The sequence below is a fragment of the Schistocerca serialis genome, chromosome 4 (assembly GCF_023864345.2).
Source record: "Schistocerca serialis cubense isolate TAMUIC-IGC-003099 chromosome 4, iqSchSeri2.2, whole genome shotgun sequence".
NCBI classification, from domain to species: Eukaryota; Metazoa; Arthropoda; class Insecta; order Orthoptera; family Acrididae; genus Schistocerca; species Schistocerca serialis.
Window position 1 is genome coordinate 136872382 of NC_064641.1, and position 1153433 is coordinate 138025814.

The 1153433-nt window shown below is 41.1% G+C and overlaps 7 protein-coding genes, 2 long non-coding RNA genes and 3 other non-coding genes across 13 annotated transcripts; 5 read left to right on the forward strand and 7 right to left on the reverse strand.

The window, feature by feature from the left end:
• Positions 1 to 11173: 11173 nt before the first annotated feature.
• LOC126473274 (putative sodium-coupled neutral amino acid transporter 7) lies at positions 11174 to 53742 on the reverse strand. Its single transcript, XM_050100229.1, has 8 exons — positions 53592 to 53742; positions 36081 to 36205; positions 29863 to 30061; positions 29589 to 29724; positions 22194 to 22344; positions 13065 to 13327; positions 12761 to 12960; positions 11174 to 12669 (listed from the first exon to the last, which is right to left on the reverse strand). The coding sequence occupies exons 1-8, from the start codon at positions 53698 to 53700 to the stop codon at positions 12485 to 12487; spliced, it is 1368 nt and encodes a 455-aa protein (XP_049956186.1). The 5' UTR covers positions 53701 to 53742; the 3' UTR covers positions 11174 to 12484.
• A 51155-nt stretch (positions 53743 to 104897) lies between these two features.
• Positions 104898 to 112024, forward strand: LOC126473276 (bolA-like protein 3). Its single transcript, XM_050100232.1, has 4 exons — positions 104898 to 105119; positions 105228 to 105351; positions 111641 to 111729; positions 111811 to 112024. The coding sequence occupies exons 1-4, from the start codon at positions 105072 to 105074 to the stop codon at positions 111871 to 111873; spliced, it is 324 nt and encodes a 107-aa protein (XP_049956189.1). The 5' UTR covers positions 104898 to 105071; the 3' UTR covers positions 111874 to 112024.
• Positions 112025 to 120929: 8905 nt separating this feature from the next.
• Positions 120930 to 196319, forward strand: LOC126473277 (uncharacterized). Its single transcript, XR_007586429.1, has 2 exons — positions 120930 to 121344; positions 196032 to 196319. It is a non-coding gene; the product is annotated as an uncharacterized LOC126473277 (long non-coding RNA).
• A 5965-nt stretch (positions 196320 to 202284) lies between these two features.
• On the reverse strand, positions 202285 to 207508 carry LOC126473278 (uncharacterized). The gene is made up of 3 exons (XR_007586430.1): positions 203229 to 207508; positions 202903 to 203139; positions 202285 to 202805 (listed from the first exon to the last, which is right to left on the reverse strand). It is a non-coding gene; the product is annotated as an uncharacterized LOC126473278 (long non-coding RNA).
• A 2722-nt stretch (positions 207509 to 210230) lies between these two features.
• Positions 210231 to 364157, reverse strand: LOC126473273 (kelch-like protein 28). Of its 2 annotated transcripts, XM_050100227.1 has the most exons (12): positions 364066 to 364148; positions 356862 to 356960; positions 288728 to 288891; positions 277960 to 278074; positions 267883 to 268185; positions 265551 to 265820; positions 248586 to 248769; positions 245965 to 246143; positions 223358 to 223469; positions 221333 to 221519; positions 211993 to 212241; positions 210231 to 210610 (listed from the first exon to the last, which is right to left on the reverse strand). In XM_050100227.1, the coding sequence occupies exons 2-12, from the start codon at positions 356862 to 356864 to the stop codon at positions 210577 to 210579; spliced, it is 1800 nt and encodes a 599-aa protein (XP_049956184.1). In that variant the 5' UTR covers positions 356865 to 356960; positions 364066 to 364148; the 3' UTR covers positions 210231 to 210576. The 2 variants fall into 2 exon arrangements, with proteins under 2 accessions (XP_049956184.1, XP_049956185.1); XM_050100228.1 differs by lacking the exon at positions 356862 to 356960 and having other exon boundaries at positions 288728 to 288894; positions 364066 to 364157.
• LOC126473275 (renalase-like) lies at positions 364155 to 365805 on the forward strand. Its single transcript, XM_050100230.1, has one exon. It carries the CDS (start codon positions 364481 to 364483, stop codon positions 365534 to 365536), a length of 1056 nt encoding a protein of 351 aa, XP_049956187.1. The 5' UTR covers positions 364155 to 364480; the 3' UTR covers positions 365537 to 365805.
• Positions 365806 to 380301: 14496 nt separating this feature from the next.
• On the reverse strand, positions 380302 to 606680 carry LOC126473272 (cell division cycle protein 27 homolog). The gene is made up of 15 exons (XM_050100226.1): positions 606494 to 606680; positions 606190 to 606265; positions 576744 to 576891; positions 566062 to 566469; positions 562023 to 562220; positions 512538 to 512688; positions 507694 to 507876; positions 502176 to 502419; positions 483224 to 483404; positions 467660 to 467885; positions 457686 to 457813; positions 449948 to 450065; positions 415480 to 415683; positions 405908 to 406064; positions 380302 to 381428 (listed from the first exon to the last, which is right to left on the reverse strand). Exons 1-15 carry the CDS (start codon positions 606515 to 606517, stop codon positions 381316 to 381318), a joined length of 2559 nt encoding a protein of 852 aa, XP_049956183.1. The 5' UTR covers positions 606518 to 606680; the 3' UTR covers positions 380302 to 381315.
• LOC126476744 (U6 spliceosomal RNA) lies at positions 449046 to 449149 on the reverse strand. Its single transcript, XR_007587204.1, has one exon. It is a non-coding gene; the product is annotated as a U6 spliceosomal RNA (small nuclear RNA).
• On the forward strand, positions 587213 to 587287 carry Trnal-caa (transfer RNA leucine (anticodon CAA)). The gene has a single exon. It is a non-coding gene; the product is annotated as a tRNA-Leu (tRNA).
• Positions 587514 to 587588, forward strand: Trnal-caa (transfer RNA leucine (anticodon CAA)). The gene has a single exon. It is a non-coding gene; the product is annotated as a tRNA-Leu (tRNA).
• A 168432-nt stretch (positions 606681 to 775112) lies between the features above and the next one.
• LOC126473925 (zinc finger CCCH domain-containing protein 15 homolog) lies at positions 775113 to 818282 on the reverse strand. Its single transcript, XM_050101284.1, has 7 exons — positions 818107 to 818282; positions 809384 to 809582; positions 809068 to 809303; positions 796085 to 796411; positions 786516 to 786638; positions 780282 to 780414; positions 775113 to 777146 (listed from the first exon to the last, which is right to left on the reverse strand). The coding sequence occupies exons 1-7, from the start codon at positions 818176 to 818178 to the stop codon at positions 777037 to 777039; spliced, it is 1200 nt and encodes a 399-aa protein (XP_049957241.1). The 5' UTR covers positions 818179 to 818282; the 3' UTR covers positions 775113 to 777036.
• An 81383-nt stretch (positions 818283 to 899665) lies between these two features.
• On the reverse strand, positions 899666 to 937382 carry LOC126474193 (eukaryotic translation initiation factor 3 subunit E). Its single transcript, XM_050101656.1, has 9 exons — positions 937224 to 937382; positions 937026 to 937142; positions 920730 to 920891; positions 911660 to 911782; positions 911238 to 911470; positions 903348 to 903462; positions 900899 to 901110; positions 899897 to 900131; positions 899666 to 899771 (listed from the first exon to the last, which is right to left on the reverse strand). The coding sequence occupies exons 1-9, from the start codon at positions 937311 to 937313 to the stop codon at positions 899745 to 899747; spliced, it is 1314 nt and encodes a 437-aa protein (XP_049957613.1). The 5' UTR covers positions 937314 to 937382; the 3' UTR covers positions 899666 to 899744.
• Positions 937383 to 1153433: the final 216051 nt, after the last annotated feature.

Genomic DNA, 1153433 nt, shown 5'->3' on the forward strand with positions numbered 1-1153433 from the left:
TTCCTAATGTCCTTGATATTGCATATCTTCCCATGAACTACTCAGTTTGTATATTTTGCTTATTTTTTTCACAGTTCCACACAACTTCTTCCTGTTTTCTCAATTGATCTGTGTTCAGTTTTTCAAGGCCTATCCACTGTGCCAACTTATAACTAAATCTGAGGGGGGTGCGATGGGGAGGTTCCCTTGTCAGTGAAATTCTTACTTTTCACATAAACTAATACTCACTGTTTTGGGACTCATGCTTGCCCTCCACTATGCAGTCTCATTCAATTTTGAAGGAACTTTTCTGTAAAAAGGTTTTTGCTTATAAAGTCTGATGTGACAGCTTGATAATTCACTTGTATTCTTTTCAATCTTGCCCATTGTGATACTTCAAAATTAAGTAAAACACATTGCACGTTTTGAAAAGTTTTCAGAAAAAAAAAAATGTAGTTGCTGGTCAGTTTACTTTTGGTGCATTTTAGGTCACACAATGCTGCATGCCAAATGTAGCTAATATATCGAAATTGTTTTTAACACTGGAAGGACAACCATACCTCTTTCCAGCCTCAAGTAAATATGACATATTTGGAAGTAGTCCGCAAAGAAGCTGGCAGCAATGCACCACACACAAGGTTATCATCACCTGCTGCATTGCTCCTGAGGGAACACAGGAGTCTCACACAGGTAACTGTCACATTGCACGACCTTTATTGCAATGTGTTGTACTGCATATCATATCACTTCAGCGACAACCATGCCTTAACATAATGTAGCAAAGCAGGACAAGATCTGAATACACAGAGAAAATGTGCCAAAACACTCTCTCGGTATAATAAAGATGACGAACTAAAGATCCTATAGAATGGTCCCTACAGAAAATTATTGATTTGAATACACTGAGGTGACAAGTCATGGGATACCTCCTAATATTGTGTCGGACCTTTTTCCCCATAACCATTTCCAGTCAATTATCGGTTCAGTCGCACCAGAGGAACAGTCCATTCCACATAAACATAGCCCACACCATTATGGAGCCACCACCAGGTTGCATGTGTCTTGTTGATAACTTGGGTCCATGGCCTCATACAGTCTGTGCCACACTCGAACCCTACCATGAACACTTACCAACTGAAATCGGGACTAAGCTGACCAAGCTACAGTTTTCCAGTCATTTAGGGTCCAACTGATATGGTCACGAGCCCAGGAGAGGTACTGCAGGCAGTGTCATACAGTTAGCAAAGGCACTTGTGTCTCCCATCTGCAGATACACCCCAAATATTGCCGCAATGTCCTATCAGATAAGTTCGTCATACGTTCCACACTTATTTCTGCAGTTATTTCACACAGTATTCTTTGTCTGTTAGCAATGACAACTCTACGCAAATGCCACTGCTCTTGGTCACTAAGTGAAGGCTGTAGCCTACTGCATTATCAGTGGTGAGAGGTAATGCCCAAAATTTTGTATTCTCAGTACACTATTTACACTGTAGATCTCTGAACATCAAATTCCCCAATGATTTCCAAAATGGAATGTCCCACGTGTCTAGCTCCAACTACCATTCCATGTTCAAAGTCTTAATTCCCACCGTGCATCCATAATCACGTCTGATGTCTTTTCACAGGAATCACCAGAGTACAAATGACAGCTCCAGCAATGCACTGCCCTTTCATACCTTGTGTATGCAACACTACTGGACTCAGGTTACACTCCTGGTACTGCCAGGGATCTTTCCTTGATGAGAGGGGACTGGAACAGAGTGCACTCAGCATCACGATGCCAACTGAGGAGCTACATCACAAAGAAATAGCTGTTTCAAGGTCTGGGATGCTGATAACAACCAGGAGAACCATGTGCTGACCCCATACTGCATCTAAATGTCGCCATATGGCAGAGGGTGACATGGCAGTCAGTCATCATCATGTGGCCTCTAGGCCCGACCATGAAAATTTTTTTTTCTGTTTTTAGCTTAGATGGAGTATGACAAGAAACACAGAAACAATGAAATCTTAAAATTTCAATTACAGTATTGTTTCAAATATCATGAAGTATCAAAACTTCATAACAGTAAGTAATGACCCTTAACAAATAAGGAAAACTGAAATTCCTCCCAAAATGAACTGTGCTGGAATCAATCTCAAATTTTAAGTTTGTGCATTGTAACAAAGGGTAATACTGTCGCCTAATAATGTAGTATCAAACCACATCACAAGATGTTCAAATGGCTCTGAGCACTATGGGACTCAACATCTTAGGTCATAAGTCCCCTAGAACTTAGAACTACTTAAACCTAACTAACCTAAGGACATCACACACACCCATGCCCGAGGCAGGATTTGAACCTGCGACCGTAGCAGTCGCGCGGTTCCGGACTGCAGCGCCAGAACCGCAGCGCCACCGCGGCCGGCATCACCACAATATGTCAAAACTGCCACGGGCTAGAAACTACTACTCTCTGCCAGTTCTTACTCTTGGATAAAAAGTATTTGTAAAATCCAAGTAACACAAAATCAAGAACCTGATATTAAAGTACCTGTTGTAGATGCAGTGAGTGGTCAGCACTGGCATGGTTGTTTAATAAGAATGGAGAATATACTGACAACCAAATTTTTTTACAAAGATATGAAAGAAAAAATACCAAGGTGAAAAACCAACATTAACAAAGAACACTGCAGAAAGTAATACATGACAAGGCAGGGATTTTCAGTAGTTGTGGACAGCTGCTGCAAAACTGGAAAACAGTCGCCCTGACAAAGATGTGGGATGCGAAAGAAATTGTCGACCTAAACATGGCATTCACAATGAATACCATACTAGCTACATAAATCAGCTCCAGAATCCACTTTTTAACAAATCCTGTAACTTCAAAGTGTTGCTATCAAACATGGAAATTTGAAGGCTGCTTCCTAATTTTGTGAGAAAGTGCAACTCAACTTTCTTTTTATTCATTGTCTTCTTCTCAATTGTTGTTGTTGTTGTGGTCTTCAGTCCCGAGACTGGTTTGATGCAGCTCTCCATGCTACTCTATCCTGTGCAAGCTTCTTCATCTCCCAGTACCTACTGCAACCTACATCCTTCTGAATCTGCTTAGTGTATTGATCTCTTGGTCTCCCTCTACGATTTTTACCCTCCACGCTGCCCTCCAATGCTAAATTTGTGATCCCTTGATGCCTCAAAACATGTCCTACCAACCGATCCCTTCTTCTGGTCAAGTTGTGCCACAAACTTCTCTTCTCCCCAATCCTATTCAATAACTCCTCATTAGTTACGTGATCTACCCACCTTATCTTCAGCATTCTTCTGTAGCACCACATTTCGAAAGCTTCTATTCTCTTCTTGTCCAAACTGGTTATCGTCCATGTTTCACTTCTATACATGGCTACACTCCATACAAAAACTTTCAGAAACGACTTCCTGACACTTAAATCTATACTCGATGTTAACAAATTTCTCTTCTTCAGAAACGATTTCCTTGCTATTGCCAGTCTACATTTTATATCCTCTCTACTTCGACCATCATCAGTTATTTTACTCCCTAAATAGCAAAGCTCCTTTACTACTTTAAGTGTCTCATTTCCTAATCTAATCCCCTCAGCATCATCCGATTTAATTTGACTACATTCCATTATCCTCATTTTGCTTTTGTTGATGTTCATCTTATATCCTCCTTTCAAGACACTGTCCATTCCGTTCAACTGCTCTTCCAAGTCCTTTGCTGTCTCTGACAGAATTACAATGTCATCGGCGAACCTCAAAGTTTTTACTTCTTCTCCATGAATTTTAATACCTACTCCGAATTTTTCTTTTGTTTCCTTTACTGCTTGCTCAATATACAGATTGAATAAAATCGGGGAGAGGCTACAACCCTGTATCACTCCTTTCCCAACCACTGCTTCCCTTTCATGCCCCTCGACTCTTATAACTGCCATCTGGTTTCTGTACAAATTGTAAATAGCCTTTCGATCCCTGTATTTTACCCCTGCCACCTTCAGAATTTGAAAGAGAGTATTCCAGTTAACGTTGTCAAAAGCTTTCTCTAAGCTACAAATGCTAGAAACGTAGGTTTGCCTTTTCTTAGTCTTTCTTCTAAGATAAGTCGTAAGGTTAGTATTGCCTCACGTGTTCCAATATTTCTACGGAATCCAAACTGATCTTCCCCGAGGTCCCATTCTACCAGTTTTTCCATTCGTCTGTAAAGAATTCGCGTTAGTATTTTTCAGCTGTGACTTATTAAACTGATAGTTCGGTAATTTTCACATCTGTCAACACTTGCTTTCTTTGGGATTGGAATTATTATATTCTCCTTGAAGTCTGTGGGTATTTTGCCTGTCTCATACATCTTGCTCACCAGATGGTAGAGCTTTGTCAGGACTGGCTCTCCCAAGGCTGTCAGTAGTTCTAATGGAATGTTGTCTACTCCCGGGGTCTTGTTTCGACTCAGGTCTTTCAGTGCTCTGTCAAACTCTTCATGCAGTATCTTATCTCCCATTTCATCTTCGTCTACATCCTCTTCCATTTCCATAATATTGTCCTCAAGTACATCGCCCTTGTATAAACCCTCTATATACTCCCACCTTTCTGCCTTCCCTTCTTTGCTTAGAACTGGGTTGCCAGCTGAGCTCTTGACATTCATACAAGTGGTTCTCTTCTCTCCAAAGGTCTCTTTAATTTTCCTGTACGCAGTATCTGTCTTACCCCTAGTGAGACAAGCCTCTATATCCTTACATTTGTCCTCTAGCCATCCCTGCTTAGCCATTTTGCACTTCCTGTCGATCTCATTTTTGAGACGTTTGTATTCCTTTTTGCCTGCTTCATTTACTGCATTTTTATATTTTCTCCTTTCATCAATTAAATTCAATATTTCTTCTGTTACCCAAGGATTTCTATTAGCCCTCATCTTTTTACCTACTTGATCCTCTGTTGCCTTCACTACTTCATCCCTCAGAGCTACCCATTCTCCTCCTACTGTATTTCTTTCCCCCATTCCTGTCAATTGTTCCCTTATGCTCTCCCTGAAACTCTCTACAACCTCTGGTTCTTTCAGTTTATCCAGGTCCCATCTCCTTAAATTCCCACCTTTTTGCAGTTTCTTCAGTTTCAATCTGCAGTTCATAACCAATAGATTGTGGTCAGAATCCACATCTGCCCCTGGAAATGTCTTACAATTTAAAACCTGGTTCCTAAATCTCTGTCTTACCATTATATAATCTATCTGATACCTTTTAGTATCTCCAGGATTCTTCCAGGTATACAACCTTCTTTTATGATTCTTGAACCAAGTGTTAGCTATGATTAAGTTATGCTCTGTGCAAAATTCTACAAGGCGGCTTCCTCTTTCATTTCTTCCCCCCCAATCCATATTCACCTACTACGTTTCCTTCTCTCCCTTTTCCTACTGACGAATTCCAGTCACCCATGACTATTAAATTTTCGTCTCCCTTCACTATCTGAATAATTTCTTTTATCTCGTCATACATTTCATCAATTTCTTCATCATCTGCAGAGCTAGTTGGCATATAGACTTGTACTACTGTAGTAGGCATGGGCTTCGTGTCTATCTTGGCCACAATAATGCGTTCACTATGCTGTTTGTAGTAGCTAACCCGGACTCCTATTTTTTATTCATTATTAAACCTACTCCTGCATTACCCCTATTTGATTTTGTATTTATAACCCTGTAATCACCTGACCAAAAGTCTTGTTCCTCCTGCCACCGAACTTCACTAATTCCCACTGTATCCAACTTTAACCTATCCATTTCCCTTTTTAAATTTTCTTACCTACCTGCCCGATTAAGGGATCTGACATTCCACGCTCCGATCCGTAGAATGCCAGTTTTCTTTCTCCTGATAACGACGTCCTCTTGAGTAGTCCCCGCCCGGAGATCCGAATGGGGGACTATTTTACCTCCGGAATATTTTACCCAAGAGGACGCCATCATCATTTAATCATACAGTAAAGCTGCATGTCCTCGGGAAAAATTACGGCTGTAGTTTCCCCTTGCTTTCAGCTGTTCGCAGTACCAGCACAGCAAGGCCGTTTTGGTTAATGTTACAAGGCCAGATCAGTCAATCATCCAGACTGTTGCCCCTGCAACTACTGAAAACGCTGCTGCCCCTCTTCAGGAACCACATGTTTGTCTGGCCTCTCAACAGATACCCCTCCGTTGTGGTTGCACCTACGGTACGGCCATCTGTATCACTGAGGCACGCAAGCCTCCCCACCAACGGCAAGGTCCATGGTTCCTGGGGGAATTATATGAAGGAAATAAAAAGGGTCAGGATTAGACAAATATTTTATTATTGTAAGTACATTAACAAATTTTTCAATTTTCAGATTAGTGTACAAAAATAGGAACTTTACAAAAATATCTAGTTTTCTGTCCTCTTGATATCACATGTAATGAGCGTACAGAATAGCACCACAATGAAGTATTTCTCATGTGTATGCATAATGTAGTACAAGTCTTACAGAATGGAATCTCATGGGGAATTTTTTAACACAAACTTAACATCCTACTATCAACTTCATAACTTTTATAACATTTCTCTCATTACAAGTAGTTCATCACAGAATGTGCACATACTGTCTGGAGAGATGTCGTGTGGCTATAAACAATTGAACACGCAATAAAGATTCAGTTTCCATTAATACATAACAAAATATTTTTACACTAATATGATAAAACAATATTATCAGTTTCTTTAGCAGTACAGATAAGTATAACTGGTAAAAAAGGTATCCATAACTGGATACTTTGCACCTTTCTACATTTTACAACTAATGACATAAAATTTGAATTGATAACTTAGCAGTTATGTTTAACTGCACTTCTGAGTCTCTGTCTTGAGGTACGTACTCAACTTTCTGAAACAGTAGTTTTATGTTGGTGACCCCCTATTGTCGTAAACTAAATCATATACAGACATTTCATTTACTAATTTGACAATCTAGTGGGCCATCAAATAAAACACACTGCAGTATAGAATAAAGTACTTAATTAGACTAAAGATAACAAAATATTGGTATTCATTGCTTAAATGACAACTAAGAAAATGCTATGACATTCTTTTGGTAAGAACGGTAAAAAGCTACAAGGAAAAACTACAGAAAAACTACAGCACAAGTCATTTTAAATCTCAGGTGAAAGCCACCCATTTTACAGGATGAACAGGAACAAAGAGCAATGGATGGAGAACAACAAATATTGAAATCCTATGATGATTATAAAATACTGTCAGAAAAAAGGTAACTGATATGTCACAGAGCTGCAATAATAAATGGTGATATGATGGCTTTTAGGAAAATATTATGAAGCTAGCTGGCAACAGGTAGCCACAAAAAGGATGGAAAACATTCTCGAAACAAAAGAAAACTATCAAAACAGGTAAGTTGAACTAACACAATCAAAAAAAATAATATAACACATGGAAAGATTAACAAATGATACATAATAATAAAACAATTGGAGGATGCTGGTAGAAAGAAACAGCCTCAGCCAGCTGAAGGACCCCTTCGGAAGTCTTCTAAAGCAGGGCCACACGCCACACTATGCCCACAGGAGTACTACAGTGTCTTAACAACTATGTCACCTCACATAGAGCCAAAAACTTACGTTGCGAAAGCTGCAGGCAATGTCTTACTTTGCAGTCTGTGCACAATATTTTTCTATGTTAAAGTAGACCTATTATTCAGCAGGGTTCAGTTAGGGTTCACAAACTGGCTTGATATTATGGCTATAAATCCTGGAAACAACACAGCAGAGTACCTCAAGGTGACCACCAACTCCAACCTGCTTTTCTACTGAAGTATTTGTATGGAAATGAAACTGAAATGTGGTGCCACAGAAGAATGCTGAAGATTAAATGTGTTGATCACCTAAGTACTGAGGACTACTGAATACAACTGGAGAGAAAAGAAATTTGTGACACAACCTGACAAGAAGGGATTGGTTGATAGGACACATTCTGAGACATCAATGGATCACCAATTTAGTCTTTGAGGGAAGTGTGAGGGGTAAAAATTGTAGAGGATGACCAAGAGATGAATACAGAACGCAGATTCAGAAGGATGAAGGTTGCAGAACTTACTTGGAGATGATTTTGATGATGATGATGATGATTGAACAGGATAGAGTATAATGGAGAGCTGCATCAAAACCAGCCTTTGGACTGAACAACAATAACTATCAATTCTATAATTAACAGCTGGATCACAGGTGGAGTAAGAGTTTTGTGCCAGGAGATGCACAAAATGTGAGCAACAAAAAATATCCACATCCAAATTCTCCGTTTCCTGTAAAAAATATTCCAAAATATTAAGAAGGTAATGAGATATGCAAAAAGAATGCATAATGATGAATATTTACATATCCTAACAAAAGACATGTTCAACATTATTAAAATGAAACAGAAGAAGAAAAAAAGGCAAAAACACAATGAAAAAATATAACACTAACACAAGAAAACAATGTGACAACCCCCCCTCTCCACTCCCACCCCCTCAGAAATAGTAAACACTTCTAACAACTTTTTGTAGGTGCTTCAGATGAGACTAACATTTCTATCTCAGATCGATGCAAATTTGTTTAAAAGCTTGGTATGTACCAAGACTGATTTTTTCAAACTTTTGCCTACAACATACAGCAAAAGCTGCAAGATCCTCACTTGACCTAAGAAGAAATATGTCATTAGCAAAACTATTGGAAGGCAAAATTAAAATGTTATAATTGTTTTTCAAGACCCCTACAACTGCTTAATAAAATTAAATGTGATTGTAATAACATATATCTGTAAAGCATTAAAATTTTGCATCAACATGGAACACAAAACGAATTCATTTCTGGCAGAAGATGAGCAGTGTGTAGAAAGAAGTGACTGGGCTGCTTCTCAGTAGTGCATTGTTATGGAACTAATGCCACAGAACAATTCACTGTGTGTCACTAGTGAGTTTACAGTGAGGCACAGAGCTGGTCTTAGAGAGTGTCCACACCACATGGCATTAGTGATGCTGCGCTAGCAGATGAAGCTACCATCATTAGCAAGGCTCCAGCTAAAATTACAACTGTTTAACCCTTGTCACCTGAGGGAATTATTATCAGTCAGGTGACAGCCTTGAGGGGAGTGATGGCTGATGTTTTTCCTACCAGCACAGGTGAAGGACCTCACGACCACAATGAAAAATGCCCCAGATTATTAAATAACATTATTTGGAAGGGGGGTGATTTAACAGCTCTAATCCCGGGATTGGAATGACTCCTTACCCTCTCCCTTAAAACCCGCATCCTTTCATCTTTCCCTCTCCTTCCCTCTTTCCTGACGAAGCAACCATTGGTTGCGAAAGCTAGAATTTTGTGTGTATGTATGTGTCTGTTTGTGTTTCTATCGACCTGCCAGCACTTTCGTATGGTAAGTCACACCATCTTTGTTTTTGAGTGATGGGTTTTATAGACTATCTCCTCTGAAGTCTATGTGCATCCACCTAGTACATAAACAGTCTTTTCCAGTATCACATGGCCAAGCTGCCTGGGTAGATAAGGGGACGAATGAAAATAAAATACAAAATCAATGAAAGCAAGAACGGCAGTTTAAATTTGCCAGCTGTCTTGGCCATACTTCCTCTGCTTAGTTGTAGACCAGATATCACTGAAGCCAAAGTCACTAGAGCATAATTTTACACTGGCACTCTACTATGAAAGCAGAAACAAATTATCTTTGTTGAATAAATTTCCATCACCAATATTTGGCTAGCAATGGATGAGAAGTAACGCGAAATGAATTTCCATATCACATTTTGCTCCCATCTCATTTTCTGTATTCTAACATTCCCTGCAGTATCTCAGAGGAATGGCATTGATGGTTATGTGACCCAGTAATAACGACTTAAGCTCTGCAGCCTTACAAGCACTCTTCAAGAATAGTGCATTATGAGCAGATACCTGGTTTCGCACTCTTCCACATCTATCTTCAGCATCAAAAACACAAAAAATAATGCTAATCTCTACGAATAACCTCATGGCTGCCTACAGTAACAGTTATACTTCATACATCTAAAACATAAGGCATCAATATGATGTCAACAAGATGGGCTTGCACCATGCTGTAAGCCACACAAAGTCTGTGGTAAGTAGGGATAAAGATTTTAAATGGTAACTTCCATGTTCACAATCATGTCCTCCACCAAGAAGACCAGAGTGTTATGGAACAATTACCTCATTCTTGTTCACATTGTCCTAATGTAGTGAGACAAGTTTCTAGTCAAAAAGAGGTTACTAAAATCCAGAATCATCCCTTTTAATTTTTAATGGTAAGAAAAGAAAAAAGAAAGCAAGAAAGAAAGAAAAGTTGGCATCACTCTGGGAAACTACTGCCGTGGCACACACACAAAACATACATACAAGAAAGGGCAACAATGCACCCGAGAGTCATCAAAAAACTACTCTCCACACCAACAGTATCAGTCTATTAACAGAAACTAATGAATGTAGTGGATCACTATATATATATATATATATATATATATATATATATATATATATAAAAACAAAGATGAGGTGACTTACCGAACAAAAGCGCTGGCAGGTCGATAGACACACAAACAAACACAAACATACACACAAAATTCAAGCTTTCGCAACAAACTGTTGCCTCATCAGGAAAGAGGGAAGGAGAGGGGAAGACGAAAGGAAGTGGGTTTTAAGGGAGAGGGTAAGGAGTCATTCCAATCCCGGGAGCGGAAAGACTTACCTTAGGGGGAAAAAAGGACAGGTATACACTCGCACACACGCACATATCCATCCACACATACAGACACAAGCAGACATATTGGTCTTTAAATATGTCTGCTTGTGTCTGTATGTGTGGATGGATATGTGCGTGTGTGCGAGTGTATACCTGTCCTTTTTTCCCCCTAAGGTAAGTCTTTCCGCTCCCGGGATTGGAATGACTCCTTACCCTCTCCCTTAAAACCCACTTCCTTTCGTCTTCCCCTCTCCTTCCCTCTTTCCTGATGAGGCAACAGTTTGTTGCGAAAGCTTGAATTTTGTGTGTGTGTTTGTGTTTGTTTGTGTGTCTATCGACCTGCCAGCGCTTTTGTTCGGTAAGTCACCTCATCTTTGTTTTTATATATAATTTTTCCCACGTGGAATGTTTCCTTCCATTTTATATATATATATATATATATATACCTGGCTAGTAAAACACCATGCCATCAAAGATGTATATGTCAGTCTTAAAACCCAGAAAAATCTGCCTATTACTGTACAAATTTTCATAAAGCTTTTTGACTTCCTTTTATGCAACATTTTTGCAGCTAAAATATGCTCCCTCAGATTGTGTACTTGATAAAAATAAAAAATAAAAATTAGAGCTCACATTAACACAGTGTCCACCAGAAGCACAAATTATGAACGTTTATCAAGGACTCTTCTTTCAGTTTACTTTAAATTAGTGTGAACTAATTCACGTAGTTCTCTCATTTATAACAAACTGGTTTAGAAACTAATCTGCAAAGTTACTAATGAAAGAGTAGTTATCATCATCATCATCATCATCATCATCATCATCATCATGCACAGTTATCTGCCACGGACACAGCCTGCCTGGGCCAATCCTTGCCACCATCTCCAATCTTCCTGTCACCTCTCTGTCACTAGTCTGGCTCACTCTTCTCTCTTCAGGATGATTTCTGCCATTCCTTTTAGCCATTTGTTCTTTGGCCTCCCTTCTGGTCTCCTGCCCTTTATCTTTCTCGCACTTATCTTCTCAGGCATCTTTGCTACCTCCATTCTCTTCCAACGCCCATGGTCACACCATTTTAAGCTTTTCTCCTCAATCTTCTCTTATACCTTGTGGTATCTCCCCAACCCTTTCATATATCATCTTTGAAGACTACTGAAACAATTCTGTCAGCCGTACAGCAAAACTACCTCCCTCTGAATATTACTACCAGTCTCATTAATTTAAAAATAGTATTTACATTTTAAGTAATAAACAGAATTGTCCTCATCACGCTTTCTATGTAAAAAAGATAATTTGTAGAATAAGGATAAATTTAAAAAGTGGAAATCTACATCGCAGACTCAAAATATCATTTAAAATAGCATAGAAAGTACTGTCATTCACAAGGCATGACTGAAATCATGATTCGTCATTTATCCTCCATGCACTTTTGATATCATCAAATGTATAAAGTGGAAACTATCTAGGTGGCTACTCCATTCTAAAGTTTCCCTGAGCATCACGACCAGTCTAAATTTACTGAAGCAATATGTGCACATTCCGTAAATTTATCAAATTAATTAACTTAGTATTTTAAAATTACAACAAAATCTGGAAGCAATATATATGAATCACATTTTATGATCAAGCAGTCAAAAGTTTTCAGAGATCATTAATGAAACTTTTAATAAGCACAATGTTGTCTTAACCAGATACATAGGAATGTATAAATAAATAACAGATGTTTCCTACACCAGTGCTTGAGGGCACACACATGCACTGGCTACACACACAGTCTGATAGGTGATTGGTCTTTTTCTGAGAATCTTTCAATTGCCTGCACTAGGACTACTCCAAATACAAATGTCCCAGTCAGTATATACAACACAGACAAAAATACATAAAACCTGTCTTTATTTAAAAGAATAAGTGGATCTTTATGTAATGTTGACTGCATCCAGCATATACCTGCCAAAAAAAGAAAAAGAGAGAGAAATAAGTACGGCATTAGGTCTTATCATAAGTCAAAGACAGTTGTACTATAAGTATTTGTTATTACCTGGGAAAACAAATATGAAAATAGCTGCAAGACTTCCCAGACAATCTATCACAATTCCCATATCAGGGATGAGCACTGCTAAGAGCAATGTTAATATAAACCATGTTGTTGCTATTACAACTCGTCTCATTGGTTCTTTAACTGCAATATCAGCCTGACTGTTGTAGAAAAATGTACACCATATTTTGTTTACTGCCTCCCTACGAAAAAGAAAGAAAAACTTAGCTCCTTTTCATTTATCAGTTTTATGCTCATATTATGCATTAACCATGAGTACATTCCACAGCTAAAACAGTAACAGTACCTTCCACAGAATAGTAGTATTGGATAGGTTGTGTATGTCTTTATAGCAATAGCTGTAATACCAATCAGGACAGATGGATGGTATCCCGAATAAGACTCCAGAATATCACTTGTGACATCGGCACCAAATGTCAGGTATCCAAATGTTCCAGCAAGAGTGTATGACAGCATACAAATAAAGACAGCTGCTCCACAACATATTGAAAAATTAAATATGGTGCGCTCATGGAGGCAGGAATAAATTGGTATCACACTGACATGACACTGAAAAAGATATGTAAAAAAATAAATGACATCACCAGCAGGTGCATATTAACTTAGTTCTGCCACCCAACCTACAATGTAAATTTTGGTATTTAATAGTAATTACAAAGATAAGAAGATACCCTGCAAGAAATACAATAAGCTTTAGAATTAGGTGGGGAAAAAATGACACTTCTACAGTACAATAAGTGAAACAGAATTATTTTGAGCATCACAGAATGAGACAGAAGTACCAAAAAATTAAAAAATTCTTCATGCAATTTCACTAGAAAATATTTTATAAGGAACAGAAGAAAATATTGATTCACAAAAAGTCATCATCTGCAGTTTCCTTTTAACAATATCAATGATAAAGAATGTAAAAAATATGATGAAAATCAGGCTTATGCTTAGCTATTAAAACATGGAGGACCCACAACTAGAATGAGAGCTACAGACTTAAAGCTGTGCCCTCGTCAGGCATGGTAATTCTCACCATCTTTTTCGATGTCCGAGGTCTGATTCTCATCTAATTCCTCAATGGTGACATGAACTGTAGCTACACTCTGTAGCCTATGCATGTCCATCAGGAGCAAATGGCCTGGGCTGCTCATGGAGGGAGTGATTCTGTTCCACGATAACATGCATCCACACACCTCTGAGGTCACAGAAAGTCTAATGGCCAAAGTTCAAGCAGCAGCAGCCTGGATATGTCACCCTGTGACTTCCATATGTTTGGTCCACTGAAGTAATATCTCAAAGGGAATTGCATGACTGCGACGATGAACTGAAGGACATAGTAGAGAACTGGCTCGCATCACAGCCATAGGAATTTTAAGAACAGGGAGTCCTTCCCTCGTGAAATAGTGGAATAGTTGTGCTCAGGCTGCTGGTGATTACTTTTCAATAAAGATTTCAATTGTATCCACAGTGCTGATTTGTACCTCTTCTTTCCAACACCTCCCATAAAACTGCAACTCTTTCCCTCACCTTTATAACAAGAAGTGTCCTATTGCATGTGATAACTGGAGGAATTTGACTTCTTTGTGTCACAAAATCCTACCAGTTTACCTTTTAAAGCTAGAAGGACTTCACTTGTCAATCTGACTGGTGAGCATTTTTTAACACTTAATAAATAGTATATGTTCTAATTTACAGGGTTTATATTTCAGACTTCATGTATTTTGTCATCCACAGAAACTATTAACCACCAAACATCTATTATGAAAACAGAATAAATTATAAACATTTTTACCTTAAAGGAGCAGTCAGTCATTTTGATAGGTGAAGTATTTTTTTACGTTTCGTGTATCTAAAGGATTTTTAAATCCACTTAGCTTATTTCATTGTGACGATCTCGTTCCATCTTTTTCCTGCAACGTGGTTGCCGTTCTCTATAGAAGTTTAGTGCACATTATTATGGCACATCAGTCTTACTATTCGACGTAGAATTACTGAATTACTTGAACAGTTTACCAGAAGAAGATTCTGAAGGAGAAGACTTTTTGAATCTGACGAGTTGGATCAAAGAAACAAAGATGACACGCAATATAAGTCTCACAAAACAGAACAAGGCAAATCATGAGAGTTGGAACATGAATATTCAGAACCTATAGAACAACATACAAAAAAATAATGATGCTAGCTTATGAGTGACAGTGCTACACAGCAAGGTCATCAGTGTCCAACATACAAATAATCCAGTGCTTACAGGTTCAATTCCAGTTGTGCCAGAAATTCTTACTCCCAGCTGACAAAGAAAGGGAAAGAATTGCATCCAACTCAGCATCTGGAAGCTGAAAGTGAAGAGCCTGCAGTCAATAAAAGTGTGGACTAATTGCACTGACCACGCACTTGGAAGATTAGGGCAACATAACATGTTGGTGGAAACTCCAGGACCAATGTCTAATGCTAAGAAGCAAATTTCTGTAAAATAATTATAATCTTCCTAGCCTTATACATAAGAGCTTTGCACAACCGCTCAAAAGTAACGTGCTCCTAAAATAGCGTGAACAGCTCTGATTTATTTTATGAGCATAACACGATGTCATAAGAGCAACAATGTACATGACTAAAAAATCATCCATAAAGTAAGTTATAATATGCCTAGTATATCTACCGATATAACTTATTCATACATCAAAATCGCAAGTGTCACTAATATATCCACTGTATGATACTTCCGCTTTAGATACTTAAAAATGGCCGAAATTGTACAATCGCACATGAAAGAAAGAGAATGGCAGCTGAAGGCATCAAGAAATCTTTCAAAAAATTCATCGCACTGAAACATCTTGTCACAGAGAGTTACATGTATGCTGGTTAGTGTTGAGAGAGTATAATATTCTACAAAACATAAAAACATTTACAGAAATTAGAGCCTGAGAAGTTCTCCAAGATGACACATGCTACTTGATATTGCCCACTTAGAAGCTGCCGCAGCCATTGTATATGCACATGAAGCATTTGGAGGAAAGAAATTCCTCCTCAAACTTCTATAGTCTCAAGTGTGTGGACTGCATTTTTTCCTCACATTATGGGACGAAAGAACTCATGGCAGTCAGGCAGTTTTTAAGATCTGATGACGATCATATTTTGCTGAAGGACTCAAGACCAGTAGCTTTGCAACAGCTATCCCACCCTGGAATACATTAGAGGACAACTGTATCCAGAACTGTAAATGAGATGCATTTATAATATTAGATGAGCAGTTCTATCTTGCCGAGTAAATGAACCAAGAGAACACAACCATAAGGGGTACACTGAATACAACCCTAAAAGAAGTTCCTCCAGCAGCAATGTCCACTGCTAGATCTTTGTATCATACCTATTATATAAATCTGGTGACAACAACTACACCCTATCAGTGGAAGACCACAAAAATTATTGCCCTACTGAGCACAATGCGCCTCCCAGTTGCAGTGGACCAAGAAACACAGAAGACATTCCCTGGAACTGTGAGCTGCTACAATTCCACTGATATTCTGGACCTGATATCTCATCTGTACACTGTCAAGTCTGGCTGTTGCAGATGGCCTATGCACATTTTTTCTCAATATACTAGACCTTGTTGGAATAAATGCCCCTACCCTTTACAGAGAGACAATAGGAGAGGAAGTTACCCTGTGAATGTTTCTTTTCAAATTAGCAAGACTCTCTTCTGCTTATGCACAGTGAAGGAAAAGGTCTGGTCATACATTCATTTTGACCACTGAAATATACAAGGTACCAGTACAAAAGACCTGCCAGATAACAAGATGAAAAAAAAAGAAACTATGTGTGCAGTACAAGCAATTTGTATGAGGTCCATGTGCTGGAAGCGTTCAGTACGTATGTGCAAAGCATTTTGACAAAGGTGGTGGCTGTAATTGAAAATGTGCCACAGAGGAAAAAAGTTATTTTTTAGTAATTGCCATAAATAGAAAGAAAAATGGACATATCATATGTCTGCCTGTGTCTGTATATGTGCGGACCCTAAGGTAAGTCTTTCCGCTACCAGGATTGGAATGACTCCTTACTCTCTCCCTTAAAACCCACATCCTTTCATCTTTCCCTCTCCTTCCCTCTTTCCTGATGAAGCAACCTTGGGTTGCGAAAGCTTGAAATGTGTGTGTGTGTTTTTTATTTGTCTATCTACCAGTGCTTTTTCGTTTGGTAAGTCACAGCAACTTTGTTTTTTATATATATTTTTCCTACGTGGAATGTTTCTCTCTATTACATTTTATAATTACACGTTCATTTCCATTTGTAAGTTAGTTTGAATGTATATTTAGTTAAATATAGTTTCCATAGAAAAATCTAAACATAACACATTGGTAGGGTAAGCAGAATACACTAGTGGCATTTAAAGACATTGTACTGAATTAATGTAATTGAAAAGAAAAAAAAGAAAGAAAGGAAACAGCACCAGTCAAAATGACTGGAATTGCTCCTAAGCCAGTTATCCTACTGTGAAGCTCCACGATTCCCACAGCTGAAGTACTATAAGTGGTAGTCAAAGTTTCAATTACCACCTTAAAAAAAGTCATGTAGTTAATTTTAGGTTTGTTTGTGTATACATGCCTGCAGCTCAGGTATACATTGAAATCTTCATGCCACAGTACTCTAGCTTGCCACTGGAAGGAACAAAATAATATGACACAGTCCACTGGCAAAGTGGAGAACTGTGTCTTAATCCATTGCATGTGGCAGAGGAACTGTCACGTTTGGATGAGATCTTTAGCCATCAGCACTGGCCTGACACAGCAGACATGAGTAGGTCTATCAGATGACTGAAGTGAGAATTGATATGTTACTTTGGTAACAAGATACTGGGAATATTTTTATTTCTATCTTTATCTTGTACTTTTTATATTTAATAGTAACAAATTTTGTCTTTATGTATTTTCAATTCTGGTGATGAGTCATAAGAGTCAAAACTGATAATCCGGTTTAAGTCCAAGCAATGTGATCAAGACATTGTGAATAAAAAAGTACATACCCGAGTCCTAAAGGAAAGCATATTCAACACCAACTTCAAAATTAGCTCACAGCAATGTACTATAATACTGGTATTATTGTAGGGATGTGAAGTTTCAATAATTAGTAAGAATGAGAATGACACATAATACTCTAAAGGAAAACATTGTTAAAAAGAATTGGATTTGTGAGCAAGATACAAGGAAATGGAGGCTAGAAAGTGAATATTTACTGGAGTTGTGCGAGCTTTTTAATGTCTTCACAAGCTAAAACAGGCAATAGTCAGACAATGGTCAAATACACTACTGGCAATTAAAATTGCTACACCAAGAAGAAATGCAGATGATAAACATGTATTCATTGGACAAATATATTATACTAGAACTGACATGTGATTACATTTTCACGCAGTTTGGGTGCATAAATCCTGAGAAATCAGTACCCAGAACAACCACCTCTGGCCGTAATAATGGCCTTGATACGCCTGGGCACTGAATCAAACAGAGCTTGGATGGCATGCACAGGTACAGCTGCCCTTGCAGCTCCAACACAATACCACAGTTCATCAAGAGTAGTGACTGGTGTATTGTGATGAGCCAGTTGCTCGGCCACCATGACCATACGTTTTCGGTTGGTGAGAGATCTGGAGAACATGCTGGCCAGGGCAACAGTCGACCATTTTCTGTATCCAGAAAGGCCTGTACAGGATCTGCAAAATGCGGTCGTGCATTATCCTGCTGAAATGTAGAGTTCCGCAGTGATCAAATGAAGGGTAGAGCCACGGGTTGTAACACATCTGAAATGTAACGTCCACTGTTCAAAGTGCCGTCAATGCGAACAAGAGGTGACCGAGATGTGTAACCAATGGCACCCCATAGCATCCGCCAGGTGACACGCCAGTATGGCAATGATGAATACATGCTTCCAATGTGCATTCACCGCAATGTCGCCAAACATGGATGAGACCATCTTGATGCTGTAAACAGAACCTGGATTCATCTGAAAAAATGACATTTTGCCATTCGTGCACCCTGTCATCTTGACTGCTAATGATACGAGGCAGTAGGGATCCAGCACGGAGTTCGTATTACCCTCCTGAACCCACTGATTCCATATCCTGCTAACAGTCATTGGATCTCGACAACCGCGAGCAGCAATGTCACAATACGATAAACCACAATCGCGATAGGCTACAATCCGGCCTTTATCAAAGTCGGAAACGTGATGATACGCATTTCTCCTCCTTACTCGAGGCGTCACAACAACGTTTCCCCAGGCAATGCCGGTCAACTGCTGTTAATGTATGAGAAATCGGTTGGAAACTTTTCCTCATGTCAGCACGTTGTAGGTGTTGCCACCGGCACCAACCTTGCGTGAATGCTCTGAAAAGCTAATCATTTGCATACCACAGCATCTTCTTCCTGTCGGTTAAATTTCACGTCTGTAGCATGTCATCTGCGTGGTGTAGCAATTTTCATGGCCAGTAGTGTAGTAAAAATGTCCAAAGAGGGACTACCTAATGTAGCATTCTCTAGAAAAACGTAATAGACATGTGGAAGAAGAACTAGGAGTAGATGGTGGGACAACATCTGTGATGATGCAGCAAAGATGAATAGGTGAGGCTTGCAGACCAGGTTTGTTCTCTCTCTCTCTCTCTCTCTCTCTCTCTCTCTCTCTCTCTCTATCTCTCTATCTATCTCTCTCGAACAATACAGTTGACACAGTATGTGTCTAATGCAATGCCCAAAAACCTGTTAAAAATTACACACACACACACACACACACACACACACACACACACAGCTTGAGATTTACAAACACACACTCCAGTTCAAGGAGCTGTTGTAGGATCAAGTGATAAGCCTTGTTATTGGAATGGTTGCGGGGATTTATATTCCCTTTTATTGTCATCTTTTATGTTCATCCAACTACAATTAGTAAAAACAAAAAAAGGAAAAAACAAATACTGCTAGTTGGCATCAAAAATATTAATAAATGGGAATGAATAGTTTTCATTCTCCATGTAAAGAAATATAGCAACTGACATCCCCATCTCTTCCATAACTATGAAACAATAAAAGTAATCTGAGATGATGCATGGAAAGACAAAAGCGGATATTCCACATTTACTGTCCAAGACAGCTTTTCCTTTACACACTAACATGGCTCATAAAAATTTGTTTCCTGCAACATCTTTGACCATCACAAAACCATTTCGTAACACCTCAGATTATGTGCTATTATTCCTCAGAATCCTCAGAATAACACTATTTCAATCATTAATGGCTTAACAGCTCAACAGGCAAGAAGTCAATCATTAGTTCACAGTTGTGGGTAAGAAATTTCCATACACACTGTATCAGCGCCAGTTGCGACCATCCACTCTGTCTAACATTATGCCTGACATTAATTACAATATTTTTTCTTTCTTTGGTCTTGTTTTATGAGTTATGTGTATACAGCTATTCCACTGACTATTATTCAAAACAGAATTTCCAGATTGCTGATGACAACAGGCCAATTAATTTGCTTTAAAATGATTTCAATGAAAAGATATCCATAATTTAAGATGTTCCACAAGCATGTGGCTACAGAATTTGGAATGAGCTAATAAGTATTTACAACTGGGGTGTTATAGCTCTGATTAAAGCCCTCATGTCTCTCTTCTTAGCAAACATCTTGCTTTTTACAAAAATGTCACATTTCAGAAGTTATTCGTAATTGAAGTTTTCTTCTTCCAGAATGTTTCACTTTTAACTAGTCATTATTTCCATTTCCAAAATTCAGTTACCTAGTTTTGAAGCTCTAATTTTTCTGATTGGAAAACTGCCCACTTCCATTAAGGAAACATGTTAGTGTGTTAAGTATTCAATCCAGAAAATTTCATATTTTAACCTATTTTGACAGAAATACTGAATTCTGCAGGAGCACATATAGTTTTCAGAATACAGTCCATATAACTTTCTTAATTTTTAAGTTGTTCAACTCCTAGTTAAACCTAATTAAACTTCAACTCTTAATGCCATATCCATTAATTTTACAAGTTACCAGTATTACTCATATGCAGTTTTACAAAGAATTATGCAGGATAATACTTCAGTTGGTCAGTGCCTAACAGTTAAATTGCAAAAATCAAACAATGGAAAATCCAGGATGGAATGTAAAAATGCCAGAGAAGGAAAGTTGCTACTCACCATATAGCGGAGATGCTGAGTCACGATAGGCACAATAAAAAGATTCACGCACTCATAGCTTTGGGCCATAATGGCCTTTGTCAGCAGTACACACACACACACACACACACACACACACACACACACACACACACACCTGCACAGTCTCAGAGAGCTGAAACTACACTCAAGCGTAGCTCTCTAAGACTGCAGACGTGTGTCCAAGTTGCATTTGTGTGAGTATGTGTGTGCGTGTGTGTATGTGTGTACTGCTGACAAAGGGCTTAATGGCCAAAAGCTATGAGTGTGTGAATCTTTTTATTGTGCCTGTCACAACTCAGCATCTCTGCTATATGGTGGGTAGCAACTTTCCTTCTCTGCTATAGTTAAACTGCAAACATTTATATAAATATCTTTTGTGGAATTCTTTGAATCAGTCTGTGACTTGCTTTCATTGTAACAGCCCAGTGATCAACTTTTCTGTTAGGCATCATTTGTTGCAGCATCTTCATTTGGGCACTAGCATTTTTATTCTTTGTGAACTCCTTTAGGTCTGTCTGAGGGCAGCTATTATTTTGCGAAGATCATTTAAGTCCTGATCAGCTATCTAAATGTGAACAACTCCACATCATTATTGAACAGCTGATTGCCTATGGTCAAACAAATGATAAACACTTCAGTTTCAATCATTTTTGTTAATATTATTCAGTCCATAATTTCCTGTGATGAATGTACTGTATAAATTATCAAATACCGACTGAGCATTATAATAATTATTGTGTTAACAAATGTGGGAAAGTATCAAGCTAACTGCTGTAGCATTGCATTCATCATTTCAAACTTGTCATTAATCCAGATTTTGTCAAGACACCAAAAACTAGAAGACCAGCTAACAAGGTCTAGCGTAGCAAATAGGTTAGTCAGACAGCATGGCATGGAAAATTTCAAGACTTGCAGTGACATTATTGACCTCATACTTCATAGCCAATGGTTATTAACCTCCATTTGTAGGGATATTAAGCAGTAAGAAATGTAGCAATGTGGCCAGGCAGAATTCTCTACTTTCATATTTTACACAAACAGCCTCTCTCATCAAGAGCGATAAATTTGAGCAAACCTAGTAGGTCTGAAGTGAGTGAGTGCTGTATCTATTTGTTTCATGAAAGTAACAGTAAACTGAAACCACCACAGATGATGATGGGTCAAGATGCTATGATTGTGTTTAGTATAAAGCAAGTTATATTGTAAATACAAACCTGGTATCCAAAACAAATAACTGGGACCACCAGAAACATATCAGTCCATTCTGTTGGACTAGTTTTAATTGGACCAGGAGTAAATTCTCCTGCGAATTTTTGGTACGCTATGAGCACCACAACATAAAAGACAGCTCCCACACCCAAATAGCTGCAAAGAATCAAACAAGCATGAAGCATGGTCTCATTTCTAAAATTTCACATTTGAAATAATGCATGAAAAGCATACATTAAAACCTACAATAGGTCTGAAAATAAGTTATACATGATTCACCAGTTTCTCTGTCATAAATAAAAGCTCTGGAACATATGTAACCTCATCCATGACTGATACTTGGAACAACTACAACTGGATAATAATGTCATGTCCCCCCCCCCCACCTCCCACTGAACATTTACATTTATCCCCAAAGAATTAGAATTTTTTAATTTTGGATGACAGCATCCATTTAATTTACAAATTTCATTGAGTTGTTGGCAGAAGGATAATCAAATATGCTTTACATCTTTTATTAACATTTAAATATCTCTATACTACCTTTGTAGTTCTAAACAAAAAGTATCAACCATGTAAGATGCTATCTTATCATACCTTGAACAGGTATAACGACACAATTCAGAAGAAAATTGTGTACTACAAGCACACACTATTTACATGGTAAACGAAACTTGCTCTACAAAATAATTTTAAATGACAAACATTAGTCAGACTAATTTATAAACGCATGATGAGTGTTTGGCTGCAGCTCAATACATGCACATACAGGTAACAGTTTTGAGATATGTTTACTGATTTACTTGATCTACAAAACTACATTCATTATAGAGGATAACATTGTAGCAATTGTTGAAAGGAGTATATACCTTCTTGTTATGACAATTATTAAAAACAGACATGCACTGTGAAGAAAGCGTATATACAGAGTGTTCAGAATGATGACAATCACAAAATTTTGGAAAAGGCACCTGTAGCCAGAAACGTGAAACAGTTTCTACAGCACTGTGAACTTTCTATGCATTTGGTAAGCGAAACGAAACACCACAATACTGTAGTTTGGAAAACTTTTATTCCTAAAACAGTAAAACACAATCAAATATTGTAAATTGGCATAAATGTTCAATGTAATGACCACCAACTTCTTTACATAACGTGCAGTGACAAACCATATTTTGTCTGAGTGTGAAATTTCACACTCCCTTCTGAAGTTATCAAATGCTGTAAAGATGCACACAATACATTGTACTCAGAACTGTTTCTACTGTTGTTGGGTACACAAGGGACTTTACATAACCACAGAGGAAAGAGTCAAGAGGAGTGAGGTCAGGGGAGCACACATGCCAAGGGACAGGTTCTCCCTTTTGATTACTCTGAAGTTGTCCGCGAGATATGACCCTCACCCAACAATCAAGGTGCGCTGGAGCACCATCATCCTGAAACCACAAACTAGTGCACAGCTGCAATGAAATGTCCACCAGAAGTTCAGACAAGGTACCTCAAGATTCAAATACCATGCACCATTCAAACAATCTAGTACGATGTGTGGTCCAATAAGGTAATCTCTAAGAATTTCAGCTCAAATGTTTAATATGAGAATCTTACATGGCAACTTCTTGTTCAGGTGGTGTGTGGATTTTTAACAGTCCATTGGTGGTTATTTCAGGAGTTAAAAACGTCCTCCCTCATGTAAGTTGACTCGTCAGTAAACAGTACATGGTCTGGTCTGGAAAATTGGAGACAGCAGCACACTGATGAAGGAACTACTACATAAACTCTACCATGGTTCAAAATCAGGCTGTCCTAGAGTCTGAACTGGTTGATCACAGAATGGCTGTAGGTAAACACTATGCAAAGCTGCCCAGACAGACAGTGATCTAACAACATTGCCTTCAAATTCAAAGGTTTGTGTCCTCCTCCTTGCATCTGCCTGATGTGTATCAGATGACACGATTTCTCTCCATCATACGATGATCAACTTTGGCGAAAAAATTGATGCTTGAAAGTCATCTGTTTGGATATGCTCCTGTTCACAACCAATGAGCAGCACTGACATTCTCATGAGCTTCCCCATAACACAGATTCATATCAGCAAGCTCTGCAAATGTGTAAAATCACACAATAGAACATAGCTACAATATGTACACTGACTTACATTAACTAGCTGTGTGATTACAGCACATTGCCGGTGGACGGAAGGGGGAGAAGTGGTAGATGACACGCATTAAGTAACTAACTTCCTGTACACACCATAATTTTGTGTTTAGTCTTCTGTCTCCAGGAGTAAGAAAAATGAATGGATGGAAGCGTAGCTACCCAAATGAAAGTGTAATGTAATTAGATAGATAAAACAAAATCTACTCTCAAAGCAATGGCAGGAGAACACACATGTAAAGGTATTGCTATCTGGAAGTTTTCAGAGCCACTAGCTCTTTCAGGCAGAAGGGGTGAAGGGGAAGGAAGAGGTGCGAAGGAAAAGGACTAGTGAGGTTTAGTAGAGTGTTCAGGAAATGCACCCAGAACTCTAGGTCATGGGAGACTTACTAGACATGGTGAGAGGGTAAGAAAGACTGTAGCTGAAAGGTGAAAGATAAAGTAATACGCACAAGAAAGAATACTGACAAAACACCACGCACAATTTAATAAGAGCACAAAGCTATGTGAATTGTATGTGGTAGATGCATGAGGTGGGGAAAAATAGACAGGTCGGGAAATGAAAGATATAGAAAACTGAACGGGAATGTAGATAGGAATAGTTACTGAGAACAAATGCTGAGACCAGAGGTATTAACATGAATTAAGGCCAGCTGGGTGCTGAGAACCGAGAACATGTTGTAACACTAGTTCCCTGCCCCCCATCTATGAAGTTCTGAGAAACTGGTGCCTGGGGGAAGAATCCAGATAGCACAGGTGGTGAAACTGGCACTGAGGTCATGACTGTGACGTTGCAGAACATGCTCTGCGACAAGATATTGTGTGTTGCCAGTAAACACCCACTGCCTATGCTCATTCATCATAACTGATAACTTGGTGGTCATCATGCCAATGTACACAGCAGAACAATGTTTACATAACAGATGGTATATGACATGTCATTTCACAGATAGCTCTCCCTTCAAAAGTATGTATTTTGTCACTTCTCTGCTCTAACTTGTGCACTGTATTTGGTGAGCAATCTCTTCCCCATCTTGCGTATTACCCTATCTCCCATCTTTAAGCTTTTGAGTTTTCAAATTCATATGTTGCAGTTCCCAACATTCAGTCTTTCCGTCTCACCCTGGCTGGAAAGTCTCCCCTGACAAGGGGTTCTACACAACTTTTTGAACTCTCCTAAACCTTGTCAGTCCTTTTTCTTTGCTCCTGTTCCTTCCCCTTCAACCCATCTGCCAGAAGAAACAGCCACTGATTCCAAAAGCTTGCAAACTTCCGTACCTTTATGTGTATGTTCTCCTGCTGCCACTTGGTGAGTAGATTTTTTAGCTATCCACTTACATTACATTTTCAAAAATTGATTATTTGCATTGACATACCCAAAGAATACATCAAACAATTCTTAATGCTGTAGAAATTTTACTACATTTCCAGCTATAGAGTTCCTTACTGCAAAGTGTTCCACATGTTCTCCTTCAAATATCCTGAATTTTTAAAATGCCATTCCATAACATCTTGTGTATCAACTTAAGAATTAATTGTGAGATAACAGCCATAACATTCAAAATTATTGTGTGCTGGCCACAAATAATTACATTTACATTTGACATAAACTGGTGAAATGAAAATAATGCTGGAGCATGTTGCTGGGAAGCAAGAAGTGTAATGATATGACAGACCACATTTACATTTACTAAGATTATTCTTTCTTTTTTTTCTTTCAAGATAACAACAGATGCTACACATTGCTACAGAGGGGGAAAAAACACGGATACACAGATATGGCAAAGGCAATCAGTTATGATCAGTGTTTCATGTTTGCCAGATAAAATGAATAATAGATACTGCAAACAGTTGGAAAATCATCTGGAGTACTGTAACCATTAGAGAAGCAGCTAGTTGAAACAAAGAAACATTAGACTATAACAGAATACAATAGAATCTTTATTGTCACATGACATATTATATCCAATCATTTGATTGAAACACTGGTGACTCGTCATGCATAAAAAAACATACATTAAAAGAAAGCACATGCATGCACCCAGAAGCACATTACAACATGAAAAGATAAATACATGTTACATTTCTCCTTTTTTTTTAAATTTTCCACAATGGTTAAAATTTTTTTTCTTTTTAAGGATTTTTCATGCTAGCTTTTGTTGTTTATAAATATGGTCATACATAAAAATAATACATACCTCCATAAATAAGGAACATATTGATACACCTAGATACTTAGATACATAGTTTATATACACTCCTGGAAATTGAAATAAGAACACCGTGAATTCATTGTCCCAGGAAGGGGAAACTTTATTGACACATTCCTGGGGTCAGATACATCACATGATCACACTGACAGAACCACAGGCACATAGACACAGGCAACAGAGCATGCACAATGTCGGCACTAGTACAGTGTATATCCACATTGCGCAGCAATGCAGGCCGCTATTCTCCCATGGAGACGATCGTAGAGATGCTGGATGTAGTCCTGTGGAACGGCTTGCCATGCCATTTCCACCTGGCGCCTCAGTTGGACCAGCGTTCGTGCTGGACGTGCAGACCGCGTGAGACGACGCTTCATCCAGTCCCAAACATGCTCAATGGGGGACAGATCCGGAGATCTTGCTGGCCAGGGTAGTTGACTTACACCTTCTAGAGCACGTTGGGTGGCACGGGATACATGCGGACGTGCATTGTCCTGTTGGAACAGCAAGTTCCCTTGCCGGTCTAGGAATGGTAGAACGATGGGTTCGATGACGGTTTGGATGTACCGTGCACTATTCAGTGTCCCCTCGACGATCACCAGTGGTGTACGGCCAGTGTAGGAGATCGCTCCCCACACCATGATGCCGGGTGTTGGCCCTGTGTGCCTCGGTCGTATGCAGTCCTGATTGTGGCGCTCACCTGCACGGCGCCAAACACGCATACGACCATCATTGGCACCAAGGCAGAAGCGACTCTCATCGCTGAAGACGACACGTCTCCATTCGTCCCTCCATTCACGCCTGTCGCGACACCACTGGAGGCGGGCTGCACGATGTTGGGGCGTGAGCGGAAGACGGCCTAACGGTGTGCGGGACCGTAGCCCAGCTTCATGGAGACGGTTGCGAATGGTCCTCGCCGATACCCCAGGAACAACAGTGTCCCTAATTTGCTGGGAAGTGGCGGTGCGGTCTCCTACGGCACTGCGTAGGATCCTACGGTCTTGGCGTGCATCTGTGCGTCGCTGCGGTCCGGTCCCTGGTCGACGGGCACGTGCACCTTCCGCCGACCACTGGCGACAACATCGATGTACTGTGGAGACCTCACGCCCCACGTGTTGAGCAATTCGGCGGTACGTCCACCCGGCCTCCCGCATGCCCACTATACGCCCTCGCTCCAAGTCCGTCAACTGCACATACGGTTCACGTCCATGCTGTCGCGGCATGCTACTAGTGTTAAAGACTGCGATGGAGCTCCGTATGCCACGGCAAACTGGCTGACACTGACGGCGGCGGTGCACAAATGCTGCGCAGCTAGCGCCATTCGACGGCCAACACCGCGGTTCCTGGTGTGTCCGCTGTGCCGTGCGTGTGATCATTGCTTGTACAGCCCTCTCGCAGTGTCCGGAGCAAGTATGGTGGGTCTGACACACCGGTGTCAATGTGTTCTTTTTTCCATTTCCAGGAGTGTACATACATATTTCGTAAGTATGGACACATACCTTCATTAAAAGAGAACCTAAGCATACACACAATGTAGAAAAAGCACAGAAACAAACCAAATTTAATATCTCCTACTTGTCCTCCTTGTTTATAAAATCATCCACACTGTAGCAACATTTGGTTTTTGTCATGCAATATGAAATATTTTCAAATAATGCTAATCTGTGGCAAGGCAACGTGATCTTGTTTATGCCTTGTTTCATAAGCACGTAAAAACGGATTTCCTTCAAAAAGGTGTGGGATTTTTAGCTCAAAGAGAAGTGTTTCATATACTAACATATAAGAAATTGTCAATTGAAAGTATAACTCATGAGACAATATAGTGCTGAAAAGCAAAAACAACTTGAAACTTCCTTTAAACAGAAAAAGAAAAACTACATCATACTGAGATGGAAAAGGTAGGTGGGGTGGGGGAGGGGGATGGGTGGGGGATGTGGAGGGGGAGTTTATGTGAAGCAATACGTAGCAATGATGGGAAGATGAAGAACACAGAGATATAATCAGAATACCAAGTATATTGTGAGAATTATGACAGGGCATGTGAACTTTTTCATTCAATAACAAAAGAACACTATCAAGATACAAATTACCATTGTGTTGTCAGCATTTTATGGCACTACTGTTGTCACACACACAAATGTTTCACTGTTGCTAAATGTTTGTTCTAATTAGCTACTATTTCATCACACAAAAGTGGCACCTGATAGACAACAGACTGATGGAATTTGAAAACAATAAATGTTAAAGATGTATACTACTACTACTACTACTACTACTACCACCACTGAGATAGTAGTTTACATGAAGTGTCTTCAAAGATATGATCGTGTAACTCCCAAACATATAACACAACCATGTTGACATATAATATATATTTATCTGTATTCAGTATTAAGGCATAACATCAGTCTCGCACTCTTTCAATTATGATATACAAAGTGGAACTCCTATTCAGTGAGGTAGAGCATTTAGATTGAAATTATGTGTCAACATATCATTCAGAAACCCATGTGATACAAGCATGACCCACATACCAAGTAATATAGTAGAATAAATAATTAAAAAAATTACTTAAGTCAATTCTCTGAGGCTGACTTTGGTATAGGCATGCATTTTAAAATAGTAGGTGCCACACCACAATGGGTAATTCAAATGATATAGCTCACCTCCAGGAAGAGGATAAATTTATTATTTGGAACTGCCAGTGCACAAGTTCTCTGAGAAAAATTCAGCTCATGACTAGCACTAACTAATTAATTTCCTACTTCACCAACAACATCTCTTATAAGACTTGCCTCTATTTTGTTTTGCTTTGACTTGACGAAAGACATGCTAGTAGGTAAGTATTTTCAGTAGTGAAGAACTTCATTCATGCAGCAATAAGACTGATAAAAATGTCAAAAGTCACAGTTACAAAATCTACCTGATTTCAGAGATATCCAACTCCATAAAAAACTACAAAAAATAAATCACAAGCACATGACTGTAACCTTTGTAGTTATATAACAGATCAGAGAAGTGTTATGTTCACCTTACCTGACATATTTGAGAAAATCAATCCTCCTGGAATAACAAAATGGAAGAATACACACTGTGGAGCTTGCCACTATTGTAAAGATGCGATTCATATACCAGTAATGGCAGAAGTCAGATCCGTGAAGTGACGAAAATACTTCAAATAAATGAGAAAAATATTAATTTCAATGAAACAAAACAGAAATATAAAACAAAATACTACTAAACACAACAGATCCTTCCATAAAGAATCATGCAACTAGCTAATGAGCAAGAGAGAAAGTTTGTTGGGTACCTCTGTCAAACTGATCACCTATGATGACGAGGAAGGTGAGGCAGGTGCCAAAGCAGTACAAAGCGACACAGAGGCAACACGCGATAAGACCTGGAGTTCCACACAGACCCTCCAGTATGTCCTGCAGTGTGCGCGCCCCTGTCTCGTCTGAACAGTGTGCCAGCGTCACCAGTGCTCCCAGTATCCATACTAACAGTACCTATACAGACATACAACACACATCATTGCAGTGCTGCATCATCATACAGAAGCAAATACCTGACAGTTTAGCATGGAAAACAGTAGCATATTAAAATGATGGTAAATTACAAATGCAAGTCCGTCCCACCGCCCCCACCACATTTTTCCTTCTATATGCAAAGGTTAGTCTCTCAGGAAATGGCACAGGGATTTGAACATTGCTTTTGGTAATAGACTGAATCATAGGAAAGTTTTGTGTATATAATTTACTACCACTAAGGTAGAAAATAATGTGGTCATAGATACACATTGCTACCTGTGCAAAGCCATGATGAGTCACTAGTCGCTACTTTCATATGAAGTCAAACTGTCAGTCACAAGTGTTAAAATACAGATTGATCAGAAATCAATCAATGATTAATAAGGAATTTCCCTCTGTTAGATTGTTATTTATGTAACTGAAAAATTGAACTCTCAATAGTTGCCTTAACTGGTAGACATGAGCATACAGTCATACATGAATTGTGCTGTTCGGTTCATTTGAACACAGAGAGGCACAGATAATTCTTCCAGTCAAGAGAATATATGGTGTGTATTGTGGCTGGCCTAAAGGAAACCATTATGTTATGTTCAATGTCATTTATGCACCAATCATAATAAAGTGTTCACCATTCTCACAGTGCTTTGCACAGAGGCCAGCAATTTTCACAGAAACAAACAGCTGAATCACAATGACGAAGAATAAATCAGGGAACCAAAAAGGCATTTGCTATGAACACACAATTTTCATTATGTACACCATATCTCTCCCAAGACTTGTCCGGTGCATATTCTCCAGTGCTTTGACACACAAGAGCTATTCAGAAAGTAAGTTCCAATCGGTCAAAAAATGGAAACCACTGTAAAAATCCAATGAAGCTTTGTACAGATGTGTCGGGCAGCATCTCTAGTAAGCCCGTTGATCACATCACTCTTTTCAGCTCTGAATGCACAGTGAGCACATAAAGATGCCTAAGAAATAGCGTCTCCTGCCAAATATGAGGGCCTGGTGAGACATTTCACTTGATGTCACACAGCCCACATAACACAACTGTCATGCAGTTCCTCCTTCATGACAATCCTCGGCCACACTCTGGAGGGACAATGAAAATGCTCCTGCAGCATTTTTGATGGAAAGTGTTTGATCACCCACAATACAGCCCGTAAATGACTTCCCCTGAATTTCATCTCTACTTACATTAACAGCTGGCTATGAAGGCAACATTTGGGAACAGGTAGTGAGCTGCAGACCAGCACAGAGAACTGGTGGATAGCACAGGCTGCTGCCTTCTATGTCAAGAGTGTTGGAAAGTCGATACAGTGCTATGACAAATGTTAAATAGGAGCAACGACGATGCATAGAAGTAGCTGGAAGATATAGCTAATTGTTGCAAATAAAACATTTTTTTTATTTTCACAGTGGTTTCCCTTTTGCAACCAATCGGAACTTAACTTTCCAAATAGCCCCTCATACTTGCAGTTTTGTTTTTGCAATGTGTACCTAAAGTCCACCCAAACAAATACTGCTCACAGCATCTTTCAGGTGCAGAAGCGTTGACTTGTTTCTCACTACAAACAAGACGACTTTTAAAGCGGAAGTTTACATGTCTGCTCGAAGGAGCAGTCCTAAATTAGGCTAGAACAATTTTCATTTTATCAATACGTATTAACATGGACAGTAAAACATGAAGAATAATCAGTACTCCAGCAGTGCCAGCACCATCCTGCTCCACACAGACTGCTGCCACCATGCAACAGTTCTGCTCAGTTGCTGCTAGTATGTTGTTTATTCTTACTGCTCTGCTGTCCCTGTTAATACTTTTTAATAAAACATCACACTAGACTAATATGGCCCTGCTCTATTGAATGGGCACATAAAATTCCACTTTAAAAATAATTTTGTTTGTAATGTGAAAAAACCAATGCTTTCCGTTGATACTGAAAGATGTGATAAGCGGTACTTGTTTGACATGACTACAACCACACGTCACACAAAAAATTTCAGGTATCGGCCAAAACATCAGAGAATTTCTGCCTGACAACCCTTACAAGAGTCACACTGTATGTGAACTTGTGACCTGCAACAACTAGCTGCTGGTCCAAAAGACAGACATGAGTAATATAAGACTATAATTATGTTCATCTGTCTGATGATCCTCCTTGTATGACCTACATCTTTTTTAATGATATGAATATAATAGGGAAACATTCCACGCGGGAAAAATATATTTAAAAACAAAGATGATGTGACTTACCATACGAAAGCCCTGGCAGGTCGATAGAAACACAAACAAACACATACATACACACAAAATTCTAGCTTTCGCAACCAATGGTTGCTTCGTCAGGAAAGAGGGAAGGAGAGGGAAAGACAAAAGGATGTGGGTTTTAAGGGAGAGGGTAAGGAGTCATTCCAATCCCGGGAGCGGAAAGACTTACCCTAGAGGGAAAAAAGGACAGGTATACACTCGCGCGCACACACACATATATCCATCTGCACATACACAGACACAAGCAGACATTGGTAAAGGCAAAGAGATTGGGCAGAGATGTCAGTCGAGGCGGAAGTAAAGAGGAAAAGATGTTGTTGAAAGACAAGTGAGGTATGAGCAGCGGCAACTTGAAATTAGCGGAGGTTGAGGCCTGGCGGATAATGAGAAGAGAGGATATACTGAAGGGCAAGTTCCCATCTCCGGAGTTCTGACAGGTTGGTGTTAGTGGGAAGTATCCAGATAACCCAGACGGTGTAACACTGTGCCAAGATGTGCTGGCCGTGCACCAAGGCATGTTTAGCCACAGGGTGATCCTCATTACCAACAAACACTGTCTGCCTGTGTCCATTCATGCGAATGGACAGTTTGTTGCTGGTCATTCCCACATAGAAAGCTTCACAGTGTAGGCAGGTCAGTTGGTAAATCACGTGGGTGCTTTCACACGTGGCTCTGCCTTTGATCGTGTACTCCTTCCGGATTACAGGACTGGAGTAGGTGGTGGTGGGAGAGTGCATTGAACAGGTTTTACAGCGGGGGCGGTTACAAGGGTAGGAGCCAGAGGGTAGGGAAGGTGGTTTGGGGATTTCATAGGGGTGAACTAAGGGGTTACGAAGGTTAGGTAGACGGCGGAAAGACACTCTTGGTGGAGTGGGGAGGATTTCATGAAGGATGGATCTCATTTCAGGGCAGGATTTGAAGAAGTCGTATCCCTGCTGGAGAGCCACATTCAGAGTCTGATCCAGTCCCGGAAAGTATCCTGTCGCAAGTGGGGCACTTTTGTGGTTCTTCTGTGGGAGGTTCTGGGTTTGAGGGGATGAGGAAGTGGCTCTGGTTATTTGCTTCTGTACCAGGTCAGGAGGGTAGTTGCGGGATGTGAAAGCTGTTTTCAGGTTGTTGGTGTAATGGTTCAGGGATTCCGGACTGGAGCAGATTCGTTTGCCACGAAGACCTAGGCTGTAGGGAAGGGACCGTTTGACGTGGAATGGGCGGCAGCTGTCATAATGGAGGTACTGTTGATTGTTGGTGGGTTTGATGTGGATGGACATGTGAAGCTGGCCATTGGACAAATGGAGATCAACGTCAAGGAAAGTGGCATGGGATTTGGAGTAGGACCAGGTGAATCTGAAGGAACCAAAGGAGTTGAGGTTGGAGAGGAAATTCTGGAGTTCTTCTTCACTGTGAGTCCAGATCATGAAGACATCATCAATAAATCTGTACCAAACTTTGGGTTGGCAGGCCTGGGTAACCAAGAAGGCTTCCTCTAAGCGACCCATGAATAGGTTGGCGTACGAGGGGGCCATCCTGGTACCCGTGGCTGTTCCCTTTAATTGTTGGTATGTCTGGCCTTCAAAAGTGAAGAAGTTGTGGGTCAGGATGAAGCTGGCTAAGGTAATGAGGAAAGAGGTTTTAGGTAGGGTGGCAGGTGATCGGCGTGAAAGGAAGTGCTCCATCACAGCGAGGCCCTGGACGTGCGGAATATTTGTGTATAAGGAAGTGGCATCAATGGTTACAAGGATGGTTTCCGAGGGTAATAAATTGGGTAAGGATTCCAGGCGTTCGAGAAAGTGCCTGCCAACCCAAAGTTTGGTACAAATTTATTGATGACATCTTCATGATCTGGACTCACAGTGAAGAAGAACTCCAGAATTTCCTCTCCAACCTCAGATTCACCTGGTCCTACTCCAAATCCCATGCCACTTTCCTTGACGTTGACCTCCATTTGTCCAATGGCCAGCTTCACACGTCCGTCCACATAAAACCCACCAACAATCAACAGTACCTCCATTATGACAGCTGCCACCCATTCCACATCAAACGGTCCCTTCCCTACAGCCTAGGTCTTCGTGGCAAACGAATCTGCTCCAGTCCGGAATCCCTGAACCATTACACCAACAACCTGAAAACAGCTTTCACATCCCGCAACTACCCTCCCGACCTGGTACAGAAGCAAATAACCAGAGCCACTTCCTCATCCCCTCAAACCCAGAACCTCCCACAGAAGAACCACAAAAGTGCCCCACTTGTGACAGGATACTTTCCGGGACTGGATCAGACTCGGAATGTGGCTCTCCAGCAGGGATACGAGTTCCTCAAATCCTGCCCTGAAATGAGATCCATCCTTCATGAAATCCTCTCCACTCCACCAAGAGTGTCTTTCCGCCGTCCACCTAACCTTCGTAACCTCTTAGTTCATCCCTATGAAATCCCCAAACCACCTTCCCTACCCTCTGGCTCCTACCCTTGCAACCGCCCCCGGTGTAAAACCTGTCAAATGCACCCTCCCACCACCACCTACTCCAGTCCTGTAACCCGGAAGGTGTACACAATCAAAGGCAGATCCACGTGTGAAAGCACCCACGTGATTTACCAACTGACCTGCCTACACTGTGAAGCTTTCTATGTGGGAATGAGCAGCAACAAACTGTCCATTCGCATGAATGGACACAGGCAGACAGTGTTTGTTGGTAATGTGGCTAAACATGCCTTGGTGCACGGCCAGCACATCTTGGCACAGTGTTACACCGTCCGGGTTATCTGGATACTTCCCACTAACACCAACCTGTCAGAACTCCGGAGATGGGAACTTGCCCTTCAGTATATCCTCTCTTCTCGTTATCCGCCAGGCCTCAACCTCCGCTAATTTCAAGTTGCCGCCGCTCATACCTCACCTGTCTTTCAACAACATCTTTGCCTCTTTACTTCCGCCTCGACTGACATCTCTGCCCAAACTCTTTGCCTCTACAAATGTCTGCTTGTGTCTGTGTATGTGCAGATGGATATGTGTGTGTGTGCGCGAGTGTATACCTGTCCTTTTTTCCCCCCTAAGGTAAGTCTTTCCGCTCCCGGGATTAGAATGAATCCTTACCCTCTCCCTTAAAACCCACATCCTTTTGTCTTTCCCTCTCCTTCCCTCTTTCCTGACGAAGCAACCATTGGTTGTGAAAGCTAGAATTTTGTGTGTATGTATGTGTTTGTTTGTGTTTCTATCGACCTGCCAGCGCTTTCGTATGGTAAGTCACATCATCTTTGTTTTTAAATATATTTTTCCTACATCTTTTTTAACTGGTTGAAAACTTCATTGATCCAGCAACATGTGATAATCTGAAGCCAGAATGGTGAGCGAGCTCTTCCACATACTCAGCATAGAATTACACAGGTATTTCACCTGGTTCTGTCCATTTCCCTTTGTTGAATGATATTAGCTGATTTTCATTATGCAGCACTTATCTCAATAACTACCATTTTAGCACTCATGTGATGACAACTCTTTCCTTTTGTATATGGTAAACATGAGTGGTAATGTGGGAGATTATCCCACCACCACCACCACCACCACCACCACCACCACTTCGACCCCCAACCCCACCACTACCCACTCCCCCTCTCCTTCATAGGCACAAGATGGCTGCCTCTTATGAAACAGGACATAACCACCTCTTAATTACTTGGCAATTTTAACATACTACAGTTTTGTTTGTTATTCTATTTATGTTTTAAATGACTTACCACCTGCACAACCACAGCAGTTGCTATTCCGCCAGCCTGGTCAAAAGCTTGAGGGAAATTCAAAAGACCAGCTCCCAGGGCAGCATTCACTATCAGGAATATAGCTGATACTCGATTGGAGCCACCTGAAATTTATCATCATCACAGTGCACTTCTCAAACTGACAAATTTCTTTATACAAGGTAACTCAAAAAGGAAAAAGCAATTTCAATTGTTCATTACAAAAAAAAGCTATAAAAAACAGAAAAACTCTGCACATGTCACTGGATGGAGGAAGGTTCAAAGTTTTGACACTGCCATACTGCTGCCTATTTGTAGCAACATGGCGACTACACTACCAGAGAAATCATTTTGCATGTTGGAATTTGCGCGGAGTCATTCTATTGTTCAAGTGCAATGTGCATTCTGCCCTCAATTAATCAATAATCCACTTATGCACAAGCAGATTTATGATTAGCATTTAAATTCTTGGAAGTTGGTTGCATATGGAAAGGGAGAGTACTGGTCGACCACATGTCTCACTAAAATGTCAAGTTTATACGAGACAAATTCACACTGAGCCCTCTGAAGACTACAAGACAGGCAGGCCAGGAACTTCAACTTCCTCAAAAAATTGTGCGGAATGTCCTGACACAATGTCTGCATTTGAAGCCCTAAAAGCTGCAGTTACTGCATCCCAGCAACCATAACAGAAGGTATGAATTTTGCATCTCAGTTTTCCAGGTTGTAGCAGAGGAAACTTTTCCAAATGACTCATCTTTTTGGGTGAATCAATGTTTCACCTATTGGATAAGTATTGGTATTGGTGTTTCTTTCACAGACATGACTTGGCAGCCCTCAAGATCAATATGCTAGGAACAGTGCAGCATTAGAACATGCCCATAGTGAGATGGTGCTATGACAATTTCAAACATATTCAACAGAACCACACCCAAGAGTATCATTCCTTGGTGTCGTCCACGGAATGAGGTCTCATGTAAAAATTGGTACCTAAAGACAGCACCAAAAGTAAAGACAATCACTGCAAGACACAGCAACAAAGCTGAGATATCTGCATAGACATGCCCCCAGTGTTTCCTTATATCACGTCAGCAAGAAAGTTATTTATGCCCGGAAACAGTGCCATTCAGCCCATTCTCTGTGTAATCAGCAATCAATTTTGATAATCACAACGACAATATCATCGCAGTACTGATCCGGCTGTGTGCAAATAGAACAGTTATCCTGAACTTATTATCAGTTGAAGACTATTGTACTCTGATGCGAACTCTCATTCTGTAATGAAGAACTGAATGATAAGTAGCAGGAGCAGCATCAAATTCGTGTCATCTACGCGAGCACTAGTCATTTCCAAAATTATGTATTTACTATGGCCAAATTTTAATAAATTACTAGGTAATAATTTGTGTGTATTGCAGCATCTGCTAGGTCTCCTCCTGAACTTGCTACAATATGTCACATTGTAAACGAAGATGATCCTTTTGAGTTCTCTGTCTGCTAGCTAATAACGACACTAAAAGATGCAAGTTTTTTCAGTGAATAGTCTTCCCATTCCCAACGTGAACCATGACAGTATTCCTTTGCACCTTTGTCTCTTTCTGCGTAACAGAGTATTTAACCATGTCTTTATCCCCATGAGAAATGTCTCTAAGTGAAGATATTCTTTTCCAGATGCATCAGACTGAACTACTGCAGCTTAGTGTACACCAGATGACCCAAGCGTTGTCCCAACAAGCAGCACCACAACCAGTAAATGCTCTGAGTTTCAATGTAGAGAGGAAAATTAGCCCGAACATCTTGTGCACCTGGAAGCCCTCTTCCTAACTTACAACATAAGGTGTAAATTGAACAATGGAAAATCCAGAATGGAATGTAATGCAATTTTATGAAAAGGGAAGTTGCTACTCTCCCATGTAGTGCAGATGCTGAGTCACAGAAAGGTACAACAAAATGACTGTCACAAATAAAGCTTTCAGCCAGTAACACCTTCATCAAAAATCACACACACACACACACACACACACACACACACACACACACAGTCTCAGGCAACTGAAGATTGAAGGTGTGGCACACTGTCCAGAAGAACACTTGACCCTACAATGTCTTGTTGGCCCTTTAAGTTTGGTTATCCATTGTTTTAAAGACTACTCCAGCTGCTCCTTAAGATGGAAGAATTTAAATCTTGCTGCAGCTACATGAAATTGTGCATCAAAATGCTTGCTGAACTTATGAATGAGTCTTCATAAGCAAACTCTTCAGGACGAGATTCTGGGTACAACTTAAGACAGTCTACACACGTTGCCTCTGACAGTGGACAGCGCACCATATCTTTAATGTTTTAAGCTGTGAAGTGGGCTCCCAGGTGTATAGTTGTCAGGTGTCGCTAGCACGAAGTGAGTAAAGTGTCAGTTGAGCTCAAGTTTGGGAGCCCATTGGGTCCAGACAGAGCTGAACTGCTGTGGATTGACCCTCGGCAAAACATTAGCAATTCAAGACATATGATATTCCCAACAAGTGTTTACAAAGGTTATCGGTGTTCTGCATTTTTGTGTTCAAGTCAACTGTGTCAGCCACATCTCGTATTGCAGTGAGGATTGTGTGTGGTGACCATTGTTACATCATGTGACATAATAATCAGAATTTTGACCTGTCATGAGATTAACCATAATTAAAGTGTGAGATGAAAGTTGTGTCTGCTTCATACTGTGTCTAAACAGAATATATAAGCCAAACAGTGTAAAACATCTTTGCACTGGTACTCCCGTATGGAAGACATAGTAATAAGCATCACTGACAGATAAAAAACTGGAGTAGTTGAGAACAAGTAAGTCACCAGGTCCAGATGGAATCCCAATTCGGTTTTAGTGACCAGCACAAAGTCCCAATAATTGCAAAAAAGTGAAGGTGACTCCTGTGTATAAGAAGGCCTAAAGAACAAACATGCAAAATTACAGACCAACATCACTAACATCAGCTTGCTGCAGAATCCTTGAGTATATTCTCAGTTCGAATAGAACAAGTTTTCTTGAGACTGAGAAGCCTATGTCCATGAACCAGCATGATTTTAGGAAGAATCGCTTGTGCGAAACTCGGCTTGCCCGTTTCTCACGTGAAATATTGCGAACTATGGATAAAGGGCAACAGGCAGATTCCATATTTCTAGATTTCCGGAAAGTATTTGACACGGTGTCCCACTTCAGGCTGTTGAAGAAGAATATAGAATAGGTTTCCAGATATGTGAGTGGCTAGAAGACTACTTGTGCAATAGAACTCAGTATGTGGTCCTCCACGGCGAGCGTTCATCGGAGACAAAGGTATCATCAGGTGTGCCCGAGGGAAGTGTGATGTACATAAATGATTTGGCGGATAGGTGGGCAGCAATCTGTGATTGTTTGCTGATGATGCTGTGGTATATGGCGAGTTGTCGAAGCTGAGTGACTGTAGGAGGATAGAAGGTGACTTAGACAAAATTTCTAGTTGGTGTCTTAGACAAAATTTGTAGTTGGTGTGATGATGACAGTTTGCTCTAAATGTAGAAAAATGCATGTTAATGCAGATGAGCTGGAAAAACAAACCTGTAATGTTCAGATACAGCATTAGCAGTGTCCTGCTTGACACTGTCATGTAGTTTAAATGTCTGGTAGTAATGTTGCAAAGCGATATGAAGTGGAGGATAATGAGGATAGTGGTAGGAAAGGTGAATAGTCGACTTCAGTTTACTGGGAGAATTTTGGGAAAGAGTGGTTCACCTGTAAAGGAGACTGAGTATAGGATGCTGGTGCAACCTATTCTTGAATACTGTTTGAGTGTTTGGGAACAGTACCAGGTAGGATTGAAGGAAGACACTGAAGCAATTTGGAGGCAAGCTGCTAGATTTGTTACCGGTAGGTTCGAACAACACATAAGTGTTACAAAGATGCTTTGGGAACTCAAATGGGAATCCTTGGAGGGAAGGGTGCATTCTTTTTTTAAGAACACTATTGAAAAAATTCAGAGAACCGGCATTTGAAGCTGACTGCAGAACAATTATGTCCAACAAACATTGCAAGTAAGGACCACGAAGGTAAGGGCTTGTATGGAGGCATAGAGATAGTAGTTTTCCCATTGTCCTATTTGTGAGTGGAACAGGAAAGGAAATGTCTGGTACTGGTATGGGGTATCCTCCGGCATGCAGCGTATGGTGGACTGCAGTGTATCGATGCAGATGTAGATAAAGAAAACAGGAAACTTTCTACCAAAGGACACAATTTCACTGTTCAATAGATATATCCTTGACAGTGAGATCCAAACATAAAGATGGAATACAGGCCTTACAGGCTACATGCATAATGTTAAGTTGAAGCACTATAGATATGACTAACATGGCAGAAGGGGGACAAAAGTCACCCTTGACAGAAAGAAGCACATGACATTAAACACAGATATTACAAGCCTCAGAGTGACAATTATTAGCCACCTTACTGCTTCATGAATTGTTTGGTCAACTTATTTTCATCAAGCATTTAGCTAAATGGTTCATTTATCACCAAGGTACTTCTTTATTCCTCTATTGAAAAAATGCTGGCTTCCTACATTTAATCACAGATGTGACATAACACAACACCTTACACTCTCAGCTCCTTTGTGTTTCTCTTTTTAACCAAAGGTGAGGTGTTTTAAGAATGTAAACATGCTGTATGCTCACCTCTAAACAGCACTGTTCCGCTAGGCAGATTCTCTACTGAGCTATTCAAATGAGCCGGGTCAGTTGCTGTGTTGTGCCCAGCAGCACAGACTGCCGTGTGCCGCTACACTTCTCACCACTGCTACATTACTTCACTGCAGACTAGAAATCTACCATGTTCTTCACCAAAGATCTATGTACCATGCATCTCTCCAGCTCCACGTCAATCAAGGAGCATGTTGCCTACACTGTTTTGGAGAACTGCTTCCCTAACATTAACGTAGTTGTGCCTGCTTTGCACAATCGTCTTTTATTATACTCCTTATTGGTTGGTTGGTTGGTTAGTTGGTATAAAAGAGGGAAGGGGGGGAGGGGCGGAAGGACCAAACTGCGAGGTCATTGGTCCCTTGTTCCTGGTAAAATGATTACACAATGGAAAGAAGAAAAGAGAGGAGACATACAGCACAATAACAGGAGAAAGGAAGAACCAGAAGAATGACAGAAGGACAACCAACACTAACAAAACAGGAATAGAAAACCACAGAGAAAAGCAAGAAACTGGTAGAAGGGGTAAAAACAAGAGAGCTGATGGCCGTGGCTGGCTGACCAGGAAAAGCCAGCCACTCTGCAAAACATTAAAACATCCACCCTAAAAGCATTAGAGTGAGAACACAAAGGGACAAAGGACATGCACTAAAACTTTATAGAATGATACAACCCACCATCACGTATAAAACGTAAAAGTAAATTAGCCGATGAGGCATTGTCAGGTAAAATATATGGCAACGAGTCCAGTAACTGAAGAGTCCGTTGCAGGGCAGGCAAAGAAGGACGGCTCACCAAAATACGGGCCATTGTCAGCCGGGCACTGCACCAACACTGAGGTGGGTCATCAGTTGCATAACACATGACTTTGAGGGCGAAAACTGGAAACCGTGGGCTAGAGCCCATGACTGCGCCTTGTGGACAGCTCCCTCTAGGCACCGCTCAGCAATATCAGTACTGGTGGAGCGGTACAAAATGCAGAAGTCATCTGCATACAGAGAAGGCGAGACGGATGACCCTCCATCTGCTGCTAGAACATTGATGGCTACTAAAAATAGAGATATACTCAATACGGAGCCCTGTGGGACCTCATTCTGCTGGATATGGGGGGAACTATGGGAGGCACCAACTTGGACACGGCAAGTACGAAGCGACAGGAAATTCTGGATAACAATCGGGAGCAGCCCTCAGAGACCCCACTCGTATAATGTGGCAAGGATATGATGTCACCAGGTGGTGTCATAGGGCTTTCGTAAATCAAAAAAGACGGCAACCAGGTGTTGGCATCCAGAAAAGGCTGTTCAGATGGCAGACTCGAGTGACACAAGATTATCAGTGGTAGAGCGAACCTGGCGGGAGCCACCCTGACTTAGAGCCAGTAGGCCACGTGACTCCAGAACCCAACCCAATCACCAACACACCATGCCTTCCAGCAGCATATAAAGAACGTTGGTGAGGCTGATGGGCTGATAGCTAGCCACATCAAGTGGGTTTTTACCGGGTTTGAGCACCCGAATTATGGTGCTCTCCTGCCATTGTGATGGAAAGACGCCATTGCACCATATCCAACTGAATATGACGAGAATATGTTGCTTGTAGTCAGATAATAGATTTTTAATTATCTGACTTTGGATCTGAGCTGGCTCAGGAGTTGTGTCGGGGCAATGTACAAGGGCAGTGAGGAGGTCCCACTCTGTAAATGGGGCGTTATAGGATTCACTGTGGCATTTAGTGAACAAGAAGACTTTCCCTTCCAGCCATCGTTTGAGGGTGTGAAAGACTGGGGGGGGGGGGGGGGGGGGGGGGTAATTCTCCGACGCAGAGGCTCAAGCATAGTGCACAACAAAGTGCTCAGCAATTGCATTTGCATCAGCAGATAACACACTATTTATGTTAACACCAGGAAAACCTGTTGGGGGTCTGGTACCCGTAAACACGTTTGATCTTTGCCCAGACTTGGGAAGGTGACGTATGGCACCCAATGGTTGAGACATCTCTCTCCCAGCACTCCTGCTTCCATTGTTTGATAAGCTGGCTGAGAGGTGACTGGGGTTGGCAGAACTGATGGGGCTAGAACTGTTGCAGCGGCGGCGTAAGATGATGTCATGTGTACAGGGTGTAGCTGTTCAAATTTCCTCTTAGCCTCAGTGTAGGTCAGTTGGTCCAGGGTCTTGTACTCCATTATTTTCCTTTCTTTCTGGAGAATCCTGCAGTCTGGCGAGCAAGGCAAATGGTGCTCTCCACAGCTGACACATATGGGAGGCAGGGCACATGGGGTATTGGGATGTGATGAGTGTCCGCAGTCTTGACTTGTGACGCTGGAAGTACAGCAAGAAGACATATGACCGAACTTCCAGCATTTAAAGCACCGCATCACATTGACCATCACATTGACCATCACATTGACCATCTCGGGTAATGTATCACCCTCAAAGACCAAGATGAAGGCACCGGTGGAAACTTTGTTATCTCTCAAGCCCTGGTGGACACGCCGAACAAAATTTACACCTCGCCATTCTAAATTTGCACGCAGCTCATCATCAGACTGCAAAAGAAGGTCCCTGTGGAAGATAATACCCTGGACCATATTTAAGCTATTATGGGGCGTGATGGTTACAGAAACATCCTCCAGATTGTCACATGCGAGTAACACCCATGACTGGACAGAGGATGCTGTTTTGACCATGACTGATCCAGATATCATTGTCCTGTAAATGCTCTATAAAAAACTGAGGCTTCATTGTCACGAAAGATTCACCATCAGCTCTCAAACATACAAGGTACCGGGACGAATAAGATCCGCTGTCATCCTTAGCCTGACGTTCCTCCCATGGTGTGGCCGGGGAGGGGAACCATTTGGGGCTGCACTTCTGTGTGTTGAATTGAGCCTGTGAATGCTTAGTGACTGCTGGTGTTCGACCACCAGCAAGAGATGATGTACTACGCTCCATCACGTGTAATCCACCCTGATGCCACCCACTCCGACTAGGGGCCCTCCCCATGGGCATCACCCAGCCGCAGCAAAGGCTACCTGGCAGGATGGCCATTGCCATGAGTCTCAATGCCCCAGGGAGATGGGCATCTACTCCATGGCATATGTGGGAAGTTAATGGCACAGGCATCAGCAGAGCGATCCCTGTGTTGTCATGGGGCTACAACCAACAGGGTACATGGCGGCCCCACCACAACAGATTGACTACCGTGATGGATATCAGGTGCAACCAAGCAACAAGTCCATTATCATCATCACTATAGAAAACGATACTGCACAGTTGATGGAAAAATACACAGCTAGGAGTGGGACTTCACCCAACAGTTGGACAATCAGCAGAAGTGCAGATCCACATCGACGAAGGATGCGATAGGTCACAGCGCATGATGGACACGATGCACCATCTAAGGCGCCCTTCCCCAGTTGGCCCCCTCTTCAGGAAAATTTTGAAAACATGTAGGTCAAACCCTACAGGGGACCATCTCAAAGACCGAAACATGTGAGACTCCTTTTAATCGCCTCTTACAACAGGCAGGAATACCTTGGGTCTTTTCTAGCCCCCGGACCCACAGGGGCAGACTGAGTCACTTTTGTGTACTGGCAATGTTTCCACTCTATAGAGGCCTGCTTGGTTTTGGATGTGTATACCTATGAATCATCCCCAGTGACGAATTCTTTGAATTCTTTCAGCAACTCATGCCCTTCTGTGGTGTAACACGTTAAGTGATCCAAGCTTGTCATTATTCGCTGGCTGTTGTGTTTGTCTGTCAGGTTCTTAGGCACCCAGCCAGCACTACCATTACAAAAGTTCAATGTATCATACACCACACCATAGGAAATGACGAACTGCTGTGGTAAGGTTCATAGTTACACAGGCCAGTTGTTCAAAAATTCTGCCTCCTCAATGGCTCCAGCATTCTGCATGGTTGCTACTGTTACCTGTTACCTGGAGCATGGTGAAACACTAAGGTTCACATGGACCTCCGGAAAGAATGAACACCACCTGAAGAACATTGATACGGTCTATACAGTCGACCTTATACATGCCATGCATGGCCCTACAAATTTCACTCAGTTCATTCCGTTTGGCAAACAAATATAAAATTACATTTTGCTGCTCTTCACAAGTTTACAACAGAAATATGTGAGCCACGTTCATTTCATAGTTCAGGTCTCTCTAACTACGGCTGCATATGAAAATGAAATACCCACTGCAGTACAAACTTCAAACTATATTGTTGTGAAATTTCAACACTCCAGTTGCAATACCAGGAGAGAAAAAAAGTTATTGTGCGTTACTTACTGATCTCCCTCATAGATTTGGGAACATAATTACTGATTATTTCACCCTAAACCTCTGAACAAAATGGTATAGCCAAATTTCTGAAGCTGCATGTTCAATGGTGAATTCAAGTAAAATACCAAAAGGACTGGACACAAGCTTACAATACAACAGTTTACACTTCCTGATCAAAAAGTGAAGCACCCAGAAGAGGAGAAAAAAGCCAAAAGACTTCATGGATTGAGGCAGAATGTAATTTTATTGCATTGATAACAATGAGTCAAATTTACAAAGCATTTGGTAGTATGAACGCATGTTTCAGTAATCCCCTTTGATGCAGTCAGTAAAGGTGTCATATAAAGCCATTGTATCCTCTCCTGAGGCAAGTTGGCACATAAATGTTTATATCCTGGATACTGGCACCAAGACAGAACTGACATCCAATCTGGTCCCACAAATGCTCTATCAGGGACAGGTTTGGGGATCCTGCTAGCCATGAGAGCACCTCAACATCATGCAGACAATTCATAGAGAATTGTGCCATGTGGACCAGCACTGTCCTGTCGAAAAATGGCACTTTTATACTGTCACATGAGAGGTAACACATAAGGATACAGGATATCCGAGATATATCAGTTTGTTGTCAGATTTTTTGCAATCACTACCATTTGTAACCTGATGGCTCCCCACACCATAACGGGAGTAAAACTGCTGTGTCCTACAGAACATGAGAAGACTGGGACCTCGACCCAAATCACCACAATACTAGCCAATAAAACGTGAGGTATTTGAGAACCACGATTTACCACTGAATGCAATGCAACACCACTGACAAGCAGTCCATGCTTCCTGTTCACGGCACCACAGCAAATGCAGCTGTTTGTGTTGCAACGTTAACGGCACCATGGGATCGTCAATCCCCAGTTGAGCTGCCGCTAGTCTGATCATTGGTGCAGGATGACACAGAATGTTGCAGGGAATCCATTACTTATTTTTGGAGGAAAGCTGCAGATTTTGAGGATGCTACAGTGCACTTCGTGCCTAATACTGCAAACCTCTGTTGTGGCGGTCAGATGTGTTCGACCAGATCCTTGACAACAAATATGACCACTCTCGTATTTTCATGCAGTCCAACAACGGGCCACTGTCACATCCGAATGCCCCACAAATCTGGCTATTGCAAGATTTGACATGCAGGCCAAATGAAGGCACACAATAAGGTCCGTTTCTAACTCTGGCATGCCTCCGTGTCACTCAGTATCTGATACCATTCACACCCCTCATCTGTTATACACCCTAACCACACTAATACACTCTGGTGGCCCTTCTACCTGTCACAGAGAATTGCAGCTTTAAGCATTCACATACCCACCAGTGATTGGCATGTGTAGAAAACTTTGTACACATCCAACCATTTCATCTGGGTACTTCACTTCTTTTGTCAGGCAATGTATATCATAAATTTTACTTTAAGTTCCTCAGTTCCAGACAAATCCCCTTACCAACTACAATACAATCAACCAGTAGAAAAGTGGTGTATTTAGAAAAATACTTTATTAGTCAAGATTGCAAGTCTAATTTTTTTATTGTCAACTGCTTTTTAATACATATCAATTATCCATCTACAGATCACAATTTTTTCTACATACATCACCAATTGGCAAGACACATCATCCTATTTTTGTTTATGCTGCACTGCTTATTATGCAACCCAAGTTTATGACGTCACTCAGTGCCATGTATAACAAAAATAAAAGTCAATCAATCTCCACATGTGCATAATGAGAATATACCACATGGATATTTTACTCTGAAGATGCACCACCAGGATAAATGTATAATGTTGACTCCATTATCTGAGACTTTCACATTTGCTGTGCAAGCCTTTTAAGTTCGCTACACTGGCACTTCCTTGTTTGCAAATAATTGTATCATGTGCAACCAATGCTATTTATTTATTTACACGTCAAGTTCCGTAGGACCAAATTGAGAAGCAAATCTCCAAGGTCATGGAACGTGTCAGTACATGAACTTACAACATAAAAAGTAATAACAGATAAAAATAAATGTTCATGAACCTGAAAAAAGTCAGTCCATAAGTTTAAGTAAACACTATCAGCAATACAATAAGAATCAGCTTAATTTTTCAAGGAACTCCTCTACAGAATAGAAGGAGTGACCCATGAGGAAACTCTTCAGTTTCGATTTGAAAGCGCATGGATTACTGCTAAGATTTTTGAATTTGAGTGGCAGCTTATTGAAAATGGATGCACCAGTATACTGCACACCTTTTTGCACAAGGGTTAAGGAAGTCTGATCCAAATGGAGGTTTGATTTCTGCCAAGTATTAACCGAGTGAAAGCTGCTTATTCTTGGAAATAAACTAATATTGGTAACAAGAAACGACAATAAGGAATATAAATATTGACAGGCCAATGTCAAAATACCCAGACTCGTGAACAGAGGTCGACAAGAGGTTCATGAACTCACACCACCCATTGCCCGAACCACCCATTTCTGAGCCAAAAATAACTTCTAGAATGGGAAGAGTTACCTCAAAATATAATACCATATGGCATAAGTGAATGAAAATAAGCAAAGTAGACTAATTTAAATGTCGAAGTATCACTCAGTTTTGATACCGTTTGAATAGTGAAAATGGCAGTATTAAGTCTTTGAACAAGATCCTGAACATGGGCTTTCCACGACAGCTTACTATCTATCTGTACACCTAGAAATTTGAACTGTTCAGTTTCACTAATCATATGCCCATACTATGAGATTAAAACGTCAGGTTTTGTTGAATTGTGCGTTAGAAACTGTAAAAACGGAGTCTTACTGTGATTTAGCGTTAGTTTATTTTCTACAAGCCATGAACTGAGGTCATGTACTGCACTACTTGTAACCGAAATATTTTAGAGTTACCCATGTTACTAGAGGGCATATCATTTATATAAATAAGGAACAGGAGCGGCCCCAACACTGATCCCTGGGGCACCCCCCACTTGACAGTACCCCACTCAGATCCCACATCACAGCCGTTATCAACATTGTAAATAATGACCTTTTGCTGCCTGTTGCTAAAGTAAGAGGTGAACCAATTGTGAGCTACTCCCCTTATTCCGTAATGGTCCAACTTCTGGAGCAATATTGTGAGATTAACACAGTCAAATGCCTTTGTTAAATCAAAAAATACGCCAAGCGTTCAAAGCTTTCTGTTTATCCCATCCAGTACCTCACAGAGAAAAGAGAATATAGCATTTTCAGTTGTCAAACGACTTCTAAAGCTGAACTGTACATTTGATAGCAAATCGTGTGATATAAAATGATCAATTAACCTTACATACACAGACTTTTCGATAACTTTTACAAACACTGATGGCATAGAAATAGGTCTAAAATTATCTACATTATCCCTTTCTCCCTGCTTACAATCGCTTGAGAAATGTACTTAGTAACAAACTAACACAGTGAATACAAAAGTCTCTGATAATGGATTCCACATTATACATTTATTCTGATGCTGTGTCTTCAGAATAGCATGCCTGTCAGTTATGTTCTCACTATGTATGTGTTGAGGATTTTTTTTTCTTTGTTATGCATGGCACTCAACAATCTCCTAAACTTTGGTTATATAATAAGCAATGCAGCTTAAACAAAATTATGACATGTCTTGCCAATTGGCGGTGTACACTAAACAAAACAAAAGTGTGATCTGAAGACGGCTAATTAATGCAACTGAGACTAGTTATCACTTAAAAAATTATACTTGTGATCTTGAATAATAAAGGGTTTTTATTTAAACCACAACTTTTAACAAACAGATCACTTTATTTCCAATTTGACTATATCAAATAAGAACAGTAGGAAAACTATCACCGCAGAATATTTGGCACATGTTGCTATATTCATATAAACTAACATCCCCATTCGAACTACGATGACAAGATGTTTTGGACAACCTACTGGGTATTTTAATCACAAAGATGGATTTACTGTCTGGATTCCTTCTAAAAAGGATGTACTCATAAGTCACAACATAAATTTTAGGTCAGAATAGTTCACAGTTTCCATAGTGATCACACTGAATTCTATATTTCTCAGCAACAATTCCCAGATCTAAAATGGACAGATGTGGTACCTGAAGTAGAAGGGCAAAAGTCAAAGGCAGTTTGGTTTTGGCGAAAGTGAAGGAAGTCAAGTATTAAGTCACTAAAAAAGAATCAACAAAATTCTTTAAAGCAGAAGACTGTCAATTTTCTAAAGAAGATATAGTGGAGAAAGGAAGAAAACCAGCATGGATGAAAAATGGTGAATTGTTTATCATAACAAAAGTTGATGTTGATAAAGATCCAAACTGTTTTTCTGATGTATTGCAGTTGAATTAGATGGAAAAAGAGAAGTAAGCTATTAATGAAGAGATCTGATCACTTATGAGAAACAAGGGGTGTTAGTTGAACATCCTGACATTTATGTATTGCAGAATTGCTGGGGTTTACATTGAAAAATTGTGGCTGATTGAAGTAATTGCCCCAAATCCTGACTGGTGGTAAAGGGTATACTCAGGATGGTAGAATTGATTGTGAAGATGAATTTATTTCTGTTTCACATTATGACACCGTCTGAATGTTGCTAGCAAAACCTGCTTCACGGAAGATGCTGTAAAATATTTTGATGTTAAGACAGGTTTTTTAAACTGAATACTCGAACATGAAGTACATATGGAACAACCAGAGCTTTCAAAGATAACACAGATTGAGTGTGTCTCTTGAACAAGAGTTTTTGTGGAGTCAAGCAAACATCACACAGCAGGAACAACAGTTTTTTAGATGTCAGAGAGAACATGGGTTTTCATCAGAACAATGCAGCAAATCCTTATTTGTTTAATCAGGAACAAAATGAAAATATACTTCCTGTAGCAATTTATGTCGATGGCCTAATTGTGGGCAGTGACGAGGAAGAAACTAAAGCTTCATTTAATACATTTCACAGTGAATTTGATACAACAGATAACCTTGGTAGTTTCCTTGGAATAAAAATAAAGCAATCTGAAGATGCAGTGAGTATGTAAGCGAAGAAAAAATTCTGAATATCATCATCAATCAAAACACATAGAGGTCTGACACTTCCATGCCCATGAAAGATTTCTGAATGGGGAAATTATGTTTGAACATACAGATGGAAAGAACCAGTTGGCTGATCTGACAAAGCCACTTGTATGAATTCAGTTTAATTTGTTACAGGCAGAGACTTTTCTTTATCCCACGGTATTTTAAAATATCCTTGACTTTTATACAAACTCTTTATAGTATGTTTTTCTAGCCTACTAAATACTCTGTATCCTGCAAATAAGTCATTCTTAAATTAAATTCTGCTGATCAGACTTAAAAAATATGTTTACACAACATTCCACTCAAGACTTTCCAGTAATACAGGCCTCTTCTTCCACCATATATTTATTACGCTTTTCTTCCTAATTTTACCGTACTGATGCACATACTCATTACTTGGCTGTATCACTAGGCTATAGTTTATCACATTAAACACTACTTGTAACACTAATGTTAATTTCCTCTGAATGTGTTTTTTCTACTTTGATGTAGGTCATGTTTCTACAGATTTTCGTGTTGTTTAAATTCTGTTTTTGTAGCTCAATAAATATGACTGATATGAAGCATGTACCAAGCAGTCATTTATACCATCCAACATCAAAGCTTTCATTTTGTACTTAATAAATGTTTAAATATGTATCTTCAGCTACCCTGTAGACAGGAATTTGAAGCAATTAGTAATACATTTCTATAGATTATACATACAACTGTACATGCTTTCTGGTCAGTTCACTCACAATAAGTGAAGGGGAATAACCATCACATATATTCAGCTGTAAATAAAGCAAATGGCAGGTTTTAATTAACTGGCAGGATGGTCAAAAGGTGTAATTTTTCTTGCAATGAGACTCCTCCAGGAATACTGGACAAATAAATGGAATTACCATCTGACATGCCAAGAGTTTAAAAAAAATGGAGATGGGAATTACCACAGGCTTCTTTGACTGGTACAAGGTTGAACACAAATTTTGTAGTGTTCCCTACCCCGCCCTTCCTCCCACTTTTATGTTTCATGTTTTATGTATGAACATATTATGCACAAGAAAATCTCCATGGAAATTCATCTATTATCTACGACAATTTTTATGAATTTACCTCAAAGTTTTAGGTTTTACAGTAAAAACATGAACCTGCTCTGGAAATTAGTTTTACAGAGTTAGTGAAGGCAAAATTATACAAATAACTCTCACAGAAGCACATAAGCAATCATCTGCTCACACTCCATCCCAGAATGCAACCAACAAACCTTATAGGCTGTATTGTACAGTAAGAATTACTGTCACACACTTTGTAGTGATTCGTATACAATCAATGGCAACACCACATGACTACACCAGTTCATTATATATTGGTGACTGATTCAGTCAGCACCAGTTAGTAGGACTCAGAGTGTTGCTTACCCTTATTTATTGAACTATCTGTAATGTAAAATCCCACAGACTTTTGCATTTTCTCAGCAGGTTTTAGTCTGGGAAACTATTTCATGTGATCATAGTCCATTGTATTCTCCATGTTCCATTACCGTTACCTCTGAAAAGCTGTAACACCCATGTGTGGCCACTGTGCTGATTTTAATGTTTCTGAATTAAACTGACAGAGACCGACATACATTACTCCACAGCAAGTACAGTGCTAAAAACATGTAAAGGTCCAAGACCAGAATCTTCCTCACTCATGCCCTCATTTTCCATGCATGTAACATTTATTAACTGTTTGATATCACTTCATGAACTCAAAACCTAACACTTACCTTTCAGCCAAACCTAAACTTTGGGCTATGCTACAGATCAGTATGTCAGCACATCTAAGTTTTTGTATTAGCATTAACTGGCTTTGTAACTAACAACCAAACTGTCACCACACACTACATTCCAAAAACTAATTAAAGATGTGCTACAGTCAGAGTTGTTTATCGAAGTTATTACTTACTGGAACAGTGTTAAAGAGTTGATGAGAACCCTACAATATGTGAAGAAACCGAACACCTACAGGATTTCCAGTCAAGCAATGCATTGAAACTGTCCTTGAGCCTGATCTAAATAACATATCGGCCATGTTAGCAGCAGATGAGACCGGCATTCACTCTCACCACTACATTATTGTAACTGGGTGAACAATGTTTCATCTCACATGAAAAACTATTTTGAACACATCTTTTCAAAGAGGATAAGGGAGATATTACTACACAGCACTGTACCAATTTGAGTCAATTGTTGCGCTTTTCCAATGAGAACTGACTCCAACATTCAAAGCTGTATTTGGAGCAAGAATATACCTAGGACTTGCAATTGAATTAGAGCAGTTCTATTGTTAGTTTCATAGAGAATGAGTCAACAGTTTGGATTTCACAACAAATGGCTCTGGCTACACTTGCTACTAGTCAATATCCAATAGACACTACACGTTCGAGTTTTCTTCACTGTGAAGTAACAGACCTGTCAGCCTGGTGGGGCTGGATGCGATTTTAGTTGCGAAGATTTTTTTCCTAGTGTGAGGTGGTGGCAGTTGCACTCCCCTCCCCTATTTTGGATAGGCCTACATCCTGTATCTGAAGTCTATTCACTGCATACAGTCCTACTGTTCATATACCATGATAGATTTCTTCAAATTCATGCGTTCAGATATGTTTACAAATCGAGCAGAATCCATCACAGTTCAAAAAAGGAGTAATAATCCCCGTAACTGCAGTACTAAATCTAAAAAAAATAATTGTCTCTCTTCGGTGAATTTAACGTGGGCCAACGACGTAAAACGACTGAAATATAACAACGCTACGTACCGATTACTCGATCAAACAATCTATAAGAAACATTACTCATTCACCCACTTGTTTGTGGTTGGTAGCATATGCATGTAGTCGACGTTATACCATATCAGGGATGCGTACTTTACCTAACAACGCATAAAGAGTATACATATCGTCCATCTAAGAGGCATTCTTGCAACCCAGACTTACAATATTTTAATTAAACTCATCATTAAATTCACAGACGAAAGTACGCAATGATTATCTTCTTTACAGTTTATAGGCATACGATTTGTAGCTGAGCAGAAGTAAGAAAACATCACCATATATATGAATGACTTGCAAATGTTCACGAAACTATCAGATTAATCTAAAAGTGATATCACTGGACAACACCTACGGCCATAAAAAAGAAGAGGAAATATAATATGTTAAAAAATTGTGCCTTATGGATATGTTCGCTCGTAACTTAGGCTATCCTGAGTAAGATATTTTTTCCGCGCAATTACCTTCCACATACGACGACAGTGTAAAAGCCAGACACCAATACAGGCTATATGACTTTATCGATCAGACGACAACGCTTACCTGCCACACGGTGGACTCAAACGCGTGAGTGATTTTTCATCCTGTCTGAAATACCACTAATTTTAATCAAGCACAACTTACCGTTACTGACATCTGTTGCAGGAACATTTGCTGAAAACGTAGAAAGAACGAGTTCATTTGCGCTGTTAACATCAGAATCGTCCATATTATCAACATCACCTCTGTACATCACAAACACTTCCCCAACATGAGTTTCACCTGTCAAAATATGTCAACACACTCAACCAAAGAGATAGAACACCATAGAGAGGCAACTCCACGTCCAGGGTGAAGTAAATTTGATCACGGAAGTACGTTTGGTCAAAGATAACATAACAGTGGCTACACTCCTCGTTTTCGTTACCCCCCCCCACACACACTAACACACACCAACAAACCGATAGCAGCACAGCGAGCGCCATGGTTGGTTTGTGGGATTGAAGGGACCAGACTGCTAGGGCCATCGGCCCCTTTTTCCAAAATCTTCAAACACCCACAAAGAATAAAAACGAACAATGGAGACGACACAGGACAAGAAAGACTCAAACAGAGACCACACAAAAAGGAATTGAAATCACACAGAGTGTGACAGTGGTTGGCCGACCATAGAGACAAAAAGGGAAAAGGCAACCACCAAGAAACACACTAAAAAACTCAGTCTAAAATCGTAGGCCATAGGCCAGACTCAACACAAAATAAAGACAAACACTTAGATCAAGTGATAAAAGCCTCCTGCACGAATAAAACGGAAAACTAAGCCTGCCATGGCAGTGTTATCCGTTAAAAGTGCAGGGAGCGTATCAGGCAGCGCAAACGTCTGCCTGAGTGCAGTTAAAAGGGGACAGGCCAACAGAACGTGGACCACCGTCAAGGCCAATCCGCAGCGATATAGAGGCGGGTCCTCATGGCGCAGTAAATGACTGTGTGTCAAGTGGGTGTGGCCAATGCGGAGTCGACAAAGGACAACTGATTCCCTGCGAGTGGCTCGCGTGGATGATGGCCACACATTCGTCATCTCCTTGATAGGACGGAGTTTGTTTGGTGTGGTCAGGTTGCACCATCCAGTGTCCCAAAGTTTGAAAATTTTGCGGCGTAAGACTGCTCGCAGATCAGTCTCTGGGATGCCAATGTCCAGAGACGGTTTACTGGTGGTCTGTTTGGCCAGGCAGTCAACATATTCATTGCCAGGTATCCCTACATGGCCTGGGGTCCACACAAAGACCACAGAGCGGCCTCAATGGGAAAGAGTATGGAAGGACTCCTGGATAGCCGTCACCAGACGAGAGCGAGGGAAACACTGGTCGATAGCTCGTAAACTGCTCAGGGAATCGCTACAGATAATGAAGGACTCAACTGAGCAGGAGCGGACATACTCTAGGGCACGAAAGACGGCGACCAGCTCAGCAGTGAAAATGCTGCAGCCAGCCGGCAATTAGTGATGTTTGTAATGGTCCCCTAGAGTGAGAACGTACCCAACACGACCAGCAACCATCGAACCATCAGTATAAACAACACTAGAGCCCTGAGACGTGGCAATGATGGAAAGAAAGCGGCGGCGGAAGGCCCCAGAGGGACTGAGTCCTTCGGGCCCTGTGCCAATTCAAGCAGAAGGCAAGGGCGGGGCACACACCACGGGGGTGTATGCAGAGGGGCCCAGAAAGGAGGTGGAAGAGGGAAAACGCCAAGCCTGGAGAGAAGCTCTCTGACGCAGACCGCAATCGTACAACCCAACCGGGGCAGACATTCTGGGAGACGGATGACTGACTGAGGGAACAGGAGATGATAATTAGGATGCCCGGGCAAGCTACAAACGTGTGTAGCATAAGCAGCCAGTAAACGTTGGCGCCGTAACTGCTGTGCAGGAACACCTGCCTCCACAAGTATGCTGTTCACAGGGTGGTCCGGAAAGCTCCAGTGGCAAGTTGGATCGGGCTGTGAAGGATGGGGTCCAGCACCCGCAACACAGAAGGGGATACTGAATCATAAGCCAGGCTCCCATAATCCAGACGGGACTGTATTAACGCCTGGTAGAGCCGTAAGAGGGTAAATCGGTCGGCGCCCCAGCTGGTGTGGCTCAAGCATTGCAGAGCATTAAGATACCGCCAGCACATCCGTTTAAGCTGCCGAATATGAGGGAGCCAAGTCAATCGGGCATCAAAAACCACACCCAAAAACCGATGTGTCTCCACCACAGCAAGATGTTCGCCAGCAAGATAAAGCCGTGGCTCAGGGTGAACTGTGCGTCGCCGGCAGAAATGCATAACGCAGGTATTGGCAGCCAAAAACTGGAAGCCATGCGCCACAGCCCAAGACTGCGCCTTTCGGATAGCACCCTGCAGCTGACGTTCAGCAGCTGCAATGCCAATGGAGCTATAGTAGAGACAGACGTTCCCACTGCAGCAGCGAGCCCATTAATTGCAATTAAAAACAGGCAGACACTTAAGACAGATCCCTGTGGTACCCCGTTCTCCTGAACTCGGGGGAACTATGGGAGGCCGCAACTTGCTCGTGGAAGGTACAATGCGACAGAAAATTTCGTATGAAAATCGGCAGTGGACCCCGAAGACCCCAACCATGAAGTGTAGAGAGGATGTGATGTCGCCATGTCGTATCGTATGCCTTCTGCATGTCAAAAAAGACAGCGACAAGGTGCTGACGGCGGGCAAAGGCCGTACGGATGGCTGACTCCAGGCTCACCAAATTGTCGGCGGCAGAGGGGCCTTTATGGAGCCCACCCTGAGACGGAGCCAGAAGGCCCCGAGACTCGAGTACCCAACTCAACTGCCGGCTCACCATGTGTTCGAGCAACTTGCAAAGGACGTTGGTGAGGCTAATGGGGCAGTCGCTGTCCACCTCCAATGGGTTCTTGCCAGGCTTCAAAATGGGGATAACGATGCTTTCCCGCCATTACCACGGAAACTCATCCTCAACACAGATACAGTTGTAAAGGTAGAAGAGGCGTCGCTGGCAGTCCACTGAGAGGTGTTTGAGCATCTGACAGTGGATGTAATCGGGCCCGGGAGCTGTATCAGGGCAAGTGGCTAGGGCACTTTGGAATTCCCACTCACTGAATGGCACATTGTAGGATTCAGGATGGCGCATGTGAAATGAAAGGCTCCAACTATCCAACCGCTCTTTCAGGCAGCAGAATGCCGGTGGGTAATTTGCAGAAGCGGAACTCAGAGCAAAATGTTCTGCTAAGTGGTTTGCAATTATGTCGGAGTCAGTACAAACTGCTCCATTCAGTGAGAGCGCAGGGACACTGACAGGGGTCGGATAGCCATAGAGGCGCCTAATCTTGGCCCAAACCTGCGACGGAGAGATAGGGAGGCCAATGGTGGAGACATACCGTTCCCAGCACTCCTGCTTGTGTTGGCGAATGATGCAGCGGGCCTGCGCACGCAGCCATTTGAAGACGATGAGGTGTTCTATTGAGGGATGTCGCTTGTGACGCTGGAGCGCCCGCCAGCGATCTTTAATCGCCTCAGCGATCTCAGGCGACCAACAAGGCACAGTCCTCTGCCAAGGGGACCCAGAAGAACAGGGAATGGCAGATTCTGTGGCAGTAATGATGCAGGTGGTGACAGAGTGAACCACCGCATCAATAGCGTCATTGGAAAGAGGCTCAATAGTGGCAATGGAGGAGAACAAGTCCCAGTCAGCCTTATTCATAGCCCATCTGCAGGTGCGCCCAGAAGAGGGACGCTGTGGCAGTGACAGAAAGATCGGAAAGTGATCACTACTGCACAAGTCGTCATGCACACACCATTGGACAGACGGTAAGAGGCTAGGGCGGCAGATCGAAAGGTCGATGGCTGAGTACGTGCCATGCACCACACTGAAATGTGTGAAGGCACCATCATTCAAAAGTGAAAGGTCGAGCTGTGCCAATACATGCTCAATGGTTACGCCTCGGCCTGTTGCCACTGATCCACCCCACAGAGGGTTGTGGGCATCGCCCAGTAACAGAAAAGGGGGCGGCAATTGGGCTATCAGCGCAGCCAGGACATGCTGTGGGACATCACCATCTGGTGGAAGATACAGACTGCAGACAGTAACAAGCTGAGGTGTCCACACCCGAACAGCGACAGCCTCTAAAGGTGTTTGTAGAGGGACAGACTCGCTGTAAAGGGAGTGAAGGACGTAGATGCAGATGCCACCAGATACCCTTTCATAAGCTGCCCAGCTCCTATAATAACCCCAATAGCTATGGAGGGCGGGGGTTCGCATTGTCAGAAACCAGGTTTCTTGAAGAGCAATGCAGAGGAAAGGGTGAAGGCTGAGAAGTTGTCGGAGCTCCGCAAGATGGTGGAAGAAACCGCTGCAGTTCCACTGGAGGATGACATTGTTCATGATTGAGAATGGCGTGAAGGGACTGGGGATGCAGATTACGCTGCTGGGTCACCTGCTGAGTACCCGTGCGAGTGACATCCATTGCATCTGAGGGTCCGGCGAGATCGAGGTCCACAGCGGACGCCAAAATCTCTACCTCATCCTCAGACGCTGAGCTTGTAGGGAGTGGTGAGATGAGTGCCACCACAAGGGCTGGATTCTTTGGTGCCTTCTTCTTCGTCTGTTTTTCTCGCTGTGCCATCAGGGGTCCTGGCTGGGGGGCTTCACTGGGTCAATCTCAGGGACAGACGAGGACCATGAAGCCCTACGACTAGCAACCAGTGGTTGTTTCAGCCACTTGTGGGTGTCCGCATTGCCACTGGTCAGAACCTTACGCTTCTCCAGCTGGGAAGTGGGAACTAATGTCCCTGATGGTTGGGGGGGGGGGGGTGTTGCTCCTGAAGTAGATGGAGCAGGAGCAACAGGGAATGAAGTGTCCCCCACAATCAAGGGGGCAGGTGGAGTCTGATGGATCAGAGAGCCAACCGTACGCGACGACAGGGGAGACATTGCAGCAGTGGCGTAGGTGGATGTCATTGGCACATGATGTAGCCTCTCATATTTCCACTTAGCCTCAGTGTAGGTCAGGCGGTCCAGGGTCTTATATTCCATTATCTTCCGTTCTTTCTGGAATATCCTACAGTCCAGCGAGCAAGGGGAATGGTGTTCTCTGCAGTTAACACAGATGGGAGGCGGGGCACATGGAGTATCGGGATGTGAAGGTCGTCCACAATCTCAACACGTGACGCCGGAAGTACATTGGGATGACATACGCCCAAACTTCCAGCATTTAAAACACCGCATCAGGGGAGGGATATATGGCTTCACATCACAATGGTAAACCATTACCTTCACCTTTTTGGGTAAGGCGTCACCCTCGAAGGCCAAGATGAAGGCACCGGTGGCTACCTGATTATCCCTTGGACCCCTATGGACGCGCCGGACGAAATGAACACCCCATTGTTCTAGGTTGGCACGCAGTTCATCGTCTGACTGCAAAAGAAGATCCCTGTGGAATATAATACCCTGGACCATGTTTAAACTCTTATGGGGTGTGATGGTAACTGAGATATCCCCCAACTTGTCACAAGCGAGTAACCTCTGTGACTGGGTAGATGACGTTGACCCAGAGCGCATTTTGGACAAGCCCTCCACCTCCCCAAACTTGTCCTCTAAATGCTCCACAAAAAACTGAGGCTTCATTGACATAAATGATTCGCTGCCATCTCGAGTACAGACGAGGTACTGGGGTGAATAAATGTCACTGCCTTCTTTAGTCATGCATTCCTCCCATGTAGTGGCCAGGGAGGGAAATGATCTGAAATCGTTTTTCTTGGAATTGAGGTTAGACCTCGATCGCTTAGAGACTGCTGGTGGAGGCCCACCAGCGAGAGATGATGTACCACGCTTCATTGCGGGTCATCTGCCCTGGTGTCAGTCACTCCAACCAGGGGCTCTCCCCATGGGCGCCACCCAGCCGCAGCAAAGGCCACCTGGCAGGATGGCCTTTGCCGGGAGTCCCGATGTCCCATGGAGATAAGCCTCTACTCCTTGGCATACGTGGGGAGGTAGCAGCTCAGGCATCAGCAGCACAATCCCTGTGTAGTCAGGGGGCTACCACTAAGAGGGTACATGACGATCCCACCACAACGGACTAGCTACTGTGCTGTGTGTCGGGTGTCGAATATCCATGTATGTCATGAGGGTGAAGATGGAAGTGCACAATGGAGGGAAAGTATGCTACCCGGAACACACTGCAGCTGATGTGGCCGGAAGCTCGGTGTAAGTACAACTCCATGACAATATCGGGTGTGCCAGATCTTAGGGCAAGATAGATTTAAGATGCACCACGTAGGGCATCCTTCACCAAATGGTACGCACTAACGGAAAATTTTGAAATGTAGCGGTCAAACCCCTAAGGGGATCATCACATTAAGGCCGAAACGTTGGGGACTCCTTTTAGTTGTCTCTGGACAACAGGCAGGAGTACCACGGGCAATCGCCATGTTAGTGACAATAATAAATATGATATAGGATGAGTGGGAATACTAACGTTGATATTGATTTGTAACATAGTTTTTACTGTAGAGAGAGTATGTAGCGCCATAAAAATCGAAAATAACTAAAACATTACGCCAGATTTGTGATTATTTAGTTACTTAAGAACCCTGGGAGATATGATACGAGCATTAGAGCATGGCCTATTTATGATTCTCTTGTGACGTATAGATGTTTACTGAATAGTATGGTTTTCCTTTAATAACAAAAAATTGCTAGTACACACCTGAAGACCTAACCTTTAACAAAAATACGTCATATTTCTATCCTACAAAGGTGGTTTTGATCACTACAGTTTCAGCCAAATCAGTGAATTCAAAACATAGAAAGTCTATATGGAATGTAATATTTACATTATTTATCGTATGAAATAAGCTACCACAACTGTAGCTTAAGGGAAAACCACACAGATGTGACAAGTCGTCAAACGCAAAAAACTGTTTCCCAACACAGGAAAGCGATTCCGTAATTGTTGCTAAATCTAATCCACAAACGGCAAGAATCTTTAACACATTCGCTTTTGAAGCAGAAGTAATTACACTTACAAAAATATTCAAAACTAGCGATTATTTTTGAGTGGTGTATATGGGTCCTGAAGATGGCTTAATGAATTGCCGAAACAGGTAGCGAAAACAAAATAGAATAACTTCTTAAAATGTATGGATGTTCAGCGAATTTCTTTGTTCAATATTTAATCAGTCACTATTTCACATCCACAAAGGATCAACAGAGACTAAATTTTATGTATGTTGCTAGGTCAGAGGAGTATCGAGCACAGCTCACATTGCTGCAAATGGAATGAGCAGCAATTATATTTACAGTCTCGCTTGTGACAAATGTTTAGCTGTGATCTAATCCTTAACAACACTTTCGCAAATTTCTTGGTTAAAACACAGATCGTACCACATGAGCGAGGACTTCACATGACCGCTTTCCCATTTCAGCTGAGTGCCAGACTACAGTCTAATAAATACAGTCATGGCTCTCTCTCTCTTGCGAAAGTGGTTACCGTTTGACAGCTGCAGCGACACTAGCGCTCCATGCGGTGAGAAAACAATCATATGTGTCTTAAGGATAATGTTTAGTTTTCATTGTTTTCTACTTCGACGCTCAATTCGCCAAAGAGGCGTCACCTCAAAAGACTTTTACTAGGTGATCGTGTCTATCCGCCGGGAGGCCCCCGCCACACGACATTTCATTTCCATTATTTTCTACTAACTTAACCGAGTAGTTTTATATTTTTGCGTTCCATGAGTTAGTAAGTTACCAAAAGACATTAATTATCGAGAAATACATGAAGAAAGAGCCAAATCACACTGCTTCAATGACATAAGTTACAACTCATTCATGAAGAAATACTTCCGAATATGCCTGTACTTCCTACTTATGCCACTGAGAGCAAGAGCATACTTCCTGCATGAGGAGTACACGTTTCTGTTGTTATTACCATAGGCACTTTCCTTGACACATCACAGAGTCCAGTGATTCCCCATTTTACACTCCACTAAGTTTTCTGATGCACGAATATTTTTGTGAATGCAATTATTTTTGTTTCAAAAGCGAATGTGCTAAAGATTCTTGCCCTTTGTGGGTCAGATTTAGCAACTATTATGGAATTGCTTTCCTGTGTTGAGAAACAGTTTTTTTGCGTTTGACGTCTATCGTCACGCCTGCGAAGTTTTCCCTTAAGCTACAGTTGTGGTGGCTTATTTCATACGTTAAATAATGTAAATATTAAAATCCACTTAGATTTTCTACATTTCACATTCTCTGATTTGGCTGAAACTGTAGCGAACAAAACTTTCCTTTGTTGGATAAAAATATGACGTCTTTTTGTAAAAGGACAGGTCTTCAGGTGTGTACAAGCAATTTTTTGTTATTGAAGGAAAACCATATTATTCAGTAAACATTTGTACATTACAAGAGAATCATAAATAGACTGTCCTCTAATGCTCGTATCGTATCTCCAAGGGTCCTTAAGTAACTAAATAATCACAAATCTGATGTAATTTTTTGGTTATTGTCGATTTTTACGGCGCTATATACTCTCCCTACAGTAAAAAGTATGTTACAAATCAATATAAACGTTAGTGTTCGCACACTTCCTATATCATATTCATTATTGTCACTAACATGGAACTTGCTGTACTACTATCGGTTTGGTGGTGTTGTGTGTGTGTGTGTGTGTGGGGTGGGGGGGTAACGAAAACGAGACGGAGTCTAGCGACTGTTACGTTAGTCTTTGACCAAGCGTACTTCAGTGATTCAATTTACTGCACTCTGGACGTGGAGTTGCCTCTCTATGGTGTTCACTGTTCTATCTCTTTGGCTGAGTGTACTGACATGATCTAACAGGTGAAACTCGTTGGGGAAGTATTTGTGATGTACAGAGGTGATGTTGATAATATGGACGATTCTTATGTTAACAGCGCAAATGAACTCGTTCTTTCCACAGTTTCAGCAAATGTTCCTGCAACAGATGTCAGTAACAGTAAGTTGTGCTCGATTTACGTTAGTGGTAGTTCAGATAGGATGAATAATCACTTACGCATTTGAATACCCATTTGGCAGGTAAGCTTTGTCGTCTGATCAATAAATTCACATAGCTCGTATTAGTGTCTGGCATTTACACTGTCATCATGTGTGGAAGGTGACTGAGGAGGAAAAAAATCTTCCCAGTACAGCCAAAGTTAGGAACCAATATAGCTAGAAAGCACGAGTTTTTTACCATCTTACATTTTATTTCCTTTTCATTTTTATGACCATATGTGTTATCCAGTGATTTCACTTTTAAATTAATCTGATAGTTTTATGATCATTTGCTAGTCATTCATATGTATGGTAGTGTTTTCTTAGTTCTGCCTAGGTACTAATCCGTAGGCTTACAGACTGTAAAGAAGATCACCATTCGTCTGTGAATTTAATGGTGAGTTTAATTTAAATATTGTATGTTTGCATTACAAGAATGCCTCTTAGATGAACAGTATGTATTAGGTAATGTGCATATCACTGACACAGTATAACTTCAATTGCAAGCATATGCTGCCAGCTACTGACAAGTGGATGAATGAATTATGTTTCTCACAGATTGTTTGATCGATTAATCGGTAATTTAGCTTTGTTATAGGTCAATCGTTTTACTTCATTGGCTGAAGTTAAATTTATTTTAAGAATGACGATTATTTTTTAGATTTGGTATTTAACTTACGAGCATTATTACTTTTTTTTAAATGTGATGCATTAGTCACTGCTCCTTTTGTATACATTTCAGAATGCATGAATTTGAAGGAATCTGTCAAATTATATCAACAGTAGGCTTGTCTGCAATGAATAGACTTCACACAAAAGATGTATCCAACAAAGGAGAGGGGAGTGCAACTGCCCCCACCTTACATTAGGAAAAAATCTTCACAAACCGAAATTGCATCCAGCCCCACCAGGCAGACAGGTCTGTTAATTCAGTATCACACTGAAGAAAACTAGAAGACGTAGAGTCTATTGGATATTGACTAGTAGCAAGTGTAGCCAGAGCTGTTGACTCATTCTCCATGAAACTAACATGAGTCGTGCCCTCCTCCAATTGCAGACCCCAGGTACAGTTTTGCTCCAAATACAGCTTTGAATTTGGGAAACAGTTCCTGTTCCAAAATCGCAACAAATGCTCACAGATCGTTACAATGCAGAATATTAAGATCTTCCTTATTCCCAGGTTTGAAAAGATGCGTTGAAAATAGTTTCTCATGGGAGATGAAATAATGCTCACGCAGTTACAAAAACGTAGTGGTGAGAGTGACTGTCTGTACCATCTGCTGCCAACATGGCTGGTATGTTGTTTTGATGCATGAATTTGAAGGAATCTGTCAAGCTATATCAACAGTAGGCTTGTCTGCAATGAATAGGCTTCACACAAAAGATTTATCCAACAAAGGGGAGGGGAGTGCAACTGCCCCCACCTTACCATTTCAGTGCATAGCTTGACTGTAGGTGTTTAATTTGTTTTCTCATATTGTAGGGTTTCCATCAACTCTTTAACACTGTCCCAGTAAGTAATAACTTGGATAAGCAACTCTTATGTGACTGTAGCACAATGCAGTGTTTTTTGTGGTTTACTTACAGGATTCTAAGAGTTATGTGTGGTACTATCATTCATTGTATGAGCCCTTATCTTTTGAGATTGTCTGTCTGATGTATGATACCCTACATTGGTAACAAAGGACCCACTGAGCCTGCCATTAACAGATGTTTTCTTCGTCATGTAACATAATGATGATGTACTTGTACAAACAGAACAATTACAATATTTTTGTTGCACCTGTTTTTGGAATGTGTATTTAGGTAACAGTGATCTGTAGTGTAGCCTAATGTCTAGTTTAAGTTGGATGGTGACCGTTCGGTTGTGAGTTCACAAAGCCAGTGAATGTGAATACAAAAACTTAGATGTGGTGACATGCTGATCTGTAGCATAGCGTGAGGTTTAGGTTTGGTTGAAAGGTGACTATTAGGTTTAGAGTTCATGAAGTGATATCAGACTGTTCAGTTGATCTGTAACAAATGTTACATGCATGGCTCATGAGGGCACGAGTGACAAAGATTTTGGTCCTGAACCCTCACATGTTTTTAGCAAAATACTTGCTGTGGTGTAATGTAAGTCAGTCACTCTCAATTTAATTCAGAAACAGAACCATACATGGATTTTACAGCTCTACAAAGTTCACTGTCATGGAACATGATGAATACATACATTGAACTATGACCACATGAAATAGTTTACCAGATTAAAACATTCAGAGAAAATTCAAAAGAATCTGTAGAAATCTACATTACAGATAAATCAATCAATAACAATAAGCAACGGCTGCCCGGTTCTAGGCGCTTCAGTCTGGAACCGCGTGACCGCTACGGTCACAGGTTCAAATCCTGCCTCAGGCATGGATGTGTGTAATGTCCTTAGGTTAGTTAGGTTTAAGTAGTTCTAAGTTCTAGGGGACTGATGACCACAGATGTTAAGTCTCATAGTGCTCAGAGCCATTTGAACCCTTTTTTTCTTTTTTTGAACGATAAGCAACACACTATAAATCCTACTGACTGGTGCTGTCCAAATCAGTCACCAGCATATAGTGATGTATCACAGCCCATTCTTGCAGCTGATTTTTTATCTTTGTACAGCCTAGTCCCCAATCTATGACATCAATAACTGACTGATTCTACCACTAACCTGGATAGCCAAGAAAAGGTACGTTGTGTCACCCCAATGACGGTGCACACGATTTTGATGATATTCCTTATATCCACCAAATACATAAGTTCTCCGAGGTCACAAAACAATCGCACATCCTGGCACCAGAGAAGCTCACGACATTACATCATATCTGTACCACACCAGGACCACCAATCTTTGTATGTCCTATGCATCTAACTCTGGAAATATAAAAAGTCCTGAATCATGAATTTTGTAGCCTGATGACACAAAGTATCAGATGAGCCTCCAGTACCAATAGGGCAGACCCATTACATGTGATGCTGAAGAAGAAGAACAGATGGCGCCCGTGTGGTAACTGCCACCAACTCAATGTGAGAACCATTTGTGACCTGTATCTAGTGTACACATGGAAGGCTTTGCTTTCAGCATAAATAGTAAGAAAATATTTTATACTTCTGACCTAGTGAGAGGATCCTATCAGTTTGCTGTCGCACCAGAAGACATAACAAGATAGCTGTAACAATGCCCATCGGTCTTGTTGAGCTTGTGAGTGCCTTTCAGACTGTGTACTGTGGCGCAGACCTTTCAGCGCTGTATAGACGAAACCACAAGGAATATGGATTTCTCTTATGTCTACATAGACGACATTTTAGTTGTGTCTGCGTCAGATGCAAAACATTTACAACATTTAGCCATGACATTTGATAGTCTGCATATGCAAGGCCTAGATATTAATCCTGCAAAAGTGTATCGTTGAGGAAACAGAGGTCCAGTTTCTTGGATATGCAATTAATGCCCATGTCGTCCAACTTCCTAAAGATAAGGTGGAAGCCATAGCCAAGTATTCCGATCATGTTACATTTAGAGAGATCATCATTTGCTAGGCATCAGTAATTTCTATCATCGATTTGTATGCAATAATGCACTAATAACAGCCTCATTGAATGAATGTCTGAGGGTGCAAATAATCTAAATAATAGAGTCCAATGACTAAACAAAACAGATACGGCTTCGCAAGCTGTTAAAACAGCAATAGCAAAGGCAATGCAATTATCTCATCTAGTATCACAAGCCGCACTTGTGCTCAAATTAGATGCATCTGTACCGAGCGAGGTGGCGCAGTGGTTAGACACTGGACTCGCATTCGGAAGGACGACGGTTCAATCCCGCGTCCGGCCATCCTGATTTAGGTTTTCCGTGATTTCCCTAAATCGCTCCAGGCAAATGCCGGGATGGTTCCTCTGAAAGGGCACGGCCGACTTCCTTCCCCATCCTTCCCTAATCCGATGAGACCGATGACCAAGCTGTCTGGTCTTCCCCAAACCAACCAACCAACCATTAGATGCATCAGCTTCCGCTATTGGCGCTATACTTCAGCAATAAGTGGAACAAACTTGGCAGCCACTTGCTTTCTTCAGTTGCAAGCCATCACTGTCACAGCAACAAGGTTGAGAACTGTGTGCTGCATATGCCAAGTTCCAACACTTGTTAGAAAGCTGACACTTTACCATATACATGAACTACGAGCCACTGACATATGCTCATAATATGAAACCAGAGAAAGCATCACAGAGACAATTTCGACATTTGGACTATATCAGCCAGCTTACAACTCACATACTCTATGTGCAAGGAAAGTCAAATACACCAGCAGACATCCTCTCACATGTTGAAGCTATAATCACTGCAACTGATCACGAGGTCCTAGCTCAATCACAGCAGTATGATGATGAGCTAGGTGTGTTGTTAGATAATCCATCAGGATTCAAGTTACAACTCATGACTGTACCAGAAACAAATGTAGTATTGCACTGTGACGTGTCTGGCGCAAAAGTACGATCATTTGTGTCTCACCAATTTCGGTCACAATCAGCTGCATCAATGCACACACAACATGGCTCATACCAGGGTCTGGGACACAGTAAAGTAAGTCAGACAGAGTTTTATCTGGCCAAGAATGGTTGCAAACTATAAGACATTTGTCAGAAACTGCATGGAGTGCCAGAAAAATATGCTTTGGCATGTCAAGGCACCATTAGACACATTTCTGCAGCTGAGTCAATGTTTTAAACACATGCACACAAACATTGTGGGTGCCCTTTCAGTAGCAGAAAGCTACAGCTACTGCCTCACAGTCGTGGACAGATTTACAAGATGGGCTCAAGCTTTTGCCCTGAAAGACATTAGAGCAGAAATGGTAACCGAAACGTTTTTCTGTAGATGGATCACCCTGTTCGGAGTACTGATACATACTACAACAGATCAAGGACGCCAATTTGAGGGATATTTATTCAAAGTATTGGCCAGCTTGGGCCTAAGCTCAGTCACACCACTGCCCTCCATCTCGTAGCGAACGGAATAGTAGAACGCCTGCAACGCCAACTCAAGGTAGACTTCAGTGTCACATTACACTAAACCGTATGGAGACACTACCCATCGTGCTTCTTGGTCTCCGTACGTCATTTGAGAGCAACCTGAAGGCTATAGCAGCTGTACTGGAGTACGAGCAAGCACTGTGCCTACTACGAGAGTTCATTTACAATGTGATGAATGATATGGTCAATGCGCCAGCGTTTGTCACCAAATTACAATCGTGCATCTGGCCAGTGACACCTAGAGAACAAATTGGATGACACATAGTCGTATTTGAGGACCTCTCTAGCTGCTATCATGCACTCATATGAAACAACACTGTGTGCAAATCATTGCAGCTGCCATATGAAGGGACATATATGGTACTTGGTAGAAGCAACAACACTTTCAAGAGTCTCGTCAGGGATGTGTCTATCAACGTATGTGTTGATAGACTCAAACCTGCCTTCTATGATGCACAAGATGCAGTGAAGATGGGTGGCCCTGGGACTGCCAAAGATAAAGATACACAACCTGAAGATACACATGTGATGCTGGGTACAGTTTCCCCACAACCTACTGGTACCACTGATTTCATCAATAAGGTACCCAATTTCCAAGAAACACTGACAAAGCCTGAAGATACCATTGACACTGGGAGGGGGGGGGGGGGAGGCAGGGTATCACACTGCAATAAGAAGCACAATAGCAGTGTACATAAACATTCCATGACACTCATGGTTCTATTTGTCTTTGGCTCTTGATTTAGTTTTAGTATTCCATGATCCATGTATTAGAAAACATAAAGTACACTTACGTGTACTTAGTGTAATACATGCGGAAACATGTAAATGATTACTTCTCAACAAATAACCACATGTTCATCTTCTTTGTGTTCAACATTAATTCATTACATACTGCCCATTTGCGAACATTCTTGAGGGTTATACTTGCTTTTTCCAATAAGAGTCCTGAAGTTTTATCAGTGACTACATATGATGTTGCTGTCATAAGCAAAGAGAAGTTTTTCTCCATGTCTTACACTGGCTGAAAAGTCACTGATACATATTAAGAACAGAACTTGACCCAATACACTACCCTCAGAGACACCTGTGTTTAACTATTTCACATTTGACAGTTGTTTTCACTAAAAATTTATCATCAGCAGATGTACAAACAATCTCCATATTTTGCACTTTGTTTTTGCACTAGGACTGAAACCACTCTCTTGCTCTTCCTATTATAACAGTACTTCTAGCTTTCTCAATAGTATTTTATGGCCAACGGCGTCAAGAGCTTTGTACTAGTCTAAAAATGCCTGTAACACAATCATTCCTATCAAGAGCTTCAAGTATCAATTTTGCAAACTCTGTAATGGCCGATATTACTTTTCTTCCACTTCTGAAACCAAACTATGCTTCATTAGATAGGTTGTAATTACTCACGTAACCTATCAGTCTCTCTTTCATGATTGATTTAGTTTTTTGAGAATGAAGGCAGCATCGAAACTGGCTTGTAGTTTTCAATGCTTTCCACATTATCTTTCTTTAGTAGGGGCACCACTGCTGCATGCTTTAAGTACTCTAGAAAAACTCTTGAACTAAAGGATTCGTTTATTATGTTTGCTAATGGGGTTTGTATGCTATTTATGCACAAATTCAGAACAGAGATGTGAACCTCATCTACACCTGCTGACTTCCTACTTTTTAACTGCTGTGCTGTCTTTCTAACTTCAGGCTCTGTTGTGACAAGCAGAATTGATGTGTCATGTTTCAGAAAGTCCTGTAAGTAGGCTGTTCAGGTTTTTATGTTGGTAACGGCACTGTAGCGCTCTATATAAAAATCACTGGCTGTGCTGTGTGCGGTCTGTGGCTGGTTTGCATTGTTGTTGGCTATTGTAGTGTTGGGCAGTTGGCTGTTAACAGTGCGTAGCAATGCGCAGTTGGAGGTGAGCCGCCAGCAGTGGTGGATGTGTGGAGAGAGATGGCGGAATTTTGAGAGCGGATGATCTGGACGTGTGTCCATCAGAGACAGTACATTTGTAAGACTGGATGTCATGAACTGCTATATATATTATGACTTTTGAACACTATTAAGGTAAATACATTGTTTGTTCTCTGTCAAAATCTTTCATTTGCTAACTATGCCTATCAGTAGTTAGTGCCACAGTACATTTGTAAGACTGGATGTCATGAACTGTTATATATATTATGACTTTTGAACACTATTAAGGCAAATACATTGTTTGTTCTCTATCAAAATCTTTCATTTGCTAACTATGCCTATCAGTAGTTAGTGCCTTCAGTAGTTTGAATCTTTTATTTAGCTGGCAGTAGTGGCGCTCGCTGTATTGCAGTACTTCGAGTAACGAAGATTTTTGTGAGGTAAGTGATTTGTGAAAGGTATAGGTTATTGTTAGTCAGGGCCATTATAGGGATTTTTGAAAGTCAGATTGCGTTGCGCTAAAAATATTGTGTGCCTTCAGCAACTAACAAATTACTCTGTGATGTGTCTCTGGAGAAACAACAGCCACTGGCCCCCTCAACATGCTATGTGAGGTACTTGACAGACTTCACAGTCTCAGCTATCCAGTTGCCAGGGAACTGACACAGCTGATTATGGACCATTTTGTGTGACCTAATGTAAAATGTGATTGTCGCCAATGGGCACGATGGTGTTTACCTTGCGAAGAAAGCAAAACTGGGTGCCCCACTCAACCTATATTAGACAGCTTTCTCAACAGCGTGTTTAAGGATAGAGTATATCTATCACACTGATACAAAACATTCACCAAGATGTGCCTGGGATCATGTTGCACAGCCCACAGACATGCCACCAACTCGAAATTTCAGTACACAATAGCAAACTGGTCCTAAATAATTCTTCACACTGATGTGTCGACACGCTCAGTACTCGTAAACTGTCCAATCAGTGCATAGCAGGGCCTACAGAGCCGCTCGCAAAATAATGCAATTAAAGCACACAAGCACAGTGACGCATCCATCAGATGTCAAACCGCGCAAAGCCCCTACTCGGCTTCTGCAAGCATGAGGTGGTGGCACCCTCATTCATATGCAACACATGAGAAATTCCTATCGGCTAGAAACCGATTATGGCGCATTCGCATGTGCCGTCTACGCGGCCGTCAACTGTCAACCACACACAGGCGCGAGCTGTCCCTGAACGCAGGCGAAAGTTGTATGTAGCCACAGTTGATGATATGACCAGACAGGGGCGGGGGCTTATTTACATAGCATGCATTCCAAGTAGGACCATGCACGTGGGGCGTTTTCCCTCCCCTCACTCTAGCTGTGGCCCGGTGAAGACGCTGCAGAATTCCATTCCGCAATAGCAGAGCCAGCTTTCCCCTTAGCGATTCTAACTGACCATAAGTGACGTTTGACTGACGCTTCATTGTGCATAGCTACATACCACTGCAAACACATCTAGCAACATTATCAATCTTATACTCAATTCACATTGCTATCTAAAGTAATAACCAAGTCTAACTCTACTAAATTACATAGCTCCCAGAAATACTTAATGTGCACTTTTGTACTAGTTTTCGTCTTCTCTCAGCTTTTATGCACGGAAATTCATGCCCTAACAGAATCTCGTTACGAAAATGACGCACAATAACGCCAAATGCAGTCTTCCTCACGGGTCTAACCTCATCACGTTATACCAATCCTGCTCTCAACATACTCAAATGTTCACAAAGTTATATAGAAGGCCTCATATCCCAGCACAAAGCATGTTAATGAATCCAACATTATCATTTGCTCTATTTCAATTTACTCGCCGAATTACTGATGCCGCCGGTATCAAAGCACCATCACCTATTCTTTCTCGGACTTCCAGCAGTTATTTTACATAGATCGCTAAATTGCATTGACAGTTAAACCCGCAAAATTCTCTCCACATTATCAAATACATGACAGACTCACAAGAATATTGGAAGCCAGGAACATATTTACCAGTGTAACTACAATTAAATATTACGATTGCTGTTACACTCTGACAACAATCAATGCACAAATAATCTCTCCTCTTGACGACTGTGCTTCATTACCTATAGCGGATATAATTTTCCACTCTCATATCCTCATCGTTAGCAATCTGCTCAATCTGTATGTCCCTCACAATAGGACACACAGTCATCCTCTCTAGTCATGCCATAACATAAACCATACTATATTTACAATGCAATATACACACAGTTTACACACTGTAAGCCACAGTGACTTTACAATACAATATATACACGTACCAGACTCGCAAGAATGTTGGAGCGTGAAACCGATCACCATCCCAGCAATATATCACTGAGTACCGTGATGATCTAGTAAACATACAGTTCATATCCCCCACCATACAAAATCACCCCTTTTACATCAGCAATCCGAAGTCACTCTCTGAACTGTTCTACAAATTCGCGATCGTTTTCCCTCTCGACACAAACGCGTTACTGTCTCTGCTTCCTTGCCTGCTCGCTTTTCTAAGCACATCTCCAGACTCGGGGATTACAAGAACACATGTATTTTCGCCATAATATTCTACCATTTTCGCTATACTTGGTGATATCAAGTACACAGCAGTAGCCCCCCGATCGCTAACGCAACATTCGTAATTTCCGACATATAGACTCGAAATCATTTCTCTACAAACACGAAACTTTAGCTATGTGGAGCGTTCTCTAGACCACTGAGTAACTAGAAACAAACACATATCGTATTTCCACCTGCAAATACAGATCTCGCTGATCTAACATACTCGGAATCATCCATATAATTTACAAGCCAACTAAGGTCCATTCCATGTCTAGAGAACAGGCAAACGTATCTTCCACACACCACATTCGATCTTCTTTCAACTAAATAAAGACCCTAAATGTGCACAAACAGTCAACCGAAGAATTTACATGGGAGGGAACAACACTCCATCACAATCAGACCATCTTCTCAAAGTTACACTCGATCACGAAAGCTGCCCAACACATACTAAGTATTACTTCGCTATCTGGCCGTCTAGACAAGGGCAAAGTCAACTCATATACATTCCTACAATCCAACAGGCCTCTGCTTTCGCACGGATGCTGCTGTTAACAGGAGACATCAATCATTACCACCACGGACTTTGCATACACGGAAAAAACCGATCGCATATATGTTTATCATTATATTTACAATTAAATGTTACGATCGCGCCCTCAATTGAACAGCATTCGAGGATGAGCGAAGTATCGGAAATACACCCTCTTGTCGGCAGTAGCTCTGGAAATAGCTGTACCGTCCTTACAACTGGACATACTCCCCCCATTGCTATCACAGTACTCCAAGTCAAATCCTTATCTTCCCTACAACAGGGCATACTCATCTCCTTTCCACAATCACCCATACTTTATAAACCTGATGCACAAATGCGAACATACATGCATCCACCAATATTACTAAGTATATTACTTCGTCAATAACTGATTGCCTACCATAGGAAATAATACTGATCGAAAATCTCGCGTTGGGCATGCATGTCTCTTAAGTCCTTCTTTCGAGTCCTACCACTGTGTCCTAGAAAGACACACGTAATCAGTGAGATGTTAACGGAAAAAACAACCGATCCCAGCAACTAGAGCATGTTACTGTCACAATCAGTCTTGGTTTTACAAGTGCACACAAGTATCCATGTTAAAACCTATACCCTCATTACGAATCGATGTACGACATTACCTATGAATGAGGTCGTTTTTTCTGGACAAATACTGTGACGGTGATTGTAGGAATACATATTATCAGCGAAGGATGCAGCCTAGGAACAAAATCACTAAACTTTGAAAGTAATTCGCCTAAGGAACGTGGTGTGCATGCACTATTTGCGATTCCATCACGTCGCACCCAACTAGATAATTGATTAGTTTTTGGCTCAAATGGCTCTGAGCACTATGGGACTTAACTGCTGTAGTCATCAGTGCCCTAGAACTTAGAACTACTTAAACCTAACTAACCTATGGACATCACACACATCCATGCCCGAGGCAGGATTCGAACCTGCGACTGTAGCAGCTGCGCAGTTCCGGACTGAGTGCCTTAACCGCTAGACCACCGCGGCCGGCGATTAGTTCTTGCAATGCATTCTGTCTCGTGATCATATCAGAGGTTCTGCAATATATCCATTGAGTTATAGGCAATGACAGACAGTAGTAGCAGATGATGTGCTGATTGAGGTCGTGAGAAGAAAAATATACACTTTAACTTCTCAGGTCTCTATCGTTATGCTGTAAGTTACAAATTATGTCCATTCAAACACGTACTTGCATAGGCTCACACCCACAAATCAATCATATTTCCCGCACTCTCATATCTCTAAACCAGTCATCTTCCTCGGACCTGTCTGCTACAGTAAAATTACAACCTGGTTTTAATCACACCCTACACATCTTGCAGTCGCCACCCATTTCTACAGCTTTCCACATGTGCTCGTTCCAATTTAAGTCCGAACTGAGCAGAAGACGGTGAAAGACATATCCAACACCTCTGCAACCCTTGTAGAAACAGATCGAGTTGAGTTACTGCAACATTAGCGTGTTTTGATCATTTGGTGGAAATGCGCTCAATGTGGTACGTCCCCAAACTAGATACAAGTACTACAGATCCACGTCCATTCAAATCAATCAGCCCAAGAGATAAAAATTGCAATGACACATAGCTGCAGTCGGCCTCCAGCGCGAAGAAAGAGATTTCACAATACTTCCGCAAAATAGCGTAGCATGCTGCCATCGAAGCATTCGTAGCGGTATAGCCCCTTCCTCACTGGCTCTCACCTCAAACTGGTACTGCTACTCCTGCTGTGTCCTGATTCAAACTGTGTTCTAACACGCTTTTGTACACTGCCAAATATTTCGTTTTCTGTCACGACTTCGAGGTCTGTGTAAGATTCTAAACTGACATTAAGACGCTCTGATCCACAACTTCTCACAGAAAACTAAACATTGCAGGGTGTAAATAATATTCTTATGGCGGATAGCATAACAATGGATCATTTTTAAATAAAACACACTTATAACATAAGGAAACTAGAAGAGTTTGACAGCATTGTGGAGAGTTCCCAAACTACCGTCCGAAAGTGATTGACGACCTCTACATTTAAACTCATATGTCACAGTGACGGAATAGATGATGGCTCCACATTCCATTTCCACTCATTCCTCATATTGCACTCATGTACGCGATCACTGTTTCGCTGCTAGCAACCCCTGGAAGTTGCCGTCCATCCACAAAAATTTTTTTTTCCTCAACTCAAACAAGCCATATCAGTCAATCATTATCTGCTAACCAATGCAGAGATGGGATGGAAAAGACACTATCCATGTACTCTAATAATATACTTGATAGCCCAAACAATTTTACACTAACTTCAACACCTGCCAATCACTTGACAGTATGTTTCCTCAATTTCAGTACCATAGCTAAACCATCCATTCTCTACTTGGCAAGTATCATTGCGAACATGGATAGATGACTACTCAGCACACCCATTCACAGTTAATTCTCGAACACTTAAATCATCAAAGTATACAAGACAGTGCTCTACATATTTCTAAGGCCTTGAGCATAGTACTTAATTTATTATCCATCTCTCTGCGTATGGGAGTCACAGAGCGTTCCCAACTCTAAACTATTGTTCTAGAGTCTAGGATCTGTACCTGGAAGGTACTGCTTTCTGTATGTCTGTGTACATGCAAGCCTCATGGACCCAAACTGTGGGGATGTGGCATCAGCAGTCTCGCACTTGGAGGCAGCTGGCGCAGTGCTAGAGAGAGAGAGCTGACGATCTTGAGTCATCACCCGACGTTATGGTGCTGATAGGAACTAGGCCAACACCACGTGGTGGATACACTGGGTGCAGCCATCTTGAATAACGGTACATGCATCATGATCTGACGTCATGGTGGCGTCCTCTGGTGACAGCGATGTGAATTAACCCAGTTGAGGTCTGGAACCCTTGGTGAACACACTGTTTGCGACCGCCATCTCGGATTACGGTATTTGTGTCATCAGCTGACGTGACAGTGGCGTTCTTTAGTGACAGGGATATGAACTAGGCCAGTTGGACTCCAGACCGGTGATGAACACATCTGATGGGAATTGGTTAAATAATAAAGACAAGTCCTTTTTTTCCCAACATTTTCTGAGGTGTGATGCATTATCCTGTTGGAATTTGAACTTACTGCCAATTTTTCTGGAGGTTTAGGTTAGTTGAGATAGCACAATTGACCTATCTTCCCGCCAAAATCCGCCATCTTGGATGATGTCATACAATGTAGCCAAGTCTACACAACGCCATCTTGAATGACGTCATCGCCGCCATCTTGGATACATCTGGCAACAATGGAATGTGGGGCAGCAAACCTGTAGCCACCCTACTTACGATGTGCCGAACACGATAGTCTTTCCTGTCGGTTGCGCCAGTGGCCGTCCAGAACCCAGTCTTCTTGCGGCTGTACATTCTCATGACCACCACTGCCAACAATCATGCACAGTGGCTACATTCATGCCAATTCTTTCTGCAATATCACATAAGGAACTCCCAGTTACTCGTAGCCCTATTACAGGACCTCATCTAAACTAAGTGAGATGTTGATAATGGAATCTTTGTTGCCTTAAAGACATTCTTGACTAACGTCAACTCATCACTTCCAATCTCAAAGGTAACAAACGTTTACGATCCTTACAGAGTGTTTTTAAAACAAATCTGATTTGCATCCTCATAGTGATGGTGCTAGCACCACTCTTATGCGACTAGAGAGAAATTTCAATAGACATCATCCTTCAGATGTAGAAATAAATACGCCTACCAGCTTTCGTTTGCGTCACTCAGCTACTTCGTGGTGTTGCGATTTTTTTGTCTGCGTATTTTAATAAACTTACGATCAATGAAGTACTTCATTGCATATTCGACTGCCTGAGTGGCTTATATCATAATGTACCTGCTACGTGGGGTGCCATTTCCTTGCTCAGTGCAACACAGTTTTTGTTTTGAACCTGACATGAACAGAACATATAGTCGTAATTGACATAACATTTCTGTAGGACGTCCACCTCTGAAATCTTTGTCATTCTCCCAAAGTTTTCTATAGAAATAGGCGCACTAAACCACATGAAGACGGACCCTAAATTAAATTTTACAGACCCTATCCCTTACTTGTAAATGCTCTGCTACTTACCGCCTGGGTTAACAATTTGTAAATAGAAGATACTGACTCTGGCAAGAGATGAAGTATATAGAGTGTTAATGTTATGTACTCAGAGGTAATATTGTTTCTAACTGTAACTGCTGAAACGCTACAGTTGCAGTTTCGTAATTCCTTAAGCACTCTCATGTACCTCGCCCCGTTCTTTCGACTTCCGAAAACGTGGTGGAAAGTGGTTAAATTTGTTTCGTTCTAGTCGCGGTGTTGCCTCTCTATGGTCTTCTACCTCTCCGTTCTAAAACTCCATCCAAACGCAACGCTCTGTCTCTGCAAATCTCTATGCACATCACGTCTGGACAGACAGATAGTTGGTGCAGACAAGAAATTTGCGTAGATACCAGATGTAATCAAATCTAGAAATTTGGATTGGAGGTTTGAGCAAAGAAGCTCAAATCATTGAGCACCAACCACTTTTGGGCAGACAAATCGTATTGTGTGGACAGGGGATCGCCGCAGATCTGGTGTGCGAAACATGCTGGAGTCAGCTTCTTATTCAATCTACTGTTTCTTGTATGTGTGTCCAAAGTGAATTTCAAAATAGTAGATAGACGTCAGCTCTCTAAAGTCTATTCGCCGAGAGCTGGGACGAAACATAAACAGTGTCACGTGAGCGACTACGCTCGTTTCCATAGAAATCATTCGGCGTTCACGTGATACGTAGGGGGGTGGAAAATCCTTGGCGCACGCTTCGCAGCTGGCGGCGTTCTGCTGGCTGCCGAGCTGTCGCAGAGGACCGTGAGAAACCTGGGCAACAATGTACGAAATAAATTTAACAATAATATTAAAATAATGTTAAACTGAGTTCATTCTGTCGAAGCAGATTTATTTTCATTCAGGTTGCTAACAAAACGCTCCATTCAAACACAATTAATTGTTAATTTTAATAACATTACCAGTAATAATAATGACAAAGGACGAAACAAGGTTCACTCTGTTGAACTTGAACTGTTTTCATTGAGGTTTATAACAAACCGCTACTCTCTCTCCTCTATAATGCAGTCTGATTTCCACATTTGAGTTTCCACTTTTTCTTCGACATGGAGGACGCACTTTTACTGCGACATGGAGGACGCACTTGTTCCAATCCTCTGCAGTCACTGTTCTTATTCTGAGAACAGTTTTCCCTGCATTCTTCGCCATTACATCTATTGTGTATTCGTTGTGCGCTGTTCTGTGATTTTTAACTATATCTAAAAGTTCTTTCTTCAACATACCGTCTTCGAAATCGATGCTTTTAGATTTTAGCCACTTTGATATTTCGTGCTAATTGGAATTCGCATTGGGAACTTTTCCTTTTCTCCGAGAATGGTACGGCGCGTTATCAAGAACAATAACTGCATTTCCCTGAAGCCGAGGAAGAACATCTTGAAATCACTTCTCGAAGGTTTCGGCGCACATCTCCTCATGATAATCTCCACTTTTCTTGGATACGAAAGTCCAGAAACATCCTTCAACGAACCCTGCTTTGCTGCCAATGTGTGCGATAATCAGACGTTTCCCTTACCTGATGGGCCCTTGCTTTCGGTGGATAATCCAGACAGAAACGCTTCTGTTGAGGAATTTATAGTGTCATCTACCCAGACGTAACTTCGGGCATGTCCTGCGTTCATCCACGTCTCGTCCAAATAGTAAATGGGTCTGCCTTCATCTCTCAACCGTTTAATGGTTCGAAGATAACACCGCCTCCATAAAATGATGTCATCCCTGTCTATTAGCATGCTATCGCGCCCACGCCGGACATATTTGAAATTCATGTCTCTCAATAACTTATAAAATGCAGTTCTCGGAAAATTGCCCAGATCTGCATCTTCGTTCACGACTGTAAGCACTTTGTCAATTGTTGGCAATTCGTTACGAAATAAAAAATTCGTGTACTTTCCTTTGTATCGCATTTCTATCGAAGTCATCAACACAAGTTTCTGTCATAATTTTCCTTTCTTGGGACGCCGTTGAGCGCCCATAAGCCCCAACACACACCTTTCTTGGGAGACCTCAAAGAGTGTGTGGCCTTGTACTCACTTATCACATGATACACTGAAGAACGTCCAAAACCTGTAGCTGCAGCTGTTTTCGAAACAATATCACTCATCGACTGCTCTGGATGTAACAGTTCCGTTTTATACACATTAAGCACCATGTTATTCTCAGAAGAACTTAATGATTTCTTCTTTGCTCGCTTATTTGGTGGACTCAGAACTGACAAGTCGACCTCGCTCGCTGAATCCGTTGATGACTTAATGAGGACAGCCGTATGTGATGCTAATGAAATAAGTGAATATATGAAATAAGAAACCATGCGATGCTATTGGATGCGCACATAAACAGTGAATGCTCAGCGTGACTACAAACACATGTACTTACTTTAATAATCAACAACTAGTCTTTCAAGCGTCTTTACAGATGAACTTAAGATATCCTGAAATCGCCGCTGTACAACACCCACTAACGAGCTCACACCTGCAACTGAGACGGCCACACTGACTGAGCGCCGCGCCTGCAAACCGCACAATGCATCGCTCATAAAGGACAAACGGTTGCACCCATCGCATTCGAACAAACTACAAAATTAAATTCAAACATTTCTGAAACTTTTCTCGCTTTGACTCCCACAAAAAAATTTAAAGGGGAAATGTTTGTCGCTTAACGTATTTCGGATGATGATTTGGTAAAAGTTCTGCACCAGACGTGAGATTTTAATTTATTACTTCACTATTACTGACTCTGTTGGGCAGAAAATTTGCAGACGCAATCAACATATAGTACTGAAGGCAATTATAAAATTATTTTGCTGTGCGACACACAGTTTAGGAGATATGGCGTGATAAATATACAGTAACGCGAAAAAACAACTTTTCCTGAAAGCTTAAATATTTCTAGAATATTTCACTTTTTCAGTGACAATAAATTTTAATGCAATGTAAAAAAGGTGTCGGAAGGTAGTTCTCGGATCACTTTATCATGTTCAGGTGCCAAATTATAAAAAACACGCCCCTGCCTTGTACACCACGCGACGGCAGAGCTGTGGTCACGCGCCTTGCCGTGTTTACAGTACGTCTCTTGTTTCGGTGAATGAAGTATAGAACGTTCCGTTGCTGAATTTATCGAAACGTATAGGCGTCACACCCATTTGCTGAAAATTAAGAGCAAGGAATACACGGACCGAGATAAGCAGGAACTGCTTGTAATTCCTTAACAGAGAAGTAACGACCCGTTGGCCGTATAGAAAACCGGGAAATGATAGTAAATAAATTAAATCGCTGCGAACTGTATACTGTAAAGAGCTAAGAAACATAGCGAAATCCATACGTTCATTCCATCAAAAGTGACACTAGCATGTGGATGAAGTAACCGAAATTCTGAGTTCTGCTTGCTTTACTCTTGGAAATCTCGCTCATTATGTTGACCTGCAAACCAGACTGCTAGTATGCTGTTCCTGTGCTCTAATCTTATTTGACAATATAGCAAAAACAAGTAGATCCTATTTATTCTAAAGAAGAATACAGTCAGAATATTGTTTTAACTCTAACGATACCAGCGGATTATCCACAACGCTCATTACCAAGTGCGGGGGGAATCGAACAAAATTCGATATTTGTTGTTGACTTAACATTAACAACACATTTTTAAATGTAATGATGAGCGAGTAAGGTCTAAAACCTAAGAATATCTTTTAGCACACTCTTAACAATATCAGTACAGTTTCACTAACGTTAATTTCGTTAACTGTTACTGACTTTTACTCACAACATACTTCCATAGGGATAGTGATGTGTGAGTAACGTCCTGAACACAAAATATTGAATATGACATTCAGTGGAAAGTGACATCTGCTCTCAAGACTTAAAGTTTTGGGTTTCGTTTACATGAAATCTGATAGAAAAATAAATTAAAAACAATAAACATTTTTTTCCAAGTTTTCAAATATAAAATTATTGACTACATTACAATACTTTTAAAATCTCCTCCTGATACTGTGGGGGGTGGGGGGGAATTTGAACGTGGCAGATCTTGCAACAGTGGCTTCAGGAACAGTTTGTTTTACACTTGTTTTACTTCCTAATACACTCTAAGACAAAGAAAGATGCCCACGAAGGAATTATGTGCATTTGATGGAAATCGGTAGATGTAATGTACAGACAAATATATCATTACAATTTCAGAAAAATTGAATGATTTATTAAACTGAAAGAGCTTCACAAACTGAGCAAGTCAGTAACGTGTTTGATCCACCTCTGGCCCTTGTGCAAGCAGTTATTCGGCTTGATATAATTGTTGGATGTCCTCCTGAGGGATATCGTACCAAATTCTGTCGAACTGCAGAGTTAGATTGTCAAAATCCAGAGCTAGATGGGAGCCCTGCCAAACACTCTCAATTGGGGAGAAATCTAATGACCTTGTTGGCCAAGGTAGAGTTTAACAAGCACACGACAAGCAATAGCAACTTTGGCCGTGTGCAGGTGGGCATTATCTTGCTGACATGTAAACCCAGAGTGGCTTAACATTTAGGGCATCAGAATAGGGGGAAGAATATCTTCGACGTACCGCTGTGGCAAGGATGACAACCAAAGGGGTCCCGCTAGAAAATAAAATGACACCCAAGGCCATCACTCCAGGTTGTCCGGCCATGTGGCGGGCGGCAGTTAGGTTCGTATCTCACCACTGCCTCGGGCGTCTCCAGGCACATCTTTGCTGGTCATTGGGGCGCAGTTCGAAGTAGGACTCATCACTGAAGATAGTTGTACTCCAGTCAATTATTTTCCAGGCTGAAGACGCGTCTGGAGACGTTCTGGACAGTGGTGGAATACCAACTTGATTGTCTCCTGCCATATGGCCTGACAATCAAGAATGATGGTCTGGGGTGGTATTAGATTTCTTAGCAGGACTCCTTTGGTCGTCATCCGTGGCATCTTTACAGCACAGCGTATGTCGACGGTATTCTATGCCCCATTTCGTTGCCCTTCATGGTAAGCTATCCTGAGGTTACATTTCAGCAAGATAATGCCCGCCCACAAATGGCGAGAGTTTCTGCTGCTTGCCTTCGGGCTTACCAAGCCCTATCTTGGCCAGCAATGTCACCGTATCTCTCCACTACTGAGAACGTTTGTAGCACTATGGGCAGGGCTCTCCAACCAGTCCGAGATTTTGACAATCTAACTCTCCAATAGGACAGATTTTACACGATTTCCCTAAGAAGGACATCCTACATCTCGCGTTATTGACTTACTAAATTCATGAAGCTCTTTCTCTTGAATAAATCAACCAATTTTGCCAAAATTGTTATCATTTGTTAGTCTGTACATGTACAGAGCATCTACCGATTTCCGTCCCATTCGTATAATGCTTTCGAGATGAGTCCTTTTTTTGTGGTTACAACAAGAATGAATCAGATGTGAATGGTAAAATTCACTACCTCAATACTACATGTAATACTTTCCATATAGAATATGAACCCCTTTTGTTCCAAAAGTCTATAACATATTGGTGGTAGAGCTCAGGAAGGAAATTGAAAATCCGGACTCAGAAGCAAAGAAAAATATAGCTCACAGGCCACGACTTCAATTGCTAAGAATATATTGTGGTGTTTCGGATATGTCTAAAACTGTGAAAATATTATCGTGACATGTCAGGATTAGTATACACTCCTGGAAATGGAAATAAGAACACCGTGAATTCATTGTCCCAGGAAGGGGAAACTTTATTGACACATTCCTGGGGTCAGATACATCACATGATCACACTGACAGAACCACAGGCACATAGACACAGGCAACAGAGCATGCACAATGTCGGCACTAGTACAGTGTATATCCACCTTTCGCAGCAATGCAGGCTGCTATTCTCCCATGGAGACGATCGTAGAGATGCTGGATGTAGTCCTGTGGAACGGCTTGCCATGCCATTTCCACCTGGTGCCTCAGTTGGACCAGCGTTCGTGCTGGACGTGCAGACCGCGTGAGACGACGCTTCATCCAGTCCCAAACATGCTCAATGGGGGACAGATCCGGAGATCTTGCTGGCCAGGGTAGTTGACTTACACCTTCTAGAGCACGTTGGGTGGCACGGGATACATGCAGACGTGCATTGTCCTGTTGGAACAGCAAGTTCCCTTGCCGGTCTAGGAATGGTAGAACGATGGGTTCGATGACGGTTTGGATGTACCGTGCACTATTCAGTGTCCCCTCGACGATCACCAGTGGTGTACGGCCAGTGTAGGAGATCGCTCCCCACACCATGATGCCGGGTGTTGGCCCTGTGTGCCTCGGTGGTATGCAGTCCTGATTGTGGCGCTCACCTACACGGCGCCAAACACGCATACGACCATCATTGGCACCAAGGCAGAAGCGACTCTCATCGCTGAAGACGACACGTCTCCATTCGTCCCTCCATTCACGCCTGTCGCGACACCACTGGAGGCGGGCTGCACGATGTTGGGGCGTGAGCGGAAGACGGCCTAACGGTGTGCGGGACCGTAGCCCAGCTTCATGGAGACGGTTGCGAATGGTCCTCGCCGATACCCCAGGAGCAACAGTGTCCCTAATTTGCTGGGAAGTGGCGGTGCGGTCTCCTACGGCACTGCGTAGGATCCTACGGTCTTGGCGTGCATCCGTGCGTCGCTGCGGTCCGGTCCCTGGTCGACGGGCACGTGCACCTTCCGCCGACCACTGGCGACAACATCGATGTACTGTGGAGACCTCACGCCCCACGTGTTGAGCAATTCGGCGGTACGTCCACCCGGCCTCCCGCATGCCCACTATACGCCCTCGCTCCAAGTCCGTCAACTGCACATACGGTTCACGTCCACGCTGTCGCGGCATGCTACTAGTGTTAAAGACTGCGATGGAGCTCCGTATGCCACGGCAAACTGGCTGACACTGACGGCGGCGGTGCACAAATGCTGCGCAGCTAGCGCCATTCGACGGCCAACACCGCGGTTCCTGGTGTGTCCGCTGTGCCGTGCGTGTGATCATTGCTTGTACAGCCCTCTCGCAGTGTCCGGAGCAAGTATGGTGGGTCTGACACACCGGTGTCAATGTGTTCTTTTTTCCATTTCCAGGAGTGTATTATAGAATTGAAACATTATATTTGTCTTCATTAAATCCTAACACAGAACATCGTAAATAGCTTCGCATATGTTGCGTAAGATTTCACTTAATGTTTGTTTTCAAACTGCAGCAGAAAATTCTAGGTCCTTGTAGTTTCTTCCTGTTGCCAAGAATCATAACGTCACCGTCAGCCGCTCGTATAGAGAAACTGCTCTCATCATGCAAGTATTTTTCAGTACCGGTAATATAAGAGAAGCTGTGAATTCATTTGATAATTATATGTTTCCAGATGAATCCCGCCTGTTGTCAGGTTCTCCCTGCAATTCGCGAAGTAAACTCACGCGCGAAAACTGCCATCGCTTGAGTAGCCACTGTTGATCAGTCTTTCTGGTTTTCTTTATTTTACTTTACTTTTCTTTTAAAAAAGTTGCGAACAAAACCCATAATAGAATTTCTTCCATTTCTGAATAAATAAAACAGTTAAGCTCTTTAGGTAACGAGAACATAGTTGCCTGCCACTGAAATTTATTTTCTAGACCGGCAGATGGAGGGGGAGCAATACACACACCACACTGGCAGCGATGTTTTTGGATGCATAGGCATTTGCGCAGGTATCTGCGCAGATAGTTCGTTTCGTGTGGAGGGCCTTTATTACAACGAAAATTTTCAAACCAGTAAGAACCAGTTAGGAAAATCTCAGGCTTAGTACTGAGTATTTTGCTTCGCTCTATTAATATAAGCCTATTGTTTCTGCATCAACGCTTATCATACATAAATCTCCACTGCTGAGGAACGTACCACGCTACCTCCTCAGTCAACTGCTTCGTTGTTACTGGTTGTCATATGATTCATTATCACAGTGCCTTCTGAAGCAATTTTCTGTTATTTTTGTAATTATAATATATAGTAAAATTCAGAGTATTTAGCTGCTTAAAATGTTCCTTAAGTATAATATGTGGTGCTGACTGACAATCATCCCACAGATACCATACCTCTTTTGTATGAGACATTTCTACCACAGTTTCACACCATAAATAGACAATTTCTCTAACAATGATTTGTTGTAAAACAAAAACTCAGCACTGCACGAAAGTAATAATAATGTCAATGATTATACCGTTGAAAGAACGTACTGGTATTCTACTCTGAAACAGAGTTCGTTTAAAACGCATGAAGCATGTTGCCATTGATAAGAACATACCTTTGCAAAAAATGGTTCAAATGGCTCTGAGCACTGTAGAACTTAAGATCTGAGGTCATCAGTCCCCTAGAACTTAGAACTACTTAAACCTAACTAACCTAAGGACATCACACACATCCATGCCCGAGGCAGGATTCGAACCGGTGGTCACACGGTTTCAGACTGTAGCGCCTAGAACCGCTCGGCCACCTCGGCCGGCATATCTTTGCAATATGTGCAAATGAGATATACTACCTACAATCAGTTTGCAAGTACTCATTTCGTATGGAGACGAAAAAGAGGTTTGATTTCAAATAGCACCTGCCTGTTCCTGTTTGAGATCGTTAGAAAAGAAACTATCTTGCTGTTCACGAATATGAGTAAAAATATATTATGTACTGTTGCACAACACAATATTGCCCTCATTTCACAATTAGTTGGTTCATTCTGAAGAGAAGAATGATGAAGCACAAGCTGTTATTGGGACAAGTTGGGAAAGGAAATCGGCTGTACCCTTTCAAATAGACTACTTCGGGATCCACCTTAAGTTGTTTAGATCGTCCTGATCCAAGAACAGATATATCGATGCCCGTATCAAACTCATCACTTTCTTGTTCGAAAGTCACTGAGACTGCACAAGCTGCATTGTAAGTGATAAAAAGTAAATTGGCAGTGTCTTACGTATCACATGTGCAGTTTTCGAGTGATGTAGGTGAAACATATATTGAAAGTTCGGTTAGATAGTAACGTTGAACGTTCCATCACAAAATCTACATAAATTTCACAGGTTTCTCTAATTTTGGAGTTCATGCTTTCTCAATTGCAAAACAATGCATGCATCACAAATATGTTGTACATGGAAAGTGGTGACTACTAAACAATTATGCTACAAACTGCAAATATAATAAGTTTGAAATTGACTATGGCACAGTTAATGGTTACGACAATAGCTTGAATACAGCCTAAAGTTCCCCATTCCGATATTTAGGTCATCAATGCAGCAACACAAGTACGCCTACAGGAGAGGGTTAGTTTACTAACAAGGACATGAAACTTGCAAAATTACCACTAAAATGACCTGAAAATAATGTTAAAAGTGAAATAAAAGTATGTAAAATGAGTTATAAAATGATTTTAAAGTCATGAAAAACTTAAATTAGAAAAAGGATAATTACTTTAAAATCATTACGTTATTCTCCAAGAAAGCTCATACTTTGAAGACGTACGAAAATTGTTCTGAAACCATCTTAGAGCTGTTACACTGCATGACAGTTAGCATATAGGGGTTCTCAAAAGTGAGGGAACATCTGTTGTTGGGCAACATGTGTTAGTAGTTATTTTCCTTTAGTTTCAAATACGAGTCTAAAAAAATCGGCACATAATTACTGATATCTCATAAACGGTACAAAATATAGATACTTTTGTTTCACTGGCTATGCCTGAGACAAGTTAACAGTGACACAACAGTGAAAAAAAAGAAACATATGAATTTTTCCATGGGGAAAGGATAAAGTGAACGACTAATAATGGTATGGTTGCAGATAAAATACGCTTAATTATTACAGTGGTATAACCAGATACCCATATGTTCAGGCTTAAAGCTCAGAGCACATGAGTGCGCTGCTACTTTGTGCATGCAGTGAAGTGAAGGGAGTGTTGACATCAGCATGTGGGGAAATGGTAGTTGGCGATCATGATGTTCTTGGGGGCCTTAATGGTCAGAAAATCCTCAGTCAGAAAACCGGTCATAATCACTGCTGAATCAGTAGGAAGTTTGTAACTTTGAGTGAAATGTCTGGTGATAAAGCCATTGTTGACTTCACATTCCACACGCTTCCCTTCAGCCATGGGGAAGTTGTCAACCGGCTTGACTGGGATGTTATCCCACAGGAACTGCTGTACGTCGACTTTTACCACGAATGTTCCGTTGGTGTTCAGAGTGGGCGATGCGCCATCAGTTTCTGCAATGATGTTCTTGTTGGTGTCGATCTGCACGACCTCCAAGTCATTGGTATGAGTGGCCATTGCACAAGATCCATGTAGCTTTTTTAATACCGTTGTCAGCCACGGTGGTATGCTTCCCATGGAACAACGTATCAAAGACACTGGAATCCAATTTGATGACTTTTTGTGGCGCTTGCAGTGCAGGCCAGATGGCATCATTCTGTATGTAACATGACGAAGTCACTGTCTGACAGTGCTTTATGAACAAAAACTTTTTTGCGGGCCGTGCGCCTGTTGTGGTGGCATTCTGAGCCATGTAATGTGCTTTTAACTCGTTTTACAAGAATAGAGGGCTCCGTGGTCTCAAGTGGTTATATGGGTATCGCCTAATTTGTGGTCAGGGTGTGTGGCTCACATTATAGAACCTAAGCTAGGGAGGCACGGAACACTTTTTTTGTAAGTGTAGCGTACACTTAGCTGCACCCAACGTAATGACTTAGTCCAGTGACCAGTGACCAATGAGCGCAGCCTTAAGTGCATGGTTCCAGCGCTTCACTAATCCATTGCTTTGTGGGTGATAATCCATTATGTGATAACACCGTATGTCACAAGGGCTACACAGTTCCTTAAACACTACTGATTCGATCTTTCAGATATCAGGAAGCTGAAGTGTGACATCCATGCATCAAAAGCTGCTCTTGCCGTCATTTCCACTGTTATGTCCTTCAGTGGCATAGCTTCCACCCAGCATGTCACATGACTGATGACGGACAGTATGTTATGAAAGCCCTCAAACTCTGAAAGTGGTCCTACCAGATCGAGAGGGATGTGTTGAAGCTGACCTTTTAGAATCTCGTAGAGGTCGAGTGGTAGCTGTGCATGTCGACGTCCACGAACTGAACGTCATTCTATACGTAAGCTAGTTGTGCTGTAAATGAGGTCCGTAATTTGTTCGTCATGCAGCTGTGCCTCTGCTAATTTGTCATAGTGGAAATGCACGGAAAGGGCATTTATTCATGATAGATAGTCTGCTACAATTTTGTCCACTAAACTGAAGTGTCTGACAACTATTGTAAAGTGTGCTGTGTAGTCCAGATAGCAGAACCATCAGGGGCAGGCATTTTTGATGTGTTGCATACAGAGTCTGCCCAAGGTCAGTAGTCTTTGTAAGTGATGAGAAGGAGGAAGGAGATTAGTGTTTAACGTCTCGTCGACAACGAGGTCATTAGAGACGGAGCACATGCTCGGATTAGGGAAGGATGGAGAAGGTTATCAGCAGTGCCCTTTCAAAGGAACCATCCTGGTATTTGCCTGAAGCGATTTAGGGAAATCACGGAAAACCTAAATCAGGATGGCCGGACGTGGGTTTGAACCGTCGACCTCCTGAATGCGAGTCCAGTGTGCTAACCACTGCGCCACCTCTCTCGGTGTAAGTGATGAGAGGTCAGACCTCAACGTCATCTTTACATTGATGGACCATCTCATTTACCACCAACAACTCTATCAAACACTGACTATATGCGTTGAGAACCTGTCAGTTTGCGAGAAAAGAATCACAGGAGTTGTTGTATGCCCGCTATTTCCTGCTGCAGCACTGCTTCGATACCATAGTCGCCCAGTCGTGACCGTCAGTTGTGCGTAAAATAGTGGGTGGGTTAATGTCATAGCATGTGCGAGACAGTCCTTGATTTTGTCGAAAATGTGCTAGACTCGTGAAGTCCACTCCATCTTATGTTTTCCAGTTGCGTTCTTTTTGTTAGTACTTCAGCCAGTGATGCCAGTATGGCGGCTGCATTAGGAATATGTCAACAGAAGAAGTTAATCATGCTGAGAAAACATGGAAGCCCTGATACCGAGGTAGTTGCTAAAGAAACTCACAGGTCTGATCGTTGTGTCATAGGTCTAATGCCTGCGGTATTAACTAAGTAGCTGAAGTACACTATTTCAGGTTGGCGAAGCTGGCACTTACCTTCATAGTTGATGACAATGGAGTCCTTAAGAGTATCAAGAACTTGTTTGAGATGTTCTTCGTGCTCTTCCAGTGAAGCAGAGAAAATTACAATGTCATTCAAACACGCATAGCAGAAGAGAAATTTAAATAGAGTACCATCTATGAATCGTTGCCATGTCTGAGTCACGTTTGTGAGGCCATAAGGCATGTACAGAATTTCGTATAGCCCAGAGGGTGTCACAATGATTGTCTTTTGAATGTCCTCCAGATTCATTGGAATCTGCAGGTATGCTCTTTTGAGGTACAACACGCTGAACACTGGAGCACCTGTTAAATTGCGCGTGAAATCTTACATGTTAGGAATCGATTAACTATCAAGGATCGTGCGGGAGTTTAAGGGCCAGTAATCATCACATAACCTAACTATACCGTCTTTCATGATTGCTAGTTTTGACAGGCGAATTCCATAGACTATCAAAAAGGTCTCACAATGCCAGTTTTTAATAGTTTGTCAATGTCTGTTTTGGCCGTGTGAAATTCATCCAGGACTAGTTTCCACGTCCTGTATTGAGTGGGTGGCTTGGGGTGGTGGTTGTCGTCTAGACAGTACTGTTTCGTATAACACTCTGAGGAAGTTCCATTTGTGGATACATGGCAGGAGGGACAACACACTCAGTTAATGCAGATGGAACATGGACAAGGTGCACCATACTAACCTGGGTTGCATGTGGTACTGGTGTTTCCATGCATACTGTCATCATAGGTGCCCCACAGGACGACACTCTGAAAGCATTGCCTCACTGCAGTCGTCGAATCAGGAAGTTGGTGTTCTTCTGTCATAATGTTATCTAAGTTTGTCCATCACCACACGATTTTCTTTTGTCTTTTAATGCCGTTTTCCTCACATAGGCGTAAAATCTCTAATCTTATGTCAAGGTAGTGCTGATTAAGCTTTTATTGTTCTGACACCAAGTCTTTCAGATATCACTGGCACTGTTAATGTGAGTCGTTATGTTAATTGGTTTTTGAGAAGGTGTTTGGTTGGTGGTTTAAAAAGAGGGGGGGGGGGGGGGAGGGACCAAACTGATAGGTCATCGGTCCCTTGTTCCGAATAAAACAATGTCACAAGGATGAGAATAAAACAAGCGAGACTGACAACACAAAACGGAGAGAAAGGAAAAACCACAAGAACAACGACGGAAGGGCAACAAACACATAAATGGAAAAAAAAGGAGAGAAGAAAACCACAGAAACGCAAGAAACACGTAGAAGAGATTAAAACGACAAAACAAATTACCATGGCTGGCTGACCATGAGAATAAAAGGAGAACCCAGCCACTATGCAACACATTAAAAAGTCCACCATAAAAGCACTAAGATGAAGGACACAGAGGGACAAAGGACATACGCTAAAACTTAGATCAAATGATAAAACCCACCCTCGATAATAAAACGTAAAACTAAATCAGCCGATGAGGCATTGTCAGAAAAAATTAGCGGCAACAAGTCCGGTAACCGAAGATTTTGTCACAGGGCGGTCAACGTGAGACAGTGCACCAGAATATGGACCACCGTCAACTGGGCGCCTTATCGACACTGAGGCGGGTCTTCACAGCACAGGAGGTAGCCGTGGGTCACCCAAGTGTGGCCAATGCAGAGCCAGCAGAGAACCACAGAGTCCCTGCGAGAGGCTCACATGAAGGGCTGCCACACATTCATAGTCTCCTTAATGGCATACAGTTTGTTGTGGTTACTGAGACCATGCCATTCCGTCTCCCAAAGCCGAAAAATCTGGCAGCGTAAAAACGAACGAAGATAAGTTATTGGAATGCCGATCTCCATAAGCAGTTTTCGTGTAGCCTATCTGGCCAGCCTGTCACCAAGTTCGTTGCCTGGGATACAGAGGTGTCCGGGGTCCACACAAACACCACTAAACCACTGGACCGTTCCAGGGCATAGATGGATTCCTGGATGGTCGCTACCAAAGGATGACGAGGGTAGAACTGCTCGATAGCTTGTAGGCTGCTCAAGGAGTCGGTACACAGAAGAAACGACTCCCCAGAGCATGAACGGATGTGCTCAAGAGCACGAGATATAGCCACCAGCTCTGCAGTGAAAACACTGCAGCCATCAGGCAAGGAATGCTGTTCAACATGTCCTCCATGGACATACGTGAAGCCGATCTGATCATTAGCCATCGAGCCGTCGGTGTAAACCACTCCATGGCCTTGGTACATGTCAAGAAACGAGAGGAAGTGACAGCGGAGAGCCGCAGGGTGAACTGAGTCCTTTGGACCATGTGAAACGTCCAGGAGAAGCTGCAGCCTAGGTGTGCACCATGGAGGAGTATGCGAAGGGACCTCGAGTATGGGTGGTACAGGTAAGGACTCTAGTTTAGATATAAGGGATCGGACACGAACTACAATTGTAAGCCCTGACCTGGGACGCCGATGCGGGAGATGAACCGCCGTGGGTGGGAAAAGGAGACGGTAATTGAGATGCGCAGGAGAACTAAGAACGTGTGCAACGTAACTGGCGAGCAGTTGTGCACGCCTGATCTGCAATGGAGGGAATCCAGCCTCCGTCAGGACGCTGATCACTGGACTCGTCCTAAAGCTCCCATCACTAGTCGAACGCCACAGTGGTGCACTGGGTCGAGTAAACGCAACGCTGAGGGCGCCACCAAACCATAAACCAGACTCCCATAGTCAAGGTAGGATTGAACAAGGACTCTGTAGAGCTGCAGCAGCGTAGAGCGATCTGCACCCCAGATGGTGTTGCTCAGCAATGGAGGGCATTGAGGTGCTGCCAGCACTTCCGGTTAAGCTGACGAAGGTGAGGAAGCAAAATCAATCGGGCGTCTACATCTACATCTACATCTACATGATTACTCTGCTATTCACAATAAAGTGCCTGGGAGAGGGTTCAATGAACCATCTTCAAGCTGTCTCTCTACCGTTCCACTCTCGAACAGCACGCGGGAAAACAAGCACTTAAATTTTTCTGTGCGAGCCCTGATTTCTCTTATTTTATCGTGATGATCATTTCTCTCTATGTAGGTGGGTGCCAACAGAATGTTTTCTCAATCGGAGGAGAAAACTGGTGATTGAAATTTCATGAGAAGATCCCGTCGCAACGAAAAACGCTTTTGTTTTAATGATTGCCTCTCCAATTCACGTATCATGTCTGTGACACTATCTCCCCTATTTCGCGATAATGCAAAACGAGCTGCCCTTCTTTGTAGTTTTTCGATGTCATCCGTCAGTACCACCTGACGCGGATCCCACACCGCACAGCAATACTCCAGAATAGGGCAGACAAGCATGGTGTAAGCAATCTCTTTAGTAAACCTGTTGCACCTTCTAAGTGTTCTGCCAATGAATAGCAGTCTTTGGTTTGCTCTACCCACAATATTATCTATGTGATCGTTCCAATTTAGGTTATTTCTAATTGTAATCCCTAAGTATTTAGTTGAACTTACAGCCTGAAGATTTGTGTGACTTACCGCGTAATCGAAATTTAGCTGATTTCTTTTAGTATTCATATGAATAACTTCACACTTTTCCTTGTTCAAGATCAGTTGCCACTTTTCACACCATACAGATATCTTATCTAAATCATTTCGCAAGTCGTTCTGATCATCTGATGACTTTACAAGACGGTAAATGATAGCATCATCTGCAAACAATCTAAGACGCCTACTTAGATTGTCTCCTATGTCGTTAATATAGATAGGAACAATAGAGGGCCTATAACACGTCCTTGGGGAACGCCGGATATTACATCTATTTTATTGGATGACTTTCCGTCTATTACTACGAACTGTGACCTTTCTGACAGGAAATCACGAATCCAGTCGCACAACTGAGGCGATACTCTGTAGGCACGCAATTTGGTTAGAATACGCTTGTAAGGAAAGGTGTCGAAAGCCTTCTGGAAATCTAAAAATATGGAATCAATTTGACATCCCCTGTCGATAGCACTTATTACTTCATGAGTATAAAGAGCTAGTTGTGTTTCACAAGAACGATATTTTCTGAAACCGTGCTGACTATATGTCAATAAATCGTTTTCTTCAAGGTACTTCATAATGTTCGAATACAGTATATGTTCCAAAAGCCTACTGCAAATCGACGTTAGTGATATAGGCCTGTAATTCAGCGGAATATCAGTCCTAAAAATCGATATGTCTCCACTACAGGGAGTAGATCGTCATTGAGGCAAAGTTCTGGTTACAGATGTATGGTACGACGCCGACAAAAGTGCATAACACACGACTTTGTGGCCGAAAACTGTAAGCCATGGGCTAGACCCCATGACTACGCCTTGTGGATGGCTCCCTTTAGGCGCCGCTCAGCAACATCAGTAATGGTGGTGCAGTACGAAATGTAGAAGTCGCCTGCATATAGAGAGGGTGAGACGCACGGCTCCACAGCTGCTGCTAGACCGTTAATGGCCGCTAAAAATAGAGATATACTCAGTACTCAATACAGAGGGGGGGGGGGGGGGGGGGACTATTGGAGGCATCAACTTGGACACGGAAAGAACGAAGTGACAGGAAATTCTGGATAAAAGTCGGGATCGGGCTTCGAAGACCCCACTAGTATAATGTGTCAAGGATATGATGTCGCCACGTGGTGTCATACGCTTTTCGTAAATCAAAAAAGACAGCAACAAGGTGTTGGCGTCTCGAAAAGGCTGTTGGGATGGCAGACTCGAGGGACACAAGATTATCAGTGATAGAGCGACCCAGGCGGAAATCGCCCTGGCACAGAGCCAGTATGCCACGTGATTCCAGGACCCAGCAGAACTGCCGATACACCATATGTTCCAACAGCTTACAAAGAACGTTGGTGAGGTTATGGGCCGATAGCTATCCATATAAAGCGGGTTTTTGCCAGGTTTGAGCACTTGTATGATGGTGCTCTCCCGCCATTGCGACGGAAAGACGCCATCGTACCAGATGCAGTTGAAGATGACAAGGAGATGTCGCTTGTAGTCAGAAGAGAGATGTTTAATCATCTGACTGTGGATCCGATCTGGCCCAGGAGCTGTGTCGGGGCAATGTTCAAGGGCACTGAGGAGCTCTCACTCTATAAATGGGGCGTTATAGGGTTCGCTGTGGCGTGTAACGAACGAGAGGACTTTCCCTTCCATCCGCCGTTTGAGAGTGCGAAAGGCTGGGTGGTAATTCTCTGACACAGAAGCGCGAGCATAGTGCTCAGCAAAGCGCGAGCATAGTGCTCAGCAAAGCGCTCGGCAATCGCGTTTGCGTCGGCGGATAACACGCCATTTATGTTAACACCGGGAACACCAGTTGGGGTGTGGAACCCAAAGACTCGTTTGATCTTTACCCAGATTTGGGAAGGTGACATATGGCACCCAATGGTCGAGACATATCTCTCCCAACACTCCTGATTCCGTCGTCTGATAAGCTGGCAAATGTGGGCACAGAGCCGTTTAAAGGCTATGAGGTGCTCCAGGGAAGGGTGCCGCTTAAGCCGCCGTAGCGCTCGCTGACGCTCCTTAATTGCCTCGGCCGCTTCCAGCGGCCACCAAGGGCAGTCTTTTCCCGAGGACACCCCAAAGAACGAGGGATCGTTTTAGTTACCTTCTCAACCACTACTGCGATGTTACCATGTGGGGGAGATTCAACCGTGACAGCAGAGGTGAAGGCTTCCCAGTCTGCCTTTTTTAAAGCCCATCTGGTCAGGTGTCTGTGGGCCTGACGCTGGGGCAGTGACAGGAAGATGTGGAAGTAGTCACTACCACACAGGTCGTCATGAGCTCTCCGGTGGATAGATGGGAGGAGGTCAGGACCGCAAACCGAGAGATCAATGGCCGAATATGTGCATTGTGCCACACCGAAATGCTTGGGGGCACCTGTATTTAAGAGGCAGAGGTCGAGTTGTAGAGATGTTACGGTAAATTTTCGAAATCTCTGCCTCGGCCAGTAAGCATGGTGCCACCCCACAAGGGGTTATGAGTGTTAAAATCTCCCAAAAGTAGTAAAGATTTAGGGAGTTCATCAATCAGTGCAGCCAAGGCGTTCAGGGGTACTGCACCATCTGGAGGAAGATATACGTTGCAGACAGTTATTTACTGTGTCGTCCTTATCCTGACAGCCACAGCTTCAACATGGGTTTGAAGGGGCACAAGTTCACTGCATACTGAGTTCGGCACATAGACACAAACTCCACCTGACACTCTATTATAGTCACTATGGTTCATGTAATATCCTCTATAGCTGTGGAGGGCAGGAGTCCGCAGTTCCAGGAACTACGTTTCCTGAAGGGCAGTGCAGAAAGCAGGTGTAAAGCTTAATAGTTGCCATAGCTTAGCCAGGTGGTGGAAAAAACCGCCACCATTCCAGTGCAGGATGACGTTATCGTGCGGTTGGGAAGGCATGAGGCGCTCAAGGAGACAGGTTATGCCTCAGGGTCACCTGCTGCCACCGACTGAGTATTTGTAGCCATATCTATGGTGGATGAGGCATCAGTGAGAGCCAGGTCTGCAGGGGACGCTAAGATCTCCACCGCATCCTCAGATGCAGAACTGATAGGGAGTGGTATTGTTGTGGCTATCAGAGGGTCCTATTTCTTGGCAGACTCCTTCTTAGTTTTCTTGCTCTCTCGCTTCTCTTTAAGCGTTTGCTACGAAGATTTCTCCAAAGCAGCTTCGGGCACGGAGGAAGGCCGTGAAGCTCTTTGTCCAGCAGTTTTTGGCTCCTTGAGCCACTGACAAGTGTCCGCCATGGCATTAGTGGAGGCCTGGGAGAGAGGGCGAGAGGGCTCCAAAGGGACCCCTTCCACATCAGAGGAGCTGGAGGAGGCCATTGCTTCTCTGGCATGGGGGAGGGGACCGATGTCCCCTGCACTTGGGGGGGGGGGGGGAGCTTGCTCCTGAAGTAGGTGCTTTGGGAGCAACAGAGGAAAATTTGCCCCCTACCACCAAGGGGGTGGATGTATTCTGGTAGCCTGGAAGGCCCACTGTTCGTGGCACAGAGTGAGAAACCACTGGTACTTGGGACTGCAATGGTGATGTAGCTGCAGCATATGTCAAGGTCAACTGAATGGGGTGCAATCTTTCAAATTTACGTTTAGCATCTGTGTAAGTCAACTGGTCGAGGGTCTTGTACTCTATGATTTTCCGCTCCTTTTGGAGTACTGGGCTGTCTGACGAGGAGGGGGAGTGGTGCTCTCCACAGCTGATACAAGTGGGAGGTGGCGCACATGGAGTATCTGGGTGCAGTGGACGTCTGCAGTCTCGACATGTGGCGCTGGAAGTGCAGCAGGAAGATATGAGCTCGAACTTCCAGTACTTAAGGCACTGCAGAGGAGGAGGGACGTATGGTTTAACGTCACAGCAGTAAACCATCACCTTGACTTTTTCAGGCAGTGAATCACCCTCAAAGGCCAAGATAAAGGCACCAGTAGCAACCCTGGTGCCTTTGGGTCCCCGGTAAACGCGCTGGATGAAATGAATACCCCGCCATTCTAAACTGGCGCGTATCTCGTCATCAGACTGCAAGAGGGGATCGGGATTGAAAATGATCTCCTGGACCATGTTGAGGCTTTAATGGGGTATGATGGAAACAGAGATTTCACCCAGCTTGTCACAGGCGAATAACGCTCGGGATTGTCTGAATCAAGACTGCGCCGTTTCGCATCTTGGACAGTGCTGTCACTTCTCCAAACTTATCCTCAACGTGTTCAACGAAAATCTGAGGCTTAGTAGGTAGATAGGAGTCCCTATCAGTTCTGCTACAGATTAAAAACTGAGGCGAATATGGCTGTCTCCATTCTGTAGCCCTACATTCCTCCCATGGTGAAGCGAGGGAGGGAAACGATTTAGGGTCATATCTCCCAACATTATATTCGATCTTGCCACTCTTAGAGACTGCTGGTGCCGTACGGTCACCAGCAAGAGATGACTTAGTGCACTTGATTGTGGGTCATCCGCCCTGATGCCACTCACTCCGATCAGGGGCTCTTCCCACGGGTGCCACCCAGCCACAGCAAAGGCCAATTGGCATTGCCGGGAGCTCTGATGCCCCAGGAAGACAGGCATCTACCCCTTGGCATACGTGGGGAGTTGGCAGCTCAGACAACAGCAGTGTGATCCTTGTGTGGTCAGAGGGCTACCACAAAATGGTTGCATGACGGCCCCACCACAACGGAATGGCTACCAAGCGGTATGTTTGGAGCAGAGAAATACTGTCGTGTGGCGAAAGAGGACAGGAGACAACGAAAGAAGATGCCATACCCCAGAAAGTGTCCTCACCCAAATAGTTGAATCGCAGGTGGAGATGCAAAGCCATAACAAGAGGTTCAGGAGATCGAATCTGAGGGCACTATGTATAACTCGTGCACCATGTCCTTCCTCATATGGACTGCACTTCTGTAGAATTTTGAAAGTGGCAGGTCAAAGCATAAAATGGGACTTGAACTTATAGGGCCGAAAAGCGAGAGACTCTATTTAGTCGCCTCTTACGACAGGCAGGAATACCTCAGGACTATCTAACCCCCCCCCCCCCCCCCCCGAGTTTCTAGAAGACTACCATGACGGAGGCACAAAGCTAATGACGCTGGGAGCAGAGCACTCACTGTCCTGATGCTGGAGCGTACCACCTAATATATCCTAAGAGAGGTATAAGTAGTGGAGAAAATCAACCCCAAGCACAAGTGTTTTCAAGTCTATGATGAAGAATTTCCACAAAATCTGAGGTGTAGCTGAATATTTGATATGTTACTTATTTGAATAATTAATAGAATATGGCCCAATTTTTAATTAAGGCTGAAATAATTAAGAATTTATTTTTTCTGTGTGAATAAATCTGTAAAGCAAATAAAAAAGTCAGGATTTAATGTAAGGAATGTATTTTTTATTGCTGTTCTGCTAACGAATGTTCCAGAGAAATGTTTATCTATCGAAACTGTGAAGTAAGTTGAAGGCAGTCGCCGTAATTTGTTTTTGGATTATATAAAAGCAGGAGTTGTGAGCTCTCTCGTTTGTTTTCGGTGGCTGCTTCGCAAATTTAAGTGTCGCTCCTTAAGGTTTGGCAAATAATTACGCTAATTTAATTTCAAAAGCCATGGTTTATTTAACACCGTTCTTTCCTTTTTCATTAATTCCACATATCAAATTATTATGCTACATTTTAGAAATTTTTCAGGCTGCAGCGAAGGGGAGTTGCCGACGAGTTGTTTGGTGGCCACAGGCGAAAGTTACTAGTGTTCAAACCTCAATAACGTTATCAAACTTTTATTTCAGCGTCCCTGAGATATCTTTTACCAATCTTTTCTATCAGTATCCGGGCAAAGTAATTAAGCAAACTGCGTAATTTTTAGATCGGTCACTGGCCTCTAAACAATGCCATCGGTCAACGTTCTCGTCGGTCTGATGGGAATTTGATGCTGGTTGGCGGAATATATAATTTCATCATCCACAAGTAAAAATTTTCTATGCACCATTATATCATTTTAGAAGCTTGTCGCCAGTAAAAGCAATAAATTTAATATTACATTTTTTTAATAACAGTAATATTAAATATTCCTAGACAGGAATATTGGACTCATTTGGCACCTGGATATGAATGGCAAGTATGTTTATAATCGATGGTAAGTGTCCGGGAGGTGAGGTACTCACTTCTGAATCCGTATAAGTGAGGACATATTGGTTTCGAATATTGTCAGGGAAGTAGGGTCTGCCACTCCAAGGATATGGGGCATGCAGGATGTTTTGCTGACAGGTCTTGGAGCTAAGCGCCTTGAACTGCTGTTATAGTCTGGTGCGCCTATTGTGGACTGTGCTTCCCATGTTCATGGCTGCAACATGGCCTACAGTTTCGCACTGTGTCGCCAAACTGTACGTGAAATCAGCAGGGCCATGGTCTTGATTTGATTTTGACAGGGAAGCTAAAACAGCTTAGGTGTAACCCACCACTACCCACACCAAAACCGAGTTTATTGTGCGGTATCGCTCCCTGTATATATACAAAGCCAACCAATGGCCTTAAATAGCGCAAGGAGTCCCTTTACCAGTGTTTTGTTAGACACAATTTCTTCAGATCTAGTTGTCTCGGAGATTCTGTATCTTTTGCACTCCAATGCCATGTATTCGAAGATTAGGTGTGATACAGTTTCTTCACCTCATCACAGATCCTACATTTAGGGTCTTCATCCGTTATATTCATTTTGTGTAGGTGTTTTTTGAAATTCCCATGGCCATTCATCAGTCCAATCATGAGTTTGATCTCTTTTCTGTTCAGTCCCAGGATTACAGAGCTTCTTTTAAAACATGGCTTGGGAATTTCCGTACCATGTTTTTGTTTATGGACCTCGGTCCAATATTCTACATGCTATTTCCTAAGCCAGTTCTGTAGTTCTAGTTTGGTCATAGCCTTGATGATTGTCAGTACAGGTTCCAGTCCAATAAATGGATTCGTTGCCCCCATTCTGGCCAATCTGTCGGCTTGTTCATTGCCACAGATCCCTGAGTGGCCAGGGACCCACACTAGGTTTACCCTATTGCTTCCCTCAAGCTCCACCAGAGCACAGTGGCATTCTGCAACAATCTTAGATCTCATTGCAGGAGCTGCCAGTGATTTCATGGCTGCCTGGCTGTCTGAGTAGATGTAGATGCTATGGTTCTTGTAGCCCACATGCCCTGATTGCAGTAATTTCAGCTTGGAATACTGAGGCCAGTTTTCCTAGAGAGATGATGCCCTCCAGTCTTGGCTGAACCCTGTACACCCCTGCCCCAACGCCTTGGTCTGATTTCGACCCATTGGTGAACCAAACAATGTCCACTGTATGGTGTCGAACTGTTTTTTCCCACTGCTCCCTGCTTCCAATTATTATATTGTAAGGCTCGTTGAAGCAGTTGGGAGCTGTTATATAGTTGGCCGGCATTTCCCCACCCATTCCTATATTTACCTCAGTCACTTTCTTAGTGTGTGATTCTGGATGTCCCGATGAGATCCAGTTTTTACCAGTTTTAAGTCTGTATGCCCCAGCTGCTGCCTCGATCTTAACCCAAAGGTGTAGTGGAAGCATGTCCGGCACGGCTTCCATCCCAGTGGTTGGTGTGCAGCTAATTCCGCCTGTTATGGCTAAGCAGGCCAGTCTATGCACCTTAACAAGCTCCTTAGCTGTAACCCACTGTTCTACCTTCTTCCATCACACTACGGCCCCATAGGAAATCCTAGGTCTAACCACCATAGTGCATATCCAGACCCCAGTTTTTACCACAAGCCCTTCTGGTACTCACTACTTTTCGCCTTGGAGCAGATGCTCTTAAGGCGAGGGGTCCATGTTAGTTTTTCATCCAAGGTTACCCCTAGATATTTCACTATCCCCTTCACAGGTAGAGCTTCATCGAAGAGCTTTAGATTCCAACATGAGTGTTGTAATGCCTATTTGTGAATGGCACCACGCCAGTCTTTCTAGGATTAACCCTTAGATCCTGTTTAATGCACCAGTCTTGCACAATGTCCAATCCTCCTTGTGCCATAGTTCTAACTGTGTTAGTAACTTTGACGAGAATTACTATGACAAGGTCATCTGTGCATCCTTGGCAAAAGCATTGCTTGGAATTTAGTTCCTCAATGAGTTCATTCACCACTAGACTCCACAGTAAAGGGGACAGAACTTCTTGTGGGTGGTGTTAATTACCATCTTTTCATTCATCATGGTAGCCTCTACCTTCCTTCCACTAAGCATGGCCCTGGTCCACTTACATATAGTGGCCTGCCCTTACCATGGAATCGAAGGTCGCGTTACTGAAAGCGCTTTCGTTATCCAGGAAGATGCAGAGGGCTATTTCTTGGATGTGAAATGCTTTCTCCACCCTCCCAACTTGTTGATGGAGAGCTGTCTCACATGATTTACCTGGTCGATATTCGTGTTGGATTGACTGTAAAGGGGCCCTAATTAGTCTCCTCTCCCCAACGTATGCATTAACCTGTTTTTCCAATGTTTTGAGAATGAAGGAAGGCAGACTGATTGGACTCATATCCTTGGCCTTGGTGTGATCAATTCTCCCTGTCTTTGGAATGAAGACAACCTCCACTGCCCTCCAAGCATTGAGAATGATTCCTGCTGCTAGGCTAACCCTGAGTAACCTGCATAGGAGTCTTATGAGATTCTCTTCTGCCTGTTGCAGGAGTGCTAGGTTCCTTATCGAGGTTTTAATTTCTGATAAGCTTAATTTAAAGTCCTTCCTATATGTCACCCAGTCTGTTTTCCTGGGATTCCTATAGGTCACAGTTTGTCTGATTCCCATTTCAACCTTGAATTTAATGCACAAGTGGCCCAATGACGATGGCTCTAACGCCACATGCCATTGTTTGACATAGCTCCCCATCATCATGGAACCAAAAGTTATATCAAGTACTTCTTTCCTTATGCTATTCCTGAATGTAGGTTCATTGTCCCTATTCAGGACCTCCAAGTTATTAGCTACAGTAGAAGAAATTCAAGAAGGTACTGATCTCTACTGTTGGTGACCTCGCTGCCCCGCACTAGGTTGTGGGCATTGGCGTCACATCCCCCCAACAGTTGGTCACCTTGCCATTGGCAAGCTTCTACCAGTCTTCTCACCTCCAAAGGAGGAGGAGAACTATCTTCGTAAGAAAGGTATGCTGGGGCTAAAACAATTTCCCTCGTGATGCCTTCCTCACATTGCTACATTCTGATGGTCACTAGGTCCCTAGAGCATGAATCCGTCATTGGCATGAAATAAATTCCATTTCTTACATAGATGCATGTTCTAGAGTTTCTTAGCTTACCTCCAGTGCCACCGAGGCCTGATACACTCCCTTTATATAAGTAGGGTTCTTGTATCACAGCCACGTCCTCTTCCTGCCTCCCCAGGCAGTGGCTCAGGGCAGCAGAGGCCCCTTTACTGTACTGCAGATTAATCTGCAGCACCTCGAGTCTCCATCTGGCTACCATCATTTGAGGTCTTTGATAACATGCAAGAACCCTAAAAACAAAGTCAGGCCTTGCTCTCATATAGTCTTCAGGGACTTCTCTCCGACCTCCACCACCAGGATTCGTCCTTCTGATACAACCTTCTGGTTGATCACTCTCCAGTCTTCTGTCGAGACTTTTGGGTTCTGGACCCCTATTTTCACGAATAATGTCTTAGGGGAGACACCTGTAAGCATCTTTGGTACCCATATTGATACCTTTGCTGTCTTAAGTAGCTCTGCTGCCATCTTGACCAGCAGCTTCACGTCTTCCCATAGGGATATCATGGGCACCTTGTCCTTAAGCCATTCCACCATTTGCACCCCCTCACAGACAAAAATGAGGGCATCACGATCTAGATAGACCCTCCTGAAGTTGGGTCCTGCACCAGCGTCCCCCACCAACCAGTCTTTTCAAAGAGGGCCATCTGTACAAGTTCCTCCTGCTGTGAGGTAATGGCTACCAGTGGATAGCTTTCCTGGATAACTGCCATCTTAAAAACCGAGACTGCAGTACTATAGGTCTGTTTCCCTATTTCTTGCCTCGTTTTTTTCTGGGCTCACTTATCCTCTTGCTGCCTGTCTTCGACGTGGGGGTCTGCATATCCCCTTCAACCTGAGACAGTTTTTTCTTGGGGGTCTTAGGTTCAAGCCCTTTTAATTTCCTCCACTTGTCTTTAGGAAGCCATTCTTTCCCTTCCCTGAGTAGCTTCCTTCTCTGGGCCACAGACAAGGCTTCAATCTTGATCTGGTCCAGCTTCTCTGTTACAGTTCCCACTTCTGGCTCAAGTCTAGACCCTGATTCAGTAATGGGAATGACTTCCACTGCTCCTGACCCCAACGTTTCGGTGTCGGAGATCTCAGTTTGCCACTCAGTTTGTTTCAATTTATTTTCTTTAGTCGTGTCAATCGTAGTCCCACGAGATCTGGGGATCTACCTGGTCCACGTGGAAAGTAAGGAACGATCGGTCGCGACATGGAAAATACCGTGAAAATCTGATGAAGCTTTGCACAGATGCGTTGGGCACTTTCTCTAGTACGCCTATCGATCGCATCATGTCGCTCTTTTCAGTTCTGAGTTCACAGTGAGAATGTAAAGATGGCTAGAAATTAGCGTCTCCTGCCAAATATGAGAGCCTGGATAAAGGTTTCTCCTGAAGCTATGCAATCCACATAACATAATTGTCATGCGGTTCGTTCTACACGACAATTATCTGCTGCACTCTGCAGGGGCAATGAAGATGTTCCTGCAGCGTTTTCGATGGGAAGTGTTTGATCACCCACAATACAGCCTGTAATTGGCTACCCCTGAGGTTCATCTCTGCTCAAATGAACCGCTGGCAATGAGGACAATATTTTGACACAGACAACGAGCTGCAGTCCAGAGCAGAAAATTGTCAAAAAACACTGGCGGCTGTCTTCTATAACGAGGGAATTGAAAAGTTGGTACAACGCTGCAACAGATGTCTAAGTCTGGGCTGCGACTGTGTAGAGAAGAAGCTGGAAGGTGTAGCTAACAGTTGCAAATTAAACAGTTTTGATTTTCATTGTGGCTTCCATTTACGACATATCGTTCCTTAATTTCCGAATAGCCCTCGTAAGTTTGGAAACGAGGCGGCTGCAAGGTGTTTCATATGACACCCTTTCTGTTATAATGTTGCTGCCACAGCTGTTTGGCTTGCATCTACTGTAAGTGCCAAGGATGCATTCAATCTTGGTTTCCCAGAATCTTGTCTGTGCTAGACATCTCTTGAGGTTCTAGAAAGCTACTTTGGTGCCCATAGTCAACGGCACCTTACGATTCCCTGTAGTGTTCTTGCTAGTGAATAATGTTGTGAGCAGTTGCTGGATGGAGGCTAAGTGAGGCAGGTGTCATCAATAGTAGTTCAGCATGTCTAAGAGTCAGCAGAGACCATTGAAAGCTTTGGGAAGAGGCATCTGTCATACTGCTTTGACATGCTCTGGCAATACTGACAATCCTGCTGGGGAGACCAAGTACCCCATGAATTTAACCTTGCATTTTCCCAATACGCACCTTGCTACATTAATAATTATTCCACGTTCTTGTAGGTGGCTGAAAAGCTGTCAAAGTGTACTGTATGTTGTTCTACTGTATCTGAAAATACGAGGATTTCATCCATGTAGCAAATAACAGAATATATTCTCTGACAGCTTCGTCCATGAACCACTTCCAGGTTTGTGTGGCCTTCCTGAGACCAAATGTCATCCAATGGTACTCATACAAGCCGAATGGTGTTGTTACTGCTGCTTTCTTGATTTCAGCTGGCGCCATGGGAATTTGTGAATGTGCTTTCGTGCTGTCTATTGCACTGAATATTTTTGCATTACTAATTGCTGTTAAAATCCCTTATATTGAGTACAGAACAGCATACTGGAATTGTGCATCTGTTAAGAACTGTAGTTTTGGTTCACGAAGATTTTTCTCTGCATCTGTTTTCCTTTGGTTTGCTGCTAGCAGCATCTACATGCTGATGGGGTCCAAACGATTAATAGTTGCGATATTTCACCTTTGGGCATCAACAATGCACACCGCTACCTGCAACGATTACACGACAATGTCTACGAAGATTACGAAAAGGTCCAACGACATCTGGCATTTAACTCAAGAAGTATTACAAAACATAAGCGCAGTGGGGAGCGGGGGTCGGGGGAAAGGCGGGCATGGATTACGTTTATAGACACTATCAGCACAGTTAAGGGATAAAAGTGCACTTTAGAGACCAGTAGGAGAAAATGGCGAGCAGATAACAATGACCCCAAAACTTCTAAATCACGTTTGGGGAAAATGTTTTGCACCTATGACATGAAAACATGCGGGAGCCCTTGCAATAACATAATTAAAAATTATGGATTCATGAACAACGTATAAGCTTAATAAGGCGAAAAGGATTTCTTGAACATTACTCACGAGAACTTTTCTTTGTAATTTAATGCACTCTGCGTATTTCTTGGGTGAAATGTGGTCACATCGTTTTCAAATGGGGTGCTCTTCACTGCGCAGTTGTTTTAGTGTTATTCTTGTCATATCTCTGAGAAGTTTAAATATCATGTACATGAGAAACTCACGACAAGGGCACACTGTTTCGGTTTGTGTAGTGATATGCGCTACAGGAGTAGACCTCCGAAAATACACATTCTTACATCCTATGTTGCAACATAATTCGGAACAAGTGTCTAATTCCCTCACTCTCATGTGAAATATGTTTCGGAACCTGTGTTTGACTGTGCGAGGGACTCGTTCTTTTGCGGTCAGTAGATTTAGTTTTTGGTTCTTTTTTCTGTTTTGGAACATGAACCTGCTGATTCAAAACGTGATACGATACATCAAGACTAATTTCTGAATTCTTCATTTCTAGCTATTTAGCCGTGTTCAAAATGGAAACAACCCCGGCAAAAGTACCGACTTGGAAAACAGATTAAAAGAGATTTTACGACAGCAGTTTCCAAAGGCGAAAAGTATTGATGTAGTTGATATTTCGGGTATGGTAACTACTAGCTTCCACAGCCTTCACTATTAAGTATTAATGTACTTTGTGGAGTAAATATTGGTACTTTTGTCTAAGCATGTGCACATGTTTTATACAAACCTCAATATTACTGCAGTACCACGCGTTTATTTATCTCTAGAAATCAAGCCTGATTCAACAGTTTTACAATTAATGTTACATTTAGATCTGACAGTGTTTAGTTAGAATAATCTGTAAAATATTACTGTTACGTAAGGACCCGACATGGTTTCCATTATTGATGTGACTCAGTCCCTGTAGAAGAAGATTTCTGCATCATATATTTAAAGTCAAATCCGCGGTGAACATTATATGTTTGAAGATGCCTCTCATTATGTAGGCTACGTAGTATGTATCTTTTGCATATAAAAAAAAACAGTAACTAGTGTGTCATTGTTCTTGAAAGACTGCACAATGGTAATTTTTAACTAACACCAAAATCCACTAAACATTTGTTCAGTACATTCATTTGCACACATGTTACGTAGAGCACACACATTCTGGCAGCACTGATGCTGATGATTCTGTCACCATACTGTGGGGATTCTGCATACTATCCCACAAATGACTGTTACAAAAGTTGAAGGTACCACTGTGCTTAAAGGTGGCCTCACCTGTGAATAGAACGGATGACACAAATCTCAGAATCTTGGTTGCCCAATGAAGAAACCAGGGACAAAACTGCTCCTGATGTGGAAAGTGTGTTGCTAACAAGTCCTGCACACGAAAGTGATAAGGGTAGTAACAATCGCCATGGAGAATATTCCCCGCGGTCATCTGGCTTACCCTGTACTGGCAGGCGAACTGTCTGTTACTGACATGGCAGTCACTTTCCACAATGTTAATCACATTTTCCTCCAAGATTCGTGTCCGAACATTTCGGGTATGTCCTTCATGATTTCCTGCTTTCTGAAAACCCTGTCTCAGACAAATGGCAAAACACTATTGCAAACATTGAATGCTGTGGTTGTTGATGCCAGGGATAGGCCTCCTGATACAACCTTGCTGCTCATTGCCATTTGCTTTTCCGTAAGTAAACATCATGTCGGCAAGCACTCGATTAGAATACGAAACCATTGTGTACAATACTGTATCAAATCCACTACAAGGTGAGTCAGCAAGAGTTGTGAATCGGACACAACATTACCAATTACTATGGCAGGAGAGGGTGCTAGGGCATGACATATGAAGAACAGTACCACCCTCTAGGAGGAAATCACTCATACTGTAACTGTGGCTGCATGGTGCAGCGTATATTAGACTGCAGTCTCTATAGCAAAGTATGACTGAATGAATGGTCCCTACCACAGAAACCATGCATTTCCAGACACAAGTTCATTAGACGTTTTTTATTCTCTAAACTCTCATTAATCAATTCTGAAAGTTTTTACACGTTGGTAAAAATTGCCCTGTATATAGTTTGTTGTTAATTTATTATACATTCTCATATGAAATATGGGTCATTTGTCACATACTTGAGGAACTCTTGAGCAGAGCAAATTACTTCACTTTTCATCATTCTCAAAACACTAGTTTTAAATTTATTTACTGCTGCTATGTAGGCATTTTCAGATAATTTGTTGAAGCAGACAAGACCAAGATATTTGTAATTCTTATGGGTCTTTGACAGTCTAGTATATGGCATATTAATAATATGTTCCCTTCTTGTGTTATAGCCATGAATTGTCCCCCTTAGGTCAAACTTACTTAGATTCTCTTCATAATAGACAAGGCAGTTGTAGACATATAGGCTAGACACTGTCATTATCCACATCTGTCCTCTGCAAACCACTGTGTAGTGCAGCCTGTATATACGATCAGAATTTCTTTGGGTTGTGTGAAAGATCATTTGACAATATTCTGCTACAGTAGTCACTGAAGGCATCACATAGTGCACACTTGACATCCAAAATTGTTTCATTCAGCATCTCTATCTATAGCCCTATGGTTTTACATCTATTATGCAGCAGTCTCTGTTTCTTTTAAAAGTTTCTTTACAGTGATTGTATACCATGAAGGTTCCCTCCTGTTATGAACACTCTGTTGGGTACATATCTATAAGATATATGGTAAACTATTCCTTTACACTTGAGCCATAGTTCCTCTGCATGCTCCTGTCCTGTGCTGAAAGTTTGTTTCCTTCTTGAGATATGACACTGCTGATTTTGTATCTAGTTTATTACACATGTATATATTTCTGCTTGTTTAAGTTACCCTTTGAACTTTGGTGATGAGTTACTGACACCAGTTTGAATGTGAACATCCTCAAAGAGGTCAGGTCTATTTGTGCCATTAGATCCAATATATTTCCATCATGAGTGGGGTTCCTATCTCTGTTCTAGGTAGTTGTTGTTGTTTCAGTTGCCTGAGACTGCAATCGCACGTGCGTCTCTCTCTCTCTCTCTCTCTCTCTCTCTCTCTCTCTCTCTCTCTCTCTGTGTGTGTGTGTGTGTGTGTGTGTGTGTGTGTGTGTGTGTGTGTGTGTGTGTGAGAGAGAGAGAGAGAGAGAGAGAGAGAGAGAGAGAGAGAGAGAGAGTGTGCGCGTGTAAGTGTCTATTGCTGATAAAGGCCTTAATGGCTGAAAGCTTTAATTGTGAGTCTTTTTGTTGTGCCTATCTGTGACTCAGCATCTCCGCTATATGGTGAGTAGCAACTTTTCTTCTCATATATTGTTACATTCCATCCTGGATTTTCCATTGTTTGTTCCAGGTAGTTTTTAGAGAAGGCATTTAGTAATGTTTCACAGTATGTCTAATTACACTCACTATTAACAAAATTGTAATTTCTCATTTCTTGTTGGATGATAAGTCTCCACTGATCATTACAGTATAATTGGAAACTTGCGTACATATGAACTGAGATTTTCTCTAAAGGTTTTGGCTACAACAGGTGAGTCTAGTGCACAATAGAAGGATCCAGTTATCATTTTATTCCCATCCCTGATACTTAAGTTTTGCACAAACGATCTCAGGTGTGGTTCAGTTTGTCTCTCAGTGGATTTGAGTGTTTTTCTCCACTGCAGCAAATACACCACCTACATTTCCCATTTGTGTAGCCATTCAAAATACATGTAAATTTTCCCCATAAATCTCACTGATATCAATTTCAGGTTTCAGCAAGCTTTCTGTACCAAGTATTATGTGAGCTTCACTGCTTTTCAGGAGCACTTTAGACTGTGGCACTTTATTGTGACTGCTTTGGCAGTTACCCATTAGGATTTTAATACTCTCACCTCTGGTAGCCATTTCTGCCGATCATACACTGACACTTTTAGGGTTCCTGCAGGTATCGTTACCTGGATTGGATGGAGAGTCATGTAATCTAACAAACCCTTGTGTGCATCCCACACGTAGTAAGGCTCAGATGTGTAGTGCACACCTGACCCATTTAGGGGAACCCTACAGTTCTGACACCTATGGCACAAGTCCAGGAAGTCACAGCCTGGCTTGTTACAGAACCTTTGAAGCTTCTGGTTCAGTCCTTCCACTCAACTCAGAACCAAGGGGCCACGATCAGTTCTGGGGACAAGGCTGCAAACTGTGAGCTTCGTTGAAACTCAACGCGCATGGCTGGTCTTCTCAGTCTGATCTGCCAGTCATTGGAATGACCCAAGAATGACCTTAGAGCCCAGACAACAGGTATCATCTGTTCCAACGTGTGCCACAATTTGAAATTGGGTGCACCGTGTTCCCTCAGTGGCTGCTGGCATAGCCTCTTTAACATGTTACATTAGACCCCCAGGCATACACACTGAGTGCATCTAGTGTCCATTCCTATCCCTTGCTGCCATTTCCCTAAGGGGTACCATCATTTGCCTAACATTTTGCATTTGCCTCCTCGTATTTTTTTGTTAAAATAATCTTGACATGATTCACATGGGCTAACTCCTGCAATGTACCTTACGGTTTTCTTATGCCATTTCAACACAGAATATCCCCATAATAGTATCCCATAACTCTGGTGGGAATGGAAGAATGCAAGATATGCATATAATAGTTCTTTACTGACACTGCCTCTCAGTTTGTGCAGCAGATAGATGATACATGCTAGTCTGCCACATAATTTTCCTGTGTGGGTACTCAGCTGAGCTTCTGGTCCACATGAAATCGTTATAATTTGACTGTTTTGTTATTATGACTGAGAGCATTCAGACTGGATAAAATGTTTTCGGTTTTAATGTCATTCTGCTGCAGTATGTTTGCCTCACACCAAGTAGTGCATCTCTGCATTGCTACTGCCATGCTGTGTTTTGGACTTTCAAAATTGGTATCACACAGGATGAGATTTGTGTCATCTGCATGTAGCAGAGCAGATCCCCCAGGTATAGCCTTTACAATTGGAAGACATTCTGACTTTTGGTTATTTGGTTTAACTAACCATTTTCTATTGTCTAAGCAAGACTGCATTAAGTATAGAGCATTCTCTCTCAGTCCATAGTGGTAGAGTTTTTTATGAGAATATTGTGGGAGGCCATGTCGAAAGATTTTCTGAGCTGCAACAGTGTTGCACTGATAATATACTATGCTCAAAACAATTGTATATTTTTGCTACTATGCTCTATAGTGCTTTGACTGTAGAAAGCCTGGACCTGAAATCATACTATGAGGTGATAAGTATATGGTTAGAGTCAAACATTGACTCGTCTGTTTATGCATGAAATATTTTATTACTTTTTATATTATGGGTCTAAGTGATATACGGTTAGCAAAAAACAAACAATGGAAAATCCAGGATGGAATGTAACAATACCAGAGAAGGAAAGTTGCTACTCACCATATAGCGGAGATGCTGTGTTGCAATAGGCACAACAAAAATATTCACACAATTATAGCTTTCGGCCATTAAGTCCTTTGTCAGCAGTACACACACACACACACACACACACACACACACACACACACACACACACACGCAAACGTAACTTGCACACACGTCTGCAGTCTCAGAGAGCTGAAACCACCAGTGTGGTTAATATATTAAATATATTAAATTTCTTAGAAAGTTTAGGCCTATTTGCGGGGATGCTATATCTCCTTTCTTACGTGTCGGTTTAACTACTGATATTTTTGAACATTCAAGATAAATATCTTCATTTACAATTTTTGTCCTAGAGCAAGCTTGATCCTCCATTTGCAGAGCCCTTCCAACACATACTTCAAGCTAACATCTCTTTCTACCTTGGACTCCCAGTCTCCACAGGCCTTCCATCCTGTCTAGTCTCATTCCCATACCCCTAAAGTGGTTTTCTGTTTTGAAGCTGAACTACAATCTCCAACACTTTGTTCATGTGTGCATCTGGTGCTCATTGCTTATTTTACATGGTACGTAATGGTCTTTCTTCATCGTACTGTGAAGACAGTTAATCATAACTCCTAATATATCGGACAGAATATTTGGAAGATCAAGATGTGCCAGGATCCTGCAGGTGCACATTCATGTTCAGTTTCCCTACTCCTTGTGAAAATGTATGACACACTGTATGTGTTACATGGCTAGATTCAGAAGACTGAAAATTCATGTTAACAGCATATATTTATTGTAAATAGGCCTCACTGCTTTCACTCTGTTAATAAATTTTATTCTTTGACAAATAAAATCGTAGTCAGGCAAATACTATGCAAATAATATGATATAAACAGCAACTACATAGTACAACTGAGGAAACAATAGCTCATTCTTCAAAGAAGCAGCTGTTTTGCTGTAGCCAGAGTTTCCACAAAGTAGCGTGTAGCTGTTTAGTGTGCAGAATTCATTTCTAACACATGGTTTTCAGTATTAATGTGTGCCTTGGCTCATTCCACATCAGTGCTTTTTTATGATCGGATCTACAGTACGAGTTGGCATAAAATGATCCCTGACAGCTAGCAGTGCTGTTACCAGCTTTTAGCTCTGTACTGCCAAACAAGAACAATTGTTTTCTGTCTGGCGATGTCAGAACTATAGTTTTGCCATACAGAAATTTACAAAACTGCATTACATGATTGGTTGAGGTTGGCACATGAAGTTGCCATGCCCAGCCCAGTGCAATCTGAGACGTCTTCTTATGCTGACACTTGACTGTACAGAATATAATGAATGAATGAAATTGTATTCTTGTGTAGATTTTCAGTTCATGAAACAGGTAACCAAAGATCAGAGATGTTTAATACAATGATCAGATAGTTGGTTTATGGTACAAAGTAAATTTGTAATGAGTGAGAACCCTAAGAAAAAAAGAAATAAAACAATAGCAATGTATAGCTTTTGTGTTATCTATGTTTTAGGTGGTTGTGGAGCAATGTTTGAAATTTGTGTGGAGGCTCCAGAGTTTAAAGGTCTTAATACAGTCAAACAGCATCGCTTAGTAAACAATGTAAGTTTACGAGTACATAGACTCTCTACATGATAGCATCTGAATACAGGATTGGTATTAATGTACTTTTATGTTTTCTAGGCCCTCAAGGAACAAATTAAGGAAATGCATGGATTGAGAATTCATACATCAGTCCCATCTTAGTGAGTGCAAAGCAAATATATGAGAAATGTGACTGCAATATTTTGACTGCAGAGGATGTTTTATCTGTGATTTTTTTGTTGTTGACAGGTTGTGTGATTGGATGTTTTATCCTAACATTGTTATGTAAATAAACTTATTGTCACGCTTTTTAGTTATTTGTCTTATATCATTGTGTTCTGTTAGATTAGAAATTCATCATCTGAATCATGTCTGGTCTTATTACTAGTTGAAATGCAATGCTGAATCCATCTGTAATTAATACATATTACAGACTTTCCTTCTTGCAGAGTTTCATTGCTAAAAACAAAATAATTCCTTTTAAAGGTTAAACCCTGGTTGCCTCATTGCTGAAAAGTTTGTCAAAAATTAAAATTTGTGGACATGTCAGAGTTGGCCAGTTTGCCTTAGAGGCTATTTTGAAGTAATTCTTTCCTTGTCATCCTGTCTGGTAAAGTGCCCCCTGACCTGGGGTTCATGGTGACTTTAGTGTAACTCTCCCCATTTCCTAAGCATAGACAGTCCTTTCCCTTCATCCTTCCCCATCAACCTTTCAGCCAGAAGGAGGCGCTACTGGCTCCAAAAGCTTGCACATTTCCATAACATTTATATTTGTTTTCTCCTACTGCCACATATATATATATCTGCCCAAACTCTTTGTCTTTAAATATGTCTGCTTGTGTCTGTATGTGTGGATGGATATGTGCGTGTGTGCGAGTGTATACCTGTCCTTTTTTCCCCCTAAGGTAAGTCTTTCCGCTCCCGGGACTGGAATGACTCCTTACCCTCTCCCTTAAAACCCACTTCCTTTCGTCTTCCCCTCTCCTTCCCTCTTTCCTGATGAGGCAACAGTTTGTTGCGAAAGCTTGAATTTTGTGTGTGTGTTTGTGTTTGTTTGTGTGTCTATCGACCTGCCAGCGCTTTCGTTCGGTAAGTCACCTCATCTTTGTTTTTATATATAATTTTTCCCACGTGGAATGTTTCCCTCTATATATATATATATATATAGGCGCTGGCAGGTCGATAGACACACAAACAAACACAAACATACACACAAAATTCTAGCTTTCGCAACCAATGGTTGCCTCGTCAGGAAAGAGGGAAGGAGAAGGAAAGACAAAAGGATATGGGTTTTAAGGGAGAGGGTAAGGAGTCATTCCAATCCCGGGATTCCGCTCCCGGGATTGGAATGACTCCTTACCCTCTCCCTTAAAACCCATATCCTTTTGTCTTTCCTTCTCCTTCCCTCTTTCCTGACGAGGCAACCATTGGTTGCGAAAGCTAGAATTTTGTGTGTATGTTTGTGTTTGTTTGTGTGTCTATCGACCTGCCAGCGCTTTTGTTTGGTAAGTTTCATCATCTTTCTTTTTAGATATATTTTTCCCACGTGGAATGTTTCCCTCTATTTATATATATATATATATATATATATATATATATATATATATATATATATATATATATATATATATATATATATATATATAACTGGAGAGATAAAACAAAAGTACTCACCAAATGGTTGCAGGGAAATATAATTATATAATTGGATATGTAAAGATACTTACGCACCAAGTAGTAACAGGAGAAATACAGAGTGATAATAATTGAAGTTAAACTTTCAAACCACTGTAGAAATAACACCACTCGTCAGAATGACGTCAAATTGTAGCAGAATATTATTGGAGAAGGGAGGAAACATATGGCAGAAGAAAAATAAATAGTTACAAACTGTAGCAATTGATGGTGCTGCAAGCACCATGATTTAATAGTGGTCAACTACAAATGACAAATGAACCATAAAACAATGTCTAAGGTGTATGTTTGACACTTAACAAACCATACTACTCAGTGTGCATGGGTGTACAGGTGTGGTAATGTTAGTTACATGAGCCCATCCACCACAGCAAGGTCATATCACATTGGATGGGAAAAGTTGGTTTTTAATTGTCCTAAGGCCAAAAACCGCATATAAAGCATCACTCGCATCAGTTTTTAACTGTCCTGAGGCAAAAAAACTGCATAAAAAGCATCAATCAAAATCAAATTGGGTTATTAATTTCCATGTGACTGGCACAAAACATGTTCAATATGCTGTCCACCATTTTTTGCAACAAGTTGAAATTGAGAAACAGCATGTTCCACAACCGATCGATGTGTTTCCAGGGTCACATTCAGAATGAGTTCGGCAATGCTTGCCTTCAGTGTAGCTAAGTTTGCAATCAAAACACTGAACACATCTTTCAGATAGCCCCACAGCCAGAAGTCAGACAGATTAATATCAGGTGATCAGGACGGCCAGGCTGTGGGGAACTGGCAGGTGATAATTCTAACATTTCCAAAATGGCGCTTCAGCAGCTGCTTAAGTGGATTTGCAATGTGCGGTGGTGAGCAATCTTGCATAAAAATGATCCCATCCACACTGTTGGAGAGCTGGAATGACGTGGTTGTGAAAAACACACTCGTAGCACTTACCAGTGACGGTACAGGTAACAGGACTGGAAGCACCTGTCTCTTCGAAAAAATATGGCCCTATGATAAATGATGCTGTGAACCCGCACCACACAGTGACCTTTTCAGGATGAAATGGTACTGGTTGATTTGCGTGTGAATTTTTCATAGCCCATATTCGACAGATCTGCATATTGAAATATCCTGTCAGATGGAAGTGGGCTTCATCTGTCCACAAAATCTTCCATGGCCAATCATTGTCCACTTTCATGCGAGCAAGAAATTCTGAAGCAAAGGTGCCGGCAGGTCAACAGGAAGCAACTGGTGTACATGGGTAATTATGAATGGATAGCAAAGAAGGATGTTTTGTAGGATTTTACGCACCGTTCTCATAGGTAGGTCCAATGTTCGGGCAATTTCCCGTTCACTACACATTTGCACACCACCACTTGTCTCCTCCTGCATTACTGTGACCACTGCTTCCACTGATGCCGAATCAATTTGTTTCCTCCCTCTATCAGGTTGCACACCAAAAGAACCTGTCTTTTCGAATTTCCGAATCATTTTCTTCAGACCCATGGCAGTCATCAGACCAACACCTTTTTTCAAACCCTTCAGTGTCCAGAACTTCTGCAGAGCGATGTGTGCACGGTCATCATTCTTGTATTACATCTTTACAAGCAGAGCGCAATCCTGCATTGAGATAGTCTTGACGAATGTCGCACACACGGAAGGAGGAAAAACCATGTACTCGGCATGTTTATGCCTACTTCAATGGGTCGTGCGCATGACAGGTGTTTTTGTTTACGTATTCTGACACATACAGCACCATCTATTGATCAATTTTCACCCTATTTTTTATCTTCTGCCATACGTTTTCCCCCTTCTCCAATAATATTCCATTGCAATTTGATGTTATTCTGACCAGTGGTGATATTTCAACAGTGTTCTGAAAGATTAACTTCAATTATAATCACCCTGTATAATTGGATAGAGGGGAAAAAATCTGCTTACCAAGAGGTGGCAGGAGAAAACACACAGTGAGGTGAAGGAAATGTGCAAGTATTGGAGCCGTTGGTACTTTTTTCTGGCAGAAGGGTTGTAGTGGAAGGAAGAGGGATGAAACAAAGGGACTTGTGAGGAAATGAGAGTTACAGGAAGTCATCCCAACCCCTAAGTCAGGAAAGACTTACCAGACAGAATGAGAAGGAAAGACTTCCTAAAATCATGCTGTGAAATGAGGTTCATTCTGTCTGACGGAATGACACCACATCCCCTACCCCAGTCTCTGCAGTATCCTTGTCAGACCCTGTGCTCCTTGTGCATCCATTTCCCTACCCTATGGCTCCTACCCCTGTGACCATTCCCACTGAAAGACTTGCTCTATGTAACGTAGTACCATCACTGGCATAACATATATTAGCAGAGGCAGAGCCACCTGTGAAATGGCAAATGTCTTCTACCAGCCTTTTGCATTGGTATGACTACCACCTAGTTATCAGTTAGGATGAGTGGGTGTAGACAGAGGTTGTTTACTGGCTACACACAGTATCTTGTCACAGAGTATTCTCTAAAATGTGACAGTCATAACCTCTGTGCCCATTTCACCACACGTGCCATCTGGATTCTCCTTTCGGACACCGGTTTCTCAGTACTAAGCAAGTGGAAACTGTCGTTCTCACCACCGATCAGGCCTTAATTCATTTTGATTTCTTTCTTCTCAACCTTTACTTTTAATAACTATCCCCTTCTTTGGTTCCTTTTAGTTTTTTATAATTTTTTTATATTCTGATCTATTTATTTTTTCCCACACCCTCAACCTCACACACCTGTCACATACGGGGTGTTCAAGAAGTCTCTCCGCAGTGCCGTGTGATTGTTAGCTGCACATGCTGTATGATTGTTCGCCTGCCTGGGTTACTTCCCTTCAAGTGGACTCTCCCCACATTCCACTATTTCATTTATCTCAGTAAAAATGAATAGGTATTCAGTAAATTAATAACTTGTATTTCACTGAGTTTCATTTTTATATATTCACTGCAGCATACGGCATGTGCGGCTGACAATCATACGGCACTGCGGAGAGACTTTTTGAGCACCCTGTATAATTCAATTAGCTTACATGACGTTATGTCATTAATCTCTCTCTATTTCTTATTATTTTTCACCTTTAAGCTCTCTGGTTTTCAAATCTCATCTGGTGCAGTCCCTAACATCAGTGTTTCCTTCTCATCCCATCCAGTCAGTCTCCCTTGACTTGGGGGTTCTGGGTGACTTTTCCATAACTCCCCATTTCCACAACCACACCAGTCCTTTTCCTTCGTCCCCCATTCCTAACCCTTCAACCTTTCTGCCAGAAGAAGGAGCTACTGGCTCCAAAAACTTGAACATTGGTTTTTTTGTGCTGCCATTTGGTGAATAGATTTTGTTTATCTATCCAGTTATATTTACAAAAATTGATTATTTTGTTCAGTTATAATATATGATGCAATTGTGCTATTTAGTCAAGTCAGCTACAGAACTGATGACTGGATAATGACAAGAGGTCTGTCATACATATGATTTCAAAGTATTCAAGATGTGTGTGTACTTTATTTTTCTTGCTTACTTAATTTTAAATAAAGTTCATATTTTATAAAAGCAAAGAAATCACACCAGTAAAATATTACGTGATTGAAATTCAGTACTGTAATATTTAGCAGTTGTACACATGATGCTGATCAGCCAGAACATCATGACCACCAACCTACTATCAATATAAACCCATGCAGGTGATAACAGCATCACATGACGAGGAATGACTGCCAGTCAGACACACCCATAGTGCATTATCCATGTGGAGAATGGTGAAGGTACGTGATCTGAGTTTCACCTACCAAGGCCTCATTGCTTCCATGCCAAGGCACAATGTGGCTATTATTCGTGCCAAAGGTGGACATAAAGGCTGTTAGGTAGATGGTCATATAATGTTCTGGCTGATCAGTGTGCAATGATCGGGTTTAGATCGGGCAGGTTGTGGGGCTAGCATATCAATTGGAACGTAGATTGTGATGGACCTGAGGCTTGAGACAAGCATTTCGGAAATTTGCATGACTTGTGGGTGTCTGAGTAGTGCTGTGGTGAGTGTTTTCAACATATGGCAAAACCAAGGTGAAAGTAGGTCCAGACGTCATGGGGTTGGGTGGCCATCACTCATCGGCTGGGCAAACTGGTAAAACAGGACAGGTGGTGAACTACGGTGGAACTGGCATCAGACTTTAATGCTAGGCAGAATACAAGTGTGTCTGAACACACAGTGTACCAAACACACCAAATAGTAGCCTCTGCAACCGGCCCATGCAAGTGTCAATGTTAACACCATGAATTGGCAACTACAACTGAACTGGGCATGTGACCATCGGCACTGGACACTGGCACAGTGTTAGTGTTGCATAGTCTGATGAATACCAATACCTTCTTTATCATGGCGATGGGGAGGACACAAATCTGTCATCTTCCAGGAGAACAGCTCCTTGTCACCTATACCACAGGACAGAAAAGCTGGTGGCGGCTCCATTGTGCATCCATGGGGCCAGTGGAGCTTGTGCAAGGAACTATGATGACCAAGGTGTCTTGCACACAGGTAGCAGACCATGTAACACCCCTTCATGACGCCCATGTTTCCAGACAGCTGTGGCATTTTTTAACAAGATAATGCACCATGTCACAAGGCCAGGAGTGGTTAGATAAATGCAGTGGTGAGTTCCAATTGATGTGCTGGTCGCACGACTCACTACATCTGAACCCGATCAAACACATCTTGGATTTGACAGAATGTGGTGTCGGAGCAAATTTGCCCACTCCCCAGAATTAGGTGACTTGTGTGCGCAGAAGTGGTGCCATCTCTTTGCAGCAACCTACCAAGGCCTCATTGCTTCAATGCCATGATGCACCGTGGCTGTTATCCTTGCCAAATGTTGGACATATTGGCTGTTAGGTAGGTGGTCATATAATGTTCTGGTCGATCAGTGTACAATGATTCAAGTTAGTGGCAAGAGATCCGCAATATCCTTTCTTTCAGGAGTGCTAATTCTGCAAGGTTCGCAGGAGAGCTTCTGTAAAGTTTGGAAGGTAGGAGACAAGGTACTGGCGGAATTAAAGCTGTGAGGACGGGCGTGAGTCATGCTTGGGTAGCTCAGTCGGTAGAGCACTTGCCCGCGAAAGGCAAAGGTCCCAAGTTCGATTCTCGGTCTGGCACACAGTTTTAATCTGCCAGGAAGTTTCATTATCTCAGCTGTTTAACTGAATGAACTTCATATGATTTTGTATACGATGTGTTATGTTTCAGGCTAAAATATATAAAAGGAAATCAATTTCTTAATACTCTGTACGTACAGTTAAAATTACTCTTCTTTTAGAAATATTTGAAATTAGAAATTCTGGCATATTTAAAATTCATATTATTAATTGCACAATCTAACACTAATTATTAAATTTATTTCTGGATTCTTTTCCAAAAAATGATATATTTTAGTGAAAATTCTTCTTTGGTCAAGAAAGTTTGTAAACTCTTTGGAATATTGTGTATACTGTAGAACGTTAGGGAGTATTGGGCATGCCTCTGATGGAAGTAGATGAATTTCTAATCTAGTCAACAACAATGTGAATTTGTTCTGAAAGTGGAGCATGTGAAGTCAGTGTGATGTAGAAGAATGGGATAAAATAAAAGCAATATACAGGCAAATCTTCATTAGTTATTCAGTCATCAGGAACCTACAACGTTAAATCAAAATTACAGCCACCAGAATGCACCACTAGACACAAAAATTGGAGCCAATAACACAAACAACAGCGAGATAATGAAGATGCTTTTGAAAATAATGAAGAGACTAAGACAAAGAATTTTAATAGTGAAGTGCAGGAGGGTAAGATTACAATGCGTAATGTGTAAAAGAGAAATGAGGAAGTCAGGTAAGTAATGTGAGTACTTTATTACTAAACAAAACAGCCAAATAAGTGATTGCAGCCAGCTAGATGATGTATTTAATAATCACTTTCTAGAAGCAGCTTAGAAGATTGGCATGAACGGTATTAGGAATAAAGCAATAGAGTACCTGCTAGAAGCAATACCACGTACATACAGGCAAACTGCAATTACCCCATGCTCTGTTTAATAAATTAAGAATGTAATTAATTTCCCAAAACAAAGAGACTCATACAGTTGATAAAATCTCAAGTTACATATCAGATTCAGTCAAATATGCAATTCATCACTACCACAAGGGACATTTTCATACAGACTAAAATATGCTATCATCAAACCACTTTCCAAGAAAGGAAGTAAGACTGATATTAACAATTATAGGCCAGTGTCACTAATTAGTAGATTCTGAAAGCTAGTGGAAAGAATTACATGTACATGAAAAAGACACATCACTCTCAAATTAAGATACTTACTCAATCTGGATTTCAAAAGGTTCTCTCCAGAGAATATGCTATTTTTTACATCACAAATCAGATTATATCAAATTTAAGTGAGCAAATATTGCCAATTGGTGTTTTCTGAGGCTTGTTAAAAACATTTACTTGTGCGGTTCACAGTTTTCTGCTAGAGAAGCTCAAATATTGTGGTACCAGATGTCTAACTAAAAGGATGCAGAGTGGGGACTTGGCCTGTACATAGTAAACAGAAATCTTTTGCAGACTGGAACTATGCAAAATGCTGTCACTGAAGCTACTATCATCACAGATCCAGCAGCAGGAGAGGTCTCTCATACCGTGTATACCAAATGATTCAAGAAACTTCACTCCCAGTCAAAGTTTCATTGGCTATAACAATAAACAAGATTCAAGTTTTCAAAAGCGGCGGGGTGGGGAGGGGAGTGAGGAATGAACATAGAGAGGGGGCAGAAGGAGAGCGACAGAGAGCAGGGAGAAGATCAGGACTTATATCCAATTCCCATACATATTTAGCAATTGCAAAACATTGTGAGGTTCACTAGGGCTGTATGTAAATGACTTGCATGTCCTGTATCAAAGAAATCACAAATAGTTCTGCAACGGCTCTGGTATAGCTGTGGAGAAACAAGGGTGAAACATAACTGTGCATATTGGGGGTTTGTAGATGGTTTGAGAGATGTGTGACGTGGGGAAGCTGCAGACAAATCATTGATAAATATAAAACAGTTCTTTATTATTTTATTCAGCTTGGATAGTCATTCAGATACACTTTCATCTCTGGCACAGTTTGGTATAATATTCTGGCATTGTAGCTGGAGGCAAGATAGATGTGGTGTGTGGTTAACACCAGGTGCTGGAAATGTGGCTCACTCTACTTGGGATGCCGGGGTCAAGAGCAGTGGCAACACATTACGTGTGGCCCTTTGTGGCATGAGCAGTTGCCAGTGTCAGCAGGCATTGTACTAGGCTGCAGTATTGCTCAGAGTCTAAATCTGAACTGATAGCTAGAGGTCAGCGGTGATGCCAAGTAATCCTGTAGAGGCGACAGCAGAGTTTTGAATACCAGGTCAGTCAGGCAAAGGTCCATGGATCACGGCCCATCAGTGCCAGAGGCAGTGGTGACATATTTATAGTGCAGACTTCAAGGCCACCGTTGACACAGACTGGACACAGCTACATTGCACAGCTGATCAAATGATGACAAGCTGGTTCAGGTAGGTTTAAATACACCTGACATTATGGTTGTGGCTGCGTTTTTATGTCGTATCAAACAATTTGGAACAGGGTGATGACTAGTGGGGATGTCGCTACCAGCAGTAAGTTGAACTGTAGTAATTTCCTGAAGACTAGCCCAGTCATCAGCAGGCGGAAGTCTGATGAGATGGAGGCAGTTGCTTCTGATCATCATACAGTTCAGCGACCAGCATCAGCACCAGTTGGCCATGGCCATGGTCGAGGCCGATTATAATTCTGGGCTTTGTCCTCTGCTCCAAATACTTTCTCAGTTTTATTCCCTTACAGCTCTTCTCCAACAATGCTTGTACTGTTATCAAGACTAATGAAGAAATTTCAGCACTTGAAAAGGTAAGTAATATTTTCTTTAATATTAATAACTGTTTCTTTGTAAATGAACTGTCGCTGAATTTATATAAAACGCAGTACATTTTAATTCAGTACTGCATGAAGCCTGATGGCACCATCATAAATAATACATGAGGGTAAATCCATAAGTGAAACTAGAATATTCTTAAGTCTCAGGTATATAAGTCCCCCCATGAACCATGCACCTTGCCGTTGGCGGGGAGGCTTGTGTGCCTCAGCGATACAGATAGCCGTACCGTAGGTGCAACCACAACGGAAGGGTATCTGTTGAGAGGCCCAACAAACGTGTGGTTCCTGAAGAGGGCAACAGCCTTTTCAGTAGTTGCAGGGGCAACAGTCTGGATGATTGACTGATCTGGCCTTGTAACACTAACCAAAACGGCCTTGCTGTGCTGGTACTGCGAACGGCTGAAAGCAAGGGAAACTACAGCTGTAATTTTTCCCGAGGGCATGCAGCTTTACTTTATGGTTAAATGATGATGGCGTCCTCTTGAGTAAAATAGTCCCCCATTCGGATCTCCGGGTGGGGACTACTCAAGAGGACGTCATTATCAGGAGAAAGAAAACTGGCGTTCTACAGATCGGAGTGTGGAATGTCAGATCCCTTAATCGGGCAGGTAGGTTAGAAAATTTAAAAAGTGAAATGGATAGGTTAAAGTTAGATATAGTAGGAATTAGTGAAGTTCGGTGGCAGGAGGAACAAGACTTGTGGTCAGGTGAATACACAGCTATAAATACAAAATCAAATAGGGGTAATGCAGGAGTAGGTTTAACAACGAATAAAAAAAAAAAAAAAAATAGGAGTGCGGGTAAGCTACTACAAACAGCATAGTGAACGTATTATTGTGGCCAAGATAGACACAAAGCCCATGCCTACTACAGTAGTACAAGTTTATATGCCAACTAGCTCTGCAGATGATGAAGAAATTGAAGAAATGTATGATGAGATAAAAGAAATTATTCAGGTAGTGAAGGGAGACGAAAATTTAATAGTCATGGGTGACTGGAATTTGAGAGTAGGAAAAGTGAGAGAAGGAAACATAGTAGGTGAATATGGATTGGGGGTTTGCAAAGATGGCGGAGATGTTGTGTGTACAAGTGAGTAGTGTTCCTGCGAAAAACGAAAATAATATCGGTAAAAGTACAGTGTGTGTGAATTGTAAGGACGAAATTATTAAGTTAAATGAGTGTATTTCTAGCCTTCAGCAAATCGTCAGTGTATTGAGTAGTGAGATGTCAGAACTTCGAAAAGAAATAAGTGAGTCATTAGTCAAACAAACGGCCAGTTCTCTTCCGCAAAAAAACTCTAATGAGTGGACAAATATACCATATAAAAACAGAGGTGTGAATACGAAAGCATCACCAGGGAGTAAAAACACGAAGCAGTGGGCTGTTAAAAACAAATTTCAAGTTCTTTCCGTGAGTGAAGAGGCGGATTTAGGCCTAACATCGGTAAGGGAACATGAACTTTTGAACAAACTTTGTAATCAGAATGGTGATACAGGCTCTGAGTTCAGCATTAACACAAACAATAAAGGTGCGATATTGAGCATGCCCTCTATTGTACATAATAATGGGGCATCTATTGCACGAAGTAATGAGAAAGACACTATCGATCAAAACGTACAACAGTGCAAAGACGAAAGTAATGTATTATTTTTAACGGACAGTCACGGCAGAAAAATGACGAGACTATTCAAAGAAAAGACGAAATACGACGCAACAGGTTTTGTGAAGCCAGGAGCAACAGCAAAAAACATTATTGGTGTTGATTTACAAGACAAAATGTCGGGAAAAAATGACTATGTCGTGTGTATAGCGGGCGCAAATGATGTTGCGAAAAACGAAGCAAATAACTGTCTCACTGAACTAAAGAAATTCCTGGAACGCAGTAAACAAAAAAATACGATAGTTGCAACATTACCACACAGATATGATCTAATGTATCACTCGTGTGTAAATAAAGAAATTCGTAAAACTAACATTAAAATAAAACAGATGTGTTCTTTGTTTGGAAAATGTAGCGTCCTTGATATAGGCAAATTGGACAGATGCCAGCATACCAAACACGGAATGCATCTAAATTATGAAGGAAAAAACGTTGTATGTAAAATGATAAAAGAAATCATTGCGAACAGAGAGAGAGCGAACAGAAAAATTCCATGTACCGGTATGGGACCAGTCTCAGCAAAAGAAGAAGAAGCATCCTCAAAAGCAGCAGAATCGTCAGTGGCGGAACCAACAGCTAAAACAACATATTCAGCGGTAACTATTGCCCGTCCTACACGCAACAGAAAACAAACTCAGCGTTTTTTATGGTGAGTAACACGAGAGATGAGGATTCAAAGTTGCGTGAAGCATCTCTCTCGTGTGTTCAATATGAGTTTTCCACACCCCAAGCAATACTATCAACTAATGTACTGAAAAAAGCCATTCCTAGCAAACATCACGCAAATGCAGAGGTGAGGAAAAATCAAACTTTGTCTTTATTCCACCAAAATATATGTAGCCTCAAGAATAAAATAGACCAGTTGCTAATAAATTTAAAAGACGAGTGTGAAAGTGAGCCTGATATACTGTGTTTCTCAGAACATCACGTTAAGAATGGGATCCACATGATACAGATTGAGAACTTTAGTTTAGCTACTCATTACTGTAGATCTGTTATGGAAAAAGGTGGTGTTGCAATATTTATAAAAAATAATATAGTGTATAAATCCCTAGATTTAAGCAAATACTGTGATGAACAACATTTTGAGGTGTGTGGCATTGAGTTAACAGCAGATAGTGCAACTGTTATTGTTCTGGCTGTTTACAGGGCACCTGCTGGAAATCTAAATGTATTTCTAAGACAAACTGAATCACTTCTGGTCCACCTATGTAGGAAAACTAAATCTATCATTGTTATGGGTGACTTCAATGTGGACCTTTTAACAGAAAATAGAAACAAGACAGATTTTGAACATTTAATGTACTGTTACAATTTAGTACCACTTGTGAACACTCCAACTAGAGTAACTGCCAGCTCTAGCACTTTAATAGATAATGTATTTGTAGATAAGGATATTTGCAATAATTTAACCATGAAAAATATTATAAATGGTCTCTCTGATCATGAAGGGCAATTCCTCACTCTAAACCAAATGAATGTACGAAGAAAAGAAAATTTCATTTGGAAAACATTTAGGATTATAAACAGACACACCACTGAAACCTTTAATCAGCAATTACGGCTTGTGGACTGGTCTCCTGTATATGCTACAGTTGGTGTTAATTCAAAATTTAATATATTTATCAATGAAGTTACAAGCCTTTTTGAAGAAGCATTTCCTAAAAAATCAGTGAGAGAAAACCTGTGCAAATCTGGAAACAAGCCTTGGATTACTAAAGGCATCAAAATCTCTTGTAAAACAAGAAGAGAACTATATGCTGCAGCCAGGAGTTCAAATGATAACAGTAGGATTACACACTATAAAATCTACAGTAAAGTTCTGAATAAGACAATTCAGGCAGCAAAGAACATGTGCTTGAAGGCAGAAATTGACAACTCAAGCAATAAAGTAAAAACTATCTGGAAATTTGTAAAGAAAGAAACCGGGAAAAATGCAGTTTGTAGTGAAAATATCCAAATCAAAAGTGAGGGTAATCTTGTTAGCGATCCAAAAACAGTTGCAGACACATTCAACTACAATTTTTTAACAGTAACAGAAAAAATAGGTTTACAAGGGTCCATGAAGCAAGCCATCAATCTTTTGAAAGCTAGAGTACCTGGTTTAGTGCAACACATGAAGGTAAAAACAGTCACTGTTCAAGAAATTGAAAGAGTTATTAAATCCCTGAAAAGTAAAAACTCTGCTGGAATTGACAACATTTCTAACAAATTATTAAAATACTGCTCCAGCCATGTAAGTAAAGTCCTTTGCCACATTTTTGATGCATCACTTAAGCAAGGAATAGTTCCTGAGAGGCTTAAGTATGCAGTTGTAAAACCGCTGTATAAGAAGGGGGATAAGACGGATACTGCTAACTATAGGCCAATATCACTACTGACAAGCTTTTCGAAAGTTTTAGAGAAACTAATGCATGCCAGGATAGTTAAGCATCTCAGTGAACACAATAGCTTCAGCAAAAGTCAATTTGGGTTTCAGAAAGGTTTGTCAACAGAAGATGCAATATTTGCATTTACTGGCAAACTCTTGGAATCTATCAACAAAAAACTGAAAGTGATTGGCATATTTTGTGACCTAACAAAAGCATTTGACTGTGTAAATCACCAAATTCTTTTACAAAAAGCTGCACATCTCGGTATAAGTGGTGCAGCAGGGAAATGGCTCGACTCATATCTGTCAAACAGAAAACAAAAAGTTGTAGTAGATAGTCAAGTTGGTGTCCCTATATCTTCAGAATGGGGTACCATCTCATGTGGAGTGCCGCAGGGCTCAGTTCTGGGCCCCCTACTTTTTATTATATTTATAAATGATCTTCCTCTCTCTACGGAATATTGTAGATTCACCATTTTCGCGGATGACACTACACTACTTATTGATAATTCGGAAGATAAGCTTGAGGTAACGGCAAATAAGATTTTAAATGAAACGGTGAACTGGTTCAACATTAATGGTCTTATTTTAAATTACTGTAAAACAAACTACATTCAGTTCCACAAAACATCCAAAGATGAGGAAATATTTGTAAAGGTAGGTGAGCAGACAATGAACAGGGTAGATTCCTCAAAATACCTAGGCTTGCATATTGATAGCAAACTGAATTGGTCCAGCCACATCGTGGATCTGTGCAAAAGACTAAGTTCAGCAACATATGCATTGCGCATTGTTTCTTCTTATAGAAATATGGAAACCATGAAGTCAGCATATTATGGTTACTTTCATGCAATTATGGCATTTGGAATTATATTTTGGGGAAATCAGCCACTGGCTAAAAAAGTACTGTGTGTACAAAAAAGAGCCATAAGGATCATGTGTGGAGTCAATCCTAGAGCCACATGCAGGAATCTTTTTAAGAAGCTTGAAATACTTACATCCACTGCGCAATATATATTCTCATTGATGTGCTTCATAAGGAAAGAAAAATCCATCTTTAAGCTGAATAGTGCATATCACAGTCACAATACTAGAAGGAAACATGATATCCACTATGAACAGCCAAATCTAAGTATGGTGCAGAAAGGAGTCCATTTCAGTGGCTGTAAGATTTTTAATGCCCTCCCTTCAAGAATTAAGTGTTTGATAGATGATGATCTCCTGTTCAAAAAAACCTTAAGGCAGTTCCTATTGCAAGGATCATTTTATACATTAGAAGAGTTCCTGAACTACAGTGTTTAACATCTCTTGTATTGTGAAATGCCCAAATTTGTGTTTGTAATACCGAATATTTTTATTGTGAACATATATTTTGCAATATTTATTTCTTTGTAACACTTATTATTTTGTAATCTTTATCTCTCTCTAAAATGTATTTTTGTAGTGGGACCTAAGTTACTGTTCACTGTTTTTTGTTTTGTAATCTCTATCTATATCTAAAATGTATTTTTTTGTAGTGGGACCTAAGTTACTGTTTACTGTTTTTGTTTTGTTTTATGTATTACCATAAATTCTGGCCAAAAGCTTGTAAAATTGACACGTTCCATATCCTGTGATACTGTCACAACATGGATCACCGGAACAAGAGATAAATAAATAAAAAAAAATAAATAAATAAAAATGAAAGAGGAAGCAGACTGGTAGAATTTTGCACAGTGCATAACTTAATCATAGCTAACACTTGGTTCAAGAATCATAAAAGAAGGTTATATATATGGAAGAATCCTGGAGGTACTAGAAGGTTATCAGATAGATTATATAATCGTAAGACAGAGATATAGGAACCAGGTTTTAAATTGCAAGACATTTCCAGGGGCAGATGTGGACTCTGACCACAATCTATTGGTTATGAACTGTAGATTAAAACTGAAGAAATTGAGGTGGGAATTTAAGGAGATGGCACCTGGATAAACTGACTAAACGAGAGGTTGTACAGAGTTTCAGGGACAGCATAAGGGAACAATTGACAGGAATGGGGGAAAGAAATACAGCAGAAGAAGAATGGGTAGCTCTGAGGGATGAAGTAGTGAAGGCAGCAGAGGATCAAGTAGGTAAAAAGACAAGGGCTAGTAGAAGTCCTTGGGTAACAGAAGAAATATTGAATTTAATTGATGAAAGGAGAAAATATAAAAACACAGTAAATGAAGCAGGCAAAAAGGAATACAAACGTCTCAAAAATGAGATCGACAGGAAGTGCAAAATGGCTAAGCAAGCATGGCTAGAGGACAAATGTAAGGATGTAGAGGCTTATCTCACTAGGGGTAATATAGATACTGCCTACAGGAAAATTAAAGAGACCTTTGGAAAAAAGTCACTAGACATGGCCTGCACCTCAACAGGTATGGGAAGGGGAGTTTAGCAAAGCTTATAGGTGACAGCATAGGTGGGGTTGGTGGGATCACTTCCTGCAGTAGTGGGTGTTAGAGCTGCATCTTTTTTAGATTGAAGTCAGCTGATAGGTATTCCTGCTCAAGGGAAGTCTCTCTAACAGAGGAACCACTTTTGACAAAGCTTAGGTACCCAAGTAATGAGGGAATTAGTATATTTCATCAAAATATACAAGGTATTAGAGATAAAGTTAGTGAATTGCTTATAGATGTTGGCTCTTCAATTATTGGTATATCTGAACGCTTCTTAAATAAGGAGATAATTCAGAGGCTTCCTTTACCTGGATACAGGTTGGCTGGCAGCTTTTCAAGGAGCTCTTTGCAGTGTTGGGGAGTAGCCATGTATGTGAAAAACGGCATCCCATTTGAGTCAATTGATGTTTCAAAGTACTGCACTGAAAAGGTGTTTGAATGTTGTGCAGGTGTGGTTAAATTTAATGGAGCTAAACTTCTAACTGTTGTTATTTATAGATCCCCAGACTCCGATTTCACAACATTTTTGCTAAAGCTAGAGGAGGTTCTTGGTTCACTTTATAGGAAATACAAAAAGTTAGTTATATGTGGTGACTTCAATATTAATTGTATAAGAGATTGTGCAACGAAGAGGATGCTGGTAGACCACCTTAATTCATGTAATCTTATGCAAACCGTATTCTTTCCAATGAGAGTGCAAGGGAACAGTAGAACAACCATAGACAACATTTTTGTTCATTCCTCATTACTAGAAGGGCATTCTGTTAGCAAAAAGGTGAATGGCCTTTCAGATCATGATGCACAAATTTTACCTCTAAAAGATTTTTATGCTGCAACTGTTTAGGAAAGCTGACCCAGTTGCTGTAGAGACATTTGTAAACCTTATCAAGGAACAAGAGTGGAAAGATGTTTATAGTGCTGATACAGTAGACGATAAATATAATGCTTTCCTCAAGACATTTCTCGTGCTCTTTGAAAGTTGCTTTCCGTTAGAATGTTCAAAACAAGGTACTACCACAAACAGGCAGCCTGGGTGGCTGACTAGAGGGATAAGAATATCTTGTAGAACAAAGTGGCAATTATATCAAAACGTTAGAAACAGTCAGAATCTAAATGCAGCAGCCCATTACAAACAGTATTGTAAGGTGCTTAAAAATGTTATTAGGAAGGCAAAAAGTATGTGGTATGCAGATAGAATAGCTAAGTCTCAGGATAAAATTAAAACCATATGGTCAGTCGTAAAGGAAGTGGCTGGTCTGCAGAGACAGGTCGAGGATATAGAATCAGTGCGGAGTAGGAATGTCCGTGTTACTGATAAGTCGCATATACGTACAGTATTTAATAATCACTTTCTGAATATAGCAGGTGAACTAAATAGAAACCTAGTCCCAACATGGAATCATATAGTGCTCTTAGAAAAAAGTGTTCCGAGACTGTTACCTGAAATGCTCCTCCATGATACTGACAAGAGGGAGATTGAGTTAATAATTAAATCACTAAAGACCAAGAGCTCTCATGGATATAACGGGGTATCTAGCAGAATACTGAAGTATTGTTCTATGTATGTTAGCCCAGTACTTAGCCATATCTGTAACTTTTCCTTTAGGAGTGGTCGGTTTCCTGACCGATTAAAGTACTCTGTAGTGAAGCCACTTTATAAAAAGGGAGACAGGGATAATATTGACAATTATAACCCTATTCCTATGCCATCGGTGTTTGCTAAAGTTATTGAGAAGGTTGTATATACAAGGTTACTGGAGCATTTAAATTCACATAATTTGCTGTCAAATGTTCAGTTTGGTTTTAGAAATGGTTTAACAACTGAAAATGCTATATTCTCTTTTCTCTGTGAGGTTTTGGACAGATTAAATAAAAGGTTGCGAACGCTAGGTGTTTTCTTTGATTTAACAAAGGCTTTTGACTGTATTGGCCACAAAATATTACTGCAGAAGTTGGACCATTATGGAGTAAGGGGAGTAGCTTACAATTGGTTCGCCTCTTACTTTAAGAACAGAAAGCAGAAGGTAATTCTCCGCAATATTGAGAGTGGTAGTGATGTTCAGTCCCAATGGGGCACTGTTAAGTGGGGCGTTCCCCAAGGGTCGGTGCTGGGGCTACCGCTCCAACCAGTGTGCTGCATTCTATGTGAGCATGACAACCAACAACCTGTCTGTCTGTACGATGGCCTTCGAAAAACTGTGGCCAAGAAACAACTGGACCACCCTGTTGCTGAGCACGCTGCCAAGTATGACATCCTTCATTTCAATGACTGCTTCATAGCCTGTGCTGTATGGATCCTTACCCCCAACACCAACTTTTCTGCACTGTGCAAGTGCGATCTTTCCCTGCAATAGATCTTATGTTCACATAACCCTCCTGGCCTCAGCCTTCATTAGTCTTTATCCTCATCCATCCAGCTTTCCTGTTCCCATTCCAGCACTATATAGACCTCATTCCACCATCACACCCAGTCTTTTTACTTCTCTCCTTTTCCACTACCCCCCCCCCCCCCCCTCCCTCTTCCCCATCTCTGCCTTGCTTTCCGTCTAACCTCCCGACAGAAAATAGCTTCCCTACACTCTCTCCACCCCTACCCTGCTACCCCTTTCCCTCCCCACCTCAGCTTCCTCCTTACCCCCACCCAGTCACCACTCCCATCACGCACTGGTGCTGCTGCTCGCAGTGTGGCTACAGTTGCCTGAGACTGCAGTCATGTGTGTGTGAGTTGCGTTTATGTTAGTGTGTGTATGTGTGTGTCTGTCGCCTATTTTTTATGAAGGCCTTATGGGCCGAAAGCTTTATTTGTGACAGTCTTTTTGTTGTGCCTATCTGTGACTCAGCATCTCCTCTGTATGGTGAATGGCAACTTTCGTTTTCATGATATTGTTTGAACACTTACCGTTTGATATAACAAATTTAATAAATATTGAAATTAGCTTGAGACACAAACTCAAGTCATATCTCTTTGATAACTCATCATACTCCACAAAAGAATTTCTGAATGTAAAAAAATACATTTGTGAGTGTGTGTGCGTGGGGAGAGGGGGGGGGGGGGGGGCTGCTTCATACCTGTTACTTCACACACTTCCTTCTCCCAACTGACTTTTCTGCCACATCCGCTATACCATAGGCATCATCCTGATGTACTGTTTATCTTCCTCTTATGCTCTGTTTTTATGAGTAAAGTTTTCAGTATTTTGGATTCCTGGAAAACTGACCAGATTGGTGAAAATTGCAGAAATAGCTTTCATTTGCTTGAGATAAACTGATTTTGGGTAATTCCTCTCCAACTTGAGTGACTGTACGTAAAAATAATGGGTGTCCATGGTTGCATAGTTTTTGTGGAACACATACTATCCTCACATCTTTAAAAAAGGACATCATTATGTCTGCAAAATAATTTATAGAATGAAGTACTAAGCATCCTTTACAAATATATTTGATGTTAATTTCATTTTGAAGTTCAGAGTCTGTCTACATAAATGAAAATATAACTGCACATTTTCATATAACCCAAACAACTGAAGCAAATAACATAAAAATAGCATAAGATAATAATAACATAAAAAATCTTTTTATTGAGCACTCGAATTCCCCTATTTTGCAAAACATATTTACAGACAAATTTTTCTGTTGTAGCCACTGAATTTGAGAAAGTTATGCTAAAATTTTTATTGCCTGGAAAATGAAATATTGTGCAGTGATTGGTTTTTATGTTATTCAAATATACCGTTTAAATTGTGCCCTCCTTCCCCCACTCCCAGTTGACATGCTCAGTACATTTGACAAAAAACAGTGGTGAGAAGCAAGTTGTAGTACATCTGAGTGGAAAGGTGTGAGTTTCCAGTTTATTACTGCCATAAAATACTTTTAAATACTTGAGATGGAATGCAATTGTGTGTGTATGTGCACCCATGCACAATGTTAGAGATACAACACTGTGAATGGTATACAGGTCAGTTATAAGAGATTATCACATATTTATTGCTTTTGTCATCTTTATTGAAAAAAAATCATGAAACTTTACAGCATTTGTTTCATTGTTCATCCTAACCAACCATTGTAACTGCCATAATTAATATAGCCAGGCCATCCTCCATATGTTCCATAACCATTATAGCCACCAAAACCTCCCCAGCCTCCGAGTCCACCATAGCTGTCTAATCCTCCGGTTCCACTATTGGAACTCCATCCTCCTCCATAGGAACCCCAATTCCCGAGGCCGCTACTACTCCAACCATAGCCTCGTCTGGAGAAGAGGGATGGGTGGATGTAACCGTTCCAGCCCCTGAAGCCAATATAATGTGTTTCTGCTGGTGTGAGCTCCTTTCCTTTGTCATTTATGTCAGGGGCCACTACAGTTGTTGCAGTAGGAACAGGGGCCGAAAGTGCAGCTTTTAAGATCATGGTACAGAACACAAACAGCTGAAACACATAAAACAAGTTTTTTTAAACGTCGGTGTATACACCTGTTGCACAAAATAACAACAAAGGTGAAAAAAATTTGCAAATTTAATAGTTTTTGTCACTGATTTTATAAGTAGAAAAGGAGAACAATAGTAAAATCTATATAATTGGGAAGATAAAAATTAAGATTAGTAGGTACACGGGTGTTCTTCATGCCATGTTCTGTGACAGCAAAAATGAAATGAACAGAACACAAACCCATTTTAAAAGCTAAAACAGATGCACATACTGTAGTACTTAAATTACTGTCTGACAGGGAAACAATTACCATCCTTCAAATGTAATGAGTGTCATCAATGATAGAGTGGCTTCATTTCATATTGCAATACAAGTTTTTGTAATCAGTGATGATGTCTGAGTGACAAACCTGTTTTTTCTCTAATTACTATGAAGTTCAGATATACAGAAATGTGGCATACACAATGGCGCAGTGACTTGTATTTTTTCTCGCTTGGCTCCTGAAAACTAGGGGAAGGTAAACTGGCTGAAAAATCAGGCATTTTTTAAAAAAATCAGGCATTAAATATGAGGGTTGTACCAAAAGTAAGTTCCCATATTTTTCACAAATAGAAGACATTGGTTGTTGTTATTAATTTATACATAGTTGAAAAGCTTACACTTTTATCTATTTTCCAACTAGTCTCCATTTGTTTCGACAGATTTTGTATTCCTAAGTCAAGGAAGTCTCCTACCAACCTGATGAGGAAGAATGTGACCTCTGATTGGACTTCGTCACTCTTGAAGTGTTTGCCACCCAAGCGTTCCTTTAGCTTGGGGAAGAGATGATAACTGCAGGGGGCTCAGTCCAGGCTGTATAGGGGATGGGGCATAACAGTCCATTCAAATTTCTTCAAAAGCTCCTGTGTTTGATGAGCGACGTGGGGTCGAGCATTGTCGTGAAGAAGCACTACTCCCTGTGTCAGTTGTCGTCTCCAGCGGTTCTGGGTTGCTCACCGGAGTTTGGTCAATGTTGAGTTTATTGTCATCCTAGGTTGCATGAAATCGATGAGGAGTACCCCCTTCTGATCCCAAAACACACTTGCCATAACCTTTCCTGCCAACTGCTTTTATTTTAATTTCTTTAGTGGCAGTGAACTGGAGTGATGTCGCTGACGAGTTGTTTGTTTCTGAGTGTGTAATGAAACCAGAGTGACGCCACTGACAAGTTGTTTGTTTTGGGGGGTGTAAAGAAACACCCACGTTTCATCTCCCATGATGACAGAGTCGAACAACTTCTCCTTGTTGCCTCCCCCCTCACGTTGTTGAAGAAACTTGCGAGCACAATGAAGGCGTTGCTCCTTGTGCCCGTGAGTCGGCATCCAGGGGACCCAGCGAGCACATACCTTGTGATAATCCAACGTTTCTGTTAAAAGTTTTTTTCCATTGTGCCATGGGAAGCTTCAGGAATGCATTCAACAAGTTCACGGACAATGACCCTCCAATCTTTGAGCAGCTCACTGTTGATCTTCTGGACAATTGCATCTGAAACTGGCGGTCTTCCACTCTGTTCTTCATTGTGAACTTCCATGCTACCCTCACCAAAAGCCCTGCACCATTTGCGGACATGCTGAATGGACATGCACTCTTCACCATAAACCTCAGTCAGTTGCTGATGAATCTCCATGGACAGTAACTTCCTTGCCTGGAGAAACCGGAGTACTGTTCGAACCTCACCCTTGGCGGGAGCAGCGATCAATACTTCCATCTCTGAGGGCTGCCAAGCCAACACTGAGCACATAGCAAATCGTGGATGGCGAAATTATGCTAGAAGTGGAGCAATTTCTTTCGCATAATCTTTATAGAATCTTATAGGTATATCACCTGATCCTGGCGCCTTTCGACTACTAAGCGATTGTAGCTGCTTTTCAGTTACGCGATCTGTTATCTCAATATCTGCCATTTTGACGTTCACACGACGATTGAAATGAGGGACAGTGTTACGATCTCCCGTGGTGAAACAACTTCGGAAGACCGAACTCAGTATTTCGGCTTTCTCTCTGTTATATTCCGTTTCGGTGCCAGTGTGGTCGCTGAGAGAATGAATAGATGATTTTGACCCACTTACTGATTTTACATACGACCAAAATCTCTTAGGGTTTTTACTCAGGTCAGTTGACAACGTCTTACTTTCGAAATCATTGAACGCTTCTCTCATTGCTCTCCTTACGCTCATTTTCGCTTCGTTCAGCTTTTGTTTGTCAGCTAGGTTTGTACTTCTCTTGAATCTGAGATGAAGTGTTCTTTGTTTTCGTAGCGCTTTTCTAACACGACTGTTAAACAATGGTGGATCTTTCCCATCCATTAAAACCTTACTCGCAACATACTTGTCTAGGGTATATTGAACAATGCCTTTGAATTTTTTCCATTTCTTCTCCACATCTTCGTCGTCATCACCGAATATTTGATTTGACGCTGACTGCTGAGATATTATGAAATTTGGATCCTGTTACCCTTGCTGAGCAAATATATCTCCCTACCTTTCTTAAAATTCCTTGCAGGATCCGTCGTCATATATGCTGTCACAGCCTTATGATCACTGATACCTTCCTTTTCGTTAACTGATTCGATAAGTTCAGATCTGTTTGTTGCCAGAAGGTCTAAGATGTCACCCTCATGAGTTGGTTCTCTAACTGTCTGTTCAAGGTAATTTTCGGATAAGACATCCAGAACAATGCCACACAAATCCCCGTCTCTGGCACCATTTTTGATGGTATAACACTCCCAGTCTATACCTGGCAGGTCACATCCAATTACAAAGGCATGATCAGGAGAATTACTAATGATATTCTGCAAGTTCTGTCTGAAGCGCCCTACAACTACAGATTCTGACCCAGGTGGTCTATAAAAGCATCCGATCACCACTTTTGACCGTTCTTTGATACTCAATTTCAACCAGATTAATTCACATTCGGAATCCGTGATAGCCTCGCTAGATTTTATAGATTTTTTTACTGCAATAAACACGCCTACACCATTGGCAACCAACCTATCCTTAGGATAAATATTCGAATCAGAACTTAGTATTTCGTTGTCATTGACGTCTGGTTTCAACCAGCTTTCTGTTCGCAATACTATCTGTGCATTATAACCTTCAGTGAGCGATACCGATTTTGGGACCTGTCCTTGGATGCTCTTGTAGTTTACTAAAATCATATTAATATTTTGTGTCTCTGATCTGCGAGGACCAACATCCTCTGAGGTCGCTGTGGCTGATTTAACAGACAAATCGTCTTTGATCCCGAGAGATGAGTTCTCTAACCTAAAAAAGCCCGATGTGCGCGCCACACGTACTCCGCTCCCCTATTAGCCGCTTCTTGCGTGTAGTGCACGCTAGACCTACTAAGCCTTAGTAACTAAGCCTTAGTAACTAAGGGGAACCCTGCAATTCTGCACCCTATAGCGGATGTCGAAAAATTCGCATCCGATACCGTCGCAGAGTCGTCTGAGCCTCTGGTTTAGACCTTCCACTGTGCTCCAAACCAGAGCAACGTGATCAACTCTGGGTATGATGCTACAAATAGACAGCTTAGCCTGTACCCCAATACGTTGCTAGTTGCCTTCAACAAATCAGCCAGCCACCGAAAGGAGCTGAGGATGGCCTCAGAACCCAAGTGGCAGGCATCATTCGTGCCGACATGTGCCACTACATGCAGCCAGTTGCACCCAGTGTACTCGATAGCCGCCGGCAGGGCCTCCTCCACATCATGGATGAGACCTCCCAGCAAACATACTGAATGCACACTGGAATTCTTTCCCACCTTGCTGCTATCTCCCTGAGGGGCTCCATCACCCGCCTAAAATTGGAGCTCCAAATGACAAGCATACCCACCCTCTCTACTTCTCCGGACTGGACAGGAAAATCGACCACTGGCCCAACAGGAGAGGCATCCCGTGCTGGCTCAGAGTTATCAACAACACAGAGGAGAACCTCGTACATGTTGCTAAGACGTAGGGAGCCAGCCGCGCGGCTTGCTCCCTCTTTCGCCTTCTGCCCCATGACACGCGAACCCACCACTCTCTGCCACCCACTCTGGAGAATAAAGCTGTTCCTCAGCGCCATTGACGCTAATATATGTTCCGCTCACATTTTCAATGGTAGGAGAATTAAGTTGGGGCAGTATTCTTGGGTTTTGCTTTGTAAAGAACGTTTGAAAAGACAGTTAAGCATTTCTGCTTCTGTTTTGCTACTCTCAATTTCAGTTCCTGTTTCGTCCTTGAGTGGCTGGTCACTAACTTTGGTGCCAGCCTTTACATACAATCAGAATGTCTACGTGTTTTGCGATAGATCTTTCGACAGTACTCTTCTATGGTAGTCGTTGAAGGTAGCACACATTGCTCTCTTGACAGCCAAACGCATTTTATTCGTCATATCGCTATCTGTAGCCCTATGCTTTGTTTTATGACCACTATGCAGCAGTCTCTCTTTCTTTAAAACTTTCTTTGCAGGGTGTATACCATGGAGGATCCCTCCCATCATGATCTGCTCTACTGCGTAAATATCTATCCAGGGCATGGACAACTGTTCTTTCAAACTTGAGTTCGTCTGCATGCTCCTGTTCTGATTTAAAGGTTTCAAATTCCTCGTCGGCATATGACACTGCTGCTTTTTTGTCTGGTTTGCTGAACATATAGATCTTTATTCTTATTTTAGCTGCCCTTCGTACTGTACAACCGCGGGAGGGAGAGGTTGTAGCGTCACGCTTCTGACGTCTGTGTTAAGGTGGCCCAGCATTAAGGAATTATCAGGTGGGCGTCCAGGGCTGATGTTGTATGAGAGAGCAGGAGACTGCATCAAATAAAGATAATACATTTCAGTGTACAGGACGCAAGGGCGCGCCTAAGGTGGAAGTTACCAGGTGTCGGCCAGTCTAGTATGTCGAACAAACTAAATGAAGTGAGCCACAGGAGGAGAGACGGTTCATGTTAAGTTCTGTTGGTGGCCGGTCAAGGGACGCAGAGCCACACGCATAATCTGCCTTCCACACATGCTATTGCCAAACACCGATGGCGTGAATTTGCTAGCAGACTTCAGCAGAAGGCTCAGGGCATCTCTAACCAGCAGCAACTGGACGGAACTGCCTCAGTTCTGAAAGGCAGGCAACTTGTGCCTCGAAGTTACTCTGGGAGAAAACTTGTAAAGATTTTACTGTGGCTTTTGAAATAAAATTTTTACACCAATACTTTAAAATATTCCTTGAGTGGCTGCCACCTTGTACATTACTTTGGTATCCATTGTTGCTGTAGCTGCCTCGTGGCCACTGAGACCAGTTTCGATGTGGACATCTTCAAACGGGGCAGGTCAGTAAGGTTTATAAATTGTGATAAATGTGAAATATATCATTTTAAACCTTATAGTACTACAGCCACAGTTCTCAAAATGTCAGCTTTCGACAGCATAGCGATGTGCGGTAAATTTGTTTGACATTAGATGTAATATATTTCCATCATGAGTGGGGTTCCGAACTATCTGAGCTACGTAGTTTTTAGAGAAGGCATTTAGTAATGTTCCACAGCATGTCTCGTCACGCTCACCACCAACAAAACTGTAATCGTCCCAGAAGTCTCCTCTGATAATTACACTCCTGGAAATGGAAAAAAGAACACATTGACACCGGTGTGTCAGACCCACCATACTTGCTCCGGACACTGCGAGAGGGCTGTACAAGCAATGATCACACGCACGGCACAGAGGACACACCAAGAACCGCGGTGTTGGCCGTCGAATGGCGCTAGCTGCGCAGCATTTGTGCACCGCCGCCGTCAGTGTCAGCCAGTTTGCCGTGGCATACGGAGCTCCATCGCAGTCTTTAACACTGGTAGCATGCCGCGACAGCGTGGACGTGAACCGTATGTGCAGTTGACGGACTTTGAGCGAGGGCGTATAGTGGGCATGCGGGAGGCCGGGTGGACGTACCGCCGAACTGCTCAACACGTGGGGCGTGAGGTCTCCACAGTACATCGATGTTGTCGCCAGTGGTCGGCGGAAGGTGAACGTGCCCGTCGACCTGGGACCGGACCGCAGCGACGCACGGATGCACGCCAAGACCGTAGGATCCTACGCAGTGCCGTAGGGGACCGCACCGCCACTTCCCAGCAAATTAGGGACACTGTTGCTCCTGGGGTATCGGCGAGGACCATTCGCAACCGTCTCCATGAAGCTGGGCTACGGTCCCGCACACTGTTAGGCCGTCTTCCGCTCACGCCCCAACATCGTGCAGCCCGCCTCCAGTGGTGTCGCGACAGGCGTGAATGGAGGGACGAATGGAGACGTGTCGTCTTCAGTGATGAGAGTCGCTTCTGCCTTGGTGCCAATGATGGTCGTATGCGTGTTTGCCGCCGTGCAGGTGAGCGCCACAATCAGGACTGCATACGACCGAGGCACACAGGGCCAACACCCGGCATCATGGTGTGGGGAGCGATCTCCTGCACTGGCCGTACACCACTGGTGATCGTCGAGGGGACACTGAATAGTGCACGGTACATCCAAACCGTCATCGAACCCATCGTTCTACCATTCCTAGACCGGCAAGGGAACTTGCTGTTCCAACAGGACAATGCACGTCCGCATGTATCCCGTGCCACCCAACGTTCTCTAGAAGGTGTAAGTCAACTACCCTGGCCAGCAAGATCTCCGGATCTGTCCCCTATTGAGCATGTTTGGGACTGGATGAAGCGTCGTCTCACGCGGTCTGCACGTCCAGCACGAACGCTGGTCCAACTGAGGCGCCAGGTGGAAATGGCATGGCAAGCCGTTCCACAGGACTACATCCAGCATCTCTACGATCGTCTCCATGGGAGAATAGCAGCCTGCATTGCTGCGAAAGGTGGATATACACTGTACTAGTGCCGACATTGTGCATGCTCTGTTGCCTGTGTCTATGTGCCTGTGGTTCTGTCAGTGTGATCATGTGATGTATCTGACCCCAGGAATGTGTCAATAAAGTTTCCCCTTCCTGGGACAATGAATTCATGGTGTTCTTATTTCAATTTCCAGGAGTGTAGAATATAATTAAGGAATGTACGTACAAGCGAACTGAAATTTTTTCTAAATTTTTCGGTTACATCAGGAGGTGAGTCTGGTGGTCGATAGAAAGATCCAGTTATAATTTTATTCCCACCCTTGATACTGAGTCTTGCCCAAACAAACTCGCAAGCAGCTTCGGTTCCTATATCTGAGTTTCTTGTCTACTGTAATAAATACATCACCTCCGTTTCCCATTAGCCAGTCCTTTCGGTATACACTTAAATCTTCACCAAAAATCTCGCCACTATCAATTTCGATTTTAACGAGCTTTCTGTCGGTCTCCGGTAGCTGAGTGGTCAGGGCGACAGAATGTCAATCCCAAAGGCCCGGGTTGGATTCCCGGCTGGGTCGGAGATTTTCTCCGCTCAGGGACTGGGTGTTGTGTTGTCCTAATCATCATCATTTCATCCCCATCGAAGCGCAAGTCGCCTAAGTCTCGTCAAATCGAAAGACTTGCATCCAGCGAACGGTCTACCCGACGGGAGGCCCTAGTCAGACAACATTTATTCATTCATTCACCAGCTTTTTGTATTTACTATTAGTATTTTTGAGCCTCATTGCTTTTTAGGAGCGCTTCAGTTCTGGCACTTTGTTGCGAATGCTTCGGCAGTTGCCATTAGCATATTGTCTCACCTGTGGGCGGCGTTTCTTTGGATATTACACTGATAATTCAAGGCTTTCTATAGCTATTGTTATCTGGATTGGATGGATAGTCTGTTATCTGTAACTGCTTTGCTTTTGAGAGCTGACATTTAGAATCGGAAAACTAAACAGAATCACGTCCTTCATAATCCAACTCAAAGTGCATTTAACAACGTTTTATTGCACTATAAAATGATTTTTTAGTGGTAATTTACTTCGTACCTTCATCTTGTATGATCGTAGGTCTGGTTCGGAATTTTTTAGGGAGTAGTCTACTGTGGGTAAGAAACGTAAAAAATAACAATATTTAATTTTATGTAACATAAAGTTAAAAATCAAGTTGAAGTTTGTCACATACTGAGGTCTATGGTTCTAACAAACATAAGTTTCTAAATCAATGCAGTCAAAAGATAAGACTTTTATATGGCATATTTTTGACACTCGCAAACACACTCATCAAAACCTTTAGGGTATTTCCCCTTGCCGTAGAATCATGAAATTTGCCAAGAAAAAAGGTTTCACAGTACAAGTAAAGGGAAAATCTGAAAAAAAGGATTTCTTCTGCCATCTTCACCAAAAATCTCGCCACTATCAATTTCGATTTTAACGAGCTTTCTGTCGGTCTCCGGTAGCTGAGTGGTCAGGGCGACAGAATGTCAATCCTAAAATTAAAAATTCTCGAATGTCTTGGATCCATGACCGATATCTTGTCAGTATCAATGTCGATAACAGGCAAAAATCATCGAGATTCTCGATTCCCAGGATGGATGAACTGTCAGTATACGTAGTTCAATTTGTATGGAACTCTCGGTGCGCGAATCCTACTCGCTCCTGGCCAGGCTAATCTGATTGTTCAATGTTAAAAATTCCTATGGGTTTTCAGAAGGCACACACATTCATTCATGTACAAGCTAGGAAATGTCATTATTTTAAATTCTTTAAATATTTCCCCGCGTGGCTCTATGCAGAATTCCTTTCATTTTTCTGTCATCCCTCCTTTGAAGTTTGAAAGTTTGTTTTGCCATACCTATATTTCCTCAGAATATCACACCATATCTGAACGAGTTGTTCATACAAGCGAAATATGCACACAACAATGATTCAGCACTGCAACAGCTCTGAAGCATTCTTAGCACATAGCATTTACATAGTTTTTTATTCAAACTTCTCCCAGCTCAACTGTTCAGTGACCCAATGCCCAGAAATTTTGTGTATGAAGCTTGTGCAACAACATAGTTCCGTAACTCAGCATTTATGCTGCTTCAAGCTTTGCTTCTATTATTATGGAAATTCATCCGTACCGTTTTTTCCTTATTCATGACCAAAGCGTTATTCCTAAAATTTTCGTGCCTCATTTATTGTCTGACATACTTTCTGCTGTAGATCATCTTAAGTGCATTCTTTTATAAAAATGCTTTTGTCGTCGGCAAACATCACTGCGTGTGCGCCCCTCAGATGGTTTGGGAAATCATTTCTATGTAGCAGGAACAACAGTACGCCTAACACGAATTATTAGACACCGTTGATTTATATCGCCTTGTAAGCTGTTGTAAACACTGCATGCTGCCTTTTGGTAGTCTGTGAACATAACTGTATAATAAAGAAATTTTTTCAGCGACTCTTTTTTTCACATTTTAAAGTATGAAGTTGAGAAATGGAATGAAAACTATACTAGCTGCAAAGGCTATTTTTGTTACTGTATATTCTGTATACAAGGACGAAGGAAAACAACCTGCTCATATCATCTGAGCCGGCTAAGGGATGCTGAATAGAGCAAACGTTTTCAGGTAACCGTTAGGTCGGAAATCTACCCTTGGGGAACTATGGCCATAAAGCGACAATCAATCAGCTACGAGCACATGTACATGCGTGCGTTTAAACTGACTTGACCCGACTGATATCTGTTATGCTGATGAGCGCAGTTACTAGTTAAATTAGCGAAGATAATGGTTTCAGCTGAACAGTCAAACCTAGGCGAACTTTGAATTCCTATTTGTGACTGGTTACGTCTGACAAGAATTTTCTGTGATGTTAAATCAATTAGCTAAAAGTATCGTAATGCTGCTAATGTGTTAAGTTATTAAGTTGTACGACAGGAACAGCCTGGAGTAAGATAGCCGACATACGGTAATGAAAGGTGTAATGTTTTCAATAATGAAATCTAAAGACCACGAATGAACTTTTATTTTAACAAGTACAGCAAATACATAACTTTCAACTATGAAAAAGAAAACGGAAATTCAATTTTAAACGCTCTGTTTTCTCAAGTCATATTTTTAACAGCAAATGCTCAAAATTCTTGTCTCCACCATCGCTACAAAGCTGAAATCGTCGAAGAAATGACTGGTGCATCCTGTAAAAAAATTCATGACAGGTATGTACCCAGTAGAACAGTTCATGACGGGAGAGATCCTCCGTGGTATATAGTGACTGTAAAGAGAAACTATCGAAACAAGAATACTGAGAACAAGTATCAAACAAAGCATAGGCTATGCATAGAGAGATGCTGAATGAAACACGTTTGGTAGTCAAGAGAGCAATGCATGAAGCCTTCAATCACTACGTATTGTCGAAAAATCTTTCACAAAACCCAAAGAAATTTTGGTCGTATGTGGCACTAAAGTTAGTGTCACTCATGGACAAGACAGGAACTGAAATTGAGAGTGGCAAAGCAAAAGCAGAAATGATTAAATATGTTTTCAATTGTTCATTTACAAAGGAAAACCCAGGAGTATTTCCCCAATTTAATCGTCGTACCACTGGATAGATGACAGAAATGCAGTGGTATTGAGAAACAGTTGAAATCCTTAAAACTGAACAAATCCCAGGGCCCGATTTAATCCTATTGGACTGTACACCCAATTTGTAGCTGAGGTAGCCCTTCGAACAAAAACACGTGCCCAGTAGCTAGAAGAAAGCACGTGTCACTCATGTCTACAAGGAGGATAGCAGAAGCGATCCACAGAACTGCCATCCAATATCCCTGACTTCCAATTGTTGTAGAATCTTAGAACATAGTCTGAGATCAAACATAATGAGGCATCTCGAGCAAAAAGACCTCCTCATGCCAACAAGCAAGGATTTCGAAAATATACATCATGTGAATCCCACTCACATTTTTCTTTCATGACATACCGAAAGCCATGGATCATGTTGGTCAGATAGATGCAGTATTTCTCAGTTTCCGAGAAGCGTTCGACGCTGTACCACACCTACGCTTATTATCAAAAGTACGATCAGACAAAATTTGTGACTGGGCTGAGTATCTCTTGGTGGGGAGGACGCAGCATGTCATCTTGGATGGAGAGTCGTCAAAAGGTGTACTAGGAACTTCGGGTGTGCCACAGTAAAGTGTAGTGGGTCCCTTGCTGTTCACCTTGTATACCAATGACCTTGCGAACAACATTAATAGAAACCTCAGACTTTTTGCAGACGACACAGTTGCCTACCATGAAGTTCAGTCTGAACGGTACTCCACAAATATTCAGACCTTGATAAGATTTTAAAGATTGGCAACAAATTGTGCACTTCACAATACGAAAAAACCTAAGATCCTATGAACACAATATCAGTGAGCCACAGTTGGAATAGGTAACCCCATACAAAAACTATGGTGTATCAAATGGTAGGGATACGAAATGGAACGATCATATAGGCTCAGTTGTGAGTAAAGCAGGTTGTAGACTTCCGTTTATTGGCAGAATACTAGGGAAATGCGGTTAATTTACAAAGGCGATTGCTTATAGATCACTGTCATAGAATGTCGCCCACGTTTGTGAGATCGTACCAAATAGAACTAACGGGGGATGTTGAACATATACTGAGAAGGGCAGCACGAATGGTCACAGATTTGTGTGATTCGCAGGGGAGTGAAGAAAGAACAGAGGATGTAAACTGTTCTGAGAAAGTTTTTGTTATGTCCATCCTTGTGGCTGGAGGTCTGGGGGACTGCGACTGTACACTACTGAAAGAAAATGAAACGCCTACAGTCGTCCTTAAGGTGTTATTTATTGTGTTGCTACCAGTTTCGGTGCTTCAATGCACAATCTTCAGGCCTTAGTTGATGCTAAAGGGGTTATCACGTTCCATATCTAAGATGCATCAGTGGCCAACATAACCGGTTAACGCTGACAACATGTAACTATGATGTCGTCTCCACAATCATCAACTGTCAAGTCCTGAGAAAGTTCACTAAGAAAGTTTCGAGAACCTGCTTTAAATGCTGAGTCTAGGAATATACTATAACCATCTATGTATGGCTCGCGTAGGGGTGTGAGGACAAAATTAGATTATCAGACTAATTACAGCACGCCAAGAGGCATATATACAACCATCCTTCCTGCTCTCCTTTTGTGAATGGAACGGCAAAAATCACTAATAACTGGCATAATGTAACGTACCCTCTGCCATGTCCTTCACAGTGGTTCGAGAGTGTAGATGTTTGTCGCGGCGCCCGCATCTCGTGGTCGTGCGGTAGCGTTCTCGCTTCCCACGCCCGGGTTCCCGGGTTCGATACAATCTATAAAGTTGTCACAGTTAACATAAATAGAATGAGCACATCTTTAAAAATTCGAGCCCTCGCAGACTTCCTACGCCATAGAAGAACAGACGTTGCACTATTGCAAGAAGTGGTTACGACTAAAATAAACCAGATACCAGGATATGCGGCAATCACAAATATAGACCCAGAATCCCAATGCGGTACGGCAATAATGGTACGGAACGGGATCGACTTTGGCGGAACTAAAATGTTGTCAAGCGGCCGAGGGATAGCGCTAAGCATAGAAAAGACGCTCTTTATCAACATATACGCACCTTCTGGCACAGACAACAAGCGAGCAAGAAGCACCTTCTATAATGAAGAAGTAGCCGAACTGCTGATGCAGAACAATAACAACATCATCATTGGAGGAGATTTTAACTGTGTCGCCGCAGCTGAAGACCAAATACCTGTAGCAAACATGTGCCCAGAACTGCAAGAACTCATCCGACGACTGAAAATAGAAGATTCGTGGCGCCTTCTCCATCCAACACACACTGAATTTACATACCACCACAAAAATGGTAAAAGCAGACTGGACCGTATATATATCAGCAGAGCAGCAACTAAAAATGTTGCGCACGTCGAAGTACATCCTGTCATCTTTTCGGACCACTGCAGCTACGAATGCAGCCTGCATCTCCAAAAAGGAAAGAACGTCAGCAAAAGAAGCACGTGGAAGCTAAATACGGAACACCTGCAGGACGCGGAACTGCGCAAGCAAATAGTGGAAATGTGGCAAGAATGCCTGGCACAGCGCGCACGCTACAGCAGCACGACCGAGTGGTGGCTGGCACGAGCCTGTTGATAAGATACAGCGCGGAAAAGTCATTCTGGAGGCGAACCACGACCGAATTCTACCAGCAGTGCCTGAAAGACGCACTCGACGCACCAGCAGACGACCAGCAATACCTGCCGCGAGTGAGGAGAATCAAGGCAAAACTCCTTCAAATAAAGAAACAGCAAATAAGAGGCGTCCTCACAAGAAGTAAAACATATGGCGATGTGGATGAAGAGCCACTCACCATGCACCACCTAAATAGGGAAAGGGAGAGAGGCGCAGGAAAGTGCGTAAATGAGCTTCAGGACAAGCAAGGGAAGACGCTCACGACGAAAACGGAGTTAACAAAACACATCGAGGACTATTTCCGAGACATGTTCCGTCGAGAAGCGACAGACGACGCGGCAACTGCTGAAATCCTCCAGCAGACGAGGAGCGTGCTGACAGACGCAGACAGGGCGTTGCTGACAGAAAATGTCGACGTGGATGACATCAAAGAAACGATGAGGACCAGCGCAAGAGGAAGAGCACCCGGCGCCGACGGCATCCCGCTCGAGTTCTACCTCGCATATTGGGACGTGCTAGGAGAGCAATTCACGGAAATGGTGAACGAGATACTCGATGGGGCGGAAATTCCACCTGGGCTGACCGAAGGGACCATAACACTCATCCCTAAGAAGAGAGCCGCCCGCCGCGTTGAAGAGTTTCGTCCGATTACGCTCCTCAACGCCGACTATAAAATAATAGCGAAATGCATCGCAAACAACCTGAAATCGGCGATGAGGAAAGTCATCAGTCCGTGGCAAACATGTGCGGTACCAGGGAAAAATATATTTGACGCCATATGCACCTACAGTGACATAATAGCACAGGCAGCCACCACCAGAAGCGCAGGTGCCATAATTTCGGTGGACTTCAACAAAGCCTTCGACAGGATCGACCACAAATATCTCGTAGAGACACTAAATAGACTCGGGTTTGGGCAAAAATTCATCGCAATCATCCATAAGATACTAAGTACTGCAAGATCGACAGTAATAATCAATAGTTGGGAAACAAAACTGATAAAACTGGACAGATCCGTGAGGCAAGGCTGTCCATTGTCAATGGCTCTATTCGCTATAGCACTGGACCCACTCCTGCGGAAACTCACAAACGACATCAGAGGCTTCTCCGTAGGAGGCAAAGCAGTAGCATGTATAGCCTACGCTGACGACCTAGGCATCTTTATTGAAGACCAGGAAGATATTGGGAGAGTAGAAACCATCATGAATACATTCCAAAAAGCGTCAGGCGCCCAAACCAACCCCAGAAAAACAGTGCTATTGCCGATAGGGAATCAACGACTCAAACCAGACAGCCAATGGTATAAAATAGCAGAAAGCCATAAAGTTCTTGGAGTATATATACAGTCTTGTCCACTTAGAATGGCCGCATACAACTGGAGGGACGTGCTACACACCATAAGAGGTCTCTCCAGACAGCACGCGAACCGGAAGCTAACAATCCACCAGAAAACAGAACTGATAAACACGACGATCCTGTCGAAAGCTTGGTACCTGGCGCAAATCTTAAGCATCCCGACAGAAATTGCGCGAGCACTAAAGAGCGCAGTGTACTACCTGTTGTGGCGTCGAAATATATTCAAAGTGGCGCAAGCAACGTGCTCGCTGCCAACAAAAGAAGGGGGACTAGGTCTAGTTGATATAAAGACCAAATGTGCAGCCCTTCTACTGAAACGAACGCTCGCCATCCAGGACAAAAACCCTGACAGCGTCACAGCCAAGATAATTGGAAGATACAAGCCCGCATCACAAGAAGCGCCGGTCGACACGAGACACATTCCCTGCAGAATGCGACACGTCAGGCTGCACTACGCCAACAAAAGTTACGTTCTGGACACCGTGGCGAACCCCAGCCACAGAACAGCCAAGAGAATATACTGGGCCCTCAGGGGGAAGCCGGAAAAAAACAAAATTGAACAAAAACTCCCGCAATACAATTGGAAACAAATATGGGGGAACGTCTCAGAAAACGTGTTACCTAAACATGCGAAGGAGACATGGTACAAAATAATTAACAGAACGGTACCAACCAACCAAAGACTGGCGGAGATAAAACTCGTCGCAAGTGACAAGTGTGACGTATGTGGCATGACCGACACCCTCGAGCACCGATTCACGTGCGGGAATGCCATCAACATCTGGGAAGCGTGCCAGCAGATGGTGGCCCACATCAACAGAACGGCGCCGGGAAGCATCACAGTGGAAGCAATCACCGCCCCAGACTGCAACCCATTTCCACGACCCAAGCGACTGGCGACTCTCTGGAACCTCGCCATGACGGCACACGGCATCGTAGCGCGGAGGCAGACCGACCGGCTGGCCTTCCTGATGGACCTCTGGGAGGAGAACAAGACGGCCCAGCAGCACAGGCGATACCACGAGAACTTCAAAAACTTCCTGCAGATTCCACTGCAGACAGCAATCGCCAGAGTCCTCCCCAGCCTGTGACCCTCACCACCGCCACCAGCCACCTCACCACACTCACCACAAGAATAACGTGTGCAGTGATAGTGAACAAGTGCAACACAAAAGATAAAGAGCTTTCTCTTCTCGCATCAAATAGTGAAGTATAGTAGTATAAAGTGTTTCTTCCTAGTGGAATCAGTGACACAAAGTGCTCCCTAGTGGAAAGTGCCAACTAATCATTATTATTAGATATTTTGATTTCCTTTACTTTGTGCCTATAAAATTCTATTGATTACTCACACTATCCTTTCTGCTTCTCTTATGTAATATGAAAAAATTTTCTCTGTTCTTCAATTAGGTATATTCTGTAGTATACGTAAAAAAAAAAAAAAGAAGTTTCTTCCACTTCTGCTCCACCTATCATGGTGACGTTCCTTCATACTGTCCCACTAAACAGTGTAACTAGAGGAAGAGATCAAACCAGAATACACAATGTGCCTTTGTCATCACAAGTGCATCACATACAGAAACATAAACTCAAATCAATGCAACGATGCCAAATATAAACTGTTATGCCTGTCCTGGAATGTCTACCCCCTCAAAAAAAAAAAAAAAAAAAAAAAAAAAAGACGACAAATGGCCATGTAAAAGGGTTTAAGGAACAAACAATAAGAGAAAAACGAAAAAGTAAAATATAAAAACGAAAACATATAAAATGACAATAATATTAACCATCACTAGGATAATAGATTAATAGAATAAAATGTCTTTTTTTTTAAATGTATCGTTGTTAAAATATTTAAATAAATATATATGGTTACAAAAAAAAAAAAAAAAAGATTCCCGGCGGGGTCAGGGATTTTCTCTGCCTCGTGATGGCTGGGTGTTGTGTGCTGTCCTTAGGTTAGTTAGGTTTAAGTAGTTCTAAGTTCTAGGGGACTGATGACCATAGATGTTAAGTCCCATAGTGCTCAGAGCCATTTGAACCATTTTTTTGTCGCGGCCTCAAACACAATCAGTTACCAGACAAACTTTTGGGCGCTCGTCGGTTTCTTGCTGCTGTTTTACAGCCGTGGGTCAGCAGCAATGCATTTTCGAGCTGTGGTTACCGGGTATCTGGAAAATTATGCTTGATTCGACGTTCATGTACTGCCATTACTTTATTATGAGGTTGTTTTGATGCGAAAACGTCTATTCACTCATCGATCAAGCATTGTTGTGTTCCAAAATACCGCTAGGATTGAATCGCTACTGGACTAACAATGCCTAAACAGTGTTTCACACTCCCCCTGCCCGCAACGAATAAATCATTCTGTACGTATTTGTCACGCGCTACTTGTTTTGCCCGTTCCGTTATCGCACCAATGCAGGCGCATGAGCGCGATTCTTACTAATTAGCCTCTTGTAAAGTTGTAAACTGATGGAGTGTGAAAACATTTTCCCCCAAGAACTTGATTCAAATCCCATTGTGAAGAGTTTGCGGAGGCGTACTAGGACCCAAAGCGATATAATAAAAATATACGCCGAAATATAAGTGAATATCGATATTAAATTGAAAATTACGAAATAATGTAAAATATCTTCTCTCGTAGCTCGTAATATCTTAAGAATTATTGAAAAATTAAGAAAAAAAAAAAACAAGTTACAGGAAAGCGCGCTTCGAAAGGAATCCAAAAGGCTAAGACGTCCAGCGACGAGGGAACGCAAGAGCTATGTTAGTGTCGAAAATGGAATGCAAAAAACGTCGCAAAGCAATTACGTAGCTGGACATACAACGGCTAGCGACTGTCTAAACTTGTAATTTATCTTTTCTGTAACCATTATAGTAGACTGTGTAATCATTCTATTAATGAGATGGACGATTTAATTAGATGGTTTCATCCCGAGGTTTTCACGAAAAATCTACGCTGTTGACCCGAACTGCACTCACAGAAATTTTTTCTCTACCTTGTATGCCACCGGACTGTGTACCACACGAAAAAATTTCGCTCTGGCGTCTGCAAACTTTCGAAAAGGAGCTTCCATTTCGTATCACACAGTAGGAAGCCGTTACGTTTGACAGAGAACTGATGTGTAAGTGTGCTTGTTACTCACTGTGACGTCCATGCTTGCTGTTGAATTTGTCCGGGACCGCTGGACTTATGCGTAGGTCGCCGACCTCCGTGCACTTATATACACCCGACGACCGCAGCGAGTTCAACCACCTCCAGCCTGGAAGGTCAAGGCCGAAGAGAGAGTGGACAAGGCTTCATTCCGGAAGCCGCCCGATGCTTACGAGTGGCCCTCCTTGGTCCCTCCATCACTTAAATTCTCGTTTATCTCCTTTCGACATTAACATATTTTACAGTTACGCCTCAGCTCTCTACGCAACGAAGCATGATCTGCTGTCACTCTTAACACTTAAAGTTGGAAGTGTGAGGACAGTTAGGCTGGATGCATATGCAGCGGATTTTCTTCTGCCGCGGAGAATTGACTGTCACTGCTCACGGAAATCTAGCGTTTACACACGTAGCGGTAAAATCTCTGTCGCCTTTGTACAAGTCAGCCAATTATTGACAGTGTACTTTCACCATCAAACCAGTTCTCATAATTTAACTTTGTTATTTAAATTATTTATTGCTTTTAAGCGTCCAGTGTTGTTTGAAATGAACAAAGAGCAAATTCAAGGTTTATTGTTATTACGTCGGCGAATGAAAAGGAAAAGAAAAAAAAAATCGACTAGTTTCGGTGCAACCAATTAATAAATAAGAGGAGAGGCAAGAGCATTCTATACTCTGTTTGATGGGTTGGGACAGGATGACACGAAATTCTTCAATTACTTCAGACTGTTGGCGATTTCCTTTGAGAGACTCCCTGGGCGGTTGGAACATACCATTCAGCATGAAAATAGCAAAATGAGGGATATTATTCAGTCTGTAGAAATGCTGGCACTAACGCTGAGCTAAACACGACAATATTTTCAGACTAGTTTTAAAGGTAAATGTATTTACAGTTAGTGCAGAGTCTGTATTTGACAGTGTTTGTATAGTTGGATGCAATGCAATGTGCTTCAGACGTGCATCTGTATAGTTGGATGCAAATGTGCTTCAGACGTGCATATCTGAAGCACATTTGCACCCAACTATAGAGACACTGTCAAATAAAGACACTGCACTAATTGTATTTCATGTCAAAGTAAGCCAAACTGACGAGAGAAGCATTCTCCCCCAAAGGCGAGAATCACACGAATGGTACGAGAGCACTATTGGACGTAGACACTATGACATACGGAAGTCTGGATGGGTCCGGGAGATGTGTACGGATAGCTGAACTGCCGGCACGGTAGCTCAGCGTGTTAGGTCAGAGGGCTGCGTGCTCTCTGTAATAGAAAAACCGAGTCAAGGCGTCAACGATCAACTTGAACGGATGTCTTGTGACGTCCGTCCAGACCAAACGCAACAAACTATATCGAACAAATTGAAGAAAAAAAAAGTGGTTAAGATGACCGCACGCGATAAGCGGTAAATCCTGGTTCGAGTCCCAGTCCAGTTCAAATTTTTATGAGACTATAATAAACTATTCAGCTGATGATATATCGTATTCGCAGTTTGCGAATACATTTCATTCGTAACAGTGTTTATTGATACAGTTCTGCAAAAACAGAAAATACCAATATTACTGTATCTTTATGTACGAGGATAAGTCAATTATTATTCGCAAAGTAGTTATAAAATTTTATTGTAATCAAATAGGAAACTTACAAGAACATCATTTTTCGACTTAGTCTCCTTGCGTTTCAACGCACTTGGTCCATCGTTGTACAAGCTTCCTGATGCCCTCGTAAAAGAAGGTTCTCGGTTGAGCTGCGAACCAGGAATGCACCGCTTCTTTCACTGCTTTGTCTGAGGCAAATCGACGGCCCCTTAATGCCTGTTTGAGTGCACCAAACAAGTGATAGTCAGAAGGGGTAATATCAGAACTACATGGATGATAATTCAGTACTTCAAATTTGAGTTTATGGAGCGTTTCAGCAGTGTGGGCAGCAGTATGCGGACGGGCATTGTCGTGCAACACCTTTTGACAGCTATCGTCGGTGTTTGCTTCGAATTGCAGGCTTTAGCCTGGCAGTAAGCATTTCACTGTAACGTACACTGTTTATTGTTGTGCCCCTTTCCCCATAATGTTCCAGTAATGGACCTTGAGCGTCCCAAAAAACCGTAAGCATCAGTTTTCCTGTGGACGGTTCGGTCTTGAACTTTTTGTTGCACGGCGAATTTGGATGTTTCCATTCCATACTCTGCCGTTTACTCTCCGGCTCGTAATGATGGATCCATGTTTCGTCACCAGTAATGATCCTGTCTAAGAAGTTGTCCCCTTCGTTACCATAGCGAACCAAATGTTTTTTGCAGATGTCCAAGCGCGTTTGTTTATGCAACTGTGTGAGTTGTTTTGGGACCCATCTTGCACAAACTTTATGAAAGCCAAGTCTGTTGTGGATGATTTATAGGCAGAAGCAATTTGCAGACGATGTGTCACTTCGTCAATAGTTAATCGTATGTGCAAGAGAATCATTTCACGTGAACGCTTGGAATTTTTCAATCCATTCCTAGAGACTCCGTTGTGGCAAAACACTGTTCTCGTACTGTACCGAACGTCTTCGATGAATTTCGGCCCCTGATACGCCTCCCGAGCACAAAAAAAAAAAAACGGAGCACTGAACGTTGCTCTTCTTTGGTGCAAATAGACAGTGGAGCAGCCATGATTAACAGCACGGCGAAACTAACCTAGCAGCTTGAAAATTGCAAAGATATAACAACAAATAAACAAAGCATGCGTCATCAACGTAAAACGACAGTACTATCACAATAAACAAAAATATAACTAAATTGCGTGTAGTAATTGACTTACCCTCGTACACAATGTAAATTATAAACTGACGTTCATTGTGATAAATGAATTGTAAGAATTTCCTGAAGCACTTCTTTCACAGTCTTCCTTGTCTACATACTCAGCAAATTTTTTTTAGTATCCAGATGTTGTAGCTTTTTTTCATTCAGTCCTTTATGTGTTCAGAGAGTGAACCGCCAGTTCGCTTAGGGCAAAAACTGGGTGAGTCGTAAAGTGGGGGATGCGGAGGCTGTGAGGGATGTAAATTTAGAATGTTGAATGTTGGACGAGTTTGTCTTTGTTGGGATGCGCGAGTAAACAGTGCATTTTGAGCTGGGACTGAGGGAGTCGTCCATAGGGGAGGACAGCTTGCGTCAGTTGAAGTCATCCGATTCTCCCCGAAAGTAACTGCGTACTACCTTCTACGGGCTACAGCAGGGCTGGCCAAACGCTACTCATAACGTAAAAGAATTTGTGAAGAGCGCAAAGCAACAGACCTCATTTCATTCGAAAGTAGCGGATGCCCTGACCAATAACAGGTAATGTTGGTGTAGTTGGAATTATTAGTCTGGAATATATTTAATTTTTCTTTGCCTATGACGCTAAATGGTCTGTGAGGCTGACGAGCGGTTTGAAATGCAATCGTCAATTAAGATTGCGCGATGGCGGTGTGTCTAAGAAGACGACATCTCCGACACAGTCATGGGCACGCAAAAGAAGTAGTAAGTGTCTAATTTGTTTCATGTTTGATGTTGGTCACATGTTGACTAGAACTGGGTGAGAACAGTAAAGCCGGATTGATTTGTCTGTAATCCATTGATTGGAGATCTATCTGCACAAAAATTACATTAATGGAAATATATTATTAAACTTGAGAGCACCAAACTTATACAGGACTTGGATTTTATGATAAGCCAGCTTCACAGTTCACGTCGTGATAACGAAGGATAAGAATTGCAGAGCATTTTTCTACATCGTCACAAATTACTGTGAAGTGCATGGCAAATATAATTTTCCATTGGCCCACATGTTAAGAATTTCTTTTAGTTTCACGCTTTGGTGGAGCGCAGGAACAGTGACTGCTTAAACACCTTTATGTGCATCGTAATTAAGGTATGTCCACATGATGCCTCTTTCGTCGTGAGCAATCGCAGACGCACGGGATAACGGGCCACACACAAAAATTTGTGGAAAAAACGCATGTACGCACGGGCGTTCTCGTGTCCACACGTTGCCTCCCTCCGCAAGCAGTCTGCTATGGATCCCCTTATTTGTTTCGAAATTTGTGTTCCGTTTATCGTGACGAAATGGCGACAGAGAAAGAAAACACATAAACAACAGTAGGTACAAAGTACCTAAATAAAGAAGGTAAGAGAAATATAAGGCGAAACGTTTTGTCTGCAAATTTCAGGTTGAGGTCATAGCGAGATTTTAGATTTAGACTTTCTACATGGGAAACTGCAGCGATAAATCTGACAATAACATTTCGTTAGCTACGAACCGGCGACTTCTATGCCATTTTGAACTATTTATTTGGCATTTCAGAACAAACCATTTCAGTGATTATTCCTGAAAATGAGAAATACTTAAGGGAGGTTCGTAGTAATTATGCGCAGTTTAATTAACTTCCAATGCATCATTTGTATTTTATGCGAAAGTTGTTTACAAAACTTTAATCATGAAGGATATATGTAGATTAGGCCTAAACTCTTCGGATTCGACAAAGGTGTGAATCTCATAGACGCCAAAATCCACAAGAATGGAACTAATGTCCTTCATTCGCCACAGCATGAATATTCGTCCACAGTTTTCATCCTGTTGTTATTGTTGTCGCTATGGTCTTCAGTCCAAGTTTGATACGGCTTTCCATGCTATTCTATCTGTGCGAGCCTGTTCATCTCCGAGTTGCTACTGCAACCTACGAGGATCGTTCAAAAAAGTAATGCCCCACATTAAAAAAAAAGCCATTAATATACATAGACAAACGTCCTTGTTGGTGCTTCACATTTGATGTTTGTTCTGGGCCCCGGTGAAGTTTCGAACCGTTCTGGCAGATGGCAGAACCGTAATATAGCGTCAAAATGGCGTCTACCAACGGCTCACGTTGCAAGCAGCGTGCTGTTATTGAATCCTTGTGTGCAGAAAAAGTACCGTGGTGAACATCCATAAACGTTTGTGTGCAGTGTATGGCGATGCTGCAGTTGATAGGAGTACAGTTGAGGGATGGGTAAGGAAAGTTACGGCCTCAGGAAAAGCAGAAACAGAGCTCCATGATCACCACGCTCGGGACGTCCTGTCACAGCCACTGCTCCAGACATGCTGAATCGTTCGGATGCCATTATTCGTGCTGACTGGTGCATCACAACTCGAGAATAATGATTGGCTCTACAGTTGTCAGTCAGCATTGGAAGTGTGTCTGCAGTGTTCGAGACTCTCGGATATTCAAAGAGGTGTTCACGATCGGTTCCGAGAATGCTCACAGCGGACCACAAGATTCAAAGAAAGGCCATTTCATCTGAATTGTTGGAGCTTAAAGATTCTCTACGGAGAACACACTTTGAAGATAGTGAGAGTGCCAGTCATGCAGTGAAAACATGTCTACGCCTACAGGACAAGAGCTTTTACCAGCAGGAAATACAAGCTCTTCCACAACGCTGGCGTATGGTCATAGAATGTGATGGAGACTATGTAGAAAAATAGGACATGGACAAGACATGTTGATATATGATGTCACCAAATTCTGACTCTTAACAATAAATATGTTACGAGAAAAAAATGTGGGGAATTACCTACTGATTACTGTATTCATCTTTCGGTCTCCCTCTACGACTTTAACCCACCACACTTGCCTCTAGTGCCTACTGGTGATCCCCCTCAGAATGTGCCCTACCAACTGATCCCTTCTTCTAGTCAAGTTGTGCCACAAATTCCTCTTCTCCCAAATTCTATTCAGTACCTCCTCATTGGTTATGTGATCTACCCATCTAATCTTCATTATTCTTCTGTAGCACCACATTTCGAAAGCTTCTATTCTCTTCTTGTCCAAACTATTTATCGTCCACGTTTCACTTCCATACATGGCTACACTCCATACAAATACTTTCAGAAACGACTTCCTGACACTTGAATCTATACGCAGTGTTAACAAATTTCTCTTCTTCAGAAACACTTTTCTTGCCATCGCCAGTCTTCATTTTATATCCTCTTTAGCTCGACCATCATCAGTTATTTTGCTGCCCAAGTAGCAAAACTCATCTACAACTTTAAGTGTCTCATTCTAATTCCCACTGCATCACCTGATTTAATTCGACTACATTCCATTATCTTAGTCTTGCTTTTGTTGATGTTCATCTTATATCCTCGTTTCAAGACACTGTCCATTCCGTTCATCTGCTCTTCCCTGTCCTTCGCTATCTCTGACAGAATTACAATGTCATCGGCAAACCTCAATGTTTTTATTTCTTCTCCCTGGACTTTAATTCCTACTCCAAATTTTTCTTTGTTTCCTTTACTGCTTGCTCGACATACAGATACAATAACAATCGGGGATAGGCTACAACTCTGTCTCTCTCCCTTCTCAACCTATACTTCCATTTCCTGCCCTTCGAGTCTTATAACTGTCATCTGGTTTGCGTACAAATTGTAACTAGCCTTTCGCACCCTTTTTTTGACCCCTGCCAACTTTAGAATTTGAAAGAGAGTACTCCAGTCAACACTGTCAAAAGCTTTCTCTTAGTCTACAAATGCTGTAAACGTTGATTTGCCTTTGCTGAACCTATCTTCTATTAGAAGTCGTAGGGTTAGTATTGCCTCTCATGTTCCTACATTTCTCTGGAATTCAAACCGATCTTCCCTGAGATCGGATTCTAACAGTTTTTCCATTCGTCTGTAAAGAAGTTGTGTTAGTATTTTGCAATCATAACTTCTTAAACTAATAGTTCGGTAATTTGCACACCTGTCAACACTTGCTACCTTTGGAATTGGTGTTATTATTTTCTTCTTGAAGTCCGAGGTTATTCCACCTGTCTCATACATCTTGCTCACCAGATGGAATAGTTTTGTCATGGCTGTCTCTCCTAAGGCTATCAGTGGTTCTAACGGAATGTAGTGTATTCCTGGAGCCTTGTTTTGAGTTAGGTCTTTTAGTGCTCTGTCAAATTCGTCACTCAGTATCATATCTTCCATCTCATTTTCATCTACGTCATCTTCCATTTCCATAACATTCTCCTCTAGAACATCTTCCTTGTATAGACCTTCTACGAGGATTGGAACTTACATAGTGGCTACTATTTATTCACAACTGATACAAAAGAGTTACTTGTTTGCACCTACTACTCCCCTTCAAAGTAGTCACCAGCGTTGTGTAGAACCTATTGCCAGCGATGTGAAAGGCGTAGTGTACTGTTAGCAGAGCCTGTTGTGTTGATGCGAATGGAGCGATCTACTGCCTGTCGAATGTCTGGAACAGTTCTGAAGCGAATGCCACGAAGTGGTTCCTTCATCTTCGGAATCAAATCAAAGTCACAATGACTGAAGTATGGGGAGTATGATGGATGGTACAGTACTTCCCAGTCCCATTGACCGAACAGCGCAGCCACAGCTTGCGCTGTATGCGCCCGCGCATTGTTGAGCAAAATGATGGGTGGGTTGCGCAGAAAGTGTTGCCACTTCTTTCGCGAAGTTGGTCGCAAGTGATGCTCCAAAAACGAATATTAATGCTGTGCATTGATGGTCTGCCGTGGAGGAACATAATGTGTTAGTATAACACCATCACAGTCATACACGAGAATCAGCACAACTTTCACATACTGAGGCTCTGACGCACTTTCGACTTTCGCGGCGACCCACAATGACGCCATTCGTTGGATTGGCGTTCCAGTTTTGACTCATACGATGTGGCCCATGTCTCATCTAGTGTTACGATACGCCGTAAGAAAGCCTCTCCTTCGCGCTCATTGCGCTCCAAGTGCATCTGAGCAGCGTCGTAACGCATCCATTTCTGTATTTCCGTCAAGTCATGCGGAACCCATCATGCAGCAATTTTTCGCATGCCCAGGCGTTCCTTCAGGATGCGAAGCACAGTTTTATGCGCTAATCCGATTTCGTGGGTGAGCTCACGAATCGTATGGCGTAAATCACTGTCCACTAATGCGGCAACAGCATGCACTTCTTCTTCAGAGACGCTAGGACGACTTATGTTGAAGGTTTTTACCCAACGTGCCACTGTTTTGCAAGACAAAGCCGATTCCCTGCATGTCTCTTGAAGACCTCGATGACACTGTCATGCTGTACGACCTCTGGCACATTCAATCATTATCCAACTCCGTTGTTCCTGTTTCGAAAACATAGTGACACCGTTACGTTAGACCGCTCGCTCACAAGTGACTGTTTCCTTCAATTGTGCGCACGCCGGTGACGCCGGACGGGCGAGTCCATTTGCTCGGAGGTAAGGTAGGTATGTCAACTACGTGTGCTATCAGCGACAATAGCAGATTCCATTGCATAGTGCCTCCACAGTAGTGTTGCCACTATTTAAGTTCCAACCTATGTATATACTCCTTCCACCTTTCTGCTTTCCATTCTTTGGTTAGGACTGGTTTTCCATCTGAGCTCATACAGGTGGTTCCCTTTTCTCCAAAGGAGTCTTTAATTTTCCTGAAGGCGGTATGTATGATATATGCTTCTACATCCGTACATTTGTTCTCTAGGTATTCCTGCTTAGCCATTTTCCACTTTCTGTCGATGTCATTTTGTAGACATTTGTATTCCCTTTTGGCTGCTTCATTTACTGCAATTTTATACGTTCTCTTTTCATAAATTAAATTCAATAACTTTTGTGTTACCGAAGGATTTCTACTACACCTCGTCTTTTTATCTACTTTATCTTCTGTTGCCTTCAGTATTCCATCTCTCAAAGCTACCCATTCTTCTTCAACTGTGTTCCTTTCCACTGTTCTTGTCAATTGTTCCCTAATGCACCCTCTGAAACTCTTTTCAACCTCTGGTTCCTTCAGTTTATTCAGGTACCATCTTCTTAAATTCCTACCTTTTTGAAGTTTCATCAGTTTTAATCTACAGTTCATAAGCAATAAATTGTGGCCATAGTCTACATCTGCCCCTGGTAAAGTCTTACAATTTAAAATCTGGTCCCTAAATCTCTGTCTAACCATTATATAATCAATCTAAAACCTTCTGGTGTCTCCAGGTCTCTTCCATGTACACTATATTCTTTCATGATTCTTAAACCAAGTGTTAGTTATGTTTAAATTATGCTCTGTGAGAATTCTACCAGGCCGCTTCCTCTTTCATTCCTTTCCCCCAGTCCATACTCAATTACTCACCTACTATTTTTCTTTCTCTTCATTTTCCTACTATCGAATTCCAGTCCTCCATAACTATTCATTTTTCGTCTCCCTTAACTATCTGAATAATTTCTTTTATCTCATCATACATTTCTTCAATTTCTTCATCAGCTACAGAGCTAGCTGGCTTACAAACTCGTAATACTGTGGTGGGTGTGGGCTTTGTGTTTGTCAAATTCTTCATCCTGTACACTTCGTGAAACGAAAAACTGTAGTAACCTGTGACTACAGTGTAAATGGGTCACAACTGAAGTCAGTCTGCTCATACAAATTCCCTTGTGTAACAATCATCCTACACTTTTCATAAATTTCTGGCTTATTCTTCTCTGTTTCCCTACTTCTAAACTCAAGGTATCTTATTCTTTGCAGCAGGCCTAATATGTTCGGAGGCATTTCATCTATTACTTGACGCTCAGGGCATCACGCCTCAAATTTTTGTTCAAATAATCTTTAGAAGTGGCATTCCTATCGTCTTGTCTTTGTAATTATCTATAAATTTAAGCGCGCATTATTGCACATAAATCGCTTCAGAGTATAACCTCAAAATACTACACAATGAAGCACACAGGGGCCCCAACTATCTGTCCTGCTAAAAATCGCAAAAGATTCATGCCGAATGTGGAAAGCAATGCGCTTAACGCATGACCTGCATTTCCAGGAAAGCACGCATCCACAACGCGCATGCGTAATTGCGCTGTTGGAAATTTATGCTCATGCACTTAGAAAGATATCATGTGGATGCACGTTAGTCTTATCTTGCCTTTGCAATCGCTTAACACTGGATTCGTCACTTACCACTGTTTCTTAAAACATTGCAAGTCGGCTCTCACGAATAGCGACTATCTATCAGTTTAGGTTATTCAGCAATCCCACGATGCTCTGTAGTAAGTCAAACAGACCAGTCACGCTTCTCTCCTTTGTATACGTTCAGTATGTTAGTCATATGTGGTAGGGTTCTCGCATACTCGAACAATGAATGTTCTAGGATGGGATCACTAGTGTTTTGAAAGCATTCTTCTGTGTAGACTGCGTTGATGCCATGTGATCATTCCACTTCTATACTCACAAACTGTTACACCAGGGAATTTGTATGAGCAGACCGACTTCAGCTGTGACCCACTGACATTGTAGCCACAGGTTACCGGTACTACAGTTTTTCGTTGCGCGAAGTGCACAATCTTATTTATGAACTTTAAAAACAATTTGTAAGTCCTAGCACCACTTTAAATTCTTATCAAGACCTGACTGGATATTTGTGCAGCTTTTTTCAGGTAGTATTTCACTGTCAGCAACTCTGCAAGAAGTCTGAAACGTTGTCTGTCAGGTCATTAATACAAAACAAGAACAGTAAGGGTCTCAACACATTTCTCTGGGGCACACCTGAAGTTGTTTCTACGTCTGTTGATGGCTCTCCAGTATAACATACTATATCCTCGCTACTAACAAGGGAACCTCCCCATCGCACCCCCCTCAGATTTACTTATAAGTTGGGACAGTGGATAGGCCTTGTAAAACTGAACACAGATCAATCAAGAAGACAGGAAGAAGTTGTGTGGAACTATGAAAAAAATAAGCAAAATATACGAACTGAGTAGTCCATGCGCAACATAGGCAACAAAAAGGATAGTGTGAGCTCAGGAGCGCCGTGGTCCCGTGGTTAGAGTGAGCAGCTGTGGAACGAGAGGTCCTTGCTTCAAGTCTTCCCTCGAGTGAAAAGTTTGCGTTCTATATTTTCGCAAAGTTATGATCTGTCTGTTCGTTCATTGACGTCTCTGTTCACTGTAATAAGTTTAGTGTCTGTGTTTTGGGACCGCACCTCAAAACCGTGCGATTAGTAGACGAAAGCACGTGCCTCTCCAATGGGAAAAGAAAGCTTTGGTCGAAAGGTCATAGGTCAACCGATTCCTCCACAGGAAATATGACACTGGTGACGGCTTGTGCGTCACGTGACAGGAATATGTTGTCGGCCCACCTAACTTGTACACTTGGCGAATGGGTAAAAAGATTCTTCTGCCTTGCCCGATTTAGGTTTTCTTGTGGATGTGATAATCACTCCCAAAAAAGTGATGAAAACATAAGAGTTTGTCACATAAACTGCAACAAATGAATGCAACAGTTTCACAGTCGCACAGTTTTCCCTGTGCTCTGTTAAAACATATGTTTTTAACGTTTTCAAATTTTTCCGTGTGTAGACCTTCAAATCCTGCATATGTCCAAGCAAATCTGAACATGTCCTGGAATTTTGGAGAGCGAAGTTGATTATGTGTGAGTGCCTGAACTTTGATAATTGTCTGAAAATAATAAATTAAACTTTTCTCTAGAGAGAAGACTTGAAGCAAGGACCTCTGCTTCCGCAGCTGCTCACGCTAACTACGAGACCACGGCACTCTTGGGCTCACATTATCCTTAATGTGCGTATGTTCCACACGGACTACTCAGTTTGTATATTTTGCTTATTTTTTTCATAGTTCCACACAACTTCTTCCTGTTTTCTCGATTGATCTGTGTTCAGTTTTTCAAGGCCTATCCACTGTGCCAACTTATAACTAAATCTGAGGGGGGTGCGATGGGGAGGTTCCCTTGTAAGAAATCCTCAGCTGAGCCACAAATTTCGTATGCCATGTCGTATGATTGTTATTCTGCTAAAAAGCGTTAGTGAGTCAGATCGTTTACGAAAGTCAAGAACTGCCTCATCCGCCTGATTCACTTGATCCATCCATAGCATTAAGGATGCCACGTAAGAAAAAAAATGCAAGTTTCTTTTCTCATGTTTTCACAATCAATATGGATGCCATGAACGATGTTATTCCCACGGTAATCATTTAAGGTTTCACGCAATTGCCTTTCTGAAGGCTAAATGCGTTACACCTTGGTGTTGTAGTCGCTGTTTCTTCAGAAGTTTCTTTACAGAGACGGCATACTATGGTGGGCAACTCTCACCATGAACTGTTCCGCTAGGTACGTAGCTATCTAGTGTTTCGTAAACTACTCACGTCAGTTAAACGTGAGCCACAGGCCCACTATATGCTCCTACCCAGAGATATATGTACTGAATTCCTTCTTGAGATACGCCGTTACTACAAAGTAAATCATGTACTGAACACATAAATCTTCTAAATCTTCCAAGTTTTTTGGTTGCCTTTTTTTTGTTTTTGAGTCATCAGTATTCTGAATGGTTTGGTGCAACGCACCACGAATTCCTCTCCTCATCTCAGAGTATTACTTGCAACATATGTTCTCAATTATTTGCTGAAAGTACTCCAGTCTCTGTTTACCTCTACAATTTTTACCCTCTACAGCTGCCTCTAGTACTAAGGAAGTCATTCCCTGATGTCTTAACCGATGACCTGTCGCCCTGTACCTGTCAGTGTTTTCCACATATGCCTTTCCTCACCATTTCTGCGTAGAACCTCCTCGTTCCTTACCTTGTCAACATTAGTGTGTAGCACCACATCTCAAATGCTTCGATTCTCTTCTGGTCTGGTTTTCCCACAGTGCATGTTACACCAGCATACAAGATGTGCACCAAATGTACATGTTAGCAGCATGTGTGAGTAAGCCAACTCCAAGTAACAGAAGACTTCACAAGGCAAGTTCACAAACTGATGTACAATTGCAGAATAATTTAGACCTACCATCATGTAACAATTAATCCCTTTTATTCCTGCATATAAATATCTTGTCATTAAGAAATGAAATGGATGACTTGAGTATTCTCTTAGGAAAGAACAAAACCACCATACTATGTGTTAATGAACATAGGCTAAGTGAAGGACAGTTGGAATTGTATGTACCACCGGGCTTTGATTTAGTTACAGGATTCTGTAGAAAAACACAACAGCGTGGTGGAGTTTCAATTTATATTATTAGTTATCTAGATTTGCAATATAGTGTCTTTAAAATTGCTGAATACTGTATAGAGAATGTGCTTCAAGCTGCTGCAATGCTACTTCCAACACTAAAACTCATAATAGTGTCAGTATACCATACTCCAGATAGTGACAGTGAATTATTTGCAAAGGTCTCAGAAAAAATGATCTTACACTTTGAAACGTTAAGCAAATATAGAATATTAATATTTGGAGACATGTGTTGTTGTGGTCTTCAGTCCTGAGACTGTATTGATGCAGCTCTCCATGCTACTCTATCCTGTGCAAGCTTCTTCATCTCCCAGTACATACTGCAGCCTACATCATTCTGAATCTGCTTAGTGTACTCATCCCTTGGTCTCCATCTACGATTTTTACCCTCCACACTGCTTCCAGTACTAAACTGGTGATCCCTTGATGCCTCAGAACATGTCCTACCAACCGATCCCTTCTTCTAGTCAAGTTGTGCCACAAACTCCTCTTCTCCCCAATTCTATTCTACCTCCTCATTAGTTACGTGATCTACCCATCTAATCTTCAGCATTCTTCTGTAGCACCACACTTCGAAAGCTTCTATTCTCATTTTGTCTAAATTATTTATCTTCCATGTTTCACTTCCATACATGGCTACACTCCATACAAATACTTACAGAAACGACTTCCTAACACTTAAATCAATACTCGATGTTAACAAATATCTCTTCTTAAGAAACGCTTTCCTTGCGATTGCCAGTCTACATTTTATACCCTCTCTACTTCAATCATCATCAGTTATTTTGCTCCCCAAATAGCAAAATTCCTTTACTACTTTAAGTGTCTCATTTCCTAATCTAATTCCCTCAGCATCACCCGACTTAATTTGACTACATTCCATTATCCTTGTTTTGCTTTTGTTGATGTTCATCTTATACCCTCCTTTCAAGACACTGTCCATTCCATTCAACTGCTCTTCCAAGTCCTTTGCTGTTTCTGACAGAATTACAATGTCATCGGCGAACCTCAAAGTTTTTATTTCTTCTCCATGGATTTTAATGCCTACTCCGAACTTTTCTTATGTTTTCTTTACTGCTTGCTCAATATACAGATTGAATAGCTTCAGGGAGAGGCTACAACACTGTCTCACTCCCTTCCCAACCACTGCTTCCCTTTCATGTCCCTCGACTCTTGTAACTGCCACCTGGTTTCTGTACAAATTGTAAATAGCCTTTCGCTCCCTGTATTTTACCCCTGCCACCTTCAGAATTTGAAAGAGAGTATTCCAGTCAACATTGTCAAAAGCTTTCTCTAAGTCTACAAATGCTAGAAACGTAGGTTTGCCTTTCCTTAATCTAGCTTCTAAGATAAGTCGTAGGGTCAGTATTGCCTCACATGTATCGATATTTCTGTGGAATCCAAACTGATCTTCCCCGAGGTCGGCTTCTACTAGTTTTTCCAATCGTCTGTTAAGATTTTGCATTAGTATTTTGCAGCCGTGACTTATTAAACTGATAGTTCGGTAATTTTCACATCTGTCAACACCTGCTTTCTGTGGGATTGGAATTACTATGTTCTTCTAGAAGGCTGAGGGTATTTCACCTGTCTCATACATCTTGCTCACCGGATGGTAGAGTTTTGTCAGGACTGGCTCTCCTAAGGCTGTCAGTAGTTCTAATGGTGTGTTGTCTACTCCCGGGGCCTTGTTTCGACTCAGGTCTTTCAGTCCTCTGTCAAACTCTTCACGCAGTATCGTATCTCCCATTTCATCTTCATCTACATCCTCTTCCCTTTCCATAATATTGTCCTCAAGTACATTACCCTTGTACAGACCCTCTAAATACTCCTTCCACCTTTCTGCTTTCCCTTCTTTGCTTAGAACTGGGTTTCCATCTGAGCTCTTGATATTCATACAAGTGGTTCTCTTTTCTCCAAAGGTCTCTTTAATTTTCCTGTAGGCAGTATCTATCTTACCCCTAGTGAGATAAGCCTCTATATCCTTACATTTGTCCTCTAGTCATCCCTGCTTAGCCATTTTGCACTTCCTGTCAATCTCATTTTTGAGACGTTTGTATTCCTTTTTGCCTGCTTCATTTACTGTGTTTTTATATTTTCTCCTTTCATCAATTAAATTCAATATTTCTTCTGTTACCCAAGGATTTCTACTAGCCCTTGTCTTTTTACCTACTTGATCCTCTGCTGCCTTCACTACTTCATCCCTCAAAGTTACCCATTCTTCTTGTACTGTATTTCTTTCCCCCATTCCTGTCAATTGTTCCCTTATGCTCTCCCTGAAACTCTGTACAACTTCTGGTTTAGTCAGTTTATCCAGGTCCCTTATCCTTAAATTCCCACCTTTTTGCAGTTTCTTCAGTTTTAATCTACAGTTCATAACCAATAGATTGTGGTCAGAGTCCACATCTGCCCCGGGAAATGTCTTAAATTTAAAAACTGGTTCGAAAATCTCTGTCTTACCGTTATATAATCTATCTGATACCTTCTAGTAACTCCAGGCTTCTTTCATGTATATAAACTCCTTTTATGATTCTTGAACCAAGTGTTAACTATGATTAAGGTATCCTCTGTGCAAAATTCTACCAGGCGGCTTCCTCTTTCATTTCTTTTTCCTAATCCATATTCACCTACTACATTTCCTTCTCTCCCTTTTCCTACTGCCGAATTCCAGTCACCCATGACTATTAAATTTTCGTCTCCCTTCACTATCTGAATAATTTCTTTTATTTCATCATACATTTCTTCAATTTCTTTGGCATCTGCAGAGCTAGTAGGCATATAAACTTGAACTACTGTAGTAGGTGTGGGCTTCGTGTCTATCTTGGCCACAATAATGCATTCACTATGCTGTTTGTCGTAGCTTATCCAGACTCCTATTTGTTATTCATTATTAAACTGACTCCTGCGTTACCCCTACTTGATTTTGTATTTATAACCCTGTATTCCCCTGACCGAAAGTCTTGTTCCTCCTGCCACCGAACTTCACTAATTCCCACTATATCTAACTTTAACCTATCCATTTCCCTTTTTAAATTTTCTAACCTACCTGCCCGATTAAGGGATGTGACATTCCACGCTCCGATGCATAGAATGCCAGTTTTCTTTCTCCTGATAATGGCGTCCTCCTGAGTAGTCCCCGCCCGGAGATCCGAATGGGGGCTATTTTACCTCTGGAATATTTTACCCAAGAGGACGCCATCAGCATTTAATCATACAGTAAAGCTGCATGCCCTTGGGAAAAATTACGGCCGTAGTTTCCCCTTGCTTTCAGCCGTTCACAGTACCAGCACAGCAAGGCCGTTTTGGTTAGTGTTACAAGGCCAGATCAGTCAATCATCCAGACTGTTGCACCTGTAACTACTGAAAAGGCTGTTGCCCCTCTTCAGGAACCACACATTTGTCTGGCCTCTCAACAGATACCCCTCCGTTGTGGTTGCACCTACGGTGTGGCTATCCGTGTTGTTGAGGCACGCAAGCCTCCCCACCAATGGCAAGGTCCATGGTTCGTGGGGGGTTGAAGACATAAACCATCAAAGCAGCTTTATCTACAGAGTATGTTAACATCACATGATCTATATTGCATTAATAACAATCCAACAAGGCAGTTATCCTGTCTTGATAATGTTATCACCAATGTTGCAAAAGATCTGTATGAGCTAGGGTTGTTCAGTACTTATTTTCTTTCAGACCATGAGGGGACATGGTTAAAATTAAAAATCAATAAACATATATCTAACTGCCCCATAGCAAAGCATATCAGGCTACTGTATGATCAAAATATTGACAACTACAGGACACAGCTGCAGATGGTTAGATGGAATGACATTCTACTTGATAGTGAAAGTGTCAAGGATGCATTTACAGTTTTTATCAATATACTCGCAAACATTTTTAAGACCTGTTCTGAAAAGAAATACAGCAACAACCAGAAAACATGACTCTACACCCAAGTGGTTCACACCCACTCTGCAGAGATTTAGAGCATTATGATGATAAATATAAAAATCATGATGCAGACAAAGCTAGTTATATGAAGTTAAAGAGTAAATACAGATCAGAAATCAGGTTAGCAAAGTGTGAGGCAAATGACAATTACATTAAAAATACTGACAACAAATGTAAAGCTGCATGGAATGTTGTAAAGACTGAACTGGGGAGAAGTAAGAATTGTAAAAGTGATGACTGTAATGTGAATGTCACACCAGATGAATTCAATGCCTGTTTCGTTAATGCTTGTGACATAAGTTCCTCTGCTGCAGCTGAGTCAAGTAATAAATGTCAACAGGACCTAAAGGCAAAGTACTATCTCTGATTACATCTTATCTGAGTGAGAGAAAACAAATAGTACATTTTAACAAAAACAAATCAAACACACTGGGTGTAACACGAGGTGTGCCACAAGGGTCCATGCTTGGACCCTTGCTTTTCATAATTTGTGTAAATGATTTGTCCAATATGATGCCTTGTAAGTCCATACTATATGCAGACGACACCACCTTTGTCACAGTAGATAGGGCCTTGGACATACTCAAGCACAAAAGTGCAGAACAACTCAGAATACCCAGTGTATGGTTCAGAGCAAATGAATTACAAATTAACCACTCTAAAACTGTAAACATTCTATTCAACCTATGTAACAATGACAACTGTAGTTCCTCAGTTAAGCTTCTTGGAATTCATCTGGACCCAAAATTAACCTGGGAAACTCACACCAATTATGTATGCAAAAAGTTATCCCGAGTCACCTATCTGCTAACTAAGCTCAGGAATTGTGTGACGGACGAGCTACTGCTAAATGCCTATTATGCCTTTTTTCATATAGAGAAACGCCGCTGGGGCAAAAAGAATTTTTCTTTGGCAGAAAAAGGCCATTAGGTGTATTGCTGGAGTGAGAAACCATGTATCATGTAGGGACTATTTCAAAGAGTTAAAAATACTGACACTTATGTCACTGTTTATTCTCAGTTGCTTAGTGCACATAAAGGAAAACCAAGAAAGCTACAAACTGCGCGAGTCTGTACATGGTCATGACACACGCCAAAGGCAGATGATGGACATCCCAGTTACTAGGCTTAAAAAAAAACCAAAACAGTTACACATACACATGGATACAATTATTTAACATGCTACCACGTACACCACACAGCGTATCACTGAATGTCTTCAAAAATATTACAAAAAGGTGGGTTGGATAAAAAGCATTCTATACAATAGAAGAGTTTAAAGTATGTAATAAAAATGATCTAATCTATTAAAATTGCTGTATGACATGACCACCATATTACATGAGCACTTCTGAAAATGTTATTGTATCATGTGGTTGTGCTTTATTTACAGAATGTATTTTTACTCAATAGTTAACTGCTGTATGACTTGACCACCCAATTACATAAGTTCTTCTGAAAATGTTATTGTACCATGCTGTTGTGCTTTATTTACATAGTGCATTTTTTCCCAATGGTTAACATGTATTAAGCCTGTCTCATTTATATTTGTTAAAATGTTTTTCTTAGCATGTGTATTGTGTTACACAGACAGTATCTCCTTTTGTCATTCTGCATGACACATTTATGTTTAATGACTACTAAACATGTGCAATATAAAACATATTTACTCATTCAGAATGTTAAAAATATATGACTTATTTTGTAATTATATAATGTATGTAAAATGACGACATCAATTGCATGAAAAATGCTTAAAGATGGATCAATAAATCAATCAATCTCAGAAATTTCTTCCTCAAATTAAGGCCTGTGTTTGATACTAGCAAATTTCTCTTGGCCTGGAATTCCCTTTTTGCCAGTGGTAGTCTGCTTTTGATGTCCTCCTTGCTCCGTCTATCATTGGTTAATTTGGTGCCCGCGTACAAGATTTCCTTAACTTTATCTACTTCGTGACCATCAGTCCTGATGTTAAGTTCCTCGCTGTTCTCATTATACTGTTCATTCTACACAGCAGATCATGTAATTCTTCTTCACTTTCACTGAGGATCGCAATGTCATCAGCGAATCGTATCATTGACATCCTTTCACCTTGAATTTTATTTAATTCCATTCCTGAACCTTTCTTTCATTTCCAACATTGCTTCTTCGGTGTACAGTTTGAACAGTAGGGACGAAAGGCTACATCCCTGTTTACACATATCGTAATCCGAGCACTGTGTTCTTCATCTTACACTCTTATTATTCCCTCTTCTGCATGTTGTATATTATGCGTTTCTCCTTATAGCTTACGTCTATTTTCCTCAGAGTTTCGAACACCTTGCACCATTTTACATTGTCGAGCGCTTTTTCCATCTCGACAAATCCTATGAATGTGTCTTGATTTTTCTTTAGTCTTGCTTCGATTATCAACTGCCACATCAGAATTACCTTTCCTAAAGCCAAACTGATCGTCATCTAACACATCCTCAAGTTTCTTTTCCACTCTTCTGCATATTATTCTTGTCAGCAAATTAGATGCATGAGCTGTTAAGCTGACTGTGCGATAATTCTCGCACTTGTCAACTCTTGCAGTCTTCCGAATTATGTGGATGATATTTTTACTAAGGTCGGGTGATATGCCGCCAGACTCATACATTCTACACGCTAACATGAATAGTCTTTTTGTAGGTACTCCCTCCAATGATTTTAGAAATTTTGATGGAATAGTATCTGCCTTATTTGATCTTAAGTCTTCCGAAACTCTTTTAAATTCTGACTTTAATATTGGATTACTTTCATTGAAAGTTGTTTTGACTTTTCCATGTGCCGAATCAGTTCTTCCGACAATAATTCCTTTTTAAATTTCTTCACATTTTTTATGTGGCCATTTCGTCTTAGCTTCCCTGCAGTTCCGTTTCTTTCATTCCTCAGCGAATTGTATTTCTGTATTCCTGAATTTCCCCAAAATTTTTGTACCTCCTTCTTTCATCTATCTAAGTATTCCTTCCGTTACCTATAGTTTCTTCGCAGTTACCTTCTTTGTACCTATGTTTTTCTTTCCAACTTCTGTGATTGCTTTTTTTTAGAAATATCCATTTCTCTTCAACTGTACTGCACTGCCTACTAAGCTATTAGTTCTTGCAGTATCTATAGCCTTAGAGAATTTCAAGCGTATCTCTTCATTCCTTAGTACTTCCGTATCCCACTCTTTTGTGTATTGATTTTTCTTGACTAATCTCTTAAACTTCAGCCTACTCTTGCTCACTACTACATTGTGAGCTGAGTCTGTGTATCTGCTCCAGGGTATGCCTTACAATCCAGTATCTGATTTGGGTATCTCTGTCTGATAGCTCTGTCTAAAAGCTTCCAGTATCTCCCGGCTTTTTTCAAGTATACCACTTCCTGTTGTGATTCTTGAACAGAGCATTTGCTATTACTACACGAAATTTATTACAGAACTCAATCAGTCTTCCTCCTCTCTCATGGCTAGTACCAAGCCGATATTCTTTCGTAATCTTTTCTTCTACTCCTTCCCCCACAACTACATTACAATCCCCCATGACTATTAAGATTTTCAGCTCCCTTTACATGCTGCATATCCTCACATACTATCTCTACCTCTTCAGCTTGCGACGTCTGCATGTATACCTGAACTAAAGGTGTTGGTGTTAGTTTGCTGTCGATCCTGATGGGAACAACCTTATCATTGAACTGTTCACAGTAACACACTCTCTGCCCTACGTTCCTATTCATGATGAATCCTACTCCCATTATATTATTTTCTGCTGCTGTTGATATTACGCTATACTCACCTGACCAGAAATCCTTGTCTTCTTTCCATTTCACTTCACTGACCCTCCCACTGCATCTACGAGGGTTGCCCAGAATGTAATGCACCGCATTTATTTCTCAGCCGAAAACAATGCTACGAATGTGAAACATTACATATGTATTATTTGAAGTTTCCTGAATGAGCGCGCCAAGTTTCTGTCACTTTCGACAGAAAGTGTAGCTGCAGGACAGTTTCAGAGTGGTGCCTGTAAGTGAAGTATGTTACGAGCAACGTGTCGTCATTGATTTTCTCACTGCAGAGAAAGAAACTGTAGTGAATATTCACAAACCCTTGTGCAAAGTCTATGGAGCATCTGCTGTCAACGGAAGTACAGTTAGTTGCTGGGCGCGGAGGGTGAGGTCATCAGAAGGCGGTTCGGCTGAGCTCCACAATTTGCAGCGATCTTAGAGACCATCCACGGCTGTCACAGCTGACATGTAGCAGCGAGCTGATGTTGTCATTCGCGAGGACAGATTAAAGGATGCCATTCGTGGAAGATATTTTCAGGATGATGAGGAGGTGACTCACACAGTGAAGCACTGTCTCAGTCACCAGGACAAGGATTGTACCGGCAAGGCATACACGCCCTTGGTTCACACTGGAGGAAGTCCATACAACGGGATGGAGATTACGTGGAAAATAGGGTGTGTAGATAAAATACCATTCTTTCGTATGTGCAATTTTCATGTTCAACAAAGAATTGTTGAAGAAAGTGAATGCAGTGCATTACTTTCTGGACAACCCTCGTAGATTGAGCCTTTGCATTTCCATTTTCAGATTTTCCAACTTCGCTGCCACATTCAAGCCTCTGATATCCGACGTCCCCATTGGTAGAATGTTATCCTTTCATTGGTTATTCAATCTTTTTCTCATGGTGACCTCCCCCTAGGCAGTCTCCTTCCAGAGATCCAAATGGCTGACTATTCTGGAATCTTTTGCCAATGGAGATATTATCATGACACTTTTTTCAATTACAGGTCACATGTTCTCTGAATACACATTGTGTGTTTTAATGTAATGGTTTCCATTGCCTTCTGCATCCTCATGCCGTTGATCATTACTGATTCTTCCACCTTTAGAGACTGTTTGCCACAGCAAGAGCAAGCGAGTGCCCTAAACCTCTGTCTGCTCTTCTGTCCTTTTTGACAAGGCTGTTGAGAAATGAGGGCGACTTCTTCTACCAGAAGTCTTCGGCCGCCAATGCTGATTATTATTCAAAACTTAAGTGGTGGCGGGTTCGAACCTGGGACCGAGGACGTTTTTTTTACTAAACAAAGATACTGCCCATGTTTAGGGGTTTATGGAGCTATCTCTTTATCTAACTAATCTGAAATCCCAAAATTATGGAGCTATCTCTTTATCTAACTAAGCTGAAATCCCAATAAAAAGAAATGAAAATCAAATCTACTACTACCTGGAGACACCACTTCAACCGTACCTCAAAAAAAGAAAAGAAAACGAAATGAACTATCTCTCTTTAGGCACTGCTGCTACCTTTTCCAAGAAATTCTCCCAAGGTGATAGGCTACACATGTCTATAATTTTTTTATTTACATGATTATAATTAGTAACTGAGTACAAATGAAAATGCTATAAAACAGAATATTACAATAAAAATATGATTCAAAACATAAACTAAAATAGTTATGTATACTGCTTGTCTAACGCGAATTCTTTACAGACGAATGGAAAAACTGGTAGAAGCTGACCTCGGGGAAGATCAGTTTGGATTCCGTAGAAATGTTGGAACACGTGAGGCAATACTGACCTTACGACTTATCTTAGAAGAAAGATTAAGGAAAGGCAAACCTATGTTTCTAGCGTTTGTAGATTTAGAGAAAGATTTTTGACAATGTTGACTGGAATATTCTCCTTCAAATTCTAAAGGTGGCAGGGGTAAAATACAGGGAGCGAAAGGCTATTTACAATTTGTACAGAAACCAGATGGCAGTTATAAGAGTCGAGGGACATGAAAGGGAAGCAGCGGTTGGGAAGGGAGTGAGACAGGGTTGTAGCCTCTCCCCGATGCTATTCAATCTGTATATTGAGCAAGCAGTAAAGGAAACAAAAGAAAAGTTTGGAGTAGGTATTAAAATCCATGGAGAAGAAATAAAAACTTTGAGGTTCGCCGATGACATTGTAATTCTGTCAGAAACAGCAAAGGACTTATAAGAGCAGTTGAATGGAATGGACAGTGTCTTGAAAGGAGGGTATAAGATGAACATCAACAAAACCAAAACAAGGATAATGGAATGTAGTCAAATTAAGTCGGGTGATGCTGAGGGAATTAGATTAGGAAATGAGACACTTAAAGTAGTAAAGGAATTTTGCTATTTGGGGAGCAAAATAACTGATGATGATTGAAGTAGAGAGGGTATAAAATGTAGACTGGCAATCGCAAGGAAAGCGTTTCTTAAGAAGAGATATTTGTTAACATCGAGTATTGATTTAAGTGTTAGGAAGTCGTTTCTGTAAGTATTTGTATGGAGTGTAGCCATGTATGGAAGTGAAACATGGAAGATAAATAATTTAGACAAAATGAGAATAGAAGCTTTCGAAGTGTGGTGCTACAGAAGAATGCTGAAGATTAGATGGGTAGATCACGTAACTAATGAGGAGGTAGAATAGAATTGGGGAGAAGAGGAGTTTGTGGCACAACTTGACTAGAAGAAGGGATCGGTTGGTAGGACATGTTCTGAGGCATCAAGGGATCACCAGTTTAGTACTGGAAGCAGTGTGGAGGGTAAAAATCGTAGATGGAGACCAAGGGATGAGTACACTAAGCAGATTCAGAATGATGTAGGCTGCAGTATGTACTGGGAGATGAAGAAGCTTGCACAGGATAGAGTAGCATGGAGAGCTGCATCAAACCAGTCTCAGGACTGAAGACCACACGTGCGGTAGCGTTCTCGCTTCCTGCGCCCGGGTTCCCGGGTTCGATTCCTGGCGGGGTCAGGGATTTTCTCTGCCTCGTGATGACTGAGTGTTGTGTGATGTCCTTAGGTTAGTTAGGTTTAAGTAGTTCTCAGTTCCAGGGGACTGATGACCATAGATGTTAAGTCCCATAGTGCTCAGAGCCATTTGAACCATTTTGAAGACCACAGCAACAACAACATACTGCTTGTGCGACTTCAGCTAAAAGGAATCTTTCTGCATGAAATGGTGCAAGTGGAGTTTTCTTGTTCACTGCCACTGGCTTTTTCTGTTTCCAATAGTGCTGTCTAAAATATCAACAACAGACTATTGCTGCACTGCTAATGCCTCAATGAATGCAGCATTCCTTGTATCACACTATTTGCAATTCATGTCATTCTGTCTCTGATGTGATGTTGCGCGATACAGTACATTCAGTCTATCAGTTCCCATCTACCGAAGGGGGGAGGGGTTTCGAAAACACTGCATAAATAATTCGCAAAGAGGATATGGTTCCTCGGTGTGCGTTCTAGAACATTGTGAACGTTTTGCGGGTAGCACCACTGATCGAGCTCCACTTTCTCCCCTTCACCAAAGATTTAGTCGATTGCCATTCCCTTGAACCATGTAAGTGCATGATATTTGGGCGAGGGGAAAGTAATAGTCATCTGGACACAGAAGGGACTGAGGGTCAATCACGTTGGGTGGGACATGGAGGTAACAAGTTGAGATGTTCTGTGTCAGTCGCCGGACGACACGCACATGAAGCGATGTTCATCGGCGTTCGGAGGCGACAGTCGGCGCAAAGTGGGGAGTCCATTAATCTGATAGCATGGAGCCAGTGTCTCGTTGCATGTTTGTTGTTGGTGACTTGATGCCACGTCGCACACATGGTGGTCGGCAGAAAGTGGTGATGTTTTTCACACTTCTGGCCAATCGACAGTTGGGTAGTTGGTTTCTACCTTTTTACTCAGAACTGCCCACAGAAGGGTGGTGTAAAAATCTTTCACCTGCAGCGGGCGCGTTGTGGGGAGATCCTAGATCACATAGCTGTATTCCAGACTGCATGTCCATACATGGGAGAGTTGTGTCGCGATGTGCACCATCAACACTGGCGGGACGTGAGGGATCAGCATCAGGACCTCCAGTAGACGACCTGTGAGGGAGGCATGTTAACTGGTCCACCGTTTCCACATACTGCTCATATAAAGGGCAGCTGCCTGTGCTCAGGCGTTAACCAGTCCCAGCCCTCCATTTTGTAAGGCGAAGGTGAGAGTGTCATAATGTACTTTAAATTTGTGTCCTGTGTATAGAAAATAACCGAAGACCACTTGAATTCTGCGACCAATAGCGACTGGTAGGGGAAGGACCTGTGCCACGTGACTGCATTTTGAAGCCATGTAGAGGTTCAGGTATTTCACACGTTGCAACTGGTTCAAGTCACGGAGAAAGGTCTGGCACAGCATCACGGATACAACATATAGTATCCGTCAATAGTTTTTCGGGACCATTCCACACACATCCTTGATAAACATGATTCCCAAATATCTGATTCCTGTAACCGGCGGGAGGAGGGCACCCCTCGACCACGGATACCCTTTATAATTTGGTAATCACTGTTGCTACAACTGCCACTCAGTTACTGATACCAGTTCCAGTGTGGACACCCTCAATGGGATCAGGACTGTTTATTACCACTACGTCTAATATTATATTTCCGCTGCACGAGAGCTTCCGAACTATCCATCATAAAAAGTTTTCAGACAAAGCATTTAGTATTGTTTCTCGCGATATCTCGTCATATCCAAGATTTAGATAACTGCAGTTGTCCGAAACATTGTTCAATGATTAACATGTCATTCTCTCAAGCATTTAAAAATGGAAGTAACATGTTCCATACTTACACTCCAAGACAAACAAAATGACGCACCACGAAGGAATATTCGAATGGATAGAAATCAGTAGGTGTGCTGTACAGACAAACAAATGATTACAATTTCAGACAAATCAGATGATTTATTCAAGAGAAGAGCTTCATAAATGGAACAAGTCAATCATGTGTTGATCCACCTCTGGCCCTTATTCAAGCAGCTTTTGGGTCTGGCGTTAATTGGTAGAGTTGTTGGATGTCTTTCTGAGGGATATCGTGCCAAATTCTGTGCAGTTGGCGTGTTAGATCGTCAAAATCCTAAGCTGGCTGACGGGGGGGGAGTACTCATAATGCTCGAAACATTCTCAACTGGGGAGAGATCCAGTGACCTTACCGGAAAATATAGGATTTGGCAAGCACAAAGACAAGTAGTAAAAACTCTCGCCGTGTGCAGACGGACAGTATCTTGCTGAAGTGTAAGCCCAGGATGACTTCTCATGAATGGCAACAAAATGAGGCTTAGAATATCAGTGAGGTACTGCTGTACAGTAAAGGTGCCACAGATGATAACCAAGGGGGTCCTGCTATGAAAATCAATGGCACTGCACACGATTACTCTTGGTTGTCAGGTTATATGGCGGGTGATGGTCAAGTTGGTATTCCACCTCTGTCAAGGGTGTTTCCAGACACGTCTTCGTTCGTCATCGGAGCTCAAACATCACTGAAGACAGTTCTACTCCAATAAATGAGATTGAAGGCCAAAGACCTGACTGGAGGCGCCCTGTATAGCGGTAGGACACCAACTTGAGTGTCACCCATCATACACCTGCAACAAGGATGAGTCTGGGGTGCCATTTCTTTTCATAACAAGGTTCCCTTGGTTGTTAAAATGTTCAAATGTGTGTGGAATCTTATGGGACTTAACTGCTAGGGTCATCAGTCCCTAAGCTTACACACTACTTAACCTAAATTATCCTAAGGATAAACACACACACCCATGCCCGAGGGAGGACTCGAACCTCCGCTGGGACCAGCCGCACAGTTCATGACTGCAGCACCTGAGACCACTTGGCTAATCCCGTGTGGCTCCCTTGGTTGTAATCAGTGACACTCTTCCAGCAGAGTGGTACATCAATGATATTCCACGCCCCGTTTTGTTGCCTTTTATGGCAATCCAGCCTGGGCTTACGTACCAATAAGATAATCCCCACCCATACATGACGAGAGTTTCTACTGCTTGTTTTCGTGCTTGCCAAACCTACCTTGGGCAGCAAGGTCGCCGGATCTCTCCAGAACTGAGAACATTTGGAGCATTAGGGGCAGGGCCCTCCAACCAGCTCGAGATTTTGACGATCTAACTCGCCAATTTGACTGAATTTGGCGTGATATCCCTTAGGAGGACTTCCAGCAACTCTATCAATCAACGGCAAGCTGAATAACTGCTTGAATAAGGGCCAGAGGTTTTCTCTTGAATAAAACATCCAATTTTTCTGAAATTGTAATCATTTGTTTACTTGCACATATACATCACATCTACTGATTTTCGTCCCATTAGGATGATTCCTTCGGGCTGCGTCGTTTTTTGTCTTAGAGTGTATAATGAGCACAGCCAGATGTATTAGCGAAGACAGAGGATTCACAGTTGTGAGGCTTGCACAAAACTCGATGGAATCCATGAAGTGCAGTCGCATGGAGCAGTTGCTGTAATAGGTGTAGTGTAAGATGGCTGAAGTGTTAGTGTGTAATAACTCGGAACAGAACGGAAAGTTCTGCTGGTACGATTGTTGCGTGTCACCAATGTGGTAGTGAATACTAATTAGCACCGGGAAAAGTACCATGAATGTAGACAATGTGATGCTGAATGATACATTATTACGACAGAGCACACTGCAGGCATTCAGCCTAGTGGAACATGGAGAGCTGTGCGCCGGGAGAGGTGGCTTTTTTTTAGAGTAAAAAGTCCCAAGATGTGGTGACGAGTTGTGTGGCATAGAAGCTTGGCATATTCCAAGTCCGGCAAGAGGTGGAAGTGTCAGATGAAGTTAGTCCACACCACTGGTTTGCAGATGTTGGTGACGCAGAGCTGTGCGACATCATGTAATGTCCCATTCTAGGAGATTGGAGAATTGTTCGCATCACCGAGTTGTACCCCCGCTGTGTTGGTGAGAAGTGTGGACATGTCTTTCAAAACTGTGCTTGCACCCGGTCCTCTATCTTTGAGGAAATATGCACACAAGTTGAGTTTGAGAACACCCATCTGCTTGTCCAACACAAAAGATGTGGATCGTGTGTGGTATGTGTGAAGGTGACTTGACATCTCAGCATGGGCCAATGTGCCTGCATTGGCCCACGTTTGAAGTTTGGGGATGCACAGGGAGAATGATAGTGCACAGCATAGCCAGACTCGGCACAGCACCAGCAGGGCTGTAACCTTGAGGCAGTGGGGGCACCTGGCAAGTGTCGTCAACAGTGGGAGTGGTGCTGGTCAGTGCCTGGACTGGAAGTGGTGACATCATCGTCGGTTGTTGTCAGATGTGCTCAGCCTGTTCCAGCATGTGAGACAGGTGGAGGAGATCCAACATTCACCAAGGGGGCAGCGTCCTCATAATTTGTGCACTGCCTATGTTGCAGGATGGTGAACATCCTATCTGTGAGGCTGAGCTTCTTGTCGAATGGTTCTGCTTCATGTGCACTCATAGCAAGCTGTAGCCAAGGCAGCAGTCTGACAATTCAAACCGTCCATAGTGTGGTATCCGACATCAGATTCATGTGCAATAAAGTTCAAAGCTGGCACCATAACCGACATGGCGTTTTATTTGATAGCTGTTTATCGTAGATGGCTTGTTGGAGGTATTGTTCTGGGCTGCAACTCAGGCATTGAAGCAGTGCAGATCTGGCTGTTCCATATTTTTTGTGTGCCGTTGGCGTGAGTGTGATATCACTGATGATGTTGGCATGTTCAGCAAGGTGGCAGATCGACATCACAAACTTGATGCTGTCATCCAAAATTGCAAGCCATGCAAACACACATCCTGCTGATGCAAATCACAGGGCTGATTGTTCCGGATGAAACAGTATTACTTTGAATTGGGGGTGAGTCTGCTAAGTAATATACTGGTCATGCGTGGTGGTGGTACAGGAGCATTGGCAAACAGTACGATGGAGGCAGTATCCTAAATCAAATGGAATGCCGTTGTCGAACCCGTAATGGCATCCAGTAAGTACAGAGGTTGGTGTGTTGTGTCGTGCATAGCTGTCAAATTGTCGAACAGTGGTCGTGATGCATCTGGCGCAGTTGTTGCAGTTGCCACAGAATCTTTAGAAGTAGATATTAGCTGAGAACTGGGACACTGGAGTGAGGTACAGGGATCTGGATCTTGCACCAGGTCCAGTAACAGGTCAGTCGATGGCGACCATTGTTGTCGTGTGTCCGAAGATATGATTTTGTGTGAGGAAACCTGCATGGTTCAGATTTTAGCACTGTTTGTCGATTAAAGCAGTGATAACATTGACAATGAGATTTGTTATAGACTCAATAGAAAACTTTGTCTTTCGTCAGTACTTCGTTGTGAACATAGCATCAGAAACAAAAGGACGAAGGTGAAGGAGATGTAGCAGAGTGCGGTGGCAACAACCGTGTTACAGATCTGCCGGCGAAGTGTTGTTAGCATAGGCTTAATGCTACCGGTGCTCAGAAACTACAATAAAGCATTTTCCCTGGAGTGCGAACATCTGAGCCTTGAAAGAATGAATGGAACGTTTGGCTTCACCGTTCGACTGAGAAGAGAATGGTGCTGTTCGGATATACTGAATTTCATTTTGTTGGCAAAATTATTGTATTTCCAACGAAGACAATTTACCAAAATAAATGCTTGTGGCAAACATTCTAAGCAAGAGACGAAAGCGACTCCTTTGATAGTGATAGCGCTACTACTGGAATGACAACAAAAAATTTGCCGCACACAGCGACGCTAAAGAGCCATCCTGTATTCCAGATAGGATCAGTAAAATCAATACATTGCGAAGGATCATTAGGTTGAGGTCAGCTGAAAAATTCCTGATGCAGTAGGGCCTGGTTATCTGCTCATGGTCAGCAACAGGCAGCCATATCTTCTATTCATTTATCAAGCCTGAGCCATGAAAAATGCTGGCTCGCTAGCTGCTTATTTCTCATTGATTTTCCAGTGCCCTCTACGTGATAGTTCCAACAAATGTTGCTGCAAAGATGTGAGAATAAGGACCTGCATTTGCACATTAGGAGAATGCAATAAAATTACACCATACTGAATAGAAAGGCTGTTGCGTTGCGGTCAGTATTTCTGAACAACTGCATCTGATATTGTCTATTATGAACTCAACCTATCCGAATGTACTACTTGAGCAATCGTAGTGACTGATCCAGTTTGGTAGCCTGTGCGATCCCCTGAGAATCAATGTGAAAAGCTTGAAGTGCTTGGGTATAAGAAGGATCAATTTGAAAACAAGAAGCTTTGGATGCATGAAAATCTGGATCATTTCCCATACGTAAGGGAGACAGAGTGTCTTCAATTGCATGCTGTGCTGAAGGGCGATAAATAATTTCTTATTGATGATTGGAAAAAAGTAGAAACCAACGTTGCAGCTTATGTGCTTTTTAAGATCAGGTGCATCTATCGACGGATGAAAGATAGCATTCAGCAGTTTATGATCAGTCACAAGAAAACATTATATACTAAGCAGATAATGATGAAACTTTATGATATCGTCTATTATGCCTAAAGCTTCCTTTCCCACCTGTATGTGGCTGACTTGGGACTTGTTCGACATCTTAGATGCAAATGCTACAGGACGTTCAACGTTTACAAGCTTGCGAGATAAAACTGCCCCTATTCTACATGATAATAATAATGAGCGTATGGCATTGGTGACCGGGAGACCCCTCGCGAGGCGATTTGGCCGCCGCTCCACAAGTTCTTTAACGTCACTACGGCGACTTGCGAGTGAATGAGGATGAAATGATGATGAAAGACACACAACACCCAGTCATCTCGAGGCAGAGAAAATCCCCGACGCCGCCGGGAATGGACTCCGCACGCGGGAAGCGAGAACGCTACCGCAAGACCACGAGCCGCGGACTTCTACGTGATGATGCGTCAACTACAAGCATTTCAGGTTTCTGCAGATTGAAATGTACAAGAGATAGATGAATAAACAATGGATGTTTTAGTTTCTGAAAAGATTGATCGCATTCTCCAGTCCAATTAAACGACAGAGGAGGGGCTATTTGCTCTTTCTTCAGAATGAGTTTGATGTAATATTTCATTTTGCAAAGATTCGTAGGAGAGGGTAACCTTCGTATGGTCCAGGGCATCAATGACACGTCCCAAATATAAGAGCTTTGCAACAACTGCTCGAAAGCAACGTGTTCCTAAAATAGCGTGAACATCTCGGATTTATTTTATGAGCATAACGTGATGTCATAGGAGCAACAACGCACATGTTTATTTATTTGTTTGACATAACTACTACTACAGAATCATCCATTAAATACTTGAAAATAGCCTAAGACCGAAATTGTACAATCGTACATGAAATAAAGAGAATGGCAGCTGAAGGCTTCAAGAAATCTTTCAAAAATTCAGTTTCATTATTGAAAAACGAACATTTATGTAAATTACATTGAGCCCTGTATCAGTTAAAAGTTGAAAAAAGAAGCTCCAAATTTTTGAATCGCTGTTTTGATGTTTGGACACAATGACATCATCTAAATAATTTGAAGAGGACGAAGCTTTCAGCGTCACTTGTTCAAGAAAGCGTTAAAATAGCACAGGAGCAGAGGCGCTTCCGAAGGGAAGGCGTAGGTATTTGTTCAAGCTGACGTGTGTTAACCACCATAAATTTTTGTTTCCTCATTCAAGAGAAATTGCAGGCAGATAAGCATCGGCTAAATTAATTTTTGAAAAGAAGCGTCCAGCTGCTAGGCGATCCATAAGCTCGTTAGTATGTGGAAGCGGGAGATAACCAGTTTGAGCGTTAAGTGTAAGATTAAAGTCGGCACAAAGTCTCATCTTCCCGTTCGCTTTTCTTGTGATCACAAGCGGAGATGCCCTTTGATTTACAGAAACAAGTTTCAAAATTCCGATTTGTTCTAACCTGCTGAGTTCAGAAGCAACTAATGTGCGAGTAAAAATCTTGCGCATGTTTCAGTGTACCGTCAAACAAATGTCTTCATTTTTCACACAGCTGATGAATACTAACATGGAACAACTGTGTGTCAGTAGCACGCACATTGTCCTGAATATCTATACAAAACAAATAAAAATAATCGGTGCCAAAAATATTGGGACTAGAACCGTGAAAGTTATATGTCTACAGTTTGCTTGCAAAGGTAACGTTACAAGAACATAGATGCTTTCGTAGTTGTAGTTCTTGAGGTGCAAGCATAATTTTCATAGTAGAGGGTGTCCGAGTTGCTCATGAGTATTTTAATTAATATGTGAGTCACACTGTGTGACTGAAGCATCAGTATCTAACTGAAATCGTACAGATAGACGGAAAATCTGGAGAGAGATGAACAGATTGTGGTAGGCCGTCTGAATGTGACCGTCTGTTTTGATTTAAGGAAAATTGTATTGTGACTGACGCAGTCTTTATATCTATTAGCAGAGAGCTCCTTAGAGGCAAGTTATGCACTGTGCATTTCCATTGTACGAATTTGTCACTTTCGTCTACAATTCCTACGTGGATTTCCAGGAGGAATGGGTACAGACTCAGAATGAGAGGCGATATTTATTTCCATTTTCTCGAGTAGAGATTTATGTGGAACATAATTTACCTTACATTTCCTCTGCATGCACATTTGCTGTGTCTGTCCTGATTTATGGCAATGCCAGCATTCCACGTGGCGAAGAACGCAGTTTTTTGCGGTCATGCATAACAAATCATTTAACACAAGACTTCAGAAGATTTAAATTCGCCAAGGAAGCGGTTGGGCACCTAGCGCTGTAATTACACTGAGGTAACAGAAATTATGGGATAGATCCTAATATCACGTGGGACCCCGTTTGCCTAGAGCAATGCAACAACTCGGTGTGGCATTAACTCAACCAGTCGCTGGAAGTTCCCTGCAGAATTGCTGAGACATGTTGCCTCTATAGCCGTCCATAATAGCGAAAGTGTTGCCAGTGCAGTATTTTGTGCACGAACTGACTTCTCGATTATGTCTCATAAGTGTTCAATGGGATTCACGCCAGCCGATCTGGGTGACCAAACCATTTGCTTCAATTGTCCGTAACATTCTTCAGACAAATCGTGAACAACTTTGGCCTAGTGGAATGGCAGTACATAAAAATTTAATTGTTGTTTGGGAACATGAAGTCCATGAATGGCTGCAAATGGTCTCCAATTAGCTGAACATAACCATTTGCGATCAATGATCAGTTCAGTTTGACCAGAGGACCCAGTCCATTCTATGTAAACACAGCCCACACCATTATGGAGCAACTTCCAGCTTGCACAGTGCCTTGGTGATAATTTGAGTCTTGAATCCATGGCTTCATGGGGTCCGCGTAACTCATCTCTTACCAACTGAAATCAGGACTCTTCTGACCAGGCTGAGGCTTTCCAGTCATCTAAGGTCCAACCAGCATGGTTACTAGTCTAGGAGAGGTGCTGCAGGTGATGTCATGCTGTTAGCAAAGACACTAGCATTGGTCGTCTGCTGTCACGTGCCATAAGCACCAAATTTCACCACATTGTCCTAATGGATACGTTTGTCGTATGTCCCACACTGATTTATGCAGTTATTTCACACATTGTTGCTTGTCTTTTAGGACTTGATTTGATTTGATTTATTATTGGTCCTGTTGATCATACAATTTGTACAGCAAAGCACATCATGGTACAGGACAAGTCAATTTGAGAAATTATGTTAAGATGGTATATGACAAGAGATGACAGTAGTGGCACATAACTCACACAGCAGAATACATATAGGATATATATACAAAATATAAAAAAGGTGGTGTGTGGTGAGAGATGACGGTGGTGCATACTGTATATAGCAGAATACATATAAGAGATACAGAAAGAATATGAGTAACAAACAATAATTAAATTACCTGACTAAGTAGAAATATCTACAAGTGAATATACAGCTTATTACAAGTAATTAAAATATTGTGGTACATAGTTCACATAGCAGAATACATATATGAGATACAGGCAGAATATAGATAAGATACAATAATTAAATTATCTTACTAAGTAGAAACATCTACAACTGAATCAACAGCTTATTGCAAGTAATTAAAATTTTGTTTGAAGAAATTCATGTACGGAATAGAAACAGTGATTTAGTAGCAATTCCTTTAATTTAATTCTCATTATTTTTGGGTTTTTGCTTGTTTTTATGTCTGCTGGGAGGTGGTTGTATATTTTAATGCCCATACATTTAACCCCATTCGCATGTAATTTTGCGTTGTGGGCTTCAATTTGTAACTGTGTTTTGTTTCTGGTGTCATGTGTGTGATGGCCTGAATTTTTGTCGAGGGCATCCAAGTTCTGTACTGTAAAACAAGCTAGTTCCAATATATACAGGCATGGAAGTGGCAGGATTTTTAGTTGTTGAAATAGTGGTTTACAGTGTTCAGTTCTTTTTTTACATTTCATTATTCTTACTACTTTTATTTATTTATTTAGCATCCAATAGATCACACATGTGATATAGGATTTGTCATTTGATTACACGTAACACACAACAATACATACACATAATAACTGGATGAACATATACAAACAGCAAAACAAATTACATACACATAGTACATTAGTAGTATACAAGAACTTATTACACAAAAACATTGTGAGAGAATCAGAGCTCTTTCCCCAGAAGATTAGGCCATAGCTCAAGACAGACTCAAACAGGGCATGGTACACCAGCTTCAAGGTATCTACACTGGCTGTGTCTTTTAATGATCGTAATAGATAGCAGGTTTTACTAAGCATTTGTGACAATGCTTCAATATGTGGTTTCCAATTTAGTGTGTTACTGATGGTACGTCCAAGAAATTTGGTGTCCTGCCTGTTCGTAATGTCATCTTTGCTAATAACTATAACTGCATTGAAGGGGGTTAGATTTTGTCTAGTATGGAAGTTCATACTTACAGTTTTTTGAGTATTTATGAGTAGTCTATTTGCTTCAAACCACAATTGTAAATGACAAGTAGTTTCATTAACTGCATCTTGCAATGTGTCACCTCTACTGGTTATCAGGATATTTGTGTCATCTGCATACAGAAAGGAGCTGGCATTTGGTATGTGTTCTGGGAGATCATTTATGAACAATATGAAAAGAACAGGGCCAAGGACAGATCCCCTGAGGGACGCCATTTGTTGTATGTAGTATATCTGACCTGCAGTGCCTGAATGTCTCTGATTTTCTTATTTCTACATATTGCTTTCTTTGACTAAGGTAGCTATGGAACCAAGTGTGGGCTACACCTCTAATCCCATACTTATGGAGTTTCATAAGCAGTAGGTTGTGGTCGACCATGTCAAAGGCCTTGGACTGATCAAGAAATATACCGACAGCAGGTTGTTTATGGTCAACGAAACTTGAGCACTTTTCTAGAAATGCATACAGAGCATGTGTGGTGGACCTATTTTTCCAAAATCCATATTGGGAAGATGTGATTATGTTGTTAGAATTTAAACATATTTCTAATCTAGTTAACATAAAGTATTCAAATATTTTTGAGAAGGCAGATAATATAGCTATTGGCCAATAGTTTGTCATGTCCGTTTTCTCTCCCTTCTTGTAGAGAGGTATAATTTAATCAAGTTTTAGTTGGTTTGGAAATGTTCCCTCTAGAAATGAGGTATTTATGATATTTGACAGGGGTCCACTGATGTAATGTGAACACTTATGAAGTAAGAAGCAGGGTATCAGATCATACCCTGCAGAATAAATCTTTTTGACTCTATCCTCTATCCTTAACTTTCTACCAGTTTGTTCATTTACTATACCCCAGATAGTCTTACATTTGTTGGAAGAGCACCTAATTGTTTTATCATTATGAGGACTGACAGCTCTATGCAAACACTGCTGCTCACAGTCACTAAGTGAAGCCTGTCGACCATTATGTTGTCTGTTGTGAGAGATAATACCTGAAATATGGTATTCTCAGCACACTCTTGACACTGTGAATCACGGAATATTGAATTCCCTAACCATTCCAAAATGGAATGCCCCATGTGTCTACCTCCAAATACCATTCCACGTTCAAAGTCCGTTAATTCCTGTCGTATGGCCACAATCACATCGGAAACCTTTTCAAATGAATCACCTGAGTACAAATAACAGCTCCGCCAATGCACCGTCCATTTACACCTTACGCCCGTGATGCTACCGCTGTCTGTATATGCGCATCTCACTGTCCCATGACTTTTTTCACATTACTGTATGCTGTTGCCCGTGGCGGAAGTTGTCCCGCACCATGCGAAACTGGTGCTACTGCAAGCTCTCTGAGGTCAGTGTTGCAACAATAGGCACATTAAGGTCAAGTTTAGCAAAGTCTTGAATTTACTGAGCTTCAGTTACTTTAAGCACATACTTGAGACAAAGGCTTCGATTTTTTAGAATCTCCACCCATATTCCGTTATCAGCAAGGTTTTCAATGGTGACACATGAACCATTTTCTCTTGGAATGAGGCTCCAGGAGAACAGATAAATTTACAGTTCCTTTTCATGTTCTTGAGTTAAGCAATACATTTCTTGGAAGATTGCTTATTACGAGATGTATATGAAAAGATTTGAAATGAGCAGCAGCTATATGAATCTCAGCATCAAAGAAGTCATCCAGCTTCCTAACAATGTCTTCATAGGACAGAGTTTGTGGCTCTGACGGAACAACTTCCTTCACAATTTAAAAATATACACTGCTATCCATGAAGATAAGAAAGAGTGTTGTGATTCGCCTGGTATGTTGTATGCTGTGGAAGGCCACTAAGCTTGTGCTATTCTGCACTTTCCTCTTGTTTTGCATCAAAAGAGAAAGAAGAGAGGAGGCAGCATGTGACCCTGGCAGTTTGTGATCCAGTCATTGTAGTTTACTGGAAGTTACCACTGCATACACAAATTATAAATGGTAAAATATATTCCACATAAAAATTATGAAGTTTTCTGAATTTAGGACAGCTGCTACACATAAGCACCAGACTCATCACCATTGGATGTCTAATGGGTCGGTAGTTTGAGGTAGCCAGTAAAGACAATCAGGCATTTGGAAAAAGATAACACATTCATAAGTTCATCCACAAATACCTGAGTGCCTGGTGTTGTCCAGTTATGAAGTTATTCCAATTTTCTATTAGTCCATCTCCTCCTTCCCCCTCTCTCTGTCCACATCCTACATCTACATCTACATACATACTCCACAAGCCATCATGTGGTGTGTTGTACAGTTACTAGTCATTTCCTTTCCTATTCCACTCGCATTCCTCTCTATCCTTCTTTTTCGGCCCCCCCTCTGCCCCCCCCCCTCTGCCCACCTGTTCCTTTCCATTCTGTTAATCTGGTTTATCCCCCTCTGTCTATCTCTTTCTCCTTCCTCTCTCTGTTAATCTCCTCTTCTTTCCCTTCTCTGTTCATCTCCCACTCTCCTCTCTGTGCATCCCCCCTCTTCCCTCCCTTGTGTCTATTTCCCCCTCCCCCTTTGTGTGTCCATCTCCTTCTCCTCCTATGTCCATCCCCTCCTTTCGTCTCTCTGTCTGTCCATCTCCTCCTACCCCCTTCCCTCACTATTTTATCATCCTTACCCCAATAGGAGATTGCTGGTTCTTATCCCCATAGTATTTCTTCTCAGGTAGTAAGTAATATATGTGCCAAGTTTGATATAAACTGATGTAGCGATTTAGGAGGAGCTATTTTGCCCTTGCGTACTGCAAATATCACATATACTTAAAATAATTGACACATATTTCTATGCATAGCTCACCCGTATCTCTAGCGAATTTCGCCTGCAGTTTTGTTTGTACACAGCTCAATGTTTATGATGTAATATCTCCTAAACTACACTGAGCAGCAGAATATTACGACCACTGACATACTATCGATATTCACCTGGCAAGGAATGACTGCCAGTCAGACACACGCATGGTACATGTAGTATCAGTGAGCATGCTGTCCGTGTGTAGAATGGGGAAGGTGCGTGATCTATCTTAGTTTGACCAAGGGCAGATTGTGATGGCTCAGAGGTACGGCATGAGCATTTCAGAAACTACACAACTTGTCAGCAGTGCTGCGGCGAGTGACTTCAACATGTGGTGGAAGCAAGGTGAAACCACATCCAGATGTTGTGGGGTTGGGTGGCCACCCATCACTGCAGATGTTGGACATTGTAGGCTGGGCAGACTGGTAAAACCTGACAGGCAGTGAACCGTGGCAGAACTAATATTTGATATTAATGCTGGGCAGAATACGTGTGTCTGCACACACAGTACACTGAACACTCCTAACAATGGGCCTCTGCAGCCGACGACCAATGCATGTGCCAATGTTAACATCAAGACATCAGCAACAATGACAAATGTTGTCACAGTGGCAGGGCATTTCATGGCCTAATGAATCCCGATACTACTTCATCATGACGATGGGAAGGCGCGAATCAGTTGTCTTCCAGGAGAGCAGCTCCTTGACACCTGTACTGTGGGATGGAAACAAGCTGGCAGCAGCTCCATTAAGCTCGGGGGAACATTCACAAGGGCATACATGGGTCCAGTGGAGCTCATGCAAGGCGCCATGACAGCCAAGCAGTATTGTAGACTCACTGGAGCAATCATGTTTCCCAGCAGCAATGGCATTTTTCAGCAAGATAATGTGCTATGTCACAAGGCAAGGAGTATGATGGAGTAGTTCGAGGAACACAGTGGCGGGTTCCAACTGATGTGCTGCCTCCCCAACTCATCAGATCTGAACCCAACCGAACACATCTTAAACGTGATTGAATGTGGCGACAGAGCTCATTGCCTCCCACCCCAGAATTTACAGGAATTAGGTGACTTGTGTGTGCAGATGTGGTGCTAAATCACTTCAGTGACCTATCAAGGCATCATTGCTTCCATGACACAATGTGTCACCACTGTTATCCATGCCAAAGGTGGACAAACCAGCTAATAGGTAGGTGGTCTTAATGTTCTGGCTGATCAGTGTATGTGTCATACAATAATATAATTTTGTGAGTACATTCAGCAACAGAGTGTGGATACTGTCTGTGAAATGTGTTGTGAATAGAGTTAGTAGCAAAGAAGTAATAACGTAAATGTCTTGCATAACACAGCAATTTTGCACACATCTCAGTGTTTATGACATCATATCACCTGAACTGCATGTTGTATAATGATATAATTTTGCAGGTACCTTCAGTGGTATATGAGAATACTGCATTAATGTTTGGATACAGTATTACTAGCGTCCAGCTTGACACAGTCAAGTCATTTAAATGTTTGGATGTAATGTTGTAGGGAAGGCAAATGGTCGACTTCAGTACAATGGGAGAATTTTAGGAAAGAGTCGTTCACTGTAAAGGAGAAACACTGGTGCGAGTACCAGTATTTTGAGTACTTGGGATCTGTACCAGGTCGGATTGAAGGAAGACATCGAAGCAACTCAGAGGAGGGCTGCTAGATTTGTTACCAGTAGCTTTGAACAAAACATAAGTGTTATGAAGATGCTTTGGGAACTCGGTGTTCTTTTTGGGGAAAAATTATTGAGTAAATTTAGAGAATTGGCATTTGAAGCTGACTGCCTAACCATTCTGCTGCTACCAACATACATTGTGTGTAAGGACCATGAAGATAAGATATGAGAAATTAGGGTTTATACGGAAGTGAACAGACAGAGTTGTTTTTCCCTCACCCTGTTTGCGAGTGGAAGAGGAGGGGAAATGACAAGTAGTGGTACAGGGTACCCTTCACCTTGCACATTATGGTGGCTTGTGGAGTATCTATGAAGGTGTGCATGTAGATGAAGTTGAGTCCAAGCCATTTCTATAGAACTTAAGAATGATGTATTTTTGGTGGGGATGGCCTTCAGCTAATGGAGAAGCAGTCAGTGGTGAAACACTGCTGGAATCAAGTGGAGACAGACCCTTTTTGGATGGTGTGCTCAAGGTAACAATTCAGGGCACTTTGAAGTTTGTGCTTGAAGAAGGTAGACGTTTCTGTGGTAGTGAGGGTTATTTGGTCGTATGAGTGATAGATTCTGGGCAGTAAATGGCTTGTACTGTACTTTAACTTTTGAAATTAAAGTGCAGAAGTTTTTTGAGGGGTCTGAATGTGCTTTAGTGTAGAACTCTGACTTTTTTTGTTTGTATTACAGGATTGACAATAGACAAAGTGTGAGTTACTGATCTTTGTATTTCATGTGTTTTGTAAATTGTAATGCTAAACTCTCAGTTATCTGAGCTGGAGAATATTTCGTATATTGTATGAGATTGTCTTAGTCTTTGTGAGTCTTTGATGACTATTTAGCTTGGAGATTCTGCTAACATTCTCGTAATGCTCTCAATGCAACTTTACTGCATTTTATAAGATTATCCCTGTCTGTACTATGCTTTGTCATAGTAGAACCACTTCCCAATTATTTCAGTTTTACGTTCTTTAATAAACATTATTCACCATAATTCTTTGTTAGCTACATTAGTTGCAGATGTTAGAATACAACCATTTTTTATTAATTTATCTTTATCTAATAAGTCCATTTATTTTATTATTTTGCAAATCTAGCCAAAGCTGAGAATATTTGACGGCAGGATCACAGCTACAAGTTGTTATTTGCAGCGAGTTAATTGCTGGGTCTGAAAGCAGATGTAGGCAACTCAACCCTGTAACATTATTGAACTATTCTTTTTAAAAAGAGCCGTGCATAGCCCAGTTACTGAAGGTATGAGCAACATCAGGTAAAGCCACAACTAGCTTGTTCCTATGGAATGCAGGTTAGAGAGAAAGTTCTCAGCTGAATATCCATTGGGTAGTGTTGCAGCGACCACTTGCTGCATGACGTCATCCTCTATAATGATGATGTTGTCATCAATGATCATGCTGCTCGTGTATGTCATCTAAGACTATGACATCTTCATTATTTCCCTGTATCATTTGACGGAGCTTTGGCCTACCACCACTCAGCAGTAGCTTATGTTATGTTGAAAATTAGGCATAGAATACTAGTTTGTAAAACAAATATTAAATTGTTTTAGGCATACCTTACATGATGCTAGCTATGGTATCAAGGCATCTTTGTTGACCACTACTGACATGCCCTGTGCTGCTCACAGCTATGTGGGAGACTGCAAGTTTAAATATCCCTCCAGTAAGCTGCTGCGTGAGCTCACTCTTCCATCACTGACGCTAGACGTATACACCACCATAGGATGTGAAATTCACACACCCTCACTGCATGTGATTCTGATGGGTCTTCACATCTTTTTAAGCAGTGGCACACTGAGCTTCACCCAGACTCCATATCAACCTTAGTGGGAAAACTACATCAACATAAAACAATGCCACTGAGCATTTCTATAAGACAGTCTCTTACAGGATCGTATGAGCATTCAAGACTGTTTCTATCAAGAACATTACTCTCATTGTGAATAACTCAGCACCATGGGATGCCCTTACTGCACTACAACATTATGAATGTCGTAGTTGTTAAGTGTAGATATGCACACACATTACAAAAATGTGTGTATGTTTGTACATAAGTATGTATGTTCCACATCTCCTTCTAAACTACTGGATTGACCTTAATGAAACTTGGTACACATATCACTTATTGTCTGTTAAGAATCGCTGTGGAAGTAAGAACCATCTACCTGTTAGAAGGTTGCGGATGAAAAAGAAGTGTAATCCATGATGTGTGCATACTCAGACTTGGCTCATTCACTATTTGAGAATGAGAGCAGCTAGTGACTCTCAACAAACTTTGCACTTAATTTCAAATCTTTACACAACTTTTTCTCACTGAAAATACCTACAAAATAATGAAAGGAAAAAAAAAGTTTATCGCTTCATACATTTTTGCTTTTCATGCAGTACTACTATCACATCAGGCATGATGTTTTTATTATCTCTTTACTACTAACTGTATTCAAAACACACTTTGCATTAAATTACTTTTTCCACATTCAGCACTAGCTGCCATTTATCACACCAACTGGAAATTTTGTCTAAGTCGTCTTGTATCTTCCTACAGTCGCTAAAATTCTGCACCTTAACATACATCATGGCATCATCAGCAAACAACAGCGGACTACTGCCCACTCTGTCCATCAAATCATTTATGTATATAGTCCTACCACAATTCCCTGGGGCACTCCTGATGATAACCTTGTCTCCGATGAACACTCGCCAACAAGGACAACAGTCTGGGTTCTATTATTTAAGAAGTCTTTGAGCCACACACATACCTGTGAACATATTCCATATGCTCATAGCTTCATTAACAGCCTGCAATGGGACATCGTGTCAAAAGCTTTCCAGAAATATAAAAATATGGAATCTGCTTGTTGCCCTACCTTCATAGTTCTCAGTATATCACGTGAGAATAGGGCAAGCTGAGTTTTGCACAAGCGATGCTTTCTAAAGCCATGCTCATTCATGGACATAAGCTTCTTAGCCTCAAGGAAGTTTATTATATTTGAATTGGGAATGTGTTCAAGGATTCTGCAGCAAACAGAAGTTGGGGATATTTATCTGTAATTTTGTGCGTCCATTATTTTAGCTTTCTTACATACTGGAGTCACCTATGTTTTTTTTTCCAGTCATTTGGAACTTTGTGCTGAGCAAGAGATACACGATAAATGCAAGTTAGGTAAGGAGTCAATGCCCTAGAGTAATCTTTGTAAAATTGAACAGGGATTCAATCTGGACCTGATGATCTATTTGTCTTCAAATCTTTAAGTTGCTTCTCTATGAGAGGTAAGCTAATTTCCATGTCGTTCATGTGGGAGTCTGTCTGATGGTCAAATGACGGTATGTTTGTATGGTCCTCCTGCATGACCAATGTCTTGAATGGGAAATTTAAAACTTCTGTCTTCATTTTGTTATCTTCAACTGCCAACCAGACTAGACAGCAAGAATTTTCTCAGGTTCTCTGCCAGATCTTTTGTGAAGATGTGACAGTGGGAGTTGTTGTATGCTTCGTGCATAGATCTTTACACAGACACACGAATCTCTTCTAACTTTCGCTTGTCGTCATTTGTGCATCCCCTTTCGAACCTAGAGTGCAACAGCCTCTTCTTCCTCAGCATCTTATGACTTTCATTATTAAACCATGGTCGGTCTTTTCCATCCTTTATCCACTTACTAGGCATATAGCTGTCCAGACCATTATTTACAATCTGCTTAAACTTTGCCCGTAATTCCTCTACATCCGTCTTAATGGTACTAAGTAATGCCAGGTCACTCTTTACATAAGATGTTAATAACTGCTTATCTGGTCTATTTAGCAGAAACACTCTCCTAGCCTTCTTGATTGATTTATTAACTTTGACAATCATAGTTGCTGTAATGATATCATGATCACTAATCCCCATTTATACTGACATTGTCGATAAGGTCCAGCGTATTTGTAGCTATAAGATCTAAGATACATTGAAGCACCACAGAAAGTGGTGTAGACATGCCTGTTCAAATACAGAGATCTGTAAACAGGCAGTATACTGCACTGCAGTCGGCAATGTCTATAAGACAACAAGTTTCTGGCTCAGTTGTTAGATCGTTCACTGGAGTTACAATGGCAGGTTATTACGATTTAAGTGAATTTGAATGTGGTGTTATAGTTGGTGCACGAATGATGGGACGCAGCATCTCCAAGGTAGATATGAAATGAGTATTTTTCTGTTTGACTATTTCACGAGAGTATCGTGAATATCAGGAATCCAGTAAGACGTCATATCTCCGACATCCCTGCGGCCGGAAAAAAATTCCTGCAAGAATGGGACTAACGATGACTGAAGAGAATCACTCAATGTGACAGAAGTGCAAGCCTTCCACAAATTGCTGCAGATTTCAATGTTGGCCATCAACAAGTGTCAGCATGCGAACCATTCCATGGAACATCATCAATATGGGCTTTTGGAGCTGAAGGACCACTCTTGTACCCTTGATGACTGCATGACACAAATATTTATGCCTCCCCTTGGCCTATCAGTACTGATATTGGATTGTTGATGACTAGGAACATGTTGCCTGGTCAGATGAGCCTCGTTTCAAATTTTATTGAGAGGATGGACTTGTACAGGTATGGAGACAACCTCATGAATCCATGAACCCTGCATGTCAGCAGGGGACTGTTCAAGCTGGTGGAGGCTCTGTAATGGTGTGGAGCGCTTGCAGTTGGAGTTATATGGGACCCCTGATATGTCTAGATACGAGTCTGTACCTAAGAATCCTGTCTGATCACCTGCATCCATTCATTTCCATTGTGCATTCCAATGGATTTGGGCAATTCCAGCAGGACAATACAACACCCCACGCGTCCAGAATTGCTACAGAATGGCTCCAGAAACACTCTTCTGAGTTTAAACACTTCTGCTGGCCACCAAACTCCTTAGACATGAACATTCTTGAGTATATCTGAGATGCTTTGCAAAGCACTGTCCAGAAGGGACCTCCACCTCCTCATACTCTCATGAATTTATAGACAGTCCTGCAGGATTCATGGTGTCAGTTCCCTCCAGCACAACTTCATACGTTAGTCAAGTCCATGCCACATCGTTGTACCACTTCTGTGTGATCATGGGGGGCCCTATATGATATTAGGTAGGTGCACCAGTTTTTTTGGCTCTTCAATGTATTTCCATTGTGTGTGGGCTGCCGAGCTAGTGCTCGAGACAATTTTCAGAAAATGTGTTCAAAAGTATTTCGCATGACTTTATGTCTGTACCCGCTGCAAAGAATCCAAGGACATCCCAGTCTATACTTGGGAGGTTAAAGTCACCTCCAACTTGTATCGCATGATCTGAGTATTTACATGCTATTGATTGTAGACTTTCTTCGAATGACTCTAGAACTGCCACAGCAGAATCGGGTGGCTGGTAAAAACATCCAACAATTAAGTTAAGTTTTACGTATACCTGTTATATGCGAGCAGACAACTTCACAGTCACACTCAACTTCGACCTCAATAGAGACAATATTTTGTCAACTGCATTGAAAACTCTGTGTCCTATGGCCTCTAATCTCTCTTTCCGATACGTTCCATGACTCATTAAATATCTTGCTAAATAGACCACTTTCCACACTAAAATAATCTATTACAACAATATTTACACAAAGAAATATTATAAACATTTGGTCACATACAGAGCATTTACAATAACAGTTTGTTCGCACATAAATATGGTAGTATTCTTGTGCAAGTGCACTCATGTTAAATGGCAACAGACTGTTGATACATATTTTTTAAACAATTATTTATGTCTGCTTGACAGAAGCATCCTTTGGCATTCTTTTCAATAGTGGTGTCAGCTAACACATGTGACTGACCACTTTTAAATTATGTTGATTTTTTCAAACTGGGTATAATTATATTTAAATAAAGTTGTTGGCAATAACAGTAACCTATTCCTTAATTAACTATGCAAGTATGACAACATGTGAGGTATTCATGCTGCATTCATTTGCTGTGAAATTGTGGAATACACAATGTTCTGAATGATAATTACCTAATGAAGTAATACATCAATAAATAAAACAGGTACAGATATGAGACCTTTGGGAATGATAGCTATAGTGCAATGCTATCATCTGAGATACCATTTGTTAAAATACCATGAAGCATTTAAAAGATTTTAATTCTAAGATTCATTGTGAAAACATTTGCTCACTCTAAATATTAACTTATGTGGTTTTTTCATTTGATACTGAAAATATTATTGTTTCATTGGATGCACCTAATTTGAGATAGCTAATCTATTCAGATTTGCTTCATTATGTAACTGTGAATTATTACAGAATTTCTAAGAGCTGTAAGTAACCATATTTCAGATTGCTTTCATCTCTATAATTTCTGACGAATTTTCTGCACAATAGCTAAGCAAGCAACTGTTGTCCACATACTCTGGGGTTTACCCATTTCTGGAGAAGTGCTCCTCACCTTTGTATTTGCCTGGCTGGACCAACAACGGTCTCAGCACCTGGCCCAGTTGCAGCACTTTGGCAGAGCCAGCGATACTGCTCCTGTCCCTGGGACAGCTAGTGTTCAGCTGCACAAGCAAATTCATTTCCTACCAATTCTAGGTGGCCTAATAACTTGCCTACATATGCATAGTGCTATATCAAACACAATGATAATGTCATCATCAATCACATGCAGTAGAAAGTGATTATCATCTTGTGTGTGTGTGTGTGTGTGTGTGTGTGTGTGTGTGTGTGTGTGTGTGTCAAGACATAAAAGACTGCATATTTATACCATTGTGCTGTTTTTTAGATTATGTTCAGGATCTATCGCATCCCTTAACATCGGGTTGGGTGGATAGTAGCTTAGAGCTTTCATCACTAATTGCCAAATAATACACGCATAAGTATCAGTCCATATTCCACACACATACATTACTTTCTTTTTTGTGTACTTTAAAAAATAATTCACTTTTGCTACTTATGTTTCATTTATTTTTCCAGAAATGGTAGATGAGGAGCTTATGTCATAGACTCTGCATCCTGCCCACGTCCTGGAGACAACTATATCTTCAACAGCATCATTGCATCAATCATCGAAGTGTATGGAAGCACTCAACTCAGGTTAATGTGAGCTCAGGACCCTGTTTGATTCCACGAGACATCTGTATCTTCAACAGCAGCACTGCATCCATCATTGCACAATATTTGCCTATAAGGACTTATTTTTTCAGTTAACGATGTACAAAAAATTGCATCAAAATATGTGTAATAAAATGACATTTACGAGTTGCAACATGTTTTATTCCGCCATACATATCTCCTATGAGAAAAGAGATCATTAGACTTTAACAGCTCAGTTGTTGCCATATCAAGGAGAACATATGTGACTGATAATTATGAAACTTAGCAGTAAATTTGGCTTACATGATGTGCAGCAGGAAAACAAAACTAACTAATGTTCCACAGAGATGTTAGCAACAGAATAGCAAGATGTTTGAATGACAGTCATTTTATTTATGTTTTTACTTTAATTTCCTTATTTACAGTACTGTCTACACTACTCTATGTCTATCAAAAAACAAAGATGATGTGACTTACCAAACGAAAGCGCTGGCAGGTCGAAAGACACACAAACAAACACAAACATACACACAAAATTCAAGCTTTCGCAACAAACTGTTGCCTCATCAGGAAAGAGGGAAGGAGAGGGAAAGACGAAAGGATGTGGGTTTTAAGGGAGAGGGTAAGGAGTCATTCCAATCCCAGGAGCGGAAAGACTTACCTTAGGGGGAAAAAGGACGGGTATACGCTCGCGCACACACACACACACACACACACACACATATCCATCCACACGTATACAGACACAAGCAGACATATTTAAAGACAATGTCTATATCTACATGATTACTCTGCAATTCGCAATTAAGTGCCTGCCAAAGGGATCATCAAAACACCTACAAGCTATTTCTCTGCCGTTCCAGTCTCGAATGATGCACAGGTGAAATGAGACCTGAAATCTTTCTGCACAAACTCTGATTTTTCTCATTTTATCATGATGATCATTTCTCCCTAGATAGGTGGGTGCCAACAGAATATTTTCACAATAAGATGAGAAAGTTTGTAACTGAAATTTCATAAGAAGATACTGCTGCAATGAAAAACACCTATAGTTTTAATGATTGCCACCCCAATTCAAGTGTCATATCTGTGGCACTCTCTCCCCTGTTTTGCAATAATACAAAACAAGCTGCCCTTCTTTGAACTTTTTTCATGTCTTCCATCAATCCCATCTGATACTGATCCCACACCACACAGCAATACTCCAGACGAGGGCAGACAACTGTGGTGTGGGCAGTCTCTTTAGTAGACATGTTGCACTTTCTAAGTGTTCTGCCAGTAAATTGCAGTCTTTAGTTTGCTTTAGCCACATTATCTATGTGATTGTTCCAATTTAAGTTATTCATAATTGTAATCCCTAAGTATTTAGTTGAATTTACAGCTTTTATATTTGTGTGATTTATGATGTAACTGAAATTTAGAGGATTATTTTAGTACTCATTTGGATGACTTCACACTTTTCATTATGTAGAGCCAATTGCCATTTTTCGCATCATACAGATATCTTGTCTAAGTAATTTTGCAATTAGTTTTCATCATCTGATGACTTTACAAAATGGTAAATGACTGCATCATCTGCAAACAATCGAAGTGGGCTGTTCAGATTGTCTCCTACATCGTTAGTGTAGATCAGGAACAGGAGAAGACCTATAACACTTCCTTGGGGAATGCCAGATATTACTTCTGTTTTACTAGATGACATTGCATCAGTTACTACAAACTGTGACTTTTCTCATAGGAAAATCATGAAACCAGAAACACAACTGAGGCAATACTCCACAGGCACGCAATTAGATTAGAAGACACTTGTGAGGAATGGTGTTGAAAGCCTTCTGGAAATCTAATGATATGGAATTAGTTTGACATAACCTGTCAATAGCACTCACTACTTCATGAGAATAAAGAGCTAGTTGTGTTTCAGAAGGGCAATATTTTCAGATTCCATGCTGATTATTCATGAATCCTAGCTGACCACTCGTCAACAAATCATTTACATTGTTTTGAATTCCATCTGAGTTAATGTAATTTTATCACTATGACACAAAGCTGTGACAATATTTTATGGCAATGATTTTAAATAAATCAGTTTCAAATTAACTTCCTGAAATAACTTCAACCAATGGTGAATATTTCCCCAAACAGGCCACGAATACTATCTTCCACCACTCTTCTGTAATGCTTCATCTCTAACAAACTCAAATCAATGGAACATCCTTCTCAAGTGGATATACACACAAAGCAAATTCATTGTGTTGGTTGTTAAGTGACCATAAGCAGTGACAAAGGAGTGTATAGCCTGATATACATGGAGCCTTATGTAACAAGACAACTGCATTACACCAACTTAGGATACTAAAACATTCTTCCAGAACTGTGTGTTAGACTTTGTATATATCTAGAAATTAAACCATTTTTAAAATGAAGCATGAATCTCCTAGACTTCTTATCTACAATCTCCACCATCAACACAGGTGGTGACACTTTCTAGTGCTTTGAGAATTTCCGCGTAAATTCTAGGACCACTCATCCTTCTACCATCTCAAACACATGACATTTTAAATATAAGTGGGAGAGTGGAAACATATCTACTGCACCACCTGTTTCTGTGTGCAGGTTGGAAATTTGTTACGAGAAGACTGTAACCATGGCAGTCGAATGATCCCGACAAGTGTTTGCTGCTAGCGCCACAGAAGCCGTGATGAAAGAACAAGAAGTAATCATGTAGTATTCTTTGCTGTTTTAGTGACTGTGATTATTGTTAAGGAAAAATGAACAATTTGTTATAGACTTTTAAGTACTTCACATATTGGACTCGCTAGAGGCAAGACGGGTTTGTAAATTATGTGGTTGTTAAGCCAACTTTATTGCAGATGTATTTTATCAAGCCTAATGCAAGACAAATCGGTTGACTTGTAAACATTCAAATATAGATGTGAGAAATGGTGAATATGGAAGTTGAAATATACCAAGACTGAACTAAAAGTATTCTTCGAGTACTAAATTATTTCAAAAGCAGAGAGTGAGTCTTACAACTTCCTCGTAAACAGCATTATTCTTCAGAGAAGAAGGTTTTGGAGATCATCAGAGCCAGCAATCCAGGGAAGAAGATCAGCTGTGCAGATCAAGTAAGTCAACCGATGTGACAGAGGTGTGAATTTTACTTGCAATCCAGCGTCACGCTGCTTCTTATCATCACACATCGTTAGAACGGGGCGAGCGTGACAGGACTCAAAAAAATGTGAATTTTGAGATGAAATCGAAGCAGAAGATATGATGTGCTGCCATAGCAACCAAGTGTAACAAGACAAGAGAACTTTTTTGTGTAATTGGATTAAGTCCAAAATGAAATAAAAAATTTGTGAATGCAACGCAGTGAAGTACATGAAGTCCAATCACATATTTATTGACTGTACTATCCCATACAATTGTAGAAAACTTATGTTGAAAAGACTAACATATCACTGCTTTTAGTTATTCATCATCACATTCTTGCTGTTGAACGTGATCTCTCTTGTAAACATGGTCTCATCTGTAAACAATATGAAAACAGGAAAATTGTGGTTTCCTTCATGTTGCTGTATGAAACAAGTTGCAGTCTCCAATTGACATGGGAAGTACATTGGCTGGAGTGATAGTACATTCTGTGGATGATTGGTATCAGGATTGTCACCAATTGTGTACAACACATTCTCTTCCAGATCAGGTGTTTTGGGATGCCTTGCATGGCCACTAACATGAAAGGACTGGGTTTCTCATAGGTGTCTATGTACAGATACAAAAGTACTGTGATGTGGTTGTTGTCACTGCAGGATCAGCTGAGCATAGCATCAGTGTGATGCTCTTCTGTTGCGTTTACTGAACCCATACACAAGACCAAAATCAAACAATGGAAAATCCAGGATGGAATGTAACAATACCAGAGAAGGAAAGCTGCTACTCACTATACGCACAGTAAAAAGATTCACACAATCAAAGATTTCGGCCATTAAGGCCTTTGTCAGCAGTAGATACACACACACACACACACACAACTTGCACACACGTCTGCAGTCTCAGAGAGCTGAAATTACAGCTCTCCGAGACTGCAGACGTGTGGGCAAGTTGCGTTTTTGAGTGTGTGTGTGCGTGTGTGTATGTGTGTCTACTGCTGACAAAGGCCTTAACGGCCGAAAGCTTTGATTGTGTGAATCTTTTTACTGTGCCTATCGTGACTCAGCATCTCCACTATATGCTGAGTAGCAGCTTTCCTTCTCTGGTATTGTTACATACAAAAGGCCAGTTCTTCAAGAATAAACCTGTCCATACTGCTGTGTGTCACTGTTAACATACCATTGACACTACCAGAGAAACAAACCCAAGGCGGAACAGAGCACTATCGAATGCAAGATTGAGAGTCAAGAGTGAAGTTGGCACTACTGTTGTTGATAGTGGGTACTATGAGTGAATGGGACAAGTTTGTGCCCATGGAACTGTGAGGATGGTTCCTCAAACAAAACAAAACAAAGCCTACTTTCGTTCATTCACAGTCATCCTGTGGGGCTACTGCTCCATCTTCAAAGGCCTAACATCAACAGTGCACTAAACTCAAACTTTTCTTTTACCTTGCAGCAAAGAAATCAATCTTCTATTTTATAGCGGTTTCAAAATATAGGAAATCAGTCTTTGTATTGTACAACTATAGTATTTTGAACACCTAAAAAGGCTGTAGGTAGTTTTAACTGATTCTGTGACAGCAATTAGCAGAGCTTGCTGCAGTACAAATAGCCAAAATTCATTACCTGGCAACTGTTGCAGAATGTCTTTTTTAACTATACGAGGTGTGGCTAGAAAAAAACCGGACTAGTACTGGTGAAACAATAAAACGAATGCAATAAGGCTGAAAGTCGCGTGGCCTGTCACGTGACTCTCGCTCCGCCTACTGCTCGAGTTTCATCTGCCTCCTGCACTCAGTCTGCCCATGGCGTCTGTTTTAAGTAGTTGACGTTTTGTCTGTGTATCGGAAAATGTTGAGTGTACAGAAAGAACAGCGTGTTAACATCAAATTTTGTTTCAAACTAGGAAAATCTGCAAGTGAAACGTTTGTAATGTTACAACAAGTGTACGGCGATGATTGTTTATCGCGAACACAAGTGTTTGAGTGGTTTAAACAATTTAAAGATGGCCGCGAAGACACCAGTGATGACACTCGCACTGGCAGACCATTGTCAGCAAAAACTGATGCAAACATTGAAAAAATCGGTAAACTTGTTCGACAAGACAACAAGTCAACTCCTGTTAACTCAGACACTGCTCTGATTGTTAAACGGCGATCTTGTCGAACAAGTTTACCGATTTTTTCAATGTTTTCATCAGTTTTTGCTGACAATGGTCTGCCAGTGCGAGTGTCATCACTGGTGTCTTCGCGGCCATCTTTAAATCGTTTAAACCACTCAAACACTTGTGTTCGCGATAAACAATCATCGCCGTACACTTGTTGTAACATTACAAACGTTTCACTTGCAGATTTTCCTAGTTTGAAATAAAATTTGATGTTAACACGCTGTTCTTTCTGTACACTCAACATTTTCCGACGCACAGACAAAACGTCAACTACTTAAAACAGACGCCACGGGCAGACTGAGTGCAGGAGGCAGATGAAACTCGAGCAGTAGGCGGAGCGAGAGTCACGTGACAGGCCACGCGACTTTCAGCCTTATTGCATTCGTTTTATTGTTTCACCAGTACTAGTCCGGTTTTTTTCTAGCCACACCTCGTATTAGGAGAAAGATAGATTGCTACTCAACATAAAGACTACATGTTGAGTTGTAGAGAGGCACAACAAAAAGACTGTTACACATCTTTTGGCCAAAGGCTTCTTCAGGAAAGAAAACACACACACACACACACACACACACACACACACACACACACACACACATGCAAGCACACTGCCTGCCATCTCCTTTGTTGATATTCCAACCTGGAGTTTCCATTGTTTGGGAATATCTTTTTTGTATGATACTGTTTGATCAGACTCAGACTCTTTGAATAAAAGAAGCTTTCATCTAGAGGTTGCAGAAAGGATGCCAATTCAAAAGACTTACGCCTCTGAGTGTTAATCAACATTTATTTCCACAAAATATTCACCCTCTTACAGAAATATAAAACCACAGCCATAAAAAATTACACAAAATAAAGAAAGGCAACCACTCCCCTGTAGCTAACTTATATGTGTTGCATTGAAACACTTGTGGCGCTGATCAAATTGACACCAACATCAATATGCATTCATCTTTGAACTCTAAGCTTTATCTTTGGCTGTTCTGCCATGTTTAGTTCAGTTATTTGTGATCCTTGTATGTGATAAGGTTAATAAATGAACTACTGCTAAAAGGGTGTAATTACTGGTGCAACCAACCCGGTAATCCTCCTCACTGGTGACCCCGTGTTGTAACGTCTTCCATTTTCGCTGTTTTACTGTGTCTGCGACCTCCACGTCAGTTATTTTCGCATGTATTACATTGACACAGCATTCGAACAATGACTTCAGCCCAGCACCTAATGCCAGATTTTGTGATCGACATGCATTGTGTTGTGGGCGATGTACACCCACCAGGACTGCAACACGATGCCTCTCACTCAATGATTACGCCGATTTGCCGGATATTTCCGAGCCTGCAACAATAAGTGAGGTTAGGAGTGTGCATGACTCCGGCTATCAAATGCCTTTGTTCCCACCACATGTGACCTCCCTCATCAACTGTGCAGTTACCTCTTACGGATCCCCGTGCAGTGCGGGACCAATGCCGATTTCTGCAAATGCTTCGTTGAACAACCTACTACCGCCAGGACAACGATTTGCCACACGGCAATCTGTGCAGTACCACACGGATACCTGCCACATAGCTGAAACTGCTTCATTCACAGGTCTACCTCCTCAGCATCTGACCACGCCCGTGCCTGCCTCGGTTAAGCATCAGCACATGCCTTTCTACTTCGATACCTCGGCCTGCAACAGGAACAATAAATTGTTATCTGTGCCTGACCTCCACCTCCGTCCCACTGCTACGCCTCAGTGTTTTGTGCCACGATATTCACCTTATCTGCACACCATTTTGAGTGGAGTGACTATGAACAGTGAACATTCACACATTCCGCCCAACGTTTGACATCATTTTCCTCACTGTGCTTCTGGACAGCTCGCACCTCCGCAGCCTCCCTGCAACACAGGTGGCCCTGGCTCTGATCATATGTCAAGCTTTCTGTGGACTAACACGCGTTCTCAAACTTTGAACTTTTTCTCACCTGTTGCCCCTGCGCCGGCTCCAGTTGACATTCCGCTACCGTTCTCGGCACATCTCGGTGCCTCATCCGCGTCGGTCTTCCGCAACGTATCAATTCGAACACACCCGTAATGTGTTGAGCTTCCACAATCGCAATCGACACATTACGGTGTCTCACCCATGTCGGCCTTCCGTGTTGTGACGGATCGCGCTCAACCAAAACGTGTCACCTTCACGCTGCCACCCGAAGAGGCCATCATTGCCACATCCCCTGGAGGCACACTCTCCTGGAATACTACAGCAACAACAGCTCGATTCAGGCAGTGCCCCGATGAACTCAACTCAACCTGTTCTTCCAAACATTCTACAATGCTTACCGACGCTGCTGCCGTTAAATCCCGACAGAGCAACAACCTGGTTCAAAACTGTGGACGAAGTGTTCGACCATTACAAACTTGACAAGTCAACCAGGTTTCTGTGCCTCATCACCCACCTGCACGACCAGGAGGACTTAATTGCTGATCTAGTCGATGCCTCGGACTCATCTACCCGGTACACTCTAGCCAAAAAGACTTTTCTGTGTCAGCTTGCACACTCAACTGAGGCAGCAATATGGCAAGTGCTCTACATCAAGCAACTAGGCAACGACAAACCTTCCCAGCTCTGGAGACGGCTGCATGCCCTGGTCAGTGCCGAACTATTCTCTGACACAGCTCTCCTCGCCATCTCCTCACATCCACTTTGCACTGGCTCAAAGGTCTCCCGAACCTGTTGAGCAAAGAATGACAATTGCTGACAAGCTACATGATGCATCACTGCCCTATTTTGCCAGCCACTGCCTACTTGACAAGTCTCAGGTTCAGGCTCATCATCCTGCACCCAGACGCGGCTGGGGCCATACTGTGCCAACCATTCCGCTTGCTCCAGGAAGCAGTAAACAAGCAACTGGGACGTCACCGGCTCCACCCACGGTCACGCCCCCTCCTGCAACCGAACCTGCTGCAGCTACCAAACCTCGGCCACCACCACTGGCAACAAATGTTCCACAGGAAATGCAACCGCACTACCCGTACTGGTACTTCCACACACAGTTTGGTGAGGCGGCACGGAACTGCAGACCACCCTGCTACTTCCCAAACGTCAATCGCAGGTAGGTCCGGGTACCACCTCCTGCGCACAACATGCCAGGCACCTCTCAGTGCTCCATTCTGTTCGGGAACGACTGGATAATTGTGGACAACTTTACATTAAAGACATTTCGTCGGGATACCTTTTCCTAGTGGAGACAGGCGCCGATGTTCCGCTGCTGCCTACATCCTTAGTGTCGCTGAACATCCGCCTTCATCATACTTCACTGCAAGCCGTGAATTCAACTAAACTACAATGCTCGGGTTCAACTTCCCATGTTGTCTCACTCTCCGCAAACTGCAAACTTGAGTGGACTTTTTAGTGTGCGAAATTGCCGAACCTATACAAGGCATTGACTTATTGCGATACCACAAACTTTCACCAGACCTAGTGCAAGACACCGTGTTTCATCATCTGTCCAAGACTCACTTCCCCTGTGCTCCGTCGAGCAAACCCCCCCGTGACACATTGGTCTGCACTCATCTCATCTGTACATGCTCATCTCTGTTGATGATGTTACAAGAAACCACGCACAAGAGCCTTGTCGAGCTTGAACACGTCATTCGCCTACACAAGGAAAACTTCGAGCTCTCCCTCCGGCACGAAACACAGCTCCAGCTCTCCGATGCAAATTACAGACACTACAGCAAGGACAAAGCAAGGTCAGTAAGTGCGCCGAATCTGCTTGCAGTACCAGCAATTGAGCCTCCGTGTGTTTACCTCCCACAACCCCTCGCAATTGTGCTATAAAGACTGCCATAACATGTACTGACAGTTCCACAGAGCCACACCCTCCTAACATGGCAGTGTTTGACACTCGGCCGGACACAAGTGCGCATGCGCGACAAGCGTCACATGTTCCCGAACTGATGGCAACTACCTGGCCCCTCGTGGACAGCACCTCAAACTTTGCAACTTCAGCTCCTGCATGCTGCCGTGCGACCGCCACTGACAACACAAACACTGCACTCACAGCAGCGACCATGCTGCCACAGGCCGTGCCCTCGGACAATGGACTCACGAGCTCTACTGGGCTCACCCAAACATGGTGCCACTGCTTTGGGCCGGCGGCCATCTTGTCGCGTTGACTCCTGGGACACCTTGCCACCTCGGCTCCCTTCGGATCCGCCGAGTGGCTCCGAACACCACAACCACGCCTCGCCTGCCCCTCACACCACACATTGTAAACAAACCGCCTCCCGTGCCGCCGGCAACATTTCCGTCGTCACCAATGGCACGGTTCACAATCTTTGCCTCACGCCAGGTGCCCCGATCTCCAGTAAACCATGTCGACTTTGTCCCGAGCACCTCTCCAACCTTAAAAATAAGATTTCTGAACTACTAAGCTCCGGCATCATTGAGCCCTCTGCCAGTAGCTGGTCTACACCCATACATATGACACCCAAGAAAGACAGGTCCTGGCGCATGTGCGGAGACTACCGTCGACTGAACGCACGAACAATTAAGGACACCTACCCCATACCCAACATTGCCGACTTAACCTATTCCCTCGCAGGTGCGACCACGTTCTCTGTCATTGATTGCAAACGGGCCTACCACCAGATCCCCATGGCACCTGAAGACATCGAGAAGACAGCAATCACCATCCCGGTCGGGTTATTTCAGTTTTGATTCATGCCCTTCGGTCTGAAAAACGCAACCGAGACCTGGCAACGCTTCATCAACGAAATGCTATTCGACCTAAAATTCTGCATTGCATATCTTGATGACATTCTTGTGTTCAACTCCTCCACTGAGGACAACATTCGACACGTGCAAACTGTTATGAACACTCTCGCGGCAGCAGGCAGCAAGACCAACCAGGACAAATTGCAGCTACATCAACCCACAGTCACTTTTCTTGGTTTTCAGGCCTCTGCTGACGGCATTTCACCGCCCCCTGAGGAAGTACAAACAATACTAAACCTACCCAGACCTTCATCATTCAAAGAGCTCCAGCGCTTTCTGGGGACCGTTAATTATTATCGCCAAATTCTACCTCGGGCTGAGGAGATTCAGGCTCCACTGATGGATGCCTTGGCAGGCACCAACACTTCTGGATTTCGACCCGTTCCATGGACCCCTGCTATGACTGACTCTTTCACTGCCAAAGCTGCAAAGTACACAAACACACTTCACCCCCCCTCGGCACCTTTTCGATCCCTCCTGGGCGTTTCCAGCATATTCATATTGACATTGTCGGCCCTCTCTCCCACTCTAATGGCTTTGGTTATATTCTCTTGTCTATCGACCAAATAACTCGCTGGGTCGAGGCTGTCCCCATCCCCAACATTATGGCAGAAACTGTTGCTTGAGCTTTCGTCGAGTCATGGGTATCGCGTTTCGGATGTCCAGCTATCATCACGACTGACCAGGGCAGACAATTTGAGTCGGCCCTGTTCAACAGGATTTGTAACAATTGCGGCATCTGGCGCATCCATACCACAGCATATCACCCACAAAGTAATGGGCTAGTCGAGCGCTGGCACTGCAATTTCCAGGCGGCTCTTCGGTGCCACGACTCTCTAAGGGTAGAGGCCCTTCCCCTTGTGCTACTCAGTATTCGTGCAATCTATAAGGAAGACCTCAAAGGCACAATAGCTGAGTTCGTATATGGCCAGAACATTGTTCTCCCTGGCGAACTTGTGAGCCCTTCCACTTCTGTCCCTCAGTCTGACTTACCTTCCTTTGTGGACCACGTCAGACGCCACTTCATCAACCTCCATATCCCTCCGCCCACCAGCCTTTCCTGCCCTAATGTTCACGTCCTGAAATCTCTGGACAATTGTGAGTACGTCATGCTCCGAGATGACACTGTCCGTGCTCCCCTCCAACCTCCATATACCGGCCTGTACCGAGTCCTCCGCCGCTCAGCCAACACCTATGACATCCAGATGAAAGATTCAGCTGTTACAGTCTCTCTCAACGGACTTAAGCCTGCTCATGTCGAGCCTTCTTCTACCCCCCTTCAGGCCACGACCACACCACTCACTGTTGTGGCTCACGACACTCCGACCACTCCCTCCACGTCGGACTTACACACTCAATCAAGTGACTTCTCGCTCCAATCATCAAGCTCTCCTCTGACCTCGCCCTCTACGCCGGTCTCACACACTCCGTCGAGTGGCTTCCAGCTCCAATCTTCGAGCTCTCCTCCGATTTCGCTGTCTACTCCGGTCTCACGCACTCCATCGAGTGACCACATGCTCCGCACGTCGAGCTTACCTACAATCACGCACTTGCCGCCAGCCCCTTCACTGGTCCCTTCGGCCTCTCCACTGCTGCCTGCTTCGCCCTGTCGAGGTTTCTCATACCCCCTCATCTTGAACGTGCCCTCGCTCGAGGTTTTTGTGCCTGTCCCCCTGGACATAATCCACGACATCTCAATAATACTGCGCGATCATACACTGTTCATCATGTGTTTCTCTTCATCCAGTTCTCATGACACAACCTCTGCCATTCCCTGCCACCTGGTGAAATGTGTTCCCCTCATCGACCTAGACATGCTTCGTGTGTTCGCCATGCCCTCCGGAGACATCGTTGTCGTCATTCCGTTGCACCCGCAAACTGCCGGCCTAACTCTTGCCACACGACCAGAACGTCCAGTATGACACCCGGCTTGCTTCAACATCTCCCAGATTCAGTGGCTGAACCTTCCTTCACGACATCTACCCACACAGCTCCCCAACGACGCTGTTGAGCTGACCATGGTCTGGCTCCCACGGACCACCTCTACCGACGCCATAGTCACCCCCCCCTCCCCGGCCTCTCAAGAGTACTCCGTACTGTGTGGCTACGGGGAGGGGGGTGGGGGTCGGGGGGTGCTATGTGGCGCTGATGAAATCGACACCAACATTGATATGCATTCATCTTTGGACTCTAAGCTTTATCTGTGGCTGTTCCCTCATGTTTAGTTCAATTCTTTGTGATCCTTGTATGTGTTAAGGTTATAAATGAACTACTGCTAAAGGGGTGTAATTACTGGTGCAACCAACCCGGTAATCCTCCTCACACTCAACAAAATACAGTATTTACACTAGCTTTCAAGCTCTTGCTCTTTCTGTAGTAATATTACACACATTTGCATACACACACAACCAGACACACAGATGCTCACAACCACAGTGACAGCAAGAGTGAGGTGTGTTTGTAGTCTATCCCTGACATAAATCAGTCTGTATTTTGAGCACATTGTGAAGGAAACCAAGGAGAAATTTGGGAAGTGAATTGAAGTTCATAGAGAATATATAAAAGCTTTGCAGTTTGATGATGAATTTGTAATTCTGTCAGAGATGGCTAAGGGCTTCGAAGAGCAGCAAAATGTAGCTGACAGTGTTTAGAAAAGAGATTATACAACGAATATCAATAACAAAGCAACAAGGGTAATACAATGTAGTTGAATTAAATTAGGCAATGCTGAGGGTATTAGCTCAGGCACTGAGACAGTAAATGTAATAGATGAGTTTTGCTTTTTTGGCAGTAAAATAACCGGTGAAGACAAAAGCAGAGAAGATATAAAATGCAGTCTGGCAATACCAAGAAAAGCCTTTCTGAAAAATATGAATCTGTTAACAGGTAATACAAATTTAAGTGTTAGGAAATCAAAAATGGTTCAAATGGCTCTGAGCACTATGGGACTCAACTGCTGAGGTCATTAGTCCCCTAGAACTTAGAACTAGTTAAACCTAACTAACCTAAGGACATCACAAACATCCATGCCCGAGGCAGGATTCGAACCTGCGACCATAGCGGTCTTGCGGTTCCAGACTGCAGCGCCTTTAACCGCACGGCCACTTCGGCCGGCCGTTAGGAAATCATTTCTAAAGATATTTGCCTGGATGATAGCCTTGTGTGGAAGTGAAACATGGACAGTAGGCAATTTGGAACAAAAAGAATAGAAGCTTTTGAAATTTGGCACTACAGAAGAAGGCTGCAGTTTAGATGGATAGATCAAATAACAAATTAGAAATTTCTGAATCAAATTACCAAAAAAAAAAAAGTTGTGGCATTGCATTGCTTGACTAAAAGGACTGGTTGAGAGGACATATCCTGAGGCTTCAAGGTGATGGAAGGAAGGAAGAGACAGAGAGAGAGAGAGAGAGAGAGAGAGAGAGAGAGAGAGAGAGAGAGAGAGAGAGAGAGAGAGAGAGTGTGTGTGTGTGTGTGTATGTAAGTGGGGGGGGGAATAAACACTTTAGTGTGAGACCAAGATTCAGATGGTTGTAGGTTGTGGTAGTTATGCAGAGATGAAGATGCTTGCACAGGATAGACTATCGTGGATAGCTGCAGCAAACCAATCTTTCGTCTCAAGACAGCAACAACAAGAACAACAACAACAACAGTCCCTAATTTTCCATTTTACAGTGTGAGTGATGATAACAATTTATCACCATCAACTAAAAAAGTCTCCTCATCTATAAACTCACAACTAAATTATATTATTGGCCAACTTTCTTGTAGGTAGAATTTATTTATGATGGAAAGTTAGATCTTGCATATGTCATAGCTAACTGACCATAATAAAATATCTATGCATTGAAATTGTCATTCTTTCAGTTTTTTTCCTCATTCCAGTTCTACATAAGTAAGAATGAACTCAACACACAATTATGTGAACACAATGAGTAAGGTAGCTTTCAGTTGGCAAACAGAAAATAATACTCTGAGACCAATCACTGTAGTTCATTTATTTTCCAAAATTTACACTGGAATAACTTACATGGAACATGCGTATGATAATCAGTAGAATGACAGCAATGTGCTTGAAGAAGTTAATGTAAGTAGTCATTAGCAACAACTGATTACTGACAAAGTTACATGTGGCATACAGCTACTTGAATTCTGCAATATTTTTTGTCATCTTGAGTTTTTTAAAAAAAAATAGAACTTAAAGCTAATCACTTGTAACAGTTAAGTTTTTGTAAATAATATCTCAAAATAACTGAAGAATCACACTCATTGGCAACACAAACTATAGTAGAATGAAGCAGCTAATAATATGTATTGTTCACCAGAAATTAAATAGTTTTTCTTTTTTATTTAAGGTGAGGGTGGGAAAGACACTTTGAACTGCAACAGAAAAAATATCTATATTAATTATTTGATTTCCTACATTTTTGGGTTCCAGATGCTTGTTACTGCATCTTTGTAGCACGGGTCCAGAGAAACATATGCTTGCAAGAGGCAATGAGAAGGCAAACAACAAAATTAGTGTATTAGAAACAAAGTCACAACATGTCAGGTAAATTGTAGTACATTTTACAAGTGTTATCTGATCTAAGGTAGTGAGTTGCTCTGCTACACCTTATTTCCTTTTTACACATTTAACTTTCCACCAGTTTCCATGTTTTCTTTGTAAGGAACCTTTGGTTCCAAAGGTTCAGGATTTATCACTGGCCTCATTTGGCAGATGGATATCTTGTACCCAGTCCCACATCAAATATATATTTCTTCTCTGACTTATTCAGTACCATTTGTGGCTTGATTTCTAGATTTATAAAGTAACATCCCATCATTTGTTTCTATTTGCAGCACATCTGTTTACATAATTTTAACAAAGCTAAAGCTTTCACACAGCTAATATCTGTGCTGTTCATACCAATAGGCATATTATTAGTCCTGACAAATAAATGAAGAGTAATAGATTACACATACATGTAATAAAGATGTAAATGAGCTGATGCAACTAAAACTGTTAAATTTTTAAATAGCTGTTTCTAAGAATATCAGAATTCTGACAAGAAGAACACATTGTGATAGCTAATACTTGGGACGCTGGTACTAAATAAAACCATTTCCCCTTTACAAGCATTCTGTCTGAAAATTATATGGAAACTTTCTTTTCACTGCCCATCATCATCCTGCATCTCAGAATTTTAGAAGGAATAGTTTTGTCTCATTCATTTTATGATAGTTCTTACTTTAGTGATGGCACAAGAAAAAAGACAGGGTAGTAGACCTACTTATTGTCAGACAAGCATTTAACCACCTCCAAGTTTCAGTTAAGTGAATTATTGACAAAGAAATTATCTAACTGCTAGGAAAAGTTCATAAATGTAGTATTGTAACTTTCCTTTCTCTTAATTAACTTCCATTCTTCTTTAATAGTCATGCTTACATTTCTCTTCACTTTGAAGTCCTTGCTCTCCTCTGGCTCTGTATAAGCTTTTTCCAATGTACCATGTTACTTCTTCCTTATCCCATGCTGCACTAACACTCACAGATTAATAATCACATATAATTCCTGGTTTCCTCATTTCTCTTTAGTCTGATTCATGGAAGTCATCTGAGTAGTAATACTTGGGAATATTTTAGATTTATTTCTTTTCCTTCTTCTTCTCCTCTTTTTTTTAAGGAAAAATAAGAACATGGCACACAACATTTTGTTTCACATCATCTCATTATCAAGAGTAGTGCCAGTATGATCCATACATATATACATTAGTACTTACGGCAGCTCACCAGGAAATGTTGGAATATATACTGTTACAGCAGATGGTGACACACGTTTGACATTCATGGAAATAACACAGTGCCACATGTCAGTGCTTGGATTATATTTCTCTACTGTATTGAGTTCATGCACACTATCACTGCCACCCACACAATAAATTCTATTGTGGAAAACTGTTATTCCAAAATACGCTCGGGGTATTTGCATTGGCTTCAGGACACACCATGTGTCTGTTGATGTGTCATACCTGAAATCATAAAATACTTAACATCAAAATAATATTGTAAATGCATCTTATTGACTACAAAAAATTTATGGAATGAAGGTAATAAATCACCAAAGAGTCAAGGGGTTAAGTTCCAATTGACCTATAAACGAGACTGAGAACTTTGGTAGCTTTTTGGATGAATCTTCTTTCAGAGCTACATGCACACATATTTGTACGCCTTATTGCAACACTATTCTGGCTAACTGCATTTTGCTGGCACTGCAGTTTGTTGGGCCAGGGTAGTCACACAGGTGTGTGTATGGGGGAGAAAGGAGCAGGGGGGAGGGAGAGAGGGGGGGAGGGAGAGAGGGGGGGAGGGGGACAGGGGGGGAGGGAGAGAGGGGGGAGGGAGAGAGGGGGGAGAGAGAGGGAGGGGTGAGAGAGAGGGAGGGGGGAGGGAGAGAGGGGGGAGGGAGAGAGGGGGGAGGGAGAGAGGGGGGGAGAGAGGGGGGGGTAGAGAGACTGAAATACTGAAACGAAGAGAGTAGTAAAAAGGATAGGATGACTGGAGATAATAATAAGGCAGTTAACGGATCATGCCCATGTTGTAGCACCATCTGTTTTATATTCGGACACATAGTGAGCTTATGGTTTTTAGGTGTATATGATGCGAAACTTGATGTTTGGGTCAAAGAACTTGTAATAGTGATGCTGAAAGTGAAATTACAGTGAAACATGGTTCAACAGCGCATTTTGCATTGCGGAGCTATATGTTTCTATGTAGCATTCAATTCATCACAATCCTAAAAAGGTACAGAAAATGATTACTGATGCCTTTTCATGTGAATATATATGTGTGGTTATTAAATATATCTAAATACCTTTTGTTAAATAAAATCTGACAGGCTTAAAATGAATGTAAGGACAATCTGAGACACATTCAGTGAACTTTAAAGTAAAATACTATCAACTGATTTTAAAAAATGTATGATTTTTTTGTTATTATCTAAAGTCAATAAACTGATCAAAATCAGCTGTACTGTCACTCACTGATCATACTGGCACCAAAATGGAGTAGGACACACAGATGGTGAAAATCCTAATTCTTTTTTCCTGAAACTGTTCCCTTGTCGAAGAGCATACTATGGTTCCTCCTTTCAATCATCACATGAATGTTGAAATGACAGACACTGAGTTGACCAATATTATGAAACGGATAGATTGCTACTCAACATAGAGACGACACATTGAGTTGCAGGCAGGCACAATGAAATGATGTTACATATAACATTTTGGCCACGCATCTTTCAGAAAAGAGAAATGCACACACATTCATGCAAGGAAGCACATGTCACACACACAAGGCCACTACCTCCAGCCACTTAGCCAGACTGCAACAAAAACACACTGAACGAAGTACCAGTCCAGAGCAGGACAGGGGAAGGAGTAGGATTGCAGGGTATGGGTGGAGAAAGAGGAACCAGCACTGCCTGGCAAAGCATGCAGGAACAAGGGGTGGTAGGATACGGCTGACAGCCACGGCATCAGGAGGCTATGGGGGGAGGGCGAGGAGGGGAAAAAGCAGGGAGTGGAGAGCAGAGTAGCAGTGAATGGGAAAAGACCAGTGGATGAGCTGGCAGAGAGCAGCACTCAATGAGGATGAGTAGAGGAAGATATGAGGAGGTGACAGGACAGAGGGGGCAGAAACAGTTGGGTGGAGGAAGTGGGGATAGTAGGTTACCATAGGTTGAGGTTGGAGTGATTTCAGAAGCGGAGAATGTGTTGTAAGGATAACTACCATCTGCACAGTTTAGAAAAGCTGATGGTCGAGGGGGAGGGGGGGGGGGGAGATCCAGATGGCCCGAGTTGTGAAGCAGCCATTTAAGTCAAGTATGTTATGTACAGCTGCATGTTGTGCCACAGGGTGGCCCACTATCATCATACCCTGAAATTAGGGACATTCTACCCCAAGATCATATTCCTGTGGAAGACCCAGGTGCAAGACCTACCCAATCCACTCAATCATATTCCTGTGGAAGACCGAGGTGCAAGACCTGCCCAGTCCACTCAGGACTTCCTATTCCAGTCCTGTTACTGGCTTATCCTGCTGCATCAGAGGCTGAACTACCCGTGAAAGCAGCAATGTTATACACCGGCTCTGCTGCAGTCATTGTTCAGATTTTTATATTGGTATGACTACAAATCAGCTGCCCAACAGGATGAATGGTCATCACCAAACTATGGCCACGAGCAAAGTGGATCACCCTGTGCCTTAACATGCAGCTGTAAATAACATACTTGATTTGAAGGGCTGCTTCAGAACCCGGGCCATCTGCATCTCCTCTGCCACCAGCTTCTCTGAACTTAGCAGATGGGAGTTATTCTTAAAACACATTCTCCAGTCCCAAAAAGATCCTGGCCTCAACCTACAGTAACCTACTGTCCTCACATCCTCTACCCAGTTGTTTCTGCCCCATGTTCCTGTCGTCTCCTCACTATTCACCTCTCATACCCTCATTACCTGCTGCTCCCAGCCAGCACAGCCACTGGTCTTTTCCCCTTCTTTGCTCTTCTCCTTTCCTCTCCCTGTTTTTCCCCCTCCTATCTCTCTCCCCAACAGCCTCCTGAGGCTGTATTGTCAGCCCTATCTTGTCACCTCTAGTCCCTGTATGTTGTACTAGACAGTGCTGGTTTCTCTTCCCTCGCCCATATCCTGTTGTCCCTCCCTCTTTCTCACCCGCTCTGGATGGTTGCTCCCATTCAAAGCCTTTCTATTGCAGTTTCAAAGCATTCCTATTGCAGTCTGGTCAGATTGGCCAGAGGTAGTGACCACATGTCGTGAGATGTGCTTGCTTGGGTGAATGTGTGTCCATTTCTCTTTTCTGAAGAAGGCTTGGTTGAAAGCTTATATGTAACATTCTTTTTATCACGCCTGTCTGCAACTCATCTTTATGGTGCATTGGAAAGTATCCTTTAAATAATATTGTTGATATTCCAATATGTACTTTCCATTGTTAGATATTGATATGAGAGAAGGTAGAATAGAAAATCAGTTAGAATCACCATAAAGAGGAAAGTTACTTTATTTGAAGGGGTACTTAAATTACTATGTAGAGATTAGGTGCAAAATTTGCTCCTCTAGTAACAGAAGCTTATCGTAGGTCACAGGAGAAATGGCACATATTCAAGGAGATTCACTGATCAAATGCGAATGTGTTCAAGTATAGACCTAAATCAAGCGACACCAACGTGTTGTTTAAAAATGGAACACACACTATTCTTACATATTATAACCTTTCTGGAGACAGCAAGTCCCCTTTGTAGGACATGACATGGAATCCACAAGCAGGAACATTTAGAAACTAAGATTATTTTGCTTATCTATGAGAGCCACAAAGCAATAAACAATGGTAAAAAGTGCATTATGTTATTAGCAGATGGATATGATGTATCTAGGAAAGTTTTAGTGGAAAGCAAGAACACATGCAGAGACTCAACACTTGGTGCAAGGACTGCAAGTTTACCCTTTACTGTTTGATTACACCATTGAGACCAATCACTGAAATCAATGACAACAATAAAATATATTCAGAATACACATCCAGAGCAGTTTAAAGTTTTATGTTTTTAGGTTATCATTTTTTTGAATAATTGATCAGTATAGCATGGACAGTTAAGCAGTGATTAAAATCAACTTCATTATGATGAAAAGGAATTACTGACACTGGATGAAGATGGGAATTGACTGAAATCAATGTGGAAAGCTGAAAATTTGTGATCAACCAGAATTCGAATCCAGTCTCGCATTGGGACTTTCACAAAGATAAGACCCATGGGACAGACGTCTGGGAGCAAAAGTGATATAGGGATGAACAAAAATATGGCTTAGGTTTATTGGTCAATGGAACAAAATTGTAAGAGGAGTGGTAAAGATGGCAGGGAGGATATTATTCATTTCAGGTGACATATGAACATCACATCTGCATTGAAGAGTGGTTCTCTTCTTGCAATGGACTGAAAACCTCTCCGAGGCCTGTGCAGACTGTCTACCATGCCTTATCTCACACAATAGCCTGCCACAAAGTAGGAACCCCCTTGTCACTCTCATTAATGAAAAGAGGAACACCTGAACCTTGTTCTCCACCAATTCTTTGACTACGCACCTCTCATCATGTTCCTTGCTTTCAGTGTCGAATATTGTGAGAAGTGGTAGTACCCTTCAAAATAAGAGTCTAGTAAACATGGGCTCTAAAATGCATAACTTAAGAGCTATGAGCACTTCTTCATCTTCAACACCACGTAACATGTCTCTTCTACTGCAAACATTTTTCTTTCCATATTTTGGGAGGAGGTAGTATGGACCAAAACAAGGAAAAAATATCCAATGAACATAGGCTCTAAATGTATACCTTGAGACATTAGAGCCCATGTATACTACTTATTCCCAAAATATTGAAAGGAAAGAGCTTGCAGTAGAAGAGACTTGTTTCACAGTTTCCAAGATGAAAAAGCGTTCATAGCTCTTAAGGTATGCATTTTAGAGTCCATAATTATTGGACCTTTTTTCTTTTTTTGGTGGATATTACCATCTCAAAATATTGAACACATTTTAAACACCCTGTTTACATTGTAAATCAGACGAAAAGACAAAGAAATCACTATGTTAATAGCATTGGGTTTTTCAAAATTAATATCAGGGTTTTGAGGCTTTGTACCATTTATTACATCCAACTTGTAATTATACTGAGTATTACATCAAATGGAAGAGTAAGTCGAACAGTTTTTCTTAAAAGTGCTCAATGTGAGTATCATCCATCACATGGGACACACTGAGCCAATAAGCAAGTTCTTCCAAACCTTCATCAGTGTGTTTGTAATAATTGTTGCAAAAACTGCTTTAATCCCGCATCTTACGTCAGATAGATCAGCTGTTAGCAGAGGCACATACACAAGATCCTTTATGAACCGCGAAAGGTAAAAATAGTACAGCATCAGATCAGGTGAACATGAGGGCCACATGAAATAAGTTCTGTCCACCGGGCCATTGTGGCCAAGCCAGTGGTCAGGTACAATGTCATTTAACAAGCGGCATACTGAGTTATGCCAGTGAGACAGCACACCATCTTCCTGTAAAATAAAGTTCTGTGGTTCAGATTCTCCAAGTCAAGGAAAGAGATGTAGTCCTAGCACATCAAGGTAAGAAACACCAGTTACTGTTGCGTCACCAAAAAAGATAGGCTCATAAACTTCCCGCCAGGATACAGCACAAAAACATCCAATTTAGGAGTTCTCATTGCAATTGTACCAACTTGTGGCAATTTTGCTGACCTCCAGAAAGAAATGTAAATGTGAGTTCACATTTCCACTTAGGTTATAATGATTCATCACTGAAGATGACAAGATCCAAAAAAATCTTCATTGTCATGCAGCTATATTTTGTTTGTAAAGTTGGCATGCAAACCACAGTATGTATGCTTTAGAGCTTGTAACAAGTACAAATGGTAAGGACATAGTTGTAAGCATCTCCTTAAAAATCTCGATACTGATGTCACTGGAATTTCTAATTCACAACTAGCCTTCCGAATTGATGTCTTGGGGCTATGCGTTAAAGACTCTCACTCATTCAACATGTTCTTCAGTCACTCTAGGTCATCTCACACTTTTTATTTATTTATTTATTTATCTCTTGTTCCGGTGATCCATGTTGTGACAGTATCACAGGATATGGAACGTGTCAATTTTACAAGCTTTTGGCCAGAATTTATGGTAATACATAAAACAAAACAGAAACAGTAAACAGTAACTTAGGTCCCACTACAAAAAAAAAAAAAAAAAAATAAAAACATTTTAGAAATAGATAGAGATTACAAAACAAAAAACAGTAACAGTAACTTAGGTCCCACTACAAAAATACATTTTAGAGAGAGATAAAGATTACAAAATAATAAGTGTTACAGAGAAATAAATATTGCAAAATATATGTTTACAATAAAAATATTCGGTATTACAAATACAAATTTGGGCATACATTTGCAATTTACAATACAAGAGATGTTAAACACTGTAGTTCAGGAACTCTTCTAATGTATAAAATGATCCTTGCAATAGGAACTGCCTTAAGGTTTTTTTAAACAAGAGATCATCATCTACCAAACACTTAATTCTTGAAGGGAGGGCATTAAAAATCTTACAGCCACTGAAATGGACTCCTTTCTGCACCATACTTAGATTTGGCTGTTCATAGTGGATATCATGTTTCCTTCTAGTATTGTGACTGATATGCACTATTCAGCTTAAAGATGGATTTTTCTTTCCTTATGAAGCACATCAATGAGAATATATATTGCGCAGTGGATGTAAGTATTTCAAGCTTCTTAAAAAGATTCCTGCATGTGGCTCTAGGATGGACTCCATACATGATCCTTATGGCTCTTTTTTGTACACACAGTACTTTTTTAGCCAGTGGCTGATTTCCCCAAAATATAATTCCAAATGCCATAATTGCATGAAAGTAACCATAATATGCTGACTTCATGGTTTCCATATTTCTATAAGAAGAAACAATGCGCAATGCATATGTTGCTGAAGTTAGTCTTTTGCACAGATCCACGATGTGGTTGGACCAATTCAGTTTGCTATCAATATGCAAGCCTAGGTATTTTGAGGAATCTACCCTGGTTACTGTCTGCTCACCTACCTTTACAAATATTTCCTCATCTTTGGATGTTTTGTGGAACTGAATGTAGTTTGTTTTACAGTAATTTAAAATAAGACCATTAATGTTGAACCAGTTCACCGTTTCATTTAAAACCTTATTTGCCGTTACCTCAAGCTTATCTTCTGAATTATCAATAAGTAGTGTAGTGTCATCCGGGAAAATGGTGAATCTACAATATTCCGTAGAGAGAGGAAGATCATTTATAAATATAATAAAAAGTAGGGGGCCCAGAACTGAGCCCTGCGGTACTCCACATGTAATGGTACCCCATTCTGAAGATATTGGGACACCATCTTGACTATCTACTACAACTTTTTGTTTTCTGTTTGACAGATATGAGTCGAGCCATTTCCCTGCTGCACCACTTATACCGAGATGTGCAGCTTTTTGTAAAAGAATTTGGTGATTTACAAAGTCAAATGCTTTTGTTAGGTCACAAAATATGCCAATCACTTTCAGTTTTTTGTTGATAGATTCCAAGAGTTTGCCAGTAAATGCAAATATTGCATCTTCTGTTGACAAACCTTTCTGAAATCCAAACTGGCTTTTGCTGAAGCTATTGTGTTCACTGAGATGCTTAACTATCCTGGCATGCATTAGTTTCTCTAAAACTTTTGAAAAGCTTGTCAGTAGTGATATTGGCCTATAGTTGGAGGTATCTGTCTTATCCCCCTTCTTATACAGCGGTTTTACAACTGCATACTTAAGCCTCTCAGGAACTATTCCTTGCTTAAGTGACGCATCAAAAATGTGGCAAAGGACTTTACTTACATGGCTGGAGCAGTATTTTAATAATTTGTTAGAAATGTTGTCAATTCCAGCAGAGTTTTTACTTTTCAGGGATTTAATAACTCTTTCAATTTCTTGAACAGTGACTATTTTTACCTTCATGTGTTGCACTAAACCAGGTACTCTAGCTTTCAAAAGATTGATGGCTTGCTTCATGGACCCTTGTAAACCCATTTTTTCTGTTACTGTTAAAAAATTGTAGTTGAATGTGTCTGCAACTGTTTTTGGATCGCTAACAAGATTACCCTCACTTTTGATTTGGAGTTTGTTTTCTGTTGCATGTAGGATGGGCAATAGTTACCGCTGAATATGTTGTTTTAGCTGTTGGTTCCGCCACTGACAATTCTGCTGCTTTTGAGGATGCTTCTTTTTCTTTTGCTGAGACTGGTCCCATACCGGTACATGGATTTTTTCTGTTCGGTCTCTCTCTGTTTGCAATGATTTCTTTTATCATTTTACATACAAAGTTTTTTCCTTCATAATTTAGATGCATTCCGTGTTTGGTATGCTGGCATCTGTCCAATTTGCCTATATCAAGGACACTACATTTTCCAAACAAAGAACACATCTGTTTTATTTTAATGTTAGTTTTACGAATTTCTTTATTTACACACGAGTGATACATTAGATCATATCTGTGTGGTAATGTTGCAACTATCGTATTTTTTTGTTTACTGCGTTCCAGGAATTTCTTTAGTTAGTGAGACAGTTATTTGCTTCGTTTTTCGCAACATCATTTGCACCCGCTATACATACGACATAGTCATTTTTTCCCGACATTTTGTCTTGCAAATCAACACCAATAATGTTTTTTGCTGTTGCTCCTGGCTTCACAAAACCTGTTGCGTCGTATTTCGTCTTTTCTTTGAATAGTCTCGTCATTTTTCTGCCGTGACTGTCCGTTAAAAATAATACACTCTTCCCTTTACAAAGGCAGACAGTGTCTTCAAATTGATGATATCATCTACGGGTGTTAATGTCACTTGGACGATTGCAATGGAACTTAAAATCTAATGCATGTTCTGCTGTAACAGCATATTCAGGCCTTGCTAACTGTAAAACACAAAAAGGTAGCTGTTCACTGGTCACCATCTTTGCTACTAGCATGTTTTAATGAAAGATACAGGAAATAATGTATGTGCGTGTGCACAGGTACACAAAAAAATTGTTTAAGTTGCTCTTTTATTTGATGTATTATTTATAATTGCAATTTGAATGTAATAAATAGTACACAGCCCTAAAATCCCCATGCTAATTTTACCTGTAGCAATCTTACAAAACCCTCATCAGCTAACAAAATCATTGCCTGATGTCAGCTTTGCAAACTTACGTACAAAATAAACAAATAACAGTGGAATATTTTTAGTTTTGTGTTCTTAAATATGAAACTCTTCTACCAATAAATAACAGCACGATAAAGTGAAAGGCTGTACAGCCTTTAATCACAATGATGATAAAAATATAAAAAAATAAAACTATTCCTGATAATGTAAAAGCAAGTATTAAATACTATCATTCATATTTCTTGTATCAGAAATTTGGTAATTTAGGAGCCAGCTGTTTATTAACACACAAAAATTTTCTTTCTAACCTATTTTTGGACTTAATACAAATTCTTCATACCTTTCAATGCTTCTGAGGTATATCTCATCAGAAGTGCCTCCAGCAACATAAATGGACTGACCACTTGCCACACAACCAAAGTGAGCACGTGCCTGCACCATGGGAGCCACAAAGTACCATGCAGTTTGTGAAATGTCAAGTCTCTCAACTTTTGATATACATCCTTCTGCGGTTGGGGAATCTCCACCTGAAGCAATGAGCTACTTTACTTGCACATGAATGACACAAAAACCATTGGCATTTTATTCAAGAACTCCATTGGAGGAAAGAAAAAGATACTGTAATATCTAACATTTATGAATATTGCTACACCAAGGATTATATACATGTGACCTATGTGGTTTTTTACAACTGATTAGGTGCATAACAATACACAGATGATTAGGATTACTGAAACTTGAGTTCACAAAGTGCTATCAATGATTCCCAAAGATTCGTATTGACCAAACAACTGACCAATCACATCCCTGACATGTTTAATAGATGACGTGACAATAAAATGTAAAATTATAAAAATTTTAAAAACTTTCTATAAAACTTTTTAAAACTTTCAAAATTTTCTATATATTGTCTCAGTCACATTTGTGATTGAGACAATATACAGAAAATTTTGAAAGCTTTAAAAGTTTTTAAATTTTTTATAATTTTACATTTGATTATCTGCTTACAATCACTTTCTCCTATTCTAACAATGTCAGATATATTTGATAACATGGCAGGTGAACACATAAAAAAACAAAGCAGGGCAACCTGCTGTTCCTTGCACAACATGTGTGCATTTCTCACCATATATGACCACGTGTAATCATTTGAAAAATGGGATACAGAGTTGCCTACGAAAGGAACTGAACTCAGATCAAAACCTTCTTGATGTGGTTGCCGCCCAAGCTCTGCTCAGTATGTAGCAGTCGAGATTGCACGGTGTATCAGAAGGTGCCCTAAGGCATCACAATTGGTGTTTGTCCATTATTCCATTCACTGATGTGGACTGCAGTTGCCATCATAGTTTCCAACATGTAAGTAGCCATCACAGCAAAGAAGCTATACGGGGTTTCAAGCAAATACTTCAAATCTTGGCATTCAGCATACCAGTGACGGTGTTTAAGAGCCCGTTACAGTCTGAAATGCTTTTAGTTTTTGAACAATGGAGCTCAGTGCAATGGAATGCATGCCTCTATTTTAGACTACATAAATAATGCCACACTGTTGTTACACTTACATTTCTCCAGTTCTGAGCTGCCATTATGGACAATAATAATAATAATAATAATGTTGTATGGCTCAACAGCCTGGTGCAAGTCTTTCAATTGGTCACCACTTCGGCAAGTTGTGTGTCTCTGAGTCAACGGCACTCAGTGTACCCGTTCAAGTACTAATTGAGCCTCATGTTTCTTAACTTGAGTGATCGGATGAGAACCAGTGTATCCAGTGTGACAAGGCCATTGGCAACTTTACGAATGAAACTGTGTAGTCTGTTACAGCCTTGTAAACAAGATGGCAGAGCCCATAATTCTGCCATATTTGCATGTTTCAGTAGCTGGACATTGCTGTTTATACTCTCTTCCAACCATTAGTTCTGTACATGCAACACTGCCACAATGCCGTAGTTACATTCCAATTTCCATGTATGAGCCAAATTTTCACAGTATCTCCATACCACATCCCCAAAACTAATCATTTTCCCTTGTGTGAACAAACAAACATACAAGTGTTTCATCTTTTGATATTAAGTGGGAATACTTGTACTTGCTGCCTTATTTCCACTTCATTTGATGGCCTTTTGTCCACGGAGCTGTATTTAGCACTTCTCTCACCATTCACACAAGAGTACAATGCTTGGCAAAAAATACACTCTCTCTCTACAATTTTAATTAATTACTGCTGTTACACTGCTCTACAATCTCATTTCAAAAGTTTGGATTCAGTTTGACTATTTTTTCTCAGTGTTATAATATTTTCAAATGTTTGTGTAGTGCTGATTTCACGATCCTTTTACGTTACATTAAAGATAAAACCAACACTTACCAATGCCTCCTAAAGCATATACCATGCCCCCTACACAAACACAGGAGTGAAAGCCACGGCGAATTTTCATTGATTCAAGTTGCTGCCATTTATTCACAGTATTGTCAAAGACCTGCAAATAGCAAAGTACAAATACCTCAGTACAAAATGAGAAGCTTCTCTTTGTGGCTGTCTGCATATGAGATTACATAATACTTATTTAGTCTTAAATTACAGGCAAAGTATTGCTTAACATTGGATGTAAGTTGGTAACTTGAAAAGACATTTATTACATTTTTTATTTTATGAAATATGTATCAGAGTCATAATTAATCACCCCATAATTTTTACATATTTGTGAAAAAAAGGTTCAGATAAAAGCTAGACAGATATTGTTTGAAAAGTCAGGCTTTAGGTTTTGGTTTGGATTGCACACTGACATCTGTACTCTTCAAATGATTGTAAGATGGGTGATTATGTTTCAAGCTATGACAGCTTGTACTGCTCTGAAAACAACAGCCTCAGTTAGAATCTGGTTATGTACATGTTTAAGTCATATAGTAATGTGTAGTTACAAACTTATCAAGTCTCCTGGACTCAGTTTAAATGCTCTGAGGATAGCTATTCAATAGCTGAAATCTAGATCTACAATAAAATACAGATTGGATTTGCAACTGATTGCTGACTTCCTTTTCCTTTTTGAAATATATCGCAGTCACTGTTGAATTGAATTGAATTGAATTGAATTTTATTTGATCCTGTAAGATTACATTATTTACAGTAAATGTACATGTAATATAGGACATGTCAAAGTATTAACATTCTTTATCACTTATTTTTCTACACCTTTAGCTTACATTTTTACATCACTGATAATGAATAACAATATATACAAATTTAATGGCATAAGTATTCTGCAACACTGTAAAACTCTTTTTCAGTGAGATAGTCTTTAAGTTACTTTGGAAAGTCATTGTGAAGTACACTATCTTGCAGGTTTTTGGGCAGACTTCTTAGTAGTCTGATACCAGAGTACTGGGGTCCTTTTTCTAGCATTGCCAGTCGGTGGGGTATGCTCCATACTTCATTCTTCCTTCTTGTATTGTGGGTGTGTACACTAGCATTTGTAATCCAGTCCTCACTACCTTTTGTGATGTACATTATTGTTTTGTATATATACAATGATGAAAAAGTTAAGATACCTAAATTCTTGAAACAGTTTCTGCACGTTTCAGAGGTCTTTCTTCTTAAAATGGTCCTAATTGCTTTTTTTTTTGTAATGTGAGCACTTGTTTTGTCTCTTGTTTGTTTGCGTTTCCCCACACAGTCACTCCATACTGTAAGTATGGTTCGAAAAGTCCATGATACACTGTACACAGAAGGTTCTTGTCTGAATACTGAGATAGCTGCATCATTAAGAATATGACAGAGCTCAGTTTCTTACAGACATTATTAATATGTTTTTTCCATTTCAGTTCATTATCCACAAGAATACCTAAGAATTTAGCAGATTCTACTTCTTCCAGCCTTGTTCCATCAACCTCTAAATCCATGTCTACAGCCTTTTCCTTGTTTTTAAACACTGCATACATAGTCTTTTTTAGATTTATAGCCAGTTCATTTTCCAACAGCTGTTCCAGAGGAATCAAACTTGAGTGCAGGACTAGTTATGAATAGGAGGGTAGGACATAGAGTGTTACAGTGGACTGTTCGGTGATAGGATTGTTTCTATCAGAACTGATAGCCGACCAATGCTAACAACAATAATTTAGATATAAGTGCCAATGCCTCAAGCAGATTAAGACATAGGGAAAATTGGTAATGGTATTGCGCAATGAATTCAGAATGTAATGCGAGATGATAATCTAATAATAATGGGGGACTGGGATGTAGTGGTACGGGAAGGAACAGAAGAATATAGCTTTTCTTATTCAACAATCATAAAAGAAGGATGTATGCTTGGAAAAGACCTGGATATTATAAGGGCACAGATACAGTGGTTAATATTTAGGGGTCTTGCGAAACATCTGTATCCTTAGTGGTTAGCATACTTGAGTAATCGTTCATAACTGGCATTTAGCTAAGTTTATGCAACATTGCTTTAGTTAGTGAAGGTATTGAGGCAATCCTGGATGTGTTGGGGTTGGATTTTTATGTTTCAGGTGCTCCTGGGGTGCTGTGCAGCAGCGAAAGACAACCTTTTGATGATTTTTAGTCAATGCAAGTAGTCACTCAGAGTCTGCAGTGCTGTGCTCTCAAGCCATGGAGCTCCTTCTTGGCAAAGTTCCATAGTTTTTGTCAACACAGACCTAAGAATGTACAACAAAGAAAAGAGAAGAGTCTGACGAGATGTTCTTGTGAAATGACTAAGCTGTAATCTGAATTGTAAATCGAGTTTGAGTTGTAGTCTGGCCAATAAACCAGATTGTGTCTGGAGTAGATAGCCCGTTCTTCTTCATAGTAAAAGTAGCTTTTTGGGAAGAACAGCTGGAAGAAGTGGAGGTTCTGTCTGGTATAAGGTAAAAGCATACTTCAAGATGGGGGAAACCATCACAATACAAAGGAAGACTGCAGATGGATTACATCATGGTCATACAGAGATTCCAGAATGAGATATTGGATTTTAAGGCATACCCAGAAGCAGACAGGATCTCGGATCATGAAGAGCGCATTGAAGTTTAAGAGAATCATCCAAAAGAACCATTGTCGAAAGAATTTGGACACTGAATTAGTGGGGAACAATGAGATGTATTTGAAATTCTCTAAGCTTGTAGATACTGCAGTACTCAATGAACAGCAGGCACTTTAGTTGAAGAGGAATGGACATCTCTAAAAAGTGCAGTCACAAAAGTTGAACAGACAAACATAGGCACAAGAAAGATAGCAAAGAAACTTTGGCTAACAGAAGAAATACTTCAACTGATTGATGAAACAAGCCAGTACAAGACTGTTTAGAGGAAGACAAGAATATAGCAATATACACCACTTAGGAAAGAAATAAATACGAAGTGCAGGGAAGGCACGGTGAAATGGCTGCACAAAAAAAGTGATGAAATCTAAAAACAAACCACTATCAGAAGGACTGGTTCAACATACAGAAAGGTCAAGGAAACTATCAGTGATATTAAAAGCAATGGTGGCAGCAATGAGAGTACAAAGGGCAGAGAGAGAGAGAGAGAGAGAGAGAGAGAGAGAGAGAGAGAGCAAAAATGGATGTTGACATGAAAGACATAGGGGATCCAGTATGACAGTCAGAGTTTAATGAAGTTTTAGAAGACCTGTGATCAAATAAGGCAGAAGAGAGGGATAATATTCCTTCAGAATTTCTAAAATCTACTGGAGACATACCATCAGACTTTTGGAAATATATCAGCAACAAAATCCCAATGATAGAAAGGGTAAAGAAATTTGAGAACTATTGCACAATAAGCTTTATGCTTCATGTATCCAAGTTAGTGATAAGTATATTACACAGAAGAATGGAAAAGAATATAGAGGATATGTTAGATTTCATTCAGCTTGGGTTTAGGAAAATTAAAGGCACCAGAGAGGCAGTTCTGAAATTGTCCTTGATAACAGAAGCAAGAGTTAAGAAAAATCAAGACATGTTAATAAGATTTGTCAACCTAGAAAAGTACTCAACAATGTAAAAAGATGCAAAATGTCTGAGATTCTAAGAAATGTAGTAGCAAGCTATAGGAGAAGATGGGTACAGTGGAACTTTGCATAGCAAGTGTAATTTGTTCCAGAATGTTACTCATTGAGTGAAACACTTGTTAAGTGAAGCCATTTATCACATACAAATTAATGTAAAATACGATAATGCATTCCATGCAGAAAAAGAACAAAAAGTTTTATCTTAATCATGTTATTTATTCAAAGAAAGTTAAACATGTAGTATTATGTACCTTATCATTCATGATACATAACTAATTCTTTTTTTACTAGCAAGCTATCTATAGTCACGTGTCTCTGCCGATGCTTCAACACTTGGCGAAAATGCAACACAGCATTTTCAAATAAATTTGTAGCGTGTGTAGCCACTGCTTTATTGGGGTGATGACTTTCAATGTATGATGCAACTGATTCCCATGCTTACAGCATTTCTCGTATTGTGCCAGAAGATGGCTGCTTTGCTGTTACTGCCTCCTCCTCCTCCTCCTCCTCATCCTCTGAGGAACTCCTCTTCACAGCTTCCCACTGTGAAACATACTGAAACTCCATAGCTCTTCAGTGGTCATTTCCTGGCTGTGATCTTCCATAAGCTCATTGATATCATTATTATCCACTTCCAGTCCCATGCTCATGGTCAAAGACACAATGTCATTGGCTACAGGCATCACAGGTACTGACTCAAAGTGCCTCAGAGTCACATCTGATTATGTACTCCAGCCAAATCTTCTTCCAAGCAGAAGTGAGAGTTCTGTTAGTAACCCTTTCCCATCATCTTGATACAGACTATGATGTTGAAGTGATATTTCTAAAACTGTCTGAGAGTGAGACTGGTAGCTTCAGTCAACTCAAGACAATGCTCAAAGAGCACTTTAGTGTAGAGTTTCTTAAAATTAGAAATAATCTGCTGGTCCATAGGCTGGAGTAATGGAGTGGTGTTGGGTGGCAGGAATTGGATCTTGATGAATTGGTCTTGTAGGGGTGGAGAATGGGTGGGAGCATTGAGTGGCAGATTCATCTCAAGCAAATAGTTTTTCACCATAGGACCAAATACTTCATTGATCCAGTCACAAAAAAGATCACGTGTCACCCAAGCCTTATTGTTGGACCTTCACATCACATTGAACTTGCTCTTCCTGACTTTACACTTCTTGAAGGCTCATAAAGTTTCTGAATTGTAAACAAGGAGTGGTTTAATTTTCAAATTGCCACTTGCATTGGCACAGAATAACAGTGTGAGATAATCTTTTATTGGCTTGTGACTGGCAATGCATTCTCCTCTGCTGCTATTAAGGTACACTTTGGCATCTTTTTCCAGAATAGACCCATCTCATCACAATTAAAAACCTGTTGTGACAGATAAGCCTCAGAATCTATGAGCATCTTGAAGTTGCTGATGAAGTTCTCTGCTGCCTTTGTGTTGGAGCTGGTTGATTTGCTGCCTCTCACAACGCTGTCGATGCCGGTTCTTCTCTTTAACTTCTCAAATCAACCATGGGTTCCCTTAGAAACTTCTATGGCCGCTATTGTTCTTGTTAATAGTTTCATCTTGGAGTTGCTTTTCATTTATCCATGTAGTGAGCAACCTTTTGACATCGACCAGAATATGAAACCATTGTTTAGGCACCCTTGTCACTCCCTTTAAAGCACCTATCTCCTAAATCTTATTCTTGTTCTTGAGGATAGTGCAAACAGTTGATGTACACTGATCATATGTGCTTGCTAAATCAGTAACACTCACACCATGTTCACATTTTTCAATGATTTTACATTTCATTTCTAAGGTCATTTCTTTTTCCTTTTTTTTTTTTCATCTTCTTGTGGCTTTATCTACATGGACATTTCTATGAATATTATTAAAATTTGCGCACAAAAAATACTGTGTGAACACAAGTTTAGAAAAATGTGTGATCACAAGCTGCACTAAGATGGTAAAAGAAGGAGTGCTAAACCCAGACTGCAGTATGTACTAAAGACATCGTTCGTATGCTGCTGCTGACAATGAAAGATGTTCATTTGTTGAATGTTTCCCCGCTACATGCAAATGGCTGGTGAAGTTGCACTAGCTGCTGTCACTCTTTATGCGAAACATTGCTGGTTAAGCAAGTCATTTTTTTACAATTTTGTTTTGCTTTTTAAGCGAATTGCATGTTATGGAAGGTCTCATTAAGAAGGTTCCACTGTAATATATGAAATGTACATGAACCAAGAAGGACCAATAAGAATGGAAGAGCAAGAATGAATTACTTGGATTGAAAAGAGTGTATGACAGGAATGCAGCCTTTCATCCGTGTTGTTCAATATATACACTGAAGAAGCAATAACAGGAAATAAATAAAAGGTTCAAGATTGGGATTAAAATTCAAGGCAGAAGAATACTCATGACAATATCTGCTAATGACATTCCCATCCTCAGTGAAAGTGAGGAAGAATTAGTGGCCCTGTTGAATGGAATAAACAGTCTACTAAGTGCACACTACAGACTGAGAGTAAACTGGAGAAAGACGAAAGAAATGAGGAGTAACGAAGTAAGATCGGCAATAAACTTAAAATCAAAAATAGGAAAGAACACAGAAAAGCAAAATAATATTAAATAAAATGAAAAAAAATGTAATAAAGTGATTGTGTGTGTGTGTGTGTGTGTGTGTGTGTGTGTGAGAGAGAGAGAGAGAGAGAGAGAGAGAGAGAGAGAGAGAAAGAAGAAAAAATAACAAATACATATTTGAAATATCATAAGAAAATTCAGTTAAAGTCTATAGAAAGATACAGATAGGCAAAGCAAATGAAGCAGCTGAAGGAAGGAAAACAGTGGAAGCCATTTAAGTCAAAGGAAATGATACAAATTAGTGTAAATTATGAACATGTGGATGGTGAATGCAGAATTATTCTTAGAAATCCATTTTCCATCTGGATGGTGAATGCAGAATTATTCTTAGAAACCCATTTTCCATCTAGATCTTGAAATCAGTGGTGTTGAGAGATGGATATGTTGAAATATACTAATTAACAGAATGTGCCAATAGAGAACAATGAACATTATGTGCATATCATCAGACAGAATAGTATTTTCGAATCTATTAGTAAAATTTATAGCAGTATTACTCCTATTTTACAACAGAGGCAAAGAAAACTGTGCTCTTAGCATAGAACATAATTAATCAATTCCAGTCTTGGATAACACTTTATAAGATAAGAAAGTCTTATCTTGTTTTGGAGAAGTGCCAGTTAGGTTAGGTTGACAGGATGTAACTTGGGGTATACACAGTCATTCATTCAGATATCATCCACAATGAAAGAGAGAGATGTGAGAGACAGATGGGCATTTACTTGCCCACCTACTAAAGTCAGGACAAGAGAGGCCTGGTTAATAAACACAGAAATTTAAAAACGGAGTTGCATCTTGAGCTTTTGCACCGTTCTATTAAAATTTCTCTATCAGGCTAAAAAAAAAAGGGACGGCGGGGGGAGAGTACCTGTACAAGAGTTGGAGTAAGAGGAAATCCACCTCAAACTGTGGACCAGAAAGGAGGAATATATTGGAAGAAGCAATGGGCAGAAACTCAAGATACAAATAGCAGAGTATTCTTAAAAATGGCTGTTGACTATTGAAAAATTAAAGATGATGGATAAACTCAGAGACAAACAACATGGAACATTTTTTTTTTTAAAAAAAAAGACACTTATTGTACTGTGGATGTCTCCAATTTTTGCCATGCACTGATGACATTGTGGCACTACCAGAAATTGAGAAAAGAAAAGATCTCGTATTTGTATTATTTACTGGAAGTGTTAGGCTCAGTTCACACAGAAACTGGTGACGAGTCAGGAATGTGGCACAGGCAGGGTGTGAGCAGTGCAAGCTAAAGTGGTGATGCCAGAGAGATGCAGGATGATCGTGCTATGAATTGATCAGAATCTCTTGTGTTCCTCAGACAAGGATAGTGATACACAGGATTTTTTACAACTCATAAATGTTTAGCATCAAAGAAGATATTTGCTACACTTGTTATCACTGAAAAATGGGGAGAAATGTGGCACATTTGATTTAATGAAAGAACTCAATATGTATCCTGACCATTTTCAGAATGTTCCAAAAATGTTTCTGTATTGTGTTAGACAAAGTGAAAGACAGCATTCAGAGGAAAGCGATGAAACTTGAAAGTTTCATTTATAATTCATATTTTTCATGTGATTTTCGTTTGAACATAAGCCTAAACATTACAGATTTTGTGAGAGGTGTTCAAAATATCAGAACATTTTCCAAAATATGATCATCCGTAAATATTTCACTTCTGTAGACCAGAAATTCCTTGTTACAGGGCATTACTACTTACCAAGTGACAGAGATTTTGCCATTATAGAGAGGGACAAAATATCCTTTCATGCAGACAACTGGATTCCAGTCATTGCCAATGCTGACAACAAATTTCTGCTCTGCAAGATGTAACCAGAGAACTTCAGGGGTCTTAGTGCACAAGATCAAGAGTTGCACAGAGGCGCATTCCAAATAACTGATTATATTTGGTTACACATTTCATCTGACAGCCCTACTACGCTAAGAAGAAGAAAAATTCATAACATAAAGTAACTGTTAATTTGTCAAAGTATTGCAAAGAAGCTGAGAGGTACTGGGAAAAGAAATTTGCCACTACACACCATTTCAGCTTTTCCTATTTTGTATAGTAAACTTCTGCCAGTAAAAAGTGCCAAGAAGAAAGATTTACTTGACATGTGACTGTACATTCCAGCTGAAAAATGGAATTTCTATGAGCAAGTACCAAGTGAATAGCGGATATGCATGTCTGTCTGGCAAAATAATTGACTGAAAATAGAAAATGTAATGCTGACTGTACATATTTAGTGAACTGCAACAGGAATAGTGTTAAATTTTTCCATATCTTTCACTGCTGCTGCTTGTGCAAGTTTCTATTGCAATAAACATTATGTGTTTTGGCTCATAATGTATAGTGGCAAAGTAAGCTTTCTATTTCTACAGCAAGTAACACAGAAAAACCAGAGTGTTTCAGCAGTGCAATGTTGTAACTGTAGAGATTCAATGTTGTCTGTCCAGGAAAATTAAAAAAATAGTGATAATTTTCAAAGTTAACATAAATAGCTGTGCAGTGATTGTTGTGTTTTACATTGTTTACACTGCTGGCACCAAGAAAGCCAAAACTGGTAAGAAATGAGCATAAAACAACCGGAACACTATAAACATTAGTTACATCTGTAGCAAAATCCCATTTCACAATCATTGCTCACTGGAACACATGCTATTTGTCAGAGAATATGTGAAAAAGAACAGTTATTAAATGTTTCATGGATGAAACTGTTAGTGTAGACAAGAAAAATTGACTTATGGAGTATATAGCTAACCTTGCTGCTGGATTTGGGGATTGGCTATCTCTAGTTTTAAAATGAAAAATACCTCATAATGCAATGTTAACTTAAAATGTGATTGTAACTGATTTCATAAACCACATAAAGAAGAGAAACATGAACCACTAATCTGCATAGCACTCAACCCTAACGTTGAGTATGGAGTGCCGTAGCTCGTCACAGCCAAACATCAAAATGTACTACGTATTTGCTCATTACTGGAAAGAGATATCACTCTCCTTCCATGATTAAAAATAATTTAGACATGTTCGCTATATTTCATATGCAGCAGTCTATGACCTAAAACCCACCACACGTAAACTTGTCAGTGAGTACATTCTTTGCTGCAAACTTTTGTAAATATACCCAGCGGTTTACATATTCATGAAGTATCACAACAACTATGGGCAATAACAAAAATGAAACCAGTTCACCATCAAGCTGCAATCTCAGACTATAAGATGGGGAAAAATTAATTTTTTATACGACATAGTTTCCTCAAAATCAAATGAGAAAGACTGCATAGTGGAGAATACGGTGAATAGCAAAACAAAGGTTTATAATTTTCTGATGCAAAAAAAAAAGTTTTTCTGAGAAACTATCCACAGAGATGGATGTAGCTTTGCTTCATCTATATAAAAAATTGTGTAGGCTTATTGGATGACTTCAAATGAATGAAAACAGCAGTGCGCCACTTGAACATCTCAGTCTCATGTCACTTTGGTGTGCCACTGGTAGCTACAAATGGACCATCTCTGTGTTAACATGTAGGTTGATTGAAACAGTCCGACATCCCTGCAAAATATCTGTGGTGTGCCATTTCTGTATGAATTGGGCCTTAGATGACTGTTATTTGCTCGGGAGTGCATTCAGCTAAATAAAAAACTAGATGAGTGAACACAACATGCAGTTATACACTATGAACAAATATACACTAGATGAGTGAACAACATACAATAATACACTATGAAAAATACACAAAACATTTCACACACATGAGGAGAGATGATGGGAAGAAAAGTGGCAATGGCTAGGAAAGGAAATGGAAGAGGTCAGAAAACTATAACAATGTACAGGATGGGTTTGAGCCCTTCTGTGCATGAAGGTACAGGAAAGGGAGATCTAGGTAATTGAGAGTGTGGAGGTCCGAGATGGAATCTGATTAAATGGTATACTTGACTGCTGATAGTCCTAGACACTATATTCAAAATGTAATGGCTATTTACTAATAAGGCACAATATGTGGTTCAGTTTTTACTGTCCAGAATGATATTTTGAAATGATGGGGGTACTGTTTCATGGTATGCTGGTTTGAATATGAGAGGAACCGGCATGAGAGAGCTATTTGTTGATGAGATTTGGGAAATAATGTTTTTGCAAGGCTTTTAGCACAGAAGGTGGGGAATTCATCACAGCACATTTGTCATCAGAGGATGGAAAGGCTGTATGAGAGTGACATTTTAGTGTTTAAGAGGTGGCAGCTGTTGAAGTGGAGGTTTTGTTGTTGTTGTTGTTGTTGTTGTTGTTGTTGTGGTCTTCAGTCCTGAGACTGGTTTGATGCAGCTCTCCATGCTAATCTATCCTGTGCAAGCTCCTTCATCTCCCAGTACCTACTGCAACCTACATCCTTCTGAATATGTTTAGTGTATTCATCTCTTGGTCTCCCTCTACGATTTTTACCTTCCATGCTGCCCTCCAATGCTAAATTTGTGATCCCTCGATGCCTCAGAACATGTCCTACCAACCAATCCCTTCTTCTAGTCAAGTTGTGCCACAAACTTCTCTTCTCCCCAATCCTATTCAACACCTCCTCATTAGTTACGTGATCTACCCACCTAATCTTCAACATTCTTCTGTAACACCACATTTCGAAAGCTTCTATTCTCTTCTTGTCCAAACTATTTATTGTCCATGTTTCACTTCCATACATGGCTACACTCCATACAAATACTTTCAGAAACGACTTCCTGACACTTAAATCTATACTCGATGTTAACAAATTTCTCTTCTTCAGAAACGCTTTCCTTGCCATTGCCAGTCTACATTTTATATGCTCTCTACTTCGACCATCATCAGTTATTTTGCTCCCCAAACAGCAAAACTCCTTTACTACTTTAAGTGTCTCATTTCCTAATCTAATTCCCGCAGCATCACCCGACGTAATTCGACTACATTCCATTATCCTCGTTTTACTTTTGTTGATGTTCATCTTATATCCTCCTTTCAAGACACTGTCCATTCCATTCAACTGCTCTTCCAAGTCCTTTGCTGTCTCTGACAGAATTACAATGTCATCGGTGAACCTCAAAGTTTTTATTTCTTCTCCCTGGATTTTAATACCTACTCCAAATTTTTCTTTTGTTTCCTTTACTGCTTGCTCAATATACAGATTGAATAACATCGGAGAGAGGCTACAACCCTGTCTCACTCCCTTCCCAACCACTGCTTCCCTTTCATGCCCCTCGACTCTTATAACTGCCATCTGGTTTCTGTACAAATTGTAAATAGCCTTTCGCTCCCTGTATTTTACCCCTGCCACCTTTAGAATTTGAAAGAGAGTATTCCAGTCAACATTGTCAAAAGCTTTCTCTAAGTCTACAAATGCTAGAAACGTAGGTTTGCCTTTCCTTAATCTTTCTTCTTAGATAAGTCGTAAGGTCAGTATTGCCTAACGTGTTCCAACATTTCTACGGAATCCAAACTGATCTTCCCCGAGGTCGGCTTCTACCAGTTTTTCCATTCGTCTGTAAATAATTCGCATTTTTGTTTTGTTTTGTTAGTGGTGTTAATCTGGATAGTTGCTTTATTGAGCAATTAGAGAGGTTGGGTCTGTTTTCTAAGGAAATTGCTTGCTGAGCTAAGGAAGACCAACCAAACTGGACTGATTACAAGTTGTTGAAGTTGTGGAGAAAGAACAGAATGTCTTACCCCATAGTTCAGATCATGAAGCAATAATCAGTGACTCTGACCTTGATGACAGGTTTAGTAGAAGGAAGGATGGAATTTTCTGGATGACCATGAACAAACTGATGCATGGTACATGCAAATGCTGAAGTGCATGTAGGTTTCCACACAAAGCAGAAGTATAGTTTTCAGCAAACTCATGAGCGACTGGCCTATAGGTGCACCAACAATCAGGTGCTCATTTCCTGCCTAGCAGTATAGTGGATGTGGTGATTCATGCAGGTTCTCTTTGTGTGATATTAGTTACCATCATCACTCAATTTGTGTTGTATATTTAGCTATTCAGAAGCATAAGTGCACTACAATGCAAGAAAATGTGATAGTAGAGATATTTGTGGGATAAAAAGCATTTGGTTCCCTGTAATATAATTACATCACGTATTCCACCCCGGGGACTATCACCTTGATGATGGTGGGGTGGCTCAGTACCTAATGAGCCAGAAGGGCGATAAGGAAAGCTAGTTCACTAGCTTGCAGGTTGGTCAGAGGCGAGGGGAAGCTAAGAATAGTTCACAATGAAGAAGAGGGCATCCTCTAAAAGACGTCCTCCAGCTCCAAGGGTGGAGTAGGAGTGGTGGGAAGCTCCCAACAGCCAAGGAGGCGACAAATGGTCCCAGCTCAGGGTTATGAATGAAGACCTCAACGGAATCTGCAGCGGAGAAGATGGACATCAAAATGGTGGAGATTAAGGACGAGGTAGGCCAATACTCAGGGAAGGCACTAGGCATCAGCAGCATCTGTTCTCCAGCTGCAAGGGCGTCTGTTCCCCGCCTAAGGGGCGGCCTAAATAATTGCTGGCAGTAGCTCTAAAATGCTTTTGGGAGTAGTGACCCCATTGTAATCAAAGCTCCTGAATAAGATTCGGAGTAGCCAATCCCGGAGGCTTTCAGCCTTCACCCCTAGTAAATCCCTTTACTAGTTCACATATGACGTTAGACAACAATGCAGATGTCACTACCCCAGGGAGTATTCAATCTCCTGTCACCAATGGTGGCAAGTTCAGACCTTCAGATTCTGGGGAGACTGACCTCATCCTGTGGGAAAAGTCGGAGTTCCCTAAAACCACCAAACGATTGAGTCCCAAAACTATCACACACTTTGGAACTATCAATATTCAAACCCTCTGTAAGACAGGAAAACTCAAGCAATTGACTGATTTCCTGAATAAACGGAAAATTTCAATAATTGCTGTCCAAGAAACCAGATTCACTGATGATATGGCTTTTGAGTCAGAAGGTTATAGAGTAATTAAAGGGAAGCCAGTGTCTAAGAACACAAATGGCTCTAGCATTTTTGGAACAGCCTTCTTAATAAGACGTGATATGATGGATTCTGTCATCGGAATCACATCAGCTAGCAAACAAATTTCTGTGTTATCCTTAAGATTGTGGCAACAAGGGAGACTCTATTGTAAAAGCACATGCTCCAGTTAGTGATGACAACAAGAAGAATCCTGAAAAGATCCAAAGCTTCTGGCAGATGCTAAAAGACAAGATCAGTAAGATCCCTGATCGCCACATAAAACTACTGGTAGGTGACTTCAGTGCTCAACTAGGGAAAGAACAACAGTACCAAGACATACTGGGACCTTACACAGCACAAAGATGAACAAATGCTAACGGAAAATGCTTAACTGAACTGTGTAGGTTGTATCAGTTTAAGATCATGTCCACAGTATTACCAAGAAAGGCAAGATACCAGACCACTTGGCAGACACCAAACACTGCTATTAGATCATTTCAAATCGATCATGTTGTAATCTGTGTAGAGAGTAGGAAAGAGAACAAGAATGTCAGCATATGTGAAGGTTGGAATGTTGATTCTGACCATTTCTTCACACAAGTAAAGACCAGACTACTGCCTAATCAAATGGTACCTCCTACCACAATTCCACCAAGGATTGATCTCCAATTGTTTACAGAGAATAAAGAATGCTTTAAAACTGACATCATGCAAAAAGAAATGAAAGACTGGAACCAACTGAGGTCCACTGTAAGCAAGGCGACCAATAACCTCAAACAACCTCGAAGGAAGCGATGTCATAGATGGTGGAGTTCTGAATGTGACCTTGCAGCTGATGGGCATGCCACAGCCTGGAGAAAGTGGACCGTGACTAGATGAAAAGAAGACTGGGAGAATTTCACAATGGTGTGGAAACTGACAAGCAAGATCATCAGGCATGTGAAGAGATTACAATCGATCAAGACTGGAAAAGTTGGATGAAGAATTTAAAATGTACAACACCAGAAACTTTTCCCAGGCCTTCAAAGAGGAACTCTCAGGGTATAAAACACAATGCCTTTACTTTAAGAATATGGCCATGGAGCCGGTCACTAATAACCATGAGAATGTGGAACTTTTGGCAAACTATTTTGAGCAATTGCTGAATTGTGAAGAGCCCACAGAAAGACTGCCTGTGTACACATCGCCCTTTGCTCTCATAATTGATTATTCTATTTGAATTCTTTTAAGGTAGCTTCAAGATCCTCAAGAGATACACCTACCATCTAACCCACCAACTATACAGCAAGTTGCTAATGCCATCAACCATGTTAAGAACTGCAAGGCACCCAGGCAAGATGGCAACATTGCAGAAGCTCTAAAGCAGGTGGATGATCACAGAGGCCCTGCACTGGATCTTGGTCGACTGTTGGGAGACTGGCAGGATCCATGATGAATGCAAATCAGCTATCATGCACCCTTTACATAAGAAAGGTGATCGCAATGATGTCAACAACTATCTGGTGATTTCTCTCTTGCCAATAGGATACAAAGTGCTCTTCAAGATTTTACTCGACAATGTAGAAAGTCAATGTGATCAAACAACTGGTGAATATCAAGGAGGATTTCGACATGGAAGGTCATGTACCAAGCAGATCTTCAATCTGAAAACCATTCTCCAACTAAAACAAAAAAGGAGTATGAACATCACCATGGTTTTCATCAACTTTACAAAAGCTTATGATTCCATCAACTGCCAAACACTCTTCTTAGTACTCCAAGAACAAGGTGTGGATTACAACACACACACCCTCATCAAACAGACTCTCACGGATACAACTTCTAAGGTGAAGTTCAGAGGAGAACTATCTTGGAGTTTCAACATCAAAATGGGAGTACGATAGGGTGATGGTCTAATACCCATTGTATTTAATCTGGTGCTTGATAAAGTCATCAAAATCTGGCAATGTATGCTGAGGAATCTAGGAATTGGAGCCAGAACCTGAACAATCGAGATAAGGTGCCTTGCTTTCACAGATGACATTGCAATCTTAACCAACAACTCTCAGGATGCTGTCATTGATGTCCAAGCCCTGCATGAGATAGCAGTGAAGTCAGGGTTACAAATATCATATGACAAGACCAAATACTTTGAGAACTGGCACTCCAGTAACACCCCTTTGACGACTATACATGGAATGATTGGGAGGGTCAATCACTTTCGTTACCTTGGTGAATGGGTCCACCCGAATGGTAGAGATGGCATCTCCATCTTAGAAAGGCATAACAAACTCAACCAACACAGCATACCATATGTCCCACAATCTGTACAAGAAGTGCATTTCAGAGAATGCTAAGGTCTGTCATTACAGAACTGCTGTCAGACTACAGTTTTTGTATGCTGCAGAGCCCCTTTTGATGAGCAGAAAAGCCATGATGGATGACCTGGAGAAAGCTGAAAGACGTATTCTCAGAAAAATTCATGTCCCAAGATTGCTCTCAGATGGACCCTACCAATTGAAGTCAGCCAACACCAGTATGCGATGTAGGTGGCTCAAGTTCTATGGGCACCTACAACGAATGAACAACAATAGGCTCACCAGGAAGATCTTCTCATGGGTTAAAAGCTACAAGACTGGAATCCTGTGGCTTAATGAAGTACTAAAGGACTTGGATTCAGCTGGGATCTCTGATCTTGAGGTAGAATATCATTCCAAATATTGTGCTATGGTAGAGTCTTGGAGCCCACCAACTAGAGTCCCTAAACATCGGAAGCACCTTTCACACGAGAGGAAGGAGAAATTATCAGCAGGGCTCAAGAGATATTGGGAACAGAAGAGAGCATTGAAGAAGTCATAAGCACTCCTTAGTGGGCTTAAGTTAATAATAATACAGCATGTATTGACGAGCTGACAAAAAAGAACTGTTGGCCAATATTACCAGTCCCAATCAGCCTTGCCACAATAGGTTGCATCAGGAAGAAAAGCTAAAATAAGCTCTAAGATTGGAAACACGGAGAAAGTGTGCTAAGAATTTTGGGAGGAAGCCCACTGTTATAGATTGCTTTATAAAATCAATAATTGATAAATGACTGAGAATTTACGTTATGCAAATTACCTATTGCTATAAAACAAAGCAGTCAGTTCCTTGGCAGATACATGTTTTGCAAAAGACACCACATGAACTGGGACTTATATATAACAGATCTATAAGTAAAAGGAAGATTTTTGGTAGAAAGAACTGATGTAATTGACTGGCAGTGCAAATGGTTGATACATGTATGGATATAAAGAGTGTGAGGCATAAATTTATTTCATATTGATGATACTTGGGTGGACAACAACAATAGGCTTACCAAAAAGAGCTTCTCATTGGTTAAAAGCTACAAGACTAGAAGCCTGTGGCTTAATGAAGTACTAAGCGACTTGGATTCAGCTGGGATCTCTGAAGAAATTATCAGCAGGGCTCAAGAGATATTAGGAATGGAAGAGAGCATCAAAACGTTGTCAGGGTCTCAACGTTGATGGCATCATGGACAATGTTGGTGAAAGCAGCAGGATTATTGTGGTGAATATTAGATGTAATGCTGAGTTTTTACCCAATGCACAGTTTATTTACAAACTGGGTTGTGCAAAAGCTTTTTGACAGATGTCACTAAATGTCTGATTTGGTTAACATTGAACATAAACTTTTCAGACATGTTTACCAACACAATGACACCTGGAAACTGTCCTGAGGAGCAATGGGTACTCCACAAATTATATTAGAAGTGTAACAGAGCCAAACACTCGGCGAAGTAAGGAACCAGAAAAAGAAATGTCGGGTACGGCCTTTCTGCCATACATTCCCAGAGTGATGGACAGAATCGGCCGTATATTGCGCAAACATGGCGTAAAGACGACTTTCAAACTGACAAGGAAGATCAAAGAGTGTCTTAGATCGGCGAAGGAGAAAAGAGACCCACTTGCAATGTCGGGAATATACCGTATACCACGCACATGCAGAAAAGTTTATGTCGGAATGACTGGACGATCCATCAACACCAGGATCAAAGAGCATAAGCGACATTGCAGGTTGGGGCAGGTGGAGAAATCGGCCGTGGCAGAGCAAGCACTGAATGAGACCGGCCATGTAATAAAATTCGCCGACACGGAAGTTCTGGCTGTAGAGAAGCATTATCACACGCGCTTGTTCAGAGAAGCTGTGGAAATACAAAAACACGCGAACAGTTTGAACAAGAAAGAGGAAAGCCTTAAGGTCAATGGATCCTGGCTTCCTGTACTGCAGCAAACGACTGTCGCAGGTAGCAAGAGGAGAACTGCACCGGAAATGACTGTGGAGAAGCCCTCAGACGTTGGCGCGCCAGGTACATATAGTCTGCGCCCGCGAGCACGGCTCCAGTTCACCACCGTCAATGGAGGGTGAAGCTTTGACAATGCCAGCCACTCGTGCTGGCAAAACGTCAGAAAAATCATTAGATGAACGTCGGCCGAAGAACCCGAGACAGAAGCCAATAGGCATTTTCTCTGTATGTTTTATATTTGGAAAAATTACTAAATATTTATTAAAATACTGTTAAATGTTAAATTACTGTGTTTTTTAATTTGTTGTAAAAATATCTCACACAACATAAACCTTGGAAAATGTTAGTCTGCAGTGAAAAGTCACTCATCCCATTTGCAACATAAAAAAATATTCTCCTCACCAAGCAGTGACTGGAGAAAAAACATATAAAAGTTATGGAAATATGCAAGCTTTCATAGTCAGTGGTTCCTTCTTCTGGCAGAAGGGCTGAACAGAAAGAAAGAGGGATGAAGGAACAGGACTGGCAAGATTTAGGAATTTGGGAGAGCTACAGAAAAGTCATCCAGAATCCAGGGTCATGGGAGAATTACATAGGGTTCAGGGAGACTTTTCTGTAACTCTCTCCATTTCCTAAATCTGCCCAGTCCTTTTCCTTCATTTGTTCTACCAGAAGAAGGAGACAGTGGCTTTGAAAGCTTGCTTATTTCCATAACTTTTATATGTTTTTTTTTTCTCCTACCACCACTTGGTGGGTAAATTTTTTTTCTATCCAATTATATTAGAGTTATAATCTTGTATTTTATAAATGAACTGGTAACAAGTAAAAAAGCCACAATATCTAGAGGCCAAACTGATCATGTGTTGATATGGTTGTGACTATCTTGGTTGACAAAGTCTACCACACTGTTTCCAAAAAGGCCTTGTACAGTCCTTTTGCATACTCCACAGTGTATCACAAGGCCATAATTTGTAGGTAGTGGTTATCAGCTCGTGTTGTTGACAACTGATGACCACAATGAAGCAGATCTTCAATATTATGTGTCTCACGACAGCAGCTGTTTGTTTGAATGATGCTGCTGTGGTGTATGTTCATTTGGTGGTGAACTTCCACATGCAGACAGCACTCACTGCCATAGAGCAAAAGTACGTGCACAGTCTAAGCTTGAATCAGCCTCTCAAGGCCATTGACAGACTGGACAGACATTTTATACAGGCAGAAATGTCCTGGTAATGGTTTGAGGCACAGTGCACTCCACTGAGCTGCACTGACAATGCTGGATTACTTGTAAGCTGTCGGCACACGGACCATGCTGTTGAACATCAGCGTTGAGCATGCTGAGTTCAACAGGCTCAGAAATGAAGCAACTTGTGCATTCGGCACGTGTGCCTCAATGTAGTATATGTGATGGCACTGCCTTCCAGCAGAGTTGGCTGTATCTGGCTCACAAATTGCACTGTTTAGGAAATGAGTATTAATTGTATTAAAATGTACATTTGCTCCATTGTCCATATCCTAGTCACATTGTTTTGTCTGTAGTATACATAAACAAAAACTTCAATATCCATGGACATTTTACAAAGCAAAAGGAAAAGTACTGTGTCCAATCAATAACGACATCAGCTTATAAAATTTCAAATAGTGCCATACAAATTATTACTCGATCAATATTTCTGTTCAGCAGCAGAATCTTTACAACACGTGAAATACAACACTTATAACAAGAAAATGCAAAATATCTTGTTGCAAGTAGTACAAGCTGTCTTGCAGATTAAGCCAAATGAACAAACTCACTCCTCAGAAAGAGCACACTTATATTTACATAACATAAACTATCATATAATACATTTTAATGAAACTAATAAGAAAGTATCAGAACCTATTAGAAAACATGAAGGCTAATAATAATAATTTTTTGATCTAGTGATGCACAAACCACCAACCTATCAACCATTAACTTACCATTCTGCAACACTACTCATTAAAGTAAATCACCAACAAGCGATGACTGACCGAACTTTGCATCTTATCATGTACTGAAAGCCTTAATCTTAGATATGTTACTAACTGTCATTTAATTATAACAAATTGTATCAACAACATTGCCTTTCTTAAGGTTCCTCAGTGTGCCATTGGGTTAAAATAGTGTAGTTTTATAACACACAAGTTACAATAATTCTTAATCACCAATATGACATTTCCTATCATTTTATTACAACAAATCATACAATTGGTGATGGGTTTTTGAGAGTTCTTCAAACTTCTGATGCTTAGAAAGGGCATATATACATATGGGCTGCAAATGAAAGCCAATATGGCATCTCACGACTCTGTACTGAAGAGAGATGGCACGCATGTGATGTAAGTGGCATTTTTCCATCTCATTGGTCATTGTTCAAACCCATGTTTAGAATATCTGTCTTGCTAGATGTTGCTCTGCAAGTTCGGAACGACTCCCCAACATGCTTTTTCCATGCTATGATGTCAGAAACTCTAGACACTCAACATTAGAATGCGTGGTCCATGTGCCGATGGCTTTAGTTCTGTTACCAGATGGCTGTATGTAGCAATTTCCTGTGCTCCAGAGAGTACTGAGGAAAATACGTATTCTGTCAAAAAATACAAGCTGTGCAAATCATGTGGACAGCGCAAACCTGCCAGCCTGGATATGGTTTTTGAGTTGTTTCCTACTTCAGCATTTTATTATAACCCAATACATCATTTGATACAAGAATAAAAATGTTCTATTTGAAGCAATTTAATGGGATATTGATTCTGTGCAAGTAATGTGTATTTCTTGTTTGTAACAGTAATTACTCGTTTTTATGACTATCAGTAATATGTGGTATGAGTTTCACATTGTTTACCTGAAGATTCACTCATAGTGTGGCAATTTCCAGGGAAATAGTGAATTATATCTTTCTTAACCTGCCGGGAGAGCAGTGCATGTTAAAAGTGCCACTGCCAGGATGGGGAGCTGTGCCAGTCCAGGATCAATTCCACCCAGCACATTAACGACAAGGGTCAATGTTCCTGTCAGCCTGGATGTTGTTTTTGAGTGGGTTCCTACATCTCACAAGGTGAATATTGGGCAGGCATCCAAGTCTCTGTTCTTAATTACATAATTCACAAACATTTTGAAAACTTCACTCACTTTACATGAATAACACTACACACAAACAGTTGGGGTACACGTATTCTGTCTCAGGAGGTAATGGAGTGGTGACAGAAAGAACATTCAGCCTCCTCTTAAACCAGGAATCCCTGAACTGCGTTCTGTGGGAGTGAATAAGTGCTCCCCAAAGACATTAACAACATGGCTTTTTTACAACATTTTCTCTTATTTTTAGAAAATTTTATTATGATTTCTGTGTTATCAGTTATGATTTAAAATTGAAATAACCACTGAACAAAAGTGGTTTCTCATTAATTAAAATATTTTTAAAAATTTTATTATCCTTGAAAATAAACCAGGTGTTCCATCAGAATACCAGAATTCTCAAAGTGTTCCACCGAAAGAAAAGTGACCCATGGCCTTAAACTAACCATGTCAAACCAATTAATAACCATGCTGACTCTGTGCCAGTGTGAGGCATAGGCAGAAAAAACAAAAGAAGAAGAAGAAGAAGAAGAAGAAGAAAAAGAGAATTATACCTTCCTTAAAATCAATACATACATTCAGGAATGAGGTACTTTATTAGACAACCTTAAAAATTGAAATTTCTTTTGTACATGTGTAAGATTCAAAACATGCAATTATCAGGCAAATTTTGTGGTTGTTATTCCAGCTGATATGGTCCATGTGTCATGTTGTACCACACCAGAAGTACTAGTCATGTCCATAACTGGTCCAGTATCATTTGAGAAATGAGTAGTAGGACTACTTTATGTATGATAAAACTTGATGCAGATGATACATTGACTAGAATAAAGACAGCAAAAGAGGTCTGACAATGAATTTATTAGGTTGTAACCTTTTGTATGTATACAATAAGAAGTGATCCAGACTGTCTTCTAAAAAGGATATTTCATCACCACCAACTCTGTATGTTCCATCACATCTAACATTTATGTTCCAGAATATCTTACCTGCACTATCGTTTATGAACTCCAGCTTGTTCACAAAACTGTGATTTTTTTGGTTTGCACATGAATTATACAAATAATTGGCTCGCGACAGTAGAACATTTAGTTTGGGGCTGTTAAAAGCTGAGAGAAGGAAATATTATTTTTGACTTACAGTTGAAGCTTTATTCAATTAACTGATTTTTAATCATGTTACTGAGTCTGAAAGAAGGAATAATGTGTGCACTTTTCTACAGTATTGTGTATTACTATTCTGTTATTTAATGTAAAAAAAAAGACCGGTGTACAGTATATTTAAACAAAGCTAGTATGTACATCATCTTTGTCTACTTTAAGTAAGGCAACATCTTAAGTATCAACATTTATATTTCTTTCTTGAGTTTCACCTATTTTATAAATATCTAAAAATTCAAAGTACAGGATGGAATAACAACAATATTATTAAAAGGAAAAGACAGAGTGTTACTTACCATAAAGAAAACATGTTAAGTTGCAGACAGGCGCAATTAAAAGACACTTACATAAAACTTCTGGTCAAAACCTTCAACAACAAAAGAGAAACATACACCATTCATTCATACATACAAGCAAGCATAAATCACGTACACATGACTGCCACCACTGGCAGTACGGGCCGGAATGTGGGATTCCGGCCCAAGCTGCCGGTGTTGGCGGTCATGTGGGCATGAGGTGTGCGTGCTTCTGTGTATGAATAGTGTGTATTTCTGTGTTGTTGATGAAGGCTGTGGCTGGAAACTTGATAGAAGTGTCTTTTAATTGTGCCTGTCTGCAAACTCAATGTGCCTTCTTTACAGTAAGCAGCAATATGTCTTTCCTTACATTGTTGATATTCCTACCTGGAGTTTCTATTGTTTAGTATTATGTAAAGGATAGATTGCTACTCACCATATAGAGAAGATGTTGAGTCACAGACAGGCAATAAATAAATAAATAAATAAATAAATATCTAAAATGTTGAAGTTAGCTGGCTGTTTCAACTAACCCATGTAGAAGATTCATAACAAGTCGTTGATCGACCTCCTGTTACAATAAGTTTTCCATTTGCTATAACAGCAGCTGCACCCTCTACTGCTTTAGGAATATTTTGTAACAAATTCCATGTGTTGCATTTCACATGATAATGTTCAAATGTGTCCAGTAGACCAGACTCACCTTTGCCTCCTGAAAACACAAAAAAATTGTGTCATATCAAAGAAGCACAAGAAAATAAAATTTAAAACAATAATGCTTGTTTCTCACATTGCATTCATAGGCAATGAGCATATGTCAATGTCTTGTGCATGGATTCAAAATTGTGGAAAACGTTCTGAGAATCTTAGCATTGGCACTTACACATAATGTGGCTGACAACTTCTAATTTCAGGTTACACGTAAGTAATCAAAGTAGAAATACAAGGATAAACACAAAAATGGGTCAAATGGCTCTGAGCACTATGGGACTCAACTGCCGAGGTCATTAGTCCCCTAGAACTTAGAACTAGTTAAACCTAACTAACCTAAGGACATCACAAACATCCATGCCCGAGGCAGGATTCGAACCTGCGACCGTAGCGGTCTTGCGGTTCCAGACTGCAGCGCCTTTAACCGCACGGCCACTTCGGCCGGCGGATAAACACAAAATGTAACACAGAACAGTAGCTACATAAATCATATCAAAGATGATGATAATATGAGAGCACTCAAAACACGAGACTGAAAAATTAAAATAACTGCTGCAAGCATAAGTATCAAGCAAAAATATTTATCCCTCTTGCTGTGTGTTAAATTTTAGTCTTAATCAACAGAAGACCATTCACAGCTGATATTGCTATCTTTTTAATTTCTCATTTCACAGATGATAAACAGCTGTTTCATCCTCGATTTATCCATATCTTCTGTATGCATCTTCAATTCATGGTATGATGCTTATTTAGACCTTGCATTATCTACTCGATGTTTTGAAACCTTTGTCTTCCTTATGTAATTTTTTTGTGAAGGTTATTATATAAGAGTGATACCCTACATGTATACAGTCTGCTTATACTGAAAGGCCTCAAACAAAATTGACATCTAGGCTACAGCATCTGTACAATAGGTCTAAAGGTGCTCTGAATAAGGATGTGACTTGTCCACCTAGAGTTCCATATTGAGAAACTTCCCTCGTAACCTTTGTCCTCACAGTTCACAGCAAAATATTCAGTTTTAATCTCACAAAGATTCATATTATTTCAAACAAGTACTATGGAGCAGCTGGTAGTAATAATAGACACTAATGATCTCACATTAAATAAAGCACTATGCATAAAACATGTTAGGCTCCAGCTAGATAAATTAAGCTGAAGTCATTACAAAGACAAACAAATGAAGAAGTTCACTGCAGCATATTTTGCATTCTGAAGTATCTTCTCTCATGTTGATTAGAAAGTTAAGGATGCCAGCTGAATTTTTCGTACTTCCATTTCCTTAAAGACAGATCACATTATATTCAGGAATAATACAGGCAATGTAAATAAAGTATTCATTCAAAAACAGTAATTGATAAGAATATTGTCTAAAGTGGAAATTTGTACATCCTACAGAGGCCTCTTCAATGATACTGGGATTATTCCACTCATTTCTCTGTGTATTTATTCCTTTGTAACATTTGTTGCCAGTAATAAAGTTTTGGATGAAGTGTGATTTACATCTGCTCAATACAGAACACAGAAATCATCAATATGTGGGCATTATCTCCTTGTCTAGGTTCCAGAGAGATAATCTGACCAATCAAAATCAGTTATGGCACTGTGAAAAGCTCATGTTATTGTGTCATGCAAAATAAAAGAACCATACTTTTATTTTCAGTTTTCCTTTCCTTATGTCTGTCTTATCAATGGCCCTCTTTGCCACTCCAATTTCTCACTTAAAATTTCTTGCTTTGCTAGTTACTCCCACTTGTTATTTCCTGCTGCACCTCCCTTCGCCTATGGTCCTGGGGAACTTTTCTAATGAATCCCTTTTCAGTTTTCTTGCATCCCTTTTGTCTTGTGAAGGAACATCCGGTTCTGAAAGTAATAATTTTTATACTTTTTCCTGCTGCCACTTGGAAAGTGAATCTTTTTTTCTGTCCATTCTTGATTGTAGTGGTTGAGTTAATGTTTCCAAATTCAAAAAAGCATACACTGTCAAAGGGAGAGCCACCAGTGAAACAACATGTGTTGTGCACCAGCTGTTATGTAAAAACAGTTTGGCCTTTTACATTCGCATGACTATCACTAAGTTATCAGTTAGACGAATTTCAATAAACATTTCACAATTCTGTTATTTTCTGAATATTACAAAATTTACTTGCTAGTCGAAAGTTGAATCATCACACATGACATTCTAGTCAGTGACATGTAAGTTGTTTATGCAAACACTGCAGGTAAGTGATGAAACAAAAATTGCTGTGCAGAAAATAAAGCTTTAACATTCTGGCACAAAGTAACTGAACATTGTGTTATTGACATATAGACTAGTGATATGTTGAGAGGAAAGTGTTACCCAAAAGCTGCTATTGATTTTGAAATTTCTACCAGTGTACTGTAAATTATAGGAGAATGAAAATAAAATGAGAATTCATCAGAAGGTAAAGGCTATACATACCAATGACATACACATCATACTCTTTGGCAGCTGTAGCAAATGAAGATCGTGCATGGTGCATACTCTTTATGCATATTTTGTGACCAGGAAGATGATAACTCCATTGACTGAATCCAGGAGTAAAACATTCTATACTTGCATGAGTGGTTGTATCATCCATTTTTCCACCTATGACTAACATCACCTGCAATATAATTACAGTATTCTCTGCAGACCTACCATTATGAACACAGTTCCTGAAATAATAGGATGAAAATGCTACATTTCAGTACGCTCTGCTCCTAGAGTTTTATAATAAACTACCAGTAATTAACTATAAGCTAATAAAGATTAAACAAATAAAAATTGAATTCTGTCTGAGCCTGTCTTTCTGTGATTCCTCAAACCCACTGACTATGCTAATGGTCATAAAAACTAGTTTTCTCCATAAAAGTTCAGTTTATTTCACTTGATGAAAGACCCACAGTATCAAAAATTACTGGATTTGGCATAGGTATCTATATTTCAGTCAGTTGCTGTTGTGTGTTTTTCTGTTTTACTTTGTCATATTTTCATTTTTGAACCTTCCCTTCTTTTATTCACAAATGACATAATTCATTGTATAATGTAGCTTGGAACCAGATAAAAACTACTGAAGCAACTTTCAAAGCCACTGCAAAGAGGGGTTTGTGTATGCAAACAACTGTGATACTAGACAAAGGAGAGGACAATCATTAAGGATGATGGCTAAAGAGCTGATGATTATACTTGTGTTCTTTAAATCATCAAAGTATGTCAGCAAGAAGTTCAAAGGTTATAGTCACACTATAACTCACTTCTTCATGTGCACAATAAAAGATTCAAATTCAAGACAAGTCTCTCATACAACTCCTCTTCCTGTCCTGTCACTGGCATTTCTTATCTGAACAGAGGCAGGCCACCCATAAAAGAAGCTGTGTCATCTATAAACATGCTTCTCAGTGTAATGTAATTGACTTTAATGACTACTTCACAGCCTATGTAATCTGGGTCTTTGCTTTCTCTAACACCAGCTTTTCTTAATTTCACAGGAAAGAACTCTCCCTACACATATCCTGCATTTCCACAGCCTCCTTCGACTTATTGCCCTTATCACTACCATCTGACTTCTCACCCATTGTTCTTGCTTCCACACATTCTGCTCTGTTACTCCCATACCAGACTCTCAATCTATGTGGCACTCTTCCACATCACTCTAGCTGATCCATGTCTTCCTTTTCTGCACTCTTTTTCTCAATCCATATCTTTCATATCCCCATTGAATTAGTTTATTATTCTTGTAATTAGTTTATTACTCTTGTAAGAATGAGTCCCTACCCTATCTCCTTGTGTAGGTGCCAACCACCTCCAATCAATGTGTCTAGCCCCCTTCCTTGCAGTACTTCCATTTTCTTGCCACACACATCTTTAGGCCCTGTTCCACAACTAGGTTCCGAGTTTCTCTCTCTCTCTCTCTCTCTCTCTCTCGCTCTCTCTCTGTGTGTGTGTGTGTGTGTGTGTGTGTGTGTGTGTGTGTGTGTGTGAGAGAGAGAGAGAGAGAGAGAGAGAGAGAGAGAGAGAGAGAGAGAGAGAGAGAGAGAGGGGGGGGGGGGGGGCGGAAAACACACACTTGTTTGTGTTACTTAGTTCTCCGAGGAAAGATTTTGCCCAGAACCTCGGCTATAAATAATTATTTTCTAAATAGTTATCTGCTGTTTAATATTTTTTTCAACAAAAATAATCAATTTTTGAAAATATAATGTAACTGGATGGATAAAAAAATCTACTCACCAAGCAGTGGAAGGAGAAAACACATATAAAGGCACTGAAATGTGCTAGCTTCCAGACACAGTGGCTGCTTTTTTTTGGCAGAAGGGTTGAAGGGGAAGGAGAAGGGGTGAAGAAAAAGGACGGGTGATGTTTACGAAATGGGAAGAGTTCAGAAAATTCACCCAGAATTTTGGGTCAGGTGATGCTTATAAATTGGGATGAGGAGGAACGACTGATTGTTGGGCACTGCACTGAATAAGATTTGAAAACTTGAGAGCTTAAACATGAAAGACAGAGTAACACACATGACAGAGACTACTGACAAAAACATTGTGCACAAGTTACTAAGAGTAGAAAGCTAAGTGCATTGTAGGTGGTAGAGATGGGGGCACAGAAAAATAGACAGGTCACAAAATAAAAGACACAAAAAACTGCAAGGAAGTGAAGAAAGAAATAGTTACTGAGAAGAAATTAATGTAAATTAAGGCCTGATGGGTGTCAAGAACCAAGGATATGTTGTAACAAAATGTCCACCTGTGGAGTTCTGAGAAATTGGTGTCTGGGGGAAAAATCCAGATAGCACATGTGGGGAAACAGACACTGAGGTCATGACCGTCATGTTGTAGAGCATACTCTGCAACAGGATATTGTATGTTGTCAGTATACACCCTGTACCTATTCCCAGTCATCTAACTTATGACTTTGTGGTAGTCACGCCAATGTAAAAGGCCAAACAGTTTTTACATAACAGCTGGTGCACAACACATGTTGTTTCATTGGTGGTGACACTATATGCTTTTCCAGTTACAGGGCTGGTATAAGTGGTGGTAGAAGGATGAGTAGGGCAATTCTGACAGTGGGGACAGTCACAGGAGCAAGAGCCATACGGTAGGGGAAATGGGTGCAAAAGGACCATAGGGTCTGACAAGGATATTGTGGAGGTTGGTAGAGTGACAAAAAGCTGTTCTAGGTGTGATGAGCAAAATGTCAATTAGAATGGACATCATTGGAAGGCATGATTTTAGGAAGTCACAGCCTTGTTGAAGTAACTAATTAATACACTCAAGACCAGGATAAAATACTGAGTGACAAGAGGTGTACTCCTTAGTTGTTTTTTGGAGGGATCAGCAGTACCAGGATTGAATATGATGACCTTTGAAGGTCGCAGGTTTTCAAATTTCATCTGATGCAGTGTTAATCAATTAGCCTTTCATCCCAATCCCATGAGGTATGGTCCCCTGATCCAGGGTTTTGGATGAGCTTTCCAAACCTAAACCTCACCAGTCCTTTTTCTTCTTTCCCCTTCAACCCTTCTGCCAGAAGAAGGAGCTACTAAAGCCAAAAGCTTGCAAATTTCAATATCTTTATATGTGTTTTTTCCTGGTGAGTAGATTTTTTTAATCTATCCAGTTCAATATATTTTTTCTATTGATGAGTAGTACCCCAGGAGGTGATAATAAAATGGGGGAAGGAGGAGGGGGAATGGGAGAGGAAAGAAGTAGAGAAGGGAAAAGGACTTGGAGGTGCATTGGTGAGATGTAAGGCTTGTGTAGTACTGGAGTGGGAACAGAGAAGGGAATACGTAGGTGGAAGACAGGGTTTAGGACTAGGGGTTACGGGAATAAAGGATATAATGTACAGGGAGTTCCAGCCTGCGCAATTCATAAAAGCTGGTGTAGATAGGAAAATCCATATGGTACAGGCTGTGAAGCACATCATGTTGGGTGGCATGTTCAGCAACTGGGTAGTTCAGATATCTTTTGGCCACAGTTTGGTAGTGGCCATTCATGGCGATAGATAGCTTGTTAGTTGTCATGCCCACTTAAAAAGCAGCACAGGGCTTGCAGCTTAGTTGGTGGATCACATGGCTGCTTTCACAGGTGGCCCTGGCTTTGATGTGGCAGGAGAGACCTGTGACAGGAATATATGAGCCACGAGGCAAGCATTTGGAAGAGTGGTGGAGTAGTGGCCGACAAAAATATTGCGCATGTTTAGGGATCAGTAGAATATAAGGGGCACTCAAATGGAAACAAGGCTGAAGGAAAAAATAAGTAAATTGTTTATTATTTCAGAAGTAATCACTATAACTGTAAATATATTTATCCCACTGTGAGACAAGATGGTCAACGCCTTCACATTAAAACATTTACAGTTGCCTACAGAGCCATTACTGTACCCAGGCATGTGCCTCTTCATCCGAAGCAAATCAACGGCCACTTACATCTTTATTCAGGGCTCCAAAAATATGGAAATCACATAGGGAGAAATTGGTACTGTATGGAGGATATGTAAGGGCTTTCCAACAAAACTTCTGCAGCATACTCGAAACAACCTCAGCAACATGTGGCAGCTGCTCCAGTCCTGGGTGGTACTGTCTCATGAGAGGAGTGCTGCTTTGTGGCAGGACAGTGGGTATATGGGAGGAGGTAGGTCACTGGAGAGACAAGGCACAGGAGATCTGTTTTCTGGACAAGGTTGGGAGGTTAATTTTGGTCTGTAAAAGGCATTCATGAGATCCTTGGCATATTTGGAGAGGGACTAATCAGTACAGGCGTGATGATCCTGGGTAGCTATACTGTATGGAAGGTACTTATTTGAATGGAATAGGTGGCAGCAGTTGAGTTGAAGATATTGATGGTGGTTAATAGGTTTGGTGCGGACACAGGTACTGACATAGCCATCCCTGAGGTGGAGATCAACATCAAGGAAAGTGGCTTGTGGAGTTGATGAAGATCAGGTGAAATGAATGGAGGAGGAAGTGTTGATTAGATTAGATTAGATTAGATTTACTTTCATTCCAATTGATCCGTAGTGAGGAGGTCTTCCAGGATGTGGAACATGTCAGAAAAATAACAATACATAAAAAAATTTACAACTAAAACAAATAAGCTAATGTACCATTCCACAGGTCCCAAGTGGAATGACTGCCATTTTTTAATGAACACTGTACGAAAGAGTCATTTTACAAATACTAATGCACTGAATTTAAAATAAAAAAGTTTTTTATTTATTTATAAGGTAATAAACATGTAATACAACTACTATAATACTTATTTACAATGAACACATTACTGCAATGAAATGGTGCAGAAGTTAGATTGTACTTACACACACACACACACACACACACACACACACACACATTTACAATGAACACATTTACAATGAACACATTACTGCACTGAAATTGTGCAGAAGTTATATTGTACATATATATATATATATACACAAATCAGTTGGTTTTACTGAGAAATTCATCAATGGAGTAGAAGGAGTTGGCCACCAATAAATCCTTTAGGCTTCTCTTAAACTGAATTTCATTGGTTGTTAAGCTTTTTATGGCTGCTGGCAAGTTATTGAAAATGTGTGTTCCTGAATAATGCACACCTTTTTGTACAAGACTAAGTGACTTTAAATCCTTGTGAAGCTTATTCTTATTTCTAGTATTGATTCCATGAATTGAGCTGTTGGTTTGAAAAAGTGATATATTTTAATGACAAATTTCATTAAGGAATAAATATATTGGGAAGCAGCAGTTAGTATCCCTAGTTCCCTAAACAGGCTTCTGCAGGATGTTCTTGAGTTCACACCACATATAACTCTTACTGCACGTTTTTGTGCCCGGAAAACTTTAGCTTGGCTTGATGAATTACCCCAAAAAATAATCCGATATGACATTATGGATTGAAAGTAAGCATAGTATGCCAGCTTTTTCACTTTTATATCCCCTATGTCTGACAAAATTCGCATTGCAAACAGAGATTTGTTAAGACGCTTCAGCAGTTCTGTGGTGTGCTCCTCCCAGTTGAATTTATTATCAAGCTGTAATCCCAAGAATTTAACACTGTCCATTTTTTCTATCTTCTTGTCATTGTATGTTAGACATATACTCGTGGGACACCCCTTACAAGTTCTGAACTGCATGTAGTGTGTTTTTTCAAAGTTTAGTGACAAAGAATTGGCTGGGAACCAGTGATTAATGTCCACAAATATTTTATTAGCTGATCTTTCTAAGACTACAATTGATTTGCTATTTATTGCAATGTTTGTATCATCGGCAAACAAAACGAACTTGGCATCTGGTAATGTTACTGATGAAAGGTCATTGATATACACAAGAAAAAGTAAGGGCCCCAAAATGGAACCTTGTGGGACCCCACATTTAATTAGTTCCCAGTTGGATGATGCCTGATAGCTTGTTACATGTCTCTTTCCTAATAACACCCTTTGTTTCCTGCCAGAGATATAAGATTTGAACCATTTTGCAGCATTTCCTGTTACACTATAATATTCTAATTTACTTAAAACGATATTGTGATTTACACAGTCAAATGCATTTGACACATCACAAAATATACCAGTTGCCTGCAATTTTTGTCTAATGAATTAAGCACATTTTCACTGTTGTAGATAGCCTTCTCAATATCCGAACCTTTTAGAAATCCAAATTGTGACTTTGACAGTATGTTATTTGAGATAAGATGGTTACAAAGCCGACTTTTTCGAAAATCTTTGAGAATGCTGGCAGCAGTGACATTGGACGGAAATTTGATGCTATTTCTTTATCTCCCTTCTTAAACAGTGGCTTAACTTCAGCATATTTCAGCCATTCAGGAAATATTCCACTGATAAACGACTGGTTACACAGATAGCTTAATATGTTACTTAGGTCAGAATCACATTCTTTAATTAACTTTGTTGATATTTCATCGTACCCACTAGATGTTTTTGATTTTAAAGATTTTATGATGGACATTATTTCTGTTGGGGTAGTGAGGGTCAAATTCATATTATGGAAGTTACTTGAAATGTCTGGTCTGAGGTATTCCATAGCAGCATCTACCAAACCTGATAACCCCATCTTATCAGTAACAGTTATAAAATGTTTGTTAAAAAGTTCTGCAACACTACACATCTGTCACCAATGTATCATTTACTCTTAATGCTATTTGTTCCTTTTCATGCCTGGTTCTACCGGTCTCCTCCTTCACTATATCCCATATTGTCTTTATTTTGTTATCTGATATGACTATCTTTTCCTTGTAATATATTTGCTTTGACATCCGTATTACAGTCTTTAATATTTTGCAGAATTTCTTGTAATGTGCTACAGCATCAACATTGGAAATGTTTCGGATTGACAGATACAGTTTTCTTTTTGTTTTACAAGATACCCCTATTCCTCGAGTAATCCATGGCTTCTTTGTAGACATTGCTCTAACCTTGGTAAGTTTTGGGGGAAAGCAGTGTTCAAATAAGGTAAGCACTTTATTAGCAAAAATGTTATATTTTTCATTCATGCCATGAGCACTGTAAACATCAGTCCAGTGAATGTCTCTGAGGAGTGTCCTAAAATAATCAATTTTTGGCTTATTGATTACCCTCTTGAGCTCAGATTTAACAGATTTTATATCCTGTTCAGTATTAACATTTAACAGAAGGAACTGCATGTCATGGTCTGAGAGGCCATTGACTATTGGTTTTGTAATATAATTTTGTTCATTGGACTTTTCTATAAAGATACTATCAATGGCTGTTTGTGAGCAAGTGGCTACCCTAGTGGGGAACTTTACAGTGGGAATTAAGTTGAATGATAGTGTTACTAACTCAAATCAGTTCTTATTGGGATAGTCTTTAAGGAAATCTCCATTGAAATCACTAGCAACCACTATTTCTTTGTTTTTGGTTGTTAAATGGGCCAGTACAGCTTCAAGGTGGTTTACGAACAGATTAAAGTTACTTGCAGGTGCTCAATATACACTTAATATTATGAAGGATTTTTTGCGAAATTCTAATTCTGTTGCACATGTTTCCATATGCTGTTCTAGGCAAAATTTATGAATGTCTACGTTCTTAAATTTATGACAGTTCCTGATGAATGTGGCAGCTCCTCCTTTCTCCATTTCTGATCTACAAAAGTGAGATGCTAACCTAAACCCTGAAACACTTAAAAGTTCTATACCAGTGGTCACATGATGTTCAGAGAGGCAGATTATGTCAGCTGGGTTTGAAGACTCTAATTCATCTATGCAGATAGTTAATTCATTAATTTTATTTCTCAGTCCTCGAATATTTTGATGCAATAAAGATAGCTGACATTTCACATTGACACAGTTAAAATTGGGTAGAGTTAAAATATCTGCTGACTGTTGAAAATTCTTAACCAATAGCTGTTTATGCTGACGTAATAAGCTGGAATTATGTTTTCTGATTTCTTTCTCAAACTGAAGGTTTGTCTCAATTCTAACCTCTCTTAAAATTTGCTTTCTTTCTGTCCTCTCTACCCTAAAAAAGGGTTCTGGATGTATGTGGATAAAGTTTCTCACCCTCAGATCAGAATACGAAGATGTGATCAATGAATAGGAACCAGATTATAACAGTCTGGGAGTCTGGGTGGTTAGGAATAACTCCTCTAGGTGGCTCATGAATAGGGTAGCATAGGATGGTGTGATGCAAGTGTACACTGCTGTACCACAGATTTCTTTGTAGGTGATGCCTTCAAAGGAGAAGTAATTGATGGTGAAGTTATGGTTCGTCGTGGTCACCAGGAAGAAGGCAGTAGGTTTGGAGCTGGTTGGGCAATGGGAAATGTGGTATTCAATAGTGGTAAGGCCATAGGCATAGGGGATGTTACCCTATAGTTGACAGGGATGAGCAGGGTGCTGGGTGGTAAAGGAATAGGAGCTGTGGAGAGTTGGTGGGGAATACGGTTGCTGTCTTCTATATGGGAGAGTAGGTTGCATGTAATAATCTGTTGGTGTTAGTCCAGGAGAGTACAGATTCTTTCTGAAGGAACAAAGTAACCAGTGACAATGAGGCATCCTGGGTGCTTGGGTTTATGAGCTTTAGAAACCATGTAGAAGGTAGGAGTGTGGGGAGTTGCAGCGGTGAGGAGAGAGATAGACTCAAGGATTTGGTTCTGGGATGAACCTAAGGAACTGAGGACAGACTGGAGATCCCCCTGAATATTTGGAATAATGTTGCTGTGGTAGGGTTTGTATGTAGATGTATCTGACAGCTAGCGGAGTCTCTCTACCAGGTAATACTTGCAGCTCATAACCGTATCAGTAGAATCTTTGTCAGCAGGTAGGATTATAATGTCAGGGTCAGGTTTTAGGTGGTGGACTGTGGTTTTTTCTGCAGATGTACAGTTGGTTTCCATGTTGAGGGATTTGGAGAATGATGATAAGGGAAAGTTCAAAGTTTGGAAATTACGTAAAGTTAACAGGGGTGATTTGGGGGCAGTGGGGGTGGATGGAGGAGTAAACTGAGACAAGTAGGATTCATTGATGGTTTTGGATTGAGTCTGATGGGTAAGGTTGATGGCAAAAAGTATTCTACTACAGGGATTGGGAGAAGGAGAAGGAGAGAAGAACTTTAACAAGTCCAGAATGAACGAATTTGGGAGAGGGGCAAAAGGTAATGCCTTTGGAAAAAGCCTGATACTTCTATGGGACTAAGGCTTTTCATGACTATATTGTATGTCTCTTTAGTTTCTGAGGGTTTGGTAAATGTAGCAGGTCTGCAATGCAAGGTTTGGCAGCTATGAGGGGAGGCATGGGAGGTTTCATGAAGGCTCCTGTAGAGGATGTGGATAGTGGTAGTCCAAGGCAGGAGTATGAGCTGAACAGGTTGAAGAGCTTTTTAAGATGGCATTGAGCATGCTGCTCTATTTTCTGGAGTGTAAGAGTTTGTGCCTGAAAGACAGAATGCAGAAGTTTTGGATTGCACAGCAAGAGAATTTCATGGATGGAGAGGAGGTACTGCAAGCAAGGTTTTGTCTAATTGATATGATTTTGTGAGATAAGATTGTAAAGGCTTGTGGTCTGGTAGAATTTGGACAGATAGAGGTCACTGTGGAAGGAGTGGCTGCAGCTGGGGGTAATTTGATGGTCAAGCCATTCTGGGGGACTCCATGAACTAGGCAACAATGCAGGAACAGTATGTGGGACTGGGTTCTGGCTTGGGATAGGGAAAATTTTCTGTAATGGCACAGACAGAAGGAGCAAAGATGCATATGAATAATAAAATGCATATCAGTACATGGGGAAAACCACAAAAGGGACAAAATGGAATGAGCATAGTAGAAAAGGTGAATGAGTGAGTAGAGTCTATAATGAAGGCAACAGGTGTAGTTCATGTGACACAGGAAGGTACACAAAAACACATGAAAGTACATAAGGGTGGATGGAGGTAGTGTGATATGTTCGAAGGTACAGGAATAATTATATCGGAGAGAAGAAAGTGGGACACCAGGCACTGCACTTACAATCTGCTCAGTCACAAAGCCATTTTCTGCATGTGGACAAGACCATTGATCCAGGGTGCCTTGGAAGATGGAATGCATACAGCTTGGAAGCTGACATTAAAACACTGAAAAGAAGAGGGGGGGAAAAAGTTTGGATACTCAGTAAAGTAAAGCCATACAGCTTAACTACATGTAGTCATTGGATCTGTAGTTATAACAGTCCCCTTACAAATATGCAAAGGGTCTCATGGATGCCTTCACAGACCAAAATTACCCTCCAAAACTTGTCCATAAATAGATCTCTTGTACCTCATCTCTTCAGACACTTATTACCTCTCACATTCCCACTGTCCATCCACAAAGGAGCATTCCTCTTATGACTCAGTACCACCCAGGTCTGAAACAACTGAATCAAATTCTCTGCCAGGATTTTGACTACCTGTCACTGTGCCCTGAAATGATGAATATCCTGTCCTCATTCTCCACACCCCTCCCATACTGATATTCCGCTGTCCACCATAACTATGCAATATCCTTGGCATTCCAACTCCACCCCTGCCACCAACCCCTTGGGTCATGGCTCCTATTCCTGCAACAGACCTAGATGCAAGCTACGTTCCATACCTCATCCCACTACCATCTGCTTCAGTCCTGTCATTGGCATCTCCTACGCCATCTAAGGCAGGGTTACCTGTGAAAGCAGCCATGTGATCTGCCAACTAACCTGTACCCCCATGCTGCTTCCTATGTGGGCATCCCAACTAACAAGCTGTCTGTTCATATGAATGGCCACTGCCGAACTGTGGCCAGGAAACCATTGGAACACCCAGATGCTGAACATGCTGCCTAATATTATGTACTTCACTTTAATGACTGCTTTACAGCCCATGCCATTTTGATTCGTCCTACTAACACCAGGTGTTCTGACGTGCAAGTGAGAACTCTCCCAACAGCATATACTTCACTGCTGTTCACCCTCTGGCCTAAACATTTACTAGTCCCTGTCTTCCACCTACCTATTCCCTTCTCTGTTTCCATTCCAGTACTGCACACACCTTACACTCCATAAATGCACCTACAAGTCTGTTTCCCCTCTCTACTTCTTTTCCTCCCTCTCACCCCTCCATGTCTTAACACAGCCTCTCAACACTGCACCTAGCAATCCTATTCTGTCTCCACCATTTCCCTGCAGTTCTGACAGACAATACTAGCATCCTCCCTCTTCACCACGAGCCTGCTACTCCCCCCCCCCCCCCCCCTTCCCCTGGTTCCACCTCACCTCACACATCCTGCTTACACCCACCACCCCTCCCCAAAGATTGCTGCTCACATCAGATATACAGTCACAGTCAGGCATCAGTGCCCAGAGACAATGGCCATTTGTGTGTGAGTTGTGCTTTGTGAATGTTTGTGTATTTTCTACTTCGGAAGAAGGACTTCATCTTAAGATGTATTTTTTATTGTGCTTTTCTGTGACTCAACACAACCTTTTCATGGTGAGTAGCAATCTACCCTTCCTATATTATTGTTAGTAGCATCTTACACATAAAATGACTACATCTGATTCACAATAAACAGTATTTATGGCCACCTACTTTACACAGTAAGGTCAGCCCATTACAGTGTAAAGTAAGTTTGACTGAATATTATGAAAAGGACAGTTGTTATTCACCATACAACAGAGATGCTGAGTCACAGATAGACACAATGAAAAGACTGTCAGAAAGTGAGCTTTCGGCCAACAAGGCATTCATCAAAAATACACAAAACACACACACACACACACACACACACACACACACACACATACACACATGCAAATGCAACTCACACACACATGACCACAGTAGCCGGCTGTTGAAGCTTCAATAAGCAGCAACTATGGTCATGTGAGTGTGAACTGCATTTTGTGTGTGTGTGTGTGTGTGTGTGTGTGTGTTTTTTTTGTCTGTTTTTGACAAAGGTGTTGTTGACTGTAAGCTCACTTTCCGACAATCTTTTTGTTGTGCCTATCTGTGCCTCAGCACCTCCACTTTATGGTGAGTAGCAACTATCCTTTTCATAATATTGTTACATTTCAGTCTGGATTTCCCGTTGTTTGGTATTTTGACTGCTGTTTTTAAATTCTTATGTTAGACACTATCATTAATATTATCCTATCACATATCCCTCCACAACTGGAACATCATGTACACCTGAGAGCTGTATGTTGCTTAGAAATATTATATCTCTGCAGGAGTTAATCCTTAACGTCATATCATGTTGTTCGCCATATTTCTCTACTGCAATCAACCATTATCATCAACAATAAATGTGTGTTTTTTTATATCTAACATTATTTTTTCCCACTTGTCTTACACCAACATTTAATTCAATATTATTTTTTATCACAGCCATTACATTAAATATTCTGAAGACTAAAAACCACAAATTAAAAGGGAAGGCAGAACTACTGTAAATAAGTATTCACCAACATGCAAGTTCAACACATGTGCACCCTGAACCATCACAAATCCAAGCAAGGCACTAAGATATAACTATTTATTGAAGCAACCTGCATATGAAACTTCCTGCCAGATTAAAACTGTGTGCCACATTGGAAGTCAAACCTGGGACTTATGCCTTTCATGGGCAAGTGCTCTATCAAATGTTCTATCCTTACACAACTCATGACCCATAGGACAACTTCTTTGAAGTTTGGAAGGTAGAAGGTGAGGTAACAACAGAGGGTAAAGCTGTGATGGTGGGTCATGAGTCACGCAATGAAGCTAAGTCAAAGTACTTGCCCATGAAAGGCAAAGGTCTGAGTTTCGAATCCCAGACTGACACACAGTTTTAATCTACCAGGAAGTATCAAATCAGCGCATACTCTGCTGAAGAGTGAAAACTCATTCTGGAACATAAATATGCTTAAAAAAACTGTGATTGTTTATTTCATTCTCTGTACATTTATCGTTAACTCTTTAAATATTTTATTCGCTAACATTACTCCTTATTCTTATTGTACTGATTATTTATTAGTCCATCTTTACTTTACCGTACAGGTTGTCCAAGTGCTACTGAACAAGTCAAAATAACATAATGCAACATACAGTGTAAACAAAAACAGGTAATATATAAACACTTTCATACTTGAAGTTTAGCTATTTGATCTCTATTTGAATAAAATTATTGTTTTTGCTTATTTAAAAGCTCCTGTGCTTCCACATTCCTCAATACCACTTCTTTAAGCATCTGTAACACTTTTGTCATTATTCTTCATGTAAAAGAGAGAGAGAGAGAGAGAGAGATTCAATGACCAATGACTGCTATAGATGTCGCACAAAACCCAAAGAAATTTTGATCATATGTTCAGGCTGCTAGCGACACCAAAGGTAGTGTCCACACACTTATGGATGACACAGAAATTACAATTGACAGCAGCCATAAGAAAACTCTGTTGCAAATTGTTCGTTTACAAACAAAGATCTAAGAGTAATTAATGTATGTAATACATTAATACATGTATTAGTGTCAACAGTATTGAGAAACAGCTGAAAATGGTAAAATTGAACAAGGCCCTTGGGCCCTGTAGAATCTCTGTCATATCCCATACAGGCCCTCTCTCTGTTAAGTATAATTTACTGTAGCCCAATGAACAAAAAACTATGCCCAGTGGGTTTGAAGAAAAGACAGCTCACATACGTCGAACAGATGTAGCAGAAATCATCCCCCCCCCCCCCCCCCAAAAAAAAAAAGCTGCCCTCCAATATCAAAATATCATTGACATCCATCAGTTGTAGAATCTTAGCATACATCCTCAGCGCAAACATAATGAGATACCTCAAAAGCAGTGATTTTCTCCATGCCAACCAGCATGGATTCAGAGAACACCAGTCATGTGAAACACAACTTGTGCTGTTCTCACATGACATCCTGAATACCATGGATCAAGGCAGTCAGGGAGATGCAGGACTTTTCGACTTCCAAAAAACTCACCTATTAAACAAAAACATAAGCTTAAGGGGCATAAACAAAATTTGTGACTGATTTGAGAATTTCTTGGTAGGGAGGATGCAGTATATTTTATCTGACAGAGAATCATCAGCAGATGCAGAAGTAACTACAGGTGAGTTCCTGTAACAGTGTGTTATGATCCTTACTGGTTTCGATAACGGTGTCCTGCATGAAGAAAGTTTGCAAATACACTCCTGGAAATGGAAAAAAGAACACATTGACACCGGTGTGTCAGACCCACCATACTTGCTCCGGACACTGCGAGAGGGCTGTACAAGCAATGATCACACGCACGGCACAGCGGACACACCAAGAACCGCGGTGTTGGCCGTCGAATGGCGCTAGCTGCTCAGCATTTGTGCACGGCCGCCGTCAGTGTCAGCCAGTTTGCCGTGGCATACGGAGCTCCATCGCAGTCTTTAACACTGGTAGCATGCCGCGACAGCGTGGACGTGAATCGTATGTGGAGTTGACGGACTTTGAGCGAGAGCGTATAGTGGGCATGCGGGAGGCCGGGTGGATGTACCGTCGAATTGCTCAACACGTGGGGCGTGAGGTCTCCACAGTACATCGATGTTGTCGCCAGTGGTCGGCGGAAGGTGCACGTGCCCGTCGACCTGGGACCGGACCGCAGCGACGCACGGATGCACGCCAAGACCGTAGGATCCTACGCAGTGCCGTAGGGGACCGCACCGCCACTTCCCAGCAAATTAGGGACACTGTTGCTCCTGGGGTATCGGCGAGGACCATTCGCAACCGTCTCCATGAAGCTGGGCTACGGTCCCGCACACCGTTAGGCCGTCTTCCGCTCACGCCCCAACATCGTGCAGCCCGCCTCCAGTGGTGTCGCGACAGGCGTGAATGGAGGGACGAATGGAGACGTGTCGTCTTCAGCGATGAGAGTCGCTTCTGCCTTGGTGCCAATGATGGTTGTATGCGTGTTTGGCGCCGTGCAGGTGAGCGCCACAATCAGGACCGAGGCACACAGGGCCAACACCCGGCATCATGGTGTGGGGAGCGATCTCCTACACTGGCCATACACCACTGGTGATCGTCGAGGGGACACTGAATAGTGCACGGTACATCCAAACCATCATCGAACCCATCGTTCTACCATTCCTAGACCGGCAAGGGAACTTGCTGTTCCAACAGGACAATGCACGTCCGCATGTATCCCGTGCCACCCAACGTGCTCTAGAAGGTGTAAGTCAACTACCCTGGCCAGCAAGATCTCCGGATCTGTCCCCCATTGAGCATGTTTGGGACTGGATGAAGCGTCGTCTCACGCGGTCTGCACGTCCAGCACGAACGCTGGTCCAACTGAGGCGCCAGGTGGAAATGGCATGGCAAGCCGTTCACAGGACTACATCCAGCATCTCTACGATCGTCTCCATGGGAGAATGGCAGCCTGCATTGCTGCAAAAGGTGGATATACACTGTACTAGTGCCGACATTGTGCATGCTCTGTTGCCTGTGTCTATGTGCCTGTGGTTCTGTCAGTGTGATCATGTGATGTATCTGACCCCAGAATGTGTCAATAAAGTTTCCCCTTCCTGGGACAATGAATTCACGGTGTTCTTATTTCAATTTCCAGGAGTGTATACAGTCAGGTTTTGATTACATTTCAAGCTTGTGATTCACATATCACTTTAAATGATCAGAAATGTGAAACTGCATACTTTACAAAATGCAAAAATATAGTATTCTATGATTAAAATATCAGTGCATTACAAGCGGAGTCAGTCAACTCATATAAACACCATGGTATGAAATGGAATGATCACATAGGCTCAGCTGTGGATAAGGAAAATAGCAGATTTCAGTTTACTGGGAGGAAACTGGAAAATTTCAGTCAACATTGATGCAAGGCATCCTAAGATATTGTTCAAACCTGTTGAACACATATAAAACAGGACTAATGGTGAATATTCAACACATACAAAGAACATCAGCAATGAATGATCACAGGTTTGGTTTATTCAAGGACATGCCACAAAAATGTTGAAAAACATGAGCTTGCAGTTACTGGAAGATATATGCCAACTATCTTGCAAAAGCCTACTTACAAAATTTCAAGACAAGTGTTAAGCAAGGAATCTAGGAACATGCAATGGCCCCTGTATCTCGTTCCCATAGGCACAACAAAGACAGAATTAGACTAATTACGTTGCACAAATATGCATTTAAGTAATCATTCTTTCCACATCCCATAAGCCATTGGAACAGGAAAAATGCTAATATGTGGTGCAATGGAAAGTACCCATTTCCATGCATTTTAATTTGGTTTGCAGAGTGCAGGTACAGATGCAGAACTATCAAGTCACAATAAATGTCTCTATATGCCAAAAAGTATTTGGTTTGCTTTATGATTCATTCTTCATAACAACAACCCAGTCTTAAATCATACAAAGCACTAATAAGATGGAAGAAAAGTATCTATCCTTACCAATTACTGAGAGACAAAAATCCATGTAGGACTCATTGAAATGCTACACATTTAACATGGATTTTAAGCTACTGCAATGAAGACATCCTTCATGGGAAGAAAAAGACAAAAGTGAGAAGAGAGAAAAAGTACAAAAAAGGAGTGCATATGATGGAGGGAGGAGACATTTACACAGAACATAGTCAAATGTGGCAAACAAACTAAGTAAATCTATGGAATAAAGTTATTTTTATTGCTTATCTCACGTGCCTCCCCTAATCAGTTCTTTAATGACTCTCTGCCTCCAATATTTCTTACATTCTCTAAAGCATTTGTCTTTTAATTTCACAAGTTTGAAGTTCTGTGGTCACTGATAATGATCACAGAAACTACTGGCTCAATGTCTATTAGTTTTCTCTTCATACTGGCCCTGTCCAGTTGTTATAATTTCAATTTCAAGCAAGTGAACTCTTTTATATTTTCACTTCCGTATTGTGAATTTAATAAACAATAATAATCTGATACTTACCTGTTGCTCAGCATGGTATCGAAAAAATTTGCAGGGTCTCTTTTCATTCAGTATAAGGTCGTTTTGTTCTGGATCATCATATCTTACAGTCAAAATTTTATCAATACATTTATCCATTATAGAACGAAGCTCAGTCTTGAACATAACTGAATCAATTTTTACTGAGATAAGCTTTTCCATTGGTACTGCATCCAAACAAATCATTTTTGGAATCAAAGGAATGTGTTGTGCACGCTTCTCTAGATCAACTTTTATCCAACGAATAAATATCTGCATAGAAATAACAATGTTTATGTAAAATTTAATAATTAACAAAACAACAAGTTTTTAATCATTTATATACTTACAAAAGTAAAAATAGCATGATGGTAGTAAGTTACAACATTGTATCATCACTGTCATTGGCATTTTTGTTGGAAGCTGTATCTCAACTTCTTGGAAGGAAGGAAGATTTAGGGTCATTAGAGACAGATGCAAGCTTTGATTAGAGGAAGTTTAGAAAAGAAAATCAGCTGTTATTTCTGCACTGGAACTATCTGGCATTTGCCTTAAGCAGTTTAGGGAAACCATGAAAACATAAATTTAAATGCTCAGGTTGGAGTCTGAACCACTGTCCTCTTGAATGTGAGCCAAGTGTCTTACCATAGTACCATCTCGCTCAGTAATTTCTTAGATGCTAACTCAGAGAATGTATACCAGCAGAAAACTGAATGAAAAATAACAGTTTATGAAAGATGACAAGCAGGAAATGTGGAGGAGCCATTACATTGTGGTTCAAACGTCCTAGTCTAAGCTATAAACAGGAATGGGACAAGGACACAGATAATATATAGCAGTCTTGTGAACACTATAAAAGACTGCACGTCAATGAGGAGGCAGCAGCACTGAACAAAACACACATTATCAGTGAAATGAATAAGGGAGATTCAAAGTTTTGACAAATTAGAACAGGGGCTTCTCAGAGAGAAAATCTGGGAATAAACTATCAGGAAAGGACATATTTGAAACAACAACATACTGCTTGACAGAGAGAGAAAAATACAACACCACAAAGAAACCAACAGAAATTCATCTAAGTTACATCACACATGAGTAATGCCAACACAAAGAAACAAATCTTTTGTCACATTAATAAAATGACAATACTGCCCCAGTTTATGAACCCGCCCAAAACAGGCAATAAAATCTTTACTAGACAATATCAACTCTAGTGCACTTTACATATTTAGGAGACATTAACTGCAATGTATCTTTGAGTCCATAATTCACTAGTCATACCACCTACAAGACCCTTTTACATCATTTCCCATGTTGTTTCTAGTCATCAACTTGTTAGTCTGATACAAGCCAGTGACAGAGCATGTGATGTACAGTGAGGATGACTAAAATCTTCAGGCACTTTAACTTCATGTTGTCAAAAGTGTCCTGACACTCCATTTACATGATTTAAGGCTATATGGAAAAACAGAAGATTAATGTTTAACACACTGTTAACATAAAGGTAATTAGGAATAGGTCACAAGCTCTCACTGGAAAAGACATTGTGTGGAGATGCACCTTAATTGATTTAGAGAAAACACAGAAAACCTTAATCAGTATAACAGGAAGGATATTTGAATCCTAGTTCCTTTAAATACAAGTCTACTGTTAAACTATGCATATAAGAGGACTGAACACATTTTCTGTTTGATCTCCTTGGCCCATATAACTGTTCCGTGCACAGCATGTCATTCTGTTATCAAAAGATATGTACCAGATCCAAAAGATCAGGTGCAGGAGATAAGACTTTTTGCCACAGCGTATGAAAGTGTTAAAAGGCCTGTGTCTATAAATATATATTTTATGGTTAAGTAATTAACACCACAATAAAATCAACTAACACTCTAGTTATAATATATAAGAATGCTTTTTATATGAGCCAAATACATAACGGAACAGGGAACAAGGAAAAGTGCCTCAAATTCCTTTATAATGGTGAATATGGAACATGATATTTTGGGGATAGATTCAGATTGTAAAGATTTCCTATCAAGAATTCCACTATTTAAAATAAATGAATTCCCATAAATTTAAAACAATGAAGGTTATTAGTTGTCAATGTCAGTTACTTGAACATGCAAATCAATTTTACATTTCTATAACTGAAAAACACAATTTTATGAAATTTAAAGAAATTATAGAAATACAAAAATTCTGTATAGAAAACATTATCACAAAAACAGGAAAGCTTTTACTGCTCACATCATGCAGTAACATGAGTTTCTATAATTTCAGTGTATTAAACATACAGGAAAATAGTACAAATACTGAATTCATGAATTAAATTACTAACCTCAAGTAGCCTACTTTCATCATCAATGTTTATGTAATCTGAATAAAGAATATCTGACAACAGTTCAATAGTTACATCCAAGAATTCAGGCTGTTCACAGACCGATGAGAAATTACGAAGTATGCAGCGCAAAGCTTCATGGGCAAGATCATTGTAACCACTATCTATAGCAGTCTGGTACACTGATAGGCAGTTGTCTACACAGAGACTTGTCTGTAGATACTGGCAGCAGGGGTGGCTTAAAGCTGGAATCTGTAGGAAATCTGCCATACTGATCACAGAATAAATATTTTCCTCAGAAATCTGAAAAATACATAAATTCTGATGAAAAACTGTAACCTTCTACACACAATTACCAACGTATTTATTTACACATGATATACACACTCCTCACAAAAAATATGTAAAGATATAACAATATTTCTTAAGTACACCCACAGACTCCCAAAATTACAAAATTGAAATGATTTCAAATGGAAACTGAATATAGCGATGTAGTATAATGCTCAGTCACCTCTGCTAGATAGGTGTTAGATGCTCCCCAACTTTTTCATGTGACAACTTGTTTCTTTGACTCACATCTGACTGTGATCTAAATCATGTATTCTTTCCATATGCATGGTATCATAATCAACAAGTAACTTGTTGTAAGAGACTAAGCAAACAGAAACATCAATTTCCTACTAATACACCATAATCCTTGCATCAGAAAGTGTAACAACTTTTAAAATAATCACAGACTTTTGGAAAAACTGTAGCTTGCACATATAAATGACTTCTATTCCTGTGTAGAACTTCTATAACATATTACACACTGTCTGTCAGATGATACTGCTAACAGTGTGCATCATTCACCTTTTGGAAGCAATCATAAAACCAAAAGATAACACTGCAACATCACTTCAGAAAAAGTTAATATATATGTACTGTTATTTACTTTTCCCCCTTAATAATTAAAAGAAATGTACCTGTTGTTTTATAGGAATCTGTTATCAGTTACTATAACATTATATTACCACTGATTTTTGATTGTTATCAGCTGCTGTGTGTTTTATAAATACTTATTTATATTTGTTTTAATCATTAGATTTCCCCCTTTTGTCATATGATGCTGGCTGCAAAATATGTACACCATATACAATTTTAAATAAAAATAAGGAAAGATCAGTACATAGATGACACTATTTCTCAGTGGTTATGTACCAGACTGTGGGTACTGAGGCCCCCAGTTCAATCTTCAGTCAGTTCCAGAATTTTTGTCTGTCACTTATCGCTTCTTTTGCCTCTGCCATGTTTGTTAACGCAAAAAATGTTGAGTTGCACTGTGGTTCGCAGACCATGTCAAACTGTAGTGGCTGGGTAAGCCAGGTCAAAAGTTGGATGAAGGCAATGGCATACCACCTCCAATAGAACCATCCCCTAGAAAAGAACTGTAGGTTCCAAACCAACTTTCAGGTTGATGAAAGCTTACCACTTACACAGACCTTTCATTATTGAACAGTTTCAATATGAGTAACGACATACCTGAGGTCCCCTTGTGAGTTTCTTCATATTTTGGGCCCTGGTTATTTGCATTTGTAGAAGCCAGGGACAGTCCAATATTCAGGAATGAAAATGCTACTTTTTCTGTATCAAATATTAATTACATGCACTCACTTTTAATGTAATAAATGCTAGGGGAAGTCTAAGAATCATTAGAGCTTCTTTACTGTTATCAAATTATCAGTAAATTAATTGGAATAAGAAATGAATTATGGTGGAGACACTACTGACACAGTACAAATCATTCCAAAGTCATGCAAAGTTTGCTAGTGATTCTTGTTGGGTGCCAAGTCAGTCAGACAGTGTTAGCAAGTATTTCTTGTAAGAATTCCATGTCAGTTATACTCTCAATTTTCAGTAGTTTATGGAGTTATGTGTATCAGACTGAGAAATTTTCTATTATTTTACAGTATTTATTAGTAAACACACCATAATGGCACCTCTAACTATTATTTAACACAGATCTGCTACATGTATGTACAACTAAAGCCACACAAGTAGAATTTTTTTCATACCGGTAGTTTCTGAGAGGTGCTATTTTATCTGCTGTGAGTGTCAACATGAACGGGAAGACTACACAGAGCAGGTAGGAGGATGCCTTGCACATCGATTTGCAAGGTTTATCTGAGAACAGGTTATCTTTTCTTTGTAGGTTAACAGGCAAGCTCAATTTAGCTGTATAGCTCCTATGTCACTCTCTACGCATTTGTGGTTAATCTGAGAAAGCCACATTGAGGTCAAGTCATGAGGAGTTCTTGCACTTGATAGTATCCGTTTCAATATCATGTGCCAGTTTAATGTAATTACATCTTCTGTGGCAAGTATATAAATAAGTAACAATCATGGGGAATAGAACAGTTCATCATAATGTAATTATATGTGAAGGATTGTTTGAACATCACCTCTAGTGAAGATAATGGCATCAATTAAGCAATCATGTGGGTTCACAAGTTTCTTCTGGTATGCCAGATGCAGATGGGCTTCTAAACTGTGCAGATGTTTATTGATATGTTTCACTATGCTCCAAAAAAGTCTCACTTGTTTTCTATAGAATTAAGGTTTTGTGAATTAGTGGGATAGTTAAGATGCAATAGGGGCCTGAGTGTTCATCAAACCAGGAATATATGTCTTTAGTTCTGTGAAGATTGCTGTTATAATCTTGGAGGACAAGAATCCTCTCAGTATATTCATCATGACGATGTAGAAGAAAGAGCAACTGGTCACAGAGAATGCTGAAATAAACATCCTGGTTCATGTTCACAGTAGCCTGAATGGGTGGTCAAGTTATGGTATGAAGACACCTCCATTGTTATAACGTCAAGTTTAACACATATATTTCAGAAAGACACAACACATATAAGTCACAGACTAAGTTGACAAGCAAGACAGGTGTACACGTTAGCATTCGAATGAGCACTGAGTCCCAGTCTAGCGGCCGCTGCTCGGCTGGCCGCTTAGGTGGCGCAGCTGCTGCATGGCTGGCAGACAGCGCCGCACGTAGAGGACGCGTGTAATTGCGCGGCGGCATTTTTGAATGATCGGTGAGTCACAACACTTTTCCCCCCTTTGAAATTTTTGCACTGTTCTTGATGGAGGTGTCCTGGAGATGGCTAACATCCATAGGCGTTGTTTGACTCGCCGTAAAGTCTCGAGGAGGAGGCTTCCCATATGGATGGAAGTGTCCCCGATGATAACGGGTCGAGATGACAGGAGACATAGGGGTCGAATCTGCTGGGGCCCCATGCACCAATCTGCCCATTGCGGCAAGTCCAGTTGATATGACAGGAGACATGGGCGATGTGTCGGCATCCATTGGAGGAGGAGGCAAGTAGATTTGCTCTGACAGAGGATGGTCATCCGGTTCCTGCATGGGCACATCTCCTGGTGGCGTCCGTTCTTGTGCTGGCATCGCGATGACGTTGAGAGGGCTGCATTGTGAGTATTGAGAGATGCCAAGATCCCGAGCGTCAGGTAGAGCCAAAGGTGGTGTAGCGGCATTCGGAACAGGCGTTGCTGGCACACGAAGCCGAAGCTGGTCCGAATGACGCACTGCAACACCCGTGTCCATCAGGATTTCATACAGGCGTCTGCCACGGTGCCTTAAGATGCGGCCCGGGCTCCATTTTGGCCGCCTGCCATATCCCCGTACCCAGCCGAGGTCGTCAGCGATGAACCGGCCAAGTGAAGGCACATGCGGCCGTGAGGTGGAAGGCCACAGAAGATGAAGTAGTGTGCGGGGCTGTCGGCCATGTAAGAGCTCAGCCGGGCTGTGGTCGCCCATGGGGGTGAAACGGTAAGACGTCAGAAACTGGAGAAGCGCATCATCTGCAGCAGAAGAAGTCAGAAGTTTCCACATGTGAACCTTAAATGTGTGGACCAGTCGTTCAGCCTCACCGTTGGATAGTGGATGAAACGGTGGGGCCGTGACATGCATAACACCGTGATGAGCACAAAAATCTGCAAATTTGGAAGAGGCAAATTGCAGACCATTATTAGTAACAAGAATAGAGGGAAGGCCTTCCAAAGAAAAAATGCAGGCGAGAGCACTGGTGGTTGCTGCGGTGGTAGGCGACGTGCAACGAACAATGAAAGGAAAGTTAGAGTAGGCGTCAATTACGAGGAGCCTATAAATACCTAAAAAGGGTCCCGCAAAGTCAGCATGAATGCGCTCCCAGAGCTTCTCAGGAGAAGGCCACGGTAACAAAGATAACTTCGGGGCAGCGGCCTGTGATGCACAAGGGCCGCAGGCAACGACCATGTATGCGATTTCAGAGTCAATGCCAGGCCAGTACACATGACGGCGCACCGGAGATTTTGTGCGAGACACACCCCAGTGCCCTTGGTGAAGGAGGCGCAAGACCGAAGCACGCAAAAACGCAGGTACCACAACACGCGGCGAAGCACTGTCAATGGAGAGGAGGATAACACCATCCCTAGCCGTGAGGCGCTAGCGCAAAGTGTAGTAGTTGTGCAACGGATCAGAAGTCTTAGTGGATGGACGATCTGGCCAACCCTTCTGAAGACAACGTAAAACCCGGGAAGGAGCCGCCAGCCTGTCCCCAGTGATGGGGAACCCGTCCACAACCCGCTGCTCGGCAACATCCAGGTGGAAACACAAAAGTTCGTCCCTATCGAATGCCTGATCAGGACCCATGGGAAGGCGAGACAGAGCATTAGCATTTGCATGTTGAGCCGTTGGCCAGAAATGAATCTCATAATTGAAACGAGACAAGTAAAGAGCCCAACGCTGGAGGCGGTGTGCAGCCTTGTCAGGAAGTGACGTTAATGGATGAAACAAGGAAACAAGTGGTTTGTGAGCCGGAACAAGATGAAATTTTGAGCCATAGAGAAAAACACCAAACTTATGAAGAGCATAAATAATGGCCAAAGCTTCTTTCTCGATTTGAGAATACTTTTGTTGGGCATCCGTGAGCGTTTTGGAGGCATAAGCAATGGGTTGTTCTGAACCGTCAGAAAAACGGTGCGCAAGGACTGCACCGACCCCGTATTGAAAGGCGTTGGTGGCAAGAACAAGATGTTGGCCAGGTTGATAAGTAGCCAGGCACGGGGCCTGTTTCAGCATAGTCTTCAATTTCTGGAAAGCCGCTTCGCATGACGTGGACCAGTGAAAAGGCACGTTTTTATGCAACAGGCGATGCAACGGCTGAGCCACCGGAGCCGCAGACGGTAAAAACTTGTGATAGTATGCTATTTTCCTCAAGGAGGCCTGCAGTTCCTTAACAGATGTAGGGCGAGGAAGGGCATCGATCGCAGCAACAGTTTGCTGAAGCAGATGGATACCATCCCGAGAGAGTTGAAACCCCAAGTACGTGATAGATGCCTGAAAAAATTGTGATTTCTGAAGATTACACTTAAGACCGGCAGTCTGTAAGACATGAAAAAGTGTGCAGAGATTTTGAAGATGTTCTTCAGTGGTGGAGCCAGTGACAACAATGTCGTCCATGTAATTGATACACCCAGGGACAGGGAGAAATAATTGTTTCAAGAATCGCTGAAAGAGAGCAGGGGTGCTAGCAACCCAGAATGGCAAGCGTTGGTATTGATAGAGGCCGAAAGGCGTGTTAAGGACTAGAAAAGGCCGGGAAGCAGCGTCGAGAGGAAGTTGATGATAAGCTTCTGACAGGTCAATTTTAGAAAAATACTGGCCTCCAGCAAGTTTAGTGAACAGTTCTCCAGGACGGGGCATAGTGTAAGTGTCGATGAGGCATTGAGCATTTACAGTGGCTTTGAAATCGCCACAGAGACGAATATCACCATTTGGCTTAGCAACGAAAACGACAGGAGAGGACCACTCACTGGAAGTGACAGGAAGCAAGACCCCTGAAGTAGTGAGACGATCCAACTCCCGTTTTACCCGATCACGAAGGGCCACAGGAATGGGCCGAGCCCGAAAAAACTTAGGCCGAGCAGTGGGTTTGAGCATGATATGAGCTTCAAAGTCGTTTGCACGGCCTAACCCAGGAGAAAAAAGGGACGAAAATGTCATCGACAAGGAATCCAGTTGAGCATAAGGAATAGCATCAGAGACAATATTGACAGAGTCATCTATGGAGAACCCAAAAACGCGAAAGGCATCAAAACCAAAAAGATTTTCTGTGTTGCTCTGGTCGACCACAAATATGGGAACAGTGCGAATGCCAGATGTGTAAGATATCTCAGCATTAAACTGTCCCAAGAGAGAAATCTTCTGTTTATTGTATGTCCATAATTGCCGAGTGACAGGTGACAGGAGTGGAGAACCCAACTGAAGATACGTCTGAGAATTAATTATATTGGCAGCAGAACCAGTATCCACTTGCATGCGAACATCTCAACCAAGGATTTGGACAGTGAGGAATAACTTCCCTGAAACGGAAGAAGTGCAATTGACAGACAACACAGAATCAGAATCAGCGTCATGTTCATGAACATCATGTATGTGGTCGGATTTGCAAACGGAAGACACACGACCTTTCTTTTTGCAATTGTGACACACAGCCCAACGTTGGGGACAATCCTTGCGTGAATGTTTCGTAAAACACCGCGGACATGAAGGAAGTTGCCGGGGGTTTTGCTGCAGTTTCTTAGCGGGTTGTTTACGGCTAGGGTGAGGCTGAGCGTGGGAGCGCACTGCGGCCACGTCGGCCGGCGGGGATGCGCCGCACACGTCGTCAACAGCGCACAGAGGTTGTATTTCCCCGACATCACCCCATGCCTCTATTTGCACCCCAGCGGCGTGAGAAATTTCAAAAGACTATGCAACGGAGAGAACTTCATCTACAGCCAGATTCGCCAACTGAAGGGCACGTTGCTGAACCTCTTTGTCGGGCGCCGACTGGATAATAGCATCCCGTACCTTGGAATCGGCATAGGATTCTTTGTGAACGTCAGTAACAAATTGACACTATCGACTGAGGCCGTGAATTTCAGCAGCCCAAGCGCTATAGGATTGATGTGGCTGTTTTTGACAATGATAAAAGGCAACACAAGAGGCTATCACATGCATTTGCTTTTGAAAATAGACAGGCAGAAGTGAGCACATTTCAACAAAGGACAAAGACGCAGGATCCTTCAAAGGAGCCAATTGCGACAACAACCGATACATTTGAGGTGAAATCCAGGAAAGGAACAGAGACTTACATGGTTGTTCGTCCGTGACATGAAATGCCAAGAAGTGCTGTCGAAGATGTTTTTCATAATCAGACCAGTCTTCCGCTGTCTCGTCATAAGGAGGAAAAGGAGGTATAGCCAACGACGAGAAACACCCCGCATTTGACGCCACAACGAAATCGCGAATCGCCGCTGTTAGAAGCGTTTGCTGTTCAAGGATATTTTGCAATAGTTGCTCGACAGTAGCCATGGAACCCTGTGGGTCAACGGTGAAAAGGAAAAATCCACTACCTCGTCACCAATTCTTATAACGTCAAGTTTAACACATATATTTCAGAACGACACAACACATATAAGTCACAGAGTAAGTTGACAAGCAAGACATGTGTACACATTAGCATTTGAATGAGCACTGAGTCCCAATCTAGCGGCCGCTGCTTGGCTGGCCGCTTAGGTGGCACAGCTGCTGCATGGCTGGCAGACAGTGCCGCACGTAGAGGACGCGCATAATTGCACGGCGGCACTTTGAATGATCGGCGAGTCACAACATCCATAATGTCACAGAACCATCTCCATTCTGAACTACACATTCCATACAGCTGCTGGGTTACATACCTCACTGGGCCGTTGATGTACTTGATGCCTTGCATCATCTGAAGAGAGGCAAAATGTCAAACCATGCTACACACCTCTAGTCAGTTATTGTCCAGTTTCTGTGTTCTTTGGCCCATAAAAGCCATGCAGTTTTAAGAGACAGTTTGAGTAATGGTCTTTTCATTCATGGTGTGGTCATTCACACATTGAAACATGCATTATTGTTCAAGCATCCATTTCTCAAGGAGTCTTCATGTTTTTGTCCAACACCTGTATATTAGCAGTGGGGGGTCATAGGACTGCATGACAACAGTTCTACAGCACTCCAGAAGTGACCTATGTGCTCATTTAAATGGATGACTAATATTTTTTTAAGTAAACTTATACAAGTAATTCCCATAACTATTGGTATAAGTGTTATCAACACTGTCATAAATTGTTGGTAGTATACTTTACAAAAGTAGGCAGTAGTGGTTACTTTTGTCTGCTAATGTATGGCTTGATTCTTTCCACGTCTCTAAAGACTCTCATTCGTGACATGATTTACAGAACATGATTAGTGATTGAATGAATTAATAGAGAAAAAACAGACTATAAGCAGTGTAGTTCCATAAAGAGGAATATATTGCCACTGGTGGACAAATGCTTGACAAGTCCAAGTGTCTTAGTAACTTTCTGGGGCAAAGGGGGTGGCTGTGAGGAAATAGTCTATCAAGGCAAAGTTAAGATTAATGATAGGAGTGCTTGCATCAAAAGACCCTCTCAAAGTTAAAGAGTTGAATGAAGAATTTAAAAGAAAGTGGACCAAATGAAAATAATGTCACATCAAATATGATGAAGGATGTTGATAAGGTGTTAATGGAACTGAGATGAAAATGTTGGAGGTATTCTGGCCAATAGGAGAAGAAATCAAGATATCAGATAGCCAGATATCAAACAGGATTTGAAGACTGCAGGCACAATTGACAAAGTGATGGAGAAATTCTTCAATTAGTAGGGGGCACATGCGGAAGTGAAATAGTTGTCTCCTACTGAAAAGAATAAGTAACACCTTCATACGCATCCTCAGCAGCCAGACAAGCAAGCATGTAACTAATCTGAGACAAGTCTTGCAAACATGAGATGCCAACATGTTCAAACCAGGTATCAGCTGTGAATTTACTACTACTCAAGTGATCTAAATGATTAATGGAAAATCTCATATAAGATATGAAACAAATACTAACAAAGAGATAGAGGGGCTGGCCAGTACTTACCTCAGCTCAGTACAGCCGATAGATACACATAAAACAGAACTGAAAATTTACATTCCTAGCTTTCGGAACTTTGTTCCTTCATCAGGGAGGAGAGAGGGGAAAAAAGGGAAGAAGGGAAAGTGGATTCAGTTACTCACAACCCAGGTTATGAAGCAACAGGGAAAGGTAAACAGGGAGGGTAGCAAGGATGGAGGCATGGTTGTCAGAGGGAAGCCAAAGATATTCTACTGTAAGTACTGTGCCAGCTTCAAACCAAAGAGGATGCATACAGAAGTAAAGAGGTATATAGTATAAAGATATACTATATACCTCCTACATAGTTGTGTTTATCTTTATACTATATACCTCTTTACTTCTGTATGCATCCTCTTTGGTTTGAAGCTGGCACAGTACTTACAGTAGAATATCTTTGGCTTCCCTCTGACAACCATGCCTCCATCCTTGCTACCCTCCCTGTTTACCTTTCCCTGTTGCTTCATAACCTGGGTTGTGAGTAACTGAATCCACTTTCCCTTCTTCCCTTTTTTCCCCTCTCTCCTCCCTGATGAAGGAACAAAGTTCCGAAAGCTAGGAATGTAAATTTTCAGTTCTGTTTTATGTGTATCTATCGGCTGTACTGAGCTGAGGTAAGTACTGGCCAGCCCCTCTATCTCTTTGTTAGTATCTACTACTCAAGTGCTCATTCATTGTCTTGAGAGAGGGAAATCTGCACCGACATTATCGTGGCACTGTTTGTGAAAGGTATAACCTACAGCCCTGTACAGGATATGCCTAAACAATCAAGATTATCTACAAAAGTTCTTCTTACTTCATTTTTTGAATTATCACAATATGCCAGACTAGGTAAGTGAGATAAAACAAATCAGATGATGTGAAACTGTGCCTCACATATTACCATAATATAAAGTATAAATAAATCAAAGTTGCAGGAAACATATTCTTTTGCCGAGAGAATGTCACTAAGAAGGCAATATGATTTAATTGTCTTACAGTCTGATCAAATCAGATTTAAGAATAAAATACCAGTAAAACATAAGAGTCCTCAAAAGAATAATTATATGTTAATCATACAAACCTTTATTTGACCTGTGTACATAAAATGTATGATTTCCTTAAAGGTAGGTAGTTCAATGTCATGGAGAACTATCTTTTCTTGGTGGCTTTCCATTAAACTTCCACAAAACATAGTCCTAAAATAAAAACAAAAACACTTATTGAGACTGCAGTCCTCTCCAATTTTCTTTCTCTCTCTCTCCTCCCTCCATCCTTACCTTTCCCTCTCTTCCAAATAAAATAAAGTAAAAATAGTTGTAGAAAATAACATGAGTGGGGAAAATAAAAATAAAATGAAAATAAAGTTGAGTTTAACAGCATCAACATCAGGTCAGATACTTCATTTGGAGAATGGAGGAAGGATCAACTGCTTTCTGTATACAGATCAATGCCTCTACTTGCCTTAAACGACCTATGAAAACCACAAAACATACAGCAGGTTGAGCAGATGGGAAAGTGAATCAAACTTCTTCTAAATGTGAGTCCCATGTATTAACTACTCCGCTATTTTAAAATGAAATAGATAATGAAAACTTCTGGGTCAGGAAACTGGATCTGAATGGTGTTTTAAAAGCTCTAATAACATCTTATTGCTCTAAACTACCAACCGTTGATTTGCGTTGAAGTGTACTCCAACATTAATCAAAACAACTGAATAACTAGAACAAGGACAAAATGCTGTTTTGTGCATGTGAAAAAAATGTAAAGTGGAGAAGTAAAAGCCAATTGGTTTAAAATGAAATGTAATCTGGAAACAGCTTCCTAAATGAAATTCATGGCGCACTGAATTCGTAACAGAACGAAACAGAAATAATATTTGTAAGACCTAAAGATGCTGCATAGTAAATCTGACTGCAGAAAAATATCTTTTCAATATATTATTTTTTCCCTTATGTTAAGGACATTTGTCTTGTTAACAACAAACACAGTTACTGAATTTTAAACCTGTCTGTTGCGGTAGTGCACTTTCAGTACCTATAGAGTTCTATGAATTGTCTCTCAACAGGCTCCCTAGAGTTATTTGGAAACAATGAGATCTCACCTTCCAAGTTCAACACCATATGATTTCTAAACAATTCTAGAAGATGGCAAAGGAATTGAAGGTATCTTGAACTGAGGTTATACATCAACAAAAGTAAAATGAGGGTAAGGGAATGTAACACATGAAATCAGGTGATGTTAAGGGAATTAGATTAGCAAATGAGATACTTAAAGGAGTACATGAGTTATGCTATTTGGGCAGAAAAAAAGTTCAAAGTAGAGAGGTATGAAATGTAGACTGGCAAGCATTTGCATTTCTGAAAAAGAGGAATTCGTTAACATCCAATATGCAATGAAATATTAGAAAGTCTTTTCTAAAGGTATTTTTCTGGAGTATAGTGTTGAATGGAAGTGAGACATGGATGATAAGCAGTTCAGACCAGAAGAGAATAGAAGCTTTTGATATGTGGTGTGACAAGAGAATGGTGAAGTTTAAACAGGTAATCAGATAAGTAATGAGGAGTTACTAAGTCAAACTGAGGAAAAAATAAATTTATGGCACAAATTGACTAAAAAAAGAGATCAGTTGATAGAGTTCATCCTGAGGCATCAATCATTAATTTGTTAATGGAGAGAGAGCAGAATTTGGGGGGGGGGGGGGGGGGGGGGGAAGGAAGGGGGGGGGGGCAAAATTTGACTATACTAAGCAGGTAGACCACTATAGAAAGCAGCAAAAAACAAATCTTTGCACTGAAAACAACATGGGGTCTATCTATTTAAATACTACACTGATATAAAACAGTTTCTAAAGCCTGATGGCTACAGTATTGAACTGAAATAAAACTACTGCTTCTCTGCAAATTTCCTTCCAATATTAAATATTTTTAGACCCTACTGTAGGTGTGATATGGCCATCAACTTGTCCACATAGACATTGCTGCATGTTTTTGTAACCTTTTGTATCCCATTGGTCAATGTTAGTATACCTGTCTCATATTCTATCATCCTTCAGGCGTGCATCCGAGAGTGTAATATCTCTTCTCTCAATATTTTGCCTGTTAACCATACAACCACCTTCAAGATAAGCTGGTGATATACTGTGAAGTAAAATGTGCATGAATAACAGATTGCATTTCCACAGCTTCCTTGACCACAGAATTCCAGTAGGATGAGGCTCTGGCCAATATCTTCATTCTTCTGTAATCCATGGAATGGTCAGTGGAACTGCAAATTCAGTTACTGCAGATCTGCTAGTCCATAGGGATGTTACTGGTGTTTAATGCACTTGTTGTACAGTGCATGCTGTTTGTCCTATGTAACTTTTATGACACTGACAGGAAATTTCATAGACACCTGCTTTCTGTAAAAGCAGTTCATCTTTTACAAACTCCAGAAGGGATGCCATCTTGGTTTGTCTGTGGAAGATCACACACACTTTGTGCTTCTTCATTATTCTGGGAATATTTCAAGAAACATTTCCTACATACAGAAAAAGGCCATGGACTTCACTTCTGTTTCATCTTCCCCTTCCTTTTGTTGCTCTGGTGTTTTCACTTGCAGAATTATCTTAATATGATGTTTTGACATCCATTTTTACTGAGAACCTCTTCCATGTGTACAAGTTCATCCTGCAGGCTGTCCGTGCCAGACACTACATGGGCCTTACGAACTAACATTTTAAGTAGCAAATGAATGCCTGCAAGTATAAATCCCTATGGATGGGCTTACAGTACATAGCATACCCAAAAAACCAATCCTCCTTACATCGAACTAATACATCCAAAAATAGTACTCAGCCATTCATCTCCCACTCCATGGTAAACTTGATATTTTCATCAATGGATTTAAAATGCTCAAGAAACTAATCCAATTCTTCTTCACTGTGAGGCGAAACTGTGAATATGTCATCAATGTATCACTAGAAAACTCTCGGTTTTAAAACTGCCAAATTGGGAACTTTTTCATCAAAATCTTCTATAAATAAATTACCTAACATGGGTGAGAAATCATTACCCTTGACAACACCATCAATCTATTCAAAATAATGACTGAGTAATCTTTCTTCAAAACCCTCCATAAATAATTTACTGGCTGTGAATGAGAGAGGACTACCCATGGTGAAAACATCAATCTGCTCCAACTATTGTCTACAAAAAAAAGTAAGTGAAGGTAACCACATGCTCAAGTAATTCTATTATGTCTTACTGAAGCTTGCTGCTAATCAATGACAAAGACTCAGCAAGAGGTACTTCAGTAAACAGAGAGATGACATCAAAGGTGGCTAGTAAATCAGAGCTGTGAATTACAAAAATTTTAACCTACTAATAAAATCTGGTAATTACGGATATGTTCACAACCATTTCTTTGTTGCTTTACAATGTGTGGGGATTTGGAAGACAGTATAATCTGGGACACACAAATCTGTGTGCTTTCCATCTTTTGGAAACTCCTTGGGTAGTGAGCTGGAGTTCAGAAGTGAAGCAGTTTTCTTTTAACAAGGGTAGTGGGGTCCTTGTCAGTCTTAATATACACTCCTGGAAATGGAAAAAAGAACACATTGACACCGGTGTGTCAGACCCACCATACTTGCTCCGGACACTGTGAGAGGGCTGTACAAGCAATGATCACACGCACGGCACAGCGGACACACCAGGAACCGCGGTGTTGGCCGTCGAATGGCGCTAGCTGCGCAGCATTTGTGCACCGCCGCCGTCAGTGTCAGCCAGTTTGCCGTGGCATACGGAGCTCCATCGCAGTCTTTAACACTGGTAGCATGCCGCGACAGCATGGACGTGAATCGTATGTGGAGTTGACGGACTTTGAGCGAGGGCGTATAGTGGGCATGCGGGAGGCCGGGTGGATGTACCGCCGAATTGCTCAACACGTGGGGCGTGAGGTCTCCACAGTACATCGATGTTGTCGCCAGTGGTCGGCGGAAGGTGCACGTGCCCGTCGACCTGGGACCGGACCGCAGCGACGCACGGATGCACGCCAAGACCGTAGGATCTTACGCAGTGCCATAGGGGACCGCACCGCCACTTCCCAGCAAATTAGGGACACTGTTGCTCCTGGGGTATTGGCGAGGACCATTCGCAACCGTCTCCATGAAGCTGGGCTACGGTCCCGCACACCGTTAGGCCGTCTTCCGCTCACGCCCCAACATCGTGCAGCCCACCTCCAATGGTGTCGCGACAGGCGTGAATGGAGAGACGAATGGAGACGTGTCGTCTTCAGTGATGAGAGTCGCTTCTGCCTTGGTGCCAATGATGGTCGTATGCGTGTTTGGCGCCGTGCAGGTGAGCGCCACAATCAGGACTGCATACGACCGAGGCACACAGGGCCAACACCCGGCATCATGGTGTGGGGAGCGATCTCCTACACTGGCCATACACCACTGGTGATCGTCGAGGGGACACTGAATAGTGCACGGTACATCCAAACCGTCATCGAACCCATCGTTCTACCATTCCTAGACCGGCAAGGGAACTTGCTGTTCCAACAGGACAATGCACGTCCGCATGTATCCCGTGCCACCCAACGTGCTCTAGAAGGTGTAAGTCAACTACCCTGGCCAGCAAGATCTCCGGATCTGTCCCCCATTGAGCATGTTTGGGACTGGATGAAGCGTCGTCTCACGCGGTCTGCACGTCCAGCACGAACGCTGGTCCAACTGAGGTGCCAGGTGGAAATGGCATGGCAAGCCGTTCACAGGACTACATCCAGCATCTCTACGATCGTCTCCATGGGAGAATAGCAGCCTGCATTGGTGCGAAAGGTGGATATACACTGTACTAGTGCCGACATTGTGCATGCTCTGTTGCCTGTGTCTATGTGCCTGTGGTTCTGTCAGTGTGATCATGTGATGTATCTGACCCCAGGAATGTGTCAATAAAGTTTCCCCTTCCTGGGACAATGAATTCACGGTGTTCTTATTTCAATTTCCAGGAGTGTATGCTGTGTCCTCAAGTAAGCTGTGCATCCTCAATACGGAGATGTCTCTCAGGAGCAAAACAGTGCCAGTATGTTTGTCTGCAAGGAAAAACAGCATTCAGGAATTGCTCTGGAGAGTGCAAAATGCAGCTCTCTCAGGCAAGAATATGTCACCTTTTTGTGCATAGGGTCTTGTTAGTGCTTGGAATGCTTCACACCTTTTCCCCAGTACCATCACCAGGCTGATGGTTTGGCTTACATGCAAATGGTAATGAATCCTACCATTTTATGAACTCATGATTTTCATTCTACGCATCTTTTGTACTACAGACCGTGCTGCAATTTGCTTTCAATCACTGACATTTCCCCACAGATGTGATGTCCTGTCTAGATTTGGTTTACAGTTAATAGGTAATTGTGGATAAAGTATATTTTATTCATTTATTCAGTTCATACCATTATGAAGGACAGTCTCCAGTAATATGGAAAAAGACTAGCTACACATTAATTTGAAACTATTATTTAAAAAAATTAGAGAGAGAGAAGAAGAAGAAGAAGCACAATGTATCACGAAGTAATTATCCAAATGAGACAGAAATCAGTAAATATGATGTACATGCACAGCCAAACAAATCGTTCAAGTTTCTGAAAAATTGGATGATTTATTCAACAGATAAAATATAATAAAGTATTGTACCCCTTCCTTTACCCTTTTCTATAAAAAAAGGGGGGTGGGGGGGGGGGGGGGTAGCATATTTGATTAGTAATCAAAACATCCTGGGTCCCGAGTTCAAAACCTGCCACTGCTTAAATTTTGATTAATAATCAGCATTGGCAGCCAAAGGCTTCCGGCATAAGAAGTCACCCTCATCCTGCCGATGGTCTTGTCAAAAATGGTGGAAGAGCGGACAGAGGTCCAGGGCACACTCTTGTCCTTGGGGAGGGAAACTGCCCCTAAAGGCGAAAGAATCAGCAATGATCAATGGCATGAGGATGCAGAAGGCAGTGGAAACCACTGCATTAAGGACACATAATCTGTGTACACAGGACATGTGGACTGTATTTGAAAAAGTGTCATGATGATCTCTCCATTCGTAAAAGATTCCGGATTAGTCCTCCATTTGGATCTCTGGGAGGGGACCATGAGAGAAAGGCTGGATAAGCAATGAAAGGATGATGTTTTACAAGTCGTGGCATGAATTGTCAAAAGCTTGAACATGGTAGGGAAGCTAGAAAATCTGAGAAGTGAAATGCAAAGCTTCAATCTAGATGTAGTAGGGGTCAGTGAAGTGAAATGGAAAGCAGACAAGGATTTCTCGTCAGATGAGTATAGGGTAATATCAACAGCAGCAGAAAATGGTATAATGGGAGTAGGATTTGTTATGAATAGGAAGGTAGGGCAGAGAGTGTGTTACTGTGAACAATTCAGTGATAGGGTTGTTCTTATCAGAATTGACAGCAAACCAACACTGACAACAATTTCTTTAAAGTCCGTACCACCATTGACTGTTGTTTATTTACAGTGTTACATTTACACTCACAATCATGACTTCAGTTTCAAAGCACTATTATCAAGTGTTTTTAAGTGTTATAAATTGCCTGGGATGGCATACTCTTGTATTAAAATACACTATTAGACACATTGTCTAAGAGTCGATATTCTGGCAGAGCTACTGCTTTGTTTCATTACCGTGTACACCATCTCAAGTCAAGATGGTGTCCAAAGTAATGAAACAAAGCAGTAGGCTCTGTCAGAAATATTGACTCTTACACAATGTGTCCAGTAGTGCATTTTAATATGACAGTATGCCATCCCAGGCAATTTATAACACTTAAAACACTTGATGATGGCACTTTGAAGCTGAAATCATGATAGTGTAAGTGTAAATGTAATACTGTAAAAAAAAAGTTCTTATGGCAGTACTGACTTTAAAGAAATATATTATGTCTGTGGTCCCGCATTATGAAAAAATTATTAACTGACAACAATAGTTCAGGTATACATGTCGACATCACAAGCTGAAGATAAAGAAGTAGAGGAAGTATATGAAGTGCTTCCAGGAGTGCTAGTTCTGCAAGGTTCGCACAAAAACTTCTGTGAAGTCTGGAAGGTAGGAGACGAGGTACTGGCAGAACTGAAGCTGTGAGGACAGATCGTGAGTCATGCTTAGGTAGCTCAGATGGTAGAGCACTTGCTCGCAAAAGGCAGAAGTCTCGAGTTCGAGTCTTGGTCTGGCACACAGTTTTAATCTGGAAGGAAGTTTCATATCAGCACACACTCCACTACAGAGTAAAAATCTCATTCTACTATATGAAGATACTGAAAGAGTAATACCATACGTAAAGGGAGATGAAAATCTAACAGTCATGGGCATCTGGATGCATTTGTAGGGAAAGGAGCAGAAAAAAAGGTTGCACAAGAATATGGGCTTGAGACAAGGAATGAGAGAGGAGAAAGACAAATTGAGTTCTGTAATAAATTTCAGCTAGTAATAGCGAATACTATGTTCAAGAACTACAAGGAGAGGAGGTATACTTGGAAAAGGCTGGGTGATACAGGAAAATTTCAGTTAGATTACATCATGGTCAGACAGAGATTCGAAAATCCAGATACTGGAGCATAAGGCATACCCAGGAGCAGATACAGACTCAGATCACAAAGTGGTAGTGATGAAGAGTAGGCTGAAATTTAAGAGATTAATCAGGAAGAATCAATACGCAAAGAAGTGGGATATGAAAGTACTAAGGAATGGCAAGATACAATTAGAGTTCTCTAAGCTATAGATATAGCAACAAGGAATAAAAATGGTTCAAATGGCTCTGAGCACTATGGGACTTAACTTCTAAGGTCATCAGTCCCCTAGAACTTAGAACACAATTTTCTTTTCCATTCTTCTGTATATTATTCCTATCAGCAACTTGGATGCATGAACTGTTAAGCTGATAATGCGATAATTCTTGCACTGATCAGCTCTTGCAGTCTTCGGAATTATGTACCTAACTAACCTAAGGACATCACACACATCCATGTCTAAGGCAGGATTCGAACCTGCGACCGTAGCGGTCGCGCGGTTCCAGACTGTAGCGCCTAGAACCGCCCGGCCACCCTGGCCGGTAACAAGGAATAGCTCATGTGTAAGAAAATGTAAATTTGTAGTAAGATTCAGCTGATTGATGAAAGAAGGAAGTACAAAAATGCTCAGGAAAATTCAGGAATACAGAAATACAAGTCACTGAGCAATGAAATAAATAGGAAGTGCATGGAAGTTAAGATGAAATGGCTGCATTAAAAATGTGAAGAAATCAAAAAATAAATGATTGTCAGACAGACTGACTCAGCATATCGGAAAGTCAAAACAACCTTCTGTGAAATTGAAAGCAAGGGTGGTAACATTAAGAGTGCAGTGGGAATTCCACTGTTAAATGCAGAGGAGAGAGTGGCTAGATGGAAAGACTACACTGAAGGCCTCTATGAGGGGGAAGATTTGTCTGATGTGATAGAAGAAGAAACTGGAGTTGATTTAGAAGAGATGGGAGATCCAGTATTAGAATCAGAATTTAAAAGAGCTTTGGAGGACTTAAGATCAAATAAGGCAGATGGGATAGATAACATTCCATCAGAATTTCGAAAATCATTGGGGGAAGTGTCAACAAAATGGCTATTTACGTTGGTGTGTAAAATGTATGAGACGGGCGATGCACCATCTGACTTTTGGGAAAATGCCATCCACATAATTCTGAAGAATGCAAAAGCTGATCAGTGTGAGAATTATCCCATTATCAGCTTAACAGTTCATGCATCAAAGTTGCTGATAGGAATAATAAACAGAAGAATGGAAAAGAAAATTGTGGATGTGTTAGATGACGATCAGTTTAGCTTTAGGAAAGGTAATTCTGATGTTGCAGTTGATAATGGAAGCAAGACTAAAGAAAAATTAAGACACATTCGTAGGATTTGTCAACATGGAAAAAGTGTTCGACAATGTAAAATGGTGCAAGATGTTCAAAATTCTGAGAAAAATATGGGAAAGCTATAGGGAGACAGAGATAATATACAATATGTACAGGAGCCAAGAGGGAATAATAAGAGTGAACGACCAAGAATGAAGTGCACAGATTAAAAAGAGGTTAGACAGTGATGTAGTATTTCATCCCTATTGTTCAATTTGACTGAAGAAGCAATGATGGAAATAAAAGAAATGTTCAGGAATGGGTTTAAAAATCAAGGTGAAAGAATATCAATGATTTGATTTGCTGATGACATTGCTATCCTGAGTGAAAGTGAAGAAGAATTACAGGGTCTGCTGAATGGAATGGTCAGTCTAATGAGTACAGAATACGGACTAAGTAAATCGAAGAAAGATGAAAGTAAAGAGAAGCAGCAGAAATGAGAACAGTGAGGAACTTAACATCAGGGTTGATGGTCACAAAGTAGATGAAGTTAAAGAATTCTGCTACCTTGGCAGCAAAATAACTAATGATGGACAGAGCAAGGAGGACATCAAAAGCAGACTCGCACTGGCAAAAAGGGCATTCATGACCAAGAGAAGTCTGCTAGTATGAAACATAGGCCTTAATTTGAGGAAGAAATTTCTGAGAATGTATGTTTGGAGCACAGAATTGTATTTTAGTGAAACATGGACTGTGGAAAAACCGGAACAGAAGAGAATTGAAGCATTTCAGATGTGGTGCTATACACAAATGTTGAAAGTTAGGTGAACTGATAAGGTAAAGAATGAGGAGGTTCTGTGCAGAATTGGAGAGGAAAGGAGTATGTGGAAAACACTGACAAGGCGAAGGCACAGGATGACAGGACATCTGTTAAGACATCAGGGAGTGACTTCCATGGTAGTAGAGGTAGCTGTAGAGGGAAAAAACTGTAGAGGAAGACAGAGATTGGAATACATCCAGCAAATAATTGTAATTGAGGATGCAGGTTGCAAGTGCTACACAGAGATGAAGCGATTGGCAAAGGAGAGGAATTCATGGTGGGTGGACCACATCCAAGCAGTCAGAAGACTGATGACTAAAAAAAAATCTCTCCAGTTGAGAATGGTTGGAGCATTATGGGCAGAGCCCTCCCACCAGCTTCGGATTTTGATTATCAAATGCACCAGCTGGACAGAATTGGGTAGAGTATCCCTCAGCAGGACATCCAACATTTCTATCACTCAGTGCCAAACCGCCAAACCGAATAACTGCTTACATAAGGGTAAGAGGTGGACCAACATGTTACTGGCCTCAGGAAAACTAATACTTTAAAAATTTGTATTTGTTCCTCCATTATAATAAACAGCTGTTATTTAAATGATGTTGCTACCTTAGTGCCCATAATGACATTTATCATGGAATAAGTTATCTGTGTGCCATAAAATAGAGGCAGTTATTTCTCATGCATTAGTGTTCTGATATTTATGTTCATTACTTTGTATACTAGAGACATTACTTTATATTTTCTTGTTTACTTTACAACCAACATTATTTTATTATTACCACTGGCAGTCTATAATGAAGGACAGGGCATTCTGTAAGGTGAGATATAGGAAAAAGGAGAAAATTGCTAAAACTCAAATTAACTCAAAACCAAACACACGTGTCTTGAAACTTGAACATTGAGATAGACCTACCTAGCAATCTACAATCGTAAAAACTAAATTGGATTAATGATATTCCACATACAAATGGTAAGCAAAGGACATAGGAAGATCAGGTGGGCAACAACAAATTATTTTAAACGAAAACTGGTACTTTTTATGATAGGAAATTATGCTGATTGGGATAAGGATCAAGAGCAATGAATCTTCCAACATAAGAAGGGAATTGTAGTGATAATTACTGATAATTTAATGCTTTACCATGTTAACAGACATAAATTTTACCTAAAATATAGAGATGAAGCTGCTAAAACAATTTTATGAGCTCTTATCTCCTCATTCTCTACAATGAGTGTGATGTCACATAACTCCTTTGAATGTTGAAATAGGGCCACATTCTGGAGCACTATGTTAGCGTGCAATTTGTCATGATGGTACAGTACATGGCCCATCTGAAAGAAATAAAAGCAAAATTAGATGTTAAGCTGTATAAATATAAATAAAAATAGGCACTGGTTCGTAAAAATGTCTCTGCATGTGGCATTCACTGTATTAAGGTAATATCATGCTCATTGTCTCAGGGCAGTATTTCTCTTTCTTCTTATTTAATGCTAAAAAATTGTTTACATGCACAACCAGGACTTTTTGTGCATCCTAAAGCATAGAATGAAGCTACTGTAAACAGATTGTGATACTTCTGTGCCTGTGTATTGTTTGTCTCTTAGGATGATTCACCACAACATTTAATCTATGTTTGAGATGTGCAGGAATGAGCTGGCTACACACATCTAGAAACTAAACAGCAATGCAAGCCACTGCCTCCCCCCCCCCCCCCCCCCCCCTCATATGCACGCACCCACCCTGTCACTTTATGATGTGATTAAGAGCTGTAATTCTATTAACACAAGTATCATAAAACTCCGTAATTTACTCTAAAAAAATAAATAAAATATTGTGCAGGAAAGAGACACAAATAACTGGCAGAAACCTGATTAATTGACATGACAACACTTCGCTGTGAAAGGTTAGAGAATTACAAAATAAAAATAAATAATATGTTTTTAAAGTGAACTGTATGCATTCTATACAAGAAATTAGACACTGTAGGGAAGATTAGAAACAATTAGGATCTTTACCAAACAAGAAACTAATAAAATCAGTTTGGTGACACAATTATATATGTGCAGAGCAGCACTAACTGGGTCTTCTTGTATGGTTTTCCAGTGTGTTGTTCACATCACTGTACTGTGTGCCTTGTTATGTGGGGATCCACATGAGTCTGTTTTCTGTTATTGTTGAGTGCTTCTTGAATAAAGCCATATTTGTGTTACTTGGACTGGTCTCATGTATTACACAGTTACTACACAATTGTCAACAAGTTTGGAACGGTTTCTGCATGTGCAATCTTTGTGCAACGTTTCATCAGGTCTATTCAAAGTAGACACTGTGCTACAGGCCCTCACTGATCAGCTTACTTTGGTTGTGACCACTCTGTCAGCTTCCATTAACCAACAGGGTACTGTACCACCAGTCCATGCAACCATGTTCCCTCCACTTTATGATTCAGTTGAGGATTTGGATGCTAATTAAAAAATACTCAGACAGCATTTTTTGGCTTTTGGTGTGACAGACTCGAATTTGTGCAAAGCCTTCTTCTTCTCATGGATTCCACCTAAGGTATATCATTTACTGTCAGCTTGTCCCTTTACAAGAACAGGCAGCTCTTACTTTTGATTACATATGCAGTTTATTGTCCCACTACTATCGCAAACAATTGCATGTCATAGCAGCGCGAATTGAACTCTAGTGATGCCGCAAGGAACTAAACCAGTCATACAGGGCCTGGGCAGCTGAACTTCACAGCTTTAGCCGTAAGTGTGACTTCATTACTGATGCCCATAATGACTCTTATGCAGGCACTACGGTTTGCAACACAATTATCTGTTTAGCTCTGGACAAGGAAGTGTGCCAGAAGGCTTTACTCTGTGAGAATCCCTCATTGGCAGGAGTTTTGCAAATAGCACGATATTTTGAAGTTTCTCGGGCAGTGGGTGACCAAATTGAAGCATGGGGTGACTTGGCAGTAGTGTCACATGTGCCCACTAGGACAACAGATAGCTTGCGCAAGGAAGTGGCAATGGTGGCGGTAACCATGAGGGACCATGCCAAGCTGACCAAGGCCAGGCCAAGCAGCGGCAACGGCCACAGTGCCAGTGTCAGTGTCAACGTTCTCTGTTTCCATCTTATCCTTTCTGTTTTGTCGAGCATGCTGTCAGTGCTGAGCTACTTGTAATGTTTGCCAGAAGAAAAGTCATATCACCTCCATGCGTCATTCACCAAAAGTCGCTCAGGATATGGGCTTGGGCGTAAACTGTGTGACTGCAATACTTGTGACTTCTTCCAAGTTGTTTCATGAGTTGAGTGTTTTTTGACAAATGCTGCGGCTACAGGTAAACACAGTGGCTGCATTGAATTACTGAAATCTCAAACCTTTGTGAGTTTAGGATTGCTGCTGCTGACACCGGTCACACAGATGCTGGTCAGTTATAACAAGCAGATCATTGCACTGTTGGGATAATTTATGGGACCTGCCTCTTACAAGTCCGTGGTTTCCTCCATTACGTTTTTGGTGGTTGGTAACATCAGTGTTAAGAACTTGTTCAGGACGAACGCATTTCAGGAATTTGGATTTTCTATCACTGATGCAATTCACCTTGTGTCCAAACAGGTATCGTATTCTCACTTGGTAACACTGTATGAGGAGTTTCTGGACTGTTTTCAGAAGGTGTAGGGTGTGCTATGAATTTTTCTGCTCATATTTCTTTGAAGTCCAAGGCTCAGCTTCATTTTTGTCACATGCGTCCTATTCCTCTCACTCTAAAGGATCAAATGAAAGCAGAATTGTACAGACTTCAATCTCAAAGAATGGTGTAACCTGTTATGCCAGCAAATAGTCATCTCCGGTAATTGTAGTTCGGAAACCAGGGAGGAAACTTCGCTCTGTGGTGACTTTAGTACTACCGTCAACACACAGTTGATTGTACCCTCTCCCAGAGCTAGGAGGAACAGTTGGCAAAAATATCAGGTGGCCAGTATTCTTCTAAAATTGATTTGTCTGAAGCATATCTCCAGGTTCCTGTAGACAAAGCCTCAATGAGTTTTGGTTTTGAATGTTCCTTTTGGTCTCTATAAATATTTGCGCCTTCCTTTTCGTGTGGCTAGCACCCTTTCTATTTTCCAACAATTTTTACAGCAACTGACTATGCCTGTTGCAGGTTGCATTAATGATCTGGATGATGATGTCACAGGCTCCTTCAGAGCAGATCACTTGCAAAATTTGCGCACTTTGTTTTCTGTCCTACAGTCCACAGGGTTATGGTGTAACCTCATAAAATCTCAGTTTTTTTCAATCTTCTGTTGTTTATTTGGGGTTCAAGGTCTTTTGGGATGGGATTCGCCCTCTTCTGGACCACACCTCTGCTGTTATGTCTGTGCCTTGCCTCTCGTCCACAAAGGAGCTTTAGGCCTTCCTCGGAAAGATAGCCTACTACCACAAATTCCTGCCAGGGCAGCCAATTTGGCCCACCCATTGCATGCCCTGTTACACAAGAATGTACCTTCTTGCTGGAGCATGGATTGTGAACGTGCTTTTCAAATGTTGAATTCCAAACTCATCTCGGACCCTAATTTAGTTATGTTATCCCTGGACCAGCACACATTTTAGGCAACTGACACCTTACAGTACGGCCTCAGCGTAGTCCTACTGCACCAATATGCTGATGAACGACCTGTTGTCTTCACCTCTAAATCTCTCACTCTGGCCCAGCAGTGTTACTCTCAGGTACAAAAAGAGGCTCTTGCAATTGTCTATGTTCTCACGAAATTTCATGTTTTTTTGAATGGCTCCAAGTTTCATCTCATTACTGATGATAAACCTTTGGTTTATTTGTTCATCCCTCACACTTCCTTGCCTGACATGGCAGCACAGGTCTTCCAGTGTTGGGCACTGTTCTTCTCTTGATACAATTACAAAATCCATTTTCGACTAACATCTAAACATGCCAATGCAGACACCTTGTCCCACCTTCCTGTGTGTCCTGATCTCAGCTTTGATCTTGAAGAATTGCTTTTCTTCCACCTTGATAGTGAAATACAGACTGCGGTCGAGGGTTTCTCACTTATGAGCTCACATGTAGCAGATGATGTTGCCACTGACCCAGTTCTCCACCAGGTGGTTCAGTTTGTTCAACAGGGCTGGCAAGATAAACTGCCAGGTCAGGCTTTGGACGTCCTGCACAACTATTTTTCCTTATGGTATCACCTCTCTGTTTTTTAAAGTGTTTTGCTGTTGTCTACAGAAGACCTCCCTCCCAGTGTAGTCATTATTGCCGTGTAACAGTGTAAGGTTCTACATCTTCTCCATCAAGGCCATTAGGGAGTTTTGTGCACTAAACTGTTAGCTATGAGAATGTTTTTGGCCATGGATGGCGAAATCGTCCTTTTTACTGCAGCTTGTGAGCAGTGTGCCCAACAACAGGCACCTCCCAAGGTGTCTCTGGCCCCCAGGCCCACTCCATGCCAGCCCCATGAATTCCTATTGGCTCTTGGTTGCGGCTGCATTTTCCCTGTTTTCTAACATTCTCCGGTGTGCATCAACATTGTCTGAGGTTACAATTCATAAGCTTTTGAAAGTTTTTTTCTAGTTTCCAATAAAGGCCCCAGTTCATTTCTCATGTCTATCAATTCTTTTGTTCCCATCACGGCATTGATCACGTTATGGCTCTGCCATTCCACTCTCAGTCACATGGTGAGGTGGATAACCAGTGCGTATGTTCAAGTCTCAAATGAAAAAGTTTGTTGTGGGTTCTGAGTTGCTCCACAGCTGGCATCCATGCAGCTCCTCCAACTTCTGTGGCCAGTGTTGCAACTGCCACAGTTGGCTGCATCCGCCTGCTTCATGCTGGGATTGCCTTTGGGGTGCGATGGTTTGATTGCTGGCAAAAGTGGATTACAGCCACTGTTGTTCATTTCTGGGGACACCGCCTGTGTGATATCTTATGGCCAATGGGCTCCACTTTTATCAGTTGGGCCCCTGCTTGCCACTGGAAGATGCCGGTTGGCAAGTGCAGCCTCCATCGCCGCAGCCCACCCCGCCACCCTCTGCCTAAAGCCTGTTGTCGCTTGCTGTGGAGGTGCCCCCATCCCATTGGCTGGCTCCTCCACATGCATGGGCCTGGGGTTCCAGCTTTCCAGAGCCGGCCGCCAGTCCTGGGTCCATTGCCGCAGCCTGCTGTTCCATTCAGGTCACCTCCACAGGCCCCCTTCCACAACTGCATCAGCTATTGTTGACAGTGGGTCCAGTCCCACCACCTCTGCAGTGGGACAAGCCTACTGATGATGACAACGTGAAGGTCATGGCACCCTCCTTTTCAATGCTGTTGTCGGGCACCATGTGGGCCTACCACCCTTGGGCCTGCTTATGTCCCTGTGCGTTCCACCCCTGTGCGCAGGTATCTATCTGGCACATCGTTCTGTGCTCTACATCAGCACCATCTGCCGCTGCTCCGCATCCGATAGATGTGTCTCTCGTTGGGTCGCCAGCATCTCCTCCGTCATCTGGCTGGCCATTTTGCATGAGTGAGAGGGGTGTTATACCCTGTGTCTAGTGTGTTGAATGTGAGTGTGCCAAGTTCATGTTTTAACTGGTCACCAATGGTATTAGTGCAGGCCAGCTGCCTGTGGGAGGTGTTCACATGGCAAGGACTCCACAGTGCTGTCTGCTGGTGAGTCACACATTTATATGTGCGGAGCAGCATTAACTGGGTCTTCTTGTATGTCCTTCCAGTGTGCCGTTCACATCAGTGTACTGTATCTTATTACATAGGGATCTGTGAGAGTCTGTTTTTTGTTATTGTTAAGTGCTTCATGAATAAAGCCATATTTGTATTACTTGGACCAATCTCTTGTATTATATTGTTACTACAACATCCCCCTGGCAAAGATGGAGTATTAACTTTGGAATAGAAAACATAAGGTTACATTGGCAAACTGCTTCATAAGAATAGGGAACCTTAAAATATGAGACCCCATAGGAATCAGTACTTGGTCCTCTCTTGTTCTTGCCTTACATAAGTAACTTTAAAGGACTGTTCATAAACTGTAATTTTGACTGACAGCAGAAGCATACTGCTCAAGGTTCCAACACAGATTAGACGATAGCTGAATATGCCTACAAATGGTTCACCTCAAAAGGCAATCTAACAATTCATATTTCACATTTTCAAACAAGCACAAATAACCTTGTAGGAGAGATAGACATTAATAGTCATACAATAAGAGAAACATAGTGTGGAATATTCCTTGAGGTCAAACAGGATATGTTAAAATAGTGTCAACACATAAATATGGTAATCAAATGGCTTATTTTGTATCAATTTTTTATCTTAAGACAAGAGTGTTAGTTTATATTGCCATGTAGTATCATGTAATTACCATCTGGGTCACACAGCTAAAGTATTTACTTTCACAAAAAGTGAGGAGTATGAATATTATGTAAAATTAATAACTGCACATGTTGCACAGATCTTGAGCCAAACCTATTTTTTATTTTTATTTTACAGGTCTAGTTCCACAGGGCCTAACTGAGAAGCAAATTTTCATGGTCATGGAATGTGTCAGTACACGAAACTACAACACAAAAGTAATAACAGATAACATAAAATGTTTATGAATCCTAAAAAGACATCAAGCTATAAATTTTTGTAAATGCAATCAACAATATAACTCTTGAATCAGCTTAATTTTTCAAGGAATTTCTAGACAGAATAGGAGGAGTGACCCCTGAGAAAGCTCTTCAGTTTAGATTTGAAAGTGCATCGATTATTGCTAAAATTTCTGCATTCTTGTGGTTGTTGTTGTTGTGGTCTTCAGTCCTGAGACTGGTTTGATGCAGCTCTCCATGCTACTCTATCCTGTGCAAGTTTCTTCATCTCCCAGTACTTACTGCAACCTACATCCTTCTGAATCTGCTTAGTGTATTCATCTCTTGGTCCCCCTCTACGATTTTTACCCTCCACACTGCCCTCCAATGCTAAATTTGTGATTCCTTGATGCCTCAAAACATGTCCTACCAACCAATCCCTTCTTCTAGTCAAGTTGTGCCACAAACTTCTCTTCTCCCCAATCCTATTCAATACCTCCTCATTAGTTAGGTGATCTACCCACATTATCTTCAGCATTCTTCTGTAGCACCACATTTCAAAAGCTTCTATTCTCTTCTTGACCAAACTAGTGATCGTCCATGTTTCACTTCCATACATGGCTACACCCCATACAAATACTTTCAGAAACGACTTCCTGACACTTAAATCTATACTCGACGTTAAAAAATTTTTCTTCTTCAGAAACGATTTCCTTGCCATTGCCTGTCTACATCTTATATCCTCTCTACTTCGACCATCATCAGTTATTTTATTCGCTAAATAGCAAAACTCCTTTACTACTTTAAGTGACTCATTTCCTAATCTAATTCCTTCAGCATCACCCGATTTAATTTGACTACATTCCATTATCCTCGTTTTGCTTTTGTTGATGTTCATCTTATATCCTCCTTTCAAGACACTGTCCATTCCGTTCAACAGCTCTTCCAAGTCCTTTGCTGTCTCTGACAGAATTACAATATCATCGGCGAACCTCAAAGTTTTTATTTCTTCTCCATGGATTTTAATACCTACTCCGAATTTTTCTTTTGTTTCCTTTACTGCTTGCTCAATATACAGATTGAATAACATCGGGGAGAGGCTAAAACCCTGTATCACTCCTTTCCCAACCACTGCTTCCCTTTCATGCCCCTCGACTCTTATAACTGCTATCTGGTTTCTGTACAAATTGTAAATAGCCTTTCGCTCCCTGTATTTTACCCCTGCCACCTTCAGAATTTGAAAGAGAGTATTCCAGTTAACATTGTCAAAAGCTTTCTCTAAGTCTACAAATGCTAGAAACGTAGGTTTCCCTTTTCTTAATCTTTCTTCTAAGATAAGTCGTAAGGTTAGTATTGCCTCACGTGTTCCAACATTTCTACAGAATCCAAACTGATCTTCCCCGAGGTCGGCTTCTACCAGTTTTTCCATTCGTCTGTAAAGAATTCGCATTAGTATTTTGCAGCTGTGACTTATTAAACTGATAGTTCAGTAATTTTCACATCTGTCAACACCAGCTTTCTTTGGGATTGGAATTATTATATTCTTCTTGAAGTCTGAGGGTATTTCGCCTGTCTCATGCATCTTACTCACCAGATGGTAGAGTTTTGTCATGACTGGCTCTCCCAAGGCCATCAGTAGTTCTAATGGAATGTTGTCTACTCCCGGTGCCTTGTTTCAACTCAGGTCTTTCAGTGCTCTGTCAAACTCTTCACGCAGTATCTTATCTCCCATTTCGTCTTCATCTACATCCTCTTCCATTTCCATAATATTGTCCTCAAGCACATTGCCCTTGTATAAACCCTCTATATACTCCTTCCACCTTTCTGCCTTCCCTTCTTTGCTTAGAACTGGGTTGCCATCTGAGCTCTTGATATTCATACAAGTGGTTCTCTTCTCTCCAAAGGTCTCTTTAATTTTCCTGTAGGCAGTATCTATCTTACCCCTAGTGAGACAAGCCTCTACAGCCTTACATTTGTCCTCTAGCCATCCCTGCTTAGCCATTTTGCACTTCCTGTCGATCTCATTTTTGAGATGTTTGTATTTGATTTTGCTTGCTTCATTTACTGCATTTTTATATTTTCTCCTTTCATCAATTAAATTCAATATTTCTTCTGTTACCCAAGGATTTCTATTAGCCCTAGTCTTTTTACCTACTTGATCGTCTGCTGCCTTCACTACTTCATCCCTCAGAGCTACCCATTCTTCTTCTACTGTATTTCTTTCCCCCATTCCTGTCAATTGTTCCCTTATGCTCTCCCTGAAACTCTCTACAACCTCTGGTACTTTCAGTTTATCCAGGTCCCATCTCCTTAAATTCTCACCTTTTTGCAATTTCTTCAGTTTCAATCTGCAGTTCACAACCAATAGATTGTGGTCAGAATCCACATCTGCCCCTGGAAATGTTTTACAATTTAAAACCTGGTTCCTAAATCTCTATCTTACCATTACATAATCTATCTGATACCTTTTAGTATCTCCAGGATTCTTCCAGGTATACAACCTTCTTTTATGATTCTTGAACCAAGTGTTAGTTATGATTAAGTTAGGCTCTGTTCAAAATTCTACAAGGCAGCTTCCTCTTTCATTTCTTCCCCCAATCCATATTCCCCTACTATGTTTCCTTCACTCCCTTTTCCTACTGACGAATTCCAGTCACCCATGACTATTAAATTTATGTCTCCCTTCACTACCTGAATAATTTCTTTTATCTCGTCATACATTTCATCTATTTCTTCATCATCTGCAGAGCTAGTTGGCATATAAACGTGTACTACTGTAGTGGGCGTGGGCTTCGTGTCTATCTTGGCCACAATAATGCGTTCACTATGCTGTTTGTAGTTGCTAACCCGGACTCCTATTTTTTATTCATTATTAAACCGACTCCTGCATTACCCCTATTTGATTTTGTATTTATAACCCTGTATTCACCTGACCAAAAGTCTTGTCCCTCCTGCCACCGAACTTCACTAATTCCCACTATATCTAACTTTAACCTATCCATTTCCCTTTTTAAATTTTCTAACCTCTCTGCCCGATTAAGGGATCTGACATTCCACGCTCTGATCCTTAGAACGCCAGTTTTCTTTCTCCTGATAACAACGTCCTCCTGAGTAGTCCCCGCCCGCAGATCCGAATGGGGGACTATTTTACCTCCGGAATATTTTACCCAAGAGGACGCCATCATCATTTAATCATACAGTAAAGCTGCATGTCCTCGGGAAAAAATACGGCTGTAGTTTCCCCTTGCTTTCAGCCGTTCGCAGTACCACAACAGCAAGACCGTTTTGGTTATTGTTACAGGGCCAGATCAGTCAATCATCCAGACTGTTGCCCCTGCAACTACTGAAAAGGCTGCTGCCCCTCTTCAGGAACCACATGTTTGTCTGGCCTCTCAACAGATACCCCTCCGTTGTGGTTGCACCTACGGTACGGCCATCTGTATCGCTGAGGCACGCAAGCCTCCCCACCAACGGCAAGGTCCATGGTTCATGGGGGGGATTAGCTTATTGAAAATGGATGCAGCAGAATACTGCAGACCTTTCTGCACAAGAGTCAAGGAAGCGCGATCCAAATGCAGATTGAATTTCTGCCTCATATTAACTGAGTGAAAGCTGCTAATTCTTGGGAATAAGCTGACTGTTTTAAGAAGAAACAACATATATACTGAGAGGCCAGTGTAAGAATACCCAGACTAATGAACAGGGGTCTACAAGAAGTTCATGAACTTACACCACTTACTGCTTGAACTACCTAATTCTGAGCCAAAAATACCCTGTGAGAATGGGAAGAGTCACACCAAAATATAATACCACACATCATAAGTGAATGAAAATAATGAAAGTAAACTACTTTTCAGGTCAAACTATCACTTACTTCAGATACTGTTCTAACAGCAAAAATGAAACATATGACTCTATGTTCCATACCCTATCATCCACACTGGAGTTTTTATGGAAGATTTTTTGAATTTTTAGGATTCATTTTACTTCTAACGAGATTATTTACCATAAAACTGTAACACTACAAGGAGAATGACTTGCTGGCCAAATCTTACTGTCTCCAGGAAGTGAAATTTCAAGCACTCCCAACAGAAATACTTCAAAGAAGTAAAAACTTTACCTAGCTTTTCGAACTTCCATGTACTTTCCTTAGGAATGAAAGGGGAGGTTAGAAGGGAAGGGCAGTCACTCAGACTTTAGGTTGTGAGAGACCCTCATGTACTAAGAACAAGGGGAGACAAAAATAATGAGAGAAGGATAGAAGGTAGTAGGAAACTGACAGATGGATTAAGATGTATTATTCTTTCTCACTGATGAAATCCCCTTCAATTTTCTCAGTTTCTTTTTGATACAATTATAAATGTATGAGGACGTTTGTAATCTTTTTCCATGATGAGAAACAGTTTTGTTTGTGTACATCATTTATGCAATGTATTAACAGTCTGGGTGTCATAGTGCAGTACAGCAAAGTAAGCTGAGTGAAAGGAGGGCCATGATGGCCACACTCCAAGGTAAATGTTTAACACTCTGGAGCCTTTTTCCAGGACATACAGGTCGAGAGATATTGGCTGGATGGAAGTTACTGCTTACTTTCTTCACCAGGAGAAGGACAAGACCACCTTCTGTTCGAAAACAGTACTGTCAATTTAGTCAAACTGCCACATCTATTTACTTTATGTGTCCAGGATTTGAAATTATTACAATTTTGTTAGAGCATTCATAACATAGAGAGATTAACTACATGAAAAGTATCAATTTCAGAGATAATTCAGTAAAATAAAGACAGAAACCAATAACAATAAAAATACAACAGTTTATATGCACAACAAGAATTTATAAAATACAGATAGGAAGATAGAGAAAAACAAACTAATAGCAAGATAATTCTCCTGATATTCCATGGAGAGCCCAGTCAGCAGTTTTGACTGTTGTTTTGTTACGTTATGTGATCAAAAGTATCTGGACATCCCCAAAACCATATGTTTCTCATATTAGGTGCATTGTGCTGCCACCTACTGCCAGGTCCTCCATATCAGCAATTTCAGTAGTCACTAGACATAGTGAGAGAGCAGAATGGGGCACTCTGCGGATCTCACAGACTTTGAACGTGGTCAGGCGATTGGGTGTCACTTGTGTCACATCTGTACGCGAGATTTCCACTCTCCTAAACATTTATGCAATGTTCCTGTTGCGATGTTTCTGATGTGATAGTGAAGTGGAAATGTGAAGGGACACACACAGCACAGTAGTGTACAGGTCAACCTCTTCTGTTGAATGGCAGAGTCAGCCGACAGTTGAAGAGCATCGTAATGTTTAATAGGCAGACATCTATAAAGACCATCACACAGGAATTCCAAACTGCATCACGATCCATTGAAAGTACTATGACAGTTAGGCGGGAGGTGAGAAAACTTGGATTTCATGGTCGAGCGGCTGCTCATAAGCCACACATCACGCCGGTAAATGCCAAATGACGCCTGACTTGGTGTATGAAGCATAACCATTGGATGACTGAACAGTGGAAAAATGTTGTTTGGAGTGATGAATCATGGTACACAATGTGGCGATCCAATGGCAGGGTGTGGGTATGGCGAATGCCCGATGAACATCATCTGCCAGCGTGTGTAGTGTCAACAGTAAAATTTGGAGGTGGTGATGAGAGCAATTTGTGGATGGTGACTGCATCTTTCAACATGATCTAGCAGCTGTTCATAATGCAAGGCCTGTGTCGGAGTGATTACATGACAATAACATCCCTGTAATGGACTGGCCTGCACAGATTCCTGGCCTGAATCCTATAGAACACCTTTGGGATGTTTTGGAACACTGACTTCATGCTAGGCTTCACTGACCGACATCGATACCTCTTCTCAGTGCAGCACTCTGTGAAGAATGGGCTGTCATTCCCCAAGAAACCTTCCAGCACCTGATTGAACATATGCCTGTGAGAGTGGAAGCTGCAATCAAGGCTAATGGTGGACCAACACTATATTGAATTCTAGCATTACCGATGGAGGGTGCAACGAACTTGCAAGTCATTTTCATACAGGCGTCCGGATACTTTTGATCACATAGTGTAGCTGCAGCAAGATCACCAATAGAACATGAATCTGGCCATTTCCTGCAGACTATCAAATGTTGTTGGTCCTGCATGTCACCACATCGGCAAATTTCATCACAACCACTGGTGCTCCATTTCCTGAAGTTGACTTTGCACCATGAACCTCAGTTCTGAGCCTGTTCGGATCTTTCATGTCCCATAAGGCAGCTGTGAGCCTCTGGCTGGTTCTTATCAGACATTCGCTTGGTTGCCTCAGGAAAAGAATCTCACCAAAGTTCCCTTCAGTGGGTTCCAGGGGATGAGGTAAGTGCTGTAGTTTTCTGCATGAAGCTCTTTCTTGATCTGAGTGTTGGTCATTGAGACATGTCTGGGAACAGTTTGCTGCTGTTTCTTCTTCTCCACTTTTGCAGTAGCTTTCCTCTGAACTCCTGGTGGTGCTACACCCATAGTTTGGTACAGTTTACTGACAGGAATTTGTCATAGACAGCCTGTCACAATATGTTCAGTCTCAAGTAAAGCTGTGTCAATTTGGCGAAGAGTTCTCGAGCTTCCAGCCGGGTGGAAGCCCGAGAACTCTTCACCAGCTGTATACGCCGGGAAAGCATACATTCACATCTGTGTCAATTTGTCTGGCATGTACAGACTTCGCCAGCCTGGAGCGCAATATTCCACTGTGGAGAATCATAGAGCCTGGGCAGTTGTTGAAAGCACTTTTGGTTGAGCATCCCAGGTGATTCCTGTATGGTTATGGATGATGTTCCATTCAGATACTTTGAGCTCCACTTCTTCATAGCATGCTCCGAATATTAGGGACTGGTCCATCTTCAATCCAAGGAATTTGGGAGAGTCGCAAGTCAGTAGTTGTTCTCCTCTCCAAGTGATGTTCAATTAATTTTCTTTTAGCTTCCCTATTTTATAAACAGAATGCACAAACTTGTATCTTTCCATGATTTAGGTTCAGATGGTTAGCATCACAATACTAGCGCAAAGGTTTTGCCCTGGGCAGCAATTGCTGTATTGTCAGCATAAATAAATGCTCTAGTTCCAAGGCTGATTGGTTGGTCGTTAGTGTAGATATCCTACAACAGCAGAGACAAGACACTTCCCAGAGATAGACCACTTTTCTGAATCCCCCATAGATTTTTATTATTTTGCAATGTGACAAAGCATCTCCAATTTTGCAGCAAGCATTGGGTGAACTGTGTTAAGCAATAGTCCTTTGTGACTGAATACACTTTTCTAACAACTTTTTATGGTTGACTGTATCATAAGCTGCTGTGAGGTCAATAAATGTCATCTCTGTGACTTGACCTCTTTCATAACCATTAAGGATCTGCCCACAACAAGACTTTCCTCAGTGAAAGCCTGACTGCTCTTCTATGAGGCTTCTGTCAACATGCTCTGATATCCCATTTAGAATCAGCCTTTTCAGTCTAGAGATGTAAAACTGGACTAAAGTTTTTGGTTCTATTGGCTTTCTCCCATGCTTTATAAGTGCTAATACTTTGGCTCTGCACCAAATCTCGGGAATTCATAGTTTTGAAACACAGGTGTTCATAAAATTTAACACCCACTATTCTGCAATAGGTCCAAACATTTTAATTTGTTCTGTTCCTAGTTTGAATAGTCCTGCAGCTTTATTGTTCTTCATAGACTTGAATACTATAACCAGTTTGTTTAAAGAGAAAGTAGTACCAAGGTAATCTTTCTCATCAGCATATCTTAGGGAGTTTGGAGTTTTCAGATCTTCCTTTTATCTTACCATTCAGAAGCAACTGATGGGCTTTTTGGTCAGGAGTTATCTTCAAGATATCACAAGTGTCTGGGTCATTGTTAAGGGTCTTCAATAATTTCCATGCTTTCCAGCTGTTCTGTTTCATATCTAGATTTGATATTACATCACCAACTTTTGTTTTACTTCTGGAAGTTGATATGGTATGCAGGAGAACTCGACCTGTTTGGATTTTTTTGTCAGAAAATGGGTCATTGTAAAATAGTTGTTCATATCTCTCAAACTGTGATGACTCGAACAGATTTAACAAATCCGCCATATGTCTTCAGAGATGGGTTGAGTTAATGACTTCTATGTCACGTTCTTGTGTGAATTTCTCCCATTGTGTTTCATTACAGTTAAATTATCTTTTGAGATGGACAACCTCTGGTTTCACAACTGCTTCAACAGAACAAATAATAGGTCGATGCTGTGTTCATGGGATTGGCTAACCAACATTATACTTTACTTGCTGGCAAGATGTTCACTGACAAAAAATTTATCTGGATTATATCCCAGATCTGGCACTGTTGAAGGATAGTGGCATCTTTGGGTCATGGAATAAAAGCAATACCATCTATTCAATCCAGTCTTCCAATTTTCCTCCATTTTTATTGGTTTCTCTGTAGCCCTATGATGTACAGTGCCAGTTAAAGTCATCAATTACTAGTTCAGTTGACTATGAGTGGAAGTTAGATTGTTTCTTGAAGCTGAAGTTAGTTTTAGGTGTTTTATATACAGATCTCAATACACATGACTGGATATCAATCATCAGGACCTCTATGTCATTATCTTACGTAACCTGATGTTTAGGCCACGATGTGCTATCACTGCACTAACATACACTGTATTTGGTCTTTCAGCGATGAGATTCATTCCATTTATTTTTGGTCTTCAATCATTTGGACATCTGTAGGTCTCTTGTATTAAGAGAAAATCACAGGCTGTTTGTTTACATATGTTTAACAATAAAACTTCTTGATCAGATGAAATCATTCAATATTAACTGCTGTACAATCTAGTTGTAAAACAAAATATTGCTTGAACAATAAAAATTTGCCTGAACTAGAACTATATTCTAAATACATCAATAGCTCTATTAAATTACACAAGAGGAACTGTGGACTCAATAAAGCCTCAAGGAAATTGTATATGGAACCATAGAAAGAAGACAGAAGGTGAAAGTTGAGTGAACAGGTCACCCATGTGATGATGCCCTATTAAATTGTTGCTGTCCAGAGCTGCACCTTAATCTGAGGTCCACAAAATTTTTCTATGTTTACCTTTTACTTATTGTGCATGGTCGCCTTTGAAATAGACTCCTCCACAATTGATGCACTGCTCCCAAAGCTGTTTTCACTTCCAGAAGCAGTCTTGGATCGTGCATAGTGCCACCTGCTAATTTTCTTTTACCTCATCTGTTGTTGCAAATCTTCATCCTTTCAATCAAGTTTTCAACTGCGGAAATAATAATAAAAAAAAATAAAAAGTCTGCGGGGGCCAGGTCTGGAGAGTACAGAGGATGGGGCAGCACAGTGATTTAATTTTTTGTGCAATAGTCATGCACCAAGAGGGATGAATGTGCAGGTGCATTATAGTGATGCAAGAGCCATGAAGTGTCTTGCCTCATTCCAGGCCATTTCCTTCCCACATTTTCTCACAGAGAGGGTACCTCAGTCTCAACATCATAGCCTTACACCCACATCTCATGACCAGTTATGATTCCCTTAAGGAACATCTTGTTCTCATTTGTGCAATCCACAAAATCTTCACAGATTGTGAGGCGAAAGTCTTTCTAGTCTTGACTCATGGGCTGTAGGATGATGAACTTGGTGCCAACATGATGCATTTCAAGCTGCTGTGTCAGAATTTAATTACATGATCCAATTGAAATGTAACATTCTTCTGCAATCTCTCGGACAGTCAGTCTTCGATTGGCATGCACAATTCTGTTGAGATTCCTAACATGAGTATCATCAGCATACATTGAAGAACATCCTGAATGAGGGTCACTTTTAACTTCTGTCAGGCAATTTTTAAACTGTGCGAACCATTCGTAACACCAAGTATGGCTTAAACACTCATCACTGTAGGCTTCCTGCATCATTTAGTGTGTCTCTGTAAAAGTTTCCTTGAGTTTGATCCAGACACATTGCTCCTCTAACTCTGCCATCTTGAAATTCGCTAACTGTGTGACACAACATTCTACTCAACACAGCATTGAACAATAAGTAGCAGACATACAACGACATTTCTGGTAGTTAAAAATTAAACACAGGCATGTGCAGGGATGCCAGCCACATTCTACTCCAGCACACCTTTGGTGAGAAATTATGAATGTTCCAGAATTTCTTGAACAGACCTCATACAACTGAAGTGTATCACAGCTTCAGCCTTCAGTTCTAAAGTGTGATTTTTTTCAATGTGTGTTAGTTGCATGTTATGCTTTCCATAGTATCTCAGTACATCAGTGGATGGGGTGGGTCCCAAAATTTTTATGTAATTTGGTGGTCTTTAATGACTTTTTCTTTATTTTCATTTTCATGCAAATCTGCACAGCAGCAACTTAATTAGAGACAAAATTTATGTGCAAATGAATGCAAGTGAATGAACTCTTTCTTGTTTTGATTCATACCAGCAGGAGACTCTTCTGAATAATCTTTTTACCGGTAGTTAACAGTTCATAGTCCACTGGAACAGTTTTTGGTCATATCCTATAAAAAGGTCAGTGTGTGAACCACACAACTTTCACCACCATAGCTTGCCAAAAGATCTTGGTAAGAATTTGAGAACATTCTGGTCCTACGTAAAATCACTAAGTGGGTCAAAGGTTTCTATCCAGTCACTCGTCAACCAGTCTGGTGAGGCAATAGACGTTAGTAAAGGGAAAGCTGAAGTTTTGAATTTCACATTTAAGAAAATATTCACCCAATACAGTCATACAGAACTACTGTCACACAGACTCCCATATGGAGGACGTAGTAATAGGCATCCCTGGTGTAGAGAAGGAACTGAAAGAGTTGAAAACAAATAAGTCGTCAGGTCCAGATGGAATCCCAATTCAGTTTTACAATGAGCACTCTATGGCATTGGCCCCTTATAAAGCTTGCATTTATCACGACACTCTTGCACAGTGCAAAGTCTCAAGTGATTGGAAAAAAGTGTAGGTGACTCCAGTACATAAGAAGTATAAAAATATATTTACCATTGGTTTGCTACAGAATTCTTCAGCATACTCTAAGTTCGAGTATAAGAAATCTCCTTGAGACAGAAAAGCTTCTGTCTTCAAATCAGGACAGATTTAGAAAGCACTGCTTGTGCAAAACTCAGCTTGCCCTTTTCTCATGTAATATGCTGCGAACTATGGATGATGCTTTGGTGTATGGGAAGGGGCCATCGTTGAGTGACTGTGGAACGATACAAGATAACGTAGACAAAATTTCCAGTTGGTCTGATGAATGGTAACTTGCTCTAAATGTAGAAAAAATTAGGTTAATACATGTGAGTAGGGAAAGCAGTACTGTAATATTCACTTACAGTGTTCACAGTGTGCTGCTTGACACAGTCATGACAAGAAGCTCTTGTGGACTCTGGAGCATCATATTCAGTCATTTTGAGAAGTACCGTCACCAGTTGCAGAAAACTGTATTTGTCAACAGCAAAACATCTCTGTTGAAGGTGGCTAATGGGAAATATGTAAAACCTACAGGAGGATGTACCATTCGTGTGGGTATAAGTGGCCATACACAGCACTTAGAATTCATCATCTTTCAAGAGTGTACTCATGATGTCATTCTCGGATGGGACTTTTTGAAAGATTCTCAGGCAATTATAGATTGTGGTCACTCAAAGATTATGCTAGATGAGATGAGATACTGTGGACAGGAAGATGCGCATCTGGAGACTGTGGAGACAATGTGTGCTGGTTGAAGTGATCATTCCTGCAGTCAGTGCTAGAAAGGTAACTGTAACATGTCATGCCATGCATCAACCCATGGATCTTGTAGTGGAATGTAAGAGAAGCATACCTCTGAAGAACAACTTGGTCATCCCAGCCTCTGTTGTCTCGTTTAAGAATGGATTTGGTGAATTGTGGATAGTTAACTGTCACCAAGAACCACAGATCCTTCCAAGACATATGTGCATAACAAACACTGAGCCATTAATTGAAGAACAGCTGAGCATCATAGAAACCTCCCATGCTGAGTCTGTGGGCGAAATTAGCACTACCACTACGAGTCAAGATCTTCTAGCTTGACTATCACCAGATCTCACTAAGGAACAACAGAAGAAGCTACTTGCCTTTCTTCAAGAGTACTCTGAATGTTTCAATCCACAGGAGAAGAGCAAATTAGACAAATCAATGGTGAAGCACCGGATTAGCACTAGAGACCATCAACCAATAAGCCAGAGAGCATACTGTATGTCAGCAATGGAATGCCGAATAATTCGCGACAAGGTAGAGAAAATGATGAATGACATCATTCAGCCTTCACAGAGCCTATGGTCATCACCAGTGGTCCTCGTCAGGAAGAAGGATGGCAGTTGGCACTTCTGTGTTGATTACAGGAAGCTTAATAAGATACCTAAAAGGACATTTACCCTCTTCCACAAATTGACAATACACTAGATTGTTTGAAGGGGGCAAAGTTTTTCTCAACGATGGATATGTACTTGGGATACTGGTAAATCGAAGTAGATGAGGCTGATCACGAGAAAACTGCATTCACCACCCCCTAGGGCCTGTATGAGTTTAAGGTAATGCCGTTTGGTTTGTGCAATGCACCAGCAACTCTTGAATGGATGATGGATCTTCTACGTCCCCTGAAGTGGAGGATGTGTCTTTGTTAGTTAGATGCCATTATAGTGTTCTCGGAGACATTTGATGAACATATAAAAAGACTGAGGGCCGTTCTTAAGTGTCTCCAACAAGGTGGACTGAAACTTAATCCAAGAAAGTGTCTCTTTGGAGCAAAAGAAATCAAAATGCTTGGGCACATTGTGTCAAATGAAGGTGTGTGGCTAGACCCAGAAAATCTTAATGGAATTTCCTATTCCTAAAAGTATTAGAGATGTGAGAAGCTTCCTCAGATTATGTTCTTATTACCGTCATTTTATCAAAGACTTTTGTATCAAAGCCAGGCCACTCCAACAGCTGTTAAAAGCTGATGCAAAATTTATCTGGGGTGGTGCTCAACAAGAATCTTTTGATGTGCTGTGAAAAGCTCTGATGACTGACCCTGTGCTTTGTCTGTATGATGAGAGAGCACCTACAGAACTACACACAGATGCCAGTGGGTATGGGATCAGTGCTGTTCTGATGCAAATTTCCGATGTTTCTAGGATACTTACAAAAACCGAGAAAAACTACTCAACTACAGAAAGAGAATGTCTTGCTGTGATATGGGTCATGTGCAAATTATGACAGTATCTCTATGGAAGGCCATTCACAGTTGTTACAGACCACCATTCATTTTGTTGGCTGACAGGTCTTAAGGATCCAACAGGACAACTCGCCACGTGGGCACTACGTCTTCAAGAGTATGACATTACCATAGTGTACAAAAGTGGAAGAAAACACCAAGGTGCCGACTGTCTCTCAAGAAACCCTGTGCAAGACCATAAAGACTTTGAAGAAGATAGTGATTGTCTCACTGCACTCCAGGGTCTCTCTGCTGAGCAGAAGAAGGATGCCAAGATATCTTAAATTACGCCTGATTAAATCGGTCAGAGGATGTGAAAGGACCATTTAAGGTAATTAATGGATGACTTTGCAAGAATATCTTTGATCTGTTGGGAAAGAGGTGGCTACCAGTGGTTCCTAAACACATGCACTTAGCTGTTCTACAGGAATTCCATGACACATCCGAGACCAGACATTTAGGATTTATTAAGACATATGATAGAATCCGCAAGAGATTTTTCTGGTCAGGTATTTGGGAACGTCTGTCACTATGTGTCGCACTGTCGAGAGTGCCAGAGAAGGAAAGGAAGTTCCTCAGAAACCACCTGGCTGACTCATACCAATTCCACCAGCCAAAACGACTTTCCAGCGAGATCGGGATTGACCTCCTCGGGCGATTCCCAACATCTGCTAGTGGCAATAGATGGGTTATTGTTTGCACTGATTATCTGACACGCTATGCCATTACAAATGTCGTGATAACAGCCAAACTATCCAAGGTAGCCAAATTCATTGTGGAAGACCTTGTATTAAAACACAGTGCCCCTAGGTCATTAATTACTGATCAAGGGAAAGTTTTTCAATTGAATCTTGTGAAAGAGATAACTGTCAGTGCAACATTACTCATCACATGACGACTGCCTACCATCCACAAACTAAAGGGCTTACTGAACGCCTTAATAAGACCTTGGCCTACATGCTATCAATGTTCCTCAATGTCGAGCAGCCAAACAAGACACCACAGGATTTATGCCCTTTTTCTTGGTGCATGGGCATGAGGCGACTACGGCAATGGACACTGTGTTTCCGTTACATCCTGATGACATGGACGATGACTACATTGACCAGGTGTTAACTTGAGCTGAGGAAGCTCAGCAGTTAGCTCGACTCTGCATGCTGTAGGCTCGAGAAAATGGTCGCTGAAGGTATGTCATGAGCCACTGCCCTGTTGTCTACCAGCCTGGTGACCTCGTCTGGACCTTCACTCCTGTTCGGAAGATACGTCTCAGGAACTACTTTGGATCTTATAAGGTTGTAAGACAGTTGTCTGATGTTACTTATGAAGTTGAAGATTTCGAACCCAACTCAAGATGACGAAAGATCAGAGATACGATCCACGTCCTTTGAATGAAGCCCTACAAGGGTCCTTCAACCCAGGGTAAATTCGAAGCTCCAGTGACCAGCAACAAGCGGAAAGGTGACAAAGAGTGTAGTGGCAACAGAAGTTCTAAGAAGGTCACTGCCAGGGCGAGAATCAGTCATCAGGAGTTGGAGTATGCAGGGGCAATGACTCGTTCCCGGAGTAGGAGGACGTAACACCGAGACACTGTTATGGTGGGAGCAATGTTGCAGAAGAAGCTGAGTAGGACCATGGTGTCATGGTTATGAACTGTTGCATGGAGGGTCGTGAGTTCAAAAGTCACCTGACTATACAGTTTTAATTTCTATATTCAGTTCAAATACATTCTAGAAGTATCCAAAAATGTCAAGAATCATTGTACTGGAATGTTCTGTAGCTGTATATATACTGTATGTGTTCTGGCAGAAGGCAGTTCGCTCCGTGCTCTTGTATGTGCAAGTGCTGAATAAACCTTCGTTAAGTAAAGTTAGCATTCGTCATTCATCTAATTACACCTTCCTCTACATGACAATATGAAACGGAAGGGGCACATAAACATGGTAGTAGGGAAGGCAAATGGTCTACTTCAGTTTATTGGGAGAAAGTACAGTTCATCTATAAAGGAGACTGTGTATAGAATACTACTGTGACCAATTCCTGAGTACTGCTGCAGTGCTGGGATCCCCACCAAGCCAGACTAAAGGAATACGTTGAAGTAACTCAGAGGCACGCTACTAGATTTGTTACCAGTATGTTTCATCAGCACACAAATATTGCGGAGATGCACCTTGAACTGAGCTGGGAATAACTGGAGGAAAGACAACATTACTTTCACAAAATATTATTGAGGAAATTTAGAGAACTGGAATTTGCAGCTGATTGCAAAACAATTCTACCACCACACATGCATTATTCGTGTAAGGACTACAAAGAAAGGACAAGAGAAATTACGGATTGAGGTAGGCATATAGACAATCACTTTTCCCTTGCTCCATTTGTGAGTGGACCAGGAAAGGAAATGAGCAGAAGTGGTACAAAGTACCCTCTGTCATGCATCATATGGGGTGGTTTACAGAGTATGTATGTAGAGGTAGATGTGAGGTTTTTTCTGAGTTTGAATATTTGGCTGAAAGATGGAGATAGTATAATGGCAGCTATGGTGCATGAAATGATGAATATTATATTTTCAACAAAAATTCATTACAGATGATACAAAAATGTGAGCAGAAAAAACAAGTACACTGCAAAAGCTGTGGCGATGGAACCAGCTTATAGCAGCTGCAAGCATAATTCTATGATAAATATTAAGAAAGTTAGAATTGTTTTAATTAAGGTAGGTTTTAAATTATTAGCAGCTGAACCACTGGAACTATTCAATCATATGAAGTGCAAAATAAAAACTGATGATGTCAATAAACATATAAAAAGCTGCTTTTCAAATCATGCATGTGTATAAAGAATTACAGATGAATTTATTAAAAGTTTATATGAAACTATGTCAATACAATAAATCTTCCATAGTTGCAAATAACATGAAGGTGACATGAGTTTCGCACATCTTTACCTAATCTTGCTAGTGGATGAGTACCAACAATTTACTATTTCACAGGTATTTATATATTTTTACATACGTTTTGTGACACTGAAAAACCAGGTGCAGGCACACTTCAAAAACTTTGTTCCTTGTTCAATACAGTGTTGCTATTGGTGAATTATACTGCCACTAAAGTCTTTGGTCACTTACCAAATAGTATCAAAACTCTGACAGATAACCAACAAGTATTTAAGAAGAAATTAAAAGAATTTCTGAATGACAACTCCTTCTACTCCATAGAGGAATTTTTAGACATAAAATAAGAAAAAAAGAAAAAAAAAAAACAAACAAAAAATATAAAAAAAAACTAAAAAAAGTTGTTATATTAACTTAATTATGTTGTTAAATTAACTTAATTATGTCATGTATTGGAAAATTTGACTCGTTCCACATCATTATAGAATATCGTATTCATGATCCATGGAACTAGTATTAATCTAATCTAATCTAATCTAAAAAAGGTCACAAAAACCACAATAATTTCTCTGTTTTCCAGCATCTTATATGTATGTGTAACAACCTTTAGATAGGAATGGTCAACATTATTTAAGTGTCTAACTTGGATTCAGTAGTGTGTTACAGGTAGTACAGTATTAAAAGGTAGGCACACGGGGTCTTTTGTCTGTGATCTTTGGGTGCTGGTTGGTCACTGTTAAATTTGTCTGCAAGTGTCTGTGTGGCTGAGAAGCTGCATGAGCTCTTGTACTGTAACTTATCGTTGGACCTGGAATAATTTTGTAAGTGCGAGTAAATATTAAGTTTTTATTTGAGATGATTATTTGACAGTGTTTTTGGTGACTGTTTTTGCACAACTATATGAACATTAACTTTGTTTACAGGATTTGAGGCAGCTATGAACTGTACTCAAATCCTGTATAAAAAGTGTGCTATGAACTGTACTCCCCCCATGAACCATGGACCTTGCCGTTGGTGGGGAGGCTTGCGTGCCTCAGCGATACAGATGGCTGTACCGTAGGTGCAACCACAACAGAGGGGTATCTGTTGAGAGGCCAGACAAGCATGTGGTTCCTGAAGAGGGGCAGCAGCCTTCTCAGTAGTTGCAGGGGCAACAGTCTGGATGATTGACTGATCTGGCCTTGTAACACTAACCAAAACAGCCTTGCTGTGCTGGTACTGCAAACGGCTGAAAGCAAGGGGAAACTACAGCCGTAATTTTTCCCGAGGGCATGCAGCTTTACTGTATGGTTAAATGATGATGGCGTCCTCTTGGGTAAAATATTCTGGAGGTAAAATAGTCCCCCATTCGGATCTCTGGGTGGGGACTACTCATGAGGATGTCGTTAACAGGAGAAAGAAAACTGGCATTCTAGGATTGGAGTGTGGAATGTCAGATCCCTTAATCGGGCAGGTAGGTTAGAAAATTTAAAAAGGGAAATGGATAGGTTAAAGTCAGATATAGTGGGAATGCAGCTTTACTGTATGGTTAAATGATGATGGCGTCCTCTTGGGTAAAATATTCCGGAGGTAAAATAGTCCCCCATTCGGATCTCCAGGCGGGGACTACTCAAGAGGAAGTCATTATCAGGAGAAAGAAAACTGGCATTCTACGGATCGGAGTGTGGAATGTCAGATCCCTTAATCGGGCAAGTAGATTAGAAAACTTAAAAAGGGAAATGGATAGGTTAAAGTTAGATATAGTGGGAATTAGTGAAGTTCGGTGGTAGGAGGAACAAGACTTTTGGTCAGGTGAATACAGGGTTATAAATACAAAATCAAATAGGGGTAATGCAGGAGTAGGTTTAATAATGAATAAAAACAATAGGAGTGCGGGTAAGCTACTACAAACAGCATAGTCAACACATTATTGTGGCCAAGATAGACATGAAGCCCATGCCTACTACAGTAGTACAAGTTTATATGCCAACTAGCTCTGCAGATGATGAAGAAATTGATGAGATGTATGATGAGATAAAAGACATTATTCAGGTAGTGAAGGAAGATGAAAATTTAATAGTCATGGGTGACTGGAATTCGAGAGTAGGAAAAGGGAGAGAAGGAAACATAGTAGGTGAATATGGATTGGGGGTAAGAAATAAAGAGGAAGCCGTCTGGTAGAATTTTGCACGTAGCATATCTTAATCATAGCTAACACTTGGTTCAAGAATCATAAAAGGAGGTTGTATACATGGAAGAATCCTGGAGATACTAGAAGTTATCAGATAGATTATATAATGGTAAGACAGAGATTTAGGAACCAGGTTTTAAATTGTAAGACAATTCCAGGGGCAGATGTGGACTCTGACCACACTCTATTGGTTATGAAATGTAGAATAAGACTGAAGAAACTGCAAAAAGGTGGGAAATTAAGGAGATGGGGTCTGGGTAAACTGACTAAACCAGAGGTTGTACAGAGTTTCAGGGAGAGCATAAGGGAACAATTGACAGGAATGGGGGAAAGAAATACAGTAGAAGAAGAATGGGTAGCTTTGAGGGATGAAGTAGTGAAGGCAGCAGAGGATCAAGTAGGTAAAAAGACAAGGGCTAGTAGAAATCCTTGGGTAACAGAAGAAATAATGAATTTAATTGATGAGAGGAGAAAATGAAGCAGGAAAAAAGGAATACAAATGTCTCAAAAATGAGATCAACAGGAAGTGCAAAATGGCTAAGCAGGGATGGCTAGAGGGCAAATGTAAGGATGTAGAGGCATATCTCACTAGGGGTAAGATAGATACGGCCTACAGGAAAATTAAAGAGACCTTTGAAGAAAAGAGAGCCACTTGTATGAGTATCAAGAGCTCAGATGGAAACCCAGTTCTAAGCAAAAAAGGGAAAGCAGAAAGGTGGAAGGAGTATATAGTGTGTCTATACAAGGGCGATGTACTTGAGGACAACATTATGGAAATGGGAGAGGATGTAGGTGAGGATGAAATGGGAGATACGATACTGCGTGAAGAGTTTGACAGAGCACTGAAACACCTAAGTCGAAACAAGGCACCATGAGTAGACAACATTCCATTGGAACTACTGACAGCCTTGGGAGAGCTAGTCATGACAAAACTCTACCATCTGGTGAGCAAGATGTATGAAACAGGCGAAATACCCTCAGACTTTAAGAAGAATATAATAATTCCAATCCCAAAGAAAGCTGGTGTTGACAGATGTGAAAATTACAGAACTATCAGTTTAATAAGTCACAGCTGCAAAATACTAACGTGAATTCTTTACAGACGAATGGAAAAAATGGTAGAAGCCAACCTCAGGGAAGATCAGCTTGGATTCAGTAGAAATATTGGAACATGTGAGGCAATACTGACCCTACGACTTATCTTAGAAGCTAGATTAAGAAAAGGCAAACATACATTTCTAGCATTTGTAGACTTAGAGAAAGCTTTTGACAATGTTGACTGGAATACTCTCTTTCAAATTCTGAAGGTGACAGGGGTAAAATACAGGGAGCAAAAGGTTATTTACAATTTGTACAGAAACCAGATGGCAGTTATAAGAGTCCAGGGGCACGAAAGGGAAGCAGTGGTTGGGAAGGGAGTGAGACAGGGTTGTAGCCTCTCCCCGATGTTATTCAATCTGTATATTGAGCAAGCAGTGAAGGAAATAAAAAAAAAATTTGGAGTAGGTATTAAAATCCATGGAGAAGAAACAAAAACTTTGAGGTTCACCGATGACATTGTAATTCTGTCGGAGACAGCAAAGGACTTGGAAGAGCAGTTTAACACAATGGACAGTGTCATGAAAGGAGGGTATAAGATGAACATCAACAAAAGCAAAACGAGCATAATGGAATGTAGTCAAATTAAGTCGGGTGATGCTGAGGGAATTAGATTAGGAAATGAGACACTTAAAGTAGTGAAGGAGTTTTGTTATTTGGGGAGCAAAATAACATGATGGTCGAAGTAGAGAGGATATAAAATGTAGACTGGCAATGGCAAGGAAAGTGTTTCTGAAGAAGAGAAATTTGTTAACATCGAATATTGATTTAAGTGTCAGGAAGTCGTTTCTGAAAGTATTTGTTTGGAGCTTAGCCATGTGTGGAAGTGAAACATGGACGATAACTAGTTTGGACAAGAAGAGAATAGAAGCTTTCGAAATGTGATGCTACAGAAGAATGCTGAAGATTAGATGGGTAAATCATATAACTAATGAGGAGGTATTGAATAGGATTGGGGAGAAGAGAAGTTTGTGGCACAACTTAACTAGCAGAAGGGATCGGTTGGTTAGACATGTTCTGAGGCATCAAGGGATCACAAATTTAGCATTGGAGGGCAGCGTGGAGGGTAAAAATCGTAGAGGGAGACCAAGAGATGAATACACTAAACAGATTCAGAAGGATGTAGGTTGCAGTAGGTACTGGGAGATTAAGAAGCTTGCACAGGATAGAGTAGCATGGAAAGCTGCATCAAACCAGTCTCAGGACTGAAGACCACAACAACAACAACAACAACATTAGTGAAGGTGACAACTAAAAGGTATGCGTCAATCCCAGCATCACTGTCTGCCTCAGTAAAGCATAACAATATTATGAGAAGGATAGTTGCTACTTGCCATATAGCGGAGATGCTGAGTTGCAGATAGGAACAACAAAAAGACTGTCAGGCAGTAAGCTTTCAGACAACAAGTTCTTCATTGGAAATAGACAACAAACACACACACATTCACGCAAACGCAACTCCCACATACATGACCACAGTCTCTGGCTGCTTAGGCCAGCCTCACCAGCCAGAGACTTTTAGATTAGATTAGGTTCAGTTTTCATTCCACAGACCCAAAAAATGAGATGATTCTCATTTTTATTTATGCTGGTCCCTGTTAAGATATTTATCTATAGAGTAGAAGGCGTTGTCTAGCAAAAAGTCTTTCAAACTCCGTTTAAACTGTTTTTTATCTGAAACCAAGTTTTTAATGGTTGCTGGCAATTTATTGAAAATGTGTGTTAATGAATATTGGACCCCTTTTTGGACCAAGGTAAATGATTTTAGGTCTTTTTGTAGATTGTTCTTATTCGTAGTATTGATACTATGTATTATGCTGTTGGTTGGAAATAGAGATATATTACTTGCAACAAAGTTCATTAAGGAATAAATATACTGAGAAACAGTGGTTAGAATACAAAGTTCCTTGAACAGGTTTATACATGATGTTCTTCAATTTACACCACAAATGATTCATATCACACACTTTTGCACCCCAAAAACTTTTGCTTAGTTTGACAAGTTACCCTAGACTATGATACCATATGACATAATAGAATGAAAGTAAGAAAAGTATGCAAGTTTTTTTATATTTGTATCTCCTACATCAGACATCGTTTTCACTGCAAATACAGACTTGTTTAGGTGCTTATGAAATTCTGTGGTATGCCCTTCCCAACGGAATTTATTATCGAGTTGTAATCCCAGAAATTTAACACTTTCAACCTCTTCGATCTGCATGTCTTCATATGTTATACACATGCCAAAAGGAAATCTCTTACAGGTTGTGAACAGCATATAGTGTGTCTTTTAAAAGTTTAATGACGGTGAATTAGCTTTAAACCATTTAAGAATGTCAGTGAAAATTTGATTAGCAGCCATTTCTAAATCTGTTCTTAACTTGCTACATATTGCAATGTTTGTATCATCTGCAAACAAAACAAATTTAGCATCTGGCAATGTAACAGACAAGAAGTCATTAACGTACACAAGCAAAAGCACTGGACCCAAGATGGAACCTTGAGGAACACCACATTAATTAATTCCCAATCAGATGAAGACTGACTGCTTACTGCACAGGTATTTTGGGATGACACCCTTTGTTTCCATTAGATAGATAAGACTCAAACCATTTTGCAGCATTGCCGGTGACACCATAATATTCGAACTTACTTAATAGAATGGTGTGGTTCACAAAGCCAAAGGCTTTTGACAGGTCACAGAAAATGCAGTAGCCTCTAATTTATTATGTAATGAATTAAGTAAATTCTCACTGTAAATGTAAATAGCTTACTTAAACCCTTAAGAAATCCAAACTGTGACTTGGACAATATATTATTTGCAGTCAGATGCTTAAGGAGACACTTGGACACAACCTCTTCAGATATTTTTGAGAAAGCCAGTCTGGAAATGTTCCACTGATAAGAGGTTGATTACAGAAATAACTTAAGACAGAACTCAACTCACATGAGCACTCTTTGATTAACTTCGTTGATACGTTATCATACCCATTAGAATATTTAGATTTTAAAGATTTTACGATGGATGCTACTTCTTTGGAAGACATGAGAGTCATTTCCATTTTACTGAAGTTATTTTTAAAGACTGGTCTCAGATACTCCATTGTACTGCTAATCGAATCTGATAACCCCAAACTGTCAGTAATAGAAATGAAGTACTTGTTTAAGAGGTTTGCAAACTAGATGCACTTGTTACCAAAGTCTCATATATTTTTGGAGTTATCTATTCCTCTTCCTTTTTAGCCCCACTTGTCTCTGTCTTCACTAGATACCAAACAGTCCTTATTTTGTTGCCTGATGTAATTATCTTTTTCTCATAATAAAGCTGCTTCAATTTCTGGATTATTTGCTTCAATATTTTGCAGTATTTTTTGTAATGCATTACAATGCTAAGATCAGAACTGCTCCTAGATAGTAGATACAGTCTCCTTTTTTCCCCAAGTGATATCTTTATTTCTTGTGTAATCCTACTATTTATTTTTTTTACTTCTGTGTGATTTGAGTTACCTTTAAGAGAAAACAATTTTAAAAAGTGGAGGTAACTTTATTAATGAATGCTTTGTATTTTCCATTTGAGTCAGAAGTATTGTAAACATCTATCCACTTCATATCTTTGAGCAGTTTCCTGAATTTCTCAATTTTTGACTTATTTATTACCATCCTGCACTCAGATTTAATAGATTTGCTTATCCTGACAAGTTTCAACATTTAACACAAGATGCTGCATGTCATGCATGATCAGATAGTCCATTTACTATTGGTTTTGTGATATGATGTTTTTCCCCTAGATTTGTCTACAAAGATATTGTCGATAGCAGTCTCAGAGCATTTACATATCCTAATTGCAAAGTTCACAGTAGGAACTAAATTGCATGATAATCCTACTGACTGAAATAATTGATCACTGACAGAACTTTGCAATAAATCCACATTAAAATCAACAGCAACCACTATTTCATGGTTTTTTTTACCATGAGATGGGACGACAGAGCTTCCAGTTCTTTTATGAGGAGGTTAAAATTTCCTGAAGGTGATCTGTTTGTACCTACTATTATAAAGGACTTATAAAATACTACTTCTGTTGCACAAGCTTCTAAGTGCTGCTCTGAGAAAAATTTATTAATGTCAATATTCTTGAAATCAAAACAGTTTCTGACAAATGTGGCAACTCCTCCTTTCTCCATATTTTCTCTACGGAGGTAAGAAGCTAACTTGAAACCTGTAACATTAACATATCTATACCAGTGGTCACACGAGGTTCAACTGATTTGTTCAACTCTAATTCTTCAACACAAATAAGAAACTCATTAAACTTACCCCTTAGTCCTCGGATATTCTGATGCAATAAGGATAACTGATTTTGTGCACTGGCTGAATTACAACTGGATGAACCTAATTTTCCTGTCAATTATGGGTATCTCTAGTTTCAATCAGAGGCTATCTGCATGGATTTTGTACATTAAAATTTGCTATCTGGCTGCCTGTTTTATCAATGTGAATGTCATTTTCAGTCTGCCTCTGGACATCTTTTGTTTCTGCTCTCCCCACTCTAAAAAAGACTGCTGGTCTGTCACTTGTAACCACTGGTACTTCATGACTTGTGACAGTCCCCCTCTTCAGTTGTTTGCAATTAGCCCAGACTGTGGACATGTGTGTGAGAACTACATTTCCACATGTGTGTGTGTGTATGTGTGTGTGTGTGTGTGTGTGTTGTCTATTTCTGATGGAGTCCTTGTTGGCCAAAAGCTTAGTTTCTGACAGTCCTTTTGTTGCGCCTATCTGCAACTCAGTGTCTCCTCTATATGGTGAGTAGCTACTATCCTTTTCATAATATTGTCATACTCCAGTCTGGATTTTTCACTAAAGCATAATTTGGCATCTTTGACTGTAATAGTGTGTGACAGCTGGCTTGGCAACCAGCCTTGGCAAAGGATGCAGCATCAGTGGCCTTATGCATGCAAGTCTGGCATCGGCATTTCTGTGGTAGCAGAGCATGAGTGCCCCGCATGGGTGCCAACTCTGGCAGTGGTTTGGGTGCCCACTGTGCAGTAGTGCAAGTTTTGAACCCAGGACCCTTTGTAGACACCAAGAGACTGGATGAATTTGCACTGTATATGGTTCCCTCTTGGTGGGTCCATCAGATCTAGCAGTGACACATAGACTAGGAGTTAGTAGATGAAGTGGCTACACACAGGGAAAGCTGACTGGTCCACATCTGACAGTTGGGTGGCATGGAGTATGTCCTGGTGTTGGTAGTAGTCTAAGACAAGAATGCTGCTAGGTTGGAGTGGAAAGTATTTCTATTTCATCTGCCCATCTTTGTTAAGACCAACCCCTGCCTTTCATCACATAGGGGTTGAGTCACCACAGCATTGGCCACAGCATGTGGTAATTAAATTCTCCATTGCAGCAGACTGAAGCCTCTGAAGCCTTACACCGAGCCACCTCAGTGATATTCCAGTTCCAACAGCAAGAGTACACAGGCAGCAACTTGTCCACCTTGTCTCAGGTTGTGAAGTCTGCTCAGACTTGTCACAACATTTACCACTTGTACAGGAACCAGACTGCAGTCATAAGAGTCAGAGGACATGAAATGGAAGCTGTAGTTGAGACAAGATTAAGACTGGGTTTTAGCCTATGCCTAATGTTATACATTTTGTACATACAGCAAATGGTAAGGGAAAAGAATGAGAAATTCGGAAGTGGAATTAAAATTCAGGGAGAAGGCATAAAACCATTTAAGTTTGCTGATGACACTGTCATTCTGTCGGAGGTGCCAAAGGACTTGAATCAGCAGTTGAGTGGAATAGATAGTGTCTTGAAAAGTGGTTACAAGACGAACATTAACAAAGTAAAACAAGACTAATGGAATGTAGCCAAATTAAATGAAGTGATGCTGAGGGAATTAATCAGGAAATGAAAAAACAGTAATAGCAAGAAAAGTATTTCAGAAAAAGAGGACTTTTTTAACCTCAAATATAAATTTAAGTTATACAAACTTGTGGTGTCTCTTCTTTCAGACATTTCCTAAAGAAGATGCCACATGGAAAGTGCAGTTGTGATACACTTTATGTAAATTGAAGGTTCAGGCAGGGAGAAAGGAAAGGAAAAGGACGGAACTAATGATATCAGCTGCATCAGGACTTTACGCAGAATCAGCGGTGGTAAGTGAAAATGCATGCCAGACTGAGATTTGAACCTGAGATCTCCTGCTTACTTGGCAGTTGCATCAACCACTGCGCCACTCAGACACACTGTTTATTGTAACTGCATGAGCTACCCCGGTCCCCTACCAGCCGACCCACATTCTCACCTAACACCATCTATCCACAGTCCCCCTCCATGTGCTCCATGCTCCCTACTCTGAGATTCCTGCAGGTCTAGTATGATTGTGCATTTGTACTGAAGTTGGGGGATTTATAGCACTTTGAGGCAAATCAATTACATGAATGCATGTCCAAAATAACAAATACACTGCATTCATATAACTGATTCACGTCAATGGGCTATGAATCCAGCCCCTTCAGTACAAAGACACAATCATGTTCGACCTCCAGCGGGAATCTCAAAGTAGTGAGCACGGAGCACATGGATGGGGACTAAAGATAGAAGGCACTAGGTGGGAATGTGTGTCGGATGAGGGGCATAACGAGATAGCTCGTGCAGTCATGATAGACACTATGTCTGGATGGCATAGTGGTTCACTTAATGGCCTAATAAGCAGGAGACCCCAAGTTCGAATTGCAGTCCAGCACGGACTTTTAATTTGCACCACTGACTCCAAATAAAGTCTCCATGCAGCTAAAATAATGAGTTGCTTCCCTTTCCTTTCCTTTCTTACTCCTCCATCTTCAATTTACATTACAAACTTAAGAGTCAGGCAGTCTTTTCTGAAAGTAGTTGGTGAATGGTATTTTTGTGGAGTGTAACTCGAATAGATGTGAAACATGGATGATATGTTGCACAGACGGGAAATGAACAGAAGCTATTGAAATCTGGTGCAACAGAATAATTGGGGGAAGAAAGAAATTTACAATATAACTTGACTAAAAGAAGGGTTCAGTTGATAGGGCACATCCTCAGGCATTATGGAACAGTGGGAAGCACACATTGTAGAAGGAGACCTACGCATGAACACAGTAAGCAAATTTGAATGGATGTAGGGCACAAAACAGTTTGGCATTAGGAGCTGTGTCAAACATCTTCAGACTGAAGACCACTACCATAATAACAACATCATCTGAATGCAGAATCATTGCTTTATTTCAGCACATAAACAGATGACAGAGGATTAGATCTGCTAGCTAGAAGTTAGTTGCATCTTTCATGGATCGTATTTGTAACCTTTCCCTATGATATTTTCAAGAAAATATTTACATTTTCAAGTACCGAAAATACTCTATCAGGCTCAATTACAATACTGCATTGTCAACAAAGAGAACTACGGGGACTGAACCACACAATTATCCTGGGTTCGGTGTGGGGTGTTGGTGGGGTGGGATGTGTGGACTGCTGTAGCCTGCTGTTGTGGGGTTGTGAACCACTGAGGGCTACATTGGGACGAAGACCCTCCATCATTTCTAGGTTTCTGGCTTAATATAATACAATACGATACAAGTTTGAGGAGGGTTATCATAGCTGCATACATATTTTTTTCAGTAACTCTTCAGGAGGAGGTAAGCAGTGGGACTAGACAGGTATTATTGAGATCTGTCTTACTGCCCTTTTTTTGTAAAGGGATTTGACAAGAGCATGTTCCAGTCTACCTGGAAATATCCTTCGTAACAGTGATGTGCTACATAAGTGATTGAAAATATAGTGAATATGTGAAAAGCAGGATTTTAGTTCTTTATTTGAGGTATTATTAACATCATGAGAGTGTCAGGTTTTGAGGGAGTTAATAAGTCTTAATTTATTTTGTGGAGCATTGAGTAATTGTAATTTGCCTGTATATATGAGGCAATGCGTCTTGTGTACATTCTGTTGCTTTATCCCCTGAACTGTTTCTGCCAATCTTCTGAGTTACTTCAAGGAAGTACATTGGCTAACTGGCTGCTATCACTTATTACTTGTCTGTTTTGTTTAATAACGTTGTCTGTTTTGTTTAATGACATTGTCTTCACATTCCTCAACTGAAGTTATGATATTTTTACAATTTCCAACCTTAATTTCATTTTACTATATTATTTATTGATTTCAGACAGTAAACAGAGACTTTTGTTGTTTTACTAACTTTCTTTAACACAGCACAGTATTTCTTGATGTATGAAATCAGTACTGCTACTCTGTTTCTCCTACCCATTTCAAACAATTTCCTTTTCCTTGTACAAGATATTGTGATTCTTTTTGTAATCCAGGGCTCTTATGATGTGTTATTAGTGTAATACATTATTATATTACCTTATTCATAATCAATACAAGTTTTATAAGACCCTACTGTTTTCTTGGGACAGCAGCTGTTAAAGATCAATAGAAAACTTTAAATATTGAGATTTAATCCAGGATTTACGCTTACATGTCAACCAAAGGCCTCAAAATGTTCCTACAAATTAAAATATAGCTGATACATTCTCAAATATTGGCATACCCTTAGCCAATCAGGATGCTTGCAGCACGATAATGTCACAGACAGTTGGAGAAGAACTTTCTATCGATGTCTGACAGATACAGTCCCAGAGAGTATAGACTGATTATCAACAAGAAGAGTATGAGATGGTATAAAAAATCAAAACAACAATCCAAAAGTGCAAAGAATGTCAATTCCTCTCAGGCAGTTAACTCCTGGAAGCCCTGAGTGAGGTGATCAAAGCAGAACTGCACACATGCAATTAGTGATTCCCAGACAGTACAGCACCATAAGCGCTTTATTCTAGCAGAACACAAAAAAGAAATCAATAATAATTGTCCATTGGACGACTCAAGTTGTGAAAGTACAAGATTTCCCAGAAATATTTTTTTATTATTTTTTTAGCTAAAGTTTTTGGAAATAAATCATTTCATTACTTGAGGATGAAATCTCATACTAATTTTGAATATAAATGAACAAGCTTTATTAGCAGAAGTTTAGTATGTTATTTTATCCAGAAAAATTGTCCAGAACTTGAAAAGATTAATTATTATGTAAGAGGATTTATTAAGGAGCAAGTCTTGTTTCATATGTTTATTTTTTTGTCTGAGGTATTCTGCATGAGCACAGCATGTCCCAAGAACATTAAAGCTGTGCTTGGCATCATGACATGCAAAGTAATCGGAGGTAGCAAAGAATCTTCTGATCCGACTGTGGGGTCAAGGCATACCACGACCAGAAGATTATAATAATAATGTAAATACTGGTGCACTAATATTCTTGTTTTTATTCAGAAGTTTGGAGTTTGTTAAAAATGAAATGTACCCAGATGGTTAACCTCTAATCATATTTTGTAATTCAAGGCATAAAAAAGCCCCCCTACAAAACAGAGGTGGTGAGTTCCATAAAAACACGGGAGAACTGCCGGATATCAGTAACATCCTGCCACGATATTTCGGCGCAGAGTCTTCTGGCCATCTTCAGGTGAGTGCCACTGTAGTAGTACTGGTGAGTACGCGCTGAGCTCCGTTATTTAAAGCCATATTGAGGTGACATTGCGCATGCGCTGCTCAGCGTGCGCGTTCATAATGGCTCTGTGCGCTGTACCTCGCACCCTCCACTGTGAAAGCCTGGCGTATCGGTATCAGGTCGATTTCCATCTTTATGCAGATAACTACGTCGACTACAAAGTATCTCTATAACAGGAATCCAAGCAGAGTTTAGCTGATAACCGTTATCTCGATTGATGAGAGTCTCATTGTCAGACAATCTTATTTCCACAGATTCATTGATAATCGAGCTCCAAAAAGTTTGATGTATGGGCCAAAATTTTTGTGTCATTGTAATTCATGGAATGGTCTGTGGAAATACAATGTTTGGCGATTGCGGATTTGGTGGGTTGGAGAAGGCGAGTATGCCGTTGGTGTTCCACAATGCGTTCCTGCACAGTTTGTGTTGTTTGCCCTATATATGATTTGCTGCATTCACATGGAATTTTGTAAACACCTGGTTTATGCAGGCCCAGGTCGTCTTTAACGGATCCCACCAGTGATGAAATTTTGGAAGGAGGGCGAAAGATGACTCTCACTTGATACTTTCTCAATATTCTGCCTATCTGTGAAGAAATATTCCCAATAAATGGTAGATAAACAGTTGACCTGAAGGCCTCTTCCTTGTTCCGTTGTTTGTAAGTCTTCATCACTCTGTTCACTTGCCTAGGTGAAAAGGCATTCTTCAAAAATACTTTTTGCAGGTTTTCCAGTTCTGCTTGAAGACTGTCGGCGTCAGAGATAGTATGGGCACAGTGGATCAAGATTTTGAGAATGCCCATTGTTTGTGCTGGATGGTAGCAACATCACAGAGGTGGTGAGTCCTGGTTTTGGTAGAAGTTGAATTCTTCTACAGATATAAGAAGAATTATCAGCAAGTCAGAGGTCTGTAGACTTTTTGGAGCTGAAGACCAGCAATGAGGTAATTTATAAATTAACTGAACCCTGACAAAGTCTAGGCAATGCTGAATGATACAAAAATAAAAGAACTTGAATAGTTTTCAAAGGGAAGTTAGTCACTGGTAACCCAGTTAACTTGTAGGATGAGTGTCACAGAATTTTTTTAAGTCCTGTAGGATGTTAGTCACTGACATTAACAGCTATCCATTAATCTTAGTTCAATGAGTGGTATACGCTCCTGAATCACTGAGTCTGATGAGGCCATGGTCTGCAGAGAGCTATGGCTTCCAGCAACTGCTGAATTTCTGATTGTTGGTGCTGCAGTTTTGATCCTCTGGGAAGAGTGCTGCAGCTGGAACTGGCTGCTCTGGTGCTGAGCAGTCACTTATATACAAGCCCAGCAGGTGGACACCAACTCTGTGTTTGGCAAACACGTTATCTGCATAGCTAAAGTTGTGCTGTGCTGTGAACAAAGTGCTGACTGTGGTAATGAAAGTACTGGGGATGGTGATGCGGGCGCTGCACATTCCCGTGGATTTCGCTGCTGGCCAAGTTGTAAACATACCAGTGAATACCTGTTGGCCAACATGTTTTTTGTGAAGCCGGCCCACGTTGTGTAACCAGGGGTGGTACTATAGTCAAGCAACCTGTATTGCAAGTAGATGTGGTCACAGGACATAGCACCGAGGCATTGTGGAGTAACAAGCTATGCAAACTTGTAAGTGAAACAAGACAAGAAAAAGTTTGACTAGAAGCCAACATGTGCTGATGAGCAAAGAACTACTGATGCATATAAAGGAAGAAAGGTGTGAATAGCTTGTGAGAGGACATCTTACAAACAATGTCTGGGAAATACTGCATAACCTGGTGACAGAGAAGATAAGGAATGCCTTATCAACCATGAGAAGGATTTGCGAGGATTCAACAGAATTGTAATAGGACTTGTCCAGATGACAATTGCATAAATGAGACATAATAACAGATTCAGCTAAGATAAGAAATGGATATGCCACTCAATGATGCCTCTGTAATGATGCCTTTTGCTGAAGAAGAAGTAGCTACAGTCATTCTGACACTATAGAAGGGAAGGCTCCAGCTGAGACTCTGCAGGCATTGAGAGACAGAGTCATGTCACAGCTTACAAAATTATACCATCAGTGCCTATTTCAGGGAAGAATGGAAAATGCTTTGAAGGCAGCAGAGGTCATCATATTAGAAAAGAGAGGGTTGTACCAAAAAATGTAAAGCAAAGTTGTACTGAAAATACATCTCTTGAACATAATGGGAAATAGTGGTGGATGTTGTTTAACTGTGTCACTAGATTTTTAAAAAAAATTGTATCTCCTTAAATGTACTTAAATAGTTCAATGTTTTTTAATTTTCATCTTCTCTTATGTTTATTAATTTTGTATCAATTTGATATTAACTCTTGAAAACAACTCACACATTGCGTTTAAGGAGACTGAAATTCTCTACATCCAAGAGGGTTGTTTCTTGTATTTCATGTTCTCCATGTACCCTAATTATGAGACAAAACCAGCACTAGTCTTCAGAAAGTGAAATACCAAGTACTTGACAAAAGTAGAAAAATCTGTATCTAGCCTTTGGGATTTTTATGTTTGTTCCCCAGGGATGAAGGAGAGACAGGTTGGGAATGGTTGAAAAGGAAGGGCAGGTCACACAGACCTCAGGTTGAAAAGGACCCACTGGCTGTGAGGATAAAGGGAGACCTCCATACATATTGGTCCCTGGCTGCAGCAACACAGATTGAATGTGGTGGGGGGAGGGGGGGGGGGGGGATTGGAAATTTGTGGTAAGTTTCTATGGGACCAAACTGCTGAGGTCATTGGTCCCTAGGCTTATACACTGCTTAATCTAACTTCAACTAACTTACACTAAGGACAACATACACACCCAAGCGCAAGGGAAGACATGAACCTCCAAGTGGGGGGAACCACGTTAACTGTGGCAAGGCGTCTCAGACTGCTCAGCTACCCTGCACAATTGGGGGAGGGGGGGGGGGGGGCAGAGAAGTGAAGCAACTGGGAGGGAGTAAGATATATAAGATATAAATGTTAAGAACCCCCCCCCCCCCCCCCATGAACCACGGACCTTGCTGTTGGTGGGGAGGCTTGCGTGCCTCAGCAATACAGATAGCCGTAACGTAGATGCAACCACAACAGAGGGGTATCTGTTGAGAGGCCAGACAAACGTATGGTTCCCGAAGAGGGGCAGCAGCCTTTACAGTAGTTGCAGGGGCAATGACTGATTGATCTGGCCTTGTAAAATTAACCAAAACAGCCTTGCTGTGCTGGTACTTCAAACGGCTGAAAGCAAGAGGAAACTACAGCCGTAATTCTTCCCGAGGGCATGCTGCTTTACTGTATGGTTAAATGATGATGGCGTCCTCTTGGGTAAAATATTCCAGAAGTAAAATAGTCCCCCATTCGGATCTCCGGGCGGGGACTACTCAAGAGGATGTCGTTATCAGGAGTAAGAAAACTGGCATTCTACAGATCGGCGTGTGGAATGTCAGATCCCTTAATCGGGCAGGTAGGTTATAAAATTTAAAAAGGGAAATGGATAGTTTAACGTTAATTATAGTGGGAATTAGTGAAGTGCGGTGGCAGGAGGAACAAGACTTTTGGTCAGGTGAATACAGGGTTATAAATACAAAATCAAATAGGGGTAATGCAGGAGTCGGTATAATAATGAATAAAAAATAGGAGTACGGGTAAGCTACTACAAACAGCATAGTGAATTCATCATTGTGGCCAAGATAGACATGAAGCCCGTGCCTACTATAGTAGTACAAATTTATATGCCTACTAGCTCTGCAGATGACGAAGAAATTGAAGAAATGTATGATGAAATAAAAGAAATTATTCAGATAGTGAAGGAAGACAAAAACTTAATAGTCATGGGTGACTCGAATTCGAGACTAGGAGAAAAAGGGAGAGAAGGAAACATAGTAGGTGAATATGGATTAGGAATAAGAAATGAAAGAGGAAGCCACCTGGTAGAATTTTGCACAGAGCACAACTTAATCATAGCTAACACGTGGTTTAAGAATCATAAAAGGAGGTTATATACGTGGAAGAATCCTGGAGTTACTAGAAGGTATCAGATAGATTATATAATGGTAAAACAGAGATTTTGGAACCAGGTTTTAAATTAAAGACATTTCCAGGGGCAGGTGTGGACTCTGACCACAATCTATTGGTTATGAACTGTAGATTAAAACTGGAGAAACTGCAAAAAGGTGGGAATTTAAGGATAAGGGACCTGGATAAACTGACTAAACCAGAGGTTGTACAGAGTTTCAGGGAGAACATAAGGGAACAATTGACAGGCATGGGGGAAAGAAATACAGTACAAGAAGAATGGGTAACTTTGAGGGATGAAGTAGTGAAGGCAGCAGAGGATCAAGTAGGTAAAAAGACAAGGGCTAGTAGAAATCCATGGGTTACAGAAAAAATATTGATTTTTAATTGATGAAAAGAGAAAATATAAAAACGCAGTAAATGAAGCAGGTAAAAAGGAATACAAACGTCTCAAAAATGAGATTGACAGGAAGTGCAAAATGGTTAAGCAGGGATAGCTAGCGGACAAATGTAAGGATATATAGACTTGTCTCACTAGGGGTAAGATAGATACTGCCTACAGGAAAATTAAAGAGACCTTTAGAGAAAAGAGAATCACTTGTATGAATGTCAAGAGCTCACATGAAAACCCAGTTCTAAGCAAAGAAAGGAAAGCAGAAAGGTGGAAGGAGTATTTAGAGGGTCTATAAAAGGGTGATGTACTAGAGGACAATATTATGGAAAGGGAAGAGGATGTAGATGAAGATGAAATGGGAGATACGATACTGCGTGAAGAGTTTGACAGAGGACTGAAAGACCTGAGTCGAAACAAGGCCCCGGGAGTAGACAACACACCATTAGAACTACTGACAGCCTTAGGAGAGCCAGTCCTGAGAAAACTCTACAGTCCGGTGAGCAAGATGTATGAGACAGGCGAAATACCTTCAGACATCTAGAAGAATATAGTAATTCCAATCCCACAGAAAGCAGGTGTTGACAGATGTGAAAATTACCCAACTATCAGTTTAATAAGTCACAGATGCAAAACACTAATGCAAAATCATTACAGACGAATGGAAAAACTAGCAGAAGCCGACCTCGGGAAAGATCAGTTTGGATTCCACAGAAATATCGAAACACGTGAGGCAATACTGACCCTACGACTTATCTTAGAAGCTAGATTAAGGAAAGGCAAACCTACGTTTCTAGCATTTGTAGACTTAGAGAAAGCTTTTGACAATGTTGACTGGAATAGTCTCTTTCAAATCAATCTGTATATTGAGCAAGCAGTGAAGGAAACAAAAGAAAAATTCGGAGTAGGTATTAAAATCCATGGAGAAGAAATAAAAACTTTGAGGTTCGCCGAAGACATTGTAATTCTGTCGGAGACAGCAAAGGACTTGGAAGAGCAGTTGATTGGAATGGACAATGTCTTGAAAGGAGGATATAAGATGAACATCAACAAAAGCAAAATGAGGATAATGGAATGTAGTAAAATTAAGTCGGGTGATGCTGAGGGAATTAGATTAGGAATTGAGGCACTTAAAGTAGTAAGGGAGTTTTACTATTTGGAGAGCAAAATAACTGATGATGGTCGAAGTAGAGAGGATATAAAATGTAGACTGGCAATCGCAAGGAAAGCGTTTCTGAAGAAGATAAATTTGTTAACATCGAGTACAGATTTAAGTGTCAGGAAGTCATTTCTGGAAGTATTTGTATGGAGTGTAGCCATGTATGGAACTGAAACATGGACGATAACTAGTTTGGACAAGAAGAGAATAGAAGCTTTCGAAATGTGGTGCTACAGAAGAATGCTGAAGATTAGATGGGTAGATCACATAACTAATGAGGAGGTACTGAACAGAATTGGGGAGAAGAGGAGTTTGTGGCACAACTTAACTAGAAGAAGGGATTGGTTGGTAGGACATGTTCTGAGGCATCAAGGGATCACAAATTTAGCATTGGAGGGCAGCGTGGAGGGTAAAAATCGTAGAGGGAGACCAAGAGATGAATACACTAAGCAGATTAAGAAGGATGTAGGTTGCAGTAGGTACTGGGAGATGAAGAAGCTTGCACAGGATAGAGTAGCATGGAAAGCTGCATCAAACCAGTCTCAGGACTGAAGACCACAACAACAACAGTGATATTTGGGGGGGGGGGGGGGGGGGGCATGGGTACTGTGGTACCAGGAGGGGGGGGGGGATGTGACATGGGTACTGAAGTACCATTGTGTTGACGTTATTGATTTTCAACAACTGTAGATTAAATTTTGTTGTTGGTCTTAGTTTGGTATTGCCAATTCATGTGGGTAGATAGCTAGTTAGCTGACACTTCCATGGACTGCACAAAAATAAAATTTTAAAATTTTTGTGTAACTTGCTGCAAAGCAATTTCACCTGTAGCTGCACAGAAGCTAGTTTCACATAATTGTCTATGTTTTTCTAGGGCAGGAAATGTCTGTGTTTGGAAAGCTACAAGACAAGATGTTTAGCTGACTGGTACCTGTATCGTATGCTAACAAACTAAGAGTGACGGAAGAGTTAAGATTTGTCTTCCGAGTGAACTAGACCCAGGAATTTCTCATTATTTCAATAATTCTGTGGTGGGAGGCCATTTGGGAGTCACCAAGACTATTGCTAAGATTCGGGAGCATCTAACCTGGGTGACATTGTATAATGACATTCGTAGATTAGTAGAACAATACCACATTTGTAAGGAGTCCGAGCCCAACTCTAATACGAGGAGAGGGCTACTGCAATCTACCAGGGAGTATGCATCACTGGACAAGATGTTCATTGATTATATTGGACCATTACTGAGAATGTGGAATGCCAATAGGTAATATTGGTAGTGGGGGATGCATTCACACACTTTGTATGGCTCATCCCTAGCAGTGGAATAACAGCAGGTTGAACTATTCACTATCTGACTAACACTTTTTCGATATTTGGTCCACTAAGGTCACCTGTTAGTGATAACACCCATGCTTTTGTGTCGCGCCAGTTTAAGAGGTTTTTTTTCGAAAGTGCTATATATCATGTCACTACTATTCCCTACTACCTGCATCCTTCATTTGCGGAGAAAGTGAATCGCAATCTAAAGACTGCTCTCACAGCATTCCACCAGAAGTTGCAGCGAAGATGGGATGAGACGATCCCTTGGTTGAACTAAGCCTTCAGCTCCACCCGCCACGAAGTGAGTCAGGTTGCCCCTCTCTCTCTGATGCTTAGTTATCCTGTGAACTCCCCACTCGCCAATTAGTGGTCCAGCAATGATTTACTGGCCAAGGCAGTGACCAGTGAGCTCATTCAGCAGAATTGGAAACATGCCAGGAAAAACATCGAGCTTGCACACCAGAAATTAGCACAGCGCTACAATGACGGGCGCCGCCCATTTAAGGTCCAGACAGGGGCGACAGTTTTTATTCATAATTTTTCAGCAGGGGGGCAAGGCAAAGACAAAATCTTGAGCAAGTTATCACCACATTTTGTGGGACCCTGTCAGGTGTTACGCGTCTTGAACCCAGTCAGTTTGCTGGTTTGGAATAGTCGGATGGAGAAAACCTTACAGGTCCACATCTCTCAAGTCAAGGGAGGGATCTAGCTCTTATACCATGTCATGAACAAAGGGGGGGGGGGGGGTGGTTCCCATTTTCAGAGGGGGAGGATGAGCCGTGTGGCTCGATCAGTGCTATTCCCACTGCCTTTGGGGGTCACCTTTCTGGCAGTATGCGCAAAGTGCGCATTGGCACCATCTACCAGACCGATCAGGAGAGAGAGAGGAAAAGCTGAGGAAGAGTGTGTGATTTTGCTTTGTGACACCAAGCAGTAATGGCATTTTGAGAACTATGGCCACCAGCGAAGGTCTGGTGACAGCCGGCAAGCAGGGCATGTCTAAAAGAGACTGTTTACCCGGGTGACTCCACCGTGGCAAATATCGCCGGCATGGAAAGCGATGTTACTGGGAAGCCATTGGTGTTTTTTCCGCTTGCTTCATCTCTCTTGGCATCGGGATCTGTGGCGGCTGGTTTTGTTGAACAAGTAAGAGAGTAAGGGCCTTGCTTGTCCTGTAAATTGTGGTTGAAATCCACAACTGGGTTCTGTGTGGTTGAATTGTGGTTGGAATCCACAACTGGGTTCTGTGTGGTTGACTGTATTTTCTTGGGCAACCGTCACTACTCCTACTGAGTCTGGCCTTCAATGTGTTGATTTTAATTGGTTTAATATGCAGTGTTTTAAGGAGTATGTGGTGTGATCATTAACACTTATGAGGGCCTGGTGTGCTGATACATTCCACTGTAGATCCCTACTGTCAAGGTTTAACCGCCATTGAAAGCAGTTTGCTGGTCCTCACCTGGTTATTGTATTTATATCACACCATATATATAGATGGAGGGTAAGGAGTCATTACAATCCCGGGAGCGGAAAGACTTACCTTAGGGGGAAAAAAGGAAAAAAGGCCGGGTATACACTCGCGCACACACACACATATCCATCCACACACATACAGACACAAGCCAAAGATGATGTGACTTACCAAATGAAAGTGCTGGCAGGTCGACAGACACACAAACAAACACAAACATACACACAAAATTCAAGCTTCCGCAACAAACTGTTGCCTCATCAGGAAAGAGAGAAGGAGAGGGAAAGACGAAAGGATGTGGGTTTTAAGGGAGAGGGTAAGGAGTCATTCCAATCCCGGGAGCGGAAAGACTTACCTTAGGGGGGAAAAAAGGACGGGTATACACTCGCACACACACACATATCCATCCACACATATACAGACACAAGCAGACGTTTTTAAAGACAAAGAGTTTGGGCTGTATTAGAAGGTGGAAAGTGTAACATGAGGTTGAAATGAAAATGAAAGATAAAAATGTATGGGGAGAGATAAGGGTGAACTAGAAAGTAACTGGAGATCTGGTATGAAAAAAGGCGAAAAAGTGTTGGTTAAGTTGATCCTGTGGTGAACTTGGGTTGGTAGACAGCAATGTGCATGAAGGTTAGGTGGTTGTGTTGCCGCTAAAACACGTTAAAGGATGGAGAAATTCGGGAAAATTTCGAAAAAACGTGTAAATGTATTAAAAGGAGTGGTGTTGTGGTGGAAGATTACGAAAATGGGGCTAAAAATTGTCTGACGAAGAAATAATGACGTTAAAACCTGTTATCTTTCATTTTCATTTCAACCTCATGTTACACTTTCCACCTTCTAATACAGCCCAAACGCTTTGTCTTTAAAAACGTCTGCTTGTGTCTGTATATGTGTGGATGGATATGTGTGTGTGTGCGAGTGTATACCCGTCCTTTTTTCCTTTTTTTCCCCCCTAAGGTAAGTCTTTCCACTCCCGGGATTGGAATGACTCCTTACGTTGCGAAAGCTTGAATTTTGTGTGTGTGTTTGTGTTTGTTTGTGTGTCTATCGACCTGCCAGCGCTTTTGTTCGGTAAGTCACCTCATCTTTGTTTTTATATATAATTTTTCCCACGTGGAATGTTTCCTTCCATTATATATATATATATATATATATATATATATATATATATATATATATATATATATATATATAGAAGGAAACATTCCACGTGGGAAAAATTATATATAAAAACAAAGATGAGGTGACTTACCGAACAAAAGCGCTGGCAGGTCGATAGACACACAAACAAACACAAACATACACACAAAATTCAAGCTTTCGCAACCAACGGTTGCTTCGTCAGGAAAGAGGGAAGGGGAGGGAAAGACAAAAGGATGTGGGTTTTAAGGGAGAGGGTAAGGAGTCATTCCAATCCTGGGAGCGGAAAGACTTACCTTAGGGGGAAAAAAGGACAGGTATACGCTCGCGCACACACACACACATATCCATCCGCACATACACAGACACAAGCAGACACTTGTAAAGGCAAAGAGTTTGAGCAGAGATGTCAGTCGAGACGGAAGTACAGAGGCAAAGATGTTGTTGAAAGACAGGTGAGGTATGAGCGGCGGCAAATTGAAATTAGAAATTAGTGGAAATTGAGGCCTGGCGGATAACTAGAAGAGAGGATATACTGAAGGGCAAGTTCCAATCTCCGGAGTTCTGACAGGTTGTGTTGGGAAGTATCCAGATAACCCGGACGGTGTAACACTGTGCCAAGATGTGCTGGCCGTGCACCAAGGCATGTTTAGCCACAGGGTGATCCTCATTACCAACAAACACTGTCTGCCTGTGTCCATTCATGCGAATGGACAGTTTGTTGCTGGTCATTCCCAGATAGAAAGCTTCACAGTGTAGGCAGGTCAGTTGGTAAATCACGTGGGTGCTTTCACACGTGGCTCTGCCTTTCATCGTGTACACCTTCCGGGTTACAGGACTGGAGTAGGTGGTGGTGGGAGGGTGCATGGGACAGGTTTTACACCGGGGGCGGTTACAAGGGTAGGAGCCAGAGGGTAGGGAAGGTGGTTTGGGGATTTCATAGGGATAAACTAAGAGGTTACGAAGGTTACGTGGACGGCGGAAAGACACTCTTGGTGGAGTGGGGAGGATTTCATGAAGGATGGATCTCATTTCAGGGCAGGATTTGAGGAAGTCGTATCCCTGCTGGAGAGCCACATTCAGAGTCTGATCCAGTCCCGGAAAGTGGGGCACTTTTAGGGTTCTTCTGTGGGAGGTTCTGGGTTTGAGGAGATGAGGAAGTGGCTCTGGTTATTTGCTTCTGTACCAGGTCGGGAGGGTAGTTGCGGGATGCGAAGGCTGTTTTCAGGTTGTTGGTGTAAATGGTTCAGGGATTCCGGACTGGAGCAGATTTGTTTGCCACGAAGACCTAGGCTGTAGGGAAGGGACCGTTTGATGTGGAATGGGTGGCAGCTGTCATAATGGAGGTACTGTTGCTTGTTGGTGGGTTTGATGTGGACGGACGAGTGAAGCTGGCCATTGGACAGGTGGGGGTCAATGTCAAGGAAAGTGGCATGGGATTTGGAGTAGGACCAGGTGAATCTGATGGAACCAAAGGAGTTGAGGTTGGAGAGGAAATTCTGGAGTTCTTCTTCACTGTGAGTCCATATCATGAAAATGTCATCAATAAATCTGTACCAAACTTTGGGTTGGCAGGCCTGGATAACCAAGAAGGCTTCCTCTAAGCGACCCATGAATAGGTTGGCGTACGAGAGGGCCATCCTGGTACCCAGGGCTGTTCCCTTTAATTGTTGGTATGTCTGGCCTTCGAAAGTGAAGAAGTTGTGGGTCAGGATGAAGCTGGCTAAGGTAATGAGGAAAGAGGTTTTAGGTAGGGTGGCAGGTGATCGCCGTGAAAGGAAGTGCTCCATCGCAGCGAGGCCCTGGATGTGCGGAATATTTGTGTATAAGGAAGTGGCATCAATGGTTACAAGGATGGTTTCCGGGGGTAACAGATTGGGTAAGGATTCCAGGCGTTCGAGAAAGTGGTTGGTGTCTTTGATGAAGGATGGGAGACTGCATGTAATGGGTTGAAGGTGTTGATCTACGTAGGCAGAGATACATTCTGTGGGGGGCTTGGTAACCAGCTACAATGGGACGGCCGGGATGATTGGGTTTGTGAATTTTAGGAAGAAGGTAGAAGGTAGGGGTGCGGGGTGTTGGTGGGGTCAGGAGGTTGATGGAGTCAGGTGAAAGGTTTTGTAGGGGGCCTAAGGTTCTGAGGATTCCTTGAAGCTCCACCTGGACATCAGGAATGGGATTACCTTGGCAAACTTTGTAAGTAGTGTTGTCTGAAAGCTGACACAGTCCCTCAGTCACATACTCCCGACGATCAAGTACCACAGTCGTGGAACCCTTGTTCAAAAAATGGTTCAAATGGCTCTGAGTACTATGGGACAACTGCTGTGGTCATCAGTCCCTTAGAACTTAGAACTACTTAAACCTAACTAACCTAAGAACATCACACACACCCATGCCCAAGGCAGTATTCGAACCTGCGACCGTAGCAGCAGCGCGGTTCTGGACTGGAGCGCCTAGAACCGGACGGCAACCGCGGCCGGCAGGAACCCTTGTCCACCGGAAGAATGACGATGGATCGGTCAGCCTTCAGATCACGGATAGCCTGGGCTTCAGCAGTGGTGATGTTGGGAGTAGGATTAAGGTTTTTTAAGAAGGATTGAGAGGCAAGGCTGGAAGTCAGAAATGCCTGGAAAGTTTGGAGAGGGTGATTTTGAGGAAGAGGGGGTGGGTCCCGCTGAGACGGAGGATGGAACTGTTCCAGGCAGGGTTCAATTTGGATAGTGTCTTGGGGAGTTGGATCATTAGGAGCAGGATTAGGATCATTTTTCTTCACATATACACATATACAGACACAAGCAGACAAAAATAACTGGTAAGAATTTAGGAAACTACTGATTTCAGTTCAATAGCCTGAAACGGATTCTATTGATGGTGGTACTTGAATTTCTTCAATGACAGCAGATCGATATTGTAATTAATTTCATGTATTAATTTTACTGATGATGTGTTGTAATGAGTTATTGTGTTTCTAGTTATATAAGGCACATGTCAGTCTGTTGTAGATACCCACTATTCCTGGGATTTTCTCGTGCCCATTCGTGACCATTGCTGCTCCCGTCTGAGGTTATTTGGTAATAACAATCACTGTTGTAATGAAAAAGGACATTAGTTAAAAATTTTAGTAAATTGTTCTTTAGCTTGATTACAATTCAGAGTATATAAAATTTAGCTCATTTCAGAAAATGTGTAATAGGCCATAATTGCCACATTTGTATGAATGTTTAAAATTGAAGCAATTTATTTTCACCTGAATGGTAATTTTCAAGATGTGTGGTACTTTTAAACAGGTGATGGTTTTATTTGTCAAGTTCTCTTTTTTAAAGTTACCAAATAAAATGTTCAGTGCAACTGTCGATGGTGATTGCCTGATGTGTTACTTTGGTTCAGTCCTGCCACCCTACAGCCTATTGTGCTGAGTTTGTGTCATTGTGAAAAAGGTGGAATTCCATGTTGTCTCAACACTTCATGGGTAGCAGAGCGTGGTTCTGTTTCTGGGCCCCTGGGTCAGGCATCACCATCCATTGTTGTATCTTGTGATAAATTAGGTTTTTATCTTAACTTGTAGTTTCCTTTGTGTGAACAATCTCTGTTGGCTGTATTACGTTACAAGACAACGAAGCCAGTCACCCGCAGCCATGGGTGTGTCCGGGATTGAGCCCGTTGAGTGGAGAGCAGCTAGTTTATGAGCTTAAGATATGTGGGGCACTGACTGGTGGGACAGTGACGGATCTGAGTGCATGATTGCGCGGAGTTGTTGACCATCCAGTATGCCTTGCTGGGGAAGGCATTGGTAAGGTAGTTTCGGTGTTTTCCATGTGTGCTGCATCACTTTCCGGTGTGCGGGAGAATCTTGAGTTTATGAGGGATAGTAACCCTTCCTGTACACAGATCAGCAGGGTTCAATCCCAGCTTATTCACTGGATTAATAGATTGAGAGACTTGTAACAGCTGAAGATTACACCTGAACAGAAGGACAATATTGGCAAGCTGTGTCAGAGAGCTATGGCATTGCAGTTTGATCTTAATGCAGTAGGGTTGCAGGGGGAAGAGAGCATAGGAGGAGGTACATTGGTACAAGAACCAGTGAATGAATTGGAGCTGGCAGGGAAATTAACGAAAGTTGGGCAGCCATTGTTTGAGCCATTTGCTAAGTTACCCAATCCTATACTTCTTTTCATTCAGGGATTGAGCGTTTTGGTGGTAGATGAGTTGCCGCGTGTTGTTGAGGTTCTGTGGTTATTGGTACGTTTGGAAACACATGACAATGCACTAGGTGTTGACCACCAGCTTATTCTTCAACTCATTTATCCTTTGGCGAAGGGGTTATTGAGTATTGTTATTGGTGAAGTATTGAGGGACTCTCCAGGCAACAAGACATTGGGTCGACCTCGTACAAGGTGGAAAGATGACAGAGAAGGACATCGCAGCATTAGGAATTTCCGCAGGGTGGAGAGAGACTGCGAGAGATAGAAGGCAGTGGAAGGAGATAGTTGATGCAGCACGTGGTCTACAGGGCCTGTGATTGCTGAGGAGAAGGAGAAGGAGAAGGAGAAGGAGAAGGAGAAGGAGAATTGAGAGTTAAGGGTAGCCTTTCCGATTTGCGGCAGAAGATCATTGAACATAAATTCATTCCACGCATTAAACATGATTTGGCAGGCCAATATTTTTATCGTGTCCAGTGTCAAACCGAGACCCTCAAACAGTATATTGATGAAATATGTGTCACCATTACAGTGCTGGATTTAAGTATAACTGAGAGGGAGGCTGTAGAGACTTTACTGCAGGGCATCAGACGGGATGGTAGATCGCGGGTTATGTTTGCCCCTAAGCCAACTACCTTCAGGGAACTTGAGACTTTGGCTTATCACATCGAGGGGCTTTGTTTTGCTGATAGTAAGAGAGCCTGGGAGCGAGAGGCATATCCTATAACTACCTGGGTGCAACATGATCGTATTGAAGGAAAGATAAATGATGTTGGAAATAGGAGCTGTTTTCGGTATGGCAGTTTCGAGCATGTCCAGCATGTCTGCTTGTCCAGAGAGACGGAAACTGCGCCCAAGTAGCTGACGGTTAAGGAATATGGACACTTTTAGTCAGGAGCATCCAATGAAGCGATGTAATCGTATAAGAACAGTTGGTAGCCAGTTACTGCCATTCATGTGCGGCACGTTGAACCATGAACCAGTCTGTGTGTTAGTAGATTCTGGGAGTAGTGTGTCCTTGTTAGACCATCAATGGAACCAGAAGTATCGTTCAGTATGTAAGCTACCCCCCTTGCAACCGGCCTCAGAGGGATGTAGTGCGGTTAATGGGCAAGGGTTGCCACTCATGAGCTGTTGCCGGGGAAGCGTATTGATACAGGAGTTATCATGGACGATTCATTTGTTAGTGGAGGAAAACCTGTCCATTAATTTGTTATTGGGCTGTGATTCGATACAACAGATAGATTTGGTGTTAGATTACGCAAGTTGGATGTTTTATTTTCGGTTTGCACCTGTGAAGAAGTTTAGTTTGTGTTCATGCCAGGGGCAGATTGAGGTAAACAATATATTTGTTTAGGATTCTGAATTTGAGCTCAGTCATTTACCAGGTAGTCAGGCAGAGCAATTATTGGCATTTCTGAGTTGTTTTCCTGATGTGGTGATTACTAAGCTCGGTGTGATGGATAAAATTCGTTACCATATACGCTTGACCAATGATGTGCCAGTTCGACAACCACCGTACAGATTGTCACCACAGAAGATGGAGGCATTATGCCAGTTAGTTGATAAGATGTTGAAGGAAGGAGTGATCAGGAAGTCAACCTCTCCTTATGCTTCTCCGATGTTTTTGGTGCCTAAGGCAGAGGCTGGGTATCGCCCGGTAGTGGACTATAGACTATTAAACCAGAGGGTTGTTTTTTGGAATTGGTGCCGTTGCCGGACTTGCACCATTGTTTTACCTGGTTTGTGGGGGCAAGAGTCTATACCATCCTGGACCTCAACCAGGCTTACTACCAGATTATGTTATCCGAAGAGTCTAAACCAGTCACTGCGTTTAGCATAAACTGGAACCTTTATGAGTTTAATTGGGTGCCATTCAGGTTTCCATGGACACAGCAGTCCAATCTCGACTGCTAGAGAGCATCTTGGGGAATGTCAAGTACAAGTTTGTTTATAATTACCTGGACGATGTGGTAGTATATAGTCTTATGTTTGAGGAGCACCTTCAACATTTGGAGCTAATCCTACTCTGCTTGCAGGAAGCTGGGCTCAAGAGTCAAGCCTTCTAAGATGAGTTTGGCACGCAATGAGATTTCATTTTTGGGTCAATTGGTCTCAGCAGGGGGCGTGAGGATTGACCAGGGGAGAACGCAGGATCTACATAAGTTTCCGCCTCCTAAGACAAAGAAGGGAGTTGCCCGATTTATAGGGATGGCAAATTTTTTTCATAAATTTGTGCCCTATTTCATGCAATTAGCTGCTCCCCTAAACCAACTTTGGAAGAAGAATGTGGATTTTCAGTGGGGCAAATCCCAGCAACCTGAATTTGATGCCATTAAGGAGGCCTTAGGCAACCCACCAGTGTTGGCTGTACCAGATTTCAGTAAGCGTTATGTTGTTCACATGTAAGCATCTAATTCTGGGGTGGCAGCACTGCTACTCCAGGAGGGTGAAGGTGAACATCGTCTGATAGCTTATGCATCCAGGACACTCTCGCCAGCCGAAGCGTTGGCAGTATTCTTCGCTTTAGAAAGGTTTCGTTTCTACCTAGAACACAGACATTTCGACTTGGAGACTGACAACCAGGCATTAAGCTGGGTACTGGCCCACCCAAGGAAAACTGGACATATTGCCCGGTGGGCAGTCCATATATCAGCCTTCAGATTCAGCGTTAAACATGTAAGGGGAAAGAAAAATTCTATAGCGGATGCTCTGAGTCTGATGTTTGAGGAGGGACAGGGAAGAGACCAGGATACAACTGGCGTAGGGAATGCAAGTTTGGTTATGGGTGTTCTAACTGAAGTTCCGGAGTTGTTTGGCAGTTTGAGATAAAAGCAAGGCATGGATCCTACCTTGAGTTCTAAAAAACAGCAGCTCGTAGAAGGGAAGCAGGAGCCGGGCTATAGCATAGAAAAGGGCATCATACGCTACCAAACTAAGAGCAATGGAAGGGTTAAGATTTGTCTGCCTGGTGAACTAGTCCCAGCGATTTTCCACTACTTCCATAATTCTGTGGTGGGAGGCCATTTGGGAGTCACCAAGACTATTGCTAGGATTCGGGAGCACCTAACCCGGGTGACATTGTATAAGGACATTCATACATTAGTAGAACACTGTCACGTTTGTAAGGAGTCCAAGCTCAACTCTAATGCAAGGAGAGGATTACTGCAATCTATGAGGGAGAATTCACCACTGGAAAAGGTGTTCATTGATTATTTTGGACCATTACTGAGAATGTGGAATGGCAATAAGTATATATCGGTAGTGGTGAATGCATTCACACTCTTTGTATGGCTCATCCCTAGCAGTGGAATAACAGCAGGTTGAACTATTCACCATCTGACTAACATTTTTTCGGTATTTGACCCACCAAGGTCGTTTGTTAGTGATAACACTCCTGCTTTTGTGTTGTGCCAGTTTAAGAGATTTTGTTTCGAAAGTGCTATATATCATGTTACTACTATTCCCTACTACCCGCAACCTTCATTTGTAGAGAGAGTGAATCACAATCTTAAGACTGCTCTCACAGCATTCCACCAGAAGTCGTAGCGAAGATGGGACGAGATGATCCCTTGGTTGGACTTAGCCTTCAACTCCGTCTGCCACGAAGTGAGTAAGGCTGCCCCTCTCTCTGATGCTTAGTTATCCTGTGAACTCCCCACTCGCCAATTAGTGGTCCAGCAATGATTTACTGGCCAAGGCGGTGACCAGTGAGCTCATTCAGCAGAATTGGAAACGTGCCAGGAAAAACATCAAGCTTGCACACCAGAAATTAGCTCAGTGCTACAATGACGGGCGCCGCCCATTTAAGGTCCAGACAGTGGTGACAGTTTTTATTCGAAATTTTTCAGTAGGGGGACAAGGCAAAGACAAAATCTTGAGCGAGTTATCACCACATTTTGTGGAACCCTGTCAGGTGTTACGTGTCTTGAACCCAGTCAGTTTGCTGGTTCAGAAAAGTCGGATGGGGAAAACCTCACGGGTCCACATCCCTCAGGTCAAGGGAGGGGGGGGGGGGGGGTTCCATTTTCAGAGGGGGAGGATGAGCCATGTGGCTTGATCGGCGATATTCCCGCTGCCGTTGGGGGTCATCTTTCTGGCGGTGAGCGCAGAGCGCGTGTTGGTGCCACCTACCAGGCCAATCAGCAGAGAGAGGAAAAGCTGAGGAAGAGGGAGTGATTTTGCTTTGGGACACCAAGCAGTAACGGCGTTTTGGAAACTATGGCCAACAGCGAAGGTCTGGTGACAGCCAGCAAGCAGGGCATGTCTAAAAGGGGCTGTTTACCCGGGTGACGCTGCCGTGACAAATATCACTGGTGTGGAATGAGGTGTTACTGCGAAGCCATTGGTGTTTTTTCTGCTTGCTTCATTTCTCCTGGCATCGGGATCTGTGGCGGCTGGCTTCGTCAAACGAGCAAGAGGGTAAGGGCCTTGCTTGTCTTGTAAATTCTGGAAGGAATCCACTACTGGGTTGAGTGTGATTGACTGTATTTTCTTGGGCGCCCGTTGCTACTTCTACTGAGTCTGGCCTTCAATGTGTTGATTTGAATTGGTTTAATACGTAGTGTTTTAAGGTGTATGTGGTGTGATTATTAATATTTATGAGGGGCTGGAGTGCTGAGACATTCTGTTGTAGGGCTGGAGTGCTGAGACTTTCTGTTGTAGGTCCTTACTGTCAAGGTTTAACCATCATTGAAAGCAGTTTGCCGGTTCTTGTTTAGGTACCGCCTGGTTATTGTATTTATATTGTGAGGCGTCTGCAGTTTTCGGACCTTACATGAGCTTCATAATTACAATAAGAATAAAATCCCCAGAAAATAACTCTATATTATTAACAGGAAGCAATTGTAATAATCTCATGTACTGAATAACAAAACAATATCTACCCTTACAACGACAGGGGCATGTGTAAATGAGATAAAGTGAACACAGTTTGGAGGCAGACTCTGCACGTGGCTAATGGCATTGGGAAACTCCTATTAACATTAACAAAAGAAGGCCCAACTGCAGTGCAGAAAGATATAAGGCGAGAACAATACAACACCTTTTAAATAAACTCAGCCAAGACCATGGGTAAGTGGCTAGACAGCATTAACAAGGATAGCAGCAACCCGGCAAGAAAAATAAAAATAACACATATAACGAGGAAGCAGTTGGCTGAAGTCATATTGTGTGATGTAGAAGAGACATGGAGGGGAGAGTCACGTCTTATGAAAGCGCTTTTGAGAACTAGATTAACAGAGCTCTCTCATCTCGCAGCGGCCGACACCTATGTGTGGAGAAATAGCAAAGACATTGAGACCTTTACGTCTGTGAAGTCAGGGCGGTACGCTTCACATAACGTGGCGACAGATGCAAAGCCATAGTTCATATTCCTGTGGGAATTTTTGTGGGCAGAGCACTGTGCTTGTCGCTCGATTCCTTAGCAAGTGTGCAATAGCCATTATTTCGACTAGGGAAAATTTAATGTTCTATGAAATGCAGGAAAGTTGAGACTGAGTGATTCTGTCAAGGCCAGAGTAGGGAATTAGCGTTCCAGATCCAGCACGGAGACAATGCCACCACAGTTACAACACGCATTAGGCGACATTAAATGTTGAGTCGAGAGTCTGATCACTCCAACCTGCGTACGCTTTGAATAAAGAATTTCAAGAGTTGAAAACTAACATACCCTCCACTGAGTACATGAAAGTTTGATTAGTTTAAAAGATCAAATTTCATTCTCCACCAGCTTAGTCCATTGAACAGCTACGACAACGTAGATGTAAATGCCACTGATAAAGATTTAATTGTTTTGCTAGTTATAACATTCTCATATATAGAGATAAAGATTTAATAATAACATATTCAATGTCTAAATGTTAATTATTTTGTTGAGAGTTGAAAGTAATTGAACTTGCTTGTTACGTATCTCTTGAACCCTGAAAGCAGTGATAAATTAAATGTAGAATGAAAAGGGAGAGGTTGTGTTGTCATTTTAGAAAAAATCCCAAACTCTCATTTATATCAATTTGTGCATTCTTGTTATGTCACAGCACAGTTTCTAATTAATTTGAGATGATCCACACCTAACATTCGCAGTATTACAGGGCAAAATTAATAGCTATGTAGAATGTCTGTTTACCACTATGGGCTTCAGAAGACGTTAAGATACATTATCCACTTGCGTGGGATCACAAAATAGCTCTACCCACCAGCACTTTACACAAAATAACTACACGTTACAATATCACACCATGGAGTTAAGATGGCCAGTTGGTATATACATAACAGCCCTCGTCAAAGATTTAATGTCATATATATACGCAGTTACATTTCTGTTTGAACTCGTAGTGTGTCTGAGAAACACGTGTATAATTTTGAAATCAATAGTTTCCTAAATTCTCACCAGTTATTGAGAGACCAGTTGTTATTGTGTGTTTAATAGCCTGAAACGGATTCTATTGATGGTGGTACCTGAATTCCTTCAATGACAGCAGATCGATATTGTAATTAATTTCATGTATTAATTTTATGGATGACATGTTGTAATGAGTTATTGTGTTTCTAGTTATTTAAGGCAGATGACAGTCTGTTGTAGATACCCACTAGTTCTGGGATTTTCTCATGCCCATTCATGACCATTGTTGTTCCCGTCTGGGGGTCCATGTCGAGCTTGTATTGGAAACAGCTGAGTGGCTGGGTGTCAGTTTTCTGAGTGTAGTTGTTGAATCTCACGAGCTTGTTTGCTCACACGAAATTCTATATTTTATATGCTAAATTGTGTGACACCTACCATTTAAGTAACCTGTTGTGTGCCATGGTATCTGATTGTTGCCTGAAATCTGAATTATTTTGGTAATAACAATTACTGTCATAATAAAAGAGCACATTAATTAAATTTTAGTAAATTGTTCTTCAGCTTGATTACAATTTAGAGTATATAAAATTTAATACATTTCAGTAAATGTGTAATAGGCCGTAAGTGCCACATTTTTATGAATGTTTAAAACTGAAGTAATTTATTTTCACCTGAATGGTAATTTTCAAGATGTGTGGTAGTGTGATGGTTTTATTTGTCAAGTTCTCTTGTTTACAGGTACCAAATTTAATGTTCGGTGCAACTGTTGATGGTGATTGCCTGATGTGTTACTTTGGTTCAGTCCTACCACCCTACAGCCTATTGTGCTGAGTTTGTGTCATTGCATAAAAGGTGGAAGTACATGTTGTCTCGACACTTCAGTGATGGCAACTACCTAGCGGTTTACCACACGAATGAGCTAACTGCTTACCTACACATACAGTTGCTGGACACTGTAATATCAATGACTACAACAGTGGCTTCAGTAACCCAACCATTTGGACACTTGTCTCCAGAATCAGATCCTCTGAACTATCCAGATTTTCCTCTATGGATTCATTGCAGGGGGTACAGACAAACAGTCATGCGAAGTATTTTTGAATACTTTTTCTAAAAACCATCTTGAGCAGCTAGTTTGGCAGTCCACACACAATGGAAATATCTTAGACCTCGTAGCTACAAAATAGGCCAGACCTTAACGACAATGTCAGTATAGAAATGGGGACTCGCAATCATGATATCATTATAGCAATATGATTATGAAAGTTGATAAATCAATTAAGAAGGCTAGGAGAGTGTTTCTGGCAAGAAGAGCAGGTAAGCAGTTGTTAGTATCTCACTTAGAGAGTGAAGTGACATTTCTCAGTTCCACTAAGATGGACGTAGAGGAATTATGGGCAAAGTTTAAGCAGACTGTAAATTGTGGTCTGAAGGATTATGTGCCTAGCAAGTGGATTAAGGACAGAAAATACCCATCATGGTTTAATAACAAGATTTTGAAACTGCTGAGGAAGCAGAGGCTGTTGCACTGTCAGTTCAAAAGAGAACACACAAATGATGGCAACCAAAGGTTAGTAGTGATCCATGCATCTGTGAGAAGATCTGTGTGCAAAGCATACAACAACTACCAATGTCATACCTTAGCAAAAGATCTGACAGAGAACCCAAGAAAATTCTTGTCCTATGTAAAATCGCTAAATGGGTATAATGCTTCCATCCAGTCGCTTGTTGACCAGTATGGGGTGGCAGCTGAAGATGGCAAAACAAATTTCACGTTCAAGAAGTTGTTGACACAGGAGAATTATAGAAACATACTGTCATTTGACCATCGAACAAATTCCCATATCGATGACATAGTAATAAGCGTCCCTGGGATATAGAAACAACTGAAGAAGTTGGATACAAATACATCACCAGGTCCTGATGGAATCCCAGTTTGGTTTTTCAAAGAGTACTCTGCTGCATTGGCCCTTAACTTGGCTTGCATTTATCATGAATCTCTCACCCAGTGCAAAGTCCCAAGCAACTGGAAAGAAGCGCACTTGACTCCTGTGTATAAGACCAGCATAAGAACGGATCCACAAAATTACAGACCAACATCAGTTTGCTGCAGAATCCTTGAACGTATTCTGAGTTTGAATACAATAATTTTTCTTGAGACTGAGAGGCTTATGTCCATGAATCAGCACGGTTTTAGAAAGCATAGCTCATATGAAATTCAGCTTACCCTATTTTCATATGGTATAGTGCAAACTAAGGATGATGGGCAACAGGCAGATTCAATATTTCTAGATTTCTGGAAAGTGTTGGACACGGTGCCCCATTGCAGGCTTTTAAAGATGGTACAAACATATGGAATAGGTTCACAGATATGTGAGTGGCTCATAGACTACTGAAGTTATAGAACCCGGTATGTTGTGCTAGATGGTGAGCGTTCACCAGAGACAAGGGTATCATCAGGAGTGCCCCAGAGAAGAGTGATAGGGCCACTGTTATTCTCTATGTACATAAATGATTTGACAGACAGGGTGGGCAGCAATCTACAGTTGTTTGCTGATGGTGCTGTGGTGTACGGTAAGATGTCTGTAGGACTGTAGAAAGATACACGAAGACTTACACAAAATTTCTAGTTGGTGTGATGAAAGGCAGCTAGCTATAAATTTAGAAAAATGTAAGTTACTGCAGATGAGGAGGAAAGGCAAACCCGTAATTAGTAGTGCCCTGCTTGACACAGTCACATTGTTTAAATATCTGAGTGTAATGTTGCAAAGAGATATGAAATGAAACGAGCATGTGAGGATTGTGGTAGGAAAGGCAAATGGTCGACTTCAGTTTATTGGGAGAATTCTATGAAAGTGTGGCTTGTCTGTAAAGGAGACTGCATATAGGATGCTAGTTGGGCCTATTCTTGAGCGCTGTTCAACTGTTTGGGATCCATACCAGGCTGGATTAAAGAAAGATATCGAAGCAATTCAAAGGCGGGGTGATTGATTTGTCATTGGCAGTTTCAAACAACTCACAAGTGTTATGGAGATGCTGCATGAACTCAAATGGGAAACTCTTGACGGAAGGCAACATATTTTTCAAGCAACACAATTGATAAAATTTAGAGAATCGGCATTTGAAACTGAGTGCAGAACGATTCTGTTGCCTCCAACAAACACTGCACACAAGAACCACAAAGATAAAACATGAGAAGTTAGGGCTCATGTGGAGATGTACAGACAGTCATTTTTCCCTCGTTCTATGATGTCCCCTTTCTCTCTTTTTATGACTGTCAGCTTTTCAGTCCTCGCTTTGTGTCTACCACAAATGCCTGACTGAATGAATAAACCAGAAAAAAACACACAATTTAATGCAAGTGTGCTTACAACAACAACAACAACAACACATTCCAAAATGGAGTTCAATTATTAAGTTCAACATTTCATTGTTTTTCCATCTGAAGAAATTGTATTACTCTCTTCTCCCACTTACAACCAGTTCTTAGTTCCAACAGTACTTCCAGAAACAGACATTTGAATCACATAGACACAACAGAGTTATTGGCATTTGAGTCACTTTTCCTGAATTGAACATATGGAACAACTGATATGCCGCTTGATTTACCAAGTAGTGGATGACAGTAGCACATAGCAGTGCTTGGAAAATATTCCCAAAATTGGAATGGTCATTAATCGTTGAAGCACTAAAGCTTTTGTTACTACATTTTAAATTTTTTGCTTGAGTCAGTCTTGTTAAAAAGATTTTATTTCAAACTGACCACATACAAACAATATACTGAAGATCATAGTCTCCAAATTAAAGGTAAACTAAGTGATTCAAATGAAAAAAAAAAAAGATACAATAATTAAGTGACAATAGAAGAGGCAAAAACAGTTATCTGTGCTAGCTACAAAACTAATCAAAATACAGAATAGAGAGCTGCAGGTGACATTCAAAAAGCAAATAATTTATGAACACTAGAGAATTGCAGCAAATGACAGAAAGGCTATATGGAAGGGAAAAATAAGTAAGAACAAAAGTGATAACAGAAACTGAAGAGAACATACAGAGAATCAGTATTACATTGTAACTATGAGAGGACATGGACAAACAAGACATACTGATGAATGCAAGAAAGGAATGACAGATCTTTTTGATTAACTTCGGTATAAAGGTTAAATGGATTGGAAAAGATGTAGCAGCAGGCCAGCTGCGACTTTCTATATGAAACTATCTCTGTAATTGCCTTAAGTGATATGGAGAGGCAAGAATGATCCAGCAGCTCACACGTACAAACAGCTCAAGCGAGATATCACCATATAATAATAATGCATTTAGCAATAGGCATAAATTATTTTTCAAAACACATTGGGTACAATGCAAAGTAAATAAATAAAAATTACAGCCTCAGTGGCCAGCGACAGTGGTCATGTGTGTGTGAGTTGTGTCTGCGTGAATGTGTGTGTGTGGTCTACTTTAGAAAAAGGGTTTTGGTCAAAAGTTCACATGTTTACCAGTCTCTTTGTTGAACCTATCTCCGATTCAACATCTTGTCTATATGGTGAGTAACAATCTATCCTTTTCATAGTTAACTTACTGAGAAAAAGCACAGTGTGTACTAAATATTCCACAATAACATTCTTCAGTTTCTCTCGCGGCTGTTTGCATACTATTGCCTGCTTCTACGTGAAATTTACTGCCATAGATTTAAGTGTACATGAATATATCAATATAGACAACGACTTAAGATAATGCCAGTCAGGCTTTGTTATCCATTATTTTAGATTATTTTGCTATATTACTTATCTTTGTAAATGACTTCTTGTTGTACTATTCCGAAAATATGTGCACAACATAGGCTGTGCTATTTCACAAGTGGCAGCAGCCCAGAAAGTGAATGAAGCAGATTTTTCAAGGGTATGCAAGTAAAAATATTATCCAGGATGGGAATAAATTAGAAGTACAGTCTCATTAATCTCTCTTATTGTTTCACTGTTGTTAATATTGTACAAAATACCTCAAATTCATATTACATGTGTGGTGTCGTTCAGTTCTTATTACTAGTTAATGGTATTTCACCAATTTGCATGTTAGTGTAATTGTTTACTGAAGTGACTGGGATGGGTTCATTTGGAGTGTAATGTTGTGTATGGTACTATTGTTAATGTTGTTGATGTTGATGATGGTAACTCAGATGCCCTAGTTAGTTAGTTGGTTGCATGTTCCATTGTTCAACCACACAGTAAGGTAGCCGTTATGATGTGGAACGTGTCAAGTGCACAAAAAATGCACATATGAAACAAGATTTTTTTTTACAATACAGAGTTAAAGATTAATATTTCTATTATTTACCCCATTCCCTTTAAGTGGCACAAAATGTATATGCTATATTTATAGATTTATTTATTCCTATTCAAGAATTCATCTACGGTATAGAAGGAGTTATCAAGGAGATATGATTTCAATTTGTTTTTGAAGCTATTACTGCTGTCTGTCAGACATTTTATTTCATCTGGTAATTTGTCGAAGATTTTTGTAGCAGCATATTTTACCCCTTTCTGTGCCAAAGTTAAGTTGAGTAAAGGATAGTGTAAGTCTTTCTTTTCTCTGGTATTATAATCATGAATGTCACTGTTGTTTTTAAACTGGTCCATGTTGTTGAGAACAAATTTCATTAGTGAGTAAATGTACTGTGAGGCTGTTGTAAGAATTCCCAATCTTTTAAAAAGATGCCTACAAGATGTGCGACTATGAATCCCACACATTATTCTAACCACTTTCTTTTGAGCAGTGAATACTCTTTGTCTAAATGTTGAGTTACCCCAAAATATTACTCCATAAGACATCAGAGAGTGAAAGTATGCAAAGTATGTTAGCTTACTAATTTCTATTCTGACTGCAAAAGTTGCTGAACCTAGTCACTTTAGAAGATCCAAAATATGAGTTTTCCAATTAAGATTCTCGTCTGTCATTAAAAACTTAGTATGCTTTACCCTGTCTACTGACTTCTACTGATTTATAAATAAATCAAATAGAAAAAAGCATACTGATATACATCTCTTAATTCATCTGTTCAGTGACAATCTTGAGATGGAGAAAGACAGAAAATAACAACCTATCATTCATCAGTTTCTTTTTCAGAAAAGTCGGTGTTATTGCAGAGAAATGAATATTAGGTCTTTATGTCATTTCAATAGCAATGTCATTAGACACTGAGCACGTGACCAAACTGGGAAAAAAGATAGAAAAGAATTTGCCCACATTGTTTTCAAATGGGCTGTTTCAGCATTCACCTTACACCACTTATAGAAGATACCTGAAACATAATTTATCACAATATTTTGGGCTGAGAATATATTTTCTGGTTCATACGCATATTCATATTGAATTAGTTTTAACTTTAACTGATGGTGGGTGAGTGAATGCATGACTGAATCTGGATGACCGGATGGAGAACTGAACTCAAGTTCTTCCAGTTTTCTGTCAATTTTCCTTGTCGTTAGTGTTAGTACATGTTTCTATTCAAACTGTAAAAATAATAGTGCAATGTTGTTAGTGATACAAGTAAAAATACATTAAATTCCCCACTTCAACTCATGAGCATAAATTGTCTCAATACTCAAATATTGGACCATGACAGAGTTGTTGTTTCTTGATTTGCCAACAACTTCGAAAAAGTAGCATCATGTCACACTAATTGTGTAACTGCTGTAGTAACATTTATCAAATTTTGGACTTGAGCACTAAATATAATATAAAGCGATGAAACAAAAGTCATTTTGTGTGTCTTCATCTGTAGTTTTGAATCCAATATATGGCTTTCTATTTATTGTTTATGACGAATTTTAATAATTTTTGAAACGCTTTGATCCTATTGTTCTGAAGGTCGGGGTAAATAGGATCAGTCATAATATTTCCCCAAATTATTCCATTAAGACGCTTGTTTTGTGATTAGGATCACTGGCTTATTTTTTAAAAAAAGTAAAAGATGATTGCAAAATAAAAAAAGAAGTATACATACAATTATAATTATTTTATTGAAAAAAAGAAATACATTTTACGTAGAAAACTTAAAATAATGCTACAACTTATTCTAAAAACATGGGATCCACAAAAAAGGTGTGTTGACCCCTTTGAATGTTAGTGACTTTTATCTTTCTCTCCACTTGTATTGGGGTCACCTCACATATATCGTCCATGTCCGGGAAAACAAAGACAGTGTCCTTTTCCCCAACCTTTTTCAAAGGCACTTAACAGTCATTGCTGACTCAGTTACAGTGACAATTGTGCCTATGAACCTCCAGTGTCCCTTTTTTGTATCAAATCTAACAATGACAAAGCCACCAGGCTGAAGTTCCTAAGGCGAAAAGACGACTTCAGATCCACTGATTGCACTTGTGCCCTCGCCTGGGTTATCACGTTCATTGGCGGAGAGAGTTGGTGAGCCGTTATCTCCAGAAACATTGTCACTTTTGTCCGAGGCGTCACTCTTTTCATCATCAGGGAAATCATGTAGTGACACACTTTTCCCAGCCTGCACTGGAACCCTGGTTTGCCATTCTCACAGGCCTTTCATCGCTCCCTCAAAATTCTTGGAGCAATTCAATGAGGGCTCCATCAACATCCTGTGGATTTGCGGGTCCTTCACCACCATCTTCAACACCAGGAACTCTGCTGATTACTCTCTCGGGATTGAACAGCAGAATCCCACATTTCTCGAAACTAGCCTGGATGTTTCTTTCGGCATTTACTTCCAGAGCCCTCACAAGCTGGCTTAGTAATCTGGGGAACATATCCATTGGAATGGTGGTCTCCTTACAACCAGAACCCAACTTCCATTTTTGGATAATGCTTCACCAGCTGGTCTTCAGTGGACGAAAAAATGCTACATCAAGAGGCTGAGTGAGATGCGTAGAGTTTTTGGAAAGAAAAATCATTCTTACACCATTCTCTTTACAAGCCTCGACTGAAGCCACTGAAAGATGAGTGGAAAGATTGTCGCCAACTAAAATTTTGGGTCCTTCTAACTTCCTATAATAAGGCAGTCATCAAAACACTGAGCATCAAACCACCCACTTTCACTTCTATTAAATCTGGTGTCTTTGGGAGCACCATCCATCCATGAAGCATACAAGTGCTTTGAGTGGGAAACAACATACAAAGGCAGCAGTTTTCCATTTGCTGCAGCAGCAAACATAATTGACGTTGCTGCTTTGGAGATATTCATGACTCTCTCAGGCTATTTCGATCCTCTTTTCGTAATCACTTTCGTACGTCCTGGATCATCTGCTAAGTTTGTTTCATCGAAATTCACAATGTTACTTGGGGGAACATCTTTAATTTTTTTCTCTAAATCATCAAAATGTTCCCGCAGGACAGCTCTCGACACAGAAGCATGTGCTCTTTTTATGTTCTGGCAGTCTTAGACTCAATTTTTCTTTGTGCCTCTTCAAAAAGCTAACAGTGAAGTCCTTTGACAAACAACTGCAGAGTCAACTGGTCAAAGGGATAGCCCCACTCGGCACAAGTAGCAAGACTGTCCACAATCAATGCATCTTCATTTGTGGAGAGTGCAGTTTGTCCCCCTTGGGGGTGCACATTATTATTCTTCAACTGTTGATGGAGAACTGTGTATGGAATGCTGAAATTTCTGGCAGCTTGCCTAATGCTGCTCCCTCCTTTAACAGCAGCACTGGCTTGGGCTAATTCATCCTCGCTTCTCTTTGTGTAGGATTTCCCACGAGGATCAGGAATGTAATTTCTGGGGATTTTAATCAGTCTGGAAATTAAGTAGAATGAACATTCAAAACACAAGCAGGTAGTATTCCATAACCAAATGTAAGTCCGTTAATAGTGTTTTTTTATACCGATCCTATTCACCCCATTTTTTTTAAAAAAGTGTGTTTGTTCGAGCAAAATAATATGAAATCTAAAAATATATTTAATACTCACTAAAAACAAAGGAGGACCTGAATTTGGAACACAATTCCCGGTAGAAGCACTGATTTTGATGATACACAACTCCCGACCACACACCACTGTATACCAAGTTTTCGGAACATACATAAACATGGGAATCCCTACCCACATGTTTACAGTGCTCTAGAAGCCAGGGTAGCCACTATTGAAACACAAAATGTTCGGGAATGTGTTCCTCAAGGGCAATACTGCCGATTGATGCACAGGTTTCCATATTTTATTGCGATCCTGTGTACTTTCTATTGTTTTAAAGTTTTCCCGTCAGAATTGATCCTATTCACCCCTGTGATCCTATTCACCCCGTTTTATGGTAGTCTGTAAAATCCCTTACAGGATATGAATGGGCCATTGACCAATAAAATGACATGGCATTTAAAAATAAGCCTGTTAAATGTACACTGAACAGAAAGAAGACAGTTACAACAGAATTTGCAAGACTGGATAAACTTAAATATCATGCACTTACGTCTTATACAGGACACACATATAATATTAACACAGACAGCAAGCAAAATGAACTTAGTGAAGTTTCAGAATAATTATTTCACAACAAACAACAATAATAGAACATTACACCACAGACTTTTCAATCCAGTATAACTTATTAAGAAGGTTGAAGTTTCAATGTTCAGTATTTTATTCTGGAGTTTGTGGCTAACTGAACTGCGAGTTTAACTGGACCATCACATTAATTAACAATTCAAGAGGTAAAATTATTTTTCAGTACCATAAAGTTGTTCCATTAAGTTGGATGTACTACTTGACTGTATATGGCTGTATATTAGCTAAGTTTGCTGATATATATAAAAATGTGAATTCCTCTGGTAAGAGCAATGTTTTCTCACATCAAACAAATTCTCCTACAATTTTAATTACTAATATTACACAATTTTGTTTTAATTAAATTCAGTGTTTATTGCTTTATGATACTCCATGAAATATAAACTGTGCATTTTCTCCCTATTTTGAAGATTTCTGATAAAATGAAGGTGCAGTTAACTGGAGCATAAAGTATGTGGTTAGGTGGAGCAGCTCAGTTAACCCCTGTAAGTTGCTCACGAGTGAATATAATGAATAACTTTGCAGGAACACCTGCCAGTGTCCCCAGAATTACCACATAAAACATTACAACCTTGTAGGGATAGCATGTCCTTTGGCTTTTACTGTTCACACCATCTTGAAAGATTCTAGCATAAGCGGTGCTTTAACATATTTACCAACCAAATTTATTTGTCATTTTATGTAACAGACTCATTGAAGTCAGTGAGACAAATACAGTTGTAGCATGTATTTATCGCTCCCCAAATGGAAATTATACACATTTCTAAATACACTTGAATATGTACTACACAGGCTTCATCTAGACAAAAAATCAATAGTGCATTGTGGGAACTTCAACACTGATTTTCTTGGAACCAGCAAAAGAAAAGAACTATTGCTCAACCTCACAGACTTTCAACTTAAAACAGACTATAACAACCCCTACAAGAATCACAAAAACTACTGCTACTACCTTGGATCAGATATTTGTGAATATAATTTGAACTGCAAAATGTATAAGTACAGGCCTTAGTGATCACAAAGCTCAAGTTGTCACCATCCAAAGCCACTTACTGCCCAACCAGAACTATAAAAGAACTATAACAGCAAGACAGTTTAATACATACACTATAGAAACATTCAACTCTCTGTTATCAGGAGAAAGGTGGGAGGAAGTTTCGGAAATACACTCCTGGAAATTGAAATAAGAACACCGTGAATTCATTGTCCCAGGAAGGGGAAACTTTATTGACACATTCCTGGGGTCAGATACATCACATGATCACACTGACAGAACCACAGGCACATAGACACAGGCAACAGAACATGCACAATGTCGGCACTAGTACAGTGTATATCCACCTTTCGCAGCAATGCGGCTGCTATTCTCCCATGGAGACGATCGTAGAGATGCTGGATGTAGTCCTGTGGAACGGCTTGCCATGCCATTTCCACCTGGCGCCTCAGTTGGACCAGCGTTCGTGCTGGACGTGCAGACCGCGTGAGACGACGTTTCATCCAGTCCCAAACATGCTCAATGGGGGGCAGATCCGGAGATCTTGCTGGCCAGGGTAGTTGACTTACACCTTCTAGAGCACGTTGGGTGGCACGGGATACATGCGGACGTGCATTGTCCTGTTGGAACAGCAAGTTCCCTTGCCGGTCTAGGAATGGTAGAACGATGGGTTCGATGACGGTTTGGATGTACCGTGCACTATTCAGTGTCCCCTCGACGATCACCAGTGGTGTACGGCCAGTGTAGGAGATCGCTCCCCACACCATGATGCCGGGTGTTGGCCCTGTGTGCCTCGGTCGTATGCAGTCCTGATTGTGGCGCTCACCTGCACGGCGCCAAACACGCATACGACCATCATTGGCACCAAGGCAGAAGCGACTCTCATCGCTGAAGACGACACGTCTCCATTCGTCCCTCCATTCACGCCTGTCGCGACACCACTGGAGGCGGGCTGCACGATGTTGGGGCGTGAGCGGAAGACGGCCTAACGGTGTGCGGGACCGTAGCCCAGCTTCATGGAGACGGTTGCGAATGGTCCTCGCCGATACCCCAGGAGCAACAGTGTCCCTAATTTGCTGGGAAGTGGCGGTGCGGTCCCCTACGGCACTGCGTAGGATCCTACGGTCTTGGCATGCATCCGTGCGTCGCTGCGGTCCGGTCCCAGGTCGACGGGCACGTGCACCTTCCGCCGACCACTGGCGACAACATCGATGTACTGTGGAGACCTCACGCCCCACGTGTTGAGCAATTCGGCAGTACGTCCACCCGGTCTCTCGCAGGCCCACTATACGCCCTCGCTCAAAGTCCGTCAACTGCACATACGGTTCACGTCCACGCTGTCGCGGCATGCTACCAGTGTTAAAGACTGCGATGGAGCTCCGTATGCCACGGCAAACTGGCTGACACTGACGGCGGCGGTGCACAAATGCTGTGCAGCTAGCGCCATTCGACGGCCAACACCGCGGTTCCTGGTGTGTCCGCTGTGCCGTGCGTGTGATCATTGCTTGTACAACCCTCTCGCAGTGTCCGGAGCAAGTATGGTGGGTCTGACACACCGGTGTCAATGTGTTCTTTTTTCCATTTCCAGTAGTGTAGATGAAACTAACAAAAAGTTTGAGAAATTCTCTGGCATCTTCATTGATTATTTTGAAATAGCATTCCCTCTCAAAACACAAGAACTAAGAGGCACAACTAAAAGAGCAAAGTTAGGGATAACAACAGGGATCAAAATATCAAGTGCGATGAAAAGAGAATTACTCAAATACAGGAAAAGCAATACCATATCCCCTCTTCTAAACAGTTACATACATGAATATATTCAAAACTACAGAAAATTGATACGGAAAAAGGGGGGGGGGGGGGGGGGGGATGGAGAGAGAAGAAGAAGAAGAAAATGGCAATGATAAGTTCATAACAGAATCAGCCAACAAAAGCCAAGTAGTATGGAAAGTCATAAAGAAGGAAGCAAATAAAGTATCCCATAAAATGGGAAATATCACTCTAAACCAAGAGAACAAGAGTATAACTGATCCCCAACACATTGCAAATCTTTTTAAATGTTAATTTGCAGAGATCACAAATAATTTACTAGTCAGTGACAAAACAGAAAGAAACAGAAAAACAAAGTGCACTCATGTTCCTCTTCAATCTACATTGATGGAACAACCCCAGATGAAATCATCAGCATCGCATCAGCTCATAGGAAAATGTCATCAGGGATTGATGGTATTCCTGATTATCATAAAGCAATGTATTAAAACCATTTCACTTCCTCTTGCAGATATAGGAAATTCATCTTTACTAAGAGGGACATTTCCAGACAGTTTAAAAATTGCTAAAGTGGTCCCTATCTATAAGAAAGGAGGCAAAACAAATATAGAAAACTACAGACCAGTTTCATTATTATCAGGCTTTAGTAAAATCATACAAAAAATAATGTATAATAGGTTAATGAAATTCTGAGAGAAAAACAAAATTTTCAATGATTCTTAGCATGGATTCATGAAAAATAAATCAACAACCAGTGCAATCTATGATTTTATAGAAAATGCCCTGCAAGCAATAGATAAAAAAAAGCCATTGGCTTTTTTTAGACTTAAATAAAGCCTTTGACATACTGGATCCCGACATACTGTTGAAAAAGCTCCAAGTATATGGCATTAGAGGCACTGCATTAAAATGGTTCACTTCGAACTTGACGAACAGGAAACAAAAAATACAAAAAAACATGAACTAAAGGAAAACACCAGTACAAGCTTCTCAGATGCAGAAGTCAGGGATCCATTCTTGGGCTAATCCTCTTTCTCTTGTATATAAATGATCTAAACCTGAACATTGAGTTACAAAGAAACACTTTTTTTGCAGATGACACAAGCATCCTAATTACAGGAAATACCCCAAGTCAGCTTCAATCAGCTGTTAATAAGACTACAGAACGGCTAAATAGATAGTTTGAGGGGAATAAACTTATGATAAACACCAAAAAAACAACATTCCTAAATTTCCGTTTAAAAGGTGATGCATGCTGCCTGCATCAGTGTGACAATAAACTCTAACAAAACTTCATCTTCTCCGGAAACAAAGTTTTTAGGCATACGGCTTCAAAATAACTTCAAATGGCACACACATATAAACAAAATTAATGGAACACTAAATAAAATATGTTACAGTCTGCATTTACTCTCTGTCAAAGCACTGTCCGAACTGCCTACTTTGCACAATTTCACAGCATCCTACTGTACGGAATTATATTCTGGGTAATACACCACCTAGTTCAGTCATCTTCTTAACTCAAGAAAGAACTATAACAGCAATGCAACATGCTCGACAAACAGATTCTTGCCAACCCCTCTTTCAAAAGTCATCAGTTCTCCCTCTTCCCTGTATGCAAGGGTGGTCCATTAATAGCGACCGGGCTAAATATCTCACGAAATAAGCATCAAACGAAAAAACTACAAAGAACGAAACTCATCTAGCTGGAAGGGGGAAACCAGATAGCGCTACGGTTGGCCCGCTAGATGGCGCTGCCATAGGTCAAACGGATATCAACTGTGCTTTTTTAAATAGGAACCCCCATTTTTTATTTTCGTGTAGTATGTAAAGAAATATGAATGTTTTAGTTGGACCACTTTTTTCGCTTTGTGACAGTTGGCGCTGTAATAGTCACAAATGTATAAGTACATGGTATCACGTAACATTCCGCCAGTGCGGATGGTATTTGCTTCATGATACATTACCCGTGTTAAAATAAATGGACCATTTACCAATTGCAGAAAAGGTCGATATCGTGTTGATGTATGGCTATTCTGATGATAATGCCCTAAGGGTGTGTGCTATGTACACTGCTCAGTATCCTGGATGACATCATTCAAGTATCCGAACCATTCGCTGGATAGTTACATTATTTAAGGAAACAGGAAGTGTTCAGACACATGTGAAACGTCAGCCATGGTCTGCAACAAATGATAATGCCCAATTAGGTGTTTTAGCAGCTGTTGCGGCTAATCTGCACATCAGTAGCAGACAAACTGTGCGGGAATCAGGAATCTCTAAAATGTCGGTGTTGAAAATGCTACATCAACATCGATTGCACCCACACCATATTTCTATGCACCAGGAATTGCATGGCGACGACTTCGAACGTCATGTACAGTTCTGTCACTGGGCACAAGAGAAATTACGGGACGATGACAGATTTTTTGCACGCATTCTATTTAGCGAGTAAAATTGAAGTGATATCAGGTATTCCCCAGGGAAGCGTTCCTGATCTATATAAATGACCTGGGTGACAATCTGAGCAGTTCTCTTAGGTTGTTCGCAGATTATGCTGTAATTTACCGTCTAGTAAGGTCATCCGAAGACCAGTATCAGTTGCAAAGCGATTTAGAAAAGATTGCTGTATGGTGTGGCAGATGGCAGTTGACGCTAAATAACGAAAAGTGTGAGGTGATCCACATGAGTTCCAAAAGAAATCCGTTGGAATTCAATTACTTGATAAATAGTACAATTCTCAAGGCTGTCAATTCAACTAAGTTGGAAAGATCACATAGATAATATTATGGGGAAGGCGAGCCAAAGGTTGCATTTCATTGGCAGGACACTTAGAAGATGCAACAAGTCCACTAAAGAGACAGCTTACACTACACTCGTTCGTCCTCTGTTAGAATATTGCTGCGCAGTGTGGGATCTTTACCAGGTGGGATTGACGAAGGACATCAAAAGGGTGCAAAGAAGGGCAGCTCATTTTGTACGAGGGCAGTTCAATAAGCAATGCAACACTTTTTTTTTCTGAAACAGGGGTTGTTTTATTCAGCATTGAAATACACCAGGCTATTCCCCAATCTTTTAGCTACACAACACTATTTTTCAATGTAATCTCCATTCAATGCTACGGCGTTACGCCACCTTGAAATGAGGTTCTGTATGCCTGCACGGTACCATTCCACTGGTCGATGTCGGAGCCAACGTCGTACTGCATCAATAACGTCTTCATCATCCCCGTAGTGCCCCCCACGGATTGCGTCCTTCATTGGGCCAAACATATGGAAATCCGACGGTGCGAGATCGGGGCTGTAGGGTGCATGAGGAAGAACAGTCCACTGAAGTTTTGTGAGCTCCTCTCGGGTGCGAAGACTTGTGTGAGGTCTTGCGTTGTCATGAAGAAGGAGAAGTTCGTTCAGATTTTTGTGCCTACGAACACGCTGAAGTCGTTTCTTCAATTTCTGAAGAGTAGCACAATACACTTCAGAGTTGATCGTTTGACCATGGGGAAGGACATCGAACAGAATAACCCCTTCAGCGTCCCAGAAGACTGTAACCATGACTTTACCTGCTGAGGGTATGGCTTTAAACTTTTTCTTGGTAGGGGAGTGGGTGTGGCGCCACTCCATTGATTGCCGTTTTGTTTCAGGTTCAAAGTGATGAACCCATGTTTCATCGCCTGTAACAATTTTTGACAAGAAATTGTCACCCTCAGCCACATGACGAGCAAGCAATTACGCACAGATTGTTCTCCTTTGCTCTTTATGGTGTTCGGTTAGACAACGAGGGACCCAGCGGGAACAAACCTTTGAATATCCCAACTGGTGAACAATTGTGATAACACTACCAACACAGATGTCAAGTTGAGCACTGAGTTGTTTGATGGTGATTCGTCGATCATCTCGAACGAGTGTGTTCGCACACTCCGCCATTGCAGGAGTCACAGCTGAGCACGGCCGGCCCGCACGCGGGAGATCAGACAGTCTTGCTTGACCTTGCAGCGATGATGACACACGCTTTGCCCAACGACTCACCGTGCTTTTGTCCACTGCCAGATCACCGTAGACATTCTGCAAGCGCCTATGAATATCTGAGATGCCCTGGTTTTCCGCCAAAAGAAACTCGATCACTACCCATTGTTTGCAATGCACATCCGTTACAGACGCCATTTTAACAGCTCCGTACAGCGCTGCCACCTGTCGGACGTCAATGAAACTATACGAGACGAAGCGGGAATGTTTGAAAATATTCCACAAGAAATTTCCGGTTTTTTCAACCAAAATTGGCCGAGAAAAAAAATGTGTTGCATTACTTATTGAACTGCCCTCGTATTATCACGTAATAGGGGAGAGAGTGTGGCAGACATGATACGTGAGTTGGGATGGAAGTCATTAAAACAAAGACTTTTTCGTTGCGGCGAGATCTATTTACGAAATTTCAGTCACCAACTTTCTCTTCCGAATGTGAAAATATTTTGTTGAGCCCAACCTACATAGGTAGGAATTATGATCAAAATAAAATAAGAGGAATCAGAGCTTGAACAGAAAGGTTTAAGTGTTCATTTTTCCCACACGCTGTTCGGGAGTGGAATGGTAGACAGATAGTCTGATTGTGGTTCGATGAACCCTCTGCCAAGCACTTAAATGTAGATGTAGATGTAGATGAAGCGTCATTCACCAATAGTGGTAACGTAAACCAGCATAATACGCACTATTGGGCAACGGAAAATCCATTATGGCTGTGACAAGTGGAACATCAGCGACCTCGGCGGGTTAATGTATGGTGTAGCATTATGGGAGGAAGGATAACAGGCCCCCATTTTATCGATGGCAATCTAAATGGTGCAATGTATGCTGATTTCCTACGTAATGTACCACCAATGTTACTACAAGATGTTTCAATGCATGACAGAATGGCGATGTACTTCCAACATGATGGATGTCCGGCACATAGCTCATGTGCGGTTGAAGCACTATTGAATAGCATATTTCATGACAGGTGGATTGGTCGTTGAAGCACCATACCATGGCCTGCACGTTCACCAGATCTGACGTCCCCAGATTTCTTTCTGGGGGTAAAGTTGAAGGATATTTGCTATTGTGATCCATCGACAACGCCTGACAACATGTGTCAGCACATTGTCAATGCATGTGCGAACATTATGGAAGGCGAACTACTTGCAAATGCATTTTGGTTGACGGACATCATTTTGAGCATTGATTGCATTAATGTGGTATTTACAGGTAATCATGCTGTAACAGCATGTGTTCTCAGAAATGATAAGTTCACAAAGGTACATGTATCACATTGGAACAACCGAGATAAAATGTTCAAACATACCTACGTTCTGTATTTTCATTTAAAAAACCTACCTGTTACCAACTGTTCATCTAAACTTGTGAGCCATATGTTTGTGACTATTACAGTGCCATCTATCACAAAGTGAAAAAAGTGGTCCAACTAAAACATTCATATTTCTTTACTTCCTACACGAATAGGTAATAAAAAATGGGGGTTCCTATTTAAAAAAACGCAGTTGATATCCGTTTGACCTATGGCAGTGCCATCTAGCGAGCCAACCATACCGCCATATGGTTTCCCCCTTCAAGCTAGACAAGTTTCATTCTTTGTAGTTTTTTCATTTGACACTTATTTTATGAGATATTTGGCCCGGTCATGATCAATGGACCACCCTGTATGTGCGCGGACACACACACACACACACACACACACACACACACACACACACACACAGATGAAGCAACTGTGGGTTGCAAAAGCTTGATTTTTGTGTGTGTGTGTGTGTGTGTGTGTGTGTGTGTGTCTATCAACATACCAATGCTTTCGTTTGGTAAATCATCTTTGTTTTTAGATATATTTCAGCAGCACACAGCAGATGAATCACTGCTAGAAGATAAAAGGAAACCTGCAGATGACAATATGGAGACATCAGAAAAGATCATCAAACAGAAATTACACATTCTGTATAAGTTTGGTCATATTCTGCGAGTGGTGTAAGGAAGACAACAGGTAGAAAGAAAGGAAAATCAGCTGTCCTTACCAGTACAACAGTAAGACACAGCAGCAGAAAGCAGAAGATCAAATCAGTTGCCAAAAAAGCATGCATTCAGTGAACTGAAGCCTTCAGTCAAATGCCAAATATTGGAAGAGAGCAGCAGCAACTCTGAAGATGCTGACCGTGTCCAGTACATTGATTCCTATGATGGTGATCTGTACACGGGTAAAAAAAAAATTGAAATAGTGAAGATGGGGAATTCATCTGGTCAAAGAAGAAGGGAAAACTGCCGCGAGTACTCGCTATTATGTTGCTCATGTCATTAAGTTGTACAATGATGCCTGGGAAGTAAAATTTTTTTACACAGTTGTTTCCACTACAAAATTTGAAGCTACACAACAAAATAATTCATTTGTTTCTTCAAGTGCAATAACTGCCAAATTACCCAGTCCAATAAATGGCACTAGGGTTGCTATGAAAACATGATTTGGTTATAGATAGATGTCATTGGATTCATTTTGCAGTAGTCTTGTTATTTCCCTGAATTTTTCATTAAATCATTTAATCATAATGGTATGCTTAGCGTTATTACTAACGTTGTTGCAATGAATTTTTATATATAGAGTCCTGTAATTCATTTATTTAAAATAGGGGTCCTGATAACCCAGTCAATGGGGTTACGTGGTCCAAAAGTAAGGTTGAAGTTATTTTCCATTCCTCTAAAATCTGTGTCAGATTCTGCAAAAATGAAAGTGCCTGTAGTTTTCATATCTGTTTTCCTCCAGTTTCGTAAGATTTTTAAAAAAATATTTAAGTATAATTTCAAGGGAAGAAAAAATTGGTCTAGTTAAACCCAACAATCTTACTACGGGTAGTTATCAAATTACGTACAAAATTTTCATCAAGACTTAAGTTAAGAAAGTGCTAAAATACAATCAAGTAAATAAGTCGCCTAAATGAACGTGCGCTACCACAGCGTTCGCAACTCATTGCTGGATCAGGGATCAATCCAAAGCTACTTTCGCTGATGAATGTCATCTGATACTAAAACGTACTTAAAAAAAAGGTAGAAAATTCAGTCTACGAAGAAACTGTATATTTTGTTAAATATATACGTAATTCTGTCATTCAACGCCAGGTGTACATTAATAAAACTCGTTTTATCCTTTTTACGTCCAAAAAACTCTATCTGATCTTATGACAACCTAGCAGTTTATTACCCAAAGGTGGATGAGCCCATAGAATAATTTTGATACTAAAAGATGCAAACCCAGTTCAAGATGGCTTTGGATTTATTTGTTTTTATAACCTGGTAGGAATTTATCTAAACTGTAATAATTTCCAAGAGTCATTAAATATTCTTCAGGCTGCCGTCACAAAAAATGCTTGACGTTTCGAAATTTGACAGTATACAACTAGTTGCTAGAACGTTATTTACAAGTTTATATAAAGTCGTGAACATTTACTGCAGTGTGCTACTCATATTATTTGGTGGTTCAATTTGGCTCCTAGCGACTGAAAAACTGTGTATATTTATGTTTACTGTTTCTTTCTACGTACACCTGCTGACAGTTCCGCGAGACGCCTCGAACAAAACACTAACTCAGCCGGATATGCCAGTGTCAGTCAGACGATTCTCGCGTAGTAACGTCCATATAATAGTAAGAATGATAGTTATTGTGCCATCGTAGTACATGATCTACGTTCTTCTTCCGTTTTTGTGTACTTCACTACTAATTTTGTTGTATTGTTATTTTATGCGGGGAGCATAATGCGAATTTTGCATGTTTAGAGAACCTGGTCTCCTTCGCGCTTTAAATTTGACTTTGTTTTGTTTTCTTTTACGTAATGTATAATGTTGTCACTCTGGAATTTAGTTCAAACAGTCTGTGTTTGTAATGTGTGAAGCACAAAGCGAAGGTCGTATGTGTAACAAAGTTGTTTTGTGGGTTCGTGTGTCGACAGTGTTAAACAAATGGCTTTAAAGGTACTAATCGTCGGTTCCGGAATAACAAGTGCAATTACTTGTTATTATTTACGAGAAAGATGTAGGAGCAGTTGTCGAGTGATAGTTTGGGATAAAGCGAGAGGTATGGGCGGCCGAATGAGTACAAGTAGAAGCCCAACCATGGACTCCTGCACAGCGGATCTGGGAGCGCAGTATATAACCACGGTGCCCGAAAATATTGAAGCTAGTAAAGTTGTATACAGTACGTGTTTCACGAAAGGACTGTTGCACCCTTTGCAGAGTTTGATAGAAGGGATGCACACTTTTCCAAAAAATACAGTTCATTATGTGGCACCAAGAGGAATGAATTCATTGGTGAAAGAGTTCTTGACAGCAGACGAAGTGCAGTTTAACAGACTAGTCACATCTATTACACAAAACGGCAACAAGCTTGATGTTGAAACGAAAGATGGTTATAAAGATACATTTGATGTTGTCGTTCTGACAATGCCAGTCCCTCAAATTTTACAGCTGTCTGGTTGTGTAGAGAGTGTTCTCTCCGATGACAAGGAAAAGAGAGAAGCACTCTCTGCTGTGAAGTACAGTTCCCGGTATGCAGTAGCTTATTTCTATGACAAAACACTTGAATTTGATGTCCCCTGGTCTGCCAAATATGTCGTTGATGATGAATTATTACGATATATTGCAATAGACAACAAAAAACGCAATAGCTCAGCTACGTCTGCAGTTGTTTTTCACACCACAGTGAAATTCGGAGAAGAAAATATTGAACGAGATGTTGAAGATGTGCAGAGAGACATTGAGAAACATATAAACACTTTATTTCCAACTTGGCCCAAACCAGTTTCCGTGAAATGCCAAAAATGGAGATATTCACAAGCAACTGCAGTGTATGAAGGAAGTCCTGGTTGTATCACATTAATTCAAGAGCCACTGCTCATAGCTGGTGGGGATGGCTTTACTAAATCAACATTTGATGGCTGCATAACTTCAGCCAAAGCAATCGTAAATGTAGTAGAAAAATATATTACAAAGGAACTTGCCGTAGAAGGCAACAGATAGTTATAATAAGGACTTCTTTGTTACTCGAGACATTGTGCAGGAAACTGAACTGCAGTGATTACAAAAGATGGTTGTATAGTGTTAATGTGGCAACATTCCAGATGTTGAGATTTTTATATCAAACTTTTATGTGGACTAGAGATATATTGCATATCTAATGCTTATTATAATAGTACCATATTTAATAAGGTAACCTTGTCAAAGTGAACATTGTGTATATGGGGCCTTCTGTGTAAAGGGGAAAAATATATTTATTTTTGTGCATATTATCCACTTTCAGCTGAAAAATGCTTGTATCGTCTCACATCTCACTTGTTGGCATGTAAAAAAAGGGTGAAAAAATATAGACTGCAATGTCTGTCATTTTCACCAAATTGTTATACATATGACTTACTGTCTATAAAGTCCATAATCTATAGTGTTCAGTGTTTTTAGGCTGATTGGTGACAATTCTGATAACATTTCACACCAACAAATTTCAATTTGAAGGGGGGTGACTTGTAGAACATAATTTCAATCAAACTTTATACAGATCTCTCAAAAAAAAAAAAAAAAAAAAAAAAAAAAACTGGCGTCAGGTGTGGGGGGGAGGTGTTACCACTTGGCTAGCCTTCCTGCATGTGGTAGAGGGTAGGAAGGTGGTGACTTGGAAAACAATCAAAAATCATATTAGTGTCACAGCCAGAAGTCTTCGGTGTTGTAAGCTGACTGATGACAGAGTGATAACATTGGATCACTACTGGCAGGGTAGGGTTGAGAAAATTATATATATATAACCAATGGAACATTTGGTGTGGCGGCGTACTGTGGGTGACAGGACAGCAAGGGGAAACTGTTGGGTAGAGGGCATGGGAGCGAAGGATGTGGTGCAAGGATAACTCCCATTTGTGTAGTTCAGAAAAGCTGTTGCAACTGCCAAAATGTTGAATGCAAGCATGAGCATGTACAAGTGCATGCATTGTGTTATAAAGGTGCTGGATGTCAGTTTGTGGGATGGTTCAAATGGCTCTGAGCACTATGGGACTTAACAGCTGAGGTCATCAGTCCCCTAGATCTTAGAACTACTTAATCCTAACTAACCTAAGGACATCACACACATCCATGCCCAAGGCAGGATTCGAACCTGCGACCGTAGCGGTCGCGCGGTTCCAGACTGAAGCGCCTAGAACCGCTGTCTACCCCGACCGGCTGTGGGATGGAGTTCCGTGCCTGTTGCACTTGGTCAGTCAATATAGGGACTGCTAATGCTGCTTGTGGATGATGCTAAAGTTGTTGTCCAATGATGTCCCATATATGCTTGATTGGAGACAGGTCTGGTGATTGAACAGGCCAAGGCAACACACTGGGACTCTGCAGAGCATATTGGGATTTCAATAGTGGTATATGGGTGAGTGTTATCCATTTGGAAAACACCCTCTGGAATGCTCCTCATGAATGGCAGCATAAGAGGTCAAATCATCACATTGATACACAAATATGCAGTCAGGATACATGGGATAACCATGAGAAAGCTGCCGTCATATGAAATTGCACCACAGACCATATCTCCATGTGTAGGTCCAGTGTGTCCAGCACACAGACTGGTTGGTTGCTAGCCCTCAACACACAGCCATCACTGCCACTGAGGCAGAACCAGCTTTCATCAAAAAGCACAACAGACCTAAGCTCTGCCCTCCAATGAGCTCTCACTTGACACCACTGAAGTCGCAAGTGGCAGTGGATTGGGGTCAGCGGAATGTATGTTACAGAGCATCTGGCTCAGAGCTGTCCTTGAAGTAAGTGATTTTGAACAGTTCATTGTGTCATTGTGGTGCCAACTGCTACTGCATATGCAGTATGATCTACCAGAGCCATAAGCCGAACACAATACAGGTAGTCTTTCCTCTTGGTAATGCCATGTGACCATCTGTAGCATAGTCCTCTTGCAACCATACATTCTCTTGACAATGGCTACCAGAAATTGTACATAGTGGCTTGCCAACTCTTTCTGCAAGATTGCAGAAGGAATATCCAGCTTCTCATAGCTCTATTACATGACTTAGTTCAAACTCAGTGAGGCACCTTTGTCACCTAAAAGGCATTCTTGACTAACATCAACTCACCACATCCAATCTCGATGGTAACTAACACTAATGACTGTTACAACATGTATTTAAAGTAAACCTGGTTTTCATCCTCATAGTGGTACTATTAGTGCCACTCTTACGCGACTGGTGCAAAATTTGAATAGACGTCATCTGTCAGATGTAGTAACATGCCTACCAAATTTCATTCTTGTTGCATAACACCTTCTGAGAGTAGTGATTTTTTTTTCCCCCTCTATCAGTGTATATACCAATTTGAAATTAAGATGGCATTGGTATTCACTTCTGTTTTCAACCAAATTTTTGTTCCTTTAACGATCACTACTAACTTGGGACCTTATCATAGATTTTCCTGCAGTTTACTAATACCATATGAATTTGTTCTATTGCCAATCTGTGAGGATGAATCTTCTTTGATCAATCTTTGATTTTGGCACAGACCCCAAGGATAGGTTCTTGTAACCCAGTGTTTGATTTTTTCCAGTACTGTAACATATCCTTTTTTCTGACATCTTAAAATGTTGTTTTAATATATTTTCTTCATCATAGGTACTGTTACAGTGTACTGGTGTGGTGCTGTCAAAGTTAAAGCTCTGCTGCAACCTAAAAAATCCCCATGTGTGCAGTGTATTCTGCTGCCTGAGTATCTGCTTTGTTCGTGTAATGCCCATCTGATATATTGAGAGGGGCCTACAGTTCTCCACCTGATATTGAAGGTCACAAAATTTTCATCCAGTGTCATCTGAGCCTATGTTTGGACTTTCCACTCTGTTCACAACTTGAGGGACACAATCAATCCTGAGTACAATGCTGCAGACGATGAACTGACCTTGTTCTCGTGCAATGCTAACTCCCTTCATCAGTTCAGCCAACACCTAAAGAAACTGAGTATGGCCTCAGAACCCAATTGGCAAGGATCATTTGTGTAGACTTGAGCTTTGATTTGCAGCCAGTTGCACCCAGTGCGTTCAATAGTTGCTGGCAGAGCCACCTCCACATCTTGGATGAGGCCTCTTGGCAAACATATTGAGTGCCCACTGACTTCCTTTCCTGATCTGCCTACTATTTCTGTTTCGATGAGGAGCCCCGTCACCCACATAATGTTGGAGCTCCCAGTGACCCACATACCCACCCTCTGCACTTGTCAGGACTTTGCAGGAAAATTGTCCTCTTACTCAACATATGGGGGTAGCGTAAGAATAACTTAATTCTTTGAAGCACCACCCACTTTTCAGAATTTTATTACAGTTAAAATACGCAACTCTTTAGAAAACTGGAAATAGACATTGGATGACCGAAAGTGAAATATCTGAAGGAGAGACTTTAGACAAGATTTTTCTCCCATTCACTGTAATGTTAGGCTTACAAATTACTGCATTGCATTCTGTGCCATCAGTTTACATACATCGTTTCATTTAGAGCCAACTATAAGAGGAAGGAAGAGGAGTGGTATGGGGGAAGAGGAGAGGTATGAGAAATCATGTGGGGTACACAAAGTACCCCTGTCATATACCTTAAGCTGGCATGTGTAGAAGTTTTCTGAACGAGCAAACAAATTTAAAAATGGAAGAAAGAAAGCTATGAAACAGCTTCTTTGTTTGTTTGTGTGTGTGTGTGTGTGTGTGTGTGTGTGTGTGTGTGTGTGTGTGTGTAGAATATATTGATTTTGTATATTTTCCAAAAATTGCAAACTGTAATAAAAAAATACTGGAAGTTGTAGAGGATTAACATTTTATGTAGGAACTGGCAGTTGAGCCTCAATAAAATGCAATGTATTATCTATAAATAGATGAATAGAGCCACTATACGATGATTACATGATTGCATAACAATCCATAAAATATCTAAGAGAATGTGTACAGAGGAATTTAAAGTTGTTAAGTGCAGGTAAGGCAGATGCCAGACAGATTCATTGGAGAATTCTCAGGAAGTGTAGTCCAATCACAAAGGAGACAACTTTGAAAAACCTCATTCACCCAATTTGAATACTGAAAATTGTAACAGATACGACTGACAGCGGAAACAGAGAAGACCCAAAGAAGAGCACCACATTTTATTAGAGGTTCAAGCGGGAAAGCATCACTGAGATGTTTAGCATCTCCTGAGGCAGATGCTGCGTGAGAGGTACACTGTGTCATGGTTTGGTTTACTGTTAAAATTTTGAGTGTGTACATTCCTAGATAAACCAACCAATATGTTGCTTCCTCAGATGTATATCTTGCAAAAGACCACAAATGTAAAATTAGACACATTGGAGCATCACACACACATTTACCAACAGTTGTCCTTCCTGTGAATGTCACAGCTGGAACAGGAAAAAAAAGGGGGGGGGGCGGGGGGTTGGTCAAGTTGCTTGCTCGTATTACGGCAGATCTGCTGCAGTGGTTGCCAATCAGTCTAGACCCAACAGTCATCAGAAAGGATTTGAATGGCATTACTCTCTTTTATGAGACACAAATATGCTGTTGCAATCAGCAATTTGTTTTAGAAGTTAACTCTAAACAGGACCTACATTTCATTGTTACCGAATGTTGGAGGTTCAGAGTAACTGAATGTTGGTGTGCAAAGTGGCTAAGTGCTTTCTTTCATTGCTGCTATGAGGGGCATTCAAAAAGTTTTAACTTTCCTCTCACAAAATAATATACTATAATGAATTTCTTTGCTTGTTTGCAGATACATTTCTGTAGCTATGGTGTACAGTGTAATTCCTTGGGTCAGCGCCAAAACAAAGTACCACAGCCCATCTCCACTTAATCAAGGGGTCTGCCATTTTGATTTGCTTATCTAGTGTTACAGGGGCTCCACAGTGTACCAGGTCTGCAGATGAAAGTTAAATTATAAATTTATTTTTCGGTGATAGTTAAAACTTTGTTTTAAAAATGCGTAACTACTGTGCTGTCTGTAACAATGTTATTTTATTTTGCTACCAGTTTTGGTTCTGAACCAATGACGACAGGAAAATTATCACAGATGTATCACATGTTGTACGTGCTTTGACATAAGTTACTGCAGAAAATCATAATTGTCAAGAAAAATAAATTGTGACAACAATAAAAAAGGATGGCAAACTTTATGACTTCTCCTATGTGCCAAATAGATAATTTTAGCTGGTAGAATAATATCACTGGAAAGAGCCTGCAACAGTCAGTAAGTAGTTCCTCAATGTGACGAATTGAATGCAGATACTTACTATATTTTCAAACCTATGCTAATAAATATCAGTGTATACTAAGAGGGAAAGATTATAGCTTGACAATAGTACGAGCTGGATAGATTGCTATTATTCACCATATAGTGGAGATGTTGAATCACAGAGAGGCGCGACAAAACAGACTACTTAAAAAGTAAGCTTTCGGCTAAAAAGTGTTCTTCTGAAGTAGCCAACACACACATTCAAGCAAACACAGTCCACACACAAACCACTGTCCCTGGCCACCGAGGCCAGACTGTGAGCAACTGCGCATGATGGGAGAAGCAATCTGGGCGGTGGGGTGAGGAGGAGGCTGGATTGGGGAAGGGGAAGGATAGCAGGGTAGGGATGGCAGATGGTAAAGTGCTACTTGAGGGAGCGTACTGGGATGTGGTGCAGAGGGTGGGGAGGGGGGGGGGGGAGTGGAAAAGGAGAAGAGGAAAAAGACTGTGGGTGTTCGTGGAATAGAAGGCTGTGCAGTGCTGTAATGGGAACTGGGAAGGAGACGGGAGAGGAGGACGGCAATTAATGAACGTTGAGCCCAGAGGGATTATGGAAATGTAGGATATATTGCAAGGAAAGTTCCCACCTGCACAATTCAGAAAAGCTGGTATTGGTAAGAAGGATCCAGATGGCACAGGCTTTGGACAATGTGCTCAGCAACTGGATGGACAGTTGTTTCTTGGCCACGGTTTGTCAGTAGCCACTCATGTGGACAGACTGGATTGTCGGTTACCATGACCACATAGATTGCAGCAGTGGTTGCAGGTTAGCTTGTAGATCACATGACTGCTTTCACAGGTAGCCCTGTCTTTGATGGGATAGGTGATGCTTGTAAGTGGACTGGAGTAGGTGGTGAGGAGGATACATGGGACAAGTCTTGCATTCTAGTTCTGCTAGAAGGATATCAGCTGTGAGGCAAGGGGTTAGGAGTAGGGGTAGAGTAGTGATGGGCAATGATATTGTGGCAGTTTGGTGGGTGGCAGAGAAGCATTATGGGGGGAGGGGGGGGGTATAGTGGGGGAGATATTCCTTACTTCAGAGCACAGTGAGACCCTTGGTATATTTCAAGAGGGACTGCTTGTGACTATAGATTGCGATGGGCATGGGTGGCTTGGGGTATGGAAGAGACATCGTGGTATGAAATGGATTGCAGCTGTCGCGCTGGAGGTATTGGTGGCTGGCAGGATTGAGGTGGACAGAAATACTGATGCAGCCATCCTTGCGGTGGAGGTCAACAATGGGGAAGGTGGCTTGTTGGGTTGAGGCGGACCAGGTGAAGCGAATGGGAGAGAAGGTGTTGAGATTCTGGAGGAATGTGGGTATGGGTCATCACCCTTGATCCAGATCGTGAAGATGTCATCATTGAATCTGAATCAGGTAAAAGGTTTGGGATTCTGGTTACAAAAGATTCCTTTAGATGGCCCATGAATAGGTTGGCATAGGATTGTGCCATGTGGGTGCTCATTGCTGTACCTGGATTTGTTTGTAGGTGATGCCTTGAGAGGAGAATTAATTGTGGTTGAGGATATAGTTGGTCATGGTGACTGGGAAGGAGGTTGTAGATTTGAAATCCATTGGGCATTGGGAAAGGAAGTGTACAACAGAAGCAAGGCCATGGACATTAGGGATGTTTGTGTAAAGGGAGGTGGCATCAAGAGTGACAAAAATTGGTTCAAATGGCTCTGAGCACTATGGGACTCAACTGCTGTGGTCATAAGTCCCCTAGAACTTAGAACTACTTAAACCTAACTAACCTAAGGACAGCACACAACACCCAGCCAAGAGCGACACACAGGGCACTTCATGGTAAAGGAACAGGGACTGTGGAGAGTCAGTGGAGGAAATGGTTGGTGTCTTCTACATAGGAGGGCAGGTTGTGAGTAACAGGCTGAAGGTGTTGGTCTATGAGAGTAAAGATTCTCCAGTGGGAGCACAGTAACTGGCCACAATGGGTGTCCTAGTCGGTAGGGTTTATAGACATTAGGAAGCATGTAGGAGGGAGCAGTTTTTAGGTGGTGGATTGCAGTTCTCTCTGTGAATGTAAGATTAGCTTGCATGTTGAGGGATTCAAGAAATGATGGGGAGACAATTTTCGAGATTAAGAAATTCTGGAAAGTTAACAGTGCGTGATTTGGGGGAAGTGGGGGAGGGGGGCGGGGTGGATTGCAATTGGATGGGGGAGTGAACAGAGCTGGGCAGTTTTCAACATTGGTTTTGGGTTAAGTCTGACTGACAGTGTTGGTGGCAAAAACTTGTTTACACCATAGGGACCAGGAGAAGGTCTGTAACAAGTCCAGCAGGATTGAATTTGGGAGCGAGCCAAAATGACAAGGCCTTTGGAAAGGACTGATGCTTCTGTGGGACTAGGGCTTTTTGAGGAAAGGTTCACGACAGTGTTTCATGTCAGTTTAAGTTCTGGATTATGTATTGTGGAGTTGGGAAGTTTTTGAGAGTCTAGTAAATGTTGTAGGTCTGTGAAGCACAGTTTCTCAACTATGAGCGGATGGGGGAAGGGGAGGCGAGGGGTAGGATTGGAGGCTGTTGCAGAGGTGGTGGATAGTTGTAGTCAAGGTGGGAGTGGAGGTGAACAGGTTGGGGAGCTTTTTTGAGGTGGCATTGTGCATACTGCTCTAGTTCCTGGAGGGCAAGAGTTTCAATATGAGAGATGGGATACAGAAATTTGGGACTGCAGAGCAGCTTTGCAAGGAGGTTTGGGCCTAGTTTAAATGGTTTTGGCTCTGAGCACTATGGGACTTAACATCTATGGTCATCAGTCCCCTAGAACTTAGAACTACTTAAACCTAACTAACCTAAGGACATCACACAACACCCAGCCATCACGAGGCAGAGAAAATCCCTGACCCCGCCGGGAATCGAACCCGGGAACCCGGGCGTGGGAAGCGAGAATGCTACCGCACGACCACGAGATGCGGGCTAAATGGTTTTGCATGACTAGGTGGTGAGGGCTGAAGAGTGGCAGAATCTGAATAGATGGAGGTCATTATGGAAAGAGGGGTTGCAGCCAGAGATGGGTAATTTGATGGTAAGGTCATTTGGAGGGATTCCATGAGCCGGGCAGCAACAAGGAACAATATTTGAGACTAGGTTCTGACTAGGGATAAGGAAACTTTTCTGTGTTGGTGCAGATAGAGTGAGCAAAGACCAGCAGTAGAAGATAAAAATGGATAGAAATACATAAATAACTTAGAAAACGTGTGAAAAAATTGCTATAATACATGGAAAAAATCACAAAAAGGACAGAATGGATGAAGTACGGGCAAACAGGATAAAACTTGAGAGAGTGTGACTGACAGTGAAGGGCAAAAAGAACTGAAATCGATGTGAAAACACAATGAGATCTAAAGATAAAAATAAATAAAAATACTATACAATGGGTTGCAGTTCAGAGGGCAGATATGTTTGAAGAATGGGGATAACAGATGTGACTAGATTAGATGAGTTTAGTATGTGCATCCTGGAATAAAGGTGGGTGGGGGAGGGGGGGGGGGGGGCTGGTAGGACGAAGTAAAAAGTTTGTGCGGCACCGGAAAGTACAGAAAACAACAGGCGAAAATATGCAAGAGTTATACAGGAAGAGAGATCAATTTGAAGGTCTGGGATTAATGGTATTGGGGGTATTAATGTGGGACATGAGATGCTGCACCAACAACCAGCACGGTCAGGTAGCCAGGTGTTGTGCGCATACGAGACGGTTGATACAGTGTAGCTTGTACATTGGAGTGTATGGTGCGGTTTGGAAGGTGACATGTAAAACACAAGAAAGAGATGTGTTGCAGAGAGAGAGAGAGACGGTGAGTGGTGGAGCTTATGGGCACTCAACACAAAGGCTATCGGTGCCCTTACACATACTAAAAGAAATGAATGTGTATAATAATGTGTCTAAAATTGTTGTCACATAGTTTGGAGGAAACCTTTAAAATGGCACTTACTCACTCCCACCTCAATCACATGGACCCACACATTCACTCTACGTCACTGGCCTTTATACAACAGAGAAGGGTGAAAGGTCCTATACATGGGATTAAAACAGAAGTAAAATTATGTAAGAGCTAAAATAAAGGCACATGGAAGTGTGACTGGCTGACCGCCTATGAAAAACGTGGGTGAGCCAGTCGCCCTGTTAACACATTAAGAACATCTCCCTGCAGTTTTAGAAAACAAGTTGGACACATCACAATACCGTAAAACTCTATCCACACTAATTTCAGCATCACTTACAATAAAGGGCACATCTGCTTGAAAATCTGCAGCTACCCTCTGGTCTGAAAATAAAACACAGTTGAGTAATATGCAGCACACAGCGATCTGTATGCAACAGGCACCACACGATGGAGGGTCCTCTCGTCAGAACAAGAAGCCATGCATCATAGAGCTGTGGACTATGTGAAGACAAGTAAGGAGGATCTAACCCTGTCTTCGTGGCTGAGCGGAAGTACGCCATGGCTGCTTTGTGGGCTTTCTGAGAGACAGCTTATCATCAGTCACTTCCAGCCACTCGTCTTTCCATTGACACGACTCTGCACCTCAACAGGTGATAACAACTACATGCCTCCTTGGCTGCTACATCTGTCCTTTCGTTCTGTGCAATACCCATGTGCCCTGGTACCCAGCAGAAAGACGTCTCCTTCCCTAATTGTCATAGTTGGACGAGGGCGTCCTGGATATTCTGGACTACTTTATTTGCCAAGTGTAAACATTGCAGAGAGTTATGGGCACTCAGTGAGCCTGAACAGCCAAGGAATTTAGCACTCTTAAGAATGCCTCATCTGCTCCAGTGCCCATCAAATACAGTAAAGTCTCGAGACAGTCAGATCTTGATGACACAATCAAGGAAAACAACAGAACATCCAATGGAGTACCCTCTGTTTCGACCAATCCATAAAGACAGCTGTAGAATTGTGGTGTACAATTAAAATGGCAGAAAATAAAATATAAAAATATATGCAGATGTGCAATCTCTTCTGTACTGCACTAAATTTAAAATCACCCAGGGCCTCTGCAGTAAACATGGTGGCAGGTGGTTAAAAACCTGGATTTGTAACACTACATGCTCCACATCTAGTGACTGGCACACGCTGCAAGCGGATCCCAAATGGCATTGTTGCTCGTGGACAATTGCAGAAAAGGGGTCCCAGAGGTGGATGCGCACAGGTGATGTTGGAGCTGCGAGAAAATTGTATGCCTAATGCGCCACGAGGAGCTGCTGCCAGATGGTGAGTGGCAGTTCCTCAATGTCGGCACAAACTGGGTACGGGGCTGACCCTATAAGCATCTGTGGCTAGCCTAATCCCCTCATAGTGGATAGCGTCAATAATCTGCAGGTAAAATGGCCTCGCTAACTGTAAACTGTGCAGACGTAGTCTAACCGTAAAGCCCGATAAAACAAGCAGAAGCACCATGTCTGCTCCTCAAGACCTTTGACTAAGGTACTTCATGATATTCAGTGCTTTTGGGTTTGTGGTTTTCAGGTGTCTCAGGTGTGGTAACTATGGCAGTTGAAGAATAGTGTCTCACATATGCAAGTCAGCTAAATTAAAAATATGATAAGAACACACATGCACTCATGAGACCACTGGCCTGAGTCCAGACTGCGAGCAACTGCGCGTGATGCGAGAAGCAATCTGGGCAATAGGATGGAAAGGATCCCCTTCCTTGTGTACCTACGGAAGGCCATATAACCTAGGGGGAACAGCACTATGGGTGTTGAGACTCTTGATAGTGTCCTGTGACAAACCACTTTTCTTCAGGAGGCTGTTGGTCTTTCTCTCAACACTTTTTGTGGGCTCAGCATCGATTCTGCAATATGCTGAGTCAGATAATAAATCTTCTGTACATAATCTTGTTTGTTTAAAACGACGGCCGCATTGTACTTGCCCGCAGAATCAATACTGATCCCACACAGTGTTGAGAGAAAAACCAACAGCCTCCTGAAGAACAGTGGTTTGTCGCAGGACATTATCAAAGAGTCTTAACACCTATAGCGCAATTACCCCTAGGTTATATGGTCTTTTGAAGATACACAAGGAAGTGTTTCCTTTCCGTCCTATAGTGAGGAATATCGGCACTCCGTCATATCGTGTAGCCAGCACCTTGCTTCTCTGTTGAGTCTACAAGTTGGTCGGTGTGTACATCATATCAGAAACTCAGCCGATTTTGCGTCGTTTGGAGGGACTGCAGTTGAGTGACTCTGATATTTTAGTAAGTTTTGATGTGGTCTCTCTCTTCACTCGTGTTCCTCTCTCCGAGTCATTGCGATTAACTGAGGTTAGGTTTGGTGCTGAATTAACTAATCTCTTTCGGCACGTGTTGACATCCACTTACTTTTTATTCAATAACCAATATTACAAGCAGATAGATGTAGTTGCCTCCTGTGATTGCAAATTTCTTTATGGCAGACTTCGAGAAAAGTGTATTGGAGTCGGCACCTTTCAAACCCGCCTGTTTCTTCAGATAAGTTGAAGGTACCTTTGTTGTTTGGCCTCGTGGTAGGGAGAATTTGTGCCTTTTTAGAACATCTGAACTCGATCCAACTGAGCATTCGTTTTACGATGGAGGTGGAAGAGGATGGTTACCTTCCCTTTCTTGACATTTTGGTTAGGAGGAAGGATGATGGATCATTGGGACATGCTGTTTACAGGAAACATACTCACATCAACTTGTATTTGCAGGCTAATAGTTGTCACCATCTGGCTCAGCGTGAAGGGTTCGTCAAAATGGTTATAGTGAAAGACAGACTGAATGTGCATTGCGCTATCAACCAACTGTGCATTGGGTGATTGGTAATAATACTGAGTTGACACCTAAGTCTACTGCCTTTTGCCTTACATAGGAAGCACTTCCAACAAGAGTAGTCGTATTTTACAGAAGTACAACATGAAATGTGTTGTCCGACCATCTAAAATTAGAGTGCTTTTAGGTTCTGTTACAGACAATCTTGATTTGTGTAAGACGGGTGTATATTGCATTCCTTGTAGCTATGGCATGGCATATATTGGCCAGACTATCATGACCGTGGAGGACTGATGTACTGAGCATAAACAGCACACATGATTACAGCAGCCAAGTAGATCTGCTATTGCCAAACATTTGGATACTGGTCACCCTATGTTACGAGGGTCACTCCAAAAGAAATGCACACTATTTTTGTAAAAATACAGTTTTCATTCTGCACGTGTGAAAGTTTTACAGTGTGTAGATACATCCTTCCCGCTGGTTTTCAAACTTAGTTCAACCTGTTCCCCTGAGTGGTGCCGTCACAGCATGTCTTCAAGATGGCTGCTACACTTGACATTTGTCAGAAGCAACGTGCTGTCATAGAAGTCCTGTGCTGTGATAACGAGACATTGGGAAACATCCACAAGAGGAGATGCTGCTGTCGATCGCAGTACAGTTAGTCGGTGGGCAAGCAGGTTACATGTTGAAAGCGGGCACGGCAATATTGAGGATTGTCCTCGCAGCAGCAGGCCTCGTATTGCACACATTCCAGACAATGTGCAGAGTTAACGAACTGGTGACTGCTGACAGATGCATCACAGTGAACGAATTGTCACGCTACATTGGGATAGGGGAAGGAAGTGTTTGCAGAATACTGAAAGTGTTGGCGTTAAAAAAAGGTTTGTGCCAGGTGGGTTCCCAGGATGCTGACAGTGGACCACAAAGAAACAAGAAAAATGTATATATGGTTCTCAGGCGAGACATCGGATGTCATAGTGAGAACTCCAAGTCTCGCCCAAGAACCATATATACAACATGTCCGTCGGGAAAACCTCAAGCAACACAACAAGAAAAATGTTTTGCAGCGAACTTTTGGAACAGTAAAAGAATGGTGGAGATTAATTTCTTGGAAGAACTGTGACAGGTGATGAAACATGGCTCCACCATTTTTCACCTGAGACGAAGAGGCAATCAATGGAGTGGCATCATGCAAATTCACCCAAGGAAAAATAAATTCAAAACCACACCTTCTGCTGGAAAAGTTATGGCTACGGTGTTTTTTGATTCCAAAGGAATCTTGCTAGTGGAACCACCATAAATTCTGATGCATATGTGATGACACTGAAGAAACTTCAAGCTCGACTGAGTCGTGTTCAACCACATCGGCAAAAGCAGGATGTTTTGCTGTTGCACAACAATGCACGGCCACATGTTAGTCAAAAAACTATGGAAGCGATCACAAAACTCAGATGGACAACACTGAAACACCCGCCTTACAGTCCTGACCTGGCTCCGTGTGACTATCATCTCTTTGGGAAACTGAAAGACTCTCTTCGTGGAACAAGGTTTGAAGATGATGATTCCCTTGTGCATGCTGCCAAACAGTGGCTCCAACTGGTTGGTCCAGAATTTTACCGTGCGGGTATACAGGCACTGGTTCAAAGATGGTGTAAGGCAGTTGAGAGGGATGGAAATTATGTGGAGAAATGAAAATATTGTTCCTAAAGGATGTATCTACACACTGTAAAACTTTCAAACATGTAGAATAAAAGATGGATATATAAAAAAAAAATAGTGTGCATTTCTTTTGGAGTGACACTCGTATATAACAATGCCAAGATATTGGAATGCACATCCAGATATTGGGACAGTGTTATTAAGGAGACAGTTGAGATTAAATCAGTGAGCAACCTTGTAAACAGTGATGGAGGTTTTTGTTTAATCTCTGCTTGGTATCCTGCTCTCTCCCTTGTCAAAAAACAGAGGGACAGAATCAATGTTACCTCATCTGCTAGTTCGTAGTCTCACTATTGATATCTCTGACTCTAGTTGTCTTTGGTGGCACTAGTGTTCAGTGTGTGTGTGTGTGTGTGTGTGTGTGTGTGTGTGTGTGTGTGTGTGTTTTTTATCTTCCCCGAATTACTCCAAGAACCGATGTTTTAAATTTGCCTGTACATCGCCTGTCCGTTGCAGATTGTGCCTCAAAAACGGCGGGGTGTACTCCCGCCAAAATATCGGCAGTCGCTGTAAATTTTACCTAGCTGAATTCCTGTAAGTTGTTTGTGTACTGTCATAGAAGTTGATTAGGCTACACACATTTCTCACGACTACACCACTTCAACCTTGCTACACTAATCCTTTCTTCCATGGTCACGTCCACTTGCTAGGAATGAATGGTTTTCCCTTCACCCTAAGCCCCAATAGTCACTGTTTCTCATTTGTGCTTTCTGACTATTGACTGATCAGATATAATAAACAGGAAAAGAACCATCTAAATATACAGTAAGCATTGTGCAGAACTCAAATAACCAAGCTGCATCTATATCCTTAGCAACAAAACGGCATGGGAATATAATTCCTGTGCATATTTCCCCTCCTCTCTTAACAGATGACTAAGTACAAGGGCAAATATATCTAGCTTTTTTTTATATAATTTTTTAAATATTAACACTTGACCTGGGAGAAGCTGTAAAGGCATGCAGTTAAAATATTCAGGGTAACAATACAAGAACATACACCATATGTGATGCAAAGAACTCTTTTTATATTTAAGCTTCAATCATCTTTCAGTTCTCAGTCACAGAAAAAGATAATCCAGTACTTAGCACCCACAGGATCATAGTTGTACTCAGTGTGTGCTGCCATTGAAAACCTACATAAAACAGTCTATAGTTGTATAAAAGTATAAAACTTAATAATCTGTAAATGCAAATAAATTTCAGTGCAAATTGAAAAGAAAATTCTTAGCAGTCACATAACATTATACATCAGTACTAATAAGAAACCACTGCTTTAATAAACATTATATACATCTTTGTTTTCAACAGTAACTTATACAAGTATGATACAATAACGTCATTTACATCAGGCATGCTAATAAATAAATATAAATATTATTATACAGTCAATGAGCAACAATATATATATATATATACAAAAATTTTGACTCACCCAAATTCTTGAAGGAATAAAATAAAATTAAAGACTATGAAAAGTAGAAGTTTTGGTACAATTTACAGTATTACGCCAGATTTTTAAAATAAAATCTAGACACTTAAAGCATTATTTCCTCTTTGAGTAGTTGCCTACTGACATCACAATTTATGTATATACATCAAATTCCAAATTACACTGACGATAAATTTTACACGTTGTGAAATATACCTCCATAAAAAAAGCATACTATAGTATCATTATAATTTTAAGTAGAATACTGTAAATCACAAATAAATGTCATCCAAAGTTTAAACAAAAGATTTCTGAATTGTTACAACAGTTCTGAACTCACATGTCATGTTTAACAAATACGATGTGATAAATTCAAAAACTGTTAACTTCTTAGTCCTTTATAGAAACAGGAACCAAATCAAAAAGTTTTATTATAAAATTTCCATTTTCATTACATGCAGAATCAATAGTGGTAACAGAATTACTTCAATGAGGTATAGAAGGCCTTCTGTAAAAACGGCTAAAAGTGAAAAGTTGTATGGAGGCAACATTGTCTTTTTCAAGAACAGTCAGGTTCTTGTGGAGAAGCTGATGGAGTGCTACAGGCTCTCGTCACTGTCAATTACACGAGGAGTTTCAAATTCTGCTCCCTCCTGCGAAGAAGACTCGTGGACAGGAGCTGAGCTACCTTCGCTAGGAAAATCCTCACCAACTGAAACAATTTAAGCACACTTTAGAAAAAGCACTAGCTCTTGTCTAGCCCATTAAAAATTACTTTGTGAGCATTTACTAGGCAATATCTTACTTGCCTCATTCTTGAAAGTAAAGGTAAGTTTTTTGTAAGCTTGCAAGTACAATGGACTAATAAATTATCAGTCCATTTTTATTTCTTTTAACTGTCTCAGCACTAGTCACATGCAAAACAAAATCCATCATAACTCAAATATCAGTGATTGACACTTTTACAATGCTGTTGACAGTGAGATCTATTTTCTATTTCATGTACTACTGAAGGATACAAGAACCTGCACTAGGTCAAAAGCAGGTAGATTAAAAAAAAATTAAGAAAATGATAGACAAATTTTTAATGTAAGGATGCAGTGATCTCCCTTAGAACTGCAATGAACACAGATTTTCATGAGCCATGTCCCATAATAATAATTGATGTTGTTGTGGTCTTCAGTCCTGAGACTGGTTTGATGCAGCTCTCCATGCTACTCTATCCTGTGCAAGCTTCTTCATCTCCCAGTACCTACTGCAACCCTACATCCTTCTGAATCTGCTTAGTGTATTCATCTCTTGGTCTCCCTCTACGATTTTTACCCTCCACGCTGCCCTCCAATGCTAAATTTGTGATCCCTTGGCACCTCAAAACATGTCCTACCAACCGATCCTTTCTTCTAGTCAAGTTGTGCCACAAACTTCTCTTCTCCCCAATCCTATTCAATACCTCCTCATTAGTTAGGTGATCTACCCACCTTATCTTCAGCATTCTTCTGTAGCACCACATTTCGAAAGCTTCTATTCTCTTCCTGTCCAAACTGGTTATCGTCCATGTTTCACTTCCATACATGGCTACACTCCATACAAATACTTTCAGAAACGACTTCCTGACACTTAAATCTATACCCGATGTTAACAAATTTCTCTTCTTCAGAAACAATTTTCTTGCCATTGCCAGTCTACATTTTATATCCTCTCTACTTCGACCATCATCAGTTATTTTGCTCCCCAAATAGTAAAACTCCCTTACTACTTTAAGTGTCTCATTTCCTAATCTAATCCCCTCAGCATCACCCGATTTAATTTGACTACATTCCATTATCCTCGTTTTGCTTTTGTTGATGTTCATCTTATATCACCCTTTCAAGACACTGTCCATTCCGTTCAACTGCTCTTCCAAGTCCTTTGCTGTCTCTGACAGAATTACAATGTCATCGGCGAACCTCAAAGTTTTTATTTCTTCTCCATGGATTTTAATACCTACTCCGAATTTTTCTTTTGTTTCCTTTACTGCTTGCTCAATATACAGATTGAATAACATCGGGGAGAGGCTACAACCCTGTCTCACTCCTTTCCCAACCTTGTTTCGACTCAGGTCTTTCAGTGCTCTGTCAAACTCTTCACGCAGTATCTTATCTCCCATTTCTTCTTCATCTACATCCTCTTCCATTTCCATAATATTGTCCTCAAGTACATTGCCCTTGTATAAACCCTCTATATACTCCTTCCACCTTTCTGCCTTCCCTTCTTTGCTTAGAACTGGTTTGCCATCTGAGCTCTTGATATTCATACAAGTGGTTCTCTTCTCTCCAAAGGTCTCTGTAATTTTCCTGTAGGCAGTATCTATCTTACCTGTAGTGAGACAAGCCTCTACATCCTTACATTTGTCCTCTAGCCATCCCTGCTTAGCCATTTTGCACTTCCTGTTGATCTCATTTTTGAGATGTTTGTATTCCTTTTTGCCTGCTTCATTTACTGCATTTTTATATTTTCTCCTTTCATCAATTAAATTCAATATTTCTTCTGTTACCCAAGGATTTCTATTAGCCCTCGTCTTTTTACCTACTTGATCGTCTGCTGCCTTCACTACTTCATCCCTCAGAGCTACCCATTCTTCTTCTACTGTATTTCTTTCCCCCATTCCTGTCAATTGTTCCCCTATTTGATTTTGTATTTATAACCCTGTAATCACCTGACCAAAAGTCTTGTTCCTCCTGCCACCGAACTTCACTAATTCCCACTATATCTAACTGTAACCTATCCATTTCCCTTTTTAAATTTTCTAACCTACCTGCCCGATTAAGGGATCTGACATTCCACGCTCCGATCCGTAGAATGCCAGTTTTCTTTCTCCTGATAACGACGCCCTCCTGAGTAGTCCCCGCCCGGAGATCCGAATGGGGGACTATTTTACCTCCGGAATATTTTACCCAAGAGGACGCAATCATCATTTAATCATACAGTAAAGCTGCATGTCCTCGGGAAAAATTACGGCTGTAGTTTCCCCTTGCTTTCAGCCGTTCGCAGTACCAGCACAGCAAGGCCATTTTGGTTAATGTTACAAGGCCAGATCAGTCAATTATCCAGACTGTTGCCCCTGCAACTACTGAAAAGGTTGCTGCCCCTCTTCAGGAACCACATGTTTGTCTGGCCTCTCAACAGATACCCCTCCGTTGTGGTTGCACCTACGGTACGGCCATCTGTATCGCTGAGGCACGCAAGCCTCCCCACCAACGGCAAGGTCCATGGTTCATGGGGGGAGGATAATAATAATAATAATAAAACCAACAACAACAATTCTGTGGATTCATTAATAATATACAGTCAACAGACTGCAAATGCTTTTTATATTAAAAAAAGACCCCCTTATATTACTCTATAAACAATTTTCACTTTTCTATGCATTGTTTATTGTCCCTTGTTTGCACATGCTCTTCATCTGTACAAAATTATTATTGTGCCTTCATCTGAATTTTTGCGTTTCACAATTTTGAGACAAAATCATGGTTACAGGTAGGGTGATTAAGATCTTTCAAGTCTGCTCCAAGTGAATGGACTACATTTCTTTAGTGATGTACTGGAGTGTTGATGTCATGAAAGTACAGATTGTTGATGCTTTTGAACAATTGGTTTTAAACACCCATGCACTGGTGCCACACATTGTTCCACATACCATTTCAAAGTTTTCTGAAGTTTTCCCGCCATACTGAATACTACTATCATTTTTTGGGTGAGCACTCAGGATATTTTTAATTCACATTTCAATATTTCAGTTGACAATCTTTTAGCCATTCTCAAGCCTGGTCACTTGAAAGTCTTCTAATCGCTTCATACACTGTAGATTAAATGTGATAATTATGGATGGATGAAGACTTAGAATACATCAATGTATGGTCTACAGCCTTTCTATTGTATGTGCGAAATCTCTCTTCCAAAATAGCACGAATAATGAAGAAACAAAGTGGATGTGAATTTCCTTCCACCAACCAAGATGACAGTTCTTCTGGGACCTGCGGAGGGCGATCCGCTTTTACAAGAGGCGAATGAATACAAAATTCATTTTAAGTTTGGTACAAGTTACATAGGACAAACAATACGCACTTCGAAAGAGTGTTGAACTGAACACCAGCAATACATTCGCCTTCTTCAGCAACTTTGCAGTCACACCACTAAAGGTTCCTACAGAGGACATTATAACGAATGTGGAGGCAGGAATCCGTTTGTTATCATCGCATTCCGCGGATGAAATCAGGACTGAAACAGCCAGAATATTAAGCAGAGCGAAACCACCTACCAGCAATTTGTCTCAACTGGAAAGGAGGGCACAAGAGCATTATTGTACTTGCAGCTGATAAAGGAAATGCTACAGCTTTGCTGAACACCGAAGATTATCACAAGGATATTAGTGACCTTTTGGATCCCACTACGTATAAAAAGCTTCAGAAGGATCCTACAACCAAAATTTTGAGAAATATCAATCAACTGGTAAAACAATCTTCTCTTTCTTTGGATGATAAAATACAACTCTGCAAAACGGAAGCTTATCCACCCAGACTATATGGACTCCCAAAGGTACATAAACCATAGGTCCCGTTGAGACCGATTGTGACTGCCATAGGATCTCTAACACAAGAGGTGGCCAGATATCTCGCCTGCTTGCTGCAACCATACACTGGCAGAACAGACAGTTACATTAAAAACACAGCACATTTTATTGAAAAAATGAGGGAGATTAACGTCAGCCCAACTGATATTCTTGTGAGCTTTGATGTAGTGTCATTGTTTACCATGGTGCTTGTAAACGAAGCTATTTCATATATAGCAGATATTTTTCCGACTGACATAGTGGCTTTATTTAAACACTGCCTGACGACAACTTATTTCCTGTACAACAACAAGTTTTACGAACAGATCGATGGGAAGCCCTCTCAGCCCAGCTGTTGCCAATTTATTTATGGAGATCTTCGAACAGCGAGTGCTGCAGACTGCCAGTAAAATGGTACCGCTATGTTGATGACACATTTGTAGTGTGGACTCATGGTGAAAAGGAGCTGGATGTCTCCTTGGTGCATCTGAACAGTATTAACCTGAAGATACAGTTTACGTTGGAGAAAAAGAGCAATGGTCAACTTAATTTCCTGGATGTGTCTGTAATTAAACGGGTGAATGGGACACTGGGCCACAAGGTATATAGAAAGAACACTCACACGGATCGATACCTCCACAAGGAATCAAACCATCATCCGGGGGGGAGGGGGGCGGAGGGTGGGGGTGGGGGTGGGGGGGGGGGGTGTCACGGACGGTATCGGGAAAGTTCTGGCCAAGTATGGGATAGAAACAATCTTCAGGCCCCCCAAGAAGATTAAGGAATATTTAAGGACTGCAAAAGATGCCCGACACCCCCTAGCAACACCTAGGGTATACAAAATTCCATGCAGCTGTGGACAAGTATATATTGGAACAATGAAAAGAGGTGTAAACACCCGCTTAGCTGAATATAAAAGAAACTGTCACTTAGGACACATAAAAAAACTGGCCGTAGCTGAGCATGTTTTTCAAGATGGGAACCACGAAATTAAATTTAATGATACAAGCGTTGTAGCACGAACATCCCATTATCATGCTTGCATGTATAGAAAAGCAATAGAGATTCACGAACACCGTAACAATTTTAATAGAAAAGTAAAGTTAGACAAAATATGGATGTCAACGTTGTGCCAGCAGAATGACAATCGATTACTCTTAATCAAGAATGACGATGCCTTCCAAAGATAGGCATACCGTCGGCATCACGTGACGAATGGTGGTGCCCTGTATACGCTCTATAAATGCGAGGGTACCTGGAGCCTCAGTGGCAGCAGCCGGATGACCTCAGAAGCTGTCTCCCGCAGATGGAGACGAAACGTTAGGTGGAAATTTTATACATCGACCACAGCCTCTCAGCCAGGAAGTTTTAATTGAAGACAACACCAGCCGTGAAAGCCTACATTTTTTGATAATGGGACAGTTAAGATACTGGCTACAGACTCATCTCACTGGGATTCAGTGGTCAAGGAAGATGTGGAAATAAAATTAGCAGACAACCTGCTGAAGCGAGATGAAGGTTTTCCCGCTCAACAAATCCTGGAAATCCCTCATTTCATGTCTACACTCTCAAAGGAAATTTTCTAAGTCTTCTGCCATCCATAATAATCATTACACTTCATATGCACTGTGGATTCACTGATTCTGTGCTCGTTTTACTTTACTCTTAGACACATTAAATTTGATCTATGACTGATGCTCTTGCTACCAATAGTGTTATTTCTGACACATGTGCGTTCACTCCACAGGGGAAAAATATATCTAAAAACAAAGATGATGTGACTTACCAAACGAAAGCGCTGGCAGGTCGATAGACACACAAACAAACACAAACATACACACAAAATTCAAGCTTTCGCGACAAACTGTTGCCTCATTAGGAAAGAGGGAAGGAGAGGGAAAGACGAAAGGATGTGGGTTTTAAGGGAGAGGGTAAGGAGTCATTCCAATCCCGGGAGCGGAAAGACTTACCTTGGGAGAAAAAAGGATGGGTATACACTCGCACACACACATATCCATCCACACATATACAGACACAAGCAGACATATTTAAAGACAAAGAGTTTGGGCAGAGATGTCAGTCGAGGCTGAAGTGCAGAGGCAAAGATGTTGTTGAATGACAGGTGAGGTATGAGTGGCGGCAACTTGAAATTAGCGGAGACTGAGGCCTGGTGGGTAACAGGAAGAGAGGATATATTGAAGAGCAAGTTCCCATCTCCGGAGTTCGGATAGGTTGGTGTTGGTGGGAAGTATCCAGATAACCCGGACGGTATAACACTGTGCCAAGATGTGCTGGCCGTGCACCAAGGCATGTTTAGCCACAGGGTGATCCTCATTACCAACAAACACTGTCTGCCTGTGTCCATTCATGCGAATGGACAGTTTGTTGCTGGTCATTCCCACATAGAATGCATCACAGTGTAGGCAGGTCAGTTGGTAAATCACGTGGGTGCTTTCACACGTGGCTCTGCCTTTGATCGTGTACACCTTCCGGGTTACAGGACTTGCGTAGGTGGTGGTGGGAGGGTGCATGGGACAGGTTTTACACCGGGGGCGGTTACAAGGATAGGAGCCAAAGGGTAGGGAAGGTGGTTTGGGGATTTCATAGGGATGAACTAACAGGTTATGAAGGTTAGGTGGACGGCGAAAAGACACTCTTGGTGGAGTGGGGAGGATTTCATGAAGGATGGATCTCATTTCAGGGCAGGATTTGAGGAAGTCGTATCCCTGCTGGAGAGCCACATTCAGAGTCTGGTCCAGTCCCGAAAAGTATCCTGTCACAAGTGGGGCACTTTTGTGGTTCCTCTGTGGGAGGTTCTGGGTTTGAGGGGATGAGGAAGTGGCTCTAGTTATTTGCTTCTGTACCAGGTCGGGAGGGTAGTTGCGGGATGCGAAAGCTGTTGTCAGGTTGTTGGTGTAATGGTTCAGGGATTCCGGACTGGAGCAGATTCGTTTGCCACGAAGACCTAGGCTGTAGGGAAGGGACCGTTTGATGTGGAATGGGTGGCAGCTGTCATAATGCAGGTACTGTTGCTTGTTGGTGGGTTTGATATGGACGGACGTGTGAAGCTGGCCATTGGACAGATGGAGGTCAACGTCAAGGAAAGTGGCGTGGGATTTGGAGGAGGACCAGGTGAATCTGATGGAACCAAAGGAGTTGAGGTTGGAGAGGAAATTCTGGAGTTCTTCTTCACTGTGAGTCCAGATCATGAAGATGTCATCAATAAATCTGTACCAAACTTTGGGTTGGCAGGCCTGGGTAACCAAGAAGGCTTCCTCTACTGCGACCCATGAATAGGTTGGCGTACGAGGGGGCCATCCTGGTACCCATGGCTGTTCCCTTTAATTGTTGGTATGTCTGGCCTTCAAAAGTGAAGAAGTTGTGGGTCAGGATGAAGCTGGCTAAGGTAATGAGGAAAGAGGTTTTAGGTAGGGTGGCAGGTGAGGAAATGCTCCATCGCAGCGAGGCCCTGGACGTGCGGAATATTTGTGTATAAGGAAGTGGCATCAATGGTTACAAGGATGGTTTCTGGGGGTAACAAATTGGGTAAGGATTCCAGGCGTTCGAGAAAGTGGTTGGTGTCTTTGATGAAGGATGGGAGACTGCATGTAATGGGTTGAAGGTGTTGATCTACATTCTGTGGGGGCTTGGTAACCAGCTACAATGTTGCATCATCTTTGGCACATGCAGTTGAGAGTTGTTGAGGTGCATATGTCAGGATATGTCTCAGTGCTTCTGCAAGCTGTGAAATGGATAACACAAAGAAGCAACAGATTTGCATCTAATTCTATTTCAAGTAGAAGAAAAGTGCAGCTGAAACCCACCATGTGCTGACAGAGACATTTAGTGAGAGTGAACTGAGTCAAGAAAGAGCATTTGGGTGGTTCAAGGAGGGCCGAGAATCTGTAGATGATGACAGACGTTGTGGTTGACCTTCAACATGCACAACACCGGAAATGATCATGAAACTGTGTGACTTGATTCATAATGACTGAAGGCAGACAATTTACGGTGTTTGTAACAGACCTGGCCGGTCGTATGGTACGTGTCAACAAATTCTAGCTGATGAACTGAACATGAGGCGAATTGCAAAAATGTTTGCCCCTTGCTTACTTAGCATCGACCAATGAAACCTCAGGATTCAGACTTAAACTGAGCTGCAACAAAGAGTTTGAGTGTGTCCAAAATTCAGAGTCAAAACAAGTGATGATATTTGGATCTACAGTTATAACAATGAAATAAGGCAGCATTCATCACAACGGAAAATGCCATCTTCCCCAGGCCGAACATAGCTCGAGTAGTTTAAGTGATGTGAAATTGATGCATAATGAGTTTGTTCCACCTGGTCAGGCTGTCAAAGGCACAAACGGCTAGAGTTTTGGGAAAAGAAAGACTGGTTTGTGCGCCATAACAGTACACCCATCACTTGTTGTGAAGGAATTCCTGGCCAGAAACAACATGACAACAGTCCCACAGCCTCCATACTCACCAGATCTAGTTCCGTGCGACTTCAACCTGTTCCTGAAGATGAAAATTGCACTGAAAGGGCGACATTTTGACTCAATTGAGGACATCCAAGGGGAATCACAACGGGTCCTAAAGACCATTCACCCCCAGGACTTCCTGGAGTGCTTCTAAAAATGGGAAGAATGCTGGGATCATTATCTACATGACCTAGGAACAGATTGCCGGGATACACATTTATCGAGAGTCTCTTGTGCAGCAAACTGTTTCCTGTGATGAGAAAAGAGTGCAATTCTCTTCTATTTACAGGAAGGGTAAAAGATTAGAGACACAGAACTGCAGACCAATATTGTTGATGTATGTATACTGCAGGACCCTAGAGCATATTCTAGGCTCAAACATTCTGATGTTCCTGGAGGCAAACAAGCTTCTCTGAAAGAATCAGCAAGGATTCATGGAAAAAAACTTCCCATGTGAGACAGCTAGATTTACTCACACATACCTTGCAATCAACAGATGAAGGTGAAGAGATAGAGTCCATCTTCTTAGATTTATGACAGACTGTATTGCAATGCCAATTATTAATCGAGATATGATTGTACAGAGTACCTTCACAATTATGGTGTTTGCTTGATGCCCTGCTAGAATCATTGCAGGTTAGTATAGCCCATACTAAAGCATAACAGAAATGCTAAGGTAACATAAATGAGAACCTCTGGAAGAAAGACGACACAGTTCTTGTGTAACCCTGTTCGGTAAATTTACAGAATCTGTATTCGAAGACTGGGCAATTGTTGTGCTGCAACCAACATATATCTCATGCAGTGATCACATGATTACGAGAGAGAGAGAGAGAGAGAGAGAGAGAGAGATAGAGAGAGAGAGAGAGAGAGAGATTATAGCGTGTTGAGCAGCACATATGCACATGTAATAGAAAAGAAAATCAGTAACATTATTATGATGTATCCTCAACCGTGTACTGTGGAGTTGCTTGCTCAGTATATTTATAGATGTATATAGAGACTATACATTAAAAAATCACTAATTGGAAGCCATATTTCACATCACACAATGCCCCTCAGTTCTTGACAAACCAACATTTTCAGACTGCAGAATTTGCACCTTAACGTTCAACCAAACGTTTCACTTTTTAATGTTGTATGAATAATATTTGGAACAATCTAATAAGGAAGCCAACACTTGTAACTCGTAAGAGAATGATTCACACTGTGAGGTAAAGCACTACATTAAAGACAATATGTCATTTATTCCCCTATGAAGGATGTTCTTTAAGGGGACCGCACTAAAAGAAATAATCAGTTTTCGGTTTTCATCATATTTCGATACACCAAGGTTTTATTTAAGTACTCTGAAAAGGATTTTGCTGAAAAAAATTCTTTTGAGCATCTAAAGAGCATTTTCCTACCACGTGTGTTTATGTGCCACGCCCACTTTTCTGCATATACTTTAGATCTTGACATCCCCTACATTGCACGTTAGGGAATATTTTTTTTTTTTACTCCCGAGTGTGTTGGCTATGCTTGGAATGCAACAGTTGGTATTCTTTTGTTTCTGTTGTTTGTAAACAATATGCTTTCACACACATGGTTAGTTTTGTTCAAGTGTGATTGCGAATAGTTGTTATACTTACATTTGCAGTGCTTGTTTACGTGTGTTTTGTTGTGTTTATTGAAGATGACAAAACGCAAAGGCATTTTCAAGAAACGACAATTTAGAGGAAACAAGTTTAGAAAGCTTTCTGTACAAGATGTTATGTCGCCTGGCAACAATGTTTCTAATCATAATTCTTCAACAAGTGCATCATCAAAGAAGCTCTCACCATTTCAGGAGAGTTACAACAAATTTACTGTAAGTGACAAAGGGTGCAGTAACATTATTATAAATTTGAGAATATTATCAGATGTAATTTCTAAATTTGTACAATGTAGACAGTGTGGTGAGTCACAGAGTGTGAAAATTTGTGAGAGTGCCAGTGGGAGAAAAGGCCTAGTAATTGCTTTGGATTTAATTTGCACTAAATGCTCAGCTGTGATTTCATTTACGAGTTCTTCAAAACCAGATCCAAGTGGCCCTTATCAAATCAATACTAGATTAGTTTATGCCTTACGATCCATTGGCAAGGGCATGGCTGCAGGGAGAACATTTCGTTCAGTGATGAACTTACATCAACCACAAAATAAATTTGAAAAACTGACTGCAATATTAAAGAAAGCTGTATGTGAGGTCAGTGAGGAAAGCATGAAATTGGCTGCTAGGGAAGCAGTAGAAGAAAATGATGGTTGTTTGGATATTGCACTTGATGGAAGTTGGCAGAAAAGAGGAGATACTTCTCTGAATGGAATAGTGACTGCCACAAGTGTAGACACCGGTATAGTGTCAGATGTAGAGATAATGTCTAAATATTGTAAATGTTGTAAAGGCAATGAAAATAAAGAACACAACTGTGTGGCTAATTTTAGAGGAACAAGTGGTGGTATGGAAGTTTATGGAGTACAACAAATATTTCATCGCTCCGTAGAAACAAGAGGTGTACGGTACACCAAATATTTGGGCGATGGTGACAGTAAGGCATGTAACAATGTGGTGAACTCTAAGCCATATGGAGATGCCATAGCAAAATAGAATGTGTAGGCCATGTTCGAAACATTTGGGAACAAGGCTGAGAAAACTAACTGTTTATATGAGGAAAAAAATTAGAAGATGGCAAATTGTTGACTGGACAGGGTCGGTTAACTAAAACTGAAATAGAAAACATGCAGGTATACTATGGGCAGGCAATTAGGAGAAATAAGAAAATCTGGAGGCAATGAAGAGAGATGTTTGGGCCATATTCTTCCATAAGTCTTCTACTGATGATAAGCTATGTCGTGGATTGTGTCCATCAGAAGAAAATTCGTGGTGCAAATACAATAGGGTTCAGGCAACTGGAGAATCTTATTCTCACCAGCATTCTCTCCCTGCAATTAAACCTATTTTCAGAGACTTGGCTCATCCTGACCTTCTAAGGAAATGTCTGCATGGGCAGATGCAGAACCCAAATGAATGTTTCAACAGCATATTTTGGAACCACCATCCTAAAACTGTATTTGTAGGCATGAACACAATGAAACTAAGAGTTCATGATGCTGTTATTACATTCAATTTTGGTAATATTGGAAAGTGTTGGGTACTGAAAGAGCTGGGAATTAATCATGGTGAAAATATGACCACTGGGCTGCAACATTGCGATAAAATGAGGATAGCTGATGCAGACAGGTCTGCATCTAATACGGCCAAGAAAGCAAGACAAACATCCAGGAAGGTGAAAAAGAAGGAGGAAGACCTGCTAGAGGCCCAAGAATGGTCATCATATGCAGCAGGACAGTTTTAATTAACTGTAAGTAACAAATTTCAAAAGTTTTTTTTCTTTAAAGTCAGATTTCCCACAAAGTAAAATTTTCAGTACATATGCCCCATTATATCAGAAACTATCACAGATAAATAAATGAAATTTTCAGAGACTGTGAGACATAAAAAGCCACCCCTGGTACTACATTCATTAATATTCCCCCATCAGGAAGCCCACAAAAAAATATTTTCTGAAGAAAAAACTTGATATTTTTTGTTAATAAATTTAAAAAAGTATTTCTTAAAACTATAAAATGGATAAAGTAGATTTTAGTGCAGTTGACTCTATTAGCACCAGGTAACATACAGTAAAAATATTAAGGTCCTGCATCAAATAGTTTTTTTTTTTTTTTTTTCCCAGAAATTGGTCAAATCCTTGCCTAAATGAACATGGGTTAGATAGGCAGGTTGGGGTCCTCTTAAATTGCATCTGCAGTTAAAGTTAAGGATTAATGGATTTCAAACTACATAACAGTAATCAGTCTTGTTCCCTTTTATAACAACAATCTCTTCTTTGGTTAATGGTAGAAATTAATTTTATTGAGCATTTCCTTGAAATTGAAGTTACCTGTCTCTCAATATCTACACCATCTGAATACACAATAACCTTGTTGAGAACATTTGATGTTTAACACATTATTATGCAAATATGTAGTCAATTTTAAGGATAATTCCACTTAGTATTTAATCAATGCCACAACACTTCTATCATATTGTAGGTTAGCAGAGGAAATAGACTATCACTGACATGGATAGACAAGATGCCAAAACCTTGGGGGGGGGGGGGGGGGGGGGGGGGGCACTGAAACTCATGGAGTACCTCTTTTTTAGGCCAAAGATTTGACATTGAATGAAATTGAGCTTAATGATAAGCACAGACAGGCAGGTACTACAGATATTAAAATATCACAAGATTCTCATCAAAGCACAGCGAAAAGTAATGTTAAGATACACTGAAGTACCAATGAAACTGGTATAGGTATGTGTATTCAAATACAGAGATATAAAAATCAGACAGAACATGGCACTGCAGTCAGCAACACCTATATAAGACAATAAGTGTCTGGCACCGTTGTTAGAATAGTTACTGCTGCCACAATGGCAGGTTTTCAAGATTTAACTGAGTTTGAACATGGTGTTATAGTCAGCGCATGAGTGATGGGACAGCGTCTCCAACATAGTGAAGGAATGGGGATTTTCCCATACGACCATTTCACGAGTGAACCGTGAATATATCAGGAATTCGGTAAAACACCAATCTTCGACATCGCTGCAGCTGGAAAAAGATCCTGCAAGAACAGGACCAATGATGATGCAAGAGAATTGTTCAATGTGAAAAAGTGCGACCCTTTTGCAAACTGCTGCAGATTTCAATGTTGGGTCCTCAACAAGTGTCAGTGTGCAAACCATTCAATGAAACAAAATCGATATGGGCTTTCGGAACCAAAGGCCCACTCGTGAATCCTTGTTGACTGCATGACACAAAGTTTTACGCCTCGCCTGGGCCCGTCAACACTGACATTGGGCTGTTGATGACTGGAAACATGTTGCCTCGTCGGACGAGTCTCGTTTCACATTGTAACAAGCAGATGGACATGTACAAGTACGGAGACAACCTCATGAATCCATGGGCCCCGCATGTCAGCAAGGGACTGTTTAAGCTGGTGGAGGCTTTGTAATGGTGTTGGGCATGTGCAATTGGAGTGATATGGGACTCTGACAGGTGACACATATGTAAGCATCCTGTCTGATGACCAGCATCCATTGTCCATTCTGATGGACTTGTGCAATTCCAGCAGGAGAATGCGACACCCCACACATCCAAAATTGCTACAGTGGCTCCAGGAACACTCTTCTGAGTTTAAACACTTCTGCTGGCAAGACTCCCAAGACACGAACATTACTGAGTAAATTTGGAATGTCTTGCAACATGCTGATCAGAAGAGATCTCCATGCCCTCATTCTCTTACAGATTTACGGACAGCCCTGCAGGATTCATGGCATCAGTTCCCTCCAGCATTACTTCAGAAATTAATCGAGTCCATGCCACGTCATGTTGCGGCACTTTTGCATCCGCACAGGGGCCCTACACAATATTAAGCAGGTGTACCAGTTTCTTTGGCTCTTCAGTGTATTGCATGAGAACATTGGGGGATTAAAAAACAAATGAGCTTCCTGTTTGTTTAGAAGATTTAGAAACTGAGGGTGGAATAGATGTACCATGCCTCTCTGAACATGCTATAGTTACAAATGTATAAAAGGTAAATGTAGGTGGATATAAGCTTTCAGCACACGGAAGTGAAGACACAATGGAGAGGAGGAGGAGTTGCCATATATATGTCAAAATCTATTATATTGTGAAAACTTCAGAAACTAAAAAAATTTGTGTACAGCAACATACAGAAGCATGTGCATGTGAGCTTAAACTAAGTAATGGTACTTTAATAATTGTAGCTGTGTATAGGTCCCCATTGGGAAATTTTCAGCAGTCTTTTAAAACTCGGGATTCTTTGCTGTGCTATTTGTCAGATAAGAGGGAAGCAAATTATTGTTTGTAGGGATGTCATTGTAGATTTTCTGAAATAGTCCAATAGAAAGCTTATCTTTAAGTACTACTTGGTTCTTTCAATTCAATGCCAGTTATTGGTTTTTCTACTCAGGTAGTACAGTAAAGCAGCACACTGATAGAAAATGTTTCTATACGAAGATAACTTTCATCAAATGAAAGCTTTTCCTATTAAGAACAGTCTTTCTGATCACGATGCGCAGCTGGTTACAGTATCTGACATAATTCCATACAGTAATGCAAACCAGTCCTCCAAAATAGTGAATTTAATTGGCGATTTAACAACTGCAAAGTTTAGGGAAAGCTTGCAACAGTTGGACTGGGATGATACGTACAGGGAAACTGATGCTAATTTAAAATGATACCTTTGTGAGTATATCTGAAAACAGTTTCCCAAAGAAAACAGTGAAAAACAATTGTAAGAAACCATCTTAAAACCCATGGCTTACTAAAGGGATAAAAATGTCTTGTAAACAGAAAGGGAAATGTATCTTCTAGCCAGAAGTAATGATCCAGAAATAGTCAAATATTATAAAAGCTCCTGCACTGTATTAAAAAAAGTTATTAAAAGACCAGAAGTATGTGCATTATGTCTGAGTTAGCATATCTGATAATAAAATTAAAACAATTTGGAATATTGTTAAGAGGGAAACAGGGCAACCGAGAGTACAGGAAGAATGTATTTCTATCAAACTCAATGAAAAGTTTAACAAAAAGTTATAACCAGAAAATATTTTTAATAATCATTTTTTGAGTGTTGTAGAGAAAATAGGATCCAGCTATTCATTAGAAAATGAAAGGCTGTATATGGAAGAGGCAATACCTATGCAGTTTGATAAAACTGAAATTCAACCTATGACTCCTACTGATATTAGGAAAATAATAAATTCACTCAAAAGTAAAAGCTCATGTGGAATTGATGGCATTTCCAACCCAGTACTAAAAGCTTGTTCCCTACAGGTAAGTAGGATTCTCAGCCAGATATGCAGCAGCTCACTGAAACGGCCATTTTCAGATACACTGGAATATGCTACTGTTAGACCATTGAAAGAGAAAAAATGGAGACAACTCTGACGCTAACAACTACTGCCCAATCTAACTTCTGACAGCTTTATCCAAAATTTTTGAAAAGGTGGAAATTTTAATTTGCCAGATATAGACTGGGAAATGCAAAAGTTCGTAACAGGTGGCAGGAACAAAGAATTCAGTGAAATTTTTTTAAGTGCTTTATCTGAAAACTACCTTGAGCAGCTAAGCAGAGAACCGACTCGTGGCGATAACATATTAGACCTTCTGGTGACAAACAGACCCGAACTATTTGAAACAGTTAACGCAGAACAGGGAATCAGCGATCATAAAGCGGTTACTGCATCGATGATTTCAGCCGTAAATATAAATATTAAAAAAGGTAGGAAGATTTTTCTGTTCAGCAAAAGCAACAAAAAGCAGATTTCAGAGTACCTGACGGCTCAACACAAACGTTTTGTCTCAAGTACAGATAGTGTTGAGGATCAGTGGACAAAGTTCAAAACCATCGTACAATAAGCGTTAGACGAGTATGTGCCAAGCAAGATCGTAAGAGATGGAAAAGAGCCACTGTGGTACAACAACCGAGTTAGAAAACTGCTACAGAAGCAAAGGGAACTTCACAGCAAACATAAACATAGCCAAAGCCTTGCGGACAAACTAAAATTACGCGAAGTGAAATGTAGTGTGAGGAGGGCTACGCGAGAGGCGTTCAATGAATTCGAAAGTAAAGTTCTATGTACTGACTTGGGAGAAAATCCTAAAAAATTTTGGTCTTATGTCAAAGCGGTAGGTGGATCAAAACAAAATGTCCAGACACTCTGTGACCAAAATGGTACTGAAACAGAGAATGACAGACTAAAGGCCGAAATACTAAAGGTCTTTTTCCAAAGCTGTTTCACAGAGGAAGACTGCAATGTAGTTCCTTCTCTAGACTGTCGCACAGATGACAAAATGGTAGATATCGAAATAGACGACAGAGGGATAGAGAAACAATTAAAATCGCTCAAAAGAGGAAGGGCCGCTGGACCTGATGGGATACCAGTTAGATTTTACACAGAGTACGCGAAGGGACTTACCCCCATTCTTGCCGCGGTGTACCGTAGGTCTCTAGAAGAGCGTAGCATTCCAAAGGATTGGAAAAGGGCACAGGTCATCCCCGTTTTCAAGAAGGGACATCTAACAGATGTGCAGAACTACAGATCCATATCTCTAACGTCGATCAGTTGTAGAATTTTGGAACACGTATTATGTTCGAATATAATGACTTTTCTGGAGACTAGAAATCTACTCTGTAGGAATCAGCATGGGTTTTGAAAAAGACGATCGTGTCAAACCCAGCTCGCCCTTTTCGTCCACGAGACTCACAGGGCCATAGACACGAGTTCCCAGGTAGATGCCGTGTTTCTTGACTTCCGCAAGGTGTTCGATACAGTCCCCCACAGTCGTTTAATGATCAAAGTAAGAGCATATAGACTATCAGACCAATTGTGTGATTGGATTGAAGATTTCCTAGATAACAGTACGTAGCATGTCATTCTCAATGGAGATAAGTCTTCCGAAGTAAGAGTGATTTCAGATGTGCCGCAGGGGAGTGTTGTAGGACCATTGCTATTCACAATATACATAAATGACCTTGTGGATGACATCGGAAGTTCACTGAGGCTTTTTGCAGATGATGCTGTGGTATATCGAGAGGTTGTAACAATGGAAATTGTACTGAAATGCAGGGAGGATCTGCAGCGAATTGACGCATGGTGCAGGGAATGGCAATTGAATCTCAATGTAGACAAGTGTAATGTGCTGCGAATACAAAGAAAGAAAGATCCCGGATCATTTAGCTACTATATAGCAGGTCAGCAACTGGAAGCAGTTAATTCCATAAATTATCTGGGAGTAGGCATTAGGAGTGATTTAAAATGGAATGATCATATAAAGTTGATCGTCGGTAAAGCAGATGCCAGACTGAGATTCATTGGAAGAATCCTAAGGAAATGCAATCCGAAAACAAAGGAAGTAGGTTACAGTACGCTTGTTCGCCCACTGCTTGAATATTGCTCAGCAGTGTGGGATCCGTACCAGATAGGGTTGATAGAAGAGATAGAGAAGATCCAACGGAGAGCACCGCGCTTCGTTACAGTATCATTTAGTAATCGCGACAGCGTTACGGAGATGATAGATAAACTCCAGTGGAAGATCCTGCAGGTGAGACGCTCAGTAGCTCGGTACGGGCTTTTGTTAAAGTTTCGAGAACATACCTTCATTGATGAGTCAAGCAGTATATTGCCCCCTCCTACGTATATCTCGCGAAGAGACCATGATGATAAAATCAGAGAGATTAGAGCCCACACAGAGGCATACCGACAATCCTCCTTTCCACAAACAATACGAGACTGGAACAGAAGGAAGAACCGATAGAGGTACTCAAGGTACCCTCCGCCACACATCGTCAGGTGGCTTGCAGAGTATGGATGTAGATGTATTAAAGAGTACTTTCACATATTTGTAAAACTAAAGTACTAACAAAATGCCAGTTTGGTCTCTAGAAAAGCTTTTCAGCAGAAAATGCTATTTATGCTTTAAATGATCAAATATTAAATGCTCTGAATAATCTAACATCATCCATTGGGATACTTTGTGATCCGTCAAAGACTTTTGACAGTGGGAATCGTGAAAGTCTTCTAGACAAGATAAAGTGTTATGATACAAGGGGGGCAGTGCGCAAATGGTTTAATTCATATTTAACGGGAATAATGGTGAAGGTTAAAATTAACAGTACAGATAGTCTGCAGAAACCTGCTGAGGTATCAAGAATGGTATCCCACAGGGTTCAGTTTTGGGTCCCTTATTGTTCTTAGGTAGATTTAGGGAAGAGGACCAAACAGCGAAGTCATCGGTTCCATCGGATTAGGAAAGGGTGGGGAAGGATTTTGGTCATGCCCTTTCAAAGGAACCATCACAGCATTTGCCTGTAGCAATTTAGGGAAATCACGGAAAACCTATATCATGATAGCCAGATAGGGGTTTGAACCTTCGTCCTCCCAAATTGGAGTCCAGTGTGCTAACCACTGCGCCACCTCGTTCAATATTGTTCTTCTGCCACTTTATATTCATGAACACCCAAAGCCTTTTTTTTTTTTTTTTGCTGATGATATAAGTATAGTAATCACAAGCTGTAATCTGCAAATGGACTTGCACTAAATTTTGAGAAAACACAGTATATACAATTCTGTACAGTAAATGGCATTATACCATTGATAAATACAAACTTTGAACGGAAGTTTGTTGCAAAGGCAGAATATTAAAAATTTCTGAGTGTTTGCATTGATGAGAAATTGAATTGGAAGAAACATATTGATGATCTGCAGGAACAATTAGGTTCAGTTGCTAATAGTATTAGAGTTATTGCAAATTTTGGAGATAAACAAATGGGTAAATTAGCCTAATATGCCTATTTCATCCCTGCTTTCATAAGGCATCATATTCATCATTAAGAGAAAAAGTATTCATTGCACTAAAGTGTGTATCAGAAATAGATGGAGCCCACCCATGATCACCTTGCAGACATTCATTTAAGGCACTCGAGATATTCACAGTACTTTTTCAATACATATATTCATTTAAAGTTTTGTTAATAAACCATCCCAAGTCAGAAAAATAGCTAAGTGCATAGCTACAACAGAAGAAAAGATGATGTTCACTATTCTGGGTTAAATCTGACTTTGGCACAGAAAGGGGAAAATTATACTGCCACAAAAATCTTTGATCATTTGCCAATTAGCATTGAAAGTCTGACAGACAGCCAACCAACATTTAAAAACAAATTAAAAGAATTTCTGGACGACGACTCCTACTCCACAGATGAATTTTTAGATACGAAATACGAAGTAGGAAGTAGTAACGGGGGGAATTGAAAACTTACGTTAAACTGACACAATCCTCATCATTACAAAATAATGTAATGCAATGAAATACAATGAGGCTGTTCTCTGTATACCATTAGTTATGATTCGGTATGCCTGTGCTCATAGTGTGGCTTTAGTTGCCACACATCGCACTCGTGCGGGTTGTCTTTGCGTCCTTTTGTGTGTGTGTGTGTGTGTGTGTGTGTGTGTGTGTGTGTTTGCCTGCACTTGTCTTTTAATGTTCTCAAGGTATTGTGTTGCCTCCATAAGGCAGAAAATCTCTCTCTCTCTCTCTCTCTCTCTCTCTCTCTCTCTCTCTCTCTCTCTCCCCCCCCCCCCCCCCTCACACACACACACACACACACACACACACACACACACACACACACACACAGTGAATGATGTTTTGCCAGTGTGTGAATTAAATCCTGTGTAATTCTTAATTTCTGTCATTGTTGTTCGACTCTTGAAGGTAAGGTTTTTTGTTTGCTGCCAGGGTCTAATCACACTTTCTACTGTCTTTGTCTGAACCTAGTTTTTCTTAGACAAAGGCCTTTTCAAATATTTACCCATGTGATGAAACTACATCCATGAAAACTGCAACAAACTCACATTATGTTCTACAGTTAACAATGGTTTACAAATTTTACTGTTAAATGACCACAACAATGTAATTTGTAAACCATCATGAATAAGTTTGCTGCAAATTTCATGTGTATAGTTCTTTGCTATGGGTACACACTCAAAAATGAAAAGCCAAAACTAATGCACAAACCAACAAGGAGAGATCTCCAACGCTGGAATTGGCCTTTTGAGGCCATCTATCTATAGCGTCATGTAGGTTAAGGTCAAAGGTATCACAACCTGTAGCCAATCACCCTGGTGGCCCCTCGTTTGCAAGTGAATGATGAAAAAAACTTTTTTTTTTTTCCAACTGCACTGTTCTGTAGAGTAAAGGTTATCATGCAGTCTTCACATTCAAAAGGTTGTGGGTCCGTATCTCGTTCGGTGCTTTGAAACCTTTTATTTTTAAATCTTTATCAAAACGACTGATCATTATTTTTGTTCAGTTGTTCAGTTGAATGGTTTAAATGTGTTTTTTTCTTTTTTTTCTTTATTTTTAATTTCCATTCCTTTGTTATAACATTTTAATAAGCATATTAAAGTCTCTTAATTGCTCTAATTTTTTTCTTCCTCTCATTCCTTTCCCATGCAGAATTTTTGTGCATGATAATTTATTATTATTAGTTCTTTCCTTTCTTAGACGTCACGTCTGGTTAAAAAAGGAAAGTGACGCGGACCTTTATCAAGCGTGACTTCCTTTTACCTGTACGGTATATGTTACATTGCATTTAGGAATTTTCGGATAATTGAACATTACAGATTTATGTAGTTGTATATATACGTTTGCATGTAGCTGTATTGCGTTGATGTACTGGTGGATATTGTGTGGTATGACTCCTGTAGTTGATAGTATAATGTCAAATTTATCCTGATGCCACAAGTGCCTCAGCCAGTTGGATGTATTTTTCAATTTTTTCTCCTGTTTTCTTCTGTATATTTATTGTATTGGGTATGGATATTTCAATTAGTTGTGTTAATTTCTTCTTTTTATTGGTGAGTATGATGTCAGGTTTGTTATGTGGTGGTGTTTTATCTGCTATAATGGTTCTGTTTCAGTATAATCCGTATTCATCATTCTCCAGTACATTTTGTGGTGCATACTTGTACGTGGGAATGTGTTGTTTTATAAGTTTATGTTGTAAGGCAAGCTGTTGATGTATTATTTTTGCTACATTGTCATGTCTTCTGCGGTATTCTGTATTTGCTAGTATTGTACATCCACTTGTGATGTGATCTACTGTTTCTATTTGTTGTTTGCAAAGTCTGCATTTATCTGTTGTGGTATTGGGATCTTTAATAATATGCTTGCTGTAATATCTGGTGTTTATTGTTTGATCCTGTATTGCAATCATGAATCCTTCCGTCTCACTGTATATATTGCCTTTTCTTAGCCATGTGTTGGATGCGTCTTGATCGATGTGTGGCTGTGTTAAATGATACAGGTGCTTGCCATGTAGTGCTTTCTATTTCCAATTTACTTTCTTCGTATCAGTTGATGTTATGTGATCTAAAGGGTTGTAGAGGTGGTTATGAAATTGCAGTGGTGTAGCCGATGTATTTATGTGAGTGATTGCTTTGTGTATTTTGCTAGTTTCTGCTCGTTCTAGAAAGAATTTTCTTAAATTGTCTACCTGTCCATAATGTAGGTTTTTTTATGTCGATAAATCCCCTTCCTCCTTCCTTTCTGCTTAATGTGAATATTTCAGTTGCTGAATGTATGTGATGTATTCTATATTTGTGGCATTGTGACCGTGTAAGTGTATTGAGTGCTTCTAGGTCTGTGTTACTCCATTTCACTACTCCAAATGAGTAGGTCAATATTGGTATAGCATAAGTATTTATAGCTTTTGTATTGTTTCTTGCTGCCAATTCTGTTTTCAGTATTTTTGTTAGTCTTTGTCTATATTTTTCTTTTAGTTCTTCTTTAATATTTGTATTATCTATTCCTATTTTTTGTCTGTATCCTAGATATTTATAGGCACCTGTTTTTTCCATCGCTTCTATGCAGTCGCTGTGGTTATCCAATATGTAATCTTCTTGTTTAGTGTGTTTTCCCTTGACTATGCTATTTTTCTTACATTTGTCTGTTCCAAAAGCCATATTTATATCATTGCTGAATACTTCTGTTATCTTTAGTAATTGGTTGAGTTGTTGATTTGTTACTGCCAGTAGTTTTAGATCATCCATGTATAGCAGATGTGTGATTTTGTGTGGGTATGTTCCAGTAATATTGTATCCATAATTTGTATTATTTAGCATGTTGGATAGTGGGTTCAGAGCAAGGCAGAACCAGAAAGGACTTAATGAGTCTCCTTGGTATATTCCACGCTTAATCTGTATTGGGTGTGATGTGATGTTATTTGAATTTGTTTGGATATTAAGTGTGGTTTTCCAATTTTTCATTACTATGTTTAGGAACTGTATTAATTTAGGATCTACTTTGTATATTTCCAATATTTGTAGTAACCATGAGTGGGGTACACTATCAAAAGCTTTTTGGTAATCAATGTATGCATAGCGTAGCGACCTTTGTTTAGTTTTAGCTTGATATGTCACCTCTGCATCTATTATCAGTTGCTCTTTACATCCTCGTGCTCCTTTGCAACAGCCTTTTTGTTCTTCATTTATAATTTTGTTCTGTGTTGTATGTGTCATTTATTTCTGTGTAATGACTGAAGTTAATATTTTGTATATTGTTGGTAGGCATGTTATGGGGCGATATTTAGCTGGGTTTGCTGTGTCTGCTTGATCTTTAGGTTTCAGATAAGTTATTCCATGTGTAAGTGTATCAGGGAATGTGTATGGGTCTGCAATGTAACTGTTAAATAATTTAGTTAGATGTGAATGTGTTGAGGTGAATTTCTTTAGCCAGAAATTTGCTATTTTATCTTTTCCAGGGGCTTTCCAATGGTGAGTAGAATTAATTGCTTGGGTGACTTCATGTTGCAAAATTATCACTTCAGGCATTTGTGGTATCATCTTGTATGTATCTGTTTCTGCTTGTATCCATCGTGCATGCCCGTTATGTTGTACCGGGTTTGACCATATGTTGCTCCAGAAGTGTTCCATGTCTATTATGTTTGGTGGATTGTCTATTTTAATGTGTGTGTTATCTATTGTCTGGTAAAATTTCTTTTGGTTTGTGTTGAACATTTGGTTATTATTATTATTATTATTATTTACTGATTCTCATTTAATTTCTTCCTTTTTATCATCTTATATTTTCACTAATGTTATTGCATCCTTATTTTTATTCTTCATTTTGGAGGAATTTTGTTTACATCTTCATCTGTGATTTTTTGTGCATAGTGCAATAAGAATTTATGTTTTAATGTTTATATGAAGATTGCCATCCAAAAAAATGTATGTCTTGTAACGAATAATACAGTTTTGACATCACTGCTTAGTCATTACGAATATATTATTTTGTCTTTTGTTTTGTAACTGATAAATTGGTATTCTCAAATGTCCAAATATTGTGATAGATAAATAAAAATAATGAAATTCACATGCACAAACAATCCAAGTGAAAAAAGAATGACAGAAAGAGGAAATGAGAGCACCTGAAACAGTTAATATGCTGATTAAAATGACAAAGCCATAGAAATTTAAAAAAAAATACATTTAAAGCAGTTAACTGAAAAATAAAAATAAAAAATGATCGAAGTCATTTCGATAAAAGTTTAAAAATAAAAAATTCCAAAGCACCGAACAAGATGTGAACCCGCAACCTTTTGGATGCGAGGACCGCATGAGAACTGCTACACTACTCCAACAATCTGATTAACTTTACTATTATTAAAGCTGTACGGCATCACATCAAATTCTGATCCTCCCCTGCCCCGTCTATTACTTGCAAATGAGGACCCACCAGAGTGAATGGCTGCAGGGTGTGATACCTTGGACCTTAACCTACATCACCGTGTAGATGGTTTCAAAAAGTTGATACCACTGTTGGAGACCTCTACTTTTAAGAAATCTTATTAAAATATATGGCCTAAGTGAAAAATGTCACCATTGTTCAACAAATTTATGACTGTGGTACCCACTGTGAAGAAAGTGTCTTGCATATCTCTATGTAAGACCCACTTATCTACCTAGTGACTGATGACAGAAAACTTTTTATCAACTTCCTGAATAAGAGGACGGAAAAGAGCAAGTTTCTTTGGAGCATCCACGTACTACTATTGATAGGCCATAACCTTTTCACCACTGCGAAGAATATAAACAACAGTATACAGAGAGGTGGTTTTTTTTTTTTTTTTTTTTTTTGCTGTAGACAAGTGTATAAGTAAAATTTGAACAATGTAGCTACGCTTTTGTACTTGAGCTATTCATAGTGCACATGCAAATGAACATCTGAGTGTATTCGTGCATATGTGTGCATTCATGAGATTATATCTATTACAAAAACCAAGTTGTACAGAAACTTCAGAGCGAAAATTTATTCTGGTAACAAGTTATAGTGTTCAAATTCGTATTTATGGGCTTGTCTACTCAACCTACCATGCTGATGTGCGACTTACCATATTCTGATTCATTCAACTGAAACTGAAGATAATTATAAAATAAAAAATTGTGAAGAGAAGCATAAATCTTATGAAACCTACCCATGTGCCTAGTAGCCTCAAATTCTTCTTCCAAGTTTCGATAAACAGGTGGATCTATGCTTTCCTTAATTTGGCTATTAGCACCTTTCGGGTCCAGGTCCGTGGCCCAACTGAAGTGCATTAAAGCTAAATGTGTATTACCCAGTTTTTTGTGCACCTGAAAAAAAGATTTTCAAAAGATGATAAAGTGAACGCAACAACACAAACTGGTTACTGTGAACTGAAAGAATACTGTCAACAAACAAGCAACAATTGGAGAACTATTCCTGCAGTATATACGAAATAAAATACAAATCTGAAAGAATTTGACCAAAACTGAAGCCAAATGAACTCTTTACTCCACTTCTGAACAAGAGTGGTAATATTAATGGTCATATGAATTCAATATTCTAGCAAAACTACTAAAATAATTCTTAATACTAACAGGGTATAATAATTTTAAAGGCAGCAATGAGAGATTTTAATTTGTATCACTGTTTTCGTTTATTTCTTCCATGTAGTATTCTTAGTCTTACATGAGGACTAAGAGAATTGACATCGTAAGATTTATCTCCTTTCTAACAAAACAGTCTTTGTAATCTGTTTATCTGCAACATAATACTTAAAGTAACCATTGGTACAAATCATATTTTACCACAATCCCCTGTTAAAAGGTGAACAACAAATTAATGACAATTGTTACAATAAGAAATTTAACACCTCAAACTTATGTGCAGTCCTGTCGGCAGGTATATTGGACGTTACGAAAGGTCTAACTTTTATTAACTTTTCATAAGCTTTTGATCTCACGAACCCTGTGCTAACTTGGGGAAGCTGGAAAACTGCAAAATTTTGACGCACTAATTTTTTCACTCTAAACTTTTTCCCCTCGTGTCCATGACAAAATTCACTCAGACCTTCCTTGGAGAGATAAAATATTCTACAATTTCAACTAGTCAAATGAACGTTTGCATCAGATACTTGTCTAAACACAGAGCTTCTAAGGAACTGTAAAATTCTCAAATTATTAACAAAAATAGCAGTGTAATTTTCACTGTACATTTTTTTGGAAGAATACAGTAGGTGCTTATAATACTCAATGCTAAACATCACCAAGAACCACCACCCCCTGCCCTTCCATCAATGGGCTGCTCATTTCTATTAAGGCCACGTAACAGTGGTAAGATCACAGGTTTCTAACTGGTAGGTGCTTCTAAATTGTCAAAGTTTAACAACTGCAAGAATACCTCCTTTGTAATACAATGTCATTTCTTACCAGTCAAATGTATATTTAAAAAATGAATATTACTATGAATTAATAAATGTATAACACAATACATAATCACATAAAAAACTCGCCGGCTTGACCACTTTGGTCCATACGGCAAGTCAAACTGGGTATCAGCTTCTTCCTGTTCAGCAAAGATATTGTCATTTATGGTTTCTGCATTGTTGTAATCCCTCCTAGCCTCTTCCTTATTGATGTCTAGCATGAGTGAATTCTAACATTCATGACCACAACAATGTTTGCAAATGGCAGAGTGTTGGAGACTGCTTTTTTTGAAGCTGCAGCTCCCTATGCTACTCCCTTTTGTACATTTGTAAGAAATAATACTCAGTAAGGAGCCTGGAGCCGTATTTTTTGTTGTTGTTATGTGAACAGGGATAAAACTCATACAAGATACATCAACACAAACTTACATTGCTCAAAAAGTGCATGAAGGGACAATTTGACTTCTCAAGAACTACCTCTATAACTGCTATAGTTCTTAAAACTCTAAAGCCTGGGAAGGCACCAGGAGGCAACAGAAACCAGAATTTCTTCTGCATAATGGGAAATACGCAAAAAGATGGCTGCCAGATTTCTTCTCTCATATTATGAAGTCTGGCTCAGTCCCACAAAAAATGAAGCAATCAAAAATCATAACAATACTCACGCCCGACAAGGCACCAGATCAGCCTAAGAACTACCGCCCAGTCACATTGTTGAGCACTATTTATAAGTTCCTTGAAATAATTCAATACAATCGCATTAGTCCACTAATCTTTCACAGCCTTCCTCTTGAGCAAGGTGTATTCCATCCAGGACACAGCTGCACTGATCAAGTCTTATCTTTACATTTATTGAAGCAGGATCCCAAATGAAGCAGAAAACATGATCCCAAATGAAGCAGAAAACATCAGTTGCTTCTGCAATCCAAGTGTAGCATAAGATACAGTTTGGAGTCATGGACTTCTTTGTAAATTATTGCATCTTGTCCCATGCAAATGGGCAACTAAACTAATTGATAACACGTTAACTGGAAGGACAGTTACCGTAACAACAGAATGTAAAGGATGAGCCAGACAATAGGGGATTTTACTTTATTATATGAGCCTCAAACCGTTAACTTCATTTTTCCATTACGGCCAAGCCACGGCCGGCAGTGTTAGCTGCCTGTAAATTCTTTCGTCCCACGGTCTAGCAACAAGAAGTCAGCAGCGACGAAGGGCACCTTGATCACGCGCCTCTCTCGTGTGCTTACGAGGTAACGCCGCCCCAGGCGTCGCTTGGCAGGCAACGCTCTGGAAAGTTCCATGCCGCCCACACGGTTTGCTCGGTCCTGACCAATCAGGGCGGAGGAAGCCGCGTGGTGCGTCGAATATACCCGGCCGCCCGTCGCCGGGCCCGCTTCTTCTTGTATTCTTGCTCACCCGCGAGTCAGATGCGCGCCCTGTAGCATTGAACATCTCCCGCTTCTCCCGGTTCTGCGGCACTGTGGACTTAGTTTTGGCAGACAACAACTTCCGGTAGCTTCGCGAACAATGTTCGCCAAATTGTAAGCTCTGGTTCACCCTCACCTCCCTAGGCCTATGTAGCCCCGTTCAACATGCTTTAGCCAATAAATGGCCTTTCTCTAAAAATTACCCTATTAATCCATGACGCCCACCGCCTGCCCATACGCCCATCCTGTACAAGAAAAAGACACTAGCTGCCCAAAAGTATCGAATAACAGTTTGCCACAGGGATCTGTCCTTACTCCTCTCTTGTTTAATCTACACACACACACACACACACACACACACACACACACACACACACACACACACCTCCACCAAAGTCCAGAAAGTTTGGCTATGTAGACAACTGGGCAATAGCTACCCAACACAAAACTTTTGAAAGAACTGAAGAAAAGAAATCCTAACTTCTGATCTACACATCTTAAGCCACTATTCCCGCAAATGGAGGTTACAACCAAACTCAAATAATACAGAAGTTTTATTTTGTCATCTCTCCAAAAGACTGGCACACAGAGCCCTAGATGACTATTTTGAAGGAGACAATCTTCATCATAATATGCATCCACAATACCTTGGGATCACATTAGATAGGACACTATCTTTTAAGAGCACTTGACATGAACATCTGTTAGGCTCCAAACCAGAAACAACATTCGCCATAAACTCTGTGGCTCTCGTTGGGGTTCGTCAGCGGACACACTCCGAGCATCAGCTCTTGGTTTGGTATACTCAGCAGCAGAGTACTGTGCGCCTGTCTGGCTTAATAGTCCACATGTAAAAAAGAAGTACAACTTAACAAGGTCATGAACATTGTTAGTGGGTCAATACGATCTACTGCCACATACTGGCTACCTAACTTCAGCCACATTCCACCTCCTGATATCAGACGGAAGAGTGTGCCACTGCGTGAAGACCAGAAGATTGCTAATAACACCAACCTTCCAACAGTGGGCGACTTATTCCCTGTGAATCGAAAAAGACTAAGATCAAGACATCCCACTCTCTTCGCAGCCAGGACTCTCATGGAAACTGAATTCAATCCCAATGATGGCAACAAAACGGTTCCCCACAATGCCTGAAGCTGCTCTACATCCAGAAGAAACCTCTGGATTCGATTAGCCTCACGCAATTTAGACTACCTTGAACCGCATCCGATGTGCAGACACACTCTACAAGCGAGGCAAATCTTCATCCCCATCCTGTGACTGTGGTGGGGAACAACAGACAGATGCTCATGTTGTATCGACATGTCCTGCACATGCCTACAAGGGTCCTTTCACAGTGATGGGTGATGTTGCAACATCACAAGAAACCATTCTCCTAGTTCAGAAATGTGGCGCGTTATGTTTGGCCATTAAAAAATCCAAGGGTTTTTCCCATATACGATTCTCACATTCTTCTTCCTTTGTCCATGGAGATGGAAGTAGTGGCACTCTCACTCGCAGTGTGAAGAGAAAGAATATCCTGTCGACTGAATTTGCATGATTCTGACGAGTATAGAATGCTGGGAGAATTATCACTCCCATTCTTCTGGAAATAGATGTTATTTTGGGAAGAGGCTAACGTTGTCCGCAATCCAAAGATATCTAAATATTCATCTGTGATGGTAACACTTTTTGAATCTTCATCTGTGATAACAGTATCATAGTCAGCAGCTGTTGATAGAGTCATGTTCATTATCGCCATTTCAGACAATAGCATTGAAATGAAGTGCCTTTTGTTGGTGTCTTTTGATTATTAAAAATTCTTATGATTCTGTAATGGCAGTTGTTATGGAGAATAGTAATTCTGTTTGCTATTGGGTGTTCTGTTCCGACTATGGAGCAAGAATGTGAAGCTCGCTTGCTTGGTGTCACTGTGTGGTTCGGTAGATTGTGAATTGCGATGTTTCCTGGAGATTGTGAAGTTATTGGTGTTGTTTGTTTATCGTATGGTGAGGTCCAGAAAATTTAGTGTGTTGTCTGTTCCTGTTTCTAATGTGAAGTGAATTTTTTGGTGCAAGTTGTTCATTTCGCGCGCGCAGGCGCGTATGTTATGTCATTGATGTAACAGCACCAGTATATAACTTAGTATTTTTTTTGTTTTGTTTTATTATGTGTGAAGATCCTGTCCTCTAAAATGTTCATGAATATGTTGGCTAGACTGATAAAGCGCGCGCGCACGCACACACACGCACGCGCGCGCGCGCACGCACACACACACACACACACACACACACACACACACACACACACACACACAGAACGGCTACACAATGAAATAAACAACTTACACCCAAAAATTCACGTCACATTAAAAACAGAAATAGATACAACTCTAAATTTTCTCAAAGATTTACAAACAAAAACCTGTAATCAAACAATTATTTACAGGAGCTAAGCAGAGGAAAATGGTTACAAGCCTCATATGATAGAGAAATTAATGCAACAAATTTGTAAACAGAAAAGGAACAAACACACAGCACATACACAAAACCTTACACCACACAGAACAACAAGACTTACAAACAATGACCACATGCAAGACACAACAGTACAACAAAACGCACACAAAACAAAATGGCACATACTCACCTACAATAACAAAATTGTCCACAGTATAGGCAACTTACTGGAGAAACAGGGACTTCAAATACAAGACAGGACAGATAACACAGCACAAACGAACTCAGAACACAGGAGACTCCCACAGATAGCACATTTGCTGATTACTTAACAGCCCATAACCAACACCTAACTTCAATAGCAACAGACTTTGATACTGAAATCCAGCCACAGCTTATGCCACAAACTGACAACAGAAAGAATTTCTATGTTCAGAAGGAAAACAAGTTTTAAATGCAAACACTACGCTCTGTAAAGGAACATTATTTAACATACTAAAGAAACTTTACAGAAAGGACAACACAAACACCTAAAGAGCTTAAACACACACACACACACACACACACACACACACACACACACACACACACAGAGAGAGAGAGAGAGAGAGAGAGAGAGAGAGAGAGAGGGGGGGGGGGGATGTAAACAAAATCTGAATTCGGTGTCAAACACTCAGGAACAAATGAATGTCAAGGGGGTTAGGACACGCAACAATATTTTGCGAAGTGCAAAGGCGTTTGCAAAAGCAGAATTACACAAAGTACATTGTGTGTGTGTTCAGTGCCCTCAAAACGCAAAAGGAGGAGGATCAGTCAAAACAAAACGTGAGTAATAACAAATATATACGCAAAACATTTTACAATTCATTTTTTAAAAAAAATCAAGGGATGTATTAACTTGCTGACAAAATTCACATTTACATCGTTTGGTTTGCATATGACAAGCTATCGCTGCAGGATGCCATACAGATGGTCCTGCAAAACCATATAATGTAACATCATAGTAAGAACAAAAACAAACAAAAACAATCTTTAGTCCTCAGTTTGTTAAATCAGTAACAACTTAAAATATATGTTCACTTTTTATGGTATTCAATAAACAAAACCCACTGATAGTGGCACAGAGAGGACAAAACATCAGAATAAGATTTTCACTCTGCAGCAGAGTGTGCGCTGATATGAAACTTCCTGGCAGATTAAAACTGTGTGCCGGACCGAGACTCGAACTCGGGACCTTTGCCTTTCGCGGGCAAGTGCTCTACCAACTGAGCTACCCAAGCACGACTCACGCCCTGTCCTCACAGCTTTACTTCTGCCAGTATCTCGTCTCCTACCTTCCAAACTTAACAGAAGCTCTCCTGTGAACCTTGCAGAACTAGCACTCCTGAAAGAGCACTTGCCCACGCAAGGCAAAGCTCCCGAGTTCGAGTCTCGGTCCGGCACACAGTTTTAATCTGCCAGGAAGTTTCAAGACAAAACATGTTTGTGTAACAATAAAAAACAGTGTTTTTGCAAAAAAGGTGGAACCTATATCCAATAATAAACAAAAAATTACATTAATAATAGGTACATAATGTTCCACTAAAGAAACGAAAGCAAACTGCCAAAAGAATATTGTTACAAATTCCAAAAAGTCCTTTTACATGTCAGAAAAATGTTCTCCCATTTAACAGTCTCACGAGTAAACAGTTGAACAAAAATTTATCAGTGGGGTTTGAACGTGGGACCTCTGGTATGATGACCACACGCTCTACCAACTCACCCACATGAGAGTCACAAAACACTTCATAGGTATGTGCTTCCTGTGCTCCTTAGTTATGGTGTTACTTCTAATTACCGTTTACACATGTTCTGCTGGGTGACAGTATATATCATTAATTAAATAAATGTTTTAGTTGATACTCTATCGACATACAATGTTTGGTACTGATCTGAGTGGCTTACATCTGGAGGTTTGGGTGTCAGTGAACATCTCTATTTGTTTACAAAACTGGGGAAGGCATATCAAACCCAAAGTCTACTGCCACAGCAGTTATCTACCATGTGTCAGCCATCCATAAACCTTCATCACTGTCATTAGGATCTGCTCTATGGTCACGCCTGATCATATGCCTAGACAGAATTCAACAGTACAGCGAATACTGAAGTACCCTGAGCTGTGAATCTGTGAAATTCCTGAGAATCCACTTTGCCTTTTAGACTCATCATGTCCTTTTAGTCAGATGTGCACTCTAAATTGTTCTCGTGATCTGTTGCACGAGTGTGAGCATCATTTGTTTGGAACATCTAACATGCATATTCCAACTTGTTCTGCTTTAATGGTGTTTTTCATTATGGTAAACAAAAACTGAATCCATACCACAGCAGTGGGACCACAACAACAGCTCAGACAGCAGGGTGGAGAGCACCAACTGCTCTGGGTCACCAGAGGACACTTCCCCAACCATCCACCCAACTCTCCAACCCAAGTGGAAATTGGAAATGAACACTACATTGATAACAGATGAAGTAGTCCCCCCTCCTTCTTTTTTAAATTGAAGATATCAGGCTGAAAGGTGCACTTTTTGCAAATTTTTGATAATTTCAGGAATCTTCCATTCTCTGAAGCACAGAAACTTAGTGTCAGATGTAAAAAGATGTTTAACCAGTGAATACAGTAGGAAATTTAACACTCTACAAGAAAGGTGTGTAAGTGCTTTTTGTTATAGCATGCAAGGGGAAAACGTTAGTGAAAAAACTGAAACGAGAGAGAGAGAGAGAGAGAGAGAGAGAGAGAGAGAGAGAGAGAGAGAGAATGAAACATACAAACACACACTCTATGAAAGACTGATGCAGGAGATCAATCTGACTTCCCATTTCTGGACTAAGAATGTTACTGGTGAGTGCAGTGCCCTAAAATAAAACAGTGTAATGAAAGTAGGCAAGCCTGTGTGTTTCAAATGCCAGAGACAGTAGAGATCATTTTTATAGTGAAGACAGGACCATTCAGTTTCTGCATAGCACTTTCACAGTGATATTTCCACCCTCAAAGCCCAAATAATTTAAGGTGGTTGACTTCACTGACTATTTGAGTACTTTTGGACAATAAAATTTTGTATTTACAAAAGTTCTGTACAAGAAACAATGCTCATTGTGTTTCATTACAGTTAAGCTGGTCACCCTATTAGCTACAGCATTTATGTTACATTCCACATCTTTCACAACAACACTTGGGTCACCTACAAAGTGAACAATTTTTTTGTGTCATGTTTAGAGGCACATCACTGATATATATCACAGAAAGCAATAGGCCCAAAACAGAACCCTGAGGCACTCCCCACTTCACATGACCCCAGTCAGATTCAAACCTCTTCCCTGTTTGAAACTTCCTGGCAGATTAAAATTGTGCGCCGCACCGAGACTCGGACTCGGGACCTTTGCCTTTTGCGGGCAAGTGCTGTTTGTTGACACTGGAATGCAAACTCATGTTTCTATTAACTGTGTTGACAATAAATCTAGTCCTGAAAGTACTGAACTAGTACTTAGTAGGTTACCAACTAAAATGTCATTATACAATTTATGGGAGCAAACCTGAACACACAACAGCTCCTAATCTGATCCATTTTATGTAGCCTGCATCAAAAATAGCACCTTCATTTATGAATCTTATAGTAACATTCTAATGTGCCAGGTATTTCTGTACTGAAAAGTAATCTACTGTGATTTAGGATTTGTGTAAACACACGTATAACATTATTGTTCACACGCTAATTTTGAATTATCCATGTCAAAATCTGTGAACAACTGTGTAGTATCATTGAAACAACAAAACAGAATAGATTCCTATACATGATGGATAACACTGTTGGATAAGAAAGTGACTTACACATAATGGCACAGCAACTCAGTAGGGGGTATGGTACCTACTACCACCACATGTGACCAGTCAAATACTCAAATTGTGATTACAAAAACTGTGGCCATGTGGGATCACATATTATGCAGCAGTTAAACAAACCATATCCTTATGAAGTCCTTTTAGAAATTGTGTATATGTGGTCTCGCTATGCTCTTTTCCTGTATCACGCATACTAAAATGTTCTGATCTTTCAGAAACCTTGCATTAATATATCTCAGGTATGGCAACTAAGAGAGAGAGAGAGAGAGAGAGAGAGAGAGAGAGAGAGAGAGGGGGGGGGGGGGCAGTGGCACTGTCACAAGAGCTCAAGTAATGCCACATACGCACACGCACATGCACACGCGCGCGCGCACACACACACACACACACACACACACACACACACACACACAATATTTTTCTAATGTTAATTTTTGTTGTATTCACATGTTATTTGCTGGAAATACATTGAATAGGCTTTAACTTGGCTCATATTAAGTCTCAGCCAGAAAAGTGACATGTACAAATTATAGTGCTATATTCTCAACATACTTTCCCTGTTAAATAGTAGACTAGAGATTCTTTAGGAACAAGTTCTTTCAGTTCTTCAAGCTCCTTCAGAGCCTCTGTATTCCTCCCTGCAGCAAAGTAGATAGATGCTCTGTGGAACTTACAAAGTGGATTCATTGGATCATTTTGAATAGCTGCATTCAACGTTTGCAGAGCTTTTTCTGTCTTAAGAAGTGCATGTTGGGCCTGCAAAAAAAGAAAAAAGAAAGAAAAAAATCATAAAATGAAAATGCAATGCTTGTTAAGTTCAGAACAACAAAAAGTTAAATGTTGGCAGTACATGAAAGAATATAGAACACTGGAATATACAAATGCTTTGCTTATAATTAATCACACATGAAATGTAATAGTCACACCTACAAGTTATAACACAAGCCATTATATAATCATTGCAACTTCCTTGACCACCTTTTGACATACTGTCTGAAGAGAGTGAACAGAATTCTTCTACCAATTGCTGTTTGATTAATAATCTGACATTCACCAACACGTGTTTTTATAGAATTATCCTCCACTGTTCGTGCACTGGTGACAAACTTGCAGACAGAGATTAAGTGCACTCATTGCAGTATTTTTGGAGGATCTTTCTGTAGTGTTAATTGTAAGACAGGAATCCAACATCCACTTTCCTCTTCCTTGTTGAGGTTATAATACTTTTAGATTTTAGTGGCTTTTTGGAATGATTAGGTAAGGCAATTTTTTCCACAGTCAAAAGCTGAGTTTCAGCATATTTTCTACAATGTTCCACTTCACTCAGCACAGACTCATCCATGGCAAAATTCTCTGTCTGTCCCAGCCTCCAATTTTGTTTCTTGTCCTCTGACCCACCTAAGACACTCTATTAGTGTATATACTGTCTTTAATCCATGTTTTATGAGTACAGGACTCAATCTGTCAGACACACTAGAGATCTGTGGCAGAAAGGCCATAACAAAATTATTTAAAGATGTCCTTTCAGCATATGGTGGGCTTTGTCATAGTTTGTAAGCCCTTCATGAGAAATACACTGCTCCATAGGAAGCAATTCCAAATGTTTTTGAGTCTGAGAGGCTAGAATTCATATAATCATCTTACATGTGTTACAAGGGTGATGAATATGATCCTCACTTGGATAATTATTCAAAAGCTTATGTAAATAACGATTTTGTGCATAGGTTTCTGATACACGTTTTGTACGCCAAATTCAGGACATTTTCAAAACAGCTCACAGCACTTCAGGACAAGTCAGTAAAAATCGGGATGCAATAGAATTACCAACAATATAAGGTTAATAATAGGTTATTTTCAAATTATCTGCCATACTACCACAACAGGTCAACATATTATTACATTTACAACATGGATGTAAATATAAACACAAATTTCACACTTTTTGCATCGAAGATGATGGTACAGACTCATTGTTTCCTGAACATTACTTTTAATGGTGTGTGTATTCACTCTAGAAGTTTATTTTCACACTGCAGAAGCCTCTAGAAGGGAGGCTATTGTTCTCAGAGCTTCTACTGTTTCTCACTTCAGTTTTTTTTCCAATCTGTTCACAAAGCTTTAATTACCTGAAAACCCACTTTCAATACATGTATTAGAATCTAGAACAGCTAGTGAAAATTCAACCAAGCTTCTGACGGAGGACATCGAAAGGTTGAAAGAAGAGCAGCTTATTTTGTACCACCACAAAATAAGGAGTATGTGTCACAGATATGATAAGCAAGTTTGGATGGTAATTATCAAAACAAATGCTTTTTCATTTTGGTAAGATCTTTTAATGAAATTTCAATCACCAACTTTCTCCTCTGAATGTAACAATACATTACCGACAACAACCTACATAGGGAGAAATGATCATTGTAATAAAATAAATCAGAGGTCATTCATTTTTCCACTATGCTGTTCGACAGAGGAATGATAGAGAAATAGCCTGAAGGTGTTCTACTGTAAACTCTGCCAGGCACTTAACTGTGAATTGCAGAACAGTCACATAGATGTAATATATTTTACACAGATACAGTCATTGTGATAATGATTAAACCTTTTTGCTATTTTTCACTGACAACAACATTTGATTTCACATTCTAGTCCAGCAGAGTACCACTGCAATATTTACTTGCATAACAGTACTTGTTAAACAGTTCTATATTATCCACAGTGAAGTTCACGATTTTACAAAACTATACAATTCCCGGACATTAATTCAGTTGATGGTTTTATTTAGTGCAATCCGCTCTGTTACCTGAAGAAGTTCCAGAAATGGTTTACATTATTCACTAATATATCACGAATAAGTGTCATAGAAAGCTGTGGTGATATCGTTAAACTGATCAAGTGCCACTAAGTGTCTCATTTTCCAGCTCGCATAACTGCTGTTGTATTGCAGATGCCAAAAATCTTTTCTCATTTGTTGAACAACATATTAATTTTATCCATAAGTACAAATATAGTTACATTTTCTTTTTCAATGATTGGGGCAAAAAATACTTAACTAGATTGAAAGAAAGCGAAGAGTGACAAAGGAAAGTGGATTTTCGAAAAAAATCTCCACGATTATACATTACTTCTCAAGGAATAGGAAGCAGGATTTTAATGCTCAGAAATCATCGACTGTTTCCGCACCTGGTAGAAGAGAGAACTGTCTAGTTTCACAATAATCTAAGAGTTTCTAGTGTCCTACTTCTGTCACCTCACAGAATGGTTTTACTTTTTAAACGTGTGGAGCACAAATACGGAAAAACTGGTCCGTTTTACAAATGATGATCTGCACATCAGTGGGTAAGCTGTCTGCAACAGTTTGGACAGTTTTCTGCACAATAGAAGCAAGACATCTCACACCTATTCAATTACTACCTTTTTCAGTAAAGTTCCAGGACAGGTTTATTGTTTTTATTTTTTATTTATTTTTTTATTTCTGAGTTTGTAACACTAAACAGGAACACATTTTGTTTTTGTATTATCTGGTAGTGTGCATCCTTGAAATGACCTCTGCCATGTTTCTGCACAAACTCACTAGGTGGCAGAGCTGTGCCTAGCAACACACTGTTTCGTTTCTTGGCACATTAGTTACAGTGACACAATACATGCAGATTGTGAGCAAAGAGTGAACATTAAATTCTGCATAAATCTGGGGAAAAGCCCTTGTGAACCATGGACAATGATTAAGTATGCATATGCAGGTGAGGCACTTTCAAGAAGCCGTGTTTTTGAGTGGCACAAAAGGTTTTGCGAAGGCAGAGATTCAGAGCAATACGATCCCAGAGCTGGTCGCTCATCTACAGCGCATACTGCGTGTAATGTAGTTATTGCAAGGAGACCTTCATGTAACCGTGTGTGTGATATCAGAAAACTTAAGTTTAATCATGATGTGTGTCATATGATTTAATGCAAAGATTTATGGATTGCTGGGAATGAAGGTTGTTGCTACCAGTATGACACACACACACACACACACACACACACACACACACACACACACACACACGCGCGCGCTGAATGGTAGAGCATTGGATCACCAGCCTTGAAAAGTCAAATGACAACCTTCAAGAACAAAAACTATGTTGAAAGCATTCTTCGACAGTAAAGGATTAGATCATCATGATTATGTTCCTGCTGGTCAAACAGTGAACCAAACTCTAATACACTGAAGTTTTGAAATGTTTGTGATAAGCAATTTGATGTCGCTGCCCAGATTTTTGGCATTTTCAGGACTGGTTCTTACTGCATGACAATGCAAGATGCTATACTGCTTTTCTGTTACAGAGTATCTGGCCAGACATTCTGTTACTACCATCCCATATCTGATTTGCCTGACCCTTTGCCTAGTGATTTTTTATTGTTTCTGCGAATAAAAGGAAAGCTTCATCAAGCTATAACAGACATTGAACAGGCTGTGACAAATGAGCTTACCAGCATCACAGTTGAAAATTTCTTTGCTTGCTTCCAAAACCTTCAGAACCGGCAACTGTGCATATGTAGGCAAGGGGACTACTTTGATAGAAGCTAGGATGATTACTGATGTGCAATTTTCTATTAAAAAAACAAAAAACTACCACCATGGAACTCTTATGACAATGGGAGTATTTTCACTTTTTTCTTTCAACTTAAATAAGTTAAAAATCAAACAGCTTTTTACCTCCTTCCCTCCATAACTAGAATTTGTGTTGTCAGACAAAATTGCTACAGTATTTTTCTTAAGATATAATTTTTCCAAAGCCTTTAAGGTGTGGTTCACACTGAGGTGATACGATACACAATGCAAAATGCAATACGGCTCAGAAACAAAGCACATCGGAAGAGTGAATAGAAGCCAATTTGAAGCAACTTTACTTGTTCACTCTGGGACGGTAGCAATATGACACCGGCACATACCTCTGTCGTATCACCTAGCTCAACACGAAGTGCTGGCTGCTCCATGCAACTTGTGTTGTATGATACATGGGGAGATAAATTTCAAGTCATTCAATGAATCTCAAAAAACTGTTTTATGTAGATGATGCAAAGCATCTCTATTATTAGTTTCTCAGCAAAACTTATTTTTCATGTAAAAAATTAAAAACCACTGTTTTGAAATCACGCGCTCTCTCCATTACGCAGTCTGACAGTCCTGCTCGTTTGACTTTGAGGAAACTATTTAACTATTTGGGGGGAGGGGTGACTGTTTTTTTCCCACATTATTGCCCACAGTTATTGCAATACAATGCAAATAAGTAAACCACTAGACATACTGAAAAGTTTGCAGTGAAGAATGTAGTCGCGGGCCAGTATACGTCATACATTGCTGCGCGTGAAATATAGCTAATATATCAAAATTGTTTTTAATGGTGGAAGGACAGCAATGCTTCTTTCCATTCATGGGAAAATACACGAGATGTATTGTAGGTTGTCCACAACAAGGCTGGCAGCTACGTGCCACACATGACGCTATTGCCATCTGCTAGGGTTTGCTACGCAGAGTGCAGAGATGCCTCACGTTTCTCTTTTTCATCAAAGCTGCATATGAAAAACTTAGTGAAATGGAAAGACACCTTGAGTCATCAGATGATGATGCTTTCTCAGTCTGTAGTCCCTCCTTTCAGAAAATCTTGTGACAGGCAGAAAGAAGCCTGAAAGCTAAAGTCCCATTACATTTGAATGTGCAGCTGCATTAAGCTGGGAAGGACTGTTGGGATTTTTCTTATCATCACGACTTACTTCCATTTTTTAAAACACATTGTCTACACCTAAGCACTGCTACACTACTGGTCATGACATATCTACATCTACACCTAAATATACATCTTCACCAACATCCATATCTGCATCTACATTTTCATCTATACTCTGTAAACCTCTGTGACGTGTATGGTAAAGAGTACGTCCCATTGTACCAGCTATCAGGGATTCTTCCTGTTCCATTCACAGATGGAGTGCAGGAAGAATGATTGTTTGAATGCATCTGTGCATGCAGTAATTATTCTAATTTTATTCTCATGATCCCTATGTGAGCGATTTGAGGGTTGTAGTATATCCCTAGAGTAATCATTTAAAGCTGGTTCTTGAAAGTTTGTTAATACATTTTCTCAGGATAATTTACGTCTGTCTTCAAGAGTCTGCCAGTTCAATTCCTTCAGTATCTTTGTGACACTCTCCCACTGATTAAACAAACCTGTGACCATTCATGCTGCCCTTTTCTGTATACATTCAATATTCCCTGTCAGTCCTATCTGGCATGGATCCCAATATTCTAGAACCAGTTGCACAAGTGATTTGTAAGCAATCTCTTTTATAGACTGATTGCACTTCCCCAGTATTCTACCAATAAACAGAACTCTACCACCTACTCTACCGACGACTGAACCTATATGATCATTCCATTTCATATCTCTGAAAACTGTTACACCCAGATATTTGTATGAGTTTGCCGATTCCAACAGTGATTCATTGATATTATATTCATAGGATACTGTTTTCTTCATTTCATAAAGTGCATAATTTTACATTTCTGAACATTTAGAGCAAGTTGCCAATCTCTGCACCACATTGAAATCTTATCAAGATCTGACAATATTTATGCAGCTTCTCTCAGACAGTACCTCAAAGAGCCTGAGTTTATTACTAATATTGTCTGCAAGGCCACTGGTATGCAACATGAACAGCAAGGATCCCAACACACCTCCGTGGGCACACCCGACGTTACTTCTACATCTGACATGACTCTCCACCCAAGATAACATGTTGTATCTTCCCTACCAAAAAGTCCTCAATCCAGTCACAAATTTAAATTGATACCCCATATGATTGTACTTTCAACAATAAGCGTAAGGTTGGTACTGTATCAAATGCTTTCTGGAAATCAAGAAACACTGTATCTATCTGGTTGCCTTGATCCAAAGCTTTCAGTATATCATGGGAGAAAAGTGCAAGTTGGCTTTCAGGTATCACTGTTTTTGAAATCCATGGTAGTTGGCACTGAGCAGGTCATTCTGTTCAAGATAGCTCATTATCTCACTTCAAATCCAGCAAAATTTCTTGCTACTACTCCTCAAGCTGAATCATATACTACTTCACAAAACTGAGCAGTTGCAGGAATACAATCACAGGTTTATTAATTTGTAACCATTATTCATATATTTACTACATTGTTTGGCCGGTTGGTTTAAAAGAGGGGGTGAGGGACCAAACTGCTAGGTCATTGCTCTCTTTCTGATTAAAATAATTCCACAAGGGTGGGAGTAAAATAGTCGAGACATACAAAACACAGCTGGAAGGAAGGAGAAAACCACAAAAATGACAGAAGGGCAACAAACACCAAAATGGACAAAATCAGACAAGAAAACCACAGAGACACGCAAGAAACATGTAGAAGAGATCAAAACAAGAGGGAAGATTACCATGGCTGGCTGACCATGAGAATAAAAAGGAGAAGACAACCACTCTGCAAATCATTAAAACCTCCACCCTAAAAACACTAGGGTGGAGTACACAGAAGGGCAAAGGACACGGAAAATACGGAGGCACTGACTTGGGACACGGAAAATACGGCGAGACAGGAAGTTTTGGATTAAACTCGGGAACAGGCCCCAGAGACCCCACTCATACAATGTGGCAAAGCTATGATGTCACCAGGTCGTGTTGTATGCTTTACATGTCAAAAAAGATGGCAACCAGAAGTTGGCATCTGGAAAAGGCTGTTCGGATGGCAGACTCGAGGGACACAAGATTATCAGTGGTAGAGCGACCCTGGCGGAAGCTATCCTGACATGTAGGCAGTAGGCCACGTGACTCCAGGACGCAACCCGACTGCCGACTCACCATATGTACACATCAAGCCGGTTTTGACCGGGTTTGAGCACTGGAATGATGGTGCTCTCCCGCTATTGTGATGGAAGGACGCCATCATACCAGATCTGGTTGAAAATGACGAGTAGATGTCGCTTGTAGTCAGACGAGAGATGCTTAATCATCTGATTGTGGATCCAATCTGGTCCAAGAGCTGTGTCGGAGCAATGTGCAAGGGCACTGAGGAGCTCCCACTCTGTAAATGGGGCGTTATAGGGTTCACTGTGGTAGCTAATGAACGAGAGGACTTTCCTTTCCATCCACCGTTTAAGGGTGTGAATGGCTGGGGGGGTAATTCTCCGACGCAGAGGCTCGAGCATAGTGCTCAGCAAAGTGCTTGGCAATCACGTTTGCGTCGGCAGATAACAAGCAATTGATGTTAATACCACGGACACCTGTTGAGGTCTGGTACCCAAAAAGATGTCTGATCTTTGTCCAGACTTGGGAAGGTGACATATGGCACCCAATGGTCGACACGTACCACTCCCAACACTCTTGTTTCTGTCGTTTTATAAGTAGGCGAACACAGGCACAGGGCCGCTTAAAGGCTATTAGGTGCTCTAGGGAAGGGTGCTGCTCATGTCACTGTAGAGCTCGCCGATGGTCTTTAATTGCCTCAGCGACTTCAAGCGATCACCAAGGGACCATCTTTTGCTGGGGGCATCCTAAAGAACGAGGGATTTTGCATTTTCCGCTGCAGAAACGATCGTTGTAGTGATTTGCTCAACGACATCATCGATGGCACCATGTAGAGGAGATTCAGCGGTGACAGCAGAGGTGAAGGCTTCCCAGTCTGCCTTGGCTAAAGCCCATCTGGATAGATGTCTGTTGGCTTGATGCCAGGGGAGTGACACGAGGATGGGGAAGTGGTTACTACCACACATGTCATCATGTGCTCTCCGGTGGATAGATGGGAGAAGGCCAGAACTGCAAACCGAGAAATCAATGGCAGAATATGTGCCATGTGCCACACTGAAATGTGTGGGGGCACCTGGATTTAAGAGACAGAGGTAAAGTTGAGACAGTAAATTTTCTACCTCCCTATCTCAGCCAGTAAGCATGGTGTCACCCCACAAGGGATTATGTGCATTAAAATCAAAGTAAGAAAGGTTTAGGGAGTTGATCAATCAGTGCAGCCAATACATTCAGGGGTACTGCACCACCTTGAGGTAAATATACATTACAGACAGTTATTTCCTGCATTGTCCTTATCCTGACAGCCACAGCTCCAAGAGGGGTTTGAAGGGGCACAGGTTCACTACATACTGAGTTCAGCATGTAGACACAAACTCCACCTGACACACTATTACAGTCACTATGGTTCCTGTAATATCCCTTATTGTGTTTCCTGGATGGCAATGCAGAAAGCAGGTGTACAGCTTGACAGTTTCCGTAGCTCAGCCAAATGGTGGAAAAAACCACCACAATTCCACAGGATTACATGATCGTGAGACTGGGACGGCACACTCAATGAGGCAGTCTACGCCTCAGGATCACTTGCTGCCACCAGATGAGTAACTGGGCGATCTACATCCATTGTGACCGAGGGCCCAGTGAGATCTAGGTCCTCGGCGGTCGCCAAAATCTCCATCTCAACCTCAGACACAGAGCTTGTAGGTAGTGGTGGTGTGGGTGCCACCGCACTGCTTTGGTTCTTGGGGCTCTTTTTCTTTTTAGGTTTCTCTCGCTGGTCCTTTGGTTTGTCCGGCTGGGAGGGTTTCACCGATTCAGTCTCGAAGACTGAGGAGGACCGTGAAGCTCTACGACCAGCTACTTGTGGTTGCTTCAGCCATTGGAGGGGTGTCAGCTTTGCCACTGGTAGGAACCTGGGAAGGGAGTGACCCAAGGAATCCCTTCCTGGTGAGAGGAGCCAAAGAAGATTTACACTTCTCCGGCTGAGAAGTGGGACTGACATCTCTGATGGTTTGGTGTGGGGGAGGGGAGGTGCTCAAAGTAGGTTGTGCAGGAGCAACAGGGAGGGAAGTGCCGCCCACCATCAAGTGGGCAGGTGGAGTCTGACAGTTTGAGAGCCAACTGTACACGGTGAAACGGAAGATGGCAGAACCTCTGCCATAGCGGCGGCGTAGGTTGTCGCCATAAGCACAAGATGTAGCCTTTCATATTTTCTCCTAGGCTCAGTGTAGGTCAGTTGGTCCAGGGTCTTGTATTCGATTATTTTTCTTTCTTTCTGGAGAATCCTGCAGTCTGGCAAGCAAGGCAAATGGCGCTCTCCGCAGTTGACACATTAAAGCACCACATCAAGGGAGGGATATACGGCTTTACGTCACAGCGGTAGACCATCACCTTGACCTTCTCGGGTAATGTGCCACCCTCGAAGGCCAAGATGAAGGCACCGGCGGCAATCTGATTTGAGATAATATTTCTTAGCATTGAAGTTAGACCTTGACCGCTTAGAGACTGCTGGTGTTTGACCACCAGTAAGAGATGACGTACTACGCTTCATGGTGTGTCATCCACCCTGATGCCACCCCCTTCGAGCAGGGGCCTCCCCACGGGTGCCACCCAGCCGCAGCAAAGGCCACCTGGCAGGATGGCCATTGCCTGGAGTCCCGATGCCCCAGGGTGACAGGCATCTACTCCTTGGCATAAGTGGGGAGTTAACGGCGCAGGCATAAGGCCTGTGTGGTCAGGGGGCTACAACTAACAGGGTGCTTAGCAGCCCTACCAAAATGGACTGGCTAACGTGCTGGACATCAGGCGCAAAACGAGCTAAGAAGTCCATTATCGTCGATAGGGCAGAAAGTGATACTGCACAGAGGATGGAGGAAAACACACCCAGGAGAGTGACCTTGCCCAACAGCTGCAGAATGAGCGGAAGTGCAGATCCACCTTGACGAAGGATGCGAGGGGTCTCAGCGCATGATGGACACTATGCACCATGTAAGGCGACCTTCCCCAATTGGCTCGCTCTTCGGGAAAATTTTGAAAAATGGAGGTCAAAACCTACAGAGGATCATCACACAAAGGCTGAAATGTGAGAGACTCCTTTTAGTCGCCTCTTACAACAGGCAGCAATACCTCTGGCCTATTCTAACCTCCGGACCCACAGGGGGGTTACCCGTTGAATAAAGTACCATAAAAGAGGGTATTACCAAAAAAACTTTACACCATGGCATTTTTAATGTCATTCACAAGCTTTCAAATGTTACCTTATTTCAATAAGTAGCTTCTGAGAAGGAGAAATAGCAAGTCGAAAATTTGTGTCCTGATTTGTTAGAGTAGCTGATCCTAGTTTTTCCTATCAGTGGGAACAGTCTGGACTTATCCTAGGGTATTTTTCATGCTTTAAAATCTATCAAGAAACTGCTGTCAAACTCTGTTCAATATTTATTGCACTGTACAGGTGCACTCAGTACTTCCATTTTCTTCTTCAGTTTTTTGAGCTTCAAATAACAATAAACCAGAGTAATAGCCTTTTCAGAGAAGCTAACGACTTCAAATGAAACTGAAACAGAAATGTATGGAAAGTTCTGGCTGAGAATGGCGAATTATTTAGGAATAGAGAGACATCACACCGAAAGGCAGAAGTTTTGAACTGTTGACAGATACAAAAACTGAAGGCACAGAGCTTTGCTTTGCTAGCTTTCGGAATGAAATTCCTTTCTTAGGCTGTAGGCAAAACATGCAACACACACACACACACACACACACACACACACACTGTTGGGTGGGGGCTGGGGGGACATTGAGTTACCTTAGGTTTAATCCAGGGAGGTTATGGGAGTGAAGGATGTGCTGTAAGCATAGCTCCCATCTGCGCAGCTCAGAAAAGCTGGTGCTGGTGGTGGTGGTGGTGGTGGTGGTGGGGAGGAGGATCCAGATGGCATGGGTTGTGAAGCAACCACTTAAATCTCACACACTGTTATCTGCTGCATGTGTGCCACTGGATGGTTCAACTTGTTTTTGGCAACAGTTTGACAATGGCCATTCATTCTGGTTGACAGCTGGTTGGTTGTCGTACCAATGTAAAATGCTGTGGAGTGGTTGCAGCAGAGCTGGTACATAACATGACTGCTTTCACAGGTGGCACAGCCTCTGATGGCCTGTTTGGGACTGGAGTAGGAGGTACTGGGTGGGTGAATAGGGCAGGTCTTGCATCTGAGTCTTCCACAAGGGTATGCTCCCTGTAGCAGGGGATGGGGGTGGGAGTGGCACAAGGATGGACTAGGATGTTGTGGAGGTTGGGTGGACGGCAGAACACCACTTTGGCAGGGAATGGAGGTATCTTGGGTAGGATGTCTCTCATTTCAGGGCACGATGATAGATAATCAAAGCTCTGACGAAGGACATGGTTCAGTCCTGGGTGGTATTGGGTGACAAGGGGATGCTTCTTCATGGTTGGCTCTTGGGATGGATGTGAGGATCAGGGGAGTGTGGGAATATGGCATGGGACATCTGTTTGTGTATTACGTCTGGGGCATATTGCCTGTCTGCAAAGGCCTTTGCGAGGCCTTCAGTATTCTGGGTGAGGGAGTTCTCATCACTGTAGATGTCGCTACCATGGGTGGCCAAGGCATATGGGAGGGATTTTTTGGTGTGGAAGGGGTGGCAGCTGTCGAAGTACAGGTACTGTTGGTGATTAATGTGTACAGAGGTGTGGATGGAGCCATCTGAGAGGAGGATATCGACATGTAGGAAAGTGGCATGGTGGGCGGAGGAGGATCAGGTGAAGTGGATGAGAGAGAAGGTGTTGAGATTGTGGAGGAATGAGGATAAGGTGTCCTGGCCTTGGGTCCAGATTATAAAGATGTCATCAATAAACCTGAATCAGACCAGCGGTTTGGAGTTTTGAGAGGGTAGAAATGTTTCCTCTAGGTGGCCCACGAAGAGATTAACATAGGAAGGTGCTATTTGGGTGGCCTTGGCTGTGCCATGATTTTTTTTTTTTTTTTTTTTTTTTTTTGTATACTTTCCCTTCAAAGTTGAAGCAGTTATGGATTAGGATGCAGTTGGTTAGGTGTATGGGAAATGAAGTGGTGGGTTTGAAATCTGCTGGGCATTGGGAAAGGTAGTGTTCAATTGTGGCAAGGCCATGGGCATGAGGGATGTTAGTATGCAGGGAGGTTGCGTCTACAGTTACGAGTAGGGACCTGGGAAGTAAGGGTGTGAGGATGATGAAGGACCAGTGCAGGAAATAGTTGGTATCTTTAATGCGGAAGGCTAGGTTTCCGGATGCCATGAAGGGTACAGGGTGCACCCATCTGCAGGTGGTCGCTCATGTCGGCACCAATGATGTGTGTCGCTATGGATCGGAGGAAATCTTCTCTGGCTTCCGGCGGCTATCTGATTTGGTGAAGACTGCCAGTCTCGCTAGCGGGATGAAAGCAGAGCTCACCATCTGCAGCATCGTCGACAGGACTGACTGCGGACCTTTGGTACAGAGCCGAGTGGAGGGTCTGAATCAGAGGCTGAGACGGTTCTGCGACCGTGTGGGCTGCAGATTCCTCGACTTGCGCCATAGGGTGGTGGGGTTTCGGGTTCCGCTGGATAGGTCAGGAGTCCACTACACGCAACAAGCGGCTACACGGGTAGCAGGGGTTGTGTGGCGTGGGCTGGGCGGTTTTTTAGGTTAGATGGCCTTGGGCAAGTACAGAAAGGGCAACAGCCTCAACGGGTGCGGGGCAAAGTCAGGACATGCGGGGACCAAGCAGCAATCGGTATTGTAATTGTCAACTGTCGAAGCTGCGTTGGTAAAGTACCGGAACTTCAAGCGCTGATAGAAAGCACCGAAGCTGAAATCGTTATAGGTACAGAAAGCTGGCTTAAGCCAGAGATAAATTCTGCCGAAATTTTTACAAAGGTACAGACGGTGTTTAGAAAGGATAGATTGCATGCAACCGGTGGTGGAGTGTTCATCGCTGTTAGTAGTAGTTTATCCTGTAGTGAAGTAGAAGTGGATAGTTCCTGTGAATTATTATGGGTGGAGGTTACACTAAACAACCGAACTAGGTTAATAATTGGCTCCTTTTACCGACCTCCCGACTCAGCAGCATTAGTGGCAGAACAACTGAGAGAAAATTTGGAATACATTTCACATAAATTTTCTCAGCATGTTATAGTCTTAGGTGGAGGTTTCAATTTACCAGATATAGACTGGGACACTCAGATGTTTAGGACGGGTGGTAGGGACAGAGCATCGAGTGACATTATACTGAGTGCACTATCCGAAAATTACCTCGAGCAATTAAACAGAGAACCGACTCGTGGAGATAACATATTGGACCTACTGATAACAAACAGACCCGAACTTTTCGAATCTGTATGTACAGAACAGGGAATCAGTGATCATAAGGCCGTTGCAGCATCCCTGAATATGGAAGTTAATAGGAATATAAAAAAAGGGAGGAAGGTTTATCTGTTTAGCAAGAGTAATAGAAGGCAGATTTCAGACTACCTAACAGATCAAAACGAAAATTTCTGTTCCGACACTGACAATGTTGAGTGTTTATGGAAAAAGTTCAAGGCAATCGTAAAATGCGTTTTAGACAGGTACGTGCCGAGTAAAACTGTGAGGGACGGGAAAAACCCACCGTGGTACAACAACAAAGTTAGGAAACTACTGCGAAAGCAAAGAGAGCTCCACTCCAAGTTTAAACGCAGCCAAAACCTCTCAGACAAACAGAAGCTAAACGATGTCAAAGTTAGCGTAAGGAGGGCTATGCGTGAAGCGTTCATTGAATTCGAAAGTAAAATTCTATGTACCGACTTGACAGAAAATCCTAGGAAGTTCTGGTCTTACGTTAAATCAGTAAGTGGATCGAAACAGCATATCCAGACACTACGGGATGATGATGGCATTGAAACAGAGGATGACACGCGTAAAGCTGAAATACTAAACACCTTTTTCCAAAGCTGTTTCACAGAGGAAGACCGCACTGCAGTTCCTTCTCTAAATCCTCGCACAAACGAAAAAATGGCTGACATCGAAATAAGTGTCCAAGGAATAGAAAAGCAACTGGAATCACTCAATAGAGGAAAGTCCACTGGACCTGACGGGATACCAATTCGATTCTACACAGAGTACGCGAAAGAACTTGCCCCCCTTCTAACAGCCGTGTACCGCAAGTCTCTAGAGGAACGGAAGGCTCCAAATGATTGGAAAAGAGCAGAGATAGTCCCAGTCTTCAAGAAGGGTCGTCGAGCAGATGCGCAAAACTATAGACCTATATCTCTTACGTCGATCTCTTGTAGAATTTTAGAACATGTTTTTTGCTCGCGTATCATGTCATTTCTGGAAACCCAGAATCTACTATGTAGGAATCAACATGGATTCCGGAAACAGCGATCGTGTGAGACCCAACTCGCCTTATTTGTTCATGAGACCCAGGAAATATTAGATACAGGCTCCCAGGTAGATGCTATTTTTCTTGACTTCCGGAAGGCGTTCGATACAGTTCCGCACTGTCGCCTGATAAACAAAGTAAGAGCCTACGGAATATCAGACCAGCTGTGTGGCTGGATTGAAGAGTTTTTAGCAAACAGAACACAGCATGTTGTTATCAATGAAGAGACGTCTACAGACGTTAAAGTAACCTCTGGCGTGCCACAGGGGAGTGTTATGGGACCATTGCTTTTCACAATATATATAAATGACTTAGTAGATAGTGTCGGAAGTTCCATGCGGCTTTTCGCGGATGATGCTGTAGTATACAGAGAAGTTGCTGCATTAGAAAATTGTAGCGAAATACAGGAAGATCTGCAGCGGATAGCCACTTGGTGCAGGGAGTGGCAACTGACCCTTAACATAGACAAATGTAATGTATTGCGAATACATAGAAAGAAGGATCCTTTATTGTATGATTATATGATAGCGGAACAAACACTGGTAGCAGTTACTTCTGTAAAATATCTGGGAGTATGCGTACGGAACGATTTGAAGTGGAATGATCATATAAAACTAATTGTTGGTAAGGCGGGTACCAGGTTGAGATTCATTGGGAGAGTGCTTAGAAAATGTAGTCCATCAACAAAGGAGGTGGCTTACAAAACACTCGTTCGACCTATACTTGAGTATTGCTCATCAGTGTGGGATCCATACCAGGTCGGGTTGACGGAGGAGATAGAGAAGATCCAAAGAAGAGCGGCGCGTTTCGTCACCGGGTTATTTGGTAACCGTGATAGCGTTACGGAGATGTTTAATAAACTCAAGTGGCAGACTCTGCAAGAGAGGCGCTCTGCATCGCGGTGTAGCTTGCTCGCCAGGTTTCGAGGGGGTGCGTTTCTGGATGAGGTATCGTATATATTGCTTCCCCCTACTTATACTTCCCGAGGAGATCACGAATGTAAAATTAGAGAGATTAGAGCGCGCACGGAGGCTTTCAGACAGTCGTTCTTCCCGCGAACCATACGCGACTGGAACAGGAAAGGGAGGTAATGACAGTGGCACGTAAAGTGCCCTCCGCCACACACCGTTGGGTGGCTTGCGGAGTATCAATGTAGATGTAGATGTAGAATATGGACACCAGGAAAGGACCCCTTATCCTCATTCTGCCAAAATCTCAACACCCTCTCTCTCATCCACTTCACCTGGTCAGCCACCACCCACCGTGCCATCTTCCTAGATGTCAATCTCCTCCTTTCAGATGGCTCCATCCACAACTCTGTACACACCAACCCACTAATCACCAACAGTGCCTGCACTTTGACAGCCACCCTTTCCACACCAAAAAATCCCTTCCATATAGCCTGGCCACCTGTGGGAGATGGATCTCCAGTGATGAGAACTTCCTTGCCTAGAATACTGAAGGCCTCACAAAGGTCTTCACAGACAGGAAAAGCTCCCAGGGGCCTAATACACAAACAGATCTCCCATGCCACATCCCCACACTCACCTGATCCTCACATCCACCCTATGAATAAACTGCAAAGAAGTGCTCCCACTGTCAGCCAATACCACCTGGGACTGAAACGACTGAACAATGTCCTTCGTCAGGGCTTTGATTATCTATCATCGTGCCCTGAAATTAGACACATCCCACCCAAGATACTTCCATCCCTTCCCAAAGTGGTGTTCCGCTATCCACCCTACCTCCAGAACATGCTAGACCATCCCTATGCCACTCCCACCCCCAGTCCCCTGCCACAGAGATCATACGCTTCTGGAAGAACCACATGCATGACCTGTCCTATCCACCCATCCAGCACCTCCTACTACAGTCGCATCACAGGCTTATCCTACCCCATCAGAGGCTGGGCCACATATGAAAGCAGCCAGCTCTGCTGCAACCTCTGGACAGCATTTTACATTGGTATGACAAACAACCAGCTGTCAACCAGAATGAATGGCCACCATCAAACTGTCGCCAAAAACAAGGTGGACCATCCAGTGACACAACATGCAGCAGAGCAAAACAAGCAAGAATTCAACACACACACACACACACACACACACACACACACAATCAGCACCCCCACCCAAAACATGCCATCTCACACACTAACCTGAGAAATCGTGTGTTCAGCTGTCTGTCACCTGCCCCCTCCACCTGCACCCATAGCTGGCCCATGTATGGCTCCCTACTCTCCTACAAGCCACTAGACTCTTCCCCCCACCCCCATCCCCCCAAATTGCTCCTTGCCTTCCATCTCTCCCCATCCCTCACCCCACCCTACCCTGAGACCCCATCTCACCCCAGTAGTCACTGAGGGCCAGGAAAGGGCTGGCAGTCGAATGACCCCAACGTAGGGTGTGTGTGTGTGTGTGTGTGTGTGTGTGTGTGTGTGTTTCTCCTGCAGTTTGAGAAAGCAAAGCTCCGTACCTATTGTTCGTGTATCTGTCGATGGTGTAGTGCTTCTGCCTTTCGGTGAGTCACTTCTTTATCCCTCCATAATTTGAAACAGAAATGTGATTCATGCCGTCTTGTTGCTTATTGTATGGTGAGTTGCACTGTGTACTGTATTGTATTTCAAATCATACCATCCCAGTGGGCACATGGGCATCACACTGATAAACACCAGGTAGTTTGATCTTCACTGCAACGTGTTTTATCACATGTCGTATTGTCTCAGTGTGAACCCATACCTAAGACATACTAAGTCAAATGCTCTGCACTTGCAATAACAAAATTCAACAACTCCGTTATCTGATTGGTAAAATCTAACTGCTAAGGAAACTAGCTTTAAATCCCCATGGGTGGAAAAATCCATAATCACTGAACTAAACTGTGCTTCTTTTAGTACCTTCATTACTCGTTCCATGACAAATGGTGCAATCACATTTGTGATCACTGTTTAGTTTTCAGCTGCATGTGCAGTGGATTGTGCATCACCGAGTGGTATGCAAATGTGACTTCTTCAGCCGAAAGTCGTTTATCCACACTGAAATTACCTTCACTGATAAGTAGTTATCAATTTTTTATCTTTAATTGCTAACTTGAAGTGTAGTTTCATGCCTGTTGGAGTTAATGTGCGTTATATGTTGGAGCACCCTCCATGCCCAACGCGGAATTTCGAACAACAGACTGTGCATACAACATTCTCACTGTATCCTTTAAAAATGGGGATTCTTACAGCATTTTACTGTTTAGTTTGCACTTGCATTTTCCCACAATTAACACAGGTAATATTAAGATAAAACTTATCAAATTAATTGTCAGAAGCACTGGAAACATTAAACTACCATAGAACACATCAAAGTTAGAACACATGCAATTATTTACACGATTTTGGAACTATCAAGTTTATATTAAACTTTGCAACCAATGTGTTTTAGTTTTTGCGTGTGAATGAAGTGTGATGCCACAGATACAGAGCTTTGGGTGAACAAGCATTGTATCAGGACAGGTTATTAGTTTTCTTATTAAAAAAAAGGTCAGACCAAAATCCCCAAAGATCGTTTGAGGGCACTGGAACATTTTGTCAAAAATCATTACTGTCCCTGAAAAATCTGAATGAATGGAAATCCTATGGGTATGGCTCAGTCTTGTGCCATTCCTTGTGAACACATCAAGAAAGGATAGTTGTTTATTCTTCTGTAATTCCACAGTACACTTAATATTGGCATGCATACACTTTATTGAGACATTTCAGGAAGACAAAAAGTTATTTGTTGCCAAGACTCATAACAAAGGTGTCATCCATGTACCTATATCACACTGCAAGTTTTCAAGAAGCTGAGTTGAACACCTGCTTTTTGAACGGTTCCATCACAAAATAGGCAATAACAGTGCTTAGTGTACTTCAGACTGCTGTTTATTTAAATTTTCACTCTAGTCAAAGTAACTTCCATTACAGCCCTCTACTGGCACTGTATGTGATAACTGTGGGAACATTTTGTGAAATGGCAGACATTGTGGGAGTAGCCTAGTTCTTCCCAAACCATACCAGAATTCCATTGTAATGAAGATAAGATCCACAAAAATGCTTCTCTCTTGGCAGTGGTGGAGTTGCCATATAAATCATCAGAAAGCAGTCACACGGGATAAAACCAGGATTTCTCCGAGACCATGGAAGCATACAGTTTGTGCTATTACAACGCAGCCAGTGATGAAGAAAAACTTCATTAATCCATTCTCAAACTTTCCATATTAAATATGATAAAGCACTGCCTTCTTGAAAGATGACATTCTTTAATCCATTCAGTAAGTGAAGAAGGGACCAAGACTGTAGGGGTATACAGTGTGCATGCCTCGAAACCTCAGTCAACATGTTGAAGAGGTTATTCCAGCACTCACTGAAGGAACAACATTCAACCAACAGCAGATTTTGGTGCATGGTGGAAGGAACAATGGCAGTCATCTGAGGTTTGAGCTCACACTTGGACCATTTCAACAACTGGCAGAGATGTTTCAGAAGAGGAGTTTCGCTCATGGAGATTCAGTGAAACTCTCAATTTGCAGCATTGTCTTCATAAATAAACGGTTACCTCTGGTTCCGAGCTAAGTAGAAGGCTTGAAGCACATAATTGGAAGGTTCTGTGATAAGAAAGGCTGTGGCTTCCTGGTTTTATGCCACAGGGTTGAGAACTGTACGGTCGTCCTAAATGGGTCAACAGTGCACTACACGTTAGAGGCTGCTACACAAGTGGTTCACTGTGGATGAAGTGCACATAAACGGGAGTGTACTGTCCAACAAGATTGGAAAAATGTACAGGCTCTTTCAGTTTTTTGAGTTGCGTTGGAAGCTCAAAGCATAGATCAACAGATACATATCAGTTGCATGGTTTTGTTGTTGAATTACAGAACATTTGTTGTTTTTGATGACTTATTTGGAGACTGGAAAACCCCTATACAAGGTTCAACACATACCCTATAAATTTAGATCATTATATATAAGAACCCAAGTCGATGTACTACTTCATTTATAGAAAACACTGGATATAATTAGCACTATCACCTTGTAAACAAAATATGCACTCACAAAATGCTAGATCGGGTGTGCAAGGTAATTTAAGTCTTTTCAGTAAAGAGCCTGTCTGTTGTTTATGGGGAACCACTCTCAGAAACAAAACTAGTGTATGACATTTCATCCACTAGGAAACAAGAATTAGGGACAACACCCCATCAACAAAGAGTTCATTGCAGGCAGCACAAGCTCAGTTTGAGAAAGAAAATTGGCTGTGTACTTTTCAAGTGAACCCTCTTGCCCTCTGCCTTAAGGAGTTTAGAGAAAGCACAAAAAACCTAAATCTACATGGACAGAAAAGATTTAACCCACATTCCACCCAAATGTCAGTGAGGTGTCATAACACTTGATGAAATGGGAATGGGCCACTAATATTAACAACATATGGTGAGCCATATTTTAGGAAAAGTATTCCCAGAGCTGCATATAGCTTTGTACACGAGTTAAACAAGATATTTTACTCTTTCCCCTTTTTGCACTTCCTGTTTAAAAAATACTAAAAAGGGTAAATCACTTAATGAGACATTCAATAATCTCAAGATTTAGGTTGCGAAGCTTCCATGATGCCATGCACGACACATGTTTCACAGACGTATGGAGCAAGATTCAACTTAATGTAGTGTATGAGAAGCAGTATAACAACTTTTAACACCACACTACCAACAGGTATAGTATACAGCACAAGTCATTAACTATTGCCACATAGAATAACTCCGAAAGTATGATAGTAGCTGAAAAGTTTGTGGGACAAATCTTGCGTGGGACAATGGGGGCCATAATGTGAGGTTGGTTTTTTGTTGCTAGGTGGGGTCGCATCAAGAGATATTAAGGTCAACTTTGTTTTTTTAAATGGGATGCTATAGTTTGGTACTTATTTTCTGATAACGGCTATCGAGATGAATCCAATGATGTGTGACAGTAAGGTCTTTGAAGGTCAACGAAGGTCAAAAAGTTGGCATGAACATCCATTTACAGAAGGTGTTCGAAGTCATGACCATTGGTACCAATGCAGTGCTGCAATATTCTTCTCACGAACTGAGTGGTACCCCTTATCACACTGGCACTTATCGATGAACATGGTCTCTCGTGTATCGTGCAAATAGTAAATATTCGCCGAATACGGTGTATCCATCGAATGTGCCATTGACATGTAAACACCTTTTGACGGTTCTGCAATACAACACTCATAGGAACGATATGACTAGTATCATCGAAACAAGCGAATGTGAATGACGTATTCCTTCAAAGAACAAGTCGATATGCTTCTCATTTATGGAGAATGCCAATGAAATTTAGCAAGCTGAAAGATATCCCCAACGTACTCACCCTACATGTTGTACATTTAAATATGTGTATGATAAATTGAGAACAAATGGATCTTTAACACATCGGAAACATATCCGGCAAAGGTAAGTTACTTACGAAGAAACGGAAATTGGTACTCTCATCACTGTGGTTCGAGATCCTGGTGTTAGTTCGTGTCAAATTGCAAGGGAATCTGGCATGAGCCAGAGTAGTGTTGTTCGTGTTCTGCACCGCCATAAATATCATCCTTACCATATAAGTCTCCACCATGAATCAACTGGTACAGATGGTATGCGTTGCATCGAATTCTGCTGATGGGCTCAACTTCAGATTCTGAGGGATGACACATTTATTTATTTTATTTTATTTACTGACAAGGCTACATTCACGAATCATGGAAATGTTAATTTGCATAACATGCATGAAAATCCATGTTGGCTGTGGCAAGTTACACACCACAAACCGTTGTCGATAAATGATGGTGTGGGATCCTGGAGGACAGAATTATAAGCCTCTATTTCATCAAAGGAAATCTTAATGGTAGGAAGTGCACCACATTCCTGTGAGAAACACTAGGTCTGTTATTGGACGAAATACCTTTAGAAACAAGGAAAGGAATTTGGTATCAACACAATGGGTATCCAGCACATTTTTCGCTGATGGCTAGAAATGAGTTGCAGAGAGAATTCGCAAATCGTTAGATTGGAAACTGAAGAGATGTGTTGTGGCCGGCTCGTTCGCCAGACTTGACGTCTCTGGATTTTTTCTTGTGGGGATTCGTAAGACATTGTTTATAGAGACATTCCAACTATGCGAGAGATAATTGTCAGAGCATGTGCTTCGATAAGTGCCAATGCGATAAGGTTCAAATGGCTCAGAGCACTATGGGACTTAACTTCTAAGGTCATCATTCACTTAGAACTACTTAAACCTAACTATCCTAAGGACATCACACACATCCATGCCTGAGGCAGGAGTCGAACCTGCGACCGTAGCAGTCGCGCGGTTCCAGACTGTAGCGCCTAGAACCACTCGGCCACCCCGGCAGGCCAATGCGATAAGGAATACCACTCAATCCATGATAAGAAGATTGCAGCACTTCATTGATACCAATGGTCATCACTTCGAACACCTTATGTAAATGAACATTCATGCCACATTTTTGACGTTCGTTGATCTTCAAAGACCCTACTCTTACACATCATTGGATTCGTCTCGATAGCCACTATCATAAAATAAGTACCAACTTATAGCATCAAAAAAGTTTCATATTATGGTCCCGGTTGTCCCACACAACATTTGTCCCACAAACTTTTCAGCTACTATCATACTTTCGGAGTTATTCTTGGTGGCAATAGTTAGTGACCCACCCTGTGTATAGTCACATATTAGGTGAAGTTTGAGCTATCAAAGGAGAGAAGGAATGATAGTTCTAAGAACATATTGTATACAACAGCATTTTGCAATGTGTTAAAACTGAGGGGATCGGAACAACAGCCACAAGCAACACTTCACAATGTTATTTCCTTAACCCCGAGCGGGTGTGCCGTTTTTCTTAACACGAGCGGGCGCACGGCGCACTTTGTACACATGTATAGAATAGCTTCATTTCTGTTGATAAGGTGAGTCATGTATGATCAAAATCAGTTTAATCTTAGTTTATTTAAACAACCAGAAAATTAACTTACATAATATGCGCTACACCACTGTGCCACTGTGTTATTAAACAATAATGAAATAAATTTTCAGTACAACACCCTGTTGCCAAGGGCAGGTGTTATAGAGAGAGAGTAATGACCCATTCAAAGCATTAAGTAGTGCAGTGGCATCAGATCCCATCCAGTTGCTTTTAGATCACTAATTACCTCATAGCCAATTGTCTGAATGTGGCATTAAGCTGCTAGTTCATGATCAGGGTCCCTTTTTTGGCCGTATGACACACTAATTACCATTGTGTTACCTGAAGCAATAATGAAGGAATATGTATAGATCTGCAATTGTAAAACAAAAATGGAATCGTGCAAAATCATTTTATATTTTGTTGGCGCACTTTATACACAGGCTTGATGTTTAAACTTTCAAATGGAATTACACGTACCCGTCTTGCGAGCAGAAGTTACAAGACAAATGGAATTACACGTACCCATCTTGCAAACAGAAGAGCAGAAGTTACAAGACTAACATATTACGAAAGATTTTCCTAACAGACACCTTTTATCTCATTATTTTACTCAGAGTATAACTGTCTGAAAGAAAATGTTGCGTTTGTGGCAATTCTACCATTTTTGAAACAGAGATGGTGATTAGTATATCGTTTGGACAAGGAGAATTTATTGCAAACAGTTGTGAGGAATAAGCACTACATCTCAGCACTGTACTCAGAATGAATCAAAGGTCCGCTGAGTGAATTATGCAGAAAAATAATTTCCATCACTGTTGCATGTATAAGGAGCAAGCATAACTGCTATGAGACTGAAAACATGAGTCTGAATTGCGCTACATCGCCATAAGTCAATAGATAAAAGATCAGAATTTTTTAAGACAGCATCCCTTTTCATCAATTCTAATTTCCTTGGATTGCCAGGCATTGCTCTTAGTTAAAGTATCTGAATAATGGGCTACAAAATTTAATTATATGGATGCATTTAGAATATTTCCCATACAAATTCATTTAATGACAGTCAACGTTTTTGGAGCTGCCAATATCGACTGTTGTTTTTCAAACAGACAGTAATTAAAGCTGCCGTTGGAATGCCGGTAAGGCTCTATGTAGTAGAGGCTTTGGGGGAGGGGGCATCATGGTTTCTACAGAGTAGAGGTCTTGTGGGTCTCTTATAGGCTGTCACTTCAGCCTAGCTGTCCTACATGTCAACGTCATATATACAAGTTGTGATTAAAATGTAACAGGAACTTTTGTTTTTCTTAAAGGAACTTTATTCATTCATGAACATCAACTTTGTACCCTTCAAAGCAACCCCCTCACGCTAGTGCTTTTTCTTGTCTTGGAAGCAGTTCTGGAACACACTGTTTGTTATGGTGTTCAGCTCCTTTAGTGCTTTTGTTTTTACCTCAACAATGGTGGCAAAATGACGTCCTTCTGTGATTCTCTCCAGCCTTAAGAATAGAAAGAAGTCTCAGGAGGCCATGTTTGGTGAATACGGTGGCTAAGGCAACATAATAGTTAGGTTTTTTGCCAAAAAAAAATCATCAAGGTTTGAGCGGGTGCATCTTCTGACAGCTTCACGCAAACGCCGCGTAACTTCCAAGTAGAATTCCTTACTGACTACACGACCTTATAGCATGGTGCGCTATCCAACTACAATTGAAGAAAACAATGAGAAGAACCTTCACATGTGATCAAACTTGACGAATTTTTTTCGGTCTTCGCTCTTCAAGCAGTTTATATTGGGACTATTGGGTCTTGATTTCAACGTCATCCCTGTATATTCAGGTTTCATCTCCTGTTATCTTTAGAAGTTCTGGATTGTTGTTGACTTCATTCATTCAGTAGTTGCTGAGCGATGTCCTATGTGAGGTCATTCTAGGTTGAAATTCACAATTTCGGAACAAACTTTGCTGCTACACATTTCATGCCCAAAACATCTGAAAAAATTGTTTGGGATGAGCCAAGAAATATGCTGACATATTCATTGGTTTTTGATCAAACCTCTGGAGACGCCCCATTGGGTTTTGCTGAAGCCCATATTTCCTGGGTTTTGTGCATAGTTTATCATATAAATTACATTCTATAAATAATACTGTTTCAAAGCACTAGCACACTGATGGTCTCTCGAAAATACATCATTATTGGTACAATTTGTTGTAATAAATTAATGAGAAATGTCCTATTGTTTTTTTTATTTTCATATTATCACTTCCATTAAAAAATTAAATTTCTTTTATGCAACTGGTTGCTGATTATCTTGATAAATCCAACTACCATTGCAGGAGTTACGTACGATACTAAATGTCAGTTACTTATACTTACACTGGAGATTACAGCATCATACATTCTAAGACAGCAAAGCTCACAATATAACATTAGTGTAGTGTATATAGCGGCAGACTGTGGAGTTATTAAGTTGAAGTTCATGGTTTCACATCCTGCTGTCTTCAATTTTTTTTAATTCATTGCCACAAAACACTGTAACTTAATTTACAGAAATTGCTTGACCTGTGCATAGACATCAGAGCCACATACCTTTGGAAACCAATCAAGGCCTTATTAAATCTAAGACAAGCAGAATTGCTCTTGTATTGCATTCCACAAGTGGACCAACAAGCTATTAAACAGGTTACTGTAATGTTTTGGCTAACTCGTGGAAAAACTGAACAAACGGAGTGTGTAGCAGAAAATTTTTTTCCTTTGAGCTGGTGGTTAGTTCCAGAAATGAAATCCATATTAGTCTTTTCTTCCTTATCATTCAATAAATGTCTGAAGCTCCAAAACATCATTCCTCATGCTTCGTAAATAAATATTAAAAAACACTTTTTTAAAAAAATTTCTAATGCAGTAGTTAGTAACACACTGACTTCTGCGAGGCCTCCTGTGGACACAGCAGAGGTTCAGACTTCTACATCTACATCTACATTGATACTCCGCAAGCCACCCAACGGTGTGTGGCGGAGGGCACTTTACATGCCACTGTCATTACCTCCCTTTCCTGTTCCAGTCGCGTATGGTCCACGGGAAGAACGACTGTCTGAAAGCCTCCGTGCGCGCTCTAATATCTCTAATTTTACATTCGTGATCTCCTCGGGAGGTATAAGTAGGGGGAAGCAATATATTCGATACCTCATCCAGAAACGCACCCTCTCGAAACCTGGCGAGCAAGCTACACCGCGATGCAGAGCGCCTCTCTTGCAGAGTCTGCCACTTGAGTTTATTAAACATCTCCGTAACGCTATCACGGTTACCAAATAACCCGGTGACGAAACGCGCCGCTCTTCTTTGGATCTTCTCTATCTCCTCCGTCAACCCGACCTGGTACGGATCCCACACTGATGAGCAATACTCAAGTATAGGTCGAACGAGTGTTTTGTAAGCCACCTCCTTTGTTGATGGACTACATTTTCTAAGCACTCTCCCAATGAATCTCAACCTGGTACCCGCCTTACCAACAATTAATTTTATATGATCATTCCACTTCAAATCGTTCCGCACGCATACTCCCAGATATTTTACAGAAGTAACTGCTACCAGTGTTTGTTCCGCTATCATATAATCATACAATAAAGGATCCTTCTTTCTATGTATTCGCAATACATTACATTTGTCTATGTTAAGGGCCAGTTGCCACTCCCTGCACCAAGTGCCTATCTGCTGCAGATCTTCCTGCATTTCGCTACAATTTTCTAATGCTGCAACTTCTCTGTATACTACAGCATCATCCGCGAAAAGCCGCATGGAACTTCCGACACTATCTACTAAGTCATTTATATATATTGTGAAAAGCAATGGTCCCATAACACTCCCCTGTGGCACGCCAGAGGTTACTTTAACGTCTGTAGACGTCTCTTCATTGATAACAACATGCTGTGTTCTGTTTGCTAAAAACTCTTCAATCCAGCCACACAGCTGGTCTGATATTCCGTAGGCTCTTACTTTGTTTATCAGGCGACAGTGCGGAACTGTATCGAACGCCTTCCGGAAGTCAAGAAAAATAGCATCTACCTGGGAGCCTGTATCTAATATTTTCTGGGTCTCATGAACAAATAAGGCGAGTTGGGTCTCACACGATCGCTGTTTCCGGAATCCATGTTGATTCCTACATAGTAGATTCTGAGTTTCCAGAAATGACATGATACGCGAGCAAAAAACATGTTCTAAAATTCTACAAGAGATCGACGTAAGAGATATAGGTCTATAGTTTTGCGCATCTGCTCGACGACCCTTCTTGAAGACTGGGACTATCTGTGCTCTTTTCCAATCATTTGGAACCCTCCGTTCCTCTAGAGACTTGCGGTACACGGCTATTAGAAGGGGGGCAAGTTCTTTCGCGTACTCTGTGTAGAATCGAATTGGTATCCCGTCAGGTCCAGTGGACTTTCCTCTATTGAGTGATTCCAGTTGCTTTTCTATTCCTTGGACACTTATTTCGATGTCAGCCATTTTTTCGTTTGTGCGAGGATTTAGAGAAGGAACTGCAGTGTGGTCTTGCTCTGTGACACAGCTTTGGAAAAAGGTGTTTAGTATTTCAGCTTTACGCGTGTCATCCTCTTTTTCAATGCCATCATCATCCCGTAGTGTCTGGATATGCTGTTTCGATCCACTTACTGATTTAACGTAAGACCAGAACTTCCTAGGATTTTCTGTCAAGTCGGTACATAGAATTTTACTTTCGAATTCAATGAACGCTTCACGCATAGCCCTCCTTACGCTAACTTTGACATCGTTTAGCTTCTGTTTGTCTGAGAGGTTTTGGCTGCGTTTAAACTTGGAGTGGAGCTCTCTTTGCTTTCGCAGTAGTTTCCTAACTTTGTTGTTGTACCACGGTGGGTTTTTCCCGTCCCTCACAGTTTTACTCGGCATTTACCTGTCTAAAACGCATTTTACGATTGCCTTGAACTTTTTCCATAAACACTCAACATTGTCAGTGTCGGAACAGAAATTTTCGTTTTGATCTGTTAGGTAGTCTGAAATCTGCCTTCTATTACTCTTGCTAAACAGATAAACCTTCCTCCCTTTTTTTATATTCCTATTACAGCTTGATGCTGTATGCCCATGCATTCCACTCTATTTAGTACTGTATATCTTTTGATGGTGTGTAAAGTTGCAAAAAACAAAGCTCAAAACTTTGAACAAGATATTGTACCGAATTTCCTGTACATTGGCATCAATTCAATCATGAAATACAACGTAATGTACTGTATTTACCTGACCACTTATGTTTAACATATTTTGACTAATCAAAATTACAAACACTTTTAATGGCAAAGTATCTGCTAAAAAGTTAACATTATACCTATCCTAAATTTATGCCATTTACTGATTGTCTACATTTTGATAATATGAGGACAAATAAAATAAACAAAAATAAATGGTTTACATTAATTGGCGGACCATTTTCTTTTCCACGTATTTCACTTACTAAACCTATCATCTGTGGTATCACTGTTTTTGATCACCATCCTAACACCACAACTGAAGATATTATATCTTCATTGTCACAGATATTTGGCTGTTCATTCCAAATATTTTGTGATTTCTGAGGTTGTGGTTACTGTGGAACCTGAGAACACAACTGATTTTATCTGAATACATATAGGATTTCACTTCTATATTGACATGAGAATGTTACAATGTCTCTTGCTCACAAACACGTCATCTAAAGTGTGCTCTTTTGTTGGCTACGCATAACCAGCAGCTGACTCACCCCCTTTCGTTCCCATCGTACATCACGGTGAGTGTCAACAACATTACAGCACCACTGACGACTATAGAGACGTTTACTGTCTCCTGCAAAAATGAACACTGTTGTTGAGTATTTGAAAATCAGTTCAATTCAGACTACAAACTTATTCAGGGACACTGCAGTTTAGACATGGGAGATGTTCCTAAAAACCCTGGTTGGCAACATGACATAATTTGCTACCCACTCACTACTCTTCTCCCTACACTCATATAGTTGTCAGCCAAGCTTGTATCACTGTTCCACCTCCAACCCTTCTGTACTGCTGTGCTCGAGCAACAATGAAACACGAACTGCAATATCTTCTCTGGTGCAATATTAAATGGAAACACTGAGTAAACAGTGCAGAAATCCCAAAAATTTTCAAATCTTTTTGGACTATAAGTGTGAAGAAGAACCATTTTGCAAACTGCATGTGTCTTACAGGGGAAACTGTCACAAAAATTTTCTTGTGTGTTACACTCAAGAGACCTCTAGATATGAGAGCATACATTCCATGGTTTAGAAGCCACTGTGAGAGCTGCAAGAGGAAGGAAATGAGAGTAATTTCAAAAGAAACTTGAATGAAAACAAGATAGGCACTGACTTTCCAGTCCATAGTGTACGTAACAGCTCACAGCTTGGAACTGGTATCTTCTCATTGGATATGAAAACATATCACATGTACACAATACAGACATGGGCCCTAAAAGATCTCTACGAGTTTGTTGATACAAACTACCAACAACTCCTGTGTCATATTCAGACCAGATGGTTAACCTGCACATAACAATGGCAACTCTGCACAATGTTCCTAGTTTTTGACGACTTACTTCCAATCCATGAACAGAAAATTAGTGCTGCCCTTGAACATAAGTTATCTGTACCTTGTCTTATCTTCCTTTCCTCAATTGTGCATGTAGGAGGTCAGTTCAAAAAATGCCAGACCATTCATAATTCTGAAAAGCATTAGACATGGTACCCCAATGTAAGCTGTTAACGAAGGTACGAGCAAACGGAATATGCTCCCAGACATGTGAATGGCTCGGAGACTTCTTAAGTAATAGAACCCAGTATGTTTCCCTCAACAGCGAGTGTTCAGCGGAGACAGAGGTAACATCAGGGGTGCCCCAGAGAAGTGTGATACGACTGTTGCTGTTTTATATGTACATAAATGATCAGGCATACAGCGTGGGCAGCTATCCCACAGCCGTTCACTGATAATGCTGTGGTCTACAGGAAGGTGTTGAAGATCAGTGACTGTAGGATCATACAAGATGACATGACAATATTTCAAGTTGGTGTGATGAATTGCAGCTGGCTCTAAATGTAGAAAAATGTTAGTTAATGTGGATGAGTAGGAAAAACAAACCCACAATGTTCAGATACAGCATTAGTAGTGTCCTGCTTGACACAGCTGCGCAGTTTAAATATCTGAGGGTAATGTAGAGAAGAAGAGAAATGGAATGAGCATGTGAGGATTGTAGCAGGGAAGGCGAAAGGTCAACTTCAGTTTATTGGGAGAACTTTAGGAAAGTCTGATTCACCTGTAAAAGGAGACCGCATACAGGATTCTAGCGCAACCTATTCTTGAGTACTGCTTGAGTGTGTGGCATCCACACCAGGTCAGATTGAAAGAAGACATCGAAGCAGTTCAAAGGAGAGCTGCTACATTTGTTACTGGTAGGTTTGATACGCACGAAGTGTTACGGATATGCTTCAGGAACTCAAGTGAGAATCCCTGGAGGGAAGAATACATTTATTTTGGAGAATACTACTGTGTAAGTTTAGAGAACTAGAATTTGAAGCTGACTGCTGAACAGTCCTACTGCTATCAAGAAACATTTTGCTTAGGGATCATGAAGATAAGATACGAGAAATTAGGGCTCATATGGAGGCATATATATAGTAATTTTTCCCTCACGCTGTCTGCGAATGGAATAGGAAAGGAAATGACTAGTAGTGGTACAATGCACCCTCTGCCATGCACCGAGTGATGGCTTGTGGAGTATGGATGTAGATGTTATTTCATTCTAGTGGTTTGTTGGAGCAAAATACAGTTGGCAACCCTCCATATGACTGTTTTTATTGTGTAGCTGGAAGTTTCATTGTTGTACATCTGTTTGTCACTGTTCAGCGCTGTATTGAATAGAACACCGTGTTGCTCGGTTTGTGAATTTCGATACGACAGAGTCAGAGGAGTGACGAGTCTGCATTAAATTCTGTGTGAAACTCAAGAAAACATTTACACGGACACGCCAAATGATGCAGGAAGCCTACAGTGATGAGCTCTTAAGCTGTACTTGGTGTTATGAATGGTTCACATGGTTTAACAAATGGCCAGACAGAAGTTAAAAGAGGACCCTCATTCAGGATGCCCTTTGGCATCTACCAATGATGCTTATGCCAGGAGCAACAATAAAACTGTGCATGCCAATCGAAGCGACTGTCAAAGAGATTGCAAAAGAATGTAACATGAAATCCTGGCAGAGAAGCTTGAAATACATCGTGTTGCCGCCACGTTCATCGCACAGCTCATGAGTCAAGACTGGAATGACCTCTGCCTCGCAATGTGTAAAGAGCTTTTGGATCGTGCAAATAAAAACGAGATGTTCCTCAAGACAATCATAACTGGTGATGGGACGTAAGTCTATGGTTCTGATGTTGAAACCAAGGTTCAATCTTCACAATGGGTCAGGGAAGGTTCTCCAAGATCAAAAAAAGCTCGTCTGGCCAGGTCAAATGTCCAGGCCATGCTGATAGTTTTCTTTGACTTTGAAGGATTAGTTCATAATGAATTCGTTCCACAGAGATAAACTGTTAATCGATGGTACTATCTGGATGTGTTGCGAAGCCTGCGAGAAAATGTGAGAAGGAAATGGCCAGAAATGTGGCGAGACAATTCATGGCTCCTGCAACATGATAACATACCTGCACATTCATCCCTGTTGGTGTGTAACAAGTGCACAAAACCTGAAATCACTGTACTGCCTCATGCTACATACTCCCCAGACGTGGCCCCTGAGGACTTTTTTTCTTTTTTTTTCCAAACCTGAAAACCCCATTGAAAGGATGAATATTTGCAATCATAGACAAGTTAAAAGAAAATTCAGGAACTGTTATTCGGGCAATCCAGTAACGTGTATGTCAAGACTGCTTCCAAAAGTGGAAACAGCGTTGGAAGCAGCATATCAATTGTGACGAAGAGTATTTCGAAGGGGACCATGCACAATAAGTAAACTGTAAGTGCAGAAAACATTAGTGGAAAAAGTTCCATAATTTTTTGAACAGACCTCGCATTCACTTTTAATTTTAAAAGAAAAAATTTTTGTTGCTAAGTGCAAAAAATGCTTAATTGCTCTCGCTTCATAGAAAGTGAGACTGGAAAATAAATTTATTTCGCAGAAAGTTAAATTAGCTCTAAATGTAGTTTCAGCTATTGATTATCACAAGAAACTTATTATGGAAAGTATGCTGTTCTTTAATGAAAATCGTGCACAGTGTTTGGAGAAACTGATGGGCCAAATGGAAAAAAATTAAATGTTTCCAATGGTCAAATTTTGAGAAGGAAACTAGGATGTGTACAATATTTATATTCTAATAATTGCTGTCAACTAATTGATTAATTCTTAAATCTTAATGCTATGTGAAAGGCTGTGCCAATAATACATCTAGTACCGATGAACATCCTCATTAGATAAGCTACGGTCAAACATTCTTTCAAGGCTGCTCGAATATTGGTAATTTACAAAGGGGTGTAACTGATCAACTCTCTCAAATTCTCTTCATACTTCTAGTATTTGAAGGTCAGATTCCAGACTTGCATTATGATACAACTCTCATACAAAATCTAACAAGCACCTTTGATGGACAGAGGGTTTCCTAGTGCTGGTAAGTAGAAAACTGCAATTTTTTAACGAATTCGTCAATACATCACTGCATAGCATATTTGGATGCGGTTGTAATGCCATAAGTTTTAATCTCGTAAGTAGAGTCCTTTTTCAAATTCTATATTCACTAATGAATGGAAATGTTAATATTATCAAAAAATGTTAAATCATAATTTTTAATTAAAGTAACATGTAAACTTTTTCAATTACTATTTGCACGAAAATTCTAGCACTCACAAAAATTTAAATTTGGTAAAAAAATGCGAAATGTCAAATACACAATAAAATACTGTTTTTCATTTCTAGACACTAAACACCATTATTAATGTATAAAACTTTTTTCATTTATCAGTAAGGCATTTTATTTTTATTTTAATAGAACCAGTTAACTAAAAGTAAGATGTTATTTTTATTAAAAAATAGCTATTCCCAGCTACTCATTGCTGTGGCTCAGTCTGGTTAAATTGAAAAGAGAAAGCACATGTTCCTAATAAGTATGGGAATTCAACACACATGGTAATATTTTTTAAACTTCTGTCTCTGTCTGTCTCCACCTCCCCTCTCTTTGTCCAGCTCCTCCTCCTTCCCCGTCTCTCCATCCATTGCCTCTTCCCCCCTCTCTGTCTATCTCCTCCTATATCTTGCAAATGTTCATTAGAGTACTGTCTAAAAATATGAAGTAAATCAGTCACGAACTTTTGAGATTTTTTGTAATAACATTTCCCCCTTATATATATTACATTTTAATTTATATATTACATTATTTTTAAAAAGTAAGTATATATACTTGAATGCAACATTGAGTCAAAGTTTGCCGGCCGATGTGGCTGAGCAGTTCTAGGCACTTCAGTCTGGAACTGCGCAACCGCTATGGTTGCAGGTTCGAATCCTGCCCCAGGCATGGATGTGTGTGTGTCCTTAGGTTAGTTAGGTTTAAGTAGTTCTAAGTTCTAGGGGACTCTTGACAGATGTTAAGTCCCATGGTGCTCAGAGCCATTTGAACCATTTTGAGTCAAAGTTTCAAAGCAATCGATGAAGAACTTTCGGAGTTTTATGATTTTGAACAAATGAACAATTACATATTTATATAAATTAGCAATATATCCTTTTTCATATTATAATTCAATATTTGTTAGTTAATATTGTATTGTTAATGCATTTGGAATTAAAAAAGAAACACAGCAACTGGTGAGATTCGAAACAGTGATTATAGGATTACAGAATAAGTAGACCATTACGCTATACACTTATTTTTTCCTTCATATTCTTTTTATTTAATCTTTTTTATTCTTTCATTTTTTAACACTTCACAATTTTGTATCGCATTTATGTGCAAGGCCCATGCTAATATTCTCTGTATGATTCCAATTTTAGTTCACGTACCAACAAAGTGACTACAAGCACTTAGCTACTGACGACTATGTCTTTCCTTACAAATGTTTGTACTTAACAGCAGTCAGAAATTTTCTTATCTTCAAAAACAAATTTTCTGAGTGTTTCAGAGTTGTGTCATACTGCTTTAGGAAGTTTTGTCCAGGTACTGACCTAACTTTCATTATTTCATTTAAGCAGTTTTATTTTACTTAATTAATACTCCTTTTATGCTGTATACATGATTCACAATTAAGATATACACCACGCCAAATAGTACTAAATTTTTTCACTACATAGTATAGCATCTGTCATTGTATTAAAAAGTCAGACTATTTTCCCCTTCTTTCTCTATCTTAAAATATCTAAATATCTTCCCTAATGACATATCCCACCACACAGATCTTGGCATGACAAAATATTAAAAAAGAATTTAATTTGAAGGTGATGTAGATAGAAAACAATAGGTAACCCCACAACAAGCTTTCTTCTTGATTATTCTTCTGTCAAAAACACCCGCCCTATCTTTTAAGTGTAGTTGCATACTGCAAGGAAATCATACTGCCAGGTCTTTCTCAAATGTAGAAGTTAAGTACAGTACCAGAAAAAAAACCTAACTGATATGGGTTTCAAATTGAGATCACAGATTAAAATGATGCTTAAGGGTCAAAACAAGTTCATTCCTAGAATTATTTCTACTGCACAAAACTTAATAAATTATTGTTTAATCTTTACAGAACATTCAATACAGTGAAAAGTCAAGTTGAAAATTAAGCTGTGTTTGAACAATAGGAAGATAAATGTGTGAAACAACATACATACCACTCCTATATGACACAGCAGAACAGAGCTCTGATGGTGAATAGCAAGAGCTCTTTTGAAATGAAGTTCCGCAAGCAAAAATCGCTCCTGCTTTAAAAATATAGTTCCAATTCCATACCTTTGAAAAACAGAAAGCAAGTAATGTTTTAGACACACATAGTTCACATGTGTCTCCAATTAGATGTTAACAATAGAAATCTTAAGAAAATGTTTGTGCTTCTATTGCAAGCCCTTTTATTTTTCATGTCACAAAATGACAGCAACATCAAATACAAATTAAAATATTCTTGTTTCATGGCACACAATTTAAGAAACGAATATCTTGAAGATTTCAACTATGAGTCATAAAAACTTCTTGTTACAGCATCACCAGATAAATACAATACCCTGGAACTCAAAACACTAATGGTGCCTGACAAGATACATGCTTTGGGCAGTTTTGAAGATTCTATCACTAGTGTAGCACTTATCAGTTCCTCTCCCTCAGCTGAAGGAATGAATGAAGAGTGGTGCATAGACACACTTAAAAGATAAGAGAACGTATCAACATTTGAGATCTGTCTCGGAAGACCAAAGATAAGTCCAGTGTATCACTCTCAGGGGCTTGTGCAAGAGAAGCTCTTTATTCAATGCCTCCTACTGGACTGATTCACCAAGTATGGAGTGATATGACCTGAATGCAGACCTAAAGGTGGCTTCCATGACTTCTGGTTTCAAGGACCCATGAAAACTGTGGTTGGTCATTTATTCCACGCAAATGTGTAAGTGAATGCATCATCTCTACTTGGATAAGGATTTTAGAAAACTCACTGTAATAGCTTCTTCTCGCAACTCTGGTTGCAAAATGTTTATAACATACTGAAATAGATTTAGTGTAGCAACTGAATCAGACAATGTTCAGTCCAGATCACACTTACTAGGCAAACCACACGAGTATGAAAGGGAATAGAAAGGAACAAATTATTATGTCGAAAAGCTTAGAATTATCTTTCATGGTCGCTACCGTGGCTATTCTTGACAGAACCAAGACATTGAAATAAATGGGAAATTAAAAACATATTCTGTCTACTGTCCTTATAAGTATCATTTTGTTATGACAATATACACTTCAAAGTCACTGTATTTCTTTTGTATATGGCATCCCAATGCATCTCCCACAGGTTCAACAAAACATCACAATTAAAAGTTCTTACACAACAGAAAGCCCTGATGATGAAGCTGTGACACTGAAACACACACTGGCATAAGCTGTGACACTGAAACATACATTGGCATAATAAAAACAAGTCTTGCTATGGCCACCGGAGAGAGAGAGAGAGAGAGAGAGAGAGAGAGAGAGAGAGAGAGAGAGAGATAGTGCTTGAAAGCTAGTCTAAGTGCTGTTTTCTGTTTCTGTGCTCCAAGCATCAACTTGCTATAAGTGAGTGATGCTTTTCCCTTATTTTATTTAACAATTATGAAGACAGCAGACTGCATTCATTATTAAGCTTTTCCATTAGAATCACCTGCATCAAAAATTCAATATACTTGCAGAATTGATATAATATAATGTTAAACAAAGCTTTCAAAATGTGGCATGGAGTTGCTCAGCTTCTTGTTCTTTGGCATATTTACCATTGCAGATCCCCTTGACGATAATGGCAATCCACATTAGCTAGTTCATATCAGTTTCCTTTGTTTGTATCTGGACTGATCTTGTTGCTCATGGGAAACTTGTCAAAAGCTCCAATCACACTAACAGTAATATTAGCTGTTTCGTTGTACCTGAATTTGTATTTCTACTGAGTGATTAGAAACTGTCACTAGATTAAAAGTGATGCTTCCCAACCGCAATGCAAATGCCAGTTATAGTGGTAGTAAGCACTCACTGCCAGTCTACAGCCTAGGTAATGTACCACAGCTAAGAATGTTGTGCCACAAACCACACATCAGTAGCCAGTGTGGTTATCATCTTAGGAGTACATGACACTGTAACAAGCAGAACCTTTTCTAAGTACATGTTTGCTGCTTAAGCAATTGTTTATGTTCAATACATTAAGAAATCTAGTTTTCAGATTTCTTGAAGTATTATATGTTTGCAGCTGAAATAAGCCCCAAGAATTTTTTTTGTAAGTTCTTTCCTATGCAGTTGGTTAAAGTGACACTAATACTGCCTGACACCGTGTTTCACGCACTGCTGACATAGTGGGTATAATTATGGGTTGATGACAAGCACACCATCAGTTCGTTTTCCACCATCTACAATTATTTCTTTATGGAACACTGAAATTTGCTTGAACATTTTATGTATGTATATATACAAGTACACTTCATAGAGGCTGGCAGCTCTGCTCTGCATGTGATGAAAAAAATTTTCAATGTGATGTGTTAATATTTTTTATGACCCTGCTCTTTTAACTATTGCTCAAGTTCAGATTCTATATGATAAAAGAGTTAGATTAAGACATCAGGTATCTCTGACATTGACATCACCCTGGCTCCAGTATGACTGCACTAAAGTCTTCACTTTTACAGGTTGGAATCCAAGTACAGTCTGCATAATCCAGATACCAACATACAAGAGAGCATCTATGAGTCAGATGCACAGCAGGCATCTGACAGTGTTTTTAGGAGACAATGAGAAAGAGCACAGGACCTGGGAAAAACGTCTGCCAGAAATTAAATACTTGTTGACAACCGGCAGCAAGTCCTCATAGCCGAAAAACTGAAGAAAAGAGCCCAACAATAAGGGCAAACAACAAAGGTGTCCATGAAATGTGGTTTTGCACTGTGTAACACAGCAAATTCAAATATGACAGAAGCTGACAGTTTCACCTCTAATGAAGGATGTGACAGAGGGCGTGTTTCAAGTGAAGGATGTCACCCTAGCAGAGAACATTGAACAGTATTAGCATACCAAGGCAACACTTCAGTAAATGAATACACAGAAGGACCTTCAAGGGGCTTCCAAATGTCGTACTGATGGCAGTGCCGGAACACTATCAAGACCTCGTATTACTGATACCACAACAATAAGAGTAGAAAGATGAGAATTTATTACGTCTGTTAAATGTTGAACCCAGATGGTCAGAAGCAGCTGTGTTGAATGTCTATTACAACCAGGATGATGCTGCGAAACTAATTCAGGAATAAGTTCATCAATCACTGGCACAAATCACTACATGGCAGACCAACATTGAAGAATGAAGTTTGAAACCCCTGACTTGTGCTGCGACTCTCAGATTATAGCCAATGTTCTTGATGGCAAAGTCACAACTAGATTCACCAAGACATTTCAAGAATGGAGGACAATACTCTGCTATGTTCTCACTGTAAATGCCCTGAGCATGCCGGAAATTATTGCAAAGAGAGAAGAAGAGTGTTCAATGACTGTTACACCATAAGACGTCAAACAACATGGAAATTTTATCCACACCAAACAACTAAAGACAACTAAACCTGAACTGTGAGAATAAGTCCACTATCGTAAACTGTTCGACATTACTCTCCAATTTGTCAGAGTCATGCCACACTGCCATATAGAGTTTCTGCTGCTATCCTACCTCCAAAAATCTGGAAAACTGAGGTTAGCATTAATGGAGCTGAGGCCACCGCAGATGAAAATCCTGCATGGGTGACAGTTGCCAAGATGTTAGCGACAAGGAGGACACTGAGATGATGCTGAGGACAACATTCAGTAATCAGAATGTCTTTGGTCCTCCCTTGTGAAGGATGATGGCATATAGAATTTCTGTGTCAATTATCAGCAACTGAAGGAAAATAACCAAAATAGGTGTATACCCACCGCCATGATTTGATGATATCAAAGAGGCAGAAGGAAGCAAAATACTCCACTATGGATATGCAGACTGGCTACAGGCAGATCAAGGTTGATTGTGAAGAAACTGATTTCATAACATGTGGTGGCTTTTACAAATTCAACACTCTGCCCTTTAGTAACCATAATGCTCCAGCATTGAAGTGCAAAGTTTTTAGAGTGCAATGAGACTCATTTGTGGTGTAAATTCAAGAACATCGTGTCGAAACTGCTCAAGGAACTGGGTATTCTATACACTGCCTTCTCAGTATATTTACTCCTTAATGAAATTTGTTGCAAATAATGTGTGTCTATTTCAAACCGATAGTTCAATACATAGTATGAATACTAGGAATAAGAACAATCTACATAAAGACCTAAAATCACTTACCTTGGTAGAAAAAGGGGTCCAATATTCAGAACACATGGTTTCAATAAATTGACAGCAACCACTAAAAACTTGGTTTCTGATAAAGCATAGTGTAAACTGAGTCTGAAAGACTTTTTGACGGGCAACTCCTCCTACTCTATAGACGAATATCTTAAGAGGGACTGTCAGACCAACTTAAATAAAAATGTCTTGACAGATTTCAGTTTTGACAGCACTTGGTCACAACAGTCAAAATTAGGTATTTTGTGCATGATAAATTTATTAAAGTGCATAACTAAGTTTCATTCTGATAGTGTATTAATTCAGTAAATATTAGCAGTTCCAGTTTACCGTAATGTAGTCACATATTTAGACAATGATCAGGGTAGTGAGTATTATATTCAAATGTTTTACATTATACTTTCTGGCTTGTTCCAAACCCATGAGAATAGTCTCATTTTTGGGTCTATGGAACAAAAAGCTAAATTTAATCTAACCTCCAAGCTATTAAATCCAAGATCTTAAATAGATGACATGTCTTCGCTGCCCTGATGATGTCATCCTTTTCTCGGAGTCACTGGAAGTGCATCTAAGTGCCAAAGTATCTACAGGATGCTGGTCTTCACCTGAATCTTGGAAAGTATCTCTCGAATTTGAGGGAAACAAATCTTGGGGCACCTAGTTAACAGAAATGGAAGCTGTCCCGAGCCAGAAAAAGTTTAACTTTTCTCCAACTTCTCATACATTCGCGAAGTTTCCTTGTAATGTGCTCCTATTACAGATAACTTTTAAGTCACCTGCAAAAAATGCAAGACTTCTTAACCAATTTCAGTTGTAACACGCGGCCACCACAGCAACAGCTGCATCAATCTTCCTGGGAATGAGGAGCAAGAAAGATCTTTCTGTACCCTTAAGGTGCTGACATCTTCATTGGTCCTGGCACTTTTTTTTAATAAGAATGCCGAGATGGAACTAGACACTGATACCAGTCCGTCTGCAGTATTAATGCAAAGCTAGGAAGGCAATGGAAGAGTAATTTCTTACACCTGCAGAGTACTCTTGAAGCCTCAGAAGAATACTCTACAGCTGATAAAGAGAGTTTAGCAGTTGTTTGGGCAATCACTAAATTCCAACCGTATTTATATGGCAGACAATTCACTGTCATTTGTGATCATCAATTTTTATGCTGGCTGATGATGATGGAGGATATTCAAACAAATTTTGGGCTTGAAGCCAGTTGTCATTTAATTCATGGCATGATTTTTCAATTGGGCACCTGCCAGTCATCGTCATGTGAGCCACTGAGGACTGTCTTTCATGGCTCACCGTAAGATGGCTGGCAGGTACCCTGTCGATATATTGTGCAATTAATTAAATGATGACTGGTCGAAAGTACAAAATTTGTTTGAAGATTCAATTTTTAAAACTCAACCATGGCTGAAGGATTCCACAGGGTGACTGGAAAATACAAATCCATTAGCTACATTATTTTATGGCTAATCTAGTGCACAGTCCCATTGCTGATTGCTTGCTTACTGACTTCCAGGGCAACAAAAATTTGATAAACTGACAGAATTTAAAAATTTAAAATGCTGTCACAATCTATTCATTAAGAGGTTAAATCTCATGTTAAAATTTTGACATAGTAAAACAAGTATTACAGATAGAAACTGTGTGCCTTGAGGCAGTATAACCTATGGCATGCAAATAACCCAGACTATATTAATTCAGTATTTTAGAAGAGAGCACTTAGCGACTATCAACAAAGTTTCCATGTAATTTCAAATCTTTGCAAAACTTTTTTTCTTGCTGGCATCCCCCACAAAAGATGAAAAAGGTTTTAACACGTACATTTCTGCTGTTCATGCACTAAAACTTCAGCATTAGGCATGACATTTTAATTTATAACTTCCTCACTACCAATTCTATTTGCAATGCATTTTGCAGACAGTATCTGCATATATCACTGTAAGTACCTGCAAAATTACATCACTGTATGATACACAGTTCCAGAAGATACAATATTATAAACACTGAGATGTGGGAAAAACTAGCTCTTGTTTAAAGTGGACTGCGAATTACCCTGATTATTCTTTTCCAGAGTCAGATAATGAGAGCACTTGGCAACTTCCAACAACTTTAAATATACTTTTGAACATCTTCTAAACTTTTCCTCACTTACGTGCTTAATACCAAATATTTAACACATTAACTCACAACATTTAACCTGTTGTACACATGGGAGTTCGATTCTTCATAAAATGGGGAGCTTACTGGTCTTAAATGTAAAGTCATCACTCAATTTATTAACCACTGAGATCCAATGTTCATTTGTGTTTCCATATATATCCTCACCCCCCAGAAATACTTTATTGTTGTACTCGAATTAAAACAGAATGTATGTTTTGAACACTCCAGATCAGCTTCGCCAAACCAATTTATGAAATTAACATGTGAAACACCATACAATTAAACACACAAAAAATCAGTTCTAAGGAAGGGGTGGCAATAAAAACCAGTGTAATGCTACAGTATACCAACCAACAAATCATTAGTTTATAGACAAGATTTCCCACATAGAGTCTCTGGCTGCCAAGACTACTCTGTGATGTGAAATCTCGATGTTAGTAAAGCACGAGATAGCATGCCCTGAGTCTGCGGAATGTGGTTCTGGAGGAGAGCTTCCAACAACTAGCTGGACCGACGACAGTAAAACATATGAGATGGTTCTAAAGGAAACAGGAGGGAAGACAGAACCAGTGGAACTTATAGGCCAATAGGCCAACGCAAACCAAAACTTTTTGGACACTTAATTAGACATGCTATTCTTCTACAAAATATTTCTGAAGGCAAGATCATAGTGAAGAAAATGAGGGAACAATTGAGAACATCCTACTTAAAAACATATGATTAGTGAGATGGAATGTTTTTCACACAGAGTTGAAGGGGACTGCTGAAGAAAGGAAGCTGTTGCTGCAGACACAAGGCTCAGCCTGTTGAAAGAAGTAGAACTCCATCTACACACAACAATGGTTACCAACATGTAATACTGGACATGTATTCAAATGAAAAGAAAGCAGAAGCTGACGAAGAAGAAGACGGATGAGGAGGAGGAGGAGAAATGAAATCTTAGTTTGAGAGGTTTAATGTTCTCACAGGTACCAAATGTTGATAAGACTACACTATTTAAACAGAACAGTGAGTGATTATTCATACAATCACCTGGAATTTCACCAACTGTTGCTGTCTGTAAAAACTGGTGTTACCTGGAGAAATCAAAATACTTTAGTAGCACTTATTGGTGCTAAATGGACTTTATAATGCTTCATCAGAAATGATCAAGAAAATTGTTAAACCACCTCATCAAATTATATTCAACTCACAAGTATTATTATTATTATTATTATTACTACAACCAAGTCTGATCTTGAAAACATAAACCAACAATATGAAACTTGTATATACAAAAGTAAATCGCTCCAACTGCTGATACAGCAAACAATATCAGCAGTTGTGTTATATTACATAGAACAGCTATCTAAGAACAAACCACAAATAGTCTAATTACTTACCATGCATTGTAATGTCGTTGGTCTAACCTAATGGCTGTTCGAAAGCAACTCATTGCCTTGTCAAGTTCTTCAGTTGTAACATACTCGTGTCCCAGGAGAGTATATGCATATACAAAGGAAGGATCAACCTGTCAATTGTAATTAAGTAATACATTAGGCCATGTTCAAACTACACATACAAATGAATTTCAAAAGTAAAAATTAACTATACCTCTTTTAAATCATTAAAAGAATATGTTTGTCGATATTCTCTACCAGTGGGGTTACAACAGACTGTACAACAGTAAAGGAAATGCTCAGTAGAAATGCTGTGAAATGTATTCCTTCCGTAACACACCCTAGAAATTACTGTTTGGTAGCCTTTTCTAGCAATGTCTCATCAACAGTATCAGACCTGATCACACTACTCCTTAATGACATTTTAATGCTGCTGGCCACTCTTGACCTGACAGATTTGTGTCAACTGTCAATTTTTTTTACATACATGTCAAAGAAGTGTGTGTATACAAAATTATACAGCTACATGCATGCTTCTTCTCTCAAGATAACTTCCAACATCCTTAATCAGTAGAGTATTTCTGTGTGGAATGTACACAGTATGACACAGGTTGCACCACATTTCTTCCTTGAAGAAGCCAGTTCAACTCCAATTACAAAAAACATTTCAACTGTTTGTATGATTTCTGAGTTCCCAAAGACATAATCAAAGGAGTAAACAAATAATTTCTCTTCTTGAAAGACGACATTAAATGTCCCCTTCTTGCACTACTACTCTCATAGGCCTATTGTGTGGTGAAAATGAGGTTTTCTCAAGAAGGCGAGATGGATAGATTACAGAAGACTGAAAAGTGAGAACATGTCAATCAGGTCCAAGGATGAGAAGGACTCATGTGTTATGAAGACAAAGGGAGACAAAAGTTTGTGATTTTTGATATGCGATTATTATCAGTACTAAATTTTTTGTTTCCTCAAGGAAACTACTGGGCAACAATTCTGTGTCAACATTTCATAGTTCTCTTGAGTGTCTTTCTTTTGCTACAAAACTATGTCAATGACACATTCCAGATGATGGAAGACTTAGTACTTCACTTCTGATTTGCATTTCTGGGCAACGGTTCGCCAATAAAAGCCACAGAGTGACTGATGCCCATGTTGCAAAGAACAACACAGTAATATCAATTTACACAAATGAAAACTGTTAAGAAGTTGAGAGATGTGTCACTGTGCATCAGTTACATAAAATGTCCAATTAGGATTAAATCAACTTCATCAGGATGCGAGGGTTTATAAATTATTTCCTACATTAACATGTTTTGAATCATTTCCCTTATTTGCCAGCTACAATAAAGAGAAGATTCTGTAGAGCTGAAACACGTAAACTATGCAAAGTACTCTTTGTTACACAAGTTATACAGTTTTTACTAAGTACTTCAATAACATGGATTTTCAACTTCTGGTCTTCAAATCAGAAACAAACTGCACAATATCATTGCACAAGATCCACGCAGAATAAAATTCTTCCCACTATGGTGATCACATGCTTACACTCAACGTTACAGTACAGTGTAACATGCATCACTAACCTCATTGTCCTATCATATTTTAGAACCTGAAGTTCCTACAAAACTTCTCAAGTAAGCCCATCTGGCATCAGTCAGATTATCATTCTAACAGCACAGTTACCACCCTCACAAACTAGAAATTTCTTCTTGAGCTTATTCATTGCAATAAAATATCTACCTTCCTCATCAGTAATAACAGTTTTTCTTGTATGGCCTCTTCAATTATTTGTAGTGTCACAATCTTTCCATGTTCAAATGGCTCTGAGCACTATGGGACTTAACTTCTAAGGTCATCAGTCCCCTAGAACTTAGAACTACTTAAACCTAACTAACCTAAGGACATCGCACACATCCATGCCCAAGGCAGGATTCGAACCTGCGACCTTAGCGGTCGCGCGGTTCCAGACTGTAGCGCCTAGAACCGCTCGGCCACTCTGGCCGGCTCTTTCCATGTTTCAATATATCATATCTAAGGGAAAATTATTGTGTAATGCAGTCAAAAGATGACTGATGATATGTGAAAAACATGTGTACACATAAAACGAAATATGGATGTTTCACCTTTTTGAAATTGCACAATAGAATTATACAACAGCATCTGCAGGCAACACATTAAAAACGCTGCAGAAATACGAAGAGTACTTAAGACAGAAGAAGAATATGCATTAATAAAATCAAAATATCTACAAGGAAATGGAACTTGTAATGAACACGGTCAGGATAAAATGCATTTGTTCTTTGGAAACATTATTATGACACCAGAAAATAGAATAATCAGAGGACTAATAGAGAAAATATGGAACAGTAAGAGCAACTTACATGGATTATGGAAATCAAGGAAACTATGAAGGCACTGCAAATTACAGTAGAAGAGTTAAAAACAAAACAAAAATTAAGAAATTAAATTATGGGACAGAATTGTAGGCCACTATATACCTTCAGGAAGCAAAATGTGTAGTTCTGATACTACACACATAGAAAACTGATACATTTCCTAGGTTTTAGAATACTTAGTTCTTTCCCTGAGAAGCAGAGAGGGATAGTAGGAACATCCTCACTAAGATGGGTCCCTCTCATCCTGTGGGCTGAATGACCTGCCTTCCTTCCACAACCTATCACTTTCTTCACTCGGAAGAAGGGACTACTGTTTCAATAGATAGGAAGTGTGTGTCACTTTCTCTTTTCCATGTGACTACTGGCAGCACAACACACTACTTCTCCTGAAAGTAGGTACTGGCTAGCAGTTCTGCCCCATAACTTATTAGTTTTTTAAGAGAATTTTCCTTTGATAAAACTGAGAAGCTGAAAGACAACAGACCAACATCAACAAACAAACTATATGAAGGGTGATTTCAGAAAAAAAAGGAGAAAGTTGAGATCAGGAGAGTGAAAAAGTATTGGACAAACAGAAACTGAAAAACTATTTTTTAAAAACTGAGTAAAGTGGTCCAAATGAAGGCCATACAATAAAAACTAAAAGCTCTACCTAAGATATGTACACTAAGAAAACTTCAAAAATTTTCCAAAGCATTTTAACACAGTGCATAATTAGCTTACTAAATACTTAACAATGAATGAGCTATTTGAGAATCTGACCTTATTTGAAATTTATCTAGCATCATGTAGTTGTACATATTATTTGTCGAACTTTTCTTAATCCCTAGGCTCCCTAACTTTGAACTCAAGAAGTCTGTAAAGCCATTGGGACACTAGCATTTCATGTCTGAGCACTGTAAATATATTAACCTTAAAAAAAAACTGTGTATAGTACTGCAGTTGTCACATGATAGTGAATGCCATGCACTGTCTATCTGTTTTAAAATGAGTGGCAAAACTACAGTGGACCCATTGCAAGTGCCACATACAACTCTCCAATAAAGGATTAGGCCTAGTCCACACCAATTCTGGCAGGGGTTACACTCATAGCCTCAGATGTCTAAGTGTGTACTGAACGAATATTGAACTTTTATTGGTAACTTTGGAAGAACTACTTGAAGCCATGGACACTGAGCACCTTACCTGGACAACAAAGTTGTTAATAGTATACAATATTGAGTCAGATATCTATTTGTTTCATGAATATGGTGACTGCTCTGGAAACAGCGGATTCTCCTTACAAACACCTGGTCTTGAAAATGAAATGTAACAGATGACTCCTGATGCTACACATGCAACATAGGAAGAGCATGAACTCATTAACAAAATCGTTGCAGTTGACACTTTCTTTGATAAACTTGAAAAAATGGACAGTGAAAGCAACAATACATCAGTATCTGAATAAACTGCAATAATAATAATAAAACGGCAGCACTGTAGAAGTGAAAGTATGGGATGGATGGACACTGAACAACTGTTTTATTTTGGGGCAAACACTTCAGTTACTGTTCACTGTTTCAAATGGTTCACAGTGACTCTGCTGAGAACTTGCCCATGATTCTTTCACAGTAAGTACAAGGGTGCCACTGGAAACATAACTAAGTTATTGCAGAAGTGAAATTTTCAAAACAAGACCACAAAATGTTGCAGTTATAAGAAATGACAGAGCATGACACAGCATATGAGCTGCTGGCAATACACAACATTTTTCAACAGCCACTCTTACAAGCAGAAAATATCATCCTTTTTTCTGATGGTGCCCTTAAGTCAATTCAAGAATTGCTACCTCAGGTTTGAATTCACAAAGTTTCTTGTGTCAGTGGCATGAGTAAACAGTGTTACTAATCACAGGAAGAGGCCGTGTGATCATGAGGTGGCTTTAAGACTGGTCCAAACAAATTACCCTAGTGAAAGGAATATAAAAGACTCGTGGCTGGACTCAAAGTAATGTGCGAACTTCTATTGGATGAACTCTAAAGGGGCAAGAACAAAGATATTGCATGAATCTCATCAGCTCTTACAAAAAACAGAATATTCATAATCGCATCCCACCAAGAAGGATGTTTGGAGCCTGTATACAGGGTGGTCCATTGATCGTGACCGGGCCAAATATCTCACGAAATAAGCATCAAACAAAAAAAACTACAAAGAACGAAACTTGTGTAGCTTGAAGGGGGAAACCAGATGGCACTGCCATAGGTCAAATGGATATCAACTGCGTTTTTTTTTTAAATAGGAACCCCCATTTTTTATTACATATTCGTGTAGTACGTAAAGAAATATGAGTGTTTTAGTTGGACCAGTTTTTTCACTTTGCAATAGATGGTGCTGTAATAGTCACAAACATATGGCTCACAATTTTAGATGAACAGTTGGTAACGGGTAGGTTTTTAAATTAAAATGCAGAACGTAGGTACGTTCAAACATTTCATTTCGGTTGTTCCAATGTGATACATGTACCTTTGTGAACTTATTTCTGAGAACTCATGCTGTTACAGGGTGATTACCTGTAAATACAACATTAAGGCATAAATGCTCAAAATGATGTCCGTCAACCTAAATGCATTTGGCAATACGTGTAACGACATTCCTCTCAACAGCGAGTAGTTCGCCTTCTGTAATGTTTGCACATGCATTGACAATGCGCTGACACTTGTTGTCAGGCATTGTCGGTGGATCACGATAGCAAATATCCTTCAACTTTCCCCACAGAAAGAAATCCGGGGACGTCAGATCCAGTGAACGTGCGGGCCATGGTACAGTACTTCGACGACCAATCCGCCTGTCATGAAATATGCTATCCAATACCACTTCAAACGCACACAAGCTATGTGCCAGACATCCATCATGTTGGAAGTACATCACCATTCTGTCATGCAGCGAAACATCTTGTAGTAACATCGGTAGAACATTACGTAGGAAATCAGCATACATTGCACCATTTAGATTGCCATCGACAAAATGGGGGCCAATTATTCTTCCTCCCATAACAGCGCACCATACATTAACCCGCTAAGGTCGCTGATATTGCATGTGTCGCAGCCATCGTGGATTTTCCGTTGCCCAATAGTGCATATTATGCTGGTTTACGTTACCACTGTTGGTGAATGACGCTTTGTCGATAATAGAACCCATGCAAAAAATCTGTCATTGTCCAGTAATTTCTCTTGTGCCCAGTGGCAGAACTGTACATGACGTTCAAAGTCGTCGCCATGCAATTCCTGATGCATAGAAATGAGGTCCGGGTGCGATCGATGTTGATGTAGCATTCTCAACACCGACGTTTTTGAGATTCCTATTCTCGCGCATTTTGTCTGCTACTGATGTGCGGATTAGCCGCGACAGCAGCTAAAATACCTACTTGGGCATCCTCAGTTGTTGGAGGTCGTGGTTGACGTTTCACATGTGGCTGTACACTTCCCGTTTCCTTAAGTAACGCAACTATCCAGCGAACAGTCCGGACTCTCGGATGATGTCGTCCAGGATACCGAACAGCATACATAGCACACGCCCGTTGGGCATTTTGATCACAATAGCCATACATCAACACAGTATCGACCTTTTCCACAATTGGTAAACTGTCCATTTTAACACGGGTAATGTATCACGAAGCAAATACCATCCGCACTGGTGGAATGTTACGTGATACCATGTACCTATATGTTTGTGACTATTACAGCGCCATCTGTCACAAAGCGAAAAAAGTGGTCCAACTAAAACATTCATATTTCTTTACGTACTACACGAATATGTAATAAAAAATGGGGGTTCGTATTTTTAAAAAATTTAGTTGATATCCGTTTGAAGTATGGCAGCGCCATCTAGCGGGCCAACCATAGCGCCATCTGGTTTCCCCCTTCGAGCTAGACAAGTTTCGTTCGTTGCAGTTTTTTCGTTTGACGCTTATTTCATGAGAGATCTGGCCTCATCACTATCAATGGCCCACCCTGTATATGACTGTTGCAGAGGTAACATTTAATTTGAGTTAAATTAAATCCCTGTGAACTTTCCCACATGCCTTAGATGTTGGATATGGATTTCCAGGTGTAATGTAACAACATTACCACAGCTGATCATTTCCAATTTGCATTGGCTTGAAAACTTGAGTAACCCAGTTACTACTGGTTCAACAGGAAGGCATTACTAAATATCAAGGGAAGATAATTAACTCATCTGAATGCATGTTTACATAAATAAATTGCTAAGTTCAATGGAGTACCTCCATTCTGCCAGGTTACTGTGGCCACACAGAGAAACTCTATTCCCATGTGGTCTAAATCCTTCAGCCTGTTACCAGTAACCTACCCTTCTATATACGAGGGCTATCCACAAAGTACATTACGTTTTGGAATAAAAAATAAATAAAGTATTGGAATTTTTTTATTATATACAGATGAAAGCCACACTTAAATACTACTTTTCTATGTAGTTGCCATTTAAATTAAGGCACTTATCGTAGCGATGGACGAGCTTGGAAATTCCTTTGTCGTAAAATTCGGCCGCATGCGCCTTCAACCACGTGGTTACCTCTTCTTTTGGGACAGAAAAGGTGTGATATTTTGTGGATTTCCTGGAAAGAGGCACTACAATAAACTCTCAAAGGTGTTGCCAAACTCTGCACAACCTCAGAAGAGCAATACAAAACAAGCGCAGGGAAAAATTGGGCTCAAAGATCTTGCAAATGCCCCTCGTGAAGTTCTCGAATCTTTTAAGTGGGAGTTGTTTCCTCATCCGCCGTACAGTCCCGACCTGGCACCAAGCAACTTCCACTTATTCCCAGCAATGAAGAAGTGGTTGGCTATGCAGCGTTTTGGTGACGACGCACAGCTTCAAGAAGAGGTAACCACGTGGTTGAAGGCGCAGGCGGCCGAATTTTACGACGAAGGAATTTCCAAGCTCATCCATCGCTACGATAAGTGCCTTAATTTAAATGGCAACTATGTAGAAAAGTAGTATTTAAGTGTGGCTTTCATCTGTATATAATAAAAAAATTTCCAATACTTTATTTATTTTTAATTCCAAAACGTAATGTACTTTGTGGATAGCCCTTGTAAAAGAGACCAACCATTTACTCCACTTACTCTCCACAGTTCGTATTCCTTTACCAACAGGTGTTCAGCTCGTCACTGTTGATCCCACCTCTCTCTACAATAACATCCTTAATGCCCATGCCCTTCTCGCTACCTTTCCCAATGTACGGCTGACTCAAAACCTACAATCTCCTCCCTGGCCTTCAAGACCAACTATATCCTAATCCACAATTAGTTCTCCTTTGAAGACATCATTTACAAATACCTCTATGGTAGAGTAATGAGCACCTGTATGGCATCTTATGCCGACCTATTCATAAGCCACATACAGGAAACCTTTTTAGCCAGCCAGCATCCCCAACCCCTCAAATGGTTCAGATTCATTGATGACACCCTACCCATATTCCTCCAGAATACCAACACTTACTCTCCCACGACCTCTTAGGTTTCTTGGTAATGATGTGGTTCCATGTGTTCTGTAGTGGTGTTGTTTCGGTTTCACATACAATATTTTGACAACTGCCTCAATCATCTCCTTCAGGTGCTGTGACTTTCATTGTTACAGGTATTCGGCAAAACAACCAGAAGCACAATGTTAACTTTCTCCACTATTCACTTCACTTGGTTGTCCTCAATCTCACAAACCACTTCCTCGATGTTGACCCCACCTCAAGGATAGCTACATCAGTACCTCTGTCCCCATGAAACCCACCAACCACAAAAAACACCCCACACCACAGCTGCCACCCATTCCACACCAAGAAGTCCCTTCTGTGCAGCCCAGCTACCCGTAGCTGACACAACTGTATTGATGAGCAGTCTCTCTCCAAATATGTCAATGATCTCACAACCTGAAATTACCCTCTCCGCCATTTCCAGAAACATCTCTCTTGTGCCTCATGTCCCCAATCACCATTGTCCCTTATATCCACTGTCCAGCCCCAAAGGAACACACCCGTCATGACTCGGTACCACCCAGCATGAAAGCAACTGCATCACATTGTCCATCAGTGTTTCATCTACCCTTCGTGGTGAGTGAGAAATATTCTCTCTATTTCTCCCAAGGTGGTATTATGCCATCCACTTCACCCATGCAATATCCTTGTTCATTCCTATTCCACTTCTGCTCCCAACCCCTTGCCCCATGGACCACATTCCTGAACAGACCTCGATGCAAGACCTGTCCCATACACCCAACCACTACCATCTATTTCAGTCCTGTCACAGGAATCCCCTACTCTGTAAAAGGCAAGGCCACCTGCAAAAGCAGCCATGTAATCTAACAACTAAGCTTTGACCAGTGCCCCACTTCTTACATGTGCATGACAACTAACAATCCATCTGTCCACATGAATGGCCATCAGCAAACAGGCCAAGAGGCAGCTGTTGACCCATTTACTGACAATGTCACCCAAAACAATGTGTTTGACTTTTATGACTGCTTTATAGCCTGTGCCATCACAATTCTTCTGACAAACACCAGTTTTTCTGAACTGTGCAGATGGAAACACTCCCTGCAACATATTTCAAGTTCCTGCGACCCTCTGACCTCAGCATGCCACCACAAGAAGTAGAGTGTGTGTGTGTGTGTGTTTTTTTTTGATTATGTCTGATGAAGGATACAGTCCAATAGCTAATTAATATCAGCAGATTTTTCCCAAGGTGCCTGTCTACCAGTCAATGCCTCCACTATGCAGCAAGTAGCAGTCTATCATTTTCATAGTTTTTTATGGTAGCTTTTAGCATAGTTGAAAGTTGCGCCAATTAGATACCTTATGAGACCAATATGTGATAATAGGGTAATGTGAATGAACAAATTTTAATGTGTGTGCTTTTTTTTTTTTTTTTTTTTTTTTACAAAACCTCTTAAATTGGCAAGTGGAAGCGTCCCATTACAGGATGTGAAGGAACTGACATATCAAAACACTATTTTTGAATTCTAACAGGACACAGTAAAGGAACTTGGACACACATTTCCAAAGCGGGGAGATCATTTTAACAAGAAAATTATAATCTTAAAAGAAGAAAAACACCTTGAATTGTTAAAGGCAGAGAGCATTTCAATACTTTATGCACGAGACTAATGTTATCCGAGGTACCAATTTTTGTAGTCTGTATTTCAGGCTAGCAATTTGCTTGGGGGGAAAAAATAAAAAATGGATTTATTACTTTGTCCTGAATCTTAGAACCTGTTAAATTTAATTACATCTGAGACTATGAAAGTCAGATTTCTTCTTTGCCTGACTGAACTGATAAGGACTATGTCATTAGTTACATCATTATGCCACTAGTTGTGATGCTCAGTAGGAAGGGATAGCTTGGTAACTTTATATCACTCCTCTACTAGGACACTTTTTGTTCTGGTTGGATCTTCCTTCCTCCGTTTCCTGTGTATCTTTTGTTAGCATTCAAGAAAAGATTGACAAATGGAAAATATTGTATTAACTATGGATAATGATACAAATTATCATGAAATACTCATGGAAACATGAAGATTGTGCCTTACCTGAACTGCTCTATGAAAGAATTTTATTGCACTGTCATGTTCCTTCTGCAAGCTGAAGCAGTTCCCAGTAGCACACCATGCTTCTGGCGCACACCTATCCTGAGACATGAGGTCCTGAGCCAGTGCTGAGAGGGCCACTTCCTTCTGTAGGTGCCACAGGGCAGTGCTGTACACTTCTGTCATCTGCATTCTATATGGCTCCAGCTCTCTCATCTCACTGAAATATCTGAAACATATGAAGAAGTGCACATATTTCAAAACTGTAAAGGTTACTATTCAGAAAATAATCATCATTTAGCTGCATGTACTAAACCGATATAGATATGGAAGTTTCACTACATGCATGGAAATCTACAATTAACTAATATTTTTCTATGAAACACCTGTTTTCAGTTTAAAGGAGACAACTCACTGAAATTTATAAATGTTGTGTCATCTATAGACACCCACTAAAGCAAAGAAAACTTGCTAGCATTTGGAGTAATTGTCTAGCTTTTTTGTACTCTGACAGAAGCATTTTTACACTGGTATAATTATTAACTGAATTTAAAAAGCATTTTTACACTGGTATAATTATTAACTGAATTTAAAAAGTCATCATAATCTACTACTTAGGAGGTATATCATATGTTAAAGATTTACCACAATAAGTCAAGATTTCTGTGTATGTGTTGACTACACAACATTGCCACAAGTAAAATCAATGCAATTGAAAATATATACATGCCAGAAAGGGACAGTCTATCAGTTGCACAAAAAGCAAAGAGAAGATGCAGAGAGCCATACAGGAATTAGTCTGATTGACAAACATCTTGAGAATGATGGTCCTTCCTAAAGGACTAAATTTTATGCCTGCTCGCAAACTGCAGATCACATTAACTTCATGGAGTATGTTGCAGCTCTATTCCCACCGGAAGCAGCAGAAGAATTTCACCATAAAACCTGCATAGTGCCAATGTTAATAGCCAACATCCCAAAGAAAGAAGAAGTAGCTCCAAGAAATCTGCAGGAGGACAAAGAAACCGAGTGATATTGCCTTCCGACAAGCTCAGTAGCTATGGTCCTAATCTCATGTGTGGACTAGGCCCATAGCAAGTGGATTTTTGATCTTTTTAGTTACAATGACTATATGGCCTTCCTAAGGTACACAAGGGAGATATAGCCTTCCTAAGTTACACAAGGGAGACATTCCTCTAAGACCCAACATTAGTTGTATTGGCATACCTTCATACCAGCTGGAAAATAAATGGAACACTTCCTCAGCTAATATGTAGGGAAATGGGAACACCACATTCACAACTTCACTTACTTTGTACAATACCTCAGTCAACTGCAGTCCTGGGATACAGATATTACAGTGAGTTTCGGTGGTCCAACAGCTTCACTGAAGTTTTTTGGCACATTCTGAGGGGCGGCGGTGGGGGTGGGGGTAGGGGGAGTGAGCAAACTGATGCACGACAATGAGTAGTCCATATTCAAGGAGCACTTTGACGCAAAGACTCTAGAATCCACAAAGTTCAGACCAATGTTTTTCTAATGATACGTGGGCGACAAGTTTGTGGCATGGCCAGACGGTGCAAAGAAGCTTGAGAGTTCCCTGAATATTTAAACTCTGTTTATCCTAATGTAAAATTCATAATGGAACTTGAAAAAGAGAGAAAACTGCCTTTCCTTGGTATGTTAGTTGGGGGAAAACCGGACAGATCCCTAGGTCACAGTGTATATACACTGTGATGACAAAAGTTTAGGGATACCTCCTAATATCATGCTGGACCTCCTTTTCCCCGGCATAGAGCAGCAACTTGATGAGGCCTGGACTCAACAAGTTGTTGGAGAACCCCTGCAGAAATACTGAGCCATACTGTCTCTATAGCCACTCATAATTGCGAAAGTGTTGTCAGTGCAGGATTTTGTGCACGAACTGACCTCTCGATTATGTCCCATAAATGTGGGATGGAATTCATGTTCCATGATCTGGATGAGCCAATTATACACTCGAACTGTCCTGAATGTTCACCAAACCAATGATGAACAATTATGGGCCAGTGACATGGCTCATTGTCATCCATAAAAATTCCATTGTTGCCTGGAACATGAAGTACATGTATGGCTGTAAATGGTCTCCGAGTAGCTGAACATAATCATTTCCAGCCAATGATTGGTTCAGTTGGACCACAGGACCCAGTCCATTCCGTGTAAACACAGCCGACACCATTATGGAGTCACCAGCAATTTGCACAGTGCCTTTGTGACAACTTGGGTCCATGGCTTCGGGGTGTCTGCACCACACTTGAACCCTACAATCAGCTCTTACCAACTGAAATTGGGACTCATCTGAACAGGCAGCAGTATTACAGTCATCCAGGGTCAAAGAGATATGGTCACGAGTGCAGGAGAGGTGCTGCAGGCGATGTCATGCTGTTAGCAAAGGCACTCACGTCAGTCGTCGGCTGCCATAGACCATTAATGCCAAATTTTGCCACAGTGTTCTAAGAAATACATCTGTTGTATGTCCCAAATTGATTTCTGGGGTTATTTCACACTGTGATGCTTGTCCGTTAGCACTGACAACTCCACACAAATGATGCTGCTCTCAGTCATTAACTGAAGGCCGTCGGACAAAGCATTGTTCGTGGTGATAAGTAATGCCTGAAACACGGTATTCTCGGTGTACACTTGACACAGTGGATGTCAGAATATTGAATTGCCTAACGATTTCTGAAATGGAATGTCCCATACGTCTAGCTGCAACTATAATTTCATGTTCGAAGTCTGTCAACCCTCATTGTGCAGATACTATTATGTTGGAAACCTTTTCACATGAATCATTTGGGCACAAATGACAGCTCTGCCTTGCACTGCCCTTTTACACCATATGTAAGTGATACTGCTGCCAGGAGTGTATGTGCATATCTGCATCTCCACACCTCAGGCCATCACTATCTGTCACAAAGAAATTCAATGTTTAAGACTCTGATCCACAGAGCTCCAACATTATCAGACAAAGAGAGCCTCACCACAGAAATACAATACGTATGAATAATGTTTCAGACTATTCAGAATGCCAAATTAGTGGTACTGCAATCGAAGTCAAGTACACCTGAGAAAGATGTTGAGACTGACACACAGATAGAGAAACCAAGAATTAGTTATCTACCTTATGGTAGCCCAATATCCGAAAAGATCTGTAGAATCCTACAGAAACATGATGTGCAGTGTATTTCACTCCTGTCAACAAAGATAAAAGTCTTCTTTGTAATGTTCAAGGTGATGTAAGACTCCAAAATACAGGTATGAACTGTATTCCTTGCAAATGGTACATTTCTTACTTGGAGCAAACAATCTGAACAGTTGATGAGAGATGCAACAAACATCAGTGACACATCATCCTAGAACAACCAAGCATATCAGCTGCCGCAAAACACTGCCTCAGATATATTCGTGAAATAGAATATGAAAAGATCAATATTCCATGACAGCGTAGTTATGAAGTCCATCAAAATAAATATGTCAGAAAACCTAATAAACTGGGACAGAGGTTTTCAATTTAAACTAGGGCTGGAGTCCCGCACTCAACTTATTAAAATCTCACTGGCTGTCATATCCACCGTAGCTGCAAAGACACTAAGACAGTGGTTCCTGGGGGAAGGGGGGGGGGGGTTAATACCCAGAGAGGTAAAATTAAATTTTCTATGGGGAGGGGGTAAAAACAATGTGTGTTCAATTACATCTCATTCACGAAACTAAATTGTTTCAAAAAGTCAATATCGGTGTCTAATTATACTAATAATTTTTAGATAGGTAACTGATTCCAAAATTGTTGAATATGAACCTTAATGCACGACACAATGTGGCAGAGGTCACAGTGAGTGTATTAACTACTTTATTTAATATGCATGCACAATCAGCAATGACAACTAGCCACAGCCGGACCTTGCTTCTACTGGTGCAGCACATTTGATATTGGCTCTACCGAGTTATTGGCTTGCTCATTGCTGTTCTTTCATTATGTAGTTGTTCACTCACCAACCAGGTTGATTAATACAAGAAGTGAATGCATTGTCAGTGCCTCTGATTTTACCTGCTACTCTATCTATTTTGGATTGTGAGATGAGAAATAAAAACAGATAAGTGAATTTCTTACTGGGTATGAAATTGCTAATGTACAGCACTGCTTTTCGTTTACTGTTAGATAAATAGCAGAGTTGTAATTATGTTCATATGCAAGAAGTTTCTTTCTTACTTGTAGTTGTGGTGCCACAACCATAGAAAAGGTCACCATAAATTATGTACATAGTGACAATCTAAATATAACTTCACAGTAAGGAAAGACTGAATTCCACGAGTACTTCAAGCTGGCTTCACTGCAGAATAAAAGTTACACAGAAATGTCTATGTTCGAAACAGAGGCATAATTGTCATTGCATGCTTGTGAAGTCGAGGAAATTTTCGATGAAGAAAATCCTTATAGAAACCTATGACTCTTATTTTGTTACCATAATGTCATTAACATAAAAAGAGCAAATATTCACTATTATTACAGTGCAGTGAGTGGCTTTGATTTAGATCAAGGCCACAACAGATTAACATATGGTCATGCCTCAAAAAACAAGAGCATAATTTGTGCTTCATAGTGCTGTCTGCCCCATTTTATCACAATTCTTTGATACAGACTATGTGGTGGACTTCCTCACTCTACCATGTAAAGAACTGTTTCTGCATCTAGGTATGATTCAAGGAAAGTACAAAGCTGAAAGCTGAGTCATCTTCTGTGTAGCTGAAAAAAATCTCTTTATGCAAACGAAGCAAATTCTGAAGTAGTTTTTCGAAACATTTTACTTTGTGCATAAAAAATTAAAAACCACATCTTTTGGATTCTCAACTGATTGAACAGAAACTATTACGTAAAAATACATACTTCTTTTGCATTTTATGGTACCACACACAGCTTCATAATGAAGTGGCTATCTTTTTGTTATTAGCTTTATTTATTACGATACTTTGAAGTCACATAACATACTGCCCATTGTTCAAAGAATCTGCAATGAATTATGAGAGCAAAGTGTGGGGAAGCAAAATTGGCAGTCTGAAATTGTCGTCTTTTCAAAATAGATCACCCAAACATCTCTATGAGTCTTTCGAGATCTCCCACAGTGAATCCCATTCCGTCGTCCTTTTCTAAGGTGTCAGTCATGTCTATGGCTTTGGGTTGTACACTGCTGTGTTTGAAATGTAGCCAACATATTGAAATAATTTTTTTACAATCGTAAAATACAAACACGTCTCCCCCCCCCCCCCCCCCCCAGCCTCTCTCTCTCTCTCTCTCTCTCTCTCTCTCTCTCTCTCTCTCTCTCTCGCGCTCTCTCTCTAGTGAAGATTTGTTTACCAGGCTTATGTACAATTTCATAATGTCCACACAAATAATACCTGTTGTCTGTACATCAATGGAAGTGGATTGTTCAAGTGCTGAGTTTGGATAGGGTTGCACCGTACATGGTGGTTCCAGCTGGAGTACACACTGGGTCGCACTTTGAAAGAGTCGAGATTGCAACCGTTGCATTTACTGTGCTGTAGTGTCATCAATAAAAGAGGAAAACTAGTCATTAGTGAGTAATACCTGTTTTAAATAATGGGGCAATGTACAGCAGGAATAACCTTTTTAGTGAACTTCTTGCTGACAGAAGTTGGACAGTTCGAAAATTTTTGTAAACCATTGTTCAAAGACTTGGAACATCTGTTGTATCTAAACCACAAATAATGAAAACAAATTCCAGAAATATAATATCTCACAATGAGTATCTCACAATAACACCACGCTTTCTGGTGACCGGAAATTCCCTTACGAGCCTGATGTATCTATTCAAGATACCCGAAGTCAATGTTGTTGAAGTTGGCATATCATTCTTTGCTTCATAGATTTCACAGTAAAATATATATTCGATTCAGCCAGTTGCAAATAGATGAACTCCAAACTTATCGATGTAGTATATATAAGTGGCATTATATTCTTAACTAATAATGTCACATTTTAGTGACCTTTTTTTTCATTAATGCATCGTGGTGTGCTTCTTGATCTAAAATAATATTACTTTAGACAATTTTCTCTCTTTTCAGGATACATGCAGTGTGTGTGTGTGTGTGTGTGTGTGTTTTGTGAGGAGGGGTGGGGTGGGGAGTGAAGCAGCTTTTCTGCAATGGGGTTTCACCATGGTGGTTGATAAAGCTAATGTAAAGCCCCAATGTGCTCTATGCAGCACAATGCTAACAGCAGAGAATATATGAAACCAAGCAAATCAAAAGATCATGTAGGAAGAAGTAATATAGAGTTCACAAGAAAAGACATTGAATTCTTCAAACACAATGATGCTGAACTAAAAAGTTCCTGCATGGATCCATCAGACATTTTTCTCACTCTACAGAAGGTGATCTTTAAGCTTTATACTGAATCTCTCTTTGAACTGCTGAAACCCATAAACCTATGAAGTAGGAGTATTGCTTACTAGATGCATTGAAGCTAGTTCTAGAAGAGTATTCCTTTTCGACAACACAATCTGACGTCGATCAACAACATTCGTTTGGATATTTTGGATACTCACCATACAATGGAGATGCTGAGTCGCAGATAGGCACAACAAAAGACTGCCACAATATAAGCTTTCAGCCAACAAGACCTCTGTCGAAAACACACACACACACACACACACACACACACACACACACACACACACACAACTGCAGCCATGAGTGTGGCTTCAGCTGCAGAAGCTGCAGTCCTGGGTGTGTGCATGGGTTGTTTACTTTCGACAAAGGCTTGTTAGCCGAAAGCTTATATTGTGACAGTCTTTTTATTGTGCCTATCTCCAACTCAACATCTCCACTATATGGTGAGTAGCAACTTTCCTTTTTATAATATTGTTAATTCCATCCTGGATTTTCCATTGTTTGACATTTTGGATACAGTAGTCAATGAAACAAGATGGTCACTTAATTTGCAATACCTCAGTTGAATCAACTGACATTGTATCTTGTTCCCACATGCTTGTCTATTGCATCTGTCCATCCTTTCCCCTTCATTTCTGCTACCCCCCCCCCCCCCCACACTTCTCAATGCTGAGCCTAGTAGTCTCATCAGGTTGCCATCTAGTCCCTGCACACCCCTCCAGACAGTCTCCCCCCCCCCCCCCCCCCTCCCGGTACTCTGCTATCATTCCCTCTTCCTCACGCCACTCCATATTGATTTGATATTCACATGATAGTCGCATTCTGCTTGAAGCTGCCAGTGGGAGCAATCATTTATGCATGACATGTGCTTGCTTATGTGAATTTGTGTGTTTTCTTTGTTGAAGAAGGCTTTGGCAGAAAGCTGTAATGTGTAACAGTCTCTCGATTGTGTCTCAATGGGCCATCTTTACAGTGAGTTGCAATCTATCCATTTCCTAATATTGTTGATTTCCAACTTGGAGTTTCCATTGTTGCATTCTTTTTAGCACAATATTGTTTGCTCTATCAATCAACTAGAGTAGGACAAATCAGAATCAGGCTACAATAAAGCCACATTACATAAGCTCAGCTATTAACTCAATAAAACAACTTTTTGTAGACGAAATATCAAAAATTAACCATTAATACAAGTAGAGTCAATTCAAACTCAACAATCGCAGAAATCTGAGGTCATCATCAGAGATTTGAAGTATTCCACACTGCAGTTCTTTGGACTCCTCCAGTGTGGATAGTGTCCGTTACGGTACCTCGTTGGCATCATAAACCACAGACCTTAGATACAGATCACTTTAACACATTTTCTTTTTCGGAACTTTAACTGACATTTTTCTTTGCACATTTAGATGTAACAGCTGCATAATATACTAATGCAGCAGTCTTTGGTGTTGCATGTCTTACAATAACCCTTGTATCACACACTAAGTGAGCATCGTCTACTGGCTGTTGCATATCAGTGCCTTGTTGAGCGAGATGTGTGGAATCTGCTGACAAAAATGGGAATCTTATGTCTTCATTAGTACATTTCCATAACATGTCAACAGTGAGATGGGAAGACAAATTGTCTCATCATAAACTTAGCTATTTGCAGGCCTTGCAGACATGGAAACAGCACTGTGTTAAAGTAGTATTGGAACGTTGTGCTGTCAAACCACCTTTCAATAGTGCAACTATCTCATACCAATAGGACCACCCTGAGTCCACGTGTCCCAAAGTTGTTCTGCTTTGTACATGACATAAATGGGCAACAGTTTACCACTCGTAGTAGCAGAAAACATCAATGAAATTCCACCTTGTGAAAAGTTTCACACTATTCAAAGATACTTCGGACCTCATCTCACAGTTCCCAGTTTTCTACCAGGCTCATCACTGAGGTTAGTCTCATCATAATTAATAATATTTTCTGGTGGAACACCTGCCAGTGTTGTTTTGAGTTCATCAAAATAAGATACAGTATCATTTCTGCCCACTTCGGCATGGCACCTTTTGATGTTTAAGCAGGTATGTTTTTGTAGGTGAATCTTGTTTCTTATTACAAATAATCGGACCCATTCCCTTCCAGCTAGCCTAATTTTTTTAACCTAACCTCTCCATGGAAACTTAAGGTATAATCCTGCAACCATTTTTATATCATTTAAGTCTAGAGGCTGTCCCCAGTCACTATAAATCATTATTGCCTCTACCATTCCATTTTCTTCAGTATCTCTGAAAATGAACTGAACCCATGAAAATGGTTTTCACAGAGATGCCAAATTTTTTTCTTCTGCATTTCGGAGCAACATTCCCTTCACGCTAAGTTCTGTGTAATATAATCGCAACATTTTCTTGCCCCTGGACTCGCTTCATAAACTACCCCCAACAGTGATATCTGCATATTTGACTTTACAAATAGTCCATTATCACAAGTAATTGGAGATTTTGTTCAGCACAACTAAAAATCTGATGTACTTAACATATTATATACATCATAATTTCTTCCCTTCTCTTTGTAATATGAAAGTATAGAGTGATTTTTCCAAATATGAAATTTAAACTTTTTTTTTTTTTTTTTTGCAGCATGCTAGAGTCAGTTGTTTAAGGTTTGTCACCTTAAAAAGTGATGTTGCTTTTATACTTTGATTTGTGCTATCAATTGCGTCACTACCAACATTAAAATATTTTAAATTTTAGTGTGGGTTAGTTTTGAATTCAGCAACGTACTTTGTGTACAGCAGCCCTACCAATGCAATCTCATCTCAGTTGACGATGCGTTTCTTTATGTAGCTTTAACCATAATCTCTCCTAAGTTAATACAGGCAAATCTTCTGTGTCATTTTCTCTTCTCCTGCAGGATCAAGGATTTCGTCTAAATATTTGAAGAATGGCTCTCAGTCATTTTGTCCATATTTTGTGATCAATTTTTTTGTGATCAATTCTGAGTAGGGTGTTTTGAACCAATGTACTTTATTTTCACGAACGATATTTGGAGCCTATTCTTTCAGTGCATTGCTTGAAAGTTTCTTTATTATTGTTGATGTCTCTTTATTTTCTAGTATTACCGTATCGTATGTGACATGCAGACAAGAAATTTGGATGTCATTTTTAGGTCTTCAAAGTCATATGGGTTTCCAACAGCTTTGGTTTCTAGGTTCTCTTTCCACTCTCTGATGATTTCGTCCAAAACCAGATTACAGGAGACAGACTGCCACCCTTCAAACACTTAGAGTTTACAAGCTGAGTGATAAAGAGGGATTGATTTTTGATTGAGTTGTATGCCTTCTTAAAGTCTGCAAAGGAACAAACGATTGGGCTGTTACTGTGTGCTTTGTATTTTAACATTCTTTTTAAATTGATTATTTGTTGTAAGTAATTCCGACCAGTCAGAAAGGCAGCTTGATATTCATTAATTCTGTGATCTAGTTGCCCCTTAATTCATTGAAGGAGCCATGTTGACAGAATTTTGTATGTACCTTGAAGGAAGATTCCTCAGTAGTTATTTAAATGTGCTTTTCACCTTTTTGTGCAGTGTGTGAATGAGGGCACATTTGCTGTATCTGGGAAGTTTTTCTGTGTGTCAAATCTCTGACACAATTTGTGCAAGTTCTTTGAGGGAATTTGGTTCAAGAGTTTTCAACAGCTCTGCAGTGATACCATTCTCCTTGAAGCTCTTATTTTTGAGTTTGAGGGTGTGCCCTTGAATCTCTTTTTGTGAGGTGGTGCACATACAGTGTGGGTATAAGTGAAGATTTACTTCGGGAATCTTGAGGACAGTTTGTGGCAGCTGAAGAAAAATATCTTGCCAGTTCCTGACATTTTCCAGTTTGGTCTAGGAAAACCTTCCATTGGATTTTCTGAAACAAATTTTGAAGGGGATATCCCTGGATTATTCCTGCTGAAGTCCTATAGAAATCTCATGTGCTGTAATTGTAAAAATGTTCTTTGAAGGTGCTCAGTTGTTCCTCTTTTATCTGACTGATAGTTTCCATCACTTGTTTCCTGATTTAATAAAAGTATTGTTAATTATTGTGAGTTTTCTTGCTGTTATAATAGCATCAACATTTTAAATACCTTTCATTACCCTGTTTTGTTCCTAGCATACAATGAATTAGCTGTCACTTGTAAAATCTTGACATTTATACTTTTATTTTCCCTTTTTCCATGATCGGGGTTATCTCACGTTTTCTTTTCAGGTCAAATAAATGACCAACGATAATGTAAAAGAAGACTAAAAATTTACGATAAGACAAGACTAGGGTCTTATTTCTTGGCAGGCTCTTACGTAGGCTGACCAACCCTCCCGTATTTCCCCGAGATCTCCCGTATTTGAACATATTTTTTCATAACCTCCTGTATTTTCAGGCTCATTGGGCGTTTTACTCCAGTATATATATTCTTTATGTATGTACAAAAGTTTTTAAAGTATTTAAATTTTGCGTGCATGATCAGAATTCGTTGAAATGTTGGAATCTTGAGAGACTACTGATTTTATATTGACTTTACATCTACTGATTACCTTAGAAACGGTCAACTGAAATTTGGTCGTTAGACACGACTGTTTCAGTGCCAATATTTATTGTGAATCGCCGTTCAAGATTTTGTGATGAGCAGCAAGGACAAGGCCAAAACACCACCAACAAAAGAAAACAAAGTATATGTGTGCATATCTTTCGAAGTGGCAAGCTTTATATTCCTGGATTTGACCAGCGTGATCAAGTGCTTATAAAGCTTGTCAATCTGCTAACATGAGCATAGAATCACACATGGCAGCAGAAACAATTGTGTACAGCACCTAAATACTTCAGGTAATAAATTATTACTATGTATTCTATAAAAACATATTTACTGTTGACCACATAGTAATTAGTAATTGGCAATTTTCTGAGTTAACTTCTTGTATTTGCTTGTAGAACACAAAAGCAAAGCAAATGATGATGTCACTACTTCATCCAAGATAACTACTTTCTTCAGCTCTCCTCATCTGAGCAAAGGTCTAACAAACGATGACCTGAAAACCATTGACGGTGAACTTTCATTACTCTACCACACAGCACAACACAATCTATGCTATAGGAGCTTGGACTGTCTAATCAAACTTTCAAAAAACGTGTTCAGTGAATCTAATGTGTCAAAGAAAATATCTTGCAGGCAAACCACAGCTGAAATGATCATAATGGATGCGTTGGCCCCAAGAAGTGTAAATGATTTTTTGGAATTTTCAAGTGACCCGCAAAACATGTACCATGTTCATGTTCTTTTCTCTAGCAACAGATGTCTTCAATCGCCTAAAAAGGAAAATGTTTCCAGTTGTAATATGATATTGTGACCCCTTTGGTGGAATTCAAAACAAATTGTTGGATTTCATAGAACAGGTAGATGAAACTGCAAAGGATGTCCACAGTTCATTACAAGTTCATTTAAGTCAAATAATTTGAGTGTCAGTAATATATCATCATATTGTGCTGACAGTGCCAATATAAATTATGGCAAGCAGCATTCAATCAAAACTATTAACTAAAGAGAATGAAAATATCCTCAGAGCCAGTTGTTTTTAACCGTATCCTTCATAGTGCCACAAAACGTGTATGCAATTGTTTACAATATTTTAATGTAGAAATGTCAGTGTTGAAATAACAGGGTGAGTCAGGAGGAAAGGTACATCCTTTGAGGGGAGATAGTATTAGTGATTCTGAACAAAAAAACTTCATGTGGACGTATGCCCTATTCTGAATGGTTTCCGAGATAGAACACATTTAATATCACTTTTCATACGTTTTCTTGAGTAACTCTAAACTCCACTTTCCAGTGCAATTGTGTTGCAGTACAAAATTAAACTATATTAAATTTCCTACAGAAAAGTCATATTCATTTTTTTCTAGAACTAACGGTTTGTGCAAAGGGAGCGTGAGAATGTTGAAAAATTCGCTCGACGCACATGCGCTGTAGCTTACATAGTTTTTGTAGACCAAGTTGAGGTACCATATTGAGCAAGTTCAGACAAACAGTTTGATACAGGACACTTGTGGTCTATCAAGTTGGGAAACTACCTCAAATTGGCCTACAAAAACTACGTAAGCTACAACGCTTGTGCATCGAGTGGGTTTTCCAACATTCTTGCGCTCTCTTCACACAAACCATTAGCTCTAGAGAAAAATGAATAGGACATTTTTTGTAGGAAAATTAATACAGTTTAATTTTGTACTGTGACACATTTTCACTGGAGGGTGTGGTTTTCGAATTATTCAAGAAAAACATACAAAAGTGATATTAAATGTGTCTTGTCTCGGAAACCATTCAGAATAGGGCATACATCCATATTAAGTTATTTGTTAAGAATCACTATTACTATCACCTTTCCTCCTGACTCACCCTGTATTTTCAACACTAACATTTCTACATTAAAATATTGTAAACAATTGCATACACGTTTCACGGCATTATGAAGGATACAATTAAAAATTTTGTTCAATGGCCTGAAATACTACGACATGTAAATACTAGACGGTTATCTTTCACACCTGCTGTAGAAAGGCTTTTGGAAAATTGGGAGGCTATAAAAAGCTATTTAAAAGCACAGATGATTCAGACTCCCTAAAGTTTTGAAAAACTATTTTTGCAGTAAAAATACAGAAGTAGACACAATTGTTCAGGCTTATATCAGTTTGTTTGTGAATATTGGAAGTGGTTTCATTCAAAAAGAAAAGTATCTGGAAATTTCCCATCTTAGAATTATGGAATCTCATGAAGCTGTACAGTTACTAATTAGTGAAGATAGACATACACCACCGGCCATTAAAATTGCTATGCCAAGAAGAAATGCAGATGATAAAACGGGTATTCATTGGACAAATATATTATACTAGAACTGACATGTGATTACATTTTCACGCAATTTGGGTGCATAGATCCTGAGAAATCAGTACCCAGAACAACCACCTCTGGCCGTAATAACGGCCTTGATATGCCTGGGCATTGAGTCAAACAGAGCTTGGATGGGGTGTACAGGTACAGCTGCCCATGCAGCTTCAACACAATACCACAGTTCATCAAGAGTAGTGGCTGGCGAATTGTAACGAGCCAGTTGCTCGGCCACCATTGACCAGACGTTTTCAATTGGTGAGAGATCTGGAGAATGTGCTGGACAGAGCAGCAGTAAACATTTTCTGTATCCATAAAGACCCGTACAGGACCGGCAACATGCAGTTGTGCATTATCCTGCTGAAATGTAGGGTTTTGCAGGGATCGAATGAAGGGTAGAGCCACGGGTCGTGACACATCTGCAATGTAATGTCCACTGTTCAAAGTGCCGTCAATGCGAACAAGAGGTGACCGAGACGTGTAACCAACGGCACCCCATACCATCACGCCGGTTGATACGCCAGTATGGCGACGACGAATACATGCTTCCAATGTGCGTTCACGGCAATGTCGCCAAACACTGATGCGACCATCATGATGCTGTAAACAGATCCTGGATTCATCCAGAAAAATGACGTTTTGCCATTCGTGCACCCAGGTTCATTGTTGAGTACACCATCGCAGGCACTCCTGTCTGTGATGCAGCGTCAAGGGTAACCGCAGCCATGGTCTCCGAGCTGATAGTCCACGCTGCTGCAACCGTTGTCGAACTGTTCGTGCAGATGGTTGTTGTCTTGCAAACGTCCCCATCTGTTGACTCAGGGATCGAGACGTGGCTGCACGATCCATTACAGCCATGCGGATAAGATGCCTGTCATCTTGACTGCTAGTGATACGAGGCCGTTGGGATCCAGCACAGCGTTCCGTATTACCCTCGTGAACCCACAGATTCCATATTCTGCTAACAGTCATTGGATCTTGACCAACGCGAGCAGCAATGTCCCAATCTGATAAACCGCAATCGCGATAGGCTACAATCCAACCTTTATCAAAATCGAAAATGTGATGATACGCATTTCTCCTCCTTACACGAGACATCAACAACATTTCACCAGGCAACGCCGGTCAACTGCTGTTTGTGTATGAGAAATTGGTTGGAAAATTTCCTCATGTCAGCACGTTGCAGGCATCGCCACTGCCGCCACCTTGTGCGAATGCTCTGAAAAGCTAATTATTTGCATATCACAGCATCATCTTCCTGTCGGCTAAATTTCGCATCTGTAGCATGCCATCTTTGTGGTGTAGCAATTTAAATGGCCAGTAGTGTAGAAAGGAAGGTAGATTTTTTGTTAGTGGTTCTAAATCTGTTAGCCACTGTTGTTGATTCAAATTTGGAATCTACTAGCAAGAACACTTTCACTGAATTCTATGATTCTTTATATTCTTACTTAGTTAATAAATTTGATGATAGTTTGGAGTGTTTAATCCCACTATGGCTAAAAATGGAATTAACATTCAATGACATGCATGAAGTTGTATGTGCCCAGCTGGATTGCGTGACTGGCAATGAATTATATGAGGAATTTTTGTAGTTCTAATGATGTAATTGAATGTGCTGCCTCTTTAGAGGGTAGTGTTAACCAGAAATGGACAAAGTTTTAACAACTTTAAAATAAAATAATGTGAATTTTGAAGACTTGGGTAAGCGGTAGTTATGTTACAAGTTTACCAGGAAGCAATGCTCACACAGAGTATTTTCACTTTGCAGTGAATTCTTTGAATTTGCTAAAAATGTTTTAAACTATTGACTGAGGCAAAATCTGTAGCAAACTATGTGTAAGAATTTGCGATGTGTAATTAAATAGTCATCTTTTACAAATACTGCTACGATTTTTGTTGAAATTTCGCCATGCTCTTAATCTTCCTTATTTTTTGTCAAAGATATAAGTATCCCCCTTATTCTCTATTAAAAAAGTTCGTCAGCCTACTCTCACAGCAAATAAAATATTTGTCCATTCTGTAATCAAACAATGGAAACTCCAGGAGGAATGTACATTCTTTATAAATTCTTCTGGAAAACTTATGAGCTAATTATCCAAGAAACTAATCAACTTTTAAAAATATAATATAATTGGGTAGATAAAAGTGAGTACATTTTTTATCTGCCCAATTATATTATGAACTAATTAAATTAAAATCTGCATCATATTTTAATTAAATATGATACTGTACCTGACTGCTGTTTGATAGTCACCCAGTTCATAGTGGGCTTTTCCCACGAGTGCTAGCACCCATCCAGTGTTGTAATGCTGAGGAGCGAGGTTACTAAAACATTCTATAGCTTTACGGCAGTTATATTGTGCAAGATGTAAGTATGCTGTGCCAATATCCCGTAATAAAGACATCAGGCCCTCTGCAAAAGATTGGAAAAGGGTATATTATGAATCAAAATCAATAACATATGTTGTTTTTAATATATGGAGATAGGTACTAGGTCAAATAAAATCTACAGGCCCTCCATTTCTGTTAAACAAAAACACTACATAAATTGGCAGCCCAAAGTAACTATGTCTGAGACGTGCATCCTCTGGAGTGCACAGTAAGCACAAGCTTTAAGGCAACTAGACATAACCCGAAACAAAAAACTTTGTCCCGATAAATTAAATAGTTTTTTACTGTATCAACCGCTGTTGCATACAAGTATTTGATATTTGTAGAACTTTGTAGCAGTTTTCTTCTTAAAATTGTGTTTTTCATGAAAAGTTATTAAAATTATACTGAATTATAAATGTGGCCATGTAAAGAACTATGTTATGAAAGAGAGAGAATTTCAGCATCATATTTCAATTTTCATATGGTATTTAAATGAGTCTGACTTATAATGCTGATGGAAGGCAAATTCAGCATTCGATTTCAAACAATGGAATCAGAAACATATTCACGACAACTCCTTCAACAGATAGATTTCTTTCAATGAAAACACTTTTCAAATGCAAGCAGCAGTGCAGTGGGTAAACTCATATTAAGAACACCAGTAATAGTATTAAAGTTGATAACCTTATCATTAACTGTTCCTAATTCAACACACACACACACACACACACACACACACACACACAAAACTTTTGATACCTATACCCAGTGTATACCCTGACATGTTCATGTGTGTCCGAATTTGATATTGCAACATATTATCAAAAATCATTAAAACTATTACAAAATTGGTGCTATAGCAATGGAAAGAATAATGAGTGGCCACATTCTTTTTCTAATTTGATTTTTTCAATTCAAATTAACACTTTCAAGACAAAATTTGAAACCAAAATGACAAAAGTATAAACGGTAATTCCAAACAAATGTACAGCTTCAAAACATAAGCAATTTCTTCAAATGAAAAATATATGCGATTAAAATAAAATTTCAAAGCAAAACAGTTTCTTTAATCTGTTTCATCTAGATTAAAGACAGCGGCCTTCGTAAACTGAATTATAAATATGATGTCTGAATTAGAGGTGGGTTATCTGTGAACAAATGTGCATCTAGAGGAACAGTGCACTACAGTGAACATTAAGACTGAGGAACTCTAAGGAACTGTTCACTTCAGTCATGGTCAGTCGTTCCCAGGAATGATCATTAACAGTACACCTCACACAGTCTCAATCCTCGGTTCAATTCCTCCATTCCTCATTCCTGGCTGCCTTACTCAGCCCGTTTCATTCTTTTTTCTGTGGTCACCCTTTCCAGTTCATCTTTTTTATAATTATACAGGGTGAGTCACTAACTATTGCCACCTAGAGTAACTGAAAGTATGACAGGAGCTAAAAAACTTGGGGGACAAATTCTGTATGGGACAACGGGGGCCACAATATGACATTGGTTTTTTGTTGCTATGTGGGGTCACTTCAGAGATATGAAAGTCAACTCTTTAAAAAAAAAAAAAAAACAGGATTCTATAGTTTGGTACCTATTTTCTGATAGCGACTATCGACACGGATCCAACGATGTGTAACAGTAAGGTCTTTGAAGGTCAGCGAAGGTCACAAAGGTGGCATGAACGGCCATTTACAGAACGTGTTCGAAGTGATGACCATTGGTATCAATGCAGTGCTGCAATCTTATCATGGATTGCGTGGCATTCCTTATCACTTTAGCACTTATCGAAACACATGCTCTGACAGTTCTCTCTCGCATATCTTCAGGTGTTGTGGAACGTCTTTATACTCAATGTCTTTTACAAAAAAAAAAAATCCAGAGGCATCACGTCTGGCGAACGAACCGGCCACAACACATCTCCTCAGTTTCCAATCTAATGATTTGCGAATTCTCTCTGCAACTCATTTCTAGCCATCAGCGAAAAATGTGCCGGACACCCATTGTGTTGATACCACATTCTGTTCCTTGTTCCTGAAGGTATTTCTTCCAATAACAGACCTAATGTTTCTTGCAGGAATGTGGTGTACTTCCTACCATTAAGCTTTCCTTCAGTGAAACAACGGCTTATAATTCAGTCATCAAGAATCCCACACCATACATTCACTGACCACGGTTTCTGGTGTGAAACTTGCCACAGACAACATGAATTTTCAGTTGCCGAATAATGCATGTTATGCAAATTAACATTTTCATGGTTCGTGAATGTAGCCTCGTCAGTAAATAAAATAAAATTAATACATGTTTCATCCCTCTGAATCTGAAGTTGAGCCCATCGACAGAATTCAGTGCGACGCATACCATCCGTACCAGTTAATTCTTGGTGGAGACTGATATGGTAAGGATGATATTTATGGCGGTGCAGAACATCAACAACACTACTCTGGCTCATGCCAGATTCCCTTGCTATTTGACCCAAACACAAGGATCTGAAACCACAGTGGCAAGAATACCAACTTCATTTCCTCATTAGTAACTTCCCTTTGCTGGATGTGTTTCTGATGCGTTAAAGATCCAGTTGGTCTCAATTTATCATACACCTATTTAAATGTACAATGTGTAGGGTGAGTACATTGAGGATAACTTTCAGCTTAAGTCTCTAGCTCTCACTGAATTTCATTGGCATTCTCCATAAATGAGAAGCATATTGACTTGTTCTTCCAAGGACTACATCATTCACATTCGCTTGATTTGATGATACTAGTATTACCGTTCGTATTAGTGTTGTAATGCAAAACCGTTAAATGGTGTTTACATGTCAATGGCATATTCGATGGATACGCCATATTCGGCGAATATTTACTATTTAAACAATACATGAGAGAGAAATGTCAGAGCATGTGCTTCGATAAGTGTCAATGTGATAAGGAATACCACTCAATCCATGATAAGAAGATTGCAGCACTGCACTGATACCCATGGTCATCACTTCGAATACCTTCTGCAAATGGACGTTCATGCCACCTTTTTGACCTTCATTGACCTTACTCTTACACATCATTGGATTCGTCTCGATAGCCGCTATCAAAAAATATATACCAAATTATAGCATCCCATTTTAAAAAACGAAGTTGACTTTCATACTTTTGACGTGACCCAAACTAGCAACAAAAACCCAACATCTTATTATGGCCCCCGTTGTCCCATGCACCATTTGTCCCACAAACTTTTCACCTACTATCATACTTTCGGAGTTATTCTAGGTCGCAATAGTTAGTGACTCACCCTGTATAAACTATACAAAAATTACGTTGTATATAATAAACACACATTTTTTCAGGCAACTATGAGAGAAATCTGTTACTCTCTCTATCATTTCGACCAACTGTAGAACATGTTTATCACAAGGCAAGTAGTTTTTTGTTTGACCAATTAAATGAGCAGCCACTGCTTTTTTAAATTCATATGTTAATTTTCATTTGCTTGATAAAACAACTAGTTTTTACAATAACATCTGATAATTTTTTTTTAAATTACCGATTACGAAGGTTTACATAAAGCTTGTGATTTTTGCATTTCTTACAGAAATAAAACATGACGCTCTGTGAGGCTCTTATTTTTCAAGTTTGGTTTTTTCTTTGTGGTACCCACTAATTTGGTTTCTTTAAAAAAAAATATTATAGAACGGTATAAAATAAAAAAATAAATATTATCTCAAAAATATTCTTCAGAAGTAGCTTTTTAAGGAAATACTTTTTTACTTAGAATTTAATTATTAATACATACTGCTGCTTTAACTTTATTAATACAACCTATAACCTATTTACTAACCATGTGAGGCAAATATGGCGAGAGAATCACATTTTATTTTAAGCATATTTATTCTTCACTTAAATGTTGTTTTATGCCCTGGTACCTTGAAGGATTTCTCAGACACGACCTGAAATATATATCTATATTTTAGGTGCCTCATTTCCTGTTCCTGCCTGAGCCAGATATTTTGCAAACTTCAGTTTAGCAACTAGGCGAAGAGCCCTGATGACATCTTCATTTTCATGCCAAGGTGGGGTATCTATCCTCAGGAACTTGTCACTCAAATCAAATCTGTTTAAAATATACTTTTGTTTTACAGAACTGTTCAGTCACATTAGTCATAATTTTTGGGATTTGGTCAACTCCTCCTTGAATCCCTATATATTTTCATCTGTTGGTTCTACTTAGTGATGGTTTTCATTTTTGATTCAGAAGACTAAGGTGACAGAACAGTAGACAGGAAATATAAAAGATTTTTCAGTTTTTCTAGAGCTACACATCTGACACAGCTCTGAAAGAATTCTGAAATCCGAATATGGTGCTTTGGCTTCAGAGGCAGCTCAAGATCTTGCTTTGATTTACATCTGAAATTCAATTTCATCACAGAACAGACTGTGTGGCTATAAAATATGGGGAACTGATGATGTCACAGAGTAAGTACACATGAACATGGATGGACACCAAATAGCTGTGAAGCTCTGGTGTCTGCAGACAAATCTGTGTGGCTGCGGCCTTCATTTTTGTAGGAGCAACAAATTGTTGTCCAGTTTTAGATGAAACTTGTAAAATCTGTTTCTAAAACCTACCTTTTACTAAAAAAAGTGCATGGCAAAGACTGCAAATCCTGTACACGAATTTTCAGTGGTTCAAACATTTCCAAGATGGCCAAGAAGACACTGAAAATGACCAACACCCTGAATGTCCTTAGACAACAAAAACAGATAAAATATCGAAAAAGTACATAATCTCATTGAGTATGACTATAAGGCAAATTTTACCTAACCAACATAACATGAAAAAATTGTATAAGAAACTGGTGCCAAAAATTCCCACGATCGAACAAAAAGCAACATGTGAAAATGTTTGTACTGATGCTTTGATGCCACTGAGAATGATCCTAATTTCTTGGAAATAGTGATAACATGACGAATTGTAGTTTCTCACTTACGATCCATCTACTAATTGCATTGGAAGGGCCAAACATCACTGAGAGTGAAAAAAGCACGAATGAGCAAATCAAGATTCAAAGCAATGATGACTGTTTTTTCCGGTATTCACAGAGTTGTGATCTTCACTGGGTTCCTGAATGTCAAACTATTAATCAACATTACCACCATGAGAAAGGAAAAGAGATCCGAAATGTGGAAGAACAAGTCATGGGTTCTGGATCAAGACAACACACCGGCTCATATGTCATTGCCTGTGTGTAATTTTCTATTTTTATAGAATAATTTTATACTTTTTGTGAGATGTAAGATAAATGGGAGGGTTTGTATCATTTTGGAAAGGGTGGGTAGTGTAGGTACAAACATAACTAACGTAACTAACACTACACACACACACACACACACACACACACACACACACACACACACACACACACACCTACCTTTCAGACAACCCTTACAGACAAGTGTAAATGATTCTTCACGATTTGCCGCTCCATAGGAGTTGATAAGATTTTTCTTCGGGGACTTCAAAGGTGAAGGTGAGAATGTCCATTCTGTAGAAGACGTTTAACATCATACCTCCTCCTCCGGCTTTTCACACAAGTACCGGTGAAGTAGGGATCCTGGGGAAGGGGGGGTGGGAAGGGTTTCCTGTCTTTGGGGCTAATCTTCTTTCACTTCTTTGACTTTAGCAACTGTTTCTATTTGTTCCTTTCTTACTTCTCATCTGAGTACCAGTCTATCGTTCCCTCTTTCCATATGCACACACTTCTACCGCTGAAGTCCTTCATACTCTCCGTGGTTTCCTATAACCTTCAACTCATTTCAAACAAGTAGGCCGAAAAATCAGGATACACGAACACACATCTACACACACACAACGATATACTTAAGCAAAACCAGAAGGACTACGAATTAGGAACCTGAAGTGATGCCAGAACCGCCACGGGATGTAGGGGAATATAGATACATGTAAATCTCAATTGATGCACATATTACGTTGTTGATATGTGATTGTTCTGCACCGTTATTTTTGTTGCTCTTATATATATCTACATGTGCCGTGCTACTCCTTGGAGAAAAGTTGATAGTAAAAGTAAGAAATGAAAGAGGTCTCTAGGGTGTAAGATGAAGTATTAGAAAGTGGAATATGAGTGTAAAGGAGATTTGTTTATAATTTTACCAGAGTATTTAAGAATAGTATACATAAAGATGCATGGTAGGACAATAAACCAGGAGGCCTACTCAGGAAGGTGGAGGAGGGTGCACCCAGCATTTACTGGATGAAAAGGGCAGACAGGCAGACCCAAAAGAGAGGCTGTGCGGACAGGGGCACCAAGAGGGGGATCGACCTGTACCATAGATCAGGAAGTTAAAAGGGGCATAGCTACGAAAACGGAAGGATAAAGGGCACTCCTAGGATCAACCCATGTAAGATATAGGTACTGTTCCTAAAGCGAAAAAGTGCAGTATCGTGACAGAAGTCACACGTTTGAAGGGATGAGTCTGGTAAGTTTGAATTCTATGCATAAATAGACTCACTAAGTTCAGGTATACAAATGTCCAAGAAGGGAACACTTTTATTCTACCCAGAGTTCCTCCAGATTACCATAAGTAATGATTAAGTACACAATTAGAAAAGATAGTAGGGGAAGTAAGAACAAAGCAGCAGAATATTCATGAGTTATGTGCACCTGGAATTTACAACTGGAAGGGGAACACAAAATAGAGATAACTCCAACACAGATTGAAAGGTTCACAGTTTGTAATTAAGGTAAAATATGTATAGTACTGTTAAAAGATAAAGAATTATTATCTCGTGTAATTGTACATAATGAATATGTATAAAATATTGCGTGTTCGAGCTAAGGGGAGGGATATGTAGTGCTTCGAGAATTTCGGGGTAAGTTCTAGAAACACTTGGCTCTTCACCATCTCGAACACCCAATATTTTAATGACAAGGGTGAGAGAGCCTTTTTACTGTGTCACACATGTCTGTATGTGCAGGAAGGACAGCTGTCACGAGGAGCCAGGAGCTGTGTTAGACGAGTGGCGCCGACAAGTGGTAACATGCAGTGCCCTAGAAGTTATATCAAAAAGTCAAATAGTATCTCAATAATGGTCCATGGTGTGTGGTGTCATGAGTATTGTTACAGAGACAGATGAAGCGTGTGTTATACAGAGACTTTTACTTTATGTCTTGTCTCTGCATGAGGCAGAATGTACGTAATTGTATGAGTGTTTAGTCAATTCTGACATTTATCTTGGAACCAGTTGGCTTGCTGGAGTTTGTACAGAATAACTGTTACTTTGGGATGAGAGTTGAAAATATATTGTTGTTGAATTAACAAGAGTCTACGAGTACATGATTTATTTCAAGAATAGAGAGTTGGTTAATAATATTCCCTTTAACCCAATACTGTCTTCGGAGAAGAATTAAATGGCGAGAGCGACATAGCTTATGACCCAAAGAAGAGGATCGGCTCATGCACAACACATAAGTCAACTGGAAGAGACGTGTGAATTGTGCAACCCAACACCGCACTCTCTCTTGTTGTCCAAGAAAGCATTAGAATATCCTCCCACCACCACTTATTCCAGTCTGGTCACAAACCTCACCTACCCCATCGAAGGCAGGGCTACCTGTGAAACTAGTCATATGATCTACAACCAAAGCTGCAACCACTGTACTGCATTCTACGTGGGCTTGACAACCAACAAGCTGTCTGTCCGCAAGGAATGGCCACCAATAAACTGTGGCCAAGAAACAGCTGTACTACCCAGTTGCTGAGCATGCTGCCCAACACAACACTCTTCATTTTAATGACTGCTCCACGGCATGTGCCACCTGGATCCTTCCTACCAACACCAGCTTTTCTGAACTGTGCAGGTGGGAACTCTCCCTGCAATATATCCTAGGTTCCCACAACCCTCCTGGCCTCAACGTTCATCAGTCACTGTCCTTCACCTATCTATCCCCTCTCTGTTCCCATTCCAGCACTACGGTATTTACTCGAATCTAAGCCGCACTCGAATATAAGCCGCACCTGAAAAATGAGACTCGAAATCAAGGAAAAAAAATTTACCCGGATCTAAGCCGCACCTGAAATTTGAGACTCTAAATTCAAGGGGAGAGAAAAGTTTTAGGCCGCACCTCCAAATCGAAACAAAGTTGGTCTATTGTAATATGAGACAAATTAGGTAGAATAAATGACAATACAGCTACAGTAGTTTGGTTCGAGTCGTAAGCTTAGCAGTTAAGCTTTACCGGGTAGCCATTGCTATGCGTCAGGCGTGCTTCGTCTGGTTTGAATCAGTTGCTTATTTTTCTTTGATCTGATAAGTGCCGTTCTCTTTGTTATAGGTGTTTACGTCACTAGGCTGAAAATGCATTATTATACGGTGTCATGCATTGTTTGTCGCATTCTGATAATAAGTGTTTACGACCTGTCGCTGCTTGCGGCATGGCTTGCTTTTGTGCGCGCTATTGCCGCTTACAATAAAAAAAAAAAGAAGAGGAATTGTCTCATTAGCGAAACAATGGCAAGAGACCTCTATTTGTTGTTACTTACACTGCTGCTTTCTTTGATAATGATCAACAAGAATCAAATAATAAACTGCGTATGATAGATGTTCTGAACGAGAGTTTAGCTAAAATTTTTCTCCATTTGAAAATCTTTGCAGACGCCTCTTTTGTACATTACATTCTGCACAGAAATTAGAGTCATCTTAGATTTAAAAATCTAGTCAATTGCCGTGCTTCATTTCTGATTGTATCACTATTAGGCATAAGAATAATACGAATAAAAGTTCCTATTAGCAACCATCTCTTCTCACAGGTAGGAAAAAATTCAGAATGTAGAGTTGGCCATATTGACAAACATCCCAAATAGTCTTGCCAGTCGGATTTTCAAAGTACATTGAAATGCTGCTACATTTGAAGATGAACAACTCGGAATTTGTATTTACTTTGTTGGATAATGTATGAAAATGCAGTGGTCGAAACTCGGGGTGGAGAAAAAAGCTCGTCTTACACATTTTTTTTTTTTTAATTTATTTACTGACGCAGAGGTTTTGGCCCCAGTATTTATCTTTGTGCCTGCAAAGCATGCCTGTGTAGCGCCACATATATTCGACGGCAGAAGTTAGTTGCGGCGGCACCTACCAACATTTTTCAGAACTTCTGTTTACTTTGCACTCGATTCTAAGCCGTAGGCAGTTTTTTGGATTACAAAAACCGGAAAAAAAAGTGCGGCTTCGATTCGAGTAAATATGGTACACAGCCCTCTATTCCACTAACAGACCCATTGACTTTTTCCTTCTCTCTTCCTCCGCTGGTCCACCAACCCCTCTCCCCTCAGCCCTCTGTCTAACCTCCCGACTGCACCTAACTGCCCTACCCTCTCTCCGCCTCGTCCCTGTATGCTCCCACAACTGGAACTGTTCTGTCCCCCGTCCCTACCCTTCTATTCCTCCTCCTTCTCACCCCAGCCTACTCCTTAGACCCACCACCAAGACTGCTTCTCCCATCATGCGCTGTTATTCAAGCCTGCCTCGGCAGCCAGACTGTCTGTCTGTCTGTCTGTGTGTGTGTGTGTGTGTGTGTGTGTGTGTGTGTGTGTGTTGTCTAATTTGAATACAGGCCTTTTTAGCTGAAAGCTTACTTGTTTGACAGTCTTTTTGTTTTGTCTATCTGCAACTCAACATCTCTGCTATATGGTGAGTACAACTCTATCCTTTTCATAATATTGTCATTATTGCATCCTAGATTTCCACTGTTTGATGATTTACTCTATGCATGAATCTCGGCACCCCTTTCAACTGATGGTTGACCAAAAACTGGTTATTTTTTGCAAATGTAAAGACTTTCAAAGCTATGATGTGTACTATGTTGGGAAGATGTTGGAGAAAAAAGAAAATATTTTCTTTTCACTTATGAAGTTTAGATGCTCTCAGATCACAATGATGTAGTTGCCCCCACTGCCGATACAAAGCTCCTAAATTTAGTATGCAATTACACTGCTCCTGTGTAGGAAATCCTATTTTTTCCAAATTAATCTTTATTTTGCACGCAGACAGTATGGTACTTTGATGTGTGGTTAATTTACACACTGACATATTGTAAAAGAAAACTATTAATGTTGGACTGCCAGATGACAGTTTGCTTTAAGTTATTTTATGCTAGTAAAGCAGATACAATTACATATTATTCTCTGGGGGAATAATGAAGACACTGTACTTGATACAAAGTGAATGACAGATGTGGTGGTCCATGGCAGGTCATAAACACGTTCCATAATCTGTATGTACTTCCAATCAGCCTGCTCTAGCTACACAAAACTTGGCTTGTGGTCACTGGCCCACCATGTCAGCCAACTAATGTCATATTTTCTAAGAATAAATTCAGCAAAGAAAACTGAAATAAACAAAGTGTCTATGTAAGGCAATCAATGAATTTATCATGCTGAAGTAATACTTATATAATGAAAGTGCTGGCAGGTCGACAGACACACAAACAAACACAAACATACACACAAAATTCAAGCTTTCGCAACAAACTGTTGCCTCATCAGGAAAGAGGGAAGGAGAGGGGAAGACGAAAGGAAGTGGGTTTTAAAGGAGAGGGTAAGGAGTCATTCCAATCCCGGGAGCGGAAAGACTTACCTTAGGGGGAAAAAAGGACAAGTATACACTCGCACACACGCACATATCCATCCACACATACAGACACAAGCAGACATATATATTTCCTACGTGGAATGTTTCCCTCTATTATAACTGAAGTAATACTTATGCATACTTGATATTTTTTATCTAAAATCTATGTAGCATGCACAATTACATACAAAAAAAGGAATGGTGAATGCAGAAAATAAAGGCGAAACGCGTATGGCACTAAAATTGTGTTTTATTGAGTTGCTGTCAGACGGTCCACAAGTAAAAATTATCAATATACCGTAAAAATGAACCGTTACCATAAAGGAACAATCACCAGTGAACTAGTTCCCAAAGATGAATGAATTTGTCCATCTCTAATATGAATGTCTAACTGGTAAAGGTGAACAAAAGCACTACTTTTTTTGAAATGTCAAAAGGATATCCAAATCAAATTAGCTGCTCATATAGGTCAGTCAATAGCTACCACACAAGCAACATAAAAACTGGATATCAGAGAAGTTGCTGACTGGTAAGTCTTTGGTGTCTTGTCTTGAGGCTGCTTATCTAAATAAATTGTTACATATTTTGATAAATTTTTAAAGCGTTTTCGAACCATCCTGTACTTTTCTTCTTACACATGCCATCTACGACTAACAATAACTGATTGGCAGTATAAATTGAAAAGTGCTCTCTACCATGCACTGAATAGTGTATTTCAGAGGAAAGTAGCTCTTTTGTATTTGAAACTATATATCCACATGTTTCAGAATACCTGTGAAGACATTCAAAAGTTATTGTAGAGCTCAAAATAAACACACAACATTAATTATTAAATGTAGCAGAACATTAAAATACATGACGCAGTCATAACAAAACAATCCTAATCTATTATTACATACATGACACACAAATGAGTTTGTCATGTGCAAATAAAACAAAGGTACAGGAAATAATTTATCGTGTAATGTCTTACATTTGTACAACTTTTGCTTTGTGTATGTGCCACTCCTATCTCTTCATTATTTAACGCAACACTCATTATCGCAATACATATTATTAATGTAAGGAATATCCTTATTTTCTAAGTTGATAACATAGAAAGGGGTTTTTCTGGCGTTTTGTGAAAAGCACTAAAATCGTACTATAAGCATGAAAATCACCCACATTTTTCACCTCAAATGTCTAAAAATAATTTATTTTTACCATCAACTCACTTCACTGTGATATTGTCCTCAAGTATTTACTATGCCCAACGAGAAACTACGGCAGATATCAACTGAACCAGGTAACTGAAAGCTCATAGCATAGAGAGAGAGAGAGAGAGAGAGAGAGAGAGAGAGAGAGAGAGAGAGAGAGAGAGAGAGAGAGAGGGGGGGGGGCAGATTTTCGGCACTATGGCAGAGTAAATTATAGTAGCAGCAGCTCATAATACTTTAATAGACTCTTAACACTGTCTGAAGACCATATGCTCTTGGCAACATAGCACCGTAATGTAATAATTTCTTGTTAACCAACTAAAGACTTTTTATGAATGTTTTGATCTTAACAACAATGAATTGCACAATTCAAAGACACATGGTCTGGAGAAGACCCAATTTACAGGAAAATTTCGAGTTGGACTTGCAACCAAGCTAATCTGAACTTTAAAGGCCCAAAAACAAGAACAATTTACTTATTTGATACAATTTACATTACTTTATCAGTGAAAATATGTATAAATTACTCAGTTTAACTTATGAAAGAAGCATTAGCATTACCACATCAGCTCTTTTCTTAATATGTAATAAATACTTTTACTTCTGTGGTATGTTCCACATCATTGATGATAGTATCACTATAGACCTATTGAGTACACTGTCTCTGTAATATGTCATAATCATTTGGCACTACTAAACATCACCACCTCCTCCTCCTCCTCCTCCTCCTCCCCCCCCCCCCCTTTTCTGCAAAAAGGAGGTTTCCTAGGGGAACCCAGAGATGAAAACAGCGCTTTCCAGTGTGCAACATAAGAAAGGATATCTACATACTGGAGAATTAGCTTACTAAAGAACATTCAAAAACTTAGTCTGAAACTCATCTTCAATTTACTGGAAGTTTCACAACTAGACATACAAAATTGTACACTTACATTTAAAAAAAACATTTTAAGTAGAATATGAAAGCACGTATAATATTATGCCTCTGCCCTTGCACTACCCCCAGTTGTGTCTATAGTTAAAATAAAATCTCCGCAATTGTGCCCGCAGGACTGCCACTGTGCCATTCTCTGTCACATGACAGCATCTGGGAGTGGCCCGGAAGAGCACAGGGTCATTATCCCCCTCTCCTCGCCACTGTTACCTTCTGGGCATTGAAGCTGCTACTTCTAATTTAAATAGTTTCTCAATCTGTATCACTAAGCAGAGAGGAGCCAGTCTTTTCACCAAAGAAAAATCCCTAGCAATACCAGGAACTGAACATGAGTCCTCCGCATGGCAGTTTGACATGCTGATCACTGCAATATGAGTCTATACGACTGCATTTAACAGGAATCTAGGACTGTTCACACAATTTACAAAGCCGTTAAGTATAACTTAAAACCTCCAAATCTTCCAGTGGAAGTAAGTAGTCGGTGATACAATTCGTCATCAAATTTAAGAATGACCAGCATTAATAAGACACGCAGGCTACATGTAATCACAACAGAAACAGAGTTTCCAGAAGCATTAAGAAAATACTTGGGATTGTTAGTTTATGCTAGTGGAGATTATTAATAGATGCATAAGTACTTGTAAATTGCTACACAAATTTGAATAACTCACCATGAAAGGGTGGTAAGACTACCTGTGTACAACATGACTCTGATGTTACGAGTAGACTAAAAAGCATTCAATTATGTCAAATTAAAACTTATAAACCAACAATAAAACAAAAGATGTTTGCCATGTTTTAGCAAGTTGCATGTCTCCAGGTTTTACCTATGTAATAGAATTATTTTGTTTTACTTGTATCACTTTCACGAACTAACGTATTGAAGTAAGAAAATTCTACTGTAACAATTAAGAAGGAAAAATGGACAAGACAGTAACCAGCAATACTGGTACTTATTAGTATGTTCCTCCCATAACAAAATATACTACATTTCGCGGACACGAGGCACCACCACAATCATTTAAAATTATAGATAAGATCAAACTACCTGCTAGTTAAGATCGCAACATAGTGGTCCTTTGTCTTTGTAACATATTTACATTTTAGTTTTTCCAAATAACCTTACAGTTACGCGACTTAACATTTGAAAAAAATTTCTGTATATATATTTCAGTCATTTGATGGATTCTGTATTCCAAAATTACAATAAACCAAATCTCCATTGCATTTTACAGTAGTGGTTACACATTTCTGCATTCTCAGCCCTGCCCTGTTAGTATAGTACACTGCAACCAATAGAAAAACACTTGGATAACAAGGTTTTCAAATTGATTTAATGCTCCCTACTAATTTAAATATCACCACTACCTGAAAGTAGTTTACTGCTTATCATGATCCTGAAGGGGCATCAATAGAGTTTGACATAACACATTGAACAAACCCCTCACATGAAATATATAGAATTTTGTAACAATGCATTTATAAGGAATGTTGTGCCTGGAATTAAACAGTGACTTTGACACTTTTGCATTCTGAAACTCTCAAGCTATTTAGTTTGAAAACTTGCAGATGAAACATTTATGCTATTTTCCTGCAATATCTACAAACACAGCGTATTTGTAGTTAAGAGGCTCACTATGAGTTACATACTGAAAAATCTGATTTGATATCAGTTTACTATGCAGCATTTAAAAAGTGATGTCCTGGTAGCTACATTCCAGTTAGTGACACGATTTTATCGATCAGTTACTGAAATATTTTGTTGATATCAGCTCAAGTGACATTCCTATTAAACAGGTTCAGTATTTTAAAAAAAGGAAATTTAAAGCATTTACATACAGAATTATTTCACCGGGGCAAGATAAACAGATACCGAATAATGCTGTTTACTAGCCAAGACATTGATAACTACAAACTGAAATACTGAGAAAATGTGGTACAAGAACAGGTTGTTGTTGCTGCTACTGCTGCTGCTGCTTAAAGCTTTGGAGACCAGGCTCAGGCCACAGCTTTGTGTTAAGACGACTGTGCCTGAGTATTGATCAGACCATGATTTTCTTGACACACCAGCCACCTATTTCGTTTGAGAACAATATATGGACATCTCGTGACCTGCCCCTCGACTGGTGCTGCCTTCCGCTGCAAATTTATAGAATTATTTCAAAAGAAAAATTTGTGAACATAACAGTGACTATCGTCAATGGCTGGGCCAATATGATTGTATTAATGTAATTTTGTGAGCACACTTGTATTTCACAGTTTGCTGTAATTCTGCTACAAATAGTTCAAGTTTACTGAGTGTGCAATGAATTTTGGAAGCTCGAGAGCAAGAAACTGTTCAGTAACTCAACTTGCATTTTTTTTCTTGGGAAGATAATTATACTTTTTGTCATCTGCCATTGTTGTGGTCTTCAGTCCTGAGACTGGTTTGATGCAGCTCTCCATGCTACTCTATACTGTGCAATCTTCTTAATCTCCCAGTACCTACTGCAACCTACATCCTTCTGAATCTGCTTAGTGTATTGATCTCTTGGTCTACCTCCACGATTTTTACCCTCCACGCTGCCCTCCAATGCTAAATTTGTGATCCCTTGATGCCTCAAAACATGTCCTACCAACCGATCCCTTCTTCTAGTCAAGTTGTGCCACAAACTTCTCTTCTCCCCAATCCTATTCAATACCTCCTCATTAGTTACGTGATCTACCCACATTATCTTCAGCATTCTTCTGTAGCACCACATTTCGAAAGCTTCTATTCTCTTCTTGTCCAAACTGGTTATCGTCCATGTTTCACTTCCATACATGGCTACACTCCATACAAATACTTTCAGAAACGACTTCTTGACACTTAAATCTATACTCGATGTTAACAAATTTCTCTTCTTCAGAAACGATTTCCTTGCCATTGCCAGTCTACATTTTATATCCTCTCTACTTCGACCATCATCAGTTATTTTACTCCTCAAATAGCAAAACTCCTTTACTACTTTAAGTGTCTCATTTCCTAATCCAATCCCCTCAGCATCACCCGATTTAATTTGACTACATTCCATTATCCTCGTTTTGCTTTTGTTGATGTTCATCTTATATCCTCCTTTCAAGACACTGTCCATTCCGTTCAACTGCTCTTCCAAGTCCTTTGCTGTCTCTGACAGAATTACAATGTCATCGGCAAACCTCAAAGTTTTTACTTCTTCTCCATGAATTTTAATACCTACTCCGAATTTTTCTTTTGTTTCCTTTACTGCTTGCTCAATATACAGATTGAATAACATCGGGGAGAGGCTACAACCCTGTCTCACTCCTTTCCCAACCACTGCTTCCCTTTCATGCCCCTCGACTCTTATAACTGCCATCTGGTTTCTGTACAAATTGTAAATAGCCTTTCGCTCCCTGTATTTTACCCCTGCCACCTTCAGAATTTGAAAGAGAGTATTCCAGTTAACGTTGTCAAAAGCTTTCTCTAAGTCTACAAATGCTAGAAATGTAGGTTTGCCTTTTCTTAATCTTTCTTCTAAGATAAGTCGTAAGGTTAGTATTGCCTCACGTGTTCGAACATTTCTACGGAATCCAAACTGATCTTCCCCGAGGTCCGCTTCTACCAGTTTTTCCATTCGTCTGTAAAGAATTCGCGTTAGTACTTTGCAGCTGTGACTTATTAAACTGATAGTTCGTTAATTTTCACATCTGTCAACACCTGCTTTCTTTGGGATTGGAATTATTATATTCTTCTTGAAGTCTGAGGGTATTTCGCCTGTCTCATACATCTTGCTCACCAGATGGTAGAGTTTTGTCATGACTGGCTCTCCCAAGGCCATTAGTAGTTCTAATGGAATGTTGTCTACTCCCGGGGCCTTGTTTCGACTCAGGTCTTTCAGTGCTCTGTCAAACTCTTCACGCAGTATCTTATCTCCCATTTCTTCTTCATCTACATCCTCTTCCATTTCCATAATATTGTCCTCAAGTACATCGCCCTTCTATAAACCCTCTATATACTCCTTCCACCTTTCTGCCTTCCCTTCTTTGCTTAGAACTGGTTTGCCATCTGAGCTCTTGATATTCATACAAGTGGTTCTCTTCTCTCCAAAGGTCTCTTTAATTTTCCTGTAGGCAGTATCTATCTTACCCCTAGTGAGATATGCCTCTACATCCTTACATTTGTCCTCTAGCCATCCCTGCTTAGCCATTTTGCACTTCCTGTCGATCTCATTTTTGAGACGTTTGTATTCCTTTTTGCCTGCTTCATTTACTGCATTTTTATATTTTCTCCTTTCATCAATTAAATTCAATATTTCTTCTGTTACCCAAGGATTTCTATTAGCCCTCGTCTTTTTACCTACTTGATCGTCTGCTGCCTTCACTACTTCATCCCCCAAAGCTACCCATTCTTCTTCTACTGTATTTCTTTCCCCCATTCCTGTCAATTGTTCCCTTATGCTCTCCCTGAAACTCTCTACAACCTCTGGTTCTTTCAGTTTATCCAGGTCCCATCTCCTTAAATTCCCGCCTTTTTGCAGTTTCTTCAGTTTCAATCTGCAGTTCATAACCAATAGATTGTGGTCAGAATCCACATCTGCCCCTGGAAATGTCTTACAATTTAAAACCTGGTTCCTAAATTTCTGTCTTACCATTATATAATCTATCTGATACCTTTTAGTATCTCCAGGATTCTTCCAGGTATACAAACTTCTTTTATGATTCTTGAACCAAGTGTTAGCTATGATTAAGCTATGCTCTGTGCAAAATTCTACAAGGCGGCTTCCTCTTTCATTTCTTCCCCCCAATCCATATTCACCTACTATGTTTCCTTCTCTCCCTTTTCCTACTGACGAATTCCAGTCATCCATGACTATTAAATTTTCGTCTCCCTTCACTACCTGAATAATTTCTTTTATCTCGTCATACATTTCATAAATTTCATCATCATCTGCAGAGCTAGTTGGCATATAAACTTGTACTACTGTAGTAGGCATGGGCTTTGTGTCTATCTTGGCCACAATAATGCGTTCACTATGCTGTTTGTAGTAGCTAACCCGCACTATTATTTTTTTATTCATTATTAAACCTACTCCTGCATTACCCCTATTTGATTTTGTATTTATAACCCTGTAATCACCTGACCAAAAGTCTTGTTCCTCCTGCCACCGAACTTCACTAATTCCCACTATATCTAACTGTAACCTATCCATTTCCCTTTTTAAATTTTCTAACCTACCTGCCCGATTAAGGGATCTGACATTCCACGCTCCGATCCGTAGAATGCCAATTTTCTTTCTCCTGATAACGACGTCCTCTTGAGTAGTCCCCGCCCGGAGGTCCGAATGGGGGACTATTTTACCTCCGGAATATTTTACCCAAGAGGACGCCATCATCATTTAATCATACAGTAAAGCTGCATGTCCTTGGGAAAAATTACGGCTGTAGTTTCCCCTTGCTTTCAGCCGTTCGCAGTACCAGCACAGCAAGGCCGTTTTGGTTAATGTTAGAAGGCCAGATCAGTCAATTATCCAGACTGTTGCCCCTGCAACTACTGAAAATGCTGCTGCCCCTCTTCAGGAACCACATGTTTGTCTGGCCTCTCAACAGATGCCCCTCCGTTGTGGTTGCAAATTTATAGAATTATTTCAAAAGAAAAATCAGTGAACATAACAGTGACTATTGTCAATGGCTGGGCCAATATGATTGTATTAATATAATTTTGTGAGCACACTTGTGTTTCACAGTTTGCTGTAATTCTGCTACAAATAGTTCAAGTTTACTGAGTGTGCAATGAATTTTGGAAGCTCGAGAGCAAGAAACTGTTCAGTAACTCAACTTGCATTTTTTTTCTTGGGAAGATAATTATACTTTTTGTCATCTGCCATGTAATCTATCAAAGAACTAAAGTAAATGTGTAAAATAATCTTGGAGCTTGGCCCTTTCTTCTAAGTGGCCTATCTCCGAAGTGTTATTCACACAGCACAGTTTCACACAGATTAATGAAAATTTATTATATAAACCATCATTGGATACCAAAATCGGAAAGGAAAATCCATGCACTTGCCTGCAGATTGCTTCTGAAGCTGGAAGACTTGCTGAGTAGAATTATATCCATATATACTATTACTAATTAATTTATTATCAGACGATGTGATTGTTTCTTGCCTCTCCTTTTCACTGCGATTTCGTTCATTCATGTCACTAAAACTAGTTTTGTTTAGATTTGCCTTTGCTATTCGAGACTTTGTTTTCCTCGAGGGTGATTTCGGCGTTACAAATTTTGTTCTATTAGGACTCTTGTTATTCTCCTAAAAATAAAATTGCACATTATGAGAAAAAGAACATTCCACAGACAAATCTGCAAAATAATTAAAGGTTAACATATTAAACTCCTTATAAGAACATTGCATTATTCTAACTTACAGCAAATTTATACTAATACTTGGCATCTTTGCCAAATAGTACAACACACAATGTTATCACCAAAAAGGTGACATATCTTGATACCAAAAATTATAAGTCGTGAACAAGAAATTTATGTATACTTTCAAATAATGTCTGTGTTCTGAATTTTCAGAATGACCTCAATTTCTTTCTTCAGATGATTAATTTACTGGAAGCAGGATAAATTAATTTAGAGATGTTGACAGACTTAAAAGGAAAATTCATAACTAAAGAGTGAATGAATGAAATATTCTAACAGCACAGCTGTAATATGCCACATCATAATTAAACAGTTCTGATCACAAACTGACTTCTCAAAGCTACAATACCAGGAATTAGTCACCTCTCATCTTTACTTTTTATAGGTTAAAGGGGGGGGGGGGGGGGGAGGTAAAGGGGCCAGAAGTTGTAATGGGGTGGAGAGAACGGGGGGGGGGGGGGGGGGGGGGGGGGGTGAGGGAGACAGGCAGAGAGGGTCGAGTTGAGTGGGGGGGGAGACGGGCAGAGTGGGGGGGGGAGACGGGCAGAGTGGGGGGGGGGAGACGGGCAGAGTGGGGGGGGGGAGACGGGCAGAGTGGGTGGGGGGAGACGGGCAGAGTGGGTGGGGGGAGACGGACAGAGGGGGGGGGGAGACGGACAGAGGGGGGGGGGAGACGGACAGAGGGGGGGAGACGGACAGAGGGGGGGGGGGGAGACAGACAGAGGGGGGGGGGAGACAGACAGAGGGGGGGGGGAGACAGACAGAGGGGGGGAGACAGACAGAGGGGGGGAGACAGACAGAGGGGGGGAGACAGACAGAGGGGGGGGAGACAGACAGAGGGGGGGAGACAGACAGAGGGGGGGGACAGACAGAGGGGGGGGACAGACAGAGGGGGGGGGGACAGAGAGAGGGGGGGGACAGACAGAGGGGGGGACAGACAGAGGGGGGGGAGACAGACAGAGGGGGGGAGACAGACAGAGGGGGGGAGACAGACAGAGGGGGGGGAGACAGACAGAGGGGGGGAGACAGACAGAGGGGGGGAGACAGACAGAGGGGGGGAGACAGACAGAGGGGGGGAGACAGACAGAGGGGGGGAGACAGACAGAGGGGGGGGACAGACAGAGGGGGGGGACAGACAGAGGGGGGGGGCAGACAGAGGGGGGGGCAGACAGAGGGGGGGGACAGACAGAGGGGGGGGACAGACAGAGGGGGGGAGACAGACAGAGGGGGGGAGACAGACAGAGGGGGGGAGACAGACAGAGGGGGGGAGACAGACAGAGGGGGGGAGACAGACAGAGGGGGGGAGACAGACAGAGGGGGGGAGACAGACAGAGGGGGGGAGACAGACAGAGGGGGGGAGACAGACAGAGGGGGGGAGACAGACAGAGGGGGGGAGACAGACAGAGGGGGGGAGACAGACAGAGGGGGGGAGACAGACAGAGGGGGGGAGACAGACAGAGGGGGGGAGACAGACAGAGGGGGGGAGACAGACAGAGGGGGGGAGACAGACAGAGGGGGGGAGACAAACAGAGGGGGGAGACAGACAGAGGGGGGAGACAGACAGAGGGGGGAGACAGAGGGGGAGAGGGAGACAGAGGGAGGGAGGGAGACAGAGGGGGGAGACTGAATGAAAGTGGTGTGCCATTAAGGGTTGAAAGACGAATGTTCCGAATGTTCATCATGACAGAAGTGGCCATCCATCTGGCAATACTCAGTCACACACTACCCTACAAACCTAAGAATTATTCTGTGGTTCTTCAGTTTCTCTCAGCATATTTGTTGAGCGAACAGTCCACAAGTGTACAGCCATTTCATAGTGTCCAACACATTACCACACACGGCACTCACCATTTCAGATGCAGAGTGGCTGCACAAAGAACTCTAACACTCACAACTTTATTGCAAAGAAGAATGGTACCCAGAATGGCAAATCAAGTGTGCTCTCCACCCCACCACAACCGTATAATGTGTGGAGATGTAAGAAGTCATAGAGGAGGGGCAAGCCCTGCCTTTATACTGTACACTGGTGCACTACTGGGAAAAATCTGACATACTGAGTAAAAACTGTCTTTTGCCTGTCCAATAAAACACAAGCATTACTGGGAAGCATCAAAGACGATCTTGGTTTGCGTAAGACAAACGTACCTAGTGTTGGGGACAACTGAATGAAAACAATCGATTCAGTCGGTTGTTGGAAAACAATCAACTCATTCAATTGTAGCTTTACATATTGGTTGAATTATTCATTCATTCTTTTGAATGAAACCAGTCTATGTATGTGAGCAACTACAAGGATAACAAGTAAATCAGTCAGTAGCAACTTTACGTATCAGTTACATTATTATACGTTCATTTCTTTTTAGGTAAATTGGTCGCGGGGGCAACCAAATAAAACAGTTGGCACAATCCGTTGGTGTTTTGTGTACTGACTGAGTTTCAAGTGGAAAATGCCTCTGAGCATCCCGAATGCTCCACATCAGCGTCTTACTGCTGCCATGGCCAGGGTTGGCAGCCAGGGCGAGGAGGTGGCGCAGAGCCCAGTCACCACTAGCACAGGTCCCGGCAATGCTGCGCTGTGCTGTACTCGCCGCAGCCACAGTGGCACCTTCTCGTGTCTACTGCAACCCTGACTCTAGCAGCAGCATGAAGTGGCTATGGCGGTGGTGCCACACGTCCACCCCAATGACTCTCCTCCCACAGAAAAGTGTGAAAAAGCATGGGAGTGAAATCACTATACCCCCAGAGAGAGAGAGAGAGAGAGAGAGAGAGAGAGAGAGAGAGAGAGAGAGAACGAACATTCATATAGCTTGTGTACCTGAAGAAATATGGGTCAGTCAGTTGTCTCACATTGAATGAAACCACTCAAACCACATAAGTGAGTGAAAACATTCATATAGTTGATATGGCCACAGAGACTAGTTTCTGTTGCTTCATTCGACTGAAAAAACTGAGTGACGGAAAAAACAATCAACTGACCACTCGGTTGTTGAAAACAGTTGGTTGTCCCCATCACTACGTATACCAGATTCCACGTCAATGTGGGAAGACATGTACTGCACAGAGTGCGCACACCGTCAAAGATCGTTTCTGAGAATATCAGAGGCACATTCAACTGCTGTATCCCAACCAGTCAGTGGTCGCAGGGTGCTGTTTGTCTGAGAATCACATGATGAAGTACAAATATGAGTACAAACGTACCAGGATGTTGACACTGTCTTCAAAATACTGGTACAGTGTCTTTAGAGGGGCCTTGAAATTTGCACCAGAGATGATCTCATCAACAGATATTGCATCTATAATCTTAGCAAAGCATGGGAACCAGCACTGAGCTTAATTAAGAAGAATCTCAGGAAACAAAACACTCTGGTGATTGGGATGAACAAAGAACTTGGATCAACACTAGCGTCTCTACGACCGCAGGCACGTGGCCACGGACAGAGCAGCTCACAGTCGCAGAGGTATTACTTGGCTGCGTGCACTCAGGAGCTGAGTTTTGTCAGCGCACCTGACAGTGGTGACATGTCTGATCACCGAAATATTTTGCCCGTTAGACACTATGAACTGGCAGTACACTCATGCACTGTTTGACCTAAGAATTATTGTAAGAAGTTCAAGACAGATGTTTCTGAACATCTTCCCTGGAATTCAAGCTTGGATCCAAGTAATGTTCATGTTTCCATGCACATGAAGAACTTGGTTCCAACTTTAAGATGCTACAATGTCCAGCAGCAGAATTTTAAGAAGAGTGATTAGTCAACTTATCCAGAAAAATTAGATAATGGTTAAGGCTGAACAGTGGTAACATGGAGAGGTAGTGTAACTAATGTGTATGGAGTAATAACTTAAGTGTACTTTTCTTGACAAACAGTTCAACTATTCCAGTATTTCAGTCATAGCATTTCATTTTGAAATCACTGACGAATCCCATACATCTCCACTATATGTTACTAAAAGAAAAAATTTGTGAAATATAAATGGTGTTGAGGGGCAAGGGGAGCACACAGACACTGCAGTTATCGGAGGCAGGTGCATGTTCATGCAGGTAGGATGGTGGACGGGAATGGAGTGGTGGCAAGAGAGTGCACATCTGATGTAGGTGTAATAGAGCAGGTAGGACAAGGAAGCACGAGAGTGGAAGACTGAGGGGTTGTGCAAGAGTGCACCTGAATGACTGAGTACAGAGGAGTGTGCAGTTTGCAATGGTGTGTTTGCAGGTGAGTGAGGGAGTGCAGGTGTTGTAGTGTGCTGCAATTGAGTGCTCATGTCTGAGAGGTGTGAGGGAGCACACGTGTGGAGGGGAGTGTGCGAGAGAGTGCATGTATGAGCGGGGTGTACATGTGTGGGATGGGGTACAAGAGTATGTGTGTTGGGGGTACAGGAGTGTATATGCAGGAGGGAGACGGAAAGAGAGTGCTGGTGTGGGATAAACATAAAAGAAGCAGATTGGGAAGAGTGATAGGGCAGTGCAGGTGGGAGGGGGGGGGGGGGGGGGGGGGGGGGAATGGGAGCATGTGTGCAGGAAGGGGAAACAGGTTGGTAAGTTACAGGACACACTACACCGATTATCCATGCTACTTTTTCCTGCATTAATTATGCTTCTTTTTGTACAGTTAGCTTCATGAGATGAGTCCTATTCAGGTCACAAGGGATGGTTATTCCAAGGTATTTCACTGTTATTACTGCTTCCTATTATCAGCAAAAATATAAACAAACAGTACTTGGACTTTTCATCTATTTATGCGCATTGTTTTACATTTATAGCTGCAATCACTTCATAGTGTTACATGATACTGCACTAAGTTGTTCTATTACATCATTGCACTTTAAATACTGGATAGATTCAACTGAAACACAGCAGTTTTCTTTAGGTGAATCACTCTTCTAGAAGCATAACAACAAATGTACCCAAGTGCTAAAATGAATATGACATGCACTTCTTTCAATCAGAAACAAAAATGCTATCCTACATCGTAAGCTTTATCAGAATTCTCACGCTGAAACCATTATGTTAGAACAGTACCGTGTGAAAATGTTTTCAATTCTACAGCAATTATCATGGCACTCACGTATTTGCTAAGCAATCAATAAGGTTAAATAATTTCTGCTTAAAGTTTTGTGGAAATGCATAATTTTCAAAATTATCTAATTGGTTAATTACCTTTACAGAGTAGCTATTACTAAATAGTCTGGAACTCCTTCGCACATTCTGACCCGGTTGAAGAGCAGATGCAACAGTTGGACTCGTTGCTGCGACAATGTTTGACGCATTGCTTGTATTCCCAGACTGACTGAAGACTGGTTTACTTTGCTGGAGAGGTGTCTCCTTCCGACTAATCAATTGCTGAAACAAATATAACTTATAATGAATACAAAAACTTTCATGTTCTTCCTAAAATTTAGAAAACAAGGAATAGAACAATGTATTCTAGAACTTTAATTTTTTAACTTCCAAAAATTAGAAACAATACTAATAAAGGACATAAAGTAAATTCAATAAAAACTGGTTATGTTTAAATACATTCAGCACATATAGTCTTCTTGGCCAGTAATTTCTTCTGTTCTTGTACAAAGAACGCACATATCACACGTTTCCAACAAACTGCTGCAGATACAATTACACACTGTATCTCATTTATTGCCAATAGGTTAAAAGTTTACACGTAATATATAAAAGTCATTCTGCAATCACAGCCAGAGAACCACACGACGCCAACTGCTCGCTTATCATCCTATACCGTTGGGCATCATTTGAACGTGGTGTGAAGGCACCATTCCAGTTGCCATCATATTTCCTGACCTTGGAATAGTTACTTCTCATTCTAGTTGTTCAGCAATTTGTCTCATGAGTCAAGAGTGAACCCTGTTTCAACCCACACACGAAGAGAGAGTGTGTGTGTGTGTGTGTGTGTGTGTGTGTGTGTGTGTGTGTGGTGTGTGTGTGGGGTCCTTTTTAAAAAAAAAGACTTGTTGGCTGAAAGCTCATTTTGTGACAGTCTTTTTGTTGTGCCTATTTGCGACTCAGCATCTACCCTATCCCTCTTTTTCATACTATTGTTATATTCCACACTGGATTTTCCATTGTTTGATATAGGATGTCTTCTTCAAAGCTGACAGTATGGCGTATTCCATGAGCGCCACAGTACAGCCTCCTACCTGCATAAGTTTTAGTTTCTCACAGACGTTGTATTCAGACAAAAATTGTATACGAAGGACTGAGGGTACTGCAAACGTCATCAATACAAGTGTTGTGAACCTCTCCCATTTGTCCAGCTTTACTGTAAATGATCAACACCTCTGGCTCATTTCACTTAAAATCACCCAAAATAAAGAAATCTCGTTGAAAGCATGTCCCAGATATTTGTAAAAATTTGGTGTAAGAAAGTACATAAATAGAAAGTGATAAAATAATTTTTTTTCAGATTTTTTAGATCAAAACTGTAGAAAGGGGGCTATTTTGAAATGTCTAGCATTTTCTCCATCTGACGTCAGCGCGAAAGGTAGGTTGAAAGTTTTTAACTACTATAACTCCCTTATTTATAAATCAATTTTATTCAATTTGGTGTCATTAGAAAGGTAAAAGGACCAACTATATCACTCAACTATAAAAATGCTGCAACAGTGCACCATTTTAAATTTTGTATCAAAGAATTCCTATTGTCATACATTTCAACATCAATAAATCAGAAGGGTATTTGTTTTGTTTAATTATTTAAAACAGAAGAACAAAAATAATAATATACACGTTTCATTTTGTGACTCTTACCTAGTGGTCATAAATGATGATCAGTTCTTATAAAACACATTCATACAATTCTAAAAAGCATTGATTCTGTCGAACAAGTTTTCAATGGACAATATTATGTCTGATTCAAAAGTATATAAACGACCAGTACTTGTGCTTGCACTAGGAGCAGTCAAAGTCATTAAAATGTTTTCATAAGGTATCCAGCAAACATCAGTGTGAAGTGGCCACGAATAACTTGAGGAAGGGCCACTTGGAGTCATGAACTTGACTTTTGCATCTCTCTGTTCTTCACTTATCTCTAGAATTTTTCTAAGCCACCACTGGTTATCGGAGATAGCTGCGACAAATGTTTCTTCTTTAATTGTGTTAGAGGCAGTGTTTAGAATTCCATGAGGAACTTGAATGAATTTAGTAGATAACAAAACACTCTTCATCAACAACTTGTTTTCATTAAGTGGTTTGAAAAAGTGATTCACTCTTGTCCCAGGAATGGTAGAACCAGCCTCATGTTTTTGTAACATGTTTGTGAACTTTGTTATCTCCTCTGTTGTAACATAAAAGGTTTCTATTCCTGGAACGTAAGTTTTGGCAAATATAAACAGATCTTTTGGACTTAAAATGTGACTGTCATATCGACGCTGTAAACTTGCTCTTGTTGCTAAACGTTTAATAGTACCACCAACTCTATCACATGCATTTTTGCCATGACTAGTGGCAAAAAAATTCCATTCTGAAGTTACTCCATAATCTTGCTGTGATGGCACAAATTTAAAAAGTTCTTAAAGTTTTTATATTGTGCAGAACTGCCGTCATTGAAGTGGTGGATGTGTGGTAATTGTTCCAATACATAAGTGAGAGCAGTTTTCTGGAAAACATAGAATGTGTTTGTATCATGCTGCACACAGTCACTTATACAACGCCATGACATTGACCTAATGCAATCGTCTGTTTTAAAGTACACCACAAAAGGATGAAGGGTGACTTGAATGTTCTACCAGTGACATCCTTGTGCAGCATCCCGAAGGAAACAAATAGTTCTCTGCAAAATCCAATATGATGATGCTTGTAGTAGCAGAGAGGGTTTCTTTGCTTGATTTGAAGTAGTGACTCTTGAGATTTTGATACATAATGATGTTGTGTTAAGTTTTGAAGTTTTTGCACGAGATACTCAACAAATTCATCGATCGTCTTCATTACTGTCTCCAGTGTAGGTCGATCAGTTTGCATCCATTGTTTGAATACAATATTTTCACAACCTTGTACGGACTCCAGCTCCATTAAAAAATTGCGCAGTTCATATTCATCAGGACACGAAGAACAGCGATGCAGCATGCCCTCCTCATTTTCCAGATTGCAAACAAGTTTCTGTACAAGTTCAGTGCACAGTTCTTTCACATTTGCAGCATGCATTAACAGTTTTACATTTTGGTGATACATGCATACACATATGTTATGTATTCCACGACTGTTTACAGCAACACATTCTTTTGGCCTAAGTTCACAAAATTTATTAAAACCAATTTTATCTTCAGGGTATATTTCTCTGAAAGCTACATATACATCTTTCAGATTATGTAAAATTAGTCTTTTTGTCTTATACACTCTTCTGCCATTTTCTGAAGGGACAGACAGACAGTCTCTTTTATTAGCAGAAATGCAACTTATATCATCTTCGCAGTAAAAAATTCTGGACACGTATTTCCACATTCTTACCTATTCCGTTTCCCACTTTATAACTTCCTTTTGACAAAATAGCATCATCTTTTAGCAATACCCTCGATTTCTTTACCATGTATTCGGTAGTGTTAAAAAAATTTGGATTTTTTCTTTACTCCATGAAGCTGGAGCTAAGGTAAGTATTTGTAATTTCTCTTTAACATAACTTCTGCTGAATTTCTCTTTAAGTTTTTGCATTAAAATATTACAGTCTGTACATTCAGCACTACCAGTATCTTCAGACACACGACGCAGAAAAGAACTGGATGGTTTGAAACTTTTTCTTGTTCTCTAATTACCAGACAGAATGGCTGCTTATGTAAGAAGAACAAAATCAAGACGAAAAAAGTCCTTCAGATACATAAAGTGCACAGACACACGAAAACCTAACACACACAACCTGTGTTTGTATTGTTGATTAGCTATTTGAAGCAATTAATTATTACAGCATTATTGAAAAAGTATATGATCTAACAACAGAGGACAAACACCCTTTTGATTATTTTTTTATGTTGAAAAGTATGGCAGTAGGAATTATTTGAAACAAAAATTCAGAAGCTGAAACTTGTGATTCTGCTGAAAAAAAATTCCTGAAATTTGCAAAAAATGGTGAGAAATTACATTAATTACAAATTTTCAAACATTTATTGCTCAGACACAGCACTTTAATAATTGTTTTTTATAACTCTATTCTTTTACTTTCCATTGACACCAAATTCAATAAAATTGATTCTTGGTAAAAGGGGCCCCCATTTCAAAATGGTCTCCTAATTACAATTTTGGTCAAAAAATTCCAGAAAAAATATTTTAACCATAACTCATTATGTACATTCTTACACTACATTTTCAGAAAAATGTGTGACATAAGGGCAACGGCCACTGGGTGAATTCACATGTGTACTCTTCAACGTGCACTCATCCATCTTGGTCTTTCTTACTTCTCAATAATGAACTCATGTGAGCAGAATGCTGATGCAGTGACTGTAAACAGAGGGTACATTATGTCTACGGACTGATGACAGCACCTTCTTCTAAGTTTGTGCACATACCATGGAGTAGGTAATTTTTTGAGTGATCAGATCTTCAAGCTTATTTTATATCCAAACGGTACACTTCTGGACATAGGTTCCTTATCAAAACTTTATTACCAAGGTCCCACCACAACCTCTAGAAGCCTTTAATAGGAATTGTGAAACACCCTGTACATGAAGCTGTCATATCATTATCAATTAAATACAGAAATAATAAGACTACATTTTCCTAATAAAGCAGCTGTCTCATTCTTATTTTTAAAGTAAACAGGGAGGAACCAATTTCATTTTTTGGACACAGCATTTTATTTGCAACCACAGCAGCTTCAAAGTTAAACTTTATAAATACAAAAATTTACATAAATATTGAGACCTGCAGGTCACTTACTGAATCTTACCACACACCATGTTGCACAAATGAAACTCTGCCAACAATACTCTCCAGCTGTACAGTATTTAATATCCTCTGTGCTGCAGTTACATAATAAGTAATTAATATGATAAACATACCCCTACATGGGCACGCAGGTTGCTCACGCGTTTGGCAAGGCTCTTCTGATCATTCGCTTCAGTAAGAGTTGTTGCAGGGAGCAACGATGGTGAGAAGTAAGACATCTGATACGTATCATTATTTGCTGACTCAAACGACAGAGTGCCAAAACTGAAACAATAAAGCAAGATGTACAGTCCAGAATCTTTTTCAGAGACTTGAATAATCATAATTAATTCTTGTTTTATTTTCAAAAAAACTCAAAGAAACTGTACTGTTATTTTCGTAAGACAAGAGCAAAGAATTTCTATAACATAGTGTGAATTGTCTAAAATGTCCAACTATACATGTGAATATCTTAATATACAACCTTTTTTGAAACATGTTAGAAGACCTAACAACGGAGGCAATGCGCAGTAGACAGGCACATAGAAAACATCAATCAGTTTCCAAGACGTGTGTGTGTGTGTGTGTGTGTGTGTGTGTGTGTGTGTGTGTGTGTGTGTTTTCTCTATTCCCTAAGAAGGACTTTTTTATCAAAAAGCTTAAATGTTTAGCAGTCTTTTCATTGTGCCTGTCTGCAACTCAGTACCTCCTCTGTGAGATGATAAGCCATCTATCCTTTTCATAATTGTTACTCCATCCCAGACTTTCCAGTGAGATGATACAGATATTTATATTTCTTTCTAGATTTAGCATCACATTTTTAGTTTCAGATTTAGTATTCTTAGTTTAATTCCACTGCTCCCTGAATGAAGGAGGAAGTTACAAACAACAACATAAACGCAAATAATATATTATTTCATTTTATGAACACACACCTTTAGTGTCACCAAAATGCACACATTACTACAGACAACACTTCCCAAAATATTCTCTTACAGGAGGATAAACAGTTATTTTACAGTGGTTTGGTGAAAAGAATGCATTAAAAAGAAATATTCTATTTTCATTGTCATCGTCAATTTCCTTGGAAGACAGACAAAATGTGGATTATATTGGTCACAAAGGCACATTGAAATGTTTTTATCCTGGCAGAAAATAGCTGATTTTGAGATCAATATTAGAGAAGGAAAGTTGCTACTCACCATATAACAGAGATGCGGAAAGATTCTCACAATTACAGCTTTCAGCCATTAAGGTCTTTGTCAACAATGTGCACGCACACGCACACGCACACACACAAACTGCAACCTTGGACAGCTGAAACCACAGTCATGTATGCGAGCTACGTGAGTTTGTGTGTGTTGGTGTATGTGTGTGTATTGTCAGCATCTCCACCATACGGTGAGCAGCAACTTTCCTTCTCTAATATTGTTACATTCCTTCCTGGATTTTCCATCATTTGATTTTGAGATCAATGCACTTTGGTGTTTTCTCAATTAGTAGTTTCAAATCATGAAGGGCAATTCTGTAAGGTCAGTAAAATGTTCACACACAGCTCTTATGACCTCTTCATCTGACACTTTTTTTCTTCATTCACAAATATCTTTGGCCTTAATAAGGAAAGTCAGAGGGAATCTATTCAGGTGACTGGAGGTCAACTTTGAACAATTCATACTTCAAAGCAGTTTTCCACATTGCACAAGCATATTTTGCACACACAAGTATTTTTCTGACAAAAGAGGCTTTTTCTTTTGCACTCCACAGTTTTTCCCTCATTATTTATTAGCCACTTATTCCAGAAAAATTTGGGCTGTATTTGTAAGTTACTGTTTTAAACATCGCAAAATATTGAATAAGATAAATCCATTCACATCTGAGAAAACGATGGCCTTCCTATCGGGCACACAAATTACACTTCACCTTTTTTTCGTGAACAAGCACTGCCTTCTACTCACTACTGTTGCCATTTCATTAATAGCATGAAGAAGAGGGTGCATCTCTCATCCATATCAGCATAAATCAATTATTTTCTTTTTAGAAAAACTGATATTCACAGTTTCAGATGCAGTACTCATCTTGCACATACTGTATTTACCTGCATATACCATACTTACCTGAGAACAAGATGACCCTGGTTATAAGATGACCCCCCCTTTTTTCCCCCTCCAAGAGGCTTCTTGAGAAAAAATTATTTTTAACATATTTTGACTCATCAAACTTACAAACACTTTTATTGACACACAACATCTGCCTAAAAAGTTAACATTATGCCTATTCTAAATATACGACATTTACTTTTTATATTTTGATAATGCAAGGAGAAATAAAACAAACGAGAAGGATCAGTTTGCATTAATTTGTGTACTGTTTCCTTTTCTACATTTTTCATTTACTAATCCTGTCATTTATGGTATCACTATTTTTAATCATCATCCTAATAGCACAGTTGTGAAATTTATATCTTCATTGTCATAAATATTTGGCCGTTTATTCTGAATATGGTTGGATTTGTGCGGTTGCACTACTGTGGAATCTTGAAAACACAGCTGTTTTTATCCAAATACATATCAAATTCCACTTTTATACTAATGTGAGAATGTTACAATGTCTCTTGCTTCCAAACATATCATCTGCCCACCACTCTTTCATTGGCTGCATAGGACCAACAGTTCGCATACCCCCTTTTGATCCTGTCATGTCCCAGTGAACATCAACAACACTATAGCATGAAACATGGAAGTATGCCATTTGCCCCCATCTACAACTTTATGGCCTCCTGCAGAAATGAATACTATTGCTGAGTATTTGTCCAATTTTAAAGTCATTTCAACTACATATGGATTCAGTCAGGCAAACTGCAGTTTCAAAGTGGTAGATGTTCCTAAAAATCCTAAGTATACGGTATAGGTTCCCATGGTTGGCAACATGATGTGATTTGCTGCCCGCTCACTACTCCCCTCCCTCACTCATCTAGTTCTCAGTCAAATTGGTATCACCTGTCACCCCTCCAACCCTTCCGTTGTGCTATGCTTGTATGTAATATATATGTAAAATATATGTAATAAAGGCAACTAATACATAAATAACAGATTGCAACCGCAAGCCAGTCCAATTCTCAAACTTTGCTCATCCCTCCATCTAATGATGTCTGTTTGTACTACCTCCACAAAGGGTCTTGTCACTAATATATTCTCACAATTATAGCTTAATACAATTTATTTTGTTTGTTAGAAATTTCATTCGGGATTAATTTTCCTTCTTGTTTTATCTGAATGTCACCATCATGTTCTAAAGCTGAATAAAAGCTGGTAACATTTTTATCTGGTATTCTAATAAGTGAAAATAGCCAAATTTCTTTTTTGCAGCCCACTTAGTAAATCTTTACAGTCTATCATAATCAAAATATTGATCCAAGTTCAGAATCAGGTACTGTTTTTTGAAGCACAACCTTTTTTCACTTTTGACTGTTACTTTTACTTACCAGCAGCATTAATGTAAGTTTTCACACAGAATCCGTACATGTATGAGAATTTTTATTGCAAATCTGTTCAAATACAATAAGATTTTGTAAAATGGCAAATTTTGGTGCTATTTCCTCCTGTGTCACACAAAATTGTCAAATTTTAATCATAGAAATAGATAGTCATAATGCTAGTCCATAGTTTCTCGCATATCCATTGCACCCATGCTGCACAGGTCAAATGTCGTATGGCTGTTTGAGCAACATCTACACAGTGTCAAGCATTTCAGTGTATTGAGGAAATCATGAGCCTGTTCAAAAGCAAGTACCGTTTGCCCAGGCCCAACTTTCCAAATTCTTCAAAATAAATCTGCATGTGACCTGAATAGCCAAAGCTTCATCTATCAATGAAAAGACGACCCCTACTTTCTCTATTAAACACCTTAAAAATTTTAACCTCAGCAACAATAGTTTACGTTTCAAATGAAGAATTTGGGAAAAAACCTCATCTCGTAATCGGCTAAATACATTAGTTTTCTCATAGTTAGTTCTTGATATGAAATTCATCATGCTCTTTGATACACCTATGATGTCACCTGTTTTCATATACCTTAAGCATCAATCATCCAATACCCTATTGTGCATTTTTTCCACATTTTGTCTTCATTAGTTTATCAAATAGTCGAGGTTTTGCGTAGTCTATGGCATAATTAAAGTGATTGTGGCAATTTCTGTTGCACAATTAGTTCAACATTATTCTGGTTAAAAAAACTTTCTGTTTTACTCTACTAATGAAAAGTAAGTGCTGTTCTTTTACTGTACCATGGGGAAGCACTGAAGCTTTTTCCCATAAAAATACGGTTTGTGAGTTCGGCACTATCCACGAGTTACTCTGCATTCATCATCACTGTTACCAACTGTCAGAGAATGCAAGATGAAACAGATTAATTCCATGTGTCCAATGTGTACATATAATTATTATGCACTTGGGCTGTTGTGTGATAAGATTTTTGAATCACACAGCTTCTTTATTGCCTGCACGATGTAACGTAAATATTTCTTCACATAAAATATTTAATGAGTTTTTACCCATTATGATTCAGAAATAATTACAAATTATTTTTAAGTTTCAAGTTGAATATAACTGTAGCTGTAGTTGTAAAACAAAGCTAAATGACGTGAAAACTGTATAATTTCAACATCTGTAATAACCAAATGCATATGACAACTTGTACCAAAATGATGTTTGCCTTGTAGCAAGTAAACATTACACTGATCACAAGGGCAACAAATCTCTCAACTGTCAAAGTTCGCCACACAGGATTAGCCGAGCGGTCTAAGGCGCTGCAGTCATGGACTGTGTGGCTGGTCCCAGCGGAGGTTCGAGCCCTCCCTCGGGCTTGGGTGTGTGTGTTTGTCCTTAGGATAATTTAGGTTAAGTAGTGTGTAAGCTTAGGGACTGATGACCTTAGCAGTTAAGTCCCATAATATTTCACACACATTTAAGCATTTGTCAAAGCTCATTTGTTTACTGAATTTTTAATATGGAAAGATCTAATGAATAAAACACAGTGTTTCAAAATACCGGAAAATTTATTAGAGAGAGAGAGAGAGAGAGAGAGAGAGAATATATAAGATTGCAAATAATAAATTAATGAAAATCAGATGCCGAACAAAATCTCAAGCATCAAGAAACAAAGAGAAAAGCTAAAGAAACGGGAAAAACAACTAATTAAGAGCTGACATTTGACGTTGTAATGCGAACTGGAACAATATTGTGATGCTAATTATAAATATTCCCAGGCAGAACTTGCAAATACAGGGGAAATACATATATTTACTTATCCAGCTAAATGACCCATTAAGTGGATGGTATACAAGCACATTATCACGTAACAGAAAGGTTTATCACAGCAAGAATGGTAAGCAGTGCTTATTATTCAATTTATCTATTGTTTGGTGTTAACATACTCCTATGCTATAGCAAAAGGTTTATTGTCTCAATACATTGTGTATGCATAATTTCTTATGACAGCATGGTATATGTAGTCTTAGACATAAAAACTGACCGCCGGCCGGCCGCCACGGAGACTAAGTCCGAGTCGTTCACTTAAGAAGGCCAATAAAACTGACCGCCCCTGACAACTCTTAAGTCCGGCCATCTGCACAATCTGGGAACACTGTAAGATGGGGAAGTGTTAGGAGGAAGTGTTGCCTACTTCTGAGTTGATACGGAGGGACTGAGCTCGTGGTCTTGCAGTAACCGTCGTGCATTCTAAACTTAGTCGCACGTTCGCGTCCAACTGTTTTTATTTATTTATTTTTTTTTACCACATTTCGGTCTAAAGTTATGAGTCTGATTGAACATTGAAGACAATTCGCTTAACATTCTACCCACCGGCAATAACAAGTATTCCAGAAACAATTCCGCAGGACGGCTCGTGGTTGCGTCACGATCATAACAGCTTACGCTCGAGCGTTTCCTCGCGCTGCAGCGGCTACCGGCCACCGGCCAGACGCCACCCGCCGCCTGAAATCCGGCGCTGTCCATGTGAAGGCGGCGCCACGCTGTCAGTGTGTGTATCAATGCCATTTTCGAATTTGAAGTTCTAGTTATCATCTTGCAGTTAAGCATTGGATATCGCATACTTGAAAATCGTGAACCACAGTTAAGCATTGTAAAATTGAGTCGCAAGTGGAAAAAGGTGTAACATCTGAAACACAACATTTACTTTGTTATAACAGAGGGGTGAATGTAGAGGAGGCAGCTAGAAAGATTTGAACTGTGTGTGGAGTGAGTGCTTTTGGGAAAAATACGCCAGAAAAAGATATTCTTGTTTCAATAAAGATCGTTCTGGAATGAATGATTTTCCACATTAAGGAAGTCTCGACAACTGATATATGTGACAGATTACCATTTTACCTTCATGCGACATTTGCATTCCACAGGCGAAGTTCAGACGTCTGGTGTAGGAGTACTGCATGCTCTAATTCGAAACAACAAAAATCTACAGAGTGCTATTATTGAACGTCATCAGGTCGCTCATTGAGCATTCCTATGCAGTACTGTTACTGGTGACGAGTTATGATGCCTTTATCGTTAACTTCCTAAGAAGAAATGAAAGGCTGAGCCCCACCAAAAGACGTAGACTAGAGTAAAGTGTAGTGAGAACATAATATTTTACATCTGATAGCTCCAGAAGTGCGTTTTGGGCTACGAATTCTGCCCCAAGGGGTGTGTGCAACACAGCTGGAATTTGTTGTCAACAACTGAGACACCTTTCAGTCCCAGTGTAAGAAAGTCGAGCAACTGCATGATAACTCACTCTGTTGATTTGAGAAACAAAACTATCCAGGAGATTGATAAGAAAGTCGTCTCTCAGGCACTTGTATTGATAGGGAAATCCTCTCTCAACCACCTGTCCCTCTCGTCATATATTCGTAAAATTTTACCTTTCCCGCTCTTGATCGATCAACCGTCAAGGCAATTCATTTCTAGACGAAAATACTCTTAAAACTACACTGGTTTAATGACATCGTATGAAACTGTGTGTTTCTACAGGCGTAGAATTTGCAAACAACATTAGCATAGTCAGATTGTTGTAGATATCATGAAAGAAAATTCAGCTGCTGATTAATTTTTCTTTGATGATTAATGTTGCGATTAGTAAATTAATGGAAAATGCAATTAAAATATTCACTGTACTAATACAAATTAAATTTAGCTTACTACAGAAATATCACGATGGCAATCTATCTTAATAAAGCATTATGTCGTCTGTAAGACGATTGAGCCTATTTTAACACGAATTAGCAGAATATTACCGACTTTTAACTTCGAAAAAACTGTATTTACTTCATTTCCTGTAACATTCGCAAGTATTATGAAAATGTCGCATTTCATAGATAAAATTACGTATTCACAACAACAAATAATATGTCGGCAGAAAACAAAAGTGGCATTATGAAACTGGCAGTACCGTAAGGTTTCCGCTCTGACACTAAAGGTTATTGTAAGTAGCAAGCCGAAATTTGCTCAAGCGTTATCTTACGATTCCCTTACTGAGTTTGTATCTGCCTGCTTGTAGTTCTACTAGAAAAGAACAAAAAAATCTGGCTTTCAGCGAGTCTAGAAAGGCGAACGAAAGCAGCTTGCACCTGGTAGCCAAGCATGTTACCTGGGAACTGCTTTTTTCTAAAGTGGGAAGACATCCTTTTGTAGTTGAATTGTTGGCAAATGTCAGTCAGATGTGTGCCGTTGGTCTAAGCGTTTCGGTATGTTGAATTTGTACCAATGATTTTTCTACAAGTTTTTTCTCTCCAAATAGAGAGTTGAAGGTCTCCCATTAGTATTTTCATGTCATCTTGGTGAATTTTGCTCATAGTATTCTCGAGTGTGTTCCAGAATTTTTCGACATTTTTGGTTTTTTTCTTATTTTTGATGTTGGTGGGGGAAAGTGCATTGATGAGTGTATATTTTTTACTGGGGCTCTGAATGAGCATAGTCTTCAGTCGATTGTTGATGAGTGTGATTTCTTTGACAGAGTTGATGATAGATCTGTGTTCGAGAAAAGCAATGGCGAAGATTGGTACGCCTTTCGAAACCTTTTGTTGTATTTTGCTCTTGAAGATGCAATGGTTTCCGCAATGCAAGGTTTCACTGTCAGTGAGTCGTGGTTCGTGAAGAGCAAGGATGATACATTTTTGTTGATCGATTTCTTTTGTGAGATAATTTAGTTTTCGTGCTTGGATCAACGTACCGATGTTTAGTTTTCAAATGCATGTTTTCTGCTTGTAGGGACATTTACCAGAGATCTTCGATATTCTCTACCGTGCTAACCTGACCTCCCCAGAATCCGAAATTCCAACTGCCACCTTTCGACAGTTTGCACAGTTCATGTTTTCTTGTGTTTCATTGGTTTGGCTTGGGTGATTCCAGGACCGTACAGGACCAGAGGGTGTTGAAGCCTTTGGAAGCAAATATTTTCAGCCGAGCTCATTGAGCTAACAGACGGTGGTTTTCACTCAGACGTGCGTGGATTTTGAGTTCAACGGATTTAGTAGTCGTTGAGGATTGTGTTAGTATTGGGTTCACCCCAAGTATTTGATTTTCTCGGTACCACCCATATGGGGGAGGGTTTCCCCTATCGGTCCCACAGGATTATTATTATTAGTATTATTATCGTCATTATGTCATCAGAAAATCCGATATGGTGCATCTTCCCACCACTGAAATAGATGTGCATTGTTCGAATCAGTATTTCCATCACACAAATATGGGTTATAATTACGTTACATTGCTGCTAGTAGACATATTTCTCACTTTTTCTTGGGCAGTTGCTACCTGTTACTCCATCATAGGAATTTATGTGCGCAGCATTGTTGCAATACAGATATTCAAATTATCCAATTTCTGTAATTTCATTTCGATACCAGATCATTCTTATCGGATTAAGCCTGTCAGACTTAATGTGGATATCCGAATACGACTCTGATCATTTGATGGACAGGGTAAACCACATTCTTAATCGGACGGTTGAATCTAGATCACTTATTTATGACAGGGCCTGAATTCTTAAACACTGTGAAAAATAATAATGCAATGTGCTTATTACTAATATTTTATTTAAATATAAATACATGAACAAACGAGATAACAGTTTATTTACAGGAGCAGAGCCCCATCCGTCATAGCAGAGCAGTGCCAGATTGGTTTCAGGGCCAAGAGAGGGTAAAGCTATTGCCGTTTGTTCCACGATCACTGAACATCAACCAGATAGAGAATATGTGGGCATAGGTGACTAGGTCATGTGGACCTACAAATGCAAGCGATCTTTGGACGAATATAGAAAACGTGTGGTGGGAAGTAAACTATCACGCTACAATGTCGACGACTTAATGAAAACAATGCCCCTACGCCTTCGAGAAATCTTATTTAATGATCGTGGGTGGGTTGGTTACTAAAAGTATACTTGTCCACAAAACCCATGTGGACAATTATCTGATAGTCGGTCAAGCTTTGCTTTGTCACAGCTCTTTAGATACAAGTCCATTAACTTTCAGTCTCCTCCTTACAATTCTTGCAATGCAAGGTAATTGAAAAATCTCATCCACTCGACGCCAACTGAGGAATTGACTGGTGCATGTGTTGTTCAACACACAGTAGTTGTCACTCTCACTGGAATCAATGACTCTTTGTGTGTGTGTGTGTGTGTGTGTGTGTGTGTGTGTGTGTGTGTGTGTGTGTGTGTGTGTGTTTTTTCGTGTTCACGCACAACCTGAATCAATACTATTAACATTAGAGAGACAACCTACAATAAATGTTGCATCAAATATGACTGTAAAGTATTTTAATGCGATGGGAAGTTACAAACCGAATTTTTATCCAACCCACGACCTGCATATTACGTTACGTTAAGTAAGATGTATTAACTCCATAGTATCATTAGCAGAGACAGTGCGCTCTTGTTGTCGAGGCTCGCAACAAGTGCAGCCATTAGCAGTGCCCAATGCCGCCACGATTTGTTTATGTTGGCTGAGCATGGACACTGCAGCAGACGCTTCGCCATAAACAGAAAGAAATCACCTTGGCTCTGACTGCAGTGAGCGGATATCACTGCCTGCGTGTTCTTATAGTAACCAACGTGAGACTCTACTCACAGGTGCCATGGAGCAATTGCAACTGGTATCATGTCATTAGTCATCAGAATATTAACCATTGATGAAATGTCCACTCTATTTGAATCCCAAGAAAATAGGAACCTTCTCACAAAGGAATGTGAGGTGATATCAAAATTTATCCAACATACAAAAATTAACTGCAGGGCTTTCATGTATGCAGTAGTAGCACACAAGGAAATCGTATATTTCATGTCCTGTTCTCATATTGACGCCCCCCCCTTGTTTTAGTATGAAGTGAGAAAAAAACATGAAAAACTAAGGTTCCTGAGAAGCATATCATTCATTTCCTCTTCTCATGTCATAACCTTTATTTTAGTATGAAGTAAAAAAACAAACAGTTTAAGTTTGTGAAGCATAATATGACACAAGATTCTTATCGTAGACGCTATCTGAAACACAAAAAGCAGGGAGCTGTCCATTCTTTAGTCCAACAGTCTGTCTCCTTTCATGCATTACTCCCGCTGGGAGATTCTTATTTAAGGACTTGTGGGCATCAAGTTCTTCAGCAGAACAATTACGGTATGGAAAAAATGCAACAAAGACGATTTCCCCTAAAGCAGTGGGGATATTTGCAAATGTCTGTATTCAGCAATGACTGCCAGCTGCCATAACACTTCACAGAATCCATGCAGCAGGCAACACAACTGTGCGTGCACTTCAGGCTTCATTCAATAAGACGTCAGGAGAAGGCTGGAAACGACAAATTAACGTCGCTTTCCGAGTCGCATTCAATCCAGAATGAGGTGTTATTAAGGTAGTTGAGCGTTCTAGCAATTACACTTTTATAATTCCTATACGAGTATTCCGATAGCCAAAAGAACCCGTTAGTGTGTAACTATCGGGAACTGCATTAATATCAAACTGAAAGAACTTGAGACAATACGTGGACTCTTCTCTTCGCTGGGTGACCTATTACTGTTATTTAGGATTCTCTCCGTCCTTGGCGTAATGCAAATGGAACTTCAGACGCGCTTTCCACTATTCTTGACAAACATTGGCAACTTGTAATCACTGCGAATTACAACTGCGTGATGATATGGCTCAGGTTGTCAGTAGTTGTGGTGGTGTTATGCTGTCAACCTGCTTACAGTAACGTTAATGGTGGCACACATAATTTAGTGCGGACAACCTACTTAAGTAAAGATAGTGTTGTGGCGTCGTCGCTTCTCTCTATTTGGCCTCAGCTTGAGTAATCCAATTTAACGAACATAGTACTCCATTCGCGGGCTGCTAATGATACAGTATGACTACAGAGATCATCGTGCGGGTATTACATTAATTCTGCAATGAATTGCTTAACAAATATAACCCTCAGCTATGCAGCTGGAATGACTCATTACACATGTACTCTGTGTTGCTCTTGGTTAAGGGATCAGTTCGCTGCTATCCTGCTTCTACTGTTCATAAATACTTTTATACTTCATAAATGGTCCAAATGGCTCTGAGCACTATGGGACTTAACTTCTGAGGTCATCAGTCCACTAGAACTTAGAACTACTTAAACCTATTTAACCTAATGACATCAGACACATCCATGCCCGAGACAGGATTCGAACCTGCAACCGTAGCGGTCGCGCGGTTCCAGACTGTAGCGCCTAGAACCGCTCGGCCACCCCGTCCGGCATACTTGTATACTGACCATTCGTTATTTGACTAAATATGAACTACAATCTGATTCGCATATTATGTCATGGGTTAGCGCGGGCACAAAGCAATGACTAAGGGTTGGATGCCGTTGAAGTCCCGTTACACTGATGGCAACACAAATGTTTGCAAATCACCTATATTGCCTCAAGAAACAATGGCATCTTAAATAACGAAGGACCGACGTCCACACTGTCACAGCGCGTTGAAATACAGCTAAGACGGCAGATGAATATTTGTGACCGACTGGGCTTCGAACCTGAACCTCCTGCTTACTAGACAGACATGTTGATCACTGCACTATTATTTTTTTTAAAAAATTTGAGAAGACTTTCAGCACCAGGTAGGCGAAGGCAAAGAGAGCAGGGGTCGAAGATCCGAGGCCTGGCCTCAATGCCTCCCCCATACCTGTCACTGAGCAGCTGCATTATTCCCATGTATTCCATGTTTGCACCCATATCTACCTTTAAATTGTGGAAAAAAATTGAAGTAGTAATTAAGGTAAAATAAATTACAGATTGCTGCCTCCAATGACGTGCGTTCCTTGTAGAACATAACTTATAACAGTGAAAAGGGTGACGGAAAAATACATAACAAACATTCATTTAGAAATATATTCACAATTTAAGTTATTATGCTCTTAACCACAATCCGAGTTGGAGTCTCTCTTCAGTTACAGCTAACCAGTGGGCACGTATTGCACTATTGTAAGAACCGAGATGCAGTATTTTGGATTTAAAATTTTGTAAATTCGTTGCAAGAACCTATGAGACCAAGCTGCTTAGGTCATCGGTCCCTAAGCTTACACACTACTTAATCTAACTTTAACTTACGCTATGGACAACACACACACCCGTGCCGGAGGGAGGACTCGAACCTCTGACGGTAGTCATTGTTGGGACGCCGCAGCCAACCTCTTTTCAGCACCTATCTACACACGCTCCTCGTCAGACGCGAATTCCCATCTTTGCCGCATACCACATGCGCAGCTCTTTCAGGAATGTCCGAAAGGGAAGACACTACAAATCCGGGTTCGATTCTGATCATGCACAAATTTTCATCTGACGCCGTTGTTCTATTTTAATGCGCTAGACAGCCTGGACATCTGCCTTTCAATCTTTAATTGATTAACAAGGCTGTCTATTTCGATTCGTAGTGTCTGTTCTTTCGGAACACACACACAAACACAAACACAAACACACACACAAACACACACACACACACACACACACACACACACACACACACACACTCACACACACATATTTTTATCTTAAGTGCTATTCGGAAAATGTTTGGCAACTCAGTGATAGTGCCGGACTGGAGCTGCATCAACCTACTCATTTCACTTGATATAGTTGTAATTTTCAGAACAATTCCTGTTTAATAAGTGACAGCGACAGTGTCTCTCATCGTTTACTTTGTTGGAAATGCTTCTCTCTGCCTTAGCCTATACTATAGCAATGAGTGATTGCTCACATTCTTGATACCTCACTGGACGTGCTACTGCAACTGTAGCCAAAGATTCAAATCCCGCTGGAAAAGTATGTTCCAAGTCAGATGGTTTTGCTCCTCCCGTACTGTCATTGAAAACGATCACAACTAAATTAAGTATAGGTATCCTATGAAACCCTTGAGTTCATTTTGTGGTGCTGTGAAGATGAAAAAAGTAGTTTTTCACAATTATCAGATGACAGATGGAATTTGTCAGATTCCACTAATTATGATTGCATTATTAACTGTTGATTCACAGGTGCTTTTCTGCCACTTATTGTAACTGTTATTTGAATGTTAGAGCTGGAAGAGTAGAAACATCAAAGTTTCGCCATATGGAATGTTCGAATTCACCCTAAGTCTTCACGTTTCGAACAAAGGCGGAATATCCATCAGGAAAGCTGGCAACAATAAGCCAGGCCATGTCTGTCTTTTCGTGGATGTGCCAATGACAGTGATCTCAATAACAATATTGCTCAGCAAATATACATTGCCAACTCACCACTGGAAAAGTTCCAAAACTGTGAATCGCGTCTGGTGAATACGCTTTCAAGGTTTCTGTCCGATTAAGTCAGTAAAACACAAATAATTGCCGTAGTTATTAATTTATGGCATTTAGTTTGCATTCAGTGCATCGATGTATTACAAGTAATTGCACTCTAGCCCCTAAACCTAGTTACAGAAATGCGAATAAGGCTCATTGACATATAAAGAGGATCTTGCGGCCCTTGCCACCCGCAACTTTGAAATGAAGCTATAGTCACTTCCGAGGTCACTCACAGAACACGTCAGCTGGTATCCTTCCTGGCGGTACAACTGAAACTTGGCAACAGCGCAGAATATGTTTGGCAACTTTGTGACCGACGAGTTACTTCCTTGATGGCACAGAACTATCCTGCTAAATTCACTTGATATTATCGTGTCATTTCAACTTGATACTGAGTGATTTTCGATTGTGACGTGACATAAGGATATTAGTTAATCCGTTTGAGTCCACGAAAGTCGTTCCACATGGGAAATACAACTACTGTCGCCTCTTATGTTGCAGTTTATCTGCCATAGCGCTTACAGGGTCAATAAGTAAGTGTCTCACACCGCGCCTGTTCGCTAGCTCGTAGGTAACGCGCTTGCCTGTCAGGTGCATGCTGCCTCTGTTCGCCTCTCGAGCCTTGCCGAAAGCTAGATTTTTAATTGCTTTGTAGCAGAGCTACAAGCAGGCAGATACAAATTCAATGAGGGAATCGTAAGACAGCGCTCTAGCAAAATTAGTCTTGCTTCTTTTAGTAACGCTTAGTGTCAAAGCAAAAACCTTGAGGTACTGCTAAATTCGTAATGCCACGTTTTTGTTTTCTGCCGACATATTTTTTGTTGTTGTGAATACATAATTTTATCTATGAACTGCCACATTTTCATAATACTTGCGAAGCAAATCATGTGAAGTAACACTTCACCGACTTGTTGGGAAGGTGGAAAAAGCTCTACCCTTTCTGGATGCTCTCTGCCTCTTCCTGGATGTCGAGTAATACGCCCTTCGAGTAAATGGTTAGAGATGAAGAACCTAGTGGTGAATGAACTCATATATGCGCTGAATGCGGGGGGGACTACTCTTGAAAAGAATAAGTAGACGATCTATTCACAGTAAGACTTAGAAAATTTGCTAGTACTGTTAAACCTATGTGCACTGAACATTGCGAAAAAGTATTTAAAGATGAGCCCCATGAAAACTGGTGTAGTATTATTTATGGGGAAACATGTCCAAAACACATACTGAAAAATTATGTTTCTCGATGACACTTTAGAGAGGGTTGTAGTGTATCTAGAGGTAGCCCTGGATGGAAAACTATTATGAACACCTCACATAAAGAATATTTTCCACTGCGAAAGATAATCTTACAAGCACTAGAAGCTGCTGTAGGGTAAACTGGGGTCTAAACCCAGTACGTACTGGATATACATCGCTGCAAAAAGACCAATTATAATTTATTGGCCTATAATATGAACAAAGTTGAACAGAAGGTGGCTGCTAGGGAGTCTGTCAAAGTGCAGAGACTGGCCTGCTTTCAGATGGAATTAACAGGATATCCACTCTTGCAATGGATATTATACTAGACATGCCCGCCTTACACCAGTGGCTTAAAATGGAGGCAGCGGCAGGGTCATTAAGGCTAAAAATTGGAAATAACTGGATATACTTATAATATACGGAATCCCAAATCAGTAAGGTGATGGCTGGGGAAATGCCGACTAACCACACAATAACTTCTAGTTGTTTCAATAAACTTTGCCATGTAACAGTTGGAAGCAGGGAGCAGTGGAAAAACGAACCACAACACCGTGCAGGAGACATAATATAGTGGTTTACTGACAGGTCGAATACAGATGAAAGTACCAGGTCTGGTGTACTGCCTAGAATCTCTTTAAGGAAGATGGCCACAGTATTACACTTGTTTTTTCTGTCAGCATGTGCACGGAGGAAAATTAGAGTAGACCCTACAAAAATTGTAGCATCTACTTTTATTCAGACAGCCAAGCAGCTCTGAAATCTGTATCATCCCCTGCAACTAGATCGAAGGTCGTTGCAGAATACCATGAAGCATTTTCTTTCGGACATGTCCGAAAGAACAGACACCACACATATACCCATATACAAGGTGTTTCAGGAGAAATAGTATATATTTTAGCAGGTGGTAGTACAGACAAAAAAAATTCCATATAAATGCGACCACTTTCTATTGAGTACAGAGATACAGCTGTTAGTACGTAATGCTAACAAACTCAAAGCAAAGGCAAATGAGGACATTCAAAGTTGAATTTCTAAAATTCATCAACCAACTTCAATGCACATTTGACTTCCCTTGATAACACCACGTGTAGCCTTACTGAGGTCGTCTTTGCGTTCTTTTATGAGGGTTGCACTATTCATAACCCGAACGATCAAATCGGCTCTTGGGTTTACTTTTTATTTGTAGACTTCGCCTTTAACCATCCCCGCAGGCAAAAATACAAAGAGGTAAGGTCCGAGGACCTCTAAGGCCAAGTAAAGTGCCCATTTCTAATGATCCACCTTCCGGGAAATGTCAGGTTCGGATAATGTGTCACCTGACGACTAGAATGTGCAGCAGCCCCGTCATGCTGGAGGAACGTACGCATTCTTGTAGCCAAATGAACCTGCATCTCGGTTCTTACAATAGTGCAACAGGTGCGCACTGGTTAGATGTAACTGAAGAGAGACTCCAACTCAGCTTGAGGTTAAGGGCGAATCCAAAGCGCATGGCCACGAACAATTGGGAGCGGAAACTTAATGTCATCGGAACCTTGTTGAAGGACCATGACATGCGATTGTTAGACCGGCTGCAGAAAATTCACTTAATAAATACATACATACTTAGCAAAATATATCATGTCGCAGCAGTCTTACCGATACTGCAGGTCACTGCACATAAAATATTAGCTGTAGCCTCTTGGTATGTGTGGAAACAAAATATCTTCAAAGTATCCCTCTACACAGCGACTTTGCAGAGGCAAAATGGAGGACTTGGAATTAAAGACGTGCTTTTAAACTAATACATGCCACTAAGACAAGCATCACAAAACTTCTGTTCCTCTCGTTAGCTCCTGTTAATGTAGCATGCCAGCCTAGATTACATCCAAAAGCACTATGGCGATTGGAGCTGTATAAGACTTCCACCTGCACAAACAAACACTAGAACCGTCTATGATTATATTACCACACATCGTCTTCACAAACCACTTCTGGTAAATTAACCTACAAAAAACTGGAGGAACATCTGGAAAAATATCAACAATAAAATTCTACCGACTAGAGTCAGTGCCATATGGTGCCACGTTGTAAACGAAACCATACCCTCAGCGGAACGATTATGAAAAATCAAATTGAGACCATCTCCATACTGTGACAAATGTCAGCTCGTAGAAACTGTAGAGCACATCATCTTATGTGAAAATAGAATCAGAATTTGGAACTGGACTAGGAAGAAATTAGCACTATCCTCCGAACCGCAGAAAGTCATATACCGATAACTGAAATTTTACAACTCGACTGGAAATGTTACCCGTCCGCAAAGAATAACAGTTATTCGTGGCTTCTGGGACAGTTTGTGTTTTACGTCATAACAAACAAAACTTAGAACTTAATAGAGTACGTTTTAAATTTTTTTATCTATTGCTTTATGTGGGCTACGAAGAGGTGGACAATCTTTTTGATTAGAAGCAGAATACTATTCTCTCACTTTTTTTTAATTCCTGGAGTATTCTTTTACGTTGGTTCTAAAACCAGAACTGTTCTAATTTGGCAAAACCCCTCCGGCTACGAAATTTTTTTCATTTGTGGAAAAATATAAGGCTTCCTTACAAACCTCATATGCATCCAGTGCAAAATAACTTAAATCGTGACTATATTTTTGAATGAATGTATGTTATGTATTTTTCCGTCACCCTTTTCACTGTTATAAGTTACATTCTACAAGGTATGTACACTATTGGAGGCGGCAATCTGTAATTTTTTTTACCTTAATTACTACTTAAATTTTTTCCCACAATTTAAAGGTAGATACGGGTGCAAACATGGAATACATGGGAATAATGCAGCTGCTCAGTGACAGGTATGGGGGAGGCATTGAGGCCAGGCCTCGGATCTTCGACCCCTGCCCTCTTTGCCTCCGCCTACCTGGTGCTGAAAGTCTTCTCTTTTTTTTTTTTTTTATTTTTTTTTTTTTAAACAATAGTGCAGTGATCAGCATGTCTGTCTAGTAAGCAGGAGGTCCAGGTTCGAAGCCCAGTCAGTCACAAATATTCATATCTGCCGTCTTAGCTGTATTTCAACGCGCTGTGACAGTGTGGACGTCGGTCCTTCGTTATTTAAGATGCCATTGTTTCTTGAGGCAATATAGGTGATTTGCAAACATTTGTGTTGCCATCAGTGTAATGGGACTTCAACGGCATCCAACCCTTAGTCATTGCTTTGTGCCCGCGCTAACCCATGACATAATATGCGAATTAGATTGTAGTTCATATTTAGTCAAATAACGAATGGTCAGTATACAAGTATGCCGGACGGTGTGGCCGAGCGGTTCTAGGCGCTACAGTCTGGAACCGCGCGACCGCTACGGTTGCAGGTTCGAATCCTGTCTCGGGCATGGATGTGTCTGATGTCATTAGGTTAAATAGGTTTAAGTAGTTCTAAGTTCTAGTGGACTGATGACCTCAGAAGTTAAGTCCCATAGTGCTCAGAGCCATTTGGACCATTTATGAAGTATAAAAGTATTTATGAACAGTAGAAGCAGGATAGCAGCGAACTGATCCCTTAACCAAGAGCAACACAGAGTACATGTGTAATGAGTCATTCCAGCTGCATAGCTGAGGGTTATATTTGTTAAGCAATTCATTGCAGAATTAATGTAATACCCGCACGATGATCTCTGTAGTCATACTGTATCATTAGCAGCCCGCGAATGGAGTACTATGTTCGTTAAATTGGATTACTCAAGCTGAGGCCAAATAAAGAGAAGCGACGACGCCACAACACTACCTTTACTTAAGTAGGTAGTCAGCGCTAAATTGTGTGTGCCACCATTAACGTTACTGTAAGCAGGTTGACAGCATAACACCACCACAACTACTGACAACCTGAGCCATACCATCACGCAGTTGTAATTCGCAGTGATTACAAGTTGCTGATGTTTGTCGAGAATAGCGGAAAGCGCGTCTGAAGTTCCATTTGCATTACGCCTAGGACGGAGAGAATCCTAAATAACAGTAATAGGTCACCCAGCGAAGAGAAGAGTCCACGTATTGTCTCAAGTTCTTTCAGTTTGATATTAATGCAGTTCCCGATAGTTACACACTAACGGGTTCTTTTGGCTATCGGAATACTCGTATAGGAATTATAAAAGTGTAATTGCTAGAACGCTCAACTACCTTAATAACACCTCATTCCGGATTGAATACGACTCGGAAAGCGACGTTAATCTGACGTTTCCATCCATCTCCTGACGTCTTACTGAATGAAGTCTGAAGTGCACGCACAGTTGTGTTGCCTGCCGCATGGATTCTGTGAAGTGTTATGGCAGCTGGCAGTCATTGCTGAATACAGACATTTGCAAATATCCCCACTGCTTTAGGGGAAATCGTCTTTGTTGCATTTTTTCCATACCATAATTGTTCTGCTGAAGAACTTGATGCCCACAAGTCCTTAAATAAGAATCTCCCAGCGGGAGTAATGCATGAAAGGAGACAGACTGTTGGACTAAAGAATGGACAGCTCCCTGCTTTTTGTGTTTCAGATAGCGTCTACGATAAGAATCTTGTGTCATTTGACATGAGAAGAGGAAATGAATGATATGCTTCTCAGGAACCTTAGTTTTTCATGTTTTTTTCTCACTTCATACTAAAACAAGGGGGGCGTCAATATGAGAACAGGACATGAAATATACGATTTCCTTGTGTGCTACTACTGCATACATGAAAGCCCTGCAGTTAATTTTTGTATGTTGGATAAATTTTGATATCACCTCACATTCCTTTGTGAGAAGGTTCCTATTTTCTTGGGATTCAAATAGAGTGGACATTTCATCAGTGGTTGATATTCTGATGACTAATGACATGATACCCGTTGCATTTGCTCCATGGCACCTATGAGTAGAGTCTCACGTTGGTTACTATAAAAAAACGCAGGCAGTGATATCCGCTCACTGCAGTCAGAGCCAAGGCGATTTCTTTCTGTTTACGGTGAAGCGTCTGCTGCAGTGTCCACACTCAGCCAACATAAACAAATCGCGGCGGCATTAGGCACTGCTAATGGCTGCACTTGTTGCGAGCCTCGACAACAAGAGCGCACTGTCTCTGCTAATGATACTATGGAGTTAATACATCTTACTTAACGTAACGTAATATGCAGGTCGTGGGTTGGGTAAAAATTCGGTTTGTAACTTCGCATCGCATTAAAATACCTTACAGTCATATTTGATGCAACATTTATTGTAGGTTGCCTCTCTAATGTTAATAGTATTGATTCAGATTGTGCGTGAACACACACACACACACACACACACACACACACACACACACACACACACACACACAAAGAGTCATTGATTCCAGTGAGAGTGACAACTACTGTGTGTTGAACAACACATGCACCAGTCAATTCCTCAGTTGGCGTCGAGTGGATGAGATTTTTCAATTACCTTGCATTGCAAGAATTGTAAGGAGGAGACTGAAAGTTAATGGACTTGTATCTAAAGAGCTGTGACAAAGTAAAGCTTGACCGACTATCAGATAATTGTCCACATGGGTTTTGTGGATGAGTATACTTTTAGTAACCAACCCACCCACGATCATTAAATAAGATTTCTCGAAGGCGCAGGGGCATTTTTTTCATTAAGTCGTCGACATTGTAGCGTGATGGTTTACTTCCCACCACACGTTTTCTATATTTGTCCAAAGATCGCTTGCATTTGTAGGTCCACATGGCAATGACCTTGTTACCTCTGCCCACATATTCTCTATTTGGTTGATGTTCGGTGATCGGGCCACATATTCTCTATTTGGTTGATGTTCGGTGATCGTGGAACAAACGGCAACAGCTTTACCCTCTCTTGGCCCTGAAACCAATCTGGCACTGCTCTGCAAGGAAGGATGGGGCTCTGCTCCTGTAAATCTCGTTTGTTCATATATTTATATTTAAATAAAATATTAGTAATAAGCACATTGCATTATTAATTTTCACAGTGTTTAAGAATTCAGGCCCTGTCATAAATAAGTGATCCAGATTCAACCGTCCGATTAAGAATGTGGTTTACCCAGTCTATCAAATGATGAGAGTCGTATTCGGATATCCACATTAAGTCTGACAGGCTTAATCCGATTAGAATGATCTGGAATCAAAATGAAAGTACAGAAATCGGATAATTTGAATGTCTGTATTGCAACAATGCTGCGCACATAAATTCCTATGATGGAGTAACAGGCAACAACTGCCCAAGAAAAAGTGAGAAATATGTCTACTAGCAGCAATGTAACGCAATTATAACCCATATTTATGTGATGGAAATACTGATTCGAACAATGCACATCTATTTCAGTGGTGGGAAGGCGCACCATATCGGATTTTCTGATGACATAATGACGATAATAATACTAATAATAATAATAATTCTGTGGGACCAATAGGGGAAACCCTCCCCCATATGGGTGGTACAGAGGAAATCAAATATTTGGGGTGAACCCAATACTAACACAATCCTCAATGACTACTAAATCCGTTGAACTCAAAATCCACACACGTCTGAGTGAAAACCACCGCTACTCTGGTCACCGTCTGTTAGCTCAATGTGCTCAGCTGAAAATATTTGCTTCCAAAGGCTTCAACACCCTCTGGTCCTGTACGGTCCGGGAATCACCCAAGCCAAACCAATGAAACACAAGAAAACATGAACTGTGCAGACTGTCGAAAGGCGGCAGTTGGAATTTTGGATTCCGGGGAGGCCAGATTAGCATGGCAGAGAATATTGAAGATCTCTTGTCGATTTCCCTACAGGCAGAAACCATGCATTAGAAAACTACACGCCGTGCGGGATTAGCCGAGCGGTCGTGGTCGCATCAGTCATGGACTGTTCGGCTGGTCCCAGCGGAGGTTCGAGTCCTCCCTCGGGCTTGGGCGTGTGTGTGTGTGTGTGTGTGTGTGTGTGTGTGTGTGTGTGTGTGTGTGTGTGTGTGTGTGGTTTTGTCCTTAGGATAATTTAGGTTAAGTAGTGTGTAAGCTTAGGGACTGATGACCTTAAGCAGTTAAGTCCCGTAAAATTTCACATACGTAAGACCCTTTTTTTATATAACAAAATATCGATACATTGATCCAAATAACGAAAACTAAGTAATCTAACATAATAAATCGACCGACAAAAAATACTCATCATTGCTCTTCAAGAACCACGACTAACTGACAGTGAAACCTTGCATTACGGAAACCATTGCATCTTCAAGGGCAAAATACAACAAAAGGTAGCGAAAGGCGTACCAATCTTCGGCACTGCTTTTCTCGAACACAGATCTATCATCAACTCTGTCAAAGAAATCACACTCATCAACAATCGACTTAAGACTATGCTCATTCAGAGCCCCAGTAAAATATATACACTCATCAATCCACTTTCCCCCACCAACATAAAAAATTAGAAAAAAACCAAAAATGTTGAAAAATTCTGGAACACACTCGAAAATACTATGAGCAAAATTCACCAAGATGACGTGGAAATACTAATGGGAGACCTTCAACTCTCTATTTGGAAGAGAAAAAACTTGTAGAAAAATCATTGGTACAAATTCAACATACCGAAACGCTTAGACCAACGGCACACATCTGACTGACATTTGCCAACAATTCAACTACAAAAGGATGTCGTCCCACTTTAGAAAAAAGCAGTTCCCAGGTAACATGCTTGGCTACCAGGTGCAAGCTGCTTTCGTTCGCCTTTCTAGACTCGCTGAAAGCCAGATTTTTTGTTCTTTTCTAGTAGAACTACAAGCAGGCAGATACAAACTCAATAACGGAATCTTAAGATAACGCTCGAGCAAAATTCGGCTTGCTACTTACAATAACCTTTAGTGTCAGAGCGGAAACCTTACAGTACTGCCGGTTTCATAATGCCACTTTTGTTTTCTGCAGACATATTTTTTGTTGTTGTGAATACATAATTTTATCTATGGAATGTCACATTTTCATAATACTTGAGAATGATACAGGAAATGAAGTAAATACAGATCTTTTCTAAGTCAAAAGTCGGTAATATCCTACTAACTCGTGTTAAAGTAGGATCACTCGTCTTAAAGACACTTAATGCTTCACTACAGTCTGGAACCACGCGACCACTATGGAGGCAGGTTCGAATACTGCCTCGGGCGTGGATGTGTGTGATGTCTTTAGGTTAGCTAGATTGAACTAGTTCTAAGTTCTAGGGGACTGATGGCCTCAGAAGTTAAGTCCCATAGTGCTCAGAGACCTTTGAACCATTTTTGAACTTATTGCTTTATTAAGACAGACTGCCGTCGTGATGTTTCTGTAGTAAGCTGAATTTAATTTGTATTAGCAAAGTGAATATTTTATTTGCATTTTCCATTAGTTTACTAAACCCAACAGTAATCATCAAAGAGAAATTAATCAACTGCTGAATTTTCTTTCACGGTATCTACAACAATCTGACAATGCAACCGTTGTTTACAAATTCTACGCCCGTAGAAACCTACTTGTTTTAACGATGTCATTAAACCATAGTAGTTTTAAGAGTATTCTCGTCTAGAAATGAATTGCCCTGACGGTTGATCGATCAAGAGCGGGAAAGGTAATATTTTACGAATATATGACGAGAGGGACAAGGGCCTGAGAGAGGACTTCCTTATCAATACAAGTGTCTGAGACACGACTTTCCTATCAATCTCCTGGATAGTTTTGTTTCTCAAATCAACAGAGTGAGTTATCATGCAGTAGCATAGGTGATGTAGTTTTGTTGCTCAACTTTCTTACCCAGCGACCGAAAGGTGTCACACCCCTTGGGGCAGAATTCGTAGTCCAAAACACACTTATGGAGCTATCAAATGTAAAATATTAAGTTCACACTACACTTTACTCTAGTCTACGTCTTTTGGTGGGGCGCAGCCTTTCATTTCTTCTTAGGAAGTTAACGATAAAGGCATCATACCTCGTCACCAGTAACAGTACTCCATAGGAATGCCCAATGAGCGACCTGATGATGTTCAATGATAGTCACTCCGTTGATTTTTGTTGTTTCGAATTAGAGCATGCAGTACTCCTACACCAGACTTCTGAACTTCACCTGTTTAATGCAAATGTCGCATGATGGTAAAATGGTAATCTGTTACATTTATCAGTAGTCGAGACTTCCTTAATGTGGAAAATCATTCATTCCAGAATGATCTTTGTTGAAACAAGAATATCTTTTTCTGGTGTATTTTTCCCAAAAGCACTCGCTCCACGCACAGTTCAAATCTTTCTAGCTGCCTCTTCCACATTCACCCCTCTGTTATACCAAAAGTAAATGTTGTGTTGCAGATGTTACTCCCTTTTACACTTGCGACTCAATTTTACAATGCTTAACTGTAGTTCAAGATTTTCAAGTATGCAAAATCCAATGCTTAACTGCAAGATGATAACTAGAACTTCAAATTCGAAAATGGCATTGATACACACACTGACAGCGTGGCGCCGCCTTCACATGGGCAGCACCGGATTTCAGGCGGCGGGTGGCGTCTGGCCGGTGGCCGGTAGCCGCTGCAGCGCGAGGAAACGCTCGAGCGTAAGCAGTTATGAACACGACGCAGCCACGAGCCGTCCTGCGGAATTGTTTCTGGAATACTTGTTATTACGGATGGGTAGAATGTTAAGCGAATAGTCTTCGATGTTCAATCAGACTCATAACTTTAGACCGAAATGTGGTAAAAAAAAATAAATAAATAAAAATAAAAACAGTTGGGCGCCAACGTGCGACTAAGTTTAGAATGCACGACGGTTACCGCAAGACCACGAGCTCAGTCCCTCCATATCAACTCGGAAGTAGGCAACACTTCCTCCTAACACTTCCCCATCTTACAGCGTTGCCAGATTGTACAGATGGCCGGACTTAAGAGTTGTCAGGGGCGGTCAGTTTTATTGGCCACCTTAAGTGAACGACTCGGACTTAGTCTCTGTGGCGGCCGGCCGGTGGTCAGTTTTTATGTCTAAGACTGTACATACTGGTAAATAAGTAAGAATGCACTTGTTAGTAACAATATCTTGGATAAATCATACGTAGAAAGTGAGAAAGGTAGACTATAAAAACATTTATAATGAGGACTCTGACCACAATTATTATTGGTTATGCAATGCAGATTAAAACTGAAGAAACTGCAAAATAGTAGAAAAATTAAGGAGATGAGACCAGGATAAACTGGAAGAACCACAGGTTGTTACAGAGTTTCAGAGGGAGCATTAAGGAATGAATGACAAGAACAGGGAGACGGAATACAGTAGAAGAAGAATGGGTAGCTTTGAGAGACGAAATAGTGAAGGCAACAATGGATCAAGTAGGTAAAAAGACGTGGGCTAGTAGGAATCCTTGGGTAACACAGGAGGTTTAATTGATGAAAGGAGAAAATACAAAAATGCGGTAAATTACGCAGGCAAAAGGAATACAAACGTCTAAAAAATGAGACTGACAGGAAGTGCAAAATGGATAAGCAGGGGTGACTTGAGGACAAATGTAAGGACTTAAAAGCATATATCACTAGAGAAAAGCTAAATAATGCCAACAGGAAAATTAAGAGAGACTTTTGGAAAAAAAGAGAACCACCTGTATGGATATCAAAAGCTCAGATGGAAAACCAGTCTTAAGCAATGAAGGGTAAGCTGGGGGAAGGGGGAAGGGGGAGGGAAGGGGGGGGGGGGGGGGCGGGGAATGTTCAAATGTGTGTGAAATCCTATGCGGCTTAACTGCTAAGGTCATCAGTCCCTAAAAGCTTGCACACTACTTTAACCTACATTATCCTAAGGACACACACACACACACACACACACACACACACACACACACACACACACGCACATGCGCACACACACGCACACGCACACACACACTCCCGAGGGAGGACTCGAACCTCCACCAGGATCAGCCGCACAGTTCATGACTGCAGCGCCTTAGACCGCTCGGCTAATCCCTCGCGGCGGTAAGCTCAAGTTGGAAGGGGTATATAGGGGGTCTGTACAAGGAAGATGTACTTGAGGGCAATTTGTAGAAGGGGGAGAGAATGTAGATGAAGATAAGATTGTAGATAATGATACTGTGTGAAGAATTTGACAGAACACTGAAACACCTAAGTCGAAACAAGATCTCAGTAGTAGACAACATTCCATTAGAACAATTGATAGCTTGGGAGAATGGGCCATGACAAAACTTTTCCATCTGGTGTGCAAGATGTACGAGACAGACGAAATACCCTCAGACTTCAAGAAGAGTATAATAATTCCAATTCGAAAGAAAGCATGTGCTGACAGGTGTGAATATTACCGAATCATCAATTTAGTAAGTCACGGCTGCAAAATACTAACAAGAATTCTTTACAGAAGAATGGAGAAACTGGTAGAAGCCGAATTCGGGAAGATCAGTTTGGATTCAGTAGAAATGTAGGAAGATGCGAGGCAATACTGATGCTATTACTTTTCTTAGAAGATTGATTGAGGAATGGCAAACCTGAGTTTATAGCATTTGTGGACTTAGAGAAAGCTTTTGATAATGTTGACTGGAATACTGTCCAAATTCTGAATGTGGCAGGGGTAAAATGCAGGGAGCAAAAGGCTATTTACAACTTGTACAGAAACTAGATGACTGTTTTAAGAGTCGGGAGAAAGGCGGGGCGGGCGGGCGGGCGGGCACGAAAGGGATGCAGTGGTTGAGAAAGGAATGAGGCAGGGTTGTAGACTTCCTCCCACGTTATTCAGTGTGTACATTGAGCAAGCAGTACAGGAAACAAAAGAAAAATTTGGAGTAGGAATCAAAGTCCAGGGAGAAGAAATAAAAACTTTGAGGTTTGCCAATGACATTGTAATTCTGTCAGACAGCAAAGGACCTGGAAGAGCAGCTGAACGGAATGGACAGTGTCTTGAAACGAGAAGATAAAATTAACATCAACAAAAGCAATACAAGAATAATGGAATGTAGTCAAATTAAATCAGGTGTTGCCGAGGAATTAGATTAAGAAATAAGATACTTAAAAAGTAGTAAATGAGTCTTGTTATTTGGCCAGCAGCAAAATAACTGACGACTGAAGTAGAGAGGATATAAACTGTGGACTGGTAATGGCAAGGAAGGCATTTCTGAAACAGAGAAATTTGCTAATATCAAGTAAAGATTTAAAAATCAGGAAGTCCTTTCAACAGTACCGTATTTACTCGAATCTAAGCCGCACTTTTCTTCCGGTTTTTGTAATCCAAAAAACCGCCTGCGGCTTTGAATCGAGTGCAAAGCAAGCGGAAGTTCTGAAAAATGTTGATAGGTGCCGCCACAACTAACTTCTGCCGTCGAATATATGTAGCGCTACACAAGTATGCTTTGTGGGCACAAAGATAAATACTGGCGCCAAAACCTCTGCATCAGTAAATAAATTTTAAAAAAGGTAGAAGCCGAGCTTTTTTTTTCTCCTCCGCCCCGAGTTTCGACCACTGCATTTTCATACATTATCCAACGAAGTAAATACAAATTCCGTATTGTTGTAGCAGAATTTCAATGTACTACGAAAATCCGACTGGCAAGACTGTTAGGGATGTTTGTCAATATGGCCAACTCTACGTTCCGAGTTTTATTCCTACCTGTGAGAAGAGATGGTTAGATGGTTGCTAATAGGAAGGAACCTGATGAAACGTGAATCACATGCAGTATTCTCTTCACCATAAGAATAATACGAATATAAACATTTTGCCATGTATTCTTTCGTGTTTGCTGCTATCATTTAAATCCTGTCTGCCTAATAAACTACGAAACTAGAGTGAGACAACAGCAAATGCGGAAGAATATACGTATCGTGTGATGTTTATATTCGTATTATTCTTATGCCTAATAGTGATACAGTCAGAAATGAAGCACGGCAACTGACTAGATTTTAAATGTAAGATGACTAATTTCTGTGCAGAATTTGATGTACTAAAGAAGCGGCCGCAAAGATTTTCAAACGGAGAAAAATTTTCGCTAAACACTCGTTCAGAACATGTTCTATCATACGCAGTCTATTATTTGGTTCTTGTTGATCATTATCAAAGAAAGCAGCAGCAGTGTAAGTAACTACAAATAGTAGTCTCTTGCCATTGTTTCGCTAATGAGACGATTCCTCTTTTTTTTTAAGCGGCGGTAGCGGGCACAAAAGCAAGTCATGCCGCGAGCGGCGACAGGCCGTAAACATGCACTATCAAAATGCGACAAACAATGCATGACACAGTACAGTAATGCATTTTCAGCTTAGAGTAACGTAAACACCTATAACAAAGAAAACGGCATTTATCAGATCAAAGCAAAATAAGCAATCGATTCAAACCAGACGAAGCACGTGAAAAAGGAAGGGTACCCGTATAAATACGGACGGAGCGCCTGACGCATAGCAATGGCTACCTGGTAAAGCTTAACTGCTAAGCTTACGACTCGAACCAAACTACTGTAGCTGTATCGTCTTTCATTCGACCTAAATTATGTCTCATATTACAATGGACCAACTTTGTTTCGATTTGGAGGTGCGGCCTAAAACTTTTCTCTCCCCTTGAATTTCGAGTCTCAAATTTCAGGTGCGGCTTAGATTCGGGAATTTTTTTTTCCTTTATTTCGAGTCTCATTTTTCAGGTGAAGCTTAGATTCGAGTGCGGCTTAGATTCGAGTAAATACGGCATTTGTATGGAGTGTAACCACATATGCAAGTGAAATATGGACGATAAACAATTTAGACATGAAGAGAAGAGAAGCTTTTGAAATGTGGTGCTACAGAAGAATGCTGAAGATTAGATGAGCAGATCACATAACTAACGAGGAAGTACTGAACAGAATTGGGAAGACTAGAAATTTGAGGTACAACTTGACCAAAAGGAAGAATCTGTTGTTAGGACACATTCTGAGACATCAAAGGTTCACCAATTTAGTATTGGATGGGAAGAATGTGTGTGTGTGTGTGTGTGTGTGTGTGTGTGTGTGTGTGTGTGTGTGTGTGTGTGTGTGTGTGTTGGGGGGGGGGGGGGGGGGGGTAAAAATTGTAGACAGATACCAAAAGATGAATACAGTAAGCAGATTCAGAAAAATGTTGGATGCAGTAGTTATTCAGAGATGAAAAGGCTCACAGAGGATAGAGTGGCATGGAGAACTGCATCAAACCAGCCTTCAAACTGAAGAGCATGACAACATAATGTACTTTTAATAGTTTACATCCTATAAGCTTTGTAGAAATGCACTACATGACAGATTTTCATGCTACTGTTGAAACACCAGGTTTACCTCGGCCATAAAGAGATCAGAGATTTTAACAGTCCAATCGATGTCTATAACTGGCCATGCATAACACATATCTGAAGGACAGTCTTAACATTACAAGAAGCACAAAATGAAACATGTGAGAGTGGATTAATAGGTCTTTAATATTTCAGTTAAACAACAGTGAGTTTAAGTGGTGTGATGGTCATTCTGTTCTTTAGAGCAGTACTGTTAGAATTTCAAACAGATGCAACAGCTTGTTGATTTTTGGCTGCTGTCTTAAGCAACTGATGTCATGTTTTGTAGCAATACGCAAGAGATTAGTGACCAAAGTTTTTACTAATCTCTGATAGGGGATCATGACACAGGGCTGAAGGAAGTCTAAGCACATTTGTACTAAGACTCAAAGCAAAATTTTGTACATGGCAGCATGTTCAGAGACCGTGAATAATTACAACTGAAAGAAAACAGCCCACGGTCATTATTTTTAACAAATTAACCGGATTTCAACGCTGCTAGGAGTGTCTTCCTCAGAATTTTAATCAAAGAATGGTCTATAACATGGTCACAGAATTATGACTAAAACGTATGATACAGAGTGTAAGTACAGAATCATTGTGAAAGACTGGCAGTACTTGTATGTCATTTATAAAATAATAAATATGCCAAAAGGGCATTAGTCACAAAAATATTTAAGATAAAAAATTGTGATGGCGAGCCACTAAGGGCTGCTCGTAACTTAAGTGGTTACAGGTTGCAAACTGACTGAGGTGCCCACGTTAACAAATGCGGCCAGGTGAACATGGCACTGCAACGAGCGCGCCATTAATAGCCGTAGATACAATTAGGCTACTTCACATTGAAATATAGGCAGAAATGATTATAAATAAATAGTATTTGGTACATAATGGAAAGCAATGTTTGTTTGATAGTAACATACAACATAACATTTTGTCTACATCGAAGCTTATAACAGTAAGATAAAACATGAAAACATCATTATGAAAATGTAGATAGGACTGAATGACAACTTGTAGAAAGCAATATTGACATGAAATACAGCCAAGAAACATTTGATAATTAGAAAACATAGGACTATCTTAGAAGGAAAAGAACATTTAGGCAACCTGCACAAGGAGACCCGAAGTCAGATATCGAGTAACGGCATTATACTGCTGAACAAATTCAATATTCTATTCGTTCCCCTTTAGAAAATTCTGGTGTCTACAAAACTGTCTGTGATACTTGCTCCTCTTACTATACAGGACAAACTGGATGTGCCTTCACTACCCGATATAAAGAACACTTGTTAAGAAAAAAATGGCACTACCCTCCAAAATTCATCTTTTGCCGACCATCTTCTAATTACAGGCCATTCACCTAAAGCCATCTGCGATAGCAACATTTTGCACACCGAAAAGAAAGGGCATAAACTAGACATTCTAGAAGAATTAGACTTTCAAACATATTGCTCGAAAGGATAGCCTCATCCTTAACGAACAGCTATAGCTACATAACAAAAATATTTTCAACGGTATAAAGCCGTTACTCGAAATCTGACTTCAGGTCTCCTTGTGCAGGTTGCCGAAATGTTCTTTCCTTTCTAAAGTAGTCTTATGTTTTCTAATTATCAAATGTTTCTTGGCTGTATTTCATGTCAATATTGCTTTCTACAATTGTCATTCAGTCCTATCTACATTTTCATAATGATGTTTTCATGTTTTATCTTACTGTTATAAGCTTCGATGTAAACACAATGTTATGTTGTACGCTACTATCAAACAAACATTGCTTTCCATTATGTACCAAATACTATTCATTTATAATCATTTCTGCCTATATTTCAATGTGAAGTAGCCTAATTGTATCTATGGCTACTAGATGGCACGCTCGTTGCAGTGCCATGTTCACCTGGCCGCATTTGTTAACGCGGGCACCTCAGTCCGTTTGCAACCCATAACCACGTAAGTAACGCGCAGCCCTTGGTGGCTCGCCATCACAATTTTTTTATGTTAAATATCTTTGTGACTAATGCCCTTTTGGCATATTTATTATTTTATAAATGACATATAAGTACTGCCAGTCTTTCACAATGATTCTGTACTTACACTCTGTATCATACGTTTTTAGTCATAATTCTGTGACCATGCTATAGACCATTCTTTGATTTAAATTCTGAGGAAGACACTCCTAGCAGCGCTGAAACCCGATTAATTGGTTAAAAATAATGACCGAGGGTTGTTTTCTTTCAATTGTACACTCAAAGCCCTTTATTACAGTGTAAATGAATTTATAAACATGGACAAATCAATATTGCAAATATGGCTTACTGCAGAAGTCCAACTGAGGTTTCTTACAAAGAAATAGCTGATAAAAAAAACTGTATCTAAGTAGAGGACTATTACATTAAAATGTGCAGAAGTGATATTTTTAAGAGGATTAAGAGGCTATTAAGTATTTGATATCATTAGGAGTACTACAATGAGAAAAGAATGTGGTCGTACAAGTGTAAATGAACACATCAGGGAGTATAGAAATAAAAGAGATCATGTTACAAGAATGAATGAAAACAGAAAACCTACAATAGTAATGGTTATCGACCAATAGGGAAAAGATCAGTATGCAGACCAAGAAAGAGGTTGGGATCTCAAATAGTCACTAAGCACCAATAATAGATGCACTGAACAAGAGGACGTAACAGGCAAATGCCTAATACTTGGAGGAGGAGGAGGAGGAGGAAGTGCATTACAATGTAGGGAGGGCCATAGCTAGAGGTGACCAGTGGCATATCTTGCAGTGAGAAGTTTCATAAAGGAACTTCTGTATATTGAGCAGACATTTCCATTCGAAGGATATCTGATACTATATAAATGTAGCACGATAATGCCACCCCGATCAAAAATCTGCATGTTGGCATACGTTAATGTGTACCACAAAGAAAAAGCAATGTTGTCAGTAAAAGTAACAACTGTTTAAGACACTCAGGCTTAATCATGAAAGATAATCTGCAAAAGAACCAAATAGTAACTGGTTCTTATTTTGCAACTTTAGAGAGTAGAAGAAGCCACCAAGTTTAATGTTCTTGAACTAGAAGAAGTTGACATCAGTCAATGTGAGCACCAAAAAAATTTTTCAACTTAGAACTGCACGATGCTGAATGTAAATCAATGTTGTGGTGAGATTTACAGTGACATTTTGCAATCACCAACAATGCTCACTCTTAAACTTCTTGGCAGATGAAAACTGCTGGTAGAGCACTTGCCCGCATAAGGTGAGTCTCGGTCCAGCACACAGTTTTAATCTGTCAAGAAGTTTCATATCAGCACACCACTCCGCTGCAGAGTGAAAACTCATTCTGGAATTCTCACTCTGTTACAGGTCCAGGCATACTTTCCTTTTACAATCTTACTCTCAGTGCGCAGAATTCCCATGCCATGGCACACACTACTTTCATGATGACTTGCCAGGTCAGTCATAGGAATCACAGGGCCATTGCTGCTCACTTCTTAAACGAGTTAAGAGAAAAAGACAAACAATGTGTAATGATACAACACTTTTGATTTAAAAAACAAAATCATACAAAATAGTATAGGGAATTTCATCAATACAATGAAACAACACCCAAGATGATTTACTACAGGAAAATACATCGAAATGAGGCACAAGAGCAATATACATACGACATGCTCTGTGTGTCTAGTAGATACTTATTAAAGCAATTACAAGGACACCATTTTAAGACTTGTGATATTTCAAAGATACATGCATCATAATAAAACAAATGGGTACATAATAACTGAAAGTTCTGCATCTGATGACTCTGTGATAGTGGCAGCAGATAAAACACTGAAGAAATGTGTTCAAAAGGCCAAGTTAGGAAAAGCTGATGTACAGTCTAAAGGACTTTTTCTGTAGTCATAACTGTATATGGAGCTTGAATCTTTTATTACACCCTCAAGACAAAACAACAGTTATGCATAAGTAAAAAAAGGGCACAAATCATTCCAATGGTTGAAAAAGTTATACTGACTGACTGACGAAGCAAGTTGGGATCTCTTTACGTCCTCTCTTGTTTCTCCCTCTGCCTCCTTAAATTCATTTTATTTTCATTTTTGCCTCATTACCATTAACATACATGAGTATAATCTGCATTTCCATAAAAGAGAAAAGTTGGCCCTCAGTTTTAAAGAATATAGCACCAGATCTCAAAAATGGTTCATATGGCTCTGAGCTCTATGGGACTTAACTTCTTAGGTCATCAGTCCCCTAGAACTTAGAACTACTTAAACCTAACTAGCCTAAGGACATCACACACATCCAAGCCCGAGGCAGGATTCGAACCTGCGACCATAGTAGTCCCGCGGTTCCGGACTGCAGTGCCCAGAACCGCACGGCCACCGCGGCCAGCAGCACCAGATCTAATTTTGTGCTTAGTTTTGTATGTGTCATCAATTTCCTAATTTATTTTGACCATTCCTAGTTAATATCTTTTGTTATAGGATGAAATCAGTAATTGTTTCGTGACCTAAATTCTATTGTTGACTTATAAACAAATATAAATTCTGTAATAATTCTAAACAATTGGAAGAAGGACTGCTAGGATTCTTTAAGTATTTATTTGGCTCCATTCATAAAATATTAGTAAAACCAGCCCTTATTTAATTCCAATTATTTATTTGGTTAGATAAACAACAATGCATCAACTTAACCATGAAATAAGTGTATCATCAAAAGGCTGTGTGTTAAAACAATGACAGTGTCTGTTCAATTTATTTGAAAGACTGTGAACTGTGTGGTTAGGTTTTTACTGCTCATAGATGTTCAACAGTTAACTGTTGTAACAGTATGCTGACGTCCCCCCCCAATTTTTCAGCAAGTACAACAACAAAGCACATCAACACCGAGGACTATCAATGAAGAAATAAAGCAGGCGACTGTCACAACTTTTTCTGGGAATTGAAGGATAGAACAGTACTTGCTCTTATTAAATTATATTATTTGTCTATTTGCATAGTTACTTGAAGCTGTAAAAATCAAGATTAATGTGTAAATGGGTGCTCTTCCACCACAACACTATCCTATTTCACTAACTAGTAGTTGCAATGGCAAAAGAGCATTAACCAGAATTCAAAAAGGTTCCCTATCTCCCATACATGTTTCAAAAATTTCCACATGTAACATTTTCCTGTTTCCCAATATACATGGTGAATCACCTAAAACTTGCACTGCAGATATTGCGGAAATGGGAAGTGCTATTGATGTGTGGTTTCCACAGAATGGATTGATAGTCAGGGCTCTTACTGTTAGCCAATGAACAGATTCTGCCTATCATTACCAAGTGTATTTTTTGAGCAAACATACACTTTTTTAAATGGAACAATACCTACTGACATTAACAAACTTAAAATAGGGTAAATAACAATATCAGTGGCATCTGTTGCAAGATTCTATTGCGAGTTGCCTACAAAATGAGTGTATTTTGAAAAGTTTCCACATTGACACTTGTTTGTGCCGTTCAAACTGCTAAGTTGCTAGGTAAGATGATGATATGTTTGCTTAGAGTGTGCTTGTGTGTTCCTTGAGTGCACTGTGACTTGCTAGTCAGTGTGAGACAGACCAAGCAGTAGGTTGAGAGTGGACAATGGGATTTACCAGCGCAGAAAAAGCCAACATGCCCAAAGTGTATGGAGTGTGTCGGTACCCCAACATATATCAATCATCTTGCCAATTATTTATTAATCTCTTCAACCAGTTACATAAAAGTTGTAGTATAACACCTAGACCATGTAGCCGAAGGAAACAAGTGATGACAGAAGAGGAGGAAATTAATGTTCTTGCTGCTGTTGCAGCCAATCGACATGTAAGCTCCCATGCAATCACCCGAGGAAGTGGCACAAATCAGGCAAGTGTCCTAAGTATTCTCCATCAACAAAGGTTCCATCGCTGGCACATCTCTCTCTTATCAAGAGCTGCATGGAAACTATTACAAGAATTGTGTTAACTTCTGTACCTGGACATTATAACAGGATACTCCTGATGTCTCACGTATCTTGTTTAGTAATGAAGCCACATTTAGCAATCATGGACATGTAACTGCTAAAACACACACTACAGGACTGCTGACAAATCCTGTTGGCTTTATCAGATGGACCGTCAGTGTCCACAGAGTGTAAATGTGCGGTATGGGATAGTGAACCATCAGTTCATAGAACTGCTTTTCATAGACAGAGAACTGAATGCAAGCATGTCTTCCTCTGCAGACTAGAACAAACCTGTGGTACCAATGTTATGGCTGTCCACCCCATAGTGCACAAAGTACTACAGCATGTTTTCATGAATTGTTTCCAAATCGTTGTATCAGACGCAGAGGATCTGTATCTTGGCCAGCCGTTTCCTGGATTTGATGCCTGTAGACTTTTCTCTGTGGCGAAATCTGAAAGATGCTGTCTACAAGGACGTACCAATTACAGCCAATGATATACAATGACGCATTATTGCAGTCTGCTCAGACATCTCTGCTGAAATGCTAGCACAAGTGCAGTAGTCATTCCATACCAAACTCTGAGCGCGTATTGCTACTTCCGGTGGTCATTTTGAACTTAACCTGTGATGGTCAATTGTCTCGTTACTGGTCAGAATCCATATAACTAGTGTATGCACTAGTGTTGTTAGTTAGTGTTTGCTACCACATATACTGTACAAGTGTCAGTGTGGAAACTTTTCAAAATACAGTATCTCGTAAACAGCTCACACTAGAATCCTGCAACAAACACCACTGACATTCTAATTTACACTACTTTTTGTTTGTAACTGTCAAAAGACATTGTTCCATTAGAAAAAAAACCCTTATGTCTGCACAAAAAATACACTTTCTAAGTATTATTACAATCTACCGACTGGCTAACAATATAAGCCACTGACTACCAATTTATTCTGTGAAAACCACACATCAATAGCACTTTCCATTTCCGCAATATCTGCGGTGCAAACTTGAAGTGTTCACCCTGTATCTAATGTTTGTAGTGAACAAACTTCTTTTCTGAGAGCAGAGAAAATGGAATTTGATTGTATAAATGCTTTGAGATCAATTTTCACATAAATTTATTTATCTGCAAAAAATTATTTCTTAATAGACTTTGTAGTCTGTTATCATAAGACTTTTCTTTCTCTTCTTTGAAACTGAAGTTATAGTGACTGATGTGTCAAATAACATGCTAGCAGAAGAATAGATATACAACAACACACAAAAACTTGAAGGCCTGCTGTTCTTTCAATTAAGTAACAGTAAAACACAAGGAAGAGAGATGCCATGTACTGTTCATTGCTCTACCGCATGGCAGAGCAGACAATGTGGACCACTGATCCTTTTATAACGATACTAAGAGGGCATGCAGCTTTACTGTATGATTACATGATGATGGCGTCCTCTTGGGTAAAATATTCCGGAGGTAAAATAGTCCCCCATTCGGATCTCCGGGCGGGGACTACTCAAGAGGATGTCGTTATCAGGAGAAAGAAAACTGGCGTTCTACGGATCGGAGCGTGGAATGTCAGATCCCTTAATCGGGCAGGTAGGTTAGAAAATTTAAAAAGGGAAATGGATAGGTTGAAGTTAGATATAGTGGGAATTAGTGAAGTTCGGTGGCAGGAGGAACAAGACTTCTGGTCAGGTGACTACAGGGTTATAAACACAAAATCAAATAGGGGTAATGCAGGAGTAGGTTTAATAATGAATAGGAAAATAGGAATGCGGGTAAGCTACTACAAACAGCATAGTGAACGCATTATTGTGGCCAAGATAGATACGAAGCCCACACCTACTACAGTAGTACAAGTTTATATGCCAACTAGCTCTGCAGATGACGAAGAAATTGAAGAAATGTATGATGAAATAAAAGAAATTATTCAGATAGTGAAGGGAGACGAAAATTTAATAGTCATGGGTGACTGGAATTCGAGTGTAGGAAAAGGGAGAGAAGGAAACATAGTAGGTGAATATGGATTGGGGGACAGAAATGAAAGAGGAAGCCGCCTGGTAGAATTTTGCACAGAGCACAACATAATCATAACTAACACTTGGTTTAAGAATCATGAAAGAAGGTTGTATACATGGAAGAACCCTGGAGATACTAAAAGGTATCAGATAGATTATATAATGGTAAGACAGAGATTTAGGAACCAGGTTATAAATTGTAAGACATTTCCAGGGGCAGATGTGGACTCTGACCACAATCTATTGGTTATGACCTGTAGATTAAAACTGAAGAAACTGCAAAAAGGTGGGAATTTAAGGAGATGGGACCTGGATAAACTGAAAGAACCAGAGGTTGTACAGAGATTCAGGGAGAGCATAAGGGAGCAATTGACAGGAATGGGGGAAATAAATACAGTAGAAGAAGAATGGGTAGCTTTGAGGGATGAAGTAGTGAAGGCAGCAGAGGATCAAGTAGGTAAAAAGACGAGGGCTAGTAGAAATCCTTGGGTAACAGAAGAAATATTGAATTTAATTGATGAAAGGAGAAAATATAAAAATGCAGTAAGTGAAACAGGAAAAAAGGAATACAAACGTCTCAAAAATGAGATCGACAGGAAGTGCAAAATGGCTAAGCAGGCATGGCTAGAGGACAAATGTAAGGATGTAAAGGCCTATCTCACTAGGGGTAAGATAGATACCGCCTACAGGAAAATTAAAGAGACCTTTGGAGATAAGAGAACCACATGTATGAACATCAAGAGCTCAGATGGAAACCCAGTTCTAAGCAAAGAAGGGAAAGCAGAAAGGTGGAAGGAGTATGTAGAGGGTCTATACAAGGGCGATGTACTTGAGGACAATGTTATGGAAATGGAAGAGGATGTAGATGAAGATGAAATGGGAGATACGATACTGCGTGAAGAGTTTGACAGAGCACTGAAAGACCTGAGTCGAAACAAGGCCCCCGGAGTAGACAATATTCCATTGGAACTACTGACGGCCGTGGGAGAGCCAGTCCTGACAAAACTCTACCATCTGGTGAGCAAGATGTATGAAACAGGCAAAATACCCTCAGACTTCAAGAAGAATATAATAATTCCAATCCCAAAGAAAGCAGGTGTTGACAGATGTGAAAATTACCGAACTATCAGCTTAATAAGTCACAGCTGCAAAATACTAACACGAATTCTTTACAGACGAATGGAAAAACTAGTAGAAGCCAACCTCGGGGAAGATCAGTTTGGATTCCGTAGAAATGTTGGAACACGTGAGGCAATACTGACCTTACGACTTATCTTAGAAGAAAGATTAAGGAAAGGCAAACCTACGTTTCTAGCATTTGTAGACTTAGAGAAAGCTTTTGACAATGTTGACTGGAATACTCTCTTTCAAATTCTGAAGGTGGCAGGGGTAAAATACAGGGAGCGAAAGGCTATTTACAATTTGTACAGAAACCAGATGGCAGTTATAAGAGTCGAGGGACATGAAAGGGAAGCAGTGGTTGGGAAGGGAGTAAGACAGGGTTGTAGCCTCTCCCCGATGTTGTTCAATCTGTATATTGAGCAAGCAGTAAAGGAAACAAAAGAAAAATTTGGGGTAGGTATTAAAATTCATGGAGAAGAAATAAAAACTTTGAGGTTCGCCGATGACATTGTAATTCTGTCAGAGACAGCAAAGGACTTGGAAGAGCAGTTGAATGGAATGGACAGTGTCTTGAAAGGAGGATATAAGATGAACATCAACAAAAGCAAAACAAGGATAATGGAATGTAGTCTAATTAAGTCGGGTGATGCTGAGGGAATTAGATTAGGAAATGAGGCACTTAAAGTAGTAAAGGAGTTTTGCTATTTGGGGAGCAAAATAACTGATGATGGTCGAAGTAGAGAGGATATAAAATGTAGGCTGGCAATGGCAAGGAAAGCGTTTCTGAAGAAGAGAAATTTGTTAACATCCAGTATTGATTTAAGTGTCAGGAAGTCATTTCTGAAAGTATTCGTATGGAGTGTAGCCATGTATGGAAGTGAAACATGGACGATAAATAGTTTGGACAAGAAGAGAATAGAAGCTTTCGAAATGTGGTGCTACAGAAGAATGCTGAAGATTAGATGGGTAGATCACATAACTAATGAGGAAGTATTGAATAGGATTGGGGAGAAGAGAAGTTTGTGGCACAACTTGACCAGAAGAAGGGATCGGTTGGTAGGACATGTTCTGAGGCATCAAGGGATCACCAATTTAGTATTGGAGGGCAGCGTGGAGGGTAAAAATCGTAGAGGGAGACCAAGAGATGAATACACTAAGCAGATTCAGAAGGATGTAGGTTGCAGTAGGTACTGGGAGATGAAAAAGCTTGCACAGGATAGAGTAGCATGGAGAGCTGCATCAAACCAGTCTCAGGACTGAAGACCACAACAACAACAAGAGAAGATGAATGGTCGGTTGGTTGGTTTGGGGTATACAGGGACCAAACTACAGGATCATCAGTCCCTTTTTCCTGACGCCAGAAAGGCTCAAGGTACAAAACACTCAACACCACACCTAAAAAGAAAATGAACTGAATGAACAAAAAATGTGGAAAACATACACCACAAGGAAAAGTAGAAAAAGGTATTAAAACCATAGAGCAGATGGTCTGGGCTGGCTGATCACAATAATAAAAGAGGATGAGCCAGCCACTCTGCAACACATTAAAATGTCCACCCCAAAAAGACAAGGCGAGATGAACGCATGTAGGGAAAAGACGACAACCAAGACAAACAAATGCACAGAAAGTGTGACAGATTTAAAATGGAGGGAGGGTGGCGACCTGAGAAGGTTAAGTGTTCACCATTAAATGGTACGATAAAAAAAAAATAAAATAAAAAAAATAATAAAAAAAAAACACTCATGATTAAAACATAAAACTAAATCTGCTGTTGAGACATTGTTGCCCAACACCGAAGGTAGGATGTTGGGAAGGTTAAAAGTCCGCCACCAAGTGGCTAAAAGTGGGCAGTCCGACAAAATGTGGACGAAAGTCATATGAGAGCCACAGTGACCCCAAGGTGGGTCCTTGTGACAGAGGAGGTAGCCATGTGTTAGCCACGTGTGGCCAATGGGGAGCCGGCAGAGAACCACAGAGTCCTGCGAGAGGCCCGCATGGATGTCTTCCACACATTCATTGTCTCCTTAAGGGCATGCAGTTTGTTGTGCGTACTGAGATTATGCCATTCCATCTCCCAAAGCTGAAAAACCTTGTGGCATACTAATGATCACAGGTCAGTTACAGGGATGTTGATCTTCAGAAGCGGTTTCCGTGTAGCCTGTTTGGCCAGCCTGTCGGCAAGGTCATTTCCTGGGATTCCGATGTGGCCTGCGGTACACACAAACACCATTGAACGACTGGATTGTTCCAGGGCATAGATGGAATCCTGGATGGTCGCTACCAAAGGTTGGCAGGGGTACCACTGGCCGATAGCTTGTAGGCTGCTCAAGGAGTCAGTACAGAAAAGAAACAACTCACCAGGCCACGACCAGATGCACTCAAGAGCACGAGAAATGGCCGCCAGCTCTTCAGTGAAAACACTGCAGCCATCTGGCCAGGAGTCCTGTTCAATATGTCCTCCATGAACATATGCGAAGCCAACGTGACTATCAGACATCGAGCCGTCAATGTAAACCACTTCATGGTCCCGGTACATGTCAAGAAGCCCTGACCTGGGCCTCTGATGCGTTAGATGAACTGCCGTGGATGGGGAAAGGAGACGGTAATTCAGATATGCAGGAGAACTATGAACATGTGCAATGTAACTGGCGAGCAGTTGTGCACGCCTAACCTTCAATGGAGGGACTCCGCCCTCCACCAGGATGCTGGTCACAGGAGTTGTCCCAAAAGCTCCTGTTGCCAGTCAAATGCCACAATAGTACACTGGGTCGAGTAAACGAATGCTGAGGACGCCACCGAACCATAAACCAGACTCCCACAGTCAAGGTGGGATTGAACAAGGGCTCTGTAGAGCTGCAGCAGCGTAGATCAATCTGCACCCTAGTAGTTGCTGCCAGCACTTCACCTTCAGCCGATGAATATGAGGAAGCCATGTCAATCGGGCATCCACCTAGGTTATATGGACTCCCTAAGGTCCATACTCTCTTTCAAATTCTAAAGGTGGCAGGGGTAAAATACAGGGAGCGAAAGGCTATTTACAATTTGTACAGAAACCAGATGGCAGTTATAAGAGTCGAGGGACATGAAAGGGAAGCAGTGGTTGGGAAGGGAGTAAGACAGGATTGTAGCCTCTCCCCGGTGTTGTTCAATCTGTATATTGAGCAAGCAGTAAAGGAAACAAAAGAAAAATTCGGAGTAGGTATTAAAATTCATGGAGAAGAAATAAAAACTTTGAGGTTTGCCGATGACATTGTAATTCTGTCGAAGACAGCAAAGGACTTGGAAGAGCAGTTGAATGGAATGGACAGTGTCTTGAAAGGAGGATATAAGATGAACATCAACAAAAGCAAAACAAGGATAATGGAATGTAGTCTAATTAAGTCGGGTGATGCTGAGGGAATTAGATTAGGAAATGAGGCACTTAAAGTAGTAAAGGAGTTTTGCTATTTGGGGAGCAAAATAACTGATGATGGTCGAAGTAGAGAGGATATAAAATGTAGGCTGGCAATGGCAAGGAAAGCGTTTCTGAAGAAGAGAAATTTGTTAACATCCAGTATAGATTTAAGTGTCAGGAAGTCATTTCTGAAAGTATTCGTATGGAGTGTAGCCATGTATGGAAGTGAAACATGGACGATAAATAGTTTGGACAAGAAGAGAATAGAAGCTTTCGAAATGTGGTGCTACAGAAGAATGCTGAAGATTAGATGGGTAGATCACATAACTAATGAGGAAGTATTGAATAGGATTGGGGAGAAGAGAAGTTTGTGGCACAACTTGACCAGAAGAAGGGATCGGTTGGTAGGACATGTTCTGAGGCATCAAGGGATCACCAATTTAGTATTGGAGGGCAGCGTGGAGGGTAAAAATCGTAGAGGGAGACCAAGAGATGAATACACTAAGCAGATTCAGAAGGATGTAGGTTGCAGTAGGTACTGGGAGATGAAAAAGCTTGCACAGGATAGATTAGCATGGAGAGCTGCATCAAACCAGTCTCAGGACTGAAGACCACAACAACAACAACAACAACAACAACAAGGTCCATAAAGAGGCTGTCCCGTTGAGGCCTATAGTTTTTAATATTGATGCTACGACGTATCGTGCAGCTAAACATCTTGCTAGTTTGTTGAGCCCACTAGTAGGTAGGTGTGAACACCACATTAAGAACTCTGCAGATTTCTTACATCGATTGCAGGGATTGCATTTGAATGATTCTGATATTATAGTCAGTTTTGATGTGGTTTCTCTTTTCACTCGCGTTCCTCTCTCTGATTCGTTGCAGCTAATTGAGGTTAAGTTTGGTGTCAAGTTAACAAATTTGTTTCAACATGTGCTGACTTCCACTTTCTTTTTATTCAATGGTCAGTACTACAAACAGACTGATGGAGTTGCTATGGGAAGCCCGTTGTCACCTATTGTGGCCAATTTGTTTATGGAGGACTTTGAGGAAGGCGCATTGGAGTCAGCAGCCTTGAAACCTGCGTGTTTTTTTTAGATATGTAGACAATACTCCTGTCGAAATATCGGCGCTGGTCAACGACGTCACCCGGCAACAAACCCCGTAAGTTATTTGAACATTCTATACGCAGTCTCCTTCACACATCAGCTACACTTTCCCACAATTATCCCCATAAATCAAAGTCAATTATTCATCTTTCCTACAAACAGCCTTATGTGCTTGTTTCATTTCATATCACTGTGCAAGGTACAAAGCTATGCCTAGATATGTAGTTGATGTGACTGTGTCAAGCAGCACACCACTAAAATTGTATCTGAACATTACAGGATTGTTTAAATTGACAGCAAGATGACATTTTCCCTGGGGCACTCCTTGTCTCTGATGAACGCCTGCCGTACAGGACAATGACCGAGTTCAATTACTTAAGGAATCTTCAAGCCACTTACATGTATGGGAACTCATTCAGTGAGCTCCAATCTATGTCAACAGTCTGCAGCGAGGAATTTGGAATCTACCAGTTGCCCTTCCTTCTTGGTTTGCTGGATATCTTGTGAGGAAAAGACAAGCTGAGTTCTGCATGAGTGATTCTTTTTAAATCCATGCTGATTTGTGGGCAGAAGCTTTTTTGTCTCCAGAAAATTTATCGGACTGGCTTGAGCTGGCGGAGATGGTGGTCATATTTGCATGAGGTATGCTTGTTTCTGCGACTCTGTGTGTGTGTGTGTGCGTGCGTGCGTGCGTGCGTGCGTGCGCGCGCGCGCGCGCGCGCGCGCGCGCACGCGCACGTCCCCCCCCCCCTCTGAAAACAGCTTTGGCCAAAAGCTAAATTTGTAACAGTGCTTTCAATGTGCCTGCCCAAAATTCAACACATCATCTTTACTGTTAGTAGTTATCTATCCCTTTCATAATATTGTTGATATTCCGATCTAGTTTTTCCATTTCTTGAAAATGTATTATATCTGAACCTAAAATAAGCCCAAGGATTCTGCATGAAGCCAATGTTGAGAATAGTCGTATGTAATTTTGCGAGTCCATCCTTTTACTCTTCTTATATGCAGGAGTAATCTACGCTTTTTCCAGTCACTTCGAACTTCGTGCTAGACCAAATATTTGTGAGAAATGCAAGCTAAGGGGCCAATGCAAGAGAGTACACTCTGTAAAAGCAAAGTGAGATTCCATCCAGACCTGGAGACTTTTCTTTGAACTCTTTCAGTTACTTCTCAATGCCAAGGATACCTCTTTCCAGGTCCTTCATATGGAAGTCTGTGCATCAGTCAAACTATAGTATGTCTGTACGATCCTCTTGTGTGAATGTTTTTTTTTAAGTGAAATTTGAAACTTCGCTTTCCCTTTCACTGTCTTCTACTGCCACAACAGAGCGGTCAGCAAGTGACTGTATAGAAGCCTTTGGCCTGCTTAGTGATTTTTATAGCACCATAATTTTCTCAGATTCTTGGCAAGATCTTTCGCTATGGTAAAATAGTGAAAACTTTTGTAATCTTTTAACAGACACACAAATTTTTACTAACTTTTGCCTGTCAACAAAGAACCAACAGTGCAACAATATCTGCTTTCTCAGCATTTTGTGAATTTTCTTGTTAAACTTCAATACCTATGTGCCTCCTCTCTCCAATAAAAGGCTTCTCTGAAGTCACTGAAAACAGCAGAAGTCATTCCTGTGCACAAGAAGGGAGGACGGGGATGGGATATGACAAGAACAACTGTAGGCCAACTGCCATTTCATCTAGCACATCAAAAGTTCTGGAGAAAATGATGTACAAAAAAACTGATTTCATTTATAGAAAAGAATGATATACTATTTGCATCTCAGCATGGATTCGGGAGGGCAAAATTAGCAAAGACAGCAAGGTCTGAATGTTTTAATAGTACATTAACTCTTTGGATAATGTACGATTAACAACACTGATATTTTTAGATTTGTCAAAAGCTTTTGACATGGTCAAGCCCGAAAAATTGCTTACTAATATTGAACATTATGGCACATGAGGCCTTTCAGACATATGGATTATTCCTGGACAATCATAAACAAGTGATCACACCAAGGTGCAGAGATCATAAGTGCAAAGCAGTCACTGAAGCACTGAGAAATATGCTACAATCAAATATGCTCTACCTTAGGGCTTCATTGTGGGGAAACCTGCTCTTTCTACTCTATACTAATGACCTGAATGTAAATACTGATGCATACAAAACAGTCTTACTTGCTAATGATATGACAGTACTACTAAAATGTGAGAACAGCAAGGAATGGAATCAGTCGATAAATTGTCCCATAAAGCATTTTTGATGTTGGGCAGACCATAATCAGTTAATTTTTGGAACCAATAAGACTGCCACAATGAACTTTCATACCAAACAAAATAAGAATCAACATAAACAAAATGTCTTATTTAAGGATGGTCAAGTGTAAGGTAGCACTGTAACAAAATTCCTCAGTGTTTCACTGCAAGACAATTTGAAATGGATTAAACATACGGAGGTCACTAACTGTGAGCCAAGTCAAAGGCGTTATCATCTAAAACATAGAAGTCATGCACCAATATGGAAACTTCGTGCTTACTTTGTTTATATCCAGTCACACCTCAACCTTGGAGTAACATTCTGGGAAACACTCCTCCAGCACTCAATACATTTAAATTTCAGAGGAAGGCTATTAGAATACGAATTGGAAGTACAATAAGTAAATCATGTGAACCCTTATATAAGAGAAACTACTTTATACAAAAATGTCAGAAGTGCCCACTCCATGTGGCAATGGAAATTTGTGGCAAATGCAATTTCAAAATAAAAGCTATCCAGGGCACAAAGTTCTTTAAATGATCCTTACAGACGTATTTACAGGATACTTTCCACTAAGTGAATGAATACATGTGTTTATAAATTGCTCAACATCACACAGTTACTTGTTTTTCACGTGTACTAACTAAGTTTATCTAATGTATACAACTTTGGCTTCAAAATTACATACAATTCAATTTGTGCACAAAAACAATATACATGGCTATTCCAGTACTTGTAACAAAACATGCTACCATAGGTTGTTGTTGTTGTTGTGGTCTTCAGCCCTGAGACTGGTTTGATGCAGCTCTCCATGCTAATCTATCCTGTGCAAGCTTTTTCATCTCCCAGTACCTACTGCAACCTACATCCTTCTGAATCTGCTTAGTGTATTCATCTCTTGGTCTCCCTCTATGATTTTTACCCTCCACGCTCCCCTCCAATACTAAATTGGTGATCCCTTGATGCCTCAGAACATGTCCTACCAACCGATCCCTTCTTCTGGTCAAGTTGCTGTTGAGAGGCCAGACAAACGTGTGGTTCCTGAAGAGGGGCAGCAGCCTTTTCAGTAGTTGCAAGGGCAACAGTCTGGATGATTGACTGATCTGGCCTTGTAACAATAACCAAAACGGCATTGCCGTGCCGGTACTGCGAACGGCTGAAAGCAAGGGGAAACTACAGCCGTAATTTTTCCCGAGGGCATGCAGCTTTACTGTATGATTACATGATGATGGCGTCCTCTTGGGTAAAATATTCCGGAGGTAAAATAGTCCCCCATTCGGATCTCCGGGCGGGGACTACTCAAGAGGATGTCGTTATCAGGAGAAAGAAAACTGGCGTTCTACGGATCGGAGCGTGGAATGGCAGATCCCTTAATCGGGCAGGTAGGTTAGAAAATTTAAAAAGGGAAATGGATAGGTTGAAGCTAGATATAGTGGGAATTAGTGAAGTTCGGTGGCAGGAGGAACAAGACTTCTGGTCAGGAGACTACAGGATTATAAACACAAAATCAAATAGGGGTAATGCAGGAGTAGGTTTAATAATGAATAGGAAAATAGGAATGCGGGTAAGCTACTACAAACAGCATAGTGAACGCATTATTGTGGCCAAGATAGATACGAAGCCCACACCTACTACAGTAGTACAAGTTTATATGCCAACTAGCTCTGCAGATGACAAAGAAATTGAAGAAATGTATGATGAAATAAAAGAAATTATTCAGATTGTGAAGGGAGACGAAAATTTAATAGTCATGGGTGACTGGAATTCGAGTGTAGGAAAAGGGAGAGAAGGAAACGTAGTAGGTGAATATGGATTGGGGGACAGAAATGAAAGAGGAAGCCACTTGGTAGAATTTTGCACAGAGCACAACATAATCATAACTAACACTTGGTTTAAGAATCATGAAAGAAGGTTGTATACATGGAAGAACCCTGGAGATACTAAAAGGTATCAGATAGATTATATAATGGTAAGACAGAGATTTAGGAAACAGGTTTTAAATTGTAAGACATTTCCAGGGGCAGATGTGGACTCTGACCACAATCTATTGGTTATGACCTGTAGATTAAAACTGAAGAAACTGCAAAAAGGTGGGAATTTAAGGAGATGGGACCTGGATAAACTAAAAGAACCAGAGGTTGTACAGAGATTCAGGGAGAGCATAAGGGAGCAATTGACAGGAATGGGGGAAATAAATACAGTAGAAGAAGAATGGGTAGCTTTGAGGGATGAAGTAGTGAAGGCAGCAGAGGATCAAGTAGGTAAAAAGACGAGGGCTAGTAGAAATCCTTGGGTAACAGAAGAAATATTGAATTTAATTGATGAAAGGAGAAAATATAAAAATGCAGTAAGTGGAACAGGCAAAAAGGAATACAAACGTCTCAAAAATGAGATCGACAGGAAGTGCAAAATGGCTAAGCAGGGATGGCTAGAGGACAAATGTAAGGATGTAGAGGCCTATCTCACTAGGGGTAAGATAGATACCGCCTACAGGAAAATTAAAGAGACCTTTGGAGATAAGAGAACCACTTGTATGAATATCAAGAGCTCAGATGGAAACCCAGTTCTAAGCAAAGAAGGGAAAGCAGAAAGGTGGAAGGAGTATATAGAGGGTCTATACAAGGGCGATGTACTTGAGGACAATATTATGGAAATGGAAGAGGATGTAGATGAAGATGAAATGGGAGATATGATACTGCGTGAAGAGTTTGACAGAGCACTGAAAGACCTGAGTCGAAACAAAGCCCCCGGAGTAGACAATATTCCATTGGAACTACTGACGGCCGTGGGAGAGCCAGTCCTGACAAAACTCTACCATCTGGTGAGGAAGATGTATGAGACAGGCGAAATACCCTCAGACTTCAAGAAGAATATAATAATTCCAATCCCAGGAAATGAGGCACTTAAAGTAGTAAAGGAGTTTTGCTATTTGGGGAGCAAAATAACTGATGATGGTCGAAGTAGAGAGGATATAAAATTTAGGCTGGCAATGGCAAGGAAAGCGTTTCTGAAGAAGAGAAATTTGTTAACATCCAGTATTGATTTAAGTGTCAGGAAGTCATTTCTGAAAGTATTTGTATGGAGTGTAGCCATGTATGGAAGTGAAACATGGACGATAAATAGTTTGGACAAGAAGAGAATAGAAGCTTTCGAAATGTGGTGCTACAGAAGAATGCTGAAGATTAGATGGGTAGATCACATAACTAATGAGGAAGTATTGAATAGGATTGGGGAGAAGAGAAGTTTGTGGCGCAACCATAGGTAGAAGAGCAAATAAATAAGCAAACTAAGAGCCATAGCCCAAATAAAGAAATGTGTACATACGCTTTTATATCATAATCTACAAATGTGTTGTTATATATTGTTTATACTAATGTAGCCACTGTGTTTTATGGCACTTTTATGTTTCACAGCTGCTGACTGACATGTTTTGGCACAATATCTGTGCAGAATTTGATGCATATTTTCATTTATTAACTGTTAAAGGCAAACATTTTTTGAAACTTCCTGGCAGATTACAACTCTGTGGTGGACTGGGACACCTGTGTCTTTCGCAAGCTAGTGTTCTACCAGCTGAGAAACCCAAGTACAACTCGCAACCCATCCTCAGAGCTTCACTTCAAACAGTACCTCATCTTGCACCTTCCAAAATTCACAGAAGTTCTCCAGAGAAACTCGCAGGAAGTTTTATATCAGTGCACACTCCACTTCAAAGTGAAAAATTCATTCTGGAAGCAACCCCTGGCTGTTGCTACGCCATGTCTCCACAATATCCAAGAATGCTTGTCCAGCAAGTTCCACAGGAGAACTTTTGTAAAGTCTGAAATGTATGAGGTACTGGTGGAAGTAAAACTGTGAGAAAGGGTAATGAGTCGTGCATAGGTAGCTAAGTTGGTAGAGCACCTTATTGCAAATGACAAAGGTCCTGTGTTCGAGTCTTTGTCTAGCACACACTGTTGCAGAATGAAAACTTCATTCTATTAACATTTTTTGTCATTTCAAGTAACTTATCTTCAGGTAAAAAAAATCCTGTGCAAATAACATTTTGTTGTCATCAGTCCATATCTTTGTTGAAACACATTAAAACATTTATGGATTTCAATAAATCAGCAGACAAATGGTACAAAGTACATCCTGAAGCTCAGTAAATGAACCTTCACATTACATGATTTCAGGGAGTGGGAGGAGGGGGGGGGAGGGGGGGGAAGGGGGGGAAGGGGGGGGCAGATGGCACATGAAGTTATCTACAATAACAAAGATTCTCATAATCCCCATTTAAGAGAAGTAGCAACACAAATGAACCTTCCATTCACATTTACCCCAATCCCAAAGTCACAAACTGAAACACACACTTCAGAACACAGCAATAAACTGAATTAAATATACACTAACTACAATAAATAGAGTACAGCATTATTCACAAACTAAGTTTAATGCATGAAGTTTACGACAAAACATACCTTGGTGTCAGAGGGCTAACATTATTGCACAGAATACTGCCTCTAAACCGTGACTGCTTCCCTCTTGAGTTTGAAAGTGCTCCTATACCAGACAGAGCTGAGCACAAAGTGTTATGTACCAACGGACTGTCATCTGGTGTAAATACCTTAACACTCGTCAACGCAGTATTAAAGCAGTTGGAATTTTGTACAGGAGTGCTAAAATATTAAATTTTAAATTACCAGACTAATAAACTTATCACTGCATTTTGTTCTAAATATTAAAGAAACATTAAGAAAAAAAACATACAAAACAATGGTAAAAATAAAATCTGACAGGTGCCACAATGAATTTCTCAGGGAAAAATATGAAATACATAGGATACAAGGCAATTATTATGACACAACCTGTTTTATTTTACTTTACTTACAAAATATTTTCGGTTGTGAGCTCTGCAACATCCATGTACTAATTTATACTTACGTGACAAACCCTATTTTTAGGGCTATATTTTAATTTTGACAAATGGATCTATGCAGACATTTGTAATAACAGCGATGATACATCAGTCCATACTAATGTAAAATTGCCACCTTCTGAAGAAGACAAATTTAAATTTGTTGAAACCTAGGTAAAGAATTCTTTATCCATTGCAACTGGTCGGCTGTTTATAATTTTATTACATGGAACCGTTGCTGTTGTGCAGCTATGTTTAAAATACTAAAATATTTTCTATTACACTCTACAGCTTTCAAAAATGCACAGAAAACAATTTTCACCCTAGTTTTTTGGGACATTGTTTAAGCTTTCATCCAATAAACATCTGCTATTCTTTTTTTCATTTTTGGGAGCAAAGCCAAGCCATTAGGCAACACCATGACTGCAGGGAGTGAGCTGCTTACTGCATCTAGAATGTTGTTGCTATTAGATAATTATCTAAGGGTTTTTACCACAGTCCAGTGAGTTTAAACACTTTGCAATCTGAGGCAGCAAGTACTGTCCCACACACTATTCATGACTGTTCTTCGAGTTTCCACTCCTGACCGATAAAAGCAGTCACTATTTTCTCATTGACATACTCTGATTTCATGTAGTGAGAAACAATAGTTCTTAAACTTATTATAAGCACTTCTTTGCACTTAAAGGTGCTATGCAGTACCTGCTCTACTGTCAAGCTGTACTATACCCACAAAGAAAAATCCTTTGTCACTTTAATTTATACTGTAACATGGTGTAACTGCAGGGAAAAGGGGGAGGGGGGGGGGAGGAGGAAACAGGTACAGGATCTCATACAAATAGTGGAATAACCTCACGTATCCATTCTACAGTAGGTTTTGTACTGTAGAAATATTCTTTTCCCACACTGGTGGAGATCGGGAGTGTACTTGATGATTAAATTATCCCTTTGAGACTGAACCACCTGAACATTCAAGATTGATGTGTAGAATCTTCTTTGAATATTAGCATTTTTTAAACCATTAACATTAAGCTCCAAGTCACCTAGTTTTTATTATTTTGAAAGAAATTTTTAATCCCGAGTATACTTGGGCAACTAAAAACAGACTTTGAAAAAGTAAAACCTCACTTATATCCATTTCAGCACTGATAGTTAAGTGTCTGCCACTCAAAAGCATCCATACCTAAATTTGTAGCATTGCTATTGTGTTTTAGTTTGGTGGTTGGCACTAAATATTGTCTTTACTGTGTGTAGATTTGGATACTTGACGATGACATACACATTTTCAGACTCTATCCTGTATATCATTCAGACAATGCTTCCAAAAGTGGGTGTCTATAATGATCCTGAGTTTGACATTGAATTTAGAGGCTAAGAAAGTGAAGAAGAAAGTGATGTTACTTCAAAGGGGACTGAAAGTCATGCAAGTTCGTCAGATGACTGGCAAGTGCTTCCCAGTGCTACTGGATGAGTACGTCTACTGTGCTCCAGCCAGATCCTCCAACATATCTGTTGAAGAAATCACTGATGTATATTGTTTCACTTCATATCTACACAGAAAATTGTTTACTCAAACACCACTGCACGATTAACTCGGGATTTTATTAAAGATGATCTTCAAATGTTTGTAACTCATTATTTTGAGCTTTTAAAACTATCTTTATATGCCTATATGTAATTTCATTCATTAAGGGACATTAACCAAAAAATACTAATTTTTAGAACACTATTTGTAAAAAAAAGTTTTATGAATAAGTTAAGGGATTAAGTAGTGACCTCAGTCCAAGGAAAACCACACTACAGGACTACACACTGTTCCTCTTTCCACCGAGGCAATTTCTCTCAAGACTAAATGATATAAAACTATGAAAAAGTCTGGTAAGAACATGACTGATGGCTACAGTGTCAGTCTGAACATATGCATAATCACTTCATGTTTTGTCCATTTGAAGACTCATTCAGAGAACTTCAACATCATCTGCACAGGAGAAACTAACAGAATCATAACATAATTAGGAAAGGTGGTGAAGAGAGGAATAATGATTAATTACAAGACAAGCAAAAATACACACAAAAATTGGATAAGTATATGTGCAAACTTTTCGTAAAATAAAACTCTGCGGCTAAATGGATTTATTTATGATGTAAGAAGGCAAAGACGAGATGAACTCAAAGTTAGCAGAGAGATATCCCTGACAATTTCTTTTTTCAAGCAGTTTTCTTTAATACATCTATAAGCTGTGCACCTTACAAGAAGAAGCTCGACACCAATTTGTTTCCCTTACAATTTTAATGGGCATCTGCTATAGGTTCACATCTTTTCATAATGATGCACTAAACTGCCAAATTCTCCATCCATAGAAATTGTGTGCTTGCTACCTATACAAGTTTCAGAATGTGTACCATTAGTCTGCTTTTCAAGTTTGTTAATTTACAAAATTTGCCCCTGAAAATATCTTCCTACTTAGCATGTAGAAAAATACATCATCTTGCAAGTAGTAATTGTTTAACTTTTGGAATTTGTGGGTACCATATATCTGTTAAGATGAAAACTAGATACACAAGTTAACCAGGATTCCACCAGCATGATGGAAACAGCAGAGGGGATGAAATGGAGAGCAAGTGCCACGTTATATAAGTATTACTGCACAGGAGGCAACACTGATGTACTATATTAGGAAGATTAAAAAAAAAAGAACTGTCAAATTTATATCCGTCAATTTCTAACAACATTCAATAATAAGTTAGCAAAATTCAAAAATGTGGAATGGAACATGGCTATTAACTACCAGTTCATTGAGATAAGATGTATACCACTGTAGAGTGGGTCAGCAGATCAGAAGCAAAACACAAAATTAAAAGCGAGAATACTGAAAAACTTCCCTAGGCACTTTTTTTTACTTTTTTATTTTTTTACTTACACACACACACACACACACACACACACACACACACACACACACACACACAGTGTAATTTGTTTATTTTACCATGTACGCTGTCTCAACTTTCAAGAGTTACTACATGATGCAATTATTAATATAAATGAGAATTTTAAGGTAGCCATTTTATAACCAGGAAAGTTGGTCACTGGGATGTTTTGAGAACTGGGTTTTAGTCCATTACAACACTCCTCAGAAAAGTCACTCTATAGAAGTTTTCAAAATAACATATTAGTACACATTTCAACAGTGTGACACACTTTACGGTAAGGAGCTCACCACACGTCAGTCGCTCTTGTCCTGACGTCTGGGTAACATGCCGTTCTGTTTAAGCCTTTCCAAACTTAGCCATGTCTCCTTTTAATGGAGGAATTAATATTTTTGAATCTACAAACAGTCATTTACTTTTATAACTTTCTATTAACAGCACTCTTTATTTCACCTACTGGTACTGGCCAGCAGTTCAGTTCCGTAACTTAATTACATAGTAATTTATGAATACATAAGCCATGAAATGTTAAAACTGTAATTTTACAAAATGAAAATTATTGACATTTATGTTAATCTTTATGGAAGATGTTAAATTCCACAATGGGAAACTATATAAGTTAACATAAAATCAAACACTGGACAATATAAATAAGTCACAATTATAGTTACCTGTTTACTGTATTTTGTTGCACCTCATTTGGGGTGGTGTTGGAATTATTAGAGGAAAGAGTGTTTCCACCAAATGATGTACCAAAGCCATATTCACAAGTGGTACGATGGCTACTGCCAGTACACATAATAAAACTGTCCAGATTTGAAACCTGAAATGTTCTTAGGGGATCTGGTTTCTCCCCACAATTACACAGTTCCTCAAAAGAATGCCAAAGGAATGGATTGAGTTTTAGAGCCCGTCGCAAAGCCTCTGCAGCTTTGGAGCCTCGTTCTGTTTGCAAACATATTTTTGCAAGGATCTGGAGAGCAAAACAAGAGTGTTCCCCAAATTCTGATATTATTTCTTCAAGATTTCTGGATCTAGATGGATCTCCGCCTGTTAGAATAGATTCTGCTTCAGACAGCCTATGGAGAGAAAACACAAAACACATTCAACTATTCTTATCCTAGAATATATGACAGTAATAAATATACCACACACAAAACCACACAAAAAAAATTACTACGATAAACACTGGAATAAATAGGCAACCACTCGCCATACAGGAACTGTTCTTGGTGCTTAGGTACCAAGAACACCTAAGCACCAGGAACAGTTCCTGGTGCTTAGGTATAGCAGAAAGGTTATGAACTTGCATTTCAGTAATACCACTATTTGTATTACAATAATTACAGTTATCATATGGGTCTTATAAAGAGATTTACTTTATAGTTAAATCTGAGGAACCTTTAATGGATACAAGTATTGCAACTAGTTTAGTAATACATACACTTTGCTCTGTAGCCCCAGCAACACATTGGCTTTTTTGCACATCAATATATACCACAAGATTCCTTGTTTTGGAATTCAGACGGTATACTGTGATAATCACAGCTAAAAAAAAAAGAAACCATACTTACTTTATCTAAGATTAAACCAGCAGAGCCTTTATTGGTGCCTGCATGTATCAAATATGATCATAACTTTTTGTGTGTGTGTGTGTGTGTGTGTGTGTGTGTGTGTGAGAGAGAGAGAGAGAGAGAGAGAGAGAGAGAGAGTGTCTTATTGTATGACATCAGAAGCCTTTAATTATGATTCAATTAAACAACTTTTCTTAACATTTTAGACTGCCTTGAAAACCAAACTACGCAACTGATAAGGACCTTTTCACACAGGAGATGATGCTTCTTGATACAGTTAGCCACTTCCTGTGGCCAGTCTTCAGTGCACAGACCCAAAGTCCCAATCATAGATGAACTGTCACCTGTCTGTTATGTTACAGAACTATTCAGTAACAAAATGTTTCCCTTTGAAAAAATAGTAGTGGACACTGCAGATGTCATTATGAAGAAGTGCTCAATTGCTGCCTGTCTAGAGTAAGACGCCTTACAGAATTTACATTTGACTTATTGTCGAGTAAGGTAGGCTATTCCTGTTTGGGTGCCTGCTCATGGGCAGCCAGCTGCCCATCGACACAGATGGACTGGGATATACCCAAGCAGCTGATGCAGGGACAGTCAGGCAGCCAGGCCATAGTCTATGCAATCATACTCTACTGGGGAATGCCCATGGACAGGGGTGGTCAAGTGGCTTGCACAAGTGCGAGACGCGCGCAATGGGGCTGCCTCACAGACAGCCTGCACCTGCTCCCAAGCGAGCCAAGGGGTGCCTTTGCCCCATGAGGAAGGACTGGAACAGCCTGCAATAAGGGCTGGATTTTTCACAGGCCTATCAACATATCACTCCTGTTTGCAGAAGACTTAATATGGTGGGCTGTGCTTCAAAATGATGTTTTCACTCAAGACTGAATAAAATTTAAGACATACTGCAGAGCAGATGCAAAATCTGGCTCTGTTACAAATTGCAGCTCGAATGGGAAGAAAACTATTAGTAAGACTTTACTGGCATTTTTTATCAACCCTTTTTGTCATCACCTACAACAGAAAGATCTGCAGTACAATGCACAAGTCATACATGTTTGTACAGTATGCATCTTGCTAAAGATTAATAAAAATTATTACAAGTCAGTACCAAATGTGGTGGGAAGATGTCCAAACCATGTTATAAACTCTACATATTTCATTCCAAGCTTCAGCCTATTTTCATTTTTTGACACTGTAAGGTACAGGGCTCTCCCACAGTACTGACCTACTTCACTTCTGTAATGAAACTTTCTGTGTTGAATAAAGTCGCTGTTTTCTATACAGTCAAGAAACGTACAGAAAACCTTTAGTGTGCACTACTGAGAAACAGCAGGCAAAGTTGCTTGCTGACTTGACATTGTGTACTGAAACTGTGTGTGAAGAGTGTACCATTGGCAGGAAGTGGCTCGCAGCCTGAAGGCTTGTATTTTGAGCAGCAGAAATTTACCTGACAAGCTACACAACAGCTACAGTGAGCTGCAACCCTTGTGCGAAAGTACGCATAAGGATAAGGTTCAATGTAAAGCAAACTGATTCAGTTTTCTGCATCTAGATACGTGGCCTCTTAACTAAATCGACACCCAATACAGTCACTTCATTTCTAATTTTTTTTACATTATATTCATATTTTCGCATTTGTAATTAATGCACCTGAAATGCACTTATATGTTCACAATCTGGTGGTGCTGCCACTCAATCGTCTAGTAATACCAAGTATCTGACATAACTGTTAAAATTTTTGTCTCTTCTCAGTTATAACAACACACCAGTGGTAGCGACAGTGCAGTATTTTAGGTAACCTTGTACACTTATGTACTTGTCTCTTTCATATGTACGATAAACCAGCACCCCACCCCTCTAATTCCCCGAAAAACCAAACTTCTTTACATAAAACAGCTTCCAATGTGTAATTACAAGCAAGTTTGTGTGTTCAATAACTGATGTTGATGTTGAGAGTGTAAAATCTATATGCTTGATGCTGAAATTTTGCTGCAGTTGGACGTCAGTAAGTGCTCTCATTCTCTAATACTGGGAGAATATAGGCTGGGTAGTTTGTGCACTACGAGTTACACTGCCTCAAGAGACACACAGCTTCTTCTAAGTTTCATTCTCGATCTATGTGTTAAACCTTTAATATAAGATCATAACTCGTACTGAGCAGATTATGACAGCATTTTAAATTTGGTCAATAATTATATGAAATACTGAAAATTAAATTTTTATTTTTCCTGGAAGCTATGAGGAAGGCAACCTGCAACTGGGACTGGGTGAACATTTTAGCTGTTAAGTAATATAAATAGCTTAGATGAGAGGAAATAACTAATGTTTTCATTTCTCTTTATTCCAGCTGTAAATCTGCAGATGGCCCAATTCAGCTGACCCCAGTCATAAGTCACAGAGAACAGAATGTCAACCACAGGACTTCTTCACAAGTGTACATTTTATAAAATACACTGACACATTTGTATACTGTTGGCTGGCTGATTGATTAGTTGGTTGGAAGTTTAAGGATCCAAACAGTAGATAAAAACATATAAGTCAGGTTGGAGAGCAGGTGAGGGCTCCCCAGAACTTGTCTAAGAGAGGCACCTCCCTCACATCTGGTACCTGCCAACACAAAGCAGGGATAGGTCAGCAACAGAATAAATAGGTCCTTCTAGATAGCTGTAGAGGTGGTCTGTAATAGTAAAAGTCAAAAGATTAAAAAATAGTGAACATCAGTGGACTGAAAATAGTAAATTCAGATGCGAGAAATAACCAGGTTGGTAGGTGGCTGCATAAGTGTTCCCAGGGACACAGAGTTCAACAGGTGGTGCTCCTCCCACAACTGTTCACTCTTGTTCATTGGAGTGCTATACGAAAAAAGTAGTGTGCTGCAGAGAAAAGTACTAACTAAATCTAACAGCAATTAAAAATACAGTAAAAGAGGGATGACTGGATGGCTGATGGAGGATGCACGATTGAGTGAACCCACCCCCCTGACCCCACAAGTGATGAATAATGACAACCTTTTTTTTCCTCCCAAAGGAGAGACAGTTCTTGGGAAGCATTCAAATCTGTACAAAAAGATGGCCAGAGCCTCACGGCCACTGGCTGACAACTTTGGGTTTTTCGCTGTGAAAAACATCCACTGTGGGATTGAGGGCACTTCCCATAGGCAGCACACAGCCAAAACTGTAGTCAACTGGTTTGATGGCTACTGTCAGTGGTCCCAGTGCCGCCAAAGGAGCAGGCACCTACTCATTAGAATATGCAGGCAGGTAACTGCTCAGGCATGAACAGAGTGACCCTTTCATAGTCGGAGGACTACCGCAGAGTGGGCACCTGATGATCCCCCACATGGTCTGACTACCTTGTTAGTTATTGGGAGACCTCAAGCATACGGGTCGCACTTCTGTAACAATTTTCCAACAATTGGAAGCCATACCTGGACACGAAGAACAAATATGAGTCAACCAAAATGTGTTTCGGAAAATAAAGCTTGGGAAAAACCAGCAGGAAGAGCCATGATCTATGTCCTATAAACAAGCAAGGCCGAATTATGAATCTGCCCTAGAGACAAAGTCTATGGAAAAATACAGTCAGTGAGTAAGACTGCAGCAGAGGAAAGGACCGCAACAGCTCAAGGCCAATAGCTGTCATGCATCTACTCACAGGAGAGAGGAAGGTGTGCCAGGGCATGGGAGGGAGGCAAAGGAGTGCAGGAGTGTGGTGCATGGGCAGAGAGGAGTGCAACCACGGAAGGGGGTGCTAAGGTCTGGGTGGGGTATTCACATTGGTGGAGAGATGCGTGCAGGTATGGGGCAGCGAGTAGCGAGTCAGAGAAATGGAGACGGGTCATGAATGGCACAGAGCGAGATGGTGGCCATAGCTGGCACACAGAGGGAAAGGGACAGAGTGAGGTGAGGGCAGCAGCAGTTGCAGTGGGCGACTGCAGAGCTGTGAGGGTGGCGGGTGTGCACGATGGTGGGGAGGATTGGTCGGTTGGTTGATTCAGGAGAGTGGACGAAACAGTGAGGCTACTGGTCCCAAGAGATTTGAGAAGCATGGAGAGGGAAGTTGACCACACCCTTCATCAGGAACCATCCAGGCATTTACATGAAGTGATTTAGGGAAATCACAAAAAACATAAATGAGGATGGCCAGATGTGGGTTTGAACCTTTATCTTCCCAAATGCAAGTTCAGTCCGTTTACCACTGCGTCACCTGGCTCGATGGTGGGGGACCGACACACACGGGTGATTGGCACACAAACTGGTGGGTGGGGTGGCAGGTGCAAATGGGTGGGGGGAGAAGTCAGATGCACACTGTTGGATGGAGGGGAGAAGCAGAGGTAAATGGATGGGGGAGAGGGTCAGACAAAAATGGGTGGATGAGGTGGGGGGGGGGGGGCAGATGCAGACCTGTGGGTGGGGTGGCGCTGACTGGTGGGGGAACCGAGTGCTGACTGGTGGGGGTTGGGCTCAGAGTGGTGGGTGGCAGACAAACAAGGACTGGTAGGACTGGTGTGGGGGAGGCAAAAACTGGTGAACGGGACAGACACACACTTGCTGGGGCGGGGACAGGCACTGATTGATTGAGGGGGGCGAATGCAGACTGGTGGCACTGGTAGGGGGACAGATGTAGACACAGCAGGCTGCTGGCAGATGGGAAGGAGCTGGGGGGGGGGGGGGGGGGGGACACTGCTAGGGTGGTGCAGACAGCTGGAGGGGAACAAAGACTGCCAGCAGGGCAAAGCTGCTGGGGCGGTGGGGGGGGGGGGGGGGGGTGAGCAGCGCAACAGGGTGTGCGGGGGTAGGAGCCGGCACAGACGAGCAGGCAGTGGGACTGGCGCAGACAGGCAGGGATGGGGACAGGCGAAAACTGGCGGAGGTGGCAGGCCGACTGCAGACTGGTGATGGGAGGGTGCAGACTGGTGGGGGTTTGGATGGGTGTAGCTTGGCAGGGAGTGAGGTGAGGGCGGGTGAAGATTGGCAATAGAGTGGGTAGAGGGGGACGAGTTTGGATACAGACTGATGGGGGGCAAGGGGCTGGTGCAGATTGGCGGGCGGTGGGGGAAAGTTGCAGGCTGGCAGGCAGCAGATGCAGACTGGAGGGAGACAGTGTGGGTGCAGCGTGGTGGGGAGGGGTGGGGACAGCTGGGTGCAGCCTGGTGGGGGGTGGGGGGGTGGGAAGCTGGGTGCAGACTGATTGGGGGGGGGGGGGTGAGGAGTGGGTGCAGACTGATTGGGGAGGATGAGGAGTGGATGCACACTGGGATAATGGGTTGGGGGCTGGCCACACATTGGGGGGGGGGGGGGGGGGGGCAGTGGACAACGACTTCCAGTTGTTCTGCGGGTGCAGGTTGGCGGGTATGCATCCAGGCGGGCAGGGACGGGTGAGGGTCGGAGGGGGTGAGAGGCCAAGGGGCAGAGGGGGTCAGAGAGGTTTAGGCGATGAGGGGCGAGGGGGTCGGAGAGGTTGAGGCGACGAGGGGCGATGGGGTCGGAGGGGGTGAGGCGACGAGGGGCGATGGGGTCGGAGGGGGTGAGGCGCCGAGGGGCAATGGGGTCGGAGGGGGTGAGGCGCCGAGAGGCAATGGGGTCGGAGGGGGTGAGGCGCCGAGGGGCAATGGGGTCGGAGGGGGTGAGGCGCCGAGGGGCGATAGGGGCGGAGGGGGTGACGCGACGAGGGGCGAGTAAGGTGCCGGGGAGTGGGTGATGCGTCGAGGGGCGAGGAGGGGTGAGGGTGGCGAGGAGGGGTGTGGGTTGCGCGGAGGGGGACGGGTGTGTGGGTGGAGGGGCGGGGCAGAGGAGCCGAGGGGGGCGGGGAGATAGCCGAGGGGGGCGTGGCAGAGGATCAATGGGGGGGGGGGATAGGAACCGGGGGGGGGGGGCAGAGGAGCCGAGGGGGGAGGGAGAGTGGCGCCGAGGCGGGAGGGGGCGCGGCGCCAATCGGGGGTAGGGGGCGCGGCGCCAATCGGGGGGTAGGGGGCGCGGCGCCAATGGGGGGTGGGGGCGCGGCGCCAATGGGGGGTGGGGGCGCGGCGCCAATGGGGGGTGGGGGCGCGGCGCCAAGGGGGTAGGGAGCGCGGCGCCATGGGGGGTAGGGAGCGCGGCGCCAAGGGGGGGAGGGAGCGCGGCGCCAAGGGGGGGAGGGAGCGCGGCGCCAAGGGGGGGAGGGAGCGCGGCGCCAAGGGGGGGAGGGAGCGCGGCGCCAAGGGGGGGAGGGAGCGCGGCGCCAAGGGGGGGAGGGAGCGCGGCGCCAAGGGGGGGAGGGAGCGCGGCGCCAAGGGGGGGAGGGAGCGCGGCGCCAAGGGGGGGAGGGAGCGCGGCGCCAAGGGGGGGAGGGAGCGCGGCGCCAAGGGGGGGAGGGAGCGCGGCGCCAAGGGGGGGAGGGGGGATGGGGAAAGGTGCCAAGGGGGGGAGGGGGTATAGGTCATGGCGCCAAGGGGGGGAGGGTGTATAGGTCATGGCGCCAAGGGGGGAGGGGGTATGGGTCATGGCGCCAAGGAGGAGAGGGGAGGGGTCATGGCGCCAAGGGGGAGGGGCGCGGCGTTTGGCGCCAAGGGGGAGGGGGGTGGGGCGTGACGCCAAGGGAGAGGGGGTGGGGCGTGGCGCCAAGGAGGAGGGGGGAGGGGTCATGGCGCCAAGGGGGGACATGTCACTGCGCCAAGGGGGGACATGTCACAGCACCAAGGGGGGACATGTCACGGCACCAAGGGGGGACATGTCACGGCACCAAGGGGGGACATGTCACGGCACCAAGGGGGGACATGTCACGGCACCAAGGGGGGACATGTCACGGCACCAAGGGGGGACATGTCACGGCGCCAAGGGGGGGGGCGGGTCACGGCGCCAAGGGGGGGGGCGGGTCACGGCGCCAAGGGGGGGGCGGGTCACGGCGCCAAGGGGGGGGCGGGTCACGGCGCCAAGGGGGGGGCGGGTCACGGCGCCAAGGGGGGGGCGGGTCACGGCGCCAAGGGGGAAGGAGGCTTGGTGCCATGCCAAGGTTGAGGCACGGAGGGGGTAGGCGCTGAGGGGGAGGGAAGAGGCGCCGAGGGGGAGGGAAGAGGCGCCGAGGGGGAGGGAAGAGGCGCCGAGGGGGAGGGAAGAGGCGCCGAGGGGGAGGGAAGAGGCGCCAAGGGGGAGGGAAGAGGCGCCGAGGGGGAGGGAAGAGGCGCCGAGGGGGAGGGGGTGGCGCCAATGGGGGGAGGGGGGAGGCGCCAATGGTGGGAGGGGGCCGGCGCCAACGGGGGGCGGAGGAGGCGCCAACGGGGGGAGGGGGGAGGCGTCAACGGGGGGAGGGGGGAGGCGCCAACGGGGGGAGGGGGGAGGCGCCAACGGGGGGAGGGGGGAGGCGCCAACGGGGGCAGGGGGGAGGCGCCAACGGGGGCAGGGGGGAGGCGCCAACGGGGGCAGGGGGGAGGCGCTAAGAGGGGAGGGGAGGGGGGAAGGCTTTAAGAGGGGAGGGGAGAGATTGAAGAGGGTTGGGGAGAGACACATTAGTTAACTTCAGCTGACAACTAGAGTTCACTTCTACCTGTTATGCAATTAAATTTGTTAATAATAAAATAAACTTCCACTAATACTTTAATTGATAGTAAACACATCTACTCTGTGGTGCAATAAATGGAGAAAAGACATGTAACATCTTTTACATATTCTAAGCATGTCACAACAGGTTACAGTAATAAATATTTCATATACAAGCAAGGAAAAATATACATAAAAATGAAGGAAACGAGAGTAGAATTTAACAATAAGGATTTTATAGATAGAGCACAGTATAAGATTGCACAAGACTGGAAAAATAATTGACGAGGTCTTTTTCAAAGGGGCCACCACGCCATTTAAATTTGCACAATTTAGGGGAACCCCAAGAAGCCTTCACCTGTGTGCCTGGACAAGTTTTTTAATTCCAGTCCTAATGAGAGTACCACAACAACAGTTTCAACAACATACTCTTCAATAGAGTGTTTACACACATGGCAGTCTAAACATAATACCAGAAGAAAGATCTCAACAGTATCAAAAAATAAGCCAAATCTGTCATTCTCAAGAATTCACAGACGGCTTTCAATTCTTTCTTGTAAGCTTTCCATAATACGAGGTGCATTCAGGTTCTAAGGCCTCCAATTTTTTTTCTCCGGACTGGAAAGAGAAACATGCACATTGTTTTAAAATGAGGCCGCGTTCATTGTCAATACATCCCAGAGATGGCAGCACCGTACGGCAGATGGAATTTTACCGCCAACGGCGAGAATGGGAACTGTTTTAAATACTTAAAATGGCGACGTTTTCCTTACTTGAACAGCGTGCAATCATTCGTTTTCTGAATTTGCGTGGTGTGAAACCAACTGAAATTCATCAACAGTTGAAGGAGACATGTGGTGATGGAGTTACGGATGTGTCGAAAGTGCGTTCATGGGTGCAATAGTTTAATGAAGGCAGAACATCGTGTGACAAAAAACCGAAACAACCTCGGGCTCACACAAGCCGGTCTGACGACATGATCGAGTAAGTGGAGAGAACTGTTTTGGGGGATCGCCGAATGACTGTTGAACAGATCGCCTCCAGAGTTGGCATTTCCGTGGGTTCTGTGCACACAATCCTGCATGACGACCTGAAAATGCGAAAAGTGTCACCCAGGTGGGTGCCAAGAATGCTGACGGACGACCACATGGCTGCCCGTGTGGCATGTTGCCAAGCAATGTTGACGCGCAACGACAGCATGAATGGGACTTTCTTTTCGTCGGTTGTGACAATGGATGAGACGTGGATGCCATTTTTCAATCCAGAAACAAAGCGCCAGTCAGCTCAATGGAAGCACACAGATTCACCGCCACCAAAAAAATGTCGGGTAACCGCCAGTGCTGAAAAAAATGATGGTGTCCATGTTCTGGGACAGCAAGGGCGTAATCCTTACCCATTGTGTTCCAAAGGGCACTACGGTAACAGGTGCATCCTACAAAAATGTTTTGAAGAACAAATTCCTTCCTGCACTGCAACAAAAACGTCCGAGAAGGGCTGCGCGTGTGCTGTTTCACCAAGACAACGCACCCGCACATCAAGCTAACGTTACGCAACAGTTTCTTCGTGATAACAACTTTGAAGTGATTCCTCATGCTCCCTACTCACCTGACCTGGCTCCTAGTGACTTTTGGCTTTTTCCAACAACGAAAGACACACTCCGTGGCCGCACATTCACCAGCTGTGCTGCTATTGCCTCAGCTATTTTCCAGTGGTCAAAACAGACTCCTAAAGAAGCCTTCGCCACTGCCATGGAATCATGGCGTCAGTGTTGTGAAAAATGTGTACGTCTGCAGGGCGATTACGTCGAGAAGTAACGCCAGTTTCATCGATTTCGGGTGAGTAGTTAATTAGAAAAAAAATTGGAGGCCTTAGAACTTGAATGCACCTCGTATTTATGATGATTTACTGGAGCTGCGTGAGCCCAGATATCTTTTGCACATCTTAAATGAAATGCACAAATCCATCTGACTTATTAATTACCTTCCACCATACAATTCACATTAATCTGTAGAACTGTGAGGAGTCACAGGTAACCTATCGAGACACAACAAATTTCAATATGTAACTACAAAGAGCTGCTAACATTAAGAAAATATATCAACCACTCTTTCATGTTTATTTTATTCAATTCAAACAAAAAATTTATTTCTGTGGTTCAAAGCTATAGACATTCCAATGAGACATTTTACTCCCCTAAAGTAATACATCAAGCAGTTTAACATTCTTTCCAAAATTCAGAATCCTGAGTGACTATTTACTTACTTTTGAAGATCAAGGCAGCATTTTGCCATAAGGAATTTACATTTTGCAGAAGTTGGTCCTTTCCTCCTTAACACTGAATATGCCTGACCAGTTTTCCCTGAGCGATAATAGCATGTTGCTAGCAGGAACAGTGCTTCATCTGAATCCACTGTAAAACAACACATATTATGGGGGCTTTCTTAAAACATTAAGGCTACATATATTTCATGACATAAAATTACAGAATGTGAAGAAAAACATGGTATAATATCAGTTGATGGAGTCACTATCACTTTGCATCCTTAAGTTAAGTGTTCTTACTTTTAATTCTTGTTTCATTGGTCAACCCATTTATTAAGGGACTGTGTGGATTTTTTAATACAACACCTGGAGATAGACACATTTTCCAAATGAGACTTAATGCATCATAAATAAGTTATCTGTGAGAAGATGAAATATATATGTGCTTCCAATATAATTACTAGTCATGGTAGTTTTTAAAAAATAATGGGTGAACTTTATTGACGGTGCAGTGTATATGAAGAATAAGATCTAAAGACGTAATTAAATACACAATATCAATGGTGAAATTTTCAAATTTTATTACTGTGAAAAATAAAATGAAGAAAATTATAAATATATACTGTACATGTAAACAGCATGAGAAAATTGATTTGTAATGATTTCAAGATGCTCAGCTTGCTGTTATCCTTGTCCTTTTTTTGAATACATTCCAATGAATCTGACACATGCACAAAAGTTTTGTTTCTCAATCTGCTGTGAAAGTCTTCCATCACTAAGTCTCTATGCAGTATTGATAGCTAGAAGGCACAGAGAACTCTACGAGAAGTCGTGGACTTACAGGCTGCCACTGACAAAATGTCTGTATCAGGAAACACTCCTCCCAGGATATGGGGAATTATTGGAAGATAATCAGAAATATGGGTCACTTCCAAAGAAAGGAATCTCATTTGTCCTAGACAGAAAGAGAGCTTTCAAAATTCAACAATTTCTGAGACAGACATTTAATCATTACAAGATTGTTTACTACAGTGCTTAGAAGTGATGTGTAGTGCCCAGAATTTTATGTAATTATACATTATTTCCCTTCAAATGGAAGTGTAAATCTTTAGCAATTGCCAAACACATATTATTGTTTTCGACAAGTTGTGTCTTAGCCATTCAATGAAAAGAGGTGTTAGACTATGGCCAATGCGCTATTTCTATGGAATACAGGATGATGATGGAATAAATGCTTTTGTACCTCCATCGGCTCAATAACAACACAGTGAACAAGTGAGCCGATCCAACTTTTTGAAATAATTGCATTAGTGAAGTACTTCCTGGAACTGAGGCCATCCTCAACAAAAGGCTAACCACGAATCTAATCTACGAACAGAAGTAAGAGCAGTTCTGGGGATTCCACAGCCTGCTAATGCTGAACCCCCCCCCCTCCACACACACAAACCGGTACGCGAATGACGTAAATGTAAGTCCTCAGAGACCTGCAAATTGCTTATTTGTGGGTAACACATAAAAATGAAATGTATGTGCTTTCAATGTCAACCAGAATAAAGTATTACCTGCCTTGCCTAATCTAGTTGTAACTTGCCATTCACCTATGTTGATTGGTTATCTTATTCCTTTTGAATTTTATAAGAATTTAATCATCATTTCAAAATAAGTTACAAGGTAGTTTTGAAAAAATGTCAAAAAAATAGTTTTATTGAATATTTTTAGCATTTATTTTGTAACAATTGGACTTTAATTTTTCCTAAATTGTTAATACAGGGTGTATACGCGGACAAGGAGAGAAAATTCCCGGATTTTTCCTGGATCTCCCAGTTAAAAATACATTTTCTCCCAGGTGAAAATACGCTATTGCCATGTTAAGTGACAGTATACTTTCCCTCGGAACTGTAAAACTTATCCCTTGATAGGATATGATTTTATACAGAATAGTAGAATTTCCCGGCACTTTGGAAAACGATAGTCAAGGGGAAAAAAGATCTTTCATATGCAGCAACATGTACGCTGACACTGCATATTTTCGTATTACTAAAGTATAAATATGAATTCCATCAACAGGAAAAGTTAATGGTTTAAATTAATATACATAGTGTTGCTACAAGAAAAGCAAAGCTTTCGCATATATTTGTCTCGAAGATTAATAAACTACAAGAGAAGCTAAGTTTTCACTTACAGGCCCATAATGTTGATCCGTTTAGCGCATATTACACTTTAATATACACCACACAAATACGCCAGCAAAATTTTTAATACCAACATAAATCTCTGATCTTCTGGGCTCAAAATTCTTCTAAATAGCTCGTCACCAAAGATTTGATTTTTAAAAAAGAGACCAAACACTCTGTGATTTGAGAAATCCATCGTACATTCTCGCACATAGTTCATCTTGCGTAAAAGGAAATTTACTTTGAAAATAACGCTTTTCTAACAACCACTCGCAATATTTTCCCATGACCTGTTAGATTCATTTCAGCAGCTGTCAGAGAGCGCCGGGTAAGAGACGGCATCGCGCTTGCGCAGCTACGGTGATGTAGGAAGCCCATTATGTTCGTACGTGTAAAACATTAAAAGAGCTTACATTATGTCATAAAAGAAACAAGACATCAGAGGATACTCCAAGAGCGTCAGAATTTCGTGAACCACACTAAAATGCATAGTTCGTCTTACAGTGCACATTTGTATGTCCAGATTCTCAATGACGTAGGCCTCGACCAGATATGAAGCATTTCAGTGTGGTTTTTGGGACGTAAATTTTCTTGGAGTACCTGTACTGTATTATTTCATGTTTGGTTCTTTATTATGGCATAATGCCATACGTGCTAGAAGATAAAAACGTGCACCTGAAATGCAGCGAACAGTTGAAACTAGCCAATAGTGTGGAATAAATTGACTGCCTCAGCAGGAAAGCTTAATAAAAGCCAAATTTATTTATCAAACCGACAAAAATAACTTCATTGTTCTGCAAGGCGATTAATGCTTGACTGTCAGAAAGGTGGAAATAAAATAAAATCTGAAACTAGTACATAGTTTAGCCTTCCGTAATTATGTGAATGTATTTTAATTCACTTGATAGCTCCCAGCCTCAGAAATCCGTCTTGTTTTCATATGACGTGAGAGCAGTAAACAAAAAAGAAACAGAAAAATCATTAAATGTAAAAACGAGTCGTGTGGAGACTACCCCCTACCCCCCCCCCCCCCCCCCCAAACTATAACTCAGACTGCTCTGCACATCAGAACGTCAAAAATTAGGAAAAATTACTTTTCAAAAATAAGTTCATTTTGTAGTGTACATCTTTCCGAAGAGTCTGATACATAAAAGATATATCTTCGAGGATATGTAGGACAGGTTATTTGGTCTTAAGTGTGCAGTGAGGTGCCACGCATCTTCAAACAACATTGTTATATCGTACGTCACTATGTTTTGCTCTGTGGAACTCAAACGTGTATGTCCTGTAGCGCCTCTCCTGCTCCCAATCGGCCGGTCTGACATCCTGCCCAATCCCCCCCCCCCCCCCCCCCTATTCTTTGTAAAAAAAAAAAAACCTCACAATTAATACTGGATAGGATTATTTGTAACCAGGAGAACAAGAACTCTTCAGAAAAACTGGACTCTCTATTGCCTATTAGCTAATAACTTGCTCTTCTGTGTGACATAAAAACTAAATAAATCCTTAGGTCCTGGCGATTTTTCTGTCTAATCTTGCTACAGCTTTACATGGCGTGCTTTCCTTTCTGCGAAAGGACTATTACCTTATCAAAGTTCATCAAACGTTTTGCTACATGAAAAATTAAAAGGTCGTTGTCTAATACAGAAAAAGCTGTTAATACAAATAGTACCCAAGACTGGTGTGGTTTCTCGATCTGATTACATATATGTTGTCACTGTGTGCTGGAGAAAACAAAATAGGCCTTTCTAATATTTCAGAAATTGTAACACAGGCCAAATAAGCGAGATTGTTTTGACAATAATGATCATTTTTATAATATGTCAGAATATAATTCACGAAGTACTAATACGAAATACCTATTTGGCCTACTACAAGCAAAAAGCTTTATGTTAGGAAATAGTTTCACATTCACAAGACCAAAAACTAGTAGAACGAAATTTTAGTATAAATTAGGAATCGTCATATTCTTCCATAATTTGTGTGATGTCCCCGCTTCTTCTCCTTCCTCGTTGGTAACAAACAGTCTTGTCATCACTAATTCTGTAACTATTCCTACCACTGTCAAAACTCATTCTCCGGAAAATTTCACTAACCCTGCCACAATCACTGGTTTAGTTATCCAGCGATTATTCTCCGGTTAGGCGTTATTACGTGTTCGTACAACACGTTTTCCGCGCTACTCTCAGAATGGAACTTTAGCGGCTGCTAGCCAGGGACTACAACTGGCCCTGTAGCGATCTGGTCAAAAGATTTCTGTCACAACTTCACTTTCTTGGATACACCGAGACGATAATATGTAATCTTTCTTACCTGTTAGTCATTTATTTCCACTCTGGTAGTCTAAATCTATGGATTTCGCTAGTAATTATAACAAGGCTGAACATTCGCAAACCGAATCAACCACATGAACAAGCAGCACTTGGCATTCACCGGTTCGGCTTTATTTCGCTCAGCTCGTATAGCCCTGTCCCGTTTTGTCTGCAGGAAAGTTTATTTCTAGATGTGACGAGGATTCCCCTGGCAGAGACATCAAGTACACTATGCACGCATTCAAAAATCAACTTAGAATGTGTTCAAAAACCAGCAAGGGTTCGTTTCAAAATGATATGAATAATCGATAGAACGACGTGCGCTGGATGCTGGGTGCTTTATGAAACACTTCCCCCCCCCCCCCCCTTAAGAATATGAATTTGCCCCTGCCCCCGAAATCGCCGCCTGGTTCAGGTACCCCAGTTTGCCCTCACTCCCCACTAGATCCGGGCCTGCTGCACATGCATGCATCTAACAGCTTGGGTGCACCAGTAAAATTTTTCCGGGTATCATGTGGCTGGTTGCTGCTACTGCTGCTTACACAGCCAACAGCCACATTGCTGTAGCCAGAAGCAGGAGAAGACACTACTCGTATGCGAATCAACTGCGCGTGTGCACAAGCCCACTCGTAACTGATTAAATGAGTCTAATGTAAACAGTTGTGACGTCATGCTCATCAAAGGCAATTTGTTGTTATGAAGCATTGCATAGTCTTCCAAAAGCCTTTGACATACTTTGCTGTTGGCACACGCTTGTACGAGCACTGTGTTATTTTATATGGCGCATTTTCTTTGCAATTTAAGTTTTATTTTTGTTTTTTTTTCTCTCATTCATGTTTTAATGCTGTAGTATTATTCTGCAGTAAAGGGATACAGTAATATCCTTTGTTAGAGTAACAGTTCTTACCACTGAAAATTACAAAAATTTAACTGAAAACTAAAACAATGAAAAATTCCCGGAATTCTAAAAAATTCCCGGATTTTTCTCGGTTTTCTCCCAGGTGAAAAAATTCCCAGGTTTTCCCCGGATCTCCCGGGTCGTATACACCATGTAATAAAAGTGTATATTTTAAACAATTGTACTTCACTGTTTCCTAAAATATTGAAAAAAATAAACACTGTACTTACAAAATGAGTTGGGGCAAAAAGATCTGACATTGCAGTGCTAGTACTGCAGGTTGTTGACTGAAGGTTAAGAAATTGTCGCTTGTTATCACAAGAGTATATGCTTCTTAGTAACAGAATCCTTACAAATAAAAGCCAATGGGTTTTATCTGTTATTAGAAGCTCAGTTCTTCCATAACATTTTTGAATCTATTAACTTTACCTTGCAATATGGAAGCCATTTACTATGTGTCCTCTCTAACACTTTTCTATCTATTATAGTTTACTATTTAGATGCTAACAAGGAGGAAGAGAACACATTCTTTTGTTAAGATTTAAATTTCCACATCAGACTTTCCACCATGTGAAGTTGTCGGTACTGAATCATCTAATAGTGTCATGTCTTATTTTCTTCCCTTTGTTGTTGCTCTACCTTTCTTTCTCCTTGATGAGGGTCATGTTTTTGTGACTGGAAGGTTTGTTTTTGTTTTCCTCTGAAGCAATCACTAATTAATATGTTTAAATTTATACTTCTCTTCAGCAGTTCAGGTCTAACAGTAAGCATTTTTTCTGCTTTCATTTGTTTATTTACACTGCCCTTTGTAATACCCACACAATCTTTTTGGTTTGGGTGTTAGTTTACACCTACTGACCACACAATTCCTTGGAAGTTCGTTGTATCCTTCCAACCCCAGAGCCTCACTAACCAGCCCATTCTTTTGTTGACTACCCCCAAACTCTCCTTTTCTGCTCCCTGATGAAGGAATTATCATTACTTTCAAAGGTTAGGATAGTGTGTATACTTTTATATGTGTGTATCGGCAGTACTAAAATTTCACCTCCTGGAAGTGAACACTGGCCAGGGAATTTCTGTTTCAAAGTTTTATAGTTTGGTGAATTTTCCTTTTGATAAAATGTTCCAATGTAATCAGTAAAGCATATCCAGATAATATGGATTGCAGCACTGATTAGCCTGCTTGTCAACTCTGGATTTACCACAGTCCCATAAGGCAATCATTGTCCGACCTTCCTGGAGAGTTTACTAAAAATGTCTGCTTTGCAACTTTATGTTTGTTTCTGTTTTCCTTTTTTGATGATGATTAGTTATTGGATTGTGTGATATTGGATTTGATTGATCAGTTAAAGGGAGCAAACTACATGGTCAGTCCCTCCGTCTGCATTTCCGACTCCCATCCTGAGCCACTGGTGTGGGAGTTGGATCTCCTTACCAAGAAAAAGGACACAGTAGTTTGGATGTCCAGTGGAAGGGTGAATGTGTATCAGCACTGCAATTCTTGGAACCTGATCTGTAGTGGAGGGACCCCATCCTCTGCAGGTAGGCTGTCCACAGGGCCAGTTTGAAAAGCAACTGCTGCAAGACAGACCACAAATGGTATATCAGGTTCAGCATCCGCAATCCTGAAGACAATGCTGAGCCATATGTCAGACTCCCATAATCAGGATGAATAGGGCCACAGCTTCATCAAATCGTAAAATTGTAGAGTGGTCTGCACCCCAACTGGTATGACTGAGGTAGCTGAGAGTATTAAGATGTGACCCGCACTTTCGCAGCAAAGTTTGCAAAGATGGGGAAGCCACATCAATCGGGCATCGACGACCAGTCCCAGAAAGCGATAAGACTCCACCAAATTGAGCAACTGGTTGTAGAAGTGGATTTCTGGATGTGGATGGACAGTGCGATGACGACAGAAGTGTATGAAGAACATCTTTCCAACTGACAAAACGGACACTAGGCGTGAGAGCCCAGGACTGCACCTTTCGTATGGCACTGTGCAGTCGGTGTTCAGCAACACCCACAATGGAGGAGCAACAGTAAATACAAAAACTGTCAACATATAGGGAGGGTGACACTCTAGACGTCACTGCTGCAGCTAGACCATTGACAGCCACTAGAAAAAGAAGTACTCTCAACAGAGAGCCCTGTAGGATCCCACTGCCTCGTATATGGGGTGGTACTGTGGGAAGCACCAACCTGAATCTGGAAAGTACAGTGTGACAAAAAGTTCCAAACAAAAATCAGGAGCAGGTCCTGGAGATCACACTCAAGTACGGTAACAAGGATGCGACAATGCCATGTGGTGTTGTAAGCCTTTAGTAAGTCACAGAGCACAGCAATAAGGTGTTGATGGCAGGCGAGAGCTTGTCAGATAGCAGGTTCCAAGCAGACCAAATTGTCAGCAGTAGAATGCCCTTCATAAAAAATACCCTGGGATGGAACCAAAAGACCACGAGATTCAAGGTACCATCACATCTGCCAGTTCACTATATGTTCAAGCAACTCGCAGAGAACATTAGTGAGACTAAATGGGCAATAGCTGTTCATCTCTATGTGGTATTTACTCGGTCCCAGTGTGATCACTCTTTCTTGACACTGAGATGGGAACTCAATCCCACTCCAAATATGGTTGGAAATGGCAAGTGCGTGACATTGGCATTCCACTGACAGGTGTTTGAGCATTTTGCTGTGAGTGCAGTCTGGCCCTGGAGCTGTGTCAGGGCACACAGCTAGGCCACTGAAGAATTTCCACTTATTGAAGCATTATCTGGCTCCAGATGCCATACCGTGAAAGTTAAGAACATTTGCTCCACCCGCTGTTTGAGGACAGGAAAAGTCAGCAGGTAATTTTCAGACACTGAGGCTCGAGAATGATGCAGAGCAAAATGTTCGGCGACAGCACGGGGGTCAATGCAACCAACAGCATTCACGGAGACATCAGGTTCACTTGTGGTGACTGGTGTCCTTAGAGGCACTGAACCTTTCCCAAAAACAAGCGAACGGGAGGGGGGGGGGGGGGGGTTCACGGTCCAAAGGTAGCGACCTACCATCCCTAGCATTATTGTTTCTGTCATTTCATTAGGTAGTGGGCTCAGGCATGGAGCCATTTAATAGTAACGAGGTGCTCCATTGATGGATGTCGTTCTTAGCAGTGGAGAGCCCATCTGCAATCTCTAATGGCCACTGCAATTTCTGAAATCCACCAATGTAGGGCGCAAAACTGCTAAGGTCATTAGCGCCAGTATCACAACATAAGAAAAAACAAATACTAAAAAAAACCTGAAGGGAAAAAGGCAAAAACCCAATCAAGCAACTTTGAAAGAGTAGCAGCTAAGGACAAGGTTGACCTTAGGGAAAATTTCTCAAAACACCGTTGAGTTGGCAGATGTCCACGTGAGGGGGCTGAGAGAGTGAAGTGAGGGGTGGGGGGGATCAAATTTCCTTCGACATGCTGCTGCGGCAAATAAAAAGCAAGACGCGATCGACAGAAAGCATATCATCTGCTAAAAATCTGACAAAATAGAGGCAAACACAGACATAATTGTTAACAGTCAAAAAATGGGCGACAGATCAGAAAGTGGCACAATGTCAAAGGATGAGAGTAGAATGCACAGAGGGGGGCACGGTTGCCACTTAATAAATGGTGGTGACTCATGACTAAACCAACAGTTTCCTATACGCACTCAGAATAAAATGACCCCCCTTGGAGCGTGAGGACCAAGAGTAAGTTGATCACGTTATTGGGAGATGTTTAATGTCCCGGGAGTTTGTTATCCTGGAGAAAAGATCATTGTGTACTCCAAAGAGATACTACATGCTGACAGAGAGCAACACAAACATCAACCAATGGAATGGAATAACTAGCAGGCTGAGGGAAGAGAGCTGCAGCCTTTGCAGCAGCATTAGCAGCCTCATTCTCTGGCATGCCAATGTTACCAGGTACCCACTGCAACATCATGTTGGCTCACCCCACAGTAAGCGAATGGAAGCATTCTTGAATCTGTTTTACTATAGGAAGGACTGAGTACAGTGTACAAAGGCTCTAAAGAGCACTGAGAGAATCTGAACAGATGATACAGTTTGAAGGCCATTTCGCCGGCTGTACTGGGGGCCAGATAAAGCGTAAAGAGCTCTGCAGTAAAAATCGAGCACTGGTCAAGAAGCCAAAATTGAAAAGGATCATCACCAAGCACATGCAACACCATGATCAATCTTGGAACTGTCAGTGTAGACAAAGACGATGTCCCCAAGCCATGTGTGAAGTGCAAGAAACTCACTGCGACACATCAGGCCAGTAGTGTCCTTAGGAAGCGAAGAGTACAAAATGAACATGTATCCCAGCATGAAACCTGGGTGTTGAAGAGCTTGCATCCATGCGTAAAGCAAAGCTGTCAAAGCAGTAAATGAACGCGAACTCCAGGAAGCAACAGAGAAGACACGTGCAGCCCATACTGGTGCTCAAGGGAATTGTCAAAGAATGGGCCGTAGTACAGGTGACCGGGTGTAGAAGACAGATGGCTTGCATAATGACCAAAGAGAAAATCCCGCCGGTATGACAACGGTAAGTCAGCAACATCAGCATAAAGATTCTCATCAGGAACAGTAGAGAGGGCATCAGTGGCTAAACATATCCCATAATGGTGAATTGTGTTAAGATGACGTAAGGTAGACAGATGGGATGAATATACGATACATCCACAATCCAGTTTTGAACGGACAAGGGGCCTGTATAAACAGATTAGGATGGTCCGATCCACTTCCAACGAGGCACCGTTGGAAGCTCAGTCGGTAGCTCAGTTGGTAGAGCACTTGCCCGCAAAAGGCAAAGGTCCCGAGTTCGAGTCTCGGTCGGGCACACAGTTTTAATCTGCCAGGAAGTTTCATATCAGCGCACACTCCGCTGCAGAGTGAAAATCTCATTCTGGAAACATCCCCCAGGCTGTGGCTAAGCCATGTCTCCGCAATATCCTTTCTTTCAGGAGTGCTAGTTCTGCAAGGTTCGCAGGAGAGCTTCTGTAAAGTTTGGAAGGTAGGAGACGAGGTACTGGCAGAAGTAAAGCTGTGAGTACCGGGCGTGAGTCGTGCTTCGGTAGCTCAGTTGGTAGAGCACTTGCCCGCAAAAGGCAAAGGTCCCGAGTTCGAGTCTCGGTCGGGCACACAGTTTTAATCTGCCAGGAAGTTTCATAGCAGCGCACACTCTGCTGCAGAGTGAAAATCTCATTCTGGAAACATCCCCCAGGCTGTGGCTAAGCCATGTCTCCGCAATATCCTTTCTTTCAGGAGTGCTAGTTCTGCAAGGTTCGCAGGAGAGCTTCTGTAAAGTTTGGAAGGTAGGAGACGAGGTACTGGCAGAAGTAAAGCTGTGAGTACCGGGCGTGAGTCGTGCTTCGGTAGCTCAGTTGGTAGAGCACTTGCCCGCAAAAGGCAGAGGTCCCGAGTTCGAGTCTCGGTCGGGCACACAGTTTTAATCTGCCAGGAAGTTTCATAGCAGCGAACACTCTGCTGCAGAGTGAAAATCTCATTCTGGAAACATCCCCCAGGCTGTGGCTAAGCCATGTCTCCGCAATATCCTTTCTTTCAGGAGTGCTAGTTCTGCAAGGTTCGCAGGAGAGCTTCTGTAAAGTTTGGAAGGTAGGAGACGAGGTACTGGCAGAAGTAAAGCTGTGAGTACCGGGCGTGAGTCGTGCTTCGGTAGCTCAGTTGGTAGAGCACTTGCCCGCGAAAGGCAAAGGTCCCGAGTTCGAGTCTCGGTCGGGCACACAGTTTTAATCTGCCAGGAAGTTTCAGTTAAGATAGCATTTGTAAGGTATTCTACCTGGTCATTAATGCAGGGGAAACGGTGTTCATCAAAAGTGGCCAGGTTTCCAAAGTTGACTGGCAGCTCTACTACTTAGTAGAGCTGCCAGTCAACTTTGGAAACCTGTCGGTTGGAAGCACAGATGGGACAGGCATTACCAAATGAATGACACAAGGTTGTGTTGGAGGGAACGAACCACCTGTGATGACGAGCACGTTGGTCGGTTGGTTTGGAGAGTAATGCGAATAAACTACAAGGTTATCAGCCTCTTTTTCCAGATTAAAATCATATACCAAAATAATCCTATCACCGGAAACCTGGAGAAGGAACAAAGTGTCTCAAATTGTGTGTAACCAAACTGAAATAAAAAACAAAAGTGGCAAGCCAAAATTGAAAACATTAACTCAAAGGGAAAAGCAGTAGATGGTGTTAAAATAATAATAGTGGACGGCCTGGGCTGGCTGATCCTGAGAATAAAAAAGGATGAGCCAGCCACTCTGCAACACACTAGAAACTCCAGCCTAAACACGCAAGAAAAGAGAAATACAGACGGTGAAAAGACAAACACCAAGTCCCACAGACAGCACCAGAAGGCGTAGGGAAGAGTTGAAATGAAGATAGAAAGAGGGCCTGGGAGATAAGGCCAGGCGCCCACCCTTAAAATGAGTGATTAAAACCCCTCCCTCTTGAATAAAACTTCAAACTAGATCAGCTGTGGAGGCATTGTCACCAAACACCATGGGTAGTGTGCCAGGGTGGTTAAAACACCGCCTCAGGATGGCTAGACAGGGACAGCCCTGAGCCAGCTAAGGACTACTGAACTTCATTTTCTGGGGGTGGTATGGTTGTGCCATTCGGTATTCCAGATCTTGAAAACTTTATGGCGTAATACCGATCGGAGAACAGTTTCCGGTGTACCGATGTCCAGAGTCAGTTTAACGGTAGCCCGTTTAGCCACCCTGTTAGCAAGTTCATCTCCCGGGATTCCGACATGACTTGAGGTCCAGATGAAGGCCACCAAATATCCAAGTTGTTCAGGGGCATAAATGGACTCCTGGAGAGTCATTACGAAAGGATGGCATGGGTAGTGCTAGTAGGCTGTTTAAGAAGTCACTACAGAAGAGGAAGGACTCACCAGCACAAGAGAGGATATGCTCAAGAGTGTGAGAGATGGCTACTAACTTTGCAGTGAAAACACTGCAGCCATCTGGCAGGAGTGCTGTTCAGTATGTCCACCATGTGCATCAGCGAAGACTGCAGGACTATTTACCATCAAGCCATCAGTGCAGACTACTTCTGAGGCCTGGAATGCGCCAAGAATACAGAAGAATTGGCAGTGGAGGGCTTCAGGATGAACTGAGTCTTTTGGGCCTTGTGATAGGTCCAGACGAAGCTGTGGCCGAGGTATGGACCATGGACGTGTGCGTGAGTGGACCTGGAGGAGAGGTGGTAGAAGGAAAGATTCGAGCTCAGTGAGAAAGAGAGAGACATGGACTGCAACTGACGACAAGCAAGCTGAACAGTATAGATTGAAAGGTCCAAGTGGGAAAAGGAGAATGAGGAACAGGAAAGAAATGGGGGTGCACCTGTGTTCAAACAGATTAGATTGATCTGCTTGAAGATATCTGCTAGGAGAGAGCCTCTCTGACAGGGGCATGGAGAGCCCAAAGGGGATGGTGGACACTGAAGATGTCGAGCAGCAAAAAGGGAGTAGGAAATTCAGCAATAAGTTTCAAAATGTCTGCCCTGGTGGCAGCAGAAAACGAGTGTGCATAGACGTTGCAAAGATAGAACGTGAAACCAGGAAGGGAAAGATGGACAGCAACAGCTTGAAGCTGGGTGAGGAAGGAAATGATGTGACTATAGACATCGTCTCGAGTGAACAACACGATTCCCCCATGAACTGGCATCAAAATAGACTGAAGCGAAGTGTGGGACGTGAAAGCGATCATGAGGGCATTATTGTTTCCTGGTGGCAAAAAACAACTGGACACTATGATTACTGCATGTAATTCAACCTTAGTCAATCCAACGTCGCAAATGTTCCAGTGGAGAATAACTGTATCTGATGAGATACAGTAGATGGGTGCCAGAATTCGAATGTGTACAACGACCAGGTTCAGAGGCTGGAGGATCCTGATCTATTCGCCTTCGGTTGGCCAGCGGACTGGTTGATGGCGATGCATCCCAGTGACGCAAAGGTCGGCCAGGTGAGGGGATTGCATGGTGACACCATTGAAGAATAATACGAAGGTGAAAAAGGGAAAGACTGCTAAGAACTTTGGCGTTTGTCAGGCACAGACCCAGACGTTGGCTGGCTAGATGTCCACAATCATCACAAGAATATTCCATTTTGGATTTCCGTGCTTCTGTTTGCAAGGCATGTGATTTCGATGGTGCAGGCGATGGTTTGTTGGCATGTTGTGCATCAATAGCAGGTGAAGAGGAGAGTGTGATCTTGGAGCTGGACAATTTCACACATGTGGTACTAAACTGGAAGTCACAAGTCTGCGTAGCCATGTCTTTTGTAGGTCAGGTTGTAGCAAGAATTGTAATATAATTGCCAGAGACTGATGTACAAGGTTTGCAAGTATCCCAACATTTTACAAGCAATGTGCATAGGACCCTTTTCCTTCACCTTCACGACTCTCTCAAGAGGTAGATCGGACAGTAACGGGAGGTAGCACTATGATCACCCTTGCACCTGATACAGTGAGGGGAAGGAGGTGGACACACACCCTCATGAGCGTCCCTGCTGCAGGTTATCCATTTGGTTGCATTTTTACAATATTCACAGGTGTGGTTGTAGAGTTAACATTCATAGTAACGCGTGGGATTCGAGATATGTGGTCCGACAATAATAGCTTCATAGCCAGATTTAATTTTTGATGGAAGTACTACATCATCAAATGTGAGGAACAGAGTGCAGGTTGACACTGATTCTTTATCAACATGGTGAACTGCAGTCACTGCCTTGTCAGACAGCTTGTTTTCTCAGCCTTGGACACACCATCAAGCTGCCGGCTGTACAGGACTCCACTGGAGGAATTCAGTGTTCAAAATGGCTCTGAGCACTATGGGACTTAACATCTGAGGTCATCAGTCCCCTAGAACTTAGGGCGACTTAAACCTAACTAGCCTAAGGAGATCACACACATCCATGCCCAAGGCAGGATTCGAACCTGCAACCGTAGCGGTCTCGCGGTTCCAGACTGACGCGCCTAGAACCGCTCGGCCACACCGGCCGCCCGAGGAATTCAGTGTGTTGTGATTCTACTTTAACAGGACAGCTGTGGAGAAGTGTTGCACTAAGCAGTTTCTGTGCTTGGAAAGCACTATCTATCTCCAAAATCAAGGTCCCATTACACAACCGAGAGCTGGACTTCACTGGACCAGCAATAAAATCTACACACTTCTGAATAACAAATCAATTAACTGTCATGAAATTGTGACTTTCTTCCATGCATGGACACCACAAGGTATCAGGGTCTAACTGGGCGAGGTGTCAATTCTTTCATCTCAACCTATTTACACTTTTGAGATGAGGAACTCATCACGGAGAAATCCCCCACGATTGCCAATGTCTTCGATGGTGTGCTCCTTCCTGCTCTTCCTCTCAAGAGGGGACTCACCCGCCTTAAGTGATGATCCACACCTCTGGTCACACCTCCTGGACTCCACACAGAGGGATCAATTGGCATAGGCGAAGGTACCTGCTCGAGCAATCATACCTCCTTGGGTCTGGCATTTACCAGGGGGTACGTATGAGCCATACTTGTTGACCTGGGACAGAGATTATGCATTACCCAGCCACTTTTCAAGCACCAAACGCACGAGCCGGCCTTCAGGAATGCACATGGAGGAAGAAGAAAGAAAAGACAAAAAGAGAACTTCAAACACCAAAGCAGAGGAAGGGTAAGAAAAGGTAGGACAGGAAAAGGAAGATGGATGGACAGGACAAATCCATACACAGTTTTACCAAGAACTTTGGTTTCCAGAAGAAGGCATACAACATGGTCCCCAAGGGAGAGGAAAAGAATAGCAAGGAGATAGACATGCAGCATAGAAAGGGAAATAGCACTGCAAAGGCTGGTGCCCCTTGGTAGCCAAGCAAGCACTCACCAAAGAGTGGTGAGCTCCATAGGGGGAGGGGGGGGGGGGGGGGGGGGGATCCCGTAATTGCTAAGTCTGCTGCCAAAAGAATGGCAGTAGTTGTGCTTTGGATGGGGACGCAATGACATCTCCACATGGCGGGCTGTCAAGGTCGACGGCAGAGGCGAAGGCATCCTGGTCAGCATTGTTGGAGAGCCCACCTGGGTGGAGGAAGAGACAGGTCAATGTAAAATCATCACTGCCACAGAGGTCATCATGGACTCACCATTCGATGGAGGGGAGGAGACCAAGGCTGCAAATGGAAAGATCAATGACCAAATAAGATCCATATGCCACACTGAAGTGTGTGGGGACACTGGTCTTCAAGAGACAAAGACCAAGTTTGCAGGCAAAGTTTCAATGGCTTCACCGCAGCCAGTTCCACCACACGATGGGCTGCTGGCATTAAAGTCATCCAAATTGAGGAAGGATGGGGGTAGCTGGAAAATCGGTGCAGGCCACACTTTCTGAGGCACTTAAGCATCGGGAGGGAGATTTATACTACAGACTGTAAAATCTACATAAGTCCTCAAACAAACAGCCACAGCTTCCAAAGTCACACCAAGTGACATGTTTGCTGCAGACAGAGTCCAGAACGTACACACAAAATCTGCCCTATGCTGTCATGGATAGCTTGAGTCTTAAAATATCCTGATATGTGCCAAAGGTAGGAGTTCGCTATGCTGGGAACCAATTTTCCTGGGCAGCAATGCAGAAAGCAAGAGAAAAGCATAAGAGCCATTGTAGCTCAGCCAGATGGTGGAAAAACTGCTACAATTCCACTGGAGTATCACTTTATCAGTATCCTGTGGAGGCATGAAGCTACCAAGGAGGCAGCTAATGCCCCATGGTTGCCTAACAGAACTGGTTCTGAGGATATAGCATCAATACACATTGGTTCTGAAGCAGGTTGTTTGGGGGGTTACATATGGCGCAGGGCCATCAGGACCTCCACCTCAGGTACAGTTGATACGTGGGATCTGTGGCCTGGGACCATATGGCCTCCTCCTTTGAGGTCTTCTTTATGTCCCTGTTCTCCTTGGGTGCTTTTGATGTTCGCGAGAGCTCACCCGCCCTAGCCTAATGGGCAGGAGGAGGAATGCGAAGCCCTACGACCAGCAGCCTGTGAGTTGTTCTGCCACTGGCTGGTGCCCAGTTGCAGAGCAGCAGAATCCTGGGAGATGAGCTCCCCGAACGTCTCCTCCTAGTGAGACACAATGGAGGAGGGTGTACTTTCTCCAGCTGGGGCTTGGCTGGCTGGCTGGTTTAAAGGCGTGAGAAGGGACCAAACTACAAGGTCATCCGTCCCTTGTTCCTAATAAAACAATGCCACAAGTGTGAGAATAAAACGGACGAAACATATAACACAAAACAGAAAGAAAGGAAAAGCCATAGAAATGAAGGGAAGGCAACGAATACGGAAAGGACCAAAAGAGGGCAAGAAAATAACAGAGAGATGCTAGAAACAGAAGGGAGTAAAACATGAAAGCGGATTACAGTGGATGGCCAACCAAGAGAATAAAAAGGGGAAGCCAGCCACTCTGCAACACATTAAAACCTCCACCCTAAAAGCACTAGGGTGCAGGACACGGAGGGACAAAGGCCATGCACTAAAACCTACATAGAAGTATAAAACCCATTCTCACGGATGAATAGTAAAACTAAAGCTGCTGTGAAGGCATTGTCACCGAACACCGAAGGCAGGGTGCTGGGAAAGTGAAAAGTCTGCCGCAGAGTGGCTAAAAGTGGGCAGTCCAGCATGAGGTAGACGATTGCCATTTGGGAGCCACAGAGACACTGTGGTGGATCCTCGCGACGGTGTAGGTAATCATGCGTTAGCCACATATGGCCAATGTGGAGCTGGCAGATGACAACTGATTCCCTGCGAGAGGCCTGGATGGAAGACTTCCACACATTCATAGTCTCCTTAATGACACACAGTTTGTTGTGCATGCTGTTATGCCATTCCGTTTTCCAAAGCCGGAAAACCCTGCGGTGTAAGACAGAACGCAGGTCAGCTTCAGAGATGCCTATCTCCAGAAGCAGTTTCCGCATCGCCTGCTTGGCCAGCCTGACAGCAAGTTCGTTGCCGGGGATTCCTACGTGTCCTGGGGTCCACACAAACACCACGCAACAGTGGGACTGTTCCAGGACATAGATGGACTCCTGAATGGACGCTACCAGAGGGTGGCGAGGGTAGCACTGGTCAATAGCTTGCACGCTGCTTAATGAGTCAGTACACGGGAGAAATGACTCGCCAGAGCATGAGCACGAGATATGGCCGCCAGCTCTGCAGTGAAAACACAGCAGCCAACTGGCAAGGAGTGCTGCTCAACATGTCCTCCATGAACATACGCGAAGCCTACGTGACCATCAGCCATCGAGCCGTCTGTGTAAACCACTTCAGAGCCCCAGAACATGTCAAGAATTGAGAGGAAGTGACAGTGGAGAGCGGCGGGGTTAACGGAGTCCTTTGGGCCATGCAAAAGGTCCAGACTAAGCTGCAGCCGTGACGTACACCATGGTGGCATATATGAATGGACCGCAAGTAGAGATGGTAAAGGGAAGGACTCCAGTTCGGAGAGAAGGGACTGCACACAAACTGCAATCGTTAGCCCCAATCTGGGCCGCCGATGCGGGAGATGGACTGCCGCAGGCAGGAAAAGGAGACGGTAATTCAAATGCTCAGGGGAACTATGAATGTGTGCTGCGTAACTAGTGAGCAGTTGCACACGTCTGATCTGCAGAGGAGGGACACCAGCCTCTACCAGTACCGGACTCATCCTAAAAGCTCCTGTAGCTAATTGAACCCCACAGTGGTACACAGGGTCGAGTAAATGCAATGCTCAAGGCGCTGCCAAACCATAAACCACACTCCCATAGTCAATTCAGGATTGGACATAGGCTCTGTAGAGCTGCAGCAGTGTACAGCGATCTGCACCCCAACTGATGTTGCTCAGGCAACAGAGGGCATTTAGGTGCTGCCAGCACTTCTGCTTAAGCTGATGAAGATGATAGAGCCAAGTCAATCGAGCATCGGAAACCATTCCTAGGAATTGATACAGCTGAAAACTGGAAGCCGTGGGCTAGAGCCCATGACTGCACCTTGTGGATGGCTCCCTGGAGGTGCCGCTCAGCAACCACAGTACTGGAGCAGCAGTACAAAATGCAGAAGTTGTCTGCATACAGAGAAGGTGAGACGGAGAGCCCAACTGCTGCTGCTAGACCATTAATGGCCACTAAAAATAGACACACACTCAATACAGAGCCCTGAGGGACTCCACTCTCCTGGATATGGATGGAACTATGGGAGTCACTAACTTGGACACGGAAAGTACCAAGCGACAGGAAGTTTTGGATAAAAATCGGGAGTGGTCGTCGGAGACCCCACTCATACAATGTGGCAAGGATATGACAACGTCAAGTCGTGTCGTATGATTTACGTAAGTCAAAAAAGACAGTAATCGGGTGCTGCCATCTGGAAAAGGCTGTTTGGATGGCAGACTCAATGGACACAAGATTATCAGTGGTAGAGCGACCCTGGCAGAAGCTGCCCTGACATGGAGCCAGCAAGCCACGTGACTCCAGGACCCAACCCAACCGCCGACACACCATATGTTCCAGCAGCTTAGAAAGAATGTTGGTGAGGCTGATGGGCTGATAGTTATCCACATCAAGTGGGTTTTTACCGGGTTTGAGCACCGGAATGATGGTGCTCTCCCACCATTGCAATGGAAAGGCGCCACCGCACCAGATCCGGTTGAAGATGACGAGAAGATGTCTCTTGTAGTCAGATGTGAGATGTTTAATCATCTGGCTGTGGATGCAATCAGGCCCAGGAGCTGTGTCGGGGCAATGTGCAAGGGCACTGAGGAGCTCCCACTCTGTAAATGAGGCGTTATAGGATTCACTGTAGCATGAACTGAATGAGAGGGCGTTCCCTTCCAGCCGCCGTTTGAGTGTGCGAAAGGCTGGGGAGTAATTCTCCGATGCAGAGGCTCGAGCAAAGTGCTCGGCAATCGCTTTTGTGTCGGTACATAACTCGCCATTTGTGGCAACACCGGGGGCATCTGTTGCAGCCTGGTACCTGAAAAGACATTTGATCTTTGCTCAGACTTGGGAAGGTGATGTGTGGCACCCAAAGGTGGAGACGTATTTCTCCCAACACTCCTCCTTTCGTTGTTTGATAAGATAGCGAACACGGGCACAGAGCCGTTTAAAGGCTATGAGGTGCTCCAGGGAAGGGTGCCGCTTATGCCGCTGTAGAGCTCGCCGACACTTCCGGCGACCACCAAGGGACTGCCTTATGCCTCGGGCACCCTAAAGAGCAAGCGATCGCATTTCTGCCACAGAAACAATTGTGCTAGTCACCTGTGCAACCATCACATCGATGTTACCGTATGGGGGGGATTCAGCGGTGACAGCAGAGGTGAAAGTTCCCCAGTCCGCCTTGTTCAAAGCCCATCTAGGCAGGTGTTCGAGTGCCTGACACTGGGGCAGTGACAGGAAGATGGGAAAGTGGTCACTACACCACAAGTCATCATGTGCTCTCTAGTGGATAGATGGGAGAAGTCCTGGGCTGCAAATTGATAAATCAATGGCCGAGTAACTATGTGTGGCGGCCCCAGTATTTAAGAGGCAGAGGTCGAACTGCGACAGTAAGGTTTCAACATCTCTGCATCGGCCAGTAAGCATGGTACCACCTCACAAGGGGTTATGGGCATTAAAATCTCCCAGAAGTAGGAAAGGTTTAGGGAGTTGATCAATCAGTGCAGCTAATACATTCAGGGGTACTGCAGCATCTGGAGGAAGATATACATTGCAGGCAGTTATTTCCTGCATCATTCTTATTCTGACAGCCACAGCTTCATGAAGGGTTTGAAGGGACACATGTTCACTACAGACTGAGTTTAGGACATAAACGCAAACTCCATCTCACACTTGATTGTAGTCTCTACGGTTTCTGTAATATCCCTTATAGCCGCGAAGGGCAGGGGGTCCGCATTGCTGGGAACCAGGTTTCCTGGAGGGCAATGCAGATAACAGCTTTACAGTTGCCGTAGCTCAGCCAGGTGATGGAATAAACCGCCTCAATTCCACTGGAGGATGACATCAAAGACTGGGGAGGCATGGAACATTCAATGAGGCAGTTTACACCTCAGAGTCACCTGCTGCCACCGATTTATTGCCTGAGCAGTCTATATCCATTGTGTCTGAGGGTCTGGTGAGATCGAGGTCCTCAGCGGACTCATCTTCTCCACCCTATCTTCACTCGCAGAGCTTGTAGGTAGCGGTGGTGTGGGTGTCACCGCTATTTCCTTGGTCTTAGGGGTTTTCATTTTGGATTTCTCTTACTGCTCCCTGGGTTTCCCTGGCTGGGAGGACTTCACTCAATCTCTGGGACTGGGGATGGGCATGAAGCCGTACAACCAGCTGTTTTTGGGCTCTTCAGCCATTGGCGGGTGTCGTCTTTCCCATATGAAGAAACCTGCTAGCGAGAGAAGCCGAAGAAGACTTACGCTTCTCCAGCTTAGAATTGGGGACGGATGTCCCCAATGGTTGGGGAGGGATTGGCAGGGGGGGGGGGGTTTGCTCATGAAGTAGGTGGTGCAGGAGCAACAGGGAGGGAAATGCCCCCCACCATCAAGGGGGCAGGTGTAGTCTCCCGGCTCTGAGAGGTGACCTGAGTTGGCAGAGCTGATGGTGCCAGAACTGTTGTAGCGGTGGCATAAGACAATGTCATACGCTCAGGATGTAGACGTTCAAATTTTCTCTTAGCCTCAGTGTATGTCAGTCTGTCCAGGGTCTTGTATTCCACCATTTTCCTTTCTTTCTGCGATAGATACACTGGGGATACACTATCACCTTGACATTTTCAGGCTCAGAGCCCCCTTCTAATGCCAAGGTTAAGGCTCCACCATCAACAGTATCATACTTTGCTCCCTGCTGGACATGACAGACAAATGCACACCCTGTCGTTCCAAATTGGAATGTAACCCAGAGCTGGTTCTGGGTTGGGGTTGGGTTGATTTGGGGAGGAGACCAAACTGCAAGGTCATTGGTCTCATTAGATTAGGGAAGGATAGGGAAGGAAGTCGGCCGTGCCCTTTCAAAAGAACCATCCTGGCATTTGCCTGAAGCGATTTATGGAAATCATGGAAAACCTAAATCAGGATGGCCGGACGTGGGATTGAACCGTCGTCCTGCCAAATGTGAGTCCAGTGTGCTAACCACTGCGCGCACCTCACTAGATAGGACCGTAACCCATCATTAGTCTGCAAAAGGAGGTCAAGGTGGAAGGTAATACCCCTGTACCATATTGAGTCTGTTATAGGGGGTGATAGTTAACAGTAATGTCACCCAGCTTGTCACAGATGAATAGAGCCTTCAACAGAGCAGGAGATGCTGTTTTAATCAGAACTTAACCACTCTTCATTTTCAAAATCACTGCTACTAAACCAGATCTGTCCTCAAGGCGTTCAACAAAGAATAATGGCTTTGTGGCCAAAAAGGAATCCGCATTTGTCCTAGAACATACCAGCTATTGTGGGCAGTATGCCTAACCTTGTTCATTGGCCCTACATTCCTCCCAAACCATAGCCAGGGAAGGAAACATTGTGAGGTCATACCTCTCCACACTGTAGTAATCCAGTCCTTCAGAAGAGACTGTCAAGGCCATGTGGCCACCAATGAAAGGAAGTTTGAGCCGTCTCATCTGCAAGTAATCTGCCTTGGGCAGGTTCTCATGGGTGCCACCCATACACAGCAATGGCTATGGCTATGTGGTCAGTTAACCATTGCCTAGAATCCCCGTGCCCCAGCCACAATGGGTACATATCCTTGGCATCATACGTCCGAAGTATGCAGTGCAGATGCCAACAGTGTGATCCCTGCATGATCAGGGGGCTACTTCCTTGCAGATACTTGACAATGCCCCATCAAAGAGGAGACTACCATATTGGTTCGGGGTATATTACTTTTGCAAGAAAGAAAGCGTGCAGAGACAGAAATGCACAAAAGGTGAAATGTACACTACGCTGGGCGACCTTCCCCCTGCGATGCGTGATTCTGTAAAATTTGGAAGAGGAAGGGTATGTCAAACCCAACAATGTGGACCATGCAGTGAAGGATGAAAAATTGAATAAAGTTCCGGGACAGAGGGAGGGGGGGGAGGGAGAGAGAGAGAGAGAGAGAGAGAGAGAGAGAGAGAGAGAGAGAGAGAGAGAGAGACGAACAAGTGTCCAATATCAAACCAAATCCAAGAATGGTTATCATCAAGAAGATCATCCAACAGAAAGGCAGAAGGGAAAGAAAAATAGTCAAAGGAGGGACTTGCAGCTTGGAAAGAGAAGCAACAATGCAAGGGCTGGGGCCATGTTTTGGCCAAGAACATAGTCAGAAAAGAACAGCGAGCTCCCTGGGGAGATTGTGTGAGAAATAAGGACCGTATTTATGGCCCACAAGTAATCTGCGTTCAACAGTCACGACTTGCATATGGCTTCCAAGCTGACTGAAATGAGTCTTCACTAGTGACACATCAACAACAGAGCATGAAAGACCATGACAATATATTCTGTTGTATACATGAACAATTCACAACAACAAGTTATGTTTCTTGCAAACTCCCTTCTCTTTCCAAAATTCTTTAATTTGAAAGTCAATCCCTGCCACTTATTCAATGTACTCTGTCAATGTGATACAATATCTTTCTTAACATTAAGTATGCGCTGGAACACACCAGTAGTGGAGTACTACACACTACATTCTGCTTCCAAGATTCTGGGGACCTTGTGGGATAATCTCCAACAAGAGGGGTTGGAAATTCAGACGGGAAGGACAGCCAACAGTTTGACATTAACACCACTAGTGGTGGAGTACCAGTTCAGTTGCGTCAGTACAGTGGAGGAAATCTGTCAACCTTGTGAAAAGGACCCCACTGACTTTTTTTATGCAATATAGGAACCACCCCATCTGAATGCAGGTACAAACACACACACACCACACACACACACACACACTGTGCAGCTATAATGTGCCTGTGCTAGCTGACTACATTGTGTCGACACTGCAGTTCATGGGGGGGGGGGGGGGGGGGGGGGGGGGGAAGGTGGAAGGATTAGGGAAGGGTGACAACATTTGGCATTTGGGAGAGAGAGACAACTGGTACACAGGATAGGGAAATAGCATCAGTGGTTTGTCATGGCAACTGCCAGGCGAAGCTGTGTGCAATGCACAGTGACATGGAGAAGAAGTGAGAATACAGAGGAAGGGAAAATGCAGAGAAGACTGTGTGGTTTTAGGATGATTGAAGTTAGGATCCTGGGGATGGATGGTAGCAGGTACGGACATGTTGGGAAGAATACAGTTGGCAATGGTCGTGAAGCAGCCATTGAAATCCAACATGTTGCAAGCAGCAGCATCAGCTGCTATTGTGTGGCCAATTCTGCTCTTGGCCAGTTTGGCAGTGACCATTCACAGCTGGTTAGTTGTCATGCTTGTATAAAGTGCTGTGCAGAAATTACAACAGAGCTGATATATGATAGGACTGATTTAATAGGTGAACATATCTATACACAACCCCAACCCTCCAACCACCACAAAAGAACAAACCCCCTCCACTGCCCAATACCATCCTGAACTGGAACAACACAATCATATGCTTCACTGTGCCTGGAAATATGAAACACTGGACCCACAACCCGTCTTACTCATTCCAAGTGGTATTCCTCTGCTCACTCAATCTATGTATCTTCCTAATCAATTCTATCGCAACACCCACTCCTAATCCCTTGGTACTTGGGTCATGCTCCTATGGAAGATCCAGGTAAAGGTCGGCCTGATGCACCCATCCTGCACATCAAACTCTAGTCCAGTCACAAGTTTATCCTATTCTACAAGAGATGTGATGGCAAGAAACATCAAATACCAACTTTGCTGTAATTTCTGTACAGCATTTTAAGTGGGCATGATCAACTATGTCCATCAATTCCTATGCCCCAACCCACAATCACCTCCATCCCTTCACCACAATCCACATCCTGCTTGTTGTCTACTCGCAGCCTTCTCTCAGCAGTCTCCCTTTAACCTCTGTTCTATTTTGCCCTCCGAAACCACTCCTCTATGCCAATGTGTGTTGTGCACAATTCCTTACCTGTGGCCAGAATGAGCCAGTAGTCTACATTCCTGTCCCATGCACCTGCTGCCTGCCTCTCCCTCCCAGCAATCAGTCACTCCTCTGTAAACCTCCCTACCATTCCTGACCTCCTGCCTCCAATCGTACATTCCACTCTATAAATCCCCATTTGAGATGCAGTGTCAGTGTAGTCAGCTAGCACAATGTACTGTCCACACAAACTAAGTGAACATTCAACACAGTAGTTGATGTGAGTGATCACAAAGGCATTTCCCATTTATGGTCACTCCCACCTATCACTATATGCCGAGTGTGTATCAATTTAGTTTACCGAACAGTAGTTGTACAGAGTGCAGAGAGGTGTGTGTGTGTGTGTGTGTGTGTGTTTGTGTGTGTGTGTGAGAGAGAGAGAGAGAGAGAGAGAGAGAGAGAGAGAGAGAGAGAGAGAGAGAGAGAGAGAGTGTGCGCACGCTTGTTTGGGGCTCTCCTTAAACTATACTTTAATGTACCCAAGAGAGCACACTGCCATTATATCTCTCATATTTGGTTGGTTGATTTTGGGGTTTGATGGGGGCTAAACATCAACGTCATCAGTCCCCTGTTCCAAACTGATACACTTGCAAAGGGCCTATACAGTAAAAGCGTAACCTCTGCACTCAGAGGGAGGGAACACCAAGGGGCACAGAGCAAAAATGAACACCGCAATAACACAAAACACAGGACACTTAAAAGGAGCAGAGCAAATAGTTGACTAGAGTAAAACAGACTACAGTGGTTGATGGATCAGGTAAAAGGTCAACTACAAACGAAGAACCTCCAGCTGGAAAGCGTTGATAGAGGTACCAACACAACTTGTTACCATAAAAGACACTATTTTGGTATCCACGTCACAATTAAAAGTCGCTGGAGTGGGTGTAGCCTGAGAAATCACGCGAGAGTGCCCACACTAGAGCGAGTGATAAAACGCAGCTGCACAGATAAAACGTAAAACTGAGTCAGTTATAGAGGCATCGTCACCTAGAATTAAAGGAAGTGCAGCTGGTAAATTAAAGGACTGCCGCAAGGGGGCAGTCCATCAGAAGATGGACCACTGTCAGCCCTGCATCACAGCGACACTTGGGCGGGTTCTCAAGATGAAGGAGATAGCTGTGGGTCAACTGTGTATGTCCAATTCGGAGACGGCAGAGACCAACGGAGTCCCTACGCGTGCCCCTCAAGGATGAGTTCCATATGGCCGTGGATGACTTGACAATGCGGAGCTTATTTGGCATGTTCAAGACAGACCATTCAGAGCTCCAAACATCGTGGACCTTGCGATGTAGGGCTGACCGGAGGTCTCTTTCCACGAGACCAAGCTCCTGGGGTGGCGAAGTGGTGGCCTGTTTGGCCAACCGATCAACACGTTCGTTTCTTGGAAAGCCGATGTGGCTCGGGGTCCACACAGACGTCGCTGAACGACCACACTTGGCGAGAGCAAAAACAGCATCTTTAATACCGTGCACCAAAGGGTCCCGAGAAAAACACTGGTCGAGTGCTTGCAATCTACTCAGGGAGTCACTGCATATGACAAATGACTCCCCAGGGCAGGAGGAAAGGTGAGCGAGTGCACGATAAAGAGCAACCAGCTCCGCAGTGAAAATACTGCTCCCACAAGGCAGGGAATGCTGCTCAATGTAGTCACCGTGGATAAAAGCAAACCCAGTGCGTCCATCGACCACAGAACCATCGGTGTAGACTACATCTGCATCGCAAAACGAGGCAAGAAGAGCCAGGAATTGTTGACGAAGACTGGCAGGTGGAACGGAGGACTTGGAGTCGCAGGACAAATCCAAGCAAAGCCGCAAGCGAGGGAGGGACCAAGGAGGGGTAGTAGAGGAGGGCCGGACGGATGGAGGAAGGGGAAAGGACTCGAGTGACGAGAGACAGGAACGAATGTGGACTGCGATCGGGAGACCCGACCTAGGCCGCCGTCGTGGGGAGGGGAGTGCAGAAGATGGAAAAAGGAGCCTGTGGTTTGGGTGGTCGGGTGAGGCAATGACGCGGGTGATATATGACACAAGCAACTGTTGTCGGCGGAAACGTAGGGGAGGAATTCCAGCTTCTACAAGAAGGCTGGGTCACCGGACTAGTGTGGAAGGCACCTGTCCCCAGTCTGATGCAACAATAGAGAATCGAGTTGAGGATCTGAAACGTTGAAGGTGCTGCTGAGCCGTACACCACGATCCCATAGTCGAGACGGGACTGGACTAAGGCCTTATAGAGCTGTAGGAGGGTTGTTCGTGCAGCCCCCCAAACGGTGTGGCTGAGGCAGTGACGGATGTTGAGGTGAGGTGCCGCCAGCACTGTTGTTTAAGCTCGCGAAGATGCAGTGCCCAAGTGAGCTGAGCATCAAACAGCATGTCAAGGAAGCGATGTGTCTCCTCAATACAAAGGAGTTCATTGGCAAGGTAGAGCTCTGGATGGAGGTGGACCGTTTGACGACGACATAAATGCATCACTTGGGTCTTAGAGGCAGAGAACTGAAAACTATGGTTGGACGCCCAAAAATGTGCCTTACGGATATCTCCCTGCAGCCGCCATTGAGCGACACTGCTTGGGGAACTGTAATAAAGACAAAAGTCATCAGCATATAGAGAGGAACTGACCGATGAGCCCACCACAGTCACAAGACCGTTAATCGCCACCAAAAAGAGTGGAACACTGAGAACCGAGCCCTGTGGGACACCGTTCTCCTGAATATGAGCAGAGCTAAAATAAGTGCCAACTCTAACCCGAAAGGAGCGATGGAGAGAAAATTCTGTAGAAAAATCGGAAAAGGACCCCGTAAGCCCCATTCGTGAAGCGTAGGAAGGATACGATGGCGCCGGGTGGTATTGTACACCTTCCGAAGATCAAAGAAAACAGCAACTAGATGTTCTCGCCGAGTAAACTAAACTGTCAATCAATCACTGAGTTGCCCTGACGGAAGGCCCCCCTGTTGCTGTGTTCGTTCTTTCCGCGTGTTATATGAGATTGGAATAATAAAGAATTGTGAAGGTGGTTCAATGAACCCTCTGCCAGGCACTTAAATGTGATTTGCAGAGCATCCATGTAGATTTAGATGATCAGTAACACAGTACAGTAACATGGACTGCCACCATTGATGTGCAGAGCTCGTACCCTCCACGATTCCCTAATGCTCTGCCTCTGGAAATGTCTTCCTAGGCGACGTGGTCTATAGCATGTAAACAACCACACTACTGTGCTTATACACACAAAGCAACCTAACAAATAGTGTCACATTACCATCATACTTTATTTTAATGATTTTTTCCACTCCCTTTATTAGTCTTAACTAACTCTGGCCAAACAATTTGGGTTACTTTATCCAGAATGTGAACCATACTGAAATGGATGACAGTCATTACCATATAATCCATGTTCTTCAATAACAAAACTATTGGAATTACCATACAATGCATGTTCATCAACAGCAGAACTATTGGAATGTAGAATTCTGTGCTAAATAATGGTATACCAAACACAAGTGATCATTTAATTAATTACAGTAACAATGAATGTCAGGCTGCACTAGACTACCACAACCACTTACTTAAATATGTTAAGAAAATTTATCAGCCTGCAATAATAAACAGGAAATGTTCAACACTGCTTCCAACTGGATACATGTAATCTTTTAGCTTGTCATGGAAAAAATGCCGTTCAGAATATGATTCATAACGAAAATATTGCCTAAATGGGCAATGGGTAGAAGACACTGCCACACCCCATCCATCCCCATCTGCAGCTCTTTGTTTGCAGTAACAGATCCATCTGTAATGAAGTCAATGCTTAAGTTATGCTAGAAAGTAAAAGTCTGGATGTGAGTTGGCAAAGCCAACAAATGGGATTACAAAATAAAGACTGTGCCAACAGATCAATCTGTAGTGCAGTCTGAGCCCTAATTGTATTTTCCTTGATACTGACTCCACAATTGTTTCTAAATTGCTAAACTTGCAAGGTAAAGTAAAAAATAATGAATTATACATTTCAGACACCCCTGAAGGGATCACTTAATTATGAAAATTACTGAGGGTGTTGCCCATCGGGCAACTCTTACTGACGCAGAAATAAGTATTTTACCAATGAAAATTTCATTAAAAAAATGTTGCAAATATATAAAGGCCATCAACAATGACGTTTGCCAATGTGTGTCAAAACTGATTGTGGGCAGCTTACACAACATTTTTGTGATCACTGGCACATAGAACACAGTACCATGCGTAACTCAAAGGAAGAGCAACCCTGCAATGTCAGGTTGGAGAAATACACAAACTGGATCCCATCATTGACAAAACTAATATAACCATTACTTTCAGAGCAATAAATGTCAGTTTGACAAAGAATATGATCAAGCGAAATTTAGAATGTAGCAAAGAACACCAGATTAACGCAAAAGGTATATAAACCTACTGCAATAGTCCGAGATCAGCAGTTGGATGAATAATGGTATTTTTGCAGCCTTACAGCTGTTGCATCAATGATTCTTGCATAAATTATTGTCCAAATGCAACAACGCAATATTATGCCTGTGTTCCACCCTACATCACTTCTAAAATTAGACAGTATTACCAATAAAGGGATACAAAAGGAATTTCATCACTGTTACAGGTTCATAACTGCAGTTAATTACTGGGTGGATTAAACTAGCCACAGTACACAATTGTCGAAATTAAAGCTTCAAAGCGATTACTCCCGTATTTTATAGACGGTGAACAAATTAAATAACCCTCAAGAATGCACTGTCACTGACTCTGCGAGGCATTCGAAACATTTTTATACACAAAGATCACTGGGAAACAGTCGACCATCGGATCGTCGGCGTGTATGTGTGCACTAAAAGCATATCACGATGCGTTGCACAAAACAGAACACAAAACACAACAGCATAATCCGCATCTTCCAGGATAGCACAATAATCATTCAGTCGGATCATACCTTCTGCGGAAAGACGTTCCGCAAGAAATGTCGCATCCGCATATGCGTAGTGATCTAGGCAATGCCATATAGCAGCCTGAAACAAAACAGTAAGATATTAATCTAGAACGCGAAAACAAAAACAACGTAACCCAATTTTCATTATTAGAGAATGAATGTAAAATTCAATGTTTCACTTACTTATCTACCTCGACAGACAACTACTAATAACTATTATTTACATACATATACCGAATGAATAACTATAAATAAAAAAACAAACATATTAAATGCAACTGGTAATCCATGCATCATTTTTGTCTACCTGTACTGGTTCTTGAATGTACATCTCCCAGAATGAAGACTGAATTGGTGCCTTACTTGTATACGGGGTTACGTTTGTTTTATCAAGCAAGACACCTAAGATTATTTAATTGTACATTATTTCCTAATAACGACTTCCATATTAAAGATTTACACAGATGGCACTGCCAGCACAGTTAATACACTAATGGTTTAAAATCTATCGAAACATAGTTATCGACAATCGAACGATACAAGCAAAGTTACTAAACTTTTCAGTCGCAAAGCTTACCACAAAGAAGATTACCTTCCCCCTTGCGAATTATGCAAAGATCTTAAAACCTAAATTGTAAAATGTAAAGGGACCCTCAAACGTTCCATATTATTGTCAAACCGTCAATATATTGACCGTCTGAGGGTGCATATTGACATATTGTCAGTAATAAAAGTTCTGATGGCCGGCCCTCAAAATATTCTCAGTATGTCAATACAAACCCAACATATGAGGTCACCTATTGACGTTTGCCCAACTTCCTCCATTCACATGTCGCCAGAGTTTCATAAACCTGCCACTCGTCGTTAGTGTCCACTGGTTATCTTTTCAACTCGCCTTCGCGTAGAACATACCTCAGACTCAATTTTACAAGTAGTATTTTAACACAAAACAATTTTAATAGGCCTCTACAAGGGTAATAATTATACAGGGAGTTTACACTTCATGTTGCACACTCTTATAGGTTGTAGACGAGACTTAATAGATCAAGTTTTATATAAAAACACATGTCCAGAAACATCAGCCAACGACGTTACAGAGCATCAAATTTATACACGTCGGCGCCTGTAAATTTATGTAGTGTGATTCCGTGATGATGCTACAAACTTTCAAGGATGATGGACACGCATATATGTATTAATTTAAGGTATGGATCACTCTACTGGAAACGAACAAGACAGACGAAAGATATAAGGGAAAAGTTCCGATTCCTCAGACAGTGGAATGCATATTCTCGTACAGTTGTTGCCAAGTTTGCAGGATAAGTAACTATTAGAGTTTGTAGTACGTGCCAAAACAAGGAAAAAATGTCCAGTAAATATGGGCTGTAAAATGAATACCTAGGGATCTATGAGAACTTGTTCATCTTCGCTACTGTGAAACACATCTCCACTAAATAAGTACTCATAGCACCTAAGGTATGAAATTTAGGTCCATGTTTACTAGACTTTTGTCTTGTTTTGGTCGATATTGCCACCTCTGGAAGTTGCCTACCCAAAAATCTTTTCAAAAACAGTACCAGTACATGTATTCCACTGACAGAGGTATCAGAACCGTTTCCACTTACAACTTTCGTCTTGTTCGTTTCCGGTACAAGGACCCTTACCTCAGATTGATACATTTTTAGTTCTACATCATCCTAGGAAGTTTATAACATAATCACGAAATCACCCACATGAGATTTACAAAAGCCAGAACCTATAACTTTGCTGCTCTGTAGCACTGTGGATGTCGTTTCCGGACATGTGTTCATAAGTAAAACTTGATCTACTAAACCCCTTCTACGACCTCTAGAAGTTTGTAGCATGTATTATGAAACACCCTTTATTTAGCACTAAGATAATCAACGGAGGATTCTCTATGACACTGTTTACTTTTTTAATTTGGCAATGTAGTGTGTATTTATGAATTCTATATCAGTTTAGAAAAAAAGCTTCTGCTTCCAAATATACATCATAGCCTACACTGAGGTGACAAAAATGATGTAATAGCGATATGCACATATACAGAGGGCAGTAGTATCCTGTACACAAGGTATATTAGGGCAGTGCATTGTCAGAGCTGTCATTTGAATTCTCATGATTTATGTGAGAAGGTGTCCAACATAATTTCGGCCGCGAGACGGGTATTAACAGACTTTGAACGCAGAATGGCAGTTGAAGCTAGACACATGGGACATTCCATTTCAAAAATCATTGGGGAATTCACTATTCCGAGATCCTCAATGTCATGAGTGTGCCAAGAATACAAATTTCAGGCATTATCTCTCGCCCATGAACAACGCATTGGCAGACGGCCTTCACCTAACGCCCGAGAGCAACGACATATGTATATAGTTTTCAGTGCTAACAGATAAGCAGCACTGCCTGAAATAACTCCAGAAATCAATGTGCGACATATGACGAACATACTCATTAGGACAGTGGGGCGAAATCTGGTGGTACTGGTCTATGGCAGCAGACAACCAATGCGAGTGCTTTGCTTACAGCACGACATGGCATGCAATGCCTCTTATGGACTCGTGACCATATCGGTTGGAACCTAGACGACTGAAAAATCTTGGCCGGGTCGGATGAGTTCCGATTTCAACTGGTAAGAGCTGATTGTGGGTTTCAAGCGTGGCGCGGATCCCACAAAGCCATGGATCCAAGTTGTCAACAAGGCACTGTGCAAGCTGGTGGTGGCTTCATAATGGTGTGGACTGCATTTGTATGGAATGGACTAGGTCCTCTGGACCATCTAAAACGATCATCGATTGGAAATGATTATGTTCGGCTACTTGGATACCATTTACAGTAATACATGGACTTCATGTTCCCAAACAACAATGGAATTTGTATCGATGACAACGCGTCACCAGGCCATAATTGTTCATCATTGGTATGAAGAACATTCTGGACAATTTGAGTGAATGGTTGGGGCACCCAGATTGCGTGACATGAATTCCATCGCACATTTATGGGACATAATTGAGAGGTCAGTTCATGCACAAAATCCTGCACTGACAACGCTTTCGCTGTTATGGGCGGCTATAGAGGCAGGATTGCCCAATATTTCCGCAGGGGACATCCAACGACTTGTTGAGTCAATGCCATATCGACTTGCTACACTACATCCGGCAAATGGAAGTCTGACACAATGTTAGGAGGTATCCCATGACTTGTATCACCTCAATGTATATCTGCAGATACAAGTAAAGGGTGAACAATGTATGTCAGTTTCACCAAATTACCACAAAACTGCCAGGCAGACATAAACGCTTCACAGGTTCTCATTATTTTACTAATTGCACTTGCTGATTTCACAGAACTAAACTTTCGAATAACTCGCCTGTGTCCAGAGATCTCAAAGTTACTCCTGGTCTCTATTCGACAGCAACTGATCCTACACACTTTCTTTTCTAATGTATTACATTTTGACAAATATAATTTGTCGTAAGACGCAGGACTGAACTGGAAATAGTTAGTGTAATCTTTTGGAAACGTGGTTCTGAGTTCAGTCAGTAAATTAACATTCGACAAGTTGCTCCTCTTCAGCCATTTTCTGAGTAATCCCATCTTTCTCGTTACCACCTGATGTTACAGCTAATATGATTACAGCGCAGTGTTTACTTTGAGTGTTCAATATCTGAACCTCGTAAACTAGTAACTATTGACAATAATGCTCATGGTGTCTAGGTTTTTCAATATATTGCCAAATGATCTTTCACAAAACCTAAAGAAATTCAGGTCATATGTAAAGATTATTAGTTGCACCAAAGTTCATTTCCAGTCACTCAAGGATGGAACAGGAAATGAAATTGAGAATAGCAACAGAAAAACAGAAATACTGAACTCTGTTTTCAGATGTACCATTGACAAGATGAATGACACAGATATTAGTGTCAGTAGTGTTGAAAAAGGGCTTAAATCATTAATGAACAAAACCCCAGGCCCCAATAGAATCCCTGTTGAATTCTATAACCAATGTGGAGCTGTGTTGGTGCCTCTGTTAACTATAATCTATCGATGATCTCTCAAACAAAAAACTGTGCCCAGTAGATGAAAGAAAGTACAGGTCACATTTGTCTACAAGATGGATGGTAGAACTGAACCACAAAACTACCATCCAATATCCTTGACATTCATATGTTGCAAAATCTTTAAACGTATTCTGAGCTTAAACCTAATAAGGTGTGTAACTCTGTTAACTATAATCTATCGATGATCTCTCAAACAAAAAACTGTGCCCAGTAGATGGAAGAAAGTACAGGTCACATTTGTCTACAAGATGGATGGTAGAACTGAACCACAAAACTACCATCCAATATCCTTGACATTCATATGTTGTAAAATCTTAAAACGTATTCTGAGCTTAAACCTAATAAGGTGTGTCGAACAGAATGATCTGGTCCATGCCAACCAGCATGGATTTCGAAAATACAGATCATGTGGAACTCAACTTGCACTTTTCTCACATGACATTCCGAAATCCATGGATCAAGGCAATCATGTGGATGTGGTATTTCTCGATTTCCAAGGAGCATTTGACTCATACCACCTCTAAGTTTATTATCAAAAGTAAGACAATATGGGGTATCAGACGAAATACATAACTGGACTGAGAATTTATTGGTAGGGAGGATGCATCATGTTATCTCAGATATCTCAAGTGGAGGGTCATCAACAGATGTAGAAGTAACTTTGGGTGTACCATAGGGAAGTTTGACGGGTCTCTTGTTGTTCACACTGTATATTAATCGTCTTGCAAGCAATATTTAAAATAACCTCAATTTTTTCACAGAAGATGCAGTTATCTACAACGAAGTACAGTCTGAACTAAGCTGTACAAATATACAGTCAGACTTTGATAAGATTTCAAAGTGGTAAAATCATTATCAACTTGCTTTATATGTTCAGAACTGTAAAACTGTGCACTCTACAAAACGGAAAAACTTAGTATGCTATGAGTATAATACTGGCGAGTCACAGTTGGAATCTGTATACTCATACAAATACATGGGTGTAAAACTTATCAGGGACATGCATGGAATGATCAGTCATGGGTAAAGTAGGTACCAGGCCTCAGTTTATTTTTAGAATTAGAATACTAGGGAAATGCAATCAGTCTACAAAGATATAGCTCACAAATCACTCATGCGACCCATTCTAGAGTACTGCTTCAGTGTGTGGAACCTATAGCAAATAGTACTAGCAGGGGATATTGAACATACACACAGAAGGACAGCATGGATGGTCACAGATTTTTTTGAGCTTCAGTCACTGAGATGTTGGAGTGTGACTGAGATGTGGGAGGAACTGAATTGTCAGAGCCTTGAAGGTAGATGTAAACTACCCCAAGAAAGTCTCCTGACAAAGTTTCAAGAACCAACTTAAAATGACGGCCCTAGAATATACCACCTACATATCACTCCCATAGAGATCGTGAGGACAAGACTAGATTAATTACAGCACACACAGCAGCATTTAAACAATAATTTTTTACACTCCATACGTGAATGTAATGGGAAGAATTATTGGTACAGTGGGACATACCATATGCCCTGCACTTAACAGTAGTTCACAGAATATCCATGTAGATGTGTGTCTATATCTGACCAATTAATACTGCCAATAAATATTGAACGTCAGCAGGCCCCTTTAAACATCTCCAGCTGCTTAAAAACCAGACAATAAACTGCTGAAATGTTTTGTTACTTACTGAGTGAGTTTCATGTTCCTTGGGTCATTTCCAATACAAATCGTAGTGATGTAGAGTGAGTAATTTCACATGCACACCGCAAATTAATTTGTACATATGACTACATACTGAACTTTTATAAGTTCCTATAGTTTCTTTTTCTTCTTCTGTTACAATTATGAGATATACAGTTATGAGACAGTAATTCCTACCCACCCCCTTTGATACATTACAATAACAGAAATTATTCTGCAGAAAAGAAGGAGTTGTCAAGGAGAAACTTTATGCAGTTTGGTTTCAAGTTTTACTTTATTGTTTGTCAAACGCTTTATATCACTGAGTAGGTCACCCAAAATTTTAGTTGCAGCACTGTCTACCCCTTTTTGTGCTAAAGACAACTTTAATGTAGAGTGATGAATGTCATTTTTCTACTGGCATTGTAATTATGTACATTGGTGTTCCTTTTGAACTGCAGTGGATTATTTACAACAAACTTTATGAGGGAATAAATATATTGTGAAGCAGTAGTCGAAATGCCTAACTCCTTAAGATATCTACAAGATGATTATTGATGAGCATTACATATTATTCTTACAAGACGTTTTTTTAACAATAAAACTTTCTTTCTTAAACATGAATTACCCCACATTCTTATTCCATATGACATAACAGAATGAATATATGCAAAATATATCAACTTCCTGATTTTTCTCTCACCTTAGGATCTGCATTGATTCTAAGTGGAAAAATGGCTCATCAACATGGAAACCCCCATACCATCATACTTCAAGAAGAATAAAATAATTCCAGTTCGAAAGAAAGCAGGTGGTGAGAGTTGTGAACATTATCAAACCATCAGTTTAGTAAGTCACAGTTGCAAAATACTAAAACGAATTCACTGGAGAAGAATGGAAAAACTGGCATAAGTCGGCCTTGGGAGAGATCAGTTTAGAAATCAGACAACTATAGGAATGTGTGAGGCGTTACTGACCCTATAACTTATCTTAGAGGATAGGTTAACGAAAGGCTAACCTGCATTTATAGCATTTTTACATTTAGAGAAAGGTTTTGACAATACTGACTGGGATATTTTCTCTGAAATCATGGAGGTAGCAGGGGTAAAATATAGGGAGCGAAATGCTATTTAAAAATTTTACAGAAACCAGATGGCAGTTGTAAGAGGCAAGGGACATGAGAGGGAAGCAGTGTTTGGAAGGGAGGGAGAAAGGGTTGTAACCTTTCCCCAGTGTTATTGAATCTGTGTATTGAAAGGAAACCAGAGAAAACTTTGATGTACGAATTTAAGTCCAGGGAGTATAAATAAAAACTTTGAGGTTTGTCAATGACACTGAAATTATGTCAGACAACAAAGGGCTTAGAGGAGCAGGTGAACAGAATGGTGAGTGTCTTGAAAGGAGGATATAAAATAAACATCAACAAAATCCAAACAAAGATGATGGAATGTAGCCCAATTAAATCGGATGAGGGAATTAGATCAAGAAACGAGACACATAAAGCAGTACATGAGATTTGGTATTTAGGCAGCAGAATTACTGATGATGGCTGAAGTAGATATTATGTCAAATGTATACTGGCAATGGGAAGAAAAACACTTCTGAAGAAGAGAAATTTGTTAACCTCAAATATAGATTTAAGTGTTAGGATGCTTTTTCTGAAAGTATTTGTATGGACTGTAGCCAGTACAGAAGTGAAACATGGACAACAAGCAATTTAGACAAGAAGAGAATAGAAGGTTTTGAAATGTTGTGCTATTGAAGAATGCTGAAAATTAAATGAGTAGATCACATAACTATTGACGAGGTACTGAATAGACCTGGGGTGAAAAGAAATTTGCGGCACAGTCTAAGTATAAGAAGAGATTCGTTGGTAGGACCCATTCTGAGACATCAAGGGAAGAGTGTGTGTATGGGGGGGGGGGGTTGTAAAAATAGCAGAGGGGGACCAAGAGATGAACACAGTAAGCCGATTCAGAAGGATATAAGTTGCAGTAGCTTTTCGGAGATAAAGAGGCTGCCACTGTACAGAGTAACATGGAGAGATGTGTCAATCCAGTCTTCATACTGAACACCATGACAACAACGTCAATATTGGAATGCCATACATCCTCAAATGTCCAATTGTCTCTCAGGATGACAGCAGCTCAGCTGCTTTCATGAGAGAAGGAAGTAATCCATATAGTTTGGACTATTCTGTCTACTCAATAAATACATTTTGACATAATCTAGGAAGCTTGAACCTATGTTAAAGTTCCTTTCAAGTCAAAGACATCTAAAAAATTTTACGTTTCCATGCTAGTTATTATTTCCTCACCAGATATTACACCTATCTTTAGTGTAGTACCTCTCTATGTGCAGAACTGAATACATTGCGTCTTTTTAAAATTGAGACTTCGGCTACTCACAGAAAATCGGTAATGACACTCTAAGAACATTGTTTAAGGTTTCTTCTGATGCTGTATCTGAGCTGGGATTGATTACAGTACTAGTTACATGCGCAAAAAGAACTAATTAGTTTTCTTATACATTAGAGGGAAAATCATTTACACACATGAAGAACAATGGCGGAGCTATGTTTGAGCCTTGGAAAACTCGATATGTGATTTTTAACCACTCAGAGGAAATTCCCCTGATCACATTGGTCGAATTACTAAACAAAATTTTCTGTGTTCGTTTTGTTAGATATGATATTATACATTTCTTTGCTATACCATCAATCCCATAAAATCTCAGTTTGTCTAGGATGATATCGTGGTTCACACACTCCAGCGACTGAGATATGTCACAGAAAATACCAAGCAGTGCTATATTGTTATTTAATGCTTATAAAATTTGCTGAGGGAACGTTTAAATGGCATTCTCAGTAGAGGAACTCTTTTGAAATCCAAACTGTGGTTTACTAATGATATTATTGTTGTTGAGGTGGGAGGTTATGCTATAATACACCACCCTCACAAAAAATTTTGGAAAACGGTATCAGTAGTGAAACAGGTCGGTAGTTGTTGAGATCTCTCATATAACTTTTCTTGTAGAGAGATTTAACAAGGACCTATTTCAAGTTCCCTGCAAAAAAAGCCTTGACTAAGTGACACATTACATATTTGAGATAGGACAGGGATTATTATATGGAAACAAATCTTTTAACTCTGTTGGAAAACTCATCAAATCCAATGGTTTTTTTTAGGGAATACATAATTTTCTTGATTTGAGAGGGAGAAGTTGGTGATACATTCATATGACTGAATTTTATGAGAGTTGCTTTTTCAACATACTGCTGTGCATTATCTCTTGCACTGACTGTTCCTGTGCTGTCTACATTTCAGAAATGATTATTAAACACATTTGTTAGCTGTGACTCATCATTTATAGCCATTACATCTAAGTCAGTAGTGATATTCATGTTCTTTAGTTTGTTGTCCTATACTTTGTTTCATTACATTCCATATAGCCTGAAGTCTGTTGTTAGGATTATTAATAACTTTTCCTAGTAATGTTGAGTTGATTTGGTAATGTCTAGCTACTGCAGTGTCTTTACTTGGTCTTGCCAACAACAGAGTTCCCTTTCCTTCACATACCACATTGTGGAAAAATAATTTCAAATTATGAAATATATTTAATAATAAGACCTCATGTAGAAATATTACTTACAAGTACTACTGTAAATGCCCCCCATGCACTATTGACAGATATCACCAGTGGGTTACCAGATTGTGCGATCTGTCCTTAGAAGACACATCTGTCCATAGACTAGAGATTGCAGTAGTGAATCGCCGATCGGTCGTCGTTTCCAAGCAATCCGATGAACCAATGATTGTCTGTGTGCTAGCTGTGTGCGACAAGTGTGTCTAGCTATAAAATGTGATTGTGTAGTTTTCTTTCCTTTTGCTATAGTCACTTGGAGCACGGACTTTATTATATACTGTATCACTACTCAGGGATCATGAACCATTCTTAAAGCTGAAGCCAAAGGCATTATTCATAAAATAAGTAGATCTGTCGTGAGAAAATTTCTTTTAACATAAACAGGGACATCGCTACTCAAATGTGTATCCGTGTTGTCACTAATGCGAGAATAGAACCCTTTTTAAAGTTGTGTGGCAGCTTTTGCTACTGCAGCAGCACATCAGAGGACACTGCTTTCGTTGTACAGCCTGAGGTTGACTCCTCACCCATAGTCGAATGGGAGGTCATTCCAGGGTGTTTCAGGCAGTGAAAGACTTTCCAAGGGGCCAATCAGAGGGCCACCAATGTTCATCTGATGAGCTGGTTACAAGCGCAATCTGTCTGGCTGACGAAGTGCCTGAGCCAGATACAACTGCTCATCCTGTTCTGGAGGAAGCCTCTCAGCCCGCAAGTGCAAGGTCTAGGCATTCACAGAGGGGAGGATTACCAATAGTTGGGATCTCCAACGTTAGGTGTGTAATGGGGCCTCTTGGGGATATAGTTGCCATGGAGGGAAAGGAATCCAGTGTACAGTCTGTGTGTATACTGGGAGAAGTCATGTCAGATGTAGAAATGGTGCTTACAGATGCCATGAAGAGCACAGGATACAGCAGATTATGGGTCGTGGCTCATGTCAGCACCAACAATGTGTATCACTTGGAATCATAAAAGATTCTTTCTGATTCCAGCAGCTAGCTGAAATGGTAAAGACTGCGAGTCTTGCTTGTGAGATGAAGGTAGAACTCGCTATCTGTAGCTTTGTCGACAAAACTGACTCTGGTCCTTCAGTATAGAGGCGAGTGCAGGGTTTGAGTCAGTGGCTCACATAGTTTTGCGACCATGTAGGCTGCAGATTCATCGACTTGCACTGTTGGGTGTTGGGTTTCTGGTTTATGCCTAGTAGGTCAGGAGTCCACTACACACAAGAAGCAGCTGCATGGGTAGCAGGGGCTGTGTGGAGGGGACTGGGTGCTTTTTATAGGTTAGAACGTCTTGGGAAACTACAGAAAGGGTGCCAGTCTAAAAGGGTTCAGGAAAAATACACGACGGTAGACATAGCAACAATCCATATTGTAGTTGTAAATGGTCATAGCAGGTTTGGGGAAACGACCAGACCTCCAAGCATTAATGGGAAGCACTAAACCTCAGACCGTTATAGGCTGAACTGGACATAAATGCAGCAAAGATTTTTACAAAGACTCTAACTGTGTTCTGAAAGGATACATTACAGTTGGTGGTGGAGTGTTTATTGCTTTCAGAAATAGTTTACCCTGAAGTGAAATTGAAGTAGATAGTTCCTGTGAGATAGTGTGAGTAGAGGTTATATTTCACAACCAGAATAAATTAGTAATTGGTTCCTTTTACTGATCCCTGACTCGGATGATATAGAGGTTGAACAGTTCAAAGAAAATTTGAGTCTTATTTCACATAGATAATCCACTCACAGATTTGTAGTTGGTGGTGACTTCAATCTACCCTCGATATGTTGGCAAAAATACGTGTTTAAAGCTGGTGGTAGTTATATGACATCGTCTAAAATCGTACTGAATGCTTTCTCAGAAAATGATTTTCAACGATTAGTTCAGGAGCCCACTCGAAGTGTAAATGGTTGCGAAAACATCTTAACATCTCAGCAACAAATAACCCTGAACAAATAGGGAGTATCATGACAGGCACTGGGATTATAGTGCGTTTAAAATAAGTTGCGACTTTTGATAGTTCAGTATGGAACGAGTGAACGGGAGTGTATTTGCCAGCGAGTGTTGAGCTACGCATGTGCCAGTGAAAAAGCCTGAATGAAATGTTCATAAAGGCCCGTCCACACGCAACGATCTGTCTGCGCAAATGTCTGCGCACATCACATCTGCGCAGACAGATTGTTGCGTGTGGACCGGGCTTAAAACCCTCATTCTCATAACCCGTATGAGATATCGGAACAAGATTTTGGCAAATGATAGCACTAGCAAAGAGCGAGTATTTTGCCACACAATTAATATGTGGAAGTTCCATATGTACTGCGCTATTCAAACAGCAACAGACTTTTTGTAATGAAATAATTTAATTTCTAAGAGCTATCGATTGCTGGTGAAAGGAGATTTGCTGTTGGTTTTGCAAAAATATAAGTGAAGAAGTTACACCTTGATTTTTATAGGACAATGGGCTTTTTTGTGAACTATTGACCTCTCTTGCTGTCTGATGCTGGTTTAATATTATACTGTTTCAGGATTCTGTCGCAATTTCTTTTTCAACTCCTTTAGAATGTTAGTCACACTCTGCTCTATTCTGGCAATAGAAGCAGATTTTAACGTGGTAACAAGAGAAGTTACGTATTACTCAAAACTTGTCAAGTCCTTCATGAATCTCTCTCCTCAACTACGTTCTTGGTATACCTGACAACTCGAGACCAGTCTTATTGTGTAATATTTGCAATGGCTTTTTCGTTAGCATTTAAGCCACACCAAGTGTAAACTTCTTGTTATTTCTTGCGATATTACGTTTCTTCTAGGCCCATATCCTCTGTTGCATTTAAATGGGTAAGATAAGGAGTAAACCTGATTAAACTAAGCCCTTTAGCGTTGGCCAGTTCGTCGACCTAGTAGCATTCATTATTTAGCTTGTACAGCACTACAAGTTCCATTAACTCTGCCTTATACATACCGATACTACATTCAACTTTCTTCAACTGCATTGTTCGAACTTTATCCATCACAAAAGAATGATATGCGTATTGTCCATTACTATTGTCGAATTCGGATGATTATTTTGCAGCAGTACATTATCTTCGCAGCCTGTGAGCGTGTTCTTGGACGATAACTTTTAATGCGAACCTCGTGTTCGGACGTGCTGCACATTTGTTATTAATGCAGCGCCAATACAAAACACTTCTTGACAGAACCTGACGGCTGCAGAACACTTCAACTTCATAAAATACCACTTACAACAACAGCTTACGATCGCAAATATGAATCTAACGCTCGACACCACATGGTAATATTTATACACGGCATGGCAACAGGAGCACTCTACCAATCGAACCACTGGTGGTAGGGAAAGCCAGCTGACCATTGGTGTTACCTGGGCAACGGCATCGCTTCCTCTCCGTTGAGCCAAACGTTAAAAGTCATAACTAGTTTTAAACGCAGTATAGTGACCATAAGGTTGTTGTAGAGAGACTGAACACTGTAACATTCAAATCCCCTAAAAATAAACGCAAAGTACATCTATTTAAAAAAGCAGATAAAAATTCGGCTGAGAATTCGGTTCAGGCCCTTCTAAGGGACAGCGTCCACTCCTTGCGATCTTACTACGTAAGTGTAGCCAGATGTGGTTTCATTTCAAAGAAATAAATGACGGGAATTAAGAGATTTATACCCAATAAATTAATAAGATATGGTACTGATCCTCCACGGTACACAAAATAGGTCAGAACACTTTTGGAGAAGCAATGAAATAAGAATACCAATTTTAAAAGAACGTGAACTTCTCAAGATTGCAAAAGGCACTGACTGTGTAGCTACTATCATGAAAGGTCACAAGAAACACTGACAGCGAAAGGAGATGCTGTATTAAGCCAAGTGGAATTTATTTCTGCATCTACATCTACATGGATAATCTGCAAATCATACTTAAGTGCCTGGCAGGGGGTTAATCGAACCACATTCACAATAATTCTCTATTATTCCAATCTGGTATGGAAAAAACGAACACCTCTATCTTTCAGTAAGAGCTCTGATTTCCCTGATTTTATTACGGCGATCATTTCTCCCAATAGAGGTCGGCGTCAACAAAATATTTTCATATTCAGAGGAGAAAGTTGGTAATTGAAATTTCGTGATAAGATTCTGCCACAAGGAAAAACATCTTTGTTTCAATGATGTCCACCCCAAATCCTATATAATTTCAGTGAGACTCTCTTCCCTATTTCGTGATAATACGAACCGTGCTGCTCTTCTTTGAACTTTTTCGATATACTCCGTCAGTCCAATCTGGTAAGGATCCCACACCATGCAGCAGATTCTAAAAGAGGACAGACAAGTACATTGTAAGCAGTGTCTTTAGGAGATCTGTTACATTTTCGAAGTGTCCTGCCAATAGAATGGATTCCATTTAGCACTCATTTGGATGACCTCACACATTTCGTTATTTAGCGTCAATTGCCAATTTTTGCATCATATAGATATGAAGAAATTGATGAAATGTATGATAAGATAAAAGAAATTATTCAGGTAGTGAAGGCAGACGAAAATTTAATAGTCATGGGTGACTGGAATTCGAAAGTAGAAAAAGGAAGAGAAAGAAACGCAGTAGGTGAATATGGATTGGGGCTAAGAAATGAAAGAGGAAGCCGCCTGGTATAATTTTGCACAGAGCATAACTTAATCATGGTTCTTGGTTCAAGAGTCATGATAGAAGGTTGTATATATGGAAGAACCTTGGAGATACTAAAAGGTTTCAGGTAGATTATATAATGATAAGACAGAGATTTAGGATCCACGTTTAAAATTGTAGGACATTTCCAGGGGCAGATGTGGACTCTGACCACAGTATATTGATTATGAACTGTAGATTAAAACTGAAGAAACTGCAAACAGGTGGGAATTTAAGGAGATGGGACCTGGATAAACTGAAAGAATCAGAGGTTGTACAGAGTTTCAGGGACAGCATAAGGGAACAATTGACAGGAATGGGGGAAAGAAATACAGTAGAAGACGAATGGGTAGCTTTGAGGGATGAAATAGTGAAGGCAGCAGAGGATCAAGTAGCTAAAAAGACGAGGGCTAGTAGAAATCCTTGGGTAACAGAAGAGATACTGAATTTAATTGATGAAAGGAGAAAATACAAGAATGCAGTAAGTGAAGCAGGCAAAAAAGAATACAAACGTCTCAAAAATGACATCGACAGGAAGTGCAAAATGGCTAAGCAGGGATGGCTAGAGGACAAATGTAAGGATGTAGAGGCTTATCTCACGAGGGGTAAGATAGATACTGACTGCAGTAAAATTGAAGAGACCTTTGTAGAAAAGAGACCACTTGCATGAATATCAAGAGCTAAGATGAAACCCAGTTCTAAGCAAAGAAGGGAAAGCAGAAAGGTGGAAGGAGTATATAGAGGGTCTATACAGGGGCAATGTTCTTGAGGACAATATCATGGAAATGGAAGAGGATGTAGATGAAGATGAAATGAGAGATATGATACTGCGTGAAGAGTTTGACAGAGCACTGAAAGACCTAAGTCGAAAGAAGGCCCCGGGAGTACACAACATTCCATTAGAACTGCTGACAGCCTTGGGAGAGCCAGCCCTGACAAAACTACCATCTGGTGAGCAAGATGTATGAGACAGGCGAATTACCCTCAGACTTCAAGAAGAATATGATAATTACAATCCCAAAGAAAGCAGGTGTTGACAGATGTGAAAATTACAGAACTATCAGTTTAATAAGTCACAGCTGCAAAATACTACCGCGAATTCTCTACAGACGAATGGAAAAACTGGTAGAAGTCGACCTCAGGGAAGATCAGTTTGGATTCCGTAGAAATGTTGGAACACGTGAGGCAATACTGACCCTACGACATAATAATTGAAAGAGAAACAGCCCTCGGTCACTATATTTTTAACAAATTAACCTGGTTTCAACACTGCTAGGAGTGTCTTCTTCAGAATTTAAAACAAAGAATAAATTCTGAAGAAGACACTCCTAGCAGTGTTGAAAACAAAAAAAAATGGTTCAAATGGCTCTGAGCACTATGGGACTAAACTTCTGTGGTCATCAGTCCCCTAGAACTTAGAACTACTTAAACCTAACTAACCTAAGGACATCACACACATCCATGCCCGAGGCAGGATTCGAACCTGCGACCGTAGCAGTCCCGCGGTTCCGGACTGCGCGCCTAGAACCACTAGACCACCGCGGCTGGCAGTGTTGAAACCAGGTTAATTTGTTAAAAATATAGTGATCGAGGGCTGTTTCTCTTTCAATTGTAACTATTCACGGAATCTGAACGTGCAGCCATGTACAAAATTTTTCCTATGACTTATCTTAGAAAATAGATTAAGGAAATGCAAACCTACGTTTCTAGCATTTGTAGAGTTAGAGAAAGCTTTTGACAATGTTGACTGGAATACCCTCTTTCAAATTCTGAGGGTGGCAGGGGTAAAATACATGGAGCGAAAGGCTATTTACAATTTGTGCAGAAACCAGATGGCAGTTATAAGAGTCGAGGGACATGAAAGGGAAGCAGTGGTTGGGAAGGGAGTGAGACAGGGTGGTAGCCTCTCCCCGATGCTATTCAATCTGTATATTGAGCAAGCAGTAACGGAAACAAAAGAAAAATTTGGAGTAAGAATTAAAGTTCATGGAGAAGAAATAAAAACTTTGAGGTTCGCCGATGACATTGTAATTCTGTCAGAGACAGGAAAAGATCTGGAAGAGCAGTTGAACGGAATGGACATAGTCTTGAAAGGAGGATACAAGATGAACATCAACAATAGCAAAATGAGAATAATGTAATGTCGGATTGAATCGGGTGATGCTGCGGGAATTAGATTATGAAATGAGATGCTTAAAGTAGTAAATGAGTATTGCTATTTGGGGAGCAAAATAACTGATGATGGTCGAAGTAGAGAGGATATAAAATGCAGACTAGCAATGGCAAGGAAAGCATTTCTGAAAAAGAGAAATTTGTTAACATCGAGTATAAATTTCAGTGTCAGGAAGTCGTTTCTGAAAATATTTGTATGGAGTGTAGCCATGTATGGAAGTGAAACATGGACGATAGATAGTTTAGATAAGAAGAGAATAGAAGCTGTCGAAATGTGGTGCTATAGAAGAATGCTGAAGATTAGATGGATAGATAAAAAAAATGGCTCTGAGCACTATGCGACTTAACTTCTGAGGTCATCAGCCGCCTAGAACTTAAAACTAATTGAACCTAACTAACCTAAGGACATCACACACATCCATGCCCGAGGCAGGATTTGAACCTGTGACCGTAGTGGTCACGCGGTTCCAGACTGAAGCGCCTAGAACTGCACGGCCACACCGGCTGGCAGATGGATAGATCACATAACTAATGAGGAGGTATTGAATAGAATGGGAGAGAAGAGAAATTTGTGGCACAACGTGAGTAGATGAAGAGACTGGTTGGTAAGTCATATTCTGAGGCATCAAGGGATCACCAATTTAGTATTGGAGGGCAGTTCGGAGGGTAAAAATCGTAGAGGGAGACCAAGAGATGAATACACTAAACAGCTTCAGAAGGATGTAGGTTGTAGTAGCTACTGGGAGATGAAGGACCTTGCATAGGATAGAGCAGTACGGAGAGCTGCATCAAATCAGTCTCTGGACTGAAGACCACAACAACAACAACAATAACAATATAGACATCTTTTCTAAATCGTTTTGCAATTTGTTTTGATCTTTTTACACTTCTTCTGCAAACTTCATCTGCAAACAGCCTAATATGGCTGCTCAGATAATCTCCCAAATCGTTTATATAGATAAGGAACAGCAAAGGGCCTATAACACCACCTTGGGGAACGCCAGAAATCACTTCTGTTTTACTGGATGACTTTCCGTCAATTACTACGAATTGTGACCTCTCTGACAGGAAATCACGAATCTAGTCACTTAACTTAGACAATATTCCATAAGCACACAATTTCACAACAAGTGAAACGCACTGTAACGCCAAGAATACCCGTCAGTTGTAAATATACTACAGGGTGAGTATGACCTGATTCTACAGCGCCGAGCGGCCTGAGTAATTCGGATATTGTTTAGTATTGTCAGGCACCTTCTGTCACGTTTGCACGTAAACGAGGTTTAGTCCCGCGTTCTGCTATCGGCAGTTGTAAAATAAACAGGTAATACGTAATTTGTAAATCCAATGAATGTGCTCTAAGTTATAATAAAAATCACATTCTAATCTTAAATTTTTAAAACTAATATGAATAAATAAACAAATTCACCAGTCAGCAAAATTTGCGTCTGGCTTTGGCGGCAGAAAACTCGTTGATCATATCTTCATAGTTCAGACGGTTATCAGTTAGGAGGTCGGCTTCTGTATGAAGAATGGAGAAGGCGTCCAATCTCTCCTCAGACAACGTAAAAAGTAGGTACGATTTCAGTCTTTTAAGAGCAGAAAACGAGAGTCTACTGAACAATTTGTAAGTGCGATACATAGAAATATTCTAAGAGCAATGTCAACATTCAGAAACACGCATTGTAACCTCTCTTTTCATAAAAATTTACTCATTTTGATTAGTATATCACTAATCGACAGCGTAGGATCTTGATTTAATTATCATTTCAATCTCAAAAGATTTCAAAAGTTCCTCGAAATGTACACATTCACTAGGGAAGGAAGCCTCTAAATCTGTGTCATATGATGCTTGGAGTTTTGCTGCACGTTCAGCAATATCGTCAGGTGAACAGTTCTTAAGCTTACTGAAAACTATAAAGGAGTCCAACAGTGTTCTATAGCTTTCCTTCCTCCTCACTAATTCGGCTTACAAGTTATCGAGTACTGGGAGAAATGTTTGGACTCTAAATTTTTCCCTTCTTGTCATAAATACTTCTTCAGAGTCCACTTCTTCGTCATCGTGAAGTTGGCGTTTTCGTGATCTTTTACATGTGCAGTCTTAGTCTATATCAGTCACAATCTGCATGGCTTTATTTTGATAATAGTTGAACATGCCACGAATATATGCAATAAATTCTACAAATGATACCTATAATTAATACACTATTTTAGTATCAATATTTACACCTTGCAATTCAGATTTACACTATTAAACTGCAGTTCATCTAGCACATAGACAGGTAGGTTGCAGGTCCTCAACTGGCCTCTCCCTAATCAACATATGGCCGTCACTGACCATGAGGCAGAACCGGCTTTCATCAGAAAACACAACAGACCTCCACCCTACCCTGCAATGAGCTCTCACTTGACATCACAGAAGTTACATATGGCAGCGCTTTGGGGTCAGCGGAAATGTAAGCTGCAGTATGTCTGGCTCAGAGCTGTCCATGAAGAAACCGATTTGTAACAGTTCGTTGTGTCACTGCAGTGCCGACTGTTGCACAGATTGCTGCTGCAGATGTAGTATGATACACCAGAGCCATACATTGAACACGGTTGTCTTCCCTGTTGGTAGTGCTACACGGCCTTTTGGAGCCCAGTCTTCTTGCGACCGTACATTCTCGTGACCACCGCTGCCAGCTATCACGTGCAGTGGCTACATTCCTGCCAAGTCTCTCTGTAGTATTGCAGAAGGGGCATCCAGCTTCTCATTGCCCTACTACATGACCTTGTTCAAACGGAGTGAGGTGTTGATAACGACGTCTTTATCACCTTCGAGGCATTCCTGACTAAGATTAACTCACCACATCCAATCTCAATGGTACTAATGCTCACGACCGTTACAGTGTGTATTTAATGCAAAGCTGATTTGCATCGCCATGGTGACGCTATTAGAGCTACTCTTAAGCTACTGGCGTGGAACTTGAAATCGTATCATCTTTCAGATATAAAAGCTTGCCTATCAACTTTAGTTTCCGTCGCACAGCTCCTTCTTGGTTTTGTGATTTTTTTTTTCTGTCAGTGTAGTACGTGAGCGCCAGCTTTCTGGGAATTATTATCACTGCTTGCTGACGTTTTTATGTAGGTGGGATGGTGAGCCTGCTGTGTGATGTAGTCTGCAAATTTGGTGTACCATTATGGGTTTCTACTGTTCAGTTCTTTATGTGTTGAGAGTACCTTATTCTAAAACTTGCAATTTCGTAATTTCCTAAGACACTATCATGTACTATGTCTCGTTTCTTTGTCTTCCAAAAACATGGCAGAGCCTTGTTCACTTTGCTTCACTCAGGTCACCATGTTGCCTCTCTTTGGTACTCTAGCTCTTTAGCAGTAACAGAATGAAAGGCAGCATCTGCGAGCTCCTGGAGGTTTGCTGCATACATGCCCCCAGAGAAATGTGCTCCCTTATACAGTATAATGTTTAATCTTCGTCCATGCCAGTTCAGGATCGTTCAGGTCGCGATCGTATGGCGGCAGGCGAAGTACTGTGTGGCCTACGCTCTTAGCGCAAATTGAGACGAGTATAGCACGTGTGACGTGACACGACACTACAGCGCGACACGCACGTGCCGCACAAGTCGCACAGGTCCAGCGCATATTGCGACGCGTACACCATACTTCCCCCCCATGAACCATGGACCTTGCCGTTGGTGGGGAGGCTTGCGTGCCTCAACGATACAGATAGCCGTACCGTAGGTGCAACCGCAACGGAGGGGTATCTGTTGAGAGGCCAGACAAACGTGTGGTTCCTGAAGAGGGGCAGCAGTAGTTGCAGGGGCAACAGTCTGGATGATTGACTGATCTGGCCTTGTAACATTAACCAAAACGGCCTTGCTGTTGAGGTACTGCGAACGGCTGAAAGCAAGGGGAAACTACAGCTGTAATTTTTACCGAGGGCATGCAGCTTTACTGTATGGTTAAATGATGATGGCGTCCTCTTGGGTAAAATATTCCGGAGGTAAAATAGTCCCCCAATCGGATCTCCGGGCGGGGACTACTCAGGAGGACGTCGTTATCAGGAGAAAGAAAACGCATTCTACGGATCGGAGCGTGGAATGTCAGATCCCTTAATTGGGCAGGTAGGTTACAAAATTTAAAAAGGGAAATGGATAGGTTAAAGTTAGATATAGTGGCAATTAGTGAAGTTCGGTGGCAGGAGGAACAAGACTTCTGCTCAGGTGAATACAGCGTTATAAATACAAAATCAAATAGGGGTAATGAGGGTGTAGGTTTAATAATGAATAAAAGAAATAGGAGTGCGGGTAAGCCACTACAAACAGCATAGTGAACGTATTATAGTGGCCAAAATAGACACGAAGCCCATGCCTACTACAGTAGTACAAGTTTATATGCCGACTAGCTCTGCAGATGACGAAGAAATTGAAGAAATGTATGATGAGATAAAAGAAATTATTCAGGTAGTGAAGGGAGACGAAAATTGAATAGTCATGGGTGACTGGAATTCGACAGTCGGAAAAGGGAGAGAAGGAAACATAGTAGGTGAATATGGATTGGGGCTAAGAAATGAAAGAGGAAGTCGTCTGGTAGAATTTTGCACAGAGCATAACTTAATCATAGCTAACACTTGGTTCAAGAATCATAAAAGAAGGTTGTACACATGGAAGAATCCTGGAGATACTAAAAGGTATCAGATAGATTATATAATGATAAGACAGAGATTTAGGAACCAGGTTTTAAATTGTAGGACATTTCCAGGGGCAGATGTGGACTCTGACCACAGTCTATTGGTTATGAACTGTAGATTAAAACTGAAGAAACTGCAAAAAGGTGGGAATTTAAGGAGATGGGACCTGGATAAACTGAAAGAACCAGAGGTTGTACAGAGTTTCAAGGAGAGCGTAAGGGAACAATTGACAGGAATGGGGGAAAGAAATACAGTAGAAGACGAATGGGTAGCTCTGAGGGATGAAGTAGTGAAGGCAGCAGAGGATCAAGTAGCTAAAAAGACGAGGGCTAGTAGAAATCCTTGGGTAACAGAAGAAATATTGAATTTAATTGATGAAAGGAGAAGATACAAAAATGCAGTAAATGAAGCAGGCAAAAAGGAATACAAACGTCTCAAAAATGAGATCGACAGGAAGTGCAAAATGGCTAAGCAGGCATGGCTAAAGGACAAATGTAAGGATGTAGAGGCTTATCTCACTAGGGGTAAGATAGATACAGCCTACAGGAAAATTAGAGAGACCTTTAGAGAGAAGAGAACCACTTGTATGAATATCAAGAGCTCAGATGGAAACCCTGTTCTAAGCAAAGAGGGGAAAGCAGAAAGGTGGAAGGAGTATATAGGGGGGCGATGTTCTTGAGGACAATATTATGGAAATGGAAGAGGATGTAGATGAAGATGAAATGGGAGATACGGTACTGCGTGAAGAGTTTGACAGAGCACTAAAAGACCTGAGTCGAAACAAGGTCCCGGGAATAGACAACATTCCATTAGAACTACTGACGGCCTTGGGAGAGCCAGTCCTGACAAAACTGTACCATATGGTGAGCAAGATGTACGAGACAGGCGAATTACCCTCAGAATTAAAGAAGAATATGATAATTACAATCCCAAAAAAAGCAGGTGTTGACAGATGTGAAAATTACCGAACTATCAGTTTAATAAGTCACAGCTGCAAAATACTAACGCGAATTCTTTACAGACGACTGGAAAAACTGGTAGAAGCCGACCTCAGGGAAGATCAGTTTGGATTCCGTAGAAATGTTGGAACACGTGAGGCAATACTGACCTTACGACTTATCTTAGAAGGAAGATTAAGGAAATGCAAACCTACGTTTCTAGCATTTGTAGACTTAGAGAAAGCTTTTGACAATGTTGACTGGAATACTCTCTTTCAAATTCTAAAGATGGCAGGGGTAAAATACAGGGAGCGAAAGGCTATTTACAATTTGTACAGAAACCAGATGGCAGTTATAAGAGTCGAGGGGCATGAAAGGGAAGCAGTGGTTGGGAAGGGAGTGAGACAGGGTTGTAGCCTCTCCCCGATGTTATTCAACCTGTATACTGAGCAAGCAGTAAAGGAAACAAAAGAAAAATTTGGAGTAGGTATTAAAATCCAGGGAGAAGAAGTAAAAACTTTGAGGTTCGCCGATGACATTGTAATTCTGTCAGAGACAGCGAAGGACTTGGAAGAACAGTTAAACGGAATGGACAGTGTCTTGAAAGGAGGATATAAGATGAAAATCAACAGAAGCAAAACGAGGATAATGGAATGTAGTCGAATTAAGGCGGGTGATGCTGAGGGAATTAGATTAGGAAATGAGACACTTAAAGTAGTAAAGGAGTTTTGCTATTTGGGGAGCAAAATAACTGATGATGGTCGAAGTAGAGAGGATGTAAAATGTAGACTGGCAATGGCAAGGAAAGCGTTTCTGAAGAAGAGAAATTTGTTAACATCGAGTATAGATTTAAGTGTCAGGAAGTCGTTTCTGAAAGTATTTGTATGGAGTGTAGCCATGTATGGAAGTGAGACATGGACAATAAATAGTTTGGACAAGAAGAGAATAGAAGCTTTTGAAATGTGGTGCTACAGAGGAATGTTGAAGATTAGGTGGGTAGATCACGTAACTAATGAGGAGGTATTGAATAGGATTGGGGAGAAGAGAAGTTTGTGGCACAACTTGACTAGAAGAAGGGATCGGTTGGTAGGACATGTCCTGAGGCATCAAGGGATCACAAATTTAGCATTGGAGGGCAGTGTGGAGGGTAAAAATCGTAGAGGGAGACCAAGAGATGAATACACTAAGCAGATTCAGAAGCATATAGGTTGCAGTAGGTACTGGGAGATGAAGAAGCTTGCACAGGATAGATTAGCATGGAGAGCTGCATCAAACCAGTCTCAGGACTGAAGACCACAACAACAACACCATACTTCGCACGCACCGGCTGCCGACACTCTGCGCTGACAGAACCGATGCGCGCGCAACCTGTTATCTTTCTCAAACGATTTTACAGAAACTGTTCACTGAAAATATATGTTTTTTGCCTTACCTGTAGCGTTATATGTCAGCTTCGTGGCGAAGTGCCCATCACCTCGCTAATGACCATTCTTATTGTGATGTACACATTTTAGTAAGACACTACGCAAAACTCAAAAAGTTTGCAACGAAAATTAGGGGTCGCTATGATTTTGCGTTTGGTGCGTATTACATCATATGTTGCTGCGTATGAAATTTAGCTAACATGCTGAATTTTTGTTTAGACTTGAGAGGAGGTCTCTAGCTGCCTCTGATATCGAGAAAATGCATCCTATGTAGCGCATTCACTTCCAATCTCACGCCCGTGAGAATGAAATACTCGCAATATCTCTCATATCTCCTAAACCGCTCGACACATCGAAACGAAAGTTTGGTGAATGATAGCACACAAGGAGGAGAGTGTTTTGCAAAATCTTAAACACACGGAACTTTCTTATCTATGGCGATATATCAGTACTTGTACCTCCCTTTTTATTTATTTCACTCCAGTGACTGTAATTTACTAAGAGTTATCGACAGCTAGCGAAACAAGAGCTTCCTCGTATGAAAATAAACATGAATTTTTCTTCTTTTATGTAACTACAAAGCGACACTATGAGGTTTTTCGTAAGCTATTGAGCTCTGTGATTGCCAATTACTTGTTTAATGAGGCACTCCGTTTCGGAATTCTGTCTCAATAGGCGCTGTGAGATGAGTTTGGCAAATTACACTGTGACAAAGGAAGTACAATTAGACCAGTTACCAAGAGAAATGTGGCCATTACTCACAAACGGTGATGCTTCTTCGAATGAGAAAAGGTTAACAACTCACACAAAAATATATTGCCAATTCTATTGGAATTTTGGTGGAATCCCCGTAACCCAACGTATTTTTAACACTGAGCGACGGGAATGGAAACTTACCAAAGGATTTTATTCCTTCTCTTGATCTGAGCAGTATTAAAATAATGACGAGCGTTCCTTCAGGCGGAATGATAGCCACATGCCAGATACTGGTTACTCACCTACGGCTTGCCAAACTGACAATGTGTGATTGCTAATAAAATAGTTCTTATTGAGAAAAATAAACAATTATCTGTCGCACAACACAATGGTCAGTGTATTGTCAACAATGGAGGATAATGCGCGCGACAGGAATGCACAAGCTATCCATGTGTGCCTTGTGAGTTCGAAAAATATTGTCATGAAAGTAGATCTGCCTTTGTCAGCAGTACATTTTAAAATTTTAAATATATCTAATCATAACACTCTTTTAGGATATTCCTACTTTCGTAATAATACCGACAATTTTCTTTATTTGTGTGGCCTGTTGTATAATTAGTTTATTAGCGCTGGTAATGTGCTTGCAACAATTGACATGCTTTTTGTCGTCACGGCGAACCAATTAAAACATTGTTTTTTTTTTACTGTTTTTCAACTGTTTCTAGCTTGCAGTGGAAATGCGATGTTCACATGCTTGTAGTACAGTGTGTCGTATTACATTATTACATCCATATCAGAGTAATCACAGTGAGACTTCTATACTTCAGATCTCGGACGCTTTTTACCAGGAGCACAAAGGGATCACGCCTGTGGAGATTATCCCTTTCTAAATTTTGGTAACAGATCGCACAGATACGCCAGCATACTAGGCAGCGAGAAAATAACCTTGTTTTTTACTTTGCTGCCTTGATTCTTAATCACATGATTTTATAATATTCCTTGCTTCCTTATTCACTACCCTCTGTCCCTTCCTGCGATCTGAAAACATCGCGGAGGCGTATGATACAATTTCAGCGGCCAATGGCTCATCAGTTACTGAAGAATGCATTTTCCTTGACAGAAGAAAAACAAAACAAAACTATACAGATACAAATAACAGAAAAGTATAATGTACTAACGAAGAAAGTTGGAGCGTTTAAATGGCGCAAAACGAAACACTACCCAAAGGCAATAAAATTTATTACACAGTAAGGCAAAATTTATCGTGTGGGCAACCACTGCTCATATGCGCCGTTCCGACGTGAGCATATTGTCGGGCTACTTTTCCCCTCCCCGCCTCAAATTTCCCACAGTGCTAGCGAGGCACGCGCGACGTGAGAAACTGTGCCCCAGCCACAACGCCGCGCGACCTGGCGCAGGTTCGTGTCGCGTTCCAGTCGCGTCGCGTCGCAATTTGCGCGGTCCCATTTGAACCTGTGATGTTACAAAAACGCGCGCTGCGCTGCGTCGCGCCACACGCGCTATACGCGTCTCAATTTGCGCCTAGCCAATTTAAGGTATTATTTCGCTGCGACTGCCCGCCGTAGCGGCGGGCAATAACTGCCAGCCGTAACTGCCGACCGTCACTGCCTGTGTATTTCGTTGAGACTGCTGACCGCAGCGGCCACGCCACTCAGTGAGTTACCTCTGTGAAAGGAACACGCACGCGAGTTCGCAACATGGATGCTAATACCATTCTAGGTTTTTTGGTGAATGAGGAAGAAGAAGAGGAAATTATCGCAATACTTACAAGATCTTGTCTCCACAGCGTTTTCCAAACACGGAAAAGAAGGAATTTATGCTAACTTAGTAACCGTTCACTTGCGAAACGATGAAGAGAGGTTCAGAAATTTCTTTAGACTTAACCCATCTCAGTTCGATTTTGTTTTAAGTCTGGTGAAAGAAGGTATAGCAGGAACAGCTACCAGCGCAGTGCAAACTCCAATAGAAGCCGACGAAAAAATTGCAGTGACTTTACGGTAAGTACCTGTATAAAAAAACATACGTATTCATCAACAATGGTTTAAATGGATAATTTTGTATCTCTATGAAATAACACAAATTTCTATTAAAATAATAGGTTTATTTGGAAACGTCTCTGGGCCTGTACAGCTTGTTGTTTATTTTACATTATCTTTACACTGTGTTTACATTATGATCAGTAATTATTTTCAAAAGTACAGGGTTATTACAAATGATTGAAGCGATTTCACAGCTCTACAATAACTTTATTATTTGAAATATTTTCACAATGCTTTGCACACATATACAAAAACTCACAAAGTTTTTTTAGGCATTCACAAATGTTCGATATGTGCCCCTTTAGTGATTCGGCAGACATCAAGCCGATAATCAAGTTCCTCCCACACTCGGCGCAGCATGTCCCCATCAATGAGTTCGAAAGCATCGTTGATGCGAGCTCGCAGTTCTGGCACGTTTCTTGGTAGAGGAGGTTTAAACATTGAATCCTTCACATAACCCCATAGAAAGAAATCGCATGGGGTTAAGTCGGGAGAGCGTGGAGGCCATGACATTAATTGCTGATCATGATCTCCACCACGACCGATCCATCGGTTTTCCAATCTCCTGTTTAAGAAATGCCGAACATCATGATGGAAGTGCGATGGAGCACCATCCTGTTGAAAGATGAAGTCGGCGCTGTTGGTCTCCAGTTGTGGCATGAGCCAATTTTCCAGTATGTCCAGATACACGTGTCCTGTAACGTTTTTTTCGCAGAAGAAAAAGGGGCCGTAAACTTTAAACCGTGAGATTGTACAAAACACGTTAACTTTTGGTGAATTGCGAATTTGCTGCACGAATGCGTGGGGATTCTCTACCGCCCAGATTCGCACATTGTGTCTGTTCACTTCACCATTAAGAAAAAATGTTGCTTCATCACTGAAAACAAGTTTCGCACTGAACGCATCCTCTTCCATGAGCTGTTGCAACCGCGACGAAAATTCAAAGCGTTTGACTTTGTCATCGGTTCAAAAAATGGTTCAAAGGGCTCTGAGCACTATGGGACTCAACTGCTGAGGTCATTAGTCCCCTAGAACTTAGAACTAGTTAAACCTAACTAACCTAAAGACATCACAAACATCCATGCCCGAGGCAGGATTCGAACCTGCGATCGTAGCGGTCTTGCGGTTCCAGACTGCAGCGCCTTTAACCGCACGGCCACTTCGGCCGGCCTTTGTCATCGGGTGTCAGGGCTTGTAGCAATTGTAAACGGTAAGGCTTCTGCTTTAGCCTTTTCCGTAAGATTTTCCAAACCGTCGGCTGTGGTACGTTTAGCTCCCTGCTTGCTTTATTCGTCGACTTCCGCGGGCTACGCGTGAAACTTGCCCGCACGCGTTCAACCGTTTCTTCGCTCACTGCAGGCCGACCCGTTGATTTCCCCTTACAGAGGCATCCAGAAGCTTTACACTGCGCATACCATCGCCGAATGGAGTTAGCAGTTGGTAGATCTTTGTTGAACTTCGTCCTGAAGTGTCGTTGCACTGTTATGACTGACTGATGTGAGGGCATTTCAAGCACGACATACGCTTTCTCGGCTCCTGTCGCCATTTTGTCTCACTGCGCTCTCGAGCGCTCTGGCGGCAAAAACCTGAAGTGCGGCTTCAGCCGAACAAAACTTTATGAGTTTTTCTACGTATCTGTAGTATGTCGTGACCATATGTCAATGAATGGAGCTACAGTGGATTTATGAAATCGCTTCAATCATTTGTAATAGCCCTGTAGTATCACCTGCTTGTGGTTCGACGTTTATTAATGGGGTGAAAGTGTACGTATCGTCTCCAACCGATTAAGTTCATTCGGACGGGGATGAAAGGGAAGACGAGTCGGAAGGACTGATGCTGACAGGTAGTGGCACAACAGATGATTCTGAAGAACTGTCAAGTCCCGTAACATAGCTTAAAATGTCAATTTTCGCTATATTAATGAGGTGACGTGGTAATTTCCTAATGGACGCTGCGATGCTTCTCATGAACAGCCCCACATCATCTTCCGGCTCCCGATTATTAGCCAAGCGCTGCAGCAATTCCAATCGTTGTTGGCCCCTTTGGTAGATTGAATCCCAGTGTGTTTTCCTCGATGTGCGAGCTGAGATGGAAGTGTTGGCAGCAGGTGCGTCACTAGAGGACAAGGAAGCAATGGCTTGTGGAGTGTCAGGCTCTGTTTTATTGTCACTTTGTCCGTCTTCATCAGATGGCAGTCCTTCAACACTTGGCTCCTTTAGCGGAGCACTACAAAAAGACGACCGCTCCCTATCTACATCTCTCAAAAAGCCTAGTCTGTTGAACAACGCCCATTTTGTTGTTGAACTTGGTGCTGCAGATTCTGTTTGCAGTTGTTCTTTTCGAACTGTTTCCCAGTAGTTATCTCTGATTTCTTTCCATCTCTTCTTACACTGGTTACCTAAAACGGAACGATATTTATTTAGCTGTGTAATTAGGACAAGACATATTATTTATGTTTCATGTATTAATAATAATTATGATTTGTGTTACAAGTTTCTAGCTACAGGGGAGAGTTTCGTGTCCCTCGGATATGGTTTCCGGATATCACCAAGCTACGTGAGCATCATAGTTCGCGAAACAGTAGAAGCTATGTGCCAATACTTGGCACCTATCTTCCAGCCTCCTCCATCTCGAGAATCTTTCAGGGAAGGTGCGAAAGAATTCTACACTCTTTGAGGTTTCCCTAACTGCTGTGCTGCGATTGATGGGAGACATATAAGGATACGGTGTCTTGGAAAAAGTGGTTCCCTTTTCTGGAATTATAAAGGGTACTACTCCATAGTACTTTTGGCATTGGTTGATGCGAACTGTAAATTCGCAGCGATAGACGTAGGTTCATATCGGAAGGAAGGAGACAGTGGCATATTTAATAAGTCAGCAATGGGGAAAATGATCATGAAAGGAGACGTGTTTCCAGCAGATGAAGAGCTTCCGTTAACTGACATCAAGATGCCATTTGTTATAGTAGGCGACGAGACATTCCGCTTGCGAAAGCATATTCTCAAGCCTTACACTCGCTCGTCTGCCCAGCAAGATAAATCAAAAGCGACCTTCAACCATAAATTGTCACGAGCGCGCCGATTTTCTGAAAACGCTTTTGGACTTTTGTGTCAGGTATTTCGACTGTTCTACACAAATCTGAATCTGCAACCTAACACATGTGATAAACTCGTTACAGCTTGTTGCTGTCTACACAATCTCCTCGGGGACGCCTATTTAGAAAAAATATGAACTTGACCATGACGTGAGTTTACCACAGAACATTATTCCCCTGCCCCGAACTTGGGATCCTACCAGGCTGAAGGGATTCAGATACGAGATACATTTAAGAATTACTTCTGTGAACCTACAAATCAATTATTACAACCTGGAAAAGAACTAAGGCTCAAATAAAGGAAATAAATTATTGTTACTACTCATAACGTCTATTGCTGTAATCGTTTGGTGACAGAAAGAATGGAAGCATTGTTCTACAGTTTGTCACAGTAGGAAAAAAAACAAATAAATGAATGTGTATATGCAAAACACTTACCATCTTTTTTCATTGCTTCTCCTATCTTCTTCTACACCTTATCCTTTGCCATCACATTTCTGAAATCTGTATGCTTATGATCATACAGTGTAGAGTATCTGCTCACATACTCCACTAACTGTTCGTCGTCGTCATCGTGAAACCCTTTCTTCGACATAGCGCGTCATTGATTTCTGCAGTCGTCACACACCGGGCAGTTGCAGCCCAACTGCTTGACTGCTATTGCAGCGGCCGAGACGCGGCAGTCGCGATGACGTCACGACCGCTGACTGCCGAGCAGTTACGAGCTATGTTCTGTTGCTTTGCCTAAGAGCAGTAGTCAACTGCCCGCAGTCACTTCCGACCGCTACGACCGGCAGTTGCAGTGAAATAGTACCTTTAGCCAGTGTGTCGACAACATAAGTCGTTTCATTAAGGTTTTTTGCCTGCAGATGAGCATAAAACCCAGTCTTTGTCATGCTGTCATTGCATTCTACCCTGCTTTTTTTCCAGTCATTCCATCATCCATACCCTTGGGTAACAAAGTGATTGGTATTCTGTTTCAATCTCTGTTACCCCAGGGTGTAGACCACAACCAAATTTTTGAAGTTTGCTGATAAGCAATTAGCAGATTCGAATGTCTAAAAATTCTATATTGAGCAAGAACTTTCAAGTGTCCTGATAAAAACGTGAACTTCACCGAAAACTGTCAATGATAAAGCCTTATCTGGGATGGGCAGCGCCATAAATTATCTCTGGCTGAACAGTCAGATTTTCGTAAACCATAAATATAAATATATAATTTTTTCAATTCGTCACAGCACTTTTTAATCAACACGGTTAGAATACCTTTCTGTTTGACATCGTAAATAATCAACCACTGCATGGTTCTTGAATGATAAATCAAACATCCAATTTTCACTTCTTGTGGACTTTATTACACAAAAATGCGCAACAATTCCTGACAGCAAGACTTTAAAAAGCATATTGATACATATTTTCGTTTCATGTTAGTTAATTAACACAATGATAGTCATTTATTTTTCAATTGCAATATTTGTCGTAAGTAGTTCAGACCAGGACAATCGCTGGCGGGATTTTCTTCTCCGCGCCGGCCATCGGTTAATGCGTGGCAGTGGTCGGCTTATTATTTTTGGCGATAGCGACGAAGATACTGCCATCGGCGCATTGTGGCACTCCTCCTCAAGGCATGAAACAAACTGAACAAGCATTTATGCACAAAAATTATGAGAATAACACATTTAAATAAGAAAAATTAAGCATCCAATAAGTTAATAGCTATCATACCCTAAAACTTAACAGCTATCGTACCATTATCTGATCTTGTCACCTGCACACACTAGGGCGATAAGAATCTTGATATCACTGACGCTAATTTCCATTACACCAAACTATGAGATCATTCCATTTCACGTTTCTTCTAAGTGTTACACCCAGGTATTTATACGAGTTTATTAATTCCAGCTGTGAGGTACTGATGTTATAGCCATAGGATACTATGTTTGATCATTTTGTGAAGTGCATAATTTTGCACCTATGAACATTTCAAGCAAGTTGCCGATCTTTGCACCGCTTTGAAATCTTATCGAGGTATGACTGCACATCTGTGTGGCTTCATTCGGATTGTCGATAACTACATCAACTAAGATTGCTATTAATATTGTCTGCAAGGTGATTAATATAAAACTTTAACAGCAGGGGTCCCAATACACGTCCTTGGGACACACAGATCTAGATCTACATCTACATACTTACCCCACAAGCTACCATGCGGTGCGTGGCAGAGGGTACCCTGTACCACTGCTAATTATTTCGTTTCCTCTTCCACTCTAAAGTAGAGCAAGGAAAAAATGACCGTCTATATGCCTCCTTATGAGCCCTAATTTCTTGTATCTTATCTTCGCGAACCTTATGCAAAATGTGTGTTGACAGCAGTAAAGTCATTGAGCAATCAATTTCAAATGCTTATTCTCTGAATTTTCTCAGTAGTGTTCCTCGAAAAGAATGTTGTCTTCCCTCCAGGGATTCCCATTCGAGTTTCTGAAACATCTACATAATATGTTTTGCTTGAGGCTTTCCTAATGGACTAGTTGTAAATAAGGTTCTCGGGCGAGACGTCGGATGTCTTTGTGAAAACACAATATTTCGTCGGTGCAGCTGGCTGACATCTTCAAGTGTGGCAAACACACTGCTCAGGTTGTGACCGAAGCCTCCAACGAATGACAGTCAGAGAACAAACTATGCAGGCCTGAAAGCGCTAATTTTGAGTGACCAGTAGCGCAGATATGCAGATCGGTAGCGAGAGAGACAACTACGCCACTTGTCGGACGATGAACGCACGCGCAGAGGCGTGTCAGTCATACTGGACGCTACCGTCGGCCGCTCCAGAGCCCTCTATCGGGAGCCTGTCTCCCGAAATATGTGTCCACGCTGGCGTGTGCCCGTCCTCGCCGTTGTAATCCAAATATGCATGTCGCCACCTCGTCGTCATCCTTGTGTTCGCTGTGATTTCACATGGCCAGTTCTGGATCCCATGTGTGCTAAGTTGGTATCCTGCATTCCTGTTAAGCAAATTAGTAGAGTTGCGAATTTCCACTGTTTCTTTAATAATGCTGTCCCTCTACAAAGACGTCGAAGACAGAGTTTCAGTATTTTTGTATTCCATACCATAAACTGGGCCACTGGAAATTTCTATGGTTGGTCCAGACATGCGTGTCGTTGATGTTCAACACATGTATCCTCTATGGTGGGACGAGTTTGTGCAATATACACATCCAACAGGTACAGGGGTTCTTACAGACACCATGCCCTATTAAACCAATATCATCTTTCACTGAGCCCAAAAGAGCTCATTCCCGGCGAGGTCAGGGATTTTCTCTGCCTCTTGATGACTGGGTGTTGCTTGATGTCCTTGGGTTAGTTAGGTTTAAGTAGTTCTAAGTTCTAGGTGACTGATGACCATAGATGTTAAGTCCCATAGTGCTCAGAGCCATTTGAACCATTTTGAAGCAAAAGAGCTCTAAGTTTCGATGGCGGACGAAAGATGCATTTAACTTTATGTTCCTCCAATAATCTTCCCATTTTCGAAGAAACAGCGCCGATGAATGGAAAAACGATCATTCCTCTGTTCATCACTTTCTTCCAGCTCCTCACTTTCTCTAATAGGCGCTAGGCGTAAGGCACGGCGAATCTCCCACTCAGAATATCCATTCTCTGAAAATACTGTACAGAGGTAGTGTAGCTCATCAGACAAGCTGTCAGAATCCGATATTACTCATGGTCTGTGGGCCAACGTCCTAAGCACGCCACTTCATTGTTCAAGATGGTGACAGCTGGTGGCCTGTAAGTATAAGCCCATGTGTGTAGGTTTATGGCACACAATGTGACCCAAGCTGCCATTCTCTTTTCTCTGTACCAACACGTCCAGGAACGGTAGTTCGCCGTTTCTCTCCACCTCTATCTGAATTTGATGTTTGAATGAAAAGAATTTAGGTGCAGCAAAAATGAATCCGGCAATCAGTGCCATGTGGCCAGATGACAAAGGTTTTATCCAGATATCGCCAGAATCACGTCGGTTTCAACTCTGCTTACTAGAGTGCTCTCTCCCCTAAATCTTCCATAAAAAGATTGGTCACAATGGGTGTCAAAGGACTACCCATTGCGAAACCACCAGTCTCTTGAAAGTATTGATCACTGAATAAAAAGTTTGTTGGGTTGAGCACACTCTTAAACAAATCAACAAATTCTCCTTCTAGCTTCTCGCCAATGAGCATAAGTGATTCCTGCAATGGCACTCGAGTGAAAAGCAACACCACATCGAAACTAACAAGAATATCTGATGGTGCAAGTCGCATGTTCTTAAGCTGATGAGCAAAATCTTCTGAGTTGCAAATGTAGTGCTTACATTTTCCCACTAAAGGGCTCAACTGCAGTGCTAGATGTTTAGCCAGGTTTATGTGTCGTGGTGTGCGCGCGAGGTGGAGGCGGGCGAAGGCGGGCCACGTGAGCACGCACTCGTTCAACGAGGGCCGGCAGGTCGGTAGCGTCCGTTGGAGAAGTGTCCTCGACGAATTCGGCAGGCAGGACGAGCGGTTCACCACATAGGACCTCCTGCAATGAAGCGTTGAGGACCTCCTTGTGCGGGAAGCGGATTCCCAGCAACACCCATGGCAGAGCCTCAGATCAAAGCCTGCCGTGGCACACGAGTGCAGCTTTTAACGTCCTGTGCCATCGCTCAACTAGTCCATTGGCCTGCGGATGGTATGCAGTCGTGTGAAATTACGCCATCCGGCACAACTCATTCAGGCGAGCGAAAAGCGACGACTCGAAGTGGCGGCCCTGGTCCGTGGTAAGTGAGAGGGGGCAACCGAATCTAGCCACCCACGCCGAAATGAACGTGTTGTAAGTGTACTGTCATATCGCTGGTTTGGTTGTGGAGTATCTTTGCGGGCAGCCGCGTCTAGAGAGTCGAGCGCGGGACACGGAACTGTTATGTTGTGTAGTGTGTAGCTCTGCATATGATAGGCATTGTTAGTATGGAAGCTGAATTGTTGCTACAAGTGCTATTACAGTAGAGTGATAAAATATGCAAATGCTTCAGAGGAAAATGCATCAAGAAGTAATTTAAAAATGAGGAGTGCTGCTGCGTGTCGTACCGTACAGTATCAGTCATCCGCGCCATGTTCGGTCTCCCAGAATGAACTGATGTGAATCAGTAGGAATTAGTTACCATAAAAGAGTGCAATCAAGTGCTAATGATCTGTAGCGAGCGTGAGAACGTGCGTCCGGTCATCTTGTTTCCCGCATTATCAACAATCAGCCACGCCGCGACGGTTACGCGCACTGTCGTACAAGTGAGAACTGAGAACTGAACAACTAACTTTACGAACAGTGTGAAAATCATATTACTAGTGTCAAGGAGGACTGGTACCAAATATCTGTGTATGCGTGATGAGCTTAAGAACTTTTGTGCGATCATTCGGCTTCCGCATCATCAACAATCACCCGCGTCGTGTCGGTTACGCGTAAGCTCGTCCGAATGATATTGTGGACTGTTAATCATCCATTAATTGGGGTAACATTTCTGAATTAGAATGTAAACAGTGCAACCTGCTATTTTCCTTTAATCGTCTCAGAATATAGATGTTCATACCAGACATAGAACAGTGTTGTGCTTAACGTTGAGTGGCTCCCCTTACTCGCTTGCATATTTCGATAGATAATTTCAGGCAAGCCAGCAGCAGTGTGGAGCAGAACAGTACGACCGCCGTGGGATTATCAGGTACGTGGTGTGGACAGGGCGCACGATCTAGAGAAGCAGAAGCGACAACCACTTTAAGGTACCCCCACCCATTTGTACTCCCGGGCATGTTACAGTGTGAGCGATTATCTCATCTGTAATGTCCACCATGGGCGCCGCCTCAACCCCACAGGTGACTCAGTCGATCATGGAAAGAATTTTTTTGTATCCCTCGGTAGGGGGGAGAGGACCGACCACGTCAATGTGCATGTGGCGCAGGCGGCCCCTGGGGGTATCGAACTGTCCTAAAGGTGGTTGCACATGTCTGCTCACTTTGCTCCATTGGCAATGAACGCAAGTGCGTGACCACGAGCGTTAATTGTGCCACACGCACGGCCAGACGAAATGTTTGGTTATGAGGCATGTCGTTGCCCACATTCCGGGATGAGCAAGATTATGTAACACGTCGAAAATCCCGCGCCGAAGGGGGGACGGCACCAAGGGGCAGGGCGAAACAGTAGAAACGTTACAGATGATAGGAATTGATGACCCGTGCAAGGTAATAGTTCTGATGATGAGTGAAGAACCGTCGTCCGAGAGCAGATATTGTGTGTCTGTGTCTTCGGCCTGAAGCCGCGCCAATTTCTCGAAGTACAATGGGGCGGAGATCAACGAAATGCGGGAGAGGTAGTCAGCAACTACGTTTTCCGCACTGCGAATGTAACAAGCGTCTGAAGAATGTTAGTAAATGAAGACCATGTGCCGGAGCAGTGGGGTGGGAGATCTTTCGCCAGGTTGTGGATCTCGTCAACAAGAGGTTTACGATCAGAATAGATGGTGAAAGTGCGTCCTTCGACGTCGCCCCTGAAATGTTGGACTGCCTCATAAACCGTGAGGAGCTCGTGGTTGAAGGCCGACCATTTACACTGACTCTTCGTAATCTTTTGTGAGCAGAAACGCTGTAGCTGTGTTGAGTCTGCAGTGTGCTGTTGAGGATAGCACCTACTGCCAACTCGCTAGCGTTGCTAGAGATAGAAATCCGTGCCTCGGGGTCGGGATGCGTGAGAGTGATAGCCTGCGCGATGGCCGATCTCAAATTGTCGAAAGCGTCCAGCATGTGCCAAGTCCAGTCCAGTTTATGCTTTCCCGTTGTATTTTTACCGGATAGGGCGTCGGTTAGAGCCGACTGGATGGAGGCAGCCTGAGGTATATGTCGCCGATAAGAGTTCACCATCCCTAGGAAACGGTGTAGTTGTGCACAATCCTTAGGGAGAGGCAGAGCGAGGATGATCGTGATTCGTGAGTCAGTAGGGCGGAGGCCGTCAGCTGAGATCATATGGCCAAGGAAAGTAACAGATGTGCAACAGAGCTGCGATTTGTCGTCATTAATACCCACGCCGTTGGCCACAAGAGCCACACGAACTGCGTCAAGGTGAGATTTGTGTTCCTCCTCAGACGAGGAAAAGATAAGTATGTTATCCAAATAGGCAAACGAGACAGTTAGTGGTAGCAAAATCGAACCAATGAAACGTTGCAACGTCTGTGCAGCGTTTTTTAAACCATATGGCATGAAGTAGTATTCGAAAAGGCCGAAAGGCGTAATGATTGCCGTTTTCGGAATGTCCGGCGTGTGCATCGGAATTTGGTGATATGCCTTCACACAGTCCAATACAGAAAAGAACTTCAAGCCATGCAGTAACTGCGTGAAATCCCATATATGAGGAATCGGATAGTTGTCTATAATACTTCTAGCATTATGGGACCTGTAGTTGCCGCACATGCGGAACGAACCGTCTTTCACGGGCACCAGCTGAATGGGGGAGGACCAGTTGCTATCAGGTCAGAACACACCCAAAGCCAGTAAATCCTGAACTATCTCTTTCGCCTGCAAAAATTTTGAAGCATTAAGATGTCGAGCTGTGTGACATATGGGTGCGCTGTCTGTGGTAAGGATTTGGTGGCAGGTGCTGTTGCTGATTCCCAAGACCCGTGAAGGGAGGCATGCATGGTGGGGCGAGAAGGGGTCATGAGCAGCGGCGGTTGACTGACCCTGGAGTGCTGGGATGGTGTATATGAAGTGTCAGCAGTAGGCGATGGCTGAGCACGCAGCATGATAGCCACGGAAAGCGAGCAATCCCACGAAGCGTGGACATGGACATCTGAGCCGTGCCGGAGTGATGTGCATGAGGCCTTGGCGGGAGACGGCGACAGTGGGTGTGGCGCGATGGCCACGCGATACGAAGGGAGGGTGGGTGCATCCTGTAGGTCCAACTGCGTCCGTGCAGATCGGCAGCAGGAAAGATGCAGCTCAACACAGGAATGGGCAGAGCAAAGACACTGTAGGAGAGAGAGGTTGCGTAGACAGGAACGGCTCTGCAGAGAGGCAGCGTAAGGTAATCCATGCATGAAGAAGTTCAGTGGAGGTGGTAGCAATGTGTGAGCGTAATACCGCGTTATGAGTGCGGACGTCCGATAAATCCGATAGGCGAGAGGTAATATCTTTGAGCAGAGAAGCACATGTGAAAAGCATGGCCAAGGATGCGGAGAGCAAGGATGTGCTGCACCAATTCGAACACGAAATGGTAGAGCCAGACGTGTGGGGTAGTGTAGCAGCCTGTAGGTCTGACTAAAGCTCGTAATGGTGTAGAAAGTCCAACCCAATCACATGTTCTTCCACATTGGCGACGTGAAAGGTGCAAGGAAATGTCGCGCCCGAGGACAAATGGAACGACATCTTGATGGAGCTGAGGACCACGATATGAGAGTGATTTGCAGTGACCAGTGTGGGGTTAGCAGGAGAAAGTGTGTTGCCCGCATGCTTAGCCAGGATAACACTGACATCAGCGCCGGTGTCGACGAGAAATGGCGGCCCGACGACAAGTCTGTTACATAAAGGCGCCGCACCGTTGGTGTAAGCAGTGCGGCGCCGGAAGGTAGGCGCCATTCATGATCATGGCGGGACGTGGTGCCTAAACGTGCCCATCGAAGTCGTTTGGACATGCAAAAGGCTGGCAGCAGTTGCGAGCAGCATCCCCATAGGTTGCATGGTACCAGCAAAGCGGGTAAGCTTGGAAGCGAGGCGTTGTGGGGCGAATAGGGGACACAGTTGGCTGCAACAAAATTCGAGAGCGCACAGGATGTTGCTCGGGTGAGGCAGCTTCTGGCAGATTTCTGAGCTGCTGAGGAGCGCGTGCTGACCTCTGTCAGGGGCGCGTGGAACCGGCGAAGCAGGGGTGCCAACAGAAGGTGAAGGCGAAGTCGTCCTTGACAGTCGGTGTCAGTGACGAATAATTGCATAGGCCCAATCGGCCATTCATAGGCAAACCTCGAGAGGGTCGGCGACATATGACAGCAGGTGAAGCTGTAGATCTGACGGTAGTTTGATCATCCACAGAGTCCACAGTGCGGTGTCGGTTAGTGCTTGGTCATCGGAGCTGCGAAAGCGTGCAGTCGTCGAGATGCTCATCATGGTGATGTGGTGGATGCCCTCGGCTGGAGGGCGAGAAAGGCGTTCAATAAGCAAAGTTTTCGCCGTCGCATACTTTGGCGAGGTGGACGGCGAGAGCAACAGATCACTGATTAGGTCAGGGTGGTTGTGGAGGTGGCAACAGGCAGGTGATATCCCGTGGATATCCAGTAGATGGTCCACCATGGCGAACCAAGTCTTAGGGTTGTCCTTTTGCAACGTAGGAAGCTTAGGAAATCTGCTGGATAACACCTGTTGATGTAGCACAGTCAGGCGCGGATCCGTGTCGGCGGTTGAGAGAGCCCCTGACGCCAGGAGTGCAGTAGCGGTGGGCGATGCGTCACCCGAGGTCTGCGTGGGGGAGGGGGGCGGGGCAGCCACAAGCAGCACATGAAGAGGAGTGCACCAGAGCAACCGATGGCACAATGTGTCCCAACTGCAGTCCCAGAGGCAGGTGCATCGCGGTCGTGACGGCCGGTGTCGGTAAAACAACGGGTGGAAGGCGGTCGCAAAACAGCCAAGAGGGGGCTGACCTCGATACTGGCGGGGAAGAAACGGCCCGTCCCGTTACGGGAGCGGGCGGAAAGCGATCTTGATGTGACAGTGGAGCAATGGTCGCAGCAACCGGCGCGGCTGAGGCGACTGGTGTCGCGGAGACGGCGTGCGAGAGGGGGGGGGCAATGGGTAATGACGTCAGGGGTAAATGTATGAGCTTTTGGAGTACAGCTCTCGAACTGCGTCTGCACATCGATCCAGGTGGAAGGCGACTGCTTATCCAGCGGGTGAAACAAAACGTCCTTCACACGATTATAGTTCACTATATCGGTGAGCAACGTGCACTGTCCGGGTAGCAGACCCTGCTGCTTAGTAGCATTTGACAACGGTTAAGTGGCCGCTCGCATGGCCAGGGCCAGGAAATTATTCACTTTTAACCAACTGTACATTAGGAGCACTATTAAAAGCACAAGCACGATTGCTAGGGTGCGACGCATTGCTCAAAACGAGACAGGTAGATACATTGTTTTCAAGGCAATGTGGGCCGACACACAGAATCCATTAATGGTGAAAATAAACACCAATGGCGTAGCGTGAGGGGAGACTTTGAGACTTAGTCTCCCCTGTATTCGTGCTTAAAAAACATGCAATAGTAATTCATAACAAAAATATGAACAACTTTCTACTAAGAGCACTAAATGTGTGATGACATCAGTTTTGTAGCCTGCGCCGCCACACCCTGAGTATTGGTGTATCTGCCTGCTTGAGACTCGACTGCTTCAGTCTCTGTCTCCCTTCCCATACCTGGCTGTGTCAGTGGCATTCTCGGCTCCCTTTCACTTCACCTCTTCCACGAAGGCCGGTGTGCTGCACTTGCTTGCTGGTATCGAGACTAGTCTCTGCCGCTTCTATGCTGGCTTTCAACACGGAAGTGAACAGTCGTGCGGTTTGTGTTCATAGTCATTCTTGTGTGATTTTAGTGCATATTTTCGTTGTGTCGCCAACATGAGTGAGCCAACAACTGAACACCTTACAGAATTTTTATTAAAAACGGCTTTTTGTACAATAACGTACGAAAAAAAATGCGAATTGAAGGACAAACGACCTATGCTCAGTGTAGTTTTAAGTGAAGCCAAACAAAAATGCACTTTTCAGACAGCCTGGTACGAAAAGTATGCTTGGCTGACTGTGAACGCAGTTAATAACAGATTATATTGTTATATATGTCTTCTGTTTGGTGGTGGAAAGGAATGATGCAATGAGGGCATTTGTATAATAAAGAAGTTTGACAGGAAAGCATAAAAGCATCAGATATCAAAACGTCACCTGTAGAACAAAGAATCATTTCACCTCTTCCACGAAGGCCGGTGCACTGCACTTGCTTGCTGGTATCGAGACTAGTCTCTGCCGCTTCTATGCTGGCTTTCAACACGGAAGTGAACAGTCGTGCGGTTTGTGTTCATAGTCATCCTAAAAATTTGGAATATTCTACCTTAGCTATATGCTTCTGATTAAGGTCTATATTTATTAATGGCGTCATACTATTCACTGTACGGAACTGTATGTACTGTGTCTTATCAAAATTCAGTGAGAGTCCGTTTACAAGGAACCACTTAGTAATTTTCTGAAAGACAGTATTGACAATTTCATCAGACATTTATTTAAGGATCTAGGGATATTCACAGTAGCTTCTCAGTATATATACTCTCTTACGAAATTTGTTATTAACAACCAAACCCAATTCAAAAGTAATAGCAGTGTGCATAACTACAATACTAGGAGAAAGGACGATCTTCACTATTCAAGATTAAATCTAACTTTGGCACAGAAAGGGGTGAATTATACTGGCACTAAAGTCTTTGGTCACTTACCAAATAGCCGGCCGAAGTGGCCGTGTGGTTAAAGGCGCTGCAGTCTGGAACCGCAAGACTGCTACGGTCGCAGGTTCGAATCCTGCCTCGGGCATGGATGTTTGTGATGTCCTTAGGTTAGTTAGGTTTAACTAGTTCTAAGTTCTAGGGGACTAATGACCTCAGCAGTTGAGTCCCATAGTGCTCAGAGCCATTTGAACTTACCAAATAGTATCAAAAGTCTGACAGATAACCAACAAGTATTTAAGAAGAAATTAAAAGAATTTCTGAATGACAACTCCTTCTACTCCATAGAGGAATTTTTAGATATAAATTAAGAAAAAAAAATTAAAAAAATAAAAATAAAGAAAAACAAAAAAAGACAAAAAAATAAAGTTGTTATATTAACTTAAGTATGTTGTTAAATTAACCTAATTATGTCATGTATTGGAAAATTCGACTCGTTCCACATCATTACGAAATATCGTATTCATGATCCATGGAACTAGTATTAATCTAATCTAATCTAATCTTTCAGTTATTGGGTAAAAGTAGGATGAGCACGCCCTTTCTGAATCCGCTCGTCTGACAGCAATAAAATACAACAAACAAGTTGCATCCAGCAGGAGAGTATTGGCTCGTCTTATTCAGGCAATTGTATTTCTTTGTAAACAAGAACTAGCCTTTCACGGCCATCGAGAAGACGAATCCTCCACCAACAAAGGTAACTATCTGGAATTGTTGGATTTACTAGCTCAAGGAGATCAGTTAATCCGTGAACATCTGTCATCATCTTCAACCTTTAAAGGAACTGCTCCAGATATACAGAAATGATGTAATAGAAATGATAACTCTAGCAGTTAATGAGAAAATAAAATCTGAAATTCAGAACAGCAATTTCATTTCGATTTAGGCTGATGAAACATTAGAAGTGTCATGCAAGAGTCAAATGAGTCTAATATTCAGGTATTGTATTGCAGAAAATATCGAGGCAAGATTCGTTGGATTTTACGATGTTTCTGGAGATAAAACTGCTGAAGGTTTGTCAAACATTATTCATGCAGTATTGAAAGAATAGAATGTGGAAGGAAAAGTGGTTAGTCAAACATATGATGGTGCTTCAGTAATGGCGGGCAGAGAAAGAGGACTACAACAACTGGTGAAGCAGTTCTGTTCCTATGCGGTGTTTATTCATTGTTACACACACCAACTGAATTTGGTACTGTTCCATGCCCCCAAAATCATACTACAAATACGCATGTTTGTAAGTGAGCTTACTGTATTCCATTCGATTTTCAGCAAGTCGTTAAAACAAACTGCTAACTGAGAAAGGATTTAAACTGCCACATACAAGCAACACTCGCTGGAACTTTCGTTCCAGGGCAGTTTCAACAACATCTAGTCATTTCTCAAAGGCTATATAGTGTGTTTAATTATATATTTGATGATACAGACTCTCAGTGGGACCCAAAATCTTTGAGCTGTGCTGTGGGAATGAAACGATGGATGGATGATCCTACGTTTGTCTACTTGCTTTACTTCTACTGAGGGTACTTTATTTATGTTGATCATCTCTTTAATATTCTTCAGTCAAAATTTGTCAGTACAACTGCTTGCCACGACGAAATAAGAACTGTTTTGAGAAACTTACGACAATTAAGAACGGAAACATTTGTTGATGAATGCATAAAATGCAGCTTGTGTTTGAATGGCAAAAGACATCTCTCAGGGCACTAACTTACGAGATACTGGATTTGCAAATTGTTCAGATGGAAAGAAGGTTTCAAGACTTTCCCCAAATTCAGTTTGTTGAACTTTGGAACGAAAAGTGTTTCCCGAACTATCAAAAAGAATTCCCAAAGTTGAAACTGCTTCAATTATTAGAACAGTACCCTTTTTTCAAACAGGAACAACTTGAAAATGAACTGTGTAACATATACGCTGATGAGAAAAACACTTATCTCCAAGAATCCTCTTAAAGTACATTGTCAACAATGATTTAGACTCTTTTTATGAAGAAACAATTTAGTTCCTCCGTTTGGCTTTGACCCTACCCACAACTACAGCAAGCAGTGAATGAAGCATGAATACTCTTAAATGAGTGAAGAATTATTTGAGGAATTCAGTGTCCAACATCCGGCTAGACCGGCTGTCATGTTTGAGCACGTTAGCAATAGAAAAGACACTACTTGGTGAGCAATCCAGTGATCAGATCTTTGTAGACTGAGTTATAGACTTATTCGTGGAAATAAAAGACAGGTGCATTGCACTTGTGCACAAGAAAATATAAGTGCTTCTTCTCTTGCTACTGGAATTCTACAAATTTGTCATCGTTTCTTGAACAAGTTAGTTATTATTATTATTATTATTATTATTAGTGGTTGAGGTAGTGGTAGTAGTAGTACTTGTTGTTGTTTTATTTGATGCGTTTTGTTTCATGTGTTTAAATTATTGTTTATTGTACTATTTTGTCTCTCTATAATAACGGCAGAGTCTCCCCAACCTTTACAACCATGCTACGCCACTGGTAACCACAAAATAATTCCCAAACGCACGATGTTGAAGATGCGGTCACACTGTGTTTATTACATGACATAGAAACATAACAACACAGAGTCAATATGAACATTTATTTCGGCAATGAGCAGCGCGAATACAGAAGACGTCGAACATGGCGAGAGAGGACAAATACAGAATGCAAAGCCAAAGAGCACAATCAAAGAAGTGTCACTACGCCTCAGACATGCCACATGCTCATACTTTTGTTAAAGCTGGGTTCACACTAGCAAGTCACTTGCAGAAGTTATTGCTGCAAGTGCAAGTTATTGTGAGCCGCCTGCAGCTATGTTTACACAGCAGCGCAAGAATTAAGCAAGATTCTTCCGCAAGTTCTTTGACAAGAAACTTGCGTTAACAACTTGCTGATACAAACTACTTACTTTTCTAAAAGTTAACATACATTGCATTAGAAATAAAATTTTAGAATTAGAACATTTATGTAACACTTAGCATGTAAATGTTATATGTGTATCTGAGCACTGGTTAACACAAGAACAAGCAAATATGTTCATTCCCCAAGGTATGTTGTGGGAGACATGATATGTAGAAAACAGAGAAAGAATGTTGGGGCGGGAATTTTTGTCAAAGAAGGAATAATGTTTTCCAGAATTGATGTATCTACATACTCATCAGAGCTAGATGGGGAGTTTAGTTGTGTAAAACTAATGAATGAAAATATAGTGGTAGTTAGTCTATATAGGTCGCCAGATGGTGATGTAAATTTGTTTATTGAAAAATGTGAATTAATAATTAAAAAAATATTGAAGAGTAAAACGAGAATTGCTGTACGTGGTAATTTCAACATAGAAATGGTAAACACACAGAGACCAGTTGCTAGGTCATTTTTGAATATGCTAAGATCATTAGACCTCTATTGTACAAATAACTGTACCAAACGTAAGAATGCCTGTCTAGACAATATTATTGTGAATTTCCATAGGGAGGATTTTACAGTTAGACTTGCAGGAAGTGGACTTGCAGATCATGAGGCACTACTCCTTACACTCTGTAAGAGGCAGCCAGATAAAACTGAAGAATCTAAAGTAGTAGTGGTAACAGTATCAAAGCAACAAATTCATCTGCAATGAACCTTGTTGGAACACCACTGCCTGTTAACCTGGCATTTCAATGAAGGGCTGTCACACCTGCTGATGTTTTAAAAGCTGTATCCAAATTTTTAGGTTCTACAAGTATGGACTGTTATTGGTTATTAAATAACATAATTAAAAAGACAATACACTCAATCGCCAAACCATTAGCTTATATTTTTAATAAATATGTAGAATTTGGAGTTTTTCCGGATGCACTCAAGGTATCAAAAGTTGTCCCAGTTTTTAAAAAAGGAGACAAACATCTCCCCCAAAGCTACAGACCAGTCTCCATTGTTCCAATATTCTCAAAGGTATTTGAGGTGCTGATACACACACAAATAAGCAACTTCTTTGAAAAACACAATATCCTATGTAACAATCAGTTTGGCTTTCGAAAGGGGAAGAACACAACAGGGGCCATCTTGGAAATCATTGACCAAACCTTAACAGCTTTTGAAAATAATGACATGGTATCACTGGTATTATGTGACCTAAGCAAAGCTTCGATTGCATTCCTGTTGAAATACTACTGGGGAAACTAGAGTTTTATGGGGTGAGAGGGAGCACTTTATCTGTGATAAATTCTTATTTAAGTAACCGAAAACAATTCGTTTGTCAGAAATTTAAATTCTTCCATCATGGAAATCAGCACAGGTGTACCACAAGGGTCTATCCTTGGACCCTTCTTCTTCATTGTCGCTATTAATGATTTACCTAAAAATATAGTGCACCCTGGTGTGTCTTATGCTGATGATACAACACTACTTACCACACATCAGAATATTTCAGATCTGAATAACCTAACAAAAGAAACACTAGATAAGGCCCTGGACTGGTTTGCAGCCAATAAGCTCCTATGCAACCCTGACAAAACACAACAACTTCTATGGGAACATCAAATGAAGTAGGCAATAAGTCGGTAAAACTCTTAGGTATTCACATTGATTCAAAACTATATTGGGAGGAACATGTCAATCATGTATGTGAAAAAATATCTCGGGTGGCATACCTTCTCTTGAAACTAAGGGAGGTAGTGAGCTTGGAATACCTCAGGGTGACATACTTTGGGCTATTCCAGTCACATATTTCATATGGTCTGATTATATGGGGGCACTCCCCTCACATCAAAAACGTATTGAAATTACAAAAAAAAGTCATACGTATAATATGTAAAAGAGGTCATAGGGAGCACTGTCATCCTCTTTTTTCCAGACTCAGAATACTTACAATTATAAATCTATACATCTATGTGTCTGTACTCTATATTAAAATAATATTTCAGAATTTATTGCCGGAAGGGAAATACATGAACACAACACCAGGGCTAACGGTAATTTAGACATACCGCGCCACAGATTAGCGAGAACAGGAAATTCCCACAAAGTTAACCCACTCAAAATGTTCAATAAACTGCCAGTTCATGTTCAGTCTATGGATACAAATTCTTTTAAAATTAAGTGGTACAGTTGGCTGTCAGATCATCCATTCTATGACATTAAAGAATTCTTTGAGATGCCTGAGGAGAATATAAGCATTTAAAAGTTGTCTGTAGTTAAACATATTATTTTGGGCTGTGGTTAATCGTGTGTAATTACAAAGTTTATACTATAAACAATAAAATACCATATTATATTAGATTATAAGATAGCTTGTCGTGTTAACTTTTAAAAGCTATCCTTTGTAATTTGGTACACTGCCATGCTTCAAATGTATTCTATAATGCATTGACAGAAGTTTATTTTATTATTCTGTATGTACTAGTACATCTTGTATGGCGAAGCCAATATCATTATAAAATGATCTACGGTGAATAAAATTCTTGATTCTTGATAGTGTTTACATATGCTTTCAGTACCACTACGAGCGTCAGCCGAAGTATAAAATAACAAATAGGCGGGTGAGATATGCTGCAGCTCTTGTAATTGTAATGAAAAATATGAAAAAAGAAGTATTTGGGTTAGAGAGTATGTAATGAGAAGATCGCAAAATGGTGCCTATAATAACCTTTTGCAAGAACTTAGTATCAAGAGCATGGATACTTTTGAAAACTTTTGCAGAATGTCCTCAAATGATCTGGAGTATTTGTTGATGTCAATAGGGCCCATCGTATCAAAACGAGACACAAACTTCTGTACTGCTATTTCAGCAAAGGACCGTTTGCTAGTCACTCTACGATTTATAGGCACAGGTGAGCTACGAATAAAATAAGCATTTCATTCACTTATGTGAAACATACAACCAAAAAAAGTTTGAATTTTGAAATCTTTTCGTTGTAGGAGACTCATACAAGTGCCTAATGTACTTGTTTCATATTCCCGTCAGCACGATTTCTCTGATCATACCCAACGTATGCAGAGGCATTTTTGACGTCTTGAAAAGAGAAAATTATTTGAAGGTATGTGAAAACATATCAATGAAATTAAATTTTTATTGAAATAAACTGCATTTTACAGAATGCTATGCTTATAAAAATTTTTTTTTCTAATGCTCATAAAATGGAAAGTAACAAGCTAATTACATAGAAAATGTAATAATTACACATACCAGTTCGATTTTACACAGAGTACGCGAAGGAACTTGCCCCACTTCTCGTAGCGGTGTACCGTAGGTCTCTAAAAGAGGGTAGTGTTCCAAAGGATTGGAAAAGGGCACAGGTCATCCCCGTTTTCAAGAAGGGACGTCGAACAGATGTGCAGAACTATAGGCCTATATGTCTTACGTCTATCAGTTGTAGAATTTTGGAACACGTATTATGTTCGAGTATAATGACTTTTCTGGAGACTAGAAATCTACTCTGTAGGAATCAGCATGGGTTTCGAAAAAGACGATCGTGTGAAATCCAGCTCGCACTATTCGTCCACGAGACTCAGAGGGCCATAGACACGGGTTCCCAGGTAGATGCCGTGTTTCTTGACTTCCGCAAGGCGTTCGATACAGTTCCCCACAGTCGTTTAATGAACAAAGTAAGAGCATATGGACTATCAGACCAATTGTGTGATTGGATTGAAGAGTTCCTAGATAACAGAACGCAGCATGTCATTCTCAATTCCGAAATAAGAGTGATTTCAGGTGTGCCGCAGGGGAGTGTCGTAGGACCGTTGCTACTCACAATATACATAAATGACCTTGTGGATGACATCGGAAGTTCACTGAGGCTTTTTGCGGATGACGCTGTGGTATATCGAGAGGTTGTAACAATGGAAAATTGTACTGAAATGCATGAGGATCTGCAGCGAATTGACATATGGTGCAGGGAATGGCAATTGAATCTCAATGTAGACTAGTGTAATGTGCTGCGAATACATAGAAAGAAAGATGCCTTATCATTTAGCTACAATATAGCAGGTCAGCAACTGGAAGCAGTTAATTCCATAAATTATCTGGGAGTACGCATTAGGAGTGATTTAAAATGAAATGATCATATAAAGTTGATCGTCGGTAAGGCAGATGCCAGACCGAGATTCATTGGAAGAATCCTAAGAAAATGCAATCCGAAAACAAAGGAAGTACGTTACAGTACACTTGTTCGCCCACTGCTTGAATACTGCTCAGCAGTGTGGGATCCGTACCAGATGGGGTTGATGGAGGAGATAGAGAAGATCGAACGGAGAGCAGCGCGCTTCATTACAGGATCATTCAGTAATCGCGAAAGCGTTACGGAGATGATAGATAAACTCCAGTGGAAGACTCTGCAGGAGAGACGCTCAGTAATTCGGTATGGGCTTTTGTTGAAGTTTCGTGAACATACCTTCACCGAGGAGTCAAGCAGTATATTGCTCCCTCCTACGTATATCTCGCGAAGAGACCATGAGGACAAAATCAGAGAGATTAGAGCCCACACAGAGGCATACCGACAATCCTTCTTTCCACGAACAATACGAGACTGGAATAGAAGGGAGAACCGATAGAGGTACTCAAGGTACCCTCCGCCATACACCGTCAGGTGGCTTGCGGAGTATGGATGTGGATGTAGATTGTCTTTTTCTAGACTCCTAAAACCTCAAGCGAGTGGATGCAGGTGGCAAAGGGATTGCGTCTTCAAGTTATGCTACTTTCTCTGTACTTCTTTCACAGATGTGTCAAATATCGACGAGATTTCATTTAATGCGCTCATCTTCTTCACTCTGTCCTTAAAGTCCTGGTTATGCACGTTCCATACTTCGGGGTAGCTCTCCACAGCTTCAGTAAAATGTTCTGTATCCTGCTTCATCCAATCCCGTTTCTCCTCCATTTCTGAAATTTGTTTGCATATAATACGTAAGATGGTTGCATAAAATTAAGTCACCAAATTAAGTAAAATGTTAAATATGAGTGTTATGCAGACAACATACTTACTATAACGTGTGCTTCCTACTTGCAGGAAATAGAAATAAATCCTAAAATCTGCAAGTTACTTGCAGATACTTCTTACGTGGTGTTCACACTGGAAGCAGAAAACGTATAGTAAGTCACTTCCGCAATAAATTGCTACGGTCACAAGTCGACTTGGCAATATGTTTACACTCGCAAATCGAGCGGCAAGTTCCTCCGCCCAAGTAAATTGCTGCAGTAACTTGTTAGTGTAAACCAAGCTTAACAATCTGAAGTGGGGCACCTTGTCAAATGCTTTTCGGAACTCCAAAAACCTGAACTCTGCCTGTTACCCTTCATTCATAGTTCACATTATATCACGTGAGAAAAGTGCAAATTGAGTTTTGCATAAATGATGCTTCCTAAAACTGTGCTGATTCGTGGGCATAAGCTATTCAGTCTCCAGGAAATTTATTATATTCGAATTTAGAAATGTTTTAGATTTCTGCAGCAAAACAATGTTAACGATAGTGATTTGTAATTATGTGGGTCCATTCTTTTACACTCCTTATATGCAAGAGTCACCTGCACTTTTTACAGTCGGTTGTTACATTGCACTGGGCGAGAGATCCGTGATAAATGCAAACTAAGTAAGGAGCCACTGTCGTAGAGAACTTCGTAAAACCGAACTGGGATTCCATCTAAACCTAGTGGCTGATTTGTTTTCTACTCCATCAGTTTCTTCTCTATGGCAATGATGTTTCTTACTATGTCGTCCATACGGGACTCGGTGCTGTGTCAAAGAATGGTATGTTTGTACGTGTACTTCTGTGTGAATGATTTCTTGAGCACGAAATTTAAAACTTCGGCTTTTGTTTCGCTATCTTCAACTGCCACAACAGGCTGGTCGACGAGTGACTGGATGGAAGCCTTAGACCCGATTAGCGATTGTACTTAGGAGCAGAATTGTCTTGGGTTCACGGCCAGATTTTTGGCTGAGGTATGACGGTGGTAATTGTTGTATGCTTCACGCATAGATCTTGTCACAGATGCACGAATCTCTATTAACCTTTGACTGTAGTCATTTGCGCATTCTCATCAGCATTTTCCGAATTTTGTTGTTAAAGCACAGTGGATCTTTTCTGTCCGTAATCCACTTATCAGACATGTACTTGCCCAGAGCACTATTTACAATCTGTTTAAACTTTGCCCGTAATTCCTCTCTGTACATCGTACTGTAACTGAATGATATCGTTTCATTGTATAAGTAAGATGCTAACAATTGTTTATCTGCCCTTTCTAGTTGAAACACTCTCGTAGCCTTCTTGACTTAGTTCTTAACTTTCAGAACCATAATCGTTCTGATATGATCACTAATCCCCATCTCTATACTGATGGCATCGATAAGGTCTGGCCTGTTCGTAGCTACAAGGTCTACGATATTTTCATTGCATGTGGGCTGCCAAACTAGCTGCTCAAGACAGTTTTCAGAAAACGTGTTCAGAAGCATTTCGCAACACTGTCTGTGTGTACCATCCACAATGAATCCATAGATGTCCTAGTCTATACTCAGTAGGTTACAGTAGGCTCCAAGTAGTACTGCATGATCTGGGTATTTACGTGCTACTGACCATAGATATTCTTTCAGTGGCTCAAGAACTGTCACAGCAGAATTGGGTGACTGGTAGAAATATGCAACAATTAACTAGGTTTCACCTAGAGCTAGTATATGCGAGCAGATAACTTCACCTTCACACTCAATTTCGACTTCGATAGAGAGAATATTTTTGTCAACTAAAATGAACACACCCACTATATGACATCTAATCTGTCTATTCAGTATATATTCAATGACTCACAATATATCTCAGAGGTTTCTTCTTTGGATTACAGCCAGTTCTCAATCTAAAAATTAATCCAGGAGTGTGAACTTTCCTGGAAAGCAGTAAATTCGGAAACATTGTTACAAATACTTCGATAGTTCACTGATAAAATTTTGGCAGTCAAAGAGTCTTTAATCTGAACGTGGTCTGAGATCACTGTTCAGCTGAGTACCTCAAACTACTGTTTAGCCTAAAAAGTACCTCATGTGTACCCCACAAGTACTCTTATACCTGATTTTCAGCTTTCTTTGTGTAGTGCTCCCTGGACCTATCAAGCAGAGACCTGCAATTCCCCACCCGAACATGCAGGTCTGGAAATCTGGAGCCAAGACCATCACAGAGTCGACAAAGCCTTTGGTTGAGGCCCTCCACTTGGATCCAACCCAAAAAATCCCATTCACCTGTGGACCAATGCTGCAAATTACGAGCTCTAATCACACCCCACATGCGAGGTCAGCCACCTGTATGAACTCAGGATAGCCTTAGAACCCATGTGTCAGATGTTGTTGGAACCGAAATCAGCCACAATTTACAGACCACTGCAATCTGTACGATCAATAGCTGCAAGCAAGGCTACCTCCACATCTCGAAGACATACCCAAGGCACAATGGCTCCCTCTCCAGCCCTGAACACTATCTTCCTATGGGGCTCCATAACGCACCTAATACTGGAGCTCCCGATAACTAGCACACCTTGCCCACATGTACCTGCTTGGACCCTGCTGAAGGAAGAGTCACCCATTCACTCACAAGACGAATAGGCAAGGGCAGATGATCAGCCGCTACATTGGCCCTCCATCTCGAACTATGTGACTGTGTTACCACCTGCCACTCACTCTGCTGTAAGGGTGGATCCTCGACATTGAGTAAACTAGGAGATGCCTTGGCAGCAGAGTCTGTTGGCGAAACAAGAGAGACATGAGATGTCCCATGTGACATGCCGGATTCACTGCCACTGCAACACCCCAAGGCAGCAGCCAGAAGGCGGCTTAGCTCAGGCAAAAGCACATTCAACTGTTCAGGAACTGTGGTCAGCTCCTTCTGCGTCTGCACACAAGATGCACACATTCTACCCATGCTAGGAAGATTAACAGAAGACGTACATCATAAAAGCAGACAGAGACCTAGATATGCAACTTGATACCCTCCTGATGAGCCAAAAATGGACCCTGGTGCCTTAATGAACTGTGTAGCTGGCTGTTCAGAAGAAATGAAAAGTGAGCTATAGACTGGCTGAACCTTCACTTACAGTTACAAAACTCGAGATTAATCCTCTTAAATAGAAAATATGAATGAAATTTAAAAAATACTACTATTTAAGCACAGGAAAGGGAGACATGCTGCATCCTCCTACCAAGAAATCTTCAATCTAGTCACAAATTTCTCCTGACACCCTATACGATCACTCTTTTGTTAAAAAGCGTTGGTGTGGTCGCAAGAAAATGCTTTTTGAAATTCAAGGAATACTGCATCACCTGACTGCCTTGATCCACGGCTCTCAGGATGTCATATGAGAAAAGTGAGGATTTGGTTTCTCATGATCTATGATATCTAAATCCATGCTAGTTGGCATGGAGGAGGCCTTTCTGTTTCAGATAACTCATTATGTTTGAGCTGAGAATAAGTTGTAACACTTTACAACAAATAGATGTCAAATATATTGGATGATAGTTTTGTGTATCACGTCATCTACATTTTATGTCGACAGGTGTGAGCTGTACATTCTTCGAGCTACTGGGCACAGTTTTTTGTTCGAAATATACTCTGATAGATTGTAGCGAATTGGCTACAGAATCCATTGGGTCCTGAGACTTCATTCAATTTGAACATTTTCAGCTGTTTCTCAAAGCCACTGACGCTATCTATTTCACCCAACTTTTCAGTGGTACAATGACTAATTTGGGGAAATGCTGGTGACTTTTCCTTTGTAAAGGAACATTTGAAAACAGAGTTAAGTATTTCTGGTTTTGCTTTGCTGCTCTCAGTTTCATTTACTGTCTTCTCCATGAGTGATTGGACACTAACTTTGGTGCCCTGACAGCCTTTACATATGACAAGAATTTCTTTGGGTTTTGTGAACTATATTTCAACAATATTGTGCTATGGTAATCATTGAAGGCTTCACACATTCCTATCTCCACTGCTAAAAGCATTTGTTTCAGTATCTTTCTGACTACAGACAATGCTTTGGTTCAGACGTTCTATGCCATAGTCCATTTCTTTAGCACCTTCTTTACAGTGACTGTGTGCAATGGAGGATCTCTCCCATCATGAACTGTCCTGGATATGTATCTGTCCAGTAAATTGTTAACTATGCTTTTAACTTCAGCAATAGTTCCTCTACATACTCTTGCCTGAACTAAAAGTTTCAAGATCCTCATTGAGATACGACGCTATTGCTTCTTTGTCTAGTTTGGTAAACATATAAATCTTTCAGATGTCCTTTGTACATGTTATTTATAGTCGCTGTAACTGCCTGATGGTCACTGATACCAATTTTGATGTGGACGTCCTCAAAGAGGTCAGATCTGTTACTTGCCATTAGATCTAATACATTTCCTCATGAGTGGGGTTCCAAACTATCTGTTCTAGGTAGTTTTCAGAGAATGCATTTAGTGATGTTTCACTGCATGTCTTTTGTCACTCGCCTTTAACAAAACTTTTATTATCCCAATTGATTGTCAGATGATTAAAGTCCCCTCCTGTGATTACAGTATGATTATGAAACTGACGTACAAGTGAACTGAAGTTTTCAATTACATAAGGAGGTGAGTCGAGTGTTCAATAGCAGGATCCAGTTAGAATTTTATGCCCACCATTGATAATGAGTCTTTCCCAAACAGTTTCACATGTAGCTTCAATTTCTGTGTTGTTGGATCTGAGTGATAATGAAGTGCAGCAAATACTTTATACACTTGTTTCAAAATGCACAGTGATAGGCTTGTAGCAGGTGAAAATAACGAAGGGGCAAGCTTCCACACATGGGAAGAAGTATTTCAATGTCTCAAAGTCCGTTCACAGTTGTAATCACTCCAAGTGCAATGCCATTCCAGTAGCTTACATGAGAAAACCTTGAGTGGTTGCCAGCTACTGCTGACACGTTGCTGAAGCACTGTGCCTATGGTAGTCTCGCTGGTGTCCACAACCACAGCTAATTTGGCATTGTACACTGGGTGAGTGAGCAGCATTGCTTCTGTGAGGTTCCATTTGGATTCTGTGAAACACTTCTCCAGTGCGTCTATACAAATGGGAGTCCTCTCCATGGAGGTGGGCCTGTGTAGCACTGCAGTCAAAGGTTCTTGCCTAGTGACATCATTAGGCAGATGGCACCAATATAAGTGTATCACAATGAGGTAGTGTCAAAATTGAGGGGGAATTTAGGACATAGCAAATTCACTTCCACCCGCACCTTCTGAGGTACTGCAATGGACACACTAGGGGTGATTAAACACCGAGAAATTTCAGTAACTCCAAATATACACTTCAAGGGATTGATGATGATCCCCACTTCACTAAGGCACTGGAAGTTGGTTGTTAGGTGCCAGCAGTGGAGTTTGGATGACTTCAAAAACATCATCAAGGTACAAAAACACTATGGTACGCCTAGTGAGACATCACAGATGAACCGCTGCCATGTTTGGGGATCTAATGTAATAAAAAAATAATGTTTAGATATATGGAAGGAATGAGAATAACTTTCCAGCATGTCGGACAAGCACAATAAGCTGAGCTATTCCCGTAAGTGGGAATATTTTCATATTAGTTTCACATTAACGGAATAGTCTTTCTCTTGTTGTCGATTTATGCTTACCAAATAATAATCCACTACAAAATTTTGACGATGTCCCTCATTACTTTTGTAATCGGATATTCGTAATAACTCCGAAGTACACAGGTGGGCTTCTTGGATTTTTATATATTATAGTACTACTTCGAATAACGACTCATACACTCTTTCAGTTAGTAAAATAATACTGTATTCGTCCTTCGATGCACATCAAAAATACAGACTTTTTACTAATTCTCACAACCAAAATGGCTACTGCCGATTATGCTCTAAAATAACATGCGTCTATCTTCGTTCATTAACAAAGAGTGAGTCCCTCCTCCTAGCGAGATAGAAAAAAAAATCTTTGGTTTTTTTAACATTTGAAAATCAAAAACACATGACGGTAGGCCCAGTGTACTGGGCTACCGCTTCACATTTTCTCTTTGCCTTTGAAAAAACGAAAACATAAAAACAAGAAATGCAAAAGGTACATCATAAAAGCTTCCCTATTGTATACTGTCGGAAATAAGTCTCTTTATTTTGGGAGACAGTATACAGTAGCGTTACTTACATTGGGGGTCATAGTGTGGTTACTTGGTGCAAGTCAACGGAGTTTTAATACCCTTATGCTACTCCAAGTACATTTACAAAGCTTCATTTCCTTATCCATTGCAAATTCATACACATAAATACATTCACATACATTTATATTACATAAGTGCACGTTCATGTTGTGCTACCGTCTTACTTTGTTATTTATCCTTACATTTGTTAACCTGTATGGTGTGAGTAGGGAAAAAAAATTTCAAATGTCTTAAATTGTCCTTCCACCCCGTTTTAAAAATTGTTTTCTAATTTTCTTTCAGTTCATTTGCAATTCTGAGAAGGTGTTCTTTCGGCACACCCTGTCTCATTGTTCTCTGTACTTATCACCAGCTGCAGCTCATTGTTTAACGCACCTGTCGCAGTGATACAAGTGCAACGTGAGTAACAGCACTGCCCGTGAATCCGTTGTAATGTCGCTCCAGGCTTATGAAGTTGGTGTTGTGCATGCCCTCCAGTCTGGGGACTGGATACGACGGATTCAGCTCCAATGCTCAACCCAAAGACACCAATACCTCTTTTAGCACCTGGACGAAGTTTTCTACCAGTGAAATTGAAGGTGAGGGCCGCATTGGAGGATTCGGCATTGTCTTCAATTGTGCATTGTAGTTCGGGGGTCCTCACACATCAGTTAGTGGTTATACGGATTTCCTCTGATTTCTTCTTCGCACACACATCACACTCACTGTTTCACTTCGCTAGGGGGTAGCGTTTACCCTTATCATGGCTCAGCCATTATTTTTAGAATTATTAGGTCTTATTTTACTCGTCCATCTCGGTTCACTTCACATGCATACATAAATGGTTCTTCAAGAATACAATTTCACATCAAATTGACAACAGGACAAACAGTTTACATAGGCGTAGACATTGACAATAATAAAGTTGACAAGTAAATGTACAGTTCACATTTAATATATGGACTCCATGATATGCACCGTCTTGCATGCTAATATGTAAATTACAAGGAATTTTGCATTTGTTTTGAATATTTGTATTTTCCTTTCTTGTCTTGCGGGACTGACCTGCTGTGCAGTTTTACCTTCACAACTACACATAGAAAATAGTGCATACATTTTACGTAGACATAGACATTAACAATAATAAAGTTGACAAATAAATGTACAATTCACATTTCATATATGGGCTCCATGACATGCACCATCTTACACACTAATATGAAACTTAGAAGGAGTCTTTCATTTATTTTGAATACTTGCATTTTCCTTCCTTGTCTTGTAGGATGGACCTGCTACGGATTTTTACCTTCACAACTACTCATAGAAAATACATTCCAGCACTACTCACTACATGGAAAAGAAGAGAATTTACTAGTGTCTACTCCAGAGATCAAGCCACCTCTAGGACTGCTACTTGTAGTGCGACGTTAGTGTGCTTATCCTACCATTGACATTTGATAAACCTTCATACTATGTACAATATTTATGAGTGCTCGTTTGTGAGTCAGGATGTGGAATGTCTTATCTGTTGACAATCCTGACTTCATGACTGCTTGTTAATCCTCATAATAATTCTCATTCATGTAGACATATTTCAAGCTGTATATCTGCCTTATTGGCGGGACAACATATATATGTTTACCTTCGTAATGTGTGACCGGTAATTTTATTGTATTTTTGTCATCTGTAATTCCACTCATAATTCATTCCCGCTAAAGAAGGCGCTTATGCTGAATGTACTGCATTTGCTTCTGTGTGTGTCAAGAACTCAGTGTAGAAAATATTGTATCATTGCATTTTGTGTTCATCGCTTGTACAATTGTATATCACATTTTCATTTATATTTACCTTACAGTTGCCCAAGCTGTAACAGTTAGTCGCTAAGGAAATAGTTTTCACACTAAGTTGTTTTTTATTCTGATGTATGTGTGGCAAATTACTGTTCTTTGGTGTCCGTTAAATATACGGTGTACATTTGTACTACTGACTTCACTGTCTGTTCTTTACTCTTCACTGCTTCTTCAAGATGTTTGTTTTCACAATTATTTACTGTACATGTATCATCATACTTCGCTTTTCACGCTCATACAATCATTCATTCTAAGACTTAAAACTATATAATCTATTCTTTTTTACGTCGCTTTCATGGCCCTTTCCTAGGTACCACTGCAATATTCATCTTCATATTTATTGCCGTATACCCATATAATTATTCATTAAAACTCTTCCACATAAATCTCCATTTACATCCGTATATCATTTGCGGGGGCCTCACACTGGTGCCATCACCCTATTTATTTCTTCCCACAAATATAGATAAACTCATATTACTCTGATCGACTTTCATTCTCTTCCTAGTTTTACTCCATGTATGATATGTCACCACAAATGCAGATTAACTAAAATTAACTAATTAATACCTCCAGTAATCTAAAATCTTTCACATGCTTTCTACTTCCAAGTATTATCCAGCAGATAAATAGCATTTATTTCTCCATATTGCTGTTTAAACATACAGTACATATCTCAATTATTGAAGTTCATGTAATTACATTGTGTGCATATTGGTTTGTTTTCATATTTACTTAGATTATCTCCTGCGTGTTGTACGATTCATGTTTACAGTTTTATTTTGCTGGTTATGCCTTTTATTTAAGGTACTATGTAATTAATAACAACTTACATAGCAAATTTGTGGGTATGTATTCTCCCTGTACATTAAGCTCACTACTTCTAATGCTTCCTTTAAAGAAGTGTAGTTCTACAAGTGGACAACTGCGCCTCCCGCTAAATCTTGTACGATATGTTATTTTATAGTTTATGGCTCAGTCACATGCTTTTTTCTATGTGTATACTTCATTCTACCTTTCACATCGTTGCTGACTTGCATGCTGCATGTAAGTCGCTTAGTTCTCAAGTTCTGTGCTAATTGTTTTCTGTTAACTGTACATGTTATTACTTCACCTTCAAACTTATCTTAATATTGTTGTATATAGTCGACTAGGGCATTTCCTGTGTATATTCCTTTCTACTTTTAATCCTTATACTTAACATATTCAATTTGAGTCCATAGACACATCATGGTACTGCACAGAACAGATGTTTGAATGTTATGTAGGGGCAGTTGAATTTAGTGAAACTAAACTTCTAATTTTTGTTGTTTATGTGTCCCATAACTCTGACTTCAGAGCATTTCTGCTCAAGATAGAAAGGGTTCTTGGTTCACTATATAGGAAGTACTGGAAATTAGTTATATGTGGTGACTTCAGTATAAATTTTGTATATGATGGTGCAAGAAAAAGGATCTTGGTAAATCTCCTAAATTCATGTGATCTGATGCAGACTATGTTTTTTTCCAACTAGGGTGGAGGGGAACAGTAGCACAGCCATATAAAATATATTTTTATTAATTTTTCATTACTAGATGGACATTCTGTTAGTAAAAGGGTAAATGGCCTTTCAGACCATGATGCTCAAATTCTAACACTAAAAGGATTTTGTACTCAAACAAATGTCACATATAATTACAAACAATATAGGAAAATTAATCCAACAACAATAGAGAGATTTTTAAACCTTGTCAAGGAACAAGAGTGGCAGGATGTTTATAGTGCTGATAACATAGATGATAAATATAATTTCATTTCTCATGCTCGTTGAGAGTTGCTTTACATTAGTGTGTTCTAAATGGGGTACAAGCCATAAAAGGCAGCCCCGTTGGATGACTAGTGGGATAAGGATATCATATAGAAGAAAGTGGGAATTACATAAAAATGTTAGAAGTAGTCACAATAAAGCTACAGTAGCCCATTACAAACAATACTGTAAGGTGCTTAAAATTGTTATTAGAAAGGCAAATAGTATGAGGTATTCAAATAGAATATCTTATTCACAGGATAAAATTAAAACCATGTGGTGAGTTGTGAAGGAAGTGTATGGTCAGCAGCACAAGGTCGATGAGACAAAGTCAGTTTGCAGTAATAATATTTCTGTTACTGATAAATCAGATATATGTACTGTAACCTCCCCCTCACTTATCGACCTTAATGACAGTAAAAAATTAAACCATGCTCGATACATCAAGTAAATTTAGCATTCGTTTAATTAACCATAAATCAATTTTTAGACCATAATAATTGAGTGGAGACACTCCTAATCTTAATCCACTCTGTTATCTTACACAAAAGAAAACAGGTTGACAACATATTAAAATTCGTAGAAAATATAGAAAATGGTTTAGCTATTCTACAATCATCAAAATTCCTAACAGTATCAAGAAATGGAATTGTATTTACAAAATTAACCAGAGTACATGGTCATTAAAAACAGGTATATTAAAATACGCAAATTAATAATTAATTACATAGAATACACATTTAATATAACCTTTTCATAATTAATATTCTCGTCATGAGAGTCCAGTTAACGCTAAACAAGAAAATAATATACAGCAGATCGACAGAAAACATAAATATTGACAACAGAATTCTTTCACATAGGCTGTCCGGGAAGAAAAACAGCCCACAGCGGCTCCGCCTCGCCAGTATTGTTGCGCCCGCCTGTGCGGCACGCTTGATCTCACTCGCCCTTGTAACGGCATTTCCAGAACGTCCGTTTCACTGAATTCTTTCGGAAAAACCCACTCCCGAGTAATCTCAAGGAGTCCATTAACACTATCACAGTGGATAACTCAACACTGTCCATCATCACACGCATGTACTAGCCTGAAACTTAAAACAGCATCTAAGTACATCGGCAATGACTAGTAAAACACATATTCATGAAATCTTACAGCTAGTTACAAAATCATATTTACATTGCTTAATCTACTGTGACTCAGCTGAAAACTTAAACTAGCAGCTTGGATTTTTCAGTTGATAAACAATCACTCTCTCTTAAATCATTTAGTAAAAATTAATTACTTATTAATTACAACTTCTTTAATGTCCTCTTGGTCAGGCAAAAGCATGGCAATCTAGCAAATCGTTTAAATCTTACACTCTATATTTACATACTGTATAAATTACCCATTCTGTGGTATTAATCAATCCTACGTTGGTACAATTTCAAGTCTACAATGTTCCGTATACCTAAGTTTTCCAGAGCTTGGATACTCTAAGCGATAAGCATTTGTGTGAGGTATACCAATGACTTTATATGGTGCATTATAAACAAACTTAAATTTAGATATTTCATTGTCTATCTCGCTCTCCAATTGCAAACTTAGCAAAACGCGCTTTGGTGTCATGACGACGTATGCGAGCATCGGCTTTTAGCTTCATTATTTCCCGCAAACGATCTTTTTTCACACCAATACTAATGTCAATCCGTGGAGGGAATTTGATGATCTCTTCCACTAAACTTTTACTTCTGCCATCTAACAGGATTTCCTCTGGAGAAAATCCCGTAGATTCATGTCTCAAGGTGTTCACAATTCTCTCAAATCCTGCTACATATCTGCCCCATGCCCTATGGTTGTGATGGCAATAGGTACAGCAAATTCGGCCTCGTCTTTGTTCGTGTGTTACGTTTGACACACCGTCTACAATACTTTCCAATTCACTTTCTACACTATTGTCAATGCGGAGATTCCTCACGTTACCGTAGTTCAAATTCATGCCGACGTCAATGGCATCCAGCCAGTTAACAATGTGTATAGGCCGGTATTGCCTATGCACACCGTCTCCTCACTCGTCAAAACTAACTACTATTGTTTTATCTTGTGACGTACATGTCAAAGTTTTGCTTTCGCAATTAATCACTGCACGGTACTTTAATAGCCAATCTAACCCGATAATTACTTCCGTAGTTAAGTCTGGCACGACGACAAACTCTTGTTCAAATCGTGCCCCACATATCTTGAAGTTGATAAAAATCTGTTTTGTGACTGGTTTACTGGCCTTCCCAGTAACACCGATAATTTTCACTCCTGTTACTGGCATAACTACGATGCCAGGTCTGTCTTTCAGTAACTCAAATATTTTCCCAGATACAGCACTCAATTCTGCACCGGTGTCAATCAACATGTTTAGTTGTAGGTCGTGCATATTAACAGACACTACTATCTGTCTACTTGTCCTCGACTGTTTCTTTATTTTCCCACAGTAAATCCTCGTCTATATTCAGGTCATTCCAGAAAAAAACCATCCGGCTTTGATCCTAAATCCGGCCTCTGTTCACATACAGTTTTAATTTCAACACGTTTTTCCTGAGGCTTAGTCTGTAGCTTCGCCTCCAATACCGAAACCTTTTCCTATAACTCGTCAAATAGTGAGGGTTGCTTTGCTGTCAATTCACTAACTGTCACCTTCGTTGATTCCTCGTTGGTCAGATTGATCTCATCTGCCAATCTACCTGGAGGAATGTGCCCAGTAGTATCTGCAATTACTTCCTCTAGATCTGCGCAACCCACACTGCTATAGTCTGACCGTATAATGTCAGCTCTAACCTCATACACGCTGTAATCTATGTGCTTTTCTACCAATTGTGTCTGGCTATCACTAAAATTTTCACAATCTTTCTCCTTAATACTCTCGCAATGTTTAAACTGGAGGTTTGCGTCAGATGGCTACTTCTACCACTATAACTTTCGGTAAAGTCTTCCGGTTAGGGCCAGAACTTTCCGTTACTACTTCAACATCCAACACCTGCGGGACGAAACACGACGAATCTTGCTCGTGCTCCCCATGAACATCAACTAATTCTAGTAAAGTCTGCCGGTTAGTGCCAGAACTTTCTATCACTTCACAAATACTATCTTCCTGTGGGACGAGACGCGGCAAATCCTGCCCGTGCTCCCCATAAACACTTCTCCCGTACAGGCCCCTATAATCTCTTAGTTCGTCGTATAAGCGACCGAACTGCCTTAACCAGATCTCATCCCTCTCTGCATCCCCTCGCTCAATGACGAACGTGTTATCCGACATCTGATCTTCTCTCAACAATTGCGAATCATTCTTAAACTCAATCTTCATTTCTACATCTACATCTACATTTATACTCCGCAAGCCACCCAACGGTGTGTGGCGGAGGGCACTTTATGTGCCACTGTCATTACCTCCCTTTCCGGTTCCAGTCGCGTATGGTTCGCGGGAAGAACGACTGTCTGAAAGCCTCCGTGCATGCTCTAATCTCTCTAATTTTACATTCATGATCTCCTCGGGAGGTATAAGTAGGGGGAAGCAATATATTCGATACCTCATCCAGAAATGCACCCTCTCGAAACCTGGCGAGCAAGCTACACCGCGATGCAGAGCGCCTCTCTCGCAGAGTCGGCCACTTGAGTTTATTAAACATCTTCGTAACGCTATCACGGTTACCAAATAACCCTGTGACGAAACGCGCCGCTCTTCTCTTGATCTTCTGTATCTCCTCCGTCAAGCCGATCTGGTACGGATCCCACACTGATGAGCAATACTCAAATGTAGGTCGAACGATTGTTTTGTAAGCCACCTCCTTTGTTGATGGACTACATTTTCTAAGCACTCTCCCAATGAATCTCAACCTGGTACCCGCCTTACCAACAATTAATTTTATATGATCATTCCACTTCAAATCGTTCCGCACGCATACTCCCAGATATTTTACAGAAGTAACTGCTACCAGTGTTTGTTCCGCTATCACATAATCATACAATAAAGGATCCTTCTTTCTATGTATTCGCAATACATTACATTTGTCTATGTTAAGGGACAGTTGCCACTCCCTGCACCAAGTGCCTATCCGCCGCAGATCTTCCTGCACCTCGCCACAATCCTCTAATGCTGCAACCTCTCTGTATACTACAGCATCATCCGCGAAAAGCCGCATGGAACTTCCGACACTATCTACTAGGTCATTTATATATATTGTGAAAAGCAATGGTCCCATAACACTCCCCTGTGGCACGCCAGAGGTTACTTTAACGTCTGTAGACGTCTCTCCATTGATAACAGCATGCTGTGTTCTGTTTGCTAAAAACTCTTCAATCCAGCCACACAGCTGGTCTGATATTCCGTAGGCTCTTACTTTGTTTATCAGGCGACAGTGCGGAACTGTATCGAACGCCTTCCGGAAGTCAAGAAAAATAGCATCTACCTGGGAGCCTGTATCTAATATTTTCTGGGTCTCATGAACAAATAAGGCGAGTTGGGTCTCACACGATCGCGGTTTCCGGAATCCATGTTGATTCCTACAGAGTAGATTCTGGGTTTCCAAAAACGACATGATACTCGAGCAAAAAACATGTTCTAAAATTCTACAACAGATCGACGTCAGAGATATAGGTCTATAGTTTTGCGCATCTGCTCGACGACCCTTCTTGAAGACTGGGACTACCTGTGCTCTTTTCCAATCATTTGGAACCCTCCGTTCCTCTAGAGACTTGCGGTACACGGCTGTTAGAAGGGGGGCAAGTTCTTTCGCGTACTCTGTGTAGAATCGAATAGGTATCCCGTCAGGTCCAGTGGACTTTCCTCTGTTGAGTGATTCCAGTTGCTTTTCTATTCCTTGGACACTTATTTTGATGTCAGCCATTTTTTCGTTTGTGCGAGGATTTAGAGAAGGAACTGCAGTGCGGTCTTCCTCTGTGAAACAGCTTTGGAAAAAGGTGTTTAGTATTTCAGTTTTACGTGTGTCATCCTCTGTTTCAATGCCATCATCATCCCGGAGTGTCTGGATATGCTGTTTCGAGCCACTTACTGATTTAACGTAAGACCAGAACTTCCTAGGATTTTCTGTCAAGTCGGTACATAGAATTTTACTTTCGAATTCACTGAACGCTTCACTCATAGCCCTCCTTACGCTAACTTGGACATCGTTTAGCTTCTGTTTGTCTGAGAGGTTTTGGCTGCGTTTAAACTTGGAGTGAAGCTCTCTTTGCTTTCGCAGTAGTTTCCTAACTTTGTTGTTGTGCCACGGTGGGTTTTTCCCGTCCCTCACAGTTTTACTCGGCACGTACCTGTCTAAAACGCATTTTACGATTGCCTTGAACTTTTTCCATAAACACTCAACATTGTCAGTGTCGGAACAGAAATTTTCGTTTTGATCTGTTAGGTAGTCTGAAATCTGCCTTCTATTACTCTTGCTAAACAGATAAACCTTCCTCCCTTTTTTTATATTCCTATTAACTTCCATATTCAGGGATGCTGCAACGGCCTTATGATCACTGATTCCCTGTTCCGCACATACAGAGTCGAAAAGTTCGGGTCTGTTTGTTATCAGTAGGTCCAAGATGTTATCCCCACGAGTCGGTTCTCTGTTTAATTGCTCGAGGTAATTTTCGGATAGTGCACTCAGTATAATGTCACTCGATGCTCTGTCCCTCCCACCCGTCCTAAACATCTGAGTGTCCCAGTCTATATCTGGTAAATTGAAATCTCCACCTAAGACTATAACATGCTGAGAAAATTTATGTGAAATGTATTCCAAATTTTCTCTCAGTTGTTCTGCCACTAATGCTGCTGAGTCGGGAGGTCGGTAAAAGGAGCCAATTATTAACCTAGCTCGGTTGTTGAGTGTAACCTCCACCCATAATAATTCACAGGAACTATCCACTTCTACTTCACTACAGGATAAACTACTACTAACAGCGACGAACACTCCACCACCGGTTGCATGCAATCTATCCTTTCTAAACACCGTCTGTACCTTTGTAAAAATTTTGGCAGAATTTATCTTTGGCTTCAGCCAGCTTTCTGTACCTATAACGATTTCAGCTTCGGTGCTTTCTATCAGCGCTTGAAGTTCCGGTACTTTACCAACGCAGCTTCGACAGTTGACAATTACAATACCGATTGCTGCTTGGTCCCCGCATGTCCTGACTTTGCCCCGCACCCGTTGAGGCTGTTGCCCTTTCTGTACTTGCCCAAGGCCATCTAACCTAAAAAACCGCCCAGCCCACGCCACACAATCCCTGCTACCCGTGTAGCCGCTTGTTGCGTGTAGTGGACTCCTGACCTATCCAGCGGAACCCGAAACCCCACCACCCTATGGCGCAAGTCGAGGAATCTGCAGCCCACATGGTCGCAGAACCATCTCAGCCTCTGATTCAGACCCTCCACTCGGCTCTGTACCAAAGGTCCGCAGTCAGTCCTGTCGACGATGCTGCAGATGATGAGCTCTGCTTTCATCCCGCTAGCGAGACTGGCAGTCTTCACCAAATCAGATAGCCGCCGGAAGCCAGAGAGGATTTCCTCCGATCCATAGCGACACACATCATTGGTGCCGACATGAGTGACCACCTGCAGATGGGTGCACCCTGTACCCTTCATGGCATCCGGAAGGACCCTTTCCACATCTGGAATGACTCCCCCCGGTATGCACACGGAGCGCACATTGGTTTTCTTCCCCTCTCTTGCTGCCATTTCCCTAAGGGGCCCCATTACGCGCCTGACGGAGCTCCCAACTACCAGTAAGCCCACCCTCTGCGACCGCCCGAATCTTGCAGACTGAGGGGAAACCTCTGTAACAGGACAAGCAGCCATGTCAGGCCGAAGATCAGTATCAGCCTGAGACAGAGCCTGAAACCGGTTCGTCAGACAAACTGGAGAGGCCTTCCGTTCAGCCCTCCGGAATGTCTTTCGCCCCCTGCCACACCTTGAGACGACCTCCCACTCTACCACAGGTGAGGGATCAGCCTCAACGCGGGCAGTATCCCCAGTATCCCCAGTATCCCGGGCAACCACAGTCGTAGTCCGATCGGGGGATACGTAGGACGTTTGTCCCCGACAAACCCCCGTCCGGACCCCCACAGTGATGCCCATTGGCAACAGCCTCAAGCTGTGTGACCGAAGCCAACACTGCCTGAAGCTGGGAGCGAAGGGATGCCAACTCAGCCTGTATCCGAACACAGCAGTTGCAGTCCCTATCCATGCTAAAAACTGTTTTGCAAAGAACGTCTGAAGTAATCTACAGAGAGCGCAAACAAATCGACAAAATTTAAACGGTTATTAAAATACAAGATTGCCTAGTAAATGCAGTAATGCTGCTACTTGCGCACTGCTGACACACTGCTCGGCAGCGGAAGGAGACTACGCGATTTTACACTATTCAGGTACTAAAACGCGATGCTACAACTCTCAAATACTATAATACGCCCGAAATTTATGAATTAAACAATGCAAGTACCAAAAACACGCAAAGAAATTAAGAATTAAACTATGTAACAAATGAGTGAGCTAGGAGTATACGACTTGCTGTTGCAGCTGCTTATCCAACGGCGGCAGGGAGCACAGCACGCTGTGGGTGTTACAGCTGCCACTTTATAATCGTTTTCCGGAACACTACTTAAATTTTCTCACTGACAGTGAATGTATTTTCTACCGGCGTGTCCACAGCTGATCTACTACTTGTGGGCGCACTCCTTTCTCCTAACACTGGCACACTCTCCCGCCGTTGAATATTCCATACGGAATTTTCATAACGACGACACCTCTGTTTTCTCCTGTTATTGAGCTTCCAAAATTTCTCCACGCCCGGTGGACCCCTCACCGGCGCGGCTAATGGTTTCCCTGTCTCGTCCCAGCAGATCTGCTCCCCGGATGCTGCTGAGGCAGCTTATCACACCCTCTGGCGTTATTACTGTCCTGTGAAGCCCGTATCACGTTAGTATGATACTGGTTTCCGTCATTCCTGTTATTATTTGCATTGTACTGATTGTTATTACGATCCGAACCATTATTGTTATTGCTGCCATGGTTGCGGTATGCATTATTCCCATGGTTATCGTTGTTGTGGTTGCTGTGGTACCCGTTGTTGTTACCACGGCATCTACCACTATCGCGATTATTGCGCCAATTGTCCTCGTCCTCAACACTTTCCAGGAAATCATTGATTGCCCTATAATTGCTTCCTATGTAGCGTTTTGTATCATCTGGAAGCTTCTTGTAGAGTTCCCAGACTATTTCGGATTCCGTGCAGCGATCACGCAAATATTCCAACTTGCGGATCCAGCCTTCACAAAACTCCTTCATCGAGCTGTGCGAATTCGCATCGAATGGCCTCGATACGACAAATTTGCGCCAGACACTTTGTTGTTTTTGCTCTGACCAGTATTCAGCCAGAAACAAATTTTTAAACTCGTCAAAAGTCAGGTTAGTAATGTTGAGGTTTAAGCCCCAACGCTTGGCATCACCAGCCAACACATCAATAACCGCATTAATTTTTCTCTTATTAGTCCATGATCTGGGTAAAACTCTTTCACAATTTTTAATGAAATCCGTCGGGTGTATACCGCCTTTTCTCAAGGGGTCGAACCGCTCCTCTTTCGTCAACAATTCCGAACTATGTGCACAGATTGGCAGATAGCTCTGTTTTTCGTCAAGTTTCTTTTCTAATTCCGACACTCTCGTAATTACTTGGCAAGTGGTTGTCGCAAGCGTTTCTTCTTCCCTTTTTTTTTCTTCGCTTCGTCACTTTGGTATCTACTTCGGATACTAAAGCCTTTAAAGTTTCCACCTTCTTTTGATCCTCTTTTTTCACTAATTAAATTTGTTCCGTCAACTTATTCTCGATGATCGGAGCAACTGCATCTCCTACACTTTTCTCGATTCTGCTAATTTCGGAATAAAATCGAGTATTTATGCTCGCAATTTCCGCCTGAACGCCTATCATTTCCTGTTTAAGATTACCGATTTCGGTATTAATCACAACAATATCTTCTTTGATTTTATCAAGTTTTTTATTAACAACTCCAACATTGTTGTAAACAACATTAATAGCTTTGTTCTAATTGTCTAGCTTCCGTTCAATTTTTTTAGACTGACTCGTGATTTCGTTAATCAAAACATTCAATAAATCAGTTAAATTCCCGGAAACTACCGATTTTACTTCTGTAGCGGCTTCCTCTTCCATTGTCACCCAGTATTCGTCATCAAGGTATTCACATTTGATTTTCACTTCCGATTCCGAAACATTTTCTAAAGTTTGGAATTCCATTTCTGCTCTTTGTTGCGTTTCGGCGGTCGCGTCTTTCATGCTAGCCGCCTGCCCCTGAACAATAGGTTCCGCGGTGCGCGTTTCCCATTGTTCGACCGATTGTTCCGTATCCAAGTCTACCAAATTTTGGTAATTGTTGCCTTCACTCATTTTAATAATTTTCAATATAAATGCCAAATCTCAAATCTAATTAGGATTCCTCACACTAATATTCACGCTGACGTATCGACCATTTCGTAACCAGTACTTTGTTACGAGATTTGCACAATGCAAAATTCGTGTCCAGAACAACCTCAAATCTGAAGATTGTCCTGTCACCAGATCGCCACGTGTAACCTCCCCCTCACTTATCGACCTTAATGACAGTAAAAAATTAAACCATCTGTACCTATTAGAAATTTGGGAAAAAGCAATCGTCACCGAAGTTAATTTGTCAGTAAAGAGGGAGGAAAGGGTCACATCTAAATGAAAGGAAAAATGCAAATGAAACTGGTGGAAATTAATTTTTTAAAGGGGTAAAGTTAATAAAGAAAGTAAATGTGTGACCGTTACGTTAACAATTAACTAGCAGTAATTAGATATTTGAGATTTTGGAGAAATTACGGTCGCCAGTCCTATGGACAATTACTATAGCAACTGAAAAAGAAGGGTTATTACACATATAATTAGTACTAGAAGCGTGGCACCTGAAGGTTGACACGTGGAGTGTGAAAACTGAAAGTTTGTCAGAAGTAATAAATTCTGCTACACTCTGACTTAAATTAGCAAAAGAATTAATAAAACCGGAAAACTGAAAGTTAATTTAGTGACTGAAGTTAATAGTGAGCTTTCTTTCTGAAGCATATCGAAATTCAGTAAAATACAGTTAGTCTTGGACAACCTCAACAATCATTTCAAAAGCTACTTGAATCTACGCAAGTTAGAAATACGAGATTTAACTTTGAACTTGAATTAAATGATTCTGAACAATTAACAATAGTAAAATTTAGTACGTACCAAGCTGAGCTGCAGTCACAGGTGAGCTAAAATACGGTAACAAAACTCGCACTCTTAATTTGTGCTTGTGTAATCTAAATATTGTAGCCAGCTATGAATACCTTAACTGAACTTTGAAATTAAAGCAGTGAAATCGAATGATGCTGGCGTTTGAATTTCAACGACACTCGGGTTCATTCCGGAAAAGGAAGGGACCCTGCTTGGTAATGCAATTGGGACAGTGAGTAACAAAGGTTCATGCTAAGTTGCTGTAATTTTGTGATGCAACCATTTTAAAAGTTTGAAAAGCTGAGGTCTGCCATACAGTTCTAAAACTTTACGTGCTTCCAGTCTTCCTTGTTGGTTGATTGAAGGTTTGAAGCCATCGATCGAGGAGGTGGCGACAGTCACTCATTGTCGGCCGTCGCTGTTGCAGAAGCTGGATGTTGGCGCGCCTTCTTCTAGACACGGTCACCAGACAAAACAGGCTCTTGATTTGCGCCAGCTAATGCTTCCCGTCCGCGACACCATGTCAGAAACTATCATCGCAAGTCGAGCGCAATTACATGCTGCCAAACCCCGAAAGCGCGGCAACTCGCGGGAGCTTCACACAACACACCTGCTCCACTCGCTACTCCAGGCAGACTCTCTCTCTCTTCCCACACTCCACGCGACAGAGTTAACACTACCAAAGATCCTAAACACTTTTGTTCTCCACACGACCTATTGATGTATTCGTTCGATAGCATAGTTTTCCCTAGGCCAGACCCAGCGTATAAATACAAATAACATTCACAAAACAAATCAACATAAATGCATAAATATCAATATAATGGAAGGAAACATTCCACGTGGGAAAAATTATATATAAAAACAAAGATGAGGTGACTTACCGAACAAAAGCGCTGGCAGGTCGATAGACACACAAACAAACACAAACATACACACAAAATTCAAGCTTTCGGAACAAACTGTTGCCTCATCAGGAAAGAGGGAAGGAGAGGGGAAGACGAAAGGAAGTGGGTTTTAAAGGAGAGGGTAAGGAGTCATTCCAATCCCGGGAGCGGAAAGACTTACCTTAGGGGGAAAAAAGGACAGGTATACACTCGCACACACGCACATATCCATCCACACATACAGACACAAGCAGACATATATTTTTGTTTTGGGCACTGGCCAATACAGATTCGAAAAATTTTTCATAATTACAGTAAGAAAGATATCAAATGCACACACTTATTGATACAGTGTTGGTCAAAAGCTAAAATTTTCTCACAGTCCATAAAGACAGTCCTGATCATTCATTACAGTAAAATTGTAGTGTTTTTTTTTTCTCAAAGTCTGAGCAGTAAAAGAGAATGCACACGGAAGCAGTGGAATTCCATGCAGTCTTGAAGAAGTAGTGTTGTCCTTCCAACGGAAAGACAGTGCTGACTCGTGACATGCAGACAGGTAACGGGCCACAACAGAGCAAACCCACAGCAGAGTCATTCGACGTTTTGAAGAATATTGGTAGGTAGGTCATCACAGAGTAGACCCACTGTAGTCCTGGTAGAGATTGTGGTATTGGTGGGCCACCAGAGGTGCAGACCCACTGCAGTCCTTGTAGAAATAATGGTACTGGTGAGTCAGCAAAGGTGTAGACCCACTGTAGTCCTTGTAGAGATGGCCAATCTGCTGCGACTGTGCAGGTGCACAATCACCATCGAAGAGTCTTGCAAACAATATAGCAAGTCCATAACCACAACTTGTGCACTCACAAAGTTTTTGGAATTGTCCTTAGAACCAGCAATGCTGTTATCCAGTCTCTGGCAGAATTATTCACACATGTGCAAACACTAACAGTCCCTACTTCTCACATATTGTCCATATACTATGACCAACAGAAAGGTGTGCAGTGAAATGGAACTTACAAGTTAATAATTTGATGAACTGGTATCAATTACAATTTTATAACACAAAAATACAATAACAAAGGTACAAAATGCATAATTAAAAACATAATAAAACAGATAACATTTGTAGTAATAGGGGCTTTACAAAAGAATAGAAATAAACATATACATCACCCTCACATATGAGCAACAAAACAGAAGAAATAATGTCTAAACATCTTTTCAAAGTAAATAACATAGTATCAGAAAAATTCTACAATGTAACTCTCATCAGATAAACACATAAAGACAGGGAGAACACAAATATACAAGAGTACACAAACACATAGCGGAATAACAGAAAGGGAAAGGACATGGTTTGTTTTCCTGCAGTATCTTGCAAACAAAATTTTCTTTACTTCTTGGAGATCTCCCTTCATTCTTCATTATTTCAAAAAGTGCTATTTATACCAGCTTTCTGTACTTTTTTCGTAAATCTTTTCAATGCATTTCTTCCAATTCATCGCAACTCATTCTCTTATATAGTCTACCCCCTCTTAAGCTAACTTAAATCTACTGAGCTCAGATGCTAAACTAAGGGACGAGGCAATGCAGCAGCATAAAACAATTAATACAAACAGCAATGAAAAAAATGGAAATTGTCAAAGCAAGCTGCAGTAAATTTAAATTACCAAGCAATGCAACATTACAACTAATATGAGCCAATGTGCAGCAACAAGAAAAATAAATCAGTAGTAAAACTAGCTTAACAGAGTACTACAAAGTGAAATTTAGTAGCACTATGCCTTGCAAACAGCAGCAGCAAATGCAATAACTTATATCTGAACAAGACATAGCTCAAGCAGAAAAAATATTACACTAAAGACAACAATGCAGACAAGGGAAATGTATATTCACATCTTAATGTCTATGTAATTAAAGTGGTGCACCACAATAAGTTATTCTACCAAAAAACTTACCAAGTAGTTGAAAAGAAAATTCCGTATGCAATTCTTGTGAAGGGAAATGTCTTTTTATGCTCCTTCGTTTTTTTTGAATAGATCATAAAATTATTTACTGGATCTGTAGGCATAAAATATTTATATTAGTACATCTATTAAATTTTATTTTAACCAATGCTGCAGTGCAGCTAGAAACTAGATATTAAACAAAATGAGTAAATAAATACATAAAGCAAGCCATATGGCATTTCTCTCAACTAGCAAGACAATAGCCGTGAAATGTTTCTCATCGTTTCATTAGGCATTTTAGTAAATATCATAAATTAAGAGCTCCACAGTATAATCATATGTTTTCAAGTTTGAGTGTGTCGTATTTGCGATGCTTTCTACAAAGGAATGTCAATAGCGAGGATAATGGCCTCGTGTCATATTTGCGATGCTTTCTACAAAGGAATGTCAATAGCGAGGATAATGGCCTCTTTTTTTTCCACCTGTGCCTCTGAAAGGCACACACTAATGGCTTTTTTCCAGGCGACTGTCGCGCAGCTGCCCACGTCGCATTATGTGCAGGTGGTCACTTAACTTTCTTATGGAAATATTTACGACAGCAGTTACCGCTACAGTGACAGTCTCATATAAAAATATTTCACAGGTCAAGAATTTGCGTTACAAATCTGTAGAAACAAAATCCTATTGATATGACAGAGTCCAAAAAAATTTTCGTCGGCATTGTAATACATTCACGCATTTACATACATTTCATAACTCTGAAAGTACGAGTCTTGGTTTCCAACAATCTTTTTCACAAACCAGAGTCCCTAACCACTACTCATTATTCCTTACCTTATTCGTCGACACATTTTCAATATTTCATCATAAAAGATACGTAGCATACTCAAATAACTCATATAGCATCAGCTTATTGATCATAAACATACCGCAACAGCATAATACACATAGTCATCGTAATAATAACATCATAACGCCTCAGTCAACTCTCAAAATCGTCGTAGCTTTCTCCAATAATTTCAAAACCTAAAACAAATTCTCTGCTCATTTCAATAGTGTCATCTACCTCAAACGTACTTTAAAATCATGCTCCCTTACCAAATACATCATTCAAAGCTCTCATAGTATCACAATGGGTCTGAAAAAATATGAACAGTTCACAAAGTACAGACAAAATACAATTTCGTAAGTGTGAAGTTATCCAACGGTGTAATTGCGTAACATGTGTCACTGATGTAGTAAAAAATGTTTATCTCTCAGTTAAATGATCGGATAGCTGTGTAATTTGTGTGTTAGAGAAATATGGTACCGATGTGTAAAGTTGTATAAGCAAATACCATATTAGCTAGGGCTCCTTGTGCTTGCCAAACACATGGTACACAAAGTAAGCGTGTACCCCCCTGAGGATTAATGTAATTATACCCTCAGCTGTTACAGATTACAGCAATGGAATGAAATATATCATGGAAAACTTTCTTTGTAATTCAAAAATCTTGAAAAATAAATGGCTTAAGTACAAAATCTCTCAAATGCGTGTCCTGTAGCGCTAAATGTGCGTCTTGCTGTAAGATAATTCTGTGGAAGTGTCGTAGTTATCGTCCTCTGTATGCAAAGTTCTGCTGAAGTCAATACACTTACCTCATCATAAACGAAAGTAAATGCTTTGCGTATGGATATCGTAGTTATTACGTACCTTACCGTGATCAAGAAAGTACTATAATGTAACGTATTGTTGTGCTACGAAAAAGGCTGTCTCATTGTAGCTATACCACAAAAGTTACTACTAAAACATGTTTTACTTTCCAGAATAATACAGAAAAACTGTGCAGAAATAAAACAGAAACACTGCAAAAGCAACATTGTATATTGTCACTCATTAGTAGTGTCGTGATAAAATCGTGTAGCTGTCACATAAACTAACCACTGTGTCATCTGGTATCTCACAGAAAGTACTTTAAATCCAGAATATATTTTCAAGTAAACCAAAATGTTGCATTAAAATCTCATTAGCAGTAATGGTAAATGTTCTAAGTATGTGAGCCTTATAGTCGTTACGTAATCGTGCAACTAACAAGCAAGAATGTACAAATAACAACATTGTGTTGTCTGTTCACTATAACAATGCATTCATAATTTCTGTTGAAATAAGTTCTCTTGGTTCTTGACTGGATATTTAACTTCAAACATTGTTGCATATTAACAGATTCTTAAGTCTGACAAAGCATACTAGAAATGTGAAGTGAAAAGTTTTATACCAAAGACTAAGTTAAAAAGCAGATTATCTCTCAATAAATGGTTTTACATGTGAAATGTGGTGTAAACCTTTACTCTTCCTAGTACGCAGAGTTGCAACTTCAACGCAATTATCATGTGGTATACGTCGGATTCTGTATGGTCCATTGTAAACTAGAAAGAATTTGTGACTTAAGTGTTTCTTCTTATGTGACAATGAATGAGCTTTAATGAGAACTTTCTGACCAATATACAATTTCTTTGCATTTGCTTTACCGTGTAGTTTTCTCCTTTTGTCTGCTGCAGATTTTATATTTTTAAGAGCCAAATCAATTATGTCTTTGTGTCGAAGTTTACGTGTATTCGGGAAAGGTACAAGCTCTCTGATTCTGTTCGGTGGTTCTTCGTTCTTCAGTACAAGAGTAGGTGGTAAAGCAGTGGAATCATGAGGCATTTCATTCAGCACGTTTTGAAATAAGTGTAAATATCTGTCCCAATGCTGATGCTTTCTGTGACAATAAGTCTGCAAAGCTTATTGATTTCTTTCATAATCCGTTCGGAGGGGTTACAATGTGGTGAGTACAATGAAATAAAAACAGGTTTGATTTTATGGTTGCGAAGCATGCGTGACCAAACAGAAGATCTGAAATGCGGTCCATTATCTGAAATGACTTTACTAACGTGTCCAACTTCACGTAAGAAATTTTTAACAAAGGCGTTGGATACAGACCGTCCAGTGGCTTTACGTAACGGTGTGAAAGAAACAAATTTTGAAGTAAGTTCAACAGCGACTAGAACGTACGAAAATCCATTAGATGTTCTGACAAGCGGTCCCAAGAGATCAACAGCAGCAAATTCTTTTAATTTAGAAGGAATGATAGGAAACAGCGGAGCACGATGGGAGATAGTAGATGGTTTCGCCTTTTGACAAAGTTTACAAATAGACAAGACTCTTCGAATTCTCTTTTCCATATTGTTAAAATAACAAGTCGTTCGAAGAATATGATAACATTTTCGTGGGCCAAAATGTGCATAGCTGAAATGAATATACCAAATGAGCTTATTAACAAAATCATCTGGAATGCAAAGTACCCATAGCTTGTCATCAACAGTGCAGCGTTTGAAGAGTATGTTGTTTCTAACCAGGTAATAATGCCGAATCTGTGTGTGTGTCTTTTCATGCCATTTGCTCTTGATGTCTTTCCAAATCGGATCTTTATCTTGTTCATGAGCAATGTCCTTTAAAGATGTGGTGATGAAGTTTTCAAAGGCGACTTTCTGAATGTAAAGAATACTGAAATTTTTCTCGAGGTTGCCTTCTGTGCCGGTGCCGGTGCGCGTGACAGTGCGTCCGCAACAATGTTCTCCTTGCCGGGAATGCAGACTATTGTGAAGCGGAATTCTTGCAGAAACAATGCCCAACATTTTAGCCTGTCATGATTTAATTTTGAAGACATAAGAAATTGTAATGCACGATGAACACTGTATACTTTTACGTGCTTACCAGAAAGAAAGAAACGGAATTTGTTAAATGCCCAAACGATAGCTAAAGCTTCTAATTCAGTAACGGAATAATTTTTTTCAGATTTTGTTAGCACTCGGCTAGCAAAAGCAATGGTTTTCTGAACAGTAGTGTCATTTTCTATGGCTTCTTGAAATAAATGGGCACCAAGACCGACTTTAGAAGAATCCGTGCTAAGGCAGAAATCTTGTGACAGATCTGGATGAGCTAGTATTGGTGTGTTAAGTAGCGATTCTTTCAAAGAATTGAATCCAACTGTGCTTGTTCGTCCCAGTTCCAAATAGTATTTTTTCCAGTGAGAGAACAAAGTTTTGGTGTAACAAGAATTTGCTTATTCAGAAAACGACGGTAAAAATTTACAAGACGTAGAAAACTGCGGACTTGTCTTTTTGTGGATGGAACTGGAATGGCTCTGATTGCTTCTAACTTTTCAGGATCCGGCTGAATGCCTTCAGAAGAAATAATATGGCCCAAAAACTTCACCTTTGTCCTACCGAATTCAGACTTTTCCAAGTTAACTGTAATTCCAGATTCTGCAAAAATACGTAACAAACTGTTGAGGATGCGATTATGTTGTTCCCATGAAGCTTCTGCTATTAGAATATCGTCTACATATAAGGTGATGTGACGTTTTAAGAACTCAGGTAATATGGAATTTATCCCGCGAATGAATGCTGCCGAAGAAATGTTCAAACCAAAAGGAAGTTTCCGAAACTGATAACAAACGCCGAAACAAAGGAAAGCTGTGTATTTTCTACATTCTGGATGAAGTTCGATCTGATAAAAGCTGGATCTGAGATCAATGGAAGACAACACTTTTACATCATTAAAATTTTGAAGAAGTTCTTCCATCGTCTGCGGCCTGTCTGTTGCAGGAATAATGATAGTATTGATTTGTCTCGAATCTAAGACAAGCCTGATCGATCCATTTTTCTTCTCAACAACATGTAATGGATTGTTGTATGAGCTTACTGCAGGCTCAGTAATGCCCTCATTAAGCATAGATTGTATTTCTGTTCTAACACAGTCCCTATAATGTGCTGGAATTACGTATGGTCTAACACAGAATTTAGTATGCTCACGAACACGAAATTGGTATTGAAATCCCTTGATTGTTCCTGTTTTGTGAGTAAAAACTGTGGAATGTGCTTGTAAAATCTCAAAAAGGTCCTGCCTATTACTGTCATTACAATTGTCAATTGTTTGAATTTTGTTCTGAATTAACTCATTAGTTTCAAATATGCCGTCGATATCATCCCTGTCAGTACTTGCAGAGTGATTGTTAGTGTCTAGTTCTGTAGAAAATTCCGAACTGTTGCCTAACAGAAGGTAAAGCCGATTAATTTCCTCGTCATGGTTTGAGAGCCAATCTTCAAATTTCAAAGCTATTGACTTACCTTCTTTCTCTAAACTTATTTCAGCATCGTGAAAGTTTAAGACTGCTTTGTATTCATTCAAAAAGTCTACTCCCAGTATAATTTCCGTCGACAATAATGGAACAATAAGAAAGTTCATGGAGAAGCTGTGGCTTTGACAAAAGAATTCTAAGTTGGTTTGTTGGCGGACACCTACACTTTTTCCAAAGATTGCACCTTGTAATTTAATCTTACGTAACGGAAGTGTGGGGGCAATCGTTCGATTTGTTACATTTGCTAAAGGCTGTTTAACTAATTACTGAAATGGGACTGCCAGAGTCAAGTACTGCTGTAAATTTTACGTCATTTACTGTAATGTGAATCACAGGATATGCAATGTTGTTATGTTTTACGTCGTGTTCCTGGAGTAAGATGTCCCTCATGTCTTCCATTTTTACGTAATTACAAGCTACGGCAGCTGCGTCGTCAGTTTCATACGTACGTTTCGTGGCTGCCACCGGTATGAGTCATTGCCTATTGTCTCTTTGTTGGCGCGCGTCGTTATTGGGATTTAGAGACCTAACTTCTACAAATTCACCTTGTCGAGAGGGCCCTGCTCTGTTTGAATCCCGCCAGTTCTGATGCAATTCAGGTCTGTCGTTACGATCATATCATCTGTCGTCATCGGTAGATTCCATAGTTACTTTCTTGTCGGTCACGTGGTGGAGAACTTCTCCCTGAATCGTAACTGCGCGCTGGTCCATTGCATCTAAAGTTATTCTGTCTCCCTTGATAATATTTATTTTGGTTCCCATATTGTCTGTTTCTCTGATTGTCTCTGTGATAGTCATTACTGCGGAGAGGTGATCTTTCCCTGTAGTTATTACTACTCTGCCAACGGTTGTCATACGGGTGGTGTCTGTTTTGGTAACGATTTGTGTTGTGAGAATAGCCTTGTCGTGTCCAGTTATTATTTCTTTCATCGCGGAATTGCGAAGGATGTGACCTGTAATTGTTGTGTTCCTGTTTTCGCGTTCCGCGATTATCAGTGTCAATTTCTAATTCTTGTAAGAGTCCCTGAAAAGCTTCAATGTCGTCTTTGCAACGTCCTGCCAAAATAATATGTCGTAAATGTTCAGGTAATTTGATTAAGCAAATGCGGATGAGTTCTGAGGGGCTGTATGGGTTTGACAGGTACTGATTCTTGTGCAACATGTCTTCAAAATATTTCACAAGACTGGAGAATTCAGATTGTTCGAAATGTTTATCATTATGATGCTATGTTTTACTCGGTCTTGTGTAGCTTGAGACCAATGTCTTCAAAATATTTCACAAGACTGGAGAATTCAGATTGTTCGAAATGTTTATCATTATGATGCTATGTTTTACTCGGTCTTGTGTAGCTTGAGACCAATATGCTGAGAGGAAGGCATGATAAAATTCTCCTTCACTGTGACAATCGTGAATGACCGATCGCATTCTTACAGCTGGTTCATTCTCTGAGTAGCCACACATAAATTCTAATCTGTGCTGCAATGACCTGTTGGGAGGAAAACAATGAGAGAATTGATGAAGCCATGCTCGTGGATGAATGTCGTTGCCAGAATTCTTAAATGTTTTGAATTTACATGTAGTAATGAACAGCTTATAGTGAAAATCATCGTGTCGGCGAGTCGCACATTGCTCATTGTTACTTCGTTTCGGCGGTTCCATCTCAAAATTCAATGCGCCTTGCCAATTTCTTTCATAATTTCCGACGTGTCCTGTGTTATTCTTTTGTGGTTGCTCCATATTTCTATGTCCCTCTTCCCGTACTGGAGCGCGAGTGTCCTCTGAAATATGTAATTCTTATATTACTTGTGCCAACTAATCTTGTACTTCCAGGATTTCTCTTTTGTACTGTGTATTGATTTGATTTTGTTTGAATTTTCTAATTTGTTCATACTCTTCAGTGTCAGTGAAAGCTACAGGTCTTGTGTCATTCAGATCATCACCTACCTTTGTAGATAAGTTAGTGAATTGATCTGAAAGTTCGGCTACATTATCCGATAGTGAAATTATTTCCTCTGTGTGTTTTTCTGAACCAAGTTTCAGAGTGTCCATTTGTGTTGAAATCGTATCCACTGTGTCCTTTAAGTTTTCCTGAGTTTTTGCAAGTTGCGTAACCGAATCGGTAGATGCAACTGAGTCAATTTTAGCTTGCAAGGTCTTATGATTTTCATGAAGAATAATTTGCAGTTCTTTTATGGCTGCTTTGTGATTCTGTAATGCATTTTCATGCCGCAAAAAAATAGTTTGAAAATGCTCACAAATTTGTGTTTTACGTAATTACAGGCTTTTTGACATTTCGATCCAATGTTATGTAACTCAGTAGTTAAATCTTCACGTGTGGTGTCTAACTTTTGAAGCTTTTGCTGTGTTTGTATCCGATTTTGTTCCATTTGTTGCATTAATTGCAATAATAATGTATTAGTGTCTGGAATGTGTTTCTCTATGCTTTTTGGCAGTGCATTTTCACTGGCAACATTCGCATTTTGAAAAGCAGAAAATGTGTCTTGACTTATTTGAGAAAACGGTGAGGACGCAAAACCTGAATCTGCAGTATTTGCAAGATTGTGTCCTGTCATTTCGGATTCCTGAGGCGAGCTGTTGCCAACCGATCGATCGATAATGCTTCCCTGTTCACTATTTGTTTCACTGTCTACGCCATTGTTTGCCGCCCACTCCATTTCCCTATGCACAATTACCAAATTACTATGTTGAACATTAGTTAATTCATTACACGGTGGCGCTAACACACTGCTTTCGTCTTCACTGTCATTTCTCAGTTTACTTTGGAGCCTAGTATTACGTTTTTCACATGCCATTATTGTCACAATATTTCACACGACAACACAGAAAAGCACAATTTGAAGAGCAAAATAAGATAACATAGCAATGGAAATAATGTCTACTTAATTGCAAGCGCAGCTGCGAAATACCTGGTGCAAATCTACATGCATGTCACAACTGTTTTACTGTACAACAATGAAAAACTACAATTACAAAGGAAATTCTCTCTATAATTACGCGCTAGCAATAAACAAAAGCTACACTAATTAAACAAACTACAAGAAAAAATCAGAAGATTCCAGTGAGGTATCCTCGGCTAAAGGTCGACATATGAAACGCCTCCTTTTCAAAAATTGTACAAGACTGTGCTTAAACTGACACACAGTATTTTTAGCGCAACGCAATCTGACTTTCAAAAATCCCTACAAAAGAATGGCCCTGACTAACATTAACCTATACCTTTCACAAATCACTTACCTCACAAAAATCTTCGTTACTCGAACTACTGCAATACAGCGAGCGCCACTACTGCAAGCTAAATAAAAGATTCAAACTACAGAAGGCACTGACTACTGATAGGCATAGTTAGCAAATGAAATTTAATAGAGAACAAACAATGTATTTACCTTAATAGTGTTGAAAAATCATAATATACATAGCAGTTCATGACATCCAGTCTTACAAATTTCAAAAATCCGCCATTTCTCTCCCCACATCCACCACTGCTGGTGGCTCACCTCCAACTGCGCAATGCTACGCGCTTCCACATCCAGCTGCCCAACACTACAATGGCAGACAACAATGCAAACTAGTCACAGACTGCACACAGCACAGCCAGTGATTTTCATACAGAGCGCTACATAACGTTGCCAATAAGAAAACATAAACAGCCTACTAACAACGTCATCAACACAGATTTTCTGTGAACGTTTGGGCAGGCATTGTTGGTGATGTCTTGATTGGGCCCCATGTTCTTCCACCTACGCTCAATGGAGCACGTTATCATGATTTCATACGGGATACTCTACCCGTTCTGCTAGAACATGTGCCTTTACAAGTACGACACATGTGGTTCGCGCACGATGGAGCTCCTGCGCATTTCAGTCGAAGTGTTCGTATGCTTCTCAAAAACAGATTCGGTGACCGATGGATTGGTAGAGGTGGACCAATTCCATGGCCTCCACGCTCATGGTTCTCACTTAAATCTCATGCGCTGTGAATTCCTTCGATTTCCATCACTCTGGTTCACGTTTTTGCTGGTGATGTAGTGTAACTACTTCATCTAAAGGTTTTCACTCGTTCAGTATTATGTGTAGTTGTTCTAAGAAATATCAAAAGGTTTCCTTTGCTTTTGTACATATTTAAGTCTTAAAAGTACAATATCAAAATACAAGGAAAATTTCTATTCACTAAGTTGCATGTCAATCTTCGCATGTTAGATAGCAGAAGAAAACTTAACATTCCCTATTGGCTAAACAGGATCAGGATAGTAGAAGATGGAGAGGATACTGGAAATGTAAGTATTGAACCCCCCAACTGGAGAGGAACTGAGCACCATTCGGTTTATTCGTCAAAGGGCGAAAAACCACCTAGCTTCATGTGTTTTATTGATACGACAGATAGGGAAAGAACGAGACTTGAATTTTCATTTAACGAATTCTTGCAAATCTTTATGTGGATAAATGCATTTTATTTTAGCATTATTTATGTTTCCTAACAAGTTGCACCCAGGATGTGGCTTTAAAACAAATAACAATTGCCATTTTTTATTCAATGCTTTTAACTTTGATGATTTTGGATGAGTTCTTCCTGTCCAGTCTAGAGTTCTATTACATTTTTCTGTTTCCTATAGTAAATTCCTTTCCTTATTTGAGCTTGCTCCTCCAGTTTTATTAGCGCTCGTCATAGTTTCTCATCTAAGGCTACAACTTTGTGCCCATTCATCTAGTTCCACTTATACAAACATAGGTTAAGCCAGTGTGTGTCGATGTGTGTGGTAGGTAATTTACTGTATGCTGAAATGGACCCAGGTATTCTATCCTTTGTTGTTTGATTCTGTGGTATATATGTCTGCATACATCTTATAAATTCACAAAAGCATCGTTCTACTGGACTTGTGTCTGGATGGAATTTGGATACTAAAATATGACGTATGTTTTGTGATTTCAAAAATGATTTCCATGGGTCATTTGTAAAATTTGATGCATTACCAGTTAGTGTGGCACAGAGTTTCCAAACACGTGTTATGTAGTCTTCTAGAATCCGCCTAACAATTGGTCCAAACCCAACTGTTCTGACTGCATGTAGCTGGAGATACTTACTAAAAACATCATGTTGTTGTTGTTGTTGTGGTCTTCAGTCCTGAGACTGGTTTGATGCAGCTCTCCATGCTACTCTATCCTGTGCAAGCTTTTTCATCTCCCAGTACCTACTGCAACCTACATCCTTCTGAATCTGCTTAGTGTATTCATCTCTTGGTCTCCCTCTACGATTTTTACCCTCCACACTGCCCTCCAATACTAAATTGGTGATCCCTTGATGCCTCAGAACATGTCCTACCAACCGATCCCTTCTTCTGGTCAAGTTGTGCCACAAACTTCTCTTCTCCCCAATCCTATTCAATACTTCCTCATTAGTTATGTGATCTACCCATCTAATCTTCAGCATTCTTCTGTAGCACCACATTTCGAAAGCTTCTATTCTCTTCTTGTCCAAACTATTTATCGTCCATGTTTCACTTCCATACATGGCTACACTCCATACGAATACTTTCAGAAATGACTTCCTGACACTTAAATCAATACTGGATGTTAACAAATTTCTCTTCTTCAGAAACGCTTTCCTTGCCATTGCCAGCCTACGTCATACAGGGCTACAATGTTTTTGAGCCTGCCACAGGCTTGGGGATAAGGTCCTGTGGCGTCAATAGACACAAGATCCCTTGGTTGCTTTGGTATTATTGGGTATAGTACGTTAAGACATGTCCTATTCTGATGCTTGACCTTTTGACAAACCGCATAGCGTCTGATAACTTGCACTATACGTCGTCTCATATTAGGAAAGTAACAATATATAGAAATTTTGGCAGCACACGCCATAGTGTCCCCATGTGTGGTGAGTGTGTTGAAATAAGTTGTCCACATATTCCTGAGGTATGCACACACACCTCTTATCCATTTGTCCTCTCTTCAACGAAAAAGTACGCCACTATCTATAATGTAATACTGCTCTAAATGTTTGTGTGTTCTAGACTGCAAATTTTTTATTACCTTGCTCCATCTCGGGTCTTCTTCCTGCAAGCGTTACATGGTTTTGCACATTTTGATATAATATGTTTAAAAGTTCCTTCATTTATTAAAAGTATCCTGAAATCTGATGTTTGTTCTTCTAACTCGTAGAAATTGGTGAGGCCTTGGGGTAGCCATGATAGTGCATCTGCCAAAACATTCTGTTTTCCTTTTATGTACGTTATTTCAAAATCAAACTCTTGAACATATGTGCCCCACCTTGCTAGTTTCATATTTATTAACTTGCACGTAAGAAGAAAGGACAAAACTTGATGATCACAGTGAACTTTAGTATGCTTTCCCCAAAGGTAATATTGAAATTTACGAAATGCCCAAACTACGGCTAACGCTTCTAACTCAGTTAGAGAATAAGATCTTCCATATTCTGTGAAGGTTCTACTAGCAAAACTGATTATATTGTCTTCTTCTTTACCATCCTTCTTTATTATTTGAAACAGACACACACCAAGCACCTGATAACAAGCATCGTTGCTTAAACAGAAATCAAACTCCATATTTTGATGTTTAAGGATAGGAGCGTTATCAGTGCCTGCTTAATCTGCTGAAAATCATTTTCGCATTCTTTAGTCCACAACCAAGTGTGGTTTTTACACAGTTAGTTAATAGTGAACTACTGTTCAACAGTTGTGGAAGAAATATCCTAAATAACGAGACCAATCCCAGAAAACCTTTTGTTTCTTTGTGTAGGGTGTTGGGAAATTGCGTATCGCATCTAGTTTACTGGGGTAAGGTACAATTCTTACTGGTGAAATGATATTTAACTGTGACATCGTATTCATCAAATTTTTGAAGAACCTTTTCCAGAATGTTCATTCCATGTTTGAGTCGCATTTACTAGGTCATCAACATAGTGTAATCTGGCTAAGCAATTCCAGTCCAAATACTCTGCCTACTGCTTAAATAAATACACTGGAGCTCACGTTTAATCCGAAAAGTAGCACCCTAAACTGGTAGCTCCTTCCAGCATCTATGATAGCTGTATACTTTCTTTTCTCTTCATGTAATAAAATTTGCCAGTATGAAGCCTTTAAATCGAGGGATGTTAAGTACTTAACGCCATAAAACTTTAACAATTACGCTTCGAAATTCTCTAGCGTTGTTCTTATAGGAACAATGATTTTGTTTGTTTCTCTTGTGTCTAACACCAAACGCACCGTACCTTCACAGTTTTACCAACTACGAGAATCGGACTGCCATATGGTGAGTGCGATGTTTCAATAACCTTCCATCTAATCACACGCTCTATTTCTTGTCCTACTGCCTCTTTCTTTGCCCAAGGAATGCCATAAGACGTTCTACAATAAGTTTAATGTGGGTACACTTCTATTTTATATTCATATACCTTAATAACACTGGGTTGTTTACGAAAAATGCTATGATACTTAAAGAATAATTTTGTCAATTCACTTCGCTGTTCGTTGTTAAGACCAGCGGATTTAGTTATTTTACTGTCTACTGTTTGGTCATCAAGGATCTCTCTGTCAACATCATGTTCTATTTCATTTACCATTAAGATTCGAGAATAGATAAGTTTAACATTAATGTCTAGTCTGACTTGTCGTTGTAGTTCTTATTAAGTCTACTGTTAGTGTATGTTCTCCTACGTGAAATTGACATTCCCCACTGCCGATGTCTATCTTTACCCCATACATTTTGAACATCTCCATACCAAACATACAGTTCACTATAAGTTTGTTTACCAACAAGAAAGTACAATGCAAAATTACACCACATATGCTAATGGGTATACTGGTCTGTAATTTTAGAACTTTAGGTTTACTTTCCATCGTCATTACGATCATACGCTTCTCTACGGGCATCGTAGGTATATTTACTTCCCGTGCTATCTCGTTAAACAAACTGGTCTGGTTGGCATCAGGCTTGTTGACGCGGCAGTATCCAAAACAACAGATATATCTATGTTTCCCACCTTCACATTTATTGTTGCTTGAATAATTTCACTTACCTTACGTGTTGCTTCTTTCTCTTCAGTGAACAAATATTCTTTTATTTCTGCTTCCTCATCGTACCTTAAAACAGATTACGGATATGCTGTGTGTATGTAAGCTTGTTTCAGTGTATACTTCCTCTTTCCTATTTCTGTTCATGTCAGTTCATTACCTTCTTCCTCTTGAAAATCTGTTTTTAAATTATGGCTTAGTCAGGAACGATTATTGTTATTTCCTGGGGGCGGTAAAGATATTGTTTAATTCTCTGCCGTCCCTTCTACTATGTTCACAGTATGTTCGCGTGCTCGCCAGTTTGTGTCCCCGGTTGTTTCGGTTTGACTTCATGGGCTGTCAGTTCTCTCTTTGATCCCTGTGTTCCACATTTCGATCCTGGTAATTTGCATTTCCTTGTCAAAGTTTTCTTTCGAATTTCTCCTATCTCGGCCACTGCCGTACCAATGGGGCTGATATATATTGTCATACCTTAGGTCACCCTGTGGCTGACAGGTAAACCGATTGTACTGGTTTCCGTTGTGGCGCGGCGGTGAATAATGATGCCATTCGTTCATACGCACACGACCATTATAGTTTCCAAAGCCGTTGCCTTTACCGTAGTTGTTCCTCACATTTGGGTTGTGCTCATTACCATTACGATAACCAAGCGTGGCTTGCCCATCCTCATGAATTAGATCTATTGAATCGAGCACTGAGAGAAAACACTTAAGATCATATTCGTGAATAGTTGCTAATTTTTCCCTAACATTTGCAGGAAATTTGTTCTTTAAGATTTTCAATACATTGACATGAGATATCGGATATTTCAGTAGTGGGTCTAGTTTAGATATGTTTCAAAATAGTTTCTTAGCTTCCCCCCCCCCCCCCCCCCTCCCGAATTTTTGATGATGTCATAATGGGTTGAATACCTCTCACCTCTCGTCTTAATCTATCCTACCTGTATATAGCTGTTGACCAGTATTTATCCAAAAATGCATTCTCAAATTGATCACATGTCTCGCAGAGTTCCGACATCTCTGTAGCCCAAAAAAGGCGTCACCTTCTGTGTGTCCTACCACTATTTGATCTTTTGAGCTTCTGTTCAAGTCCGAGGCACTACAGTCCTAAAGCCTCAAACAATACCAGATGTGTTCGCTTTGTTTCATTTGAAAATACAGGAAACTGTAGGTGTTTTATTAAACTCTCGTCCATTAACAACGCTATCCAGCAGGATGGAACAGCATTTACATGCAGTGGTGACGAATGCGTCTCATGAAAGTTCTGCCCGTTGCTCGCATCGCGTGTCCGCATGCGTTAGCGCGCGTGGGTTGGGCCTTGTTGTCCGTGCCACTGATTTCTCTCACCGGCGGACGGCTGTTTATAGCTGCGCTTACCGCCCCCAGCGATCATATTACCGTACATTATTTGCTAACTATTTCGTCCATTAATCTTTGTTCTACCTGTTTGATATTATGTTCTATACGTTTTAAAATTTCTTTTTCCTTTCCCCTGTTACTTCCTTTACCGCATCCACATAAGTACGCTGTTCGCATACGCATTTTTCCGAGAACGTTGTGTTTTCATATTTTGTATTATCTTTTACTGTTTCGTAAAGTTGCACAATATCTGAGTTGATTCTTTTACGTTCTAACTTAGATAATCGTATCTCCACTGTGATTTTCTCAACATTTTCTGGTAAGTCGTCACAGAAAGAATGCAGTTACGCTACTTCTGATTGTACATTATCTTTGTTAACCGGCGTATTCTTTTGCATTACCGGTAAATTATACTGAGTTTCTCTGATTCCGGCTAGATCCTGCCTATACAGGCGTTTGAGCGTTTCCATTTTTTCTTCCACTGTGCCTTTTAATTTCTCACTCATATTGTGAACTGTAGTTTGTACTTCTTCGTTAATTTTTCTATCCACCTCCTTGTAGATTTGCGAAATTGCTGTGTGAACTTCGTATTGAGTTATGTGCGCAATTTTTTTACTTCGCCTGATGTGTGTGTCATGTTTGTATTTATCTTCCTGATTTTGGACTTCCTGTGGTCATGTCTGCTTTTACATTATTCCTGTCTGTTTGTATTGTGTCTAAACTCGACATCTTTGAATTTATTGTGTTAATTTCCGCATGTATTATTTCTAAACTCGACATTTTTGAATTTACTGTGTACGAATTGATCTCTAAACCCGACATTTTCGAATTCATGTCTGTTTTCATTGCGTTCTTGTCCGATTGTATTGTTTCTGTTAAGGCTCGAAATAAGGCTTGCATATCTTCCCTAGTCACTTTTGGCCTATGTCTGTCAGCATCTGCATCTGTACTACGTATACTACTTCCATTTAAAATATTCCTTTGCCTTGAGGTGACATTAATTTCGTCTTTTCTAATCAATGTATTGCTTGTAATGGAATGTTCCATATTCACGGTCGTCGAATGCAACAATGGTATGTCGCGCCCAGCATCCAAATAATCACCGCTTGACGGTTCCAAACCAATCATTGTTACGTTTTGTAAATGCAAGTCTACTACATTGGTAATTTGATTTTTAAATGACGTTTCATTAATATTTTGTCAATCCATTATGAAAACCTTTACGTCTCTGCAGTTACCAAAGTTAATATTTTCTCTGTTTGGATTTTACTTCCGCGACAGAATGCATGTACAGTAATCTCAATTGGTGTTCACTCAATATGCTTTTCGTCCTGATAAAGAAAAGCCATTCTCTCTGCTTGACTGCAATTGCGTTAGCCTCTGAAGCTTTGGGTTCTGTGTTTTAGGAAATAGGTGCTTGGATTTTCTAATAGGCCTACTAGGAATGCATACTCTGCGTGCAGTTCACAGTCCTACCTTATTGTTGTCTTCCAACTGGTACTTCCCTCTATTGTACTTTTAGTTGTCCACTCTTGGTATTGTTGTCTTCTTCCATCTGATCTATTAATTTATTATTATTATTATTATTATTATTTTAGTTAGTATTTTTCCAGTATTACACTATTGTCTCCGTCACGTCATCAGAGTACATGGAACATCAAGAAATTATTAACATCATGTATACTCATTGTCTTAACAATACTAGTACTCACTGTTTTGCCCTCTACGTATCGTGCCTGTCACGTGTCGTCACTTCATAATATAATTAAAAAGTATTGTTTAGATATATGGAAATAATGAGATTAATTTTCCGGTGTGTCGGACAAGCGCAGTAAGCTGAGCTATGCCTGTAAATGGATAAAGAATCTTTTCATATTAATTACACATAAACCAAATAGTCTTCCTCTTGTTGTAGATTTATGTTGACGTCGCCGTATTCACCTACAAAATCATGACCGTGTCCCTAATTACTGTTGTAATCGGATCTTCATATTACACGTGTGGGCTTCTTGGATTTTTATTTATTACAGTACTACTTGGAATAATGATTCATACAATCTTTCAGTTAGTAACATAGTACTACATTCGTCCTTCGATGCACATCAAAATACGGACTTTTTATTTATTCCTCACAACCAAAATGGCTACCACCGATTACGGTCTAAAACAACGTGCGTCTACTTCGTTCATTAACAGAGAGCGAGTCCCTGCTCTTACCGAGGAACAAGAAAAACATTTGAAAATAAAAAAAAAAATTACATGATGGTAAGACCAGCCTCTACACTGGGCGACCGCTTCACATTTTCTCTAGGCCTATGCCTGTGAAGAAAATGAAAACATAAAAGCAAAAAATACATAGAGAGCATTCTGAAGGCTGGAGGTCATGAACAATCTCTTAAAAAGCCCAGATGACATGATAATTGTTGTTATATGAATGTCTTCGGGCACCGCAGTAATTTGTGTGATGCCTTCACGCAGTTTACTTCACTCAGTGTAACTGAACTCACCAAGACACAACTGAAATCTGCAGGTATGGTACAACATATTGATTTGGCACTGTTCATGCATGTAAAGCATGGTAGTCCCCACATGGGCACCACAAATTGTCTTTTTTGGGGACTAAGTACAAGACAGAGGACCATGGGCTGCTTGGTGGTTGAATGACACTCTGTCGCACCATGGCCTGAAACTCAGCCTTTGCTATAGTGAATCTATTGGTTGTGAGTTGACGTGTGTGACAAGAGGTGGGTGGACCAGATGTAGTTATGATGCAGTGGATCACTGAGTGTTTGATATTCTGTAAGTGTACCAAGCAGTTCTGGAAATTTGTTCAGAATGCCTGCATTCGGTCTGGGGAATCTCATTGGTATTATCCTGAAGAAAGTGATCTGCTGCTTCTGTCCTGCCCTTGGGTGTTCACAATATCAGTTAGCAGCTTGTAGTGGCCAAGGAACTCTTCATTCTGGATTGACTTGTTGACGTAAGTCACAGTGAATGTCCATGCGAATGTGCAGCATAGTCCGAGGATCAAATTTCAGTGATGTGTGCTGTGCTTTTTTATGGTGATATTGTTTGCAGCCATAAGAGACAGTGCATCAGCAGTCCTGTGGTCTCTCATCATAGTGCATGGAATACAGACAGGCCAGAAACTATGTCAACTAGGTATTTGACATTGCCAGCCCATTGTGCCATAAAGGGTTGCTTTGATATTGCACTGCAGCTAGTTGCATCTAGGCCCAGTCACAACTGGCATTTACGTGTATACAGGGCAGCCGGCACTTTGCTTCGTCATTGCCAAAGCGGGCACAGTACCAAAAAAACCCATTTGGTGGCTGTTCTGATGTCGAGAGAATACCACTATAATGGCTGGTGTTGCATTGCTGGTTGTGTGAGCTGGGTCCCTAGTGGCTTGATCTGCTGCCGCTACACTACCTGCTGCCCTCTGTATGTGAGTGCATCAACCGGTTGACCAGCATGCTGAGTGCTGCCAGCTGAACAGCCAGATTTTGATGTAGCTGGTGCAGGTTGGCATCGGTGCTGAGAGGTGTGGAAAGCATGTGTCGCCATGGAGTGAAAATTGCTGGAGTTTGGGGATTGTAGGTTGCCACGGCCACAGTGTTGAGCACTACTGCTAGTGCATCATGCACCAGATCAGCCAAGTGGACCCCATCATCCACCACATTTCTATTTCTGCTGCAATGACCGCTTGCACTTGAGCTGGGATGCTGTACAGCCAGATAACATGCAACAGCAAGTCCAGAACCATGTTGGAATGAGCGAGATTTCGCAGGTGGCACATGAAGTGAGATGGCCTCCTGTTGCCTCATTCCTGTTGGTGCAACTCATGCACATGGTGTTCCTGTGATAATGAAATGTGCCAGATTGGCTCCTCCTTCAGTCGCTTGAATGAGGACTGGTTCGGTGGGTCAGTGATTATGCCCCGAATTTCAACATCATAGTTTTGGTCAAGGTGGCTCATGACGTCCTAATTTGGCAAAGTCACGGGTGATGTTATTGCTCAGGAAAACGCCTACACTTGGCTGAATAACATAATTGGTCAAGGGCCAAAAGAGGGGCAACCTAACAACACCCATCTTGTGCTTGTCACCGCTATAGCAACAGTATGTGGCATCGGTGAAACTGTGCTTTGCATTTGTAAGTTTTCTTGAACTGACTCCAGGTGGGTAGTCTCTGTGCATGCGGGAGGTGCCTGTAGCCTACTTTAGTGAATGTTTATTGGACCATTATACCTCATTACAAAATATAAGAATGAAAATCATAATTCTAGTAGTATCTTATTGGAATATCCTGTCCGCTCCGATAGATGAGTGGTCAGCATGACAATTTGCCATCCTATGGGTCCGGGTTCGATTCCCGACTGGGTCGGGGATTTTCTCTGCTCAGGGACTGGGTGTTGTGTTGTCTTCATCATCATTTTATCCCAATCCAGAGTACAGGTCGCTCAACGTGGCGTCGAATGTAATAAGACCTGCATCAAGGTGGCCGGACTTGCCCGCAAGGGGCCTCCTGGCCAATGACACCAAATGCTCATTTCCATTTTCCATTGGAATATCCTCTACTCCAAACATATTAAGAACAAACTATGCCAATTTATAATGTTTTATGAGCAAACATTATGACAAAAGTATTTCTCTAATGCTGCAGTCTACATCCATGATTTATTACAGTGTGGTCTTTCTGTAACATCACCACAACCTCTTTGTTCATTCTATGCTTCATCAGTTCCACCAAATGAAATAATGAACTTTACAGCATCTGGGTGTAAATACTTCAACAGGGATTTAAAATCATCAAGTTTCTTTTGTTGACTTCTGATTGGATTATGGGATTAATCTTAGGCTTCAAGATGCAGAAGTGCTATGGCATCATCCCACTCACTGTTGTGTCAACAGTAACTTCATTAACATGGTGACTATTAAACTTACACAGTTTATACTTAGTAACACAAAACCTCCGTTTTTTGTTATGCTGGATTTGAAATACTCTTAAATCCTGTTTGAAAATCAGTAACTTTATCTGTTTCCAAACAGTATATGCAAAACTTTTTCTTGATTAGTTCTCTCCATGCTTCGTACACCTCCGTTGTCTCCACTCTTTTCTTCTTTTCAGTGACAGCAAAGTGCTGGTTACAAGGAAAGAATTAATGCTCTCTCACTGGAAACATCTGAGTAACTTTCTGAAATCTGTCACATATACCTGGGTGAAAAAATATTGTATCATGGATGTATTATGATTCTGGCCAATGCACCCATCTGAATATAAAAATAATTCTTTGTAGGCTTCAGGAAGATATTTCTCAGTATAGATATTTAAACATAAAAACCTTCATTCACTCTTTTTGCTTTGCTCTCTCGCCATGTTAACATCACACCTTTAACCACTTCTCCAATTTGTAACTTCAAAATTACGAAGTCACAACTGTCTTTTGCAGGATACATCACTGACTGGAAAGTGTGGTGAAGGAATGTTCTACTAGAATTTGAAACATATGGCCTCTGTATTTTTCATTGTCTGAAAATACTCTAGCACCTCTTTTAAATCTCTTAGTTTTTGTTTTCTGAAATTTCATAGCATCTTGCAATATATTTCTGGCCATATTGTTTTTTTCAGTACTCATCTTGCACCATGCTCCTCACCAAAATCACATACATCAGTTTTTGGTGTACCAAATGGGTAATTGAAATGTTCCTGATAATAGTGCGGGTAATTTTCATACTTAACACTTTTAATGCTTCGTATCGATGCCACTTTTTCCTAATTTTTTTTCTCTCCAGAAACAACATATACGTTTGCTTTACATCCAACTCAGAACTTAAGTATCCCGGTTTCGCTCATAAACCATAACGTTGAACACAGTAGGGAAAAGAGTGTGTGTAAGCATCACGATTTGCTCGCTTATTTCTCTTGGTCTGTTACTGTTGCAGCCTCTGTTGTCTTTGGGTGACATACAAGCACTATGAAGGTCTTTTAAATGTCTTACTTTTGCAGTACCTATTATTCCAAAATACTGGCAAATTCTTCATGGTATACAATGCTCTCTTGCTTCCCAAATATAATCTGAAAATACAATAAATAAATACAATAAATAAAATCAAACAAAATATTGTTCCAAAGAATACAGAATAAAAAGACAATACCTGACTTACGGTTTCATCAGCCTTCCAGAGCAGGGCTAAACATAAAAAATTTCACGCTGCTTGGAATTATCTCCTTTTCTTGATCACCTTCTGGCAATAGCATGTTCACTTAATAAACACATAGGAAATGTTTCCTTTAATATAAAATCAGGTGACATCTACTACAGAAGTATATCTGAGTTCAGATTAAATTCAGTAAACTCTAGCTTTAGAAAGTTTTCTTAAGTAACTTTAAGGTATTTGTATGAAATAAATTACTTCTAAAATATTAAAACAAAATACAAAGAAATACCTGTATAATAAAATAACCTACTGAATAAATTATTTATGTATCTGTGAGAACTGCCTGTTTTCTGTGCTTCTATCTCTTGCAACCTGAATTAATATACTCTCTACCTTCCATTCTAAAAGTTTTTATTTTTTTTCTTCAATTCCTTCTCACTGCACTTCCTTTCAATATTAAATGTACTGCAGTTATCATCATGGTCAGTCATTTTGAAACATTTGCAGCTGTTTGATGACAGCAGCATTACACAAGATGGATGGCGAGTTCAAGATTTCCCATGTCCTAGACTTGGTATTTTCTTGAAATCACAGCAGTAGTTACTTTCCCTTCTGCATTGGAGTTGAATGCAAAGTTGGGTGCTTCTTAGTAGGCCTATCACTAGTTGTGTTCCACTTCACACTACACATCATGACAAAATACCAATTTCCTATAAATAAGGATTTGAGATGTTTTTGAAATCACCAATTCAATTGTTGATACATTGACATTATTTAAACTTTAAAAATTATTAAAATTTTACCTCAAGAAGCAGATCTATAGATTGAGAATATTAAAATTTAAGGTTCTTAAAATTGTACACAATTAATCATGAGTTGCGAGAAGTCAATTTTCTTTTAAAAAGAAAATGTAACATTAAAAGGAATAGCACTACAGTACATTACTGACAACATTCTGTGGAATCAAGCATTTTACTCAACCTACTTGGCACCATATATATCCACGTGCTATGGATGATGGATACAGGAATAATTTATCACAGACATTGTCTAAGAGATAAAAGACAATTAATTAAAAGTACAGCTAACGCTGATACATAACACACTTTGTTAAAAGCATTTATTAAATTATAACATTTATCTAAAACATATATTGCAATTAGTCTTATTGGAGGGCATATGAGGTGTGTTGACTGCTTCTGTGCATGGCGTGCGATGACACCACGACTCAGCCATCCTGCCAGCAAGTGCATTGAGCTGCTAAAGTTGTCTGCTACTGAGTGGTACTGAAGCAAAGTTTGAGATCTGCTGCTTACTGGACCGCCGTTGGATAAGCAGCTGAGCAGCAAGTCGTATACTCCTAGCTCACTCATTTGTTACATAGTTTAATTCTTAATTTCTTTGCGTGTTTTTGGTACTTGCATTGTTTAATTCATAAATTTCGGGCGTATTATAGTATTTGAGAGTTGTAGCATCGCGTTTTAGTACCTGAATAGTGTAAATTCGCGTAGTCGTTTGTCTACTGTTTTTGTTTTGAACGGCCAGTGTCGGTTGGTCACAGTCAGTGTGCTCCGTGCCGTCGCTGGATAAGCAGCTGCAGCAGCAAGTCGTATACTCTTAACTCACTCATTTGTTACATAGTTTAATTCTTAATTTCTTTGCGTGTTTTTGGTACTTGCATTGTTTAATTCATAAATTTAGGGCGTATTATAGTATTTGAGAGTTGTAGCATCGCGTTTAAGTACCTGAATAGTGTAATTTCGCTTAGTCTCCTTCCGCCGCCGAGCAGTGTCAGCAGTGCGCAAGTAGCAGCATTACTGCATTTACTAGGCAATCTTGTATTTTAATAACCGTTTAAATTTTGTCGATTTGTTTGCGCTCTCTGTAGATTAGTTCAGACGTTCTTTACAAAACAGTTTTTAGCATGGATAGGGACTGCAACTGCTGTGTTCGGATGCAGGCTGAGTTGGCATCCCTTCGCTCCCAGCTTCAGGCAGTGTTGGCTTCGGTCACACAGCTTGAGGCTGTTGCCAATGGGCATCACTGTGGGGGTCCGGATGGGGGTTTGTCGGGGACGGCCAGCTCGTCCCACGCATCCCCTGATCGGACTACGACTGTGGTTGCCCGGGATACTGCCCGCATTGAGGCTGATCCCTCACCTGTGGTAGAGTGGGAGGTCGTTTCAAGGTGTGGCAGGGGGCGAAAGACATTCCGGAGGGCTGAACGGAAAGCCTCTCCAGTTTGTCTGACGAACCGGTTTCAGGCTCTGTCTCAGGCTGATACTGACCTTTGGCCTGACACGGCTGCTTGTCCTGTTCCAGAGGTTGCCCCTCAGTCTGCAAGATCCGGGCAGTTGCAGAGGGTGGGCTTACTGGTAGTTGGGAGCTCCAACGTCAGGCGCGTAATGGGGCCCCTTAGGGAAATGGCAGCAAGGGAGGGGAAGAAAACCAATGTGCACTCCGTGTGCATACCGGGGGGAGTCATTCCAGATGTGGAAAGGGTCCTTCCGGATGCCATGAAGGGTACAGGGTGCACCCATCTGCAGGTGGTCGCTCATGTCGGCACCAATGATGTGTGTCGCTATGGATCGGAGGAAATCCTCTCTGGCTTCCGGCGGCTATTTGATTTGGTGAATACTGCCAGTCTCGCTAGCGGGATGAAAGCAGAGCTCACCATCTGCAACATCGTCGACAGGACTGACTGCGGACCTTTGGTACAGAGCCGAGTGGAGGGTCTGAATCAGAGGCTGAGCCGGTTCTGCGACCGTGTGGGCTGCAGATTCCTCGACTTGCGCCATAGGGTGGAGGGGTTTCGGGTTCCGCTGGATAGGTCAGGAGTCCACTACACGCAACATGCGGCTACACGGGTAGCAGGGGTTGCGTGGCGTGGGCTGGGCGGTTTTTTAGGTTAGATGGTTTTGGGCAAGTACAGAAAGGGCAACAGCCTCAACGGGTGCGGGGCAAAGTCAGGACATGCGGGGACCAAGCAGCAATCGGTATTGTAATTGTCAACTGTCTAAGCTGCGTTGGTAAAGTACCGGAACTTCAAGCGCTGATAGAAAGCACCGAAGCTGAAATCGTTATAGGTACAGAAAGCTGGCTGAAGCCAAAGATAAATTCTGCCAAAATTTTTACAAAGGTACAGACGGTGTTTAGAAAGGATAGATTGCATGCAACCGGTGGTGGAGTGTTCGTCGCTGTTAGTAGTAGTTTATCCTGTAGTGAAGTAGAAGTGGATAGTTCCTGTGAATTATTATGGGTGGAGGTTACACTCAACAACCGAGCTAGGTTAATAATTGGCTCCTTTTACCGACCTCCCGACTCAGCAGCATTAGTGGCAGAACAACTGAGAGAAAATTTGGAATACATTTCACATAAATTTTCTCAGCATGTTATAGTCTTAGGTGGAGATTTCAATTTACCAGATATAGACTGGGACACTCAGATGTTTAGGACGGGTGGGAGGGACAGAGCATCGAGTGACATTATACTGAGTGCACTATCCGAAAATTACCTCGAGCAATTAAACAGAGAACCGACTCGTGGGGATAACATCTTGGACCTACTGATAACAAACAGACCCGAACTTTTCGACTCTGTATGTGCGGAACAGGGAATCAGTGATCATAAGGCCGTTGCAGCATCCCTGAATATGGAAGTTAATAGGAATATAAAAAAAGGGAGGAAGGTTTATCTGTTTAGCAAGAGTAATAGAAGGCAGATTTCAGACTACCTAACAGATCAAAACGAAAATTTCTGTTCCGACACTGACAATGTTGAGTGTTTATGGAAAAAGTTCAAGGCAATCGTAAAATGCGTTTTAGACAGGTATGTGCCGAGTAAAACTGTGAGGGACGGGAAAAACCCACCGTGGTACAACAACAAAGTTAGGAAACTACTGCGAAAGCAAAGAGAGCTCCACTCCAAGTATAAACGCAGCCAAAACCTCTCAGACAAACAGAAGCTAAACGATGTCAAAGTTAGCGTAAGGAGGGCTATGCGTGAAGCGTTCATTGAATTCGAAAGTAAAATTCTATGTACCGACTTGACAGAAAATCCTAGGAAGTTCTGGTCTTACGTTAAATCAGTAAGTGGCTCGAAACAGCATATCCAGACACTACGGGATGATGATGGCATTGAAACAGAGGATGACACGCGTAAAGCTGAAATACTAAACACCTTTTTCCAAAGCTGTTTCACAGAGGAAGACCACACTGCAGTTCCTTCTCTAAATCCTCGCACAAACGAAAAAATGGCTGACATCGAAATAAGTGTCTAAGGAATAGAAAAGCAACTGGAATCACTCAATAGAGGAAAGTCCACTGGACCTGACGGGATACCAATTCGATTCTACACAGAGTACGCGAAAGAACTTGCCCCCCTTCTAACAGCCGTGTACCGCAAGTCTCTAGAGGAACGGAGGGTTCCAAATGATTGGAAAAGAGCACAGATAGTCCCAGTCTTCAAGAAGGGTCGTCGAGCAGATGCGCAAAACTATAGACCTATATCTCTTACGTCGATCTCTTGTAGAATTTTAGAACACGTTTTTTGCTCGCGTATCATGTCATTTCTGGAAACCCAGAATCTACTATGTAGGAATCAACATGGATTCCGGAAACAGCGATCGTGTGAGACCCAACTCGCCTTATTTGTTCATGAGACCCAGAAAATATTAGATACAGGCTCCCAGGTAGGTGCTATTTTTCTTGACTTCCGGAAGGCGTTCGATACAGTTCCGCACTGTCGCCTGATAAACAAAGTAAGAGCCTACGGAATATCAGACCAGCTGTGTGGCTGGATTGAAGAGGTTTTAGCAAACAGAACACAGCATGTTGTTATCAATGGAGAGACGTCTACAGACGTTAAAGTAACCTCTGGTGTGCCACAGGGGAGTGTTATGGGACCATTGCTTTTCACAATATATATAAATGACTTAGTAGATAGTGTCGGAAGTTCCATGCGGCTTTTCGCGGATGATGCTGTAGTATACAGAGAAGTTGCAGCATTAGAAAATTGTAGCGAAATGCAGGAAGATCTGCAGCGGATAGGCACTTGGTGCAGGGAGTGGCAACTGACCCTTAACATAGACAAATGTAATGTATTGCGAATACATAGAAAGAAGGATCCTTTATTGTATGATTATATGATAGCGGAACAAACACTGGTAGCAGTTACTTCTGTAAAATATCTGGGAGTGTGCGCGCGGAACGATTTGAAGTGGAATGATCATATAAAATTAATTGTTGGTAAGGCGGGTACCAGGTTGAGATTCATTGGGAGAGTGCTTAGAAAATGTAGTCCATCAACAAAGGAGGTGGCTTACAAAACACTCGTTCGACCTATACTTGAGTATTGCTCATCAGTGTGGGATCTGTACCAGATCAGTCTGACGGAGAAGATAGAGAAGATCCAAAGAAGAGCGGCGCGTTTCGTCACAGGGTTATTTGGTAACCGTGATAGCGTTACGGAGATGTTTAATAAACTCAAGTGGCAGACTCTGCAAGAGAGGCGCTCTGCATCGCGGTGTAGCTTGCTCGCCAGGTTTCGAGAGGGTGCGTTTCTGGATGAGGTATCGAATATATTGCTTCCCCCTACTTATACCTCCCGAGGAGATCACGAATGTAAAATTAGAGAGATTAGAGCGCGCACGGAGGCTTTCAGACAGTCGTTCTTCCCGCGAACCATACGCGACTGGAACAGGAAAGGGAGGTAATGACAGTGGCACGTAAAGTGCCCTCTGCCACACACCGTTGGGTGGCTTGCGGAGTATCAATGTAGATGTAGATGTAGGTAGATGTCATCATCATTCTTTAAATACAAATTTTTCAAAATCGCACTGGAGACTGAGTATTTTATCTGATTCCATAAGTCATAGCGCTCTCACACATGAATTTGCCAATCATTGAAACTCTGAATTTAATTAAAAACAATTCACTGATGCATTAAATAAAAATCAGTGAGAGAAATCTGTAGGTATTAGGGGCCCGGCCTAGGAATGGATAAAATCATATCTCCAAAACAGAGAGCAAATAATTGAGCTTACTATCCAAGAAGGGAACAAGATAAAGTCCTACTGCTCAGAAAAGAAGAGTATCAAGTATGGTGTACCACAAGGCTCCATTCTAGGACCAGTTCTGTTTCTACTCTTTGTAAATGGCTTGGAACCTACTAGCCCATGCCATAATTACATAAAATTTGCAGATAACACAAATGTGATGATAAAATGAAGGACCAAAGAAGAATTACTACATGAGATTAAAAATTGTACCACCACATTACAGACTGATTTTCTGGTAACAACTTAGTAATAAACACAGAAAAAACAGTTACAGTGCATATACACACAGTGCAAAATAAATGTCCACTAGCACCAGACAGAGTTGTTTACTAGAACTCTCAAAAATGTAAGCTCTACAAAATTTCTTGGGATATGGATCCAAGAAGATCTAAGATGGGTCCAACGTACAAAATACATTACAAATGAATTAAATACCATTTGCTATACTATCAAAATTCTTTCTGATTGCACATCGAAAGAGACACTAAAAGATGTATACTTCGCTGAGGCAGAATCCTTACTGCCATATGGCGTAATCTTTTGGGGAAACGCATCTGCTAGCAAAATTTTGAGGAGGATTACCGGGTTGGTTGCACCAGTAATCACACCCATGTAGCAATAGTTCATTAATCTTGTGGCGCCGATGAAATCGACACCAACATTGATATGCATTCATCTTTGGACTCTTAAGCATTATCTTTGGCTGTTCCACTATGTTCAGTTTAGTTCTTTGTGATCCTTGTATGTGTTATCACATAATACAAGGATCACAAAGAACTGAACTGAACATGGCGGAACAGCCAAAGATAAGCTTACAAGGGGAGGCCGCCAATTGTGAAATTCAGATTCGATTCATACTGCGCATTATAAAAGCTCATGGCCAGAGGTGTAATGTGGCAAAGCACCAAGATGCACTTCTCAGCCGTTGTCGAGAAAATCGACAGTTAAAAGAAACCGTTGCGGTGAAATACTCTCTACGATTAATACTTTTCTACAGCGTCGTGGCGCAGCGGTAAGCGCTCGGGTTCGTAATCCGAAGATCGCCGGATCGAATCTCGCGCGATGCAACCTTTTTTTTTTAGTATTGTTTTTTTGTAATTAAAAATATATATATATATATAAAACTTCGAACATCATTATGTTTTCCGCAAACAAAGTTGTATTTCACAAATGTTATTAATTATCTTCATAATGTTATCCACGTATAGTTAACGGAAGACGTAGAAACGATATTCCGAAACGAATACGTATAGCGTAAGTCAAACGTTCGAATTGGAATAGAGACACCACGAACACAAATTTGCTGTGGCAGGTATGAAATATAATCTCCGTTACTCGCTCGTTACACTTGAAGGACAGATGTTGAATGGGCCGAAACGAGCTGCCGCATAACAGCGTAGTTGCGTGCTAACTTCGAAAGAAGGTAGATGCGGTCCCTAGCGCAACTTATAACATCGTCGAAAATCAGTGCGGACGGGAGAGCTTTGGTACACCCTGTTAAAAAAAAGGGGAAAAATGGAGGTGGTACAATTGGAGAGCGATCCGCCTTCACCAACACGCATAAGCAATTCATTAATAGTGTGTGTGTGTGTGTGTGTGTGTGTGTGTGTGTGTCTATATATATATATATATATATATATATATATATATATATATATATATATATATATATATTTTTTTTTTTTTTCATCGCAACGGTTTCTTTTAACTGTCGATTTTCTCGACAACGGCTGAGAAGTGCATCTTGGCGCTTTGCCACATTTCACCTTTGGCAATGAGCTTTTATTATGCGCAGTATGAATCGAATCTGAATTTCACAATTGGCGGCCTCCCCTTGTTAGAGTCCAAAGATGAATGCATATCAATGTTGGTGTCGATTTCATCGGCGCCACATGGCCCCCACTCCACAGTACGGAGTACTCATGAGAAAGGGGGGGGGGGGGTGACTGGCATCGGCAGGAGTGCTCCACGGGAGCCAGACCATGGACAGCTCGATAGTGTCGTCAGGGAGCTGTGTGGGTAGATGTTGTGAAAGAATGTTTGGCCACTGAACCTGGAAGTCGTTGAAGCAAGCTGGGCGTCGTACTGGGCATACTGGTTGTGCGGTGACAGGTAGGCCGGCGGTTTGCGGATGGAACGGAGCGACAACGACGATGTCTCCGGTGGGCATGGCGAACACATGAAGCATGTCCAAGTCGACGTCGGGTGGGAGGGGAACACATTTCACCAGGTGGCAGGGAATGGCGGGGATTGTGTCATGAGCACTGGATGAAGAGAAACACACAACAAACAGTGTATAATTGCGCAGTATTATTGAGATGTCGTGGATTATGTCTGGGGAAACAGGCACAAACACCTAAAGCGAGGGCACGTTGAAGATGGGAGGGCGTGAGAAACCTCGACAGGGCGAGGCGGGCGACGGTGGAGAGGTCGAAGGGACAGGCGAAGGGCCCGGTGGCAAGGGCGTGTTCGTAGGTAAGCTCGACATGGGGAGCATGTGGTCACTCAATGGAGTGCGTGAGACCGGAGTAGAGGGCAAGGCCAGAGGAGAGCTCGACGATTGGAGCTGGAAGTCACTCGACGGAGTGTGTAAGTCTGACGTGGAGGGAGTGGTTGGAACGTCATGAGCCATGACAGTGAGTGGCGTGGTCGTGGCCTGAAAGGGGGCGGGGGGGCAGAAGAAGGCTAAACATGAGCAGGCTTAAGTCTGTTGACAGAGACTGTAACAGCTGAATCTTTCACCTGGATGTCATAGGTGTTGGCTGAGCACCGGAGAACTTGGTACGGGCCAGTATATGGAGGCTGGAGGAGAGCATGACGTACTCGCAATTGCCCAGAGATTGCAGGACGTGAACCTTTGGGGTCAGAATGGCTGGCAGGCGGAGGGATACGGAGGTTGATGAAGTGGTGTCTGATGCGGTCCACGAAGGAAGATAAGTCAGACTGAGGGAGAGAAGCAGAAGGGCTCACAAGTTCGCCAGGGAGAACAATGTTCCGGCCATATACAAACTTGGCTATTGTGCCTTTGAGGTCTTCCTTATAAATTGCACGAATTCTGAGTAGCACAAGGGGAAGGGCCTCCGCCCATAGAGAGTCATGGCATCGAAGAGCCGCCTGGAAAGTGCAGTGCCAGCACTCGACTAGCCCGTTACTTTGTGGGTGATATGCTGTGGTATGGATGCGTCAGATGCCGCAATTGTTACAAATCCCGTTGAACAGGGCCGACTCAAATTGTCTGCCCTGGTCAGTCGTGATGATAGCTGGACATCCGAAACATGATACCCATGACTCGACGAAAGCTCAAGCAACAGTTTCTGCCGTAATATTGGGGAGGAGGACAGCCTCGACCAGCGAGTTGTTCGGTTGATAGACGAGAGAACATAACGAAAGCCGTTAGAGGGGGAGAGAGGGCCGACAATGTCAATATGAATATGCTGGAAACGCCCAGGAGGGATCGAAAAGGCGCCGAGGGGGGGTAACTGTGCTTGTGTACTTTGCATCACTGGCATGCGACGCAGGAGTGTGCCCATTGCTGGCAGTCTTTGTTGACATTTCTCCACACGAAGTGCTCCACTACAAGGCGGGCGGATGCATGAACACTGGGGTGGGCTAAATTATGCAATGTGTTGAAGACAGCTTGACGGAGCGTCGTTGGGATGAGGAGGCATAACGTGCCCGTACTGTCGTCGCAACAGATCTCACCAAAAATGCCAGGGAAGGTGGTGTGGACGAAGTGTAGTGAAGAAGTAGTCTGAAATAAGGTTTTGTGTTTCCTCGTCGGTGGGTTGGAGATTAGGCAGTTCAGAAAGGTCTAACAGCGAATGGACGGCATCGAGTCATGAAAGAAAATTAGCAACTATATTGTCAGCACCCTTTCTGTGTCTGACATTGGTGGTGAACTGAGATATGAAGTCCATGTATCTGAAGCGGCGAGGAGGCGGGTCAGCTGGCGGGTTTGTAATGGCCGCAGCCAGGGGTTTGTGGTCCGTTAAAACATAGAAAGGGCGTCCCTCAATGTCAGTCTTAAAATGCTTGATCACTTCATAGACTGCGAGCAACTCCCTGTCAAACGCGGAATATTCCCATTGTGCATTGGTGAGCTTGCACGAGAAGAACTGCAGAGGCGAAGTTTGGCCATTGATTGCCTGGCTAAGGACAGCGCCGATGGCAGTATCACTTGCGTCTGTGGCGATGAAAAGCTGCGCATTGGGATGAGGATGCGCGATGGTGCAGGCCTCGGCAAGAAGATTTTTGAGGGCAGTGAAAGAGTCAGTCATAGCAGGGGTCCATGGAACGGGCTGAGACCCAGAAGTTTTGGTGCCTGCCAAGACGTCTGTCAATGGAGCCTGAATCTCCGCAGCCCGAGGTAGATGTCGGCGATAATAATTAACCGTCCCCAGAAAGTGCCGGAGCTCTTTGAATGACGAAGGTCTGGGTAGGTTTAGTATTGTTTGTACTTTCTCAGGGAGTGGTGAAATGCCGTTGGCAGAGACCTGAAAATCAAGAAAAGTGATAGCGGGTTGATGTAGCTGCAGTTTGTCCTGGTTGGTCTCTATGCCTGCTGCCGCGAGAGTCTTCATAACAGTTTGCACATGTCAAATGTTGTCCTCGACGGAGGAGCTGAACACAAGAATGTCATCAAGATATGCAAAGCAGAATTTTAGGTCGAACAGCACTTCGTTGATGAAGCGTTGCCAGGTCTGGGTTGCGTTTTTCAGACCGAAGGGCATGAATCAAAACTGAAATAACCCGATCGGGGTGGTGATTGCTGTCTTCTCAATGTCTACAGGTGCTATGGGGATCTGGTGGTAGGCCCGTTTGCAATCAATGACAGAGAATGTGGTCGCACCAGCGAGGCAACTTGTAAAGTCGGCAATGTTGGGTATGGGGTAGGTGTCCATAATTGTTCGTGCGTTTAGTCGACAGTTGTCTCCACACTTGCGCCAGGACCCGTCTTTCTTGGGTGTCATATGTATGGGCGTAGACCAGCTACTGGCAGAGGGTTCAATGAAGCTGGATCTTAGTAGTTCAGAAATCTGATTTTTAAAGTCGGAGAGGCACTTGGGACAAAGTCGACGTGGTTTACTGGAGATCGGGGGACCTGGTGTGAAGGGAAGCTTGTGAACCGTGCCATTGGTGACAACAGAAATGTTGCCGGCGGCACGTGAGGCGGTTTGTTTACAATGTGTGACGGGCAGGACAGGCGAGGCGTGGTCGTGGTGTTCGGAGCCACTCGGCGGATCTGACGGGAGCCGAGGCAGCAAAGTGTCCCAGGAGTCAACACGACAAGATGGCCGCCAGCCCGAAGCAGTGGTGGCACTGTGGTCGGGTGAGCTCGTTAGAGCTCATGAGCCGTTAGTGAGTCTATTGTCCGAGGGCGCGGCCTGTGGCAGAACGGTCGTGGGTGAAACGCTTGGCGCAAGTGCACTGTTTGTGTTGTCACTGGCAGTCGCATGGTGGCGTGCAGGAGCCGAAGTTGCGTAGTTTGAGGTGCTGTCTGCGAGGGGCGGGGTAGGAGCCGTCAGTTCGGTAACACGTGACGCTCATCGCTCATGCACACTTGTGTCCAGCCGAGAGTCAAATGCTGCCGTGTTAGCGGGTTGTGGCCCTGCGGAACTGTCAGCACATGTTATGGCAGTCTTGATAGCACAGTTGCGAGGGGTAGCGGGAGGTTGCTGGGATTGCAATCAGATTCGGCGCACTTACTGACCTTGCTTTGTCCTTGCTGAAGTGTCTGTAACTCCTTTGTTGCATCGGAGAGCTGGAGCTGTGTTTCGTGGAGCCGGAGGGAGAGCTCGAAGTTTTCCTTGCGTAGGCAACCGACGTGTTCAAGCTCGACAAGGCACTTGTGCGTGGTTTCTTGTAACGTTGTCGACAGAGATGAGCATGTACAGATGGATGAGATGAGCCTGGACCGATGTGTCACGGGGGGAGGGGGCGGGTTGCTCGATGGAGCACAGGCGAAGTGAGTCTTGGACGGATGATGAAACAAAGAGTTTCGCACTAGGTCCGGTGAAAGTTCGTGGTGTTGCAAGAAGGCAATGCCTCATATAGGTTTGTCAATTTCGCACACTAAAAAGTCCACTCGAGTTTGCAGTTTGCGGAGAGTGAGACGAGGTGGGAAGTTGAAGCCGAACATTGTAGTTTAGTTGAATTTACGGCTTGCAGTGAAGTATGATGAGGGCAGATGTTCGACGATGCTAAGGACGTAGACAGCAGCGAAACATCAGAGCCTGTGTCCACTAGGAAAAGGTATCCGGTCGTTCCTGGACAGAATGGAGCACTGGGGGGTGCCTGTCATGTTGTGCGCAGGAAGTGGCACCTGGACCTACCTGCAATTGGCGTTTGGGAAGTAGCAGGGTGGTTTGCAGTTCTGTGCCGCCTCACCAAACTGTGTGTGGAAGTAACAGTACGGGTAGTGCGGTTGCATGTCCTGCGGGAAGTTCATTGCCAGTGGTGGTGGTTGAGGTTCGGTGGCTGCAGCAGATTCGGTTGCAGGAGGGGGCGTGACCATGGGTGGAGCAGATGACGTCCCAGTTGCTTGTTTACTGCATCCTGGAGCGAGCGGAATGGTCGGCACAGTACGGCCACGGCGGCGTCCGGCCGCAGGGCGATGAGCCTGAACCTTAGACTTGTCAGGTAGGCTGTGGCTGGCAAAATAGAGCAGTTGACACATCGTTTAGCTTGTCAGCAATTGTCATTCCTTGCTCAACAGGTTCAGGAGACCTTTGAGCCAGAGCAAAGCGGATGTGAGGAGATAGTTTATCTGACCAGATGGCGAGGAGAGCTGTGTCAGAGAATAGATCGGCACTGGCCAGGGCACGTAGTCGTCTCCAGAGCTGGGAAGGTCTGTCATTGCCTAGTTGCTCGACGTGGAGCACTTGCCGTATTGCTGCCTCAGTTGAGCGTACAAGCCGACATAGAACTGTCTTTTTGGTTAGAGTGTACTGGGTAGATGAGTCCGGGTCGTCGACCAGGTCAGCAATCAAGTTCTCCTGGTCGTGCAGGTGGATGATGAGGCACAGAAACCTGGTTGACTCGTCGAGTTTGTAATGGTCGAACACTTCATCCACAATCTTGAACCAGGTTGTTGCTCTGTCGGGATTAAATGGCGGCAGCGTTGGTAAGCATTGTAGAATGTTCGGAAGAACAGGTTGAGTTGAGTTTGTCAGGGCACTGCCTGAATCGAACTGTTGTTGCTGCTGTAGTATTCCAGGAGAGTGTGCCTCCAGGGGATGTGGCAACGATGGCTGTTCGGGTGGCAGCGCGAAGGTGACACATTGTGTTTGAGCGCAATCCATCGTGACACGGAGGGCCGACGCGGGTGAGACACCGTAATGTGTCTATTGCGGTTGCGGAAGCTCAACACGTTGCGGGTGTGTTCGGATTGACATGTCGCGGAAGACCGGTGCGGATGAGGCACTGAAATGTGTCAAGAATGGTAGCGGAAGCTTGACTGGAGCCGGCGCGGGGGCGACAGGTGAGAAAAAGTTCAAAGTTTGAGAACGTGTTTTAGTTTGCGGAAAGCTCTATGTATGATCAGAGCCGGGGCCACCTGTGTTGCAGGGAGGCTGCGGAGGTGCGGGCTGTCCAGAAGCACAGTGTGGGAAATGATGTCTAACGTGGGATGGAATGTGTGAATGTTCACTGTTCATAGTCACTCCACTCAAAACGGTGTGCAGATAAGGTGAGTGTCATGGCACAAAACATTGAGGCATAGCAGTGAGACAGAGGTGGAGGTCAGGCACAGATAACAAGTTATTGTTCCTGTTGCAAGCTGAGGTATCGAAGTAGGAAGGCATGTGCTGATGCTGAACCGAGGCAGGTGCGGGCGTGGTCGGATGCTGAGGAGGTAGACCTGTGACCGAAGCAGTTCCGGCCACATGGCAGGTATCCGTGTGGTACTTCACAGATTGCGGCGTGGCAAATCATTGTCCTGGTGGTAGTAGGTAGTCTGACGAAGCATTTGCAGAAATTGGCATTGGTCCCGCACTGCAAGGAGATCCGTAAGAGGTAACTGCACAGTCGATGAGGGAGGGCACATGTGGCGGGAACAAAGGCGTTTGATAGCCTTTAGTTGTTAGTTAGTAGACAGTCATGCACACTCCTAACCTCACTTGTTGTTGCAGGCTTGAAAACGTCCGGCGAAATCAGCGGAATCATCGAGTGAGAGGCATCGTGTTGCAGTCCTGGCGGATGTACATCACGCACAACACGATGCCACAGTAAAACTGCGAAAACGGAAGACATTACAACTTGGGGTCACCAGTGAGGAGGATTACCGGGTTGGTTGCACCAATAATCACACCCATTTAGCAGTAGTTCATTTATTAACCTTAACACATACAAGGATCACAAAGAACTGAACTGAAAATGGCGGAACAGCCAAAGATAAGCTTAGAGTCCAAAGATATCGATGTTGGTGTCGATTTCATTGGCGCCACATGTTGTTTTATATGCCAAAAGATAATTGTAAGAGAAATAGAAAATGCTTCATCAAGAAGCTCATGCAAGCCCTTATTCAAGAAACTACATATCCTTCCTCTACCATGTCTGTACATTTTACAAGTAACCGTATTTGTAAGGAAAAGCTTAGAAAATAGCAACAATATTGTGTCAACCAACCAGAGTATCCACCTGTATAACACAAGGAGAAAGCAGGACATACATGTTCAATATGCACACACAACACTAAAACAGAATGGACCACTGCAAACAGGAAACAGACTATACAATAAGCTACCTAAAAACATTAAAACAATAAAAGAAACTTCAAAATTTAAAACTGCTGTCCATAAATATTTATTGCAAAAATGTTGTTATGGTATAGATGAATATCTCGAAACACAAAAATTTATTGCCAAGGTTAAATACAATGTATGGCAGCTGAACCTTCAGTTGTGATAAAATTAAGCCTAAATCAATGTAAATATTCTTGTATGATTTAAAAACATGTACTGTAAATCACAATTACTTGTCCAATATCATGTTGTATACCTTGTACAACAAATGATTAAAAGAACTAATAAAAATGCAATGTAATGTAAATGGTGGAGTAATAGCATTGTTAGAACTAACATTGGCTTACAATTATTTTACTTTTAACATAAAATTCACCATTAACTAGTATAGGTTAACAATAGGTAACATCCTTGCCGGTGTCATGGCTGAAATAGTCATTAACTAAACAGAGCAAAAGTTTTTTGATGGAAACCAAGAGTTTGTTATGAACACAGTACACTATTACTGATATGTTGAGGAGGAGGATACAAGATGACTTAGTCAAAATTTCTACTTAGTGTGATGAATGGCAGCTGCAGAAAAATGTAAGTTAAAGCAGATGAGTGAAAAAATACAGCATTAATAGTGTGCTGTTTGACATGCTCACATCACTTAAAAATAATGTTCCAAAGTGATATAAAATGGAATAAGAATCTAAGAAATGTAGTAGGGAAGGTGGATATTCAACTTCAGTTTATTGAGAGAATTTTAGGAAAGTATGGTTCATCTGTAAAGGAGGCCACATGTGGGACAGTAGTGTGATCTACGTATTCTTGAATACTGCTTGAATGTTTGAGATTCCCATCAGCTTGGATTAAAGGAAAACATCGAAGCAATTCAGAGGCCGGCTGCTAGATTTGTTACAGGTAGGTTTGATCAACGCGCAAGTATTACAGAGATGCTTCGAGAACTCAAATGGGGATCTCTGGAGTGAAGACAATATTCTTTTTGAGGAACACTATTGAGAAAATTTAGAGAAGTTACATTTTATATTGACTGCACAATGATTCTACTGTCACAAACATACATTTTGGGTATGGACCATGAAGATAGGAGAAATTACAGTGCATAGGGAGGTATCAAGACAAGTTGTTTTTCCTTAATTCTGTTTGCGAGTGGAACAGGAAAGGAATGACTAGCAATGGTACAGGGTGCCCTTCGTCACACTATACAATGGCTTAGGGAGTATATATATGTATTCCATTTTACTGTTGAAAGGAAATGTAAATTAAATCAACGATGTTGCTATAAAACTTAGCGCTTTTCAAATCACAGAAAAATTGCTGTGAAACTTATTGCTTTGTCAGTCACAGAAAAATTTGCGATTTAATATGAATCAATTTCATTGATAGGACTGTTACTAAAGAAGGCGGTATGCATAAGTTCAGCATTTGCAGGAAATTCACTTGCAGATGTCTCATTACAGCTTGTACATCGAAACATGGCATATATCTTTTCCAACAGTTTGCTTAAGTTTCCATTATGTGAGCAGGATACAAAGAATGAATAAGCCATTCTTTTAAAAAGTTGCTGTAAGCTTACAACCAATGGTTAAAAGGCTGAAGTAGTCACTAAAATGCATCAAAAAATTAAAACAGAGTACACACACAAAGAACAAATAGTATTACAATTAAAGAGGAACATCAAGTGCAAAAACCTATTTATGTGCCAACTGAATACAGAGGAAGGGTGTCTGATACAATAGTGCAACAGATACAAAAAACTGGGTAAAGAATATTCTTTCGCAAGAATGAAATTCTAATTTAAACCAGAAAATAATACAAATAAATCAAGTGCATCAGGTGTGCACAAGATTAAATGCAAAAACTGTCAGAAACAATATGTAAGGTTAATAGTGAATATGGACCTCTTGTCAGAGAAGTAAACTTGTCAGCACAAGCAAAAACATTCAGTAATGTCTGAAATATCCATTTCAGTTTTTTTTAAATATAATAATTTACTTCTTTTTGTACATGCCTATATCAATTTGAAAGTTGTATGAATCCAACAAGGGCCAGTAACATCATTAAAAGCAATCAATGTCAGCCTTCTGTTGTTATGGGGAAATAAGATTGACCTGACAAGGGTCCCCTTTTCAAAACCTCGCACCTCTGTATGGAGTGCTTCAGAGAAGAGCATCTCCTAAATTTTAGAGGCATTTTAAGGAGCTCAAAGTAGTTTTGTATAAAAGAAGAACATTTTGTGATTACAATAAGGCCAAAGAAACAAAGTAGTCCCTTCTTATATTAGTTATAAATGCCTGCAGATGTTGCCAATTATCAGTTGGCCATAACACAGAATAAATATACCAATATTTTGCATGAAGAAAACAGCACAGGTATCACTAATTTCTCTCAGTTTGGAGCCATCTACTTTGTTTTAAATTCATGTAGGCTGCAATGTGCTATAAGTCTGAATGGGTATGTAATGTTAACTTAGAAAGCTCTGTACCATTTGGCAATGGATATTTTGAGGGTAATATACATGCAGAATTGGTTTCTTAAACATGTTCAGTTAAACAGTGGTAATAAAGTGAAACTTTAAAATGCATTATCCCATTTTTTTTACAAATAGATGGATTTAAAATGCTGAATGTGAAAATTAAAATAATTTAAAATTTTTGACAAGAGCAAGAGGTCCCTTTTCGCTTTCTGTCTCACATATATAGATCAAAAGATTAAAATCTAAATAAAAGTAAACACTCCATGGGACCAATACACACACATTTTGAAAATGTACACAACAGCTAGGGGACTTTTTTTTAACATTTCAGAGGAACTTGAAATATGTAGACATCATCTGACAGAACCAGATAAAAAAATCACCACTGTGACTTTAAAAATTCAGTGTATTTCAAGAATGATGATGACATAATCAATGGCCCAGTCAGCAGAAGCTCTCTAACTTTGCTACAGGCCCAATCGACAGGAGACAAGCAAATCATCTACATCTACATCCATACTCCTGACGGTGTATGGCGTAGGGTACCCTGAGTACCTCTATCGGTTCTCCCTTCTATTCCAGTCTCGTATTGTTCGTGGAAAGAAGGTTTGTTGGTATGCTTCTGTGTGGGCTCTAATCTCTCTGATTTTATCCTCATGGACTTGTCGCGAGATAGGTATACGTAGGAGGGAGCAATATACTGCTTGACTCTTCGGTAAAGGTATGTTCTTGATACTTTAACAAAAGCCCGTATCGAGCTACTGAGTGTCTCTCCTGCAGAGTCTTCCACTGGAGTTTATCTATCATCTCCATAACGCTTTCGTGATTACTAAATGATTCTGTAACGAAGCGCGCTGCTCTCTGTTGGATCTTCTCTATCTCTTCTATCAACCCTATCTTGTACGGATCGCACACTGTTGAGCAGTATTCAAGCAGTGGGCGAACAAGCGTACTGTAACCTACTTCCTTTGTTTTCGGATTGCACTTCCTTAGGATTCTTCCAATGACTCTCAGTCTGGCATCTGCTTTACCGACGATCAACTTTATATGATCATTCCATTTTAAATCACTCCTAATGAGTACTCCCAGATAATTTATGGAATTAACTGCTTCCAGTTGCTGACCCGCTATTTTGTAGCTAAGTGATAAGGGATCTATCTTTCTATGTATTCGCAGCACATTACACTTGTCTACATTGAGATTCAATTGCCATTCCCTGCACCATGCATCAATTCGCTGCAGATCCTCCTGCATTTCAGTACAATTTTCCATTGTTACAACCTCTTGATACACCACAGCATCATCTGCAAAAAGCCTCAGTGAACTTCCGATGTCATCTACAAGGTCATTTATGTATATTGTGAATAGCAACGGTCCTATGACACACCCCTGCGGCACACCTGAAATCACTCTTACTTCGGAAGACTTCTCTCCATTAAGAATGACATGCTGCATTCTGTTATCTAGGAACTCTTCAATCCAATCACACAATTGGTCTGATAGTCCATATGCTCTTACTTTGTTCATTAAATGACTGTTGGGAACTGTATCGAACGCCTTGCAGAAGTCAAGAAACACGGCATCTACCTGTGAACCCATGTCTATGGCTCTCCGAGTCTCGTGGACGAATAGTGCGAGCTGGGTTTCACACAACCGTCTTTTTTGAAATCCATGCTGATTCCTACAGAGTAGATTTTTAGTCTCCAGAAAAGTCATTATATTCGAACATAATACGTGTTCCAAAATTCTACAACTGATCGACATTAGAGATATAGGTCTATAGTTCTGCACATCTGTTCGACATCCCTTCTTGAAAACGGGGATGACCTGTGCCCCTTCCAACCCTTTGGAACGCTGCACTCTTCCAGAGACCTACGGTACACCGCTGCCAGAAGGGGGGCAAGTTCCTTCGCGTACTCTGTGTAAAATCGAACTGGTATCCCATCAGGTCCAGCAGCCTTTCCTCTTTTGAGCGATTTTAATTGTTTCTCTATCCTTCTGTCATCTATTTCGATATCTACCATTTTGTCATCTGTGCGACAATCTAGAGAAGGAACTACAGTGCAGTCTTCCTCTGTGAAACAGCTTTGGAAAAAGACATTTAGTATTTCGGCCTTTAGTCTGTCATCCTCTGTTTCAGTACCATTATGGTCACAGAGTGTCTGGACATTTTGTTTTGATCCACCTACCACTTTGCCATAAGACAAAGATTTCTTAGGATTTTCTGCCAAGTCAGTACATAGAACTTTACTTTCAAATTCGCTGAACGCCTCTCGCATAGCCCTCCTCACACTACATTTCGCTTCACGTAATTTCTGCAATCCAAAAACAAAGGAAGTAGGTTACAGTAGGCTTGTTCGTCCACTGCTTGAATACTGCTCAACAGTGTGGATGTGTGGATCTGTAAGATGCTAAGCAGGTTGAGTAAAATATTTGATACCACAGATTGTTATCAGAAATGTACTGTATGGTTAGTCGTTTTATATAAGAGCTTATGACTATTTTCTTTTCTAAAGAAATTTGACTTCTCATTACTCATTATTAATCAGGTACAATCTTAAGAATCTTAAATTTTAAATATTCTCAATCTAAACTATCTGCTAATACAGGATAAATTTTAAGAAATTTTAGAGTTTAAACAATTTCATTGTATGCTATCTATAGAAATAGTTCTTATTAATGTTGTATTTCATTATAGGGTGATCATTAAATGTGGTAAAAACTAGTTATAAAGTGTGACTATTTGCAACAGACAGTTAATAATTATTTTAGAAACTATATCAATAAGAGACACATCTGATGTTATGGCAAAACAGAAAAAGTAATACAAATGTCAAAGCAAATCCACACAGGAAAAGGTATTTGCAGCAGGTTATAAAACACAAACGATATTGAATATAGTGAAGCAGGAGACTGACAGAAACAGATTATTAGGATGAGGGGATAGCTAGCTTTAAGACTAAATGATACATTGGGAACAGATGTGTGCAGTGTTGGACAACTATTGAACAAGATTTCATAAGCTATAGAAAATATAGGGTTGTCAGGCTCAGTATATGCTGCCACAGAATATCTCATATCCAGTCATGAAATAGGTATAACTTCAGTAATCTGTATATGGGTCCCACTATACCAGAAGTAGTAATATTCGCAATAAAATCTTTAAAATCAAAAAGTTCTAATTGTTATGAAAAAATATCAGTAAAGAGTTTTGTTTGGGGTCAAGAATATATAAAGCAGCAGCAGATACAGAAAAACCTCAAGGAGAGGGCACTAAAGATATCTTGAGCTACCTTTACTTTTACTGTAATAAAAAGTAATCAAGTCACATATACCTTGCCATGCATAATATAAGAGCGAGTTTCCAATGATAACGTCATCCGGCAATTCATGTGTGTAGAACTTTTATTGTCGGTTCTGTTCCTTTCTATTGCAGTCGATAGAAGGCCTACATAGTAACAATGCATTTTTAGGAATCTTCTCAAAAGTCACTATTACTGGAGATATACGCATCAGTAGTTTCCCATACCTAACTCATATTACGAGTTACGTATGGGAAAGTATTGTTATGTTATTAGTAAAAGTATTGTTATGAGTCTTGTAACAATATTTTTACTGAGAAACTACTATGATCTAATATTATTAATACTTCACACTCAACTGAACACACTCTCTCTTTACTAATCTCCACACTTTCACTTGCCACAACTAAGGCTTTTTACTTATTCATTCTTCAGTCTTTATATTTCTGCTTCTGAATGTAAACTCGCTTCCTATTCGGCGAATAGTCCGTATTTATAACGCTACCTATTGAAGGTTACCTGTACAAGAAAACAGTAGAATATTCACGACTTTTCTCGAACAAATGCCAGGCAGAATAGCATATCGAGATCACTAGAATGGCTGTGACTTTTCTTGTAAGTATGTGTTAGCTATCTTTGTGTGAGACAGAAACGTATAAAATATGACGACTCGGATGTATATACTACATAGGTAAGTACAACTACTCAATAACTCAATTCAGTCGAGTCAACTGACGAAAGAAATAAATGAATAGCGTGCGGGTTGACTGGCGGGGGCGGCACGGGTGGTAATGTGGGCGGTCCCGAAAGGGATGAGGTGCACGCCCCATGCCCCCATGTATATCTGCCACTGATATGTAGTCATTTTTTGTACCTACTTGTTTACCAGTCAGTCATATCAGAATTGGCTGAAATATGTTGATGTTTTGAAGAAGAAAGGAAATAAAGAAATATAATGAAACTCCTGTCCAATCAGACTTTTGCCAGCATTCTCAAAAATTGTGGAAAAACCAATGTACAATATGCCTGTTAACCACCTAAATAGAAACAGTACAGGCAGAGGCAACAAAGGGAGACTACTCAAAATATATCCAGAATGGCTATAAACTGAGGTGGAACTTTGCCAAGTTATAGCGGACAATGTGGCAAATTTTCTGACACACAAGTAGTTTGTAATGTTCTCGTATTATGACGTTCTTAGATAATACAAATCTCCTTCATCATAACCAACATGGATTCCGCAAACAGAGATCATGTGAAACTCAGCTCGCCCTATTTGCCCAAGAAATTCACAGTGCCGTAGACACTGGCGAGCAGATTGATGCCGTATTCCTGGACTTCAGGAAGGCATTTGATACGGTTCCGCACTTACGTTTAGTGAAAAAAATACGAGCTTACGGAATATCGGACCAGGTTTGTGATTGGATTCAGGATTTCCTAGAAGAAAGAACACAACATGTCATTCTTAACGGTTCAAAATCTGCAGATGTAGAGGTAATTTCGGGAGTACCGCAGGGAAGCGTGATAGGACCTTTATTGTTTACAATATACATAAATGACTTAGTTGACAACATCGGTAGCTCCGTGAGGCTATTTGCAGATGACACGGTTGTCTACAAGAAAGTAGCAACATCAGAAGACTCGTACGTACTCCAGGAGGACCTGCAGAGGATTAATGCATGGTGCGACAGCTGGCAGCTTTCCCTAAACGTAGATAAATGTAATATAATGCGCATACATAGGGGCAGAAATCCATTCCAGTACGATTATGCCATAGGTGGTAAATCATTGGAAGCGGTAACGACCGTAAAATACTTAGGAGTTACTATCCGGAGCGATCTGAAGTGGAATGATCACATAAAACAAATAGTGGGAAAAGCAGGCGCCAGGTTGAGATTCATAGGAAGAATTCTAAGAAAATGTGACTCATCGACGAAAGAAGTAGCTTACAAAACGCTTGTTCGTCCGATTCTTGAGTATTGCTCATCAGTATGGGACCCTTACCAGGTTGGATTAATAGAAGAGATAGACATGATCCAGCGAAAAGCAGCGCGATTCGTCATGGGGACATTTAGTCAGCGCGAGAGCGTTACGGAGATGCTGAACAAGCTCCAGTGGCGGACACTTCAAGAAAGGCGTTACGCAATACGGAGAGGTTTATTATCGAAATTACGAGAGAGCACATTCCGGGAAGAGATGGGCAACATATTACTACCGCCCACATATATCTCGCGTAATGATCACAACGAAAAGATCCGAGAAATTAGAGCAAATACGGAGACTTACAAGCAGTCGTTCTTTCCACGCACAATTCGTGAATGGAACAGGGAAGGGGGGATCAGATAGTGGTACAATAAGTACCCTCCGCCACACACCGTAAGGTGGCTCGCGGAGTATAGATGTAGATGTAGATGTAGATAGCTATCTGCTGTACATCAGACATAGACTGACTTTGTTATGCTTCCAGCACAACGTCTTCATCCTGCAGGTTTGTCTACCCTTGGCCCATCAGTGTGTCTTCTCCAGAGACTATATATAAATATCGCTAAGCATCACATGTTGTTGACGTTCGAACAACCCTACACAACAAAGGTCAAAATTTTAATAACGATTGTGGTGTTGCTCACGCTGCTAAATACTGCATTTTCGGGCAACAACAGTCATTATGTGGCAGGTGTCATTAGAGCACAGTTAATAGTCATTTCATTTAATAATGAAAAAACTAGGCACTCATCTTTTTGTGTTTCCCACGCTGGTCTCGTATTATCATGGCTCAATCATAGAAAATCTAGGTGATTATGATTCCAAGCTTGGATGCAAAGAGGTCTAGGTTTTATTCTGCTATATTCAAAAGTTATGTAGATGCGCTTCACAAACCATTCTTGGAGATTAAACCTTTCAAAGTTAGCACAATGGTGATGTAAAAAAATAATCAGCACTCCGAATTTAAGTTACACTTCCTTTTAACTGCTTTTATTGCAATATCACGTATCACACAAAACATCACTTCACAATACAAAACATACTTGAAAACATCTCTCTCACAGTCACTGTTAAGGTTCACGTTTTATAAGCGGTCTACGTTATGCGTCTTTCCAACATGACGTCCAACACTTGACTTTCTCAACGTCCGACTCTCTAACAACTCAGCAACTAACTAAGAATTGCTTACGCGCCCAAAAATCAGAGTTACAAGTACGTCAAAGATCATAGTGACAAAAGAAAGAATACACATAAGAATAATATCATTGCAATATAAACATATCGATGTATCACAAATGAAATCAAATCTGAATGTTGTCTCAGAAATATGTCAAGTACTTTGCAGAAACACAGTAGAATATAGTTGGTACCGAGAGGTTCAGGTGAGGTGCCGTAATGGTTGCGTAATTCAAGTACCATTACAACGTGATACCAGATACAAAAGTCTCTTGATACACTAATTGTTACAGGCGCCTCCTACCATGCTTCTGTGCAGCATGCACATCAGGAAAATGGTGGCACTGGTATCAAGGAACCAAGTTCTGTCCAAACATCACATGGTCATGGATCTCCTTCCACCTGATGGATGTTTAAGGCAGAGTGCAACTTCCAGCAGCAGAATTCAGTTGCTTGCTTAGTTCTGGGCCAGGAGTTGGTTACATCTCATAGGCCATCGATCAGAACTCGCTAAGACCAGCCTCAGTGCTTGCATCTATACCACACCATTTCCGCACTGCTTCACATTACGCCACACAGTGCGGCCCTATGGATGTCAATCCAACAGCCACTTGGGGTGAAACTCTCCAATGAACTGGTGTAACACCAAACAACTTTGTTTCTATTAATCTTATGTGATAATGGATGACCTTTCAGTTGTTATCCCAAACTAAATTTTATTGTGAACCTGGGCTGTGAATCAAAGTGTTCTGAAGTTCAATCTGGTAATCATTATTCACAGAGACTTGCATTAATCACAACAGTTTTTAACACTCTCAAATTATGACACTGAGTTTTAAAAAAATGGAACTTGGAACTACATACTTAATGTAGCATTGAAAAGAGTTTTTGAAGAGGACTTCAACACCATAGCGTGTTGAATGTGATCCAATAACAACAAGAGAACAATGCTGCAAAATAACAGTTACAGTAACGTGCACACTATGCCAACTTGTCATTACTGTGTCTGTTGCCCTAGCACTGGATAACTGTGGACTTATTGAGACTCCACTGTGAGCTGAGACACAACCGTTTTGCATTCAAGCCATGCTCTTTCACTCTAAATGCACCCTGCACCAGTGACCACCTGTACAGATGCAAGTAGTTTGTCGGCATTCTGAAATAGCAACAGCTTGCACGTGTGTATGTACAAGTTCGCTGTGGGCAAGTCTCTAGTCCTTACACACGACTCATGTGTTTACCCGTGCACTTTAAGACCACCATCTGTGATCTGCTGCAGCAGCGACTAGACAGCTTACTCATGAAGCTATCCACACTTTCACAAAAGTATATGACAGTGAAAAAATGGAGTACTCTTGTCATTTACAGGAAATGTCACCAAACTATTGGGGCAGTTGTGCAGTTGTATGTTCAGAGGTATCCTGATTTTGTAAAGCCCTCACAATTTATCTTTGCAAATGTCATTCAAAAAAGTTCAAGAAACTGGAAGTGCGAAGAAACTAAATCAGAATTCAGAAACTACAAACATTAAAAATTACTTGCACATGTTAGAAAATTTCTTGCGCTAAAATTTAATCTTATGATATTCTGTTAGATTAATGTGCAACAAACATGCCGTAGTAGTTTCATTGTTGGGACTTCTGGTTCCTGCCTGTTAGAGGCAGGCGAGGTCAGACATGTTCAGTATTGCCTACCACTGCAATGGAGGTAACACGCAAGGAACAATATGCAGATTTGAAATTCTGCTTTTGTCTCAACAAATCCTCAGCTGAGGCCTATACAATGTAACAGGAGGCCTATGGAGAGTCTGTTATTCCCTACAGCACAGCTCGAAGGTGGTTTAAAATATTTAAAGAGGGAGACAGTCAATTTCAAAGAAAGGTCTACATCTACATCTATGTCTACATGGTTACTCTGCAATTCATACTTAAGTGCCTGGCAGAGGGTTCATCGAACCATATTCATACTACTTCTCTACTATACCACTCTCGAACGGCGCGTGGGAAAAAGGAACACCTAAATCTTTCCATTCGAGCTATGATTTCTCTTATTTTATTATGATGAGCATTACTCCCTACATAGGTGGGTGTCAACAAAATATTTTCACATTCAGAATAGAAAGATGGTGATTGAAATTTCGTAAATAGATCTCGCCACAAAGAAAATTGCCTTTGTTTCAGTGACTGTCACCCCAACTCGCGTATCATATCAGTGACACTCTCACCCCTATTGCGCGATAACACAAAACAAGCTGGCCTTCTTTGCACTTTTTCAATGTCCTCCGTCAACCCTACCTGGTAAGGATCCCACACCATGCAGCAATATTCCAATAGAGGACGGACAAGTGTGATGTAGGCTGTCTCTTTAGTGGGTTTGTCACATTTTCTAAGTGTTCTGCCAACAAAGTGCAGTCTTTGTTTCGCCTTCCCCCCAATATTATCTATGTGAGCTTTCCAATTTAAGTTGCTCGTAATTGTAATTCCTAGGTATTTAGTCAAATTGACAGTCCTTAGATTTGTGCGATTTATCGTATACCCAAAATTTATCTGATTTCTTTTAGTACCCATGAGGATGACCTCACACTTTTCTTTGTTTAGTGCCACTTTTCAAAGCATACAGAAATTCTCTCTAGATCATTTTGTAATTGGAATTGATCGTCTGATGATTTTACTAGACAGTAAATTAAAGTGTCACCTGCAAACAATCTAAGAGTGCTGCCTAGATTATCACCAAGATCGTTTATGTAAATCAGGAGCAGCAGAGAGCCTATGACACTACCTTGTGGAATACCAGATATCACTTCTGTTCTACTCGATGACTTACTGTCTATGACTATGAACTGTGACCTCTCTGAGAGGAAATCACGAATCCAGTCACACAACTGAGATGATACTCCATATGCACGCAATTTGATTAATAGTCGCTTGTAAGGAATAGTATCAAAAGCCTTCTGGAAATCTAGGAATATGGAATCGATCTGAGATCCCTTGTCCACAGCACTCATTACTTCATGGGAATAAAGAGCTAGCTGCATTGCACAAGAACGATGTTTTCTGAATCCTCGTTGGTTATGTATCAATAACTCATTTTCTTCAAGGTGATTCATAATGTTCAAGTACAGTATATGCTCCAAAATCCTACTGCAGATTAAGTTCAGTGATATGGGTCTGTAATTCAATGGGTTACTCCTATTTCCTTTCTTGAATATTGGTGTGACCTGTGCTACTTTTTAATATTTAGGAACAGACCTTTCGTCAAGTGAGCGGTTGTATATGACTGCTAAGAAAGGTGCTATTGTGTCTGCATACTCTGAAAGGAACCTGTTTGGTATACTGTCTGGACCGGAAGACTTGCCTTTCTTACGTGATTTGAGTTGTTTTGCAACACCTAAGATATCTACTTTTATGTCACTCATGCTAACAGCTGTTCTGATTTCGAATTCTGTGCTCCAGTTACTGCTCTTACGGAAGAAAACATCAACACTGCTGCTGTCGTTGTGAGAGAGGATTGGTGAATTACCTTAAGATCACTTTCTGAAATACTGAATATTTCATTGGGTGCCACCCACATGTTGGTGACAGAAAAATTACACATGATACGTGTTTGTGTGCGATGGGTTCCAAGACTGTTGACTCTTGTACAAAAGGACATTCGCGCGCAGGTCTGTATGCAGTTAAAGTTGATGTTAGAGGAAGATCCAGAGTTTCTTTCCAAATTAGTTACTGCTGATGAAACTTGGCTACATCATTTTGATCCTGAGAGCAAACAGCAAAGCTCAGTATGGAAATCTCCTTCATCACCAACCTACAAAAAAGCAAAAGTAGTTGCTTCTGCTAGGAAAGTTATGTCATCTCATTCTTTGATATTCATGAATGGTTTATCAGCATGTTGTACCTGACACACATCAGTAACTGGACAATACTACAGGGATGTCCTGAAAACATTGCAAGTTCATATCACGTGCAAAAGATCACATTGTATAACAGGCTGGATGCTGCATCACAATAATGCACAGCCCCATATTGCCTATGTTGTTGCTGAATATCTTGCAAAAATCAACGTGAAGTGCATCCCTCACCCTCCCTATAGCCTGGATTTAGCCCCATGTGACTTTTTTCTATTCCATAACATGAAGAAACGCCTTCGCGAGAGGCATTATCAATCATCAAAAGCAGTGGTGAAGGGTGCAGAGGCAATTTTGAAGGACCTCTCAAAAAATGGTTTCCAGCATGTGTTTGATGACTGGCAGAAACGCTGGGACAAGTGCATCATATTCATGGGAGACTGCTTTGAGAAGGACCATCAAAATTATGAGGATGAGTAAAGGTATGTTGTCCAAAAAAATTATTATAATTCTTTATTGAACAGCCCTCGTATTTACTAAATCTGAGTGGCCTGTCTCAAAAGGAACCTCTTGAGTGTGAGGTTGCAAGTTCAATCTTCAGTAATGTTGTGACTCACCGATCTTTCAAAGTGCCACCGCGCAGTTACGCGCGTTCTCTAGATGCGGCGCTGTCTGCCAGCCATGCAGCAGCAGCGCCACCTAAGCGGCCAGCCAGCCAGTGGCCGCAAGACTTGGACTCAGTTATGATTTGACTATTAAAGTGTACACACATCTTACTCTGTTTACTTGATCTGTGACTTTCATGTATTGTGTCTTCCTTGAAATATATTTGTTCAACTTGAAGTTATAACAATTGACGACGAGGATGGGATTTTTCTTTTCCATCGTCAACCCACATGTTTCCATGGCTACTTTAGAGCAACTATTGCAAGGTCTCATAGAACAGCAAATGCTTCTCACAAATGCGATTCGTGATTTCATCGCGGCATCAAATGCGGGACATCTCTCGTCGTTGTCTCTACCTCCTTTTCCTCCTTACGACGAGACGGCGGAAGACTGGTCTGGTTATGAAAAACGTCTTCGACAGCACTTCTTGGCATTTCACGTTGCGAACAAACAAACATGTAAGTCTCTGTTCCTTTCATGGATTTCACCTCAAATGTATCGGTTGTTGTCGCAATTGGCTCCTTTGAAACATCCTGCGTCTTTGTCCTTTGCTGAAATGTGCTCACTTCTGTCCATCTATTTTCAAAAGCAAACGCATGTGGTAGCCTCTCGTGTTGCCTTTTATCGTTGTCAAAAACAATCGAATCAATCCTATCGCGCTTGGCCTACTGAACTTCACGGCCTCAGTAGAAAGTGTCAATTTGTTACTGAAGTTCACAAAGAATCCTACGCCGATTCCATGGTACGGGATGCTATTATCCGATTGGCGCCTGACAAAGAAGTTAGGCAATGTGCACTTCAGTTGGTAAATCTGACTCTAGATGAAGTCCTATCCATCGCTCAGTCTTTTAAAATTTCTCGAGCCACTGGAGTGCAAATAGAGGCATGGGGCGATGTCGGGGAAATACAACCTCTGTGCGATGTTGACGAAGCGTGTGGCGTGTCCCCACCGGCCAACGTGGCCGCAGTACGCTCTCAAGCGCAGCCTCGGCCTAACCATAAACAAACCTCTAAGAAACTGCAGCAAAACCCACGGCAACTTCCTTCATGTCCATGGTGTTTTACGAAACATTCACGAGAAGATTGTCCACAACGTTGGGCCTTGTGTCACAAATGCAAAAAAAAGGGTCATGTGTCATTTGTTTGCAAATCCGACCGCATACATGATGTTCTTGAACATGACGCTGATTCGGATTCTGTGTTATCTCTCAATTGTACTTCTTCCCTTTCAGAGAAGTTATTCCTCACTGTCCAAATACTTGGTCGAGATGTTCACATGCAGGTGGATACTGGTTCTGCTGCCACTATCATCAATTCTCAGACGTATCTTCAGTTGGGTTCTCCAATCCTGTCACCTGTCACTAGGCAATTACGGACTTACAATAAACAGAATATTTCTCTCTTGGGACAATTTGATACTGAGGTATCTTACAAATCTGTCGTTCGCACTGTTCCCATATTTGTGGTCGACCATAGTAACGTGGAGAATCTATTTGGTTTTGATGCCTTTTGCGTTTTTGGGTTCTCCATAGATGACTCTGTCAATATCGTCTCTGATGCTATTCCTTATGCTCAATTGGATTCCTTGTTGAAGACATTTTCGTCCCTTTTTTCTCCTAGGTTAGGCAGTGCAAACGACTTTGAAGCTCTTATCACACTCAAACCCACTGCTCGGCCTAAGTTTTTTTGGGCTCAGCCCATTCCTGTGGCCCTTCGTGATCAGGTCAAATGGGAGCTGGATCGTCTCTCTGCTTCAGGGGTGCTTCCTGTCACTTCCAGTGAGTCGTCCTCTCCTGTCGTTGTCACTGCTAAGCCAAATGGTGATATTCGTCTCTGTGGCAATTTCAAAGCCACTGTCAATGCTCAATGCCTTATCGACACTTACCCTATGCCTCGACCTGAAGAATTGTTCACTAAACTTGCTGGAGGCCAGTATTTTTCTAAACTTGACCTGTCAGAAGCTTATCATCAACTTCCTCTTGACGCTGCTTCCCGGCAGTTTCTGGTCCTTAACACGCCTTTCAGCCTCCATCAATACCAACGATTGCCATTCGGGGTTACCAGCGCCCCTGCTCTCTTTCACCGATTCTTGGAACAATTATTGCTCACTGTTCCTGGGTGTATAAATTACCAGGACGACATTGTTGTCACTCGCTCCACCACTGACGAACACGTACAGAATCTCCGCACACTTTTTCGTGTCTTACAGACTGCCGGTCTCAAGTGTAATCTTCAGAAATCAAAATTTTTTCTGGCATCTATCACGTACTTGGGGTTTCAACTCTCTTGGGATGGTATTCGTCCGCTTCAGCAAACTGTCGCTGCAATCGATGCCCTTCCTCACCCTACATCTGTTAAGGAACTGCAGGCCTTCTTGGGGAAAATAGCATACTATCACAAATTTTTACTGTCTGCTGCTTCGGTGCCTCAGCCGTTGCATCGCCTGTTGCATAAAAACATACCTTTTGACTGGTCCGCATCATGCGATGCGGCTTTCCAGAAATTGAAGACTATGCTGAAACAGGCCCTGTGCCTGGCTACTTATCGACCTGGCCAACATCTTGTTCTTGCCACGGACGCCTCTCAATACGGGGTCGGTGCAGTCCTTGCGCACCGTTTTTCTGACGGTTCTGAACAACCCATTGCTTACACCTCCAAAACGCTCACAGATGCCCAACAAAAGTATTCTCAAATTGAAAAAGATGCTTTGGCCATTATTTATGCTCCTCATAAGTTTGGTGTTTTTCTCTATGGATCTAAATTTCGTCTTGTTACGGATCACAAACCACTTGTTTCCTTGTTTCATCCATCAACGTCACTTCCCAACAAGGCTGCATCCCGCCTCCAGCGTTGGGCTCTTTACTTGCCTCATTTAAATTATGAGATTCATTTCCGGCCGACAGCTCAACATGCGAATGCTGATGCACTGTCTCGCCTTCCCATGGGTCCTGATTTGGCATTTGATAGGGACGAACTTTTGTGTTTCCACCTGGATGTTGCCGAGCAGCGGGTTGTGGATGGGTTCCCCATCACCAGGGACCGGCTGGCGGCTGCTACGGGTTCTGACCCAACCCTCTCCCGGGTTTTACGCTGTATGCAGAAGGGTTGGCCAGATCATCCATCCGCTAAAACTTCTGATCCGTTGCGGAACTACTACGCTTTGCGTTACCGCCTCACGCCTAGGGATGGTGTTATCCTCCTTTCCACCGAAAATGCTTCGCTGTGTGTTGTGATACCTGCGTCTTTGCGTGCTTCGGTCTTGCGCCTCCTTTACCAAAGGCACTGGGGTGTCTCTCGCACAAAGTCTCTGGCATGCCATCATGTGTACTGGCCCGACATCGACTCTGAAATCGCACACATGGTCGCTGCCTGCGGCCCTTGTGCGTATACAGGCCACTGCCCCGAAGTCATCTTTGTCACCGTGGCCTTCACCTGAGAAGCCCTGGGAGCATATTCATGCTGACTTCGTGGGACCTTTTTAAGGTACTTATTGGCTTCTCGTTATTGATGCCTACTCTAACTTTGAAACTTCCTGGAAGATTAAGACTGTGCCCGACCGAGACTCGAACTCGGGATCTTTGCCTTTCGCGGGCAAGTGCTCTACCATCTGAGCTACCGAAGCACGACTCCTGGCCGGTCCTCACAGCTTTACTTCTGCCAGTATCTCGTCTCCTACCTTCCAAACTTTACAGAAGCTCTTCTGCGAACCTTGCAGAACTAGCACTCCTGAAAGAAAGGATACTGCAGAGACATGGCTTAGCCACAGCCTGGGGGCAAAGATCCCGAGTTCGAGTCTCGGTCGGGCACACAGTTATAATCTGCCAGGAAGTTTCATATCAGCGCACACTCCGCTGCAGAGTGAAAATCTCACTCTGGAAACATTCCCCAGGTTGTGGCTAAGCCAGGTCTCCGCAGTATCCTTTCTTTCAGGAGTGCTAGTTCTGCAAGATTCGCAGAAGAGCTTCTGTAAAGTTTGGAAGGTAGGAGACGAGATACTGGCAGAAGTAAAGCTCTGAGGACCGGCCGTGAGTCATGCTTCGGTAGCTCAGATGGTAGAGCACTTGCCCGCGAAAGGCAAAGATCCCGAATTCGAGTCTCGGTCGGGCACACAGTTTTAATCTGCCAGGAAGTTTTATATTAGCGCACACTCCGCTGCAGAGTGAAAATCTCACTCTACTCTAACTTTCCTTTCATTGTCCGTTGCATGTCACCTACCACCGTGGCAACCACTAATGCTCTAGGTCGCATTTTCTCTTTGGAAGGCCTTCCCTCTACTCTTGTTACTGATAATGGTCCACAATTTACCTCTTCCGATTTTGCGGATTTTTGTGCCCATCTCGGTGTCATGCATGTCACGGTTTGACTCAGTCAAACAGTGAGGCTGAACGACTGGTCCACACATTTAAGGCTCAGATGAGGAAACTCCTGACTTCTTCTTCTGCTGGTGATGCGCTTCTCCAACTTCTGGTTTCTTACCGTTTCACCCCCATGGGCGATCACAGCCCGGCTGAGCTCTTACATGGCCGACAGCCCCGCACGCTACTTCATCTTCTGCGGCCTTCCACCTCACAGCCGCATGTGCCTTCGCTTGTCCGGTTCACCGCCAATGACCTTGTATGGGTACGGGGATATGGCAGGTGGCCAAAATGGACTCCTGGCCGCATCTTACGACACCATGGCCGACGCCTATATGAAATCCAGACAGATACGGGTGTTGCAGTGCATCATTCAGACCAGCTTCAGCCTTGTGTGCTGGCAACGCCTGTTCCAGATGCCGCTACACCACCTTCAGCTCTACCTGATGCTCGGGATACTGGAATCTCTCATTACTCACAACACAGTCGTCTCACCATCATATCAGTGCTAGCACAAGAACTGACGCCACCAGAAGACATGCCCATGCAGGAACCAGATGACCATCATCTGTCGGAGCAACTCTACTCGCCTCCTTCTCCTACAGATGTGGACAAATCACCCATGTCTCCTGTTATAACAACTGGAGTTGCCGCAACGGGCAGATTGGTGCACGGGGCCCCAGCGGATTCGACCCCCACGTCTCCTGTCATCTCGACCCGTTATCATCAGGGACACTTCCATCCGTACGGGAAGCCTCCTCCTTGAGATTTTATGGCCAGTCAAACAACACCTATGGACGTTAGCAATCTACAGGCCACCTCCATCAAGACTTGTGCAAAAAATTCAAAGGGGGGAAAAGTGTTGTGACTCGCCGATCTTTCAAAGTGCCACCGCGCAGTTACGCACACCCTCTACATGCGGCGCTGTCTGCCAGCCATGCAGCAGCGGCGCCAACTAAGTGGCCAGCCAGCCAGTGGCCGCTAGACTTGGACTCAGTTATGATTTGACTGTTAAAGTGTACACACGTCTTACTCTGTTTACTTGATCTGTGACTTTCATGTATTGCATCTTCCTTGAAATATATTTGTTCAACTTGAAGTTATAACAAGTAACACTTATTTGAAAGTGCTGTATTAACAATTTTGACAGAAGAAATATTAGCTGTTAATGACTCAGCAGTGCAGCAGGAGGGCAACAGAAAATTAGTGCCTGGGAGGTACAGACATTAACCTTCTATGGGATGTATGTATTACACTTCACAAAACGGACATCATCCTACATTCAAGAAATGTTCAAAACAAACCATTACCTTGCACCATGAACATCAAATGAAAAATGGTGTGCCACAGTGATCACAAAGGTTCGCACCAAGGTGAACTCGTTGGGAGTTACAAACCATGCCGGACTTTCAGCTAGGTATCCACTCTTAAAGAAGGTGAACTGAATCATATGATGTAATGGGGTGATGAGAACTGACAGAACCTGATGAGAGCACTGACAGGATGTGATGACATGAAACCAAATATGAAACAGTCTGGCATGGAGCTGATTGTGAAACTGGCTACCCTTTCAGATGTAGCTCCAGATAGTGTGATAATACGTTTTATAAACGTGGAAAATACAAACATTCAGACGTTGAATTTGTCCGGTGGTTCCAGCTGGTACAAACCGCAGTTTCACACACTTTTTCAGTAGGAATAGTTTGCTCTAAGGGAGTATGATTTTTATATGCAACCAGGAATCAAGCAAAAAGCAAGTTTTCTGGCCAACTGGTGGCCAAAAGCAGTGCTCATATAACAGTTATAGTTCTCTTAAGCCATTTTCCCACACTTGCTTGGTGTGACATAAATATTCCCTACTACCCCAGCAAAATCATGCACACAAGAAAGGATCGTAGGGGGCAGAGCACTTCCAACTTCTTGCAGCACAATAAATAACTTTCCAGCCAATTTACCATCAGCATAATTGTATATGAATGCATTAAGGCTTTGATGTTGGCTGATCTTGATACAATTCTCTTGGTACCTCTAATTCCTAGAGTTGCTTTGATATGCATTTCCTTTCCAAATCCGGATCGGTCAGAGTTAAAAACAAACTCCTTACTGAATGATCAGGTAAGTTTTTTATCTCATCTACAAAGTTTTGGACCAATTCTGAAGTTTGCTGTGTGTCATCACATTGACATTTTTTTTGAAATGTTATCACTTACATCTTCCAATTCTGTAGCACTGATTGAAGTTCTGCAATCATACACTGCTTTGCTTGAAATCACTGTAATCTATGTTGCACACAATTTGATGTGCATAACGTAAGCCGGTCGCTCTGACCGAGTGATTCTAGGCATTTCAGTCCGGAACCGTGCTGCTGCTATGGTCGCACGTTCGAATCCTTCCTCAGGCATGGATGTGTGTGATGTCCTTAGGTCAGTTAGGTTTAAGTAGTTCTAAGTCAAGGGGACTGATGACCTCAGATGTTAAGTCCCATAGTGCTCAGAGCCATTTGAACCATTTTTTTGCATAATGTAGTAGGTCACTATCATGCACATCCTGTAAATTGTATCAAGCATCCTTGAAATGCACAAACATCGATTTTTGAAACAAGTGTGCCTTGTCCTTCCTTGAATACCCATAGTTTTCTTATATAGTACATGGGTCATATTACTGCAGACTTATTCAAAACCTGTTCATACAATTTTTTTCTCTCTCTATGCTACGAATGATCTTCCATCTACTTAATTATGTTCACTACCAACTACATAGACAATTGTCCTTTACTACGTTTCAACGGAGACTGTATTTGTGGCCCCTGTCTGACAAGGATGACGAACTACATTACTCGACACTGTTTCAGTATCACTTGCACTTGTTAAGCATGTATCATCATCAATGTATTCCTCATGAACATTGTCTGCACAGTGGAGTGTATATGACACCACTGGCTCATCTTGCAGTAATGGTAATATTTCATCAGCCACTTCTTTTTCACTTTGTGAAATTCCTTAGATTCCTTTCTGATGAAATGTTGTCAGCAACTGATGTTGTGAATATGTATGAACACCACTTACACTGTTGTGAGTTACTTGTCAACCGAGCAGTTCAACTATGCCTCTGTAGCCTTTTGCTGTGCTCACTATGGGATACTACCAAACCCACCCCACTGTTGCCATTAGCAGCCAATATTGTGGTTGCATGGTTGACAATATGTGGGGCATCAAACAGCATAAACATCATTGGACTTTTGTGACCTCACACCAAAAAAGTTCCTTGTTAGCTGCCCTGTCTTTTATACTGTCAAGATCACAGTTTGGTTTATGAAAGGATTCCGATATTGAGAAAGGTATTTGCACACATAGTGAGCATTTATTTAACTTGTTAAACAGTACATTAAAGACTGCAGGTACCTTCTTTGATCCATCAAACAAGTAAATTAGCATATTATGCTGTAACAGGAAATGCTACAAAATTCTTCACATCTTATTCCTGACAGGAAATGAGGATTGTTAATAAGAAAGGAGAGGTGAGCTACAGAGTGCTGTGGCAACTGTTGTCATAGGAAAGCTAGACAGGAGCATAAATAATTAGCAAATAAGTTAGCTCAGTAAACAGAACTAACTTACTTTACTTTACGCAATCAGGCCCAATGGATCACGCGCTGCTTTGAGAGATGGCCTCCACTTCAGTCTGTCTTCAGCTCCTTTCTGCCATTCTTCCAGCAGTCCTACTCTCTGAAGGTCTTTGAATTCGCAGTCACTCCATTGAGTTCTAGGTCTTCCTACGGGCCTTCTGCCGGTTGGCTTGGTATTGAGTACAGTTTTCGGCAATCGGTTGTCCTGCATTCCAGCAACATGCCCTGCCCACTGGAGTCACCATGTCTTCATCATAGCCACGATGTTCGGCTCTTTGTAAATAACATACAACTCTGGATTGTGACGAATCCTCCATTTTTCACTCTCATTATCGTAAACTGGTCCAAAAATCTTCCGAAGGACTTTCCTTTCAAATATCATCAGTCTGTTCAGACCTTGATTGGTTGTACTCTAGGTGGCACATCCATATAATACTACTGGCTTCAGGAGTGTTTTGTAGATGTTTATTTTGAAATGTCTTGACAAACTTCTGGTTTCGAGGAGAGCATTAAGGCCATGGTAACAGTGATTACCTGTCTGTAGTCTTACCTGTATTTCCATACTGCACCCAGATATTTGAACTCCTTGACTTGATAAGAACCTTCAGCTGTCTGTAAGGGTGGAAGTTGTTCTTGAGTTTCATTATGTCTATGGTGTAGAATCATGTATTCTGTCTTGTCACAATTGATTTGAAGTCCAATTTTCCTTGCTGTTGTTTCCAGAATGTCAGCTATTTCCCCTAATTCTTCTTGCTACCCAGATAGCAGCACTATATCATTGGTATATCTGAGGCACTTGATGTTCACATCCCCAGTCTGGACTCCTCAGAGTTCATTAGATGACATCTCTCTCATTACCTTCTCTAATGTGAGATTGAAAAGAACAGGTGAAAGTTCATTGCCCTGCTGTAGTGCAGTTTTTATTTTGAATTCTTCAGCCACCTTATTTACGATTTTTACCTTTGCTGTGGTATCCATCAGGCAGGCTTTCGTGAGGCTTACTAGTTTCTTGGCAAAACCGAGCTCTTCCAGACACCTCAGCATAAGAGGTGCGGCTAGAAAAAAACTGGACTGATGCTGGAAAAAACATTTATTTACAATTTCATGTTATCTCCTTCAATGTACTCTCCTCCTCAGTCTCTACACCGCTCCATACGAATTTTCCACTGTTCATAGCAATGCTGCAGATCATTTTCGGTAAGTCCATACATTACGTCCGTCGCTTTTTCTTTTACTGCTTCAACAGTCTCAAATCTAGTTCCTTTCAAAGCTGACTTGACTTTAGGGAAAAGAAAAAAGTCACAGGGGGCCATCTCAGGTGAGTAGGGTGGATGATCTAAGATGGGAATGTTGTGTTTTGCCAAAAAGTCTTCACTGACAACGCACTGTGAGCTGGTGCATTGTCTTGGTGAAGGATCCATGACTCTTTTCTCCACAAATCGTTCCATTTTCTCCGTACTCGCTCACGTAGGGTAGCCAGGACGCTAATGTAGTAATGCTGATTCACTGTTTGTCCCTCTGCTACCCAATCAATGTGCACAATCCCTTTGATGTCAAAAAAAAAAAAAAAAAAAAAAAAACAATCATCATTGCCTTGAATTTCGATTTTGACATTCCTGCTTTTTTTTGTCGTGGAGAACCAGGAGTTTTCCAATGCATCGATTGGCGTTTAGTTTCGGGATCGTAAGTAAAAAACCACGATTCATCGCAAGTAATAACATTTTGTAAGAAGGTGGGATCACTTTCAATGTTTTCCAGGATGTCAGAACAAATCATTCTTCGGCGTTCCTTCTGTTCAATTGTGAGAAACTTCGGAACCATTTTTGAACACACTTTGTTCATGTTGAAACTTTCATGAAGAATCTGCCTAACACTTTCCTTGTCAACTCCTGTTAACTCAGACACTGCTCTGATTGTTAAACGGCGATCTTGTCGAACAAGTTTACCGATTTTTTCAATGTTTGCATCAGTTTTTGCTGACAATGGTCTGCCAGTGCGAGTGTCATCACTGGTGTCTTCGCGGCCATCTTTAAATCGTTTAAACTACTCAAACACTTGTGTTCGCGATAAACAATCATCGCCGTACACTTGTTGTAACATTACAAACGTTTCACTTGCAAATTTTCCTAGTTTGAAACAAAATTTGATGTTAACACGCTGTTCTTTCTGTACACTCAACATTTTCCGACGCACAGACAAAACGTCAACTACTTAAAACAGACGCCACGGGCAGACTGAGAGCAGGAGGCAGATGAAACTCGAGCAGTAGGCGGAGCGAAAGTCACGTGACAGGCCACGCGACTTTCAGCCTTATTGCATTCGTTTTATTGTTTCACCAGTACTAGTCTGTTTTTTTTCTAGCCACACCTCGTACTTTCCCGATGAATGCAATCATATGCTTTTCTGAGATTGACAAACAGCATGTATAGTTCTTGGCCAAACTCCCACTTTTTTTCTACAATCTGGTGTAGGACAAAGATTTGGTCAATAGCAGATCTCCCGTGATGAAATCCTCTTTGATATTCTCTAATAATGGTGTCTGTCAATGGTTGTATTCAATCTAGAAGACAGTTTTAGAAGATCTTATTACAAAAATTGAGCAGAGCGATACCACGGTATTTTTCACATAACATTTGGTCATTCTTCTTGTGGATGGGACAGATTAGTGCATTCCTCCAGTATTCTGAAATCTGTGAATCCTTGCGACAAGGTATTCACCCTCTTCCTGAATTATTTCAGCATGGATGCCATCTTCTCCTGGGCTTCTGTCCCTTTTAAGCCTTTTTATCTGCTTCCTGATCTCTTCTACAGATGGCAGTAGGTATTCAGGGTCTGCTGTCTGAGATAGGGGGAAGTTAAAGAGTGATGTTGGGTCTTCACAATTTAACAAGTCACTGAAATATTCTTCCCATCTATTTGCAATTTGATATTCATTTGTCAGTATCTCTCCTTTGTCATTTTTAATGAATTTCTCAGTGGGTTTATAGGTTTTCCTCAGATCGTTGACCTTTCTGTACATGTTATTCTTCCTTCTTGCCTGGAAGTCATCTTCTGCTTCTGTAATAACCCCACTTACGAACGTCTTCTTTTTTCTCTGCAATACCGCACGTGTTTCTCTTCAGACTCTGTCAAATTCTGCCTTACTGCTCTGATCAATTGCTAACTGTAACCACTTGTCACGGGTTTCTTTATCCTGTTGACCGCCTCTTCACAGACCTCATTGACCATTTCTTCTTCCTCGCCACTCTTGCTGCTCCTGCAGCCTTTGTAACCACACTTCTAATTTCTTCTCATTGCTGATTGACATCGGAGTCCTCTGGTTCCAGCAGTACTGTAAAACGATTCCTGATCTTAACTTGAAGTTCATTTCTGGTTTCTTCCTGTGCTACTTTTTCTATTTCTAAATGTGCCACTTTCCTTAGTTTACTTCTTGGGTTTGGTTTCAGGGTGACTGAGTTGACTTTTAACCAAAAAATGGCTGGAACCACACTCAGCCCCACAGGAATTCCTTACATCCATAATCCAATTCCTGGCTTCTGCATTAATTGCTATGTGGTCTATTTGGTTGACTTTTTCCATCTGGGGATACCCACATTCCTTTGTGCATCTGTTTATGTGGGAAGTTATTGCTACTGATAAACATTCAGCAAAGCTAATTAGCCTTATTCTGTTGTTGTTACTATTTTCATGCAGACTATGAAGGCCTATTGTGAGAGTAAAGCTGGTCTCCTCTCCAATCTTGGCATTAAAATCGCTGATGACAATTCTGCAGCTGTTTCTAGGGATGGAATCCATAACATCTTCCAGCTCTGCATAGGACATATCCTTTACTTGATCTTCACTTTCCTCCATTGGTGCATGACAGTTCACAAAAGTAAGTTGATGGTTTTTCACTGATAAAGTTAGAACTAAGATTCTTAGGTTCACTGCCGTAAAATTCCTTACCACTGGTACAATGTCTCTCTAACACAGAAACCAGTTCCAAAACTGTGCTTGATTGCTTCCCCCTAGAATATTGTGTAATTTTATGCATCTAAACAGAAGCTCTAATTAATTTTTGTTTCTCCAAATGGATGAAGACTAATGTGGGGACAAAAGGTTTATGGACTTCCGTCCCCAAGAATATTGCAGCAAAAACAGTATCTCTGGAGCTTGGGCAGAGTATTCTGAGATGCCAAGTGTTTAAGTTGTATCTGTCACTATAATGTGTATAAATAAATATTGTGTATGTGAATTAGTAACATTGACAGTCATTACACATCATGAACATTGAGCTCATTACCCAATTACCCCAGGTTTTTTGGCATGGATCCTACACACACCGACAGTCAGCCAGCTACAGTCAATGATATTAAGTGTTTCAAGTGTTTATCTAATGACTTTTCACTGCTAAAAGATGGAAATTGCAATGCTTCTGTGTTTAGTACCCACACAACAATGCAACCATTGTCACATCAACACATACATAAGGACTATGATATTGAACTTCTATTGAACACAGTGCCTTTAATGAACACTGAAAATAGTGCTACAATTGTTTACGTGGACACTAATCTTGTCAGACTACATAACGAAGGCGGTAATGAACAATGGCGCTACTCTACCATCCCCACCATTCTGGAGTGCAATATTCCAACTGATATACATTTAGCTAGCACTAATGCCCCCATGGACCCTGCCGTTGGTGGGGAGGCTTGCGTGCCTCAACGATACAGGTAGCCGTACCGTAGGTGCAACCACAACGGAGGGGTATCTGTTGAGAGGCCAGACAAACCTGTGGTTCCTGAAGAGCCTTTTCAGTAGTTGCAGGGGCAACAGTCTGGATGACTGACTGATCTGACCTTTTAACACTAACCAAAACGGCCTTGCTGTTGTGGTACTGCGAATGGCTGAAAGCAAGGGGAAACTACAGCTGTAATTTTTCCCGAGGGCATGCAGCTTTACTGAATGATTAAATGATGATGGCATCCTCTTGGGCAAAATATTCCGGAGGTAAAATAGTCCCCCATTCAGATCTCCGGGTGGGGACTACTCAAGAGGATGTCGTTATCAGGAGAAAGAAAACTGGCGTTCTATGGATCGGAGCGTGGAATGTCAGATCCCTTAATCGGGCAGGTAGGTTAGAAAATTTAAAAAGGGATATGGATAGGTTAAAGTTAGATGTCGTGGGAGTTAGTGAAGTTCGGTGGCAGGAGGAACAAGACTTTTGGTCAGGTGAAAACAGGGTTATAAATACAAAATCAAATAGGGGTAATGCAGGAGTAGGTTTAATAATGAATAAAAAAATAGGAGTGCGGGTAAGCTACTACAAACAGCATAGTGAACGCATTATTGTGGCCAAGATAGACACGAAGCCCATGCCTACTACAGTAGTACAAATTTATATGCCAACTAGCTCTGCAGATGATGAAGAAATTGATGAAATGTATGATGAGATAAAAGAAATTATTCAGGTAGTGAAGGGAGACGAAAATTTAATAGTCGTGGGTGACTGGGACTCGATGGTAGGAAAAGGAAGGGAAGGAAACGTAGTAGGTGAATATGTAATGGGGTTAAGGAATGAAAGAGGAAGCCGCCTGGTAGAATTTTGCACAGAGCACAACTTAATCACAGCTAACACTTGGTTCAAGAATCATAAAAGTAGGTTGTGTACATGGAAGAACCTTGGAGATACTAGAAGGTTTTAGATAGATTATATAATGGTAAGACAGAGATTTAGGAACCAGGTTTTAAATTGTAAGACCACAATTTATTGGTTATGAACTGTAGATTAAAACTGAAGAAACTGCAAAAAGGTGGGAATTTAAGGAAATGGGACCTGGATAAACTGAAAGAATCAGAGGTTGTACAGAGTTTCAGGGAGAGCATAAGGGAACAATTGACAGGAATGGGGGAAAGAAATACAGTAGAAGAAGAATGGGTAGCTTTGAGGGATGAAATAGCGAAGGCGGCAGAGGATCAAGTAGGTAAAAAGACGAGGGCTAGTAGCAATCCTTGGGTAACAGAAGAGAGATTGAATTTAATTGATGAAAGGAGAAAATACAAAAATGCAGTAAATGAAGCCGGCAAAAAGGAATACAAACGTCTCAAAAATGGGATCGACAGGAAGTGCAAAATGGGTAAGCAGGGATGGCTAGAGGACAAATGTGAGGATGTAGAGGCTTATCTCACAAGGGGAAAGATAGATACTGCCTACAGGAAAATTAAAGAGACCTTTGGAGAAAAGAGAACCACTTGCATGAATATCAAGAGCTCAGATGGAAACCCATTTCTAAGCAAAGAAGGGAAAGAAAGGTGGAAGGAGTATATAGAGGGCCTACACAGGAGCGACATTCTTGAGGACAATATTATGGAAATGGAAGAGGATGTAGATGAAGGTGAAATGGGAGATATGATACTGCGTGAAGAGTTTGACGGAGCACTGAAAGACCTAAGTAAAAACAAGGCCCCAGGAGTAGACAACATTTCATTAGAACTACTGACAGCCTTGGGAGAGCCAGTCCTGATAAAACTCTACCATCTGGTGAGCAAGATGTATGAGACGGGCGGAATACCCTCAGACTTCAAGAAGAATATAATAATTCCAATCCCAAAGAAAGCAGCTGTTGACAGATGTGAAAATTACCGAACTATCAGTTTAATAAGTCACAGCTGCAAAATACTAACGCGAATTCTCTACAGATGAATGGAAAAACTGGTAGAAGCCGACCTCGGGGAAGATCAATTTGGATTCCATGGAAATGTTGGAACATGTGAGGCAATACTGACACTACGACTTTTCTTAGAAGAAAGATTAAGGAAAAGCAAACCTACATTTCTAGCATTTGTAGACTTAGAGAAAGCTTTTGACAATGTTGACTGAAATACTCTCTTTCAAATTCTGAAGGTGGCAGGGGTAAAATACAGGGAGCAAAAGGCTATTTACAATTTGTACAGAAACCAGATGGCAGTTATAAGAGTCGAGGGACATGAAAGGGAAGCAGTGGTTGGGAAGGGAGTGAGACAGGGTTGTAGCCTCTCCCCAATGTTATTCAATCTGTATATTGAGCAAGCAGTAAAGGAAACAAAAGAAAAGATCGGAGTAGGAATTAAAATCCATGGAGAAGAAATAAAAACTTTGAGGTTCGCCGATGACATTGTAATTCTGTCAGAGACAGCAAAGGACTTGGAAGAGCAGTTGAACAGAATGGACAGTGTCTTGAAAGGAAGGTATTAAAGTAGTAAAGGAGTTTTGCTATTTGGGGAGCAAAATAACTGATGATAGTCGAAGTAGAGACGATATAAAATGTAGACTGGCAATGGCAAGGAAAGTGTTTCTGAAGAAGAGAAATTTGTTAACATCGAGTATTGATTTAAGTGTCAGGAAGTCGTTTGTGAAAGTATTTGTATGGAGTGTAGCCATGTATGGAAGTGAAACGTGGACGATAAATAGTTTAGACAAGAAGAGAATAGAAGCTTTCAAAATGTGGTGCTACAGAAGAATGCTGAAGATTAGATGGGTAGATCACATAACTAATGAGGAGGTATTGAACAGAATTGGGGAGAAGAGGAGTTTGTGGCACAACTTGACTAGAAGAAGGGATCGGCTGGTAGGACATGTTCCGAGGCATCAAGGGATCACCAATTTAGTACTGGAGGGCAGCGTGGAGGGTAAAAATTGTAGAGGGAGACCAAGAGATGAATACACTAAGCAGATTCAGAAGGATGTAGGCTGCAGTAGGTACTGAGAGATGAAGAAGCTTTCACATGATAGAGTAGCACGGAGAGCGCATCAAACCAGTCTCAGGACTGAAGACCACAACAACAACAACAACTAGCACTAATGCTACTCACAAGTCTCCCTACCAACCGAGTGACTCTACCATTAATTAGATGTCAGGCATTGACAGGCTAATTACGGACACCAACCACAGTGACGTAACAAATGCCAAACAATCAGCGGCAACAAACAAACATGCAAGTCAGAGTATTTGGTGGTCTCAGAGACAGATAGTGCCAGTTAACAGCGATTTTGAACACAATGGCATATTTCTGTAAACCGCTTTCACTCTCACACGTTACAACTCCGCCGGCCGCACCACTTCTCACACCCCAGCTTGCACCGGGATATGTTGAAGCCCACTGCATGCTGGTATGGATACACGATATGACTGTTTTACCACGACCCCACATCAACAGCTACCAGGATGCCACAACAGATGCATCAACAGCACTACGACCACAAGGTGGATATCAGAATTACAACCTGACTGCTACACTGGCACTGTCAATGAAATTCGAGCCATACATCATTGTCATGCCTAAGGTGAACCCCATACCACATGGGCCAACAATATACCATGAATTTATCCAGCCGACGATGATTACACGAAACGCCACCAATCCTATGGGCACACCACAGTTTGTGGTAATTATAGTATTGCTAAAGCTGCATATAAAGATCGTGAATTTGACCGCCAAACAGTCATTTGTTACGAAAAAATTTGGCCGCCCTGCTGCTTCTTTCTCAACCATTGTTTTCAATAGAGCAATCATTTACATTGACGAGAAAATATTTCAACCTAAATTTGAGTCAAATCTTTATTAATCAGACTTATATTATTCCCTTTTTGACTTACGATTATACATCCTATTACAATGGAACGCGGTAAGGTAGAGATAGTTTCGGCAGATGAGTTAAGTGAAGTAGATTCATCGTTCAACTAACAAGAAAGTCCGCGTTTCCCTCCATGGACGAGTTCACAGATCAATGCAATGATTTTGCCTCAAACTCGCAACATTTGTGATAATACACAGATGGCGACTTTAAATGACGAAATGTGGAATGGACGCGAGACTAGACCGTCAGCACCATTGTTAACATCAATGTGAGAACCGAATATGAGACAAATTCAGCAATGTGACACAAATCGGACACAGAAGACTGACAAACTGGAACGACTGTTAGAGTTATTTGCAGACATGAAACGAGACGTTAGTCAGAAAATTGACGCAAAACTGGACGCTCTTGGTCAGGACTTTAAACAAAGGCTAGATAAAAGCGACGAAAAATTTGACGTATTAAACCGTACTATGACCGAAAAATTTTGAACGAACGACAAAACAGATGACAGAATTAATTAACACCACTCAACAGCTCAGCCAGCGGAGAATCAGTTACTTCAAATAGTTAATGTGCAGCAGGAAGTGAACACCCGTGTGGAAGAGTTGGCTCAGGCCCACACTTCAGCTAGCTCCACCCAAGAAAAGCTGACTGAAGAAGTGGGAAATATTACCTAACATCTCACAAAGGTAGTTCTTGAACAAACCCACCTCAAAGAAAAGATAGAAAAATTAGAAGACCGAGCGGACCTCGCGTCACTAAACAACGACACCAACATGGCCGAAAGAATTGTACACGAATGTAAATTGTGTGACGACTATCTGGACAAGAAACTTGAAACAATTACACAGGACATACTTTCAAAAACAAAGACACATGTTAAAAACGAGACAAAACACATAGAAGACGAAGTGACAAAATTACGAGACAATGTTGTGCCGTGTTTGGCGATTGGTGCAAACGCATCGTCAGGGAACGACAGAACAGCTAAAACCATGGCTAATGACACAGACAGAACACCTATTGTGGAATCACCTATTTCCAATCAAAATTACAATGTGCCGCTTTCTTTTCCACCAAACGAGCAATATTACGGTACGACACCTAGAGTAGCAGGTGACATAAATCACATCAATACAGTTACGCCAACCGTCATGGCCGATGACACGTTTGTAAGACATGGGTATTTCCAGACATTTTCCAGTGAGGACAAGCACAAAGTCCACCCTATTGTGTTTATTAGATCATTTAACGGTGTTTTCCCACGTAGTTGGTCAGAAGTCGATAGAATCAGATACGTCACCAATCTCATGAGAGGACGAGCAGCTAAGTGGGGTGCCACTATGAAACGGCGGTGCCTTATGTTTGAACAGTTCGAACAAGCCTTCTTGGACGAATTCTGGTCCGAGAATGAGCAACAGAGTCTAAGGAGAGAAGTGTGCAACCCCGAGACCTATGACCCTAAAAAAGAGACATCAAGACAAAACTTTCAGAGGTACCTAGACAAGACACTGTACTGGTCCAAACCAGCCGACTTGCCAACGATAATTGACACTTTAAAGAGCCACTTACCCTTTCCACACCGAGACTGATTAATAGGATTACCGGAGAATGACGTTAAGACTTTCTTAAACTTCTTAGATCAAATGGACGTAGTCTACAGAGGCGATTCATGCCATTCAAATTTTACTCATATTAGTAACCAAAATCGGCACCCACCCCAAAGGAACCGTAGTGACGGTGGTTGGTGGAACCATACGTCCGCGCCACGACACAATACGATGCCTGCGCGCGAAACATATTCAAATGGAAACATGTATGACGGTAGGAACAACCGCAGAAATTCGTGGAATAATAATAATAACAACAATAATTATCACCCATATCAAAATGGTAATTACAGGCAAAATGAAAATCACAGACAGCACAACAACAACCGCAATAGGAGACGTGAGAATAACCGGTACAACCCGGGCTACTTTGACAGGAATATGCCATATAACAGACATAATTACCACCAAAACAACAACAATCCTAACAATCACCGACAGAATATGTGGAACATACAAAATTCACGCATGATAAATCATAACCCTCCACGGAATCCGCGGCCGTTCCCCAGTACACAACTGTCTGATTTAATGTTTTTCTCGTCTGTTAATTCCTGTTCTGCTGTCATTTTGTCATCGTACCTGAGGAAACAAATCGTCTCAGCCGTTACGCTCTTACACCTCACGACCGAAGCACGAGCGCTTAGCTCGGTCGTCGACTGTTTTCCGTCGTCTGCTGTGTTTGGCCGGGTTCATTGACCAGCTCCACTATGTTTGCATTCCGGCCGGTTGGCGCCCACGCGTCAGCTGATGGCGCGCCGCAATTGTTATTGTTACTTCGTGGCGGGGAGTGCAAATATTATAATGTACAATACCTAACTAATATTGACCTCCGCTTATCGTACTGGCAGGTGTCCCTTCACAATGACAGTCGTAAATACGCTGCTTTCCTTTGTGAAGGACGCAGCTATCAGTTTTGTGTGTTGCCTTTTGGTTTGTGCGTAAGCGCGGGCGTGTTCATCGAGGCGCTTGACGCCGTTCTCGGCCCGTGCTTGTCACGCGTCACGGCGTACGTCGATGACATTGTCGTGGCAACAAATACGTGGGAGGAACATATTGATCTGTTACAGCAAATTTTATTTAAATTTTCACAAGCTGGAGTCACAGTAAATCTTTCGAAGTCCAAAGTAGGAAGATGTGAAGTCAAGTTGTTAGGCCATATTGTCTCGCCGGAACGCATTCGTCCCGATTCTAAGAAGATTGATGCCATTCGTAATTTCCCTCCTCCACAAAACCGCAAACAGTTGAAAGTATTCTTAGGATTATCTTCTTTCTTTCGGAAGTTTGTTTCAAAACAGCTTCTGAACAGCTTTCACCTGCTAACTCTACTGAAAAAGAACGCAATTTGGAGATGGACAGAGTTTTTCCAAGCTGATTTTCAGGCTATTAAAGATGCATTGGTGAACGCACCCTCCTCTGCCACCCTGACATGACGTCAGATTTTTGCCTAGCTACGGATTCGTCATCATACGGCCTTGGAGCTTTTCTATATCAAATTCAATCCGAATCAAGACAATCTGCCTTCAAACCGATAAGTTCTGCGAGCCGCACGCTCACTGAGTGCGAGAGGTTGTACTCGGTGACAGAGCGGGAGGCTCTTGCCATTATTTGGGCATTCCGTAAGTTTCGCTACTTTCTTTGGGGTAAACATACTTGCATAAACACAGACCATCAAGCCCTTTCTTTCTTGCTATCATGCAAATTGCTTCATTCACGGCTCACCCGGTGGTGCCTTTCACTCCATGAATACAGCTTCGAAATTATTTATATTAAAGGTAAATCAAACGTAGTAGCCGATGCCCTGTCCCGTTTGCCCCAAGGCATACAGGGTTTTTCGGAACTTTCCGAGCAAACATCAGACTTTAACATCTTACTTATGTACGATGGTACATACGCCCCATACTAAGGCAATATGTGCAAGAACTTTGCTTCACTTCAGGACAGCGACCCCCAGGTGGTCAAATATCAAAAAGAAATTACGTACAGATCCTTCCTCACACTTACAAAAATATTACACAATACACAAAAATGTACTTTTTCATAGGCGTATCCCAGACTCGCACCATTGGTGTGTTTGTCTACCAGACGCACATGTTGACGATTTTATTCTGTTCACATACAAAACTTGGGGACACTACGGAGTCACCAAATGCACTGATAAAATAGTGCAGTACTGTTATTTTCCCAATCTGCGTCAGAGAGTGTTGCAAATTGTTCGTAAATGCATCATCTGCCAAAAAGCAAAATTTTCCAACCGATCACCTTTGAATGAATTACATTCTATTGTACCAACCCGACCTTTGGAGATAGTATCGTTGGATATTGCCGGACCTTATACCAGAGCTCGTGGAGGTGTGAAATACATCGTTGCTGTACTTGATGTCTTCTCAAAATACTTAAAATTGTTTGCTATTCGCACTGTCAACGCATCTGCTATTACTAGACGTTTGACTAACAGTTACTTTACAAGGTTTGGCAAACCCCACAGCATTATCACGGATAACGCACCCTATTTTACGGGAAGAAAATGTAAATCTTTTGTTGCCACACATAACATCAAACATATTCTTACATCAGCATTTCACCCGGAAGGGAACCCAGTCGAAAGGATTTTTAGAGAGTTTGGTCAATTCATGAGAATACATTCACCTCACAAACACACAAAGTGGATCGAATTTTTAGCACCCTTTGAGCAGATAGTAAACAATTTGCCTCATACCTCAACAGGAATTATTATTAAACAAACCTGAACAGAACAAGTGGGCTACGCCCATTCCAAAGCTAACCGCATCCACAACACACACACCTTTGGAAGAGAAAGTAAGACAGGCATACACTATGTTGTGTAATAAAGCCAAGATCAGGAAAGAGAAGTATGACAAACATGTTACAAATACACAAACCTATCAGGTTCACGACCTTGTTCTTTTGTGTTCACATCCCAAGTCTACAAAATTAAAACAACTGAACAGAAAATGGCAGTTGTTATATTCAGGTCCTTTCAGAATAGCAAGCATGCCTCACCCAGGTTGTTACTCCCTAGAATACCCGTTATCTCACAAGCCGAGGGAGCTGCATCCCCACAGACATTTGAATCCCTTTGTGCACTAAAACAACATAATATAATGATAACTAAGTTGAACATGAGCAAGTTGCTGTGAAAACGAGATCGTAAATATTTGTATTGAATACACGAACATTAAGTTATACAGCCTAAGAACACAAATGTTAATTTAAGGAAATTATATACTGCAGTTACACTTGTATACATAATTATGAAGAGAATGTAAACCCAGGTGAGTACACTTACTGAATGAGAAAAGATATTCATATGGGAATGAGATCTACACAGGTTACATTTGTTGTTAATTGTAAATTATAAGGTGAATCAAGAATTAGTTAGTTATTTCAAGGCACTCTAATGACAGGAGATAATAGCTATTGAGATCAGTAATGACATAGGTATGTAGCAGAATTAATGAGGATGTAAGAATGAATGATCAGTATGAATGAGTTAATATTTAAGTTAATATAAGAAGGTACGTTACTGTGAAGTAGTTGATGGAGACAGATTATTTGAGGAAAATATTATTGGAGTTTTATGAGAATGGAAGTGCCAAATGGCCCCACATATGTGATATATTAATGTCTGATGAGGAATATGTTTAATGTATAAGGATATATATATTATGATGAATATGTGAGTAAGGAATGAGTGAGAATGTTTTGGTAATATTGTGCTACATAGAGAAGTGAGTAAACAGTCTACATCTTTAAGATTACATAAGAATTTCAGTTTGAAAGAAAACATTTGTGATGAGTTAGAATACGTGAGTACAAGAAGTTAAATGTGAATCTATTCACAGTGCCCTTGAAAATGAACGAATGCAAGAAAAGCAGAGTGAGCGTAATGATGATTACAGCTGTTGAAAGAAGTGTAGTAAGAATGTAACTTGGAAACAAATTAGCTTTAATTCATTTCAGAAGTGTAACTTTCATTAAGTTTTGTTAAGCCATTGTGTGGAAGAAAACATTTATAGTTCGTGTTCAGACAGGAGAATGATATTTTAAGGAACTTAAGTTGAAATATAGTTTTTACACAGCTCTCATGTGAATACATTTGTATAACATTTTTTTTACGAAAGTGAAATTTAGTGCCATGTTAGCCTTTATTATACTTACACACAACAGAAAACCCTGAGGAAGCAAAAGATAGGAGAGTTATTAAGGCCGTTTTTGCGACTCGTACAACACCTCCACTTAAGCGAACAGATGACAAAATTACATCTACTTTGAAGACAACATTTGACTTTTCAGGTAATGCAAGGTAAGTGCAAAGGAGCAGTGACCACCCGTGCAACCAACGTCGAGCAACGGACACTGAGAAAGAGACATTTTACTGTCAATTATAATACTATGTTCTTTATGTTTTATAGAAAGAAATGGTATATATATATATATATATATATATATATATATATATATATATATATATATATATATATATATATATATATAGAGACACACACACACACACACACACACACACACACACACACACACATGATGTTCAACCTTCATTAAAGTAGAAGAAAGTTCATGGTTGAACTCTTGAGAGGAAATTTGATATGTCATTGTATAATACACATTATGAGACAGACAATCTCTGTGAGGCATATTTTCCATTTGTATAGACGGTATCCACAAGAAGTGGAGATATCGAGGAAGTACTGAGCAGCTATGTGATTTACTCATGCACGGATTTGTTAACGTATAATACACTTAGTCATATGAACAGTCAGAACACAAACAGAGAATCTGTCATGATGTTACACTACACAGACTTGACTTAAGGACACTTACATTTACCCATGATTTGGTAAATTGTAAGCATCTCCTTTCACACACCCCTTGAAGGTGATCTACATCTACATTGATACTCCGCAAGCCACCCAACGGTGTGTGGCGGAGGGCACTTTACGTGCCACTGTCATTACCTCCCTTTCCTGTTCCAGTCGCGTATGGTTCGCGGGAAGAACGACTGTCTGAAAGCCTCCGTGCGCGCTCTAATCTCTCTAATTTTACATTCGTGATCTCCTCGGGAGGTATAAGTAGGGGGAAGCAATATATTCGATACCTCATCCAGAAACGCACCCTCTCGAAACCTGGCGAGCAAGCTACATCGCGATGCAGAGCGCCTCTCTTGCAGAGTCTGCCACTTGAGTTTATTAAACATCTCCGTAACGCTATCACAGTTACCAAATAACCCTGTGACGAAACGCGCCGCTCTTCTTAGGATCTTCTCTATCTCCTCCGTCAGACCGATCTGGTACGGATCCCACACTGATGAGCAATACTCAAGTATAGGTCGAACGAGTGTTTTGTAAGCCACCTCCTTTGTTGATGGACTACATTTTCTAAGCACTCTCTCAATGAATCTCAACCTGGTACCCACCTTACCAACAATTAATTTTATATGATCATTCCACTTCTTATCGTTCCGCACGCATACTCCCAGATATCTTACAGAAGTAACTGCTACCAGTGTTTGTTCCGCTATCATATAATCATACAATAAAGGATCCTTCTTTCTATGTATTCGCAATACATTGCATTTGTCTATGTTAAGGGTCAGTTGCCACTCCCTGCACCAAGTGCCTATCCGCTGCAGATCTTCCTGCATTTCACTACAATTTTCCAATGCTGCAACTTCTCTGTATACTACAGCATCATCCGCGAAAAGCCGCATGGAACTTCCGACACTATCTACTAAGTCATTTATATATATTGTGAAAAGCAATGGTCCCATAACACTCCCCTGTGGCACGCCAGAGGTTACTTTAACGTCTGTAGACGTCTCTCCATTGATAACAACATGCTGTGTTCTGTTTGCTAAAACCTCTTCAATCCAGCCACACAGCTGGTCTGATATTCCGTAGGCTCTTACTTTGTTTATCAGGCAACAGTGCGGAACTGTATCGAACGCCTTCCGGAAGTCAAGAAAAATAGCACCTACCTGGGAGCCTGTATCTAATATTTTCTGGGTCTCATGAACAAATAAGGCGAGTTGGGTCTCACACGATCGCTGTTTCCGGAATCCATGTTGATTCCTACATAGTAGATTCTGGGTTTCCAGAAATGACATGATACGCGAGCAAAAAACATGTTCTAAAATTCTACAAGAGATCGACGTAAGAGATATAGGTCTATAGTTTTGCGCATCTGCTCGACGACCCTTCTTGAAGACTGGGACTATCTGTGCTCTTTTCCAATCATTTGGAACCCTCCGTTCCTCTAGAGACTTGCGGTACACGGCTGTTAGAAGGGGGGCAAGTTCTTTCGCGTACTCTGTGTAGAATCGAATTGGTATCCCGTCAGGTCCAGTGGACTTTCCTCTATTGAGTGATTCCAGTTGCTTTTCTATTCCTTGGACACTTATTTCGATGTCAGCCATTTTTTCGTTTGTGCGAGGATTTAGAGAAGGAACTGCAGTGTGGTCTTCCTCTGTGAAACAGCTTTGGAAAAAGGTGTTTAGTATTTCAGCTTTACGCGTGTCATCCTCTGTTTCAATGCCATCATCATCCCGTAGTGTCTGGATATGCTGTTTTGAGCCACTTACTGATTTAACGTAAGACCAGAACTTCCTAGGATTTTCTGTCAAGTCGGTACATAGAATTTTACTTTCGAATTCAATGAACGCTTCACGCATAGCCCTCCTTACGCTAACTTTGACATCGTTTAGCTTCTGTTTGTCTGAGAGGTTTTGGCTGCGTTTATACTTGGAGTGGAGCTCTCTTTGCTTTCGCAGTAGTTTCCTAACTTTGTTGTTGTACCACGGTGGGTTTTTCCCGTCCCTCACAGTTTTACTCGGCACATACCTGTCTAAAACGCATTTTACGATTGCCTTGAACTTTTTCCATAAACACTCAACATTGTCAGTGTCGGAACAGAAATTTTCGTTTTGATCTGTTAGGTAGTCTGAAATCTGCCTTCTATTACTCTTGCTAAACAGATAAACCTTCCTCCCTTTTTTTATATTCCTATTAACTTCCATATTCAGGGATGCTGCAACGGCCTTATGATCACTGATTCCCTGTTCTGTACATACAGAGTCGAAAAGTTCGGGTCTGTTTGTTATCAGTAGGTCCAAGATGTTATCTCCACGAGTCGGTTCTCTGTTTAATTGCTCGAGGTAATTTTCGGATAGTGCACTCAGTATAATGTCACTCGATGCTCTGTCCCTACCACCCGTCCTAAACATCTGAGTGTCCCAGTCTATATCTGGTAAATTGAAATCTCCACCTAAGACTATAACATGCTGAGAAAATTTATGTGAAATGTATTCCAAATTTTCTCTCAGTTGTTCTGCCACTAATGCTGCTGAGTTGGGAGGTCGGTAAAAGGAGCCAGTTATTAACCTAGTTCGGTTGTTTAGTGTAACCTCCACCCATAATAATTCACAGGAACTATCCACTTCTACTTCACTACAGGATAAACTACTACTAACAGCGACGAACACTCCACCACCGGTTGCATCCAATCTATCCTTTCTAAACACCGTCTGTACCTTTGTAAAAATTTCGGCAGAATTTATCTTTGGCTTCAGCCAGCTTTCTGTACCTATAACGATTTCAGCTTCGGTGCTTTCTATCAGTGCTTGAAGTTCCGGTACTTTACCAACGCAGCTTCGACAGTTGACAATTACAATACCGATTGCTGCTTGGTCCCCGCATGTCCTGACTTTGCCCCGCACCCGTTGAGGCTGTTGCCCTTTCTGTACTTGCCCAAGGCCATCTAACCTAAAAAACCGCCCAGCCCACGCCACACAACCCCTGCTACCCGTGTAGCCGCATGTTGCGTGTAGTGGACTCCTGACCTATCCAGCGGAACCCGAAACCCCACCACCCTATGGCGCAAGTCGAGGAATCTGCAGCCCACACGGTCGCAGAACCGGCTCAGCCTCTGATTCAGACCCTCCACTCGGCTCTGTACCAAAGGTCCGCAGTCAGTCCTGTCGACGATGCTGCAGATGGTGATCTCTGGTTTCATCCCGCTAGCGAGACTGGCAGTCTTCACCAAATCAGATAGCTGCCGGAAGCCAGAGAGGATTTCCTCCGATCCATAGCGACACACATCATTGGTGCCGACATGAGCGACCACCTGCAGATGGGTGCACCCTGTACCCTTCATGGCATCCGGAAGGACCCTTTCCACATCTGGAATGACTCCCCCCGGTATGCACACGGAGTGCACATTGGTTTTCTTCCCCTCTCTTGCTGCCATTTCCCTAAGGGGCCCCATTACGCGCCTGACGTTGGAGCTCCCAACTACCAGTAAGCCCACCCTCTGCAACTGCCCGGATCTTGCAGACTGAGGGGCAACCTCTGGAACAGGACAAGCAGCCATGTCAGGCCGAAGATCAGTATCAGCCTGAGACAGAGCCTGAAACCGGTTCATCAGACAAACTGGAGAGGCTTTCCGTTCAGCCCTCCGGAATGTCTTTCGCCCCCTGCCACACCTTGAAACGACCTCCCACTCTACCACAGGTGAGGGATCAGCCTCAATGCGGGCAGTATCCCGGGCAACCACAGTCGTAGTACGATCAGGGGATGCGTGGGACAAGCTGGCCGTCCCCGACAAACCCCCATCCGGACCCCCACAGTGATGCCCATTGGCAACAGCCTCAAGCTGTGTGACCGAAGCCAACACTGCCTGAAGCTGGGAGCGAAGGGATGCCAACTCAGCCTGCATCCGAACACAGCAGTTGCAGTCCCTATCCATGCTAAAAACTGTTTTGCAAAGAACGTCTGAACTAATCTACAGAGAGCGCAAACAAATCGACAAAATTTTAACGGTTATTAAAATACAAGATTGCCTAGTAAATGCAGTAATGCTGCTACTTGCGCACTGCTGACACAGCTCGGCGGCGGAAGGAGACTAAGCGAAATTACACTATTCAGGTACTAAAAGCGATGCTACACTCTCAAATACTATAATACGCCCGAAATTTATGAATTAAACAATGCAAGTAACAAAAACACGCAAAGAAATTGAGAATTAAACTATGTAACAAATGAGTGAGCTAGGAGTATACGACTTGCTGCTGCAGCTGCTTATGCAACGGCGGCAGGGAGCAAACATTATAATGTATTGTGTTCTCTTTTTATGTATTAGCTGTAGATTTGGTAGTTTATAGGTAGTGAATAGTTTCTTCCATTCTATCTTTTTTTTCTTTCTCCATTATCCTACCACTTCCTGCAGCTGGGTATTGTTTGTTTATGGAATGTAAGAATATATTTTGTGTGACAGTAAACTTTCAGGTATGAATAAAAAGACATGAATATTGATGGCATTACAAGCCTGGTCAACCACTAGCCAAGATATGGAATCAAAAGAAATAAATAAATAATAAATGAAGGAAAGCCCGTGCTTTATATATAAAGTCTGATATCCCTTGGCATGCCCAAACCTGAATAAAAAAAAATTAATACCCCAATAAAAGAAAGCCAATGGGACTTAGTATAACTTTTTTTAGTGTAAATATTGCACATGCATATTCTTGTAAATTTATATGTATTTGAATATGTGTTAAAACTTTGCATATTGTCAATATATTTTGAAATGTGACCACGAAATGTAAGCTTTCATAATTAACTATGTAAACATGCTGGGACACAGTGAACTTCATTAAACTGCAAATATGGCAAAAAAGTGTTGCAAACTGTGAGCGTTATAAACGACGAATTTTGTGTTATTTGTGAAACTTATGGTGCATAAACCAAATAACTGTTTGTAAACCGATATAAACTGCAATTTACTTCGACGATAATGACGATTTTCACACTGCAAATGAACGTTTGTTGGCAAGTTAAACAACGTGATGAAACACCTACCTTTGCGAACATCGACGCCGTTGTTCCTGGCCGGCCTTCAGATGCTTTGGAGACAATAAACTCAGCACCTGTCGTAGGCGATGTGGAGGCTAAAAGCAATATCGACCATATGTGCCCCGGGAACAAGTCATGAAAACGCACAAGGACCTGGAGTGTTGTGTCGTAACAGAAGACATGGACATTACTTCAGATCAAGCACACGCTCAATCTTATGCTGTCACCGGCCTTGACACGCCATTTCTGCTGGAATAACAACTTGTAATGAACACTATGTGGAAGTGAATGCTGTTCAAGATTGTCATAACACAGCGATTTTGAAACTGCCGCACGCGAAATTCAGTGATGTTATTGCGCATGCGCAAAGACTACATGCTGCCAGAGATGCGTTGGGAAACCAACGCTGGAAGCCCACAACATTAACTGCGCTGGCGAGCAGCTTGCTCAAACACGCAATATGTAAATATATGTATATTAATTTTGTAAAAAGGATCAAAACTGTAACAATTGTATTTAGTATATAGGTTTAGAAAGTGTAAGTATTGACAAGATTATCCCCTATGAATGCACGTGCCCTTTCCTATGAAAATATGTATATATTGACATTTAGGTATATCTATAATATTGTTTGCTAGCCTGCCACGCTAAACGTTTTAGCGTGACAGTCGAGGAGGCGATGTAGCGGGGCTTTAAATTTCGCCGCGCTACGTTCGTTCCCTCAGATAAAAATTATACCGTCGCAGCGGTATGAGCGTTCGACGGCAGAGACAATACTAAAATTGTAACTCTTTTTTTGTTGTTCTATCCGTTTCAATTGTCTCTCGAGAGCGGAAGCTTAATGCAGACGTGATCTGATTAAGACGAAATAACTTGTTAAGGTGTAGACATTGTGGAAGTTGTTATGAAATTCGGAGGATGGAGAGAAGCAACTAAAATAAATTGCATTTAATATCAAGACGGTTTTGTATACATTAGGAATTCCTGGACAATGAAACTTATTGCAAGATTTCGGAGCAGACTTTTCACGCAGAAATGAAGTAGGAGATTTTTGAAGACCTGGACGCCGCACGAAAGAAGACATGTTAACTTGGTAAAGGATGAACTCTTATCTACTCCATTTCCCCCTGTTAGTTACATTTGATATTCTCTGTCTTTTTTCAAATAATTTTTGTAGTGGAAATTGGTTTGACTTTTGCTCAGAAACACCACAAGGACCACCCCAGCAATAGCCTTTCCGAATCACAAAGTCCGATAACTTTTCTGTAATACGAAGTCCGATTTGCATTTCATTCTTTCCTTTTTTCACGGTAATTTACGATTTTAAAACCCCCTTTTTATTCACCATTCCTTCCCACCATTTTCAACACAACCTTTTCTTTTATTTTCTTCTCTTTTTCTTTTCCTTTTTATTAACCACTACAGTCAGTCTGAACAATATCATGTGACTGCTGCATGGCGACAACTCAGCAGGACTAACGTAAAACAATGACTACGGGAACCACCTGCCACCCATTCACACAGCCTCACCAGAAATGTGGTTTGCTCTATGCGAACGTATGATTAGGACAGCAGGGATCAAGGACGACCAGAGCAAGCTGTTAATACTTCTCAACCATCTCAGAGAACAAGCGGATCTCAGCAGTGATCTACTGCTAAATACTTTGGCTGTGAAGTCACTAATATTGCAATGATTATACGCACATCAGAGCATCAATTGCACCTCGCCATAAATGAGACGACACAGCACGATGACACACCATCGGCGTTATGGCACAAACTGCACCTGAAAATTGATGACAACGTACTATCAGACCGGTCCCTATGGTCATTATGGTTATTCCAGCTCCAAGAGTAAATACAGGCAGCACTTCTAGTACATGTGGACACAAGATTGGAAATGTGCCTACAACTGACTCATAGGATGCTAGCACTCGCACACCACCAGATGCTGATCAGTGCCAGGACAACTATATAGGACCACCACACCAGCGATGGATACGGTGCACAACAGACAATGACGGCAGACACAGCACAAATCACTGCGCACAGACCCCAGGCAACCTCCTCCTCCCCCACAAGTGCAGCCTAGCCGCCTTGTAGGCTGTTAACGCTGCAGTGCCGCAACAATTATGGTGGACAGACCCAGCTCCTGCAGGCAATAGACAAATGAGGGAGACAGTCGCCACAACACAGCCTAGCCAAAAGCAGACGCACGCCGCTGCCCACAGCTACTCAAACTATGCTGGTGGACTGGCCTAGGTGCAGTAGCCCGCCACCCTACAACAAGCCGCCTTTCTACTGGAGATACCGAAACACATAACATGCCACACATGCGGGCAGACAGCGTGCGACTGTTTGTTTACAACCACTGACTACATCAGCACCTACTGGTCAATACAAGCATGGACATCAGCACACTATCCCCGCATCTCACCACAGGAGATTACAAGTCCTCAACCATATAACTCCAAGTGGCAAATGAGTCAATAATTTTGGTATTGGGAATAACCTCCATGACGTTCTGACCACACAGCACATCCATTGACTTTCTTTGTGGATGAAATGGTGGAACCAGTGCTCGGAGCGGACTTCCTCCGTCATTACCGCCTCATTTCAGATCTCAGCAGGGCTCTGTTATTACAAGGAAATGGACTACACACTACAGGGGGCGGCCGCAGTTTCAGTCTGCCAACCACCTCAGACCTCCCCCTCCACTGCTAGACATGGAGACCGCATTACAATGTGCAACACTGTGGGATGAACTCCACAAAATGATCATGGCCCATGAGAACATCGATAAAGAGAACAACACGTACAGAGAAGGAGCAGCTACGCAGCTGCCATCACGAACTGGACAGCCAACTGCAATGAATCCGGCAGCAACTACAGACAGCGTGGCACACCTGAGAGCCACAGGATAACTATACAACCACTAGCACAGGTACAAAGGTTAGTACAGTGCCTGTTATACTTGGTGACACAGTTCTCGCAAGTGGGTTGAACAATGACAGTGTTTCTGCTCTTGTTATCCACTGACCAGGCTACTACCCTTGCAGACAAATCAGACAACAGGATTCCGCCCCTGGATCACCCCTGCCAAACAAAACAGCATTGTTACAGATGGCACCGTCTACAGAATAAATACAACTCCAGGACCACCTGTATGCTGCTGCCCTCACCGTCTAGCCCCCCACGATCTCAAGGCGGCCAAGGTAGCCATTGAAGAATTTCTCCAGGACCATATAATCAGACCTTCAGACATTGCATGGGCCTCACCTATCACTATGCAGCCAAAGAAAGATGGTACATGGTGCCTCTGCAGTTACTACCAGTACCTCAATGCCAGAACAATTATAGACTGCTACCCAGTCCCGAATATCCAAGATTTCGCAAGCGAGTTGGCAGGGGCAAACATCTTTAGTGTACTGGACTGTAAAAGAGTGTAATTCTAAATACCTACGGCCTCGGAGGATGTTCACAATATGGCCAGTATCACTCCATTTGGTTTATATGAACTCTTATTCATGCCGCTTGGGTTGAAAAATGCCACACAGATGTGGCAAAGATTCATTGATGGGTTGTTTTTCAGTGTGCCACACTGTTACTGCTGTTTGGATGATTTAATTATATTCTTAAAATACACAGAGGAACATGAATGACACCTGCATGGAGTATATGACAAGCTGTCACAACAAGGGGTTGACATTAATACTGACAAATACCAACTGTGACAGCCTTGTGTCATGCTTGTCGGTCACCTAGTCAAAGCAAAAGGCAGACAGCCCACACAAGACAAAACTGAGCAGATTACTAACTGGTCCCCTCCCACAAATTACCAAGAACTACATAAATTTCTCAGCATTGTCAATTTCTACCGACGACACGTACTCCATGCAACTGAAACTCTACTTCCCATCACAGAAGCTCTACAGGGGAAAAATGCATTGAGGAACAGGAAGCTAACATGGACAGCCAAGATGCAAACTGCATTTGACAACATTAAAACTCAACTAGCCCACACCGACACACTCGCACTGCTTTCACAGAATGCTCATTTTATTATTACATCAGACGCAAGCGGCCGAGCAATAGGTGCTGTATTACAGCAGGAAGTGCTGGGCATTGCTGTATTACAGCAGGGATGACACAACCTCTCCATTTTTACTCAAGGAAACTGACAGACTCAAAGGAAGTGGTTGACCTTCGACCGCCAACTACTGACCATGTACGAAGCAGTGCGCTACTTCCGCGATGATACTGAAGGGAGACCACTTACTATCTATACAGACCATCAACTATTAGCTGAAACAGTAAAGAAACCATCTGACAATGCCACACCACACAGGTTTAGGCACTTGGACCACATCTCACCGTTTCACAACTGACGTTCGCCACATGCGCGGAGCAGACAATATGGATGTGGACTACACATCCCGCCTAGCGGCCTTGACCGCTCAGCTGGATTTTGATAACCTTGCGTATGCACAGGCAACAGATATGGACCTGAAATGATTTTTGTCAGGTGGTGCCACGGGATTACAACTATGACAATGCCCAATGCCCAGAACCAACAAACCAGTTTGGTGCGATGTTTCAACGGGGAGGCAATGACATTTCGTCACTGCCAACTATCGCCGAACAATATTTGACTTGCTCTATCACTTACCTCACTCCGAAGTGCACCCTACAACAAAACTAGTTTTTGAGGATTGTGTGTGGGCGAATATGAAGAGGGATTGTGCCACTTGGACACGAGCGTACATTCCTTGCCAGAGGGTGAAGACAGGACACAAGCCGCTGTTAAGGAGCTTCCCTGTCCCGAAGTGCCATTTTTGCCACACACATACAGATTTAGTGGGGCCACTACCTGAATCTAATGGATTTCATTATATCCTATCGGTCATTGACAGAACGACTCAGTGGGTGGAGGCTGCTCCACTCAGGGACATACCAGCGAAGACAGTGGCGAGATTGTTCAATGACCTATGGATAGTGAGATTTGGCTGCCCTGAGTCACGAAGAACTGATCAGGACAGACAATTCAAATCGACCCTGTTAAAAGAACTGTGCCTCTTCTGCGGCTGCCACTGATTCCATACCACAGGCTACCATCCACAGTTGAATGGTCTAGTGGAACGGTGGTACCACATGCTGAAAACAGCACTGATGTGCCATGATAACGAATGGTCAGAGGCCTTACTTTGGGTGCCGCTGGGTATCAGAATGGCCTACAAAGAGGACCTTGACACCTCACTAGCGGAGATCCTTTACGGTGAAGTGATTAGCGTCCCAGCGGAATTTGTCACACAGACAACAGACGAAGGCAACGAGGGCCTCCCAGACATCGTACGACGGCTCAGAGAATGGATACGCAGCATCGAAGTCCCACCGCCATCATGTCACACAACACCCACTGTATTTGTGCACAAAAACCTAAAGACTTACACCCATGTAATGCTATGCACAGACATCATTCAGCTAGTGCTACACCCATCATACAGTGGACTGTATAAATTACTGGGATGGGGATCCAACACATTCGAAATCATGCTAGCCTGAAAACCCACTACTGTGTCCGTCAATACACTGAAGCCAGCATGGACATGGGAGGAGTCGTCGGGAAACAATACCGCCCCTTTGACCTTGTGCCACAACACAACCCCCTTTTCCGTCACAGTCAAAGTCAAATGCTACCTTCCAGAAGATATCACAGTGTCTCTACATGACACAACAATCGTGGTATCTGCCACGTACGAAAAGCAACAGGTGGGCAACAGCACGGTGTCACGATCATTGTACCGCTCCACACTGATACCACAGTCAGCTGATACAGCTGCACTGTTATCTATGCTATCCAGGGCCAGCATCCTACATGTGTCAGTCCCAGACCACAACACAGAAAACCGAACACAGGATCGGCCTACATCCCCACCACAGGATCACGTACAACCATCGGCGGGCGACCTAATGAGGGCACCTCCAGTACCACCTACTCAGCCAGTACTGGCATCATGAATAGGCAGACCGCTGCGCCAACCGAGACATCAAGACGAGTACGAGCTAGACAGCATCTCCAGAGACGACCTGCACCACAACGTCAGTATTTCTGGATCTTGGGCAGTGTGTTCTGAGATGCCAAGCGTTTAAGTTGTATCTTTCTGTATAATGTGTATAAATAAATACTGTGTATGTGAATCGGTAATGCTGACAGTCATTACACATCATAATCATGTTCATTACCAAAATCCTGCACTCATTACAGATAATGCAGCAAGAAATGAGTCTAACTGATGCAATGGCAAACAGGGATGAGGTTCTCCAAACTAAGCGTGAATGATGATCTCAGAGTTCCAACTGGGTGATGTCCGTGTAGCATGATATAGCGAAAAGGATCCAAATGCAAGTTGCTGTCTGGCTGTCACCAGCCATCCTGTACTACGGTAGCAGACAGCACCCATGGTACAAAGCCGCTGGAGGCATCACACAGCGTGCGTGCTCCATTGGGTCTGCCATGTCTTGTACGACCACTGTTGGTGTCTGATGGGAGCTTGTAATTTCATTACCAACTTTGATGGCTGTGGGGTGGTATTCATAAGTGATACCACACAAAGAGTTCTGAACAAAGCTGTCAGTCATCATTCTAGAGGGAACTAATTACATGTGGTGGTCTACAGGGTTCCATCTTAAGGTTCTTACCTTTTCTGGTGTATATTAATGGCCTTTCTAGCAATGGAAACTCCAGGTACGAGTATCAACAATATTATGAAAAGGAGAGACTGCTGCTTAACATAAAGATGCCATATTGAGTTGCTGACAGGCACAATGAAAAGACTATTACATATTTAGTATTTTGCCAGAGCCTCCTTCAGAAGGGCAGAGGGGGGAAGGGAGGAATGACCTCTATGGTCAGAAAATTTTTGTGGCCAGAGATGGCAGAGTAATGTGTCTGTGAGGTGCGCTTGCTTGTATGAATGTATGTGCGTTTTCTTTTCTGAAAAAGACTGTGGCCGAAAGCTAGATGTGTAACAGTGTTAATGGCCTTTCATTAGTAACATTAGCAGGTGCCAAGTTAATTTTATTTACAGATGACACACACTTTGCTATAAGTAGAAAATGAAGTATATTTCTAGACAGTGTGTGTAATAAGACACAGTAAATGAATTCAATAAAAATACAGAGTTTATTCAAATACGTAACAGCTTACACTCAATGGCGGATGATAATAACGCACAACATTAACATTTGTACCACTAATACCATCACTCAATGTTAATTATTGGTGGTACAAAAACTAAATTACAAGCTGTAAGTAAGTCTAAGCAAGGCTCTAAATTTTTCAGATTTTATTTTACCTAGTGGCTTCGTAAGATCAGCTTGTTGCTAATTTGGGCTAATGTGCTTTAACACAACTTTCTTAGCCAACAAGTAAAATTTTGACAGCTATAGGAATTTTGCTGGAAAAGCTGAGACACAAACTGGTCTGAAAATAAGTTCCGAGGAGTGAATAAGCCAGTCTTTGTTGGAAACCTTTAGTTATGTGATGAGCTCAATAAGAAATAATAGTATCTTTCTCATCTCGTTTGTGCCTAAAAATCCATTTTGTGTTATATCATTGCAATAATTTCATTTACACACAAAAATTCATGTATTACCGGTATTTTCTTCCAGGGCTTGAAGCCGACTTGCTATAACATTTTTCAAATTTTCAGTATCACTACAAGACCCTACTTCAGTGTAGGTGCTGGGGCCATCATTCACTACCCAACTCATAACCCTCCTCTTAATTTGGGTGTTGAATATTCCTCTTGGGGTCTCAGACTGCATGTCATCATCATCTATATTTTCCTCTGTATCCTCAAAAGAATCTTTTTTTTTCTCTCTGTCTTCACTGATTTCTTGTTCTTCTGAAAGCCACAACCTCAATATTCATTTCTTCTTTCTGACCCGCTGATCCTGAAATTTTATTTATGTTCTCTTCATCACAATAAACAGTATCTGATCCTATTGCACAGGAATATGTTTCCTTCTCCCTTTCAGATATTGCTGGCAGAAAGAAAGTTACATCTTGGTGAATCTCAATTTTCTTTGTGGAAGGTGGAAATACTTTTAAAAAATGCATTTTAATCATCAGGTGTTTTATTTGACCTCTATATCATCAACCGGTATTAGTCTTAGATCGTTACTAGATGTAAGGTAAAACAGATCAATTAAAAATATTTACGATTTTCGTTTTAGGTTGGTACAACATTGAGATTGTCACAGTGAAACCATCCACATGACTGTGGTAACTTGTCTTTGAAATATTAATGAACATGTCTCACAATGCTTCAAATGCAATAGACAGTGTACCATGGAAGTATAAATATTCTGTACCGCTTCACATCATAAACATAACCCATAAATAAACCTATCTTGTTTTTGGGGTTTAGTTGCAAATTTCTTCTTGGAGTGCAAGGACAGACACATGAACCCCAAATACTTTCAAATCTTCTAAGGTTGATTCTTTGTCAAAAGGAGTTTTACCTCTGACAGTACTTGGGATCAGTTTCATTTAGTAAATCAAACTGGTTTAGCCCAAAAATGTTTAGGCATTCCTGAAATCACTGAAGAGCAAGGTGTGCATTTCTCTCTCAGCTCTTCCATTTTTCTATGGTGTGAACTTGGATCTTCTTTGATGGATTATGCCATTTTTACTCAAAAATGTACCTAAATCAGTATTCAGAAACTACATTCCATTATCACTCCTCAGAACTTATTTTCAGACCAGTTCCTCTCAGCTTTTCCAACAAAATTCCTGATCAAACCTTTAACTTCATCCTTCTGTTTCATAAAGATATTATGCAATAATATGAGTAGTCATCCTTCAAAAACAAAAAAAATATATTGCTCCTCCAAATGAATGCATCTCGATAGGTCAGCAGACATCTGCCTTAACCAATTCAAGTGGGGCCTAGCTATTGATGAACTGAGAGAGAGGGGTCAGCAAAGTTGTTTACCTGCCAAACACTCATCACAGGCGACGAAGTCGTCAATGAAATTCGCTCCTTCATGTGACAAGAACTTTGACACATGCATAATGCTCTGATGGCACAATTTTTTGATGTCAAATTCTCAAGTTTTCATCATGTTTGGACTAATCTACCAGACAACTATCAATACTGACCAACGAAAAGCCACCAGTGTCATTACCGTCAAGCAGAGTGCATTTTATCTGCAGGGGGCAGAATTACCATTGATAGTTCTGACTGTAATCTGTTCAGGGAAAACAACAATACAGCAGAAGTAAAGCTGTGGGTACCGGGCGCGAGTCGTGCTTCGGTAGCTCAGATGGTAGAGCACTTGCCCGCGAAAGGCAAAGGTCCCGAGTTCGAGTCTCGGTCGGGCACACAGTTTTAATCTGCCAGGAAGTTTCATATCAGCGCACACTCCACTGCACAGTGAAAATCTCATTCTGGGAACAATACAGTAAATTTTATTGGCACATTTGGATAACACACAAATTTCATCTTCACTGTTCAAAATTCACATTGTTCCTTGTTTGACATTAAACACATACCTTTGTCCACAACAGTTCCTACCAAAAACAGATTGAATTTCACTTCAAGCATACGCAGTGCTCCACTAAGTACTGTTTTAATAAATCTAATGCCGTTGCGTGCAAACAGATTTACAGTACTGCACCAAATCAAATCAAGAAGTCTACCGACAACCACAGTAACTTTCATTGTTTACTTCTGGGCCATGCTGAATGGAAATGTTTATATCTCTCTGGCAATGACACAACACCTTGGTTATTATTTTCTCTGAAACTGGGTCACCCGCTTGCTTCAATTTAGTGTTGATTTCTTCTATTTTCAACATAACTGTTATCACTGAGCCATCACCAAACTGGAGCAAGAAAACTTTTGCTGAAGTTGGTGAATGCTCAGTGCAGACACACTATCGTACATGGTCTTCAGTTTAGTCCACATGCCAGCTGATGTACATGAAAGTAGGCGAGTGAGCAGTGCCACCTCCATCTACATCACAATGTTCTTGTGCTTTTGCAGCCCTGTTTCTTTCTCGGCTTCTTTCTCTTTCAGGGGCTCAACAGCTGTGCCCCTGATAATATATGAAGAGTCTTTTCCTCAGAATATTTGGAATTCTCACACTGCCTGATTTTCCTTCTAGACAACTGCAAACACTCATGCATAACTGTTCCATTACACCACGTCAAAAAATGGCTCTGAGCACTATGCGACTAAACTTCTGAGGTCATCAGTCACCTAGAACTAATTAAACCTAACTAACCTAAGGACATCACACACATCCATGCCCGAGGCAGGATTCGAACCTGCGACCGTAGCGGTCGCACGGTTCCAGAATGTAGCGCCTAGAACCGCATGGGCACTCCGGCCAGCTACACCACGTCATCACTATGCTGGTAATGTCAAATTTGCCATTACTCGCAATATCACCAGAAACTCTGCCACTATGCTGAAAAACAGATTTATGTATCTGTGCCCATAACTTATAATCAGGAACAGTAAATGAAGCTTGATAAAGTCTCTATGTACAGAGTTAATTTAACTATGTAATAGCTTACACTCAGTGGCAGGTGACAATAAAGCACACAGAAAAAAAAAAAAAAAAAAAACTATACTTCATCTGAATCGTGCTTGGATGGCCCAACAGTACCGATCAACTACCGTGTCTCCCTCAGCCAATAGGTGTCAGTGGATGCAGATACAGCGGGGCATGTGGTCAGTACACTGCTCCATTGGCCATTGTCAGTTTTTGTGACCCAAGCCGACACTCCTCAGTTGGCCTCACAAGGGCCGAGTGCACCTCAGTTGCCAATAGCACTCAACAGATCTGGGAGGTGACCCATTCAAAAGTTAGCCAAATCTGACAGTACTTAACTTTGGTGATCTGATGGTGACCAGTGTTACCACTATGGCAAAGCTGTTAGCCAATGCACACAGAGGAAAATGGGAGTTAACACAAACTGAAAGGAAAACAGTGCTAGCACCTTAAAACAACATTAATGTTGTACCACTAACACAGTGGTTAATGAAATTTTTATGGACATTAATAAATGATTCTAGGCAGTTCATTGTCACTAATCTTAAAAAGGATACACAATATGCAGCCCAGAGCTTGTAAAAGATTTCCCCACCATAAATAAATCGTAAAACCATTGTGTCTGTCTTTCTCTGAACACGAGAATATCCAAAACTACAAGACGAATTTTCATGGTCTTTTCACAGGTAACTTGAGTATAGTGTGGGGCACCGTAGAGGCTAAAGACATCAAGACATTACAAAAATGGCTGTCTGTATGTATGTCCCAAATCTCCTGCAAAACCACCGGACTTATTTCAGCCAAGCTTGGTGCACATCATCAGTTACTGTCTGGAAATTATCACTGTGGGGCTACAAACCACTAGCTTATCAAAGGGGTAGCTGTAGGCCACAATGTGCAAAGAGACCAGATTTTACTCGTCCAATGTCTGAGAACAAGAGCTCATAGTGACTTGCAATGAACTTAACGCATAATTTCAAACCTTTATGAAACTTTTTCTTGCTGACAGCCCCCCAGAAAACGATGAAAGCGAAAAAGTTTATCACTCACTACATTTTCATTGTTCATCTTCACATAAGGCATGATGTTTCAATGTATTATTTCTTTACTACTAACTACGTTCGCAACGCATACACCACTGAATGTGCCTGCAAAATTATATCACTGTACAACATATAATTCAGGATATATGGTGTCATAACAGAGATGCATAAGAAACTGTCACATCATGCATAACATTTAAACTTATTATTATTAACCTGCTGAATCCATTTTATATTATATGGATGCATTGTAATTGTTCTTTTGGTCATATCGAAAAGAATAGGCAACACACCGCTGTGATATATATTTTGCAAACTGAAGTTGGAGACGGGAGAAATAAAGGAAAGGGACTATTGATGTCAGCTGCATCAGGACTTTATGTGGAATCAGCAGCAGCGAATAAACTGTGTGCCAGACTGGGATTTGAACCAATCCTGGTTACTAAGCAATTGTGTTAACCACTGTGCTACCTGGACACAGAGTTCATTGCAACTGCACACACTATCTTGTCAGACATGCAGTTGACCCACGCTTCCATGTAACGAGAACTATCCACAGTCCCTGTCCATGTTCTCCATGCTCACTACTTTGAGGTTCCCATAGGATGTCGAATGTAATTGTACATCCGCACTGAAGGTAGTAGATTCATTGCCCATTGAGATGAATCAGTTATATGAGTGTGTAGCATCTGTTCCTTCGGGCTGTGGATAAGTGGGAGTGTGGGTCGGCCAGGGCATGCCAAAATATTGTGTGCACGGCAAACACTGCACCCGGATGGCACATGGTTAACACAGCTGCCTGGTAAGCTGGCTATCCTGGTGACAAATCCCATTATGCATACATTTTCACTCATTACTGTTGATTCCACATAAAGTCCTGATGCAAACGACCTTTCCCTTTCCTTTCTCTCCTCTCCACCTTCAATTTACACGGTATGAACCAATTTTAATGAAATTTGGTAAGGAGATAGCTTGAACCCTGAGGAAGCACATAGGGTACTTCAGAGTGTGTAATACAACGTACTTATTAATTTTAAGAATATTACACCAATTAGGGAAAAACATTTATTCTTTGAAAAAGCTGCTTACTTTTTGACTTTTGAACTATACCATATCTATGAAAACACTTTTATTGCTCGATTTATGCTACGGGATATAATTCAAAGTAATGAATATAATGCTTAAAGAATCTTCAATGTGTTTAATCCACACTATTTGTTGCACGATGTAAATGTTGTATAACATAGAGCTACTTCAATAGCATGATGCATACTCCTATCCATGCCCTTCTATGTGCATTGCTTGATACTGTGCATGCCAACCCATTGTGCACAGAGACAGCTTCAAAGTGGAGAGAGCAGGTAGCACATCATGAGCTATGCTTACCCAAACAGGAAGGCACATGCGGGCAGCTGATGTTATTGAACATACAGTGGCTTACCATCACCCATCATAACAAAACTGCTAATATGTGATCACAACTATTCTAAATATGATGACAATCAGATGGAAGAGGTTGACAGTATGAGATTTTCACTCTGCAGCGGAGTGTGCGCTGATATGAAACTTCCTGGTAGATTAAAACTGTGTGCTCGACCGAGACTCAAACTCGGGACCTTTGCCTTTTGCGGGCAAGTGCTCTACCATCTGAGCTACCGAAGCACGACTCACGCCCGGTCTCACAGCTTCACTTCTGCCAGTATCTCGTCTCCTACCTTCCAAACTTTACAGAAGCTCTCCTGCGAACCTTGCAGAACTAGCACTCCTGAAAGAAAGGATACTGCAGACATGGCTTAGCCACAGCCTGGGGGATGTTTCCAGAATGAGATTTTCACTCTGCAGCACAGTTTTAATCTGCCAGGAAGTTTCATATCAGCGCACACTCCGCTGCAGAGTGAAAATCTCATTCTGGAAACATCCCCCAGGCTGTGGCTAAGCCATGTCTCCGCAGTATCCTTTCTTTCAGGAGTGCTAGTTCTGCAAGGTTTTCAGGAGAGCTTCTGTATAGTTTGGAAGGTAGGAGACGAGATACTGGCGGAAGTGAAGCTGAGAGACTGGGCATGAGTCGTGCTTTGGTAGCTCAGATGGTAGAACACTTGCCCGTGAAAGGCAAAGGTCCCGAGTTCGAGTCTCGGTCAAGCACACAGTTTTAATCTGCCAGGAAGTTTCGAGGTTGATAGTGTTGAATTCTTGGGATTATAACTTGATAATGGATTCAGTTAGAAGTTCATGCGATAGAACTATTGAAGTACCTACACAAATCTCTATTTGCAATGTGGATTGAACATAACAGCTGATCAAATACATGTAACCATAGATTCCAACAATACCAAATGACAAAAATACAAAACAGCCAAACATGAGTAAAAATCACCTTAGGGAAATATTGTGGAAATTATGCTAATAATGTCCGATGTATTGAAATGTACTGCTGACATTGGTAGGATTATCAGGTTTTTTTGTAATTTGCAAAAATATAATGCAATGTAATTTATCAAACATTATTACCATCATATTTCAATGTAATATTAACCCAAATGTACTTCTATTACATTTTCTTAAACTTTTCACATGATCAAGACTATAGAAACAAGTTAATATGTTAAAACTGTTCTGTTCATGATGAGGGCTTTATCAAACAACAATGTAAACAAAACTAACTTTCTGATAACCAAGACACACATAATTTTTGCGTATGTCACGAAATTCTATATTTAATTTCATCTCTCAATATACAGTAGGAACTCTTTTCATTAACTAGTTTGGATGTAAGTAAAGAAGGAAATAATTTGAGTAGTTGTTAAATTGAACATCTCATATTTTACTAAGAAAACATAAAAATTACTATAACCTTTGTATTTATAAACATCTACCTGTAAATTACAAGTATTGTGCCATCCGAATTGTCAACTCAGTGTAAAATTTTAATTGTAGCTCAATGTCTGACTGTAAAAATTAACCCATCGTAATGTTTACTATAAATACTGGTAGATTTTTGAAGCCAGCAAATCAGTCTTCCGTCAGATGTTTGTTGTTGGTCCTAACAATGTGACAGTAAACAGTATTAATTAAAATGATGTGTCTGTAAACTTTATTATTATACATATCACACATAAAGTCTGCAGATTGGAAGAATTTCAGATTATCTGCAAGAATCAGCTGTTGCGGCAAAGTAGAAGCTAAGTATTTGTACTTTGCTGGATTTACACTCTCATCTGATGAACTACTCACAACATTAGCTGTTGTTATGAACAGCAATAAATTCTTTTACACTTAAGCAATTTTGAAACTGCGTAGTGTTATAGGATGTAGTCAGATATAGATGATAAGAAATAAAAAATGCTTACATAATTCACATACTTCCATTCCACATTATAAGGGATCACCTTTTTGGGTAACTCATCAAGCCAAGAGAAAGTGTTCAAGAGTCCAAAAACGAGTAAAATGCATTATTAGTAGTGTTAACTGAAGAACATCCTTCAGACACCTGATCAAGTCACTGTGGATGCTAACTATAACTTCCTAAATATTTATTTCTTAATGAAATCTGTCAATGTAATCTCTCTCTCCTCCTCTCTCTGTCTAAGCCCACAGCTCAGTACATGGAATCAGTACTAAAAATAGGAATAATGCATATAAAAATTTAAAGTTTGTCACTTTGCTTAAGAAAGAATTCCATTATTCATACATTATTAATAAAATATTTTCAATAACATGGCAGCGCCCAAAAAGTTCCTTATCTCCAGTTTCTCTCAAGTAGCATAGCCTAATTGCCACAGTTCTGTCTGACTGACCATCTGAATCAGTCTTTAAAACAGAACTACAAATCACCTCCAGCAATAGCTATAACTCTTCAAAATGGTTCAAATGGTTCTGAGCACTATGGGACTAACATCTGTGGTCATCAGTCCCATAGAACTTAGAACTACTTAAACCTAACTAACCTAAGGACATCACACACATCCATGCCCGAGGCAAGATTCGAACCTGCGACCATAGCAGTCACGTGATTCTTGACTGAAGCGCCTAGAACCGCACCGCCACACCGGCCAGCTGCTATAGCTCTGCCATGATAGGTAATATACAAGGTGTTCCATCTATCTGACTACCTGCGTGGCACAGTAGTTGCTGGACAGCGAGCGCTCTGTTGCCCAGCAATCAGATTCTATGTCACCCGTCTACTGCTGCAGTATGACATGCCTACAGTTAAAATATAAGCAAATACATTTTGTACTCACCCATGTCAGGCAACAGAATGCCGAAGTGCCTGCCATTATTTTCCACGCATTTCTGACATATCTCAAGAAATTATTAATCGCACGATGTAATTCTCTCAGAGATATTGAATTAATTGATTCATGGATATTATCCTTAAGTTCCTCTGTCATGTGAGGATTTGCTGTGTACACTTTGCCCTTCAGTGCACTCCACAAATAAAAATTACAGAGAGTTAAATCAGGACTTCTGGCGGGCCAGGTAGTGTTACTAATGACTGTTTCATTGAACACATTGTGAATTGTTTACCATAGGAGACCTTGTCAAATCCTGTTGAAAAAATGCGAAGTTTTCAGTTCATTAAGAAATGGTTGCAAAATGTTTTGCAGATATCTTTCACTTGTAACTGGATCATTAAAAAAAATTGCACCTATTATTCTGTCACCACTAACTGTGCACCACACCCCTATTTTCCGATCATGAAGGAGTTCATCATGAAGCACAACAGGTTTATCTGTGCTCCAATGTCGACAGTTTTGGGAATTAACATACCCATGTAAATGGAACCAAGCCTCTTCTGAAAACAGAATGAGGTACGGATCCATTTCACCATCATGCACTTGTTTTAAAACCCATTTGCAAAACTTCATCCTGTGCACAGTATCACCAGGTCAAAGTTCTTCTAATGATACTTTATAAAGCCTTAGCTAAAGCAGCTTAGCACCTTTTCGTACAGAGGTGAACATTATTTGTGTTGTGAATTTCAAAATTTTCCCGGCGAATTGACTGTTCAAACAAATTTCGGGCTTGCAGCCGGTCGTCGGCCAATACTCCGCACGATATTTCAACTGGGCACCTGCCAGTTGCTCACCTGAAGATGACTGGCAGGTGCCCAGTTGAAATATCGTGCGGAGTATTGGACGACGACCGGTTGCAAGCCCGAAATTTGTTTGAACATTATTTGTGTTTACTGCAAAAGACGTCTAAGAGACTTTTCAGGAGAATTTTCCAGGCAGTATGCTACACCATGGAGATGAGATTCTGTGAGCATGTGTTGTCTTGAACACTATGCATTTCAGGAAATTTATTCATTAATTTGTGAACTGCTTCATGACTCTGAACACAAATACCTGGAAATTTCTGTTCAAAAAATCTGCGAACAGTATAATTGGACTCTGTACACACTTACGAATCATAAATAAACACTTGTTGTGGAACTGAATAATTCACTCTTTCCATTGTTGCATTCACAAACTTCACTGTAACACTCTTAATGCCTGTTTCAGTGCTTGAATGACACTGGACAACAAGGCACTTATGTCTGTACAGCCTGGGCACCCTTTCAAATGGCATGCGCAGCTTCCATGCAACGCCCTGGGCAGGCTGTCATCAGATAACTGGAACACCCTGTACTACTAAGAAAGAAATGTGTAAAATTACACTACTTCTGCATGCTGGTCAACAGAGATTCAACCTTTGCTGATCATCTTTTCGCGGAAAACCATTCATATCAAGTAGAATGTGGAGTTTTGCGTTCTGTCAATAAAAGCAGAAATATGATGCTGCTGGAAATCAACAAACATTCGACATAGAATGCCGGCTTAGTATTAAATGATCAGTCTTGATTTACATTTTCCCCTTTATTAAATTAAGTTTTTGCAACAAATCCTGGATTCAAACTGCAAATCCATCTTATTTCCTCATCAGTTGTTAATTTATCTCCACATAAAAACTTTGTTACCCCCCCCTTTTTTTTAGATAATGTAATTATTTCCATTTGACCAAAAGGTAAAGTTTTCCTATTAAAGACAGTTATTTCAGTATCTTCTGACAGATAATATCCGTGTAAATTACACCTCGCGTTTATCTTCGTTTGAGACATTCCGTTGTCACCTGGAGATGGCCTGAGGAGCTGAAAGCCAGTTAGTGAAAAAATAAATATAATTTTGCAGACTACAGTGCTTTTCCTTTTTAATACATATATTATCCCATGCTTTTAGAACTTTCGTCAGCAGTAAGTTTATACAGAGAAACAGGAAGGTACAGAGTGACAGGTGGAGTCTGGGAGGAGGAGAATAATATTAAAGGGAGATTTACACATAATAGATGGAAGTAGTAGTCATTCTACATCCTATTTTAAAGAGGTACAGCAAGTATTAATAAGTCTTGCGTCAAGTCCTGCATTACTAAAATAGGGCACAGCCAAGCCCAAAAGCAGTAATAATAAACAAACCAGCACTATATAAAAAGATGAGGAAAGAGCAAAAAGAGTTCGACTGTAAGCAGAAAGAAAGACTGGGAGACAAAAAATATGGAAAATACATAAGGAAACATATTTTAGAAGCAAAAGGTAATAATAAGATAGCCATATAAAAAATACAAAACGAGAATAAAAGATGTGGAAGATAAAATGACAGAAGGGCAAACAAAGTAGTTAACTTGAGAGCAGAGTGATTGTGAGAGGTGAGTAAATGTTGAACGATCTCTTCTCATTTATTTAATTCAATTTGTAACTGTAAGTTACCAGATGATAAAACATCCTGGGTTCGCAAAATTATCAAACCATACATTCAGTATGTTGCCCAGAAAAGCAGTTTGTCTTGAGGCCATTACTTCTTACTGAGAAATAAGTGCATTTGGTGCTGAAATGTTAATGGAAAAGGAGAATCTCTCAAAGAATTGGCAAGGGTTCAAAATAAACATAGTCATGTGAAGTGCAGGTAATTCACAATTGACTTATCCTGAGACAAATAAAGGAAACAGAATGGATGCAGGAGTAAACTTCAGTGTACTATAAAAACTATGCCAATCTAGATGGTATGAGCATGTTAGATTGGATAAACCCAGATAGCCACAAAAATTTCTCAAAATGACTACAAATTGGAAGAGACATGTTGGACAACCAAGGAAAAGACTGTCTGACAAACATAAGAAAGATGTTGCTGAAACTATCTCCTTTAGGACAGGATCAGTGAGGAAAGAAAAAGTTTTACAAGGCTCATCACCATCACATTGAAATTGGTGCTGCAAGGTGCCTTTGGTGACCATCATTTAAATACCACAAAGTGATATGAAACTGAACAAACCTGAGAAATGCTTACCATGGAAAGCAAAACTAATTTATGAATAAATTTCGTGAAATGCGAAGTGATCAAGACAAGAAGTGCTCACAGAACCTCATCTCTATGACATTGCATACTGCCTGGAAAATTTATTTGGAGGATTCAGGGCAAGTGTAACTCGCCTGTAAAGGAAACTGCATACAAAATGCTTGTTTGCTGATGCTGTGTTTTGAGTACTTGTCAATAGGCATGACACAAGTCAAATAGAATTTAGGATATGCAAAAGATGCTAAGAGAACTCAAATGGGAATCTCAACATCATTCCCACGAAACACTCTTGGGTTAATTTACACAATCGGTATTTGAGGAAGACTGTCTCTGTCGTATATCATGAGTAAAAAAAAAGCACTCCATCTTCAGGCCATGAGTGGCCTACCAGGACCATCCGACCGCCGTGTCATCCTCAGTGGAGTATACGGATAGGAAGGGTGTGGGGTCAGCACACCACTCTCCCAGTCGTTGTGATGGTATTCTTGACCGAAGCCGCTACTATTCGGTCGAGTAGCTCCTCAACTGGCATCACGAGGCTGAGTGCACCCCGAAAAATGGCAACAGCGCATGGTGGCCTGGATGGTCACCCATCCAAGTGCCGACCACGCCTGGCAGCGCTTAACTTTGGTGACCTCATGAGAACCGGTGTATCCACTACAGCAAGGCCGTTGCCATATCATGTGTAGGGAGCACGAAAATATACTAGGGTGTGTAATGAGATGTACAGGCAGTCACTTTTTGCACATAAAAACCATGGAAAAAATGGGGTTAGGAGAGAAAAAAAAACTAAAACAGCTTTCATTGGAGAGAAACTGTAGAATTACCTAGTCAAAAGACAGATTCCTGTTCATTGTAAAAGTGAGGAAAGAGCGTAATGAAACAAGACTGTGCACAGACACAGAAACACATGCCAGAATGAACCTCACTCAACAACACATTAAACATTAAACAATCACCAGGCCACACAAAGGATAGCAAACAAATTTACTTTTGCTTATTTCCACTGAAACCATTTACATAGTTTTAAATTTGCCACAGCTACCATTCACTCTCCATCTGGGGTCCAAATACTCTGTCACTGCTTCACAGTCTTCTCACCCAATCACCATTTTTTAACAGGTCATACCTTCAGTGACTCACAAACTAGTAATCTACGTTACTATAGGGTTCAATAACTTATTAGTTGTACACCTTTTTAACTGCAGTTTTCAAAGCTGCCAATAGGTGTGTGTGTGTGTGTGTGTGTGTGTGTGTGTGTGTGTGTGAACACAAATACACACTGCAGTTTGGACTAAACATTAAAGAGCAGGTCTATCTGCAACAGGTTGGCTGAGGTAACTACCAGCTGGAAGGAAGGGAAGAATGTGTAAACTCAGACAAAAATATGCTTAGTACGGCACTTTTGTGCTCCAACTAATTTTCAGATTGATGACTGGTTTACTTTTTTTTTTACATCTGAATGTTACAATTGCTGGTTATGGCCATCAGTATTTCCTTAATAATATAAATAAAACAATAAGTTCAGAACAGATTAAGGAACAAAATGGAAAACACTGTAAAGAAACGAGATGTGATCAAAAAGTAACAGAAATTCTTTAATTTCACATGCTTTCTACACCTGATTTGCAAATCTCTTTATCTTGTTGGTACACATGTTCCTGATGTCCATTTGCATTTTCAGCTGCTTTGAACATTTAGTTTATTGATGACAGTTGAAAAGGTTTATGTGAGGTATAAACGTTTCAAAGAGGTCGAGAAGATGTTGAACATAACAGTCGACCTCCCAGCAAATCACTTATGGACAACAATGTGGAAGAAGTAAAGAAAGTGATTTGCAAAACTGCCAAATCACCATCCGAGGGGTTACTGATTATGATTATGTCGAAATATCCTTTGGCTCATGACCAGCAATTTTTTCAGTTATCTTGGGAATGAAACATGTAGCAGCAAAGTTTGTTCCAAAATTGTTGAATTTTGAGCAAAACTGACATTGCATAGACATCGCTCAGGAATTGCTGAATGAAGTCAACAATGATCCAGAACTTCTAAAGAAGGTTACAATAGGTGATGAAACATGGGTATAGGGGTACGATGTCAAAACCAAGGCCAAATTGTCCCCATGAAAACTACCTGATGAGCCAAGACTGAAAAAAAATTGGCAAGTTCCATCACAGGTGAAGGTTGTTCTTGCTGTTTTCTTCAATTACAATGGGATAGTACATCACAATTTGTTGTTGTATGGTCATATGGTCAATAAGGAATACTTCCTGGAAATTAAGTGTTGTTTGGGTGAAGCAATCCAAAGAAAACGACCAGAAATGTGTGGAACCACTCATGGAAACAGTATCGCGAGAATGCTCCAACTCCCAAGTCACACCTTAATGCTTGTTCATGATTTTTTTTGGCAAAAAACAAAACTGTTATGTTTCCTGAACCACCATATTTGCCAGATATTGTACCATGTGACTTCTTTTTATTCCAGAGTCTGAAGAGAATCATGAAAAGACATGTTTTGCCACAAATGATGAGATAAAAACAGAACTGCTGAATGAGATGAACACCATAATGAAAAGTGAGTTTCAGAAGTGCTTCCAAGATTGGACACAGCACTGGCACAAGTGTGTGATATCTGAGGATAATTACTTTGAAGGGGATAAAGTTGTTGTAGAATAACTATTCTTTAAGAAAAACAAGAACTCCCATTTTTTTAAATCACATCTCATACATAATTAACTGACAAACAATTTGTTTCCAGTACTAGTACACTTTTGAGTATCAAGAATAATTAAGCTGCACTTTTAACTCACAAAACTAAAACAGCATTGATATAAAAATAACATAAATATTTAATAAACTTCTGTATTGAAATTATTTTACTACTTCTGTTTAAAATCAAACTGTATTAAAAAAATACAAGCCAAAATAAGAAGTGTATCTCTTAATTTTAGACACTAGATTCTTTTCACAGAACTGAACAGAACTAGAGGGTGAACATAAAATGTAATTGCTACTACGTTATTTATTTCAATTTGTTAAGCACGGAAAGTGTTCAAGAGGATGTCAAACATTTACATTCAGTCATAGTTTGCATTAGATAGCTGTATCACACAACACAACAAAACTGATGAATGGCAGGTCTGAACATGTTTGTAATCATCTAAGAACATTGGATAAATAAAAACTACAAACTGTTACTGCCACCTTTCACAACATTTCTTTAATGCTGCAGTAGAATCGGAGTGATCTGTTACAGTGTCAACTCAGCAGAAATATAAGGTATATAAACAAATATACATATGCTACGATTTCAGGGCAATGAATGAGTTGACACCATTCCAAGGTCAGTGTTCCATTTCCAATGCATTCAGTTCAGCCTCAAGAGCCTCCAGGTCTTCATCATCATCAAGGAAAAGACTTTCATTAATAGGAACTGCTGAAGCCTCATTGTCACCTGTGGAAGAAGTCAGTGTTTGTTTAATATATTTTCATTATGAACATATAAATGGGGGCAAAATAAACAAAACTTAGCAAATGGTATAGACCACTGCTAAATAACATGTCAGACATCACCACAGTAACAAAGCAACTGTAGGAGAAACTAGACACAAGCACCAGGGTTACAAGTGGGTATATCAGCAACTAGTCATGGACTTATTCAATCAGAAATAAGGAAATCATCAGGAATGCCCAGGGAAGAGTGATAGGACTGCTTTTATTCATTATATACACAAATGATCTGATGGTCAGGGTGTGCAGCCATGGGTGGCACTCGCTGATGATGCAGTGATGTACAGGAAGGTGTCATTGGTAAAGTTAGACAAAATTTCTAGCTTGTGCAATGTATGACAACTACCTCTAAAGGTAGAAAAATTAAAAGAAATGCAGATGAGTAGGAAAAACAAGCCCACAATATACAAATACTGCATTAGTAATGTGCTACTTGACACAGTCATGCCAATTAAATGTCTAGGCATAAAGTTGCAGGCCATGTCAAATGCAGTGAGCACATGAGGATGGTAATGGAAAGGTGAATGGTTGACTTCCATTTAATGGAAGAATTTTAGGAAAGTGGTAATTTATAAAGGAGACTGCATATAGAACACTAGAGTGACCCATTCTTGAGTACTGCTCAAGTGTTTGGAATCCCCACAAGGTTGGATTAAAGGAAGACATCAAAACAATTCAAAGATGGGCTGCTAGATTTGTTACCAGTAGGTTTTATCAACATGCAAGTATTATAGAGATGCTTTGGAAACACAAATGGAACTCCATGGATGGTAGATGGAATTCTTTTTGAGGAACACCATCAAGAATATTTAGCGAACTGACATTTCAACTGATTGCAGAAAGATTCTACAACAGCCAACATATATTTTGCATAGAAATCATGAATATATGAGAAATTCTGGCTTGTACAGATTCATATAGGCAGTCTCTTTTCCTTGGTCCATTTGCAAGTGGAAAATGAAAGGAAGTGACACGTAGTGGTACAAGGTACCCTCCACCACATACTCTATGGTGGCTTGCAGAGCATGTATTTAGATGTTAATATCCCAGCATCCACTTTTAATGAATATGGAATACATAGAAAAACCTGAATATGGATGAGTGGATGGGGATTTTTTGAATGGGAGAAAATAAGTAAGTAAATAAATAAATAAAGTATTTCTCACAGAAGAGTGTGCTCCACTCTATAATACCTGAAAAGACACCTTGGTAATTTAAAGGAAGGCAAGAAGAGAAAGAAATCACAGTATTTAACGAACAACATATTCACCAAGACAAGCTGCAGAATGAACAAAAACATTTTATTCACTATCAGTTTTGATCCTACAGATTATCATGTAACATTCAATGTCAATCCAACATACCTAACATAGATAATACTACGTGGTGGTTTATTATAACCAGTGATGAAAGATCATAAGACAGCATGACTATGTAAGTCATATGGTATTGTCAGTCTGCGTGAATCACATCTGAAAGACTGAAACAATACAAGTGTCACAAGTGTGATGCTATGTGATATTCCTCAACGGTTATGACTATTACAGAATCCAAAAATTAATATTTTACTATTGATGGCATAGTACTATATTCAGTATGTATACTGTACTGACATTTTATGACGACATGACAATTGTAATTTGTAATAAATCTTTTTTTTGTTCAATCACTAGTTTATTTCTGAGATGATGATGTTCTTTAAAGTTTTGCAGGCTGTGAGGCACCACCTGCTTATTAGTTCCCCAAGAAATGACGAAATGGTTTTGAGATTGTCATAAAAAAATGCGTCTGGGTACACCTGCTACTAGTCAGTACCCATTAGATGTTCTAGTTTTCTTCACTGTAATACATCTGCCTGTCTTCTGGTGGGGAGGATGCGAGTTCAGTTTGTGAAGTCTTCTTTTCCTGTACGGAGAGGACAGCTGGCCTTTCCTGCCCCCTCACTGGGTACACAAAATTACCAGGCAGGTCCTTATAATAGTTTGCAAGGAAATTTATTACTCCATGAAAGGGGTTGCTTATAAACCTGTGGTTTCACCGACTGGTGAGTATGGTTTGTCAGTCAGGCAGGGACCCTTACCATGTATGATTAATAAAGGAGACAGAAGATACAAAGGAGAGGATCACAGAGATGAAGATCCAATTCTATTGGATGAAGCTGCGAAAGGGGTACTGGGCATCACTCAGATGTTTACTGTTAAAATTTATCAATTACATATCCAAGATGATTTGAGCAACATATTACTTCCTCCTACACATTTCTCATGTACAATAAGAGAAATTCGAACAGCTATGGATGCCTGATGATAGTAGTTCTTCAGGCACTTCATTTGCGAGCAGAACGGAAAAGGAGGGAAATGATAGTTGTTCTCAAAGTACTCTACACTAAGTTTGCTTAAGGAGCACGGACGTAGATCTTTAGCCAAATTACACCTTCCTACTACCATATCTGCCACTTTTACACACTCTCTTCAATTCCCTGTTGATAAGTAGCAAAATCAGCCTTTGTTTCCATGGACTACAATGGAAATACAATTACCTAGTTACCACAGTTTCACACATCAGAGGTGATACATATATTTTACCAGGTAGTTGTGTAACCTACAGCAGAGGACGGTGTACTGAAAAAACATAACTAAATCACAAGGCACTTGGCAGAATTCAATGAATCCTTTAAAAGCTGTGATCTCTTATTTCATAGGCTAACTAGCATGTGGGAATAAACTACTGGATTCACTGTGCTTCAAGTACTCTAAGAATAAAAATTTCTCAGAAATGAAACTTTCATGTTTTCTGTAACTGTCATGCAATTAGGAATGTATACCTATTCTAATTCTCCTTGAACCACAAGCAACCAGCACCTTTTATCATGTACATAAAAAAATTTAGAGTGTTTTAGTTGATACTGAAAACCAATCCTGGATATTGTTTATGCAATCATAATGGTGTTTCACAGGAGAAAATGATCCTCCTAGCTATTTAGAAAATGGTCAACTCTGACTGAATTATAGCTTGAAATTTTTTGACTACCAAAATGATATAAATTTTGTATAAATTGGACTCAATGATCTATAAATACCTTCATTTATATAACCATTTGTAGATATGTGCTCTGCAGCAGCCTGCTTCAGCCTATCTTCCTTGGCTTGCGTTCCAGTTCCGTCAACCTCTTGTGCTTCCAGTCCCAGGAAATCAAGCCGTATTTCGCGGTACTGCAAAATGCGAGGAATTTTTTAAGTTGCAGCTGTAGCATAATTTGTGTAAAGTAGATCTATTTCTTAAATATGACAGTATAAGGTATATTACCATGGAAATAAAATTGCCAAAGAGCTAAGGATAGTATTACTCTCTTCAAATCACTATGTATACATTAGTACTAAAGTCTAGTCTTTCGTAAATCCAACCCCACCTTTAAGTATGAAGTACCGGAATGCCTGTTAGAGTGACATGCTCTTACTGACTATTACAGTAGTTGTGAAGGCTCCGCAGAAACTCAGTGACATGGCTCTGGTGAAACTACGTTACACCCAGCATGCCAGTACTGGATCATGTATTTTTTTCAAATCACAAACAAATCTTGGAAAGGCTGAATCTAAAGGAAACAGACATAGGTATGGAAATGGACTGGTAACAGGAGCACTAGGCCTACAGACTTTTGACAGGGAAAACAAAAGAAACTGTAGATTTGTTGGAAAAAAGAAAACTTGACCATGGTAAGATTCATACAGACAAGGTGAAAGAAACTATAGTACAGTCAGCGAAAAAAGATCCCTGAAGTTTGCAGTGCTGTTGCCAGCTTTCAACTCTGAACCACAGACAGTTGTAGATGAACAGTCTGTGGAGCTGTGATGACACTGAGGCACTGCCATTGAGACATATACAAAATCACATTACACGATTGACTGAGGCAGACACTCAAAGCAACCGCATCAAATCCATGGTAAATGTCAAGACTATTGTTTTGCCGATTCTACCAAAGAAGGAAAAGAGCTAAGCAAATGTTCCAGCTATACTGGAGTGGAAATGAGTAAGAAAAGAGAAACGAACCAGGGGTAGTCTGGAGAAATGGACTTAAAGAGGAAGTTATAGGAATAAATTACAGAATGAAGATTACCAGTCAAGGGATGGAGTTTTGATATACTGCAGCTATACACTTCACAAGTTGGTTACCCAATTCTGGAAGAGAGTGAACTTTGAGGAGGAAACGCAAAAACAGATAAATTTCCAGAAAACAACCATCACTGGTGACCTGAATGCCCAAGCTGGCACACAAACAAATGGATACCATGTGATATTGGCAAAAGGAGGGGTTAGCACAAACCAAGAAGACAAAATTAAATCCCTGTAAGAGAAATGAGTTGGTTACTGGCAATTCTTGGTACAAGAAATGATAGGCTCATACAAAACCATAGTACAGCTGCAAATGGAAAAGGACGTATGCTGTGGACTACTGCACTGTCTTTGACAGGAAACTGAAGAGGCACATCACTGGTGTGAAGGTAGCACCTACAGAATCAGGTTAGAGGCCACAGTAGATGAACCCAGAACATTATAAGAGGAATGGAAGAAGTTTAAGTCAACCATTGTTGAAGCTATATTATCTTTTTGTGGAAGAACAAGCAACCATTAAGGATGGATGTGAACAGCTAAGTGAACAATCGAGTTAAAGAAGAATGGCAGGAGAAGTACAGAGCATTTACAGTAAGGTTTCATCAAAGTTCACAAGATGCAAGGGATGAATACATTACCAAGAAGCAAACCAAGAATATAATAGCAGAGGAGAGGAGGAAAATGTGAATGCAAAGAGCAAAGGTGTGTAAAAATTCCACTATGCTGTGGATGTAAATGGAACAAAAGTAAACTATAAGAAAAGGCGAAGTAATGTAGAAAGAGAGCTCCAAAGTCCTTTTAGATCTAGAATGGATCACTGATTACGAGATGCCCAAGGAAGAAATGGATAACAATCTAGGGAAAGAGAAGGAAAAGGATTTGACTTTGACAGAATTAGAATCTGCACTAGGCACTATGAAAAGCATCAAGTATGGATAAAGAGACAACAGAAATGTTAAGAGCAGCTGGAACTATACGGAAGCAGTAGGACAATAGACCATACGATAAGATATTAAAATGAGTAAGACAGGGCATGGTTTCTCTCCACTATTATTTGATTAACACAGAGAAATCACAATTAAGGAATTCTCAATAACCAGTAGTAATTGGAAAACAATTAATAAAGACTGCTTGAGAATGATCTGTTTTGCAGATGACATTGTATTATTAGGATGAAATGAAGATGAGCTCTAAAAGATGCTTCACCATATTGATCACATCTAAATGTTAAAAACAGAACAGCCAGGCAAATGAATCACTTATCAAGAGGTGAAAACTACTATAATCTAATAGTGTTTCTGTGAATACTAAGAAACAATTCTTACGGAGCTACATTTGGAGCTTATGTTTGTGTGGGCCAGAAACTCACATGCTCGAAAGTTGAGATGCGATATTAAAGATACCATCTACTGATGGTGTCTAAAAAGAGCAAGAAGCAGGAGACAAGAAGCCTACTCCAAACACCACTGCTAAGAGGAGGAACATGGTTAACTACCTATTCCACTGTTCATTCCAGCTTATTGCTGTGATCGAGGAATTGGTGGAGGGAAGACAGAGAGGACAACTGAGACATGAGTTTAAGCATGAAATCACACTTAGCAGAAGATAAAAGAGCATCAAGAGGCTAGAGTCAACTTTTGAGTTAAGGAGAAAATGAAGTGGCTATACGATGTGATGATGGTAGTTTGGAGGGTGGAGACAATTACTAAAGACTGGAAGAAAGGAAACAATGTGCAATTAAGAACTCAGAGGGCTAACTTTTCTATTTATTTAATTTTTTTATTTATTTATTGGGCCTGTGAATCTATGACTGTACAATGTACAAAAGACATTGGAATATTCCTTAACCCTTGATCGAGCACACCTGTACATAAAGTGTGCCAATCACATATAACATTATTTAGTACTGTTTATTTTACAGTTGCAAGCCCACACCTATTCCTTCATTATTGCTTCAGCTGACACAATAATAAGTTGTTATCATACGTCCAAGTGAGCAGCAGTAATAAAATAAACAGAAAGCCAGGCTAGAAAAAATTTACAATCGGTGCAAGGAAATGACGTAGATTCCAAGCTAATAGCACAATCCCACAATGAGGCTGTTATTTACGAGATAAATAGTAACCACACGAGCGGTTGGCAGGGATCTGACGTAACTGCACTGTTTAGCGCTTTGAGTTAGTCATTACTGTGGGGTAACACTTGCGAGTAGCAACAAAGGAAGGTTTATTTTATTATTGTTTAGTTAAACAATTACTTAGCTCATATACTGTTAGTTTATAGCATTATTGTTTAATTGACTTAAGGTTAAACTGTAATTTTGTTCATGCAGTTTACCTTGGTAATAAAGATAGCTATTGTTTACATGCGTGCAGAGTGTACTGTGCACTCTCTGATCTTACGAAAGTCAGCACGCCTGCTACAAGGTTAATTACTAAACACATTTCTCGAATTTTTTTACATATCATTTTAGTGGACAATGATATTACACAATTTTTATTGCTCTATATGCTTAACTGGTAAAACAGTTTTGTTTTTCTAGGTACTCCCTTACAGTAAAGAAACAGTGCTTGAGCAAGTAATCAAAACGATTAACTTGACAATGTTTCTATCCGTTATTATTTTTTGTGGATTTGGGTAATACATTCATTACACAGTTTGACACTGGGACACAGTATGCCTTTCTGTAATAGGGCTATACCTGTCTGTCGTGCATGTACATCATTTGTCTGTCTTGTATGGTTGCTGTGTACATATTCAGTATGGGTGGCACAGGGGCTGTTACTGTTTAATTTTTCTCTTATAACAACAACATTACCTGTATGATTTGCTTATGTGTGAAAATATTGGATTTCTACAAATGAGAATAAGGGACAGCACTGAGAAGAAAAAGGAGGAACAGCAGCTTATAATTAGGCTGTGAAGGTCAACAACAGACAATTATTTGAGGTAAAGGAGCTACAGGAGGAACATAACGAGTACAGGCAAGATTTGCTGATAACCTACCAGACGGTGTGACGCAGAGTATTAACCAGTAAGGTGTGGATGCCCAAGAGAACACAGGTTTACAGTAATGCACAACTAACAATGTGAAAGGAATATAAAATGGAAGTAAAACCTATTTACAGCAGATCATGCAACAGTTTGAATAAAGAAGAGAATGGTTTAAAACAAGGGTTGGCACTGTCACCCTTACTTTTTGTGGTTGCCATGAATGACAAAATGGACAAGTGAATAATACTGTGATGACCTTTGCAGACGACCTAGTGATCAGAGGGAATAAAGACTGAATTTGTGTGTGTGTGTGTGTGTGTGTGTGTGTGTGTGTGTGTGTGTGTGTGTGTGTGTGTCATACACACACTCACACATGCGCGCACATTCTTTTTGTTGTGCCTATCTGTGACTCATCATCTCCACTATATGGTGAGTACGAACTATCCTTTTCATACTGGGTTTTCCATTGTTGTATTTCATCTTTTGCTTTTTAAAAGAATAGATTTTCATTTTCAAATGCTTAAATATTTGAATAATTAACTTCACATGCACAAAGATTCCAACTGTAAAATAACGGGAATTAACAATGAGCGCAATTGAAAATGTTAATACAGTGATTAAAATGACACGACAAAGGAATAGAAATAAAAAATTTACATTAAAACCAATTAACTGAATACAAGTAACTGTCAAAATCATTTCAATGAAGATTCAAAACCAAAAGATTTCAAAGCACCTAACAATATTTGAAACCACAATCTATTGCAGATGATACTATAACCATTAGACTACACAACTAGTTTGTAAAACACTGCTATTTTAAAACAGAGAGCATCACATAAAATTCCAAAAATTTTTCATCAGTTACTCGCAAATGATGGTGTGCCAGGGTGAATGGTTGCAGGGTGTAATACCTACAGCATCATTTCCTTTCTTTACATATTTAAAATCTTTATAACCTGATTCAACCTTACTTTCAGAATGATATTCTTTTCAGTTATAAAGTTTGTAGTTTTGATTTATCTCCAAAATCACACAAACAGTTAAATATTCAAAGGCTTGTACAACTTCCTCTACATTGTAAGTTACTGTACCAGCAGCCACTGAATGTGACAGCTACCAGATATTCTACCTTCCTTTCTGACCATACTATAATATTCCATTCACTATTAACTTGTCATCTCACTTCACTTTCAGTTATTCTCTGATTGTCTCAGGCATTATTTATACTTCCCTAATATAGAATTATGATATAGGAACGTAAACTTACGAATTAATGGTTGGATACGCTACCAAGAACTTCACCTATCATCAATTTAGTAATTAACAGCTAGATTGACTGAAGCCCTTCCTGATAAATCTTTATCCTGAGATCCAGAAAAATGGGTCAAGTTTTTCTCTACATTTGCTTTAAGTGAACAACTTGACTAATGTGAGATTAATTCAGAAAACTATGTCGTCCTGCTTCACAATTGTGACTTCAATGCTCTGGTTCCATTAGCTTCTCTTTTTAATGAAATTGATAATGCCTGATACATATATTTAGGAGACATTTTGCATCTTCAGGAAAAGAGTGAACTGAGCCTTCTTTAGCAGTCACGGTCTTAAAAAAGCCAGTGGCAGGATGAGGATGATTCATTCTTATTAGAGCAGTCTTTCATCACCTCACAGAATATTTTCTTATACAAGAACTTGACACTGAATGGGACTGAACTCTAGAACTTTACATTAGTAGCTCAAGATGCCAACTTCTACACTACAGTGATCACAATGTGAATTAATAAAGAAAGGGACTAGGCAGTGATGGAGTGTCACGAGATACTGTCTGGCTGGTTTGCAGGGACCTATCTGATTGTAGACACGTTACTGACAGAATAACTCTCCATATTTTGAAAACACTCAAACCTTTTTAACCATACAAACAGTCCCATGTTAAAGCCCCAATAACAGCCTAAGTTTTAAAAAAGACACAAGTTGTTCTATAATCTGAAAGTAGAAAGTACGCACAATACACAAATGATAAACATAGCCCCCCCCCCCCAACTATATATATGCGTTTTCCTTCACACAGTGTAAGTAGTACAATTTCTTTTCAATTTGTATTATTATTGGATCATACTCAATCCAAACAGCATCTGTGGTAAAAGAAAGGAGTATGAGAAAAGTATGGGACAACTTAAGCTACATTACACAAACTAATTAGTCTTACCTCAATATTTCTCTGTTCATCCTCTTCTTGCAAATTATAACTGTCAAATGCTTCATCACCTTCTTCACATTGATCAGCCGCTGCGAGCTCAGGGTTGAAATAAAACATCTCTCTTCCCGACATCTATAAAATAAAAACAGTTTATGTGACATGCAACAGAAAGAACAATCACATTTTGTTCCCCACTGGATTAATACAACAGTATTAGCTGCGCTTAAATGTCACTGACATGAAGTAAATGTTCTACAGTAACACAGCTCAGTGAGCAGGAGGCTTAATTTTTTTTTTTTTACTTGTATAAATTCTGTGTTGTTATATACTCACTGTATCAAATACAGTGGACTTTAAAGTCATGGTTAAAAACAATCCTCAGAAACTTTGTCGCAAGCAGTTTTTAAACTGCCTGCCACTACAACAGGATTATGTCAAATGTTGCCCTTCATAAAATTTATTTGATCAAATCTAGTACGTTACCTTAGATTTTATCATAGAAAGTGACAGTCTCCTGTTTACTACAAGTGGCTGGGATGTATAAACATATTGCGAAATGACTGTGTGTGGCATATGTGTTGTGGAGAAGCCTGGTGAACATGCAAAGGTGATCACATTTTGTTTCATAGTGGTGCTATGATTATGGAAAGGTGTTTTACAATCTGGAATAATTTTTCTTTTTAGGCAGGGAGATGGAAATCCACTCTCTCTCTCTCTCCAAAACAAATTAAAATAGTCCGCACTGGCAACTCGTAAATGAAGTCAAAACCATAAAAGATGTAGGCAAGTTCTATTGCCACCACTGATGTTAATTTTTCATTGAATAGGGAAGCAAAGAATTAAACAATGGGAAATCCAGGATGGAATGTAACAATATTATGAAAAGGAAACTGCCACTCACCATATACCGGAGACACTGAGTCACAAATACGCAGTCTTTTTGTTGTGCCTGTCTGCGACTCAGCATCTCTGCTATATGGTGAGTGGTAACTTTCATTTCATAATATTGAAGCAAAGAATTACTGTTACTTGTCAAGAACAGAAAATCAGCAGCACACAATTCATTGATGATGCAGCAGTAGTAGCCGAGAGTGAACAGGAATTGAGTTTTTTGGTAACTGTAATGGGATAAGTACTAGCTGTAGGTTAAGAAATGTAGGTAAAGAAGAAACTTTCACAGGTGGGCATGGTATAGGACTACATGTTGGAGCCGGGAAAGACAAACTTGATAGGTACATGCAATGCGTATAAGCAAGAACAAAACCTTAAGGTCTTTTATAAGGAATATCCAGCAGCTCATGTCCAAGAATGAAAAAAATCATGCCTATTTTTGAATTTACTAAAATGAGTCTGAAATCTGTGAAGAAATTTGAGAAAACTACAATCAGAATTTAAAAAAATTACTATTACTTAGCAAGCAAGCAGATATACTCACAATCAGTTATTATTATGGGCAAACATTAGCAGGAGGGGGGGGGGGGATCTTAGTTTAACTGCAATTCATATTTGTATAGGGAAAATCACTGCCCTGTTTAGTGACTGGCAAGTATGAAACTAACAGCATTTAAAATAGCAACTTCGTAGTTAATATCATGCAGTTCTTCTGTTACTACACACCAGCAATTCTGAAGGAACTATGATGAAATATTTGATGACATTGTGATAACCCTTGTTGCACCACATCAAAGAAATAAGATGAATATTTGATCAAATTTCTTTGCCAAAGAAATCTGACAGTGTAATACCAACCTTAGTGACATAAGCCAGAAATTTGATGAAACTGTGATAGTATGTACAAGTGGTAAAAATCAAGGCCCTGAAAGGAGTATTGATACCAATGATGAGAAATAATTGCATAAGAGACAAAAAAAATACAGGCCAGGATGGTCTTCAGGGCACAGAGCAGATGAGGGCTCAACTACAGTGAGAGGCGACTCCCCCACATATGACCCCTCTGCCAACACAGGGATAAGACAGTTAGGGAATAAAAAAATCCTCCTAGCTGGATGGAGACAAGATCTGTAATAGTGAAGGGGAAAAGACTGAAAACATAATGAACAGCAGTAGGACAAGCAACAGTAAAACAAGATGAGAGAAATGATCACATCGGAAGGTGGCTATGCACAGTCGACAGCAGAGATGTCCCCCTCCCCCAGCCCCTCCTAGCTCAGCATGTGGCAGGAAGTGACCCTGTGACAACGTTCCCTCACCCATCCCTGTGTAGTCAAAGGGTTCAAGATGGGAACAGAATCCACTCTCTCAGAGGAAGCATTAAAAACTTATTTAACTATCCTTTCATAATCAGATAGTGTAAAGGATACATAATCTTTAAGGTACTGCCTTCATTGGGGTGTTAAGCAGCACACACACTAGACCAAGAAACAAAAGCCATTGGATCTGGAAATGTTTGTTGCCACTGCATTTATGTTTGGCCTCTCATCCTCACCAGAGTAAGGGGTTGTGAAAAAGTAATTTGACCATGTGTAAGCACAGTTGGCTCCGATAACTTGTCAACAGTGCTTCCATTTTGTTATAATTTTAAAGCAGCATTCTAATTACAATTTTACTGGCAGATGTTATGAGAGAAGAGGAGGGTTTAGCAGTTGTCACATTTGCAACATTTATTTTACTGCAACAATCTGGTCATTAGGAAAAGAAGAAGAAGAAACAATGCTGATCCATGACCTCTCTCAAAGAGTAGAAACAGTGTGGAGGGACAAAATTGACTGACCTTAAAGCCGACTTCGAATATGGACTATTTCATATTTTTTTCTGAACGAAAGCTACAGATAGCAAATTGTTATTGAATTGTGTACACCTTAAGTTTCCTACGATGACACCTCTTTTAGGGGAGCTGTACCTGCACCAGAAACATTAATGGGCACTCTTATTTTTGTTTGTTTCCCTTTGCCATACACGGCAAAAAAAATGTCGATAAAAATTACATATCTTTTTCACATTGTGGAGATTATTTTATAGCAGCTTACTTATTTCCCAGCAGGAGTCTAACCTTTTCAGTTTGTTTTTATAATCCCAGATCTTAGGGTCCCATAAACATTCATATTTATGTCAAAACTATCAGCTTTAATGCTGTCCATATTCCACTATGTACTCCAGTATTTTTAAACACAATTAATACACACCAATCAGACATAAAAAAAAAACACTAACAAACCAATGAACATTCAACCTGGTGGCCATACTAGCAGAGAGGTCCCACAGTCAACCCACCACCAAAGCTCTGATGTTACCGCCAGCAATCGGGATTGCAACCAAGACCAGCAGTCACTTTGTTGGCTCCGATTTGCTGCCTGTACACACTGAACAAATCTCAACCGACGAAGTGGATGGTTGCCATCCACTGGCCTAGAGTGTATGCACCCTTTATCTGCGGAGGGCACTCCCAACACAGTAATATAAGGTGCAGCACAAGAATGTCTAACTGTATCAAAGAGTAATTAAAGAAAGAGCAAAAAGAGGTGATCAGGACGGCTGGTGGAGGAGGTAGGGTTGATCAGCCCCCCACCCCAGGCCCAACATACAGCAGACACTCCATTGCCAACCAGTTTAACCTCAACCCAAAAACAGTTTAAAAATGTTAGATTTGAGAATAGAAAGAACTTTCTGAGGGGCAAAGAAAGAGTTAAATTGTCCATATGTTGTGTCTTATCATCAGAGGCAAACAATTCAGAGGCCATTCTTTTATCTCTGGAGCCAGAGGAGGAGATCAGTCCACTAGGATCTGAGCTACTGTCTGTACCGACGAATTTAATCTGGGAGGAATGGGAGGAGAATAGGTGGTAGAGGGCAGAGGCAGTAGCTCACTAGACTCTCCATCTCTGCACCAGAGAAACCACAGCAAAGATCATCAAAGCATTTGTTAGATGATTAGTCAGCTATTTAGCCAAAGGCTAGCCAGTTCCTTCTCCAGGTTATCCACATGAGACCTAGAGAAAGAGAGCTCAGCAGGCAGTACAACTGTCAGAGACAAGGTCGTGAACATCATATATATTAGGGTGGAAAGAGTAACAACAATATTAGCTCAAAGACTATTCATTGCATTATAGCAAATTAAAATGAGGTTGAGGGAAGCCTGCTTAATAGAACATAGAACTCTGTTAATACCTATCAACTTTGTTGTAAAAATACTTCATGTTCCCAGCAGTCAATGTTACTCCAGACTGTTGGGAGATATCCTGCCCTACCAATGAATTGAGGACATCAGTTTGAATGATAGCAGCACTCTGATGCTCTTGAAAAACTGAGAAGAACAGAGCCAAAAGGCCATGGGGGTAACTGAAATGTAAAGTGTTTGAAACAGATTGGTCCTAATTTGTTCTAGGGCAAGCGCCAGAGGGTCAAAATCCACTGTATGAAAAAAGAGTTAAATAGGTCACACAATTAGCAAACTGTCATATGGTTAATGCGTAAGTGAGCAAGAGCTGATACTGTTGGAATTGAAGAGATAAGATCTGCCTATGGGACTAATATCAAAAGTACCTGGAAACATACACTTACTCCATGCTGATGTACTGGGTCCAATAATTTCAAAGCTGAAAGAACACTGAGCTGTAAACCTGGCAAACATAGTCCAGGTGGGATCATACAAAGGCCCGGTAAATATTGGAGTGTTGTGATCACCACCCCACAAGGTGCAGGCAAAGCAGTACCTATGTTTGTTTCACCTTTGTGATTTCCCTTTCGAAAGATATCCGTTCCTCTTCAACTAAACTGTCCACTGCGGTATTCAGTACTGCAGTATTTACACCCTAAGAGAATTTCAAATTAATCTCATTATTGATCAGTGCTTCAGTATTCCTCTTCTTTCCACAAAGATTCTCCAGGGCAATTCTCTTAAACTTCAGTCTACTCTTCAACATCATTAAATTGTGCTGTGCCTGGGCACGGTAAACTAAGTTTTGGAGAATGGTGACCAATGAAACTGATTTCTTGGACAGCAACTTAGATTGTGGAACAGAAGGCGAGCGAGTAGCCCTGGGACTTGCAGTTTGAGGTTCCTCCAGCTATTGGGTGGTGTTCGGTTCCTCCAGCCATTGGCGGGTGTTGGGTCTGTGGTCTGTAGATTTCTAGCTAGAGGGAGCCCTGTCATCAGTGGACGACAGAGGGGGATGCTGCTTTTACAGCCAGGTGCAGTGAGGGAATGGAGGGACACAGCACTCAATAGCCTGGCCAGAGTAGTGGCATAACTGATATAATTCGGACATAATATACACAATGGTACTTTTTCTGAGCTACAAAACATTAGATGCTACTGAAGACCTCAGGTTCCTGAATTTTGTGTTTCTTAATTAATGTACTACACTTTCTTATTACACTCACTGCTGCATTTGAAGTGTAACTTGTTCAATAGCACTGTAGATTATTGCTTTATACTCTAATAGAGTAGCTGGTAAGCATGGTGCAAACATGGTTCTGTGTGATTTGTTGTCATTTGGAGAGAGAAGTTTGATTATGGGTCGCACTTAGAGGGTGTGGGCATGGAGGCCGGTGAGGCAAAACGGCAGGGAGTGAGTGGTCAGCGGCAGATCACTCTATGTGGACCTATCAGTTTCAAGCGGCTGGCAGTTACGAGACGCCACAAGGGTTTATCCAGTTCCAGTACACAGCTTTAAGACAATGCTTTATCCAAGTTTGCATTGATTACATGCAAGCACAGATTAGTACAACAAAGTATGATGCACCAAATGAAAGAGGAGTTTGATTAGTCAAGATTTTGACATGATTTATATGAATTTTACATCAAAAGATATTAAACGAACAAATCTGCAACATGTGCAATTTACTGAATAATTTATAACTTTTGAACCAATGCAGATACAGAGCAGTGCGAGTGCTTATTTTAAAGGTCTCATCGAAATGCAATGACTGACATACTTGTATAATTTGCAGCATTAATATTTCACTGGTAAAACACCAGTTTCATTAATTGGTTGCTAATAATGAATTAAAACAGCAAGGCAGTGTATGATAGTGGGTGTCATTATACACATTTCACCATGATTAGTTTTCAATACTTGTAATTATTATGATATGTTGTCTTTGTTCATTAATAATTTTTTTCATAGTTTTGCCCGTATTTGTTTAATCTTCGTATATATGTAAATTCTGATCAGTGTATCAAAAAGAGTGCTTCAAATCTGTATGGAAACTGTGCCTTAAAAAGAACTGTGATATTACTTTGCGGCACAAGTGGACAAAAGCTATTTGCGCACTCTGCAAAGATAATTGCAAAACATTAAAACATTAATTCTGGGTGAACTATTGCACCTACAAATTTGTGTAATGTATGTTTTTTGATGAGAATCTGAGTGTGCATATAATGGTGCAAACAGAATTAAGACTGCTCTTCTATGTAAAAGTTGTGCAATGAAGTGGTAAATGGAATTTCAGATTGAGAGTATTTAAGCATAGCTGACACAGAGCTCCAAAAGAGTTCTGTGCACCTTTGCTGACGCTGGACTTGTGTTATCAATGTGACACTTTGGTGATAATTTTGTGGCTCCAGAAGTGTTTTACTTCACTGAATTCCGCGTGTGTGCGCAAGTGGAAGATAAACTTTTTCATGAAGAATACGGATTTAGGATATTTTCGGTGTGGAACACAGTAGGAACTTGTGTTTTTTCATGTGTTGTGTCTTTTGGTGACTGTTTTTGGAAGCAAATGGGAGTTTGCTGCAAAAATCATAGCTGTGGGATTGTTTCCATTTGGATGCCCCCACACTAAGCAGCTGAAATGCTACTGTTGGCCTGTTTATTTCTGATCATTCCAAACTGTGTTTTGGGACGCCAATGGGACTTAGTTTCTGATCGATTTGCTGAGTATCAATCGATGTCCTTCAGCCTTCAACAACTTTTAATAAAATTTATTGCGTGTTTCGTATCGCTACTGCGGGCTCGAGCAATAATTAAAATGGCACCAAACTGTTTGGAAGATAGCACCAGTGAACTGTATTTAGTTATGAACAAAATTTGTGAATTTTAAGGAACTTAACACATGCATTCAATTCGTTGTTTGACTTCAGTCTCCTAAACTGTACCCTGTTTAACATCAGGTCCGATGAATGTTGAGGCCATTCAATTGGTTCATCTAGACCAATAAATTTATCTGGAAAGGGGTCATTGAGGAAATCTCAGGTGTTGGTGAGACAGTGCAGTGGGGTTACCAAACTGGAGCAAATGGATGCTGTATTCTTGGTTAGCCTCATCAATCAGTGGAATTAAAAAGTGATCCAACGTATCTAAATACACATTCTGGCCTGAGCTGCAGGAGTTGGTGGTAATGTGTGTGTGTGTGTGTGTGTGTGTGTGTGTGTGTGTGTGTGTGTGTGTGTGGCTTGCTTGCCTGTGTGTATGAATGGTGTGTGTTTCTCTTTTGCTGATGAAGGTTGTGGCTGAAAGCTTTGTGCAAGTTCTTTTCATTTGTGCCTATATGCAACATAACATGTCTTCTCTACAGTATGTAGAGTCTCTATGTTTTCCTTTTCCGTATGTCGAGAACAGTAGGCATTTGCTTTACTTCCATACATTAGTCACTCTAATCCTGTAACTGACTATGTCCTACCTATTCATGGAATGTATGGCCAGATCATATAATTTTATTTATTGACTGGTAATACATTGTTTAAACTTTTCTGTGGGAGACATATCACAATGTATGTAAAGCCCTCTAGTGTAAGTCCTTATGATCGGTGCAAGCCAACATAACATCCTGGTGGCCGACCCAACAGAGGGCGCTGATCATTGATCAGTCGTTTTTCAGCTGTCATATAGACATTTATCTTTATAGGTAATTTATAGGTTGCTACACGCAATGCATTACGTACATCAATTTTTGACCATAAATTCACCTTAAAAGGGTTGGACCTATTATCTTCATATATTTATGTTTAATAATTTTATATGGGTAATTGTATTCGTCTTTTGCTGCATCACACTTTGTTTCTATGATAGTTATCAATATTTAAAAGTCCGCTACATGTATTTTACCTAATGTGTTTTTATCAGATTACGTTTTTTGCATAAATGATGATTACATCCAAGCTCACAGTAGCAACACCTAGGTAGGATGTAGGCAAACAGATTTCTGGTAGCTACTGTACTTCAGTAGCAAGTAGCAATAATGACTCTGGATAATGTGGCCTATTCTACAACTTATTTTAGAACTATGTGACAATACTGTGCTGACTATATTTATATGTTTTGACGATGCCATTATGGCCTTATCACTTTAGGACATGGTTAGAAAAGGTACGTTTTACCGTATTTTATCTGTACATTTCCCTGGTTGTATGATAGTATACTGTGATACGTATTGCTGTATTGTATTGTATTGTATTGAAAGACACACTGCTCACTAGGTGCATATATTTGTATATTGTTGATCTGAGGATGGTCATTACGGACTGAAACTGGTCATCATCAAAAGAATTGATATTGTGATCAAAGACTGGAACAAAAAACATTTTCCTACCTTGTTAAGTCACTACTCTGTTGATTGCATTCCCCTGGGAAAAGAAAGTGCTGTAAATTTTGTTCTTGCTCAATGCGCAAAAGGTGGTAACTTTTGGACTATCATGAAGATGTTCCCAGGTTTGTTGTGCATTTTCATTGCCCCAAATCCTACATATGTGTCATTAACTTTAGCACTTAAGTGAAAAGTTGGCTCATCACTAAAGATGTTTCCAATGAAACCTTTATCTTCATCCGATCATCCAATGTAACATTCCCCACAAAAGCCTTTCCATGCAATCCTATCAGTGTCTTTCAGCTCTTGCAGCACTGTTAATTTGTACAGTTTGAGACGCAAATGTCTTTTTAACACACAGCAGCCACATGTGGGACACTCAGTGTATGAGAAACGCGGCAAGTTGATTTCGTAAGTTGGTTAACAACGTTCTAACTCACTTGCTCTACAATTACGTGGCCATACTCAGGACTTCTTTTTTTTTATGGCTTATCGAGCAATCAATCAGTTTCAATAAAACACTACCTTAATGGTAGTCCTATTGGGATGATCTTTAGTGTACTGGGCGCAAAAACTATATTGCATAGTTGTCATAGCCTTCGATTTCTCAAACCAAAGCATGTAGCAAGCACAATCTGATCAGTGAAGGCAGCCATTTTTGCTACAATCATCACTAGCATTTGTAACAATGCGATTCGTACTAGTGTACAGTGTCCATCACAACTTTACCTACTTTCCTACAAAACTTGTTTGAAGACTATAGTTGAATGTTGGGTAAAGTCATTTTAAAAATGCCCTGTAATTCTGTTTTAGGACAACCTATTACTGACTATATTTTAATATAATTTTTCGTATTGACAAATACCAAAGAGCTTGTCACACTGTCAAATTATGTGTGCAAATCTAGATAAGCAGCAGTGTTATCAACATGTAAAATGATCCAAAGAATGTATGAAAACAAATTCTATAGGTATGAACTACAATACAATCCTACTGCTGTCACAGGAAATTTTCATTTTGAATTTAAAATGGAGCAAAATGCTAATGCTTTGATAACTGAAGTACAGTAACGAAAGATTGAAATAACAACTTACACCAATCTGGCGTCCAGCTTTGAAGTCTATTCTTTTCTTCTCTTCCTCTTTCAATGCAGCTTCCTTCTTTTCCTTCAGTTTACGTTTCTTCCAAGTGGTAAAAGTTTGTAAAGTTATTTTCGTTAAAGGTGCACCAAGCGCTGCTCTCTCTCGCTCTATCAGATCTTCTAATGAAATCTCATCTTTTTTGTCTTCTTTCTTTTTATCTTTCTTCAATACGAAACCTGGTGGCAGTGCATGCCTATAAATGCAGCCTGTGCCATTTGGACACTGCCAAAACCATCCGTATTTGCTCTTCTCCAGGGCATCTATGAAGTACTTACATATCTGCAAGAGGAATTAAATGTGCAACATGAACACTAGCACAAATATAGACAACTAAGCAACTAAGGAACTATGCAAAATTGTCCAGCAAGATAAACACAGGGAGTTGAACCCTAAATGATAATTCACTCAATTCCACAGGTGTACACAGATCTCATCCCTCAACTTGAAGTCTTAATTTCCTCATCAAATAACATCTGCCAACATTCTAATTTCTTTAATAGTTATAGCTTTAAAAACTTAAAAAGGGAAGAAAAAGTAGTATCACAATATTTTCAGCCCCCCCCCCCCCCAGCAATCACAACATAACTATGACACAGTAATTTAAAAGTACTGATAACTAAGAATACTAGAGTGCCACGTACAATAGTTGTATTATATGCAACCAAGCAAGAATGATTATTCTACCATTAGTGTGGTTCGCATTTTTCAAGGTCTTCTTTGTGCTAGTCTGGTTCTGTTACAAGAAAATAATAAGTTGCATGTAATTTGAGCACCAAACAAAAATGAGAAGCCACATCCCTAGGTCCCTAATTTGGTGGTGGCGGGATGGGGTGCAAATATAACTCATTTATTTTTACCTAAAAAAAACCACTGAAGTAGCTGATTAACCAATTACTTTCAGCTAAATAAAAATTTTTACTGTATTAAGTTTAATAATTCAATCTAAAACTGTACATCTCAGAGGCAAAAATGATGAGAAAATTAAAATCTCTTTTACAAAACCAAAGTCTTTGATAACTTCTCTTTTTTATACCTAAAAGCTTATGATGATACTCAGATAAAATGTGAAGCAGATACTACTTCTGTTTGTCATCTTTTACAAATAATTTATTGTAGCCCACAATGGGCTTGATGCCTCTTTCTGCCTTATTGTTTACAAATTATAGTTTATTGGTGTGGAATGTTGACCAAATCTTCATTCTCATTCCACTGCGAAGTATATGCTTTAAGAAACTCGCCACTCACATCAAATCTGGTGGAAAATGTCTTGTTTTATCAGAAATAATAATGCATTCATTTCATTGATTTTTTGTACAGCTACATAAGCTACATAAAAGTTGACAACACCTAGACAGCCACACCATCAACCACCATCACTCTTCTACAAACTGAGCTTGGCCAACCTCCTTAACATCCCCTAGCCTTCAATACTGCCTCCACTCCAATGATAACACATAATCCCTAGAACCATTCACAATAGTAAAGTGTTCTCAACTTCTCATCTAAAGCACTCTCCTTTTCTGAATTATCTGTATCATCCTTACTGAATCCCAAAACCGTACCAAAAGTAACGCTGACATTGAACCTTGTCTTGAACAGCTCCGACAATGATCCTAACTTGATCCATTACCACTACCTCAAAATCATTCCTTCCAAGAATTCCTCATATCCAACACTGCTTCACAACCATTCTTCAGGTCCCTACAACATGACGCTAACCTGTGCTCTGCAGAACTCCAGGCTTTTTGTTATCTAAACACTGGTGACTCCATCATTATCATCCCAGGGGACTAGGGATCTACCACTGACATACTTGACCGACCAATGGGGCTATGTAGGTGGAGATCTATGCCAGCTGTCTGGCACCTCTACATAGCATCTGCCATCAAGATCCCATCCCTGTGATTAAAACTGTAGTTCCTACTTTTTACCCCAGGTCCCTCACAAGGACTAAAGCCTCAATCCATTAGGACTAACACTCAATCCATAGAACTTACCCAACCCAAACCACACCCACCCCACTTTTTAACTTCTTCCGCAGATCCACAAACACAATTACCCTGGCCACCCCACTGTTGCTAGCTTCAAAAGTATATCTGCTTTAGTAGATCAACACCTGCAACCCATAGTAGAAGGACTTTCCTCCTACGTTAAAGACAACAACCATTTCTTAAATTGCCTGAAACCTGTGACAGTCCCAATCCCACCAAACACCTTGACTGTCACCATTGATGCCACTTCCCTCTATACCAATATCCATGATGTGCATGATCGTCTGCTGCTGAACATTTTCTCAGTCACAGACCACCCAATTCTAAACCTATAATGTCCTTCCTGCTCATCTTAATCAACTTTACATGAAGGTGGTTTGAAAAGTTCTCGGAATCACCAAGAGAGGTCAGCACTAGCACAACGAGCTGTTCACGCGATATTCATTGAACTGTTACTGTAAACATGTGCCATGTCAGTGCTCTTGGAAGAGAGCTGTGGCGGTGACGTGGCTCTGTTATTTCTCCCGCATAGTGATTTGTGAAGGTGGGGAAGGGAGCGAAAATAATAATAATAATAATAATAATAATAATAATAATAATAATAATATCGAGATTCGAGCAGTGAGTAAGTTCTTTGTAAAGAAAGGTATAAAGAAAAGGACATTCATGCCGATTTCCAGAATACACTGGAGGACTCTGCTACTTCATATTCAACTGTTGCCAAGAGGACAAATGAATTTAAATTTGGTCGGGAGAGCTTAGATAATGATCTGGGCAGTGGTCGGCCAAGATGTGTCACTACTCCAGAAATCATTACAAAAGTGCGCAAAATGATCATGGAGGATCACCAATTGAAAGCTCATGACATTGCTCATGCTTGCCAGGTGTTATTTGAAAGGGTGTATCACATTTTAACTGAAGAATTGGGGGGGGGGGGGAGACAGCAAGATGGGTGCCATGACTTCTGATGCCGGATCAAAAACACACGAGAAGGGACGGAGCGGAACAATGTTTGGTCCATTTTATCAGAAATGAACAGGATTTTTTGTGCCGGTTTGTGACCACAGATGAAACTTGGGTGCACTACTATACCCCAGAGACAAAACAGTCAAAAGACAATTCCTTTAGCAGGAAATGCCATGACATCAGTGTTCTGGGATGCGAAGAGGATTCTGTTTGTAGTTTATCTCCCCACTGGGCAAACAATTACTGGAGAACACTATGCTGATCTCCTGGACAAACTGTAACAAAAGATACGCAAAAGAAGGCCAGGTTTAGCAAGGAAGAGTCATCTTCCATCAAGCCAATGCGCACCTGCACAAGTGCTGTTGCCATGGCAAAATTACATGAACTAAGGTATGAATTGTTGCCACACCCGCCTTATTCACCTGATATAGCTCCGCCAGATTTCCATCTCTTCCGAAAACTGGAAATTTTTCTTGGTGGATGGAGATTCACTTCAAGTGAAGAATTGATAGCCAGAGTTGACAACTATTTTGCAGGCCTGGAGGAAACTCATTTTTGAGATGGGATCAAGGTACTGGTACATCGTTGAACTAAGTGCATTAATCTACAAGGAGACTACATTGAAAAATAAAGTTTCAGTGATGTAAGCACTTTTTTTCAATTCCATTCCAAGAACTTTTCAAACCACCCTCGTACTTACCTATAACTACTTTATCTTTGAGGGACAGACAGACAGATCAGCGGCACAGCCATGGGAACCCGGATGGCTCCTTCCTATGCCAAGATCTTTTCATAGGTTACTTGGAGGGGGCTTTCCTGGGACCCATCTGCCTTCAGCCCCTGATATGGTTTAGACACATTGATGACATCTTTGTCATATGGACTCATGGAGAGGCTGACCTTTCAAAATTCTTCGAATCTCTTAATTCAATTTCTCAATTAAATTTCACATGGCCCTATTCCAAATTCCATGTCACACTCCTTGACATTGATTTCATCACCACCAGAGCAGCTACGAACATCTGTTCACATAAGACCTACTAGCAAACAACAATATTACATTTTGATAGTTGCCATCCTCTCCATGTCAAATGATCCCTCCCATAAAGCCTTGGCATTCAAGGCAAATATATCTTTTCAGATGCAGAGCCTTTACAGCAATACATTACCATTCTCATACCACAGCATTCACTGGATGCAATTAACACACAAGCCTAGTTCAAAAGCAGATTTCCCGGGCACACATCCAATCCTGGTACTGCTGATCACTAAAAACTTAGGAATACACCACTTGTCAATCAGTATTAGCCTCGTCTTGAATGTATTATTCATCTACTCTGACCTTCCTCAAATCATGCGCTGAAATGAGGTCCATTCAGTCTGACACTTTGCCCGTCACATCTCAATTAGCTTTCCGTCACCCTCCTAATCCCTGCAATATTCCCGTCAGACCCTATGCTCCTTCTGGTCCAATCTCCATAACTTATGCCTCCTGCTCCTGTGACTGTCCCCGCTGTAAGACTTGCCGAATGCACCCTCCTACCATCAACTATACCAGCCCTGTAACTGGCAAAATATATACCATCACAGGGAGATTCAATGTGGGATGACACAGGTCATATACTAACTGTTATGTCAACACTGTACAGCCTTTTACATTGGCATGACTACCACTAAGTTATCTGTTAGAATCAACAGGTATAGACAGAGTACGTATACTGACAACACACAATATCCTGTTGCAGATGTCATCTACATTCTTCCCCCAGACACTAATTTCTTAAAACTCTGCAGTCGGAAACTGGCACTACAATATGTCCTTGGTTCTCGTCACCCACATTGCATTAATTTATGTTAATTTGTTTGGTCTACGCATTTCTACACAGTAACTGTTTCTTTCTTCACTCCCTTTTAGTTTCCAATACACTTAGCTTTCCACTCTTACTAACTCGTGCACAGTGTTTTGGAAGTAACAGATGCCTTGTGTATTACCCTGTCTTCTGCCTTAAGCTCTCGGGTTTTCAACTAACACCTTGTGCAGACCCCAACAGTCAGTCATCTCATCCCATCCAGTAAGTCTCCCTGACCCAGGGCTCTGTAACTCGATCCCTTTCCATAAATCCCTCCAGTTCTTTTCTTCCATCCCTCTTCTTTCCTCTTCAACCATTCTGCTAGAAGAAGAAACCACTGAGTCTGAGTGCTTCTGAATTTTAATATATTTTCTGTGTGTCACCCTGCCGCCACTTGGGGAGTAAATTTTTTATCTAATCCCTCGCATTATATTTTCAAAAGATAACAAACTGATGTTTATAAAGACTGGAAGCATGGCAAAACAAATATATATTGCTTTGGCTGCAGGGACTGAAAACAGTGCTCTCTCTCTCTCTCTCTCTCTCTCTCTCTCTCTCTCTCTCACACACACACACACACACACACACACAAACTGTTAATGAAATTATAAATAGCACAAATTGAATTACCTCCTTGTGGTGTTAATTCAAATGTATCACTGAACACAAAACATTTTGAAGCACTACATTACTTTTGCCATCCACCATGCATGACAGATGGCCCCTACAGCAGGGAAAGATACTTTCTGAAATGGTGCTTTCCGAGAAGATAATAGTTATCTCTAAATATTCCCTGTAATTGTCTCGAGGTTGCTGTTCTCTCAAACTGTCTCAAAAACCTGCTATGCATTTGACAGATATTATTTGTCTTATCTTGATACCCATACCGCTCATGCCTCAAAATTTTCTCGCAGTCTACTGACAAAGCACTCACAATAGAAAATAAATGTGATTGTGACTGTTTTTATGAAATAAAAAAAGATAAAAATCAGTTATTTAATACAAGGGGCATTTAAAATGAAATGAGCAAGTGGCCTAATTACAGAAACACTACCTGTATATTAGTAGTATTGACCCTGGCTGTTGAGAAACTTGGTCCACTGTGACAAAGCAGTGAATGGCTGTCTCAAAAAATTCCCGGGGCTACGATGTGAACTATTTCTGCACGTGCAGCTGGACATTGTCGTCTGGGACGAATCGTTTTGCCTCTCACAGCCTTTGTAAGGGGAGCAAAAATGGCATAATCACAGGAAGAGAGGTCCGGACTGTATGGAGGGTGGCCGAGAACCTTCCATTTGAATTTCTGCAGGAGTGCCGTGACTATGTTGGCCATATGACTTTGCATTGTCGTGGAGCAGAATGACCCCAAGGGTGAGATTGCCTGGTTGTTTTGATTTGATCACTTGGCGAAGGATGGTCAAGATTTGCGGGTAACGCTGGGCATTCACTGTTGTCCTGTGCTGCAGGAAGTGAATCAGAAGGGGGCCATCTTGGTCAAAGAAGAATGTCAGCATAACCTTTCCCGCACTTGTGAGGATGACGACGTCCAGCTGTACGTGCGGAACTGGTTCACATCGCAGCCCCGGAAACTTTATACAATTCAGATACTGTTTCTCAACCCTTGAATCAGATTTAGTGTTCTTGCTACACAAATAGCCACTTCCCTCACACACAGTGCGACACACAGATACACAATTAACTCACATGTCCACAAACTGTGAAACCACCTTTAATGTCTGATAGATGGCAGTCGGCTGCCAGTTTCATGAAAGTAATACTTGATTAAATAAATTTTCTTCCATAAATGAACTGAAGACAAAAGTATTGTCCTTGCCATGACAGCTCCTTCCTTCGAAAGCTAAAGACTACTGGGAAGTTCCAGGATGGGCTGCAAGTTTGCTCGGCAGTTTCTCTGCATCTCGGGTCACTGACCTGTCACATCTTTCAACCAATTTGACATGAAGTCACATTCAGTTAAAGAGACAGAGAGAAACAACATGCCTACCATACATTAGGTATGAATTAGTTTATCTTACAGAAATAACATTTTGTGAAGCTGATGGTTTTATTTTTATGGATTCTAAAATTCTGAAGGCTCAGGGGCACCACTTTGACTTATCCTACTGAGCCAAAAACTCACACAGCTCACTTACACATGGAGTGGAATCAAACTGAGGATTGGACGAAGAAAAATTATGAAACATTGAAAAATGAGCCATACAAGAGCTACCCTATAGTGTCATCTTAGGGCTTATTAGCTGCTCCTCCCACATTTCCATTACTCCTCTTCTCCTCCTCAACAAATGTCCAAACTTAACACTTGGCAATATTCTTCTTCAGAGTTCATCAGCAATAGACGTTTTCTCAAATACTCATTAATTATTTCAGTTTAATATTTCACATTGATGGTCAAGTCACCAGAGATGGAGGATTAACTCAAAAGAGTGAAAAATGTGGTAAGGAACAAGCCACAGTGTCATCTAAGGTAACATCTCAATATCACTGAAAAGTTTGTTCTTAAATCATAACCAGATATTGTTTCCCGTGGCGAAAGCTACGTCTAAAGTCCGCAAACCACTCTTTGGTGTGTGGTGGACTGTACTTCGGGTACTTTTTGTTCATGAAGATTTGTGAAAAGAATGGATTTCACGAGCTTAGATTTCTATAATGGTCATCTCATTTTGCGAGCTGTATATGGCAGGAAGCAAACTGTTAATTGACTCTTCTCAGAACATACATTGTGGAATTTTAATTGTAAATCTCTTCATCATGAAGAATACCTCTTCTGTAGTGTTTGTACTGAGGTTGGTCAGGCAACGCTGTCTAACTCTTACACTTACTCAATGAACGCGAGATGAAACACGACACTGTTCTTTGTATCATCTCTGTCTTCTCTGTTAATCCGACCTGGCGAGTGTCCCAGACTGACGTGAAAAACCCAAGAACCAGTGAACATAGGTTTTGCAACCTACCCATTTTGTGGAAACATTCTCCTTAGGTTATTAAAAATCTCAGCCTCAGACATACCTTCCATACAAGTTTTATGTAGGTGTTCCACTTTAAACTCTTCTGAATGCATTCTCCCACGTATTTTACAGCTGTGACTTGTTTCCAGTGATAATCTTAATTTAGATAATCAAACAACACTCTGTTTTTTTGTCTATTTACTTGCAGTACATTATAACTAATAGTCAGACCCTGCACGAATTGTTCATGTTCTATACTACTACTACTACTACTACTACTACTACTTACCTTTTACTATAGTTGTCTAGCGCTGTGGGTTTGCCGTTTGCTATACATAATAAAACCGTTTGTTGTGAACCATGTCACGAAGCCTCTGGCAGTATAAAAAAACAAACAAACAAAAGCGCAAGCCATCCCCCCCCCCTGGCACACACACACATACACGTATGTTTCACATTCGACAACTACAGCCTATTAAGAAGGGATAGCAGAGACCTGTTTGACAGGAAGTCCCAAATCCCATTAAAAACTAGTCCAACATTCCACAACCTCTTATGTTGCTCACTTGGTTGCAGTCTGCAACCCCAATTAATACTTTCCAGAAGTAAGTAGCTGCACCAACAACCTGTATGTTGTGTATGTGGAGTGAACTGTGTTTCACCAGATCACTCTTTGCGGAATTCATGTTGATTATGGCATCAACAAAAGCAAAACGAAGATAATGGAATGTAGTCGAATTAAGTCGGGTGATGCTGAGGGAATTAGATTAGGAAATGAGACACTTAAAGTAGTTTTGCTATTTGGGGAGCAAAATAACTGACGATGGTTGAAGTACAGAGGATATAAAATGTAGACTGGCAATGGCAAGGAAAGCATTTCTGAAGAAGAAAAATTTGTTAACATCGAGTATAGATTTAAATGTCAGGAAGTCGTTTCTGAAAGTATTTGTATGGAGTGTAGCCATGTATGGAAGTGAAACATGGACGATAAATAGCTTAGACAAGAAGAGAATAGAAGCTTTCGAAATGTGGTGCTACAGGAGAATAGGTAGATCACATAACTAATGAGGAGGTATTGAATAGAATTGGGGAGAAGAGGAGCTTGTGGCACAACTTGACTAGAAGAAGGGATTGGTTGGCAGGACATGTTCTGAGACATCGAGGGATCACCAATTTAGTACTGGAGGGCAGCGTGGAGGGTAAAATTCATAGAGGGAGACCAAGAGATGACTACACTAAGCAGATTCAGAAGGATGTCAGCTGCAGTTGGTACTGGGAGATGAAGAAGCTTGCACAGGATAGAGTAGCATGGAGAGCTGCATCAAACCAGTCTCTGGACTGAAGACCACAACAACAACAATGGCAGAAGACATTTTCAATCTCCAGGAAAGGTCGTAATATACTAACATAAAACTTATTCCTCTGTTCTTCAACAGATTGACGTCAGTTATATGGGCCTACAGTCACACACATCTACTCGACAACCCTTCTAGAAGAACAAAGTCTTTCACAATGGTGCTGTTGTATAAAACATTGTCGGCCTTCTTAGCACGTCATTTCACGGTAAAACTTCGAACTTTAGACGATTGCCTCCATTGTCTTCATCAGAAGCAACTGACTATCAAAACTGCTGCTGTTGTGGTCTTATGTAGCTCATAAGACAGCTTCTGATTGGTTGGTAGGTATGTCATGCTGTTACAGATGGTGTCAACATCTGCACTGGTTGTGCTCCTGCTACCGCCATAGCGTTAACATTAGGATGAATCTCTCTGGCTCTTCTCTGCATCGGGAGCTCACTTCCAAGAATTGCTATGATTATGACCACTGTCTTGGTTGAAGATTTTCTCAGAAATTCTTATTTCTGTGCTTTAATTACAGTCCCAGTATGTAGGAGCCTGGGAAAAACTTTTGTTTTGTCAAACAGTATTTTATGTTTGCTTGTGAGGCTGTGCACAGGGGTCAGAAATAGTGTGGATGGACCTCTGAAGAAGGTAAAGGAGATGCTACGCCCTGTTAAGGACAGCCTCTGCCTCCAGATCCCTGGGATTTATAACATCCCTTGTGACTGAACAAGCAATTACATCGTTAAGTGCATCTGCACCATTTTCGACCTCTCTGCAGAACATCATTGACATATTAAAAACCAATAACTGGAGAAATCTGCAGTTGCTTAACACAGCCTCACAAACATAGAACTGTTTGACAAAACAGAAGTTTTATCGCAGGCTCCTACAAACTGGGACTCTGTAATTAAATAGTCTGCGGAAACAAGAATGTGTGAGAAAATCTTCAAACGTGACAGTAGATGTAATCTTAGTAGGGCATAGAAGTGAGCTCCTGATCGAAAGGAGAGCCTGAGATGTTTGTTGTAAAGTTTATGCTAAGGCGGGAGTGATGGCACCACCAGCGCAAGTGCTAACACCATCTGTGACAGGTTTATGTAATTACTGACCAATCAGAAACCGTCCTATGGGCTATAGAAGGCCACCACGGCAACAATTTTGACAGTCAGCTGCCCCTGAGGAAAAAGATGGAAGTAATTGTTGATAGATCTTCAACCAAGACAGTGGACGTAATCGTAGCAATGCTTGGAAGTGAACTCCCGATGCAGAGAAGGGCCAGAGAGATTAATCCCAATGTTTACGCCATGGCGGGAGCAGGAGCACAACCAGTGCAGATGTTGACACCATCTACGACAGCATGACATACCTACCAACCAATCAGAAGCTGTCTTATGGGCTACATAAGACCACAACATCAGCTGTTTTGATAATCAGTTGCTCCTGATGAAGACAATGCAGGTAATCATCGAAAGTTCAAAGTTTTACCCTGAAATGACGTTGTGAGAAGTCAGACAATGTTTTATACAACAGCGCCGTTGTGAAAGACTTTGTTCTTCTAGAATGGTTGTTGAACAGATGTGTGTGACTGTAGGCCCATATCAGTGACATCAATCTGTTGACGAACAGAGGAACAAGTTTTCTGTTAGTATATTACGACCTTTTCTAGAGACTGAAAATGTCTTCTGCCATAATCCACATGAATTCCTCAAAGAGTGATCTGGTGAAACACAGCTCACTGCACATACGCAGCATACAGGTTGCTGGTGTAGCTACTTACTTCTGGAAAGTATTAATTGGAGTTCCAGACTGTCACAAAGTGAACAACATAAGAGGTTGCAGAATATTGGACTAACTGTGTGATTGGATTTGGGACTTCCTTTCCGACAGATCTCTGCTCATCCTTCTTATTAGGGAGAAGTTGTTCAAGAATGTTTTAAACAACCCTTCTAGAAAATAGGGATGACGTGGACCCTTTTCAATTTATCTTGGTAACTCATGGATTTCTAGCTGGAGTGACAAAGCTTGCAACTAGATTTCACACTTTTTGCGAGCAGATGCTGGTCTGACATCTAATGTTCCCTCCTATATGCTGAACACCTATATTTAAACACACTCTATTTGCCCATATGCAATAAACTAATGCTAGAACTGGAGTGATTTTTTCACATAATCAACATCAGATCATACAAAGATTCCATTGTACCAAAAGCCTTTCAATCTTTTTTTTCCCTCTGGTAGACTTTAGCTCAAATTAAATCCCTCTATCTCATTGTCTCACACACAGAAACTAATAATGCATGAAAGCATCGCCGAGAGGAGTGATATTACAGCAATGAATGAAGAAAGATCCATTTGAATTCTATGCATGGGATAAGTTAAAATATACTGATAATGGGATACAGTGTTCATATTTACAGAATGCAGCCAACAGCTTACAGTAATGACACATTTGTGATTATTAGCTTACCCTCACTGTTAGACCAAGACTGATGTTGGCAACTAAGTTTAACTCTTTTCAGCCTCTCGCTGCAAAACAGGGCACCGACTGATAATTTTGTGCATCTCATGTTTGTCCTTATCATTACTTTTTCTTTCTTCTTACTGGTAATCATGCATACCAGTGTGGTACATTATACCTTCCTATTCCTATAGCAGAAATCTCCATACCACCTGAAAAACTTTTTCACCAGGGAAAATTGCTTCCATGATCCAGCCCAAAAATAACTTAATTCACCTAACCATAGCAACATGGATTTAATCATGCATGGGCCCCTCCCCACTATCTGTAATCTTACTAATTAGCTCTGCTCACCTTAGCTCCCCCACCCCCTTGTGATGCAGGTGGGGTGTATTGAAACCTCACCTCCCAATATCCCAACTGGCACCAGTGCAATGTATATCCAATTACAGTCATCAATTCAGTTTCCAGCTCTCTATTAACTCACTGCACAGCATTGTCAAGGCAATATTGTTCAGGTACTGAACACCTCAACCATGTGCACATTTGGATTAATAGTTAAGAAAGCAATTATGTTCCAGTTATTACATATACATCTTGTCCCTCCCCAAGATTTACCTACCCTACACAACCTAGTACTATTATCTAACAATCTGTAGTTAAATTCTTGCATACGACCCTGAATCTTGTGTCACCTGATTAAGCACTGCACTCTGCTTGAAAAAGCTGCATACCTCATAGTTTCATCCAATTTCTCTCTCTCTCTCTCTCTCTCTCTCTCTCTCTCTCTCTGTCACACACACACACACACACACACACACACACACACACACACACACACACACAGTTACAGGAGCGAAGGATGTGCTGTAGAGATAGCTCCCATCTGCGCAGCTCAGAAAAGCTGGTGGTGATGGGGAGGATCCAGATGGCACAGGTTGTGAACTAGCCACTGACATCCCATATGTCATACTCTGCTGCATCTTGTGCCACTGGGTGGTCCACCTTGTTTTTGGCAACAACAGTTTGGTGGTGGCCATTCATTCTAGTTGCTAGCTGGTTGGTTGTCATACCATGTGCACACCAGTGTGTGTGTGTGTGTGTGTGTGTGTGTGTGTGGGGGGGGGGGGGGGGGGGCACAAGCGTATGTGTGTTTTTCCTACAGCTAGAAAAAGGAAGCACATTCTGAAAGCCAGCCAAGCTCTGGACCTTTTGCTTGTGTACCTATCAATGATGCAGCACTTCTGCCTTTCGTTGTCTCCTTGATTCCCAAAAAATTCTGAGCAAGGAAAAGAAACTACATTTCCACCAGAAAAATACTGACATAATGTAAATGCTTGAATGTTATTTTAATTACTTACAATATCAGTTGGAGGCATTTTCCTTTCTTGTTCACCGTGCTTTTTTTCAACAACCTCTTTCAGTTTTTCTTCATCCCAATTCTCCATTGTATCTTCATCATCACGCATGTCTACATACATACTACGCTTCTCTGCTTTACGTTCTAATGATAAATCGTGGGAAAATTTACATTTATCTCCCTTTGTACACTGGCCTTGCTTAAAAAATGCACACAACACAGACTTGGGATCTATACCTGAAATTTTAAAAAATATTTCAATGAATAAACAAGATTTAAAACAGTCCTCAGTTGGTTCATTATTGTTAAAACTTTACCTTTCTCAACTTTCTGTGTTGAAACTGGTTTAAATAACATATTCATTTCTTTCTGTTCCTTCAGTTTCTTTTCTTTTTCTTGTTTCTTGAGTTCATCATTCTTCTTTGCAGCACCAGCATTTTTAACTTGATGCTGCACTTGTTGGATAAACTTTTGCTGTTTTGCACCTTTTTTATTTTTTAGACCAAATGTTTTATCCTGCAAGAAAGAGAGCAAATTTACTTTTTGTACAAAATGTGTTTATTACTTTAAATTGATTTTTATTCGATGAGAATAAAGGGCAAACAAACCAAACTAGCTTTTGATTCACGGTTTGGATTCTTGCTAAAGATTATTATTTTTGCCTTTGCCTTACATAATTAATAAAACTGGACATCCCATATATCAACCACAGGCAGTATATCGTGTCTTATCATTTCATCCAAATGAATTGCGGAATAACTGATGATTACTGGACATGTAAGTGAAGAAAGAGCTAAAAGTCAATGCAGTTGCCTTTCTTGGCAAAACTACTGTATTAAAAAGTATTTTTAAATCATTTGCCTGATAAGCACTGAAAATAGACTACTTCAAGATGAAGAGAATTTTTCATGCTAGAATAACCTAAAGCACAAAATAAGCTCTTTTCTGGAGCAGACGACAACAATAAAAGCTGCTACAAAGAGAGAAAGTGATAAAAATGGCAGTAGTTTATGGACAAGTAGGCCGAAGTGTTATCCTGTGATGGTTCAACACCACTGCAGGATATATATTTAGAATTATATTAATACCTTCAGCTGCTACGGGCATTGATCTATATCAACGGGGACAGGTGAAAATGTGTGCCCCGACCAGGATCTCCTGCTTACATGGCGCACACACACACTATCCATCCGAGCCACCGAGGGCACAGAGGATAGTGAGACTGCAGGGGCTATCCCGCACACGCCTCCCGAGAGACCCACATTCTCACCTCATATGTCCACACACTACATTCGTAGTGTCCCACCCCAACACACTCATTACTCGTGGAAGATATTCTTACCAAGTCCCGTAAGAGTTCGGGGAATATGTGTGCATCTGCACATGTCCAAAAGAACAGACACCATGCCCATATAAGTATACCTAGAAGTAGGTGGACTTTAACAACATGCTACCAAAAACACAGGAAACACTTAAGATTTTAACCACAGAACCATGTTGATATTGTTGGTAAAGTTAAAAGTATACCGACTACTAATATAGAGCAAGGTAACATCTTAACGAATTACGAGTAGCCAAGTCAAACAATAATGTGAGTTTTGCACAGGTTTTGCTACAAAATGAGAAATCCTGATTTGCTAGTGCTGTAGAACTAAGCTAGTTTCTTCATAGTTGTGAGATGGCTTGTTTGTGCAAGCCCAGTAGATATTATTGGAAGATGGTGGTATACTGCTAATGTAGCAGAATATAAAGGGTAATGATAAGATGATCATGTTGTTATCAGAATTTACACAGTGGTTGTACTATACAGAAGATAGTTTCTAAAGTTAACAAAGTCGACCAATCATATTTCTAGGTTAAACTCAGAATTCATCAACAAAATATTTTAAAAAATGAAATAAAGCTGTCCAACTCCAAGTATGATTTGAACACTGTTTTCTTTAAGAAAGGTGATAAGAGAGATGACAATAACTACCGACCTGTTCCACTGCTGCCATCATTTGCCAAAATTTTCGAGAATGTGATGTATTCTAGAACAGCATCTCACCTCAGTAACTACAATATCCTCAGTAAATCAAAATCTGGATATCTGAAGGGTTGCTCTACTGAGAATGCCATTTACATGTTTACTCAGTAGATTTCTCAAGCATTAAATAATAAAATAGTACCAGTTGGTATTTTCTGGACCTATGAGAGGCATCCGACTGTATGACAATATTCTCCTATGTAAACTGAAGTTTTATGGGACTGATGGTGTTGCTAACAAATGGATAATGACACAGCGCATGAAAAGAATTCAGAAATTTGTAGTTACTAATTCACCAACATTACACAATTCCAAAGGGGGAGAAATCATTAATGGGGTTCCGAAGACTCAATCGTAGGTCCACTGTTGTTGTTCATATATGTAAATGATCTTCCATCTAGTATCCAACAAGCAGAATTAATCTAGATTGCAGATGACGCTAGTATCCTAAATAATCAAAGCATACATACAGAAACAGAAAAGTGGTAAATGAAGCTCTTAAAAGTATTACTGACTGATTTTCTGCGAAAGTCTCATTCTCAATTTCAAAAACTCACACCATATTCAATTCTGCACATCTTGGGGTACTACACCAATGATAAGTGTAACACATAGCAAGGAACTACAAAATTCTTAGGTGTCCATATTGATGAGAATTTAAATTGGAAACAGCATATTTAGGAACTTGTAAAACAACTGACCTCAGCCACATTAGTGCTTAAAATAATTGCAAAATTTTGGGCCAGAAAAATCTGTAAATTGACATAATTTGTTTATTTTCAGTCAATTATTATCTTTATCTTCTAAATTAATCTTCCAGACACTTGTTTAAGGATTTGAGCATTCTGACTACTGCTTCACGGTATATTTATTCTGTCCTGAAGTTCATTGTAAATGATGCAATACAGTTCAGAAGGAACAATGAAAACCATGAAAACCAGAAGCAAAAATGACATTAATTATTACACATTAAGGTTTTAGCACAAAAATGGGTGCACACTGCTGCAAACACAAAATTTTTGATCGCTTACTCAATGATATAACATGTCTGTCTGACAGCAAAGAAAGGCTGCATGTCTACTCAGAGAGTCCATGTCACCTAGTGATTGAACTGGCTCATGAGGGTCAACAAAGGCGTCCAATCCCGCCCCTTTGGCTTTGACCCGTGACGTAAGGGTGTTGTTGTGTGTGACGTCACACAGTTTACTTTATGAGTGTGTTGTGTTTATAGATGTCGTTTTCTTGCGACGGGTGGTGCCTTCTGGTGGTGTGTTTGTGGTTTGTGTGTTGTATTGGGTTCATTTTGGTATTGCTGTTCGTCCTGCAAGGTATTGGTTTTGACTGTACTACGACAGGAATTGGTTTCAGTGAGTGAACAATTTAGTTTTTGTTGTGTCTAAGTTATTGTACTGCTGTTTGCTGTAAGCCGTGTGTTAATTTGTAGCTGCTTTCGTTAGGTATGGATATGATGGATAAATTCAACAGTGCTCGTCTGCGTGAGGACATGGAGGACAATGCATAGTCCCTTATAAAATTTTTGCAACTGTAAGAGCTGCTGGCAGAAGTGGTTAGGTGCGGCTTGTGTCAGCAGGAAATATGGTTGGCGAAAGTTCCTGCATCTTGGACCAGGGACAGCTAAATGTGGCGGTGCCATAGGAATAACCTATGGCGCTCCATAAGGCATTGTACCTGGTTCGAGAGGTCTAGGTTGGGCATCCGAGAGATTGTGTTGATGACGCATTATTTTTGTTACAGATCCTCTCACGGTTTTTGTGTGCAGGAGACTGGTATGAGTGAGAGGACGGTTCTTGACTGGTTTTCATTTTGTAGGGAAGCGTGTTCTGAGTATATTTACTACAGGGGTAAGTTGGGTGGGCCCGGGGTGGTGGTGGAGGTTGACGAGTTGCAGTTTGGGAATAAGTAGTATGGGAGGGGTAAGTCTCTAGTTGGTTTATGGGTTTGGGGGGGGGGGGGTGTAGATGGGGGTGGTATTTCAGAGTGCATTTTTAGGGTTTTGGAGGGGTGGATGAAAAGGGAATTGGTGGGATTAATTGAGGAGCTTATTGAAGAAGGCAGTACAGTAGTTTCAGATGCTTTTTCATCTTATAGGGAGTTGGGCGAGGGGGGGGGGGGGGGTGTATCACCAATTAGTAGCTAACCATAGTTTGGAATTCAAAAATTATGAGACTGGGGCTTGTACAAATATGACAGGAGTTTTGGGGGGCAGTTAAGTCAGTGTTTTGGTATCGTGAGCTGCTGTTGAGCTATGCAGACCAAGGGATGTGTTCAATTTTGCTTGTCTAGGTGTTGGTTTTGTGGTCCCAATAGTAGTGGCGGCGGTGTAATTTTTTGGAGGACTGACAATTGCAACTGAGCTATATAGGTGATGGGGAGTGACCAATTCCAGAGGACATTGCGTGTAATGGAATTTGGGAACTTTGTGTTGTCGATTTATTTCATCATTTTGTATCATTTGGTATGGTGGTCTGTGTTAATATGTGTTTAAATTTAGTTTGTCCCCACCCAAAAACCCACAATTTCCCAGCTTATCCCATTAGTTTGATTATATTTTTGGAGGAAGATGTGTGTGTTGGTTTTTCGATCTATTTTCGTCTTTGTTGTCATGTTTACGTAACGACGTCATAGGTGCCACATTGGAGTCGCAGTGAATGGCTGTTTCCGCCATATTGGTGAAGTCATGGGTCAAAGTAGACGGGTGGATTCCGACGCTTCTGTATTCCCGATGATGATGATGGTGATGAACAATAGGGCCTTAACTAAGCACTGATAGATCAATGGTCTCCCAATAATTATATTTTATTCACATATCACACAGGTTGTACACTGTCTATTAGCACAACCACAGGGTCTAACACAGATGAACAATTTGTCTTCGACAATAATTTCAATATCTCTTATAGGCACCACCAACTGCATTGCAGTTTTACAAGTGTTTACAATATTATAAAAATAAAAAATAACAAAGTTTTGAACATGGACGCTCGGTTCAGTGACCGTTTATAAATTAAAATTGAAACAAATGAGCCCTCTGTCATAATTTTTAGTCTAAAGCCCTTTTGGCCTGTTATTTATTTTCATGCGACATGTAATACTGTCTCTGTCTTGTATTGTTAGTCAGTACTAACACTTTTATATAAAAAATTTCTTTTTCCATAAATGTGTAATTATGCTATAGGTCACTTTAAACGTTTAAATTCTGATGAAGGCACTCTTAGAAGTGTTGACAGCTAGTTAATGAGACTAAAAATTGTGACAGAGGGCTCATTTGTTTCAATTTTAAAATAAACAGAAATAATTTCCGTAATGAATTTTTCATTCTACAGCGGAGTCTGCCTTTGCCTCTAACAGGTTCAAGTCTGTAAAAGTGTTGCCCACAGAAAAAAAGATTCTGGGATAGTGCCTCATTCCAGTAAAGAATTTTAATCTGCCGCAAAGTTTCAGAAAATAACATTTTGTTTACTGAAAATCGTAAAACCTGAAATGAGATTGACTTACTGGAATAACAGAAGGTGGGAGCTGCTAGAGACATGCATAAAAGAAGCTGGAAAAGTAGCTTCAGATATTTATTTTTACTGATTTTGTTGTATTGACAATATCTGCGACAAGATTAATTTGTGGCCGAGATCATGATTTATAAGGATTAAGCTTTCGCAGGCAGTGCCTTGCAACTACACAGCAACAAGTAAATGCCTTGCAGTCAGACTCAGAGCAATGTATAACTGCTTACTTACATACATTCTGAGCTCCATCAAAAGAAAGTAAACTGGATTTGGGTCACAATAAGGCACACAATTTTAACGTATTATAAAAGGATCCCTGCAGTTTGAGTATAAAGTCAGTAGCAAAACATTAACTCAGTAAAACTATTGAAAGTTATGGTCAATTTTAACTTCCTATGAAGACGCTAGTCCAGTGACAGAGCAGGGGAGCCTCTAAGAAGATATGGAGAATAACTAGTGACTAGTTGAAGGAAGTTGTCAGAAATAACTAGTGACCAGTTGAAGGAAGTTGTCACACAGTGGGGAATGCACAAGCTGAATGACTGATAGTGCACTGCTAGTGAAATACAGCGATCTGAGTGAGTCACAGCCTGGCACAGAATTATATTATCTCAGAAGTAACCAATAAACAGGCCCTGATCTCTCAGGATTTGTATCGCTGGGATAACTACAAAGTAAAATACTGAAGGTATGCTGATCCTTCATTAGCAGTGTCATTGGTTACTTGATTAACATATCTTTTCATGTAAGTGTTTTCCCAGGCAAGCTTGAATATTCAGTATAAAGGCCTCTGGAAAAAAAAAACAATGATTATGTTCATAAGTTTAACTATATGATCACTACTTTAACTGTTATATCTGTTGATACACTGTGTACATCGAGGAGTACTTTATTTCTACAGGCACATATCAACAGATTCTAAATTCAATTTCAGACCTGGCCTATAAATTGTATCGGTATTTTCCTTCCGCTTTCTTAAATTATATATTTCATCTCAGGTCACACAAATGGTATCATTACCAGTTTCAACTTATTACCAAGTCATCAGTTGATGGTTTCATTATTTCATATCGTAACTCATCACCTGAACAGGACCACAATCTCAGTACCTCTCTGGACTTGTTTTGCTGATTTGGTTATACATCAAAACCAGTAATGACAGGTCTACCATTTGCGTGACTTTAGATTAAAATATGTAACAAAAATTTACAGTATGATCACTGTTTTTCACCTAAGGCATCGTAAACTGATCGTTACTTTCCTCCAGGAGTGCTAGTCTGCGAGGTTTGCAGGAGAGCTTCTGTGAAGTTTGGAAGGTAGGAGATGAGGTACAAGCAAAATTTAAAGCTGTTAGGACAGGTTGCAAGACATGCTTGGGTAGCTCAGATTGTGGAGCACTTGCCACTAAAGGCAAAGGTCCTGAGTTCAAGTCTTTGTCCGGCACACAATTTTAATCTGCCAGGAAGTTTCATGATCGTTACTGGTCTGGGGTCGACAGAAGTGTCCGATCCCACGCGTCGGCTTTGACCCGTGACATAAGGGTGTTGTGTGTGACGTCATGACGGCGCGGAGTTTGGTTTGAGTGTGGCTGTCTCCAGTTCTGTTTTATCTTATTTTATTTACTTCTCTGATCTGTTCGTTCTATCCAGTGAGATTTTTTTAAAAAAAAGACAAAAAACACTAATCAGCTACTGAAGCATCTTTATCTTCTATGGGTTGCAGGGGTTACGACCCCTGGGGAGGTGGGTGGGTATTCATGCATGGCTGTCTTCACTTACACGTTGTAGCTACGCAAGGCGTATAAATTTGTTTATACTTAGTTTACCCCCCACCCAAAACACCCCACTTTCCGCGCTTGTCCCGTTAGTGTCATTAGGCTTCTTGTGGAAAGTGTGTGTGTTTGTTTATGTTTCCTCCATATTTGTGATGTCATGGGTCAAAGCAGACGGGCGGGATCGGACGCTTCCGTATTTCCCTGGTCTGCAGAGAAACTAATATTGGCTAACAAAGAACGACGTAAAGGACTGTTTCACTCAGACATAACTTATTTGCTTAACACACCCACAAATGCTAACATAATGAATGGGCATCACTATTGTGATATTCTGCAACAGCAAATTTCACCACGAATTTGATCTACGGAACATTTCATAAATAGTTTAAGAAATTGCTTTCTGTGGAAGCAGTAGGTGTATAGCAAATAAAACGTAGACCGAGAGGGGGGAGGAGGAAGATGTAGAGGATGATATAAAACCAATAAGACTATGAATAATCTAAAAATCATAAATCTAGATCCTCCAGCCACACATAACTGATCTTAGGCGTAAGTCCTTTTGCTTAATGTACAACACCCCACCGACAACGATGTCACTAGAGGAAGCACAGTTGTAATTGGGCAACAATTGTCACATGTTCCACAGCTCATCTGAACGAATCATTTATTCAACTGATATGGAAAGAGTAAGTTACAGGTAACGTACACATGACTAGTATTAAAGTTAGTCAACACATTGTTACTTTTAGTCCTCCTCGTGCAACTAACCTTAATAATATTATTATAATTATTTTACTGGCTATCAGATTTCACCTAGACATTCGTCAATGGAATAGAAATAGACACGGAGAAATTACTTTAAATTAGATTTAGGACTTGCTTCGCTACCTGTCGGGCATTTTACGTTACTGGGCAAATGATTCCATATCTTTGTTGCTGTATGCTCAAATCTTTTCTGAGCAACTGACAGCTTTTACAATGGGTAATAAAGGTCGTCGTATAGGAATCAAAGTTAGTCGTGCTCCTTTCGGAAAAACTACAGTCACTTAAGAGATTTAAAGAAAAGACAAAAATCTTTAATTTGATGGTGGGACGGCAATTTCACACCAAACTATTCTAAACGCGATGCGGATACATTAACCACTTGGCCTACGTCATTCTGTTGGGCTGGATCATGTGGACGTGCAGTTGTTTCAACAAATTTTTATCGTGACTATTAACGTAACTTTGCCCTTTGAAAAACTTTACATGATCGAAAAAAATCATTTTTTACTGCGGTTTCGATTCCATATAAAAACTTCAATATTGCAACCGATCACGTAAGCTACTTCCACATCTGAGAATACAAGGACATGCCTACTAGAATGACATGTTGCCTAGTACGGCAATATAGTGTTATTGCAGACATACTTCAAGTCTGAGAAGTTTTCTGGTGATTCAAGGATAATGATACCTTACGAAAATACAATTTCCCGAATCCAAATAGGGAGTAATATGTTACGCCGCCACATTTGAAAAAATTGGCACGTCGTTTATCTGTTTTACTATAAAAAAATCACTCAAAACACAAAGTATGTCAAGCATAATGTAAATAAATAAAACGAATCTCCAATTATTTTAGCCAGATATGCTCTAAAGGTAATAAATAAACACAATAAAACAGCTGTTATAGGTTAACAGGTAAAACTCGGTTTTCGTGCACAGCTTAATCATACATACTTCTATAACTTTCTCCTTCTTCTTTTCGACCGTCTTTTTACTAGGTTGGGCGGGTTTGGCTTTAGGTGGCATTGCATTAAAGATTTGTAAACACCAACATCCACAAATTCGAGCAAGTGTAACTACACTGCAAAGCACACCACATGCACAGAATATATTCACTACTCAGTCACCCAAATCCATCTATCGCGACTGAATGCACAACGATTGCTGTATCACTATATCGATTGTATAAAAAAAGTTATCGTTGGAACAGAAGTGCACACTGCACGTGTTGTACACGACAGTTGACGGTGGTAGTTCTTTTTGACTTAATGAAACGCTTTTTGTCCCATTGAGGCAGAAAGGAAAATCGTGATGGAGGAAAGCACAGGAACAATAGAGACGTGGACGCGGAACCAGTCTGCATGTATGTTATCCCGAAGAAGTCAAAAATCGACTATGATATGATACAGATACAATTAAAAATTTCTTGGAAAACTCAGATTAGAGACTGATAAAACAGTGACAACTAAAACATCTGTCACGTTATAATATTCACAATGGAATGCTGCTCACATGAAAATCATACAGCCTAGGTCGATAATGCGTAATACAAGTGCTCACTATCTTTCTGAGCTCAACATCCTTCTCGTCATAAGGGGATACCCACTCAGTTTCCTTAGACAGAGAGTTGGGACGGCGTGGAGATTTAACAGTGGGATAGAAACATGGCCATATAGTTCGAAAATGGCTTGCAAGTGTCGATGGTATTGGTAATGGGACTTTACAAGATATGAACTGCATCTCAACGTGCAGATGGAACGACGTAGAGATTTAACAGTGGGATAGAAACATGGGCATATAGCCCGAAAATGGCCTGCAAATGTTGATGGTATTGGTAACTGGGGCTTCACAAGATATGACTAGCATCTCATTAGGAAAGGAAGGCGTAAATTGGCCGGGATGATAGTAAAATCTTTCAGGGGGGAGGGGACTGAAACTCACGGGAGTACTACTTTTTTAGGCTAATATCAGTGATCAATCATCGAATATTGATTGAAATTAATCTTAATGAGAAGCTCAGACAGGCAGGTATTAGAAATGTTAAAATATCACAAGATTCTCATGAAAGAACAGTGTAAAATAATGCTTGTTAGTGACAAGGTTCTCACAAAACCACAATGAAAAGTAATGTTAATATATTGCATCAGAATATCAGGGGATTACTAAACAAAGTAGATGAGCTTCTTGTTTGTTCAGAAGATTTAGAAACTGAGGGTGGAACAGATGATGTACTATGCCTCTCTGAACATCATATAACTACAGATGTGGGAAAGGTAAATATAGGTGGGTAAAGAGTTCAGCACATGTAGGTAAAGGCACTATGGAGAGAGGAGGAGTTGCTACATATGTTAACATTTATCATAGTGTGAAAACTTCAGAAACTAAAAATTCTGGGTACAGCAACTTATAACAGCATGTGCATGTGAGCTTCAACTAAGTAATGGTACTTTTATAATTCCAGATGTGTATATGTCCCCATTTGGAAATTTTCAGCCATTTATTACAAACTCAGATTCTTTGTTGTGCTATCTGGCAGACAGAGGGAAGGAAATTATTGTTTGTAGGAATTTCAATGTAGATTTTCTGAAAGAGTCCAATAGAAAGCTTGACCTTTAAGTACTACTTGGTTCTTTCAATTTGATGTCAGTTACTGGTTTTTCTACTCCAGTAGTACAGGGAAGCAGCACACTGGTGGATAATGTTTATATACCAAGATAAATTTCATCAAATAAAAACTTTTCCTGTTAAAAATATTCTTTCTGGTCATGACACATAGCTAGTTTCAGTATCTGACTTACCTCCTTACAGTAATGCAAACCAGTCCTCCAAAATAGTGCATTCAATTAACGATTAACAACCGAAAATTTTAGGGAAAGTCTGCAACAGTTAGACTAGGGTGAGATGAACAGGGAAACTGATACTAATTTGAAATTCAACATATTTCTTGAAACTTTTGTGAGTATATTTGAAAATAGTTTCCCTAAGAAAACAGTGAAACATTAGTGTAAGAAACTATCTAAAAAGCCATGGCTTACTAAAGGGATAAAAATGTCTTCTAAAAAGAAAAGTGAAATATATGTTATAGCTAGAAGGCGCAATGATCCAGAAACAAACATTATAACAGCTACTGCACTGAATTAAGAAAAATTATTAGCAAGACCAGAAATATGTGCATTATGTCTGAGATTAGCATCTCTGATAATAAAAGTAAAACAATTTGGAATATTGTTGAAAGGGAAACAGGGCAACTGAAAGTGCAGTAAGACTGTATTTCAAACACACTCAATGAAAAGTTTTTTAACAAAAAATTGGAAGTAGACAATATTCTTAATAACCATTATTTAAGGGTAGAGAAAATAGGATTCAGCTATTTAGTTGAAAATGCAAGGCTGTATATGGAAGAGGCCATACCTATGCAGTTTGATAAAACTGAAATTCAACCACCATCCTACTGAAATTAGGAAAACAATACTCGAAAGTAAAAGCTTACACAGAATTAATGGTATTTCCAACAGAGTACTAAAACCTTGTTTCCAACAGATAAGTAGGATTCACAGCCACACTGAAACAGGGCATTTTCCCAGATAGACTGAAATACGTTATTGTGAAACCATTGCATAAAAAAGGGGATAGGTCTGATGCTAACAACTACCACTCAACCCCACTTCTGACAGCTTTATCCAAAATTCTTGAATCAGTAATGTATTCAAAAGTAGCTTCACATATTTGCAAAAATGAAGTAATTACAAAATGTCAGTTTGCTTTTCAGAAAGGTTTTCCAACAGAAAATGCTGTATATGCTTTCACTGATCAAATATTAAATGCATTGAATAACCGAACATCACCCATTGGGATAATTTGTGACCTCTCAAAGGCTTTTGATTGTGTAAATTATGAAAGTCTTCTAGATAAGCTTAAGTATTGTGGCATGAGTGATAAAGTGCACAAATAGTTTAGTTCATATTTAACTGGAAGAACACAGAAGGTTGAAATTAACAGTAGGTACAGATAGTCTGGAAAAATAAGCTGAGTCCTCTAACTGGGGAAGTATCAAGAATGGTGTCCCACAGGATTCAATCTCAGGTTCCATATTGTTCTTAATATATATTAATGACTTGCCACTCTATATCCATGTAGATGCAACTCTAGTTCTTTTTGTTGGTGATACATGTACAGTAATCATATCCAACAAACAAGAATCACCTGAGGAAATTGTAAATAATGTCTTTCAGAAAATTACTAAGCAGTTCTCTGCAAATGGACTGTTGCTAAATGTTGAGAAAACACAGTATATGTAGTTCTGTTGAGTAAATGACATAACACCATTGATAAATATAGACTATGAACTGAACTCTGCTGCTAAGGTAGAATATTCAAAATTTCTGGGTGTGTGCATGCTTTCATATGGCATCATATTTTGGAGTATTCATCATTAAGAGGAAAAGTATTCATTGCACAAAAGCGTGTAATCAGAATAATAGCTGGAGTCCAGGTTACAGACATTTATTTAAGGAACTCGGGATATCACAGTACCTTTGCAATACATATATTCACTTATGAAATTTGTTTTAATAACCCATACCAGTTCAAAAATAATAGCGAAGTGCATAGCTACGACACTAGAAGAAAGGATGATCTTCACTATTCCGGGTTAAATCTGACTTTGACACAGGAAGGGGTGAATTATGCTGCCACAAAAATATTTGTTCATTTTCAAAATAGCATTAAAAGTCTGACAGATAGCCAACCAACATTTAAAGAGTAATGAAAAGAATTTCTGAATGACAACTCTCTCTACTCTAGATGAATTTTTAGATATGATGTAGTAACTGTAGAAAAATTAATTATTTTGTGTAAAGAAGAGTTATGTTAAAGTGACACATTCCAGATCGTTACAAAATGTCATATTCGTGATCTATGGAACAAGTATTAATTTTACAATTTGTGACATAGTTGAGAATACAAACAGTGATCCAGGTACTGTCAAATATTTTTTATTCCACTCTTTCGTCACAATAAAAAGTCCTTTGATGATGACCAGTTTCAGTCAGTAATGACCATCTTCAGGTCTAAAATATAAAAAATATGCAATTAGTGGGCAGTCTATATTTCAAAATAATTTATAATATACTATTGGCAGTGTATTATGTACATTTTATTTTAGATCATAAATTCACCATGAAAGTGCCAAAGCCTATTATATTTCCTTTAAATGATTTTATATGCTACCATATTCGTCTTTTATTTTATCACAATTGGTTTCTATAACACTTAACAAAATATAAAAGTCTGCTACATGTATTTTACCTAATGTATTTTCATCTTATTGTGATATTTTACCTACTGTATTTTCATCATACTATGGTTCTTATGTAAATGAAGAATACATCTAAGCACACAGTAGCGACATCTATGACGCATATAGGCAAACATATTTCTGGCAGCTACTGCACTTCAGTATGCGTTGTACAGTAACACCAGTTGCAAAATGACTGTGTGGAGATGTGGCATATCTTATGTCATACTTTAGTTATAAGTGATGATGGTTTGCTGAGTGTGTTTATATGTTTTGATGATGCCAGTATGGCTTTATAACATTAGGACATGATGTAAAGCAGCTACACTTTACTTTATTTTATCTGTACATTCCCAGTATGTATGCGAGAATGTCGTGATATGGAATACTGTATTGTTTTGAAAGATAGACTGCCCACCAGGTGTATATTTTTTACGTTGTAGACCCAACGATGGTTATTACTGACTGAAAGCAGTCATCATTGAACGACTTCATATTGTGATCAAAGGCTGAAAAAAAATGACAAGTATTAATGTATTTATGTATACATGTATTTGGTGTGTACAGTGATAAATGCTGAGAGGTTAAAGGAGCAATGCATAATTATTTTTCACAGTATCAAACTAACTTGTTCCAACAATGTACAAACATAATGACATCATATGTTGAGTGCAACCAAGTGAAGCAGTGCATTATATATATATATATATATATATATATATATATATATATATATATATATATATGGGAATTTCCAAACACCAGCGCATTTTCACACACACACACACACACAAATATATATATATAATGCGCTGCTTTACTTGGTTGAACTCATCATATGATGTCATTATGTTTGTACATTGTTGGAACAAGTTAGTTTGATATTGTGAAAAATAATTATGCATTGCTCCTTTAACCTCTCAGCATTTATCACTGTACACACCAAATACATGCATACATTAATACTTGTCATTTTTTTCAGCCTTTGATCACGATATGAAGTCGTTCAATGATGACTGCTTTCAGTCACACACACACACACAGATATATATATATATATATATATATATATATATATATATATATATATCTGTATCTGTGTGTGTGTGTGTGTGTGTGTGTGTGAAAATGCGCTGGTGTTTGGAAATTCCCATTAAAAACTTCTAGGACTTGTACACAACATTTAGAACAGGAACTCATGTTCATAACATAACAAAACATCAATTTATCACTTAAGCACATTTGTTTGTATAAACTCTTAAACATAACATTCTGTATGTACAATATCCTCAGTTCTTTTTTGTTATGGAATAATGTAAACATGTAAAGCTTAAGTGTTAATAGAAACAAATGTACTTAAGTGATAAATGGATATTCCATTACGTTTACTTTCGAATTGTTACCTAATAACTGTACTGTGCCACACCTAATTCAATTCCTGACACAGAAATGAATGAGTTAAACATCTGAATTGAAACCTTCACAGAAACAAAATAACACATTTCTAGATATGGGTTCCTGTTCAAAATATTATGTACTTACTCACCTCTACAGGTCCTAGAGGCCTGTAACAGGAATTTCCAAGCACTGTGTACATGACTTATGGTTTTACTTGTATTAAGCTGACAAATCCTGTGTCTCTGTAAAACGATCATTGGGCAAATAATTTACTAATAAAAATCAAATTTCCATATGTCCTATTGCACATTTGAGGAACATCTTGCAAAACAATAACAATGAGCATCATGCCCACTGACAGCAGATGTACAGACAATAGCTATTCACCAGACTTCTGCTGTAGAATTCAGAACTAGTTGTGAACGCTGCACTTCTGGGATAAATGTCACAAAGCAAAAAGCGAACTCGAGTGGTGAAAACAAACATTCAGTGATGGATGTAGGCCCCTATTTAGTGTGCGTTGGATGTTGTGTATCCAACACAGACAGAAACCATTCTATTGCATATCGAAAACTACTTTACTAAGACAATGATATTATGAAAACAGATAATCAATCTTATCAATGCAGGAAGAAATAAAATAACAGTAGAAATACATTCAGTAGCTGCTGTAAAACAGTCTGATATATTTAAAGCTTATACCTAATACTGTCATACATCCTTACATAACTCACTTCATGATGTCAAACCAAAGAATGAAAGGAAATGTTGACATTTCACTGAATGATAATTAAATTAATTGCAGCCTGCCTGACTGGCCACACAGTCTAAGACGCTGCTTCTAGAGTGGGAAGATGTGCTGGTCTCTGCCACGAATCCGTCCTGTTTATTAGTGTCGAGGTCCAGTGTGCTGCCCACCCTTCGGACGGTTTTTAAAGCGCTTCCCCATCTGCCACAGCAAATGCAGGCTGGTTCCCCTTATTCCGCCTCAGTCACACTATGTCGGCGATTGCTGCACAAACACTGTATCCATGCACACATACACCGTAATTACTCTACCATGCAAACATTTGGGGTTACAATCATCTGGTATGAGACGTTCCTGGGCGTGGGGGAAGGGGTAGAGGGGTGTCCACCGGGGGCCAAACCACACAATAACCCTGGATTCCACATTGGGACGAAACACCTTTGTCGTTTCTAGGTTCCCGGTTCAACACACAATACAATATACCCACAAATTAATTCCGAAAAAGAAATAATAAGCGTTAGATGGCTACCAAAAAAGTAGGAATCACTGGATCAGAACGAATTAGGCAACCAGTTTGAATTTTAAACTTTAAATCACCATGTGAAGCAGTATGTTTGTCCTTCTCTTCAGTACTGCAACTGTTTACAATTGGATCAAACAAGGTCCCAATGCTGTGGATAACCTTCATAGCACAACTGTATAGGTATGCACCTCTACAAGCAGTTTACCTCACAGGACGAACTATGTTGCCTTCATTGCCACAGAAAAACCTCCCAGCTGACAGTAAATCTTCTGAAATTCAATTTCCAGTAGAAAGTAGAATTCCTCCATTCATTCGCTTAGATTAGATCAGATTCAGTTTATGTTCCATAGACCCAAAAATGAGATGATTCTCCTGAGTATGGAACAAGTCAGAAAGCATAACAGAAAAAACATGTAACTTCTGAATATCATTCTGACTACCCTGATCACTTGTCAGGAGATGGTCAAAATGTCTGAACACATTAACATAAACTGAAAGTGGTCGTTTTTACAGAATTAATACAATGTCGAAATGAAGCACAGTTATGCTCTTTTAGTTAATTTATAATGCAGGAAATACCTAATTTAGCTGTTGTGACAAAGTGCTGTCAAAACTAAACTCTAACACATTTTAACTTAAGCTTGTCTATTAAGATATTCATCTATAGAGCAGAAGGACTTGCCTACAAAAAAGTCTTTCAAACTCTGTTTAAAATGTGCTTTATCTGAAACTAAATTTTTAATGGGTACTGGCACTTTATTGAAAATGTGTGTTGCCAAATATTGGACCTCTTTTTGGACCAAGGTAAGTGGTTTTAGATCTTTATGTAGATTTTTCTCATTCCTACTATTGATACTATGTGTGATTCTTGAGTTTCTCCTGGCGTATTTGATAATCAAAATATCCGCGGGTGTACTGCCGGTCTACAGTGTCCAACGGGCACAATATTTCGGCGATCGTACATGTCGCCATCATCAGGTGAACTGATGGACTGAGCTCCTGTGAACGTGCCGGCACGGAGATCCGTACGCTATGGCGTATGGAGTATGATGCACGAGGATTCTGGTACAGACGTCGAGATACTGGGACAGCGTTGTTAGAGAGGCCATCGAAATTCGCATCAATGACGACCTCATAAACCGTGACTGTGGCTATAATCTTAGCAAGGCTTGGGAACTAGCGATTGGGTTAATCAAGAGTAAATCGAGCAAACGTATAGTTGTGACGACCACGGCGGACAGAGTCATCACTCCGACGTCATCTCAGACGCCGTCGCAATCTGTTACACCGCGCGACCGTGGCGCGGGGCGCGGACAGCGGAGGGAGCGCGCCGCGGGCGGAGGGTATTTGAGCAGCCATAGCGTACGGATCTCTGTGCCGGCACGTTCACAGGAGCTCAGTCCGTCAGTTCACCTGATGATGGCGACATGTATGATCGCCGAAATATTGTGCCCGTTGGACACCGTAGACCGGCAGTACACCCATGGATATTTTGATTATTGATACTATGTATTTAGCTATTGCTTGGGAATATAACCACTTTAATTTTAAAAAAACGGCTAAAAGCCATAAACTCAAAATTCAGACACCAAAAAGAATATTTAGAAGGCAGAAGGCCTCACATTAAGTAAGTTCTATAATGTGGCTGAAGACCCAAAAATCTAACACTTGAAAAGCAACAACCTTAATTTAAAGACGGCTGAAGCCCGATGATTTAAGATTCAAGCTAAAATTAAATAAAAAAAACACAAGGCAGAAGGCCTTATCTTCAATTAGGCTGAAGGCCCCAAACAGTCTGATGCTCGAAATAGAAAGATCCTTAATTTAAAAACAGCTGAAGGCCCCATGACTTAAAACTCAAGGTAAAATAAATTTAAACAACGAAGCCACATCTTAAATTAGGATGAAGGCCCCAAACCATCTAACACTTGACAAGCAAGGAACTTTAATTTTAAAATGGCTGAGGGTCCTTGACTTAAAACACAACTAAAATAATTTTTATTAGGCAGAAGGACCAAGACTTTATCTTTAAACAATATATTAATCAGGCTGAAGGCTCATTAGTTAAAACACCACTAAAAACAATTCAACTTTAAGTCAAAACCATTGGATATGAGCTATACAAATACGCACGACAGAAAATAAGAAAAGGTTCAAAGTTCAAATGGCTCTGAGCACTATGGGACTTAACATCTATGGTCATCAGTCCCGTAGAACTTAGAACTACTTAAACCTAACTAACGTAAGGACAGCACACAACATCCAGCCATCACGAGGCAGAGAAAATCCCTGACCTCGCCGGGAATCGAACCCGGGAACCCGGGCGTGGGAAGCGAGAACGCTACCGCACGACCACGAGATGCGGGCTATAAGAAAAGGCAGTTCAACTAACGGCACTCAGAAGTTTCGGGGTCAGCCAGCACTTGAAATACTAACATTCACTTATGTGAGACAGGCAGTCGGCCCAACCAGTCTCGATCCGACGACAACCCAACCAACAGACAGTCAACGGACCCACTGACAACGTAACTTGCCCTCCACTCGACCAGCACACAACCGGGAGTTCAATGAAAGCGTAAAAGGCGTGTACACCCACAACAAAGCATACATTAAGCTGTGGAACTACACACCGAGCAACAACACGGTGAGGAAAGGACGCTGCCTAAATTTACGTCAATGGCCAGGGCAGGTAACTGGAATGTTAACGGCCACAATGCAGAAATTCCGCTGGTGCACTTCAATTGCAAATAACCAAATACAGTTAGTCTCCACCAGACAATGGCTAAACCTTTGCCAATTCGAACACACATGTTCTTGCTCACGGGAATGTCCCAACAGCCAATAACAAGAACCAAATGGCACAATGTGAACAGTTTTGACTTGCTAGTACATTAAACCCAAACTCAACTTTCGTGTCCAGGATTGGCGAGCCACGGACCTCGTAGTGATGGGAATGGCCCCACACACTGCGACACTGTGTAGAGACTGCCAGCGGGCCCAGCCAAACTACACACCCCGGAGATATCCTTGCTGCTCCACGCCAACTGACTGACTCCACACATCAGGACAGAGACAGCACTAAAATAACTGAGCAGTCGGCGTCACAAGCTACACACAGTTTCACGAACACTTGCAGGAATGACTAGACAATATTAACGGCAGCGACTGTGCAATAACAATGACTAATCACGAGTCGGCACACGCAGGTGACCCATAAGTGATCGCCAGCCAACATACACGTAATCTGACAAGGCGACCGACCAACGAACAACCAAGGTCGTCTGCTCTCAAGTGATATGTATTGGCAACCATCGGGCGAGTCATGGCTGTCCGGACCTCACTGCAGCGACACCCTGACTGAACTCCTGCCGCATCAGGTCCGAACTGCACTGCTACCGCCTCCCAACTCACTGTGTGTGTGTGTGTGTGTGTGTGTGTGTGTGTGTGAGTGTGTGTATGTGTGTGTGTGTGTGTGTGTGTGTGTGTGTGTGTGTGTGTTTGTGTGGTAATAAGTACAATATAACTTCTGCACAATTTCAGTGCAGTAATGTGTTCATTGTAAATAAGTGTGTGTAAGTACAATCTAACTTTTGCACCATTTCAGTGCAGTAATGTGTTCATTGTAAATAAGTATTATAGTTGTTCTATTACATTGTTATTACCTTATAAATAAATAAACCTTTTTTATTTTAAGTTCAGTGCATTACTGTTTGTAAAATGATTCTTTCATATAGTGTCCATTAAAAAAAATGTCGATCATTTCACTTGTGACCTGTGGAAGGTACATTTGCTTATTTGTTTCAGCTGTAAATATTTGTCATGTATTATTGTTTTTCTGACATGTTCTACATCCTGGAGGACCTCCACACTACAGATCAATTGAAATGAAAGTAAATCTAATCTAATCTAATCTATCATTGCTCTGTTACGTCAGATCTTGGTGAGATGCTTCAAAGCCACTTTCCCTAGTGTGATGTGCCTTCTCATCTCATCCTTCTTATCTTATCATCACAAGGGGTCGTATGAATAAAAACGAGAACATTCTCCAGAGTTGATACTCAGAGCAAAAACAAATTCTCAAGGAAAGTTCTCAATGAGTTGTATGAATAAAATGGAGAACATACTTTATACCCAGAAGTTAGGAGAAAGTTCTCTAGATGGCATGAATAAAGCGAGTCTGAGAATATACTTCACCTGAGTATGTTCTCAGTGTGGGTTGAAGGGTGGGGGAAGTTGCTCAAAGCAAAGAATATTCTCCGATTTTTTATGAATAAAACCCTAGAAGTTTCTCACAAGCGGAGAACATTCTCTCTTTTTGTGAGTGAGCTCCTTTGCATACTTCGAGCTGAGTAAGTTGTGTTGTGGTTAAGTGTTACCGAGTGTTTTTAGTGAAAATGGCGAAATTTATGTTTTTTTGAAAGGCAAAAAAAGATATACATAGTATGCAGGAACACAGAAGAAAGGAACTGTAGAAGTTTTTGTAGATTTAACAGCTAAAACATTATTCGGCTGGCGAATCACTTTCTTCCGGAATATCACGAAAGAAGAGGAGGCGCCCTTTCCAATGAATGCAAAATGAAGACATTTTTGCGCTATTTAGCGGATCCAGGCTTTCAGATTACTGTAGGAGAAGACTTGGGAATACACCAGACTACATTATCACTAACATTTTCATATGTTCTGCAACAGGTTAACAGAAAAGCACCGTTGTGGATCCGATTTCCGAGAAACGTTAACGAACTAGAAGCAGCTAAAGTTAAATGGCAATCGAGATTTAAGTTTCCATGCGCAGTAGGGGCCCTAGACTGCACTCACATAACTATAATGAAACCTTCTGCACATGGAGACGAATACGTTAATCTAAAGGGCTTTCCATCTATAAATGTACCGGCGACATGTGATAAAAGTGAAATGTTTACGAGTGTTGATGCTTCATGGCCGGGGTCTGTACACGACGCTAGGATATGGAGGAACTCTGATGTGTATCGTATATTGCGAGAGAACCAGTGCAACGCCCTAATTTTAAGAGACGAAGGATATGTCATTGCACTGTGTTTAATGACACTGTTTCAAAATCCCGAAACACCTGATGAGAGGGCGTACAACAGACTTAAAACTAAGAAAAGGGTGATAATCGAATGGAGCTTTGGACAGGTAAGAAGGCGTTTCCCAATTCTGCAAAATAAAATAAGGCTTCCCCAAACAAAAATCCCTAGTGTGATAATACCCTGTTTTGTTTTGGGCAATGTAGCAAAACATATAGGGGATGAGGATTTTGAGGCACCTAGTGATGATGACAACAAACTTCCAGTACTGGGAGAAAAGGAAGCAGCAAATGTACGTGCACGTGGAACAAATAGAAAATTGGAAATTGTTAATGTAATACATCAACTGTAGTGTATGGGAGTCTGTTAAAACATTGCACAATTAATCTCAATTTGTGTATTTTTTGTAAGTACAATAATTTTCCCTGATGAAAATAAAACACAGTGCTCTGATGTTACATAATAAAATGCTGTTTAGTGTTTTTCTTCATTCTCTGTTATCGATTTTACTTTCAACAAAAATTGTTTAACATGTAACTATTCAAACTGGAACAGAATTTTCAGATACTACAGTAAATAGCTTTGGACACAACAGATTAACTTAAATTGCTGGAACCTTAATGTAATTTTTGTACTATAACTGCAGCAGATTGCTGGCCACAATTTTTGCTTTAGTTTACAAGAAATTGTTTCAGGGATGTGGTGAAAGTATTTGCCAGGAGCTGCAGTAAATAAGTGCTCAACTGTCTAACTTGTACCATTTCAAATAGAAAGAAGTTACTCTTTTTGCTTTACTTTACCAAAAAATGTTTCAAGGGTGTGGTGAAATATTTGCCAGGTGCTACAGTAAATAAGTGCACAAAGTAACTTGGACGATTTCAAATAGAAACAAGTTACACTTTTTGCTTTACTTTACCAAAAATTGTTTCAGGGATGTGTTGAAGGTATTTGTCATGTGCTACAGTAAATAAGTGCACAACTGTCTAACCTGTACCATTTAAAATAGAAACAAGTACTCTTGTTGCCATACCAAATATTGTTTCAAGGACGTGGTGAACCTATTGGCCTGACACAATGATAAATAAGTGCATACACTTTTTAACATTTCAAATTGTATTATGTTACTCTCATTGTTTCATTGAAAAGAAATTTGCACTGAATAATTTTTGTAAGAGGATATGGAATTTGGTAAATGAGGAATGTAAATGAACATTCACTTAAAAACATGTTTTTATTAATAAAAATCGATGCTGTAATACGACAGACTATTGTTTATCTTCACACATAAATTTCTGCTGCTTTCTTTTCAATATGTCTAACTGGTATAATAGCACCAACATTTGCAGCTCTGAATTGGACAAATTAACTGTCTCATCGGTTTCCACACTCAATTTCCGCCGTTTTGACACTCTCTCATGCCCCAAAACAGGCGACTGAGCAGGTATGACGACTTTGGGGCCCATGAGGTCCGTATAGTCGGCTGCGACAATTTGTGGTAGTTGCAAAATTGATTCTGGTTTCTAGACTATACAGTCTGCATCAGTTATCTCCGTACTCTCTGGTAAAGAGATGATAGAGGTGGAACCACCTACTGCACAAGCTCCTAATAAAAATTAAAAAAAAGTAATAGTAGTGTGTCGCACGATTCAGTTTCCAGTTAGTATATATAGCAAGCAGGTTTATGCAGAAGTATGGGAGGGATGTGTCCAATTTCATGCATAGTACATTGTGATACTTTTACAGAAAAGGTGTCATATATTAGACGAATTTTACCAAACATTGTTTCATTTTCACAGTTGTGATGGGTTTATTGTATAGACTTCTGATCAGTGCTGTCATGTGTGGTGAGACACTTAAGCCTGTAGGCACATGGAACAACTTTTGCTAGACAACACTGTCAAAGTCTTTCCTATAGTCATGGAGGCAGATGAAAACAGGAACACAGAACACTTGCGATTTCTCGATTATTTGTCGTACGTTGAGAATCTGTTTATGAGTTGCTTTTGCTTCAACAAAACTTGCTTGTTCTGTGGATATGTAAGGCTGAGAATATGGGTTCAAACACTGCTTTAAGTTGTAGAGCAAAATTTTGCTTGCGTCTTATATCAGGGCAATAGTTCAGTAGTTGTATTACTTCCTGATTAACCGTTTCTTGTGTAAGGGGATGAAGAGAGACTCTGACCAGTCTTCTGGCCACTCCCTAGTTTCCCATATTCTTTTAACACACTGAATGCAGCACATCAAAATCTACCTGCCTGATTTTTTTGCTCATCTCCCAAAAAATACTGTCTGGACTAGTGGGATTATAATTCTTCAGATGTAGAACTATGTTCTCTATTTAGCTGCATGAGATTGCAAGTTCCAACATAAGCTGGTCGACCACTTCAGTCTCAGTACTGTCAATAATTCCTGAATTCAACTTCTCACAGTACTGTTTCCATCTCACAACAGCGTCTCCCAAGTCTCTGACAGGGTTAACATTCTCGTTCTCTACCATCTACATATGAGGGTTAAATTTAAGTGTGATGTTCTTGAGTTTCTTGAAGAGATCATGTATATGACGGTGATTTTGATGTTCTCTCCTTTCTCTGGTTCTCTTGTATTTCTCTGCATATGTTATTAAAACTGTCTTGATTCTGGATAATTTTCTTCAGACTGCTTCTATCTTTATTTAATTCTATTGCGGACTGTAATTTACAAGGACTTCTCACTTTGTGGTCGTTCTGATGTCGGAAGAGACGAGAAAACAACTTGCTTTGTTCGATCTCGTGTTTGTAATGAAGTACCTCTTGCACGTCTGCAACTATTTGACAGTGAACTGAAATTTTTAGCACTAGTCCTTCACCTCACTTTATATGAGTACCAAATGTTACAGCTCAGAGTGAAAATAATTTTTCCTTCTAGTGTTATGGTCAAGGCGTTGGCAATTTGTTTCATACTGAGGAGAGTTATTTACGGCAAAGCATATCAGAGAGTGTATGTACTGAGATATTATAAGCATTATAGTGAGTTGTTTGAAAAAATTAGCGCATGAGGTTCCAGGGGGACCCTACACAAGATTCAAACTGATACGTTATCCCATGGATGCAAAATACTAACGCAAATTCTTTACAGACGAATGGAAAAATTAGTTTGGATTCAGTAGAAATATCGGAACACGTGAGGCAATACTGATCCTACGACTTATCTTAGAAGCTAGATTACGGAAAGGCGAACCTACATTTCTAGCATTTGTAGACTTAGGGAAAGCTTTTGACACTGTTGACTGGAATACTCTCTTTCAAATTCTGAAGGTGGCAGGGGTAAAATACAGGGAGTGAAGGCTATTTACTTTTTGTACAGAAACCACATGGCAGTTATAATAGTCGAGTGACATGAAAGAGGAGCAGTGGTTGGGAAGGGAATGAGACAGGGTTGTAGCCTCTCCCTGATGTTATTCAATCTGTATATTGAGCAAGCAGTGAAGGAAACAAAAGAAAAATTCAGAGTTGGTATTAAAACCTTTGGAGAAGAAATAAAAACTTTGAGGTTCGCCGCTGACTTTGTAATTCTGTCAGAGACAGCAAAGGACTTGGAAGAGAAGTTGAACGGAATGGATAGTTTCTTGAAGGGAGGATATAAGATGAACACCAACAAAAGCAAAACGAGGATAATGTTATGTAGTCGAATTAAGTCGGGTGATGCTGAGGGAATTAGATTAGGAAATGAGACACTTAAAGGAGTAAAGGAGTTTTGCTATTTGGGGAGCAAAATAACTGATGACGGTCGAAGTAGAGAGGATATAAAATGTGGACGGGCAATGGCAAGGAAAGCGTTTCTGAAGAAGAGAAATTTGTTAACATCGAGTATAGATTTAAGTATCAGGAAGTCGTTTCTGAAAGTATTTGTGTGGAGTGTAGCCATGAATGGAAGTGATACACGGATGATAAATAGTTTGGACAAGAAGAGAATAGAAGCTTTTGAAATGTGGTGCTACAGAATAATGCTGAACATTGTATGGGTAGATCACATAACTAATGAGGAGGTATTGAATAGGATTGGGGAGAAGAGAAGTTTGTGGCACTACTTGACTAGAAGAAGGGATCAGTTGGTAGGACATGTTCTGAGGCATGAAGGGATCGCCAGTTTAGTATTGGAGGGCAGCGTAGAGGGTAAAAATCGTAGAGGGAGACCAAGAGGTGAATACACTAAGCAGATTCAGAAGGACGTAGGCTGCAGTAGGTATTGGGAGATGAAGAAGCTTGCACAGGATAAAGTAGCATGGAGAGCTGCATCAAACCAGTCTCAGGTCTGAAGATCACAAGAACAACAACGTTATCCCAACATATTATGCTGGATCACATTACTGAGTGAAAATACTTGAAAAATACTGACTTTGAGACACTGCAGTCGCCAACATAGGAGACCATTTCTAAGGAAACTTTTGCTGATGATAATCGTTTTAGTATCGTCCGCCCCCTGTAGCTGAGTGGTCAGCATGACAGAATGTCAATCCTAAGGGTCCGGGTTCGATTCCCAGCTGGGTTGGAGATTTTCTCCACTCAAAGACTAGGTGTTGCGTTGTCCTAATCATCATCATTTCATCCCCATCGACGCGCAAGTCGCCGAAGTGGCGTCAACTCGAAAGAATTTCACCCGCAAACGGTCTACCCGACAGGAGGCCCTAGTCACCCGACATTTACGTGTTATTTTTATTTTAGTATCGACAGAACATAATGTTCCTAGTTTATATGAATACCAAAAAATATTGCCAAGTGCACTTTTTTCATTACTTTGTCATTAAGCTCAATGGGTAGTTGTTCTGGGTCCTTGTGGTTTGTGTGGAAATGGGTTAAACTAGTCTTTCTTAGATTAATTGAATGGGAGTTGGTTGTGAACCAGGGCAGATCTTCCACAACGTATCTTTGCAGACAGACTCCAGTTCAGTAACTGATGTATTATCTACACAACGTTTCTGCCAGCAGGAAACATCGTGAAACAAGATTTTGTGTAGATGGACAGTGACAGATTAGTCACATATGGTAGGAACTACAAGGGCCCAAGCACAAAATCATGGGGGACTCCACTCTGTATTATGTCCCACTCAGAGGCCACCATCTTTTCGGATATGCCATTTTTGTACCTTTAACTATCTTCTGACTTCAGATTTTTATGATTTTAACTGTTTGTCTACAAGGCCTGTGATCCCACAATGCCAAGTCTTCTCAAAGAGTAGTGGAGATCAGAGAAACACCGACATACCAGGCAACACAGACACTATCGTTTCCTCAATTGAGTGGTGCTGTTCTCAGTGCGAGACAGTGCTGCAACATAGGAGATCATACCAGAAGTTGGGTGCAGAGGCGACAAGTTCTTGCAAATGAGTGTCTTATTGTGGCATTAAAAATTAATTTCTATTGAATTTTGATGTTACTTTTCGTTTATATTTAGGTGTGCATTTCAGTACTTTTTCACACTAACAACTACAATGCAGTTAGACAGTATCTGTTCCAGTGCGTCCTATAACATGGCTTTGCAAGTTTTTGAGCATCAGCAAAGCTATATGGCTGGTCGCTGCGAATATGTCTGGGTGGGGCAATATCGATAGACGAATATGAGGCAATGTCGACAAGTTGACGATATTTTCTCATGCCCTAAACCTCAGACAAAAGTTGTTTACACTTAAATAAGGTGTTATATCTAATTTCAGACGGCGAGGAAAAGAAAATCAAAGAGTGGTAAATGGACCAAAGAAACCCTACAAAAGTCATTAAGCTAACGAAATCAGAGAGAACACTGACCTGCATATCAAAGGAGCTGAACATAATAAACATTACGTTTTATGATCGATTAAAATTCAGATAAGAAACATTCCATATGGAGAAGAAATGTTTTTGTTCCTTGACAAGAACAAGAACTAGTCAAGTGTGTGACTACATTAGCATAATTATTCTGTGACAGTTTCCTGGATGAGCTGTGGTGCGTTGCCTATGGCCATGCTGAAAAACTATGCCTTAAGAACAATTTCCACAATGATAACAAATTGGTTGGAAAAGGCTGTGTTCCTGGTTTTAAAAAGAGAAATTGTAAAATTAGTTTAAGAAGACCATCAGCAGAAAATATCAATATAGTTATAGGTTTGAATAAAGCTGAAGTTAATTGATTTTTTTCAGACTTCAACACCATCTTCGAAAAACATCCTATGTACGTATTCTGACACTTGTTAAGATAGTAAAAATGTCTTACTTTTTAAAGTAGCAATTTTATTCTGTTTTTTTTTCATACTACTGGTATTATTATGTAAGGGTGTCGATATTACCCAGGTACTGGGCACAATACCGACGGGGTGAAGACTTGAGCGAAGTTCTGAAGGTATTCAATATTTTCGATTTTTCTGGTACAGTTGTACCTCTTACATTCCTGGGTCACACAGAATGCCATGAATTTTTCAATGAGAGTGACAGATTGCAAAACAAAACGAGAGTCTCTTAGGGTATTGGTATTCTCCCAGTCTCCATATCTTATGACATGCCCAAATAAAGAGCTTTCAAAGGTCATGAAAGACTCCAACTAGCAATTTTTTATTGTTGGTTCTTGGTGTTTTAAAAACTAATCTATCAACTTTTAATGGTAGTTTTAAAGAACATCTACTGCGAAATTTACTTTTTCTGTTAACAAACACTGTCTCTATTAGTTCCTTAATTCTCATACTACATTCTGAATTTTTGTATCATGGATGGTATCTCACAACTGCACTTTCTCTGTTTGATACTATGCGAAGTGGCTGTGTTGGTGCAATCTTGATTTCCATTCCGTTCCATTGACTTCCAGTGTGAATTACCTTAAAACAAGAGGTCAACATTGTCAAATTTCTGGGGTTACAACTCCATAATAAATTCAGTTGGGAAGGACATACCACAGAAATGCTGAAGTGCCTAAACGTGTCTGCATTTCCAATGCAAATGATGCCAGATACAGTAGATATAAATTTAAAAAGTTGCATACTTCGCTTACTTTTAGTCTGACTTTTAGTCTGGGGTAACTTGTCAAACCGAGCAAAAGTTTTTAGAGTGCAGAAGCGTGTAATATGACTCATTAGTGGTGTAAGATCAAGAGCATCACATAGAAACCTGTTCAAGGAACAGCTTCTCAGTATATTTATTCATTAATGATATTTGTTGCAAATAATATATCTCTGTTTCCAACCAATAGCTCAATATATATTATCAATTCTAGGAATAAGAACAATCTACATGAAGACCTAAAGTCACTTACCTTTGTTCAAAAAAGGGTCCAATATTTGGGAACACACATTTTCAATAAATTTCTAGCAACCATTAAGAACTTGGTTTAAGATTAATCACAGTTTAAACACTGTTTGAAAGGTTTTTTTTGTAGGTAATTCCTTCTACTCTATAGATGAATATACTGTATTAACAGTAACTGTTAGTCCAGCTTGGGTAGAAATGTTCGTTAGATTTCAGTTTTGACAATATTTGGTCACAACAGTGAGGATTAGACATTTCCTGTGTGATAAATCTTTTAAAAGTGCATAACTTTCTTTCGTTTGGACAGTATATTTATTCTAGCGCGAGTTTTGGTGTTCTCGTAAAGATAAGTCATTTTAGATTATAAAACATATAGATTAGTACTGATTACGTGGTAAATAAGTGTATTAGTGTGCCGTTTAAGTGTACCATTAAAGGTTTAATTTTTCTTTACGTAATATAGCAGAAAACGCGAAAAGACCGTACAGTCGTATTTTCTGTTTACCTTCTGCTGCAGCAAATCTATAGAATTTCGTTTAGTTGTTCCTTGCTCTCTCCAGCAATTTAACTTAGCGTACCTCTTCATTATTTAACTAGCATTTCCGGATAGTGGCGTAAAATTTAAGTTGTTGTTTCAGAAACTTTGCACTTTTGTTTTTGTTTACACACAGTTGCGTATAGGCCAAATTTGTGTAACCATATTTTCGTGTTTATCTGTAATTTAACTGACTTATTCTTAATAAACTATTACGTTTATCATGAGTGAAAAGTGCTTGACTTGCCGTAGAATTGTTAGGTCGGGGCTTTGGTGTGATATGTGCTGTAGTTTTTTCCATGTGGGTGACTGTGGTGGCGTGGGAATAGGGGAAGTAAATGAGACTCATCAGTGGTTTTGTAGGATTTGTAGTAGAGATAGGAAGATACTAGAACAGGAGGGGAAAATTGCCTCCCTTCAGGCTGAGTTAGACAAGGCCAGGGGAGATCTTGACAGGTTAAGGAGGGAGAAGGGTAAAGAGAGGTGGGAAGTGGCAACAGGCAACAGGAGGAACAGGCCTAGAACTTTGTCTGACAGCTTTATGGTGAATGTGGAAAATAGATTTGACCTGTTGCTTCAGTTAGAAGCTGGTAAGCCTCAAGCAGTTGCAGGTGTAGACAGGGCACAACAAACTTTCAGCAGCAAATTGAAAAGCAAGAATGTAGGGAAATCAGTAAAGAGAAAGAAAGTGTTGTTGTTAGGTAGTTCCCATGGAAGAGGTGTTGGCCAACTTTTGGAGGATGAACTAGGATCAGAATACCAGGTCACCAATTTTTTTAAACTTAGTGCTGGTCTGGAGCAGGTGACAGAGGATTTAGGATCACTTTGCAAAGATTTCACTAAGGAAGCCACCGTGGTTATAGTGGGTGGGGCAGGTAACAGTATTGACAGAGATCCTGGGTACAGTATAGAGTGTGACCTGACGAAGATTGCATCAGCATCGAGGCATACTAGTGTTGAGTTTGTATCTGTTCTTGGGCGCCATGACCGACCTCATTTGAACTCTTCTGTCAAGAGAGTTAATTTGGAGCTGGAACGGCTGCTCCTGTCGGGTGCGGGGTCACACATTGGTGTGGTTCATGTTGATTCTCTCTAGGCATGGCCTTCACCTCAACAGGAAGGGGAAGGGTAAATTGGCTGGGGAAATAGCAGGAAAGTTAAAGGGGGGAGGCACTGTAATGAGTGGTAAAATACCAGTGGTTATAGGATTCAGAAAAGACCCTTTTTTAGGGTAGAGAGGACAGAAAGAAAGCAAATTTTAAGAGAGGTTAGAACTGAGACAAACCTTCAGTTTGAGAAAGAAATCAAAAAACATAATTCCAGCTTATTACATCAGCATAAACAGCCACTGGTTAAGAATTTTCAACTGTCAGCAGATATTTTAACTCCACCCAATTTTAACTCAGTCAATGTGAAATGTCAGCTATCTTTATTGCATCAGAATATTCGAGGACTGAGAAATAAAATTAATGAATTAACTATCTGCATAGATGAATTAGAGTCTTCAAACCCAGCTGGCATAATCTGCCTCTCTGAACATCATGTGACCACTGGTATAGAACTTTTAAGTGTTACAGGGTTTAGGTTAGCATCTCACTTTTGTAGATCAGAAATGGAGAAAGGAGGAGTTGTCACATTCATCAGGAACTGTCATACATTTAAGAACATAGACATTCATAAATTTTGCCTAGAACAGCATATGGAAGCATGTGCAACAGAATTAGAATTTCACAAAAGATTCTTCATAATATTAAGTGTATATCGAGCACCTGTAGGGAACTTTAATCTGTTTGTAAACCACCTTGAAGCTGTACTGGCCCATTTAACAACCAAAAACAAAGAAATAGTGGTTGCTGGTGATTTCAATGTAGATTTCCTTAAAGACTCTCCCAATAAGAACTTATTTGAGTAAGTAACACTATCATTCAACTTAATTCCCACTGTAAAGTTCCCCACTAGGATAGCCACTTGCTCACAAACAGCCATTGGTAATATCTTTATAGAAAAGTCCAATGAACAAAATTATATTAAAAAACCAGTAGTCAATGGCCTCTCAGACCATGACATGCAGTTCCTTCTGTTAAATGTTAATACTGAACAGGATATAAAATCTGTTAAATCTGAGCTCAAGAGGGTAATCAGTAAGCCAAAAATTGATTATTTTAGGACACTCCTCAGAGACATTCACTGGACTGATGTTTACAGTGCTCATGGCATGAATGAAAAACATACATTTTTGCTACTACAGTGCTTACCTTATTCGAACACTGCTTTCCCCCAAAACTCACCAAGGTTGGAGCAAAGTCTACAAAGAAGCCATGGATTACTCGAGGAATAGGGGTATCTTGTAAAACACAAAGAAAACTGTATTTGTCAATCCGAAACATTTCCAATGTTGATGCTATAGCACATTATAAGAAATACTGCAAAATATTAAAGACTGTAATATGGATGTCAAAGCAAATATATTACAAGGAAATGATAGTCATATCAGATAACAAAATAAAGACAATATGGGATATAGTGAAGGAGGAGACTGGTAGAGCCAGACATGAAGAGGAACAAATAGCATTAAGAGTAAATGATACATTGGTGACAGATGTGTATAGTGTTGCAGAACTTTTTAACAACCATTTTATAACTGTTACTGAAAAGATGGGGTTGTCAGGTTCGGTAGATGCTGCTATGGATTACCTTAGACCAGACATTTCAAGTAACTTCCATAATATGAATTTGACCCTCACTACCCCAACAGAAATAATGTCCATCATAAAATCTTTAAAATCAAAAACATCTAGTGGGTATGATGAAATATCAACAAAGTTAATTAAAGAATGTGATTCTTAGCTAAGTAACATATTAAGCTATCTTGTAACCAGTCGTTTATCAGTGGAATATTTCCTGAATGGCTGAAATATGCTGAAGTTAAGCCACTGTTTAAGAAGGGAGATAAAGAAATAGCATCAAATTTCCGTCCAATCTCACTGTTGCCAACATTCTCAAAAATTTTCGAAAAAGTAATGTACAGTCGTCTTTATAACCATCTTATCTCAAATAACATACTGTCAAAGTCACAGTTTGGATTTCTAAAAGGTTCTGATATTGAGAAGGCTATCTACACTTACAGTGAAAATGTGCTTAATTCATTAGACAAAAAATCGCAGGCAACTGGTATATTTTGTGATCTGTCAAAGTATTTGACTGTGTATATCACAATATCCTTTTAAGTAAACTAGAATATTATAGTGTAACAGAAAATGCTGCAAAATGGTTCAAATCTTATATCTCTGGCAGGAAACAAAGGGTATTATTAGGAAAGAGACATGTATCAAGCTATCAGGCATCATCCAACTGGGATGAATTCATGAGACTGATTCCCATATGTGATCCCCACGGCAGTTCTGGAAGACAAGCACAATCTCACCACGCTATTTCGCCACATAATAAGAGAAAATATTCAGAAGTTTATGTCAACCAGATATGTCAGACCAAGCACACATTGATGACGATCTTGTATGCCAGAATGTTGAAGAAGAAGTGTATCGATCTTCAGCACCAATCTCCCACCACCATCGGACACACCATGAAGAATGGACTCAGTCGGTTCAGACTCATGCTGCAGCTGTCAAACGACAACCCAGCATCTGACCAATGCAGGTACAACCAACTCCTCTACGAAGTATAATGCTCCACAGAAAAGCATATGGTTTGGAGGATAGAGAACAACATGTTAGTCTGTTTTCACTGTCGACACCCTGGACTCATTGTACATTACTGGAGACTGTTTGACAACTGTCATGCCACAAGACGTCAACCATGAAAACAGTCCTGCTCATGCTGGCTCCCTGTGCCCTAGCAAAAGGTACGAGGTGCTACCCAGTGTGGATGATAACTGAGCCACCACAGGACACCTCTCCTGTTGGGCCAGCGGTCGGTTTTCCTGCCCAGTGTGGACAAGTGCAGAGGATGAGTGTGCTTGTCGTTAGGAGCTCCAATGTTAGGCAGGTGATGTAGGCCCTCAGGGAAATGGAAGGCAAGGTGGGAAAGAATGCCAGAGAGCACTTGGTATGTTTGCTGGGGGTGTCTCGTCTGTGATGCAGAAGAGGCCCTGCTGGCAGCTAGTGCATTGCGTGTAACTGGCTGCATATAACGGCACATGTCAGCATGAATGAAGCCTGCTTGGGTTCTGAGGGCATCCTCGGCTCCTTTCGCTGGATGGCTGATTTGGTAAAGGCAACTAGCATCGCACACGGGGTGCAGGTTAAGCTGTCTATTTGTAGCATCGTTCTCAGGGTTGACGACGGTCCTCTGGATTGTAGAAGAGTGGAAGGTCTAAACCAGAGGCTCAGAGGACTCTGCGACGGAATCGGATGCGAATTTCTCGACCTCCGCTATCGGGTACAGAATTTCAGAGTTCCCCTTAACAGGTTAGGCGCGCACTACATGCAGGAAGCGGCTACTAGCGTAGCGTGCACATGGGGGTGTTTTAGTTTAGAGAAACCCTCCCTTGGGATCAAAGACGATTTGTCCTCAGAGAACGTCGGTCGTCGCAGATCAGAGATAGCAAAGGTTAATATGATTTTAGTAAACAGCAGGAGCATCCAAGGAAAGATCCCAGAATTAGTATCGCTCACTGAAGGCTATAAAGCACAGATGGTATTAGGAACAGAAAGTTGATTGCAACTGAACTTTAATGAGAACGAAATCATAAGTTCAGATTGGAATATTTATCATAAGGATAGGTCAGTCGCCATTGGTGGCGGCGTGTTTATTGCATTAAAGAATTCGATAAGTTTAGCGCGGTTATCGAGAATTCCGATTGTGAATTAATCTGGGTGAAGTTAAGTATCAAAGATCGGTCAAAAATGGTAATCAGATGCTTTCTAGTCCGCATGGATCAGGAGCTTTAGTGGAAGAGCGCTTCAGAACTTGCAGTATGTCATTAGTAATCTTCCTGATCATACCACTGTAAAAGGGCGTTACTTCAACTTACCAGGTGTAGATTGGGAGCGTTATGGTATCAAAACTGCTGTCAGAATCAGGAATTCGTGTGACATTATTTTCGATGTGTCGTCCGAAAATTACTTTGAGTAGATAATTAGAAAACCAACTCATAACGATAACGTCTTAGATCTCCTCGCAACAAACAGCCCTGAACTTATCGAATCAGTTAATGCAGAGGAAGGTATCATTAAACATAAGGCTGTGATAGCATCTTTGAGAATGGGTCTGACAAAGAATGTTAAGAAAGTTAGGAAGATATCTTTGCTTAGCAACAGTGGTAGGGTTTCAGAGTATCTGAGAAGTCAGCATCAAATATTCAGTGATGAGGGCGAAGATGTGCAAAACAAGTGGAAAAGTTCGAAGGAATCGTGCAATATGCCCGAGACAAATACGTTCTGAATAAGGTCTTCAGGGACGGGAAAGACCCACCATGGCATACTAGCTGTGTTAGAAAACTGCTACGTAAACAAAGAGAGCTTCACCTAAGATTCAAGAGAAGTAAAACCCCAGCTGACAAACAAAAGCTGAACGAAGCGAAAATGAGCGTCAGGAGAGCAATGAGAGAAGCGTTCAATGATTTTGAAAGCAAAACTTCGTCAGTTGATCTGAATAAAAACCCGTAAGGGGATCAATATCATCTATTCATTCATCCAGTGACCATACTGGCAACGGAACAGAAGATGACAGAGAGAAGGCCGAAATCCTGAATTCGGTCTTCCGAAATTGTTTCACTGCAGAAGATCGTATCACAGTCCTTCCTTTCAATCGTCGTGCGAACATCAAAATCTCAGATATTGAGATAACAGATCGCAGAATACAAAAACAACTACAATCACTTAGTAATGAAAAGGCGTCAGGACCAGATGAGATACCTATAAGATTCCGAAAAGGTTATGGGAAAGAACTTACTCCCCTTCTAGCAGCAATTTATCGTAGATCGCTGGAGCAACGAAGGGTACCTAGTGACTGGAAGAAAGCGCAGTTCATTCCCGTTTTTAAGAAGGGCTGTAGGACCGATGCACACAATTATAAACCTACAACGTTGACATCAGTCTGCTGTAGAATTGTGGAACATATTTTTTGTTCAAGAACTATGACGTTTTTGGAGAAGGAAAATCTCCTCTATAAAAATCAACATGGATCCTGCGAAACTCTGCTCGCTCTGTTCCTCCATGAGATCCACAGTGCCGTAGACATGATGATGCCATGTTCCTTTACTTCAGGAAGCATTTGACACCGTCCTGCACTGCCGTTTAGCTTATCGAGTATCTGAGCAGATTTGCGGCTGGATTAAAGACTTCCTTGCAGACAGAACTCAACACAACGTTCTTAAAGGAACAAAATCGACAGACGTGAAGCTAATTTCCGGTGTACCCCAAGGAAGTGTGATAGGACCCTTACTGTCTACAATATAGTCGAAAGCGTCGGATGCTCTCTAAGGCTGTTTGCAGATGATGCGGCGCTCTATAACAAAGTAGCAACTCCAGAAGATAGTAACGATTTGCAAAATGACCCCCAGAGAATTGATGAATGATGCAGGTTCTGGTAGTTGACCCTGAACGTCAATAAATGTAACATATTGCGCACACATAGGAAAAGAAATCCACTACTGCACAGCTACACTACCGATGACAAACTGACGGAAACAGTATCTGCTGTAAAATATCTAGGAGTAACTATCTTGAGCGAATGACCATATAAAAAAAAAAAATGGTTCAAATGACTCTGAGCACTATGGGACTTAACCTTCTGAGGTCATCAGTCCCCTAGAACTTAGAACTACTTAAACCTAACTAACCTAAGGACATCACACACATCCATACCTGAGGCAGGATTCGAATCTGCGACCGTAGCGGTCGCGCGGTTCCAGACTGCAGCGCCTAGAACCGCTCGGCCACCCCGGCCGACACCATATAAAACAAATAGTGGGGAAAGCAGATGCCAGACTCAGATTCATAGGAAGAATTTTAAGAAAATGTAACTCATGCACGGAGGAAGTGTCTTATACGGCACTTCTTCGACCCATTCTTGATTATTGTTCATCAATCTGGGATTCCTACCAGATAGGACTGATAGAAGAGATAGAGAAGATCCAACGAAAAGCGGCACGTTTGACACGGGATCGTTTAGTCGGCACGAGAGAGTTACAGAGACGCTCAACAAACTCCATTGTCAGACGTTACAAGACAAGCGTTATGCATCACAGAGAGATTTACTATGGAAATTTCGAGAGACCACTTAATGGGAAGAGTAGAGCCTCATATTATTTCTCTCTACATACGTCTCGTCTCAAGTAATGACCATGAGGAGAAAAATCGAGAAATTGGAGCCAATACGGAGGCTTACCGACAATCATTCTTCCCATGCGATATTCGCGAGTGGGACAGGGTTGGAGGGCTCAGTTAGTGGTACAAAAAGTACCCTCCGCCACACATGCACAGACACAGACATACAGAAAACAGAGCAAACGCAGTTCAGTTGTAGAATATATGGCTGGGAGTGACTGGATGCATTCGAGTACAGTGCTATACGCTGCCGCCCGACCAGAAAAATAGTTCATTTGCACTAGGTGTTGGCAGCTTTACTACATTTACAAGCAATTTTAGAACACGGAACGAAAAGTGATGTCATGAGTGCATGGATAGATGTAACATAAAATCGATAAAGTTACGAAAAATTACGTAAAATACGAATAAATTGAAAATACACCGAAATGCGGGGAAATTGAGGAAGTACTTGCGTGTCTTCTGGTTGGCGCAAAACAATTCTTGTACATGGGAACGAGTATGCGACAGCGGGAGGAATACGAGAAAACGTTGACATGGAAGCACCACGAACCACGGAAACTCATTTTTTTCATCGAGCCAACATTCTACTGTATGTCTGTTGTGGTAATAGTGATACAGGCGACGCGAGTTGATTACTGTAGTTGACGCTTTCTAGGAAGAAAGTGAACCATCTGCTATTTTTTTTTTTTTTTTGTTGGCTGTGCCTTACTCTGGCATGTTATAGTAATTTTATGCTTCTGAATAAGGCTACATTAATTTAGCTGAAACCTGGTAAAGACTAGAAAAGTTGCGCAACTGAGGCTGATTCTTCAAAATATTAGTCTATCACAGTTGCTGACGGGGCTGCAATATGCTAAAAATTCTTTTTGGAACCATCTGCCTCTAAACTTCCTTGCATCTGCGTTAAAGGATGACAGAGAGTGGATGGAGTGATCGGTTGAGCTGGAGATGTGGGGAGGTATAATTTAATGGTAGACTGATGATGATTTCTAGAGAGAGGGAGGGAGATGTTGCTGCAGGTTATTTGACCATTTTACCCGTTGTTCTGTCAGGATGCATCAGTTGTGTCGACTCGTATACAACTGCGTGTTCTGTGTGTGACTTAGAGCACTGTCTACTTGCGATCATTAACGATAAACCTCTCGCTCACCAGAGGACTTCCATATCATGTGTGATGAAACGTGACCATCCTGTTTCGACACATTCCGCTAATCGAACGAAGATTAATGGGACGTACTCCATTCTCCTGTCGCATCTTGGGTATAAAATCGAGTACTCAGTTTCATAACTACGGTGATTCTAAATTAGTGACAAGTGTTTGTGAGGTACTGCAATCACCATGTATGTTTCTGCTTGACAGATGTCCTGTTTACAGAATCAGTGACGGCATGATGTGTTATTTCACATGTCAAACGCCGCTACTATGCATTTGTCAATTTCCTTGTAGGAGGTATTCTCCGTTACTAACGATCGTTTTATATAGGACTGATGCGAGCATAGTATAATTTCTGAACCGTGATCAGATGTGAACAGTGGACGCTATACACCTCTGGAAAGCTATATTGTGCATGTATCACAGAGAATTGATGTTTTAAGGAAGTAGTTTTTTTTTCTTTTTACAGTTTGTCACCATAGTTTATCGTAGAAAAACCTGGATGAATATCATGCGCTGGAATTATATTTCTTGCATTTGGATATTAACAGCGTTGCAGTCCAGATGACTAATAGGTCGGAAAATGCAACGATCTAATATTATAGTCTGTTTTAAGTGCAGAACCGTGTAGCCTTAGGAGTGCATGTGTTTATGTCCTCTCTTACCAAAACCTTCTTGATACTGATGCCAGACACTAGAAAAATACTTTAGAATTTATTGCGTAGTTGATTTACGTAAAATGCTTCGAACTCCATCTGTATGGAGCTCCATAATGCATAAAACCACCCATTTATTGTTCTTATAAATCGACTGCTATTACATCATAACACTTTCATATCTACTACTATACACCGTTAGGGGATGCTAACCTCCTCGACATGCGCCCATCTGGAGAAATCTTGTGCACTTGTATGGGTGCAGAACAGCAGTATCAGCGTTCTCCATTCTCTCACGAGACGCGGAATGTAGCAGTCTACTTCTGGTCAGCTGCAGATTACATTGGTGACAGGGCAGGTTCGTCAAAGACAGTGCGAGGACATCTTTAGTCTCTAACTTTATCCTAAGAATGCGAGAATGCCTGCATAGAGAAAGATCGTAAATTACGCACTGTGCTTGAAGTGCTAGAAATATGTAGATCGCTGCCTGGTATACTTTGATGTACATGTTCGAGAATTAACAATGAATGCATGTACTACACAGTTATCTATCTACATTCGCATGGTACTCGCAAAGTAGAGGAGGGGCGGTTTAGCGATGATACTGAAATTGGGAGGCATGCGACTGCGTCATTGGTCAGTGTTGAAATTACGGTAAAATTGCTAAAATTATTCACACTATCAGCCATGATGCTTATTATTACAGTACATTGGTGGTGTCTTGTCCATCCCACCCAACCACTGGAATGCTGTTGATTACCACGCAATGATTGACTAGGATCGGTTGTTTGGGATGTAGAAAGAGTCTTGGTAGAGAGGCAACACTTTCCAGGATGGCTAGCACTGAAACAGTGATCGCGTGCATGCCTACAATACGAGGAATCAATCGACATGGAATACTGAGCCATCACCTATTCTGTCGCTGTGAAAGGTGAGTTTAAATATAGAGGCCATCAATCTGCTTCAGACAGCAGTTTGAAAACGCTTTACAACACCCCAAAACTCTTACAATTTCCATATGTTGCGACTGTCTTTTATTCAAAATCATCCAGTGTGTGTGTTGCAGTAGCAGCAGCAAAAACATGATTTACACCATGTGACTTCTAGTTTTCTGAGAGAAGCAATGGATCAGAACATGTTAATGTCAGTTTAGAATCTGACACAGATCTCGAAGTAGTGGCAGAAAAACAAAATGTATGGCAGTGTACAAAGCCTGTTACAGCAGAAAATAAACAATGTATCAAACAACAAAATAGGGCCCCTCTCTTGCGACTGATAGTCTGTGGGATATGGTTCCCATACAGTAAGTGCGATGCAGCTTACACTGGTTTGTGCAAGCGACTTCGATCACTGGCCATCTGCTCCAATGGATCGATCCTTTATATTTAACAGGATCGCCACATATACCTGATGGCAGCACATAGAAGGTATTTGTTTTCGATAAATATACCGAGTTCTCTGTAGGACGAAGTTAGGCAGTTTTTTTAATAGTTTTTAGTTTTTTATTTTCTGTTGGGTGGTACATGGTAGAGAGAAAGTTGAGATGATAGACGTGAATGGACCCTAAGAGACGCAATCTGCTTTTGACTGCAATACCTGTATGAACACACATCAAAAAAAGTTTTGCATCACATCAGTTCCATGAGTTCGAAACCTGTACAGAAAATTGGAATAGAGATCAACATAAATATCACTTCCACCCTTTTCATTACTCATGAAAACCACACATTGCCTGTTGCACTACCATACAGCGAGATCTTCAGAGGTGGTGGTCCAGATTGCTGTACACACTGGTACCTCTAATACCCAGTAGCATGTCCTCTTGCATTGATGCATGCCTGTGTTCGCCGTGGCAAACTACCCACAAGTTCATCAAGGCACTGTTGGTCCAGATTGTCCCACTCCTCAATGGCGATTCGACAGAGATCCCTCGGAGTGGTTGGTGGGTCACGTCGTCCATAAACACCCCTTATCAATCTATCCCAGGCATGTTCGATACGGTTCATGTCTGGAGAACATTCTGGCCACTCTAGTCGAGCGATGTAGTTATGCTGAAGGAAGTCATTCACAAGATGTGCATGATGGGGGCCAGAATTGTCGCCTCGTCAATATGCTGCCAATATGGTTGCACTATCAGTCGGAGAATGGCACTCACGTATGGTACAGCCGTTACGGCGCCTTCCATGACCACCAGCAGCATAAGTCGGCCCCACATGATGCCATCCCTAAACAGCAGGGAACCTCCATCTTGCTGCACTCACTGGACAGTGTGCCTAAGGCGTTCAGCCTGACCGGGTAGCCTCCAAACACGTCTCTGACGATTGTCTGATTGAAGGCATATGCAACAATAATCGGTGAAGAGAATGTGATGCCAATCCTGAGTGGTCTATTCGGCATGTTGTTAGGCTCGTCTGTACCGCGCTGCATGGTGTCGTGCTTGCAGAGATGGACCTCGCTATGGACATTGGGAGTGAAGTTGCGCATCACGCAACCTACTGCGCACAGTTTGAGTCGTAACACGACGTCCTCTGGCTGCACGAAAAGCGTTATTCAACATGGTGGCATTGCTGTCAAGGTTCCTCTGAACCATAATCCATAGGTAGCTGTTATCCACTGCAGTAGTGGCCCTTGGGTGGCCTGAGCGAGGCATGTCATCGACAGTTACTGTCTCTCTGTATCTCCCCCATGTCCAAACAACACCACTTTGGTTCACTCCGAGACGCCTGGACACTTCCCTTGTTGAGAGTCCTTCCTGGGACAAAGTAACAATGCGGACGCGATCGAATTTCGGTATTGACCGTCTAGGCACGGTTGAATTACAGACAACATGAGACGTGTACGACCTTCCTGTCGAACCCCCTCTGTCTAATAGGCGCTATTCATGCATGGTTGTTTACATCTTTGGGTGGGTTTAGTGACATCTCTGAACAGTCGAAGGGACTGTGTCTGTGATACAATACCCACAGTCAACGTCTGTCTTCAGGAGTTCTGGGAACCAGGATGATGCAAAACTTTTTTTGCTGTGTGTAGTTTGGAGATGCACTGTGATGCAGTAGCAAAATCCTCACCCTTCTGCCAGTTCCCATACTGTCTTTTATACTACCTCATGTTGCAGGAGAGGGCTTCATGTGGCACTGACCTTGCACATCGTATACAGTTGACAGAGGTACGACAACATATTCCCGTTTCCACTAAATGGTCAAAACACGGTCCTATCGCACTGACTGAGCTTAGCCTGTTTGTACACAGGTTGCAGAATGTCGTAGATATAGCTCTCTCTCATTTCTGCTCAGTTCCGACTAAAATTAGAACGATCACATGTGCAAAGCTGAAGGGATGGCAGGACAGAGTCTGATGAGCAGTTACAAGATGCATAGGGACTGCCTAAAAATCCACGTTGGAGTTTTACTGTGGCAGATAGGTTCGAAAAAGGTGACAGTCAGTGCGTGTAATCATTAAAAGACTTCTCCATAGGATCCAATGTAGGTATGTGGTTGAATGGAAAGACTTGATTCCAAATCGCAGATAGCATTTCTACCAGAAAGCATAGCACTAGAGATCTGAAAAGCCTGTGAACATTTCTTATGACCGCAATCAGCACACCATCTACTGTATGTAATAATTCTCAATCAACCATCGCCTACAACTCAGTGAAAATATCACAGAACCTCCGAACTATGAGTTATAAATACTGGAGAAATATCTAGTGGCGGCATGTTGCAAATACCGGGTTCACGCCACGTTCCTCAGCCAAATCACTTCCTAAATTTGGTAATTTTATTACGAGCTTACACCGTTGGCGAAGTGGAACCACACTTTTGGTCCGTTAATACACACTCCGGCGACCTCCATCTGTATTCAGTGTCGCAATATTTGTGTGGAAAAACCATTTCATTCGGAGGTAATGCCATACCTCGATTTATAAGGCTTGTGTAGTTTTTATGACGGATATCGTTAGCGATACTTGTGAGCATCAGTAGAACCAAGGCCAATTGTGACAGTAACAGAGTCGTTGGGATCGTGTTTTTAACATCTGACAGCTTCTAGGACGACTAAGTTTTTCTTTCTAAGACACGGTGGTACTACTTGGAAGAAAAACTTATGACACGTCCACCCATCATTGATTTGATTCGCCTTGAGCATCTGGCTTACAAAGTATGTATGCGTGTTCTGACGTGTGCAAAGAAAATGTGTATGTCCTGTCGTAAGGGAAAGTATGGATTTGACATGGAAAACAACGATAGCCGCAAAGGGAATGAAAGATTTATTATTTTTTTTAATTGGAAAAATTTGTCCATTCATAAGAACGGAACAGATATTTCTATTTCCAGAGCCGCAGTCGCCAGGAGGGGTATTTCCGATACTTTGTTCATTGTCGAACGTCGTCCAATTGAGGCTACAATCGTAATATTTAATTGTAGGTACAGTGATCAAATATACACTCCTGGAAATGGAAAAAAGAACACATTGACACCGGTGTGTCAGACCCACCATACTTGCTCCGGACACTGCGAGAGGGCTGTACAAGCAATGATCACACGCACGGCACAGCGGACACACCAGGAACCGCGGTGTTGGCCGTCGAATGGCGCTAGCTGCGCAGCATTTGTGCACCGCCGCCGTCAGTGTCAGCCAGTTTGCCGTAGCATACGGAGCTCCATCGCAGTCTTTAACACTGGTAGCATGCCGCGACAGCGTGGACGTGAACCGTATGTGCAGTTGACGGACTTTGAGCGAGGGCGTATAGTGGGCATGCGGGAGGCTGGGTGGACGTACCACCGAATTGCTCAACACGTGGGGCGTGACGTCTCCACAGTACATCGATGTTGTCGCCAGTGGTCGGCGGAAGGTGCACGTGCCCGTCGACCTGGGACCGGACCGCAGCGACGCACGGATGCACGCCAAGACCGTAGGATCCTACGCAGTGCCGTAGGGGACCGCACCGCCACTTCCCAGCAAATTAGGGACACTGTTGCTCCTGGGGTATCGGCGAGGACCATTCGCAACCGTCTCCATGAAGCTGGGCTACGGTCCCGCACACCGTTAGGCCGTCTTCCGCTCACGCCCCAACATCGTGCAGCCCGCCTCCAGTGGTGTCGCGACAGGCGTGAATGGAGGGACGAATGGAGACGTGTCGTCTTCAGCGATGAGAGTCGCTTCTGCCTTGGTGCCAATGATGGTCGTATGCGTGTTTGGCGCCGTGCAGGTGAGCGCCACAATCAGGACTGCATACGACCGAGGTACACAGGGTCAACACCCGGCATCATGGTGTGGGGAGCGATCTCCTACACTGGCTGTACACCACTGGTGATCGTCGAGGGGACACTGAATAGTGCACGGTACATCCAAACCGTCATCGAACCCATCGTTCTACCATTCCTAGACCGGCAAGGGAACTTGCTGTTCCAACAGGACAATGCACGTCCGCATGTATCCCGTGCCACCCAACGTGCTCTAGAAGGTGTAAGTCAACTACCCTGGCCAGCAAGATCTCCGGATCTGTCCCCCATTGAGCATGTTTGGGACTGGATGAAGCGTCGTCTCACGCGGTCTGCACGTCCAGCACGAACGCTGGTCCAACTGAGGCGCCAGGTGGAAATGGCATGGCAAGCCGTTCCACAGGACTACATCCAGCATCTCTACGATCGTCTCCATGGGAGAATAGCAGCCTGCATTGCTGCAAAAGGTGGATATACACTGTACTAGTGCCGACATTGTGCATGCTCTGTTGCCTGTGTCTATGTGCCTGTGGTTCTGTCAGTGTGATCATGTGATGTATCTGACCCCAGGAATGTGTCAATAAAGTTTCCCCTTCCTGGGACAATGAATTCACGGTGTTCTTATTTCAATTTCCAGGAGTGTATATGTGACCGATTTCCTAGGACGATTCTGAATGGGGATGCGTGGCGCGCGGCGGCGATGGCCTGTGGTAGGAACGATTCACGTTTCTGGCTTACAGCAGGAGCCGTCCAAATGGAAAGGCCTATTGGGGTACAGGAATATAGCTCACCTAACCGTATCACCCTCTAGACGGCTGGATAGCGAACTAATACTCAGTAAGCGTTGGGCAGCCTTCGTGATCGCGTGTGTTCTCCCTGGAAATTTGAGAAGATTCAATATGGACATGTGTTTGAGCTGGACCGTTATTCCCTCCCATGTAAATTGTCCAATTGACTGCTTCTGTACATTTCCCGTGTTTATTTGGTTGAGAGAACATCGATTGTGGTATGTTTTACGTGCATCTAGCAGGTGAAAGACGGGTGGAAGACACGTTTGGTGGTTCTCTAGACCTGAGAAACACCTTATTTGACTTTGTAAATTGTAAGGACGATTTGGAATCTGTTATATCACGAACATCGGTATTCGTGAGTGGAGTTATAAGTTTCGTCTACTTTTTGCGAGCTTTCACGTAAAGGTCTTTGCAGACGAGATAGGTTTCTGGTTACTCAGTGGTTTGCAGCACGTTCCACCTCGCTAAAGTTTCGGGTTTCTAGAGAAATAATTTCCGGTCTTTATCTCCGGAATTATGCTGTGCAAGCGATACTGCTACGCAAGCGATATTGCTATGTCTTGATATCGAGAAGTGTCGCTTAAATTGTATGATATTCTGGTAAACCTTGTAAAAATACATATGTTCTTGTAATCCCAGAGTCTGGAGATGGGTGTAGAAAGCAGGTAAGCAAGTAGGCCGGGATTGGAAACAGTAACGCCTTTGTGCCGAGGGGAACCAACCCAGCCTTTCTACAACAGTTCGGAGAGTTACCTCGGTCCACTGAGGGTGTTCTGGTCACACGTTGAGCCAATGTGTGTGCGAGGGCACATGACTTGTGACCGTCGGCAGCAGTGGATGACCACCTGATCTTGCGGGAAATATCTAGTGCTGCGATGAGTATATATGGTGCATGTTCTTATGTTATCTGTCTTTGTGGTATACACACAAGTGTGTGGTAGTCGACAGCTATATGCAGGATACAGAAGTGGTGATTTTGTGTGCCACAGTATATGAATTGTGTGTTTACTATATAGATATGGTATGTGGTGATACAGCCAGGTTGGAGATCTACTTCATGCTGAAATATTCAATCTTTCCTCGACAGTAGCAGAGCAGTGTAATTGAGAAAGTGTCTTTTCATATTTGAAAATCTGTAAAATAATTATATAGCGCTTCCAGAAAGAGACTTGGCTGTTATTTACATAGACATGAGTTGCTGGTATAACACTGACGACCTTTTAGCTGCATCTGCATGGGTGACTAGCTAGGCAAACGCGTCGCTGGATCCTCAGGTACAAAGGCAATTCGTCAGCCAAGGTGGTTAGGTAAACACATATATAGCCAGAGATGTCTCGCATGTGGGACAGGCTGGACAGGTGTGTGTGCGCCGCCCCGGTGCGTAGGGGACACTTTGCTGATAAGTTGCAGGCGAATTTCTTAACGATGGTTCGTAAGCGTTTTTACACGCAATGAGTATTTGTGCACTGCATTATTTCAGATGTTTAAGCATTGTGAGCATGTTTGCAGAATGTAATATGTGCACTATTTTGACAATTTTACACGTAGTGAACATGTCTGTACATTACTGTAGTGCATTATTTGTGGACATGTTTGTAGGCTGTGCAGTGCATTATTTCGACAGTTTACAATTAGTGAGCGTGTTTGCAGAGCGTTTTACATGCATTATTTTGGCAAATTACTAGTTGTTTGTGTGTCTGTACGTCAGTGTATTGCATTATTTCAGTAGTTTATGAGTAGTTTGCAGGTCTGCAGGCTACTTACTGTGACCCCAAGCATGTGAGGCAAGTGTTTTCTATCAGCATAATAAAGAAACTACGTGAAATCCGTCTCTAAATAAATTGTTCCAACTTCCCATGAAAAATAAATAAAGTACACTCCCTCCTCTCCAGCAGCTGGACACAGACTGAGTCCTTTTCCCACCATTTTTCCCGAGACCGCCATCTTGGATTATGTCAAGGGAGGGACGAGAGTGCCCTCTGGTGGCGGTACTGTGTACTAGGTCAGTTGGACTCCGGACCTCATGCTGAACACACTGGATGGAGCTACTGCTTATGACGACTCAAATTGTTTAAATGAACAATGGATTATGTCACAGGAGGGACAAGAGTGCCCTCTGGTGCCAGTACTGTGTACTAGGTAAGTTGGACTCTGGACCTCATGCTAAACACACTTGATGAGCCACTGCCTATGACAACTCAAATTGTTTAAATAAACAATGCATGCAAAATAAAGACTTACATCCATACTATACAGCAGCTCAGCATGACTGAGTCCTTTTCCCACCAATTACAATGAATAGGTGGAGGTTGGATGACTTAGGTTGGTGGAGGTAGCCCGAGTGACCTTTTTTCCCGCCATTTTTCTCTGCCAAAATTTTCCCACCATTTTATTGGGGGAGTGGGGAGGGGAGGGGTTAGGTTAGTGGAGGTAATGGAGGTAACCCAACTGGCCTATTTTGCAGCGAAAGTTTGAACTTCCCACCATGACATAATTGCAACATTGCCACATCTATCGCCGCCATCTTGGATCCGCCATCTTCAATAAATCCGGCAACAATGCAAAGTGGGGTGGTGCTCCCCTTGCCCTAGTACTGTAGAGTACTCCCTGTATGAGCGAATTGGGATTCCATCTGGACTTGATGACTTGTTTGTTTTAAAGTCTTTCAGCTGCTTCTCTATGCCAGGAATGCCTGTCACTGTGTCATTCACATGGGAGTCTGTGGAATGGTATGTCTGTATGATTTCCTTCCTTGAATGATTTCTAAAAGACGAAATTCAAAACTTCAGCTTGTCTTTTGCTGTCTTCTAGTGTCACACCAGACTGGCCTATGAATGACTATACAGAGCCTTCAACCAATTTAGCGATTTTACCTAGTACCAGAGTTTTGTCATGTTCACAGCAAGACCTTTTGCTGTGGTATGAGGGTGGTAGTTGTTATATGTTTTGCACATTGATCGCTTCACAGACACACAAATTCCTACTAACTTTTGCCTGCCATCATTTGCACATCCTGTTTTGAACCGAGAGTACAACAGTCTGTGCTTCCTCAGCTTTTCCCGAATTTTGCTATTAAACCACACTAAGCATTTTCTGTTCTTAGTCCACTTACTCATCAGGCACTTCTCTAGAGCGCGATCAACAAGCTGTTCAAACTTTGCTGATAATTCCTCTAAGTCCATCATACTGGGAATAAATCACGTCCGTTTATAGTCTAAGTGGGGTGCTAGCAACTACTTATCTGTTTTTTTCTAGCAAAAATACTATCCAAGCCTTCTTGGTGGATTTATTAACTTTAGTCGCCAAGTTAGACACAAACCCCACACGCATCTCAGTAGTTCAAGTTTATATGCCAACTAGCTCCGCATATGATGAATAGATGGAAGATATGTATGTTGAGATAAAAGTAATTATTCAGATACTTAAGTGATACAAAAATTGATAATCGTGGGGGACCATAATTCAATAGTATGAAAAGGAAGAGAAGGAAAAATAGTAAGTGAATATGGATGGGGGGGGGGGGGATGGGGGGGGATGAAGGAAGAAGCTGCCTGGTAGAATTCTGCACATATCATAATTTAAACATTGCTAATATTTAGGAATCATGAAAGAAGGTTGTATATGTGGAAGAGACCTGGAGATGCCAGAAGGTTTCAGATTGATTATGTCATGGTAAGACAGATATTTTGGCACCAGGTTTTATATTGTAAGACATTTCCAGTAGCAGATGTCACCTCAGATCACAATTTTTTGGTTATTAACTGTAGATTAAAAAAAGTTGCAAAAAGATGGGAAATTAATGAGATAGGACGTGGATAAGCTGAAATAACCAGAGGGTGCTGAGAGTTTCAAAGGGAGCATTAGGAAATGATTCACTAGAACTGGGAAAGGAATACAGTGGAAGTCAGATGGGTATCTTTGAGAGGTGAAATAGTGAAAGCAACTGAGAATTAAACAGGTAAAACGACAAGGTGTAGTAGGAACCCTTGGGTGACATAGGAGATACTGTAGCTAATTGATGAAAAGAGAAAATATAAAAATGCAGAAAATCAAGCAGGCGAAAGTCAGTACAAACATCTAAAAAACGAGATTGGCAGGAAGTGCAAAATGACCAAACAGAAGTTGCTAAAGGACAAATGTAAGGATTGAGAAGCATGTATCATTCAGGGAAAGATAGACACTGCCTACAGGAAAATTAAAGAGGCCTTTGGAGAAAAGAGAAGCAGTGGTATGAATATCAAGAGCTCAGATGGAAAATCAATCAAAAGCAAAGAAGGGAAAGCTGAAAGGAGTATATAGAACGTCTGTACAAGGAAGATTAACTTCCAGTCAATATCATAGATATGGAAGTTGTAGGCAATATTATACACATGGAAGAGTACATAGATGAAGATGAGATGGGATACATAGTACTGTGAGAAGAATTTGACAGAGTACTGAAAAATTTAAGTCGAAACAACACTGGGGGAGTAGACAACCTACTGATAGCCTTGGGAGAGCCAGCCATTACAAAACTCTACCATCTGGTTTGCAAGATGTATGAGACAGGTGAAATACCCTCAGACTGCTAGAAGAACGTAATAATTCCAATTCCAAAGGAAACTGGTGCTGACAGGTGCGAATATTACCGAACTGTCAATTTAATAAGGCATAGTTGCAACATACTAATACAAATTTTTAGAGAAGAATGGAAAAACTGGTAGAAGTCGACCTTGGGGATGATCAGTTTGGATTTAGGAGAAATGTAGGAACACGTGAGGCAATAGTGACCCTATGACTTACCTTAGAAGATGGGTTCAGGAGAGGCAAAACTACCTTTACAGCATTTGTAGACTTAGAGATAGCTTTTGACAATGTGGACTGGAATACTTCTTTTTGAAATTCCGAAGGAAGGAGAGATAAAATACAGGGAGCAAAAGGCTACTTACAACTTGTACAGAAATCAGACAGAAGTTGTAAGAGTCGAGGGGCATGGAAAGGGAGCAATGATTGAGAAGGGAGTGAGACAGGGTTGTAGCCTATCCCCTATGTCATTCAGTCTGTACATAGAGCAAGCAGTAAAGGAAACTAAAGAAACATTTGGATAAATAATTACTCTATGAGTCGAAAGTTATTCCGTTTAGACTATTTAATACTTCAGCCCCTTCACTCAAATGACGGACAACCTACTTAGACATCTTATGTCTGACATGTCTTTGCTATCCAGATGACATTGTCGATTTTATGAAGATATTTGAAGAACGTCTAAGCTGCCTGACAACTGTGTTCGGATTGAAGGCCTCTGATTAAAACAAAAAAACTGTCTTTCTGTCGCCTAAGGCATAGAAATCTTAGGGAACCTAATGAATGCCGATCTAGTCCGTCCTGATCCAGAGAAAATAAGAGCAGTCACCGATTTTCCGATCCCCTTGGTACATTCGTCACGTGAAAAGTTTTCTTCGAATGTGCTTGTACCACCTGCAATTCATAAAGGGCTTCCATACCATGGCACATCCCTTGTTCTTTAGGAGGCACTAACATTTTCTCTAGTCCTAGTATTATGCGACGACAATGCCAAGATAGAATTTCGTACTTAGGCTAGTGGATATGGGATAGGCGCAGTTCTAGTACAAATTCAGGAGGATGCTGGAAGAGTGATAGCTCATGCTTCCAGAGTGCTATACAAGTGTGATATGAAATATTCTACAACTGAGAAAGAGTGCTTTGGAGACGTTTGGGCCATCTACAAGTTCTGGTCGTATTTATTTGACGAATCATTCACTATTGTGACAGCTGTCATTCTCTATGCTGGCTGACTAGCCTTAAGGTTTCGTCAGGACGACTGGTGAATGGACACTAAAGCTTCAGGAGTACGATGTCACAGAGATATCAAGAACACAGCAGCATGAAATGGTATTGCTGCTGAAGAGAGCAAAGATGCTGCATTGTTATACAAATTAAAGGTCTTGAAGAAGGTGCAACCGACTGAAGGGCAATTCCATTTAATAAACAGAGCATTTTATAAGAGAAACTATGACCCAATGAGAAAGAAATGGTTGTTCATCACCCCAACACATCTACGGCCAGATGTTTTGAAGAATTTACATGATGCTCTAATATCTGATCATTTGCGATTCATGAAGACTAGACAGAACCAGATGCTAGTCTGACCTGCCATGTCTCCACTGGTCCATTAGACACCATGTGAGCGGCTGCAGTTATAGCCAGGGCATGCGATATCAATCCTGCCTGCAGCAATGTTGTTGCATTAGACTGGATTCGATCTCTCAGGGAGGTTCCTGAAGTCGACAAATGGGAATCGATGAATAATAATCTACACCTGCTACACTGCCACCAAACCCATGTTTACTGCTGATGCTACATAATTTGCAAGATTCCTCATAGGAGATGTCATTTTGAGGCCATGGATCAAAAAATGTGATGATCTCTGACTATGGAGCCGTTTTTCAGTCGAGACTGGTATCAAAGTTAATTGCAGTATCACCAACAGAATGGCAGCTGCCTACAACTCACAAATGATGGCCTCACAATACAATTTAATAAGATGTTGGCAGATATACTCTCAGTGTACAGTGATTGATGTTGGCCAGAGACATTGGAATACAATATTGCCCATTGTGACATTCTTAAATACTATAGCGAAGCAAGATACTACAGGCTTCACATTTTCTTCCTGCTTCATATTCACAAGGCCAAAAAGACAATGGGTACACTGTTCCTGTTTCAACCACATGATGCTAAGGACGACTATGTGAAATATCTCTTTACCAGGATCTGAGAAGCAAGACAGGTGGCTTGTGTACAGACTCAGGATACCCATGAGAAGGACCAAGAATGTTTTAATGTCAAATACTGGCCAATGAGATTCAGCCAAGGAGACTTGGTGTGGGTTTTTAGACCTGTGCAGATAGTGAGACTATTGGAAAAATTACTACAATGCTACTTTGGGCTATATCCTCCATCACTTGTCAGATAACATGTATGAAGTGAAGGATTATGACCCTTGATCAAGAAGACGAAAGCGCAAGAAACATCGTCCATACCCTCCATATGAAGCCCCTCTACACTCCTGAGGCAGACTGTCGATGGGAGTTTCTCATTCAAGGAAACTAAAACCTACCTCAATGATAATGAAGCTTTGACGAGATGTGCTTTCTTTGATGCTCATCATAATGAAGATTATGTGAATGTTTGACCAGAACATGAGTATCCTCCAGTGCTGCCATACAGAGGACCTCTGATAATATGTTCAGTAGATCCAGGGCACTGTATCTGACTCCATTGAGAACCTCTTAAACAGTGGGTCACGGAGATGAAGCAATGTGGCGAGCAGTGTTGAACACCTTGTAGAGTAGAAGTTGGTGTCGCTGGATGGCGAGCTACGGGCCATCAATTCAAACCCTGTCACCAAAAATATATGTTATTTGGAAGTTACATATTCTGGAAGGTTCTGGAAATTTGTTACATTCATAATCATTTAGATATTCTGAAATATTCCATATTTGTACATACAGCAGCACACTCTCTACTTGGGAGGCAGTTCTGTTCTGCTGTATTTTGCTGTCACTAACATTTTTCTTTCAGTGCTAAATGTTGCACTTTCGGATTTGGACTTGATCATGGTCATAACTTTACTTTATTTAATTCTGAGATGCTAAAGTCTTACTGCTCAGCATTCTATGATAAATTTCCACTTAATTCGAACAATGACAACAACGTTTTCATTACAAAAGATTTCATGCAAAAACTGGCCAAAATGTTCGTAATGAAATCGAAAAACTGTTGATGGATGTGAGGATAGAAATGGACGATATACGAAACTGCTGTTTCATTGCTGATCAAGAAGTTAACACAAAGAAACTACTTGATATTTACAGATGATTTCATCCGCCAAACCATTCTATCAAGAAAGTGCTGCTGCACACTTATGATGATATCTTTCTAAAACAGGACGTTCCGGTTATTTTGTTTTGTTTGCTGTCAACAAGACTGATCATTGGTTATTTGAAGATAGTAGGTTGCAGGAATTTGGAACATTCATAGCTCCGGGAAGCACTGACAAGTCGGAATAATGTACTGTTGATGTTAATTTCTGCCAGGGATGTCTTCACACTAGGGGAAGTATTCATATTTGAAATGGTTACAATGAAAACTGCTTCAATGAAGCTTCCGAGTACCTCTCGTGCATTAAGAAAGGTAGTCTAAAATTCTATAGCAAAAAATTGACGAAAAATGAACAACTTTTTCCCTGGTAAAAGAGACTTTTGGAGCATTGTGAATCAAGTGACAGTGACACAATGTGCAACATCCAAAGAAGAGTGTCACGTTTTATCAAGGAAAAATGCCTGTTGGACACAATCCATCATGTTGCAGTAGCTTTATGCCCATCACATTGTAATCTGAAAGAGAAAACCGCTTTGACACTGAAAAACATAGATGAATTCAGGGAGTAGCCCATAGCCGCGGGAGGGGGGGCGGGGGGGTTGGGTAGGGGAGGGAAATTCTTCTCTGGAAATTAAGGATTCCCCCAGAGAAATTCGTAGCTATTTGTTTATAACATTAAGCGATTGTCTGGGCTGGTGTAATGTAATAACTAAAAAGCTTGTATTGCTTTGAAAAATTTCAACTGTGCCAGCAACTGCTGTTTACAAGGTTTGGAATCAAAAATGGCCAAGTAATAGTATTGATAGTAGTGTGGTAGCAGGATTTCTAAGTCGCTTTTGATAGAAAACTGGTATGCAAATTAATGAAATTGTAACAGCTGATTGATTTATGATCTTAAGCTATTGTTGTCGTAAGTTGTTTATGACCTCCTGGGGGTTGACTTGTGGTTTCCTGGGGATAATCCATCCTTCTGAGAAAAACTCCAGCCCTCCCCCCTGCCCCTCCTCCTCCCCCAACTCTCTGGGAACCTCCAACATTCCGCCCTCCTCCTCGCCAATACAAGCACACCTTTGATATCAAATTGACTAAATCATGAAATCGATTAATTAATTAACATCTAACCCTCTGGTAAATCCCCCATCTCTCCCCTCCAACTCCCCACCTAGAAATTGGCGGGAAGAAGACTCAGAAGGGGAGGCCGCCAATTGTGAAACTCAGATTCGATTCATACTGCGCATAATAAAAGGTCATGGCCAGAGGTGTAGTGTGGCAAAGCACCAAGATGCACTTCTCAGCCGTTGTCGAGAAAATCGACAGTTAAAAGAAACCGTTGCCATGAAATACTCTCTACGAATAACAGTTTTCTACAGCATCGTGGCGCAGCGGTAAGCGCTCGGGTTCGTAATCCAAAGGTCGCCGGATCGAATCTCTCGCCATGCAACCTTTTTTTTAGTATTTGTTTTTTGTAATTCAAATTTACACACACACAAACACACACACACACACGCACACACACACACACACACACACACACACACATATATATATATATATATATATATATATATATATATATATTTGAATTACAAAAAACAAATACAAAAAAAAAGAAAGGTTGCATGGCGCGAGATTCGATCCGGCGACCTTTGGATTACGAACCCCAGCGCTTACCGCTGCGCCACGATGCTGTAGAAAATTATTAATTGTAGAGACTATTTCACCACAACGGTTTCTTTTAACTGTCGATTTTCTTGACAACGGCTGAGAAGTGCGTCTTGGTGCTTTGCCACATTACACCTCTGGCCATGACCTTTTATTGGGCGCAGTATGAATCTAATCTGAATTTCACAATTGGCGGCCTTCCCTTGTCAGTCTGTGCTGGAGAGGAAAGATCTCATGACAGGAAATTCGATCACATAGCAAGGGGTATGCTATTTATTTATAAAATTCAATTCACAGCGACTGGACTCAATTTCTCAACATTCTATGCTATATTGGAAGATACAGGTCTTCTAAAACAAATCGAAAAGAAGTGATTAAATAGGTCGCTTTTTTCTCCAAGTGCATAAGGAAAACCATAAATATAACGCACCGTAAGTAATTACGCTGTTAAAAATCTTTTGCACCAATCACAGGGCCTGGAACACACACACCCTGCGTGCTTCTCTGGGCTGCACCATGCACCAGTGTCTGGGAGACTGCACTACACCCGCTCCGCCACCGCGACTGCTATTGGATACCAGACCACCAGCCAGCTTGTGTCGCATGCAGACTGAAAGTCATGCTAATCCCCGAACAAAGTATTAGGTGGTGGCAACTGTAGACGCAGCTGTGCCAACACGCAATAGGTGGTAGAAAGCACTTGCTTTCTGCTGCCACAAACATCAGTATGTGGTGTCCTGCTCTGATTACGGTGCTACAGATCGTCCGTGGGAATAACATATCACAAATAAAACCCCAACCTAACATATATGCTTCAAATAGACTCTATAAAATACACATCCACAAATGGCTCCAAGTAGATGCAGAGTGCAAGAAAAACTCCCTTACTGTGCCCATCTGCTTCCCACAGTGTCCAGATGCCTTGTGCCCAGGCCCGCAGAAAACTAGCGACCAACAGGCGATCCCAGTGTCTCCAAGTGACATCGATGGGAACTACTGACTGGTGATCATATCACAAAAAGTGATGTGGTATAGACAGATGAAAGCAAATCACATAATTAACTTTCAAGAACACTCGCCATGTATTGGGGGTCTTGAATACAGAGATGTTTCAGAACACAGTGTTATTACTTCTCCACACCTTGCCTGTACCCCACGTGGTCACAAAGGTAGCCAGATGTATATGAACAGTAGTTCCATATTCACCCACCCAGGAAGCGTCTCATCATCTGGACAGTCCAGCAATCCCAGAGCAGAAGTCGGCGTCATTTTCATATTTGATACCAGGGAAACCACCTCCACTCTCTCTCAAATGGTTACATTTTGTTTTTGTGTGCATCAACCAATCTGTCCAAATCTGTCAATCAAGGTGTCACTGAATACTGCAGTCTGGTTAGTTCCCGCCAAATTTGCAGGCCAGAAAAAGGCAGTACCGCATTAGTAAGGCATGATTGGTACCTAAATCGTCGTTCATGGCATAGTTCAAGCTGAGAACATGGCGGCAATACTGCACACGGGTTGTGTGTATGAAACGATTGAGTTGAGTGTCGGCGATCATGGTGTGGTAGACAAGGAAGAAACTGTTCGCACCATATCTGTTTGCACGAAAACCGAATGCGAATTGTCCTCAAGGCTTGTCAGCGTAGGTAAATTCACAAACAAAAGCTCCAATGGTGTTCATTGTTGTGTAGCAGTCAATGTATCTTGTGAAGCAACATTTGTACATACTTCTTGTACTGTATTTCGCGCTTTATGATAATGAAGGCAATGAGAACACTGACCCCTAGTTGGTTTTGGTGAATTCGGAGCAGTTGAGCTGCGAGAAATAGTGAACGGAATAAATTTCGGATGCATTGTTAACATGCAATATAGCGACACGAGACAGTATTTCGCCAATAACTTGGTTTCCACTACGGTTGGAGTGATCAGTACAGATGTTTCCCTCCGTGTAGTGGAAGGGAATACACCAGTAGCACACAAACACAAGTATTAAGGGTTTAAACATTTATTCGTAATCGCACAATACAGAAAGCCACCTCTGGGTCGCATCACTCGGCACAAGCTGTGTGTCCAAAGCACAGACTCCACACCTCCGCTTGGTCACGTTGTTTAGTGATTTTCTTTGCTTAGATGTTCCCACAAATTAGTAATAAAAGAAAAAGAGCTATAATTAAGAGTTGAGAAAATATACCTTTCCAGCAATTGTGTTTTTACTTTAATTTTATCTTTCATGTCCTTGCCCTGAGTGTGACAGACTCACGATGTCATTTTTTTTCTGTATTTGGGTATTGTCACGCGCCAACGCGGAGTCGGCCTTGTTATTACGGATTTGGCAGTGTTAGTTGCAGAGGATGGCTTGATGCCCTTCCTGCCGACACGCCGAATCCTCTGGGACATAAGTAGTGTACCCCAGCTGTCTGCGTCGAGTGTAATCCACGAAACAGTGCGAATGTGTTCAGATGTCTGCGAGTCGTGTAACTGAGGCGGAACGTGGGGACCAGCGGGATGTGGAAAATCGTCTAAAAACCACAGCCAGGCTGGCTGACATACCGGCCCTCGTCGTTCATCCGCCGGGCGGATTCGATCTGTGGCCGGCGTGCCTTCCCGAGTCCAGGAAGCAGTCCATTAGCGCTCTCGGCTACCCTGGTGGATTAGACTCACGATCTCATTAAAGTCAAATTTATTAGGTGTGTCGTATTCTACCGACGAAGGTAGCTTGCTTATTCTACCGATCTGCTTTAACCACAATCGACAATAAGTAGCTATTTTATCATCATTAAATTGCTGAAACTGTGTTCACAAGATGCTGCAGTCACTGGCATTGTCATAAACATCCTCAAAGCTCGATGTTTTAAGAAGCGTCTCTTAATCCATAAAGGGTAAGTAAGGCTACATGCGTATTTTTCACGTGCATTTGTGCTGGAATTAACGTCGACGATATAGGCCGCTGTTTGTTCACTGGGGCTGACATCACGATGCGTTTTCACATGGTGCACGCCAACAGACTGCGTGTTCACGCTGCGCGGAAGTGCTAGGGTTCATACGTTTTTTTTTTTTTTTTTTTTTTTTTTTTTTCACGCTGTGGACCAGTTGACACTAGTCCCAAGTTCGGGAAAAGCGCTGAGTTAATCTGAGGAGCTAGCAGTGCTGGGGGGAGCGGCCATCCAGAAAGACTATGCAGGATGACTAATTGTGAGAACTGATGCTTTTGTCTTGTTCATGTTCCACTGTAAATATAATTTTCTGGAGTAGGCTACTGAAGCAGTTTAGAATGTCCACTACGTCTCTGGCATCTCCGTTTGCTAGCAGTAGTGTGTCATCTCTAACGTTCAATTTTCTTTAGGTTGCTCCAAATGATTTATGTCTGTACCAGCTATGGTACCACCAGATATACTTGACCCCGTTGCTAAGCCATCGAGCTTCTTATAGATTTTGGCATTAAATGTAAAAATATTTGTAACTTAGAGCTAAGTGTAGGAATTCCATAATTCAACAATTTCTGTATATGCAAGTTTCATAAGGTTTTTTTGGATTACTGCTATAGTTACTTGTATAGGTATGTTTGAGTAAAGGCTGCCAAAATCAAGGGATAAAAACTGGGCATCTTGGGAGAATTTTTTGACTTTTAGTTCTCCAGCCAGTATCACACTGCTTTTCATGGGATGTATTTATAGTTACTTTTATTTATTTATTCATCCGTGGAACAATAAATATTGTATGGATGTCGTCAGATTACAACACATGAGCACACATACATTTACAATTAAACAGGTTTCTCATATTTTGTGTAGTTTTTATAACTAGTCATACACATATTTATAATTACATAATATTTTGGTGATAATGTCATATGTTGCTAATAATCTACATCTATGTTAAATATTCTTTTACAGTATAACAACTTTTACTTACTAAAAAGGTTTTAAGCTTTTGTCTGAAAGTGAGGGGCTCATTTATTTCTTTAATTTCTTGTGGTAATTTGTTATACAGTTTTATCCCATTATAAAATATACTTTTTTGCGTCTTTGCCTTGTTCTTTCTATCTAGATGGAGGTGGTGACAAGCTCTTGTTTCATGGTCATGTATTAGGCTGTTTGTGTTGTACATGTTGAGATTTTTCTTAATGAACATTATGTTCTGAAAGATATACTCACAAGAAACAGTTAGAATTCCTAGCTTTCTAAATAATTCTAGACAGTGGGCCCTGTTGTTGCTATTTGTTATTATCCGTATGGCTCTTTTTTTTACTTTGAACACAGTTTGTATGTTACTGGCACTTGTTCCCCAAAACATGATCCCATAGCTGAGGACTGAGTGTAGATATCCGTAATATGTTATTTTAAGACAGGTATTATTGCATACCGGTGCAAGGATTCTAAGAGCATAGCATGCTGTGGATAATTTCTTTGCCAAAATGTTGACATGGTTTGTCCATTTCAGTTGGCTGTCTACATTCATCCCTAAGAATTTGGTATTTGTTACACATTCTAATTCATTATTATTAACTTTTATTCTAGTGGCATTGTGTTTTTTGTTCAATTGGAAGTTAATATAGTTAGTTTTCTTTACATTTAGGGTTACTTTATTTTTTAATGACCAGTTGTGGACATCATTGAGAGCCTCGTTTGCTCTTTCTGACAGTTGTGTTGGATTTTCACCTGTTATTACTATGTTGCTGTCATCAGCAAAAAGTATTTTTTCGCTATGTCTGATACTTTGTGGGAAGTCGTTAATGTATATAAGAAACAATATTGGGCCTAATACACTTCCCTGTGGGACGCCTATATTCACATTTTCTGGGTCAGACAGGTGTTTTATAAGGGAATTGTTTGAAACTTGTGATATCTCAACTCGTTGAACTCTGTTTTCCAAGTATGATTTGAACCACTTCTTTGTCACACCTCTTATTCCTATTTGCCCTAATTTATGAAGTAAGATTTTGTGGTCAACTGTATCAAAGGCCTTGGACAAGTCTAAAAAGATACCACTTACATTTTCACCTTTGTCCAGTGCTTCTAAAATTACTTTAGTGAACTGTGCTATAGCATATTGTGTGCCTTTTCTGGGCCTAAAACCAAATTGGTCATTGGAAAGAAGATTATATTTATTCAGGTAATTTAGCAGTCTCTTTTTGACTAGTATTTCTATTATTTTAGAAATGATAGACAGTATAGAGATCGGCCTGTAGTTCTCTACATTTTCCACATCTCCGTTTTTAAGGATAGGTATAAATTTTGCTTGTTTTAGGTACTCCGGAAAGTATCCAGATTCGAAAGATTCATTAATTATGTCTGTTAATGGGCCCTTTATGGAGTCTAAATTACGCAGACTGGGATTGCATCAAGTCCTACTGAAGTTTTATTTTTTAGTTGGTGTACTACTAGTGCCACTTCCCTTTCTGTAGTTGGCAAGAGAACCATTGAGTTTGTTGGCTGGTTCTGAGTAGGTAAATCATAAGTATCTGGAAATTTCTGCTGTAATTTTTTTGCAATACTACTGAAATATGAGTTTACAAAATCAGCTAATTTTTTAGGGTTACCTCCTGGTACATATTTGTTTTTAATATGTGAATTGAGGTCCTTTTTAGCAGAGTTAGATGTTTCCTGTTTGACGATGTTCCAGGCTGCTTTGCTCTTGTTTTCAGCTTCAAGTAATATTTTGTTGTTTGAAAGTTTTTTTGCGGCTAGCAACACCTTTCTGTAAATATTCCTGTACTTTTTGTAGGATTGCAGAACTTCTGGGTTAGATTGATTATTTTTTATGGAGTTGAGATATCTAAGAGTTTCTGAGGATTTTTTGATACCTGTAGTCACCCACTGATTTCTCTTTGTAGTTTTAATTTGATAAAGAGTTTTAGGAAACATCTCTTCAAATATGAGTTTAAAAATTGACATGAACTTGATAAATTTCTGATTTGCGTTGGTTTCTGCATATTCTTCATATTCTAGCTGGGATTTAAACTGACGCAGGGCTGATTTGGAAAACATTCTTTTTCATGTACAAAGTTTAGGAGTAGTTTCTACATGAATGTTAGTTTTTAAGATCTGGCAGAGGTGGCCTGCTAGGCCCAGGTTTTGGACAACAATATGACATTTTTTACTATCAATATCTGTAGCTACATGATCTATAGATGAGGAGGATTCTTTCGTTATTCTAGTTGGACAATTAACAAGGGAGGATATTCCATAACAGCTTTACACTTTTGCAAAAGACAGATAAACAGTAACAAAGCAAAATAATTTATCGAAATAGCACTCCATGAGAGAGATATAGAAAACACATGATGTTGACATAGTCATGAACCACACTGCAGTTCTCAGATCAAGAACAAACTCTTTGTCACTCACGTTGTATGACAAATGATATTCATTACAGTAGTTGTTCTGAGTGTAAACAACCAGCTGTGCAATGCTGTGAATAATAAGCACAGCTGGACTGTTTCTGCTTCACAGCAGTGTTAGCAGCAGTGTTTCAGGTCTCTGCAGACACAAGGCAACAGCTGTGCCATTTGTTCATTGTTGGCTGGAGTTCAGCAAGTGACCAACTGTGTGACACTGCTGAGAGCAGAACACAGTTGGTCTGTTTCTGCGAAGTGGCCTTACCTGCTGTGGTATTGGTCTCTGCCAACGCAGTCAACAGCTGGGCCACTTGGTTACCGCATGCGGAACCTGAGGGCCCATGAATGGAAGGGAAATTGGGACATACTTGCTGTCCTGCTTGAGTGAGCAGACTGCCTGAAGGTCCTGATGTTGCAGTTGGAACTTTGTTGTGGGAGATGGGTGCTGGGAGTGAAGATGAAGGCATTGGAGTACGTGTTGCTGGAGGTTTCTCTAGGTGTGTCTGTCAGAAATGTGTTTGTGCTGCATGAAAGACTGGGCCAGCTGATATGTTTGGGTTGGTCTGTTTAAATTTTTGACCTGCTCATGTAATAAAACTTAGTGAAGGTGTGGTTTTGGGTATCAGTGGCTTGCATCATGCAGGTGTTGCTGATGTAACTGGATCATTCGCATCTTGATTTCATGAAGCTGTAGCGGTGTTGTCCTCTGAGAGTTACTTTCCCAGTGAAGTGGGGGAGCTGCAAGTGGTACTTCTGAAGGCTCTTTGTCTATGATGTAAGCAGGGTTCGCTCTCTCTACAGAGATGGTTGTGGCTCTGCCATCTTGAAGTATTAAGAAGCTGTACAAGCTGCATTTAATACCTGACATGGCCCAATGTAAGGGGGACATAATGGCGGCTTGGCTGCATCAACATGTAATCAAATGTGCAAACAGTTCTGGAGGTCCTTACAAAAAAATATTTGCTTCATGTCATGATGGGCTATTGCTGCTGGAATGAATCACTGCTTCTGTGCTGCAGTGTTCATGCAAACTTTTGCAGTACATGGTCCAAGGGTGTTGCTACTTCTTGGAACTCTACGAGATCTGTGGATTGCGTATTTGTTGCCATAGACTAATTGACTCTGGGCCAGGTGAATGTGTGCTTTTACAAACATTCTTAAATCCAGTAATACAACAGGCAATGCGTTGCTCCAGGTACTTTCTTGTCACATGAGTGCTGCTTTGATTGTTCTGTGTGGTTGTTTCATCATTCCATTGCATGGGGAGTATGTTGTTGAAGGGGGAGATTCTACAGTTTTGTGAGCTCAGTAAAAAGTGATCAATTGAATTGTCAACCACCATCAATGTGACTGGAACTTGGAATCTGGCAATCCACATGCAGACAAATTCTTTAGACTGTTTTTGCTGAAATATCGGTAATTGGTGTAGCTTCCAGCCAATGAGTCGAGCACTCTATTACTGTTAATAAGTATTTGACCCATTGGAGTAGGAAAGTGATCCTACTACATTGAGGTGCACACATGTAAATCTTGTTGCAGGACTAACTATAATGCCAATAGATGTGAAAATGTTCTGATTGACTTTGCCTTGTTCACGTCAACAAGCTCTTGCCAGCTGGCAGCACTGTTCATTGGTCCTGGCTATGTAAAGCATTGAGTGATAGTGCATGTGGAAGCATGAACACCATGGTGGGAAGATCATAAACAGCTTCTAACACATTTTGTGGTGCATCACATGCAAGTATGGGAATTATTGATCTTTGATGGTATCAAAATATAAGGAGATCTGCAACAGCAGAATGAAGTTCTTTAATTTGTGACTGGAGCTACCACTGTGTAATAACATTTGTAATGCTGGATCTATGCACTGAGCATCTGGCTGTGACATTCCACTGATTGTGTTCTTGTCCATGAGAGACAATCTGCAAGCTCGTCCGTGAGACAAACTGCGAACCAGTTGTACAACAGAAGTTGGCTGGTTGGTTCATTTGGGGGATGAGACCAAACAGCTAGGTCATTGGTCCCATCGGATTAGGGAAGGATGTCGGCCATGCCCTTTTAAAGGAACCATGCCAGCATTTGCCTGAAGCGATTTTGGAAAATCTCGGAAAACCTAATTCAGGATGGCCGGACGCGGGTTTGAACCTTTGTTCTCCCGAACGCGAGTCCAGTGTGCTAATCAGTGTGCCACCTTTCTCGGTACAACAGAAGTCCATGGTAAGTTGTCTATATTTTGTGGATGTATTATGCGATGAAGTGGGCTTTGCTGATAAATTTTCTGGATGGCAGTGATGAGAGAGTGATGATCGGTGAAATCTTTGCCTCAAGTTCACTGCAGATGTCTTGTCCCACTTTTTACATTGGAAGTAACTCTCAGTCTATTGCTGAACAATGGGTTTGAACCTGTATAAGTTTGTGAGGAAAAAATGCTAATGGCTGCCAGTTTCCCACTACCCATCGTTGCAGCACTGTGCTGATGGCTAGCATCAACTGTCGATGTTAATTGTATGGTGTGGCTTTGATAAGAGAGTAAGGTAGTCATTTTCCGGGCGGGAAGGAGCGGCTGGTCCCCGACACAAATCCGCCCGACGGATTTGTGTTGAGGTCTGGTGAACAAGCCAGTCTGTGGATGGTATTTAGGCGGTCTTCCATCTGCCTCAGCGAATGCGGGCTGGTTCCCATTATTCCACCTCAGTTACACTATGTCGGCAACTGCCGTGCAAACAAGTTCTCCACGTACGCGTACACCACCGTTAGTCTACCACGATAACATAGGGGTTACACTCATTTGGTGTGAAACATTCCCTGGGGAGTCTACCGGGGGCCAAACCGCACAATAACCTTGGGTTAGGTGTGGGGCGGCGGAGGGGTGAAGTGGACTGCAGTAGTTGTCGTGGGGTTGTGGACCACTGTGGCTGCGGCGGGGACGGAGCCTCTCCGTCGTTTATAGGTCCCTGGTTAACATACAATACATACAAGGTAGCCATTGCTAATGTCTTTCAATTTGTTAAAGGCTTCTGTCATCGTTGTGTCCATGGAACCTTGTGTTAGCCACTGGTGTTTTTTCCTGCTAGATTATCACTGGGAGAGACCTGGATTTATTTTACTTTTGGCAATTGTCATTGACAATATTCATCATGTACAAAACTGTCTTAACTCTTGGTAAGTTTTGTGTTTGGGCATATTGTGAGCTGCTTGCACACAGTCGGGGAAGGGTTTGACACACTTGGCTGATGTTTTGTATCAAAAAAAATTAGTAGATGGCTTCCCTAAAGAGCATTTGTTGGAATTTAGTACACCCTGCCCCTGAAGATGTTCAAATAACAGCTGTAAGTACTTTCTGTGTTCTTATTAATTACATTTCAAACAAAAATATATTAATAGACCCCTCAAAACTTCATCTGTAAAGTGCTACCATGTCTGGATGCACTGTGTAAGCCATATGGCATAAACTGAAACTCAGACAACCCGAATGGGGTAATAATGCGTCTTGGGAATGTCACAGGGTGCCACTGGAATTTGCTTAAAAGCCTTTCACAGCCAATTGCACTGAAAATTGAAGCACTGTGTGATGGACTTCTAAAGTCCTGGATATTGAGAATGGTGTAATGATACGGGACAGTCCTATCATTCAAGGCCTTAAAATCACCACAAGGTCAGTAAGTGCCAACTTTTTTACCCACCAAATGAAGCAGTAATGACCAGGAGCTGTCCGATTTGTCTACAATACCTGCATACAACCAGTTTATGGATTGCAGTTTGACTCCCGTGTGATATTCTGAAGCTAATCGGCAACCATGGGCAGAGAGAGGTGGTGCATGTATTGTCTGAATGTAGTGCACTGTTGGATGGCATACTTTCTTTCGGGGTGTGGTTGATGTGAATAAGTCTGGGTAATATCACCGAAGTTGCTGAAACAGATCTTCATCCTCAACGGCAACAACAATTGTACTTTAGCCTGTCATCATAGCTGCAGGGATTTTATGTTTAAGATCCACTGTAATCAGTTAATGATTGGGTTCATCAACTAAAAGTTTAAAATGGTTTAAAGAATACACTCCTAAGATGGGGTGAGAATCTGTGAAAGTCCATTCATCCTATATTTGTGGAGTGAGGTTCACTGGCAAGCAAGCTACATGAAAGGTAACAATGACTGTATTATTTGGTGCTTTTAATGTGCAATCTTGATGAAAATGTGTTGGCTAAATACAATGAAGGGGCAAAATGTTAATACCTGAACCACTGTCAATCATGTATTTGATACTGTTCAGTGTCTTTTACAAAAATACATTTCACTGAAGAACTTTACATCTGTGGATACACACTTCATGAGCAAGTGTAGTAACTGTGATTCATTCAATTTTGTTTCACATATGTCGGGAACCTGAACTATTGACTGCAGCCAATGCTGCCCCATTTTAGTATTTGGGATATTCCACAGCTGTTTGCCCTTTTTAGCTCATTTCAAAACTTAACGTGATACCAGTATCACATGGAAATGTGACTTTTGTTGACTTCTGACTTTTAGGTCTGCTCTTGAGGAGATTGAACATAATTTGTGTGGTAGTTGCCAGTAATTTCTTCTAGAATACTGAAACGGCACTACAGGTCTTGTAAAGTGGAAAAAGTTTATCTTTTTTACAATTTATCTTTGCATGGGTAGTGTCAATGTGAAGTTTTAGTGTGTTGCTTTCTGTAACACTGCTGTCAATGAGAGCATCTGGCACTATGTTTGTTGTGGCACAATTATTTTGAGTAAGTGCCACAGAGGAAAATGGAAAACTGCATCCACCTTCTCTGCTAAAGTAGACAATAGCAAATTGTCTTGTGCCACCAAATCACAGTTATTGTCAATGGGAGACAGTTGAGCCATATCATATGTGATGCATCTTCTGAATACAGTTTCTGACCAGCCACATTGTGTAGGTGCCACAATAGTTATGATGGGTTTTGATTTCCAATGATTTCTTCATGTAGGATACATTGGAAACATCATTTGTTCGTACCAACAAGACACTTTATTAGTGTCTCATTAAAGTTCTAATATGACTGCTCAGAGAGAGGCTGCCAACCAAGTCTTGCACCACTTTAACCAATTCTTCATCAATTTAGGCTTGTGGTCTTGTACCACTTTAACCAATTCTTGATCCAGATTGGCAAAAATGAAGTTTAGTTTGTCTTTGTTGCAGCAGATGTCATATTTATGAGAAATGCACTCTACTGTAACAAACAATTCTGTTGGAAGATCTCTCCAGAAAGTCAATACCCATATTAGAGTCGCTGTATTGGTAATGTAGCTGAATTGTCCATTTGTGATGAAAGCAGTGGCAAAACTGGCAAGGGCAATTATACTGATGTCGATTTTCTTCTTGTTTGAAGGTAAGTTGACATGGTTGTGACTACTAGTCTTTCAGTGGTGGGGTGTGTTATGTGACATGAAAGAAATAATTTATGTACTATGGGATCACCACTGAAGTTACTCACTTGTCAGTATGGTTGATTCTGCTTCAAATATGTGCATGGTTCATAGGCAATTAAGAATTTATTTGTATTAAATACACTTTGTACAAAGTGGAACACCTTTACCACATAACAAAATATGGACTTTCACACACAAGTACCAAAGAAGCTAACAATATATACAGTTCTGCATATCACAGATGAACTACTATTCTAGTGTTTGCATTCAACCTCTGTTGACTCTGTTTATTGATGTCACCATATCAGCCCCCTCCCCCCTTTATTTATTTATATATATATATATATATATATTTTTTCTGGGAGCTATAGCTTGGAAGATCTTGCAACTGAAATCCGGTTGGTAGGTACTCAGAGAGCGCACAAGACAAGGTTATGATTGAGGATGGGGCTGTAAACAGTTACCATGAGTTGCGCAATCAAACATACAACTTTATTTTTCTAAGAACCACTCATTTACACATTGGTTTAAAAGATCACAATTAAACAATATGGCTGAAGGCCTAGTTAAAGAACTTGAAATGCTTTCTGGGCTTACGGCCCAAAACCACACCAAAAACAAGAATGGCTGAAGGCCCGCCTTAGAAATCAAAAGCATTTAAAAGTAGAAGGTAAGTAAAAAAAACATACAACTGAAAACAATTAGCAGCTGAAGAACTACACTACATGTCTGAAGGACAATTATAATTAAAACACATTAATAAACAATTTTTCCAACCAAGAAATTTCTTTTTAAACTAACCAAAAGCCTAATTAAATAAATATTAACTTACTGCATGGCTGAAGGCTACAAACAAATTTGAAACAATGGCTGAAGGCCTGAACAACAAGTCAGACAAACAATTTAAAATAAACCCCTTCCTTCTTGTAAAAAATTTTCCGTGAAGAATACATACAGCTGATGGCTTTATTAAAAGGGGTTCACGTAAATCCTTGGCTGAAGACCACACATAACACATCGAACAACTAACGGCTTAGGGCCTGGATTACAATCAATCTCAGATAGAACCAATTTTAAGGAAAAATTATTTTTTCCTTTTTAAAATAAAATCAGTCTTCTAAATTTTAATTTAACACAGCTGAAGGCATTTATGTAAAATTTAAAAAGAACTGAATTAATACAGGGCCAAAGGCCTTGCACAATACTTCAAACTAAAATGAAAATCCCAATGTAAAACAAACAGAACAAGTGGTACTCAGAAGTGTTCCAAGGGTCAGCCTGAGAAGGTAGCTCAAACGTAAGGTGAGGTGAGACATGTAGCCAAGAGCTGAAGTTAAATAATCGGATGGCAACCCAAACTAGGGATGGCCCAAGGACCGACCAACAATTTAACCAATTCCCTTCCGTCCGACCAACTGCACAATGATGGAAAATATCGCCTGCGGATGAGGATACGAACAGCACTACATCTTCAGAAATTGGCGTTTAAAAACAGCCAACGGAACAATAACCATTCTGAGCAAATATTAAACAAACAACTTAAAAGGCTGTCGAACTACACGCCATGCCGGACAGCATCAACATGATGAGGAATGGCACACTGCCAGAAAAGTAAGCTAATGACCAGGGCAGGTAATGGGGCATTCAGGGTCTCAGGGCAGAAAATACCACTGGTAAGTAACAGTCAATTTAATAATTAATCACAATATATGAAGACAGCTGCAAGATTTTGCCAACCCCTACATATCATACGTTGCTGCTATCTGGAACAGCCAAGGGAGCAACAACCCACAAATAAACGAAGAGATGTCACAATAGTTGAGGCCTCATAACAGGTTAACTGATCACTCAACTTCAGCGTCCAGGTACGGTGGGCAACGAACTTTGTCGCTCTCACAGCTAGTGCCTCACAATCTGACAACATGTGCAGGCCGCCAGCAGTCCTGGCCTGGCCGCACACCGCGGAGACTTCCTCGTTGCTCCAACCTGACTGACTGACCACATGCAGCATGCAGACAGCATTAAAATAGCTGCTCAGTCAAAACCACACAAACTACACATGGTTTCATGAAACACTTGCACAAACAACTCAAACAATACTAAAACCAGTGACAGTGGAACAACAAGGACGAATCACAAGTCGACACACATGGAGAACCCAGAAGCGGTCGGTGACCAAATATATGTCATCCGATGAGACGACTGACTGAACGACCAACCAGTCATCCCCACTCAAGTCATGTGTGTCGGCAACAGTCGGGCGAGTCATGGCTGTCCAGACCTTCCCAACTGAACTTCCAACACATGATGACCCAGAAATACTAGTGGTTGCTCTTATCAATAAGCACTGCTGCTGCCACTCATGGGAAAGCAAGCCAGAAACTTAGTGATGCCAGTAAACCGAACAACAAACGGTATGGCAGTACCGCAAAGACAAGATGTGAAGCAATAAATGGCACGAATACGACGCTTGCACGGCTCAGCAACACACCACAAATTTTAGCCATGCAGTTCACTCAATAATTTGACAGAATTAGAAAGCCCACAAGCTCCTCTAACCAGTGGGTTCTTACAAGCTGCCTGCCTACCACATCTTGTGTGCATTAACTGGTTTTCAGAAGAACCTGGAATAGATGCCTGCACTGTGTACTGATTTTTGTGACTGAGGTATGTGTCTGAGTGGTTGCTCACTGCTATAGGTGGAATGTCTTCTGTGTAAGCAGGCTTGACATTCAACAGATACAGTATTTCATTTCCCTTTTTTCTCAGTTAGGAATGTTTTATCCCTGTGGTCTATGACCTTTTAAGGAGCCTGTATATTGTGGAGAAAGTAGTGTTTTAACTGTGTCAGCCACACAAAATAAAATCTGAAGAAATCTTTGTGAAAGAAAATGGGTTTGTCACCATGTTGAACTGAATACTTTGGCAAGAGATGACACACGTGCGAGTGCAATTTCTGCAAGAATGCGAAAGCAGCCCAAATCCTCTTTCAGGACAGTGCATAGCTCTATCAGTACTGAAGGCAGTGGGTCTGACCAGGCCTCCGCATGGCAGACCAAGGCCGCCTTCACTGTGTGGTGCACACACTCTACAGACCCTTTATTAGCAGGATGGTAGCTCTTGGTTTGAAGACATTTGCAACCGTACATTCTCATAAGCTCTTCGAATAAATGGCACTCGAATTGCTCACCTATGTCCATGGTAATAACTTGTGGAATGGCAAATCTTGAGAACTGGCAATTTAGCAGGGCCCTGGTGAGAGCAACTGCAGAAATATCAGAAACTGGCAGGGCCTCAGTCCACCTGGTGAATCTTAGTCACCAAACAGTGAAATCCATCAGAGGGGTGAAGAGGACCCTCAATATCAAGATGTAAATGCGAGAATCTTCCCAAGGTGTTTATGGGGACAAAAACATATCTAGTAATCTTGCAACTTTGATGCTTCCTGCAAAACTGTGCTCAGTGCTGACAGTCTTTTTGTGCTCCTGGCCAAATCACCTTACCTGTCATCACTTTAGCAGAAGCTTTGATGCCAGTGTGTGATAAGTTGTGAAATGTGTTCAATAGAGGGTGTCACCATCTCGCGGGAATGAGGTGGTGAATCTTGTTGTTTCAAGTGTTGCACATTACAAATTGACTCATACCATTCACTGACCAGCGCTCAAGATGTAAACTTGACAATTCAGCGTTTGCATAACAGTGTAGAATGACAGTATCAGTCCTTGCTCTGCTGCCACTGCCACCCAGTCAATGGCAGTGACTGCTGCACAGTTTTGAGACAAAAGTCAGCCTCCGTATTATATTTGTGCTGGATTTCCATTGGGAACTGAGCAATGAGCTTGGTGTGTCTATACTGCCATGGTGAATTAAGATCTGTCACATGTTGGAATATGGACGTTGAAGACTTGCGATCAGTGAAAATTTTAAAAACTTGTCCTTCCAGCCATGGCTTGAAATGTTTTTCAGCCAAATATGTAGGAAGGAGCTCCCTGTCAATTGCGCTCCACTGTTCCTCGGCAGAAACAAATTTTTCTCAATTGATCATGACTCCACAGTACTCCAGCTGTATTAACAGTGCACGTAAATGCCTGAAGTGTTCACCTTTGGTTTTAGAAAATATAAAGACATCTTCAATGTAAAAGAGTATGAATGGAAACCTTTCTAGCATTTCATATATGAAATTTTGTCAAATTTGGACAGCATTTCATAGTCTGAAGGGCAGTGCATTCTGTTTGAAGAGCCCAAAGGGAATAGTCACAACAGTTTTATGCTCATTGTTTCTGGCCATGGGGTTCTGTGAGAAGGCCTTTGCTCAACATATTACACTGGAAAAAAAAATTAATTAAAAATAAAAGAGAATCCACCACACTTTTGTTGAAGTTGAAAATTTTGGGAACCAGGTAGCTGTTTGGAATTGTTTGAACGTTTACACTCCTATAATCAAGACCCACTCTCTATGAGCCATCCTCCTCCTTTCCCAACTGCAGAGATGATGCCACACACTGTGATCCATCAGAAATTACCTTCTTGAACTCAGATCGTGCAGCATGTAACTTATCATGAGGTAACCATCAAGCCGTTGGTCAACGTCATCGCCTGCACTCTTTGACAGCAGGAGTAGGGATAGCTGCCTGGTCAAAGTCCCACGAAGCAGCAATGCAGTGTAAGTGATGCAACCATTTGAATATATTTCTCAATCCACATTGAATAGCAACATGTAGTTCAACATTGCTACATTGTAACACTGTTATGGCAAACTGCTCCTCATCAATAATATGTTGACGTCACATTTTTGCCTTAAGTGCCTTGCATGTCTCTCTCAACTCAGAAGCTTTCAAAAGCGCAGGTGATGTAGAATGAGAGGTATTCTTGGATAACCAATGTAAATTGTTACACGCCCAACACCAGTCCATGTAAACAAGATGGCTTCCACTTGGGTTAGCCATAACTGAGACTTTATGGACTAAAAAGGCAGAAACCTGGTGTTACTGTTACTGTTCTTGCTGCTATTGCCTGTGCTGTCACTGTTTGATGTGAGGTGGATGCTTGGGTGAGATACACCAAACACCACCTTATAATTATGAGTTCATTTATTCACCTCTTCACATAAGTAAGTCTTACACAGAACTGGATGGCGGAACTACACAAAGATAATGTTTTGCTTAGTCCAAAGATGATACTAAGATCGATACTGGTGTCGATCTCATCGGCGCCACATAGCCCCCCCAGCAGTGCAGAGTACATCTGAGAGCCTAGGGGGGGGGGGGGGGGGTAGATGACTAAGGGGTCGGAAGGGGTGGTCGTCTGCAGGAGCCGGACCATGGTCAGCTCGACAGCGTTGTAAAGGCGCTGTGTAGGCAGATGTCGTGAAGGAAAGTCCGGCCACCGAACTTGGAAGTCATTGAAGCCCGCCGGTCGTCGTACTGGGCGTGCTGGCCGTGCGGCGACAGGTAGGCCGGCGGTTTGCGGGAGGAACAGAGCGACGACGACGATGTCTCTGGTGGGCGTGGCGAACACATGAAGCATGTCCAGGTCGATGTCGGGCGAGAGGGGAACACATTTCACTAGGTGGCAGGGAATGGTGGACGTTGTGTCATGCGCACTGGATGAAGGGAAACACATGACGAACAGTGTGTCATCGCGTAGTATTATAGAGATGTCATGGATTATGTCCGGGGGCGACAGGCACAAACGCCTTGAGCGATGGGACATTCTGGATGGGGGGGGGGGGGGCGTGAGAAACCTTGACAGGGCGAGGCATGCGACGGGGGAGAGGTCAAAGGGACCGGAGAAGGGCCCGGCGGCGAGGGTGTGATCGTAGGGAAGCTCGACGTGGGGAGCATGTGATCACTCAATGGAGTGCATGAGACCAGAGTAGAGGGTGAGGTCAGAGAAGAGCTCGACGATTGGAGCTGGAAGTCACTCGACTGAGTGAGTAGGTTCGACGTGGAGGGAGTGGTTGGAGTGTCATGAACCATGACAGTGAGTAGCGTGGTCGTGGCCTGAAGGGGGGTAGTAGCGGGCTTGACATGAGCAGGCTTAAGTCTGTTGAGAGAGACTGTAACAGTTGCATCTTTTATCTGGATGTCATAAGTGTTGGCTGAGCGCCGTACAACTCCGTACAGGCCAATATATGAGGGTTGGAGGAGGGCACAGACAGTGTCATCTCGGAGCATGATGTAGTTGCAATTGTTCAGAGATTTCAGTACGTGAACCTTAGGGTGGGAATGGCTGCTGGGCAGAGGGATGTGGAGGTTGATTAAGTGGCGTCTGACATGGTCCATGAAGGAAGGTAAGTCAGACTGAGGGAGAGAAGCGGAAGGGCTCACAAGTTCGCCAGGGAGAACAATGTTCTAGCCATATACGCACTCGGCTATTGTGCCTTTCAGGTCTTCCTTATAGATCGCACGAATGCCAAGTAGCACAAGGGGAAGGGCCTCCGTCCAAAGAGAGTCGTGGCATCGAAGAGCCACTTTGAAAGTGTGGTGCCAGTGCTCAACTAGCCCGTTACTTTGTGAGTGATATGCTGTGGTATGGATGTGGCATAATCTTGTTGAACAGGGCCGACTCAAATTGGACATCCAAAAAGCGATACCCATGACTCAAAGAATGCTCGAGCAACAGTTTCTGCTGTGATACTGGGGAGGGGACAGCCTCGACCCAGCGAGTTGTTTGGTCGATAGACGAGAGATCATAACGAAAGCCGTTAGAGGGGGAGAGAGGGCCGACAATGTCAATGTGAATATGCTAGAGACGCCCAGGAGGGATCGAAAAGGCGCCGAGGGTGGGTGAAGTGTGCTTGTGTACTTTGCAATGTTGGCACGCGACACAGGAGCGTGCCCATTGCGGACAGTCCCTGTTGATGTTTCTCCACACAAAGCGCTCCGCTACGAGGCGGGCGGACGCAAAAACACTGGGGTGGGCTAAATTATGCAGTGCTTTGAAGACAGCTTGACGGAGCATGGTTGGGATGAGAGGGCATAATGTGCCCGTACTGTCGTCGCACCAGATATGCCAGGGAAGGTGGTGCGGACGAAGTGTAGTGAATAGGTAGAGTCTGAAATCAGGTTTTGTGTGTCCTTGTCAGTGAGTTCGAGGTTAGGCAGTTCAGAGAGGTCTAACAGCGAATGAACGGCGTCTACCTGTGAAATGAAATCATCAACTATATTGTTGGCACCCTTTATGTGTCTGACATCGGTGGTGAACTGAGATGTATCCATGTATCTGAAACGGCGAGGATGCAGGTTTGAAATGGTCGCAGCCAGGCCTTGTGGTCTGTTAAAACATAGAAAAGGCATCCCTCAACATCGGTCTTAAAATGCTTGATCACTTCGTAGACTGCGAGCAACTCCCTGTCAAACGCAGAATATTTCCGTTGTGCATTGGTGAGCTTGCGGGAGAAGAACTGCAGAGGCGAAGTTTGGCCATCAACTGTCTGGCTAAGGACAGTGCTGATGGCAGTATCGCTCGCATCTGTGGTGATGAAAAGCTGCACATTGGGATGAGGATGCGCGATGGTGCAGGCCTCGGCAAGAAGGTTTTTGAGGGCAGTGAAAGATCAGTCATAGCAGGGGCCCATGGAACGGGCCGAGATCCAGAAGTCTTGATGCCTGCCAAGGCGTCCGTCAGTGGAGCCTGAAACTCCGCAACCCAAGGTAGATGACGGTGATAATTAACCATCCCCAGAAAGCGTTGGAGCTCTTTGAATGACGAAGGTCTGGGTAGGTTTAGTATTGTTTGTATTGTCAGGGGGCAGTTACATGCAGTAGGCAGAGACCCGAAAACCAAGAGAAGTGACAGTGGGTTGATGTAGTTGTAATTTGTCCTGGTTGGTCTCGATGCCTGCTGCTGCGAGTGTGTCCGTAACACTTTGCACATGTCGAATGTTGTCCTCGATGGAAGAGCTGAACACAAGAATGTCATCAAGATATGCAAAGCAGAATTTTAGTTCGAATAGCACTTCGTTGATGAAGCGTTGCCAGGTCTGGGTTGCATTTTCCAGACTGAAGGGCATGAATCGAAACTGCTGTCTTCTCGACATCTTTAGGAGCCATGGGGATCTGGTGGTAGGCCCATTTGCAATGAATGACAGAGAACGTGGTCGCACCTGTGAGGGAACTGGTAAAGTCGGCAATGTTGGGTATGGGGTAGGTGTCCGTGATTGTTCATGCGTTAAGTCGACGGTAGTTGATGCACATGCGCCAGGACCCGTCTTTCTTGGGTGTCATATGAATGGGCATAGGCCAGCTGCTGGCAGAGGGTTTGATATGCCGGAGCTTAGAAGCTCAGAAATCTGCTTGTTAAGGTCAGAGAGGCCATTGGGACAAAGTCGACCTGGTTTACTGGAGATCGGGAGGGCCTGGCGTGAGGCGAAGCTTGTGAATCGTGCCATTGGTGATGACGGAAATGTTGCTGGCGGCACGGGAGGCGGTTTGTTTACAATGTGCGGTGGGCGGGGCGGGCGAGGCGAGGTAGTGGCGATCAGAGCCACTCGGCGGATCCGACGGGAGCCAAGGCGGCGAAGTGTCCCAGGAGGCAATGCGACAAGATGGCCACCGGCCTGAAGCAGTGGCACCGTGGTCGGGTGAGCTCGTGAAGCATTAGTCGGGTGAGCTCGTGAAGCATTAGTGAGTCCATTGTCTGAGGGTGCGCCCTGTGGCAGCACGGTGGGGGGCGAAGCACTAGTGCACTGTTTGTGTTGTCAGTGGTGGTCGCACGGCAGCACGCAGGAGTCGAAGTTGCATAGTTTGAGATGCTGCCCGCAAGGGGAGGGGTAGGAGCTGTCAGTTCAGGAACACGTGACGCTCATCGCGCATTTGTGTCGGTTGAGTGTCAAATGCTGCCATGTTAGGGGGGTATGGTCCTGTGGAACTGTCAGTATACATTAAGGTAGATTTGATAGCACAGTTGCGAGGGGTAGCGGGAGGTAAGCACACGGAGGCTCGATTGCTGGGACTACAAGCAGATGCGGCACACTTACTGACCTTCCTGCAGTGTCTAATTCCTTTGCTGCGTCAAATAGCTACAGCTGAGTTTCGTGGAGCCGGAGGGAGAACTCGAAGTTTTCCTTGTGTAGGCAAGTGACGTTTTCAAGCTCGACAAGGCACTTGTGCATGGTTTCTTGTAACGTCGTCGACAGACCCGAGCATGTACGGATGAGATGAGCCCAAATTGATGTGTGACAGGAGGGTTTGCTCGATGAAGCACAGGGGAAGTGAGTTTTGGACGGGTGATGAAACATGGTGTTTCGCTCTAGGTCCGGTGAAAGTTTGTGGTGTCACAAGAAGTCAATGCCTAGTATAGGTTCATCAATATTGCACACTAAAAAAGTCCACTCGAGTTTGCAGTTTGCGGAGTGAGACAACGTGGGAGGTAGAACTCCGAGCATTGTAGTTTAGTAAAATTCACAGCTTGCAGTAAAGTATGATGAGGGCGGATGTTCGACGACACTAAGGACATAGGCAGCAGTGAAACATCGGCGCGTGTCCACTAGGAAAGTGTCCCAACGAAATGTCTTTAATATAAAGTCGTCCGTAATTATTTGATTGTTCCCGGACAGAATGGAACACTAGGAGGTGCCTGTCATGTTGTGCGCAGGAGGCAGCACCTGGACCTACCTGCGATTAGCGTTTGGGAAGCAGCAGGGTGGTAGGCAGTTCCATCGCGCCTCACCAAATCGTGTGTGGAAGTAACAGTATGGGTAGTGTGGTTGCATTTCCTGCGGAAAGTTCGTTGCCAGAGGCGGTGGTTGAGGTTCGGTGGCTGCAGCTGGTTCGGTTGCAGGAGGGGGCGTGACCAAGGGCAGAGCCGGTGACATCCCAGTTGCTTGTTTACTGCGTCCTGGAGCGAGCAGAACAGTCGGTACAGTGCGGCCCCGGCCGCGGGACGAGGAGCCTGAAGCTGAGACTTGTCAGGTAGGCAGTGGCTGGCAAAATAGAGCAGTGATGCATCGTGTAGCTTGTCAGCAATTGTCATTCCTTGCTCAACAGGTTCAGGAGACCTCTGAGCCAGAGCGAAGCAGATGTGAGGAGGTAGTTTATCTGACCAGATGGCGAGGAGAGCTGTATCAGAGAGATCGTCACTGACCAGGGTCCGTAGCCGTCTCCAGAGTTCTGAAGGTTTGTCATTGCCTAGTTGCTCGACGTGGAGCACTTGCTGTATTGTTGTCTCAGTTGAGTGCGCAAGCCGACGTAGAATTGTCTTTTTGGCTAGAGTGTACCAGGTAGCAGAGCCCGGGGCATCGACCAAGTCAGCAATCAAGTCCTGGTCGTGCAGGTGGGTGATAAGGCACAGAAATCTGAAAGTTCGTAGAGTTTGAAATGATCAAACACTTCGTCCACAATTTTGAAGCTGGTTGTCGCCCTGTTGGGATTGAATGGTGGCAGCATCGGTGAGCGTTGTAGAACGTTTGGAAGAACAGGTTGAGTTGAATTCATTGGGGCACTGCCTGAAACGAGCTGTTGTTGCTGCAGTATTCCAGGAGTGTGTGTCTCCAGGGTATGTGGAGATGACGGCTGGTCGGGTGGCAGCATGAAGGTGACATGTTGTGGTTGAGCGAGATCCGTCGCGACGCGGAAGGCTGACACGGGTGAGACACCGTAATGTGTCAATTGCGGTTGCGGAAGTTCGACTGGAGTCGGCGCGGAGGCGACAGGTGAGAAAAAGTTCAAAGTTTGAAAATGTGTACCGGTCCGCGGAAAAATTGACATGGGATCAGTTGGAGCCACCTGTGTTGCAGGGAGGCTGGGGGCTGTCCAGAAGCACAATGAGGAAAATGATGTCGAACGTCAGGCGGAATGTGTGAATGTTCACTGTTCATAGTCAGTCCACTCAAAATGGTGTGCGGATAAGGTGAATGTCGTTGCACAAAACCCTGAGGCGTAGCAGTAGGATGGAGGTCAGGCACAGATAACAAGTCATTGTTCCAGTTGCAGGCTGAGGTACTGAAGCAGGAAAGCATGTGCTGATGCTGAACAGAGGCAGGCGCGGGTGTGGTTGGATGCTGAGGAGGTGGACCTGTGAGCAAAGCAGTTCTGGCTATGTGGCAGGAATCCGCGTGGTGCTGCACGGATTTCGGCGTGACAAACCGTTGCCCTGGCGGTGGTAGGTTATCCAACGAAGCATTTGCAGAAATCAGTATTTATCCCGCACTGCACGGAGATCTGTAAGAGGTAGCTGCACCGTCGATGAGGGAGAGCACATGTGGCGGGAACAAAGGCGTCTGATAGCCAGAGTCATGCACACTCCTAACCTCATTTATTGTTGCGGGCACAAAAACGTCTGGCAAAATCGACGAGTGAGAGGCATCGTGTTGCAGTCCTGGCAGGTGTACATCGCCCTCAACACGATGCATGTCGATCACAAAATCCGGCGTTAGGCCGAAGCCATTGTTCGTATGTTGTGTTGATGTAATACACACGAAAATAACCGACGCGGACACAGTAAAACGGCGAAAACGGAAGACGTTACAACTCGGGGTCACCAGTGTGGTAGATGCTCGGGTGAGATACACCAAACACCACCTTTAATCACGAGTTCATTTATTCACCTCTTCACACAAGTTTAAGTCTTACACAGAACTGGATGGCGGAACTACACAAAGATAATGTTTTGCTTAGTCCAAAGATGATACTAAGATCGATACTGGTGTCGATGTCATCGGCGCCACAGTTGGAGCTGATAAGGACACAACACTGCTAGCTGTTGGCAAACACTGGCACTCCTCTTTCACTGCAGTGTTATTGGTGGGGGCTATTGCACCTTTGTGCATGTACAGAGTATCAGTTTTAACCGTTCAATGTGGGGTCACCACCATGGGTACTGATGATTCCACTTCAAATACACATACGTTTTTTAAGTGATTAACACTTTATTTGCATTACATACACTTTGCACAAAGTTCAACACTTTTATGACACAACAAAACATGGAACGTCACACACAAGTACCAAATAAGCTAATAATACAAAGAAAGTTTTGCATATCACTGGTGAACTACTACTTTAATGTTTGCATTTGACTTCTGTCAACTTTTCAGACTAATGTCACCATACACTTTGCCCTATTACCAAGTATGGGTAAAGAGTAATGACAAAGAAGACTTTACTGACATAGCACTGCATGAGAAATATATACAAAACAACCACACTCCCATTCTCTAGTCAAAAACAAACACTCTATTGCATGTCAAGACTTCTCACAGTATCAATGTGTACTTTAACTATATAGCTGGGTTCCCAGAGACACGAATTTCATCTCATGCATCCCCACCACCACTCGTTTAAGCCAGTTTACATGTGGAAACACCCTACTTGCACACTGTCATGCCAACTTAAGCATAGTTATGAAAGGTATTCTACTTTCTTGTTGAAGTTGCTTTCCCCCACACCATCTACGAGCTTCAGCAACTGCCAATAGGTGGATCTGCTCTCATTCTGATCTGGTTTGTTTGACAGCGCAGATCTAGAATCTGTTGTGTATGCAAGTGGAAAGCTGCGCACACTGAAATAATGGACCTAGTCTTCAACTAAGTTAATAAATACTTTTGAAAGTGGCAAAATGTTCTTAATCACTGTGGGAGGAATATCATTCTAGCATTCAGCAAATCTTTATAATTGCTTACTTGTAATAGAGTAAAGCACCACTGTTGAAATGATGACATGGATTAAAAAGTATCGAAACAGAGTGTGGACTTGCTGAGATACATACAAGATGTGCTCAAAAGAATTCTGGAACATTCGCGACTGTGCGCCAATGTTGTGTTGGAGCGAAATGCGGTTGGCATCCCCGCACACACCTGTGTTTAATGTAGAACTGCTGGAAGTTTTATTGCTGTGTGTCTGTCGGGTATTGCTCATTGCTATATTGAGTAGAATGTTGTGTCACATGGCTTGCGAATTTTGATATGGCAGAGTTAAAGGAGCAACGCATGTGCACTAAATTTTGTGTGAAACTAAGGAAAACCTTTACAGAGATGCATCAAACGATGCAGGAAGCCTACGGTGACGAGTGCTTAAGCCATACTCGGTATTACGAATGGTTCATGTGATTTAAAAATGGCCAGACTGATGTTATTGTTCAGGACACCCTTTGATGTCCAATGACAAGGCACAAGTCAACAAAATTGTGCGTACCAAGCGAAGACTGACAGTCAGAGATTGCAGAAGAATATAACATTTCAGTTGGACCCTGTCATGATATCCTGAGCAGCATCTTGGAATGCACCATGTTACTGCCAAGTTCATGAGCCACGAGCAGGAAGCTTTTGGATCTTGCAAATCAGAATGGTTCAAATGACTGAGCACTAAGGGACTTAACATCTGTGGTCATCAGTCCCCTAGAACTCAGAACTACTTAAACCTAACTAACCTAAGGACATCACACACATCCATGCCCGAGGCAGGATTCGAACCTGCGACCGTAGTAGTTGCGCGGTTCCGGACTGAGCGCCTAGAACCGCTAGACCACCGTGGCCGGCGCAAATGAGAATGAGATGTTCCTTAAGTTCAGTCTTCACAATGGGCCAGGAAAAGTTTTCCAAGACATAAAAAAGGTCGTCACATTGGGTCCAATGTCAAAGCCATGCTGGGCATACCAAGACTGCTTCCGGAAGTGGAAATGGGATTAGGAGGAGCATATCAATTGTGGAGGAGAGTATTTCGGAGGAGGCCATGCACAATAAGTAAAAGGCAAGCACAGAAATATCTTGTGGACAAAGTTCCAGAATTTTTTGAACAGATCTCGTATCACTGCAGAACAGTGAATACTGTAAAGGTATTTTTTCAATTTAAATATAATGGTTATAATTTTTTGTTTTCGTCTTGAGTGAGAGTATCATTGTGAAATATGGATGTTTACTTGTGGCTACTACTACTTTTCACCCTCAGTAAAATCCTAAGGAAATACTGCATAATTGTGTGTGTATGGTATTCATATTACCACTGAGTAATGATTGTTCTGCACAAAAGTACGAAGTTTTGTTGTAAAATTAAGTAACACATTGTCAAAAAAACTATATTTATAGCACCTGTGATTAGATAAAACAAAAATGTAGAAATAGTGCTCTTTGGAATGCAGTACGTACATTGCAGTGAGTCCAGGTACCAGACGTTTCAGTGTTGTAATGAAAGATGGCATGGCATCTTACACTTGTGTATCAGAATTTTGTACAGAGCCATAAATATACCTCAAAATTTATTTTACTCATTGATCTTTGAATGAAACATCGTTCTCATCATAGAACTACCTCATTAGTGTATTGGATGTTCCCAAACGATTCCCACAAGATGTCCATTTCCATATCCAACAGCTACAAGTCGGTTTTTTCTTCGTCAGTGTCACTATAAGGTCTTCAACTAATGCTGCGCAACACCTATATGAATCCTTTAGGGACAGAAGTACAGAAAAGATGGGAGAGCATGAATGATTTGTACACGAAATAAGTGAAAAACCAACAAGGAAAAAGAGGTGATTTTGTTACATACAATAGACCATATACATACAACAAGGAAATGTTTTTATTTGAAGGAGGGTTAAAACAATTACTGCCTGCGCAAGTACAAGTTCACTGGTTCACCTGTAGAAGCTGTTTCAACTGGTTTAATATGAAAGGATATTTCGTCAAATAATACATGAATGCTATCTTTTTCAAAAATGGTGGGCATATGAAGACCATTGAAAATGTTCAGATTACAGCAGCATACTTGCACCTGAGCCGCAATCCACAAAAAGTATGCCGAGACCAAATTCTAAGAGGAGGAAACAGGTGATTATGATGAAACAGTACAGGGCATTTGGCACAATCTATTTCTCAGATGCCTGATGCAGACAAGACATTTCTCATGCTGCAACAGCAAGTGATTAGGAAATTGAAACTACAGGTACAAGAAACTCGATTTTCGGTTAAAGTTCATTCAAAGTTTCACAATCATGTGCAGTGTCCATTATCTTCCCTTTCACTCACTATCTTCTCCAAGTGGCAGCACTTTCACATTAATCAGTCTTCTGTAAAACACTATGAAAGCAGTGCAACGAACAAAGCGAAACAGCTAGTGATGAAACTTTTGTCATATTTTGCAAATTATATGAGTGAAAAAATTTAACATTGTGCAAAAATATTAATTAAAACAGTTTTTGGCAAACTGGCAGAATAAAGAAAACTAAAGCGTACCTTGAAGTTACTGTGAACTTTTCTTCTGCACGGTTATATATCCTCCTCATTATTTAAAATGAATTAACAAACGTCCTGCAGTACTCAAAAATCTTACATGGATTTGCCTTCAGTTTGCTGTGTACAAGCACAAACTTTCACTTCGTTGATCTCTCACAATATTGGATGAGTCCAGTATTTTTTGCACACGCCGTTGTTTCCGGTGCTTACAGGCAACTATCATAGCATATACAAGGTTTGATTAAAAAGTAATGGGAATATTTGTTTTTCCTAAAGAATTTTCATTTATTCATCAACATTAGCTTTGTCCCCTTCAAAGTAATCCCTTTCAGATACAATACCCTTGTGCCACTGTATTTTCCAGTCTTGGATGCACCTTGGGAACTCAACTTTTTGTTACAGTGTTCAGCTCCTACAACGATTTTGTTTTTATCTCATCAATGGTGACAAAATGACATCTTTTCATGGTTCTCTTCAGCCTCCGCAATAGAAAAAGTTGCAGAGACACATGTCCGAGGAATACAGTAGCGGTGGCATTATACCGATTTTGTTTTTCGCTAAAAAATAATGAAAAAGCACTGAGGTACGAGTGGGAGCATTATCAAGATGCAGTTTCCACAAGTGGTTTTGCCACAATTCTGGTCATTTTCTTTGGTTTGCTTCATGTAAATGGCACATACCTTCCGGGTAATATTCCTTTTTGACAGTGTAACAATAAGGCAGGATCTGATGATGCACCAGCCTACTGTAATCGAAGAACACAATGAGAAGAACCTTTGCATATAACCTTCTTCTGGATCGCTGTCGGCTTCAATCAACAATTCCTGAGCGATGGCTATGCGACATCGTTTTAGGTCTAAATTCAAAAATTTTGGAATAAACTTTGCTGTTACATACTTCGTGTCCAAAACAAGCAAAAAAATTGCTTGGCGCAAGTCTCAGCAACCTCTTTGCTGCTGATTTCCCAGAACCATTCTCTTTCTCTCTTGCGCACTGTCATCAGTAATCGATGTGCTAGGGCATCCAGGGTAGCCATTGTTCTTATCATCATCTTGACCCTCTTTGAAATGTTTATACCACTTGTAAATTCAACATTTCGAATGCAGTGTTGCACTTTATTCCATTTTTTAAGCAAAAATTAATGTAAATTCTTTCAACGGTATAGATTCACTGAGGACTGGAGAACATGTATAATATTTTCGACTGCCAATAATGAACAACAAAAAACGCAAACATACAGCAGGAACATGAGTGCCAACAAGATAAAATTTTTTTCAAAAGCATAAACTGTGCGAGCTGTGAGGAGAAGACCCTCATATGGCTATAACCTAAATCACATATCCTGTCCACCTTTTTTGTCTGCTTCCAGCCAGCAGAAATTGAAAATCTATTACATAATAGCTTTAAGCACCCGCTTGCCGACCTAAGAGATCCTATAGGATGTTGCGAAGTAGCAATGAGAACTCCATTGTCGAACATGACTGACCACGAGCTGCGCAGGTGGTAGATGTGTGAACTGAGCATACCGTCGTCACATAAATCATATTAGCGATAGATGCCTTTTTCACACACTGAAACAAAAGTATGTGTTTACACTCACAGTGCGATGGAAAGGCTTATTCTTGTAGGCAGAAGGTACGATACAAGTGGTAGCAGGAACTCATCCACCTCCCTCAGTCAATTCTAAAATTGCACTTTCTTGTTTTTTGACAGTTTTTGCGTCAACTGCATGCCTGCATCCTCAACGGGAGCCTGTTTTGCTGATCCCTCGGTACAATCCTAATCTCATGTTTTCTCAGTGCAACTGATTAATGGTGTGCTTTCAAGTGTTCAGCCGGGTTCTGGATTAAATCTTTCTGCATGATTTTTCAATGACTGGCCCAGTCAATTTTGGGTGCTACGGTCAGTGTCCTTAAGTGTACTCACCGCCAGGATGCCAATCAGAGGGCAAAATATTCTTGGTCTTGGCTGTAACTTCTACACAGAAATTAAAACAAAAGCATTAAGACTGGAGATCTGCTATCAACCAATCCTTGCATTGAGCACTAGATGAGGAGGGGGAGGAGGAAGACTACAGTTCTGTGAACTGATTGGTTGGTTTGTGGGATTGAAGGGACCAGACTACTAGGGCCATTGGTCCCTTTTTCCACGAACTTTAAACACCCACAAAGAATAAGAACAAACAATGGAGATGACAAGAGACGACACAGGACAAGAAAGACACAGACAGAGACCAGAAAAAAGGAATTAAAATCACACCGAGTGTGACAACGATTGGCTGACCATAGAAACAAAAAAGGAAAAGACAACCACCAAGTAACGCACTAAAAACCCGTCTAAAATTGTAGGCCAAAGGCCAGACTCAACACAAAAAATAGGACAAACACTTAGATCAAGTGATCAAAACCCCCTGCACGAATAAAACTCAAAACTAAGTCTGCCATTGCAATGTCATCTGATAAAAGTGAATGAAGCGTATCAGGCAGCACAAATGTCTGCCTGAGCGGAGTTAAAAGCGGGCAGTCTAACGAGATATGGAACACCGTCAAAGCTGACCCGCAGCGACATAAAGGTGGGTCCTTGTGGCACAGTAAATAGCTGTCAGCAAGGTGTGGCCAATGCACAGCTGGCAGAGGACAACAGAGTCCTTGTGAGAGACCCGCAAGGAAGAGCACAATGTGCCGGTAGCCTCCTTGATGACCCGAAGTTTGTTGGGTGAAGGAAGGGTGCGCCACTCTTCACCTTCACCCCAGTTGCTAAGTACCTCCTGCCGCAAAACTGACCTGAGGTCACTCTTCGAAAGGGCAATGTCAGGCTGGTGCACCGACAACCTGTTTGGCCAGCGTGTCAACACGTTCATTTCCCGGGATGCCAACATGACCCGGGATCCACACAAAGACCACAGAGTGGCCGCAACGGGCAAGAGTATGGAGGGACTCCTGGATAGCCATCACCAGATGAGAGCGAGGGAAACACTGGTCGAAAGCTCATAAACCGCTCAGGGAGTCACTATAGATAATGAAGCTCTCACCTGAGAAGGAGCGGATAGACTCTAGGGCATGAGAGATGGCAACCAGCTCGGCACTGAAAACACTGCAGCCAGCCGGCTATAAGCGTTGTTCATAATGATCCCCTAGAGTAAGAGCATAACCGACACGACCAGCAAGCATAGACAATGTCACAGCCTTGAAATGTGGCAAGAATTGAAAGAAAGTGGAGGCGGAGGGCCTCAGGAGGGACTGAGTGCTTCAGGCCCGGTGTCAAATCAAGCCAAAGGCACGGGCGGGGCACACACCACATGGGCATATGCACAGGGGCCCGGAAAAGAGGTGGAAGAGGGAAAACCTCAAGCCCACAGAGAAGAACTCTGACAGGAACCGCAATCGTACACCCTGACCGTGGCCGCCGTTCCGGAAGATGGACGACCGACTGAGGGAATGAAGACAATAATTGGGATGCTCGGGCAAGCTACAAACGGGTGTAGCATAAGCGGCCAGTAGTCATTGGTGCCGAACCGCAATGGAGGGACACCTGCCTCCACAAATATGCTGCTCACAGGACTTGTTCAGAAAGCTCTAGTGGCGAGTCGGATCCCACTGTGAAGGATGGGGTCCAGCAACTGCAATGCGGAAGGGGATGCCGAACTGTAAGCCAGGCTCCCATAATCTAGACGGGACTGAATTAACACCTGGTACAGCCGTAGAAGGGTAGACCCATTGCCACCCCAGCTGGTGTGACACAAGCAACGGAGAGCGTTAAGATGCCTCCAGCACATCTGTTTAAGCTGCTGAATATGAGGGAGCCAAGTCAACCGGGTATCAAAAACCAATCCCAAAAACTGATGCATCTCCACTACAGCAAGAGGATCGCCATCAAGATAAAGCCGTAGCTCAGGGTGAACAGTGCGTCACCGGCAGAAATGCATAACACAGGTCTTGGCAGCCGGAAACTGGAAACCATGCGCTACAGTCCAAGACTGCACCTTGCGGATAGTGCCCTGCAGTTGCTGTTCAGCAACTGCAGTGACAGTGGTGTTAAAGTATAGGAACAAGTCATCAGCATACAAGGAAGCTGAGACAGACATTCCCACTGCCACAGCAAGCCCATTAATTGCAATTAAAAAGAGGCAGATACTTAAGACAGATCCTTGCGGTACCCCATTCTCCTGAACTCGGGAGGAACTATGGGAGGCTGCAACTTGCACACGGAAGGAACGAAGCGACAGAATATTTTGTATGAAAATTGGGAGCAGACCCCGAAGACGCCAATCATGAAGCATTGAGAGGATGCGATGTCGCCATGTTGTCTTGTATGACTTCCGCATGTCAAAAAGGATGACGACCAGATGCTGACGGTGGGTAAAGGCCGTATGGATGGCAGACTCCAGGCACACCAGATTATCGGCTGCAGAGCGGCCCTTACGGAACCCAACCTGAGACGGAGCCAGAAGGCCCCGAGACTCAAGTAGCCAACTCAACCTCCGGCTCACCATGCATTCAAGCAACTTGCAAAGAATGTTGGTGAGGCTAATGGGGTGGTAGCTGTCCACCTCCTGTGGGTTCTTGCCAACTTTCAACACGGCGATTACAATGCTTTCCTGCCATTGCAACGGGAACTCATCCTCAACCCAGATACGGTTGAAATGGTCTAGGAGGCATCGCTGGTGGTCCACCGAGAGGTGTTTGAGCATCTGACAGTGGATGTGATCTGGCCCGGGAGCCGTATCAGGGCAATTGGCTAGGGCACTTTGGAATTTCCACTCACTGAACGGAGCATTGTACAATTCAGGGTGGCGCGTGTGAAATGAAAGGCTCCAACATTCCAACCGCTCTTTCAGGGAGCGGAAGGACAGTGAGTAATTCGCAGAAGCGGAACTCTGAGCAAAATACTCTGCTAAGTGGTTTGAAATTGTGTCGGAGTCGGTACATATTGCTCCATTCAGTGAAAGTGCAGGTACACTGATGGGGGTCCGATAGCCACAGAGTCACCCGATCTTGGCCCAAACCTGTGATGGAGAGGTACGGAGGCCAATGGTGGAGACATACCTTTCCCAGCACTCCTGCTTAAGTTGGCGAATGAGGCGGCGGGCTCGCACACGGAGCCTTTTAAAGGCGATGAGGTGTTCCAATGGGGGATGCTGCTTGTGACGCTGGAGTGCCTGCCTACGATCTTTAATCGCCTCTGCGATCTTGGGTGACCACCAAGGCACAGTCCTCCACCGAGGGGACCCAGAAGAACAGGGAATGGCAGATTCTGCAGCAGTAACGATGCTCGTGGTGACAGAGTGAGCCACCACATCAATAGTGTAATTGGCCGGAAAGTGGTCACCACCGCACAAGTCTTCATGCACACTCCATTGGACAGACAGTAATAGGCTAGGGCTGCAGATCGAAAGGTCGATGGCTGAGTACGTGCCATGCGCCACACTGAAATGTGTGGAGGCACCAGTATTTAAAAGAGAAAGGTCGAGCTCTGACAATACTTGCTCAACGATGCTGCCTCGGCCTGTTGCCATTGATCCACCCCACAGAGGGTTATGGGCGCTGAAGTCGCCCAGTAACAAAAAAGGTGGCGGCAATTGCTCTTTCAGCACAGCCAGGACATGCTGCGGGACATCACCATCCGGTGGAAGATAGAGACTGCAGACAGTTACAGCCTGAGGTGTCCACACCCAAACAGCGACAGCCTTTAAAGGTATTGATTGGCGACTCCATGGAGTGTCCTGTGCACCACGACCAGATAATGGATATACTTAGAAGGAGAGACAGCATTGGTCGTAGTTTTTTGTTTTATTAACCGCAACAGCACTGAGGCTGGTCACTAAGTGACCAAAAATCGATTTTGCGGTTAATGAAACAAAAAAATCCTCAGAGATGTAATATACAATTTAAATTGTATATTACAGCACTGAAGATGGTCACTAAGTGACCGAAAATCGATTTTGCTGTTAATAAAACAAAAAAATACAACCAATGCTGTCTCTCCTTCTAAGTATAGCCTTTAAAAGTGTTTATAGAGGGACAGACTCACTGTAAAGAGAGTGAAGGACGTAGATGCAGACGCCACCAGATACCCTCTCATAAGCTGCCCGATTCTCATAAAAACCCCGATAGCCACGGAGGACGGGGGTTCGCATCGCCGGAAACCAAGTTTCCTGAAGAGCAATGCAGAAGAAAGGGTGAAGGCTGAGAAGTTGTCAAAGTGCAGCAAGATGGTGGAAAGAACTGCTGCAGTTCCACTGGAGGATGACATTGTCCATGGCCGAGAAAGATGTGAAGGGACCGAGGAGGCAGATTACGCCGCTGGGTCACCTGCTGCCACCGATTGAGTACCGACAGGAGCAACATCCATCATGTCTGAGGGATCGGCGAGATCTAGGTCCTCATCAGACGCCAGAATCTCCACCGCGTCCTCAGATGCAGAGCTTGTAGCTAGCGGTGGAATGGGTGCCACCGCAATTTCTTTGGTCTAAGGGGTCTTTGATTTCTATTTCTCACACTGTTCCCTTGGTTGCCCTTACTGGGAGGGCTTCTTTGATTCCATCTCCGGGACTGAAGAGGACCGTGAAGCCCTACGACCAGCTACATGGGGCTTCATCAGCCCCTGGCAGTTGTCTGGTTTGCCACTAGTAGGAACCTGGGAAGGGAGTGACCCAAGGGATCCCTTCCTAGCGAGAGAAGCCAAATTCCTTCCGTAGAATTTTACAGTCCGGTGAGCAAGGGGGATGGTGCTCTCCGTAGTTGATACAGATGGGAGGCACGGCACATTGAGTATCGGGATGGGATGGACAACCCAAATCGTGACATATGAGGCTGGAAGCACAGCGGGAAGACATATGGCCGAACTTCCAACAAAGCACCACATTGGGGGAGGGATATATGGCTTAACATTACAGCGGTGGACCATCACCTTCACCTCCTCGGGTAATGTGTCACCCTTGAAGGCCAAGACGAAGGCACTGGTGGCAACTCGATTATCCCTCAGAACCCGGTGGACATGCCGGATGAAATGGACACCTCGTCACTCTAAGTTGGTGCGCAGCTCGTCATCGGACTGTAAAAGAAGGTCCCTGTGGAAGATAATGCCCTGGTCCATATTTAAGCTTTTATGGGGCGTGATAGTAACAGAAACATCCCCCAGTTTCTTACAAGCGAGTAATGCCTGTGACTGGGCAGAGGATGCTATTTTTATCAAGACTGATCTGGACCACATTTTTGACAAACCCTCCACCTCCCCGAACTTGTCCTCTGAATGCTCTACAAAGAACAGAGGCTTCATGGACACAAAGGATTCCCCATCAGCTCTCGTACAGACTAGATACTGGGGCGAATAAGTCTTGCTGTCATTCATAGCCTTTCGTTCCTCCCATGGTTTGGCCAGGGAGGGGAACGATTTGGGGTCATACACGTTTGCATTAAAGTGAGGCCTTGAACGCTTAGAGACTGCTCGTGGTTGGCCACCAGCAAGAGAAGATGTGCCATGCTTCATTGCATGTCATCCACCCTCATGCCACCTACTCCGACCAAGGGCCCTCGCCACGGGTGCCACCCAGCCACAGCAAGGGCCACCTGGCAGGATGGCCATTGCTGGGAGTCCCGATGCCCCAGGGAGATAGTCATCTACTCCTTGGCATACGTGGGGAGTTAATGGCGCAGACATCAGTAGAGCGATCCCTGTGTTGTCAGGGGGCTACAACCAACAGGGTACATGGCGGCCCCACCACAATGGACTGGCTACCGTGCTGGATATTAGGTGGCAAGTGGTCCATGGTCGTCGTCAGCGCAGAAAGCGACACTGCAGAGTGCATGGCAGAAATCGTTTCCAAGAAATGGAGAGCGAGCGGGACTGCAATGCAACGACGAATAAGCTGGCTAAAGGTCTCAATACATGAGGGACACAATGCACCAAGTAAGGCGCCCTCCCCCAATTGGCTCCGTCTTCGGAATAATTTTGAAATATGGTGGTCAAATCCAAGAGGGGATCATCACATAAGGGCCGAAACGTTTGAGTCTCCTTTTAGTCGCCTCTTACGACAGGCAGGAAGACCGCGGGCCTATTCTTACCCCTGAACGTGCAGGAGGTTCTGTGAACTGAGGAAGTGCCCATGGTCCACCACATTCTCTTGGGCAGTGGGGGAAGTACATGTACTAGGGTTACACTTTAAATCTGCTGCAAACAACTCTGTGAAAACTTTTCATTAATTGTTAATATGGTAGAAAGAAAGTCTGCAGTCAAGCCCACAGGACTGCGTGATGACGATTGGCTGCTGTGTCATCCCATGCCATATGATGTTATGCAGATGCAGTCGGCACACTGCCCTTGCGGCCATTGTAGGTTTATTTCTCACACACGTGGCTCCTCAATTGGCTTCATGAAACTGAGAAGACTTTGTACCACTCCTCCCAGAAAGCAAAAATCTCTGGCAATATTGGGAATTAAACCCGGATGCTCCACACGACAGCCAAGACATGCTGAGCACTCAGCTATAATGCCAGACAATTGTTAATATGACCTTCCTGGTTTGTGCCTGTTATTGTGACATCTGGATAACTGACACTGTCACATGAGACTTGCACTAGCCCCTTCCATGGACACTTCTCTATGCTGAAAATGTCATGTTCGCTGAGGAGAACAAGCTTGATTGCTACCACCAAACACAAGAGTGGAACAACAGACTTGCAACAAATGGCCTGCAACTCAATAAAAAGTAAACTAAGCACATGACATCAGATCCATGACAAGCTGAGACCATCAACATTGATGAAGAAGGGTTACCATGAGTAACAGCAACATAACTATGCTGGGAGACCTTTGGAACCAGTAGCTTTTCCTTTCTTCACCTCCTTCAGAGCAGCCTCTTCTTTGGCAACGTTAATTTCCTTGACCGGTCCTGTAACAACTGATATGACTGGTGGTTGATGGAGAAATTTCTTGGTCAAAACTGTCACAAAATAGTTTCACCAGTGTTCCCCTGCTTTCTTCTGGTTGATCATACACTCGCCCACTTCATTGTTGATGCCGTAAAAATGTTGGTAGTCTCCCGTTTTTCAGTGCTTTGATTTGAATAGTTGATAACTGTAACACTCTCTTTTACACATATCAAATTTCACATAGAGATCTGAATTAATAAACTGGAAATAACTGTACTATATAAATATGAGCTCAGTAAAATTATTTTGTTTACTCACATAAAAGAATGAGACAGGAAATACTGAGGAGACATAATGTGTCATTTCTAAACTGAAAAGTGAGCAGTGCCCATGGTGAGGCAAGTTGCCTTTCCAGGAAGAATGCTGAACCTGCTGTACAGGATGACTATGAATCAGTTTCCCCTCAAAGAGAGTAGAACGCGTGCAGTGATTTACATATTCTATCTGTGCGCTTTCTTCCATTAATATTATCAACAAACAGATTCTATCTGTGGACTTTCTTCCATTGATATTATGAACAAACAAACAAACACAGTTCGAATAAGCTTTGAAGGCCCAATGATACCGACCGGCTGCCGTGTCATCCTCAGCCCTTAGGCATCCCCGGATGTGGATATGAAGGGGCACGTAGTCAGCACACTGCTCTAGTGGCCGTTGTCAGTTTTCATGACTGTGCCGCTACTTCTCAATCAAGTAGCTCCTCAATAGGTCTCTTAAGGGCTGATTGCACCTCATTTGCCAACACCACTCAGTTGACCCGGATGGTGACCCATCCAAGTGCTAGCCAAGCCCAACAGCACTCAACTTTGGTGATCTGATGGGAACTGGTGTTACCAGTGCGGCAAGGCTGTTGGCCATTAATATTATTAATTACTCATAAATGTATTCCATGTAGTGTTAACACACTTTGAGGAAAATAAACACCTCTGGAACGAGATGGCTTTGATAACCCCACAAATAATTTAAGGTATTGTTACAAATTAAGTCATGGTTATTCAGCCAACATCAATTTCAAATTACCCAAAACCTAATTTCCTGAGCACTGAGAGGCCATTACATTAACAGTTTTTCTTTTTTATCATGCAGGGGATTCTAATAATAAAAATTTCTTGTTACAGATGTGACTTTTTCTACAAAGTTTACATAAACTTATGTTTGTAGGTGGATGCTGTCTCACATGTAGGATGATGATGAGATGAAGTAATAGGAAACAGTTTCTGTAAAGTTTATTAATGTTCAGTTTGTGTGTAGTAAAATACAGTCCTTACACTATTTTACAAGATTGAGATCAATACTCTGGGGCTCCCCACCGATACTGAAACAAAAATAAAATATGTCCTTTAGTACTGTTTGCATCTGAATATTTTATATGAAACAATGACCTAACTTCATCTTAAAAGAATATCACAGATTGCAATACAAATATCACAAAGAACTTACATCTTGGCTGTTGGCATTTAGTTTTCTTTCAACCAGATTTTGCAGGGTTTCTGATTTAACGGAAAGAGTATCAATCTTTTCAATAAGTTGTTGGTAAGGAGATAAAGGTGGTGTCCCCATTACAACATGACCTAGTTTTGAGTCAATCTTAGCATCCAGGTCTGCACTCCTAATGAGATTAACGATCCAGCATTCTGCCTCTTCAGGATTCATATTTAACTTTTCAGCTAACATCCTGCGAGAAAAAATGAAGTCTCATACAAAAGAACTTCACAAATTTGTATTTATAATAAAAACAAGCACAGGACATCACTAACTATTTTGTGACACTCAACATGTATGGTACACGCTTCTGTAAGACTAACACTGAAAAACATAATATGTCCAATAAGAATAGTGAGTGTGGGAACAATTTTCTTTTTGGATTGGGTTTAACATCCTGTTGCAAACATGGCCATGAAGAGTATGAGAACTATGTCATTCTGCATTGAAAAATGTAAGTATCACTTTGGGTGGCATTTACAAATATTTGTAAGGAATCCAGAGTAAAATATATTATTCAATTTGTGAGTCAAATCACAGTAAAAGGTGATAGAATCAAATCATCAACAGTGTGTTTAGCTTAGCTTTTGAATTAATACTTTGTAGAAGACAAAAGTAATGCTGGCTTACTGAAATATGGAAAAAAGTATGAGGAAATGAAGCTTAGAACAGAGGTGTCCTCCACATGTATTAGAGAGAAACAGAGTAGAAAATATGTATGGCCACAAAAAGCAGAATCCAGTGTCAGACAAATGGCAATGCGTCAGTGTGAAGAAGGGAATGAATTAGAGGATAATGGAAGCACAAATCTCAAAGTTAGTAACATATTTTAGGAGCTTGGTCAGAGATTGACAAATGTTAGTAAGAACACTGAAACAACTTTATCTGTTAGCTAGTCATTGTTTTTCTGAGATGTTAGTGCTACATGTGTTACCACTGCAGTTAAAGAAATGTAATTACCCAATGCTGATACACCGATGAATTCGGCAAAAAGTTTCAAATATCATAAGTCGAGCATTCTCCACAAAGTCGGTAAGGCATGCTGTCAAGAAGAAGTCATTGAAAAGCACTGTTTGACACTCGTGCAGTTTCTGACGTGCACCTTCAAAATCGAAGTTGACATACAAATGCTCCAGAAATTCTGTAACTGGATCACGGTAAGTATAAGATTCCTGAAACAGAAGAATTTCAAACAATATTATGTATTGTATTCACACAAACTTACTTCTACATCTTTATTTTCCTTCAATATCCTTCACTGACCATTACTTCTCTATTTTTAAGTGTAAATGTCCCCACCACCACCACCACCACCACCCTTCCAAACAAATAAGTAATTCATGGTTATTCTGCTTACACAATGGCATAAACAACAAACCCTAGAAAAATTAATACACATACACAATTAAAATATAGTCATATCCAACCAGCAAGAAGAGCTTTAGTTTTTACTAATCAGATTTTGGCATTTACAACTGTCACTGTGCTCCCAAGACTGGGACAGTTCTGGAAAACTGATGACAATGAACACATCTATTTTAACGGCATATCTAATCAAGCCCAAGTTTTTTGTCCAGGGGGAGGGGGGAAGTAGTTTAGTTACCAGAGGGATATTAACCAGCATGGCTGCCTTTCTTACAGCATTGTTTGTTACGAAAATAAAGAGTGGTAGTGTATTTATTTTCACCCTATTTTATTCAGGAATCCATGTCTCTCCAAGACCTGTTCAAAAACAAAACAAAAGTGACTGACTTTTGTGTACTAACATAAAAGTCCATGTACCAGGTAGTGTAACTCATCCACTTGCTAGAACTGACACACAATGGAAACAAACATAGGTCATTCACTTAACTGTCTTCAGTTGAAGATATGTGTGAATATAGTGTACACCAATGAAGAGAAGGTAGAAACACTATTAAATTATGGGAGTTCCCTATGTATCCACTCGTTTCCTGTAAACTTCACAAAGTGGATGGGTTATGTCATCTTGATTACCTGCTCTGTATGCTAATGAAGGACAGTCAAAGTCAATTTTGTACTACATTTTTAATAACATAATGCTTACATGAATGGTACAGTGACACATTGTTGAACAGATCTTGAGTATAGGAAATAGGTTAAAAAAATTAAATTACACACAGTGCTATTTGAAAATGATGTACTGCTGTTCATACCTTCATAACAAAGAAAGGCAATCATGCTGGTTTATGCCCCCTAGTGCAGGATTCATTTGAAACAGTGTTTATTTTGCTTTTGGGCGAGAAGTTATTTGGGGCGGTCAAGATGCACCCTGTATATCAGAAAACAAATTGACCAAACATGTTTGTCATGTAATCAGTAGCATGGTGACCTTAAAAAGAGCATTCATTTCTTAAGAATTGTGATAGTGAAGAGGTCTATTTTGATGAAAGTGCTTTCATAATTTTTTTGGTGATAGTTTTCCAGACTTGAAAATTATAATGGAAATAGCATTCTACTGAATAAGTGTCTGGTCTTGCAGGAATGAATGGCGACAGCAGTAGTCTGCATGTTAGTAGTACAGCTGCTAATGTTAAATACTCAAGCAATTATTGAAAGATGTCAGTGGAGAGCCATACACAATGTGCTTAAGTTCTAGTTCAGTCAAGAGGATTCAAACAGCAAAAGAACAGCAGCAGTATAGTTGTGCAAGAAGGTAGGTGGTGTGGCAATGCACAGCAGGAAGGGGCAGTGTACCAAGCGACACTCCAGTCAATAGCATCACACTGCTGCTTCCGTAGTCTTTGCTTTGCAGTGCACATAGAACATTTAACATTGATTTTCATGAAATATACGTATGATGAAGGCACAATGCCGCTATAATCATTACTATGAGTGGCTGGCAACAAGCAAGTCAAGCATTACACTAACAAGTGACAGTGATAGTTTTCCAGGCACGAAACTTCTCTAAAGGGAGTCAAAGCAGAAAACCTAGCCCAATCTTTTGCTTAACCCAGTATTGCCACTGACCAGAGCAGCAACAGTTGGGGTTTGGGACAAAGAAGAGAGCACACTAGTGCTATCACAAAGTATTTTCTGACTGTCTTTGTGCAAAACACATCACTCGCACACCTCCTTACTTGCACACCACTATGAGAAGCAATAGGATGTTCTGCACATGCTCTAAGCAGAGCACCAGAAATCACACAATCATGAAGAGGTTTTGTGAGCTCACAATGCACACTGGTCTTAAGAAAATAAATTTACTGTCCAAGACTAAAATGATACTGAGCCAGTACTTCACAATACTGAAGTAAATATCTGCACAATCTCTGAAGTTTCAGAGTGGTACCCTGTGATACCTGTTCCTACTCTACGCCTTCTGTTTTAGCAAGTATTTAGGCACACAGGGTTCTGATATCAGGAGCTGCAGTAAATTACATGAAATTACCTGTTGAATCACCCTCACTAACTCCTTGAGGCTCCTTTGGTTCTTTGTAATTATAATGGCAGCTGCTAAATATCTTAATATGTGAGGACACATGGTCTGGATAGCATTTAAATATCTGAAAAATAAATACTTTTGTTATAGGCCTTAACTCTTTAAGAGCAAGGTGAAACAGCTTGCAGTAAAACATAGAAAGAATTCAGGCAAGGGTGCAGTTTATTACTGACACTTCTTAATTTATATATTGACTGTCTGGACGATGGAAAAGCAAAGCACCTGTGGGTAAGAGATTAACACCCAATGTTTTACTATAACTATTTGCTGATGATTAGTCCTCCAGGAGAAACCAAAGATGAGCTCTCTAGATATTGTTATACATAAGTCTTACAACAAATCTCACATTTTACCTTCTTGACTTTTCTCAAGCACAGACACAGAGAAAAGATCAGCACATAACAAACAAATGTGTCGTCATAGAAACATAAAAATTAAACAAGCACTAAAACAATTATGAAATTCTACAAACAATACCTAAACCTGCACAATCATGAAAAACTAAGAAACAATGTATACAAAAACCCGAATTGAGATTCCTAAAGAGTTAAACATGCAACAAGACAGGCTAACAGAAATGAACATATCAGAAGAAAATTTATTCAATAATTTTGGTACTATATCAACTTTCTCTGAGTTGATGGAGAAAAAATATCACCCTGAAATGAGGTGCCAATGTGGTTGCAGTAGCAGAATAAAGCTTTTAAGCAATGTCAGCAGTCTTCTCCTCACCCTGCACCTATTAGTTTGATTATGTAGATCAAATATAAGGTTTCTAGAGAAATTGTGCCACTAGAAATGAAACAGCGCAATGCAAGATACAAAAGTTTTTCATGGAGTAGTTTACATAATTATTCCTCCTTCACAAGATGAATCTTATAGTGCACAAAAACAAAAGCTGGCATCTAGTGTTGTACTTTGTAACTATTTCATATAAGTATTGACATGTGTAAGAAATTTACCCGTTATTATGAATGTATGAACACGCGTGCGCACTCGCACACGCACACACACAAGTATCTCCCCCCCACCCCGACCCCCACACACAAAATTAAAAGGAGATACTCTGATAACCAGTGAAAATTCAGTACTGGAATAGGGATAACTGCAATTTGTGTGACTGCACTGTTAAAAAGTACGAAGCATGCAGAGCAGTACCAGTACAGAGACAAGAATGTAGGCCTAGTTGTCAGCCACTGCAGTTATTCATACTTGTCATCACCTAATCAAGCCACAACAACTATAATAAACTTCTGTGACTTGCATATCTCTAACCTAATCAAGCCTGGAAAGGTACACTTAAGTGTGGAATCTGAATCAAGTGTTATTTCTGACGACTCCTCACATCATTGAGAGGTAAAGAATAGGTTCAAATGCAGACCGAAAAATCCCAAGTCCAATCAGAATTCGATGCTGCGACCTTCTAGTTTCCAGGTACACACTTTACCAATAGACCGCCAGGCCCAATTCAAGTGTTGGCTGTGAGGTTAACAACTATCTTGAACATGCAATCTAAATGCAATGTAATTGCTTTGTATGCTGGAGAGAAGGTGCAAAGACAGCATAAACAATGAGAATTGGCCCAATCTACATGCTAATGGAAAGCAGTATTGTTTATAAGGAACAGATTTATAAATTACTTGCCCTCCTTTCAACTAATTAATTTTCAGTAGACAATTTAAAAGAAAGAACTTTCCTGGTGCTGTACATACAGGATGACAATTATTGAACTATATGAAATAAAATCATCATAGCTTCTGAATGGTTTGCGTTAAGATGTTCAAACTGGTTGGCCGTGGAGCATGATGGGGATTACTATGTACATGGTACGGTTTGGTTTAGCGATGTTATCATCTAATTGTGAGACTAGGACTTGTGGGTTGTCAGCCCACAGCAGACTGGAAGTGATAGTCCATAATGTATCTTAAGACTTAAAATGTTAACTGTGAACCACATTTAGGAGTCTTCGTCTATCATATGAGCTGTGTCTGCTATGGCCGAGTTAGGACTCTTGATTAATATGCTTGCGTCAACAAACGTTACAGCCTACGAACTGTCCTTTAACCCCTTAAGTGAACAATTTCTTTTCAAATTACATTCCAAGAATAATATTTTTTAAAATGAAAAACATCCTATAATGAAAGACATTACATACAAACACATGAAGACAGCTTTTAAAGCTCCAACTAGTGAGTTATAGAAGTCTGAAGATCACCAATAATAAAATCCTGAGTATTCATACACTAGCCTGACTAAAATATCCTGAAACTTGAAATCACTTTTTTCAGATGCTCTCTAGTGATCAAGCACGTAACATCAGTGCTGAAATTGATATAAGTGGGGTTTTAATTTTTCAATTATTGTGGCATTCCACACATTATATGTCCCTCTGAGATTAGTTTCATAGCTGAGACCATCTGTTAACGAGACCACTTGCTTTCTCTTATGCTAAGTAGAATTTTTTGATCTAGAGAATCTAAAGCTGTAACAGAGTTACAGAATATGCTACCAGGATGACTTTTCTTGTCTGTCTCAGCCAGTACTACATTTGTGAAGTATAGAATTGTTGCTCTTTCGAGAATCCTTCACAAAAGTTGAACTCAGAGACATTTAACAAGTACTGCTCAATTAAATGAGTCAATGATTCTGTTATAGACAACTTTGTCAAATGCTTTTGTAAAGACTGGAAGGAGTTACATAGGATTGCAATTGTACGTGGTTTACGTATATCTAGTGTTGCATGCAGGTGTTACTACAGCATGTTTAACTATAGTCAGGAAATCTACCATGATCATTGATTGATTCCGAAGATAACTTAAGGGTAATTATATTAAGTCATCACAAGAGTTTAGTATTCTGCTAGGAATACTAACATATCGTGCAAAGCTGCTGCTTTTTAGTGACATGACGAATTCTGCAGTCACCTTCGTGGATGCATTTTTTAAACTAATGTCTGATGGTGGTCCATGTAATGTCTGTACAAGTAAATCTAATGCATCTGCATTTGGTTGTTTATTACTGGATGCTGTGTTTGCTGCCACTGTGAGGAAGTAATGATTCAGTTCGGTGGCCAATCATTAAACAGTGTCACCATTTTGCCCAGAGCTATTTGCTGGGGACTCGGTTTAATTTGGATCACTATTTTTGATTTTTTTCCCCCTTGCTTAATAACATTCCAAATAGTTCTTTCCTTTTTCTTGGAGTGGTTAATTTTTTAGCACACTATATGAATTTTGCTCTTTTAATGACAGACTGGTACATTCTACAGTACTGGTGGTAGTGGTGTTTAGACTCTTGCCTAATGCTTGTTCTCTGTCTTCCGTGCATGATATTCTTTAATCTCAGAAGTTATCCACACCTTATCCATATTTTTGTTCTATTTTCCCTATTTATTGTAGGGGAACACAAGATTCAAAAATGCTGTAGGAATATGTCAAGAAAATTTTCTACAAACACTGCTTTATAAATTTCTCCCCAGTTTTCTTCCAGTAATTTCTCTCCTGATGTGGTGACTGAATCACTGTTTACGATTCTGTCTTACAACACTTTTATTCTATGATCTGTATGTAACTGGCTAATAAATTTTATTGTTAAACCATTGCCTATTGGATTTACAGCCGAGTTACTACAGATTAAAGTGTCTAAAAACAAAATGTCAGTAGCTATTGCACTATGTCCTACAATCTACAAAAGGAATTTTACTGTGGAAAATAATTCAAAGCTAGGCACTGCCAACTCTAGGCGACCCTTGTCAGTACTATCTGACAGAAAATGAACATTAAAGTTTCCACAGACAATGACTCTCCACAGTCTAGCCTGCAATAAAACTGTCTCTAGCTGACTGAAGCTTAAGATACTTCCTGCTGGTGGCCTGTATCACTTATGTTTTCTGACCTACTATTGTGGCATAGAACTCTTAAAGCACAACACTGGTTAGGCTGAAGGGCCTGCAACTTACTAAACCCCATTTTTTACAGTATAACCACAGCTGACTTCCTTTATGCTTCTTTAATACCTGAATGCTGCAAAACACAAAATTCATTTAAATATTTCAAATGACTTTTCATATTTTAATTACAACTTTATCCCAACTCTTTGTATGATGAAGTCAGGCCTGCTGATGTTATTTCTTATCAAGGCATGTGAATGTGTTGACATGAATGCAAATATGAATGTGTCATAACCTTTTGGGTCTGCCAGGTTATATGAGACTGATGACTGGAGAGTACATCATTATGATTATTTGATGGAACTGTTGCTAGTAGTAATCAGCAGAAGCCTAGATACCGGGTTATATTCATCATAAAAACCTTGAAATATGCAGGAAAAATACATAAAAATGCATGGAAAGTGTCAAAATATGCGAGACCAAATAACAAAAAAACACTGTAGTTACTGCTTTCATTATATCTCAAAGTCGAACCTGTGCATATCAATTATGAGGAAGAGAACTGGCCACGCGAAAAGTCGGTACATTTAGAACGCTGATATCATTTTCTGAATACACTCTGGTAGAAGATAGGAAGGAGGCCTTTCAGTGATTATTTTCTAAAAATTTGCAAAATGGGGATGCGTACCGTGTTTCAAGAATTGTTCCTTCTTTGCTATTGTTGTCGGTAACAAGCGGATACAATGCCAAGTGAGTCGCAGGGAAACAATTGATATGTACAGGACCAACTTGGAGATGTATTGCATGCAGAGGGGCATGCTCAAAAACTCCGCAATATTTTATTTAAAAAACATACAATCATGAATTTTTTTGAACAGCATTAACTTTTAATTAATACTATTCGATCAAAGCATCATTTACAATTTACTTTACATTTTCTTACTATTGTAAACGTAAACGACCAAGTAATGTTCCAAATGTTTGGTAGTAAGATTGTGTCTTCGAATATTCAAAACATTTTTATAAGTAGAAAACGACCGTTCTACATCAACTGAGGTAACTGGGCACTATTTGAATTTGGGTGCTACATTGGCACTTATTGTTTCTGGTAAAAGTTCACACATTCCATTAATAAAACTATCAATTTGGCACAATTTGGTTAAAAAAGCCTGGGTTATTGTTTAAAACATTTTTAATTTATTCTTTAAGTTTTATTGGGAATACCTCTAGCAATGAGTCCAGGGGAATAATTTTATTCATTAACTGAGTAGATTCATTCAGTGCCAAACCTTGAGTTTCAAGCTTTTTAATACTTGCAGGTATAGGGGAAAAATGAGTGTAAATCACAGCAATGTCTTTTTTAATACCAGAATCATTAAAAGCATCCTTGCACTGGTAAACTGCCAAAGCCTCTGCATTATCGAAGTCGTTTACCACCCCTCTAATGGCCTCAAAATGTTCATTGTAAAATAACACAGCTTCAACCCACGTACCATGACAAGTTACCATTGGTTCGCGAGGTAAAGGCACACTTGGTAGTTTTTCTTTGTAGGTCTTGGTGCAAACATGAGCCTTTAGAAACACTTTCTTTGTGGATGAAATCAGTTTATTTACATTCACAAATGTGGAACATACTTCTTCAGCAAGTCAATGTACTCCATGAACAAAGCACATAACATGAATCAAATTTGGGTAAAATACTTGGAGCGGTTTGCCTGCTTTGATCATATAGGGGGCAGCATCTGAAATAAACACAAACACATTTTCACCTGCAGAAGATTCGAGAAATATTTTTCTAATACCCTCATTCACAAATCTGGTGGTTGTAGAATGATTTACTTTTTCAAGTTCTTTGCAGGCCACTAAATAAGAAGGTGGCTCTTTTAAAGCACCAACAATTAAATTTGTAATTGTAACAGCCACAAGTTTCATCAACTGTCCTTGAGTTCATTGTGTATTTCCTCCAGAACATTTACATAAATTGTCGATGTGTAACTTTTACGCAATGCTGACTCATCTGGTGTATTTTGATTTAAGCAATATTTGCACAGAAAGCCTTTGAGGATAGGGTTTGTAAATTTGTGAAGAGGAATATTGCTTGCAATGAGTGCTCCACATAGATCCATGTTAAACTGACTTTTTTGGATACCTTTGGACAAATGCCTGCTACTGCAACTTGCTGTTGTGGTCCTTTCTTCCGCATTCCTGCAATATGAAGACTTGTATTGACATGCGGGTCTATTTGCAAGTTGTTTGCATGAAACCTTTTTCTCGCAAACATGACTATTAAAACAATTCCATCGTATGTAAATGTTCCAGGATGGTCGGCTATCCACGAAACGTTTCTTTTTTCATGCAGTGTGGCACACAACAGTTACACATCACACATCATGAACACGTTCAACTGTGTGCAAGTAAACAGAAAGCTAAACTGAAACAATGGACCTGTGACTAAAAGCTTGCATAGCTTAATTTAACTGTTGCCAACGTATACGGTATGACAGCGGAGGCAATTAACCAGGGGTGCGGGCGCAGGAGGATTGACTGTGTCTGCCTCTTCTTGTTCCTCTTGCGTAACGATTTCCCTAGGCAGTGGCCTTTCGGTTAGTAACTGCATGCAGTTCTAGGTTGCGGTCAATACACGAGACATCAAAACTAGATCAAGTTAGAGACAGCCAGTCTAAATTTGTAAACATAGAACGAAACTATGCATTGCCACTAGTTCTTAGTTAAAATATGCAATAACTGGTTAAAAGGAGCCATATATGCAAATGCATATAATCCAGTCTCTAGTCATAACTTTTTCGGCCTGTTTCTGCTGTCAGGTTATACGAGACTGATCACTGGAGAGTATGTCATTATAATTATTTGATGGAAGTGTTGCTAGCAGTGATCAGCAGAAGCATGACTAAATTTACCGATTGAAATTTTTAAAATTAACACAAACTAAATTATGTCAATTTGTGTATGAAATCTTGCTTTTGCGAATCTACTGTTTGATTCAAGTCAAATGATTGCATTCAACACTACTTAATATTACATTTAGTTCAATTAAACTGAAATTTCATATACCATTGTGTTGTGGAATTACTAAAATAGTAGTTGGGCACAGCTGCTTGTAGGTCATACTAGTTTTGATTAATGCATTTACAACACTGTGACATGTTTTGGCAGTAAGTAATTAAACACTACAGCATAACTGATAGGAGCAGTTTGAGTTATGATGCAGTGCATGCAAAGACATATTTAGTTGTGTACGGTGCTAAGCTATGAATTTGTTGCCCCGAGGTCTTGCACTTCATAATTTTCCACTTATGTCGTCGTCTTCTTCTTCTTTCTTTCCACTAAGTTCTCAACCTTTCCCTACAGTTCTCTCTTCTTTCTTCTGCACACATTCCATCTACCTTTTTCTTTGGTTTCTACTTTTTTTACTTTCCTCTAAAATTTTCTCCCTACCCTCTTTTTTCCTCCGTTATTCCAATTTCTCTCAGGTCTGCTTTAACTTCTTTGAACCACCAATGATGTTTCTGTCAAAAAGTTAAAAATTCTTTTTTATCTTCTTTTGTGTAGGCTTTTTAGGTGTCCATAGAATACAACTCTTCCATTCCTCATTGTGTCTGATATTGGCTTTATTTTTTCATAAATTTCTCTATTACTTCCGGTCTGAGCTGCGGAACATGGCAGTCATTTGTGCATGAGACATACTTGCTTGTGCAAATGAATATATGAATATGTGTGTGTGTGTGTGTGTGTGTGTGTGTGTTTTTCCTTTTCTGAAGAAGGCTTTGGCCGAAAGTTAAATGTGTAACAGTGTTTTCCTTGTACAGACTGCAACACACCATGTCATCTTTACAGTGAATAGCAATCTATCTTTTTCATTATATTACTGTGTGAAAATTTTCATTAACAGTAATTAGGGTAGGGACTAAAAACACATAATTACTACTTACTGTGGTCTGTGTAAAAACATTTCAATCAGCAATTCTTTTCCTTTTGGGTGTGTATAGTACACAAATAAACTCCAATGTATTAGCCACGTTCGCTGTTGCAAGTGGTGCAGGGCTGATGCAAATGAAGTAGTATCAATATATTCACGTAACTTATTCAAGTCCTCTAAGGCAGATGGCCAGTTCTGGATCAAAATTTCTGATGCAAGTTTACCCCAAAGGACACTTAAATAGTTCTGGAGGAAAAAAATTACATCCAGTTATTATCATTAGTTGTCTATCAGTTTAAGTCTTCTTAATTTACAACAGTGTAATGATAAATGTAAACAAAACTGATTTGAAATTAGACAATTATACAGCAATAACAAATAAAGGAAAATTCAAAAGAAAATAGTTATCAGTTACTTTAACTAGTTTACACTCACCTTGTCAGACGGTGGCATGACAAGCATGTAGAAGTACAAATAACTGGAAGACACTGCGTAATTACCACATTCATATCTATACTTTGCTAACTTGTACATACTGTCCATCATATTCAAATTGAACTGCAAAAATAAAATGAAGAAAACCATTGGTAATGCAGTCAAACAGCAATACCAACGACAACATAGATCAATAATCTGAGACACTTTTAAGCTGTCTATTAAATTAATGGTTGAATGTACAAACAACACCCCATAAGTTGAAATTGTGTACAAGATGAAATAAAATAGCATATTGTATGGAGGTTTAGATTATAATTTTGGTATGTCCCAAGTGGAATTAAATAGCCAATATATTTATTACTATTGACGGTATGTTACACCCAGCTTTGCATTCACAAGAGGATGTATGTATTTTTTTTCCACTAGTGGATATTTACAATATGACTTGGTTTCTAAATCGAAAAACAGTTTGTTACAAAAGATGTTGGTTTCAATTATATTATTTTATGCCTGGTTTTCACTCATGTCATGAACTGCCCTCTGCTTGCATGTTTTTGGGGGTGTTCCTTTGTTTGGCACTATTGATTCTGGAAATTGCTTTGCAGAACTAGGCATTTGTTAATGTGAAACAGCTGAATGTCGCACCACTTCTTTTGTTTGTATCTTTCTGGCTACATACAGCTTGTGTGTCTTGTGTAGTGTTACCAATTTTACTGCTAGTTTTTCCTTTAATCGAAAACTTATTTTCCTCTAAGATTTGTCATGTGTGTGTTATGCCATTTACTTATGTTGTGTTTTGTATTTAATGTGTAAGAGAAATTAGGGAATAGTGAAGGAGTCGTAGATCTAAATGATGACAAGGTGTGGTGGGGGTCCAAAGATGAGTGAACAGTGAGTGTGCAGTAGTGGAATGGGGAATGAGATAGAGGAAAAGGGATGACTAGCAACAGGTGTAGTGAAAGTGGGAGCTTGATTGTGGGGGAGGGGGTCGGTGGCAGGGTCTGGGAGAGGGAGAGAGAGTGCTGGGAAAGGATTTTTTTCATTATGAGATTTTTCTCAATTATTTTACATAGCGTTTGGATTTAAAATATTTTCAATAATTATAAAGCAACTATGATTAAAAGTGGCCATACAAATTGCTGTAACTACCGAATTCGTGTCTGTGCTGGTTCAGTGTTTGTGCGTGAAGTTTGTGCTTGATTTGGCCACCAGAGTCCTCCTGGCCTGCTAGTATGACAGTAGTTGCATCTGCAGCCTGCCATCTGTGCATTCTGTTTAATGACTATATGGGCTGGAGCACAAGGCTCTGCCAACTGCTTGTCTGTTTCAAGTACTTCGTTCGTACATATTTATACTTTTCCATGTAATAAAGTTACAGTGTTATTGGGTTAGAACACTTGGGCAATGAGTACAGTATTTGACACTGCGTGTTCCACTTCAGTCATTAGTCCTTTGAGTTTAATTTCCATGAAGCCAGTGCTCAAATCTCTTCTCAAACAGCAGGCACTGCCAGTTGCTATTTCCAGTTTAACAAATACATTGGCAAAATGTGCACCCCCACCAACAGCATATCTGCCACTGTTCCCCGCGTACAATGATGCAGGAGAAGGCTGGGACGCTTACAGAACCTTCAAGTCTTTCTTTTGATCAAATGTCTGAGTTAGTTGTTACCCATGACTGCAAAAGTACTCATGTTATTGCTGCTCATGTGGAGTTTAATTGTTACCTAAAGCAGCCAAAACACTCATTTAGGGCATGGGCAGCAAAACTATATGGACTCAGTTATCATCATTTTTGTGACAAATGTTCATAAGGAAGGATGTGCAGATAAAATGGTTCAAGATGCAATCATATGTCTTGCTCGTGACAGGGAAGTTAAAGAGTGAGCTCCACAGTGGGAAAATCCCATGCTTATGGAAGTATTAAAGATAGCTCAGTCATTTGAAGTTTCAGGGGCTGCAGCTAATCAGATAGAAGCCTGGTCTGAAGTTTCAGAAATCAGTTCCTCTCACCCCTCTCAGCCTTCAGTCAGTTCACAAGGAAAGAGAGAAGCTATTGCAGCATAATATAGGTACTTGTTGTTTGTGACAACATTCCGCATCACAACAGCAACAGCCTTGTGCTCCACTGCCTTCACGCCCATACCATTCCAGTCAACACAAATGGACCGCGTGCCCCAGGCGCTGGAAAATGTGCAATAGGTGCCTTAAAAAGGGATACATTGCTTCTGTAACTCTTCTGGACCTGAATGAGGATGAAACAAACATAGATGTGAACAGTGTGTCAGCAGTGATGGTGTCTCCGAGCAATTTGTATACTGAAGTGCATGTGTTTAGCAATCACTGAGACTGTGGGTGACATGGGTGCATCAGCAACATTGGTGAATTCTCAAACTTTTGTGGGTTTGGGCTCCAGTGTCATGGAGGCGTGAGAGTTATAACACACGACAGATTAAAAGGCTGTGGTTCATTCATTATCATTCCTAGTTATGGACAATGCTCACATTGAAAATTTGACTGGTTTGGATGCTTTTAAACTTTATGAATTCTTTTCTCCCTTATTTTCTGCGGGACTGGGCTGTGCAACAGAATTTCAGGTTCATATCATGATGAAACAGTCTGCCCACCACCCCCATTTATTTTGGGACCACACAGTACCGGTAACTTTATTGTATCCAGTAGAAGTAGATCGTATTCAATCCCTTGATGTTAATCTACTTATATCTTCCAGTGAATGGTCAACATAATTGGTGATAGTAAAAAAACCTACAGGTAAACTACGCCTCTGTGGTGACTTTTAAAAAATCACTTAATGCACAGTCAATCATTACAGTGTCCTGATCAGCTTTAGCAAAATTTGGGTGGGGGGGTATTATTTTTCAAAGACTGACTCAGCAGACACACATTTACAGCTGCTGCTTGATGAATAATCTGAATGCCTCCAAGTTATCAATACACCATTTGGGCTTAATAAGTGCCAGTGTTTGCCTTTTGGTGTGGCAAGCACACCAGCTATTTTTGAACACTTTTTAGAGCAACTTATTGCATCAGTTCCCGGTGCATCAACTATTTCTATGACATAATAGTGCCTGATGTCTCTACACAGGAACATTTGCAGAACCTTTGTACTCATTTTCTATTTTACAATCTGCAGGGTTAAAGTGCAACATGGACAAGACAAAGTTTTCTTCAACCCTATTATTTATTTTTGTTCTAAAGCATCGTGTGCTGGTATTAAATCACTGCACCAGCATACTGATGCTATTGCTATGTTGTCACACCCCACATCCACCCAATGAACACACCCCACATCCACCCAATGAATTGCAGGTATTTTTTAGGCAAAATTGCATACTACCACAAATTCACAGCGGATGCTGCTGCTGCTGCTGCACTCCCGACTTCCATGCATTATTATGTAAAGATGTTCCTTTCCAGTGGTCCCTGGCCTGTGACTGGGCATTCAAGTAGTTGAAATCTGAGCTACAGTTAGTCCCTCATTTGGTCACTTTTCAGCCAGGCCAGAATGTTGTGTTATCAATGGACACATCACAGTTTGTATGCGAGTGCAGGCTTTCTCGGCGAATTTCATATATGAAGTCTTCACGGGTTGTCAGCCAAGTAGCATCGTCGTCTCGTAGTAATGTTTCGATGGAATGCGTCTCCATCATCTTCAGGCAAACTTCGCCTGAAGATGATGGAGATGCATTCCATCGAAACGTTGCTATGAGACGACGATGCTACTCGGCTGACAACCCGTGAAGACTTCATATACATCTCAGTTTGGCCTTGGCACCATCCTTGCTCATAAATATGCAGATGCATCAGAATGCCCTATTGCATATGTCTCTAAAACCCTAAATTCAGCACAAAAATGTTATTTTCAGATAAAGATAGAAGCTTTGGCAATCATGTATGCTCTAAAAAAATTTTGGGTTTTTCTACACTGGTCTAAGTTTCACATGATCACCGACCACAAACTGCTGGTGTGTCTTTTTAAACCCTTCGGTATCCTTGCCGAAAAAAGCCGCACATTGCTTACAGTAGTGGGCTCTTTTCCTGTCACGATATAATTACGAGATACATTTTACACCTATGGAGCAACATGCAAATGCTGAGGCCTTATCGTGTTTGCTGACTGGCCTGAATATGGAGTTTGATAAAGAGGAATTATTTTGTTTTCATTTAGACGTGGAAGCTCACAATGTTGTTGACAGTTTTCCTATTACTAGCACTAAAATTGCAGCCACAGTAGCTGCTGATCCTGTTTTAAGTATAGTTATTTCTTTTGTGCAATATGACTGGTTGGACCAACCTCTGGGCCATGCTTCTGATCCTTTACGACATAATTTTGCATTACAAAATCATCTTTCTGTTTGGGACAGAGTTCTGCTGTGAGTTATAGAGGATACCACGCTCCAGGTTGTAGTCTTGTCAGCCTTACAGCATGAGGTTATGCGTTTATTAGATGCGTACCATTGGGGCGTGCCTTGTACAAAATCATTAGCACATTTTTTGTGTCAGCCATTGATGGGTAAATAACACAAGTTGTTGCAGCCTGCCCACAGTGTGGCACACCGGTGGCCCCCTGTGCATCTTTGTCACCATGGCCAGTTCTACAGATATTTGGGAATGAATTCATGTAGATTTTGTAGGAACTTTTTTGAATTTCTACTGGACTGTTGTAATTAATGCATATTCTAAGTTTCCATGTGTGGTGCATTTTCTGTCTGCTTCTGCAGCGACAACAATTTAAGCTCTGTCCAAAATATTTGAAATGGAAGGTCTTTTGTATATGTTAGTTACAGACAATGGCCTAAAAAAAAGTGGTTTTCGCCATGTCATGGCTCCTCTTTTCCACCGTCAATCAAGAAGAATGATTATTATGAACATTTAAGACTCAGATGAAAAAATACATATTGGGTGTGTCACTGGAAGGGACTCTTGACTGGCTCTTCAGTTCTTATAAGTTACCCCTGCTGGAGATAAAGAGTCTGGCAGAGTTGTTGCACAGCTGTCAGCCCCGGACTCTGCTACATCTGCTTGATGCCAGGACATCTTATGACACTAGTGCTGCAACACTTCCAGCCTGCCACAGCTGCCTGGGATTGCAGTCTTTACAGCCGACCAAAATAGGTGCTGGTGGGAACCCAGCTCCTGCGCTGTTGCAGATGAAGCCTCCATTGCAGCTGGCACTGCCTGTTCAGCCACCTTCACCGCAGCCTTCTTCACTAGGGCTGGACTCGGATGTGGAAATGGAAGGCGTGCCAGTGTCATCTGTCCTACCACATGGTTTCTCATGGGGGCAGGCGCTACACCTGTCCATGCTTGCGCCTTTTCCAACCCTATGCAACAGTGGCAGCACATTGCACGGCACAACAACCAATGTCCAAGACAAACAAAGTGGATGTGAGCACAGTGCTCACTTCTTTGCACAGGAAGAGGAGTGTTGTAACTACAAAATTTGTGCGTACATCGCTTCATAGTTGGGACATGAAGTTTATGCTCGATTTGGCCACCAGGCCTGCTAGTATGACAACAGTTGTGAGTGCAGCCTGCTGGCTGCACACCCTGCTAGAACTAATGACTATAGAGGACAGAGTGCAAGGCTCCGCCAACCACTTGTGTATTGTGTTATATGTACTTTGTGTCTCGTATGTTTATGCTTTTCCATGTAATATACTTATTGCTATTACTGGGAAGTTGTACAATGTGCTAGACACCTTGACAAAAGCCATTCTCTATCAATATAACTCACAAAAACCATAATAACCAACAAAGTAAACATAGCAATTAAATTAGATTACTTGCTTAGTAGACAGCAACAGGCTGACAAAGAAATGCTGAAGTATATGATTCACTAAGGTACAGAATATGGCATTTTTCTTTAAACGATGAAAAAAGAACAACATGGTTAACTAAACTAAAGTCTACAACACTAAGCAAGTAAGTGCCACAGACCAGTGTCAAGGGCGGCACAACAAGACTAAATGAGATACTAAGTGTGTCACTTGATAGGCAAGTGCCAGATTAGAAACTCAAATACCAGGGGTTTGAGACAATTATTTTTTCTATTACTTCTTTCACCTCTGGTAAAGCTTTGCTAGCATTAGAAGTGCAAAGTCGCAACATGGTTCAGAGCTCACATTAAACTATAGGTAAGTCAGGTCTAGGGTTGAAGGAAAGTAATGAAATACCTCTCTTCCAAGGTCCATAACATAAAATACAAAGTGTTTCACAATTCCTATTAACATGCTTCTAAGGGTTTCAAAGGGAATCATTGGATAAAGTTTTGATAGGAACCCACATCTGGAAATGTACCATTTGGATGTGCAATAAGTTTGCAGAACAGACAACTTTCAAATCTCCCACTTCTCAGTATGCATACAGCGGAGCCAATAAGTTCTCATATGCCTGGTCTACAGGAGTCCATGGCACGAGTAATGTTTTGATTACTCGTCGTCGGGTTCTCTTCTATGTAACAAAGGATGCTCTCTTCAAAGTGGAGAGTGTGGCACATCCACGGAGAACCCTCCTAGTTGCAAACACAAGTTTCTCGCACTGTTGCTGCGGCTGGATGAAAAGGTGCCCGATGTCATAATTACAACAGGAACAGTCTATGGCACACATTTCTCAATATCTATATGTCCCGTGAAATGGCACATTTGAAAGTGATTCGGTCTTCAAAATTATTTTACATTCAAACAGCATACACTCCCAGAAAACGAACACCATGTATTTGTCAACCCAGCAGCGGGAAATTTTATTGACGCATTCTTCAGGACACGTAAAACACACAATCACACATACAGAGCCATATGCACGTGAGTACAGTCAACACAGTGTGCACAGTGTCAGTGCTAGTACCATGTATACCCTCCTTTTGCAGCAATGCAGGCTGCAATTCTCCCATGGAGAAGATCATAGAGGTGCTGAATATAGTCTTGTGTAATGGCCTGCCAGGCAATTTCCACCTAGTGCCTCAGTGGGGCCAGAGTTTGTGACAGATGTGCAGACCACGCAAGATGACGTTTCTTCCTGTCCCAAACATGGGGGACGGATCCGGGGACTGTGCTGGCCAGGGTAGTGAACATACACCTTAAAGAGAACGTTGGGTGGCACAGGATACATGTGGACGTGTTGGGAAAGCGCATCACCTCATAGGTCCATGGTCCGCCCCCAGTAGCTGAGTGGTCAGCGCGACAGACTGTCAATCCTAAGGGCCCGGATTCGATTCCTGGCTGGGTCGGAGATTTTCTCCGCTCAGGGACTGGGTCTTGTGTTGTCCTAATCATCATCATTTCATCCCTATCGACGCGCAAGTTGCCGAAGTGGCGTCAAATCGAAAGACTTGCACCAGGCGAGCGGTCTACCAGACGGGAGGCCCTCGTCACACGCCATTATTATTATTATACTGGTCCATGAACAGTAATGTGATGGGTTGGATGATGGTTTGAATGTACAGTGGACTTTCAACGTTCCCTTGACAATCACCAGGGGAGAACAGCCAGTGTAAGATACTGCTCCCCACGCCATGATGCCAGCCGAGTGTTGGCTCTTTGCACCTCAGTCACATACAATCCTGATTTTGGTGCTCACCTGCACAACGCCACAAACATGTACGACCAACATTGGCACCAAGGTAGAAGCAACCCTCATCACTGAAGGCGTCATGTCTCAATTCGTCCTTCCATAAACGCCTATCATGACACTACTGGAGTGGGGCTGTACGACATAGCAGCGTGAGTGGAAGGCACCCCTAAAGGCATGCAGGACCGTAGCCCTGCTTCATGGAGACGGTTCTGAATAATTCTCACTTACATCCCTGGAGCAATGGTGTCCCTAAGTTGCTGTGAAGTGACGGCACAGTCTAGTACAGCACTTCATAGGATGCAATGGTCTTGGCGTGCATCTGTGCGCCGCTGCTGTCCAGACCTAGGTCAGTGGGGATGTGGATTTTCTGCTGATCACTGGAAACAACATCTAGACACTGTGGAGGCCTCACACCCATGTGTTGCGCAATTCCACAGTACGTCTATCTGGCCTCCAACTAGCCCACTACACCCCCTCGCTCAAAATCTGTCAGTTGCACAATAAACTCAAATAAAATAACACCTAATGAACAACAGTGGTATTCACAACCATATCCAAATCAATGACAGCTTTAATTTTATTTGTATGTAACACAATTATAAAAATGGTTGCACAAATGGATCACATACACTCTTTCGCGGCATGCTAACAATGTTGCAGACACAGATGCAGCTCCATGTGCCACGGCAAACTGGCTGCCATTGGCTCTGGCAGTGACCAACTGCTGTGCAGCTAGCAACATTCCAGATAACACGGTTCCTGGTGTGTCCGCAGTTCTATGCGTTTGATCATCGCATGCACTGACTTCTCTTAGTGTCCAGTGCAAGTATGGTGGATCTTATTCACTTGTGTCAGTGTTCGTTTCTCATTTTCCAAGAGTGTATTTATGGACATGGGTTCCTTATCAAAACTTTATCTAGCGAGTCTTCTTGCAACCCCAGAAGCCTGTAATAGGAATTGTGAGAAACCCTACATAATACTTCTATGCTGTGATCTGTTGCAGACCAAAACAAGCAACATCTACAAAACTTTTACTGAAGGAATCTGGTCATATCCTCTTGTTACAATGTGGAAATATGTGAGGGAAGAAAGTTGAGTGCTAGTCAGCATGCTTTTCATTGAATGGATGCTAAGAACAAAGGATATATGTTCCCAGCAAACCACCCTTTGTTGATTCCTCCTAGGGAACTAATTGGTTGGAGAAATGTTAATTGGTATTTGACAATTCATGGACAGTTGCATAAGTGTGGTAAGAAAAATAAAGAGGCATGTGGACACAAAGTGTGGTGATGTTCATCTTGGTTGAATTGCAAATCACCAGTCATCCAACAGTTACAGTCTGATGGTATATATAGAGTAAAGGATTATTCATTTCCCCAAAAGAATCCTAACAGTTTCAAGCTGTTCAGTTTCTTAGAGAGAAAGAGGGGAGAAAAAGGAATTAATACCATTGGCAATCAAGTAATAAGACTCACATTATGTTCTTTGATGAGGTTCTGTACAAATGCCTCGGGATCTCTAATATTCTCCATCTTGTTCATTACATCATCATTTGATATAATCTCCAGGACCGCTGCCACATCTTTCTGAATCACTGCTAGCTGTGTAACGACCTCTGCTCTCTTCTGTTTCAGGGACTGCAATGAAATAACATTCAATTACTACCACACTTAATGACAATTATATTCATAGAAATAATGGAAATAATACCCGATAATGACAGATTTCATGCTACAGGAGTGCATCAAAACTAGGAGTTGCATGAACAAGATACTTGGCAGCTCAGCAAGTAGGTGTCACACTACGAATTCATTTAGGGTTCATATCTTGGCAGGCACAATGTTAATTCTTCCCAGCAGTTTACATGATTTCCACCTCTGACAACACTTTGCATTTGTAAGCAACACAAGTGGTACACAGACTGCTTTTGTTGATACAAAGTTTGTCCCTCTGGCGGTGACAGAAGTTAGAGCTGTACAAACTCAAATAAAATAACACCTAATAAACAACAGTGGTATTCACAACAATATCCAAACCAATGACAGCTTTAATTTTATTTGTATGTAACACAATTATAAAAATAAAAAAAATTAAAGATATATCATTGTATGTCCTAGAAGTGGGAATTGCTCTCTCTGCCAATGATGTGTATATTATAATCAGGGTTAATGGACATCACTCCAGATGTAGTTGAAAGTAGATTTAATCCTTCGATTGGTGTGCCTGTGGCAGTTAGCCACAAGATTTAGTTTTCTGTCAGTATCACAGATAGCGTTACAGTTGCGCCCAAGCCCATATACGTATTTGTTATTCTCAACAGGTGTCAGCACTTAGTACATTTGTGTGATTCATGCTTTCAGCAGTTTGGTTGCACATGGAAATGGAGAAAAAGAAGGGATTTGACAGGCACCGTCTTAACTGTAAGTCCTGAAGATTATGAGAAAGTATTGCGAGAATTGTCAGATGTAGAATTACAAGAATTGTCAGATTCGTGTGAATCTGAGTCAAAAGAGGAAGTTATTGGAGAAGAAAACCACAGCGATGACTTTGAACAATCAACAGAGGAAACAGATGACCATCTGGTTGAAGAGAAGAGAAAACAAACAGATGATTACCGATTTTATGTAGGAAAAGATGAAGAAACTACCTGGATAAGTGAACCGCTCAATTCTTCTCCTAAAACCAAGGCTGAGAGCAGGCCAGGTCCAAAAGCAACTGCTGAAATTACCAAAAAAGAAATTGATGCATTTTACCTATTTATTACTGATGGGAAGATTGACAACAATGTGGAAAATACAAACCGATACATCTAGAATAGTAAAAGAGCTAAAGTTCAATATTTGAGAGAACGACTGCAGAGACATCACAAAACCAGAGATAAAAGCTCTTTTAGATGCATTATATCTAATAGGTGTAAAGAAAGGAGGACACACGAATTACTGTGAACTGTGGGATGCATATGGTACAGGAATGATTATTTTACAAGCTCTCTTCAGCTATAAGCACTTTCGCTTTCTGCTTCGAACTCTTAGGTTCGACGACCTGGCTACTCAGGGGTGGGGGTGGGGTGGGGGGGAAACAAAGTGACAAAATAGCACCTATTCGGGACTTGTTTGTCAACAACTTCCTTGCTCACTACAATGCCAGCGACTTTGTAACTATTGACGAGATGTTGCACCCTTCCAGAGGACACTGCGGATTTGTTCAGTATATCTCTAATAAGCCTGCAAAATATGGGATCAAGATTTATGACCTGTGTGATTTTACACTCTACACTTTGAAATTTACTGTGGCAAGCAGATGCCAGGACCCTACCTGAAGTCTAACAAGTGAATTGTACAAAGATTAGTGACACCATCTGGATTGGTGACACCAACTGAGAAAACCAACAGAGATCTTACAACTGACAATTGGCTACCCTGTGGCTGAAAATCTCCTCGGCAAAGGTTTGACTTTCTTGGAAACAATGAAAAAAATAAGAAGAAATACCTCAAGAATTCCAAGCAAATAAAACCTGGGAAGTCCAGTATGTCTCTCTGGTTTTCACGACAATTTTTGTATGGTCTATTTTTTTATCGACAATGCACAGCACAAATGAAATAGATCAAGAGACTAAGAAATCGAGAGTGAATTTGGACTACAATGCTACCGAAGGAGGAGTACACACTGTAGATCAGATGTGCTCATCCTACAGTACTTCCAGAATAACGCGACGATGGCCACTTGCAGTTTTCTACAGATATCTAGACATTGCTGGGATAAATGCAAACATTATTTTCAAATTCAACAATCCTGATAATAAAGAAAGAAGACGAATTTTTTTGTAACATCTTGCTCTGGACCTAATGGAAGAACATTTGAATCAACGAACATTACTTGAGACACTTCCCAACTATATTCACGGCTTCTTCACCAAGTATAGGCACGAGGAAGAGAAGACCCAGAAGCCAACAAAACCTGGAATTTGTTACAAATGTGGCAAGCATTAAAATAAAAATAAAAACAGCATGTATGAAATGCAAGGAAAATGTATGCAATAAACATAGTGTCATCGATACAAAATGTATGCAATGTGAAAGTGAGCTGCAGACGGAAGTTAACTAATTTATTCACAATCTTAAACAGGAGTGGGAGTTTATGAATGCTCCATTTCATAATGTGTTCCCTTGTTACTTTTGTTTCACTTGAATCAGTGCAATTAAGTGATATAATTAAAAGAACCATGAAGGTAATATAGGATATCGGCTTGTTATAAATTACAATGACAATGATAGACAATTGTGAAGGCAACAAATAAATAAAAGATTATTTTTATTGAGCCATGTAACGTTATGTTTTCTCCAATAAAATGCAACTGGCAATTGTATAAAGATTATTTTTCCTTAGGTTAAAAATGTAATACTAATTGCATTGTAAAGGCCGCAACGCGCCCGCTCACGGAAGTACGAAAGGCGCACAATATTAGCTTAAAGAAAAAAAAGAATCCTGCTTCTAGATAGCATTCGTGGGAGGGGTGTAGGTCAGGAGAAATTAAGTGCAGGGTACCAGGTCACAAGTTTTGTGAAACCAAGTGCTAACCTTAGCCAGGTGACAGGACTTTGAGAAGGAAGATCAGGTAATTATAGTTGGGGGAGCAGCAAACAGCCTGGCTATGAATCCAAGATGTAGTATCAGGAGCGACCTGGACAAAATAGGAGCAGAAACTGGGCACACAAATGTGGGGTTTGTGGAGGTCTTAGTAATATGATCAGCCCTGTGTTAACACTGTTGTAAGGCATGTTAACACTGAGCTGAACAGGATGCTCCAGACACCGGCAAAATCTCACATAAGTGATGTTCCAGTTGATGCTATTGGTAGGTGAGGATACACTACATACGGCCTGCACCAAACTAGAAAGGGAAAAGATATGTTAGCTTCTCTACTATGATCCCTGTGGTTAATGTGACCAGGCAGACAGGTTGTTTAGGTTAACGCCGAAGTCCAGACAGACAACATTCAAGAAACATAGAATAAAAGAAGCTACATGTACACTAAATAGGGATAAACTAAGAGTAGTATCAATTTACTTCATAAAAATACCAGAGGAATAAAAAATAAAGTACATGAGTTGTTAGTGTGTTTAGATGATCTCGAAAATAAGAATGAGATTGATATACTTTGTCTGCCTGATCCCCACATAACCATGGGGATGCAAAGTGTCAGTATAAATGGGTATAATACACCATCTTATACGTGCAGTTCTAGCACGGATAAAGGAGGAGTTGCCATTTACACAAAACAAGGTTATAAGTACAAAACTGTAGGAGCAAGGAACTTTTGTGTCGCTCAGCACTTTGAAGTTTGTGTATGTGAACTACAGCTAGATATTAGCAACAGTGTACAACTCCGCATTAGGAGGTTGGGAGCTATTCATAAAAAAGTTTGACTCCCTATTATGCTGTCTGTCAGACGAAAAGAAGAAGCTATTAATCAGTGGTGATTTCAATGTAAACTTTCTAAGCAATTCTGATAGGAAAAGTAAACTAGAGCGTTATTAATGACATATAAGTTAGAATGAGTGATCAATTTCCCTACACGTATAGCTCAAGACAGTAGCACTCTAACAAAAAAATCAAATTTGTGTGAATTCCTAAGGGATCAAACTGCTTAGGTCATCGGTCCCTAGACTTACACACTAGTTAAATTAACTTAAACTGACCTATGTTAAGAACAACACACACACCCGTGCGAGGACTCGAACCTCTGGCGGGAGGGGCCATGCAGTCTGTGACATGACGCCTCAAACTGTGTGGCCACTTTGCGCGGCAGCACTCTAACGGATAATGTACTTGTGCAGCAAGAGGAAGTAAAACTAACACACGCTTTCCCTGTGATAAATAGATTTTCAGACCACGATGCACAACTGATTAACTTACAAAACTTATCATGGTGTGCAGTTCAGAAACCATGAAGTAAAAGTGTAAGGCTGGTCAACCTGGTATCTATACAGCACTTAAACGATAATTGGGGAGATGTATATAATGAGCCAAATGACAATGATAAATGCAAGATGTCTTGATAAATTTATATACCTTTTTGAAAATTGTTGCCCCAAAAAAATTACTAAATGTAACGCCAAACAGTTTTCAAAGAAACCTTGTATTACTAAAGGTATTAAAGTGTCTTCAGAAAGAAAAAGAAAATTTTATGACAGAGCAATAATTAGTGAAGACCCAGAAGTAATTTTACACTATAGAAATTACTGTAACATACTGAGAAAAGTTGTCAGAAAATCAAAAAATATGTATATTAGAGATGGAATCAATAACTTGGACAATAAAATCAAATCACTACGGAATGATGTCAGAAGAGAGACAGGAAAATTAACCACTGGGGTAGGTAGTATTACTATTAAAGAGAATGAGACCATCTTAACCAACAGTACACAAGTAGCTAATGTATTTAACAACCATTTCTAAAGTGTGGGTGAAAAAATTGGTGGGAAAAGTTCAAAACAACAAGCCAAGCAGTACATGTAAGAGCCAGTTTTGAGAAATCCTTGTCAGATCAATTTTCATCTCACAACATCTTGTGAAATACGGAAAGCCACTATATCTCTGATAAATAAATCTTCTGTTGGATTAGACGACATCTCTAACAAGATATTTAAACAATGTGGAGCAGTTACAGCTGATGTTCTGAGTCACATCTGTAATGTATTACTAACTCAAGGTACTTTCCCATACAGGTTAAAATATGCCATTGTCAAGCCTCTCCACAAAAAAGGGGACACCACAGACGTCAATAATTACTGGTCAGTATCCTTGCTTACAGCATTTTCAAAAATCGCCAAGAATGTAATGTACTCAAGAGTGGTTAGCCATCTCAACAGTAATGGGATACTTAGTAAGTCACAGTTTGGATTTCAAAAATGATGTTATACTGAAACAGCAATAAACAATTTTCCTGCCACATAGTAGAACCTTCACATAGTGTAATGTCTCCAACAGAAATTTTCTGTGACTTATCCAAAGCAATTGTTTGCATGAACCATGACGTTATGTTACAGAAATTACAATTCTACAGTATAAATGGAACAGAATATGAGTGGTTTAAGTCATATCTACAGAACAGGAAGCAAAAAGTTTCTTTATATGGTTTAATATAACAACGAAAACAATCAATTATTGATAAAATTAAATAATTGGATGGATAAAAAGTCTACTCACAAAGTGGTGGCAGCACACACATACAAAAGACTGGTGTGACTGGCAAGCTTTTGGAGCCAGTGGCTCCTCCTTCTGGTAGAAGAGTTGAAGGGGAAGGAAGAAGAGTGAAGGAAACGAACTGGAGACGTCTAGGAAAAGGGGTGGATTTTGGGAAAGTCTCCCAGAACTGCGGGTCAAGGGAGACTTACTGTATAGGATGAGAAAGAAAGAATGATTGTTGGGGACTGCATCGGAAGAGATTTGAAAGCCTGAGAGCTAAAAGGTGGAAGACAGGGTAATAGAGAAGACAGATTACTATTAAAACATCGTGCACGAGTTAATAAGAGCGAGAAGCTAAGAGCATTGTACGTAATGGAGGGGCAGGGGGTGGTGAAAAATAGACAGGAAAGACTATGGAAAATGTAGAAAACTAAAATGGAGTGAAGCAAAGAATTGTTACAGTGAAGAAAAGCTGAGACAGAAGAAATTAATGTAAATTAAGGCCATATGGGTGGCGAGAACCAAGGACATGTAGTGCTAGTTCCCACCTGCAGAGTTTTGAGAAACTTATCTGGGGGAAGAATCCAGATGGTGCGTGTGGTGAAACAGGTGCCAAGGGCATTAATGTCATTTTGTAGAGCATGCACTGCAACAGGCTATTGTAAGTTGCCAGTATATACCCTCTGCATATGCCCCAATACTAAATTATCAGTTAGAATGATATATATAATATTTGGTTCGGAAGGCCACGCCTCTGAAGGTAAAACAAGGAATCTTGCCTGATGTGACGCATCATGGATGTACGTCTTTATGTGATATTGTACAACATGCTGTTTGTACATTTTATGAAGATGATGAGTTCAGTTGTTTGTGTCCAGGGATGAAATGCTTTGTTTCGGTCTGATCGGAATGTGGTGTTAAAGAACACAAGCAGAATCACCTTGTTTTACTGAATTTGAAGGAGCCGTATGCAGCCTTCAAAGAGAAGTTTTCCACTTATAAAATTGGTTTCTTGAAATCTGCAGAGTTGCGTCCCAAATGGTGTGTACTTGCAGATGTTCATGGAACCCATGGTGTGTGAGTGTGTGTGTGCGCATTTATCACCAGAACAAGAAGCTGATGTTAGATGTTGCCAAGCTTATTAAGATAACTACAGACTTACTTGAGAAGATTGTCTGCTCTACAGAGAGCAAGGACTGTATGTTATAAAAGTGTGATAAGTGCCCTGGAGTGCAACATATTTCAGCTCTTCTTGCAGACTCAGAAGCACTTTGTTTGGCTGAAGATGTCCAGTATATGCAGTGGATCACAACAGATTGGTGTACATTGATATCAGTGGTGGAAATAATTGATTTCATGTACAATTTTTGCAACAAACTGGAATTGCTGAAAAGTCATCATTTTATAGCAAAATAACAATCATGTTATCTAACTTCACTGAAAGAAACACTTGGCCCAACAGAGTGTACTGTGATTGGAGATTTTCTGAGAATTACTCATTTATTGTACAAGATGCAGCACAAGTATTTCACTGGCAGCAACCAGGCCACGTTGCATCCTATCAAAATCAGGATCAGCATCATCAACTGTAAAGACAATGTGCATAGTAAGTGATTTATCTCATTCACTCAACAGCTGCAGGATATTATTATCAGAAAACATTTATTCCCCAAGTAAAAGATGCAATACCACCCTTAGGAAAAATTCGTTACTTTTCAGATGGAGCATCAGCTCAATATAAAAACCAGAAAAATTTAAAAAATCCGACACTACATTCTGAGGACTGCGGAATTGATGTTGAGTGGCACTTCTTTGCCACTAGCCATGGGAAGAGTGCCTGTGATGGAGTTAGGGGGGAGGGGCAGTCAAAAGACTGGCTGCCAGGAGGAGTCTTCAAGAACTTCACCACCCAGTCCTCACTGCACAAACACTTTTTGAATTTGGATCACAAGAGATAAATAAAGGGTATTCAGTTATGCTATGTGTCCTCAGAAGACATTGAAAATAACAGTGCAATGCTACTGAATGAAAGATTTTATCAGTGCAGAACAATTCCAAACGCAAGACAGTACCACCACTTTATAACTGCTTAAAATGATGATGTTAAGACGTAATGAACTTCATGCTCCGTGAGATATGATATGGGTTATCTCACACACAGTGCAGAGGCACAACAGTCTCCAGTACAATACCAAGAAGTATCATTGCAGGATATCACGCCGTCTTCTTACGTTATTTGTGTCTACGATTCTAAGTGGTACCTTGCCTTTGTTATGGACTGTTCTGAAGAGGACAGAGATGTTTTGGTGAAGTATCTGCATCCACCTGGACCAGCTAAAGCTTACTTTTTAACCAATGAAGTCAGCTGGGCGAAACTCAGGAACATTCTAAAACCAAATATTGTGTTTATGCACTGGACAGGGCAATTGAAATTGAAATACTCCAGTTGTTTAACAACTTTCTGCAGTCCAAGTGAGGAAAGGCACCAATCTTCAATGCATGTGCTTCCTATGTAACTTTCTATTTACATGATGATTGATGTGTTCAGAATATGAAACATTATTTCTAATTCAGGTTGAATATGCTGCAGAATAATGAGTCTCTTATGTCAAATTCTGTGGTATTTACAATATTTACCGAAGCGTTCGATCCTGCTCGTCGGCTTTGACCCGTCACGTAAGGCTGTTGTGGTGTGTGACGTCACAGTGGCGCGGAATTTAGTTTGTGAGAGTGGCATGTTTGTAGGTGTCGTTTTGATGCGATCGGTAGTGCTCCTGGTGGTGTGTTAGGTGATGTTTTCGGTTTAGTTTGCAAGTGTAGCGTCGTGTGTGAATTTTGGTAAACTGATTTTTTTACTTCTTTGGTAGGTATGGATATGACTGACAGGGTCAACAGTTTTCAGTTGTCGGCTATGATGGGGGACAGTGCTTTGTCTCTAATAAAATTCCTTCAACTATTCGGATTTTTGGATGAAGTCGTGAAGTGTTCAGTATGTCATGAAGAAATGAGGCTTACTTAAAGTTCCGGCGTCTCGGACCAGGGATGTGTATGTGGAGATGTCGTAAGGATAACAGGTCAAGGGAAGTGTTCGATCCCAATTTATGGGATCGGGAGCTGCTGTTGAGCTATATAGATCAAGGGAAGTGTTCGATTCCAGATGATATTGTATTTAGTGGTATTTGGGGAGTTTTGTGATGTTGGTTTTTTTTCATCGTTTTGTGTGGTTTTGTATGGAGGTGGGTGTCTAAATTTGTTTATATTTAGTTTGTCATCACCCAAAACCCCCCCTATTTCCTGTGTTTGTCCTGTTAGTGTCATTAGGCTTTTTGTGGAATGTGTGTGTGTTTGTTTTTCGATGTATTTTTGTCCTCATAATGTGTACGTAACAACTTGATATGCGCCATATTGGAATCGTGGTTTATGGTCGTTTCCGCCATATTTGTGACGTCGTGGGTCAAAGCAGACTGGCAGGATCGGACGCTTCAGTCTTACTTTGGGAGAGCCTAGCTCAGCCTTCTGGGTGTTTCAAATTTCAATACCTGAAATACAAACTTATTTTAGTGCAGGCATTAACTGTACTAAATTTCATTAAAATCTGTAACCATGATGCAACCTACTTTGGATAAAATCTGACGATTTTCAGTGAAATGACCCCGGATGGCATATTTGTGTTGATGAGAAACCCCCCCCCCCCCCCCCCTCGCCCAGTATGCTGAGGATCTGACAAGAACCTTCACAGACAGACACCCCCCCCCCCCCCAAACCTAGCTCACAGATTTGTCATCTGATCTACAAAACACCACGGTCCATCCCTAACCCATTGCCACAGGGATCATGTCCCTGTGGAAGACCCAGTTGCAAGACCTGCCCAATCCACCTGCACAGTATCTTACAACAACAGAGGCAGGGCCACCAATGAAACCAACCATGTCATATATTAACTCTGCTGCAATTACTGCACAGTCTTTTTTATGTAAGTACCCATCTGAATGAATGGCCACTGTCAAAAAAGGCAAAGAATAAAGATGACCATCCATTGGCACAACATGCCCTATTTCAATGGCTGCTTGAGAACTTGAGCCATCTGTATCTCTCCCTCCACCACCAGCTTTTCTGAATTACGCAGATGGGATTTATCTCTAACATATTGTATGCTCTCATAGCCCTTCTAGCCTCAACCTCCGTTAATCCACTCCAACCAAGTCTCTCCTTCCTCTGTCCTATAACCTCCTCCTAACTCATGTCTTCACATCCCCCACTGGGTACAAGACAATGCATCGCATGTCCAGCTCGTACACATGCCACGACTCATTCTCACATTCCCAGCCAGTGAACTAGCTGCCTCCCTACAAGCCGCTAGCTACTCACCCTCAACCCCTCTTCCTACTTCCCGCCTCTCTCTCTCTAGCCACCCCCTTTGGTACAGAGCCGAGTGGCTGTTTCACAGAGGAAGACCGCACTGCAGTTCCTTCTCTAAATCCTCGCACAAACGAAAAAATGGCTGACATCGAAATAAGTGTCCAAGGAATAGAAAAGCAACTGGAATCACTCAATAGAGGAAAGTCCACTGGACCTGACGGGATACCAATTCGATTCTACACAGAGTACGCGAAAGAACTTGCCCCCCTTCTAACAGCCGTGTACCGCAAGTCTCTAGAGGAACAGAGGGTTCCAAATGATTGGAAAAGAGCACAAGTAGTCCCAGTCTTCAAGAAGGGTCGTCGAGCAGATGCGCAAAACTATAGACCTATATCTCTGACGTCGATCTGTTGTAGAATTTTAGAACATGTTTTTTGCTCGAGTATCATGTTTTTGGAAACCCAGAATCTACTCTGTAGGAATCAACATGGATTCCGGAAACAGCGATCGTGTGAGACCCAACTCGTTTTATTTGTTCATGAGACCCAGAAAATATTAGATACAGGCTCCCAGGTAGATGCTATTTTTCTTGACTTCCGGAAGGCGTTCGATACAGTTCCGCACTGTCGCCTGATTAACAAAGTAAGAGCCTACGGAATATCAGACCAGCTGTGTGGCTGGATTGAAGAGTTTTTAGCAAACAGATCACAGCATGTTGTTCTCAATGGAGAGACGTCTACAGACGTTAAAGTAACCTCTGGCGTGCCACAGGGGAGTGTTATGGGACCATTGCTTTTCACAATATATATAAATGACCTAGTAGATAGTGTCGGAAGTCCCATGCGGCTTTTCGCGGGTGATGCTGTAGTATACAGAGAAGTTGCAGCATTAGAAAATTGTAGCGAAATGCAGGAAGATCTGCAGAGGATAGGCACTTGGTGCAGGGCGTGGCAACTGTCCCTTAACATAGACAAATGTAATGTATTGCGAATACATAGAAAGAAGGATCCTTTATTGTATGATTATATGATAGCGGAACAAACACTGGTAGCAGTTACTTCTGTAAAATATCTGGGAGTATGCGTGCGGAACGATTTGAAGTGGAATGATCATATAAAATTAATTGTTGGTAAGGCGGGTACCAGGTTGAGATTCATTGGGAGAGTGCTTAGAAAATGTAGTCCATCAACAAAGGAGGTGGCTTACAAAACACTCGTTCGACCTATACTTGAGTATTGCTCATCAGTGTGGGATCCGTACCAGATCGGTTTGACGGAGGAGATAGAGAAGATCCAAAGAAGAGCGGCGCGTTTCGTCACAGGGTTATTTGGTAACCGTGATAGCGTTACGGAGATGTTTAATAAACTAAAGTGGCAGACTCTGCAAGAGAGGCGCTCTGCATCGCGGTGTAGATTGCTCGCCAGGTTTCGAGAGGGTGCGTTTCTGGATGAGGTATCGAATATATTGCTTCCCCCTACTTATACCTCCCGAGGAGATCACAAATGTAAAATTAGAGAGATTAGAGCGCGCACGGAGGCTTTCAGACAGTCGTTCTTCCCGCGAACCATACGCAACTGGAACAGGAAAGGGAGGTAATGACAGTGGCACGTAAAGTGCCCTCCGCCACACACCGTTGGGTGGCTTTCGGAGTATAAATGGAGATGTAGAAGTCCCGCCACCCCCTTGAACAGCAGTTACGGCATTGTGCATCCAACCAGCACTAAGCAGGTTGTGTGTGTGTGTGTGTGTGTGTGTGTGTGTGTGTGTGTGTGTGTACCCAGGCTCAAGAAAGCTAGCAAGTTTTTTTCTCTTTTGTGTGTGCCTATCAACGATTCAGTGCTTCTGCTATTCGGTGAGTGGTCCCCTTTACCCCTAAATTCATTACATTCTACCAGACGTTTCCTAGTACATTGAAGTTAAAATGAGAGAGATTGAAGCTCACATGAAGAGTTGCAAACTTTCGCTACTCCACGTCATCTGCCTTTATCCTCTTCTCTCCCCCTACTTCACCCCCCCTCCCCCCACACCTGCAATCCACGTAGTGCACATGCACACAGTTTGTCGCCCCCCCCCCCCCTTGAGTGAACTTCACAGTACACCATCTTGTCCGCACACATTCCCACCGGCCTCATTACAGAATCTTCTGCTACGTCTCCCCCTCCCACTAATCACTCCAGCTGAGACTACTGCTCACCATGCTTGGCCCTCAGCACCTTGACATGACAGTGCGTTTGAGTTGTGTGTGCAGGAATTCAGGTGTGTGTGTGTGTGTGTGTGTGTGTGTTTTTTTTATGTCTCAGGAAACACTTTGTCCGATAACTCAATTTACCATTAAATGTACTTTAAATGTGCCTCTCTGCAGGGCTTCCTCCATGTGGTTAGTAGGAATCTGTTCTATGTAATTATTGCTATATGTGTAAAGCTTCACTCTTGACAGTGAAGGACCATCATCATCTTAGGTCATGAATTTCAACAGCATTAACATTCTCCTTTGTGAAAAACTTTGGGCATTACAGAAGCATCCGATTCCACCCATCTGCTTTGACCCATGGCGTCATCAATATGGTGGAATGGCTATTTCCCATGTATACACCAAGGATTGTGAACAAAAATAAAAATGACACAATAACACCTTTAAAAAAAAAAAAAAAAAAAAAAAAAAAAAAAAAAAAAAAAAAAACAGGTCAACCTTGGAAAATTGGGGTTTAGGGCAGGGACAAAATATGCCCTATGACATCACACACACACCACACCATTATGTTACAGGTCAATGCAGATGGCAGACAAATAATATATAAAAAAATTTAAATTACAGCATTCCGCTACACCAACAAAACCACAGGGATCTTACATTTCCCTTGACCTATATAGCTCAACCACAGCCCAAAAACAAACACTTACAACTCCAAGAAGTGGAATCAAAACCCCCACAACTTAAAAACCCAAATACCCTATATTAACTACACTAATTATAACACAACCGACCTACCATAAATAAACACATAAAACATCACAATTACCACCAAAACAAAAATTACTTGCCAACAAAAGCCAGCAATACCATCTAGGCACGCACACACACGTGCACGCACCGGCAATGCCACACTAAGCCACAAACCTGACACACAACATTCAGCAATAAGACCAAACATCTACAGAAACTGTATGACAGACATCATGTCATCACCCATCTCAAAATGTAATGATATACTTGTGAACTTCAGTCATATCCATACCCATCAAAAAAGACTTCTTTCTGCACAACAAACACGAAACTAATTGGACCTAACAAAAACGACAAACATGTAAACAAAAATGAACCTTAATCACTCACTGAACACACTTCCACAACCCACGTTACCGCACCAAGTACCTACACTCAAAACTGCGTTAGCATGAGGACAACCAAAACTCAAATGAACCCAATACCACAAGTTAAACTAGGCACACCCACCACCAGAGGGCACCATCAAATACCAACACAACAGCTACAAACACAACCAACTCAAAAAACTTCGCACCATAATGACATCACATCATTATGTTACGGGTCAATGCAGATGGGTGGACTCAGACACCTCTGTTGGCCCTAACTTTGTTATGAAATGCTGTGCAACAGTCGGGTGCACCTCTCTCTCTCTCTCTGTTGAAGAGTCTGAATGCAGAGAAAATGCAGCAAACCCAGCTCAATCCTTCCCTCCACATAACTTTCCTCGTGTGTTGTAAGGAGCTTGAACCTCTCACACATGTAAAACTGCTGATCCATTTATATTAGTAGTTTTGGCAACTAAACAAGGTATAAATAAAAATTATTTTTTTTTTATCAGCAACTACTAAATGCATGTTGGGTTCAAGGTCTGCACTTCACACGAGAAGAGGCGTTTGGAGAGAAGTGTGCGATCTGGGTATGTTGCAGTCTCCAACCATTCAAGAACTGCAACAGAGAGTGAAAAAGAGTGCATTGTCACTGTACAACATGCCACAGTAAAGTTTTTCACAAGGGTGAATATTAATTCTGCTGAAATTCATGACCATTTACTTTATCCTTTTATAGTTGCGATAGCCGCTGGTGTGACAATTAATGAAACTATTCATGATATTTTGAAGGTGAGTGGCACTTAACTGTGCTTGCAATCTTTTATATCAGCCATGCAAGTGTGCAGTCATTTGGAAGATTTGAGAGTGTCCGGGGTATGTCAGTGTGTGGTGGTGGGGGACTAGTGTAGCAGGGGATACAACCTGTCGGCTTTGGACAATGACGTCACAAGTCGCCAATCGAGAAGCGATTCTTCTTAGTGTTTGTTGTAGCTCCCTTCAGTGGCTGATAAGTGTTTTTTGGCTTTTTTAAAAAAAAATCTCACAAGATAGAATAAACAGATTCACTTTATTAAGCAATCAGTAAAAAAACGAAACTGAAACATAACAGCAAAAGCGAAAATGGTAAACTGCTCTCTGGCGACTTGTGACGTCATTGTCCAAAGCCGACGGGTTGTATCCCCTGCTACACTAGACCCGGTGGTGGAACAGCACAAATAATACTGAACATGTTAGTAAATTCTTCCTGAGGAGCAGTGAGCCAAATGTGTAAAGATGGCCGATCAGTCACCCCATTCACTATTGACCATTGTATGACATAAATAGTTAAGGGCTTTAACAATCCATAACAATGAAATCATTATAGACAGAGTTCAAGCACTGTGTACGTAAGAAAATCAACCATTTACTTTCCAAAGGGAACAGTGGAAAATGCAAATTTAGATGGCCAGTCAAGGTAATTATTTATATCACCATGCTCCCAAACGAAAGTAGTTGGATTAAATGAAGCGCTTGATAGGCTTCACTGCTCACAATCAAACTGTTACCTTCCAACCTAACGTGTGTTTCGGGTCATGCTTCAGATCAGTGTGTCGGCACAAGCTACATTCCAAAAACTAATACAGACTCAGTGTTCCATTCTCATTCTGTTTGCACACTGATGACAACACTTGCCACATCATCATTATGTTAACGAGACAAAGCCAATATCTGGTATTGGTTCATTTAGCTGAAATCACCTGTTAACTTACAGTTGATTTGGAACAGTGTTTTGAAGAGTAAATCACACTGACTTACTCCATGTAATTCCACAATTTTTTTTGAACTTCATGTACAATATACATAGGCTACACAACATTCATCAAAATATGTGGAGTTGTGTTCATTACCTAGCACACATTTTCTCAATTTATCTTACAGGTTTATTTTTTGTGGTGGAATTAAATATGATGTCAATGTAAACATTAGGATACACTACCAGTCAATCTGTTACCAGAAACTTTATTTAGCATTCACATTCGTTAGCTTTGTCAACTCTTGAACTAATTATCACTTTGCAATCTCACCTAACACGCAGGATACACTACAGATCAGTGTCACCCCTACCAAGATTTCAGGGGGTCTCATATCATGGTGCAGCCCAACATTTGAATGGTTTTCTAATTAAGAGTCTCAGTGCTAAGGATTAAAACAGTTAACACAAGGTTGCAATGCATTTAATATCCTCATTGAAGACCAAACCATAGTGTTGATGTTTACGCACAATGTTCAAGTAGGCCAACTGCCAAACATACTTTGCAACAAATGTATTAAGATTAAATATGGCACAATGCAAGTAACATAGCCTATTTGTCTATGATTTCATGCACAAAACACCTCACTTTTGCGTTCCAACTGGTTGGAATGCATACAGAATATTTTAATATTTGCCACAAAACAATTCCACAGTGAACTGTGGCAGATTTAATCTCGTGTTCGGAACATTCATTTCGTATGCAAGTATTGGGGTTTTTCAGAGAACCTGTGTTACGTACCACACCAACAGCTAACTTATTACCATGACTCGGCGTGCTGAGCAGCCTCCAAGTTCATTAAATTACGAATAGTATTTTCGAAAGGCTGACAGAATAGTTATGTGCAAGACAATTATTGTTCATTGTCCTAGATAATAACCACAGGCTGCACTTTGTAAGAACTGGTGTCGTGTAAGGACATTTCGAATTAACATTAAGTGAATAAATTCTGGAAACAACACAGAGTGCCTAGGGTTGCAAATATGATAAAGTATGAACAGAAACACTGGCGCCGTTGATGTATGATCTTGCAGTGGTGATGTAAACACTCAGAAGAACGGCGAAAACGTAACAGTGGCGTTCACAACCAAGGGAGGCATCGGAAATTCATATTACCTCTGGCACATCTTGATCCGGATACAACAGCTTTCGTATGTCTATCGCGTAATCTACCATATTTGTCTTGCTGAGAATGTCCAGCTTCCCTTGTAAAAGTTCCGTTTCATCGTAAATCTGTAAAGGGACAACATAACCTGAAGACAATACTTACATATGGCACAAGTATCACCCATTCACACATTTGCTTCCTGTTACCTGTTTCGCTGACACAAATTCTAACAATGGAAAAACTAAATGTCTATCCAAATACTGTCCTAACGTCGACGTCAAATCAAACTTCGCCATTGTCTAAAACTACACATACACAACACACAGCACTACAACACAACGTGCACCGTCCTAAGCTCGTGATGAACTTCTTTGACATTACAGAGTCAAAGATGGCATATCGCAGAACTTCCAAATGTGTCGTTCACATTTTACGCGGGGCGTGCGACAAGAACAAGAAAGTCGTCATGTATTACTCCACGTGACAGGCGGTCCAATTACAAGAAAGCGTTAACATTAAACATGCCAGTTAGTCGTCTGCTCTACGTATCAACTGTTTTTGTTGTCAACTTCTAGCAAGTAGCAAGTGAACCGACGGCTTAAATTGACTTTTCGTGACTATCAAGTATTTTATGTCCTTTTGTAATCATTACTACATTTAATTGAATTTTAGACGGACACTGTGACGCCGTGTTTAGTTGTTTTCGCGCAGTTTATGTGAAAGTAAGTTACTTACATGTGTAAATAACATCACTATAAAAGCTGGAAACCATGGACAGACTAACAGAAGTGCTGCTTTTCTGCCGCCAACATTAATTCACTAGATTAACTCACGTTTTTTCCTTTAGTGAGAAGACACATTATGGGTCATGCGTGAGTGCAGGTGCGAGAGAACAAGAACATATTAGAGCACTTCCAGATAGATCCGGATCACTGATTTTAGCCTGTTCTACAGTCTGCAAGATTATCCATGATGCACCATTTCCGCCAGCAGATGGGGCCACTTGCACGAGATTAACGCGTACGATCACTAGAAGGCGGAATAGGAGATAGACCCTACTCTCACGTGTATGTAGCTGCTTCGCGCAAGTGCAGACGACCACCCAGTTAGCACTCAAGCTTATTTCAAGGTGGATATTGAGTTTAGGTTCAGTTGAAAATTCAAGATTGAAAAGTCAACCTGTTACACAGCTTATTTCTAGGTGGATATTGAGTTTAGGTTCAGTTGAAAATTCAAGATTGAAAAATCAAGCTGTTACACAGTTTACATCAAGCTGTAAAAATTTAGCTTGAATTAAAATAATTTTCCCAAGCTTGAAATAAACTGTAATTTCCCTGGAAGGCTGTACAGCAGATGCGCGCGCAGCATAGCTTCCATAGACGTGCATGGGAAGCGCCACAAGCGTTTATAAGCGTTGTACTGACAGCCATTTTACCTTTGTGACGCGCGTTAATGATCGTTGACTGTTGTGAAGTTTGTTTTATACTGGAAAATAGTTCGGTAAGTGTGTGGCATCTCCTGCCTTACAGCTACACTGGGTCTGAAGAGGATACATAGTTTATCACAGGTACGTTGGTGCATTTTTCTCTAGTGGTACGTTAATATTACAAATGATAAATATTATTATGTAACGTAAAGAAATATCATATTCTTTTACGTAGAAAAATTGAGCCTGGGTGAAACTGAAATGGATTACCAACTAAAAATACATATTACAAGTTGTTCAGCAAAAAGAGGTCATTTCAAACTAGCTCTCTAGTATGTGGCACCAATAAATTACAACCTTTTTAAAATTTCGCCTTTTTATATATATCGCCCTATTACATTTGTTTACTTGTAAGTACTCGCGTGTGTCACACCATGAATGAATAATCATGAAGTGCGAAAAGTTTCTTTGCGAATACAAATCGTAATGACATGGTGAACGGGAAAAAGTACATCAAGAACTAGTCACTACGTAGGTGTCAGTCTTTTTTAATTACGTAGCTTTGACTGCTCTTTAATTGCGGTAATATGAAATTTCTTCCCGTTAGTATGACACTCTTGCACAAAGTAAACATACTCAAGAAATTCAAGTCAAGGAAGTCTTAAAGTTGGGGCAACAGTAAAATCAGAGTTGCAGTCTGTTATTACGCCATCAGTCTTGAGAGATTTTGTTGAAGCTCTTAATTCTTTCTGTGATGATGGACACAAAATTTCTTGTGACTCATGCTTGGCAAAAGTTAAGCATATTCACAATAAGTGTAACATTACTTTTCATGGAAAGTAGTGGCAAATTTTGGATCTGAAATGGATGAATCTATTGAGAATGATTGTAATACTGTTGAGAAAGCTTACCATATTCCAACATTTATGAACAACAGGGGACACTTTTCATTTGACTAGAACTTAAAAAAAATCTGAGTTTATTGTGAATGTTTGTACCTTTTTAATGTTGTATTTAGCTTAAATAGTGTGTGTTTAGTTGCACTAACATAATTGTGGATAGAATAAAACGTCTACATTTTTCTAAACAGTTGTTTCCTTATAAGCTTACAGTATGAGGTGTATATGATTTCAAGTAATTGTTTCTTTATAATTCAGATTAAATGGCCCTGAAACTGTTAGAAATAGTGATGTGTGGCTTCTTCATGAAGTCATCGCAAAATTACCGAAATGTAATCTTTACTTTAAAAATTTCAAACAAAAAGTCATTTCAAATTACTTCAAAAACTCTTTGGAATGAAGTCACCAGAAGCAGCTGCTTACTCAGTGACGTTTATACTAGTTAATGATTCTTACTTCATCACTGAGTTTGAAGTTATTTTGGTAATCTGGGGCATAAATTATATTTACGTTGATCAGTTTCAACTTTTTACATTTTTTATGTTTAGGTATGGCTAACATTTTCTTTTACCTGTTACAGGATCATTATACCAGCAGAAGTCAGCGATATTTGATCGTGCTCTGGTCTGTGTGCTGGGGCCGGAGGGGCTTCAGAATAATTAAATTTTAAAATAAAACAATTTTAAACACTTTGAAAATAAAAATTTTTAAACATACATGTCTTAATAGTTTGTTTCACATCATTTCCATTCTGATATTTATTTAATTAATTAGGTTCAATAAATTCAGATTAATAATTATATAGCTTAAAACAAGCTGTAAATACCTGGCTGTATTCCACGTGTGTAGATACAGCTGGAGCCAAACTTGATAAGTCAAGCTTGAAATATAGCTTGAACTCTGCCAACTTTGATGTTTGTTTCAAGCTTGAATCCAACTAACAGGCCTGAATATTCCAACTTTGATCAAGCTTACATACTTGAACTTTACATCTGGAAACAAGTTTGAAACTAGCTTACTGTGCTATCTGGGCAAGTGGGGAGCACAGCAGACAAACGGCGCGACGTTCTATGTGAATTATGTTGTACCTCACTCCTGCTCAGCGAAACGTAATACAGCAGGTTATTCGTCTCACACGAGTTAACGCGTGAAATATTTGCAATTTTTGGTAAACATTATTTGAAGCTTTATCTCGCTTACACAATTAATCAAAGGTTATTTTAAGCCATTCCTCTTCAGTTGTTGGAGCCTGTAAGAAAGTAGAAGTGGAGTGAAAGTTCTCACCTTTGTTTTTGATTCAGTAATACAGGAAACACGTGCCTTCAAATACTTATCCCTCAAAAAGTTACGGATTTTACAGCATACATCTATCATCCATTTAGACAGACTCGAAACTGAAATACGATGGGCAAACGATAAGCTTTTGGAAGATTCGCCAGTTGCCAAAAGTCGCAATGTAACTGTTAACCTGGAAAGGAATAAAATATGACAATCTTCGGCTAATATAGTTGAACAAACAATCATAAGAAAAAATATACGAACAAATTTAAAGTCTTTCTGCTTGGCGAAATTGCTTCCCTAATAACGGTGTCTCTCAGGCGAATATTGGGTTCAGTGAAGGATAACACTTGTCATTCCATTCTCACCAAAATTTTATACTGTTGTGGATCCTCCAGCTTCAACTCCTTCATCAAGTGGGAATAACAGCCGTTTTTCTAGTCCATTCTTTGAATCCACAGCCGAAGCCAAACCAAGCAGCTTCTTTTTATCAAGTCTTCCTTCCGATTTTTTCGTTATAATGAAATCCGCAGCTAGGGTAGGGTTATTCTGAGCCTTGTCTTCTGGAAGTATTTAAACGGCTATTATAACGAGCGACTTATAGTTCATATAAACTGCAAGAAAACAATTAAACGCAGCATCATAGTGACCAACTAAAACACAAATACATGTAGAGCCCTTAAAAAACACAAAATATCCGAAAGTCTCGAAAGCGAACTAAAGCCGCCGATTTACATGCTGGAAGTTATCAACAATCGCACGAAACACGTAGAGCAGACGACGTGACAGAGACGTCCCATACAAACGCTTTTTTGTGGTTGGACGTTCTACCGCATGGAGCGCTGTAGTAGACAAGGACTACCTTGTGAGAGTCGCAAGTCTAGTGTAAAACAGGCTTTACATTCACTTCCTCATAGAAGCGTCTTATTGTTTAAATTACAGAGAATGATTGTAGCAGATGTTCCACCCACTAACTGTTCTTGAGATTAACGAACTACAACGTTTGTTCGCTGTTTGTCAGTTGCCCTTCTCAGTCTGTCATCTGCGCATACGTGAAGCACTTTCATAGCCATGAGTATAGTATCCAAGCTTTTCCATCTAACAGTGATCGTACGCGTGAATCTCGTGCAAGTGGCCTCATCCACATAGCAGAGGCCAGTGGAACCGGTGCATCATGGGTAATATTACAAGCTCACACATCCCATGTAGAACACCAGATGTGTACGTACCAAGGAGGTTTGTAGGTGTCTGTGGTACATACCATAGTGTATGTATATCTATGGAATGGGCATAAGCTACTGCGAACGTTCCTAACATCAAAGCGGACTAGTCAAATGATTTTGGAACGATGCTGCTTATCTACAATTCACTGTAATGCCAGAACTTGAGTATAACACATATTCACCTCGTTTTACACACGTTTCTGCTTGTTTGAGTTTTACTAACAGCTATAGTGGAGTATTGCTACAAACGCCAAGAGAAGTATGTGAAAAGAGGACCAGTTACTTTACATACGCATATACAACAAATGTATACTGTAAATCTCATATTAATAAGGCCAATTAATACTGCCTGTCACGGTACCGTCACGGAATTACAATGTCACGTCAAGGTGCATTCACACTGTCTGTTGCCTAAGACACGGCAAGTCAATTAAAGTCATTTGGTCTCAGTTCGGATGGATGTCCTCAACTGTTTTTTCCACGGGAATTGCGATCTTCGCAACAGGACTTTCAATTGTTTTATGTGCAAAGTGCACATCCACATACACAACGTGACAGCTTACATATGTGGATGTTGGTGTCCACATTTGTTCGAAAATGAGATTTATTATATTCAAATGGTTTTCAGCTTCCAGTGACAGCTTGCGCATTAGAGAAGGAAGACAGAAGTGCAAGACAACACAAATGAGACTACGGTTCCGAAAAATGTTATCATATGTTACAGAAAGGTACTTTCACACACTTTACCAGGAGCTCGAGGAACAGGAATCTGCATTTTATATTTTAGAAAGTCGAAGCGTATAGTTTTTTATTTGTTTCGTCAAATGGCACCAAAAGGAACACAGTGTTACGAGCTGCCACCATATCCCTTGAAAGTTTAGTTTGTTTAAGGTTAACTTTCTTTACAGACGAATGGAAAAACTGGTGGAAGCAGACCTCAGCGAAGATAAGTTTGAATTCCTAGTAATGTTGGAACACGTGAGACTATTTTGACCCTATGACTTATCTTGTTGTTGTTGTTGTGGTCTTCAGTCCTGAGACTGGTTTGATGCAGCTACTCTATCCTGTGCAAGCTTCTTCATCTCCCAGTACCTACTGCAGCTTATATCCTTCTGAATCTGCTTAGTGTATTCATCTCTTGGTCTCCCTCTACGATTTTTACTCTCCACGCTGCCCTCCATTACTAAATTGGTAATCCCTTGATGCCTCAGAACATGTCCTACCAACTGATCCCTTCTTCTAATCAAGTAGTGCCACAAACTCCTCTTCTCCCCAATTCTATTCAATACCTCCTCATTAGTTATGTAATCTACCCATCTAATATTCAGCATTCTTCTGTAGCACCAAATTTCGAAAGCTTCTATTCTCTTCTTATCTAAACTATTTATAGTCCATGTTTCACGTCCATATATGGCCACAGTCCATGCAAATAGTTTCAGAAACGACTTCCTGACACTTAAATCAGTACTCGATGTTAACAAATTTCTCTTCTTCAGAAACGCTTTCCTTGCCATTGCCAGTCTACATTTTATATCCTCTCTACTTCGACCATCATCAGTTAATTTGCTCCCCAAATAGCAAAACTCCTTTATTACTTTAATACCCTGCTTTCAAGACACTGTCCATTCTGTTCAACTGCTCTTCCAAGTCCTTTGCTGTCTCTGACAGAATTACAATGTCATCGGCGAACCTCAAAGTTTTTATTTCTTCTCCATGGATTTATATACCTACTCCGAACTTTTCTTTCCTTTCCTTTACTGCTTGCTCAATATACAAATTGAATAGCATGGGGGAGAGGCTAGAACACTGTCTCACTCCCTTCCCAACCACTGCTTCCCTTTCATGTCCATCGACTCTTATAACTGCCATCTGGTTTCTGTACAAATTGTAAATAGCCTTTCGCTCCCTGTATTTTACCCCTGACACATTCAGAATTGGAAAGAGTGTAGCCCAGTCAACATTGTCAAAAGCTTTCTCTTAAGTCTACAAGTGCTAGAAACGTAGATTTGCCTTTCCTTAATCTTTCTTCTAAGACAAGTCGTAGGGTCAGTATTGCCTCACGTGTTCCAACATTTCTACGGAATGCAAACTGATCTTCCCCGAGTTCGCCTTCTACCAGTTTTTCCATTCGACTGTAAACAATTCGCGTTAGTATTTTGCAGCTGAGACTTATTAAACTGATAGTTCGGTAATTTTCACATCTGTCAACACCTGCTTTCTTTGGGATTGGAATTATTATATTCTTCTTGAAGTCTGAGGGAATTTCGCCTGTCTCATACATGTTGCTCGCCAGATGGTAGAGTTTTGTCAGGACTGGCTCTCCCAAGGCTGTCAGTACTGCTAATGGAATGTTGTCTACTCCCAGGGCCTTATTTCGACTTAGGTCTTTCAGTGCTCTGTCAAACTGTTCACGCAGTATCATATCTCCCATTTCATACTCCTTCCACCTTTCTGCTTTCCCTTCTTTGCATAGAACTGGGTTTTCATCTGAACTCTTGATATTCATTCTTTCTCCAAAGATCTCTTTAATTTTCCTGTAGGCAGTATATATCTTACCCCTAGTGAGACATGCCTCTACATCCTTACCCTTGTTCTCTAGCCATCCATGCTTAGCCATTTTGCACTTCCTGTCGATCTCATTTTTGAGACGTTTGTATTCCTTTTTGCCTGCTTCATTTACTGCATTTTTATATTTTCTCCTTTCATCAATTAAATTCAATATTTCTTCTGTTACCCAAGGATTTCTACTAGTCCTCGTCTTTTTACCTACTTGATCCTCTGCTGCCTTCACTACTACATCCCAAAAAGGTACCTATTCTTCTTCTATTGTATTTCTTTCCCCCATTCCTGTCAATTGTTCCCTTATGCTGTCCCTGAAACTCTGTACAACCTCTGGTTCTGTCAGTTTATCCAGGTCCCATCTCCTTAAATTCCCACCTTTTCTGCAGTTTCTTCAGTTTTAATCTACAGTTCATAACCAATAGATGGTGGTCAGAATCCACATCTGCCCCTGGAAATGTATTACAATTTAAAACCTGGTTCCTAAATCTCTGCCTTACCGTTATATAATCTATCTGAAACCTTCTAGCCGGCCGCGGTGGCTGTGCGGTTTTAGACGCTCCAGTCCGGAGTCGCACTGCTGCTACGGTCGCAGGCTCGAATCCTGCCTCGGGCATGGATGTGTGTGATGTCCTTAGGTTAGTTAGGTTTAAGTAGTTCTAAGTTCTAGGGGACTGATGACCACAGCAGTTAAGTCCCATAGTGCTCAGAGCCATTTGAACCATTTTTTGAAACCTTCTAGTATCTCCAGGGTTCTTCCATGTATACAGCCTTCTTTCATGATTCCTGAACCAAGTGTTGGCTATGATTAAATTATGCTCTGTGCAAAATTCTACCAGGTGGCTTCCTCTTTCATTCCCTAGCCCTAATCCATATTCACCTACTACGTTTCCTTCCTTTCTTTTCCTACTGTTGAATTCCAGTCACCCATGACTATTAAATTTTCGTCTCCCATCATGATCCGAATAATTTCTTTTATATCATCATACATTTCATCAATTTCTTTATCAGCTGCAAAGCTAGTAGGCATATTAACTTGTACTAGTGTAGTAGGCATGGGCTTCGTGTCTATCTTGGCCACAATAATGCCTTCACTATGCTATTTGTAGTAGCTTACCCACACTCCTATTTTTTTTATTCATTATTAAACCTACTCCTGCATTACCCCTATTTGATTTTGTATTTATAACCCTGTATTCAGCTGACCAATAGTCTTTTTCCTCCTGCCACCGACCTTCACTAATTCCCACTATATATATCTTTAATCTATCCATTTCCCTTTTTAAATTTTCTAACCTACCAGCCCAATTAAGGGATCTGACATTCCATGCTCCGATCAGTAGAACGCCAGTCTTCTTTCTCCTGATAACGATATCCTCCTGAGTAGTCCCCGCCTGGAGATCTGAATGGGGGACTATTTTACCTCCAGAATATTTTACCCAAGAGGATGCCATCATCTTTTAATCATACAGTAAAGCTGCATGCCCTCGGGAAAAATTATGGCTCTAGTTTCCCCCTGCTTTCAGCCGTTCGCAGTACCACAACAGCAAGGCTGTTTTGGTTAGCTGTACAAGGCCAGATCAGTCTATCATCCAGACTGTTGCCCCTGCAACTACTGAAAAGGCTGCTGCCCCTCTTCAGGAACCACACGTTTGTCTGGCCTTTCAACATATGCCCCTCCGTTGTGGTTGCACCTACAGTACGGCTATCTGTATCGTTGAGGCATGCAAGCCTCCCCACCAATGGCAAGGTCCATGGTTCATGGGGGAGGGGGGATGACTTATCTTAGAAGATAGATTAAGTAAAGGCAAACCTACATTTCCAGCAGTTGTAGACTTAGAGAAAGCTATTGACAATGTTAACTGGAATACTCTCTTTCGAATTTTGAAGGTGGCAGGGGTCAAATACATTGAGCGAAAGGCTATTTACAAATTGTGCAGAAAGCTGATGGCTGCTATAAGAGTCGAGGGGCAGAAAATGGAAGCAGTGGTTGGGATGGGAGTGAGACAGGATTGTAGCCTGTCCCCAATGTTATTCAATCTGTATAGTGAGCAAGCAATAAAGGAAACAAAAGAAAAATTTGGAGTAGGATTTAAGTCATGGTGAAGAAATAATAACTTTGAGATTTGCCAATGACATTGTAATTCTGTCAGAGACAGCAAAGGACCTGGAAGAGCTGTTGAACATGGACAGTGTCTTGAAAGGAGGTTATAAGATGAACATCAACGAAAGCATAACGATGATAATGGAATGTAGTCGAATTAAATCAGGTGATGCTGAGGGAATCAGATTATGAAATGAGACACTTAAAGTAGTAAATGAGTTTTGTTATTTGGGGAGCAAAATAACTGATGATGGCTGAAGTAGAGAGATATAAAATGTAGACTGGCTATGGCAAGGAAAGCGTTTCTGAAGAAGAGAAATTTGTTAACAATGAATATAGATTTAGGCGTCAGGAAGTCTTTTCTGAAAGTATTTGTATGGAGTGGAGCCACATATGGAAGTGAAACATGGATAGTAAATAGTTTAGACAAGAAGAGAATAGAAGCCTTCAAAATGTGGTGCTACAGAAAATTGCTGAAGATTAGATGGGTCGATCACATACCTAATTAGAAAGTGCAGAATAAAATTGGGGAGAAGAGGAATGTGTGGCACAGCCTGACTAGAAGAAGGGATTGGTTGCTAGGACACGTTCTGAGGCACAAAGGGATGAGTACACTAAGCAGATTCAGAAGGTTGCAGTAGCTACTCAGAGATAAAGAAGCTTGCACAGGATAGAGTAACAGGGAGAGCTGCATCATTCCAGTCTGTGGACTGAGGACCACAACAACAATAACAAGGTTAACTTTGGGTGCTAGTTTGCAGAAAATTTTTGTGCCATTGTCATATCACCCTAAATACATTTTCCTTCACAATTTATAGGTTTTCTTTACTTTTGTATTTGGCTTTTAATTGTTCAAGTGCCTTATTTGAAGTGGGGTTGGCTAATGATACCACTTACACATTGCCCACTGATACTTGCAAAACTGTTTCACACACAATCCAGAGAGACACTTAACAATAAATAAGCCTTCCTCAATTACATATTTAACCAAACAAGTTGCAGTATCTGAAGGCTTCAGTCCATTTATTTATGCAACACTGCAATGCCTAACTACATACAAATAAGGTTTGTGTACTAATCAATCCGATTCTACCTACAGTACTTTTTTCACTTCAAGTTACAGCCATATTGAAATCCATTTCATTGTAAAATATACAATATGGTGTGGGAATGTATAAAAATCCACTTTAAAAATGTAGTAGAGGGCAAGTGGTTTAGTACACCCAAGGGATACAATTCAGACTGCTGTCTCACTGCTTCAATTAATCTTCCATTATTTATTATAAATTTTAACAAACGAAATAACTATGAACAGACTGCTGGTATCAACTATGGGAAGTACAATGAAACAAAAGGAAAAATGTATGGAGATCTGTCCATGGCCATGTATTGGGAGGAAATGAGCTGGAGAGTCATGCGATCACCAACAGATGGATGAAGTCAGCCATCAAAACTTTCTTCCCAAGAAACCTCGACAGTGCCCTGATGAGATATGACATGGTGGAATCGCCAGTGTGGATGCTGCCATCTTGAAACTCGTTGCAGAATGTTTTGATGGGATGTGATGGCCAGAGTGAATTGGCCTATATGAGGCACTTTATATATTGAAAAATACGAGACACAGTATTGTAGAAATAGTTTCTGCGATTTGTGGCCATGTGTTGATGAGACAACTGCTAGATAAAGGCCACTTCACATTGACTGCCTTATCGCATCCTGTTCTGTCAAAACATTCTGCAATGCATTTCAAATAGCGGCATCCACACTGGCTATCCCATCATACACGTCATATCAGGGCACCATCAGGGTTTCTTAGCAAGAAAGTTTTGATGACTGAGTTCATCCGCCTGTTGTTGTTGACATAACTCGCCAGCTCATATCCTCCCAATACATGGACATGCACAGATCTCCATACCTTTTTTTTATTCACTGTAGTGTCCTTAGTTCAGTGTTTTTCAACCTGTGGGTTGCGATCTCCTGGGGTGTTGCAAAGCCCTTCTTAGAGGGTCGCGGTCACAGGATAAAGCAGAAGAAACTTGTCCATTTTATGCTCGCTGAGAGCGAAGTGCGAAGACAATAATCACGTCCATACTTGCTGGCATACTCGGACAACTGAGTGTAGTGACCGAAAACGCGTGACTATGCCCCTGCTGACCTCTTCTCACCCCCACATCTCTACCACAGCAAAGAACATAATTATATCTCTGCTCACAGATCACTGTGGATCTTTTCACATTGCACTTGATTCCTTGATCAGCATAGCATCAACAGAAAAAAATAAATACATTGCCTTTGAAATCGCTGACATACTTTAACTTTGGTTCTGGGGGTCGCCAGAATATTATTACTTGGAAAGGGGTCACGTCTTCAAAAAGGTTGAAAAACATTGCCGTAGTTAATACCAGCTATTTTTTGATCGTTATTTGTTGTAAATTGTTTCGTTTTGTTATTTCTTTTGTTAAAATTTATAGTAAATGATGAAAGATTAATTGAAGCATTGAGGCAGCAGTCCAAACTGTATACATTGACTACAGTAAATTACTTGCCCTCTACTACATTTGTAAAGTGGATTTTTACACATACTCATACCATATTGAATATTTTACAATGAAATGGATTGCAATATGGCTGTAAATAGAAGTGAAAAAGTACTGTAGGTAGAATCAGATTGATGAGTACATATAATTTATTTGTATGTTGTCAGGCATTTGCAGTGTTGCGTAAATAAATGGACTGAACCTTCAGATACTGCAAGTTGTTTGTTTAAATATGTGATTGAGGCAGGCCTATTTATTGTTAAGTGTCTCTCTGGATTGTGTGTGAAACAGTTTTGCAAGCATCAGTGAGCAATATGTATATGGTTTCATTAGCGAACCCACTACAAATAAGGCACTTGAACAATTAAAATCCAAATACAATATGTAAAGAATACCTATGAATTGTGAAGGGAATCGTATTGAAGGAAATATGACAATTGCACAAAAATTTGCACAAAAATTTGCACTAAACTAGCAACTAAAGTTACCTTTCAACAAACCAATTTTTGTGATAAGGGCTCACAACATTGTGTGTCTTTTAGAAATTCTTGGTGCAGCTTGACGAAACAAATGGAATACTGAACACTTAGACATTTTAAATTATAAAATGCAGATTAACAGTCCTCAAGCTCCTTGTATAGTACATGAAATTCTTCTACTGTACAATTTGATAACTTTTTCGGGCTCACACACATTTTAGTGTTGTTTTGCACTTCTGTTTTCCTTCACTAATATGTAAGCTATCCCTGAAAGCTGCAAAACCACTTGAGCGTAATCAATGTCACTTTCCTACAAATGTGGACTCCAGCATCCTTGTATGTAAGCTACTGCGTTGTGTATCTGTACTTCACATGTAAAAGAATTGAAAGTCATAGTCTGAGGATCGAAATTCCTGCAGTAAAAAAAAAAAAAAAACAGTTGAGGACAGTCATCTGAGTTGAGATCACGTGAGATGAAAAGCTGACTTGCTGTGGCGTCACAATTTGAATACACTTTGATGTGAAGCGCCATGATGTGACGGTGCCCTGACAGCCAGTGTGAAGTGAACTTAAATTCGAAATTGTAAGTCAGAGTTAAAAGCAAGTCAGTGTAGACATACTGGTGCTATGTTCAAATGTAGACGAAATTTATACTTGACAATCTGATTAATTCCTACAATTTATGCAGGTTTTCAAACCCCTTTGTATATCTAAGTCTTTCTGCAAGAGACAGTTTCTTATTCATTTTCATTGTAACATAATTAATTGGAACAGATTCGACAGTATGAATGATATAAAAGAAATAAATAAAAAAATAAAATAAAATATTAATTATTGTATATGTATGATAGTGATTGGTTGTAATTAATATTTTCTTATCTGGAATGTGGACGTTTAATTATTTGGTATCAGATGCTTGACAATGGCTTTTTCGTAAATGCAATGTTATTCGTATTTGACCGTAAAATGTAACTCAAATAATTGGACTTCGTATTTAAATCGCTTCCAACTACTGCTGCGGTAGGTCCGGACTCAAAATCTCAATATTAGAACAATTTGCTAGCCATGTCAATACGTCGTACAGAGGTGACTGTCTACTAAACATAAAAAAGTTTACACAGTTAGTTAAATCTGATATATTCAACGAGTAAGCCTACAGTTAAATAATTCAACTTACTTTCATAAATATAGAATCTTTACAGGGTCGAGTGCCTATTGAGATTGCAACTCGCAGTGATCTTATATAACATCAAATATGGCAGTGTGCCAGTTAATAAAGTATACGTGCTTCCCACACCAGTTATTGTACAAGACCTACTTCTTCTTCATGAATACAATACAACATGAGTGTCGTAATTGTATTTTGTTTTATCTGCGGCATAGCGCTGCAGTTCTGTGCCATAGGCTTTATTTATTTGTCAGAGATTAATTATTTAATTAAGATTTCGCGTTTCTGAGGAAACTCACACACGGCATGCAAATGTGCCTTTATATTGCCCCCTGAATTGCGAGGCGAAAGGACATCCCTGCAGGCGAGCGATTCACCTAAAGGCACAAGAAAATCTAAGTTATCTACAACTATTTACATGATATACTTTATACAGTATATTATATACAAAATTTGATTGATGCGCATGCGCCGTAAAAGTTCTTATGCTGGCAAAATAGAGTGTGCGCATGCAGAGAAGCGTCTATTTGACTCTGGCATTGGCGTTATATCATAAATTTAGATCACGCGACGCAGTATTGCAGTTCATATCGTTCGTGTGGATGCGCGTTTCTTAGTTGTTGCACAAAGAATATATTCCACAAAGATTACATATGAAGAGTACATTCTATGACAGGCAACTTCATTTTAAAATTACAATACTTGTTATAATACAATACAACTTTAGATTGTTGAATGTTATTAGTTACATAGTATTGCATTGAAATGCTTCAAAGAAAAATGTCTTTTTGTTTCAGGTGCGTTGACCTATACACATCGTGTCGTTATTACAGTTTATATTCATCTGCTGCACAGCAATGTTTCACAGGTTAGTGTCGTCGTGGTAGTTTTTTGATCACAGTAACATCGCTGTAGAACAACGTAATTGATACATAAGCATATCCATTTCCTATTTCCATTATAGTCGTTATGATGCAGTTCGTTGTGTCAAAAAGCATTGTTTATTACAGATCGGACGTGACCTGTCGAGTAATTAGTCCATATGCAGTTCGTTTTCAATATTTCGTGGAAGCTTGGTTGCAGAACCTCAGGCGGAACCTCGATCCTTGGATAGTCCAGGTAAATGTGTCCGTCACATTTCGAGAACATTCCATTCCCTGAAGTTCCAACCAAAATTCTTCCCCTCGTCGTGTTGTTTCCTCGACACGCACGTTGTGACCATTTAATCTAGTTAACATCTTGAAGTTAGATACTGTAGTAATGTCACTAGACGATGCACCAATTATGCACTTCACATTTTCAGTTTTTTGTTAAGTATAGCTCACCTAAATGTTTGTAGTACTTACCAAAGAAATCGTTCATCGCGTTTACAGAGGTACGATGAATGATGAATATCATTAACAGTTTCTTTCACATAGGTTTCTGCATAGTTGCAGACTTAGTAATGTATGTTGATGTCCATGAGCAGTGGTTCACTATCCAATTTTTTTAAAAAGTTTTTCACATTTCGCACTTGTTATCATTCAAATTTTCACATAGTAACAGTTACATCATACATCATTTTTTTAAAAAAAAGTAATCATTCATATACACGTCACATGTTTTCTTAGCATAAACATAATACAGTTACACATAAACATGTTTACATCATCATTACACAGCTATAAATTATTACAGTATGTCACATTTGATTACAAGAATTGCAGATGTATACATTCTCTTTTATGGTTTTGCTGGGTTTTTATCGATGTTTTTTGTGATGTCATCTGAAATTAAGATAGGTTAGACACAACATTTATTACATCAGTAGGCAAGACCAGGCATTTGCACTACTCAATAAATATTCAAAATAATAATAGAAGGAAGACTGTAAGATTCCTCGCATTTTGTGCGTGTGTGTATAGTGTCTGTGTGGCCTTGGCTACTGGTAGATGCTTTTCTTGCTAAGATATGTGCGTCTGATCTATTTCTCGAAGTAAAAGATCACTTCACAGATGATGTCTGTCGGTCTGTTATGTGTCATACCAAGTCAGTGGTACCTACAGTTACATATGTTACGTGAAAAATTAATATATCATTCACTGCTACGTAATCGTAAATTTTACCTTAATATTCAATCTTCTTGGTAGTGCCACGGAATTGAAAGAAAAGTTCTTCTGTCTTGAACTGCGTCACTGGTACAGCTGAAATGAAAATTTCTATACTACTTATTATCTATGTTGTAGCAAACAGAGTTTTGCGAGTTGCTTAGCAATGTTTTCATGGATATGACTTTGACATTATTTAGCATGAAATACTCTAAGATCGGTGTGCGTATAGCCCAATAATTTTGTTAGTTCTAGGATGTTTTAACAGATATGCACCAGGATGCGGTATGTTAACAATAATATAAGGTCCTTCATATAGCAGACGCCACTTAGCATTGCGTCGCTTGAATGCTACAGATTTATGATGAGTACGAAGTAGTACAAGCATTCCTACCTTGAATTTTTGTTTTCTTTTTATTATGTTCGTGTGATGTTTGTTTCGTATCTGTGCGTGATGTGGCAGTGTAGTCAATACTTCATTTATTTTCTGTTCAGGTGTGATTTCCTTGTCTGACAACTAAGGTAATGGTTCTATCCATTGATCGTTCTGTTTGCAATCGAACATGATCTCGTTAGGTGTGTAATTTGTATTGTAAATATTTAAGTTATTATGTACGTCTTCGAAAAGACATAGGTAGAACACCCAATTAGTATGTTTTGATGAAATATAGGTACTCATGAATCGGTTTGGTTCTCGTAAAAGTCTCTCAGTCGCGATACATTGTGGACTAAACCTTGAAATAAATATACTTTTAATGTTATTGTCCTTCAAGAAATTTCTTTAGGTTTTCCTACGTGCATCAGGTAATCAATTGAGAATCAGCGTATTATAGCATTTTCAGTGGCGGATTTTAAAGCATAAAGTTTTACATGTTTAGAAAATATATTGTAGAAAGGTAAGATATATTTGACCCCTCCAGAGCTTGCTGGATGCGGTCCACTTATGTCAGTACACAGAATTTCCAGGGGTTTACTCGGAAAAATAGAATGTATCTGTTTTTGTGGATAAATTTTGAGGTTTTTATTTGTGATATATGACACATGTTTTCAGTTCCCTGTAAATTTCTCTTCTCATATTGCTAAAATAACAGTATGTGCTGAGCTTTGACAAACACTTTTTTGTCCCATAATGACCCCAAAATAAGTGTGTGTGTCAAATCAAATTATGTTCAGACTCTCTGGGAATGCATACACGCCAGTTAGTAGCATCTGGATGTCGGCAATAAAGTAATACATCATTGTGTAACTTGTAATACTTAGTCAAAGGATGATTGTGTTTTTCTACCAGTAATGTTATTGTCTTATACAAGTGAGGATCAGATTTTTGTAATTTAGCCATGTTTCTACACATATGAATATAATATTGGTGATACTGCTTCTCTTGCATTAAGAGAATCCTGTAGTCATTTATTTTTTCTAAGACACTGTTGGTTTCATTCATACCTTGTGGAAGACTAGACAAAGAGTTGGCAGTGGTGTTGTCCTTACCTTTTATGTACTTAATTTCAAAAGACTAGTTCTGAAGAGTAACTGCCCATCATGATAGTGTAGGATGTACAAGTTTACAAGTTAACAAAAATGTCAGGGCCTGGTGATCGGTATAAATTACTGTATGTTTCCCAAATAAATAATAATTGAATTTCTTGAATGCCCAGACTATGGAAAGTGTTTCTAACTCAGTAGTGGAGTATGTACGCTCACATTCACTTAGAGTATGACTTGCAAATCCAATAATTCTTATCTGTTCCTTTTCTTTATTCTTTACAACTTGAAATAGGCAACAACCCAAGCCAGAACATGAAGTGTCACAAGTCATACAAAAATCTAAATTGAAATCTGGATGGCTCAATATGTTTACATTCACTAAAGCATGTTTAATTGTATTAAAGTCATTCTGGCACTGTTCTGACCAGATCCAAACTTGATTGTTTCTGAGTAGATTTAACAGATGTTTACTGTTCAAAAGTGGTGGTGGTAAAAAAGTCTGAAAAATGAATATAGCCCAAGGAATGATTTTAACTGCATTTTTGTTCGAGGGCTAGGAAAATTTCTGATAGCATCTAATTTACTGGGGTCAGAATGTATGCCCTGTGAATTAATATGTCCTAAATATTTTATCTCACTGCAACCAAATTTTGATTTTCTAAGATTGGCTGTGACTTTAGCTTGTGCAAATTTTTCAAAAATTCTTTGAAGTGTGTCAATGTGTTCATTACAAGACCGTGTAGCTATCAGTATATCATCTACATACTTTGTGACTGTCTCAACTAAATCATCGCCAAGCATGGTATCCAGGGCTGTAATGAATACTCCAGAACTGACATTCAATCCGAAGGGTAGAACAAAAAACTGATAGGTTCGCCCCCCCCCCCCCCCGGATATAAATGCAGTATATTTCGGAGAATCAGGAGTGATACCTACTTGCCAAAATGAATTAGCGAGATCTACTGTGGAAAAATATTTTGCATCTAGAAATTTCTGTAATTGCTCGTCTAAATTTTCGGGTTTTGTGTGAACCGGTAAAGTTATTTCATTAATTTCTCATGCATCTAACACTAGCCTAATGCTACCATTTGGTTTTTTGACAACAAGTAGAGGACTACAGAAAGGTGAGGTGACTGGTTCAATGATTTTCCAGTCTAACATTTGTTTTAGTTCTTGCCACACAGCAGGTCGTTGAGATAACAGTTCATTATATGTCTTGTGGTAGAAGATCTTGTGAGGCTTAACTTCAATCTTGTAGACATACGTGTTGATAACACCTAATAATTTGGTAAAAACTTGTAAATATTTGGATAACACTTCCTGTAGTTTCATACGTTCATGTACACTGAGAGCTGTAGCTTCATTTATCTTATGATCAATCAATGTTTTCAAGTCCACTAGCTCTTTGTCAGATGAGTGTGTGTGCGTGTCTTGAATGTCATTGTCAAGTACTAACTGAACCTTGTACCCTGTATAGTGTTTGTCATGCTTTAGAGTTCTCCTGTCCAAATCAATAATAATTACACTGCCTTTATCATTTAAAATACATTTACCTTTGGAGAAGTCTATAATGCAGACCTTCTCGCTCGTAATATCTAATCCTAATATGTAATTTGTCACAAGGTTTTGTACAAGCAGGAATGGCCATTGTACGGTTCCAATCCCTATTTTAATGTTTACAAAAACTTGCTTCTTAACCCTACGTGACTTATTACCTAGAGCAGTAGTTATTTTACAGTTTTGGGCAGGAAACTCAGGCACAGGTTCCGATTCACACATCTTTTTATAGAAATTAAAAGACAAAACGCTCACAGCTGCAGCTGTATCTAAGATAATAGTAGTTGGAATTCCACCTACTACACCAGTAGCAGAGGCTAAAACAATTTCATTTGTGTTTCGAAGACATTGTGTACTGTCTTGCAAAAGTTCATCTGATATATTCTCATTGTGGTTATATCTTATAAATAAAACAGGTAGTTTTTGTTTACAATTATTAGACATATAAATATTTTGTTGTTCAGTGGTGATGTCAAATAACTGATTAACTTTGAAGTCGCCCCCCAAGAATTCTTCAGCCACGACCTGGGCATAGAATTGACTTTTTCTGGTTTGTTGGATTAGCATTTGTATTAGGAACTGACACAGGTTGAGGTTGTGTATCAGGTGTCACTTCTATTATATTCACATTCGGATATTGCTTGTTGTGATCTCCAAACGTTTGCAGTTGTTGTTGCTGTTGCGCATTATGACTTACCTGTCGGTTGTAAGGTATGCTCCAATTTTGTCCTGGTAGCTGCTGTGGTATAGCAGTGTTTGACTAAAAGTATTGATTGCTACGAGTCCAGCCCTGATGCCGTCTTGGCTCGTAGTTATTATTGTTTGTGTTTCTGTTTGTGTTTTTGTTTTTATATTTGTATCTATTGTTACCATTGTTGTTGTAGTTATTACCGTGGTGCCTCTTGTATGGATTGCCGCATGAAGTGTTATTACTGTTGTTTCTATTGGAATATGTGTGTTGATTTTGATTTCGGTATTGAGATGGCATGTGAGTTGGCTGTTTTTGCTGTACCGTGTATCCAACTGTCGGCGCGCCAGAATTGAGTTGGCAAGCCTACATGTTTTGCATACCACTAATATAAAAATTGTGGCTGTTGTTTTGCCGTGCAAAGCGCTGATCTTCTAGTAACATGTCAACCGAATTTGAAGCTGTAAAAAAATAATCTGGATCGTCATCTGGAATATGCAAGAATTTTTCTTTAATGTTGAAAGGCAATTTGGCCTTCAATGCATGGAGTATATCACGTGTTGCGACTGGTTCGTCGAAAAAATGTCCCATGTTCAAGTATTTTTCAAAATATCTGCGTAAGTTACCATTTTTACTGTTAAAAGTTTCAGGTTCTAAAATTCGTCTTCTGAGTCGCTCCTGGACGGATTGCGATCAGAATTTGTTCAGAAAGGCACGCTCAAACTCACTGTACATGGTACATACGTCAGCTTGACTGTATGCGCAGACAGCTGCATCGTCTTGGATGTAACCGACAACATACGAAATCTTTTTCCGGTCACTCCAAGTGCTTGGAAATGTGTTACTAAAAGATTTAAGAAAAATCACTGGATGAATGGTTCGTTTTTCTGGGATAAAAGTGAGAAATTGCCTGTGTTTTATTAAGCTTTCTTCTTCCTTTGCATTATAATATGGATTTGTTCCACTGCAGTTACTGTAATGTTCAGATGGCGAGTAATTACGATAATGTTGCTGTGGTTTACCATGATAATAGCTTGTGTTTGTGTTTGCACGACGTGGTATGTGTTGTTGTCGTGGCATGTTTTGTTCTAGTGTGTTTGTCGTGTGCGGTATGTGTGTGTCATTCTTGTATGTATATTGGTTTCTGGACTGTACATTTTGACTAACATTTTCGTTATATTCAGACTGTGGTTGATCTGTAATTGTTTCATTGGTGCAGTAACAGACTATACTGCGTCACTAATCACCTGTTTGTTATTAGTGATGTATTCCACTATGGAGTCGTGCACAATTGTTGGAAAATTTTCGCGTATTCATCTATCAAAATGTTTGTCTTTGTTCTCTACCCAATCATGAAATTCTTTATTAATATTTTGAAAATGAGCTGTGGCATCAGATTGTAATCTGTCAGTCAGGTGTTGTTCAACATCGTCAAATTTATGCTGCACGTCAGTAATTCGTTTTTCAAGGTTGTTATGTACTGTAGGATATGTTTGAAATTGTTCAGTAAGAGCTTCACACGTGACATTAAGGTGTTTTACTTGTGTCTGTAAAAGTGCTACGTCATTTGTAGTCTTTTCTTGTATCGTATTAAGCTTAGAAAATTTCGTACTGAGTTCAGTCATCTGTTTGGTCAGTGTGGCGTCTATAAGTTCCACACGTCTACATAAAGTGTCATTACATGTCTTGATTGCTATGACATTAGATTTAATTTCGTCATTTTGTGTCTTTAAGGTTGCCATATTTTTTGCATTTTGTTTCATTAGCATTTGTAACATGTTGGCAATGTTTACTGTTTGCAAGGTCTCAGCCCCCGCCGTGTCATTAGACGTGACGTGATGTATTGACATGGGCTCTGACTGAGACATTGAAATTTTTGTGGTGGACGGCCTATTGTCAAAATTTCCGTTATCACTTGCGTCAATAGTTGATGAGTCGTCACTACCGGTTGCTGTCGTAAAGTCATTTTCTAACATTTTCTCGCGTCTGAGTCGGATTGCGTCTGAATAGTATGTCTTTGCTGTTCCATCTTTGCGTATTGTTTTGTAGTTATGACCATGCCACATGTAAGATATGTTTCAAGAAAATGAAGTTTGACACTGGTTTTAAAATAAAATGCAGTTGAACACGAATCGCTCGTAGGAACAATGGCTGTTTGTTAATTTAAAAATGTAACTCAATATCGGATTATTCTTAATGGCTGCTGGCCATGTTACAACGTATCGTACAGCAGTTGGCCATATTGTACCCTCATGTATTGGTATTGTTGCAGAAGTTATTGTTTAAGGAAAAGTACTGAGAATGAAATTTATCACTGAAAACTGCTACGTGCGAAAGAAATACTACAGAATCTACTGAAAAGCTAATGCACTGAATTATGTGTCTGGTCAAGCCTGCCAATGCAAAGATGTTGCGTCTTACCCTAGTTTGCAGGAAGCTTCGTTGCGTCTTCTCGCAAAATTTGAGAATTGGAAAATATCTTCAGATTTTTGTTATTTCTCATATGTTCACGTCCAGGTCCAGAAAGTTGATTTTTCACATGAAACAAAGAGAACAATGTAACAAATGACAAAATAACAAGTCCGACACACAGTCGCCAATATAAAATACATAAATAAAAAATTAAAATAAAATATTAATTATTGTATATGTATGATAGTGATTGGTTGTAATTAATATTTGCTTATTTGGAACGTGGACGTATAATTATTTGGTATCAGATGCTTGACAATGGCTTTTTCGTAAATGCAATGTTATTCGTATTTGACCATGAAATGTAACTCAAATAATCGGACTTCATACTTAAATCGTTTCCAAAGACTGCTGCGGTAGGTGAGGACTCAAAATCTCAATATTAGAATAATTTGCTATCCATGTCAATACGTCGTACAGAGGTGACTGTCTACTAAACATAAAAAAGTTTACACAGTTAGTTAAATCTGATATATTCAACGAATAAGCCTACAGTTAAGTAATTCAACATGCTTTCATAAATATAGAATCTTTACAGGGTCGAGTGCCTATTCAGATTGCACCTTGCAGTGTTCTTATATAACATCAAATATGGCGGTGTGCCAGTTAATAAAATATACGTGCTTCCCACACCAGTTATTGTACAAGACTACTTCTTCTTCATGAATACAATACAACATGAGTGTCGTAATTGTATTTTGTTTTATCAGTGGCATAGCGCTGCAGTTCTGTGCCATAGGTTTTATTTATTTGTCAGAGATTAGTTATTTAATTGAGATTTCGCGTTTCCGAGGAAACTCATGCACGGCATGCAAATGTGCCTTTATAACAGTGCAACAGAAAACCTAACAGAATTGTTGACTTTCACTTCTCCTATTACTTTAGAATTCTAGAATTCTTGTCATATTTTTTATTTCTTTGTCTGTAGTGAATGGTTTACTTTTCTGATGAGGTGGCGAAAAGGTATTATAGATGTTTTACGTGTGTATAAAAATCAGAAGGGTAAATAAAGAAAAATTGAAAATGAAAATGGACAAGCAAGTGGTGCAAATCGCTTACTATATTTTCTGTAGCAATTTCATAGATCCAAATGCGTTGTTTTTTTGTGTCACGTTGGAGTCATCTACAGTCTCATTGCAACATAATTCACTAGACGAGATATTCGACAATATGAATAAGTGCAATACAAAACGTAAAAAATTATTGTTGGCTGTTAGTTCTTGTCCTGGTATCGAAAAAAACGTAAATAAAGTGGAATCTGAGTTATACTGTGACGAAAAGGTACAATATCATTGGTCTTCACTTCTTCAAACCAACTTCAGTTTCTGGTATCACTTTGTTAAGACATCTGTAAAACGCATACAAAAAGTTTCATGGTACTTTTGAAGATCTATCTATCTTTAGCAGTGAAGTAATAAATGTGCTAAGCGCTGTATGGGCTAAAATGTGCCATCAAGAATCACGTAACTTGACCTGCAACAGATGTCGCAGACAGAATTCTCGATCTGCGTATCTGAATGTTCACTCCATAGGTATTTATACTGTGTCGTACGTACCAAAGAGTTCGATTAGAAGTTCATTAACCAATGGGAATGCCACATCTACATCTACATCTACATCCACACTCCGCAAGCCACCTGACGGTGTGTGGTGGAGGGTACCTTGAGTACCTCTATCGGCTCTCCCTTCTATTCGTGGAAAGATGGATTGTCAGTATGCCTCTGTGTGGGTTCTAATCTCTCTGATTTTATCCTCATGGTCTTTTCGCGAGATATACGTAAGAGGGAGCAATATACTGCTTGACTCCTCGGTGAAGGTATGTTCTCGAAACTTTAACAAAAGCCCGTACCGAGCTACTGAGCGTCTCTTCCACTGGAGTTTATCTATCATCTCCGTAATGCTTTCGCGATTACTAAATGATCCTGTAACAACGGGCGCTGCTCTCCGTTGGATCTTCTCTATCTCTTCTATCAACCTTATCTGGTACAGATCCCACACTGCTGAGCAGTATTCAAGCAGTGGGCGAACAAGCGTGCTGTAACCTACTTCCTTTGTTTTCGGATTGCATTTCCTTAGGATTCTACCAATGAATCTCAGTCTGGCATCTGCTTTACCGACGATCAACTTTATATGATCATTCCATTTTAAATCACTCCTAATGCGTACTCCCAGATAATTTATGGAATTAACTGCTTCCAGTTGCTGACCTGCTATATTGTAGCTAAATGATAAGAGATCTTTGTTTCTATGTATTCGCAGCACTTTGCACTTGCCTACATTGAGATTCAATTGCCATTCCCTGCACCATGCGTCAATTAGCTGCAGATCCTCCTGCCTTTCAGTACAATTTTCCATTGTTACGACCTCTCGATATACCACAGCATCATACGCAAAAACCCTCAGTGAACTTCTGATGTTATCCACAAGGTCATTTATGTATATTGTGAATAGCAACGGTCCTACGACACTCCCCTGCGGCACACCTGAAATCTCTCTTTCTTCGGAAGACTTCTCTCCATTGAGAATGACATGCTACGTTCTGTTATCTAGGAACTCTTCAATCCAATCACACAATTGGTCTGATAGTCCATATGCTCTTACTTTGTTCATTAAACGACTGTGGGGAACTGCATTGAACGCCTTGCGCAAGTCAAGAAACACGGCATCTACCTGGAAACCCGTGTCTATGGCCCTCTGAGTCTCGTGGACGAATAGCGCGAGCTGCGTTTCACACGATCGTCTTTTTCGAAACCCATGCTGATTCCTACAGAGTAGATTTCTAGTCTCCAGAAAAGTCATTATACTCGAACATAATACGTGTTCCAAAATTGTACAACTGATAGACGTTAGAGATATAGGTCTATAGTTCTGCACATCTGTTCGACGTCCCTTCTTGAAAACGGGGATGACCTGTATCCTCTTCCAATCCTTTGGAACGCTACGCTCTTCTAGAGACCTACGGTACACCGCTGCAAGAAGGGGGGCAAGTTCCTTCGCGAACTCTGTAAAATCGAACTGGTATCCCATCAGGTCCAGCGGCCTTTCCTCTTTTGAGCAATTTTAATTGTTTCTCTATCCCTCTGTCGTCTATTTCGATATCTACCATTTTGTCATCTGTGCGACAATCTAGAGAAGGAACTACAGTGCAGTCTTCCTCTGTGAAGCAGTTTTGGAAAAAGACGTTTAGTATTTCGGCCTTTAGTCTGTCATCCTCTGTTTCAGTACCATTTTGGTCACAGAGTGTCTGGACATTATGTTTTGGTTCGCCTACCGCTTTGACATAAGATCAAAATTTCTTAGGATTTTCTGCCAATTCAGTACATAGAACCTTACTTTCGAATTCATTGAACGCCTCTCGCATAGCCCTCCTCACATTACATTGCGCTTCGCGTTTTTTTTGTTTGTCTGTAAGCCTTTGGCTATGTTTATGTTTGCTGTCAAGTTTCCTTTGCTCCCGCAGCAGTTTTCTAACTCGGTTGTTGTACCATGGTGGTTCTTTTCCATCTCTTACGATCTTGCTTGACACATACTCATCTAACACATATTGTACGATGGTTTTGAACTTTGTCCACTGATCCTCAACACTATCTGTACACAAAACTTTTGTGCTGAGCCATCAGGTACTCTGAAATCTGCTTTTGTCACTTTTGCTAAACAGAAAAATCTTCCTGCCTTTTTTAATATTTCTATTTACGGCTGAAATCATCGATGCAGTGATCTCTAGTTCTCTCTCCCTCTCTCTCAGACACACACACACACACACACACACACACACACACACACACACACACACACGCACACACATAACTAAACTGACGCCACAACTAGTGGCATACTACAATGACACAGCAGACACTGGTGTGAACACCCAGTTTTTACTCGCATCGGTCAGGCTGACGCCACATTTGTCATGCCACAAAATGTCTAAGTCATTTGTACTTTATGACACCACTAACCTACCCCCATCATCGATTAGCTAGATTAGTCAACAAATCTAAAACAACAGCATTCTGTCGTAGTTATGATAATAATCTCCATTTCTGTGTGTTTTTATTTTCTTACTGATAAATGAGTCAAAACAGTGCTAGGGTAGGTACACTTTCGCAGTTTCTGGAACTACAAGAAGAACTAATTTATATTACTATTGAATTTTCTGAATCAAATAGGTGTGCGTGTGTTTGTGTGTGTGTGTGTGTGTGTGTGTGTATATATGTATGAGTGTGTGTGTGTGTGTGTGTGTGTGTGTGTGTGTGTGTGTGTGTGTGTGTGTGTGTGTGTGCGTGTGCATGTTCAGTATTTGCATATGAAAGATGGATCACAAACATTTGAAAGATTTTTGGATGAATAAATAAGTAAATAAATAAACTTAATATCAACAGATGTCCTTAGTGTGTGTAGCAATGAAGAACAAAACTACTTTTTTTCTATTATAAGTTATGTAAAGCAAATTATCAGCAGCTCATGGATTTGTGGTTAGCACTGCTGACTCTCGATCACAGAACCTCAGGTTCAATTCCCAGCCAGGTCGTAGTTTTCTCCACTTGATACTGAGGAAGAATTCGTGAGTGAAACATGAAATTTGATTAGATCAGCGAAAACTGTGTACATAACCTCTAGGCTGACTATTAGTGGTATTATTCCAAGAAGATCGTTAAGAAATTCTTATATCAACAAAATAAATAATGGTATTAGGGAACAATGCAACAGGTCTGGACCAGCATTCATTTACCCAAACAAGTTTTTACAGGATAACTGTATGGGGAAAGATGGGTTACACCTCAACAGATTAGGTTCTATAAGCTTCAGTGAAATATTCATAAATGTGTATAAAATCCTAAAAAGCAAGAGAAACTAATACATTGTGATAAAGATGACAAAGCAAAGGTACAAACTGAAAATAAAAAGTGTGGATACTAGAGAGAGGCTGTACATGAAATTACAATCAAAAACAAAAATTCTCTACTGATGAACTGGAATATCAGTGGTGTAACAGCACAACTACAAAATCTGAAATGCTCTAATACTTTTGAACTTTAAAAAACTCTGCTTTCAGACTGTGTACTCGTAAATATCACAATAATTTTCCTAAATGACAGTGGTTATCAGAAGATTATATACAGGTTTTAAATAGTACTAATAATTTTAAGGTAGCTAGCAGCTTTTATAGGGGAAACAAACCTTCTGGAGGCTCCTGCATTCTTGCTGACTTTTCATAACTTATAAAGTAAGAGTTTAAGTGTTTAAATGAAGAGAATGTGTTTGAGAATTTTACTGTAAAGTTAAATGGTCTGAATACAGTGGTTATAGCATTCGTAAAATTCCGGAATGTTCTGCAACAAACATGTTTTTTGCTAAGTTCCAATGTCCACATAAGTATGGTAGTTGAAAGCAGCCATTTCACAATATTTGAAACTTAATTAAAAAATCTGATTTGAGCCTAAACTTACCTGAAGTAGATCAGTGACCTGCACTGATAATATAGTTTGAAAACACAAATAAGTACTGCATAGACCTACGTATTTTGAATCCTTCAGTTCTGTTTGTTGAGCTCCCAAAATGGTTCAAAATGGTTCAAATGACTATGAGCATTATGGGACTTAACATCTGAGATCATTAGTCCCCTAGAACTTAGAACTACTTAAACTTAACTAACCAAAGGACATCACACACATCCATGCCCGAGGCAGGATTCAAACCTGTGACACTAGCAGTCGCGCGGTTTCGGACTGAAGTGCCTAGAACCGCTCGGCCAAATCGGGCGGTGATCCCAAAATCAGATAAATTAAATTCTCTATAAGTATATAAATGAATTTCTGCAAATGTAATATGGATTTATTATGCAGTGAACTAAGTACTGTAAGTTGACCATAGACGAGTGCAGTTAAAGCACCATAAACTATGGCATATTCTTAAGTTTTTTAGAAATATATTTAATGAGTCTTTTCTTCTCAGATCTTGTCAAAAGAAAGTAAGCAGCAAACTTAAGTCAATTACACCAGGAGTAAAAGTTTCTAGTACCAAAAACAGAGAACTACATAATGAGCTACAATCACACAGAAATCCTGAATCTTATACATGTCAGATGCTATAAAGCTGTATTCAGCTTGCAGTGCCAGCCAAAATATTTAGAAATAATACATTTATCGTCAAACACAGAAATGGGACAAAATCAGTACAGTCAGTTTTTAAGTCAGAATTTGTAGCCAAAGTAAAAAGTCAAGAGATTTTGAAAATTAAATTTTAAAATGATATTATGGTAGACCCTATCCATGTCAAATTACTTAATAAATTCTTTTTAATTGTAACAATATCAGATGTAGGTATGGCAACCTATCAAGACAAAGTAAATTTCATAAGCTTGGACAAAACCAGAACATATCTTTTGAAGAGGATGAAAAAATCACCCAAAGGAATGTGGAAAATAAAATATTGTATTTAAAACAACAAAACCCCATTGGGTGGGATAAAATAGCCACTTCTGTAATCAAGAATGTGCATAATATCATAGCACTACCACAGTTGGTTGTTATAAACCAATCTTTTGAGCATGGATATTTTCCAGATGTACTGAAATATGCCCAGATAAAACCATTATTCAAAACTGGATCGACAAAAGATATTGAGAATTACCATCCTATCTATATTCTGTTGGTATCCTGTAAAGTGTTGGAAAGGATTGCAGCAAAACAAGTTCAAAAATGTCTTACTACAAATGACATAATTTTTAAAAACCAGTTTCAGTTTGAACAGGTCAAAAGCGCTGTAAATGCCATCTATGATTTTACTCAAAAAATATACTCTACATGGTAAAAAGATCATAGGAACATTTCGTGATCTAGCAAAAGCCTTCGATTAAGAGAACAACTCCCTGCTTTCCACCAATTACATATGTATGGAATCATGGACACTGCTTTACAACAGTTCAACTCTTACTTAACAGACGATAAACAAAGGATAATGTAACATCAAGTTCAAGAAATTATTACTCAAACTGGAAAGCAATTTGCCTAGGAGTCTGTAACACTCTGGTTTATTATTACTTTACTTATCCCGCTCGATCGGGATCTGACAGCAGCCCAAATAGATAATCATTAATGTGACCGTGTACCTAATGGGCTGGCAATCGGATTGGATTGCTACGGAGATGTTACATTCCATTTTGTCCTTCTCAAATGCTGTAATAAAGAAATTTCTGGTGCCAAGAAGAACAACACAGCTTCATTAATCAATGACCTATATTCATCACAAAAACAGAAAGTAAGGAGACAGCCACTGCCTTCGTCGTACAGAATTAATAACGGCTAATCACAGCACAGGCCTCTTCGTTATTTATTATCGTCACACGCAAATTTTAATCACTGTATCCAACACTGCAATCCAACACTGCAATCCAAATAATGCCGGCGCGGTAGACGCGAAAAATACAAATATTGGCACTGAAATATCACTGAATCACACTAGTAATTGTACTTGTTAACTTTCCCGTATATTTCTAACACAAAAGGGGCTAAACCGTGGCGATGGCCACCCCCTTTGTCGGTACGGCCTTGCATTACGGCCACCGGCCGCCCCACGGCCCGGCCCGCAGCCTGGGTCCCACTCTACTGACTCAACACTCGCTCTCGCTCTCGCAACCCGACACACACTATCGATTGTTTGTCCTGTCGACCTGTGCTGTCGCAAAACTTATAGTAAGGGCCTACGGAGCCCTTACATCCCCGCCCTCGCAAACTTCTTTGAAGCCACAGGCGTAAAAGAATTGGCTAGGGAATTAGACATCACTACATATGAACAAAACACACAGTGCAAATAAGTAATGAAATTACAATCACCAAGAAAATCCTTGACTCCGGTAGTGGGCTGCCTCTACAATAATATTCTACAAAAGTTATTACATCTCAAAAATATGGCATTGTCCAAATAACACCCAACATCAATCCTACTTACTTAACATAGCATGGTAAATACTTTTATAAACTTATCTTATCAAAAATTTCCAAAAACTTTTCACTTTCAAAGGTTTGTACGAGTCATTAACTACATATCTGTTATAACTTGCTATAGCAAACACAAGAAAAGAAACTAGTTGAATGCCAGCTACCCTTTTGGTACGCCGTCCTTTCAGCGGGGTTCGTGCCGTCCATACTACTATCACTCTAATTCATAATTCACTTGGCCAACACTTATAAAAGTTAAGGAAGAAATTCACAACTTGTTCATTACAGATTCCATAAATTTAAATGCTACATTGTACCGCTAAGCATGTCTTACATAATTATTTGCAACACTACAACTAATGTGGTCACCCAATGAAAAATTTTAAACTACTGATCATTTCATTTTGCCAAACATTACTTCCATATGTGAATTGTTATCAAGAAAACTTAGATGAGAGGTACAATATCTCCTGTTATATTCACACTAATGTAAATCCACTATATGGATATTTGTCATTCATTACTCAGTGCCAGAATTCTGCTTCTAAAGCTTGACCTACGTATAACCATAATTGACTCTGATAGCTAATTGCATACATGAATTACTAATTATTCATTAGTTACACCTTGTTTTATCAGCATACTTCAGATAAACATGTATACCTACAAATAACTTGCAAACAGATGTTGCTCATGTGCTAAATGACATACTTCAATATTTCAAACATCTCATACTCCATACTCTTCACTACACATAACTTAACACCAACTTCAACTGCAAATACATATATATCTTCAACCTATATCAATCCTCCATATACTTCAACACTTCAAACCTCTCATACTCAATATACATCATTACATATAACTCCCTCAACTTAACAGCAACTTCAACTGCATATATATCTTCAACCTACATCAACTCTCCATATTCGCTGCAATAACCACATAAAAATACTACTTCAGGCTCCTTAGCCTCTCCATTCATCATATTTCGCATCATTTATTCGAACAACTATCTCCTTGTGTATTTGTTTCTTTATATGTTCCTCTACTTACAAGCTGATACATTACTTCAATTTTCTTACAACAGTTTGACCTTTTCATGCCTCATAAAACAACTCTATAAGATTACCCAAATTCTGGTTTAACCAATTAGCTTACCACAACATTATGTAAACATTCGCTTTCTGATATGGTTCTCATTTTATTCCTTCTGGCATTATTAATTTTGGTTATTTACTCACAGTAAACTGAGCTTTCAACTTATTGATTCTTTGACACCCTACACACTACATCAACAGTAACTACTTATCCTTATTTTAAGTCAACTATAAATTTACTACATGGTTCCTGACTGAATTGCTTGGATGACCACTACCAATCCTAACTACTACTCACTAACTTTCTTAACCTAAGGATAGAGAAAGATGGTAGAGGAGTGAAACTTGAAATTAGAAGTAAAGTCTCACCCAGCTGGGAGTGTACCAGTCGCCACTTGGTATACCAGCAAAAGAGTTGCTAGCTCCCTACACCTTAACTACTTAATCACTTCACATATTAATTTTCACCTACACAGTTTATGTAAAATGTTTTAAATAAGATAAATCATACCACTCATAAAATCTATAAATGTAAAATCCCTCAAAACAATAAGTATATCTGTATAATTACCATTAGACAGCGCAGTATACATAAATAAGTATGTTATATTTCAGAGTATGTTTCGCAAACTTTTCGGAAATTATTGCCATTGGGCACTTTTCCTAACGCGCAATTCAGTTTACAAACGTTTATTTACCGCGAAACTGCACATTGCAATATAATGTTATGTCAATCATTCATCTTCACTCACCAACCGACGTTACCACGAGTCGCGATGTTTTGACGTTTGAAGTGGGCGTGGCGCTGTACTGCCGCAGGAACGCGTGAAGGTCTTGCGGCTCGCTGTGGCGGGACGTCGTAGTTCTCAGCCGGCCGCTCCATGGCGCTGCAGGCGGGCGTAGTTTGTAGTTCGGCTGCTAGATGTTGGGACGGCGCTCGGTGTCTTGAAGTCGCGCGGCTTGCCGTGGCGGGCGTGTGAAATCACCTCGCAGATCGAAGCTCTTTGGCGCAACTGCTACACGTGTCTGCGTGACGTCACTCAATAATTGCGTCGCCACAATACATTGTCGTCCGCATAACAGTTTATGGGTCCACATGAAGCTGTCCGAATTTTCACTATTTAAAAAACAATTTCAGTCAAAATATTATCACTAAACACTTCTTTAAATCTTTCATGACGTATTCTTAGTTAGTTTTGCTATAGTAATGTTCACACGTGTCTTTCTTTGGTGTTCACTTTTCACAGTTTTTCGCGCGGATTTACGCATTTGCACATTATAACACAGTTTATTGACACTATTATTCTCATCTAAAATGGCAAGAAAAAGTTTAGTCACAATCGTAAGATATTATTACTTCGTATTGTTCAAAAATGCACTGATTCTTGTCGCGATTTGATAGTTTATGCTCTGTCTCGATCCAAAATTGAAAAAATATTTTTTTTTTTTTTTCGCGTTAAGCAAGATAAATTTACCTACTGTTCTTTACGATTCGTCCGAAAATTGCACTGGTCCTTTCACGGTAAGCCAAGGGTGTAACACTCCGGTTTATTCTACTTACTTTACTTATCTCGCTCGATCGGGATCTGATAGCAGCCCAAATAGATAATAATTAATGTGACCGTGTACCTAATGGGCTGGCAATCGGATTGGACTGCTACGGAGATGTTACATTCCATTTTGTCCTTCTCAAATGCTGTAATAAAGAAATGTCTGGTGCCAAGAAGAACGACAACACACCTTCATTAATCAATGACCTATATTCATCACAAAAACACAAAGTAAGGAGACAGCCACTGCCTTCGTCGTACAGAATTAATAATGGCTAATCACAGCACAGGCCTCTTCGTTATTTATTATCGTCACACGCAAATTTTAATCACTGTATCCAACACTGCAATCCAACACTGCAATCCAAATAATGCCGGCGCGGTAGACGCGAAAAATACAAATATCGGCACTGAAATATCACTGAATCACACTAGTAATTGTACTTGTTCACTTTGCCGTATATTTCTAACACAAAAGGGGTTAAACCGCGGCGATGGCCACCGGCCGCCCCACGGCCCGGCCCGCAGCCTGGGTCCCACTCTACTGACTCAACACTCGCTCTCGCTCTCGCAACCCGACACACACTATCGATTGTTTGTCCTGTCGACCTGTGCTGTCGCAAAACGTATAGTAAGGGCCTACGGACCCCTTACAAGTCCCACAAGTTTCTATTTGGTCCCTATCTGTTCTTTTTCTATCTAAACGATAAACCACTTGCTATTGATGTTCATTCAGTGTTATTTGAAATTATTATATCAGTTCTAATTGGAAATGAGGTACCTGAAAGAATTCCAGAAAGTGTCAAAAATAGTCTAGAAAACTTGAATCTTTGTTCCATCAGAATGGACTAAAGTTAAATGTAACTACAACCAATATACCAATATGGTGCAATTTGAAGTAAAATCATTAGAATGAAGTTAAATACAGGTAATTTGCAATGATCAGGATATCACAGAAGCATACCTTAGTTTATTAGTGCTACTTTGAGTCATTTATTCATTATGGCATAATCTGAGGAAATTCAAGAAATGTCACGAGACACCTAGTACTACAAAAGAAAACAATTAGGGAGATATGTGTTGCCAAACATTGGGCATCCTGTCCACCACCGTTAAAATTTTAAGAATACTATCTACTCCCTCACCTTACATAAGTGGGACAACGTTATTCTTATACAAAAATCAGCCTACAGTAAACACTTTCCATTTTGGCTACTGCTGCACCACTCTCCGCAAAGAGAATTTTAAACTCTAACTTACCCCTTAAAACTCTATACCAAAACATCAGAGTATGTGGGGTTGCCAAATTATATTTAAATAAGTGACAGTAATATATTTAACATGAAGCGTGGTTAATTGAAAAGGTTACACTTTACTCTTCTGGTTGAAAAGCGTTGTTATTCTATTGAAGAATTCATTAAGGACAGTTTCACAGTTTGAAGAAGGTAATTATACATTTTATTTTTGTATACTGTAGAGGACAAGGGGTCATTTTTAGGAAATACGGTGCGAAATTGTGATTTAGTGTGTTTCAGTGCGCGATGCGCTAGCCTCACGGCAAACGGCGGACAAAGGCTGGCCAGCGCGTTATGCAGGTGACACAGTTATGCAACGAGCGTCGGTATGTGTGTATGTGCGCGGCAGCCATCAGAACGCAGCATTAGCAGAATTACGCAGGTGCGGGCCGCGTGTGGCGCGGTTGCGTTAGCCAACTCATCGAGAACCTTCTAATAAACACGCCGCCGCGTAACCGGCGGATTCAGCAGCGGTCTGCACTATTTAAGGGCATCAGAGGTGGGCGTCGGCATTCGGTTCGACCGACTGGGCGTTCGGTCGCTGTCACGTCGTCGTCATCAGTGACGCTGTCTCCGAGGACCAGTCGGCGGGGGGCGTTGCTGGCTGCTGCATCGGCGACTCCCGGCGTCGTCACGAGCCGCCGCGTCGGCAAGCTGGGCCGCGCCTCGTGCGACCCAGCGTGGTGTCGCGTTTCCCGGACTGCGTGCATCAGCTCGTCTCCACCACGACACGAGCGGTGGGGCTGAGCTACCGGAAAATGTATTGGAAGAAGCAACAATAAAGAGGAAGATTGCTAAAAACAGCCACCTTCTTCTACCCAGCCATGCCCTACAACCCCAGCCACGTCACCCGCTCCAGCCATCCTATGACAAGTGGTGTCAGTCGGGTAACCTGCGCATCACACACTCCTGTTACAATCGGTGACAGAGTGGTCTTCTCCCTGGATTTGGAAGAAATTGTGGCTGGTAATCGACGCGGATTTGTGGCACCTGAGAAGGGCAACAATGGATCAGCAACTCCTGCAACATGACAAGTAAGTGCCAATTTTTCGTTTGGTGGTTTGTCTGAACCTGTAACGTAGTCCATCTTCTTCTCTCTGGGTTTACTGTAGTCTTGATTCGATAGCTTGTAGTGATGGAGCAGTCTGTGTCAGTCGAGGTGGCTATTCAGCAGCTACTTGACCGAGTGTCGGAATTTGAGATAGAGCTTGCTCGGTCTAAGAAAGCGAGAAAGGAACGTTTCCTGTTAATGCAGTAATTCTTTACACTAATGCTGCGTCTTTGGTCACCCCTTTCTCGGGAAAAACTGGGGAGGATGTTATGATTTTTTTTGAGAACCTTAGAACGGCCGCGAAATTGGGAAATTGGGGTGCAGAAACACTTTTGCATGTGGCTAAGTTGAAAGTAACTGGGGGTGCCAGAGCATACGTTACATGCCATGAAGAATTAAGGGATGCTCAGACATCTGAAGTATTCAAAAAAGGTTTGCTGGAAAGGTATCGGAGGAAAAATACGTCTAGATATTATCGGGAACAATTGAATAGAATGTATCAAAGGAATGGGGAATCAACAGAAGCTTTTGTAGATCGAATTCGAAAAATTAATGTTGATACCTATGAGCTAACGGATTATGATAGGGTTAATGAAGCCATTCTGCTGGAAGCTGAGCAGAGGGCACTAAACGCATTTTTGCGGGGAATACAACCCGAAACCTCTCGCAATGAGGCAGTTGGAATCACTGTGGCTTTAGAGGAAGTCGAAGCAGTAACAAAGACGCAGGACAGGCAAGCAGTGTTTCAGATGTAGTCGGATGGAACACTTTAGACGCGATTGCAAGGAAGTGCAGTGCAGGAAATGCAGACGTTGGGGTCATCGGGAGCGTAATTGCAATGGGTCCTGGCAGAATCATGATAGGAAGCTGCAAGGTGGGCCTCACCCCCCTCAGTTAAACGGGGCACTAGGTGGTGTGTCCACTGTGAAACGTCCCCGGTAAGGATTAATGCTAGTGCAGAATCAGCAGCAGATTTTTTCCTAACCAGCTTAGTGAGGGGCAGACAGTGCAAACTTTTATTGGATACCAGGTCTCAGGTATCCGTGGCGAGTAGAAGTGTACTCGGTAAAGTAGAACTAAAACCACCACGCTGGGTGTTAAGTGGCGTGGGTGGAGGACAGGTGAAGTCACTCGGTTCAGTCGTGTTAAACTTCCGAGTGGAAATGAGGAACTTCCAGGTGAAGGTAGAAGTTCTTCCAGTTATTGGCAGCATCTGTGATGTCACACTCTGATTGGATTTCCTGGTTGTGCATCATGCAAAAGTTAACCTGGAACGGCGTACAGTAGAACTGGACGGAACACATTTTCGCCTAGGTTCTGCGGCCGAAAAACCATTACTGACGCAAGGAACCGCCCAGAAGTCGGGTGGGCCACCTAAACTGTGTACAAGGTCCCTTAGGGTTAACTCACAGGATACTATACTGAAGGATACAGGGAAAATAATCTGGGCAGGTGTTGGAGCTAGCATGCCAGTAAATTCGTTGTGTGTCGTTGAACCTTTGTCTGAGAATGAGCCGCTGGATAAAATGAAGTGTTTTCCGCGCCGTAGCGTGTCCTAAGTGCGGGAGATAGAATGAAAAAAGGTTGTGCCTGTCAGTGTTCATAATTTTGGCCTTGAAGAGGTGCAGTTAGCACGGGGTACCATAATAATGTATCTGGAGATAATAGGGGAAGATGAACTGGATAAGGATTTCGCAGCCGGTTACATAATGCCGGGGGAGACTGTCAGCTGGTCCGCACTGAGAGGTAAAGTAGCACATTTAGAAGGGCAAGACAGAGAAGTCATGGGGAACCTTTTGACAAAATATAAAGAGTTATTTAATTCTCATCGTCCACTGCCCGCCATACCGTTAGTTCAGCATTACATCCCCACTGGGAATGGAGCACCGGTGTGTAAACGTCCGTTTCGTGTTCCAAAAAGTTTACAGCCTGTCATGGAAGAATTTATTAATCAACAGCTAAGGGATGGGATAATAGAAACCAGTAGTAGTCCCTGGTCCCCTCCTGTCGTAATAGTGGGTCAAAAATCATCTGATGGGGGCAAGGCATATCGTTTTTGTTGTGATTATCGTTTCCTGAATCAAAAAACTGTATCAGATGCATACCCAATGCCTAATATCACTGAAACTCTGGATAATTTGGGTCAATGTCGGTACTTCACCACCTTGGATCATGAAGCGGGTACCACCAGTCGGAGGTCGCTCCGGCAGACCGACCGAAGACAGCTTTTTCAACAGCTACAGGTCATTTTCAGTATCAGCGAATGCCTTTCGGATTCAAAAATGCTCTGGCAACCTTCCAATGGTTACTAGATAGCGTGTTACGAGGGCTGAAACCTAATCGGTGTATGATATATATGGACGACATAATTGTTTTCTCAAAGGACGTGCAAGAACATGTGCGCCGTTTGCGCGTAGTTTTCGATCGTCTGAAAGCAGTGCGGTAACTCTTCATATGGAAAAATGTCATTTTTTGTTGCAAGAAGTCCGTTATTTAGGTCATATTATAGGACAAGAGGGTGTCCGCACGGATGCAAAACTTGTAGAGGCGGTAATGAATTTTCCGACAGCTACAAAAGTAAAAGAGTTGCAGTCTTATTTAGGTTTCGCCAATTTTTACAGCAGGTATATTCCAAAATTTGCAGAAACTGCAAGGCCCCTCACGCAGTTGTTGAAGAAGGAAGCAAAATTTCATTGGTCAGAAGAATGTGAAGAGGTTTTTCAAAAGTTAAAAAAATTGTTAACATCTAGTCCGGTTTTGGCTTTTCCAGATTTTAGTACACAGTTTATTTTATCTTGTGACTCTAGCAATTTTGCTTTGGGTATTATATTATCTCAGGAAATAGATGGGCAGGAACACCCAATAGCATATGCTTCCAGATAGCTAAACAATGCAGAAAAAAATTACTGAACAACCGAGAAGGAGTTATTGGCATTAATTTTCGGAATAACTTATTTCCGGTGTTATTTGTGTGGACGACGTTTCAAGGTAATTACTGACCATGCAGCACTTAAGTGGTTGTTAGGGCTTAAAGACCCAACGAGGAGATTAACTAAATGGGCTTTGTGTCTTAGTGAGTACGATTTGGAAGTGATTCATTGACCGGGTAAATCGCATGAAACGCGGATCGTCTGAGTCGTAAGGTATGCGCCATGGAACACACAGGAATAAATGAGAACGAATAGGTGGAGGCACAAACCGCCGACACAGATTGTCAAGGATATACCTCGCAACGACAGTTCGTCGTGGAAGACGGGATATTGTACCGTAAAACTAGGAACGGTCCACGCATAGTGGTACCAGAAAAACTGTGAAGCGAAATTTTAAGGCAAGCACACGATTCAATGTTTTCTGGTCATTCGAGTCGAAGAGCAACGGAAAGGAGGGTAGCACAGAATTATTGGTGGTCAACACGTAGGCAAGATGTCGATCAGTATGTAAAGAATTGCATTCCGTGTGCTCAACGGACGGAATTGGGTCATCAGAAAATTGTGTTGCAACGACTACCGGAAGCGGATAGACCTCTCCAATTACTTGGCGTAGACGTCTTAGGACCGTTTGTGCAAACACCAGTGGGTAACCGCTATGTTTTAACAACAATAGACCATTTTTCGCGCTATGTGTCTATGACAGCTATTCCGGACCAGCGAGCTAAAACAGTGGCTCACGCCATGGTACATCAATGGATATTGAAATTCGGAACACCTGAAACTATAATTACAGATCAAGGGACAAATTTAATGTCCAATCTGATGAAACAGTTATGCAAGTTGTTGCATGTAAAGAAATTGAGAACGAGTGCGTTACACCCGCAGGCTAATGGTCGGATCGAGAGAGTTCATTGTACAATAGCTAAGATGTTAAGTTATTATGTAAATTCTCAACACAACAATTGGGATATCCTATTGGCATTTTTAACTGCGGCGTATAACTCAAAAGTGCATGAAAGAACAGGATTGTCTCCGTATGAAATACTGTTCGGGCTGAAGATGCCATCTCCATTTGAACTGCTCAAGACTCCACCAGGAACCAATATTTTGGCTGTTAAGGATTTATCCACAAAGTTGAAAACAATCTGGAGGCAGGTGAAAAAAATGAACACTAAAACGTTAGAGAGACAGGACAAAGTTCACAATAGAAAGGCGGCTTTACCCAAATATCATGTAGGACAATGGGTGATGATGACTAATCCGTATGTGACAAAAGGCAAAACGAAAAAATTTGTATCCTGTTATCAAGGTCCTTTCCAGGTGATCAAGATGACATCGCTGGTGAATGTCAAATTACAGCTTCCAACCCTACTACTGTGCATGTGAGCCAAATTAGGCCTTCCAAGGGGAATTTTGAGGAACTTCCTTCATTGTCTGCAGTAACTTCTAGTGGAGAGAAAGATGAATCTAAGAAAAAGGATAAGAAAGGAGTAGATAAACAGGAGAACCAAGTTAATTGTGGAAGCGATCAGACATGCTATTATGCTTTTAGGCCACACATAAAAAGTAAGAGCTAATGTGAGTTATTTCTCAGAAGGCGTGATGTTCTGGTAAGACCAGCAGTTCCAGCGTCATGGGTTGCGCTGAAGAGGGAAGAGGGAAGGTGTGCACTATCTCTCAGCATAGTTATCCTGTTTTGCTGTTGCAACTTAGCTGAAGCTTTGAAGGTACGTTTTATATCAAGTGGTGTTTTGTTCTTGCGACAAGTGGATGTAATTATGTCCAGACATCAGTGGACCTTAAGGGTGGATTGTAATATTTGGGCGGTTGAAGACCTCTTTTGCACGCAATGCATGGGCACCTAACCCCGGTACTGTTACCTTCAGAACAACTTCGGGAAGGATTACGGAAAGTTCAATCGGAATTGCCCGCATCCCTGGAGCTACTGACGACATTAACAGACGAACACTTATCTCTGTACTACAAAACGGCCACTGTTACCAGTACGCAGACGGGTACCCCGCTGAGAATTCATATCATAATACCATTAACATGGAAGGATTGTAAATTTGAATGTTATGCCTTGCATACGTATCCAGTGAAGTGAGAAATTTTGCAGAAATTCGTACAGTTAACCATACGGGAAATACTGTTAGTGGCATGTAACAGACAAGCTCATGCGTTCCTCACTGCACAAGACTTGCTGTGTTGTCGAACAGGTCCAGTTACCATCTGCCCCGCGAAATTGTTACACACTGTTCCCAAATCTTGTGATTATTCTCTATTCCGCTCTCAAGAACCAGTCACAGAGTGTCCTAAGGAAATTATAGAAGGCATGGTGCAGTTCTTTCAGCAAGTGGGTCCACAGTGGGTATTTTCAGTAATGGAAAACACAGTCGTTATTTGCGTTTGTTACGAGCAGGGTAAGAAAGGGAGTACGCAAAGAATAGAATTGCAGGGGCAGGGACTGTTAATTAACGGCACACAGTGTGACATTTCAGGGCCAACTTTCCGTTTACCAGCCATGATTACTGGAACTACAATCATGAACATAAAACGCACATTGATCTATGTACCCGACCAACCGGTGCAATTCGTCACAAAAGAAAATCTTACTCTTTTGAATAGCACATTAGACCCGACTTTGCTCGCCTCTTTGGACTGGATGCTAGCAGCCCAGGATGGATGTATAACTATGGAACATCTTTTTCAACGAGTGCATGAGTACCATATTGAGCATAAGCAATGCTTACTAGTTATTGGATCATCAACCACCACCACCTGTATTTTTATCTTTGTCGTAGGATTGGTGTACTATCGGCTCAAGAGGAAGGTAGCCCAAATCCCACCCGTTTCAACCTTTAACCTAAGGGTCCAGACAAAATCACTGAACATGTTGTGGGGCACTGCAGCAGAACAATAAGTAATGTTTATGGACAAAGATTAGACCGAGGATAGAAGTGAATGAACACAGTGTAAATAGTGGATCAATAGCATTTTGCGGTGTTTGTGAAGGGAACTGCACTTGTTTTGACTTTTTGGTTGAATTCTGGGACGAATTCTTTTCATACGCGGGAGGAATAGTAGAGGACAAGGGGTTATTTTTAGGAAATACGTTGCGAAATTGTGATTTAGTGTGTTTCAGTGCGCGATGCGCTAGCCTCTCGGCAAACGGCGGACAAAGGCCGGCCAGCGCGTTATGCAGGTGACACAGTTTTGCAACGAGAGTCGGTATGGTATGTGTGTGCGTGCACGGCAGCCATCAGAACGAAGCATTAGTAGAATTACGCAGGCGCGGGCCGCGTGTGGCGCGGTTGCGCTAGCTAACTCATCGAGAACCTTCTAATAAACACGCCGCCGCGTAACCGGCGGATTCAGCAGCGGTCTGCACTATTTAAGGGCATCAGAAGTGGGCGTCGGCATTCGGTTCGACCGACTGGGCGCTCGGTCGCTGTCACGTCGTCGTCATCTGTGACGATGTCTCCAAGGACCGGTCGGCGGGGGGCGTTGCCGGCTGCTGCATCGGCGACTCCCGGCGTTGTCACGAGTCGCCGCATCTGTGAGCTGGGCCGTGCCTCGTGCTGCTAACCTCCTTGCCGCCTGCGCAGCCGCTGACCCAGCGCGGCGTGGCGTTCCCCGGACTGCGTGCATCAGCTCGTCTCCACCATGACACGAGCGGTGGGGCTGAGCTACCGGAAAATGTATTGGAAGAAGCAACGATAAAGAGAGGGATTGCTAAAAGCAGCCACCTTCTTCTACACAGCCACACCCTACAACCCCGACCACGTCACCCGCTCCAGCCATCCTATTACAATACTGGAAACGCAGTATGCATTTATGTAGCAGTATCTCAGAAATATCTGTAAAATGATGTAAATTATTTTATTTCTTTTATATATTTTTATCATTTTAAATCTCGACATTTTTCCTATACATTAAATCTAATAATGTGAAAATTATATATTATGAGATAAATAAACCACATTTTACATTTCACATTTGTGTGTTGTCCTCATCATAATTTAAACTTCATCAGTACAAAAGTCGCTGAAGTAGTGTCAAATAAAAAAACTTGCACCAGGTGGCTGAACTTCCTAGAAGGGAATTCCCAGCCAAAATGCTAAATGCATATTTAGTTTTTTATCAAGCAAATGGTGTGTAAATCAAAGAACATTGTATAATAGGGATCAATCAAACCAGTCAGTACTGCTGTTAAGACACTGACCTTATATTTGGGAGGATGGTGGTCACTCCGTCCAGTCATTATGATTTGGGTTTTCTGTAATTTTCCTTGATTGGTTCAGGCAAATGCTGGGATGGTTCCTGCAAGGTTATGGCCAACGACCCATCCTATCCCCATGGAGCATATTTATGTGCTATGTATATATTTATATTTTCAACAATTGATTTTCATTGTAATCCCATGACAATTCCTGTATCATTGTGAGATGTTCCATAGATGACTAAAAAGAAATAAAATAAAAAAGAATAAATCAAATAGTGTGTTGTATAAATGTCATGGTTTGAGAGACAAGCACTGTAAAAATTGTGGATACTATGTTGGAAATAGCACCTGACTGTGATATGGTAATTATGTAACTAAAAATTAGAGGTACAAATTGCCTACATCGACAAATACAATAAACTTCTAAAAGCTTGGAAGACTGGTGCATCATCAGATGATATTTACATACCAATTATTGGTAGGTTTACCATAGCAGACAGCATTTTCATCTTCTAGTGTTATTTCTTTTGCAAATGTGTTTGTTGCTACTATTTTATTTCTACATGAAAAATTTTTGGATTCAACATTTTTAGTTTGCTTTCACTGCATTTAACTCTTGTCACAGCTCCAATGACATAATCAGCCCTATAACATGTATTACCACCCATATGATTTCAGTTGAGATCATTCTGGAAACAATGCCAATGTGTTGAATTTCGACAGCTTGACTTAACGAAAGCTCGTGCTGGCACTAGCTCTGGCATTACTTTAGTTATGTATGTGAACTCAGCTAAAAGGTGTTTCATATTTGCTTAATATAGTTTACAATGTGTTTATACTTGTTTGCCATTACAAAAAGATACTAACACAGAAAATGACAACTAATACGAATTGGTCTCTAAATTTTGCTTGGAAAAATAACAAATATTTTAGTAGTTTGTGGAACATGGCTTAAGAGTATGTAGTGAATGTGAGATAAAACAAAAAGTATAGCACCTGTGACAATAAGGATTAGAAACAAGCCTGTTACAAGTGAGATAACAGCTATTTGCAACAAGAGTTATTGGGGCCAGCAACACTGCTACTGACAACATTTTTGTAAATTTATCAAGATTGTAGAGTCATAGTGTAATTTCCATAGTTTACGGCCTCTTAGACCACAACAGTGGGCTGATGACGCTCAATAGCAGAGTGTGTGACGTCAATAAAAATAAATGGAAAAGTACAACAGTAATAAATGGAAAAGGAATTGATGTATTCAAGAGGAATTTGCGAAATAAAGACTAGAAAGATGTGCACTTTGGTGTAAATGAAGAATATAATGTATTCTGTAACATAGTCACAACCTACTTTGAAAATTATTTTCCCAAAGGTATGTTTTCATCAGTGCGACTACTGCAGTTGTTGTCCAACAATGATCGTGCAATGATAATCGTACAGCACTATTGCTTTGTGTTTCTTATGGAGCTGTGTTGCCTTGGTGTCCACTGATGCAGCCGTTAATAACTATCATATGTCCTGAATAGTCATAAAGGAGCGGAGTGACTGTAATTGCAGTTGCTATTGATTTCTGGTTTGGAAGACCATGTGCATGATGGCTCCTTCGTTTTCTGACACAAATGATGAAAATTTTGTAGAGGAAATGGTAAATAATCTGTCACTGTGGCAGCTGTCAAATGCATCCTATAAAGATCAAAGTCTCAAGGACAATATAAGGGCCGATATTGTCAATAAAATTGTAAAACCAAGTGAACTGTTCTTTGTTACGTAAATGGCTGTATTTACTTTTAATAATCACTCATATAATTTGCAGTGTAAAATTAATTTCGATTAGTTCTATTAACTTGTTGATCTTGCCAGCCCAACCTCTCAACACTGCTGAAATATTCAGCAAATGAACCTCTTACTTCAAATCCTTCAACATTATCATAACCATGAGCTCTTGCCAAATTATTCAAATTGTTTCTGGCTGAATTTTACAAAGGATCTGGTTCATTATAAAAAGCTCTACTTCTCGGTGTATAGGTATGTTGTGAAAGCAGCAGGAAACTATTACAGCATCATTGACAATTTTAGGGAGTAAATTTGTTTGGATATAGATATGCAAAAAAGTGTGATAATAATCCAGTCTGTAATTACATACAGCTTTCGAGTTGTTTCTGATCACACTTCCTTGTGAATATGGTTTCTGTGCGTTTTCATGCAAGCAAATAGTATCATCAATGACAAGCATTTGAGGTAACACCATGTCAGGGTTGGGTAGCTTGCTTGGAGGTAGAAGCAGCGGTTCTTCCGAGAACAGACTGTTTGAAAATTCCTGGATTGGCTTTTTTATGTAGGATCCCACGTTGATGAAAATGATTTTACAATCTGCATTGACAACGGGCAGAAACACTATCGAGGAAAAGAGAGGACGAATTTTTAGGGCATACAGTTCGAATATATTTTTGATTGATGGCTCCTGAACAGTTGGGGAAGCCCATTCTAGCTCAAATTCTGTCTTCTTGAGTCAATGGTGGCAACATTAATAATATTACAGTTTTCTTCAGTAGACCTAACATGTGTTTTATGGCTTCATTAATTTCACTTACACTTAATCAAAACTAAAATTGCAGTGAATGGAGGTATTCACCAGTTGCCACATATTTGGAAATAAGAATGAGCAAATGATTATTACTTATTAATTTATTATTGGTTGTCACATTCTAAATTAGCAATTTATGGTGGTTTACTAATTATAAATTTGTTTGTAGCTGATCAATGCAAAAAGCTCTGGAGAAACATAAAAGACACCTATAATAGGAAGAAAATGGAAAAAAATTGGCTTTGGAGGAAACATTATCATTTCTAAGACAATCTGAGGAACACAGTTGGTATGTAAACATTTTCAACGTAAATAAATCACAAAGCTATTACAGGTTACATTTATTGTATGTTATTTCCTTTTAGGAGCTTTCCAGTCTCAGCCTGTCACAAGAAAAGGAAACACCTTCTCCTTCACAGATGCAAACCTCAACACCAACATTATAAACTTGCTGAATCGAATCTCAACAACAATGTCAACTGCTTCTTCTTGTAGTACCACAACACACAGAAGAACAATATCAAACAATAGAGACAATATTGCACACAATCTAGAAAAGAGGTAATCTGAGTGAACTGAAATTACAAAGTATTGTAGAAGAATTGTAGAATTGTAGAAAAAAGTGAGGATGACATTGACCTATTTTTCAAAAGTTTGACCAAATCACAAAAAAATTTAACACCTACTGTACAGCAAAGAACAAAAACTCAAATGTTACCCATAACAATAGGGCTGGAGAACAACATGGTTCCTATTGTATTCCTAATAGCCAGAGCTTTTGCAGAAATATTGAGCTATTGTTGAGCCTGAGTTATTATCACCAGATTATGAATCAGATTAATCACATCAAAGCTCTACACTAACAGAGCTTATTTCCTTGCCTCAACTTTACATTCCTTCTGTAATTCTTAAAAGTTTTTCTGTCTGAGATAATGCTCTTACATCAATAATGGATGTAAATTTTTTTGCTTCCCACAATTTACAGATTTGGAACTTCATCTTTCAATAAATTTTGTTGTTCCCACAGTGATAGGGGATGATCAATTTTCAATACAGCCCCTCTTCATTTTTCAACTCAAATGTGCAGTGTAATTTTGGCTCTTTTCGTCCCATACATTTGGAAAAGTATTTCGTAGCCTTCCATCTCATGAATCAAAATGCATTTATTTAAGTGAGACCCTTTTACTGAACTTTAATCTCATTTTATCAGCATTCACTAGAGCAATGTGACTCAGAATGGAAAAATGAGACTAGTGGAAAATCAACAAATTGCAGATGCTCTGAGCAAGACGGTAACCAAATATTATCATTCAACATTTAATCATTTAATAATAATGGTTAAACAATCGTTGGGATAGTCGCACCATGGAAAATGTACTTTACGAAATTAAATGGTAGTAGCAGATTAAATGCACTTAAACCATAGACTACAAGTGCGATCAGAATATCATGAAAAACTAAGAAAAATTTCTACTTGTCATCAAGGAACACAGATGATGACAGGGTTAAATCCCATTACAAACTTTATTGTAAAATTCTAAGCAAGTCCATCAGAACATCAAAGTTTATTTACATTCAAGAAAAAATAACCTTCTCCAGCAATAAAATAAAAAATGGTTAGGTCACAGTAAAAAATGAAATGGGGAAAAACTAATCAAGTACAAATATCTTTAAAGGTTAATAATGAGCTGATCAATGGTAACTCTAAAACTGTAGATACTTTCAATAGCTATCTGATGTCAGTAGTAGATAATTTAGGTCTGAACACTTCCTTAACTGGTAGTTCCTACGAAAAGACTTCTAAAACGAGTTTGACAAAATTCAGTTTCATCCATCATCTGCAAAGGATGTTTACAGTCTTGTCTATTCTCTTAAAAAAATGTTCATGCGATTATGATGGAATCAGTAGCAAAATAATGAAATATACATATGACCACATTGTTATATATTACAATATCCAAGAATGTGGCGTATTTGGATGTGACAGTGCCCTAACAGTGGGCTGAACAGAAACATAGGGAAAACATTACACATTGTAGAGGTTCCCTTTGACGAAGTATAACCAGACATAGGGAGGATTCACAAGTAATGGAGGCACTAATGCAGAAGATTATTTTGCAATCAGTCTCCTTCGTAGACATTGCATTGACCTAGTATTCTACCCATGAACTGAAGTCTGAAACCTACATGTCTATTTCATACCCTTCATATTGTTACACCCAGTTATTTGTATGAATTGACTGATTTCAGTTGTAACTCATTGATATCACAGACATAGGATACTACTTTTATGAAATGAAACATATTTCTAAACATATATTGCTAGATCCAGTTTCTGCACCACTTTGAAATTTTATCAAGATCACTGTTACAGTGACACTGAAATAGGTTGAAACAAAGCAAAACGCATATGGTCTAAATAAGACTTTTATTGTAGTCAAAAAGATGGAATTAACTATGCTACACGTTTGGTGTGTTAGTTTGTTTTGATAATGTGGGATACAACTCTTTACTTCTATTTGACAGATGAAAGAACCACCCTGCACCTACACCACTATAAACCCATGCATAGCGAGTCTGACCCTATCTAATCAATGTTTTTGGCCCTAATGGTGAGACTGAACGCGACGTAAATAATAGTTTCTTAACTACTCTAAGCCTATCTCAAGGTGTACAAAAAGTGCTGTGGTGTAGCTGACGAAATTGTGAATGGGTGGAGTACCTACTACAGTTCCCACTTAAAATGTAACACTATCTGATTATAATTCACTAATTGTCAGAGATTATAAATGGCAAACTACATGCTGATGCACCATGCATATGTGGAGCGATGACTACTGCTGTTTGCAGAGGCGAACACTGTATTCTATGAGCAATTAACCTCCAACATTCCTATGAAGTCAGTGCAGTGCATAGCTTACCATACACCTTCAGAAGTCTGCAAAATGGTAAACTGCACTCCACAGTGGCGACTCGACTGAACTACCATAGCCACCACTGCTGGATACAAGACCTGGAAGTGCGCCTCCAAAACAGACACGAAATTACAATGCCCCATGCAAACCAAGGCTCTTGGTCAGAAAATTCGCTTAGAGCTGCCTCGTGGCAACAAACCAAAATTCGTCCAAAGTTATCTTACACTTATCACCAATTGTACTGTGGGGCCTTATGGCTACCACACGATGCTTACACCACTGTCTGATTGCCAGTGTCCCTCCTGCAGTCTCAGCATGATGTCTTCTATCTCTGCCTCCAAACAACCTCCTCCGCCCTCTTGGGTCTACGCCTTAGTGCTCTATTAAAGCACAATATCTATATGGAATACCTCCAGAAAGCGCAATTCACCTATGGTGGGACATGTGCCTTGCTTTTCCACCAATGCAAAATTTTTTAATACCTAGTACTGCCTCCCTTCAATAGACAGATGCATTTTTCCTCACCAGTCCTCTCTACTGCGGCATCAAAAACAGGCATCTTCCGGTACACGCCTTGATGCACAGTCAGCTAATTAACCACGTAGGAACACTGGTGTGGAAGGCTATACATCCCTCAAAAAACTGCAGCGCCTCTTTGGACACCAGTATGGTAGACATCAAGCTGCACCAACCCATTATGGTGACCATAGCGAAATGTTTGGTTTCACAAGCCGATACAGCGTTCTCAGGAAAGCCTATGAAAAAAAGAGCAATGTCAGGGCTATCTGCGAAAGCTGAGGTGCACTCTGTCCTCTGTAGGGATCAATAATGAGCACCGCATGTGGATGTGATCTGGCGAAGGAGCCCATAAGACTCAGGGCCAGCCTTTTACACAGGAAAGCCCCAAGCTCCAATAAACACTCATCCCTGTGGGACACAGGCAAACCCCATGCCCCTGTCCACCACCATACCTCCTGCAGACGGAAGTGGTGACCATGACTCCTTACCCATCGCCCTGGTTACCTGATTTGAGTCCTTTGCATTTTCTAAACTGCCAGCAATGAAGTGGCTGTTCTGTCACGTATGCTGGTGGCAGCTGCTATGCCCAACGGCAGCCTTAGCTGTTCCTGAGGAAGACCCACTTCCAACATGAGTACAATTCCTGCACCTCAAAATATCTCATGCGAAATTACATTACAACCAACACCATGCCTAATCACTGTCAGTCCTCTATACTGTTCATTGTAATGATCACTCTGCCTCTTTAATGTGACACTAGTGGCTTAATTTGCATAAAGGTCCATAATTATCATCAATTAAGTGAAAGAGAGATAAGCCTAAAGGACTAACCACATTTCAGCCTGCAGAAAAAGAGGCTGAAAAATAAAGAAACATAACAATTTGTGTAGCTTTTTCAGACAGTAGACAACAACATCATCTGTGAAAAATCTGAGGTTACTATTAATACTGTCTGTAAGGTCATTAATACACATCATGAACAGTGAGAGTCCCAAAACACTTAACTGGGGCACAGCTGAAGTTGTTTCCACATGTGACGGTGACTCTCCTCTACGATAATATTCTGTGTCACTCTACCAAGAAACCCTCAATCCATTCACAAATTTCACTTGATATGGTATACGATCGAACTTTCGATAATATGGGTAGGTGTGGTACTGAGTCAAATGCTTTTCAAAAGTCAAGAAACAATGAATCTACCTGGTTGCTTTGATCCATGGCTTTCAGGGTATCATGTGGGAAAAGTGCATAATGGGTTTCACATTGTCAATGTTTTCAAAATCCAGGCGGGATGGAATGGGGGAGGTAATTTTATTTGAGATATCTCATTACGTTTCAACTCAGAAATTGTTCTAAGATTCTGCAGCAAATGGATGTCAAAGATATTGGACAGTAATTGTGTGGAACACTCGTTTTATTGTTTTCAGTTGTTCCTCAGCACACTGACACTAACATCTGAATCATTAATCTTTTTAGTGGATGATAATTACACTAGGGCAAAACATCTAGAATTTTTTCCCAAAGGAGCATTGAAATACTGAGTTCAGATTATCTGCTTTTGTTTCAGTTGCTGTCTCGTATATGAATGCCTGGACTCTATCTTTGGTATCATTAACAACCTGTACTTATGTCCACAGTTTCTTTCGGTTTTGTGAGGGACCTTTCGATAATATTCTGCTACGATAGACATTGAAGGTTCCATAGACCGCTATCTTGATAGCCAAATGCGTTTCATTCAACATCTTCCTGTCTATATCCCTACGCTTTGTTTCACATCTGTTACACAGTAATCTGTTTCTTTTTGTGTTCCCTTACAGTACCATGTACCACGCAGGGTCTCTCCCATTATGAACTCTTCTATTAGATACATATCTATCAAGTGCATGGCCTTCACTTCAACAGGAAGGGAACGGTAAACTGGATGGGAAAATAGCAGGAAAGTTAAAGGGGAGAGACACTGTCATGAGTGATAAAATACCAGTGGTTATAGGGTCCAGAAAAGACTCTTTTTTAGGGTAACGAGGACAGAAAGAAACCAAATTTTAAGAGAGGTTAGGACTGAGACAAACCTTCAGTTTGAGGAAGAAACCAAAAAACATAATTCTAGCTTATTACATCAGCATAAACAGCTATTGGTTAAGAATTTTCAACAGTCAGCAGATATTTTTACTCTACCCAGTGTTAACTCGGTCAATGTGAAATGTCAGCTATCTTTATTGCATCAAAATATTCGAGGACTGAGTTATAAAATTAATGAATTAATGAAAAAGCTGGCATACTATGCTTACTTTCATTCCATAATGTCATATGGGATTATTTTTTGCGGCAATTCATCAAGCCAAGCTAAAGTTTTCCAGGCACAAAAATGTGCAGTAAGAGTTATATGTGGTGTGGACTCAAAAACATCCTGCAGAAGCCTGGTTAGGGACCTAGGGGTACTAACTACTGCTTCCCAATATATTTATTCCTTAATGAAATTTGTCATTAAAAATATATCACTTTTTCAAACCAACAGATCAATTCATGGAATCAGTACTAGAAATAAGAATAATTTTCACAAGGATTTAAAGTCACTTAGTCTTGTATAAAAAGGTGTGCATTATTCAGTGACACACATTTTCGATAAATTGGTGGCCAACTCCTTCTACTCCATTGATGAATTTCTCAGTAGAACCGTAGAACCGACTGATTTGTATATATATATATATATATATATATATATATATATATATATATATATATATATATAAGTTCAATGTAACTTCTTCACAACATCAGTGCTGTAATGTGTTCATTGTACATAAGGGTGTGTTTTTTATTTTAAATTCAGTGCATTAGTATTTGTAAAATGATTCTTTCATATAGCGTTCATTAAAAAATGACGACCATGCCACTTGGGACATTATTTGTTTGAGTTGTAAATATTTGTCATGTATTGTTGTTTTCCTGACATGTTCGACAACCTGGAGGACTTCCTCACTATGGATCAGTTGAAATGAAAGTAAATCTAATCTAATCTAATCATGGTTAGCCATTCTTTTAAATCTAAGGCACATATCTTCTACATGCTCCTCTTCAGAGCTAAATGTTTCGAATTATTGCCTCTTTATCTTGTTTCCTGAACATGTAAAGTCTTCTTCTTCTTTTAGTTGTTGTTTGAAGATTACTACAACTGCCTCATGGTCACTGATGCCAGATTTAATGTGCACATTCTGAAAGAGATCGGGTGAACTTGTTGTTGTTGTGGTCTTCAGGCCTGAGACTGGTTTGATGCAGCTCTCCATGCTACTCTATCCTGTGCAAGCTTCTTCATCTCCCAGTACCTACTGCAATCTACATCCTTCTGAATCTGCTTGGTGTATTCATCTCTTGGTCTCCCTCTACGATTTTTACCCTCCACGCTGCCCTCCAATACTAAATTGGTGATCCCTTGATGCCTCACAACATGTCCTACTAACCGATCCCGTCTTCTGGTCAAGTTGTGCCACAAACTTTTCTTCTCCCCAATCCTATTCAATACCTCCTCATTAGTTATGTGATCTACCTATCTAATCTTCAGCATTCTTCTGTAGCACCACATTTCGAATGCTTCTATTCTCTTCTTGTCCAAACTATTTATCGTCCATGTTTCACTTCCATACATGGCTATACTCCATACAAATACTTTCAGAAATGACTTCCTGACACTTAAATCTATACTCGATGTTAACAAATTTTTCTTCTTCAGAAAAGCTTTCCTTGCCATTGCCAGTCTACATTTTATATCCTCTCTACTTCGACCATCATCAGTTATTTTGCTCCCAAATAGCAAAACTCCTTTACTACTTTAAGTGTCTCATTTCCTAATCTAATTCCCTCAGCATCACCCGACTTAATTCGACTACATTCCATTATCCTCGTTTTGCTTTTGTTGATGTTCATCTTATATCCTCCTTTCAAGACACTGTCCATTCCATTCAACTGCTCTTCCAAGTCCTTTGCTGTCTCTGACAGAATTACGATGTCATCAGCGAACCTCAAAGTTTTTCTTTATTCTCCATGGATTTTAATACCTACTCCGAATTTTTCTTTTGTTTCCTTTACTGCTTGCTCAATATTCAGATTGAACAACATCGGGGAGAGGCTACAACCTTGTCTTACTCCCTTCCCAACCACTGCTTCCCTTTCATACCCCTCGACTCTTATAACTGCCATCTGGTTTCTGTACAAATTGTAAATAGCCTTTCGCTCCCTGTACTTTACCCCTGCCACCTTTAGAATTTGAAAGAGAGTATTCCAGTTAACATTGTCAAAAGCTGTCTATAAGTCTACAAATGCTAGAAACGTAGGTTTGCCTTTCCTTAATCTTTCTTCTAAGATAAGTCGTAAGGTCAGTATTGCCTCACGTGTTCCAGTGTTTCTACGGAATCCAAACTGATCTTCCCCGAGGTTGGCTTCTACTAGTTTTCCCATTCGTCTGTAAAGAATTCGTGTTAGTATTTTGCAGCTGTGACTTATTAAACTGATAGTTCGGTAATTTTCACATCTGTCAACACCTGCTTTCTTTGGGATTGGAATTATTATATTCTTCTTGAAGTCTGAGGGTATTTCGCCTGTTTCATACATCTTGCTCACCAGATGGTAGAGTTTTGTCAGGACTGGCTCTGCCAAGGCCGTCAGTAGTTCCAATGGAACGTTGTCTACTCCGGGGGCCTTGTTTCGACTCAGGTCTTTCAGTGCTCTGTCAAACTGTTCACGCAGTATCGTATCTCCCATTTCATCTTCATCTACATCCTCTTCCATTTCCATAATATTGTCCTCAAGCACATCGCCCTTTTATAGACCCTCTATATACTCCTTCCACCTTTCTGCTTTCCCTTCTTTGCTTAGAACTGGGTTGCCATCTGAGCTCTTGATATTCATACAAGTGGTTCTCTTCTCTCCAAAGGTCTCTTTAATTTTCCTGTAGGCAGTATCTATCTTACACCTAGCGAGATAAGCCTCTACATCCTTACATTTGTCCTCTAGCCATCCCTGCTTAGCCATTTTGCACTTCCTGTCGATCTCATTTTTGAGACGTTTGTATTCCTTTTTGCCTGCTTCATTTACTGCATTTTTATATTTTCTCCTTTCATCAATTAAATTCAATATTTCTTCTGTTACCCAAGGATTTCTACTAACCCTCGTCTTTTTACCTACTTGATCCTCTACTGCCTTCACTACTTCATCCCTCAAAGCTACCCATTCTTCTTCTACTGTATTTCTTTCCCCCATTCCTGTCAATTGCTCCCTTATGCTCTCCCTGAAACTCTGTACAACCTCTGGTTCTTTCAGTTTTTCCAGGTCCCTTGATAAACTATTAACATACATGCAAACACTATCAGTCCCTACTTCTCACATATTGTCCATATACTATGACCAACAGAAACGTGTGCAGTGAAATGTAACTTAATTTGAAGAACTGGTGTCTATACAATTATAAATTTACAACATGAAAATACAATTACAAAGGTACAAAATACATCATTAAAGAACATAATAGTACAGATAACATTTGTAGTAATATGGGCTTTACAAAAGAATAGAAATAGATATATACATCAGTGTTACAGGAATTATGACATAAGTAAATAAATAAAATAATGAGAATTGTTTTCGAAACATTAATTTCACACATGAGCATTGAAACGAAAACAGAATTAATAATGTCTATAAACATCTTTACAAAGAAAATAACATATTATTAATGCAAATTATATTTGAGGATAGCAGTATTCCTCATCACAGTGAATGTAGCTTAGTACTAGAAAAATTCTACAACATAAGTCTTATCAGATAAACACATAAAGACAGGAAGTACACAAATACACAAGGGTACATAAACATATAGCGGAATAATACAAAAGGAAAGGACAGGGTTTGTTGTACTGCAGTATTTTGCAAACAAAACTTTCTTTACTTCTTGGAGATCTCCCTTCATTCATCATTATTCCCAAAAAGTCCTATCTATACCTGCTTTCTGTATTCTATTTATATTTTTTTCAAAATAATTATTTCTTAGTGCACAATACTCATTTTTGCCAAATCTGTTTCTTATAGCTTCTCAATGCATTTCTTCCAATTCATCGCAGCTCATTCTCTTATATAGTCTACTCCCTCTTAAGCTAACTTAAATCTACTGAGCTCAGATGTTAAACTAAGGGGCGAGGCAATGCAGCAGCACAAAACAATTAATACAAACAGCAATGAAAAAAAATGGAAATTTGCAAAGCAAGCTACAGTAAATCTAAATTACCAAGCAATTCAACATTACAACTAATATGAGGCAATGCGCAGCAAACAAGAAAAATAAATCTGGCTTAGCAGAGTAACACAAATTAAAATTCAGTAGCACTATGCCTGGCAACCAGCAGCAGAAAATGAAATAACTTATACCTAAACATGACAAAGCTCAAGCAGAAAAAATAGTACACTAAAAATGGCCATGTCTAATACCTATGTCACATCTTAATACTAGAGTGATGCATCACGAGAACTTACACTACCAGATAGGTTAACAAATCGTAAAGAAATTATTTATGCAATTCCTGTGAAGGGAAATGTCTATTTATGTGCCCTCGTTTTCTTGGAAGTAGATCATAAATTTCTTATTGACTGGATCTGTAGGCATAAAATAACTATATTAGTACATATATTAAATTTTATTTTAACCAATGCTGCAGTGCAGCTAGAAACTAGATATTAAAGAAAATGAGCAAATATGTACAAAGGACAGCATGAAACATCATTCATTAGCCATATGGCATTTCATAAGGCAGTAAAAATTCTCTCAATTCTCGAGAAAGATGCTTGTCATAATCAGGTGTGCAGATGTAAGTATCTTTCCAAGTAATGAGCGTGTCATATTCGTGATGCTTTCTACAAAGAAATGTCAATAGCGATGATAATGGCCTCCTTGTTTTTTCTCCACCTAATGGCTTTCTTTTGTCAGACGACTACCTCTCAGCTGGGCGCCCAAAACGCATTATGTCAAGGCGACGTACCTTCCTTACCGAAATATTTATGACATCAGTTTCCGCTACAGTGACAGTCTCATATAAAAATTTCACAGGTCGAGAATTTGTGTTACAAATGTGTAAAAACAAAATCTTATGAATATAACAGTGTCCAAAAAATTTTCGCCGGCATTGTGATACATTCATGCATTTACACACATTTCATAACTCTTAAAGTACGATTCTTGGTTTCCAACAACCTTTTTCACAAACCAGAGTCCCTAACCACTACTCATTATTCCTTACCTTATTCGTCAACACTTCTACAATGTTTCATCATAACAGATACGTAGCATAATCAAATAACTCATATAGCATCAGCTTAGTGATCATAAACATCCCTCAATTGCATAATACACATAGTCATCGTAAAAATAACATCATAACACCTCAGTCAAGTCTCAAAATCGTCGTAGCTTCCTCCAATAATTTCAAAACCTAAAACAAATTCTCTGCTCATTTCAATAGTGTCATCTACCTCAAACGTACTTTAAAATCATGCTCCCTTACCAAATACATCATTCAAAGATCTCATAGTATCACAATGGGTCTGAAAAAATATGAACAGTTCACAAAGTACAGACAAAATACAATTTCGTAAGTGTGAAGTTATCCAACAGTGTAATTGCGTAACATGTGTCACTGATGTAGTAAAAAAATGTTCATCTCTCAGTTAAATGATCAGATAGCTGTGTAATTTGTGTGTTAGAGAAATATGGTACCGATGTGTAAAGTTGTATAAGCAAATACCATATTAGCTAGGGCTCCTTGTGCTTGCCAAACACATGGTACACAAAGTAAGCGTGTACCCCCCCTGAGGATTAATGTAATTATACCCTCAGGTGTTACAGATTACAGCAATGGAATGAAATATATCATGGAAAACTTTCTTTGTAATTCAAAAATCTTGAAAAATAAATGGCTTAAGTACAAAATCTCTCAAATGCGTGTCCTGTAGCGCTAAATGTGCGTCTTGCTGTAAGATAATTCTGTGGAAGTGTCGTAGTTATCGTCCTCTGTAAACAAAGTTCTGCTGAAGTCAATATACTTACCTCATCACAAACGAAAGTAAATGCTTTGCGTATGGATATCGTAGTTATTACGTACCTTACCGTGATCAAGAAAGTACTATAATGTAACGTATTGTTGTGCTACGAAAAAGGCTGTCTCATTGTAGCTATACCACAAAAGTTACTACTAAAACATGTTTTACTTTCCAGAATAATACAGAAAAACTGTGCAGAAATAAAACAGAAACACTGCAAAAGCAACATTGTATATTGTCACTCATTAGTAGCATCGTGATAAAATCGTGTAGCTGTCACATAAACTAACCACTGTGTCATCTGGTATCTCACAGAAAGTAATTTAAATCCAGAATATATTTTCAAGTAAACCAAAATGTTGCATTAAAATCTCATTAGCAGTACTGGTAAATGTTCTAAGTATGTGAGCCTTATAGTCGTTACGTAATCGTGCAACTAACAAGCAAGAATGTACAAATAACAACATTGTGTCGTCTGTTCACTATAACAATGCATTCATAATTTCTGTTGAAATAAGTTCTCTTGGTTCTTGACTGGATATTTAACTTCAAACATTGTTGCATATTAACAGATTCTTAAGTCTGACAAAGCATACTAGAAATATGAAGTGAAAAGTTTTATACCAAAGACTAAGTTAAAAAGCAGATTATCTCTCAATAAATGGTTTTACATGTGAAATGTGGTGTAAACCTTTACTCTTCCTAGTACGCAGAGTTTCAACTTCAACGCAATTATCATGTGGTATACGTCGGATTCTGTATGGTCCATTGTAAACTAGAAAGAATTTGTGACTTAAGTGTTTCTTCTTATGTGACAATGAATGAGCTTTAATGAGAACTTTCTGACCAATATACAATTTCTTTGCATTTGCTTTACCGTGTAGTTTTCTCCTTTTGTCTGCTGCAGATTTTATATTTTTAATAGCCAAATCAATTATGTCTTTGTGTCGAAGTTTACGTGTATTCGGAAAAGGTACAAGCTCTCTGATTCTGTTCGATGGTTCTTCATTCTTCAGTACAAGAATAAGTGGTAAAGCAGTGGAGTCATGAGGCATTTCATTCAGCACGTTTTGAAATAAGTGTAAATACCTGTCCCAATGCTGATGCTTTCTGTGACAATAAAGTCTGCAAAGCTTATTGATTTCTTTCATAATCCGTTCGGAGGGATTACAATGTGGTGAGTACAATGAAATAAAAACAGGTTTGATTTTATGATTCCGAAGCATGCGTGACCAAACAGCAGGTCCGAATTGCGGTCCGTTATCTGAAATGACTTTACTAACGTGTCCAACTTCACGTAAAATTTTTTTAACAAAGGCGTTGGATACAGACCGTCCAGTGGCTTTACGTAACGGTGTGAAAGAAACAAATTTTGAAGTAAGTTCAACAGCGACTAGAACGTACGAAAATCCATTAGATGTTCTGACAAGCGGTCCCAAGAGATCAACAGCAGCAAATTCTTTTAATTTAGAAGGAATGATAGGAAACAGCGGAGCACGAAGGGAGATAGTAGATGGTTTCGCCTTTTGACAAAGTTTACAAATAGACAAGACTCTTCGAATTCTCTTTTCCATATTGTTAAAATAACAAGTCGTTCGAACAATATGATAACATTTTCGTGGGCCAAAATGTGCACAGCTGAAATGAATGTACCAAATGAGCTTATTAACAAAATCGTCAGGAATGCAAAGTACCCATAGCTTGTCATCAACAGTGCAGCGTTTGAACAGTATGTTGTTTCTAACCAGATAATTATGCCGAATCTGTGTGTGTGTCTTTTCATGCCATTTGCTTTTGATGTCTTTCCAAATCGGATCTTCATCTTGTTCATGAGCAATGTCCTTTAAAGATGTGGTGATGAAGTTTTCAAAGGCGACTTTCTGAATGTAAAGAATACTGAAATTTTTCTCGAGGTTGCCTTCTGTGTTACTTTTCTCAAGCCCAGCCGGTGCGCGTGACAGTGCGTCCGCAACAATGTTCTCCTTGCCGGGAATGTAGACTATTGTGAAGCGGAATTCTTGCAGAAACAATGCCCAACATTTTAGCCTGTCATGATTTAATTTTGAAGACATAAGAAATTGTAATGCACGATGATCACTGTATACTTTTACGTGCTTACCAGAAAGAAAGAAACGGAATTTGTTAAATGCCCAAATGATAGCTAAAGCTTCTAATTCCGTAACGGAATAGTTTTTTTCAGATTTTGTTAGCACTCAGGTAGCAAAAGCAATGGGTTTTGAACAGTAATGTCATTTTCCATGGCTTCTTGAAATAAATGGGCACCAAGACCGACTTTAGAAGAATCCGTGCTAAGGCAGAAATCTTGTGACAGATCTGGATGAGCTAGTATTGGCGCGTTAAGTAGCGATTCTTTCAAAGAATTGAATTCCAACTGTGCTTGTTCGTCCCAGTTCCAAATAGTATTTTTTCCAGTGAGAGAACAAAGTTTTGGTGTAACAAGAATTTGCATATTCAGAAAACGACGGTAAAAATTTACGAGACCTAGAAAACTGCGGACTTGTCTTTTTGTGGATGGAACTGGAATGGCTCTGATTGCTTCTAACTTTTCAGGATGCGGCTGAATGCCTTCAGAAGAAATAATATGGCCCAAAAACTTCACCTTTGTCCTACCGAATTCAGACTTTTCCAAGTTAACTGTAATTCCAGATTCTGCAAAAATACGTAACAAACTGTTGAGGATGCGATTTTGTTGTTCCCATGAAGCTTCTGCTATTAGAATATCGTCTACATATAAGGTGATGTGACGTTTTAAGAACTCAGGTAATATGGAATTTAGCCCGCGAATGAATGCTGCCGAAGAAATGTTCAAACCAAAAGGAAGTTTCCGAAACTGATAACAAACGCCGAAACAAAGGAAAGCTGTGTATTTTCTACATTCTGGATGAAGTTCGATCTGATAAAAGCTGGATCTGAGATCAATGGAAGACAACACTTTTACATCATTAAAATTTTGAAGAAGTTCTTCCATCGTCTGCGGCCTGTCTGTTTCAGGAATAATGATAGTATTGATTTGTCTCGAATCTAAGACAAGCCTGATCGATCCATTTTTCTTCTCAACAACATGTAACGGATTGTTGTATGAGCTTACTGCAGGCTCAATAATGCCCTCATTAAGCATAGATTGTATTTCTGTTCTAACACGGTCCCTATAATGTGCTGGAATTACGTATGGTCTAACACAAAATTTAGTATGCTCACGAACACGAAATTGGTATTGAAATCCCTTGATTGTTCCTGTTTTGTGAGTAAAAACTGTGGAATGTGCTTGTAAAATCTCAAAAAGGTCCTGCCTATCAGTGTCATTACAATTCTCAATTGTTTGAATTTTATTCTGAATTAACTTATTAGTGTCAAATGCGCCGTGGATATCATCCCTGTCAGTACTTGCAGAGTGATTGTTAGTGTCAAGTTCCGTCGAAAATTCCGAACTATTGTCTAACAGGAGGTAAAGCCGATTAATTTCTTCGTCATGGTTTGAGAGCGAATCTTCAAATTTCAAAGCTACTGACTTACCTTCTTTTTCTAAAGTTATTTCAGCATCGTGAAAGTTTAAGATTGCTTTGTGTTCATTCAAAAAGTCTACTCCCAGTATAATTTCCGTCGACAATAATGGAACAATAAGAGAGTTCATAGAGAAGCTGTGGCTTTGACAAAAGAATTCTAAGTCGGTTTTGTTGGCGTACATCTACACTTTTTCCAAAGATTGCACCTTGTAATTTAATCTTACGTAACGGAAGTGTGGGGCAATCGTTCGATTTGTTGCATTTTCTAAAGGCTGTTTCACTGATTACTGAAATGGGACTGCCAGAGTCAAGTACTGCCGTAAAGTTTACGTCGTTTACTGTAATGTGAATCACAGGATATGCAATGTTGTTATGTTTTACGTCGTGTTCTTGGAGTAAGATGTCCCTAATGTCTTCCATTTTTACGTAATTACTAGCTACGGCAGCTGCGTCATCAGTTTCATACGTACGTTTTGTGGCTGCCAGCGGTATGAGTCATTGCCTATTGTCTCTTTGTTGGCGCGCGTCGTTATTGGGATTTAGAGACCTAACTTCTACAAATTCACCTTGTCGAGAGGGCCCTGCTCTGTTTGAATCCCGCCAGTTCTGATGCAATTCAGGTCTGTCGTTACGATCATATCATCTGTCGTCATGTCGGTAGATTCCATAGTTTCTTTCTTGTCGGTCACATGGTGGAGAATTTCTCCCTGAATCGTAACTGCGCGCTGGACCGTTGCGTCTAAAGTTATTCTGTCTCCCTTGATAACATTTATTTTGGTTCCCAAATTGTTTGTTTCTCTGATTGTCTCTGTGATAGTCACTACCGCGGAGAGGTGATCTTTCCCTGTAATTATTACTACTCTGCCAATGGTTGTCATACGGGTGGTGTCTGTTTTGGTCATGATATGTGTTGTGAGAATAGCCTTGTCGTGTCCAGTTATTATTTCTGTCATCGCGGAATTGTGACGGATGTGACCTGTAATTGTTGTGCTCCTGTTTTCGCGTTCCGCGAATGTCAGTGTCAATTTCCAGTTCTTGTAAGAGCCCCTGAAAAGCTTCAATGTCGTCTTTGCAACGTCCTGCCAAAATAATATGCCGTAAATGTTCAGGTAATTTGATTAAGCAAATGCGGATGAGTTCTGAGGGGCTGTATGGGTTTGACAGGTACTGATTCTTGTGCAACATGTCTTCAAAATATTTCACAAGACTGGAAAATTCAGATTGTTCGAAATGTTTCATCATTATGATGCCATGTTTTACTCGGTCTTGTGTGGCTTGAGACCAATATGCTGAGAGGAAGGCATGGTAAAAATCTCCTTCACTGTGACAATCGTGAATGACCGATCGCATTCTTACAGCTGGTTCATTCTCCAAGTAGCCACACATAAATTCTAACCTGCGCTCCAATGACCAGTTGGGAGGAAAACAATGAGAGAATTGATGAAGCCACGCTTGTGGATGAATGTCGTTGCCAGAATTCTTAAATGTTTTGAATTTACGTGTAGTAATGAACAGCTTATAGTCAAAGTCATCATGTCGGCGAGTCGCATATCGGTCATTGTTACGTCGTTTCGGCGGTTCCATTTCAAAATTCGGTGCACCTTGCCAATTTCTGTCATAATTTCCGAAATGCGCTGTGTTATTATTTTGTGGCTGTTCCATATTTCTGTGTCCCTAATCCCGTATTGGGGCGCGAGTGTCCTCTGAAATACGTAATTGGCTCTGAGCACTATGGGACTTAACATCTATGGTCATCAGTCCCCTAGAACTTAGAACTACTTAAACCTAACTAAGGACATCACACAACACCCAGCCATCACGAGGAAGGGAAAATCCCTGACCCCGCCGGGAATCGAACCCGGGAACCCGGGCGTGGGAAGCGAGAACGCTACCGCACGACCACGAGATGTGGGCAAATACGTAATTCTTGTATTACCTGTGTCAGCTGATCTTGTACTTCCCAGATTTCTCTTTGGTGTTGCGTATTAATTTGATTCAGATTTTGTTTCAGTTTCCTAATTTTTTCGCACTCTTCTGTCTCATTAAAGACTATCGGTTTTGTGTCATTCAGATTATCATCTACCTTCGTAGATAAGTTAGTGAACTGATCCGAAAGTTCGGCTACTTTCTCCGATAGTGTACTTATTTCCTCAGTGTGTTTTTCTGAACCAAGTTTCAGAGTGTCCATTCGTGTTGAAATCGTATCTACTGTGTCCTTTAAGTTTTCTTGAGTTTTTGCAAGTCGCGTAACCGAATCGGTAGATGCAACTGAGTCAATTTTAGCTTGCAAGGTGTCGTGATTTTCATGAACAATAGTTTGCAGTTCTTTTATGGCTGCTTCGTGATTCTGTAATGCATTTTCATGACGCGAAAAAATAGGTTGGAAATGCTCACAAATTTGTGTCTTTACGTCATTACAGACTTTTTGACATTTCGATTCGATGTTATGTAACTCAGTAGTCAAATCTTCACGTGTTTGTTCAAGCGTGGTGTCTAACTTTTGAAGATTTTGTTCCATTGTGTCTAACTTTTGAAGCTTATGCTGTGTTTGTCTCTGATTCTGTTCCATCGTGTCTAACTTTTGAAGATTTTGTTCCATTGTGTCTAACTTTTGCTGTGTTTGTCTCTGATTTTGTTCCATTTGCAGCATTAATTGCAATAATAATGTGTTAGTGTCTGGAATCGGTTCCTCTATGCTTTCCGGCATTGCATTTGCACTGGCAACATTTACATTTTGACAAGCGGAAAATGTGTCTTGACTCATTTGAGAAAACGGTGAGGACACAAAACCTGAATCTACAGTATTTGCAAAATTGTGTCCTGTCATTTCGGATTCCTGAGGCGAGCTGCTGCCGAGTGATCGATCGATAATGTTTCCCTGTTCACTACCTGTTTCACTGTCTACGCCATTGTTTGCAGCCCGCTCCATTTCCCTATGCACAGTTAGCAAATTACTACTTTGAACGTCTGTTAATTCATTACACAGTGGTGCTGGCAAGCTACGCTCGTCGTCACTATTATTTCTCAGTTTACTTTGGAGCCTAGTGTTACGTTTTTCACACGCCATTATTGTCACAATATTTCACACGATAACACAGAAAAGCACAATTTGAAGAGCAAAATAAAATAACATAGCAATGGAAATAATGTCTACTTAATTGCAAGCGCAGCTGCGAAATACTTGGTGCAAATCTACATGCATGCCACAACTGTTTTACTGTACAACAATGAAAGACTGCAACTACAAAGGAGATTCTCTCTACAATTACGCGCTAGCAATAAACAAAAGCTACACTAATTACACAAACTACAAGAAAAAATCAGAAGATTCAGTGAGGTATCCTCGGCTAAGGGTCGACATATGAAACGTCCCTTTTGAACAATTATACACGACTGTGCTTAACCTGACACACAATATTTTTAGCGCAACGCAATCTGACTCTCAAAAATCCCTACAAAAGAATGGCCCTGACTAACATTAGCCTATACGTTTCACAAATCACTTACCTCACAAAAATCTTGGTTACTTGAACTACTGCAATACAGCGAGCACCACTACTGCCAGCTAAATAAAAGATTAAAACTATGGAAGGCACTAACTACTGATAGGGATAGTTAGCAAATGAAAGATATTAATAGAGAACAATCACTGTATTTACCTTAATAGTCATAATATATATAGCAGTTCATGACAAATTACAAAACTCCGCCATCTCTCTCCCCACATCCACCACTGCTGGCGGCTCACCTCCAACTGCGCAACGCTACGCGCTGTTCACATCCAGCTGCCGCTGCCCAACACTACAATGGCAGACAACAATGCAAACTAGCCACAGACTGCACACAGCACAGCCAGTGATTTTCATACAGAGGTGGCGTTACCAATAAAAAAACTTAAACAGCCTACTTACAAGGTCATAACCAGTAGATTATGGTCCGAGTCCACATCTGCCCCTGGAAATGTCTTACAATTTAAAACCTGGTTCCTAAATCTCTGTCTTACCATTATATAATCTATCTGATACCTTTTAGTATCTCCAGGGTTCTTCCATGTATACAACCTTCTTTCATGATTCTTAAACCAAGTGTTAGCTATGATTATGTTGTGCTCTGTGCAAAATTCTACCAGGCGGCTTCCTCTTTCATTTCTTAGCCCCAATCCATATTCACCGACTATGTTTCCTTCTCTCCCTTTTCCTACACTCGAATTCCAGTCACCCATGACTATTAAATTTTCGTCTCCCTTCACTATCTGAATAATTTCTTTTATTTCATCATACATTTCTTCAATTTCTTCGTCATCTGCAGAACTAGTTGGCATATAAACTTGTACTACTGTAGTAGGTGTGGGCTTCGTATCTATCTTGGCCACAATAATGCGTTCACTGTGCTGTTTGTAGTAGCTTAACTGCATTCCTATTTTCCTATTCATTATTAAACCTACTCCTGCATTACCCCTATTTGATTTTGTGTTTATAACCCTGTAGTCACCTGACCAGAAGTCTTGTTCCTCCTGCCACCGAACTTCACTAATTCCCACTATATCTAACTTCAACCTATCCATTTCCCTTTTTAAATTTTCTAACCTACCTGCCCGATTAAGGGATCTGACATTCCACGCTCCGATCCGTAGAACGCCAGTTTTCTTTCTCCTGCTAACGACATCCTCTTGAGTAGTCCCCGCCCGCAGATCCGAATGGGGGACTATTTTACCTCCGGAATATTTTACCCAAGAGGACGCCATCATCATTTAACCATACAGTAAAGCTGCATGCCCTTGGGAAAAATTACGGCTGTAGTTTCCCCTTGCTTTCAGCCGTTTGCAGTACCAGCACAGCAAGGCCGTTTTGGTTATTGTTACAAGGCCAGATCAGTCAATCATCCAGACTGTTGCCCTTGCAACTACTGAAAAGGCTGCTGCCCCTCTTCAGGAACCACACGTTTGTCTGGCCTCTCAACAGATACCGCTCCGTTGTGGTTGCACCTACGGTACGGCTATCTGTATCGCTGAGGCACGCAAGCCTCCCCACCAACAGCAAGGTCCATGGTTCATGGGGGGTCGGGTGAACTTATTGCCATTAAGTCCAATATATTTCCATCAGGAGTGGGCTTTTGTACTATCTATCCCACGTAGTTCGCAGAGAAGGCATTTAGTAATGTTTCACAGGCCATCTTACCACACCAAGCACACACAAAACTGAAATTTTCCCAAGTCTTTTCTGATGATGGTGATACGCTTGGGGAACTTACATACTAGTTAATTTAGGTTTTCTGTGAAGTCTTCGGTTACATCTTGAGGTGAGTGGTGGTCCATAAAAAGATCTGACTACAGTTGTACACCGACCTATGATACTGAGTCTTGCCCAAACAATGTCGCATACAGCCTCAATTTCTATTTCAATGGATTTTAATTTCTTATTTGCCGAGAGAAATACACCACCTCAGGCTACCATTAACCTACCCTTTCCATATACACTAACATTTTCCCCAAAACTCTCTCTGTCATCAACTTCAGGTTTTAACAACGTTCTGTACCTGCCACTATGTGATATCCACTGCGTTTTGGGAGTGCTTCAGCAGTTGGTCACTAGGATTTTAACACTCTTTCATGTATGGGTAATTCCTTTGGATCTTATACTAACACTTCCGACTCTCCCATAGCTAACGTTATCTCAATTGGATGGAGAGTCACCTAATCGAAAAAATCTTTGTAAGCACTCTCACACTGTAACCTCCCCACACGAAAATGTCAATAATAATGTAAATGGTGCCAAGTGTAAACTCCCCACAAAAATTAAGGAATGAAAATTGACCATAAACCAACAACAATATTAATTAAATAGTGAACCATGAATGAAATGCAACCTCCTAACAGAAATAATAATATCTGGTAAATTTTATAAGGATAGCAACGCTGACCTTCGGCCCTGTGGAATAATTAAACCTGATAAATTTTATAAGGACAGCAGCGCTGACCTTCAGCCCTGTATTCTGAATAACAAAAGCAAAATTCTTACCTCAATAAAAACTGCATCTATATCTGCTCTTATTTATCGACACAGCTTCGTGCAATGCTGGCCTATATATATATATTTTTTTTTTATTCTTGCAAGGAATGCATAGGAAAAATACTTTAAATTGAAATGAATGCTTTTTCTTCAAAAGAGTGGAAAAATTCTTTAAATTGAAATGAATACTTTCTTTTAAAAGAGTTACTTTATAAAAAAAATTATTATTGGGGCATTTCTTTTTTGAACAAATTAAATTACAATTGACATACATTATTAAATATGCGCAATGCTGCTTCTTTACCTTCTACAACCATACTCATCGTCCAGAATGCTGACCAGAGTTGCGAGCAGAGCACACAGTTGACACATGCCGACTCCCTACTACCGTATCCGACTGACTACTACTACAGACAGGGTACAACTGCTCCTGCCGACTCACTACATGGTACTGTTCCTGCCGACTCGCTACACGCAAACTGACTTCTACTAGAGACAGAGTACAACTGCTCCTGCCGACTCGCTACATGCTACTGTTCCTGCCAACTCGCTACACGCAAACTGACTAGCACTGTCATCTCGCGCAGTCAAGCGCAGACTAGCAACGATAAATAACTCTCTGGTCAGAGATTCTGTCATGCCTCGCCATCGCTGGTAATGAATACATACGTGTTTCATAACCCTCCACTGGGGGGGGGGGGGGGGCAAAAATTTGGCAGCGATGGTGAGTCATTTGGACTTGGCATGAGCAACAAATTTTTGTTAACTAACTAACTTTACAATCACAAAATATACAGATATATAGGTGTAGAACATGAAGTAAATATAGTGCACATGCACTGAGTACAGAACATATCAGGTAATAACAAAATATATATACAATGAGTACAAAACAAATTAACAAATGACATAAGTGCACATGCACTGTAGTTCAGAACATATCAGCAAATCAAAATTGTATATGCAATTAGTAGAAATCATGTTAACAAATGACAAAAATGCACACACACTGTAGTTCAGAACATATCAGCAAATCAAAAAATGTATAGATCATGAATACAAATCATGTTAGCAAAATGATTTTCACTATGTTACAAGAATTAGGATAGGAAAGGGAAGGATTGCATCATGGTTGTAGCACTTTAGGTTGCACGCAGCTGCACTGAAACTCCATATCTTTCTACAGAAGCACAACACGAAGTGAGACCATCTGAAGTTCTTTTCCCTGAAGTATTAATCAGTGTAGCCAAGACACTGAAATGTCGTAGTAATATTCCATGTTATCTTTTTGGTGGTACATTAGGTACACCAAACACTGGGACCATAATAGCATCTCCATCGCTCATGATAGTGGACAGCAAATCGTGTCAACACCACGCTCTTGCAAGGTACACCAACGTAGAATTAGTGCAAAAACCAAATATAGTGCTCCATGGTCATGAGGATATACAGGACAAACGGATATTGCAGTAATTTCAGGTAATTAGGTCAGAAGGTGAAGGACATTAAGTCACATACTAGTCTTCATCGAGAATTACACTAATAGTTGGTGGCACTCATTGCCCAGTTATTGAACATTTCTGTACCATGTATGTAGTATTACAGAATAATGTTCATGAGTCGTTTTACAGAGAACATTTGCACTCATTGCCTAATTATAAACCATCAGAAGTCATCATTGAAAACAGGAGCTAATAAGTGGCATAGTATTACAGAATAATGTTCATGAGTCGTTTTACAGAGAACATTGGCACTCATTGCCTAATTATAAACCATCAGAAGTCATCATTGAAAACAGGAGGTAATAAATGACGTAGTATTACAGAATAATGTTCATGAGTCGTTTTACAGAGAACATTGGCACTCATTGCCTAATTATAAACCATCAGAAGTCATCATTGAAAACAGGAGGTAATAAATGACATGGTATTACGGAATAATGTTCATCAGTCGTTTTACAGAGAACACTGGCATTCATTGCCTAATTATAAAGCATTATATATATATATATATATATATATATATATATATATATATATATATTTTAAGCAATGCATTACGTTGGGTAATTACTGAAGAATGAAAATATTTGCTTTTGAGTTGTTGCTACAAATGAAGATGTGTAACGTCATTCGTCATGAGTCAGCTGTAGCAAGATTATGAAACAAGTAGAGTATATGTAATCACAGTCATAAATGACATAGGTTTAATGAACAACTGCTTATAGCACATTGATTTCATAAATAATTTCTCCTGCAAAATACAAAAATGGATTATTAAACTGAAAGAAGAAACGCATTTTATGATGAAAAGTAGTGAACTTCGAATTAACAGGTAGTGAAATGTGTATAAAAAAAATGTGTTCCCTAGCTGTCCTTTCCAAAACCTTCAGTCATCATACTATGCAAAAAAAAAACATACTGCCAAAACGAACTGCAACAAATACTTAAATAACTACATAGCATCTCTTAACTAACAGCAAATATATAAACTTCATCATTATTTTCATCTGCAAAGAAAAACTTCATTATCCATATCACCATAACTCCATTATTATCATCTCCTGTAAAGAAAAACTTCATTATCCATAGTAGCATATTCTTCATCATTATTCATCACCATTCATTATCATCTGCAAAAAAAGGTCACTTCATTACTCATTACACAACTATTCCTTATTTCTAGCATATTTCATCACTAAAACTAAGTGTGTAGTTCTGTCTGACAGCCTGCATCAATCGCCTTGTATTCTGAAAGAAAAAATTAGTTGAGACTGCTATTCTACGATGTGTATAGTATATTCTTGTTAATGCTTGTTAATCCTGATCCATTTACTCTTCCTCATGAGTTTTTTTTTGCATCTTCTTTCGTTCATTCCGAAGGTGAAATCCCCATTTATCTTTAATTTCTTTCTTTTACACGTTATTTCTTTCTGAAAATGATGAACAAAGATTAATGTCTTGCATTTAAATCATATACTCATTAAATAAAAACTGGTTTATAGTAACATAATTGAGCATACAGCATAGCATGACAGAAAACGTAATATGTCAAAAACATAGATAGTGTTCAGAGACAAAAATGTACCCAGTGTATCACAATGTAGCAGCAAAAAAAAAAAAAAAAAAAAAAAAAGAAAAGGAGTAAAGTAGTCACGATGTTGAGATACCATAAGGCAAAATGTTCAAGTCAACTGGTGTTTGCTATATCTTAACTATTTCATAGTGCATACAAACAAAACAGGAAAACAATCATACATACATAAAAAATGGAAAATATGCACGGTCTAGGGTGTATAACGACAAGAAAAGCGACCTGCTAACCTTACCTTGCCGAGCACTTGCTAAGAAAAAATACGACAATCATCAGTAAGTAGTCACATAAATATAATTGCATAAGTTGTCATAAAAATGCGTAAGTTCATCTGGAAATGTGCACGGTCTGATGTGTAACGACAAGAAGAGCGACCTGCTAACTTTACCTTGCCGAGCACTTGCCAAGAAAAAATACGACAATCATCAGTAAGTATTCATGTGAATATAATTGCATAAGTGGTCATAAAAATTAGCAAATGGTATTACAGTGTGATAAATCATAAAGTATCTTCATTCAATAAAAGGTTTGATATTCGATATATGGTGGTTTCCTTTGGATTTTCTGGTTCTCAAAGTTTCGATGTGTACAACATTGGGGTGAGGAATGCTGCGAATCCGATACGGACCTGCACATAGAAGTTCAAATTTACTGCACCTACCTTTTATTTTGTTGGATAAATAGTGTGTACGTACTAATATCTTCTGTCCAACATGAAAGTCACGGCGTATACAAACCTGTTTTTGTTGTCTTCTCCGTCGCTCTGCGGTACGTTTGATGTTGTTCAGCGCAATGTCAATTATTTCATGGTGTCGTAGTCGACGAGATGTAGGAAAGTTTACTAATTCTTTAATTTTGTTATGTGGTTCAACATTTTTCAGTATAACAGACGGAGATAGCATAGTAGACTCATTTGGTATGGAATTAATTACATCTTGGAATGAGAGTATGTGTGTGTCCCAATCAATATGTTTTTTATGGCAGTATATGCTACACAGTTTACCAATTTCTTTCATTAATCGTTCACAAGGGTTCGAAGAAGCATGGTACCTGGATATATATATCGGAGAAATGTTTCTAGCTCGTAACATACGTGTCCATATAGAAGATCGAAACTGTGGTCCATTGTCGGAAATTACTTTCAACACATGCCCTACATGAAACAGAAAATGTTTTACAAGTGCTTTCGAAACTGTTTTAGCAGTAGCTTTGCGTAACGGAGTGAAGGTAACAAATTTTGAAGTGAGTTCCACAGTGACAAAGATGTAGCAAAAACCTCTATTAGTTCTGGGAATCGGACCAAAAATGTCTACAGCGGCCATATGTCTTAATTTAACAGGTACAATGGGATGTAATGGAGGAATATGAGAAGTTGTGTCTGACTTGGCTTTCTGGCAGATTTTACATGACGCTAAAACTCGTCGTATGCGTTTCTCCATGTTCGTAAAATAACAATTCTGTCTCAGTATAAGAAAACATTTTCTGGCTCCGCAATGTGCGTAACTTAAATGAGTATACCAGATTAATTTGTTAACAAGTTCGTCAGGTATGCATAATAACCAATTGTTGCTGTCAGGATGAGAGCGGCGAAACAGAATGTCATTGCGTACAGTGTAATGGTTTCTAATCGTGACACTTTTCCTATCTTGCCAGAGGTGTTTAATCTCTTTCCATACGTTGTCATTACTTTGCTCTTGTGCTATGTCCTGAATGACGACGAAATGAAATTTTCAAATGCAACTTGTTGAATGTACATGACGCTGAAATTTGCTTTGCAGAAGTTGGTTGCGATGTCTTGCTGATTGTTGCTGAGAGAACGAGATAGTGCGTCTGCTACAACATATTGTTTGCCAGGAATGTGAACAATTGTGAAATTAAATTCCTGCAAATAAAGTTTCCATCTGCTCAATCTGTCGTGAGTAAATTTAGCCGAAAGTAAAAATTGTATCGCTCTGTGGTCTGTGTAAACGATGGTATGTCTTCCATAAAGAAAATGCCGAAATCTCGTAAAAACCTAAACAACACATAATGTTTCAAGTTCTGTAATGGAATAATTTCGTTCAGCAGGTGATAGAATGCGACTTGCAAATGCGAGGTTTTTAATTACTGTCGAGCCATCTTCTTCAATTTCCTGAAAAATGTGTACGCCTAAAGCGGTGTTAGAACTGTCGGTGGCAATAGAAAATTTCTGGTAAAATCTGGGTGCGATAAAAGTGGTGCATTCAACAAAGCATGGTTTCAAATAACATTCTCGTGAATAAGATTCTGCATATCAAAAGTATTGCTTGTGTTACTGGAATATACAACCTGTATTTAATCAAATTCTATCTGACGTGTTATTATTTTCGGGAGGATGCTGTGGCATTTCGACTATTTGTACTGTTCTGTTATTTCTTCCTGACGTATTACGTTCTGGATGATATCTACTGTCTGGTACATTCATGATTATTTGTTGTGGTGGATGTTCTTGCTGCTGATAAGATAGACTGTTATTAAATGTACGCTGAAAATTGTGCTCATTGCTTTTACTTCTGTCATGATAGTCATTTCCTTACGGTGCATTGCGATAGGAATTGAAATGGTGTGTTTTCTGTACGTACTGATTTTCTTGTTGCTGTGTGTTACTATTTGTTGGAGCTGAGACTATACGTGTACACGGCGAAACATTAAAGCTTGGTTGACCTTGCACATTACATTGTTGGTTAGGTATGCTAACCGGCTGGCTTCGATGCTGTTGCGGAGAAAAACCTGTATTGTTCCCAAAATGTATTCGCTATTGCTGATAATTTTACACATACTGATGATTAAATTTTTGTCTGGTATTAAAGTTCTCGTGGTTGTCATTTCTGGAGCGTCTAATGAAAACTGTCACTTTCGGTAAAAGTTGTCTTATCGGGTTTTCTTTACGCACTTTTCTTAATTCTAGGTAGAACGATAGTTAGAGAGCTGTTTTGATAGATATAAAGGATAGTAGAAGAGAAGGCAGCAGTGCAGAAAACTAAAGATGAAACAGCACTACTACGGCTCGGGGCCCTGTGCACGCTACGGTACATACTCATTAAAGCGTAATGAATCCCCTGAGGTCAATTACGCGCTGCAAATACATTTCAGCTTTTGCGTTACAGGCAATGGCGGTAAAAATTCAGAAGTAAATTGCTGTATCCATGCTAATTCAAGTTTCTGCATTACAGGCAATGTCGTATCCAGTTCAATGCGTGTACCTGTGCTCTGTCATTTTCAAATACCTTAGATGTTTTTACACATACAAATTGCTTATAATCAACGTTCTCGTCACTGAATATGTGAACAGGGTCACGATTACATAAGAATCTGTTTGTCTGTATCTTTTCGGATTTTAAGTCGCGTAGCTTTTCGGATTTTAAGTCGCGTACTCTCTGTAAATTATCTAAATTATACTGGCTGTGAGAGTGTGACAATTGTTCGCAACGTGGCATATGCTGTGACGTGTTAGTGAGTGAAACAATTTTCATTTCTGTCACTTTAATACTTTCGCCAATTTGGCTGATCTGTTGTTCAAATTTCTTATCGATTTCCGTATCCAGCGTGTGTGACAGTTCTGGTGACTTTAAATTAAACTCGTCGTGTACCTGTGCTATGTCATTTTCAAATACTGTAGATTTTCTTACGGATAAGAAATGCTCGTGATCAACGTTATCGTCTCTGAACGTGTGAACAGGTTCACGATTGCATAAGAATCTATTTGTACCTGTCACTTCGTATTCTAAGTCACGTAGTCTCTGTAAATTGCCTAAATGACACTGGCTGTGTGAGTGTGACAAATGCTCGCAACGTGGCGTATTCTGTGACGTATTAGTGACTGAAACATTTTTCATTTCTGTCACTTTAATACGTTCGTCAATTTGGTTGTTCTGTTGTTCACATTTATTACCGACTTCCGTATTCTGAGTGTGTGAAACTTCTAGTGACTTTAAATTAAACTCGTCGCGTATCTGTGTTGCGTTTTCTGAACATTGTTCAGTGACTGCATTAATTTCGTCTCTATGTGATTCTGTTGTGCCTACACGTGTACTACTTAATTCCTGTACAACAAATGTAATTTCTTCATTACTGTTCCTACCATGAGCCTTACTTTCGTCACATGATTGTTCTTTCGTGTCGTGATGTTGCACGGTAACAGCTGTAATCTGTTCACTAACTTGTTTGTTTTGTTCGTTAAAGTTGTCGTGTTTCTCTTTCGGCTGTTTAATACTTTCAGAAAATTGTTTGTTCTGTTCTCTAAATTGTTTGTTCTGTTCTCTAAGTTGTTTGTTCGATTCTTTAAGTTGTTTGAGAAAGTCTTTTTGTTCTTTCATGAATTGTTTGTGATTTTCATTACGTTGTTTGTTCCGTTCACTAAATTGTTTGAAATGGTTGTCGAAAATTTCGTTCTGTTGTTTGAAATGTTCATCAAAATGTTGTTTGATAATCTCGTTTCGTTTTTCATACATTTGTACTAATAATGCCATAAATTGATCCAAAGTAACATTACCTACTCTATTCTCTGTACAGTGTGATGGTGTATCTGCAATTGTCACGTTTTGTGTACCCATTTGGATATTCTGCGATTCTTGAAAATGTTTGCCAATCGGATGTGCACTGCCAGTCAGTACCTCGGAATTAAATAAATCTGTTGTACTCTGAGTATACTGTTCATTCTCATTAAAAAAAATCTGTCCGTTCGTCACGTAAATCCTGAAAACCGGGTGTGTTAAGCTGGGCAGCGCTCATTGCAACAGAACGCCCCACGTCATCAATTGTCGTCAAATTAACAGAGGACACAATTAAATTCGTTTGTTCAACGTTAAGATAAAAATCATTATTAATGGTCGGTATGCACTGATTGTCAGTAAATGGAGGATTGTCATCATTACACTGTGTGTCACAAGTACTATCGTTCAAATTATTAGAATCGCCTATTTCACTCATTGTACCTCGCGATGTACTGTTAACAGTTTTTTGCGGCATTTTTCTCAAAACAAATTAATCACAAATGAAATAAGCACAATGCAAAAGGCAACAAACACAAATACAACAAAGAGCAACAAATTGCCGATGATCTGTGGAAGAAAGAGTGACAAAATAATAAATGCATTGTGCCATACGCTAACTACGTTTAAGTAATTAAGAGCAGATATATGACTACTTCTCAGAAGATTCACAAAGAAATACGATCCTGGCAGGGTCGCCAAGTGTAACCTCCCCACACGAAAATGTCAATAATAATGTAAATGGTGCCAAACGTAAACTCCCCACAAAAATTAAGGAATGAAAATTGACCATAAACCAACAACAATATTAATTAAATAGTGAACCATGAATGAAATGCAACCTCCTAACAGAAATAATAATATCTGGTAAATTTTATAAGGACAGCAACGCTGACCTTCGGCCCTGTGGAATAATTAAACCTGATAAATTTTATAAGGACAGCAGCGCTGACCTTCGGCCCTGTATTCTGAATAACAAAAGCAAAATTCTTACCTCAATAAAAACTGCATCTATATCTGCTCTTATTTATCGACACAGCTTCGTGCAATGCTGGCCTATATATTTTTTTTGATTCTTGCAAGGAATGCATAGGAAAAATACTTTAAATTGAAATGAATGCTTTTTCTTCAAAAGAGTGGAAAAATTCTTTAAATTGAAATGGATACTTTTTTTTAAAAGAGTTACTTTATAAAAAAATTATTATTGGGGCATTTCTTTTTTGAACAAATTAAATTACAATTGACATACATTATTAAATATGCGCAATGCTGCTTCTTTACCTTCTACAACCATACTCATCATCCAGAATGCTGACCAGAGTCGCGAGCAGAGCACACAGTCGACACATGCCGACTCCCTGCTACCGTATCCGACTGACTACTACTACAGACAGGGTACAACTGCTCCTGCCGACTCACTACATGGTACTGTTCCTGCCGACTCGCTACACGCAAACTGACTTCTACTAGAGACAGAGTACAACTGCTCCTGCCGACTCGCTACATGCTACTGTTCCTGCCGACTCGCTACACCCAAACTGACTAGCACTGTCGTCTCGCGCGGTCAAGTGCAGACTAGCAACGATAAATAACTCTCTGGTCAGAGATTCTGTCATGCCTCGCCATCGCTGGTAATGAATACATACGTGTTTCAACACACAGTCAGCTGCCAGGGTAGCAGCCTCTGATGTGTTACGCACCTGGCCAATATAGGGAGATCTTACAGTTCTCAAACCTTCGGTCCAAGTCTAGGAAGTCGCAGACTACATTGTCACAGAACCTTCAAAGCCGTGGTTCATGCTGACCCAGAATCAGGGGCCACGGTCTGTTCTGGGGATAAAGCTGCAAATTGAGCGTTGCAACTCCAAGAGCAAGACTTGTCTTCTCAACCATCTCTGCCAGTCGCTGGAATGATTAAAGTATGACTGCAGAGCCCATACGCCAGGCATCATTTGTTCCAATGTCTGCCACAATCTGCAGTTAGTAGTTAGTTGTACCCTGTTGTGTCAGTGCTGGAATAGTCTCCTCAAGATAATGAACGTGTCCCCCTGGCATACACTCTGAGTGCACCAGGTGTACCATTAGACATACCATTGTTTGACATGTGTTTCAATTGCTAACGATTACTAGACCTGTGTTGTTTTGTATTTTCCTCCTATTGATACAGAACATTACCCAACAGGGGAATAGAGCCTCACTGGTTCAATTTTGGCTTCAGTGGGAACAAGTACCTCGAACTTGTTGGTCATAGGAGTGGGTCTAATGTCCTGAGCTCGCTTTCGTCCTTGTCTCTCCTGTATAGGGCACCAACTCCTACTGCTAAACACCACTCACAGTGAACTGGACTGTTAATGATGGATCTTGCACTTCCTGTAGAGGAGACAGGAGGCACAGGACAGGATGGTGCCTGAGATACCTTTGGTATCTTTGGAACACGACTTTTGGAAGCCCTCCAAACACATCTATCATCTTGAATAACAACAATCCTCTGATCGTCCCATACAGAACGAGGGAGCTCAGAGAAGTCGAGAGTCAGTTGCAACAGCCATGGACTTATTTATACAGCAGTCATAGGACCCGTTTCCTGAGAACAGTTTAGCGGTGTTGTAGTACCGAGAACATTGGTGTATACACTTGGAAGCTTCCTACTCGTTTTTAGTGGCCTTTTTACTAATTTAGGTATGCTTGTCTTGCGTAACTTAACTTCCTTGTATATCATTGCCAGATTGTGGTATAATCCTTTCTATTATTACTGCGATTCTCGATTCAGTACCAGGATAAATAAAGTGAAGGGAAAAGCTCGAAATAATTATTTAACAAATGAGATTCATATTAGCACAGTGGATAACGCAAGGGAGGGCTCTGGTAACTGAGGCTGACACGATCCATATTTTTTTATCACATTACATTTTTGTGTTGCCTGGGCTATGCTCATTATAATGTTTACATACGATGCAGGGATAGTTAAAATGGTGGATATTATGGTCAAATTATCACATATAATGTAGGAGGTTTTTCTCTTTGGCAAAATTATTTATAACCGTTTTAGTGCACATGAAACTAAGGAAATGTATGCACTAACAATAATCCTTGCACTGATGGCGCGTACTTCCTAACTACTGGATTTCTAGATACGATATGCACTAGGATATTGGTGTGATATATGTTGCTGCACTAGGAGACAATCAAATCTCCATCAAAAATAAACTCTGAAGTGCAATTCGAGCATTAATATCTAGTCCCTCATTAACCTACGAGACTAGCCATGTAATGTTATTGAGAATGAAATTTATTGGGATGGGAAATCAAAATTCTGCTCACGTAAACACAAAGAAATTTGGACGGGAAAAGGGGCAAGCAGACATGAACATTAACAGTAACACAGAAAAATTATATAGTAGTACTTCCATTGATTGCTTCACATGTGCACACGTTAATAGCTTGTCTGAATTTCAACAAGAGTGTGTAACATCTTGCAGTTTTATGCAGCTATCTCTAGTTTGGTAGAGGCCAGTTATTCTTATCAACATTACTCGCCATCTAATTACTCGCTCTTGAACTATAGCAAAATAATCACTTGCAAATGCCTCAACTGAAATTCCTCAAGAACAATCCACATGCTCCATACTTTACTCACCCTCAGCGATCATTCTCGGGCTATATTAAATACAAAATTTCACACAATTTACCTATACTTACTAAAGTTATGATGCTGGCGGTAAAAGATGTCTACGGTGAGCAGAAAGTAAAGAGAGACGGGAAATGTGATCGATGGATCTCGCAGTGGTCGTCTTGGTATGACAACACCAAAGCAGGATCGTTTCCTCCAACTGTTGGCTGTCAGGTGCCCAACTTCAGCTGCCAGGATTATTGGAACTGACTTCTCCTGGGCAACAAGGATTCGTGTTTCAGACCAAACAGTGCGTAGAATTGTATCAGGACGGTCTTCATTTCAGAAGACCAAAGAAGTTTTGCACTGAACCAACGGAACCGACGCAATCGAAGGATCTGGGCGCTTGCACACCAACATTAGACCACTGCAGAACGGGGTAATGTCATGTTTGCTGACGATACCAGGTTTGCGACTGGACAATAGACGTGTAGGGTTTGGAGAAGCGCTAGACGACAACAGGAACGCCGATACGTTCAGGAAGTCCATCTACTTGGAGGTGGAAGTGTAATGTTCTGGGGGGCAATAACAATGGGATGGGGGACCTCTCTAACTCCCATCTGCGACAATCTGACTGGTCGCCGACACCTCCAAGAGGTCCTACAGACGACTGTAAGGCCCTACAGATTTGAAGTCGGTGACAACTTCAACCTCGTCGATGACAATGCAAGACTGCACCGCACTCTAGTAGTGTCTCAGTATCTTCAAAGATACGACATCAACTGAATGCAGTGGCCAGCGCAGCCCGCAGACATGACTGCAACTGAGCGTGCATGAGACCTGTTGAAGGTGGCCATTACAAGTGTCCGAATCCACCCGACATCACCGCAGTTGTCACTGAGGTGCGGGACGTCATATTCCAAGACAAACTTGATGGTCTTATCAGAGCATGCCTCACAGACTGGTAGAACTCATCCATGTGTGAGGAGAACATATTCACTACTAGAGACTGCTAATCATCATGAGAGAAAGATTTTTCACTTTTTTGTTTTCAAGATCTACACTTAAGTGAGAGCCTGCTTTGTTTTGTATGATTTTTTGTAACTAAGAAAATCGTTTCCTGTTTTCAAAAGGAATTTATTTTGTTTATAATGTATTGTACAAACTTCAATAGGTAGTCATTATATAAACTCTATGGTATTCCAAACTTTAATTATTATTAATTGTAATTAATTATTAATAGTTATTTTTTAAAACTACAAATGCTTATAGTAAGAAAATAAATTGAATTTAGAGCTTATCTGAGATCAGTTGTGCTTAAGGTACCAAAAGACTGACTACATTCTAACGGATGGCGAGAAGCTCCATGCTTGCACTGGAAAGCTAAAATCCTAACTGCTGAATTTAATATTGAGAATTACTGTACTAAACAGTGGTCATAACGAAAAGTTACCTATCAGTCACCTGTAAGAGAATGGATTAGACACATAAATGATATAACACGTCATACCTATTGTCTTCGGATCTTTGTATTGTGGTGACCATCACTGGCTCCATGCTGACCTTCTGCAGTCCCAGAAACGTGACCAATAGATGTCGACCACCTCCAACGTCGCTCTGCTTTCCCTGATGGGGAGGGCGAAGTGCTACCAAACCCTGAAGGCTAGACGGACACAGGTGCATCTTTCACTGAAGTCACAAAAGCATTTAGGTTGGCACCAGAAACTGAGCAGCTAATCTATCTTTGATACTCCGTCACCTGGCAGACGATCTTTCCCACATTTCAACCCAACATTTAGTAATACACAGCAACATAGAGGGAGAAAGATGGGAAGTGCATAATATGATTTATAATAAAGATACACAGTGATGTCCCGTCTTTCACCAGACGTTCATGGAGTGGTATGAAATGAAATAGAATGAAAATTTACGTCATTGAGACAGCAAAACTATTATGCCCTCGCGATAGGGTAATGAGGTGGAATAACTACTTCTGTCTCATACTGTCTGATCAAAACTATCCGTACATCCCTGCATAATGTAGAACTGGACACTGGATGTCACGAGTGGTGGACTCACCAGCATAATAAGAGTGGGGAGGGGGGGGGGAGGAGGATTGTGTTTGCAGTAGACTGCGTCGGTCACATGTCCAATAAGACATGTCGAAACCCACCCTGAATTTTTTTACACAGGAAGAAGACAACGAAAGAAATGCACTGTCAAAATGTTAGCTGCTAAGAGGCACTGCAAGCATTAAAAAAAAAAGCTGAAAATAGCCAAATTCGAAGCACGCAAGGCGGCGGTAGAAATGTCGACCCCTACTGGCGCTGTAGCAACTGCGCATGCGTAACTAGGCGCGCACACACACACACACACACACACACACACACACACACACACACAACCGTTGGTAGCTTCTCTGACACTGCAGTACACATTTACTATTCTCTCGAACTAACCACGCAAGTAACATCTATTACAAATTAACAATGGCTTTTTGCTGTATTGATAAGTAGTGGCAATACAGACAAAACTGAATTAATATTTATTGTGCTTTTGTAAGGCATGTCTGCTAACAGCACGTTGTTTTTCCTTCCAGTTTCACACTAATGTGGAATCCAATTCACGTTCTCAATTTAGCAATGATGAAATATGAAGAACGTGGTTTCCAACCGAAATCACTCCTGAGGAAGTACAAATGTGTCATTTGTTAGTTGATTTCCTTGACATTCATTCGAATGATATCGACATTTCGTTTGAAATTGTGGATACGTTAGAAGTAATAGGAAATAACTGTGACGATTCCATGAATTGCGGTACGGATGACGTCAGTTGTGCCAGTAACAGTTCTGAAGAAGAATACCTTCCAAGCCTGAAAAAAGCACGTACTGCAACAGGTTTCAGCGAAAAAGAAAAGGCAGTGAAATATTGATTAAAAGAAGGAGGGAAAAAAGGCTTGAAGGTATGCAATATGCAAAGGCATCTTCGTTTCGTAAAATAGGAACTTGAACTGCACAAATGGAAGAATGAATTATGTGTAGTAAGCAATAGGCACCAAATGGAAACCAGAAATCATCTGAATGAAAAACTGTTCGAAAGATATAGAACTGAGGCTATGCACTGTTACCGGTCGAGATCTACGAGACTTTCTTTCTTTCTTTCCCGGGCCTTTGTCCCGCTCCAACGAGGGGTCGGCTTAGTTATTACGGATTTGGCAGTGTTAATGGCAGAGGGTGGTTGGATGCCCTTCCTGCCTCCACCCTGAACGCCCCGGGACGGAAGTAGTGTACCCCAACTGTCTGCGTCTAATGTAAGTCATGAAATAGTGCGAACGTTTTCAAGTGTGTGTGAGTCGTGTAACTGAGGCGGAATGTGGAGACCACCTAGCGGGATATGGAAAACCGCCTAAAAACCTCTTCCAGGCTGGCCGGCATACCGACCCTCGTCGTTAATCCGCCGGTCGGATTCGATCCGGGGCCGGCGCGTTTACCCGAGTCCAGGAAGCAGCGCATTAGCGCTCTCGGTTACCCTGGCGGGTGGAGATCTATGAGACTGGGCCCTCCGAATTGTATCTGACGCGAACATTGCTAATTTCCAGGCTTCTTCGACCTGGCTACGCAGGTTCAGGAAATCGTAAAGATTAGAAAATCGCATAATTTTCAAGTTTACGTCACGTAAACGTGTAGAGCAGGTGCCAGTGACAGACAATGCTATAGAGAAATTCATAGCCGACCTAAAGACGAAACTTGCTGTTATCCCCGCAACTGCTGTTTATCACGGTGATCAGTCAGGTTTCGTGAAAGAACTGCGTGCACACCACACGTTATCATTTCGGGTGAAAAAAAGACGGAGTCCGTTGCCCAATCAATGAATGCAATGACACATTCATATACGATAATGCCAGTGATGAGTATGAGTGGTTTACTCCTACCGCAGCTGTATTTCTAAGAACGCAAGGCAAATTAGGACCAAAAATTAAAAAAATGGATTGTTTAGTTCCAAAAATCTTGTAATCGGCGTACCAAAATCTGGAAAAATGGGAAAGAATAATTATCAACATTTCGTTCGAAACGTACTCCTACCAGCTGCAAAAACTAACTCATTGTTTTTGTTGGATTCATGGTCTGGGTATAAAGAAGCCTCTGTTTTTGTGGAGGACGATGAAAAATCCGTAGATGTAATGTGGATTCCGCCTGGAACAATCGTGCGATTCCACCTCTCGATAAAGAATTTTTACGACAGTAGAAAGCATTCTTCAGGAAATTATCAGACAATATAATTTCCGATACATCTCTTTCATTTGAGGTTTATCAGCGGAGCAGTATTCTTAAGCTCCACTCATTTGTGCAGTTTTCTTCTCCACGTTTTACGAATTTGATCAAGTATGCCTGGTATGCAGCGCAATATGCAGAACAATGTCCGCGACCATTACTGACACCATCCCAGTTCTGTCTAAATAAGAATAGTGGTTGCTACGAAATGCCTGACGGCATCAACTTTTTCTTTCTCCAGTGTGCCTGCTGCAAGAAAAATGTTTGTTTTTGTCATTCAATAGACACTTCACATTTTTGTGACGACTACAGGGAGTAAACAAAGATCTGTTTCACTGATAGTCAAATGTATAGCATTCAAACACTATTATAAGGAATGGCCTACAGGAATTTTTATAAAATGTAGTACCGCAAGACACATTTCATTTCAACAAATCACAAGTCCTCATTGATGGAAGTAGTTTGTGACATCAAACACTGCCATGATTTTATTTTCTCTGCTAGCAACTTTTATCAGAATTACATGTGCAGGAATTGAACTGTCGGATGTAAAGTTATTATAAAAATGTTTGGCTAGTTTAAGCCAGGTTTTCACCGGAGCATACAAGCTAACAAGCACGAGAAAAAGAGAATTCTGTCTGGTGTACCCCCTAGGCCTCTTGCAGGTCTTTCAACTGGACGCCGCTGCAGCTACTTACGTGTCCCCAACCTTCCCCAGTTACCTTATCGGAAATGGGAGACCTGCAATTTAACGTGGAATCAGAGCCACATGTTTTTCGTGGCAGCTCCAGCATCTGTGAGAAGTAAATGCTCGGTTAAAAATCATAGCGAAAAAATTGTGGTCTGCACAGGGTTTGATTCCGCGCTCTCTCTGGATCACGAAGCGCGCGCTTTGCCACTAGACCATTTTTGTTTTCGAAAAAAAAAAAGAAAAACAATATGACCATTAGACCTTACACGTGTAGTCTCACCTCTTGAGATGATGCTCGAAGTCGGTAATTAGTGTTTTGTTTATAAATTTTCCTTCAATGGTAATGAGAGGCCAGGGAAAAATGGCAGCCGACATACAAGAAAAATTTTTGACCCGTGCTAAGGAGAGATGGAGATGCAATTCCGTGTAAAGTGCACGATCTTCACGCATGTCACGCTTCCATACAAATTGAGACTCTTAAATCCTTCCTTCCATGCGCCATTTTGCATACTCCGTCAAGAACAGTGCACTCGCCACGCAAAATAATCCTCACTGAATAGCAAAGTGGCTTTAACAAGATAGAGCTGTATCCTGTATGTGGAATATTAGCTCCAAAAACTAAAAACTAATAACACATCGTTCATAGGCAATGTTCGCTACCTCGTGTTCTCTTCCGTTCCCTCTAGTGTAAACGATTCTACCCATATACAAGCGAATGGTAGTGAATTTTCTGTAAATGCTCTTTCGCGTTTGTTCGCTTCCATTTGCTTCATTGTAAACCAGGCTTTAAGGTGCTTAAAACTGGTATCAGTGAACTCCGGATAATTCCGCGACGCGGCGCTGCGTGAGTCATTCGCCGAGTCGCGTGCTAGGCGGGCAGGACTGTACCAACAGCTATTATAAGCTGTACTTCGCGCGGCAAAAATGTGTAGCTTCAATAGTTTTTACAAAATACTTGCAATGCCTCTTAGCAGCTAAAATTTTTGGCAGTGTGTTTCTTTCGTTGCCTTCATCCTGTGTAAAAAAAATTTCAGCATAGGTTTTGACATGGCATATTGGACCATTTCCTTGTCAGTGGCTGGTGGACTAGTGGACTAGTCACTGGATGTCACCTGAGTAGTAGATCCATCAGGGACATTTAAACCGTTTGAAAAGTAGCCAGACCAGGTATGCTGATGGGCACGGACTGTCGAACATTGTACAAGGTGGTTGAAAAAAGTCGCAGGAATCAGTCGCGAGTACCAAAGTACTGCCTTCAGCCCAACTAGTACAATGACTGTGCGTATGGAGTTAAAAAGAATGGGACAGGATGGTTGAGCAGCTGTTCATTGTTTGTTGTTGTGGTCTTCAGTCCAGAGACTGATTTGATGCAGCTTTCCGTGCTGCTCTATACTGTGCAAGCTACTTCATCTCCCAGTGCCTACTGCAACCTACATCCTTCTGAATCTGCTTAGTGTATTCATATCTTGGTCTCCCTCTGCCCTCCAATACCTAACTGGTGATCCCTTGATGCCTCAGAACATGTTCTACCAACCGATCCCTTCTCCTAGTCACGTTGTGCCACAAGCTCCTCTTCTGCCCAATTCTATTCAATACCTCCTCATTAGTTATGTGATCTACCCATCTAATCTTCAGCATTCTTCTGTAGCACCACATTTCAAAAGCTTTTATTCTCTTTTTGTCTAAACTATTTATCGTCCACGTTTCACTTCCATACATGGCTACACTCCATACAAATACTTTCAGAAACGACTTCCAGACACTTAAATCTATACTCGATGTTAACAAATTTCTCTTATTCAGAAACGCTTTCCTTGCCATAGCCAGTCTACATTTTACATCCTCTCTACTTCGACCATCATCAGTTATTTTGTTCCTCAAATAGCAAAACTCATTTACTACTTTAAGTGTCTCATTTCCTAATGTAATTCCCTCAGCATCACCCGACTTAATTCGACTACATTCCATGATCCTCGTTTTGCTTTTGTTGTTGTTCATCTTATATCCTCCTTTCAAGACACTGTCCATTCCGCTCAACTGCTCTTCCAGGTCCTTTGCTGTCTCTGACAGAATTACAATGTCATCGGTGAACCTCAAAATTTTTATTTCTTCTCCATGGATTTTAATTCCTACTCCGAGTTTTTCTTTTGTTTCCTTTACTGCTTGCTCAATATACAGATTGAATAACATCGGGGATAGGCTACAACCCTGTCTCACTCCATTCCCAACCACTGCTTCCCTTTCACGCCTCTCGACTCTTGTAACTGCCATCTGGTTTCTGTACAAATTGTAAATAGCCTTTCGCTCCCTGTATCTTATCCCTGCCACCTACAGAATTTGAAAGAGAGTGTTCCAGTTAACATTGTCAAAAGCTTTCTCTAAGTCTACAAATGCTAGAAACGTAGGTTTGCCTTTCCTTAATCTATCTTCTAAGGTAAAGTCGTAGGGTCAGTACTGCCTCACGTGTCCCAACATTTCTGCGGAATCCAAATTGATCTTCCCCTAGGTCAGCTTCTACCAGTTTCTACATTCGTCTGTAAAGAATGCGCGTTAGTATTTTGCAGGCATGGCTTATTAAACTGACAGTTCGGTAATTTTCACATCTGTCAAGACCTATTTTCTTTGGGATTGGAATTATTATATTCTTCTTGAAGTCTGAGGGTATTTCGTCTGTCTCATACATCTTGCTCACCAGTTGGTAGAGTTTTGTCAGGGCTGGCTCTCCCAAGGCTCTCAGTAGTTCTAATGCAATGTTGTCTACTCCCAGGGCCTTATTTCGAGTTAGGTCTTTCAGTGCTCTGTCAAACTTTCACGCAGTATCATTTCTCCCATTTCACACTCCTTCCACCTTTCTGCTTTCCCTTCTTTGCATAGAACTGGGTTTCCATCTGAACTCTTGATATTCATTCTTTCTCCAAAGATCTCTTTAATTTTCCTGTAGGCAGTATATATCTTACCCCTAGTGAGACATGCCTCTATATCCTTAAACTTGTTCTCTAGCCATCCCTGCTTAGCCATTTTGCACTTCCTGTCGATCTCATTTTTGAGACCTTTGTGTTCCTTTTTGCCTGCTTCATTTACTGCATTTTTATATTTTCTCCTTTCATCAATTAAATTCAATATTTCTTCTGTTACACAAGGATTTCTACTAGTCCTCGTTTTTTTACCTACTTGATCCTCTGCTGCCTTCACTACTACATCCCTCAAAGGTACCTATTCTTCTTCTGTTGTATTTCTTTCCCCCATTCCTGTCAATTGTTCCCTTATGCTCTCCCTGAAACTCTGTACAACCTCTGGTTTAGTCAGTTTATCCAGGACCCATCTCCTTAAATTCCCACCTTTTTGCAGTTTCTTCAGTTTTAATCCTCAGTTCATAACCAATAGATTGTGGTCAGAAGCCACATCTGCCCCTGGAAATGTCTTGCAATTTAAAACCTGGTTCCTAAATCTCTGTCTTACCATTATATAATCTATCTGATACCTTCCAGTATCTTCAGGCCTCCTTCATATATACAACCTTCTTTCATGATTCTTGAACCAAGTGTTAGCTACACTCCTGGAAATTGAAATAAGAACACCGTGAATTCATTGTCCCAGGAAGGGGAAACTTTATTGACACATTCCTGGGATCAGATACATCACATGATTACACTGACAGACCCACAGGCACATAGACACAGGCAACAGAGCATGCACAATGTCGGCACTAGTACAGTGTATATCCACCTTTCGCAGCAATGCAGGTTGCTATTCTCCCATGGAGACGATCGTAGAGATGCTGGATGTAATCCTGTGGAACGGCTTGCCATGCCATTTCCACCTGGCGCCTCAGTTGGACCAGCGTTCGTGCTGGACGTGCAGACCGCGTGAGACGACGCTTCATCCAGTCCCAAACATGCTCAATGGGGGACAGATCCGGAGATCTTGCTGGCCAGGGTAGTTGACGTACACCTTCTAGAGCACGTTGGGTGGCACGGGATACATGCGGACCTGCATTGTCCTGTTGGAACAGCAAGTTCCCTTGCCGGTCTAGGAATGGTAGAACGATATGTTCGATGACGGTTTGGATGTACCGTGCACTATTCAGTGTCCCCTCGACGATCACCAGTGGTGTACGGCCAGTGTAGGAGATCGCTCCCCACACCATGATGCCGGGTGTTGGCCCTGTGTGCCTCGGTCGTATGCAGTCCTGATTGTGGCGCTCACCTGCACGGCGCCAAACACGCATACGACCATCATTGGCACCAAGGCAGAAGCGACTCTCATCGCTGAAGACGACACGTCTCCATTCGTCCCTCCATTCACGCCTGTCGCGACACCACTGGAGGCGGGCTGCACGATGTTGGGTCGTGAGCGGAAGACGGCCTAACGGTGTGCGGGACCGTAGCCCAGCTTCATGGAGACGGTTGCGAATAGTCCTCGCCGATACCCCAGGAGCAACAGTGTCCCTAATTTGCTGGGAAGTGGCGGTGCGGTCCCCTACGGCACTGCGTAGGATCCTACGGTCTTGGCGTGCATCCGTGCGTCGCTGCGGTCCGGTCCCAGGTCGACGGGCACGTGCACCTTCCGCCGACCACTGGCGACAACATCGATGTACTGTGGAGACCTCACGCCCCACGTGTTGAGCAATTCGGCTGTACGTCCACCCGGCCTCCCGCATGCCCACTATACGCCCTCGCTCAAAGTCCGTCAACTGCACATACGGTTCACGTCCACGCTGTCGCGGCATGCTACCAGTGTTAAAGACTGCGATGGAGCTCCGTATGCCACGGCAAACTGGCTGACACTGACGGCGGCGGTGCACAAATGCTGCGCAGCTAGCGCCATTCGACGGGCAACACCGCGGTTCCTGGTGTGTCCGCTGTGCCGTGCGTGTGATCATTGCTTGTACAGCCCTCTCGCAGTGTCCGGAGCAAGTATGGTGGGTCTGACACACCGGTGTCAATGTGTTCTTTTTTCCGTTTCCAGGAGTGTATGATTAAGTTATGCTCTATGCAGAATTCTACCAGGCTGTTTCCTCTATCATTTCTTACCCCCATTCCATATTCACCTACTACGTTTCCTTCTCTCCCTTTTCCTACTATCGAATTCCAGTCACCCATCACTTAAATTTTCGTCTCCCTTCTCTATCTGAATAATTTCTTTTATCTCATCATACATTTCATCAATCTCTTTGTCATCTGCGGAGCTAGTTGGTATATAAACATGTACTACTGTGGTAGGCGTGGGCTTCGTGTCTATCTTGGCCACAATAATGCGTTCACTATGCTGTTTGTAGTACCTTACCTGCACTCGTACTTTTTTTATTCATTATTAAACCTACTCCTGCATTACCCCTATTTGATTTTGTATTTATAACCCTGTATTCACCTGACCAGAAGTCTTGTTCTTCCTGCCACCAGACTTCACTAATTTCCGCTATATCTAACTTTAACCTATCCATTTCCCTTTTTAAATTTTCTAATCTACTGGGTGATCAAAAAGTCAGTACAAATTTGAAAACTGAATAAATCACAGAATAATGCAGATAGAGAGGTACAAATTGACACACATGCTTGGTATGACATGGGGTTTTATTAGAACCAAAAAAATACAAACGTTCAAAAAATGTCCGACAGATGGCGCTTCATGTGATCAGAATAGCAATAATTAGCATAACAAAGTAAGACAAAGCAAAGATGATGTCCTTCACAGGAAATGCTCAATATGTCCACCATTATTCCTCAACAATAGCTGTAGTCGAGGAATAATGTTGTGAACTGCACTGTAAAGCATGTCCGGAGTTATGGTGAGGCATTGGCGTCGGATGTTGTCTTTCAGCATCCCTAGAGATTTGGGTCGATCACGATACACTTGCGACTTCAGGTAACCCCAAAGCCAATAATCGCCCGGACTGAGGTCTGGGGACCTGGGGGGCCAAGCATGACGAAAGTGGCGGCTGAGCACACGATCATCACCAAACGACGCGCCAAGAGATCTTTCACGCGTCTAGCAACATGGGGTGGAGCGCCATCCTGCATAAACATCGTACGTTCCAGCAGGTGTTTATCAGCCAGGCTGGGGATGATGCGATTCTGTAACAAATCTGCGTACCTCTCACCCGTGTCAGTAGCAGTTTTGCTGTCCAGCGCCATCCGTCGGACATTTTGTGAACTTCGTTTTTTTTTTTTTGTTCTAATAAAACCCCATGTCATTCCAAGCATGTGTGTCAATTTTTACCTCTCTATCTACATTATTCCGTGGTTTATTAAGTTTTCAAATTTATATTGACTTTTTGATCACCCTGTACATGCCCGATTAAGGGCAGCTCTTCATAAGCTACATATTTACGTAGTCTATGCTAACCAAAGCTTGTGATGATGTAAAGAGCGACGTTACTGGATAGTGGATGACTGGAAACGAATGAACTTGAGTGAGGAACGACGCTATGCCCTGTGGCAATCCGATGGATTTGGATTTGGTGAATGCCTGGATAACGCTACCTACCATCGTGTACAGTGCTAACAGTGAAGTTGTGCAAACAGTGAGGTGGTGTTACGGTATGGAGGTGTTTTTCGTGATGGGCGTGTAGTCTCATTATTAAGCTTAAGGAAACTCTAAATGGGAACGGAAAAAATAGGAAATTCGTGGTAAGTTCCTATGGGGCAAAACTGCTGCAGTTGAAAGGAGTACAGTGGGGCACATTTGTATGTGGCACCCGAATATGATTTTATAAACGACGTATCTCTTTGATAGGCTTTATATCGCAGACCCAGGGATACTGCTTCTGGTCTGAGATTATTGTAGTAAGAGAGAGCTTGGCGCTCAGTTGTAAGTAGCTGTCTGTGAGAGAAAGACGATGGAGCAGGCAGTTTTTGTGGTGTGCTGTGTGAAGCCACCAAGTGTTAGGTTAATTTAGGTATGTCAATATTCTTGAACTTGGAAGGAGAAGTCTTCATGCAAGCAAGGTAAAGATGTTAAATAATTATGATTTCTGTTTTTGCCAGCGCGTTAGTATAGATGAGTTGGCTGATAATTTGTAATTGTTGAGTAACCGCAGAATGTATGTAAACCGTTTTGATAAAGAGAATAGTTAGGTATTTCACTTTGTAATGTTTCCAAGATATGTTAACAGAGATATATTTAATTTGATGACTTGCATTAATGTTGGATTATTGAATTAGATAATACTTGCTGTTTAAATCTCATTGTTTGTGAATCAATTGTGAGTAATGTAACTTCAATTGTTAGATGTTTTTGAAAAGACAAACTTAACTTGCAACACAATTTTCCTAAAAAAAAAAATCAGTGTCAGTAATTCACCAAAATCATTACCGCCTCCCTGTCCAGGTCACATGTTTTTCAAAGAAGTTGGATTTTCATAAATGTTTTTATTTATCAGCCAAAACAATTTCACGTGCATTTCAAAGTATTACAGCCAGCATTGCACATCGCTGAGCCTTTTTTATGAGAGACCAGAATATATCGCGTTCCACCGTTGCTGCTTTTGAGGTAAGACAATTAAATGTATTTGTTATATGCACAGGGACCAAAGTTATCAGTTTTGAACAGGGCCAGATGATTCAGTGCCTAAGGGGCTGAATGTATTTTGCAGTGACTGCATTTCTTTATTGGTACTGGGAGTTGCATTGCCGAATCAATTCGTGTAAAGATTTGTTAACAATAGCACAGAGTAAGCACACCACTTGCACTCACAACACGCTACACGATACATTCCACGGTTCATACATTCATTCAACGTAATCGTGAAGTTATATCATTTTTTAAAAGAACGTTACAAGGTCATCGGTCCCTGGGATTACACACTACTTAATGTAACTGAAACTAGCTTACGCTAAGGACAACACACATACCTATGACCGAGGGAGGACTCGAACTTCCGACGCGAACAGTGACAAGGCGCCTGAGACCGCGCGGCTACCCCGCGCGGCAATGCGAACGGATATGAACACATTTTGCAGTATTGTGTACTGCATTCAGCAGGGGAACAGTCTGACGACAATTCAGTATCAGCACGACAATACGCCCTGTAATAAAGCAGCTTCTGTGAGTCAATGGTTTGCGAGCAACAACGTTTTTGAAATAGAATGGCCTGCCTAGAGTCCAGACCTGAACTCAGTGTAACATCATTGAAGAGTTAGAACGTTGATTTGGCTACAGACTCCTGTGTCCAACATTACCCCCTCCTCTGGTTTCGGCTACTGAGGAAGAATGCGCTGCCGTTCCTCCACATACATTCAGAAACCTCACTGAAAGTGTCCCCAGCAGAATTCAAGCCGCCATAAAGGTGAAATATGGGGACACGTCATATTAATAATCACTAACATTTGTTTGGGCACTTTTTGTCAGATAGCGTAAATGCATGCAGTTGTCTGTGCTACAGCGGTAATTGTAGAAATACTTACCCGACACGATCAAATAAAAGTTCAAGTATACTAAACAAAGTACTGCAAGAGAGATTGCCTGTTTACTGATCTCTTTATGTACGCTATGTTTAACCCTTCCAGACCCTCTGGCTACAATTGTGTACATTAAATTTTACTGTGTCTTAGCTGCAACAGAAGTTTTTTTTCCAAATGGAAACCTGAGGTACACATTCGTGAATTTTCAGTCTTTTCATCATGTGCAAGCGCTACCAACTGCTGGGCATCACTTTGAAAATATTAGTAAGTTAATGTAGCAATGTGCAGCAGCTCGCGACCACCAGGATGCACGGAAGTGGTTGGTTCGCTATATTCCTCTGTATAATTGAATATTGTTATTGTTATTTTGCATGATAATTATCGAATAATCATTTTACTATTTATTACAATAGAGAATGTTTCGTAATTAGTTATTTTAGTCCAAAAAGTAAAGCCAAGTGTATAAAGTATGTTATGAAAACGGGTGCATATTTTCGTATAAATCTAATATCTATATCATTAAAAAATAACCTAAGAGCATTACCACATAAGGAAAACTTTTCCGTCCTCCAGAAAAAAATCAAGTCTGAAAGGTTTAAGACAGATATGTGACTCTAATATCACTAGACCTGGACACTAAAAACACCGCAAAGAAAATTTCTCGAATCTACAGAAAAATACTGCAAATGGCAGGAGTATTCAATCGTAGTAAAGAACACAAGACGTATTATTGGCTTATCATCAGTGGCTGATCGTTAGACTATTCAGAAAGGTTGGAACCAAAGAGACAGAGTTATATGCTAGCCATAAAGAAATTAGTTCGCAAGGTCTTTCGTGAATTTTAGTTTACAAAAAGTGAATCGAGTTTGTAATCAGGGGAAGACTTTTAGGACGTCCACTAGCAGCTATCATTTTCTTCTATAATATTCGGTAAAATATTGACTTTATTTAAAAAGCGTATCCACAATTGTGAACCAACGTGTAGTCCTCGCTCCAGTGGTACGTACAACTGTGGAGTACTTTTTGCCGACGTTCTCAGATAGATGAACTTCATCGGTTTCGATCGTGAGAGCATGATTTGGCCTTATGGAAATGCAGTGTCGTCTGGCTAGAGCTCTGCCGAAGTATTCGAACTCTGTAGCCTCCATTTGGTCATTCCTTGGAGTACAGAGAGTGTGGATGTCGAGTACGCGGTCTAGAAGACTCGCGAGAGATATGCTGGCGAAATGTCGCAGAACAGAGGAGTGTTCCGCGTTTTATAGTCAGGCGCAGGACAGCAAAGGGCTATGAAATGACACATAGCAGCCTGTGGAACGTGGTGGTAGCTCCGCATATTGGTGGCTGGTATGACCACTGAAATGACGAAGAAACGTAGAAGCTGTGTAAGTAGGGCTGTGCGTTTCTTTTGTTGCTTCCCAAGAAAAGGCGTGATGTTGACAAGGGGACGTGCTGTATCTCACGTCGGGTTTCTGGTCTCCCAGAGGAAATCAACAGCTTGATAAAAGTGTCTGCTGCAGGATTAATCGCTTATGCATTTGCCTTGGAGGAAGAAAGATGAAATGTTACTGGAACCACGCAATCTTACTGGAACTTCACAATCGAATAATCAGTGTCCTCCCCAGGTCTCTGCTTACTTAAAACAAAATTATGTGGATCACCAAACTCTTATTATCTTTGCCTAAAAATAGATAAACGTCTACCACAAATTGATAGTAATTCGCATACGTCATGCAAGACAATTTGCTACAAGCTGTTCTCTCTACTGAAAGTTTGGAGTATCGTAGTGGGAACCCCAATTACATTAGTCGTGTCAGAGAGGTTGCCACGTCAGTGGGAAAATTTTTGTGTGTTTCATCTTCCCACATAGACCACTCACGCGTTCAGCTGAATGTATTAATAATACACTTGTTTTCGGTGATGTTTGTTTCACAGGCATTAGGCCGTGGTCCAAGGCATTTATCTCTACCTAACGTTTCGTCTTCGAATGCTGGAGACGTCGTAAGAGACTCTAACGCTATGCAGAAGCTTAGAAAAATCTACGAAACTTTAGGGCGCAAAGTCTACAGAAATCCCGCTCACACGGGTAGGTACCATCACCGAAGTAACAATCACCATCCCAAGCAGGAAAGAGGAGTGACCAACACACTGTTGGACTGGGCTAAAAGAACCAGTTAGTCACAGTACTTGTAAGATGAGCTTTATCATTTCGGAAGTGCCTTAAGAAGAGACAGTTACTCTGACAGAGAGATAAATAGAGGATTACGCCCTAAAAGATCTACACCTTCTAGAGAAAAATAACCAATTAAAGGGAAAGTTGCCCTCTCATTCGTTAAAACAATCACAGATGCCATCAGTTGAGTACCGGACTCGGAAGACACGGTATTCACACAATAAGGGTAGACGAATAGTCGTTTGGACACTGCAGAGGACATACGTCGGCCTCTTGCCACAGCAGGAGTATACACAGTAAAATCGCTTGTTCTTGCGGCCTAGAGTACATAGGTACTAAAACAGGAGGAATTAACAGCCGGCTTTAGGAACAAAAGGGCAATTTGTCGTCTGGACAATACGGATAACTCGGCAGTAGCAGACTATGAACTGCGACCAGGGAACCACAGCATTCGTTTCTCCGATACCACGGTTTTATCAAGATCCAAACATTACTGTGTTAGGATGACAGAGAGGCCACAGAAATTCAAAAGCATAAAAACTACTTCGACAGAAAAGAAGAAGGGCAGGAACTAGAGAAGAGGTGGGCCTTAGACTGAATAAAACAAACAGCACCAACTCTTTCCCACTACAGGATCAATAACACACGTTGGCGCGACTCTTCTATCTTTAACGGCGGTGTGAGTCGTCACCAATTTACCGTTGCGTTCGGCTTGCTGTGCTTGTCTGAGATTGTGACTGCTTTCGGAGTCGTTAGAGCCTCTGATGATATTTCCAGCATTGGAAGGCGAAACACTTACAGAGAAATACGTCTTGGACGACAGTATAATGTCCAGCAAACAAATATCACCAAAAACGCAAATGCCGGTTGTGGGAATCTGCATTATATGATTAATAATATCTGTATGAAATATTCTTCCCATCTGTCGTTATTTATGGTGTTCACAATTATGTTCTGTTAGTGATTCAAAAATGATATAACTCCGTCATTAAACGTCTTTATCGCCATCCAAATCAGTTGAGCATGGTCCTATACTCTATAGTCGATTAATTTGGACAGCCATATGTACGTATTGAGTTATACAATACCTAAATCGATAATATAATATGAATATGAACATGATAAATAGCGACAGCAGACAACTGAGTGTGATATAATATAATTAGGGGAGAAACAATTTTGAATGGATAAGTTTGATTTTGGAGTGTGTTGGCAACGATTAGACATAGCCACAATATAAAATAAACTAAGAAGTTCCATACAGACTCTGCAGTCACGTCTACGACACAAAGTGGATTTCACCTAGTTGCTGCAGACATAAGAAATTTGTTATACAACAACTGCAGATCCCATGGTCGCATACACGACGAAAAATAGGTATCTGTTGAAATTGAAATTAAGATTAAGGTAGTATCTTGTTGGTAGCTTTCCCTATGAAGTACAGGAATGTTAGGTGTGTGGGTTGCGGATCTCTACTAATAGTGGAAGGATCGATGTTAATACGAAAGACGTCGCGTTGATTCTAAAGTTAGTCGGCCGCTGCGGTTGGTAACGGAGCTGGCTAGATTGAGTCCCACGATGTCAGACGTCAACCATCCTGGGCAAGGTAGCAGAGGAGCGATGAGTAGGTTTCACAGAGCTGCGCCAAGTAATTTGTTTGCGGCGCAGCAGTACTAACCATTACTGTTTGCATTCAACAATAATCATTGTCCCCACATAAGTGTTAACGTATGCAGCAGTAACCGAACTGTAAATGAAATTTGTAAATTACAAAAGATGTAGTGTGTTCGAAAGTGACGACTGGACTGCTACTTATGCAAGTGTAGCAAGTATTTTGTATCGTAATATCATTAAACGCAATTATAAATGTACACTATAGAATATGAAGTACGTACACTGAAGAGACAACGAAAGTGGTACACCTGCCTAGTATCATATAGGGCTCCCGTGAGCACACGCCGCAACACGATGTGGCATGGACTCAACTAATATCTGAAGTAGTGCTGGAGGGAACTGACACCATGAATCCTGCATGGATGTCCATAAAACCGTAAGAGGACAGCGGGGTGAAGATCTCTTCTGAACAGCACTTTGCACGGCATCCAAGATATGCGCAGTAATGTTCATGTCTGGGGAGTTTGGTCGCCAGCGGAAGTTTTTACACTCAGAAGAGTGTTCCTGGAGCCACTCTGTAGCAATTCTGGACGTGTGGGGTGTTGCAATGGTCCTGCTGCGATTGCCAAAGTCCGTCGAAATGCACAATGGACATGAATGGATGCAAGTGATCAGACAGGATGCTTACGTACTGGTCACCTGTCAGAGTCGTATTTAGACGTATCAAGGGTTCCATATCACTCCAAATGCACTCTCTCCACGCCATTGCAGAGAATCCACCAGCTTGAACAGTCCCCTGCTGACATGCAGGGTCCATGGATTCGTGAGGTTGTCTCCATACCTGTACACGTCCATCCGCTCGATACAATTTGAAACGAGACTCGTTCGAGCAAGCAACATTTTTCCAGGTATCAACAGTTCAATGCAGGTGTTGACGGGCCCAGGGGAGGCGTAAAGCTTTGTGTCGTGCAGTCATCAAGGATACACGAGTGGGCCTTCGGCTCCGAAAGCCCATTCGATGATGTTCCGTTGAATGGTTCGCACGCTGACACTTGTTGATGACCAAGCATTGTAATCTGCAGCAATTTGCGGGAGGGTTGCACTTCTGTCACGTTGAACGGTTCTCTTCAGTCGTCGTTTGTCCCGTTCTTGCAGGATCTTTTTCCGGCCGCAGAGATGTCGGAGATTTGATGTTTTACCGGATTCCTGATATTCACAATACACTCGTGAAATGATCGTACGGGAAAATCCCCACTTCATCGCTACCTGTGTCCCATCGCTCGTCCACCGACTATAACACTACGTTCAAACTCACTTAAATCTTGATAATCTGCTGTATTAGCAGCAGTTACCGATCTAATGCCAGAACTTATTGTCTTATATAGGCGTTGCCGACTCCAGCGCTGTATTCTGCCTGTTTACATGTCTCTGTATTTGAATACGCATGCCTGTCCTAGTTTCTTTGGCGCTTCAGTGTATATATTGTGATATGCATTACGGCATATCTTGCAGTTGCCAAATAGTCTTGAACGAGAGAACTAAGTAGACGGAGTTAAAAGCACTTGGCGATTCATCTGCATAGATATACTTCCTCTGGTCTCTGGGGCATGAAAGAGCCCCAGCAGAGTTCGACAGAAAAGGGCAGGAGCCCGTGACAAGTCGAAGCTCTGAATCGGTACGGAAGGAAGCATCGCTTAGCGTTCTGTTTTTTCACGACTTCCAAAACGAGGACTTCCTAGTTCTAGATCGGCTCTAGTCAGTGGAAGTAGGCAATACACTGCCTGCGAAAGTCTGGGATCCGAAGTTGAATCCCAGTTCCGGTACATAATGTTAACTTCCCACAAGTAGCTAACTCATATTTGTTCCTTAGCTTTTGTTCTGCAATTCAGTGTGATTTTTTAATGTTGTGCTGTAAATAGACATTTCTAGGTTGTTAATGTAGTCTTCGTCACGACAAGCGTAGCACAGTTTCTATGAGTTCAGAAGTAGATGATTTCAATGTTCACAAAAGTGAACAAATACGGAGAGAAGTAGCTGAGACAGATCACTCAAAATGTATCCAACGCGCGTAAAAGTATCTAACAGTGTTTTTCACTAAGTCTTAACGGGCAATGCGGAAAGTTTTCTGACCTATGTAAGTTCTTTTTAATAATTATAGCTACCGAATTATGACACCGACGTTATTTATTTATTTATTTATTTATTTATTTGCACTCAAACTAAATACGTTTCCCTAGGTAAGAGCCTTCGAAGAGGACGTCATGACATGTGTGGAGCTTGATCAAACAATAACAAGACAAGAGCGTTCTGGTACCGCGCGCCGCGAATTTTGAATCCCTGCCAGACGTCATGGGCGTCAAAGACCCCTAGAGATCTCTGCACCTTCGCGCCGTAAGCTGTGGTGGCGCGCGCCTCTTGGCCCGCATTTAGTGTGAGGGCGCCACAGTGGAACACGTGGTTCCAGCTGCCAATAGCGGCGCCCCCGATAGAGTATTTAAGCACCTGCCTCTCGCTCAGCCAGTCCACCTATGTGATCGCCGCTGACCTCAAAATTCACAGCCGTGACCCTGCCACCCTTCAGCGATGGCATCAGTTCCTTGTCACCCTCCGTGGTGACCTTGTTCCTCTCCCTCAGCACACCCATCCTGAAAGTAACTCCACCCCTGATGTTATCCTCTCTTCCCCCAACCTCCTTGGTCGCATCGCCATTGACGTCCTCGATCCCGTTGGTAGTGACCATCTCCCTGTCCTTCTCACCATCTCCTATGCCCATCCCACACCTGCAGCCACCCCCTAAGGCCGAGCGGTTCTAGACGCTACAGTCTGGAATCGCGCGACCACTACAGTCGCAGGTTCGAATCCTGCCTCGGGCATGGATGTGTGATGTGCTTAGGTTAGTTAGGTTTAAGTAGTTCTAAGTTCTAGGGGACTGATGACCTCGGAAGTTAAGTCCCATAGTGCTCAGAGCCATTTTGAACCACCCCCTCACCTTTCACCACCCTGTTGACATCACCCATGCCACTTCCTTCCTTCAGAAGTCCATCACTGACGCTGTGGAGGCCATTCTTCTTCTGCATGAATCCCACAGGCTCTACCGCTCCTTCCTCCACACCCATGACCGGGATACACTCATCCACCACCGGCAATTACAGTGACACATCCAGAACATTCTTACAGCAAAGAAACACTGGGACTGGCACCAGACACATACTCGCCTCAACTCCACCCTCCCTGTCAACTCCTCCAAGTACTGGTCAGGCTTCCACCGCCTTATTGGTAGCCATCCCACCCCGCATTACCCAATCCTCCATGACGATCGACCCTTTCCTGACAACCTCAGTAAGGCTAACCATTTTGCTTCCCACCTCTCCGAGGTCTTCTCCATTCCTGACGATCCCCATTTTGATGACTCCGTCTTCCATCCTTGACCACACTGAAACCTCTGTCTCCTTGTCGCCCCTAGCTTCCAGTACTTGGGTCAGTTACCCCCCTCAGACATCAACACTCCCATTACCGCTCATGACATCACACTCGTCCTCCGCTCCAAACGCAACACCGCCCCTGGTCATGATGGCGTCACCTACCGCCACCTCAAGGAATCCCCCCCCCCCCCCCCTAATCTTTCCTGACTGTCTTTGCTACCCTGTACAATGTCCTCCTCTCCACTGGATTTTACCCTGACCTGTGGAAGACTTCCCATGTCCTGCTGTTCCTTAAACCCAACAGACCCCCCTCTGATACCTCTTCCTATCGTCCCATCTGCCTCACCTCCGTGTTCAGTAAGGTGTTCGAGACCATCCTCTCTCACCGTATTCACCGCCACCTTAACCAGCACCACCTCCTTGTCCTTACTCAGTGTGGCTTCCGGCCTTCCTTCTCTGCCAACGACCAGCTCCTTAACCTTACCAATCTTCTTTCCCTCCAACTTAACTCCCGTCACTCCACTATCTTTGTTTCCCTTGATCTCCAGAACTCCTATGACCGTGTCTGGCATCCCAGGCTCCTCTTCAAACTCCAGACCTATGCTCTCCCCATCAACTTCGTCCGTCTCGTTGCTTCCTTCCTCTCCCATCGTCCCTCGTATGTGACTATCCACAATTCCAACTCTTGTACTTTCTATCCCTCTGCCGGCGTGCCCCAAGGTCTGTCCTTTCCCCCCTATCTCCTGTACACTGCTGATATGCTCAAACCTGCCCTGCCTGTTCATCTTCTCCAGTTTGCTGATGACACTGCCTACCATTCAACAGTCCCAACGTACCCTCCAAACCCACCTTGACCAATTCACTGCTTGGTGTAACCAGTGGTTCCCCATATCAAACCCTCCAAGACACAGGCGATCATCATAGGCTACACCACCTGCTCCTTTCATCTCCATGATTTCTACCTCACCACATATGGCCGTCCTATCCACCTCACTCCTACCCTCAAATACCTCAGCCTCACCCTCGACCGCTACCTCACCTGGACTGCCCATCCCCTTACCATCCAAAACAAAGCTCAAAGCAGACCCTGCCTCCAGAAACTCCTGTCTGGCCGGACGTGGGGTTTGCATCCATCCACCATCCTTCACACCTACAAATCCTTTATCTGCCCCATCCTCTGTTATGCCAGCGTAGCTTGGATTTCTGCTCCTCCCCGGTTCTATAAGCCCTCCAAATCCTCGAACGTCATGTGTTCCGCCTCACCTTCCACATCCGCCTTCCGTCCCCCACATGCATCCGCTACGACCTCATCCCCTTCCCCCACCTTCTCCTTTTGCTTGAACACATTCGCACAGTAGGTATTGTCCGCCACATTGATCCCCCTCACCCCCTGGTGTCTCCTTTCCTCTCCACCCCCAACCTGTTTCTGTGCCTTTACCATTGTGTCCCATCCTCTCTTCATCTCCACACCCTCTGCCTCCTTTCCCAACACATCTTCAACCATTACCCCTCCCAGATGATGAGCTTCACCCTGACATGTACCATTCCTACCAACTCTACCCCATCTTCCTGCCTCCTTCTCAGGGCTCCCTCTCCTCCCCCTCCCTCCTCCTCAGCGGCTTCCCCCTCCTACTCCCCCTCCCTCTCTTGTGCCCCTTTCAGTGTCTCTGCACTCCCTCCTGCCCTGTCTTCCCTCTGCATCTGTCACCCCACGTGTCTCCTGCCTCTTCTTGTACCCGTTGACACCCCTACTCTCTTCATCCCGCCGCCTCCCCTGCTGCTCCTTGCTCTCCCCTCCTTTTCCATCCTCTCCAGCCTCTACCTGGGCAGGACCCACCTGGCAGTTTTATTCTTCATCGTGTGTGCTCCAAGTGGGTTTTAAGTGTGCTGTTCTGGAGTGTTTTTAATACTGTGGCCGACCTTTAACCTGTGCATGTGCATTCAGTGTCTTTTTTGTGTTTTAAGAATCGCCAACTGTGTTCTTTAGCTTTCTGATGACTTTTTTAATTGTCCCCCCATGAACATCTCCATGTCAGCATATCTTCACCTCCATTATCTCCCCTTACTCTGTTTTATGTTCCCCTTTTTTATCGCCTTGTATGTGTAACGTTTTATTCTTGTCTTAGTTGTCATTTAACTCGGCTGAATAGCGGCAGATTGTGCCGCTGACAGCCCTCCGCTGCCCATATGGGACAGGGGAATGAAATCACAATAAAGGAAAAAAAAAGCTCAGCCAGCGAGTCTAATCGTTGTGTGAGTCTCGACACATCGCCTCGACAACAGACAGCGTGTTTATCGTTCTATGTTTTCATTGCTGGTGGACGTCTTGGATTCGTTTGTTTGTCTCTGTCACTCCGTTGCTTCTTGAGTGTAGTCCTCGTAAGGTCTCTCTCCATCGTCCGTCGTTGTTTTGTGTCCGTCCTTTCCGTTCGTTTGTTTGTTCGCGGGCCGCTCTCCGTTTGATCCCCCCGCGCTTTCTCGGCCACCCCGCGACCGTTCCAAATGGCTCTGAGCACTATGGGACGTAACATCTGTGGTCATCAGTCCCCTAGAACTTAGAACTACTTAAACCTAACTAACCTAAGGACGTCAGACACATCCATGCCCGAGGCAGGATTCGAACCTGCGACCGTAGCAGCCGCGCGGTTCCGGACTGCGCGCCTAGAACCGATAGACCACCGCGGCCGGCGCGACCGTTCCGGTCGCGGTCACAACAGGCGGTCACAACAGGTTACAAGCGTATCAGACCACTGTCCCAGCGTTAGGGCAAGAGGTCCAAGAAACGTCTGTCTTATGGTACCAAGTACATGCTATCAGTCCAAAAACTTTCGAGACTGATTTTATACCTTGCAAATAGCGTTGTTGTGCCAGAATTCGCAGTGGAGCAACCTCCCTAAATCAGGTGTTCAAAATATTCTCCAGAATATTTGGAGGAAGAGAAGACTGTGTGCAAAGTTCGCGCCTCACACCGAGGCTCTAGTAAAAATGTTGGCGTGCGGGCTCCGGCCGCGACTTGACTGAAATGCGAAATGCGGAGTATTCTACCCCGTATAACATTATCATGGGTGACGAGACTTGGTATTACGAATACTGTCCGACCACAGTAGCAGAAATTCCAATGAAGGGTCAACGCATTGACGACATAAGCGACATTCAAGAAGATGTGAGACGTGAGTTGAACAAAATCCCACATTCCAAAAGGAGAGCCTTTCTGACATAGTTGCGTCCGTTGTACTCAAGTAGGGAACTACGCAGAACACCTGAAATCTTAAAACCGGCATATTAGCTTTTCTCTGTTCTTATCAATCGAGTCTCGAAATGTTTTGAACTGACTGGATATGAAAATGCGTAATAGAAATTTAGTTGAAGAAAGGTGGGATGATAATAGTGCGGCAAGTGAATCAGGAAAATGGGATACTAATTTCCGAAAAATAAGACTGACAGGAAGCGCAAAATGGCAAAGCTATAGTTTTTGCTACGTAATATTTTACCTTAGGTGATATTATCGTCATTAGAGCATAGATTAGAGCTGCATTCGGCTGTACTGCAGCATAAACATAAAAATAACTAGCGACATAAGCAAAAACCAAGTATGAGAGACCAATGGTAATAAATTGTTAATAATAGACGTTTGTTTAGGGGGAGGGGAGCGGGAGACTGATATTAGTTTTGTAAAAAAAAGGTAGGGCTGGATTAAACGAAGTTTATTACAAAATTCAACCCAAAAGTATCCAAAATTGTTTTAACTTACCACCAAAATTATTGATGCTACCATTTTATAATAAGTGCTTACTGTCTACAAGTTTCTTAACTGAGAGTACTGCTTCTGTGAGATTTGTATCTATTTTACTTTTAGACAGGTAAAGTTCAGTTACAACCGAATACTCACCATATTTTAGTAGGTTTTGACATTGGCTGGTAACACAAGAAAAAAATAATTGTGGATTGAAGGGACGGCGCAACAATAAGCTTTCGTAATCTAGAGCCCATTGACATTTTCGTTTCCAAGGAGATCAACGTCGAACGACGAAATATTTTAGAGATTTTACAACAAATAGCTTTGGGTACGTTTGCTGATAGCAGACCCCTTCTTCCCTTTTCACAAGTTCACTTCCATCCGTGTCAATTATCGCTACCTTAAAGCTGCCCTGAGTATCAGGCGGTATCTCTTACGAGGGCTATCCACAAAGTACATTACGTTTTGGAATTAAAAATAAATAAAGTATTGGAAATTTTTTTTATTATATACAAATGAAAGCCACACTTAAATACTACTTTTCTACATAGTTGCCATTTAAATTAAGGCACTTATCGTAGCGATGGACGAGCTTGGAAATTCCTTCGTCGTAAAATTCGGCCGCCTGCGCCTTCAACCACGTGGTTAATCAGTAACCCGGTAGAAATACGATTTTTGTGGATTTCTTGGAAAGAGGCACTACAATAAACTCTCAAAGGTATTACCAAACTCTGTACAACCTCAGAAGAGCAATACAAAACAAGCGCAGGGGAAAGTTGGGCTCAAAGATCTTCCTGATTCACGACAACGCCCGGGCCCACACGGCAAATGCCACTCGTGAAGTTCTCGAATCTTTTAAGTGGGAGTTGTTTCCTCATTCGCCGTACAGTCCCGACCTGGCACCGAGCGACTTAAAAAAAAAAAAATGGTTCAAATGGCTCTGAGCACTATGGGACTCAACATCTTAGGTCGTAAGTCTCCTAGAACTTAAAACTACTTAAATCTAACTAACCTATGGACATCACACACACCCATACCCGAGGCAGGATTCGAACCTGCGACCGTAGCAGTCCCGCGGTTCCGGACTGCAGCGCCAGAACCGCTAGACCACCGCGGCCGGCCGAGCGACCTCCACTTATTCCCAGCAATGAAGAAGTGGTTGGCAAAGCAGCGTTTTGATGACGACGCACAGCTTCAAGAAAAGGTAACCACGTGGTCGAAGGTGCAGGCGGCCGAATTTTACGACTAAGGAATTTCCAAGCTCGTCCATCGCTACGAGAAGTGCCTTAATTTAAATGGCAACTATGTAGAAAAGTAGTATTGAAGTGTGGCTTTCATCTGTATATTATAAAAAAAAATTTCCAATACTTTATTTTTAATTCCAAAACGTAATGTACTTTGTGGATAGCCCTCGTACATGTTGGAGCTTTGTTCAAACTGATACTGCTACGCCTGTCTATGATGCGGAGCTGGATTCTATTTCAGTTTGCGAAAGTAAAATTATATGTAAATTGAAGGTGGAGGTGGGGAGAAAGGAAAGGAAAGGGAAGGGTTTACTGATGTCAGCTGCATTGGGACAGTATGCAGAATCAGCGGCGACGAGGGAAAATGTTACGGGCCTGGCATTCGAACCCAGGATGTCCTGCTCATTCCGCCCCCCTCCTTGATCTCACTTTTGTTCGTGATTGTTCGTTCTATTTGTTCGGGACGGACGTCCGATGACGCTTGTGCAAGTTCATCGTCGTTCCATTAATTCAGTTTTTTTGTTACAGAGGGCGGCTAACCCTCTGACCGAACACGCTGAGTCCCAAAGAACAGACACGATGCATTTGTATAACTTATTCGCCTGGATGGGCAATGGATCCACCTTCGTCAGTGCGAATGTACAAATACGTCCGACCACCTGCGAGAATCTCAGAGTAGCGAGCATAGAGGAAATAGACGAGGACTGGGGATGGGTGGCGCTCGGTGGGAATATGAATCGGCCGTACGGCATACCAAGATAGTCTGCATAGTTGCGATAACGTTGTGTCCCGGATGGCACAGTGGTTAACGTACATGCCTAGTAAGCAGGAGATCATGGCTTCGAATCCAGGTTCGGTACACATTTTCACGTAATGTCCCGATGCCGTTGACATCAGTAATCCCTTTCCTTTCTCCCCACGTCCACCTTCAAATTACATATAACGTATCACAGCTGCAGATTCCGTGTGGTGTCTGTTCTTTCAGATACCTCCGAAAGAACAGACACCATTATTCGTAGAAAGTCAAAATGAAAAAGAATGCTGGACATTACACCGGACTTTTGACTGGCACAATGACGCCTGTCAGTGCCCTGAGGCAAACAAGTGGACGGTTGACTGAATATGTGCGTCTACCTTTTCCCCGTTGCATGCGCTCTGAACCGACGTCCGACCGAGTACCAACGATTGCCGTTAGATGGCAGGGGTGGCGACCCACAACGGGGGAAGCTACTTTCACTCGAAGGTTACCGGGTGTACTTGTGTGTACTTGTCCAGCGAATAGGTTTCTCGGCTACAATCGGCTTTAGTGATCGCATCGAGTTCAACGGAAGTAAGGTGTGCGAAAGAGGGAATTAACATCAGTCAATGGGGTCGTGGGCTTTACTCGAAGCTGACTCGGCAAGTGACAAAGTCTCCCTTCGAACGATAAAATCACTGTGATTGTGTTGATACAATGCTAGCACATGGGGAACTTTTTGTAAGGAAGAAACTAGTGGCAGTTGAAGATTACGATTAAATGTCAATTAATGGCGTATCGGCGTCTAATTTTAACATCAGCTGAGAAAGAAAAACATTTATTTAATACGTAGACAAAGCATGAAGTCTTCTGTTGCCGTATTTTGGTTATTTGTAATGTCTCTGTTGATTCCAGGGGCGCCTGCAAGGGGGGGGGGGGGGCAGTGGGGGCAGTCGCCCCTAGTGAGAATTCATTCAGTTTACGAATATAAAAAATACCTGTAACTTTAGGGCTCAGTTATGTATGATTTAAAATACCTGTAAAATTACCACCAAAATAACCGGAAAAATCGATAAAATGACGTAAAAATGATATAAAACATATGTAAACAGAATTACAGGATGAACAACCCTATCACTGAACTGTTCACAGTAACACATTCTCTGTCCTACCTTCCTGTTCATAGCGAATCCCACTCCCGATATACAATTTCCTGCTGCTGTTTTGATATTACCTTATACTCATGTGACCAGAAATCCTTGTCATCTTTGCATTTGACTTCACTGACCTTCACCATATCTAGATTGTGCCTTTGCATTTCCCTTTTCAGATTTTCTAGTTAAGTGAAAACAGGGTAGATAACTGTGTGGTTCTCAGTAATCGTGTAAAGACCGTTGTTGTTTCAGATGTAGTATTTATTACGTCACAGAGTCCTGCACAGAATCTTACATCTTACTGGCCATCCTTACTACCCCTCTTACACTCTTTATATACCTTTCATAATAATCAATACTTTGTTACATACAAGAAACTCACCAATTAGAGTTACAAAAGCGACTTCTAATCAAGCTGTTCGGGAGTGGAATGGTAGGGAGATAGAATGATTGTGGTTCGATGAACCCTCTGCCAAGCACTTAAATGTGAATTGCAGAGTAATCATGTGGATGTAGATGTAGAAACCATGGATAACAGAAAAAATACTTTAGTTGATTGGTGAAAAAAGGGAACACAAAACTGAGCAGGGAAATTCAGGAACACAGAAATACAAATTGCTGAGGAATAAAATAAATAAAAAGTGCAGGGAAGATAAGACGAAATGGCTGCATGAAAAATGTGAATAAATCGAAAAACAAATGATTATCGGAAGCACTGACTCAGCATATTGGAAAGTCAAAACAATCTTCGGTGAAATAAAAAACAAGGGTGGTAACATTAAGAGTGGAACGAGAATTCCACTGTTAAATGTAGATGGGAGAGTGGATAGGTGGAAAGAGTACATTGAAGGACTTTATGAGGAGGATGTGATATAACAAGAAACAGGAGTCGATTCAACAGAGGTATGGGGTTCCAGTATGAGAATCAGAATTTAAAAGAGCTTTGGATGAGTTAAGATCAAATAAGGCGGAACGGATAGATAACATTACATCAGAAATTTCTGTGAGGAAGCGGCAACGGAAGGACTAGTATACAGAATGTATGTAATGTATACAGAATGTATACCATCAGACGTTTGGTAAAATGTCATCCACACGATACAAGTCCGAGATTTATCGCATAGTCAGCTTAACAGCTCATGCATCCAAGTTGCTGACAAAAATAATATACAGAAGAACGGAAAAGAAATTTGAGGATGTGCTAGATGACAGATGACGATCAGTCTGGCTTTAGAAAAGGTTAAGGCACCAGAGAGGCAATTCTGACGTTGCGGTTGATAATGGAAGCAAGACTAAAGATTAAAGACGTTCATAGGATTTGTCAGCCTGGAAAAAGCTTTCGACGATGTCAAATGGTGCAAGATGTTCGAAATTCTGAGAAAAGTAGGGGTAAGCTATAGGGAAATACGGGTAATATACAACATGCGCAAGAGTCAAGAGGGAATAATAAGAGTGGAAGACGAAGAACGAAGTGCTCGGATTAAAAAGGGTGTAACACAGGGATGTAGTCTTTCACCTCTACTGTTCAGTCTATATATCGAAGAAGCAATGACGGAAATAAAAGAAAGGTACAGGAGTGGGATTAAAATTCGGGGTGAAGGGATATCAGTGATACGATTCGATGATGCAGTTGCCATCCTGAGTGAAAGTAAAGAAGAATTACAGACCGGGATGAACAGTATAGAGAGTACAGAATATGGACCGAGAGTAAATCGAAGAAAGACGAAAGTAATGTGAAGTGGCAGAAACGAGAACAGCGAAAAGCTTAACATCAGGATTGATGGTCACGAAGTAGATGAAGTTAAGGAATTCTGCTACATAGGCAGCAAAATAACCAATGACGGACGGAGGAAGGAGGACATCAAAAGCAGGCTAGCACTGAAAAAAAAGGGCATTCCTGGCCAAGAAAAGTCTACTAGTATCAAACATAGGCCTCAATTTGAGAAAGAAATTTCTGAGATGTATGTTTGGAACACGAGCATTGCTTGGTAGCGAAACATGGACTGTGGGAAAATCGGGTCAGAAGAGAACGTAAGCATTTGAGATGTGATGCTACAGACGAAAGTGATACTATAGTCCTATTCACCAATGATGGCAGGTCGCAGAGCTCAAGCATGATTGGGGATTAAATTATTGCCATTTCCAAGCGACAGTTGGAGTATGTGTATTCACGTGCTTTGCACTTGAAGGAAGTGTATATCCTCCAGATTGATCTCTCGCTTGCTTATGCAGGATTTGTCACTTATCACTACCATCAGTGATGACAACTCGAGACAAATGGAATAAAAATTCATTAAATGTGAGGGCTATTCCTTTTTTCAGGCTCCGATAGGTTGCGAAATGGAAAAAACAATGAAAATAAAGAATGTTTCATTTACATTTAGCTACATTTCCCAATTACTTTTCCGACTTCGACATTTGTCGTAGTGTGGTACCAACTTTCCAGTAGCCTCGTTTTAGAAGGCAGTCGCCTGTGATTTTAGTCACTTCTCTACGCTGGTCTGCGGCTCGTTGTCTATGCCAAAATGCTGTCCTCGTAGCCAACGCTTCATGTGAACAAAGAGATGACAATCAGAGGTAGCCATGTCTAGGTTGTACCATTGGTGGATGATCAAACACAATGCTGCAGGAGGGTCTTTACTGCAGCGGCAATGAGTTCCTCCAGCAATGCCGCACTTTTCCGTCATGCATGAGAGATCATGTCGGCTGTATGATATCAGGCGAAAAACCTCAGCAAATGGCAGTAAGCACTTCACACTTCGTGAGAGACACTACTGTTTTAGGTATCCTTATTTGTTCACTGTGCGCTCAGAACTGAAAAGTGAGGTGGGGTGCATCGAAGGGGAATACTAGAGACTGTGCACACAGCTTCATTGGATTTTCGCTGTGGGTTTAATTTCGCTACCCAGCGGAGCCTGAAAAAAAAATAGCCCTCGTAACTCACTATAATCACGATTAATGTTCGCACTGACTACGACGTTCATAGCAGAGAGCTCAGAACACTACTGAACGCTGATTGGCTGTCTGAGAATGCGTGACGTAAGAGCGACCGCCATCATTCGTGCCTCCAACCATAGCTTCTTCCACACACAGTACTCAGTGTTTGATAGTTGCGACGAGAAAAGGGAAAATGTACGAGGGCCGGTCGAAAAGTTTCAAGCCCGAGATAGTTACCGAAATGTCTCGCACAAACAACACCACCTACTTTTATGGTGACCCTTTGTGGGTATGAAAGTCAAATTTCGCGAGTCCACCTTCCTTAGTTTAGGAGCTAGGATGCGTTGTATATCGTACTGTAAGCAAAATCGCGAATATCGAGAGAATCAAGAACCGTGCTGTGATTGAATATCTTAATTTTAAGGGAATGACACCCCAGGAAATTTGGAGGACATGCGGAAAATACACTCCTGGAAATGGAAAAAAGAACACATTGACACCGGTGTGTCAGACCCACCATACTTGCTCCGGACACTGCGAGAGGGCTGTACAAGCAATGATCACACGCACGGCACAGCGGACACACCAGGAACCGCGGTGTTGGCCGTCGAATGGCGCTAGCTGCGCAGCATTTGTGCACCGCCGCCGTCAGTGTCAGCCAATTTGCCGTGGCATACGGAGCTCCATCGCAGTCTTTAACACTGGTAGCATGCCGCGACAGCGTGGACGTGAACCGTATGTGCAGTTGACGGACTTTGAGCGAGGGCGTATAGTGGGCATGCGGGAGGCCGGGTGGACGTACCGCCGAATTGCTCAACACGTGGGGCGTGAGGTCTCCACAGTACATCGATGTTGTCGCCAGTGGTCGGCGGAAGGTGCACGTGCCCGTCGACCTGGGACCGGACCGCAGCGACGCACGGATGCACGCCAAGACCATAGGATCCTACGCAGTGCCGTAGGGGAGCGCACCGCCACTTCCCAGCAAATTAGGGACACTGTTGCTCCTGGGGTATCGGCGAGGACCATTCGCAACCGTCTCCATAAAACTGGCCTACGGTCCCGCACACCGTTAGGCCGTCTTCCGCTCACGCCCCAACATCGTGCAGCCCGCCTCCAGTGGTGTCGCGACAGGCGTGAATGGAGGGACGAATGGAGACGTGTCGTCTTCAGCGATGAGAGTCGCTTCTGCCTTGGTGCCAATGATGGTCGTATGCGTGTTTGGCGCCGTGCAGGTGAGCGCCACAATCAGGACTGCATACGACCGAGGCACACAGGGCCAACACCCGGCATCATGGTGTGGGGAGCGATCTCCTACACTGGCCGTACACCACTGGTGATCGTCGAGGGGACACTGAATAGTGCACGGTACATCCAAACCGTCATCGAACCCATCGTTCTACCATTCCTAGACCGGCAAGGGAACTTGCTGTTCCAACAGGACAATGCACGTCCGCATGTATCCCGTGCCACCCAACGTGCTCTAGAAGGTGTAAGTCAACTACCCTGGCCAGCAAGATCTCCGGATCTGCCCCCCATTGAGCATGTTTGGGACTGGATGAAGCGTCGTCTCACGCGGTCTGCACGTCCAGCACGAACGCTGGTCCAACTGAGGCGCCAGGTGGAAATGGCATGGCAAGCCGTTCCACAGGACTACATCCAGCATCTCTACGATCGTCTCCATGGGAGAATAGCAGCCTGCATTGCTGCGAAAGGTGGTTATACAGTGTACTAGTGCCGACGTTGTGCATGCTCTGTTGCCTGTGTCTATGTGCCTGTGGTTATGTCAGTGTGATCATGTGATGTATCTGACCCCAGGAATGTGTCAATAAAGTTTCCCCTTCCTGGGACAATGAATTCACGGTGTTCTTATTTCAATTTCCAGGAGTGTACTTAAGGACAGTGCTCCGTCTTATGCAACAGTGAAAAACTGCGTGTCCGACTTCAAACGTGGGAGAAAGAGCGTGGAAGATGCGTCAAGGAGCGGAAGGTCTGTCCCCACTACCACTGATGAAACAGTGACAGCAGTTCACGATACGATTTTGCAGGACCGTCTAACAACGTTGCAGCACATAGAAACCACATTTGAAATCTCCCATGGGCGTGCTCATGACACTGTTGTGGATGTTTTGAGAATGCGGAAAGTTTCATCTAGGTGGGTCCCGAAAGGCTTGAATGCAGACCAAAGACAGTGCAGTGTTGTGAAGAAAAGTTGTCCAATTTGAAGCGGATGAAGACGGCTTTCTTGCAAGGTATGTGACAATGGACGAAACGTGGGTTCACTACTTTGATCCTGAGACAAAACAAGTCACGACAGCGGAAACATCCTTCAACCCCTACCCCAAAAAAATTCCGGGTGCAAGAATCAGCTGCTAAGGTCATGGCATCGGTCTTCTGGGATGCAGAAAGGGGTAATTATGCTGGATTACTTGCATAAATAACAATGCATCCTACCATTGCACTCCAATGCGCCGTTTGAGAGAAGAGACAAAGAAAAAAAGGCTCGGAAAATTGGTGCGCGGAGTTCTTTTGCATCAGGACAAAGCACCGGTGCACAAAGCCCTCGCAACGCTGGAAACTCTGCGTGACTGCGAGTTCGAATTGTTACGTCTTCTGCCATATTCTCCAGATTTGGTTCCATCAGACTTTTTTGTTCCCAGTTCTAAAAAAAGGCCATCTGACATTGATGATGCAGTGGTTGGTGATATGAACACTTGGTTGGACTCGAAATCGAAGCCTTTTTATTCAGTGGTTTGCAGAAGTTATCTGAGCGTGCCGGCAAGTGTGTAGGCGTACACGGGTATTATACTAAAAATACACACATAAAAAAAAAGTTTTGCATTACCCTGGTTCCCAGAACATCTGAAGATAGACGTAGACTGTGGATATTGTATCACACAATCCCTTTGACTGTTCAGAGATGTCACTAAACCCGCCCAAACATGTAAACAACCATACATGAACAGCGCCTATTAGACGGAGGGGGTCCGACAGCAGATCAGTTCCAGTCATTCCACCAGGAAGACGTACACGGCTCCTGTTGTCTGTAGTTCAACCATGGCTACACGGTCAATATTGCATTGTTAGTTTATACTAGGAAGGGCTCTCAACAAGGGAAGTGTCAGGCGTCTCGGAGTGAACCAAAGTGATGTTGTTCGGATATGGAGGAGATACAGAGAGACAGCAACTGTCGATGACATGCCTCTCTCAGGCCGCCCAAGGGCTACTACAGCCGTGGATGACCGCTACCTACGGATTATGGCTCGGAGGAACCCTGACAGCAACGCCACCATGTTGAATAATGCTTTCCGTGCAGCCACAGTACGTCGTATGACAACTCAAACTGTGCGCAATAGGCTGCATGATGTGCAATTTCACTCCCGACGTCCATGGCGAGGTCCATCTTCGCAGCCACGATACCATGCAGCGCGATACAGATGGTCCCAACAACATGCCGAATGAACCGCTCAGGATTGGCATCACGTTCTCTTCACCGATGAGTGTCGCATATGCCTTCAACCAGACATCGTCAGACACGTGTTTTGAGGCAACCCGGTCAGGCTCAACGTCTTCGACACACTGTCCAGTGAGTGAAGCAACGTGCAGGTTCTCTGCTGTTTTGGGGTGGCATTATGTGGGGCCGACGTACTCCGCTGGTGGTCATGGAAGGCGCCGTAATGGCTGTACGATACGTGACTACCATCCTACGACCGATAGTGCAACCATATCGGCAGCATAATGGCGAGGCATTCTTCTTCATGGACGACAATTCGCGCCCCCATCGTGCACATCTTGTAAATGACTTCCTTCAGGATAACGACATCGCTCGACTAGAGTGGCCAGCACGTTCTCCAGACATGAACCCTATGGAACATGCTTGGGGTAGATTGAAAAGGGCTGTTTATGGACGACGTGACCCACCAACCACTCTGAGGGATCTACGCCGAATCGCCGTTGAGGAGTGGGAAAATCCGGACCAACAGTGCCTTGATGAACTTGTGGATAGTATGCCACGACGAATACAGGCATGCATCAATGCAAGAGAACATGCTACTGGGTATTAGAGGTGCCGCAATCTGGACCACCACTTCTGAAGGTCTCGCTGTATGGTGGTTTAACATGCAATGTGTGGTTTTCATGAGCAATAAAAAGGGCGGAAATTATGTTTACGTTGATGTCTATTCCAATTTTCTCTACAGGTTCCGGAACTCTCGGAACCAAGATGAAGCAAAACTTTTTTTGATGTGTGTACATTGGTATTATGATATTTCTGTCATCGTTTATTTGTTAGGCTAGAAACTTTTCGATCCCCCCTTCGTATGTGGCTACATTAAAATAAACAGTGTTAAGTCTGGAGTGGTGCTAGATATTTGGCTCTGAGCACTATGGGACTTAACTGCTGTGGTCATCAGTCCCCTAGAACTTAGAACTACTTAAACCTAACTAACCTGAGGACAACACACACATCCATGCCCGAGGCAGGATTCGAACCTGCGACCGTAGTGGTCACGCGGTTCCAGACTGTAGCGCCTAGAACCGCACGGCCACTCCAACCGGCCTGCTAGATATTTCTTATTAGAACAACTTGCAGATATGATATGAAGAGAACACCTATTTCGTTACGAGTACGTTTCAGATGCGTGAGCAGAAGAAAGAGAACTGAGTAGTCGATAGTTCTGGGGTATATGCACACCCAAATCTGCATCTACATCTATACTACTCAAGCCTCTTTACGCTGTGCGGTGAGGGTACCTTGTGTAGATGTGTCAGTTCTCCTTCTTCCTGTTCCAGTTGCGAGAGTTGCGGGGGAAGAACGATCGCTGGTAAGCCTCTGTGTGGGCTCGAACCTATCCAATTTTATCTTCATGGTATTTTCGTCAGATACGCGTAGGTGGAAGTACGGGGGTCGTTCAATAAGTAATGCCCCCACATTTTTTTCTCAGAGCATATTTATTGTTAAGAGTTAGAATTTGGTGACAATAAACATCAACATGTCTTGTCCATGTCCTATTTTTCTATGTAGTCTCCATCACGTTCTATGGCTGTACGCCAACGTTGTGGAAGAGCATGTATTCCATGCTGGTAAAAGCTCTTGTCCGGTAGGCGTAGCCATGTTTTCACTGCACAGCTGACACTCTCGTCGTCTTCAAAGTGTGTTCCCCGTAGAGAATTTTCAAGCGGTCCAAAGAGATGGAAGTCTGAGGGCGCCAGGTCTGGACTGTAAGGCGGATGAGGCAATGATGTCCAATTTGGCGATGTGTTCCCGGGTTCTCAGACTTGTGTGTGGGCGTGCATTATCGTGTTGGAGCAAGATTTCTGCTGGATTTTTGTCCAATCGAACAGGTCGGAAATGGTTCTTGAGTTTATTCAGAGTCTTCACGTATGCCTCTGAATTGATGGTTGACCCTCTTTGCATCACATCCACGAGAATTAAGCCATCACAATCCCAGAAGACTGTCACCATGACTTTTCCGGCAGGGGGGGCTATTTGGAATTCCTTCTTTTGTGGTGAATGAGGATGGTGCCACTCGATGGACTGCCCTTTCGTTTCTGGCGCTAAGCGGTGCACCCAGCTTTCGTCCCCGTAACGATCCATAACACAAAGGCCCCTTCGTCGGTCTCAAAACGCTCCAACAATTCAGATGAAATGGCCTTTTTTCAATTTTGTGATCCGCTGTGGGCATTAGTGGAACCCATCGTGAGCAACTCTTTGAATATCCGAGAGTCTCGATCACTGCAGACGCACTTCCAATGCTGACCGACAACTGTAGGGCCAATTGTCGGGTTGTGATGTGCCGGTCGGTACCAATAATGGCATCCACATGATTTAGAGTTTGTAACTTTCTTTACCCGTCACCCAGCTGTACTCCGATCAACTACAGAATCGCCATACACTGCACACAAACGTTTGTAGCTGTTCACCATGGCTTTTTTCTGCACACAAGAATTCAATAACAGCACGCTGCTTGTTTCTTGGGTCGTATGTAGACGCCATTTTGACGCTGTACTACGGCTCTGCCACCTGGCAGAACGGGTCGAAGCTTTACCGGCGCACAGAACAAATATCAAATATGAAGCACCAGCAAGGACGTTTGTCTATGTATATTAATGACCTTTTTAAAAAAATGTGGGGCATTACTTATTGAACGACCCTCGCAATATGTTGGGTTTACTCGGTCTAGGAACGTGCGTTCTGAGAACTTTAATAGTAAACCACGCAATGATGCAAAACCCCTCTGTCGCTGTATCGGTCACTGGAGTTGAACGACCATCTCCGTGACACTTTCAGGCTTACTGCGAACCTGTGTACTGTTTGAGACAATTGATCTATGGATGATTAGCCAGTGTGGCCATTCTATGCTGCCACAGCGAACGGCTAAAAGCGAGGGAAAACTACAAGCGCTATTTTTCTCGAGGATAAACAACTCTACTGTATGACTTAATGATGATGTTATCCTCTTGGCTAAAATATTCCGGAGGTATTCCTCATATGGATGTACGGGGAAGGACTACTTCGAAGGATGCTGTCATCAGGAAAAGCAAGTTCGAAGTGTGGAGTGTTAAACCCCTTAACTGGGTAGGTAGATCAGAGAATTTAAAAAGGTAAATGGATGGGTTGATTTGATGTTTTACGGGATTCCTGATATTCACGATACACTCGAGAAATGATCGTACGGGAAAATCGTCACTTAATCGCTACCTCGGAGATGCTGTGTCCCATCGCTCGTGCGTCGACTATAACACCACGTTCAAACTCACTTAAATCTTCATAAACTGTCATTGTAGCAGCAGTAGCCGGTATAACAACTGCGCCAGACACTTGTCTTATATAGACGTTGCCGACCGCAGCGCTGCATTCTGCCTGTTCACATATGTCTGTATTTGAATAAGCATGCCTATTCTAGTTTCTTTGGAGCTTCAGTGTATCTGCACAGCAGAAACGTTCGTTTCCAACGAACTAAAATCCTCTCTCTAGCACTACACAACACTGCCACGTTCTCTAAAACATTTCCTGTACCAGAAGTTCCATGCGGCTTTTCGCGAATGATGCTGTAGTATACAGAGAAGTTGCAGCATTAGAAAATTGTAGCGAAATGCAGGAAGATCTGCAGCGGATAGGCACTTGGTGCAGGGAGTGGCAACTGTCCCTTAACATAGACAAATGTAATGTATTGCGAATACATAGAAAGAAGGATTCTTTATTGTATGATTATATGATAGCGGAACAAACACTGGTAGCAGTTACTTCTGTAAAATATCTGGGAGTATGCGTGCGGAACGATTTGAAGTGGAATGATCATATAAAATTAATTGTTGGTAAGGCGGGTACCAGGTTGAGATTCATTGGGAGAGTCCTTAGAAAATGTAGTCCATCAACAAAGGAGGTGGCTTACAAAACTCTCGTTCGACCTATACTTGAGTATTGCTCATCAGTGTGGGATCCGTACCAGATCGGTTTGACGGAGGAGATAGAGAAGATCCAAAGAAGAGCGGCGCGTTTCGTCACAGTGTTATTTGGTAACCGTGATAGCGTTACGGAGATGTTTGACAAACTCAAGTGGCAGACTCTGCAAGAGAGGCGCTCTGCATCGCGGTGTAGCTTGCTCGCCAGGTTTCGAGAGGGTGTGTTTCTGTATGAGGTATCGAATATATTGCTTCCCCCTACTTATACCTCCCGAGGAGATCACGATGTAAAATTAGAGAGATTAGAGCGCGCACGGAGGCTTTCAGACAGTCGTTCTTCCCGCGAACCATACGCGACTGGAACAGGAAAGGGTGGTAATGACAGTGGCACGTAAAATGCCCTCCGCCACACACCTTTGGGTGGCTTGCGGAGTATAAACGTAGATGTAGATGTAGATGTAGAACCCAACTTTGGAACAATCTTCCTCAAAATATTAGAGAAATCAAAGTCCTTTAAAACTTCAAAAGATAGATAATGGTCCACATTATGTCATAACAGCAATCTTTTCTACATATGTCTGTAGCTCAGTTGCTTCCATATCTTCTAATACCAAACAAGGCTTCAAATGCGCTAAACTAATCAATATCGTTCTTAATGCCTCCGTTATTTTATTAATAAAATGGCTCTGAGCACTATGGAACTTAACATCTGAGGTAATCAGTCCCCTAGAACTTAGAACTACATAAACCTAACTAACCTAAGGACGTCACACACATCCATGCCCGAGGCAGGATTCTAACCTGCGACCGTAGCTGTCGCGCGGTTCCAGACTGAAGGGCCTAGAAGCGCTCGGCCATTCGGCCGGCTATTTTACTAATAATAGTGTTATTATTATTATTATTATTGCCAATTACTATTTTTATTAGTACTAAAAATTTTTATTATTAAGATTGTTATGTAATAACTAAACCATATTATACTTATCGTACCGAGCGAGGTGGCGCAGTGGTTAAACACTGGACTCGCATTCGGGAGGACGACGGTTCAATCCCGCGTCCGGCCATCCTGATTTAGGTTTTCCGTGATTTCCCTAAATCACTCCAGGCAAATGCCGGGATGGTTCCTCTGAAAGGGCACGGCCGACTTCCTTCCCCATCCTTCCCTCATTCGATGAGACCGATGACCACGCTGTCTGGTCTCCTTCCCCAAACAACCAACCAACCAACTTATCGTTACAAACACTTTAGCATACAACCATTAATATTAGGAACATAATCCTTAGCCACTGCTTCCCCCAGTCCTTACGATGGACAATATTAGAACATTATTCTTAATGACTCCATTATTTGACCATTATTATTAGTGTAACTATAATTATTATTAGCAATTTTTATTTTTACTAACAACGCAGATTATTATTATTGTGAGTGTTATGACATTTATTTTTGTATGTGTAGTTCCTGATGTAATGTAGTAAAGGGTCTCATTTTTTTTTAGTCATCGGTCTTCTGACTGCTCTGATGCGGCCTGCCACGAACTCCTCTCCTGTGCCAACCCTTTTATCTCAAGGTAGCAACTACAACCTACTTAATTAACTATTTGCTGGATGTTTCCCAATCTCTGTCTTCCTTTACAGTTCTTACCCTCTGCAGCTCCCTCTAGTAGTGGCCGAGCGGTTCTATGCGCTACAGTCTGGAACCGCGCAACCGCTACGGTCGCAGGTTCGAATCCTGCCTCGGGCATGGATGTGTATGATGTCCTTAGGTTAGTTAGGTTTAAGTAGTTCTAAGTTCTAGGGGACTGATGACCTCAGAAGTTAAGTCCCATAGTGGTCAGAGCCATTTCAACCATCCCTCTAGTACCATTGAAATTATTCTCTGATGTCTTAACATATGTCCGGGCATCGTGTCCCTTCTTTTCGTCAGTGATTTCCACATATCCCATTCCTCTCCGATTATACGGAGAACCTCCTCATTACTTACCGTATTGGTCCATCTAATTCTCAAAATTCTTCTGTAGCAGAATGTTTCAAATGTTTCGATTCTCTGCTGTTCCGGATGCCCACAGTACATGTCTGACTACCATACAATTCTGGGTTCCTAACGTATATTCTCAGAGAGTTCTGTGTCAAATTGAGACTTATCTTTGACAGTAATAGACTTCTCTTTGTCGGGAATGCCCTTTTAGCCATAGCTAGTCTGCTTTTGATGTCCTCCTTGCTCCGTCCGTTATGAATTATTTTGCTACCTAGGCAAGAGAATTCCTTAATTTTATCTGCTTCACAATCACCAATTATGATGTTAAGTTTCTCGCTATTTTCATTTTTACTACTTTTCATTACTTTTCGGCTTTCTTCGATTACTCTGAATCCACATTCTGTACTCATTAAACAGTTAATTGTATTCAACAGATCCTGTATTTCTTCTTCACTTTCACTGAGGATAACAATGTCACTAGCGAATCTTAATACTGATATACTTTCACCGCCAAGTTCAACCCCACTCTTGAGCCTTCTTTTATATCCATTATTGCTTCTTCGGCGTACAAATTGAACAGACTACATTTCTGTCTTGAGCCCTTTCCTGTCCCTGCGCTTCGTTCTTGGTCCTTCACTCTTATTGTTCCTTTTTAGTTGTTGTAGATATTGTATATTACCCGTCACCCCCTCTGGTTTACATCTATTTTTCTCAGAATTTTGAATGTCTTGGACAATTTGACATTGTCGAAGGCTTTTTCTTTGTCGACAAATCATACGAATGTGTATTGATTTTTCTTGTTTTTCTTCGATTATCGACTGCAGCGTCAGAAATGCCTCTCTGGTGCCCTTACCTTTCCTAAAGCCAACTGATCATCATTTAACATATCTTCAATTTTCTTTTTCATTTTCTATATGCTGTTCTTGTCAGCAATTGGATGCATGAACTGTGAAGCCGTTTGTGCGATAATTCTCGCACTTGTCGGCTCGCACAGTCTCGGGAATTATATGTACGAGGTGCGGCTAGAAAAAAACCGGACTGATGCTGGAAAAAACATTTATTTACAATTATTTACAATTTCATGCTATCTCCTTCAATGTACTCTCCTCCTCGGTCTTTACACCGCTCCATACGAATTTTCCACTGTTCATAGCAATGCTGCAGATCATTTTCGGTAAGTCCATACATTACTTCCGTCGCTTTTTCTTTTACTGCTTCAACAGTCTCAAATCTAGTTCCTTTCAAAGCTGACTTGACTTTAGGGAAAAGAAAAAAGTCACAGGGGGCCAAATCAGGTGAGTAGGGTGGATGATCTAAGATGGGAATGTTGTGTTTTGCCAAAAACGTCTTCACTGACAACGCACTGTGAGCTGGGGTATTGTCTTGGTGAAGGATCCATGACTTTTTTCTCCACAAATCGTTCCGTTTTCTCCGTACTCGCTCACGTAGGGTAGCCAGGACGCTAATGTAGTAATGCTGATTCACTGTTTGTCCCTCTGGTACCCAATCAATGTGCACAATCCCTTTGATGTCAAAAAAAAAAAAAAAATCATTATTGCCTTGAATTTCGATTTTGACATTCGTGCTGTTTTTTGTCGTGGAGAACCAGGAGTTTTCCAATGCATCGATTGGCGTTTAGTTTCGGGATCGTAAGTAAAAAACCACGATTCATCGCAAGTAATAACATTTTGTAAGAAGGTGGGATCACTTTCAATGTTTTCCAGGATGTCAGAACAAATCATTCTTCGGCGTTCCTTCTGTTCAATTGTGAGACACTTTGGAACCATTTTTGAACACACTTTGTTCATGTTGAAACTTTCATGAAGAATCTGCCTAACACTTTCCTTGTCAACTCCTGTTAACTCAGACACTACTCTGATTGTTAAACGGCGATCTTGTCGAACAAGTTTACCGATTTTTTCAATGTTTGCATCAGTTTTTGCTGACAATGGTCTGCCAGTGCGAGTGTCATCACTGGTGTCTTCGCGGCCATCTTTAAGTCGTTTAAACCACTCAAACACTTGTGTTCGCGATAAACAATCATCGCCGTACACTTGTTGTAACATTACAAACGTTTCACTTGCAGATTTTCCTAGTTTGAAACAAAATTTGATGTTAACACGCTGTTCTTTCTGTACACTCAACATTTTCCGACGCACAGACAAAACGTCAACTACTTAAAACAGACGCCACGGGCAGACTGAGTGCAGGAGGCAGATGAAACTCGAGCAGTAGGCGGAGCTAGAGTCACGTGACAGGCCACGCGACTTTCAGCCTTATTGCATTCGTTTTATTGTTTCACCAGTACTAGTCCGATTTTTTTCTAGCCACACCTCGTATGATCTTTTTCCAAAAGTCTGACGGTATATCGCCAGTCTCATACATTTTACACACCAACGTGAATAAGCGTTTTGTTGCGACTTCCCGCAATGATTTTAGAAATTCCGCTGGAATGTTATCTATCCCTTTCGCCATATTTGATTAGAATCTTAAGGCCCTAATTGCTCACGTTAAAAAGCAGTAAATAAATAAATACTGCAGGACAGGGCCTAGCACGGAATAATTGAAATGCGGGTGCGCTACTGTGAACACCATAATGAACACTTTATCGTAGCCAAGATAGACATAAAGGTAACACATAGCACAGTAGTCGAAATTTATATGCCACTAGCTCCGCAGAAGACGAAGAGATATGATGAGATAAAGGAAATTATTCAGAAGGTTAAAGGAAAAGAAAATTTAATTGTGATGGGTGAATGGAATTAGGACGTAGGAAGAGTAAGAGAAAGACAATCAGGAGTAGAATATGGAGAAAGGAATAAAAGAGGAAGCCACCAGGGAAAATTTTACACAGAGCATGAATTAATCATAACTAAAACTTTGTTTCAAAATCATGTGAGAAGACTGTAGACGTGGAAGAGCACTGGGGACACTGGAAGATTTGTGATTGATAATAAAATGGTACGACAGAGATTTGAAACTGTAAGATACTTTCAGAGGCAGTTGTCGACTCTGATCATAATTTATTGGTAATGAACTGCAGATTACAACTGAAAAATTCGCAGAGAGGTAGGAAATTATGAAGAAGTGACTTGGATACATTAAAGGAACAAGACGCCGTTGCGTTCCAGAAGGACGTTTAGGCAACGTTGGACTGGCACAGGGGAAAGAAATACAATAGAAGAAGAATGGCTAGCTTTGAGAGCTGGGATAGGGAAGGAAGTAGAGGAATACATAGGTAAACAGCCGAGACTTCGTAGAAATTCCTGGACAACTCAGGAAATACTGAATGTTGCTGATTAAAGTAGAAAATATAAAAGTTCAGCAAATGAAGTTTGCAAAAGGGATTACAACCGCCTGAAAAATGAAATTGAAAGTAAGTCCAAAAGGAATAACTGGAAGAGAAATGCAAGGATAAAGAAACACAAATAAGTAGAGGAAGGGTGGATGTCACCCACAGCAAAATGAAAGAAGAGGCGTTTAGAAAGAGAAACAGATATATGAATATGAAGAACTCAAGTCAACACTAACCAAAGAAGGAAAAGCTAAAAGGTGGAAGAAATAAACAGAAGGCAATATTACAGAAAGGGAAGAGGTAGTAGATAAAGGAGGTACGGTATTGTGACAAGAACTTGACAGAGCACTGAAAGACCTGAGTCGAAACGAGACCTCTAGAGCAGACAACCCTTCCAACAATCCTTGGAAGAGTCAGCCATTAGAAAACTATTTCATCTGATGTGCAGGATATATGACAGGAAAAATACCCACAGACTTGAGGAAGAATATAATAATTCCAGTTCCAAAGAAAGCAGGTGCTGACAGGTGTGAACATTACCGAGATATCAGTTTAATAAGTGATGACTGAAAACCACTGAAACGCATTATTTACAGAAGAATGGAAAAGCAGTTAGAAGCCGAGCTCTGGGAAGATCAGTTTGCGGTGTGGAGAAATGTTGGAACACGCGAGGCAGTACTGGCCCTATAATTTGTTTTAGAAGACAAGGTGAAGAGAGGTAAGTCGCTATTTATAACATTTGCAGATTTAGAGAAAACTTTTGACAATGATGACCGACATACACTCCTTGAAATTCTGAAGGTAGCAGGGTAAAGTATTGGGAGCGAGAGGCTATTTACAAGTTGCACAGACGCCAGACGGCATTCGTAAGATTCGAGGGGCATGAAAGGAAAGCAGTGGTTGAGTAGAGAGTCAGACAGCACTATTGTCTATCCCTGATGTTATGCGGTCTGTACATCGAGCAAGTAGTAAAGGAACATGAGAAAAATTTGGAGAGAAAATTAAAGTTCAGGGACAAGAAATAAAAATTATGAGATTTGCCGAAGACATTGTAATTCTGTCAGAGACAGCAAAGGACTTCGAAGATCCCCGGCGGGGTCAGGGATTTTCTCTGCCTCGTGATGACTGGGTGTTCTGTGCTGTCCTTAGGTTAGTTAGGTTTAAGTAGTTCTAAGTTCTAGGGGACTGATGACCATAGATGTTAAGTCCCATAGTGCTCAGAGCCATTTGAACCATTTGAACTTCGAAGATCAATCAAACGGGATGGATCGTGTCTTGAAAAAAAGGTTATGAGATGAACAACAAAAATAAAACGATGGTAAAGAATGTAGTCGAATTAAACCAGATGGTGTTGGAAGAATAAGATCAGGAAATGAGACACTGAAGGTAGTAAATGAGTTCAGCTACTTGAGCGTCAAATAACTATTGAGAGCTGAAGTAGTGAGGATATAAACTGCAGACTGGCTATAGCAAGAAATGCATATCCGAAAAAGAATAATTTGTTAATATCTAAGATAAAGGTAAGTATTAGGAATTCTTTCCTGAAGGTATTTGTCTGGCTTGTAGCCTTGTACAGCAGTGAAACGTGGACGATAAACAGTTTAGACAAGAAGAGAATAGAAGCTTTTGAAATGTGGTGCTACAGAAAAATGCTGAAGATTAGATGGATGGATCGAATAACTAGTAGGAGGAACTGAACAGAATTGTGGCAAGAAGGCTGAAATTAACTAAAAGAATGGGTCGGTTGATAGTACACATTCTGAGCCATGAAGGAATCGTCAATTTCGTTTATAGAGGGACACCAGGAGACAAAGGGATGAATACCGTAAGCAGATTCAGAAAGACGTAAGTTGCAGTAGTTATTCCGAGCTGAAGATGCTTGCACAGGGTAGAGCAGCGTGGAGAGCTGCATGAAACCACTCTTTCGACTGAAGAGTAAAACGACTATACTATGAGACCAGACGCAACGGAATGTCTTGAACAGAGTGACCTCTTCATTGCTCACCAGCCTGGATTCTGGAAACATTTGTCATGCGAAACACAGCTCTGACTTTTTCCACATGACATTCTGAAAGTCATGAATGCTGACAATGAGATATCTTCATTTTTTTTACTCCCCTGAAAGATTTTAATCAGTACCAACTTCTTATTAATAAAAGTAAGATAATTTGGTATATGGAGAGAAATCTGTGATTGGCTTGAAGAGGTATTGGTAGGAAGAACGCTGCATTTTGACTTGGAAGGACAGTCATCGACAGATGTAGAACTACTTTTAGGTATGCCCCATGGAAGTGTGTTGGGACTTTTGCTGCCCATGCAGTGTATTAACGTCCTGGCAGGCAAAATTATAAGTAATTGCGCACTTTTTGCAGATTATGTAGTTAACTAATGGTGTACCATCTGGAAAAAGTTATACAAATATTCAGTCAAACCTTCGAAAAGACTACGTTTAATGGTCAGATATGTAAAATTGTGTGCTTCACAACGAAAAAAATGTAGTAACCTATGACTGCAACACTGGAGATTAACAATTGGAATCGATCAACTCATACAAAGACTCTAGAATTCTGTTAGTTGCAATCTAGCATCACAAGCAGTTCGAAGAATTCTGCAGTCCAGTTGGCACGGCTTGTGCACCTTCAGATGAGAACTGTAGTGATTCAGTTCTTAAAGATCAACTTTACCCGTCAATTTGAGGGGCATTTTGAGAGATTTCCCACGTTCATCTGGTCCTTGGCTACACTTCACCTAATCAATCACAAAAAATGTAGCTTCCAAAACACATCATGTTCAGCTTTAGAAAGCATGAAAGCAATGGAATAAACGTGGTCGGATCTGAAGTTTTGTATGTAAACAAAGTTTTGTAGATGGCATTAATGTTACATATGCGTTTTATAAAGTTTATTTCTTGCGAGGAGTACAAATTTGATTGACATTCGAAAGGATCTGGACAAAATTTCAGAATGTTTTTTTCTATAGCAGATTCATAATTTTAAGTTTTTACTTCACATTATGGGGATATTAATAAAGTTTTTGTGAATATTTTATAGCTTTGTTTCATAACTCGTTGGATGTCCTACATCGTTGTTGAATGAGGATGTAATTTCAGATCGTTGAGGGTAGGTAGCAACATTTTTATTTTTGTCTCTTGTCTCTTGTCAACTACTAGGGCGAGGCACATTTTCAGACATTTCGGCTTAATTATGTCAAAATTACCAATTTTAGTATTTTGCCCTCTCGGTGAAAAATTTATGTGGACGCCCATGCATGATGGAGCATTGTTGCACACATATAACAATTCAGGATGTATTGTTGCAGCGCTCTTCCACTCAGATTCAGAAAACGAATTACTGCAGGATACTCCACACTTGCAACATTATTTTTTTCAAAGCGATGGTTAAAATTTTATTATCTTTCCTTGTACGTCACCGACTATGAAGTATCCTCGGCCACACATTTCACAGTGGTTCGCTGGTCGTAGGCTGTATTCCAAACATAAACAGCATAGAGACAGAAGTGATGACACTTTCTTTAGGATCTGACTATCATTTTGCACGACAATGCTCAAGCACGTACAGTGCAAGCTGTTATTGATTTGTTTGGCCGATGGGGCTGCTAGGTGCTATACCACTTTCCACACTCCACTGACTTAAGCCTTCGCGAGTTCAACTCGATTCTTAAACTGAAGGAAACACTTAACGGCATTCGCTTCAGAACTACGGCATTCGCTTCAGAACTGCAACAAATTCGTAGGGCAATAGATCGCGCCGCTGGAACTGTCAACACAAGTGGCACTGCTAAGAGTATCCTACGACTTCCACATCGCTGGCAACGGGTTATACACAACGCTGATGACTACTCTGAAGGTCAGTAAAACTTTGAAACACGTATCTATTTTGTACGAGCTGTTAATAAATTGTTGCCACTATTAAAGTTCCAACCCTTGTGTTAGAAGGGTAAAAGAATGGATCCGCAGTATTACAGACAAATACCTTTAATAACGGTTAGCTGTAAAATTCACGAGAGTTCGAATGTAATACATTTCCTGCACACAGAAAAACTTGTGTTCAGAAATGAGCCCTGGTTTAGAAAGAATAAAACATGCGAAAGTCAGTTCGTCCTTTCCTCGCATGATATACTGCAACACGCGGATTCTTTATTCTTAGATTTCCGAAAATCCCAATTACAAGCTGTTGACGAAGATCCGAGCATACGGAACAGGTTCATAGACATGTCACTCGAAGACTTCCTAAGTAACAGAACACAGTTTGTTGTCTCTGACGACAAGTGTTCGTCAGAAGGAAGTGTATCGTCAGGAGTGCCCCAGGGAAGTGCGATAGGATCGTTATTATTCTCCATGTACATAAATGTGTACAGGGTGAGCAGCAATGTGCGGCTGTGATGTATGGGAATGTATCGAAATTGAGTGACTGGACGAGGACAGAGTATAACTTAGACACAATTTTTATTTGGTGCGTTGAATGGCAGCTTGCTCTACAGTAGGAAAATGTAAGTTAATGCAGATGAGCAGCAAAAACAATCCTGTAATGTCCAAATACAGCATTACTGATCTGCCGCTTGTTAGAATCACGTCGATTGGATATTAGGCGCAAAATTGCAGGGCGTAGTGTTATGGAGTGGAAGGAGCAGTTAAGGGCGAAGTAGGGAAGGCAAATGGTCGACTTCGATTTGTTGGGAGAATTTTAGGAAAGTTTGTTTCATCTGTTAAGTAGATCACGTATAGAACACTAGTACGACCCATTCTTGAGTACTGTTCGAATGTTTGGGTAGCCCGTCAGGTCACATTAAGGGAATACATCGAAGCAGTTCAGAGGTGTGCTGCTTGGTACCAATACCTGTGTGAGCTGAAATGGAAACCCTGGATGGAAGGCGACGTTTTCTTCGGCAAACACTATGGATAAAATTTAGTGAGCAGGAACTTGAGGATAAAGGCAGAGCGATTCTGCTGCGACCAACGTACATTTCGCGTAACGACCAAGAAGACAAGGTAGGAGACATTAGGGCCCGTACGGAGGCGTATAGATAGTCGTTTCTCGTTCCGTCCATGTGCGACTGGAAAACGAAGGGAAATGCATGGTAGCGGTACCAGGTACTTTCCGCCGTGCATCGTATGTTGACCTTCAGAGTACAGTCAGTTCCGTAGGAAGGTGTACGCCCTAATTTTGAAAGTAATATCCGCAGCGACATCTCTGGTAGTGGTGTCGAATCTGCACTCAATGCGCTTCTGCAGTGTATAGACAGACAGTGTGAGAGTTGAATATTTTGTTTTGTCTGTTGCAATTTTGGCTATTTGCCCTTATTTATAGACGATTTAAAAGCCGAAAAACGGGCAATATTTACCAAAAATCCTTCTGAGCTCCTATAAGAAACTATTCGGTTCGAGCGAGACAAACTAGGTGCTTCAAGAGGATAATGATCAGAAACATCGCAGCCATCTTTGTACAGTGTGGAAAAAAATGTGTGTGAAATCTTATGGGACTTAACTGCTAAGGTCATCAGTCCCTAAGCTTACACACTACTTAACCTAAATTATCCTAAGGACAAACACACACACCCACGCCCGAGGGAGGGCTCGAACCTCCGCCGGAACCAGCCGCACAGTCCATGACTGCAGCGCCCTACACCGTTCCGCTAATCCCGCGCGGCACAGTGTGGAAACAAGACAATGTGTTGTCCACGACGGATTGACCTGCAATGTCTCCGGATGCAATTCCGATGGAAAATGTTTGGTCGTCTATTAAGATGAAGCTTAAAGGAAAGCCAATAAATACTTTCAAGCAGCTGTCATATAAAATCAGGTCGATATGGAGATCGTTACCCAGAGAATACGCAGAAAATCTCGTGAAAGGCATGCCAAAAAGGCGCCAAGCTATAATCAATAATGGCACCGATTGGGTTAAGTAATACGTGATTGTGCAATTACATACTGGCCATCAAAATTGCTACACCAAGAAGAAATGCAGATGATAAACAGGTATTCATTGGACAAATGTATTATACTAGAACTGACATGTGATTACATTTTCACGCAATTTGGGTGCATGGATTCTGAGAAATCAGTATCCAGAACAACCACATCTGAACGTAATAACGGCCTTGATACGCCTGGGCATTGAGTCAAACAGAGCTTGGATGGCGTGTACAGGTACAGCTGCCCATGCAACTTCAACACGATACCACAGTTCATCAAGAGTAAGTGACTGGCGTTGCTCGGCCACCATTGACCAGACGTTTTCAATTGGTGAGAGATCTGGAGAGTTTGCTGGCCAGGGCTGCAGTCGAACATTTTCTGTGTCCAGAAAGGCCCGTACAGGACCTGCAACATGCGGTCGAGCATTATCCTGGTGAAATGTAGGGTTTCGCAAGGATCGAATGAAAGGTAGAGCCACGGGTCGTAACACATCTGAAATGTAACGTCCACTGTTCAAAGTGCCGTCAATGCGAACAAGAGGTGACCGAGACGTGTAACCAATGGCACCCCATACGATCACGCCAGGTGATACACCAGTATGGCGATGACAAATACACGCTTCCAATGTGCATTCACCGCGATGTCGCCAAACACGGATGCGACCATCATGATGCTGTAAACAGAACCTGGATTCATCCGTAAAAATGACGTTTCGCCATTCGTGCACCCAGGTTCGTCGTTGAGTACACCATCGCAGGCGCTCCTGTCTGTGATGCAGCGTCAAGGGTAACCGCAGCCACGGCTCCGAGCTGATAGTCCATGCTGCTGCAAATATCGTCGAACTGTTGGTGCAGATGGTTGTTGTCTTGTTGACTCAGGGATCGAGACGTGGCTGCACGATCCGTTGCAGCCATGTGGATAAGATGCCTGTCATCTCGAGTGCTACTGATACGAGGCCGTTGGGATCCAGCACGGCATTCCGTATTACCCTCCTGAACCCACCGATTCCATATTCTGCTAACAGTCATTGAATCTCGACCAACGCGAGCAGCAATGTCGCGATACGTTAAACCGCAATGGCGATAGGCTACAATCCGACCTGTATCAAAGTCGGAAACGTAATGGTGCGTATTTCTTCTCCTTACACGAGGCATCACAACAACTTTTCACCAGGCAAAGCCGGTCAACAGCTGTTTGTGTATGAGAAATCGGTTGGAAACTTTCCTCATGTTAGCACGTTGTAGGTGTCGCCAACGGCGCCAACCTTGTGTGAATGCTCTGAAAAGCTAATCATTTGCATATCACAGCATCTTCCTCCTGTTTGTTAAACTTAGCGACTGTAGCACGTCATCTTCGTGGTGTAGCAATTTTAATGGCCAGTAGTGTAGTGCACTCCGTCTTCAGGCCACAAGTGGCCCATCGGGACCATCCGACCGCCGTGTCATCCTCAGGTGAGGATGCGGATAGAAGGGGCGTGTGGTCAGCACACCGCTCTCCCGGTCGTTATGATGGTTTTCTTTGACCGGAGCCGCTACTATTCGGTCGAGTAGCTCCTCAATTGGCTGAGTGCACCCCGAAAAATGGCAACAGCGCATGGCGGCTGGATGGTCACCCATCCAATAGCCGGCCACACCCGACAGTGCTTGACTTCGGTGATCTCACGGGAACCGGTGTATCCACCGCGGCAAGGCCGTTGCCATAGTAGTGTAGTAATAACGTGTATTTTAATGTAAACATATATCTATAATAGTGTCTTTTATTTCACACAGATAACAGCGTACACCTTCTTGTGGAACTGAATGTATGTCTGTAGATGTAGATGTCGCCGCTAGAATGGTTTTCCATTCGTCTTTGCTCCCCATACGGTTTGTTAAGTAAGCTCGTGGTCCAGTTAATTAGCAGAAAAAATTGACAACAAACTAAAATATGTACTTATATCATATATGAACAAAAGAGAAATGTGCTTACAATAAATAATACGTCCAGTCACCCCCAGGGCCAATAATTGCTTGGCATCTCCGAGGCATTCTTGAAACTAAGTTTTCCGCGTGTTCACTCGGAAGAGAGCTCCAAATGCGTCGAATTTGCGTTGACAGCAGTTTCAAAATGAAGATCTTTTGCCCTTGTAACACCTTTTTTCTATAAGACCATTCATTTTTAATAGAACTAGCGTCAGGCGGCTGGGAGGGTCAATCCAGTAACTGCACACCATTCTCCTCTTTCCAGTCACTGCAAAGTCTAGTGCAGTGCTTTGGACCATTGTCCTGCAGTATTCAACCTTCATTTTTGTTGATGATCCAGCGTTTGGCACTCGGCATCAACATCTTTGATAAATCTTATGTGCATTTAAATTGTCGGTAAACACGTCCGAATCTCAGCCAAGAATTCAAAGTAAACTAATGCTTTATGGACATAACATGAAGAACAAAGGTTCCATCTAGTGGGCTGTGAAAGAAATAAGACGATATATTTTACCATCTGTGTGTAATGCCAATCACGCTCCTACTTAATAGACTGCATACACATTCCTTAAGACATCGCGCTGCCGCAACGGCTTTTGGCCCATCGGTACATGACTAACGTAACTGGCGAAAGCTCTCAGTACATGCATTACATATCATTCTGTAATTAATTTCATGTCCTTCTTTCACTGTATTCTATGTTTCACAACATTTGCTTCCTTTGTTAAGTCTTCTGTAATTACTTCTACGCAACCCTACTCTCATAAGGAACCTCTTGGGTGCGAGGTCGCAAGTTCAGTCTTTAGTAAGGCTAATTTGAAAGAGTTGTGTTAACAATTATGACAGGAAAAATATTAGCTGCTAATGACTCACCATGTGCATCAGGAGAGCGACAGAAAATGAGTGTCTGGGAGGTACAGCGATCAATCTCCTATGGGATGTATATATTAAACTTCACAAAATGGACTTCGTTGACATTCAAGAAATATTAAAAACGAACTATTAACTCGCGCCATGAAAAATGACGTGCCACAGTGCCCACAAAGGTTCGCACCATCAAGATCGAAGGCGAACTCCTTGGGAGTTCCCGAAGGGCGTTCAGCTAGGTATCCGCTCTTAAAGAATGTATATAGAATCACATTGGCGTATTGGGCTGATGAGAACTGATTGAATGTGATGGCATGCAACGGAATACGAAACGGAGTATCGTGGTGCTTATCGTGAAAATGGCTATCCTTTAAGGCATAGCTGCAGATAATGCCATAATAATTTTTATAGGCAAGCAAAAAACAAATATCCAGGGGCTCAATTTGTCCAGTGGTTCCAGGTGGTATCACTTGGAATATCACACACTTTTCTGGAGGGATAGTTTTCTCTAAAGGAGTACGATTTTTATACACCGACAAGGAATCACATTATTTTGCCCGGCACTTGGCCAAAAGCAATGCTTATACTATAGCTGTAGCTCTGTTACGCCCATGTTCCCACTCTTCCTTGCTGTGACATAAATATTGCCTACTGCTCTTGCAAGATCACGTACACGAGAAAGAATTATAAGGGGGCAAAATACCTCCAATTTCGCGCAGCAGAATAAATATCTTTCCAGCCGATTCTCCATTAACGGTCGGCGTAATTGTATACGAATGTGTTAAGGCATGGATGTTAGTTGATCCTGGAACAACTCTCTCGATACCCCTATTTTCAGGGTTTCTTTCATAAGTATTTCCTCTTCGAATGCCGATTGATCTATTTGAAAACAAACTCCTTGATACGCCCGCTAAACCCGTTGGGCAGAACAGGTAATACGATTGTGGAAAGGGCCAAGGGTTGAAGTCAGTTTCTGCTTCTAATTGTCATTTATCGCAATTCAATAACCTTTACAACCTACATCTACATCTACATCCACATCTACATTTATACTCCGCAAGCCACCCAACGGTGTGTGGCGGAGGGCACTTTACGTGCTACTGTCATTACCTCCCTTTCCTGTTCCAGTCGCGTATGGTTCGCGGGAAGAACGACTGTCTGAAAGCCTCCGTGCGCGCTCTAATCTCTCTAATTTTACATCGTGATCTCCTCGGGAGGTATAAGTAGGGGGAAGCAATATATTCGATACCTCATACAGAAACACACCCTCTCGAAACCTGGCGAGCAAGCTACACCGCGATGCAGAGCGCCTCTCTTGCAGAGTCTGCCACTTGAGTTTGTCAAACATCTCCTTAACGCTATCACGGTTACCAAATAACACTGTGACGAAACGCGCCGCTCTTCTTTGGATCTTCTCTATCTCCTCCGTCAACCCGATCTGGTACGGATCCCACACTGATGAGCAATACTCAAGTATAGGTCGAACGAGTGTTTTGTAAGCCACCTCCTTTGTTGATGGACTACATTTTCTAAGGACTCTCCCAATGAATCTCAACCTGGTACCCGCCTTACCAACAATTAATTTTATATGATCATTCCACTTCAAATCGTTCCGCACGCATACTCCCAGATATTTTACAGAAGTAACTGCTACCAGTGTTTGTTCCGCTATCATATAATCATACAATAAAGGATCCTTCTTTCTATGTATTCGCAATACATTACATTTGTCTATGTTAAGGGTCAGTTGCCACTCCCTGCACCAAGTGCCTATCCGCTGCAGATCTTCCTGCATTTCGCTACAATTTTCTAATGCTGCAACTTCTCTGTATACTACAGCATCATCCGCGAAAAGCCGCATGGAACTTGCGACACTATCTACTAGGTCATTTATATATATTGTGAAAAGCAATGGTCCCATAACACTCCCCTGTGGCACGCCAGAGATTACTTTAATGTCTGTAGACGTCTCTCCATTGATAACAACATGCTGTGTTCTGTTTGCTAAAAACTCTTCAATCCAGCCACACAGCTGGTCTGATATTCCGTAGGCTCTTACTTTGTTTATCAGGCGACAGTGCGGAACTGTATCGAACGCCTTCCGGAAGTCTAGAAAAATAGCATCTACCTGGGAGCCTGTATCTAATATTTTCTGGGTCTCATGAACAAATAAAGCGAGTTGGGTCTCACACGATCGCTGTTTCCGGAATCCATGTTGATTCCTATATAGTAGATTCTGGGTTTCCAAAAACGACATGATACTCGAGCAAAAAACATGTTCTAAAATTCTACAACAGATCGACGTCAGAGATATAGGTCTATGGTTTTGCGCATCTGCTCGACGACCCTTCTTGAAGACTGGGACTACCTGTGCTCTTTTCCAATCATTTGGAACCTTCCGTTCCTCTAGAGACTTGGGGTACACGGCTGTACCGAATGTAACTCTTTCACGGCTGAAGGCCTCCAATAAGAAATCTTAACAAGATAAAAATCCAATTAATATAGCAATAAAATAATTCAAAAAACAATATACGCAAGGTGCAATACAAATGACTGAGGGCCACAATGAAATTCCAAAATTTTAGAATATATTACCATAGACCTTTAAAGACAGAAGGCCGTGCAATACAAATGACTGAGGGCCACAATGAAATTCCAAAATTTTAGAATATATTACCATAGACCTTCAAAGACAGAAGGCCAACAAGAAATCTGAATTCAATTAAGGTAGCAATAAAATAATTTAAACCCCAAAAAAGTAACATATGCAAGGTGCAACACAAATGGCTGAGGGCCACAATTAAATTTCAAAACTTCAGAAAATATTACCATAGACCCTTAAAGGCAGAAGACCAGCATGTTTAACAACAAGAAATCTTAATATCCAATTAAGATAGCAATAAAATAATTTAAAGAAGCAACATATGCAAGGTGCAATACCAATGGCTGAGGGGCAGAATTAAACTTCAAAATGTTTAAAATATATTACTATAATCTTGAAAGACAGAAGGCCACAGTGTTTAAGCTTGAAAGATAAATTAAAAAATTAATCTTGCAAAATTTAAGAAAACAAAACAAATAACCATAAGCCTAAAATTTAAAATAGCTGAGAACAGATGATTAAACAGCGGTGGAACTCAGAAAGCCTTCACGGAGGTCGGTCTGCTCTCGTTCAATAAGGTGAGACAGGTGGTGAGCCCAACTATACTTGATCTGTCGGAAACCAACCAGGGGACAACCAAGGACCGACCGACACAACGACATGCTTCCCGTCAATCAGTACATGAGAACTCAAACCGGCAATTTTACAAACATGGTAATCCACAATGGAGTATGTATTAGCTGTCAAAATTGCACTCAATGTTGGACGGCGACAACAGGTGAGGAAAGGATGCTGCCTGAAATTACGTTAGTGGCCAGGGCAGGTAACCAGAACACTAACGGCCACTGGACAGAAAATTTCACTGGTGCACTCAAATCGTAGTCGACCCAAAATGGTTAATTGCACTGCATGGCAGCTAAATCTCAGCAACAGAACCACTCGGTGTTGCTCACTGGAAAACCTCCCCAACAGCAAACTACCGAAGCAAACCACGTGGCTTGAGTGGTTGAAACCACTACTCTCAACTTTGACGTCGTGGGTCGGCGAACCACGAAGCTCGTAGCGATCGGACAGCTCCACACACGCTCCGACACTACGCAGGGGCTGCCAGCGGCCCCAGCCGACTGTACCGCGCGTAGTTAACTTTCCTCGTCCACAACAACCGACCGACTCCCTCCAGACCAAAGATGGTACACGGCGCAAATATCGATACACATCACTGCTGCCACACGTAGAAGGAAGAACAACCACAACGTAACCGCAACAAGGGCGGGAAACTAAACACAGATGGACAGCGAAGTTCACGAAAACGCGTAGTTGGGAGAGAGCGTCGCCAAGTACACGCTTTGTCCGAAATTTCATTGTCTCACGTCTTCCAGTTCTGTGGCACTGTTTAAAATTAGGTAACCATCCGCTGATTCCCTTGAAATCATCGTAACTTGATGTGTATAATGTGGTAGGTCACTACCATGCACACCCTATAAATTGTATCGAGCATCCTTGAAACGCGCAAACACCAGTTTTGGTAACAACTGCTCCTCATCCTCCCTTGAATATCCGTAGTTTTTCTTATGCACTACACGGTTGTATTACGAGGTGCATTCAAGTTCTAAGGCCCCCGATTTTTTTTATCCGGACTGGAAATAGATAGAAACATGCGCATTGTTTTAAAATGAGGCCGCGTTCATTGTCAATACGTCTGAGAGATGGCAGCACCGTACGGCAGATGGAATTTTACCGCCAGCGGCGAGAATGAGAACTGTTTTAAATACTTAAAATGGCGACGTTTTCCTTACTTGAACAGTGCGCAATCATTCGTTTTCTGAATTTGCGTGGTGTGAAACCAATTGAAATTCATCCACTGTTGAAGGAGACATGTGGTGATGGAGTTACGGATGTGTCGAAAGTGCGTTCGTGGGTGCGACAGTTTGATGAAGGCAGAACATCGTGTGACAACAAACCGTAACAACCTCGGGCTCGCACAAGCCGGTCTGACGACATGATCGAGAAAGTGGAGAGAATTGTTTTGGGGGATCGCCGAATGACTGTTGAACAGACCGCCTCCAGAGTTGGCATTTCTGTGGGTTCTGTGCACACAATCCTGCATGACGACCTGAAAATGCGAAAAGTGTCACCTAGGTGGGTGCCACGAATGCTGACGGACGACCACATGGCTGCCCATGTGGCACGTTGCCAAGCAACGTTGGCGCGCAACGACAGCATGAAAGGGACTTTCTTTTCGTTGGTTGTGACAATGGATGAGACGTGGATGCCATTTTTCGATCCAGAAACAAAGCGCCAGTCAGCTCAATGGAAGCACACAGATTCACCGCCACCAAAAAAATTTCAGGTAACCGCCATTGCTGAAAAAATGATAGTGTCCATGTTCTGGGACAGCGAGGGCGTAATCCTTACCCATTGCGTTCCAAAGGGCACTACGGTAACAGGTGCATCCTACGAAAATGTTTTGAAGAACAAATTCCTTCCTGCACTGCAACAAAAACGTCCGGGAAGGGCTGCGTGTGTGCTGTTTCACCAAGACAACGCACCCGCACATCGAGCTAACGTTACGCTACAGTTTCTTCGTGATAACAACTTTGAAGTGATTCCTCATGCTCCCTACTCACCTGACCTGGCTCCTAGTGACTTCTGGCTTTTTCCAACAATGAAAGACACTCTCTGTGGCCGCACATTCACCAGCCGTGCTGCTATTGCCTCAGCTATTTTCCAGTGGTCAAAACAGACTCCTAAAGAAGCCTTCGCCGCTGCCATGGAATCATGGCGTCAGCGTTGTGAAAAATGTGTACGTCTGCAGGGCGATTACGTCGAGAAGTAACGCCAGTTTCATCGATTTCGGGTGAGTAGTTAATTAGAAAAAAAATCGGAGGCCTTAGAACTTGAATGCACCTCGTACTACGGACTTAGTCGAAGTCTGTTCATATTTTTTTTCTATGCTGCGGATAATCTTTCATGTACGTAATTATGTTTGGTACCCGATCCTGCGGCAACGGTTGCCTTTTAGCAGCTTCACTGGCGACAGGATTTGTGGATCCCCATCCGGTAACGATGATGAACTACGTGGCTCGCCACCTATTTCAATACCTTTTTCAATTGTCAACATGTATCGTCATTACTGTACTCGTCATGCACATTGTCCGCACTCAAGTGTATACGACACAACACATTCAACTGACTCATCTTGCAAAAACGTTAAAACTTCATTTGCCAATTCTTTCTCACTCTGTGAAAATCATACTGTACTCGCCACTGGATACCTCCAACCCAACCGCCCGCCGCCATTAGCAGCCAATATTGTTGTGGCATGGTAGACAATATCAGGAGCGTTGCATGCAGCAAACATCAGTGGCCTTTTGCGACCTCGAACTCAAGGGTTCCTCGTCAGTACATTCGTTACATATAATTCCGTAATTTTAAGTACTTACATTTCGTGTCCTGCTATCACTGAATTGTGACATTCACAACATTTTCCGCCTTTGTTAAGTCTCTTGTACACTGAAACGCCAAAGAAACTGGTATAGGCATGCGCATTCGAATACAGAGATATGTAAACAGACAGAATACGGCGCTGAGGTCGGCAACGACTATATAATACAAGTGTCTGGCGCAGCTGTCAGTTCGGTTACTGCTGCTACAATTGCAGGTTATCAAGATTTAAGTAAGTCTGAACGTGGCGTGGTAGTCGCCACACTAGCGATGAGACACAGCATATCCGAGGTACCGATGAAGTGGGGATTTTCCCCGTAAGACCATTTCACGAGTGTACCGTGAATATCCGGAATCTGGTAAAACATCAAATTTTCGACATCGCTGCAAGAACAGGACCAACGACGACTGAAGAGAATCGTTCAACGTGACAAAAGTGCAATCCTTCCGCAAATTGCTGCAGAATTCAGTGCTGGGTCATCAACAAAAGTCATCGTCCGAACCATTGAACGAAACAGTATCGATGTGGGCTTTCTAAGAAGAAGGCCCGCTCGTGAACCCTTGATGACTACATAACACAAAGCTTTACGCCTCGCCTGGGCCCGTCAACACCGACATTCGACTGTTGATGACTGGAAACATGTTGCCTAGTCGAACGAGTCTCGTTTCAAATTGTATCGAGCGGATGGAAGCATACGGGTACGGAGAAACTGCATGAGTCAATAGACGCTGCATGTCAGCAGGGGAGTGTTCAAGTTAGTGGAGGATCTGTAATTGTATGGAGCATGTGTAGTTGGAGTGATATGGGACCCTTGATGCGTCTAGACACGCCTCTGACATGTGATAAGTACGTAAGCATCCTGTCTGATCACCTGCATCCATTCATGTCCATCGTGCATTCCGACGGACTTGGGCAATTCCAGCAGGACAATGCGACGCGCCACACGTTCAGAACTGGTACAGAGTTTCTCCAGGAACACTCTTTTGAGTTTAAACACTTCCGATGGCCACCAAAAACCCCTGACAAACATTATTGAGCATGTCTGGGATGCCTTGCAACGTGCTGTTCAGGAGATATCTCCACCCGCTCGTACTCTTACGGATTTATGGACAGCCTTGCGGGATTCATCGTGTCAGTTCCCTCCAGCACCACTTCAGACATTAGTTGAGTCCATGCTACGTCGTGTTGCGGCATTTCTGCGTGCTCGCGGGGACCCTACACGATATTACGCAGGTGTACCACTTTCTTTGAATCTTTAGTGAAATTACTTCTACCTGTCTCTACTCTCAGTAGAAGAGAGCTGTCTGACGCAACATCCTCGTTCGAGATCTAATGGGGTATAGCTGCAGCGATGGCGCCACTGACGAGGTTCGTGTTTAAAACCGCGGCACGCTCTTCGCTCACGCGCATATCCCAGCCCAGCCCAACCCAACTCCGCCCGCCCACGCTGCTGACGTCAGGACCCGCCCACGCAGGGACATCGATTGGTGGGAAGCTCAACAGGTGTCGGCGGATGCGTTAAGCGCAATGCAAATGGTTCAGAGCCGGTCGCGAATAACGTCACTGGATATACCCGAGAAGCATCTTGGCGGCAGCGGCGTTAACGCGAGTGTGTGCTGCCATCTGCGAGGCCGGTGAGGGAGCACACACAGACGACTCTGTTTGTGATAGGAAGGAAGGAGACAGCAATTTGTACATTTGACATCTTAACGTACACTGAGAGCATTGCAAACGCGACCTGCATTCCCATGGGATGATGTATGTACACTAGTAAGGGGGGCATGTCATCTGTCTATCTACATCATACTCCGCAAGCCACTTAATGGTGTGTGGCGGTGGGTAGTTTCAGTACCACTATCTGATTCATCTAACCCTGTTCCACTCGCCAAGAGGGTATGGGATGAATGATTGTATGTAAGCCTCTGTATTGGCTATAATTTCTCGAAATTTCTTCTCTAGGTCAATATGTTATATGTATGTGGGGAGACGTAATATGCTGTTCGACTTCTCCTGAGAAGTGCCGTCCCGAAAATTCAATAGCGAATCTCTCCGTGATGCACAACGTCTCTCTTGTAACGTCTGCCAGTGGAGTTTGTTTAGCATCTCCGTAACGCTGTCTCGCCAGATAAACGATCCCGTGACGAAACGCACCGCTCTTCGTTGGATCTTCACTCTGTCTTTCTCTCTCTCTCACCCTTCTATCAGTCTAGTAAGGGTCCCAGATTCATGAAAAATACTCAAGAATCCGGCGAACAAGCGTCTTATAAGCCACTTCTTTGTTGGATGAGTTACATTTCTTTATGATTCTTCCTATGAATCTGACTCTGGTGTCTGCTTTTCCCGCTATCTGTTTTATGTGGTCATTCCACTTAAGGTCACTCTGGATAGTTACGCCTCGATATTTTACGGAAGACGCTGTCTCCAGCTGTTTGTCATCAATAGTGTAGCCGTACAGTACTGCATTTCTTTTCCTAGGTATACGCAATGTATTACATTTATTTACGTTCAGGGTCAACTGCCAGAGAATGAACAAGCTAACAAACATTAAAATTGTGTTCCGGACCGGGACTCGAATTTGGGACCTTTGGTTCTCGCAGGCGAGTACTCCACGAACCGAGCTACCCAAGCACAACTCACGGCCCCTCCTCACAGCTTTACTTTCACCATTACCTCATCTCATACCTTCTGAACTACATTGTTCTCCTGCGAAGCTTTGGGAGACTAGCACTTCTGGAAGAATGGATATGTGGAGGCATGGATTAGCTACAGCATGAGAGATTATCTCCATAATTAATAAATTTTCATTCTGCAGCGGAGTGTGCACTGATATGAAATTTCCTGACAGATTAAAACTGTGTGCCGTGCCGGGCCGGGGCTTGAACCTGGGACCTTTGCCCTTTTGCAGGCAAGTGCTGAAAGGTCTTCTGGAAAACTTCTGTGAAGTTCGAAAGGTAGGAGGTGAAGTACTGCAGGAAGCGCATCTGTGATGAGGGGTCATAGCCCGTGCTCGGGTAGCTCAGTGGTAGCTCAGCGTGTTCGGTCAGAGAGTTAGCTGCGCTCTGTAACAAAAAAACTGAGTGAATGGATCAACGATGAACTTGAACAGGTGTAATGTGACATCCGCCCCGAAAAAATGCAGCGAACAAGAACGAACAAAATGAGGTCAGAAAAAAAAAGAAAAAAAAAAGGTAGAGCACTTGCCCACGAAAGGAAAACGCCCCAGGTTTCCGTCCGCAACCGACATACAACTTTAATCTGGCAGAAGTTGCATATCAGCGTACGCTCCGCTGCAGAGTGAAAATTCATTCAGGTTGTTATTTTTCGTATAGTATTCTGTGTGCAACTTTATAGTCATTCACCTCTCCGCTTTTGCCTTGTCGTACGCAGTATACGGCAATGCACGTCACGGAATATCTTTTGACTAACAACGGAGCAAAACGAACGGAGGAGTTCAGAAGCGTCTCAGACAGCGCACCAGCCTGCTTGATTCACGACACAAAGGCACTGCAGTAACCCGTAAGCCAATGACATGCCTGGTCGACTATGCAGGTTCTAAGAACGCCTGCTACAGTTGCATAAACCTCTATTTGCTGTCTAAATTGTCCAAAGAAAACCACAAAGCGGACTCATATGTACGTATTAAATGAAATGTGTGACTTATATTAACGGAATTTCAAGCATTTAATTAAATCATGGAATATAAAAAATAGTTTCAACATAATTTGCAGTTCCAGGTACCTTACAAATACACGAGAAGTTTGAGCAAGAGCTGAATTTAAAAAGAAAAGCATTATGGGATTATATTGCACACAGATACACTCACACACACACATACACACACACACACATCACACACACACACACACACACACATCACACACACACATCACACCATTCACATTTTTTGTTTTTGTGTGGAACATCGACAATCTCGCCTCATTTATTTCCAGTCAGGAAATGCTGCCATTTTGATTTAACGATCTGAAATTACAGTGTCATGATTTAAGTCCACGGTATTAAATGAGTTGTTTCAAAATATCAAGATAATACGTTGTAACTGAAAATAAAAATTTAAAATGGAAAATAAAATCGAGAAGACTGAGAAATTTCTGTTGGATAGCAATTCACATTTAAGTGCTTAGCGGATGGTTCATCGAAACACGTTCAGGCTATTTCTCTAGCGTCTCTGTCTCGGATGGGACATGGTAAAAACGAATAATTAAATCTTTCCGTTTGACCTCAGATTTCTCCCTAAATAGGTGGACATCAACAAAATGTTTTCGCATTCGGAGGAGATAGTTGGTGCTTGAAATTTGATGAAAACATCTCGCCGAAATGGAAAACATCTTTGTTTTAATGATTGTCACCCAACTAGCGTATCATATCTGTGACTTTCTCTCCCATATTTCGCGAGCTGCCCTTCCTTCAACTTTTAGGTATCCTCCGTAGCCTATTATCACGTAATTTAAACTTGGAAAGTCAAAAGAAGAGAAGACAGGTTTGAAATGTCTGCTGGAAAATGACTCATATCTCGTTGCTACCTTTTGGTTCACGGTGTTCCGTCACCTGTGCTCTCAAATACCCCAGGAAAGCCCCCGTTTCGTTACTTCTCTGACACACAGATTCAGTCCTGTTACACAGAAGCTCCCACTCCATTGCAAAGATAGTTTCAGTCCACTGTACGTGATTTCCGTCTTTATTTGTGATTTCTGTTCTGTACGGAGAGCACATTTAGAGTTTTCAGTGCTACTTGGAACTTAACATGTTTGAGGGGCAAATGACGTGAGGCACTACTTTTACTGGACAGACACTCTTTACTAAATCTAACTGAATATCGTTGTTTTGATTTTCAGGACAATCAAAAACGTGCTCATTTACCACAAAAAAGTCGCCGCCACGTGTACTGTAACCGGATGTAAATCCTGCGGCCAGTTTGAAACAATTCGGAACCGTTGGCGTAGTGTCAAGTTTCAGTACAAGTTGTAAAAGTTTATTATGAGAACCGAGGCTACTATTTTAACGAGACATTGCTAATTGCGATGGATAAATTTCTTCTGCTTCGTTTTCTGTTGCTTTCCTTTACTCTGTACATGTATGTACTGTGTGATGTTCTGGAATACTTTTTGTTTTGTTCTATAGTACGAAATGTGACTATGATTTACATGCTGCTACATGAAATCTCTTATTGAGTACGTAAAATTTCAACTTCTGTCCTCTTTGTAATACTTTTGTCAAATGTACCGCGTAGAACTAAATGAAATATGCAGAGCTGTTGTTTTAACTGTGATGGGAGAGCGGTATCGATAGCTGCAGTCGAATAGTGACAATCCGTTAATGTGCAGTCGCGTGGGGTGTAGCGCATGCGTTGTAAATTGGCTTAGTACTGCGTCGGATGAATACCCACGCAACTTTACGGCCGAAGTTTTATAATTTGGACACGGTTTTAACAATATTTTGACGTGAACATTATAAAAAAAAATATTAGACTGTTTGAAAACTGCTCGCTTTCCAGAGTGTTATTAACAACACTGACGATACACCTGCTAATGGACGGTGATTGCCTTTGTTAGAACCAAACTGTTAGCATATGAATTGCACCAACTAATAACAATTATTTAAATTGTTATTTTGTGTGCAACTTAATGAGTTATTGTGCGCACTAAAACATTAATCATCTCCGCAGAGGTTTTTAAATTGTTTATTATACGTGGGAATGTTTTTCGCCGGAACAGAGAATTCGCGATCGCCATAATCATGCGAAATGCCGACTGTAGGGAAGCAGCCTACTCACGCCTTATAAAATTCACATCAGTCTTTCCATTGTGTGCCAGCCAGTCCGCTGTAACTAGCTCTGACGTCATAAATGTTGCGCAATACTTTAAAAATCAAGTAAATAACCTGAAACGTTTCTAGCATGTCAGGGATAATACTAAATCAATATGTGTTGAATATCAGTTCAATAACTTTAACCATTTTCGAAATTTGGACGTTTTTCTGTAAAAATCATTGGCGCAACAGAAAAGAGCTAGAAACTTAAAAAATTATGTTTAGATTCCTTTTGCATAATAATTTTGTAGAAACAGTATTCTGGATCTCACAAATTAAAATTTTAATTGAAATTGATGATTTTCTGGTTTTTGTCTTAGAAATTAAGAAAGCAAGATAGATTAAGTAGGCGAATAAATAAAGCTAGGATGTTTAAATTTATGTAGAAGGGAGATCCGCTATAATCATAAAAATGTGAGAAGTTTCAACAGAATAACTATAAAACTATAGCTATAGCGTATCTCCAAAGAGCAAGTTCAGAACTCGTCTACACCGGCCGGAGTGGCCGAGCGGTTCTAGGCGCTTCAGTCTGGAACCGCGCGACCGCTAAGGTCGCAGGTTCGAATCCTGCCTCGGGCATGGATGTGTGTGATGTCCTTAGGTTAGTTAGGTTTAAGTAGTTCTAAGTTCTAGGGGACTGAGGACCTCAGCTGTTCAGTCCCATAGTGCTCAGAGCCATTTGAACCAGCCAAGAGCTCGTCTACTGCGTGTAGTGTAATTAAATTAATTCTCTTGCCCAAAACATTTGACTTAGCCACATTAGACTTTTATTATGATTACTTATTTGTGTGCTGATTGCACAATTAATTGAAAGCTTCATCGGCCATCAGCAAAGGAAGCAATGATTTATTCGATAACTTAAAGTGGTGCATTACTAGCCCAGTGGCTAGTCGGGAGAGCAGATTTGATCAGGCGTTCCCTTAGCCGTCCGCACCGCGGCTTTATATATAAGAACGCTGTGCGAGAAGAGGAAGGCCCCAGTTCTCTCCAGACGCTGATTAGCGCACCACCTGTGCCGGGGGTCGCGTCGCATCGGTATTGTTGATATAAACAGCCTCGGATGCAATAATAAGTTACTCGGGATACGAAATCGTTTTCGAGTGAAGTGTTAATTTTGGGATGACGTTAATGATCTATCTTTAGTTTGCGTATGTCGTATTTTCACGTGCCACCGCACGACAGACATTCTGCCATTATTAGCGTGGCGTTTGATGAACGGTATCATCAAATTATGGCGGGAATTCACTTAAACATTTAATTTGAACAGTTATAGTAGCATCAGCGGATTAGACTCTTAACTGCTCTGGTAGTTGGATTGTGTGGATTCTTTTTGGTCTGTGACTTTCAGAATATAGTGAACATTTTAGAGAGAATGGTTTTTGATTACGAATCCCAGGCAATCTCCTAATTCCTCGGAGCTATAAGCTGTAGCTATAAATGTATTTCTCAGATGAAGTGGGCACTAGGAATTCTAATTACAGGCTTCACGTTTTGCTAATCACTTTCTGGTTGCCAATATTGTAGTTAGAGAGCCAGTGTTGAGAATGGCAAACAACAGCTTAAAATAAATAATAGGAACATTAACAATTATTCCACCTACCACCCCACACAATGGACTGTAACTTTGCATTTGGCAAGTTAAAATGAATTTTCTAGTATTTCAAAACCTTGTACCGAATGTTATTCACAGCGTTGTGTGTGTGTGTGTGAGTGTGTGTGCCGAACTCTGATCTATACAGCTACAAGGAGTTCTTCTTAGGGGTCAGCCGCAACTGTGTAAGTCCATTTTGTAAAATGATGAAACCGCACATCACTTGCCGAATCAACGACCTTTTATTGGATACACTACCGATTTGCGAACATTTGAAGTTCCATCATCTGGTGTAAACTGTAATAATGTTACAAGATAATGGGAGAGGATTCCCGTGTTTATAATGATAGAGAAGTTACTATGACGCTAAAATTTCTGAAATGGCCGGCCGGTTTGGCCGAGCGGTTATAGGCGCTTCAGTCTGGAACCGCGCGACCGCTACGGTCGCAGGTTCGAATCCTGCCTCGGCCATGGATGTGTGTGATGTCCTTAGGTTAGTTAGGTTTAAGTAGTTCTAAGTTCTAGGGGACTGGTGACCTCAGATGTTAGTCCCATAGTGCTCAGAGCCATTTGAACCATTTGTTTTTCTGAAATAAATTAAAACAAATTAAAGAGATAACGGGACGTTACTTACAAATAAAGTCACTTATCCATATGAGGCCATCCTCAGCATAGTGTTGTCTTGGAACATATGTCAGAAGAATAAATCGGGGGGGGGGGGGGGGGACTGGAAGAATCAGAAAAAAACCGACATCACGACCGGACGCCAAAAGTCACCGGGATCTTGAACGTGTAAAATGCAATAAAGACTGGAAGAGAAATCACGCATTGTGTGGAATTACTGATACAAATTCAGTAAAGACAGTTCTCCCATGCTGCTCGACCAGGCACACTAACCAGAAAACCATGCAAAAGCAAAAACTAGCCGTGGGTAGTGAGTCCACACTCGACCCATGACGCAGGCGGAGTATGGAACAGGTCCGTGATTGGTGAACTGTTTAAAGATGGAAAAGCGGAAAGTAACAGCAGAAAGGAGGAGACGGAACATCACATCGTTAACAGAGAAGAGTACCTGTACATTTATAAACAAGGCAAATATTCCGTTCATGCACACTTTAAGATGCTTGAATAATGTCGTAATTAACTAAAATGTTTTTGTGATACAGATCAGTGCGTTCATTAATTATATTGAGAGGATGAGAATGAAGTCTACATGTTTCAAGGTTCTGGTGACTTCTGGTATCTGGTCGTGATGGTTTCTTCGTATTTCTGGGTTCCCCCGTTTTTGCTTTGGACACGGAACGTTTGTTACATGACAACATTGGGGTTAAGATGACCTCAGATGATTAAGTGATTTTATTTGTATCTAAAGTCGTGTTCTCTATTTTAATTTATTTTAATTCATTTTAGAAATTTCAGCTGCGTAATTCCTTATCTGACACTTCAAACTTAAGGATCTTCTCCCATCGTCTTGTAACACATCATTTTCATTATTCAGTTTACACTAGATGATGGAACTTTATGTTCCGGAATCGGTCGTGTATAAAGCAAAAGATTATTGAGTCAGCAACTGTTGAGCAGTTTCTTCCTTTTGCAAAAGCAACAGTTACGTTCGACCAGCCTGTGCTCAAAGAAACGCCAACGAAGATGACATTTTCGTCTGGACAATCCTGTTCCGAGCAAAAGGTCGCATATGCCGCAACAACTGATGGACTTATTTTAACTACGCCGCCAGCATCAACGAGCTGCCGTCACACACATACACACACACACACACACAGAGACACACACACATAAGCTGCAACTTGATACGCTCTCCGTTTGTAAAGACACCAAGCATTTCGAACAATTCCAATATTAATATCTTTTTGTTTTGTGACAATCTTTTCCCAATACTTGTTTTTCTTAAATAAATGTTGTTTCTGTAGAGTGTTCGTAATACGTGCTCACATTGTTTACTCATCATTAACGGTAGTCACAGCTATTTACTACCTCCATGATGGAGGTAGTAAAAACTTTTTTATATTTCATTATAGCTGTTATTACATATGTTTTAACGTATCTTTTGGAGAGTGTGTTGTTTTGTATGTATGCAGTGTTTTTATTAAGCACTTTTACGATTTTTGCTGTCATCTGTAGTATCTCGCGTAAATTGTGGCGTCCGCCATTACATTCCAAGCGCTGACCAATCATAGCAAGGCTGCTCGTTCGCTATTGGAGCAAGGCACGCTGCAGGTGGGAAAACATTTAAATCTGACAGCTGTCCAGCTACGCGAACTGCGTAGTTACTTTCAGTAGGACTTCGTATTATGACATATTCATGACCAACTGCAACTTTATTAAGCTTTCACAGTTAGAACTGAGCAAAATTACAGCCCGTTCCGTCATTATTTATAAAATTACTTTTCATACTTTTTGCTATTTGTATTCTTTTACCAGTTACTGACATTGTTTCTTTCATTAACTTCGGAAATAAAACGGATATTTTCTGAATAGACAACTAAAATTTACTTCATCAAGCTTTTCCAAATCAAGTTATCACATAAATTCACGGTCAAAATTTCGCAGAGTAAGCTTTAAGCTTTTAAACCTATTACACGACCCTGGGGCACACCTGATGTTATGCTTGTTCCTGTTGAAGTATCCCCATTGAGGACGACATACTGCTCTCTTTCTGTTAGAAAACTTTCTATCCAACTGCATATGTCATCGGATAGATAGTAAGCGCGCACTTTTTGGAGCAAGCGACAGTGCGGAACTGAGTCGAACGCCTTTCGAAAGTCGAGAAATATGGCATCAACCTGGGACCCGGTATCTAGTATATCATGCACAAAGAGGGCCAGCTGTGCCTCGCATGACCGCTGTTTCCTAAAACCGTACTGGTTTCTGCAGATGAGCTTCTCAGATTCTAGAAAGGTCATTATGTCTGAACACAAAACATGTTCCATGATTCTCCAACAAATCGATGTCAGTGAAATTGGCCGGTAATTATGTGCATCCGCTTTTCTACCCTTCTTATAAGTTGCTATGACCTGGGCCTTCTTCCAGTCCAGTGGAACTTCCCGCTGTTCCAATGATCTCTGATAGATGGTGGATAAGAATGGTGCTATAACTGTAGCATAGTCAAAATAAAATCTTACAGGGATAACGTCTGGGCCAGATACCTTCCTGGTATCTAAGGATCTTAACTGATTTACAATCCCAGATACACTTAACAGTATGTCAGCCAATCCTTGCCTTTGTTCGATAATTGAAAGGGGGAATGGTGCTGTAGCCCTTTACCGTAAACGAGTTTTTGAAAGCTAGGTTTAGAATTTCGGCCTTGTCAACAAGTGTTACATTACCCGTATTGTCAGCAAGAGAAGGTATTGAATTATTTGTAGCGTTCATAGATTTTACATACGACCAAAATTTTTTTGGGTTATTTTTAGAATCTGCAGATAAAATATTGCTTTCAAATTCTTTAAAAGAATCTCTCATTGACCTTTTGACAGCTGATTTCATTTCGCGTAATTTCTATTTGTCAGCGGGGCAGTGACTACGTTTAAAACGACTGTGCAAAATTCTCTGCTTTCTCAGAAACTTCCTAATGTGTTTGTTGAACCAAGGTGGATCCTTCCCTCCCCTATATTTTGCTAGGCACAAATTTCTCTATCACGTGGTGGACAGTACCTTTGTATTCTGACAAAAGATGCTCAATATCTTTGTGTCCCGCGGTGAATGCTTGGAGCTGACTATGAAGATATTCATTACTGACACTTTCATTTGCTTTTCCAAACAAGAAAATTCTACGCTGTTTCTTTGGTTTTTTTGCAACTTCCACTGACATAGAAACCACAACTACATTATGATCGCCAATACCTTCTCCTAGATTAACTTCCTCAGAAAAATCAGGTCTGTCTGTCGCCAAGGTATCTAGTATGTTCCCATCCCGAGTTGGTTTTCTAACCAATTGCTCAAGGTTGTATGTTGAGAGCGCTGCTAGAATAACTTCACACGAGTCTTTGCTTATGCCCCCTGTGATAAACGTGTAATTTTTCCAGTCAATGGACGCCAGATTAAAGTCTCCACCTATGACTAATGGATAATTTGGATATTTATTTCCTATGTTCTCAAGACTTCCCCTGAAACGTTCCGCGACGTTTGTTGCGGGTGCTGGTGGTCTATAAAAACGTCCTAATGCAATGGTTACTCCTTGTCTGATTGACAGCTTTATCCAGACTATTTCACAGTCCGACCCAGTATCGATATCAATCGCGTTTAAACAGCTTTTAACTGCAATGAACACACCACCTCCCGTAACATCAGTCCTATCCTTCCTAAATATTGCCCAATCCGAGTTCAAAATTTCACTGCTATTTATGTCTGGTTTCAACCAGCTTTCGGTACCTAGTACAATATTGGCATTACTACTGTTTATTTCGGAGAATCACTTGGGGATCTTGCTACAGACACTTCGACAATTTACTAACATGAGATTTAGCATATTTAAATCCTTTGGAATGACCTGTTTAGGAGAAATAACGATTTTTACAGTTGGCACACCATCAGTGTCATGAACTGGTAATTTTTCAGGCCAACGGTTTTTTTTCCGCGGGGAGAAACCTAATCTAAAAAACCCTCATGTGTACGCCACAAGTACTGTGCTACCCATGTAGCTGCGTCCTGTGTGTTGTGCACTCCTCATCCATAAAGGGGCTTCCTACAATCTTCCAACCCACCTGCGTAGGTCGAGGAATCTACAACCATTTTCGTCACAATTTCGACGTAGCTTCTTGTTTAGATCTTCACTCGACTCCAAACCAGAGGACCCCGGTCCACCCTGGGTACGATGCTGCAAATCGTCAGCTTGGCCTCCACTCTTCGAGAGATTGGGGCAGTCTTTGCCAATTTAGCCAGCCGTCGAAAGGACCCAAGGATTTCCTCGGAACCTCGACGACTGGCATCGTTGATACCGACATGTGCAACAATCTGCAGCTGGCTGCACCCCGCACGTTTCCCGACAACAAACGTGCAATAATTGTAGGTCCATCCAGCTGCAGCGTGACAAATGTTCTCATGTCGCTGCTAACACATCCGGATGGAGTCCGCTTTGAGCATGTATGTGTATTTTCAAAAACACTGTTTCAGCCCATATACCAACTATTACAGGAGATTCTGCAGAGTGTAAATGGTGTGACATACAAGACATTCAGTGAGAGCAGTCATATCCCTCCACCGGAAAAAGTAAAGCCAATCACAGTGTTCACATCTGATGATGTTGCTGTGGAAAACCAAGATCAAATTAGGCGATATTTCTGTTTCGATCGCCATGTGGCTGTTGATGTATTTTATCTGAGTCAGACATATTCCAGAATCCTGAAACAGCTGGTGAGAGACAATGCAAACGTAACTAAAGCATTCAAACAGGACAATCTGAATTTAAAACACATTTACCAGGCTCATGTAGGTACCGACATGTCGTTCAATGATTTTATAAAGATATGTGCAGATTGCTGGAATCAATCACAGTACGGGTTTCTCGTTATTGATAAAACAAGAAAACTGAATGATGGCAGGTACAGACGGAACTTCCAGGAGTTCCTATATATGTATATATAACCATGCAAAGAGGTATACGCATCACCATGGATAAATTCGCATGAATGCTGGGAGCTCAGTTTGATAGGATGGGTGTACACAGATAAAACATTCGCTTGTACGTGGACGCGAAAATTCAAACTCTCGAACATAAAGTTGGAGGCGTACGCAAGGAACTAGAGTCGTATTGTCACACCCTTCTGAGACTGAACAATACGCTGAATGATCGGGTTAATGCAGTCGAGAGGAAAGTAAACGGTTTAACCGAAGGGGAAATAGCTGTCATTGAGAACGGGACATTGTACGAACGGGTTAACGCAATTGAAAAGAAAACAGGCAACTTAACTGAAGCGAAAATAGCTGTTACCGAGAAGGGGGAGTTGCATAAGAAGAATAAGATAGGATATATAAAATCTCAAGCTGCACAGAATTCCGATTAGTATACAGCGAGATGTAGACTAAGCCGAGAAGTTACGACTGCTGAGGTTAGGGCATTTGAAACGGGAGCAGACACTGCGAGAAACCTTTAAACCAGTGACTGAATCTCTCGATGAACTCTCGGCGAAATTCCGCAACGACGAAGATGATGCTATTTCCGACTTGATTAACCGTCTCAGAGACGCTAGAATAGACAAAACATTCGGCGTTAGTGGTGAGAAACCATACACGTTGGGCACACAGCCTATAACTTTAAATGAAAAACACGATACATATCGGCGACTAAAAATTTCAAAGAACTCCCAGTTTGCTGCACCTTTTTTTCCTAAAACCCACAAAACTGAAAATTATTCGCCTAACGATCTAGAAATGTACTGTGAAATATTACTTTTACTGATCTGCATAAGAATGCAAAAAGTCGAAGAAATGTGAAGTACAAATCTATAATAAGACCTATTTTGGATGGTGAAAAAAATAGCAGTGGTGATAGTATTGACATTCAGCATAAAAGAGTGAGCAATCGACTCCTGCAGTATATATGTTACGACGACCCCAATGAGCTAATAGAGCGGCTACGACTGCTCGTGCCATCAGCTGCCGCTGGTAATACAGCTCATTCGAATGAAGTTGTTTCAATAATTTCTGACCTTAGAGAGAGAGAGGCATCATCGAATAAGTATGGAGACTGTAGTTCGAGAACTGCACAAACCAGCACGCAAAACATACCCTCGAAGATACGTTATGATTAAAGATTTGGACGACCTGTGGCAGGCGGTTCTTGTCGATATGAGGGAATATTCACTTGTGAATAATGGATTCAGATATATTTTAATGGTCATTGATACTTATTCTAAATATGCCCGGGAATTACCAATGAAAGCGAAAACAGGGCAGGAAGTCGCGGATGTGGCTAATGGCTTGCTGCAAACGGGGACGAATCGAAGGCCAGACAACCTTCAAACAGATCACGGCGGTGAGTTTTATAATAAATATTTCAAGGCCGTGATGGAGCGGTAGGGAATACATCACTACTCGACGTTGACCCACCTGAAGGCGAGCATCGTGGAACGTCTGAACAGAACAGTGAAAACCCAGATGTGGATACAATTCAATCTTTGTGACTCACACGGATGGATAGATATCCTCCCGCAAATAATTACACAGTATAATCGAACCAAACATCGCACAATAAAAATGAGACCAATCGGTGTTCACGATAATAGACTTCTAGGCACAGTACATAATCGTATTAAAATAGTAGATCCGAGCAAACAGCAATTTAATGTAGGTGTTTTAGTACGTACTTCAGAATACAAGAAAACATTTGAAAAGTCATACATGCCAAACTGGTCAACCGAGATATTCACGGTTTCCAAAGTGCAGAGGACGAATCCTAGAACCTGCCTCTTAAAGGACAGCAGTGGTACGGAAATTGCAGAATGCTTTTACACACAAGAGTTACAGAAGAGCTCGTAACCAGATGTGTATCTCGTAGAGAGGGGGTCATACGGCGTCGAGGGAATAGAGACCTGGTTAAATGGCTTAGTTGTCCCACATCACGAAACAGCTGGATTGACGCTGACTGTAACAAGGAGGGTAGATCACAAGCACCTCAGCAGCATAACATGCGTGATAGCAGACGCATTAGAGGAGGAGGCGGTATTCTCGACAAACTAGCAGTCGAATTACACATTCCTGAATATAACTACCGTGGACCTGGAACATAACCTCGAAATCGAGTGACGCGCTGTGATGAGGGAATTAATCAACACCACGAAGCGTGTATGGAACAGACATCGCTTTCGCAGCAAATAGGTATCGTCACGCCACCCATTGAATGACGCGCTGTGATGAGGGAATTGATCAACACCACGAAGCGTGTATGGAACAGACATCGCTTTCGCAGCAAATAGGTATCGTCACGCCACCCATTGAATTTTAACTGATAAAGCTAAGGCAATGCGTGCAAGAAAGGATATTAGTATAGGTCAATGCAATGCAGCATTTGCAGTTGAAAAAACTATGCGTGGTAAAGTTAAGTTGGGTTTGGGTGTGAAGAAGTTCAGCCAAGTTATGAACGCTGCACGTAGGGCGCTAAGGAAGAAGATGAAAACCAAAGCATACACAAAAAACTGTATCTTGACAGCTTTGTATGCAGCTGAAAGCGCCCTGAAGCAGAAAGGAGTGAGAAAAAAGATCGATTATACCACCCCGGGCTCTACCAATACCCAAGACGTCGGGTGGAATTATTCCCCTTCCCGGGAATTCCTGCCTTAGCCGGTCTCTCAGCGATGGGTTCACTGGCTGGTGTGCTGCGGCTATTACCAGGACAGTCGAGAATGCACAAAGCTCTCAGGAGCAGAGCTGCAGGTGGCACAAAGACATAACCGCATGCTGGAGGCAGCAGCCATCGGAAAAGGGCTGTACTTGAAACCATGCGAGAAAGGACTAGGTCTCTTCATAAACGAAAAAAAAAAGCCCCCTAACAGTCCTACCAGACACGGCGCTTACAAATACAAATCTGCTTAAGTCTGTTACGAAGAAATTCAATATTCCGAGATTCCGAGGTGTGTCTATGCGGAATGCATAATGGAAGACTATGTGGAAATCAGGAGAATGCGGAACTGTGAATCTGGATGTAGCGAGAGGACCTGGAACTCACTAGGTAGCATATGTTGAAAAACGAAATACAAATAACGTCTACTATTTCGACGCATTCGACGACCTGCAACCGCCAGAAGAATTACAACGGTACTTCACAGGCAGAAGACATGTGTTCTACAATTTTCGACGCTACCAAGACTTTAATACATTTCTGTGTCGTCATCTATGCATCATGTTCCTTCTGACTTTTGCGAATGATATATAAGGCCGGGTATTAAGCACCCATTCACCAGTCGATGTTTAGATGCAATGTCGTACACTCTGACTTTAAAAGAACGATCGTCTGTACTACGTGCGAATTACTTCCTTGGAGATCGGAACATCGCGCTGATTGGACTGGAGACGTATAACAGCATCCCAAATATCACAGAGGCTAATAATAAACTGCATCTAGAAGTTAATGGTAAAGAAGAAATTGTAGAAACTGAACCTGGTGCATACGATATTGACGATTTAAACGAAGTTTTAAAACAGTCCGGTAAAGGGATTGAGCTCCGTACAAACATCAGTACACTTAAATCTGAAATAAGGACACTGATTGCTTCGATTGACTTTAAGCAGAAAGGTTCAATAGGTCCACTACTGGGTTTCACAAAGGGACAGGTTTTGAAGACGGATCCCAATAAATTTTAGAAATCTCGTCAGACAGTGGATATTCTCCCTGTCAGTACAATCCGTGTTGAGTGTAACATTGCGATGAACTCATATCTCAAATATAGACTGGTTCATTCAATTTAAGGATTCTTTCCATCAGTTGGAAAATGGTATAAGATTGTTGAGACTCCTACCACAGCTATATACCTTCCAGTGCCAGTTCAGACATTGGACTATCTGGAGCTGTGTATTGTGGATCAGAATAACCAACTTGTTGACTTTCGTGGTGAGGAAATCATTGTACAACTACATCTACGACAAGATGGGCGTAAGGTATAAAACCAGCGCACGCAGCGCACAGCATAGCACTTCGCAGGAGAACCGCAAGATCATTAAATCAGGAGCAATAGATGTACGAATCGAATTTGAATCTTCATCAAATTTCCCAGAACACACTGCAGCGTATGCTCTAGTTCTACATGACCCTGTAATTAACTATTGCCCACTTACTGGTGTTGTGCAGCGTACTGTATAAATGACCAAGTACCATGGCATGCCCAGAGTATTTCACAATGACAATTCGCAGTGTGAACATCGTTGCCGACATTCAAGGTTTCTATGATGATGAGTGTAGACAATTCGTATTTAAAGATGTTGCACTCATAGCATACACAGAAGATGCTGGTATAATGGAGACATTCTCAGCAAGAATTGCATCACCGAGGCCTTTCAAGGACGTGAACTGTGCTAAAACACGGAGGAATGCAAAGTGACTTACAAGTTTCTTTCATGGACGCCACTGGTCCACTGGGACGATTCTGGTATACCTTATAAAGAAACTATGACGTCACTTCGAATATTCATTCATCCTGAGACCATCATCTACGTCAAAGGCAAGGAGAAGATCGCATGGATGCAGCGAATCTTCACGTTTGCATTTGTTCAAAATCTGGAGTTCTTCGGGTGCCCTGCTATCCATAAGCTTAAGAAGAAGAAGATATGTGAAAATAGTGTTGGTCACCTTATGAAAAAGTAAAATTATTTTTAAGTTGGATTAATGAAAATAAATGAATTTTTTACCTCACATTCTGTGTTTTTCTTATTTTCTACCTAGCTCCTACTTAGATGCTATGTAGCTTTGCCTAGATCCTATGTCTGTGGTTTTGTTCAAGCACAGGAGAGATAATGTTTGCTATTGTCTTTGGAAGCGAACACGATCACACGCCGCCTGTTTCCAAAAACCTATACGTGCAGCACGATAGGAGAAATCCCATGCAATCATTACATATATTTCGTTTTCCTCCATCTTAAACGTCACCTCTCTCATGCTTTAAACTAATATCTTGTGCATCTTGCACAGCCTTTATATTCATTTGTAAGGGTAGGAATTTTTGAAATAACAACAAAGACTTACAGTAACGAATAACAATTTTTTATTCAGACGTAAATACCCGCAGTAGTAATACAGCTTTACATCCACAAATCTTGTTGTTTTTACAGTACACGAAGTAATACTGCTTTTAAATTCACAGTTTTTGTGACTGTTTGAATTTTTTATTTACAGTTCATAGTTTTTAAAAATAATAGTACTCATTGAAAAATTGTTTGTACTTTACATTGCAGTACTGGTTACAGCTACTGCAGAGGTATAGTTTCTCTTAGACTAATACTATTACTAGTGAAATTCCACCCAAACAGAAGACTTAATTTATACTTTGAACTGGGTGGCGCTAAACATTTTCCTGCATCTCAAGCAGCTGAAATAATTTAATAATACAATGAAACGGATGGCCCTAAAATGTTCATCCCAAACAGCTGCACTAAAATGAACTGGGTGGAACTCACACTTAAAAGTAGTATGACTCAGGTAGCTAGCGGTAGGTGAAACTTAAAAACTAATTTATTTACATATGCACTCATACACGCCCATGAAGTTCAAAAGCGAGAAATACGGTAATTTTTTTCTTAATTTACATTTTAAAAACTTTTTTGATGGTTTTGGTTTAATTTCTTAAATCTTTTACATACATTGCACATTTTTATTTTTTTAAATAATTTTTTCCCGCCACATACTGCGTATATAGCCATGACTAGATATTGTGGTAGTTATTTAGAGAAAGAACAGAGTATATTTACACACAGGCATACATATTTACAAAGACATTCACATTCAAACGCACTCACAAACATACACACAAATGCACATAAGTACTGACACATTCAGGCACACCATACATCACACATACAATATTTAAACTATGATAAAAGAGCCATACTATTGGGTACAAGCTCTCACTCAGCCAGTCACTCACTTACTCACTCACTCTTATTCACACCGTTGTAGTCCATCTCCTCTCATGCTTCAAATAAATTGTGTGAGTACAAGAGGGTTTCGATCCCATCAGCACAAGTGGCTCTTTTATCGTCATGAGGTGACAATCCGACTTTAGATTGCAGCACAGTGTACAACTCGTGACCTCTAGATCGAATACTAGTTTGCTGTACCAAATGCGGAGGTTGTGATGGAGCACCGCAAACTCCACCGTACAGGCACTGCAAGTAGTTTTCGACCGTGAGGATACGTGATGTCGCACGTCGCACACCCTTAGCCCGCTTCTGGGGGGCTCCATCTATTCTACGATATGCATACAGTTTTGATCTTAGATCCACAAACTCCACAATCGGCAATCCACTCATCTCATCTTTCACTAAGCTGATTACCTTGTTCGGAGGAACGATACCATAAGGAGTATCGGCTGTGTATCCCGATGTGTCGAATTCATTACTCTGACACCTAATTACTTCATATGGATCGCAATTCTTCACCCAGTAGATGAAGCTATCTGTATCCATATAAAGTAACTTTGGCTCCACGAAATGAGTTTTAGCAAACTCATAGTGGAAGCAGAACATGTGGAGTTTGGAGATGTCCAGTATACACATACCCAAATAGATTGGTTTCGTAAACTCTACTGAAACCTTCGACATCTCCACAGCAACAAAGTTCTAATTGAAAATAGTGACCTGCTTAAATTTTGGTCTGGCGATGCAGTTTCTTATGCCACAACGCTCATTCCATTTGGTCCCAATCAAAATATCGCATTCATTTCTTACATTCTGCATGGTTTTACCGAAAATGGAATTATTGATTAATTTGTAAAAGTCTTTTTTCGAAATCACTAGTCGCAACCGCAGTCTTTTCGGTATTTAATTCAATATCCTCCTTTAACCAGGGGGACTGATTGAAGAAAATAGTCCGAGTGATTCTACCTAGCTCCATCCCTAAGCTGAGACACTGCTGGAGATTATGATAGTGAATTACATACCTCTGCTTGTGTCCAACAGTGATCATCAGTTTAGAGACAGTGCTTCCTCATGGAACTTGTTGCTCTGGATATAACGGCAAGTCGCTCGTCATTTCATGCAAACTAACAGGGTGTATGAGGCCTGCCTCCACCACGTATCCTACATCAGAATCAGCCGCCAGACCCAATATTTTTCCACCTAATCCCTCTAATTCGTTTTTGGGCACTCATTGAAACTCACCAACTGGCAGTGGTTGCATCATGGCGTGCCCGTATAAGTCATTCACATCCAATATAGAATATAACTTGAATCGAGAGATGCGTTAAACCCCGCACTCATACGTGGATTATTTGCCTCGGCGTGTCTATGGACACACTGATAAAGTCCTCCATGGATTCCGTGCTCAAAGAGAAGAAGCATAACGGCATTAGTCAAAAGTTCGATGCTCATTTTCTTGAGCATTGAGTCCCAGGACAACTCAAGTGCCGTGTTATAAAAGGCAGGGTCCAGAGAGTACGTGGCCATACATATACTCTGGAACTTTTCAAAAACATCCGCAAGCAAGCGCACATCGGTGTCTAGGTATAGTCTGGCGTATTCACCCAAATTTGGAATGCTGAATTCCTGACAGACATTTGCAGCATGCTCATAATCTGTACCAGTTATGGCATCGCCTGTTTTCGTCGAGTTTTATCTTCTATCCAGATACTCATAAGGGAAAACTCCCTTCCCAGTCACAAGCTGAAACTTTTCCTCATCGGGGTAAGCAGATAGGGTGATATGCATATCCTCCCGAGGTAGAGTTTCAACGAGTTTCTGGAGTGGCGCCTGCATAAAACGTAGTGTGTCAGAGAAACAGAGCGTCATTTTTGGCGTCACTCGTTTGGAGAGTGAAATATACTTCTCAACCTGTAACCTCCCCCTCACTTATCGACCTTAATGACAGTGAAAAATTAAACCGCGTGTACCTAATGGAAATTTGGGAAAAGCAATCGTCACCGAAGTTAATCCGTCGGTAAAGAGGGAGGAAAGGGTTACATCTAAATGAAAGGAAAAATGCAAATGAAACTGGTGGAAATTAATTTTGAAAAGGGGTAAAGTTAATGAAGAAAGTAAATGTGCGGCCGTTACGTTAACAATTAACTAGCGGTAATTAGATATTTGAGATTTGGGGGAAATTACGGTCGCCAGTCCTAAGGACAATTACTATAGTAACTGAAAAAGAAAGGTAATTACACATATAATTAGCACTAGAAGCGTGGCAACTGAAGGTTGACACGTGCAGTGTGAAAACTGAAAGTTTGTCAGAAGTAATAAATTTCGCTACACTCTGACTTAATTTAGCAAAAGGATTAATAAAACTGGAAAATCGAAAGTTAATTTAGTGACTGAAGTTAATAGTGAGCTTTCTTTCTGAAGCACATCGACATTCAGTAAAATAAGGTTAGTCTTGGACTACCTCAACAATAATTTCAAAAGCTACTTGAATCTACGCAATTTAGAAATAAGAGAATTAACGTTGAACTAGAATTAAATGATTCTGAACAATTAACAATAGTAAAATTTAGTACGTACCAAGCTGAGCTGCAGTCACAGGTAACTAAAATACGGTAACAAAACTCGCACTCTTAATTTGTGCTTGTGCAATCTAAATATTGTAGCCAGCTGAACTTTGAAATTAAAGCAGTGAAATCGAATGATGCTGGCGTTTGAATTTCAACGACCCTCGGGCTCATTTCGGAAAAGGAAGGGACCCTGCTTGGCAATGCAATTGGGACAATGAGCAACAAAGGTTCATGCTAAGTTGCTGTAATTTTGCGAGGCAAATGGAACAATTTGAAAAGCTGAGGTCTGCCATACAGTTCTGAAACTTTACGTGCTTGTAGTCTTCCTTGTTGGTTGATTGAAGGTTTGAAGCCGTCGATCGAGGAGGTGGCGACAGTCACTCATTGTCGGCCGTCGCTGTTGCAGAAGCTGGATGTTGGCGCGCCTTCTTCTCGACACGGTCACCAGGCGAAACGGGCTCTTGATGTGCGCCAGCTAATGCTTCCCGTCCGCGACACCATGTCAGAAACTATCATCGCGAGTCGAGCGCAATTACATGCTGCCAAACCCCGAAAGCGCGGCAAATCGCGGGAGCGTCACACAACACACCTCCTCCACTCGCTACTCCAGCCAGATCCTCTCTGCCCGCGCTCCACGCGGCAGAGTTAACACTACCAAAGATCCTACACACTTTGATTCTTCACACGACCCATCGATGTAATCGTTCGATAGCAGTTTTCCCTAGTCAAGACCCAGCGTAAAAATACAAATAATATTTGCGAAACAAACCAATTATACATCGGCATGAATGCATAAATATATATATACAAACAGTAAAACAATTACAGTATATAAAGAGACAGAAATGTCATATCTTGTGGTAACAAAACAAGGAAAAAAAATAATAGTACAACAGATGGAAATAGGAGGATATGCATTTCCGGCGTTACACGTGCCCCACATTGTCTGAGGATGTTCGTGTAACGTAAACAGACTCAGAAAATGTCCCAAAAAAGAAACAGCGGAAATGCATATGCTCAAAACATCAACAAAATTTAGCATTCGTCTAATTAATCATAAATAAATTTTTAGACCATAATAATTGAGTGGAGACACTCCTAATCTTATTCCACTCTGTCATCTTGCACAAAATAAAACAGGTTGACAACATATTAAAATTCATAGAAGATATAGAAAATGGTTTAGCTATTCCAAAATCGTCAAAATCCGTAACACTATCATGAAATGGAATACTATTTACAAAATTAATCAGAGTACATGGTCATAAAAACAGGTAGATCAAAATACGCAAATTAATTATTAATTACATAGAATACACATTTTATATAACCTTTTCGTAATTAATACGCTTGCCATGAGAGCCCACTTAATGCTAAACAAGAAAATAATATTCAGTAGATCGAAAAAAACATAAGTATTGACAGCAGAATTCTTTCACATCATCTGTCCGGGAAGAAAAACAATTCGGCCTTCCGTACTCGCAAGTACAAAGAATGCCGACAGCGGCACAAGAGCCGACAGCGGCACCGCCTCGCCAGTATTGTTGCGCCCGCCTGTGCGGCACGCTTGATCTCACTCGCCTGTGTAACGGCATTTCCAGAACGTCCGTTTCACTGAATTCTTTCGGAAAAACTCACTCCCGAGTAATCTCAAGGAGTCCATTAACACTATCACAGTGGATAACTCAACACTGTCCATCGTCACACATGTACAAGCCTGAAACTTAAAACAGTGTCTAAGTACATCGGCAATGACTAGTAAAACACATATTCATGGAATCTTACAGCTAGTTACAAAATCATATTTACATTGCTTAATCTACTGTGGCTCAGCTGAAAACTTAAACTAGCAGATTGGATTTTTAAATTGATTAATATTCAGTAAGTCTTAAATCATTTAATCAACATAAATTACTTATTAATTACAACTTCTTTAATGACCTCTAGGTCAGGCAAAAGCATCGCCACATGGCACATCCTTAAATCTTACACTCTATATCTACATACTGTACAAATTACCCTATCTGTGGTACTAATCAATCCTTGGTTGGTACAATTTCAGGTCTACAATGTTTCGTATACCTAATAGCTTTCCAGAGCTTGGATACTCTAAGCAATAAGCATTTGTGTGAGGTATACCAATGACTTTAATGGTCCATTATAAACAAACTTAAATTTAGAGATTTCATGGTCTATCTCGCTCGATTTCTCATGAGCTTTTACAAGTACTACGTCTCCGATTGCAAACTTAGCAAAACGCGTTTTAGCGTCATGACGATGTATGCGAGCATCGGCTTTTAGCTTCATTACTTCTCGCAAACGATCTTTTTCACACCAATACTAATGTTAATCCGTGGAGGGAATTTGATTATCTCTTCCAATTCACTTTCTACACTTTTGTCAATGCCGAAATTCCTCATGTTACGGCAGTTCAAACTCATTCCTACGTCAATGTCATCCGGCCAGTTAACAATGTGTATAGGCTGGTATTGCCTATGCACACCGTCTCCAGCCTCGTCAAAACCAACTACCATTGTTTTATCTGGTGACATACATGTCAAAGTTTTGCTTTCGCAGTTAATCACTGCACGGTACTTTAATAGCCAATCTAACCCGATAATTACTTCCGTAGTTAAGTCTGGCACGACGACAAACTCTTGTTCAAATCGTGCCCCACATATCTCGAAGTTGACAAAAATCTGTTTTGTGACCGGTTTACTGGCCTTCCCAGTAGCACCGATAATTTTCACTCCTGTTACTGGCATAACTACGATGCCAGGTCTGTCTTTCAGTAACTCAAATATTTTCCCAGATACAGCACTCAATTCTGCACCGGTGTCAATCAACACGTTTAGTTGTAGGTCGTGCATATTAACAGACACTACTATCTGTCTACACTTGTCCTCGACTGTTTCTTTATTTTCCCACAGTAAATCCTCGTCTATATCCAGGTCATTCCAGAAAAAACCATCCGGCTTTGATCCTAAATCCGGTTTATCTGGCGGCTTTTTTCAGCCTCTGTTCACATACAGTTTTAATTTCAACACGTTTGTCCTGAGGCTTAGTCTGTAGCTTCGCCTCCAATACCGAAACCTTTTCCTGTAACTAGTCAACGAGTGAGTGTTGTTTTGCTATCAATTCACTAATTGTCACCTTCGTTGATTCCTCTATGGTCAGATTGATCTCATCTGCCAATCTACCTGGAGGAATGTGCCCAGTAGCATCTGAAATTACTTCCTCTGGATCTGCGCAACCCACACTGCTATCGTCTGACTGCATAACGTCAGCTCTAACCTCATACACGCTGAAATCTATGTGCTTTTCTACCAATTGTGTCCGGCTATCACTAAAATTTTCGTAATCTTTCCCCTTAATACTCTCGCATTGTTTAAACTGGAGGTTTGCGTCGGATGGGTCGGCTACTTCTACCACTATAACTTTCGGTAAAGTCTGCCGGTTAGGGCCAGAACTTTCCGTTACTCCTTCAACATCTAACTCCTGCGAGACGAAACACGACGAATCTTGCTCGTGCTCCCCATTAACATCAACTATTTCTGATAAAGTCTGCCGGTTAGGGCCAGAACTTTCAATCACTTCACAAATACTATCTTCCTGTGGGACGAGACGCGACAAATACTGCACGCGCTCCCCATAAACACTTCTCCCATTCAGACCCCTATAATCTCTTAGTTCGTCGTATAAGCGACCGAACTGCCTTAACCAGACCTCATCCCTCTCTGAATCCCCTCGCTCGATGATGGACGTTTTATCCGACATCTGATCTTCTCTCAACAATTGCGAATCATTCTTAAACTCAATCTCCAGTTCCGCTGTGGGTATTACAGCTGGCACCTTATAATCGATTTCCGGAACACTACTTAAATTGTTCTCACTGACAGTGAATGTACCTTCTACTGCCGTATATACAGCTGATCTACTACTTGTGGGCGCACTCCTTTCTCCTAACACTGGCACACTCTCCGGCCGTTGATTATTCCACACGGAATTTTCATATCGACGACACCTGGGTTTTCTCCTGCTATTGGGCCGCCAAAATTTCTCCACGCCCGATCGGCCCCTCACTGGCGCGGCTAATGGTTTCCCTGTCTCGTCCCAGCAGATACGGTCCCCGGATGCTGCTGAGGTGGCTGGTCACACCCTCTGGCGTTATTACTATTCTGTGAAGCCTGTATCACGTTAGTATGATACTGGTTTCCGTCATTCTTGTTATTATTTGCATTGTACCGATTGTTATTACGATCCAAACCATTATTGTTATTGCTGCCAAGATTGCGGTATGCATTATTCCCATGGTTATCGTTGTTGTGGTTCCTGTGGTACCCGTTGTTGTTACCACGGCCTCTGCCACTGTCGCGATTATTGCGCCAATTGTCCTCGTCCTCCACTCTTTCCAGGAAATCATTGATTGTCCTGTAATTGCTTCCTACGTATCGTTTTGTATTATCTGGAAGCTTCTTATAGAGTTCCAAGACTATTTCGGATTCCGAGCGGCGGTCACGCAAATATTCCAACTTGCGGATCCAGCCCTCACAAAACTCCTTCATCGAACCGCGCGAATTCGCATCGAAAGGCCTCGATACGACAAATTCGCGCCAGACACTTTGCTGTTTTTGCTCTGACCAGTATTCAGCCAGAAACAAATTTTTAAATTCGTCAAAAGTCAGGTTCGTAATGTTGAGGTTTAAGCCCCAACGCTTGGCATTACCAGCCAACACATCAATAATCGCATTAATTTTTCTCTCATCAGTCCATGATCTGGGTAAAACTCTTTCACAATTCTTAATGAAATCCGTCGCGTGTATACCGCCTTTTTTCAAGGGGTCGAACCGCTCCTCTTTCGTCAACAATTCCGAACTATGTGCATAGATTGGCACATAGCTCTGTTTTTCGTCAAGTTTCTTTTCTAATTCCGACACTCTCGTAATTACTTGGCAAGTGGTTGTCGCAAGCGTTTCTACTTCCCTTTTTTTCTCTTCGCAGGTATTAGCCTGCTTCGTCACTTTGGTATCTACTTCGGATACTAAAGCCTTTAAAGTTTCCACCTTATTTTGATCCTCTTTTTTCACTAATTGAATTTGTTCCGTCACCTTATTCTCGATGATCGCAGCAACTGATTCTCCTACACTTTTCTCGATTCTGCTAATTTCAGAATTAAAACGAGTATTTATGCTCGCAATTTCCGCCTGAACTCCTATCATTTCCTGTTTAAGATTACCGATTTCGGTACTAATTACAACAATATCTTCTTTGATTTTATCAACTTTTGTGTTAACAACTCCAACATTGTTGATAACAACGTTAATAGCTTTGTTCTGATTGTCTAGCATCCGTTCAAATTTTTCAGACTGAGCTTCTTGCTTGGCAGCCTGATCTTCTTGCTTGGCCGATTGACTCTTGATTTCGTTAATCAAAACATTCAATAAATCAGTTAAATTCCCGGAAACTACCGGTTTTACTTCCGCAGCGGCTTCCTCTTTAATTTTCCCCCCGTATTCGTCATCAAGGGATTCAGATTTGATTTTCACTTCCGATTCCGAAACATTTTCTAAAGTTTGGAATTCCATTTCTGCTCTTTGTTGCGTTTCGGCGGTCGCGTCTTTCATGCTAGCCGCCTGCCCCTGAACAATGGGTACCGCGGTGCGCGTTTCCCACTGTTCGACCGATTGTTCCTTATCCAAGCCTACCAAATTTTGGTAATTGTTGCCTTCACTCATTTTAATAATTTTCAATATAAATGCCAAATCTCAAATATAATTAGGATTACTCCCACTACTTATTCTCGCTGACGTAACGGCCTGTACGTAACCAGTACTTCGTTACGATATTTGCAACATACAAAATTCGTGTCCAGAACAACCTCAAATCCGAAGATTGTCCTGTCACCAGGTCGCCACGTGTAACCTCCCCCTCACTTATCGACCTTAATGACAGTGAAAAATTAAACCGCGTGTACCTAATGGAAATTTGGGAAAAGCAATCGTCACCGAAGTTAATCCGTCGGTAAAGAGGGAGGAAAGGGTTACATCTAAATGAAAGGAAAAATGCAAATGAAACTGGTGGAAATTAATTTTGAAAAGGGGTAAAGTTAATGAAGAAAGTAAATGTGCGGCCGTTACGTTAACAATCAACTAGCGGTAATTAGATATTTGAGATTTGGGGGAAATTACGGTCGCCAGTCCTAAGTACAATTACTATAGTAACTGAAAAAGAAAGGTAATTACACATATAATTAGCACTAGAAGCGTGGCAACTGAAGGTTGACACGTGTAGTGTGAAAACTGAAAGTTTGTCAGAAGTAATAAATTTCGCTACACTCTGACTTAATTTAGCAAAAGGATTAATAAAACTGGAAAATCGAAAGTTAATTTAGTGACTGAAGTTAATAGTGAGCTTTCTTTCTGAAGCACATCGACATTCAGTAAAATAAGGTTAGTCTTGGACTACCTCAACAATCATTTCAAAAGCTACTTGAATCTACGCAATTTAGAAATAAGAGAATTAACTTTGAACTAGAATTAAATGATTCTGAACAATTAACAATAGTAAAATTTAGTACGTACCAAGCTGAGCTGCAGTCACAGGTAACTAAAATACGGTAACAAAACTCGCACTCTTAATTTGTGCTTGTGCAATCTAAATATTGTAGCCAGCTGAACTTTGAAATTAGAGCAGTGAAATCGAATGATGCTGGCGTTTGAATTTCAACGACCCTCGGGCTCATTTCGGAAAAGGAAGGGACCCTGCTTGGCAATGCAATTGGGACAATGAGCAACAAAGGTTCATGCTAAGCTGCTGTAATTTTGCGAGGCAAATGGAACAATTTGAAAAGCTGAGGTCTGCCATACAGTTCTGAAACTTTACGTGCTTGTAGTCTTCCTTGTTGGTTGATTGAAGGTTTGAAGCCGTCGATCGAGGAGGTGGCGACAGTCACTCATTGTCGGCCGTCGCTGTTGCAGAAGCTGGATGTTGGCGCGCCTTCTTCTCGACACGGTCACCAGGCGAAACGGGCTCTTGATGTGCGCCAGCTAATGCTTCCCGTCCGCGACACCATGTCAGAAACTATCATCGCGAGTCGAGCGCAATTACATGCTGCCAAACCCCGAAAGCGCGGCAACTCGCGGGAGCGTCACACAACACACCTGCTCCACTCGCTACTCCAGCCAGACCCTCTCTGCCCGCGCTCCACGCGGCAGAGTTAACACTACCGAAGATCCTACACACTTTGATTCTTCACACGACCCATCGATGTAATCGTTCGATAGCAGTTTTCCCTAGGCAAGACCCAGCGTAAAAATACAAATAATATTTACGAAACAAACCAATTATACATCGACATAAATTGATAAATATATATATATACAAATAGTAAAACAATTACAATATGTAAAGACACAGAAATGTCATATCTTGAGGTAACAAAACAAGGAAAAAAAATAATAGTACAACAGATGGAAATAGGAGGATATGCATTTCCGGCGTTACAAACCCTCTCACGCAGGACACTGACTTGATTTTTCTCCCAACCGAAATCAACCAATTGCTCAACTAGAAAGTGAGCGTCATTCCCACTTAAGTTATGGAAGAAAACGTGGGTGTCTCGTGGCACTTGATACTTCATATTGAATGCGTGGTGAGCTGCACTGTGGAACTTCCCGTAAGATGACAGTGATCTCTACACAGAGTTTCAGCTTTTCTATCTAACAGCAGTCCACAAATATGACAGTTAACCACATCATTGTATAATTTTTTATCCTCCTCCGATTTGGTCATGAGGATGTTTGTGCTGTACAGCCTATCAAAATCCCATGAGAGTTTTTCAAGCTCAGTGAACAACCAAACCGCAGGATTATCCCCAACATAAGATGCATAGCGGTTAAGACTTGAATTGTATGAACATGCAATTTGGTACGCCGCCATATACAATACGTGTTTTTGCATGAAGTTGACAAGGGGTTCCCTTCACAGCAGGTGATAGGGGCAAGGAGACATTCGAAGTCTGCACATACAACGAACGGACATCGTTCCTGGTGGTGAGCATTCTTGAATTTAATGAAGTTGTTTTTTTGTGTAGGCATAACAACATATACCGGTTCCTTGAGGTTCAGCCCTCCAGATGGCTTTTTAATTACTTTTCTTCTGGAAAGTTATTTAGACACCTGAAGCAAATGTGTTTCTTATCTTTATGTTCCGACAATTGGGTGCAAAGGAGGCGGGATATGTCTTTGATTCATACATAATGCTGATTATCACCTTCAGAGAAGAGCAGCATGTTTACGTGAAAATCACGCTCACGTGCATATTTCGAAAAATGAAGTATGCTTGTTCTGCTCATCTGGCTTGCTTTTCTGCTTCTTCTGTAGGCCATAAACATGAACCGATATTCTGGGATTTTGTGCCTCAAATTTTGGTATGTCCTGAATCTTTATGGGGATCTCGATACCGTCAAAGTTATAACATTCACGAATGTTAAGACCTACTCCATATCGAGACGTGCACTCTGGATTTTGTTTAATTTTACTTTCACAAACCTGGATTGACCACGCAAAACAAGCGTTACCTTTTTCATTTTGAATGTTAATGCAAAGCCGCTTCTTCATAATATCCTCAGGGAGTTTGGTATAACTGGACCCTCCATTTAACAGATCATAGACATGAATGTGGATGTCGAGGTGTTGTATTTGGCTGAGTGCTTTAGCTGTCCCTCTTACCTCCATCTCGGAAAGTTGGGCCAGAATAGCTCCCAAGGTGAATTCACGATAACACTCGGCAATTAATGTACTCCGAGATATAACGCCATTATAACCAAAGATGTAGTGCAAGGGTTTCTCCTCAGCAGCACCCTGCGTTTGGGCGAGCGAGTCAATTCGCAGCAGAGCAGCGCATTACGTTTAATGGCAATACATCTCGGATCGTCTATGTCTTTCAGGAGCTCTGCCTCTAACACTGGGAGGCACGCTTCTAGAAATCACGATACCCCCAAACCAGATTCTCTATTCTAGTAAATGAGATACGTTCCTCAAAGGCCCTAGCAACCGCTTATTATTCTAGAGGGGTCATGACGCCGCTAATCTGATGTCCTTCACTATCAGGACGAGATAGAGGACTACCACTAGCCACAGGTTCATTATCATTAATACTACAGCTAGGTGACGACTGCGCCCAGCCGGTGGTTGAGGACGTTGGGGATGAGTCGCCTTTAGGGGGAAGGGGCATGCGCCGAGGCACACATACCTTTCATTGCCTCATTGCCGGCGAGGCCGAGCAGCCAGAGCGTGAGTAGCAGGAGGCTGTGGTGGCGACCTGCTGTGGAAGCACCCAGGCTGTGGCGAGGGCGCTCCTAGAGGCTCCTGCATACTGGAGCCTTCACCATCGACAGCCTGGGGGGCGGGGGATCGTCGCTCTGACTGAACCACCCAACGATGCCAAATGGTATGTGGTGGTTCAGGCGCAGGCACTGCAGCAGCTGTCAACTCTGTCAACTCTGTCAACTCTTACTGCAGTACAACACAATCGCGTGGCAACGAGCGATTCTTTGCACGGCAGTGCATGCCGCTCGGGTGTGTGTTTGACACACGTCCCCACAACCACTGCTCTGGGTGCACATGCCACAGCCATCTCCTGTCATGGTGGTGTTGGTGTCACCTCTGTAACATACGAATAATGGGAAAAAATTGAGCACAATGCTCAAGAAAGGAAAGTTTCTATTCTCCTTCTACCTATGCAGGGGGGGGGGGGGTGAAATTATTGAAAAATTTTCCATAATTTCGCTGTCTCACGTAAGCCTGGCAACTAATTTCGTGGTCAGCCAGAAAGTGAAGGGAAACATACTGACCTTAGTTTCCGGTCGGCACAGCCACATTATGGTCAGCCTATAACATTACTTTCCGCTACTGCTATACCATAGCCTTAAAGTTGGAGGCAGGTCGTGAAATAAAACTATCTTGTTAAAGCAATTATGGTATAACGCAACAGAGCAGTGTTACCCTCTGAGAGGAATTTTGTTATGTTGACCGTGTTGTACCTAACGGAGGTGGCTTATCGGAAGTGAAAGTCAGAATTATGTAAATATTCAAACAGTAACAAACAAACAATAATTTACTTATCCACACTGTTCAAAGAATAAAAAACAAAAAAGGTCGCCAGTCTAATTAGGCATTCTTATTTAAGAAAGTAAGTATGAGTAACTTTAACGGACAAACACAACCTGTATTTTGCCACACGCGAGTGCATTGAACTCTGACACCTGCATATGTTAACGTTAAGTTTGGAGTTGACAGCTAGAGCAGAACAAACTATTTGCATATATATAACAGATAACGACACACACTACTATCTTCAGGGCTTAGTCAAACTGAGAGGTTTCAATAATAATACTATTACAGTGCATTTTAGAATCAAAATTTGGACATAGGTTCAATATTACTTTTCAAGTATATTCCTATCTGACATGAAATATAGATATGGTATACAGCAAAAGTAGTTATTGTGCAGAGATTAAGTCTCTCACTACTAAACACCTTTTTATTTAGAATGAAAATTAAATGGAATTCACTAAAAGATTACTTCTCACTGTCTTTTGAATAAAGAAGTTACTATTTTCATAGATAGTTGTCTTTCTATTAATCGTTATGTAGCATGAGCACAATAGACAAACTATGGATCCTGTTACAACATTAATATGCACAATACACTAAAGAAACAAGCCCTTAACAAGTATGAACATGTGACCTTCAACAGTATTAGTTCTCAACTCTTACTGCAGTACAACACAACTTGACATATCTGTAAGAAACTGACTCACCTTTTGCGATTTACAACAGGCAGCAATGTGATCATTTATTAAGCAAAACTATACAAGCCTCAGTTTTAAGAACTTTAAATTTGAGGTTGGCAACAACATATTAATAAGAGGTTTTAATAGAAAAATTATTTTCAGCAAGCATCATGTACTTTAGCTCACTCTCTTGCCACATTAACTTGAACTTTCTTTTTACTATGTTCAAGAGGCATTAATTAGTTAAAACACTAGGCTTTAATGTTCTTTCAATAAGGACACTCGGAAATCAGTTTAGCATGGGAAGGACCCTAAGTGGAAATGTGACAGAGGGATAAAAAATCAAGGTAGGTATAAGAGTTCAAGTTACCTTATATTTGCGCACACTAAAACATCCAATGAACTGATCCTTCACTTTACATATTTACAATTCTTGGTTCCTTTCTAGTGATTGCACAACGCTGTGGCGAATGCATGTTGGTAGGTGGATTTGCAGGTAGAATTGCTGGAATCTGTCATTTCTTCGTGGCCATGATAGATACCAATTCCATAATAGTTCCAGTTCTTTATCCATCCATCCGACTGACTCTTTATTCCGCCTTTTCTACCTAGGCCAACCACAATTTGCGCGCGCTACACAGTTCCGTTCCCGAGAGGAACCACAACACATTTTACATACAAAATAATTAAGAACCCTAAGTGAAGGTCAGCAGTTACATAACAGCAAACAAACATATTAAATAAAACAGAACATTTCCATATATTGGTTTTTCTACACAAAATTATTTAAATAAAATTATTCAGTTTTAAAGATAACCAAAGAGATTATATGAGGAAGACAAAAGATCATTACAGAGATTATACTTCATTACAGTATTGAATTAATCGTACACTAATTACAGAAGTTCAACGATGGGATGTTGAATAAAATAGAAAGCTAAATGAATCAACAAAAGGTATATAGTGTATAAGCTATGGTGTTACAAGGCCATTAAAAGAATAGTTTCTATTCTCATTCTGCCTAGCGAGATCAGGACAATGATTTTAAATAAAATTATACAGTTCAAGTTAATACTTACACTAGGTAAAGTTTCTCACACAAACAATATTTGGAAATTCACAATGTTCAATTGAAAGTAAATCTTTCTATTCTATCACTACAACTAGCAGTCCAGAGGCGACCTCTACAGTACGTTATTACCAGATTGTCTGTCGCCCTGACTAATAATACTCAATTGAATGTTCAAAATGTTCAAAATTAATGCTCGCCACAAAAGTGGGAATAATAATCGCCACTTGTCACGAGGAGTTGGGATTCTCACGGACGGCACACTAACAGTTACTTTGGCGATTTCTAAGCGAACCAGGACGGTGTACAGTCCTCACGAGTTCACTATCCGTTTTTACCGCAAATACGCGCTTTGTCACTGACCTCCCCTGACGTCATCCGAGGCAGAGCGCGATCCGACGTTTAATAGACGTGATCTTACAGTGGCTGAGTGCGAAGTTAACCTTCCCACTACCTCTCGGGCTATATTTATACTCGTACAGGTGCCGGAGCGGACGGACGAGGGGACATCTGTTGTCTACGGCTTTCTGCATACTGCAGCAGGCTCCGAATGACCGCTTTCTCGGGCACATAATCTTTAATAACGTAGTTATAAATTAATCCAGGAACTTCTTAATTTTTGCATATATTCAGAATAGTTGTTTGAAAGCACAGAAAAAGTTTCAGCTCGCTTGAATAAAAACTTTGCCTTCTCCAATTTTTATACTGGAACTAACGGTAGATCGTTACTTCTGAACCATACATTTACTAGAACTTATATCGGCTGTTATTAATACTAAAACTCTACAGTTTAGTATAGCTCTATTAATTAGTAGGTTTTATCATCTATCTTTACCAAAATTCTTCACTCTTAAAGTTACAGGTACTTAATCTACTACAAATCGGTATATTTTAGTTAAAATTTGTCTTTAACTGAATTACTCAAAACTATAAGGGGAAGCTTAACGAGGTCTCTGAGTTATGATTTTTAAGGTAAACTGAAGCATAAACCAAATTTTTACGTTTCGAAGTCCAGTATTTAGCGCCTTTGATTTTTCCTAAAAACTGTGCATTCCGGTGTTAATTTTTGTTCTATGATTTTCAAACTTGCACCAATTATTTATGAGTTCTAAAGGCACATTCTGACAAAATTCTGGCTTTCTAGCTTTATTATTTAGCGCCTTTTTCTCTTAAAACGGCAATTTTTCGTAAACTACTAAGTCTAGGTACATAAAACTTGATATTTGGAACATTATTATACTAAACTATATTTTAACAAAGTTTTCAACGTAAATTTTGATTTTTAATTTCATACTTAATTGTGGTGCAATACTTGCGCGCTACGCTCAGACGTGTTAAGGTGACGTGGTGTTACTAGCAGTGAACTGGGGTAAGGCCCGGCACTCTCTCTCTCCTCTGTATATCACACATGATGCAGCGCTTGCTTTGCTTCATACCCTACTACTTGTAGGCACCTTTGAGCAAAATTTCAAACTACTGCGTCACAATGGGAAACAGAACTTGACCCTTTTATTGTGTTGCTCAATGTATACTTTTAACAGGTAAGTAACACTTCACTACTTCCGTCCCATGTCCATTAGCTGTTTGCAAATAGTCTTCGAGTTCGCGGAGACGCTGTGGTTCCTTAACAATTCGCGGTGTCGCATAGGCGTCGTTGCAGGCACTGTCGTGAACGGGTTAAGTTTGTTGTGTCTGCCGTCCACCACATGCTAGTTGTGCGCGTAGGTAAGACAGCTTCGTGGTTTCCAAGGGACAATGCACAGTATACACCGATCTCTTTCTTTCGCTGGAAACCAGTATCCACGGAGGTATTCTCCTTGTGGCCGAGATGGCAGGTTTCCCACATACCCCCTTCAACCAAAGAATAATCGGCGTCGAGGACATTCCGACAGTGGCATTTGCGACTCACAGCGTCAACGTTGTGTTTCTGACCGCAAATACGTATCTTAGCCATGGATTTTCCGACGCTGAAAGGAAACCGCAAAAGTGAGCGAGTATCTGCAGAACGTTTTGTAATGAGAACATCCCTTTACATTGTATCCGAGTTGAGGACTGGCTATGCCATAGAACATCGGTATGTTTTTTGTGTTTGTAAGTATTCATTTATTATTTTCATCTTTTTTTTATTTCTATGACACTATTGCAGCTGATTACACTTGTTGTCTTATTTTATAAATCTTAAATTCTCACACAATTTTTTAAATAAACCCACCTGTTTTAAACATGTTAAATCCCCTGAGACGTTATGCACTGAAGCGCCAAAGAAACTGTTATAGGCACACGTAAACAAAAACAGAAATATGTAAACAGGAAGAATACGGCGCTGCGGTCAGCAACGCCTATATAAGACGACAAGCATTCGGCGCAGTTGTTAGATCGGTTACAGCTGCGACAATGGCAAGTTATCAAGATTTAAGTGAGCTTGAACGTGGTGTTGTAGTCGGCACACGAGCGATGGGATACAGCATCTCCAAGGTAGCGATGAAGTGGGGATTTTCCCGTAGGCCATTTCAAGAGTGTACCGTGAATGCAGGAATCCGGAAAAACATCGAATCTTAGACATCGCTGCGTCCGGCTAAAGATCCTGCAAGAACGGGAGCAACGACGACTGAAGAGAATCGTTCAACGTGACAGAAGTGCAACCCTTATGCAAATTGCTGCAGGTTTCAATTCCGGGACGTTAAAAAGTGTCAGCGTGTGAACCATTCAACGAAACGTCATTGATACGTGCTTTCGGAGCCGATGACCCACCCGTGTTCTCTTGATGACTGCACGACAGAAAGCCTTACGCCTCAACACTCACACTGAACTGTTGATGACTGGAAACATGTTGCCTGGTCGGACGAGTCTCGTTTCAAATTATAACGAGCGGCTGGATGTGTATGGGTATGGAGACAACCTCATGAATCCGTATCTACATCTACATGTACATCTACATCTACATCTACATCCATACTCCGCAAGCCACCTGACGGTGCGTGGCGGAGGGTACCTTGAGTACCTCTATCGGTTCTTCCTTCTATTCAAGTCTCGTATTGTTCGTGGAAAGAAGGATTGTCGGTATGCCTCTGTGTGAGCTCTAATCTCTATGATTTTATCCTCATGGTCTCTTCGCGAGGTATACGTAGGAGGGAGCAATATAATGCTCGACTCCTCGGTGAAGGTATGTTCTCGAAACTTTAACAAAAGCCCGTACCGAGCTACAGAGCGTCTCCCCTGCAGAGTCTTCTACTGGAGTTTATCTATCATCTCCGTAACGCTTTCGCGATTACTAAATGATCCTGTAACGCAGCGCACTGCTCTCCGTTGGATCTTCTCTATCTCTTCTATCAACCCTATCTGGTACGGGTCCCACACTGCCCAGAAGCAGTGGGCGAACAAGTGTACTGTAACCTACTTCCTTTGTTTTCGTATTGCATTTCCTTAGGATTCTTCCAATGAATCTCAGTCTGGCATCTGCTTTACCGACGATCAACTTTATATGATCATTCCATTTTAAATAACTCCTAATGCGCACTCCCAGATAATTTATGGAATTAACTGCTTCCAGTTGCTGACCTGCTATTTTGTAGCTAAATGATAAGGGAACTATATTTCTATGTATTCGCAGCACATTGCACTTGTCTACATTGAGATTCAATTGCCATTCCCTGCACCATGCATCAATTCGCTGCAGATCCTCCTGCATTTCAGTACAAATTTCCATTGTTACAACCTATCGATACACCACAGCATCATCTGCAAAAAGCCTCAGTGAACTTCCGATGTCATCCACAAGGTCATTTATGTATATTGTGAATAGCAACGGTCCTACGACACTCCCCTGCGGCACACCTGAAATCACTCTTACTTCGGAAGACTTCTCTCCATTGAGAATGACATGCTGCGTTCTGTTATCTAGGAACTCTTCAATCGAATCACACAATTGGTCTGATAGTCCATATGCTCTTACTTTGTTCATTAAACGACTGTGGGGAACTGTATCGAACGCCTTGCGCAAGTCAAGAAACACGCCATCTACCTGGGAACCCGGTCTCTGAGTCTCGTGGACGAATAGCGCGAGCTGGGTTTCACACGACCGTCTTTTTCGAAACCCATGCTGATTTCTACAGAGTAGATTTCTAGTCTCCAGAAAAGTCATTATTGTCAAACATAATACGTGTTCCAAAATTCTACAACTGATGGACGTTAGAGATATAGGACTATAGGTCTGCACATAGCACATCCTTCTTGAATACAGGGATGAGCTGTGCCCTTTCCCAATTTGGAACACTACGCTCTCCTAGAGATCTACTAGGGTACACCGCGGCAAGAAGGGGAACAAGTTCCTTCGCGTACTCTGTGTAGAATAGACGCTGCATGTCAGCAGGGGAGTTGTCAAGGTTGTGGAGGCTCTATAATGGTATGAGGGGTGTGCAGTTGGAGTGATACGGGACTCCTGATACGTCTAGATACGACTCTGACAGGTGGCACGTCCGTAAGCATCCTGTATGATCACCTGCATCCATTCATGTCCATTGTGCATACCGACGGGAAATTCCAGCAGGACAATGCGATACCCCACACGACCAGAATTGCTACGGAGTGGCTCCAGGAACACTCTTCTGAATTTAAACTTTTCCGCTGGCCACCAAACTCCCAGACATGAACATTACTGAGCATATCTGGGATTTGTGGACAGCCCTGCAGGATTCAGGGTGTCAGTTCCCTCCAGCACTACTTCCGACACTAGTCGAGTCTATGTCACGTCTGTTGCGACATTTCTTCGTGCTCGCGGGAGCCCTATATTAGGCAGGTGCACCAGTTTCTTTGGCTCTTCAGTCTAATAACGTTTTTTAAACTTTTACCAAGATCTATGAAGAGACAGGGCAATGAAATCTTTCTGAATTTCAAATATAACATTTACTGCTTCCTCCTTCAGCTTATTTATCAGAATGTATGCCTTCAGATGTTTTTGATTTATTGATGATGTGCAGTTTGTACCACATCTCTGCCAACATAATATTATATTTGGTTGTTACGTTTTAACCTACAGTGTAGGTATCGAGTTGAAAGCTAGCAAGTAAGTAGGATCATCGGCGTACCCAACCCACTATGAGCCAACTGGTCTTAACAGGGTGAGATCGGTGGGGCGAGAGGAAGCTGTACCGTGCCGGAGCGTGGAGAGTCGGCGGGGTTCACCTACGAGACCGGGCGCCAACAAGCGTATCTGTCATTATTTTTATCTAACGTAAATGAACCATGAACCATGGACCTTGCCGTTGGTGGGGAGGCTTGCGTGCCTCAGCGATACAGATGGCCATACCGTAGGTGCAACCACAACGGAGGGGTATCTGTTGAGAGGCCAGACAAACGTGTGGTTCCTGAAGAGGTGCAGCAGCCTTTTCAGTAGTTGCAGGGGCAACAGTCTGGAAGATTGACTGACCTGGCCTTGCAACATTAACCAAAACGGCCTTGCTGTGCTGGTACTGCGAACGGCTGAAAGTAAGGGGAAACTACGGCCGTAATTTTTCCCGAGGGCATGCAGCTTTACTGTATGGAGAAATTATGATGGCGTCCTCTTGGGTAAAATATTCCGGAGGTAAAATAGCCCCCCATTCGGATCTCCGGGCGGGGACTACTCAAGAGGACGTCGTTAACAGGAAAAAGAAAACTGGCGTTCTACGGATCGGAGCGTGGAATGTCAGGTCTCTTAACCGGGGAGGTAGATTAGAAAATTTAAAAAGGGAAATGGATAGGTTAAAGTTAGATATAGTGGGAATTAGTGAAGTTCGGTGGCAGGAGGAACAAGACTTTTGGTCAGGTGAATACAGGGTTATAAACACAAAATCAAATAGGGGTAATGCAGGAGTGGGTTTAATAATGAATAAAAAAATAGGAGTGCGGGTAAGCTACTACAAACAGCATAGTGAACGCATTATTGTGGCCAAGTTAGACACGAAGACCACGCCTATTACAGTAGTACAAATTTATATGCCAACTAGCTCTGCAGATGATGAAGAAATTGAAGAAATGTATGATGAGAGAAAAGAAATTATTCAGGTAGTGAAGAGAGACGAAAATTTAATAGTCATGGGTGACTGGAATTCGAGAGTAGGAAAAGGATGAGAAGGAAACGTAGTAGGTGAATATGGATTGGGGCTAAGAAATGAAAGAGGAAGCCGCATGGTAGAGTTTTGCACAGAGCATAACTTAATCATAGCTAACACTTGGTTCAAGAATCACGAAAGAAGGTTGTATACATGGAAGAATCCTGGAGATAATAGAAGGTATCAGACAGATTATATAATGGTAAGACAGAGATTTAGGAAACAGGTTTTAAATTGTAAGACATTTCCAGGGGCAGATGTGGACTCTGACCACAATCTATTGGTTATCAACTGTAGGTTAAAACTAAAGAAACTGCAAAAAGGTGGGAATTTAAGGAGATGGGACCTGGATAAACTGAAAGAACCAGAGGTTGTACAGAGTTTCAGGGAGAGCATAAGGGAACAATTGACAGGAATGGGGGAAAGAAGTACAGTAGAAGAAGAATGGGTAGCTCTGAGGGATGAAATAGTGAAGGCGGCAGAGGGTCAAGTAGGTAAAAAGATGATGGCTAGTAGAACTCCTTGGGTAACAGAAGAAATATTGAACTTAATTGATGAAAGGAGAAAATATAAAAATGCAGTAAATGAAGCAGGCAAAAAGGAATACAGACGTCTCAAAAATGAGATCGACAGGAAGCGCAAAATGGCTAAGCAGAGATGGCTAGAAGACAAATGTAGGTATGTAGAGGCTTATCTCACTAGGGATAAGATAGATACTGCCTACAGGAAAATTAAAGAGACCTTTGGAGAAAAGAGAACCACTTGTATGAATATCAAGGGCTCAGATGGAAACCCAGTTCTAAGGAAAGAAGGGAAAGCAGAAAGGTGGAAGTAGTATATAGAGGGTCTATACAAGGGCGATGTACTTGAGGACAATATTATGGAAATGGAAGAGGATGTAGATGAAGATGAAATGGGAGATACAATACTGCGTGTAGAGTTTGACAGGGCACTGAAAGACCTGAGTCGAAACAAGGTCCTGGGAGTATACAATGTTCCATTAGAACTACTGATGGCCTTGGGAGAGCCAGTCCTGACAAAACTCTACCATCTGGTGAGCAAGATGTATGAGACAGGCGAAATACCCTCAGACTTCAAGGAGAATATAATAATTCCAGTCCCAAAGAAAGCAGGTGTTGACAGATGTAAAAATTACCGAACTATCAATTTAATAAGTCACAGTTGTAAAATACTAACGCGAATTCTTTACAGGAGAATGGAAAAACTGGTAGAAGCCGACCTCGGGGAAGATCAGTTTGGATTCCGTAGAAATATTGGAACACGTGAGGCAATACTGACCTTACGATTTATCTTAGAAGAAAGATTAAGGAAAAGCAAACCTACGTTTCTAGCATTTGTAGACTTACAGAAAGCTTTTGACAATGTTGACTGGAATACTCTCTTTCAAATTCTAAAGGTGGCAGGGATAAAATACAGGGAGCGAAAGGCTATTTACAATTTGTACAGAAACCAGATGGCAGTTATAAGAGTCGAGGGGCATGAAAGGGAAGCAGTGGTTGGGAAGGGAGTGAGACAGGGTTGTAGCCTATCCCCGATGTTATTCAATCTGTATATTGAGCAAGCAGTAAAGGAAACAAAAGAAAAATTCGGAGTAGGTATTAAAATCCATGGAGAAGAAATAAAAACTTTGAGGTTCGCCGATGACATTGTAATTCTATCAGAGACAGCAAAGAACTTGAAAGAGCAGTTGAACGGAATGGACAGTGTCTTGAAAGGAGGATATAAGATGAACATCAACAAAAGCAAAACGGGTATAATGGAATGTAGTCGAATTAAGTTGGGTGATGCTGAGGGAATTAGATTAGGAAATGGGACACTTAAAGTAGTAAAGGAGTTTTGCTATTTGGGGAGCAAAATAACTGATGATGGTAGAAGTAGAGAAGATATAAAATGTAGACTGGCAATGGCAAGGAAAGCGTTTCTGAAGAAGAGAAATTTGTTAACATCGAGTATAGATTTAAGTGTCAGGAAGTCGTTTCTGAAAGTATTTGTATGGAGTGTAGCCATGTATGGAAGTGAAACATGGACGATGAATAGTTTGGACAAGAAGAGAATAGAAGCTTTCGAAATGAGGTGCTACAGAAGAATGCTGAAGATTAGATGGGTAGATCACATAACTAATGATGAAGTATTGAATAGAACTGGGGAGGAGTATGTGGCACAACTTGACAAAAAGAAGGGACCGGTTAGTAGGACATGTTCTGAGGCATCAAGGGATCACAAATTTAGCATTGGAGGGCAGCGTGGAGGGTAAAAATCGTAGAGGGAGACCAAGAGATGAATACACTAATCAAATTCAGAAGGATGTGGGTTGCAGTAAGTACTGGGAGATGAAGAAGATTGCACAGGATAGGGTAGCATGGATAGCTGCATCATACCAGTATCAGGACTGACGACCACAACAACAACAACGTAAATGTGCATTTCCAACCGTACTGCTGACTTCATTTGCACTGAGAAATGTTAACAATGATTTCAGTAACTTTCAATTCGCATTCAAAGACAAATTACGATTTGCAGTTCCTATTGATAGTCATCGGCAGACATCAAGGACCAAACACAAGAGCACTCTGACCGGTTGGGCGCCAAACGTGTAAGACAGCTCACTAGTGGTCTACTACTACGCGCATCCGTGTGTGAAATGTGATCTCGTGTGAAGGAGAATGAGTCGGTAAACACCACCTTGGATAATGTGAACATGCGATCTCGTATTAATATTGACTAGTCTACGACCGGTTTCCGGAAGGCAACAAGTGATTTAATGTATGCAGTACAATTTCGCATGAACACGGAACATTTTGGAAAGTTGTCTCGGAAAACACTGATGTGCGATCTCCTGTGACTTCTAAGACTGTGTAGACATTCTGTTGTGACTTTTTACTGTGTTTGGGAAATAATTAGTATCCAGAAACTTTGTTATCAGTATTAATAGTAGACTGGCTCTAGGAATTGTTTTCTTGATTTTGTTGTTCTGTGAACAAAACATAACCAGCTGACAGTCCAATTTCTCGTAATTTCATTTTCTATTAGTACTGAGATTTTTCCCATTTGCCACTTCGTTACGAACTATTTATTGGATGCACGTTAGAGAATGTGCCGGGCAGAGAAGAAAACAATGGGGGCGATGGCTACGCGTCACCTTACAAGAATAAAGGTAAGCCAGTAGGATCCAGTTGTGCTAGGAAAAGTGAACACGTATGTTACATTCAGAAAACTACCGCGTTTTTTTCCACCTGGCATATTGTAAGTAGGCTGTTTAGGTTTTTTTATTGGTAACGCCACCTCTGTATGAAAATCACTGGCTGTGCTGTGTGCAGTCTGTGGCTAGTTTTGCATTGTTGTCTGCCATTGTAGTGTTGGGCAGCGGCAGCTGGATGTGAACAGCGCGTAGCGTTGTGCAGTTGGAGGTGAGCCGCCAGCAGTGGTGGATGTGGGGAGAGAGATGGCGGAGTTTTGAAATTTGTCATGAACTGCTATATTTATATATGATGATATCAAGGTAAATACATTGTTTGTTCTCTATTAATATCTTTCATTTGCTAACTATCCCTATCAGTAGTTAGTGCCTTCAGTAGTTTGAATCTTTTATTTAGCTGGCAGTAGTGGCGCTCGCTGTGTTGCAGTAGCTTGAGCAGCGAAGATTTTTGTGAGGTAAGTGATTTGTGAAAGGTATAGTTTAATGTTAGTCAGGGCCATTCTTTTGTAGGGAATTTTGAAAGTCATATTGCGTTGCGCTAACAAAATATTGTGTGTCAGTTTAAGCACAGTCATGTATAATTGTTAAAAGGGGACGTTTCATATGTCGACCCTTAGCCGAGGATACCTCACTGGAATCTTCTGAGTTTTTCTTGTAGTTTGTGTAATTAGTGTAGATTTTGTTTATTGCTAGCGCGTAATTGTAGAGAAAATCTCCTTTGTAGTTGCAGTCTTTCATTGTTGTACAGTAAAACAGTTGTGGCATGCATGTAGATTTGCGCCAAGTATTTCGCAGCTGCAATTAACTAGATATTATTTTCAGTGCTATGTTAATGTGTTCTCTTATTTTTGATCTTCAAATTGTGTTTTTCTGTGTTGTCGTGTGAAATACTGTGACAATAATGGCGTGTGAAAAACGTAATACTTGGCTCCAAAGTAAACTGAGAAATGACAGTGAAAATGAAAGCAGTGTGTTAGCGCCACCGAGTAATGAATTAACTGATGTTCAAAGTAGTAATTTGGTAATTGTGCATAGGGAAATGGAGCGGGCTGCAAACAATGGTGTAGACATTGAAACAGGTAGTGAACAGGGAAGCATTATCGATCGATCGGTTGGCAACAGCTCGCCTCAGGAATCCGAAATGACAGGACACAATTTCGCAAATACTGTAGATTCAGGTTTTGGGTCATCACCGTTTTCTCAAATAAGTCAAGACACATTTTCTGCTTGTCAAAATGTGAATGTTGCCGATGCAAACGCACTGCCGAAAAGCGTAGAGAAACAGATTCCAGACACTAATACATTATTATTGCAATTAATGCAACAAATGGAACAAAATCAGAGACAAATGGGACAAAAGCTTGAAAAGTTAGACACAATGGAACAAAATCAGAGACAAACACAGCAACAGTTAGACGCAATGGGACAAAATCTTCAAAAGTTAGACACCACACTTGAACAAACACGTGAAGATTTAACTAGTGAGTTACATAACATTGAATCGAAATGTCAAAAAGTCTGTAATGACGTAAAAACACAAATTTGTGAGCATTTTCAACCCATTTTTTCGCGGCATGAAAATGTATTACAGAATCACGAAGCAGCCATAAAAGAACTGCAAACCATTGTTCATGAAAATCACGACACCTTGCAAGCTAAAATTGACTCAGTTGCATCTACCGATTCGGTTACGCAACTTGCAAAAACTCAGGAAAACTTAAAGGACACAGTAGATTCGATTTCAACACAAATGGACACTCTGAAACTTGGTTCAGAAAAACACACTGAGGAAATGTGTTCACTATCGGAGAAAGTAGCCGAACTTTCGGATCAGGTCACTAACTTATCTACAAAGGTAGATGATGATCTGAATGACACAAGACCTGTAGCCTTCACTGACACAGAAGAGTATGAACAAATTAAAAAATTCAAACAGAATCAAAATCAAATCAATACACAGTACAAAAGAGAAATCCGGGAAGTACAAGATCAGCTGACACAGGTAATACAAGAATTACGTATTTCAGAGGATACTCGCGCCCCAATACGGGAAGAGGGACACAGAAATAGGGAACAGCCACAAAATAATAACACAGGGCATTTCGGAAGTTATGAAAGAAATTGGCAATGTGCACCGAATTTTGAGAGGGAACGGCCGACACGACCTAACAATGACCGATATGCGACTCGCCGACATGATGATTTTGACTATAAGCTGTTCATTACTATACGTAAATTCAAAACATTTAAGAATTCTGGCAACGACATTCATCCACAAGCATGGCTCCATCAATTCTCGCATTGTTTTCCTCCCAACTGGTCGTTAGAACACAGATTAGAATTTTTGTAATTATGAAAAATTTTATCAAATCATTCTTGGCCTCTGCCCAAACCAATTTGTAAAATTTTTTGCGGGGAGCATGGGGGCTATGTAAGTAGGCTGTTTAGGTTTTTTTATTGGTAACGCCACCTCTGTATGAAAATCACTGGCTGTGCTGTGTGCAGTCTGTGGCTAGTTTTGCATTGTTGTCTGCCATTGTAGTGTTGGGCAGCGGCAGCTGGATGTGAGCAGCGCGTAGCGTTGTGCAGTTGGAGGTGAGCCGCCAGCAGTGGTGGATGTGGGGAGATGGCGGAGTTTTGAAATTTGTCATGAACTGCTATATTTATATATGATGATATCAAGGTAAATACATTGTTTGTTCTCTATTAATATCTTTCATTTGCTAACTATCCCTATCAGTAGTTAGTGCCTTCAGTAGTTCGAATCTTTTATTTAGCTGGCAGTAGTGGCGCTCGCTGTGTTGCAGTAGCTTGAGCAGCGAAGATTTTTGTGAGGCAAGTGATTTGTGAAAGGTATAGTTTAATGTTAGTCAGGGCCATTCTTTTGTAGGGAATTTTGAAAGTCAGATTGCGTTGCGCTAACAAAATATTGTGTGTCAGTTTAAGCACAGTCACTTGTATAAATTTTTCTAAAGGGGACGTTTCAATATCTTTTCGGTAGAAAGTGTTACATTCGGGAAACCACTGTTTATGTAGAATATGAGGATTGTTATCTGATTATATTCGTGTTATACTTGGCACATCCTCATTAAACATTACACTTAACATCCCTTAAATGAGAAAAATTTTGAACAAGTACAGTCCTCATAAATACATTACGGTTGGTATCCCTTGTGAGGGAAAATACACTTATTAACCCCCATTAAATATACTGCAAGGAGTTTAGTTTCCTATGCCACCATTCAACAGCATTCGTGGTCCTGTGGCGTCGGTTAGAAATATTTCACATTACAGTTGCTATACTAGAATTTTCCATTCATTGATTGACCATATAGTCTGCAAATTTCATGACTTTTTTCTACTGGGTATTTATTGCATTATTAGCATAAATGTTTCATCAGCAGTTTGGTGGAAGATGTGTCAATGTGGTACACATGCGGCAAAACAATCAGGTCACTTCTCTATCCCTGTATTCGTCCATTAATCTCAGTTGTTGTATTTTGTTTCACAGACACTGACTGAAGTGAAAACTGCGACCAGAAAGAGATGTTTCGTCGAACACTGTCATTTCAAAGTCTAGCACTGTGGTTTTCGGCACACCTGGGCATCTTATTTTTCCATCCAGGTAAAGATCTCTCATACGTATTTCTAGTTTTTTCTGGAAGCAAAGCAAGTAAACCAGTAAATACCTTCGTTTCTTCTTTTGTTTCAGATGTCAACGTTTATGTTGACCAGTTGTTCTAATTGTTTCAGTAACCACCAGATGTCCTGTTCATAAGTACAGTTCCATTTTCACACAGGATTTTTTCTGCTTCTTCACAACCGAACATAAGGATTCTTTTGTCAGGAAGAGTCCCAGCGTCAAATGTCAAGAAACTATTACCTTTAGTTAATTTAAAAATGTCTTCGCTTAGTTGAACCTCCGAACTGGAGCCAGGATTCTGAGTCATCCCAATAGCTTCCCTTCGTGCTTCACACAATCAGGCTTGGAGTTCTCATAATTTGTCTTTTCTGCGACGAAAATATTGGAATTACTCTGAAATAGTTTGGGAAACAGGCACTGTCTTCTCTTCGTGGACTCTTTTCCTGCATTTATGCATCCGTTTCTCAATTTGCACACCTGCCTCGTCAGGTGGGCAAGGATGTCGCTGTTCAACAATGATTCTACCATTTGCAGTTTTCTAACAGCCTCAGCATTTACTCCATTTGAAATTCACGCACAACCAGTTCGCGTACTCGTCACATTTTCTGTGCACCAGGTAGCGATGATCACCTGGAGAAGCCACAGCTTCCCTTTCGTTGTAATTAATTCCATTACTCACAGCGTGTAGAGGTCAGGTAGCTTAGGCCTACAAAGCTATATGGAAACGAAGACTGTAGGCGACGGCACTGCTTGACTGATGATGACAACTCATCTCCTGCTGGTGAACGACTGCTGTAAATTGGCAGTTGGGGAGGCTCTGGTTGAAAAACCCAGAGTACAAAATCGGTTGGTCGGAAGGCCCACGGTATCTGTGGCACCTACAAAAGGGTTGGAAACACCATGGACGGAAAGCCCACGTAGCCAAATGAAATTTTTAAATCAAATTATTAAAAATTATCATAACAAATTCTGGAGGGGGAAAATGTATTATATATAAAGTGATGTAAATGTGTGTATGTCTGGGATCTCCTCCCAAACCCCTGGATAGATTTCAACCAAATTTGGCACAGAAATAGCAGGCCTTATGGATGTTAGCAAAGTGGTATTTATGACCTCCTAGCTCCAATAGGAGTGGAGATATAGGCAAATATGTTTTTTTTCAGCCTCTGGTGTATAGGTTGCCCTGTACAGCAGGTATGTTGCATGGGAACAGTATCTCCCTAACAAATGGAACTGCTTTTCAAGGCAGCCTACATCATGGGTATGCAATGATTTTCCAAGCCCTGACACATAGGCTGCACTGCATGACAGTTTTATCGATCTGCTTTCAATGGCAGCCTGTACGTCAGGGGCAAATAAATGATTTTCAAGCTCCTGATGTGTGTCCTGCCCTGCTGTACTGTGGGAGTAGTGTCAGCCTTCTTTGAATGTTGCAGCGGTTACATGTACCGAGGAGCATGTCTGGTGACAGATTGAGATGGATAGAGGAAGAGATGGTCAGAGTGAGGAAGAGGAAGAAATGGACAGAGGAGAGGAGGAGGAGGAGGAGATGCTTGAGGCAGGTGGAAGGTGAAGAGGAATAATGGGCTGATGGAATAAGAGAGTGGGAGATGGAAAGAGAGAGGGGAGGAGCATATTGTCAGAGGGAGGCGAGGAAGATATGGCCAGAGAGAGGATAGTGAGAGAGGGAGGTGATGAAGAGACAGAGTGTGGGCAGGAGAAGATGGATAGAGGCAGATGGATGAGGTAAAGAGACAGGAAGGGTGTGCACAGAGAGGGGGAAGAGGGGGTGTGTTTAATATATGTGTCTAATATATACATGAGTGAAGCCTCTGGGAAAAGGCTAGTATACAATATTAAGGGTACACGTAGTTATATGCTACATGTTGGCTACACCCTAGGTTCTTCATTACATATGAATGTTCTTGAATAAATGTGGCTAACGCGAGATGAAGGCGGGTTGTCCGTCTGCAGGCGGCCCCTCTGCTGGCGCTGCCGCTGCATAGGCTTTGGCACTCAGACCAACAAAGGGCGTGGCGGCGCCTTTATGGGATTAGGACCGCGGCGCTGCAAAGGGCCGCCGGTGCGGAGGCGGAGGTGGGGGCGGACGCACTAATTCCATTCTCTTTTCCCACCAGCCGCCCGGCCTTCTCCGCACTTTTCTGTCGGCCGCGAGGAGAGCGTCCGGAAAAGCTGATTAATACTTCGCCACCACTGCTGCAAAATTACTGTATATGTTTCACGAGACACAACAAAGGAATCCCGGGAGGCGAAGATAAGAATTTAGCCTCGCAACGATGTTCATCCTTTCTGTTAGAAGTAAATAACTGAAGGCTTCTAAATTGTTTTACCCGCACAAAATTCAATTCCGGAATGGACAAAAACTATTTATTCAATTTAAGAAATCAATAGAACATTTACACGATCTGTAACAATTATGATTTTTTCGTAAAACTGGGCAACTTTTTGACACATCAGCAGTTTCTGTATCATAACCGTATAGAAATATGGACTGCAATATTTAATTTCCACCGTGTATGGAATTTTATGGCCTGTATCCTGTAATTTTGATAGCAATAAGTTTTACGTGCAGTGAGGTGTTTGCAATATTGAATAGTGTCACAAAGTAACACCCCTCTCCCTTATCCTGGTCCATGACAACAGTATTACATGAAGACAGGGAAAGTAAAATGAAATTTATGTGACACATAGATGAATCGTCCAATTGTTTCTTTATGATACACAGTAATAGCTTTCTTAGAGATTCGCTCAGTTTTATGAGTTTTGTTTTATAAATACACAGGAAAACATTTGTTACGAAGTCTGCCAATTTTGAGTGGTTTATTTTTCTAATTTTCTTAAAACACAAAAAATTAAAGGTCTATCTTCAGTGAACAAGAAAAGAACGAAAAACAAAACTAAACTCTTTTACGGAACAGTGTCGAAGCGTCCATTAGGGCTCGAAGGCTGAGACTACCCAAAAAAATCCCAAAATAATTCGTCGAAACTGAATTTAATCCGATGTGATCACGTACTCTCGTAAATGTTTCGAAATATGTTACATTTGAACATTGTATATGCACCCGCCATATAATGCATCACTCCTCTAGCTTAGCAACCAATAGCAGCTCGTAATTCCGTGCTCGTTACGAGCATGCGCAGTAAGCCATTTCTTTCACGTGGCGGACTGGATTTTCTATAGCGTGGATACGGTTTTTAAAAGCTGGCGTTTGATTTGTTTCTACTGCTCGCCGGCAGCAGGATACACGCCTAAGTGGAATGAGAAGTCATTCAGCAGTTCCCTAACATACAGCGCTACTTCGCATCGTCTAGCACGCTAGCTACGTGCCTGGCAAAATGAGAAAGGATGCATCTTAGTTTAAGTAATTATTTAAAGCACAAAGAACAAGAAGATATTCATAATGCATATAAAATAATCGTGAATGCATCATTGGACGTTGTTGCAAGATGACAGGAAGTAGCCTATGTATTTTCATTGTTCCTCAGATTGAAGTTTAGCAGCCTTACTTATTTCAAACGTTGGTTGCTCAGTAGCGTGTCTGTAGGTTTTCGTATCAACAGTACTCGACGTACTTATGGTGAAACCTGGAACATGAATTTGTAGTTAAAATGTAGTGGTAGCGATTAACTGATTAATGAAGTATATTTCGGTGTGGGGTATCATCGTCAATTTCTCTCGTCACTGTATTGCCGAAAGAATATGTCTAAATTTGAATCATTAGCTTGTAACGCATGGTATTGCTGACTTCCTCAAACTGGCATGGATGCGTTTATTTCATCACGAGGTCCACTAAATTCTTTAACTGAAAATCCTGCATTCTTCTATCGTCTTTCTTCGGCAGATAGACTACTGGTGAAAGAACGAAATAGACTCCTGGTGAAAGAACGAAAGTCGACCCCAAGCCTGTCTATTAAAAAATCTTGTTTCCAAACACAATGGTACAAATCAAAACCGTGGTTAAGTGGCAGCGATGTAAGGCACAAACTTTTTTTGTTTCTTGCTTGTACCATTTGGAATGTGTAATGACAGTTTTGAATGGCGTTAGCAGGGCGTAGGCGAACAGAATCTTCAAAACTTCCTTTCGAAAGCTAAAAAGCATGAATGTTCCATTTCACACATCATAGCAACTGTTAATTACAATCAGCTAGTTAGAGTAAGAATTGACCACTCTTTTTCAGTAGCAACACGCCTGGAAGTTTTGAAACGTAACAAGAAGAAGGCTGATCGAAACATTAGTATAATGAAGGGACTTATTTCAACTATCTGCTTCTTAGCACGGGACAAGTTAGCTCTTTGAGGTCATGACGAATCTGAGATGTTAATAAATAAAGGAAATTATTTAGAACTTCTGGGTCTCATGGAAGAGGAAGAACCACACATGAAAGATCATCTGGCATCCCATGGAGTATTTAAAGGTGCTTCCTCTTGCACACGGAATGAATTAATAACTTCTGTTCCGGCTGTTAAAGAACAAATTTCAAGCGAAGTTAGAAATAGTCCTTTTATATCATTACTGACGAAACAATAGGTGTCTCAACTAGAAGTCAAATGAGTGTAATTTTTCGTTTTTAAAATAACGAATCAGGTGAAATACGAGAGAGATTCGTGAGGTTTTATGATGCATCCAAAGATCAGAATACACAAGGCATAGCCACTGTTTAGTTGCAAGTGTTAAGCGATTGAAATACTGATAAAAACAAATTAATATCGCAAACACGCAACAGCTGCCGTGCAAGGGCAGGAAGAAACTATGGTGTCCATTCTACTGTCAAACATGCATAGCCTCAAGCTCTCTTTATCCACTGCTATGCACATCAGTTGAACCTAGTTATCCTCTATGCTTGTAAAAAACTGACGCAAGAAAATTTTTTTGCGGCAAATCTATCAGGATTTCACGCATTTTTTAGACTTCCCAGTAAAGGAATTGAGTGACAGTGGGAAAGGGGATTTAAACTACCAAATCCTTGTGAACCAAGGTGGAATTTTCATTCACGCGCTGTGCAAACCATTATTCTTCACTATACAGAGCTGAGAGCAGTTCTTAAGGACGTGATAAACAACGAAGGGTTGAATGGATTCTTTACATCGAGGAATTGGGTTAAATAGTATACTGGATGATAAACTTTTCTTTTTGTACTGCAGCTGTACAACTCGATTTTCCAGCATACAGGTATGTGGTTTGACATCTTGCAAAGTAAAACTGTGGAAATAAGACGCTATAAGCTCGAAATAGACAACCACATTAAGACTGTTGAAAGACTAAGATGTAAGGAACTTATTCTGAAATGCATAGTGGTAGCTTAAAGCGTTATAAATTCAGCAGGAGTATCGGAAATTAATTTGAACGGAACAGAAGTAGGTATTCTGAAATTGAGAAGGCTAGTATTTGAAATATTTCACACAGTGTAGTAAACATGGAAACTAGATTTCAGGGCTTTCATGAAACAGATTTTACAGTACTCGTAAATGAGAAAAAGTTCTCGTGTTATAGTAGGCCGAACATTTTTCTGATACGTGAAATTGAAAAACTACTTAAAATATATCCTTTCTTTGACAGTGAAAAACTGAAAGCAGAACTCACGTTTATTTACAGCAGTAAGGATAAACGTCTACAGCTTCAGGACCTCCTTATATCCATTATGAACAATGGATTAAAACTGTCACTGGTTCTTGAAATTACAGCAACCACCACGTCTTGCGAAAGAAGTATGAGTAAATTAAAAGGCGATAAAACCTACCTTCGTAACACATTGAAGAATGACACACTGCCAAATTTTGTGATTTTGGATATAGAGAGGGAACTGTGAAATCTTCAGCCCAACGACAGCAGTCTTTATCTCGTGTTATCAATGTTTACGCCCAGAGAAAGGACAGTAGGATAAAACTACTTTATAAAAAAGATGTAACGGTGATTTATTATGTGTAATATTTTTATTAATGTGTAACTGTGTAACTGTATAGTATTATATGAATTTATTGATAACAAGTTCTGTAGTAGTTTCAGTCTTAGTAGAAATACACTCCTGGAAATGGAAAAAAGAACACATTGACACCGGTGTGTCAGACCCACCATACTTGCTCCGGACACTGCGAGAGGGCTGTACAAGCAATGATCACACGCACGGCACAGCGGACACACCAGGAACCGCGGTGTTGGCCGTCGAATGGCGCTAGCTGCGCAGCATTTGTGCACCGCTGCCGTCAGTGTCAGCCAGTTTGCCGTGGCATAGGAGCTCCATCGCAGTCTTTAACACTGGTAGCATGCCGCGACAGCGTGGACGTGAACCGTATGTGCAGTTGACGGACTTTGAGCGAGGGCGTATAGTGGGCATGCGGGAGGCCGGGTGGACGTACCGCCGAATTGCTCAACACGTAGGGCGTGAGGTCTCCACAGTACATCGATGTTGTCGCCAGTGGTCGGCGGAAGGTGCATGTGCCCGTCGACCTGGGACCGGACCGCAGCGACGCACGGATGCACGCCAAGACCGTAGGATCCTACGCAGTGCCGTAGGGGACCGCACCGCCACTTCCCAGCAAATTAGGGACACTGTTGCTCCTGGGGTATCGGCGAGGACCATTCGCAACCGTCTCCATGAAGCTGGGCTACGGTCCCGCACACCGTTAGGCCGTCTTCCGCTCACGCCCCAACATCGTGCAGCCCGCCTCCAGTGGTGTCGCGACAGGCGTGAATGGAGGGACGAATGGAGACGTGTCGTCTTCAACGATGAGAGTCGCTTCTGCCTTGGTGCCAATGATGGTCGTATGCGTGTTTGGCGCCGTGCAGGTGAGCGCCACAATCAGGACTGCATACGACCGAGGCACACAGGGCCAACACCCGGCATCATGGTGTGGGGAGCGATCTCCTACACTGGCCGTACACCACTGGTGATCGTCGAGGGGACACTGAATAGTGCACGGTACATCCAAACCGTCATCGAACCCATCGTTCTACCATTCCTAGACCGGCAAGGGAACTTGCTGTTGCAACAGGACAATGCACGTCCGCATGTATCCCGTGCCACCCAACGTGCTCTAGAAGGTGTAAGTCAACTACCCTGGCCAGCAAGATCTCCGGATCTGCCCCCCATTGAGCATGTTTGGGACTGGATGAAGCGTCGTCTCACGCGGTCTGCACGTCCAGCACGAACGCTGGTCCAACTGAGGCGCCAGGAGGAAATGGCATGGCAAGCCGTTCCACAGGACTACATTCAGCATCTCTACGATCGTCTCCATGGGAGAATAGCAGCCTGCATTGCCGCGAAAGGTGGATATACACTGTACTAGTGCCGACATTGTGCATGCTCTGTTGCCTGTGTCTATGTGCCTGTGGTTCTGTCAGTGTGATCATGTGATGTATCTGACCCCAGGAATGTGTCAATAAAGTTTCCCCTTCCTGGGACAATGAATTCACGGTGTTCTTATTTCAATTTCCAGGAGTGTATATAACTAAGTCACTATTACAGTGTGTATATTTTTAAAAATTTTGGTTTAAGATTTTTTTCCTTTTTCGACATTCGTAATTCTCAGCCTACGTTACAGAAAAGCCACGCTTCGCCACTGCTAAGGAAGGAAATTGAATAAAACTTTCTCACACTTCTATATGTACCGGTATCTGTTCAGTGGGGCCCTCTGAAAAACAATACACAACACTTACATTTACACAATATCCTCTAAAGAAGGTAATTAGTTCAAACTGTAAGAGTCTTACGTGCTTACAAGTTCAGTGGTGTGAGAAAGAAGGAAGTCATGACAAATTTAACACAGTATTCTGAGAAAATGTATGTTATATTTATAAACAAATTTATAATCTATCCAAATTTATCGCAGTAGCAGCAAGCTCCCAAGAAAAGTACAGATAAGTTTTTCCACCTGCAAAAACAATTATTTTGCGACCAGTTCAAGTGTAAAGCACTTCCACGCTAATAACAGTACTATGCAAGAACACGCTGCAGAAGCGTTATATGTTGAATGTTGACCCAAGTTTCGGTATTTAAGAACAAAAGGATAGAGCAGGATGTTGCCACAGAGTAAAACCTGTCACAAAATCGACCAATTTTACGGAACTTAATACCCCACAGTCATTCTCGGTACTTACACATTTGTAAGCAGTACTTAACTTCTACAGAAACTAAAAGATAAAATCATCTCTACTTTCTGTATACAGGGCGAATCACCAAAACTTCACCGCAAACACTGCGGTAGTGGTAAGTGCTATTGAAGTGCGGTTTTCACAGAATGGATTGGTAGTCAGGGGCTTGCATTGTTAACCAAGAAACAGATTGTAATAACACTTATAAAGAGTAATTTTTGTGGAAACAAACTAAAAGTAGGATAAATTAGAATGTCAGTGGTGTTTGTTGCAGGATATTAGAGCGAGTCGTTTACGAGATATCGTATTTTGAAAAATTTCCATACGAACACTTGTTCGTGCCATTCAACCTGCGTGGTTGCTAGGTACGTTGTTGTTATGTTTGCTTACAGTGTGTTTGTGTGTTCTTTGAGTGCATTGTGAGGTCGTGAGTGGACGATGGGATCTACCAAAGCAGAAAAAGCCGACATGCTCATGATGTGTGGGGAGCGTAGGAAGAATGAACTTCTTTCCTATAAGGTGCATGCGGCAAAATATCCCAGTAGATGTCAACCATCTCGGCAATTACGAGGGTGAGTCAAATGAAAACCTTAAATATTTTTTAAAATATTATTTGTGCAGAAGTGGTACAAAGCTGTATCACTTTTCAACTTAATCACCCCTACGCTCAATGCAAGTCCTCCAGCGCTTACAAAGTGCATAAATTCCTTTAGAAAAAAATTCTTTTGGTAGTCCGCGCAACCACTCATGCACCGCGTGGCGTACCTCTTCATCAGAACGGAACCTCTTTCCTCCCATTGCCTCTTTGAGTGTCCAAACATATGGAAATCACTTGGGGCAAGGTCTGGTGAGTATGGTGGATGAGGAAGACACTCAAAATGCAGGTCTATGATTGTTGCAACTGTTGTACGGGCATTGTGGGGCCTTGTGTTGCCGTGTTGCAAAAGAACACCTGCTGACAGCAACCCACGTCACTTTGATTTGATTGCATGCCGCAGATGATTTTTTAGGAGATCTGTGAATGATGCACTGGTGACAGTGGTCCCTCTAGGCATGTAATGCTCCAAAATGAAGCCTTTTTCGTCCTAAAAGAGAGTCAGCATAACCTTCCCTGCTGATGGTTCTGTTCGAAATTTCTTTGGTTTTGGTGATGAGGTATGGTGCCATTCCTTGCTCGCTCTCTTCGTTTCCGGTTGGTGGAAGTGAACCCAGGTTTCGTCCCCAGTAACAATTCTTGCAAGGAAGCCATCACCTTCTCGCTCAAAGCGCCGAAGAAGTTCTTCACAAGCATCAACACATCGTTCTCTCATTTCAGGAGCGAGCTGCCTTGGCACCCATGTTGCAGACACTTTGTGAAGCCGGAGTACATCATGCACAATGTGGCGTGCTGACCCACGACTAATCTGTAAACATGCTGCAATGTCGTTCAGTGTCACTCGGCGGTTTTCCTTCAGTATGGCTTCAACTGCTGCAATGTTCTGTGGAGTCACAACTCGTGCCTGACCTGGACGAGGAGCATCTTCCACTGAAGTCAACCATTTGCGAACTTCCTACTCCATTCGTAGACTTACTGCTGTGACAAACATGCATCACCGTACTGAACCTTCATTCTTCGATGAATTTCAATAACTTTCACTTCGCAAAGACCGAATAACGGAACGCTGTTCTTCTCTGGTGCAAGTCGCAAGTGGGGCGGCCATCTGTATACTGATACTGTACGGTATGTGTGCATCTGCACTATGCTGCCACCTACAGGCCATTCTGCACGCTGTTTGTAGCACGCTTACCAACTTACAGGATAACGGCATGAAATTTCGATTTGTTATTATAAATTTAAGGTTTTCATTTGACTCACCTTCGTATTTACCACTCTCTTCGGCCAGTTACGTGAAAGGGGTAGTGTAACATCTAGACAACTTAACAGAAGGAAACATGTGACAACAGAAGAGGGAGAAATTAATGTTCTTGCTGCTGTTGCAGTTGATCCGCTCTTTAGCTCCAGCGCAATCGCATGAGGAAGTAGCATGAATCAGGCAAGTATCCTACACATTCTCCATCCACATAGGTTTCATTCTTATCATATCCCTCTCCATAAAAAGCTTCATGGTAACAATAATGAGAATGGCGTTAATTTCAGTACATCGGCATTAAGACAGGATACTGCAGATGTATCACGTATCTTGTTTAGTGATGAAGCCACATTTACCAGTCATGGTAAGATAAACGGCCGAAACATGCACTGATGGTCTGTTGACAATCCCCGTTGGCTTCGTCAAGTGGAACATCAGCGTCCATGGAGTGTAAACGTGTGGTGTGTGATAGTGAACCATCAGCTCTTAGGCCCGTTTTTCATAGACGAAAATCTGAACGCGCACAAGTATTGCAGCTTCCTAACACGCCATGATCCATGGATGATAGAAGACTTGTGGTACCGTCATGATGGCTATCCAGCCCATGGTGCACGCTGCACGCAGTACAACAGCATGTCTTCACGAACTGTCTCAAAATCGTTAGACTATACGCAGAGGACCTGTGCCTTGGCCGGCCCGTTCCCTGGATTTGACGCCTCTTGACTTCCTTCTGTGGGTGTCCACAAGGAAATACGAACTGCACACGATCATATGCAACGATGCATTTGAGCCGTGGTAAAAATTGCTGCTTTGAAGAGCGCGCCGCAGCGCGTCGTGTGAAGTAGTCGCCCTCCTTTTCTGGCGGTGGCGCCGCTGTGGCAATCGCAGCTTTGGTGTCTCCCTCTGGTGGGAAAGGGGAAAGGTAGCTTGTTCACGTGCCTTGAAGGGGCGCTATGAGCTCGCTAGGTTGGGCGGTTGGATTGAGTCTGGGTCAGTCTCTCGTCACCAGTAGCTGGTCTGTCTCTCGTCCGAATTAATGGGGCAGTCAGTCTCTGTCTGTCGTCTGGAGTGCCAGTATGTCTGTTGTTCGGATCGACCCTTAAGACCGGTTGGATCGATCGGTTGGTCGGTCGCGCACTGAGACACAAGGTGACTTGTCCGCCTTGGGCGTCGGCCCATGTGAGGTCGCCACGTCAGTCCAGTGGGCCGCGCCGTAAGGCGAGGCGTAGTGGCTTCGCGGCCGACACGAGAGCAACAGGAGTCAACCCACTACATCGGTCTGGCCGGTGCGAGCAGCGACGCCGTGAGACGGGAGATAGGCGCGCCTCCCTGCGTCCGTTGAAGAGGCTGGCAGTGGACGGCTCGGGAGAGCGTTTTGGGGGTGCTGCGCCAGGTCTTCGCCAGGCATCGCAGTTTATTAGAAGTTAAGTGATTCGTGATATGTTGTTTCATTTACATGTTAAATTCTGCTTGTTTTCTTGGTCAGTCTCTCGTCCCCAGTTTGCTCGTCTGTCGGCCTGCCTCTGTCATGTCTCCTACGGCGCGCATAGTTTACGAGGTGCGGCTAGAAAAAAACCGGACTGATGCTGGAAAAAACATTTATTTACAATTATTTACAATTTCATGTTATCTCCTTCAATGTACTCTCCTCCTCGGTCTCTACACCGCTCCATACGAATTTTCCACTGTTCATAGCAATGCTGCAGATCATTTTCGGTAAGTCCATACATTACTTCCGTCGCTTTTTCTTTTACTGCTTCAACAGTCTCAAATCTAGTTCCTTTCAAAGCTGACTTGACTTTAGGGAAAAGAAAAAAGTCACAGGGGGCGAAATCAGGTGAGTAGAGTGGATGATCTAAGATGGGAATGTTGTGTTTTGCCAAAAACGTCTTCACTGATAACGCATTGTGAGCTGGGGCATTGTCTTGGTGAAGGATCCATGACTTTTTTCTCCACAAATCGTTCCGTTTTCTCCTTACTCGCTCACGTAGGGTAGCCAGGACGGTAATGTAGTAATGCTGATTCACTGTTTGTCCCTCTGGTACCCAATCAATGTGCACAATCCCTTTGATGTCAAAAAAAACAATCATCATTGCCTTGAATTTCGATTTTGACATTCGTGCTTTTTTTTTGTCGTGGAGAACCAGGAGTTTTCCAATGCATCGACTGGCGTTTAGTTTCGGGATCGTAAGTAAAAAACCACGATTCATCGCAAGTAATAACATTTTGTAAGAAGGTGGGATCACTTTCAATGTTTTCCAGGATGTCAGAACAAATCATTCTTCGGCGTTCCTTCTGTTCAATTGTGAGACACTTTGGAACCATTTTTGAACACACTTTGTTCATGTTGAAACTTTCATGAAGAATCTGCCTAACACTTTCCTTGTCAACTCCTGTTAACTCAGACACTGCTCTGATTGTTAAACGGCGATCTTGTCGAACAAGTTAACCGATTTTTTCAATGTTTGCATCAGTTTTTGCTGACAATGGTCTGCCAGTGCGAGTGTCATCACTGGTGTCTTCGCGGCCATCTTTAAATCGTTTAAACCACTCAAACACTTGTGTTCGCGATAAACAATCATCGCCGTACACTTGTTGTAACATTACAAACGTTTCACTTGCAGATTTTCCTAGTTTGAAACAAAATTTGATGTTAACACGCTGTTCTTTCTGTACACTCAACATTTTCCGACGCACAGACAAAACGTCAACTACTTAAAACAGACGCCACGGGCAGACTGAGTGCAGGAGGCAGATGAAACTCGAGCAGTAGGCGGAGCGAGAGTCACGTGACAGGCCACGCGACTTTCAGCCTTATTGCATTCGTTTTAGTGTTTCACCAGTACTAGTCCGGTTTTTTTCTAGCCACACCTCGTATGTGCTTGTGTGAGTTGTTAAAATTTTTAGTTTAAAGTAATCTGGCGTGTTGAAGATTTGCACCAGTGTAGTCTTTCAGAGGTTGTTGTGAGCGGTCGTGACTACCACCGTGTCAAAAGCGAGCGGCAAGGTTCTCACCCCGAAAGCTCATACTGTCAAATTTTTTTTCTCTCTGCCCCTGAATAAATTGTAACTTGATATTTAGAGGGTGTTTTCTGATTATAATTTTAAATCTGTTTCTAAAAAAAAGGGCTTTTAGGAATAAAATTTCCATTTGTTGAAAGAAATTTCATTTATTTTCATCAGTTACCCACTGGCAACTACTTCCACGCTCACGTGGTGTGATTAAATGTGATAATGTTCTTGATGAATCGCTAGTAAATAAAGTAAATTCTTAAGAAAAGATTTTGAAAGTAAATTCACGGTTCAGTATTACTGTAGCCTTCTCGGACATCTGCGCTGAAATGCTAGCACGTGTGCAGCGGTCGTTCCGTATCAGACTCGAAGCGTGCATTACCGCTGCCGTGATCATTTTGAACACATCCTGTGATGGTCAGTTGCCTCGTTACTGGTCAGTGTACATAATCAGTGTACGCATAAGCACTTTTGTTGATCTTTAGTGTATGCTACCACAGGTTTTGTACAAGTGGCGTTGTGGGAACTTTTCAGAATACGATACCTCGTAAACGACTCGCACCAGAATCCCGCAACAAACATCACTTACATTTAAATTTATCCTACTTTTAGTTTGTTAGTATCAGTAGGCATCGTGGGATTTAAAAAAGTGCATGTTTGCAGAAAAACACGTTTTCTAGATGTTATTACTATCTGTTGATTGGTAACAATGTGAGCCCCAGGATACCCACCCATTGTGTGAGAACTGCACATCAATAGGACTCTCCATTTCCGCATTATTTGCGGTGCAAGTTGTAGGTGATTCACAATATATTCTGCTGCACAGGAGAATTGTATTGTAAACCTTTAAATGTTTTCAAAGTTCTACCAGCCAAGTTCAGAACAGCACGTAACACATTTCTCTAACAATCTCTGAAACATCCAGTCTTATGTTAACATTTAATCTCGTTTCACGCTCATACTTAAGTAACCACTGCTACATTGCGTTTGCACAATAATTAAACAGATAGTCACTAATCACAGAAGCCTTTTGATTTACGTTCTATTACCAACATGTCCCTCCAGTGCAGTCACTCATTAACAAATACGATACCGTTTCTACCGCGAGTACCATAACTGATCCCCGCGCCTCGTTCCACGAAATAACTAAACCACTCAAACACTTTAGTCCTACAAACCGACGTAACATTTTGGTTGGTTAGTTGATTGATTGGGGGAGGGGACCAAACAGCGAGGTCATCGGTCCCATTGGATGAGGGAAGGACGGGGAAGGAAATCGGCCGACCCCTTCAAAGGAACCGTCACGACATTTGCCTGAAGCGATTTAGGGAAATCACGGAAAACCTATGGATGGCCGGACGCGGCTTTGAAATGTCTTATTACCGAATGTGAGTCCAGTGTTCTAACCACTCCGCCACCTCGGTTGGCGACGTAATACTTTCACACTTAATTATACCTTCTAGCAGATTCCTCATATTGTTTATCCTCGACGCGGCTGCGTGCGACACCTCCGTACTGAAGCCCAAGAACGACTCTCTGCACACGCCAAGACAGAGCGTTTAACACTAGCACTTGGGTGTTGTTGACGTTATACAGCAGAACGATACTCCCTCCAGAGGAAAGACGCGTTCAACTTCGAAAAATTCGAGAAGCCAGCGATAGTAAGGAGCACAAAATCGCTACGCCACAACGGCAAAGATAGTAGTAATCCTTACTAACTTGATTAGAAATAGTCAGGTCGATAATGGCAGGAAGTGTGAAGTGTAAAAATTGTGGAGGAAGACCAGGACTTGGGTACAGTAACGAATGTTGCGTAATTGAAACACTGAAATAGAATCGTGCAGCATTACTACAGAAAAATGTTGCTCTCTTTAGCCAGACATTTTAAATACTGGGTGATCAAAAAGTCAGTATAAATTTGAAAACTGAATAAATCACGGAATAATGTAGATAGAGAGGTACAAATTGACGCACGTGCTTGGAATGACATGGGGTTTTATTAGAACCAAAAAAATACAAACGTTCAAAATATGTCAGACAGATGGCGCTTCATCTGATCAGAATAGCAATAATTAGCATAACAAAGCAAGACAAAGTAAAGATGATGATCTTTACAGGAAATGCTCAATATGTCCACCATCATTCCTCAACAACAGCTGTAGTCGAGGAATAATGTTGTGAACAGCACTGTAAAGCATGTCCAGAGTTATGGTGAGGCATTGGCGTCGGATGTTGTCTTTCAGCATCCCTAGAGATGTCGGTCGATCACGATACACTTGCGACTTCAGGTAACCCCAAAGACAATAATCGCACGGACTGGGGTCTGGGGACCTGGGAGGCCAAGCATGACGAAAGTGGCGGCTGAGCACACGATCATCACCAAACGACGCCCGCAAGAGATCTTTCACGCGTCTAGCAATACTTTTTTTTTTGGTTCTAATAAAACCCCATGTCATTCCAAGCATGTGTGTCAATTTTTACCTCTCTATCTACATTATTCCGTGGTTTATTAAGTTTTCAAATTTATACTGACTTTTTGATCACCTGGTACATACGAGGGTCACTCCAAAAGAAGCGCACACTATTTTTTTTTTAAATTCATCTTTTATTCTACATGTTCGAAAGTTTTACAGTGTGTAGATACATCCTTTAGGAACAATATTTTCATTTCTCCACATAATTTCCGTCCCTCTCAAGGGCCTTACGCCATCTTGGAACCGGCGCCTGTATACCCGCACGGAAAAATTCTGGACTAACCTGTTGGAGCCAGTGTTTGGCAGCGTGCACAAGGGAGTCATCTTCAAACCTTGTTCCACGAAGAGAGTCTTTCAGTTTCCCAAAGAGATGATTGTCACATGGAGCCAGGTCAGGACTGTAAGGCGGATGTTTTAGTATTGTCCATCCGAGTTTTGTGATCGCTTATATGTTTTTTTGACTGACATGTGGCCGTGCATTGTCGTGCAACAGCAAAACATCCTGCTTTTGCCGATGTGGTCGCACACGACTCAGTCGAGCTTGAGGTTTCTTCAGTGTCGTCACATATGCATCAGAATTTATGGTGGTTCCATTTGGCATGATGTCCACAAGCAAGAGTCCTTCGGAATCGAAAAACACCGGAGCCGTAACTTTTCCTGCAGAAGGTGTGGTTTTGAATTTTTTTCTTGGGTGAATTTGCATGATGCCAATCCATTGATTACCTCTTCGTCTCCGGTGAAAAATGATGGGGCCATGTTTCATCACCTGCCACAATTCTTCCAAGAAATTCATCTCCAACATTCTCATACTGTTCCAAAAGTTCGCTGCATACCGTTTTTCTTGTTTCTTTGTGAGCCACTGTCAACATCCTGGGAACACTTTCAGTATTCTGCAAACGCTTCCTTCCCCTATCCCAACGCAGCGTGACAATTCGTTCACTGTGATGCGTCTGTCAGCAGTCACCAATTCGTTAACTCTCTGCACATTGTCTGGAGTGTGTGCAGTACGAGGCCTGCCGCTGCGAGGACAATCCTCAATATTGCCGTGCCCGCTTTCATCACGTAACCTGCTTACCCACCAACTAACTGTACTGCGATCGACAGCAGCATCTCCATACACCTTTTTCAACCTCTTGTAGATGTTTCCCACTGTCTCGTTTACACAGAACAGGAATTCTATGACAGCACGTTGCTTCTGACGAACGTCAAGTGTAGCAGCCATCTTGAAGACATGCTGTGACGGCTCCACTGACGGGAACAGGTTAAACTAAGTTTGAAAACAAGCGGGAAGGATGTATCTGTACAGTGTAAAACTTTCACACATTCAGAATGAAAACTGTATTTTTACAAAAATAGTGTGCATTTCTTTTGGAGTGACCCTGGTACATAACTAGTGAAGAGGTGGAGCTCAAGAAATCGTCGGTTTCTGACAGTTTCCATTTTTGTATACTTACTAATACACTTTCTGACAAAAGTATCAGGACACCTTTTAGTGGACATCAATATGGGATGTGTCCACCTTTCACCTTTATGACTGCTTGAATTATGCTTGGAACACGTTTAATGAGGTGCCTGTGTGTCTGTAGAGAGATGGCAGCCCATTCTTCCTCAAGAACCAAAGCCAGAGAAATTAGTGATGTAGGACGCTGGGGTCTCCCGCGAAGTCCACGTTCTAACGCATTCGAAAGGTGCCCAGTTGGGTGTGGGTCTGGACTCCGGGCAGGCCAGTTCATTTGAGGTACGTTATTATCCACAAAGCACTGCCTCACACCTGATGTGTATGACAGTGTGATTTGTAATGCTCGTACAATCGTCGGCTCTGAGGTGTACCTCTCTTGTACGAAGTGCAGAATAAAGTAAAATGTGTTCATATCCTTCCACATTTAGTGTTTTGTTAAGCGCAATGTGCAGACCACACCCAAATAACGAAAAACACCCCAATATCGTAACACGACTTCCTCCCTACTTCACTGTTGGCGTCATGCATGAAGGCAGATAAGGTTCTCCACCGATCTGTCAAACCTGAACCCTTGCACCCGTTTGCTACGGGGTATAGCACCACTCATGACTCCAAATCACTCGTTGCCAGTCATCCCATGTCCAATGGCATCAGTCTGTACACCAATTCAAGCGTTGGCTTAGCACTCATTATCGAAATATGTGGCGTATGAGGAGCTGCTCCACCACTGTGTCCCATTTCTTGTAACACACTGATAACAGTCATTGTGGTAGGTGAACTGCGGGTAGAATTTTGGAGATCTCCAGTGATTCCTCCCACCGATTTCAGGCGATTTTTTACAGTCAACCTCCGCAATTCTCGACGGTTCCTGTTCCTCATGAGGTCTAGATGGTCTTGATTATACCTTCGTGGTTCCACAGTCACATCACCAAGAGTCGACTGGGGCGAGCTTGAAATGCCCCTGATGAATTTGTTACTCAGGTGATACAAACTGAAATGAGGGTGTGGCATCATTGGCCGGGAGGCCCCTATTTGCGGACGTTCGACCACCAAGTGGAAGTCTTATTTCATTCGACGCCACATTGGGCGACTTGCGCGCTGGTGATGAGGATGAGATGATGATGAAGACAACACAACACCACGAGCGAAGAAAATCTGCAACCCTGCCGGGAATCCAACCCGAGCCCGCTTGCACGGGAGGCGAGCACGTTACCACCCAGCTAAGCAGGTGGACAACTCGGGTGATATTCAGTTAATAGCCCACCTTCCAAGGCACTGAGTTCTCGTGACCGACCCATTCTGCTGTTACTGGCAACACAGTACTTTCTGCCTCCTTTTATGCTGGTGGGTTCACTTGTCGTGACATCTAGTGGTCAATTCCTCATTACACGGGGCTGTCTGGATACTTTCGATCGGATACTGCGAAAATCACTTTACAGTGCATGGCGGAGAACATTTTGTGTCAATGTTAGCTATTTTCTGTCGTACCATAGAGAACTCCAAACATGGGTGGAGAGAGGGGCAGTTAAGGAGCAGGCAGACACAAGGTGACGTCTGTGGGGGCAGACCGTCTGCAGAGTTCGAGGTTCGTATCCCGGCCCAGCACATAGTTCTAGTTTGCCACGACGTGTCATAACAGTGCACGGTTAGTTGCAGAGTGAAGGATTCAGTCGCGACCGTAGGTGCTCAACAATTATTGGTGGAACTGAGCTCTCTCTCTCTCTCTTTTTGTTCTCTGTCTCTTCCTGTACAAGTATTAATCTCCATCCCTCTCTCTCTCTCTCTCTCTCTCTCTCTCTCTCTAACTACAAAATACATTTTTTTTCCAAAACATGTTGAAACGTCCCCTTAGAAGAATTATACAAGACTGTGCTTAAACTGACACATAATATTTTTTAGCGCAACATAATCTGACTTTCAAAAATCCCTACAAAAGAATGGCCCTGACTAACATTAACCTATACGTTTCACCAATCACTTACCTCACAAAAATCTTGGTTACTCGAACTACTGCAATACAGCGAGCGCCACTACTGCCAGCTGAATAAAAGATTCAAACTACGGAAGGCACTAACTACTGATAGGCATAGTTAGCAAATGAAAGATTTCAATAGAGAACAATGTATTTACCTTAAAATCATCAAAAGTCATAATATATATATAGCAGTTCATGACATCCAGTCTTACAAATTTCAAAACTCCGCCATTTCTTTCCCCACATCCACCACTGCTGGCGGCTCACCTCCAACTGCCGAACGCTATGCGCTGTAAACATCCAGCTGCCCAACACTACAATGGCAGACAACAATGCAAACTAGCCACAGACTGCACACAGCACAGCCAGTGATTTTCATACAGAGCGCTACGTAACGTTGCCAATAAGAAAACATAAACAGCCTACTTACATAGTCCCCATGTTCCCCACAAAAAATTTTACAAATTGTTTTGGGCAGTGGCCAATAGTGATTTGATAAAATTTTTTCAGAATTACGATAACAAAGAAATCTAATGCACACACGTATTGATACAATGTTGGTCAAAAGCTAAAATTTTCTCGCAGTCCATAAAGACAGTCCCGATCATTCATCACAATAAAACTGCCGTTTCTTTTCTCAAAGTCTGAGCAGTAAAAGAAAATGCACATGGAAGTAGTGGATTTCCATGCAGTCTTGAAGAAGTAGTGTTGTCATTCCAACGGAAAGACAGTGCTGACTCTTGACATGCTGACAGGTAATGGGCCACAACAGAGCAAACCCACAGCAGAGTCATTCGACGTTTTGAAGAATATTGGTAGGTAGGTCATCACAGAGCAGACCCACTGTAGTCCTGGTAGAAATTACGGTATTGGTGGGCCATCAAAGATGCAGCCCCACTGTAGTCCTTGTAGAGATGGCTAGCAGCCATCCGTTGCGACTGTGCAGGTGCACAATCATCATCGAAGAGTCTTGCGGAGAATATAGCAAGTCCATAAACCACTACTTGTGCACTCACAAAGTTTTTATCTAATTGTCCTTAGAACCAGCAATGCTGTTAACTAGTCCCTTGCTGAATTATTAACACACGTGCAAACACTAACAGTCCCTACTTCTCACATATTGTCCATATACTATGACCAACAGAAACGTGTGCAGTGAAATGAAACTTACAAGTTAATAATATGATGAACTGGTGTCAATTACAATTTTATAACATAAGAATACAATTACAAAGGTACAAAATACATCATTAAAGAACATAACAATACAGATAACATTTGTGGTACAGGCTTTACAAAAGAATCGAAATAACATATACAGCAGTGTTACAGGAATTATGATACAAGTAAATACATAAAAGATCAGAATAGCTTTTGAAACATCAACTTCACACATGAGCATTAAAACAGAACAGAATAAATAATGTCTCAATATCTTTACAAAGATAATAACATATTATTAGAAAAATTCTATAACATAACTCTTATCAGCTAAACACATAAAGACAGGAAAAACACAAATATACATGAGTACACAAATACATAGCAAAATAACACAGGGGGAAAGGACATGGTTTGTTTTACTGCAGTATCTTGCAAACAAAACTTTCTTTACTTCTTGGAGATATCCCTTCATTATTTCAAAAAATGCTATCTATACCTGCTTTCTGTACTTTTTTCGTAAAATTTCTCAATGCATTTCTTCCAATTCATCGCAACTCATTCTCTTATATAGTCTACCCCCTCTTAAGCTAACATAAATGTACTGAGATCAGATGCTAAACTAAGGGATGAGGCAATGCAGCAGCACAAAACAATTAACACAAACATCAATGACAAAAAATTCAAATTGGCAAAGCAATTGTAATATTACAACTAATATAAGGCACTGTGCAGCAAACAAGAAAAATAAATCAGTGATAAAACTGGCTTAACAGAGTAATACAAAGTCAAATTCAGTAACACTATGCGTGGCAAGCAGCAGCAGCAAATGCAATAACTTATACCTAAACATGACATAGCTCAAGCAGAAAAAATATTACACTAAAGACAACAATGCGGATAAGGGAAATGTCTATTCACATCTTAATGTCTATGTAATTAAAGTGGTGCACCACAAAAACTAATTCTACAAAAAATTACCAAGTATTTGAAAAGCAAGTTATATATGCAGTTACTGTTATTAGTCCCTTCTTATTGATCTTTCCATTCCAAGAGCTCCTTTTTCGAAGAATGTGGATCAGAACATAATTATTTAATAGATCTGTTGACAGAAAGTGTTCACATAAGCAAATGCATTTAAGTTTATTTTATAAAACCAATGCTGCAACACAGCTGGAATACAGATATCAAATGAAATAAGCAATTACAGAAACCAAAGCATAAAAACATCATTCAGTAGCTATGTGGCATTTCGTAAGTCAGTAGCTCTCAGGCATGAAATCCAAACACATGGTACACAAAGTAAGCGTGTTCCCCCCTGAGGATTAATGAATAATACCCTCAGGTGTTACAGATTACAGAAATGGAATGGAATGTATCATGGAAGACCTTTGTATCATTGTACTTCAAATATCTTTAAAAATAAATCTTTTAAGTACAAAATTAATCACTCAAATACGTGTACTGTAGCGCTAAACTGTGTGTCTTGTTGTAAGATAATCTCTGTGGAAGTGTCGTAGTTATCGTCCTCCGAAAGCTAAGTTCTGCAAAAGTCAATGTACTTACCTCATGATAAACAAAAGTGAAATGCTTTGCCTATAGATATCTTAGTTATTACGCTTATTGCTGTGATGAAGAAAGTACTGTGCTGTAACGTATTGTTGTGCCACGGAAAAGGCTGTCTCATTGTAGCTATACCACAAAAGTTACTACTAAAACATGTTTTAGTTTCCAGAATAATTCAGAAAAACTGTGCAGATATGAAACAGAAACACCGCAAAAGCAACATTGTAAATTGTCACTCATTAGTAGCGTCATGATACAATCGTGTAGATGTCACATAAACTAACCACTGTCTCATCTGGTATCTCACAGAAAGTACTTTAAATCCAGAATGTATTTTCAAGTAAACCAAAATGTTGCATTAAAATCTCATTAGCAGTACTGGTAAATGTTCTAAGTATGTGAGCCTTATAGACGTTACGTAATCGTGTAACTAACAAGCAAGAATGTACACACACAAGAACACTGTGTCGTCTGTTCACAAAAACAATGCATTCGTAATTTCTGTTTAAATAAGTTCTCTTGGTTCATGACTGGATATTTAACTTCAAACATTGTTGCATGTTAACAGATTCTAAGTTCAATGGCTCTGAGCACTATGGGACTTAACATCTGTGGTCATCAGTCCCCTAGAACTTAGAACTACTTAAACCTAACTAACCTAAGGGCATCACACACATCCATACCCGAGGCAGGATTCGAACCTGCGACCGTAGCAGCCGTGCGGTTCCGGACTGCGCGCCTAGAACCGCTAGACCACCGCGGCCGGCCAGATTCTAAGTCTGACAAAGCATACTAGCATTGTAAAGTGAAAAGTTATATGGCAAAGACAAAGTTAAAAAGCAGATTATCTTTCAATAAACGGTTTTACATGTGAAACGTGGTGTAAACCTTTATTCTTCCTAGTACGCAGAGGTTCAACTTGAACGGAATTATCATGTGGTATCGGTGAGGAATGCTAAAATTTTTCTCAAGGTTAGCGTCTATGTTATTTTTCTCCGAGCCAGCCGGCGCATGCGGCTGCCTGCGGTGCGAGTCATTGTCTGTTCCTTTGTTGGCGTGCATCGTTATTGGGATTAGGAGACCTAACTTCTACAAATTCACCTTGACGAGAAGGCCCTGCCCTGTTTGAAGCTCGCCAGTTCTGATGGAATTCAGGTCTGTCGTTTTGTCGGTATTTTACATAGTTTCTTGTTTGTCAGTCATGTTGTGGAGAATTTCTCCCGGAATAGTAACTGCGTGGTGGACCATTGCATCTGAAGTTATTCTGTCTCCCTTGATAATAATTAATTTGGTTCCCATATTGTCTGTTTCTCTGATTGTCTCTGTGATAGTCATTACTGCGGAGAGGTGATCTTTCCCTGCAATTATTATTACTCTGCCAACGGTTGTCATATTGGTGGTGTCTGTTTTGGTCACAATTTGTGTTGTGAGAATAGCCTTGTTGCGTCCAGTTATTATTTCTTTCATCGCGGAATTGCGACGGATGTGACCTGTAATTGTTGTGTTCCTGTTTTCGCGTTCTGCGATTGTCTGTGTCAATTTCTAATTCTGGTAAGAGTCCCTGAAAAGCTTCAATGTCGTCCTTGCAACGTCCTGCCAAAATAATACGTCGCAAATGTTCAGGCAATTTGATTAAGCAAATGCAGATGAGTTCTGAGGGGCTGTATGAGTTTGACAGGTACTGATTCTTGTGCAACATGTCTTCAAAATATTTCACAAGACTGGAAAATTCAGATTGTTCGAAATGTTTCATCATTATGCTGCTATGTTTTACTCGGTCTTGTGTAGCTTGAGACCAACATGCTGAGAGGAAGGCATGATAAAATTATCCTTCACTGTGACAATCGTGAATGACTGATCGCATTCTTACAGCTGGTTAATTCTCTAAATAGCCACACATAAATTCTAATCTGTGCTCTAATGACCAGTTGGGAGGAAAACAATGAGAGAATTGATGGAGCCACGCTTGTGGATGAATGTCATTGCCAGAATTCTTAAATGTTTTGAATTTACGTGTAGTAATGAACAGCATATAGTCAAAATCATCGTGTCGGCGAGTCGCATGTCGGTCATTGTTACGTCGTTTCGGCGATTCCATCTCAAAATTCGGTGTACCTTGCCAATTTCTTTCATAATTTCCGAAGTGCCCTGTGTTATTATTTTGTGGCTGTTCCGTATTTCTATGTCCCTCTACCCGTATTGGAGCGCGAGTGTCCTCTGAAACACGTAATTCTTGTATTACCTGTGTCACCTGATCTTGTACATCCCAGATTTCTCTTCGGTGTTGCGTATTAATTTGATTCAGATTTTGTTTGAATTTCCTAATTTGTTCGCACTCTTCTGTGTCATTAAAGACTACCGGTTTTGTGTCATTCAGATTATCATCTACCTTCGTAGATAAATTATTTAGCTGATCCGAAAGTTCAACTACTTTCTCTGATAATGAACTAATTTCCTCCATGTGTCTTTCTGAACCAATTTTCAGAGTATCTACTGTGTCCTTTAAGTTTTCTTGAGTTTTTGCAAGTTGCGTAACCGAATCGGTAGATGCAACTGAGTCAATTTTAGCTTGCAAGGTCTCGTGATTTTGATGAACAATAGTTTGCAGTTCTTTTATGGCTGCTTCATGATTCTCTAATGCATTTTCATGCTGCGAAAAAATAGGTTGAAAATGCTCACAAATTTGTGTGTTTACATCATTACAGACTTTTTGACATTTCGATTCAGTGTTATGTAACTCAGTAGTTAAATCTTCACGTGTTCGCTCAAGTGTGGTGTCTAACTTTTGAAGCTTTTGCTGTGTTTGTCTCTGATTTTGTTCCATTGTGTCTAACTTTTGAAATTTTTTTTCCATTGTGTCTAACTTTTGAAGCTTTTGTCCCATTTGTTGCATTAATTGTAATATCAATGCACTGGTGTCTATAACATGTTCCTCAGTGCTATTCAGCAATGCATTTGAAGCGGCAATATTCGCAGTTTTAAAAGCAGAAAATGTGTCTTGACTTATTTGAGAAAACGGTGAGGACACGAAACCTGAATCTACAGTATTTGCAAGATTGTGTCCTGTGATTTCGGATTCCTGAGGAAGGCTGTTGCCGACCGATCAATCGATAATGCTTCCCTGTTCACTACCTGTTTCACTGCCTACACCATTATATGACGCCCGCTCCATTTCCCTATGCACAGTTACCAAATTACTACTTTGAATATTAGTTAATTCATTACATGGTGGCGCTAACACTGCTTTCGTCTTCACTGTCATTTCTCAGTTTACTTTGGAGCCTAGTATTACGTTTTTCACACGCCATTATTGTCACAATATTTCACACGATAACACAGAAAAGCACAATTTGAGGAGCAAAATAAGAAAACACATTACCATAGCATTGAAAATAATATCTTGTTAGTTGCAAGTGCAGCTGCAAAATACTTGGTGCAAATCTACATGCATGCCACAACTGTTTTACTGTACAAGAATGAAAGACTACAACTACAAAGGAAATTCTCTCTACAATTACATGCTAGCAATAAACAAAGAATCCCTACAAAAGAATGGCCCTGACTAACATTAACCTATACGTTTCACCAATCACTTACCTCACAAAAATCTTGGTTACTCGAACTACTGCAATACAGCGAGCGCCACTACTGCCAGCTGAATAAAAGATTCAAACTACGGAAGGCACTAACTACTGATAGGCATAGTTAGCAAATGAAAGATTTCAATAGAGAACAATGTATTTACCTTAATATCATCAAAAGTCATAATATATATAGCAGTTCATGACATCCAGTCTTACAAATTTCAAAACTCCGCCATTTCTTTCCCCACATCCACCACTGCTGGCGGCTCACCTCCAACTGCCAAACGCTATGCGCTGTTCACATCCAGCTGCCGCTGCCCAACACTACAATGGCAGACAACAATGCAAACTAGCCACAGACTGCACACAGCACAGCCAGTGATTTTCATACAGAGCGCTACGTAACGTTGCCAATAAGAAAACATAAACAGCCTACTAAGAATGTGAGACATCATCGCAATAGAGCCAATGGAAAACTGAGCGAGGTGGTGCAGTGGTTAGACACTGGACTCGCATTCAGGCGGATGACGGTTCAATCCCACGTCCGGCCGTCCTGATTTAGGTTTTCCGTGATTTCCCTAAATCGCTCCAGGCAAATGCCGGGATGGTTCCTTTGAAAGGGCACGGCCGACTTCCTTCCCCATCCGTCCCTAATCCGATGAGACCAATGACCTCGCTGTCTGGTCTTCTTCCCCAAACAATCCAAGGCCGATGGAAACACTGTCTTTATCACATATGTCTTAAAGATTTATTAAATGAAAAAAAAAAACTTACTGAAGACCTCGGCGTCGAGCACCCGTAAGCTCCTAAATGAAAAAAATTCCTTTCTGAAAGAAATTTCGTCAGCTCACATCAGATGAAGCAGAATACTTGTGATCAACAAGTATGAGCAACGAGACATTAGTTAAATTGCGTCCGTGTATAACGGATATAGACTGATAGCTCCAAAATGCTTTCATAACCCAGGTAGCCTGCGATGCCTTTTTGGCTCTCCTCTCTTCTTCATTCCTCTACCAGAAAATACACTGGTGAGCCAAAACGCTTGCGGTCACTGCCCACCGCGTCACTGAAAGCCACCTGGTGGCGTTTTGGACACGTGACTCGGTAGTGCAAGTAGGTAAGCAGAGCAGAGACGAATGGGGAGCAACAGGCAACAACAGCACGCACACTAACACGCTGAGCTAAATAAACACCGAACTTAACAACAGAATAGTAGGTTGAGTCTGAACGCAAGTGGGCTGAGGTGTGAATGGAAACTTGGATCGAGGAGCGAGGTGTGCTAGGGTAGGTCCGTGCAGTTGTGCAAAGTCACTGTATGGGGCTGACGAAGTGGTTTATTTATTTATTTATTTATTTAAATGTCAAGTTCCATAGGACCAAATTGAGGAGCAAATCTCCAAGGTCATGGAACGTGTCAGTACATGAACTTACAACATAAAAAGTAATAACAGATAAAAATAAATGTTCATGAACCTGAAATAAAATCAGTCCATAAGTTTAAGCAAACGCTATCACCAATACAATAAGAATCATCTGAATTTTTCAAGGAACTCCTCGACAGAATAGAAAGATTGACCCATGAGGAAACTCTTCAGTTTCGATTTGAAAGCGCATGGATTACTGCTAAGATTTTTTAATTCGAGTGGCAGGTTATTGAAAATGGATGCAGCAGTATACCGCACACCTTTTTGCACAAGAGTTAAGGAAGTCCGATCCAAATGGAGGTTTGATTTCTGCCGAGTATTAACCAAGTGAAAGCTGCTTATTGTTGGAAATAAACCAATATTGGTAACAAGAAACGACAATAAGGAATATACATATTGAGAGGCCAATGTCAAAATACCCAGACTCGTGAAAAGAAGTCGACAAGAGATTCGTGAACTCACACCACTTATTGCGCGAACTGCCCGTTTCTGAGCCAAAAATATCCATCTAGAATGGGAAGAGTTACCCCAAAACATAACACCATACGACATAAGTGAATGAAAATAAGCAAAGTAGACTAATTTACGTGTCGAAATATCATTCACTTTCGATACCATTCGAATAGTGAAAATGGCAGTATTAAGTCTTTGAACAAGATCCCGAACGTGGGCTTTCAACGACTGTTTACTATCTATCTGAACACCTAGGAATTTGAACTGTTCAGTTTCACTAATCATATGCCAGTTCTGTGAGATTAAAACGTCAGGTTTTGTTGAATTGTGTGTTAGGAACTGTAAAAACTCAGTCTTACTGTGATTTAACGTTAGTTTATTTGCTACAAGCCATGAACTGAGGTCATGTACTGATCTACTTGAAACCGAGTCAATGTTGCACACAACATCCTTTACTACCAAGCTAGTGTCATCAGCAAACAGAAATATTTTAGAGTTACCCTTAATACTGGAGGGCATATCATTAATATAAATAAGGAACAGGAGTGGCCCCAACACTGATCCCTGGGGCACCCCCAACTTGACAGTACCCCACTCAGATCCCACATCACAGCCGTTATCAACATTATGAATAATGACCTTTTGCTGCCTGTTGCTAAAGTAAGAGGTGAACCAATTGTGAGCTACTCCCCTTATTCCATAATGGTCCAACTTCTGGAGCAATATTGTGTGATCAACACAGTCAAATGCCTTTGTTAAATCAAAAAATACGCCAAGCGTTCGAAACTTTTTGTTTAGCCTATCCAGTACCTCACAGAGAAAAGAGAATGTAGCATTTTTAGTTGTCAAACTACTTCTAAACCAAACTGTACATTTGATAGCAAATCGTGTGCTATAAAATGATCAATTAACCTTACATACACAGCCTTTTCGATAACTTTTGCAAACACTTGTGGCATAGAAAAAGGTCTAAAATTATCTACATTATCCCTTTCTCCCTTTTTATAAAGCGGCTTTAGTACTGAGTACTTTAATCGCTCAGGAAACTGACCATTCCTAAAGGAAAAATTACAAATATGGCTAAATACAGGGCTAACATGTGCAGAAAAGTACTTTAATATTCTACTAGACGCTCCATCATAACCATGAGAGTCCTTAGTCTTCAGTGATTTGATTATTGTCTCAAGCTCCCTCTTGTCTGTATCACGGAGGAGTATTTCAGACGTCAATCTCGGAAAGGCATTTGCTAAGAAATTTATATGATTTCCTGTAGATACTAAATTTTTATTTAATTCACCAGCAATGCTCAGAAAATGGTTGTTAAATACTGTACATATATCTGATTTATCAGTAACAGAAATATTATTACTGCAAACTGACTTTATATCGTCAACCTTGTGCTTCACAACTGACCATATGGCTTTAATTTTATCCTGTGAATTAGCTATTCTATTTGCATACCACATACTTTTTGCCTTGCTAATAACATTTTTAAGCACCTTACAATACTGTTTGTAATGGGCTACTGTAGCTTGATTGTGACTACTTCTAACATTTTGATATAATTCCCGCTTTGTTCTACATGATATCCTTATCCCACTAGTCAGCCAACCGGGCTGTCCATTACTGCTAGTACCCCGTTTAGGATGTTCTAATGGAAAGCAACTCCCAAAGAGCATGAGAAATGTGTTATGGAACACATTGTATTTATCACCTATATTATCGGCACTATAAACATCTTGCCACTCTTGTTCCTTGACAAGTTTTGAAAAACTCTCTATTGCTGTTGGATTAACTTTCCTACGTAGTTTGTAATTAAATACGACATTGGTTAGAGTACAAAAATCTTTTAGTGTTAAAATTTGTGCATCATGGTCTGAAAGGCCATTCACCCTTTTACTAACAGAATGCCCATCTAGTAATGAAGAATGAATAAAAATTAGCCTGTTTCTGACTGTGCTACTGTTCCGCTGCATCCTAGTTGGAAAAAACACAGTTTGCATCAGATCATATGAATTTAGGAGATCTACCAACATCCTTTTTCTTGCACAATCATGTACAAAATTAATATTGAAGTCACCACATAGAACTACTTCCTGGTACTTCCTACAAAGTGAATCTAGCTTAAGCAAAAATGCTCTGAAGTCGGAGTTAGGGGACCTATAAACAACAGCAATTAGAAGTTTAGTTTCACTAAATTCAATTAATGCTGCACAACTTTCAAATATCTATTCAGTGCACGTCTATGGACTCAAATGAAATACTGTTTTTTACGTACAGAGCCACTCCCCCACCCCGCAAGGAACTCCTTAAGAAACAGCCAGCTTATCTGTAGCCTGGTAAAGGAAGCCTCTGAATTATCAAATTATTTAAGTGGTGCTCTGATATACCAATAATTTCAGAGTTAACATCTATTAGCAGTTCACTAACTTTATCTCTAATACCTCTTATATTTTGATGAAATATGCTAATTCCTTCTCTACTTGGAAACATTACATTCTCTGGAGGTGAGCCCTTAGTTAGAGGCACTTCCTTTAAGCAGGTATACCTATCAGCTGACTTCAGTCTAAAAAAGGTGCAGCCCTAACACCAACTACTATAGGAATTTTTCCATGAGTGATACCACTACCACCACCACCACCCACTACACTGTCGCCTATAAGCTTAGCCAGCCTCCCCTTCCCATGCCTATTGAGGTGCAGGCCATGCCTAGTGAAACCCCATCTACTGATAGACCCAACTGGCACCACCGAGATGTGATCCATGCCCTCCGCCATCAGTGCCCTCCCCAGCCCCACATTAACGCGCCTAACAGCCGCATTAAGGTGAGGCCGATCATGAAGCTGAAACAGTGGCACGAAATGCACATTAGTACCACCAGTTTGAGTAGCTATCTTAACCAAGTCACCACTGACATCATATCCCCCGTCCTTATCGAGACTGTTCCCTGCTCCACCCACTATCACTACCTGATCCTCTTTCGTAAAATTCTTACATAACTCCCCTATGCTTTCAGTCACCAGAGCCAACCCTGCACTAGGCTTCACAATGCTGGTGACCTGGTACTCACTCCCCAACACTTCCTGCAACTGCTGGCTCACACCTCTACCGTGGAAACTACCTAGCAGCAGAACCTTCTTTCTGCTAGACTTTGCAACTAACCTAGGCCTCCTAATTGCTGAGGTCTGCTGCAAGTTACATCTACGGCTACACGAGGCTCCTCTCCACTCAACTCTGACAGTTGGTCGTATCTATTGCATGAATGCAAAGTAAAACTGTCTGAGTACCTTCTCTTCCTAGCTACCTTCTTGTCAACTGCCAGTTCCCATCCCCACCACCCTTCACCCTCCTCAACCTATCTAGTTCCTCCTTTGCGCGTTGTAACTGCACCTGAAGGGCAAAGATCTTATGCTCTTGCTCCTCTATTAACTTATTTCTACTACAGATTCTACATTCCCAGGAGAGGATCTCCCTAAAATGACCACTGGCTTCCCCACTGCATTCCCCCCAATGAAAATACTTTGAACAAATCCCACACCGTAATCCACTACTCACAAACCTACAACAGAGCCCACACTTTTCACTCATGGTAAATTTTACAGTTAATGAAAAAAACTATACGTCTACGTTACCAAAGTTCAGTTACACCAGTAGAACTATTTAAGAACTAACAATAATGGTCTCGAAATTCTCTGCCTACTACAACACAACCGATACCAATACCAGCAAAACTTCACAAAATTATTAGCTACAACCAAAAAATTAAAACTACCACTGTAACACTAAGCGAAGTTAAAACACAATTTGAAAATTGTACTGAAATATTTCACTAGAAAGAATAATAAAGGTCAGTTGAAAACTAAAGCACGAAAATTACTAACGACTTCAACACACTGAAAACTCTCTAAAATACAGCGAGCGAACGATTACAAAAGTTTATTAAGTCGTTATTTCGCCACAAACGGCACGAAACACCGATGAAATCTATTAAATTTAATAACTGTATTACAGAGCACAAATAAGTTTGTCAGTACTTAGCTTATAACCGCTACAACTGCAGTGCACGCCGCAAAATGTAAACACCCTACTGAGGCGCGAGGCTTAGACGAACGACGAAAGCAGACTCGCAAATAACAGACCACTCGAGTCAATAACACAGGAAGAAAAACTGAGATTAATGAAAATCCACTAATAAGTTACTTTTACGGCAAATATTAAAACAAATAAACTTTAAAATAAGTAAATGAAGTCTAAAATTTATAAAATATTAACGAGCTATTTCAACAGCAGTGCAGCACACGTGACGTCACATCAAAGCACATACGCCTCCTGAGCAGGATACCCGAGTTCAAATCCCGGCCTTAGTACAAATTTTCATTCGCCGCTTCAGTCTGCGTATATGCATCATAGACTAGTAGGCAGTACCGCAATGTTAAATCCTATACCGCTGAGCAATTAAGCTAGCAGCCTAGAGAGCAGTAGCCGAAGGCGTAGGAAATCATTCTAGCGAGCGACGATAGCAGCCGTTAAATAGAGCAGTTCATTGATATAAGCTATTTAGACGAAACGTGTTACGTTATGGCCCTGCACCTGGGAAGGAGCATCTTGGAAATGGCAAAGGTGATCGTCTGCTCATGTGCTACAGTCGTCAGCACCTATGGAAAGTGAATACAGGGTGCGGCTCTTAAATACTGTCAAATGAAACTTTTTTAAAAATAGGAAATTTATTAAAACAAAATACAAATGAAAATGAAAATCCTTTTACATATAGGCAATTAAAGAGCGCACAGACACAAGATGACTTCTGTGAGGGTGGACCGTGTGTAGAATACTCGATGTAACGGCAATGATCGCCTCCAATCTTGTCCTGAAGCGATCGCACATACTCTTTAAAACAGCGCTGTCATTCGCGAATGCTGCTTCGACAGCGGTGCGCAGAGATGCGACATTATTGTGCCTCGTCTTATTGGTAACTCTTTCGACTACGCTCCAAATATAGTAGTCGAAGGGATTCAAATCCGGGCAACTCGGGGGCCAGAACTCCTTTGACCACAACGTGTCAACGTTATCCGAGAGCCAGTTTTGAACTAAATGGCTCGTATGAGCCGGTGCACCGCCCTATTGAAAGACATATTGTCTCCCCGAGGCCGCAGTTACCATCTGAGGTTTGTCGGCATTCGTTAAAACTTGCGGGAAAATGGGGCGGCATGATATCACCGTCACTGGACAAAACACATAGGACGTGAACCCCAGACTTCTCCGAAGCATTATACTTGGCCGAATAATTTTCGCGTCCTGTACAGTCACTGACTCACAGTTATTCGCGAGATATTACATCAAATCCTTCCCTGATGTTAAATGAATGTGCTCACCCAAAGGTTCCGTGATGTCCACGAATTGCGCCATGCGAAGTTTTGAGTACGACAAGAAACTTCACACGCAAATACCTTCCGAACTAAGTTCCTTAAAATTTCCAAAGTGTCACTGAAAGGTTTAACACTGTAGTCGATTCACAATTACGATAAAAGAACCGACAGAATCAAAGCTGTTCTTCATCATAACAAAAAACTTGTGTGGCGCGGTTTCACACTAACCTTTATTGTAAGACGGTTCCCGAGCGACTCCTAGAAACAGAAACTGTATCTGGAAGCACTACGTAAACTGCGTAAAATTCCTTATTTGTATTATTTAGACAGCCAACCATAAACAATTCTAGCCCCTAAATACTCGTAATCCGTAAATGAGGCAATGAAATTGCAAAATATAATTTGTAAAAGAAATTCTGACTTCACAAAACCGTGTTTAATTTAGATAAAACAAAATACGAATTATCCCCAGAAATGGACTACCAATTGATTTAATAGGCAGATTTTCTTCTGGCTGCTTTTATTCAAAAGCATGCATACTGGCCACACGTTACTTACGGCACATGATTCATGACTGCACAAGAATTTTCCCACGCCTACATTTTAATTATTTTCTAGTAAAATAAAACATTCACACTTTACGTATATCTTCCATACACTCCTCTCGTCTCTCCACAACACTTACACAATAAAACACAATTAAATAATAATTTTTGAAGTGGTTTCCATTACTTCAGCAAGGTATTGTAACGAAAGCCAGACAACTCCTATGAACTGAATCTTTTTATACCTACAACTGGTATGAATTACATGTTTTAGCTCTGTTTTGTAACAGCAGAAAAATTATTATGCGTTTTAGGTAAAATTTTATGTCACCGAGATTTTACACTATGTAAGTCTGTATGTGGAATATGGAAAAGATCGAAAATAAGGTAACACTATTTCTTTACATTCATAGGGAGGGTGCTGTGTGCATAACGAAATCGTACGCACAATAGCCAGGTCATGCTGGCCCAGCAACAGCTGCACTGATGTGGATGTGTGTGTGTGTGTGTGTGTGTGTGTGTGTGTGTGTGGGGGGGGGGGGGGGGGGCTAGAGGGGATCCTCCTGGTTACATGGCAAGATACACTACGAGATCGCTTATATCACTGCAAGGTGTAAGCACTCGGAATAATTTACTACAGTACAATGTCCTCCAGCGGTTAATTTATGCCATTGATTTAAACCCAGCGATCTTGGACGACCACTACGTTGTAACCTAATTTCGTTCATCGTATTAGATGTTTCGGGAAAGCCTACAACTGCATCATTCAAGATTTAACTAGTGAAAACAGCACCAATTACTTTTTTTTTTGCTGCGTTTCGAGAATTATACACATTTTAAGTGCATTTGCGCATTTGTCCACATGAATATGTTTGGTGATGTTTGCATATGTGATTTTCTGCCTCTCTGACGTCTTTTCGAAGTTAGTCTGTAATCGGTAAATCGGACAAAATGAATTTTCTCAGTGGTTTTCAAAGGTTAATGTTGGAAACGATATTTTTTGTGAAACTCCCTGGCAGATTAAAACTGTGTTCTGGAAACATTCCCCAGACTGTAGCAAAGCCATGTCTCCGCAATATCCTTTCTTCCAGGAGTGCTAGTTCTGCAAGTTTTAAAGGAGAGCTTCTTTGAAGTTTTGAAGATAGGAGACGAGGTACCGGCGGAAGTAAAGCTGTGAGGACGGGTCGTAAGTCGTGCTTGGAGGTAGAAGAAATGAAGCAATCGTTTGTACCATCAGGAAAACAAAACCTCTCTCTTTTTTTTCAATTAAAAAAATAAAAAATGGTAAATCGGAAAAAATGGTAAAAAACTAAGAAAAAAGAAAAAGTTGGTGGAGCACTTGCTCGCAAAAATAAGACGTCAGCCTACCGAATTACTGGGTCGTGTTGGATTCGTGGTGTTGGTGGCGTATTTTGAAAAAAAAAAATTGGTAAGGTGACCGCTAACGACAAGCGGAAAAAAGTTGGTTGACCACTTGCCCGCGAAAGGCAAAGGTCCCGAGTTCGAGTCTCGGTCCGTGCACAGAGTTTTAATCTGCCAGGAAGTTTCATGTCACCGCACACTCCGCTGCGGAGTGGAAATTTCATTCTGGTGTTTTTGTTTGTTTGCTTACAGGTATTGTGCTTCCTCCATTATACAGAATATCAACCACACGCAAATCATCACTTACACTGATTCACTTGACAATGAGAATAAATTCTCTAGACGCGTTGTGCTAAGCAGCAAAAAATAAATAACTGTTGCAGTTTTCATTATTTTAGCCGCTACCTTGTAAATAATTCGTTTTGTACTCTGTGGCACGAAACGCGGAGTGAAGCTGAAACCTGTAGCAGGAGATAAGCAGGCTGGCCAGCAATAGCGTGTTGTCCTTTCACAGCCGTCCCTGCATTCGTTCGTTCCCACCACGCTGGGCTCCGCGCTGCCGCCTCAATCCGCGTCTCCTATATGGAAAGGGAAAGCGTCCGCCACTAAACGAAAATCATGATTTAGGACGTTTTGCGACTGTGTGAGGAGCGCAGAGGAAGAGGGAGCGAGACGGGGACCAGCGGCCGGCTTGGCCACGTGGTCGCGGGCTCCTGGTCGAGGTCGTGGTCGATACGGTCGCGCGACACGGCACGTGCACAGCCGCGCCGCGGCCTTCCGCCGTCTCGCAGGTCGCGGGCGAAGGCGAGCTGCGGAAGAAAGCACGGGAGCAGGGCGAACACGCGCGTGTCCCCGTAGGAACCTCTCATTTCTCCTGATTGTGTCAGCTTCTGCAGCAGAGGTCGCTAACGCACGGCAGTACGCTGGCGCTCGACTCGAAGGTACCC

Coding starts and splice junctions, on each gene's coding strand:
- LOC126473925 (XM_050101284.1), bottom strand. CDS start 818,178: ATGCCACCTAAAGCCAAACCCGCCCAACCTAGTAAAAAGACGGTCGAA. Junction 809,583..818,106: donor AGAAGGAGAAAGTTATAGAA/GTATGTATGATT, acceptor TCTTTCTTGCAG/GATAAAACATTTGGTCTAAA. Junction 780,415..786,515: donor ATGAACAGAGAAATATTGAG/GTAAGACTAATT, acceptor CGCATTTTGCAG/TACCGCGAAATACGGCTTGA.
- LOC126473273 (XM_050100228.1), bottom strand. CDS start 288,894: ATGGGCCATGTACTGTACCATCATGACAAATTGCACGCTAACATAGTG. Junction 221,520..223,357: donor ATATGCTTTAGGAGGCATTG/GTAAGTGTTGGT, acceptor TCATTGCTTCAG/GTGGAGATTCCCCAACCGCA. Junction 212,242..221,332: donor TACCTCAGAAGCATTGAAAG/GTATGAAGAATT, acceptor TTATGATTTCAG/GTATGACACATCAACAGACA.
- LOC126473272 (XM_050100226.1), bottom strand. CDS start 606,517: ATGTACATTCAAGAACCAGTACAG. Junction 606,266..606,493: donor ACATTCAAGAACCAGTACAG/GTAGACAAAAAT, acceptor GTTTTGTTTCAG/GCTGCTATATGGCATTGCCT. Junction 415,684..449,947: donor TGCTGTGTCATATAGGAGTG/GTATGTATGTTG, acceptor CTTTTTTTGCAG/GCCCAACATGCACTTCTTAA.
- LOC126473275 (XM_050100230.1), top strand. CDS start 364,481: ATGGCTTTAAAGGTACTAATCGTCGGTTCCGGAATAACAAGTGCAATT.
- LOC126473274 (XM_050100229.1), bottom strand. CDS start 53,700: ATGTACAGAGGTGATGTTGATAATATGGACGATTCTGATGTTAACAGC. Junction 36,206..53,591: donor TGCAACAGATGTCAGTAACG/GTAAGTTGTGCT, acceptor GATAAATTTCAG/GTGGCTCCAATCGAGTATCA. Junction 12,961..13,064: donor ATACTACTATTCTGTGGAAG/GTACTGTTACTG, acceptor TCTTTTTCGTAG/GGAGGCAGTAAACAAAATAT.
- LOC126473276 (XM_050100232.1), top strand. CDS start 105,072: ATGTTTCGGAACCTGTGTTTGACTGTGCGAGGGACTCGTTCTTTTGCG. Junction 105,120..105,227: donor GAGGGACTCGTTCTTTTGCG/GTCAGTAGATTT, acceptor CTTCATTTCTAG/CTATTTAGCCGTGTTCAAAA. Junction 105,352..111,640: donor TGATGTAGTTGATATTTCGG/GTATGGTAACTA, acceptor TCTATGTTTTAG/GTGGTTGTGGAGCAATGTTT.
- LOC126474193 (XM_050101656.1), bottom strand. CDS start 937,313: ATGGCGAAGTTTGATTTGACGTCGACGTTAGGACAGTATTTGGATAGA. Junction 911,783..920,729: donor ACCTCATCAAAGAACATAAT/GTGAGTCTTATT, acceptor TTATTTTTGCAG/TTCAATTTGAATATGATGGA. Junction 911,471..911,659: donor TCATGCCACCGTCTGACAAG/GTGAGTGTAAAC, acceptor TTTTTCCTCCAG/AACTATTTAAGTGTCCTTTG.